Source organism: Mustela lutreola, chromosome 9 (assembly GCF_030435805.1).
Source record: "Mustela lutreola isolate mMusLut2 chromosome 9, mMusLut2.pri, whole genome shotgun sequence".
In the NCBI taxonomy this organism is placed as follows: domain Eukaryota; kingdom Metazoa; phylum Chordata; class Mammalia; order Carnivora; family Mustelidae; genus Mustela; species Mustela lutreola.
The window spans coordinates 94,174,058-95,276,272 of NC_081298.1; the positions used below are offsets into that span (position 1 = coordinate 94,174,058).

General features: G+C 43.0%; 12 protein-coding genes, 3 long non-coding RNA genes and 2 other non-coding genes across 31 annotated transcripts; 6 read left to right on the forward strand and 11 right to left on the reverse strand.

Annotated features, from left to right (window-relative positions):
- Positions 1–3,829: 3,829 nt before the first annotated feature.
- On the reverse strand, positions 3,830–22,847 carry LOC131840286 (cytochrome P450 26B1). Of its 3 annotated transcripts, none has more exons than XM_059188036.1 (6): positions 22,359–22,847; positions 18,534–18,758; positions 9,951–10,226; positions 9,516–9,671; positions 7,766–8,050; positions 3,830–7,399 (listed from the first exon to the last, which is right to left on the reverse strand). In XM_059188036.1, exons 1-6 carry the CDS (start codon positions 22,560–22,562, stop codon positions 7,007–7,009), a joined length of 1,539 nt encoding a protein of 512 aa, XP_059044019.1. In that variant the 5' UTR covers positions 22,563–22,847; the 3' UTR covers positions 3,830–7,006. The 3 variants fall into 3 exon arrangements, with proteins under 3 accessions (XP_059044019.1, XP_059044021.1, XP_059044020.1); XM_059188038.1 differs by lacking the exon at positions 22,359–22,847 and adding an exon at positions 21,497–21,602; XM_059188037.1 differs by lacking the exon at positions 22,359–22,847 and adding an exon at positions 19,673–19,921.
- Positions 21,995–23,007, forward strand: LOC131840287 (uncharacterized). The gene is made up of 2 exons (XR_009357306.1): positions 21,995–22,414; positions 22,843–23,007. It is a non-coding gene; the product is annotated as an uncharacterized LOC131840287 (long non-coding RNA).
- A 26,810-nt stretch (positions 23,008–49,817) lies between these two features.
- On the reverse strand, positions 49,818–670,624 carry EXOC6B (exocyst complex component 6B). 3 transcript variants are annotated; one of them, XM_059188039.1, is made up of 22 exons: positions 670,375–670,623; positions 586,293–586,458; positions 578,732–578,779; positions 576,326–576,416; positions 576,169–576,214; positions 557,024–557,228; positions 417,653–417,829; positions 401,749–401,817; positions 359,110–359,193; positions 358,703–358,749; positions 357,259–357,379; positions 344,630–344,701; positions 343,813–343,910; positions 342,212–342,317; positions 341,224–341,333; positions 331,903–332,014; positions 320,087–320,221; positions 306,349–306,528; positions 235,915–236,056; positions 206,033–206,106; positions 57,468–57,580; positions 49,818–53,296 (listed from the first exon to the last, which is right to left on the reverse strand). In XM_059188039.1, exons 1-22 carry the CDS (start codon positions 670,485–670,487, stop codon positions 53,170–53,172), a joined length of 2,436 nt encoding a protein of 811 aa, XP_059044022.1. In that variant the 5' UTR covers positions 670,488–670,623; the 3' UTR covers positions 49,818–53,169. The 3 variants fall into 3 exon arrangements, with proteins under 3 accessions (XP_059044022.1, XP_059044023.1, XP_059044024.1); XM_059188040.1 differs by lacking the exon at positions 417,653–417,829; XM_059188041.1 differs by lacking the exons at positions 49,818–53,296; positions 57,468–57,580 and adding an exon at positions 189,217–189,255 and having other exon boundaries at positions 670,375–670,624.
- LOC131808650 (U6 spliceosomal RNA) lies at positions 548,650–548,756 on the reverse strand. The gene has a single exon (XR_009344860.1). It is a non-coding gene; the product is annotated as a U6 spliceosomal RNA (small nuclear RNA).
- On the reverse strand, positions 634,296–634,431 carry LOC131808773 (U4 spliceosomal RNA). The gene has a single exon (XR_009344961.1). It is a non-coding gene; the product is annotated as a U4 spliceosomal RNA (small nuclear RNA).
- A 15,066-nt stretch (positions 670,625–685,690) lies between the features above and the next one.
- On the reverse strand, positions 685,691–703,840 carry LOC131840289 (uncharacterized). The gene is made up of 3 exons (XR_009357307.1): positions 703,531–703,840; positions 701,267–701,402; positions 685,691–686,143 (listed from the first exon to the last, which is right to left on the reverse strand). It is a non-coding gene; the product is annotated as an uncharacterized LOC131840289 (long non-coding RNA).
- A 56-nt stretch (positions 703,841–703,896) lies between these two features.
- SPR (sepiapterin reductase) lies at positions 703,897–710,521 on the forward strand. Its single transcript, XM_059188043.1, has 3 exons — positions 703,897–704,261; positions 705,100–705,390; positions 709,766–710,521. Exons 1-3 carry the CDS (start codon positions 703,940–703,942, stop codon positions 709,954–709,956), a joined length of 804 nt encoding a protein of 267 aa, XP_059044026.1. The 5' UTR covers positions 703,897–703,939; the 3' UTR covers positions 709,957–710,521.
- Positions 710,522–737,656: 27,135 nt separating this feature from the next.
- Positions 737,657–755,410, forward strand: EMX1 (empty spiracles homeobox 1). 2 transcript variants are annotated; one of them, XM_059188045.1, is made up of 3 exons: positions 737,657–739,440; positions 745,211–745,395; positions 747,362–747,520. In XM_059188045.1, exons 1-3 carry the CDS (start codon positions 738,903–738,905, stop codon positions 747,374–747,376), a joined length of 738 nt encoding a protein of 245 aa, XP_059044028.1. In that variant the 5' UTR covers positions 737,657–738,902; the 3' UTR covers positions 747,377–747,520. The 2 variants fall into 2 exon arrangements, with proteins under 2 accessions (XP_059044028.1, XP_059044027.1); XM_059188044.1 differs by lacking the exon at positions 747,362–747,520 and adding an exon at positions 754,848–755,410 and having other exon boundaries at positions 737,658–739,440.
- A 7,550-nt stretch (positions 755,411–762,960) lies between these two features.
- SFXN5 (sideroflexin 5) lies at positions 762,961–876,324 on the reverse strand. 4 transcript variants are annotated; one of them, XM_059188049.1, is made up of 15 exons: positions 876,138–876,303; positions 863,359–863,427; positions 852,111–852,188; positions 837,849–837,875; positions 837,319–837,373; positions 835,362–835,387; positions 816,335–816,388; positions 815,492–815,548; positions 814,025–814,090; positions 803,165–803,255; positions 789,135–789,250; positions 787,073–787,158; positions 781,329–781,446; positions 776,812–776,883; positions 762,961–766,109 (listed from the first exon to the last, which is right to left on the reverse strand). In XM_059188049.1, exons 1-15 carry the CDS (start codon positions 876,237–876,239, stop codon positions 766,032–766,034), a joined length of 1,095 nt encoding a protein of 364 aa, XP_059044032.1. In that variant the 5' UTR covers positions 876,240–876,303; the 3' UTR covers positions 762,961–766,031. The 4 variants fall into 4 exon arrangements, with proteins under 4 accessions (XP_059044032.1, XP_059044035.1, XP_059044033.1 ...); XM_059188052.1 differs by lacking the exon at positions 876,138–876,303 and adding an exon at positions 875,458–875,584; XM_059188050.1 differs by lacking the exon at positions 776,812–776,883 and having other exon boundaries at positions 876,138–876,298.
- Positions 876,325–877,880: 1,556 nt separating this feature from the next.
- On the reverse strand, positions 877,881–914,069 carry RAB11FIP5 (RAB11 family interacting protein 5). Of its 3 annotated transcripts, none has more exons than XM_059188046.1 (6): positions 913,464–914,069; positions 893,797–894,233; positions 892,986–893,685; positions 883,923–885,884; positions 880,406–880,595; positions 877,881–880,148 (listed from the first exon to the last, which is right to left on the reverse strand). In XM_059188046.1, the coding sequence occupies exons 1-6, from the start codon at positions 913,892–913,894 to the stop codon at positions 879,945–879,947; spliced, it is 3,924 nt and encodes a 1,307-aa protein (XP_059044029.1). In that variant the 5' UTR covers positions 913,895–914,069; the 3' UTR covers positions 877,881–879,944. The 3 variants fall into 3 exon arrangements, with proteins under 3 accessions (XP_059044029.1, XP_059044030.1, XP_059044031.1); XM_059188047.1 differs by having other exon boundaries at positions 883,923–885,569; positions 913,464–914,068; XM_059188048.1 differs by lacking the exon at positions 883,923–885,884 and having other exon boundaries at positions 913,464–914,057.
- A 32,705-nt stretch (positions 914,070–946,774) lies between these two features.
- Positions 946,775–985,419, reverse strand: LOC131840295 (uncharacterized). The gene is made up of 5 exons (XR_009357309.1): positions 985,296–985,419; positions 951,385–951,615; positions 950,791–950,984; positions 947,510–947,685; positions 946,775–947,300 (listed from the first exon to the last, which is right to left on the reverse strand). It is a non-coding gene; the product is annotated as an uncharacterized LOC131840295 (long non-coding RNA).
- Positions 984,812–990,061, forward strand: NOTO (notochord homeobox). Of its 2 annotated transcripts, XR_009357308.1 has the most exons (4): positions 984,812–985,389; positions 986,591–986,814; positions 989,083–989,566; positions 989,608–990,061. XR_009357308.1 is itself a non-coding variant. In XM_059188054.1 (3 exons), exons 1-3 carry the CDS (start codon positions 985,014–985,016, stop codon positions 989,239–989,241), a joined length of 759 nt encoding a protein of 252 aa, XP_059044037.1. In that variant the 5' UTR covers positions 984,812–985,013; the 3' UTR covers positions 989,242–990,061. The 2 variants fall into 2 exon arrangements, 1 of the variants encoding a protein (XP_059044037.1); XM_059188054.1 differs by having other exon boundaries at positions 989,083–990,061.
- A 1,567-nt stretch (positions 990,062–991,628) lies between these two features.
- Positions 991,629–1,003,585, forward strand: SMYD5 (SMYD family member 5). Its single transcript, XM_059188059.1, has 13 exons — positions 991,629–991,751; positions 995,650–995,758; positions 996,546–996,685; positions 997,138–997,259; positions 997,614–997,683; positions 998,271–998,375; positions 999,200–999,262; positions 999,489–999,559; positions 999,855–999,961; positions 1,000,341–1,000,397; positions 1,001,251–1,001,345; positions 1,001,920–1,001,990; positions 1,002,089–1,003,585. Exons 1-13 carry the CDS (start codon positions 991,656–991,658, stop codon positions 1,002,234–1,002,236), a joined length of 1,254 nt encoding a protein of 417 aa, XP_059044042.1. The 5' UTR covers positions 991,629–991,655; the 3' UTR covers positions 1,002,237–1,003,585.
- Positions 1,003,586–1,004,051: 466 nt separating this feature from the next.
- PRADC1 (protease associated domain containing 1) lies at positions 1,004,052–1,008,251 on the reverse strand. Its single transcript, XM_059188060.1, has 5 exons — positions 1,008,081–1,008,251; positions 1,005,998–1,006,098; positions 1,005,223–1,005,332; positions 1,004,803–1,004,970; positions 1,004,052–1,004,596 (listed from the first exon to the last, which is right to left on the reverse strand). The coding sequence occupies exons 1-5, from the start codon at positions 1,008,145–1,008,147 to the stop codon at positions 1,004,476–1,004,478; spliced, it is 567 nt and encodes a 188-aa protein (XP_059044043.1). The 5' UTR covers positions 1,008,148–1,008,251; the 3' UTR covers positions 1,004,052–1,004,475.
- A 997-nt stretch (positions 1,008,252–1,009,248) lies between these two features.
- On the forward strand, positions 1,009,249–1,026,600 carry CCT7 (chaperonin containing TCP1 subunit 7). 2 transcript variants are annotated; one of them, XM_059188057.1, is made up of 12 exons: positions 1,009,249–1,009,405; positions 1,015,709–1,015,862; positions 1,016,500–1,016,606; positions 1,018,497–1,018,622; positions 1,019,566–1,019,618; positions 1,019,964–1,020,135; positions 1,022,258–1,022,422; positions 1,023,230–1,023,418; positions 1,024,034–1,024,131; positions 1,024,503–1,024,635; positions 1,025,139–1,025,345; positions 1,026,217–1,026,600. In XM_059188057.1, the coding sequence occupies exons 1-12, from the start codon at positions 1,009,400–1,009,402 to the stop codon at positions 1,026,436–1,026,438; spliced, it is 1,632 nt and encodes a 543-aa protein (XP_059044040.1). In that variant the 5' UTR covers positions 1,009,249–1,009,399; the 3' UTR covers positions 1,026,439–1,026,600. The 2 variants fall into 2 exon arrangements, with proteins under 2 accessions (XP_059044040.1, XP_059044041.1); XM_059188058.1 differs by lacking the exons at positions 1,009,249–1,009,405; positions 1,015,709–1,015,862; positions 1,016,500–1,016,606; positions 1,019,566–1,019,618 and having other exon boundaries at positions 1,018,561–1,018,622.
- A 1,401-nt stretch (positions 1,026,601–1,028,001) lies between these two features.
- Positions 1,028,002–1,054,315, reverse strand: FBXO41 (F-box protein 41). Of its 2 annotated transcripts, XM_059188056.1 has the most exons (15): positions 1,054,026–1,054,315; positions 1,053,425–1,053,492; positions 1,052,879–1,053,020; positions 1,040,577–1,041,601; positions 1,038,889–1,039,114; positions 1,038,349–1,038,422; positions 1,037,725–1,038,083; positions 1,036,684–1,036,925; positions 1,036,352–1,036,467; positions 1,036,074–1,036,226; positions 1,035,828–1,035,923; positions 1,034,292–1,034,410; positions 1,033,951–1,034,109; positions 1,032,356–1,032,471; positions 1,028,002–1,032,222 (listed from the first exon to the last, which is right to left on the reverse strand). In XM_059188056.1, exons 4-15 carry the CDS (start codon positions 1,041,461–1,041,463, stop codon positions 1,032,160–1,032,162), a joined length of 2,610 nt encoding a protein of 869 aa, XP_059044039.1. In that variant the 5' UTR covers positions 1,041,464–1,041,601; positions 1,052,879–1,053,020; positions 1,053,425–1,053,492; positions 1,054,026–1,054,315; the 3' UTR covers positions 1,028,002–1,032,159. The 2 variants fall into 2 exon arrangements, with proteins under 2 accessions (XP_059044039.1, XP_059044038.1); XM_059188055.1 differs by lacking the exon at positions 1,053,425–1,053,492.
- A 5,442-nt stretch (positions 1,054,316–1,059,757) lies between these two features.
- Positions 1,059,758–1,063,745, reverse strand: EGR4 (early growth response 4). Of its 2 annotated transcripts, none has more exons than XM_059188062.1 (2): positions 1,063,237–1,063,436; positions 1,059,758–1,062,836 (listed from the first exon to the last, which is right to left on the reverse strand). In XM_059188062.1, the coding sequence occupies exons 1-2, from the start codon at positions 1,063,370–1,063,372 to the stop codon at positions 1,061,521–1,061,523; spliced, it is 1,452 nt and encodes a 483-aa protein (XP_059044045.1). In that variant the 5' UTR covers positions 1,063,373–1,063,436; the 3' UTR covers positions 1,059,758–1,061,520. The 2 variants fall into 2 exon arrangements, with proteins under 2 accessions (XP_059044045.1, XP_059044044.1); XM_059188061.1 differs by having other exon boundaries at positions 1,059,759–1,062,839; positions 1,063,237–1,063,745.
- Positions 1,063,746–1,102,215: the final 38,470 nt, after the last annotated feature.

Genomic DNA, 1,102,215 nt, shown 5'->3' on the forward strand with positions numbered 1-1,102,215 from the left:
TATTTGTGCGACAAGAGAATTCGGGGTCTCCTGAGTAGACATCAGGCCCTGACCTATTACTTGAGAATGGCAAGGATTGGGGTGACTTGAAGAAGAAGCCAGGGCTGGTGCTCTTCCAGACAGGCCATCTACATAGGACCATGTGGGGGGAAAAAAAAAAGGAACTTCTTCCTGCAGGAAGCCTTCCCTGATTTACTCTATCTGAGAAACTAAACATCAGACTTGAAGACCCACTGCCAAGGAGCCCCTGGGGCTGTCACCCTAGAGAGAGGGCAATTCCACAATGCTCCCCTCCCCCCACTGCTGATATCTCCAGGACAATCTTGCTTTGCTCTTCCAATGGCTTGAGGTTCAGGTCTTCCTCGGAGTCCGTGACACAAACTGGCCTCCTCCCTATGAATTCCCCTTTGTGCCAAAGCTACTTCTGTTTAGTCTCTTGACACAGTAGAAAGAATCTGAACTGAGCTAACGGTGGTGCAGGGAGGAAGCCTAGAATCCAGCACTTTGTTTTTGGGTTGGGAGAACAGAAGCCCAAAGAGGGAAGGCTGGTGGTCGTGCATCTCTCACAGGTGGAGGGTGATCGAACTTGGGCCAGACCTCAGCCCCAGGCTTCCCGTACACGGTTCGACACACACAGTGTCGACTCTGAGAATTGCAGTGGGGCTCCCCACCCCTGCCCCCGCCCCCAGCAGCAGGCGGCTTGAGCTGGGAGTCAGGTCAGGCAGAGGAGAAGAACGAGGTGTCGGGGGAGATCTGGGAAGGAGGCGGGTGAGAGTCAACTGCAGCAGGGAATACAGATTTGTACTTGGAAGTCAGCATTGCTTTTTCAAACTAACTCCTGCCCGAACTGGCATATGGAGTTATTCACAAGTTAGGGAACTTCATCGAGACTTGAACGATGAACTTAAAAAAGAAGAGGCGTCTGGCTTATGACGAACACAGGTGTGTAGGTTGGGCCTCGGGTCTGCACAGCACATTCAGCCTCTGTGGGTGTGAACACCTTGGCAGGTGTCACTAGGTGACAGCCTCACAAAAAGGGTTGATCCATCTTCCCACCACCAAGCAGGGGGGACACAGCAGAAGGGCAGGTTAGAACTTGAGGATGATTTCTATTTTGCTAACTCCGAAAGATATCCCAGTTTTTTGTTTTTTGGATTTATGGGGGGTTTTGTTGTTGTTGTTTTTGTTGTAACTGGAACGTGGCTTCATGGACTTTGCTTGGGTAGGGCCTTGTGGTCTTGAAGTTTGGTTGGAATGGGCGGTGGTGATGGATGAGGTTGGGTGCCTCCTCTCTACCCGTGCTCCAGGGCCACCCATCAGAGGTCCTTCCCCAAGAATGAACCCGGGACACAGGTCCGGCCAGAATCCTAACGGAGCGTTGCCATGTGAGTACCGCAGTACCAGGTCAGGGCAAAACCTTCTCGCCGCACACCCTCAGGGGGTTCCAGTCACAGTGTGTTCTATGGCACACTCGGCTCAGAGGGGATCCAAGCCTGCGTCCCAGAGGAGGAAGCTGTGGGAAGGAAGGGCTTACCAAAACATCAAGCCTGCACCAGGGAGGGCCCAAAGAGATGGAATAAGTGTCTTCTGGGTCGCCAGGGTCCTCGGGGTGGGAGTGGGGGTGGGCAGAGCAATCTCTTCTGGAACAAGAGAGGTCACGTGAGAGTTGAGGCGCTAAGCCCACGTTCCTGCCCGCTGTTTGGTCCCCCGGGCTCCTATGCTGTGCTCAGCCCTCCAGAGCCTTGACCAGGATGGCCGGGCCCAAAGACTCTGAGGCAAGCCTGGTTTGTTTTTCCTTTAGCCCCCAGCACAGACACACAGTCATTCTCCCACTCTCTCACTTCCCCTCTAAGGCACGTCAAAGCCGCGTGGGCTGGCTCTGACCCAGTGCTGTCTCCGGCCTCACCTGCTTACCTCACACTGCTGGCCCCGAGGCCACGCTTTCCCCCGCCCCATTCCCGGCTCCTGGGCCCCGGCCACCCCGGTCAGCCAGGCCCAGCCAAGACCAGGCTGTTTTGGAAAAGTGCTGGGAGGCGGCAGAATGTGCGGTCTGTGAGTTCCCTCCAAACCGGCGCCCCGATCCCTGGACAAACAGCGGTCATGCTGGCCTGTCCACAACAGCCTGCCTTCTCCTTCCAGCCCAGGAGATCCCAGGGGGGCAGGAGGCCGTGTGGGGGACCTCAGTGACCCGCTGGGCCCACGGGGGAGAGGCACCAACTGACCGGGCGATGACAGGCCAGCCACCCGCCTGGCGGGGCCCTCCCACCCGGTGCCTGGGCGGTCAGACCGAGGGCAGCCCGAGGCCCACGCTTCCTTCACCTCCGCTGCCACACAGGACCCTCCGCGGGGAGACGTGGAATGGCCACTTTGAAAAACCACGACCTTCTGCTGGTGTGGCTCCTAGTGGAAGCTGGGGATGTTCGCTGAGGGAGCCCTGCGAGGCTACAGGCCAGGTGATTCCCGGCCGGGGACTACCCTGCCCTCTGCTTCTGTGTGGCCATGGGAGAGTCGCTGCCACTCGAAAACTCTGCTTTAGCTCATGGAAAACAGAAGACTCCCCCTTGCTCTCTCCCTCCCCAGGTGGAGGTTAGGACTGGGGAGGGCAGACCTCAGCCCTGTAGGGAAAGGTGAGGGAAGCAGCAGGACGGACTGACGAGCGTGGGGGACAGGGCCTGCTGGGAGCCCTGTCCTGGCGGTGTGGTTCAGGAGATGTTGGTGACCCTCTCCGGGGGTGGCCAGGCTCTGTGCCCAGGGGGCCAGGTGGGGAGGGGCCCTGCACCCCGGTCTGGGCCTGAGGACTCTGAACTGAAGCTGAGTCTGACTAACTAAGAGGAACCCAAAAAAACCCCCAAACAAACAAATAAACAACACCCAGAGCCACACAACACACACAAAAAAGCCTTTCTCAGGCTACCTGGGAGGCAGTGAGTCCCTCCCCAGACAGTGGGGAGGGGACTGGGCACTGCCAAGGACAGGACCAGCCTGGGCACTGTGAGGCCCTCTCTCCCCACCCCTGGCGCCTTGGTCCTGGAGACCACCCCAGATGTTCCTTGTCCCTTCCCTGGACGTTCTGCCCTTCCCTAGCCTCACCTCCGGCCTCTGTGAACCAGGTTGCAGATCACCTTTTCACAGAGTGTGATAAACAGGAATGAGGACATGATTTCAGTCATCAAATGGGATTGGGGACCCCCACGACCTGTGTCAACGCCATGAAGCTCCTGAGTGCACCCATCCTTGGGCTCAAGGTCCTGGCAAGTCCTGCAGTGAAGGAAGCTACCCACCTCTACTTAACCCTTTCCCTAAACTTATTTGATCAGGGAACCCATTTGCTCCTATAACACCCATGTAATAGGCTTTGAGAAGTGCCTCGTGGGGCATGGGGCCAGAAGTCAAGAGAACTGAACTCTGATCCCCTATTTGTCCCCTGGCCATGGACCACAGTGTCCTCGCTCAAGAAAGCAGGATAGACTCTGAGGACAGGCCCTCAGCACTGGGTTGCCTCATCCAGCACTAAGCTGCCTGGCCTGGCTGGTTATGGCCACACTTGGCCAGTGGTGCCGGTTCCCAGCTGCCCCAACACCCAACAGCCCTCGGGGACCAGTGGTCAGACAGTTACACCCCCCACCCCAACCCAGGGGAACCTACTACTCGCTGGGCATTGCCGTGGACTTCTCGTGCGCCTACGCACAAGGAATGGTGGGCGTGTCTCCCAGACCTTGTGAGGAAAAATTTCCCAGCCTGACAGGTGGGCATCTTGGAAGGGAATGTGTGGGTGGCCTGGAGATGATAATGATATGGAGAAGACAGAGACCAGACAGCCAAACAAGGGTGAGTCCCCACGGTTTATTATGGAAGCCTATAAAAGAGCCAGGTTGAGTATTTCCAAAATCACAAAATGCACAACATTCATTTTTTTAATACACAACATGGAATATTATATACAGATTAAAACCACATGACGGCAAAAACACTCACACGGCACCAGTTTCATATCAAAACAAAACACACAAGTGCTTCTTCAATATTAAAACAACTGTGATAAAAACATATTAATATTTTGAGCAATGTTTACAATAGAGAAAAAATTCATATTTTACTAAATAACAAATATTTAACAGCAAAAACTTTATACTAAATATCTATTTTGAATTATAACAAAAATAGTACTTATAATAGTTTATAAAGACAGACACAAAATTATAACATTAATGAAAAAAAAGTTTTGTGTATAAAATAATATTATAGTGACCTGGGCAGGGTCAGGATGGTGCCCAGGTCACAAACACCAGCGCCCAACATCGAAAGTGCTTCAATCTGCAAGCCCGTGGCAGGAAGAGTGTTGTGGGGTTTTGTCTTTTTAAGGTCAAGTTACAAGAGTTAGGAATGGTACGTGAGGAAACGTCACCCATCTAGCACTACCTGTACAGACCTGCACACAGACACACAGGCACGGGTGGACAGAGACGGCCACATTTCAACACTGGAACCCTCCTGTCAGCCAGTCAAGAGTCAAGAGCGTCTTTCAGTTCTCTTCTTGTTGCCTTTGAGACCCAGCGGGGCAAATAATCCTTCCTTCCTCCTCACAGGGACCCCCTCAGCCTTTCCCTCAGCCCCTCCCAGACTGGTCACCCCAACGTAAGGTGCCTCCCAGAATCCGCCATCTCCCACCCCATCCCAAACCCCTCACCAGGGCCAGGCCTGGTGGGCTTCCTGTCTCTAGTAGCACTTACTGCCTTCTTAGAAAGTCAGTCAAAAAAAAAAAAAAAAAAAAAAAAAAACACGACTGATTCAGCTGGGGGCAGCTTGGAGCGTGAACCTTCCAGACACTGGGCTTTTCTTCTGGGTAACCAATTCCAGGGCACCGTGCAGCAGCTCTTTTGCAAGCTTTGATGAGTCTTTACAAGTGTTTGCCTGTTTTTTCAGAAAGTGTGTGTGTGTGTGTGTGTGTGTGTGTGTGTGTGTGTGTGTTGTGTTGGGGTGGACTGAGGGATTTTGCTGATTTTTTAAAAAAATGTCTTTTTGCCAGTGATGTATGTTCTGCACGGATTCTTCAGTGGTAGAACAGTAGGGACCAAACGAAACGAAACCCTTGAGAACAGGGGTTACAGAGCCGTTGCCGGTCAGGAGCCCATTCCCCTAACGCCGACCACCAGGGTGTGTGAGTAGGGGTGGGAGGGGCCTGCAGTCCTCCCACTGAGCACCATGGAGGGGGCCACACAGCTGCCCACAGCAGTCACTGCTATGGAGAAGGACTGGAGAGACTAGTCTCCTGCACTCTTTGTATGTTTTTGATTTTCTTACAAAGAGGATTCGTTGCTTTTATAACATCAAAAGCCAAAAGAGAAACACAGAAAGCAAAGAAAAATCCGAAAACAGACAAAATCACTTAGAGACTCACCAAAGACCCCAGATCATCCCAGGAGGCATCCTAGATTGCCAACACTCAAAATGCCAGTGGCAGGAGCTACTCCTCTTTCCCCCAGTCATCCCCTGACCAGCCAGTTTTCCACCAAATCACTTCTGACAAATCGCACATTCCCTCCTCCTCGGCTCTGCAGCACGACTGGCGCGGCTGCCTCAAGACCACAGCAGAGGACCCGAGTCAGCACGTCCAAAGGGCTGCCTCCTATGCTCACCTCCCTTTGCTCTCATCTTGTCCCCACACCCCTGAGCTGGGCTAAGCAGACAGTGGCACAGAGGTGAGAACGACTTCAAGGACATCTTTCCAAGGGCAAAGGGCCAAGGGTGAAGGTGAAGGGAGGGACAACAGAAGCCCTTGCTCCCTGTCAGAAGAAAACCCATATACGTCCCCATGCTCACTAGCAGGAGTGGGGGGCACCGGGGTGAACCGTGGCCAAGCAGAAGCTTATGGCAGTCACCAAAACCTCGTATGTTCAGGGCTTTTGACCAAGCAGGGAGGGAGGCAGTGGGCCATTTCCCCATCTCCACCAGGGTGAAAAGCAGAGGCACTGGACTTCACCCAGGGAGTGAGGCTCTGAGGTTGAACCCACAGAAGGTCTGGAGCCTAGGGGCAGGGAGACAGCATCATTCGCAGAAGTCCTGCCCTGGACAGCTGGGATGGAGGCTAGGGGACAGACAAGAGGCTTGTTCCAGTCCCCGGGAACGCCAAGATTCGGTGAATAAATATGGGGGGAAGGGGGTGGGGGGGGCGAGGGTGCGGTCCATGAGTCAAAGGCCTTGGGTGTGTGTGTAACAGGGGAGCAGGATGGGCTCAAGGTTGCCTGGCAGGAAGGTGGGGACATCAGTGCGCATGCCCAGGGCCACCAGGGAACATGCTGGGAGGACAGGGCCTGGAGCTCCTTTGCCCCAAGGTCAGAAGAGAGAAAAAGTAGCAGCAATAGGTAATTTCAAATGTCCAAACTGGCAAAGGGGTGGGGCCCCTCCAGGCTGCTTGCAGTCCGCCCCCCCAAGCAAGGGTGACTTGTGTTCTATTACCCAGGATGCTGTTCTTCGGCGGCCACACCAAGAGGGACATTCCACCAGTCTGGGTCAAAGCTGGAAGGGGGGTGGTGCTGAAGAGAGAGCCAAAGGGAGCCCCTCCTTGCGTCCCTCCCCCACATCAACCACCTGCCCTCAGACTAAAAGGGTCCAAAAGAAATGGAGAGCTGGGACCAGTTGGGAACATCACAAGCAAATGCTGCAGCTGAGCCACTGACATTTAACACTATAACGGGCATGCGGAGTGCCCGGCCCTGTCACTTCCCCTGGGGGGCTAAGCCCATGGGAACTGGAGGGACTGGGTAGAAATAGGAGCCAGGGGAAGGGCCCTTCCCCCGGAAGGATGGGGCCCTTCTGGCTTTGGGTAGGGTTTGTCGGGGTCGGGGATGGGGGGGACAGGGGAGGGCAAGTTATGGGGGCGCCGCTCCCCCTTCCCCAGGTTTTCGCCCCCTCCCCCACACAGGTTTTGACCCTTCTGGTGCCTCCCGCCACCCCCGCCACCCCCCAGGCCTGGCTGGGCTGAGATGGGGGTACGGGCTAGGCGACGTTAGACTGTGGCACTCAGCATGGCCTCCGTCTCTGGCAGGATCTTGTTCTGGTTAGAGTCCAGGCCAAAGAACTTGACGCTGAGGCCATCCACAGGGTGCAGGACAGGGACCAAGGTGATGCGGGGAAAGGTCCGGGTAGCCAGCTCAAAACGGCTCGTGCTGGCCAGCTCCACCGCCAGCACCTTCAGGAACAGCTTGGCCAGGTGTTTGCCCAGGCAGGTGCGGACTCCACCGCCGAACGGGAGGTAATGGAAGCGGCCATCCTTGTCTTCACTCCGGGCCTGACCGAAGCGATCCGGGTCGAACACGTTCACGTCTTTGAACACGGGCGCCGTGTCATGGGTGTCCCGGATGCTATACATGACGCTCCAGCCTTTGGGGATCTGGAAACCCTGGAGGCAAGAAGGGGGGGCAGGAGTAGAGGAAGGTGGTGAGAGCCAGAGGAGGTCTAAGAGAGCCAAGGACTTCCTACCCGCTGGCCCCCCAGCCCCCTGTCCCCAGCTGTGGTCCCTCAGTCCTGGCCAGCATCCCCTCTCCTGCCACAGCCTGTGAGTCCTCCCTCCTGTTCACAGATGTCCATATGCAACTTCCCATATGACAGCCCGGTTAGTTTCATCTGACCCGGCATCTGGGGCTGGCTCTCCCCCATCCCCACTGTAGCACCCCAACAGGAAGGCCGGTTTTTCCCACAGGCCAGCATCCACCCTCCCCAGGCAGCGTTCCCACCAGAGGCCCAGCCCTGCAGGGCCCAGCCTCACATCGAGCTCGAAGGTCTGCAGCACGGTCCGGTAGCCACCGGAAATGGGTGTGAACAGGCGCATGACCTCCTTGATGACGCAGTCCAGGTAGTGGAGCCCACTGAGAGTGTCGAGACGCAGCGTGCCCTCGCAAGGGCAGCCGCCGCTGTGCAGGATGCCCTGGGCCCGCAGCTCCTCGCGCAGCTTCTCCAGCACGGCGGGGTGCTTCAGCAGCTGCATGATGAGGGACGTGCTGGCGCTGGCCGTGGTGGCATAGGCTGCGAAGATCAGCTCCAGGGTCCCGTCCTGCAGCGGCAAGCGGGGATCCAGGTTCAGCCCCCCTCTGCCAGTACAGGGCCCCTTGTCATGCCCCAAAGTCATCTAGCTAGGCCCTGCCTCCCAGCCTCACGTTGCTGTGGCTTCAGGCCACAATGGATACAGGTCACAGGGCCAGTCCCCCTGCTGGGCAGACAACATAGCTGCCACAGCCCAGGGCAGAAGCACTAGCCTGGAAGTCCCTTGGGATAGATAGGGCCACTTCTCACTCACTGCTGGATTCCAGAGCCTGCCTGAGCAGGACTCATCAGGGCAGTGAGCTCCCAGAGGAAAAGAAAAAATCCTGGGGAGCCAGGCCCTGTTGGGCAAGGAAGGTGGGTCTGCCCCTGGGCTTTCTACCTGGCAGTCCTACCTTCCTCCGTCCCCAGGACATTTGGTGGGAGGGCAGGAGCATGGATGGGATTGGAGGACAACCTGGGACCATAGCCATGGGGACCTGTGCTGGGACAGCAGTGAGAAGGCTGAAAGGAGGGGGTCCCCAGAAGACTCAGACCCCACCAGGTTTCTCAGGAGAGCAAGACATCTGGGCATTGGGAGCCCGAGGGCAAGATCCCAGCAGGTCATCTCGTTCTGAAGCCTGTATTTTACAAATGAAGGCCCAGAGAAGAGAGAGACGGGACCTGAGTCCCTGACTTGCCATGGCACCACCTAGAAGCCATAATACTTCTTGTGAAATGGAAAGGTCATTGGAGCTCCTCCTGGCTCAGCAGGGGGAAGGCCCCAGAGTCAGACCAGGGGTAAGCACAGACATGGAATGGAGAAGTCTGTGGTCAGACCCCCGCGGGAACAACAGAGTCTAGACAAGGATGAGTTAACGAATCCGCCTCAGGTGGCGCACCCAACCCACAAAGGGGTGGGCAGGAAGTCCTTCTTGGAGTCCAGTGTGGGTCATTCTGGTGCTGGCAGCCCAGTTCGGCTTAACCAGTGACCCGCAGGCTGAGACAGAGTGTCAAGTGTTACCAGCAAAAAGAGGCTGGCGGGAGGGGAGGAGATCAGAGTTAGGTCTGAACTTCCCAAGCTTCCCCAAGGGCTTAGGCTGCCTTTCTGAGGACCATGAAATGCGCTGAACTGGTGACTATTGAGGTGGAGGGGGGTGAGGGGGTCCACAAAGCAACTGACACAGAGTCTGTCCTGAGGTTCCTAGAGGCCGGTTTTCAGCATCTTCACCGTGGGGACCCACTCACTCCCAGGACTGGGTGCACAGAAGCTGTGGTGGGGGGCAGGCCCACCCATCATGGCTGTTTCTCAGCCCCCCCCATCAGACCACCCACACGAAGCAGGCTGGGACACAGCCTCTTTACTGGCTGCGTCCCCGCAGCCCCAGGTGGGGTTGGCCACCACCACCACACAGAGACAGCCACTGTGGGAGTGGAGCAGGATGGGCAGAAACAGAACCTGGGGCACTTGTGCCGCCCAATGGGGAGGCCGCCCCCACCTTCAGCTCCTGCATGGTCATCTCCTTGCCGTGCTCCTTGCTGCTCTCGATGAGGATGTCCAGGGCATCCGAGTAGTCCTTGCCCTGGGTGCACTGAAGCTTCTCCCGGATCGCCTTTTCCAGGCCCTTCTGCAGGATCTGCCGCGCCTGAATGCCCTGGTGGTGGGGAGGGGAGAAGGGGGCGATCTGGTTACCAAACTCAAAGGGTAGGGTCACCAGAGGCCCCCTCCCAAGGCCAGGAAGGGCAGGGAAGGGACTCCTCTGAGATCTTCCCATCTAAGCTGCTGAGACCAGAGGGTGAAGGCTCCCCTCCCCTGCCCATCGCCCTTCTGCTGACGCCTCCTCTCTGTCTGTGTGACCGGTGAGTGACTGAGTGGCCAGCCACCCTTTCCCATAGATGCCCACCTCCTCTCCTCCCAGGCCCTGGGGGCTCACCCGCCGGTAACCGCTGAAGGGCAAGTCGACGGGCAGGGAGAAGACGTTCTCCACAAATTGCTGGTAGACTTCGAAGAGATGGCCCAGGTCCTCTTCTGGGATGCTGAAACCCAGCAGCACCCGTATGGCCATACGGAAGGTGAGCTTCTGCGTCTCCTGGTACACGTTGATGGCCTCCGGGTGGCTGCTCCAGGCACGAAGCGTGTCCTGGATCACCAGCCGGATCTTGGGCAGGTAGCTCTGCAGGGCCTCATGACTGAAGATCTTGGAGAAGACCTGGAGGGCAAGGGGGGAGTTGGGAGGAGCTCGTGCCGCCCATGCAGCCCCCACGGGGCCCCACTGAAGCACGCGCCCAGGACGGCGGCCACAGAGACGCCGGGTCCTCACCCCAATCGGGCTCCACTTTCCACCTCCGGTCACAAACCCCCGTTGGTGCTCCAGCTCTGAACCCCCTCCTACTGCCTGCGCCTTTGGGCAGAGGCAGGGGAAGGACAGGAGTAAAGCACAGTGTACAGGCACTGCTAAGTTAGGACCTTCCATGTTGCTCACAGAGAGATCGGAACTGCCCTCTCCTTTCCTGCCCCTCAGAAAAGCATGAGCTGCACACAGTGGCAAAGCCCTGGGGACGAAGCAGCCCAGCTGCCAGTAGGTCTACCGAGGAGCTGGTCCCTCCACTGCAGGGCCCCCTTCCCAAATTCCCAGGCAGAAGTGCCCAGGAGGAGTGGAACACAGGTGCATAGACTGGACAAGGAGGTGCAAAGCAGTAGGTGGCTCGTCTCCTCTAATGGAAGAACAAGAGAGTCTGAAGCTAGACTGCAAGCAGGACTTCCCAAGAGCCCCCTGCCCCCATCACCAAACTGCTCTCAGTCCCTGGGAAACACCTGATGGGTGGAGACCCTAGGCAGTCTATTAAATAGATGTGCCATCAAAAGGTCTTCAGTGTGGCAGAGTCTGGAGGCAGGGGGACGGGGGCAAGATTTTCCACCCTGAAAGATCACGATGCCAAACAGAAGCCCTTTTAATTCCTTGCATCTCCCTGGTCCATTTTAAGTAAATGGCGAGTCCCCATTTCCACATTCTTTGCTTTCCATCCTCCTGCTTCCTCAGTAACCCCCTCCTGCCCCCTCCTTACCCAAATGCCCCAGCACACAGTTTCATGCTGCTGCCCAGGGCAGGCAGGAGAGGGGAGAACATGAGTTTATTTACTGATACCTCTGCGTGTCACTCATAACCAACATCCTCTATCCACGCCCCCCCCCCAACCAGAGGGGCCACCAAAGTGAAGAGGGCCACCCCCACCAACACCAAGGGGAAGGTCGCTGGGGAAGGCAGAGTTGGGAGGGACAGCACAGAGGAAGGAGATGCATATTCCCCCCTGCTCCCCTGCCCTGCCCCACGCAAACCACACACACGCGCCTGCCCTCCCCTCCCGTCCCCCCAAACACAACCACCGCACAAACTGTAAATGTGAGAATTTCCCCTGCAGTCAGCTCGAGGAGGAAAAGGTAACATTTTCCTGGCCTCAGCCCTGCATGGCTAATGGGAGGGCTGGTTTGCAGAAATAACAGAGCTGGCCCTTCAGTGGCCCAGCCAGGCGTTCACAATAGCACTTTCATTCCCAAATTCCCGGTGGGCAGATGGAGGGAGGGAAGGAGGCCGGTGAGGGGCAGAGAAGCCAGTGCTGTTTGGGGCTGCTCCCGCTATTAAGGGACAGCCGAAATGTAGAAGGATGGGGAGTGGCCAAGGGCAGCCCAGGTCTGGATGGGTCACTCACACCCTGCTCAGCAGCAGGGTCCCAGGAACTTCCAAGGGAGACTTCAGCCACCACCTCCCTTCAGAGGAGGCTGTATGGATATATGGATAGAGGTGGGGCTCTCTGCTTCAGCACCCCCTCCCTGGTGTCCTTAGGATGCCAAGTTCAGCTCCTGATCGGAGTCTAATGGGGTGGGAATGGGGCCTCATCCCCAGAGCCCAATGCTGGCTAACCAAGGGCCCTTACAAAATAGTAAGATGTTCAAGGGGGAGGAAGAAAGATATTCTGTGGCTTCCAGGCCTCGATGGGGAGACTGGGAGTAAAGGCCGGCAAAGATAGGGAGGTCACACCTGGCCTAGAGGAGGACTACCAGGGAGGGGATGGGGCATGGACTGGCCAGGGCCCCCAGCGAACAGGAAACCCAAGCTCAGAGGTGGGCGTGTGGAGGGGGCAATGGGGCAGAGGCCACGCAGACCGAGATTGGTCAAAATCAAAGCCAGCTAGGCTCTACAGGGTAGCGGGGTGGTGGGACAAGGCAGGCTGGGGACCCAGAGACCTAGGTTTTAGCCCCGGATCATACACCAGTTTACTGCAACACTATGGCCAAGTCATGCCCCCCTGCCTCAGCTTCCTCACGTATGAAATGGTGAGGAGGTGATCTCTGTGGCTCCTTTCAAGGTACAGAGCCCATAAACTAGGTGTCCCAAAGTAGATGCTGTCCCCTCAAGTCACCTAATGCCTACTAGCCCCCCAAATATACACCCCACGCAGGCTACAGTGACCCAGGAAGGGTTCCCAGGGTCACCAAAGGAGGCTCCCTGAGGACACCCCAGCACTCTCAGAAGGGGCCAGACATGACCCACCCACAGGCCCTGCCCAGCCCTGCCCTGCCCCGAAGGTTACATTCCCTGCGCCCTCTAGTGATGACCAGCTGAATCGCTCCTTCTCAAGCGTGGGGTCCAAGGAGGGCCGGACGGAGGGAGACTTGGGACTAAGTATATGGACTTCAAAGGTGGGGGATCCACATGTTACCTCCAGGTAGTCAGGGGTCCTGACCAGGAGCTGGAATGACCCCAGGAAGCCCTCTGTCATCCTGCACCTGAAGGCCTCTGGTCTGGGGCATCTGGAAAGGTCCAAGGCTCTTATCTTGATCCAGCCCCTGACTCACCAGGGGCAGCCAGCAGGTCACTGCCCTCTCTGGGACTCAGCTTCCCCACTGGTTTCATGAAGGGTCTAACTGGACTTTCTTGGGTCCCTTTCCATCTAGCTGTCCTGCCCATGATTCCTCTCAGAGCCCCCTGAGGCAGAGAAAATGACCACAGGAGAAGCAAAGCAAAACAAAACAGCAGGCACTCTGAGTCAAGGGACTCCGCTCAGAGGTCACCCCATCCGTGCCCCTGCTTCCAGCCCTGCTATTCCCCAGGCATCAGGGCCTCCCAGGCACCAGGAAAACTCCAGGTCCTCATCCCTGGGTTGGTGCCCAGGATTAACAACGAGGGCACTTCCCACAGCCGAGGCAGCCCAGAAACCACCACCTACCACAAAGGCCAGGAGGAGGCGGAGGTGCTGGCCCAGAGCAGAGGGAGGCCTGGGCCACGTCGGGCGGGGTCAGGAGTCGGGCACATGGGCAAGTGCCCAGCTAAGACGCTCAGTGTGAAGAGAGGAAGGGTTCCCAGCCCCCAGAGCCGTCTGCCCTGACCACAGCTGTAACAGGAGCCAAAGCTGCTTTGTTTCCCTGTCGGGCTTCCCTAGGAATTCCCAAAAGTGAGCCAAGAATGTTGGACAAAGGTCATTGGGAACCAGCTTGGGCCCAGGCAAAGCCCTGCAGAGGGAGCAGCAGGTACGGACTTCCCTAGGTGCCCAGGGAGAGAAGACAGAGCGTCCCAGGAGGACCAGGACCTCCCAGGCACAGGCTGGGCTCCTGGCTTGAAGGCTGTGCTTGGTAACCCTCCGCTACCCCCCATCAGCTTCTCCAGCAAAGCGACTGGCCCAAGGGCCCACTTCCCTGGTTCTCTCTCAACCCTGAGTGGGAGGCAGTGGGACACCGGGGGCTTGCCAGGCTCCGATTCTCCAGAACTGTCTCTACAGACACTTGCCCCTCCTGCTCTTACCACCGTGACCCTGGGAAGAGAGCGGCTCACAGGAGCCCCAGGACCCTGGACTCTGACTGCTCAGCCAGGTGCCCTCCCCCTTCTCAGCTGGTGCCTGTGGATGGACAGATGGACAGACAGCCTCTGGACAGGCAGTCTCGGAGTCGGAAGAGCCAGGGCAGGAACCTACTCCTTGGGCCAGTGAGTCAGACTGGTAGGAATGGAAGCGGGTGCCCGGGAGGGCGGGGGCCCGGGCAGGCTACCCGCCGAGCCACGCTGCCGGAGGAGAGCTGCAGCTTCGGAGTGGGAAGAGCAACAGAGGGCGGGCAGTGCCGCGGCAGCTGTCTGCAGGGCACACGGGGGACGCCGAGGTGTGTACTTTATACTCAAGTAAGGGGGAGGACAAGAGATAGTGTCATCTTCCCAGGGGCTTGGCATTTCCACTGGGTCTCAACTTCACCCTGACTGCCTCCCGAGCCAATCCCACTCAGCCACTCTGGCAGGGAGGGGCCAGCCCAGACCCCCCAGCCTGTGCAGAAAGTGGAGGCCCAATGGGGAAGGGCCCTCCCAGGGTCAGTCCTGGCCGTGACTGGCCACACCCACCAGTGGCCCTGAACCCCATCTCCCACCACTCCCCAAGCCCCACTGAGCCACCATGTACCTGTCCTGGGGCTCTGAATTTATCTGAGAGCCCCAAGGGAACACTTCTTTATGGCCAAACTTCTCAGGAGAAGGCCAGCTGTGTGGCTCCTCTGTCCCTGCTTCGGCATTTCCCACCCCTGGAGGGACACCCCCAGCTCTGGCCCTTCAGCCTGGGCAGCCTGAATGGATACATTGGTCGGCACAGGGGGCTCAGGGCCAGAGTAGACCCCAGCCAAACCTGCCCACTCTCTGTCAAGGCCAGAATTGTCTCCCAAGGCTGGAAGAGTGAGCAGACATGTCAGCATCACAGCCTTGGACCCCTCCGTGCCCTGGGAGGACAGAGAAAGGAGGGAAAAGGGAGAAGACAGACCCTAGGCCTGGCCAGAACCCCCACCACTACCCCCGCCCACTGCCTGGCACCAGGCACATGGAGGGAGGCACCCACTCTCAGGCGCTCTGGTGGCTGCCTGGCTGTGGGCTCCCTCCCACATTGACCTTCAGAGAGATCCGCTCCTGCCACCCTCCCCCTCAGCAGTCCCTGCACCCACTGGCTGGTGCTACAGTAACTTTTGAGTGAAGGACTTCTTGGGCTGGCAGAACAAAGGCTCTGTGCCTATGCCAGGGGGGCTGGGCAGAGCTCTCAGGGGCAGGGCTGCCTGGCTGGGCCACTCACCTTCCTAATGCAGGTGGGAGCGGCTGCCTTGGGCTGAACCAGAGACTGTGCACGGGCCCCAAGGCCATCAAGAGCCAGGCTGGGCTGGGCTCCCTAAAGACCCCCCAGACCTCCTGGCTCTGCCCTCCTGCTGATGTACTTCTCGGACTCTGCACCCCAACACACACTGCAGGATGGACAGGGTTTCTGAGAGAAGTGCAGTGATCCTGAGCCTGCCTTCCACCTCCGCCCCAGGCCCGTGAGGGCTGGGATGTGTGCAGACAAGGCTTCTTCATCCTACCTCCAAAGCCTGGGGAGCTGTTCCCCCACCTTCGTCTTGGGTTCAGAAGTCCCTGTAGCCAGGAGTCTGGGTTGGAGGGGCAAGAGTGCCATGCCTGGAGTCTCTAGGACACCAGGAATCCAAGACTAAGTGCATCGTCTGGGATGTTCCCCAGGTTTGGGGAGGGCTACTGTCTGAGGCCCCTTGAAGCTATTGGCCTCCCCATTTCCAAAGGAAAAGAGGAAATGCCTTATTCTGGGGTGTGGGGCTGTGCAATGGGGATTCTAGAACCATCTCCCCTCCCACTCCTCCTCTGTGTCTCTGACAACCTCCTCCTACCCTTCCCTACCACCCTCCTTCCAGGGCAATTCCCTAGCCTCCACCCACACAAAGAAGGATGACATCCCTCTCCCATTCATCAGAGACACCCCAGGCCCCTGGGGGAAGGAAGGTTATAAAAACGAGGGGACAGAGTCTGGGGTGGTGGCTATAGGGACACAGGCCTGGCTCCTTAAGAAGATTTTGTTAAACTAGGCAAGACTTTCTGGATTTTCTCCCTGGCAACCCCAGCCATCTTGGCCCTAGACCACCAGGACAGGCGGGGCAAACACCTGGAGTGCAGCGATGGCTGTAAGGAGCCCCTTCCCAGCACATCTGGTCAGACCTCCCAGAGAAGAGGCGGGCCACCAGCCCCAGTGGAAACAGTGACGCTCCTCGTTCTCCCGCCGGCCAGGCCCCAGCACACCTGGGCCTTACTTCCTGTGAGTACATCCCAACCAGGCCTGGGCCTAGCCCAGCAGCCTGCTCACCCACAAGGTCTCTGACTGCAGTGCGGACTGGATCAGGCCGTGTGCACAGCATACCCCGGACCCTGGCCAGGCTGGGTCCGCTGGGCACTGGGGTCCAGCAGCCTGGCCATTTTTTCCAGGACATAAACAAGCCCCTGAATGTTCTCTTCTCATCCCTCCAGCTAGACTCTACTTCTTGAGGCAAGGGCCAAGTGTCTCACCCCAAACCTTCAATTCCCAAGCCTCTGTCAGGATGAACTGCTTTCTGTCTGCTTCCTACCCCCAAAAGCTAGAGGATAGGGTGTCCCAAAGAGGGAGATCATGGAGGACTCTTCTGTGGCTCTCAGTTTTGGCCCCCGCCCCTGCCCTATCCCCAGCTCTCCCTGGCATTCCTCTGGCAGTGTGCTCTGGGGCATCTCCTTCCCTCCTTCCAAATGAACCATGTGGGCCCAAACCATGGGGCTTTCCAGGTGGGCCCTCCCCACCTGGAGACCCACAGCCAAGCCAGGAACAGGGTGGGTGGAACCACAAGGCAGCCCTGCCCCAAAGCCCTCTGCACCCCCAGGTCTCACAGTCTGGTCCTGATCCAGCCCTCCTCTTCCTCCCAGCACCTCCTCCCTACTCCCACCACCAGCTCTGGCAATCCTAGGTCGGCAGGACTAAGTAAGGCTCCTCTTCAGCTTCATGGGCTAGAAACAACTCTTCCCCATGGATGCCTGTGTTGCACGCCCTGTCCTGCCCTTTCTTTGCTTCCTGACCTGATTCAAGTCTCTCAAACTCCCAAGCCTCAGTGTCCCCTTCTGTGAGAAGGGGACAATGACTGTTTTCTTGTCAGTCTCTATAAAGATAAAATGAGGAAGCAGATAGTCCTTGGAGCTGGGCTTCTGAGTCTCAGGCTGTCTCCTCACCCTTTGGAAAGGGGTTTTTGGGTGGAGCCCTAAAGACTAAGAAAAAATAGTGTGGAACACATTTTATAAGGCCCCTCCCCCGCCCCCGTGCTGAGCCCATAGCTCCCTTCCAGGCACTTCCCATCTCTCCTCTGGACCTGTTAGCTGCTTCCTGCTCTAGTGAGGTACATGGGGGAAAACTACCCTAGAAGCCCCTTTCCAGTCCCTGAAATCCGTGCTTTACGGGAGAGGGGTGGGAGGGGGTGTGCCTCCTCCATCGGATTTAGCCTCCTTTTGTCTGCTATGGAAAACTACTCTTCGCGGGCCGTTCAAAGACATCAGATACTACAAGATGAATACCTACGTTCACAAAGACCTCTTCACATAGACTTCTGGAGGTGGGAGCCGCTCACCGCTGCGCCCCCACCCCCACCCCGCCACTCTGCCACTGTTCTGGGCATATCTGAGGCTGCCTCTCTCTTTCCTTAAGGTTTCAAACCTGGATGAGTCCTCTGACCCAATGGAAAACGGGGTGGGAGGGGAGGTCGTGCAGCGCCCCCTCACTGGCCGCCTGAAGCTGGCGGCCCGCCGCCCCGCCCGCTGGCGGCCCAGCTTTGGGGTTACTGCAGTTCAAACAGCACGTGCCGCCCGCGCTTAGAGCCGCGGCGGCGGCTGCTCGGCCCTGGGAGGGGGCAGGGAGGCTCGGCTAGCTCCGTACGCTCTGGCTCGCCTCCCCCGTGCCTCTTCCAGGCGCTCGGGAAATCCACAGGATAAACACCCACTTTCTCTTCCTCTGTACGGGAGGGGGTAGGTGCGCTCTGATCCCCCGCAGCGCCTCCGCTGCTCTCCCACCCTTCGCCCTTCCTCCGCCGTCCAGAGCTGGGCCGCAGTGCCCCAAACTTCATCTCCCCGCCGCCTTCACCTCCTCCTCTGCCCCGCCAAGGCAAGGCCCTGCTACCGTTGTGCACGGGATGCTCCGCTCCCTGAGCCTGCCCGCGTCGCCCTTAAGGAACCAGTGGCAGAAAGGCTAGGTTTGGTTTTCCAAAGATCGGTTTTCTGTCCTCAGAATTCCCAAGGGAAACAGGGCGAAAAGGAGAGGGGGGACCACCATTTGCCTTTATCTTTTCTCGGTTTTGTGGAGTACGCGAGGACAGGAGTTGGATGCGCTACTCCCTGCATGTTTGAACTCTGTCCAAACCCCCCCCCCCCGCCCCGCAACAGCCACCGATGGGCCTGGCCTCGTAATGGGAATGGCACAGCGGACCGATAGTGGGGCAAACCCGGAGGAGGCCTGCGGGCTCTGGATCCCGGACCGCAGTGTCTAGGCACGGGAGTGTGGGATCCTCTAGCATGGTGTGCAAATGGGGGGCGCAGATTCGGGTGGAACTGTCCCCCGGGGCTCCACAAACTCCTTACACCTGAGACGGGTGCACGGAAGAAGAGAGTCAGAGCAGGGCTGCGGGGCTCTTAGCCAAGAGAGAGAGCTCTTACCTTGCGCTTATTGCGGTGGATGTCCCCGATGGAGTTAGCCACCGTGTTGGGGCCCAGCAGCATGCGCGTGCTGCGTGGCCACTCAGTGCTCACCAGGTGGTGCTCGCCCATGAGGATCTTGCGCACGTTTTCTGCGCCTGTCACGCGGATCAGCGGCCGCCCCAGCAAGTGCGTTTTGAACACGTTGCCATACTTTTCCCTCCGCGACGACTGGAAGCCGGAACCCTGCGGGAACCAGGGAAGAGACCTCTCTCAGGGCGTACATCTCCGGATGGGATGTCCCAGAGGCCCAGCCTGGAGGGCCCGCGGCGTGCGGGGGGAGGGGGGCAGAAGATTCAGCCCAGGCCACCAGTCCTCTGTCACCCCCCCCACCACCAACACACACACACACCCACACACACACACACACGAAGGTTTTATTTTTCATAGCATGCACGAGAACTGGGAAGTAGGGCCTAGAGGATAATAAATAATGCAAGAAGGCGGGAGGCCCGGGGCACCCCTCGGGAGGGTGTTTTTTGGTAATGACTTGCGGGAGGAAAAAGGTATCCCGGATGGCGGGACCCGAAGCTACAGCCTCCACACCCCCCCCCCTCGCTCCCCCGCCTCAAGCTCCGGAGACTCTCGGAATAAATATTTCCAGGCTCCCGGCCACGGGCTGGCGAGACCCCGCGGGGTGGCCGCAGGCCAAAGATTATTTATAGCGGCGAGCGGTCCGTGCCCGGAGGCAGTCACTACAGAAGGGGGTTGGGGTTTCCTCCGTTCTCAGGGGTGGGCCGCGAAGGGACCCGGCGGCCCTCTAAGGGATCTGCAAGGTAGGGTCACCGGGCCGCGAGCCGCGATTTTCCTAATGCAATCTGCACTGGGAATAACTGAGAAGGAGTTTCGTCGCCGCCCTGGAGTTTGGAACGGGAGCTCGGAGGAAGGCGCTTCCCGCGGGGCGGGGCAGGGCGGGGCGGCCGTCACAGGTAACCGGATCCCCGGCGGCAGCAGCAACGGCGTGAGCCCGGGACGGCTAGGCCCCGGCCCCGGCCCCGGCCCCGGCCCGGCGCGCGGGGTAGCTGGCTGAGCCGGCCCCGGAGCGGGTACCGGAAACCGAGGGGACCTCCGAGGGGCGGGTGCAGGGGCGTCCGGCTCACCTTTGACGTAGGCGCTCGCCACCCCACCCCGCGTTAACCCTTCTCCCGCCGGGGCAGCGCCGGGTGCCAAGGGGAGAGGCGCCACCTGTCCCGCACTCTTGCTTGGCGGGCAACGACCTGCGGGTGCGTACTCCAGATCTACGGAGTCCTGTACCCACGAAGGGACACCTCGGCATCCCCTTTTCCCGGGTTGATCCCTCTGCTCACTTCCCTTTCTTCTACGGAAAAGTATTCTCCAGCTAAATGTGAACACACCCAGCACCGCCGAAAAGTGACTCTGCAGAACCCGGAGTCCTAATCACTTTTCCACATGCGCCTCCGGCCCCGGCGCGCGACAGGGAGCGAGCCCAGAGAGGCCGCGCCTCCTAGAGGGGGGCTGGGCCGCGGGGGACGCCACCCCACTCCCAGGTTGGCGGGTCGGAGAGAGCTCCTCCACCCCACCGCAGTTCTAGACGGCGTCTTCCCCTTTAAGAGAAATCTAGGCGAGGGTGGAGGTGCGACCAAGGGGGGGGTTGAGAAGCGGGATTCCCTCCCTCCGTCTGCTCTACCCGTCTCCCTAGCTCCGTCTGACTCTCCGTCGCTCCTCTCCTTCTTTTCCTCTGTTTTTCTTTTCTTTCGACACAAAAGTTGGGTTGTGAATTTTCCGAGGTCGCTGCCGCCTCTCTCCCGCCGCCCCCTCCCGTCTCTGATCTGCCTAACTATAATTAAAGTGCGTTTTTTTGTGGCATTAATAAAGAGTTATTTGTCCGCCGTTTCCACGGTCTTCACAAAGAGGACTTTCATAGGGGCGGCCGCTCGGGCCGCGAGTCCAATTTATACAAAAATGTTGTATTTTTAGCCCTAGGCTCTGTTTAGATGGCGCACGGTGGAAACGGAGAGCCCTTGGAGGTCTCCCCGTAAAATCTGATAAATGACTCCAAAAAAATAAAGCTGGGATTCAGAGGGCTCCCATTAACCCCTTCAGCGCTCTTCTACAGGCATTCCCCCCCCCCCATTTCCCTCCCACGGGGGAGTCTAGGGCCCCGCGGGCTAATGGAAGGGGAGGCGTAGGCCTGGTTCCCTTTCCCCAACTTCAGTGCGGGTTGGGCACGGAGCCCCAGGCGCCCTTGCGGGATTCGGGGAAAAGGTCAGGGGGATGTTCCGGGTAGCAGAGAAAGGTCAAGAAAGGGCGGGGGCGATAGACCACGGATTCCGCAGATTGGCTCTAAGGAGACGAGAGCTGATGCCCGCGTGAGTTATTTTATTTCCTAAATTCTCGGCCAAAAGCCTAGACCACCTCCGCAGTTAACTCTTCTAAGTGTGGTGGTGGCACGGGAGAGGCTCTGGGGACTTCTTTACGGAGGGTAGCCCTATTGGTTAAAGCGAATCACACCCCACTGCATGAGCATCCCCAAAAGAGATGGGCCAATTCGGGAACTTGGGAAGACCGCAACCTAGAGGAACCGCGCGGCCCCTACCCCGCCCCCCGCTCCGCTGTCACTCCGCGCGGGGCGGGGCCGGGCAGGGTGTCCGTGTGTGCGCTCGAGAATTGCACGCGTCTGTTAATTTCAGGCCATGCTCTCGCACTTCTAAACCCACAGGTCTCTGCCGTCGCCTCCCGCTCACCTCACCCTTGCCGGGGTTGTCTTCAGGACATTCATCCTTCTCTTAACTCCCACCAGCATCCTCCGGACAAACACGGGTGTTCACCGGAACACAACACACCTCCCGCGGTTAACCAAAGGCGTCCCCCACCCCACAAAAAACCTGGTGTATATCAAATTGCAAAAGCGTTTGTCTAGCACTTGACGAGGTTAATTCCAGGTTAATCTCCCCATTACTTACCTGAGTCTGGTCCCCGACGCACCCACCCCCATTATCACCAGCAGTATGCGGTTGTGTGGCGTCTAGCAACACACACACACAGACACACACACACACACACACACACGCACACACATACACACGCACTCTTTGGATCTCATACACCAATCCCAAGTTTCTCTCCCCTGCACAAGTGTCCCCACCCAATAAGTAAATAGACCCTTTTCCTTAAAAGCCAACAACCCTCTGGTCTCGGGCTTCTCATCTTCCTTGGGATACCTCCTTCCTTCCCCACCACTAAATAAACACACTTTCTTGGACTGTAGACCAGGGCGGTTGTACCTAGCGCAGCCGACGACGCGGCGGGAACACAGCCGGAGGGGCTTAAGGGGGCAATTCTGGCTGCCATTGACTCCTTCCTCTCCCCGACTCAATTTTCGGGTCCCAATATACCTCCCAAGCCCCGGCAGCCGACGGCGACAGGGGTCTGGAGCGAGAAGGTGAGGCGAAAGCTGCTCACCACACGACTACCCCTCCGGCTGGCAACGCAAGGGGAAACCCCCGGACGGTCCACGCACCCCTGCTGGGTCGCCCGGGACTGGGGAAAGTCAATCTTGGGAGCCCTCCGAGTCAATCTTGGGAGTCCAGGGACCTCTCCTACCAGCCCCCAGAATTTGCGCACTCGGCGCCAATGCCCCCCCCCCCCAACCACGCCGCGGGAGGGCAAAGGAAGCCCCGGCTGCACCCGCAAAGAGGAGGGAAGGGGCGGGGCGGGGACCTGTGCGTTCAGGCTCCCGGCGCCCCCTGGTCGGCCCGCCGCTCCAACGACCCCGCGCTCGCCGCTAGCGGACCCCGGAGAGCAACGGAGCGAGCGCGCCCTTACCTGTAGAAACCAGTGGCCGGTCTCTCCGATGAGCGGGAAGCCCATGGAGCCTTTGGGTATGGGCAGTTTGCAGCTCTTGTCGCGGGTGGCAGCCCAGCGCAGCTGCCACAGCTGCTGCGACACGGCCAGCAGCAGCGTCACCGACACCAGGCACGCGGCGAGGGTGGCCAGCGCCGACACCAGCTCCAAGCCCTCAAAGAGCATGTTGGCGGCCGCTCGGGGGATTGGCTGTGCCGGCCGCGGCGGGGGAGGGGAGGGCCGGATGAGAAGGGACGCGAGCGGCGGGGGAGGGGAGGCTGCGGCCGGGGGTCCTGGCACCTCCAGCCGAAACAGAGAAGGAGGAAGGGGCCGAGGGAAGGGGAGTGGAGGCTGCGAGGGGAGCGGAGAGAGGGAGGAAAAAAATTGCCTACAAGAAGAGAGAGGAGACACGAGGCGACTCGGAGTGTAACTTTGTTTGTTTGTTTGTTTGTTTGTTCCCTTATAGCGGGCTTAGGGGCTGCTCGAGAGGTGGTGAGATGAAGCCGTGAATCAAGCTGGTGGATTAGCTCTCCCCGAAACCATCACACTCGGAAAACTTTGGAAAACTTTGTCCAGCGGGAGCCTCTCTCGTAAGAGCTATCGGAGAGAAAATGCGATCGATTTGTCAAAAGTTCTCCCCTCAAATTCCTAGGTGGAAAAAAAAAAAGGGGGAAAAAATTTCTGAATCCAAAAATTCCAAAGAACCCAGAAACTTTAGGGGTGAGGGGGAAGGCTCCCCAGCCGAGGCGAGTGGAGAGGCCCGAGCCCAGCGTCCCTGGGCTGCCCCGGGCGGCGCGCCGAAGCCGCAGAGCCGCCGCTGCACCCCCGAGGCGGGAGCAGCGGGCGAGGCGGCGCGGCGGGCGCTGCGCGGGTGCGGAGCCGGCGGACCGCAGCCGGGACGGGACGCGGCCGGCGACAGAGCCCCGGGCGGGCGCAGGGGCGGCGGCGGCGGCGGCCGGCGGGCGGGCGGGGTGAGGCGGGGTGGGGTTGGGGGAGGAGGTGAAAACCCGAGCTGGGCTATTGTATCAATTAAGAAAAGGCAATCCGTCCCGGGACGCGGTCTCTCGGTTCTGGAGTTGCTGCTGGGGGAAGAAAGGGGGAAAAAAGAAAGGAAGGCAAAAGGAATGAAAGAGGGGGAAAAGCAGGAGGCAGGATTTCAGGGCTGGTGGTTTTAAAAGCTTCTCTCAATGTGAATTTGAGTCCAAAGCGAGGCGATGCGTGTGTTTATATAGAGGCGGGAGGCTGCGCCGTGGGCGCTCCGCCAGCCCGCCCCCCCACCCCACCCCCACCCCACCCCACCCCACCCCACCCCCAACCCCCCCCCCCCCGCATCCCGCCACCACCACCACCACCACCCCCCCCGCGCGCTCACAAAGCCGGAGGCGTGGTGAGAGGCCGGCGGCCGGAGCGTGTGAGCGCCCGCCGGCCTCCCGCCCCGCCCCGGCCGCCCGCAGCCCGCCGCCCGCCCGGGACCCACTTGTAGCCGCCGCAGGATCAAACTCAGTTCACCTCTCGCCTCCTCTTCCTTCTCGCCGGCGTCTCGCTGAGCCCGGCACCTACAGACGGACGAGAGGAGACACACACACACACACACACACACACACACCGTGCGCGCTCGCACAGTGCCCGCTTGGCTGCTAGGCTACTTCCCTCCCTCTTTTCCTCCCTCCTGGTCCCCGGCCCCCTCCTCCCGCCCGGGGCAGTCCCGTGTGGACCGTAGTCCCAGAGGCTGAGGTCTTCGCCAGACTGCCCCTCCATTGAGGACCACCGAAAGTCCCTGGACTTGTGCTTGGGGTCCCAGGCTCCAATCCCGCGGAACCCCGCGGGCTCTTATCTCCCGGGACCCCATCAACCCTCCCAATTTGCCTCCTCCCAATTACTCGTAGCCGGGGTCCCCTATCCCGGATCCGGGCATCTCCAAACCTCGGATGCCAAGGTCTTTCCGCCACCGCTGCCCTCCCCCCCTCCGCGCAGATGTCTCTCATCCTCCAAGACTCCTATGTTCTCCTCTCCCCCATCCGCATCCAGAGAGGCTCACGCTACAGCCCTTCCTCTCGGACCCCCTAACTTTGTAGTCCCCTTCGCCCCCCGCAGCGTCGGAGGAACCCCAGTGCCGGTCCCGGTGAGTGTCCCGCGCCAGGGACAAATGCTGCAGCCGGCAGCCCCGGCACCCGGAGGCGGGAGGAGTCGGGCACAAACGTTCATTGATACAAATGAGTAAATAAACACGCTGGGAGAGCGCGGCCACCTTCTCTGAACGGCCGCAGAGGCCCCGGCGCGCGTGCCTGTGCGAGGTGTGCGTGTGGCCCGGGGCCGCACCTGTGTGTGCGCGCGCGTGTCCTCGGGTCGCCCCGACATCTGTGGAGCTGGGTGGTGTGTCTGCGGGTCTGTGTGTTCTTTATGGAGCTATACGTGTGTCTGTGCATCCGTGCATCCGTCTGTCATCTGGCCTCTCCTCCTGCGTGTCTGTGATACATGGAGCTCCGCGTGCCAAGTCCGGCATCATCTAACTAGTGCCTGGCTCGCCCTCTCCCGTAGGTCCTCTTTTCCCCCAGCCCCCTGGTGTCTGTCGTTCACTCTCCCGCACTCCCAGAGCAGAAGATTGGATATCCCACCTTCAGTTTAGGGTGGTGTGTGTGTGTAAACGAAACTCGACTCCCCTTTTAACACCTCCTCTGCACCCAGTACGTGTTCTATTTTAGAGTTCACTAGAAGAGAATGTGTGTGAGCGTCTAAGGTGCGAGCATATGTGCTGTCCCTCCCTGTATGAGCGCTTGGGAGGTTGAAGTGACGGCGGAGATTTGAAAGCTGGTCGCTCGCTGCTAGAGCTCTGTCATCGCGACTCTCACTCTCTGCCTTGGAACCCCACCTGGTGGACAGTTGGAGTACTACAGATTCACGGGGAAGCAATTCCTGGGCCTCCCGCCCTCAATGTCCCTTCCAAGTGGGAGATCAGCCCTAAAAGGGCCGGTCTGCCAGCTCCCAGAGGGCTCCTCTCCATCCCACCCCACCCCCACCCAGTGCCCTCAGATTTCCATTCCAGGCCCAGGTATTCACAAAGTTCCTGTCAGCACTACTGTGGCCCCAGAAATACAAAGCTGGGGCACACCATCACAACGGGGAGGTCTCACAGGACAATCCACCGGGGCACCGGGGAATGGCGAGACCAGCGCTACCTCCCTCTCCGTGTTGGGTTGAAGCTGGGTGAGAATGGGGCGGGGGTGCAATTGTTGAGGCCCCACTATTTTGAAGAGCCCTAAGACTCTAGCCCAACCCCCAGACACAGCACTGGTCCCAAGGTGGGGAAATGGCCAAGATGACCTTGGGGAACCCACCCATGGAGACCTCCATCTCTGAAAGGAGATACACACACACACACACACACACACACACACTCATCTGTGAAATGATGGACACGCGGCCTTACTGAGCTACAGACAGATCCACAAATAGCACACACACATATGTAGGAATGCATGTGCACTCAGAGAATCATCATTAACAAATTCACACAACACCCACCTCCCAGCCACCGGCCTCAAAAGTCCACAAGGGCGTCTGCTCTGTGGGGATCACAGCCCCAGAAGGCATTGCTTTCCCCTTCCCTGCCCATACTCCGGGAGGTGACTTTTGTGCACTTTCCTCTTCTCCTCCTGTTCTGCCATAGAGTGGGAGTTGGGAGGGGGCATGGGGAAGTCATTCTGAGTCCTTTTTGCTCAGCCACCAAGTGGGGTCCTGGAGAATGTCCACAGGGACAGCCCGGCCCCACAACAATAGTTGCTGAATTTCCTAATTGGAACCATCTCTTTGCTCAAATTCCCAAAAGCACTTAGGACAAAAGAGAAGAAAAGTCGTGGTGGTATAATTTTCTAAGACGTGCCAGAGATGCTGGGAAAAGTAGGAACGCTGGGTCTGTAGGGCAGGCTGGCCAGGCAGGGCCAGGACAGAGAAGGGTCAGCAACCATCTTCACCAGTCGGATTCCATCCTGAGACATTCCTTCATCCACCTCACATGGACTTCTGACCCTGGCCCTGGACCTCAGTCTGACCCGTCACCCCGACCTAAAACAAACCCCCGCGCCTAATTTCCAGATCGACCCTTAATCCTGGTCACAGATCGACCCTGCTCCTGGCCCCAGACTGAACCCCAGTCCTTTCGAACATCACCCAACCCCTCCTTTGACCAAAGGAATGTGGCTGGCCCCTGGCAGACTGCCCCAAAGGTGGGTCACAGCTCAACCAGTGAGGCTCAGGGAGCGGGAATGGACTGTGGGACAGAATATTTTTTCATTCTGGCCTAAGAATGATCTACCCCCTCCCACTCCCATCAGCATCCATCTCCCTACAGATTGGCGGCAGCTAGTATCTCAAGGAATCCTGTGGACTCTCCCCTGACACCCGCCCCCCCACCGTCACAAGCCCTTCTACCATCCTTCCCCCTGGGGCTCAGGCCACACCCAGCCTCCAGCTACTGCTTTGGCTCACAACTCATGTTTCATACCCCTGTGGGCCTTCAGGCACCTCGAAATCAGTCAGAACAGACAGGGGATCTGTCCTGAGGATGCTGGTTCAAATGGAGTTCTGGATGGATGCACTTGGCAATGCTTGGCAGAAGGGGCGGGGAGAATATGGAGGTCAGGCTGCAGACACTCAGAATATGCACACGAAGGGCAGGGCACAGCCTCTGGACCCTCTCTCTGGGCTCAGAAAACACCCATCCACAGGGGCAAATCGGCCTTCATGGCTGTTCCTTATCAAGGCACAGAGCTCCCAGGAGTGTCCCAGAATTTCTATGCCCAAAGGAAAGGAGGCATTGCACCTTTCAAATCCCTTCTATGCTCATGGTCTGTAGAGCCCACAGTTCTCTTTGGCTGCACTGTTTGAGTTTCATCTCCATACAGCCCCATGAGATAATACTCTTTTTAGGTATTAGTTATACATATTACTTTTTGTACTAATGAGAAAACTGAGGCCCAGAGGACCCTCCCCCTATGCCTACTGTACTGTCCTACTCTCTCTTCCCCCAAGTGAGCACGCAGCCCCATGAGACCTGAGATCCTATCCCACAAGGCAGCTGTCCCTTTGTTTAACGTCCATTCTGACTATGAAAACCGACAACAGAGTCGTCAATTTTATATTCGAGTTTGCATAGTTTGGGCCTGGATTTTTTTAAACTTACACTTATTTACTTTCTTTTCCTAAAACTGCCACTGCTTCTTCCAACCAGAGCCAAAGGGGAACAGTGACCAGAGAACAGAGACCGGGAGGCATTGGGCAGGACACAGAGCTGGTTTTTAGGGGTCTATATTGTATGTAAGGTTTTCCAGTTCTCTCCCCTGGACCTGAGTAGTCTAGCTGGAGGCATAGAGCTCAGAATTTGACCTCAGGAAGTCCTGTCTTCTGTTTGCCCCATTCTCTCTTGCTGGCAGGCAGAAGTTCTGAGAAATCAGCCCTCCACTCCCTCTCGACCCTCCCCAGGCCTCAGGCTGGTTGGTCCTCATTTCATTCTAAGACCTCTCAGTGGCAAGGCCCCTTTCCTGAAAATCCCCAAGTCCAGCGGGGAAGCAACCTTCTGTTTCCTTCCTAGGAGCTGTGTCGGAGAGGTCCCACCCCGGGAGTCCCACTCCTGCACAGATTCGTCCCTCCACCGCTTCTCTGCAATCGTAGGAGAAACTGCTACTCCCATGTGTGCCCCTTTGGCCCTGGATCCAAACTGACAACCCCAGATATTCATCCCAAAGGCCTGCTTGTCTATCTTTTCCCACTCTACGCCCTCCTTCCAGAACAGGCATGCCAAGGCCGGCAGTGCCCCTCTGGAGGAGCCCCATCCTCAAGGGCAATTTAGAGGACGCTCCCTGACTGTGCCCTGGATATTCTGGGGGTGGGGGGAACCTTCCTTGTCCCTGGCTGCTTAGGGCTGGGGAGTCATGCAGGCTCTGCTTGAAAATCACCACGGTGATAGGATTGCTGCCTTTCTAGAACCCCAGGAGCTAGATCTTCCTCCATCCCCCTTCCTTGCCTTTTCAGATGCCCCGAGGCTATTGTTCAGAACATTTACAGACGCTTTGAAACTGTCACCTGCCAGACTCCCACCCAGCCCACCCATCTCTTGGAGGGCGCTGTCCTGCCATTTGTGATGCTGTGGACCTGAGCTGATTTCCCGATTCCGGTTATTTATTTCTCTTCTTCTTTGTCCCTTAGTGTGACTGCTCCTGCCCCACACCCCAGGTATCCTGTCATCATTGGCTGTCTAGATTTTTTAGTTTTTACTTTAGTTCTGGTCTATAGACAAAGACCCTTCTCCAAATGTCAGAAGCAGGCACAGCCCGGCTCCTTACTCCCAACCTCCCCGAGACCCCCAGCGAGGAGAGAGCCCCTCACCCACTCTTGCTGCCCTGGGAAGGTGGTGGGGGCCAGGGGGAGGCCCTTGGGAAAGAAGTTTGCTGCTCTCTCCTTTGCCCAGATAAGGAATGAACCTCACCCCAAACCTCATCTCGGAAACCTCAGCTTCAGAGACTTGCCCCGGAAGGAATCTTACAAAGAAATAGACATCCCCCCATCCTCCCCTGTCGAAGCCCCCGTACCCCGTCCTTCCCCTTCCACCCCACACCCAACCCAGACGAAAGCAACCCAAAAAGGGACTTGCCGATGGTCTAGGTGGGAGGAACGCAGCTGACAGCTGTGTCCAAATCTGGAAGAGTAGCCTGCCTCGTGGCGATGGGGCACCGGCAGTGCCCCAAGCTGGCTGTGGCTGCCAGGGACACTGCCGCAGCGATGGCGTTCCCTCTGGCCCGGGCAGCCAAGAGCCCTTTATAGCCTGAAACCTGCCCTGGCACCGCCCACTGGGCGGCTGCAACCAGGCCTGCAACTGGGGGAGTCGCTGGGAGCTGGGAGGGCATCCGCCCCGGGGACCCCAGGCCCAGGCCCCCACGCGCCAGACTCTGGGATTCCACCTCCTCCCATCCCGGGCAACTCTATGTCCTGGTATGTGCATGAGACTCTGTGTGTGTGTTTGTGTGTGTGTGTGTGTGTGTGTGTGTGTGTGTGTGCGTGCGCGTGCGCTCGTGCTTAAACGTCCATTCAAAGACCTCAGATCTCTTTCCCTCAGCCTCTTTCTCTGGCGGTAACAGTTTTTGAAAGGATGGGGAGAGAGCAGTGTGTTTCTGCTCAGTTTATCAAATTACACTCAGTGACAAAGGACTGAAGTGCATTTTCTTGAAGGCTTGACAATTGGGACCCAGGAAGAGAAAAGAAAGCATGACAGAGAACCCAGAGCTTTTGTGGAAGGTAGAACACCGCTATGAAAGGCAGGGGATGTGGTTCGGTGGCTCTGAGTGAATTTGCCTTCATGTGGTTTGGGGTGAAAAACTGCTGCCCCCACCCTCAACCCAAGCGGCAAAAATCCCACGGATCCCAGAAATTGCAAGATGGTTGATTTTTAAAAGGAACTGTTCATTTGCACATGGGCTGAGTTAGACAAGCTGGAGCACGGCTTCCTCCCTCCTGGGCTCTCCTCCCAGCCCTCGGGCCAAGGAAACCCTCTCCTGGGGTGGGGGGGCACTCACAGAGGTACAGTGCCCTCTGAGACCCCTGCCCACACCCCCTGACTCAGCCTGTGCAGCCAGCTTCTCTTTAGGGGTCTGATGAGGAGAGAGATGGATGGACAGGGAGGCTTTTCCTTGCAAACTGTTGTCTTGCCCCTGAGCTCTGAGGACTGCTAGACAGGGAGGCACTGTGAGGCTGTCTGGGGCCTGAGGCAGAGCACGCAGGGGCCTCGGACTGCTCGGTTCCCATTCTTGGGAGGCAGAGGGAAGGGTAGCAACTCAAGTCACCAGCCACAGGGCCGGAAGAACTGAGAGGGAAATATGCCCTCATCCAGAGATTGGAGCCGCAGTCTGAAACCAGCCCACCCCCTACACTGCCTTCCCACTCCCAGATGGCTTTTGTTCAGAGGTCAGCCTGCAGGCAGGCCGGCAGACTGACCAGCAGCCTTTTCTGCAGAACTCAGAGAGAGAGCTAACCTGAGCAGCCTGTTGACGGAGCTCCCCGCTGCCCCCGGAGCACACCCCCCAGCATGAGCCATGGCTCCTGCTGATGCTCTCCCAGGAGGAGGAGGAGAAGCAGAGCGGGACGCTATGTGGTTGACCTCCAAAACACCCCCTACCTCTCTTCTCACACTTAAACCAGCTCTACTCGAACATGGGCGGGGGAGGTCCTGGATGCTGCTGCTTCTCTTAGTTTCCTCCCCAGCTACTGATATGGTGAACAAAAATAAGAGATGCCCCTTGTCTGACTGTTCTGATGGCCGAGGCTATCTAGCCCACACTTGTGGTCCCTCTAGGGTCTCATCTGGTTCCCATGCTTGGGCCTGATCCCTCTGGGGGTACCAGGAGGTTCTTGGGAGGACTTCGGCCCTCTAACCCACTCTGTCCCCACTAAAACTCGAGGCTTCCTCTTCCAATCAAGCTTCGGTACCAGGCCCCATTCTCACCTCCTGCAGCTAGATGGCCATTCAGAAATGCCTAATGCAGGGAAACTCTGGACTGCCTCTGCCTTTCTTAGTTTTCCCTCCACTGGTTTCATTGCTTCCTCATTGTCCTGCTTTCCAAATCCACACATTCTTGGTACTGGCAAATAGGCGGAGGGGCTTGGTAGCTATGAACAAGGGTTCTGGAGCATTAGACCTCGGCCCCAAATCTGTCCTGCCTCTTAGTAGCCCGTCACCATACTTTACCTATGCGAGCCTTAGGGCTCCTCCAGGGTGGTGGGTGAGTTAGATGGGAAGAGAGCTGGGACAGGGAGACCTATCAGGAGACTGGGGACAACTCAGGTGGTAGTAACTGTTATAACAATAGTGATAACCATAACACACCAATCATAGCCAACGGCCTTTCCTACCTGCGCAGCCCTTCTTTAAGTGGGTCACAGGTATTATTTCATTTAATCCCCACAGTGACCCCAGAAAGTGGAGACTATTACCCCTATTTACAGAGGAAGGATCTGAGTTACCAAGTAGTTCAAAAACTTGCCCAAGGGAACCCTGCTGTATTTGAGGGGTTAGGTATAATTGCCTCTGAACTTCAAACCCAGGAAATCTGGATTAGTCTGTGCTGTTAGCCAGGATACTAAGGACTAAGCCAACTGGTAGTAGGAAAGATAGAGAAATGTGGAATGATTTTAGAAATATTTAGAGGTCCAATCACAAAGGGGACAGGATGAGGAAGCGGGGGTAGGATTTCAGGTGCACAGTGGTCTTATCTACTAAGCCAAGGAACTCAGAAGAATGGTGAGGCATGAAGGACAAGATGAGTTTGATTTTGCCCCAAGATGTTCCAGGTGATTAAGGGATATTCAAATGGAGCCATCTGGTGGGCTGTCAGCTCTGGAAGTCTGGAGCAAAAAAGAGAGATCTGGACTAGAAAGAGATGTGTACATGCTAGTGGACGATGTGGAAATAGAGAAGCCTGCAGAGAGAAGCAGGGCTAGGAGAGAATCCCAAGAAGCTTCAGGTCCAAGAAGAGGGAAAGGAGTCAGGAGAGAGGAGCCTCTTTCCTTTGCTCATCACACACGTCCTACTTAATTTCACTTGACACTGATGACTCTGTTTGCTTCCCTTCGGCACTTAAAATCTCAGGGTTTTCAAGATCTCTGCTTAGCCATTTCAGCCCACTCAACATGGGGGCACACACACACACACACACACACACGCACATGCACAAATGCTCACAGGCCTGTGCATGCACATAGAGTTTCCAGACCTACTGACTCCCATCGGTGGGATTCTTTCTCCAGCTGCCTTTTTAGGAGTTTGTTTTGGTATCTTGAAATTGTGTATAAAACCATCTACTTCACTGAGGTACTTCACCCCATTACATAGTGACCTGAACATTTTAGGGGTCCCTCCTAAGCGGGTAGGGTCTCATCTGCCTCCAGGTGGGGAGACTCTGTCCAGCTCCCCCATCTTGCACCAGGGAGAGATGCCCATGGCACTATGTTCTCCCCCAGTCCCTGGCTTCCTGGAGAACACAAGCAGACTCTACACCTTCTGCCATGTGCTGGGGAAGGAGACAGGAAGGGGACCTCTGAAGGATCAGGGATGAGGAGGACCCAGTGAGCTCAGAAGAAGGATGTCACCTACAGGTCCTGTTCACACAAAAGCCCCCTGTGGGAGTGGGGGATGGGAAAGTATGGGAAGAGAAGCAGACACAGGGTGTGCAGTCACTCCCCATGCTCTCTTCCCACCTCTTGCAGGGCAGCCCATGTGCCAGAGGAGAAAACAGGGGTGCGCACTTGGGGAAGGCCGGGGGAAGGCAGGAGAGAAAGGTGGGCGGCCGGTGAGGGAAGAGGAAGAGGGCAGGGAGCTAGTTATTAAAGCACCAGCTCAGGCAGCGCTGGGCAAGGCCTGCCTTCCAAGAGGGGACAAGGCATTGTCGGGGGCAAGTGGTGACCGTGGGGAGGAGACCAGATAACATGGCTGTCACACGCGGCCCACACCGGCACAGCATGGTGCCTGACGCTTCCTCTCCTGGGTGGGCGCACACATTCTGTTCCCACAGAGGTGCCTACTGCGCTAGTGCTGCTCAAGGACAGTCATGCGCTGTTCCCTCACACGACACACGCCCACCCTGCTCCCCATTCTCCACAAGCTGGGTGTGACGCTGAACTCCACGACCTTGCTGCCTTGGCCTGGCAGGAGGGAAACCGGGCCCGCCATCCTTTGTACCTTAGTACCCGGCTGAGCCATGAGGGCCACACTCCCATGAAAAGGATCCCTCATGGCCTTCTGCCTAGGCCCTGGATATAGGCTTCTGCCTTGGCTCAGCAGATGAGCTCCCTTCCCCCGGGACCCAGCTTGGCTGGGGCCATGGTCGGTTTTGGGGGGGAAGCAAGATTCACTGCTGTAGGGATTCACTGATTCACAAGATTCACTGCTGAGCTCACAGTCCCCATGGCTGATCCTTCAGGGCCCACTGTTACAAGAATGTCCTAGTCCTGGGACCCATTGGTTCTTCTCAGGCTCCCCAAGGCAGGTGCAGCCTGGGGGATGGAGCAACAGTGGAGAGAGGGGACACCCTGTCCACAGTGAGAGAGCAGTCTGGAAAGGAGACATTTGAGCTAGGGACCCCTCTCCGCCCACCACATGACCAGCCAGCTCAACTCAGGCCAAGCGGGGGTAGAATGAGCACAAGCGGGGCTCAGTCCTGCCATCCACAGTTGTAGGGTCTTGGCCCAAGTCACTTTTCTCTGAGACTCAATTTTCTCTTAAAAATGAGGAGAGTAAGTTCTTGCCTTTTTGTGCAGTTGGCAGTTGCGAGGCTTAAAAAAAAAAAAAAAAAAAAAAGGTGCTCTGTGTAAACTGTTTATGTCGTGGCCGACTCACAGCGAGGGCAGATTCGAGGAGAAGCTGAGGAAACTGAAGCTCTGGGATCTCTCCCTTGTCCAGGCTTCTTCTGAAAACCCGGGAGTGGCCCTAGCAATTCATATTTTTGCATAATTTTCTCACAGATCATACAGACTTCAGTTTTCCTAAGCCCTGGGACCTGAATGGCAGTTTTGTCCCTTCTTATTCCCTCTCATTCTCCAGGTATATTCCAGGTGCAGAAGGAGAACTGCCCAGGCTGGCCACCAGAGCTGACAAGAGCCCTGGGCCGGGTCTCATGAAGATGGAAGGTCTAGGTGAAACCACCGCTCCCGAGCAGCTTTCCTCAGGACCCGGCCCCTTGCTGAGTGGGGCTCGGGCCTGCTCCACTCCCAACAGCCGGCCAACCCAGGGATCCGGTTAAATGGATTTCCTCCGTTCTCAGAAGTCATGGCTGACTCTGGGCATTGTGTCCCAGTCTGGCTGGAGCTTTGCTCCAAAAATTATGAACTCCTGGAGAAGCTAGATGTAGGGCCGTGTGTGCTAGGCAACCCAGGGGCTTGGGAATGGGCCTTCAGGAGAACAAAAGCAAGTTGGCTGGCTTCTCCATTAGCACCCGTTTCCCTAAGGAGCCTTGGAGGGAGTGGGGACACAGGGCTTCTTCCTCAGTGTCTGGGAGATGGATGGGGCTGATTTTTTTTCCACGATTCCTCCCCATAAATCTGATTTGGCCCCTCATCCGTCTAGGCCAGTCTCCATGGAGGTGTGTGGTGGTGATGAATGGGCTGCTTGACTAATGTGACTGGAGTGGCAGGGACTTGGGGGGGGCCCTGCTCTGATGGATGGTCCTCATGAGGACATATTACATTAGACACCCATAATGCAATCAGCAGGGACATTAGATCCCAATTTGTTGCTCCTCCTCACCAGGGTGGGGCAGTGGAGCCGGAAGATTGAGGAGGATGTCAGGACTTGGGAGACACCTGGGGGGATGTCAGGAGGGGGCAAGATTTCCCTGTGGGGGGCTATGGCTAGGGGAATAATATGAAGCCCAAGAAAGTACCTGCTGGAAAGGGAAGAGAGAGGGAGGGAGGCCCAGAGAGAAGGTGTGACCTGTTCAAGGTCATTTCTGGAGCCAGAGGAAAGAGCTGGAATCAGCACTTGAGTCCTCTGTTTTCCGTGCCAGGATGAGCAGGATAGAGGAGGGGGTGGGACTAGGAGAGAGAGATGCACCACTGGCCTCGGTGTGTCTGGAAGCATACCCATTCCTCTGAAGGGGTCCCCAAATGAGCGACACCCAGGATGCCTCCATTAAGAAATGGGGTGGTCCACTGCGGGCTCCCACATGGGCCCTAGACGGTCCCCACTCCAGACCACATCTGCCCACATTACTTGTGATCCGTGTCTTTCTCTGTGATTATAAGTAGTTGCCCAAACCCTACACTGTCTCTGGACTTGCCATGTCCTCCAGGTCACCAGAAGAAAACATTTAAAACAAACGTTCCTCCTGGCTTGTCAGCTGTCAGCAGCTCCTAGTCCCCCTCAGGATGATGCCCAGGCTAGCTCTCTGACCCCAGCCTTTCTCCCAGCCTCAGACCTAGGGCTCCTCTCCACTCCACCAGCCTCTTCTGTGCTGAGAGCAGACCCCCAACTTTCCTGCTCCTGGATCCTTTTTTGGTTCTCTGGGACAGAAAACAGGGCCATGTGCCCTTTAGTTCTGGGGATGTTCGGTGAGTCCTGGCTTCATTCCTACTGCCTGTGTCCCAGCCCTCCCCTGGGTCCCCCTCTTCACCCCCAGACTCATACTCCACTGCGTTGCTCCCCGCCCTTGGTGAAGTACCCGCGTATCTTGGAAAACCATGCTATCTTATGTATGCAGGTATTCTTAGCTATGAATGATCTTGTACTACAGATCTCATTTTGGATTTCTAAAGAGTTTAACGCTATATTTTGAGATCCATTTATGTGGCTTTATGTGTGTCTATTTTGTTACTTCTGACTGTGACAAAGTACGTATAAAACTCAGTAAACACGCATTTTACCCTAGTGACAGACACCTAGATTGCTTCCAGCTCCTTATTCCTACAAACGCTGCTCACTGGATGTCATTTTCTCCGGGTGGCTGACCAAGAATGAAACTATGAGGTCCTCAAAGATGTGGATACTTGCTCTGAGCTCTGCTGCGGGGCTGGGACTCCGGAGAGGCTGCACGAGGCCACACTCACAGAGGCCCCCAGCTGCCCTCGTTCATGGGCAGCACTTCCCTCCTCCACTCTGCAGTCCTGTCAGTCAGAGAGATGTGAGGCCACCTGAGCCTTAACATATTCCAGTAGCCACTACTCTGAAGAGGCTGGCTTCCTTTTTTATATTCCCTTTAATGGCGTCCCGCTTTAAATATTCTTTCATTGACCGGTAACTACTTATCTTTTAAAACCCATTCCAATGCCATATTCTTCGTGGTGTCTAGTTTCTCTCCCTCTCGTCAGAGCTCCAGAGCATTCTGTACATTCCATCTTAGCATCCATTGTATCCTTGTGATTTTTTCCTCTCTTTCTTTTTTTTTTTTTTTTTTAAAGATTTTATTCATTTATTTGACAGAGAGAGACCACAAGTAGGCAGAGAGGCAGGCAGAGAGAGAGAGAGGAGAAAGCAGGCTCCCTGCCGAGCAGAGAGCCCGATGCGGGACTCGATCCCAGGACCCCGAGATCACGACCTGAGCCGAAGGCAGCGGCCCAACCCACTGAGCCACCCAGGCGCCCCCTCTCTTTCTTTTTAAGGCAGATGCTGTCCCCACCTCTCGGAGCTGAGGGGGAGGAGGAGGAAGGAGGAGCGAGGGAATGTGGTGGGTGGTATTAGCGTGAACTGGAAAAGCGGGAGTTTTATCTTATGTACCTTTCTCTTGATGGATTGAGATGACATGGAATCCAGAAGCTGCGTTTTCTTCCTCTTCAGAGCCACTGTGTCTATGTTCTCAGTCAGAGTTTTCTGGATGAATCCTCTTCACATATTCCAGGACCTAGCTCAGTTCCATCTCAAGCAACTTTATTCTGGCCATTTCGAAATGTTTCTTCCCTTCTGCTCAGAACCAAGCCAATATCTCTCTTAGCCTGAAAAGACTTTCCCTCAATGCCAATGATCTCTAGGCTGACAGCTCCTAAAGGATGTGATTAAAGGGCATGACTGTTAGGATCAAAAGAACTCAAGCCTTCCTGGGCCTCTGCTTCTGGATCTGTAGATTGGAGATAGGGTAGTTGTGAGGTTGTCTATAGCATTTGATGGCACTCTGTGCCCAATCTCTTTCCTTCATCAAACTTCTAAAAGATCATCTTCTCCAAGTGTCTAAAAACAGAATTCCTCACCTTCTCACAAACCAACACTCCCCTGGTACCTGGCAACCCCATTTCTGGTGATTCTGTCATTTTGCGCAGCAAACCAAGTGAGCGTTAGCTTTCATCTCCCACCTCCAAAGCTGCCTAGTTAATCAAAGGTCAACTGGTTTACCATTTTGATTCTTGAGTCCACCCCTCATCTCTATCCCCATTTCCACTGTCCTCAGAGGAGAGGAATCTTCAGGTTGGGTAAGAGTTTGTTTAGAGACAATCTGTACAGTTAAGTGTGCTGCTATAACCCTATTTGTCCAGGTTACTTCTCACCCTGTTTCTCACTCACCTACACTCACCTGATGGCTTATAGGAGTCACAGACAACAATGACCAGCACTCCAGGTGCCTCCCCCTGCCCCAGACGAAGATAATTTTATAAGTTATGTCAAGGAACAGATAACCCTTAATATATCACTGCAGAGAATAAAGATAAAATTTCTCCAAAAACTACTTTCTGCATACCAAAACAACATAAGAACAGTGTTAGTCCAGACAGGTCTTAGTTAGGAATACTTATAAAAAAATCCTAATCAAATGCTACCAAATAAAATTCAGAAGTTCATCAAAATAATAAGACATCATAATCAAATGGGGTTGAACTCACAAATGAGCCAAAAGATGTTTCAACATTAGGAGTTGCTCTATTAGTAGGTGAAGGAAGAAGACTGACAACTTCAGTCTGTGCTGGAAAAAATACATTTAATAGAATTTAAGATGAATTTCTTATAGAAAACTTGGATTAAAAGCTAGGAATAGTACAAAACTTTAACCTTAGAATTCACAACTTTAAATTAAAACAAGGGACGAACTCTAACCATGACCTCTATTATTCAACAATGTGTGCTTGTCTTAATTTTTTAAAAAAGTCAGAAATGCAAGGAAAAATCAAAAGTAGGAATATAAACAAAACAGATGAACAAAGAAAGGAAAAAGAAACAAAAGAGCAGACAATACAGAGAATAAACTGGTAGTTGACAGAGGGGATGTGGGAAGGGGGAGGGGGTGGGCAACATAGATAAAGGGGGTTGAGGGTACACTTATAGTGATGAGCACTGATAATGTATAGAATCATTGATTCACTGTATTGCACACCTGAAGCTAATATAACACTGCATGTTAATTATATTTGAATAAAAAAATAAGCCAACAGTAGTAACACAAAAAAAGTATGAATATAAATAAAAGAGACAGCTCTTGAACAATTTTCTGATTTCTTTCATGATTATTGAACTTTTGGGGTTTTCTCTCCTTTTCTGGGTCAGTTTTGGCAATATGTATTTTTCTGGAAGCATCCGCCATCCTTAGGTTTTTGGATATATTTCACAAAACTTACTTATATTTCAGTTATTTTTGGAAACTAAATGTTTCCTCAAGTCTGTGGTTATTTCTATTTTCTGGTTCCCAATTTTGTCTAGGAATTGGGAAAGAATTTGTACTTTTTTACATTGTTTTTCCTTGATGAGGTTTGCTTAGCAATATGTCTGTTTCGTTCCCCCACCAATATATAGCTCTTTGATTGAGAAAGGAATAGAGCATTGTCATTATTACAGCTAATAGGACTGTCTACAATACTATCTCCCAGGGAATCAACTAAAAAACCTATTAGGTCTAATAAAAGCATGTAGTAACTTGTTCAGATACATGAAAAACATATAATCAACAGCTTTCTTATATGTTAGCATGAATAAATTTAAAAATATAATTTAAAATGCATAATGAATAATCTGAATACTCATGTGAATTTATGTGAATAATGTGAATTCATGAATAATGCAAGACTTATGGGAAGAAACCATAAAACTTTATGAAAGACATAAAAGAAGGCCTAAATAGAGACTTACCACATTGGGATGTCAGTTTCTCCAAAATTGGATAAATTCAATGTAATCACAATCAAAATCCCTATGGGATTTTATAAATGAAATTTCACAAATTAGTTCTAAAGCTCATCTGTGAGAATTGACATACAAGAATAGCCAAGAAATTTCTGAAAATGATCAATGATGGGAGACTTCATACTAGATATCAGAATATATTTTATGGTATCAAAAACTAAAGTAGTGTCCTATTGGCTCTGAAATAGACAGACAAGTAGGATGAATCTAGAAATAGACTCATGTATTGCAAATCAGTGAGAGGATTGACTAATAATAGGCATTTAGGACCTTCAGATAGCCATTTGAGAGAAAAAAAAAGTTTAGAGCTTCAACTTATATAACCCCAAAATAAAATCCAGATAGATTGAATATCAAAATGTAAAGCCAAAATATTTTTGTAATCTGGAGGTTTATGATGGCTGGGAAAGCTTTTCTAACTGAGATACAGAACTTAGATGCTTAAAGGAAAAGACTGACAAACCACATTAAATTTCAAAATCCTGTAGGATCAAAGCTAGTACAAACAACTAAAGATAGGTGAATGTGAAGTGAACTGTTAGCAATTCTGAAACTGTGCAGTGAGCTTGGATAGATAAGTAAATGCCTGGTTTGATACATTGTGGGAACCAGGTTCTCATTACTGGAGAGAAGGAAAGGTTAGAATTATCCCTGTGGTACTAGATTGGAGTTTGAAACATCTGTATCAATTCATTTATATATTTACCCCTCTCCCACACACAGATGTACAGATACAGAAACAAATATAGATATGCATGTATACATGCGTTAGTCTATATAATAAAATATCTAGTCCCATCTGTTGAGAGCCCCTAAACAACACCCCAGTAGCAATGAGCACACCAAGCACTCAGATCTTGGTTTCTAAATATCATTATACCATAAAAGGAGCTAAGACTCTGTGGAGATTTGGTTAATTCTATGGCTGGAATAGGAGAAGTACAAGATAAGCCTGGAGCATCTTATAGTTCACACATCTAGGCAATGTCAGAATAAATGAAAGGATGGAGGTTTTTCAAAGTAGACAGGAGCCAACCTGAAAGAGCTTCCCAATGGCCAAGCCTGAGCAAAGAAATAAATAACATGGTGTTGGGTTTCACCTGAAGTATAAAATAAATACACAAGTCCAAAGATAGACATATAGACTCGAGAGTGGAATAAAACCAAGAGCTCAGAAATTGTCACTTGACTTCAACAAGGATGCCAAATGGGGAAAAAATAATAGTCTTTTCAATGAAAGATTCTGGAAAAATTAGACCTCCACACATAAGAGAATGAGTTAGGACCCCTAACTTATACCACATGCAAAAATCAAATTCAAGATGGATGAAAGACCTAAATGTAAGAACTTAAAGTATAAAACTCTTAGAAGGAAATAAAGGTATAAAGCTTCACACATTTGTATTCAGCAATAGTTTCTTAGATCACAACAAAAGCACAAGCAACAACAACAAAAGGTAAATGGAGACTTAATCAAAATTTAGAAACTTGGGCCATGAAAAGGCCCTGTCAAAAAGTGAAAAGATTCACAGAATGGGAGAAAATATTTGAAAATCTTATAGGGATCTGGTATCCAGACTATAAAAAAATCTTTCAACTTAGCAATAAAAAAACCCAATTTTTAAAAAGAGCAAAGGATCTGAATAGACATTTCTCCAAATATGATATGCAAAGGGAAGTAAGCACACAGAAAGAGTCCAACATCTTTAGTCATTATGGATAGGCACATCAAGGGCTCCTGGGTGGCTCAGTCAGTTGAGCGTCCAAGTCTTGGTTTCAGCTCAGGTCACAATCTCAGGGTTGTGAGATCAAGCCCCCTGTCAGGCTCCATGCTCAGTGCCTCATCTTCTTGAGATTCTCTCCCTCTCACTTCTCCTCTGTTCCTCTCCCCACTCATGTGTGCTCTCTCTAAAGTAAATAAATAAAATCTTTTTTAAAAAAGAATGCACATCAAAACTATAATGAGATACCACTTCACAGCCACTAGGATGGTAATTTTAGAAAAACAAGCCAAAAGCCAGAAACTAGCAAGTGTTGGCAAGTCATGGTGAGCGTTCACACACTGTTGGCAGGAATGTCAAATGATGCAGCCACTTTGGAGAATAGTCTGGAAGTTTCTCCAAAAGTTAAACACAGAGTCACCATATGACCCAACAATCCCACTTCTAGGTATATATCTAAGAGAATTGAAAATACATTTTCCAAAAAACTTACCCAAAGTTCATGGCAGCATTATTCATATAATGCTGGACAAAGGTCCATCAAACCTGATTGGATAAACGAAGTGTAGTATAGCCATACAATGGAATATTATTCAGCCCCAAAAGGAATAAAGGACCAATACATGCTGTACACAAGGAGAAACTTTGAAAACATTATGCTAAGTGGATGAAGCCAGATGCTGAAAGTCACTTATTAGAGATTCCATTTATATGAAATGTCCAGAATAGGCAAATTAATAGGGACAGAAAGTAGATTTGGGGGACAGGGGAAGAAGAGGATTGGGAGTAACTGCTCATAAGTACAGGATTTCTTTTGGGATGATGGAAATGTTCTGAGAAATGATATTGTGAGTATAGAAAAATCCCTTGAATTGCATGCTCCGAATTTTATGTTGTGTGAGTTATGTTGCAATACAAAATTATAGAAAGAATATCCCAAAATTTGTGCAAAAATATGTGCATGAGTCCCTACTGAGATAAACAAATGATTTAAATAAATTTAAATTTAATTTTTTATATAATTTTAAATAAGTTTGCTTAAGTTAGAGCCAAACTTTGGCAGAGCCAAAACTTTCCTATTGAAGAATTCCAAATCATTCTTTAGACACCCTTTCTAAAAGGTGAAGCTTAACCCCCACCCCTCCCTGTCATCTTCTTAGCAGTGCACTGCAGTTAGTGACTTGCTTCTAAGAATTGAAATACGGAAAGGGATAGTCACTTTACAGTGGAGAAGCATGGCAGACATTGTCATACCCCAGTGTTCAACGTTCACACCACTAGTGACATCAGGTAACTTCCAACATAGAATGAGGACACTTCACCTCTGTGGTGTTCTTTCAAAAAACCCATAACCCCTGTCTACTCAAGAGAAAAACAACAGATAAAAGCCAACTGAGGACCTTCTACAAAAACACCTAACCAGAATACCTCAAAACTGTTACAGCCATGAAAAAAATAAGGGAAGAAGGAGAAACTGTCACAGACCAAAGGAAACTAAGTAGCTATAGCAACTAAACTCCCTGTGGTATCCTAGATTGAATCCTGGAATTGCAAAGCAGGTGAAATCCCATGGAAGTCTGGGTTTACTTCATACAAATGTACCAATGTTGGTTTTTAAAATTGCCACAAACGTCCATGGTAATAGGATGTCCATAGTTAACAGGAGAGGTAGCTAGGTGAGGGGTAGATGAGAACTCTGAATTTCTTTGCAACTTCTCCATAAACTTAAAATTATTTCAAAATAAAAGGCTTATTTAAAAAATAAGTGGAAGACTAGAAGAAAATATTTGTCCATGAATAACAAACACATAGTTCACCTCACTTGGCTCAATGGGTCAAGGATACTGCGACAGACCTGATCTCCTGACGACATTCACTTCCCCCTGGTTCCCAACTGACAGGACTCAGATCGGCTCACACAGTCAAGCAGATCTCTGGATCTCCTGTCCCTCTCCCAGCTCCACTTATCTTTCCATTGATACATGCAGTTAGTTCACTCAGTAAAATGCAATGAGCATATTTTAGGTGGCAGAAACTCTTCTAGACACTGACGATAAAGTTGTGCCCCAAATATTCTGTTCTCATGGAGCTTACAGGGACTGAACCAGACATAACTTCCTTCCCTTTGGCTGTGATTGGTGTTGGTGGTGGTCATGTGGTTCCATTCCCGCCAGTAAGATGTAAGAGGAGGTAATATAAAGAGATAAATTTTAATAGGAATTTAAATTTAATAATTTTGAGAATACTTTACATAATTTTAAGGAAGCAAATCTGTGAACCTGAAGAAAGATAGAAATCGTGGTCTCCTAAAGAAGGATTTGGCCTGCATAGGACTTTTTCCTCCTTCTCCTTTCCTCCTGCCAGGAAGGTGATGTGATGTGATGCCTGGAGGTGAGGCAGCCGTCCCGTGCCTATGAAATGCTAAGTATGCTAAGCGTGACAGAACAGAAAGACAAGAAAATGTCTGGGTCTCTGCTGCTCAGCTGCTCTAGTCCTGTATCGCTTATGCTTAACCCTCCAGAATTCTTACGATCGAGTGCATTACATAGAATACAAATCTATGTATTTGTAAAAACATTTCAACATTTGGCCGTATTCATTTCAGATTTTTGAAAAAAAAAAGTAATTAGACTTACAGATAAAGCAAAAAAAGCCTGTTGTGTACCCTGGGGGACCTAATTTTCACCCTCATCCTGCAGAGACTGGCTGCTATCCTGAGTTCGGGGTTTATCATTCTCCCCCCCATCCTGCAGAGACTGACCGCTATACTAAGTTCGGGGTTTATCATTCTCATGCCTGTTTCCAAGCTTAAATTGTATTGCACTGTTATTGTTCTTCAAGTTGCTTTTTTATTCAACAAATTTTAAAAGATTTATTCATGTGGACACATGTCGTTCATTCCAACCACTATTCATTCTCTCTTAGATGAACAGATCACAATTGATCTATTCTCCCACTGGTGGACATTTAGGTGATTTCTAATCTTTTTTTTTTTTTTTAAAGATTTTATTTATTCATTTGACAGAGAGAGATCACAAGTAGGCTGAGAGGCAGGCAGAGAGAGAGGAAGGGAAGCAGGCTTCCGGCTGAGCAGAGAGTCTGATGTGAGGCTCAATCCCAGGAGCCTGGGATCATGACCTGAGCCGAGGCAGAGGCTTTAACCCACTGAGACACCCAGGCACCCCAATTTCTAATCTTTCATAATTACAAACAATACTAGAACGAACGATCTTAAACAAGTCTCCTTGTGGAGATACTTCTCTCAGAAATGGCGGAGTCTAAGCACATTCACATCTTCAACTTTACCGCACACAGGCCCACTATTCCTTAGGCACACTTGTGGGACCAAACGTGTTTCAGAGAAGAGCTGTTCAGACTCGAGAGAGGCAGAAAGGTGTGTGTGTCATAGGTCATATTCTAGCAGGGTGTGGGGAAAGTGTTCCATAATCAAATATATAACTTTTTTCTGTGGTGACAATATTGAGTGGGATAAATAAAAACCATAAATAATCTCATATCATGTCCGGTTTGCCACCAAATGTGTTAGGAAAGAATTTCCAGTTTCCAGGTTTGTTTGTTTGGTTTTGCCTTTTTTTTTTTCCTTTTTGGATTTTGAATTGCAGATAAGGGATTTGAATCTGCAGCACAAAACTACTTTTAAAAGTTCTTTCATCCATCTTTCCACCACTGTTTCTCCATAGCCTCCTCAGCATCTGTTAATATGGGTCCATAGGACTTGGCAAATCTGATAGATGTTCACATATTCCATCAGTAAAACAGAACGGAAAATGCAGAACACGGAAGGAGAGATCTCGCTTCCAATAGTAATGAAAATGTTAAAGATCCGTGGTTGTACTAGACAAGAACTGTGAAGAATCCAAATACAGAGCATGTTAAAACTGCTAGAGAAATATGGCTGTGATGAATAAGTGGACAGATAATTTTCATCCATGCAGGTAGACTGTGTCATAAAGATGCTATCTAACTTCAAGTTATTCTGTACTATCAATGGGGTTCCAATCGAAATCACAACAGAACTTTTGAAACTTGAAAAAAATTATAATATTACCATGGAAGAATATCCAAATATTCCGGAACAATCTGAAAGAGAAAAGCACGATGTAGGAAAGGATTAGTAGATAGTAAAACAGGCCCAAAAGATAGGGCAATTAGAGCAATTCGCTAGTGATTCAGGAACAGGATGATCATGGAGACACAAATAAATCCAGAAGTAGGCCCAAGGATAAATGGGAATTTAATATATGATAAACATGATATTTACAAATTAACCAGTGATACTGTGGGACAACTGGTCAGCCACTTGGAGAAAAAAGCCATCTGGACCCCTGCCGCATTCTTTACCTCCAAGTAAACTTCAAATTGATAAATGATTAACAAGCTAAACATGAACTATCAGAAGAAAATATGGGTCCATAGTTTTATTATAGTTTTGAAGAGAGGACAGTCTGACATGAAGTCGAAACATCATAAAGGAGAAGACTGATAAACTGACGTTTCAAAAATGAAAAACCTTTTCTATGGCAAAAAAAAAAAAAAAAAAGCCAGGGGGTGAATATTGTGTCTTATCTCTTCAATATGCCTTTCACCAGTTCCCTGGTGTGTAGCTGCTCTGCAGTTTGTTTGGGGGTGAGTAGTAACACCTCTTTACCCCAGAGTCCCAGGGTGAGAACTGATTGTTTAAACCACAGGAGTAATTCCACTGCCCTTGCCACAGTGTTGGTTCAAGTGACCCACGTCTCAGCAGTAAACCCACGACATGGTCCTTGTCAAAAAGAAGGACACGTCATCCTGTTCAGGGCTCTGAATTTTGGAGGCTATGGGTCAGCAGGTGCCTTACTCTTCTCAGAGGGCCTTTGGAAGAAGATTCTGTACAGCTAGTGTGGAGGTGTGAAAGCTGTTAGAAGGATAGCCATGTAGCTACCAGCAGGGACCTGAACTTTAGGACAGCCTTGCTCCTAGAAAAGGCAGAGCAGACAGAAAGAAAGAAGCGGGACCTTGACATTTTTTAGTCATTGAGTCAAATCAGCCCTGAACTACCTTTGGAATTTCAGTCAGCAAATCTCCTCTGAGTTAGGTTGTTTGTTACTCGCAGAATCAGGAGTTCAAAATGATATGGACCGTGAACAAACCCAAAAGACAATGGGGAAAAAAATCTGCAAATGCAGATGACAAATAATTAAAATCCCTAAAATACAAATGGCTACAAGCCAACATGAAAAGGAAAACAACCCATTTTTTAAAAAAATGGCAGAATATATGGATAGCTGCTTTATGTAAGAGGAAATAAAAATGACTAATTCAAATGGATGCTTAAGCCCACTATCATTCATGTACAGAAAACAAATATTGATATTACATGGGGCTGAGGATAGATAGAGAAACAGACTATCATATCCTGTAGGAGACAGTGTAAATGGGTGATTTTCAGAAGAGTAATATATAATTTCTATTAACATTTATAATGCTTTCGATCTTTAACCAATCAATTCTACTCCTGAAACTTTATACTACAGAAATACCTACGCGAGAAGGCAGAGGTGTACACAAGTGTCTTGTAACACTGCTCACAGCGAAATACCAGGAACATCCCAAATATTGACTAGTTCAGAATTAAATAGACTCCAGGGACACCCATGCCAGAGAAGTATTCATAGGCGTCATGGAGGAAGAAATCCTATCATATTGCCGTGAAAGACATCCAAGATACATTAAGTGGGAGAGACACCTGTAATGTAGTATATTACAATCATATTTTTTGGTGAAAAAAGTATATACACATTCAAAGGAGCAGGAAGAACATCACCCTACTGTTAACAGTGGTTCCATGTGGGATTAGGGCTCCGTGGGGGGAGGCCCGAATTCTTTTAGATACCCACATACGCATACACACGCCCGCGTACACAAGCCTTCACCAGCACCACCACCGGGACTCACACCCTGCCTGTCCAGAATTAAACTGCTATTTTGGCTTCTCACCTGACTCAGTCTGATTTCAACCTGTTCCTTACTCCACGGCATGCCAAGAGGCGGGGCATACATGGGTGTAGAGAAGTTTAAAACCGTAGTAAAACTGACCACAAGTTAGTTTGCTTTTTATCCTCAATATGTCTCCTAAACAGTGCCAGCTGCAGGACATTCCTCTGGGCAGGGGCTGCTGCTCTCCTGGCCCCTTCCCTTGGTAGCGACTGTCCCCACTCCAAGTGGGACTCAATGGGTCCCGAGGCCCCAGATGCCATGCGTGGGGCAGAATTCGGCAAAGGATTCAGACAGGCATAGAAGGTCATTCCTGACTTCGAAGTGTGTCAGACAAGGTCACAGTTACTAGAAATCCTCAGCATCTCCGGCATGACCTGTCTCCCGATAGCAGCATCTCTTCCCCCTTACCTGATGGGGTCTACCCTCACTCCTCCCCACCTGATGCCCTCATGCTGCCTGCACCTGAGGGCTTCCTGTTTCTCCCCAGCCAGTGGGAAAAAAGGGAAACTCTCTGATCCTTGGCTCTAACTTCTCCAGAGTCCATCTTTGCCTCTCCTTGTCTCCAGGGTCCAGATCTTCCCTTAAGCCCTCACTTTGCTCCTGAGGGGGACACCCTGAAAACTACTTCCCTAAAGCCTTGGAAACATACCTGGGAAGAAAAAGTGAAATGGTTGCTCAGAACTTGTTATCTGAAAAGCCTTTAGCCCGGCAAAGGCCGCTTTCCCGGGCCCGCGGAAGTGGTGTTTCCCCAGCGGGCTTCTCTGGAGAAGAGGTTCACTGGAGAGGGCAAGGCCTTACTCCATCAGCTTTAAAAATGAGCACTCCGTGGAATAGAAAGAAAGAAAAGCCATCCACCCGGCTTAACCTGAGCCTTGTAACAGAGAGGGGAGTGTGTAGGGAGAACAAGAGGGAGATCCAATTAATTACCCTTAGAAGCAAAGGTAAAAGTTGAAGATTACGAGACCCATTTACAGGAGGAAATAGACCCATCATTGAGCCTAGAGAATGGGAGGATTGTTTAGGGCCAGAAAAGCGTCTCAATGTTCAGATTCCATTCCTTTTCTGGAGCTTTGGAGAGAGGAAGGTCATGGCTTGGGCCTGTTGTCTTGGGCCGGTCCTGGGCCCACATCCTGCCCCCACCCGGAGGGAACAGGAGCTTCAATCCTCTCTGGGAGTTGATTTGGGCTGGCTGGCAAAGGGGAGCCAGCACACCCCTCCCTCCCTGTGCGAGAGGCCCCTCCATTACCATCACAACGGCTGATGTCACAGACCCCACAAAGCAGCTGGGGCCCCAAGTGCATGGTAACCCTAACCCCAGCAGTGACTGAAACAGATAGAGGGGTGGCTCTCCCACACAATGCCCAGGCCCCCACTTCTCTCCTCCTCCTCCTTCCACTTCCTCAAGAGCTTTTGTCTTCTGGTCCCTTGGGCCCTGAGGCTCTCTCATTCCCCGGCAACCACTGCCCATTAAACTTAACGCTGAGGCCTCTGGGGGAAAGGAAAGGGTCTGGCACTTTCTCTCCCTCCCTTTATCTCCCACTAGCTAGTCCCAGTCCTCCTCTACCTGGTGAGCAGATACGCCTCGCCCGCCCGTGAGCAAAGGGGCAAGCTGGTGACGGCCTCACATCCGTCCCAGGTCCCCCCACCCTCTCTGCTCCGGGAACCCCGCCAGGGCTGCTCTTCCCTCTCTGGAGAAGGCCTTGGGTTAGCCCCTGCGCCGGTCAGTGCTCAGAAGCTACAGAGAATGTTCTGGGGTGAGTCAGGTTCAGTTTGGCTTTGCGGGCTCCCATGTCCGCAAAGCCCTCTGGGTTGCAATCTCCCCAACTGGCCGTAAGTCTCTGCAATCTCGGAGATGCAAGGTCCTCATGCCCACCTCAGCACGCTGACCTGGCTGGGTAGAGAAAGCTAGGAATGGTAGCTGTACTGGTTTTTAAATGTGACCTGGGGATCATGTGGGGAGCTCTGGGAAAAGGCTGGTGGCAGAGCCGTAGGTGTTGAAAAGTCTCTGAGTCGTAGGAGGCAGAGAGGGGAGGTAACAGCTCAGAGCTTCTGGCTTTCCCTCAGGAGAGCTGTATTTCCAAAGGCGTTTGGTTACCATTCAGCGTTTTAGTCCTGAATCTTTCCCAGACACTGATGAAAGCCATGGACTTTCTATCCAGAAAACTGGGTGAATGCGTGCTGGGGCATCCACTTGACCATGGACACTCCCACACACATGGTCCAAGGGGTCACTAACCCAGGGTTAAGAACTCCTGAATGCTAGTAGAAGTTTTGGCACCAAAGAGACGGCAGAGAATGTTCTAGGTGGTGGTGACGAGGAGATGCCCCCTTGGAGGACTGGCTCTACTCTGAGCCAGGCGGTTGGTTGATTTGAAGGGCTTGTACCCGGTTCACGAACAGGCGCTTGTCCCAAGGGGGCAAGCGCAGTGGGTGCTGTTACCCCATTTCTGGCCTTATGCTCCGTGGTTCCATGTGTGTCCCCCACCCCCCAACCCCTGGGCTCTGCCCTTATCCTCCAGACACCGGCCAACTTTTCACTCTAGCGTGGTCTGCCCCTGCAACCCTCCCACAGCTTAACACAATCTGAACTGAACTGTTTCAAGGCCCAGGTAGTGAACATCCAGCTGCCTTCCCACCGTCTTGCCCAACCACACCCGCCCTGGCATTAGGCCCTGAGGCCCGTCCCCTCCCCGCCAGGGGCTCTAAAACAGGCTCGTTCCTCCCCTTCCCCCACTTGGCTTTATTCTGGAGAACGCTACATCCTCCTTATGTTTGGACTAAGAGCCCTTTCGCAGTAAGGGCTGCTTTTCAAGCCACAGGAGGGCTCAGGCTGCCCAGACCAGCGCTCCCGTCGATGGAGAGGATACCCGTGTTAACTGGATCGGCGGGAAACCCAACCCAGTGGTTTGGGACTTTTCCAAGGGCTCCTTGCCTTGTGCAGCAGGTAGGCTTCCTCCCCCCAGTGGGCCTTTGCCTGCTCTAGTCCTCAGTCCCGTCCAGGGGGTGCGACGGCTGCCCTCCGGTTCGCCACTGCAGCTGCAATGTGTGAGAGGGGCAGAAGAACCAAAAAACCATGAGACAACACCGTGGCTTTTGAAACAGGTACATAGGCTCCCTTGTTTAATAGTAGTTAAGACAGAAAAATGTACAGGAGGGATCAACATGCTCTTTCCACAGGGGAGGCTCCCAAGAACCGCGAGGCCCGTCTGCATTGGTAGCTTTAGGAGTGAGTCTTCAAGAAAAAAAAAAAAAAAGTTCCCTTTAGAGTTAAAAATGGACTCTCCTAAATTTCCTCCATAAATGTGTAACTATTTGTGCAAAATAAAAACGCTATTTCCAACACATTAGTGAAAAGTAATTACGAACGCAAGCAAAGGAAAAGAAAAAGAAAAAAAAAAGAGGCAGTTGAAACAGCCAGGAGCAGAGTCCTGGGAGATAGGAGGCAACAGGCGGGGCGCTCCGTAGCAGGCTCCAGGGAGTGTGGAGAGGCTTTATGAGGGAGGTCATGGCCATTGCCGATCTTGGGGATAGGAGAGCCCTGGGTCTGGGGCTTGCTGAGCAGACCCTTGTCAGGTATGCGATGGAGCTAGGCTGGCTTTGAGGCCAAGAGACCATAGGCCTGGTATGCGATGAAAACAGTGGCAGCACTCCTTGGAAGCTGGACAATCCTTTTGTCCACAGGGATTCCGCTGGTACCAATTTCTACCCCCCAATCGCTTCAATCACAGTCCCAAGAGATTTCCTGTGAACGTCCAAACTATACGAGCTGCCTACACTATTACTGAAACCTATGAGGGTCCCAACCCAGAAGGTCCCTTTAGAAACATGGACCTGGTTTCCCCAAGAACTTGGCTAAGAGTCACGCTAACCCCAGGCTGTAGGCTTGTAGCCACTGCTGCTCTTGCTCTGCTACTGGGGCCTGCTGGGGCACTTCCATATCTCTGGGCACCCGAGGCCGGGTCTTAGGAGTCTGAAGGGCATGGCATGGCCCCATGTGCACAAGTCTTCTCAAGGCCTGGCCCAGCTAGAGGCCTGGAGATCAGACTCAAAAATCCGACTTCGCCAATTCAAACAACTTAGACATTGCCGGTCCCTGTTTTTTGACCTTCCCTTGCCCAACCAGAGTGTGTCTCTAGACACAACTCAGTAGCAGCACATTGGTTTCATCAGAGAAGACTGAAGACAGACCAAGAGGAAAGAGAGCCACCAAAGGGTCCTCCCCTAAGAGTCTTGAGCGGGCTAAGTGTTTTCTTTAGAGGAAGGTCGTGAATGAGGTGCAGAGGAAGCCCCATTCCGCTCCCCTGTCTGCTTTTCCTCTACAGCAGTCTTTCCAGGGTATAGGCTTGAGACTAGCTCAGCAATGATGACTCAGAGAAGACAAAATCTCTGACATGCTTAAGGTTCTCTCTGTCCCATGTCCCATGTCCCAAGATCCATCTGAAAGGATCTTGCTGCAGATGGGAGACTAGTGAAGGAGTCTGTGTTGGGCCCTTCTTAAGCAACAGGACTTTAGATTAGTGTGATCATTTCTTGCTCTTTCAGTCGAACCCAGGGCTTGGGTGATGGCATCTGGGATCTCATTCCCATGGCCCCCCACTTTCCCTTGCCTTTTGCAATTCTGGGTGGCAGCATTCATCCCTGACCCTCCTCCTGAGACCCTGGGCCAAGCACTGAGGCCTCAAGGTAAGCCTTAGAAAGCTTCTCTAGAGCGTCCATGCAGCCTGGCCTCTCCAGCTTTGAGGAAGGCTCATGTCTGTGGTGTGTAATCTCTTCCCCTTCGTTTGCAAGTTGGGAAGGGGTTCTGGGGGGATTGGGGTGGGGAATGAAAAAGGAAGCATTGCTCTCCCCAGAAGCAGCTAAGTAGCTGGCAAAGGTAGTGAAGAATTCTGTTTGATGAGTCTCTCCTCCCACTAATCCAAGCTGGAAATGCCTGTGTGGCTTATTTGTCATTGTTTGGTGGTGCACAATTACACGTTTGCCGGTAGCCACAGGAGCACCTTCCCAAAGAGTCTTAGAGTGCAGGTTCCTCGGGCTGACCTCACAGCAAAGCCCTTGCACCAGGTGTCGGGAGCCCATCTGCGACAGCGGACACAGACTCCCAGCTAGCTAGTTCAGGCTCCCTTGGCACACTCCAGAATATGCAAGATGGGATTATAGACAACCTTTCTTAGATGAGGCCAAAAGATGGCTATGGGGGTCTCAGGAGAGGACAAAAGACTTGGGCTTGAGTAAGAAGAGCTTCACATCAAGGATATGACTTAGTAACGGACCGCTGGGCCAAAGGCGACAAACTACTAGCCACGACTGGCCCCGTCTGCTTCATGGAGACAATGGTTCCATCCCAACAGGCATGCTGTCCAGCTGCGGCTGCTGCCACAGTACAGAGCTGATAATGTTTCTTGTAAAGATGGTGGCCAGAGAGCTGGTTTTCAATCACAAGGGGCACTCCCCAGTAACCTTCAGGTTTTACTGAAGGGTTAAGGAAGGTCCATTTTCAGGCTTCTAGAATCTGACCAAACCCAATGACACTACTGAAGGTCAAGTTTGAGACTCTCTGTGAAGATCTATGGAAGTAACTGCTGATCTCTGCTCTGAATCCAGTGCCTTGACCCTGAAAGAAGACGATGAGATGAACAGGGAAGGGACCGAGGCTCTGATTCCATTCACACTGGCTTTCAAGAGCTAATAAAACACTTCCTGGTGTGGAGCAACCTGCGGTTAGTCATGGGGTCCAATTATCACCACTGTATACTCAGCTCTATCTTGTCCTAGAAAAGTCAGCAATAAAAGCACTGGGTCAGATCTGGGTTGAAGAAATGGCCACTCTCAGGGGACTGGAGTGAAGCTGTCCTCTGGCCACACGCCATGCTTGTCCCCCTGCTGATGAACATTGGTGGACTGGGGAGATACAAACTTCCAGAACCGTGTGTGCTGGTCCTTCATGTGTGCTGGTCTTTCATACACTGAACAGTAACGTTTTCCAGGTCCTCTCCTTGCATCAGGAAGGACCAACCTCCCCTGCATGGTGAATGGGGTGCTGGGAACGAACAGGATATACTTTGTTATATTTTCGCCTACTCACCTTACCTCCCAGGACCAAGGACCCATTACGTCTGTGTCATTCCTGAGCCCCAGACCAAGGTTCTAGGGCAGCGATGAAACGTGGTTCATCGTCCTGGGACTGGTGACACCACCATCTCTAGGCCGCTACAGAGTACAGTATGACTTCCCTGGAGTCCCAGCCTAGCAACACCTCACGTACTTGCTTTTTCTTGTGCCTCTTTTACTATAGGGAAAGGTTACGCGAATACTGTACACAGGTTATTAAAAAAATACATTTGCTCTCTTTGAAGAAGAATGCACAAGGCAGGGCCAGCCGGGCCTGGGTCCCGGCCTCTGGGGCTGACGTGAGCAGCCTCTGCAGGCCTGAGGTTAACTTTCATGAGTGGTGGCTGCTGATGAGTCCCCGGAGCTGCTTGGCCACAGTGTCAATCAATTTCTGCTTGTCTCGCTCATTTTTCCGGAACTGTGCAAACATGTTGTTCTTGCGGCTGGTGTCCCTCATCCTAAACAGAGGAAGAAAGAAGGAGAACAAAATGTTTGAGGAGACAATGGTGGAAGGAGACCAGGCGGGAGGTGGGATGGCTCCATACATCTCCACCTCCGCCCAGACCTGAGAGTCCACAATATTTCCATTGTCAAGCCCCTACTTAACCTACTGTTCAGGAAGCTGTCCTGTGGCACCCACTGCCCTCCCAACCTCAGTCACCTCTGGAAGAGAGTCCAAAGCCAGCGATGGAGGGGCCAACCTCCTGATCACCCTCCTCCCCCCACTGCACCTCTTTCCTTCCCTTCTAGCTCCAGGTGTGCAGCTCCCATAGGAATCTTGGGTGTGCTGAAGCCCTGAGGGTCAACAGGCTCTTACAGAATATCTAGATCCAGGATCCACTTATCATCTCCTGAGCTCGTGAAATCCTGCTGCGACCTCAGAGCTGGTATTTGAAAGAGAAAGCAGGAACAAACTCTCAGCTAGTAATTCTAAGAGGAGATGAGTAACTGAAAGTCACTGTGTATTTCTAAACTTCACTGGCCAGTTGCTCTGTCCCATCCCTAACAAAACTAAGGGCCTGACCTATCTCTTTTGTCTCAGAGTGAGGATCCAGAGACGGCAAGGCGGTTGAGCACATCGTGAGAAGTAGAGCAGACAGACCATCCTTTCGCTTGTGGAGTCAGAACTTCAGCCAGGAGAAGCCCCTGAGAACCCGAGGGTTGTCCATACCCTCACACCTTTGACCTTCGCAGAGCTTTCTATTACCAGGTACCGCCAAAGCTCCAGAGATGGCATATTCCTAGAAGGCAAACCATGGGCAGTTCTGGCCAATGCTTGTGGCCAGATGGAAAGACCTAACCAGGAAGCATAGGTAAAGTCATGACCAGGTTATGGTGTCACAGAAAGGCCCAAGTCTGGATAAGCCATTGTGATAGAACATGGGAATGTGCTAATCCCTGCAGAGTCCACAACCTCTGACATCTGACCGTGACCTCTAGCCTCAGTCTCTGCACACTAGACCTCCAGCCCATTGCTAGTTCCGGTGTCAGAGAATTAAGAACACTGCCCAGACCAATTTCGCCCTGGGGTAGGCATAGGCGATCTTTACCACCATCCCCCAGGATCTGGGCTGGCTTTCTGGCTTCACAGCTCCCTGGGCTGTACGTAGACAGGTCCAAAGGAGGGGAAGGAACCTGATAAGCCTGGTAATCTATGGCCAGGCATACTTCCCAGGGGCCTTTGGCCAATCCTGGCCCCCCCCTTTTTTTTCCCCCTGTGTGGTGTTCTTTGTTCAGAGGGGCAGATGTGAGGCCAATGGGTTAAAGCTAGAGATGCCACAAGGGCAGTTATATTCATGAGGCTGGGAGATTCTGATGAGCACCAAAGCTGTGTGGTTGGGGCCAACACTGAGAGCCACCATGAGTTGTGACTTCTTTCACTGATCTAAGCTTATGGGTCTTCAGACTGGAATTATTCAAGTAAACTCAGAACACTGAGTATAAGGTACAACCACCCACCTGTACAGGACTGAGCTTGGAGGGGAGGAAGAAAAGGTGACAGAGGCTGGTTGAAAAGAGAGCACATGGTCCTCAGGCTCTGATGATTACTGTATTTGGTCCTTTATGCATGGACTGGACAATTATGTCTGTGGAACTGGCCTGGCTTTAGATTATTTATCCCAGAGAAGGATTCCATTTCCTTTGCTGAATATGCTATGAATCTAAAGAAAAACAATGCAAAACAAGGAAGGAAGAAAGGAAGGAAGGAAGCGGAAAAACACTCCCTACATGTATAGGGCGTTCATTTTAATGTCCTTTGTGATCATGAATTTCATGACTCCTTGAAGCTGCCCAGAGATGGGGAGCCAGAGTTGGCTTTCAGCTCTCATAAAAGAAGCTCTCCAATAAGGTAGGAGAAAGGGAAGAAGAAGGTAGTCCCTGAGCCTCAGAGGCTAGGAGTTCTCGGCAATTAAGGCCCAGAGTTGGGATTACTCCAAAGATAAACTCAAGTGCCTTGACGGCCGATGACAGCATGCTGGTTTGTGCCCTGGGAAGCACCCAAACCAAAGTGGGGGGCCCTCTTCCCCTCCCCTTCCATTCTGTAAGCCTGGGATCCGGATCTACTTTGGCTAGGGCCACCTCTCAATGACACAGGTGCCTCTTCTGTTTCCTGAATGTCCTCGGCATGTTGAAAAGGAGAGATAGTCAAGCTCTGGTGGTAGATCTGGCTGGGGCGAAAGCAGGAAAGGGTCAGGTAAAGGGGCTGATTCCTATGAGGCTGGGAAGTAGGGATTTGGGGGATCGGGGTTGCCTTTGGCCCTCCTGGGTTTGGGAGGAAGCTTTTAAACCCTGCTGATGGCTGGGGATAAGCACACGGCTTTGTTACTGTCAGGCCTCCAGAATCCATGGAGAGGCTGACTGTTCCAGCCCACTGCTGATCCACAGAAAGTGGAAGAGACAATGCCTCTTAGATCTAGAGCTTCTTAGGAACAGACAAGCAAAGGACTGTTGAGAGAAGGAAATGGAAGGGAATCCCACAGCCCATTTGGACACAGAGTGAATACAACATTAAACACCACCTGGAGGGCCCAAATGTCCCTCATTTCAGCTGGGATTAGCCCTTGCGTCTAATAAAAAGGTTTCTCCAGGAGACGTAGGTTCCAGAGCTTAATGCCATGGGCTTCACCACCAGGAGGTGGCGGAGAAGGGGAGACTGCTGAGCAGCTCCCTTCTGTCAGGGCTGAGTTTCAAGCTTCGCACTAGCAAAGAGTGTGGAGTGTGCCAGGAAGCTGAGTGGGAACAAGCTTTTCCCTGGCACCAATGGGGGAAAGAAAATCCCTGCCATCACCTCCAGCCCCATAGGGATTGGTATGCTAAGGGTCACTCTAAGGACCGAGGACAGAGGAAACAGCCAGCCAATTGGCACCAGACTAGTTTAGTAGATTAGTATGTCAGGGGGGAGAAAAGTCAGAAGGTAAGGCTTTAGTGTAGTTGTTAGTGTCAGTGAGGAAACCAGAAGGACTTGCCTCAAAGTGATGGAAAAGGCCCAAGTGAATAATATACTTACTCTCTAGATATCCTAGGGAGGAAGGTCATCAGGAGAGAGAATCATGGGAAACAAAGTTAAAATGGAAACATCAGTCTGTCTTGGTCTGGTGAAAGCTGCACCCTGGGCTCTTGGTTTCTTGGCTCCAAACACTTTCCTCTGCGTCCTGTTCTTGCTTACTTTCCTCTCCTCCCCTTCCCACTCTTCTAACTGCACAGTAGGGAGGACGTACCTTAGCCTTTCCTCTGCTTATGGCTGCACTCTGACCTCCTAGCTGCTGGTCCATCTACCCAAGTTCACATATGGTCACATATGTACTTGCTGTACTGCTTAGATGCGGGGTACTCTTCTAAGAAGCTTCAAAGAAGCTGGCACTTAACTAGTGTGATGACAATAAAAACCCTCCCTTTTACGTGGATCCTGGTCTCTGGCCTGCCAGCTCTCAACTAGGTTAGGAAAAGCCAGAGCTAGGCTGCATAACAGATTCCAGCATCTGGGTGGTGTACTGGTTAACCATGAGACGTTCTGGAGCTATCTAACCCAATCTCAGTGGGAGCACCTCTGCTGGCCAGTGACTGCCCAGAGCAAGAATGAGACACCGTGTCCAACAGCTTTCTTGGGACAGTCGGCACAACAAGGCTCGATCTAGCAGGGAGTTTGGGGGTGGGGGTGGGGGCTGAATGGGGATGGCGCTGCTGAAGGTTTCAGGCATTCCAGGAACTTCTCTGCTAGAAACCACAGAAGCCATCTTTCATGGGGCTCTTCTGCCCATTGTCACCAGATGATTGGGGCCAGTCTCACTCTGTTCACCAGGTGGCCTGAACCCAACCTTAAGGCATCTTCCTTTCTTCTGTCATCTTCAGCTAAAGAGATGTTGCCCCATTCAGCTCCAAGGGCTTGCCAGAGTCCACCTGACCCATACTTGGCCTCAGCTTCTTGGGGCTCAGGAGCTAAGAGGCTACAAGAGGAAGGCCATCTTGCCCAATCCAATAGCAGAGACTACGGGTAGCACTTACGGCAATTCCAAGAACAGGCCTCTCTGCTGTGTTTGGAAGGTATTGGCCAAGAGGAAATTATCCCTGACACTGATTCCCATGCCCTTTCCCCACCTCCCAACAGAGACCACCAGACTATGTACTCACTTCTCAAGCAGGGTCAGAGCTGTCACTGGGTTCACTCGCAAGTACTTGCAGTTGGGCTGACCATAGTCAGCAAGGTAGGTCGACCAGTCCCACTGGATGAAGAGATCCAAAAGCTGTAAAATATTGAAACCCCACCCCAGGGATTAATCAGACAAGACAAACCAGGACTTTAGAAAACCCCTAACATCCTCTACTACCAGCTAACGGTAAATCTGAAAAACAAAAATAAAAATGTAGTAAGAGAAAGAATGGCTGAAGATTGTTCATGCAACTACAGAAATCAGTGAGTCATCAGTAGAAGGCCGAGTCGTCTCGGCCATAAGCGTTGTGATCGTTGTGATGCTGCTAAGACTATAGGCCCAGCATTTAGCTCTCAGGGGCAGGCCTGAGACTGTCATAAAACTGGTCACTTATTCATTTAATAAATACTTGTCAAATGCCTCCCCTGTGCCAGGCACCACTCTAGAAGCTCAGAATTCAATAATGACCAAATGAAGATGGGTACAGTCTGTGGCACATACACACTGTACAAGCTTTGAGGTTAAAAGGTGTGGGTTCAAGAACCAGGGGGTGCCTGGGTGGCTCAATGGGTTAAAAGCCTCTCCTTTTGGCTCAAGTCATGATCCCAGGGTCCTGGGATTAAGCACTGCATCAAGCTCTCTGCTCAGCAGGGAGCCTGCTTCCCTTCCTCACTCTCTGCCTGCCTCTCTACCTACTTGTGATCTCTGTCTGTCATATAAATAAATAAAATCTTGGGAAAAAAAGAAAAAAAGAACCAGTTTCCTGACTTGCTGCATTGACTTTGCCCAAGTTGCTCAATGGACACCCTGAGATACACTGAGAAAATATATATCTTGGTCTCTGGCCCTCATTACCAGCAAACAAAATTACAAACCCTCATAATTTCCCAAGTAATAAGAATACTAGGAACATCTCTTGTCCTAATACTGGCCTATGACCCCTGTTCTTGAGATCTATCTCCTCAAAAGCGTGTGATTTCCTGGGTGGCAGGAGTGTCTTTTATTCTAATGAGGTGATCCTGGGTGGGATCCCGGATAAGGGTTGGAAAGATCAAGCCATGATTAGAAGCTTGGAATTTTCAGTCCTACCACCCATTCTCTTGAGAAGGGAGAAAAGCTGAAAATAGGGTTCACAATTCATCGTGCCTATGTGGTGACATTTTCATAAAATCCCTGAAGTACGGGGTTTGGAGAGCTTCCGGGTTGACGAACGCATGGAAATTTGGAGAGTGGTGTGCCTGGAGAGAGCACGGGAGCTCCTTCACGCCCTTTTCCCCAGACCTTGCCCCACGCATCTCTTCCACCTGGTTCCTGAGTTATGGCCTTTTCCAATAAACCTGTGATCTAGTAAGTAAGATGTTTCCTGACTTCTGGGAGCTGTTCCAGCAATTCAGCAAACCTGAGGAGGGGGGTCAGGGAACCTTCATCTGCAGCAGGTGGTCAGAAACCCAGGTGGATAGGCAGGTGGCTGGTGTCTCAACTGGGGGGAGGGTCTTGTGGAACTGAGCCCTTAACCTGTGTGAGCAGACACTGTCTGCATGTAAACAGTGTCAGAATTGAGTCAAATTGTAGGACATCTAGCTGGTGTCGCAGGGAACTGCTTGATGTGGGGAAAAATGTCCACGCATTTGGTGACCAGAAGTGTCAGAAATGAAATGTTTCATGTGGGTAATAAAGGAGACTTGGGGGAGAAACACAATAGGGAAGAACGGAGTTTTTCCCTACATAGAAAGCAAAGAACTGAGTTTTTCCTCTATACATCGACATATACACATGCCTCTAGTATGTAAACAGGACACGGAAACAACACAGAAACAGAGAACTAAAGAATGAACGGATCGCGTCGCATTACACGAGGCCATCTTTGTTGCATCTGTGTGGACACTGGCTGAATAGATGAAAACAAGAGCCACCGTAGGTCAGGACTCAAAAATGGGCTTAAGTCCATGCTGGAGGGCACAGAGCCTGGCACTGTCGGGAGTGTCTGAGAAGAATGCCATGGAGTTAGGAGTGCCAAGAACTAGATGGGTCTCAGAAGATAATGAGAGCACTCTGAGGGTAGACTGAGCTCTGAGTCTGGGGGAGAGCCTGACTTAAAAGAATTTTGTCAAAGGCTTTAGTTTCCCAGCTGGATTTAGCCTCAGGTTATCACTCTAACAAAATACTTGAAAACCATACCTGAGTAAAACTAATAAAGAAATCGATGCATTTCGAAGGCAGTTGTGACGAAAGGGAAACTGTTGCTGCCCTCTGTAAGCTTCCAGACGGGGTAAAGTCCCATTCTCACATTGCTGCATAGGGGGAGGGCCCCTAAGCAATCTTTTTGGTAATGAGATACATGTAAAGGCTTTTGGGACTCAAGACATGTCCCTGCTTCTCCCTTTCTAAGCGGTAACTGCTGACGGAGATGAGTGGGTGGCCATCTCTCTGTGCAGAACAAAGACCAGAGAGGCCTAGAGTCAAATCCAATGCCAGACCCTGGGCTCCAGGCACACCTTCCTCCCCTGTCTGTCTTCACTGTGCAGCTGGGCAAACAGGCACTGTGGGCCTTGCCCTGCTTGGCCAAGCCTCCTCTTCCAACCATTCTTTTAGAATAGTTGTTATAAACCTCCTCAGGCAGGACAGGAATTGGCTGACATGCTGAGCCTAAAACTGAGAAAAGCCCCTATCCCCTCAGCCAAGAAAGGGGCGTTACAGATGAGAGGAGACGGGGAGAGAGCAGACATGTCGGTTGGTCTAGGCTGGCCTGGCCCCAAAGGGCCGTCTCAGGCCTCTTTCAGGTCAGGCCTATTTTAGTTGGCAAGTAAAAGGCCTTCTACCACTTCCTTTCACTGCCCCCAAGGCCTCACAGAGCTCTGCTTGAGGAGAGAATTTTCCCTGACTTCCCATTCTCACCGTGGTGGTTCTGTGCTGTAGTGTCCAAAGACCACGTGAGACAGTTCTCTTTCCCTGTTCCTAAGAGTGCGAGAGACACTCGGGGTGTCCTTGGTTCTGTGCAGTCCTCCCACTACTGTGCTTTATAAACACAATTATGCCTTTCCCTCAAATCCCAGGAAAAAATTATGAAAAAAGATAGCATTCTTTTAATTAAAATTTCTTCTCGGAAAAAGGTGAAAAACCTGGGGGAGCCTGTTACTGTTTGCCCAGCAGGGAGTGAATAAAAAAAAAAAAAAAAAAGATGAATAACAAGTTGAATTGGAAGATTTGGAAAACCCAATTTCCTAAAAGTTATTCTAGGTATTTTCAGGTGTGCACCCACATGCGCACATTTGATGAAACTACCTTCTCTATTAACAATTCCTAATTTCTGTGATGGAATTAGGTGGTATGCGTATTTTCTGATTTATCGCAAAGAATGCCATGTCCTTCTGGCTGCTGACAACTGGGTAAATCACCAGTGGGGTGTGGAGGGAGGTTCATGATTTAGCTCCTTGGTTTTCTATTTTTATCTTCCTGCCCAAGTCTCTCAATGCCTAAAAGCTCTGGGATGATGAACTTAAAAACTTAATCCCATTCTGGGCACGAAAACTACACAGCTCTATTAAGCTCAACAAGTCCAAGCCTGTTGATCACAGTCTGGGTCTGTGTTGCTTTCCGTGGTCTCTACAGGGGCTGGTGCCCAGATCTTCTGGCTGCCCTTGAGAGAGATGGACATAGACTACTAGAGTCTGGGGAGCAATCAACCAAGTCAGCAGCATGGAGCATGGTTCCGCTGGATTCCACAGAACAGTGTTAGGAGGCCAGGAGACCCGCAGGCCAGCACTGGTCAACAGCACCGATTCTATACCGACTCGCAATGGTGAGTCCGCCTCTCCGAGCCTGGACCTCCACATACAATGGCCCTGTTATGGCTCAGTGAAGACTCTCGCAGGGATGCAAAACATTTGGTCACCACTAGTGAGCTCATTCTTCTTAATTTCTAAGATTTTTCATTTGGAACTAATTTCAAACTTATCCCAAGGTTGCAAGAATAAGCAGAGAATAAAGAACATCGTATGCCTTCCTCCCACACCCATCATCAACATTTCACACCATATGCTCCAGCCTTCGTGTGCTCTTTCTCTCTTTACACACATGGGCACACAAAAACTTCCTTTTCTGAGTCGCTTGAGAGGAACTTGAGTGTACCATGGCCCTCTATTCCGAAGTACTTCAGCATTCCCAAGTATCAGGGATATTCTCTTGCATAACCATAGTAGTTTCCAACTGCAGAGAATTTAATACTGACATGGTCCATATTCTAATTTTAGAAATTGAGCCAATAATGTCCTGTATATAGATTTTGGCTTGGGTTTTGCTCCAATATATCATATCGCTTAGGATGTGGTATTACATTTGTCTTCTGTTGAGTCTCCTTTAATCTGGACTATTTCCACAGCCTTTCTTATATTGACATTTATGAAGAATAGAGTCCCCTGCCACCTTTTTCTCCACTCAGTTTTGTTTTTTTCTAGTGCTTTCTCATACTTAGATTTAAGACCTGCCCTTCTGGCTGGAATTCTACCTCAGTGCTGCTGTGTACTCCTCAGAGGAACCCTGTCTGGAGGTGTACATGTTTATTTGTCTCTCCTTGGTGGTACTAATTTTGAGCACTCTGTCAAGATGTCGTCTGATCTCTCCCTGACAAGATTTTGTGTTTTCCTTTGCAACTAGTAAGCAACTGAAGACAGTTTAAGACCATGCGAATATACAGCTCCTGATTAAAATTTCCCCTCAGCTTTAGCGTCCATCGAAGATTCTCGTCGGCTTCAGCTTCACCGTCGTGGTTGCAAACAGATGGTATTCCAACTCCACTCTTCCTTGCACATTTATCACTTGTCACTCAGCATTTCTCCACCCATTAACTTACGTATTTATTTATGGCATGGACTCATCGGCTCCCATTTTCTCAATGGCTTATAGTCATTACTCTACCTAATTCATTATTTTGGTGCTCAAATTGTCCCTGATTTGACAAGTGGGAACCCCTTTGAGATGGAGCCTGTGTCCTTAAGCCCCATATACTTTCTGAGGTCATGCTTCCTTTCTGACATAATAAGGTGTTTCAGGCTTGTCTTGCATCGACCATGCCCCAGCCATTTCTCTGACGAGCTCTGATTTCTTTTAGTGGTAATGTTATAGAGACCAGAATTTGGGGGCTAGGTGTGGCCATTGCTCCTGGAGCGTCTTTGTTAATTGCTACTGGGGGACAAACCGTGGGAAGTTAAGCCCTTTCAGTGCACGGTGCTAGGAAACACATGCATGTAAACATACACATACATATGTGAGCACATGCACATACACGTGTTGTACATGGGTGTAAGCATGTACACATTCATGCTTTGGAAAGGACGAGTTTATAGCAACACCTCCAATTCTAATCATTCTCCCAGAGTTCTTTCTTGCCTTCCTCCATTCTGTATTTGCGTGTGCTTTCTTCCACAGCGGATAACCTGGCTCTCAAGAACATCATCTCAGTTACTAATTTGCTCAGGCCTAGAAAATATCTAAATAGGTTCGGAATTATTTGTATAGGCCACTACAGGAAAAAATGCACAATTTTTCCCTCCCAACTTAAGACTGAGTGTACAATCCAACACCATGTTTTTAAGTCACTTGGGCTCATTCTTAATTCTCCCTTCAGTGTAGTTATGGTATTCAGCTAAATAAATGGGTTCATTGGTGTCCACTTGCTTTTAGTTTTAGGCTCCTCCCTCCCATCCTTGTTAATTTTTTAAATATGCAGGACATTAACATGCTTCCAAAAGTCAACTCAGAGAAGCGTTGTTCCCTCCCTTGCAGTATCTCTTTTACCCCGATCCCTTCCATGGCTCACAGGTAACCAACTCCCTTGGTTTTGGATTTGTCCTCCTTATGCTTCTATTTGTGAAGAAAGGCAGAGGCACCCATGCTCTCTTATTTCTCTTTCTTTCTTTCATAGCAAGTAGCCCATTATATATGCACTTTAAGAACTCTTACCTCTTGATGTTCAGAAGTAGGTGGTAGATGGAGAAGAAAGGGGGGTCGGGGTGGAAGACTGAAGTTAAGATCACTTCCACAATCTTTATGATATGAACATCACCTTGCAACTTTTACCATATCCTCATGCTTTGTGTTCTTATTTACTTAACAATTTTTTTCTTATCGATTCACATTTGGATCTTAAGAAACATGTAAAAAGAACATCTGACGTCACTATCACAAATGGGAACCCACTCCTATTGCCATAAATGGAGGATATTCCAAATACTAGCACCACCAGGAGGTGTTGCCCCTGCCACAAAGACTAAAAGGGAATGGCTTAGGTCATGCTTTCACCTTTCATGGTACCTCTCGGTGTTATCTAAACCTGCATCGTGACTACCGGAATGCCTTCTGTACTTCCAGTATTCCATCCACCCTATGTTTTGGGTTTAGGCTGTGACTTTTAGCCAAGAGTTCAGGGAAGCCTGTGTGCCTGGAACAGAGTTAAGTGACCTCTGTGTACCAAGGAGCACTCAGGACAGAAGTTTATGAGAGACGATCAGTGTATGCACGACTTCTCTGTGCTAGGCTTGGTCAAGAAGGGCCAGCGTCAAGGGTCTGCGTTGGCTGGTAAGGCCTACCTAGCAAGCCTGGCTGGGCTGGGAAACTTGTTAACACAACCACAAGGGTAGTTCATTTTGCTCACAATCAGGTATCCTCATTAACGTTTCTCTGTAGTTGGCTTTTGGGGAGTTTTTACTTCTGCCTTAGAACACTGTTACAATTCCCGATTCTGCATGGGATGTCTTCTGATAGGATTTACAGAACCACACTTTTGGGCTGCACTATGCTTATTCTATTTATATTTAAGAGGATTTTCCCCTCCTTTTTAAAAAAAAAATAATTTTTTTAAGCAATCTCTATACCCAGCATGGGGCTCAAATTTACAATCCCAAGATCAAGAGTTGTATGCTCTCCTGACTGAGCCATACAGGTGCCCCTATAGTTCTTAAAAGTATAAAAATTATAACCTACTAACATTTAAAAAGTTCACATGAAGTAACCTCTTCTAACATTTATTCAAAGGATTTGAAACAGTAATAACAAAACACATTTGCTTGTCTCAGATATTCTCAATGAAAATGCAAGCCCATGAAATACGGCAAATATTTTTAAACGGCAAATATTTTAAACGGCAAATATTTTTAAAGCATCCACCATGTGCAAAGAACAGGACTGGGCCTTCCAAGTGTCATTAAAGTAAACGGTTTACCTTCATAGAGGAGAATAAAAGAAAAGCAAGAATAACTGTAATCTAAGCCAAATCAGTGAAATGTTATATTACATGACTTACTGACTATTACTCCTTTTGAACTATCAACTGAACATTTTGCAAAATTTTTACTTATCACAAAATTTAAAATTTAAATTTAGGACAAAATTTAAACAAATTGTGGTGTAAACCACAACTCACTCACTCACTCTCTTTCTCTCTCTCTCTCACTCCATGTGCTTCAAGTTTAATGCCCTAGAGGTGGTGGGAATCATCTCAGTGATATTAAATCCCAGTTAGACTTATATCACGGTCATAGAGTTCAATATGGAAATGTGCTTGCATTTTATTAACATCAGTGTCAGATTTTTAAAAACTTTTTCTTTGGAAATAATTTTAGGCTTATGTAAAAGTTACAAAAATAGTTTAGATAGATAGTACCTCTGTACCGTTCACCTCTCAAATGTTCACCATTGCTACGGTATAATGATCAGAACCAAGAAATTAACATTGGCACAATACTAGTATCTAAACTACGACTATTCTGCTTTCACTAGATTTTCCACTAATGTCCTTTTTCTGACCCATTCCGGGATCCCACCTTGAACTTATTCGTCATGTCTCCTTTGTCTGTTCCAATCTGTCACAGTTCCTCTTCTAATCTTTCAAGACCTTGATACTTATGAACAGTGTACCTTTGGTCTTTTATTTTATAGACTGTCCCTCAATTTAGGTCTGCCCAATATTTTCTGTGGTTAGACTGAATCAGTAGTTCTTAGCCAAGGGGGAGCTTACTTCCAAAGGGACATCTGGCAATGCTTGGAGACATTTTTGGTTGTAACGAGTCTGGGGGGTAGAGGGGGTGTTGGTGGTGATGCTGCTTCTAGTGGGCAGAAGCCAGGGATACTGTTAAACATCCTACAATGCTCAGGACAGCCCTCATGACAACGAATTACACAATCCAAAATGTCATTAGTGTTGAGGCTATGCATTTTCTTGCAAGAATACTACAGAAGTGATATCATGCCCTGTTCAGTGCGTCAACATCAGATCCACAACAAAGTTACTATTTTCACCTTTGGAATTAATATACTCCTGGAGGGAGCTCTACTTTGAGGCTATGCAAATATCCTGTTTCCCCTCCAACTTTTGTCCACCAACTTTAATATCCATTGCCAGATCCTGCCTGCAACAATATTGACGGTGGTGGTTGACTAGTTCTCTCATTTCTTGGGTAGTTATTAACTGGAATTCTTCTGTGAGGAAAAGTACTGTCCTTTCACCTCCATTTATTTATTGGTCCAATTATTTATATCAGCATTACCTCATGAATATTTATTTTATTTCCCAGGTTATAATCTTACTACGATCATTATTCATATTTTGTTTTTCAAATTGTTCCAGTTTTGGTCAGTAGGAATTCCTGCAGATTCATTCCCCAGTGTATTTTCAGCCAGTCCTACCTTTTTCTGGACACTTGCTTACTTTTCTGGCACTAAGACATTGCCAGCTCATCTTGTACCTTCCCTGCCCCTGCTCTGCATTCAGTCACTTTTCCAAAAAGCTCTGGTTTCTTTTACCAAAGAATGGTTTTTAGAAGCCAAGATCTGGGCAATTAGCATGCTCATTGCTACTGGGGTGTCACTGCTTTGAGGGCATCTCAGTGGACAGAGCTAAGAGATCTCTGTGTGTTTACTAACTTGCCTATCGTCTATATTTATTTCTGTAACTATTTATGTATGTGTATTAAAATCATGAGTTCCTATCTGATGTCTCCAATTGCAGTCCCAGCACCACGGGGTTCATGCTAGCCTTTCCCTCTTTCCTCCTTTATTCTTTCTCCAACAGTGAGAAACCTGGCTCTCATTATCTAGAATATATTTTACTTATTTGTTCAATCCTAGCACAAATTTTGGAATTGCTAATCCATGCTCCTGTGAGAAGCAAATTTACTAACTAGAGTGTACTATTTTTTTTTTCTTTTTGCCTTTAGGCTTATAATTTCCACTCAAAATACTGGTTTTTAAATTGCTTGGGTTAGTTCTTTTCTTCCTTATTCCTTTCAGTGTGGTTATATTATTCTTTCATAATTCAGTTAGACTTATTTTTCACTGCTTGTGTTCCATTTTGGATTCCTCCCACATTCCGGTTGACTTTTATTATTTATTTATTTGGGGGAATGAGTCAGAGCCATATAAAATTGTATGCAGAAAAATCGCTCCCTCCTCATCCCAACTAACCTGTTCTAGTTTCTCCACTTCTTTATAGATCTTTCCTAGCCACCCATTGCATGTACCCAGTTTCACTTCTGGTTTATCCTTTTATTACTTTTGTATAAATGAGAATGTACATGGGCATTTTCTTATATCCTTTTCTTTCTCACTTGAAGGATAAGATACCATAGATACTCTTCTGTGCTTTGCTTTTTTCACATATTATGTGTCCTAGAACTCTCTTCCTAAATGCTAATTTCTTATTAATGATCATATTCTTGATGTATTCATATAAATGCTATTTTTGTAAACCCAGGTAAGTCATTTTTTAAGGAACAGGCCAGACATTATGTTTGGGGGCATTTCATTATTAAACTGGTGGCACAGGAGAGTTTTCAGTACTCACCGAGTAGGACAGACTGATAAATAATGTGGCTTCTTCAATCAAAAGCACTCAACCAATCACTAATGATGCTTTGACTGCAAACAGAGTTATCTGTCCATGTTATTTATCAGAAGAGGACAACTCAAGTAGTGTAGTAGTTGATGTGACACTTTATAAGCAACATAGGTTAACAAAAACTGGAAATTATATTACTGATTATTATACAAAAATATGTCCAAGTGGGAAAAGATAGGACAAGGAAAGACATTTGAATCATGTTATACCAAGCAGCTACTATAATGGACTCTCTCTCTTTCTCTCTCTTTTTGTCTCCTGTATGACTTCTAATCTATTTAACTTTTATTTATTTATTTTTAAAAAGATTTTATTTATGTATTTGTCAGAAAGAGAGCGCGCGCGAGAGAGAGCGAGAGTGAGCACAAAGCAGGGAGAACAGCAGGCAGACGGAGAAGCACACTCTCGGCAAAGTAGGGAGCCTGATGCGGACTTGATCCTGGGACCCTGGAATCATGACCCAAGCTGAAGGCAGACGCCTAACTGACTGAGTCATCCGGGCGTCCCTCAATATGACTTTTAATTAGAGCTTTGGCAGTTCTGAAGTTGTCTCTACTATATTTCTTAGTTATTTCAGAACACTCCCAAGGTTTCATAGGATTCAAATAAAAATTGTGATTTCTTGGGGGATGTGGTGGGGAGGACCAAGACCTGGAAAGGAGAGGCAAGTTGCTGGAAATCATGGGATAAACATGAGGTAGAGATGGCTTAATAGCTTACACTCCCCAAGATGCCACAGCTGTTTATTTTTAAAAATCCTCATTGGTCCAGGGATGCCTGGGTGGCTCAGTCGGTTGAGCGTTCAACTATGGATTTTGGCTCAGATCATGATTTCAGGGTCATGAGCTCAGTCTCCATGCTGGGTATGGAGCCTGCTGAAGATTCTCTCTTTTCCCTCCCCCTTTCCCCATGCACATGTGAGCACACATGCAGGCTCTCTCTCTAAAAAAAAAAAAAAAGAAGAAGAAGAAGAAAATGTCCTCCCTGATCCAGGCTCTGGGTTGGGTTCTTGGCTGGCGCTAAGTCAAACTTCTAAACAGACTTTCTTTTTTGCAGGGTAACTGAGAAATACTAGAAAAATTCAAATGACTCAAAGTAAAAACTAGTCCAAGGCCACAGGGTGAGTTAACTGGATAGAGCATAGATAGCATCATTATAGCAGAACAAATGCCAACTTCCAGAAAAGGTTTTTGGAATGAGATTTTAGGATAAAGGAGAGACTTGTTGATCTTTGTTAGTGCGTACCAACATACATGCTTCTCTAGCAGAAAGTGTACAAGTATTTCACATGGATGAGTTATGCATGGGTAAAGGAATAGAAGGAAATCTTCAAGTAAGAATTATAGATTAATATTTAAGCAAACAATTCTGAGGGTGTCCCTGTGATCGCGCAGGCAGAAAGGACTGCCTGAAGAACTCAGAAAGTAGAGACAAAGAGACTGGAGAAGAGTGCCCTGCCTGTTCCTGCTACTGGACTAGTGCTTGTCACCCACACCAATTCACATCGTGCCTACTCTTGGGGAAGAGAGCTTACATATTTTTTGCCTTACTTTCTAATTTTGTGATCTGAGCCTCATCCCATGTAGATGGGGAGCTCGCCAAGGATGTGGATCACGTTTTCTCCTTCTGACTGCTCCACGGTGTGGACGAGCATAGGGCTAGATTCCTAGCAGAGACACGTTACATGGAATTCAAATAGGGGAACTAACATTTTGTAGGTATGATATTGGCTAGATGGTGTGACAGGCTTGTAATGTGTGTTTTGCACAGGAAACTTTCCAATGGACCAAACCCAAGGCCCTCTTGACCAGCACTAGAAGGGTGGCTGAATGAGGAAGAAGGAAACATCAAACAGGAGAGATAATTCCTGTCACACGTGAGTGGGAACCTAGCCCTGGATATGTGGTTCCGAGGTTCCAGAGGAGAACCCCCAGGACTACCAATGGGAACTCAGCAGCTGTTTGGCTTCAAAGTGACATGTGGGTTGGCTCCTAGTGGGCAGTGTGGGGCCTACCCCACATTAGGGAGAGCCTCCTCTTTCTAGAATGTCTGCAAAGATTCCACGGGAGTAAAGGATCGTAGGAGCTAAGGTACACACAGACAGACACAGTTACAAAGACACACTGACGACGGAGGCCGCACCTCTTTCCCCTGGGGGTGCTTTTCTTTACATGTTTTCTCTTGAACAGGCACACTGAGTCTTGTAGAGAATTGTGCTCTCAAAGCAGGTGTGTCCGTGAAGTAAACTTGCTGTACAAAACCCTGAATTTGTACTTTATATATATCCCAGAAGAATTTCTCAGGTTAAAGAGGAAAGACAACAAAACAAGTCCATGAGACATTTAACATATAATCTCACTGACAAAATTCTCAATACACTACCTCTTCAGAACATGGCCGCTATATCAGAGTAAACTTACTCAAGAGAATAGGAACATACAGAACACTAAGCCAGGCAGTTTCTTTTGTCTGTTCCCTGCCTTGGACAGAATGAAACCAATTGCAACATTATAAAGTACTTTTCATAATCACTGATTCACAGGTGCCTTTTAGGAGGCAGGTTAACACAGCAAAAAAGAGCCTCAGGCTGGGGGTTCCCTGACTGACGATGTGACCCCAGATAGGCCACTCAATCTGGTTTCTCCTTCTGGTGATGGAATCAGAACAGCTCCTATCAACAGCTGAAGGCAGATCAAGAGAGAGGAGCATGGAATTGATTACTGGTCCCTTTGTGTTCACTGCCCAAGATCTCCCTCAACTCCCTGGCCCTGACTGAAATCTGGGCAAATGGAGGAAAGAGAAAGAGGGAATGATTTTAACAAACATAAACTGAGTACCAACAATGTATCAGGCACTCTTTTGAAAGGGTAATCAGATATCTCCAGGCTGACAAGTAACAGATACAGAATGATGGGAGCCTCTAAGAGGTACGCTAACAGAGAGGACAAAAAGTTCAGGAGAAGGGCATCTAAGCCGGAGCCAGGTAGGTGGGGGCTACCTTAGAAGTAAGCAGGACAAATGAGCAAGTGATAAATGGCGTCATATGCTTAGCTAAGGAGACTGAATTTTAGCCTCGAGCCTTCTCTCCTTGTTTTCATCAAAGCTGCTATCTGCTCTCTTCTAGATCATGGGATGGAAAACTACAGTCACCACTTGTTTATGTAAATAAACTTTTATTGGAACACAGCCATGCTCATTGGTTAACATACTATCTAGGACTGTATAGTGCCTTAATAGCTCAGTTAAGTAGTTGTGACAGCCAAAGGCTTGAAAACCCTAAAATATTCTCTATCCAGTCCTTTACAGACAAAGTTCGCCTTCGGATCCAGGCCAGGGAGGGCAGTGTGCTCTGAAATTTTCCCAGACGAGACACGTCTAATATCTCCTAAATTAAAGAAAAGACAGAAAGAAACTGGCTTCATGGAAATCCTTCCGATTGTAATGAGGGGGCAAAAAAACTTTATTATCTTAACATCTGGCATCAGAATTCTTTTAAGGCAGAAAAATGGGTTTGTGTCTCGCTTTGTAAGGAGAGGGAAGGAATTTGTTCTGCTGGCTCTCGAGAGGCAGGGAGCTGATCTGAAGAGAGGCGACTTCACCAACACGTTTAAGAAGGGCCAAGAGGGAAGTTCCTACTGGTATTATGGCCCCAAATGATTTTGAAGAGCTGGGATGTCTGATTAATGCCTGTTCTAAAGCTGTTTGCTGTGTAGTACGGGATATAAATCTCTCTTAGCAAGCCATGTCCTCAATCCTAATCTTTGGTCAAATCAACTCTGTTCTCAATTGCTTGGGTGGATGGGTTATATATTTATTTCTTGGGGGAACTCAGAGAGGCTGAGTTTCACACTGCAATCTGCACAAGTGCGCCATGGAAATGGGAGCCCAGGAAAGAAGACTGGAGGTTTCTAGCGATTCACAGAAATCTGAAGAAGGCTGCAGGATTTTCCATAGGCCAAGGAACTGGAATGGGGAGAGGCACCGAGTTTCTCTGGATCTCTACAGGCTAAAGGGACCCGGCTTATACCTGAGTTTTACCACACTGGCCACTCAAGAGGCTTCTTGGGCCTTCCAGAAAGATCTGACCTCCTGCTCTTTTTTTTTTTTTTTTTTTTTTTTTTTTGCCCCCTGGTTGAGTGAGGGGAGGAGAAGGGGCCAGTAGTGGCCATGAGGTCCCCTGCTCTTCCACCAGCCCAGCTGCCAGGCACGGGGCGGGGGGAGGGGGAGGCCTCATTAAGCTCTTTATCAGAGACCCACTGCACATCAGCAGCTTCCCCTGAAAGGGAACGTCACTCTGAGAAATATTTATATGCCTCATAAATGTGGGTTTATAGGTTTGCTATCTAAACTCTTCACCTCTGAGACTACCTTGGTGAAGAGAAAAAGAAAGCCAGGGAGGCTTAAGGCTTTCCCATTGTCATCAGCTCATGCCTGGGGGGAGACTCCCAAATAAAAATGCCAACACCAAGCATCCCTTTGTCAGAGACTGTCCTGTAAGGTCATTTCTCATGGATGACAGCATCTGTCCTGCTGCAGGGGCAGAAGGAAAACCTATTATCAGGCTTGATCACAACCATACTGTACATCCATGTTCCAGGAGAGGACGGGAAGCCTTCGCCACGGGCTGACAGACTTGCCCCTGGTCGGGGTGGGGAAGGCAGGAGGGTGTGGGCTTTGGATGGAGCTGCTGCCCCAGATGTCGTGGGAGAAGGAGCCACGAGCCGTGGGCCGGTGCTCTCTCTCCTTCAACGTACTGTGATTTGTTCGAGGTTCTTAGGTAAGTGGATTAGGACCCACACGGTTGAGTTTTTATGTCAACACCCTCCCTCTCTGGCCCAAATGAGTAAGTGGTTTAAAGCCGCACCCCCTGCAAGGGTACTCTGGACTGAAGGTTTAACATTAACAGGGTGAATATAAGCAAACACCAAGGAAATGGCAGGGCTCACCAGTCTCTGTCCTGTGCAAGCTCTTTCTCATCCACATTCTAAAGTAAACACGGTGATGAGCTAATCAGGTTTGATAAAGCAGCCCTCCAAATTTGAAATTATTAAAGAGGCTATTTAACATAGGATCTGCATCCCCTATTGTAAATAATGAACTTGACTCAGCCTAAGTACATATTGTGCCTTGAAATATTAATGACAGGAATGAGTGTGTACACTCACATGGGCTTACGCACAAGCCAACTTCCGAAGGTAATGACGGGGAGGGGCGCGGCAGGTGTGGGAATCTCCTTTTGTAGATATTCAGCATCTAATTGTAATAAATTGTTCACAAATTGTTATATACACAAATATAAGGGGTGAGTCCTTAAGACTTTTTGCCAGGAGTGGCAGCCAATCAAAAAAGTTTGGAGACACTGGTTAGGTCACCTGCAGGAAACACTCTCTATCCAACATCCATAATGACAGTGGTCTGGGCTTTCTTCTATAAACGGATAAATTAAGAAATTTTAGTTGTAAAAAATTACTTCTTGCCTTATATGAGTCATTACAAATTACAGCCCGGGAACTTTATGGTAGGAATAAAAAATACATCTAACATTATAGGGCAGTAAAGCTGGGAATGTCCTGATACCCTGGGCAAGTTTAGAATACACTAGAATCTCAATGGTCTGGGAAACATGCTTGGGTCTGGACCAAAGGCTTGGCCTAGAGAGCCAACTTCTGAAGACCCTTAGTGCAATTGGATATGTATTTGGTTAAAACCTATTTTGTCCTGGGTTTGAGGGACAGGAGATGGAATAAAATTGCTACTCAGAGTCCACTGCCAAATTGTAGACCAAGCAAAGAAGCATGAGAAAAGTGATTCTCAACTACCAAGGGGTCCTTTCTGTTTGTTTTCCCTCTAGAAACTCCAAATTTCAGAAGAGTTCTTCTGCCTTTCAAAGACTATGTTAAGTAAACACTAGTTCCTACTAAGGTCACAGTCCTGGTCCTCTTGGGGTTGTTATATTTGTTATTTCCCTTGTCTATAAATTTCTTTCTTCCCATTCAATTCTATTTTCCTAGTTATAGTAATATACCATTTTAATGAGCCACCTCAAGACCATTTTGGAAATAGATGGGATTAAATAAATTTGATAAAAATTGCTAGTGAGGATGGTTCTGGCCCTTGAGAGCCAAATGAAGGGCCCAGAGAGTGAGTACAGTATGTGCTCAGAGCAAGGGAAGATGGGCACAGTTTAGACAGAGAAGAGATAATTTCAAACAAGAGATTAATGGATACCACGGTGCAGAAACGGGAGTAGATGAGACTTGTTTAAAGGCAGAAGAAACTAGACATTTCTTGAATACCTACTATGTGACAGATACTGGGCTGGGCATCTTACCTATTTCATTGAATCCCCAGGAAAATCAACAGCCTGGATGGGTAGGTATCTCATTTTACAGATGAAGAAATGAAGGCTCCCAAAGGTTAAAACAAGGGGTCGAAAGGAACATTATTCAGAAAGTGATAGAGTCAGGACTCGGAGGCAGGGCAGTGTGATTCCCCAGATGGGGCCCTTCTCTTCATTCTCTTTTGGGCCTCTCTGCATGGCCCACTGGTGTACAACCTGGCTGAACGGAAGTGTCCCATAAAGGAGTAGCAATGGGAAGACTGAAGAGGTAGTAGACTATCGACAGTGTAAGGATTTAAGAAAATTTTTTTCTATTCCAAGGAGAGTGGTAATATTTCATTAGCAATCTATTTGTTGGATCAGTAGCCTCGAGGAGAATGTTTTCAGGCAGGAAGATGTGAGGTGAAGAGGACCTGGGCTAGGACGGCAGCAGCAGGACAGCAGAGAGAAGGTTGGCCTCTGTATCAGATCCGACGGGAGGATGGGAGACTGATGGACTGTTGCAAGGAGGCAGGGAAGACTCAACCATGAGCGAGAGGCAGTTTTCAAAATCCATTTTCCCAGGGGACCAGGCATACAAGCGGACGAATCAGGCAGGTGGCCCCATGACTATTCTCATTTCCAACAAAAGCAGCTGAATCAATATGGCTCCGGGTTCTCGGCACCTATCTTTTGCTTCAACTCTGCAGGAGGTGGAAAGATATGTCTTGCCTTTTGCATTGTGTTGGCTCACCATGAATTTTGTAGACAGAGAGGAAGGGTGGCCGGAGGCCCACAGCAGGTCCGATGTGACCAGAATCAGTTATGGCTCACGAAACAGTGAAACCTTAGAATTACCTAACTCCACCGCAAATATCCTCCCTCTTCTATCAGAATCTCCTTCTAAAATTGTCCTCATGTCAGAAACTGTCACAATATTACTTCTCAGAATTCTCATTCTAGGGAGGAACAATTTTTCCTGGAATTCAGCCTGGCATTTCATAAAAACAGTCTGGACACCCAACTTTTTCAGTTTGTTCTATGTTATCTCTTGGTTGGTAACACACCTTTCTCGATCCTGCTTTCCTTTGCTAGCTTTAAATGTATTCCTTTGCCTTGTGAGGGGTTTTCAGATTCCAAAGTAGAAGATAGAAGGACAGCATTAGAGCCTAGATGTGTCACCAGCAGTCAGTCCTACTGCCAAGCGCGACTCCTCTCAAGATAACTTTTACCGACTACCAATGGCCATCAGTGTCTCTTCCCGCTCTAAGATTCGCAATCTGGAGAATTCCATATTAGGACGTATTTATGGAACAGAGAGAGTCGTTCTCATCACTTAGCAGGAATGAGGCTGCTAAAGTGGCAGACTGGGAGGAATTGTGGAGAAAAGCACCACTCCTTCACCTCACAGAGGAGGAAATTGAGGTCCAGAAAGATTCATGATAATGTGCAGAAGCCACCATGAATGGGGCTGGGGTTAGAACAGAAGTATGTGACTTGTAGCCTACTCTTCTTTCTACTACGAGCAGCAATTTAATCAGCTGGTGGAGAACCAGAATTCCTGAGACCAGAATACAAGTCAGATGCACAGAGAGGTGGAGAAGGAAAGGGAGATTTTTTTTTTATTAAAAAAAAGTAAGAAAAGAATATAAAATCTATTTTACCCCTAGTGAACAGATGTTAATGATTTGTCTACTTTACTTTCAATCCTCCTTTGTTTTAAAGGACTGAAACATTGTAAGCGAAGGTGAAATCCTCCTTCCCTTCCTCTGTCCCTTTTGCCTGTCTGATTTTGTTATGTATCCCCTACAGGATTTTTATGCTTTTGATAGAGAAACAATATTTGGTAAGGTTTTGTGCTTTAGTTTACATACACGATATTGTAGGCAATGTTCACAATTTGCCTTTTTTCACTCAATATTATGTTTTCAAGATCTTTCCATGTTGATCCGTGGAAACCTAGTTTTGGTTCTACCTGCCAAATGGCATCCTCCATGCTGGAAATAGACTTAAATATGCTACGATGTACGTTATCGACTCAGTGATGGGAATTTGTATGATTGTGTGTCTGGCTGACCGGAGAGTCTCCCAAGGGGAGCACTTGCCTGTACCCAGGAAGTGGCAGATGCTAGGCAAGCATGCTGAGATCTTTAAACCACCGGCCGTATCTGCAGTGACATACAAAAGGCCACGTAGTGGGCCCACTTCAGAAATACCCCAGCATTCAATACCACAGCAAGCAGCACAGAGAGAACTCGTATGACCGGTCTAGGCCAAGACTCTCAATGAAATAATTAAAAGGAAATCTCTCTCTTCTTGGGAAAGAGCATGCAGAAGAATAAAGAAAGAGGAACAGTAAACCTGAGGTCATGAAGCCCACTATGACCAGAATTAAGATAAACACAAAATATTTCCTGTCTCAATAGTGAGCACAGAAAGTTATATCCCCATTTTGGAGTCTCCGGGAATGGGGCACGAAGTCCCTGCAGGATTGTCAAGGGGATCTGAGGTGGACCGGGGGCGGCAGAGAAGGACCAGCTCTGCTTCTACAGCTCCTGTCCTCTAGTTCCCAGAATGGGAAGAGACTCTCCGAAATCTTCCAAAAAGCACCCAAGTGCCCATTAGTTAGTGTGCAAATTGGGTGGAAGGAGACATGAGGAGGAGAAAGAATCCTTCTTGGGGGGAGTTAGGTATCATTCCTGGGAGTCCCGGGATGGAGAGCTTACTTCTCCCACTCTGCACAGACAAGCTTGGTCTTCCAATTCCTTGTCTGGCCAGAGCAACAAGGCCTTTCGTCTGCGATTGCCTGGGAGCCTTTAGCCAACGCGAGGTCCTTATTTGCATCTCCCCTGGGTCAGAGTCAGGCTTGTCCCGGCGCTCTTGAATCAGTATAGGTTTCTGACTCATTTTCTCAATCAGTTACGTGCCTTTGTTAAGAACCTGCTCCAATTTATTACATAAGGGTACGAAGAAAGATAAAGTCAGTGAAAGCACTTGGAAATTTCGCAGTGTTATTATACTTACTAGCACTATTATCACAGGGAGTATTATCATTCAAAGAGATTTTTTAAAAAGCAACTAAACATTACCCTTCGTGAACTTTAAAGCAATCAAACTTATCGGCCTTTTTGCTTCAATGTTGTCAACTAGAGCCCCTGGCGCTCATCCAAGCTACAACTCCCCTGTCCTGACCCCAGAGCCACCGTATCCATACTCTATGAGAGCCGGGGCAGGGGACAGCCTCCAGTTTAGCATTTGTCCCTGTGGCTCGCTCCTGGGAGCAGAGTTCCTGTGGGGACCTTAAAGGAGGGCCAGATTATAAACTGGTTTTTTTAGAGGGGACCACCCACAGTTTACATGCCACGATCAAGCTGGGGGAAAAACAATTTACCCTTTCACCTGAGATCTCTCCCAAGTCTACCAAAAAAATCCCCCCAAAGGAGATACCATGGGGTCCTGGCAAATCACCACCATCTGGTTATCCAGTCCCATTCCTCGCCTGAGAGCATGCTCTGTGGCAGCTAAAGAGATCCACACTTGCCCCTGTCCCCTCTATGGATGTCAAGGGCAGACACTCTACAATGCTGGGCTTGCGGAAGAGCTGGGGAATCCTCCAGGCACAAAGACAAGTGTGGGGCAGGGCCGAGTCATCCCCCAGTCGTTCTGCGTTCTGCCTGGGAGCTGTGTTCAGCTCAGGGTTTCCGCAGGCTTATCTTCTTCCTGGGCCACCAGGCAAGACACCAACCTTTCTCCAAGGTGGACAGAAAAATAGCTTACCCTGGGAAAGTGCTCAGCACAGTGCCTGGCATGTAGTAAGTGCTCAGTAACTGCTAGTGATGAGGAAGAGAACTTCGAGGATGACGGAGATGAAGGAAGATGAGGAGGACTAGGGGGAAGAGAAAAGGACAGGCCCAGCAACCTATTCCGGCCTTCACAACTCCACCCGCGCTGCTCTCTGATTTGGAATATCTGACCCTTTCTCTTTGTTCAATCCAGATCCCTCCCTTTCTAAAGAGATCCTTAAGAAGAAGCCTTTTTTTTTTTTTTTTTAAGTGTTCAATGATTCATTAGTTGCGTATAACACCCAGTGCTCATCCCTCCCGTGTCCTCCTTAAAAAAAAAAAAGAAGAAGTATAAGCGGCAGCCTTCTTCAATCGCACCAGGCATGGTCTCTCACTGGGTAGTATCACAGCCCTTCTTAAACTCCTAATCATTCTACTGGTCTTGCCTCCTCGGGGAGATCCTAAGGGCAGGATCTAGCTTTTCTCTGCCTTCACCTGGCACAGGTCTTGTCCTATGTTAACGATGAAATGCTCAGGGCTGAGCAGAGTCATGGAAGCTCCTATTTCCTGGGCACAGAGTGGTACCAAGCAAAGCACAAAGGGAATTCCACTGTCTTCCTGGCTGCTCCATATGCCTGGACTGTCTCTACCGCCCCACACGGCTAACATGGCCCTGTGTGGGGTGAAGAGGGGAAAAGCCCACCTTCTCTAAATACTCCTCAAATGAGTAAGGGATTCTAGAAGCTGGTTTGAGAGGTCACACTTGCCACAGCTAGTTCCCTAAGAAATCATTCCCGCTCTGGCTGCTGGAGTACTAATTACATCCTACATTTCCGAGAGGGCTGCCGAGGTACAGTGGGGGCATGTTCCCAGAGCATGCCTGCACCGGTCCAGAGGCTCTGGACTGCCAAGAAATTGGGTTATAGCAAATCAGAGTTGCTCGAAATCATCAAGTGGCCACTGCTCTGTAACCTGTGGATGCCCAGGCTGTGGGACCCCCTCCTGTTCATACTAAGTGATTCTGGAAGCTTCTGGAATTCTCTGGCCCAGAAGCATCTCTGCAAATGGGATGTCCCACCAAAGCACAGCTGGATAATTGAGGGCAACTTGGGACAGGCTTCTGTCCCCGAACAGTCTTCAGCTTTGTCTGGATACCAGTGAAGTCCCTCTCCTTCACCCCCTTACCTCGTAGGCCAGATCAAAGGGGCTCGCACGTCTCAGCTTGGAAGCACCTTACAGGCTTGTCCAGGTTTACTTTCTCGAGTGTTTAGACTGTGTGGTGGAGCAGAAAACATAAATGTGTGCTGACTGACGGCTGTGAGACAGCGTCTCAGGAGGCCTGGGTCCTGGGGCCCTGAATGCATCAGAGCAAGCACGTTTGCCTGAGGTCTTCCTTCAGGCCTCCCCTGGGGTCCCTGCAGCTCTTGGGGGCACCCGGGCTGCCTCCACGAGGCGCCAGTCTTTGCCTTTCTGGGGGTGTTTCTTCATGCTCTCCAAAAGGCAGAGAATGGGTGGAAAGGCTCAGCCACAGGATATTGGACTGTTTACAGTTGGCCAGGCCAAGATTAGCGTGAGCACAACATATGCCAAGTTCATTGGAAGTTACATTTTCCCTTTGTTTACACATTAAAGGGGAGAAGACCAGAAGGAAAAAAAAAAAAAAAAAGCAGGTGACCTCCTGTTAACCTCACTTGTCTGCGAGAGGCTGCTGCCCTCACCTCTGAATGAACTTTCAGATTATCTCAGACAAGATTCACCTTGCGCTGAACTTGTACGCCTGCTCTGAAGCCCCCAGTCACGTAGCTGTGATTAAACATTACAGAGTGGCCATAAATTTACAGAAGTATTATTGTGGCTTGCTTTCCTCTTTCTTCTTTGGGAGAGGAAGAGAGCAATGGGTTTAGGGTGGGGGGAGCTCAAAAAGGGGAAACTCGTCGTCAAACAAACAGTTCCTTTTCACAGCTCGGAACAAAAGAGAACACGTTGCATAGGTGTCCCAGAAAGAAGGGCAAAGAAATTTGGCCCTGGGAGAGAAATTAAAGCTCCAGAAGACTTCTAAAGCCCCAAACTCAACAAAACGGCCGAGATGTCCCCAGTCCCATTGCCAGGCAATCTCAACGTCTGCAGGTGAAGCAACGAATGTGTTCTGCCCTCGCTCCTGCCTCTTCTTGAAGGGTATCCCTGCCTGGGAGAGAGAGGCACCCTCCCCGGGGTTGGCCCCAGGGTGTGGGGCAGGCTGACAGGGCGGCCCATGGGGGAAAGACGGCTGCGGGAAAGCCTGCTTCATTTTGTTCTTTGAGCAGCTATGAGAGATGAGGACGGCCTAACATCTGGGATATTTAAATGGAGACTGGACAAAGACTAGACCGTATTCGAAGGAAACACCCTGTAGCTGTGCCCAGGAGACTGACCAGATGACTTCAGAACATTTCTTTCTATGATTCACTGTTTTATGCTGAAAGTAGGGGGGAAATGGATGTTCCACTGAAGTAACGTTTGCTGAAACCTTCTAAGATCCCAAAGCCAAGATATGCCTGCACAAGGCCTGTGCCGCCCCTTAAACAATGAGACCTCTATAACCAGAAAAGGCCACGGAGTGCTCTATTTGATCCAAAAGAATTGTAAAAAGTGGTCAGGAAGCCCAGACTGAGGTGATAGGCTCTGGCCAGCAGAGTCACCTTTGGAAAGGAATCGTTCGGTCTCTGGTTACCCCACGGCAGGGACAGGGGCGCTAAAGAGGCTCATTGTTTCTCCAGTTGGCAAGGCCTTGTCCAGAAAAGCAGCAAAGCACGGGGTCCCTCCAATGAGGAAAGCAGCCGAGGGCTTAGCTCGGCTTCTGCTCTCATGAATCGGAATCAGCCAGGAGTCAGACAACAGCCTTTGAGACTGCTCAGGCGTTCCCTCTGACATGCAGAACCGAGCTGGGAAGAGAAAAGGCCACGGAGCCAGGATGGCACTGGGGATAGTTAAGTCTGGCAAAGGAGTTCTGAAGGCGGCCTCTGGTCCCAGGGCCCACCTGCATTCAAAGCTCTGCTCAGGACTTAGCAAAGGGAGAGAACAGGTGCTTGCTCGCCATGCTAGTTCCGTGTGTGGCGGCAAGGCCAGGAGCTGGGATAGGGTGGTTAGGGGAAAGCTGAGAGCAAACAGGAGCTGTACTGAAGCCAGCAGTCCGCAGGCAGGCAAACCACCACGTCGTCACCCAGGTAGCACCGAGGGCAATGACACAGAGACTCCACCGGGCAGCTAGGAACCAGGAAGGCAGGCGCAATAGGAAGAAAGGCAAATCTGTGCCAAGAGTTAGAAAATGTGAGATTAGACTATTGGGTGGAAATATAGGGGGGGTGGTAGAGAGAGGAGCACAATAAGTTACATCCGTTGAGAGCTGAAAGCCAGCCAGATACAAAAGTCAACGCTTTGCTGGCACCCTCTCATTTAATGCTCTTCTAGGAGGACGAGACTACTATGCCCACTTTAAAGATAAGGAAATTGAGGCACAGGAACAGGCAAGCCACTGCTCAAAGTCACACTGCTCATGAGCAAGGACGTCAGAATCTGAATCCAGGCCTACCTGACTCAGTGATCTTGAAACGTGAGAGCAGAATCGTTAAACCACAAAATTAAGGAAATCTACAAAAGTTCATGTGAGCAAGATTGAATGGAACGTCCTCCTCCTTTTCCCACCATCCTTCAAGGTTTGCGTAAGCCCTCACCCCCTCTAGGAAACCATGAATACTGCTATCAGCCTCTGAGATTTCCCCCTTCCCCTGTCTCCGAACTCTGTTTGTGCTCACTGTTTACGGGGCACAGGAAGCTCTATGTCACATGTTTTTCTATTCTTCCAACTGTTTGTCCCTCACAGCTGAATAGCTGATTATGTCAGTAAGCCAGATGTTGATATAGAGAGAAACCCAAGTGTTTTATGTTTGTACATCCCAGAATAGAAAGTCAATTCTCTGAGATCTGAGATTCGCAATGCTTAATATATTGAACGGCACACAGTGGGACCTCAGTACCTTCGTGACCAAGCCCCCCAGAAGCCAACGAAAGCTCTCTATGTACAAAGCAAGGAAACATTTTCTAAGGAGGAAAGCTGTTCCTTAGTGGAATGTGCAGGAGTAAAGGGTGTAAGGAATATGTATGTTAAGTGAGAGTAGATGAACTCGACTTCTTTTGTGCATATTTTTCCCTCAAAATGATGGAGCTTTATTGTGTATTTTCTGTATAAAAACTAAATACTCTTTTTCAAAAAAAAACCAGGAAAAACTTCCTTAACTCAAAAAAAGCATAATGGGCCAATTATCACCCATAATCTCATCTCCCAGTAATACTAATTGGCAAGGATTTGGAATCGAACCTTCAAGACTTTTTTCTCACCAAAAATAGAGCACATTAGACATACTTTCAAAAACTGATTTTTCTCCACTAACAGCACAGACATCTTTTACATGTAAACATCTATATAGATAAATGTCATCATTTAAAAAGACTCAACAGCATCTATTGCCATATGAAATGAACATACCCCTCACTGGTAGGTATTTTGGTTCCCTCCATCCCCAATACTTCCCCATATCACCCAATGCCTTGATGAAATATTTGAATATGAGTATACATCTCTGTGCATTTCTTCACTGTCTCCTTAGGAAGTAACACAAGTTACAATATAGTACCATGGTTCAAAGTGTTGACCCTGGATCTGGACATATTAAGTTAAATTCTTAGCTCTTCCACTTACTAACTTTGTGACCCTGGGCAAAGTATCTAACGTCTTTATCATCCAGTTTCATCATCTACTTAATGGGGATGATAACAGTACATAGGGTTGCTGTGTGGACTGAAAGACTTGATTCATGCACAGCCCTTAGAACAGTGCCTTTCACACGGTGAATGTACGACAAATGTTAACCACAACGATGCCGATGATGACTGAGGAGAAAATCCTGGAGGCAGAATTCCAGGTCACAGCTTTTGCCACTCACTGATAAACCGCACTCCAGAATGGAGTATCAATTTATTCTCCCCTTAGCAGGTATCAGAATGTTTTTGAATGGAAATGCCTAAACACAGCAGAGATGAGTATTTTCCAGAAACACGAGTGGGGCTATCTCATGGAATAAAAATCTTTACATTTATTATCTTGATGGTTTCTACTCTACCATGAAATTCCATGCTTCTCTGCACTCTTTCTAATCTCATAAACATAATGCAAATCAGGAGAACATGTTGAAAATACCTGGAACCCTTTGGAAGGAGAGTGATAGCTTATGTTTAGATGGTCCTTTATAATTCACAAAATGTTTTCAGCTATATTCTCATTTTGTGGAACAAATATCACCTAACTTATTGGCTGTGAGTTCTACTTTTCAACTGGAACAATCTAAATGAGGGAAGATTGGTTTACAAAGTAACCAAAGGGATGCCCTTCCCATCTTAATCTTTTTCTAGATCCCTAAGACCCCACCCCTGCACCTCAGAATGAAAATGGGCCCAGGGTGCCTGTACCCTTCACCCCACCACCCCCAGATGGAAAGCTCTGTACACGTCTCTTATCTTCCACTGTCACTCTCCAAGCATTCAGATGCTTTTCTCTTGGATTTTAACCTTGCAACCATAGCTCTTTCTCTTTCCTCCGTGGTAACTTTTGTATCGAATGACCACTAGGAGTTAAAGATACAATCTTGTTACCTGAAGTAGCTTGAACAATTTCAGTCTGCTCAGTTGTTTCTCCCTTCATCAATGGGGAACAATGACTAGAAATTGACAAGTAAATGCCCCCTGAGCTCTTTCTATCCTACTGTTCCCCTCTCCCCACAAAAACTTCATTCTTAATTTTTCAGGCTCCTAAAGAAGCAAAGTTCAGCCTGGTATCTTCAGAACCGCCCTAGATTCTCCATTTCAGCGCCCTGCCCTCCCCAGAAGAAGAGTACTGTACTTTGTTGGAAGTTCTATGTGTTTTAGCCAAAGACCCTCAGCAGAGACATGCTCGTGGCAGAAAAGAACAAGTGACTTGTCTAAAAACTGGGCTCTAGTTCCATGTCTGATCCCTGCAGTGTTGGCTGACGTAAAGGCTTATGTCTACATTGGAGAAGGAACGCCATAACTTGTACCTTGAATGTTAAAATCAAGAATCTGCTTAAAAGGGGCACCTGGATGGCTCAGTGGGTTAAGCCTCTGCCTTCGGCTCAGGTCATGATCCCAGAGTACTGGGATCAAGCTCTGCATTGGCTCCCTACTTGGCGGGGAGCCTGCTTCTCCCTCTCCTTCTCCCTCTGCTTCTCATTCCCATTGGTTGTGCTCTCTCTCTCTCACTCTCCCTCTCTTACTCTCTGTCAAATAAATAAAATCTAATAAAAAATAAAGAGAGAAAATACAACTGTGGGCATTAAAATATTCTCTTACATAATTACCCATGGTAGCGCCGCTGGTGTAGTGGTATCATGCAAGATTCCCATAATTACCCATGGCCATAATCAGGGCAGTCCCTCTGTCTTAAAATACATGGTGTTTAATTTTGGTCTTCAGTGATAACATTTTTATATTGTTGCTCTTTACATTCAATTGTGATATGACTAATGAAGATGCTAGGCACAGATTACCCAGGCACACATTAAAAAAAAGAAAAAAAAAACTACTGCAAATTGTAAGGCTTTCCTTTGCTGGGTATCTGCAGCTGCCATCTCCAGGGTGTGCTGTTCTTTTGGGTCCTAAGTCTTTGCTTGTTATCAGCCTCTTCCTTAATTCTCTTTGGTTGGTCTGCAGATATTATCAACCACCTTTTGCTGAGTATTTTCTCTCATTTGCCATCGTACAAAATGCTATAAGTACTACAAAGAAAAGAGCAGATGCTACCTCTCTCCTCAAGGAGTCTTTAAGTTAGTTGGGGGTCCAGGCCAACATATTTAAGTTAATAAATATGCCATCTTTTTTTTTTCTTTTGGATGGCATATTACCTTTCCATTAATGCTAAATAAAGTGAGCATATCAAAGTGCAGTAAGGTATGGGTGACCACCGAAGGTTTAAAAGAAAGAGCGGTAGAGAATGATAATATTTTGTACATACTGTATGCCCATTTCCTAGAACAGCGGCTGACATGTAGAAGACACCCAATAAATATTTATAGAACAAAGTCTCTCCTCTCATGACCTGCCGTCTATTTTAAAGCTAAGGGACCAGGTGTTTTCCAGGACACGTACCTTCCCCAAAGGGCCCCTGAGTCATTACAATTTCCATCAAGTTGTGCAGTTTTCTGGCAGTCATCCCAGAGGGCGCGATGCCTCGTCTCCCAAGTTCATGTGTGCTGCTTCTCTGGGGACAGTGCCCCCGGAGCTTGGTCTGTACTTCTAATGAGCCTGGGGGGGTTTGGTGGGTGGTGGGGAGCAGCAAGGTGGTGATACAGGTCTGCAGTGGTGAGGCTGCTTCCTCAGCAAAGCACTCACCCCCACTCCCAGTGGCCACCCCATGGCCCGGAAAAGGCATTCAGCCACGCCATCTTGGATCTTAGGGCTGGGTTACACGAGAGCCACACTTGTTTACAAAGGCATCTCCACAGTGTGCTCTCACTTAGCACTTCTTTGAGGGTGCTGATGAGGAAAGAGAATCTGAGGCTGAGTCAAATGGTAGAAGGCAAACACACCACCTCGCCCTCTCCAGGCGGTGAAGCTTCCTCCTGGGAGAGCCATCCAGGAAAGGGTTAGCGTTGTTCTGTTCCTCCCTCCACCTGAAACGCCTTCAGTCCTTGCCAGTGGCTGGGCACCTGCAACCTTGAAGACTCAGGCCCCCGTGGGCCAGTTTGCTTGCCCCACTGGCGGAGATTCAGTTACAGATGTGCTGACAGGGGATGCTGGAAAAAGTCCTATTTCTGAACTCCATTTCCCCACCTATAAAATGAAGTTTGGGAGCTAATTGATTTCTCAGGGCCCTTTTCTAGCTCAAAACTTCATCTTTAAATGGGCCATGTTCTCTAGGGAGAGACTGAGGTGGACAAAGGAGCCTGCCCCTTCACCTGGAGCCTGAACAATCAGGGAAAGGCCCGCCTTCAGAGGGGTCTGGTGCAAGGATAGGACTAAGGCTGGCGCCATTCCTTCCATGCAAGTGTTCACGTTCTCAACTCCTCATTAATGAAAATCTACAATGAATGCTTACCATGTGCCCCAAAGAGTGCAAAGCCATAACAGAAACACAAGCTTTGTCCCTGCGAGGAGTGAAACAGCCTACCTCACCCACCATAGGCCAGGTTATAGAGATTTTAAGGAGGCACCATGAATGCTGAGGTTACTAGAAGGTGATAGGCAGACTTATGAATGATTTCTCATCACACAACTCCTCACTTCTCACTGTAAATTGAGTACATAGTCAAGTAGCATAATCTGGGATTACTGCAAAACCAATGTGATTTTGGATAAATGTATGTTTTGTTTTGTTAACCCCAGAGGCTGTGTGAGGAACTGAGAAGATATATATAGGCTGGGTTTTACCCATTTCTTTGATTTGGCTTTCTCCACCACCCAGTGTTACCTCATGCTGCTTTTAGTACTTTAAGTTTTATCCCAGTGATTCTCAGTGGTGGACTTTTCCCAAACCACAGAGCCCTTCACTGCCCTAATGAGCCTCTACACTGATAGGAGTTTGTGAAATCCCTTAGGTGTGTTGAGGTGGAAAAAAAAAAAAAAAAAAAAGAGGCTCTATTGCTTTGGGATATGCTAAGGGCATTTCTCCCTTTGGCTCAAGAATGCTCTGTCAAAAGGAGTGCTGTCTCAAAGGTGACTGTCTGGCCCAGGCTGGTGCCTCTCTTTGTAGAAAGGTGACGTCTTTGCCCTCGGGGGACCTCAAGCATGTCTAGAGGTAAGGAGCAAAAACAGTGTTTCCAAGGGTGTCATGGTGCTTATCAGTCACCAACCCAGCTTTTTGTCTCTGTCTGATTCAGCTCCCAGTCCTCTCTGTAGTTCCAGTTTCTTGGGGGCAGGGCAAGCTGTTTTATGGCTTGCTGTAGAGATTTGCTTTAATTACTAACATATCACAGAGATAAACCCAAGTTTCCAACACACACAGGAATAGAACAGCCCTAGAAAATAATTGCCCTATAAAAGAGGACTTGGAGTGTCTGGAACTGAGAAGGAATAAAAAAAGAGTAATAAAAAAAAAATTAAATGTCAGTATCAAGCATATTAGTGGAACTGAAAATCCCTGTGAGAATAATAAAACATCTTCAACTTAATAATAATAAAGATGCATTTGACTTAATAATGGGGGAGATGAACCAAGAATTTGCATCTTGTTTCCTTCCAGGTTTTTCTTCACAAATTCTATTTTACTTAAGAGAAGTGAAGTTCAAGCCTACTGGATAATCAGCCTTTCAGGGATGTATGGAGGGTAGGGACTCCCATAGCCTCTATACCCACTATGAAGTGAGCTAAAAAGCATGAATGATAATTGCAGTTCACAGCGCTCAAGTTAACTATAAAACAGCTCCTACCAGAGCAGAATTTGAGCCCTGGAAGGGTAGTCTGAAGTGGTGTAGTAGATTGTGTTTCAAAAGATGGCTGCGACAATCTCTTCCATCAAGAGGTAGAGTCTGTTTCCCCTCCTTTTAAATCTGGGTTAGCCCCAGGCCTTGTTTTTATCAAAAGAAGATGATGAGTGGTGGTATGCACCTTCTCACGCTGGGCCCTAAGAGATCATAGCATCTGCTTCACTACCGGGAATACTCATTCTTGGAATGCAGCTGCCATGTAAAGAAGCCCCAAGTCAGCCAAGTCAAGAGGCAGAGATGGGCCCCAGCCTCCTTGCCAACCCTGCTAAAGGACCACACATGTGAGCGAAGCCATCCTGGTCCTCCAACCCCAGCTGTCATCCGAGAGCAGCCTCATGAAACATGCCAGCTGATACCGTGTAAAGCAGATGGACGATGTGTCCGACTGAGCCCTGGCCAATGCCTGACCCCTAGAGTTGTGAACAAATGAAATGGTTCTTGATTAAAGGCATTAAATTTGGGAGTAGCTCATTAATGCAGCAAAAGATAATCAAAAATGTTGAAAACCTCCATTTTAGGAACAGGTTAGTCACTTATTTTGAGAACTTGGGCAAAGACAATTTGCGAACTCAAACCCACCTTTCTGGTTTTTAACAATCCACTGAACATGGGGAAAGAGGAGGAATTAATTCCCTTAGAGTCTCCATAGTGAGTCTTATTAGCACTTCCAGATGGGACTTCCTAATAGGAAGCTTTCAAGAGGAAATTGGTGTTTCTCTGTAAGCTCTTGAAATAGAAACTCTTCATTCTCTTTGGGGCTTCACTGATGCTCTTCTGCCCACTACCCGTAGAGCCCCTTCCTGCTGTGGAAAGCTAAAGTCATTTCTGTTCATATAATCACTTGATATTACAGGGAATTATTGCTGGTGTCTGGGGTACAAGTATGTTCTAGAGTCTTCTCCCTGGTGAGGGTTACCACACAACACACTCCTCCCTGGTGAGTGTTACCAAAAGGGTAACCCAAGCCCCTTTTCAGTGTCTGATTCTGGCTATGATTCCCCAGCCATTCAACACTGCCTCTATGAAATCATCTCTTCTATTTCCTTCTGGCTAGCCATACTTTATGCTCTTGGGTGATCTGCAGTTAGAATGCATCAGGTATGTGGAGAGGTGGCTGCTTACTGGCTTCTTCCTTTTAGACCACATCATTGCCACTGATGGGAGGTTCCCATCTACCATAAAAGGATTAATTTGATTTAATGAACAGAAGCACAGGCTGAGGGCTTAGGAGTAGCTTTCCCAAAGGTTTAGTTGATGCTATGTTTTTGTATGTGAAAATTTTGCTTTGGGGTTGTGAACTCTTTAAAACAAACAGTTGAGGTCATTGTTAATGGGAGACAGGATGACTCGCATAGCTTCTGTCAAGACTGCTTTTAGGGAGGAAATGCAGCAAACAGGGTTGGGCCTTTTCACAATGATCCATCTTTCAAAAGCATGAGTGAATGCCCCATCTCATTAATCATAAGACTCTGGCTTACACTGCAAATGGGGAGCAAGAGCTACTCATGAGGCCATCATATCTTTCCTCTTGCTGAGTAGTGAGAGAGGGCCAAATAATCTCATCTTCTTCCTACTTGCTATTAAAGAACGCCTCTCTGGGCAGGCTGTGCACAGAAAAAAGAGGTGGACATTCAAATTATTAGGTCCTATTGTTCTATGTCTCTCTTCTGAGGTAAGACATTAGGGAGGAAAAATCTTATTTCATTCCGGGATTGCCCTGGGCTAGGTACAAGTTCTATCACGTCTCTTCAATTTACCATTCGACTGTCACCTGGTAACCAAGAAGGCCAAAGCAGATGCATCTTCTATCTCACATGATCTCACCAACATGTCTCACTCTCCTACCTAACACAATGCTTATTTTACCTAACCTTAACTTTCAAGAAAGAAACCAATACCCTTCACAAAAATGACCAAGGAAATCAAAGCAAAATAAAAACTCTGCAAGAAGGAACAGCTCTTGAATTTACCAGACAGCTGAGGTTGCAAAACCAACTAGCCTGAAACTCAAAGGAAGACAAGTACTTTCAAGCAGACATGAAACATGAGTGCTTGCTTACCTGGGGCGGATGCTGGGTACCAGGCAAGCAGTCAGCTAGAACTGTTAACAAGTTGCTAGTGTGGACTAGCATGAGTGTGGACTAGCGTGAGAGTATAGAATTTTGGGGAGCAATACACAAGAGGAGTCTGCACACAAAAGGAGACTTTCTCACAAACCTCATTGTTCAAGAGATTGGGAGCAGAACAAGAGACAAGAGAAGGCTTCCTTCATGGGGGAGGCCTGGGGAGATGTACAGTTGCCACTTTAGGAAAGGAACAAAACCCTGTCCCAGATGTTTCTACTCGTTCTCCACTACAAAACAAAGCCTTAAGCTGCTTAGGAAAACAAAATGAAACAAAAACAACCCACAACCCTGTATCTACAGGGGAGAACCAGAAAAAGGACTGGGTCCAGATCATTAAAGGTCCCTTACTGCTGAGGGATAGACAGGATCACTGAGAACAGAAAATGTGAATACCTCCACTCCTCATCACCAAGCTAGCAAGCAACAAATAACCAATGTCAGCAGTAAACTGCTGGCGGAGAGATACTCTGAGATGAAGCACAAAGTGAAGACCTAAAACAAGGAAGATCACTCTTATTATACTCTTCAACATTGTAGTGAAGGTTTCAGGTAATGCGGTAAGGCCAGAAAAAAGGGCTCACAGAATAAAAATAGAAATAGCACTATTTACATATGATAAAATTGTCTAGATAGAAAGTCCCTCCAAAATCTACAAAAAAAGCCATTAGTACTAATAAGTAAGTTTAGTTTAGTAAGATCACAGGATACAAGACCACTGTGTGAAAATTTAAAAAAAAAAAAAAACCCACTCTATTCTAATGCTATATACTAGCAATACAAAATTAGAAATTGAAGACGGTTAAAAAAAAATCGCCATCTATAACAATACCAAAAACCATACTTAGGTGCCAGATTTGTATGCTGAAAACTACAAAATGATGAAAGAAATCAAAGACAACCTAAACAAATGGAAAGATATACTATGTTCATGGATTGGGGAACTCAAAGTTGGTAAGATGTCAAATTTTCCCAAACTGATCTACAAATTAAACACAATCCCAATTAAAGTACCAGCAGACTATTTTCAGTAGGAATTGACAATCTGATTCTAGAGTTTATATAGAAAAGCAAGGAAACTTGAAAAGCCAAAAAATTTTGAAAAAGAAGAGCAAAGCTGGAGGATTCACACTACTTATTTACAAAACTTACTTCAAAAGTAGTCATGACAAAGTAGTATTAGTAAAATTATAGACCTACAGATCAATGGACCAGGAAAAGAGTCCAGAAATAGATGTAACACACATATATGATCATTTTTTTGACAAAGGTGAGAAGGAAATTCAACAAAGAAAAGAGAGCTTTACCAACAAATGGTGCTGGAAGAATTGAATAGCCTTTATATTAGTATCCTGTGACTACTGTAACAAAGTAACACAAACTCCCTGGCTTAAAACGATAGAAACTGATTCCTTCTCAATCCTGCAAATGAGAAGTGCAAAATCAAGGTGTTAGCAGGACTGCATTCCCTCTGAAGGCTCTAGGGGAAAAGCTCTTCCTTGCCTCTTCCAGCTTCTCATGGCTGCAAGTATTCACTGGCTGTGGGCACATCATTCCAGTCTCTGCTGCTGTAGTCACATTGTCTCCTCCTCTTCTGCGTGTTTCAAAAATCCCTCTGCTTCTCTCTTATAAGCAAACATGGGATTGCACTTAGGGCCCATCTGAATAATACAGGATAAGTGCCTCCTTTCAAGATTCGTAATCATGGGGCACCTGGGTGGCTCAATGGGTTAAGGCCTCTGCCTTTGGCTCGGGTCATGAGCCCATGGTCCTGGGATTGAGCCCCGCATTGGACTCTCTGCTCAGCAGGGAGCCTGCTTCCCTCTCCTCTCTCTGCCTGCCTCTCTCCCTACCTGTGATCTCTGTCCATCAAATAAATAAATAAAATCTTTAAAAAAAAAAAGATTTGTAATCATGTTTTTCACCTCATAAGGTAATATGTATAGGTTCTATAGATTCGGGCATGGACATACCTTTTTGGGGGCCACAACTCAGCCCACTACAGCCACATACAAAAAAATATACATTATCTCATATATAAAAGTTAACTCAAAATGTATCATACACCTAAATGTAAAATCTAAAACTTGAAGAAAACATGGAAGAAAACTTTTGTGATCTTCTCTTAGGCAAAGATTTTTTAGCTATATCACAAGATGCGCAATACATAAAATTCTAAAAAATTTTCAACATTTTGAGGAACCTCCATGCTGTTTTCCAGAGAGGTTGCACCAGCTTGCATTCCCACCAACAGTGTAGGAGGGTTCCCCTTTCTCCGCATCCTCGCCAGCATCTGTCATTTCCTGACTTGTTGATTTTAGCCATTCTGACTGGTGTGAGGTGATATCGCATTGTGGGATTGGGAGGGAGACAAACCATAAGTGACTCTTAATCTCACAAAACAAACTGAGGGTTGTTGGGGGGAGGGGGTTTGGGAGAAGGGGGTGGTATTATGGACATTGGGGAGGGTATGTGTTTTGGTGAGTGCTGTGAAGTGTGTAAACCTGGTGATTCACAGACCTGTACCCCTGGGGATAAAAATATATGTTTATAAAAAATAAAAAATTATATTAAAATTTCAAAAAAAAAATTCTAAAAAATTTATAAAATCAGACCTCATTGAAATTAAGAACCTCTGCTCTTTAAAAGAGGATGGCAAAACAGCATGGACTAGGAGGAAATATTTTCAAACCACATACATAATAAAGAACTTGTATCCGGGATATAAAACGAACTTTCAAAATTCAGCAATAAGAAAAAGAGTCCCACTTGAAAAATGGGAAGAAGACATCAGTCATTTGGGAAACACAGATTAAAGCTGCAATAAGATCACTATGCACCTATCGGAATTGTTCAAATTTAAAACAAAGTTATACGCCCAGTTTGGAAAACACTTTGTGGAAATGTGGAAAACACATTTGAAAAATTTGGGAATTTTTCATTAAGGCTCAACGCACAGCTCAGCAAGTCCACTTGTAGGTATTTATAAAGGTTAAATGAAAACTTATATTCACAGCAAAACCTGTACATGAATGCTTACAGGGGCAGAATTCATAACTGCAAAAAAACTGGGAACAACCCAGATGTCCTTTAACTGGTGATGAGTGGATAAACAAACAGTGGTCCACCCATACAAGAGAATACTACCCACCAATAAAAAGGCACGAGTTACAGATCATGCTACAATGTGGGTGACTCTCAAATGCAAAGAGAAAGAGAGCAAACTGCAAAAGCTCCATATTGATTGGGGAGGGTATGTGATATGGTGAGTGCTGTGAAGCGTATAAACCTGGCCATTCACAGACCTGTACCCCGGGGGCTAATAATACATTATATGTTTATAAAAAAAAGTAAAAAAAAAAAGCTCCATATTGTAGGATTCCATTTATATCACATTCTGGGAAAGACACTATGTGGGAACAAAACTCAGATGAGTGACTTTCAGAGGCTGAGCATGAAGAGAGAGTTTGATGCAAAAAGGATGAAGGAATTCTTTAGCATGATGGAACTTTCTACATCTTGGTGATGATGATGGTTGCATGACTGCATGTACCTGTTAGAGCTGTACAACACAAAGTAAATTCTGATGTAGGTAAATATGGAAATTATATCTCAGTAATAAACTACCACCAACAATATACCAACAATGACGATAAAAGCGGTGCCAATTTATGTCCCAAGTAGCAGTAGACGTCAAAGCCAGTCTCTGTACCTGTTCCGGTAATGCACATATATATATATACCTTTTTTAAAATGTACTACCTTGATAGAAATATTATCTTATTATTGCTTTTATTTTCACATTCTTGGTTATGGAAGAATCCATATACTTATTGTCTTTTTGTGGTATTTTGTGGGTTTCCTGTTCACACCTCGTCTACTTTTCTGTGGGCTTTATCTTATTGATTATTGACTAATGGGAGGTCTATCTATATCCTGGATATTAATCTTTGGTCAATTATAGATATTGAGCATATTTTCTGTGACTCTGCCACTTGTATTTTAACTCCATTTAATAAATTCTTACCAAATATCAATAAACTTTCTATTTATTCTTTTACATTTTCCTAGCAGACAATTATTTATAATCACTAACAATTTTTTTCTTTTCTTTATCTCGTATATCTGCTTGTCTTATTCAATAGCCAGAATATACAGTACCATAATACTAATGACAGTGAGCATTCTCACACTTTTTTAAAGATTTATTTGAGAGAGGAACAGAGCCCACGCGTGCACACATGGCAGTGGCCAGGCGAGGGGAGGGTGGACGGAGGGAGAGAGAATCCTCCACTCCTTGCTGAGTGTGAAGCCCAATGTGGGACCCACCTTGGGGCTTGATCCCAGGACCCTGAGATCATAACCTGAGCTGAAGTCAAAATTGGGACGCTTAACTGACCGAACTACTCAGGCACACTGGCAGTGAACATTCTTGTTTAATTTTCTTACTTTAGTGATTTTTTTTTTTTTTCTATTCTCATCTGCTGGTAATGTTAGATAGCCTGGTATTTCGCAGATAAGCCTTATTTGGTCAAAACAGATTATTCTTTTAATACGCTGTTGAATTCATTCACCAGTATTTTGTTTGAGATTTAAAAATCTATGTCCTAATTCAAAATGATGTATAGTTTGGTTTTTTGTACTTTCGGAAATGCAACTTCCAGAATTAGGCTAATTTTATAAAGTGAACTAAGAAAATGTTCTGTTTTTTTCTTAAGTTCTGATAGAATGTGAAGAGATTGTACAGGAACAAATTAAATAGAATTATTCACTACAAACAACCCTCATCAGAGCATTGTTCAGTCCTCAGTCCTCTTCATTTATTTTAAATTAGTCCCTCTCTTTCAGTACATATTTTTGTTCCTAATGACAGTAATATGTTTAGCTGCTTACCTATAAAATACATAAGATGGGTTCAGAGTGTAACACCAATATTATCAGACTATAATGAACCTGTGAGTAAAATTATAACTTTTTCTGCAATTCTTTTGTGTTAAGAAAACTTAGCTGTTTTCAAAAATAACTTGAAATTATTATTTGTTCTTTGTGTTATGTTATCAATTTAATATATAATTAGGTTAATTTATTTCTGTTTTCATGCAATTATTGTCTGCTTTACTTCTTCCCTTTTGATTTAATTAAAAATTTTAGATTTTGAAATAATCACAAACTTACAGAAAAATTGAAAAGTGTGGTACAAAGAACTTTACAACATTTTTTTTCCTAAGCCCTTTGAGAGCAAATTGCCAGTCTGATGTCCTACTATAAGCACAATATAATAATCAAAGTCAGGAAATTAACACTGATATATTACTATCATCTTGTTCTCAAATCCTATCCAAGTTTCTCCAATTGTCTCAGTGTCTTTTAGAACCAAAGGATCCAGGTGAGAATTAAAAATTTCATTTAGTTATCATTTCTTTAGTTGTCTGAAAACTACAACAGCTTCTTGGCTTTCCTTGGCCTTCATGACCTTGAGACTTGAAGATTATAAATCAGTAATTTAAAAGAATGTCTCTCAATTTGGATTATTTGTCTCATGTTCTCCTATGATTAAATTCAGATGATTCATTTTTGGTAAGAACATTACACAAATGATGCCTTTTTTTTTTTTTTTCCTTCACTGCATCTTATCAAGTGGCACATTAGTTTAAATTGCCCTGTCCCTGATGATGTTCACTTTGATCACTTGAACAAGGTGGTATCTGCCAGGTTTTTCCACTATAAATACATATTTTCTTTCTCTTATTAAGTATTTTATGGGGAAGTCCTTTGAATGTATGTAAATATCCTTTCCTCATCAAACTTTCAATGTATTCAGTTATTTATTCATATCTGTGTGGACTTGTGATTTTGATATGACTTGTTACTACAATAATTTACTTTGGTGTTCAAATTATCTCTAATGGAGCCAGCAGGAGTGCCTTCAAGCCGGCTTCTATATCCTTTTGACAGACTCCCATCATTCTTTCACCACTCAATTTTTGGTACAAAAAGATGTTCCAGGCTCATCTATACTTTCCCTTGAAACAGCAATTTGTCCAAAATGTCCCAGTTTGTTTTAGTGGAAAATTACACTAAAAAGCCAGGATATAGCATCAGACAAGCTTGCTCACTGTCATTGGAGTATAACTGCTCCCAGACAACTTTAGGGAATACATACGCATTACATATGTTGCTATGTATGTATATATAACAGATAGATATCACTATACACATATTTACCTCTATATTTAGTTATTTATTAAAAAAAATTTTTTTTTAATTTATTTGACAGAGAGAGATATCACAAGTAGGCAGAGAGGCAGGCAGAGAGAGAGGAGGAAGCAGACTCCCTGCTGAGCAGAGAGCCCGATGCGGGGCTCGATCCCAGGACCCTGAGATCATGACCTGAGCCAAAGGCAGAGGCTTAACCCACTGAGCCACCCAGGTGCCCCTACCTCTATATTTATTTCTCCTCTATATTTATTTCTGAATTTATTTCCAATAAAAATTATGAGTTTACACTATAGGGTTCATTTGAGTTCTTCCCCCTTTCCATATGTAAGCTCCTTTTCTTTTTCTTTTCTTTTCTTTCTTTTTTTATTTTTTTTAAAGATTTTATTTATTTATTTGTCAGAGAGATAGAGAGAGCACAGGTAGGCAGAATGGCAGGCAGAGGAACAGGGAGAAGCAGGCTCCCTGAAGAACACGGAGCTTGATGTGGGACTCGATCCTGGGACGCTGGGATCATGACCAGAGATGAAAGCAGCCACTTAACTGACTGAGCCATCCAGGCGTCCCTGCAAACCCCTTTTCTGACAGAAAGTGGCTTCCATTATCCTTCATATACTCACTGATTCAATCAATCTCCCTTTAGATAATGAGTCTCCTATCTCAGCTGCTACCTTCTCCCCCCAGTATAAGCCCTCCTTACACTACCTCTGAGCTCCGAGTCCCCATGCTGGACTGTCCCCCTGAGTGTGTGTTCTTCTTGGACCTCACTGGCTTTGACACTTGGAGCTAGACTGGCCCCACATGTGCCATCCTGCCTCACCATTTTTGGGACCTGCCTCACTTCTCTGTGGGGATGCGCTCCTCACCAATACGCTCCTCACCAATGTGGCTCCTCTCAGGCCACCCTTCACACACAGACACCTTCATCATGCTCAGACTCTGACAGTCCACGCCCACCATTCCTCTGAAGATATTCCTCACCCTTACTTTTATTGTTTTCAGTATATAAATGTTCAAGGGCTCCTGGAGGAGAAGTAGAATGATAGAAGCTTAGAGTTGACCAATGTCTCAATTTCCAAAAATGGGGAAGAAAGTGGGTTCTGAAGACTAAAGCAGACATCTCATATAAATACCACTAATATTCTTTGACACAGTAATTTTACTGCTGGTACTGAATTTTATTCAGTTTATATTGAACCATCTGACATACTTTTAAAAAAGCCTTATATACCGAAATGATCACAACAGATTTATTTGTAATAACTTAAAACTGGCAATATCCAGCAATAGGGGAATGATAGTGTAACTTACAGTACATCCATAACAATTTTAATTATGTTTGCAAAATACAGGAGAAACGCTTTTTAAAGAGTTATTTATTTGTTTGAGAGAGAGGGAGAGGGAGCGAGGGCGGGAAGGAGTGTGGGGGAGGGCCAGAGAGAGAGGGAGAGAATCTCAAGCAGACTCCTCACTGATCACGGATCCCGACGCCGGGCTTATTCTCACCCTGAGACCATAACCTGAGCTGAAATCAACAGCTGGAGGTTTAACCAACTGAGCCTACCAGGCACCTCCAGAAGAAATTTTTAAATAGTATATAAAAATCATATAAAACTGAATATATAGTATAAGCTCAATTAGACAAAAATATACCAAAATTTACAGTGATTACTCTGGGTTATATGACAATGGGTATTTTTCCCCTTCTGAATTGTATCTCTCATACTTTTCTAAATTTATTTAATAAGCATTATTGGTTTTTAAAATGGGGAAAATAAACTTTAAGGTATTAGCCAGTACATCTCTTCACTATACTCTAAGGTAGACAAAGGAAGGCTACATACTGCTTTTAATGAACTAATGTGGTAGCAGCTATTCATAGCCATGACCAGAGAATGACTCTTCTAGATAGAAAGTTCATCTCCTTACAAGCAAGTATGGAACATTAGAAGCCAAGAGGAAAGGCGCTGTCATCTGACTATACCAGTAGCAGCAGCGACAGCAGCTATCATTTGTTGAGTACTAACCCTATGCCAAGTATTGTCTGCGTCTCTCCTTCTAACCCTTGGGAGTTCCAAGGGATTCTGTTATTATTTTCTTTTCATAGATGGGGAGACCGAGGCACTGAAAGGTTAACTCCCTCATGGTCAGACAGCTAGCATGGGCAGAGCCAGGATTTCATAGACTAGTCCAGACCAGGCAGGTTGTAGAGGCATAAAGTTTACTAATCAGAGGAGGGAAAGGCACTGCAGCTCAGAGACCTTGCATTGTTCTCATCTAGTACACGATTCCAGACATCAGGGAGAGAGCACTTACTGCCATGAGAGAGCAATGGTTATGGATTCTTGGAGAGGGGAGAGAGGACTTCCATCTCACAACAACATGGGAAGTCAGCAGACCCTGAGACAGGCAGCTGGGAGACCAAGTAAGGAAAGCTGTAGTCATCAAGGTAGGAGAAGAAGGTAGCCCCAACCAAGGTGTCTTTCTTCTAGAGGCCAGCTCAGTGGATTAAAGGTTTACACTCTGTGCTTCCCACGGACTCCCACTATTATGCCCTATTTTCCCACTCCAGACCCACCCTGGATAATACAAATATTTGCAGGTCAGGAGAAGGTGAGGATTAAAAACCATTATGCATTTCTGGTACCTGAACTTCACCATCCCTCCCTCTTAACTATTTTCTTCCCCTTTACTCAAATTAGGATAAGGAAAGAACACACAGAGGGGGATCAAGCAGCAGGATTTCCTGAGCTGATACAGTTTGGATACCCAAGCAGTATGGAATGAGGGCGCTGACCACCTCTGCTATGTACGGTCCTTCAGCTCCAAAACGGAGATGTACATTCCAAGCTCTCAATGTGCGTAAGACTCACTCTGCACCCAGCATCTGCCAGCAGAGGAAGCAAAAGTCCCCCCAACAGGGGAGCCCCTGGTACAGCAGTCAAGACACAGTCTTCTAATAGGGACATTCCTTGTTAAAGGTAGGACAGAGGGAACTTGGTTTCAAGGGGCCAGACAGAAGAGTGCAGGTCAGGGGAAAAGACATGAGACAGTCACAGTGTGAATATGGATGCCCAAGGGTCACAATCAGAGCCTACTTCGAGGGACTGGTCCAGCATTTTTAGTTGGAAATTTCCAGGAATTGAAGAGAGGATGAACATCTTGGGAGTCTTCTTGATCATGCTTTATTTTCTTTGTGCCTCCACCGCCTTGAACAGGACTTGGCACACAACAGACATTCTGTAAGAGGTAAATGCTAATCTAGTGACTGAATGTGCCACGTGTGGAGATAATACTTTTCCTATCATTTTAATCACCTCAAAACAACCCTATGAGGCAGGGTTTAGTAATGAGCCCACTTTACAGATGACGAGAATGAGGCTAGAGAGGTTAAGTAATTGGTTTTTAAATCACTCATGGACTCGGGAGAAAAGAGAACGTGTGGTATTAGGAGCCATGAAGAAGTACAATTTTGTGAGTTTGTAGGTCCTTGTGTCAGACGAAAAATATCACCTGCCTTCTGCCAACCAAGAGCATCCCTCATAAATGTGTTATGCATGGATGTGGACAGCAAGGCCTGTGCAGTGGCTCTCTATTCACGACACTGGCAAGGTGAATTCTTCAAGCCTGGGTTCTTTGATTCTGCCTTAATTTCTAGGGACTCAAGCTAGAACAAGGAGGCCACCCAGCAAAGGTCTCAGAACACTGTATGTGTGTATAAGTTTGTGTGCATACGCGTATCTACGTGTGTGTATTTGTGAATGTGCTCCTACCTAGAACAACTACTAATCATGTTAACTCACCAAATTCAGGTAATTAGTAATGATTTATCTGTCCACTGTCCTCCAACGCTGTTTTCATTTGTTCTCAGGACCTCTTCTTTTGCCTTTATCCCTCACTACTTATTCCAGCTTTTATATTTCCTTAAAAACTCCCTTAAAAAAAAAAAAAAGGAATGAAGGGGCACCTGGGTGGCTCAGTGGGTTAAGCCTCTGCCTTCGGCTCAGATCATGATCCCATGGTCCTGGGATCGAGCCCCACATCAGGCTCTCTACTCTACAGGGAGCCCGCTTCCTCCTCTATCTCTGCCTGCCTCTCTGCCTACTTGTGATCTCTGTCAAATAAATAAATAAAATTTAAAAAAAAAAAGGAATGAAGAAAAACTCTGGAGAGAATGAGAGAGAGAACCAATGTTTTAGCAACTTGATTGCACCTGCAGTTGCTCGTATCTGGGGGGCTTGCTTTCCACAGGCAACAGGAGGCCTGGGTGTTCCCCGGGAATATGACTGCTGAAGCCAGAGAAAGAAGCATGAAGGGGATGCCAGTTGCAACCGTCAGGTGGTCCGCCAGCGTGTGGATCCTGACAACCAGCTTACTGGTCTCATTTCCTAAAGCAGGTGGGAGCAGGTGGTGGTGTGGAAGGAAAGAGTACAGGACTACATGACCTTGAAAGGTCATTATCAGAGCTGGGACAGAGACCAATGGTTTGGAACACACAATCCAGGTACGGAAGCATCGTCCGCCCTCATGTTTTCAGCTCCTGGGTCCGGGCAGCCATACTGCCGGAGCGCAGACAGTGCTTCTGCTGCCAAGATCAGCAGTTTATAGCATGGCTCTACACAATTTTACCTCTTTCATTTTTCTCCTCCTAGCATTACTCATTCTTTTAATTGTTAGTTTACTACTCTTGTGTTCCTTCTCTTCCCTCCTCTAATCTAAGCTGAGTCAAATGAGGGAGAGGACTTGGTTTTGCTAGAGGGTCAGCCACAGGCTGTCTCTCCTCCTGTTTTCTGCTCGGGCCCCAAACCGGTAGCACTCCCTAAATATTAAATAATGAGGCTGCTGATTCCTTCAGCCTCAATACACTCCCTAGTTGTAACTGGTATTATCACACTTCCGGTGTGCCTCACTGTATTTTCGTAATCATTCTTTGGGATCGGTAGGACAAAGATCACTAGGATCTCATACATCTGTGAAGAAACTCGGGCTCAGAGAGGTTAAGGGATTTATATTGGTGGAGCCACGGCTGAATACTGGTACATGTACTGTGAAGTTACCGGGGACCTGACTCATGCCACAGCCTCAGGTAAAGCCACTTATCCCATTTGTGTCTAATCTCTAATATGGGGATAAAAGTACCAACTTGCTTCCCAGGGAAGCTGCAGGGATTAATTAGCCAATTAAACAATTATCAAGGGATTTGGAGATTCCAAATGTTACATAAATGTTTTAATAAGCTTTTAATGTTAAGGTTACATTAGGGACCCATGGGTGGAAATGAAGTGAATTTATCTGTGAGTGCTTCTATTTTATAGGGTCTACAAAGTGCCTAAACTAAACTGAGTTGGTATAGGGAATATGCCCAGCTCTTTCTAAATGGCTCCTAGGTGTTGGCCCAGCTACTTGCAAGTCCTATCTCTGCTTTCCCTCCTCTACTTGAACCCCAGCAGATGGCGGCTCTCCAGCCAGTCAAGGTAACAAGAAAACACGGAGAAGGGCTGGCTCCCCATGTCCCCTGGGGCAGCTGAGATAATCACAAGCAGACTCCTACAGTCCTTCCAGATGGGCACTCTGACCTCCAAGCAAACATCCCAAATAATTTCCAGGGCATTCCAAGCATGTATGGTGTGGCAATGGCCATTAAGAAATGACCCAGACGTGGCTAGGGTCTTCATGCTCTGGTTTCCCTCTCTTCACTGAAATTCGTTTAACTTGGATTATGACAAGTCTGTACTACTGTGTAGGGAAACCAGCGACAACTTAACTCATAGCAAAGAAAATATCTGAAGTCAATTTTACTTTACGAGGAGAGAAACCGCTAAGACCCAAGGGAGACAGGGTGTGTGATGACACATGAGTCTAGTGCTCATCTAAAAGACGGTGGCCTGCTCCCCATTGCTCAGGTCATGACTCTACCCAAGTTAGCCCCCACCCCCTTCTGTGTCGTAGTTCTGCCAATCTGTAAACAAAGACAATGGCCTCTGTCTGAAAGCTGCCTCAACTGGAAGTCACTTTAAGCTAGAACAGATAATCAACTGGTATATTCAGTTTCTTCATTTGAAAGGGAAGGATAAAAGAAGCTACCCACAAATTTTAAATGATAAATCATGCCCTCCATCCCCTGGAATGCTACTCTTCTCTCAGATATCTGCTTGAATAACTATGTCATTTCCTTCAAGGCACTGTTCAAATCTCATCTCAGTGAGGCCTGCCCTGTCTCATTTAATTCTGTAACTTGTCCCCCAGCCCCCCACACTTCTACCCCTTTCCCGTTACCCCTGTTTTACTTTCTTATTCTTTCCACAGTACTTCCCCCCTAACTAGGACTGTATTGCTTATTAAGTATTCTTATTACTTAAGTATCTCCTCTCTCCTCCATCCTCAATCGGAAGCTCCCTTAGGTCAGGAATTTTTGTCCGTTTTGTTCAATGATGTGTCTCTATTGCTTGGTACACAGCAGAGGCTCAGAAAAATATTTATTAAATGAATGAATGACCCTCTAAGAATAATTTATTTTTAAATTACTCAAGGGTGAGAGGTTAACTTTTTTTTGAATAGTCACCATACACAACTCAGGGCTTGGGCCCAGAAGATATTTAAAAACATATTCTAGTTGATTGACATATGTATCTGAAAACCATAAATACCTTGTCACTGTCTTTTTTTTTTTTTTTAAAGATTTTATTTACTTATTTGACAGACAGAGATCACAAGCAGGCAGAGAGGCAGGCAGAGAGAGAGGAAGGGAAGCAGGCTCCCTGTTGAGCAGAGGGCCCAATGCAGGGCTTGATCCCAGGACCCTGGGATCATGACCCGAGCTGAAGGCAGAGGCTTTAACCCACTGAGCCACCCAGGCGCCCCCACTGTCTTCTTTTATCTGTTTTCTCTTTGGTTTTGGGAAACCCTGAGGATTCACCAGCCAGATAAGAGGGCCAAGTAAGGGAGGTGAAGCTGGGTAGAGTCAAGGGATATGAAGGAAAGACTCAGCAGACAGCCAGAGTACTCACAGTGCGAAGTCATTAAGAGCTTCACAGAACCTGCGAGATTCACTAATGGTACAGTCGGAGAGAATGGGGGACTTTAAAAAAACATTTACAACTTCTGTCCTTTTGCTGGCTGGACCCCACTACCTTCTAGGCACTGAATAGTAATCCTGTAAGATATAGAGAATACCAAGACTGCCACTGAAAAACAGAGAGCCAAGTGACACACCACACAGATAAACACCTACACGTTGTAGCGGGGAAAGGCTCCGTATGAGAAAAGTTCATGAGGCCATGTGTGTGTCCAGAATTTATCATAGAAAACTTTCTATAAGAAAGGCAGACCTGAAAGAATGAAAGGAAATGTTTATGTGTAGACACAAGAACAAGTACGGAAAAATTATATTTTTTACAGGCAGAGGTGAAGGTACTGAACAATTCATTCAAGAAATTTCTTAATCATTTTTTGTAATAAATATAATTCTGTTTCACCATAATCCAATTTAACTTTTATTATTTCCAGAATCATTTTTAAAGACATCTTTACCGTGTATTTGAGTGTCGCTAAACCTAGTTATGGAATCTCAAAAACAAACAAACAGTCCTGGGCTAGAAGCTACTAAGCGGGTTGTCAGCACACAGCCTTTCTTCTTGTGATTAAGTGCTTTGTACTTGGGTCCTTTTGGGAGCACTGGTATGATTCTCAGCAAATATCTAATACTCATCCTGGCCTATCCTGAGACAGGCCATGTGGCTAGCTGGGCTACATTAGTAATTTTCTTGGAAAATACTATTATCGCACCATGAGCTGGGTATTTCACTTAACATACCCCCAACACTTCAAATACCTCATCACAGGCTATGCCGAGCCCTAACTGGGCAGGGGAAACTTTCATGCTGGGGATCCCCTCATATATTTATTATTCTTCCTTAGTAACTGAACCAATCAGTGAAGGCTGACAGCGAAGACACCAAGAGGAGAGGAGACACTTGCTTTTATGTGAGGACCTAAAGTACATTTTCTCTTCAGAGACTTAAAGCTTTCTATGTGAGTCACCAGCACCGAAAATGTGCGGTGGTGACAGCATCTGTGTTCAGTACGTCTGAGACCATCTACTCTGTCCCGAACCTCCCAAAGAATACCGCTGTGTTTTTCTTGGTCACCAGCCCCCTCTTTATCTGGCAAGAAGGTAGAAAGGCAGAAGAAGTTATAAGGGTTCACTGATTTCAACAGCTAATAGCCACTGGGAGACTACTATTCAGAAAATGTGGGGAAACACACACACACACACACACACACACACACACACACACACACTCCAACTTGTTTTAAATCATTGGCCCAAACACATTTCAATTTTGGGAAAGTGAGTAAGGCACCAAGTTATGAGTGCAGTTTATAAAAGATAAAGATCTGAGTCACCCTTTGTGGTTACAGATTATGAAACCACTTTGGGCTCTCCCTAGACCATGTTCCCCGTGAATGTTAGGCTGCAAACAGAGCGAGCAGGAGGGAAGTGGCTCTGACTACGACCCCTGCTGAGGTTTTGTCATAAGCATCCTTGTGTACTTTATGATTTGATTTTTTGCCTTTGTGATCCTTTCCCCTTGTGTGTATATATCATCTAATGAAAAGGCCTTTTTTTGAATTAACATGGTATTTGGAAAAAGAACATGAGCTTCTGGGGCACCTGGGTGGCTCAGTAGGTTAAGCCTCTGCCTTCAGCTCAGGTCATGATCTCAGGGTCCTGGGATTGAGTCCCACATGGGGCTCATGGGGGAGCCTGCTTCCCCCCCTCTCTCTGCCTACTTGTGATCTCTGTCTGTCAAATACATAAATAAAATCTTAAAAAAAAAGGACATGTGTTTCTGTTCTATTATTAAATACATTTATAAAGAGAGAAAATGTTCTCAGACTCTAGTAGATGCCTTTTTTTGTTTTGTTTTGTTTTTGTTTGTTTGTTTGTTTTAAAGCAAGAATCCTATAACACTTCAGGAAAACAGAGTCCTTAACATAAACTCTCAAATGGTGTGGGCCATGATAGGTTTTTGGGCAGAGAGTGACTGTGGAGCTTAGGAATTCAGATTTGCCTCATCTGACCACCTTGGAGGTAAACACACTGCTCTGCCTTTTCCCAGCTAGTTGGTGATCTTGGCATCTCTTAAGCAGAACATTCTGGGATACAGACCATTCCAATTACCACAATAGTCTTGTGTTTCAAGACTGCTTGTTTATAAACACAGCCACTTTCTAGTTTAATTTCTTTCCTTTTTCAGTTTGTTGAAGCTTCAAAATCTTTTCAGAGTGCAAAAGCTTAAATAAGGATTTTTTTTTTTAGATTGCCTGGCCATATGCATTAAAATAATAAAAGACACCTGAAACGTGCGCTGCATAAACTAGCTTCCATTCACTAGTCATCAAGAAAATGGACATTAATGCAATGAGGTGGCCATTTTGCACCTAAGAATCAACAAGTGTATTAACCACATTAACTCTTGATATCTGCAAGGTTTTGGTCAAATCAGTATACTCATGCACTGCAAACAGCATGATAACACAGCCCATGGCACTAGAAGATACATTACCTTCTGTTTTGTGAATGACAACAAGATTTCTATCCTCTGGCACAAAGATTCCACCCTTAGAAATTTACCTGAGGGGAATAATTGACTAAACTAAAAATGTTACATAAAGATGTGTATTACAGAATTCTCAGGGCAAAAAAAAGAGAGAGAGAGAGAGAGAGAGAGAGAGACACACACACACACAACATATATAAAATTAAAAGCAAACTGACAAAAGGCTCTCAATAAGGGTGCGAGCGCCCTTTTATGGGGGAGGGAAGTATCTCAGAATCTTCCTAGGGAAAAAAGGAAAGAAACAAATATACGTCTAGTTTAAAAGCGTACTGAGAATTACCCATTGCTTTAATTTTCTTTTAGACACAAGGTTGCTTTATTTTATAATTTTAAATAATATTATATTATTCATGTTCATATATATATATGAGCATTCAATATATTAGAATATTTATGTTCATTAAAAAGAGGTATGGGTAAACAAAGTTTGATACATTTCAATAGCCAGTCTAATAAGCAGAAAACTAGAAAAAGCAACTTAACCCTAGTTATCAGTGTAGTTGAGTATTTTATGTGTCAGCTCTTGAGCTAGGTTCTTGCATTATCCTTTCTGTAATTTTTGTATCCCTAGGTCGGAGAGGAGATGCAACATGTGAAAATTCACTATCCAGAACCAGGTAGTAAAGATAAGAATTCATTGGTTGTCCCAGAGGGCAGGGAGGTGTCTGAAGTTTGGGTTTTTAAGCCCACGTGGGGCCTGGAGACAACAACTCAGATGTGCCTACGGAGTGGGGTTAGACCTGGAAGTTGCCGTGTAAAGATAAGACCCTTCATCGGCTGAGCTTCAGTGAAACCACAAACCAGAAAACAAATCTATCCTCTGGTGTAGGACGATATAAGGAAATCTATTTATTTATAACAAATGAAATACACTGTTTGAATTTTCCTTTCCTGGAATATTTTCCCAATATTTCCCAATATATTCCAAACAATATATTGGACATTAGTTCATAGCAGTCTATAAAATTTCTTCATTAGTATCCTTCAAACAGTTATAAATCACAATTCACTGAATGACTTCTTATGTATGTACAAGTACATAAATCTGTAGGACCGAGTCCTTGGAGGGGAACTCTGGATCAAAAGATAGGCACCTTATTTTCCCTCCTTAGCAGGTGTACCCATCTAGATGACTACAGCAATGCATGTGCCGATGTCTTTATATCCTAGCAAACACATTGTGTTGGTAACTTCTAAAAGAATAGAAATAGAACGTAAAACCATCAGACGAAAGGGAAAAAGGGCAAAGGAGATTTTAAAAAATCAATCAAATAGAAGGAAGGCAAAGAGACCAGAGGTATAATGCCCAAATGCAAGGGAGTACCCTGGACGGGTTCCTGAAATAGAAAAAGACTTTGGTAGAAAAACTGGTGAAATCTGACTTAAGTCTACGGTTAGTTAATAATAATGTACTAATTTCTTATTGTGATAAATGTACCATGTAATAAAAGAGATACTAACATTCAGGGCAACTGGATAAGGGCATATAGAAACTCTCTGCATTATCTTTGCAACTTTTCTATAAATTTAAAATTATTTCCCTCCAAATTTTATTTTAAAAAACAACAGGGAAAAGAGGAAGGCCATCCCAGCAGGGGAGGAGGGTATTATAAGCAAAGACATGGAAAGGAGAAATAGCACCAATTACGCAAGGAACTAACTACACGGTTTGGTGTTCTGAAGAGTAAAGTTGTATCTTTGAATGCATGAGTTCATTATCACTTCTTTTCTCCAACATCCCTTTAACAATCTTGATCTATGTACATGTGGGTTTTCATGTTTTAAAGAAAAAGTGTGAATTTAGGTTTTGTATTCACTTTAATTAGATCATAGCACCATCACCAAACCATTGCCATTCTGGTAGTTAATGAGGGAGGAACTAACTTCATTCATGAAGTCAGTAGACTTGGGACATCAATGAATTGGTGTTTGAGTTATGTAAACAGCCAAGTGGTGATGGAAATATTAAATTGGACATCCCCATCAACTAAATAATGGCAAAAGCAGAATAAATGCTTTGAAATTAGGGACAGTATGTTTCCTCCCTCTTAATCAGAAGCAAATAGTCTGTATATTGGTCAGGTAGATAGGAAACAGGGGGATGGTAAATAGTGTAGAGATTACTTCAAAATAAAATCTTTAAAACAAAAAAGAAGCCATAAAACAAATCTCAAGAAACACCATATTCTTTGAATTAGGGCAATAAAATTACAAACACACTCATCTGTCTTTATCATATTCCTCATTTTTCTTTTTAACAAGACAGTCTTTCACCAGGAAGCTTATAATTTTACTCAACTTACAAAAAACCAACTTGGTGGGGCAAAAAAAGCCAAGTGGGTGATACCTTTGTTTCAGCTTTATATAACTAATGTTGTTCACTCATGGTATTCATCAGGCCGAGAAGACCACCGCTGGTGGAGGAATAGTATTTGTAAAGGCAAAAAGATATAAAAGAGCAAGGCCTTCCAGAGGAAAGTATGACTGAGGCATTGGGTGAGAGGGAAAAGCACAAAACAAGCTATTAATGGGGGAAAACTGAGAACTTTTCCCCTGAGGTCAGGAACAAGACAATGATGTCCACTCTCACCATTTTTAATCAACAGAGTGCTGGAAGTCCTACTGTAATGATTAGACAAGAGAAAGAAATAAAAGGCAGCCAAATTGGTAAGGAAGAAGTAAAACTTTCACTGTTTGCAAATGACGTGATACTATATTATATAACATGCTAAAGATTCCACAAAAAAACTACTAGGACCCATAATTCGGTAAAGTCACAGGATAGAGAATCCATGTATAGAAATCTGTTACATTCCTATACACTAATAATGAAGCAGCAGAAAGTGAAATTAAGAAAACAATCCCATTTACAATTGTACCAAAAATCAGAAAATATCTAGGAATAAATTTAACCAAAGAGTTAAAAGACATGTATTGTGAAAACTATAAAACACTGATGAGGGGTCCCTGGGTGGCTGAGATAGTTAAGCATCTGCCTTCAGCTCAGGTCATGATCTCCAGGTCTTGGGATCGAGCCCCATGACAAGCTCCCAGCTCAGCAGGGAGTCTGCTTCTCTCTCTCCCTCACCCTCTGCTTATGCTCGCTCTGTATCTCTCTCAAATGAATAAAATCTTTTAAAAAAACTGAGGAAAGAAATTGAAGATGGCATGAACAAATGGAAAGATATTCCAATACTCATGGATTAAAAGAGCAAGAAATGTTAAATGCCTGTACTACCAAGCAGCTTACACACATTTAATGCAATCTCTATCAAAATACCAATAGTATTTTTCACAGAACTAGAATAAACAATCCTAAAATATGTAGGAAACACAAAAGACCTTGAATAGCCAAAGCAATCTTGAACAAGAAAAACAAAGCTGGGGTATCACAATCCCTGGATTCAAGTTACATTACAAAGATACAGTAGTCAAAACAGTATGGTACTGGAATAAAAATAGACCCAAGATTGATGGAGTGGAGCAGAAAACCCAGAAATAAAGTCACAAATGTACGGTCAATTAATCTTTCACAAAGGAGAAAAAAGGGTACCTGGGTGCCTCAGTTGGTTAAGCGACTGCCTTTGGCTCAGGTCATGAGCCTGGGGTCCTGGGATTGAGTCCCACATCGGACTCCCTACTCAGTGGGGAGTGTGCTTCTCCCTCTGACCTTCCCCATCTCATGCTCTCTCTCATTATCTCTCAAGTAAATAAATAAAATCTTTAAAAAAAAAAAAAAAGGAGGAAAGAATATTCAATGGGAAAAAAAAAAAAGACAGTCCTCTCAACAAATGGTTTTGGGAAAACTGGACTATTTTCCTACACCATACACAAAAATAAACTCAAAATGGATTAAAGACCTAAATGTGAGACCTGAAACCATAAAAATCCTAGAAGAGAGTGCAGGCAGTAATTTCTCTGACATTGGCCATAACATCATTTTTCTAGGTATGTATCCTGAGGCAAGGGGAACAAAAACAAAACTAAAGTGCTGGGACTACACCAAAATAAAAAACTTCTGCACAGCAAAGGAAACAATGAATAAGATTAAAACGCAGCCTACTGAATGTGAGAGGATATATGGAGATGACATATTCGATAAAGGGTTAGTTTCCAAAATACAGAAAGTACTGACAAACTCGATACCCAAAAAACAAATAATCCCAACAAAAATGGGCAGAAGGCATGAACAGACATTTCACCCAAGAAGATACAGAAATGATCAACACACACATGAAGGATGCTCAACATCACTCAGCATCAGGGAAATGCAAATCAAAACCACAGTGAGATACCACCTCACACCTGTCAGAACCTAAATTCAAAATACTTTAGAATATTACTCAGCCATCAAAAGAAGAAATCTTACCATTTGCAACAACATGGATGGAACTAGAGGATGTTATACTAAGAGAAGTCAGTCACAGAAAGACAAATACCATATGATTTCACTTATATGTGGAATTTAAGAAACAAATGAGTAGAGAGAGAGAGAAACCAAGAAACAGAATTTTAACTATAGAGAACAAATTGATGGTTACCAGAGGGGAGGCAGGGGGAGAATGGGTGAAAGAGGTGATGGGGGGAAGGAGTGCACTTGTGATGAGCACTGGGTGACGTGTGGGAGTGCTGAATCACTTTATTGTACACCTGAAACTAATGTAACAGTGTATGTTAACTATACTGGAATTAAAAGAAAAAACTTAATAAAGGAAAGAAAAAGGAGTCTGCTATGGTAGACTGGAGTCAGCAAGTTTACGTTCCATCCAGGAGCAGAATATTTGGACTTTATCATTTAGGCAAAGGGGAGTGATCACAGGTGTCTAAGCACGAGGTTGATAAATCTGATCATTCTACTCCACTGTGGAGGATGGACTCACTCAAGAAACCAGAGATCACTTGAAGGAGCTTCAACTGGGGTGGAAGCAATGGAGATACAGAGGGACAGACTGGTTTGAGGTTCGATGAGGTTACAGAGTTGACATCACTCGATAATTTACCTGAAGACCAGGGGACTGAGCAAGGGGGAGGAAAAGAGGAATCTAGGATAAACCAAAGATTAGGAAGTTGGAGGGCCTCACTGGGTAGTGATTCAGCTAATGGGGAGAAGGAATGGAGAAGAAAGAAAAGCAGGTAGAAGTGGAGGAAAATACAACACAGGACTCAGGACAGGCTGCACTTAAAGGATAGGTGGGACAGCAGTGGGAGAGGTTAGAGGAAGCAACAGGGAGCCGAGGGGAAACAGGTAGCAATTAGTGACTGAAAAGATTCAAATCAGCAGAAAATCATCAACCAGAATCCACCTGCCATTTGCTATAAAATCACAATCTTTATGACAAGTTTGGTCCTGATCATTTATGGTCTGTAACAATAAATCAGACATCTATTCCAGACCTGGAAGAAAGCACATAATCATCAGAAGGACATTAGGCAAGGAATTCCCCCAATGGATGCCGAAGAAGGAAGGATGCCATGAAAGGAAGGGAGAGACAACTCACTGATTCGAGTATCTGTCCCATTTTCATTCTTCTATAGATACCACTGCATGATAATGTGTGTTATGAAGTCCCTTGATAGCAAACATGAGAAGCCATGTAAATTCCCAACAGTGAGTCAGATCACTAAATTATAGCACATTAACTCAAAATATTTCTTCGAGAAAAGCTGCCTGTGTTCAGAGAAATAGATACCACACGCCACCCAGTAACATTCCTTGAACTGGTAAAGCTTTGGCTGTTTTTGTGGGTCTTGGATGTAATTATATCAAGGTAGGGATTCTCTCCGACAGACAGTCTCTCTCAGAGCATCTTACAAAAGGCAAGATCAACTTCCTGTACACTGTATATTAGACAGAAAACCAAAATCAGAATATAAGAAGCAGGAAAGAAAGGGAAGAATGCAGAGGGAAAGGAGTAGAACAGAAATCTCCCAGAGTATGTTCACAGATTCTCTGCAGGGGGCGGTGGGGAAAGAGCTCTGCAGGCAGCAAGTTTGAATCCCTGCAGTAAGTACCATAAATGGGTTCTTGAGAAGTTATGCTGTAAAGAAACCCACAGGAATTCATTTAACTCAGCATATCCAAAATTTATTTATTTTGGAACTCTGTCACTGCTAGATACTTATTAGCATGGCATGGGACTACGGTTCTGTTGAACACACTTTGAGAAATAGTTAAATTAAAAAAAAAAATTTGTGAACAGAGTAGCTGAAGAATTAGTAGAAAGACAGAAAGATTGAATTTGGGAGGTCTTCCTTCTGAGTGATGTCTTTTTGTGTTATAATTCCTTCTTGGGTCAAATGGGGATCATGACTTTCAGCTGTCTTGCAGAGAGCCTGATACTTGGGTCTCTGTAAAGTGGTAAATATATAACACTGGGTCCTCTGCATTCTCCTATTTTAGCTAATGACCCAATCCACATATTTAAATGAGATTTAAAAAAATTCATAGCGTTGGGTGCTAAGGAAGACAAGAAACAATCTCTGCAAAAAGCTTATTTTGGTAAAACAAGATTTAGCATGGGGTAAAATGAGTTTCAGTGCTCAGTTGGTATGTACAGGTTATTAGTCCTACTAGAATTCAGAGGATCCAACAAGGCTAGCTAGAAGAATCAGTATTTGAAGTCCTGCTGAAAGATGGCGAGAAAGAGGGCATTTTAGGCAAAACAACAACAACAACAAAACAGTGTGAGTGAAAGCAAGAATAAAAGTGACATATTCCTAAGCACGAAAAAACCATTATGTATCAGAGAACAGTGGTTAAAAAAACAAAAAAAGAAAAGAAAAAGGAGTCAATAAAGAAACATTTAAAGTGCTTTTCCCATCCATGAGAAACAGCTGGCAATAAAGATAAAACAGTTAACATTGATTTGATCAAATCAAATTCACTGAGAATGTTTGATTCCAAAGTTCCCACTGAAAACAGAATCTAGTTCTGGTTGAACATGGTGGAAGATTTTCCCAACTCTCTCAACTTCCCATTTCCCATGAAATGACAACACACACACACACACACACACTCTCTCTCTCAAAATAGTAAAGGCACTGTAAATTTAAAAGATCTGGTTGCCAAATCTGGGGAAATGGATTAATTGACAACAGTGCTGGGAAAATGAATTACATCAGACAAATAAACTAAACCCTCATTTCAAACCTATGTCCCATATAAATTCTACATGCATTTTTAACCTAATTTTTAAAAATGGACCAATAAAGAAGAAGGTATTAATCTTCTTTCCAACTGTGGAAGGACTTGCAGTAAGAGAAATTACAACACAAAGTTACAGATATGACTACATACAAATGTAAAGCTTCAGTACATAATAAGACAATAATAAAAGGCAAATAAACCAGGAAAAATATCTTCAGTAAACATGATAAGGGAGTAATAACTCTACCATGAAGAGCTACAATTGATAAGAATGTTATACTCTTAATGAGACATGGGCAGAAGACTGTGAATGTTATTGCAGAGTTCACAGATAAAGAACTATAAATGGCTAATAAACTTCAAAGAATATATAGCCTTAGGAGCTATCAAAGAAATAAAAATGAAAATAATGAGATACCTTTTGCTTATCAAATGACCAAAGATTTTTAAAAACTGGGAATATTTAATACTGGTCATAGCAAGATTAAAATGGGCCCTCTCATGTAACATACAGGCAAGACTACTCTAGAAAGCAACTTGTTAATATGCATCAGGACCCTTAAATGTTTATAATGTTTAACATAGTAGTTCTACTTCTGAAAATTGATCCTAAGGAAGCAATCAGAAAATCTAGACAAAGATATATGTAGAGGATGTTCATCATAGTGTTACTTACACTAAATGCCTAACCACGGGGAAAAAATTTTAAAATTATATTCCCTAAGGTGGGATATAAAAAAATGACATTTGTATAGTTCTGATCAACATGAGAAGATGCCTTTAAGGTACTATTAAATGAAACTACAAGACACAAATCTATGCAAATAATATATCACTATTATTTCAAATGTCTAATTTTCTGTATTTTAAAAACGTTTTATAATATGTAGGTATTACAATTTTATAATCAGGGAAACAAACCCACTACATATGGTAACCTTTAAAAAGTGACAATGGAACTAAGAATCTCAAAACATCACCTGACTGTGGAACCATATTTTCTTGATTAAGCAAAAGGAACTAGGACATTCAGGCAGAACTGATAAATATGGCTTCTGAACGGTACTGACTAGAAGCTGATTGAAACAGAATAATTCCACTTCGCAGGCGTAAAGGGCTTTTGGTTTATAACTGCCTTTACTCTAGCCCTCTTTCCCAGCCATGCTTTATGGCTGTGCTGTGCTCCTTCTGGGGTACAGTTCTGCCTGCCTCCTTGCTGCACGGCGAAGGCCCTTGGTCTCTCCAGCCACCTTCCCATACCACTGCAGCCTCTGCCACCACTTCTTGCCACTGCTTACACCACTTATTTGACCCCCATCAGACACCACTTTGTATTGTGGCTTACATTTTTGTAGGTGTAGTTTGTCCCCTTGTTAAGGCTAACACAGCCATACAAAAGTGCTTAACAGATGTCACTTGGGGCGCCTGGGTGGTTCAGTGGGTCAAGCCTCTGCCTTCGGCTCAGGTCATGATCTTAGGGTCCTGGGATTGAGCCCCACATTGGGCTCTCTGCTCAGCAGGGAGCCTGCTTCCTCCCACCCCCTCACTCTGTCTCCCTCTCTACCTACTTGTGATCTTTGTCTGTCAAATAAATAAATAAAATCTTCAAAAAAAAAAAAAAAAACAACAGAAGTCAGTTGATGACAGAGCTTAAAACATCTAGTAGATGCTGTATTAATCATTCTGACAATGCCTTAGAAGAAAGGATTCCTACCCACATTTTATGGAAACTGACATCTAGAAGAGTCAAGTTTCTTCCCTTAGATTCTTGAGCTGAACCAAAATGGACAGAGAACGTTCCTGTCCTAACCAGATCAGGCAGCCTCTTGGCAAATCAAAGGACATAATCCCCTCAGTAACACAGCTAGCTTACAGCATAGCTGGTATTGATTTATGCTTCCAGGCACACGGCCGTTGGAGAACAGAGCTGTAGTATCAGGCCAATGCATATACAAGAGGAGATAAAATGGTTTGAAATATTTAGAATCTTGGTTTTCTTTGAGCTTGGAAAATAACCTTCTGGGTACACACACTATTCTGGGGGCAAAAGGAAGTAAATCACATCCTGGCACTGACTTGTCAAGACTCTCTTGAATTCAGACTTTCAGAATCCGTAAATATTTGGTTACCAAACATAATAAACTTTCCTTTTTTTTTTTTTTTTTTTTTTAAGATTTACTTATTTTAAAGAGAGAGACAGAGTGTACAAGCAGGGGGAGGGCTGCGGAGAGGGAGAGAGGGAATCCTCAAGGAGACTCCCCACGATGCGGGGCTTGATCCCAGGACCCCGAGATCATGACTTGAGCAGAAACTGAGAGTTGGCTGCTCAACAAACTGAGCCACCCAGATGCCCCATAATATAACTTTCAACATGCTTTTCTGCAACACAACTACCAATAAATTAAAATATTCGTAGGTTCTGCCGAATTCCCTGGAAACTTCATGCCAGCACTGTCCTGGTCTCTGAATTGTTTTGACATGTTTGACCCATAATGACTCAATCAATTAGTGATGCTAATCCACAGGCAAAGTGGCTGGGATTTCTGTGACTCATCAGAAGAGTCTTGAAAGACATGGTTCTTTTCCTGGCAACTTTTGACTTGTCATTTATCCAGATCTAGGGCAAACAGATAAATAGTAGAATTGCAAACAAAGAAGGACATTAAAATCCAGGGGACTATGGGTAGTCTCCGTTTCCCCTACAGAGTTTCAAAGGATTCCATTGGTCTTTGGCCAAGTCAATATCACCTCTGGTCACTATCAACACATTACAAGACCTGTATTCAAACACAGAGAGGTAGTAGTAATGTTTTCCTCTTCTTCTACTTGTTGGATAGAAAGGTGACACGGCTATAAACTTAAAGAGAGTCAATACTTCCAGAGGCTTCAAGACAGAAAGGTAGGTTTGGAGAAGAAAAAGGCATAGTGGCCATGGAGAATCAAAGAATACCTACCAGTGCGAGGTAGAGACTATCCAGATAGTCCATTTGTAGATTCATTCATTCATTCATAAATACTTATGGAATATATATGAGCGGTCAGGCAGTATGTTAGACAGTGGGAATGTAAACTGTTAAACTCTCCAAGTTTAATAAATTAGGTAATTGGTTAAGCTAGGAAAGTTTTGTGTGCTGTGTGACATGTTATCTGGTAATTGGGATGCTATCTCCTTTACTTCTGATCAATGATTTCCATCATGGGCCAAAAAGGCTTTTCTTTCTTGGAATATAATCAGGAAGTTGAAAATGTACACATGTAAATTTCAAATCAGATATATGTGATATAAGAAAGAGCAAGCACTACAGAAGAACAAAGCATCAGCAGAGGTGCCTAATAAAACCATGAAAAGAACCCAACACAAAGATTATGAACAAAACACAGCAAATTGGAAAACTGACTATACTGAAGGAAAACCTCTAGCTGACAATATACAGCAAGCTACATGGCAAAGAGAATTTAAACATGTTCCAGAGTCAACTCTGTCCTTCTTCTTACCCTCGCCCTCTGCCTGACCTCTCAATCTCTGTGTAATTGCCAGTTTGTGTGGAACTTCACATACTATGACTTTTTGATTTCTGCTCTGTAGAACATATTTCTACAGAGTTTGACATTGTGGCAGCAGGGACTGTAAACTGAGTGCTCCTTGGAGGCTACTGACTTGAAGTGTGGGTGGAGAAGAGGCAGGAGAGAGCCAAGACCAGAGAAAGAAGGAAACAAAAATTTCTCGCACTTTTGGACTAGGGGGAGCATTTGCTATTTTTTTTCTCTTAACAGTTTAGTTAAGACACAATTCACATACCATATAATTCACCCACTTAGAGTGTACAACTTAATGGTCTTTAGGATGTTCACAGAATTGTGCAATGAGCACCACAATCACTTTTATAACATTTTCGTCACTCTATAAAGAAACCCTGTACCTATTTTCAGCATCCAACTTGAAATACACCCAGAGCATTCTGTTCTTAGCCAGCCTTGCTCTCAACAAAACCTATTTTACAAGAGCCTAACTGGGGTTTTAACAGAGCCTAACTAACCTGGGAAAGGGAAATACTCAGGTCCAGACTTCCATGTAGGGGAAGGAGAATACCAGACTTCAGCCCTCTCTTGCCTTCCTATCTCGTCAAAGTGGGTGGGGGAGCTGAGATGCACTTGTGAAGGTAATATCCCGGGGCAAAGGCTCAGGAAAAGACAGACCAAACAATAAAAATATAGAACACTAGCCCTCTCCCCTCATAACATATCAACAGAGTCCCTGCATGATATGAGGGGAATATAGCCGAAAGAACAGCGTATCTCAGACATTATTTTTCTTTTAACTGTTTAGATAAATCTGAAGATAACAAGGGAGACAAAAACAAAGATGCCAGAGGAAATTTTAGCCTCAGAAACACCTAAAGCAAATGGTAGACACAACATAACTCCTATCAAGATAATCATAAAACCTCACATTAAAGGAATATTTGTCTCAGTTTCTTTTACTGAATATACATCACATCTGGCTTTCAACAAAAATATACAAGACATACTGAAAGGCAAAACACAAAGTCTGAAGTGATAGAACAAGTACCAGAACAAGACTCATATATGACAGGGTTGTTGGACTGATCAGACTATGGCTAGTATGCTGAGGGCTCTAATGGCAAAAGTAGACAACATGTAAGACCAGATGGGTAAATTAAGCAGATATATGAAAACTCAAAGAAAGAATTAAAAAGAAGATGCTAGAAATGAAAAACACACTGTAATAAAAATCACAAATGCCTTTGATGGGCTCACTGTTAGACTGGACATGGCTGAGGAAAGAATCAGTGAACTTGAAGAGATGTCAACAGAAACTTACAAAATAGAAAAAAACTGAAAAAGACAAACAGAGTATCCAAGAACTATGGGCCAATTACAAAAGATGTAACAAATCTGTAATTGGGAATACCAGAAGGAGGATAAAGAAAGGAAATAATAATGGCTGAGAATTTTCCAAAATTAAAGACATATCAAATCACAGATCCAGGAAGTACATAGAACACCAGCTGGATAATTGCTAAAAAATCAACAGCTAAGCATATCATATTCAAACTTCAGGAGATCAAAGACGAGAAAATCTTTAAAAAGACAGATGAGAAAACATAATTTACCTATAAAGGAATATGGAGAAGAATTATTTCAGGCTTCTCATTAAGGATGCAAGCAAGAAGAGAGTGGAATGAAATATTAAAGTGCTGAAAGAAAAAAGCCCACCAAGGTAGAATCTTACACCCAGCTAAATTAACCTTCAAAAGTGAAGAAGAAAAAAAGCCTTTTCCAGAAAGATAAAAAATGAGGATATTTATGGCCAAAAGACTTGCTTTGAAAGAAATTTTAAAAGAAGTTTTTTGGAAAGGAAGAAAACATATACATAAAAAATCAGATCTAAATAAAGAATGAGCATTAGAAAAGGAATAAATGAAGGTAATGTGAAATATATTCTTATTCTTAAAATTGAATTAACGAATAAATCTGTTCAAAGCAAAAATGAATTTGGCAAGTATATACAGCTTATGATAAATGAAATGATTGATAGCTATGTTTTAAAGGATACGAGGAAAGAATTGAGAATAGCATATTATCATATACTTGCATTACCTATGAAATAATTTATTTCATTTGAATATGGACTCCCAACTCACTATTATGGTTGGGCGACCTTAACACACCACTATCAGTAATTGACAAATCCAGCAGCCAGAAAATCAGCACAGAAACAGTTGAACTGAACAGCACCACTAAATGAATCTAATTGACATTTGTGAAAATTTACCCAATGAGAGGAGGATACACATCTTCTTGAGGTCATACATATAGAACATTCACTAGTATTGATCACTTTCTGAGCCATATAACATATCTTAACAAATTTAAAAGAATAGAAATCATATAATAGTGTTCTAAGACCATATTAGATATGAAAAACTAGCTACTAAAAACAGAAAGATGGCTTAAATACCCCCCAAATACTTGAAAATTAAACACACTTCTAAATAACACTTGAGTCATGTAAGTCTCAACAGAGAAAAAGTATTCTGAACTAAAAATAAAACTTCTGAAAATTTATGGGATGCAGCAAAAGAAGTTCTTAGAGGGAAATTTATAGATGGAAAAATTGGAGGGGGGGTATCTAAAATCAATAATCAAAGCAACCAGCAAGGAAAACTGGAAAAGCAAGAGCTAATTAAATCTAAAGCAAGCAGGGGTACCTGGGTGGCTCAGTGGGTTAAAGCCTCTGCCTTCGGCTCAGGTCATGATCCCAGGGTCCTGGGATCGAGCCCTGCATTGGGCTCTTTGCTCAGCAGGGAGCCTGCTTCCCTTCCTCTCTCTCTCTGCCTGCCTCTCTGCCTACTTGTGATCTCTGTCTGTCAAATAAATAAATAAAATCTTTAAAAAAAATCTAAAACAAGCAGAAAAAAAATTAAAAATTAGAAAAGAAACCAATAAAATTGAAAACAGGAAATCAATAAAGAAAATCAATGAAAATTTGGTTCTTTATAAAAATGAGTAAAATTGATAAACCTCTAACTAGGCTAGAAAAAAAGACTGAAGACACCAGAAAGGAAAGTAGGACTGTCACTCCTGATACCATTGGCACTAAAAGGTCAGAAAAATGGAAGAGTAGATGGTCCCTGACTTCATTCACCAATATATAAAGGCCAACTGGCAACCATCCATAGACATCTATTCACAACCTTTGTGAAAATCCCGGAATCTGAGGTAAGACTGAAGCACCCCCTTGGATACAGAGACCAAGAAAGACTGTATTAGAAGAGAAGAGGAACAGTTTCACTTTGATTCTAGTGCTCCTCCCCCAGGCTGGCACAGTTCCACACTCAGAGGGCTCATCTGGGCCTTTGGTTTCCACGTCTTCAGTGGGAAAAAGAGCCCAAGGTGGACATCTACCTTCCCAAACATTGATGGATGATTCTCAGAAGGCCCATCTGCATCGGCTTCAAAGGAATCACTTGGGGAGTAAGTGGGGGCTGGATAATGGGGGATGAGACACACAGTGGAGAACAGAGTTTAAGCAGCTGGTGGATGGATCTTGGAAAATTGTATTCCTGCTGGCATTGGTAGCACTCAACAGACTCTAGCTAGTGGCACTGCCCATTTGCATAGCTGTTCTAGTGTGCCCGTGTGGCCGCGGAGATGGTTCAGCAATTCTCCCTGGTTTGGCTCCCTGGTAAATGGATAATACCAGCTGTGAAGTCCTTTTGGCAGCACTGCCGAAACAGGAAAGCAAGTCAATAGCCCTGCCCAACCTCTGAACTTAGCCTTAGCCCTGTCTAACAAGGAAGTCTGGCCAGATACCCCAGAAAGTCACAGAACAAATGCTACAGACCTTCCTATAGGATGAAAGGGCCAAGCCAGCAGCCCTGCCCAACTTCTGAGCAAACCTTCCAGCCCTGCTTGAGTAGGTAGCCTGAATAGTGACCCTGGAAAGTCTTGGAGCCCAGCTTATAGCCAGACCCAATTGCTGAGCAAAGCCTGCAGCCTTACCCAGGCAGAGAGACTAGACAGTGATCCTGCCCAATTGTGACTACCCTGTGATAGATACGTCCCACCAGATAGCAATACCACCTGATTGTAGAGAACATTGTCCATAGTATTGCTGGAGACCCTGCCTGACCAGAAGCCTGCAACCTCATCCAACAGCAGAGCACAGCCAGTGGCCTATCCTATCCAATGGTGGAACCCAGCCTGTGGCACCACCTGATCATGGGTCATAGCCTGAAACACTCTATTGTGAAGCCCTGCCTCTGGTCCTGATAGAATAGAATCTAGCCTGTGGCACCATCTGGATATGGAGCACAGACCGAGGCCCATGACCAGGAGTGATTAAAGAGCCCAGTCTGCAGCCCTATCCAGTCATAGAGTTTAGCTAGTGGTGCCATGCTGCTAGGAGGCACAGTCTGCTTCCCTGTCCAAACACAGGTGATTGCAGACTCTAGCTAGTGGCCCTACCTGACCACAGAGCACAATTTCATGTGACCAGAGAGCATGAACAGTGGCTTTAACTGAATGTGGAGCACAGTCAGCATGCCCATTCAGTCAGAACCCAGCCAGTGACTCCCTGGGTAGCAGCCTCACCCAACTTGACCCCAACATCAATCCTAGCCTTCTTGTGGATGTTATCATATGACCTGTCCAGAATATCATGCTGAGTTGAGGGGTGAAGGTTTTTTCCATGCAAAAGCAAACCCATAAAGCCTGGAAGAAACTGCTTCCTCAAATGTGCAGATATCAACACAGGGTACAAGGATCACCAAGAATTAGGTGCCTGTGACACCATCGAAGAAAAATAATAAAGCTCCAATAATTGACCCTAAAACAAATTATTAACTGTCTAACAAAGAATTCATATTCTATCTTAGAGAAATTCAGTTAACTATAGGAACATACAGATAGACAAAATTAGAAAAACAATGCAATAATGAAATAGAAAGTTCAACAAAAAAATAGAAACCATAAAAAAGAAAGAAAACAGAAATCCTAGAACTGAAGAATTTAACACAGAGTTTCATTAGAATACTTGAGCAAATATCTTCTCCCATTCCGTGGGTTGCCTCTTTGTTTTGCTGACTGTTTCCTTTGCTCTGCAGAAGCTTTTGATCTTGATGAAGTCCCAAAAGTTCATTTTTGCTTTTGTTTCCTTTGCCTTTGGAGACATATCTTGAAAGAAGTTGCTGTGGCTGATATCGAAGAGGTTACTGCCTATGTTCTCCTCTAGGATTCTGATGGATTCCTATCTCACGTTGAGGTCTTTTATCCATTTTGGGTTTATCTTTGTGTACGGTGTAAGAGAATGGCCAAGTTTCGTTCTTCTACATAAAGCTGTCCAGAGGCAACCCACGGAATGGGAAAAGATATTTGCAAATGACAGTACAGACAAAAAGTTGATATCCAGGATCTATAAAGAACTCCTCAAACTCAACACACACAAAACAGACAATCATATAAAAAAAAAGAAAGGGCAGAAGATATGAACAGACACTTCTCCAATGAAGATATACAAATGGCTATCAGACACATGAAAAAGTGTTCATCATCACTAGCCATCAGGGAGATTCAAATAAAAACCACATTGAGATACCACCTTATACCAGTTAGAATGGCCAAAATTAGCAAGACAGGAAACAACATGCGTTGGAGGGGATGTGGAGAAAGGGGAACCCTCTTAAACTGTTGGTGGGAATGCAGGTTGGTGCAGCCTCTTTGGAGAACAGTGTGGAGATTCCTCAACAAATTAAAAATAGAGCTTCCCTATGACCCTGCAATTGCACTACTGGGTATTTACCCCAAAGATACAGATGTCGTGAAAAGAAGGGCCATCTGTACCCCATTGTTTATAGCAGCAATGGCCACGGTCGCCAAACTGTGGAAAGAACCAAAATGCCCTTCAACGGACGAATGGTTAAGGGAGATGTGGTCCATATACACTATGGAGTATTATACCTCCATCAGAAAGGATGAATACCCAACTTTTGCAGCAACAAGGACGGGACTGGAAGAGATTATGCTGAGTGAAATAAGTCAAGCAGAGAGAGTCAATTATCATATAGTTTCACTTATTTGTGGAGCATAATAAATAGCATGGAGGACAAGGGGAGATGGAGAGGAGAAGGGAGTTGAGGGAAATTGGAAGGGGAGGTGAACAACGAGAGACCATAGACTCTGAAAAACAATCTGAGGGTTTTGAAGGGGCAGGGGGTGGGAGGTTGGGGGAACCAGGTGGTGGGTATTAGAGAGGGCACGGATTGAATGGAGCACTGGGTGTGGTGCAAAAACAATGAATACTGTTACACTAAAAAGAAATAAAAAATTAAAAAAAAATAAAAAATACATGTGGGCAGAAAAAAAAATAATACTTGAGCAAGCAAAAAAAAAAAAAAAAAAAAAAAAATCAGTGAACTTGAAGCCAGATCACTTGAAATGATACAGCTGGAGGAACAAAAAGAAAAAGGAGAAGAAAAAGTGAAGAAGCCCCACTGGACTTATAGAATAACATTAACAGAAACAATACATGCATTATGGGAATCCTAGGAGAAGAAAGAGTGTGTGTGAGAGAGAGAGAGAGAGAAAGTCTCTCCAAAGAAATAATGGCTGTAAATCCCCAAACATAGGGAAAAGAAATGGACATCTAGATTCATGAGATCCAAAAGTCACCAAGTAGGTTAAACCAAAAAAGGCTTCAATGAGATACATAATTAAACTGTCAAAACTGAAGACAAAGAACTTTTTTAAGTTGAAATATAGTTGATACACAATGTTACTTTAGTTTCAAGTGTAAATCATAGTGATCCAACAACTTTATCTGTTATGCTATGTTCAAGACAAGATGAAGAGTTTTGAAAGAAGCTAGAGAAGAGTGACTTGTCACATACAAGGGATCCTCCATAAGATTATGAGTGGATTTATCAGTAGAAACCCTGACAGACCAAGAGTGAGTGAGAGGTTACATTCAAAACAATAGGCTATATCCAAAATAAGATAGAAACTATCAAGCAATAGTACTATTCCCAACAAAGTTGTTCTTCAGAAATGAAGGAGAGATAAAGACTTTTCCAAACAACAAAGGCTGGGGGAGTTCATTACCATCAAACCAGCCTAACAAGAAATCCTAAGGGAATTTTTCAAACTGAAATGAAAGAACTCTAATTAAAAATGTCAAAATAGGGGTGCCTGAGTGGCTCAGTGGGTTGAAGCCTCTGCCTTTGGCTCAGGTCATGATCCCAGGCTCCTGGGATCAAGCCCCACATCAGGTTCTCTGCTTACCAGGGAACCTGCTTCTCCTCTCTCTCTCTCTCTCCCTGCCTCTCTGCCTAATTGTGAATCTCTGTCTGTCAAATAAATAAATAAAATCTTAAAAAAATGTCAAAATATAGGAATGTTTAACACTCAATGGTAATGGTAAATATATAGTCAAAGTCAGACTATAATATTGTAATGGTGGTGAATAAATAGCTTTCAACTCTAGTTTAAAAGTTAAAAAAAGTACAAAAAGAATTATTATTATAATAATTTATTATTGGATAAATATATAAAAGATGTAAATTGTCACATAATAACCTAAAATGTAAAGGGTGGAGAAATGAAAGTATATTTCTGTATGCTACCAAAAAGAAGTTGTTACCAGCTTAAAATGGGACATTGTAAATATAAGATATTTTATATAAAGCCTAATTGTAACTGCAAAGGAAAAACCTGCAGCAGATACACAAAAATTAAGATAAATAAATCAAAGCATACCACCACAAAAAATCAAATCACAAAGGAAGAACGCAAGGGAAGAAAAAAGGAACAAAGGAACTACAGAACAGTTGGAAAACAACTGACAAAATGACAATAGTAAGCCTTTATTTTATTTTTAAAAAAAGATTTATTTATTTGAGAGAGAGACAGAAGGAAAACACAAGTCAGGGGAGGGGCAGAGGGAGAGAGAGATCCTGGAGCAGACTCCCTGCTGAGTGCACAGGCTGGGCTTGATCCCAGGATCTCGTGATCATGACCTGAGCTGAAATCAAGTTGGACACTTAATTGACGGGGTCACCCAGGTGTTCCATATCAATAATTACTTTAAATGTAAATGGATTAAATTATCCAATCAAGAGACACAGAATGGATAATAAAACAAGATGCAATAGTATAATGTCTATAAGAGACTCACTTTAGCTTTAGGTTCACACATAGGCTATTAGTAAAAGGTTGACAAAAGATATTCTATGCAAATGGCAACCAGAAGAGAGGAGAGATAGTTAGACTTTTATCAGATAAAATAGGCTTTAAGCTAAAAATGGTCAGACGTAACAAAGAAGATCCTTATGTAATACTGGAGTCAATTCAATAAGACAGAACAATTATAAATATTTATGCAGTCAACACTGGAACAGCTAAGTATGTAAAGCCAATACTGAGCTCCCATGTACAATTCTACTTTTGGATATTGAAGCAATTCTACTTTTGGGTATTTAGGCAGAGAAAATAAAAATACTAACTCAAAAAGATATATGTACCTCTTTGTTCACTGCAGCATTATTTACAATAGCCAGGATATAGAAACAACCTAAGTGTCCACAGATAGATGCATTGGCAAGAAAAATTTGCAGAGTGTGTCTATCTATCTATCTATCTATCTAGGCATTATGCTAAGTAAAATTAGTCAAAGAAAAACTCCATATGATCTCACTTATGTGTGGAATCAAAAATAAACAAATAAACAAAGAGCCCATCTCATAGATATAAGGAAGAGATTGGTGGTTGCCAGCAGCAGGGGTTGGGAGCTGGACAAAAATGAGTGAAGGGAGTCAAAAGAAACAAACTTCTAGTTATAAAATAGATAAGTCATGGGGATGTAATGTACGGCAATAACACTTAATAATACCATATTTGTATATTTGAAAGTTACTGAGATAGCACATCTTAAAAGCTCTCATCATGCACAAAAATTTCTGTAATTATGTATGGGGATGGAGGTTAACTAGACTTACTGTGGTGATGACTTCACAATATGCAAAAACATTGAATCACTATGTTGTATACCTGAAACTAATATAATGCATGTTAATTATACCTCAATAAAAAAGTAAATACTAACAGTACTAAAAAGTAATACTAATATGATCAATACTGAAAGGAGAAATAAACAGTAACACAGTAAGAGCAGAGACTTTATCACCTTACTCTCAGCAATGGATAAATCATTAAGACAGAAAATCCATAAATCAGAGTAAATTTTAACAACACCATAAACCAGATATATATAGAACATTCTATTTCACAGGAACAGAATGCACATTCTTCTCAAGTGCAGAGAGGACATTTTCCAGGACAGATCATATGTTAGGCCATAAACTAAGTCTCAACAAATTTAAGAGATCAGAAATTATATCAAGTATCTTTTCTAATCACAATGGTATGAAACTAGAAATAAAATGCCTGAACAGTCAAAACAGTCTAAAGAAAGAAGAAAAAAGCTGGAGGCATATCACACTTCCTGATTTCAGACTATATTGCAAAGCTGTCATAATCAAAACAGGATGGTATTTACATTAAAACAGACACATAGACTAATGGAACAAAATTAAGAGCTCAGAAATAATCCCATGCACATATGGTCAATTAATATTTGACAAGAGAGCAAAGAATACTCAATTGGGAAAAGAAAGTCTCTTTAGTAAATGGTGCTGGGTAAACTAGATATTTACATGCAGAAGAATGAAATGGGACTCCTATCTCACACCACTTACAAAAAATAACTTGCAATTGATTAAAGACTTAAATGTAAGACCTTTTAAAGTTTCACCTTTAAAACTCCTAGAAAGGACCTAGGAAAAATCTCCTTGAAATGCATCCTGGCAATGCTTTTTTTGGATATGACACAAAAACCATAAGCAGCAAAGTAAAATAAATGAGTGAAACAATATCAAACCACAGCACAACAAACAATCAATAAAATGAAAAGGCAACTTATGGAACAAGAAAAAAAATCTGCATATCATCTATCTTAGGGGGTTAATATGTGAAATACATAACATACTCACAAAACTCAATATCTAAAAAACAAACAGTATCATTAAAAAGTAGGCAAGAGATCTGAATAGGCTTTTTTTTTTTCCCTAAGGGCGACATACAAATGGCTAACAGGTATATAAAAAGGTGCTCAACATCGCTAATCATCAAAGAAATGTAAATCAGGACCACAAAAAAAGTATCATCTCACATCTATTAGAATGGCTATTATCAAAAAGGGATAACAAGTGTTGTCAAGGAAGTGAAGAAAAGAGAACCCTGTATACTGTTGGTGGAAAAAGAAATTGATACAGACTTTAAGGAAAACAGCATGGAGGTTTCTCAAAAAATTAAAAATAGAACTACTGGGGCGTGTGGGTGTTTTAGTTGTTAAGCATCTGCTTTCAGCTCAGGTCATGATCCCAGGGTCCTGGGATCAAGCCCCACATCAGGCTTCCTGCTCAGAGGTGAACATGCTTCCCCCTCTCCCACTCACCCTGCTTGTATTCCCTCTCTCGCTGTCTGTCTCTCTCTCTCTCTGTCAAATAAAAAATAAAATCTTAAAAAAAAATAGAACTATCATACAATGTGGCCATTTCATTTTGGGTATATATCTGAAGGAAATGAAATCACTGTCTTGAAGAGATATGTGCACTCCACTGTTCACTGCAGCATTATTTAAGATAGTCAACACATGGAAATAACCTAAGTGTCTGTTGGTAGATGAAAGGACAAAGAAAAAAATATGTGTTTAATAATAATATTGTATAATATTATTTAGCCATAAAAAAGAAGAAAATCTTACCATTTTTGACAACCTGGGTAAACTCTGAGGGCATTATGCTAAGTGAAATGAGTCAGAGAAAGATAAGTAATGTATAATCTTACTTAGACATAGAATCTAAAAAAGCCTAACTCACAGAGAGTAAAGTGGTGGTTTTCAGAGGCAGGGGAGTGAGGGAAATGGGGAGATGTTGGTCATGGATACAAACTTACATATGTAACATGAATGACTTCTGGGGTTCTAATGTACAGATCAGTGCCTAATACTGTATTTTACACTTAAAGAGTAGATCTTAAATGCCCTCACTGAAAAAAAAGTATGTGAGGTTATGGATTATTAATTAACTTTATATGTATATTAACATACAAATGTCAAATCTACAGACTATAACCTTAAAGATACAGTGTTATAGAAATATTACAGAAACTAGTTAAGTACTTACTGAAATGTTGCAGGCACAGGGTTAATATACAAAAGTAAATTTCTTTCCTATATACCAGAATTGAAGATTAAAATTTGAATTTAAAAATATATTATGGAGTGCCTGGGTGGCTCAGTTGGCTAAGTGACTACCCTAGGCTCAGGTCATGATCCCAGGGTCCTGGGATTGAGGCCCATATTGGGCTCCCAGCTCAGTGGGAAGTCTGCTTTTCCCTCTCCCTCTACCTGCTACTCTGCCTGCTTGTGCTCTCTCTCTTACCATGTCAAATAAATAAATAAAATTTTAAAAATACATTATACTTGCAATTATATTAGCATTCCAAAAATGAAATGCTTACATATGAATATAACTAACCACATACAAGATTTATATAAGAAAATCTATAAAACTCTGATGAAAGAAAGCAAAGATGTAAAGAAATGGAGAGATATTCCATGTTCATGGATAGTAAAACTCAATTATTACCAAGATGTTCTTCCTAACTTGATCTATATATTCAATGCAATCCCAATCAAATTCCTAGCAAGTTATTTTGTGGATATCAACACCCTGGTTCTAAAGTTTATTTGGAGAGACAAAAGACCCAGAACATCAAACATAAAAGTACAGAAGAGCCAAGCTGGAAGACTGAAGCTATCTTACTTCAAAACTTTTTATAATGCTACAGTAAACAAGATAGTATAGTATTGATTAAAGAATATGCAAGTAGATTAATGGAACAAAGTAGAAATAAACCAGCTCATCTGATCTTTGAGAATAGCAAAGGCAATTTAACAAAGAAAGGATAGTCTTTTTAACAAATATTGCTAGAACAAGTGAATGTCCACATCCAAAAAAAAAAAAAAAAAAATCCAGACCCTCCATAAACTTAAATACCCTATAAGAAATAATTCAAACAGAACACAGATCTAAATAGAAAAAAATATATATAGGGGTGCCTGTGTGGCTCAGTGGGTTAAGCCTCTGCCTTCTGCTCAGGTCATGATCCCAGGGTCCTGGGATCAGCCCCGCATCCGGCTCTCTGCTCAGCCTGGAGCCTGCTTCCCCCCTCTGCCTCTCTGCCTGTGTGTACTGTCAAATAAACAAAATTTAAAAAAAAATAATTAAAAAAGAAAAAAAATATATAAAACTCCTATAAAATGACATAGGAGAAAATCTAGATGACCTTGGGTTTGGTAATGACTTTTTAGATATCAAAAGCAAAATTGATAGGTTGCACCTCATTAAAACAAAAAGCTTCAGCTCTGTGGGTGCCTGGGTGGCTCAGTTAAGCTTCTGCCTTTGACTCAGGTCATAATACCAGGCCCTGGGATGGAACCCCACATTGGGCTCCCTGCTCTGTAGAGAGCCTGCTTCTCCCTGTCCCTCTGTGGCTCCCCCTGCTTGTGTTCTCTCTCTCTCAAATAAGTGAATATATATATATATATATATATATATATATATATATATATATATTTTTTTTTTTAAAGCTTCAGCTCTGCAAAAGACACTGTTAAGAGAATTAAAAGATAAACCAGAGACTGGGAGAACACATTTGCAAAACACACATCTGATAAAGGACTTGTATCGAAAATACAAGAAAAACTCTTAAAATACACCAATAAGAAAATAATCTAATTTAAAAATGGACAGAGTAAATCTGAGGGGATTGAAGTGGCGGGGGGGTGGGAGGATGGGGTACCAGGTGGTGGGTATTATAAGAGGGCACGGATTGCATGGAGCAATGGGTGTGGTGAAAAAATAATGAATACTGTTATGCTGAAAATAAATAAAAAATAAATTTTAAAAAATTTAAAAAAATGGACAAAGGATATGAACAGACACCGGACCAAAGAAGATAAATAGCAAATTAACATATGAAAAACACCACATATCACATTTCCATACAAAGGTGCTATCATCAGATTATCAGAAATTAAAACAATAATGAGATACAAATATACACCCATTAAAATGACAAAATCCAAAACTGACAACAACAGATGCTGGTGAGGAAGAGGAGCAACAAAAACTCTCACTCAGGGTTAGCGGGAATGCAAAACTGTACAGTCCCTTTAGAAGATTCTGTCAGTTTCTCACAAAACTAAACCTACTCTTAGCATATGGTTGAGAAAATGTGCTCCTCGGGGTTTACTCAAATAAGATGAAAACTTATAGCCACACAAAAACCTCCACAGAAATGTTTACAGCAGCTTTAGCCATAACTGCCAAAAGTTAAAAGCACTTAGAGGTCCTTCAGGAGGTGAATGGAAAACAAAAGGAGGTACGTCCATACAGTGGAATATTATTCAGTGATAAAAACAAAGGAGCCATCAATCTATAAAAAGACATAAAGGGGCGCCTGGGTGGCTCAGTGGGTTAAGCCGCTGCCTTCGGCTCAGGTCATGATCTCAGGGTCCTGGGATCGAGCCCCACATCGGGCTCTCTGCTCAGCAGGGAGCCTGCTTCCCTTCCTCTCTCTCTGCCTGCCTCTCTGCCTACTTGTGATCTCTCGCTGTCAAATAAATAAATAAAATCTTTAAAAAAAAAAAAAAAAAAAAAAAAAAAAAGACATAAAGCACCCATAAAAGCATATTGCTTAGCAAAGAAAGCCAATCTGAAAAGTCTAAATGCTGTATGAATCCAAGTGTCTGACCTTCTAGAAAAGGCGAAACTAGGAAGTTGGTTAATAGATCAGTGGTTACCAGTGGTTTGGGTGGAAAGAGGAAAGATGAGTGGAACGTGGGATTTTGAAGGAAGTGAAACTCTTCTGTATGATGGATAATGACACATATATGTCATTAGGTTATTTGTCAGAACCCATATAATATACAATATAGAGAGAACCCTAAACTGTGGATTTTAGTTAATAATTTACCATTATTTGTTTAATTTAACAAATGTAACATACTAACACAAGATGTAAATAATAGGAGAAGATATGGCAGGGAGGGAATGGAAGGAGGCATCTCTGTATTTTCAGATGAACCTTTCTGTAAATCTAAGAGTCTCTTAAAAAAAATCTTAATTTTTTAAAAGGCAAAATAGGTCTTAGATCTACCATAGCTCTTTTAATAAATTAGACATGAATGATCAAGGAACTGAACTCATATTCCTCTTAAATATTTCCCCCTTTTATGTTCCATATTTAAATAAATAGCACACTCTTAATCCAAATGTTCAAGCTAGAAATATTGATGTATGATTGTGTATTCATTTATTTATTCAAAAAATATTTAAATACCTCCTGTATGTTACATACTAAGGATACAACAAAAACTAAACACCTTAACAACACCGAGCCTTCTCAGAACTGGTTTATGCACTATGTATCCTTGATTCTTTCTTCTTTGCATCTCAAACTTCTGTCAAATATTGGCAATTCTACTTCTTTCTAACCTACCCACTTTTCTTTATTACAAGTGGTTCAAGGTATCCTCCTCCCTTCCTTTTTTATTTTTTAAACATCTGAACTACTGCTAAAACCTCCAGATTGGTCTCTTCCATTGAGTACTTTTTTTTTTTTTTAAGGATTTATTTATGTACTTGAGAGAGAGAAAGAGAACACAAGCAGGGAAGAGGAAGCAGAGGGAGAGTGAGAAGCAGACCCCCACACTGAACAGGAGCCCAATTCGGGATGCAGGACTTGATTCCAGGACCCTGGGATCATAACTTAAGCCGAAGGCAGAGGCTTAACTGACTGATCCCCCTCCCTCCGCCCCCGCTCTTGCATTGATTCTTAGATTTCCCTACTGTGTAGTTAGGGTGATTTAAAAAAAACAAACAGACAAACAAACAAACAAACCCCAGTTACATCAACACTTTGCTTGAAACTGATCAATGGCTATTGCCCTTTGGATAACATTTTTAAATATTAAAAATGTGCTCTCTCCTATAAAGCCATGGTCCAGCCTGTCTACAACCTCATCATTTACCCACCTCAGGAAGCTCCAAAGATACTGCATTCTCGGAGTTCCTCGAACACAGCAGTATTTGTCAGCCTTCATCTTCAAGGCTCAGTTTAGGTGTTGCTTTTTCACAAAGGCCATCTCTAACTCCTCAAGTTTAGGTTTGGTCCCTATAAATTAGGCTTCCATAATTTATACTCTCCCTTTCATAACATCTGTCACCTTTGTCATATACTGCTTGCTAACTCTGTGAAGGGAGGGCCATTAGTCTTCGTTGTTGCACCTGCGGCACCTAGCATATGGTGGGTATTCAGAATTAGTTGACTGACTGACTGACATTCCAGAGTAGGTTTATTTAGGAAGCAGTTGTTACCCTATTCCTGGAGATAGAGCTAAACAGATCTGGAATGCTCATTAAGAGGTTTGATGACGTTTCTCTGAGATCATTTTCTGTTGTAAATCTATAAAAGCTGGGAGTTGAAAGAGATGACCTTTGAAGACCCTGTTCTGTTGAGGTTTTTGAGTTTCCACAACGAAGTTCCCTGTGGTGTGGTCCAAATTTAACAACAGTTATCTGCCTACAGAGGAAAGTGGCCCACATGGTACTAAATACACATTTCTAAAAGAGAGTAATAAAACCTGCTACTTAGAAATAAAGGCAAATGTCAAGAAGATATTATGAAGAAGGTGAAGAGAATTTTTCAAAAATTCTATTTATTTATGGGAGAGAGAGAGGGGGCACGCAGGAGCGAGCAGAGCAGGAGGAGGGGCAGAGGGCGAGGGAGAGAGAATCTCAAGCCAACTCCATGCTGAGCGCAGAGCCCGACACAGGGCTCCATCCCAGGACCCTGAGATCATGCCCTGAGCTGAAGTCAAGAGTCGGATGCTTAACCGAATTGAGGCACTCAGACATCCCGGGAATTTTTCTGATCGATGTTCTGTATTTAAAGAAATGCCGGTTCTCTTCTGTGGCATAGTTGCTTGGTCAAATCTTATGCCTGCCTCAGGAATGAAGACACAGAAAGGCAAAAACGTGGACAGACATTAGGAATTCTATGATACCACTATGTGTACAAGACAGCGAATTACAACCCCTCCCTTGAGAAGCCAGAAGTCTCTGAAGGTATATCCATAGGATACTGAAGGTATCCTACTGCTGGGGAGAATTCCAGCAGCGACTACTGCCTGAGAGAAAAAGGACACTTGGGGATGCTGTCATTACCACGCAGATGCTGTTGTTTGCTTAGTGCCTTTTACAAGTTTCAGATCTTCCTCTAGCTCTTCTTTCCAGGGTTTCCCAAGGATAATACACTACACTGACCTGATGGTGTACCTCTGGCCTTTCCAGCTCCAGCCAGATGTCAGAAGTCCTCCCTCGTAGATCTCCTATGAAATTAAGACACTTTTTGGCAGCCTGAAGTCTGTGACTGTAACTACTCATGTAAACTCCCAGCAACTTCTCTACAGCTGCCTTGGAAGGCAAACATGGGAAATTTGCAGATTTATCAGAACATGATGACTGGCTCATTCTTTTTGTGGGGAGAGTAAAAGGACAGTTGGTAGTTTTTTTTTCAGAGTTGAATACTGTTGTTCATTTAATGATTTGTTTTGATTCATCTTATGAGGAAGTTTGGAAGGCATATTAAGATGCTCTGAATCTGAACTTGGATCTCCTTCTTGAGAATCCTGGGGAGCTGGAAAACCTGTCATCTATCATTTTATGGTGTAATGGATGTCTGGAGAGGTGGGGATGGACTAGCTGTCCCTGAAGAGCCTCTCTCTGAGATTCTCTAGTAATATACAACCAAATCTCAGAGTGATTCTGTTGATGGCTGTGTTTGCCAGTAGCCCTCTGGTCCCTCTCTGAAGCATTTCTCCACATTGCCCAATTCCCTCTTCCAGAACCTGAATGACTCAGAGAACGCAAAAACAATGGTAACAACCAAAAATAGCTTAGAGATCTTTTGTTATTCTAATTCCATTTCCCATGGCAGGTATGGGTACCATATTTAGACTGGCAGTCTAGTTTGATAAATCATCATTTTAGCATAAATAGCACTTAGAGACACGTAAGAAATAATAGTTATAGGTAGAGTTGTTGAGTTTTAAGCTCTTTGTAGGCAGAGGCATTTCTTAAATTTGGCTAAGCTTTTACCATTTCACCATGTGCCATATGCAGCGTAGGTTCATTCGAAGATTATTACCTGCCCATGTCTCGGGTTCCCAAATGTCCATAGAATTCCACCAAAACATCCAGCTCTAACTGTTCATTTCTTTGAGCACACCAAAAATCCATTTTCACCTGTAATTTCCTTCTATGGACCTTGTCTATCTTGTTCATTGCTATCTCTCTTATGCCCAGCATAGTAAATGTTCAATAAATATTTATAGAACAATGAAACATTGTTATTAAATTACTGATTAAATTATTATTTGTTATTGTTTATACCCTACTACCAAAAGTTGTTTATTATTATTTGTTATTTTTATACCCTACTACCAAAAGTTGCCTGTGATATTAAAACATATAAAATAAATAGAAAAAAATTAAAAATAGAAAATAGAAAAAATAGAAGAAACTAAAACTACATAAGAACAGAAATACTAAAAATATATATTATAAATATATGTTAATATAATAATGTAGTATAATAATAATATAATAATATATTATAATATAATAGAAACATGTAGAAAAATATAATAAAATTTTAAATGGAAAGAAGTAGAAAAAAGTTAGATTAAAACCCCTCCCCCCTGCCCCACCTGGGGTGCCTGGGTGACTCAGTCAGTTAAGTGTCTGACTTTTGATCTCAGGGTTATGAGTTTGAGTCCTGGGTTGAGTTTCACAATGGGCATGGAGCCTACTTAAAAAGAAATAAACAAACAAAACCCCCCAAAAATAGGAGAGAAAGAAAGAAAGATGAACTGAGAATCTGGGCAAATTTATCACTATAATGGAGCACTAAAGATTTTTGGCTTCCTGGCCACCAATCAAAAAGAGAAATACACTGAATTTCTAATTTCAATAGAGTTCATTTAAAGAGGCAAACATTTTCCTGGCACAGAATTTTAGAAGAAAAAATATTTTTTTTGCATGATCCTTCTATGATGGATGGTAGACAAAAAGTATAGAGGGCCTTTTCTTTAATTTTATAAAAGATTTGTAAAAATTTCTCCCAAATGGATATTTCTTATATCAATAGCCAAATAGTCAAATGTATATGGTGAATTTTCATTTAAACTGATCACTACCTGATAATTTATTATTTATTTGTATGGTCACTTGTTTACTGTCTGTCTCCATCAGCTTGTAACCACACTGGGGACCTAGCCTATCTTATTCCACATTGTGTCCCCGACTCATAGAAGAATGCAGGGTACAGAAGAAGTGCTCAATAAATGCTTGCTGAATAAATGAATAAATTTAAGCCAATGGTTTAACTAGTTTCTTATAGTTATTTCTGGTTTATAGACATAAAACTCATTAAAAATTTTAAAAAACTAAATGTTTAAATAATATTTAAATAAAGCTATGTCAATGGCACAGAAAAAAAATGTGTATCTTCTTTGATATGGGAGGTAGACATTCACCCAATTAATAGTTGGTTGAACTGCATGAAATCACTGTTTTTGTTGAATATTGGAACTTTTATACCTTTCAAACTAATGTAATACATTTATCAAGTTATTTAGGTTAAACATCAAGGGTGAGTAAGACCAACCTTGATTGACATTATTTAGAACTATCCATTAAAATAGTGATTTGGCCTCGCTTACTTATGCTGAATTTTTAATATCTGGCACACAAGTGTTCAATAATGCTTTGTTGAATTAATGGATGTTTTATTTTCTGATTATTTTAAGAAACTCTTTCATCCAGAAAGTAACATAAAGCTTGAGTGACACAGTTGAGGGAATCATCATCCACTGTCAATCATTTTTATAATTGTGGGGGTGAAAAGAATCTCCAAATTCTTGTATAAGCATGGCAGTCAAGGTCATAATGTGTTGTCCCTCTACAGTCTCTAGTACGTGGACCCAAACTGATCAGTACCTTTCTGATCCTGAGAACACTGTGCTGATATTAACATACTCTACAAAAGGATGATGGTGTAATGGTGTAATGGATGTGTAAGCTAGTATGTTTATTTGGTTTAAAATCTATTCAGAATTGTGGGACAATTTATGGTTCCTTTTCCTCTCATCACTTATTGAAAACTCAGTTTCAATTTCTTTCCCGTAAATGAATGAGGCACAGGTCTTCTTTCCTTCCTTCACTTGCTTACTTCCTACTTGATATTGGCAGTGTCTCCGTATCTGCCTTCTCCCCTACCACCCCATCTACTTGATTCCTTAGCAATCCTGTTCCCAATCTTATTCTTTGATGAACTTTTCCTATTTGGATCCCAAGACTTTCATTACAAACCAGTCTCTTAGGTTTTCTAAGCACATAAATGGTTTGAAGTGTACATGGGAATTTATATTTAGGTAACATAATTTGTTTATCAGAGATAATATTCTAAAGAATTAATCAATTTAAACAGCTTATTTGGAGGAAATGGGTATAATAAATACATCCTTGCTATCAAATGTCAACTGGATAATTCCTTCAGTGTAGGAATAGATAGGAACCAAACCCAGGCCTGCTGTTATTCACTTGAAACTAAAGGTACGCATTTGCAAGATGGTTAAAAGTGCTAAGAAGTTAGTTAATGAAATACAGGTGTGAGTTTGAGGACAGCGTTTTACTTTTCCCTTTCCTAAGTAGGAAAAATGACACGGATGAGGTTTGAAACCCTCATTTCACTAGCTCTTGAGACAACTGTCTCAGGCAAATATACATTTACTCATACTGTGATACTTCCTACAGAGAAATGCATAAATGCATTGGTCATGGGGTATAATGAGACTTCATTTAGCGTTTCCTCAGTTCTACTTTTTTTAACTTTAGCCACTAACATAATCATGAATAGTGTAGCAATAGCTGAAATAAAAATGCGACCTTTTGTTTACACTTAGCAAATGTAAAGCTTAAATAATTTCATACCTGATCAACATTGACATTCGATAACTATTTTTTACACTATCTTATTACCACCAAATCTATTTGCACCTTTGTATCTACACCTGTATCTTCTACTTCTTCCTCTATTACAGTGAATGAACTATCCTTCACTTGTACTCTAATCCTGCTCCTTTTTGTCTCCTCCAGGGCTCTATCCCTGAAATTATCTCCTCTTTCTCCAGAATCAACTTTTCTCTCTTTATCGATACCATCAACCCATAAAAATGTTATATTATCTCCCAAGCTGATAACTTCTGAGTATCAGAGCACAGGAAAAGGAAGAGGGGCATCAGAGCCATGGAAGGAGCTCTAGCCATTTTTGGAAAGTATACAATTTTATTCAACTGAGTTTATATAAACAAAGGTAAAATGTCTGCCATTATTCCTGTATATAGACATTCTTTCTTCTTGGGGTATGTGTGTGTGTGTGTGTGTGTGTGTGTGTGTGTGTGTGTGTGTGTTGGTTGGTTGGAGGGCTGATAGAATATATATCCTTACTGCCTTCAAATATCATAGGAGAGATATATTGCTCCTTATAAGCTATAGTCTGAAAAAAATATTGGGAGGCAATATAAAAAGTAAAAACATTCAGCTTTGTCATCTGACAGACTTAGATTCAAATCTCGGTTCTGTCATATACTTTGTGATCCTGATGAAGTCAGTGCTCAGGTCTGAGCCTTGGTTCCTCAACTATACAATGGCAATACTAATACCTGCTCTTTAAGTTGTTGTGAGAGTTGAATAATAGACAGAAAGCATGCTGACACAACTGCAAACACTATTAGTAGTTTCAGTAATGAAAATACTTGAAAAATCACAAATCGTATTCTAGAAGGGAGCTTTTGAAATAATGAGCTCTCCTTAACTTTTATCAAGTGTAGTGGGTTGAATGGTGACCCTTAAAAGGAGGGTCCCATCCCCCAGTGCCTATGAATATGACCTTATTTGGAGCAACAGTCTTTGTAGATGTTATGAAGTTAAGGATGAGCTTTAACTTAGTTAAGGATCCTAAGACAAGATCATTCCTGGATTAAACAGGTGAGCCTTCAAGCCAGCGGCATGGAGAGAAGTAAAGGCCATGTTAATACAGGGGCAAACAATGGAGCTGTGCAAACCATAAGCCAAGAAACCTCTGGAGATTGCAGAAGCTGGAAGAGGGCAGGAAGGATTCTCTCCTTTAGGCTTTGGACGGAGCACAGCCCTGCTGACATTTTGACTTTGTAATTCTGGACCCCCAAACTGTTAGGAAATAAATTTTTTGGTTTAAGTCTCCAAGTTAGTGGTAGTTGTGGTAGTCCTAGGAAAATAACACAGCTATCAGAGACCTCATCAAACCATTTTGCAGAGATGGTACCTAAATGTTACAGAACTTCTGTGATTTCTGTTCAAAGAAAAAGTATGACACAGATGGTCTTTGCAAGTGCTGCTACAAGGCAGAATGAAAAGACACTGGACTGAAAATTAGGAGCCTGGAGTTCCAGCTCTGGCTTTAGCTGTGTAACTCTAGGCAAGTCCTCAACTTCCTTGGGCATTAGTTGCCTCACTTGTGAAACTAAGAGTGGAGTACTGGTGAGTATAGCTCAAAACTGGCTAATCAACCGAATCACACGAAAAGCTTACTTAAAACTACAGACTCGCAGCTCTCACTACATCATCACTCCTGTCCAACCTGCTAACTTGGAATCACTGAGCTCCCAGCTAATTCAGGACCCACCGAGTCTGGGTATCACAGGGCTAGATGATTACTAAGTAAATCCCTTCTCATGCCCGATTTTATATTATATTAAAGGTCTATCCACCTAGTTTTCAGCACTGATGTATCTGCCTAACTTAGACTGTACATATTTGTGAACACGAAGAGGCTGAACATAAAATCAAGGATCTGGAACCTATTTATTCAAGCTTCCAGGGGCATGGAATTTGGACCTAAAGTCACCCTTAATATTCTTTGTTCTATGTAACCAGTCACTGTCCCTAGGCTGACTCCCTCCTGTCCCATCTCATCATGTCCTGGGAACAAAATGACTGCACAACGTGTTTTCTCTCCACAAAGGGAAAGCACACATGTGATGTGACACAGGCCGACTTAAACAGGTATTGTTCAAAGTGTCTGCATATAAGCCAGTCTTGCCAGCACGGATCTGTCACATCTGAGAATAATATTCACAAAATCTTTTCCATCTTTCCGAAGTCACATGGCTTTAAAGAAATAAAATAAAACACATCTTCTTTCTTAGAAAAGACCCAGTTTGACTAAATATGGTTTTTGTTTGTTTGTTTTCAAACCTAACTTGGGTTATCTTCTTGGCTCTCCAGATTAACTTTCTTTTCCCCCCTCCTGAATTTAATCTCTAACTGAAATATCAGAGTTGAGAAAATCACATTTGTATTACAGTCTAAATTTAATCATTAAAATTGGTTGATCCTGAGTAAACCAAATGTTAGAAGAATGAAAACTATCAATCTTTGGTCATTAAGTCAATACTGAAGGAAATGTATTATTCTGATGTTTACTAGCAGAACACAGGGTGTTAACAAGGCCTGTTAACACACAGAGCCCGAATTACATGTCTGTCATCTGCTAGAAGAGCCTTATGAAGACAGGATTTGTGAATTTTGCAGAATTAGGAAGACCTAAAAAGATCAGTGAAACACTGATGCCTCCTTATCTCCAGGAAGATCAAAGCAGGAGTTATTTCTTCTGTTCCCTCCAAAGCACCCCATATCTCAGGGCTGCGTTAGGCCCCCACAACCTCCACAGTCACGGAACGATAGGAGGTTGATGGGAGGGATCACATGGTCCCAGACAGTACTCGGATGCCTACAACTCCAGGCTCTTTGAAGACTCTTTGATGAGCTGAAGTTAAATGGGCACAGAAATAATCTCAATCAGGCAGCTGGGACTCTTCCCACGGTTCTGCGTTAGGTCCTGGAAAAAGGACACCCTCTGGGAACTTCCTTCCTGAGATTATCAGGAGGCGGTTGGCTCACTCACTAAATTTCACATTTGGAGTCTTTAAGTAGTTTAAAGCAAAGAGCCTATCTGTGGTTAGATTTTCATATATTCTTTAAACCTAAATGGCCTAGCATTCTTTCAGTTGCTTCTTTTTAAATCCTCAGACTCCTAAGACATAGACAGAAAGGAAACAGAGCTATCCGTCATGGAATGTGAAGCGTGAATACCAGGGACATATCTCTGATGTTGCGTGTTAGACTATGAGCTCCTCAAGGGCAGGATTTAGGTTTCTTCCGTCCTGGCATTCCCAGCACCTAGACTAGGGCTTGAGGTAGAATAGCTCTAGAAATGCTTGTTGAATGAATGAAAGAATGAATGGATGAATGAATGATAATAGTATTAGAAGGCCCTGATAGATACAGACTAAGATAATAATTGTTCCACTGAAACTTTTAAGCTCCGCTTCTCTTGTCATTGCAGCTGTTACTGCTTCCCGACCAGCCCCCCAACTCTACCACCAACGTTTTAGGAAAAATTTTAGACACACAGAAAAACTGAAACAATTTCACAGTGAACACCCATATATCCACCCCCTAAGTTTTACTATTTACATTTTACCATGTTTGCCACACATATTCATCAATCATTCTTTTTTTGATGCTTTTCAAAGTGAGTTAGAGACCACTTCGTCCTGTGGATCATTAACTAGCATTTGATATTTGTTTACAGATCACCTTTTCCTTTTGAGGTAAAATTTACTCATGATGAAGTGCACAAATCTTAAGTGTACATTTCAGATGAGCTCTGACAAATGCACAAATGTGTAACCCAAACCCCTCTTGAGAGAAAATATTTCCATCATTCAGTCCCTACCCTTCAGAGGCAAACACTGTTTTGATCTTTTTCTACCTTAGATTAATTTCGCTTGGTCCACGAGTATTATATAGTAGAGAGTAACCTACTCTAAAATTTCACATAAACAATAGCATAAAATTTGTTCTCTTTTGCATAAGATTTCTTTCAGTCAGTATGATGTTTCGGATTGAGCTGCTATCCATGCTATTTTCTGTGTTAACAGTTTTCCTTTTCATTCTACATATATACAACATTTTATCCATTCTCTTATTGATGGACATTATGGATATTTTAGTTATGAGTATGGTCATTATGAACATTCTTTTAAAAGTCTTTTTGTGGACATGTTTTCATCTCAGATAAATACTTAGGATTGGAATTGGTGGGTTATAAGGTAAATACTTATGTACTTTCACAAGAAACCACCAAACTGTTTTCCAAAGTGGTTGTACCATTTTATACTCCCATCAACAATGTATGAGAGTTCTGCTTGCTCTACTCAGCCCATTTTTTAAAAAAGATTTTATTTATTTATTTGAGAGAGAATGAGAGAAAGAGAGAACATGAGAGAGGAGAAGGTCAGAGGGAGAAGCAGACTCCCCAAGGAGCTGGGAGCTCGATGCGGGACTTGATCCTGGAAGTCCAGGATCATGACCTGAGCCCAGTGCAGTCGCTCAACCAACAGCCACCCAGGGGCCCAGCTCAGCCCATTTTTGACTGAACAATTCAGCTCCAGCTAGTGTCACCCCCATCCCCAGCATGTCATTCTGGGTTCTTTTGACTTGGAAGAGTGGCAATGGTTGAACTCTCCCTTCAAGTTTATATATAATAAAGTTTATATAAGTAAATAGAGCAGTATTATAGATTACACATTATAGAAATGTAGATATATGAAGGAAATTGCACTCTGTGTACATATCTAAGGGGAATGGTGTGGCCCATGGAGACTGGTGGTCTCGCATCTGTATCACAGGATGAGAGGAGACTGATTTGGGCATTAAGAAAGAATGGCAATTTACTTCTGAAAATTCAGGCTTGGGAGCTAGCTTGTAGGATAACAGAAGTCATATCCAGCTCTGAGTACGTGAGGCAACAATTATGAACAGGGAGTCACCAGCACAACTTCTGTGAAGTTGAAAGAGATTAAAAAACAAAAATATGCTGCCACACAGATCAAGTTCAAAGATTTCCTTTCTATGCCCCATGGCCAGTGATCTAGACAGGATTTCAAACACCCTGAAAGTGTCATAGAAAAAAGTATTATATAAAACACGGGTTCCAGCAGATTTCAGAAAGGGGAATGGGGCAAGTAAAAGAGAAAAAAAAACAACCACCCAAAACCAACCCCCCCACCCACCAGCCATCCAGATAATTTGATAAGAGAACAGAGAAGATCTTGGCAATTTCCTCGTAATAGCTGCAATTCTTGGTAACTTAATCCTTGGGGGGATGGTAAGGTGAAGATAGTCCCACATGCAAGAGCATATTTCAACAGATTTCCAATTAGAGACACCATCCACCATAATTGGTCTTATTTTCTATCTGGTGATAATCTACAGCATTTCTTTTCCTTAGACCACGGGCTTCGAAGCAGAAAAGTTATTAAGTTTATCCAGTTTAGAGCCTACTATAATTCTGCTTGAGTCTGTACGTGTCTGCATGACATCTGTGACATCCTGAACCACCTCTGTCTGTTCTTCAGAGTGATGGGGAGAAGAATAAGGAGTCTATGTTGACAAGGACTATGCACTAAGCAGCTCCAAATACACTCCCCCAGGCTCCCAGAACACAAAGAAAAAAGTAATCACTCCAAATGACCCCCAACTATTTAGAATTTCATACCATCAAGTCAGATGAACCAAAATTGCTACCACCTGTAAAGATTCAAAGAAATACAAAAATCACTAGGAAGGGGAAAAGTGGCAGATGTGCATGGAAGGGGGCAGAAAACAAGCAGAGGAAGAATATGCTTGCAGCACCCCCTCCAGGGAACTGGGGATCGTATCCGAGACCGAGAAGTTCTGCCAGACTGGAAAGGAATAAAACAACATGCCTTATCTATTCTTCTCATACTTGAGCTTTTAAGAAAGGTTTGTTAAAACTTATAGATCTCTTAGGGTCGTAGAACTGAAGGCTGGGAGGAGTTCGGGTTTGTCTATGCACAAAATCATAGACCTTTAGCTTTGGAAGGGACCTTGGGAATCATTTAGTATAATTTGCTACCCAATATGAAACATCCTTTATAAATGCGAATCTGTTTTCTGCCTGCATGGCTCTAGTTATAGGAAATGTAGTCTGCTCCAATTTTTGAGAGCTTTAGCTGTTGACAAGGTTTTCTCTGATATTGAGGCAATCTGCTTCCCTTTAACTTCTAATCATGGGTCCTAGTTAGCAAAACAGCAATAAGGCTCTATTCATAGTTCTCTACAAGTTAGGTCTTTCTAAGTTTGAAGCTGGATATCATGAATCCCGAGTCTCCTCTTTTCCAGGCTGAGTTCTTTAAACAGCTCTTTAAACAGGGTTTTCAGATCTCCTGATAGCCTGCTTAATTTTTTCTTCTAAATGCACCTTATCAGTGTCTTGCTTAAAACACCGTGCTCCAGGTCAAATACAATGCTTCAGGTATGGGCTTAGTATCATCGCATACAGCCTCCAGTTACAGTTGACAGGGAAGGTGAGATTACTTGCTCACATTTACTCAAGCCGATTGTAGCGGAGAGAGAAATAGAAAGTTGATCTCCCGATTCTCAGGTCAGTATTTCTATCTCAGCATCACGCTGAACATAGCCTATTAGATAGAAACAAAAATACATTTCTTCACCATGGATAACAGAGTTTTTGTGATAATAAAAGGAATGAATGGAAAATGATGAGTGTTGGGATTACGAGCTTCCTTCTCCCAGGCCAGGTTAATTTCTTCACTGGGATCTCCACTCCTGTCCACAAAGGAAAATGAGATTCACTCATAGGCAGCCTCTCTGGGTAAAGGTCTTCTAGGATCTAGTAACAGAGGATGGAAGCAGAGAAGTACCCTCTGGTCTTTGTTGAAGAGGTCCAGCAAGGTCCAGACATGTTCCCTGCAGTTCCTTACTAAAATCCCAACACTTCCTTGTCTAGGCAGTAGTATCCCCTGACATTACAGGCAGCTTACAAACAAATCATAAAGAAATCTGATCCTGAGCTGTGATGGCCGTGGTAGTGGGATGAGGGGAAGCCCTGGCATATAAGCTTACTCACCTTTTAGTGTGAAATAGTGGCCTGAGCTGTGATGGCCGCGGTAGTGGGATTAGGGGAAGCCCTGGCATATAAGCTGTACTCACCTTTTAATCAGAATTTTGAACATCAAACTGCAGATAGCAAAGGCATGAAATGAAGTGATGTAGTGCCTCTGGAGCGGAAGTAAAAATTTAGGGGGAGCACTGGGCAAAAGAGGCATTCTGGTTGGGATTTGGCTTTCTTTGCAACTTCAAGTTCTGAATTCAGCCCTCAAAATACATATGGAATTAATTCGATATATACTTACTGCAAATCAACAAGACAAAAGGCACTGAAAAGTGAAATTCACACACGAAAAGAACAAGGCCTGCCCTGAAGTTGCTCGGCAACTAATGTCAAAAAGACAAACACACAGATGATAAACAAGCGATGCTGATATGAGAGAAAATGGAAGCCCACAATATAAACATACCTCAACCCAAGCCTCTCCTCTGAAAGTGAATTCCAGAATTGGGGAATAATTTAGAATGGGGACTCATTTACTCTTGACAATCAGATCGAAAATTCCACGAAATCTGGGCATTTCAGAAATCGCAGAATAAGAATCCCACATGAAAGACCCAGGAGCTCTCCTTCTGTTGATGAAATAACCTTGCCCTCTGAAATTACATGGCCCCTCCAGTGGGCAGTTCTGTATAACAAGGTTGCCGGAGCAGGTTAATGGGAGGATGGCAGCCAGTGCCACACTTGGCCCGCACAGCCCTGTGCAATACTTGGACTCCGATATACCGGAACTTTCCAGGACTGAAGATGGGCTGCTGGGAAGAGGCTGCTCCATGGTTAAAAGTGACCCGCAATCCTTGTTTGCTTGTGAATGGGGCGCTGCTATATTTGGAGCAGAAAATGCAAAGAACAACTGAGATCAGGCCAGGGTGAGCCACTTTGTCCTTCCCCTCCTGTCACTGGGTAGACTAGTAAGCAAGAAACTATTATGCTGGATGCGAGCCATTCTTATCCCCAAAGCGATGGATTTTACAAGCCAAAGAACAAATAGAAACCAAATCTAGGAATGCTGAATTCACTGAGAAATCCAAAAGAGAAATATCAATTGTCAATGCTTTCCCAAAGGGGTTGGAAGGAAAGGCCGAATAAAGCAATTCTATAAAATGCAATCCAAAAGCCCTCATTGTTTACTGCACGGTAAATCATAATGGCAGGAGTGGTCTTATCCTGTTACGCTGGAAAATGAGCTAGAAGAAGATAAAGTCACAGCCTTAGCCACTAAATAAAGTAAATACTTTATACATATAGGAGAATGCCCAGACAATGCCCAGTCCCACTATTCTCAGCCACTCCTGCAAAGGGAAATTCTCTCCCTGTACGGGTTCCGCTGCAGGCATCACAATAAAGCATTCTGACTCGCAGTCGCAATGTTAGGAAGATCGTGAAGGCTGTCTGCTTAGGACACCATGGAGCTGGCTGATGTCTGACTTCTGGGCAGAAGATATTTTATTTCCTTTTTCGGAATTAAGAACTGGGTTTATCCATCAATGTAAAAAAGAAGGATAATGTACCGATAAAGAGATGCTGCATGTAATCAACTAAACCATGTTGATCTCTCCTGACTATAGAGCTGAGGACTGCCATTCTGTCTGCTGAACGGGAACAATGGTAGAGACAGCCAGGCGACCCGGTGTCTCTCATTTCTCTATTCTGCACTGGCATTATCCCCACTCTTCTCTCATCGTAAACATACACCTATGGTTTCACTTAAGGTCAGCTCCACAAATAAAAATCTCATGTGCATTAAGGACACAATGAGCCAGTAATTTTACTTCTAGGAAAAAAGTCTCAAGAAATAGGCATATGCATGCACAATGAAACAAGCATAAGAATGTTCCATGAAATGCTACTTGTAACAACACCAACAAAAAGATGGAAACTATTTAAATGTTCTTTAATAGGTGAAAGGATGATAAGATGTGGCATATGAATATAATAGAATACTATACAACAGATAAAGGGAACAAATCAGACCTCCTTATTGGCAGAGAGAAATCTTCAAAGTACTATTGGATGAAAAAGAAATGTTGCAGAATAATACAGAGTGTTATCTACATACATAAATTTAGAAAACATGCAAGGTAATGTTGCATATTATTCATAGTTACTCAGATACGGCTTAAAAGTATAAAAAAATAGGGGGTGCCTGGGTGGCTCAGTGGGTTGAACCTCTGCCTTCAGCTCAGGTCGTGGTCTCAGGGTCCTGAGATCAAGCCCCGCATGAGGCTCTCTGCTCAGCAGGAAGCCTGCTTTCCCCCACCCTCCGTCTGCCTCTCTGCCTATGTGTGATCTCTCTCTCTCTTTCTGTCAAACAAATAAAATCTTTTTTAAAAAGTATAAAAAAATAAACTGAAAGGATAAATGGCCAAATTCATGTCAAGAATAGGCCTGCCTAGAGCCACTGTGAAAAACACTATGAAGGTTCCTCAAAAAGTTAAAGATAGAATTATCCTCTGATCCAGTAATCACACTACTGGGTATTTACCCCCCAAATACAAAAGCATTAATTCAAAGGGACATATGCACCCCTATGTTTATTACAGCATTACTTATTCAAATTATGGAAGCAGTTCAAGCACCCATGGATAGATGAATGGATATATATACAATGAAATATTATTCACCCACAAAAAAAAATAAAGTCTTGCCATTTGCAGCAATACAGATGGCTAGAGAGAATGATGCTGAGCAAAATAAGCCAGTCAGAGAAAGACAAATATATGATTTAACTCACATGTGGAATTTAAGAAACAAGCAAAGGAAAAGAGAGAGAGAGAGAGAGAGAGAAGCCAAGAAACAGAATCGTAGAGAACAAGCCGATGGTTACCAGAGGGGAGGCAAGTGGGGGATGGATGAAACAGGTGAGCACTTAGCACAATGATCACTGAGTAATGCAAATTGTGGAATCACTATATTGTACACTTGAAACCAATATAACACTGTGTAACTATACTGGATTTAAAATAAAAAACAATAAAAGATTTTGTTTTTTGTTAAGAGTTAAAAAAAAGGGATGCCTGGGTGGCTCAGTGGGTTAAAGCCTCTGCTTTCAGCTCAGGTCATGATCCCGGGGTCCTAGAATCGAGCCCCACATTGGGCTCTCTGCTCAGCAGGGAGCCTGCTTTCCTTCCTCTCTCTCTGCCTGCCTCTCTGCCTACTTGTGATCTCTGTCCGTGAAATAAATTAAAAAAAAAAAAAATGGGCCTACCTAGGCCTGGGATAAAATATACTCCAGTATTTTGCTTCTTTTGTTTCCACGTAATTCTTTTTTCTTTCTTTTTATATTTCTTCTTGCCTATTGTGTAGATTTTAAAATAAAAAATGAAACAAACTCCAAAAATGTTGAATTTTCAGGTCTGGTTAACGGAAATCTAGTATTTGTTGTATTTAAATTTCTCAGAAAACATGAGGTTTCAGAGGGGCCAATCACTTGACGATATTTACTCTGAGGTATGAAAAATTCTATGTATTGGAATGTCAAGGCCTTCTGAAATAAGTAAAGACTTAGCACTGCCTCATGTTTCCTCTCAAAGGCGGAGAACTGACAGCTGTCTGAGTGAACGTTTGCTACCTCAGACACGAGCCTGCTGCTCAGCTAGTCCGGTTCCCGACAAGGCCGAGGCAGGAGAGCATGACCACAACTGAGTAGCTCTGGCATCAGACAGATCTGAGTTCGACTCCTGACTCAGCCACTTCGTGGGAGTTTGGCTAAGCTGCTTAACCCCTTTGAGCACCAATTTCCACAGCTATAAAACAGAAATAATTCTTACCCCACAGAATCTTTGGAAAAGTACTTGAGATGAGGTATGGATATGGCTACACTGCTTAGTTTTTGCCCAGCACATAGGAAATACTCAAACGCACAAGGAAAATGAAAGGGAGGAGGAAGGATTGATTGAGGGTTTTTAAAAGTTAACCATTCTTTTGTTGATTCTGTGTACATGATGAAGATGGGACATGGCCCTCATGATATGGGGGGTTTACGAAGAGCTGAATAGTACAGGATGTGAGGTGGTGCCCAGGGACAGGAGGCCATATGAGATGTGCCCCAAACCACCATGCCTTCCCATCATCACTGAGAATCACTGTTCTAGTTTAGGAGAACCAAGGCCTGGGCATTTTAGGCCCCATAGAATGGCAGAAGTGTAGCTGGTAGGTGTAGCAATTCTGGATCATGGCTCCCTCTGGGAACCTGGCTTCCAGAAATCACAGAAATAGGAGGCTTCCTGTTGGCAGCAGCTGAAACCCCTGGGTCGACAAAATTCTGGGGCACCAGAAGGGGAGGATGGCTGCTACTCAGTGTAAGCAGCCTGCAAGCCGTGTCAGTGGTCTCAGGGGGCCCCGTCCTGAATAAGAGGCTCCGGGGGTCCCAAATGAAGGCCAGCAGGTGATCCTAAGATACCTGTCTGCTCCAAGTCTCACTTCCTTTGGAAAGAGAGACAACGCTACACGTATCTTTCTTCACAATAGTGATAAGGCCGCACAACACAGGGTGGTGAAAGATGAACTCTTCAGACACATTCGGTCACAAATTCTGGAGAAGGAACCCCACGCGGAGTCCATGTGCACACCCCTCCTCCCTTCCCTACCTCCTCCCCCACACTAGCCCGAACACATCCTATGTTGCTGGTGCAAACACAGAACTGCTTTTCTTAGCTATTTACGTTCCTCAAAAACATTTCCTGTCCAAAACAGTATCAGCAGCAGATACCTTCTTTTCCTACGGTTATTAATCTCCAAAATTCACAACGATCGGAAAATGAGTGAAACTAACTTCCCTTCGTATTGAGTCTCACCCAAATGGCTCCTTCCCTAGACAGACAGGTGGCAGGGCGCTCCTAGGCTCCTTGGAATGTCTCTCACTGAAACTGAAATCTCTGCTCTCTTAATCTTCTTGATGGGCATGGACAGTTTGGAAGGAAGAACTCAGCGACCTGAACAGCGACCCGACCTGTACTCAGTTCCCGAGTACACAACTGCTCCAGGTGTCCCCCTCAGTCCAAAGACAGTGCCCATCACTTCAGCAGCCGGGTGCTTTGACATGTTTCCTATTACACTCAGAAAATGGTGAAACAGATGGTGGGAGGGATTAAGTGACATGATTGAGGCCAAGAAAAAGGGTTTTAAAACACTCCCCCTTTCATTTATTGGGAGATATTCTCTCTGCACTCTGGTCTGCATTCTCTCAAGAGTTTAAATTAAGTAGGCGAAGATCACGGGGAATGCTCTGTCTACTTGGAAGTAAGAGTTAAAAATCTCAGCCTCTTGGATATCTTGCCTGTCCCCGAATCCTTGAGTGAGTCTGCCTACGTTAATCAGCATCTCTTGAGGGGATGCCTGGAGATTCAGGGTTAGTCAAATGAGGTTTTTCAGGACAGAGAGGTGTACCGAAGGAGGGGGTGAAGGCGGTAGGCAGGGGGCTGGGGGGTGGGAGGGTGGTAGAGAGAGAGAAAGAGGGAGAGGAGAGATTACAGGAGGGAGGGAGGTAAGGAGAGAAGAAGGTATAATAGATAGAGGAAGGGGACAGCAGGGGAGGGAAGTTAAGAACTCCACTCTACCCTTCCATTTGGGGGATGGGGGGACCTCGTGATGTTGGTGCTAATATGAGGTAAAGTGGTCTGTGTACCTATGAGGAAAAGTTTCAATTTTCATCTTGATAAAGAGTTCTGGGTTTGCATATATACCGCGACAGATTATAGTTCAAGATCAAAACGGCACCTGCAGTTCACAATGACCTATTTTTTGCCCCAGTCCCCCAAAGTTGCTCTGTAGCAAAGCCAAGTCAAAACAATGCTCAAAAAAAGGCTGCAAGTTCCTGGCAATTTCCCTTCCACTCCACATGCTGCCAAGGTCACCTAGAGGTGAGGCTGAACTCTCCATTTGGCTTTTTTTTTTTCTTTTTCCTCCCCTTTTCCCCTCCCTCTACTTACGTACATACTGATATGGTTTATAGCCTGTACCTCAATAGCATTATCACCCTGGATTTTTATCAGACCTGGGGTCAGGGAAGCAGGAAAGGAGATTGGCCGTGGGTCTGGGTGTGGCAAAGTCCCGTTGCCTTATCAGGGAGGTGAGAAAGTGAATCCACCTGGTGTGCTTCTGGCTGTGAAGTGCAGAGAGGTGAGCCAAGGTGCCAAGGGGTCATTAGGAGTTCACTTTGGATCAGTGCCCCATGTTTGTAGAACTTAGCTCATCAACTTTTCTAATTTGCAAAGATGTATTTCCTGTTGGGTTTCTTCCTCCCTGTCATCTAGGCAAAAGAATCCAGTATGCAGCTCATTTGGGGTGTACAGGAAATCTCCCTTTCCTGAATTAAGACCAATTATGGTAGTTCATTCAGAAAATCCTTGGGATCACCGGTGCAGGTTAAACTGCCCAGGGTGGAGGAGATGGGTGTTTAGCCAGGGCACTCTGTGTCAAGGATCCCTGGGTGCTTTCCTTACCACTGCACTGACCTGCACCTGAACCTACCCAACGTCATCTCGCAAACTACGTAACCTTGGCGTGCCTGCTTTTACTCTCCAATAAAATGGCGGTCCTCGCTTACATATTTCTAAGCTGCTTCTATTACCTGCTTAAAGAGCCCTGGAGAGTAGAACAACTAGGTCTCAGTGACAGAGAAAGAAATACAAGATCAGATTTCGAGAGTTTGTGCTTCAGGACTTTGGGACTGGGGGTTGGTTGACAGGGGGCCCCTGAGGCTGGCCCTGAGTAGAACGTCAGTGGCACTGTTCTTTTATACTAATTTCGGATAGAACTAGCCATTGCTTGGGTCCTACTAGAGGATAATTACAAAACAGATGGGAATACTGACTAATTCCCTCTGATTAAGATCCTGGCTAAAAATATTGCAAAATGCTAAGGAAAAGTGTTCATTTTCTGAAACAGATATTGATTTAAAAAGAAGGTAAGAAGATGAGACCAAAGACTCCCCTTTTCTAGTCAGTCAGAAACCTACTTTTGCACCCATCTGACCTACTTTGAAATCCAGGTGTGATCAACAGTAGCAATAACAGCTTCTGCCCAAACCAGAAGACCTTCTCAAGTCAAGTACCCACGGTCAATACACACGGCAGGGGACTGGATCTCTCCTGAAATATGCAGAGAGTGACCACTCAAGTCCCCTTAGCAAGAAGCTTATTTATGAACACGAAACCAGGAATCTATAGACAGAAAATAATTTATAAGCATCTCTTTCACTGGAAACCATTTGGCTTTCTTTTCATTGCATTAAAAAAAAAAGCTTCTTTGTTCATTCATTCATTCATTCAACACACATTTTTGAACAGGGGCTGTGTGCCAGGAGCTGAGATAAGGATGTAACAATGAGTTAGACAGCAGTCTATCTTAACTAGTTCACAGCTAATAGAGGAGACATTTAGGAAAATAAATACAGTAGGATATGATACACTATAACAGAGTTTTGTGTAAGGTGTCAAGGAGGTGGAGAGGGCTGGCCAGTTCCTGCCTGAGAAAGTCAGACAAAGTTTCCCAGAAGAGGAAACATCTGACCTGAGCCTTAAAAGTTGAGTAAATGTTTGCCAGGGGAGTAAGTGCCTAGCTAAAAGGAAGAAACTTTGTATGCCATGTTCACTGAAGAGCAACAAATTCTGTGTGGGTATACCAAGGGAATGATAGAAGAGGCAGCTGGAAAGCCAGGTAGGGGCTGGCCCGAGAAGGCACTTAAAAACAAGGGCTTTTTAATTTTTTTCTTCTTCTTCTCTGGAGGTGGACAGATCCTGAAGAGTTATATGCAGAAGAACAATCAGATTTTTAGTATGGAAAGTTTGGCAGCAACTGCAGAGGGAAGAAGGGTTTACCATGCAGAAACAGAAGGGCTATTGAGACAAGTGTGCGAAATACCCATGATAAAGTTTCTGATAAGAGCTGAAGCTGACGCGGGTACCGGTGTAAGTTTGGTCAAAAACCTGCCACCATTATGAGTATTATAGGAAATCAATAAAAGAGTTCAAAGACTGCAGTGTAGGTGAGGGAAGCTTCATGGAGAAGGCAAGAGGGAATGAAGAAACTGCTGAAGCTCAGAGCAGCCCTGAATGCAGAAATAGCACAGATAAAAGTGTGACACCTCTAACTACAGGCTATAAACATGATGTATCTGGGAAATGGACAATACCTCTCAGACTGATGGGGGAACAAGAGAAATAAATTGATGTGAGGCCTTAGGCATTAGGGCAGGTAGATCAAGTTACATAGAAGTCCACCAAAATCTACATGGCATCCCAGAGTGGGACGAGGCAGCTAATCTCTGTGGACACCGAGCCTCCACAATCATGCGCTTAATAGGGTTTTGTCAATTTCTAAGCTTGTGCTTTGACTGAGAGGAAGCACGCTGGACAGATACAAAGCATCTTCTTTCAAAAAGACATAGATTCCTCTAGTCTGTTAGCAATGCTGAACTTGAATCACCAGCCAAGTGAAATGACATTAACATGAGATAAACGTGCCTCATGGGTTAGCACCTTGTGAGTTTCCTCTTCATTTAAGAGATGTACAAGAATTACAAGAGTAGACAATTGGCAGCCACTAAGAGAGGAGTGGGGAAGGCCAAGAGTGCTTGGATTCGTGTCCTAGCTGAAAACTCTTCTGAGCTAGGAAAACCTCGGTGTGAAGCATATGTTTAACGCATACACTAAGCAGAGATGTGAACAATTAGATCATTCCAATCCTATGAATGGGCTATTTCCACCCAGTAATGAAACACATTGTGGATTATTATTCTTTGTTTATTAAGCCAACAAGAGCACTCATTCTAGCCAGGCTGTCACAAGCACAAAGTGAACTAAATGGTTTGTTTAGTCTAACGATAGATGCTCTCTGCCAAACAAGGAGGATCCCAGAATAAAACGTGACTTTACCCTGGAATGATGTTACATAATTAGAGGGAAGAGATGCAAAGATGGGGCAACGGCATGACGCACTTCTTTCTTATTCAGCATGACCAGAGATGGGATGGCTTTCTTGCCAGTTTCAAGCACAAGGTGTGACAAAGCATAGCGCTCATGACTGACTCTGCCAAGAAATCAATTGTTGATGGTCTCCCCCTCACCTAGTACACCCTTGATAACTACAGCACTATTTTGCAGCTCTGTTGATGATAAAAGTCAGTGTGTCATACACTGACTTTCAGATAACATTTCCTGGATGACAAAGAGTTAACAAAGTTTATCTCGGACCCATTCACTCTCACAAATGACCCCACTACCCCTTCTAGTTGTTAACAGTGCCAATTTACCACTGTAGGATTGTGCCTACCTCATTTTGAATAGTTCCAGAAAGTCGTTCAGCCCACATGTGTCCAAAGGCCACTTGGAGTTCCAGCAACACTCCATAGCTCTCAGCTGGTAATTAGAATATTTTCCTAAATATGTAGCTGACACGTGATTTCCAAATTGTAAGACTCTTCCTGGGCCACTCTCAGGTCTGGTAAACTCTCAGCACTTCAGGAATCAATTCACAAAGTGGGCAAGTAGAGTCATTTCCCTCAGCAGTTTTAACAGATTTTATGCTTCACGAAGACATGGATGGTCAAAACCCATTTTTATTTTTCTGATTAGTGCTGCTCAATTAATCCTCAACTCTCTTACAATCGGCACTAAAAGAGACATAATCTTCCTTCTAAAAGTACACTTGGCCCCGGACATATCCTGATTTCACCTGTTCAGGTCTCTGGGTATTCAATAAAGCAAGTTCAGCCACTGTGCCAAGAGGCCACACAGAGTTCAAGGTAACACCTCACAGCCATCAGCAGGTTAATTATAATTTCATTTTCAAACACACCGACTGCATGCTTGTTTCAACTCCAAGTGACCTTAACCTGCTTAATTTTGGGGGGGGGGGACTGCTTGGAGTAAATTTCTGTCAGCAAAGCTGAAAGGCCACTCAGAGTTCATGGTAACAATTCATATTTTTAACAGGTTGCCCAGACCTAAATCCTCACCTTCCAACATTCCAGAGAGAACACTTAGTAGCTATGAAGAAAGTAGGGCATGGGGGGCGGGGAAGGGAGAAGGGTAAGAAAGGAAAGGAGAGTCGTGGCTCCCAATTTCTGGACTTTGGGGAGGTTCAGTGCCAAAGGCTATCTCTGTAAGCTGACTGGCTTATAGGCTTATGGGGGAAGGCCCTGTGCTTTGGGGTGGAGCCTTCTAGGAGTTTCTATATGCTTACTTGATGACTACATCATTGCCAAAAAACAGTCTTGTGTTACATTCTGAAGTGATGGCAAGAGTGGAAGCTCGATGCTGCACAGAAGGTGGCTGCGACTGATGCTGATTTCCTTCTGCTCTCTCAAGGAGTAGGAACAGAACAGAAGTTCTCCGATCAGTCAAGGCTTTCTGCAGACAAGGGCTCTTTCTCTTATTAGTTAGGCTGAAAGAGCCCAGATAACATCAGTGGGAGAAGTCATTTCAGATGTAGTTTTTCTCATCCCCCGCTGCGTAGACTGAATCACATGCCAGAATGACAAGTTTTATGGGAATGTTCTATAGGACCAACTGACTCATTTTCCCACTTAAAAACCAAACCAAAACAAGTGGCCCTCAAGCTTTTGTTCAGAAACGCTTTCTGTGTAACACATCACTCATCCTGGATGGAAATCTCATTTTCCATTTCGTAGAGCTTAGCTATTTTTTTTGTTTGTTTGTTTGTTATCATTCTTTTATCTTTTCCAAACTATGTACATGACTCAACTGCTTATGGTATCATTCATGTGAGCAACTTGAAGGGACCAAAAATAAGTACAGACCCCACTAACACATTTCATTCTTGGCAATTTATTCCCCTTGAGACAATCATTAGTTGCATGGGGCTTTGCCTCCAGTTGCTTAAGAACACTCTTCCCTGGCCCTTGGATCACTACCTGGCTTGGGCTGCATTTCCTTTCTTACAGCCAGGTCTGCCTTGTCCAGACTCTTCGAATGACAAAATGAAAGGACAATTTCTATAATGTTCACTCATTCCCTCTACAGAGGTTCCTTGTCTTGGCAGACAAGTGGGTGGCCTAACAACCATTTCACTCTCAATATGTGACCACAGTCAATCTCAATACTGCTTTTCAAATGAGGGAGGTAATTTCTGGTTGCTGCGGGACCACAAAGCATTTAGTTTAGTGCCCCACCATCAAGCCTGAATGTTTCATTATTGTTGCATAATCCAGTGATTTAAATTTTTTAGTTGCAGAGCTGGTTATCTTCCCCCAAATGAACCTTATGAAGAAACCCAATATAGAAAACATGTAACACCAAAGCCATTAGGCAAATTTAGGATACATCACCTGGGGACCTATCAGCTCAGGCTTCTACTAACTTCTACCATCACAGCATAGCATCTCACCCAAGGAAGCTCAATGGAACCACTAGCTGCCATGCAACACGGCTTAAAAGCTACTAAAATATGGATGTTGGTAGTAACTAGAGCGTAGATATTTTTAAGTGGCAAGTCAATTCCCCAAACTTAATTAACTCAGAACTATAGGATCATGTTAGAACCCCTTTTTCCCTCCATTACCTTATCATCTCTTGAAGGCAGAAGCTTTGTCTTGTTTATATACACTCCCCACAACACCCAGCTCCTACTAAAATGTTTGATACATAGTACACTACACTACCTTGCCTCAGACTGGAAAAAAATTACTTTTTGTGTAAAATATGGAATTTTAAGGGTGCCAGGAAGGATATCTTCTTCTTCCCTTACTCCGCATTCACCCAGAAATCTCTAGTCATCAGAGTGATTGCAAGAGATGGGGCATCACATCAGACTCCCTTCATCACAGAAACATTCTATCTGACCCTCAAACAAGGCGACGACCTGTAGGCATCTCAACTTTCCTTAGTGAGAAATGCAGAATGCCAATCGAAAGTTGAAGCGTTGAAGAAAGCTTATTGGGTTTCAACTTCCCCACCTATAAATGGCAACAACTGAACTGATCATTTCCCTTGTTGGAATTCCCAAGGAGGTGGTGACTGTTCAACCGGGACAAGGAAGTCATTTGAAGTCTGTTTTTCATTTTAGGGGGATTGTTCCTTCTCGGTCAACAAGCAACCAAGTATTTATTGATCTCCTTTGGGGTCCAAAAAAGAGACTGAACTTGAAGTTGGAACACTGGAGCCCCAGTTAGGATTGCTTCTTCACAGCCGCATGACATTGCTCAGGAACACGTGAGTATCGTTTCCTTGTTACTGTCAGTGGAATAATAATTGGTACCTCACAAGATGATTTATAAGAGAAAAAGATAATATTGATGAAAATATCTAGTGTTCCTGGTGAATATAGGATTCAGGATCCTTTCTGGGATCCCAGGAATGGAGAGAGTTAAAGGAGAGATACTAAAGAAATGTACTGCGACTTTGTACATCAACTGCCATAAGGTTGAAACACCCAGGAAATTCGTATTTTAATGTCCCGACCACTCAGGGATACCAGCTTAGCTTTAGGAATTAAAGTTGTGGGATGCTAAGATAGGAACCTAGGGCTCTGGGTCTGTTTCTAAGTGAGCTTCAGGATATATCAAATTGACCTAGATTCAGAACCCTACTGAGATTAAAGGCAGAACCGGAGCCACATTCCATCTGTGGAACAATCATACTCATGGTTGCTCCATGACACGGAAAGGATTTTCATTTCAATTGTCATATCTTTTCCAATAATCTCTTTCCCTTTCCCTCTTTTATGCTGGAATCAGGGCTGAACTGGAGCTAGAATAAGACTGGATATACTCAGAAGTGTAGAGAACACTACGGTCATAGACCTGTTAACCAGTGTTAAGATCTGTTCCTTTAGGCAATTCTTTCTCTGCCAAACTTTCTGGAGCTACGCAGTTATATTTTAGATTCCCCCTGTGGATAACCTGACCAGTTCTTAAGATTAGAATCAAAACAGCTGGGGTAAAGGATCAGATGACTTAGAAAATTTGGACCTTGGTCCACCCAAAAATTGTATAAAGGGTCCAAATGCTAAAGAATTGTTTTTTGTAGGTGGTCAAATAGGATTTTGAGCTGGAGGCCATTTTCTACTCCTTTCAAAGTTATGATGACCAAGAAACTCCCAATTTACTTCTCCTTTTTGGATCAGCATTGACAAATGAGCAAAGTAAGGACAGACATTTTTTCTAAAGCTATCGAGTCATTTAGATACAGACGACTGACATTGTCATCAACAATAACCTGCTTAACTGAACCAAGGAATGCTTCCTAAAAATACATTTTTCATTTGGCTTGCAGCAAGCATGTACTGAGTACTTAATCTGTGTAGAATCGTAGTCATTACCACCTCTGGTCTTCATTAATCTCTTCCTATCACTCTGGTTCTATTTTGCCCTTTTCTCCTTTTTGTACTTTTTTTTTTAAAAAAGATTTTATTTATTTGACAGAGAGAGAGAGAGCACAAGCTGGAAGAGTGGAAAAGAGACAAGGGGAGCCCTGTGGGGGACTCGATCCCAGGACCCTGCGACCATGACCTGAGCTGAAGGCAGACACTTAACCAACTGAGCTACCCAGGCACCCCTTTTCTGTACTTTTTTAAATGGCATTATAACAAAGCATTTTATCTATGAGATCAATTCAAACAACACATTCTGACATTTCTTTCTGTACTTTTATTTCCCTATTTCACCCTTCCCTGTTTCATTCTTTCCAGGGATTCTCTCCATTGCCTGTATCACCTCTGACTCCTTCACAAATTAATTCAGGTATGTTTCAACTACGGTAACTCACTTTTTCCTCCTTCTTTTCACATTCCTTGTGCTTATAAGCTTTTTTTGAGTAAAGTGTTCTGAGATAAAACAGATGTTAGAATTAAGCAAAAATAAATGACCATTTCCCATGCACCAAATATGGATATAAAAGTCCATGATATTAACCTGAAAGAACCACTGGAAGTTAAAACTAAACATCTATTCAGACACTTCATCCAGACATGATTGGGAACCCATGAGGCTTCAAGGCATTAAAGGTGGTAATGGCATCAATATGAATTTCTACCATAAGTCAATAAACAGGTTTTGGGGTATGATGAGTATTTTACAGCAGACAAACACGTCTGCCAAAAACAATTAGAAAAGCCAGAAACAAAATTTAAAAAAAAAAAAAAAGCTGCTTGAAGGTATCAAATTGCTGCGGAGACATTCAGGATCTGAGAAGACAAGATCTGGGAGAAAAGAGTCGTTCTTGGGGATAAGCCCAAAATTCTGCATACCAGATTCCTGGTGTTGGGAGAGAGGCAAGGAAGCCAGGAGAACTTCTGGCAAACTCACAGGGCTGGAGAGAAAAAACTGGAGTTTGGTGTTACCAAGGGAGAAAGAATTTAAGTAATCAAGATTACAGCGAGAAGACAGGGACAGAAAAGCAAGCCTATTGGCATGTGCTGATGCGAAACCAGAGCAGGCAGCGGGTTGAGAAGCCAAGCAGAAAATGGCTGAAAAGTAGAGCAGAGTTTTCTGCAGGCTGAATAAACAAAAATTAAGAGTCTACCTTCCAGCTAGGAGGGGCCTTACTAAAATGCCCTGGCCTCTTACTTGGGACACACTGAGGGATACCTAGAATAATGGATATGAACTAAGTGTATATGGAACCTTACATAAACTGCACCCTGATCACAAGGCTCCATAATTCCTGAATGGACAGCACTGATGTCTTCCTCCCTCTAAGTACCTGCTAAGGGACAAGATCAATCTCGGGAGGTGAATATCAATGTCAAAGGCAACTAAAAATTTTCATGCACAATGGCTGGGATTCAATAGTAATACAGATTTTCTAAGAACAGAAGCAAGAAAAACAGATAACAGAAATAGTCCTATGGATGAACAAAATCAGAAACAAACTTAAAAATAACTGTGACGAACATATGTAATAAAATAGAGGACAAAATGCAGAATTTCACCTTACAAGTGAAAAATAAAAAAAGAGGAAAGTCTAGAACTAAAAAACACAATACCTAAATAATAGTGGGTAGGTTTCAGAACAGACTGCACACTGCTGAAGAGAGTATTAGTAAACTGGAATATTGGTAAGTATAAGATATCTAATTGATTATGACTATATCTAATTGATTAGACTGAAGCAAATACCTAGAGTGAACCAAAAAGATAAAACATACGAGGCACAGTAAAAAGAGCCAAAATATTTATGGTTAGAGTTTCAAAAACAAGGAGTAGACAATGAAGAAAATGAAAATTTAAAGATATAGTAGTTGCAAATTTTTTAAACTGATGAATGATATCAAGTCACAGATTCAAAAGGAATTTTAAATTCCATGGAGGAAAAACACAAAGACAACCACACCAATTCCTCTGTAAAAGTGGAAGCAACAAGGTGAAAAGTGGTTTTGTAAAGACTAGTAAAGATGATAAACTCTATCAACAATGATCAGTGGAAAAAAAGGAATAAATTACCGGTATTAGGAATGAAAAAGAGCACATAATTATAGATCCTACAGATAATTAATATAATAATATAATGAGATAATATTATGAATGACCTTATGCCAATGGATTAGGAAATGTGCATAAAACAAATTCCTAGAACACAATTTACCAAAACAGACACAAGAATAGAGGATCTGACCAATCACTCACGTATTAAAGAAACTGAGTTTATAATAAGTTTCCCAGAAAGAAACTGCCTCATCCATATAATTTCACTAGTGAAGTCTTCAAAACATTGAAGGGAGCAATAATTATTTCACAAATGGTTTTTTAAAATTTAAATTCAATTAGCTAACATAAAGTACATCTTAGTTTCAGATGTAGTGTTCAATAAATTATCAGCTGCATATAACACCTAGGGCTCATCACATCATGTCACAAACGATATTATTTTTTTTTTAACATATGAAGAGGCTGTTCAAAACCATTAGCATTAGGGAAATAATACTAATTATTATATTATTTTGCATTACAACATATGATTACTACATAAAATAAACTCACAATGAGATACAGGTACACACCCACTGGAATGGTTAAAATTAAAAAGAATACAATGCCATATGTTGTTGAGGATGTGGAGCAAGTTGAATAATCATCATTCTTGGTATAAATTGATTATAATCACTTTGAGAAACTGGTTGTGTCTACTAAAGCTGATATACACACATCCTCTGACCAGCAATTTCTTTTTTTTTTTTTTTAAGATTTTTATTTATTTATTTGACAGACAGAGATCACAGCAGGCAGAGAGGCAGGCAGAGAGAGAGGAAGGGAAGCAGATTCCTTGCTGAGTGGAGAGTCCGACGTGGGGCTTGATCTCAGGACCCTGAGCTCATGACCTGAGCTGAAGGCAGAGGCTTAACCCACTGAGACACCCAGGCGCCCCAACCAGCAATTTCAATTGTAGGTATATGTCCCACAGAAACGGGTGCATCGAAAGACATATACAAGACTGTTTAAGGTAGCACTATTTGTAAAAAACACAATCAAGAAACCCCAAATGTCCATTAACCATCAGAGATTAATAAATTGCGGTATAACCATATAACAGAAACCTCACAGCAGTAAGAAAGAATAAAACACTGCTTCATGCAATAGTTTGGGCAAATTTCATAAATATAATGTTTAATAAAAGAAGTTAGATGTAGAGAAGTCCATCCTGTATGATCCCACTCATATAAAGTTCAAAGCAGGCCAAACTAATCAATGCCGATAGAAATAAGCATAGTAACTTTACTGGGTGGTAGGCAGGAGAGACTGTGTGCAGGTATAAAGGGGAACCTTTATACCAACCTCAGGGGGTGGTTAGTAATGTTTAAGCCTTTAACCTGGCTTTTATAGGTGCATTCACTTTATGAAAATATTACCTAAGTGCAAAATTATGAAGTATCATTATTTAGTTCTACAACAGTATGTTTATTTAAAGTATCAGTAAATGGAATACTTACTTTCCCCCTTAAATTTGAACTGCTCGAGATCTTCTAAGTGGGTGTAAACTAAGACATGAGTGGTAGCCAAAGGAATTCAGAAGACTTTGGTCATGATCTAGTCAGTTGTTCTTCCACTCAAATGAACACAGCTAGGTACTGTGATGTGAATAAGTGGGGTGTGTGTGTGTGTATTTTTGCCACTATAAAATTTGAAAATGTTTTCATCTTTATTCTTTCTGATGGTTAATTTTAAGTGTCAATTTAATTGGGCTACAGGGTCCCCAGACATTTTGTCAAGCATTATTTTGGGTGTGTGTGGGGGGGGGAGTATTTCCGGATGATATGAATATTTGATTCAGTAGACTGGAGGTGAAAGCAGATTGTTTGTCCCAATGTGGGTAGACCTCATCCAATCAGCTGAAGGACTGAGTAGAACAAAAAGGTTGACCTCCTTCTGCCTCCATGCCTTGACCTAGGACATCAGTCTTTTCTGGCCTTTGGACTGGAACTGAAACATCAGCTCTTTTTGTGTCTCAAGCCTGCTAGCGGTCAGACAGAAACTGTACCATTGGCTCTCCTAGGTTTCAGGCTTGCCCACTGTAGATCTTGGGAAACGTGTCAGCCTCCATAATCACATGAGCCAATTCCTTACAACAAATCTCTTAGAATAAGCAAATAGGTATATAAATATATACATATGCATATACACACATGTCTTATTGGTTCTGTTTCTCTGGAGAACTCACACTCATATACTGCTTCATTTTTGCCCATAATCAATTGTTTGCTAAAGGCAGAAAACATTAAGAACACTGAAATAATAAAAATAAAGACCATAAAAATGATAATTTTGCAAATATGTTCAAAGATGATCTTAAATAAACATGTAATTACATTCATTGATCAGACTCTTTATAAAAACATATTTGAGGAAAGGAAATAGTCTGTATTCAACTGGACTTTGTATTCATTAGGATTTAAGAGTATAATCATATTGACACTGATTTTTTGAGAAATACTTGCACTTCCTACCTTTCCTTATTTTATTTAGATATACAACTTGAAAATTATATAAACCAATTAGTCTTTAATTTTCAAAGTTAAAAATGTCAAACAATAGATCTTATAAATAGATTTGGCTCTTTGGAGTCATATTTTAATAACTGGAACTTGTTACATTTGATCTCCAAACAATTCAATAAAATATTACAACTTTCACAGACCTGTACCTCTGGGGCTAAAAATACATTATACGTTAATAAAAAAATTAAAAAATTAATAAAAAAAGATTTAAAAATACTACAACTGGATTATTCCATAAATTCTGCTTTCTCTTACATAATTTGTTTAAAACAAATACTATGCATGATTTTTATACAAGAAAAGGTGGCATATATTTAATATTTCTGGGTATTATTTTGAAATTAATCTTAGAGTCTTTGATAATATGCAAAATCTGAACTTTTTAAAAAAAATTTTACTTATTTATTTGAGAGACAGAGAGTGAATAGGAGAGAGAGAGAGCACAAGCTGGAGGAGGGGTAGAGGAAGAGGGATAAACAGGTTCCCTGCTCAGCAGAGAGGCTGATGTGGTGCTCGATCCCAGGACCCTGGGATCATGACCTGAGCCAGAGGCAGCCGCCTAACCGACTGAGCCACCCAGGCACCCCGCAAAATCTGAACTTTTAGTTTGCTTCTTTATCACATGCCATGAAAAGTATGACAATATTATTTTTAAATGCCAAAGGGAGGATGATTATGAGATTACGTTTACTCATAAATATTTGAAAAATGCTAATTTACTCTAATGTCTACCTCCAGCTTTTAAAGATAAGGAAAATGAGACCCTGAGCGGTTAAGCAATGTGGCAAGGATGCACTTTCAGTTAGCAGTAGAGTGAGAGTAAACACTCAAGTGTCCTAATTATTGGTCCAGGGTTTTTCGTACCACAGCATAAAAAACTCTCTCCCTTCTAGCACTATGCATCGTATTAGCTCCTCAACTGGTTTTTTATAAACGCAAAAAAGAATCTGGTCAACTCTAGCTATTAAAACGTTGCCATGTCTGACTGAGAAATTCACAAATATAATGGCTCTTTACATTCTCCTCCACCTTCAATAAATTTGGCTTTCACCAACTAATGCCTGAAAACATCTTTGGATAATTTTCAGCAGAGAAACAATAAATCAGGGATGTCAGTGGGCTGAGAGGGGAGAACTTTTCCAATTTTCATAAACAAAAACTTCAGTGACAGCTGCTTTCAGGTTTTGAATGTAATTTTCCTAACTGATGTCTTCACTGTGGTGTGCCTTGGCTGTCTTCCACTCACTAGCCAATGTTGGGGGAAATGTGATTTATGTTGATGCCACATCAATGTGAAAATCTGATCAAGTAAAGTAGAACTCTGCAGCCTCACTGGGGAAAGCTGGAGGCAAGTCACCATTCACACGTGGATAAGGCACAGACAAGGTTCGTCTATGAAAAGACTACTGCCTTGCTCCTGGTTTAAATTGCCAACTGATTAGTAGCTAAGGACACAACCTCAAAAAAACTTCCCATTGAACTAGCTATAAAAACTCTGAAAAAAGTAAAAACTCTTAACGATGCTAAAATCCAAATGAACAGTTAATCTATTGCCAGAATTCAGAAGGATCTAGAATCACAATCCAGAGCTCATACAGAACATACTCCTCCGTCTTGCCCACTCCTTCCCCTGGCTCAAAACCCAGCTCTATAACAAGGTTTCCTAATCTTGGAAAATTTTCTGCAAGTACAGATTCTTTGGCTTCATTTCCAGAGATACTTGTTCAAAGGACCAGGGTGGGGGTGGGGGGTGCTATCCAGAGTGAATTTTTTTAAAAAATAAAGCTTATTAATTTAATCTGATGATCTCCCAGGCTTGAAAACTACTAGTCTCTAACATTCAGAAAAATTGAGTGGTCATTGCTCTGCTGCATAGTTGCTGCTTTTTTTTTAAACGTTGTTTTTTATTTTGTGAAATGGACTCATGAGAAGTTGCAAAAATGGTGTGAGTTTCCATAAACCATTCAGCCAGCTTCCCCCAATCAAAGCTTTTATAACCAGAGTTTATAACATTGTCAAAACCAGGAAACTGACATTGGTACAATACTAGGAATTCTGGTGGAAGAGACCTTATTTGGATTTTTACCAGTTTTTACATGGATTCTTGGTTATGTGTGCTTTATATGCACCTGTATGCATACAACGTACAAAATTTTATCATATGTAGATTTTTGTAACCATCTTTACCATGAGAATGCAGAACTGTCCCATCACCATAAAGGAACTCCTTTGTTTTACTTGGCACTAGTTACACCTTTCCTTAACCCCCAACCCTAACCTCCAGCAACCACTGATTTGTTCTTTATCACTATAATTTTGTCAGAGAATGTTATATAAATGGAATCATGCACTATGTAACTGTCCTGAGATTGGCTTTTATCTTTCATTCAGCATAACGGCCCTTGAGAGCCATTCATGTTTTTGCATGTATCAATAGCCCAATCCCTTTTATTGTCAAGTAGTTAGGATTCTATTGTATAAATCTATCACAGACTGCATGTATCTTCAGAGCACATAGCCATTCATTCCTCGAAGTACTTTTGGACTGTACATTGCAAGTACATTTCCAATTTCCGGTTATTACAAATAAAGCTGCTATGAACGTTCATGGACAGTGTTTTGTGTAAATGTAAGTTTTCATTTCTCTAGGATTAATACCCAGGAGTGTGACTGCTAGTTTACAGGGTAAGTATATATTTAATTTTATAAGAAACTGCTAAGGCATTTTCCAGTAATAGTAGCATTTCATATTCCCACCAGTAATGCATGCATGAGAAATCCCATTGTTCTGCATTCTTATCAACAGCTGCTTTCTGAGGTGCACAAAGCTGGACAGCCTTTTCTCTCAGCCTCTACATATTACCTACACTTTTATAATACAGCAGAAGGCAAGAGGGCTTGAGTGATACAAAGCATTATGGAGTCACAATGCAGCACAGGCTAGAAGATTGCAGGAAGAGAACAGGATGGGGCAATAGAATATCCATTCATCCTACTGGTTAATGTCAGAGGAAGAGGCAACCGGGATACGTGTAAGATAAACAATAAATCAGTAATGTTGCCTTAGATGAGTAATTGCTGAAAGTGGGATGCTTGGGCAGGAATTGTGCATATCAACAGGCTCCCCAGCTGCAGGTCTGAGGACAGGGTTAACAGGTATCTGGTTTTTACAACTGAAAATCTGGTATTTAAGCTTTTGGCCTAGAAATAAATACATACTGTGATGTGGCTTATGAGCCAACATTCTTGTTCTAGGCTTATAAAACGTGCTACTGTGCTGACTCCTAACATGGATACGAGAGCATGAACTTTTTTTTTTTGATGTTTCTGGGATGCTATACGGCAAACCCAAGTAAACAGGACCTCAGTGAACCACAGATCCTGTCTGTTGAAACACATAATGCACCTAAATATTCTTTCTAGATTAAGTATGGAGGGGGAAAACTTATGGAAAAACACTAGGATCATTGCAAGGGACTACCATTCTTAAGGCTCAAAAGGAAAGCACATTTTTGGAAAAGATTTAATATAGAAACAAGAAGGAAATTAAAAATGAAAAACTGATTTGCACTCCCAATATGATCCAAGGAAGCAGAAATACACAGCAAAAGAACAGTTGATAAAGGAGACAGCGTAGACAATGCAAAAAACCCATAATGCAATAGTAGAATTTTAATAAATGTTAAAGGTAGTAATGACCATGACTTCAGCAACCTAAATATAAATTAAAGGACAAGTCAGACTTCGATAAGAGTGCAGAAGTGAAAACAAAACAGAGATAAATAGAAAAAGATGACTTGCAGTGGGGAGATAAGCCCTAAGAATTCAATCAACATGATTCTTCATTCTCCTAAGTTAACATTTATTACAGTCATTCTATCTTCCTTTATTATATTTATTATATAGTATATCTACTTATTATAGTCATTCTACCTTCCTTTCCCCAGTTCGGCTCTTCACAACAGAAGCAAACCGTTGATGATCTGATACAACTGCTCAGCTCTAGAATTCTGGCCACGTGGCTCTAACTGCACACGTAGAAAGGAGGCAAACATTACCTCCCTCTTTCTTTCCTCAGAAACTTGGGCTTATTCAGCTGCTCGTCTCCAGACTGTCTTCTTCTTTCACACACAAATGCACGAATTTAAAGCCTAGGACCTCCAGGCTAAGACAGTAACTACAGCGCGTGGGATTTCTGTAAGGATGGGCCCGAGTGAGCCTACTTCATCGTTCACTCAGTAACGAGGCATTCAGTGAAGTTAAATGCCGTCGCACTTGAACTTCTTCAACTAAAATTCAACATATCAATGTTACTACTACAGCCTCTACTTCACCTTAAATTATATGTGTTTGCATTTTTGTCTTTTATTTGTCTTTTAACATCTCAGAGTCACTTTTTGATGTCTGGATTTTTTTTTTTTAAAAAGCCAATCTAAGCCTTTAGTAGGAACACAATCTATTTACATTCATTACCATAATGAACCTGGTCTTGGGTTATCTGATTTCACGTCTTCTGCTTTGGGTTCTTCTTTGTTGTTTCTTTCACTGCACAGAGATTCTCTCCTATTTTGTTTTTTTTTCTAATGATTTACAAAGTATACAATCTTGATTCAATTTTTAAGATATGGACTTCTAATAATTACCAGTGTCAAGAAAAAAAGAGCATCTATGTACTGAACACTTTTTCTCGTCCCCCAATGTGATTGACATTATTAGGGATTTCAGACCCAGCTCGTCATTTTTAAGTATTTTTAAGTATTTATGTATCTTACTATATTACCTTAATAAAATAGTTTAAATATTTAGAAATGTCTCTCAAAAACTATTCAGATTCCAAAATGTTTTCAAAATCACCAACTAGGTCTTTCCAGATAATCACATCCTTTTATTTAAAACAAAACAAAACACGATTCTATTAACGAAAAATACACACATCTTGATTTCATTAAGGAGACTTTTTATTCTTCCAAGTTTGTAAATGTTTTCACTTTCTTGCATTTAATACTCCAGAGAAGGGGGTGGCACACTTAGGACAGGTAGTAAATGTTTTTGATTTGGTGGGCCGTCTATTTCTTCTCTGTATTAAATACTCAAGTTGTCCCCTGCAATGCCAAAGCAGCCACAGACAATAGGCAAGTGAGTAGGCGTGGTTATGTCCCAATCAAACTTTATTCATAAAAATATGCAGTAGGCCTTAGTGTGCTGGCTTTTGCTGTGGAGAAAAGGCCTGGGTCAGTCGTATTGAGTTAAATCCTTCTCTGCTCTTAGATGATACCATATGAAATAAGAGGCACAGCTCTAAACTCTCTGTTCCCCTTGTACGAGACTGGGACATAAATCTGATAGATATTCAGTCATTATTTATTATGCCTTTTCAAAAAAAAAAAATAAAACTAGAGCTTTAATGAGTATTTTAAAACCAGAATGACTTAAATATGTTCTCATTAAAGAGCATAATCGTGGGGCACCTGGGTGGCTCAGTGGGTTAAAGCCTCTGCCTTTGGCTCAGGTCATGATCTCAGGGTCCTGGGATGGAGCCCTGCATCGGGCTCTCTGCTCTGCAAGGAGCCTGCTTCTCCTCTGTCTCAGCCTGCTGCTCTGCCTACTTGTGATCTCTCTCTCTGTGTCAAATAAATAAATAAAATCTTAAAAAAAAAAAAGCATAATTGCTAAGAGCTTGCTTAATTTCTTTTCACATGCTCATTCTATCAAGTAAAAAATGGACTTTTCTCTTTTCTGTCATACAAAAGCAAGCTCCAGGGATACCTGGGTGGCTCAGTCAGTTGAGCATCTGACTCTTGGTTTCAGCATGGGTCATGATCTCAGGGTCATGGGATCAAGCCCTGCATCGTGCTCCACACTCAGCATGGAGTCCGCTCACGATTCTCTCTCTCTCTCTCTCTCTTCATCCCCCTCTCCCCACTGCCCCACTTGCTTGTGCTCTCTAAAATAAATAAATAAAATTTTTAGGAAAAAAAGTAAGCTTTGCATCACATGCAGCTCTGATAAATGCAGCAACAACAAAACTTTAGGGTAAATCCTAAAGGTTCTGTGCCTCTTTGTAAGTATGACAAATCCAGACTAAAGAGTAATAACAGAATGAAGAATAATAACATCAATAATAAAATAAAATAAAGTAAAACAACAGAAAAAAAGGAAAAATAAAAAATAAAAAAATCTGCTTCTTGAACTTGGCTGGAGAAGGAATAGTGAAAGATGTGTAATGTAAGTACTTTATAGTATCATGAGATGGGTGGCACCCTCAATGATTCTAATGGGCAGGGCTCTCATTTTCACCATATTGGAATTGTAAGAGCAGTAAAGGCAGATGTGTGTATTCCAGGTGGTAGGAGGAGAAAGGGGGAGAGATAGTCAATTACCAGGAAAGCAGAGCTATGGGACTCCTGATAAATCCAGACAGAGACGCAGTGTAATCTAGTGGGGCCAGTGTTCACTGCAACTATAGGCACAGCTGAAACAAATCCATAAACCTCTGACCTTCAATTATCGTTTAAAATAGGAATAAGGAAATCTTCTTGATTTTCAGAGCAGATATCCTTCGTTTGGCTCTTTTAAAATCTCTCCTATATTTACTGCGGATTTCCCAGAATAAACATCCTTGTTAGGTATTATGGTCTCTTTCTTTCTATTTTAATCACAAGAATGTAAAATATATATATATATATATTTTTTTTTTTTTCTAGAAATGGGTAGTTAGGTATCTTGGGGGAATAAATACTCTCAAATATATTTATAAATTATTTTTTCTCCTCTCTCTATATATTTCTGTCATCATATCTTTATATATTTGAGGGGATCTTAAACATAAAAATATAATCCTATAATCCCTACTTTATTTGTAAAAAAAAAGAAAGAAAGAAAGAAAGACTGGAGTGAGGAAAGGGATGAAAGACTTATAAGCAAATACCCAAAGTCACGGCTATATATATTCTCATATTCACTTGACAGTGAAGCTCTCAGAACTATGGAGATAGAAAAAAGTCCATTAAAATTGCAAAGAATGCCTTAAGCCACAAGGGTTAAAAGATGGAACACAGTTTCTAGAAGAGCCTAATAAAACTGGGGAGAGCTGAACTTTGAGAAGGATGAGAAGGAGAGTCCCTTAAAGTATGTACCTGTTTGCATACATTCAGTGTAACACATGTCCATCTCCTACTGTGATCCAAAATTAACGCAGTAATGGTTTTGAATAAGCTCAACCAAGGCCAGGATTATTTTAATTTATTTTTTATTTTTTCCTTTTTTTCTGTGTTTTATTTTATTTTATTGTTATATTAGTTATCATAGTTTTTTAGTCATCATTTAGTCATCATTAGTTTTTTATCTGGTGTTCCATGATTCATGTTTGCATATAATACCCAGGGCTCCATGCAGTTTGTGTCCTCCTTAATACCCATCACCAGGCTCCAGGCCAGGATGATTCTAAACAACAGGTTTTAAGGGTTGAAAACACTGGAATGAGGTTCCCAGGAGATGGCAAAGACCATTTGCCCACCTAACAAACTATGCCCTGATTTCCTAAGCTGGGTAAGCTTCAGTATGTATGACCTAGAGACAAAGAGATCCCCATACTTTGTTAGTTCAAGAAGCCCCTTTCCCTACTGTAACCCTCTGCAGCCTTGTTTCAGAAGTACATCTTCCACTGGTCATAGGGTTCTGATGGTCACTGCCTGGTCCATCATTATGGGCCACAACTTCTGCAGGATAGAAATAAGCCTAGCTTTACATGTGTGTTCAAGTTTACAGTGAAAATGTTTCATCATCAGTACAAGCCAGAACTTCTGAGACACATGTGCCTCAAGCTAGCTTTTGTTTCAATCTTTGAGGCAACCCGAGAAAAGAGGAAGATGTGGAAAATATTTGGTTTCAAGATTCTGCCCAGTGATTTGCTGAATCAAGGCCTTCATTTGAATCCCAGTCCTAGTGTATATTCTGTTGACTACAAACTGGTGCATATCTTAAGTCTCTACAGCTACCTGTGGGAGAAATTTTTCATATTCATAAGAAACATCTAGCTCTTTGCTCTCATGTATCTGGACACGTCAGCAGGAAGAGTATGAGCATTTCCTCAAACCCAGACTAGAAGGAAAGAACAGGATATGGCAAAAGTTATGGGATGTCACTTTTGGGACTGATGAAATCCCCAAAGATGGTGACTTCTGTCATACTTTCTGTCATACTCTCTGTTTCCCCCTCTGTTGCTCTGATGAGGCCAGGTATCATGTTGTGAGATGCTCTATGGAGAGGCATGTGTGGCAAGGAATGGAAGGTCTGTCTGTGGCCAGCAGCTCTTGCACAACTGAGGCCCGGGGGGAAAAACCTGTGAGGAACCGGATCCCGGATTGGTGGGGGCACCAATCACTGAGTAAGTAAGGAAATGGATCCTTCTGAAAGAGCTTAGAAGTGACCGCAGCTTTGTTAGAGACCCTGGGCCAGAACACCCTCCTAAGCCAAACTCATTCTTGATTCACAGAAACTTTAAGATCATAAATATGTGTCATTTTATGCCAAGTTTTGGGTAATTCGTTATGCAACAGTAGATAACTAACATAAATGATTAAGAGGTAAATTAAAACTGGCCAATAAGTCTAGGGAGCGGTTCATATGAGTAGATACTATTCTCTGTGGTCAAGGAATGTCAGTTAGTGCTTAATAATAAAACACTAAGAGCTGGAACATTATTTCCTGAACATCAGGGGTCCCATACTGAATGAGTGAAAAGGAAGATGTGAAGTTTGTATTTTCCTAGATTTTTCAAGAAGAGAAAAGATGACTCCCTCTTAAGTTCTTGAAGCATCTGCTTGCCTAAGGCTGATAATTAGACCAGATGACATTTTGAAGTCTCTCCTAATATAATTTATATAATTTAATATATAATATATAATTTAATTATTTAATAGATAATTGTATATAGAATAAATTAAGACAAGAAAAAGCAAACTTTTGTATTTGTTTTTTTTCAGACTACAGTGAAAGAGAATGTACAAAAGAGGAGGGAGAAGTTAAATAATAAATAAGGAGCCTGTCCAATAAGAATCATACTTTGTAATTGTCTGTAAATTACATATGAAGAAATCCCCTTCAAGACGAAGAAATCCCCTTCAAGACGAAGAACTGAAGGCCAAGAGTGGTTATGGATTTGCCTGGCGCTACACACAGAAAGAGAATCTGAACAGAATCCTGAACACCTATGTCTCAATTTTACATGATATTAAATGATAATATCTTAAAAACAATAGATTTGCTTCCAAATAAATTAGTATGCAATCCTGAAGTGCTGAATATAAGCTGATATTCCTTCTGGCAGTTTCTAATAGAAAACAGGAAGTGTCCAGTGTAATACAGTTTGAGCTAGCTGAAATGATACTTTGACATGCTAGGGAGAGAAGAAAACACGAATCTTCCAGACTCTTCTAGTAGAAAAGTTTTCTGAGTTGCCAGAACTCAGAGGGCCAAATTTCCATGGCTCTTCTAGTGATAATGCCACTGTTCTTTTCATACGGAAGAAGGGGAGTTCTAAAGAAGCCCCTCAATATTTAGATGAAGATAGTTCATGCAGAATTTCCTGAGGGCCTCTTATATGTCCAGCATGCATTTCAATGGTATAGATAAGAGTAGCAGATAGATAAAGATATCATGATTTATTAGGACTATTTACTCTCTATTTTGCCTGCTCCCAATAAGTGTTTTGGAGGTTTCACGATAAAGGATATATGTAGAACAATGTTTTTAAAATGGAAATAGAAAAGACGCGATACAATACTATGACTATTCTCTAGGTATTTAAAGAACTTGACTATCGAGGAGGAGGGAAAAGAAAGCATCTCAAGAGACTTAAACTAACTAGGTGTAATGGGATGAAATTAGGTAGAGGAAAACTCAGGATAAACAGAATGTTTTTCTGATTTTTCCCAAGTTTCTACTTGTGAACTAAATTCCCTGAGGAAGACCCTTTGCAAGTTGTGTGAAAAGACTGTTCTTTTTGTAGTACTCTACAGAGAAACCTGCAGAAAGAAAGATAAGAGATGAACAAAATAGTCTAACAGGGATTTTCCACCTCTAAATTTACCCTCTAAAATTAAATGTAGTTTGAGGGACACCTGGGTGGCTCAGTTGATTAAGCATCTGCCTTTGGCTCTGGTCATGATCCCAGGGTTCTGGGATCGAGTCCCATATCAGGCTCCTTGCTCGGTGGGGAGCCTGCTTCTCCCTCTGCCTCTGCCTGCTTGTGCTGTCTCTCTCTCTCTCTCTCTCCAACAAATAAATAAATAAATAAAATCTTCAAAAAAATAAAATTGAATGTACTTTGAAAAAGTATGCAAGTAATACAGAAACACATTCTCGAAAGTTTAAAAGAAGACAGTCAAATAAAAGTTGAAATTCTCCCTTTCCTCCCTTCTGAAAACTCCTTCACTTCTTCAAGATGAAAGGATGATTTCACTGTTAACATGCATGATATAGACAGATATTTGCATACAGATGAGATTTTTACTTTAAGTATTGTCTGGTGACTGAGCTTTTTATACTTAGTACGTCTTGGAGATCTTTTCATACCTGTGTATGTACTGCCTCCACCTTTTGAAGGGATGTATAATATCCCAAGTATGAATGGGCCATAATTTAGCTGTTCTTCTACCAATGGCTATTTAGGTTTGTTCTAATTTCTCCCTGTTACATATAGTACTATCATGAATATTTCATATTCATATTCTTATTCACATGTGAGAGAAACAACTGCTAGAAATAAACGGAAGGTGCAATTTACAATATTGATAGCTACTGCCAAACTGTCCTCAAACACACTACCAATTTGTACCCCAATTTATAGCTTCAAATAGTGCAGTTTCTTCTCTCCTTTTTTCAACAGCAGACAGTATAACTTAAATTTTTTTTTCGTTAATCTGATAGCTGAAAAATGATGTCCCATTATTATTTTAATTTTCCTTACTGAATGTAAGTATCTTTTCATTTTGGGCGGGGGAACACTTTTAGTTCTGATTTTCCCAACCATCTGTTGATATGATAGCCTTTGCTCCTTTTCCCACTGGTTGTTAGCCTTTTTTCTTATTGACTCCTTAGAGTTGTTTTTAATATATTCTGGATATTAATCATTATTCCATTACAGATACTGCCATTATTCTCTCAGACAGTGATTTAACTTTGGTTATGCTGTCTTCTATCACATTAAAGTCTTAAATCTTGTCAATCTTATTTTATGGCTTTAGATTTTGTATTTTAGAAAGTCTTTCCCACTCTGAGAGCATGAAAATATTTTCTGATTTTTCTTTTAATACGTTTAGGTTTTTAATACATTTGGAATTTATTTATGGGCAGGGGATAAAGCAGGAGTCTAATTTAAGTGCTGTCCCAAAGAGATAGCAAATTGTCTCAGCACAGTTTACTTAAACATTTTTTAACGGGTTTGAAATTGCACCTTTATCATAAAGAAACTAAATTCCCATGGGTCTGTTTTTTTTTTTCCTATTGTGCTACTTTATTCTTGCACCAAAATAATAATTTTTTGTTTCATATAGCTTTATATGATGTTTTGATATTGAGTAGTGAAAATACCCCTTGGTATACAAGGGGTATACAGTGGTTAAGAACAGGGGCTGGAATCAGAACTTAGTAAAATCCCAGCTGTGTTATTTACTATTTACTAGTTAAGTATATTACTGATCAACTAGTTAAGTATTTACTAGTTAAGTATATTACTAAGTATATACTGGTAGGTAATAATTCACCTACCAACCTTGGGCAGGTTACTCAAATTCTCTGTACTGTTCTAGTAGACATGATCTGAAAAATGATTAACAGTTCCTACATTTTATTATTAGGAGGATTCAATGAGTAAATATACTTGTAATATATACATGTAAATATAATATACATATACATGTAATATATACATGTAAATATACATGTAATATACTTAAACCAATACCAGACACATAATAAGAATTAGAATATGATAGATACTGTCCAATATCTTCTTTATTCTCACACATTTTATCTTCTACAGAAGTTTGAGAATCAGCCTCTTAGGTTTCATAAAAACACTTCCATAGGGTCTTTGATTAGTATCCCACCAAATGCACTGAGGAGTTTCGAGATATTGACAGAATTCCTAGATCTTTGCAATTCAGGAACATGGTGTATCTCTCCATTTATTCTTCTTTTAGTTCCTTCTGAAAAGTTTCACATTTTTTTCCCCTACAGATGTTGTACAGTTCTAATTAGGCTTATTCTCCAGTAATGTTACTGATTTTGTTCTTATTTTAAATGAGATTTTTTTTTTTTTGCCTCTATTGACACTTGCTGTTATATAGGAAAGCCATTTGCTTTATAGTACATTACTTTTATTCCTGACCATCTTTTATTAGTACATAAGCATATCTTGTTTTACTGCACTTCACAGACACTGTGTTTTGTACAAACTGAAGGTTTTTGTAACCCTAATGTCAAACAAGTCTACAGGTGCCACTTTTCCAACAGTCTTTGCTCATGCCATGTCTTGGTGTCACATTCTGGTAGTTCTCACATGATTTCAAACTTTTTCCTTATTATTATACCTGTTATGGTGATCTGTGATCAGTGATTAAGACCAGTTGAAAGCTCAAGTGATGGTTAGCATTTTTTTCAGCAACAAAGTATTTTTTAATTAAGGTATGTACATTTTTTAGACATAATACAATTACATAGTACAGTAGCATGTAAAAATAACTTTTGTATGTACTGAGAAACCAAATTATTCATTTGACTCATTTTATTAAGTGATCTGGAACAGATCTTGAAGTATCTCCAAGGTATACCTGTATTGTTTCTCAGTCAATTTACTTGAAATATTTAGATTGATGATGGTATAATCTGTTAATAAGGACAGATGTGTTTGTTCCTTTCCAATATTTTTTGAAATTTAGTAAAAAACACTGAGGAAAAAAATTATCCTTTCTCTCTGTCTTTTGGTTGAGTGGCAAGAGTCACAGGGTAATAATTCACTAGAAGTTTTGTTCCATTTAATACCCCATGGCTCAAATAAAAACTCAAAAATAACAACAAGAAACATGTATAGTGCTTCCTACATGCTAGGTACTCTTCTAATGAAATATATTAACTCATTTAATCCTCACAAACTCACAAGGGATAAAAGTAATTAATTTCCCCAAATATGACTCTCATTGGAAAGAGATTCTGACAGTAACCCCCCTGCCCCCGCCAAGGCAAGTTGAACTACTTGCCTCTGGGACCAATCAGTGTGAACTCTAAAATATCACTCTTAACTTAATCAATAAACACAAGGCCCATAAGAACTCACTTTGACTTTTCATGGCCACATGGACCAGGAGTGGCTATGAGCAAATCCTTGAAAATCCTTGGCATTAAATGTACCTTTCAGGGTCATACACAACCCAATTCTGACTGTCAGGGAAGTCAGGTGTTAGAAAAATTAGTCTGTATTTCTGGTTCCGTATTCTTAAAAAAACTTAATCAAAAAAAGATTTTTAATATATCCTCCCTGACCTTTCTTTTAGTAACATCATAGATAATGTGTTACTACCTATTTTTCTGTCAATGATATAGTGTGCGCAACTAAAATGTTAATAAATATATATTTGTATTTTCATCTTTTAACAAGTTTGTTATACATTGTGGCTTGAATATGGCATTTTTAAAAAGCACAGTAATTACTAGGTATTAGGCACTGTTCTGAGCGCTTTATAAATATCAACTCATCTAATCCTCATTACATCTGACGTATGTACCATAGCATACCATATGGCATGTACGTGCCAGGATTTCATCAGATTAAGTACATCAAATTTTGACTTGATTTAATTAAATTTTTAATCAAATTGCTCCAAACTTGTGTCATCACAAACAACAGCGTAACAAGTTCTTGGCATATCCGCCTTTGGGCCTTCATGCACTTACTTCCTTAGTCCCAGTTAAACAGGTGGCTTTTCAACAGCTGTACACTAGCTGATTCAAGCTATGCCAAGAAGCCAATGAAATACAAGAATTATAACCCTAGAGCTCTGAATATCTGCTCCAGTTTAGATAGCACACGATTGGGGCCTCCTTCCTGTCTTGGTCTCCTATTCCGAAAGGGAGAGCAAGCAGCATAGTCTCAAAGTCTTAAAAGTCCTGAATACATTTCCCTTCTTGGGGAGAGCAGGCCCCATTGAAAGAAAGGAGAAATTCTTCTTGAAATCCTGCATTGGCGGAATCAGATTAAGGCATCTCTCAAGATATATTCATATATAGTGCCCATTTAAACTAATACATACATCACGAAAAAGTTTATCTTTAGAATTCAATATCCTCATTTCACAGGTGATAAAACTTGAGTCCAAGAGGCATAACTGGCTTCATCTTTAAAAACTCCCCAAACTCTACAAGTGTTTGCAACATCTTCATTGTTACCTTCACCATTACAAAAATACATCTCTATACAGTGGTATCCTTGTGGACATGCTGTTTCTCTGATCTTCTGTTTTTTAACATTACGTTGCTATACTTGTGCTCCTTACATGTGCTAACCTGGTCCACAAACCTGTGGTTTTTATGACAATATTCCACAATGATTAACGTACAACACTTTAACTCTTCTCAACTGTTAGATGTCTATATTGTTTTTCATTTTTTAAATAAAAAATAGTAATGATGCAGATACAAGTGCCGTCTGTTTTATCCCCTCCCTCTCATCCCCTTTGGTAGTTTTATAAAGATAAAGAGTATTTTTAGGTAAAAAAAAAAATATGATCTTGATTGCATACTGCATATGACCTTGATTGCATACTGTGAAACTCTTCTCCAGAAAGACTCTGGCAATTTATTCAGTTGCATCTAAGTCTACATCTTCAAAAATCCTTGTCTGTTGTAATTGGTAGTGACTTTCCATTTGCTCTCAATCTCAACAATTCTGGGAAAACATGGTAATAGTTCCTAATTACTCATCGTGAATTTCAAGGTAATTCTATTAAAGTTGAATTCTATTTTATTTCAGATATTTGCATCCGTGTTTACAAATGAAATTACTGTCATGTCACATGTTAGGTGCTCACTTTAGTGCACATTTTAGGATCAGGACCATGTTTATTTACCTCTTATAATAAGCTAAGGAACCTACAAGCTTTTTTCCCAAGTTTGTAGGTGCTCTCCTGCGATCCTTCCACACTACAATCAGAATAACTTTTTAAAAACTCAAGTCTCATCACATCCCATTCTTAAAATTTTTAATGGCTTTCCATTACTTTTATTATATAGTCTAAAATCCTAACTTGGTCTATATGGTTCTGGAACATCTGGCCATATAGGCCTCACCTTTTCCTCATATAGATCTTCAGTGTACTCCCCATGGAACTTCTACTCCCTCTTGAGCTACTCTTTTTTTTTTTTTTTTTAAAGATTTTATTTATTTATTTGACAGACAGAGATCCCAAGTAGGCAGAGAGGCAGGCAGAGAGAGAGGAGGAAGCAGGCTCCCTGCTGAGCAGAAAGCCAGATACAGGGCTGGATCCCAGGACCTTGAGATCATGACCTGAGCTAAAGGCAGAGGCTTTAACCAACTGAGCCACCCAAACACCCCTCGAGCTACTCTTAAATGTCACTAACATCTGGGTTAAAACTCTCTCATTATCCAGCTCATTTTATTCAAAATTACTCTTTCAATGTCTGGTCTCTCTGGTAAATTGAAGCAGACTCTGTAGGAGCAAAGAACCTTTGGGTTTGGTGGTGGTGGTGGTGATGGTTGTTTTAGGCCAGCAGTAAGTAGGCATTCTGTACCTCAGGAATTTAAGAACTTGACACTATATATACTGTCTTCCTACTAGAGTACAAACCAAGGATAAGGATCAGTTCTTCTGTATGTTTTCTGCCCAAAGTTCAGCACAGTGCCTTGGGCTTAATTACAAATTCAACGAATTTGTATTAGCATATACTCTAGAGGAGTAACACAAAGTTAACAAAACTTAAATATGGCAAATACTTGTTAATGTTTGAATGTAAACCATCATATAAAGCATAAAAAATGTTTACAAAATAGAATATAAACTAGAGAAGACGATCATCCACCACAAAGACACAGCCATACTGACTTCCACAGTCCATTGCCAAAATTTATCAGAATTGCTGAGCTGAAACAGTTGACTCATTCAAAAGCCGTATACAACCAAATGGGTCAAATCCTTTAAATACTTTGAAGTGAAGTCTCCATGCAGAGACCGCAAAGAAGGAAAATTCAACAAAGACCACAACACCTAAATATTTTCTGCTTTTACCAGTTACTTCACTAAGTCCAAGTGATCTTGAAGTCTCTAGGAAATGCCCATGTGCCTACTGTATATGTCCAACCAGACCTAGCAACCCTTTCCACAACGGTGGATCATCTCTCAAAAGTTCTCAGTCTGAGAGTCTCATGTCCTATGGCATAACTAATTTTCAAAATCAACCCTCATTTACTGTAAATATACTAAAAGCCTAAACCAAGAGTCTAAACAAAGGGGTAAGAGGGACAGGTATGCAATAAATAAGCAATGGTATGGCTGTGGAATGGGCAAGTGAGAAGGAACACATTCAAGTAAAACAACCCTGTTAACTGATAGAGTCTGTGACTAAGAGGACATCTGTAAAATGGGAATAATAGGAGTATCCACCTCACAGAGCTGTTGTAAAATGGGAATGACAGGAGTTTCTAACTCACAGAGCTGTTGTAAGGATCAAATGAGCCAATGCACATAAAGTTCCAAGCATGTATCACTAGTATTGTTGTTGGTTTTTTTTCCTATTTCTCATTAGGCAGCTGGAGCTTAAAGCTTTAAGTAAATACAAATAACTGGCTAAGAAGAAACATTCTAGTTTCTTCATGGCTGATGACAGTCTCCACATATGTACATTTCAAGGGAGGCTCTGATACCCCAATTATTACTCTCCCCCATTATAACAGGCAATTTTTCAAAACACTTAAAACTATTTCAGAAAAATTTTTTATCTACTCCTTTTTATAATAAGTAGGACAAGAAAGGTGTTCGCTATAATTTAAATGAAGATGATGACTCTAAATGTATAAGGGAATTACTTAAACAAAATGGTTTTTATTATCATAAGAAAAAGTAATTTCTACTAACATAAAAAACATGGTAGAGAGGGCACAGATTGTATGGAGCACTGGGTGTGGTGCAAAAACAATGAATACTGTTATGCTGAAAATAAATTAAAAAAAAAAAAGAAGATGTGGTCCATATATACAATGGAGTATTATGCTTCCATCAGAAAGGATGAATACCCAACTTTTATATCAACATGGGTGGGACTGGAAGAGATTATGCTGAGTGAAATAAGTCAAGCAGAGAGTCAATTATGATATGGTTTCACTTACTTGTGGAGCATAAGGAATAACATGGAGGACATTAGGAGAAGGAAAGGAAAAGTGAGTTGGGAGAAATCAGAGTGGGAGATGAACCATGAGAGATTATGGACTCTGAGAAACAAACTGAGGGTTCTGGAGGGGTTTTAGGTGAGCCTGGTGGTGGGTATTAAGGAGGGCACATATTGCATGGAGCACTGGGTGTGGTGCATAAACAATGAATCTTGGAACACTGAAAAAATAAAATAAAATAAAAACTCAAAAAAATGGTAAATCTGACAGAAAGGAGAATGATTAGAAACTTTAAGAAATAAGTCATCTCAGGCAGAATTATAAGAAATCAAAGGATAGCCTTTATGAACCGAGTATCTGTGCCCCTACCCAAATTCACACATTGAAAAAAGTTCAAAAGGTTATTTTCTCAAAGTCATTCAGTAGGATATGAGAGAGACATGAATCAAATTGAGCTTCATCTAAAAGAAGTGTGTACAGATCATACACCTTCTGCTTTTTTTTTTTTTCATTTGAATTCAAGTTAGTTGACATACAGTGTAGTATTGGTTTCAGGAGCAGAATTTAGTAATTCATCACTTACATATAACACCCAGTGCTCGCATCCCAATAAGTGCCCTCCTTGATGTCCATCACCCATCTAGCCCATCCCCCCATTTGCCTCCCCTCCAGCAATCCTCAGTTTGTTCTCTATATTTAAGACTCTTATGGTTTGCCTCTCTGTGTTATCTTATTTTTTCTTCCCTTCCTCTATGTTCATTTGTTTTCTTAAATTCTATGTATGAATGAAAACACATGATAACTGTCTATCTCTATTTTGTTTAGCATAATACACTCTAGTTCCACCCATGCCGTTATAAATGGCAAGATTTCATTCTTTTTGATTGCCAAGTAATATTCCTGTGTGTGTGTATGTGTGTGTGTGTGTGTGTGTGTGTGTGTTCTTTATCCACTCATCAGTCAATGGACATTTGAGATCTTTCCATAATTTGGCTATTGTTGATAATGCTGCTATAAACACTGGGGTGCAGGTGCCCCTTCAAATCAGCATTTTTGTACCCTTTGGATAAATACCTAGTAGTGCAGTTGCTGGTTATACTTTTAACTTCTTGGGGAATGTCCATACTGTTGCGCCAGTTTGCATTCCCACCAACAGTACAGAAAGGGTTCCCCTTTCTCTGCATCTTTACTAACATCCATTGTTTCCTGTGTTATTAATTTTAGCCATTCTGACAGGTGTGAGGTGGTATCTCATTGTGGTTTTGATTCACTTTCCCTGAAGATGAGTGATGGTAAGCATCTTCTCATGTGTCTGTTGGCCATCTGTATGCTTCCTTGAAAAAATTTTTCTTCTGCCCATTTCTTAACTGGATTATTTGGTTTTTGGGTGTTGAGTTTGATAAGTTCCTTATAGATTTTGGATACTAACCTTTCTCTGAGATGTTATTTGAGAATGTCTTCTCCCATTCTGCTGGCTGCCTCTTAGTTTTGTTCATTGTTTCCTTTGCTGTGCAGAAGCTTATTATCTCAATGAAGTCCCAAGTGTTCATTTTTGCTTTCATTTCCCTTGCCTCCAGAGACGTGTCTAGTAAGAAGTTGCCATGGCCGAGGTCAAAGAGGTTGCTGCCTCCTCTCTCCTCTAGGATATTGATGGCTTCCTGTCTCACATTTAGGTCTTTCATCCATTTTGAATTTACCTTTGTGTATGATGTGAGATGGTGGTTCAGTTCCACTTTTCTTCATGTGACTGTCCCATTTCCCAACATTATTCAGCTAACACTCTTTTCTCCTGCACTACATTACTGAATGCCATATGCAGTTTTTAACTTTGGCAACAGAAGAGGTAATGTATGTTGTATTAGTTTTCCATTGCTTCCATTATAAATTACCACAAATTCAGTGGCTTAAGCAACACAAATGTATTATCCCACTGTTCTATAAATCCAAAGTCCAACATGGGCCTCCCTCCAGCTAAAATCAAGATGTTGGTGGACTGTATCCTTTCTGGAAGTTCTAGGGGAGGATTTGTTTCTGTATTCATGTAGGTTGTTGACAATTCAATGCCTTGTAGCATAGGACTGAGATCCCCATTTGCTTGCTGGCTGTCATCTGAGGGCCATTCCTAGCCTCTAGATGCCACCCAAACTCTTTGGCTTACGGCCTCTTTCCAACATCAAAACCAGCAAGGTAGGTCAAACCTCTCTCACACTTTGTATCTCTCTTTTTCTTCCATCTCTTATCTCTGACCCATTCTTCTGCATTTTAAGGACTCATAGGGTTAGACTGGACTTGCCCAGGTACTCCAGGGTAATCTCTCCATCTTAGGGTTCTCACCATCAAATTTGTGAATTTAGTTTAGTCCTAAACATAGCATAGTCATAGAGGTCTCAGGGATTAAAATGGGGACATCTCTTTCTCTTATACACATTTTCTTTCTAGAATATGGAAAGTATGAAGAACTTTCTAATAAGAGGACTAATAAGGACTAATAAGACTGAGAGAAATTTGAAGTATGATATTAAAAAATGCTTAGAAAAAAAGACATCCCCCCCTCAAAAAGGACCTGAAAAGGAGCAATCAGAGAGGTAGATCTTGAAGCACACACTGATCTTGAAGATTCTTATGTGAAGTTTTGCCTGTACATGACTTACTGATTTCCTCTTTTAACTTGGAAATAATTTTCTCAAAACTCTTTTGCCTAGTCTTTTACATCCTAATCCAGTCATCTTTCATGTGCTGCTACTTGGGCAGTGACCACACAAATGTCAATTTTGCACATAATATCCTGAAATATCTCAGAACACTCAGCCAATGCATTGCTAACTTGGCTGAACATTCAGAGACCTCTTTTCCAGGAACATCTTGCTCTCGGCAATAGAATAATAATAGATCATTGCTAGAACTCCCTAAAGCAAGGTAGCTGTGGAAAGCTGAAATAGCTAGATGGCAGATTTGACTGCTGGTAAGCAAGACGATTACCCAGGTATTCAAAAAAAGCAAACAAGCAGGGAGACTCCTGGTGTCAATATTCTTTTTTTTTTTTCCAACCGAGTCAAGTAAATTCTATAAGATACGGATACATGGACTGGTAAATATTATTTGAACTAAAGGCATCGGGTAGATCCTGTGTTATAAACAGAGGATTATCAGCTCTAAGAAAACTAAAAATCTTTCAATTAAATAAATGCTACCTTCTAAAATTGAAATAAAGGAATTCTAAACAAGTGTGGATAAGAAATTAGGAAGGAACCATCTTGAAAGAGGGCAAGTCTAAAGCCAGTAAAGATGATTCAGAATCATAGAACATAGGACATCCTAGGGAACATGAAGATTACCTAACCTAATTTTTTCAGTTTACATCAGGGAAATTAAAATACAAAGAAGAGTCTTTCTCAAGATAACCCAGTGTCTGGCATCATCACAGATATCCTGACTGTCTCTTCAATGTTCTATACCCTTTGGTAGTGAAGACAGGATGGCTCTACCATTAGTTGCAATATTGGATTCTAAACTCAGCCACCTTATTCTGGGACCTCAATGAGGAGGACAAAAATGTGGGTGAAATAATGCTAATCTTTGCCAACATAAGCAATTGTAGCCTCAGCTCTACTGGAAATTCTGTTCTATCATCTTGGAGCCTAAAGAACATCTCTTCAAAAGTAGTAAGGGTTGGCTTATGAAAAGCAATGATTTCCAGTCTCTCCCAGGGGTCCACGTACCTAAAAGATGGTAAGACAGTGCACAACTCAAGACTCAATACGTGCCTGAGAGATTTTAGAATTGTGTGTGCATTTAAAATTACCACTGGATTCTGGGGGAAAAATGGGAAAGACAAAGTAAGAAGAAAGGTTAACGGCTTCACCTCTGCCACAGCCAGCCTTTTGCCAAGACTTTTTTAGTTCTATTACCATAAACTCATAAAAAGCAGGAGCCACAATAGAAAAATCTCTGAAACCTATGTTGCTCAGCACCTTACAGGATCCAACTAATATAAAACCACAACTATTTTGTTCTGTTACAGACTGGGAAATTAAAAAAAAAAAAATCCACATTTCGAGGAGTCAAGTTGGCCCATCTAGGCCTTCTAACCTTAACATCTATGCAATTAGCCAATCGCAGATTTAGAGATTCAATCTCACGATCCCTGTCCAGGCCATCTGCTACATAAGGACAGTGCACTGTCGCCTGCTGCCCTCTGTGAAAGCAGGCTGTGTAGTCCACAGATCAGTCTCCATTCTCTGGGTTTCTGTGCGCCTAATGCCCATCAGGACACTGACAACCACCCTGAGAAAGGGGATGAAGGAAAAGGACATAAAGAAAGTAACAGAAGGTGTCTAATTAGCCCGGGATATCTCATTTCAGATTTCTCTGCCATGTCTCAGGATGGGCTACTGAATTTGTAGACTCTAATTTTAGGTTATGCAGTTTTAATATCTATTTTTTCTTTCTTTGGATCTAAGAAACTGTACTTAAATGATCACAGTTGCAGGGAGGACTTCTGCCTCTCTCTTCTTGTTTACTAAACTCATTATCCCAGGTTATCACATTACCACGTTCATCCACTATCCCCTGATTTTCCAAACTTCCCACATATCATCATACTCTACTGTACTCTGCTAGAAAAAAAGAGGTGATTCCATCCCTATATAACATTAAAAGTCCTCTGTAAAATCACAACACACCTTTCCAATCAGGAGCACATTTTCAGTTTACCAAAACATTCCTCCCCAACTGTTCTTTCAAGTTACTTTGAGTATTTCTTGATCAGCTGGCTTGCCTTAAGTTTCACTGTAACTTGTGATCAGACTTTCCCATCTGGCTCACAGTTTTCTTCTCTATATACTTAATCCCATCAAAAATCTTGCCATCAACATCACCGTCCTGGACCACATGTTATTAGAGAGGGATATTTATCAGCAGGTCTCTATGAATCCATATTGTAAAGCAAAGAAATCTACAGCCAAGAATACTTTTAGGAAACATCCTTTCTCTACTTCATTGAAAGGTATAGAGTTTATATCTAACAAGTAGAACACATTTTTAAGCTACTGATCAAAAACTCTCTGAAATCCCTACTTTTAAAGTACATCAGTTGCTCTGGAGAATTCAAACCTAAAAGGCTGTTAACCTCTTAGTACTTAAAACCAAGGCCACCATATAGAGATCACACTTTTCTCTTTTAAGGAAAGGCCTCTACATGCTAGGAATTATTCTAGACACGAAGAATAAAGCTGTTCACAAAACATGCAAAATCCATATCCTCATGAAATAACTTTCTAGTTGGCGGAAAACAAATTAAGCAAGATACATAAGGCATAAAATATACGAGATGATCAATTCTTTACAGAAAAATAAAGCAGGGAAGAGAATAGAGAACTTTACTCTGGTTTTTGGTTTGGTGGCAGAGATAGTGGGAGAGAAAAGCAATGACCTTAAACAGGAAAGGCCTCAATGACAGGGTGAACTTGAAATGACCTGAATAAAGACCAAGGAAGAAAAAGGAGCAAGCAATATAGGTATCTGGAAAAGAGCCTTTTGGGAAGAGATGATATCAAGTACACAGGCCTTGAGATGGGAATGCACCATGTATGAGAAATGATACAGAGGCTAAGAGAGTGAGGAGAAAAGCAGCAGGGGCACTTAGTTCAGGGGGTTGTGTGTGTGCAAAGATTCTGTGGGATCTTGCAGGTCATTAAAAGCACTTGGCTTTTACTCAGAATGCAATGGGAAGCCATTGTGAGGTTCGTGACAGACGAGGGACACAATCTGACTTTTGTTTTAACTGTTTCATTTTGGCTCCATGTTAAGAATGGTCTGTAGTGGAGCAAAGGCACAATGGTAGAGACCAATTAAGAAGCTATTCCAAGAATACAGTAAGAAATACTCATTACTGGAATCCAGAAAAGAGAAATGATAGCTATAAATGGTTGGTTTCTGGATATATTTTGAAGAGAGGGAAAACACAACTTGCTAACAGACTGAATGAGAGAATGGTGAAAAGGATGACTCTAAGGTTTCTATTACTAGAAGATCAGAGTTGCTATTAATTGAGATATGGAAGACTGTAAAAGGAACAGGTGTTCATGGAGGGAATAAGGAAATCAGGAATTTCATTTTAGAAGGCTCAAATTAAGGTATAATTGATGTCCAACATTTATTAGTTTTAGGTGTAGAGCATAATGATGCAATATTCATATATACAGCCAAAATGATCACCACAGTAAGTCTAGTTAACATCATCACCAACACAGAAACAGAATTTCTTTTCTTATTATGTACATTATATCCCCATGACTTATTTATTTGACGACTGGAATTTTGTTCCTTTTGACTCCCTTCATCCATTTCACCCCCCTCCTCCCAACCCCAATGCCTGGCAATCACCAATCTGCCCTGTTTCTATGAGCTTGGGATTTACTGTTATTGTTTGTTTGTTTTAGATTCCACATATAAGTGAGATCATACAGTATTTGTCTTTGTCTGTTTGATTTATTTTACTTAGCATAATGCTCTCAAGGTCCATCCATGCTGTTACATATAGTAAGATTCCATTCTCTTTAATGGCTGAATAATATTCCACTGTGTGTGTGTATGTGTGGGTGTGTGTATCACATCTTCTTTATCCATTCATCTGTCAGTAGACATTTAGGTTGTTTCTATATCTTGGCTGTTGTAAATAATGATGCAATGAACATGGGGGTGCAGATATCTTTCTGAGTTAGTGCTTTTGTTTTCGTTGGGCAAACACCCAGAAGTAGAGTTGCTGGATCATACAGTAGTTGTTTTTAATATTTTTGAGGAACTTCCAAACTGTTTTCCATAGTGGCTGCACCAATTTACATTTCCAAAGACAGTGCATGAGGGTTTCCTTTTTTCTACATGCTTGACAACGCTTGGTATTTTTTGTCTTTTTGGTAACAGCTATTCTAACAGATACAAGGTGATACCTCACTGTGGTTTTGATTTACATTTCCTTGATTAGTACTGTTGAGCATCTTTTCATGTACTGTTTGCCACCTGTATAACTTCTTTGGAAAAAGGTCTATTCAGATCCTCTGCCCATTTTAAATCAGATTGCTTGGGGATTTTATTGCTATAGAGTTATATAAATTCTTTATAACTTTGGATATTAACCCCTTACTGGCTATATAATTTGCAAATACTTCCTCCCATTTCGTAGGTTGCCTTTTCATTTTGTTGATGGTTTCCTCTGCTGTGCAGAAGATTTTTAGTTTGACATATTCTTACTTGTTGATTTTTGCTTTTGTTTCCTTGGCTTTTGTTGACAAATTCAAAAAAATCATTGCAAAGACTGATGTCAAAGAGTTTACTCACCTATGTTTTCTTCTAGGAGTTTCATGGTTTCAGGTCTTATATTCAAGTCTTTAATCCATTTTGAATTAATTTTTGTGTATGGCATAAGATAGTGGTCCACTTTTATTCTTATGCATGTGGCTGCCCAGCTTTCCCAACACCATTAATTAAAGATACTTTCCCCCTTGTATACTCTTGGAGTTCCTGTGGTAAATTAATTGGCCATATATGCAGGGGTTTATTTCTGGGCTCTCTATTCTGTTCTAGTAATCTACATGTCTGTTTTTATGCCAATATAATATTGTTTTTATTTAGTACAGCATTGTAATAAAGTTTGAAATTAGAACATTTTAAGCTATAACAATGTAACACATTAAGAGTTTTTTATTATCATACATGATGATGATTTGCATATTTCTGGTGGAGAGAATAAGACCATGTTATGTGTTCAACACATTAATCACTTTCATTCAAAATTCCTCACTGCCTCACCAGGAATTATTTGTAAACTACTTTGGAAGTCAATCCTAGAAAGATTTCAATATCTTCAATTGGTTTCAGAGTTTGAATTGACATTCTGGCCTAATTTTGGAGCTCAGTTAGTAGGCCATGTGTGTCCCAGAGGGATATAACAAGGATGAGATTCTGGATGAACTCCAAGGGTGGATTTTCATTGAGAAAACGGCCCCCATTTGGGAATAGAAATAGAAAGGCAACACCTGACACTTGACACAGGTGCTCACCAGGGTTGGAAGAATACGATCAAGTGTTTCATCTGAGAAGTCATCTGTTGAAGCAGTAAGAATAATTTATCAGGTGAGGAGCTGTTTTCCTTTCCAGCACAAAGCATTTAGCTGCATAGGCAGCCTTTCTTCATGGCTCTGGCTAGAGAAGTCCTCATCTATATGCTAGGTCTGGGAGACAACTGGCTGGGTTCCCTTTCCCCATATTTAGTCCTGCCTTCCCCAGGGCTGGACCTCCACACTTCATTTAACAAGATTAAAGTAAAGTGAAAATTAAGAGCACATTCTGGGAGAAAAATTATGAATACTATTTATCTAAGGGAGTTTGAGGGCCAATATTATTCAGAAACTCCATCTAATTCCATTTATTTCTGAAATGCCACAAAACGATATTAGGTCAATGTATTCGGCAAGCAGTTACGAAAGCACAATACCTAACAGGAACTATGCTACCCATTGGGGGGAGGGGGAGTTCAAGGACAAATAAAACAGGGTTCCTGCCCCTGGTGAACACAGAATCTAATGGAGAAGGCGGATGATTGAACAAGTAATTATAAGAGAATTAGTAATGAAGGGACACACAAAATGTCAGGGACCCAAAGGGGGAACAATTAAATCTGCCTGAGGAGGTTGGATAGAATTTATAAAGGAGATGACATTTGAGCCATGCTGTGAAGGCAGGGACAGAGTTTGTCACTCTACCAAGAGCACATTCTGTGACAGGCAGAAGGGGCCTGAAGCTTACTGGGTTTTGGGATTGTGGAGGTGTGAAGAGTGGTCTTGGTAGAGGTTACCTCTACCAAGGGGAAGAGTGACAGGAAAAGGAGACCAGAACAATAAGCTAGGACCAAACTTGCTTTGCTAGGAGGTGGTCCTCTGTTCTTTGGACAACAGAGAGCTCTCAGGCTTTGTAAGCAGGCAAATGACATGATCATGACTGTGCTTTAAAAAAATTGTAGGTGGCAGAATGGAAGAAAATAAATAAAAGATCCTCAATGGCAGGGACATAAAACAGGAAAAGAAAAAGAGTAAGAATAGAGTTTCATACTTAACAGAAAGAACCATGAACATATCCACTCCTATACCATTTCTCCAAACCAACATTACCTCCCACCAATGAAATTCACTGCATCCTTTCATGGTCACTTCATTAAGCAGGTGGTGCTTCTCCACAAAGATAGAAAGATAGATACAGGAAGTGGTATCCAGAGAAATCACATGGAAAACCACCTCCTCCCTTTAAATGATTTCTATCAGGGGTTTAAGGAAAGGCAAAATTAACAGCATGATATGGAACTCTAACCACATGTGGATTTAGAATAGGAAAAACATGCATGGAAAAATACACACACACACACACACACACACACACACTCCATCACCACCATCACATTACACCACATGCACAAATGCCGTAGAGACCAATGATACTCAGTATATACTCTAAAAAGAATAATTATATATCCCCTTACCTCATAACACATATTTGCTTTTAATGGCATTGTCAGTTTACTACGGTGTGAGATAGTTCTTTTTAGTATAGTCTCAGTGTTACCAGTAGCTTCCAAGAACCACCTTCCCTCACAGTCTCCTCTGGTCTGACATCACTGAACAGTACAGATTGTACAAGTAGTAGCTCATAAGGAGGCCATACCATTGTCATCGAGAACCTGCTGTTTGCCTTGACAAGGCCCAAAGCACAGAGGACTGGGGAGAATTTGGGAGGCCTTTCTACAACTGATGTTTGGCTTAGACAGACATCTAATCTTCAGATGAAGTCTCTAGAGCACATTTTTTAGCACAGTCTGGAAAATAGAGAAGTCAAACCTTCACTCTGCCAGCCAACAGCAGGCTAATTTGTTCTTTACTGCAGTAACACTGACAAAGTAACAGTCTGGACATTGTTTGATCACGAGCATGGGATGAAATTTCCCCAGATGACCACAATTTTCACAGACACCATGAATAGTGAATCATGAATGTTTTGTCATAGAATGCTTTTAGAAAAATTAAATAACCTAAGTCAAAGCAAGAAAGAAAATCAGCTCCCACTGACTTGCTATAAAAACAATAGCCAAAATGGCAAAAATCATCACTTCTAACGGCACAGCCATACCTCCCCTTCAAACGCACACAATGCTTACATGGTACTTAATTTGCTGCTTAAATCATATGCTGCTTCTTACTAATAGTTAGCTTTTTAGAAGTATCAGTCTCACCTTTCTTATTAGATTGTAATAAGCTAAAGTGAAAATATCAGTGCATCATCAAATTGGATTGCAAAATCTTACCCCAGGACATGGTAATGAGAACTGAAAATTGGGACACTCGTGAAGTCATACCCTTATTGATGTTCATGGGCCACTCAATTGTTTTTCACGTGTACAGAAAAAGAAAAAAAATGAGGAACAAAAGAGTGAGGTACCTTCTTATACCTATTAAATTTACCAAAACACTTAAAATTTATATATTATACACTCAGTGTTAGTGAGGTGCTGTATTCAGTGCATGAAAACACCGCTGGTGTTCTTTAAGTTGGTATGACCCTTTGTTGTAGGAACTAGCCATACATAGAAAAGTCATAAAAATGTTTTTATAACTCTTATACAAGTTACTTTAATAAGTAATTCAGATCAAAAGGCCTTTAAGTATGAGTATATATCTTACAACTTCAGTGTAAAAACAAAACATTACACATAACTTTAAAGTACAAACAATAATGGCTAATTAAGCGATAGAGTATAAAACTGATATACCCTTCATAATAAGAACTCTTAGCAAATTAAGAATTAAAAGAAACTTGCTCAACTGATGAAGGATGTAAAAAACTTATACCTGTTATATTTAATGGTGAAAACTGACCACTTCCCCATTAAGATCAGGAATAAGTTCTCAGTACTCCTACTTGACATTGTAGTGGAGGTCCTATTGCAAAAAGGCAAGAAACAAAAGGCATCTAGATTGGACGGGAGAAGTAAAATGGTCTTCATTCACAGATGTCATCAATGTCTACCTAGAAAATCCCCCTAAATGTATAAAATATTATTAGATCTCATAAATGAGTTTAACAAGTTTGAAATTCAAGATCAACATACAAATACCAATTGTGTCTCCATACACTAGTGATGAACAATTAAAAATTGACATTAGGAACCTCTGGGTGGCTCAGTGGATTAAGCCTCTGCCTTTAGCTCAGGTCATGATTTGAGCCACATCGGGCTCTCTGCTCAGTGGGGAGCCGCTTCTCCCTCTCTATCTGCCTGCCTCTTTACCTACTTGTGATCTCTTCTGTCAAATAAATAAATAAAATATTTTTTAAAAATTGACATTAAAAGAATAATACCATTTACAACAAACATGAAATGCTACAAAATTAATCTTAATCTTAGAAAATACATGCAAGATTAGCTAAAAAATAAAAAGCACTATTGAGAGAAATCAAAGATGTATATAAATGGAGATAGACTATATGTATATATATGCATATATGTATGCATATATGCTTTTCCTTCTCTATCTGACTGCTTCTCTACCTGTGATCTCTATCAAATAAATAAATTTTAAAAATTGACATTAAAAGAATAATACCATTTAAAACAAACATGAAATGCTATAAAATTAATCTTATAAAATATATGCAAGATTACCTAAAAAATAAAAAGCACTGATGAGAGAAATCAAAGATGTAAATAAATGAAGATAGACTATATGCATATATATATATATATACATACAGTCTGTAAATATATATGTGGATTAGAAGATTCATTCATGTCAGAATGTCCATTCTTCTCAGACTGATCTAAAAATCCTAGCCAAAATTCCAACAAGCTTTTTTGTAGGAATTGACTAGCTGATTCTAGAATATATATGTAAAGAACCTAGAATAAACAAAAGGATTTTGGAAAAAAAAAGTTGGGAGAACTCAATACCATACTATCTGATTTTAAGATTAACATAAAAGTAAGATCAAATGGCACCTGGGTGGCTCAGTGAGTTAAGGGTTTGCCTTTGGCTCAGGTCATGATCCAGGAGTCCCAGGATCAAGCCCTGCATCAGGATCCCTACTCAGTGGGGAGTCTGCTTCTCCCCTTGAAACTCCCCCATCTCATGCTCTCTCTCTCTCTCTCTGTGTGTTTCAAATAAATAAGTAAAATATTGTTTTTTAAAAAGTAAGATCAAAACACAGTAAAAGTACAGACATATGGATCAATGGCACAGAATCTAGAGTCTAGAAACAGAACAATACACACATGGTCAACTGATTTTTTATTAAATGTGTCAAGGCAAATCAGCAATGAAAGCGTAGTATTTTTAACCAGTGGTGCTGGAACAATTAAATATACATTCTACATAAAAATTCAAAACGTGACCACATCTTACGATGCACTGAAAAATTAATTCAAAATATATCATCAGGGGCCTAAATGTAAAACTTAACACTATAAAACTCCCTGAAGAAAACACAGGAGATAATCTTTGTGACTTTGGATTAGGTAAACATTTCTTAAAATAGGACATACAGACCATAAGACATGAAAGGAAAAAATAATGTCATTATAAACTATGTATTATTAAAACAAAAAACTCTAAACTTTTCAAAAGATACTGATAAGAAGGAAAAAAGAAAGCCACAGACTGGGAGAATAGGGTTGCCAAATACCTAACTGATAATGGACTGGTAACCAGAATATTTTAAGAATTATTTTTAAAAACTGGGCAAAAGATTTGAACAAACACCTCACAAAAGAAGAGCTATGGATGCTAAATGAGTATAAAAAATGATGTTGAGCATCAAGAGTCATTATGGGAATGCACATTAAAACCACCACAAAATACTACTACATACCTGTCAGAACAGAGCAGGTAACAAAAATCAACAATACCAAACACTAGTCAGGGTGCAGAGCAGTTGCAACTCTCCTATGTTGTAAAGGCACTTTGGAAAAGAGCTTGACAATTTCTTATAACTTAAGCATATACTTTATGACCCAGTTGCCTCATTCCTAAGTATATACTCTAGAAAAATAAAAACATATGTCCACATAAAAACCTTTACATAATTACATGGCTTTATTCATGAGATCTTCAAACTGGGAACAATCCAAATATTCATCAGCTGGTGAATGAATAAATAATCCCTATAATGGAATACTATTCTGCAATAAAAGTGAAGGGACTACCAATATATGCAATAACAGGGATCTTGAAAGCATTCTGCTAAGTGAAAGAGGCCAAAATTAAAAGTATGATTCCATTTATATGACAAAACTAGAGTGTCAGAGAGCAGAGAAGTTGTCGCCTGGGGTTGGAAATGGGAAGAGTAGACTCACTGCAGAGACATAAAGAATTTTTTGAGTGATGGAAGTATTCTTGACTTTAGTAGCAGTTACACAATTGCTGTAAGTTTGTAAAAATTTATAGAGCTGTCTATTGAAGAAGGATGAATTTTACTTGAACCAAGTGTTGAAGAGAACGTGAAACACCCAAATTCTCGTTCACCGCTGGTGGGTGTGGAATATGGCACAACCATTTTGGAAGAGTTTGACATGTTTTAAAATAAAGTTAAACTACTCTTGGCTCACTCAACAATCCCACTCCTTGTGCTACCCAAGAGACATGAAGGCACATACCCACACAAGCACTTCCACATGAATGTCCACTGCAGCCTTATTCATATTCCAAGACTGGAAACAACAAAGTGTTAGTAAATACAACAGGTGAGTGACTAAATTATAATATATCCATACAGACAAATATCAGTCATCAACTAAAAAATGAACAACTGATATAGCCAATGCCATGGATGAATTTCAAAACATTACACCAAATGAAAATAAGAATACAAACTCTAGAATTTTATATATAGAATGTTATATATACTTTTCATACTCAAATTATATATAATTTTCAGACTCAAATTATATCTTATCAAGATATAATTTAATATACAAGAAAATAAATCTATTTTACATAGACAAATCCATACACTGATGTAACTACCACCACCACCAAGAACATGTCTATCATCCCGAAAAGCTCCCTTGCATTTTCTTTGACATCAGTCCTGTCCCATTATTCCTAAGCAACCACTGACCTACTCTCTTGTCACTACAGATAAGTTTGCGTTTTCTAGAACCTCATATAAATTTTAGAATTAGATTATCAAATAGCTCCTTTTTATTGATGGGTGATATTTAGGCACACCATAATTTATTTAGTTATTCATTATATTTATGAACTAAACAACTGAAAGCAGATCCAAGGCTATTAAAAAAAAGAAGATTTCCCGAATGTTTATAATAACTTCTAAGGCTTAAAATGCTGGAGTAAGCATTATCATGTTACTTAATATTTGCTAAGCATATAATCAAAAATAGTTGGAAACTACATCTTTGGGAGGTCAAATAATTTGCCAAATGTCACAGCTAATAACCCAGGTCTGCCCAATTCCAAGCTTCTTAACCACTATGCCACCCCAACACCTGGTACAGGGGTCCTGGAATTTGTGGATATAGAAGAGATCCGTTTTTCCTAATATTTAAGGGGTTGAAACATACAAGGAAGACACTAGAAGTTTAAGAGACCAACCAAGAGTTTCTTTCTCCACACTTAGAGGATTTGGAAAACTGTTAAGTGCTCAGCATTTAGAAGAGACTCTATGAGCATGGAATGCTCTTCCATCTTTTTGTGTCTTCTTCAATTTCTTTCATGAGGGTTCTGTAGTTCCTCGAGTACAGATCCTTTACCTCTTTGGTTAGGTTTATTCCCAGGTATCTTATGGTCTTGGTGCTATAGTAAATGGAATCGATCTTCTAATTTCCCTTTCTATATTTTCATTGTTAGTATATAAGAAAGCAACTGATTTCTGCACATTGATTTTGTATCCTGCCACGTTACTGAATTGCTGTATGAGTTCTAGTAGTTTGGGGGTGGAGTCTTTTGGGTTTTCCATATAAAGAATCATGTCATCTGCAAAGAGAGAGAGAGTTTGACTTCTTCATTGCCAATTTGAATACCTTTTATTTCTTTTTGTTTTCTGATTGATGTTCCTAGGACTTCTAGTACTTTGTGAACAACAGTGGCAAGAGTGGACATCCTTGTCATGCTTCTGATCTCAAAGGGAAGGCTCTCAGCATCTCCCCACTGAGGATGATATTCACTGTGGGTTTTTCATAGATAGATTTTATGAAGTTCTCTCTATCTATCTATCTATGAAGTTCCCTCTATCCCTATACTTTGAAAAGTTTTAATCAGGGATGGATGCTATGTCTTGTCAAATGCTTTTTCTGCATCAATTGAGAGGACCATGTGGTTCTTCTCTCTTCTCTTATTGATTTGTTCTATCACTTTGATTGATTTGTGAATGTTGAACCACCACCGCACCCCATGGATAAATCCCACCTGGCCATGGTGGATAAGCATTATAATGTACTGTTGGACCTTACTAGCTAGGATCTTGTTGAGAATCTTGGCATCCATATTCAACAGGATATTGGTCTGAAATTCTCCTTTTTGATGGGGTCTTTGTCTGGTTTGGGGATCAGGGTAATGCTGGCTTCATAGAAAGAGTCTGGAAGTTTTCCTTCTGTTTCTATTTTTTGAAACAGCTTCAGGAGAATAGGTATTATTTCTTCTTTGACTGTGTGGTAGAATTCTCCAGGGAATCCGTCAGGTCCTGGGCTCTTGTTTATTGGGAGGTTTTTGATCACTGCTTCAATCTCATTACTAGCTATTGGTCTATTCAAGTTGTCAATTTCTTCCTGATTCAGTTTTGGAAGTTTATAGGTTTCCAGGAATGCATCCATTTCATCTAGGTTGCTTAAGTTATATGCTCATTGGCATATAACTGTTGATAATATTTTTGATGATTGTTTCTATTTCCCTGGTATTAGTTGTGATCTCTCCCTTTTCATTCATAATTTTATTAATTTGGGTCCTCTCTTTTTTCTTTTGGATTAGTTTGGCCAGTGGTTTATCAATCTTACCGATGCTTTAAAAAAACCAGCTTCTAGTTTCATTGATGTGTTCTACTGTATCTCTAGTTTCTATCTCATTGATCTCTGCTCTAATCTTGATTATTTTCCTTCTTGTGTATGGGGTTGGCTAAATTTGTTATTGATTTTCCAGTTCTTTAAGGTGTAAAGTTTTTTTGAGTGAGGCTTGGACGGCTATGTATTTCCCCCTTCGGACCGCCTTTGCTGTATCCCATAGGTTTTGGACCGATGTGCCTTCATTCCCATTGGTTTCCGTGAATTGTTTAAGTTCTTCTTTGATTTCCTGGTTGATCTAAACATTCTTTTTTTTTCTTTTTAGAAAGAGAGGGAGAGAGAGCAAGCACAGACAGACAGAATGGCAGGCAGAGGCAGAGGGAGAAGCAGGCTCCCTGCTGAGCAAGGAGCCCGATGTGGGACTCAATCCCAGGACACCGGGATCATGACCTGAGCCGAAGGCAGCTGCCCAACCAACTGAGCCACCCAGGCATCCCTGATCTAAACATTCTTAAGCAGGGTGGTCTTTAGCTTCCAAGTGTTTGAATTCCTTCCAAAATTTTTCTTGTGGTTGAGTTCAAGTTTCAAAGCATTGTGGTCTGAGAATATGCAGGGAATAATCTCAGTCTTTTGGTATCAGCTGAGTCCTGATTTGTGACCAGTATGTGGCCTATTCTGAAGAAGGTTCCATGTGCGCTTGAGAAGAATGAGTATTCTGTTGTTTCAGGGTGGAATGTTCTGTATATATCTATGAGGTCCATTTGGTCCAATATGTCATTCAATGCTCTTATTTCTTTATTGATTTTCTGCTTAGATGATCTGTCTATTACTGAGAGTGGCATGTTAAGATCCCCTACTATTAACAGATTCACAACAATATGATTTTTTATCTTGATTAACAGTTGTGTTATGTAGTTGGGGGCATAATATTTACAATTGTTAGATCTTCTTGGTGGACAGACCCTTTAAGAATGATGTAGTGTCCTTCTTTATCTCTGACTACAGTATTTAGTTTTATCTCTGACTATATTATCTAAATTAGATTTATCTAAATCTAATTTATCTCATATGAGAATTGCTACCCTAGCTTTCTTTTGAGGCCCACTGGCATGAAAGATGCTTCTCCATCCCTTTACTTTCTCCATCAGGCTAGGTGTATCTTTAGGTTCCAAATGGGTCTCTTGTAGACAGCGTATGGAAGGGTCCTGTCATTTTATCCAATCTGCAACCCTGTGCCATTTTATGGAAGCGTTTAGGCCATTCCCATTGAGAGTGATTATTGAAAGATACGTTTTTATTGGTATCACGTTGTCTGTGAAGTCCCTGTTGCTATAGATTGTCTCTAAATTTCTATGTCACTCTTGGGTTCTTCTTTTATAGAACCTCCCTTAGTATCTCATGCTCATGGATCAGAAGAATAAACATGGTTAAAATGTCTATACTGCCTAGAGCCATCTATACTTTCAATGCCATCCCGACCAAAATTCTACCAGAATTTTTCAAAGAGCTGGAACAAACAATTCTAAAATTTGTATGGAACAGAAGAGACCCCACATGGCTAAGTAAATGTTGAAAAAGAAAAACAAAACTGGGGGCACCACGTTGCCTGATATCAAGCTTTACTACAAAGCTGTGATCACGAAGAAAGCATGGTACTGGCACAAAAACAGACACATAGACCAGTGGAACAGTATAGAGAGCCCAGATATGGACCCACAACTCTATGGTTAAATAATCTTCGACAAAGCAGGAAAAAATATACAATGGAAAAAAGACGGTCTCTTCAATAAATGGTGTTGGGAAGATCGGACAGCTAATGAAACTAAACCATTCTCTTACACCATACACAAAGATAAACTTGAAATGGATAAAAGACCTCAACGTGAGGCAGGAATCTATCAAAATCCTAGAGGAGAACATAGGTAGTAACCTCTTCAATGCAGCAACTTCTTTCAAGACATGTCTCCAAAGGCAAAAAAAAGTAAGAGTGAAAATGAACTTTTGGAACTTTATCAAGATCAAAAGCTTCTGCACAGCATAGGAAACAGCCAATAATACAACCCACGGAATTGGAGAATGGGAGAAGATATTCACAAATGACACTACAGACACAGGGATGATATCCAAGATCTATAAAGAACTCCTCAATGTCAACACACACAAAAAAGACAATCATGTCAAAAAAATGGGCAGAAGACATGAACAGACACTTCTCCAAAGTAGACATACAAATGGTAACAGACACATGAAAAAATGTTCATCATCATTAGCCATCAGGGAGGTTCATATCAAAACCACATTGAAATACCACCTTACTCCAGTTAGAATGGCCAAAATCAACAAGACAGTAAATAAGTGTTGGAGAGGATGTGGAGAAAGGGTAACCCTCTTACACTGTTGGTGGGAATGCAAGTTGGTGCAGCCACTTTGTAAAACACGGTGGAGATTCCTTAAGAAATTAAAAATAGGGCTTCCCTATGACCCTGCAATTGCACTACTGGGTATTTACCCCAAAGATATAGATGTAGTGAAAAGAAGGGCCATTTGTACCCCAGTGTTTATAGCAGCAATGGCCACAATTACCAAACTATGGAAAGAGCCAAGATGACCTTCAACAGACAAATGGATAAAGAAGATATGGTCCATATATACAATGGAGTATTATGCCTCCGTCCGAAAAGATGAATACTCAACTTTTATATCAACATGGACGGGACTGGAGGAGATTATGCTGAGTGAAATAAGTCAAGCAGAGAGAGTCAAGTATCACATGGTTTCACTTACTTGTGGAGCATAAGGAATAACACGGAGGACACTGGGAGATGGAGAGAAGAAGTGAGTTGAGGAAAATCGGAGAGGGAGACAAACCATGAGAGACTATGGACTCTGAGAAACAAACTGAGGGTTTTGGAGGGGCGGGGGGGGGGGGTGTTGGGTGAACCTAGTGGTGGGTATTATGGAGGGCACATACTGCGTGGAGCACTGGGTGTGGTGCATAAACAATGAATCTTGGAATACTGAAAAGAAATAAAAAGAAAGGGTGAAAAAGAACTTGGAAAAAAAAAAAAGAGAGAGAGAGACAGAGACTCTACCCAGCTTTCTGCTAACCTACTGGGAACAGCTCCTAAGTCTCTGGATTTACTAGGATCTTGCCTGTGTAACTTGTTTGCCAGAGCCAGTTTTTCTTTTCCATGGGATAATATTAGAAAATGTTACAGAATAAAAAGTGAAAAAGGAACATCAGAAACTTATCTAGGAAAGTGAACTGTCCTTTCACACCAACAACTATCCAGAAGAGCTTCATGCCCACGTTCAACTTCATTTCATGTTAAGAATCCCTTATTAATATCTTAGAATGTTATACTATTTTTCTCTTTGGCCACAATCTCAATGAGTTATTTTGCTCTTGAAATCAAGAAAGACTAAGAAGGAAATGCTCTAGATTAATCAAGAAGGAGCTACTTTTAAGAGATGAGAAGCTCATAGATCTGAGCGTGTGGTCATGCCTGAAATTGGTCCTTCTGCAGCTCTATGTCTGATGATATGCGCCCTATAAATGGCTCCTTCCTGCACACAGCTAGCTGTCTCAGGGGATCCAACCCTTCCTGACTGTACCTTTGCCTCTGCAACTCGCTCAGTCTAGTTTGTCTCCCGCCAAAGTTCTTTCTTTCCTTTGGTTCCTGTTCCATTTTTGCTTCTCCCTTGATACTTAACACTTTTGACTGTCTTATTGGTTCCCTACCTTTACAGAAGCTGTCTGGTTCCCCTTTTCCAATCAGTCCTATCTCATTTCTTTACGCATTTCTAAGAACTTGCCTAGAAGGAGGGTTTTAATCTTCACATCAGGGTTCTAGATGTTCTTTTGGTCCTTGTTCCCCAGGAGCCCATGCTCGCAACTGTGGCTCCCAGGTAGTGAATTCTCTTAAGCTAAGGGGCTTCTTTCTTGGCAAATTGAAATATGCCCCAATTCCCTCAATCTAGCCCTTTGTTGTCACTCTCTGCTGCCCTCCAGCGGTTGCTGAGAGGATGCAGTGGTTAGTAGTTAGATCCAAGGCCTGGCTCTTTTGGCCTTTCCATGACCTATAAGTATTCACTAGTAGCACACTAAAGGCATTGCAGTTTCAGAGATAAGATTTGTGTTCAGAACCTATCAGGCTTTAAATTCCACCAGCACTACTGCAACAGCCTTTGATACTGTTACCCCCAGAGAAATTCATGTAATGACTCGTCCTTTCTCCTGAAGATGTGACTATCTCAGAAATTTACCAATTCCAGATCTGTGGGTATGCAGGTTCATGCTGCATGCTGAGGTATGGGAGAAACCTGAGTTTCTGAGGCTCGGTTTGCTGGTAAACACAGAGAGCAGTACAGAGCTTTGCAAGAGCCCAGGTAGCATGCCTCATGGCTGACCTTGGTCTCTCTTATGATACAGCATTAGAAGATCACCAATGCTGTCCACAAGCAAAGGGAGTAACTGCCAGATGGCTTTTCCTGCACTTATGCTTACTAGCTCGTCCCACAAGAGCCAAAATGGAATGAATCGCTAGCCTCTGAGTGGATGACTTTGCTATGAGGCTATCCAGTGTGATGTTGGCACCAACCCATTTTAAAAGTGACAGTCATTCTATTGGAGCAAAGGGGTAGAAGGTTGTTGCAGACTAGACACATACTTCGAGAAAAAGTCCTTCTAGCATCTGCTGGAAGGGCTGTTCGATGTTCTGCTGGAACTCCCAAGTGGCAGAGCTCTGCCTCTGGGTTAAAGCAGGAAGTACTAGACAACTCTGTTGACCAAGCTTTAGATTACACTTCCCACTTAACCCAAGACTGGGCCAATATGGGTTGACAGCAACAATGGATAATGTTAACCGGGGGGAAGGGGGAGGTGGGTGGTGGGGGAGCCATGAATCAAAGGCCAAACCCAATTCATGGGGAAATATATCCTAAATCTGGTGTTTTGTTTCCTGCTATCCAAAAGATTATCCACAACTACCCCTAACTAAAGGTCTTTCGCCCACTCCTTGTCTCCACATAACTGCCATTGTGTGCTTAAGGATCCTGACAGGGCCCATAGTGCCTGCCATTCATGAGTCAGCAGTTCCAGACACACAAACTCTAAAAGAGAGGTTCCTCAAAGAGGCTCAGAAGCTACCTCTTTAGCAAGCACAAATGTGCAAAGAATCAAATGTTTGCCACCCACACTCCTGCTCAGTGGCTATGCTTTGTCTCTGAGGAAAAAGCAAAGCCCCTAGAAAATACACAGGGGGTATTCATCAGACCTTCCACTGTCCTTCCAAAGACCCCAACTACTCTCCGTTGTGAAAAATCAATGAGGAATCTACCTCTTATAAAGATCATGGTCTCATTGTGGTTGGCATCCGCTACTAATATTTGCTCCTTCTCTGAAACAATTCCATGAGACTTTAAGAAATCAGACTTCCAAATTGCTAAAGCGATTTCCATAGTGAGAAGATAATGAATAGAAAATGGCCTTCCCAACATGCTGTGATGTCATTTAGCCCATTAAAATGTCTGGGTTTTTCCTACGTGATTTTTTATACCAAATACCAAAGACTTGTACTCTGCTTGGATATTATTTCACGACAGCCAGGTCTGGAAAAAAAAAAAAAAATGGATTCTGTGTTTAAAAAAATAAACAAAACCTAGAGACAGAGTTTCCGAGCTCTCCTCCTCTCTAGGTAAGAGCTTGGTATGAGGTAAGACAAAGTTTCGGCAGCTTTAGAATAGACTCTCTTCCAATCAACCAAAGGTGTTCAGTAAATCCCAGGACATGTTACATATTATTGGCAATTCCTTCTATGAATGTGCCTGGATGGCCCAGTTATAACACCCCAGGCAAGGTAAGGAAAGAGACCTTATTTGCAGCGGCTGCAGCAGCATCCCAGTGGCTGAAGACCTCATTTACCTGGGCCCCATCCTGTGTGTGTGCAGATCCAGCCTTGACTTATATGAGGTCAAAAGTCCAGCCCCTCTTCATGAGAATGTTGCTCATTAGACTTGTTGGGCAGGGCAAAAGAAAATAGTACGCAATTTAATTCCAAAAGCAAAATTTCTTTGGCTAGGATCAAGTTAGGATGGGGAGTGGAAGAGGCAGCTGTACATGGTTGGGCTCTTGAGCTCTTCTCAGGTCTGCACACCCAACAGTAGCCGAGAGGACTGATTTCGCCCATATACCCCTAACAGGACCAACATCGGAATTCGTTCAACATCTCCAAAGAAATATACGATTATTTCTCTCAGGTCCTATAGTTGTTTTTAAGGCAAGTTAAGTGCCTGCAATGGAAATGCACCGTGTTTACTTTAGACTGAAGGTTTAGAAATTGGGGAATAACTGGCCTAGGGGGAATGTCACCAGCTCCATCTAAAAAAAGCCGTAGATATCTTGGGATGGTTTGCTGTTTAAGAGTCGTTGCCAACAAGCTCTATTCAGGAGATCTGATGCAATGTCACAACCTAGTTCATTCAGCTCTATAAACACTTAGGATATCGGAAGTAAATAAGAGTCGGAGCCAAGGAACAGAAAATGTTACTGAAGAAAAGAACCCATTCAACTTTTCCTGTTGGCCAAATATGTAAGGTGAACAGCCAGAGATTAAATGAGTAATGTAAATAATTAATTAATCTGGGGAAGTTAAGATGCCCTCACGATGAATGTGAGTTACAGAAAAGTGAAATGTTCCAGGGTAGCCCACAATAAGCAGGGTTTGATGAGAAGTATAGGACATTAAGAAAAAAAAAAAAAAAAGAAAGAAAGAAAAAGAAAAAAAAAGAGGTCTATGAGGAAAGTAAAGAAGAAGAGAAGTTGAGAAATGGGGGGTTTAAAGAGATTAGTCTAATTCTTTTAAGATTTTATTTATTTATTTGACAGAGAGATCACAAGTAGGCAGAGAGGCAGGCAGAGAGGCAGGCAGAGAGAGAGGGAGAAGCAGTCTCCCTGCTGAGCAGAGAGCCCGAAGTGGGGCTCGATCCCAGGATCCTGAGATCATGACCTGAGCTGAAGGCAGAGGCTTAACCCACTGAGCCATCCAGGTGCTCCAAGATTAGTCTAATTCTTAAAAGAAGGAAAGATAGTTGAGATCCTAGTTAAACAGATCCCATCTGTTTTTAAACAAAACTTAAAACTGGCTATTTTCTATGCTTAAAACACTTTCCTCCCTCACCAATGCCTGCATTTCTTTGAGTTTAACTTTCTACTTTTCAAATGATTTTATATATTTGACGTATATGAAATATATAATTTTATATATTTAAATGATTTTAAATATTTTATAACTACTTAGGCTCACAAAGATCTCTCCACTCTAAGGCCTCTTTCTGCATTTATAGATACATTGTTCATATAAAGGTCTTCTATCCCAACCAGAGGATAAGCTGAAGTCGATTTTCCCACATCTTTGACTCTGGGCTGATCCTGTAACCAGCTCTGGCCAACAGAATGTGGTGGGAATGAGGGCTTGCCAGTTCCAAGGGTAGACCTCAACTCAAGAAATTTCCCCTTATTCTCTTGGAACCTGCCAATATGTCAAGTGATCCAGCCTGGGTTAGGCAGCTGGTTGATGAGAGATCACAGGGAGCAGAGAAGAGTCCGCCTAGCTAAGGCATCCTAGACCAGGCAGCCCCTAGCCAGTCTAGCCTCTAGCCAATCTGACCTCAGTATATGAAGAGTGAGCCCACTGAAGCTATCCTGATTGCCAATCTGTAGAATCTCGAGTTAAATAAATGTTCCTTCTATTAAGACAACACATTTTGGGGCACTCTGCTATGCAGCAAAAGATACCGAAATAATTGAAACATACAAAATGCTCCATCCTTCCAATGTAATACTTATGACAGTGTGACTTATATTAAAATTAAGTATTTGCTGGTCACCTCTTTGCTCCTGGGGGACAGAGACTATATTATATTCATTTGTGGATTCCCACCATACCTGGGTTGTGCTTTTGTTCACAGGAGGCACTCAGTGTGATAAAAGAAGTTGAAATGAAAATCAACTGAAGTTCAAATTCTATTGTTCATCAGCACTATATGCACTTACTGCTTATCTACAAAAGAAAAACTCCAACCATAGCGTCGTTAAAGAATCAGATCACTACTAAGAATCTAGTATTGGCCTTGTATTGCAATTCCAATTATGAAGCATTATGGGCTGGCAATTACTAGGACTTGTGGTGCACACACCACTTCAAAATCGTTATTAAGTGAGCCCTTTAAGGCGTCCTTGTCAAGATTTCACACTGACCCAAGTCTGGATTTTGATAGAAATCTGCACATATATTTGAAATATGAATGTGAAGTCGTACTGCAAACCCACTTTTATGAACTTGGAAGTTTAGAAAGCTTAAAGCAGCAAAGGAGAATTTGATTTGTACTGTCTAATTCACATTATGATTAACAGCAGGTTTTCTACGCCCGGAAGTCTGACAAATGAGAGGAGGACATTCATGTGCGTTAACTACGAGGCACTTGGCACGTGTGAAATATCATGAAAGCTTCTGTATTCAAAGTGTCATTTTACTCTTTACCCTATGAATTAGGAAACTGAGACTAGACGGGACAGGTGGGAAAGGATGAATAGTTTTGCCGTCCATATCTGATTTGCTTCCTAATTGAATTTCTGTAGCTTTTAAATGACACTCTGCTATTATGAGATGATCTCTCCTAGAGATGATCTCATCAAATATTCCATGTTTTGATTATTTTAACAGTTACTGTTCACTTGACGGTGTCTGAGACAGTCTCAAGCAAGAGAACAGGAGAGTACGCTCAGATGGAGGAAGCTCATAAGCCAGTGAGGCAGATACAGATGATGACAGCGAAAGAACATCCTTGCTGTCTTATGACTGTGTGGTCCTCCATGGGCCTATACGCTGTAACCTGCCCTAACTTCCACTTCTTCTTCTAACTCCTGCCCTGCCTGTTTAATATTGTTAGCACAGACTAATAAAGAAATGGAGATGAATCAGTTAATAAGCTGGAACACTGAATCAGGACCTAAAGAGGTTGGGCCCAGCTGGAATGATACAAATCTATGTTGTCAGTAATACGAAAGAAAAACTAAATCAGCTGTATAAGGACTGCATGAGGCTTGGGTAAGCATGCTACACAAAGGCCCAGTTACTAACAGAGGACGCTCAGTGAATCAGGAGAGGAAGCCTGTCCCCCAAACTGGGATGCATGAATAAAAACATAAAGAATCAGAGGGTCAGAGTTAAGTGAGATAGATTTCAGCCAACTTAAGAAATAGCTTCCTAATAATCAGATTGTCCTAAGGCGGCCTATGCTGCTTTGGGGAGGTGAGTTCTCTTCAAGGGGGATACGCGAGCATAGTCTGGGGTGCTGTACAGGGTTTCAGGTATCAAGCCAAAGGTTATACTGCATGATTTTCGAAATTGGCCCCCAACCCCAAAATTCCATAACCCTATTACAGGATTCCAAAGGGAACATGCAAAAGGACAATATACTCAAAGACACTTAATCGTGCTTCACTCAAAGTCAACCTATCTCTTTTGGAGACACACTCCAAGACACACTCTCCTTATGGTCTGAGCATCTCCACAGTTCAGAAGAGGTCTCCCTCTAAAAGGACGTTTGTGTAAAATAAGCTATGGGAATGACTAGAGATTAATATTTGCAGCCTGGGCTGTGGAGGGATCATTTTCTTCACAATGATTCAACCTATTGGGGCCCGCTGCTCCTGAGCCTCAGCCTGAGACCTGGGAAGTTCTTCCAGATGACCTAGGTTAGAAAAGTTGAAGCTGTTTTAACAGAGACGGCCGTAACTAGGAATCAGGTGATAGATTCAATAAGAAGAGTCATACTCTTCTTAGGAGTAAAATTTTGAAGTTCTGGTTTCTCCTGCTAAAATTTCATAAAAGGAACTCTGAGAACAGAAATGCAATGGCAAACAGGAACTTAAGGGTAAATAACAGCGCTCGCTGAGAGCTCACAAGAATCTGAGCATTCTTCCCTGGCTCAGATACATCCTATTTTGGCTGTGCTGTCTAACGCACTCCCTTAGTTAACATTTTCTGCAAACGCTAGTTGCTTTCCATAGGGACCAAAACCACAAACTAGAGAGAGCGACCACGCTTCCCTCTCATGAATAGTGAGAAAGGAAAAATTTTTCCTTGGGTATGTCTCTCCAATGAAATTCAGCGTCTGCTTTCCAAGAAAAGCCAATTGGCTCAGAAGTTTCTGAGAAGAAACAGGGGAGAAAAGTGCAACAGACAACACTCCCCAAACCCTAAAGCAAAAATCCCAATCTTTCAGCCTCACATCTGCCAAGGGCTTAAAACCTGTCTCTGTTAAGTGGCTGAATCCACAGGTGGAAGCTCTTCAGTGTGGAGAGAGATACTTGGCTCCATTTGTGACCATGCTGGGAAAGCCTTTATGTGTAGGAGAACCCCCAACTCGGCCCCCAAATATTAAGTTGACACACGTTTCTGGGACGCGGCCTGAATCCTCAAACTTTGGCGGGTCTATAGAGAGACAATTTTCTGTTTTCTGCTTAACAGGGCTTTCCAGAATTGTCGTCAGATGACAGATTACACCACCCATCCACAAGGATGCAGGGGTAGCTCTGGCTATCCATTATGGGTTAAAAGCTGTTCCGGCATGAATCGAGTCACAGTGGTAAGGAGCCTACCAATACAAGGGGTCCTATAGCTTTAAGAAATACTCTGGGCATCTAAAAGTTTTCAGAATGCAAACTATGTCAGCTCTGAAAACAAGAGGCACTGCATCATTATGGCAGGAGAAACAAAGCCAGCCCCCTTTTTAAAACAGACAAAAAAAAAAAAAGATTGTTTTAATAGGAGAGAAGCATCAGTCATTGATTCTTACTTCATTCACACTTTCTATCCAACCCCATCCATCTTCAGAGTGAAGAGATGACAGAGCCCAGTTAACTCTCTCCCTCTTTCGGCCCCCGCCCATCCTGTTCCTCTCCACCCAAACCACCAAGGCCTACCAACCTACCCATTTCAATCTGCAAGCCACAGCCCTCCAGAATGACTCTTTCTATCCGCCGGGCTTGGGAAACTCGGGTATGGCTGAGTACCGGCTTTCACCCACGTTACTTTAACAGGGTTGCCCGCCAGGTTAGCACCACCAGGTCGGGGCCTTTGCTAATCTAATCACCTTCTAAAAACACCACTTAGTCACTCATGGCTGACCACATTCTACAAAGGAGGGGCTGGGAAGACATAAGGAAGGCAACAGAAAAGAGTCAACAAGCCAAACCAACAATCCACAACGTAAAATATTTCATTTTTCTTTAAATGCTGCCGCCCTCATTCTCTCTGCAGACAAAAGTGTCCTCCGGGCAGGCAGTCTCTGCATCGGTGCACCTGCTCAGCATTGGTTTGCCGAGTTATCTTTTTGCTGTGTCTGCAGAAGCCAACTAGAGCACAATGGGTCACATCACTTGAGGGTCACTTGAGTCCCTCTAGTCTCTGGGTCCCTCCGCCCACCTCCTGCCTTTCCTTCTACCCACAAAACCTTTAACTCCACCATAGCTAAGGATCCCAGATAGCTAAATAAAAGAGGTGGCCTCAAACACAGGGAAAAACCCTTAGGTCTCCAGTGTGAATCGCCAACGCCAATCCCCCTCCCCTCCCCTTTTCCTTAAGACCTGATGGTCTTCAGTCACACATCTTAAAAGAAAAACAAAAAACAAAAACACAAAGACTTACTTGTCTCAAGTCGATGAAGGCCAACTGCAGCGTGTCCTCCTGGAACCCAGGCACCGGGCCGGATCTGGCAAACTCTGTGGGAAAGAAAAGAGGATAAAAAGCGCCTTTAACTAACCATGGACAGGGAGATTGGCAGACGGATGACAGGGAAGACAAGAGAGGCTGGGGGAGAGGAGGACCAAGCTTCTAAGGAGTCATGTCTCTCTCCCTTCAGCTTCTTTGTTTGCCCTTCAAAATTCGTGTCATCAAAACACCATTAATTCCAGCATCCTGACAGCAAGGAAACTGTACTAATTCGACCTGAAATTTATTCCCATGAGCCGCGCTGGGCTTCAGAGTGTTTGTTTTGTGAATGGACAAACAACTTGCAAAGGAGGAGGGAGTGGGGGAGAGAAAAAAGTTTTTCCTCTCAACACAATAAAATCTTCAGCTGTGAAACTCTTTTCAGTTCCGAAAGCTATTTATATTTTAGATCGCTGAAGGAATTTTCTAATTTCACGCCTGTCACCTCATTCCCCAAGCATTTATCAAAAAATATTCCCTGCCACATCATTAATTATTCCCTCACTGATTATTTGTATTATCTCATGACTACATTATTGCCAACACACACACACACACACACACACACACACACACCCCGCAGAAGCTGTCCGGATCTACTGCTTAGCTCTTGAGCAAAGGAGTATTTGCAGATATGAAAAGGCCCATCTAAATAAATCTCGCTGCAAAAGCTTAGGGAACATTTGCACATGTCCATCCTACTGGTGTACTCTTTGTCCTTGACTTCTACTTCTTTTCCACTCCCGAAAATTCTTTGTTCTCTTCCTGCTACCACAGTTTAGTCTTTGGTCAAAGAGACCACATGAATGTTATTTGCAATTTACACTAGCGCCTTGGGTACAAGCTCAGTTTATGGCTCTGTCTTGTACATCGTTAACAAGAAGACAATTGCACAGGGCTATAGGGACAGACAGTAGTTACAGTTAAGAATGTCAAGTTTTATCGTCCCTAAGCCCAGCTTATTATGAAATCAAAAGGTCTCGTTTAAGCTCCCTACACATATGCGTGCATGCGCGCGCGCGCGCGCACACACACACATCATACAGAGAGAGAGAGAAAATTCAAGAGTCGGATAGTTACTATGTCTTGAATTCTGTCTGTAAAGCCAAAGTGCGATAGACATTTAATATCAATCTACTATTTACCTCAAAAATAACTCGAGTATTGGCTCAAAGCAAATATGAAAAGGAATGTTTTCCTTTCAATTATGTTCTTTCTCTGGGAATGAATTTAAGAAATTATACAGACTCGGTATCATACTTTTCTTCTGAAATTAAGGAAAACTACTTGCAACATCCAGTAGCTGGATAGATTTAAATGATGATTTGTGAACAATTATAGGAATTCCTTTTTTTTTTTTTTTTATAATATTTTCCATCTGGGGCTTCTTAGACATAATAGGTTTTCATAACATCCTTGTCCCACTTAAAAAAAATAATGCTAACAAGTTAAGTTGCAGGGATTATGGAAACATCATGTGAAATACAATTTAATACAATTTATTAAGCTAACATATAGCACAGATGTATTCTACCACTGCACACAAAATATTCTTACTTTAGACATTTCAACAAAAATGACTCTCCTAAGTGGAAGGAGAGAAATTGTATTTAGCATGATTAGCAGCACTAGGTTTCTATTTGCATTGAAAAGAAAATTCAAGTACCATTTGTAAGTTAATTCTATGATATTACAACCCAAATGACTCAAGTTTTACAAGAGTAAAATCCTACAACCGTACAAATACTTGATGAGGGCCATGTTAATCGAATGCCTGGCCACCTCTGTCCTTCCTATCTTACAGAAGCCATTCTGTGAGCTAACCTTGTAGATAGTGGCTGTTCAAGTCAGACATACAATTTTCCCATATTCTGTTCTTACAGAAAGCAGTTCTTTGAATTATAGCCACAGTCACTCTCTTTGACAACCCTGATCGTCAGTGGTCAACTTAAATAAGCTTCCCAGGCCTGCTGGTTTCATCCAAGGTCAGTAGCTCTCCCCTACTGCTCCTGCAAGAGTTGAGGCTTTGTTGAATCATTTGAGGTACTGAAGTCCTCTTTGTCGGTGGAAACCTTTCTTGAGTCAAAGGCAGCCACGATCAAGGTGTTCTGCTTACCTACAAATGTCCGACTCAGCAGAACTACCCTGGGATAAGTGGTTCAAATGCCTGAGAGCTGCTAACCATTCTCACATTTGCATCTTGAGCATGATCCCTGGGGCCTTGGGACGGTGCTGCCGAAGCCACGCAGGAATCCAGATGTGACACATGTTAGTTCTCACAGTCTGACTTTATAGGCCACATTTTTATGACACACCGAATCTTCCAGTTTCCCAGAGGACAGGGTGGCCTTTTGGATTTGATTCTCCTTTTATAAATCAAAAGGAATCCAAGAGCGACAACTGCATCAAGGTATGGCAAAGTAGAGACTGATTTCACATACAGTTTACGGAAATGTCTAATGATCGTATATTTGACTTCATGTTTGTATTTTTACCTCATTGTTTTATGCATCTAATTCTTGTCTTCTCATTAGATAAGGAAACTCCTTAAGGATAAGGACCAAACTGCTGAACCTAACAAGTATTTAAAATAGTAGATACTCAACAGATACTCATTTATTCATTAAATAAGTTACAAAAACAGCAAGATTTGTTAATCACACATATTCTTCACTACCAACGAAAGTCTGAGGATTGCAACAGGTAATGTGTCCTTAACATGAGTATCAAAAAGCAGGATTTAGGAATTTATGAGTTCCTTAAAACCAGATGCACAATGATTGAGGGGCTGGGTTTTGAAGTCATACTAGCAGAGTTTGAGCCCAAGATATGGGGTCTATGGGAATGGGCAAATTACTTAATCTCCTTAAAGCTTCAACGGCTTTTTCTCAAAAATGAAGAAAAGAGTACATTCCTTATGGTGCTACTATGAGGATTAAATGAAATAACACATACAAAGCAGTTGGCAAAATGCCTGGCATATCATAATTGATTATCATTACAATTAGTTTTTTGTGTGAATATACAGTTCTCTGGGAAGAAGTTTCAAAGGCTTTACTGAATTCTCAGAGGGCTGGTGAGCCAACAAAAGTTAAAGAAATGCTGTTCTTGGGGCACCTGGGTGGCTCAGTGGGTTAAGCCTCTGCCTTTGGCTCAGGTCATGATCCCAGGGTCCTGGGATCAAGCCCCGAATGGGGGCGGGTGGGGGGGACGGTCTCTGCTCAGCAGGGAGCCTGCTACATCCTCTCTCTGCCTGCCTTTCTGCCTACTTGTGATCTATCTGTCAAATAAGTTAAAATCTTAAAAAAAAATGTTTTTAAGGAGTGTAAAAGTTACAGAAAAGAAGGTATATTGTTAAGTGAAGGCACAAGTGGGGAAAGAAAACCCCACCAAAAAAAGTATTTTGCTTAACAAATAGTCAACACTCCTTCACATTCTTACATACACTTAAGTCTATGAGATCTGGCAATCATTTTTTAAAACAATATTAACATCTCAAAAATATCCAGTAGGTTCACATTCCTAATAATCTTCATATTATAGTGATATAAAATTACCAAAAGAGAAAAAGAAGGTATTCCATTAATTTCAAAATGCTTTCTAGACTTCTTGAAAGCTGATCTTAAAATTAAATAACACTGTCACTCAGAGGGGAAAGGAAAAAAAATTAAATAAACTTTAAAGTTATCTGGTACATTCACATTTGGCTGAAGAAAAAAACCATAAACACCATAAAACCTTAATTAGAATAAAATGGTAGAGTCAGATTAGAAGGGGTTTTGAGAAGTCAAAATAACTGTCTTAGTCTATAATCTGTGTATCTAGATAGGACATCTGGGAGTTTATTAAGAGCAAGTTGTGAGAAACAGAAAATAAAAGCAGTTCTTTAGAACTGACCAAAGGAGAACAATCATGTTCTTAAGGGTATACAGAGTCACAAAATGACAGATCTGCTTTATGCAAATTGTCCATGGGGCAAGAACAATTTTCAAAAGAAGAAGAGCAACAAGGTAAAATTTCTTTCTTTTTTTTTTTTTTTAAAGATTTTATTTATTTATTTGACAGACAGAGAGCACAGTAGGCAGAGAGGCAGGCAGAGAGAGAGAGAGGGAAGCAGGCTCCCTGCTGAGCAGAGAGCCTGATGTGGGGCTCGATCCCAGGACCCTGAGATCATGACCTGAGCCGAAGGCAGAGGCTTTAACCCACTGAGCCACCCAGGCGCTCCGATAAAATTTATTTCTGAAAAGCAAACTAGCACAATATCTGACAAATAGGTAAAACAGCAATTGTTGGAGGAAACCACAGTTGGTTTAAATAAGAGGAAGCTGTGAAGACAGCAGGCAAAACAGTAACCAGAGGGTCCCTGGATACATCATTTACTTTGGCTCCCAGCAACCGTTCAGGTCAGACACACAATGAAGATTGCCATCATCAGCCCCCATGAGAGGGATTCGAGGTTTGGTTCTGGCCAAAATGCCAGGTGAGAAAGAAAACTCCGTACCTAGGAGCCCAAAGTACGCTGGGTACTTGTTTATACCTTAGGATCATGTCAGGTCACATGTGGTTTTTGTGGGATCGAAAAAGTAAGAGCCGCTGTTGCTGTATTCACATAATGGTTTCCTGGTATCTGGCTCCCTGAGGCCGCAAGTGAGGGGTGTGCCAGACTTGGAAGCGTGGCTCTGGGGAAGCTAACCCCTTCTTGCATCACTTCTCTGCAGCTCCACTAAGCTAATTACAGAGAGATGCTGAAAGACTCCCCAGGGAATCCACTCAGGGCCCTGCTGGTCAGAGAAAGGTCGGCCAGAACCTAAGGAATTAGAATTATGACTGAAGGAGCTAGACAGCCAGGACACAGGAAAAGGAGTTGTGGGGGGGGGGGGGCGGGGAACACCTTGTAGATGCCATTGATTCTACGGGTCTAAGTGTGTTTGCATGGACACGTGATCATAAAAACCACACAGCTTTATTTAGTCAGGGAAGGAACTCTGGCTGCACATTATTCCCTGCTTTTACACACCTTAAGTATAAAACTCACCACATCTCCAACCCCAAGAAGGGCAGAGGAGAGCACAGTCTCACTCGAACGGATTCTCCAAGTTCTGGGAGAGAAACCTGATGAAAAGTGATGATGCTAAAATCTGATCCCGAATGCCAAACCGGTACTCCAAACAGACTTACAATTACTATTCGTGTTTATTGTTCTAAATTCAATTCTCCAAGCTCCTTTTGCTCTGAAAGACCACGGAAAGCTAGGATGGAGAGACATGGCTTTTTAATTAAGAAAGAATTAATCTCCCATTAGCGAAGAAACGGCCCCCAGCAAGAAGGAACTTCCTCGCTCCTGCTATGTTAACGGGTCCATCTGTCTCCACCTGGCTGTCCCCCGACAGTACCGCTGAGAGGAAAGGATGGTCCTGGCACTTTCATGACTGGTGTCAGTGACAGCACATTTTCACCTGGAGAGAAAAGCTGTTTTATGCAGAATAAACCTAGAAAAGCAGAGAAGCTGATTTCTACTTCTTACTTAACATATAAGAAGAATCAGTAAACAGTCTAATGAAACTGGTTAGCTGAATCTAGTAAAGCAAAGTAAAAAATAATTCCATGCAAGTTTAAAAAGACAGCGATGGCAGAAGTTCCTACCATGTCATGGAGCCCAGGGGACACTGGGTGCATTTACGGAAATAAAGTGCTGTTCTTCGTCTGAAGAAATAATACTTTAAATGATGGATAAGAATCCGTAGCTGCCGTCACTAAATTAAACAGAGTGACTTTTGCCTTGTGTGGTTCTTTGCAGAGGAAGAAGGGTTGAGGAAAGTGAGGACCGTACCGAGTGGCAGAACAATGTCACGCCCATGGCAATGGACTTTACCTTAATATTCCACAGAAAAATAAATAGCCAAAAGCATAGCAGAAGACGACCTAGGACTCAAGTCTACAACCTATAATCCTAAAGCTGAAGGATGCATTTCTAACTACTGAGGATTCCTGCGGATGAGAAAATGAAAGCCCAAAAGGTTAAGTCAGTGACCTAGTTAGAATCTGATCCTTCTGGGTCTGTCCTTCTATTATTTCAATATGCATCCCCCACCTGGAATGTCTAAAAGCGAATATTCCCTTTATATGCATATTAAATATTCCTCCCCACTTAGTGAGGAATAATAAAATCATAAAAATATGCAGATTGGTACAAAGCCATAATTTTCCTCTAAAGTTCCTGAATGCTTCACAATTTTACAAAACAAGGGCCAACTGCATAATGTATATTTCAAAATTAGGGTGAAAAGAAGCTTCTCCCAATTAGCAATCAGCAGAGCTCCTGTGTATAATCTCTGGAAAGCTGAGTCTCTGCCATGAGAGAGGTGGGCTTCCTGAGAGATGAGAAAGACTCGTGCTCTGAAGTAGTAACTTTATATCCTTGGCATTTTTACTATGCTTTTAAGGACTTAATTTTATCCATGTGTTTGTTCAGCACTGATGATTCTGCTGCATGAACATATACACAAAGCTGTGGCTATCTGAAATTTTACAGAAGAAGTTGGAGAAGGATTCTGCAGGTCATTTAACATAACAGGGAAAAATCAAATTTCTAAAAAAGCACTGTCCAAAAAGAAACACAAGCCCCATATGTAATTGTAGGATTTCTAGTAGATACATTAAAAACAGAAACAAAATTTAATTTAAAATTAGTAATTAATTTAAAATTAGTAATATATCTTGTTTGCTCCAATATATACATGCATTTCAATTTTAACACAAAACTAATATTTTAGAGGTGCCTGGGTGGCTCAGACGGTTAAGCGTCGGCCTTCAGCTCAGGTCATGATCTCAGGGTCGTGGGATCCGTCCCACATCGGGCTCTCTCCTCAGCAGGGAGTCTGCTTTTCCCTCTTGCTCTCCCGTTGTGTTCTCCCTTTCTCTCTCTCTCAAATAATAAAGTAAAATCTTAAACAAAAAAAAAAAAAAGCAAAACTAATATTTTTAAAATTATTCATGTTTGGGACACTTTGCTGCCTCAGTCAGTGGAGAATGTGACTCGTGATCTCAGAGCTGTGAGTTCAAGTCTCACATTGGGCATGGTGATTCAGTATGTATTTTACATTTACAGCACATCTCCTTTTTTGACTAGCTACATTTCAAATGTTCAAATGGCCACTTAAGGCTGGTAGCTAGAGCATTGGACAACACAACTTTAGATGACATCATACTGTAATGTATGTAAATTAAAATTAATTGTGCCAAGGGGCGCCTGGGTGGCTCAGTTGGTTAACTGTCCAACTTTTAGTTTCGGCTCAGGTCAGGATCTCAAGGTGGTGAGATCCAGTCCTGTGTTGGGCTCTGGCACAGTGGGGAGTGTGCTTGGGGTTCTCTCTCTCTCTCCCTCTGCCCATCCCCCAGCTCATGTTTTTTCTCTCTCTCTCTCTCAAAAATTAAAAAAAATTTTTTTAAATTAATTCTGCCCAAGAACGACTTCAGATTTTGAAATGACAAAGAATGACCCTTCCTAAAATTCACAGCAGGTTGAATTCTATTTTTCACATTGGCTGTGAAATTAGGATTAAAGCAAATGCCCATGATGCTATACAATGGGTTCTACTCAGCTCATATTATAATATTATATATAATTATATATATTATAATTCCTATGCCCTCAGGGAGCTACATACTTTGTATAATACATTCTTCATCTTTCCTGTCAACACATTTTTCTATTACCTCTCTATTAATCCTGATATTTGTATTCTCATCTTTCTTCTCTTCAACCCATTTTTTTCTTTCTTACACATCTGCCCCCCTTATCTGTGGGGGGATATGTATCAACTCACCCAGTGGATGAGTACCGAACCCCATATATACATACTATGTTTTTTCCTATACATACATACCTATGTTAATTTATAAAATAGGCACAGTAAGAGATCTACAAAAGAACAATTATAATAATATACTATACTAAAAGTTATGTGAATGTGGTGTCTCTCTCAAAATATCTTATTGTACAATTCTCATCCTTCTTGTGATGACATGAGAAGATAAAATGCTTGTGTGATGAGATAAAGGAGATGAGAGATGTGGGCTTTATGACACAGTGTTAGTCTACTACTGACTTTCTGATGCTACCTTAGGAGGATCAACTGCTTCCAGATCACAGCTGATCTTGGGTAATGGAAACCGCAGGAAGGAAAACTATGGATAATTGGAAGCTCTAGTACCTAATTTACTTATTTTTTCAATTTACCCTGTTGAAAGTGATCTCAAATCATTTTTGGAAAAAGCAGTAGGGTGTCCATTTTTTCAAATGATGACAGTTGATGAGTATGGAAGTTTCTGGGCAAAGTTTACTGCCTCAGTTTCCCCAACCAGTGATGACAGTGACAATCCTGATCTATAATTGCAAAACATTTTATAATGTGCAACAGAAAATAAATGCTGATTCCTTAAAAGGAAAAGGATCAAGACTCACTATCAGAACTCCAAACATGGTGGACGAGTATCATATCACACTATGAAAAATGCTGAAAGTCAGAGAAATGACTAAGGTAAGTTCCACATGGGAAGTTTCCAAAGTTAAAAAAGCTAGATTATTTTTTTAAATTATATTAATATAATTCTTTCCAAACTGAGAGTAGTTAGTATTTCTTTGATATATATTTCATAGATGTTCCCACAATATGCTAGGAAAACTAAGTCTCATAATGTAAGCTGATGTCCACAAAAGATAGATGTATCATTAGATGAGATTCTAGTCCTTTCTAAAATCTGCTTATGTGACCTTGGGCCAATCATGTAAGGTTTTAGTACCAGATGTCTCTGCTGTAAAATGAAGGTATTTCACTTACTTAAAGCTATAGGACTAAATCAAATATATTCTTGAGTTCTGTGATATGGTAAAGAACATATCTGGTCTTTTCCCCCAGAAATCGAGTTTCAGATATGCTGGAAAGCTCCTGAACAACTGGAGTTGCCATTCACAATGAGCTTCTTTGGACCACACCTATGTTTACACTAACAAGATTGCTCAAGTATGCCCTCAGTTTTAAAGACAAAGCTCAGCCCCAACCCCAGTCTCCAGCAAGGGTAAAGGGGTTAGAGATTGATTTCATTTATGTAGCCAATTACTTACTCAATCATGCCCATGTAATGCAAAAACTCTGGACACTGAAGCTCAGTAAGTCTTCTTGATTAGTGAACACATTGATGTGCTGGAAGGCTGACATGCCCAAACTCTAATGAGGAAAGGTTGTGAAAATTCTGTGCTGTCTTCCTCCTCCCCAGGACCCTGATCTGTACATATCTTCCATTTGGGTGTTCCCAAGTTACAGCCTTTATAATGAACCTATAATCCGTAGTACAGAACTTTAAATGATTTCTGAGAGTTTTCTAGTAAATTATTGAAACCAACGGAGCATGGGGAACCCTGAGTCTGCAGTCACCTCCGAAGAAGTATGAGTGGCTTGGACATCTGAGACTTGTGGTTGATGTCTGAAGAGAGGCAGTCTTATGGGACTGACTCCTTAACTTGTGGGGTCTGTTATAACTCCAGGTTGTTAGTGCTAGAATTGGAATGAAATGTAGGACACGCAACTGGTGTCAGAGATTTGCTGTTGGAACACAAAGTCCCATCCAGATCAAGTGTGACAGAACTTGATATGGGGTCCACTTTAACATCCAGCCTATAGCCACAAACATGCCCCCGCATAATTAATGTGAAAATTACTAGAATTGGATACAATAAAATAATAGGCTTCCCCCCTCTACATGGTCATTTTTTCATTGAATTAAAAATTTAAAGATATTAAATTAAAACAAGGCTTCATTATTAGACATCATTTCTCACATGGCCAAGTAAAAAGTTCTGTGTATCTTGCCCAGAGAAAGTTAACATTTTCTATATTTACTAGATTTGCTTCTTTGCTTCATGAAATTGTTTGACTATCTGCTGTGAAGTTTTCCCCCTACAATGGAAATCTAATGTAAAGTATTAAAACAATGATCTAACATCCATGCTAAATGTTTGCATTAGATCAATATCAACATAAATACTATTCTGGTTACATAGGCTAACGGATTTACTTACAGAGGTCAAGACCTAAATGTGGGACCTCAGGATCCATCTTACTTAGAGAACGTAAACTGTGCCACTGAGAACTCAGGTTAGAGTGTGTTTTCCCTTTTCTCCTTGCCCCCTAAAACAAACAAAGAAATAAACAAAAACAAAAGAAGAGAATCTCTGTTTGTGCAACCTGAGCCCTTGGGCTGATCGTTACTAGGTAAAGGTCAAGAAACGGACTTCCAACACAGCTATGGAGCTCTAGAAGAAGGATTAAGGATTTTAACTCCTAGGTACTGCCGAGAGGGAGATGAGTGTTTAAAGAGAATTTACATTAGCTGCAAGAAAAGGAAATGAAAATAATTGTTTCTGAAGGCACATAAGCAACTTCTTTCTGTGATACACTGGTGCTTTTAAAGGACTATCGTAAGGGCCAGAAGGTGTAAGAGATAAATGAACATTTCAAGTATTAAAAGCACTCTGGTCGTTCAAATGATCCTTGCTGAAAAGCTCTCTAAAATGCTTTTCTAGCCAAGAGTAGAGAACCTCACCCTTTCCCCTGGTTAATTGTCCAGGCAGGGGCTTTGGCTAAACCTGTTTCCATCCGCTGACAGAAGAACAGTTGACAATGAGATTCCAGTGACTCAGAGGGAAAGGGCAGGTCTCAAGCAGGCTGACTGCTGGGATTTGGTGGAAAATGGCTATTTGAATTTCTCCAGAAAGGTACCTCATTCCGAAGAAAGGGAAGAGGATGACAGAAAGAAGAGGAAAATGACTAGGCAAATTTTACTGATGCCCACAAAGAAAATAAAGGAAGAATTATTTTTCTTTTCTTCCCAGTTACATTATATAAAATGTTTGGTGTTATTTGCTATTAAACAGTCCAAATCATTAGGCTGAACTAGGGCAACATAAAGAAAAATAACGACTGAAATTCTCAGAGGCAATGAAATAACCTATTCTTTCTTCACTTTCAAACTCAATTTCTGAAAGAGCTGTTTACAAGCATTGATTCAACTTCTTTATCTTCTATTCATTCCTGACCTCTCTGTAATCTGGTTTCTACTACCCCAACTTCCACCAAAAGTACTGTCTCTAGAATTTACATTGGCTTCCTTCTTACTAAAGCAACACTTTTCCAGTCCTTACCTTACCTGACATTTGCACGACCATGCAGTATTACATAAAATTATTCACTGATTTTTAAAAAGATTTTATTTATTTATTTGACACAGAGAGAGTGAGAGAGACTGCGCAGGGGCGAGCGTACAAGCATGGGGAGTAGAAAAGAGAGAGGGAGAAGGATCCCTGCTGAGCAGAGAGCCTAATGCAGGGCCCACTCCCTGGACCCTCATATCATGACCTGAGCCAAACACAGCTATGCAACCAACAGGCACCCCAAATCATTCACTGTTTATCTGAAATTCAATTCCCCCCCTGAAATTCACATTTCACTGGGTGTCTGGTTTTTATCTGGTGACCCTACTAGTTCCTATATTTAGGCTTGTCCCTCTTCTATGCATTTTTCACAATTTTGCCACAGTGGTTTTCCTAAAGCAGAAAATGACCATGTTGCGTTCATGCAATAAAACATGACCAGCTCCCTATGTACCTAGAATGAAGTATATACTTCTCAATAAGTCTTCCACGAGCTAGCAGGGATTATATTTTCATCATTTCCTTTTGGCTATCCTACTTCATTTCATCCTATTTCTTGTCATAATGAACTAGTTTTAGTTCTCTAATACGCCACACCTTTTATTTCCTCCCAGAATTTATATGAACATCTGCCTTAGACAGTACATCCTTCCTAACCTACATCCTCCTTGAGAGGCTAACTCCTACCCATGTATTTCCATTGGATAGCCTAGTCCAAACCATTCATATTTAAGAAATGAGTAAGGAGATTTTAAAAGAAATTAAGTGTATTATTCACAGCTACTTAGTGATCAAACAAAGAGAAAGGTCTCAATTCAACAGTGACCTACCATACCCCTTTCTCCTCCCAGGAAAGGAGTGGAAAATAGAAGTAAAATATAGATCAACCACAATCACAGAATCTTATAGCCAAAACTTACAAAATTCTATACATTGAAACATAGGAAACTTAGCTTTTCTAAATGGAAATGTTGGCAATGATATTTCCCTCATATTTTCTAAATTCCAATCTTAGAAATATAAAAATTGGAAATGCTAAGGTGATCTTCTGGAGACATTCAGGTCTCCTCAACTTTTCTCTCCCTCCTCTCTCTCATTCTCACACACATATACATATACTGATAAAATAGAGAAAGAGAGAAAAAAAGACAAATTTTTATAATTTGTAATGCTAAAAGTAGACTAGATGGTTTAACTCAAATCAGAATCTGTTAAATGCTGAAATGCCAGAGCAAGTAATGATTGAGAGACATGAATTTTTTTTCCTTTAAAATGTCTTATAAAAACTAGGACTCTCATCAATTTTTTGAGATGTATGAGGTATGTTCCACCTAAAGGTAGCAGATGGATTAGAATGTTATGGGAACTTCTTGAAGACCTGGGTAGAAGTCTGTCAACGGTCAACAATTAAAATAATTTTTAAATAAATGTGCTATTTAATATGGCTTCCTGATTTACACCCTATAAAATGGCCCAATTATAATTAATAGTTTACTGGCCTCAGCCCCAAAGACATCATGACGTGAGGGCCAAAGAAAATACGAAATGTACAAAATGCCCCAGTATAAACACTTGGAGACAAGCGAGAACAGTGAACACATCAGATATTCTTGGGAGACTCTGGATTATTACAAAGCATTAAGATTTGGGCCTAAATGAGTAAAAGGGATGTACAAATGGCTTGATGGAAGGAAGCAGCAATGCTAAAGAAATAAAATAACTTTCAGCTGAGCGGCCATTTGGAGCTAGTTGATACAGCAGAAAGTCATGGCCATATGCTGCTCTGGGGCTAGTGGTGAGTCTCAGGTTTGCGATGATTAAGATGGGTAATGATTTCTACTGGCTCATTTCTCCCTAAAAATGCTTTTGGGTGTTTTAAAGCAAATCATGAGGATTAATGAAACATTTTAAATAACTGGTTTTTTTTTTTAAGTTTCTAATGAAGAAACAATAAAAAGACTTTGTAGAATAATAAATTGCTAGGATATACTCCTTCTACTGTAAGAAAACCTCTTTTTCTAAGTTTGGGATGAAGGTCAAGTGACAGGAAAGTAGCAATAACCACCATATAGTTTTAATTTTTTCCTTCCTTGAAAAGGCATTTCTTAATTGTTCTGGTCCCTGAACTTTCAAAGTGTATAAGGTCCCAAAGTTGTGGAAAAATAAGAAATAAAATCAGAAACAGCTAAAATGGGAAATGCAGAGAAAGAGGGAAGGAGCACCAACTGTGGAGTATCACTTAAACAAAAAAACAAACAAATCTGGTATTCTTCTTTCCAAAACCAAGTAGCAGGAAAATAGCCTTTTGGAAACTACTAGTTGTTTAAGGTAAATCTCTTACCTCCCCCAGCCACCCCAAGCACCCCTTGAAATAAAATCAGGAAGAAAAATCTAAACAATTTCAAAGAGGAATCAGTCATTGTCCTTTAAATTTAGAGATGGGACAAGTACCATGTTTTCCAAACAGATAGACAGAATTTAGGGTATTAGGAGAGTTTGTCACAGAAAGGGAAACTTGATTCAAAATTATGTTCCTTCATATAGCAGGTCCTTTGTATTATGCCCCACAAACAATCCCAGGTAACATTCATTACTAGAAAAAGTACTTTGTGTTGGCCAATCTCTGGAAGCCAATGGCAGGCTTGACACTGATGTATAAGAAGGTTAGAGAAGCATGATCCATCTCCATTTGCTTGACAAGGATGGCATCTTAGGCCATGGTGAGGAAGAGCAGGTTGCCTGCCCTCACTGCTCAGGTTGGCAGCATCTACTATCAAATGACCAGGTGTCTGGCAGTGAGCTCAGAGACACAATGACTTCCTTATCTTCTGGAATTCAAGGAACTTCAGCCCATGAGCCAAAGTAAGTGCTGAGTGGGCAGTACTCACTGACCCATGTCTGAGAAGAGTCCTCTTAGAGGGTACAAGTCTATCATCCATAGTCAAAGAGAAGTGACACTGCCATTTTAATGGCAGGGAAAACTTTTATTTGGGTTCTCCAAAGCAGAGAGACACATCATAATAGCTCAGCACCTAGCATGAGCTTACAGTCATGGGAAGACTACAGCAAACAAAGCAGGGCTTTCGTACCACCTATTTTGGATAGAAGGAAGATGTTTGCACTTTGAGCTCTTTGCACATCATTTTAGATCTGAAAATGCAAGCTCGATCCTGCATTTAAAAAGAACTGGTAAGGATCTGGAATGTGGGAGAGGGATGAAGCCCTACAATCAAATCGGTAAGTTTCAAAGAAGATTTTTGCATAATACATTGCTGTGTACCTAAGAGGCTATCGCCTCTGTTTTCATCCTACAAATTCCCACTGTACTTGAGTTTAAAATCTGACTTCTTGTATAGGATATCTACAGTGTTCCAGGTCTTGCAGAAAAAGCAAAGAATGCAGAGAATAAACTTCTGATTTCTGCATATATACATATACATTGCCAACTTCATGATTCTCCCTTGCATCTGTAAGTTTCAGATCTTGAAACAAAATGAGAATTAGAAACAGGAATAAAAAATGAAATGGAGAAAAGGGAAAAACAAATGATAAAATAGATAAACAAAATATGCTCTGTTAAGACTGGCTACCCGAATTCCTGTAGACTTCCAGTAGAGAATGAAAGAAGAGATATAAAATATTTTTCTGATTCCATTAACCAGTCAATCAACCAAAAGACAAAACTCATTAGCCATGGAAGTTGCCTCATGGAACAAGTTATTGTCTCCATCATATTAAAAGTAATAATGACTAATTATCCTTAGATTTGCCCATGCGCAGAGCACTGCAAATTGTAAAAAACAAGTTTATTTTTCTGCACACGAAGTCAAAATCTATCATCAATCTTCTTACCTATTGTTTCTCAGATGGAAGACAGCAGAAAGAGAAAGATTGTTTTAAAATTATAATTAGAAAGATGAAGTTGAAGATAGAAGCTAGGGGATCTGAAATTAATGACACTGAAACACATAAAATGTCCTTCAATACTCTACCCATAGGTCATTTGCATCTTCAAGCCAGACCCTATGAAAAGAGGCATCTGTTATTTTCATATAACCCACAGAGATCAGATTTAAAATTTTACTCAGCTCAAATTTCCTCCTTTTGTCTCTCTTCGAACCTTAGATTCTTCAGATGGCTCCCTTTTAAGACTTGAAGAGGTACCAAATGCTCAAGATATAATCTGAAAAGTGTCCTTTAGATAAAGTATAAAAAATATACTTTAATTGGAAAGGAAGTCAATTCTAAACTTTTCACAAGAATCCCCTAGGAAATGGTGCCATTTGCTACAATGATTTAACATTTCCAAGATTTATTTAATTTCATAGAGATCCAACTTCTCTCCTTTAAATCTATTTCTACCAGTACTCATGTCCCGATAACTGAGTTCCCAAGACATGGATTCATATTCTTTAGCATCCTCTGAAATTCAGGACTACTTAACCAGCACGTTTCATCATGGCAACTCCAAGTTTGCCCACGACCACCCTGACCTCTCCACAGGCTACTGCAGTGCTTCCGATCTTCGCTATACAGCTTGACTTTCTTCCTAAGTCCATTTTATCCAAAAGGCAATAGTATGAAGCAGACTCTGAGACAATCCTGCCTTAAAGAATCATATAGAAAGCATCTTGAGAAAAAAAATTATTGACGTATTCCAACGCTCATCGAATGTGTAAGAGCCCCACTCAAAGCCTGTTCTCTGCTTCTGCATATTCTGAGTCTACAGTCCCCTGGGGAACATGTCATTGTATATAACTACAATGAAAACTAATAAACACTTGATACTTACTGATACTGACAAATATTTATGTATGTAGGATCTGTAAAGCATTTCACATGCATTATCTTATTTAATCCTTATAACAACTCTCTACCAACATAAAAATATCCACAGGATCTCTCCTCCCACACTAAATAATGCTATCTTTAAACTAGACAGAAATTTAGAAATCATCTAGCCCAACATTCTTACTTTTGAATAAGGAGCCACAGGCCCAAACAGGCTTAAAGAGTTCCCAAGACCATGCAGCTGGTTGGTGGCAACAATGAGGTTGTAGAATACAAGTTATAAATGATAAAATGAAAAAATACAAATTAAATAAAATTTATAAATTATAAAATACAAGTTTCCTGACTTTCAGCCTACTTACCCTTTCTACTGATAGTGACAGTGACAAGGAGCATGGTAGCTAACAGTTATTGAGAATTTTTTATAAGTGATTACTTAATCACAACAAGTCTATGAGTTACACCAACCATAACTTCATTCTACAAAAAGGAACTGAGGTGTAATGAAGGAGTTAAGTGTGCCCAAACTGCTAAATGAAGATATTGGTTTCAAAGGCCAATCCGTCTATCACCTACAATTTTAATTACTATGCATTACCTGACTTATATATTGTGAATTAACCATCGGTGGCAAAGATGGCTTTATATTCCACAGAGGCTGGTGGAAGGATATGTGTATACTGAAGCTGCCGATCATTGCCCTGAGAGGTGCACAACCTCCTAAAGAATATTCCTTAGGATTCCAACTATATCGCAGGTTTTCTTGCTATGCATATCACAGGATATCCATCCAAGCTACTTCCTACTTGGACTCCCTCCCATTCTCAGAGCTGACAGAAGAGATCCAGAAATGGAGGCAGTTGCTAATCAAATCATTCTTACTCACTCAATAAGTATTTATTAAGCAAGCACCATATGTCAGGCGCTGTGCTAAGTGCTAATCAGGAACAATCAGGGCAGGCATGATCCCTAACCTAACCGATTTACTGTTTATGTTTTTCTTGGAGTCCATGAAATGCATATATTTAAAATAAGCTTTCCTTTATTCTTAAACTGGTTTGAGGAGATTTCTGTTCCTTGAAAATAAACATAGTCTAATTAAGACGGATTGTTAGGGACTGAGCTAGCAAACAAAAAGACTTCGGAGGAAAAGTAGAATGTTTGAAACTGGTTAGCAGGTGATGGCAGGGAAAAGGGCATTAAGACCTCCCATCATTTCCCAGGAAGTCAACAGTCTGAGGAATGTGGCAGCCAAGCTCATAATTAAGGTATTATTTTAAGTCACTGGGGAACTAAGTTTCCACTGAGAGTGAAACTTTGGAGAACTAGACTCTGCTGCCACTGATCAGTGGAAAGAAACTAAAGAACACGAGTTCCGTGAAAGCTTTGAGTGACATACCAAACATGAAAATGGGGCAAACTCTGGTCCTTGCTAGAAGGTGGACTTCAACAATCCAAGCAAACAAAGGACAGTCGTGGGGCTCTATTGCAAGAATTCCCCTCTCTGCAGCTGGAGAGCTGAGTGGGTTGAAAAAGCAGCCAAGACATTGACCTTTTAAGTTACGAATTAATATATGAGCTGTCTTCATAATCTCACCATATTTCCTTGGTAAATGCAAGAGTACTGCAAGGAATCATGGAACCTTGCTCCCTCGGCTTTCTCCCGAATGGTCTCCACCTGTCCTCCCCGCAGTCTGCTCTGCTACAGCCCCTCCCTCCCTGAATCTCGCCCTGTGACTCTGATCTAAACACAACCTGGGCTCAAAGGGTGCTATGCAAAATAAAAGTAAAGAAGAAAGAAATTATATCAGGAAGGAAATGTAAATAAGAGTTTCCTCAGGACTCTCAGCAGAAATAGGGAAAACGGTAGGGATATGCATTTTGCAGTACTTATTCAAGGACGACTAAACATCATCTTGATTGACGAATTAATTACTATAGGGCATCTCCCTGGAGAGGCTTGATTGAATGTACGAGCTAGCAGTTATTTTAACAGTTTGTTTGGTGGGCTGATGCAGACTGAGGTTTAGCACTGGCTTAGATGTTGTAAGGGCTAGAACTCCCTTCGCATAATATAAACTTCAAAGGCTGCAAAAGAAGAATGATATAGTGTGGGTGTGTCCCATATGCTTCCCTTATGTTTCTCACTAGGTCCTGAAGACTCTGTTCTCTCTCCCTCCACTCAAGAAGACATAGGTAAAGAAATGCCTAAAGCCCTCTCTAAGACAGACTCCCGTGTGAGTGACCAAAGGTAGGTAATTAACTACATGGAAAAGGAGTCAAAAGTGGGTGGGCTCAAGCAGTGCAGAAAATCAAAAGAAGTGAGTGCATTTATCCCAACTGGCAGTTGTTCGGGCCGGGCATTTAAGGTTCACAGAGAACACTTTATGAAGATTCTTTAGTTTTGAAACCCCAGTGGCAAAATCAAAAGCAAGCCTATTAAGGTTAGCCTATTAACCTTAGCTAGAATACACCCAAGACTGTATCACGAGGAGACTCAAAGCCATTTATTTTAGGGAATATATACAGAGATATTGAAATGTTAAAACTTTTTAGGAACTGTTGGATATTTTGAGCTTTAACTAATTCTTTAGGGATTTAGAAGGCTATCTGATCTTTCAGTGAGAGTGGAGCCTTATGGAGGGTAAGTGACAAATGGTGTTTTGCCATTATGTTCTATCCTAGTAGGCTTAGTGAGATCATAGATCTACTTGGAAGCTGTTTGCCAGAATCCTGAGTTTCAGCAGATTCTCCACATTGGTTTCCTGACCTGTAAAGTGAGCGCTATTATAAGAATGGTGAAATGGAAGATTTTCGAGCCCTTCCCAAAACAGTAAAGCAAGTCCAGATTAACTTGATTATTAAAGAATTGAATTTTAGGCAAGGTGCACTCTCTCTTACTTTCTTGTTCAAGGGCCCAGTTTATTCTGTGAAAAAAGACTGATGGGTCCTAGGAAATGGATTCCTCTAAATTTTAAAAGAAATGCAACCAAATGTGCCCTGGATTTGGCTTAATTATATTATACTTTCAATATACTGATCTTTTGAATAATTTAGGGACTTAAGTAGGTAAAAACTGAAAACATTTAACATTATGAACCATATCATAGTGGAAGTAGGAAAGAAAATAAGAAAAACACATTAAAGGATATGGATAGATTGCTCTAGGCAGTATAGACATTTTAACAATGTTTATTCTTCCGATCCAAGAGCATGGAATGGTCTTCCATCTTTTTGTGTCTTCTTCAATTTCTTTCATGAGTGTTCTGTAATTCCTCGAGTACAGATCCTTTACCTCTTTGGTTAGGTTTATTCCCAGGTATCTTATGGTTCTTGGTGCTATAGTAAATGGAATCGATTCTCTAATTTCCCTTTCTGTATTTTCATTGTTAGTGTATAAGAAAGCCACTGATTCCTGCACATTGACTTTGTATCCTGCCACGTTGCTGAATTGCTGTATGAGTTCTAGTAGTTTGGGGGTGGAGTCTTTTGGGTTTTCCATATAAAGAATCATGTCATCTGCGAAGAGAGAGAGTTTGACTTCTTCATTGCCAATTTGGATACCTTTTATTTCTCTTTGTTGTCTAATTGCTGTTGCTAGGACTTCTAATACTATGTTGAACAAGAGTGGTGAAAGTGGGCATCCTTGTCGTGTTCCTGATCTCAACGGGAAGGCTGTAAGCTTTTTCCCATTGAGGATGATATTTACTGTGGGTCTTTCATAGATAGATTTGATGAGGTTCAGGAATGTTCCCTCTATCCCTATACTATGAAGCATTTTAATTAGGAACGGCTGCTGGATTTTGTCAAATGCTTTTTCTGCATCAATTGAGAGGACCATGTGGTTCTTCTCTCTTCTCATACTAATTTGTTGTATCACATTGACTGATTTGCGAATGTTGAACCATCCTTGTCAAAATTCCACCAGTATTCTTCAAAGAGCTGGAGCAAATAATCCAAAAATTTGTATGGAATCAGAAGAGACCCCGAATTGCTAAGGAAATGTTGAAAAACAAAAATAAAGCTGGGGGCATCACGTTACCTGATTTCAAGCTTTATTACAAAGCTGTGATCACCAAGACAGCATGGTACTGGCATAAAAACAGACACATAGACCAGTGGAACAGAGTAGAGGGCCCAGATATGGACCCTCAACTCTATGGTCAATTAATCTTCGACAAAACAGGAAAATATATACAGTGGGAAAAAGACAGTCTCTTCAATAAATAGTGCTGGGAAAACTGGACAGCTATATGTAGAAGAATGAAACTCGACCATTCTCTTACACCATACACAAAGATCAATTCAAAATGGATAAAAACCTCAACATGAGACAGGAATCCATCAGACTCCTAGAGGAGAACATAGGCAGTAATCTCTTCAATATCAGCCACAGCAACTCCTTTCAAGATATGTCTCCAAAGGCAAAGGAAACAAAAGCGAAAATAAACTTTTGGGACTTCATCAAATCAAAAGCTTCTGCACAGCAAAGGAAACAGTCAAAAAAACAAAGAGGCAACCCACGGAATGGGAGAAGATATTTGCAAATGACAGTACAGACAAAAGGTTGATATCCAGGATCTATAATGAACTCCTCAAACTCAACACACACCAAACAGGCAAACATATCAAAAAATGGAAGAAGACATGAACAGACACTTCTCCAATGAAGACATACAAATGGCTATCAGACACGTGAAGAAATGTTCATCATCACTAGCACTCAGGGAGATTCAAATTAAAACTACATTGAGATATCACCTTACACCAGTTAGAATGGCCAAAATTAACAAAACAGTAAACAACATGTGTTGGAGAGGATGTGGAGAAAGGGGAACCCTCTTACACTGTTGGTGGGAATGCAGGTTGGTGCAGCCTCTTTGGAGAACAGTGTGGAGATTCCTCAAGAAATTAAAAATAGAGCTTCCCTATGACCCTGCAATTGCACTCCTGGGTATTTACCCCAAAGATACAGATGTAGTGAAAAGAAGGGCCATCTGTACCCCAATGTTTATAGCAGCAATGGCCACGGTCGCCAAACTATGGAAAGAACCAAGATGCCCTTCAACAGACGAATGGATAAGGAAGATGTGGTCCATATACACTATGGAGTATTATGCCTCCATCAGAAAGGACGAATACCCAACTTTTGTAGCAACATGGACGGGACTGGAAGAGATTATGCTGAGTGAAATAAGTCAAGCAGAGAGAGTCAATTATCATATGGTTTCACTTATTTGTGGAGCATAACAAATATCATGGAGGACAAGGGGCGTTAGAGAGGAGAAGGGAGTTGGGGTAAATTGGAAGGGGAGGTGAATCATGAGAGACTATGGACTCTGAAAAACAATCTGATGGGTTTGAAGTGGTGGGGGAGTGGGAGGTTGGGGTACCACGTGATGGGTATTATAGAGGGCACAGATTGCATGGAGCACTGGGTGTGGTGAAAAAATAATGAATACTGTTTTTCTGAAAATAAGTAAATTAATTTTTTAAAAAAATGATATGGATAAAGAAATGATTAATGTAATAAAATTCCCATGGCTGTTTGCAAATGATTTTATACACAGTATCTCATTTCACTTCCTAACAATACTGTGAGACAGAGCAGAGATTAGTACTTCTAGTTATTAATGGACTTAGGGAGGTTAAATAAGTTGATTCATTCATTTTCATGAAGCTCCCAACTTATCTCTATTATATATCTCTATACTGTAGCAGCTTTGTTACTGGTCTTGATGGCTCCTGATAAATGCAGAGTCCCTTTTAAAAATACATATGTAGGGGTGCCTGGGTGGCCCCATTGGTTAAGTGTCTGGTCATGATCTCAGGGTCCTGGGATTTGGCCCCACACTGTGCTCCCTGCTCAGCTGGAAGTCTGCTTTTCCATGTCTTCCCCAATTGTGCACTCTCTTGCTACCCATCTCTCTCCCAAATAAATAAATAAAATCTTAAAAAAGAAAAAAGAATTTGACAAAGTATTCTAAAATTATGAAAGAGAATGGACAGAACAGGAGAAAGTAGAGTCTAACTCTATAAAGGGGGGAGAAAAAAGGAATGGCTAAGACAAAAAAAAAAAAAAAAAAAAAAAAAAAAGCCCAAAACATTCTTGAAAAACAGAACTGTAATGAAAAGGACTTGTATCCTAGATATTTAAATGTTTTAATGAAATTGTGATTACTATATAAGCATAAAGAAGGCACTTCACAAAATGAAGTCTAAAATAAAATCTACCTATACATTTATAAAGACTCAGAATATGATTAAAATAGTAATTCAAGGAATGCCTGAGTGGCTCAGTCAGTTGAGCGTCTGTCTTCTAATCTGGTCATGATACCAGAATCCTGGGATCGAGTTCCACATTGGGCTCCTTGCTCAGTGGGGAGTCTGCTTCTCCCTCTGCCTCCTGCTCCCCCTGCCTGTGTGTGCTCTCTCTTTCTGAGAACTAAATAAATAAAATTTAAAAAAAAAATAAATAAACAAATTGAACCAAATCACTCTCCTATTTAAAATCCATTGTTTCCCATTGTATTTCCAGCCTCCAGCATGGTACTCTGCACCGTGTAGGGACCCCACATATATCTGTCAAATAAGCGAACAGATTACCGAACTGATGTTCTAAACAAGTAGTTCAGCTTGACTATGAAGCTAGACCTCTCTATTCAGAACGCACAAAGAGAAAACCCAGGAAATTCCCAATTGAGGCACAGACTGACTAGGAAGTACATGAATGACAAACAGCCCACATTTGGCGAAGGAGGTAAAGTACGAGGCTATCAAGACTTGCTGGTATTTAAAATCCAGTCCCTTTGCCAGGTTCCAAGGCTCCCACATCCAAAAGCAAAACTAAGATGTGCAGACGTACAGAGGTGTAAGATGAAATCCATACAAAGCAGAAATACCTAGAGGTTACTGTCAACTCTGGAAGGGGGAGGAATATTTTCTTCACACCTTCTGAATTCCCAAGAGCCTCCATGTTAAAAGGTATTTGGTTTAGCATCTCATCAGGAAAAATTACGTAACAACATTCCTGTTAGATAATGATGCCCTAAGTATTTGTGTTGCCTGTAAACAGCTGAGCCCACTGACTGGTATCTTACAAGGGCATCAAGCTGAGAATCAGAAAATTATTGGTTCTGGACCAGACCTTTCAGGACAACCGCAGCAGTTTCACAGACAGTTACTGGAAACAAAAATGAATTTCTTACACCAAATAAAAGGGCATCTCCAAACCTCCCTGATTTATAAACCGCAGACAAACGTCCAAGTGGCCCACACGAGATCTTGGGGATATTAATCAGAGGCCACGCTGCTCATGCTGCTCCCCTGTTCTCACAAGCAGGGGAAGCCGCTACTTCATGCGTACTTAGTGCTTTATTGGCCACAAAATAAACCCTTCCATGCATTCTCTTATTTAATCCTGACCCCGTCCCTGTAGCATTAGTTACTATTATTATTCCTATTTCATAAATGGCACTGGGAGAGGTTAAATAACGGACCCATGGCCACACTAAATTTAAGTGGGGACTTGAATCCGTTTGGTTGAGCTGACCCTGAACTCAGTGTTCTTCAAGACTGCACTGTACTAGCTGAATTTCTCAGGCTCATGGTAATGCCTACAATTTCTCTGTGTACTTGGATCTAAGAAAATGACAGCCCAGGCCTCAGAGTCAAACACTTAAGGTACATTCGTATTCTACCTTGTCCAGAGTTTGATTTCTTTCGGGACATCTATAGTTCTTGCAAGGACTCACAGACAATAGAGAAAATACTGCAGGCACACACCACTGGGTAGAAAGATGTAAGTGTTAATTATCTTGTCATTTGGGGCTGCTTTTATACGCCTCTGTATAGTTACTTGGATCTTATGTATCATTTCTTTAAGATTTTTTATAGACCACTGAGCATCTAAAGAAAAAAAAGAATTAGGGGGATGGTATAGCAAAAGACAAAGAATAGAATTCTTTCTTTTAAAATAACATAAATGTCCATGGAAAGTTTCTTGACAGACAAATTACTGACAATCAGAAGTGAAACATTAAAACTCTACATCGATGAATCTTAGTGGTTCCACAATATATGGAGAAAAAATATTCAGTGGTAATATGGTTACTGGAGGCATTGTCTCGGGACCTACAAATGTTGGCTTTGAGCTGATCCTAAGTCTGAACAAGGCTATTACCAATATCAAATGGCTTTAGATACAGTACTGGCTCTCTGGAACCACTTAGGCATGGTTAACAAACTCTAGTAGGATTCCACCCTTTCGTTAAGGGATCTCTCCACCTCTCAGCCTTAACTGAAAGCTAGCTCTGTGCTAAGGATACCAATTCCCCTACCATTCTCTCAAGTAGAAGCTGCTCATTCTCCTACGTAAAATGTCCTTCAGAATCAGGCACCAGCATGGGCATCTCCCTTACTCCCCAGTGCTTCTCCTAGACCATCACTCTTCCTCAAGGCTCATATATTTTAGCCTCATCACCTCCATTCCTCTTTATCTTTTAGCTGTGACTAAATCCAGTCATGACTAAATACAGTAGTGACTCCCAATCATTCATCAGACTTTATTAAGCCAATGACATTGGTTGATTCACCCACTCCAAAGCCCAGTCCTTCCTTTTGTTTATATCACGATGAGGTTCTACTCTTTCTTCAAAACTTGGAAAGGGATGACTTTATACCCAATATTAAAAATCACTTTTGTCTGGTCTAGCCAATCATTCTGTTTTTATCCCCCTGGTAAATAACTGGTCAAGATAGAGGCATGTAAAATAATTTGGACTAACTAAATGCAAGGAATCAGATGGATGATTTCTAGAAAAAGTTCTGTGGCTGCTAGATATTATCATTTCCGAATACAATCCCTGGAATTGTACTTACTTCTGAATGATAAGAATATGGTAATTTTTATTTTCTCTTTTTGCTCATCTTTTTTTTTCCCCTAAAATTCTACAAAGAGCAGTTTCTATTTCTGCAAAATATAAAATTTTTAAAAAGCACAAGAAGATGTTTGATTCTGGTACTGGTCATGATGTTGTAATAGGAAGAGGATTCACCTTGCCACTGGATAAAAAAAACAGAAAACAAGAAAAACCCCTCAAGAATGGACAGAGCACCTGAAGGAATGGTTTTAGAAACTACATGACAGTGCAGGACTGTGAGCTCAGAAAGAAGGAAAACCAATCAGGTAAGCATACCTAGAGGCAGTTTCCAGGCTGTGATGCAAAGCGGGCATAGGGAGGGAATCCAAACAAAACATGGCCATTTGAGTTGAAGTCACAGACTATGGTCCAGAATGCCAAGGCAACTAGTATTTTCTGGCCAAATCCCAGAAAGATGGAAATTACAAATGAGAGGACTCAGGAAAATTGCAGAAGGGTCCCACTGAATACTTGTCTGAGTACTAGTCTGGGCATGTATGAGAAGACACTACCCAAGACTGGGGAAAGAACCACCAGAAATAAACATGCTGAATAATTTACGGAGCTTTTACAGAGATGGGCATATTTTGTATTCCCACCAGCCAGAACTGAAAGGTCTCCAGATACCTGGGACATCAGGTAGAATCCTTTGAAAGGCATTGCTTTAGATTTGGGGTTGTTAAGACCTATAGAAAAAGTGGCTCTGGACCTGATGTAAACATAAAAGCAAGCTTTGAAAGATTCCAACCAATCCCACGAAATGTAAATACAGGTCACAATACAATCTAACACTTTTTAAAGGAATATAACAAAATATAGCACCAAGAACATCAAATTTAAAATGTTGGGCCATCAGAGCTTCCCCAGGTGGCCTCCCCGCAGAAACCAATTTGGGGCTCCTTACGTCGTCGAGGCCTTAAGGCAGTTGGACTTCTTAGGCAACAGCTAAGGGGATGGTGGCAGCAATGCCTTTTATGACTGAGCCACCTAAGTCACCAAGGCCACTTCTGCCACATTCTGTTGGTTATAATCAAGTCACAAACTTGCCCAGATTCAAGAAAAGGGGAGTTAAATGTCCTATCCTAATAAGGTCATGTGAAGGTTCCAAATAAAGATGTGTCTATTGCTTTAGACCTCTTTGAACAATGTCATCTGCCTCATAGATCTGAGTTAGCCTCTAGTATTGCCCTTCAACTGGAAAAACTACCTTTTAAAGAACTTGTAGTACAAACCTGGGAAGCAAATTATCTTAACTTCTCTTCATTTGAAATGTCTTTATCTTGATTTGTGAAGGGTACGTTTTACAAAACAGAGTTTTAGGTTCACAGGCCTTTTCTGTTTTTCTTTCCTTTCCTTTCTTTCCTTTGAAGATACTCTATTGCCTTCTGGTTGCACTGATTCTGATAAGCAGCTGTCATTTTTATCACTGCCTTTCATTATGTCTTTTCTTCTTGGGATGCTTTTAAGACTTTCTTTTATTTATTTATTTTTTATTTTTTTAGCAATCTGACTGTAATGTACTTCAGTGTGGCTCTGTGTTTATCCTGCTTAAGATTCATTGAGCTTTTTGAATCAATGGGTTAATGCTTTTTACGAAAGGTGGGAAAAAATTCAGCTATAGTTTATATTAAATATATCCATAGGCAGATTTTTAAAGGCCCTGTCTTCTGTTTTCAACATTTCTGTTATCAGTGGGTCTATTTCTATTGCCTGTCCTTTCTTGTTATGGGTCACATTTTCCTTTCTCTTTGCATGCCAAATCTTAACTCTTCCTGTAAAATTGTTGAGGTTATGTGGTTAAGAGTCTGAAATTTTGTATATGTTCTTCTTCCTTCAAAGACAGTTGAGTTTGGTTTTGGCAGGCAGTTATTTTATTGGTAGATGACCTTTATCTTGTTAAGTATCATTAGGATTTGTTAGGGTAGATCAAGATTGGCTCTTACTCAAGAGCTTCAGTACTCTTAAGGCCTAACTTTCTGGGGTCTTACTGAATGTACAAGATGATTAGCTGGTCTTCAACTTTGGTTGGTCAGAATTCTAATGTCTGGCTTTCCTACTCAGCTCACAGATCCTCAGTTGGCTAAACTCTGCCGGGCCTCACAGGATTTTACCCTCTGCAAATGGCAACTCAGTTTTTGACCAAAGACTCAAGGGCTCTCCAATGTAGACTCTTACAGCTAAACAATTCTTTTCTCTCTCGAATCCTGCCCCACAAATCCCAGCTGCCTCACCAGAGCTTGGGCCAATCTCTGTTTTTTTTTTTGTTTTTGTTTTTTTTGTTCTGTTTTGTTTTTTTCTGTGTTAAACTCCAGTTTTGATTTGGGTTCTAATTTCCTGGGCACCTATTTGGATAGTGCCCCCCAGACAGAAAACGAGATTGAATGTCAAGTTTACCTTATGCATTTCCCCTTTCTAAAAAATTACAGCCTTGTGCTATCTACTGCCCAATACATGAAAAGAATTGTTCTAATCAGTTTTACAGTTGTTTATGGCAAAAAGGTGATGTTGATATTCCGGTGACTGAAACTGGAAGTCTACAGTAATTAATTAAAACCAGAACTGCCAATAAACCTTAATTTCTAGCCACCAAAAATCCATTGGGGAGAGTATGTGCTACAGTGAGTGCTGTGAAGTATATAAACCTGGCAATTCACAGACCTGTACCCCTGGGGCTAATAATATATTATATGTATAAAAAAATAAAAAAAAAATTTTAAAAATCAATCAAGGGAAACCAACAGGCAGTAAAAATCTTAAAAACTGGTTAGAAGTATTAGCACACTTTTAGAATTTTCCACTGATTTTCTTAGAATTAGAAAAAAAATCTCAAGTTGTCATAGAATTTCTGTTCTTCTTCATTTCTCATTGATATAGCACAATGAACACCAGAACACTCTCTATTTCTTCCTTCTCTTTCCTAACCAGAACTAATTTTGTGTCAAGGGGATGATTCACGATGAATCAACTATCCCAATAATGATGGTCCTCTGTCACTTTGCCAGATAATCTTGTGGCCTCCCTTAAAGGTGGAGGTGACTACGTAACTGTGCCATTACCAATGAGACAGGAAAGTTTGTTAGGGATCTCCTGAAAAGGTCTTAATTTTCTTAATAAAAGGAATAAGTGACATTGGCCTCTTTTTTCCTGTCTTGAATGTAAGTCTCCTCCTCTTTTTTTTTTTTTTCCTAACTGAAGTACAGCTGACATACAATATTATATTATAGTTTCAGGTGTACAACATAGTGATTTGACAATTATATGCATTACAAAATGCTGACTACAAGTGAGCCACCACTCAAAGTTATTACAGTATTGATTATACTCCTTAAGTTCTAATTTTCATCTCTGTCATGTTTTTTTTTTTTTAAGTAGAATTTTGTACCTCTTAATCCCCATCACATGTTTTACCCATTCCCCACCCTCCCTCTGGCATTCACCAGTTGGTTTTCTGTATTTATGAGTCTATTTCGGGGGGGGGGTGTTTTATTTTTCAGATTCCACATTTAAGTGAACATGTGTTATTGTCTTTTTATTTCTGACTTACTTCACTTAGCACAATACTCTCTAGGTCCATCCATGTTGTTGTGAATGGCAAGACTGTATTCTTTTTTATGGCTAAATAATATTCCATTATAGATATATGTCACATCTTCTTTCTCCATTCATTTATCTGTGGACACTTAGGTTGTTTCCATATTTTGGCTACTGTAAGTAATGCTGCAATCAACACAGGAGTGCATGTATCTTTTCAAATTAGTGTTTCTGTTTTCTTTGGGTAAATTCTTAGAAGAGGAATTACTGGGTCAGATGGTATTTCTGTTTTTACTTTTATTTTTTTGAGGGAATGTGAGTCTCTTCTGACTATAATATAATACATGTATGAAAAGGAATAATATGTATGAAGAGGAAAAGTCCACACAACTCTAAGTATGGCATAAGAGAGGGAACAAAAGAGCCTGGGTCCTCTAAATGCCATACAATTTCACTCTTCTGTGGAATCTTAAAAAACAAAACAAGTGAATAAACAAACCAAAAGCAGAATCATACCTATAAATATGGAGAACAAACTTATGGTTGCCAGAGAAGAGTGAGTGGAAGGATGGGTAAAGAGGTGAAGGGGTGTGGAAGATACAGGCTTCCCGTTAAGGAATGAAGTCATGGGAATAAAAGGCACAGCCCAGGAATAGTCAGTAACACTGTAATAGCACTGTATGGTGACAGGTGGTAGCTACACTTGTGGTGAGCATAGCATGAGGTACAGAGAAGCTGAATCACTATTTTGTACACCTGAACCTAATGTAACACTGTGTGTCAACTCTATTATAGAAAAAAAAAAAGAGCCCAAGTCCTTGATGATATCACTGAGCAACTAAATCAATATAGCAACTCATTGTCTCTAAGAAAAATAAAACCTATTTTTTTAAATCACTCTGTCTAACATTTTGTTTCTACCTACAATAGAAAAGCATCTCCAACTGATAGATGCACACACATTCGTTCTTCAGATGAAGAAGAGTTTGCAGATAAGATGTAAAAATAGGTTTAAAATTTAAAAAAAAAAAGTGGCTGGGCACTGCATTCTTCTGAAGTCTTCGGACAAATCAGGTTTTCTTTGGTGTGTATTAAATGCATGTCTGCCTTGTATCCCCCTCTAGATGGCAAATTTGTTTGTGGCCCGAGATCTCTGTTCTGTGTAGGGGCCTATGCACCTCTGGGTGCTCAAATCAGCTTACTGATGGACCATTTCTACGTGCCCTTCAAGTTGTCTCCGCCATCCAGGTATTCAACTCCATCAGGAACGAACACCCCGCAGACCTTTTTTTTTTTTTTTTTTTCCCATAGAAGTGAGTACACACACAGATGAAAGAAACAAGCAAAGGGATGGTTCCCTGTCTTACGTTCACATTCTCTGACATCCAAGTTGAACTGCTGTAGTGCTCCCAGGGTGAGCTGTCTTACTTCAGCTTCCAGCAAGAGCTGCATCAAGGATGTGGCTAAATGCTTGCAAGCTGACATACACGCCGTCTGGGCCACCTTTCCCTGGAATAACAAGAGTGCAAACCATAATGTTAAAGGACTGAATGAAATCCCAACAAAAATTATCAGAATTTATTTTTCCATTAGGGATTCCTTTAAGGTTTTCTCCATCACGATATCTTCGGCATTGAAAAATCTTGGATGAATAGTGCCTGGTGGCAATCATCTTAAATATTACCTTCATCACCATGAGTAATATAGCTATAACATTAAACTAAGATTTATAAAGCCCAGCTATTTATTCAAGAAGCACTTTTCCCCCCCAAATCAACAACAGATAAGCAATATTTAAAATCTTATTTAGATGAAAAAGGAATTTTTCTGTAGAGAATAAATTTCAGAAAGTCCCTTCCAAAATTACTATGATTCTAAAGATTTATTTATTTATTTGAGAGAGAAAGAGAGAGAGAGAACAAGATGGGAGAAGTGCAGAGGGAGAGGGATAAGCTGACTCCCCGCTGAGCAGGGAGCCAGATGTGGGGCTCGATCCCAGGACTACAGGATCATGATTTGAGCTGAAGGCACACACTTAACTGACTGAGCCACCTAAGGAATCCTGAAATTACTATAATTCTTAAGAAACAAATGTAAAACATCATCCCCTAAGTTATCTAGAAACCAGAGTGCTTACGGCTTTATCATTAAACACACAAAAATTTAAAAGAACAATTAAAATTTCCAGAAAATAAATAATTAAAAGGATGAATTTTGTTTCTTTAAAAAATGAACACTGAGGGGTGCCTGGCTGGCTCAGTTGATGGAGCATGTGACTCCTGACCTCAGGGTTGTGAGTTCAAACCCCAAGTTGGGTGTAGAGATTACTTAAAATAATAAATAAATAAAATCTTAACAACAAAAATGTGTTCTTCAACTATATGGTTCTGTTTGTATGTTCTGAAGATCCCCACTCTGGATGATTTAAGACAACAAATGGAAATACTTAAGTTAGGGAGTACTATACAGGCCAACTGAGAAATAAGTTACATTATAAACAAAATCCACATTAAATGGTTTGCATTAGTTAAACCCACTGGAGACTGGGAACCAAGAGCACATGAAGAAGAGCCAGAAATTTCACCAGTTATAGGCTCTGGGCGAACAATCAAGAGAGGGCACATCAAAGATGTGAGAAGCCTTGTCTGTGGCTTTTGAACAGTGAGAACAGGAGTGGAGTAAAGCAATGAGGATAAGACTAAAGCAGATGCCCAGAGACAGCGGTGCAGATCAGAAGCCAGAAAAATGGGTAAGAAACAACCTCTTGGGCATTACCATACGCCCAAGATATGCTACAGTTAAGCAGCTGACATCTTATGCTATTTCATTTCATTCTTAGAATCACCATAAGAAGTTGGTATTCTTTCTTCTTGTAGATGAATACACTAAGGCTTTCTAGGAAGTTTAGAAATTTAGACAAACTCACACAGCTCTTTGGTATTTTGACCCAGTCCTAAATCTGTATCTTTCCCCTACACCATCACCTATAAAGCAGTAGTAATTCTTACACTGTCTTACAATGAACCATGGAGCAAAACCTGGTCCAGATGATAACAGGGTTTATGGGTTATCCAAGACATAGACTAGGCCCACACAGGTACGAGAGTGGCAGTTCAGGGGCCAACTACTCAAATACTGAGTATTGGCTGTGCCTTTCTTTTTGATGTGTAACCCAACATAATTATCTCGGCCAAGACAGATACTTAAAGAACCTGACAAGCTGAACATAGAGATGCTGTGAAAATCAAAGAGCTAAAAAGCCCAGTGAAACTAGAGGCTGAAAAAGATAGCATTGGAAAGGCTTGTTTCAGTGGCCAAAACAGATTGCCAAGGAGAAGCAAAACTGGACTGGTAAAATGAAAAGATAGCTGAAGAGTCAGAAAGTTCCAATTTTTATTCACCACCATTTACTGGCTGTGCAATTTGGGATAAGTTAGTTGATCCTCCTGAGTCATTATTCATCTCAAAATAGTAAAAGGCTTATTAACCTTAACATATTAACATGAAACACAGACTTGGCTTTCAAGTCCCAATCAATATATATCAATCAATAAGGCCAAATGCACTTACACATGACCACGTGTTATACTACTCTTAATATACTGTTATTTAACTGCCCTCCAATTACGTTTCACCTTACTTCCCTTCAAGCTAATTATTTATTTCCAAACAAAATGATAATTGCAGAAATGAATGTTTTCATTGTTACATATTTTGCTAAATCAAGAAAGCATTTTGGAACTTGGCTAATGCACAGTTTGCTACCCATTCCCCCTTTCACTTCCGGTTTCCATTACCACCGCGGTGTCCATAGGTTTTCTAAGAACGGATAAACACAGACTCAGGCAATAACAACCAACACACTATGCAATAAATATTGGTGATTTCACACTATTCTTTAAGTAATCTTATTACGAAGTGGATGCTAAGAACATACAGCGAAAATCTCTAGAACAGAGTAAGAATTTAGGACTTAAGAAAACCTAAACTTATGAAAAGTCCCATAAAACTCCCTTTTGGATACCTCTAAGAAGAGTTTCAAATCAGTCTCATCACATCTAGGCTGTATCTTATGAAGCTGTAATAGTGCCAATGTACAATGCACAAAAATAAAGATGGAATGCAAGACAAGATGAAAAATGAGCTAAGAATTATCACCATATTTTGAACATACGAGGAACCTGGGATGCAGGGAGATTTTGAATCACAAGGTCTTATAGGTAGCTCAATCGGCAACATCATGTTGCCTCTCAATGCATCTATACAATTAATATACTCCAAGACAATAAGTAAATAACACCTAAATGAACTGAAAGTCCACTACCAAAGCACTTAAATAGTTCACACTAGTTTTCAATCCAGTTACAATTACTTTTTTTTTTTTTTAAAGTTTGGGAAAGGGAGAGGAATCAAGACCCATGAAAATACTTTTTGATTTTTACCATGTAGCTCTTTGGTAACCAAATCAACTCATTTACTTCAAAAGCATATCCAGATTCATATTCTCTAATTCAAATGATCTCTTTTAATCTTCTATTCTATTTACTGTCTTCCTTGTACTGTACTTCACACAGGGTGATATACTGCATTATCATATCACATATGTACATCTGCTCAAAAAGCAGAGGGTTTGCAAGTAAAGAAACTATGGCACCCAAACTGCAAAGTAGGTATACACTAATACCTAACTTTGTATCTCATAAGTATCTGATTCTCTTTACAAAAAGGGAGGAGATAGCCACTGTTTCTGACACAAAGACACAACTAAACTCAATTAAAACAAATGTATAAGAGGGGCACCTGGGTGGCTCAGTAGGTTAAGAGTTTGCCGAGGGAGAGGAGCCAAGATGGCGGAGAAGTAGCAAGCTGAGACTGCTTCAGCTAGCCGGAGATCAGCTAGATAGCTTATCTAAAGATTGCAAACACCTGAAAATCCATCAGCAGATCGAAGAGAAGAAGAACAGCAATTCTGGAAACAGAAAAACAACCACTTTCTGAAAGGTATTTTCTTTTTTAAAAAATTCTTTTCTTTTCTTTTCTTTCCTTTTCTTTTTGTTTTTTTTTTCTTTCTTCCTTTTTGAACCTCTTTTTATCCCCTTTCTCCCCACTCACGATTTTGGATCTCCTCTAATTTGGTTAAAGCATATTTTCCTGGGGTTGTTGCCACCCTTTTAGTATTTTACTTGCCCCTTCATTTACTTTTATCTGGACAAAATGACAAGACGTAAAAATTCAACACAAAAAAAAGAACAAGAGGCAGTACCGAAGGCTAGGGACCTAATCAATACAGACATCGGTAATATGTCAGATCTAGAGTTCAGAATGACAATTCTCAAGGTTCTAGCCGGGCTCGAAAAAGGCATGGAAGATATTAGAGAAACCCTCTCGAGAGATATAAAAGCCCTTTCTGGAGAAATAAAAGAACTAAAATCTAACCAAGGTGAAATCAAAAAAGCTATTAATGAGGTGCAATCAAAAATGGAGGCTCTCACTGCTAGGATAAATGAGGCAGAAGAAAGAATTAGTGATATAGAAGACCAAATGACAGAGAATAAAGAAGCTGAGCAAAAGAGGGACAAACAGCTACTGGACCACGAGGGGAGAATTCGAGAGATAAGTGACACCATAAGACGAAACAACATTAGAATAATTGGGATTCCAGAAGAAGAAGAAAGTGAGAGGGGAGCAGAAGGTATACTGGAGAGAATTATTGGGGAGAATTTCCCCAATATGGCAAAGGGAACGAGCATCAAAATTCAGGAGGTTCAGAGAATGCCCCTCAAAATCAATAAGAATAGGCCCACACCCCGTCACCTAATAGTAAAATTTACAAGTCTCAGTGACAAAGAGAAAATCCTGAAAGCAGCCCGGGAAAAGAAGTCTGTAACATACAATGGTAAAAATATTAGATTGGCAGCTGACTTATCCACAGAGACCTGGCAGGCCAGAAAGAGCTGGCATGATATTTTCAGAGCACTAAACGAGAAAAACATGCAGCCAAGAATACTATATCCAGCTAGGCTATCATTGAAAATAGAAGGAGAGATTAAAAGCTTCCAGGACAAACAACAACTGAAAGAATTTGCAAATACCAAACCAGCTCTACAGGAAATCTTGAAAGGGGTCCTCTAAGCAAAGAGAGAGCCTACAAGTGGTAGATCAGAAAGGAACAGAGACCATATACAGTAACAGTCACCTTACAGGCAATACAATGGCACTAAATTCATATCTCTCAATAGTTACCCTGAATGTGAATGGGCTAAATGCCCCTGTCAAAAGACACAGGGTATCAGAATGGATAAAAAAACAAAACTCATCTATATGTTGCCTCCAAGAAACACATTTTAAGCCCGAAGACACCTCCAGATTTAAAGTGAGGGGGTAGAAAAGAATTTACCATGCTAATGGACATCAGAAGAAAGCAGGAGTGGCAATCCTTATATCAGATCAATTAGATTTTAAGCCAAAGACTATAATAAGAAATGAGGAAGGACACTATATCATACTCAATGGGTCTGTCCAACAAGAAGATTTAACAATTTTAAATATCTATGCCCCCAATGTGGGAGCAGCCAACTATATAAACCAATTAATAACAAAATCAAAGAAACACATCAACAATAATACAATAATAGTAGGGGACTTTAACACTCCCCTCACTGAAATGGACAGGTCATCCAAGCAAAAGATCAGCAAGGAAATAAAGGCCTTAAACGACACACTGGACCAGATGGACATCACAGATATATTCAGAATATTTCATCCCAAAGCAACAGAATACACATTCTTCTCTAGTGCACATGGAACATTCTCCAGAATAGATCACATCCTCGGTCCAAAATCAGGACTCAACCGGTATCAAAAGATTGGGATCATTCCCTGCATATTTTCAGACCACAATGCTCTAAAGCTAGAACTCAACCACAAAAGGAAGTTTGGAAAGAACCCAAATACATGGAGACTAAACAGTATCCTTCTAAAGAATGAATGGGTCAACCGGGAAATTAAAGAAGAATTGAAAAAAATCATGGAAACAAATGATAATGAAAATACAACGGTTCAAAATCTGTGGGACACAACAAAGGCAGTCCTGAGAGGAAAATATATAGCGCTACAAGCCTTTCTCAAGAAACAAGAAAGGTCTCAGGTACACAACCTAACCCTACACCTAAAGGAGCTGGAGAAAGAACAAGAAAGAAACCCTAAGCCCAGCAGGAGAAGAGAAATCATAAAGATCAGAGCAGAAATCAATGAAATAGAAACCAAAAAAACAATAGAACAAATCCACAAAACTAGGAGCTGGTTCTTTGAAAGAATTAATAAAATTGATAAACCCTTGGTCAGACTTATCAAAAAGAAAAGAGAAAGGACCCAAATAAATAAAATCATGAATGAAAGAGGAGAGATCACAACTAACACCAAAGAAATACAAACTATTATAAGAACATACTATGAGCAACTCTACGGCAATAAATTTGACAATCTGGAAGAAATGGATGCATTCCTAGAAACATATAAACTACCACAACTGAACCAGGAAGAAATAGAAAGCCTGAACAGACCCATAACCAGTAAGGAGATAGAAACAGTCATTAAAAATCTCCAAACAAACAAAAGCCCAGGGCCAGACGGCTTCCCGGGGGAATTCTACCAAACATTTAAAGAAGAACTAATTCCTATTCTCCTGAAACTGTTCCAAAAAATAGAAATGGAAGGAAAACTTCCAAACTCATTTTATGAGGCCAGCATCACCTTGATCCCAAAACCAGACAAGGATCCCACCAAAAAAGAGAGCTATAGACCGATATCCTTGATGAACACAGATGCGAAAATACTCAACAAAATACTAGCCAATAGGATTCAACAGTACATTAAAAAGATTATTCACCACGACCAAGTGGAATTTATTCCAGGGCTGCAAGGTTGGTTCAACATCCGCAAATCAGTCAATGTGATACAACACATCAATAAAAGAAAGAACAAGAACCATATGATACTCTCAATAGATGCTGAAAAAGCATTTGACAAAGTACAGCATCCCTTCCTGATCAAAACTCTTCAAAGTGTAGGGATAGAGGGCACATACCTCAATATCATCAAAGCCATCTATGAAAAACCCACCGCAAATATCATTCTCCATGGAGAAAAACTGAAAGCTTTTCCGCTAAGGTCAGGAACACGGCAGGGATGTCCATTATCACCACTGCTATTCAACATAGTACTAGAGGTCCTAGCCTCAGGAATCAGACAACAAAAGGAAATTAAAGGCATCCAAATCGGCAAAGAAGAAGTCAAATTATCACTCTTCGCAGATGATATGATACTATATGTGGAAAACCCAAAAGACTCCACTCCAAAACTGCTAGAACTTATACAGGAATTCAGTAAAGTGTCAGGATATAAAATCAATGCACAGAAATCAGTTGCATTTCTCTACACCAACAGCAAGACAGAAGAAAGAGATATTAAGGAGTCAATACCATTTACAATTGCATCCAAAACCATAAGATACCTAGGAATAAACCTAACCAAAGAGACACAGAATCTATACTCAGAAAACTATAAAGTACTCATGAAAGAAATTGAGGAAGACACAAAGAAATGGAAAATGTTCCATGCTCCTGGATTGGAAGAATAAATATTGTGAAAATGTCTATGCTACCTAAAGCAATCTACACATTTAATGCAATTCCTATCAAAGTACCATCCATCTTTTTCAAAGAAATGGAACAAATAATGCTAAAATTTATATGGAACCAGAAAAGACCTCGAATAGCCAAAGGGATATTGAAAAAGAAAGCCAACGTTGGTGGCATCAGAATTCCGGACTTCAGGCTCTATTACAAAGCTGTCATCATCAAGACAGCATGGTACTGGCACAAAAACAGACACATAGATCAATGGAACAGAATAGAGAGCCCAGAAATAGACCCTCAACTCTATGGTCAACTAATCTTCGACAAAGCAGGAAAGAATGTCCAATGGAAAAAAGACAGCCTTTTCAATAAATGGTGCTGGGAAAATTGGACAGCCACATGCAGAAAAATGAAATTGGACCATTCCCTTACACCACACACAAAAATAGACTCAAAATGGATGAAGGACCTCAATGTACGAAAGGAATCCATCAAAATCCTTGAGGAGAACACGGGCAGCAACCTCTTCGACCTCTGCCGCAGCAACATCTTCCTAGGAACAACGCAAAAGGCAAGGGAAGCAAGGGAAAAAATGAACTACTGGGATTTCATCAAGATCAAAAGCTTTTGCACAGCAAAGGAAACAGTTAACAAAATCAAAAGACAACTGACAGAATGGGAGAAGATATTTGCAAACGACATATCAGATAAAGGACTAGTGTTCAGAATCTATAAAGAACTTAGCAAACTCAGCACCCAAAGAACAAATAATCCAATCAAGAAATGGGCAGAGGACATGAACAGACATTTCTGCAAAGAAGACATCCAGATGGCCAACAGACACATGAAAAAGTGCTCCATATCACTCGGCATCAGGGAAATACAAATCAAAACCACAATGAGATATCACCTCACACCAGTCAGAATGGCTAAAATCAACAAGTCAGGAAATGACAGATGCTGGCGAGGATGCGGAGAAAGGGGAATCCTCCTACACTGTTGGTGGGAATGCAAGCTGGTGCAGCCACTCTGGAAAACAGCATGGAGGTTCCTCAAAATGTTGAAAATAGAACTGCCCTATGACCCAGCAATTGCACTATTGGGTATTTACCCTAAAGATACAAATGTAGTGATCCAAAGGGGCACGTGCACCCGAATGTTTATAGCAGCAATGTCCACAATAGCCAAACTATGGAAAGAACCTAGATGTCCATCAACAGATGAATGGATCAAGAAGATGTGGTATATATACACAATGGAATACTATGCAGCCATCAAAAGAAATGAAATCTTGCCATTTGCAACAACATGGATGGAACTAGAGCGTATCATGCTTAGCGAAATAAGTCAAGCAGAGAAAGACAACTATCATATGATCTCCCTGATATGAGGAAGTGGTGATACAACATGGAGGCTTAAGTGGGTAGAAGAAGAATAAATGAAACAAGATGGGATTGGGAGGGAGACAAACCATAAGTGACTCTTAATCTCACAAAACAAACTGAGGGTTGCCGGGGGGAGGGGGTTTGGGAGAAGGGGGTGGGATTATGGACATTGGGGAGGGTATGTGATTTGGTGAGTGCTGTGAAGTGTGTAAACCTGGTGATTCACAGACCTGTACCCCTGGGGATAAAAATATATGTTTATAAAAAATAAAAAATTAAAGTCTAAAAAAAAAAAAAAACAGATACCAGTATCACCATAAGCTATAGAAATGAAACCCTGGGACCTATGTTTGATTATTCTACCAGTATTCATTATAAAGCATAGAACAGAGGAGTGATTTCTGAGCTAACTCCCCATCGCCAGGAACATGAGACACAAATGAGGAAAGGGCATGATGGGCCATCCGGGGCTCTACTATAATCCCTGCACAGGGGCCTCAAGGTTTATCATGGAGCAGATCACACTATACTGTAACAACACTGCTGTCACCCAGAGTTGTTCCCAAGCAAGGGCTCGATGGACATTACTAAAAACAAGTATGACTAATGCTGTGAAGCCAAAATAATTCCCTATATACCTCTCTTATCATGCAAAATGCATATAAAATATTAAAATATACCCCTGATATCATAAAAAAGTGACCTAACATTCTGGTCAGGACAAGCAGTGGCACTGATTTTGCTCACCGCCTGGAATTCAGGATAGCTTTGGGGATTGGAGTTTGGTGTCTTTACTGGCTCAGTTCTTTTTAAAATAAAATGTTCTCCAGGTAATGTGAAAAAAAAAAAAAAAAAAAAAAGAGTTTGCCATAAGCTCAGGTCATGATCCCAGCATCCAGCTCCCTGCTCAGTGGGGAGTCTGCCTCTCCCTCTCCCTCTGCTGCTTCCCCCATTTCTGCTTTCTCTCCCTCTCATTCAAATAAACAAAATCTTAAAAAAAAAAACCCACAAATGTACAGAAATCTTCCAGATTCCATCAAAGTCCTACAGAAAGCTCAGTACTCATCACTTTCAATTATGATGTACTTCGATGACACACTAAGTGCAATTCACTGTACACAAGTGAACAGAGGTGAAAAGCTTAGAGAAAGCATCACCATCATCAACCAAATATCTCTATCACTATCACCAGAGCAGCTGCCTTGATTTATTGAGCACTATGTTCCAAAGTTTTGAAAGTACTCTCATATAATTCTCGTAAGAACCCCATGAGGTATTTAATCCTCAATTTATAGATATGAGGAGAGAAGGGTTAAGCTATTGACTATATCTTGAAACTGGTGGATCTAGGATATGAATCCAACCCTGTCAGACTTCAAAGACTTAACAATCATTTGATCCTGCTTCCCAGGAAAGGGACTTTGGTAGTTGCTACCTGTTTCTCTTGCTCTGTGACAAGGGATAAGGGAATGAAGAAGACAAGAAAATACAAAGCATACAAAGGCCAGGATACTGAGTGAAAAGTTTTTTCTCCTTTCCCCATCAAAAGAAACCTGAGTTCACAGTAGGAACTGAGAATGAACTCCAGTCACGGCTCTCTGTCAACCTACTGGGGTCAAACCCTGAGTCCAAGATCACCAAGGATCTTGTCTTACTCACTGCAAATGGCCAAAGCCAAATTCTTCCTTCTCTGGATAATTTTAGCAAGTTTCAAAGTAAGACAAAAGCCGAGTGCCAGGAACTATGCTGGCATAGTCATTTCACACCAACTTTTGCTTCTGCTTCCTGAATAACACTCCCTTGCTCACATTTTGGTTTGTCAAATTTTTCTTTCTCAAGTTATTTAATGAATTATTTCACTGTGAAACAGGGAAAAGTTCAGACACAGAAAGTGATGTCTAGCAAGGAGAGTACGAACTACTCAAAGAGAATGTAAAGCGCCCTATAAATTGTTCTCTCTCTATATATATACCTAGGTACCTCTGCTTCCTTAACCTTCAACCCTGACCTTTATGGTAGGCATTTCCTTTAACATGGATCTTTGTCTTACTTCTGCCTGCCTCATGGAACTTGATTTTTAAGTTCTTTTCCTTCCTTGAACAAGGAAGCTACCTTGTTCCTTTTTCCTCAATAGCCCGAAGGGTCTGGATGAGGCCACTTCATTCCTGAGCACTAAGCCTCCTATCTACTTAGGATGGACATTCCATAAGTTACATTTGGAGAAGCTCTGGATATTTCCATATGTTTCTGCCAATTGGAACCCATGCCTGGAGCTTTGGTTCCCATGTGTCCCAGAAATCCCACAATAAATTTTTACTTCATTATGATACTTAAGCTACCTTAAAAATCACACATTTTTCCCAAGTAGATTTTCCCCACAACTGAATTCATGTCTTACAATCCTGTCCAAAGAATATTCTTAAAATCAATGAGAGAATCTGTATAAATATTCACTCATTAAAATCACACACAAATCCCCATTCTAGAAAAATGAAAGTTCTCTAACAGCTTAAAAAAAATGAGGCCCAAGGATGATGATCAAAATATCCTGGACAACATATGAGGTGTTCTTTGAGCCATCAGTACAGCCTACAATGAGATGGTGAACCCCTAGTAATAAAAAATAAGAAGAGCATAGCAAAAAAATAAAACAATCCTTACTTAACTTGGTCGTCAAAAAATTAAAAAGTCCAGGGGCGCCTGGGTGGCTCAGTGGGTTAAAGCCTCTACGTCTCGCTCAGGTCACAATCCCAGAGTCCTGGGATCGAGCCCTGCATCGGGCTCTCTGTTTGGCAGGGAGCCTGTTTTCCCCTCTCTCTCTGCCTGCCTCTCTGACTATTTGTGATCTCTGTCTGTCAAATAAATAAATAAAATCTTTAAAAAAAATTAAGAAGTCCAGAGATAAAAGCCAGTCCAAAGAAAACTGGGAGTTTCTACTCAAGATGAGGATGGAAGGAGAAGTCAGAGGAAGGATTTATTGGATGCTATAAACTCAGTTCAGAGACGTAGCCACTTACTTGACTTATTCTCAATCATGTTTTAAGAAACATAAAAAATCTTTAAGAAACACTTTTTGCAATGCATGCTTTTGTTGAGGTATAATTACAAACAGTACATATGCAAATCTTAGGAATATTGCTTGATGACCTTTTCATATGTAAAAACTTATAAAACTGCCATCCAGCTCAAGATGCAGAACATTTCCATAAACTCAGAAGTTTCTCATGCCCTTTTCAAATGAGTAGATCCACCCAGAGATAACTCTAGATTAGAATTATCTCTAACTCTACTCAGTAGATCCACCAGAGATAACTCTTCTGACTTACAGCCCCATAGATAAGTTCTGCCTGTTCTTGAACTTCATATAAAAAGAATCCTACAGTCCTCTTCTGTGTCTAGTTTTTTGCACTCAGCATGTTTTTGAGATTCATCCATGGTATTGTATGTATCTACAGTTTGCTCCTTTTTATCGTGGAGGACTATGACTAAATCACCATTTGTTCATTCATTTTGTTCTCCTGATATGTATATTTGGGTTACTTCTATTTGGGGGCTATTGTGAATAAAGTCTTTTAAGGGGAAATATTCATTTTCCTTGGAAAAAATACCTTGGAATAAGTTGCTAGATCACAGAGCACGTGGGTGGCTCAGTGGCTTAAAGCCTCTGCCTTCAGCTCAGGTCACGGTCCCAGGACCTGGGATTGAGCCCCACATTGGGCTCTCTGCTCAGCGGGGAGCCTACTTCCTCCTCTTTCTCTCTCTTTGCCTCTCTGCCTACTTGTGATCTCTATCTGTCAAATAAATAAATTTTTTTAAAAATCTTAAAAAAAAAAGATTGCTAGATCACATAAACTGCCAAAGTTCTTCAGAGTGATTGTGCCATTTCATACTCCCATGAGCAATGTATGAGATTATTCCCTATCCACTCCAACACTTGGTATTATAAGATTTTTTAATTCATGCTATATTGCCAGTGTGTAGTAGTATCTTATTGTAGTCTCAATTTGAATTCCTTCATGAGTCATTCTGTTAAAGCATCTTTTCATAAGCCTACTGGCCAAAAGGATAACCTCTTTTAAAAAGTACCTGTTCGAGTTTATTGTCCAGGTAGGTAGTGACTGGAGGTAGAGACTGTCAAACATATTTTTATTTATTTTTTAAAAGCTTTTATGTAAATTCCATGTATATAACATATGGTGTAATATTAGCTTCAATCCAGTGTACACTATAGTATTCAATACTAGTATACAACATAGTGATACGGCATAAGCACCTTTGTTGAAAATCAGACTCCCTATTCTGTTCCACTGATCTTTTTGTCAATCTTTACGTCAATACTTCACTCTCTTACTTACTAAACCTTTACAGTAAATATAGAAATCAGGTGGCATAAAGTTCTCTAAGATTATTCCCCCTTTTCAAAATAGTCTTGGCTATTTTATTTTAAATTTTTTAATTTCCATATTAATCTTTAAATCAGCTTTTAAGCATCTATACTCATTTCCTTCAAGATTGGTCTAGCTGGTACAATTCGACATACATAGAAGAAAGGTTACATCATTATGTATCATGGATGCCCTAGGGCATTGGCGTTTAATTCTCACCCACAGCCTGGTGGAGAAGAACTTTACATTAATTTTGGGAGAACTGACATTTTAATAATATTGCATCCGTAAATGCAGTATACTTTCCTATTTAGTTAGATCTTCTTTAATTTGGGGGGGGTAATGTTTTACAATTTTGAGTGCACAAGCTTAGCACATATTATTTTATTACAGAGTATTTCCTGGTTTTTGATGTTGTAAATGACATTAATTTTTAATTTCAGATTCTAATTCCTCTTTATTAGTACACAGAAACAGATCTGCTTTGGGGCACCTGGGTGGCTCAACTGGTTAAGCATCCGACGCTTGGGTTTCGGCTCAGGCAGGTCATGATCTTAGGGTTGTGAGATGAACACAGGGCTCCACTTGAGTCTCTCTTCCTCCCCTTCTGCCCCTTTGCACCCTCCCATCGCCACTTGTACTTGTGCTGATGTGCACTCTCCCTCTAACAGGAATAAATGAATAAAATCTTTTAAAAAAGAAACATATCAGTTTTTTGCATAGTGACCTTTTACCTTGTGGTCTTACTAAACTTAGTTTCACTATCTTCTTAAAAAAATCCCTTAGAATTCTCTATGTAAACAATTTTTTTTTTTTTAAAGAAAACATTTCTCATTCTCCTCCCCTTTCAATTAGCTCACTTTGTATTTCTTTTACTTGCTATTTTGCACTAAGGTAGCTTCCAACAGCTGCTGAGTTAGAATGCTGAGAGCATACATACTTGTCTTGTTCCTGGTCTTAGAGGTCGAACATTCAGTCTTTTACCATTAAATAAAATGTAAGAGTAAAAAGATACTCTCCTATTGGATTAAATAAGACTAGATTTGGGGCGCTTGGGTGGCTCAGTGGGTTAAGCTGCTGCCTTCAGCTCAGGTCATGATCTCAGAGTCCTGGGATCGAGCCCCGCATCGGGCTCTCTGCTCAGCAGGGAGCCTGCTTCCCCCTCTCTCTCTGTCAGGCTCTCTGCCTACTTGTGTCAAATAAATAAATAAGATCTTTAAAAAAAAATAAGACTAGATTTGTCTGCTGCGAAGTTAGTTGTTGTTTTTTTTTTTTTAAGAGTGTCCATTTCTGGGGCGCCTGGGTGGCTCAGTGGGTTAAGCCGCTGCCTTCGGCTCAGGTCTTGATCTCAGGGTCCTGGGATCGAGCCCCGCATCGGGCTCTTTGCTCCACAGGGAGCCTGCTTCCCTCTCTCTCTCTCTCTCTGCCTGCCTCTCTGCCTACTTGTGATCTCTGTCTGTCAAATAAATAAATAAAAAATTAAAAAAAAAAAAAAAAAAAAAAAAAAGAGTGTCCATTTCTGCTAAATGCTTTATCTGCATCTTCTGAGACACACACTTCTCTCTCTCTCTCACACACACACACACACACTAAATAAGCTTATTCCTAACAAAGAAACTGAATTTATATTTTATAACCTTCCAATGAAGAAACTCCAGACTCTGATTATTTCACTAGTGAATTCTATCAAGTATTAATGGAAGAAATGATGGGGCACCTGGGTGGCTCAGTGGGTTAAGCTGCTGCCTTCAGCTCAGGTCATGATCTCAGGGTTCTGGGATTGAGTCCTGCATCGGGCTCTCTGCTCAGCAGGGAGCCTACTTCCTCCTCTCTCTCTGCCTGCCTCTCTGCCTACTTGTGATCTCTCTCTGTCAAATAAATAAATAAAATCTTTGAAAAAAAAAAGTATTAATGGAAGAAATGAAACCAAGTCTAGACAAAACCTTTCCCAAAATAGAGATGGGGGAGAAAACATTTCTAAAATGCATTTTATGAGATCAACATTACCCTAATGGCAAAATCCAAGGCAAAGATGATATAAGAACAGAAAACTATAAAGAAACATCCTACATAAACACACACACACAATTTCAACACAATAGCAAATCAAATCCAGCATTACATAAAAAAGATGATATGTTATGTCAAAGTGGGATATATTACATAAATGTGTCTGCTATCGATTCCTAATTTATTTCTGTTGCAGATGGCAAACATGGTAATAATTTACACTTTTTATATTTATTGAGACTTGTTTTATGGTCTAGAATGTGCTCTAGCTTAGTGAATGTTGCATGTGCACTAGGGAAAAAAATGGTGCTGTTGGTGGAATGTCAAGTTATTTGATATTACAGTTCAAGTCTTCTGTAGTCTTATTGGTATTTTATCTATTTGTTTTATCAGTTACTGAAGGAATGGTAAAATAACCAACTATAATTGTGAATCTATCTATTTGTCCTTTCAGTTCTATCAGTTGTTGTTGTTGTTTTTTAATACAGTTGAGGATCTATTACTGAGTGCAGACACATTAAAGCCTCTGAACAATTCTCATTCTCTCCTCTACTTCTTGGTCTCCAATACATGTTACAACTTTCAACTGCGCTCCTCCTCTCTTTTATGCCCTATTCCACTTTTAAAAATTAAAAACAAAATGTTTATTCTTTTTTTCTATGTGTCTAAGTTTTGGTGTTTTCTATAGATCTTTGAGTTGACTTACCTTGACTTCTGCTTTATTGAGTCTGTTGTTAAACACATTTAATCCATTTTTAAGAGCTCACATTAATGGGCTCTTCACTATAAATCTGTATTTTGCTATTTAAAACACATTTGATTTTTAATATATGTTCAGATAATTTTTTTTGGTATTGTCTATTCTTTCCTGTTTTCTTTAACATTTTAATCAGTTACTTTGAAATCTTTGTCTCCTAGCATATCTGGATTATCTAACGATCTGTTTCTACTGACTGTTTTAACTTTTGATTACGGATCAGTTTTTTTGCTTATTATCACTTTAAAAACCTCTATTTCGTATGCCATATATTGTAGATAAGATGCTACAGAGGCACTAGATTATTTTATCTTCCTCAGCAGAGTTTTGAGTTTGGTTTAGGCAGGCAGTTAAATTATTAGTAGATCACTTTCATTTTGTCAGGCTTGTTTTTAAAGTTATAGTGGGTCTATTTTAATTTCATCCTTCATCTTAGGAACTTGTCCTTAATCCCTACCAATGGCTTTACTGATTTTTAAACAGAAAGGCCACATGCTCATCAGGTCTCTCTATGGGTCCAGTCCTCAATGTCTCTGCTGTGCAACTTCAGAATATTTGTTCACTTGTTAATATTCCAGCAGCTGATGTCTTCTACAGCTCCAGAGTACACCCTATTCATGTGAAGCTTAGAAACCAGCCAGGAACTGAAGGGGAATTTTATAAAGACATATTGGGGGTTCTTTCTTGGTGTTTCTTCCTTCTTTGGCTTCCTATTCCTCTGAAACCAATTGTTATTTACATCCCAAGCATGGATTCCCTTCATTTTTTTGACAATTCTCTGGTTTTGTATTTTGTATATAAATATATAAATATAAATATAAAAACATTTATAATTAGAAAATAAGTCTGATTGAGCTTTGAGAGCACAACTAGAACCTAGAAACTTTTTAATTTGCCAATATATATTAACCAGAAAAAACTTTATTTTATATGCCTAGTCTTGATTTCCATTATCAGCTTGGCAAACATTTTTTCCTTATAAAGAAAATGCATTCACATATGGGTCTTATGAACTCACGATAAAGGATAAAAGATATTATAGCCAGTTAATCATAATCAGTACATGCCCATTACAAAACAACAAATACACCAGCAAATACCTTGGCTTTTATGTTCTACTGCCATAGACCAAAACAGTGTTAAGAGCAAAAACAAACAAACAGGAAAATATATAAAGGTAAATAAACAAATTATAGACATGTGGTTTATAATAAACACTAAATATGACGCCCTAGAACACTGATGTTAATCTTTGCCTCAGTTCTGTCATCGGAAAAACAGAACTGTTATAATGGTTAAATAAAAAGAATTCGTATGTAGTATCTGGCATATATGAAGCACTCGGTAAATGTCTTATGATTATTTTCATAATTTTTGTTCCTCTGATCCTGAGTATAAAAAACAGTTGACAAGACATTGGGTATATTTGCTTAAAATGTAAGTATTTTATGAGTTCGTAATATTTTACTAACCGTTTACGCCTTTTATAGAGTTGTATGATTTTCTTTTTAACCAAAAAAATTATGTCACACAAAAAAAGTGGAAAGTGTACTTCCCGTTCTGAAGCAAATCAAGGAGAACATGCAATTAAGTGCTAAATTGAGCAGAATAAGCTCTAAGTGCTATATGATTTTAGAAGAAACGGTTATGAGGCCAAAATAGTCAGAGAAGGCTTCACAAAAGTGGTAGGATTTTCTGGGTGACCTTCATTACATCCCAAAAACAACAACACAGAAATGTTTTCGAGCGGCTTCCAATTTGAAATGAGGTCATATAAAGTACTCTACAAATAACAATTATTACTACACAAACCTCCATAGAATAAGAAGTCCTCATAATGAGAAATAAAAACTCTTCCTTTCTCTTCCCTCAATTCCTGTTCAGGTTAAAGGTCAACTTCATCAAGTCATCTCATTAACACAGAAATGTCTTTGAAGGTATTCAGTCTTTGCCATGCTTGACATTTCACCAGACTGCAACCAAGACGCCAAAGAATCAGATTCAAATATTAATGAGCAAAAGGTCACAATGAGGTAATCTCCAAAGTTCTGTTAGTTCCTGTTTTCTGACCCTATCCAATTCCCCCTCTCCTTCTCCAGTCCTCTCTTACCACCTACATTTACAATCACTGGATTCATTTCAAGATATACCCTCTAAACTGTAATTTCACTTTAAGTGAATTTTAAGTGGAGGCCTCCCAGATGCTGATTCCCAATCCAAGCATAATCTGTAGAGTCATCAAGTTAAAATAAAGAGAAGAGAGAGAATCAGCTAAAAACTATATCGAATTTTGATATTTAACTGCTAGAACAAAAAAAAAAAAGAAAAAAGAAACACTCTCTTTCAAACTTTCCAATAAGCTATTTAATAATGTGACAAAGCAGAGCGTATTAAAATATTAACCAAAGCTTCCAGGAAAACCTCTATAATCTCAATTGTTTATTCAAGACCTTTACAAACCTCATAAAAAATTAAGTGGGCTTGGAAAAAACACACCACAGCCATAGGAGAAAGTTTACAAAACACAATGGTACAGACGCCTGACTGTCTGCCAGCCAGTCGCTTTTAACTTCCACATACAACTTATTACTCGGTTCCTAACTGGTCGATGCCCTAAATAAGAGCATTCCTCCTCCCAAACACCTCATTAGCCCGAGTTTCTTTTTCACTTTTTTGAGCTAACGTATCCTGTAGGTGCTTTGGTTCATTATTTTCTGCCAATACAAATACTTCATTTCAGAATATTTAAAACCTTAGGCTTCTCTGAAGGAACTCATTTAAGATCTTCTTTATAACAATTTCATTAGCTCTCTAATTAATCTTACTATGGGAGAACAGTGCCTGAGCCATCACGTCCATTTTACGGTAAGTGGTAGTGAAAACGAGACAGGACTAGACTGGGAGAGAAACGCAGAGAAAGAGCAAGGACTTTGGTTCATATTAATTTAGGTTCAAATCTCAGCCCTATCACTTATGTGACCTTTAGGAAAGTTACTCAATCTTGAGTAGACTTAGCTTGTTCATCAGTAAAGTGGAGATAATGATGCCAACCTTGCAGAAATTTATGCAATAAAATGGGATAACAGAATACAGAGACCAGTACAGTATCTGGCACATATGAGGGTCTCAATGAGTGATAGGTAGTTTTTATAAAATGTTCTTATCTTTGGGAGAAGTACTGCAGATAGCTCAAGGAAATGTTTACATGAAAACTGACTTGGGTCCCAGGCGGAATTAAATATTCCACGATTCCGGAGAGGCAGTTGCAGAGAGTCAACAAATACTAATGTGAGCTGGATTTGATCAACTTTCATAAGTGTAGAAATCCACTCTGAGTTACTCCTGTCCTAGGAAATTGAGCATGAAATATGAGTATTTCATTCAGTCTCAGTAAGTAAATGCTCTTAAACCATTTATATTCTAAGGAAACACACTGCATACTCTCCCCATCCCCATCTTTTCCCCTTCTGAAAGGCCCTACAGGAGCTGTAAAGAGGAAACTTTTCATCACAGTGTATCTGTGTGAAAGCACCAAAATATGTTAACAATTAGAAAAGAGGAAACCTGAAAGATTGCCTTGTTAATTAAGGAACTCGCTATCAAAGAACTCATTAAAAGGTAATGAAACCAAATGGCTATTAAAATAAATACCCACTGAATAAAGATTGCCTGGCTAACAGCCCTTCAGTGTAACTTTTTACAAACACTCCTAATAGAAAGGAGCCAGAAAAAGATGAAAAACCATGAAAATGCTAAAACTGAGATTGAAAAAACCAGCATTCAAGTTATCCTGAGTAGGAAGCAGAAGCTGAATTAAGAAAAATGTTGCTAGAATTCAGAATATGGAGATCAAACATTCTTGGAAAGTCTTCTACCATCCATCCCTTGATCTCAGAGACCCTGAACATTACATAATCTAGAACCAGGCAGCTGTTCCTCTCTATTCTTGCTACTCCTGGCCAGTAAGAATATGGTTCTCCCTATTCCTCGTGTGTCCCTCAACTACCCCCAGCCACCTAGCTTCTTTCTTAAATCTGAGCAGAAGCTGTATAACTTGAAGAGATGGCATAAAGCTACAGTTAAAGGAAAACTCAGAGGCACAGTCCCATCAGCAAAGGAAGAACAAGAACAAAAGAGTCTCTATGACAGGACATGCTAGAAATTGACCATTTACATCATACTCCACAAATTTAGAAAGTTTTTAGAGAAGCAGACAATGGTCATAGGAATACAGCGCCTCCACTCAAAAAATACATGCAGACTATGTTATTTGCCTACTCGTTATCCCTGCTCCCTTCTACATTAATGAAATTATCCTTAGCAACACAAGTGGAATAATTACGTTTCTCAGCCTCTTGTCAGATATGGAAGGCAAATGACTTGAAGGCAGAAATGTCTTCAGAAATCCTCTTGCCTGCTCCCTCCTTTCCGCTGTCTAAATAGGGACATAATGGCTAAATTTCTACAGTTACCTTGAAACCCTTAGAAAGGGGTCAAGAGGTTATAAATGCCTTAGCCGTGACATTCCTGAGCTTCTATGTGATTATAATTACGGGACTTGTTATTATGTGAGAAAAGACAGTCTTAGGTATGAAAGCCACTGAAGTTAATAACTGATAACTTAAAAGCCAGTAGAATCAAAATCAGAGATGAGGTGTGCATGCACATCATTACTAAGTACACAAATAGTTTGGGAAAGGGATGTGACTACCATTAAATGGAGAAGAGGACAGGATGAAAAGCTGTCTACTCTCTTTATTTTTTGACAAAGATACAATATGTAAGGAACTGTATCTGAGGTTAAGTGGGAGAATAAAATACTAGCACATGGCCTAAGTAAAAATGCCATAAAAGGCGGTGGGGGGTGGTCATAGCAATCTGCAAAGGTTAACTTTATGTATCAACTTGACTGGGTCACAAGGTACTCAAATATGTGGTCCAACATTAAACTGGATATGTTCGGGAGAGTGTTTTTAAATGATCTTAATATTTAAATAAAGAGACTGAATAAAGCAGTTTCCCCTCCCTAAAGTGGGTGGGCTTCATCCAATCAGTTGAAGGCATGAACAGAACAAAAAGGCATATCCTCCTGTGAGTAAAAGGGACTCCTGTCTAACTGCCTTGAGCTGGAACATCAGTCTTACCTAGCCTTCAGACTTGAACTAAAAAACGGCTCTTAATAGGTCTTGAGCCTGCATGCCGGCTTTCACTCCAGAACTTACACAAACTTCCTGGGTCTCTAGCTTAACAACTGCAGATCTTAGGGCTGCTCAGAAGCCATAATCACATGGGCCAATTCCTATAATAAACCTTTTACACATACAATAAACCTTTCTCACACAGACACACACACACACACACACACACACACACACACCCCTTATTGGTTCTATTTCTCTGGAGAATTCTGACTAATACAGCATCTAAAAGACACAAGTCCCAAACCTCAGAAAATTATATATTAAAGGATAAAAAGGAAACTTTCAAGAAAGTTGTTGGTATCATTATCTAAAAGATAAAATAATCATTTCTAATAAAAAAGGAGCCTAAAGCAATAAGGAGAAAACAGTGTGAGGAGAAATAATATGATAAATCCAAAAGTCAACAGGAAATATAGAGATGGGTAAGATAAAAGGGTTCTAAGAATACCAAAAGCATAGTAGCTACACTGAGTTCCACGTAAGAGGGAATAAATGCAGAACTCATACTACGGAAAATTAACCAAGTTATGGGATAACAAACATGAGACATTCTCCCAGAACTTGGTATGAAGCTAAAAATGATAATAGAAAAAATGATCAATTTGAACACAGAAGATAAAGTTAGCATCAGGTCAAATGATGTTTATAAAGGGAAGCCAAGAAAAAAATGAAACGTTAAGAATAATCAACACAGGGGTGCTAAGTGATACAGTCAGTTAAGTTCTGAATCTTGGTTTCAACGTACATCATGATCCCAGGGTCATGAGATCAAGCCCCACATCAAGCTCTACACTCAGTGCAGCATCTGCTTAAGACTCTCTCCCTCTCCCTGTGCCCCTCTACCCTAAAGTAAGTAAATAAAATCTTAAAAAAAGAGAAAAATCAATGTGTCAGGAAAAAATATTTTCAGAAAAGTACAAGCATTCAGGTAGAAAATTATGTTGTTAAACAAAATCAGATTTCTCTACCGCAACACCAAGAGGTAGATGACAGTGGAACAACAAAGACAGAGTATCATAGGAAAAAGGTGATATAAAAAATTATTTCAATCAAGCTAAAAGGTGAGAAGAAAACATCATGAAATATACACAAGGCCTCATAAAATACACAACCAATATCTTTACTTAAAGATAGGCATTGTGAAAGCCATGGTCTAAAGCAAGCAAACTAACTGAAAGTGAGATAAATTTAATACTTGTCTTGAAAATGAATGTAAATTTCAGTATTTACTGCTGGAAAAGACATAATATAGAATATAATACTGTAATAATAATAATAGTAATACTCTTGATCTAAAACACTGAGACATGCTAAAAATATAGAAGAGGAAGAGGGAGATAATGAAAATGTATTAATAAATCACTTATATTAAATATGTCACAAATAAAACTTTTCATACTAATTCTAACACTTAGAGGATTATAAGTTGAAGAATATTTTGAAAAAAAAAAAAGAAAGAAAGAAATTTAAAAAAGGACTTCCATTCTTTAAAGCCCTGGAGATGTGCAAAGCTAAAAAATATGGCTTATGCACAAATGAAGGAGAAACAAAAGAAACTTTAAAAAGAACAGGGGTGCCTAGGTGGCTCAGTTGGTTAAGTGACTGCCTTTGGCTCAGGTCATGATCCCAGAGTCCCAGGACTGAGTCCTGCATCAGGCTCCCAGCTCCATAGGGAGCCTGCTTCTCTCTTTGACTTTCTCTCTCCTTTCACGTTCTCACTCCCTCTCTCAAATGGATAAATAAAATCTTAAAAAAAAAAAAAAAGAAAAAGAACAAAACTAAACACTTATAGCAAAAATAAACAGCACAATAATTGTATATCATTTAAATTACCTTATTAGAAGACAAAGGTGAGACAAAAAATTAATGAAACTGACAGATAAAATAATGGGTAAAGGCATATAAAGAAAAAACAAATGTAAAAGAAGTAGTAATATATTAATAAGATGTAAGTTCAAATTCAAGGCAAACGTTATTAAACAAAAGTCATTTCCTATCAGCATTCTAAAATAAAGAAAGGTCTCACTGCCACAAGCCCTAACATGATGCATAATATTGCATGAGAATCCATTTTAAAAAACCGTAGAACCAAAGTACCAAAACCACAGATAGTACCTGTGGGAAAGTACCAAAACCACAGATAGCACAATGATAGTAAGAGATCTTGAGAGAATACACTGAGACTTGGACAGATCAACCAGAAAAAAATTACCATAGTAAGTGAGGCCTGAATAATAATGTAATAACATCGATATAAAAGACACATATATTGAACTTTGTGTTTTGTGGTCAGGAAATGTCTTCTAGTCAGTAAATGGGATAATATCCAATGAAATCTTAAAAGAGCTTTTTAGCATTGGTGCTTGAACAAATGGATAGCCACATGCCTAAACATAAACCTCTACTGTTTCATCATTCAAATATATAGAAGACAATACCTAACATACCCAAACAAAAAGTTACAGTTTAACAAATCTTCTAGAGATTTGTTAACAAGAGAAAAGTTTTTAGAACTCAGAGTACAGGATTTCTTAGGACACAATGAAAAGCTAAGGACCCAGGATAGATATAAAACTGAATACAGAAACTACAATAGAACTGGTATCCAGAATATATAAAATACTTTTCCAACTTAATAGGAAGAAAAATAGCCCAATGCAATAGGGGGAAAAGATATGAGTTGGCACTTGATAAAAGAAGATCTATGAACAGCCAATGAGCATATGAAAGGTGCTCACTTAGCAGGAGGTACTGGGGAAATGATAAAACCACACAAAAAACGCCAGTACCTACTCATTACAGTGACTATAATTAACAAAAAGGATGACAATACCAAATGTTGAAAAGAATTTTGAGCAAGTGGAACTTTTATACATTGTCTTTAGAAACATGAAATGGAATAGCTACCATTAAAGACCATGTGGCACTTTCTTACAAAGTTAAAGACATACACTTATTTATCATTTGACACAAAAGCAAATTAAAATTAAAATAAACATATGGGTTAATCTTAACATTCAAAAATAGAGAAAACTAGATATTATGAGACTCCCAACTCAATGCAATTAGAAATGTACGTATTTATAAGGTTTTGGTCAAAATTACATCTATATTTAACCACCAACTTAAGAGCACAGAAGAACATGTTTAGTGACACCACAAGGATGTATCAGGGAAAATCTTATAAAATAAGTAGCTGATTTTCTTTAACAAATAACTAAAAAAGTATTAAAAAAAAGAAGAAGAAGAAGAAGAAGAAGAGTATCCACAGATAAAAAGAGACTTAGGAGCCTTGCAAGGACAATGCAGCTGATATAAAACAAACCTTCCAACCAAGACCCACTGTAAAACTTGATGAAATAATGCAAACAAAACAAAATAAAAACAGCTGTTTGAAGGCATCAGAGAGCAAAGGAGGATACAAAGACTTAGGGAAACAAGAGAAAAGTTAAACACTGAGGTGACCTGGAATTTCTCCAGTGTTTCTTCCCTTTGGGGAATTTGCTTATTCCCAACACGGGGGAATGGAAGTTGAGAAGAAAACTGAAACTGCTCAATCATATGGAGTCAAATAATAATGAATTCAGCACTCTTACTCCAGGTTCCCCAAAACAAATACAGTCAAAATTAGGGAAGAAGATGATGTTAGAGGAAAGTATACTGCAGAGAAAAGAGATTGACATTCTTTACACTGTTTGCTTTTACTTAATCCTAAACTGTAAAGGGGGCATGAAACAGAATGACAATCAAGAAGAGCTGCCAAGAAGTGAGAAAGCCAAGCAGAATGTAAAAGCAGTCTCAAAGGGCTAGGCAGAAGTTTGGAGATCAAGGTCCACCAAGGAGGAAGAGTTCTGGCAAACAGCCCAAGATTCAAGCTGAAATTCCAGCAGGACTATACCTTTTGATTACACATAAACCAGAAACAGACTAATCTTTACAAAGCCTTAAGGATAGCCTGCTTTGCAGCGAGAATACATGGTCCAGAACTTAAAAAGTTATCAGAAGTATCAAATGACAGAAATAGATCATGAGAGGGGGTGGGGCAAAACAAGATAAATAGAAATCAAAAACCCTTGGATAATTCAGATACTGTAATTATTGTATGAAATAATGTTTACAAAACTGGTAATGAGATAGATAATTTTAGACCAGAGATCCATCAATAGAAAACTGTTAAAAATTCTAAACTGAAAAACACAAGTCCTGAAATTAATAGCTCAATAGATGTTTTTAATGCCATATTAGATAGAGCAAAAGTATTAATTTACTAGAAGATAGGTCCAACCAGATATTCAGACTCCAAGAAAGAAAATCAGATGTATAAAACAAATTATTATATGAAAAGTATGAAACACAGTAAAAAAAAAACTAATATATTTTTAATACAGCTAATGTAACTAAAATTCCTAGGAATAAAGGGAAAAAAGAAAGAACTGAAAAGAAAAAATAGTTGATGAGATCCTGGCTGGGAATTTTTCAAAACTAATGAAGGACATTAAGCCCCAGATCCAAGAAGCTCCATGAATTTCAGATAAAATAAATACGAAGAATCCCACATCTAGAAACCTTTTAGTACAAATACAGACAATTACAGGAAAAAAGAAAATATTCCTTTCTATTCCTAGTTGTCTGAGTGTTTTCACCACAAAAGGGTATTGGATTTTTTTAAGATTACTTTTCTGTGAGAATTGAAATGATAATGTAGTACTTTTCCTTCACTCATTAATGTAGTGTATTGATTCCCTTATGGTGGACCAGTACTGCATTCACAGGTAAGATCCCAGTTGGCCTGGGTGTACAACACTTTCAATATTCCTGGATTCACTTTGCTAGTATTTTTTTTTTGAGGGTTTGTCCTTCTATATTTATGTAGAATCTTGATCTATAATTTTTCTTGTGGTGTCTTTATTTGGCTTTGGTAGCAGGGTTAATGCTGATCTCATGGAATGAGTTAGGAAGTCTTCCTTGCTCTTATATTTCCAGCAGAGTTTATGGAGAATTGATATTAATTCCTTTTAAATCTTAGGTAGAATTCACTAGAGAAGCCATCTAGTCCTGGGTTTTTTGAGGAGGTTTTTGATTACTGATTCAATCTCTTTACTTATTACATAGTCTATTACAATATTCTCTTTCTTCTGAAGCCAGTTTAGATAATAAAGTGTGTTTCTAGAATTTTGTCCTATTCATCTAGGTTACCTGTAGTTGCCACAAATTATAACATTCTTATACATTTATATATATTGGGTACACAATAAGATACATTTGTAATTCTTTTTAGAGATTTGTCTCTTAAATCAAGTAGAAATGCAAAGCAGAAATACTGCCCCTCCCCAAAATACTGATTCTTGTATGTATTTACCTTTACTGGAATTCTTTATTTCCTTACACATCTTTCAAGTTACCATCTAGGGCCCTTTCATTTAAAGCTAAATGAATCTGTTTAGCATTTCTTGTAGGGATGAACTCCTTCAGTTTTTGTTTATCTAGACATGTTTTAATATCTAATTCATTTTTGAAGGACAGTTTTGTCAAATAAAAATTCTTAGTTGATAGGCTGCTTCTTTTTTTTTTTTTTTCAGCACTTTGAACATACAAAGCTACTGCCTTCTGTTCTCCAAAGCTTCTCATGAAGCATCCCATGAGATGAAGCATCTCGTGAAGCATCCCAGCTGAGAAAACTGGGATAATTTTTTTTTAATTGTGTTATGTTAGTCACCATATGGTACGTCATTAGTTTTTGATGCAGTGTTCCATGATTCACTGTTTGCATATAATACCCTGTGTTCCATGCAATCCCTACTCTCCTTAATACCCTTCACCAGGCTCACCTAACCCCCTAACCCCCTCCCTTCTAAAATGCTCCATTTGTTTCCTGGGTCTCTCAAGGTTCGTCTCCCACTATGATTTCTCCCCCTTCAGTTTTCTCTTCTCCTAATGTCCTATTTCTTATGTTCCACAAATAAATGAAACCATCTGATAATTGACTATCTCTGTTTGACTTATTTCACTCAGCATAATCTCCTCCAGTCCCAACCACATTGATGCGAAAGTTGGGTATTCATCCTTTTGGATGGCTAAGTGATACTCCATTGTGTATACGGACCACATCTTCTTTATCCATTCATCTGTTGAAGGGCATCTTGGCTCCTTCCACAGTTTGGTATTGTGGATATTGCTGCTATAAACATTGGGGAGCATATGGCTCTTCTTTTCACTACATCTTTATCTTTGAGGTAAATACCCAGTAGTACAATTGCTGGGTCATAGGGTAGCTCTATTTTTAATTTTTTGAGGAAATTCCACACTGTTTTTAAAAGTGGCTTCATCAATTTGCATCCCCACCAACAGTGTAAGAGGGTTCCCCTTTCTCCATATCCTCTCCAACACTTGTTGTTTCTTGCCTTGTCAATTTTTGCCATTCTAACTGGTGTAAGGTGATTTGAATTTCCCTGATGGCTAATGATGATGAACAGTTTTTCACGTGTCTGTCAGCCATTTGTATGTTTTCTTTGGAGAAGTGTCTGCTCATGTCTTCTGCCCATTTTTTGCTTGATTATCTGTTTTTTGGGTGTTGAGTTTAAGAAGTTCTTTATAGATCTTGAATATCAGCGCTTTGTCTGTGGTGTCATTTGCAAATATCTTCTCTCATTCCATGAGTTTCCTCTTTGTTTTGTTTACTGTTTCCTTTGCTGTGCAGAAGCTTTTGATCTTGATAAAGTTCCAAAAGTTCATTTTTGCTTTGTTTCCCTCGCCTTTGGAGATGAAACTTGAAAGAAGTTGCTGTGGCCAATGTCAAAGAGGTTACTGCCTATGTTCTCCTCCAGGATTTTGATGGATTCCTGTCTCACACTGAGGTCTTTCATCCATTTAGAGTTTATCTTCGTGTATGGTATAAGAGAATGGTCCAGTTTCATTCTTCTGTATACAGCTGTCCAATTTTCCCAGCACCATTTATTGAAGACACTATCTTTCTTCCACTGGATATTTTATCCTACTTTGTTAAAGATTAGTTGACCACAGAGTTGAGAGCCCATTGTGTTCCACTGGTCTATATGTCTGCTTTTGTGCCAGTACCATGTTGTCACGGTAATCACAGCTTTGCAATACAGCTTGAAATCAGGCAACGTGAAGCCTCCAGTTTTGTTTTTCTTTTTCAACATTTCCTTGGTGATTTGCGGTCTTTTCTGGTTCCATACAAATTTTAGGATTGTTTGTTCCAGAATTTTGAAAAATGCTGTTGGTGTTTTGATTGGGATGGCATTGAAAGTATAGATTGCTCTGGGCAGCACAGTCATTTTAATGATGAAAAATTGAGATAATGTGAGCATGAGGTAGCCCTTAAACAGGCTGGAAGAAATAGACACAATAATTTGCATTAAAGATATGCTCTGATATGTCTGCAGTCGGTAAACAAGGGCCCATATTCATGAACATGGGCCATTATTGCTTCAAAACTACCAATGTGCTGGTGGGAAAGTGGGTAAAAGGCAAGTAAAGATACCACACAGATTTCCTACTGTTATCAGACTGCCTTTTTCTTGACTCAGCATTCATTTGGTCAATGTTTTTGTGGAGGGATGAGAATTTGGAGTTGCCTACTCCACCAATTTCCTGGCATCATTTCCAGAGATGACTCTTCTTAATTCAAGCAGCTAGTTCACAAGTGTATGTCACAGATCAGAGTTCCCCAAACTGGTTTAAAGAGACAGGTTCTATGGCCCTGGATGGAACATTTCCCACATTTTTGTGATTGTCTAAAAATATAAGTTAATTATGGTGTGTTTTATGTGAATGCTTGTTTTTATAATTGAAAACCATTATGCTATTTTAGTGTTTGCCCTTGCATTTGTGTTTACAATTAGAATGTTACCAAGTAATGAGATATTTTTGCCATGAGCAGAAGGGCAGACATGGGCCTTTATGTAACTATATCAAGTTAAAGTCAAAACAGTTTACCACACAGTACAAAAAAGTTTCACAATAGGCTAACTAGACAAAGTTGGTAGAAAATTGAAAAATCACACATCACATGTGATTGAAAATTCTGCATTGATATTCAATATGATTCATGTTGGAAACAGCAATTTTGCTTTAACAAAACCACAAATTGATCTTATTAATAAGTTAATGTTGTAAATTTTAATTTTATTCATTATAAATTTTTAGATTTAAGTTATAAATCTGTTTATGTTTATAGTTTGGATATTTATATATACTTTCTATATACACAAATATATGTGACACTATAAAAAAAGTGAGAGATTTGAGACCAAGAAATTTTCACACTGACAATATGGCAGATGAGCTGACACAAAACATAGAAATCATGAATTAAATATCATAGTATTTTTTAGTTAAAAGAACTGAGTTTGAAAGAATAGGAAATTATCTAGGTACTGGGGCAAAACCAAACCAAAACAAAAACTAACTAAAAACCAGAGCAATGTGCTCCTGAGCTGATCCTCTCAGATCTCAGAAGGACATGTGGCCAGAACTACCTAACAGCTACATACTGGATTTTAGGGTCAATATAGAGATAGACCTCGGGTTCCACAGAAGGATGGAGATATAAACTAGACTCCTGCTTCTTAACAGCCAAAACAACAAAGTACTTGCTGCTACAACAAAGTACCATGGACTGGGTAGCTTATAGCCATCGGAAACATATTTCTCATAGTTCTGGAGACTAGAAGTCCAAGATCAGGATGCCAACATGACTGGGTTCTATTGACAGCCCTCGTCTGAGTTGTATACTGCCAACCTCTTACTGCATCCTCACATGGTGAGAAGAAAACAAGCTGGCTCTCTGGCCTCTTCTTATAAGGCACTAAGATTTATGGGGCATCTGGGTGGCTCAGCCCAGACTGAACATCAGTTGACTGAGCATCTGCCTTTGGCTCAGGTCATGGTCCCAGTGTCCTGGGATTAAGCCCTGTGTCGGGCTCCCTGCTCAACGGGGAGCCTGATTTCCCCTCTCCTTCGCCCCTCCTCCCCACTCTCAAGCTCTCTCTCAAATAAATACATAAAATCTTAAAAAAAAAAATAGCACTAAGATTTAGATTTCAATATATATTAATTTTATGGGGATACAAATATTAAGTCCCTAACACTGTATACTTCTGAGACTCGAAGTCTTGAAAGGCTATACTTTCAAGGAGAAGAAACCAATCCATGGAAGCTTTGCTTTAACTATGCACTTGCTGTTGGGGAAAAAAAAAAATAGTAATCTCCCATGAGAAATCAAAATTCAAATGTTGGTGTGTTGCCAAAATATACAATACTCATGTAGTACAGGGATCTCGAAGCTGAAATATGAACAAAAAAACACTTCTGGATCACTGAAACTCTGAGACAACCAGGAAGAACAAATATAAAGGGGGCTCAATAGGGACACTTTCATTAATCTAGGAAATACACATTCCCACAGAAAAACAATTCTTGCCGAAGATAAGCTCATTATCAAAAATTTAAAACTGTATAAAGAACTGATTTTTTAGGGCATTTGCAGGGCTCAGTTGGTTAAGTGTCTGCCTTCTGCTCAGGTCATGATCCTGGAGTCCGAGGATACAGCCCCACATCCGTCTTCCTGCTCAGTAGGGAATCTGCTTCTCCCTCTGTTCCTCACCCCGCTCATACTCTCTCCCACTTCCTCACTCTCTCCCTAAAAAAAAAAAAAAAATCTTTAAAAAAAAAAAAATAAGAACTGAAATAAAAGAACTGATTTTTCCTGAGGTAGAGTCTAAAGATCTACGAAAAGAAAAAAAAGCAAAGAGACCTGAGATGAAAAGAACTTTTGAAAGGTAAAATAAGAGATATTTAAGATGACAAATCAGATAAAAAGGATTTAAATAATTACAGAATAACAGAACATTATGAACAGACAGATAGGAAAAAGAACCAAATAGGACTTCTAGAAAAATACACACTAAAATGTAAAATTCAATAGATTATGTACACAATAGATTGGACTGCAAGACAGATATGATAAATTACATAGAATAGGAAACAGAGACATAAAAAGATAAAAATCTTGGGGTGCTTAGGTGGCTCAGTTGGTTGAGTGTTGGACTCTTGATTTTGACTCAGGTCATGATCTCAGAGTCCTGGGATCGAGGCCCACCTGGGACTACATGCAGAAAGTGGAGCTTGCTTAGAAGTCTCTCTTTCCCTTTCCATCTGCCCCTCCTCCCACTTGTGCTCTAAATTAATTAATTAATTAATTAGTAACAAATAAAATCTTTTTTCAAAAAGTGATAAGAAAGAAAAGACAAGTTTCCTACAAAGGAACAATGAATCAGGTTGACAGCAACAAGAAGAGGCTAGCGGATAAGGAAATAATAACTTCCCAAGTCAGAAGGAAAATAAGGCTTAATTCAGAATTCTAACACTAGTTAGAGATGAACTGAGGTAAAATAAGAACGTCCTCAGATAAAAGGGTTTCATCCATCACTTAAATATGAGAAAACTGCTTAGGTCAGAACCAAAAGTGCACTCAGAGTAAGGTGATTTGGGGCAAGTTGTGGATACATACTTCCTAAGTCTAGAGAAGACAGTGGTCACCTGACTAGACCCACCACAAGAATGACTACTACAGCAGTACCACTGAGGGTGTCTAGAACTTAACACAAATACTTCCAAAGAAGTGAAGCTCACTAAATCAGACACAGTATATAACACTTTTGCCAGATGGTTTTTCTGCCTTTTGTCCTATCTTCATGGAGCTAAGATAGCCCTTTAGCTAAATGAAGGAAATTGGCTTCAGTCTATAAGATATCTTTTATTTAGGCGAGATAAACCAATTTTTTTTTTTCAAATATCTCCATAAGCGTCAGCTTCTAGTGTTCTTTCTTTTTTTCTTTGGAGAGAGAGAGAGAGCTTGTGCATACACTTGGGGAGGGGGGTGAAAGAGGGGAGGGTAGATGGTGAGGGAGAGAAAGAATGCTAAGGCAGGCCTCACTCCCAGCATGGAGCCGGACACAGGGCTTGATCTCATGATCCTGAGAGCATAATCTGAGCTGAATTCAAGAGTCACATGCTTAACCAACTGAGCCATACAGGCACCCCAAGTTCCTAGTCCCTTTTATACAACAGCATTTTCTTTTAGAAGCACTCCAAGTTGTCAGCATCTTTTATAGAATATAAAATAAAAGCAGAATATGTGATCCAGGAATGTTCTGACCAACATCAAGTAGAAGAGGGTATTGTTCTAGATCAGTAGTTCTTAAACTTTAGCATGCATCAGAATTCCCTGGAGGACTTATTGAAATAGATTTCTAGAACAAAACATTGAATTTCTTATTCAGATTGCACTTTTTTTTTTTTTTAAGATTTTATTTATTTGTCAGAGACAGAGGGAGAGAGAGCGAGTGAGCACAGGCAGACAGAGAGGCAGGCTCTCTGCCGAGCAAGGAGGACCCTGGGATCATGACCTGAGCCGAAGGCAGCTGCTTAACCAACTGAGCCACCCAGGCGTCCCCAGATTGCACTTTTTTAACAGGTTTTTTGGTGATGCTAATACTGTTGTTCCAGGGACCACACTCGGAAAACTGTTAAATAATATTCTATAACACAATCTTAGATCAATTTAGCTTTTTGGTAGACTATAGTGTTGCTTATTTAACCTGAACTTGCAATCTACTCAAATTCTCAAGTTGTTACAGGCACATTGATTTGAATAACCTATTAAACATTCCCATTTCTTGTTTTCTAACTTTATTGAGAAAATCAACAACAAACATGTTATGGATGGTAGGTCATTAATGACATATTCACCTAGGAAAGATAGTATATTATGCTTTACATTTTAGCTTTAGTTCATCAAGCTAAAAAGAGTTCTAGACCTCTGTCATCTCTGATTTATAAGTGAGTCAGGTTTTTTTTTTTTTTTTGAGTTCTCTTGGTATCCTTTCCATGACATTAACAGAACTCAAAGGCTCTGTCTGCACTGAGTACTCTTCAAATTATTTTTTAATTCCATAATGACAGAATTGCTAAGGATGTCAAAAAACAATGAATCAACTACATAACGCTTTCCAAAGACCGTTGAAAAATAGCTTACTGGATCCTCAACTATATGAACAGTTTATCTAACTGTCCTTTTACTAGTTGTCTAAAAAACCAGTTTTACAAATACTTATCCAAAGCTGAAAAAAAAATTACATTCAACTTTGAGTGCTTGACTCCAGTTACCTAATGAGACAAGAAGAGAACACTGCCATTTCCATACCACGGAAGGGATATATTAATGCAGGGATATATTAATATGCTGAGAGAACAGCCTATCAAGGAACAGATGTACTCACTGTCAATCAGTTACACTTGAGAAATTAATGACCTTCACTGGTTTTGCTTAGTTATTTTTTGTGCCAACTTCTTGGGTACCAAAGTTCAATTCAAGTCAGTTAGACAGACCTAAGATAAATCCCAGAGTACAATCTCCAAGTCTATAAAAATTTACCAGTTTGCTAAAATTGCCCAGCTCTGCTCGAACTTACTTCAATTCAAGATGCTTTGGTTAGCAGGGGATCAACAGACAGAGAATTATTAGAATACAATATAACATTAATAATTCTTTTTTATTTTAAAATTTTATTTATTTGACAGACAGAAATCACAAGTAGGCAGAGAGAGAGGGGGAAGCAGGCTCCCTGCTGAGCAGAGAGCATGATACAAGGCTCAATCCCAGAACACTGAGATCATGACCGAGCCAAAGGCAGAGGCTTTAACCCACTGTGCCACCCAGGCGCCCCTTTAATAATTCTTTTTATCACTACCTGATGTTAAGACTCTATGCCCACTGCCTTAGCTGAATTAACCAGGTACGAGGCATTCTCCTATCACTGAATTGGTGAGAACATTTTTGGAAGGAATATGAACATGCTGTGTTTCTACATTTCTATCTTTTATGAACCATAATGAAATGCTATAGCTACCTTGAGCAATTGTGAAGATTCAGGTACTCACTGGCAATATCAAGTCAGGAAAGATAATGAGCCATAAGGTTCTCCATTAGCTAAATTAAAGAAGACAAATCTTCTGACTACAGTTTCTGCCCCAATCTCCTAAATTTAGCTACAGAGTTCTGAAATTTGCAAATCAAAGAACAAAGGAAAAGCCACTGAACCTGGGGTCCTGCAAAGAATAAAGTGATCAAAGGCCAAATCATTGTGGCTGTGGGAAAGAAGCAAAGTCTTCTCAAGTTAAAACAAAACAAAACAAAACAAAAAACCTCAAAAATCTATGTCTGAATTATCTTGAAAACTCTGAAAAATGTCCTGACACTGTAGTTTGAAATATAAGGAAGACTTTCCACAGACAGATGCTATAACTCACTGTCTCTGTGTCCAAAGTATGATTGACAAACTTAGATCACAGCTTCTAGAATGAACCATGCCAATGTAAAAGCCAAGTGAAGAAAACTACTGCAGAACACTGGTTCACTACACTGATGAGGAGGAACAGATAAAGTGAAATTCCTACTACTGGCACTGAGCTTACAATAAAACGGGACTTTGGAACTATGAAAAATAACAATAGTATATATAGCATATACAGAAGAGTGCCAAATAGCAATACTAATTTTTATTCTCTATCTTTCATTAGCCAAGTATAGAGAAAAAGTGATTTTTTTTTTTAAGGAGATTTTGGAGGCCAAGCATCTTGAGGATTCTAGAGATGAAAACATATTGATTTATCAGAAACTTACACTAGGTTATGCGGCAATAACAAATAATTCCCAGATCTTCGTGGTTTACAACTATAAAGATTTATTTCTTGCTCATGTTACAGGTCAGCTGGGGGTCAGGCTAAAGAAGCAGCCCCTCCCTGGCACAGAGGGAAGATAGCCATGGCAGAACGATGTAATGATTCTCAAGGATTCTGCTCGAAGGGGACATCCATCCATTCTGTTCACATTTCACTGGACACAGGACATCACATGGTCACACTTGAGGTCACTAGGTAGAGAATTTTAATTCTCTCACAAGGAGAGGCAATAAATAATTAGGGAAAATAATAACACCACCATCTGCCAACTGGTCACAAATACTTGCTTTTTCCTTCTACATACAAAATGCACACACCCTGCTCCCCAGAGGGCACAATCAGAAACTCCTATCTAATCATGCCAATAGAGTCACAAAAAAGTCCATAATCTTGTAATAGACTCTTTTTAAAGTCTAGATCTGGCACCTTTTACTCTGGAGACCAATAAACTAAAAAGACAAGTTAGCTGCCCCTCAAACATCCAACCTATAATTACAGAACAGGAATACCACCATTGGAATAATCTTTAATTTGGAAAGGGGAAGACAGGAAACACACGGCAGTCTCTTATCCATGTGAATTCTGAAACTTTGCTGGACAGAAGTTCTAAGAGCCACTTGCCCTGGGAGTAAAGAACATTCCTTCATTGGGGCCTGCAGTGGCTTCCTTGTTCACTGCTCTCTGAGGCTGCTGGCTCTGGCCTTGGGGAGGACATTCACTTTTCTTGATTCTTGCCGGATACTCAACTTTAATTGAAGCTGAGGTTTTAACAAAACTGTGCTGGCTTTAGTTTTGATGTGGTCTTTGATAGGTAGCTGAAATATAATGGGTTTCTGTCAACTTGAATAATTTTCAATTATATATTTAATCAGTTGAAAAAGAGAAACAGATAAATATGGTGACTCTTTAATTGCTGGAATTTCTAGATTCTCCCTATTCCCTTTATATCCTGTTAATAAACAGGCCAATTCTTTCCTGAGTTTATCTCTACTTTGTAAGCAAATGAAGGCAATGGAAACCAAAGAACATTGGTCACATTTTGTTTCCCAAACTCTCCTACTGCCTAATACCACATACTCAATCTGGTATATTATTTGATTTCGTTACCTTAGGTGACATTTTTGCCAAAAGTTTTATCATAGAAACTACTATATTATATTAAGAATATATACAGGGGTGCCTGGGTGACTCAGTGGGTTAAAGCCTCTGCCTTCGGCTCAGGTCATTGTCCCAGGGTTCTGGGATTGAGTCCCACACTGGGCTCTCTGCTCAGCAGGGAGCCTGCTTCCTCCTCTCTCTCTGCCTGCCTCTGAGCCCACTTGTGATCTCTATCTGTCAAATAAGTAAATAAAATCTTTATATATTAAAAAAAAGAATATATACATATTTACATATTCTTTCCCAATTTTTCTATTGAGCTTATTCCTAATAATAAGATTTATATCTTAATTTTTCTTATATATGCATATTTTCTTGGTTTGTCTTTAATTACCTAGAGTTGTCTTTAATTTTTTTATTATAGTAGCTTGCATCATATATGAATTTCAACTTTTATGTGGTTAAGCACTTTAAAAATACAATTTTGGTCTATTCTACATCATTGTTATCTTTTCTATTACCAAACCCCACTATTTTAGATGCTGCTGCTTTATACTGATTATTTCATAACCTGAATTTTTCTATCCAGAACACTGCTTTGTCTTCCTGCTAAACAATCTGGTTTTCTTCTAGGCCCCTCATTTCAAAATTGCCTCTTATATGTCATACATACTTCTTGTCACATTTATTTCTACCTATTTCATTATTTTCTTGCAATGGTAAATGCAATCCATTTTCATCACATTTTATAATACAGTATAAGGTATAGACAAGCAGAAGAACATGATACATAATATTGTATATGGCACTATTACTAATTCTAATATTTTGCAATTGGTTGTCTTGGATTGTGTCAAATGGATAATCACATTGTCTATAAACTGGACCTTTCTCACTTCCTTTCCAAGAGTCCCACTGCTTATTATTTTTCTCGTCTTACTGCAGTGGCTTCGATCTCCAGAAAAACGCCGAATGTTAGTGGTGACAATGGGCTTGTTTGTTCTGGCTCTTGCATAATGTTTTTACCACTAAATATAATGTTTATTCCACATCCCTGGTAAACAGCAATGATTAAATTAATGGAGTTTCTGTTCACTATTAGCTTGTTCGGCTTCTATCAAGAATAGCCATTAAATTATATCAAATGTTAAACTGTTAATTTCATGTTAAAGTATCAAACTATTTTCAATACTCAAGAGGTGACCATACAGTTTTTCCCTTTTAATCTTCCTGTATTGTGTATTTTTTTTTTACAATGTGACATAAACCTCTCTTACATAATTTTGAGGTTGTTTGCCTTCGTTCTATTTTCTATAATGTTAATATTGCTTTCTTTTTCTTACATATGCCTGGAATATTTTCTCACACATGTATTTGAGTGGGGGGGGGTAACAGGGTAATCGGTATTGAGGAGGGCACGTGCTGAGATGAGCACTGGGTGTTATACTTAACTAATGAATCACTGAACACTACATCAAAAACTAATTGTGTACTATAGAGTGTGTAACTGAACATGATAAAAAAAAAGTTAATTTATTTTATTTGAGTAGTATTTCTTACAAAAAATACAAAGTCAAATTTTTATTTAAGGCAAATCCAACAGTCTCTATGTTTAAAGGGAAATTTTACAATTTTAACATTAGGTGTCATTTTTGACACATTTGGACTAATTACCACCATCTTATTTCATATTTTCTCTTTTATCACATTTCCTTTTTATTTTCTCCTGATCTAGATTGGTTAAATTCTCCTATTTCTGTTTTTCCCTCTTCTGTTACACATTTTCATTTTGTTATTTTTAATTGCAATTCTGAAATTTTTAAAACATTTGAAAGATGTATTTCAGTTAGTATCTAGAGATAATCAATATTGAGAGTCTCCAGTGGAATATGACAAAAATCTTGGATGCTTTCTCTTCCTTTTCTCCCACCTTGTATCCACTACATGTTGAGATTTTCTGAGATCTGCCATTTACAATACACATGAATATCATTAATTTTAAGTATAAATTTACTGGTTTCTTTGCTCATTGTTCTTGCCTGGATTTATGTTAAACTTTAGTAACATATATTCCTGAATGATTGCAGAGAAAGATGGGAAGCTTTTGAGTTCTGCCAAATCCAACAATGTCTTTTTTCTGGGTTTTTTGGTTTTGTTTTGTTTTTTGTTTGTTTGTTTGTTTGCAGTGCTGCTATAAATACAAGTTTAGGCATAACAGAAGTCTAATTTCAAAATGATTTACCTTCAGAAATATAACAATATTGATTCACTTTCTTCTAGTATCCAATGTTGCTAATACTCATTTAACCAATCTTACTAGATGATTCCTCAGCTGTGTCTATTCTATTTAGCTATTATATTGTGTTCTTAAAAATTCATTTAGTGATCACAGCTTTGTAGTAAAGCTTGAAATCAGGTAACGTGATGCCCCCAGTTTTATTTTTGTTTTTCAACATTTCCTTAGCGATTTGGGGTCTCTTCTGATTCCATACAAATTTTAGGATTATTTGCTCCAGCTCTTTGAAAAATACCGGTGGAATTCTGATCAGAATGGCATTAAAAGTATAGATTGCTCTAGGCAGTATAGACATTTTAACAATGTTTATTCTTCCGATCCAAGAGCATGGAATGGTTTTCCATCTTTTTGTGTCTTCTTCAATTTCTTTCATGAGTGTTCTGTAGTTGGAGAGGATGTGGAGAAAGGGGAACCCTCTTACACTGTTGGTGGGAATGCTAGTTGGTGCAGCCACTTTGGAAAAGAGTGTGGAGATTCCTCAGGAAATTAAAAATAGAGCTTCCCTATGACCCTGCAATTGCACTACTGGGTATTTACCCCAAAGATACAGATGTAGTGAAAAGAAGGGCCATCTGTACCCCGATGTTTAGAGCAGCAATGGCCACGGTCACCAAACTGTGGAAAGAACCAAGATGCCCTTCAACGGACGAATGGATAAGGAAGATGTGTTCCATATACACTATGGAGTGTATGCCTTCATCAGAAAGAATGAATACCCAATTTTTGCAGCAACATGGATGGGACTGGAAGAGATTATGCTGAGTGAAATAAGTCAAGCAGAGAGTCAATTATGGCCATGGTTTATGATCTTTATAATACACTGGCTTATTGCATTTGCTGAATCTCTTTTTGTTTGCATTTGCTGAATTTTTAAAGATGGTTTTCACCAATGTCATATAAGATTGACTTGCAGGGGTTTTTATTATTGTTGTTTAACTTTTTAAGGTCAGGTTTTTATACTAATATTATTCTGTCTCAGGAATGTAATTATTAACTATGCCTTCTATCTCCAAGATCCAGGATAGTTTTAATGGCATTAAGATTACCAATTCCTGGGGCGCCTGAGTGGCTCAGTGGGTTAAAGCCTCTGCCTTGGGCTCAGATCATGATCCCAGGGTACGCGAATCGAGCCCTGCGTCGGGCTTTCTGCTCCAGGGGGAGCCTGCTTCCTCCCCTCTCTCTCTCTCTCTGCCTGCCTCTCTGCCTACTTGTGATTTCTCTCTCTGTGTCAAATAAATAAAATCTTTAAAAAAAAAAAAAAGATTACCAATTCCTTATTAGTTAAGCAGAGTCCATCCATTAAGCCATCTAGAAGGCATTTTAGTTAAGACGAGGGATAGCTCTTTGTAACAGTTTTATTCTTAATTTTTTTTTGTTTCAGTTTTTCTATCCCCTATTAAATTTGCTTAAAATTTCCTAGAAAATCATAAATTTCATCTAAAATTTCAAATTTGTAGGGGTGCCTGGGTAGCAGTCTGGTAAGCATCCGACTCTTGGTTTTGGCTCAGGTCATGATCTCTGGGTTGTGAGATCAAGCCCCATGTCAGGCTCTGTGCTCAGCTCAGAGTCATTAGGACTCTCTCTCTCCCTTTCCCACTGCCCCTGCCCCCCCCCATAAAATAAATATATAAATAAGTCTTTAAAAATAAATAAGTAAAATTTCAAATTTGTAGTACAGATTTGTGCAAAGTAGTAGCATTCAATTTTGTCTCTATCTTCAGGCATCTCCCAATTCTTATCTTCAACTTCAGGTATTTCTGGCTTTCTTCCTTTCCCTAACTTTAGACTAATGACTTTTACATTATCAAATAAAAAACTTTTTAATCTATCAGTTCGATTGATATAGATTTCATTGATTAATAGTTTTATCATTATTATTTAGTTCCTGTTGCTATACTTTTGTTGCTGATTTTTTTTTAAAAATGTATACAAGTGTTGCTTCATTCTTTATAGATTAAAACTGGAAACATTCAAATTATGAACTTCCCTTGAAGTATGCTTCCTTGACATGTTTTGCTTTTATGAACCATTATTTTTAAAATTTCCAGAAGTTACACTTTCGACTTCTACGATCAGTGTATAGTAAGAAATGTATAGTAAGTGTAAAGTAAGTGTACAGTATATAGAAGTGTATAGTAAGAAATTTTTTTCTTGTCAGTATTACTATTACACAGATAATTAGACTGTTTCTCCACATTTGCTGATGTTGCCATCTAAGCCCACGTGAATCTGATGCCATAGTTTGAGCTCGCAACTATTACAGTACTTTCTATCACCTCCTCCCTCATCATTTCTATTGTTTTCATCTTTTCCTTTATGGCTTATATTTTATATATTTTTTCACTCCCCTTCTTCCTTTCAATCATTAATTTAAAAAATACATAAAATTGTCAAGTTTTAGTTTTATTAGTGATGACTTTGTATGTTTAACATCAGTATTTAATGCACTTTAAAATGTCAATAATTAGGGGTACCTGAGTGGCTCAGTCAGTTGACTTCAGCTCAGGTCACAGTCTCAGGGTTGTGAGATGAGCCCTGTGTCAGGCTCCATGCTGGGCGTAGAGCTTCCTTAAGATTCTCACCTTCTCCTTCTATCCCTCTCCCACTTCCCAAATAAGTAAGTAAATAAAAAAACAAATAAATAAATAAAATATCAATAATTATAAGATGCATTGTCATTTTTAAGTGACCAAGAAAGAAAATATGGTGCCAGTTATAGCTGTAGGTCACAATTGATTAGAAGACAAATTCTAAGTCCAGAGACGTTAAAATGTGAAAAGAAATGTTTTTTACAACTGATGAAATATATCAGTATGCTGAAGCCATAGTTTTCCATTTATATGCTTCAAAAATAAACTCCCTTATGAACTATGAAGCAATTCACATGTTAATATGAGGCTCCCTCCCAATCCCACCCCCACTAAAATACTGCATTTTGCTGGTTCTTCTTTAACTTTTTATCCCAACTGATTATCATCGAATTACTACTTCCAAATGATATATCTTCTATTTAAACATTTGAATAGTCCATTCTTTTCCCCTACACTGCTTGGTTCTGTGTTTAGCATGCTCATCTCCAATTTTCTATATGGTAATTTTACCATTTATACATTTCTTCTTTCTTTTTTTTTTTTTTTAAGATTTTATTTATTTACCTGACACAGAGAGAGAGATCACAAGCAGGCAGAGAGGATGGCAGAGAGAGAGGAGGAGCAGGCTCCCCACTGAGCAAAGAGCCCAATGTGAGGCCCAATCCCAGGACCCTGAGATCATGACCGGAGCCGAAGACAGAGGCCCAACCCACTGAGCCACCCAGGTGCCCTACATTTCTTCTTTTGACTCATCTTCTAAGTAAATTTCTACATGGGGTTCATAGAGGCTATAATTGCTTACTTTAAAAATTTTTTTTTATTTTTTCATTTTTATTTTATTACATAATTTCTTACTTTTTAACTTAAGTCACCTATTTTTTCCCCTTCAACGTTACATAGGCATTATTACGGTGTCATTTGGGGTCTGAGGAAAAAAATATGAGGCCAACTCAATTTGTTAACTTTGTAGGTGACTCTTTTCTTACTCTAGTAATACTTGGGAGAAATTTTTAAATGGTAAAGTCACTAGGATGCTAAGTCTTTATTACTTTTCCCTGGTATTTAGTAAACTCTTTTCAATCTGTAGATTAAAGTCTTTTATTTCCGGGATGAGCTTTTTTCCCTCTGTATCAATAAATTTCCACTAATAGTTTTTAATCTCTCTTATTGCCTTTTATGTGATTTTTTTCAAGAATGCCCTAAGCCACTGAGTCCATCTGCTGCAGCATTCGCTCTATATCTTCCTGTATCTAATGTGGTTTTAATTATTTGAATAGTTTTATTCATCCCCCCTCTGCCAACTGTCTTTTAATCTTACTTTAGTGTCCTTTTATCTGTATCTTAATCTCTTAAACTCTTCTTTGATCTCTTATCATACAGTTTATGCTCACTTTTATCTCCTTGAGAGTGTTGAGAATTATTATTTCTTAAAGAGTTCTTTAGTTTCCTAAAGCAATTCTTCTTTCAAAATATATTCCTCCATTGCCTTTTATGTTCCCACTTATTTTACTTATTTTTAGTAGCCCTCCTATAAGATTCCAAGTTGTGCTCATCATTTAGCTAAGAGAAGAACAATTTGGTTATCACTGCTATTTACTATGATTAATGTGGTTGGACTCTCCTGCTTCTCAGGAGCTTTTTAAAAACATACTTTATAATCTGAGCTGGAAGTCTAGAAATTGATTGAATATAATGTCTGTTCATTCCTCCAGATCCCTTGGGAAGTGGGGAGAGGTTGGTAGAGAAGAATGAATCTAGCAGAGATAACCTACACTCAAATACATCATCTCCAAACACTCTTACCAAATTGGATGACTCCCTTGACCCAAGTTAATGTTAAGATCCATGAGGGTAACTCTTTTTGATTTTAGAAATTATCCACTTCAGAGCCAACAGCAGAACTTGGGCTTTTCCACAACAGTAAGTCAAGTTGAGAAAAATAAAGACAGAACAACCCACCCCTCTATCAACTTCACCTCTCCTGTCATTCTCTACTCTGAAGTATGAAAATTAGCCTGAATTTGGTATTGGCCATTTGTATCCTTAGTGCTTCTAACTCTAAGGTAAGCATTATTGATAAGGTCTTTCTGAACTTTCTCACTTATTTTGCAGAACCTAGAACCTGTTTGAAACTGGGGGTATATGTTATCAGCCTTTGACACTCAACTTTGATTTAGTTCAAATTTAATTAAAATCAAGAAAATATTCTTTGCAATAATTGAAATGGGGCTAGGGTCAATCCTACTGTTTCATTTTTGGCTGAAGCTTACAACTCTATTTTTGCTTCTTTATGTCCATTTTGGAGAATGTTTCAGGTAGGGCAATCACCCAAATTAGCCATCTTTCCTAGAATTCGCCAATTTCCCTTTTCACATTAATTTCAGATAATTTCTCGTAAGACTTGATGAAATCAAATTTAGGGATATCAAATAATAGGCCTTTGTAATTAGTGATAATTATGTTTAAATTTTACCTTGAACTTTAAGTACTCTAAGATAATTTCATTAACTTTTGTCCCATTAAGACAAGCAGACAAAACAAAAAGTTACCTTTAGCTTTTGATTCCAGTGACACTGTCACAGTACTCCAGTAACTTCTGAAAGTCATTATGGGAGTCACATATCCTGATATTTGCATTTGATCTCTACAAGTATTCTGGCACTTTCTGTAGAATGAGCTCCCAGTTGTCTCCAATAGACTATTCTTGCCCTTTCCAAGAATGGAAAAGGCAGATAAAAAGATGAAGATGTTGGAAGGTAACGAAAACATTTTTTAAACTGAAGATTATTTAAGATGGTAAACCATGTCTGTTTAAAAGCCAACAGGCCACATTAGGAGAAATGAATAAAGTGCCAAGGGCAAGTAATGATGCAAAATATAAGCATAGAGTGGTATAATTTTTTGAATAAACATTTTGTAACTTAGATAACCACAGGAGGCTATACAGTCATGCTAATCACTCTCTGAATATTCTTTTTTTAATTTAAATTCCATTAGCCAATATGCAGTACATTCGTTTTTGATATAATGTTCAATGACTCATTAGTTGTATATAACACCCAGTGCTCATCACATCACATGCCCTCCTTAATGCCCATCACTGAGTGGCCCATCCCCACACCCCCTCCCTTTCTGTCACCCTCAGTCTGTTTCCCAGAGTCAAGAGCCTGTCTCCTTCTCTGATTTCTTCGCCTTCAGTTTTCCCTCCCTTCCCCTATTGTCCTCTGCACTATTCCTTATATTCCACATATGAGTGAAACCATAAGATAATTGTCTTTCTCTGCTTGACTTATTTCACTTAGCATAATCCCCTCCAGTTCCATCCATGTCTATGTAAATGGTAGATATTCATCTTTTCTGACGGCTGAGTAATAGTCTTGAAACTCCTCTTTTACAACAGCTTTCATGGCCATTACTACATTATTTTCAGTGGAAGCAATTATTCACCATTTGAGTGATAATTTTTTAAATTTTTAATTCAGACATTAGAGCAGTGATGATTTTGTTTTCCAGGGAACATCTGACAAAGTCTGGAAACATTTCGATTGTCACAATTTAGGCAGAAGGTGGGGTGGGACCACTGACATCTGATGGGTACAGGGCAGGGATGTTGCTAAACATCCTAGAGTGCACATCCCCCACAACAAAGAAGTATCCAACAACAAATGTCAATAGTGCCACGACTGAGGACCCCTGCTTTAGAGTCAAGACTGAGGAATAAAAGGGTAGATTGCTTAAGGATGGTTTCTTGCATTCTTTAGGCAACAAAATTTCTTGGATGAAGAAACAATTAAATTGAATGGCACTCTTTGGGATAATAAATAATAATTATGAAACAACAAGATCCATAAAATGGCTCTAAATATATTGCTTTGGGGAAAACTATATACCTTCCAAGAAGACTGTATCAAAGGACAAAGTTTATTTACAAGTGTGTTTTAATTGCCTTAAAAACCAGAAACATACACACACACACACACACACACACACACACACACACACACACACAGCTAAAGAACATAACATAACTGAGAAGGTTACATTTCTTCATCTTATTAGCTGCAAAGTTTTATAAGAAAGCAAAAACAAACTGTGCATACAGCCAGCATCTTCTGCTCATCTATAAAGTTGGTCTTTGCTTCCAAGTATATGCATGAAACATACGGTTCTCCCTGTAAGTCTTGAAGACTCTTTATGCTAAAGTTTGAGGGGAAAAAAAGATATAAAGGAAAGCAGAATCTATAAAAACTCTAGTACCTTGAAAAGTCATAACAAAGGGAAAACTTAACTTTATAACTCACTTAAGGTATCATTTCACCACCAAGTTCCACTGAAAGAAATGGATAACCTCAATTAAAGGCAAATAAAAAGGCAGGAAAAAGTCCTGAAGTTCTCTATTTGGGTTAAACTATTCAAAGTAACTGAGGGGCCGATCCTTCCAGCGAGAACTGTTAACACATTGTACATTAAAAGGAACAAATTTTGGAGCTGGAGACTTGACATCAACTTGGGGGTCAACAAATTCACGACTATGGGAACACAGACAAGGTCTTAAACATAAGGATCCCAAGTCCCTCCACTGTAAATCGGGGATACTAAAATCTACCTTCTCAAATGCTGTGTGCTGTTATGATCTTAAATCATAGTAGAGACCAAAAGATCAGACAGTTCAGCCTACCTGATTTAACTTCCTAGAGCACTGAAAAGACCACAGAATCATTTTTAAGTTACTGTAGGACTCTTACCTAGTATAGAAATTCTCACTCTACACATACTTTTCCAGAATTGGTATCATAGCTTCAAATAAGATTCACCAACGACTTCATAATGAATTGAAACAGTTACTTGATGAGTAGCTTATTTATTCAGATTTTGCTGCGTATTACCCCTACTAATACTAGACCCCGAATGAAAGATCTGCTATAATAAGAATGAAGGATCTGCTATAAGAACAGAAGGATCAGTTTATGCTCTTGCCTAGATCTTCAGTGAGGGTGACAAATTAAATCTGGAGTAAATAGCTATCTACTGACCACAGCTTATTTCAGTGATGCATTATTCTTAAAAAGCATCTTTAGGACAGCTAGATTAGAAATGCATCCCATGTAGTTAAATCAGCAACACTCCAGGGACACCTGGGCGGCTCAGGCAGTTAAGCACCTGGCTTTGGCTAAGGTCCTGCCTTTAGGGTCCTGGGATTCAGCCCCACGTCCAGCTCCGTGCTCAGGGAAGAACCTGCTTCTCCCTCTGCCTCTGCCCCTCCCCCCTGCTCATTCTCTCTCTCTGTCTCAAATAACTAAGTAAAATCTGGGGGGTGGGGGGGACAGCAACACTCCAAATCACTACAGTATATTTTCCTTAAAGATTTTATCCTTACAACATTCCCAAGCAGCACAGTGCCTCATTGAGCACATAGTAGGTGCTCAATAAATATTGGTCAAACTAAATTGAAACCAGTGAACCTCAAATTCTAGGAGGTTGAGATATTCTAAAGTTACACACCTAATAACAAAATAAATTAAGCAATGAGATGGAAGTGTCATAGAATCAGAATGGCATTAATACCAATCTATCTAAGGCATTAGACTACAAAGATACAATAAAACTTGATCAGGAACACACCACAGAGAAAATATAGTCATTCTGAAACTTGGACCTATAATTCTCAATCTTTCTAAGTAAGCACTCATACAGACCAGTGTATACACTTTTCCCTAATCTAATCATCTCTAAGATGATTTCAGAAATCTTCTTCCACTCACATTTAATGCATTCTCTTTTCATTAACACTTCAGAGTCCTGCTATGTGGATATCTAAAGCAAGATATACAAATGCCAAGGCAATGGACTAGGATTTCCTTTTGAAATTTCTCCTAAAGCCCAATTTTATTTTCCTTCTGCCATATTACCCAGAAAAACAACATGCATCAAAAAAGCACTACCATGATTCTGTATAAGGTTGATATTTTTACTCAGGAACTCGAGGCAACAAAATTCCACCTCTGCCACTTTCGAGCTGTGTGACCCTGGGCAACTTAATTAAGTTCCCTGTGCTTGAGTTTCCTCATCTGTTAAATGAGTAAAATACTACCAGTCTCACAGGATTCTGAAACAATATTTGTAAAGTAACTCAGAAAAGTCTGTGTATATTATTGGTGGTTAGTTTTTGTTAAGTAAATAAGATCTATTTGGGGAGGAACAGCCACAAAAGACTTATTTTACAGATACACAAATATAAAAATTATTGTAAAATCCATAAATTAACACATTTTAACTTAACCTTTTATGCTTTTACATCTGGCTGCATTTAAGACATTTCTTTGTCTAAAATAAAAATGGAATCTTGAGTGTTATTCTGATCTGGGATCCTATTCTGGCTCTTGTAATGAAAAAAGTCCCCAGAATCATAATATCATAGCTAAGTGTTTCTTGCTATATAACTTATCACCAACAATATATACAATATAGAAGCTACATGCATCCCACTGAGTTAACACATTTAAGAAATGTCATTATCAGTAATATGCTTTCATTAAATACAGGACAGTAACTTCTCCATTAAACTTCCTATTACAGGACAAAGTTGAAAGACAAAGAATCATATAAATAAAAGGAATGATTAAGGTCTATTTATTCCAAATATTTTACACAATGTCATATGTGTAACACTCTAATCTGAAGAGTAAAAACATAGTCAATGACCTCAAAGTCATGTCCAAATCTAAATTCATCCCCTCTTCCTACAACTGCTCTTTAGAGGTTATTTACCTTCTTGATACTATCACCCTCAACCCCTGGCTCAGTTATCTATAAACCCCCTAGCTTTCAGTTATCTATAATTCACCCCTTGCTCTAAACACCCACTCATTAACCATTTATTCCGTCCTACCTCCATATTATTTCTCTTCAACTCTATTCTGTCAATTCACACATTATTTTCTTTTACTTTTTTTTTTAAGATTTTATTTATTTATTTGACAGAGAGACAGAAAGCGAGAAAGGGAACACAAGCAGGAGTAGTAGAGGGAGAAGCAGACTCCCTGCTAAGCAGGAAGCCCGATGCAGGGCTTGATCCCAGAACTCTGGGACCATGACCTGAGCCAAAGGCAGACGCTTAACGACTGAACCATCTAGGAGCCCCAATTCAAACATTCTTTAATCTGAACTCAATGTACTACGAGAAATTTTTGCAACTACTAGTTTTCCTATCTATAATTGTTCTATTTCCAATCCAATTTCCTGCAATCAAATTAATTTTCCAGAAACAAAGTATGATTTTAATACTTCCTTGCTCAAAATCCATCAGTGATTCTCCATTTTCCTCTACTTGCTGTAGGGATCTCGCATAGTCTGGCTCCAAATATCGCCTTTTCTAAATTATTTTTCCCTGCTATTTTTATCTTTATATATCTTACACTCAGCAAATATCACATTATTCATTATTTCCCATCCACTATCCCCCTATGCTTCCAGGCTTTATTGCCTTTTTTGTTTGTTTGTTTGTTTGTTTAAATAGGGTTACATCTTTCTTAGAAGATCTGCCCTAAAAACTCTTGGAAAGAATTGTGTTATTTTCTTCATAAAATCATTCCTAAACTTCCTCTCTCTCGAACTCCTGCCTGGACATCCAAGGTGTTTTACCTATAGCACTCTCAGGGCATGGATGGTATTTTACATTGACCTGTCATCCTTAAAATACCTGTAGGTGTTTAATGAACTCATTTGAATGACTGCTGAATGTAACGTCTATCTTCACATGAATGAAGGTATTAACTTTTGAAGCTACCACTCCAAGATCATAATGAGTGTTGACTAGAAGGGGGATTACCATATACCACACTGTACTTTCCTTTCACCTGGACTATTTGTCAATCATTAAATCAATCTATCATGTCCATACATATGTACATATATACACTACTACATATATAGTATCTGCATGTATATATGTACATACACAAACAAATACACACATATTACAGTGTAAAAGAATCTTGAAAGCACTATGGTATCTAAAAAGAATGCTGGACTAGAAATCAGGGTATCTGGGTTTTATTTTATTTAGTAATTTTGTTTTCCATTAAATAATTGTAATAAGCTAAGTCAAGTCACTAAAGGCCTCTGAAATTCATTTTGTTAATCTATGTGGAATGAAGTATATTAGGCATCAGGGAAGAAACTATAGTAATATAAAAAGACACAAGTTACTCCATTAGCAAAGAGTGTTACTGATTTACTGTGTTCTAATGCTCAGCACAAAGCTAAGGTTGTCTTTTCTCTTCTCTCAGATTATGCAGTATGCTGAACTGTTATATAATTATTTGTTTTTGAAAAACATGGTTATGTTTATTTAACTCTATGTATAGAAGGATACTCTCCATCCTCTATTAATTTAAGAAACTGATGTTTAAGTAAGTTTCACTTACTTGTGCAGCATAAGGAATAACATGGAGGACATTAGGAGAAGGAAAGAAAAAGTGAATTGGGGGAAATCGGAAGGGGAGACGAAGCATGAGAGACTGTGGACTCTGAGAAACAAACTGAGGGTTTTGGAGGGGAGGGGGGTGAGGGTCAGGGAAAGGTGATCCTGGTGTGGGTGTTAATTAAGGAGGGAATGTATTGCATGGAGCACTGGGTGTGGTGCATAAACAATGAATCTTGGAACACTAGAAAAATAAAATTAAATTAAAACAAAGAAAGAAAAAGAAACTGATGCTCAATTTATGCGATTAGACTGCTGTTCACAAAATCAACTTATGATGAATAGGTAACAGCTTGCACAAATAGAGGAAAATAATGTATTTCAATATATTTTTTCATGCATTCTCACTTGAGGTGTACTTGAAACAATTTCCTGTGGGAGGAAAGTTTAGACAGTTTATCATAGTCTCTCAATTAACAAAAGGACTTTATTGTGGGAATACAGAATAAATGTGTTAATATTGATTAATAATTGATCAATATTGATTAATAATTAATCAATATTAGCTTTTAAATTAATCTGTTTTAATAAATTAGATTTAATAATTTATGAAATTTAATAAATTATATGTGAAAATAAATAATAAATTTTATTGATTTATTTGATGATTGTTAATATAATAAATAAATAAACTAAATGTTATACCAAATATACCGCCTAGACAACTAAGATAGTGCCTATACACAACATTAAAGTAGAATATGAAAATTAGCAAAAATGACTATATGTTGGTTTAGAGCATCTATTTAAATTAATTATAATATTCAAATCTAAATGGCTCAAATCAGAGTCCTTTATAAAGACTGAGTGCAGTCCTATCTTCAGACATCTGAACAGGAGCTTCACCAGGGATAAGTCCACTTCAGTAGCAGCTCTGCCTACTTACGGACAAGACACTGTAGTTGTCACAGTTGCATCTGGGAAGATAGCTAAGGACTCTAGGAAAAATGCAGTGTCATTGGCATTCTTTACACATTCACAAATTTTAAAAAAGAGTCCTATGAGATTCCAGAGTGCCAGACAGGGAAATAAAAGAAAAGCACATAATTGCCAGTCTATTGTTTCACCTGTATTCAAACCTATAAGAAAAATAATCCTTAGATCATATTATGCAGACTCTGGAAGTCTTATACCATAGCAATAAACTATAATTTATGTTCTAATTCTTTATCTATACAAGGTGAAAGATCTGTACTCTGAAAACTTTAGTACTGATGAAAGAAACTGAAGACAACACAAACGAATGAAAAGATATCCCATGCTCATGGATTGGAAGAACTAATATTGCTAAATGTCCATACTACCCAAAGAAATCTATAGATTTATATAATCCCTATCAAAATACCAACAGCATCATTCACAGAACTAGAACAAATAATCCTAAAATTTGTATGGAACCACAAAAGACCCCAAATACCCAAAGCAATCCTAAAACGGAAGAACAAAACTGGAGGTATCAGAATCCCTGATTTCAAAAATACACTACAAAGCTGCAGAAATCAAAACAGTATGGTAAGGCACAAAAACATACATACAGATCAATGGAGCAGAACAGACAGCCCAGAAATAAACCCATGATTACATGGTCAATTAATCTTTTACAAAGCAGGAAAGAATATAATAGGAAAAAGACAGTCCTTTCAACAAATTATGTTGGGAAAACTGGACACCTACATGCAAAAGAATGAAACTGGAACAGTTCCTCAGACCATACACAAAAATAAACTCAAAATGGATTAAAGACCTAAATGTGAGACCTGAAACCATAAAAATCCTAGAAGAGAGGACATAATTTCTCTGTCAACAGCCATAGCAACATTTTCCTAGATATGTTTCCTGAGGCAAGGGAAATAACAGCAAAAAAAAATGATTGGGTCCACATCAAAATAAAAAGCTTCTGCACAGCAAAGGAAACAAACAAAAAACTAAAAGGCAACCATTGAATGAACGAAGATATTTGCAAATGACATATTTGATAAAGGTTAGTTTCCAAAATATATAAAGAACTGATATAATTCAACACCCAAAAACCAAATAACCCAATTAAAACATGGACAGAAGATACAAACAGACATTTCTCGAAAGTCATGGGGATGGCCAACAGACACAGGAAACAGTGTTCAACATCACTCATCCTCAGGGAAATGCAAATCAAAACCACAATGAGGTATTACCTCACACCTCTCAGAATGGCTAGAATCAAAAACACAAGAAACAATACGTGTTGGCAAGAATATAGAGAATGCACTGTTGGTAAAAATGCAAACTGGTGCAGCCACTGTGGAAAACAGAATGGAGTTTCCTCAAAAAATTAAAAATAGAATTACCAAATGAGCCAGTAATTGCACTATTGGGTCCATTTATCCAAAGAATACAAAAAGACTAATTCAAAAAGATATATGCAACCCATGTATATTGAAGCATTATTTACAACAGCCAAATTATGGAAGCAGCCCAACTGTCCATCAATAGATCAATGGATAAAGAAGATGTGATGCATATACACAATGTAATATTACTCAACCATAAAAAAGAATAAAACCTTGCCATTTGCAACAACATGGATGGAGCTAGAGAATGTAATGTTTAATGAAATAAGTTGGAGAAAGACAAATACCATAGGATTCCACTTATATGTGGAATTTAAGAAACAAATGAACCAAAAAAAAAAAAAAAAAAAAAAGGAGACAAACCAAAAACCAGATGCTTAATTACAGAGAATGAACTGATGGTTACCAGAGGAGAGGTGGGTGGGGGGATGGGTGAAAGAGGTGATGAGGATTAGAGTGCATTTATCATGATGAGCGCTGAGAAAGGCATAGAATTGTTGAACCACTACATTGTATATCTGAAACTAATATAACACTGCATGTTAACTATAATGGAATTAAATTTTTAAAAAATAAATCCTTTATCTTTGCTATTTATATTCTTAATTCCATTTTCCAATTTGTCTTACAGCATTATCTTTTTCTCCCCCCCAGTGCAGTAATTGGAAGATAGAGTTATAACAAACTTTTAGAATAGATACCTCCCATAAGATCTACAACTATGTTGGATCGAACGTAAGTATTTGTTAACTAAATAAGAACAATACAAGAAATACAAGGTCAAAATTACTCCCAATCCAGGCCTTGATCTAAAATTATCTTCACTATTAATATAATTTTTAATATGGTTTTATAGTTACTATGCTGGATGACCTCTAAACCTTATACACACACCGTGTCATATTATTCACCAAGTTATTCCTCAACGTGATGCTAGCACACAGAAGAGGGAGCACAGGAATCTCAGGATTGGGAGACGCAGAGTTCTAGTCTAACCTTTTTTCCCACGAATGTATTATCTTTACAACATTAGACTAAAAATCATCTGTTCTCTCTTCTAATGTCGACCGTGAATTAACTAGGTCATGCTTTATTTAATTTTCCTCTCTCTAACTTCTACTTGTTAGATCCATTCAAAACAGGTCTAATCCAAGTTCTATGCAACCACTTTTTCAAGCATTTGGCTTTCCCATTTCTAGAAGAAGAAACAGAGGGCTACTCGGTATACAAATTTTACTCTAAATAAAAGGCTGCAAATTAATAGTAAGAGTCAGTAACAAACTCACTCTACCCTTTGGAAAATTAATAAATAGACAAAATGAGCTCTCCAGAAAATTGTGCCAAGTTCCCCAGTATTCACACACCCTGCTAAACAGGGTAAAAGAGACTCTAAGGAGACCCGAAGAAGAAAGGGAAAAGAAGTTAAACTCTGATATTTAGACAAGATCACTTTCTCAGAGGGCCTCCCAGGTTTTTGGACCAGAAGCACTTAAGCCAAGTATCTGCTCAGTCTCCTTAGAGGTATCAGAGACAGCCTGGCAGGTCTACCAGAGGGCCCCGAAAGGCACAGTACAGTATTTCTGTACTGTGAAGTGTACAGAGCCATTAAAAGTTAATCACACGACTTTGACATGATTAAAAAAAAGTAGAGGAATTAAACAGTTGGAGAGATTACTTGTTAACCCGTGGTAAAACAGTATCAAGGGGAGTCATAGACAAGTTACCCATAAAGACATTAGCATTTGGTAGTCTTCGGTCAGTGCTAGTTTTTCACAAAAAGCAGGTCAAATGTTATATAACGTAATTAGAGGAATTCATCAAATCAGACGAAAGGTCAGTGGACATTCCTCATGACTTTCTGCAGTTCTCATCAGTAATACAATTATGCCAGTTCTGGCAAACTTGCCTCAAGGGCATAAAATAGGTGTGATTAGTTCTAATCATAGCTGTATTAGTTGCAGTAGCCTGGGGCCATGAACTAGCATCTGGGCTGAAATAGGACTGGAGTGTGGAGCATTACGACTGAAACTCAACATGCTATAAAACTCATGCTCATTAGACTCAGACCCTGCCCTACACCTGGGAGCCAGGTTCCACCAGGAAGGTAAAGAGATAAACAAAAAACACTGGAAGGATCCCCACGGGCCACTGTTAAAGGAAAGGGAAACCCTAAAGAAAGAGCGCAATTAAATGTCCCCTCAGGAACTGACATTTCTTATTTCCTTTACCACCTATGAGGTAGCAAATCAACACTGTTCCTTTTAACAATGAAATAACTAATGTCTCTTGTACATATTATAGAAGAATTTTTAAGTTTTAATCATAATAATATCTACACATAAGATTTAACATTACCTGTTATAAATATTATAGCTGGTATCTATTAAGTGCTTACTACATGTAGACTATGTTGTTATTTACTACGTATAGAGGTTGATGATTTTAAGATAATCTGGAATAATTCAATTCCTGAAATAAAAAAACTCTTCTAGGCTTACAACAGTTAATGAATAAATATCTGTGATCTAGAATCTAACATATAAACACTTGAGATTTACTTTCGTAATCTTTCCGTTTCTCTCTCCAACATACCAGTTAATATCATGAAAGCATCAAGTTACCTGCAATGTTTGAATCATAAATAAAAGTATACTGCAGCCATTTAATTTAAAAAATGGAGACTTATAAGGAGTAGAGATCACAAACACCAACACTACAGAATGGACAACTCCATTCCGCTAAGGAAGAAAACAAAAGGACGAGAAATCAGAGGTGTGGCACAGAGAATAGGAAAATGGTAATGTGCTCAATTTGCCATGACCAATATTTCAATTCCTTAGGGAGAAAAAAAGTTTAATTTAAAAAATTATAGTAGAAAACATATATTACCTTCTTAGAAGGTAATATGTATTGTCAAAAGACACCAGTAAAAGAGTAAAAAGGCAAGCTAAAACCTCAGAGAAAATGTTTGTGATACATACATCCTGTAAAGGACTCCTAATCACAAGAGTCGCTCTCAAAGTGTCACCTGCAGAGGCCTGAGGGTCCTTTGGACCCCTCTCAAGGTGTCCACCTTGACATAAACATATGTCAGTTTCATTTAAGAATGAACTTAATAATGCAGTAAAAGTTATTAATTTTATTAAATCTCAACTCTTCAGTAGATCTTTCTGATATTCTGTGAGACAAACTGGGAAGTATGCCTACAACATTTATGCTGCATAGCAAAGTATGATAACTGTCTCAAGGAAATGCATTTGTGTCATTGTTTGGGTTGCAAGCTGAACTAGCCCAGTCTTCATGGAACGCCCTTTTCACTTGAAAGATAGCTGACAGACAAATTACGGTTATTCATGATTGGGTTTTGGTAGGCATTTTCTTCGAGATGATTGAAATGAGCCTGCCACTTTAAAGAGAACAACTGACAGTTAGTTGCCAGTGACACAAGTCAAGCTTAGAAGCAAAATTTCCAATTTTAGAAAACTAGTATCTGCCACCATGATATAGCTTCCCAATACTTAAAAGACTGTTTAAATGAGACTGGTGGAATATTACTGAGTGCGGGATGGGCTTTTTGATACTAAAAAGTGTCAACATTGGGAAGAGCTGCATAACTAGGTGAAATGATATATCCGTGATACTACAAAATCACAGACAGGTAAAAGATCTATTTAAAAACAAAATCGATTAATGAACTTCAAGGTAACAGACTATGAAAAATTCATTGATAAGGCTTCAGATTCTACATTACAACTAACCTTTACAAAACTATCAAGTGTCAAGTATTGCTGTAATATCTAAGAATATGAACAATAATCCGAAAAACCTCCTTTATCCAACATATCTGCAAGGCCAGATTTTCTCATATACTTTAAACAAAACAACTTATCACAACAGACTGATACAGAAGCAGATTTGAAATATTTGACATTCTTCTATGAAGCCAGATGTTAAAGTTGTAAAAACTATAAAATAATGCCATTTCTCTCACTAAATTTGTTTTGTTTTGGAACCCAGAGCTAGTTTTTTTGAAAAACATATTATTCAGGTTAACAGATAATGAGTATATTATTGTTATTTTAAAATTACTCAGTCTCAATTTCAAATATGATAAATATTGATTGCTTTGAAATCCTCAGTAACTTTTACTTTTTTTTTTTTTTTCTTTTTTTAGAGAAAGGTTGGGGATGAGGAGGGAAAGAGGGACAATGAGAGGGAGAATCCACACTGGGCGTGAAGCCTGATGTAGGACTCCATCTCATGACCCTGAGGTCATGACCTGAGCTAAAATCAAGAGGCTGATGCTTAACTAAGCCACCCAGAGCCATCGAAAGCCATCAAAAACTTTTAATAATGTAAAGAGTCTGAAGACTGAGAAGTTTGAGTTTCGCTATATTAGCTTCCTATTTGCTCTTATAGCAAATAACCAAAAATTTAGTGGCTTAAAACAATACAGATTTATTATCTTACAGTTCTGGGGGTTCGATGTCCAAAATAGGTCTTATTAAAACGAAAGCAACATTCCTTCTGAAGGGTCTAGGAAGGGGAAAACCTGCTCCTTGCTTTTTTCAACTTCTAGAGGCTTCTCACATTCCTTGGCTCCTGGCTAGATCACTCTGACTTTTGTTTCTGTCATTACAGAAATGACCATTGAGATTATATTGATTAATCTATATTACTTTTATATGCAATGGATATACCTCACTATTGTAATACTGAGCCTAAGAAATGACACAAAAGAGTATATACTCTATCATTCCACCAACTGGCAAACCAAGCTATGGTATTAAAAGTATAGATAGGGGCATCTGGGTTGCTCAGTCAGTTAAGCATCTGCCTTTGGCTCAGGTCATGATCCCTGGGGCCTGGGATCCAGCAAGTTGGGCTCGCTGCTCAATGGAGAGCTTGGTTCTCCCTCTCCCTCTCCCCATGTTTGTGCGCTCCCTCTTTCTCTCTCACTCTCTCCCAAATAAATAAAATCTTTTAAAAAATAAAATAAATAAAAGTATGGGTAACGATTACCTTCAGGAAGAAAGGGACAGATTTGATGGGGGAAAGGCTAAAAAGGTCTTCTGGGAAACTGATGATGTTCTGTTCCTTGATCTGCATGCTGAAAACACAAGACTATCTATTTTGTGAACATTCTTTAAACTATATGTAATTTGTTTATTTTTCTATGTTTGTTATTCTTCAATTTAAAAACAAACAGCAGGGCGCCTGGGTGGCTCAGTTGGCTAAAGGTCTACCTTCGGGTCAGGTCATTATCTCAGGGTCCTGGGATGGAGCCGCACATTGGGCTCCCTGCTCAACAGGAAGTCTGCCTCTCACTCTCCCTCTGTGCTCACTCTCTCTATCAAATTAAAAAAAAAAAATCTTTAAAAAAGATAGAAAAAATAAAAAATAAAAACAAACAACAAGTGAAGTGATTCCCTTTTCTAAAAGATAAACTATTTAAAAAAATAATACATTTTTCCAGGGGCCTCTTAACTAAAAAAATGAGACACAGGGGTCACATACCCGTTTTACAACAGAGAAATATAGACATGACCAACATGACACCAAAAATGTAATTCTAAAGAAAATCCTCAAATTGTATACAGCTCTAGTCAGACACCAGGTTCACATGTAGGAAAAAACAGGCACAGAAGAAAATTATCTTTAAAAGGAGTTTAGTTCGACTGCTTGAAACTGTAGAATTAGAATCTGTCTATTGAAAGACAGCTTCCTTATGAGTTCATCTCAGGTCATGATCTCAAAGGTCTTCCTATGGAGCCCTGACCTGGGAGCCTGCTTGAAATTCTTCCCCTCTCTCCCTCTGCCCCTCCCCCTAATTGCACACACCCTCTCTCTCAAAACAGCTTTCTGTCTTCAGGTCCTTGTCACCTCTTGATCCTAGCACTACCTTTCAAAGGAGTTCTCAAGATACACATCGATTAAAGGAAACTTAAAATAAAAATAATAAACAGCACCTACCAAAACAGAACAAAATAAACATATACAAACACAGAACTTAAAACTTCCTTGCTTTGTTACTTTGACAACCACTCTAAGTATTGACAAAATTCTCCATCCTGGAATAGTTAAAGATAGTAAATCATTTATTTTCAGAAATACTGTAAAGGCAATCAGATCATCCTAAATGAAATACAATTAACAAGTGTATATTCTAAACAGAAACTCTTTTTAAAAATAGAATGTATTTGGAGCGCCTGGGTGGCTTGCACCTGGATGGCTCAGTGGGTTAAAGCCTCTGCCTTCTGCTCAGGTCGAGATCCCAGGGTCCTGGGATGGAGCCCGGCATCAGGCTCTCTGCTCAGCAGGAAGCCTGCTTCCCTTCCTCTTTTTCTGCCTGCCTCTCTGCCTACTTGTGATCTCTGTCAAATAAATAAAGTACACTCTTAAAAAAAAAAAAGTCGTAACAGGGTCTGGACCTCATCTAGTCAGGGAGCTAAAGCAACAAGCCTGCAGTTGCTAATGCAAAGTAGGAGGGGTCCCCAGGGGCAAGTATGCACTGTGTCTGATTTCCAATAATGTCTGTTATTTGTTTGGAGAAGTTCAAGTACTTACTAAACCATATTAAAACTGTGGCTATAAACCACTATGAAAGTATTACAGAACAGTGGCATGTACCAGATTCCTGTTCAGTGAACTGTGAACTCCTCACCCCACAACATGTGCACTGAATGTGCTCAAGTATTTTGGCACCAATCCTCAGGCTCAAATTTGCCATCTTGTCAAAGAAGTAAAAATGTAATTTAGAATGACCTAACTGCCATATTCCCAAGTAGCAGTATTTTCTTCCTTGTGAACTTGAATACCTTTTCAGTGTTTTCCCAACTTAACTCTCAATGAAACAGAACTATAAAGCCAAGTAAATTTATACGAATGAGTTGTAATAGAAAAGATGTCCTGTGATGGCAAGCAATCATCTGAGTTGGAAGTCGCTGTTCCATGTTCCATGTTCCTGCTAGGCACATCCAATCTCATCATGACATTTACTGGATACTCAGGGCTGGGAGATATATTAAAAAGTCTAAGACATTTTCGTGCAAAGAACTTGTAACCTGAGAGATGATAAAGGGAATGTATTTTTTAAAAATCCCAAAACCAATCATTTCAGATAACATATCTTAAGTTTTAAGTGAAGAATGGAGCCAATACGATCTATAGGAGTTTACAAGAAAGTCAAACCCTTGGGATATGACTTGTGGGGAAGAGGGACACTAGTCCAGAAAGACTTCATTGGGAAAAGAGGCCTTGAATTGCATTTTCAAGGAAAGAAAGACTTGAAAGTGAGAGGAGAAGTCCTTCCAAGGAGAAAGAAATTCATGAACAAAAGTCTACAGCTATACATTGGGGAGGGTATGGGCTATGGTGAGTGCTGTGAAGTGTGTAAGCCTGACAATTCACACACCTGTCCCCCTGGGGAAAATAATATATTATATGTTAATAAAAATAATTTAAAAAATAGTAAAATGCCCACTTAAAAAAAAAAAGTCGAGACGCCTGGGTGGCTCAGTTGGTTAAGCAACTGCCTTCAGCTCAGGTCATGATCCTGGAGTCCTGGGATCGAGTCCCACATCGGGCTCCCTGCTCGGCAGGGAGTCTGCTTCTCCCACTGACCTCTCTCCTCTCATGCTCTCTCTCTCTCTCTCAAATAAATAAATAAAATCTTAAAAAAAAAAAAAGTACTTGGCTAAAGTCAAGGGTTTATGTGGAGGAATTACAGGAAATACATGTAATATGAATAAGAACTACCCTAGAAAAAGTACAAATCATTGAAAATTTCTCAGCAAAGGGCATGACAGACACACCAGTGTTTATGGAATACACATCCAAAAATAAACCAGCATAAAGAGAAACTCTATTACGTTCTTCCTCTAATGACCACATACCCTCAGTTGTCCTCAGTAGTGACTTATTACTTCTGATCTAATCTTCATCATGCTTTGCCAGTGCCCTTGCCTAGAACTTTGCTAGGATACCTCAGTTCAACAGAACCCCTACAAATTCCAAATCTCCACCTTTTTTAGTCTTTGAAATTTTAGGGAAAAAGCAACTAGTTACTGTAGCAAAAAGACCCTGGGCTTCAGCAGGAGAGGCCTCAACCTAAATCTCTATTCCACCCTATATTGACTTGGGTGATCTTGGCCAGTAATTTGCCTATCTATGCCTAAATTCAGTCTGTAAAAGGGGATTGCTCTAAAGAATGAAATGAGCTAGGGGCGCCTGGGTGGCTCAGTGGGTTAAGCCACTGCCTTCGGCTCAGGTCATGATCTCAGGGTCCTGGGATGGAGTCCCGCATCAGGCTCTCTGCTCAGCAGGGGGCCCGCTTCCCTCTCTCTCTCTCTGCCTGCCTCTCCACCTACTTGTGATTTCTCTCTGTCAAATAAATAAATAAATCTTTAAAAAAAAAAAAAAAGAATGAAATGAGCTAAATGAAGAAGACTGAAATCTTTCAGTATTGCAATTTATGAGCAAAGGGAAGTCTGACCTGGAAGAAGTCCCCCAAAGATCTAAACATTTCTTTCTTTCTTTCTCTCTTTCTTTCTTTTAAAGATTTTATTTATTTGTCAGAGAGAGAGTGCACAAGCAGGCAGAGGTGGAAAGAGAAGCAGGCTCCCTGCCAAGTAAGGAGCCCCATGAGGGACTCGATCCCAGGACCCTGTGATCATGACCTGAGCCCAAGGCAGTGGCTTATCCCACTGAGCCACCCAGGCATCACTAAACATTTCTTAATAAAGCAAACAATATAATGTGTTTTAAATGCCAATTAACAAAAAAATGATAAAATGGCCATTTTGTAAAGATTAGGAAGCTACACCACAATTATTTACATTTCTATATTTCTTATTGAACATTGTTCCCACTAACATGTTTTTAGAATTTTTACATACTTGTAATCATTTTCGTTAAATTTTCATACTGCTTTTATCATTTAACGTTATGTTATAAATACTCTGCAGTGCAGTTTATTAATATTCATAAAATGAGCTTTAACAAATGCATAATAGTTCCTTGATCAATAGTGTATAGTTTATATAGTCATTTACCTGTATTATAGTTATGGTTGTTTTTAATTATTTGATCCTATAAGCAATGTTGAAATAATTGTTTTGTCCTCAGAGGATACCCAGCTTCCCACTACCTCCAGAACCAATGCAAAAGACTCAGAGAAGTCTCTTCCCATTTGAAAAAGGTATCTGAGATATTAATATCTGAGACAGTAAAGTGAGAGAGAGATTAAAGACAGAGTGATATCCGACATGTTCCCACCGGTACCTCTGATTCTTTTTTTTTTTTTTTAAAGATTTTATTTATTTACTTGACAGAGAGAGATCACAAGTAGGCAGAGAGGCAGGCAGAGAGAGAGGAGGAAGCAGGCTCCCCACTAAGCAGAGACCCCGATGCGGGACTCGATCCCAGGACCCCAAGATCATGACCTGAGCCGAAGGCAGTGGCTTAACCCACTGAGCCACCCAGGCGCCCCGGTACCTCTGATTCTAGCTAGTGTATTAGATATGGAGAGCTGGAGCACTTAGTAGTCCTTGAAGCACGAGATTCTCCTCCTTTTCTACCTTATCTCAGCACCAAAAGCAAGATCAGAAGCAGATGCCTCTTGGTATTTGGAATCAAACATTGTTAATCTTTTATTTAGTAATTATGAGAGCAAGAGACCAATATTGAAGAGTTAAAGGACTACTGGCGGGGTACTACCAGATAGATTGGCTGGGGCTGTGGGTAATGGTTTTCGGGAGGACAAGTGCTACCTAACAGCTCAACACACAAAGATGTCTCTACAGAAATATAAACTCCTAAAGGATGTAAGTCACTAACTAAACTCACAACCCCAATACCACAGCAGAGAGCAAATCTGTTGATTTCAAAATACTCTATGTAGCGCCAATGACCAAAATCTTAACAGCACAGAAACAGGGAACATTGATTTCTCAGTAGGCCAAGAAATCATCTGCAAATCTATAATTTGCTGCATCAGAGGGGAGAAAACATCAAAAAAGAAAAAAAAATCTTTAGACACTAGCTCTACCTATGTAGTTATTCTGAAGAAAAACTTGGCTGATATCCCGAAGGCTCTGATGCCTTGGGTTCCTTGAGAATACCCAAAACTTCCTGAAGTGTCTGTCTCATTTTATTGCACTTCACTTTCTTTATGCAGAGATACTGGTTTCTTGGTAAATTGCATGTTCAAGGCCGTGGAGGAAGTAACTGAAGATGTGGTGGAAATAGCAAAAGAACTAGAATGAGAAGTGAAGCCTGAAGATGGGATTGAATTATTGGGATCTCATGATAAAACTTGAACAAATAAGGAGTCATTTCTTACAGGTGCATGAAGAAAGTGATTTCTTGAGATGGAACCTACTCTTGGTGAAGATGCTGTGAAGACTGTTGAAATGACAACAAATTACTCAGTAGAACATTACATAAACGGAGTAGATAAAGCAGTGACAGGATTGGAGAGGATTGATCCCAATCTTGAAAGAGGTTCTGCTGTGGGCAAAATGTTATCAAAGAGCATCATATGCTACAGAGAAATTATTCTTGAGAAAGAAAGACAATCAACGCAGCAAACTTCATCGTCTTACTTGTAAAACCTTGCCACAGCCACCCTGACCTTCAGAAACCTTCACCCTGATCTGTCATCATCATCAAGACAAGACCCTCCACCAGCAAAAAGATTATAACTCATTAAAAGTTCAGAGATGATGGTAAGCACTTTTTAGCAATAAAACATTTTTCAAATAAGTTATGTATATTGGCATCTTAAACATAATGTTACTGTATACTTAATAGATTACAGTATAGTGTAAACATAACCTACATACACTGGGGAAACCAAAAAAGATTATTTGACTTGCTTAATTGCGATATTTGATTTATTGCTGTGGTCTGGAACCCAACCCACAATATCTCCAAGGCACCCCTATATTTTGTTCAAGAGAAAACTATAGGGATTAGGATGATTTTGAGAAGTGTTATTACCATTAGATGAGAGAATTTCCACATGAGATGTCAGCTAAGGGAACGAGGTGAGGTTAGAAACAGGAAACCTATTTTTAAGATTAAAATTCTGTCACTTGAAAAACAGTAATTTTTTTAACTGGATAAGTTTAAGGGAATATGGAAGGAGAAGTACCCAACTGGAATTTTAACCCAAACTAACTTTAGGTCTTTATATCAGAATAATACTTTGTGAGTTTGCTTTTTAATAATTATGTGATTACTTTTAATGATATACATGATCCAGAAATGGCTCCCAATCCCTAGGTAAGAATTCACTTAATTTTATTATTCAGAAGAAGTAAACTTATCTTGCCCTATTTCATGGAAGGTTCTGTGCCACACACACACAGACAGAGATGATTCAAGCAAGGTCTCTATCTATCCACAGTTTGTAGCTAGAAATCAATCAGTAGGCACAATGGTATAATGGAAAATTTTTTAAATCAAGGAAATCTGTTTAAATCCTGACCCAGCCACCTATTTGTTGTATCTCTTACAAGTTACATAACTTCCTTGAGTTCATGTTCTCATTACTAAAATATACTACTGCTCATCTGACTGAGATATCCTGAGTCCTCTTAGTTGGGATGACATGTAACACAAGTAAAACATCTAGAACACAGTAGGTACTTCTAAATTACCACATTTCCCTTTCCAGACATAACCACACATATCAGTAACACATCCCACCCAAGGCAGGATTTGGTTAGTGCCATATAATAAGTATTACAAAAAAAAAAAAGATGTCACCTCTGGTTAGGAGAACTGGAGAAGACTTAGGGAAGGTGTGGGATTTGAAATGATCCTTGAAGGATGGGTGAGAGTTCAACACAAATAGTTAAAGTAGACAAAAGGGTTTCACAACACCAAAGGCAGAAAGCAGTTAAGACTTTTGTTTGTCTAACATGAAGTATATGATTTTCCCACCAGTAGAGTTTTGACCTTTCTTGCAAATCTATACTGTAAGCAATTTGGGGATTTTTACTTTTTTTTGGTCTACTTTGAGCTGCCTTTGCTACCTAAACACTATAACCTCTCAGTGTTGAGCAGGTTCATTGTATTAAATCCTAAATCCTCAGTATTGCTTCCACAAATGCCACGCTTCTGTGTAGCCTCGTGTAGAGAGTTTCTTTCTGAAGGTGACAAAGAGCATTACTTCAGTTTGGAAGGAATATGTTGGGCAAAGAGAAAATTGAGACACAGATGAAATGGAGGTCATATGAATGGAAAGTCTTGATGGTCACAGAGAAGATTTTATACTTAATGGGAGGCATTGACACTTTTAAGTACCAGAATCATTTGGTTAGTCCTGAAATGACAGCAGTTCACAGATTTAAATGCAGTGCTAAGAGAAATGCATAGGAAGAATTTCAGGAACTTAAATATAGAAAATGACTTTCCCTTAGAGATGGCCCATCACGTAACTGCCCGAGAAGGAAGGCCGAGGACAGGTATCACCGTACTTTTAGACCAAGACGCTAAGGCAAACCGAAATGGGTTAAAAGAGATCTTGACCCAGGTCATATAAATTAATATTAATAGCAGACAGAGAAAACAAAGTCAGGATTCCCTCCTCTGGGCCCGTTACTTGAGACAGCATTTCCTCTCTCTCATGCATTTCTGAAAGATAATTATTAGGATAACAAGGATAAATTCTCAAAAGTATGCTATGATGCTGAGCAGGCAAAATGGGTAGCTGTGGATGCAACACTGTCAGAAAACTGGGGTTGTGAACCAGCTTGTGGACTTACCTCACCTCTTTTTTTTTTTTTTTTAATTTGTACCATCTATTTTTTAAAATAAACTTGTCGTTTTGGTATAATTTTAAATTTACAGGGAAGTTGTGAAGATGGTACAGAAGGTATATCCCACTTCTTAAAGGACAAGGCAACACTTTAGAATTCGAACTCTGGAAAACCTTATTATTACAATCATTTCTGGGTGCCTCGTAAACACAGGGAGGCCACCTTGGTCATCAAAACTTCAAGAGGAAATTAGCTGCAAACTTCAATAATTTTCCCCCTGACCATTCAGTCAGTGTTCAGTGAAATATAATCTAGAACATCCACCATTCACACACACTTTCTCTCTCTCTCTCTCTCACATACACACTCCCACACACTGCCTTGTCCCTTTCGTTATGTTGCTAGTGTGGTGACAAAACCTCCTGAGAACTGAGAAAACCTGGGGATTTCAAAATATAATGTAACAAGGGTTTTTCTTTACAGTTCTTGCCATATATGTATTTCCTATTATTCAATCTCCCTTTGACAAGAAAGTCCCTCTTGTTAAGGAATTAAAATATGGAAAGAAATATTCATATTAATTAATTTAATCAAAAAACAAAAGATTTGTTTTTGTTTTTTTCTCAGAATTAGCTCCTTCCTCTCTCATCTTTCACCATTAGTGCACAAGAGCAAATTTCAGACACATATCTCTTTGCATAATCCATTTTACCACTACGAGCTTCCATGAAGACACTATCTAGCATGCCAGGGAACACAAACACAAAGGCTGGGCAGTCTCTTTTGCTAACTGTAAAAACCAGAAGGAGGTACAGTTTTTAGAAGCCATACCAATTTGTTTTAGAGAATCGGTTGGTGAATATAAATGCTTTTTGAAACAGTGGCTTCAGCAAGAAACTCTCTATACTAGGCTACACAGAAACATGGCATTTGTGGAAGCAATACTGAGGATTTAGGGCTGCGAGTTACCTCTGACTTTGATCAACCTGCTCAAGACCAAGAGGTTATAGCATTTAGGTAGCAAAGGCAGCTCAAAGTAGACCAAAAAAAAAAAAAAAAAAGGAAAAATCCCCAACAAATTTCTTACAGTATAGACCTACAAGAAAGGTCAAAACTCTACTGGTGGGAAAATCATATATTTCATGTTAGACAAACAAAAGTCTCATTAAAAGTACTGCTTCTAAATGGCCAGGACATTAAAGTAAGTATGGGGGGGGACATATGATAGCTATTGTATATATAGGAACCAATGTATTATATGACATGTATAAACAGCCACACTTACTATGATGTCATTTTTTATATTTTAAGAACAGAAAAAAAACGGAAGATGAATATAGGGAACACCTGTCCAGCATAACTTCAAATTTGAACTACTATATTTTATTTCCCATGAATTCCAAAATCTGACTCATTCAAGGAACTATATAATGGTCGGGGAAACATTACAACCAAAACACGATGAGCCATTTTCCTTCCACAAAATGAAACACATTTGTAGAAATCTTTCTTCAATAAGGGTTTTTTTTTTAAAAATATACATTAGTTATCAAGGACAGAATACTCTTGGAACAGAGAATAGTAATTCTTTTTTTTTTTTTTTTTTTTTTTTTTTTTATAAACATATATTTTTTATATACATATATTTTTATCCCCAGGTCTGTGAATCACCAGGTTTACACACTTCACAGCACTCTCCCTGATATGAGGAAGTGGTGATGCAACATGGAGAATAGTAATTCTAAATATCACCTTCCACTATCCCCAGAACTATAAAAGCAGCAAATGTTTCATGAAAGAAAACATTTTTTTAAACAAAGATAAACAAAAAACAAAACAAAACAAAACAAAAAGTTATACTGAGACTAGGATAGTTAAATTAGGGAGTATATAATTCTAGAGTTTTACTGTATGTTATATTGATGATTGATGTGTGTGTGTCTCTATTAATAAAAGTGAGATCACAGAGTATAAAATTATTTTACAATCTGCTTTTCCAATCAAGAAATAATTAACATATTTTAAGTTGATAAATATCCATCTCCACTAATTTAATGAATGGCTGAGATCATAATATGTGAATATATAATAAGTTATTGAGCTAACACATCTGTTACTGGCTTTTAACTATTCCCCCACTACACAAAAGACAATACTATGTTGAACACACTTATATGTGAATTGTATGATAAACCCGTGATTATTTCATTAAGATTTTTGAAAGTGGGACTAGATTGCAGGGTCAAAGGTAAGCAAATTTTAAGAGACTTTTGAGGCATTCTGAAAAACTGACCACCAAGAAGAATAAACCAATTTACATACCTTCCAGCAATGTAACAGAATACCTATTTGGGGAAATGTTTCTCATACATATTGAATGTTATTTTCTTACTTACTTTTGGCAAGTTTATAGTCAAGAATATCCCACAATATTAATATACATGTCTTATTACCAGAGTTATACATTTTGCTCATGTTATCATTAGTCTTTTATTTTTCTTCTTTTCCGACTGCCTAAAATACCACATCTGCAAATTTTCCCAATAAGTTGTGCAGTCTTCAAACTGAGTTTGAAACAATGGGTTATATTGTTATATATTAGAGATAATAGCCTTTTGGCATACTTGTCAATTTTGCAGTAAGCTTACATTTTATTTTCTTTATCAACTATTGTTAGGTATCTTACAAAACATTTTATGTGGCCAAATTATTAACCTTTTCCTTAATGATTTCACTCTTTGGTGTCATCCTTATAATGGTGACTTATTTTCAGATTACAGAAATATTTGCTAATATTTTTACTGGCTCTCCCATAACTTCTTTCTTTTTAAAAATGGAAACATGTGGGTAGGAGGACGGGGTAACTGGGTGATGGGCATTAAGGAGGGCACGGGATGTAATGAGCACCAATTGTTATACGTAACTGACGAATCACTAAACTCTACCCCTGAAACTAATAATACACTACATGTTAACTAGCTTGAGTTTAGATAAAATCTAAAAAAAAAAAAATTTTAATAAAATGTAAACATGTGGGACGCCTGGGTGGCTCAGTTGGTTGAGCAGCTGCCTTCGGCTCAGGTCATGATCCCAGCATCCTTGGATCGAGTCCCGCATCGGGCTCCTTGCTCGGCAGGGAGCCTGCTTCTCCCTCTGCCTCTGTCTGCCTGTGCTCGCTCTCTCTCTCTGATAAATAAATAAAATCTTTAAAAAAACAATGTAAACATGTATTTGATCTAGAATTTATTTTGATATATGAAAACATCTTTTTATCCAAATTAGCAGATAGTAGTGGCCACAGCAATTGCTAATGCCACCTTTATCATATACGAAATTCTTACAGGTACTTTGAACTATTGCTAGATTTTATGTTCTCTTTCTCTAATCTATCAGTCTGTTCTATTGTGAAAAGGGGGGAAAAAGGTTATTTTTGGTTTATAGTAATATTTCTATACTTGATAGGAAAAAACCACACTCAATTTAGTTTTTCTTATTATTTGGCAAATACTGTCCATTTTTGTCTGCAAATAAATCTTAGAATTATTCTGTTAAAATAATCCACCACCATCAAATTCACTTGTTATTCATGGCAATTAGATTAATTTTGGAAAAATTCTTTGCAGTATTAAATATTCTCACTTAAAATGCTACATAATAAAGTCTCTTCTAAATTATTCTGTGACATGTTCTGTACGACATTAGTCCTACATATAACTTGTTAAGTATATTTACAGAGATTTTATAATACAAAATGAATAGGGTATTTTTTTTGGCAATATATTTTCTATGAGGGTATTGCTAACATAAGAGAAGCTGATTTGTTTTCTAAGTGGACAACCTAACCAACTAAAGTCTTACTGGTCTTAAGTACTTTTTAGCTGATTTGGGAGGGGTTACCCAACCACACAGCAATAAGCTATGAATAACGATAACATTTATTTTTTTTAACTGTATTTCATAGAACTTCTAAAGCACTAGTATCTTCACCACACTTTTGATGTAAATGCAAATAAGTGTTTCCAGTATTTCACTGTTGCTGAATTTCACATAGATGCTCCTTATCACGTTACTAAAATATTATATTGCTTTAATATTAGCAATTTTTTAAAAATCTGGAGTGCAGGCTGGATATCGTGCCATGCCTTTTTAGAATTAAAAAAGCTGATCCTTATCTCTTCTACCTGGTAAGTGATAAATTAGATCAAATGATTTTTAAATATCAAACCATCCTTGCATCTCTAGAATGAATCCTACATGGTAGTGGGAAATAATTTTCTTAAAACACTCAGGAAATGACTTGCTAAAATTTATTTATTGGTTCTTTGTTTGCTCTTTTGTACTACTTTTGTCTTGCTTTGGTGTCAGGGTAAAACTAGATGAAATAACCTAGTTTTCAGCAGGCCAATGCTCCCACCAAGCAGTGTAAGAGGCAGTGAAAAATGAAGAGACACCAGACATTTAGGAAGCAATGAGGACGAAAGGGAATAAAGCTGCAAAGAAGGCAGACCTTTTCAAGGTGACCTGAGCTTCTGCAGCCATCCCTGGAAGGATCTGCCCCATGTACACATAGGAAGAGACTAAGAATCTGTGTTAGGTACAGGCAGAGAGTAGCTCCTGGGCTAAAAAAAAACAAAAACAAAAACAAAAAAAACCAATCAATGAATTATTGTTGCTTCCATGGGGCTGAAGTGCCAAAATTGGAACTCTGAGGGCCAGTTACCTTCTCAAGACATTTTCTGAATTCTAAAGCTACACACCTAAGGAAAATAAGGGTCTAAGCCATAATCTCTGAAAAGCCAAGTAAGATTTCCCACAGTCTTAGTGTTTCATAGAAAAAGACTGCTTAATGGGAGGATTCATGAGGCTCTCATGTAGGGGCTAAAGATCTTTAGGGAGTGGTGAAGTGACACTGACAATCTCCAGCCACTTCTTTCCTATAGGCAATGGCTGATCTGGGTAAGCCTCCTTCTCAAGACATTTGCCAAACTGTAAAATTTTAAAAGGAGGCTGAAGAGATAAGGTTTTTATGAAAAGTGGAAAGTTCCATAGTTCTCTTGGTCCCAAAGAGACGACGATGTGCAGGCTCATTAACAGCTCTGAAGACCCACATCCTTGCAACAGGGGCAAATCAAAGGTACACTGCATCTGCAACCCAGGCCAGCCCCAGGTTAGCCCACAATGGGATTAAGATGATGAGGCTCAAACCACAACCTACCTGCCCATACTACATACTTCTTAATGGAAGGGATAAACCAATTCTGCTGGGAAATGTTACCACCTGGAACCTCGACGTGTTTTAAATGCAATGTTTAACACCAACCAAAAAAATCAAAGGAAAAGATAGGATCATATGACTGATAACTAAGAAAAAAAAATCAGAAACAATCCCACCTACATGTAGGGGAATGACGCTTCACCATTAGTGAAAAGACAACTTTAAAATGACTAATTAATATACTCAAGAAAATAGAGAAAAGATGGACAAATTAGATAAAAAGATAGAGAACTTCGCCAGAGAATTTGAGGTTTAAAAAGAAAAAATTAAATGGAGGGATGCCTCAGTGGCTTAGTCTGTTAAGTGTCTGCCTTTGGCTTAGGTCATGATCCCAGGGTCCTGAGATCGAGGCCCACATCAGGCTCCTTACCTAAGGGGGAGCCTGCTTCTCCCTCTGCCTACCACTCCCACTCCTTGCACTCACTCTCTCTCTCTCTCTCTGACAAATAAATAAAATCCTTTTAAAAAATTAAATGGATATTCTAGGACTAAAAGATATATACCTGGAATTCTACCTCTTAAGTTTTCCTTCTACCATGGCATTCACTATGCGTTTGCATGAATTACTTTAGGTGAAGTTAAGAGGAACAGAAACAGACATAATATAACAGACCATTTTCAAAATAAACAAAATGCAAAAGTCAATAAGAAAATGATGGGCGAGGTCTCTAGATCTCACCAAGGCATGATAATTATAGCATGAGCTTTTATATCCTAAAGAGCTTCCCAGTTAGTTAAAGCCCAAAAAGCATCTTTAACCAAACTAGATTTTTAAGAAAACTTTTTTCTACATGATGGGCAATGTAAGAGCAACTGTCACTTACAGGAAGGTGTGTGAATACCGCAAAAGTGCTTCGTAGAAAGGCAATGAGGTCTACTAGATAATCACTAGCTTTGTTGCCCAAATCTCCAGTCATCCAGTCATAGTCGGCCAGCTGTAGAAACTGGTCGATCTTCTGGTTTAAGTTGGTATAAATTTCTTCTTCAGCTGCATGTCTGGCATCCTGTGAAATACAGAATTTTAAAAATCATTCATACTTCCAATATAATCAAAAATTTACACTTGGAGACATTAACAGTTACATCCACTAAGGAACAGAATTGGGAATATTAAGTAATACCACAGTCTCCGTCAATTTTTCTTTTTCAAAAGCATAGTAAAGATTTTTTTATTCTGTATCTGCAAGAAAAGCTAATGCTTAGCTTCACCAAATAGAGAAGCTACCTTTACTGCCCTCAACTATCTGCATCCTTTTTTACTTTCCTACATTTTTTCAAAACCATATTCACTCTCAGGGTCTTATTCCTGTTCATCCCTTCCAAGACTCCAAGAACTTCCCTTCCTATAATAACCTCTCTACAGCCCCCACTCTCCTCACTTTGCTTAAAGTAAGTATGCTGAAGTTTCAGCTTCATGCTATAAATATTCCCACTAGCTACTATCCTACCTCTCTCGTGTCTCTGTCATCAAGGACATTCAGATTGGTATATGCCGATGTTTCCTGAAATTTGTTCCAAGGAACACCAGATCTGGAAAATGCTAACACAACAGCACAAGAGTTCCAAGATCAAGTAAGTTTGAGAAATCCTATTTAAGAGAATCATGATGTACACTAGCATATAAAAAGCTGTAAGAGAAGTATCATGAAACTAACGTTCCAAGAAAAATATTTTCGGGACAAGCAGATCTACCTGAACCTGGGCAATTGAGATTCCAATGTTAACCATCTGTCAACATGGTTTGGTCCACAGTAACCCGTAACTTCATGCTACAACGTGCAATATTTAGTTTTCAGTCTGATCTTACTTGGTCTCTGTTAAATCCTCTCCTAGAACTCTATTTTCCTTTGGCTTTCACAACATAGTTTTCTCCTGGTTTTACTTTTACTTTTCTGGCCTGTAATGCTCTCAATTTCACTGGGTGATTACATCAACTCCTAGAGTTTACACTATCTCTGTCCAAACCTACCCTTGTTAAAGACACATATATCTTTTTTATGTATATATTTATTCTTTTTCTTAGAGAGTGAGAGCTCGAGTGGAGGGAGGTGAGGTGGGCAGAGGGAGTGAGAGAGAGAATCTTAAGATGGCTCCCAGCTCAGCATGGAGCCCTACATGGGGCTCAGTCTGAGGAGTCTGAGGTCATGACTTGAACCAAAATCAAGAGTCGGATGCTTAACCAACTGAGCCATCCAGGCGGCCCAAAGACTCTTTAAGTCTGATTATTCCTGGGCATCATGACCCACAGAAACTTTAAACACAGTGACTCCAACACTAGATGGATAATCCCCACTCGTCACCTGCCTAGTTCAGTCCAAGGCAGAGATCTAAACAAGATATTGGATTTATTCTTTCCTTTATACTCAGTCACTGTGTCCTGTAAATTCTAATTCCTAAACTTCTGACTCCAATATTCCTCTCTATTTTCATCATTTTAGTGGCTGCATAATTTGTCCATGTATTTACATACTATAATTATAGGCACTGACTATATTTATAAGAACCATATTCCAATGAGCATTTTTGTGGTTAGATAGTTACCTATTTGTATGATAATCTAATATGCTCCTTGAATTCCCATTCTACTGAGTTTTCTTTTCATTAATAAACATTATTCTTACAGAAAAATTGAGCAGAAAGTACATAGCATTCATGTATTCTGCCCCACATATTCCCCTCCCACTGTTTACCCTATATTAAAACTTCATTAGTCGGGTACATCTGTTACAACTCATGAACAAGCATTGATATTTTATTATTAACTAAAATCTATAGTTTGCATTGGGGTTTGGTCTTAGTGTGAAACAGTTCTATGGGTACCAACAAATGTATAATGTCATATATTCACCATTATAGTATCATAGAAATAGCTTCCCTGTCCTACAAATCCACTCAGTTCTACCTATTCGTTCCTCCTTTGCTCATCCCCTGAATCCTGGCAATGACCAACCTTTTTACTTTCTCCGTAACTTTGCCTTTTCCAAAATGTCATATACCTGGAATCTTACAGTATGTAGTTTTCCAGATTGACTTATTTACTTAGCAATGTACATTTAAACTTCCTCCATGTCTTTTCATAGCTTGATAGTCCTTTCCTTTTCATCACTGAATAATACTCCATTGTCTGAATGTATCATAGTTTGTTTATCTGTTCACTTATAGGAGGACATGTTGGTAGTTTCCAAGTTTGGTAATCATAATACATCTGCTCTAAACATTTATGTGTAAGGTTTTGTATGGCTTAAGTTTTCAACTCACTTGGATAATATGAAAGAGCATGACTGACTGGTGGATTGTGTGATAAGACTATCTATGTTCAGACTTGAAAGAAACTGATAAACTGTCTTCCAAAATAGCATTACCATTTTGCATTAGCACCAACAATGAATGAAAGTTGTTGCTGCTCCAGCATTTGGTGTTGTCGGTGTTTTGGATTTTAGCCATTGTAACAGTGTGCAGTGGCATCTCACTGTAGTTTTAATTTACAATTCTCTCTCCATTCCTTAATGAGGTATCTGTTCAGATCTTTTGCCTGTTTTTAAATTGGGTTGTTTGTTTTCTTATTGTTGAGTTTTACCAGTTCTTTGTACTCTGTTTTGTAAATACTTTTTCCCTACCTGTGGCATGTCTTTGCATTCTCTTCATGATTGTCTTTCCAAGAGAACAAGTTTTTCTTATTAATAAAGTCCAACTTAACAATATTTCCCTTGATGGATCATGGTTTTGGTGATACATCCAAAAAGTCATAGCCATACCCAATGTAACTGAGATTTTTTCCTTTTCCCATATTCTATAAGTTTTATAGTTTTGTGTTTTACATGTAAGTCTATGATCCATTTTGAATTAATTTGGGGGAACAGTAGTATCTGTAATAAGATCTGTAAGACCTATAATAAAAGTAAAAGTCTAATAAATGTAATAATCTATCTACACTATTTTCACTTTTTTGCATGTGGATGTCCAGTTGTTCCAACACCATTTACTAAAAAGACTTTCCTTTCTTCATTAAATTTACTTTACTTGCAATCAACATTCAGTTGAATATATTAGTGTAGGTCTATTTCTGGGCCCCTTATTCTGTTCCTTTTATCTATTATCTAGTCTTTTGCCAACAGCACATAGTCTTGATCACTGTTGCTTTATAGTTAAGTCTTGAAGTCAGGCACTGTCAGTCCTGTCAGTCCTCTAACTGACAAGTAACTAGTTAGAGGACTTCCTCTAACACTATATTGAAGAAGAACAGGACTAACAGTCCTCTAACACTGTTCTTTTTCAATATAGTGTTGGCTATTCTGGGTGTTTTGCCTCCTCATCCATACTTCAGAATCAATTTGTTAATATTCACAAAATGACCAGTGGGGATTTGAAATTGCATTGAATTTATAGATGCACTTGAGAAGAACTGATATCTTGATAAAATTTTAAGTCTTCCTATACATGAATATGGAACATATTTCCATTTATTTAGATCTTTTTCTTTGACTTCTTTTCATAAGAATTTTACAAATTTACTCACATAGATCTTGTTTATTTGCTAATTTTATACCCATTTCTCTTTTCTGATGTTAATGTAAATGGCCCTGATGGTTTCCTTTGCTGTGCTGTTTCAATAAGAAAGTGTATGACTTCTGTATATTAACCTTGTATCCTGAGCCTTACTATATGCACTTATTACTTCCAGTAGTCTTTTTGTTAAATTTTTCATATTTTCTCCCATTTCCCCTCACCTCTCAGCCCCTGGCAACAACTCTTCTACTCTCTTGTTTCTATGAGTTCAACTATTTTCTTAGATTCCACATATAAGGGATATCATGCAGTTTTGTCATTCTCTGTCTGGCATATTTCATTTAGCAGAATGCCTTATAGGTTTATCCATGTTGTTGCAAATGACAGAATTTCCTTCTAATATTGGATGATATTCCATTGTGTATATGATGTATGTGTGTGTGCGTGTGCATATATAATTTCTTTATCTATTCATCCACTGATAAACAATTAGGTTGTTTACATATCTTGGCTATTATGAATAATGCTGGAATGAACACAGAAGTATAGATAAGTCTTCAAGATGATGATTTCAATTTCTCTGGACATACACCCAGAAATTATATATGGATTGCTGGATGATAAGATACCTCTATTTTTACTTTCTTGAGGAATCTCCAAACTGTCTTCCACAGAAGTTGTAACCAGTTTATATGCCCACCAACAGTTTAAGAGTTCCCTTTTCTCCACACTTTTGTCAGCATTTATCTTTTGTCTTATTAAAAAGTGTGAGATGATATTTCACTGTGGTTTTGATTTGCATTTCCTTGATGGTTAGTGATGCTGAACACCTCTGCATGTATCTGTTGGCCATTTGTATGTCTTCTTTGAAAAAAATGTCTATTCACATCCTTTGCTCAGTTTTTACTTGGGTTATTTGGGGGTTTTGCTATTGATATGTATGAGTTCCTTGTATAATCTGGATATTAAACCATTACGGGGATATATGTAGTTTGCACATATTTTCTCACATTCCATCAGAAGCCTTTTCATTTTGTTGATGGTTTCCTTTGCTGTGCAGAAAAGCGGTAGCTTGATGTAGTCCCATTTGTTCATACTTGCCTTTGTTACCTTTGCTTTGGTGTCAAATACAAAAAAATCAAGGTCAAGATTAATGTCAAACAGCTTACCCACTATGTTTTCTTCTATGTTTTATGGTTCAGTCTTAGGTTCAAGTCTTTGAGTTGATTTTGGTGGATGATGTAAGATAGAGGTCTGATTTCATTCTTTTGTATAGGGCTATCCAGTTTTCCCAATACCATTTATTGAAGAGACTATCCTATCCCCATTTTGCGCATTCTTAGCTCCTTTGCTGTAAACTAACTGAGCATATGTGCATTTACTTCTGGGCTCTCTGTTCTGTTCCATTGATCCATGTGTTTGTTTTTATGTGAATACCCAAAATGTTTTGATTATTGTAGGTTTGTAATAAAATTTGACATCAGCAAGCATGATGTCTCTAGTTTTGTTCTTTCTCGATTACTTCAGCTTTTCACAGTCCTTTATCATCCCATTCAATCACTAATATTGTTTTTTCTATTTCTGCAAAAAATACTAATGGTATTTTAATAGAGATTGCATTGAATCTGTAAATTACTTTGAGTAGAATGGACATTTTAATATTAATTCTTTCAAAACCATGAACATGGACTACCTTTCTATTTACTTGTGTCTTCTTCAATTACTTTCAACAGGCCTAGTGTTTTCTGTTTTAGAAGGTTATTAATTATTGATTCAATTTCTTCAATAGATATAAAGCTATTCAGATTATCTATTTCTCCTTGTGTGACTTTTGGTAAACTATGTCTTTCAGTGAATTGATTCAATTCATGTCAGTTACCAAACTGTGGGTATAGAGTTGTTCATAATAACCCTAATAATTATTCTTTTAATGTCCATGGAATTAGTAGTGATAGTCCCTCTTTCATTTATGATATTAATAATTTGAGTCTTCTCTCTTTTATTTTTGGTAAGCTTGGCTCAAGTTTTATCAATTTTATTGATCTATGAACCAGCCTTTGGTTTCATTATCTCTTTTGATTTTCTACACCAAAACCATTCATTTCTGCTCTAATTTTTATTCTTTTCTTCTAATTACTTTGGATTTGATTTGCTCTTCTTTTTCTACCTTCTTAAAATAGCTGAGATTATTGATTTTAGAAATATCTTCCTTTTTGGGGTGGCTGGGTGGCTCAGACAGTTAAACATCTGCCATTTCCGCTCAGGGAATGATCCCAGGGTCCTGGGACCGAGTCCCAGGTCAGGCTTCCTGCTCAGAGGGAGTCTACTTCTCCCTCTTTCTCTGCCTATGCAGCCTACTTGTGTGCTCTCTCCCACTCAAGTAAAGAAATAAATCTTTAAAAAAAAAAAAAGATACTTCATCTTTATATAAAATTAATGCTATAAATTCATTTCTAAGTACTGCTTTTCATGATGCCACAAATTCTGATAAGTTGAATTTATTTTCAATTAGTTCAAAATACTTCTTAAAAAATTATTTATTTATTTATTTATTTATTTATTTATTTATTTATTTGAGAAAGAGAGAACGAAAGCAAGCACAAGCAGGGGAGAGCAGGCAGAGGGAGAAACAGGCTCCCCACTGAGCAAGGAACCTTATATGGGACTCCATCCCAGGACCTGGAGATCATGACTTGAGCTGAAGGCAGACACTTAACCAAGAGAGCCATCCAGACACCCCTTATTTGAAATACTTTTTAAAAAAAAAATATTTTATTTATTTATATGACAGAGAGAGATCACAAGTAGGCAGAAAGGCAGGCAGAGAGAGAGGAGGAAGCAGGCTACCTGCTGAGCAGAGAGCCCAATGTGGGGCTCAATTCCAGGACCCTGGGATCATGACTTGAGCTGAAGACAGAGGCTTTAACCCACTGAGACACCCAGCACCCTTTGAAATACTTTTTCTATTTAAGACCTTTTATTTGATCCACATGTTATTTTGAAGTGTGTTGGTTAATCTCCAAATATTCTGGGATTTTAAAGCTATCTGTTATTTATTTCTACAGTTTAATTCCATGTGGAAAGAGCAAGTTTTGTATAATTTCTATTCTTTAAAATTTGTAAAGATGTGTTTATTAGCCAGAATATGGCCTGTTTAGGTGAATCTTCTTATGAGCTTGAGAGGAATGTGTATTCTACAGTTGCTGGATGAACTATTCTACAAATGTCAATTTGATCTAGTTGATTAATACTACAATTCAGTTCAACTACATCCTTTCTGATATTCTGCCTGCTGGATCTGTCAATTACTAACAGATGGGTTTACCAAGATATCTTAGCAGGAAGAGTATTTATATAAAATACCATTTTAGTATCTTTTAAATACTCATGTATTTTTTCTCATTTGATCTACTAACGAAGTTGACAATTGTAAATAATTTTCTACTACTAATCATCCTTGTATTCTTAATGTTACTTTTATTTCTACTTTTTATGTCCTTCTAGATTATGTTTAATAGTTTATTATTTGAGATTTTTACTTCAGTATTTAAATTTAATTGTTCAAATTATCCCTTGTGGCTTCTCTGTTTTTTAAATCATTATATTGACTTTGTACAAATGAACTGAGACAGTTTCCCTTTTTTAACTCTACAATCTGGAATAGTTTAAATTATAGAGAAATTATCTGCTTCATAAAGACCGAAATAAATTCATGGTAAAATCATATGGATCTTGCCCAAATTTTAGAAGTCTTTAATAACTTTTTAATTTCCTTCATAGTTATTAGTTAATTTTCTATGTCTTCATGAATCATTTATCACAATTTTCTTATAGATTCTCAAATTTATTAGCACTGTTACACAACGTATTCTAGGTATTTAATTTCCTCTGATTATGAATCTTAAGTGATTGTGATTTATTTATTCCTTCCTTTCTTCTTTCTCTTCTTTCCTTTCTTCCTTCTACCTTTTTTTCAATCCTTCCTTCTTTTTCATTAGGCAAGATAAAAATTATTTTTTAAAATGCAATATATCCAGAGAAAGACAAATACCATATGATTTTATTCACATGTGAAATGAGAGGAAGAAAAAAGAAAAGTAAAATAAGACAAAAACAGACAGGGAGGCAAACCATAAGAGACTCCTAACTACAGGAAACAAACTGAAGGTTGCTGGAGAGGAGATGGGTTGGGGGCTGGCATAACTGTGTGATGGGCATTAAGGAGGGCACCTGATGGAATGAGCACTGGGTGTTGTATGCAACTGATGAATCATTAAATTCTACCTCAGAGACTAATAATATAGTATATATTAATTAAATTGCATTTAAATAAAAAATCTAATTTTCAAAATGCAACATATCCTTGCTTGAAGTCTCTCAAAGATTTTAGTAGGATAAAATCTAAATTACCTATTAATACAAAACAAAGTGCTCTACAAGTTGGCATGTAACTACTTCTCTATCTCATTGTTACCCTTATTCTACACTGAATATGTCTGGTTTTATTATATTTTTTCATCTTTTTTTAATGATTTCATTCACCTATTTGAGAGAGAGAGAAGCAGACTCCACGCTGAGCAGGGAGCCCAATGTGGGTCTTGATCCCAAGACCCCAGGACCTGAGACCAAGGCAGATGCTTAACCGACTGAGCCACCCCAGTACCCCTTATTCTTTCATCTTTATAAATGAAACTGTCTCTCCTAAAAATGTCCCTTACCCTGTCCTCAGCTTTTCTCTACCTGGACACCTTCTGCTGGTCCCAAGATCCACCATGTTGTGCCCTTTCTGGGATGTCCTCCCTGAAGGTCTCAAAGCTGAGATAAGTATCCTCATCTTCTGTGGAGTTCTCTTCTTCTTCTAGACCTAGAAATGTTGATTTCCCTTGGAGCCTAATCCTCTCACCTTTCTCTATCTTCAATTCCCAGAAGAAAGCCAGCCTCACAGCATTAAATACCATCTTTATAGAGATGAATTCTATATTTTTTATTTCCAGCTATGACTCTGCCCTGTCCATTTAATATCTCTATGCAGACAACTACTCAATACCTGAAGCACAATGTGTCCAAAATGGAAGGCTTGACCCCACTGCCTCTCCCCAAGTCTGTTATTCTCTCCCTACTCGCCATGTCACAGAACAACGACACTATTCATCCAGTTTGTTTAGTTCAAAATCTTGGAGTTATCCGTGCCTCCACTCTTTCTCTTATAATCCCATCCCCAGTCTAGCAGTAAAACTTGACCTCTCTGGGCACCTGGGTGGCTCAGTGGGTTAAGCCGCTGCCTTCGGCTCAGGTCATGATCTCAGGGTCCCGGGATCGAGTCCCGTATCGGGCTCTCTGCTCAGCGGGGAGCCTGCTTCCCTCTCTCTCTCTGCCTGCCTCTCCGTCTACTTGTGATTTCTCTCTGTCAAATAAATAAATAAAATCTTAAAAAAAAAAAAACAAACAACAATATTTCTTACCACTTTCATCCTACCACAGTTGTCCAACAAAGCATTATCTCCTACCTAGATTATGCCAATAACATTCCAGTTAACGACTCCTCTTCTTCCACACTTACTGACCTATAGCATATTTATTCTCCACACAGCAACCATTGTTACCCATTAATATGTAAATCAGATTGTCCCCACCACTCCCAATTTTCTCATGGCCTCATGTTTCAATTCAGAATAAAATCCCAAGTATTAACTGTGGCCTACAAGGCCAGAAAATATCTGACTCCGGACTATCTCATTTTGTGCCACTTCTACCTCCAATGATAGATATATCACTGCCACACTAAATCCCTTGTAATTCCTTGAACACACCAATGCCTACTCTTGTACTATTCCCTCAAAATGGAAAGCTTATCTCTTGGAAATCCAAATGATTCTATTTCTCATTTCATTCAGGTCATTTATTTTTCTTCTAAGTTCTTGTCATTACCTGATATTAAATGAGATTCATATCTAGCACAATATAAACTCTGTAAAGTCAGGAGACTTGTTTACGACATACATACCTACAAATTGCCTGGTATGCAGTAGGTGCTTCATAAAAACTTATAGAATTGATGAGGGATTGAATGTATTTATGGTGCTATCCTAGTACTGTTCACATGGTTCTTTATGGAAATTACAGTGTCTGTCCTCCCTGCAGATTATAAACTCTAAATCCAATGACTAAGTCTACCCAGGAACCTACCAGATTGTTACATAGTAGGTACACCAACAACATTTGTGATGGAGTAAATCAATAAATAACCTCATTCTATTTTGTAAGAGAGTAAGGAAATTCTTATGAACAAGGAAAGCTAAGAATGCCAGCTTAATTATGTCACATATGGCAGAAACAAGAGGCAATTCTGCAGGAAAATACCTTGAAGACCTTCTGATTATTTTTGCCCCTTTTTTTAGCATAAAGGTTTCCATCTGCAAGGGAAAGTTTTCTGGAAACAGTAGCTTAGGAAAATACACAACATGTAGCTGTTATAATTGCCATGTTTATACTGAGTTCTGGGGTAGTTGGTCTGAAACAGTCCTGGTAAAAATAAACTTGCAGTGTGTTTCAAGCAATCAGCGTTTCCAATAAGCACTTGTCAACATGACCTTTAGTGGTCTCCAGAACCTCTCCTTTACTAAGTATTTAACTGGCTACTCAACTCCTATGGCTTCCTGTCTGCCTTTAATTTTCCCTCAGCAATTTTACTGCTGGAGCAACAGCAAACTACACAAGCCATCCTTTGGGAGGAATTCTGACCATAATTTGAAAAGCTCTTGAAATAAGAAAATTGCAGTGGGTTAAGGGAAGAGTAGCATAGTCCCCATATGAGAGACCAGTATAAATGAACGTCATGTTTTAACTCCCTAAATCCCTCTTTTCTGGTGAACATTAAACTACAGTCCCTCCCACATTTTCTTTCCTGGAGAAGTTTTGGCTTTCACAGTAAATCAAGTGCAAATATTTTTTGATGAAACTATTGCCCATGCTCCACAATAATAATAATATTTAGTAGTAACTGTAATTCCTATTAAACTGTCTAAGGTAATACTAAAGTTCTTAAAGCTCTTATCATGCTCATTCCTGGGTTGTCTTTATTAGACAGATCTTTTCTTCACTAGAAGTGTTTCAATATTAATATAACAATACATTGTTTAAAAGATTACAAGTAATGATACCAATATAATACAACATATAATAAAAATTTTTTTAGGTAATTTGAAATGAACCAACCATGGTGACATCATGAAAGTATATCTCACCTAGCAGCTGACCTAATCACATATGAACATAAAGAATATTTTGTGAACCTCTCATTTTTTTTCAGCTTTATTGAGGTATAATTGAAAACAAAATTATATTTAAAATGTGCACAGGGACACCTGGATGGCTCAGTCAGTTAAGTGCCTGCCTCTGGCTCAGGTCATCATCCCAGGGTCCTGGGTTCAAGTCACACATCGGGCTCCTTGCTCAGCAGGGAGCCTGCTTCTTTCTCCCTCTGCCTGCTGCTCCCTTGCTTATTCTCAGTCTCTCTCTCTAACAAACAAATAAAACCTTTAAAAAAATAAAAATTTTAAAATGTGCATTATGGTTATTTGAGATATATATATATATATGTGTATATATATAATGAAAGGATTCTCATCTAGTTATTAATATTAATTACCTTGCATAATTTTTTTGGTGAGAACACTAAAGTTATATTCTCTTAGAAAATCTCAATTCTACAACACGGTATTATCAACTATAATTATCACGTTTTACATCAGATCATCAAATCTAACTCATCTTATAGTTGAAGTTTGTATCCCTTTACCAGTTTCTATTTCCCCCATCCTCCAGGCTCTGGCAACTACTTTTCTCTGTTTCTGTGAGCTTGACTTTTTTCCCCCCCTTAAAGAGTCCACAAATATGTGATACCATGCAGTATTTGTCCTTCTCTGGTATATTTCACTTAGTGTAATGCCCTCAAAGTCCATCCATCTTGTCACAAATGGCAGAATTTCCTTATTTTTCTTGCTTGAATAATATTCCACTGTGTATATATACCACATTTCCTTGACCCATTCATCTGCTGAGATACACTTTAGTTGTTTGCATATCTTGGCTATTGTGAATGATGATGCAATAAATATGGAAGGATAGATATCTCTTCAAGATGATGATTTTTATTTCTTTGGGTATATGGTAGTTCTGTTTGTAATTTCATGGCTAATCTCCAACTGTTTTCCATAGAGACTGTACCAGTTAACAGACCCAGGTACATCACACAAGGGTTTCCTTTTACCTAACAGCTTTGCAAGCATTTTTTCTCTCTTGTCTTTTTCATGATAGCTACTCTAACAGGTTAGAGGTGATATCTCATTATAGTTTTCATTTGTACCTCCTCTATGATTGGAGTGCTAAACATCTTTTCATGTACCTGTTGGCCATTTGTATGTCTTCTTCAGAAAATGTCTATTCAGTACCTCTGACCTCTTTGGATTATCTGGGTTTTTGCTGTTGAGTTGTCTGAGTCATTTATACATTTTGAATAGTAACCCCGCATCAGATATATGACTTGGAAATATGTTCTCTTATTAACATCAGTTGCTTTTGTGTTTTATTGATGGGTTTCCTTTGTTTCACAGAAGCTTTTTATATTAATGTAGTCATACTTATTTTTTCTTTTGTTGCCTTTACTTTGGTATTAAATCAAAAACTCAATGCCAACACCAATGCCAAGGAGTTTACCCACCGTTTTTTCTTCTAGAAGCTTTATAATTCCAGATCTTACATTCAAATCTTTAGTCTATTTTGAGTTGATTTTTTTGTACAGTGTAAAAATGGGGGTCCAGTTTCATTCTTTTGCGTGTGGTTGTCCATTTATTGAAGAAACTATTCTTTCCTCACTGTGAATTCTTGTGTACATACTCTGTTGTAAATTATGTGACCATATATACACATGGGTTCTGGACTCTCTGCTCTGTTCCACTGATCTATGCATATGTGTTTCTGCTAATACCATACTACTTTGATTACTATAGCTTTATAATATAATTTGAAATCAGGAAGTATGATGCTTTCAATTTTGTTCTTCTTTCTGAAGATTGCTTGGCTACAGGTAGGTTCTTTCTCATTTCATTTCTTATAACAGAAAAGAGAAGATCTTATTAATAGTTTTTATCTCATAAAATATGATAAGCAGTTATGAATCAAATGTGATTTCTTGTCTTAAATCTCCTTTCAAGGGAAGGTACCAATAAACAGGGAAAGAGGAGAAAAGGATGGTAAAAAGTAGACACCAGTGGACGTAAATCATGATTTCAACTCACAACTTTATATCTCATTAATATCAACCTCCAGATTTCAAAAGGATGAAAAAGATTTAATTCAATACTAAAATAATCAAATAGTAACAATAATAACAAAACCCCAAAACATACAGGTTGGCCTTTATGTCAGAATCTACCACTGTAGTGTTGTAGATGTTACCTTATTACCTTTTCTGCTTAATATTAACTTAAAGCTAAAATGGCAATATAAGGGAGTTTTGTAAGGCTCTTTTAAATTAAGTCATTTACTCTCCAGAGACTCTCTATCAATCCATCTTTTGTCCATAATAGTGTCATTTTTCCCAATTTATCAAAATCTAGATCAAAACTATGTTGGCACCTTGCAAAAGGATTATAAAATTGCTGACTACAATAGTAAGGGGCAGAAATTCCTCATTAAAAAGTAAGTTGAAAAAAACTGGACAGAGAAGAACAGCTGATTTTTAAAATTTAATTGATGTTGATTTCAGCTATAACCACTATTCTCTAGACCACACTTAAGAACTCTTGACTAAGATGGGAGGCAATTGAGGAAACAGCCCTTTTCAAGTACAAAATACAAGAAGATTTGGCAGACAGAGTTATAGACATTTTTAAGTTTAAACATCTAGAAATTAGCACTGGTATTTGTTCTTCTAAGATAAGCACTTATCCTCAAAACCACGTTAGAAATCACAATACTATGGATCTTGGGAGACAGAAAGACTCCTAGGTAGAATGCCCCAGACTATGCACAGCAGAGGCCCTAAGGCCTTCTCACCTTAAAGGTTGTGGTGCCGTAGAGCTTGGTGGTGTGGACGGTCTCTGGAAGCACATTAGTGATGTTGGTGATGAATTCTTCCAAGTACTTACAGGATTTCTCCAAGTGCGTTGTATTGATGATAATCTGGACAAGCTAGAACATAACAAGCACATATAAGAGTCATTTGACTAATCACCCCATGACAAATGGCTCAGTATGAATCTGCTGGTAGAAGAAAAACAGAGGCAGAGAGACAGGGCCCATCTGTATTCTACAGAGGGCTTGTTAGAGCATGGGCTTAGGTTGTACTTCCTCTACAAAGCCTTCCCTGGCTCCCAAAGCATCTTGTATGCCCCCTACTATACAGGAGCACTTGTCATTCTCTTTTAAACATATGTCTTCTTCTGTTTAAGAGACTAAACTAAGAACAAAAACTGCTAGTGTTTAGCACAGTGCCTGGCAATAAATAATTGCCAAATGAATTAAATAACACAAACTCCTGAAGAAAGAACAAAATAACTGAAATCACACGAAGTTTCAAAACTAGGCATAATGAACAGTGAGATGTTGGAATAGGCTGCAGGATATTAACAAACTCCATTAGCTTATGGAAGAAATAACATGGGTATTAATGTTAACTGTAAACTGTTAATAGTAATTTCTAACTCACACGGTTATTTTGAGGATTCAATATCCTTTTGTTACTACTACTTTCCTTTTCTAACAAGAGAGAGCCTTAAAAACAACAGTGCTGATAAGATAAAAAGTCATCTATGAATAACTCTGAGAGGAAGATGAAAAAGAATGACTCTTATTGTCGGGATATCATTAAAGTCTGTAAAGTAGTTCACAATTCATTTTCTTACATTATCTTCCCAGCAACCTGGAAAACTAAATTAAGTTGGCATAATTATTGCTTCCGTTTTACTAAACAGAAACCAAAATGAAATTATTTTCTCTAGATCACAGAACCTAAACGGAATTAGGACTCAATCCAAGTCTTCTACTTCAAATTATGGACTCATCAAAACAACCTGTGGTAAAGTCTTTTGACATAAACACAAAATGGCAGCTCTGGAGTGCTGCACGCTTAGGTACATTCTGGGTCTACCATCAACTAGAACTCTCCATACTTTGATTCTACTCCATGTAGAAAACAAATTTAAATTTAAAAAAAGGAGGGGTATCAAACCACTTATTTCAACTACGAAAACTATTTCCCAGAGTCTAAAAGAAATACAAAGTGAAAATGAAATAGAACCTTCTTTTTTATTTCCCTTTCCTACATCTTTAGCTTCTTATTTCCATAAGAACGTGTCTGGTGGTGGGGTTGTGGCAGGCAGGGGGAATTTGGGAGTATAAGGCTATGGAAGAACTTAGGTCCTCCTCTAGTCCAGTCAGAGAGGGAGCCAGGAAAGAGTGGATAGATGACAAAAAGGGAAACTGGAAGTGAAGATGTAGGTGGGGGTAAAGATTTTATTTATTTATATGACAGACAGAGATCTCAAGCAGGCAGAGAGGCAGGCAGAGAGAGAGGAGGAAGCAGGCTCCCTGCTGAGCAGAGAGCCCGATGCGGGGCTCGATCCCGGGACCCTGAGATCATGACCTGAGCTGAAGGCAGAGGCTTTAACCCACTGAGCCACCCAGGCACCCCGTAGGTGGGGGGTAATAACACATTTTACAATCAAATGGTACTTCAAAATAATGCTTAAAAGTTGGAATTATACCTCAATAGAAGTCACTGTGTTACACTGTAGAATATTAAACAAAAATATTAATAGGATTATGATAATAAAGTATACTCTTCTCTTCCCAGCAGCAAACCAGCACAGGACTAAAGCACACTGTTCATTCTCAAAAAAATACATGTCAAATCGTAATGACAATGCTCTCGTAATAGACTGGACTAAGGGAAAAGGTACCTTCTATTCCCCAAGGATTGGCCAGAAAATGTCTATTTTTGAAACATGAGGACAGGGCGCCTGGGTGGCTCAGTGGGTTAAGCCGCTGCCTTCGGCTCGGGTCGTGATCTCAGAGTCCTGGGATCGAGTCCCGCATCGGGCTCTCTGCTCGGCGGAGAGCCTGCTTCCCTCTCTCTCTCTCTGCCTGCCTCTCCATCTACTTGTGATTTCTCTCTGTCAAATGAATAAATAAAATCTTTAAAAAAAAAAAAAAAAAAAAAAAAAAGAAACATGAGGACAAAGGACAGAAACCCAGAGACACAGTTCCCCCACCCCCAAAAAAGTTAGGGCAACAATAGGACTAAATCTTTCTATTATTTCCCACAATTCATATTCAAGTTCATATTCCTTACTAAGCCCCTTCCCTTCATTCTATGGTTTGAATTGGAAGACTCTTGAGTTTTGGACACAGATACTCTCTCTTTCTACAAAATTACCCAAAACATCAAACTTTTTTTTTTTTTTTAAATTTTTTATTTTTTATAAACATATATTTTTTATATACATATATTTTTATCCCCAGGTCTGTGAATCACCAGGTTTACACACTTCACAGCACTCACCAAATCACATACCCTCCCCAATGTCCATAATCCCACCCCCTTCTCCCCAACCCCCTCCCCTCGGCAACCCTCAGTTTGTTTTGTGAGATTAAGAGTCACTTATGGTTTGTCTCCCTCCCAATCCCATCTTGTTTCATTTATTCTTCTACCCACTTAAGCCTCCATGTTGCATCACCACTTCCTCATATCAGGGAGCGCCTGGGTGGCTCAGTGGGTTAAGCCGCTGCCTTCGGCTCAGGTCATGATCTCAGGGTCCTGGGATCGAGGCCCGCATCGGGCTCTCTGCTCAGCAGGGAGCCTGCTTCCCTCTCTCTCTCTGCCTGCTTCTCCGACTACTTGTGATTTCTCTCTGTCAAATAAATAAACATCAAACTTTTAACTGTAGAGTGCTCTAGGAAAAAAACACCTACCAAAATAAGCAACTCATCACCCTCTTCCTTTCAACATGTTTCTCCATCAGAGAAAGAGTAAAATCATTTAAAAATTTTAAATCGTCTAAATTAAATCACTCCTCTTCCTGAGTGGGAAGGTGGCTACTGGCAAGGTTGCCTTGATGTATAAGTCAGAAAAGTAAGAGGATTAATTTGGAGAACTGAAGAATTTCTATTTTAAAGTGAGCATTACCTATAGGGAACACATTCTATCTATCAAAAGAAACCCTAATAATAAGGAGAAATCGTGTCATGTTATCGAAATAAAAAACAGTGGCAGTCAAAGAGAAAATTGTCCTGTTTTGCAGGATATTGGCAGTTAAAAAAAAAAATAAAAAGGAGGCGGCTTCACTGGGTAAAGTAGTAATTTCCCTTGACTTTTTAAAGATCTGTCAACACAAAAGATCACCATGCATTACATCAATTGGCTGTCAGTCACTTTTGAAATGTTTCATTGCTGAGCATAGAATAGACTATTAAAACACTCTAGGATTACATTAGATACCATGTCATTTTCAAAGGGAATAATGTCTGTTAATGGGGTCTAAATGATCTCTACTCCTGAATGACAGCTAACCAAAATCCTTACAAGGGCATTTACAAATGTAAAGCCAGATACTGTGGGGATAATTCTGAACTTAAGGACGCAGTGAAGCAATTTCAGATATCAACTTCCATCAGAGTCTTGAGCTCCTTTGATATTTTTAATCCTCAACTTCCCACTCTCTTACAAAAATATATCACTGCAGCAATCCAAACTGTCCTTAACATTGTTTCAAGGACATGGTATTAGCAACAGATTAGGTATTGGTTATGCTTATATAAAAGTAAAGTTCTGTGAGGGCTGTCTGGAATAAAAAGAGAGAGAGAGAGTGAATACTATAAAGCAAGCAATCACCTCTCACAACTAAATGGCAGGAGTCACTTAGGTTAAAAAACCATTAAGAATCGAAAATTTTTCTGTCTCTCATTTCCAACAGCAGAGAGAATCTAATGAGGACAGCACAGAGGAGATGGTGGAAGTCGCCTGTTACCTTCTCTTGTTTCCCAAAGAAGAGAATGCAGGACATTCAGGCTCCAAAAGGACTAACCCAAAGCAAGAAAATGAGAAGTCACACTCCCTCCTCCACACCTCTAAGACTTCTCCACTGTTAGATTTGCAAGGTAAGGAACTAAATAGCAGTGCCGGTTCCCATTCACAAAAATAAGATCTCCCAAAGATTTCCAGGAATTTTGTCTCCATTTCACCCCAGCAAAGATACAAAAAGCTGGGTCAACGACTCATTTTTTACCAACTCCAAAGCCAATACCTAAACTACTGAAGAACTTGCAACTACTGGTTCCAAATTCACAGGTCTAGTACAAGGGTTATATCTGATAGGACTTAATTATAAAATATTAGCAATATTATTAGCAATATCATTGCTGTTAACAGCGGATGCTGAACACTGTTATGTGCGAGATAACACAGGTTAGAACCATGCGGTCATCAATCAAAATAATATTCAAAAGAAAGGCTGAATGAAAAGCATTGGTTATTTATTCAGGTCTCCTGGGGCACTATTATAAACATAATAAAATATATATATAAATATTTAATATGGTATCACTAATAGAACTCTTAACTTCCTTAATTTTACCCTAATAACCTACCTACCTACTTTCCTTTTTTCTTTCTTCTCTCTTTCATCAATAAAGAGCTCCTATGTACCAAGGAATGAGAGACAGCTGTGCAATCATACACAAGACAAAGTCCTTGGTCTTGTGGAAATTAGAGTAACCACACACACATAGAAACATAGAGCATAATGTCAACTAGTAATAAGCACAGGGAACAGCAGTGAAATAAGGAATTGCATGGTGATGGTAGGTCTCAGAGTGGTCAAGGAAGGCCTCCTTAAGGAACTGACATTTGAGTGGTGACTTAAATAAAGTGCAGGTGTATTATGTCTATCATCTATAGTAAATACATTTTAAAATCCAATTTATATCTTAAGTTTATCAATTCATTCTTCATAAAGAGATAGGCTGTTTTTTGATTCATCTTAAAATTTTTTTTCAAACTTCAGTAATTTTCTGATATTCCGAGAGTAATAAACTGGTGGTTTATTTCCTTTCGCTCTATGATACTGATGTTTTTAAATTAATGTAGTGAAAGAGCGAAGGTTTAGAACAAAAGAAATTGGATTTTAAACCTTACTTCAAATCTTATTTTTTTAAAAGAAAATTTTGTCTTTCAAAACATCTCAAATTTTATTTCCAAACTACCTATTGGTTATGTGGCCTTAAGCAAAGTTAGTATCTTTCGTCATCTTAAAATTGAGATAACATCAATGTCATATCAAAGAAATAATCAATATAGTACAAATTATTAAATATAAATACTACTGTAAATAATAAAACATTGAGTCTAATATATACCAACTTCCTGTAAGCTATTATTGATATGGGCTTACTTATTGTATCTCCAGCTAAATATGGCTTAAGAAAATATACAACCATTCTGACTAGTCTCACTTTAACTCCTATCCACTAGCCAAAGTGGACACTTAAGGCTACAAAATCACCACATTATCGAGTGCCGACCAAATCTCTTTTCCATACCCCCAGATATACTTTCTCTCTGCTTCAACCCCAACACCTGCTCTGGATCTCTACTTTTAGCTGAAGATCTTTCACTGAGAAAATAGAGTGTTTGGAGGCTGCCACCATAAAATATGCCCAGCCACCACCATCTGCATCCACATACTCTGAGTCTCGGCTGTTCTCAGAGATGAACTTGACACCACCTACAGCCAATCCCTCTGCTTGTGCATCAGATTCTAAAGTCGCTCTCCTCCTCCAGGACATTACTCCAAAGATTTCCCTCTTTCTCCTCTATCACCAACTTTTTGCTTTCTATTGCATCATTCTCATCAGAAATAACATACTGTTACTTCTCCTATTAAGAAACAAAACAGGGCACCAGGGTGGCTCAGTGGGTTAAGCTACTGCCCTGGGCGCAGAACATGATCCTGGAGTCCTGGGATCAAGTCCCACATCAGGTTCCCTGCTCAGCAGGGTGTCTGCTTCTCCTTCTGAACTTTCCCCTTTCGTGCTCTCTCTCTCTCTCAGTCTCTCTCTCTCTCTCTAATAAATGAATAAAATCCATTAAAAAATAAAAATAAAAAACCAAAATAAACAAAATAAAAAACTTGTGCTTAACCCACTTCCCTTGCCAACTACCTCCTCATTTCCTTGCTTACATTTGTAACAAAACTCCCTAAAATAGTTGTCCTCTGCTTGTTGGCTCCAATTCCACTCTTCCCATTCTTCAAATTGTTTAAGTCAACATTTTATTTTAAAATGGTTTTATATTACAAAATAGTTGCAAAGAGATCCCAAATATGCCACACCCAGTTCCCCCTATTCTTACCATCTCATATTACTATGGTACCTTTCCCACAACTAAGGGACCAATATTGGTGTATCACTACTAACAGATCAATACACTTTATTTAGTATTACTAGTTTCTTCCTACCGTTCTTTACCACTTTCAGAATCCAGTCTAAGATACCACATTACATTTGGTTGTCATGTCTCCTTAGCCTCCTCTGGTCTGGGATGGTTTCTTAGATTTTCCTTGTTTTTGATGATCCTAACAGTTTTAAGGAGTACTGATGAGGTATTTTGTAGAATGTCCTTCAGTTTGGGTTTGTTTAAATTTTTTATCATGGTTAGAGTGTATTTTGGGAGATCACAACTGCCTTCTCATCACATCACATCAAAGGTGCAGGCGATCAGTATCACTTACCAATTTATGTTAACCTTGATCACCTGGCCAAGGTAGTGTCTGGAAGGTTTCTTCACTGTAGAGTAACTTGTTCCCTCTTTACATACCCTACTTTGTAGATGCAAGTCATAAGCACAAGCTACATACAAGGGGTGGGAGCTAAGCTCCAGCTCCTTGAGAGGGTACAATCAACATCAATTATTTGAAATTCTTCTGTACGGGACCACTCTCTTTTAAACCTACTCCATCAGGAGCCTCCTAGCATCATTCTCTTAAAAATGGTCTTATTGAGGTCACCAACTTACTCCAAGTTGCTAAGTCCCATAGTAATTCTTCACCTTCCTCTTCAATCATCAGTATTTGTCAAGCTAACCACTCCCTCCTTCTTGACCTACTTTTTTCACTTGACTTCTGAGATACCATACTCCTGTTATTGTTCTTGGTTTGTTCATTTTTTTTTCCTTCTTTGGTGGGTCGTTCCCAATTTCCTTTGTGAGTTCCTCTTTTCTCCTGACTCCTTAAATGGAGTGCCCAAGAATTCAGTCCTTCATCTTCCTTCTCCATCTTTACAAATTCCCTTAGTAATATTACCTGATCAGGTGGTTATAAATATTATTTGTATTCCCCCAATTTTTATCTCCAGGACAAACCTCTCATTCAAACTCCAAACTCATATATAACTGCTTACTCAATATTGCAAGATATATGTGAATAAACATTACAAATTAAATATGTACAAAACCAAATTTCCAATCTTCAATCCTAAATCTAGCCCTACCCAAAGATTTTGCCATCACGGTGCATGGTATGTACAACCTTCTAGCTGCTCGAATCAAAAACATCTTGGAGTTACCTTCCACTCCTTGCTTTCTCTCTCCCTTCACATCCAGCCCTAAGGAAAGCATGCTGACTCTACACTCCAAATCCGATCACCTGTCACCACCTCCATGGCTACCACCCACGCTGCCGTCAAATCATTAGTGTCGTAGCTTCCTAACTGGTCTCCCTGTTTATACCCTACAGCTTATTCTCAAAACCACAGTCCTTGCTATTCCTTTGAAATATGTCATATTGCATCACTCATCAAATTCCTGCAATAGCTTTCCACTCCACTCAAAATGAAAGCCTAACACTTCACACGGGCCCACCACAGACCCCTAGCACCTCTGTGATCTAATTTCCTGCTTGTCTTCCCCCTTCTCACTCCACTCTAGCTTTACCCTAGCTTCCTTATTATCCTCTGAGCTGACCAATAACTTCATACCTTCATACCTTTGCTCTAACCTTTGCCAAGAATGTTTTTTGCCCTTTAATGATAACTCACCATCTTTTTATTAAGACCAACCTTGGACCTCCACCAGACCCCTGATTCCCTTAACTTCAATGAAGCATTCACCTCCCTCTATCATATTAGATGATTTACTATTTATTTTGCTTAATATCTGTTGTGTTTTCTGCCACTAGAATGTAAGCGAGGACCCCTTTTGTTGCTGTCCTTACTTATCTATAAGGTTTAGATTGGTGCCTGTTACACAGTAGGTACTCAATACTATAAAGTTAACAAGCAAGTTATTTATCTTAACGGGTTGTCTTGCTCTAATCTTCTAACATCTCTTAGTTGAAAAACCATCTCTGCACTAAATCTGGCAATCACTGTTTACCTGCCCAGACCTCTTTTTTAACAATACCAGGTGATATGCCTTCAGTATAGGTACTGTTCTAAGCACTTCGTATGTTCATTCAATCTTCACAACAACCCTCTGAAACACATGCTCTTATTGTCCCCATTCTACACATAAAGCCAAGCCATTTCCTCAGCACACATTTTTAAAGGGAAGAGAACCCAGGCAGAATTGGAACCCAGGTACTCTGCTTTAGAACACATGTTCTTTTTTTTTATTTTTATTTTAAGATTTTATTATTTATTTGACAGAGAGAGAGAGCACAAGCAGGGGGAGTGGGAGAGGGAGAAGCAGGCTTCCTGCCAAGTAGAGAGCCCAATGTGGGGTTCGATCCCAGGACCCTGGAACCAAAGGCAGACGCTTAACGACTGAGCCACCGAGGCGGCCCTAGAACACATGTTCTTAACCACAGCTCAGCTGCCCTTCTTCCCACAGAGCTAGAAGCAGCAGCCTAAGAAAAACAACTAACCCTGTGCTGACTGAATGGGGATAGGCACATAAGGTCTGCAGTGCAAATCATTTAAACTACAGCAAGCAAGAACTCAAAGGAAATGTTGTTGTCTTGGCTTAACATGGGGAAGCAAAGAAGCAATGAGGAAAGCAAGAAAGCTAGAGTACAGAGAGAAAAAGCCGAAAGGATAGAGTGCATGGACAGGAAGAAAAGAGGACATGAGATACTATGTAAATTCAAACAAGACAGGTCGACAGAGAGACATGAGTTTATGGGAACTTTCAAGTCCTAAAGATTGTCCAACAATCTGAAGTAGGACTCGGTGAGTTTTGTCTGCTTGTAATACAACTCTTGTTGGAATGGTGATGTGCTCGCTGACACAAAATCATCTCTAACTAGAACAATTTCCGTATTACTATGGACTTCTTATAAAAATCCCTTTGTTACGATGAAATAATTAAATCGATATGAAAGGCAGTACATTACAGTAGAAGTGAATTAAGTCTGGGAAAAAACAACCCAGACATAGGTCTCATTTTTATCATTTTGTTAATGACATAACCGTGGGCAATCTCCCTAAACTTTAATTATGCTTTCCATAAAATGGGAATAAGAACACATGCCCAGCTAGTTCCAAATGTGACTGTTCCAAATGAGATGGTATCTGTGATGGGCTTTGCAGAGTACAAACTGTTCCACAAGTGTTACCTAGCATGATGATGATTTTAGATGGGAACTCACTTGAGTTTCCTGTAAATGAGGATATAATGTCTTCTTTGCCCAAAGGGGAGTAACATAGTTATTCAAAGATACACTGGATGGTAATAAAAATTACTGGGTCTGTATTTATCTATACATGTATACACCATAGTAATAGCCAAAATAAATAAATGTGTGCAGATGTACAAAGATGTTGATAACAAAAATGCATTATTGCCTAGAAAGAGCCAATGACTTAGGAAGAATACCTTTGCTGAAATGGTACAGGGGCGCCTGGGTGGCTCACTGGATTAAGGCTCTGCCTTCAGCTCAGGTCATGATCTCAGGGATGGAGGCCCACATCGGGCTCTCTGCTCAGCAGGAAGCCTGCTTTCCCTTCTCTCTCTACCTGCCTCTCTGCCTACTTGTGGTCTCTCTCTGTCAGATAGATAAATAAAATCTTAAAAAAAAAAAAAGAACTACTGAGTCTTCCTATCCTGACCTGATCTGTGCATTACCCTAAAGGTCAATGGAGTCAGGAAAACTGAAGAACTGAGAAGTTGGGTCTTTCTCTTAAGATGACACGGTAAGGGGCGCCTGGGTGTTTCAGTCAGTTAGACGTCTGACTTCAGTTCAGATCATGATCCCAGGGTCCTGAGATCGAGCCCCATGTCGGGCTCCCTGCTCAACAGGGAGTCTGCTTCTCCTTCTCCCTCTGCCCCTCTCCCTGCTTGTGCTCTCTTTCTCTCTCAAATAAATAAATAAAAATCTTAAAAAAAAAAAAAAAAAGATGTCACAGTAAATCAATGACACAGCCACAGCTAAACTCAAGACCCTTCTAAGGCCAAAGCTGTTTCTATCACACCATGTTCCTGCTATGCTACTTGTTTAAAATGTTTAAGGACACTGCTAAATCAAATGGCATCAGAAAAGTTATATCGAGAGTTGTAATACAGAGACAGCTGACAAAAAAATAACAAGTTTCCTGTCCTACTTGGGACTCATAAAAGGAGAACAGTATAATATAACAAATATAGGAGGGCCTCTGACTTTTCACTCCACTTCACTCCACTCTCCTTTTTTCTTAGCCTTCGTGATGATGAAAATAAATTAACCTATTCTCAGACACATAAAAATAATACCTAATATTTCTATACCAACAACTGTCCTTCAAATGTAACTTTCAATTGTAAAAAAGTTTGTTCTAAGTGGAACTCAAACAGTGCCCAAGTTCCACATTATAATATTTTAAAATCTTAACACAGGGAAAGGAACAAGCAGTCCAAAATCAGAAGGAAATGTTCACCTGGCTTCCAGCTGTCTTTACCCATGACTCAGCATCATTAACCATTTGCCTACTTCCACCATTATCTTTGACAGTGTATATCTGAAAATGTCAATTTTTTCTAGAGCAACTGACTTTCAAATTACACCACCTCTACAAGTAAAACAGATGGCCAACAGCCTTTCCCTTTCCCTGTGAAAAAAATTCCTCGAAGCTCTCACTGTTGGCACTATAATTTCCATAAAATGGCAGGTTGACGCTCCCATGCAATCCTGGGTTTCCAAGAGAAAGGAAACTTCACATCTTTCTAAATTTTAGGACTATATGCCAAAGTGCCAAATCTTCAGTTTGCCAAGATACTGTTCTCAACGTGTATGTAATATCCCTCCTCGTTTTGTGAGATTCTGTAAGCTTCCACAGAAATGTGACGATTGCCTTTCTCTCACATTTCCGCAATCCCAAATCCCTAGACTTAGATGCTGATAAAGAGTAATTTACCATCCATATACATGAGGTATCTCAAAAACAAAAGCTGAGTCTAACACTAACCCTGGACTAGAAGCGCCAACATCCTTGGCATCGGTGACTTATGCAGAGAGAATGCGATTTCATGTTGCATGTTGTTTCAGAACTGCCACTCATTTAGATAGGAACTTGATGGTGACTATATTCTCCCACCAACAATTCTGTTTTTATGTAATTGATGACAAATAATATCAATTTAACACAACAACATTGGAAAGGAAAACCAGTTAAGCTGGTGAAAATAATGAGAGAGAGAGAAAGTGACTTTTCAAATATGTAATAGATTTCTCCAAAGTGACCAAAGAGAGAAACAAATTATCTGTTTTGCACTTTCACCATTAGGAATCCATTAGGAAAAACGTGATGGACCATATAGAAAGTTATAATTAACTCACAAACGGGCCCCAAAGCTTAGACATCTGTTCACACATTGCCTTGGCTGCCTCCATTAAGAGCAGCTTTACCTCAGTAAGTCCAATATTCTTCCTTTTAATGACATTCTGCAGGGAGTTGCTCAGAGTCCTGGTTAGCAACAGGTTTGTAGATTTGCGAATCATGTCATCGACTTCAGTGGAGCTGAAAAAGAATTCTCAAGAGTCAGTCATCCCAGGTAGCAGATTAGTTTGCAAACAAACAAGGTGCCAGTGTTACTTCTGATAATAATAATAACAACAACAACAATAACAACAATGATAATAATGGCAGCAGCAAATAACATTTACCTTGTGCCAGAAATTAGATTCCAAGTATTTTAATATATGAAAATTCACTTAAACTTCAGACCAATGATACTAAATAGTTTTATTATTATTTCTAGTGTACAGAGGAGGAAATGAAGGCACAGAGAAGTTAAGCAGCTTATTCAAGGAAACACAATAGGCACACAGCACAAAAAGGATTTTAACACAGGCCATCTAGCTCTAAAGCCCACAGCATTTAAACACTATGCTATAGTGTCTCCAGGGTAGATGAGGAATTCCCCTGCATGATTCCTTTCTCCTATACTTCCAAGTTCCTTCATATATTGTTAATATTTAGAATTTTCCAACATGGACTCCCTATTGGCTTCCTGTACATTAGCTGGTAAAGGCCCATAAGAAAAGATATCTCTGCTCCTTTACTGTCATCTTTCATATAAGGTCTATTTTGCTCTGATTCCAATATAACTGTTTCAGACCAGTAGTTTAATTCAGCATAAATGTCTTATAATCCTGAATATCCCCCAAATGATAAATCTTTAACTTATTCACTAATTTTTAATCCAATGGACATTATTAAGCCCTTATCATATGGTGGTGTTGTTGTTTTAAGTAAACTCTATCCCCAGTATGGGGGTAGAATTCACAACCCCAAGACTGGACATTATTAAGCCCTTATCATATGGTGGTGGTGTTGTTTTAAGTAAACTCTATCCCCAGTATGGGGGTAGAATTCACAACCCCAAGATTGGGAGTTGAATAGTCTACCAACTGAGCCAGCCAGGTGCCCCAAAATGACATTTTCTATGCAAAAAAAGGAAACTAAACATAAAGAAAATGATTCAACAGCCATCTTTATATACAAAGTTTTAAAAAAGACAATAGTCTTGTAACCAATAGCGTGAATTCTGGACCTATACAGTCTTCATGAGCCCCTGAAAGCATCACAAAGGTGGCTTTCTATAAAAGATGTCCTTTGAAGACAAGTATTCCCTCAATGATAAGGTTACTATTGTAGAAATACTAGATTATAAACATCAAGAGATAACTATAAATAGAGATTTGTGAGTTCTTTATAAATTTATTACTTGTGGACAGTGGTCACAAAATTTATCTCATCAGTTTCTCTTTCTAGAGAAGAAAGTAAGAGGCTTAGTAGAATCAGATTTAAAGTCTTACAATTCTAAATATATAGGCAATCCACATTATCATGCTCTATGAAAAACAGAAAAATACTAAAAAGAAACAAGACTACAGAATGCAAGGACATAATAAAAAAAAATGATACATCAAAATATTTTTACAGGGTCCATGCAAAGATACATTTAACTGACCAATACCCTCTAGCCCACTGCTGACCTTTCCAAAATTATTACTGAACTCAAATGCTTCATCCACAAATATACGAGGTGCTGTGCATTGTGTTGTGGAATAATGAGATCAAAATGGCGAATGAACAAAATAGCTATGGTTCCTGCCTTCATATATTTTAAATTCATAATTATATCAGGTCAATTGTAATATGAGCTACAAATAAGTATAGGTTGCTATAAAAGTGATTAACACAGGTGTCTAAAATAATCTGGTGCTCCTGATATTAATTGTTCTCATCACATCCTATACTGATTATGTATCTCTACTATGATTTAAGATCCAGCAGAAGTTCCACATTTGGATATGATGCAGAAGATCAAGAAAAACCACTATGACCTCCATAACAACAAAAATGTTAGGTCTAATCTTAAAAGCTGTATTTTCCTTCAATGTCAACACAGTGTAATTAACATAAACACACACACACACGTACAACAGAACAAAACTGTATACCACACCAGGACACATCTTTGAATGGTGAGCGAAGGGTAGCAGTCAGTTTCATACATGAGGCCATTTGCTTAATCTGGGCACAGATGGATAAAGGATAAAGGACTGAAACAGTCAGAGGCTGAAAGGCTTTGCTGAGATGAGGAGAAATCAGCCAAACCTTTCACAGTGTGGGCTACTATTACAGTTTGGAATCCGGGAGAGCCACAAAACAAAAATAAAGTAACTGACCCAACAATTCTTCCCTACAAGAGTTCTCCTTGGTGAGGGCAGTGTGAGAAATCAGAGAGAGATCTTGCAAATTTTGCAAGGGGTTTTGGATTCAGGGCTACAGAAATGCAATCCAAAAGAGAGAAAAAAAGGAAAGCTGAAACCCATCCCAGTTCAAATCTCGTTAAGATCAGAGATAAGCTCCTGGATGAAAGCTCTGGAATTTCAGAGCTGGTCTTATGCACAAAGAGACTTCTGCAATAGCATTTGAAATCAGAAGTAATTTGAAGCTAATTAAAACTGAGATATTCAGTTCACTCAAGTAATGATGAAATCTGAATGATCCATCAAGCAGCTAGGAGTTGCAAAAGAAGAAAAAAAGAATGAGAAAGAAGAAGACGACATGTTTAAAGAAATATAGGCAAAATCATCTCCAAACATGATACAATACTTCAACCCACAGATCCATGAGGTTTAGTACATCCCACACAAAATGAATATAAATAAAACAATAAGATCATCACAGTCAAATTATGAAGTCCAAAGACAAAAAGAAATCTTAAAAACAAAAGATTTTAGGAAAAAAGGGAAAAAAGGCAATACATTCAGAGGAACAACAATAGGAATAATGGCTTATTTCTCTTCAGAAAACAATGGAAGCAGTGGAATGCAATCTTTAAAGTGTGGGGAAAGGGAGAACTAGCAACTTATTCTATGCCTTAGAAAATATATTTTTGAAAATAGAGATGATAAAAATACTTTCAGAATAATTTTTTAGTTATTTTAAAGTATTTTCGAGGGGCCCCTGGGTGGCTCAGTCGGTTAAGGGTCCAACTCTTGATTTTGCCTTAGATTGTGATCCCAGGGTCCTAGGATTGAGCCCTGTGTCAGGCTCCATGCTGGGCATGGAGTCTGCTTAAGATTGTCTCTCTCCCTCTCCCTCTATTCCTCCCCTGCTCCCCCTCTCTCTCTAAAAAAAATTTAAAATTTTTAAAAAATTAGTTATTTTATATTTTTTTTCTTTTTTTTTGAGAGAGATCACAAGCAGGCAGAGAGGCAGGCAGAGAGAGAGGGGGAAGCAGGCTCCCCGCTGAGCACAGAGCTCAATGCGAGACTGGATCCCAGGACCCTGAGATCATGACCTGAGCAAAAGGCAGAGGCTTAACCCAATGAGCCACCCAGGTGTCCCTAGAAATATTTTTTAAAGCTAAGAAAATCCAACACCAGCAGATACTAAAGGAAATGCTAAAAGAAGTTTTTCATGCTGAAGGAAGATGATACCAAAGGATAACGTAGATATGGAGGAAATAATAAGAACGCCTCAAAATGGTATATGTGTGGTGGGCAAAAATAAAAATTTTTTTCTTGAAGTTTAAAATACAATTAAATGTTCAAAGCAAACACAGTAACATATTTTAGAATTAAAAAGAGGTATATATGTGTAAGATATACCAACAACATAAAAAAAAAAGGACAGAAAAGAGGTGCCAGGATAGCTCAGTAGGTCAAGTGTCTGCCTTTGGCTCAGGTCATGATCCGAGGGGCATGAGGTTCAGGGAGCCTGCTTCTCCCTCTTCCTCGGCCATTCCCCCTACTTGTGCTCTCTGGCTCTATCTCTCTGTCAAATAAGTAAGTAAAATCTTTTTATAAAGTGTTAAGAAAAAAAGGAGTAAGAAGATAAATTACTCTATACTGTTGAAGAGCCTTAAATTACATGCAAAATGATATAATATTATTCAGGGTAAACTATGATAAATTAACAATGTACACTGTAATCCCCAGAGCCACCACAAGAACAAGAAACTTAAAAAACCGAAAGGTCATACTCAAGTAAAGCCAATAGGGAAAATAAATCATAATACTAACATAACCTAATCAAGAAGGACAAGAAACAGGAAAAAATGAGGAAAATAGAAAAACAAAGACAAATAGAAAAACAAAAATAAGACGGCACACTTAAGTCCAACCATATCACTAAATTCATTCAGGTAATGGAATAAACACTCCAACTAGGCAGACTGCATGAAAAAACAATACGTAGGGGCACCTGGGTGACTCAGTCGATTAAGCACCTGCCTTCAGTTCAGGTCATGATTTCACGGTCCTGGGATCAAGCCCCATGGAGCCTGCTTCCCTCTCCCTTGGCCCCGTCCCCTGTGCTTGAGCTCTCTTGATCTCTCTCTCTCAAATATATATATGAAAAATCTTAAAAAAAAAAAACAGTATACAACTATTTGTTCATTCAAAATGACACATTTTAAAATAAAGACACATGCCCAAATCTTATGTTCAAGATAGCACTCAGTACTCAACACTCAAAAGAAAGTGGGCTCCTTGCATAAATCAATGATACCATGGTTAAGTAATGTCCCAAAATGTGACAAGAATATATCAACAAGGCACAGGAGCTAGTATCAAATGGCTTGTGTGCCCTAAGTCTGGACAGTCTGGGCATCAAAACAAATACAGTAAAGGAGTGAACCAAGTGAATTAAATAAGAATCCGTGAGTCTCACCTGAAGGTAGGTAGATAATAAACAGAGAGATAGAGAGAAAATAAGTAGCAGGGAAGCAGATGGAGGAATCCTTAAAAGAGAATGCCAAGTAATACACATGGAATTAAGAAACCATAGATTAATTAAAAACCATAAGCCAGTAATTTTCTGAGTGACAAACTGATTCAGGCAAGAATCATTATGGATACTGTAAGTGGGAGGGAGGTGAAGAACATTTGATAAGTAACAGAACACAAAGTATTTCAACATAAACACAAACATTACTTATTACAAAAACAAAATGATAATTATACAGGGAGAAAAGACAATATCTCAACTAACTAATCAAAATTAATATAAATAGGGCTTCTGATACTATACACACACACACACACCCACACACACACACACACACGGATACATACATAGCAAGAAGTAGCTGGAAGGGAAGGAAAGAAGGGAAGATCACATATGTTTCTTCCATGTAAGAATTTCCTTTTGTATCATGTGTGCATAAAGCTACAGGTCTGTTGGAAATGAATTATCAGCTTCCATTCAGCTAAAAAATTTTACTTTGTTTCTGAAAGTTATTTCACTATCTATAGAATTCTCATTGATTTGTTCTTCTGAGTCCTTGAAGCCTGGCACTCCATCGTCTCAGGCTTGCATAGTTTTTGAGAAGTCTGACGTAACACTTCTCACTATACCTGCATGTAGCATCTTCTCTTTTCTAAATTCTTTCAGCTCTCTCAAGGGTTCCAGAAAATTTTTCATTTTGTAATTTATCTGTTTTGTTTTGTGTTTTTTTCATTGTTAGGGAGGAAACAATACTCTTTCCGGCTTTCTATATTATAAATAGAAGCAGAAATATCTCATAGTAATTTGCTTTTAAAAAAAGAAGTCTTATGCATGTACATGTATTCACATGGAAGAAAAACTAAAAAAAAAAAAAAAAAGATTTCCCAGATGTAAAGAGTAGTCATCACTATCTGTTAAAATTTTGAGTCTTTAAAATTTTTCTTCTTTGAACTATTCTGTCTCCTAAATTCTTTACAGAAATCCAATTTAATAACTTAAAAAACTATATATATATATATATATGTGTGTGTGTGTGTGTGTGTGTGTGTGTGTGTGTGTGTGTATTCTTATTTTTTAAGTCAGGTGCAAGTGCTAGAACATTATTTTACCAAAGCCATTCCATTTATTTGCTATCTTTAAAAAGAATTTTCTTTCAAACAGAAAGAGTTTTGTGTCCTCAGAATTCATATATATATATTTTCAACATTTCTAATGCTATTCAGCATCTTCTATTCAATGTAAAGGGGGAAATTTTTACAGGAAAAAAAATAGGAGTTTCATTTATGAGAATAACTACCTTCCAAGTTTCATAAAAATCTCAATACCAGGGGTGCCTGGCTGGCTCAGTGGGTTAAAGCCTCTGCCTTCGGTTCAGGTCATGATCCCAGGGTCCTGGGATCGAGCCCCACGTTGGGCTCTCTGCTCCACAGGGAGCCTGCTTCCTCCCCTCTCTCTCTCTGCCTACTTGTGTGCTCTCTTTCTCTCTCTGTGTCAAATAAATAAAATCTTTAAAAAAAAAAACCTCAATACTGTAGGTTTTCCCATTTTAGGAGTCTTATGTTTAAGAGAACTAATTGTTTTTATACATATGATTCTCATATCCCAAATTATAATCTCCCCCCCCCCATGATTGTCAAAGAGGTCTCCATCACTGCAGGTTATAAGGCAAAGGTAGCCTAGAAAATAAGGTAAGTAAACCAAAGACTAAAGGCAGCTGTAAAATCTTCCCAAATTGACTATTTTTGTTAATTTTAAACAAAACAAAGGTGGTTTTCAGTCTAAAGCTCAAGATATTCAAGCAAGAAAAAGACTTCTGAACAATTTACTCACACTATCCCTTTACCATATTACCTTTCCTCCAACATAGAAAGGGTCACTATGCAATGAACTTGTAATATTTTCTATACATAACATACGTAACAGTACCCTAGAGACCATTCTCGGTTGTTAAGTCTTTTGGTTGTGGTGGTGAAGGTGGGCCTCAAGGGGTTAAAAAAACGTTTTGGTTTATAACTTCCAAAGATAATCTCATTTCCATGCAACCATTTCCATGAAAACAACCTCATTTTCAAAGAACAGAACAAATTAACTACACAAACCCTATGCTTCATTTTTTACTCAGTAAGAATGATTATCAAACAAGTGACTCAAACTATTTCCAATTATGTTTACTTTCGGAGTTGCTTGGCATGCCATACATTCCATTCACTCATTCTTTTTTTTCCTTTCTTTTTTTCTTTCTTTTTTTTTTCTTTAATTTACTGAGCTGGTGCAGGGGATGTTATGCCGAACAAAACATTAAATGCTTCTGCTCTTCAAGAGGTCTTTTCTAACATCCTTAATCCATCTCAATTTTTGGCTCCTTTGTTGCTGCTATGTCTCTCCATCATAGCACAACTATCCAACCGCTCAGTCCCTCAGCAAGATTATACACTCCTTGAAGAAAGGACCATATTTTCAGCATCTTAATGTCCTCACTACCAAGCACAGCCTGATAAATAACAGTTTACTTATAATGTAAGGTGAATAAACCAGCAAAGAAATAAACCAACAGTCTAGTACATACAGAAACCCAAAGACACAAGTAGAGTAATAAAATCTAAGAGGAGTTTTGATAACAGTATTCACAAGGTACAGAAAGAGCACAAAGGAGTCAGGAGATCAAGTCCATTAGGGATGGAAGTGGTCAGAAAGGTTTCATTCAGTAAAGGCAGAAGGTGAACCTGGAAGGATGGGTGGAAGCTTGTTAGGAGCACTAATGAGGAAAAGGTAATTTCATGAGTAGAGCCAAGTATAAAATAGCACATTAGGATCAGAAAACAGCAAATAAGTTGGTAGGACTGAAGCACGGAGTGACACAGAAATTGCCTAGGATATGAACCTGGAAAGGTATATGAAGGACTAGGTCAAGGAGCAGGGGAGGAGGCAGGCAGATAAGGAACTGCGTCAGGCTCAAGTTCGAACTTTATGCAGTAGACCACCAGGAATCCTTGGAAAGGTGAGCAGAGTAAAGCTAAATCATAAGGTTTGATTTTAGAAGAATTACTCTAGGGAACATACAGAACAGAATGAGGAGAAAGGGCAGATGGTTGGGAAAGCAAAGTTAGACATTTCAGAACAATTAGGAGATTATTTAAGTCGCCCAAGTCAATTATAACTACAATGTGAATGAAAGCAGCAACACTGGGAAGAGAGAACTTAAAAAAAAAAAAAAAAAAGAGCTACAAATAAAAAAACATGCAACAATCAATTTTGTCACCAATTAGGGTTAGAGAGACTAATTTACAAATGAGCACTGCCTTCATTTATTAAATGGGGACAATTAACACTTAACACTGTGACAGCTGAGACAATGTATGTAAAATACTAATACAGTAAAGCCAAGGGGTAAGAACTGTAAACTCGGCAGTATTCTTTTTGTTGAAGGTGATGCCTGACCAGATTTGAATCCTGGCTTAAACACTTATTCTTGTGTGACCTTGATAAAGTTACTAAACCTCTCTCTGCTCACTTTCTTCCTCTGAAAAATGGAGTATACTTTCCAGCACCTCAGGGATTAGTACTATTTTCAGTTTTACAGATGTTTTTAATATATGTGTAATTTGTTTACAAAAATGTAGACCAATGCTTGAAACTTTGTTTTTAATAAAAATAGTTAATAGAAAATAAGGAGTTGAAATGATTCTTAGATTTCTGGCTTGGGTGAATGGTGGTATCATTCACCAAGAGAAGGGAGTTCTTCTAGAAAAGACAATAATCTTTTAAAAAAGACAATCTAAAAGATTATTATTCACAAAGATTATCATAATGACTATGCCTCTTCAAATTCTTTAAGATGAGCTAAGTAGTCTTCTAGGTGTTTTGCAAGTCATTTCTCCATATTGCAACACTCACCATGGTATATTTTCATGCTTAAAACCCTCAGTTCATACTGACAATATCTGAGGCTAAAGAACTGTGTCTTTTACTTCTGCATTCCCAGTAAGAAGGATGTATCTGGTACAGAAATAGGTTCGGTACACATTAGTCAGATAATTTAACTTAAAGGAGATGAGGATACCTTCAACAAGCCCAGAGAATATTTGGAAAGAAGGATATTTTCAAAAGATTATACTTTCTACACCCCTAGTAGTCTTAAAATTTCATTAAACAGAAAGCAAAAATCAATATACTGTCTTCTAGTCAATTCTTACTAATAAAAAAGTGTTAAAATGCAAATTTACAACAAAAATAGAGAATAAGCTAAGTAATACAAACAAAAACAATTTATTCGCAAGTTTCCAACTTGCAAATTTGTTGGAACTTTCCAACTTCCCCTTTTACCATGATTTTATAATATAGCAGGTGCCATGCTGTGAATGGCTAATATTAATACTTTCAAAATCAGAGCTGAAGGGGTTATGCAAAGGTTTTCAGAATATTCATGTGCCTAAGAGTCACAATTTCAACATCTGTTACATTTCCATTGTTTCAAAGCATACCTTAGGTGAAGATCTTCCGAAAACTTCAGGCAGGCATAAATAAATTCTTTAATTTGGTTGTAAACTTTTGGCACAAATTCAGAGAAAGGAAACTTTTTTGGAAATGGTTGCTGTAAATGCAAGAATTAATGAAAGCAAGTCACAAACTAACATACGCTGACGATACTTATAAGTCAATTAAAATACAAAAGGAATTTTCCTCCACGTTGCAAACTGTCTATTTAACAACCTCAAATTAAAGAAAGTGTTTCCAAAGTTTCCTGATTCTGAAAAGAATAAGATATAAGCTTAAATAATAATTCAAATGTCTTTCAACACATGAAGGGCTTAAAAAAAAAAAAAAGCTGTGCTAAGTATTCAACAATAAAAAGGAATGAATTATTGCTACATACACCAACTTAGACGAATCTCAAAAGCATCACTCTGAGTGAAAGAAGCCAGCCTCAAAACATTATCTACTGGATGATTCTGTTTATATGGCATTCTTGAAAAATCAAAAGTAGATGGATAGCTACCAGATCAGTGACCAAAAACTGGGGGTTAGGGTTGGGAGGAACTGATGAAAAGGAGCAGCATGAGGGAACTTTTGGGGATGACGGAACTGTTTCGATATCATTATTGTGGTAGTACATATATGACTCAATACACTGTCAAAACCAATTTTTTGGTTTTACATAGCATGGAATTACATAGCATGGGACAATTTTTACTGCATGTTTGGAGAGAAAATGTCCTAAAACTATAATGAAAACAAGTATTTCAAAGTATAAACAACACCAGAACATGCCTAGCAATACTCCTAACACTTCAGAGGTGAAAGGACCCTCAGGTCATCTACTGATTCCCAAAACAGGGACTTCTGTTCTTTTAATCCCCAAAATCTCTGAAGGTGTTCTAGAGGTCTAATGCATTGAGTTGGAGGTAATGTCTTCAATGAAACCGATAAAATGAAAACTTCTGGAGGATGGCAAAGCAAAAGTACTCTTACCTTTTCCAGCTCTGTATCTTGGAATGGGAACTGTCCTACCACCTTTTTATACATGTCTTCACTTGTTACTGGTATAGGACTGTAGTTGTCAGAATCAAGTATGTTTCTAGGAAGAAAAAGAAGGAAGGAAGGAAGGAAGGGTGGGCTGGTTAATCACTGTCGTGATCACAAGTAATTTTCAGGTAAACTCAAATGGTTGCATGTTTCTAACCACCCAAACCAATGTTTTCCAGTCCCTATTCTATTCCTTCCACAATGACGCGATCTGTTTCAGGTAAAAACATCTTTAACAGAAGAACAAAAGAAAACTACGCTCTGAAACAAAGGGAACACAGTTGCGAACATGAGCTCATAGTATCTGAGATTTAAAGATGAGACAAACTTTCATAGCAACGTGTAGAAGCCGTGAGGCAAATGAGTAGTAAACAACAAAAGGATGGATGCTTGCAAGAAAAGCAGAAAGGTTTTATTTGGGGTTTTTCTATTTGCTTGTTTTTAAAGAAAACATATTTGATTATGTTCTTTATTCTTGTACTAGATCTTCTATTCTAACTTTCAAAACAGGCAGATGAGGAAAAGTAACTTCCATAATAAATCCAAATTACATTCACTTACTTTCACCTACTGTTCTGTACTAAGGATGAACTTCCCTCCATAGGAACTGGCACCTTAATGAGACTGGAGACTCTCTAAAAGCAGAGACCATACTACTAAAATCAAAGTCAAATTTACTAAAGGGGTAGGATTAGGCACTTTCGAGACCATGGGTAGATGATGTTACTAATTTTCAAGGTTCCTACAGACAGAATCCTCCCTAAATACAACTGTACCATTAGTAAGATTAAAGGAAAAATGTAAGATCTTAAAGTTAGAAGAATCTAAAAACAGGGTAAGTTGATCTTGGGGACAGGGTCTTGCGCTAAAGCAGGAAGACCACTTTAAATAAAAGCATGAAGGCTCAAAAGGAGAAGAAACTCAAGTGATCTGACATGGGTTGTGTGACAGGAAAACAGTCCAAGGAGGTATCTGTCAATGTGAGGTGTAACAGAGGAGCTCTCATATTACTGTATACATGATGCATGATGTAATAACTAAATAATACACTTCAAACACTGCATTGTAATAGATCTCTTCTCTAAATGTAGAGAAGGACGCATTAGAGGAATCACATGAGTAAGTCTTCAAAAAAGGTTCTCAAAAAAGCCTAAATTATTCAAAGGGGCTCAAAGCTACTACTCTATGAGTGAGCTATAGAATAGCCATAACCTCCAAAAATATATTAAGAAGACACAAGATGATTTTAATGGTATGAACTAAGGTATTGGACATTTATTCAAGGCAGGGGGAAAGCCAAAATGAGGTCTGGAACTCTCCACATAGTAGACCTGATACACTGAGATCAGATATCTTGGGAGCTTTGAAACATTTCTACAATGTACTTAAATTCTGAATCATAACTAGGATCAAAGCTAGAATAGATAAGCCACACATACTTGCTGCTTATTATATCTGAGAAGACTTATATATAAACATGTGTATACATACCAGCACATATGTGCACATGCACATACAACCACACATGACCAGAGATCATTTCTCACCTGAAGATACCTGCCCACTTCTTTAGCAGAGTTTCACTGTACTGATCTCTGATTTCCAACAGCATGTCAAAAAGCTGATTTACAGGAAAACCATACACCTGAAACAAAATAAGAAAATGTCTTCATTTTACAGGGCGATTTTTTTAGAAGCAACATGAGAGAAATCAGGCACTGAAATACATTATCATTCAATTTAAATGAAAGCATGACAGCAGCATGTTTCATTCCCACCTAACATCTAGTTCTTATCTCTCAAGAATTAAAAGATACCAATAAAAATATTTAAGCCAGTCAAAAAAATAGAAAGATGAAAATTAAAATCAATATATACCATATACCATGTCCACAAAGTTCTCCCGGCAACTCCTCATGTCCCCTTAGCAAACTTCATGAGTAGGGAAAGAAATTTGAAATGCTACCCACTTCTAATGCTATCCTTATGGGATATGATTGGTGATTCAAATCAACAATTGTTATTCAAGATAGTAGTTAAAAAACTCCAAAATCATTCAAGCACTGTATCTGAGTTAAGGACATTTTTTAAAAAAAACTAATGTAGTGAGTGGTTCAATTAATTGACTGGCTCTGAGCAAAAAAAAAAAAAAAAAAAAAGAGGGGGACTGGAACTATTTATGAGAATATAAATTGGTCCAGGTAATGATCAGGAAATGCTATAAAAAGATAAGATCTAGCTCTAGGAAAAGAAGAAACACAACTAAGAACTAAAAGGCATTTACTCAAGCTGGGTAGGTGAGGGAAAGATCTGGAACTGATGAAGACTATTCTAGATCACTCTATGTAAACAGAAGTCACAAACCTGAAGTGTGTCAGCAAAAAGCACAATGAGGTTCTTCAAATCCAACACAAGGTTTGGATCAGAGCAGTAAGACTAAAGGAAATAAAAGACAATGAGGAAAAAACATCTTAATTATTAAAATAAACCTAAATTTTGAATTCTTTCAGTGCTTACTGCTTTACCTGGTGAAGGGTCTCTAGAATGGGTCTAACCCTAACCTTTTCCTGGCTCAAGGTAACACCAGATTTAGCCAGGGAAAAGATGGGTAGAGCCTCCCATAAGCCATGATCTACATTTTTAACAGCTGGAAATTTAAAAACATACTTCTAAATAATTCTTCAGTCAAAAAAGAAATCAAAACTGATACTGCAGATTATCTTAGAATAAACAACAATATAATACTTGATATCAAAGCCTATGCAGTGTGCCTAAAGCCATTTCAAAATATATTTATACTTTTAGAGGCAAACAGAAAACACAGAAGATTGAAAATAAATTAAGCACTCAACCCATGAAGCTCTAAAAGCCAAAATTAACCATAAGTATATGACAGATCAATTTTGATCAAATGAGAAGGGGAAATAACATAGAGAAGATATGAAAGACTTGATCAATGAAACCAAAAGCTAATTAAAAATACCAATGAAGACAAATCTTGGGCAAGCCTGATTAAACAAGAGAAAACAAAAGTAAAGAGCACAAGGAATACAAAGAGAAAATAAACATAAATACAGAGGAAAGGTTACAAACAGAGTCCATGTATAATCTCTTATCAATAAAACTGAAAATTGAAACAACATGGAAGATAGGTTCTGTGCACAGGAGTCAAAGATGCATGTCCCTATGTGAAAAATGTGAAATTTTGATATTCAAATTCTCTTGATTACAGTCTGGTTCCTTCCTCTCTACTGGATCTCCCAATTCCTGAAAGAGGTGTGTTGAATTCTCCCACAATGGTAGGGTTCATCAATTTTTTTTAAAGATTTTACTTATTTGACAGAGTGAGAGAAAGCAAGAAAGCACAAGCAAGAGCAGAGGGAGAGGGAGAAGCAGATTCCTGAGTAGGGAGCCTGACATGGGGCTCGATCCCAAGACCTGAAGATCATGACCTAAGCTGAAGGCAAGATACTTAACCTTCTGAGCCACCCAGGCACTCCGTCTAATTGAATTTAAATTTTTTTAAAAGGCTATTGTCTTTTTGGTGGGTTAAAACTAGAATAATACAAAATATTCCTTTCTTCTCCCACTTAATGGTCTTCAAATTCAATTCTATTTGCCTTGGAGAATATTGTGATTTCTGCTCCTCTGACTTTATTTTCACTCTTTTAAGGTACCCATAATGTATGAGTAGATCTCAATAAGCAAACTGTAAGACAGCCTCTTTGACATTTCCTGTGATTGCTGACATGCTGAACCTACTCCACCTTACTTTCAGATTTTTATTTACAATGATTTCTTCTTTTTTTTTTTTTATTTCGTGGTTTTCATCGGATCATAGGTTTTTTTTTTTTTTTTACGGTTTTTTCTTTTCTTTTCTTTTTTTTAATTGCTTTTCAGTGTACTAGAATTCATTGTTTATGCACCACACCCAGTGCTCCATGCAATACGTGCCCTCCACAATACCCACCACCAGGCTGGCCCAACTTCCCACCCCACGCCCCTTCAAAATCCTCAGATTGATTTTCAGAGTCCATAGTCTCTCAAGGATCATAGTTATTTTTAATTATTTTACAGTGGTCACTAAATAAGTCATATACTTTCTTCCCACTGTTTATATGAAATAATCTAGAGTTTCCATTAAAAAAATTTTTTTTAAGATTTTATTTATTTGACAGAGAGAGAGGCACAGTGAGAGAGAGAACACAGGATGGGGAGTAGCAGAGGGAGAAGCAGGCTTCCCACTAGGCAGAGAGCCCGATACCGGGCTCAATCCCAGGCCCAAGATTTGACCTGAGCAGAAGGCGGACGCTTAATGACTGAGCAACCCAGGTGCCCCTAAAAAAACTTTTTAAACATTAAGTCTCTCTCCTTCTGTACAGATTCTTAATAGAGTTAAACTTTATAAGTAATCACATGCCAGCTAATTAAATTTATCTATAACTGTTGCCCTTTTTTTGCACACATTTTATTTAATCCTATCCCATCTTATATTCCGGATTTTTCATTTTTTGTAAAATGCCAGTAAAATAGGATAAAGATTAAACTTCGAATCCTCATCTGTTTGAAAAAGGCTTTTTTCTGCCCTTAAACTAAAATACAAAATTTCGGGGTGCCTGGGTGGCTCAGTGGGTTAAGCCTCTGCCTTTGGCTCAGGTCATGATCCCAGGGGCCTGGGATCGAGCCCCGCATTGGGCTCTCTGCTCAGCAGGGAGCCTGCTTCTCCTCATCTCACTGTCTGTCTGTCTCTCTGCCTATTTGTGATCTCTCTCTCTCTGTCAAATAAATAAATAAAATCTTAAAAAAAATAAAATAAAATACAAAATTTCTCCCATCCTTTGGGAGAATTATCTCCCATCCTTTACCCTGCTTGACACTCGATGCAGACTTCTGAGTACAGGAATTCAGTCTTTCTTCATTGCAGGGAAATTTCCTTCTTTTAATTCTTTAATTTTTAAAGTCCCCCACTTTGTGACTATCCTTTCTTTTGAAATGTCTATTAGATATAATCAAAAATTAATATCAGAGGGTGGGAGGTCGGGGTACCAGGTGGTGGGTATTATAGAGGGCACGGATTGCATGGAGCACTGGGTGTGGTGCAAAAATAATGAATCCTGTTATGCTGAAAATAAAAAATATATTTGAAAAAAAATAGTATCAGGTATCCATCCACGTTTCTTAAACTTTCCTTTCACATTTTCCATCTCTTTGTTTGGTCTGTATTTGGGGATATCTATTATGTTTGACTTTTTATTCTTGATCACAGAATGATAGGTAGTTTTATCTGTTTGATCTTTGAATTAAATTTCTCTCTTTGGGTAATCAGAGATTTCCAAGAAAGCAACGTTTATCTTGGGCTCATGTGCTTCTTTTTCCTCCTTACTACATTTTTTAAAAATTATGAGTACAGTATACCTCAAGAAAAAAAATGAACAAAACCTATATATACAATTGTAGCAGGCAAACAAAAAGGAACAGCGCCAGCATGTGGGACATTCCCACATGCTCTCCTCACAGCTCCTTTCCTCCCCACTCACGGAAATAGTATCATGACTTTTATGATAATTACCTCCATGTCTTTCCTTATTTTTTTGTTTCTTTACATTTTTAACTTAACAGACTTTTTTGGGCATAGTTTCACATTTACAGAGAGTACAGAGAGTTCTCATACACTCTGCACACATACACACAGTTTCCCCTGTTACAACACCTTGCATTCGTGTAGTACATTTGTCACAAGGGACGAACGAATATTCACAATTATTAACTAAAGACCATAATTTATATTAGGGTTTACTCTTGTTTTTGTGTATTTTATAGGTTTTAACATATGTATAATGACATATTCCTCCATTACAGTGGCATGTTTCAAAGCCCTAAAAATCTTCTGTGCTCCATGTAGTCCTCCCTCCCCGAATCCTAGCAACCCCTCATCTTTTTACTGGCTTCATATTTTTGCGTTTTCCAGAATCTCATATAGACGATCTCTGAACTGGCTTAAAAATATTAACAATCAGGGGTGCCTGGGTGGCTCAGCGGGTTAAACCGCTGCCTTCAGCTCAGGTCATGATCTCAGGATCCTGGGATCGAGTCCCACATCGGGCTCTCTGCTCAGCAGGGAACGTGTTTCCCTATATCTCTTTGCCTGCCTCTCCGTCTACTTGTGATCTCTCTCTGTCAAATAAATGAATAAAATCCTTAAAAAAAAAATTAACAATCAGGTTGTAAGGTATTTATCCTCCCCAAAATAAAATTATTCAGATTTTGACTGTCACTGAATTAAATTTACAGGTCAATTTTGAGAGAACTGATACCCACAATAAGACTTCCGATCAATGAACATAATACAACCCTCAATTTTAATTACGTCTTCTTTAATTCATTTTAGTCTCTCAGTAACATTTTAGAATTTTTCTCCACAAAGGGCTTAAATATCTTTTGTTAGGTATAGCACTATTACTTTTTATTTAGGCTAACTGTACAAATTTTATCTTTTAAAAATTTTAACCTTTCAACTTTTGCTCCAGGTTTATAAAAACAACTGATTTTGTACAATGGTTTTGCATCCAGGAAACATGCTAACCTCTCCTATCAACTGTAATAATTTTTCTGGAAGTTCCTTTAGATTTTCAACGTACAAAAATATATCTGCACAAATAGCAATTTTGTTTCCTCCTTTCAAAGGTTAACATGCTTTATTTATTTATTTTTCTGTCAGGACAGCACTGGATATGACTTCAAGTGCAAAACAAAATAGGAGCAATGGCAATTAAATATGGTATTTGTTATAGGTTTCTCAGGATGTCTTTTATCAGTTTAAGGAAATTCTCTTACGCTTCTAATTTCCTAAGAGATTTTAGCATAGGCTTATGGTGTGCTTCATTAAATGTTTTTCTGTATCTATTGAAGTTATTTAAATTATATAAATTTTCTTTTAATCTACTAATGCATTAAATTACACTAATAGACTTGCAATATTACACCAAGTTTGCATTTGCCACTATAAACTCTACATATTAATACTATTTGTAAGTTGTTGGATTCTGTTTTCTAATATTGATTTAGGACTTCTAATCTCTATTTATGAATGAGCCTGATCTATATTTATGAGTTTATGCAATTATACACCCTCTTCTGGCTTCATTATCAAGATTACATACACTTCATAAAATGAGTTGCTGTTTCCTCTTTTCTGTTATCTGAGAGTTTGTGTAGAATATGAGTTGAAGACAAAATTCCCTATACCAGGGGATATCTTTTCTTTTTTTATTTTTTTAAGAGAAATTTGGGTTGTTTTTTTTTTTTAAGTAATCTGTACACACAACATGGGGCTTGAACTCACAACCCGGAGATCAAGAGTTGCATGCTCCTAAGGACTGAGCCAGTCAGATGCCCACTGGAGATTTCGTTAAGGGAAAAATGTTAACTACTTTTTCTTTTACTTCTGAAAGGAATAGTCCTTTCCAGCTTAATGTGGGGAAGATACCATATTATATGCTTTCTATCTTGGGTGGCCCCAAGAGGCTGTCAAAATCAAAGTTCAAATTGTCTGGACTAACAAGCGACCTCAGGGCAAAGGCAGCTCAAGCGGTTAGCCCATCTCTCGGGCCTCTCAACTTCCCTGGATCTGGCTTGATAATTCCTTAATATCCTTACCTAGCATTTGAGAACTATAGAACATTTTATGTGGTATATACACAAAAACATAGCATTGTTAGTAGTTTCCAGATGAAAGGTTGATATGTATAACCTAGTCTCCTATATTCCTAAAACCAGGAATGATTATTACTTTGTAAATTTTTCTCCAAGTCCATGAATTATTTGTATTTGCTAAAGAACAGCACTCGTCCATTAGTTTCCATTATCTTCTATTTGATGTAATTGGTTTTCCTCAAATATTTTATGACTCTTGACTATCCATATTTTCGAATGAAGGACAAGGATGATTAATATGGATAATCTGCAGAAGTTGTTGACTCTGTAAGTTTAAATCTGTTTCCCAAGAAAGTGACTACAGGCTCTTTGTAAGGGGACAGGGCAGATGAATCACTTTGTTCAAAAAGTAGTACAAGAGAACTTCACTGATCATACTATTACCTCTTTACATAGATGGTAAGCTTGGGCAAAGGAACAGGGTAAGCAGCTGGCTGGCTAAGATTTCTGGAAAGCAGACCTCTAAATAATTTCTTCTATGATTTCTCCCAGGCCCATTCCTGCTCATTATATGTGTTAACTCTAAATTTAGAGTGTTCCTAGATTCCATTTGGAAGAATATCTCCTACTTTGACAATACCTCTTTCTACCATATTTAATGTAATATTTTCTTGTCTCAGGTTCAATTAATTTTCTGATTTCCTTTGCTTTCTAAGTTCAAGGAAATTTTTAAAAACTTCTGGCCTACAGATGGTGCTTTGTAGAATTTCTCTTTTCATTTTGTTTTTCCCCATGTTATTTGATTAGAAGAATTTGGTTAGAATATCTAGAAGACAAGTATACTCAGTAGACCCTTTTGACTCAAAAAACCAAAATACACAAGCGGGATGGGTATGGACATGGCGTGGGTTTGTATAAAACCACTACCACAGTACACACTGCTGTCTACCTATGACATCAGACTAAAATGTCCAATATTTAATATCTGTAAAACATGAGGTTTTTGCCACACAGTATTACATTGTTCCATAATTCTGAGTACCCTTTCAGTATTATTCCTTTCAGTATTATCAGATGATGTTTATCATATTATTAAAAACTATATTAGCAGATCTTCTAATACTGAACTGTTCCTGATACAAACTCTCCTTTGCAGAAGCAAATTATACTTTAATATACTGCTAAATTTGAATTCCAAGCAAGATGGACCATGTAACATCTATAGTGTTTTGAAATCAGGATTGCAAACACTGTACATATTAATACCTGAAACACTATAGCTTTTAAAATGTTTCCAATTTATGCAATGACTAATAATTCAATCAGAAAAAGAGTAGTTTTAAATGTAACATGGAATGCTAGAAAGATATATGGATTTTTGATAAACAAGTAACAATCATTCAGATACACTGTTTCTTTTTGAGATTTGTTTTGATGTTTGGGTTTGCTCTTATTTTGGTTTGCTTTGCTGGGTAATATAATACATTAAATAAATAGTGTCATGAAATAGAATTAACATTTGCGGCATCAATTACTCTTGTCTCATAATAAATAAAATGACTGTAAATGTATGTGGTGCTGAGTTATGTTTTAATAGCCTTGTTGAGATATAATTCTCATACCACACAACTCACCCATCTGAAGTATATAATTTAATGGCTTTAGTTATTGTATATTCACAGACACGTGCAAACATAACCACAGTCCATTTTAGAAAATTTTTTTTTGCCTCAAAAAGAAAATGCATGTCATTTGAATTATCCTCCCAGCTATTCCAAGGCCAAAGCAACCACTAGTCTATTTTCTGCCTCTACAGATTGATGCTGAAATATTGGGAAGAAAAAAGTATTTTGTTATGTATTCTTCAATTCAGAAAAATACGCAATAGATCTACAAAGAAAAGCTCCATTAAGATTAATTTTCTCGGGGGGCGCCTGGGTGGCTCAGTGGGTTGAGCCGCTGCCTTCGGCTCAGGTCATGATCTCAGAGTCCTGGGATCGAGTCCCGCATCGGGCTCTCTGCTCGGCGGAGAGCCTGCTTCCCTCTCTCTCTCTCTGGCTGCCTCTCTGTCTACTTGTGATTTCTCTCTGTCAAATTAATAAATAAAATCTTTAAAAAAAAAAAAAAAAAGATTAATTTTCTCGGGGCGCCTGGGTGGCTCAGTGGGTTAAAGCCTCTGCCTTCGGCTCGGGTCATAATCTCAGGGTCCTGGAACTGAGCCATGCATCAAGCTCTCTGCTCAGCAGGGAGCCTGCTTCCTCCTCTCTCTCTCTCTGCCTGCCTCTCTGCCTACTTGTGATCTCTATCTGTCAAATAAATAAATAAAATCTTAAAAAAAAAGATTAATTTTCTCCAGAGATATACACTTTAATCATTAGCATACTATCTTGCTCTTCCTGACATCAAATACAACTGCATGATGGAGAAGAGAGGACAGTTTCCTGCTGATCAGATCTGTCATATGCTCAAATGTGTAAGTCATAGAGAAAAAGGTACGAACCATTGCTTTACAAAACAGAAATTGCTTGCAAGAAATCAAAGTTTTCCAAAAGAAAAACAGCTTTTCCCAGGGAAATAATAAAATTGGATATGGACAGATATAGAATAAATAACATCAAGGACTCCTCTCCAGAGAATACAGTAATTTTTTTTTTTTTTAATTTGACAGAGAGAGATCACAAGAAGGCAGAGAGGCAGGCAGAGAGAGAGGAAGGGAAGCAGGCTCCCTGCTGAGCAGAGAGCCCGACATGGGACTCGATCCCAGGACCCTGAGATCGTGACCCGAGCTGAAGGCAGCGGCCTAACCCACTGAGCCACCCAGGCGCCCAGAATACAGTAATTTTGTTAATAAATATGATTGGGGGGAAAAACTTTCCTCAAAATATTACCTAAAAAAAACCATAAAACATCAAAAATAGGATTTTTTTGTGTGAAAAGCACACAAAATACTTTACCAAAAACATGTAAGCAAATAATTGAGAAAAATGCATATATTCCTGGTGACAAATAACAGGTACTAAAATATGTCAATTAACTCCATTTTAATGGATAGATTCACTGCATAATAACACTATAGTTCAACTGGGGGGAGGGGTGTTATAAGTGGTGAAAGGGATGTGACCAAGTGATTCTCAAATTAATCTGGGAGAATAAGAAGAATGTAAATGGTTAGCATACATTAAAAAGTGGATTTTAGAGAACAAACATGTTTAGTGGAAACTATGCCATACTACTATATCAATTATAGTAATCAGGTCAATGTTGTATTGGTTCAAGACAGAAAAAAAAGAAGAAAAGGAGGGGTGAGAATCTAGACCCCAGCGACAAAGCTTAGTATTTACAAAATATATTATTATATGATAAAGGTAGCCTCCAAAATATGTTAGGAAAAAACAGATGCTATGGACTAAATATTAAGCCCCCCAAATTGGTATGTTAGACCCCTAAACCCCAGTGTAGCAATATCTGGAGATGGAACTCCCAGAGATATTTAAGGTCAAATGAGGAAGGGCCCTGATCTGACGGGCTCGGTATCCTTATAAAAGGAGTAGGAGACACTGGAATGCACACTGAGAAAAGGCCACGTGAGGACATGGTGAGAATATAAATCAAGAAGAGTTCTCACCAGAAACCAACCACCACGCTGGCACCCTGATCTCAGAATTTCAGCCTCCAGAACTGTGAGAAAATTAATTTCCATTGTTTAAGCACCAGTCTATGACACTTCATTATGGCAATTTAAGCTGAATAAAATAAGAAATTAATACAATAATGTTATTGGAAGTGATGAGTCATTTTAAAAAATAATTAAAACAGACTCCAAGGAGTACCTGGGGGGCTCAGTTAAGCACTACCTCTTGGTTCTGGCTCAGGTCATGATCTCAGGGTCACAAGGTCGAGTCCATGGCAGGCTCCACGCTCAGTGTAGAGTCTGGTGGGGATTCTCTCCCTCTCCCTCTGCTCCTCCTCCCACTTGCGTGCATATATGCCCACTCTCTCTATCAAATAGATAAATAAAATATTTTTTTAAAAAAAGATAGAATCCTGGGGTGCCTGGGTGGCTCAGTGGTTTAAACCTCTGCCTTCAGCTCAGGTCATGATCTCAGGGTCCTGGGATTGAGCCGTCTATCAGGCTCTCTGCTCAGTGGGGAGCCTGCTTCCTCCTCTCTCCCTCTGCCTGCTACTCTGCCTGCTTGTGATGTCTCTCTCTCTGTCAAATTAATAAATAAAATCTTAAAAAAAAAAAAAGACCCCACACCCTATACTAAAATAAACTTTTCATGTCTCTGATATATATGTAAAAAAGTAACTGTACAGAAATACTAAAATAGGGACAAATAACTATATATTCTTTGGAACAAGGAAGACATAAATTGTCAAGCTAAAAATCAATATATTTACAAAAAATTTTAAACTTCTGTGAAGCCATGGAAAAGAAAAGTTAGAGACACATAAAATTAAGAAAAAATATTTGCAGCCTATATACCACACCAGAGATTAACATTCAAATTAAAAGCTAGCATCCATTTTTTATTAATAAATAATAAAATATTTTTAAACTGTTAAATATATAAGCAGTGCATATGAACAGGAAATTTTAAGAAGATATACAAATAACTAAAAAAGAGACTTCTAATATCAGTATTAATCAAAGAAAAACATGTTAAGATATAACTTCTGACACATTAGGAATGATTTTTTTTTTTTAAGATTTTATTTATTTATTTGACAGAGAGAGAGATCGCAAGTAGGCAGAGAGGCAGGCAGAGAGAGAAAGAGAAGGAAGCAGGCTCCCTGCTGAGAGGGAGCCCTATGCAGGGTTGGATCCCAGGACGCTGGGATCATGACCTGAGCCGAAGCAGATGCTTAACTGACTGAGCCACCCAGAACCCCTCATTTTTTAATAAAAATAAATAACAAGTGGTAGTATGTACATAAAAGTGTAAAAAAAAATTCCAGTCATAACATAGTTACAGGAAATTTTACAAGTTATAAGTTACGTAGTTACAAGAAATTTTAAAATTAGATAGATATACAGGGCACCTGGGTCGCTGAACTGGTTAAATGTCTGCCATCGGCTCAGGTCATGATCTCAGGGTCCTGGGATCCAGCCCCACGTCAGGCTCCATACTCAGTGGGGAGTCTGCTTCTTCCTCTGCCCCTCCCCCCGCTCATGCACTCGTTCTCATTCTCTCTTTCTCTCTCTCCCCCTCAAATAAATAAAATCCTTTTTAAAAAGATCAATATATAAATAGGCAAACACTTAAAATTTCTAAATACTAAAAAAGAAACCATAAATAAAAATAAAAGGAGAAAAACACTGGAAATGTATTCAATGACATATCCTCTTTGGTTTCAAATTCATATATTAACCAAAGTCCTACACCATGCAACTTGGATAACACAAAGGCAGAGTAATCATATCCAAAGGAAACTGATGACCTCACCACTCTAAACCATCAAAGGGAAAGAAGCCATAAACCTAGGTATTACCTTGATATGCTTTTAATATTACATTTTATATTTAATCCAACACAAAATAAAATTAATCTTACCACCTAAAAATCTCTCCAATTCATCCACATCTCTCCACATCTACTATGGCCCTTGGTCTAGCTGTCATTATCTCTTGCCTGAATATTAGACTATCCTACTAATTGTTCTACTCACATTCTTTCTCATCACTCATCCATAATTTAGCCAGAATGGAAATCTGATCTTCGCACTCCAATTTACCCTACCCCCACAGTGAACACATACACACTCCATTCAACCCAGTGCTTAAAGTATCAGATAGGTCTTGAGCAATATGACATCTATCTACTTTTTTATTTTTACTTCATACCATGCCTAATTTTCTATGTTCTGTGTTCTGCCCACTCTGAACATTTTTCAAGTCCCTAAAACGGCTACAATCCCATCAATTACAGATTTTACACATGGTATTTACTCTGGAACACTTGCTGATGGAGAGATAAGAAAGCTGAGGTGTCACGGATAACTTGAGTTTCTAGCTGGCACAACTAGATGGATACTAGAGCCATTTACAGAAATATTGTAGACACTAAATTATCTCCTATTATTAATTCCTGACTATCACATTTCTCAAACAGTTCAGATAGAAAAGTACCCCCAAAGCCTGTGTACTACCATCTCTTATACCTAGAATTCCCTTTTAATTGCTCTTTCCTTAAATAGTGTCTCCTTGATCTTCTGATCTCAGAATGCCACTTCTGATCAACTAATCAAAACTAGGCACCCTGTTGTCCTAACCTATTACTGTTTTAATTGCATTATATTATCACTATCTGATATTATTTGTTTATTGGGAACCTCCCCAATGAAAATGGCTTTCTGAAAGCAAAGACTTTATCCATCTAGTTCACAGTTGTATTCCCACTGCCAACACATAATCAGTGTTTAAGAAGTATTGGATAAATGATTAATTCAGAGCCAACGTTATCTATCTGAAATAAAGTGGATTATCATCAAAAATTCATGCTTTGGGGCGCCTGGGTGGCTCAGTGGGTTGAGCCACTGCTTTCGGCTCAGGTCATGATCTCAGGGTCCTGGGATCGAGTCCGGCATCGGGCTCTCTGCTCAGCGGGGAGCCTGCTTCCCTCTCTCTCTCTCTCTGCCTGCCTCTCCGACTACTTGTGATTTCTCTCTGTCAAATAAATAAATAAAATCTTAAAAAAAAAAATTCATGCTTTGATAAAATATATCAAAATCATGGGAACTCACAATTAGGTAACTTATTGATATGTTGTATGTATTTTTTTTCAAAAATTAAGAATAAAACTGTGAACTCCAAACCAGTACTGATTGGCATTATAGAAGGCAATAGAGAATAGTGGCTGAGCATATGGGCTCTGGAGTCCTGTCTCTGGATTCGAATCCAAGCTCTACCACTTACTGTGTAACAATTAGTCTGGTTACTTAACCTCTCTGAGATTCAGTTCCCCAGACCATAAGGTAAATATAATTATAATACCTATAACTTATGAAATACATATGAAGTGCATATACCAACCTCTGACACAGAAGATTCCAATAAATGTCAGCTGTTGTCTTTTTTTGGTTTGTTTTTTGTTTTGGGGGGTTTTTTGTTGTTTGTTTGTTTGTTTGTTTAATTACAGAGTGCATCCAAAAAAAAAAAAAAATGGGCTCAGTATTTAAAAGGATGGCAATTTGAAGTGGGTACTTCCACATGTCTTTGAGAGAGATAGCTCCAAGCAGGTGATACCACACAATACATGCTTGCTAATTTTAAGGCAGTCCAACACTGACCAGTACACAGATACTCAGCAGTGAGAATATCTCGCGGGCGTCTTACGTACCGAGTGGGTGCGGAGTGCCGCGATGGTTTTTGAAAGTGCCATTTCCCAAAGTTCATCAATGTAGGCTCTATTCACTAAGCCCTGGGTTGTATGTAAAATGTGATCTTCAACCACAAAAAAACTAGATGAAGGGGAAAAAAAAAGAAAGTTCAGAAATTACAGAAAAGCACAGAAAGTTCAGAAATTACAGGTTGACTACCATCTCTGGGGTCTCACAAACATTAAGAGCTGCCACCAAATTCGAAGTTAATAGTCACTTTTCCTAAAGAAAGCTACTAGGTGTTGTAAACAAAAATCACATTTCTTGGACTTAGAATTTTGTCCAACCACTTTATAGAAATCAGAGTCCCATTTCTATTAAATGTTAACCGGGTCAGCAATTTAAAGGGGAAGAAAATATTTATAGGTAAGGGAAGCTAATTTTACTATATTAAAAATGCCAGGCCATTAAGACATTTAAAAAAATTAATCGATTTTTTAAAAACTAATCGATTTTAAAGAGACAACGAAAGTTGAAACACACATTTTTATAAGAGCCACACATACAAAATATCAAAATGATTCCCTTTATATGGACTCACTCATTATAGGGTTGAAAAGGTTTTTTATAAAGGTCAAAAAAATGCACACTTATTTTTTAACACTCTGTTGTAGCTTTATTGTTGTGCATTTATAACATATCATTAGCTCCCTTGGCTAAATGTTCATACTAAACTAATTCTTTAAATAAGGAATTCTTATGATATATTTTAATCAAAACTATAAAAAAAAATCTAAAGTCTGAAATAAAAAAGCAATTTCATGGAACAATCCAACTCCTTTCCCTTTCTTTTAACTTTGAGGTCATTATTTTGCAATTAAAATAAGCTGCCTATATTTGGGGTGTTTATTTGAGAAATGCAATTCCATATTAGTATGTATACTCTAGATGATGGTGGCAAACTCTATAGCCCATGGGATGAATCTGGCCCACTGCCCGTTTTTATAAATATTGTTTTACTGGAACACAGCCACGTTCACTCATTGCTGTATTGTCTATACCTGCTTTCACATTGCAACAACAGAGCTGAACGGCTGTGACAGAAACCGTATGGCCTGCGAAGCCTAAAATACTTTACTAGCTGGCCCTTTTAGAAAAAGCTTGCCAACTTTTGCTGATTATTTGGTTCCCTCTTATCAAGAATGGAGAAACCAAACATCAAGGGTAATAAAATTACAATTCAAAGTTTTTTCTCCCTTTCTCCACCAAAACTACTCTCCAACAATATAACGCTGAAACCATCAAGACATTCCTTTAAAATTATCAGAAAGTCAAAAATAAATCTCAAGAATTTAAAATAAAAAAAGAAAAAGAATTTCCCAAGGAAATTTTATTTTTCCAAGTCTCCCAAATCTAGGTGTTCAAAGTGTACAAATTTAAATACATACACACATATATACCTACCCTACAATTTGATTAAAATACTTCCTGTAGCCATCTAAAGTTTCATGCTGCAACAAAGCAAAGAAGAAAAAAGTTGTTCTTTCTATTTTGATAAATTAAGACAAAGTTAAAGTCAGTTACTTGATTTCTTAAGGCTCAGTTCCCAAGACCTAGATGAATATAATAGTACACTACCATATAGGGTTCTAATGAAGATGAAATGATATCATTCATCCCAGTACTTAAAACAATGCCTGATACACAGCAATCAATAGATGGTAGCTACTATTTTCCTACTGTCACATCCACCAAAAATGATCTCAGAGCGAGTTTAAAAAAAAAAAAAAAAAAGGTACCTATGCAAAATAATGAACAGCTGCCAGAGAAGAAAAGTGAAAAACTAAGAAAAGTTAAGTTGGTGATCCTACCATGTTAGATGGAGGCTGGAGCACCAAGCGGGCCTGTTTTCGCCTCTGTTTTCGGTAGTAGTTCTCAAATGTTTCCCGGGCACCCTGTAAAATAAACAAAAGGAAAATGGGTTGACACAATTTGACCAATTATTCTAGTATTTCATGGGAAAAGAGAAGCTCCCAAGACCCCACATTTCTCAAAATCTGCTATTTTGACAATGATAATAATCATAGAAAAAAATGACATTACCATTTATTGAGACTTACCTACAAATCCCGTTAAGAATGGATACAAAAGATTCTTTTTTTTTTTAAGATTTTATTTATTTACTTGACAGAGAGAAATCACAAGTAGATGGAGAGGCAGGCAGAGAGAGAGAGAGAGGGAAGCAGGCTCCCTGCTGAGCAGAGAGCCCGATACGGGACTCGATCCCAGGACCCTGAGATCATGACCTGAGCCGAAGGCAGCGGCTTAACCCACTGAGCCACCCAGGCGCCCGATACAAAAGATTCTTAAGAGGACACTACAGAACTCAACCACCAAACACACCAAAGCTGGTTGTTCAGTCAACTATCACAAATTCACAAGAATGAAGACAAACCGTCACAGAACATTCCAGAAGAAAAATGTGTAGAATGAAAACCAGTCTCAAATGAATCATGAGCAAAGGGCCAGAGGGAGGCAGGAAAAAGGCAGAAGCGGAGAACAGTGAATCAGTCTTCCAGCTAGCATATAATCAGGCACAGGATTAACACCAAAAAGGAAATTCTTGGTGCACAGTTTCTTAAACTGAAAGGTGTTTCGGAGAACTAGAGCTGGCTCAAGAGCTCTGTAACTGGGCTGAACAACAGCCTCTCAAAATTCATGGCCTTCCTGGGATGTCATAATGGGACCTTATTTAAAAACAGGGTCACAGCAGATGTATTTAAATTAAGAGGCAGTCACACTAGATAGAGTAGGCTGCTACTTAATCCGATATAATTGGGATCCCTAAAAGAATAGGAGAAAAGACATGGAGATAGACACACAGGGAGAACATCCTGTGACAACACCAGCAGAGACCGGAGCCCTGGTCTGCAAGCCAAGGACACCAAGGATTGCTGGCCACCACCAGAAGCTCGGAGAGGCCAGGAAGGATGCCTACCAGAGTCTCAGAGGGAGGATGGCCTTCTGACACCTGCTTTTGGATTTCTAGTCTCCAAACCTGGGACCGAATAAATTTCTGCTGTGCAAGCCACCCAACCCGGGATACTTTGTTCCAGCAGTCCTAGGAAACCAAGATAACTCAAAGCTTTTAAAACATGATGCCCCCAGGGAGCTCCCGGGTGGTTCAGTCCATTAAGCTTCTGCCTTGGGCTCAGGTCATGATCCCAGCGTCCTGGGATCCAGCCCTGCATCTGGCTCCCTGCTCAAAAAGGAGTCTACTTCTCCCTCTGCCTATGTTGGCTGCTCGTGCTGGAGCTCTGTCTCAGTTAAATAAAGAAGTAAAACCTTTAAAAAAAAAAAAAAAGGAAAAGAAAAGAAGGAAAGAAAGAAAGAAAAGAAATGATGCCCCCCTAGGACTAAATTCTACTCTGAATCCCAAACCTTTCTCAATGAATAAGAGTAGAAATGGGGAGAGCGTATGCACGGTGGTTAAGAGCACCGATTTTGGAACCAATGATGATTTCATTCAAGTGAGTCTGTGCCTTTCTAGCTGTATAACTCATATGACCAGCTGTGTAACTTTCATTAATTTACCTTCCACCATTTAAGTCTTTGGCTTTCACTAACAGATGTGCTATGGTGTCCTCATCCGTGGAAATGTCATGCTCATCATTGTCATGAGGGTTCAGATGAGCTAGAAAGCTTTGAGAACGGTGTCTGATAAATAATCACCACTACATATGTGCTTATTTTTTCAAAAATGAGATGAAATAGATCAATGATGACAATGACTGCCTCGCCCATGCGAAAAAGTATAAACTCTACACAATCCCCAAGTTCAGTTCCCTCACCTCAGAAGTCTGAAGAATCCTATTCAATGTGACGTCTCTATTAGATCCCTAAACCAGAGAAGCTGATTTAAGGTACTAAATCACACTAACTCAACAGCCTAAGCTCAGCGGTTGGCAAACGTTGCCTCTAAAAGGCAGGATGGTAAATATCTCAGGCCTGGTGAGCTCTATGGTCTCACCTCTGCTGTTGAAATGCAAAGGCAGCCACAGTCAGTACATAGGTGAGTGTGGCTGTGTTCCAACAAAATGTTATTTGGGGAAACTGAAATCAGAATGTCATATAATTTTCATCCGCCATGAAATATTTATTTATTTATTTGTTTGTTTATTACCAACCATTTAAAAATGTAAAAGCCATTTGGAGTTCACAGGGGTCACATCGAAATAAGCAGCAGGGTGGCCATGGCCCATGGTTTGCTGACCCCTGGTGTAGCTTAAAAACAACAGTTTTAAAATGCTAACGAGATTATAACTAGACACCTGAGTTTTTCCTGTTATAAAATGAAATCAAACATTAAGACAGCTATTTCAGGGCTTGCTTATTTCTTAGTCCACAAGTTAACGAGGTAGCAAATGGTTCTATTTAAGAAATAAGAAGTGGAAACTGCCTGTTGGTTTGTTAAAGTTATTTCCCACTCGTCACCATTTCTCAGCTTAGTGGTACTATTGAATGTCAATTACATTCTGTACACACTGAAGGGCTTTTCATTGTACAGTTAACAGCCCTACAGGCCCTTTATTATTCTTGTGTGACATTACACATTCAACATGCTTTGGAGCCAAGATACACTCAGCTGAGAATTTAGGGAAAGTCTTCTCTCAAATTAGACCATTGTATAATAATTTAATTATTTGCTATAAAAGATAGAAAATATACAAGATGAAATTCTATATAAAAACCTATCATAGACCTCTACTTAGTTCTAACTAGATACAATTTGCCTTTCAAATATTCATTTGCTAAAATAAAAACACAAGAAAAGACCAATTTATCTAATAATTCTGGTTTCTCCATTTACAAAATTCGATTTTCCCTAATGGCTGCTAAATAAATTTACCTCTGAGTATTCTATTTCCTCTGCCAATTTTGTCAACTCCATGCTTACAGGTGGAATTTATAGTAGACTGGTCCAGCTGGATGCCTGTCTTTTCCCAAACAGATCAACAGATGAACTATAAAAGTTTGCCACTTCAGTTTCAAACTCCTCTAATCGTTAATAATAATTAAAACAAAACTTAAAAGCCAGTGAAAGTATAAGCAAACAGATATAAAATAACAGGCAAGTGAAAAGCTGTTTTAGTGTGTTTTCAATTTATGTCATTAGTATTACGGTGGTCCAAAAGCTTTGTAATAATTAATAAACACACAAATTATCACAGAAAAACAAGTCACTTTACATACATAAAGTGCTTACCATAAAATAAAGAACAGTTCTTGTCATCATTGAATTTATAGTCTGAGTGGAAAACTAGCAATTAAATGAACAAAAAGTACAACAGAATCCTATAGATTGGAGAGAGAGAGAGAGCATGTGTGTGTGTGTGTGTGTGTGTGCGCGCACGTGCGTGCATGTGTGTCTATATAGTGGGCGGGAGGAATGTCAGAGAAAGTTTCTTCAGGAAAAAAAGCCATTTATATTCATAATTGAAGAATGAGTCAGAATAACGCACATAAAAAGAAAGGGAAAACTTATTTCTCATAGAGATACAGGGGTTCAACGAAAAAAGGCATCATGTATCTCATGAACTGAAAGAAGTTCTTCATGGCAGAACCTTCAGAGTGTAAGAGCGAAAAATGACAAGAAATAAAGGCTAGAGGGCTTTGTAAATTCTATTAAGATATCTGGACTTCAACTCTAGAGACAATCAGAGTTTTAGACTTTTACAAGTTGCAATGTACTGAGTAGAATGAAGAAACGGAACCTTAGATAAAAAAAGATCAGTCTCGGGACGCCCGGGTGGCTCAGTGGGTTAAAGCCTCTGCCTTCAGCTCAGGTCATGATCTCAGGGTGTTGGGATCGAGCCCTGCATTGGGCTCTCTGCTCGGTGGGGAGCCTGCTTCCTCCTCTCTCTGTGCCTGCCTCTTTGCCTACTTGTGATCTCTCTCTCTCAAATAAATAAATAAAATCTTCAAAAAAAAAAAAAAAAGATCAGTCTGATCCCGACATATATTTAAGAGGTACAAGTTGATGACTGATTGGATACTGGTGGTAAAGAACAGAAAAGACAGAAAACTAACGTCAGATTTCTAACCTGGGTAATTGGTTTTGATGGTGGTGTCATTTAATGAGATAGAAAACATAACAGCTGGGATATGTAGTCAATTACTATTCGTGGATTCCATATTTGCAAATGTGCCTACCTGCCAAAATTTATTTGTAACCTCAAAATCAATACTCATGCTGTTTCATTATCATTCACACATGAGTACAGAGTGTTGAAAAATTTGAGCAGTGCCTACTGCACGTGTTCCTATCTGAGGTCAAACAAGGCCAACACTCTGTCTCCTTTCTTCAGTTCTCATACTATAAACAATTATTCTTTTCACAATCATCCAGTTCCTCATTCTTTGTATTTTTGTGCTTTTTAAAAATTGAGATATAATTGACATATAACATCATGTTATTTTCAGGTATACAACATAAAGATTCAATATTTATACATATGGCAAAATGACCATCACCATAAGTCTAGTTAACGCCTATCATCACATACAATTTTCCCCCCCTTGGGTTGAGAACTTTTAAGATCTACTCTCTTAGGAAATTTCAATTACCATACTATACATTATATCCCTCGAACTTATTTTGTAACTGAAAGACTATTCCTTTTCATTGCCTTCACCCAACTCTGTCATCCTCCACTTCTGGCAACCACCCATCTCTCTATTTATGAGCTCAGTTGGGTATTCTATTTATTTGTTTAGTTCCATATATAAATGAGATCACACAGTATTTGTGTCTGACGTATTTCACTTAGCAGAATGCCTTGAAGGTCCAGCCATGTTGTCACAAATGGCAAGATTTCATTCTTTTTCACAGCTGAATAATACTCCTTTGTATATATAGATCCCACATGTTCTTTATCCATTCATCCATCAATGAACACTTAAACTGTTCCTATGTCTTGACTATTGTAAATAATGTCACAATGAACATAGGAGTGCACACACTTTTTTAGTTAGTGTTTTCATTTCCTTCCAATAAATATCAAGAAATGAAGTTGCTGGAACATATGGCAGTTCTATTTGTAATTTTCTGAGAAACCTCCACACTGTTTTCCATAGTGGTTACACCAGTTTACATTCCCACCGACATGCAACAAGGGTTCCACTTTCATGACATCCTCGCCAACACTTGTTATTTCTTGTCTTTTTGATAATATTCTAACAGCAGTAAGGTGATCATCTCATTGCGGGCCTGATTTGCGTGTTCTTGATGATTAGTGATGTTGAGCGCCCTTTCCGGTACCTGCTGGTCACCTGTATGTCTTGCATCTTTGTGCTTGTGGTTGACTTTGCTATTTAAAATGGCCCCCACGTGCCGTACTATAGTGCTGTCTAGTATTCCTAAGACTTGACACTTGTCAAGAAGACAAGATGTGCCTTACAGAGAAAGCACATTTAAATAAGCTTTGTTTAGGGACGCCTGGGTGGCTCAGTTGGTTAAATAAGCTTTGTTTGGCCATGTGTTATAGTGCCATTGGCCATGAATTCAATGTTAATGAGTCAACAGTATATATTCAATAATATCTTTTAAAGAGAAAGAGGCAGAAAACAGGGTTATGCATTGATTAACTGATGAAACGTTGTAAGCAGAAGCTCACAGAAACCTAACCCCAGCAGAAATGTTTCAGTATTCACTAACTCAGTGTTTACAATGACCTTATAAAGTATAACCAACATGAATAACAAGAACTGATTGTACATGAGGACACTGGTAATAATGACCTCTGTCATGAACTTGTTTAGTTTGTGACTTCTAAGTGCTAAGTGTTCAGGAGAGGGCATATTTGGGTCTACAGCTCAGGTGAAAGGGCTAAGCTAAAGACAATAGTTTTCAGAATCAAAAAAGATGGTAATCTAAGCTTAGGAAAACATGAGATCATCTAAGGAATATCTGTAGAATTTAAGTACAAAAGGACCTACCACAAAAACCCTCAGGGACACCAACAATTAGGAAATATCTGTCTCTTTCCTATAATTAAAATATAACTTTAAATGTCACTTACTGAGAAAACACTTTTCCACTACTCACTCTAACATGTAAAGTTTTGCCAGGGCACTTGGGTGGCTCAGTCAGTTAAAGGGCCAACTCTTGGTTTCAGCTAGGGTCATGATCTCAGGCTTAGGAGATCCAACTCATCTCAGGGTTACTCCCCAACCCATCTCAGGCCCTGTGTCTATCTGCACTCCGTTTGCTTGGGATTCTTTCCCTTCTCCTCTCCCTCCCCCCACTCCCATGGGTGCACGCTCTCTCCCTTTCAAATAAATAAAATAAAATAAAATAAAATAAAATAAAGTTTTGTCTAAGACATAGTCCTCTATTAACTCTTTGCATAGCACCATGTCCATCTGACATTATGTCATTTGCTTACTGTCTATCTCCTCTCATTAGGATGCAAGCTCCCCAAGAACAAGTTTATTTGTCTTATTTACTGTTGCGTTCCCAGCTCCTAGAACAATGCCTGGAATAAATGGCACCCAATATATATTTGTTTGAATAAATGACCAAAGGGATTAAGAAATATTAATCAGTATTCAAGGCTCTATTTTTATATTTACTCTTTACCAGAGAAATTGCAATAATCATTTCTTTATAATTTTTCCTATTCCTCTCATCCTGCTGCTGTTCTACCTCCATTTATTCTCTTAAAGATTTTTGTTCCTGTTCCATAGAAGTTATACCTTCTTCATGCCAAACGATTTTCTAAAATTTCCTTTTGGCTCCTGTAAAAATCATTCTTAGAATCATGTTTCCCCTGAATTTTTAGGATCATGTCCCCCATCCCATTTTATTCAGGATGTTTTTGCAGATCTCATATTTTATTATGTATTGTTTCATTTTCTCAATTGCTCTGTTTTGAACAATAGGATCTCTTTCTGGACCAGTACTTCCTTCCAGGCTTGTTTAGTGGTTTGCCCGTTCACCAACCATCTGGCTAATATCTTCATGGAAGCAGCAATCGATAGCAGGTTATAGGCCCAGGTCCAAAGCTGTTTCAAAGTAAAACCACAGGGACGCCTGGGTGGCTCAGTTGGTTAAGCAGCTGCCTTCAGCTCAGGTCATCATCCCGGTGTCATGGGATCGAGTCCCACATCGGGCTCCTTGCTCCACAGGGAGCCTGCTTCTCCCTCTGACTCTGCCTGCCACTCTGTCTGCCTGTGCTCGCTCTTGCTCGCTCTCTCTCTCTGACAAATAAATAAATAAAATCTTTAAAAAAAAAAAAAAAAAGTAAAACCACAAACTGGTTCCAGTGTCTAGCAAGCAATGGGCCTAAGTGTGCATAAAATATGGCTGAATGTTCTCCTACCACACAGTTTCCAAGTGTTCACAGTTTCCAAGTGTTCAACTCTCTGAACTTAGGTGAATGAAAACCACAAAACTATGGGATCTTCCTATCTTGTGCCGCCCTACTGAGTATTCTCCAGCCCAGGATAAACTGTGCTGCCACCAAAGGTCCCATTTTCCCCCTCACCCCACTCTCTGGCAGACTTATAAAGAAGACTCTATACAGTACAGGGGTAGACAACTAATCTATTCATCAATTTGGGATTGTATTTCTAAGCCAGATGACCCAGAGAGGAAAAGGAATGAAGTCTCTTCGGATTTTTAAAGTTTCCTCTGTGTATGGCAGCAAAACACACATCACTCAACATTGGATTGAGAATGGATTGAGAATGGTTTCTCAATCCATTCAATCAGCCTTAATGTTGGAGAAAATTTTATTCAAATTCAGACAATGCAATATTAATTTTAAGTCTTCTTTAACAATGGTGGTGTAATTTTTTAGACTTTTATGCAACTAAAGAATTTTAGTGGAAGTTAAGAAAGGCTTAGAAATTAAATAAGACTTTGCTTTTAATTTTTTTTTTTGGTTAAGTATATATATCCTATTGGAAATTTAACTGAAATATAGGAATTTATATTATTATAAAAAATTCTTCACCAAAATTTCTTCTCACTACTTACAGAGCAACTAGATAAAAAGAGCTAAATGATCACAGAACACACTCTATTTTTACTTAATCCTAAAACAAGATAAAGAAATATATTCTAGGTTCTATTGACCTTATCTTCAGTTCACTGGGTGCTTTCTTTTCTAAATTCATATTTAACTTAAATATTATATCACACCCTATGATAAACTTGGAGGAGGGTGCTAATGGTCAAATACCCACAAAAGCCATTGCCAATTTCTTAATTAACCCTATCACTAGAATTAACCAGGAAATAACCCACTTTCCAGGCTATGCTGTTGTTTTTTTGTTTATTTAATCTTTAACTTTTTTAATATTGTCTCTTTGTAAATTATTAATTACAAAAGTAAAATATGTGACTTTTAGAAAAACCAGACAATAAAGATAAGGCGAAGAAAGAAAATAAAAGTCATTCATAATCCCTTTGTCTGGAGATAACTACTCTTTACTTTTTCAAGTCCTCCCTCACAGACATTTTTCTATCTTAAACCGATTACTTCACACACCTACATACATACATACACACACCTAAATCATATTGTGCATACTTTCTTCACTCTTTTCATTTTGCATGCAAAAATATTTTCTCAAACATCATAATTTAGTATTATCCACTCTTATTGCACAACACTGTGCCAACTTTCTTTCCTCACACGTGTGCTATAAATTATCATACAAATGTTGGAACTAACATGGGCTTTCAATAAATGTTTAAAAATAAAAAGAGAAATGCAAGTGATAACTTTGAATTCCCCATGTATCTAGGCACTCGTCTGGATATAAACACAGGAAGCACACACAGTACTGCCACTCAGTGTGGGCAAATGAGTGAGACTTTTTGGTTTTGTCTGTAAAAGTGGTGTAATTTCTTTTTTTTTTTAAAGATTTTTATTTATTTATTTGATAGACAGACAGAGATCACAAGTAGACAGAGAGGCAGGCAGAGAGAGAGGGGGAAGCAGGCTCCTCGCTGAGCAGAGAGCCCGATGTGGGGCTCAATCCCAGGACCCTGAGATCATGACCCGAGCCGAAGGCAGAGGCTTAAACCACTGAGCCACCCAGGCGCCCCAAAAGTGGTGTAATTTCTTGCTAACAAAGCTCAAAGTCAGATTTTAATAAGTCAGGATCATGTGATCCTTACTCTGGAGCAGGGATGGGAAAGGGAAGACCAGATGAAAGACCTTTCCTTGGGTTTCTTTTTCTTCACAAAAGATGACGAAGTACCACGTGCACAGACACCCTGAACTTCTCATACAATTGCTGAGCCCCATGTTTCCAAATATCAGTGGCATCTACATGTCTAGTTTGGTGGAAGAAAAAGTAAAACTTATGGTGGGACAATACAATTTCATATGGGCAATATGTCTAAATAACAGACAAAAGAGGACAGACCCATCTTCATTAAATATTTACTGTGCCGTTATTTAGTGAAACAGCTCTTCGTGTAGTGGATCTTTCCTGGTAGAGATTGATATGTGGGCAACCGGAGAATGGGCTGAGTCCTTCTCATCGATCCCAATAACAGAAAATTAACCTTGGGATTAAGAAGCAGCAAAGGACACGCAGACAAAGAACAAGGGAGGGAAATGGAAGGAGGGAAGCACACACCATTGTTCTTCCGGCTTTGCCTACAGGAAGCAATATTTCCATTTGGTCTTGGGCAAAGCCTGTAATTTCACCACCCTGACTGCAGCTGGAGAACTCCCTTTCAACTGTCCCGGCATCCAAGTGAAGACAGGTTTATTCAGAGTTTTAAAAAAAAAAACCAAAAACCTGAAAGGGCCATTTTAATTTGCTTCCATGAGAAAAGGGGAGCACTTTTCATAGGGCCCCATAATGACGTTCAGCGGGATATTACACTTCGCCATATGGCTAATTTGCACAGCAGGCCCAAAGCAGGATTTTCTTTCATTAGAACTGCCCTAAAGATCAGACTACAGAAACATGTGTAAAGAACAAACCCAAGATGCCCCCTATTGCTTAAATCTAGAAACATTCGATTCCCAGATGTAAAAGCCCATTCAGAGAGTTCCCATGGCAAGGTCATTCAAGAGTCTTGGAGGTGATATGTGTCACAGCTCCATTTACGTATATTAGGGCTTGGAAAATGTCTAAAATTCAAAAGCCACAAAATCGTCAAAACACCTCAAAAAAACCCCACTATATACGGAGGTAGGACAATAGCTCTGGTAGGTAATTTATTATTACAAAAACAAAACAAAACAAAACAAAAACATTACTTTCTGAATGCTCGAATTCTTGATACCATTCATTAGCTTACAAAATAAATCTACATAAACTTTTGACCCTTTCTGAAGAAAGCAAAGGCAGTCTGACGTTCTAACAGAGTCCTGTTTATTTTTAAGATGGCCCTTATAACTTATGTTTGTCTTGGCATTTCCTCCTTCTGCCATATCCCAAGCCTCAGCCATAGAAAAGAACATCCCCTCCGGGAATGACAGAGTCTGCAGGATTTAAAAAAAGAAAAAGAAAGAAATCTGATGTCTAATGATTATGGAGTAGTTGAGTCTGTGCTTTTGAAGAAAGTAAACATTATGATTAACAATCTTGGGCTTTGTAATTAGCTTCCCCCTTCCAAGAGAGAGTGTTAATTTATTAAATATTTTAACAAAGAGTCTTTTATTATCAGATTTAGTTTGGCTGGCTCCTTTCATAGCATTACCAATTACAACCAATAAAGCTTTAATTGATGACTACTTTTTATAACCTTTGACCCAAGATGATAAACAGTTGTACCTTAGAAGTGAAAGGGTAAACCTCAAAGGGAACGGTGTCTTAATCATGCTTCGCAAACCAAACTGCTTAAAATTACAACCTACCTACCTGGTTAGAACAAAAACCCAGACTTCCTCCATGATTAGGATAATTGATCAGGAAAAGATTTGGATTTCACTTTTAAGATAAGTGTCCTTTTGGTTAGGGAAACCTTAACTAAAATTACCTGCATATAACTGTGTACCATAATGTGCTAATTGTAGATTATAATACGATTTAATCAATTTGTAGATAATTAGCAAGTAAATTTTAATACGTGACACAACTTCAAATGTAAAATAATTGAAATGCAAGTTATTTTACTATTTTTTAAACAGATGCTATAATTTTAATTCTACCCCCCCAAGTCCCATCATTTATAGAGCAGTACCTTTATAACACCAGGGGCTGTTAAGAATACACGAGCAAAGAAGTAAACCAAATTAACTGCCCAACAATGAGATACCAAAACTTCTTAGAGAATTGGGTGTCTACACATGACAAGCAAGGAGAGTCATTCCTTTAATTAGAGTGAGATAATGAGGTTGTCTGCATTTTCTCCAAAGAACAATTCCCAAAGTTGGTAGTGTTCCAAAGATACTATTCAACTGCCCAATTTCACACTTGTCGATTTTTAAGGAAAATTTTTTCTAACTCACACCTGTCAATCTTTTAAACTAAGATTGCTAAGGTACTGCATAATTTGGAAGTTTGAAATTTCCCAGACAAATCTCTTAATCTGTGTCATGTTGCCGAAATGAATTACTAAATGAATTACTAAAGAGCTCATAGGAAAATGTGGCATCTAAAACTGTAATTGAAGATAATACCCATCGTGTCACAGCGGCTGCCTACCATCGCTTCACGGAGATGAAGACAAGGAAGACACCGTTACTTGTCCTCACAATGGAAGTACTGGCCTAACGGAAGGTGTGGTATAAGATTTTATATAAAAAGAACGAGGCGTGCAGCTTTTAAGTAACTTCTCATGTACATAAAGGAAGTCAATGCCAGGAAAAGCAAAAAAAAAAAAAAATCTGAGGTTCAGTCAAAGTACTTTATAAATTGAAAGAGCTATACACGTTATTTTTATGATATATAAATGTATATAATGGCTGTTTTATTAAAGACACATGGCTGCTCTCTGCATTTCAAAATCAAGTTTGCCACACACCCAGAAAAAAACAGCTCTTTATGTAGTTAAGTGAGGATTGGGGAAATTTTGTATAAATAAATCTATGCTTTCCTCCCCATTAACAGATGCTGTAAAGAAACAGACAAATATAAAATCTAAGAACACAGGAATATATCATATTGAACTTCAGATGTTCAGGGAAAAACAGGCAGACTATCTAAAATCAAAGTGGACAAGTATCAAGTTCATATTTGGTTAAAAAACAAAAAAGTAAGAATACAGATTAAAAGAAAAAAAAACTAAAAGTTGAATAAAATTTGCTTCAATGCCAATTTTATAAATTAAACTTTTTATTATGGGAGAATTATGGTACAGAGTTAGAAGAAATAATAGAGACAGACCCCTTGTGTTTTTACCCAGTTCCTCCAATGGCAAACATTTCAGCAAAGTATAGCACTATAGCACAACCAGAATATTGACACTGACACAGTCGAGGTCCACGTTTCCAAAACTACACGGATACCTCAAAGTTTCCTCTGTAGAGCCATATCCACTTTCCTCCATCCCTACCTACTGCTCAGCTTTTGGTAAGCACTAATCTATTCTCCATTTCTAAAATTTTGTCACTTTCAGAATGTTACGTCACTTTCAGAATATGGAATTTTACAGTATGTAACCTGTTGAGATCAGCTCGTTTCAATCAGCATGAGTCTCTGGACATTCACCCAGGTTGTTGCCTCTATCAATACTTCTTTCCTTTACATTGCTGTGTAATATTCCATGGGATGATATAAATGTACCAGAGCTGGTTTAACCATTCACCTACTGAAAGACATCAGAGCTGTTTGGGGCTGTTACGAATAAAGCTACTATCGACTTTCAGGTACAGCAAATACCTGAACTAAATTCATTTCTCTGAGATAAACCCGCAGAAGGGCAATTGAGGATCGTATGGTAATTACATGTTTTGCTTTTTAAGAAAATGCCAAACCGTTTTCCAGAATGACTGCACCACTTTACATTCCCACCAGTGTCCTCGCTGCCAGCTGGGGTCATCACTATTCTGACAGAAGTGCCGCGGTGGCTCACTCTGGCTTCAACTTGAATTCCTCTAATGACTAATAATGTTGAGCATCTTTTCATGTGTCTATTTGCCATCCGTATATCTGCCTCAGTGAATTGTTTCTTCAAGTCTTTTGCCCATATTCTAACTGGCTTGTTGGGTTTCAAACTATCGAGTTTTAAAAAGCCTTTGTATTTTCGAGATACTACTCTTTTGTTGGATACGGTTTGCAGATATTTTTTCCCACTCGGTCCCTTGTCCCTTCCTCTTCCTAAAGGGTATTTTGCAGGGGCAAAGTGTTTTATTTTCAGGAGGTCATATTTCATCATTTTTTTTCCTTTTACGGAGGGCACTTACAGAGTAAAGTTTAAGTACTCTTTGCCTCCTCCTAGATTCTGAGGGTTTTCTCCTATTTTTTCCAAAAAGTTTTTGTTTTGCATTTCACATGTATGTCATGATCCATTTTGAGTTCGTTTTTGTATAAAATATAGGAAATAGCTCAAGGTTCACTTTTCTTTTTTTAAAACCTGTGGATGTCCTATTGTTCCAGCACCATTTGTTGAATTGCTTTCATGATTTTGTAAAATACTCTTATGAGTCTGTCTTATCTCTGGATTCTCTACCCCATTCCACTGATCTATCTGTCTATACATCTGTCAATACCACACAGTCTTGATTACTGTTACCACATAATAAGTCTTAAAACTGAGTATATTGGGCGCCTGGGTGGCTCAGTGGGTTAAGCCGCTGCCTTCGGCTCAGGTCATGATCTCAGGGTCCTGGGATCGAGGCCCGCATCGGGCTCTCTGCTCAGCAGGGAGCCTGCTTCCCTCTCTCTCTCTCTGCCTGCCTCTCCATCTACTTGTGATTTCTCTCTGTCAAATAAATAAATAAAATCTTTAAAAAAAAAAAAAAAAACTGAGTATATTGATTCCTCCCACTTCATTAATCTTCTCAAAATTGTTTTAGTTATTCTAGTTCCTTTGCCTTTCCATCCAAATATTAGAATAATCTCATCCATATCAACAAAAATCTTATTGAGATTTTTTTTTTTTAGGGAGGCAGAGGGAAAGAAGGAGAAGGAAAGAAAGAATCGTAAGCAGACTCTACACACAGCACGCAGCCCAATGTGGGGCTCCATCTCACAACCCAGACATCATGACCTGAGCCAAAATCAAAAGTCGGACACTTAAGCAACTATACACCTCTTATTGGGATTTTGATAGGAATTTCACTAAATCTATGTATCAACTTGGGAAAATTTAATATCCTTACTGTGCTGAGTCTTCTAATCCATAAACATATTATGGCTTTCCACTTTTTACATCTTTGCTGATTTTACCCACCAGCATTTTGTAGCTTTCAGCACATGAGTCCTGCACATTTTTTTTAAAAATTTATACTTAAGCTTATCTTTTTTATATTTTAAATTATATTGTATTTTTCATTCTGGTATCTCTATGTTCATTTCTTGTATATAGGAAAGCAATTTTTTTTCAAGACTTTATTTATTTATTTGACAGAGAGAGAGAGAGATCATAAGTAGGCAGAGAGGCAGGCGGGAGGGAGGGAGAGGTGGGAAGGGAAGCAGGCTCCCTGCTGGGCAGAAAGCCCTATGCAGGGCTGGATCCCAGGACCCTGAGGTCATGACCTGAGCCAAAGGCAAAGGTTTAACCCACTGAGCCACCGAGGTGCCCCTACAATTGATTTTTATATATCTTTTATCTGTCTTGTTATATTCACTTACTAGTATTCGGTAGTGTTATCTTGATTCTTTGGGGTTTTCATCAGAAACAATCATGTTATTTACAAATAGGTATCGTTACATTTCTTCCTTTCTAATCTGAAGTCCTTAATTGCCTTTCCCAGTCTTACTGCACTAACCAGAATGTCTATTCAACACAGAAGGCTATGTTGAATAAGTGCTGACAGCAGACATCCTTGCTTTGTTCCCAATCTTAAGGGGAAAACAGTCAGTCCTTCACCATTATTATAAAGTTAGCTATAGGTTTTTGCATAGGTTCTTTATCATCTGAGAAAGGTTTAATTAGTTGTTGTTGTTTTTTTGAAACCATGAATGGGCTTGAATTTTCTCAAATGTTTTTTTTTGCATCAGTTGATATGATTGTGATTTTTTTTCTTCAGCCTGTTAATGTGGTAAATTACATTGATTTAGTTTTAAGTATTAAACCAGCCTTATAAACCCTACTTAGCCACTTTTCTCCTTTTATATTACTAAATTCTGCTTACTAATATTTTGTTAAATTTTACAACTATATTCATGAGGGATATCAGTCTGTATTTTCACTTTTTGTATTATCTTTGTCTAGTCCGGGCTTCAGAGTACTACTAAGCTCCATAAAATGAATTGGAAAGTGCTCCTTCTATTCCTATATTATGGAAGAGATTATGTTGAACTGGTGTTAATTCTTCTGTAGCTGCTTTGTAGAAGTCTCCAATGAAACTGCCTGGACCTGGAGATTGAACCCATATGGTTTTAAATTATGAACTCAGTTTCCTTCATAGTCACAGGGCTACTCAAATTATCTATCTCATATTAGGTGAACTCTGAAAATTTGCAGTTTTCAAAGAATTGGTCAGTTTTATAAGTTCTCCAATGTATATGTGTAGAGCTGTTCACTGTATTCCCTTATTATCCTTTTGATATCTGTAATGTTTATATCAATATATCTTGATATCCCCTATTTTACTCCTGATACCAGTAAATCTATTTCTTCTTTCCTTTTTTCTTTATCAGTCTTACTAGAGATCCATCCATTTTATCAACCCTTTAAAAAGCCAGCACTTTCACTGATATTCTCCCTTGCAATTTTCTCCCTTTCAAAATTGCACTGATTTCTGCTTTTATTATTTCCTTTATTTGGCTTTCTTTGGGTTGATCTTTTGCCTTTCCTCTTCCAGGTTTTCAAGGTGAGAACTTACACTATCAGTTTGAGACTTTTCCTCTTTTCTAATGTATCTAAGTTGGCACTATAAATTTTCCTCTCAATACTGCCTTAGCTGCGTCCCACAAATTTTCATTTTCATTCAGCTCAATATATATTTTTATTTCCTTTGAGACATCCTCTTTGACTCTTCTATTACACGGAAGTGTGTTATTTAGTTTCAAAGTGTTTGGAGACTTTCCTATTATATTTCTGTTACTGATTTCTGGTCTGATTTCATTGATGTCTATACATGATTTCAAATTTTGTAGAGGCTTATTTTATGGCACAGGATATAGTTTAACTTAATACATGTTTTGTGTACACTTGAAAAGAATATGTATCCTGCCACCTTGAATACAGTGTTCTATAAATGTCTATCGTTTTGTTAGTTGATGGTGCTGCTAAGTTCTATACCCCTTGATGATTCTCAGTCTACCTGTCCCATCAACTGCTGAGAAAGGGGTTTGAGGTCCCCAGCTTTAATTGTAAGTCTGTTTTTCCTTTCAGTTCTAATAGTTTCTGCTTCACAGTTTAGCAGCTCTATTGTTTGGGGCATGCTCATCTAGGATTACGGACTTCTTGATATAATGGACCTTTTTCTGTGGTAGTTTCTTTTGTTCTAATATCTACTTCATTGATATTAATATTGCCAACTCCATTTTTCTTTGATCAGTGTTTGCATGATGTCCTTTATTGATCATCCTTTTTACTCTCAGCCTGCCTATATACTTGAAGTGATTTTCTTTTCTTTTCTTTTTAAATATTTTATTTATTTGATAGAGATCACAAGTAGGCAGACAGGCAGGCAGAGAGAGGGGAGGGGGAAAAGTAGGCTCCCTGCTGAGCAGAGCCTGATGCAATATGGGGCTCGAGCCCAGGACCCTGGGATCAGGACCTGAGCAGAAGGCAGAGGCTTTAACCCACTAGGCCACCTAGGCGCCCCTTGGAGAGATTTTCTTATAGACAGCAGGTAGTCAGGTCATGTTTCTTAATCCACTCTACTAATATCTGCCTTTTCATTGGTATAGTCAGATAATTTACATTCAGTGCAATTATTTATATGTTAGGGATTATGTCTGTCTTTTTAGTTTTGTTTTTTTAAAATATTGGTTCTCCTTGTTTCCAGTTTTTTTTTCTTTTTTCCTGCCTTCCTGTGAGTTACTTGAATATTATATCTAACTTAAACATAGGGAAAAGTGACAGATTGATTTACAAAAAATTTTTAAATATCTAAAAATCAAAATGAAGGAAATAAAATTAAAAAGCAAATAATATACTAAGAAAATATAACAGATATACATCAGACCAAAAAAGTACTGAACTGAATTAATAAAATATAAACATTCCATGAACACACAAAAAGGAATTAGTGGCCTCTAAGCATTAGAAAAATGTCCACAGTCAATAGTGATTTTTAAAACGCAAATTATATTCACAATGTACCTTTTTTTAAAACCTATCAAATTAGCAAAAGAAAAAAGACAACACCCAATATTACTGAAAATATGGGAAGACTGCAATTCTCTGTTCTTTGGTTAAGGAATCCAATGTTATGTTATGACTTTTCTGAGAGATTAGGTATCAGGAAGTTGAAAATGTATGTGCCCTTTAATTCACTTTAATAAATTCACCTAAAGTGATAATCAAATAAGTGATGAAAAAAAATGTCTAAACTATGCACAGCTGAAAGAACTTGGGTTCAGATTCTAATGGTATGGGCTAGAACTCTGGGTTACCCCTAACTTTGTGATTTTAAGCAACTTATTCTCTGTATGTCTGAACTGCCCTGCCTATAAAATAAGGATATTTAACAAATATACTTGTCAGGATTGCTATGAAAATTAAATAAAACAATGTATGCAAATCATATAATACGATGCCTAGTATATAGTAAGTATTCAATAGATGATAACCATCATCATCATTACATGATTAATTCTAACTACACTGGAATAAGTAAACTTATACAGAGGAAATAAAGACAATAATGTTGGGTCTACATTTGATGTTAACAGATATTTGTGATATGGTATATCTTAATGGGGGGAGAAACAAATCAAAATCATAAAGAAACACCCATAGTACAATTAAATTTTTATAAAAAATATATCAAAAGTGTTCACAGAATAACATCTGCAAAGAAGCAGACCAATACTATGGTAGAACTGTAATTTGGTTTCTTCAAATTTTTGTATTTTTTCAAAAGAGGGAATAATGACATCGGGGAGGGGGGGATTCAGTTATTTCCTTAGTTCCCTTTTATCAAGGGCATTAGAGTGTCTATTAACTGATCCTACCAGCTCAGTTGCAGAAAGAGCCTAGAGCAGACAATGGTGGAATGATTAGTACAGAAACTACCAGAAACCAGGATAAAGATCACTGGAAGAGCGGGAGGAAAAGTACTCTCTCTGAAGTAGATAGGTGAGAATAAAAGTGGTTAGCAGTAACACTGCTGGCACCTGGAAAGGAACTCACCATCCTGGTAGCAGTAAGATGACCATAAAACTAATACTGTGTTGACCTTGTCACCTACCACTCCTGACTACAGACGAGGTGGCTGGCTATCTGATGACTCCTCCCTGTAAAGGCCAAGTATGCAACTCTACAGTAATTGTGTGGGATGAATTCAGGCAACAGAAGGCACCCTGTACAGTAGAAACTTTCAACAAAAGACCTTTGAAATAGACAAGTATCTGAAAGTCTCCCTTAAAAGGGTAATAAAGCGATGCCTGGAAAGAGGGGAAATTTTTGCTCTTTGCTGAATGGGAGGGCCCAAATGAAGTCTGATCCTGGAACAAACTGCACAATAACCTGGCATTATGAAGGGCTATTTGGCAAGTCAAGGAAGGATGATCTACCCAAAGACTAGGCCAGAGTAAGTTTGGCTGTGCCTAACTTAGCGCTGGCAGGGATCCTTTTAAAACAGCAGTATTAGCACCTGCCCCTCCTCTCCCGATTTTCCCAAGCCACGTCTAGACTGAAGAGCAGGGAGAGGGCACAGGGTAATTCTAATTAAAAATAAGCCTTTAGGATGAAAACTGCAGAGAGCAATCCCAGCAAGGCTGAACTTTTACACAGCAACTACAGAACAATGACAGGCCTAATGAGACCTGGTATGAGGACACTACCACATTATTAGAGCTCCTCATAAGGCAACACCCCCAATCTAAAGGGCAAACTGTGGATAGATTTTGCCCATCTTCTCTCTCCACTGCAGTCATTTTTCTAAGCCAAACCAATGTGGTTTATGTGACTGTCTTTCTCCAAGTCCTTATATCTGATTTCCAAGTCTTTGCCAGTTTTAGAAGGTAAGGCATGACTCTTATTTTTAAATACTTTAATTTTTTTCCAGAAACCACCAAGAGCATTGCTTTCTTAATTAAAAAAAAATTTTTTTTTTAAGATTTATTTATTTATTTATTTATTTGACAGACAGAGATTATAAGTAGGCAGAGAGGCAGGCAGAGAGAGAGAAGAGGAAGCAGGCTCCCTGCTGAGCAGAGAGCTCGATGCAATGTGTGGCTCCAGCCCAGGACCCTGGGATCATGACCTGAGCCAAAGGCAGAGGCTTTAACCCACTGAGCCACCCAGGCGCCCCCTTAATTAAAAATTTTATAAACCGTTCTTTCTCTTCAAACTTCAAAGATCAGATACTAATGCAAAACAATGCCAACGTGTTTACTTTTTTGTAATACTGTCAGAATGTGCTGTTATGGAAAAGTCCTTTCCCTTACTTTAGAGCAGTTGTCCCTGCAACTGAAACATGAATGATACAGGAAAGTTAAAAAGAGGTTTTCATCACAACTCATAAGATCAGAGTTGGCTCCTACTCTGGCCAATCAGTAGCTCTGTGATCCATCAGGCCCATCAGTTAATCTCAGAACCTCAATTCCCTCAACCACCACTCCATGTTAAGAAGCTCACTACAAAACCTGCCTATGTCAGACTGGTATCTTGAGGCTCAAGTAAGATGAAGTGTGTGTGTGAAAATGCTGTGGAAGAAAACACAAAACCCCAAACTTGAAAGGAGTCAGCAGTTTGATTTGCTGACTACAGAAGAGCTTCGGGCTATGCCTAACACTGTCCGAGAAAAAAGACGAAACTACAGTTCCTTCTAAGGAGGATTATATGATCCTTTTCTATTTTCATGCTTCCAAAACCTGTTTGAAGAGGAGATAGACAGAGTACTAAAAATTAAGCAGGATTGTCTGTGCTTGCCATTTTCATTAAGGATATTTTGCTGAAGCCACAAGGAAACCAGTATTTTTAATTTTAGAAAAGAGAGAATGGAAAATGGAATAATCTACACTTTGGGCTTTAAAAACATAGTAAAATTTTCTCTTCAAGATCGTATTTTAACTACATACTCCATAAAAATAAACCTCACCTAAGGGGCTTGATGAGGTAGGGGTTGGATTTAATATTTGAGGAAGTAAGGGCATTAAAGTGACTCAGTCCATTAAAGGTCTGCCTTCAGCTTAGGTCAAGATCCCGGGATCCTGGGATTGAACCCTGAATTCTGAGGCTTCCCTCTCTCCCTCTCCATTTGCCCGTCCTCCCGTTCATGAGAACTTGTGCGTGTTTTCTCTCAAATAAATAAATAAAATCTTAAAAAAAAAAAAAAAGATTTGAGGAAGTAGACGAGGCAAGTTTATACATCTTAAGAAAAAACATTTATTACAAAGAATTAATATAGAGAGAGCAACCACTACATCTACCATGTGCTTTATAAAAAGTCTTATATCATTTATTCTTCTCAAATGGGTAGATTTTCCTATTCCTGTAAGCAAACTGAAAGCCAGAGTTAGAAAGTTCATTGAGAGCAAGAAAACTTCATCTGATACCAGATCCAGTTATCCTTACTACACCTCCCTTTCCCTATCCAGGTTTTTTCTGTCTAGCTCCATAACCTGACAGAGGTAGCTTTTTTTCCCCTTCTCCAAGAATGGGTGAAGTTCTCCTTCTGAAACTGCCCCCTCAAATCAAACTTCTAAGACTAAGTCATACTAAACTTCAGGGGAGGTAGACAGCCTAATGTGGTTTCAGGAAACTTCCATCAAGATTGTTTTAATGAAGAAATGCGTTTCACTCATTGACCACAAATGAAAAGCTTAAAATGAAATAGAGCACTTGGTAATCATATCACTGACACCTCTTTCCCTATTTAAGAACAAGAACCATCTCAATGTCTTTCATGCTTACAAAGGTGCTGAGACTTTAAGTGAGGAACTTTTTTTTTTCAACCAAGGAACCCTTGGTGTACCTCTTCAGAGTCTAGAATGCTAACTGTTTTGAAACCTACTCATATAGAATAAAATATATCTGCAATAAATATTTGTTGAATGAATATAGTATTACTTTGATTTTTATATAGTTGTTTTTCTTTGAAAGAGAGGCCTTTAAAGAATGTATGGTGACTAAAATTCACTTTAGATGATACTAGATGTGTACATTTTCCTTGCTATAAAGCATCAAATTCTTTTCTATTTTGTGTGGCCTGACCATGCACATCAATGACCTTAAAAAGAAACACAGGTTTTCAAGTAGCACAAAAGAAAAAGAAATACATAAAAACCTTCCACCTACGTTCCATTGACAATTCTGCCTAGATTTTAAGGGTAGAGGTGGTGTTAGAGGAAATTCCCAGAGCCCTTTGACAAATCCTAATGGGATTTCTCTGATACCATCACATTCAGGTAGAAACAGTTTAGAGTATTCTGTAAGGGCCTCACTTGCAAAGACTTCATTTTATAACATTACCCTAGTTCAAGACATACTCTTCAAGAATGTAGTATTACACATTCTTATTTTCTTTTATGCCCCATTCCTAATCCCATTCCCCTTTATCAATACAGGTACACACTCTAATATGTAGAAGACATGTTGTTTAAATAAAACTTTTATATTTTTATTTATTATATAATTATTTTATACTTATTTATATAAAGATGTACCTTTGAAGTAAGTATATATAGTGGTATTTTATGGGTTTAATTTATATAAATGACATTGAGCTATCAATTGTATTGTTTCTTTTTCTTTTTTAAAGATTTTATTTATTTATTTGACAGACAGAGATCACAAGTAGGCAGACAGAGAGAGAGGAGGAAGCAGGCTCCCTGCTGAGCAGAGAGGCCGATGTGGGACTTGATCCCAGGACTCTGAAATCTTGACCTAAGCCGAAGGCAGAGGCTTTAGCCCACTGAGCCACTCAGGTGCCCCTCAATTGTATTGTTTCTAACTTTGATCCTCCAGCACTATATTTCTGAAACCTTTACATATTGTTATGTGTAACTATTGTTCATCATCTAAAATAGCTTCGTAAATGTTGCATATTACATTCAATCATATGTAAGTACTGAATTTACCCATCAGTCCCCCAGATTGCTTCTACTATTTTCTACCAGAAACAATACCAAAATCAACACCCTCATAAATGTATTCTTGTGGAAATAGAGTTGAGCTTCTTGTGGGGTATGGGCCCATCACAATGTGGCCTCAAGTCTTCCCAGCAAGCCACTAGCCTCTACACCACAGCAACTTTGAATGAATTAGGAAAAGAGTTGCCAAGTTACCACAAACTTCCTATTGGATTTGCTTTAATTTCATTGATTTTACAAATTAAATCAGGGAGAAATTGACAATTTTACAATGTGTAGACAGCCTATTCAAAGAGTATCTCTCTCTTCATTTACCCAGTACTTCCTAAATGTCTTCTAATAGAATTCTGAAATTTTGCAATAAGGGCCTTATTGTACAACTTTTAAAATCTATCTGTCTTATTTTCATTTTACTTTTTTCCTTGGCCTAGGACCTTAGGAATAATGAACACAATGGGTGGCAGTAGGCAACTTTAAGTATTTGTTTTTGTGTTCTTCTTGATTTGTTAGGAATCTTTCTAAAATTTGCTCATTAAGCATGATCTTTGCTGGGGATTTTTTAGAGCTGCCCTTTGCCAAATTAAAAAACCTCCATATATATTGGTAGTCACCTCACATCTATATCAACTTTTCCTGAATGTAATAATATGCCTCATGTTTCTCTGTCTCTCCTCAATGTATAAGACATTGTGGAAACAATAGTTTCAAACTGACTTGGCTTTTCCATAGCAAGCCCATTGCAAAAATGTGTCCACACCAGGTAACAGCAACAGCAGCCAAAAAAGAAGGAGGAGGAGGAAGAAGAGCAGGAGGAGGAGGAGGAGGAGGGGGAGATGGAGAAGAAGGAGAAGAAGACAGAAGAAGGAGAAGAAGGAGAAGAAGAAGAAGAAGAAGAAGAAGGAGAAGAAGGAGAAGAAGGAGAAGAAGGAGAAGAAGGAGAAGAAGGAGAAGAAGGAGAAGAAGGAGAAAAGAGAAAAGAGACGGTATTTCCCATCATGGAGCTGGGCTCGTCTGCATGTATAGGATGCTTCTTGGCTCAAAACCATTCTTCTACCTCCTGCTTAAGCAGCTCCACTACAGCAGAAAGTCCCTTTGTTGTTCCCCTCCCTCAAAGTCGCCTACAGCTTTGTTCCTCATCAGGACCGCTCCCTGCTGGGGCCTCAAGTCACAGAAGTCCCTACAGCCCTGAAAATTATACCATGGTTGAGACTTAGATTAAAAACTGTCCCAAAGTCATCCATGCCACTATACCCAATATGACCTACCTAATGAAAGACAAACTAAATCTAAACCATGCAACTGTGATGACAAAAGATGTTAAGACTGCCGCAATCATTTGCAGAGGTCCAACACTGGTATATATACATTGTAATGTATACAATGAAGATTGAACTTCAAGCTTCTAAAAAATAAAGCCATCTGTAGGGCACTGCAATACTTATGTCTTGGCAGCCTTCCCAGGGCATGAAAGAACCAACATTTCCAAGACACAGCCAGGCAGCCATCAAAAAATTTTTTCCCAGTCCAATCTCCTCAGAGCAGAGTGCACTGTAGATTTCAACAACAAAAGGTAATCTTCACAAATAAGTACTGAACATTTTTTACATCATTTTGTGCTGATTTATAATTTGATAAATGACTAAATGTTCAAGATTAAGGTGAATTTTTTCTTTCCTATTTTATAACCCATTATATTATGCAATTACCATAATCTTACCACCCTGTAGCTAGAACAGTTATAAAAAAAAAAAAAGAAGAAGAAGAAGGAATGAAGGAAAAAAACAATAGAGACTTTTCTTAACATTTTGGTAGCAAATATAAAAGTTTTACCAAAATTCAGGAAAATACTACCATCAAGATTTACGGGTCATATTAATCACTTTCACTAACATCAGCTTGGTATTAATGAATCTGGTTGCCCAGAGATATTCACCAAAGTTCCAAATTTAGTCAGAAATGGTATACCAAGAATTTAAAAATTGGGTAAGAATTGATATTTTTGAGATGTACTGACCATTATCAAAATTGGAATAAAAAAGGTATAATAATCATGGCTGATATTCTTTCACTGAAAACGTTGAACATACTAATACTAGGGGCACTGGGGTGGCTCAGTTGATTAAGCGTCTTACTCTTGAGGTCAGCTCGGGTCCTAATCTCAGGGTCATGAATTCAAGACCCACACTGGGCTCCATGCTGGATATGAAGCCTACTTAAAACATAAAAATACAAATAAAAACATAAAAACATACTAATAATAGAAATGACCAGAATCTCTTCATGATGAGAAAGAGGGAAAAAATACTCAGGGTTTATATATATTACTTCATATTTGATGAGCAGCAATGTTCTACAGAAATATAACACAAACCATAAAGGTGAGCCACACTGCGATTTTAAAATTTCCTAGAAGCCACAGTAGAAAAGTAAAAAATGGGTGATGCAAAACATCTTACATTCCTTTTTTTGTACCAAGCCTTTGAAATCCAGTGTGTATGTTACACTTACAGCACATCTCATTTAGGATTCTCCATGTTTCAAGGGCCCAAAAGCCACATGCGGCTCCTGGCTGTCTTACTGAATAGCATAAGTCTCCATCATCCGGAACAGAGATTCGAGCCAAAGGCAGAAGGACAGACCACATGCTCTCATACAATGAGCAGGTGGTATTTGTTGAATGAATGAATGAACAAAGTGAAGAAAGTGAGAGAAAATCCTAAACCAGCAATAACAACAAAATGACAACACAAGAACATACATGGAAAAATAAGCCATTGAAGAGGACATGACTCTCTGCGGAGTCCCCAGCATCAAGCATCTCTATCTGCTGTGCTGTTACTAAAGTTCTGAAGTTATAGGGACAGATCTCTATGGGGGAGCCTCTTGAGGTGGGAGCAGACGTCAGATGAAATAATGACCCTCAGGTCATGGCCAGAGGAGTCTGTGAAGTAGAACAGTGTCTCACTAAACCTCAAGTACCATTTTTCTATAATGGGATCAACTCAAAGTATCTAATCCACTAGAACACACTACTATCCACAAAACTGAAAAACATAAAAGCTGTCCCTAAAGCCCAGAGTAATGCAAGACCTCCAGCTGACAAAACAGCCTGCCTCAGAACTGCTGGATTTGCCTGTAGAGCAAGGGAGTATGTGTTGTGGGGGGGCGGGGGGGAGATCTAACATACTTCTTCTGCCCTGTTATTTCTACTCCCCACGACGACAAGACCTTTGTAAGCAGGCAAGGGAGTTGAGAAGAGAGAAGTCAATCTCTGCAGCCCAGGCTGCTTCACATTTTTCAGAAATTACTGCATGTTCAAACAATGGAATATTTGTCAAAGTACAACTTGATCACCAGAATTCATCTGTTTTTCATAACCACATTTGACCTAAACTGTGCTGACTAAACAAGGTACCCTGTGTTTCGCAGTCTGGAAAATGTGGCTCCCACCATCATTTTCAGACCGCACTAAAACCTCTGGCCCCCTAGACTATAGCCGCTTGGTAACTAAATGCATTCAGATTAGGCCAAGGATGATGTCTGCTGGCTTCCCTTGTTACATCAATCACAGATTTTCATTTTCAATTCATATTTTGGTTAATCTCTCTCTCTCTTTTTTTTTTTTTCTGGGTATCTATCAAGAAACTGTAAAGGAGCTACATTTTTTTTATATTTTTCCCCCTCTCTGGGCTATGTATATACATATAAATTCACATATACCAACACACATACTCTTTAAATCTCCTACTTGGAAATCATTACAATTTACAGAAAAATTGTAAGCCTAGTATGAAAAAACACCCACATACTACTATTTACTCAGATTCACCTCCTGTCAATATTTTGCCCCATCTCCTTTATCTTTGCTCTCTAAATATTTATTTTTTTCCTTAGCCATTTGAAAGTATGTTATATACATCAGATCTCTTTACTCCTAAGTACCTCATTATGCATTTCCTGAGAATAAGAATAATTTCGCTAACAACAGAATAGTTACAAATTTCAGAAAATTTAAGATTTTCCTAATCCACTGTCCATATTCCAGTTTTATCAATGGATCCAGAAAATGTCCTTTATAGCACATTTTCCCTCAAGTACAAGATTTGGTCTAGGGCAGGGATCAGCAAACCACAGCCTATGGGTCAAATCCATCGCATTACTTGTTATGTAAATAAAGTTTTATTGGAATACAACCATACTCATCCATTTATATATGGTGTCTGGCTCCTTTTGAGGTATAACTTGAGTGGTTGTGACAGACAGCCTATGGCCCACAAAGCCTCAAATGTAACTATCAGGTCCTTCAGAGAAAATGGTTGCCAATCCCGGTCTAGAACAATGCAGTGCATTTAGCTGTCATGGTGCTTTAGCTTCCTTTAATTTGAAACAGTTCCTCAGCTTTTCCTTATTTCTTCTGACTGACATTTTTGTAAAATATTCTCTCTTTCTCTCTCTTTCTTTCATAACAGAATGGTTCTCATCTGGAGCCTCTGTGATTTTTCCTCATAAATTAGATTCAGGCTGTGTACTCCAGATCAGAATAAAATACACAAAGTAATGCAGCCTCACTCGCGGGGCAGCTTACTCAGAGGCACCCGGTGTTTATCTGATCCCCAGTTATGAAGTAAATTTTAATCATGTAATAAAAAGGGTGCCCAATTCTATTTCTTGTCTCACTATTAATAAGCATTCCTGGGGAGACACTCTAAGACCACACAAATACACTACTACTTATCAAAACTCCCCCCCCCCTAGATTTGGTATCAATGACTGATTCCTGCCTGAATAAATCTTTATTGGAATGACTGTAAAATGAAGAACCACTAAGAGTCTCGGATTTTACCCACCTGCAAGCCAACAAACTGGTGGGCCACAATTCTGTGAATGCTAGAAGGCACAAAACCCAGTTGGAAACAAAGGACTTAATTACTAGTAGCAGCAGCAGCAGCTGGAGTATCCGCATTTACACCTGCATTAATCCCCAGAATGCCAGTCTCCACAGGGCGACGTGAAGCGGTCCCAGAGACACCTGCGCTTACAGTGGTTTGCTTTAAAGGAGAGGAACCCTGAGCACAGGGAACCCAAATATCTTTGCTGCAGAGAAAAACACTATCTTGATCTTCCAGAGCTGGAAAACATACCTGCTTCTTGCTCTGGCAGGAGACATCCTCCCCACCTTACAAAGCTTTTGGCTACACAAAGATGTCTGAAAAGAGGATCCGGAAAAGACACAGACAGTGCCTTTCCTCGCAAGATGTACAGAGATGCAGGAGAACCATTCACTGTCTGCCGACAGTCAACACTCAACATTCTACTATAAGAAGTAAGAACATAGGCTTCTCCCCTGTTCACATATGCATGTATTTAGATAGATACGCATCTGTTCATTCATTTACGTATCTGTTTATTATTAGTAATGACTCATGGTTTTCTATTTTTTTCCCCCAATGAAAATACCCTTACTCACAAACTCTCCTACTTTTTTATTTTCCATTAAGATTTTAAAGCCCAGCTGCTTTTTATTGCATTACTTGGTGGAAGGAATTACACAGCTGAATTTCTGAATAGTATAGGAAAATCTAGAAAGACAATAGGTCAAATGCAACTAAAACTTAGGGAAAGTGTCCTCGAGGCACTCCCAAAAACTTGAGTAACAGCTTAAACAAACTTCCCAAGTAGCCACTGTTGACTGCTTACGCCCACAACTAGTAGCAGCCAAGTGCGGTTTGGACTGGACTATTGACTGTCTCAGAGATACTAGTTTCAATGGCATCTTTTTATGTTACAAGGGAAAAAAAACAATAAGTAGGCAGACAGACCATTTTCATAGAAAGAAACTCATCTTACTGTTTAAGAAAGGAACATGCCATTCTTTTCCCTATGATGATTATGGCAAATCAGGCCTCCCCATAAGGCGGTTCTAGAAAACCAGAGCACAAAGTTTTTGACAAACAAGGTCACATAAAATTGTTATAGTCACATAGTCAGAGCATTGTTAAAGTATGGACCAAAGGCAAATCTGAAGGAGAAAAGAAAAGTTTTGAAAAGGTAGACTAAAAAAATGTAGGTGGTCTTCCCACCTCCATCCGTACTTTTGATCATTATTGACAAGACACTAGGTCCAGTCCCTTACTGGTGGTAGAAAAAGAAAAACCATGTGATGAGTACATTTATAAAGTTAATGTGTCTATTATATATCATATTAGGATACAACATGATATAATTAATAACTTAATACTTGTAAACACTTTTTCCCCCTTTTTTGTTTTTTTTTGTTTGTTTGTTTTTAATTTTTTTTAATTTATTTTCAGCATAACAGTATTCATTGTTTTTGCACCACACCCAGTGCTCCATGCAATCCGTGCCCTCTATAATACCCACCACCTGGTACCCCAACCTCCCACCCACCCCGCCCCTTCAAACCCCTCAGATTGTTTTTCAGAGTCCATAGTCTCTCGTGGTTCACCTCCCCTTCCAATTTCCCTCAACTCCCTTCTCCTCTCTATCTCCCCTTGTCCTCCATGCTATTTGTTATGCTCCACAAATAAGTAAACACTCTGAATAGTTTTCCACACTTAGTTTGATAAATCGAGCCACTCTAACGATAATGACAACTGATTGTCAGAGGAGAGAATACAAGATAGAGAATTTATATTTACCTTTGAGTTCTAACTCAGCTACCTCCCACTTACGACTATAGGTGAGTGAACTGCCCAAGGCCAAGGTTTCCCCTTCCAGGAAAAGAGACGGATAAAAGAAAGGGTAGGCAAAAGTCCTTCTTGCCCTGATAGTTTATGATTCTTAATTTCTAGATTAGTATTTTATAAAAGTAACATTAAATGAGGATGGAATGTAGGAGGAGGAGCACATGTGTTCTTGTATTATTTCTATTCTGCATATTTATGTCTACACACACATTAGTCTCATTCCTTATTCTTCCCTGCGTTCTTAAAGAGTCCTTTTTATAATATAAAAATTTAATGAAGGGGTAGGAGTGAGCAGGACATGTATAAGTTGGAAAGAGAAATCCTTTTATAAGATTTAAAGGTAGCTGGCCAAGTGTTTTTAGATACCTTCTTTCACTGCATTCTCCCAGAAACACTGTGTGATGAACAACATTACTTGAATTTTTTAAATGCAGAAAATTGAGGCTGTGAGACGTTCAGTAACATGTCTAAGTCGAAATTTAGAGTCAAGCTTTCCCAATGTCTCTAATTTTAAACAACACCGTGCTGACCAGAAATCACTCGGTTTCTAATTTTGGTTTTTTTTTTTTTTTTTTTTTTTTTTTTAGTTAGTTATAACAGGCTTCAGCATTTTTACGAAACCTTTTATTCTTTGAGGCTACTGCTCTCCTGATGAACAGAAACAGACTCAGATGGGAGTGCAGTTTCCGCACCGTGGCCTTCCCACCCGCTTTCCTTCTGCGACACCAGAAAGCTGCCTGGAGCTGTAGCATCCATGTTGAAAGGACGAAAACAGGAACTACATACTCCAGATGGAGGAACAGCTATAAGATCCTCCCTGAGTCTCTGGGAGTGTGGGGCCAACACAGAGACACTGAGGTGCCTGGGACTTCTCGTCACGTTATTTTTTAAAAATCGTATTTGTTTAAACCACTAAAGGTGGTTGGGTTGCTTTTTTTTTTAACATTTACTGAATCATAACCCATACTGCTACAAACACTACCATTAAACATCATAAATGACCTCACTGTCATACCTAAAAAAATACGTTAGTGTATCTTATACTTTGTTTCAGGGTAAGAAGAAATCTCAAACCTAAGCTAGTAACACCCATATAATAGATGGATGAACTATATTAACCTCTGCCAAAATGACTGAATCTTCTTGGATGATCGTGTCTTTGATAGTCCTTTTTTAAGTCTCCATGAATTTTTCACATTGTACTTTCTTGAGGCATTTTGAACATTCATTCACTCATTTGTTTCACAATAATTAATTAAGTTCCTTCTGTGTGGTGGTAAATTGGAAGGAGAGGTGAATCATGAGAGACGATGGACTCTGAAAAACAATCTGAGGGGTTTGAAGTGGCGGGGGTGTGGGAGGTTGGGGTACCAGGTGGTGGGTATTGTAGAGGGCACGGATTGCATGGAGCACTGGGTGTGGTGAAAAAATAATGAATACTGTTTTTCTGAAAATAAATAAATCGAAAAAATTTTTATAAATAAATAAATAAAAGAAAAATAAATAAATAAAGCCCCTTCTGTGTGGTGGGCATAACACAGCATGCTGGGAGTTCCAGAAGTTCTAGTTAAAGACCTTCAGAGAAGGAAATAAAATGAATTCTGCCTCCATTCCCTAAGCAAATCTAGAGAGTTACAGGCAGAGTCTGGGTTTCTATCCAAGCGCTGAGGTTCTAAACTACTTCACCTCTAGACTGTGGTGTGAGTTATAAAAATATGAAAAAGTAGAGAATCCAGTGTAGGCCCGAACTCAGCTTTTCCAAATCCCTCACTATTTAAAAGAAATCCATTCTATTCACAGGTTAAAAACAAACTCTTCATTACACCTGCCACAGCCAGCTATATTTAAGCATGAGCTCCAGTTACAGCATTTGCTTCTGGTTAGATCATTCTGGTATATGCAACTTACATAACTGAATGACCAAATTTCCTCTATAAAACAAAAGGAAACCCCTCCCCTACATGTCCTCTTGTTCAAATCACGACACTCTGGCCACAGTTATTTGTGTCACCCCCTCATAATATCCAAAACGACTGGGACAATGTAATAAATAAACTAAGTAGCCAGTAAAGACGACATTTTAGGAAAGCAAAAGAACCCCAAAATTTTTAATTTAAAGACTGAAAATAAACAAAAACCTGGCAGTCACAATCAAAATGGGAAGAGGAAGAAAAAGACATGAGAGATCTGGTTGGATATATGAGAGGAGGGAGAGAAGATGGTTAAATGCCAAAACCAGGTATCTCAGTAATGGGAGAAATTTGGCATAACTAACAGGAAGAAATATCAAAAGGAAGACAGTAAATATGCGATATTTTTCAAGAAAGAGAACTGCCTGGAGGCACCTGGGTGGCTCAGTTGGTTAAGCATCTGCCTTTGGCTCAGATCATGATCTCAGGGTCCTGGGATCGAGTCCCATGTAGGGCTCTCTGCTCAGTGGGAGCCTGCTTCTCGCTCTCTCTCTCTCTGTCTCAAATAAATAAAATCTTAAAAAAAAAAAAAGAACTGCCTGTACAAAGGCATGAGAGAACACGGGGTCAATATATCTGGAGCATAGCCTGTGAGCAGCCAGGAGGAAAAGAGCGGCCAGAAATGAGGTAAGAGAGTCAAGCCAAGGATAAAACAGGGGTGACTACACAGACCAAGTTAAGAAGTTTACTGTATTCTGAGAAAAATGAGAAACTAAAGTATCTGAAGCAGAGTTTTTATATGATTTAAACTGTGTTTCAAAGGGGCGTTACTGGGTGTGATATGGAAAATGATTTATTTATTGTTCATTTTGTCAGCTTAAAAAATAATTATGCTATTGTGGTATCTAAATCTGTTTAAGTGAGACATTATTATTAGGGAAAACACACACACACAAGTAAGCACCCATGAGGAGCTCCATCTTCTCAGTGTAAGCATTTTGAAAAACCAATGTGAGTACATGTAGGAAAAAAAATTTTTGACCACATTTTTTTGCCTCTTGTTTTTATTCACAGCCAAATGATATGTATGCTCCTGGGTAATAAGGTCACCAGGTTAAAAGAGCAATATGACAATTATAAACAGTTAGATTACTGCGGCTACAAACCAGGGCCCATTAGCCCATACTACAGGACAGTTATCGCTATAAATGGCTTTTCCTGTGTCCTTATCAATGCAGCACACAAAGTATCTTACCCTTAGCTTTTCTCTAGGATCTATGTCGTGTTTATGCCTATCTAACCTCACCAGGCACCAGTGGGTCAGCGCAGCTGGGAGGCAGGGAGATAGGGCAGCAGAGTGATGGGACAGTCTGCTAAGTGTCAGAGATGGACTAGGAGTCACCAAATATTTCAGGGCAAAACTTTCCACATTAAAAAATATGTATATCTCTAAAGAAAATACTCAAACTATGCTCTTATTGCTCAGAAGTACTCAAGATCACCATGGAAGCAAACCAGAAAGCTTCCAGCTCTGTTCTGTGGAAGTTGGCTCCCCAAACAGTGCAACTTGCATTTGTCTTAGATAGTGGGGGAAAGGCAGATGAATATTTCTGAGACGGGAAAGAGAGTCCATTTCAAATGAAAATAAAATAACACTTACGAAAAGAGTCGAGAGGAATAGTGTCTAAATCTCAGAGCCTAAAATATAAGCCACTTGAAGTTCTTAAAAAATAAATGTCAAGTATATAAACATCAGCATTCCTTCCTGATGTCATTGTTATCCCAAAGATTTGAAAATAATACCTACTTATTTCATATTATTGTTCTCAAGAAAGCTTTTCCATTAAAAGTTCAATGTTCTTTTCTTATTTCCGCCCAAAAAATGCATATATTTCAAATAAACATGACAGATTTAAAACAAAACAAAAACCAGGTCTCTTCACAGTCTTCTACAAGTAGCTTTTCTCTAGACCCATTAAGTTAGGAACTTTTGAGAACACAAAGCACCCTGGTCATCCTTAACCTCTTTCACTATATTGAGAAGAGGCAGCTGAAATAAAATTTAACACGTTTGTTCTTTGCAGTTCTTCTTAGAACACACTCAAATATACTAATGTGATCTGTACAAAACAAACAAACAAACAAAACAAAAAAACCCAAGACAGAGATACAGTACACAGAGTTCTGATCTATCTGAAACAGGAGCACCCCCTCCTTTTTTTTTTTTTTTTTTTAAACAGATCATCTGATGAGTCTAGTGTTCCCTAGAAATATAGCTCCAGAAACAACTTTAAGAAGATCTAGATGATTAAGCTATGTGCCTCTGGCAATGCTGGAATTCTATATCCACAATTTCCAATTTCTTGTGACTAGAGAAATAAAGTGATATTTTCCTCTCCCTGTAACACCATCTTTGGAAATGTCAAATGAGAATTAAAAACTTACAAACTCTAAGCCCCTAGAATTTTGCATATAGGTCTTTCTTGTTTGTCTTAATTTCTACCACAGTAGTAGTATATGACCCTGTTTGTGTTTTCACCCAAACCAACCAAATATTCAAATGTTCGTTAAAGTGTCTTTGTAAAAAACTGAAAAAGTTTAAGTAATGGATTCCTACTATAGCTATATAAAATGAATACAAGTCAATAGTGTCTATGTTTAAAACAGAATCAGGATTAGTCTAAAAAAATGGGCAATAGTAAAGTACGATCAATTTTAATGAAACCTCAAAAGCCAGTCAGAGCTCTATTTATCAGCGTTCACTGCCAGATCAATGGTCTGTGAGAAACACGAGGACAGCTGATGTATGAATATCTTTTTTTCACTAACCAATTAACTGTCTTAATAACTAGATGTAGCAGAAATGTCTTACTATTTTTTTAAAAGGAAGTCTCATCTTTTTAAACCAATTAATGATTTAAAAAATCTGGGCATCAAAAATACACCCAATCTTCAGACCTGCTTTAAGTGTATGTTCCAATTCTCATTGTTCAATTTACTTGATTTTTAAACAGCAATAGTGCCTTCTGATAAAAGTACAGGAGTAAGAACCCTAAAATCTTACTTCTGGTGCCAACAAAAGAACTATCTCATGGCTTGATTCAGAGTGCGGCCAGTCTCTATCAAGTGATTTTTTTTTTCTTTCATACCAACCATATGAATATGGGTCACTTATTTAATAGAGTCAAATTTGCAAAGCATTATGAGATTGTTGCACAGAGTGTTATATAAAGTCCAAGATAACACTATTACAAATACATATATAAATAATAAACCTTCAATGGTCACTATTTGAAAGTACCTGGAAGTCTAACGTTAGAATGCCAAAACTAATCATTATTCTTTAATTGAAAATTTCAGCAGTGTCTTAGGCCCTTCAAAGTATCTGTTTCCCAAATGCCTTAATGTAACAGCCAACTACTGCCAAAGTTCTTTATGTAATTTCATTAAGTAATTCCCTTAACACCTCGGAAATAATGTCACTTAAAACTGCTTGTATCCACTCCTTTTTCCACTCTCCAAATACTTTCCTTGCTATTATCAGCAGTCACAGGACCACTGATTTGGCATTTTCCTCCAGCTACCACTGTAGACCATTCAAGTAGAAATCCTCAGATTACAAAGGGAGAAGTAAGTTCCAGGAAGATTCCAGCCTATCCCACCCCACCCCTAGCCCCAGCAATGATCATGAAGGATAAGCACATGAAGACATTGTGCATAAATTCTAGCTCTGCTACTCACTCATATCTCCAAATTAGAGTCAAATACTTTAAAAGGGATATTTTTAAAAGCAAGTAAGAGGTAAAATATCCTGAAACTTTACAAAATTATATCCAGAGAGATAAATTACTAACTATAATTCTCATATATATTTTTAAATCTCTGTCTGAATCCTGTTAGTAAAAGAATTCAGGGAACAAATCTATTAGTTTAGGTGCTGGGGCTAACTTATTCTTAATAGAAAAGCAGGTCACCAGCTTGCCATGCATGATGACTGCCCAGGGAAGGAAGATTTATGACACAGAAATAAGTTCACTTTGAAATATGCTTTTAAATTTAGATTTTGGCAAGGCTTCCAAACCTAAGAGAAAGACAAGTGTTAGGGTGTCCTTAGGAGGCTTATAAAAGGGGATACTCAACTGGAATTGGGGTAAGCCAGTTCTGGGGCAGAGGTCTGTAGTCAGTAGGCACCTGAAACCTAATTCAGCCTCTAGCTCCTTTTACATGAGGGATTCTTTCTAGGTCTAATAAAATTCAGGAGTTAAGGAAGCCTCTGAAATTCTAAGCAAAATATCACATGCCTGTACATATGTGCATTTTGTCTGGGGAAAGGGTTCACAGCTTTCATGAAATTCTCAGAGGCCCCTTGCCCAAGAAAATTTAAAAGAAATACTGCACTTGCTAGAGCCTTTGTAATATGAATTCATTGCATGACAACATTCTGCATTCCCTTACATCTCAGGCTGTTTTATAGTCTCCATTAGTAATTGAAAGTGAATTAAATAAAAATGAGGTTCTCATGATTCATGTAATACTAAGAGGTTGCTGCTTACTTTAAAAAAAAAAAATCCACATTTTGCTTATAATAGGCTATTCCTGGATCCAAGATGTCAGAAATCTTTAAAAAGTACACTTTTAATACAAATGCAGAAAGTATATAAATCAAAGGTATACGATGGTCAGCACTTGTTAATCCAGGATTTTTAAAAAATATTAATAAGCAGATTATGTAAAGCACTGGAGAACAAGAAAGCACAAGAAGATAAGATTATAAATGAGACCCACAAACCAGGAACATGGTTGTATTTACAGGTTTGCTCCTCCAAGTTCTTAATGACACCCATGCTCCTTGACATGGGACACTCTTCCAGTGAATGAACAGCAAATTTGGAGAAGAGTCAAAAAGATGTTGCAGTGTGCAGAGGAGCTTGAAGTATATACAAATCTTTGTCCAAACTGAACTGATTCAAAGCCTGGAGCCCATAAACATGGCAGACATCCCTGGGTTGATAGAGTTTTCAGAAAATCTGTAAGACAGGCTGCTTTCTGTCTTCATTCGACAGACAGGCCATCCATCTTCATAACTACTACCATCCTATGTACAAAAATCTCCAATTATTATTCTTCATCACTTCTCTTCCAGTAAAATTTTTAGTTTGTTATTTTCTCCCTCCTAAAAAAAGATCCTTAATGACTGTAAAATGAGGTTTTATATCCTGCCTCTTACCTGCCCATCTCTAAACTGTATATTAAGATTTAGACACTATAAGTTGTTTAAAATAATTCTATAAAATACACCTCCATTTGCCCTGCACACTTCCACTGCATTACTACACCAAGAACCAAGTCTCAATTAACCACTATCTGACCCTTGTTCACTTTCTTCCCTCCCCTCCTCCTGCCAAAGTTTGCCCTTCCTGCCAAAGTTCAGCACTTCCTAGAAAAGTCTCACTGCCTGTTTGATATTGTACTTCACTTTAGTCACCAAAGGAAGAATTTACAGGTGCTTGGCCCCATCTATAAGACCATGACCGAAATCTGACCTCCTGTTACAATACGTGAACTCCTGCCCTACTGATAAGGCTGGCAGATATAAGTAGGATTTTTCAAATAATCCTTTGGGAATTTATAAGCAGCACAGCCATAAAAGGGGGGTGAATGGAAGGTCGGTTTCACTAAAAATAATAAATATTGCCATGTTTATTCAAAGTGTGCCTTGTTATCCTCCAGGCCAAAAGTTCAGATAAACACTATTGTAAATGACAAAATATTAGAACTTTTTGTTACTTCTGTTATGATCCTTCCGTTGGACACCAATAGAACTGTTTTCCCCTCGTAGAAGTCCCAGCCCTGATATTGTATAACACTGCCTGAGGCCAGAATCCTGGATTCATTTTCAGGTCAAAAGGAGGGCAGTTATCTTTCAAAATCAAAAACAAACATTTATTGAGTATCATTTACCACTAATACTAAGTGCTAAGTGCTAGGGCTAAAAAAGATGAATAAAACATGGTACCTGCCCTAAACGAGCTTACAGTCTATTGAGGAAAAAGAATACATATTTAGGATAAGATGATATAATATAGTTGGCACTGATACAATTATGTACTGGGTCCTACAATAGTGGAAAGAGGAAGGGGGTCCACTGAACGCCACCTGAAACGTCAGGAAAATGTGCTGGAGGACACAAGTATGAAATAAGTATGAATCCATAAAACAAAAAGAATACTCATTCAGGCAGAAGGACTAGAATGAGGAAAAGACAGCAGGCCAAAAGCAGAATGGGGCATTCAAAGAATGGGAAGCATTTCAGTATCATTAAAACGAGGTAGTAAACAGCAGAGAACATGGCAGACAGGACACGGAAAACTGTATTTTACTCCATTTACACCACTCAGAGAATTTTAAGCAGGTAACATATATGTCAGATACATATGATTCACAGATCGCTATCACTACAGTGAGAAGTTGAGTTAGGGACTTACGATATAAGTTAGGAAGAACAGTTAAGAATTTTTCAATAATCCTGATGATCTAGGGCAATCATTTTAGGATAGGGGAGGATGAGAGAAGTAAAACTGTACTTAGGAGGTCACATTTGCAAATACAGAGCTCTGGATATGGTACTGAGAAAAAAGAAAAGATTTGGCTTTCAGCCTGAGGACTTGATAAAATGCTATTTTTACCTGAGATCATGGTACACCCCAAAAGAGTAGATTTTAGGGAACAGGGACATAATGAGTTCATTTTGAAACATACTGAGTTTGCACTGCCTATGGAATTTGCAAAAATGTTAATATTAACTACATCGAGAAATGAAAAAAAATCTGTTACCAATTTTTATATTAAGTAATCCATTTTTAAATATGTTTGTCATTAATATTATGAAGACATACCCTCCACTACACAGTCATACAAATCAGTGATTTGAGAATGGGGAAACAAATATAGAGAAGTAAAAAATTATACCCCCCAAAAAAGCTATGAAAAGAATCTAGAAGTCATACATGGTCTGGCTCTTCCTTTAGCAAAAGAGGTATCTGAGTGCTTCTCTAAAGTCCATCTAGGTCTGGAAGAGCAGTGTCTAAAAAATAAACATGTATTCCAGAAATGGAGCTGAGCTCTTATCACTATGTATTTTTTCAAAACTAGGAAACATTATGAATGTGTGAATGAGGGAAGAGGCCTGTCTCTGCCACATAAACAATGCCTTATCAAATTATTACAGAACATTTATGACTAACAAATATTTCAACACTACAGAGGATCAGGGTGTGGAATTTATTTTTAAATCAGCAGTTTAAGGTCTTCTTTAAACTTACAGTTTAGGATGACACAGACTTTGTGTATTTAAGAATGTGTACATTTTAAATAATTGATATACTTTGTATGTTGATGGCAGAGACTAGAACCTCTGCCAACATGCCTATACTTTACATCATACACTTTAAAAAGTATCAGTGATGTGTCTAATAATCAGCATCAGAGATATATAACTCTTGTCAGATTAACTGCCACTGATTAAATTCCAATTATATGCCAGAGACGGAGTGAGGCACCACCATTCGTGTATTATCTGTAACTGTGCTGAGCAGATCATTACTATCAGAGCTCACATAGGAGAAAGCTAAGGTTTAAGTAACTTGCCTCACACCGCACAGCTAGTAGGTATGCAAACTAATTACTTCAGTACCCTTATAAATCACTGTTAGAGTTCTCATTTGAGGAAAATTTGCTACAATTTCTAAATCATCAACTCTTAATAAAGCTTACAAAAACTAGCAAATACACTGCGATGAAATAAAGTGCTGTCATATTATAGTCATTCAAAGACCATAACTCCTCTCCTAGTAGACTGTAATTTTTTAAAACCAGAAGTCCTTGACTTATTTATACGTCCTAGCTCACCAAACTATTTCATGCAGAACAGAAATTCAGTGTTTAGTGAATAAGTAAATGAGTGATAAAGTTTGAATTAGCATATGCTCAAACAAACATACTGCATATTGAGCTACCACTTACTTATTCATTCAGTTAGTATTTATTGAGCACCTACTATATGCCAAGTACAGTTGTTGGCACTAAACTTAACAAACTACTGATTTTCATACTTTTGCAGTATTTGAGAGGAAAAGTAATTTTGCAATTATGAGACTTAATAATAAATTACCAAAAAAAAAAAAAACTACAAACAAAATAAAAGGAGTTGATTCCAAATTCTTAAGGGAAAAAAAAAAGGCAGTAATGCATCCTCATCAAGTTGGACTTATCTAAAGAATAAAAGGATCATTTAACATCACAAAAATCTATCAGTGAAACTCACCACATTCATGAACTAAAGAATAAAAACCACAGGACTGTATCAATCTATTTGGAAAACAAATCCAATAAAATTCAATACTCATTTATGTTTTTACAAAAAATATCCAGAGTCTAGGAATAACTAGATAAAGAGTATTTACCAAAAATTTATTGCAAACGCCATTAATGGAAAAATTTTAGATACCTTCTATTAGAGATCAAAAATCAGACAAGGATGCCTACCATTATCTTCCTGAACAAAAAAGTAATGATGATCCTAGTCAATAAAATAAGACAATATAAAAAACAATGAGCTATAGGAATAGAAGAAAATAAACAAGTCAATATCTGCAGATCAACTACACAGAAAAGCAAAATTATGATCAACTAAACAGAAAATCTATCATAAACCAAACAACAAACCATAATAAAAGAGTTGAGCAAGGTTGCCAGATTTAAGTTGACTTACAAAAGTCAAGAGCATTCCTCAACATCATCAATTATTAATTAAAAAGGAAAGCAGAAAACAGCAGCAAAAACTGTATTTTGCTATTAACCTTATAAGAATGCCCAAGACTATTAACATAAACAAAGCTTAGTAATTTAAAAATAGACTTTTTTCTTCCACAAGAAGCATGAATCAGCATGATCAAGTTGTTAATTCTTCCCAAAATTTACCTATAAATTCAATCAATTCAAATAAAATTCTAGAAGAAATTTTTTAGTGAACTCAAAGATTCTAAAATATATAGAGAGAACCACTAAAATCTACTCCTGGAACTAAGATTACACTAAATCACTCCATGTTAACTAACTGGAATTTAACTAAAAACTTGAAAAAAAATAGAAGATGAAAAAGAAGAAGAAGAAGAAACAGGAGTAAGAGGAGGAGAAAGAAGAGGAAAAAAAGAAAAAAAAGAAAAGAAAATGACTGTAGAAAAGTATTCTTTCAGAAGATAAGCCTCAAGGAGGTCATAACCTTAAAGTAGCCCCAACTTATTTTAGCTTCTTTGGGGAAAAAGGTATGGAATCCTTTCCATTAAGAACAAACAAACAAACAAACAAACAAAAAACAACTACTTATACAGACAGCTATTTTCATTATGAAGATTCATCCTATACTTGAATAAAATAATTTGGTTTTGCAAGAAAGGAAGGAAGGAAGGAAAAAAGAGAAAATAAAGGTTCATAAATTGTGGAGGCAATTTAAAAGAGAAGAAATGAGAAGGGACCTGTTTTACCATACATGTGGATGTATCACAAAATCATATATACAAGATGACCAATATCAAGATGTGATGGGAAAAATATTAAAGGTAGCATAAAGGGAATACCCTATAACCTTCAATAAAAGAGAGTTGTTGTTGTTTTTTAAACAAGGCTTAAGAAGTATAAACTATAAGGTTAAAATTGATGGACCTGAAAATCAAGGATTTCTGCTTATGAAGGATAATGACACATAGTTTAAAGTCTGGGGGAAAACTGGAAAGAAGACACTGGCAACATCCTAAACTGTCAATAGTTATAACATATAAGGAACTTCTGTGACTTCTCTTTCTAGCAAAAAACAAATCAAAATAAGAAAGCCAATACAAAACTGAACAAAGGTAAAAATTGGCGTTCCAGAGACGAAAAATCTTCAATGATTAGTGAGTCTATAAAGAGAAACACAATGTTATCAGTAATAAAAGCAATGCAAATTAAAAGAAAGACATATCCTTCAATATCTATGAGGTTAGTAAAAATTAAAAATTATTTAAAATAAGTATTATATATATATATCTTGGACTTAAATAATGACAATAGTGTGTCACAAACTAAGATGTATATGATTTATTTAATTCTCTGAACATGAGATTGAAAAAAAATTATCTACTTATTTTAGCTGTCTTGAGACAACTCAATCTGTATCTTGCTCCATCTTTATATGATAAGGAATGTTAGAAGGAGAGAAGGAGTGCAGAAAGGAAGAAGAAAGGAAGAGGGAAGAGGAAATCAGAGAACAAGGAGAAGTAGGAGGAAGAAGGGAGAGGAGGGGAGAAAAAATTAGCAAGTCTTTTCTCAGACTAATGGAAATCACCTCAAAGTACTCTGGTCGTGAAGCCCATAGACCAATGTCCCAACCTGTCTGGAGTAATGACTAAGTGATACTATATTAAACATATGAAGAAGAAAATAAATAGAAGACTGGCAAAAAGACTCACTCGATCATATTATAAAATAACCTGATAGAGGCTTCATAGATCTTTGTTATTTAAAAAGATCAATAATGGACTTCTCTCATCAATCTCTGATGATACTTATTAATTGTTTTAAAGATTTTATTTATTTATTTGACAGATCACTAGTAGGCAGAGAGGCAGGCAGAGAGAGAGGAGGAAGCAGGCTCCCTGTTGAGCAGAGAGCCCGATGTGGGGCTCGATCCCAGGACCCTGGGATCATGACCTGAGCTGAAGGCAGAGGCTTAACCCACTGAGCCACCCAGGTGCCCCAACTTATTAATTTTTTGATTCCCTTTATCTATGTGTCTGCATATAGGTGTACTACCAAGATGGAGAAAGGGTTATTTCTTATAATACCATTAACACCCATAATAACTTCATCCAGAGAGATTCCTCTTTGCCTAGGTTTTATAGGACAGAAGGAATAAGTGTCATCAGGAATAAAAAAATAAAGTTTTCATAAATATTATTTTGATATAGAAAGGCTATTTTTATTTAAATAACTATATCATTAAATTAAGAACGGAAATCTGTGGGGACGCCTGGGTGGCTCAGTTGGTTGGGCAGCTGCCTTCGGCTCAGGTCATGATCCCAGCGTCCTGGGATCGAGTCCCACATCGGGCTCCTTGCTCAGCAGGGAACCTGCTTCTCCCTCTGCCTCTGCCTGCCATTCTGTCTGCCTGTGCTCGCTCTCTCCCCCTCTCTTTCTCTGATAAATAAATAAAATCTTTAAAAAAAAAAAAAAAAACATTAAGAACGGAAATCTGTGTATATGTGACTATTTCTAGGTATAATTTTATCATTTTGATGATAGAAATTAATGTTATTCACTTACATCATTACATGGCAAACAAAAGATTCAAGAAGAAAATAAAGGATAATTTTTTATAATTAATACTCCTTAAATAACAGTTTTTTTTCTTACTCTTAATAATAAACAGAAAAACTATCAAAAATAAGAAAGAAGAGTTTTGAACTCAATGTACATCTTTATTAGTCAGAGCCAGAGAAAGACTCACCAGGACAGAATAAATGTGTAGACATCGATAAACAGGAGAGAAATCCACCAAATCCTGGGCTCCAGGTACCTGCAAAACAAGCAAGACTGTCAAAAATATGAAAGCAAAGCTATGAAGAACTTTGAGCTGCATTCATTTTTACTATTCAAGTATAAAAAATAAAAGCCAGTTCTAGTTTCTAGGAGAAAAACACAGACAAACAAACAAACAAACCATGCTCCCAGAAACCTAGTTTTGGTATTTTCAACATGGGATGCATAAACCATGAAGATGTCAGCAAGGCTGGGACACACAACAGAAGGATTAATAACAGCGAAGAGTAACAGGTGCCACAGGCCCTGCATCTGCTTTGAGATACATTTTAGGCTTCAACAAGGAAGCCTCCAAAGAGGAAGAGAAGGAGGTGGGAATATGACTTTGACGTGACTGTGTCTTCTTGAATTCATGGCAGTCTATCTAAAAGACTAAGTTTCAATGGTCAAAACCAAAACTTGCCACACAGGAGGAATTAAATGACCTGCCAGCCAGCTTCTGAAGGGTGTAAGAATTAGTGAGTATTTACATCAACATGCAATCAAAATACAGAAATATGCTAGAAAGAGAGGGGAATCATGTAAAAAGTAAGATAATAAAAGGAAAAAGCCAAACCTAGAAGTAATACCAGAAAATTGCAATCTGAACAATGTAGACAGATTAAACTGAGACATCAAAAGACAAAGTAAAACAAACAACATGAGGTAAGAACTGGAGATAGTCACAGTGCTAAAACTGTTTGGTTATGTGACCTGACAATGAGTAACTCACGATTTACTTTGGCCTCAATTTCCCCAACTGAAAAAGGAAACCATTCCCTATATTGCTGACCTACAGGAATTAAACAAGAATAAAAGGACACAGAGTAAATATTGAACAAAACAAAATAAAGCAAAAAAGAAAAGACAAAATTGAAGAAAGAAATAATCAGAATAAAAGACCTAGCTGTAGTTTCTACAGGAACACTGGTAACTGTAGGATTCATCAGAATATAAGCAGCAGGCGTGTCTACATTGGGTTGACCTGACTCGATTCTAGGTCATTTTCCCTTAGTCCATCAAGCAGGCCTCATTTCTTCCTTGGGAGGCATAGCATCCTTCACCAAGATATTTTTCCTAGTGAAATCTCACTCTACAACTCGGCAGCACAATAGCTACTTTCCTGTCCCTCCAAAACCATCACCTCTGTACATTAATTGGTTCCACTTCTTTGATTATTCTGTCCATTTGCTATATACCCATGATAGCATGTGCTAAATCTCTGTTTAAGAACCTCCCAGTGCTAGATACTCTGTAAGCACTCAAAAACAAAACAAAACAAAACAAAACAAAAAAACTCTTGATCCTATACCATGGCCCAAACATAGATTTATTAAAAAAAAAAAAAAAAGCCATTAGAAAAGCTAGTGAGCATTACAAAACCACTGAGAAAAACATTTTATGGACAGATAAACACCATGCAGTTAAAAAGAAAAAAGATTAAAACGCATGTAAAAATTGTAACTGGAAGAGTACAAAAGGACAATAGTTTTCATCTTAATAACACAAAAAGACAAGAGGCTTTTATATTAGACACTCTTATTTGAAATGATCACAACATTAGAGCATCTTTACAGTCTCCCCTGTTGAGTTGCAAAGGAAAGAGGTGAAGGAAATTTATTTTAGCTTGCCAGAAAAACAGAGCCTACTAGTGAAAACTTCAACTAAGCAAAATATAAGTGCAAAAAGTGAAAAATACAAAAATTCAGTGAATTATATTAATAGTATTTTTTTTAACTACATAAAAATTACACATACATATGAAAAAAGAAAGAAACATAAAAAGGTTTTAATCTGTATAGGAAACGAACCTTGTTTCTTTTATTTAGAATTAATGACTATAAAGTTATTTACTGAAAGTTTAAGGAAATTTAAGTAAATTCAATCACAACTTCATTCCCATGTTCTTCTTTATGCAGTTTATTTACTTTGTTTTGCTTTGACTCAGAACCATGAGTTTCACTCAAAGGAAACTGCTCGTAAGCCATTCCTCAGACAGGGCCATGGCCCCTTCCCACATCAGACCCATCCTTACAGAATGAACATCCACATTAGGGAAGAGTTTCCCTAAAAATCTGTGATGAATAAGGTAGTGGTACCACTTGCTAATGGGCTAAAAAGAGAGGTTTATCTGGGCCAACTTAAAAAACACAGATATATTTAGAGAGGACAAAAAGGTTTCCCTGTCATCTCCAACAAATATCTCCAACAAATATTTACAACCAAACCTAGTCTCTGTGAGGCTGTCTTGACATCCTCATCCTCAGCTTCAAACCATTTAAAATGCACTGACCCGGAAGTATTGGCTTTGCTATTTCTTAGCCGCTGCCACCATAATCCAGTTAAGTCTCCTTAAGCAAAGGACTGCCTGCTTTGCAGGCAGGCCACAGAAATCTAGATGAGAAAAGAAGCAGCGAAACGGGGCTTCAGTTCACAAACTTTACCTCGACCCCCAAAGTAGCCTACTAGTTAGAAATCCTTTTTCCTCCATGCTCCCTTCTGCGAGGAACACTAGGAGCCCTGCAAGGAACCAAGAAGAGCACTGTGAGGAGAAAGGTATGTAAAGCATGCACTGACTCATGTTGCTTTGAGCTAGATGTGTTTTCTCTGCTTCCACTAATGAAAAAGAATCCCATCGACAGAAAGGCAAAAGAAGGAGGGCAACATACACTATACGTGAAGGAATGCCACACGTTTGGAAGGATAAGAAATGAACTTTCAAAAACCTAAAGAGACGGGAGTGGGAAAGAGAGCCAAAGGCCATTTCTCCTGACTCGCATAAATAGGTTTGTTTTAAGGGCCACATTTTGCTCCCCATTTAAAAGGCACAATCTCTGTCAAGGTTGTCTTCATTCTTCTTCCCCCTCCTGTTTGTCCTTCTTTCCCCTCAAGTGCAAAGAATGATTCAAGCAGGGTTAGGTTTCAGCTGGGGCAGAGGGAAGGGTCCAAGGACACTCTCCTAAGCTAACAATGACTGTCCCTAATGGCTTCTGTCTCCTAACAAAAGCCAGGACTCCGTCTTTATCAGCTTCATCTAATTTTTCCTTTCCAAAGTAAATAACACAGCCCTTGCATTTTACACATGTCCAAGTTTGACAAATCATTATCGACTGGGACTATAACTGATAAGAGATAACTTTGTGGTAGGACGTTGTCATTTCCTCTCATAAGGGCTTTCTTTCTGAGATACAGAAACATGATTAAAATAGTTAAACATTTCCTCTGCCTGGCAGTCAGGAACTCAAGACATTAAGATACTGGAGTCTGTATTTTTCTAGTTCAAATAGATCTATAGAGATACCAAGAGCAGCCACAAACAGTATACTCAAGATTATCCTGCTTTTTTAACTAGTTGTTTTCCTTATGAATTCACAGGAAATAATTTCATCACCAAGGACAGCAGCTGCCTAATTCCCCATATAGTTTCTGAATGGAGAGCCTTAGTGCTTTCTGTCAACTTAAACCTCTTTATTATCAGGGAGGAGCAAATTGTAGGCAAGATTTTAGGTTCTATAACTAGCAAATCTGTGCCACAGAGCATGTTATAATATTATATGTTATGATATTAAAAAACAGATAAATAAAAAGCTATTAAAAGATTTTAGGAGTGGCTGGACTCCAATAATCAGAGGTAGATATCATGAAGGCAAGGCTTAACATTATACAATTACACATTCACACACCAGTTAGAGATCATGCACCACTAGATGCCAATATCCATGGCTAGTCTGTCCATTTCAATGTGCTTCTTACATTTGTGGAGTACATACTGAGAGCTTCCATCAAAGCTGTAGTTTTTGTCACTTATTATCTGTAGATTTTGTTAAATAGCATTATATTCTATCAATAGACATCAGCTATCACATCATGCCACTATGTAGGTGACAAAAAAAAGTATGGGGACAAAGGATGCTATAAAATAAGAAAAGTAAATCTATAAGCAGGATCCATGAAAGGCACCCTGAATAAATGACTGTATGAGCCTGTGCAGGTAATATATATTGGAGATGTCAAGATTCAGTGTAGAAGTGGAAATATTAGATGGTCAGAAAGAAAAGAAGCATAAACATTTCTTTTTTTTTTTTTTAAGGATTTTATTTATTTGAGAGAACAAGCAGAGGGGAGAGGCAGATAGAAAGGGAGAAGCAGAAGCAAGCTCCTCGCTGAGTGGGGAGCCGGACCAGGACTCAATCCCAGGGATCAGGGATCATGACCTGAGCTGAAGGCAGACGCTCAACCGACTGAGCCACGCAGGCGCCACCAATATTTTTGATCATAAAAATTCTTGTGAAACATTAGGATCTTTTTGATATGTTCTTCTTCTTCTCTAATATATCTTAGATCAAGACAAAGAAAGTCTCTGAAAATGGAAAAGTTAATGGGTAAGATTCTCTCAAAAAGAGTAAGGAAAATGATTTTACTCACTAAAGAAAAAGGGAGATTTTGGTTTTAAAATAAATAATGACATTCAACCTTTAATAGATACATCTGCTCAACATTTTTATAATACTTTCCTCACCCCCCCAACAAAGGACATGAAAGTTAATAGCTATTTCTACTATCTTAATTAAGACTCACTAATGAAGGGAAGCAGGGGGAAAAAAAAATATCTGCAGGTAACAATCTGATTGATTTACCTGCTTTATAGTGGGCAAGCATATCATTAGGAAAATGGAATAGAGTACAAGAAAAGACTGCTTGTCTCCTTCCACTCAACAATATTTACCTATGCTGCTGATAAAGATAGTACATGAAAGAAAGAAATGCATTAGTGTGCTGTAGTCTTGTTGTTCACAGCTGTCCCAGGAGATACACATACACACAATACAGGCCACTTATTTTTCTCTTATGAAACCTTTCGAAGTAGGTGGATCATCCAAAAAAGGTATGATAAAAATTTACAAGGAATTTAGATATGTTTCTCACTAATCATTGGAGTCATTCTCCTTCTTGAAAATACTTTTGATTACCACTTTACACAAAACAGTTCCTTGGTATTAGTAAATGAATGTAGGGACTTGGTGCCCATTTCTGAGCATTAGTTGGATCTCAAGTCATTAAAATGTACCAGGCATCTTTCTGAAGGAAGAAAACAACAAATGGTTAGCTGAAAGAGCATTACCTTTGCACTCAAAGGATCAATTTTGACTGTCCATATTATGTCTGGAAGCCAGGAAATACCTGACAAACATTTTTCATCAGTGTATTTTTCTCTACAACTTTGCTTCCAAAATTTCAGAGAAAAGAAAGATAGAATTCATGTGGACATAATCTTCCACAGAGCTGTACTAAACACCATGGATGTACCAACATACTAGAAGGCCCAGGATTCTAAGCGACAAAAATTAGCAAAAATACAAGAGAATTTTCTAGACCTCTGAACATGTAAGAATACCACGAACAGAGCCTCATCCTAAAAACTGCAGGATCGGGGGCGCCTGGGTGGCTCAATGGGTTAGGCCGCTGCCTTCGGCTCAGGTCATGATCTTGGGGTCCTGGGATCAAGCCCCACATCGGGCTCTCTGCTCAGTGGGGAACCTGCTTCCCTCTCTCTCTCTCTCTCTGCCTGCCTCTCTGCGTACTTGTGATCTCTACCTGTCAAATAAATAAATAAACAAAATTAAAAAAAAAAAAAAAAACTGCAGGATCGGACTGTAGAGCTTCTCACAAGTTACTAGGATTTGCCCTGAGAAATCCCTAAACAAATTACCACTTAATTTATTCAAGTGTTTGCACTAAGCAGAAGAAAATCAAGAAAAATCACCATTTTTTTCTTTACCAAGACACTGCAAAAAACCTTGTGGCCAAAATCAAGATACTGCCTCAAGAATTCTCTGCTTGAAGCTGAACACTAGGGCAGTAAAAATTCAAATTCTAGTAATTTTTACAGTTGCTAGGCACCCTGCCAGTATGTGGTATCATCAGTATTTTTTAAGCTAATTCTAATAGCTGTGTAGCCAAAACACTATCTTTTAATAAGAAAACTGAAAATCATTAAATGTAGTTTTATGTAGGAGATTGGCTCAATAAACTACTGTATATTCAAACAGTGGAGTACTATTTAGCAGTAAAAATAGAATGAAAAAGTTTCTACGAACTAATATGGAATAATTTTCAGGATATATTTTCAAGTGGAAAAACAAGGTACAAAAATACATATGTATTCTATTACTAATAGTCATGCTGTATAAGGTATAAGAAAGGGTACTTGTATAAACACACACACACACACACACATACACATTCATTATACTGACTACTTTGGAAGAAGTGGGTAGGATCAGGGTGGAAGGGATAAAGAGAAGAATGGGATATCACTGAATATATCTTCTTATAATTTTGCATTTTGAGACATATTTACATTTTACATACTCAAAAAATTAAGTTAATAAGGATGAGGAACTCTAAAAAATATACAAAAGAAACAAACCCAATTATGTATCAACTTGGTAACAATCACACAGAAGAAAAAGTAGCAAAAATTTTTGAACAAAATACTCTGAACTCTAGCCCCAGTGGGATATATAGGATATATAGGATAAAAAGATATATATATATATATATATATATATATATATATATATATGCACATATAGGATATATATATAGGATAAAAAGAATTGCAGAGAAATCTTGAGCCTAGTAAGTTTACTGCTTTTAGTGACATTTGCATAGCAATTCTGAAACTATTATGTGTTATATGAGTAAGCAAATGACTAAATATATTAATTCTCTGGGATCCAGAATTCTCAGAGGTGCAAATATGGAACAGGAAAAGAAGACCTAGGATATTCGGGTGAAATTTAGAAGCACCAGTTCTAACTCGGGATTTATAAAACTCCCTATGTGCTAGTGCAATGTGTGTATTTCTTAGCTCTGTCCACATAAGGAATGTACTTAAAAAATAAAAGAGACAAGAGCTCTTTGATGAAAGAACTGACTCCAGAGCTAGCACAGAACTTGGAGTGAACCAAGAACACCCTGTGCTAGAAAAAAAGGAAGTGCTCAAAAATTGATGGAAACATGTCAAAGGATAATGAGAAAGACTCCCACTGGCCAAATCTGGAACAATTAGAGAATCAAAATGAAAGACAAGAACAGAATAGAACCCATTTTATGTAAGATAAGGACTCATGTGGCAATACTGAAACTAAAAAAAGGGAAAGGGACAAAAGGGAAATTCTTCTGTATAGAAGAATGCCAGCTAATAAAAGTGAAAGAAATGAAAAAAACAGAAAAATCACTGTTTTAAAATCAAGAGTAATACATGATTCAGGAACAAATCATCAATGAATACTAAATCACCAAATCAGAAAAACTGCTAGGGAACAGGACAGTCCCAGGATCTGAGAGTACACAGATCCCTTATTAATTACAAAAAGAGAAGGGTACATTTACAGTGCTGAAATCTGGTAGACACCACCTTAACCAACTGTGTGCCTCCTGATATGATGCACTAAAAAGGACATAATATGACTTTTGTAATATTCCTGTCAAAAATGATTAGCTAAACCTAATCATGAGGATTACCAGATGTACCAAAATAGAGGGATATTAAAAGAGAATAAACAAACATAAAAATTAAATATAATGGATGATGCTTGTCTAGATGTGGTTGCAGGAAAAAGTGAAAAAATAATCTGCCATCGAGGACATTACTGGGACAACTGGGGAAATTTGTACATGGGTTATATGTTAAGTGGTAATACTATATCAATGTTGCGGTCCCTGAATGTGATCACTGCACTACAGTTATGCAGAAGAATGTCATTCTTGGCAAACTATAGATTGTTGTGTTGAGATTTCAAATATGATGAAGCATGCTACTTTCTTTCAAATGGCTCGGCTTTGATGAGGAGAAGAAGACTGATGAATCGATCCTCCCAAAATCAAATTTTTAATAACAAAAGTGCCAAATTTTAAATAAGTGGCCTATTTAAGTGAAGGTACATGGATGTTCACTTTAACACTCTTGTAACTTTTCTGATGATCTAAAATGCTTTAAAAAAATTCTCATAAAGAAGGTACTACTCTAGAGGCAGGGTTGGGAGGTGAGCAAGATAGGTGAAAGGGGTCAAAAGTGTAAATTTTCTATCATAAAATTAAGAAGTCATAGAGATGAAATGTACAGCATGGTGACTATAGTTAGTAATACTGCATTGCATATTTGAAGGTTTCTAAAAGTTCTCATCACAAGAAAAACTAAAAGTTCTCATCACAAGAAAACAAAATCCTATAACTATGTATTCTGATGGATGGGAACCAGACTCTTATGGTGATCATTTTCCAATATATGCAAATACTGAATCATTATGCTGTACCCCTGAAATTAATATAATGTTATATATCAATTATACCCCAACTTAAAATAAAGAATGAAGGGATGGATGGATGGATGGATGGATGGATGGATGGAAAAATAGAGAGATGGATGGGTGATGGGTGTTCAGAAGAGGTCACATTGAGCTAGTCCTCAGGGGAAAGTAGAATTCAGTATTTTAGACAAGAATAAGAGAAAAAGGAGGATATTCCCTAATTAGGGTTATTAGCAACTTCATACAGAGTGAAGGAGATGAATGAATAAGAAATCTGTATATAAAGGAGAAATTGTAGAAGACCTGAAAAGTCAGTAGATGTTCATAATTGAAGTAAATAATTTTAAAATGAAAAGAACTTGATACTGTCAGTACAGTGAAAAAAATTTAAAGATATTAAATCAATGTGAGCCATAATACATCCTTGCCAACAGACCTAAAAGATAAAATAAGAAAACCAAAACAGAATGTCTAGAAAGTATGCCATAGTTACTCAACTTTCTAAATTGCTTTTATTGCTTTTGACTTTAAGCATGGATATTTACTCTTCATTTGACTATATATAATCTTAGTAGATCAGTTTTGATTTAGAATTAAAGAAAAGGGTGCCTGGGTAGCTCAGTCAGTTAAGTACCTGACTCTTGATCTCAGCTCAGATCTGGATCTCAGGGTCCTGACTTAAACCCCATATTGGGCTCCACATACATACATATATACATATATACATACATACATACATACATACATATATACATAAACTAACTAACCAAAATGTCCTCTGTTGGGGTGCCTGGGTGGCACAATTAGTTGAATGTCTAACTTTTGGTTTCAGCTCAGGTTGAGATTTCAGGGTTGTGAAACTAAGCACCACATCGGGCTTCACATTCAGCACAGAGTCTGCCTTGGTTCCTCACTCCTCTCCCTTTGCCTCTCCCCTCCTACCACCAAACAAATAAAGGAACCTCAAAAAAAAAAAAAACAAAAAAAAAAAACTGAGGGTGGGTGGGTATTAGGCATAAGTGAATCAGGGTAGCTTTTCAAATTATATTCCCTCTATTTTTTTTTCCCCATAGATTTTATTTATTTGAGCAAGAGAGAGAGAAAGAGGGGGAACAGAGAAAGAAAGGGTGAGTCAGAGGGAGAAGCAGATTCCCTGCTGAGCAAAGAGGCTGACACAGGGCTCAATCCCAGGACCTTGGGATCATGAACTGAGCCAAAGGCAGATGCTTAATCAACCAAGCTGCCCAGGTGCCCCAAACTGTATTCTCTTAATAGACATACTCTGTATGTGAAATATCTAGAACTGTTATTCATTTTTACAAAGAACTCTGTTCTTATCATTTTTCTTCCAAACATATGGCCCTGTCAGTCTATCTTCCAATTCGCCATTTTTAATACAGATCCAGTATAAGTAATAACATATTTCTCTAATAGTACAAATGTGAAAATAAATGGCAATCTCCGATGTGCAGATACAACAGAGATTGTAGCTTACAGAAAAAAACATATCCCTGGCAGAAACCTTGCTGATCAAGGAGATTATTTCTACCACACTTAGAAAGAGGCTAAGTTGGAAATACAGATTTTATATAAATTCAACTAAAAGTTGACAAATAATTTAAAAAAACTTTTAAGCACTATGCAAGCCAGCAGCCATTTTGTAAGCTCTTTCCGGTCCATGGGCTGCCATATGCAGCCTCTGACTTTAACTCTAAAGTACTAATGGCATCCTTTAGTTCACTTAAACTTACTGAGAAATAACTCTCATTTAGTCACTGGCTGTCATTTGAAAGTGTTATGATAAGGAATTTGAAATTTGGGTCAAACATCATCATAACCGCAATTTTTCACAAGCAATTTAGCATTAATTAATTACTGTCACTACTTTATCAGTGAAGAAAGAGATGCTCAGAGAAATTACATGACTTGCTCCAATAACAGAAAGCTGACAGAACCTGTACTTTCTAAATACAAATCTTGTGTTCTTTCCAATCACCTTGTGTTATGGTCTGAATTGTGTCTCCCCCAAAGTTCCTATGTTGAAGCCCTAACCCCCAGTGTGACTGTATGGAAATATGGCCTTTCAGGAGATAATTAGGGTTAAAAGAAGTCAGAGTACATTTTGGTTAGTTAGTTTATGTGCATATGTATGTATGTATGTATGTGGAGCCCAGTGCAGGGCTTGAACTCACCATCCTGAGATCAATCCAGTGAAAACAGGATTGGTGTCCTTATTTAAAAAAAAAAAAAAAAAAAAAAAAAGGAAGACATACCGGGGTGTATGGTCACAGAGAAAAAGCTGTGTGGGGACACAGCAAGAAGGCAGTCACCTGCAAGCCAAGAAGGCCTAAGAAGGAAATCAAGAAGGCCTAAGAAGGAAATCAATCCTGATGGCACCTTGATCTTGGGACTTCTACCCTCCACAACTGGGAGAAAATAAATTTCTGTTGCTTAAGCTGGGCAACCTATGGTATTTTGTTATAGCGTCTGGCAAACAAATAATCTTGCTATCTCAAAATTAGTACAGTACCACGATCATAAAGACAGTTCAGAAGGCATTATATATTGTACGATATTTGTATTTAATTCAGCAATTCCATCCTCTTAACTCCGTATTTTAAAAAGGACACCAAAATCTTGAGAGCTAAACCTGACATGGATCATTTGGTCCACAAACATTTATTTACCTCACACTGTATAAAGAGTTGAGGGAGAAAACAGTGACAACTGTTCTTTCACAGTATAAACAATTTAAAAAGATACAAACTGGAATAAAAGATATGCCAGAAGTATAGTGCCAAGGAAGTGTTCTAAGAATGCAGAAGCTCTGAAGTAATATAGAAACAAAAGAAAAGAAATCATAAACCTTGTATCTTCAAACTATTTCAATACTGCTTTTTTTTTTAAAGCAGACTGTTTTTTTACAGTAGACAATGTTCCATGAGTCCATGCAAATATGTTAGCAAAAACTGTATCAACTTGTTTTTCACTTTGATTCCCCAAAGAAGGACACAGTCATAATGCCTTAATAGGACCGACTGTGATGCGAGTACTATACACACTACTTCAGTCAATCCTTACAACTCTACCCTCACAAGGCATTATTGTCCCCCTTCTCACAAATAATATAACACCTAGAGTGTCTTTTGTATTTTATCATCAAATATCTCAAAAATGATACACCTGGGGCGGCCAGGTAGCTCAGACGGTTAAGTGACCAACTCATGATTTCGGCTCAGGTCCTGATCTCAGGGTGGTAAGATCAAGTCCCAAGCCTGTGTTGGGCTCCACGCTCAGTGGGGAATCAGTTTGAGATCCTCTCTCTCTCCCTTTGCCCTTTCCCTGCTCAAACGCTCACACATGCACACACTCTCTCTAAATAAATAAATCTTTAAGATAAGAAGAGATTCCTGATGAAGCTAACACCACAAGTACATTCTCAATCGAAAAAGTTCACCATTTCTAAAACAAAATTGTGAAGTCCTATCTAGATATTTAGAGAAGACCAGTAACATCCGCATACTCCTCAGGATAATATAGAGATTAAGAATAAATTCCCCATTATATGTTAATAAAAATTTTTTTAAAAAAATAAGATTACAGGGCGCCTGGGTGGCTCAGTGGGTTAAGCCGCTGCCTTCGGCTCAGGTCATGATCTCAGGGTCCTGGGATCGAGTCCCACATCGGGCTCTCTGCTCGGCAGGGAGCCTGTTTCCTCCTCCTCTCTCTCTCTGCCTGCCTTTCTACCTACTTGTGATCTCTCTCTGTCAAATAAATAAATAAAATCTTTAAAAAAAAAAAAAAAAAGATTACAGATAACAGCAGACATTGGTCCATGTCTTCCTGAAATCTTGCTGAATTAACATTAGAAAAGATCTTTAACCAGGAAGCGAATAAAAAAAATAAATAAATTCCCCAAATCATATATATTTCCACTGAAAACCAACTGAATTAAGTTATTAGTCAAAAATCATCAAATGTCAGCCATTTATATAGTTCAACTTTAATATATGACCAGTAAAAACAAAACACCTTACTTTAATTGAGGTGGCTCTTCCATGAACTTGGACAAAAATAAAGTACAAATAGAGAATTGTACAGAGGACGACTTTTCCTATAACACTTCTCAGTGATTGAGAGACTGACTCTGTCAGTTGGCTCTCCATGTGAGCTGGTCTTTTCATCCAAGATGACTTCATCTTCAGTTCCCAGCCTATTTAGTTTAGCTGTGTCTGACACAAACTTTATTTCAGTTCAACAATATATGAAATACCTGCTTACTATGTTCTAAGCCATTTTCTAGGTGTTTGTGTTTTCGTACCCTCCTCATTGTGTGTTCTCCCATTAAGTACCATCACGCTGAAGACATAGTTAATAGCCTACAAATGTCACTTGACTCAAAGAATGTACTAAATATCCCTTTCATTAAAAGCACAGGAAAAAGGAAAAGTCCTCCCTTCAATGAATAAGAATAAGAAAATATCTAACTTAAGTATATTAAATCAGAATCATTAAATTTCATTAAAAATATAAAATTTCATTAAAGTATTAAAAAAATCTATTACAAGCAACAGATTTTAGAAAACAAAAATGTAACTTGCTCTTCCAAGTACTGCATTCATTGCTGGAAAAATTTTAAGACATAGTAATGAAAAATCAGTAAGAGACCCAAACATTCAAGGTTTTGTCTTTTTTATCTACTAAAAATGCTTCCTTGTGGTCCTCTATAGCCTTGTGACTCCAAGTGTGCTCTGCAAACAGAAGAACCATTACCACCTGGAAGCCTGTTAAAAATACAGATTCTCAGATTTCATGTCCAACCTGCAGAATTTCCAAATCTGCATTTTATTATGAGTATGGAGGTGATTCTTATGCACATTAAAATTTCAGCACTTAACCTACAATTTAGGCTCTTAACATGGCTCCTAAGAGCAATGTGAGTTTCAGGAATCTCCTGAAATTTCATGCAGAACTTTTTGTGAGTGAATACATGCATATTTCACTGGGAAAAGATTCCATATTTTTTTTTTATCAAACCCTCAAAGGAATATATGACCCCAACTAGATTAAGAATCACTGCCCTACAGGATTCTGTGCCATAGTTTAGAAGTCAAAATATTTTAGAAACTATTTACGCTGCTCTCAATGAGGTCTGTTGAAGAATGACAAGAATGAAGGTCAGAACGTCACAGTGGGTCACGAAAGACCTTATCTGAAGAATTTATTCACACCATGCAAGAACTATGCCAAGAAACCAGTTTGGAGACATCTAAATAAATAATTCTCTACATGAGGTTTGAGATTAAGAATGTGCACTTGAAGAAGATTCAAACTGAGAAGTAAATAAATAGAAGGTAGGATTTTTTTTAAGATAGGATGCCATTAGATGACAGTAAAGTGCTGAATTCTTGTTGCAAGAGCTCAATCAGCAAATCTCAAACAGGATTCTGTTTGATTTGGGATATATGACCATTGTAAAATGCTCACGTCCAAGTACATTCTTACAATACTTCATTTATGAGGAGGCCTCAACACATTGTACTAGTCCCATTTTCTTTATCTTCTCTAGGCCTCAGAAGACAAAACAAAGAAGAAAATAGCACAAAAATTAAAACGGATTTGCCCAGGATCTTCGGTGAGCTTATGATAAGGAAGGGCGTGTATCCATATGGTTCCACTATATATGCTAACAATGGATCTGTTTCTTTCTTTCATCTTATCATCTAGCCATCTCTTTGGGGTGTGTGTTACCCAAAGCATAGACTATGTCTAACTTCTATTTCCTCAGGTCATAGAGGTGAATAGAATTTAATTTTCTTAACAGACACCCAAAATGTAAATAAAAGGCATTAAACTGGACTTTGCTGATTCTGATACTGACTGTTGTCATCAGACAGTCAAGTTTTTAAGGCCTAATACTCAACAGTCTGGTCTCCAGGGTGGATCCCTACCTACCACACCAGTCATCCCAGGCAATAAGAGAGAATGCTAGAAAACATTCAGGAGGATGAAGTCTTCTCTGCCCCTTTCTATTTCTATAGATATCAGGTAAATGCCTGGTTCTTGTCTTAGCTCCATTTCTTATCCAGGTACAATAGGGATTTTGATGAAACTTTCACACACTTTTAATAACTATTAATGTACTTCATTTATGTAATAAACACATCTTAATGAAGAATATGATGGTGGTGATACCTAACAGAAGTGGGCAAAAAAGAGTAACAAGAGAACAGACACTAACATTTGCTGACCACCTTCTACGGCTCAGGCACTTGTGCAATCCTGTGGGGTAGAAAGTACTGTCTTTCCTTGACAGATGAAGACTAAGGTCTCAACAGATTAAATCGTTACCTAAGATTCCCAAGTTAGATGCTGTCAAGTTTGAGGGTATAGTTCTTGGGTGAGAGGGGTATAGGACAGAACAAGGATGGGGAAGACAGTGAACCCAATTTTATCTGGAGAAACAAAACAATGAAAAAGAGCCCAACATTTAAAGGTAAATTGGTGACAGAGCACAGGCGTAAATGGTTCCTCACACAGGTCACCGGACATTTTTTAAAAAGTAAATGATATGTTGGGGAGGGTATGTGCTTTGGTGAGTGCTGTGAAGTGTGTAAACCTGGTGATTCACAGACCTGTACCCCTGGGGATAAAAATATATGTTTATAAAAAATAAAAAATTAATTAAAAAAATAATAAAATACTATTTCCATTCTAAAAAAAAAAAAAGTAAATGATATGAGCATTAATGATAATTTTTAAAAAAGAAAACAGAAACAAAATGGCAAAGCCAGGATCTGAATGCAATCTGTATGATTCCCAAGTTCATGCTCCTAATCACTACATTCCCAAAGAAACTGATCCAGGTTATCCAAATGATAAGTATTTAGAAAAACAGTTTAACAAGTGATCTCAAGTGTCATTGCAATTTTGTTTTTAAAAACACATTAAATATACTTTCAACAACAAACTAGGATAAAAATAGATGCCCTACTTAAGCAACTTAATCTTATTCTTTACCTGAAAGTGACAGAACTAATGTAAGAGATTATGGATATCCCCAGATTCCCAATAATCACTCATATATTTATTCCCTCCAGAAATATATTCTCAACTTTCTGGGGCCTTTCTATATTTTCCGTCTATGACCCCTTTATATGCACCTCACTGTTTAAATAACATCTTCTGTCTCAAGTAATGATGTTCAGAGGAGTTTACCTAGATCTTTCTCTAGGTCAGGTAAAGTCTACTCTTTCCTTAATGTAGTACTGGGGTGGTATATAATCAAAAACCTTGAAACTTTAAAAAAAAAAAAAGATGAGTATATTCAAAATCTAAGTAATTAGAATCTATATCATGGTGTATCTTCAGTTTCCCTATATCGAGGCCCATTTGTATTTAAAATGATATCTCATACCCAGAAGATCGCACAAGCTATGTTACATGGTAAACTCTTCCTCACATCTCAAAAATTAACCCTAACATTAGTCTTATTTCCCCAGTTCAAATGTTGGTTACCTCTTCATCATCTTCCTCATCTTCAACATCCAGAATTCCTGAATCCTGTTCAGACTTGGGGCTAGTGCTTTCTATCTCTGTATCAAAAATTGTGTATACATCTTTTTTAGATTTTCTCCTGCTACCTATTCTGGGTTGTTGCAAGACGATGTTATCCAGGTTTCTTTGTTGTTGAGCCTAGGATAGAAACACATACACACACATTGAAAAAGAAGAAGAGGAAAGAAAAAAAGAAAGAAGAAACAACTTAATTCAGCATTCGAAGAACTTCTCATTTTGAACAAGTTGGTACCTTAAAGAATATACAATAAAATGCCTTAGGATATAGTTTTAGTCCCCAGAAATAAAACCAAACACATTAATACATACATTTTTAACCCTGAAGTTATCCATCTTGATTCATTTTCCCAGGAAAAAAATAATAATAATCAGTCAATATTATCAGAAGACTTTCCAAATATACCCACTACATCACCACAGAAATGAAGCCTATTCTCCTTCATCTAAGTAGCCAAGAGATTAGCACCTAAAGACTAAATACGCCTCTCCTACAAGACACAGGCCATGCTGGGATCATTGCTGCTGGGGGGAGGAGGGACAAGACCTTTTCAGATTAGTGGACTCCAAGAACAGTTCTGTGGTTACAAGAGACCAATAGAATGTAATCGGGCGAATGAAACATCTTAATAGAGTAATTTGAACTAACTAATCCTTGAGGATTGCATGACCTTAATCTGTGGAAAACAGAGTTTTAAAGGGTTTCTTCTTCTGGACTTTAAAAAAGGAAATGTAATCCCCTCAGCTTTACAAAACAGATTCAGATGGTGTGGTTTCAATCCATACAAAGAGTGGAAAGTGTGACTATGTGGAGTCAACAATGTAAGTATTAAACCACACAGTTTTAGAGCTAGAAGTGACTTTAGTCAAGACTCAGAAAACTGAGGCTAGAAGACAAAGCATTGGTTTGAGGTCAGAAGGCTAGTTAGTGGTAAATTAGAAGTTCAACGTGTGACCTCCTCAGTTCCAGAGGAAAGATATTCCCACTACACCAACAGTTCTTCAAAGTATGACAAAATATTTCCCCCACAAAAGGTTCTGTTGTCAAATACATGGGAAGCACTGTTGTCATGGACCCCTCTTGTAGGTACACAATGCACATTAACAGAATAAAAACTGAGAGAAATCCTGTCTAAGGAAACTCCCTTAATTTGGTTTAATCCAGCATGTTCCAAAATATTTCACGATGGAACTTCCAGTTGTTGTTTTGTTTTGTTTTTAAATAATACTCAGTGTCAGCCTAAGACACAAAGTTTAAAAAGGATGGCCTCTCAAAATACGTATTTCTTAATCAATATATGATATTTCTCCTTGGTGACAGGCAGAAATTAGTTCTGGAGATAATCAGAGTCTCTAAATATTCTGAATGAGATTAAGAAATTCAAGATAAATATTAAGTATGTTAGTCCAGGCACTGGTTAAATGAGACAATTATAATAGGACAGAGAAAAACTTGAACTAAGGGAGCTAGTTTCTGCCAAGAAAATGAAAAGAATCTACATTCCAGAGATCTGAATCAATGGACAAGCTTGTTTCCATGCATAATACTCACTGATACTTTGGTTTGACTTACATAAAATGTACCTGACTTCAGTAACAAACTGAGAAAAAGAAGGTACCCAAGAACATTTATGTTTGTACATAAAACATACTTATCCTCCAAGCATTTGAGAGCCTAAATTAGATAGAACAGTCTTTCTCTTCCTCTCAAAAGTAGTAAGTTCTTTTCCACTTCCAAGTAAACCACACAAAAAGCGATTGAGGACTCTGGGGAGGCACAAAGGAAGGGAGGACTTCCTAGAACTTTCATATTTAAAAAAGCAGGCCCTGGAATGGAGTGATCACTTGTCTCTTAAGCTTTTCATAAGGTGGTCTTATTCTATTCAATCCCAAGTCATTTATTTTTCTTCACAATTGGTAAAATACTACCAGTATATCAAAAGCAAACAAGAGGAGACACATTTAAGTACTGTCATTTAAACTTGAAATGATACAAATCTGAAAGAATCTTATGGAAGCAATTTTAGGTCTTCTGTGATTTGTTCTTTTTAGGTGGCATCTGGTTTTCCCATCAATGTAAGGGAACGTAGTTTGAGCCAAACAGGCGAATAAAGATCGCAAACCCTATAGCTAGAAATCAAAACACTGCATGCTGTATTCCAAGGCTCTATCAGTACTTGGGGGTCTCTCAAGATGATCAAGGCTTCAGTCTGTAGAAGTCTGCAGTGAGGGCAAATCTGCTTAAACAGAAGCGGCCAAGGTAGAAACACTGAAACTCAGGTAGAACAAGGAAATACTAAGATATTACCCATTATGGATACAAATGAAAATTACCATCTATCCAAACTGTATGTTATGGCATTGGCATGGGAGAAAGTAGACGCAAATATATACATGCAGGTAATAGATGCTAAAATTAAAATGCAACACTAAAGTCCATGAAAAACAACAACAATACAAGCTCTTCAGAGCTCTGTTCTAACATGCTAAACTATCTCACCAGGACCATTTCTTCTGTCCCTCCAGAGACAACCTTTATAGCCTTGAACTAAAGCGGAAATCAGCGGACTAATTCCTCCAACCTGTGTTGGAGATGGGGCAGTAGGATACCAAGTAGTCAGACCTTAGAAAACATTTAGGTGTTTTCTTTTTCTTTCTTTTTTTTTTTTCTTTAAGATTTTATTTATTTATTTGACAGACAGAGAGAAATCATAAGTAGGCAGAGAGGCAGGCAGAGAGCAGGAAGGGTGGGGAGCAGGCTCCCTGCTGAGCAGAGAGCCTGATGCAGGGCTTGATCCCAGGATCCTGAGATCATGACCTGAGGCAAAGGCAGAGGCTTAACCAACTGAGCCACCCAGGGACCACAGTGTTTTCTTTTTCTTGTTCTCTTTGTGATTAATTTTTACACATTTAATGACCTCTTCCTCAAGATTCCATCATACATATTCTTCTCTGATTTCCTAATATAAAGAAGTCAAGCCAGATCTCTTCCTCAAGCTCCCTTCTCTTCCCACTCTGTCCACTCTCCCAAAACCTTTACCCCCTTGCCTCTAGTTGTGAGTTCCACCACCGCTTCACTTCCAACAAACCTAAAATGGAACTCATCTCCTTCTCACTAGAATTCCCCTGCATATTACAGCCAGGCTCTTCTTCTTCTTCTTCTTCTTCTTTTTTAAGATTTTATTTATTTATCTACAGAGAGAGAGAGAGAGATCACAAGTAGGCAGAGAGGCAGGCAGAGAAAGAGGGGGAAGCAGGCTCCTCACTGAGCAAAGAGCCCTATGTGGGGCTCGATCCCAGGACCCTGAGATCATGACCTGAGCTGAAGGCAGAGGCTTAACCCACTGAGCCACCCAGGTGCCCCATAGCCAGGCTCTTCTTACACCACATCATTCATCACACAGATTGAACATGAGGGAAACTGGGAGAAAAAAAAATGTACACAAGTCCACACCCCAACTCCATCCCAACTGTTCTTGGACTCCACCATAATGGAAGCTGAGCCTAATTTTCCAGTGTACTTATTTGGTACTCTCCAACATGCATCTTCCACTTGGATCAAGTTCTACCACATACTATAATAGAAATAGCATGCCATTTCTCTACTGGATGACCCCTCCCTACCTGCATCCAGCCTGTCCTCTGAATCCCAACTAGAACTCTGCTTCCTTTAGGAAGCCTCCTCTCGCTGTGCTAACTCATGGTGCACCCTCTCCGTAGCCCTGCTTTCAGTCAAATGTGTACAGAATGTCTGCTGGCACCAGGAATTGTGCTGCATCCCTGGCCTACAGAGAATAAGATGGAGTTCATGATCCATGAACCTCAGGTCATACTGTTACAGGAAGCATAGGTAGGCAAATAAGTGGCTCAGATTCAGAGCAATTAGCATAATAACAAAAATACAGGTATAACAACTGGACATAGGAGAAAGTAATTGTATCTGCTTGGAGGGGACACCAAACAGCTATCACAGAGGAAGAGGTAGCAAACTGTGCTTTTAAAAGATAAATATGAATTTTCCAAAGGGAGAGAAGTAAAAAAAGCAAACAGCTTGAGAAAAGATCACCATGTGTGAAATAACATTACCCACCCAAAGAATAAGTAATCTTGTATAAAAGCACAGGTGATAAAGAACTACCTAGAGATAAAGAAGCCATACAAAGCAGCCTCAAGTTCACTAGCAGGCAAGGGAGAAACAGTGAAAGAACGTAAGCAGGGGGAGAACAGCATCGGCTTTACAATTCAGGCAAGTTCTTCAGGAGCAGAGGAGCGGGGTCAACTGGGAGAAGGTAAGGACTAGGAAAAGAAAAACCAATACAGATCACGGTAACAGTCCAAACAACAATGAGGAGGACTTGAATTAAGGTAGCAGCAGATAGGTAACTGGCAGAAGAAACAGAATTTACTGATTGCAGTGTAGTACCTAGAAGAGAGGAAGAGACTAAGAAGAACCCCAAGTGTTCTGGTCCTGATGACTAGATGGTGGGGTCATTCCAAAGAGAAGAACCACGGAAATAATAGTTGAAGGAAAATAACGGAACGGAAATAAAAGTTGAAGGAAAAGAAAAAAGGAGTTCAGTAAACCTGTCAGGTAGCCAAGTAAAAAAAATCACAGTACAGTACTTCAGTATGTAACTCTTCTCTCTTTGAAGATAGGAAACACGTTTTACCAGTCTTAGAATCCCCCAAACCCAGATCCAGTGACACATACATAGTAAGTTTAGATATATGTTTCCTATATAAAGGCCGTGGACAACAAAAGGAATGTACGTAAGAATGAGGTCTGGTGTAATAAAAGAGATGACTGGGATGTTCTCCTACCTACTAAAAGATGGGGAACAAAACAGGAGGGGGGAAAAGGAGAGGGAGAACACCCATAAGAATGATCTACTCTGAACTATTAACCTAATATGTCTACATATGCTAATAAATAAAGTTTTATTGTGAAAATACAACTTCCAACTTACCTGACAGTAAGACTCCGTTAAAATTTTGTGAATCAGACGGCAAAGGCTCCCGTCTTGATCAACCCAATACTGACCTCTAGTGGATTAAAGAAGTACATACACATGACCTTCAGAATCAGAAACCAGTTGAAGGTTTGGGGGTCTGATAGGATTACAGGAACTTCAATTATAGGTTACGATATATATGGGGAGGAACCTTCTTGGAGTCAGACAAGTCTTTAAATCTAAGCTCTTCAACTTTAGTAATCCTATAGCCTTGGAACGAAATTCTTTTGTTCTCTGTGTAACATCCCCATCTATTTAAAAAAAAAATAAAAGTTAAAAAAATGTACCTCAGAGCTGTCACAAAGGTTAACAATATTATGAAAAGCACCTTGAATTAAAAGATAAGTCAAACAAAAAAAACACTAATAATTTTTAAGCTCTGTCTTCTCTCTGAAAATGAAATAGGAACCTTGTTTTTCTATCTACCATAGAAGCATGTGAGCTAGCCATATTTAAGATGCATGATCATTAATGGCATCTAATACTGCTACACACTGCTGCTCAGTCTTGCCTTTGTACTACAGTTCAAGTCTGACAGATCTGTCCTGACACCTCCTGTGCTCCACAGCAGATCTTCTCTGTCTCAGCTTACTCCAGCTAGAGCATCAGCAACCTGCTGTGAGCAGCCCTGGGAAGAAGGGTCACATAGCAGAACCTAAGACCAACTCTCACACTTACACCACACCTCTAGCTTCCTGCACTGGGGCTTTGGACACCACAAGAACTACGTAGCATTCATGACTCTCAGCACACAAGTGAGACTGCCCTTGACCCAAGAGCAGACAGATGAATGCTTCCCCGTTCTGTTCCTCCCTCTGTCATCAGTTCCATCTGGCTTCTCAGAAGGTCCCTAGGATTAAGACACCAGCCTGCCCTACACCTGTACCACTGTACGGACTCTACCAACTTGTCTTCTCTCCCCTCCTGACCCCTGATCTAATAGGTCATGTGGTGGAAGAAACCACCCAAATACAACCTCCCAGGTTCCCTCAGGGAAACCAAAGATAAAATAACAACCCATACAACAATAAAGGGAAGTAGGACGGTGACCCCATGCTTCATGTTTGAAGCCCAAATGATAACCATGAAAATACATAAAGATGAAGATACAAAAACTCCAAAGTTGCCTCTCTGAGGCTCACTCAACAAGGGGAGTACAGAAGAGCCGCAACATCAAAACAGAGTTTCTTCCCATTCACCCCCACTCGCTCTGGCAATGAGCACACATTAGGCGCCAGCTCCAGGATCAGATTTAAGCAAATAGTGATTCAAAATTAAGGGAAAATAACATATCAATCAAGATCATATAAAAAGGTTATTATTGCATAGTAGTATCTATAAGGATGTGTGAATTCATACATGTATGTGGACTTTGTGTGATACTTTCAAGGAGGGATAAACAACTAGTTTTTCATGTAATCAGATCCCAAAGAATTTCCATCAGTAGGAAGAGTCATCTAGGATTATGATAGCCTTGGAACTTATTTTTTTTTTCATTGAGGAAGGCGGTCACTCTTTAAAATTATTACTGAGATCCTCAGCCCTTCTAAAGTGTCCAGTCCATATTTAGACTTATATTTCCTTGAGTGGGGGGAATTTTTGCACTAACAAAATTCACAAAATAAGATGTAGGGTATTACACTTTGTATGACACAATAACAAAATCAGGGAATTCTCTTGTGAGCTAGGATAATTCTCAGCTCTTTTAAAGATTTTATTTATTTATTTGATAGAGATTACAAGTAGGCAGAGAGAGAGAGGAGGAAGCAGGCTCCCTGATGGGCAGAGAGCCCGATGCGGGACTCGATCCCAGGACCCTGAGATCATGACCTGAGCCGAAGGCAGCGGCTTAACCCACTGAGCCACCCAGGCGCCCTCTCAGCTCTTTTAAACACCCTCTTTTTCCTTTGTCAACACACAAATGCACAGACCACATACACACAAACATATGTTAACTACAGTTAATTGCAAAATAAATTAGGGGAAAAAAGGAAAAAATATATCAAAATCTCCATTCAGTAATATCAGTTACTTTGATGAATGACAACCCAGCATATAAAGATTTCTGTACATGTGAAAGACTGCTCTTTTAGCTTATCTGTATTTTCTATTTATCAGCATTTAACATTTATATTGGTAGGCTAAAAAAAGAACCATACAAAATAGAGTTCCTTTACTCTGTATTCCCTCAATAATGTATCACAAATATCTTCCTCTACAAGTAAAAACATTTATAACAGTATTTGCATTGTAATGCATTTAAAAGAACACGTTTATTTAAACATAGCCTACTATAAGATATTTATATTGCTTCCAATATTTTGCTGTTTAATAATACGATGCAGACTATCTCCACAGAGCTAAAATTTTGTGTGTATCCTTAATTATTTTATTAGGGGAATTCCTAGAAGTAGAGAATCTAGTTGCAAGGATAAATGCTACACATAAATACTGGGAAACTGCCATCTAGAAAAACAATGCCACTTCATAGCAGCACATGTAAGTACATGAATGCTTATCTCCCAGCCCCTACAACATCATCAGGCACATTGAATATAAAGGTTTCTAAACATGACAACAAAGGAAGAAGTTGTAATACAAAATGCAATTAGATTTGGCCATGTAAAAAATATTTCATTTCCACTCTACAATTTTATTAGTATTTATTTTTCTCTAATACTTCTAAGATTTACATTAAAATAATGTGTTTAATCCTTCTACAACCTTAACTTGAGTGTTACACAGACGCATAACCACTCACTCAAATGGTTATTTACCCCACCTCATTTTTTTAGAAAACTTCATCTTTTCCCAATTAATTTATTTCACTTTATTTTTTTTCTATTCTTTTTTTTTAAGATTTTATTTTTTTATTTGAGAGGAAGAGAGAGAAAAAGAGAGCACAAGTGAGGTGAGGGGCAGAGGGAGAAGCCAGCTCTCAGCTGAACAAGGAGCCCGATGTAGGACTTGATCCCAGGACCCTGGGATCATGTCCTAAACCTAAGGCAGACACTTAACTGACTGAGCCACCCAAGCACCCCAATTTATTTCAGTTTAAATGTCTGCCAAATGCATGTAAGTTTGTGGTTTTAAAAATCGATAATACTAAAATTATTTTATGAGAAACAATTAGTACCTTCTTGTGCTTTTTCCAACCCCCAATTCTGTTCTGTAGATTTAACATTTTTACATCCACATTTATAAATAATACCCTTAAACTTTATGGTAAAAACTTAGCTCACTTAAAAATCTAGACCCCCTACCTTACTGCTTCTTTTTTTTTTATGATTTTATTTATTTATTTGACAGAGAGAGATCACAGTTAGGAAGAGAGGCAGGCAGAGAGAGAGGAGGAGGAAGAAGGCTCCCTGCTGAGCAGAGAACCCGATGTGGGACTCGATCCCCGGACCCTGAGATCATGACCTGAGCCGAAGGCAGCGGCTTAACCCACTGAGCCACCTAGGCGCCCTTTACTGCTTCTTTAATTATCTTCCCAGCAAAGTATTTTAAGTTAAAGCAATAATCAGTGTTAATCATTATGTCATGTAAGCCTTGTCTCACCAAAGAGTCAAGTAAGTATATATGCAATGATTACATACAGTTAATGACATATTTTTGTTTTGATTATAGCTTTTGTTTTTGAGTTTCAAATTCTCCAATTTTCTTAATTCTCTAATATTCTAACTACAATAATTTTTATTGCTTCAAAAAGCTTACCATACTAGGTATAATAGGCACTCTACCCAGACCCTATTATTCCTGAAGGCATATGTAACCTGAGTTGATTGTCCTATAGACCTGCTTCATAAATGTGATTTCTAGAAGAGACTTACTTTCATCTCCCACTGGGGTTAGAGCCATAGTTTTCGAAATTCTGTATTTACCTTTTAATTATTTTAATACCACATTTTGTTGGATCACATCTTCAAGTGACTTTTTTTTTTTTTAAGATTTATTTATTTATTAGGAGGGGGCGCAGAGGGAGATGGAGAGAGAGAGAATCTCAAACAGACTCCAGGCTGAGCAGGAGCCCAACACGGAGCTCAATATCATGACCCCAAGATCATAACCTGAGCCAAAACCAAGAATCAGACACATAACCGACTGCACCACCCAAAAGCCCCTCTTCAAGTAACTCTTAAGAAATGAAACATGAGAGTTAAATTTCCTGAGTTCTTGCGATCCAAAAATGACTAATAATTCTTCACATAAACTGGTAAAAAATTTGAGTATAGAGTTCAAGGTTCCTCAGATTATTGAAGACATTGTTCCATTGTCTTCTAGCATCCAGTATTGCTAATGAGAAAAACAATGTCATTTTGATGGTCATTCTTTTGCATATGACGTTACTTTTTTCCTCTGGAATTTTTTCAAACCTCTTTACCCTATGTGTTCTAAATTTCACAATGACACACCTTGATGTAAATCTTTCTTTCATTCATTATGCTGGGTAAGTAATATATGCATGAACCTGAAAATCTGAGTCCTTCAGAAAAAAGGAATTTTCTTGTATTACTGCTCTGATCAGTTTCTTCCTTTGTCTGGAACTCCTAATGGATACTGAATTCTCCTATAAAACCTCTTGATGATCTCTGCAACATTTTTACATAAAGAACCAATTTTTTTAAAAAATATTTTTATTTATTTATTTATTTGACAGAGAGAGATCACAAGTAGGCAGAGAGGCAGGCAGAGAGAGAGAGAGAGAGGAGGAAGCAGGCTCCCTACCGAGAAGAGAGCCCGATGTGGGGCTCGATCCCAGGACCCTGGGATCATGACCTGAGCCGAAGGCAGCGGCTTAACCCACTGAGCCACCCAGGTGCCCAAGAACCAATTTTTTAATCTTTAAGAATACCAACTAATTTTTTGACGTATTACTCTGTTTCTGCATTATCTGTTGCCTCCTGATAATTTTTATTGTTGTTACTTGTTTTCACGGATTGGTAGATTTGGGTCCCTCTCTTTCCAGGTGGGTATTTTCCCCACAAACTTCTGCTAAACCTTGGGCAGCTATTCATATTGAACAGGAAGTCACTTAAGAGCTTACAAAGAGGTCTGTGAGCATGGAAAGACTAGTCAACCAGGCTTCACTTTACGGAGTTCTAGGAGGGAAATAACCTCTTCGCTGGTGAAATCCAGAAGGCACTTCATGGCAGTCTTTTATGAACTTCCCTAGAAAAGAATCTTCTACTCTCCCACCTGGGGATTGAAGTACAAATATTCCATGCATGGGGCAGGAGAAGAAAGAAGAAAGAAGAAAAAAAGAAGAAAGAAGAAAGTTCACGTTTTGTATGTGAACTTTCAACAAATCACACTATTTTAAACTTCTCATCTTATCCCACCACCTATCACTTCTTTTTTCAGATTTATTTATTTATTTGAGAGAGAGGGTGAGAGTACCCACACACTAGTACGTGAGTGGGGGGAGAGGGGAGAGAGAGAGATTCTCAAGAAGACTCCCAGCTGAGTGGGGAGCCCTACCCCCAGGGCTCCATCCCATGACTCCGAGATCATGACCTGAGCCAAAATCAAGAGTCTGATGCTCAACCACCCCCCCCACACCCATTATTAACTCACATCTCCAAAGTCTCAGTTTCTCTGGAGTAATCAATAGGTACTGGACTGTTTTCTCCATTCCATGTGTATCTCTCTTTCTGCTTCCCCTGTGGCTGCACACACTCTGCTGTGTTAGTAACCACTCTTCCCAGCACTTTTTTTCCTTCCACTTTTACTATTATTGATACATAAATAAGTTTAAGTTGGACAATGTGCTGTTTTGATATGCATATCCAGTGCAACAGGATTACCACAATATGTTACTTAACATCTCCATCCACTCACATAATTATCATTTTTGTGTGTGGTGATAACATATAGGACCTACTTGCCTAATAGCTTTCAAGTATATAATAAACTATTGTTCATTATAATGATCATGCTGTCTGCTACATCACCCGAACATACTCATCCTACAGCTAGAAAATCTATGCCCTTTGACAAACAGCTACCCATTTCCCCCACTTCTTGGGCCTCAAAAATCACTATTTTACCTTCTATTTCTAAAAAATTGGCTTTTCACATTTCATATGTAAGTGATACCATACAGTTTTGGTTTTTCTCTATCTGACCTACTTATCTTACAATAACGCCTTCCAGGCCATTCCATGTTGTCACAATAGTCAGGATTTCCTTCTTTTTATGGCTGAACAATATTCTATAGTATATATACACTATATTTTCTTTATCTGTTCATCCATCGATGGACACTCAGTTGTTTCCATGTTTTGGTTATTTAAATGTCTCCAGCTTTGTTCTTTCTCAGGACAACTTTGTCTATTCAAGTTCCTCTGTAGTTCTAAACAGATTTTAGGACAGTTTTTTATTGTTGTTGTTGTTTTATTATTTCTTTGAAAAATGCCATTGAACTTTTGACTGGAACTGCATTGAATCTATGAGTCACTTTGGATACTAAGGCCATTTTAACAGTATTAATTCTTCCAATCAATAAACAAAGGGTATGTTTTTAATTATTTGTGTCTTCTTCACTTTCTTTCATTAGTGTCTTGTAGTTTTCAGGATATAGATATTTCACCTCCATGGTTACATTTATTCTTAATTATTTTATTATGCTTAATGTTACTGTAAATAAAACTGCTTTCTTTATTTCTTTTATAGATAGTATATGGTTAGTATACAGAAATGAAACTGATTTGGGGGTGTTGATATTGCATCCTGAAACTGTACTGAATTTGTTAATTAGTTGTAACATTTTTTTTGTGAAGTCTATAAAGATTTTTACATATAAGATCATATCATCCATAAACAGAAACAACTTTACTGCTTTTTAATTTGGATAACTTTTATTTTTTTTTCTTGACTAATCTCTCTGGCTAGGATTTCTAGTACTATATTGAATAGGAGCACCAAGAGTGAGCACCTTGTCTTCTTCCTGATTTTAGCACATTTTCAACCAATCACTCTTAAGAACGATGTTAGCTGTGGGTTTGTCATATATAGCCTTTATTGGGAACACCTGGGTGGTATAGTCAGTTAGGCATCCAACCCTTGGTTTTGGCTTGGGTTGTGACCTCAAGATTTTGAGATCAAGCCCCACAGTGGGCTCCATGCTCAGCAAGGAGTCTGCTGGAGAGCTTCTCTCCCTCTCCCTCTTCCCCTCCCACTCATGCTCACTCATGTACTCTCAAATAAATAAATATTAAAAAGTGTGTGTGGCTTTATTATACTGAGGTACATTTCCTCCATATCCAATTTATTAAGTTTAATGATGAAATGATGTTCTATTTTGACAAATGCTTTTTCTGCATCTATTGAGATGACTATATGATCTTTACCTTTCATTCTATTAATGTGACATATCACATTTTTTATTTGAATATCTTCAACCATCCACATTTCCTAGGGATGAATCACACTTGATCATGGTGTAGAATACTTTAAATGTGCTGATGAATTTGTTTGCTAGTACTTTGTTGACAGTTTTGCACCTATATTTATCAGGAATATTTGCCTATATTGCTCTTTTCTTCTACTGTCCTTATTTGGGTAATGCTGGCCTCATAAAAATGAGTTTGGGAGTGTTCCCTCCTCTTCAAATTTTTGGGAAATTTTAAGAAGGATGGACGTTAATTCTTCTTTAGATGTTTGGTAAAATTCACCAGTGAAACCATCTGGCCCTGGACTTCTCTTTGTTCGGAGATTTTTGATTACTGCTTCAATCTCCTTACTTGTTACTGGCCAATTTAATTTTTTTATTTCTTTCTGACTCAGTAATGGTAAGTTGTATGTTTCTATAAATTTATCTATTTTTTCTAAGTTATCAAATTTGTTTGCAATTACTCATTTCTTATTATATTTCTGTGGTGTCAATTATAATGTCTCCTCTTGCATTTCTGGTTTTATTACACTCTTCTGTTTTTTTTTTTTTTTTGGTCTTGATAAAGGTGTGTCAATTTTTTCATCTTTTCAAAAACACAGCTCTTAGTTTCAGTAATATTTTCTGTTGCTTTTCTGATCTCTGTTTCATTTACTTCTGCTTTGATCTTTGTTATTTCTTTCCTTCTCTTAACTCTGGGCTTAGTTTGTTGGTTTTTTTGTTTTGTTTTTTTCCTAGTTCCTTAAGGTGTAGAGTTAGATTGCTTGTTAGTCATCTTTATATTTTCTTAATGTTCATGTTAAGTGCCATAGGCTTAGCTCTTAGAACTGCTTTTGCTACGTCCCATACATTTTGGTACATTCTGTATTGATTTTTGTTTCTTTAAAGGTATTTTTAGATTTCCCTTTTGATTTCTTTTTTAACCCACTTGTTATCCTGAACCCACTTGTTCAGGAGTCTATTGTTTAATTTCCACACATGTATTAATTTTCTAGTTTTCCTCCTATTATTGATCTCTAGTTTCATACCTCTGTGATTGGAAAACATATGTGATATGATTTCAATCCTGTTATATTTGCTAAGGCTTGCTTTGTGACCTAACATATAATCATCCTGGAGAATATCCCATGAGAGCTTGAGAAGAATGTGTATTCTGCTACTATTGGTTAGAATAATCTATATATGTTTGTTAAATTTATTTGGTCTGAGGTATAGTGCAAGTTCAATGTTTCTTTATTGACTTTTTCTCTCAATGACCTATTCATTGTTGAAGATGGGGCACAAAAGTCCCCTTACTATTACTGTACTGTTGTCTGTTTCTACCTTCAGATCTGTTAGTATTTGCTTAATATATTTTGGAGCTCCAATGTTGGGTGCACATTCACCTCCTGCTTCCATTCTTCCAAGGATTTATTATGCTCTCTTCATTCTCTTTATCATTCTAATTCAATTCATTCACTGGATGAATTTTTAAAGGAGTTATCATAACTACACTTAAGGAGGTAAAGAAAAATATGCTCACAATGAATGAAAATACAGTAAATTTCAGCCAAGAAATAGAAATTACATTAAAAAGCCAAAGGGAAATTCTAGAACTTTTTGAAAAGTATAATATTTGAAATAAAGGAGATCATCACTTAATTGGCTTAAAAGCCAAATAGAGATAATAAAAGAAAAAAGTCAGTGAACTTGAAGACAGATAAAGAAAAATTATTCAATCAGAAAATAAAAAAGAAAAATGAAAAATTAAACAAACAAACACCAAAGCCAGAGCCAGAGGAATGGGGGAAATAATACTAAAAGGTTTAATATAAGTGGAACTAGAGCCCTGAAAAAGGAGAAATAGTGGGGAAAAAATATTTGAAAAAATAATAGATGAAAATGTCCCAGGGCGCCTAGGTGGCTCAGTGGGTTAAAGCCTCTGCCTTCGGCTCGGGTCATGATCCCAGGGTCCAGGGATCGAGCCCCACGTCGTCGGGCTCTCTGCTCTGCAGGGAGCCTGCTTCCTCCTCTCGCTCTCTCTCTCTGCCTGCCTCTCTGCCTACTTGTGATCTCTGTCTGTCAAATAAATAAATAAAATCTTAAAAAAAAAAAAAAAAAGAAAGAAAGCAAATATCCCACATTTGATAGAAAACATAAAGGAAGAGTTAAAAAACTTAGTGAATCCTAACATATATAAATGCAAAGAAGCCAGGCCTAGATACATCAGAGTCAAAACACTGAAAATCAAAATCAAGAGAAAAATCTTAAAGCCTTTAGAAAAAACTTCACATTATACACAGCAGAGAAATAATACAAATGACTATTGATCTCTCATCAGAAACTACAGGGGCCAGCAAGCAATAAAAAAAGAAAAGAAAATGAAAATGAAAAAAAAAATCACCCCCAAATCTATGTGATGAACTATATCTTCTATAAAGATATACTGAAATCCTAAGCCCTGGCATCTCATAACGTAACCTTATTTGAAAAGAGTATCAATGCATTTAAGACAAAGTCATACGGCATCAAGATGGGCCTTTAAGCCAGTATGACTGATGTCCTCATAAGAAGAGGACAAGATAGAGAGAGAAGATACAGATAACAGTATCAGGTGATAAAGGAACCTTGGAAAAGGCAAAGAAGGATTCTCCCTTACTGGTATCAGAGGCCCAGATGGCCCAGATGACACTTGGATTTTGAACTTCTAGCCTCCAGAATTATGAGATGGTAAAAAAAAAAAATTTAAGCCACCCAATTTTTGGTACCTTATTATGGCAGTCCTAAGACACTAACACAGAAATGAAAGCAAAAGGAAAATATTTCACATAAAAGAAAACTATAAGGTAATTTAAGACCAGCACATCTGCACTATAAAAAAATGCTGAAGGAAGTTCTTCAACTGAAGGGAAATGATTCCAGATGGAAACTCAAATCTTCAGGAATGAATGAATGAATGAATAAATGAATGGTATCAGAAATGGCAAATAGTTGAGCAAATATAAAAGAAAGAAAAGGTTGCTTTTTTAATACAGAGTGATCAAGGAGAGTTTTCATAAGTGGTGTTGTGTTTCAGTCCATGTTGTTTATTTATTTAACATTGATAGGGGCTAAGAAAAGAAAGACAAATACATATTGGTCAATCCTTTAATCCTGAGCTCTCACAGATTCTAAACCATTATAAACATCACATTCCAATATCTGGAAGGACATTGCCAACCCTGTTGATCATGTTTCAAGAATTTCTTAAGTCATTTTAAAACACCATATGAATGAGAGCTACCTGAAGACAGGAGCATTATGGTAGCTTTTGCTTTATGTCTAGCACAGTAACAGATCATTCAATTTCACTTATGTGTGATTCTAAGGTAGGCTGGTTTATCAGTGAACTAAATTTCAAGATAATTACTATTTCTGACAACCGCATTAACTCTTCTTCACAATTTTTTCAGCCACATATTAGTTTGAGTTTTACACCCTAACTATCATTATCAATCTTTAGGTGGTGATGAAAATGACCCCAAAATACTCAAAGTAGAAGTAAATTTGGGAGGAAAAGTAGTACTCTCAGAGTTAGTACTCCTCTAAGTGCTTAATATTTTATATTTTAACCCAGTCTCCCAGAAAAGATAAGGTCTATAAAAGTAAGGCTTTGTCCAAGGACCACCCAATCCCACCCGAAAAGAGCCAAAAAAAGTTATAATTAAAACTCTTAATCAAGTCAACGTTTCAACTAAACCAATAGTTTCAACTACAACTATAGTACCAACAAAGGTGCCAATTAAACATCCTACTTCTAAGTTTGCATTGCAACAAATATTAAAATTATACAAACAACATAGGAACATGTTACTATACTACCATCCAATCCATTTTTTCCCTAGAAGACAACTGCTAAAATTAGGGAGGGTAGGGAGAGAGCAGGCATATATCCACTAACTACTCACACTCGGTGATCAAGCTAAATACCTCACAAAGCTTTTAAATCACTTCTCTCAGTCAACAGGACCTAAATGGAACCTAAAAAGTAAACACATAATAAATATATCACCAGACAGCATAGTCCTAGTACATCAATCACCAAACTAGATAATAAGCTATTTCTCCATGTCTCTTCCATCTACCTTATAAAGCAAACTTAGAGAAAAATGCCTTCTTTTTACTATTCTATTTATAAGACTTAAAATCAAAAGCTACATGAGAAAAACAAAAATGGAAGAATACAATGAAGAACTAGAGTGATAGAAAGTAAAATCAATGGCATCTTGGGCAGCAGGAATTATTCTATAATTATATATACTATTTGAGTCACGTTTTCAGCAAAAATAAACATTCCAATAAGTCAATCTTTATTTACCCACTATCTTCCTTCTAGGAAACTAGGTGAGGCTTGTCTTTGACCACACCTTTAAATTGTGGAATAACATTCCTAATAAAAGCCAGAGTCTTAAGAGTCTCAGATGCGGAGGAGATTCCCATCTTTCCAAAATTTCAGAAACAAGTCACTTTACCCAATGCAAATATTATTACATTATTTTTTTATTAATTTTTTATTTTTTATAAACATATATTTTTATCCCCAGGGGTACAGGTCTGTGAATCACCAGGTTTACACACTTCACAGCACTCACCAAAGCACATACCCTCCCCAATGTCCATAATCCCACCCCCTTCTCCCAAACCCCCTCCCCCCAGCAACCCTCAGTTTGTTTTGTGAGATTAAGAGTCACTTATGGTTTGTCTCCCTCCCAATCCCATCTTGTTTCATTTATTCTTCTCCTACCCATTATTAACACATTTTCCTCATCCCTTCCAAACTCTGATGATTATACTTGAGAGGAGAGGAAGGAGGAGGAGGGGAAAGGGGAGAAGAAGACCAGATATCCTACTAATAGATCCCAAAGGGCAAATGCTTCCAATTATAAGAACATTATATCGAAGACATCAATCCAGTATAATATTCTCTTCAAATGTACTGTTAGTCTTTCTCTCTGTAACACCTACCATAAGAAAAGGAATGCTATTAGGCCCAGTTTGGAACTGTCTGTCAGACTTCTCCTGACAGATTCCTTCCCAAGGAAGTTAAAATTAAAGTAATAGCTATGACAAAACAACAAACAGTGTGACTAAGAAGAAAAATCTTACTGAACAAAGAATCATGAGATGTAACTTGTAGTTCTAACTGCTACTAATAAGTTGCATGACCTTGTGTAATTTTAGTTTGTTTGCTAAAAAAAAATAAAGATTCTGAATTGCTAAAGACAATTCTGGCATTAATATTTATACATTTATTATATCAACACCTGAAACAACATAAACTCAGTTTTAAAATGTAGGATAAATCTTTCTCAGATGTTGAAAATTTAAAAATTGATTTTTTTTAAATACCATAACTCTTTCTGACAGGACTGATGGTACAAAGTCAAGAATTCCTGTAATAATTAAAATCCACACAATCTGACTGGAAATAGTAACTTTAGTTCTATATAAGCAACAAATTGCTTTTCCCTCTTTCATTTTCATCAATAAAGTGTTACAAAGTGCTCTGAGTTTTTTAAATGTTATCAAGATGGAAAATATTCAGCAGTAAATATTGAATATTCAAAAAACACTAAACACATAGTCCAGAAAAAAAAAACAAAAAAAAAAAAAAACGATTCTTTTGTTAATAGAATCAGTTTTAAATTTTGGAAAGGAGCAGGATATTACATGTATACCTTTAATTTCTTTGTACCCAAATGATCCGTTGAGACATATGATCTGCCTAAAAATTAGTTTTCCCCTAGCAAAATTAAGAAGTCTAAAAACAAGTTACTGTATGTGCTCTGAGTCACTAGAATTACTCCCCCATGTCTACCTACTTACTATCTTCTCCTTATGTCTCCGCACCAAAAAAATAATATAGCAGATCCAACATAACTCACTTGACATGGTAGTGAATGAAAGAAAAAATGATGTGTTAGAAAGCCACAGTTGAATTTAAACATTCTGTTTCAAATAAAGCCTTCTGTAAGAAGTCCAATGAAGAGAAGAAATTTAAAGACCACATCAAAGTGAAGGGCAATACTCCAAACTGCCCTCTAAAGAGGGGAGAATGATGAAGGAAGCCAATTTTTAGCAGAAGAAACCAGTACCTTTAGTGTGGTTTATTAGGAAAGCCAGGGTATGCTTTTCCTACCCTGTAAATTACCTTGACTTTGGGGCATGATCTTAGGGCTGCAGTAAAGTTACTGGATATAAGTCATTGGCTATGTAAAGCGCTATTGAGACCAAGGATGGGGAATCCAAATATATAGAAGACAATTTCCCACAGAAAAAACTCCACACAAGGAAACACTTGGTTATGCTTCTAGAAAATTAATATGTTATATAAATTACTGGCAACAAAGAAAATCTGGAAAAATAACATGGATAATACTGTTTATAAATATGTTAAAATGTTATGAAAACACTAAGCTTATGTCCACATTCTTACACAGAATGTCTAAAGAAAAACTATCAGAAGACCCAATCTATTAAGAATAGAAATATTTACAAGAAAATCATGTTACTATTTTGTGCCTGAAATAGGAAAAAAAAAAAAAAAAAGGAAGAAGAAGTAGAGGAAGAGGAGAAGGAGAAGGGATGAGGGAAGAGGAGGAGGAAGAGGAAGAAGGAGAAGGAGAAGACGAAGAAGAAGAAGAAGAAGAAGAAGAAGAAGAAGAAGAAGAAGAAGAAGAAATAATAATTGAAAACATTAAGATTTCCAAAGCTTTAATTACAACCACCTTGAGAAGTTTTCACCTTGATAAGTGTTAAAAGTTCTAAACAAATCATTCTCCCTATTTTATGTAAGAGGGCCTAGCCCCTAACTGGCACAGAATAAACATTTGAAAATGATAGTTTCTTTTTTCCCTTCCATAATCTAATGTTCCCTTGCTTTACCAATAGCTTCCTATCAACAGAAAAGACATGCTTTTCATGAACCACACTAGAAGGGTAAGAAAATCAAACAGGGAAAGCATATCTCTGTCACCCACTCCTTTAAGAAGTGTCATAGGAAAAGGAACAGCATAATTGCAGTTTAATCAACCTACAAAAAAGCTAAACATAACAACCATGACCCAGTTCATAATAAAAAACTGAACCGTATTTCCCAAAAAACTGAGTTCTGATGAACCATAATAGAGAAGAAGAGTGTCATGGAATAGAGAGAACATGTCTTTACTGCCTAAAAAAAAGTGCCACAGAATAAAGAACAGCAATAATTACAATTTAACCAATCTATGAAAGACCACCATTACAAACATGAACTAGTGTACAAAAGCAAATAAAAAGGCTATAGCAAATATTGCACAAAAACTGAATACTAAGTTGTAAGATTTAATCTCAATGACATTAAAATTTCCAATTTGAGTATCTACTTATAAAAGGGATTTTAAATGCCTCACTCCCTACTCACAGAAGAAGTTAGTGACATTGGTTTCAAAAAGAAAAATTAATTTGCTGTTTTTGTGATGATCATTACAAGCTGATTTATTATGACACAGAACTGAAAGTGAGTTAAAGTTAACTCTGTGGTTCTGATTAGTTACTGCTTATTTTGTGATATGATGTTTTATGAGTCTATTTAATGGACTGAGACATATGATTTTAAGACACCATTTTACAATATCCTTTTGAATAGAATCATATTTTTTAAAAAACAATATTATAAAAAGCAGGCTTTCTATAAGAAGAAAAAGAGAACAAAGTTAATAAAAAATGACAGCAAAAATGGCTCAGGGCCAAAGACCCATTTGAAACTTATAAAATCCTCCTAAGATCAGATGGACATGTGTTCTCTTATTGCTAGGTGTAAAACTATACACCAACAGAAGCTTCTGTTTCTAGACTTAACTTAAAAGCCAGGTGTTTCAAGATATTAAAGGTTCCTATGCATCTTCATAACAAAATTCAATTTTGTTATCACAGCAGGGATCTAGTTCAGTAAGGATGACCAAGTTTGCGTTCATAAAATGTTTAAAGTAGAGGGTCTATAAATAATTTTGAATCTAGAAATATCATTATCTAGGAAATACACAGAAGAAATGTAAATGTCTGGTGATAGGACATTAGACCAGAAAAAAGAATGGGAAATTATACAACATAATATGAAGATATAATTCAATAAATTAAAAACTATCTCCTTGGGATGCCTCGGTGGCTCAGTTAGTTAAGCGGTTGCCTTTGGCTCAGGTCATGATCCCAGGGTCCTGAGATCAAATCCCACATCGGGCTCCTTGCTCAGTGAGGAGCCTGCTTCTCCCTCTCCCTGCTCTGTCTGCTGTTTCCCCCTTGCTCGTGCTCTCTCTCTGACAAATAAAATAAAATAAAATCTTAAAAAAAAAAATTTCCTTGGGGCACCTGGGTGGCTGAGTGGGTTAAGCTGCTGCCTTTGGCTCAGGTCATGATCTCAGGGTCCTGGGATCGAGCCCCGAGTCGGGCTCTCTGCTCAGCAGGGAACCTGCTTCCCTTCCTCTCTCTCTGCCTGCCTCTCTGCCTACTTGTGATCTCTCTCTGTCAAATAAATAAAATCTTTTAAAAAAAAATTTCCTTAAAGGATATTTATTTACATGGAGAAATAATACTTAATATTATGATAAGTTTAAAAAATCAAGATACAATTTACATATATAATTTCATCAAAATTTATAAAAACAAATGTATACATAAAGAACTATAAAGGAATAGTGACTTCAGGCAATGTTGAACTAAATAATTCAGACAAGAAAAGCAGAACAAAATATAAAAGCCATCTGCATAAAGGCTTCAGAGAGGTAACAAGATGGTGAAAACTTAATAGGCCAGGATGCAGGAAAAGGAAATGACACGGGAAAGAAATGCCAACATTTGAAGCCATTCTTCCTTTGACGACATTTTCCAATACTAAAAGGGTAACAGACTGGCTAAATAGCACTATTTATAATACCAAAAGATTACAACACAAGAATAAAAGTCAAGTTCCATCAGAAAGGAATGACCTTGTTGAACCATTCATTATGGGTTGGAAACTTGAATAGTTGCACTCTATGACAAGGTTAAACCAGGAATCAGACACGCCCTTACAGGGATTCACAGTTAAGGATTAAATTGGATAAAAGTGATCCCAAAGTACTATCATCACCCAGCATCCTAGAATAACCCTGTCTACTAGTATCTGGTAAAGGCAAGCACAATCCCTTTCCAAGGAAGAACACCATCATTCTAGATGTAAATTGTTTCTACAAACAATTTCGAAACCACAGTGCCCAGCTTGCAATCAAAGTAATCAAACACAAAAGGAGATAAGACAACATGCACAGAAACCAACTGGGAGAGAGGAGACAAAGAAAATACATCCAAGCCTTAAAATTCATAATTTATTAGATACGGACTTTAAAGATTCAAAATCAGGTAATCAGTACATATCCAACAGACATTCAACAGATTAGGGAATATTGTGAGCAACTGTATATCTACATATTCAACAATTTAGATGAAAGAGACAAATTCCTTGAAATACATAAACTGCTGAAGTTCACTTAAGAAAAGATAACTTGAATAGCCCTGTATTAAAGAAATGAAATTTGTAGATAAAAACCTTCCAACAAATAAAACTACAACCATAGATGATTCACTAGTAAATTCAAACACTTAATGAATAAATACATATACATATATACATATATGTACACATAAATACATATATATGTATGTATGTGTGTATATATACATATATATACATACATACATTTTTAATATATATAAAACTTACTCAACACAACGCTTCCAGAAAATAAAAGAGAACATATCTAAACTCATTTTAAGAGGTCAGTACCATATTGATATAAATAAAAACTGTTCAAGAAACTATAAATATAGAGGCACCTGGGTGGCTCAATTCGTTAAGCTTCTGCCTTCAGCTCAGGTCATAATCCCGGGGTCCTGGGATTGAGCCCCACATTGGTCTCCCCGCTCAGCATGAAGCCTGCTTCTCCCTCTCCCATGCCCCCTGCTTGTGTTCCCTCTCTCTTGTCTCTCTTGTCTCTCTCTCTGTCAAATAAATAAATAAAATCTTTAAAAAGAAAAAAAGAAACTACAAATATCCCTTGTGAAAATAGATATAAACATATTTAACACTTTAGCAGACTAAATCAAACTCCAAAATTATGTGTGTATGTGTGTGTTGTGTGTGTGTGTGTTGCTTATACTTAATGACCAGATATGGTTCATCTTAGGAATGCAATTTTGGGCTAAGATCACTTTGTTACATACAACATGCCTGACACCAAAAGTGTGGATTTTTTCCATAAACCAATCCCACTCCACACACCAACTGGATGTTCTAAAATTCAATTCAATTCTGGCATTACCCTGAGTTAGTGTAAGATTCCACAAGTGTAAGGTCTCAGTCTCACAATTTTGCCATCATTTCAAACAACAGCCACAAGTATTGGGTTCCCATGGTACCCACCCTTCTGTCCAACTTGGCTATAAATTGGAAGCTCCTATACCCTTTTCAGGTTCAAAAATTTGCTGGAATGGCTCACAGAACTCAGGAAAGTGCTTTATTTACTAATCCAGGTTTATTATATAGGGTACAACTCAGGAACAGCCAAGTGAACGAGGTGTATAAAGTAAAGTAAGGGAGTGGGCTCAGAAGGAGGGATGGTGTCCAGAAATTCCATGCCCTCTCCTGGTACACCACCTCCCAGCACCTTGATATGTTCACCAACTTGGAAGCTTTCCAGCTCCCATGGATTACAGATTTTTATGAAGGCTGTTATATAGGCACAATGGATTAAATCATTGGCTAATGATGATTAATGCAATCTCGAGTCCCTCCCTCATCTCCTCTTCCCAGAGGTAAAGGAGTAGGGTTGAAAGTTGTAACTCTCAGGGCTCCTGGGTGGCTCAGTCAGTTAAGCAATTATCTTAGGCTCAGGTCATGATCCCAGGATCCTGGGATCAAGCCCCACATCTGGCTCCCTGCTCAAGAGGGAGTCTGCTTCTCCCTCTGCCCCTTCCCCCTACCTGTGTTCTCTCTCTCTCTGCTCTCAAATAAATAAAATCTGTTAAAAAGAAGAAGAAAAAGAAGAAGGATAAGGAGAAGACAAAGATGAAGAAGAGGAGGAGGAGGAGAAGCAGGAGGAGGAGAAGGGGAAGAAGAAGAGGGGGAGAAAGTTGCAACTCTCTAATCATATGGTTGGTTCCCCCTGGTGACCAGTATCCAACCAGGAGCTATTCAAGGACCCACATAGAATCTCCTCATTAGCATAAATTCAGTTATGACTGAAAGAAGTTTGTTATGAATAACAAAAGATGCTCCTCTCACTCCTATAACTCAAAAAATTCCCAGGGTTTTAGCATTTCTATGCAAGGAACCAGGGATGAAGATCAAGTATGTATGTTTTATTATACCACAATATCACATAGATTCACATTAAAAAAATTAACCAGGTAATTCACTATATTAAGAGACTAAATATGAAAAACCAATGATCACCTCAATAGAAGCACAAAAGAGCAACTGAAAAATTTAACACTCTTTTGGGGTAAAAACTTTCAGCAAACCACAAATAGAAGGAACTGCCTCAAATCAATAAAGATCTTTACTTGAATTAAGTGTATAACATTAGACTTACTGGCAAATAATTAAACATTTGTCTTCTTAGAAGGGGAACAAGGTAAAGATAGTTGTTTCCACCACTTTTATTCAGCAAAGAACTGGAAGTCTCAGCCAGAATAAAAAGGCAAAACCAAGAAATAAAAGGCATAGAGATTAGCAGGTCAGGATTGTGAACCTATCTCTGCAGATGATCATCTCCAGAAAATCAGAATCTCAAGAAACAAATAAACAAAAAACAAAACAAAACAAAACCCAACCCACTAGAACTGATAAGAAAATTTAACAAGTTCATAGGATACAAGGTCAATACACAAAAATCAATTGTATTTCCACATTCTAACGATAAACAATCTGAAAGAAGCAAGACTATTTACAATAGTATCAAAAATATGAAATACTTAAGAGATACTTAACCAATGGTGTTTCATACCTGTACAGTAAAAAACGCCAAGTATTGCTGAGAGAAATCAACAAACCAAAAAAAAAATGGAGAAGCACATCATTACCATGGACAAGAGTTATTGTTGTTAAGATGTTTATTCTCCACAAATTGATTATAGATACAATAAATGCCCAATCAAAATCCCAGCACGTTTTGGCAGAAACTGACAGGCTGATTTGAAATTTTATGGAAATGCAAGGATACAGAATAGCCAAAATAATTTTTCAGAAGAAAAATAAGTATACACAACCTGATTTCAAGATTTCAGTATTATAAAACTGCAGTGATAAGACAGCATCAGTATATATTGGTATAAAGATAGACATATATACAAATGCAACAAAACAGACATTTATGGCCAACTGATATTTCTAATTACAAAGGGAAAGTAAGTAACTTTATATTGGAGTACACTGGCAGACATCACATTAACTAATCAATCAAGGTTAGTAATAAATACTGATATCATGCAACCCCAGCATGATACACTGAGAACATACTACCTCTTCAGTAGTCATTCTAATGACTCACAACTTCAATCTAATCTTGAGAAAACATCAGACAAACCCAAACTCAGGCGCATTCTACAAAATAACCAAACAGTGTGAAGGTCATAAAAGAGAAAAGACTGAAGAACAGCCACAGATTAAAAAAGAAGAATGAGACAGAGGCACTAAATATAACAACAGATCCTAGATTTGATTCTGGAACAAGAAAAGGGTATCAGTGGCAACTGGTGAAATCTAGGTAAGTTCTGTACAATAGTTAATAGATCTGTATCTTTAATGTTAGTAAATGTTAATGTTCTATGGTTATGATGTTATCACAGAGGAAGATGGGTGAAGGTATATGGGAAATCTATGTTATTTTTTACAACTCTTAATGTAATTCTATAATTATCTCCAAAAAAAAATGTTAAAAATACAAAACAATAGGGACACCTGGGTGGCTCAGTTGGTTGGACGACTGCCTTCGGCTCAGGTCATGATCCTAGAGTCCCGGGATCGAGTCCCGCATCGGGCTCCCAGCTCCATGAGGAGTCTGCTTCTCTCTCTGACCTTCTCCTCGTTCATGCTCTCTCTCACTGTCTCTCTCTCAAGTAAATAAATAAAATCTTTAAAAAAAAATACAAAACAATAAAAATGTACTAAATGTCATTAAATTGTTCACTTTTTTTTTTAAGATTTTTTTATTTATTTATTTGACAGACAGAGACCACAGGTAGGCAGAGACGCAGGCAGAGAGAGAGGAGGAAGCAGGCTCCCTGCTGAGCAGAGAACCTGACGCAGAGCTCAATCCCAGGACCCTGGGATCATGACCTGAGCCGAAGTCAGAGGTTTTAACCCACTGAGCCACCCAGGCGCCCTAAATTGTTCACTTTAAAATGGTTAATTTTATTTCACTGAAGTTCATCTAAATAAAAAAAAATTACAATTTTTAATAATAATAAGCTAAGTGTATTGCATTATAACACTTCATGGGTAAGGGAAATGTACAAGAGAAATGATCTAAGTGGTAGGAACTGGGAATTCTGTTGTATATACTCTACTTATAAAGTGTAGCATTATTTGAAATGGACTTATATTAATTATAAAAGTATGCTGCAAATCCTAGAGCAGCCAGTAAAAATAAATAAATAAAATATAATTGGTTGCTGAGAGAAGAAAGAAAATGAAATCATAAAACACTCAGTTAAAACCAGAGAAGGCAGAAAAGGAGAAGATTTTAAAAAACAAATGTGGCTGCCTGGGTGGCTCAGTGGGTTGGGCCTCTGCCTTTGGCTGGGGTCATGATCTCAGGGTCCTGGGGTCGAGTCCCGCTTCGGGCTCTCTGATAGGCAGGGAGCCTGCTCCCCCTTTCTCTCTGCCTGCCTCTCTGCCTACTTGTAACCTCTGTCTGTGAAATAAATAAATAAAATCTTTAAAAAAAAGAAATTAATTAAAAAATTACAAACATTGTCTATATTAATCCAACTACATCAATAATCACTTCGTGTGAATGGTCAAAGCACAGCAGTTAAAAGCAACTGAAAGAGTAGATAAAAAGTAAGATCCAACAATATGTTCCCTGTAAGAAACCCTCTTTGGAAATAAAATCGCAGGGGCGCCTGGGTGGCTCAGTAGGGTAAGTGTCTGACTCTTGGTTTTAGCTCAGATCACAATATCAGGGTCATGAGATTGAGGCCCAAGTTGGGCACTGTGCTCCATGTGGAGTCTGCTTAGAATTTTCTGCCTTTCCCTCTCCCTCTACCTCTCCCCCTACTCACACTTTCTCTCTCTAAAATAAATAAAATCTTTAAGATAATTAAATAAGTAAGTACAAAGTCACAGTTAGATTGGAAAAGTAAAGGGATGGAGAAAGCACTACCAGGCTAACACTAATCCAAAGAAAGATGGACTAACCACATCATTTGCAGACAAATTTCAGACAAATAAGAACAAAGAAAATTGCCAGGAATAAAAGGCATATTACATAATTATATTATTTCCTAAACCTGATAAAGAATATCTATGAAAGAAATCTATAGCACATACTTAATGTTGAGAAACTAAATGCTTTCCTCCTAAGATCAGGAAGAGGGCAATGATGTCCCCTCCATCACTCCAATTCAACATCATACTGGAAGTCCTAGCGAAAGCAATATGGCAAAAAAAAAAAAAAAAAGTAAATTAGATGTCTACGAATTGGGAATGAAGAAATAAAACTGTCTTTGTTTGAAGATGACGTAATTGTGTATGTAGAAATTTCAAAAAAAATCAACTTTAAAAAGCTCCTAGAACTATTAAGTGATTAGAGAAACATTGCAGGATGAAGAGGAATATACAAAAGTCAATGCTTCATTAAATTCTTTCAATAAACAATTGAAATTAGAAAATTAAAATATAATGCTACTTACATTAGCACCCAAAAGAAATACTTAGGTAAAAATCTATCAAAATATGCATAAAACCTATAGGAAGATTAACTACAAAACTAAAGAAATCAAAGAAGATCTAAATAAATGGAGAAAAATCTCATATCCATTGATAACAAGACTCAAATTGTTAAGGTATCAGTTCTTCCCAATTTGATCTGTAGATTCAACCCAATAGCAGTAAAATTCCAGCAAGTTACTTTGTAAATATCAATAGCTAATTTTATATGAAAAACAAAAGACAGAGAATTGTCAACATAACCCTGACGGCAAAAAAGACCAGAAAACTAACAGCTTCCAACTTCATGACTTAGTATAAAGCTGTAGTCATCAAGACAGTGTGATAATGGCAAAAAAAAAAAAAAACCTAAACTAAATAAATAAATAAACAAAAACAAAACCACCAGAACAGAGAACAAATAGATCAATGGGAACAGAACTGAGAGTACATAAATAGACTCAAACAAATACAGTCATCTGATCTTTGACAATAAAACAAAGACAATTCACTGGAAAAGGAATAGTCACCTCAACTAATGGTGTTAGAACTGGACATTCACATGCAATAAAATGAATGTAGACACAGATCTTAATACCACTCACAAAAATAATTAAATCAAATGGATCTTAGACCTAAATATAAATACAAAAATGTAAAACTACCAGAAAAGACTATTAGAGAAAAACCAGGTGACCTTGGGTTTGGTGAAGACATTTTAGCTAACCATTTGAAATGCATGCCCCATGAAAGAAAAACTGATAAGTTAGAGTTCATTAGAGCTAAAAAACATCTTTTCTGTGAAAGATGCTATTAGAAGAGTAAAAAGAACACACAAACTGTGATAAAAATCTTTACAGAATGCCTATCTGATCAAAGAATTGGCATCCAAAATATGTAAAGGACTCACAAAACACAAACAACCCAATCAAAAAATGAGCAAAAATTCTGAATAGACATCTCACCAAAGGAGATGTACAGGTGGCAAATAAGCGTATGAAAAGATGCTGAACATCATCTGTTATTAGAAAATTGCTAATTAAAACAACAACAAGATACCACTATTATGGCTAAAATTTAAAAAAAAAAAAAAAAAAAAAGACAGTACCAAGTGCTGGTGAGAATTTGGAGAAACAGGAACTCTCATTTACTGCTGGAGACAATGCAAAATGATACAGCCACTTTGGAAGGCACTTCGGTGGTTTCTTAAAAAGCTAAATATAGTCTTATCACATGAGCCATCAACCTCACTCTTAGGTATTTACCCAAAAACATTTAAAATTTATGTGCATACAAATGTTTATAGCAGCTACATTCATAATTGCCAAACGTTGGAAGCTACCACGATGTCCCTCAATAGGAGAATGGAAAACTATGGTACAACCATATAATGGAATATTCTTCTAAAAATCAAGAGAAATGAGCTACCATGTCATAAAAAGACACAGAGGAACCTTAAATGCATACCACTAAGTAAAAAAAAAAAAAAAAAAAAACCATTCTGGAAGGCTATACACTATACAAATCTAACCATATGACATTTTGGAAAAAGCAAGGCTACTGAGCAATGAAAACATCACTGGTTGTCAGAGGTTTGGGGGTGGGGGAAGGAGTAAATAAAGAGTTGTGAAGAACAGAGGATTTTTAACATGGTGAAACTATTCTGTATGACATTTCAACGATGAATATATGACATTATGTATTTCAACATAAAGAATAAATCCTAGTATAAATTATGAACTTGGGTTAATAATATATTATGTTGTCACAATATAAAAATAATAATATATTGTCACAAGCAGCAGCATTTCCTTTTTTCTCATAGTTAAATATTTCACTATATATAGTTATAAAGCTACCAATACACACACACACACACACACACACACGCACACACGCACACACACCTCCCACTTCATCTTTATCTATTCATTCATTGGCAGACACTTAGCTTGTTTTCTACCTTGGTTATTGTAAATAATGCTGCAATAAACACAGAAGAAAATATCTGAGAAATCTTGCCATTTTCGACAGCACAGATGGACCAAAGGCATTGTGCTAAACAAGTTAAGTTAGGCAGAGAAAGACAAATACAATACAATTCCAGTTATAAGTGGAATCTATAAAAGCCAAATTCATAACAACAGAGGGTAGAATGGTGGTTACTAGGGGCTAGCGAGTGGAATAACCTGGGAGATGTTAAGATGTTAATCTGCAACTAGTCACTAAATAAGCTCTAGAGGACAGTACAGTGATTAGCCACAAAAATACTGTATTATAAACATCACAGCTGCCAAGACTAAATGTTTTAACCACAAGAAAGAAATGATAATTATGGGACATGATAGAGGTGTTAGCTAATCACACAGTGGTAATCATACTGCTGTATAAAAATATATGAAGTCAATACAGCTTAAATATACAGCTTAAACTTATACAATGTTATATGTCAATTATATCTCAATTTTTAAGAAAATAATATCAATATTGGTTTATCAACTATAACAACTGTACCCCAATATGCAAGATAATAATAAGGAAAACTGCTAGAAAGAAAAAAGCATATGGGAACTCTCTGCTCTATTTTTCTTTTTTTTTTTTTTAATTATGTCACCATACAGTAGATCACTAGTTTCTGATGTAGTGTTGCATGATTCATTTTTTGTGTATAACACCAAGTCCTCCCTGCAATATGTGCTTTCTTTGACCTAAAACTTTCCTAAAAATACTGTCTGTTAATTTAGGGGGGGAAAAAGACTAAGAAGACATTTTAAAATAATAAATATTAGGGAGACAGATTCATATATTTAAAAAAAAAAAAAAACTCCGTAAGTAAAAATTGCATTTTAGGAACCATCTTGAAAACTCTACTTAAAGTTAGAAATGCAACTAATCTTGATTCAAAATAAATTACTCATGGCTACAGAAGTTAGCTATGAAGGGATCAGAACATTGATTATTTTAAAATTTAACTAGTTCCAAATAACTTACCACACACTGATAACAGTAAACCTCTATACTTAGAAGCTTTATATTAAATAAAAATTATCACATATAAAAAACTTCACTTTATAGAAAAAAAGAGCAGGATTTATCCAAAGGAAATGAAAACAGGATATCAAAAAGATATCTAGACTCCTATGTTTATTGCAGCATTTAATTATAATTATAACCAGATCTCACCCCTTCCCCCCGCACAAAAGATAAGAATAAAAGAGATGAAAATAAAAGGGATGTAAGAGCATTAATTTTTTATCCTTCATTAGGAGAATCACCAGATGTTCAATAAAAGGTAAGAATCCAAAGACAGGTTGAGGGCATACTGTAAATGCCAGGGTAAGTTCTAACAGCACTTGAGTACACAGCTCTATTAAAGCATCTATCACCTAATATCATAACTAGGCCTAATCTCTTTACTAGACTGAAATATACCTAAACTCGTAGGACAGAGAGGCTGGAGCTGGCTGATCTTTGTAATAAGCACAAACTAAGTCTCAGTAAATACCAAACTGAACTAAAAAACTTCAACTATATCCCCACAAAAGCATTAAAAAGAACTATAAAGCTAACATTCCATTCAAGAGGGCAGTATGGCTAAAAGAATAGTTACTTTCTTTTTTATTCTTTAAATATTATTATAAAGTAAAAGACCAAGTTAGTGAGCAGAAGAAAAAGAGCCAAACAAGGCACTGAAAATACAAGTAAGAGAGGAAATCACTTAAAGCAGCATTTTAGAAAAATTAGGAAGAATCAGGATCAAAAAAGGCTTGTATGAAGGAAGCCAAATACTTCTTTCTCTGAAATAGAAAAGGAAGGGTGAATGGCCCAGGGGAAATTTCAAATAGAAAAAAAAAAAAAAAAAGGAATTTGAGAGAATTATCCTAATGGCCTAGATCTCTACCTAATGATCTTCCTTTTCTAGGTAAAAGGTCATTCAAATAAAGTTGTGGAATTGAGTGACATGAGAAAAGTTCAAAACAATCACCCTTAAAAAAAAAAAACCCAGAACTTATGAAATAATTATAATTATTTGTAAGTAGTCATGAACGTCTAGGTAAGTTCAGGTAGCATGATTATAAAGGAGAAAATCTAGATAATTATATTACTTTTCCCGGAAACGCATTCTCAGTAGCACAATTTTTTTCTAGTTCTGGATTTTACTGCCTAAGTCTCTTGCTGGTTCAGCAAAACCAGGACACTTTATGTGAGAAAGAGAACAACAATGAACATCGTGGTTAACGGTACGAACATTCACCAACATGAGAACAGACCAACCATGTTGACAGCTCACATGACTAACTATTAATTAAAATCTTATCAAATACCTTGTTACATCAGAACCCATTTGCCGTAACAGACTGCTTATATAGCACAGCAATATGATATGAACTTTAATTCCCACTAACACTTAGTAACTTCATGTCAAATGTGTCTTTGATTATGAATACCATACACAATTCCTACACAGACCATTGACTTCTGCTAACATATCCAAGACATACAAACAGAAATGAGCCCCAGATTCAAAAGAAGCAGTCTGAGACTGAACAGCAGCCTTAGATCAAAATTAAGCATTCTTCCTCCTCACTCAATATCCTTGGATCTGGATTAAATTAATCAGAGCCATCAATGTATGAAAATGACAGCTTGTGGGAGATGGTGACACACAAATTTTGTGAGACCAAAGATCTGGCTTTAACCTGAGTCTTTGACCAAAAAAAAAAAAAAGAGGAGGAAGAGATGGAGGAAGAAAGAAAATAGTCAGGGTTAACTTGTGTATGGACAGATGGATTTTTTTAAAGCACTTTCTTTTCCACCAGGGAATATCAATAGCCTTTTAAGCAGTCTCGCATTTAAATGTGTGTTCTGACAGTCATGTCAGAGCCTGGGTAAAAAGCCTTTTCATGGAAATCATTAAAACGAAAAGATCCAGACAAGAGGCCTGTTTTTTTCCAGGGAGAGAGGGTAAAACAGAATAATGCCTTTTTTTTTTTTTTTTTAAATGTTAGTACCTTAAGCACTGATGGGATAGATGAAATACCTTCCTTTCCCTCCTATCCTTACCCTGTCCCCCTACCCAGCACCTGAAAATGTTTACCTGCTGTTTTCTAGAACACTCTATTATAAACAGTCAAGGAACCTTGGGGGTAGGGTTAGCAGTGGAGAGGAAAAAGAAGAAAAAGCCTACAAGCACACCTCAGCCTGAGATTCAAAGCAGAAGGGAATAGAGCCATCCCAGAAGTATTCCAAGGGAGCTGACCCTCCTGGGTCCTATGTTCCCCATGTGTAACTCACAAAGTCTCACAGCTCTCAACTTTAAAGTGCTGAATCATTTCAGCAAGTAATGTGTACCTATCTGCTGGTGAGAAATAACAGTCATTCCTCGCTTCAACCATCATTTCCTTGCTTCCCACTGGTAAGTGTTCTGCTGCCCACTGTCAAGCACTCTAGCAATGCTGACCAACTCTCCCCAGGAAAACCTGAGGTTGAGCCAGCCAGCCATGAAGGTCACTTCATATCTTGGCTCAAACACTAGCCCTCTGCAAAAGATGTTTTTTGTTCCTGAAAGACCACAGTGATACTGGTATTTCCCTGACCCAAGTGAACAAGTTTTTAAGGACTTCCCCCACCCACCACATTTTTTCCCTTATGGTCCTGGAGTTTGGTGTGTGTTGGGGGGGGGGGGGGGGGAGACAGGACGATGCCTTACCCCTTAATATCAAGACTAGATCTTGATTTTTTAGAATGTTTTTTCATTTATATGTTCCATCAAAGTAGTGTCTGAACAATTATGAACTGTGCCAGGAAAAAAAAAAATCATCTTAGATTTATTAGTCCCTGGTCACTTGATGCTGATGGAAGTTTCTGTCACACCAATCTTCTTGAGTCCCCAAATAATTTAGTGGCTCTAACCACCTTAGGAAAGAGAATAACACAAAACCCAAAGTCAGTATTATTGAAGTAAATCTCACAGATGCATGGAGATATCCCCCTGAGACTTGGTGTTATTCACAGCCTTAAGCCAAATAGAAAAAAAATCTGTGAACAAAATCTGGTTTTATGTCCTTCAAAAATACTTTTAAATTTTCACTTTACCCTTGAAATGAGGAAAGATTTCTAATTTTTTGAGTTTAAAAAAATAATAATTTACAAAGGAATCCTATAATAACAATAAAAATGTTTGTGTGTGTTCTTTATGCACCCAGTACTATCCTAGGCACATAATCTGAATTATTTTATTCAAATCACAAACAACTCTATAATGTTAACTTTTGATATTCCCACTCTAGAGAAGGGGAACCTAAAGTTTAGAGGGGGGCTGTAAGGGACCACGGTTTGCCATAAACCCCAGAGAGTGGTAGAACCAAGATGTGAAGGTAAAACTAACCATAACGGTGGTCCCTTCATCATTTCAAGTATATTCTTATGTGCCTAATAATGACATTTCTCCTACTGATCATATCACACTACCTATTATATTTAAATTATTTAGTTCCAAGTCTGGACTATATTATACCAAAGAGTAAGAGACATTATTAAACATTCCTGGCTTAAAAAAAAAAAAAAAAAGTCTTTCTCATCAGTAAAGTTTTCTGTAGTTTTCAGACTTTTTACAAATTATTTCTTCAGAATCACTCATGCATTTACTCAGTTTCCCAACTACTGACAACTAAACAACATAAGGAAATAGTGGTAGCCCTGTGTATTTGATTATTCCATGGTATGTGTACAAAAATACCAGCAACTCTTACACACTTGAGAACCTCATAAATCTGAAAATTTGAACACAAAATACTATAAGGTTACAGTTAAGACTCTCCAGGGGCGCCTGGGTGGCTCAGTCCCTTAAGCATCTGACTTCACCTCAGGTCATGATCGAGCCCCAGGTCCTGGGATGAAGCCCCACATTGGGCCTTGGGCTCTGTGCTCAGTGAAAAGCTTTCCCTCTACCCCACCCCCTGAGCTCACTCTCTCTTGCTCTTGTTCTCTCTCAAATAAATAAATGAAATCTTTTTTTTTTAAAAAAAAAAAGGGATTGTCCAACGCACAGAAGAAGAACACTAAAACCCCGGCAGGAGAAAGCATGCTGATCCGTTGACTGGGTGAGGGGAAACCTGGGGGAGAGCTTCACAACTCCCAGTCCCAACTTTCCCCATTCTTGCCTTGATCTCAGCCCAGAGGAAGAGCATTTTGTAAGTTTTTACTATAGTTCTCACCATATCACATTAACTTGTAAAGAAAATGCTTTTTTTGCATTTTAAGTTCATGAAATGCCTGCAATTAAGAAGAAATTTTTATTCTTTTACTTGTTCAATGGCAAAGGACCACTCCCATGGCATTTCAAGAAAGATCAGATTAGCACGTATACATTAAAGCCTAATTCATAAACTAATCTGTTCCAGCCAAACAACTCTTAGGAAGCTTTATTTATATGTCCTTAAAATCCCTTTAAGCCTAGTTCCTTCATTTAGTCCTCAGAAAAGATGAAACCGCAGTTGAAGAAAATATTATTGTAACAAAAAATGCACTGTAATTGAATTAGTTTTATAGTTGTGTAACTATCTTTTACCTCAACCCAATAAAGACCCAATAAAGATAATAATCCTGATATTTATGACATTTCAGAGAATATGTAAATAATAATTCAGAATCTATTCCCCTTATACAAGGACTTGAGATGAAAATGAAAAATACAAAGCTGTATTTACCAGACATGTAATGCCCTCTACAGGTCATCAGTGGAATGAATCAGAAAGGGAAATACAGATTTCTGCAACAGGTTCAGTTATTAGGCATTATTAATAAGACTTTATTTTCCAGATAAGCCACTAATAACTGCTCTCATTTTCAACCTAAATAAATTTCAGACAAATATTCCATATGCTTTCAACTCTTTAAATGAAATATTACACAAGTCCAATTACATCATTTACCAAGCTTACTTAAATTCAATCTTATAAAGATAAAACGACTTATATATCTACCACTATATATATATATATATATGCCATAAATAAAACACACACACACACTACTGGACAGGCTTATGGAGTAAACATTAAAAATCTGTTCCATATTAGTGAAAACTTCTATCCATCCCCTTTCTATAAGAAACCAGATAATAATGAGAATTACTTAATCCTAAAGAAATACAAAAACATTCCACTCACATTCTTTCTAACCTAATGCTATCAAGATTCACTCTAACAAATATTCTAAATGTCAAACTTAACAAAACCACCCTCATGGCTAAAGCGTATAACACAACAAACAAGAAATTTATTTAAGTGAAATCATTTTCTCATGACATTTTAAAAATATTGCCATTCTTAGAACAGCAATAAGGAAAAAGAGTGAGCACACACTGTAATACAAAAAAAAAAAAAAATCTATTTCCCAAAGAGGGTTAGATTTGCACTAAACCTAACTCTGAATCTCAAGTTCTTTTCCCAAATAATTAGGACAATCTTGTATCTCATAGCTTACTGAAGATAAAAACTATACCTACTTAATTTTTTAAAATCATCTAAGTTTTCAAAATTACCATTCTCTCTCAAGAAATAATATTTTTACAAATACCACATAATGCTCAATCCAAGTCTTTAGGTAAATGTTTGGAAAAATGTATGTTCCATTCTATAGTCCAGATAATCAGACACTCCCTGATCTATAAATAGGGAAAATCAGTCCTCCATTTTAAATTTTTTTTTTTTAAAGATTTTATTTATTTATTTGACAGAGAAATCACAAGTAGATGGAGAGGCAGACAGAGAGAGAGAGAGGGAAGCAGGCTCCCTGCGGAGCAGAGAGCCCGATGCGGGACTCGATCCCAGGACCCTGAGATCATGACCTGAGCCGAAGGCAGCGGCTTAACCCACTGAGCCACCCAGGCGCCCCCAGTCCTCCATTTTAAAGAGCTTTACACGGTAAGTGAACTATTAAAAACTGATTAAAAAAACATAATAAATTAAAAACATGATAAATTCTTCTAAGTTTAGAAAAAAAAGTATATAAATATCTTTTCAAAGATTCTGGGAAACAGAGTCAATTGAATGTCCATGTATTAGTATCACTTATGTGTGTATATACATAATCTAAAAACAAAGAAAATCAAAATCACAGAAATGGAGAATAGAAAAGTTGTAAGGGGCTGGAGGGCAGGGGATGAGGGAAATTGGGAGAGGTTGTTAAAAAGGAACAAACTTGGGGCGCCTGGGTGGCTTAGTCAGTTACGGGTCTGCCTTCAGTTCAGATGATGGTCCCAAGGTCCTGGGATTGAGCCCCAGGTCGGGCTCCCTGCTCAGTGAGGAGCCTGAATGTGCATGAATGTGCATGCTCTCTATCTCAAATAAATACACAAAAACTTAAAAAAAAAAAAAAAAGGTACAAACTTTCATTTATAAGAAGAATAAAGTTTGTGGATCTAATGTATAACATGGTGATTACCTTTGATAACACTGTATTGTGTAACTGAAATTTGCTTAAAAATAGAATTTAAATGTTCTCAACAACAAAAGGGTAAATATGTGAGGTGATGGATATGGTCATTAACTCAATGGGGGAAATCCTTCCACAAAGTATACATACATCAAATCATCGCATTGTATACTTTAAATAGCTTATAATTTTATTTATCAATATAAGGTTGAACATGCCCATTGTAAAGAAAGGAGGGATATATGTGTTTAAACACAAAGAGCTAACACATGAGAACCTGAATATTTTATAGTATTCAGTGTGACAACCTAAGCTAACCTTCTAGCTAACAGGTCACACCTAACATTGATAAAAATTTCAAAGATACCAGACAGAACTTCAGCAAGTAGTGGGTGGCCAGAAGCCTAGGACTAAAATTTTGAAGAGTTAGTATAAAAGTGTGGCAAAATTGCAAGAAAAAGATCCCATTTTAAAGTAAACAAAAGACACTAGGGAAATTGTCAGACATGAGTCAAAACATGTGGAATATATTGTTTGAAGGAATAAGAGAGCCATATAAATTCAGTAAATATGAAAGGTCATTTTCAAAAATAAGTTTAAATGAACTAAACAGTGCTATATAGATCATAAAGCACAGGGCTAAATAAATGAAAACAGAATACAATATACAAGATTCTAACAATTCCATCCCTGAACTCTTACCTGTATGGATCTCAGAATGGAACATTAGTATTAGTACATAAAGACCTGAAGCTTTAAGGAACTTTAAAAACTCTTAAAAACTAAGTAAGGTACTCAGTACTATCACAAATAAGATATTAAAGGGATGCAGGTATAAAAAGCAGAGAATAAGGAACAAACAATAAAGCTTAGCAAGATTTCCAGAAACTAATGATAATTAAATTCTAGAAAGCTTTCTTGTAAGGAGTCAAAAATCACTGATCTTGGAAATCACTGCATAATTTATTAACTGAAAGACCTTGTACGCCTTAGTTTTAATGGTCATCAGTAACCTAATCTTCCTATATCGAACCTTTTCCCTCCTCCTCCCCAAAATAGTCACATAGGCACACAAGCATTACTGAACCAAAGATTCTTTATAATTTCTTTTATTGCATGCACACATACACAGACACACACATACAGTAGCCATGAGATTTCAATCTACTTTCCCTTCATGCGAATGTTTCAGCAATGAATGTCAAAGCTAAAAGATACTTTTAAAAACTAGAAGAAAAAGGAGATTCAATTTCAATTATGCTGTAGAAAACCATAATAGTTCATTGCTTTCACCATACCAATGAAAATACATACCAAAAAGTAAATATATTTCTCTTCTTTAAAAACACACAATAGATATGGATAGAACAAAAGTCTAAATGAACAGGGGCATCTGGGTTGCTCGGTCAGTTAAGCATCTGCCTTTGGCTCAGGTCATGATCCCAAGGAACTGGAATTGAGTCTTACATGAGACTCCCTGCTCAGTGGGGAATCTGTTTTTCCTTCCTCCTGCTTGTGCACTCATACTTGCTCTCTCTCTCTCTCTCTCTCTCTCTCCCCCTCTCAAATAAATAAAAAAATTCTTCATTTTATTTATTTGTTTGATACAGCGAGAGAGGAAATAAGACCTTCTTAAGGTTAGCAGATAATGACATTTACTATTCTCATGGGGGACAGCTGTCAAGTGTGGGTCATAGGTGAGTAAAGAAATAATCCTACCATAGATTTTTTTTTTTTAACTGTTGGAACAAATAAAATTCAGTCAAATTTTTAATACAGACACTTGGGCTGGTATGGGGGATTGAAATCTAGAGATGTCCATACACACAATTAGTTATTCCTACTTTCCAATTACCACTTCATTGTCTACCTCCACTCACAGGTCTATAACCAAGTAAGCAACATGTGGGAAGACAGAAATGGTATTGGAAAACACAGGGAAATCTGCAGCCTTAAGTGTTCTGATCTCAAAGCCCTGCTGGAAGAGCAAAGGAATCAAAATTGAGACATGGAAAGAAGTAAAAAAAATGTAACTCGTAATCAGGAGAAGTTAGCAGCAATAGAAGTAGACCCACAGATGACCTACTTGTCCAAATTTCCAGACAAAAAATTTTAAATAACAACTATAAATATGTAAAGAATTTATAAAACTGATAGAAAGGTGAGAGAATGTGTATACCATATCAGCAGAGAAACAAAAACTCAAAAAATAATCAAATAGACTTCCAGTACTGAAAACTACAATATCTGAAATGAGGGATTTATTGGATGTTCTTAGAAGCAGACTGAATAAACCAGAGGAAAGCATTAATGAAATCAAATAAACTATGAAAGAAAAAAAAAAGGACCAGAGATCAATGAGTCAATATTTAACAATATGACAGATGTAAAACTGAATTCTCAGAAGGCAAAGACACACAATATGGGAAGGAGAGTATTTAAAGAGATACTGAATAAGAATTTCCCCAAGATTAATGAAAGATTTTAAACCAGAGACCAAGAAGCTCAGTATACCCCAAGAAGGTTAAAAACTGATACAGATGCATCCCCAATCACCTGTACACTGCATAACTCAGCAATAAAAAAAAAATATATTAAGAGCAGCTAGAAAAATGACATGTATTACATTCAGGTAAAGAACAATCAGACTACAATGGATCTCTCTTAGAAAAATGGAAGCAGAAGACAGTGGAATGACATGCTTAAAGTGCTGAAGAAAAAATAAACTAACCTAGAATTACAAGAATGAAACAAAGATTACTAGATTTACTAAATAATAAATACAAAGATTATGGGTATGCATAAAAGTCCAAAGAATGTTAAATGAGAACACAGAACAAAACAGTGTGCATAAACTCTTATAGTTATGTAAAAACATGGAAAATAAAATATGGATCAGAAAGGAGAGTAAAATCTGAAATAGGAAGTATTTTGTCATTTTTTTTTCATTTTTTATGATATATTACTTAATATGAAATGATAAAATAAATATGAATCTGGAGATATGAATATATATATATCCAGATTCATATATATATTCATATATATATGAAGATATATATAATATCTTGAATCCTAACATTGCAAAACACCAGAAGTTGCTAGATAAAACAAAAAACATATATTGTTTTGATTTTATATTAAAATTAGTATTAAGCCTTCTTAAGCTTGCATGGAAGTAAGAAAAATTCTAAAAGGGCCAAGAATGACAATAGCAAGGAGGAAAGATATCTTAATAACCTAAAACATGGATCGGAAAAACTACAGTCAATAAGCCAAATCCAGATTACAGTCCTAAGCTAAGAACATTTTTTTTAATTTTTAAATGGTTGAAAAGAAAAAAGAAAAATTTTAACAAGTGGAAATCACATGAAATTCAAACGGCAGTGCCAGTAAAATTTTTCAGTCATGCTCATTCATTTAAGAATTGTCTACAACTGTTTTCATATCACAACAGCAGAACTAAGTAGTTACAACAGAGACTGTATGACTGGCAAAGTCTAAAATATTTTTTATCTGGCCCTTTACTGAAAAAGTTTGCCAACCCCAGCCTACAACTTCATTTTTAATGAATACACAAGGGGGATAAGAAATAAAGCGTCTGGCTCATACAGGACAAGGAATTTAAGTGGAGATGCAGTAAAAAGGCAGTAACAACAAAGGGCTAGACACTTAATAAAAACTGAACTAGAGAAATACATATCCACAAAAATCACATGGCATAGATAAAAGCCTGTTTCCACAAATACTCTTCATGGAGAGGAGAGCAGGGGCGGGGGCAGGGAATCAGAAAGTGAGCTTTCCTAAGCATTTGTGGCCACTGAACACCTTGCATATGGGTCTGCGGCTCAAAAAATACCAAGTTGAAAATTTAATTTAAATTAGATTCATGGGGGTACCTGGGTAGCTGAGTGGGCTAAAGCCTCCACCTTTCTCAGGTCATGATCCCAGGGGTCCTGGGATTGAGCCCTGCATTGGGCTCTCTGTTCAGCAGGGAGCCTGCTTCCTCCTCTCTCTGCCTGCCTCTCAGCCTGTCAAATAAATAAATAAAATCTCTGCCTATCAAATAAATGAATAAAAAATAAATAAATAAAATAGATTCATGTAATCAGTGTCCCCCACCTCATAAGCACCTGACTAAAAACTACTACAAATTTTCTCAGGACTTACACAACCCATAAATAAATATTGTTCTGAAGAAACTGAGTTAGCACTAACAACAACAAATCATAACAGCAATTCTATGTCTAATAATAGAAAGCAAGCTAACTCAAACCAACATTTCTGCTTAAAACAAGCAAAAATGTTAGCTAAAATACTAAAAATTTAAAAATATCAAATCAAAAAAGCACTGAAGTGCTAAATAAGCTACTTATGAAGCCACCGCAACAAATTCCAGGAGAAAACTTACACCCAAAGAACAAAGAACACTAGAGCACCAAAGCTAATTGTGAACTGAGGGCATTTGCCTGTTACAATTCCAGAAACTTCAAACTCTGGTTCATTTTGGAAACCTGAAAGAGTGAGGAGGGCAGAAGTTAAGGCTCAAGGGATGCCTGGGTAGCTCAGTTGGGTGAGCAGCTACCTTTGGCTCAGGTCATGATCCCAGGGTCCTGGGATCGAGTCCTGCATTGGGCTCCCTGCTCTGCGGGGAGCTTGCTTCTCCCTCTCCCTCTGCCTGCTGCTCTGCCTACTTGTGCTCTTTATCTCTCTGTCAAATAAATAAATAAAATCTTAAAAAAAAAAAATTAAGGCTCAAGTCCATCCAAGATGAGGAATGTTATAAAGATTTTCTCCAATCAAATTCAAAGGACTATATCCTAGAGGTAAAGATACATCCTAACTAAATCCTTCCTGGCTCCAACCAGAACAAAGTCCAAGGAAGGTAGCCACAGAAAAGAGCAGGACACAATATTTGTTTTTGACGGGAAGGGAGAGGAAGGAAAATAAAAAACAAGATGCTGAAGAAACTGTGGTCATAGACAAGGCCTCACAAGGTCTTGGAGCCCAAGACTGGATGGACACATGAATCTGGCTTAAGAAAGTTCCTTATTGGCAGTGCTCCAAGGTACCTGACAGAAATAAACAAAATTCATCTTGGGAGAAAGGAACTTTCATCCTCGGCCCCAAAAACACACACATGTGTATGGGCACAAACTCACACACAAATTTTCTCAAAGGCAATAGCCAGATCAAAGTCAAAGAAAACCAGGCACAAAAGAAAATCAAGATCCATGAATGTGAACTAGCAGAAAAGCACTCCTAAAGACTTCTGGTCTTAGAATTAATAGGCACAGATATTGTAACTCTTCTTACTCTGTTTGAAGAAATAAAACTGTTGAAAATACCTCCCAGAAACAGGAAACTACTAAGAAAGAAACAGAGACAGAGACAGAGAGAGAGGAGAGATTTCAGATTTGGGGAAACAATGGAAACTAGAAAAGAGAAAAATCTGAAATTCAAAATTTCATGAATATTACTGATAGATGGAACAGAGCAGAAAAAAAGAATTAGTTAAGTGGAAAAAGGTCAGAAGAAATTATACAGAATGAAGCCAGAGAGAAATGATGAAAAACACAGAGCAGGAAATAACAAGCGGTTTAGAGTAAAATTAATCTAATATGCATTTAATTAAAGTTTCAGAAAGAAAATGCAGAGACTGGACAAGGACAATATTTAAAGGCAGAATGGCGGGAATTTTCCTCAATTGATTAAAGACACCAATCCACAGATTTAAGATGTACAACAAATCCCAGATAGTACAATTTTTTTTAAGAAAATCTACATACAAACATAATCACAATGAAGCTGCTGAAAACCAAAGACAGAATATTTTAAAACCAAAAAGGGAAAAGGGGGGGGAGGGTAAAATTAAATTAAAAATGGCAGCCAGGCTGACAGCTGACTTAAAACCATCAAAAAGAGAAGCTAGAAGACAGTGAAATAACATGTAATGTAGTAAAGAAAAATAACTGCAAGCAGAATGGCCTACCTATTTTTAAGAATAAGGGTGAAATAAAAAAATTTTCAAGCCAAACAGAAGTGGGGAAGGCAGAGACTGAAAATGTTTGCTGCAGACAACATCTACCAATGGAATATGTAAAGGACATACTTCAGGAAGAAGGGAAGTCATCTCAAATGGAAAGTCCAAGATTGAGGGAAAGATGGAATAAAGAGTTAAATGTGGGCAAATATAAACTAACAGTGATTGTATGAAACAACAATAAAGTCTAGTAGAATTAAAAAGAAAATTAAGCATAAAACAACAATATCACAAACCAGATGGGAGGTGAATGGAATTTAGGTGTTCTAAGGCCCCTGTCCAACTGGAGAAAAAAGTCTTAATTAACTTCAGACTTTAGCAGATTAAGGTATTTCCAGGCTACCCACAAAGAACGGAAAGTGTATATAACTTTCAAAAGAGGAAAGAGGGTTTGAGAGATAAGGGATGGCATGATTTTTAAAAATCAATCCAAAAACAGGCAAGAAAATGTAAAAAAGAAACAAAGAGCCAAGAGAGAGAAAGCTCAAATTCAGATGATAGATAAAAATTCAAACACAATCAGTAGTAGATTAAATGCAGACTGAATGCCTCTAGTAATAAACACTGTTAAGGGATCACACTAGATTGGCTTAAAGGTCTAGCCATATGCTATTTACAAGAGAGACACCTAACAACTTATTTTCAAAAAAAGTGAAAATTAATATTATACCATGAAAACAGTACTAACAATAATAGAAAGTATAATTTTTTAATATAACATAAAGTATCAAGCAAAAGCATTACTAAAGATAAAAATAATCTCGTAAAAGTCAAACACCTAATATAACACAGCTTCAGCATAAGTAAAACAAAAAGTAATAGTATATACAATATAACATGCATATATATAACTATTATATATGTATAATTTTACATGCCAAATGGGGGACTTGGTCCCAGGACCCTGGAATTGTGACTTGAGCCGAAGGCAGATGCTTAACAACTGGTTAAGCGTAACGATAACGAAAACGATATGTTACCTTTTTTATCAAGATCAAAAACAAGGAAAACTAAATAATATGTTACCTTTGGTTACCCACATATCTACCAAAAAAAAAAAAAAAAAAGTAAATGATGTATTATACAAAATGTAGTAGTATTGATTCTCTCTGATGGAGGAGGAAGCAGGGGTATGATGAAGTAGAGCAACTCAGAGGGTTTCAAAGTTGCTGATACTATCTACCTTAAACTGAAGAGCAGTACAAAGATTTTTATCTTATTTTTATGCTTCGTAATTTGCACATATTATATATTTCACTGCATTAAGTATTTCATAACAAATGAAAAACATAAATACTAAACTACATCCAATAATCCATTTATAAATGATGCCAATGTTATTAATAAATGAATATATGGGCTGGTATATACTTAAAAAATAAAATCTATCCAGATGGTAATACCTCTTCCTAGATGACATATCACTGATGATGTATATCTCTTCACTGTATCTCTTAGCATTTTCTAAGTTCTTTAGAAAGAACAGGTATTACTTTTACAATCAGAAAAAAGTTAGTTTCCATAAAATTAAAAATAGAAACAACAGCTCAGGCAAATGTTTGGAAAAATTTTCTGCCTTAGTGTTCACTGGAATTGCAACTGATTTTAATTTTAAAAATATGGTTGCAATTTTAAAAACAACAACAATAACACTTTCATGTTTTACATAAGGGAAGTCCCCAGTAATGTACCCCTTGGGGAACTTTAATAAATAGTAGAATACTGCAATGGTTATGAGTGTTCTCAGGCCAAGGGCACCATCAAAAGCAAAAGATGTGGGTAACAAACTATTTCAAATATCCACAACTGAAACTGGATGTAGAAAAATACATTCTCAACTTTTATTTCTATTTATGATAAACCAAAAATGTATGACCCAAAAAAACCACATTGTGTGAACTGATAATTAGCTGTCTATAGACTGATCATTTCCATGCAAGATCAAGGTCAACAAAGAGATAAACAATTTAAGCCAGCTAAAGTATTCTCAAAATATAAAAGGTGAAAGAGAGGTTGATACCATGTCTTCCCTCTCTCTATCCCCTGGAGTATTTTATACTTTCACAATTGTGGAAGGGATAAAATCATAGAAGCAATCATTTTGGTTATCTGTCATCATGACAAGATGAAGAGTGGGGCTAAGAAAAAGGTAAAGGAAAAGCAGGTTAAGGGTAAAGAATAAGAAGATTAAAATACAAACAAAGTCAAATGTGGGAGAAGACAGAGCCTAAAGATTTATAACTAGAATCTACCATTAAAAGATCTAGAAGGGCAGCTAATTCCTTACGAAGTATTTAGCAAGTATTCTCAGAATTGCTAAATCTGCTAGCAGTTCATATAATTTCATTTTATTCTAGATGGTAACCATCTCAGATGATGGTTGGGAAAATACATTCAAGAAGTTTAAATGACTCAACTGAAGTCATAAGACAAATCTAGAGCAAAACTAAAACCGAGTATACCCACAACATCCTTCTTCACATGTTAGTGCTAGAACAAGCTGCTTAAAATCTACCCATAATCACCATTATATACTGATTCACATGTACTGTAGTATAAATAAAAATGGAAATGAGAGTTGACAAAAAGTTAAAACTTACATGGCAAAAAATTCGTTTTTAGATAATGTCACTCTCAAGGAATCCAGAGTAAGCACAGAATGGAAAGTTAAGCATATTTTTTTTTCTTCTTACTGAGAAATTGGGTGAGCACAAGCTCATTCTCTCATTTTTTCATCTTATCCAACAGAAATCCTAAAGATGGGACAGGGATTAAACAGTCAGTGCAAAGCACTTAGAATGCTACTAGATTACAGCTGTGTAACAAATGTAAAAGAATTTTTTTTCAGGGTTTTCCATGCCAAGTATCCAAAAATACAGGGGGTACAACAACAAAGGACACATTTTTAAATCAGATTTAAAGAATGAGAAAGCACAATCTGGCAGGACATAGAAAGGGTGCTGTTAAGACTATACGAATAAGGGGCGCCTGGGTGGCTCAGTGGGTTAAAGCCTCTGCCTTCGACCCAGGTCATGATCCCAGAGTCCTGATATCGAGCCCCGCATCCGCATCCGGCTCTCTGCTCCACAGAGAGCCTGCTTCCTCCACTCTCTCTCTGCCTGCCTCTCTGCCTACTTGTGATCTCTGTCTGTCAAATAAATAAATAAGATCTTTAAAAAAAAAAAAAAAAAAGACTATACGAATAAGAAATTGTGATATCACCAACACCAGAAGGAGAACACACACATGTGCATACACACACACACATGCACACACAGGCACACACACCCAACTGAAAACTGAAAACCAAAAATTGATACAATGGTAGAGGCAAGAATTAGCTTATTTAGAAAATAGAAAGAATCACCCAAAATGTCTAGGCTAAATGATTCCCAAGAGACCTAGACAAACCCAGTGACAAGAGCCAGTCACCACAGGAAAAAACAGAGTTTGGGAGAATATACCAAGAGTGGATCAGGTCAAAAGGCAAACATTTATGAAAGTACTGAGGATGGTCTAGTAATTTCCAATCACATTTATATACTTTGGCCTATGAAGACTATCAGCATTAACTGCCAGAATACCCAGGTGAGAAAACCCAAGTTCAAAGTTATATATGTCTTACTGGTCCAGTATCACTCAGCAAAGCAGAAGCAAGATGTGAAATACCACACCCAACATACCATGCTTCTAATGAAATACTTTATAAAAAGCATTTTACTTACCTTGTAATTACTGATTCCAGATATTTAGATGAATAAATGAAACATTTCAAACATGGGCCATTTTAGCAGTAAACTTTGCCACATCCTTCTGTTAGTATCATTTCATTATGCAATGAAAAACACTGCACAGCTTCATACGAACAAATGAATTCATTTAACACATATTTAGATAGCAACAAGTATATGACACATACATTGGTTAATATGAGAAATATAAAGATGAATGTAACAATTAGCTCAATCCTATAAACATCTATTAAATAGCTACTGTGTGTCAGGCACTTTACTGATGCTTTACACAAATATCAATGTAACACGGTTTCTACCCTTAAAGAACCCAGCTGGGTAGGCAAGAACACCAACAATAGATCAGTGCACTGCAGACTAAGTGCAATGATATAGGTATGGACAGGGCACCACGTGAGTCCACTAAGGGAGGAGAGGGAAAGAAAAAATTCAGGGAAAGCTTCTCAGATGAGGTGACCCAGAATTTAATCTTTCAGTTTGTTCATCCAAAAAAAGAAGACCAAAACAAGCACATGAGAAAAGATGAGCAAAGGCAGAGTGGCAAGAAAATGGAAAGAGAAGATTCTTGGGCTATGGTGGGACACCAAAAGTGGAAGACGGAGAAGGAGCCCATGAAGGAATTAGAAAACTAATGATCACACAAACCAGTTTCTGGTATAAATGACTTCAGAAGCCAGTCAAGTTAGAGTTGCTAGAATGAAAAGGGTAACACAAGAGGGGACAGGAGAAGAGCAGAGAGGAACCAGATAATGGACATCCCTTAGATGCGGGGATAAGAAGCCTGGACACTATTTTCAGGTAGTGAGGGAACTACTCTCTTTGTGAAGAGGAGTTGCCCTCGGCTGCTGTCATCCCAGTGACGATATAGAGAATGGATTCAAAGGAAAAAACAATGGAAAGCTGAAAGGCTGGTTAACTGACACCCAAGATGAAGAGAGTCTGACCTAGGGCATTAGTAGTAGAAATGACTATGAGGTGGAAGACTCAAAAAATATCAAGATACAATTACTTAAATTGGTAAGAGCAGAGGCTCCAGAGTCAGACTGACAAAACCTGCCAAGCTCTTGACACTTTCTAGTTGTATAATCTTGGGCAATTTAATCTCTTAGTGTCTCAGATCCTTCATTTGTAAAGGAGGGGTAATTAGAGTACGTCCCTTAATGGTGTGCCATGAGAACTCAGCGAGGATGAATATTGGCAAATGGGTTGGTAGCTACAGGAGTAAAAATGGTGACGTGACGATGGCTATAGTAATGAAATAAATATCAAAAGAGGGGGAGGGGTGATGAATGCCTAGATCCCTAATTTGTAACCCTACTTAGTACAACTACCAAGAAAGAAAGAAAAGAGATGTTTTTGTTCAGGCTTACAGTATGAATGAACATGAACTTAATTTTGGATATTTTGAGTGTCTGGTGTCATCCTGAGTTTCATCAGGATGAAGTGGAAGCCAAGGGAGAGTTCAGAGCAGATGAAGGTATTTGGGAGTCAACGAGAAATGGATAGCAGATGGAGTCCTGAGTGTTTTCATATTTCCTTACACAGAAAACTTAAGAGTAGAAACAGAAAAAGTGGCCAAGGACAAAACTTGGACATTATTACATGTGGTCAAAGCAGGCTATGAAGTCCTTTGGGAGAGGAAGGATATGTGCTATATTATTTAAAAAAAAAAAAAAAAAAGTTCTTAAAACAGCTTGAACCACTAGCAAATCATGAAGAGGATAATGGAAAGATGAGAAAGGTACTAAAAAGGCAGAATAAAAAACATGGCAACCAGAGAGAAAGGGAGAAAGAGAGAGGAAAGAAGAGACAAAGATGAGGACATGGAGACAGAGAAAAGAAAGAAGGCAGGGTACTCCTCCTCAGAACTCTTGTTTCCATTCAACTGCCGAACCCCTTACCAAAAACATCATTTTAGTCCTTCCATCTTTCCTGCCAGTGTTTCCCATATAACAGCTGAAATGTACCACATTCAGTGGGACAGATATAGCCAGTCTACAGCGGTAACATAAAAAGGAGACACAAGTAATTCACCAAATGCAAACTTTTTAGATACTGATTATGATCAAGACAGTGTGTTAGAAGCCAAAGATGAAATGAGGTACAGGAGGCTTATCATTCATTTAAATAATTTAAAACCTTACTACCGATTAGTCAAGGCAAACAGAAAAAGAAATAGGGCTCAATTAAAAATCATATAAAGATCACCAAATTAAAGATCAGAGAGTAAATGCTATACTCATTCAAATGAAGGAGAAATGCTCTAAAGGCTGAAGCAACTGGGAAGCAAAAATAATAGACTCAGAAATGCTTAATTTCTGATCCTGGCTATGCCTTTGAATTTCTTTTTAATCCTCCAATTCCAATTCTAAATCTATTAAATCTACAAAATAATAACAACAGCTAAACCACATTACGTTTCTTAGGAGAATCAAGGGAGATGATGCATATAAATGTATTTTGCCAACAGTAAGTAATGTAAAAGAGTTAACCAAGGAAACAGGAAGTAGACCAAACTTTTCCCTACTCCTCCAACTAAGTAGAACTAAAAATCCTGGAAATTATACATAAAGCAGACATAAGAAGATGCAGAGAGGTGGAGAGAAGTAGAAAGACTGATTAGGGACCTCAGAAATTGAGGAACATTAGGTGATGAGTTCCCTGGTGGGTGTTTGTTTGTTTGTTTGTTTTGGTCTTTTTGGCTTCTTATATCCCAGAGAAGGTAGAAGACTAACAACCAGGTAAAGCTAAAGCAGGCAAGGTCAAAGAAAAGCTCCTTCTCTCCAGCCAAAGGACTAGAAAGGGGCAACCTACCAGGACTGAAAACTTTTAGATAGTAACAACCCCACTCCAGCCAAACACCACAGGCAAAAAATAGAAACCCCACCACTGCCCCATCAGAAAAGGCTGAGCGGGAAGCCCAGATCTCCACCCTCATCAGGCAGTTAACAAGACCCCCCCACTATGGGCATCAGTGGAAGTCATATGGGGATCCTGGATTTCAACCCCCATAAAGTAGTCAGGAGAACATGGTAGTATCAGAGAAGGCCCAATAAGAAGTCAGATTCAAGAAGCTGAGTCAACCCCAAGCAAGATAAACTCAAAGAAATATATACCAAGACACATCATAATTAAATTCCTGAAAACTAAAGGTAATGAAAAAAGTCTTCAAAGCAGCCAGAGAAAAATGGTATCTCACCTACAGAAAAAGAACAATTCAAACAACAGCAGATATTTCATCAAAAACTATGGAAAACCAAAGGAAATTATACAATATCTTTCAAGTGCTAGAAGAAAAGAATAGTCAGCCCCAAATTTTATATCCAGCAAAATTATCCTTCGGAACTAAAACAGAAATCAAGACATGTCTTAGATATCTTCATTAGAATGTCTCGAGACATTCAAGATGAAGGAACACTAAGAGAATTTGTCAACAACAGATCTATTCTAGAGAATGGCTAAAAGATGCTTTCTAAATAGAAAGGAAATGATAAATGAATGAATCTTGGAACATCAGAAAGGACAAATAATAAAAAGAGGGGGAAAAATGAGTAAGTACAGTAGGCTTTCTTACTCCTCCTGAGGCTTCTAAATTATATTTGATGATCAGAGCAAAAGTATAATATTGTGTGACACAGAATTCAATATGCACAGAGAAAATGTTTAAGACAATTATATTATCAACAGAAGAGGGTAAAGAGACATAACAAAGGTATGATTTCTACGCTTCATTTGGTAAACTGTTGATAGCAGTAGATCTTTGCAGTGATGGAATAATTCTAAATATTGACTGTGATAATGGTTACACGAATCTAACCTAGGGATGTTATACACAGCGAATCATGGAACCCTACATCAAAAACTAATGATGTACTATATGATGAATAACATAACATAACAATTAAAATAAATAGCAACACACAAATACATTGTACCCATGTCGGTTTCCTGATTTTGATATTGTACTATATTTATGTAAGATGTGGTGTCTGGGGGGAAACTGAGTGAATTGTGCACAGAATTCTTTAAACTATCTTTGTAATTTTCTGTTAATTCCATAATTTCAAAATAAAGATTTTAAAGAAAGCTGACTGAGGATACATACCAAAAACCTATACAAAGAAGGTGGCAACCGGCCGGGGATTTAGATGTATTGCTGGGTTTTAAGTACAAGCAAAAAATATAGGTCAGCTGAGGTTCTGAAGTGTTCACAGGACAATCCTGGTAGGAAGACAATATTCGAGTGAAGGAGCAGAGGACAATGAGATTACAGTGACAGGCTGGGATAGGCTGTGGAGAACCTTGACGGCTGATCTCTATAACTTGTAACTATTCTGTAGTCAATAGAAATCTTAGAAGTAAGTCCAAAAAAAAAGAAAAAGAAAAAAGTCTAACATGAACAATTTTCACTAACAGTATGGTAAGACTTAAATTTAATAAATAACACTAAAATAACAAAATAACACTAAACATAGGAACATAACTTACATGGCTAGAAAACAAAACACCACATATTTTGGGCACACTCTAGTAAGCACTGAGATTTAGGAAAGCACAGACTCCAGACTGAGAAAATAAAAGGAACACTCATGATGGGATAAACCAGTGCCCCATTCAACCACAGAAGCAGTAATATCCCTGAAAAGCAGGTAGCATCAGTGTTTTCTTTTCCCTATGTCTCTTCTCCATATGTGTCCAAATAACAAGACTCTCAGAGAAGAAATACCAGCAAACAAGATCAGTTTTTAAATAATAACAATAATAATAGGGGCGCCTGGGTGGCTCAGTGGGTTAAGCCGCTGCCTTCGGCTCAGGTCATGATCTCAGGGTCCTGGGATCGAGTCCCACGTCGGGCTCTCTGCTCAGCGGGGAGCCTGCTTCCTTCTCTCTCTCTCTCTGCCTGCCTCTCTGCCTACTTGTGATCTCTGTCAAATAAAATAAATAAAATCTTTAAAAAAAAAACAATAATAATAAATACTAGCTATTTGGAGAACATATGACATGGTAAAAGAAGTACAGGAAATCAGTTAAATGTGGGCGGGAATTCTAGCTATACCATTTACTATGTATGTGACTCAAATTAAATAATTTAACTTTTAATGCCTCAGTTTTTACCTTTATAAAAATGAGATGATATCAACCTCACAAGGTTACTGTAAAAGTTAAATGAGATGATGTAGAAAGCAATTAAAGGAACAAAATAATTATTGGCCTGTATTATTTTTCATCTGTGTATATTATATCTCAGCTTTTTTAAAAATCTAAAGTCCACCTAAATGTAAACCACATAAATTTTTTAAGGGATGAAAGAAAGCACGTGTGAAATTTCTTTGTAAATTAGAGTGATTTTTAAATTTTTCACAAAGCCAAAAGTCAGAAGTCTAAGTTAGAGATCATTAAAGCCTGCCTCATCTGTGGTCTTCATAAATGATCATCAATATAAAAAAGCAAGCATTATTCAGAGTAACCAAAGTTATTTGGGCTGAGTTTTGTGTGCTAAATTACCTTTCATTTGCCCCTAGACTCATAAATGGAAAACAAAAATTATAGAAAAATCTCTAACCTTATTATCTCTCATATTGTAGGAATGGGAACTATCACAGTAATTTCGACCTGCTTAAATATTTGGATACAGCCCAGAAAGGAGGCACAATACTACATTTTCATATATTGTCGTCTTTATTAGTGTTTGAATAAAAAAAAAGATAAATGAAATTTCAATAGGAGGTAACTACAATTTTTTCTAAGTTTGCAGTTCATGGACTCTCTCGAAACCCATGATTTATTTCTGGGAAATAAATGTCAAAAGGATACAATGAAGTAAAATCAGATATTCTTAAGGTTTAAAAAGTGGTTTAGTCTATCTCAATTAGAGCCATCAGAGATATTTTTAAATTAAAAGCACACTTTTATGGATATTAGAGTTAGATTGATTCCATTTTTTACAACCGGGCAATATACATAAGATCTTTGAAAGAGCTGCCATTTGGCCCTAATATTTGGGTTGGACATAATTTAAATATCCAGTAGAAGAAGAATGGCTCACTAGACTGTGGCACAATAGGATGATGATACAATCACTTAAAAATGGTTTCAAATAAATGTTTAGTTATGTGAAGAAATACTCATAGCATTATTGTAAAGATTAAAACTTACATGCAAAATACTATACATACTGTATGAGCCCAAATTTACTTAAAAACTATTGTTTAAAAATAGAACTTCCCGGGACGCCTGGGTGGCTCAGTTGGTTAAGCAGCTGCCTTCGGCTCAGGTCATGATCCCAGCGTCCTGGGATCGATTTCCACATCGGGCTCCTTGCTCGGCAGGGAGCCTGCTTCTCCCTCTGCCTCTGCCTGCCATTCTGCCTGCCTGTGCTCGCTCTCTCTCCCTCTCTCTCTCTGATAAATTTAAAAAAAAAAAAATCTTTAAAAAAAAAAAATAGAACTTCCCTATGACCTTGCAATTGCACTCCTGGGCATTTATCCCAAAGATACAGATGTAGTGAAAAGAAGGGCCATCTGTACCCCAATGTTTATAGCAGCAATGGCCACGGTCGCCAAACTATGGAAAGAACCAAGATGCCCTTCAACGGATGAATAGATAAGGGAGAGGTGGTCCATATACACTATGGAGTATTATGCCTCCATCGGAAAGGATGAATACCCAACTTTTGAAGCAACATGGACGGGACTGGAAGAGATTATGCTGAGTGAAATAAGTCAAGCAGAGAGAGTCAATTATCATATGGTTTCACTTATTTGTGGAGCATAACAAATAGCATGGAGGACATGAGGAGTTAGAGAGGAGAAGGGAGTTGGGGTAAATTGGAAGGGGAGGTGAACCATGAGAGACTATGGACTCTGAAAAACAATCTGAGGGGTTTGAAGTGTCAGGGGGGTGGGAGGTTGGGGGAACCAGGTGGTGGGTATTAGAGAGGGCACGGATTGCATGGAGCACTGGGTGTGGTACAAAAATAATGAATACTGTTATGCTGAAAATAAATAAAAAATAAATTTAAAAAAAAATGTGAGCGCTATCTTTGGGTTATAAAATTCCATGTGATGAAATTACATGTTACATTCTGAATTTTCTACAATGAGCATGTATCATCTTTACAATAAAAAAAAAAAAATGTAAGCAATCCCTATTAGTACTCAAAAGATTCAGAAACCACTGACTTAAGTCCTGTCCTAGAACTCACTGGCGAGAACTCCTTCTGGGTAGGATAGAAAGAAGGGTGACAAACTTGTCATAGGACTCCAACTCCAGTTCAAATGCTCTCATCACAAAGTTCTAGGCTTGCAATCCAACTATTCAGAACCATTGAATGTAAGTTGTTCTGGTATATCATCAAACCCCAGCCTCCTCTCTCTAAGTGTCTGTGTACATTTCTGTAATTCAGAAACACATTTACTTCTTATTGTGTTACTGTCTATTTGCCTTTCTCTAGATGGGATAACCAAATTAGATGATAAAATCTCTTCAAGTAGCTCTATTCTGATAGACTTGGAGATAAACAAGCACTTCTACAAGCAGAATAGTCCTTCAATTCCTAGAAATTAAGGAAATTAAAATTCTAATACTTTCAATGTGAAAAAAAGGTACTCTTATGGGAACTAGAAAATATTTCATGAATTCAGGTTCACATAATGTAGGTAAACCTGTAGCAAATAAGAGTATTTTGGTTTATTAAAAACAGCTATATGTTCTCTAATACCATTATTAAGTATAACAAATGCATAGATTTTTTAATTCTACTATGTTCTTCCTATACTTTGCTGATCAAATAAGCTAGTGCTACATCTACTTAATGTCTGAAATCATGAAAAATGTAAATCTGTGTTTATCCAAATTGGAAAATTATTCTGACAAATTATATTTCAACAGTAACTATGTCAGTTTCAAGACAATTTCTAATATCTTTAGGTAACAAAGCCTTGGACTAACACTGAATTTAGTTAATTAATGGGCTGTCATTAGCTACTGGATCATTTCTAAGTAAGATGGAATATTAAAACACTTTATTAAATTTAACTTAAGTTTGTACACTTTTGCTGCTTATTTTAGTTTGCTACAGAGAGGCTAATATACTTCAATCTGTTAATGAATGAATTCAGTTTTGCCACTTTGAAATATGTATGGATAAGGAAAACTACAAAGTTTTGGGAAAAAATTTTATTTGTCATGGTCAACGCTGACTAAGATTTGGTGGACCTATTTTAGGATTTTCATATAGAACTTTAGTAACAGGTATTACATTAATACAGAACTACAATTTGGTTTTCCCTGTTAAAAATGGCAATTTTTTCTGGGGTTCTTGGTCTACTCTCAATAAGAGGTTGTAAAAGATTATTGTTTACCCTCTTGAAGTATGCCCAGATAGCAAAGATTCTGTACCTTAATCAAAAAGCTTTCTACTGTTTATGTTGACTTTATTATGTCCTTGATTATTTAAGAAAACAAGCATCCCTCCTTAGAAAAGAGGTTTCTTTAGAACCATGTTACCTCTAATTTTTGCTTTTAAAATCTTTATTTTTGCTTTGATTAAATAGATAACCAAGTATTACTTCATGGTTATGAATCTTTAAGTATGTAAATCTCTTAACAACCTTTGATACTTTACATTCCTAAAATTGAATCCTAAATGATATATTTTGCACATAGATCTTTCTTTGAGATTTCCAAGAGGGACCCTGGAAAATCACAAAGGACTTGTTCTTTGACCTTGTAAAAAGAGAAGTGCTAGAAATATTTAGGTTTAGTTGATAGATTACTATTGATGAGTTATCAAATCAGAAGAGATGCTTAGCCTTCCCTAGATTAAATCTGGAAAATGTGGTGTTTCAGAAACTGCATGCTATATGACAAGATCCAAGAAAACTGTAATGTCCTCGCTGTCCATTTATCAGGGTTTTGGTGCTGCTTTGCCTGATATTACACAAGAATACAGTGTCATCCATCATAATTTCAGTTATTATTTAAAGTGTTAACTTGGCCACAACTCTACTTCTTTAAGTTAAATCTTCCAAAACATGGTTTTCACCTAGGGATTCACATCATTTATCCATTCAATTTTATTAATATAAAGATGTTTAGGACTAACTCCAGACCTGTAGAATCTCTTTACTTGATATATTATGTGATATGTTATGTCAGGATTATTGTGTGATATCTGAAGATATTCTTATCTGTAAAGACTGTGTATGTCCATTTTTATAAATTAGATGTATATGCATTCTTCTTAGGAAATATAGTTAACATTTTTGGACTAAATATTTAAAAATTTTTTTAATTGACTTTTATGTTTTCCACAGAAACAACCAAATTACAGTTACCTTATTATCATAATAAGCCCTCACTAGATATCCCATTTTTAAAAGTAAATCAAACACAGCCAATTTAAATCTTCTGTTGCCTACAGATAATTTTCTGATGTTTCCCTAAAAATACCTGCAACCAGCTACAGGCTAGAATACTTCATCTTTAACAAAGAAATCTCAGAACCCTTTGGAAAAGGACTTTGGCATGTCCTTTTGGGTACAGGACTCTGGTGCATCACTTAACAACTTTGAGGCAATGCTATTAGAATAAGTAAGGATTACTAGAACAAATACTGAAAGCGGATGAGTTCATGAGACTGATAACCCAAGAGGAAGCCAGAACAAGAATTAATTAGAGAGGACTAAATGAGCTGGTGAATGATTGTAATTTTTTACTGGAATACTGCTCATATTTAGTTCTATTTCTGAATATATAAGGAAATGCTTTCCAGTCACACTTCCATAGTCAATAACCAAAACTGAATGCTATTAGAGAAGTTTACCCTATATACTGTTCTCAGTCCCCAGTAGAAATTTAGAGTAAGATATAGGGAGAGTAACTTTCTGGGGCGCCTGGGTGGCTCAGTGGGTTAAAGCCTCTGCCTTAGGCTCAGGTCATGATCCCAGGGTCCTGGGATCGAGCCCCGCATCGGGCTCTCTGCTTGGCAGGGATCCTGCTTCCTCCTCTCTCCCTCTGCTTGCCTCTCTGCCTACTTGTGATCTCTGCCTGTCAAATAAATAAATAATATCTTTAAAAAAAAAAAAAAGAGAGAGAGAGAGAGTAACTTTCTATATTTTCTCCCATTAGATCAAGATCAGAGGATCTTATTTTATTGTATTTTACTGTGAAGAGCATTTATATAGTACCTACCATTTGCCATTCTAAGTATTTTACACATAGTACTTTATTTAATTTTCCGACCAACCCTATGAAAGAAGAAACAGACCCCAAGAAGTTAGGTAGCTTCTCAAGGCCACACATACTATAGATGACAGAGTTGGGATTTGAAACAGACTATCTGGCCTCAGAGTCCACACAGAATTCACCACTACACTCTTCTACCTACTAGTCAACAATAACAGCCTGGTGGTCTGTCTTTCCGTATCTTTTTCTATGCTCAAGAACATAATAGCTTTTATTTCATATAAAAAGACTTTTGATACTATGTAACATTTGTTCACTTATAAAATTCCAACTGAGACTAAAACAGTCTTTTCATATTTTTCTATAATTACATAGTCAAACACATGTCCAGAGTCCTAAAGACAGCTCTGCTAGGATCACTGCTCTCAGTTATCCCTCACACAAAATTTATTGCCAGTCTCTGGAGAAGGACTGGCCCTCTTGCCTGTCCATAGGGATGGCAAGGAAACATCAGTTTCTTGTTTCCTCTATTGTCCTCATTCCAGCAACTCATGAGAAACTCTTCCATGTAACACATCTGGAAGAGAACTTTTTTTTTTCCAGAAGTTGCTAGCATGTGCCAAGAAAGGCTCCAGGCCATACCAATTACCACCAAATTCCTGCACTGTTCTTCAAGATCCCAAATGTCATGCATTCTCCTAGGACTGTTGGTCTTTTACTGACTGGTATAAATATCCAAGGATATTCCAATTCTCCTTCCATTACTACAAGACCACCACAACAGATCCATTATAAATCTAACTTCAGGAAATTCACCTTCAGTTCACTTTTTGTCATCGTTTACACTGAACAATGGTTTTCAACTGAACTTACTGTGGTTTTCACAAAACTGTACTTTTCCATGGTTTCAAAGAGACTAAACTTACATGTTCTGAGTATCCTTCAAAGTTTCTACTAATCTACCCATCCCTTCTGAATTCATCCTCATTCAGAATTTAACAGTAGCTTTTCCTTTCCGTTTTCAGGACTACTACACAAATCAAGGAATTTAAAGCAATATATTCCCCATCCCCCAGAATGCCTCACCAAATCTAGGAAAAAAAATGAAAATTCCAAAACACATTTTCATTTAAAGAATAAGAAACAATGAAATAGAACACTACCCTAAATTCATTCTTGTAGATGAACTCACATTCAACAATAGAAATGAATAGCTCTTGCAACATTTGTCTGGCTGGATCTATCAAGAAGAGAACAAACACTAAATGCTTATCAAAAGGAGAACAACAAGGACTCCAGAGAGTATTTAAAGTTCCTCATAAGGCAAGAAATAGTTAGCATTAAAGCTCTCAAATCTAAATCAAGAAAAATTTTAGACGTAGCCTCATCCAAACAATGTGAAATTTCCCATTTTTAGGTGTCTGACTATAGATGAGCCCATCCCTACATGGGTTACTTGACAAGATGATTTGGGGTCCCTTCAAACTGTGAGAGTCTGTCGATCTCTTATTTAGTGATCTCTCCCTGTACTGAAAACCATTACTATGCAATGCCCGTACTATTTGCTGTTTATAGACCATCACTGAAGTTTCTGCGTGGAATAGTTTTGTCTTCCTGTTTAGACTAAAATAATATTAAAGACAACATCATGACTTTTTAATAATTTTTTGGCATCTAACTGGCACAACACTTTACACATACTATTAAACATCATTAAGTATGAGAGAGGGAGCATTTTCCCTCCCCAATACCCTATAACCTACATAAATGAGAGAGAAACTCTTTTGGTTTTAATAGGATTTTTAAATATGCTTATTAGCAATCTAAGGTGTACTAATCTTGTGCTGTTGGCTGAAATTTGATCCCCACTGGGCAAGGATGTTAATTTAGGTTATTCTGACCTATGTCATGTTGGATAGATACTGGTATTCAGAAGCAATTTTAATCTGTTTGATGAGGCTGACCGAGTATTCTGTTACAGGGAGGGGACCAGTTGGAGACTTAAGGAGGAGAGCAGGTTTGGATGAACACCTGAGTAACTTGGGTGCAGAAAGGCTGCCCTCTGAGCTATTATGAAGGCAGGGAATGGAAGCAGAAATCATGCACAGGCTTTAGTAAGCAAAATGGAAAGCAGTGTCTTGTTTTGCTTTAGCTCTTCTGAATGCTGTTCTGCATGCAAAATTGTTCCATTCTTCATCTCTGCTTCTCAGGTTACTGAAAGTCAGGGCAAACTGCAAACCAAATTCCTTCCCTAATTGAGTCTAAGCCCCTACAAATGTACATATTAAAAACACTCTCCATGTCAGCAGTGCCCCCCTTACTGGTGCCACATCACAAATCCTTGCCCAACTGTATCATGACTTGCTGCTCATAGAGCAGAACCTTTGTAATTTAACAAACTGTGCTGTACACTCTTACGCCACCAGTGTTCCATCCACAGAAACCATTCCTGGGGTTGGAAAGCTTTTTGATGGAGTTAGCTTCCAGTAGAAAATATATTTTTATATTCAAAGGAAACAATGAAATTACTCGTAAAAGCTCTTACGTGAATTCATGAAAAGTGATGGCTGTTTGTGCTCATGTTAATCAAATGTCATACATAATGTGGTCACCTTAGAAGCAAGTGTTCTGCAGAAACCTGGCATAAGCCTGTCATTTTCCCGCAATCTCTTCTCTCTCTCCCTCCCTCTCTCTCTTTCTGTTTTTTCTGAAGAGAAAATGATATAGTGTATCCTTGATGCTTTAGGTCCTTATATTCAGAAAATTACAAGGTTGGAAAATCCACTCACAAGAAACACAAAGTTGGGGGCACCTGGGTGGCTCAGTGGGTTAAAGCCTCTGCCTTTGGCTTGGGTCATGATCCCAGGGTCCTGGGATCGAGCCCCGCATCGGACTCTCTGCTCAGCAGGGAGCCTGCTTTCTCCTCTCTCTTCCTGCCTGCCTCTCTGTCTACTTGTGATTTCTGTCTGTCAAATATATAAATAAAATCTTTAAAACTAAAATAATAAAAAAATAAAACACACACACACACAAAGATGTAGTATAGAGAAGGTTGACATTCCTTTGTTTCTCCTTTCTCATTGTGATATTTTTATAACACATGAATTCTTGCAGATGCATTTGTTATTCTTTTTTTTTTTAAGATTTTATTTATTTATTGACAGACAGAGATTACAAGTAGGTGGAGAGGCAGGCAGAGAGAGAGGGGAAGCAGGCTCCCCACCGAGCAGAGAGCCCAATGTGGGGCTCGATCCCACAACTCTGGGACCATGACCCGAGCCGAAGGCAGAGGCTTAATTAACCCACTGAGCCATCCAGATGCCCCGATGCATTTGTTATTCTTTGCTAGTTTCATACGTGCAGGATATAGAAGCCATTTGAAGAGGATCAGCCTTCAAATGCAGTTTTAAGTAAACATGGAATTAGCAAATTTTTATAAATATTTACTATTTTTAAAATAATATTTTTATAGAAAATTCATTTTAATAATATTTACTATACTGAATGTTATAAGATTATATAATACATATGAAGTCACATGTAGAGAATGGAATTTTGTTCCCATCCCTTTGCTTTCTTCTTCCAGTACCTTAATCTTTCCCCAACTCGAAAGCTTCTACCCATTTGATATAATGCTACTCTGGGTGCTGAAACATTACAATTCTAACCAACTTTCCACGTTTAACCCTTTTAAAATATAAAGCCATATCAATGGCCCCAAAACTTCTCTGTTTTCCAGATTGAAAACATATTTTAGTCCTTCAATTCTCATATGCAACAGTGTTTTGTTAGACAGCTTCTCTAGTTTCTAGTTCCTTTCCCCTAAAGATGTTCTGCTTCACTTAAAGCCTATTAAAGTGTGGCTCTAAAAAGCTGAAAATAACATTCCAGGTGTGTTTCAAACAAAACAGAATGGAGTGATCATCTCCTTCATCCAGTATGAAACTATTCAGGCAGGCTTGGCTTTTTCCGAATGACCGCCTTGCAGTGCCTTCCTACACACACACACACACACACACACACACACAGCTTATAAACTTTTCCCATTTTGTACTTAGAAGTCATTGTAGATTTAAGAAGAGTACAATATACCCAAGATAAAATTTTCTTGGATAAAACCAATTCATCACCCTGTAGACAGGGTGATTCACTGATTGTATTCATTAGCTAGTAATCAGAAATATAACAGAAACAATAAACATAAAATAAAATCTTTATTCAATGAAAAAGCTAAGAGCACAAAGAGCAACAAGAGCAGCAATCGTCTCTCCTCACTGATTCACTTTTCACTGTACTTCATATTCAGTCAGTTATCAATTTATTCATCTTTTTAATCAATTCATTGTCCTTCACTATGTATAAACAGTGACTAAGATGTCAATGACATAAAAATTGTTAAAAAAAAAAAAAAGAAATAGTTACAAGAAATGAATTATTTTCCAATTCCCAAATGCACCATCCTCTCTAGCCTTCAGGCTTTTGCAAACTTTGTTCTCTACCCACAACATGACCCACCTTCCAAGCCACCTGGATCAGACTCTTTTGTCTCAGCTGATATACCACTTTTTATGGGAGACTTTCCTTGATCTCCCAAATCTGGGTGAGCTATCCCTTTCCGAGTATTCAAAAATACCCTGTACTTCCCCTATTATAACAGTCACTGTACTTTATTATAATTTCTTCTTTACTTGTCTTTAATACTCACCAGATTGCAAGCCTTTGGAAACACCATTAGTCATGGGTATCATTACATCATGCTAAGCCTCAAACAGCCAATAAATGCAGAAAGAAATATTAAGGACCAGAGCAAGAGATCTGGTTACCCACCATCCTTTTACAAGCTCCAGGGACTGATTCTATCATGCCTCACATCAGTGATTGAGCCCTAACTCTCTTTAATCATCCCTCATCCTCCCGACTTGTTCCTACATGCTCTCTAGATCTCCTAAGTGAGCAATCACAAATGTGTGACCTGCCAATATATAGAAATTAGGAGAATTCATACCAAAATCCAGATTTCCAACTTCTCTTGGGGAAAAAAATTAAGGCCTGCTAATAAGGGAAATAATGACAAAATATAAAAAAAATCAGCTAGAGCTGAACAGTAGCTAATCCCTTAGACCTGCACAGTCCTTACTATGCTTATTTACATACCTGTTTAATTCTTAGAGTTAACTGAAAAGGCAACATCTGTCCAAACATGAACTAGTCCTATCCATGTTCATGATCTCTTCCCCCAACCCTTCCACTGTGACCTCTGGGATCTCATACTGAGATCAAACTCCTATATACCTTCCTGTATCGTACAATGAATGTGTATATATTTTTCTAAACAGAAAACAAAATAAAACCTTTAATATTTTTGAAAGCAATAATGCTACCAGAAGTTAGGAAATACAGGATTACTTTTCAAGTTAAGTAAGAGGAAAGAACTCCCAAGCTAGCTAATTAAACAATTACAGTAGGAGAAATGGCAATCCTAGAGCATATTAACTGTATTTTTATCCTGGAAAAAAATTCTAATGCTCAAGTGTAAATCTCAAGAGAAGGTAGCAATAGGAGTAATAATGTTACAGTAGTCAACCCTAATGGAGAAACACTGGCACCATATCAAATCACCAAACTAAACTAAATAATCCCAAAGTGATGTCCTAACATAGCAAACTACATAACAGCACATTCATCATGACTTTGCATTACCACCACTAATCAGAACATCCCACAAAAATTAACTTTTACTTAAGAAGGAAAACAGATCACAGCGTGAACAGGCAATATGGCATAATTAATATTCCTTCACAGTTCTAGAGCAAAGAATTGTATGTGTGTGTATTCACAGCAGTTTGTACATATATGTATATCTTTGTCTATGTGTAAAACAATGTAACTTAAAGGAATCAAACCTAAATTACCTATAATCCCACATCTCTACTATATAGGACTCCTACTACTCCCTTCCATTACTACAACCAATCATAATGTTTAACTCTGCTATCAAACCTGTGAAAGATAATGTACAAGCACATGGGCATGTGCAGGAGTCAAATTCATAAAAGAATACACAGATTAGCCAATCCACGCTGATGCCAACTTGGGAAGCAGTTTACATTTTTTTTTAAAGATTTTATTTACTTATTTGACACACACAGAGAGAAATCACAAGTAGGCAGAGAGGCAGGCAGAGAGAGAGGGGGAAGCACACTCTCTGTTGTGCAGAGAGCCCCATGCGGGACTCAATCCCAGGACCCTGAGATCATGACCTGAGCTCAAGGCAGAGGCTTAACCCACTGAGCCACGAGGCGCCCCAGCAGTTTACATTTTTATAACACACCACACACCAAAATAAATTCCAGATGTATTAAAGAGTTAAATTAAGAGGGAAAAAACAAAAGCTCAAGCCATTAAAAACAAAAACAAGATCAAATATAAATATCCAAACAAAAAACAACAATAAATCACAAAGAAGGAATAGATGATACTATATGGGAGTGGATACAAATTGATCATTTAACCAAAAAAAAAAAAAAAAAAAAAAAGGAGGGGGAACAGAAAAAGCAAGAAACCTAGGTGTCACGTCCCAATAGAATAGAAGAATGAACAAGGGAAACGAGCACACAATTCACATAAGAGAAATATATCTAGTGGATAAACACATGCTAAAATGGTTTTGGTCTTAACAGTGGTTAGAGAAATGTAAAATAATACAATGTCTGCTAGATTTTAAGAGACTGAAGAAAATAATAATACATTCTCTTGGCAAGAGTACAACAAAGCAGAACCTCTCTGAAAGTATCAGTAAAATGTGAAAAATCAATTTGGAATACATTTTTTTAATATGTAGCAAGAGCCTTTAAGATACTTATATTCCTTAACTCAATAACTTCATTTCTCAGAGAATCTATCTTAAATGATCTTAAAATGGAAAAGTCTATGGGCACATAAATGGTGTTTTAATATTTTTTAAAGCCTGGAAATAATCTAAATATCCATTATTTAGTAAAAATAACTGAATAACATATAGCATAATGACTCTCTAGACAAACAAATTCTTCAAGAAAGACATCTACACAGAATATATAACACGAGGATACTTATAAGTAAATGTACAAAATAAGATCTATAATTGTACATAGAATTAAGAATGTGTTTTTCAAAGTATCACCATGAAGACAAAAATTCTAGAGAAAAATAAGCAAAAATTAAATAATGATAATCTCTTACATTCTATTTAGTTTACCCTCCGCATACCCAATATTACATCTCATAAGAAATTACAATAACTGGCCCCCCAGGAATGAAGTCCTAGACAACAACTTCTTGATTCACACACTGGTTTCCCAAAGATGCAAATGAGATACAAACAAACTCCTTTAAACTGTCCTGCTGGAATAAACTGTTCCCTCCTGAGTATATCCACTGATATATCTTTTTTAAATGTTATATTGCAACATTTATTTAATTCTGACTTATTAGCTTATTAGCTCAACAGCAAATTAGCAAACACAAAATTTGTCTCTCACATCGAATATTAATGCCCTTAACAAAAAGTACTCTATCTGCCAGCAGGTGGAGGCGCAGGGATTCTAAATATAGGAGCATATTCCTGGCCACCTGTCTTCATGCCCCTGAACTGGGGAAGGAACTAGATAGGGTCATATAGTGTTTGTGTTTTTGTTATTTTAATATCACTTCCCCATCTTCTCTCACCACCAAGATTCTGAGGCCTTGGTGAGAACCATGGTATAATTAAAAGAAAATGAGTTTGGATTCAGATTGCTACCTGAGTCTGGTCCTTTTTATCCCTCCAACCTTAAACAAATTACTTTAGTTCTTAGAGCTCCAGCATCCTTCCCTATAAAAAAGATCTGTCTTACAGATTTATATTTTTTAAAGATTTTGTTTATTTGACAGAGAGAGTACAAGCAGGGGAAGCAACAGAGGGAGAGGGAGAAGCAGGCTCCCTGCTGAGCAGGGAGTCCAATGTGGGGCTCTATCCCAGGCCCCTGGGATCATGACCTGAGCCAAAGGTAGATGCTTAACTAACTGAGCCACCCAGATACCCCTTACAGATTTATATTAATATTTATATTAATATATAATTAGCAAACATCGGTAAAACACCTAGAACAATTATCTCGGAGCTCATTCAAATTGAAGTTTTAACTTCCCCTTAATAAAACTACTGAAATGTCAACTACCATGTTAAGCACTGAAATATTATTCTAGGGCATTGTAAGCTAGTAAATAAAACAGATTTGTTCCATTAAATGACTTATAATTTTATGAGAATAAAAATGAAATAGTCAGGGGTGCCTGGGTGGCTCAGTGGGTTAAGCCTCTGCCTTTGGCTCGGGTCGTGATCTCAGGGTCCTGGGATCGAGTCCTGCATTGGGCTCTCTGCTCAGCGGGGAGCCTGCTTCCTCCTCTTTCTCTGCCTGCCTCTCTGCCTACTTGTGATCTCTCTCTGTCAAATAAATAAATAAAATCTTTTTTAAAAAATAAATTAATTAAAATTAACTAGTCATACTTATAAATAGTCACACTTTAAATAGTCACACTTTTAAATTTAGAATAACACTTATAATTACTATAAAAGAAAAGTTGACAGTGTTATTAAGTGGCATAAGGGATTGCTAAGGGCCAAGGAAGTTCCTTTTGAAAAGATGATATGTAAGCTGAAATCTAAAGGATAAACAGGAGATATCTAGGGTGACAATGGAGAAAAGAATGATGCAGATGAAAGACAAGTGCATGTGTGAAGATTCAAAGACAAAAATTAAAAAAGAGTTGGAAGGTTTACCAAAAAAAAAAAAAAAAAAAAAAAAAGCCAGTGGATGCAACTTTCTTTAAACAAAGAAAGTTGTACTTTGATTAAAAAGATACAGGCTATCTAAGGGCGCCTGGGTGGCTCAGTGGGTTAAGCCGCTGTCTTCGGCTCGGGTCATGATCTCAGGGTCCTGGGATCAAGCACCGCATCGGGTTCTCTGCTCAGTGGGGAGCCTGCTTCCTCCTCTCTCTCTGCCTGCTTGTGATCGCTCTCTGTCAAATAAATAAATAAAATCTTAAAAAAAAAAAAGATACAGGCTATCTATCACACTGGCAAATATAGCTCATGCTCCAAATCCACTCCATAGCCTGTTTTTGTACAGTCCTTGAGCTAAGAATGTTTTTTAAACTCCAATAAATAAACAAATATAAATAAATAAATAAATAAACAAATAAATCAATCAATCAAACTACAAAACAAGATACCACTACACACCTATTAGGATGTCCCAAATATTGATAATACCAAATACTTATGAGGATATGAAGCAAAAGGAACTTTCATTCATTACCAGTGGAAATGCAAGATTATACAGCGACTTTGGAAGGCAGCTTGGCGCTTTCTTATGAAACTAAACATACTCTTACCATGTGCTCCTTGCTATCTACTCAATAGAGTTGAAAAATTATATCCACACAGAAACCTGCACATAAGTGTTTACAGCAGCTTTATTCATCATTGCCAAGGTTTGAAAGCAACCGAGATATCCTTCAGTTGGTAAATACACTGAAATACTTTCAGACAATGGAGTATTATTCAACAGTAAAAGGAAATGAACTATCAAGCCAGGAAAAACATGGAGGAACCCAGATGCATACAACTGAGTTAAAACAACCAATCTGAACAGACTACATACCTTATGACTACAGTTACATGACATTCCAGAAAATACAAAACTATGGAGACAAGAAGAAGACCAGCAGTTGCAGGGGTTGGGTGGGTAGGAGAGAGTAAATAAGCAGAGGACTTCTAGGGCAGTGAAAATACTCTGTACAATATATTATAATGGTAGATATATGCCATTATATATTTGTCCAAACCCATAGACTATACACCAAGAGTGAACCACACTGTAAACTATGGACTTTGGGTGATTATGGATTAATATACGTTCATCAATTTTACCAAAGGTACCACTCTTGTGTGGGATTCTGATAATGGGGGTGGCTATGCATGTGTGGGAGTAGGGTGTATGTGAGAAATCTCTGTACTTTTCTCTCTATTTTGCTGTGAACCTAAAACTGCTCTTAAAAAAAAAAAGTCTTAGATAAATAAACTAATAAAAAACAAAACAAAAAGCGAACTTCAACTTCCAGAAAAATAGGTGTATTTTTTCCTCTCTACCTAAGTATAGCTAAAAACTCTAGACATTACATAAACAATCAGCGAGCAGGAGGAAAGGCAGCAGACCATCTGGGGACCCAACAAACAACATGGCAGTGAGTTCCCTGGGTTTTATTTTGACTCATATATACCACAATGAATACTAGGGAAGCCAGCAACATGGAAAAGCCAACAAAAGCAGACCAAAAAAAGAAAAAAAGAAGTTCAAAAAGTTCCCTGTCTATAGCCAAAGGACCAGCAAAGGGGCACTCTACCAAGACAGAAAACTTTCACACAGTAACCACCCTATTCCCGCCAAACACCATTAAAAAAATTTTAAAATGTAGCCCATCCACCACCACCTCATCAAAGGCCTAATGAGCAGTCGATATTTACACTCCCTCCAGACTATAATGAGGTGCCCTAATTCTTCTCCCCCTCCTTTAGATATGCCCGTCAGAAAAGGGAGTAGGGAACCAGAGCTTTAATGTGCACCAGGCGGTAACTAGGAATCTCTACACGATGTCAATGGAGACCGTGTGACAGAATGGAAAGGAGACATAGACAAATTCACAGTAATAGCTGGAGATTCAACACCCCTATCTCAAAACTGATGAAGAAGTAAACAGGAAATCAGCAAGGATAAAGAAGAACTCAACAATGCCATCAATGACCAAGATCACATTCATAGAACATTCCTCACAATAACAGCAAAATACCCATTCCTTTTCAGTATCCACAGAACATACCAAAGATAGTTGATATGTTCTGTGGATACATATTCTGGACCATAAAATACATGTCAACCAATTTAAAAGAACTAAAATCAGGAGCACCTGGGTGGTTCAGTCATTAAGTGTCTGCCTTTGGCTGAGATCATGGTCCTGGGACCCTGGGATGGAGTCCCACATCGGGTTCCCTGCTCAGCAGGAAGCCTGCTTCTCCCACTCCCCCTGCCTGTGTTCCCTCTCTTGCTGTCTCTCTCTCTCTGTCAAATAAATAAATAAAATCTTAAAAAATAAAAAATTTAAAAAGTGAAGTCATACAGTGCGAGCTTTGCAAACTTGGAAACTAAGCAAAATACTTCCAAACAACAGGTCAAGAGAAATTCTCAAAGGAAATTTAAAAATATACTGAACTGAATGAAAATGTAAAGAACACCAAAATCTGTGGGACAAAACTAAAACAGTGGGAAAATTCATAGTAGTAAAGGAACACATTAGAAAAGAAGAAAAAAATCTCAGATCAATAATCTAAGCTCCTACCCTCAAGAAACAAAAAGAGCAAAATAAACCCAAAGAAGCAAAAGGAAATAATAAGGATAAAAGCACAAATCAATTGACTTGAGAACAGGAAAATAGTAGAGAAAAGTCAATGAAACAAAAAGTTTCTTTGAAAATATCAGTAAGATTGATAAATTTCTAGCAAGACAAGGAAAAAAAGAACAGGAAAGACATAAATCAGTAGTGAACCAGGGGATACCACCACAAACTGTGCTAATATGAAAAGACTAATAAGGTAATGATATAATTCAATACAATAAACCTGACAACATAGATGAAAGGGACTGATTCCCTGAAAACTACACATAATAATCAAACTGTGGGACATCCATAACCTGAAGAATGTATCTCAAGAACAAGTGAAAAAAAAAATCCCAAAAAAGTCAAATACTGGATGATAGCATTCACATAATATTCTTGAATAACAAAAACAGAAACAGATTAATGGTTTCCAGGGGTTGGGGATGGGTGAGATGGGTGAGATGAGGAGGTGGGTGTGACTATGAATGAGGACCATGAAGGAATTCTTTATGCTTAATGCAGTAGTTCTGTATCTTGATTGTAGACAGAGGTGGAAGTTACAGGAATCTACACACATGATGAAAAAACCACAGAACTAAACACATACACACACACACAGAGGTACATCAATTTCCTGGTCTTAATACTGTACTGTACTATAACTATGTAACACATAACAACTGAGAAAAGTGTGTGAAGGGTCTATCAGAACTCTCTATTACCTTTGCAACTTTCTGTGAATCTATAATTATTCAAAATAAAAAGTTTTTAAGGAAGGCACCTGGGTGGCTCAGTGGGTTGAGCCTCTGCCTTCGGCTCAGGTCATGGTCTCAGGGTCCTGGGATCCGCATGGGGCTCTCTGCTCAGTGGGGAGTCTACTTCCCTCCCTCTCTCTGCCTGCCTCTCTGCCTACTTGTGATCTCTGTCAAATAAATAAATAAAATCTTTAAAAAAAAAAAAAGTTTTTAAGGGGCACCTGGGTGGTTCAGTCAGTTAAGCATCCAACTCTTGGTCTTGGCTCAGGTGGTGATCCCAGGGTAATGAGACCAAGCGCCGCATGGAGCTCCACACTCAGTGCAGAGTCTGCTCGAGATTCTTATTCCCTCTCCCTCTGCCTTTCCCACAAGTGCACGTTCTCTCTCTCTAAAATAAATAAACAAATCTTTCTTTTTTTTTAAGTTTAAAAAAGAACATATGACAGTCCCTGTATGTAGCTCCCAATGCCTAAAATGTTTACTATCTGTATTTACTCTTACCCTTTATACAAAATATTTGCCAGCACCCAATGTAGAATATTTGGAGAACAGAGAGAAGAATGACAAAAATGAAAACAAGAAAATAATTTAGGAGACTATTTCATCTCTTCTGAAAATGTTATACATATGCCAAGTAGTAAAATCCTGAATCTTTAAGAATTAAGGGTTATCTGAAGATTAGTATTAACCAAGCAGTTACTGAAAAGTGAATTGAATAAAATCAATGGCTAAGCAAATGAATAACAACAAAAACAACAGCCAATTTTTACTGAATGTTACTGCATACTAGGAATTATACTAAGCATTATCTATACTTTATTTGCTTTGATCCTTCAACTACCATTTGAGTTAGATTTATAACCTTAAACTGTAAATTCTAGAAGTTAAATTCCTCATCCAAAGCCTCACTATTAGAAAATGTAGAGCCAGGACTCAAAATTCAAATAATCCCACCCACAGAGACTACAGTTCTAATCTACAATTCAATACTGCCTCTACTGCACCATCCTCCCCCTTTATCTGTGAATGAACAACCAAGTAAGATCCAGAAAATTACATTTAACACCAAAATGACGTCGCTAGACCTAAACTGACATAAATTTAATTGATCTTTGAAAAGGCACTTGAAAGGAAAACTTCTGAAGATACTATTGTTCCAAGAATAACTAACTGATTAGTAGAAGATGTTACAATAATTTATTTAGTGAGCATTAAGGTTTGTAATTGGAGTATCTACACTTACTACGACTAAAAAATTCTACTTGAAGACAAAATATAAGTATGATACAATGATATATATAGATCCAGGTGTAATTTGGGCTGCCTCTGGCAAGGGTATGAATTAAATACCTTCTAAAAGTCTTTTCTAAATGATCCACAATCTCTACTTTGTAATGTATCCATTTTACAAATGAGTCAGTGTATGTGACTCTTCCAAATTTCTGTAAAACAAACCCATAAATTGCCAGGTGAAAGAATTCTGATATATAACACAATAAATTTCAAATTTCTTTCCCAAACTAAGAAAACAAAACTGAGTGATTATACCTAATAAACATAGTAGTTGGAAAGTCAATCTTTAAAAAAAAAAAAAAAAAAAAAAAAAAAAAGGCGGGGGAGTGGGCAGCAGGACAGTGGGTTTAAAAAAAAAAAAAAGTGTAACCATCTGGCAACCATACAATATTTGAGAAAATGTAAGTGTTCTAATTGAGATCTAATTGAGTTTGATTTACTTGTCAAGATAATTGCTTCAGTATTAATTAAATATGTCTCCTGCAGCTGCAGAGAAAGCTAAACCTTACATTCTGCTGATTATATAGGATACACATCACTCATTCATGTCAACATTGCTAGGCTCATGTTACCCCCAAAATAGCTCTCTGTGTATTGATTATTAACATCTCAGATTTTGACAGTATTTTCTCCATAAATTAAGGCTACAGTTTCTTAAATCTTAAAAGGAAACTGCTGAGTTTCCTAGAGATTAGTCAGAAAACGATTCACTTATCAACCAACAATATTAAATTCTGAAAAGCTCTTTCAGAAGAGAAGATTTAGTTTTAAATCCCTTTAGTATCTAAGGTACTACAACTATCTCTATTTTATTGACTGACAAAATTAATATCAGAAATAACCTTTTTAAATTTTCTTTACAATACTTCTTACAAGGTTTTTTCTGCAAATTAAAATTTTTTTAAAAAAGCACTTCCCATTGTCTCATACAGTAAGTAATTCCAGGATTCATTGGCAGTCATTAAATTTTCCTCCATATATTGAATTTAAATTCTGCTATAGAATCAAACTATTTTTCTTGAAATGGTGGAGGACAGTTAATCAATATTCTTAGAAAAATAATGGTACATGCATATATTTAAAGATAGTTATTAGATCATCCTACCAATTCTCAGGCTACTTATACTCCTCTCAATTCCTTTAATTTTGCCTCATTGGTTCTACTTTCTAGCTCTTTAATCATCAGGGTAATTCTCCTCCAAATCCTTTCCAAGGGTTTTATCTTCTGGTAGAACAGAACATAAAGAGATTTCCAGTCTAATCAGAGCACATTCCATGAGTTATACTTAGGGCCCATTACATCAGTGCATCTCTACATCTCCTCGTCATGCTTCATTTTTCATCCATTCATTTCCTCAGTCATCAACAATTATTTCTGAAGCTCCCAGTCCGTACTAGGCACTGGTCCCTACTGTCCCATAGTCCAATGGGTTAACTCGGACAAAGAAAGAGGCAACTAAAAAACAATATAGGAAGGTCCTATGTTAAGAAAGGTAAAGTCCTTGGATCATGACCTGTATCAGGCTCCCTGCTCAGGGGGGAGACTGCTCCTCCCTCTGCCTGCCACTGTCCCTGCCTGTGTGCATTCTCTCTCTCTCTCTCTCTCTCTCTCTCTCTCTCTCACTCTGAGACAAATAAATAAATAAAATCTTAAAAAAAAAAAAAAAGTGAAGAGGGCTCCTGGGTGGTGTAGCTGGTTAAGCATCTGACTCTTAGTTATGACTCAGGTCAGGCTCACGCAGGCTCTGCACTTAGCAGGGAGTCTGCTTGACATTCTCTCTCCCTCTCCCTCTGCCACTCCCACTTGTGCTCGCACATGCGCTCTCTCTTTCTCTTTCAAATAAATAAGTCTTTAAAAAAAAAAAAAGTAAAGAATGCCATGGAAGTACACAGAAGGAGTACTTGACCTAGAATTAGGAAGTAGTACAGGGAAGAAGTACCTTGGAAAAACCTCCCCAGGGAAACATTTATGTTGTAGTCATCAGGAGTTAGCCAGGTCAGAAGTGAAACAGTAGGAAAAGCCCCACAAATAGTGGGGGGGGGGGGGGGGGGGGGGAGAAGGTGTTCAGACCTGAATGGGGGAACTAAAAAACACTCTACATAAACGAAAGATAAAAGGAGCTTAGAACCTCTGGAAAGTAGAAGTGGAGAATTACAAAAGACAAAAAAGGAAAGTCTGCATTTTATCCTGGCAGTGAAGGACACATTAAGTGCTTAATGTTTCAAATCTGATTACAAAGATTACTCTGGCTGCTGTGTAAATAGATTAGAAAGGAACAAGACTGGAGGTTAAGGGAACAAGACAAACAGTCTATTCCAGAAACTCAATGATGACATAAAAGACTAAATTGAAGTAATGCAAAAGAATGGCAAGCTGAAGAAAGATTAAAGAAATATTTAGAAGGTAAAATTGATACATCTTTATAAATGATTGCATGTGAAAGATAATAGGGGAGAAAGAAATCATGCATACTTGAGATTTTTAGTTCTCACATTGAACCTGTAAAGTCTTCTTCTACCTTATCTTTTTGGTTTGTAAATTGTATCAGTTTGCCCCTTTATTTAAAAATCTCTCCATTATGGAAAATTTTTTAAACACAGATTAACAAAAAACATTAAAATCACCCACACTTCCATTATACAAAATAACCAATGTAAAAATGTAAAAAAATAATTGAAATTGTATACATGAAAAGGTGTACATTATTTATCTCACTTAGAAGAGTAGAATCACATTATCAGCACTGTTTTATAATCTGTATTCTCTCCCTAAATATTTAGCTTAAAGAGTGATTCTCAAATATAGTCCCCAGGCCAGCAATACCACTAGATGCTGGTCAGGTGCAACTTCATGGCCCCCAGACCTGGCAAATCAGAATTTCTGAAGATGGGGCATTAGTAATCCTGAAGCAATGCTTAAGCTTGAAAATCTCAATTCTAGAACCCCATTTCAGCACACTTCCCGACAATATACAAAATTTATTTAACGGTGGACATTTAGGTAGTTTCCAATTTTTACTGACATAGTACAGTATATATCCTGATAAGTGGATCACTGAACACATCTTTGATGATTTTAAGTGGGCTAATCCCTCAATCTTGAAATTCTAGGTAAAAGCTTTTAATGTGTGTCCTCAAATTTTCTATCAGTGACTAATACTTCCTCCAATCAGAATTATGTCAGAATGGCTATTTCTCTACATTCTTTTTTTTTTAACTTTTTTTAAAAATATTTTATTTATTTATTTGACAAACAGAGATCACAAGTAGGCAGAGAGGCAGGTAGAGAGAGAGGAAGGGAAGCAGGCTCCCTGCTAAACAGAGAGCCCGACGCAAGGATCGATCCCAGGACCCTGGGATCATGACCTGGGCTGAAGGCAGAGGCTTAACCCACTGAGCCACCCAGGTGCCCCGTTTCTCTATATTCTTAGTCACAGATTTTATTATCACTTTTTGAGAATCTCTGCCAATCTCAAAGGTGACAAATGACATCAGAGTTTTAAAGTACATTTCTATTGCTTTTACTGAACTCACCTACTTTCGTAAACAATCTGTTTTCTTTGCCCATTTTTATGAGGCTCTTGTATTAAGAGTTCTCTGAAACTAAACATATTAACTATTTCTTTATGTCCCAGAATATAAATGTTTTCCAGCTGTTTTGCCTGTTTTTTTTTATAAGACGTGATTTTTTTTAAACTAACATTTTGCACTCGTGTGGTACATTTGTTACAACTGATGAACCAATCATGATAAATATTATTAGCTGAAAGTCCATAGGTCAAGGTACACTCTTTGTGTTGTCCAGTACTGTGAGTTTTGATGAATTTGTGATTTCATATATCTACCATTACGATATCATATAGAATAGCTCATTATCCTTAAAAATTCTCTATGTTCTACCTATTCATTGCCCCCCAGACTTGCATCCCTAACCGCTGATCTTTTTACTGCCTCCTATAAGTTTTGCCTTTTCCAGAATGCCATATACTTGGAATCATACCATATGTACGTAAGCCTTTTCAGATTGGCTTCATACCCTTAGCAATACGTATTTAAGGTTCTTCTATGTCTTTTCATGGCTTACCAGTTCATTTCTTCTTAATGCTGAATATATCCCACTGTCTGGATACACCATGGTCACTTACTAAAGGACACCTTGGTTGCTTCCAAATTTTGGCAATGATGAAAAAAGCTGCTATAAACATTCATGTGCAGGTTTTTGTGTGCAAACACAAGTTTTGGGTAGGATTCTAGAAGTAGGACCGCTGGATTTTATGGTAAGAGTATATTTAGCTTTTTGAGAAACTGCCAAACTGGCTTCCAAAGTGGCTGTACCATTTTGTATTGTCACCAGCAATGAATGAAAGTCCTTGCTGCTTCATATCAGCACCAGCATTTGGTGTTGTCAGTGTTTTAAATTTTACAGGTTCTATTAGGTATGTGTAGCGGTAACTCGTTATCTTTTGCAATTCCTACGGACATATGATGTACAGTATCTTTTCATATGCTAATTTTCAAGTGTTAATTTCTTCTTTGGTAAAGTGTCTGTTTGGCACTTTTACCAACATTTTAATTGGGCTGTTTATATCTTATTGTTGAGTTATAAAAATTCTTTGTATATTTTGGATACAGGTCCTTTATCACGTATAAAATATTCGTAGGCAGGGTTCCATCATGTAATGGTTAGCACTCTGGACTCTGAAATATTCTTTCCCAGTCTGAAATTGGCCTTTCACTTTTGATTTTGATAATAAGACACAAGTTTTTAATTTTATAATGAAATCCACCAAATATTTCCCCGGCACTGCTATACTTCTTCTGGTATCACGTTTAGAAATCCCCCTTGAATTCAAGCATTATTTAATGAACAGTCAATCATATTGTCCAATATTTTGGTGGATTCTCACATTTAATTTTTTAATCCATCTGTAGTATTTGTATACTACAGTGAACCTTTTAAGTGAACCCTAAAGTGTTCACTTACTGTCTTACTATTATCTTACTAATAATTTAAAATGTTGCCTTTATCATGCATCAACTTCTTATATGTACTAGGGCTTGTTTATGTACTTTCTATTCCAGTCTATTGTTCTGTCTGTCATTACTGTATGTTCTAACTTTACATATTTTCATATGTTGGCGCCAAATCAGCAATATGACCACAGAAGCCACACACCATTATTCATGGTAGTATGATTATAGCTACTCCACCAAGTTAATTCTGGAATCACTTTTTCACTTTATCCAAAAGAATTCCATTTCATTGTGACCTTCATTATAACTATGTTAAAATTACGCTTTTCCATTCAACATGGTCTTTTCACTTGTCAAAGTCTTATTTTGTGTCTCTTAATAATGTTTTGTTCACTTCCTCACACAGATCCTGTATCTTCCTTTTTAGTTTAATTTCCTTATCTTATTTTTTCCCAGAAAGTATACATAGACTTGAGTGTGTGTAGTTGTTGTCAATGCTCTTGTATACAGTATCTTTTTTCCCATTCTTTCTACTTCTAATTTCTTGCATACGGTAAAGCATCGAGTTTCATGTATTTGTGGCTAGTCACTAGTCTCTCATTAGTTCAAATCATTTTCCAAATGGTTTTCTTGGGCTTATCTACAACTGCATTGTATTGCAAGCTTAAATAACTCTGTCTGTCTTTACTTTTTACACCATTCATTTCATATTCTTCTTTATGGCACTGATTGAATTTCTATTAAATGCTGAAAACTGATCATGATAAAGAATACACTGGGGTACCTGGATGGCTCAGTCAGCCAAGTGTCCAGCTCTTGGTTTTGGCTCAGGTCATGATCTCAGGGTCATGGGAATGAGCCCTGTCTTGGGTTCCATGCTCAGCAGGGAGTTTCTCTCTCTTAGCTCTCTCAAAAATAAATAAATCGTTATATTTTTTAATATTTTATTTATTTAATTCAGAGAGAGAGAGATAGGGCAAACAGGGAGGGCCAGAAGGAGAGAGACAAGCAGACTCCTGACTGAGCAGAGACCCCCCCTCAATGTGGGGCTCAATCCCAGAACCCTGTGTTCATGACCTGAGCCAAAGTCAGATGCTTAACCGACTGAGCTATCAAGGCACCCCTAGTAAATAATTCTTTTTAAAAAGGAACAGTCTTATTTCATAATATTAAAAATCTGCATTCTAAAAATTAAAACCTAGTTATAATGAAATCATATTTTAATGAACCTTTGAATCTGTATCTCCCTAATAGCTTATATGTAGCCTATATATTTCTTAATCTACTCTCACTAAGTTTGCATCTACATGTCTTAGTTTGCTCTGACTTTACATTAAATCCAAATCCTATTATCCAGTGATGGGTCTCCTAGCCTCTTCAATCTGACAGCATATTTGTAACTAACCTGAGTAAGTGTAACTAACCAACAATCACAGAACCATTATCGATTTCTTGGTACTGCTTGTTCTGCAAAATATTAAAGTAGTCAGACAACTAAGGAAAATGAAATGTGATAACTACTTTATGAATAGGGAAAGCTGATTAACTTTTGTGCTGAGAAGACAGAGAAATCCTACTTTTCAACAGATTTTATTGCCATAGTGAAAATCACATCAAAAATCTGTCATAGTGGGACGCCTGGGTGGCTCAGTTGGTTAAGCAGCTGCCTTCGGCTCAGGTCATGATCCCAGCGTCCTAGGATCGAGTCCCACATCGGGCTCTCTGCTCAGCAGGGAGCCTGCTTCTCCCTCTGCCTCTGCCTGCCATTCTGTCTGCCTGTGCTCGCTCTCTCCCCCTCTCTCTCTCTGATAAAAAAAAAAAAAAAAATCTGTCATAGTGACTTCAGTAATGTCATATCACCCACCAGAATAATGTTGATTTTTAGGCCAATAACACAGAATAAGAGTTTCTAAAGAAAACATACTCTTCCTAACGTTTTTCCTGATTAATCAAGTGAAACTTTGCAATTATCAGCAATGACCAGATGATAGAAATTTTCCTATCTGTTGCTAGAAACATTCTAATTATAGTCTCTATCACTTGCCTGAGTGAAAATAATTCCATGAAAATAAGCTATACACACATACACACACCACACACTCACACAGCTTATTGATATAATAGATTAAAATTTTTATATATATACACCTGTATATACACATATTTTATGTATCTCTCATATATAGTTTTAAAATATTTCATATGTGTATACATACATATGTATATATGTATACACATATATGAAATATGTATGTATATGTATAAATATATGTATGTATGTACATATGTATGTATACATATATATGAAATTTCACAGAGAAAAGGAAAATTACTACATCAAGTTAAAAGAGACTTTTAAAAATCATCTAGTTTTGTCATGATGACCACCAGGTAATGTATGGAAGTGTTGAATCACTATATTGTACACCTGAAACTAATATAACACTGTATGTTAACTAACTGGAATTAAAATAAAAACTTAAAAAAATAAATTGACCAAAAACATAAAAAAAATTTAAAAATCACCCAGTTTTACTTCTAGTCCTAAATACATAAATGCACTCTGAAGAAAGAATAATATCAATTGGCTGAGCAAAATTATTGATTTGACACCTAACATTTGAGCCTAACATTTAGCAGAGGCTTTATCAAATATAAATCTTCCCCTATATATGCTTCAATGGGCTATACCAAGCCTCCATAAGTAATGATTGTAGCATTGCTAGAAAGCAATCTAAATGGATACTAAGTATTAATAACACAGAAGGACTCTAGGGCTAGTGAAAGAATACTGATTTATAATAAATCTTTGAATACATATCATTGCATAACATCCACCATTTAAATTTTTTTAAAAACATACTTTTAGACATCAGATTTTCTTCCAGCTTTCAATCTACACAGACGTCTTTAACAACTATCTTCTAGGAAGTCTTATCTTATTCCCAAAAGGTATGCATGTCAAATCCTGAGGTAAGGTTCCTATTTCTTTCACATTTAAGATTATTTTGATCAACCAAGAAAAACTCAAAGGAAATTAACAACAATCACTTGAGTTTAAGGGAAGACTAGATTTTAAAACTAACATATAGAGTTTAAGTCTGGTTTTCTTGTTATTTTAAACAACAAAGTGCCTTTTCTTACTTTCTGAATATATGAAATGTTTACATACTAGACATTGAGGGTAAGTAATTTCTTTTTCTCTTTTTCTCCTCCCCCCCCTTTTTTTTTGCCTTTCTTTACCACACAACTTTATGCCACAATTATTTTCAATTCAAAGCCCCCAAATATAACACCCAACAGCTGTTATCACCCATACATTAAGACTGCCACAAATGCTCCAGCCACAAAAATACCTCAGCAAGTCAGGAGTCTGTATGATTTTATAGATTGACAAAGCAGAAAAGAGGCTGAACATGTTTTCTTGGTTTATACTCTACATGAACTATCTTAAATACTTTCCAAGAAAGACACAGGGATATTCACTGAAAACAAGTAACACCATATATAAACAGTAATACAGAATTAATACATTCTTTTAATTTTCCAATTTATCTTTTGAAAATTTAGTCCATAGAGAACCAAGTCTCAACCTAAATCCTACTCTACAAGTTATTCACAAATTAACCATACTTCTGCCAACAATTTTCCTTAGCAGAACAAATATGATTTTCTTACAGACATGGGACATATATTCGGTGTCCAGAATTATTGAATGATTCAAACAAGTAAAAAGATTTTAGGAACCACTCTACAGAAATCTGTTAGGATCATGAAGTTTATGCAAAAATAATTGTAACTATGATCTCTTACCTCAATACCTAGGGAATATAAAGGTTAATTTAAAAATACAAGCACAGAGACACCTGGGTAGCTCAGTTGGTTAAGCAGCTGCCTTCGGCTCAGGTCATGATCCCAGCATCCTGGGATCGAGTCCCACATCGGGCTCCTTGCTCGGCAGGGAGCCTGCTTCTCCCTCTGCCTCTGCCTGCCATTCTGTCTGCCTGTGCTCACTCTCTCTCTCTCTCTCTCTCTGACAAATAAATAAATAAAATCTTTAAAAAAAAATACAAGCACATATTATAAATAACTGTATACCAATTTATGAAAAACTATCAAGGATTTTTTTTAATCCTCAAATTTACAGATTGTTTTTAACAATAAGCTAAAAAAAAAATTAAGCAGGTATCAGACTGCTCCCATAAATGCAAGAAAGCAATGGAGGACAATAATTCTGAGAGGGAACACAACATGACACAAGAATTCCACATTCAAAAAAATTGTTACTGTGAGAGAAGTATAAGGCAGGGTAGAATTCTTCAAATATATAAGAGGTTCACATGATTTTCATCCACATAATTGCACAAAAACTTATTGAAAAACTATTCAGGGGCACCTGAGTGGCTCAGTGAGTTAAAGCTCATCCCTCAGCTCAGGTCATGATCTCAGGGTCCTGGGATCGAGCCCTGCATCGGGTTTTCTGCTCAGCAGGGAGCCTGCCTCCCCCCTCTCTCTCTGCCTGCCTCTCTGCCTACTTGTGATCTCTCTCCCTCACTCTCTGTCAAATAAATAAAATCTTTAAAAAAAAATTACTCAAAGATGCACTTCAAACACAAAATGAATCAAAGTAAAAACCCAAACTGGAGAAATTCCAGTGTCCAATGCCTGGAAATGAGCACTGAAATATTTAACAAAAAAACAGATACAAATAATTGCTAAAAACATCATGACCAAAATTTAAAATTCCATTTTTACATAGAAATTGCCTTCCTACTTTAGCAATATTGAACTAGTTAACTAACCCTGAGATGAGATATTTTGGAAAGGCTCCCAGTTTAAATTTAATATTTTCTGAACATATCTCGGTTTATGAAACTTAACAGACATAAAGAAGACCAGAATAAATGAAGATATATACCATGTTCCTGGATGTGATGCCTCTATTGTAAATATGTCTATTCAACCACAAATTAGAAATATAATGTAATTATTTTCAAAACTGAACAAATTTCTTACGAAACATAATGACATTTTCAAAAGAAATGTTAGAAATGACAGAATAAATAGATGAAAATGCCTCAAATCATTTTGAACTAAGAATAATGAAAGGGAGCTAAAATCCAGAGTATAGCATAAAGTGATGATAGTTGAAATAGTGTGCAATAGAAGATAACTGAATAGTATTGGTCCAAAAACAGCCAAAGTTTGTAAAGGTAGCATTTCAAATAAGTGAGGAAAAGATAAATTAACTGTTTTGTAATCTGAAAAATTATATAGATAACTGAAATAAGGCAACAAATGCTGGAAAATAAAGTCCAAAGAACTAGTTAACTATCCGGTCCTGCTCTTTAGTTCTAACTTTCTCTGTAACTATATGAAGGTCACATCACACAAAAATATCCTCAAGGAACCAGTGTAAATATATTCTTGACATTTAAAGGATTAATGTATCAGAGACAGTCAAAGAGAAAGAGCAGGAGAAGGAAGAAATCGAAAGTAATTTATATATAATAGTAAAAGAAAAACTGGTCTTTTAAAAAGTACAAAATCAACTTAAAAGTTTAAAACTTTTAATAATTTAGGAGAACAAAAAAACATTTAATGGCCAAGTGTTCCACACATTTCTGTTAAAATAATTTGTTAACTATTGCTAGTTTCATAGCCACACCCCTTTTATTTTCCAAATATTATAATGGATCTGAGGAGGAGCAAATACTCAGTTTCAGCTGCAATGTTCCCTCCCTCCGCTGCTTTGTTCCCATCACAGAATTCCACCAATTTCATAGTCCTGACACTGTGGTACTGGAACCAACAAAGGGCTTTTGCTTGCCTTTCCTAAATGACTGCTCATCTCATTGTTACAAATCTGGCTGGTAAGAAAGAGAAAAAGAGAGACAGAGAAATACACTTTCTAATAAGTGTCTATATTTTTATAGAAAGTTAGTAATTTTTTTCACAAATATACTTTGTTTTTCACCATAGTTATTGTTGTACCACCCCATCCCAAATTATCAAGAGTTATCTTTAATTTGAAAAGCAAAACAAAACTCTGCATTCTCTTAGAAACTGCTGGGGGCAGGAGATGGGGGTAGTCACACTTCTTTTTATCAGACATTGATAAAAATTACCATGAGTAAGGTAACATACAGAAATGTAGTAATTTTCTACAGATCAGTTTCCTAGTATAACTATTTCCTCTTTTTTTTAAAGATATATTTATTTATTTGAGCTGGGGTAAGAGGGAAAGGGAGAGAGAATCACAAGCAGACTCCCCGCTAAGCATGGAGCCCCACACTGGAGTTGATTCCACAACCCTGAGATCATGACCTGAGCCAAAACCAAGAATCCAACGCTTAACCAACTGAACCACACAGGCATCCCTAATTATTTCCTCTTCCTTTTAGTTATGCTTCCTATTCACCATCATTTTCATTGCTATATTACTGTTCATTTAACCCAGTATTTGTAGGCCTCTGTCTCTTCCCAGGAATATCCCAAATTATTTTAGGAAGTAGGCAACAACATATAATAAATTAATAAGCAAATTGGAGGGGCGCCTGGGTGGCTCAGTGGGTTAAAGCCTCTGCCTTTGGCTCAGGTCATAATCTCGGGGTCCTGGGATCGAGCCCTGCATCGGGCTCTCTGCTCAGCGGGGAGCCTGTTTCCCCCCCTCTCTCTGCCTGCCTCTCTGCCTGCTTGTGGTCTCTGTCAAATAAATTTTTTAAAAAATCTAAAAAAAGAAAAAATAAGCAAATTGGAATATATACAATTTGAAAAGAATGCAGTCTTCTGACCACAGCACAAATTTAAAGAAAAAAAAAATCACACAACCTAAAACAAGCTATTACCTTCCCATCTGAAAAAGATAAAGTCACACAAAAAAGCAAATATCTCTCCAAGGGATCTCTATCCTTCAAATGACTGCTAATCTTTTACCAACTGTGTAACAAGCAAAATCCTTTCCACCTACCCATGATTCATGTTACTCTTAATTCCTATAATTCTTATTCCAATTCCTAGTTATTTAGCCCTAAGAAAGAAAGTGAAACAATTGTGTGCACAACTATATTTTATTTCCGAAGCCTATCTTAGGGGTTCTTTATCTTGTTAGTCAAATGCAAACAGACTTCTGTGAGGGTTTGTGATTTTTTTTTCATCCAAAATTTCCCTAGTGCAGTGACCACAATGCTGGCAAATGCCTCCTAAGCTGGAAAGAGAACAAGATTTCAAGTAATTTATAAATAATCATTTCAAGAACACATCTTTTTCTTCTTTTATCCCACAAAAGACAGTATTTTGTTCAGGACCCACAAGCTGTCAACTTCTCAGCATACCCCAAATCCCACTTAGTTCTCTATTGTAAACAGTGTAGTATTTCGCTACCACATCAATAAATAAAATTCTTAAAAGAATCATTTTGTGTTTGATTCACATTTGTTCTGCATATGCCAATGAACCTAAGGTATTTGTAAAGTTAAACTCTTAAGGGCCTTAGCTTACAAAAGGGTCAGGCAATCTAAAAACAGCAAAAAGTCTATCCCATATAAATCAACCTAGACAAAACCCAAAATAAGGAATCACTGCATCACGTGGTACAATATTCTCCTTTACTACTCTATCTCACTCTCTCCTTTTAGTAAGCTTTTTTTAGAGTAATAGTGAAGAGTTGACTTCACTGGTTAAAAATTAGTCTGCAGATTGGTGGCACTATCTTAATTCTTAAAACTGAGATTTACCTAACCAAAAAGATGAAAGAAATAAAGCTTATAGTAACAGTTGACCCTTGAAATATGCAAGGATGAGGAGAGCCAACCTCTGTACAGTCAAAACTGTATATGTAACTTAACTCCTCCAAAATTTAACTACTAATAACCTACGGTTGACCAGAAGCCTTACCAATAACAAAAGAGTTGATTAACACAGGTTTTGTATGTTATATGCATATACACTATATTCTTCCATGAAACTAAACTAGAGAAAATAAAATGTTATTAAGAAAATCATTAAAAAAAAAAAAAAAAAAAAACTGTGGCTCAGTCAGTTAAGCTCCCATTCCTGATTTCAGCTCAGGTCATGCTCCCAGGGTCCTGGGATGGAGCCCTGCATTGGGCTCCACGCTCAGCAGGGAGTGTGCTTAAGGATTTCTCTTCCTCTCTGTCTGTTCCTTCTCCCACCCTATCCATCTCTCTCTCTATCAAACAAATAAATTAATCTTTTTTTTAATGAAAATTATAAGGAAGAGGAAATACATTTACTGTATCTATCCAAAAAAAAAAATCCGTGTATGTAAGTGGATTCACAGAATTCAACCCATGTTTTCGAGGGTCAATTGTAATGACCTTATATTACAGACAGGGAGCTCTTTCTAATAGCCCAAATAAAGAAGAATTACCCATGAGACCCTTGGAATTTCCTTTAGGAGTATGCTCAAAGATACAAATGTTAGGGACGCCTGGGTGCCTCAGTTGGTTGAGAAACTGCCTTCAGCTCAGGTCATGATCCTGGAGTACTGGGATTGGGTCCTGGACTGGGTCCCACATCGGGCTCCCTGCTTGGCAGGGAGTCTGCTTTTCCCTCTGAACCTCCCCCTTCTCATGCTCTCTCTCTCAAATAAATAAATAAAATCTTTAAAAGAAAAAAAAAAAGATACAAATGCTATACCTATCTAATGCCCCCTAAACCACAACTTTGTCGGGGCACCTGGGTAGCTCAGCCAGTTAAGCATCTGCCTTTGGCTCAGGTTATGACCAGGGTCCTAGGATCAAGTCCCGCATTCAGCTCCCTGCTCAGGAGGGAGTCTGCTTCTCCCTCGCCCTCTGCCTGCTGTTCTGCCTATTTCTGCTCTCTGTCTCCCTGTCAAATAAACAAATAAAATCCTTAAAAAAAAAAAAAAAAAAAAACTTTGTCTTCACTAATGCACTTGCCTATTAATAGCTGTATCACAAAACATTGTCAGTGAAACTGTGGCAACATCATGAGCTCATTCAGTCTTGATTACTTGAGATTACTTGATTACAAGAGAGATGGTTTAGCTCAACCTCTGTAAAATCCCATTAATGGAGTCCAGTTCCAGGTAAAATGGAGTAAGCATACTCAAACCTGTGACTCCCACTGAATACAGCTACAAAATCTGGAAAAAAAGCCAGGAATAGCTCTTTTAGAACTCTGAAAAGGAAGTAGTAGCAGGCTGACCACAATTTGAGGTACTACTAAGCTGACAGTAAATGTAACTTTTTTTTTTTTTTTTTTTTAAGTTCTGCTATCTCCTGGCTTGGTCTCAATGTAACAGAAATATGGAAGCGGGCAATGAAGCTTCAGGACCAGCCCTCCAGTTTTAGTCCAAGGAGCAGAAAAAATACTACCTAATGCTCAGAGAGTATGGGAATATCTCATCTTTTCCCTCTTCTTCTTCTCCATCCCACCATAGCCTATAAGTAATCTCGAACAACAGTGGCACTGGTCTCTAATGGGAGCCCACAGGAGCTAAAACTCTAAGGGAAAGGAAACGTTCCCTCAATATGTGGACATGTGGTTCTAAAAACGTAGGGCCAAACCCTAGAGCTTTTTCTTCCTGTTCTCTCACTGGCTAAGGATAAGGGGGCAGTTGGGAAAGTCTACAGGAAAGCAAAAGTAATGAAAGCCCCAGCTTTCTAGCCAGAAGATGGGGAAAAAAACAAACAAACAAGAAGCTGGGGAACTAAAAAGTACCTGGTCAATGCAGGGTAAGACCAGAATGAAAAATTAAAGGCATCTGGATTAGAAAGAAAAAAGTAAAACGGTCACTATTCACAGATGACATGATTATCTACCTAAAAAAGTACTAAAGAGTCTTTAAAAAACAAAAAACAAAAAACCTCCAACAATAAAAACTGAGTTTGGCAAGCTTACAGGATAGAAAATCAGCACACAAACGCCAACTGTACTTCTATAAACTATCAGTAACAAGTAAAAACCAAAAAAACTTAGTATCATTTACAACAGCTTAAAAGAAATATGAAATAATTGGCAGAAATCTAACATACATATACAGGATCTAGATGATGAAAATTATAAAATGCTAATGAAAAAAAATCAAAGGAGACCTAAATATATGGAGAGATATACCATACTGTGGATTAGAAGACCAAACCTAATTGATTACCCCCCCAAATGGAATCATAGGTTCAGTGAAATTATAAATAAAATCTCATCACAATTTTTATAGATATAGACAAGTTGGTTCTAAAATGCATATGGAAAGGCAAAGGAACTAGAATATTTTTTTAATTTGGAAAAAGAAGAATAAAGCAGGAAGAAATATGCTACCTGCTTGTAAGACTTACTTTAACACTACAGTAACCAAGACAGTAAATTATTGGTGAAAGGATAGACACAAACCCCCAATAAAACAGAAATAACGGGAACAGACTCACACAAATACAGCCACTAGATTTTTTACAAAGATGCAAAAATGTTATGGTATTGGAACAATTAGATATCCACATGTCCAAAAAAAAACAAAGAATTCTTAGACATGACACCAAAACCATGATCAATTTTTTAATCTGATAAATTGAATGCCATCAATATTACAAACTTGAGCTTTGCACAGGTACTGTTAAAAAAAAAAAATGTTTAGCAAGCTACAGACTAGGAAAAGGTATCTGTAATCACATTATTTCACAAACAACTTGTATCCAGAATATACAAAGAACTCCCAAAATTCAAAATAAGAAAAAAAAATTAAAAATAGGCAAAATGTGAGACACCTGGGTAGCTCTGCCTTCAACTCAGGTCATGATCTCAGGGTCCCAGGACGGAGCCCCACATCGGGATCCTTGCTCAGTGGAGAGTCTGGTTCTCACTCTTCCTCAGCCTGCCATTCCCCCTTACATGTGTGCATACACACGAGTGCATTTTCTCTCTCTCTCTCTGTCAAATAAATAATTATAAAATCTTAAAAAAAAATGGGCAAAATATTTCAGCAGACACTTCACCAATAAGAACACCTGGGCGGCATGAAAAGATGCTCATGATCATAGCTAAGGCAGACAGACCAATTAAAACCATGGTAACATCACTACACATCTAAAATTCACAGAGAAAAACTACCAAGTGCTAGAGAGGCTGTTGAGCAACTGGAACTCACAAACATTGCTGGTGGGGCATTCTGAAAACAGTTTGGTCACTTTCTTAAAGATTTTATTTATTTATTTGACAGAGAAATTACAAGTAGGCAGAGAGGCAGGCAGAGAGAGGAGGAAGCAGGCTCCCTGCTGAGCAGAGAGCCCGATGTGGGACTCGATCCCAGGACCCTGAGATCATGACCTGAGCCGAAGGCAGCGGCTTAACCCACTGAGCCACCCAGGCGCCCTGGTCACTTTCTTAAAGGTTAAACATATACCGACTCCATAATCCAGCAATCTCACTCCATGGTATTTATCCTATATTAAAAAAAAAAAAAGTTATGTTCACACAAAATCCTATACACAACTGTTTATAGTAGCTCTGTTAAAAGCTGAAAACAACCTAAATCCCTCTCACAGCTGACTGGATAAACAACTTGTGGTACATCCACACAATGGAATAATGCTCAACAGTAAATAGGAGTGAATTATTGATACACACAATAATTTGGATGACTGTCAAAGACCGTATGCTGAATGAAATATGCCAATCTCAAAAGTGTACCTATGTACACCATCTATACCATTTATGTGACTTTCTCAAAGAGACAGAACTATAGTGATGAAGAACACATCAGTGGTTGTCAAGGGTTAGGGATGAGGAGTGGACCATAAAGGAAAAGCACAAAGGAATTTTAAAAATTAGTAACATAAAAGATAGCTAGAAAATCCCCAAATACTTGGAGGATAAAATAAAACACACATAAACACACCTAAATAGGGTGGTGGCTCAGTGGGTTAAGCCTCTGCCTTTGGCTCAGGTCACGATCTCAGGGTCATGGGATCGAGCCCTGAATCAGACACTCTGCTCAGCAGGAAGCCTGCTTCCCCCTCTCTCTCTGCCTGCCTCTCTGCCTACCTGTGATCTCTGTCTGTCTCTCTCACACACACACACACACACACACACACACACACACACATCTAAATAACACATGGATCAAAGAAGAGGTCTCAAGAGAAATTTAAAAATATTTTGTACTAAATGAAACTACAATTTACCATATTTTTGTGATGAAGAAAAAGCAGTGGATACAGGGAAATGTATAGCTACAGGACTCCAGGTATATGATGTGATGGGAAAAGCAAAATTTCAGATAGTGAAAAGATCAGTGGTTGCCAGGGGGTGGACAAGGGAGTGGAGGAGATATGAGTAGGCGGAGCAAAAGAGACTGTTGGGGCAGTGAAACCATTCTGTATGATACTAATTATGGTGGACACATGTCATTACATATGTATCATTATTTATATTTGCTATTTATATTATAAAATCTATAGAATATACAACACAAAGAGAGATACCATATAAATTATGGACTTTTTTAAAGATTTATTTTCTTATTTGAGAGAGAGGGCAGAGGAAGAGGGAGAGAAAATCTCAAGCAGACTCCTCACTGAACATGGAGCCCAACAAGGGGCTTGATTTCAAGACACTGAGATCATGACCTGAGCTGAAACCAAGAGTCAGACGCTTAACTGACTGTGCCACCCAGGTGCTCCAAACTATGGACGTTAGTTAATAACAAGGTGTCAATTTGGGCTCATCAATCGTAAAAAATAAACCACACTAGTGCAAGATAAAGCAAAGGGGTCTATGGGAATTTTCTGTAGTTTCCTCTCAAATTCGGAGTAAACCTAAAACTGCTTTAAAAAAAAAATCTATTAATTTTCTTAAAAGGACAAAACAGCCACTCATTATTCAAATATGGAAAAATACTTATAAATCTTGGATACAGCAGTCACCAGGAACAATACAGCAGCCAAGAGTTCTGGCTACTGCAACTGGCCAAGAAATTCTCACAATTTCTAAGAAACAAGTAAGAGGCTCACTACAAGCTTCCCTTACGCAAAACATAAAATGTAACCTAAGCTAATAAAGGCCACTGGAGTTTTTGTAAAATACAAGGGGAAAACAAAGTCAAAGAAATGAGGCTGATTTATAAGAAAGTGGATACTATTTTCATCAAATTGTATTTATCTGCTTCAGAGCTCAAAAAAAAAAAACTAACATTAAGATTAATATACTATACGGCTGGGATCACAAACTATTTAAATGTACATCTATACAGTTACAGATACACCAAACAGTATCATTTCCTGATGATCCATAAAAAATTCTGAAATGACACTATAATCCACCACAGGTTCTCCTCAAAATTCTTTTAAGAGGAGGAACACCAAAAACAAAGAGATCGATGCACTATTATGCCTTAAACTAGGGATCCATACTCTGCATGTGTTAGAAAGGAGATATTTAAGAAACCATGGAGGTTTGGTTATCACAATAACTGGTACATAGCCAGTCACTAATGGCGGTTAATGGGCAATGCCAGGGATATTAGACAGCTTGACGCATGTGAGATAGTCCTACAAAAGGAAGAAATGTCCCACATCACTCTCAACCATCTAATGCTCTAGTTCACATCCATGTACGCCAAAAAGTTATGAACCCATAACTTAAAGCCTCCTACTGCACAACGTTAATATATACTGAACTTTCAAAAATACAATGACTATGTAAATTTGAGGGAAAACTGCATTCTTCAATTTGTTCAGAACGTAACAAACAGTTGTTTGATAATTGAGAAAATTAAGCACCAATGGTGATGCTGCTTATGATATTTAAACTGCAAACACAACACACTGGTATGCACCTGTATAACATCTCTAATATGCAAAGTAAACAAGTACCTGACTCTTTCATTATGTTGTCGATATTTTCCATTATGTCTTCAAGTCTTTTTAAATAGAATACGTAAGTTTTTGGCTATTGTTAATAATGCTGCTATAAACATCAGTGTGCATGTAACCCTTCAAATCACTATTTTTGTATCCTTTGAGTAAATACATAGTAGTGCCATTGGCAGGTTATAGGGTAGCTCTATTTTTAACTTTTTGAGGAACCTCCATATTGTTTTCCAAAGTGGCTGCACCAGCTTACATTCCCACCAACAGTGTGGGAGGGTTCCCCTTTCTCCACAAACTCTGCCAACTCCTGTTGCTTCCTGTGCTGTTAATTTTACCCATTCTGACTGGTATGAGGTGATACCTCATTGTAGTTTTGATTTGTATTTCATCTATCGACTGATGAATGGATCAAAATGTGGTATATACATACAATGGAATATTACTCAGCCATAAAAAAGAATGAAATCTTGCCATTTGCAATGACATGGATGGAGCTAGAGAGTAAGCAAAATAGGTCAGTCACAGAAAGACAAACACCATGCTCGCTTCAGCAACACATGTACTAAAAAGAAGAGAAAGACAAATACCATATGTTTTCACTCATATGTGGAAGTTAAGAAACAAAACAAATAAACATAGTGGAGGGAAAAAAAGAGACAAACCAAGAAACACTCTTACTATAGAGAACAAATTGAGGGTTGCTGGAGGGGAGGATGGATAGGGATGGGTGAAATAAGTGATGGGGATGGAGGAGGGCACTTGAGACGAGCACCAGCTATTGTATTTAAGTGGTGAATCACTAAATTCTACACCTGAAACTAGTATTATGCTGTATGTTAACTAACTGGAATTTTTTTTTAAGTTGAAAAAAATAAACACATATATAGAAGCATTAAAAAAGAATACATAATTTATCTATGGAATTTTTGTGTTTATTCATGAAGAGATCTATAAACAACATGTTATACAAATCTTGAGCAATTCTTTTACAAACATGTCCAGAATTCATAATATTTTACAAAACAAAATACAACAGACCTAAGAAAAAGATGCAGCTTCAGACTGCAGGGATAAAATAAGACCCCAACCCTGAAGCAAAGAGTTCCTCACAGAGGATCATGGCCAGGATCCACCAGAGAAACACCTCCTTCCCGTTCATTATATACTCGGTTCCCAATTACTCATTGGTTCCTCAAGGTTGGGAGTGAGAGACGAGACCCCTGGTAGAGGCTCCACTGGTGAAAGCTGCTTAATAAACCATTTAAAAAGACATAGGTTCAGTTCTATTTTCTGGGCCAACAGCTCTCAGAATTACATTGTACAGCACTGGTCTTAAATGGTATATGCTTGAGATTCACTCATGCAAACCTAAATAGGTCGTAATAAATAAATAAATAAATAAATAAGTTATTAAAAATCAAATAAATTATTATTAAATAAATAAATAGGTTATTTTAAAATAAATAAATAAATTGGCTGTAATATTACTATCATAATATAATTTTTATATCATGATTATATTTTATTACAGAGTTCTTTTACTTCTTATTACTACAATTAGGGTATTACATTAGTTTCTGAATTTTACATATAAGTAGATTATATTATCCACGAATTTTATTTCAGGACTATAAAGGGGGGGGGCATAACAAAACATTTCTCATAAGAAGACAGTGTTAGAGCAGATAGGGTTGTACCAGTACATTAACCTATTTCATCTCTCCCCTGAAATTCTGCAATAGTCTCTCAAATAGATCTCTTTTTGTTTAATCTGGTCATCACACTGCTTACCTGTAAGCCTTCCTAAAACATAAAACCTGGTCATGCCCTTCTTCTGTCCATAAGCATTTATTTCGGCTAACAGAAAAATGGCACTTTGTGATATGATACTATTACTTGCCCAACAATCTTTCAGGAACTTCCTCTCCTCATCATACTAAAAACTTTGCTCACTATGGAAGAACCTAGAACACCTCTCTCTTCTGTTATCCTACTTCATTATTGAAGGCTATTCTTCATATATTTTGCTGGGCCACACCTCCAATCCTCATCTTCTCAATGTGGGAGAGGTTCTTGTGCTTAGTCTCTCGACTTCTTAACTGCACTCACTCTCTGGGTGATTCCATCCAGTTCAACCATGAGTCTCAAAATTATATTTTATGGCTTAGATCTCTCCCCTGAACCAGAGACTCATAAATCTCATCACCCTACTCAATGTCACTCTACTTGGATGTCTTATAGGCATCTCACACTCAACATATCCATATTCCCTCTTTTTCTGATGAAGGTAATTAGACTTGGGTTTCTGTCATTAGAAAGAAAAGAATTCTTACCACTATTACAAGCATGTATTTAGTTTACAAATCCTTTAAGATTAGTCTTCTCTAACATCAACCCCCAACTAGATACTCAAACCCAAGAACAGAAAGACTAGATATACTCCCTTCACACCTGTATCTCCAGGATTAACAGTACACTGTCTGATGCACAGTAAATATTTACTGACTGAGACCAAAAGGGTTTTTTAATATTTAAAACTTCCCTTCAGTTAGAAGGACTTCTGCATTCACAGAAGGGTTAGAGTGTACGACTTTAAAGATTTCCTTTACCATCTTAATTTTATGAATCTATGATTTCTTTATTTCCTGACTTGTGCTAAGAAATCCTAGATATGCTACTTCCCTATCTCCCCAGTTCAGCCCTTTCCACCTCTGCCAACTGCACATATTCAATGACACCACCCTTCTGAGATTTCTCGAAGGTCATGCTCTAGATTTAAGAAAGTCTGTCTTGGGGCGCCTGGGTGGCTCAGTGGGTTAAGCCGCTGCCTTCGGCTCAGGTCATGATCTCAGAGTCCTGGGATCGAGTCCCGCATCGGGCTCTCTGCTCAGCAGGGAGCCTGCTTCCCTCTCTCTCTCTCTCTGTCTGCCTCTCCATCTACTTGTGATTTCTCTGTCAAATAAATAAATAAAATCTTTAAAAAAAAAAAAAAAATAAAAGAAAGTCTGTCTTTTACAGATGATCAAGCTCCCTACCTTCCAATATTCTTTCAAGTCCAGAATTTCACCTCTTTCACAAAGTATTTTGTTCATTAATGGCTTTAGAACCAGTGCTATCTGAATTTTCAATGCTCTTCACTTACTTTTCACAATTTTGTACACACGATACAAGATGATTTATTTCCACTACTTATATCTATCCAATAAAATGATTCATATACCTTTTATGCACAACATAAATGTGTTTAATGATGATGATGATGAGGAGGAGGATGATGATGCTTGAATGCTTCTTAAATACATTGCTTTGCTATCTTTAGGTTAATATGGACCTCAACTGTATATCCTTTCTACAAAATCAAGATGACATGTTTTACATACCACTCAAAACAAGCACCAACTAAAATATCTTGCCCCACCATGATAAAGGTATGCACCCGAAACAGTACAATCTAGAGGAGAGGAGAGTTATTGATAAGTACTATGTGCTCCGGGCATATCACTAACTGGTTCTTTGAACTTTGTACTTTCATATCTAGAATTCCATAATGCAAATTTTCCATAGCTTATTTTCAAAAAAGACATAAAAAGCTGAGCCAGATCTCTCCCAGTTTAAAGATAGCATTTAAATATTCTATTACTCTGATGTCATTGAACAGAATCTCCTAAAAAAAAAAAAAAAATCTACCATTAAAAACTGGGCTTCTCTGTAAGCAATTGACCCTGCAAACTGGGCCAATTATTTGAATACTCATGTTGTAGAATCTCACAAAATCCCCTTAGGCATTTTCATGCAGCTAAATGCCTTAAGCTAGCATGTCAAACACCAGGATTAGAAAAACAATACACAAAACACAAATTCTTTTACAAATACTCTATCTTTGACTCAGTAAGACATTTACATGATGCTTTCCTCTGTATTCTATTAATATGTCCACTGTACCCAAATTAAGCTTTATCTTCTTCCCCTAGAATTAAAAAAAAAAAAAAAAATTTTAAAAACTGCAAACAAAATACATATACACACCCCCTTCAAAAGTTTTTTCAAAAAAAAGAAACAAAATTCACTGAATAGAAGGTAGACTCTGAAGAACAGCCCTTATGAAACAGACGAAGTTCTGAACCAATATTGTGCATCATATTTTAGTTAGGAATGTAGTTTTTCAATTTTCGATGGGGGAAAAAAATCAGCTTTGCTTATGATAAGTCATTCTTAGTCTTTAGAGAATGCCCTGGCCATTTTCTGTCTCTCAACTCAACCTTTCAAATGATTTTTTTTAAAGGTTCAAACACTACAGAGCATCTGATTTAGTGAAAAGCACTTTAAGTACCTCTCCAAGCACTCCCCACTGGATCAAAATGTCATAGAAATGTTGTAAACACTATCAGTCATGTTCCAGCGAACAATTTAAACAAACACTGTTTTGCTCTTTTGTCTGGAAAAGTCATTTCTGAAGTGAAGAGTTCAAAACTTTTAGCCCCACATACTATGCAGTAAGAAAAAAAATACATCTTTTAAGCATCAGAAGCAGAGTACACAATAGGCTTTGTCTTGTTAAACAAAAGAACATGCTTTTCCTTTCAATCATTTCCAGCTGTATGATCTGGCCTTCATGGAATCAGAAATTAACAGCATATGGCATCTGGCTACCTGCACAGACTGCATATAAAATCTGAAGTCTTCAATAAGATTAACGGGTCTAGCGGTTGAGAGTGGAGGGGGAACCACCAAACGCTACTTCCAAAATTGAGGCAATAGCCCTAGCTAAAAGAAGGCAAGAAAAAATTGTGCCTATCTAATCAGATGTCAATTGTATTCTTCCTGCCCTCTAGGCAGTTGAAGAAGATTCCACCACTGACTCACAACTGTTTCGGTTCTCAAACAAGGAAGGAATTGATTTAAAAAAAAATTTTTTTTTTAATTAAAAAACAAAAACACAAGAAGTTCTGTGTTAACCTACTTCATGACACAGCACACTGATACTCTGGACCCAAATGAGCCACAGACAAAAAAAAACTCAAATGACTTATTATTCCTGTAGTAAGTTCTACCAAGTCTTGGTACCAGAATGTGGAAATAAATATACAGAAGCTTGGACTAAAAAGTCTTTATGGGCCTTCCAAAATAAAAACATTCCAGACAAAACATTAATTTACCTTTCTCATTAAGATCAACAGACCAAAGGGGCGCCTGGGTGGCTCAGTGGGTTAAGCCGCTGCCTTCGGCTCAGGTCATGATCTCAGAGTCCTGGGATCGAGTCCCGCATCGGGCTCTCTGCTCAGCAGAGAGCTTGCTTCCCTCTCTCTCTGCCTGCCTCTCCATCTACTTGTGATTTCTCTCTGTCAAATAAATAAATAAAATCTTTAAAAAAAAAAAAAAAAAAAAAAAGATCAACAGACCAAAAAGCTACTAACTCCTGGAATATTTTCCAGTTTTTCAGAATCTATACAAACCCTAATCTCTAACCTGATTCTCAACTGTCAGAGCATAAATCCTAGACCTGCCTTCCTGCAACTCAATAGGGTGAGGGGAATGAGCGCACAATAAAGAGTAACTAAGTACCTTCAAAGTTAAAAAGAAATAGTTGCTAGAAATGCCAGCCGACTGATCCTTTCCGGTCCCTCCCCCACGCTTTCTTCCACCTTCAGGCACTCAACACCTTCAAGTCTACTCTTCACACTTTTAATCCTATTTAATACTTTTATCTGGACCTTCTCCAAAGCTTTCTAGCTGAGCTTCAGTGGGCCCAAAAATCAAACAGTAGTGTATTCCTTGACAGTTTACTTCTTAACTCCTAGAGGAGAGAGAAAATATAATTTATTAATAAATATTATGAGAAGTGGGCTTAAAACAATTTCATCAATAAAGTTTAATTCAGCCCTCAAGCATTTGGATCCCATAAAAGAGTTCAACAGTGCTTTAAGTGAAGACAGGAGGAAACCTAAACACATTCAAAGGCAGAATTAAAATCTTATAAAGGCATACAATTCGGAATAGACAAAATAAAAAGATGGGCCACCCATGACAGAGATAACCACTTTAATATTTTTTAAGGCATCCATGGTCTAAGCACAACCAACCACTGGAATTTCTGTATCAAAAGCTCTTTTACTGACTACAGGATTTACTAGATTTCAGTAGAACTATCTGGATTAAACAAACAAACAAAAAAAGCAAAAATCTAAAAGAATAACAAACCCATTTTCATCTTGGATTCTCCCTGTCCTCACAGTTCTCACCAGGACCCTGACAGCCTGACGACATCAATGTATGGCATACCCTGAGGCACCAGGTCAAATGCAGGAATCTATCACAGCTGCTAATGTTTTATCTTCACTTGAAATTTCAGAAATGCAAATGCAATACACCAACAGCTGTTCACACTTTCAACTTTTTCTTGCAAAGCTGGTCATGAAATGTGGCTTGCTGAACATTTGTAACACGATTACCAATTTCTGTTTCAATGGCTACATATGTGGCTGCCACTAGCCTGTGATCTGATTTCACTGTCCAGTGGTGAAACAGCTTGGCTGGACTGGCAGTGGTTCCCTGAAGGAGATGGCAGTGGGAAGGAGATAGGGTTCCTTATGAAGGAACTGAAGCCGACTAATGGATAAAACAGACACAAGAGCAGTCTATTTAAATTAGGAACACAGATATACTTAAAATGAGCATACATCAGATTGGTGTGCAATGGAAATCTTTAATAAGTGCATTTGATTAAAATTTGCTTGGACCTACTGTTTTATTGCCTACTAGGATTTCATAAGACACACATACAAATACTTCAAGATGCAATCCCTCTCCTCTGGAAGTTAACACACTAACAGAATAATTCTAAAAGTTTTTCTGGGCTATAGACCCTCTCCCCAGAAATATATACACACAAATACACACAATATTGCATTTAATTTCGGAGGGTTAGAGAACCTCTTAGACCTATAGATTATGGACCACAATTAAGAACACCAAGTCTTTAAAAAAATATATATATATATATCCTTTAAGGTAAACAAAGGAAAAGTGGGTCTCTTAGTTGCAATCTGTCAAGATTATGTTTTTGAAAGTGTATTTTCAGTGAGAGAAGAAAGGACATTTGGAAGAAAGAATAACACTTTTCTAATCCTAAAAAATTGGTAATTTCATGGGACGCGACTAATAGTACTGTAAAATGAATCAGAAGGAAGTGACAGAAAAAGTGTACAATTATAACTGGAGAAAAATTCCTGAAAAAGAGAGAAAAAAAAGGAATCTTTAAATTACTAAATCACTGAAGCTGATAGACATGGCAACAGAAGATTTCATAAGAAAAATAAAGTATAATCAACGTTTAGCTAAAGATGACGACTCTGGTAGTAGTGGCCATAGTACCAGCCCAGGTGAAGCCTTCACAAAATGGAGATGAAGAGCACAAAGTCAGAAGGGTGCCGGGGTGGCTCAGTCGGTTAGGAGCACAAACTCAGAACACGTGATGCAGGAGTGGATCCTGAACCAGAACAATTTGTTTTTTCTTTTATAAAATTTGAATAAGGTTTATAAATGGGATAATATGAATATTAATTTCCTAATTTTGATAATGTGATTATAAAGAGAATGCATTTTTTAAAGGGGACATTATATCTGCAGCTAACTCTATAACCAACTGAAAAAATAATATGTATATGTAACTATATGTAGAGAGAGAAGGATGAAGCAAATATAGTACAATGTTAACATGTAGGCAATCTGGATAAGGCAAATATGGATTGGTTTTCACCACAACTTTTCTTTAAATCTGAAATTACTTCAAAAAAATTTTTTAATCTGTGCTCTGAAGTGTAGCTGCCTGGGTTCAAATCCTGGTTCTTTGCTAATTAGCTATGTGGCCTTGGGCAATAAATTCTATGACCTCTCTTTGTCTCTGTTTCCTCATTTGTAAAATGGGGATAATAGAGAGTACAATCTCAAAAGTTGTTGTGAAGAAAAATGATAATAATTCATGTAAAGTGTTTATTAGAACAGGATCTGATATATAAGAAGCACTCAAATCTTAGTCATTCCTGTTGTTCCTTTCCAAATATCAGCCTTATTCCCTGCCCCTTTTATCCCAAGAGTCTGTCTAGACGAAGTCATTATCGAAAAAAGGACAGAAATGAAATAACAATGGAAAAAGCATGGTTTTTCTTCTTTAGCCTCTGGGCAGACACCCTGCTTCCAGACTGGCCATCCTTTAGCCTACTCTGTTTGCTGGGTGGGGGTGTTTTTTATCTTCTTTTTTTTTAGGAGGCTCTACACCCAACATGGGGCTTGAACTCACAACCCCTAAATCAACTTACATGCTCTACTGACTAAGCCAGCCAGGTGCCCCAATCAGGGGAGTTTCTATACACACAACTCTGAAAAGTCAATGCCTTCCTTAAAACCCTAATATTAGCTTCAAGAATAAAATTCCAATTCCTTTACTTTATTATATAAAGTCCATTATGACTTGGTTACAGCATACCCCTCTGTTGTCATCTGTCAACACATTTACACAAATACTCCTTTACTCAGGCCTCCAAGAACTACTGTAGTTCTCTGGATACAAACCTTCAGTCCCCAAAACAGAATGTTCATTTTCTCTGCCTAGAATAGGATTTTACCCTCATTCATTGAGCCAACTCATATTCACCCTCAAAACTTACCTTAGTTTGATGTAGATGCCCCTTTGAGCACACAAAACCCAACACAGTATCGTACTATAATCACGGACTACTCACTAGTGCTCATGATGTTCTAAGTTTCTTAAAGGCAAGAACTCTAAGTCTTTGAACTTCAAGCACAAAACCTGACATAAGACAGACTTTCAGTTAGCTTTGAGTGAATGAATCTTGACAAGAATCTCTTGACAAGGAACCCCAATATGTGTGTACAGATAGGATAATCCATTCAGTAGCAAATGAAAGCATTTGTCAAAGGCAGGGGGCTTATTCATAAGTCACATCTCTACTTTTACCTAAGTATGTAAAATGTCAGCCATGCAAATTTCTATCATAAAAAAAAAAACTAGCTTCCTGCCTCAAGAACTTAGAGAAAGTAGATGGCACTGCAGTTTGGCAAGAAAGGGGATTCCCCTGAACACATGTTCATGGATTTCCTCACAGACACCAGTCACAACAATATTGTGGCATTAAATTGTTAAAAACAATATTAATAACTGAAAATGTTTTTGCTGCCAGAGAAGCCATATATACCATATAAAACAAGAATTCTTCTAGTCCTTCTCTCCACTATCCATGAAATAAATGGCCTAAATTCAGCTTATAAAGTTATTTCTAACCAGAGTATCTGAAAGAACTAATGCAATCTGTCTGAGAAGGCTTTTTATCTTGCTAGTCACAGTGCCTGGTTAATTCCTGTAGCTAAAGTCTTAACCAGAGTTCCCTTTCACACCATGAGTTGGGCAAAACACATGGCCAAATAAAAAAGGTGCTGGAAACAGGCCCTTGAGCCGTATTAAACACAATGGAAATAACACTTGAAAATAGTATCCTTCCCAGCTGGGTAAGAAACACAATGGCTCCAACCATCTGTTCTTTCTGCTTAAGATTCCTTTTCCACAAATGGAAATGACTGACTTATTATTTATTCCGCTCAAGAAACAAGATCCCCAGAGTTGAAGATCACAATCTAAACCAGATAAAATTCAGACAGTGGTAAGATAAAAAGTGTACCAAGTCCTAGACGCGTTTCAGTTTTTCTTTTTATATTATATTCTCCAACTCCTTTACTATCCTGTCTGTAAGAAAGCTCAGTAAGAAGCTTCTGGGAAGAGAACATGTTCTAGAGTAATTCTGAAAGGAGAAATGATGGGCTAGAAGGCAAACAAAACACCGGGTGACCATAAGAGATGAGGAGAAAGCACAGGAGAAAACCAACTATTCACTCATTCGATAATTTAAAAAGATTTAAGTCATTGGTGACAAAGTACCCATCTACTGATATGTGAAATGATTCGTCTCTGATTTTATAAATGCGCCGAGGAAGAAACCTATAAGGAAGAAATCCCTCTTGATTACACACAGAGTTAAAGTAGAAAGGTTATAAAGCTCTTCTATGGTATTGTTTTATAATGTAGATCTTCAAATTCTACCGTAAACACCAGGAGAGATTATTCCTCCAATGACCCCCATAAAGTTCTCTTCTAGGGTTCTGTGGAACAACATTTGAAAACCACAGGAACAGGCTTCTTATTCCCAACTGCAACTCGTCTACCATAGTTCTTAGAATACCAAACTCTATCAAAATTTGGCAAATTTTACAAGAACTTGGCAAATCTTGCTGCCCAGGTATACCAAAAAAAGACTGACCAGGAACAGATTCCCATAAGTCTGACAGTTTCGTACGAAGCACAACACACTGTCTACATTCTACAAAGGAAAATATTTAAAAGTTTTTAGCATCTGATTGAGTTGCACTAGATTATGAGTTCCTAGAAGGCAGAACTACATTTTTGTCATTTCTGAATCTCGACCTTCCTCAACTTTTCCCACCCAGTGCCTAGCACAGAGCTTTACACATAAAAAGGGACTCTTTTAAAAATATTAGAAACAATCAAATATCCAGAAATAGAGGAATAGCTAAATTATGTTATATAAATGCTATTAAAAATTATTCGGTAGAGTATACCCATAGACATTAACTACGTCTACGATGTGAATGAAAAGGCTATAGTCTGTATGTACAGTTTAAGCCCATTTTTGTAAGTATGTAATGTTGACATGCATATGTACATAAATGACTCTCGCTTATCCATAGATAAAAATCTAGACTCTTTTTATCAAAAGGTTATCTGTGAGGGCACCTGTGTGGCTCAGTTCATTAAGTGCCAGATTCCTAATTTCGGCTCAGATCATGATCTCAGGACTATGAGATGAAGTTGGGCTCCATGCTCAGCGGGGAGTATGCTTGAAATTCTCTCTCCTCTGCCCCTCCCCCAAAACACATTTGAGAGAGAGCCTGCTCGCTTGCTTTCTCTCTCTCCTCTAAGTAAATAAATAAATAATTGTTTTTTTTTTAATGTTATCTGTGAGCTTTGGGATTTTTAAATGTTTCCACATTTCTGTTTATATACACCTTTATATAGTACATGAAATGTTTATATAATGAATCCCTCCCATAGATATTAAAATAATAAAAACATTTTCAATTAGAAAAGGTCAACTAAATTTAACTCTCTAAGCCAACTACTACTCTTCTTCCCAAATCCCTGAAGTAACTTTATCTCTCTCAGAGTATCGCTCCTTCCTCCCTTGTCTTATCACTCTACTTTCCTGTCTTATTTTTCTTTGTGTTTTGTTAACTCACTTCATCAGTGTCCAACAAGACCCCAAACTCACTCTCTGGGCTATTAAAATTTGTTTTTATGTCCCTTTCATCTCTTATTCCTCACTCCCCACACTAAGCCAAAAATAAATGTTGACCATAATGAGACAGCACTACACATCCACCAGAATGACTAAAATTAAAAAGACTGACCACAAAAGATGTTGTCAAGAACATCGAGCAACTGAAACCCTTCGTATATTAATAGCAGAAACACAAAATGGTACAACCACTTTGCAAAAAAGCTTGGTTCATAAAATTGGTTCATAAAATTCTCACCCTGAATTCCACTCCCAGCGTATTTACCCAAGAAAAATGAAATAGATGTCCGCAGGAAGACTTATACAAAGACATTCTCCGTGGCTCTAGTCATAATAGCTGAAAACTGAAATGTTTTTAGGGTCCCTCAGTAGAAGAATAAATAAACGAATTTTCTTAAATTCATAGAACAGAACAAAATTCAGCAATGAAAAATGAGCTCCTGAACCACGTAACACTATAGATGCACCTCAAAATCACGGTGCTGAGTGACAGAAGCCTTACTGCCTGATTCCTTTTTTTTTTTTTTTTTTTTTTGCCTGATTCCATTTATATGAAGTTCTACAACAGCAAAGCTCATTTGTGATTTAAAAAAAAACTGGTTGCCTAAGGGGAGGGAAGGGTACATGAGTAGAAAGGAGCATGACAGAACGTTCTGGGGTGACGGTAATGTTCTGCATCTTGACATGGGTTTAGCTTAAACAGGTATATACATTTGTCAAAAACTCACTTTGGATTTGTACCTATCATGGTATTTTTAATTGACCTCAAGAGAAAAAATAACCCAATATTAAAATCTAACTAACATTATGCATGCTGAAGTATTTAGAGATGAAGTGTACTGATGTTTCAAACTTACTTTGAAAAGCATAAAGAAGATGTGATGGGCTGATGGATGACAGATGGAGAGAAATAAGGTAAAGCAAGAATTATGGGACATTAATTGTAGAACCTAGGTGGTGGGGAAACACAGGTGATAACTTTTCTGTAGGTGTGAAATTTTTAAAAATAAAATGTTAAGACAAAAAGTAAACTCTGATCTCCAACTTGAATTACTTTTTGCTCAGTCTTCAGAGATAGCCAGCGCATTCTGTAGCAAGCAAAGACCAATTTCGCTCTACTGAGACCAAGAGGCAGGCACACCATGCTACTTAGCAGAGTAGTCAGAAGTGGTAAATAAGCAAGCTTGCCTGGAGGGAAAACTGGCCCCCAAGGATGAGCCAAACAGGAAACCCATTGGTGCAAAGCAATCAAAGAGCAACTACACTACCACGAACTCCAACAGTCACCTTTGGTGACTACTTTCTTGAGCTAAAACACCCAACAGCACTTCCAGCCAGGACAAATCCCCTTTAGGCGGAGGCTGCCACCACCACCCAAATATTCACTAACATTCTTAGGCAGCTTTTCTTCCCTAAATACAACCAGAAGTACCTTCTAACAAAAACACACACAGCTTTGAATTGTAGCATGGGACAGATTTATGGAATATGGAAGACATTAAAGTATTCGCTTTCTCTCTGAAAATAAAGAGCGCAGACTCATAAACAATGCCTGAAAGGCATTTCAGCAGCTTAATCCACACAGGACATGTTTTGCTTTTTCAGAAAATCAGGAACTGTTGGGTACAGGAAGCCATAAACAAGAAGAATTTGGCTTAAAAAGGAGAACAAAATAAATATTTTTTATGGAAATCACTTAATGTTTTTTTGAAGGGGTTTATTTATATGTGACGAAGTCTACAAGACACAACTCGTACATAGGCAGCAGCTCTTACAATATATCTAATATTGACTGACTTCTCACAACAGTGGCACCGAGCAGAACCAGTCTGTCAGCGTTTCCATCAACAACTACATTTGTTGGGCTTAATAATTCCCTTTTTCCAATTCTCTCCAGACAGAGAAAATCACTTAGCTAGTTCTCAGCATTCAAACTCAGCCAAGAGGTTTTCTTTTAAGTTCCATCACACATGAAGTCTGGAATTTTGGAAAGTGCATTTCCTTAGGTAGGCACAGTCTTTCAAATTTAAGAGTCAAAAGAGTCATGATAGAAAAACCACCCACAGAATTCTGTAATTTAACAAAGATGCCACACACAAAATTCACTGAGTTAATAAGGTTAAAAATGGAATAAAATAGACAATTCCATGAGTGGTAGGAGAAAGATATTCTCTTAGAGAAAAATTACTATTTTCAATAGGTATCTTAGAAATACAATTAGGATCTGATATTCCTACTAAAGCAAAACAAGTTATGAAGAAACATAGATTTTTTTGGTCAAGGAGTATTATCTGGAAAAGTCCAGGTTTCAGAAATGAAAGGTTAGTGTTCTGCTTTGAAACTTCTGTGTTGGGGCGCCTGGGTGGCTCAGTGGATTAAGCCTCTGCCTTCACTTCAGGTCATGATCTCAGGGTCCTGGGATTGAGCCCTGCATTGGGCTCTCTGCTCAGCAGGGGGCCTGCTTCCCCACCCTTCCCCTCTGCCTACCTCTCTGCCTACTTGTGCTCTTTCTCTGTTGAATAAATTAATAAAATCTTTAAAAAAAAAAAAAAAAGAAAAGAAAAGAAACTTCTGTGCAACCATAAGCAAGACTGAATTCTTTATCAATGAAATTAACTGAACTTTCTTAATCATTTATGTTCAAAGAGTCTGAACATCTCATAGACAACAGTAAATATATACTGAAGCTATCTTCTTATTTCTTCCCACTATAGAAGAGGCCCTGTGGGACACATGGGTGGCTCAGTGGGTTAAAGCCTCTGCCTTCGGCTCAGGTCATGATCCCAGGGCCCTGGGATAGAGCCCCACATCGGGCTCTCCGCTCAGCGGGAAGTCTGCTGCTCTTTCTCTCTCTCTGCCTACTTATGATCTCTGTCTGTTAAATAAATAAATAAATAAATCTTTTTAAAGATAAAATAAAATAAAAAATAAAAAATAAATAAAAGAGGCCCTGTACAACACCTATAAATAGTACTTCTACCCCCAAATGATGATACTCAGCACAAATTATCTTGAGAATACCTACCCAATGCACACTAAAATCATAAGATCTTAGTTTCTTCCCCAACTTTCACTTCTGTGTTTTTCTTTCCCAATAATACTTTATGAATAACCTGGAGAGAAACAATTGTTTGAAATGGTTTCCCTCTAATGCTCAAAAATATATAAATTATCAATTATTGGGACACTACGTACAACCCACCATTTTATGCAATACCACTGGCTGCACAGCCTTTTTTTTTTTTTAAGGTGAAAACAAGAAAAAAAAAAGATTGCCCGTGGTGGGTATGGATGACTGAGCAGATCAATCTGACAAGGGTCTTGGAGAAGCACGCTTTGGAGATGACACTGGAAAAGTAGGTTGGGGCCATATTGGTAAGAGTCAAATGACCAACTGTGGGGTTTAGATTTTGTTCTGATGAAAATGCAGAGCCACAGAACATTGTTAGCAGGCAAGTGACAGGTGGAAAAGGGGATGCAGGAAAATTAAACATGCAAGCTAAAAGGGGTGCCTGGCTGGTTTAGTCAATAGAGCATACAACTTGATCTTGGCGTTGTGAATTTGAGGCCCACAGTGGGTATAGAGGTCACTTAAAAATAAAAGAAAATAGAAATCTGGGACGCCTGGGTGGCTCAGTTGGTTAAGCAGCTGCCTTCGGCTCGGGTCATGATCCCAGCGTCCTGGGATCGAGTCCCGCATCGGGCTCCTTGCTCGGCAGGGAGCCTGCTTCTCCCTCTGCCTCTGCCTGCCATTCTGTCTGCCTGTGCTTGCTCTCGCCCTCTCTCTCTCTGATAAATAAATAAAATCTAAAAAAAAAAAAAAAGAAAAAAAAGAAAATAGAAATCTTTAAACAGGCACATTAGATTAAATGCCAGTTAGACAAGGGAAGAGAAATAAGAAGGAAGTCAGAACACAATGTCCAAGCTTCTTTTATTATTTTTCTTTGCTGAAAACTAATTCACATGATTTCAAGTTAAAGGCGGTGGATTGAGTACATGTCCTGAGCTGAAATCCCTCCTCAAAACTCCCTAAAACAAATCTAACCAGTCTTTTTCAAAAAGGCATAAACTATAACATCAAAAAGTACAAAAGAAATAGGAGCAACAAAATGTTGGAAACTGGAAAGCAGAGGGCCCAGTTGTTAATCAGACAAAGCAAGGAATAGGAAAAGCCAGTGGCAGCCTGACCCTCATCATGCTGGCAGCTCAAGGTATCTGGAAGGGAAGGCAGAAAATGCAGCCTAAATGGGCTAAGCTGAAAATCTGCTTATGAAGCAATTAGACACCTCCTACCCCTGATTCCCCTTTCTAACTTCATCTGGACAGCACTGATCCTTCCCTCACCACAGCAAAAAGCTAGGGATTTGTTGCACAGAAAAGGTAAAACTAAAGGTCTCAACCTGGAGAGAAATGTCCCTAGTGAGAAGATAAGTATCATCCCAAAAATGAGGAATTAAGCATGAGAGTTTACTTACCGACTGTTAAGATCACCAATCTCTTTTTCCCTACTTAGACTCCTTAAAATGAGGATGGGTAAGAAGGATTCTATTAGTTCCTACTTGGGGTAATTTGATCAGCCCTGGGGTGGGGGCGGGAGGGCGGGGGAGATCACCAAAGACACTGAAAAGGAAGTTTCTCCCCAAGGAAATCATCCAACCAGTTCACCCTACAGGTGACGGGAGGGAATGTGGAAGTAAGTTCAGTGGAAGTTGGAGTTAAGTGGCTATGTAAGCGTGCTTTGTCTTGGATCCCCAAGAAACTCACATTTATTGCTGAGTATGTATAGAAATAAGGTCCAGACTTTCTATTGCCATTGACTACTGTCTTAATTTAAACTCCCCTAGAAGGAGAACCTGAGAAAAGGATTTGAATCTAAGGAATTTATGTGGGAGAGGACCCCAGGAAGGACTTACAGGGTCATAAAGAAGTGAGACCATACAAAGAATGAAGTGAATAAAGGGTATCAAGCAAGTTAGGCCAACTATAACTTAATTCCATGGAGAACTCAGAAATAGTATCAAACACTTACCTCAGAGATAATTCTGATTCTCTACCAACCTCCCACCTGATGCGCAAAGAAGAGGAGGTATTTACAAGCCAGGTTCCATCAGTTATTGATTGAGAGTCACTAGGACAGGAGGACGGGCATAAAACTGGCATTAATTCCCCATCTCTGGCATCCAAAGAAAGTCTTGAGCCAAGAAGATACAGGTGCTGACAACTGGAGGTTTGGTCAGCATGCACTGAAGGGATGAGCACCGAAGGGATGTAAACAGGGCGCCAACAGCATCTGCTCATGTCCATCATGAGCTCTTTAATCATTATCTTATCCAATGTAAGAAATTGTTTCTTGTAGGTTCACTCTTGAATCCTTTGCTTTCCTGTCTTTTAGAAAGCTAATAATCTAGTAGTAAGTGGAAAGGGTCCCCACATTACCAAGCACTTCACAAAATTATCTAGCTAAAGCCATACACCATTTTGGTTAATGGCACTAACTTTATCACTCTGTACTGGAGATAAACATTGACGACCCCAATTTCACCAATGAGAAAATGACTCCAAAGCAATGAAATGATGCATTAGGTCCAAAAGTAAATGGAGATAAAATTAAAAGCTAAACTCATGGCTCCCATTTTCAACTTTCAAAATGTACTGCCTGCTAATTTTCACATTCACATTAATTGTGCCCATGCCCAGCTCTAAGAATTTTAGCCCAAAGCAACTGGCCAGAAGGTGCACTGCTTTATTTCACCATTAAGTTACCAAAACTAGAAGTTATACCTGGCTTCAACATTAAATATCTGAAAAGTAAATGAAATCTCAACGTTCCCTAGGCCCATGAACTTGAATACCCAATCAGGCTAATCCAATAATATGTATCTAAACTCACTGGCTCAAAAGCTTCATTTATCAAAGTGACTAGACCTCAATTTCCATTCATGACATTCCCACAGTGTCTGACAGACATTCCCACCTCCTATGAGTTTTTCTCTTCTTTACAGAAATGCCTTCCTTTTTAAAATCTACTTTTTTGTTGTTGTTGTTTTAAGCGAGGGGCGGGAGGCAGCAGAGGGAGACGGGGAGAGAGAGAATCTTAAGCAGGCTCCAAACCCAGCACAGAGCCTGACATGGGGTTTGATCTCACAACCCTGAGATCATGACCCAAACCAAAACCAAGAGTCAGATATTTAACCAACTGAACTATCCAGGTGCCCCAATATCTAGTTTGTTTAAAGGTGGGCACCCCACAGTAGAAGAATTGGAATTCCCTATGATACCATCTTGAAGTCTCATATCGTAAGGTATTCAATTGTTTGGCACTAGAGTGAGGTTAGAGGAAAAGACTAGGTCAGAATGGATGGATCAATGTTCTTTTCTAATAATCAGGTCCTAGAGCAAAGTCCGGCCCACCATACGAGCATCCTTACTCCCACGTTTATTTCTCCTAGGGTCTCCACTGTCTGTCCTTGCAGTGTGATCACCTCAACTCAGTTTATGTATTTACAATTGTGCACAGTGTCTATCTTCTTTCTCCTATGCTCCATGATACAGCAGACAAATGAAGGATAGAACTAAGTACTGCTTAAGTGTCTCTGAGATTTCTGTGCCAGTTAAGGAGACCCTAAACATCTGTAAGACACAATCAGTGGAGTATTACCTAATTTCTCATTCCAGCCTTGACTCCCCAACACATCCTATTGTATGAGTTTGAAGTCTTCCCAACGGGAGAGCAATGATAGTTTATTGAAGTACAGGAAATAAACCTTCACCTCAAACAACTTTATCATCAATTTTCTACTGCCAGTTTGCCCAAAGAAGTCGCCTTTTCTCACAGCACTTACTTTTCTAGCCTCTGAGGCAGAGAGGAAAAAACACTAACCTAGTCACAAAAATGTCAACAATAGCTACAAAACTTCTACTAAACAGACCATTCATATAATAGGTGACTGTTTCAACATTTAAGAACCATCTGAGGGCACCTGGGTGGCTCAGTGGGTTAAGCCGCTGCCTTCGGCTCAGGTCATGATCTCAGGGTCCTGGGATCGAGTCCCGCATCAGGCTCTCTGCTCAGCAGGGAGCCTGCTTCCTTCTCTCTCTCTCTCTCTGCCTGCCTCTCAGTGTACTTGTAATTTCTCTCTGTCAAATAAATAAATAAAATCTTTAAAAAAAAAAAAAAAAAGGACCATCTGAGTACATGATAGCCAAGGACAGCAATATTATAATTAACAAATGACTGATGGCCTTCTTCATGTCCCCATGGGTACGCATATTCCAATCATTTCACAACCACGGAACAAGAAATAAAGAAGAGTATCTTATTTTCCAAATTAAACTAACCCTATTATTCCTTTATCGAACCTCCAAGTTGCTTCAATAGTTATAATATCAGATGACAATACACCAATTTACCTTTCCTGAAAAGGTCCTCACGGAAATATTCTTTTAAATCCTTTGTCAGTATCTAATATAAGACCTTGTACCTAATGGTAACACACACAAAACGTCACTGACTACTACTGACTTGTTGATTGCAGTTAAGCCCAACTTGCTGGCAGACACTAATAACCAATCACAGATCAGTCTTTCTAATCAGTTTCACAACCCTGTGTATATGGTATTAGTCTGAGTTTCTGAATATAGAGACTATTTTACCTACTTAGTTTTAATTAGTTTTTTATAAAGTACAGACTCTTTTATGCTAAAGATTTCTGGGGCATTTAGGGCTCATTTCTCATTTTCCTTGTGGTTTGACAATACAGAGAAAGCTGGTAAGAAGGGCATGTGAGACACTCAGTAAACTTATATTCTACTGTTGTGAGTTAAGTCATGTCCCCCATAATCACAAAAAGATACCTTAAAGTCCTGACTTCCAGAACCTGTAAACGTGACCTTATTTGGAAATTATGTCTTTGTAGATATAATCAACTTAAGAGGAGGTCATCAGTGTCAGCCTCAATCCAATATGACTCGTGTTCTTATGAGAAAAGGAGAGGGGACACAGATACACAGGGAAAATATCATGTGATGATAAAAAAAAAAAAAAAAGAAGAAGAAATTGGAGTTATGCTGCCACCAGTCAGGGAATACTTACTGACAACTCCCAGAAGCTAGGAGTGAGGCCATAAAATAGCAACCCTGCCTACCCTTGAATTTCAGACTTCTAGCCTCCAAAACTATGAAAGAATAAACTTCTATTGTTTCTTTTTTTAATAAGCCACCTTATTTGTGGTGCTATGTACAGCAGCCCTAGGAAACTAATACTTTAAGTTTAACAATAAACTGAGGGATCAAATTAAAGAAAAAAAAATCAGCACACAATATAGTTAGCAATAAAGCCTCTAGAAAAAAACAGGGTGAATATGTGATCGAATTTACAGAGCTCGAAAAAGGTCAATCAATAATATTTTTAAGTCACATTAATTCAATTTGCAGTTAATATTTCAGAAAACAAAAATATATAGGTTAAGAAAAATAAAATAGTAATAGGAATGCTTGCAAAAAAGAAAACAGAAAGTAACAAGTCTTCGTAAAGACAAATACAATGTTCTAGAGCTTCTGAGAAGTGTTTCTAGATGGAAGTCCTCAGGGATCCAGACTAAGACTCTTAGTTCCTGCAGAGTAAGGGTCAGTAAAGTTGCTCTACAAGGGGCAGACAGTAAATAGTTCAAGCTCTGGAGGCCATACAGGGCCTATTACAAGTGAACTTCACCTTGGCGACACAAAAAGAGACAATATGAAAACCAACTAGTATGGCTGCGTTCCAATTAAACATTACTTACAAAAACAGGTGGTCTACCCACAGGCTACAGTTCCAACCCCTGCTATGGAGTAATGGTTCTTAATTGTCCTGGAATGGTAGACACATAACTGTAACGCGTCAGCTTAGCTAGGCAGAACTCCACTTCCAACCATTCCCAACAGTTGCGGGGGAGGCACAAGAGAGAGTCCCATGCAAGATTTAGAGAGGAGCAAGGAGCAGCAGCCCTTTTGTAGCTCACAAGTGTTTTGTTTATCTGCCAGTTAAACTCTTTGGCCTGTTGGCCGGGGGCAGCAGCCACACCTGCAGCTGCTCCACTTCCCCCACCCATCCTCCTTCAGCTTCTCCTCGACCAAGTGTGTACTCAGCTTCACAATGCAGGGCACCAGTTTCTCCTGAAGCTTACCCACATCGGTATCAGCAGCAGCAAGAACGACCATGAGCTGCAGGCCACCTACTGGCTTCCAATTTGTCCTTGCTCTCCCTTAATTTATTATTTTTTTTAAAGATTTTTTTTATTTATTTGTCAGAGAGAGAGAGCGTGAACACAGGCAGATAGAATGGCAGGCAGAGGCAGAGGGAGAAGCAGACTCCCTGCCGAGCAAGGAGCCCGATGTGGGACTCGATCCCAGGACACTGGGATCATGACCTGAGCCGAAGGCAGCTGCTTAACCAACTGAGCCACCCAGGCGTCCCGCCCTTAATTTATTTTATTTTAAAGATTGTATTTATTTATTTGACACAGAGAGATATCAGAGGTATCAGAAGTAAGCAGAGATGCAGGCAGGGCAGGGCGGGGGCAGGCTCCCTGCTGAGCAGAGAGCTCTATGCAGAGCTTGATCCCAGGACTCTGGGATCATGACCCGAGCTGGAGGCAGATGCTTTAACCCACTGAGCCACCCAGGCGCCCCCTCCCTTACTTTAGATCTACCTTCCTTTCTGACCACCTACCCTGTGGACTTCAAACTCCAGCATCCGAAGCCAAGACAACAGCCCCGCTCAAGGAGTGGCCCTATGCAACGGTGGGAACTGGGTAAGCACTCTCCTAGGGGTTCTGCTCCGGACTGAACCTGGACCGATGCAGAAACCACCATGACAATCCATGAGAGTTACAAACCACAATAATGCACATACACATACAGGGACACTTCAGAGGGTTCAACAAATCCATCCCAAAAACCCAAGCACAAGGTAAAAGAAGTAAAAATTACAAATGTCAACCAAAAGACTGAAAAGTTTGAAACTTACCAGCCTGGAAATAGAATAATAGAACACCAATGTGCCTGGGGGGCTCAGTGGGTTAAAGCCTCTGCCTTTGGCTCAGGTCGTCATGATCCCAGGGTCCTGGGATCCAGCCCCGAATCGGGCTCTCTGCTCAGCAGGGAGCCTGCTTCCTCCTCTCTCTCTACCTGCCTCTCTGACTACTTGTGATCTCTCTGTCAAATAAATAAATAAAAATCTTTAATTTAAAAAAAAGAGAGAGAGAGAGAAGACCAATGTGCCTAACCAACCTGACAATCTGGCTAAAAATGAGTTAGCTTATCAAAGATGTCAAATGTATTAAAACAGGGAAAGCAACCAAATCTGCTTTTGATTTAATATATAATTAATAACACATAAAAAGCTTTTTAAAGGTTTTTTTGTTTGTTTGTTTAATTTATTTATTTGACAGACAGAAATCACAAGTAGGCAGAGAGGCAGGCAGAGAGAGAGGGGGAGGCAGGCTCCCCGCTGAGCAGAGAGCGCGATGCGGGGCTCAATCCCAGGACCCTGAGATCATGACCTGAGCTGAAGGCAGAGGCTTTAACCCACTGAGCCACCCAGGCGCCCCCATAAAAAACTTTTTAATCTTGAAGTTTCAAGTACTTCTTTAAAAGAAAAAAATCAGATACTATTATTTGGGGATCTGCTGTTGTATTTGGCTTTGCACTAGCCAAAACTACTATGAAAGCAAGGATGCCCATTTCCTTAATAAATAATTGTTTATAGTCTGAATCTGGGCTACTGAAGAAGCAGAAGCATTAAGTGCTGCCACCCAAAGATATGCTAAACTCTAACAAAATGTTGAGTTTCAGCTGATGTTAAAAGACAGTCAATCTTGAAAATATAAAAATTAATATGTAAGTATCAACCTTAAAACACCAAAAGACTGAAGACCTTACAGACCCCAAAAAACAGCCAAACCTCCCTGCTCCCTGCTTGATTTCTCTCCATAGCAAATAGCACCATCTGATGTACACTATATTGACTTGTTTTTAATACACTCAATGGGTACTTGTTGACTGAAATAATATGACATGTAAAACATCAAGATATTAATCTTGACATTTTTTAAAAACTGTATTCAAATTCAGAGATATTACCAAACAAGGATAATCTTTCACACATAAAAAAGAAATTAGTGAAGTGCTGTGTTATGTAAGGAGAATACGTGATTACTGCCCAGTTCCAAATTCTTTTTTTATTATTCTTCCTTCTCTTTTACAACTTTAGCTACACAAAGAAGGGGGGAAGGATCCTTCTCTTCTTTTTTAATAGTACCCTTTACCAACTAAGATTGCTTTACAGAAGGTGCAACTTCCATTCAGAAACTGACCCATCTGAAACCATAAGATGGTCCTTGGAAATAAGTGGCATTCATTAAAATCAGTGGCATTTTCCACTCTGTGTAAAATATTCTACAAAAGCCCAGGAGAGGAAACTAAGTAGAATGCTAGGTTTCAAACATTTTTTACAGGAAGTCCATCCTAATACCCTCAGGGTAAATCTTATTTTGATCCAACCAGAACTCTAGGAGGGATAAAAACAGATTATCGACCTCCCAACCCCAAACCACTCTTAACAAAAATTTAGTCAAAGATCCTCTTTAGAAGCTAAGTATCTTCATGACTGGAATACTTTTTCCAGGGGAAAAAGAAGAAACTCCATGAAATTCAACAAAAGCCCCCAAATGGCAGGCTAACAGGCAGCATTTTCTCTCTGTTCCCTGCACATTCTCCACCCTCATTTCAAAAGAGTAAAGATAGAGGAGGAGGAGAAGAAATCTGATTTAACAAAGAAATATGATACACATCACAGAAAACACTTAAAAACAGATCTGATGGCCTCACCTGGAAAACTGGAATATATCCATAGGTATAAGGTTTGCATTATTTTTTTAACATTCCATTTCTAAAAGCAAGTTCTGAACAATAAAATATATTTGGTATCCCAATCCAGGACGTGCTGTACATAGCGCTTTTCTTTGCCTATGAAGTTGCTATGGCTTCCCTGCCTCAAGTATAATCTAAATAAAAACAAAGTCCAAAGCTACTTTTGGGCCATTTAGAAAAACAAAAGAATATTGCAAAGGATCACACAATTCTTTTTTCTCTGGAGCAGGGAATGATTGTGATGAAATACATCAGTGTTGGGTAGGGTTATTTAAATCCATAAATCAGTATAATAGTGGTCACTTTTACTGCTATTTCATACCCCCTCCATACCCTGTGATCACTAAACTATCTGTTCCCTATGGTTCACCCATGAATTAAAAGCCTAATTCATCTTTCTCTATTCACTCCCCTCTTCCCAGCAATTTCTTCAACCGTTCTGTCTCCCCCTGCCCTAACACGTGTGCCACTCGTCCTTCTTACTCTATCCTCTACGTTCCTTACATTTCCTTAAAAAATGCCTAACTTTCCTTTAAAGAACTGACGGATGGTCTCTCTATCCTAATCCAAGGCAAGGTGTCTAAGGAGCTGTGACTTGAGATACTAATGTTGTGTATGTTGCCTTTGAGAAGAGTGGATCTATGCTTATGATAAAATCTTTTAAGATAAAATCTTTTCAGAGAGAAATTCTAGGAAAACTTGAACCTAAAAAGCTCTAGATACAAATATATCTGCTGTGTAAAAGTGTATTTTCTTCAAGAATGAACTTCATAGATCTCACCCCAATTACCCATAAATCTAGATTCAGAAGATAGTAAGTCTTCTAGCTCTGTGTCTGTGGTCCACGTTAGGTGGTTAATAAGTGTTCAGTGGGAATGGCATACTGAAGGACAGTGTGATGCAAACTATCATTTCCATGTGGGTTTTGCTGTTGTTGTTGTTTAAAGGAAGAAAATGAAAAGGCTTTTTTTCCTGTTACAATGCCAGAGGAACAAAGGAGTTGCTAAAGAATCCTGGATTCTCCACAGGCTGTGTGTGCATGCACACATGCCCAGAGTCACCTTTCCATCTGCAGGCTTGCATACCGCTAAGATAGACAGAATTCCGCCCTTCCGTTTGTAGCAAGACATTTCTCTGTATGTCATTTGGCAGATGCAGTTGTGGGGCTCTGCCAATTCACCCTGGAGCCCTCCATTTTAATCAGTATCACATAAAGTTTAACACATGCTTTGAAATGTGCACCAGATCCAAAGATTTGCCTGGGGATGGGGGTGGGGGTGCTTTCTACAAAAACACATACAGTCCCAGCTGTGACCCCACAAGCAATTATCTTTCACCTTTGGCTGAACCAGGAGAACTGTCAACACCAGCACACTGCCAACCAAAGGAGAAGTTATGGGGTCAAAGTTGGGGGAAAAGGCTGAATGTTTTGGGGTTCAGCTTGGCTCTTTGCGAATCCTGCCGCCTGCATGGAAGAAGCATTCTTTGTAGCTAGCTGGACACTGAAAAGCACAGCTACCAGAGTAGAAGCTGTGAGTACAGTGGAATTTTACCAAGGCTGTTCAAGAAGTAAACTGCTTAGTACAAGCTCGATGTTCCAATAGTTCAACGGGATAAGCATGTACCAAAAGCTAAAAAACTCATATAGGTAAACTCACATACATCAGGAAACTGCATCTGTGAACTGACTTTTGCAGGGAAGAGGATTAAAACAAACCTCATACATTGGAAAGAAATCATTGTTTTCACCTCCTGTCTCAACACAAGTTAAAAAGATATGGAATATGGAAACCAAAAGAGGTGGCCATTGATAGTATAAAAAATTAATGACTAAAGTAGAGATGGAAGGCCATAATCTCCCCAACATCCCCATATAAACCCCAAATATATATATATATAGGTACACACACATTGCTGATGAGATCTTTCCAAAAATGCCAACTATGGAATATATGAATGCTCTGCCTCTTCCACAAGTGAAATTAATCTCTCACAACCAGAAGAAGAACACATTTTATGTCCTGTACCATCTATGATCCATTTGTGAAGCCTGGTCTTGGTCACTGTATCAAGAAGGACTCTAAGGCTTAGGCTATTATGAGGTAAGAACGCCAGCTGAATCACTGACTTCTGTCAGCACTGACACTAACGGGCATACCGGTGCCACAGAGTGGCACATAACTGTTCCACATCAGTTAGACGAATGGTCTCCAAAGTGGGGTGGGCCTATCCCCCAACGCCATGCACAACAATCTATCAGTACTTACACTTCTTTTTGTCTTGTTAAAAAAAAAAAAAAAAATTGGCAGCACCTGGGTGGCTCAGTCATTAAGCATCTGCCTTCAGCTCAAGTCATGATCCCAGAGTCCTGGGATCTAGCAGCACATCAGGCTCCCTGCTTAGCGGGGCACCTGCTCCTCCCTTTCCCTCTACCTGTCATTCCTCCTGCTTGTGCTCATGCTCTCTCTCTTTCTCTCTCTCTGTCAAATAAGTAATAAATACTTTAAAAAAAAAACAAAACTAAACTTTACTAACATTTGGTTTAAGAGATAATACTGACACTCTTTCTCTCTGCATGTTAGAAAGTCATGTACCACACATGGAATTTCAGAAAATTTGGGGGTGCTTGAGTGGCTCCGCCAGCTGAGCACCTGACTCTTGATCTCAGGGTTGGGAGTTTGAGCCCTACGTTGGGCTCCACACTGGGTGTAAAGTCTACTTTAAAAAAAAGAATACTACAGTGAGGAAAGATAGTGCAGTGTGATTGATACTAATACTCTCCCTTGTTGATTCTCTTTCCTTTTTTTGTGATCTATTGTCGACTGCATGTGCTTAGATAAAATTAGATTATGTTACCCAGTTTTAGTTAAACTTATAGAAAATGGACAAATGGTTTTAACATATTCCTAGAAAGAAACTGTAGTTTGAAAATAATAATGCTAGTATATGCAAATGACAGGAAAATAGCAAGGTTAATACTTGTCTTCATCCTAGTGAGGTAAGACGATTACAATACTGGTCCCCAGGGAATCTTGCCTCCCGTGAGCATGCCCCTCAGCAAAGCGACACTGCTGCTTCTCCTATCAAGAGGGAGATGCCACTTCTCCACCTTCCTGAATCTGGACTGCCTCTGCGACTTCCTTCGGCTAAGAGAATGGGACAGACATGGTCCAACTCTGGAGTTTAGAGGCCTAGCAGCATCAACTCCTTCTGTGTAAACCAGAAGACCACTGTGCCATGAGGAAGCCAGTTCAGCCTACTGGTGGATAAGAGTCCATGCAGAGATCCAGGATAACAGCTGGCACCAACTGCCAGCCAGCCACGGGCTGGATTCCTGGTGAGGCCAACAAACTCTCTAGCTGTGCCTAGCCTCAAGTGCTGATCCACAGAAACATAAGAAATATAACTGTATTATTTTAATCCATTAAATTTTCGGTGGATTGTTAACCTGCGATGGATAATGAATACTCCTGATATGAGCCCTGTGTCAAAAACACTGGATAGTAAATATAAGGATGATTGAAGCATGTCCGAAAGAAAGTAACCCCTCCAAAATTAGAATTATCTAGAAGACTATTTGAAAAGAAGATACAAATGCATTACTACAATGGATCTCTCTCTATAAATATATCTCCTGCTCTAGGATAGTAACTAACGAGAGTAGTACATGTATATACGACTTTAAATAAGTTTTATAAGATGGATATATATATATATATATATATATATATATATATATGATGGATATATACTCGAAAATGTTTACCAAAGGAAGTCCACAATCCAAAAAGATTAGAATCACCAAGTTAATGAAAGTAGTACACATATATAATTTATAAATATAAATATACAGGTATAGGTACAAAAGTCCAACTTCTTTTGAAGTAAGAGTGTCAAAATCTTTGACAAGTTCTAGTGAGCTGCCATGTACTAGTTCATGCAGTAAAGCTGATCGAAGACTCTCAAAGCAATCTCGTCTACCTCTATTTCTAGGCATTACAAGTTCCAAACCATCCCAAAAGTAGGAACCTCCACAGTTCTAACATTTTGCTTCTACTAATACAATGCATTTTTACTTTGCAGTATTATATATACTCCTCCCCATCCCACAACCTTTTATTTGTTACATTACTTGCTACATATAGATCACTACACAACTACCAATTTTCTTATCATGGCAGATTTCTATCTTGGATGAATAATGATATCATTCAATGATGCAGGAAATGTGGAAGAGAGGGTCATGTGGTGATGGGAAGAGGACCTGAAGTGATATGGCCAATGAAAGGGAGATCAGAGCATGTCAAGTACAAAGTGGTAAGAGTCATTGAAAGGGAAAAGTTGAAAAAAAGAGAACTAAGAGGGAATGACCGACAGAGTAAAGAAATGAGACTGAGCAGGAGGGGAATGAAGCCTTGAGCAGGAGGAACAGCCTCTTTTCTGAGAGGAGGAGCAGAAGCAATGAAGAATGGTGGAGATACAGATAGTTGAGGAACAAGAGTGCTGAAAGCCAAGAGATTCTGCCTAAGAGTCTTCAGTTTCTCGGTGACATTGGTTAAAAGGCAAGGTCATCCATAAAGAAAAAGGGGCATTGACTCTGTGAAGAAAAAGATGAAGTCTTCACCTTTTTGTGTGTTATGGAATATTTAAATGAACACCAAATTTAAGCTTACTCATACTATGCTATCTCTAGGTATTTCAAGTCAATATTTTTTTTTCTTTGTCATTTAGCACTTCTCTGTTTCTTTATTTTCTTTTTTTTTTTTTTTTAAGATTTTATATATTTATTTAACAGAGAGAGAGAGAGCCAGAGAGCACAAGCGGGGGGAATGGCAGAGGGAGAAAGAGAATAAGGCTCCCTGCAGCCCAATGCGGAGCTCAATCCTAGGCCCTTGGAATCATGATCTGAGCCAAAGGCAGAAACTTAACTGACTGAGCCACCCTCTTAATCAACTGAGCCACCCAAGCATACCACACCCTTCTCTATTTCTTCTGTACGATCTCACAACAGGAATAAGGGGGGGGTGGACATAAATACATGAGCAGTCATAGCCAAACCCAAGTCTGTCAACATAATCTTATCCAACGTACACAGTCAAATAAAATATAGGTCGACTCATTCCCTCACAGCTATCCACCATCTAAACTGGGCCACTCAGAAAAGTTTACCAATACCTTGAACCTACCTGTCAATGTGTTAGAGAAGATGGCATCCGTTTTCACTAATGATATAAAATTAAACTCTGAGATGGCTACAAACTCTTCTAGTCAACCCTTTCTACTATATAATTTTCACAAATCGTAATTAAACTAGAAAGGGAGCATCCCAGAATATATTACTGAATCTGACACTGATATAGCACCTTAATAATTTAGATGGCTCCCACAAGGGATATATAATTGGATACATTTCAGAGAGTGACTAAGTCTCTTGACATTTCATAAAGAATTTGCATTCACACAATAATTTTTCTAAGGAAAGCACGCATGACTTTCATTAGAATCTCAAAAGATTTATGTCCCAAAAATGTCTATGAACTATCATTACAGATCTTCTCTTCTCCAATGTTAAAAGAGCAACTCCACTTGAAGACCTACCAGAAAAGGCAAACAGAACACATGCCCAGGGAGGCCATAGCCTCTTCATCAGGGCGGCAGGGAAAGCCATATGTTTAGCTGACTAAGATGAGCAAAAGTCATGCTGCTGAGAAGTAGGCTGTACTATTTTTTGGCATTTGCTTATTTTCTCATATAGTTTATTTAGAAATAAAGATAAGGTACAAATTAATAACAGATTTCAGCCTAAATCAAAAAATAAGATTATAGAACTGAGGAAAAAAATGTATTCCTTTCCTTATCCTTAAATTCTCTGACACGAGGATAAAATTACCATATTCAAGGACGGTGTAGCTCTTAAAAGTAGATTAAGACCACTATGGTTCAAGCGGCCCGTAGCGGCACTAAACACAGACCTAAGGTAGATATATTTCTATATACCTTGTTAGATACAAAGGCCACAAAAATACACACACATACAGACTGCAAAGACTCTAATGGTATAAGGGCACTCCTAGTTGCTGCTTTTGAACAAAATTTTTAAGGAAACTTTAGAACAGAAAAACCTATCTATAAAATTTGGGAATTACAACCTATTTAAAAGGCTACTGTGTGGGGCACCTGGGTGGCTCAGTGGGTTAAAGCCTCTGCCTTCAGCTCAGGTCATGATCTCAGAGTCCTGGGATCGAGCCCCTCATCGGGTTCTCTGCTCAGCAGGGAGCCTGCTTCCTCCTCTCTCTCTCTGCTTGCCTCTCTGCCTACTTGTGATCTCTGTCTGTCAAATAAGTAAATAAAAATCTTTTTAATAAATAAATAAAAGGCTACTATGTGAATTCCAGTTTTGTTCTTTTACCTCATTTTCTTCCCTATAATGCGATCATGAGTTCCTCAACGTACGTACAAAATACTATATTTGTTCAATCAGTACTGGAGGACAGAATGCAAGCTTAAAATTTTACTGGTTAAGTTTTCATTTCTGGAAGATGAAAAAGTTCTGGAGAGAGATGCTGATGATGGCTACACAATGACATGAATGTTCTTATGAATGTCCTTATTAATGCCACAAAGCTGCACATTGAAAAATGATGGAAAAGTCAAATTTTATGTTATATATACTTTACCACGATAAAAAAAAAATGCACTGCTGTATCGAAGGGAGAAAAACTCACTGGAAGAGAATCTAGATAAAATTTTACCTAAGCAAAAACAAACAAAAAAAACAAAAACAAAATAAAAAATCCCTAGGATTTCAAAGATAAACTGCATCTTGAGAGATCAACATTGAATATAATAGTCATAGGTCTTGACACAAAATTAATAGCCTAAAAAGAGGAAAATATTAAAACTTTTATAATATCCATGTAGATTCCCTGTCCTTAATTGCAAAAGTGCTCTGCCAAAGGAAAAGGAAGTTTATGTAGGTATAATACAACAAGAATTTGCCAAATGCCTAGTATGTACAATGTAGTGAGCTAGATTCTTTGGGAACCAAAAAAAAAAAAAAAAAAAAGAAAAAGAAAGAAAGAAACAAACAAACAAACCAGTTCAGACACATGTCCTTGAAAAATGCTAGTTAATGACTATCATCTTAGTTCTACTTCCTGAACTCTATCCTGGCTACAGGTTCCCCTCCTCCAAACACCTGCCCCAGATCCCTTTTATTACCTAGGATTCTGCAAGCGGGTCCTGTGTGATTTACAGTCCACTTTCTTCATCGTGGTGTACTACAGGACAGAACACCCCTCCTAAGCCCTGGCATTGCATGACTCTTCTCTAAAATAAAGACTCTCTTAAATTTTCTGCTTCCTTCCCAATCTCATTAACATCTCATTGACATACAGTGCAAATCATCTTCCCTGAAAGGACACTCTGATTTCTAAAACAATATTTTTTCAATTTTTAGAAATTTCCAAATAGTTAAAAATTTATATAAACATCCATTATCACTGTTCTGTTTTAACAGCTAACCACACTCAGAGGCCTCAATGGTTGGCTGACTTTTGAGTTTAAGCAAACACACACACGTGCAAGGAGGCACCACAACCTGACAAAGCCTTTTCCTTCCCCCCAGACAAATGCTCTAATCTGCAGACAATTTTCTCCTCCACACACACACACACAAGTAATAACTGAAAGCTGTTCTAAATTCACTATAGATGTGCAATTAGAAAAGTATGTCAGGAAGGTAAAGTAGCCTGAATTTGTCAACAAAACCACCTTTTTTTTGCAAGCTTTCAAAACAAAATAAAATGTAGCCAACTGAAAACTTTCAGCTCACAGTATAAATTCTTGTTCACTGTTTTGATCTGTAGTCTCTCACAAAGAACAAAGAGTCTATGAGTAAAAAATCCAATTCTAATGATCTGACCACTTCTCATACTTAACTTCCTTGTCCAAGGTGTTACACTCCCTAGTCATCTTGGAGCAGTTACGTATCAAATCACCTTCTCATGAAGACAGAAAGAATCCATCCAGTAGTCAGGTTCAAAGGTCACAAGGTCTCTAAAGCTTAGAACTGCATAGGCTTAGAAAAGGCAACAACTTGCATGATCATCTGTCCCTATTTAATTGGGAAAATTTAATTTTTCTGTGTTTTGGTTTGAGGTTTATTTCTCTATTGATATCCTAAACAAAGGGAGTAAGTGAAATGCCACATTTCCAATCAGTGAGGACCTGAGCAATAATTCAAGTTTCCAGTAGTCCTCATTACCCAGTTTGATATGCTTATTATCCTATATTTTTGATACATGTCATGATCAATGGCCAGGAGTTATGGGTAGAGAGGTTTCACTACAAAGAGGCAGCCCAAGGGAATTTGGAGAGGTGACAGAAGTGTTCTGTATCCTATTTGGAATGGTGGTCATATGAATCTAATTATGCATGTTTTTTAAAAACCTCATGTACATAGAGAAAAAAATTATTATATGTAAATTTTTAAAAAATTTCAACTACTTTGGCATCACCTACTAAAACTTTTTAGAGTTATAGGGAAATCTAGAAGGATGTAAGAATATACAACTAAGCTAGACTCCTCATGTTCTAGAACACCCTTAGGTCGGTTTCTCTAGCCCTCCTGAATATGTTTGAATATTTCTCTTTCTTCCTTTCTTTTTTTTCTCCCTCACATATCAGTTCCCTGAGCATTATTTTGATGGGAGTTTTTGTGCTCAGTAACGAAAACATCTGGCAAAGGACAAGAATAAAGTACTTGCTGAGAATACAACAACCCCAGGAATTCTCAACTGGATTTTTCCAGGGCCAGTAAGAGCTATCACCCAGGTCAAAGGACACACCACAGGGATTTACGGAATGCTCTAGATCCAAACCTCGGACTTGGCTCCACTACACTCTACAACACGTGGCTGGGGTCTAGGGATGTTGAAAAGAGAACAGAAGGAGATAAGAAAGTGCTTTGAGCTCAGCGTACAGGTCAATCTAGTAACTTAAATAAAAATAAAATCATCAGATGCAGAGTGAAGTTATTTGAGGAGACTGTAGAAAGGCTGAGGGCCCCAAATCAGATTTCCAAAAACGAAATAAAGATCCATGTAAGTCTTACTAATTTCTATGACCTGAACTACTTATTTAAACAGATACAGGGTTTAGTTTCTCACTGACATGAAAGCAATCATTACAAATAAAGTAAAAAAAAAGAAAAAAGAAAAAAGAAACAAATAAAACCCAGCATTAACACTGAAGCCTAAAAATAATAAGAAAAGCCTCTTTCAGTTAAACAATTTCTCCCCTGCCTTCATGCTTTCCCAGATTAGTTTGCTTAAAAACACTCGTGGTAGGGTGCCTGGGTGGCTCAGTGGGTTAAAGCCTCTGCCTTCAGCTCAGGTCATGATCCCAGAGTCCTGGGATCGAGCCCTGCATCGCACTCTCTGCTCGGTGGGGAGCCTTTTTCCCCTTCTCTCTGTCTCTGCCTGCCTCTCTGCCCACTTGTGATCTCTGTCAAATAAATAAATAAAATCTTAAAACACTCATGGAAAAATGCAGTTGCAAACATTTACTAAGAAGATGGAGAGATGGAGACCCGGCTGGTATCAGGCTTTCAGTACCTAGGGCACCCCAATGAAGACTTCAGTTACCTGATAAAATTACATAGCTCTCGAAACACAAACATCTCGACATGCCATGTTTATTAAGTACCTGTTGTGTGGGACACAGTGCTAACTAAGTACTTTATATATATCATCATACTTGACCCTTACTAATAAAAGAGCATGCTAAGGCTCAGGTTAAGTATTTTATTCAGTTATATTGTAAGTGATAGATCCCAGCTTTTCTGTGATATAACCCAGCTTTTCTGGCTCCAAACCTATGCTTTTAACATTGAAAATACTACAAGCTTTCTACAAAAAAGACTTTATTTCTAAGATTTTATCTATCTGAGAGAGAGAGAAAGCACAGCAGAGGCAAAGGGAGAAGCAGGCTCCCTGCAAGGAGGCTGATGCGGGGCTCAATCCCAGGACCCTGAGATAATGACCTGAGCCAAAGCCAGACACTTAACTGACTGAGCCACCCAGGCACCTCAACTCTACAAGAAAGACTTGATCAGGAATAGACATGAGTTTACTTTCTCTAAAAATTATCACGAAGAGGGTTGACAGCTTCTCTGTAGGCTGTATTATCAGCAAAACTACATGATGAAAATAAAAGAAGGTATCACCTCTCCTAGTCTTCAATTAGTGCAAGTCAAGTTAATAAAAATAAATGCCTGTTGTCCTTGAGAGTGTCGGCAATGGAATCTTTCTTCCAATCCTAAATCTATTAAAGTCTCCTTTCTTCCAACCCTAAATCTATTAAAGGGTCTAACATTCTCAGACCACTATCTCAATGTGTTTTTAACCATTGTAATGAAACACAATCTCTTTAAAATAAGCGTAGCTTTGCCTGGTGTTAATTCCTCTTTGATTATATTTTATAACTCATAATTCTACTTATATAATGTTACAGTAACTTCTATAGTCACTTACATAAGAAACCTATTTTTTTAGGTATAATAATCCCTGCTAGTCCAATGAAAGTATTAATAAAAGAAAAGACATTTGAAATGACCAAATAAATCCATCATGCTCTATGAGATCTATTTTATAGAATTATATTAATTAGATCTAAACATGGGGTAGAGAAAAACTCAATGTGAAAAAGCACTGACCAAATTTAAGATGGAATTCAAGCATAAATTACTATCTGCCCGCAGGGCCCAAGGATTTAATCACATTGAAGTAAAAAATGGGAAAGATTTACAACACTTTTTTAAAAGATCGTATTTATTTATTTGTCTGAGAAAGAGAGAGAGATTGCAAAAGCAGGGGAAGCAGCAGGCAGAGGGAGAAGCAGGTTTCCCACCGAGCAAGGAACCCCATGCGGGACTCCATCTCTGGACCCTGTAATCATGACCTGAGCCAAAGGCAGACGCTTAACCAACTGAGCCACCCAAGTATCCCAGATTTACAACCATTTAAAAACAAATCCTTGCCATCCTTGTTTTCTTGTTATACTTTTCAGTGTATTAATATCAGATTAGACATTAGAATTTATCTAATCTAATGAGAATCAGTAGTGAAGATATATCAGAATATCAGGAAAATCTGGGATCTGGGACTAACAGAACTGATTAGTCTTTATCCTTGAACGTAAACACTCTAAAAACATCATAGTTTGAATTGTTCTTTAGACCAAGGAACATTATCCTTACAGCTAAACATGACCCGAGATGAGGGCAGACACTTAACCGACTGAGCCACCCAGGCATCCCTCTATTACAGTTTTAGATCTTATACCATAGTTGATTTTTGAAAAATAAAAGATTCTCAGGTGGGGTGGTCAGCATGTAAGCCCACTTAAAGCTCAATCCTGAGGTCTTGGAAGCTGGATTTCTAGAACTCAGGAGAGGAAAAAGGAAGGGAGATGGGGAAAAAAGCGGGGCACACCTAACCATGTAAAGAGGTAGAAAGTAAAAGGGATGTAAGTCTTTGGTTTTAAATATTTATTCTATTTCAATCATGCAGTTATATCTGACTTGAAAAAACAACATCTATACACAAGGGAAGTAGGATAGTAACTTTATAAACAGATATAACATAAGAATACTAGCCTATTCAGATGTGTAATGAGAGATCACTACCTTTAAACATAAGCTTTAATAGTTCATTCCAATGATGAGATGAAAAATACATTCTGCTTCCATTTATCTTTTAGAAAGGTAGATAGATGCTATCCCTAACCACATATAAGGTAGTTATCTGATTGTAAGGTAGTTATTCTTAGGCCCCAATATAGTAATGTTTAACAGCACTTAGGCTGTGTATTTATATATTCTATTTAAAGCATCATTTTAAATAACCTCTTTCATACACTTGCAAATTTCAAAGGTTAAATTACATAATAAAAAAAAAATAACCAGATAGCATCTTATTTGTTAGTAAGATCAATTTATTTCCACCTCATAACTCAGATCTAAAGTACTAGTCTCAAGTTCAAGTCAAAAAGTAGAGTTCAGTGAACCAAACCTCATTTCCACATTAGTGTGGCACATTTATTCATGATACTTGGGGGAGTAGGAAATCCCAGGAGTGTTGTAATGGAATAAGATTCAGTTATTGTACAAACCACCCAAGAAAAACTTCATAGTATGGGTCATGTTCCTTTATTTTAAATTCAACAGAAAGTTCAGATTTCTAATGAAGTAGTAATGAGGCCACTGGCTCTTTCCCACAAAATTCTGAGGCCAAGCCAATTATAGAAAGCCTGACCTATCAGCACTAATTTCCTTCACTGTTCTAATTCCCTCTTTTCTACTCTTCTTCTGAAACTATGCAGGGCCACTCATTCACTCATCAGAACACATACCCATGGATGATCGAAATGAGTGTGGAGGTCTGCAGGAGTGGCAGGGGAGGGTAGTATGACAATTATTTTGCAACAAAAAGAGGGTGGTGAAGCACTCATATTCTCTACTGAACAGGGGCAAATATTTTAAGATTCCAAGGCAAGGAAAAGACATCGTTCAGATTATCACAAATTTTCAACCTTTATCATCACCCTCGAGATTTTTATATTTATAGGGGTGCCCGGGTAACTCAGTCAATTAAGCATCTGCCTTCAGCTCAGGTCATGATCCCACTGTCCTGGGTTCGAGCACCGCATCAGGCTCTCTACTCAGAGACAGTTTGCTTCTCCCTCTGCCTGCTGCTGCCCCTGCTTGTGCTCTCTCTGTCCTTCTTCCTCTCTGTCAAATAAATAAATAAAATCTTTTTTAAAAATAGATTTATATTTACAAACATATTATATATAGATATAATGTTGCTCATTATATTAAATTTAAACTGTTCTCTTCTTTAATAAGGCACACAACACAACAGAGAATCAAATGGACCTTAATTTAACTTATATCTAACACATAATTACAATTACAATTCCATCTTATTACAGCTATGAATCTGAAAAACAGACTCCTCCACTACCCCACATAGAGCAGAAAAAAAAACCAATAATAATAAAGCTAAGTAAAACTGGTCCCTTAAATAAGGGGCACTCTTCCTTTGGACCCTGAGAGTTGGAATTTTTCCTACCTCATATTCCAGTCCACGAATATCTACTACACATGTACTCCAAATCTGATGACTTGTATTTCTTTTCTATTTCATTCACCATATTTTTTCTAAGTTACATATTCAAAGTCATGCATGATTAAGTTGTACACAGTCAAATCAATCTATAAGGTTTATCATAAAAAGACACATCTCCTTCTCTCCTTCTTCCCCTAAACCCTGCTTCCCAGGCAAACACTCTTTTGAAGTTTACCCTCTATCTCTATCTACATCTGTATTTGTGCTATTGCCTAAATTTCCAGGTTTTTAAAATTACAGTAAATATACCTAACATAGAATTTTCCATGTTTACCAGTTCCAAGTGTACAGTCTTATGATATTAGGGACATTCACACTGTATAACCATCACTACCATCCATCTTCAGAACTTCTCCATCTTCCCCAGCTGAGACTCTGTACCCATTAAACATTCATTCATCAACCCTCTAGCCCAGGCCCTGGAAACCATCATTCCACTTTCTGTCTTTATAAATCTGACTAGTTCAGGAACCTCATATATGTGAAATCATACACTATTTGTCCTCTTGTGCCTGGCTTAGTTCACTTAGCATCATGTCTTCAAGGTTCATCTATGTCATAGCAGGTGTCAGTTTCTTTCCTTTTATTTATTTTTTTTTTTAAAGATTTTATTTGTTTATTTGACAGAGAGAAATCACAAGTAGATGGAGAGGCAGGCAGAGAGAGAGAGAGGGAAGCAGGCTCTCTGCTGAGCAGAGAGCCCAATGCGGGACTCGATCCCAGGACTCTGAGATCATGACCTGAGCCGAAGGCAGCGGCTTAACCCACTGAGCCACCCAGGCGCCCAGTTTCTTTCCTTTTAAAGGCTGGACAGTATTCCACTGTATGTATGTGTCACATTTTGTTTATCCATTCATCTGTCAATGGACCCTTGCGTTGCTTCTGCCTTTTCCTGAGTGTGTCAGATTTTTTTTAAGATTTTATTTATTTAATAGAGAGAGAGAGATCACAAGTAGAGCAGAGAGGCAGGCAGGGGGCGGGGGAGCAGCCTCCCCAATGAGCAGAGAGCCCGATGCGGGGCTCAATCCCAAAACCCTGAGACCATGACCTGAGCAGAAGGCAGAGGCTTAACCCACTGAGCCACTCAGGCACCCTCCTGTGTGTTAGATTTAAGCATGATCTACTGATGTCCCACCAGGAGGGATGAGGATTTAGTTTGGTTTCTTTCACATGTATACCACACCAGCACCACACATCCGCACACAGTGTCCATTCACCTATTCCTCCAAAACAGAGAAAAATCAATGGATCCTTTAGATAAGTTAGCTTTCAGCCATTATTATAACTATATAAATGCAAGTCACAGTCAAGCCTTATAAGACACTATCATCACTTTCCCTGTTTTACATAACTTGTTTTCTGGGGTTAAGTTTTCTTATTTTTAAGTTTACCTAAGTTTTTATGTATTTAACATTACTCTGTTTCCAAACTCTCCCTAACTATCTGAGTTTCCTCTCAATATGTTCAAATATATCCAGTATTCTACTACTTTCACCTTCTCAGGATACCTCTCTTAAACTTTCTAAAATGCTCCAGACTGTGCTGGTTGTACTTTCTGCCTGCTACCCCACTGTCAACCAACTATCTCCCTTTTAATCATCATCTTAGAAATTCTATTTGCTCCTCTTCTCTCTTAGGTTAGCTCTGTCCTTAATACCTCCTATCTTGGCGGGGGGTGGGGGGAGTATGGGAAGCAAATTTTTGAAGACTTTCATTACTGAAAACATATTTATCCCACCCTTATACTTGCTTGGTATTGTGTAGCTAGATAGGGAAATGTGGATGAGTAATCCTTTTCCCTTAGAAATTTAAAGACACTGCTCCATTTCAGTCTACCTTCCAGTATTGCTATATTCCCAAATCATTTTGACACTGAATCCTGTTTTATATCTCTAGAGGCATTTTTATCCATCTCTAGAGGATTTTCTATTTGTCCTCTGGCTTCTGAAATCTCACAACATACCTGGATGTAAGACTATTTCCATCCCTTATATTAGGCATCTTTTAATCTGGAATTTCATGTCTTAGAATTTTGGGAAATTTTCCCACATTATTTCTATGAATTCCTTTCCTTCATTTTCTCTTTCAAACACTAGGTCTCCTGAACTGACCCTCCAATATTTTTCTATCTTTTCTACTTCCTATGTTCTATCTCTTTTTCTCTCTACTCTCTCTCTTTCTCTCTGAGGGATCCTCTCCACTTTATTTCCCAAACCCTCCTTTAAGGTTTCTGCTATCATATTTTTAATTCTTTTTTTTTTTTAAGATATTATTTATCTATTTATTTGTCAGAGAGAGAGAGCACAAGCAGGGGGAGAAGCAGGCAGAGCAGGCAGAGGGAGAAGCAGGCTCCCCATTGAGCAAGGAGCCAGATCCTGGACTCTGTCCCAGGACACCGAGATCATGACCCGAGCCGAAGGTCATGCATTTAACCAATTTAACCAATTGAGCCACCCAGGCGCCCCATATATTTTTAATTTTTTTTTAAGATTTTATTTATTTATTTGACAGACAGAGATCACAAGTAGGCAGAGAGGCAGGCAGAGAGAGAGGAGGAAGCAGACTCCCTGCGGAGCAGAGAGCCTGATGCAGGATTCGATCCCAGGACCCTGAGATCATGACCTGAGCCAAAGGCAAAGGCTTTATCCCACTGAGCCACGCAGGTGCCCCTATATTTTTAATTCTTAAACATTCTTTTTTGCTCTCTGAATTTCTCATTTTGTGTAGATTTCTGATCCTCTTGTATGTATAATTTTTCTTATCTAACACTACTGATTGTTTTGTTATGCCTTTTAGTTTTCCTCTTCTTGTACAGTCTCTACCCTTTCCAAGTTGCTTCTTCATATGTGTTTGTTCTGACCTCTAACTGTAATGTTAGAGGATTTTCTCAAATATCTGCTATCCTTGGTGATCTGCCCATATCTCAAATTGGGAAAGTAAAAAGCTGACTTAAAGTTCTGTGCATGTACATCAGTCTAGTCAACTGTTGACTTCAAAGTGATCTGATCTGTCTATTTGACTGGGGACAACCGAGTGGACATACCTCTAAGACAGTTCCCTTGGACTAATCCTATTATTCACAGTAACTTCCAATCTCATACCTGAAGGATATAAATCTGGCTATTAGAGTCCTGGGAACCAAATCAGAGAGGAGGGCTGTGAAATGCAAGATGAATCTCAACACTCAGTACACAAACTTCCACTGCTTTTGGTTTGGTAACCTTACCATCAATTTACGCCTACTGTCCTGTGGTCTTCTGCTAGAGCTGAGATAGGGCAGTTAACTGGTGGGAAAAGCTGGGGAAGGAATCAGGTTGTCTAACTGTATTTTTTTTTTTAAGGTTTCCATTTATTCGTTTGAGAGAGAGAGTGAGAGAGTGAAAGAGAGAGAGAGAGAAAGAACATGAGTGGGGAGGAGGAGCAAAGGGAGAAGCAGTCTCCCCACTGGGCAGGGAGCCCAATACAGGACTCTTGATCCTAGGACTCTGAGATCATGATCTGAGCCAAAGGCAAACACTTAACCAACTGAGCCACCAAGATGCCCCTAGCTATTGTTTTTACAAGTCTAGAGAGATAAAAAATATAAATGTATATGTTGAATTCAACATTTTTAACAAGCCTATTTGATAATCTCTTAGTACCTCCACAGTACTTTCAGAAAGGGTCAAAATCTATTCAAGAAGTGATTTTAGACATTTTCATATACTTAAGAACGTAACTGGAAACTAAGAGAATATACTTTTGAATATTTTTTAAAAGATGTCTCTTCCTGAAAAATGTTAAGGTGTAGGTACGTTGAATTTTATTAAATAATACAGCAGTCATTAATTGATTTAACTATTCATTAACTATCTACTGTCCCCAAGTACTATGTTAGTAAGGCACTGGAACTATAAAAATAAAACCATACTTCTGTCCTTACACAAACCACAGCCTAGTTGGGAAGACAGATACGGAAAGCAGCGATCATGTTAATGGAGTTCCTCACTGCTATGAGATGTCGCCTTGGAGGGCCGTAGTGGCTCTGTACCCTCACCATTCTCATAGCTCAGCAATATGCTGGTTCAGGAAAATTGAGTTAGCTCATCTGAAAAAGACTAGGTCTGGGGACACCTGGGTGGCTCAGTGGGTTAAGCTTCTGCCTTCAGCTCAGGTCATGATCTCAGGGTCCTGGAATCAAGTCCCGCTTCGGGCTCTCTGCTCAGCAGGGAGCCTGCTTCACCCACTCCTCTCTCTCTGCCTGTTTCTCTGCCTACTTGTGATCTCCCTCTGTCCATGAATAAATAAAAATCTTTAAAAAAAAAAAAAAAAAGACTAGGTCTGCTTAGCTGATATCAGTGGCATTGACATGACAATTACTCTTACCAAGACATTTCTTGGACCAGGAAGGATCCACTTAATATATACTGACCGTCTTCAGCTTCTTCCCAGCTTCCCTATAAATGATCTGAGAGCAGTGTCCCTCTCCTGAGACATATCCTGCTGTTTGTACAGCAAAGCTGAACCCATCACATCCCTCCAGAGAAAGGTAGTAGAATGATGTTCCAATGCACTCCACTGACCTTTCTACCTATAAGACTAACTGAAGGAAAACTTACTTTACACCTATATGGTGTGATGCTAATTTGTGTGTATTTATGCTTCTTGTATGATACCACCTTTGTCATTTATTAAATTCATATATATATATATATAAATGTTTGGTCAATTTCTATACTTGTATTCTGTTCTACTTGATGGTTTATTCTTACGAGGCTATACTGTATTATTGCTCACAAGCCAAGACTCAGTAAAAGGAATATTCCCAAAAGAATTTAATCTTGGGGCACCTGGGTGGCTCAGTGGGTTAAAACCTCTGCCTTCAGTTTGGGTCATGGTCTCAGGGTCCTGGGATTGAACCCCACATCGGCCTCTCTGCTCAGCAGGGAGCCTGCTTCCCCCTTCTCTCTCTCTCCCTGCTTCTCTGCCTACTTGTGATCTCTGTCAAATAACTAAATAAAATCTTTTTTAAAAAAAAGAATTTAATCTTAAAATAACTGAAATACACACACACACACACACACACCACACATGCATGTATATGTTTATATATTTGTAAGAGATGGAATAAGTATTGTAATAACTGCTCTTCCTCTAGATTTTCTAAGCAATGTTCTATTTTAGGATGAGCACACCACAAAACTATAAACTGTATTGAGAATCCATATGATAATTTTCTCTTAAGTTTTGTTTTTTTTTTTTTTTTTTTTTGTTCAGGTAATTTAATGAGTTTTACTTATTGGATAAAAGTGTCACCATTTGAAGGAAAACAAACGCAGCTCCAGTCGAGTCAGGCGTGTAAAAATATGGAATGCTTCACGAATTTGCGTGTCATCCTTGCACAGGGGCCATACTAATCTTCTCTGTATCGTTCCAATTTTAGTATATGTGCTGCCGAAGCGAGCACTCTTAAGTTTAATTAAAGGGAAAATTTCTCCTAATAAGCTGGTATGCCTGGCTTAGTCAAAGCAAATAAATATTATGTTTATTATCTATGCACACAAATACATACACTGTAGTTTTCTTTTTACTCTGAAAAGAGAAAGCTCAAAACTGAACTGCAATACTGCTTTCAAATGAGATTTAAGAAATAAATTATCTTTCTTCTCTCATCCCAACTCGATACTGGTAAAAAAAGATACTGATGTGTTATACTTAACAGTCTTCTAATATACATGATTTTTATATACATAATTTTTAATTGAAATCAGGTTCAAAATATTTTAGAAGTACCTATAACAAATAATTTTTTTAAGGAGAAAAAACTGTTTAAAAGCATTTATTATATGCCTGGGACCTAACTAAGTACTTGATTTCCCTACATGTTTTCACATCTTTGAAAAGAAGATTAAAAATTCCTACTATAGAGTTGTAAAGACTGAATGGGATGCTTGGTAACTTGTTCATTGTCATATAACTAACAAATGCCAAACCTAGGAGTCTGAGCCAGACTCCAAAATCTGTTCTCTTAACTATCATATAACTTAATAGTAAACTGAACCCCTACTACCCGAACATCTACCATATTCTGATTGCAAGCTACTCTGATTGCTGCTTATTTCAAGAATCTCTATAAAACAGCTTCACACTTCCCCCCACCCCCATGCCATCCCCATAATCAGAGACCAAGGAGTAAAGAGTAGTACAAATATATAAATACAGAAATCAAGAAGAAAAGAGATTATCAAGTAAATCCAAGAACACCAGACCAACTGAACAGCTTCTCTGACCCCAAAACCATATTCCACTGGAGTACTGCATAGCACACAGCACAAAAGAAGTTTCAACAGCAAGACTGCTTTTACTTGGCAGTCATCACATGGCCTGTGTTAACTCAGTTGGTAGTACTGTGCCAGGTCTAAGTCAAAAGACATTCAACACAATAAATAAAAGAGCACATTTTGCTAGTCAAGACTTAACCAAAGAAAGTCAAGGGTTGAAAGAAACTTGGAGACAACTAATCTCACACAAGGGTCAGTTTCTTTAAAACCAATTACTAAAGGAAGACTGCCTAGGCGCCTTCTATCTCCTTAATGGGCAACGGGTTCCTTTTCTAACCAACAGTTATATAACCCGTATAATTTAGAAAAGCCAAGTTAAAATTTTAAAAGTAAATAAATCCTTTCCTTTGTTAAACAGCCTCATAGAAATCAACCTAGCCAAGAATGTTTATATTACAAATGTTATTTAGCCTCACAAGGCCTAAGGCAAACTAATCAAAATAAGAAATACAGAACTTCCCTCCTACACAAATCAATTCCATAACAAGTGAATTACAGAAATCAATGTCAACAGGAAAACTAGAAAATAGCAGACAACTAATGAAGAATTTCTTTAGACTTTTTTTATAAAATCACTTCAAGCTAAAATGATAATTCTAAAATAAGATATGCACAGTATTTTGGAAGCATACAGGAAGAAGACCAACATAAAAAACAAGACAGGATAAAAGGTAGGGGGATTTTCTGCCTACTTTGCAGATGGTTCTATTTCCCATGGCAGAACCCACAGTTGGGTTCACTAAATGCTGTCAATCCAATACCATGTTAAAACATACACACACACACACACACACATACACATACATGTATATAAAAAACATTACAAATATATATATAGGTATTAGATTTATGCATATATATTTTTAACATGGTATTGTTAAATATATTAAAACATGGTATTTGTTAATACCATATTGATATATATTTGTATTTTATATTTATATTTAACATGGTATTGGATATATGCACATACATATATGAGAATATGAAAGATTTTTTGAAAATAAAAACGAGATTGCTTAACTTAAAATTCAACAGGTAATAAACAAAAGAATGAACAATTTTATAATTTCTCTTCAAATTCTACTAAATGGGGGCGCCTGGGTTGCTTAGTGGGTTAAAGCCTCTGCCTTCGGCTCAGGTCATGATCTCAGGGTCCTGGGATGGAGCCTCGCATCAGGCTCTCTGCTCAGCAGGGAGCCTGCTTCCTCCTCTCTCTCTCTCTGCCTGCTTCTCTGCCTACTTGTGATGTCTGTCAAATTAATAAATAAAATCTTTTAAAAAAATAAATAAAATTAAAAAATAAATTAAAAATTCTACTAAATGGTTGAATTTCTCTCCTAGTTTTCATATTTACCCATTTTCTTACTTTTTTGTCGCCTCATAGGTATACTGGAAAATAGATGAAAAACTCAGAGACTTCTTGCTAGATATCACTTTATACTAGACTATACCATTGTACAATTTAGTAAAATAAAAAATAAAAATGTATAGTTTAGTAAAAAGTAATTCTATTCAACACCAAAATATGCTCACTTGCATTCTCTCTCTCAAATAAATAAATAAATCTTTTAAAATGGTAGAGGGTGCCTGGGTGGTGGAGTCAATTGAGCTCCCACTCTTGGTTTCAGCTTGGGTCATAGTCTTTGGATTGGAGGTTCAAGCCCCACATTGGGCTCGGCACCCAATGTGGAGTCTGCTTGGGATTCTCTCTCCCTCTCCCACTGCCCCTCCTCCTGATGCCCTCTCTTTCTCTCATATAAATAAATCTTAAAACAACAACAAAAAAGACCAAAATAAAAGAGCATATTAATTTTCTATTGCTGTAACAAATTCCTATAAACTTAATGGGTTAAAGCCACACAGTTACTATCTCAGTTTCCACGGTTCAGGAATTCAGCATTTTTTGCCAGGTCTTCTGCTCAGAGTCTCACCAGGCTGAAATCATGGTGTCAGTCAAAGCTGTGGTCTTATCTAGAACTTAAGGTCCTCTTCCAAATTCATTCATATTATAGGCAGAATTCACTCCTCTGTGGTTGTAGGATTCTGGTTCCCAATTCCTTGGTGGCTGTCCATTAGCAATAGCTCTCAGCACCTCTAGTGGCCTACCGTTTCATGCCATGGGTCCTTCTCCAAAACTCAGCACTTTATTTCTTCTGCTGCAGCTTTAAATCTAACTTCTATACCTGAACTCCATTCACTCTTTTAAAAGGCTCTACCTGATTATATACCAGGCCCACACACTCAAGGAGGGAGATTTTACAGGATGCATGCACCAGGGGACAGGAACCCTGGGGTCATCCTAGAATTCTGCCTACCACAGGTGATCAAAACTAAGAGCTTCCTACTGATAAAGCTTTATCCAGAGATCATATACCGCTTTGAATACAGATGAATTGATAAACTACATATCCTTCAGATCATCCCCATTTTTTGCAACATATCTTCTGATAAAATGGGACAGCAAGCAGTTTGAGATTATAAAAACAGATAAAAGTATTGAGCCTAATTTGCACATTAAAATTTAATCAGGGTGGAGCTCTTTCTGGTAATTTGTTTTGACTGCTTTAACCTCAAAAGAAACCAATCTACCGCTTTTTCCATCATTTCACAGTACCAAGGACAAAGTCCCCCCAGAGATCTAGTAACCCAGGATACATTGTTACAATGTAGTAACCCAGGACACATTGGGGAGATGACAAGGGGAAATGTCCACCATGAAAAAGCACAATCACGGGGCGCCTGGGTGGCTCAGGTGGTTAAGCCGCTGCCTTCGGCTGGGGTCATGATCTCAGGGTCCTGGGATCGAGTCCCACATCAGGCTCTCTGCTCAGCAGGGGGCTTGCTTCCCTTCCTCTCTCTCTGTGATCTCTTCCCTTCCTCTCTCCTACTGTGATCTCTCTCTGTCAAATAAATAAATAAAATCTTTAAAAAAAAAAAAAAAAACACAATCACCTACCTAATTTCTAGAAGAGCCCAGACCAGACCAATTATCAGTATTAAGACTTTCAAACCTATTTTCTCACATGGCTCTCAAGAAAACAGCTTAAAATATTTTTTTAAAGAGGACTAGAACAAATTCCCAAAGCTAAACTTGTGCTTGCTAAACTAAAAATAATAATGATAAAGTTCTGAGTAGCAGCATGACAATGCTAAAAACTGAATTAGTAAATCAGAAGGCAAAACATATGAGGAATGTCAAAGAATGTCAAAGAAATGAAATTGTTGGGGGAAAAAAGACAAGAGACATGGAAGATATGTGGTTTCTGAGGCTGTGTAATAGCTAGCCAGCTAGTCACCAAACCTATTTCTTGTTCCTCCTGGTCAGACTGATAGACTATGTATCCAAGCCTCACTTATAGTGAGTGAGGTATGGCCAGTGTAATGTTGACAGCAGTGGTATGTATCACTTACAAGCCTGGTCCATAAAAATCCCCAGGGTCTTCTTTACTCTTTTTCCTACCATGTGTTGAAGTGACAGGGCCACAAGTCAGAAGAGTCCTGGATTCTTTGATGGTCTCTTGAAGAAAAGTGACCCTGCCAGGAAGATCACTGTGGACTTCCAATGAGCAAACAATGAAACTTCTATGGTGAGATTTTAGAGCTTAGCTCTTAGAATAAGCAGCATTATTTAAGGAAAACAGAAACTGGTATTGGAAGAATGTTTCTGCCTTAACAAAAAAAAAAAAAACAAAAAAACTAAAATAAATGGCATTGGTTGAGAGGTCAGGCAATAGGCAGCAAGAATATACATGTAACACGTGGAAAGCCCTGAGAGCCCTGTAATACTGTGGCAAAATGGCTAGTAAAGCTGGAACCTGTAATAAATGAAAAGGCACACCACATGCCTATGGCGCGTATAGCTCTGTGACTGAATGGACAGTCAGAGTTAGAGTATATACTGGCATTTCCTTTCTATCTCTAGCAAGCTATTACAGGAAAGAGACAGCCACAAAAAAGAAGCTGCTGGTTTGCTAAATGAAATATAGGAGAAAAAAGAAGTCCAGGCACATGGGCCTCAGAGGGTTAGAAAGCTAAATGCATATAGAATCCCAATGGTAAAAGAATGGTAAAGGTTTGAGCAATAAATTCCAAAGACTATTTCTAGATGAACAAAGTGACTCAATCCTGAAGCAAAGATCAGATTCAGGTGTGGTCTTCTTACCCATTATTTCACACCGTTTCAAAGCAGGGCCATTAAAGTAAGAAAGGCATGAAGCAAGGCCTACCTTCGTAAAGTGGGGAGAAGGGAAAAAAAAATAACAAAAAACCATTCCTCAAAATTATAGCTAGAAAAGAGCACTGGGTCTGGTGTCCAAATAGAACCTATGGGAAAGAAACAGAGGCCTCCTAAGTTTTGAGGTAAGTATAATGCCCCAAATCACAAATTTGGACTAAATAAACCTTTGGCTGTTCAGAGACTTAAAACCACCCTTGGGTCCCTAAATTTGCAGAAGCAGAAAGCAGGCAGTCTAACATAGATAGATAGATAGATAGATAGATAGATAGATATATTCACATATCCATATATATATATATATATATATATATATATATATATGGAGGGGGTCTATGTGTATAGATATAGATGTAAGTATAATATCTAGAAACATTACGAGAGAAAGAAAATGAGAGACAGAGAGAGTAGAGAGAGAGGGAGAGATCACCTAAAGAAGACATATTCCCCAGTACCCACTTCTTTCTGAAAAAGAAAAAAACAGATAAAGAAAAAACAGGGTGCTACCAAGAGCCTGGGACAACTATGGGCAAAGGAGTTCCTCTCAGAGAATTAATATCTAAGCAAGAAAGACCCACTACTACTACCAAGGCAGAAGGATTCCCCAATGATGGCCCAAAAGGATTACATGATTTGCTTATGAAACGGGAAATACTGTGCATCTCCCACTATCGCCTTTTCTCAATCCAAGTTTTTGCTGTAGTTATTCCATTTTAGTTTCCTCATTGGAGGTGGGAGGGAACACAGGTGTGGATAACTTGTCATCCTCTTCCCTGGTCTCTTTCCTGGTCGGCAGCCCATCTGGATCTGGAGGCTCGTCTGGATCTGATGGTGAGTTCTGAGCATCCCAGGAAGATACTAGACTCTGAAATGGATGTCATAACTAGATGGGATACTGGGCTGCCTTTCTTGAGAAGAAGCATGTGTGTTCTATGGACAAGAGGAAGGTGAAGAGATAGTTGATGACCAAAGAGTAGCCAATACCAGAGACTAGCTACTATTCACCAAACCTGAGGCCTTCTCCTCTTTGTGACGGAGTGAGATTTTATTTCTCAGCCTCCCTTGCAGGTCAGTAAAAGCCAAGTAATTAGGTTCTGGCCAATGAAATGTGACTATAAGGGATAATATGTTGCATCCATGAGTAGCCCTTAAAAGCTCTCCCACAGGCAATACTCCCTGGCCTTTTTCCTTCTGCAGCAACCTTCAAAGCCAGGTTGAATGGCAGAGCCACACAATGGAAAGATTCCCTAAATGACCAATGCAAAGAAAACCATCACAAGTCAGAAACACCATTTTGGGTTTGACATAAGTGAAAATAAATCATATCCTTTCCCTCTTTTCCAACATCCACAAATTCAAATAAATATTTACTGAACAACTACTATGTACAAAGTATATAGTAATTTCTCTTCCTCCTCTCTTTCCTTACGTTTTAGGTACTACAGATCTTAAAGTGTGTTAAGATAGTTTAATCCACATTCTCAACTAACATAGCATAGGATAACAATACATGCAATAAAAGCTATACCTGTTTTAAATTTTACAGGGTTATCAGTTAATTAAAAGTTCTGAATCCATGATGGTTTTCTTCAGTTCTTTATATAACACAAATATACCAAATGGCTAATAGTTTACATAGATTGAGCGCCATGGTAGGCAAATTCACCTCAAACTACCCTGAATTCTACTACAGGACCTGACCTTTACAAGCCGTGTGAACTTGAGCAAATCATTTCCCTGCCCTGGGCCTGAATTTCTTTAGATAATTAAGAGGTAAAACCAGATAATCCACAGTAAGTGAAATAATAGTATTTTCATGGAATCATCTCTTTCACCAAAAAGGAACTGAAGTTAATTTCTCAAGCAGAGGCCTAAAAAAAAAGATAACTGTAAAAAAACAATGCTTCAATAGAGACTCTGTACTATACTCTCCTATTTTTGAAAGTTTAGAAAAAACTTGTCAAACACAATAGAGACTTGCCTTGCAGAATACCTTCATTCTTATATTCAAAATACATACAAAAAATATATATATATATACACACACACACAGACACACACCCAGTAATATGGAGATATACTTTCAATTATTAATTTTCTTTCTTCACCACTAAAAAATGACGATATGATTATTTCCATCAGGTTTATCATCAAATAGTTTTGAACGTTCCCCATTATATAGTATAAAACTGACAAAACTTAAAAAAAAGAGAGGGGGAAAAGAGTATCTGTAATGCTTTAGAAAGGAATTTCTAAGACGCAAATCTCTTCTGCAGAATCAGACATCTGAAAGATTATCAAGACTGGCTGAGATAAAAAATGTGATGTGCTCCCTCCTTCTTGCCAGAATGATAAGAACTACAAATGACTTCTAGGAGAACACAGTTGTTGGCAGAACCAAACAACACTTTCCATAAACAACCAAGTCTTCTATTTGTTGTTGTAGGCTAAATCTTAAGATATACCCAGATATTTTAATAAAATCAATGTGATTTAAATTTTAAGAGCAAGCAGCACTGCAAATCATTAGTGCTCTTTTATTCCAAATGAGAAAGAAATCAAGACATTCCTTGGTAGCTTTCATTACTTAGAGATGAAGATATTAAAAGAAAAAAAAAACTAAAAATTTCTAACACATTCGTTCACTTATAAGCTGTAAATAAATCCTTTTCTATGATCATAATTCACATTATTTCCCGAAAGGACTTTCTTCATTGATACCCACTGATACCAGAAATAACAGTTACAGAAATATTTATAAATAACATGACATCTTGCTTACATGATCAGTAATCAACCAAAGGTACCTATAGCATAAGTTAGCTCATTACCTAGAAAGAGACTTTTTAAAAATCTTCAAATCATATCCAAAGTGAAGGAAAATATTTAAAAAATAGAAAAACCTCTTTAAAGTCCCTATATAACTATCACAATTGATCCATATTTACTGAACTTCTCAGAGCAAAGCAATATACGAGTAAATAACTCATTGCTGTTAAAACAATAAAAACACATCTTTTAACTATGTGTTCCCATAAAGAGGAAGGACTTCCCTAAAATGACATGAAACAATTAAGATACTTAGCAGAGAGAAACCCATGTTTAACAGAATACTAGCAAAGTCACTGGCCAACCTATCATAAACCCAAGACCTACTTGCTTCATGGCAGTCTCTCCAATTTTGTCTGAATGTTTGCGGATACTCTCCAGAAAGTCTTTGAGATCAGACATAGAAACATCCTTAATTTCTTCTCGAAGCTTGGGGATGTTGTCCACCATCACCTTGCAGAATCGATAGTGGCTTACTTGAGGCAGATAGGTATGCTCTAGATGTTCCAGAGTTTTCAGTGCAGGATAATGCCTGTAAAAGGAATTGTATCATCTTTAGCTCAACTCAATCTATTTTAGGGCCACAGGTGTATTCCTCATGTAAAATTTCTAGACTGAATTAGTTTTCACTGTACATTAAGACAAATCCAGTATTAAGTTTTAATAAAAACATCAATGGAAAAATGTCAAATTATTCAAAATTAATATATGTATTAAAGGACTTAACAAATTACAATCAAAAAAGATTTTAGTCCAAGAACAGAGAAAACTTAGAAAAATCTACCAATGAAATTCCTTATGCAAAAAATAAAATACAAAATGATCATATAAATGCCAAAATAATCATCCTATAAAATAAAATACCCAAGTCTAAACTTCCAACTATAGCACAAGGAAGAGCTTAACAAATAAATCTTCTACCCGAAAAATATAAACTAAACAAAACTGTCCCAAACAACCATTTCAGGGCTCTGGAAATAGACCAAAGGAGAACAAATTGAAAAGTGTTTATTCAGGAAAACTGCTGAACAATGACTCTGTGGAGTTCTTGCCTGGGGCTACCTCCCATAAAAACTCCAACTCCATCCACCCTCCACTCCCGGCGTCCCTCCCGCTGGTTATATTGGCTTCTCCTAAAAATCAGCAGCTTCCCCACCATTAGAAACCAATGGGAGTGGAGTTTTTAGGAAAAGTAGAAAACTCCAGATTAAGGAAGGAAGGAAAGAAGAAAAGAAGGAAGGAAGGACAAACAGACAAACAAATAAACAAATAGGAAACTACTCCAATTCTCCTGGCCTGAATATAGTCTGGGTTGGGTCAAGGGGTAGATTAGAGGACTAACCAGAAATTTAAGAGGAAAGTACGGAAATAAGAGACCCACAGAAGAGCCCAATAGCTCTTTGCCCATCCATAGGCTGACTGAGGCTGTGTACTCGCACAACAGGACACCCAAAAGGGCATAAGCACTCCACACATCCCTGGTTGATTAGGAGGCAGCAGGCACACACGTAGTAGAAGCCCTGGCAGAAAAGTAAAAGCTCAAGCTGTTTCGAAAACAGCATGAATCTTTAAGGTATTCCATAGCTCACACACAAATCCACTGACAACAGATAGAAACCTTAATGGCTCAAGTCTGAGCACAAACCTTGGACCAATCTTTAGCTGATGACCACCCTTTAGAAATGAAAATTAAATAAATACATTTCCTGATACACAAAGACCAAGGATTCCTTGCTACCAGATCTGCCTTGAAAAAAATCCTAAAGAAGCCAGAAAGGAGCTGACAACAGAAACTAAATTGAATTCACAGAAAGAAAGAAATGAAGAGCATAAGAAATAGTAAATATATGTAAAATATAAAAGACTAAATAAATATTCCTTTCTCTTTTTACTTTTAATTTCACTTAAAGAAAATTTTTAAAAGAAATTATTATGATTCTGTATTGCTGGGTTTATAAAATGTACAGCTATATGACAAAAATAGCACAAAAAACCACTACTACATATTCTGCCAAAACTACATCAGCATTGACCTAAAGTAGACTGATACATTAAGATATAGATCTGTACCCCAATGTTTATAGCAGCAATGGCCACGGTCGCCAAACTGTGGAAAGAACCAAGATGCCCTTCAACGGATGAATGGATAAGGAAGATGTGGTCTATATACACTATGGAGTATTATGCCTCCATCAGAAAGGACGAATACCCAACTTTTGTAGCAACATGGACGGGACTGGAAGAGATTATGCTGAGTGAAATAAGTCAAGCAGAGAGAGTCAATTATCATATGGCTTCACTTATTTGTGGAGCATAACAAATAGCATGGAGGACATGAGGAGTTAGAGAGGAGAAGGGAGTTGGGGGAAATTGGAAGGGGAGGAGAACCATGAGAAACTATGGACCCTGAAACACAATCTGAGGGATTTGAAGGGGCGGGGGATGGGAGGTCAGGGTACCAGGTGGTGGGTATTATAGAGGGCACGGATTGCATGGAGCACTGGGTGTGGTGCAAAAATAATGAATACTGTTGTGCTGAAAATAAAAAATAAATTTAAAAGAAAAGATATAGATTATAATCCATAGAGCAACCTCTAAGAAAAAATAACTCAAATTATACCATTTTAAAAAATCAATAGAGGAATTAAAATAGTACACTATAAAATATTTAAAACAAAAAAGAGAGTAAAGGATAAGGACAAAAAGACATGAAAAACAGAAAAATAAAAGAGTAAAATTCATCCATATTAATAATTACATTAAATGTAAATGGACTAATAAACACTCCAATCAAAAGGCATAATGTCAGACAGGATTTTTAAAAGTATGAGCATAACAAATAACACGGAGGACATGGGGAGATGGACAGGAGAAGGGTGTTGAGGGAAATTGGAGGGGGAGATGAACCATAAGAGACTATGGACTCTGAAAACAATCTGAGGGTTTTGAAGGGGTAGGGGATGGGAGGTTGGGGGAGCCAAGTGGTGGGTATTATGGAAGGCACACATTGCCTGGAGCACTGGGTGTGGTGTAAAAACAATGAATTCTGTTATGCTGAAAAGAAATTAAAAAAAAAAAAAAAAAAAGCATCTGCCTTCAGCTCAGGTCATGATCTCTGATGGAGCTCTGCATGGGGCTCCCTGATCAGTGGGAAGCCTCCTTCTCCCTCTCCCACTCTCCCTGCATCTCTCTCTGTCAAATAAATAAATAAAATCTTTTTAAAAATAAATAAAATAAATAAAAAATAAAAAGTATGATCCAATTAAATGTCCTCTACAAGCAACACACTTTAGATTCAAAGATACAAATGGATAAAAGTAAAAGCTAGAATAAGGTATACCATGCACAAAGTAACCATAAAAATGCTGGAGTGTCTATATTAATATCAGATATAAAATATTTTAAGAAAAGAAACATTGCTGGTTATGTAAAAATAAATACTTCTGGTAATGGAATAGTAAAGGGGACAATATTTATCTGATAGGTAGGAAAGCTTCTATAAGCATAAGAGAACAAATAAAACTAAAATTGGTAAAGTTGACAAAGTAAAAACAAAGTAAGTTATATATTAAAAAGACATAAGAATTGGGACGCCTGGGTGGCTCAGTTGGTTGGACGACTGCCTTCGGCTCAGGTCATGATCCCGGAGTCCCGGGACCAAGTCCCGCATCAGGCTCCCAGCTCCATGCGGAGTCTGCTTCTCCCTCTGACCTTCTCCTTGCTCATGCTCTCTCTCACTGTCTCTCTCTCAAATAAATAAATAAAATCTTTAAAAAAAAAAAAAAGACATAAGAATAAAGAAGAAACCAAAACTTTGTAAAGATTATTTACAACATATAAACTTAAGTTTTTTTTAAAAAAAGTAATGAGCAAAGAAAAATCACAGAAGAACATAAAAAAGGCCAATATATGGGGCATGGGGGACTGGGGGGTCCAGGAGAGTTGAACAGATATGTGAAAAAATGCAAATCAAAATGTGATTTTGTCACTCAAACTCCCAAAGATTTCTTAGAAGATAATGGGTATTATTTTTTTTATTTACTTCTTTTCAGCGTAACAGAATTCATTGTTTTTGCACCACACCCAGTGCTCCATGCAATACATGCCCTCCATAATACCCACCACCTGGTTCCCCCAACCTCCCACCCCCCGCCCCTTCAAAACCCTCATATTGTTTTTCAGAGTCCATAGTCTCTCATGGTTCATCTCCCCTTCCAATTTCCCTCAACTCCCTTCTCCTCTCCATCTCCCTATGACTTATTTCACTCAGCATAATCTGTTCCAGTCCCGTCCGTGTTGATACAAAAGTTGGGTATTCATCCTTTCTGATGGAGGCATAATACTCCATAGTGTATATGGACCACATCTTCCTTATCCATTCGTCTGTTAAAGGGCATCTTGGTTCTTTGATAATGGGTATTATTATCAGGGGTTTCAATAAAGGAGAATTCACTGCCTTCTGGTAAACAAATTGTATTAATAATAGTTTTCACTGAAGAATTTTACCAAAACAAGCATTCTAACCAGTTGCATTTCCAAAAAGAAATATTAGATTTACAAAAGCATGTAAGCCTCTTGAATTGTAGTATTTACATTAGTCAATAAAAAACTAATCTAGATGTCTAATAACAAGGAATTGGTTAAATACATCATGATACATCCATGTAGTAAAAAACAGCAAAATGTTTACAATATTGTTGCATAAAAGCTATTGCAAAAAATAAAACTTATAAGTATAATTGTAACATTTTTGAAAGCCATAAATATGCATACATGTATAAATTATGAACATATATGCATGTATAAGCTATTTATCACTAAACACATACATACACAAATACATAAGTACACAGAAAATGACTAGAAAAGTAGATACAAAAGGTTAACCACGATTTTTTTTTCCTTTGGATATACACATTATGGGTGTTAATTTTTCTTATGTTTTTAGTTTTTAGTTTCCTAAGTTCCTAACTTCCCAGGATATATTTAGTATAGGAAAAAATTCAGTTCTAATCTTATAAATAAAAAACTGATCACTCTATTTTGATTTTAAGAATGAATTTCACAGTAGACACTTAAGCTCTTGCTCCAATGTACTTAGTACCACAAACACCAAAGACTAGAGATTGGTTTTACTTTTTTTTTTTTAATGTCTTGACCTCAAATGTTCTAAAAATCAAAATCTTAGTCCAAACAAATGGAAGGGAGAAAGATTTATTTCCCTATATTTAGAAATAAAAGTACAAATATAGTTAATGTGAATTGGTAGCTTTTATTACAATTTTACAGACTCAAAAACAGTACAATTCACATGGTTCAGTGTAAACAGAATGGTGTTTATACTGCAATTAGGTATGAAGAGCTATTTGCAATAAAATGCAATTCCTCTAGAGAGAAACCTTAGAATGGATAGAAAGCCAGAAATTAAGCCAAAAAGATAAACATACTTTGGGGTTTAGTTATATTTTGGAACATTGTTTATAGAATGAGAAAAATCTAACAATGTTGCCTGCGGACACAGACACATGCACTGATGAGACACATGGTTGCATGCTGAAAACATCTGGTCTGTCAAATAACTCAACATTTTTCAAGGCTAATTAGTATAAAACCCAGGGATTCCTGGCAACACAGAATGTCACCTTATTTCCCCATTGTCCTTTCCCTAACATATTCATGTTCCAACTATGACAGACCAATAAGATTATTCAAATTTTTGGTGTTTGTTGTTGTTGTTTTTTTTTTTTTTTTTTTTTGGTGCATTTTAATATCAGTGACAGGTTAAAGAATGATAGCCAGCTAGACACCTGTATGGCAGACACCAAAAGAAAAAGTTCTAGTTCAGGCAACCAAGGAAATCTTAAAACCAGATTTTGAGATTATTTTTGACCACCTCTAAACATTATTAAAACTGAATCAAAAGCCATATTCTTAAGTTTCACTTGCATGCATGTCCTCCTCATTACACTCCGTAATAGAAACGTGAGCAGAAAAAAAGTAAATGAAACAAAAGCAGGGAATATAAAAGAAGAAGGAAGGAAAAGACATTTAAGTAATCCTAAAGTCAGAATAACTTAGACATAGTTGAATGCTATGTGAGAAGAGAATGTTAATTAAATTAAATTATGGCAAATTAAATTATGGTCCTTTCTTGCCATGGTATGGAACTCCTTCACAATAATAACTTTTAAAATTCTAATAAATGATCTTTTAAAGCAGATCACAACTATCCCTGAGAAATTTTTATAAATTCAAAGTATGATAAGAATATGAATAAAAGCTTTCACCACAGGCACCATAAACAAATACTTATCCTTTCTATGTGTTACAGGTAGAAAGATGGTCAGATATCTTTCCTTAGGGAGCACAGAACCTCATAGTATTAACACTATTTATAGCTAAAAAACAAAAAACAACAAAACAAACCAAAAAAACTAGGCATCCATCCATGAAGGAGTAACAGACAAGAAACAGACACAAACTCCCGATCTTAAAAAGCAGAAAAACTGACTTGGATAGTGGACATTCAGTGGTCTCTGAAAAAAGGGAAACAAAAAAGATGAGTTTCAGTTTTAATAAATTACCCAGGTTACCTACCTGAGTGTGATTTCTAGATCATGGGCATAGTCAGAGAAAACCCAAACACAGCCCAGCAGCTTAGCGGAGTTAGAGTCAGAGATAGAAGTCCAGGAAAACTTGACATAACTTGAGGTTGTACAGACACAAGGAAGATATATGATAAAAACTTCACAAGCTCAGACAATGCAGAAAAACCTTGATGAAAAATCTCTGGGGTTCCTGAGTTACTCAGAGTAGATGAATACTACTCTGAACTACTCCTGGAATGAAGGTGCAGCTAGCAAAAATATAAAATGGGATTTGGGGTGCTTGGGTGGCCCAGTGAGTTAAGTGTCTGACTCTTGATTCAGCTCAGGTCATGGTCTCAGGGTTGTGAGATTGAGCCCTGTGTCAGGCTCCACACTGGGCATGGAGCCTGCTTAAGATTCTCTCTCTCTTTCTCCCTTTGCACTCCTCCCTGTCTAAATAAATAAACAAATAAATAAATAAAAATGGGGTTTGATGAGATCAAACAGATCCGCAAACAACTATTTGCCAAAACAAAGAGCAATACTCTTTAAGAAAAAAACAACCCTCCAAAATCCACACTCACCAACATAAGATAATGTCCATTATCTAATCAAAATTACTAAACATGGTAAGAACCAAAAAAATTGACCTATAACTAGGAAAAATCAAGTCAGTCTGCAAACAGAAATCCAAAAATGTCAGAAGTGACAGAACTATCAAAGAAGTACATGAAAAGAAATATCATAGCCATATACATGTATTTTTAAAAAGACACAAAAATAACAAGAAATTAAACATTTTTAAAAATCAAATGGAACTCTAAAAGATGAATAATATATTACCTGAAATGAAAATTCACCAGATAAGATTAAAAGAAGATAAGACAGTACAAAAAAGAGAGATCAGTGCACTTGAGCACAGAAATAAAATCTATCAAATATAAAGCATGGACAGAAAAAAGACAGGCAAAATAAAAGAACAGATCCTCAAGTCACCTGGGGAATTACATGAAGTTGTTCAACATAACATGTAATTGAAGTCCTAGAATGAGGATGGGAAAAGGACAGAAAAAAATGTTTGGAAAACAAGTACCTGAACTTTCCAGGGTTTACAAAACTATAAAGCTACAAATCCAAGAAGCTAAATAAACGACAAGCAGGATAAATTCACACATACACACATGTACACACACATACATACAGCAACAAGCATCAAAATCAAATTGCTAAGAACAAATGATACAGACAAAAGCTTTAGAACAGCTGAAGAAGACACATTAAATACAAGTGACAAAAAACACATACCCCTCCCTCAGAATATACATAAATGAGAAGACAAAGAAATAATCTTTTTTTTTTTTATTTTATTTATTTGAGAGAGAGACAGAGTGAGAGAGCATGAGAAGGGAGGTCAGAGGGAGAAGCAGACTCCCCGTGGAGCTGGGAGCCTGATGTGGGACTCAATCCCAGGATCATAACCTGAGTTGAAGGCAGTCGCTTAACCAACTGAGCCACGCAGGTGCCCCGAAATAATGTCTTAACTAATAAATCTGTAAACCTAGAATTGTATACCCTTCAAAAATATTTTTCTTTTATTTTTTTCTTTAAATTTTATTTTATTTTTTTTCAGTGTTCCAAAATTCATTGTTTATGCACTACACTGAGTGCTCCATGCAATATGTGCCCTCCTTAATACCCAACACCAGGCTCACCCAACCCCTCATCCCCTTCCCCTCCAAAACCCTCAGTTTGTTTCTTAGAGTCTACAGTCTCTCACCATTTGTCTCCCCTTCTGATTTCCCCCAACTCACTTCTCTCCATCTCCCAATGTCCTCTGTGTTATTCCTTATGCCCCACAAGTAAGTGAAATCATATGATAATTGACTCTCTGCTTGATCTATTTCACTCAGCATAATGTCCTCCAGTCCCGGCCATGTTGATACAAAAGTTGGGTATTCATCCTTTCTGATGGAGGCATAATACTCCATTGTATATATGGACCATATCTTCTTTATCCATTCATCTGCTGAAAGGCATCTTGGTTCATTCCATAGTTTGGCAACTGTGGCTACTGCTGCTATGAACATTGGGGTACAGATCACCCTTCTTTTCACTACATCTGTATCTTTGGGGTAAATACCCAGTAGTGTAATTGCAGAGTCATAGGGTAGCTCTATTTTTACTTTCTTAAGGAATCGCCACACTGTTTTCCAAAGTGGCTACACCAACTTGCATTCCCACCAATAGTGTAAGAGGGTTCCCTTTTCTCCACATCGTCTCCAACACTTGTTATTTACTGTCTTGTTAATTTTGGCCATTCTAACTGGGGTAAGATGGTATCTCAATGTGGTTTTGATTTGAATCTCCCTGATGGCTAATAATGATGAACATTTTCTCATGTGTCTGTTAACCATTTGTATGTCTTCTTTGGAGAAGTGCCTGCTCAAGTCTTCTGCCCATTTTTTGACATTTTATCTGTTTTATCTGTTTTGTGTGTGTTGAGTTTGAGTTCTTTATAGATCTTGGATATCAGCCCTTTGTCTGTAGTGTCATCTGTGAATATCTTCTCCCATTCCATGAGTTGCCTTTTTGTTTTGTTGACTGTCTCCTTTGCTGTGCAGAAGCTTTTGATCTTGATGAAGTCCCAAAAGTTCTTTTTGCTTTTGTTTCCTTTGCCTTTGGAGATGTATCTTGAAAGAAGTTGCTGTGCCCGAAGTCGAAGAGGTTACTGCCTAGGTTCTCCTCTAGGATTCTGATGGATTCCCGCCTCACATTGAGGTCTTTTATCCATTTCTAGTTTATCTTTGTGTATGGTGTAAGAGAAAGGTCACATTTCATTCTTCTCTACATAGCTGTCCAATTTTCCCAGCACTATTTATTGAAGAGACTGTCATTTTTCCACTGTATATTTGTTCCTGCTTTGTCGAAGATTATTTGACCATAGAGTTGAGGATCCATATCTGGGCTCTCTGTTCTGTTCCACTGATCTATGTGTCTGTTTTTGTGCCAGTACCATGCTGTCTTGGTGATCACAGCTTTGTAGTAAAGCTTGAAATCAGTCAACATGATGCCCCCAGTTTTGTTTTTCTTTTTCAACATTTCCTTAGCAATTCAGGGTCTCTTCTGATTCCATACAAATTTTAGGATTATTTGTTCCAGCTCTTTGAAAAATGCCGGTGGAATTTTGATCGGGATGGCACTGAAAGTATAGATGGCTCTAGGCAGTACAGACATTTTAACAATGTTTATTATTCTGATCCATGAGCATGGAGTGCTCTTCCATCTTTTTGTGTCTTCTTCAATTTCTTTCATGAGTGTTCCATAGTTCCTTGAGTACAGATCCTTTACCTCTTTGGTTAGGTTTATTCCCAGTTGCCTTGTGGTTCCTGGTGCTATAGTAAATTTAATCAATCCTCTAATTTCCCTTTCTATATTTTCATTGTTAGTGTATAAAAGAGCAACTATTGTTGGTACATTGATTTGTATCCTGCCACATTACTGAATTGCTGTATGAGTTCTAGTAGTTTAAAGGTGAAGTCTATTGGGCTTTCCATATAAAGTATCATGTCATCTGCGAAGAGAGAGAGTTTGACTTCTACTTTGCCAATCTGAATACTTTTTATTGCTTTTTGTTGTCTGATTGCTGTTGCTAGAACTTCTAGTACTAGTTAAAAATATTTTTCAGAAACAGAGGTGCATAATAAGATACTATGTCACACTTACCAAGATGGTCATAATAAAAAAAAAAAAAAAACCAAACAAACAAACAAACCTGACAATAATAAGTACTGACTAGAATTTGCAGAAATTGGGAGTCTTCATATGCTGACGGTAAAAGGTAAAATGGCATAGCTGCTTTGGAAAATAGTCTAACAGTTCCTCAAATGATTAAACATAGAGTTACCATGCGATCCAGTGATTCCACTCCTAGGTATGCAGCCAAGAGAACTAAAAACATATGTCCACACAAAAAACTTAAAAACAAAAATTCATAGCAGCATTATTCATAAAAGCCAAAAAGTAGAAACAACTCAAATGTTCATCAACTAATAAATGGATAAATAAAATGTGGTATATCTATACGATGGAATATTATTCAGCAATTTAAAAAAACGAAGTACTGAAATTCAGTACTGAAGTACTGAAGTACAACAGGATGAACCCTAACAACATTGTGTTACATAAAAGAAGAACCACACATTGTTGGATTCCATTTATATGAAATGACCAGGACAGGCAAATCTACAGAGACAAAGTACATTAGCAGTTCCCAGTAGCTGGAAAGGTGCAGGGAGCAGGGGGACAGACAGGAAAGAATTGGGTAGTGCCAGCTAAGGGGCTCAGAGTTTCTTTTGAAAAGAACATAAGTATTCTAAAGTTAATTGTAGTGAAGGTTTTACACTCTGTGAATACACTAAAAGCCACTGGATTACACATTTTAAATAGATGAACTGAATACTATATGAATTACATATCAAAAAGCTGGTAAAAATATTTTCAACAAAAATGGATATTTTAAAATAAACAATGTGAGATGCCTGGATGGCTCAGTTGGTTAAGCCTCTGCCTTCAGCTCAGGTCATGATCCCAGGGTCCTGGGATTAAGTCCTGCATCAGGCTCCCAAGTAGCCTGCTTCTCCCTCTGCCTATCTCTCTGCCTCTTTCTCTCTCTCAAAAATAAATAAATAAAATCTTTTTTTAAAATAGACAATGTAAAAATTAAAACAAAAAGAAAGCAGCAGTGGGTATATTAATACCAAAAAACATATGCCTATTTGAAAAAGAATATTACTAGAGATAAAGGAAACTTTCATAATAATAAATACGTCATCTCATCAAGAAGATAAAACAATGCTAAATGTGCACAAACCCAGTAAGAAAGCTTCATAATACAACAACAGTGAGAACTGAAAGCACAGAAAATAGACATTTGCAAATCCACAATCGCCAACAATCTCAACACTCCTGTCACAGCAACTGCCAAATAAAAATCACTAGGATGCAGAAAACCTGAACAACACTATCAATCAAGTATGTCTGAATGACAGTTAAAGAATGTCCTACTCAAACAGAATATACATAATTTTGAAGCATACATAAAATTTTCACCAAAACAGACCATATGCTGGACCATTAAAACAAGCCTCAACTCAACTGAACCATGTTCTTGTGATGCAACTCTGTGACAATACTAATAGGATTTTCATGTCATAGTGAAAAAATAATAATAATAAAATAGAATAAGACAAGTCTCCACAAATGTAAAAAAGGTTGAAATCATACATTTACATTTATAAGCACAATGAACTGTAATTATAAATCAATTTTTAAAAATCTAGAAATCTTCTACTATTTGGAAATTATCCAACCCATTTCTAAATTATAAGCAGATTAAATTTTTAAAATAAAAAAGGAAATTAGAAAATATTTCAGATAAATGAAAAAACACATCATAAAACATGTAAGATGCAATTAATACACTGCTGAGAAAAATGTACAGATAGCTACATTAGAAAAGAACCAAAATCCACCTTATAAAGCTAGAAAAGAAGAGATTAAACCCCAAGTAAGTAAGAGAAAGAAAACACTAAATAGCAGAAATCAGTAAAATAGACAACACAAAAATATTAGGAAAAACTCAATAAAACCTACAGATGCTTTTTTGGAAAAAATTACTGATAAACCTCTAACTGGAATAATCAGAGAGACAGAAAGAGAAAAGAACAGACTTATCAACATAAGTAATGGGAAAAAAAAGCATTACTATAGCTCTTACACATGTTGAAATAATAAGGAAGTACCTAGAACAATTTTTGTTAATGAATTCAACAACTTTGATGACATGACAAATTACTTGAAAGACACAAATAAGCAAAATTTACTCAAGAAACATAAAATGCAAACAGCACTGTATTTTTTTTTTTTTCATTAAATTTGTAGCTTAAAAACCTTCTCACCAAAACCAAACAGATCTCCTGGTCCAAGTGGCTTCACTGTTGGATTCACCCAAATATTTAAGGAGGATAATGTCAATGCTATACAAATACCTCCAGAAAATTAAAGAGGGAATACTTTCCTTATATTTCCTTATATTCTACAAGGCCAGCATTAATCTGAAGTCAGTGACATTACCAAAACAAACAAAAATAACACTGTGATAAATATTCCTCATGAACACAGATACAAAAATCCTCAACAAAATTTTAACAAAGCAGGGGCGCCTGGGTGGCTCAGTCAGTTACAGTCTAACTTCAGCTCAGGTCATGATCCTAAGGGTCCTGGGATCAACCCCTGAGTTGGGCTCCCTGCTCTGTGGAGCACCCGAACCCCTACTCTGGATCTTTCTCTCTCTGAAATAAATAAAATCTTTAAAACAAATTTTTTTAACAAAACAAATACTGCATCATATAAAAAGGATAATATAGCATGACCCCCAGGGGGATATACAAGACAAACCCAAGTTCAGTTTAATATTCAATAAATTAATCATATAATTCATATTAATAAGTGAAAAACAATTCTCAACTTATGATCAATTCAACTGATACAGAAAAAGTATTTGACAAAACAATGTTCATTCCTGGTACAAATTTTCAACAACCAGAAATAGAAGGAAATTTCCTCAACTTTATAAACAGCATATACAGGGTGCCTGGGTGGCTCAGTGGGTTAAGCCATTGCCTTCGGCTTAGGTCATGATCTCAGGGTCCTGGGATCAAGTCCCGCATCGGGCTCTCTGCTCAGCGGGGAGCCTGCTTCCCTCTCTCTCTCTCTGCCTGCCTCTCTGCCTACTTGTGATCTCTCTCTATCAAATAAATAAATAAAATCTTAAAATAAAATAAAATAAAATAAAATAAAATAAAAAATAAACGGCATATACAAAAAAACTACACCTAACATTGTACTTAGTGGTGACATGCTTTCCCTCTAAGATCAGGAACAGGGCAAGGATAGCCACTACTTCTTTTCAACATTGTACAGGAGATTCTAGCCAGTTCAGTAAGACAAGAAAGACAAACCAAAAAGAAAGCATTCCAACTGTAAAGAAAGAAATAGAACTTTTAATTTGCAGACAAGATGACCATCTACACAGAAAATTCAACAGATTAAACCACCCAAACTGCCATAATTAATGACTTTAGAAGGTTGCAAAAGAAAAACATACAAAAAATAAAATAGTACATTAGTAATAAATAACTGGAAATTGAAATTTAAAAATCGAGGGTGCCTGGATGGCTCAGATGGTTAAGCATCTGCCTTGGGCTCAGGTCATGATCCCAGGGTCCTAGGATCAAGCCCCACATCGGGCTCCCTAGGTCAGCAGGGAGTCGGCTTCTCACTCCCCTTCTGCTCTCTCTGCTTGTACTCTCTCAGTCACTCTGCCCAATAAATAAATAAAAATAAAATCTTTCAGGGCGCCTGGGTGGCTCAGTGGGTTAGGCCTCTGCCTTCAGCTCAGGTCATGATCTCAGGGTCCTGGAATCAAGCCCTGAATCAGGCTCTCTGCTCAGCCGGGAGCCTGCTTCTCCCTCTCTCTCTGCCTGCCTCTCTGTCTACTTGTGATCTCTCTCTCTCTCTCTGTTAAATAAATAAATAATATCTTTTTTAAAAAGAAAAGAAATTTAAAAATCGATACCATTTAAAACAAGTATCAAAAAACATTAAATATTTAAAGATAAATATGACAAAAGATACATAAGGCTTATTCACTGAAAACTACAAACATTGCTGAAAAAATTAAAGGAAGAACTAAACAAATGACAACATCCATATCAGTTGGGGGTGGAAGGAGAAAACAGACCAGCATGGTATGCAAGGGACCCAGTGAAGTAAGGAGGATGTCCATATTGAAAGGTAGCCTGGTATGGAATGTCAAAGCCAGTTAGGAATGAGGAGGACATTCAGGCAGAAGCATGCCAGAGTATTACAGCCCAAGTGGAATAAGGAGGATATAATACAGGGGGGAACTTAGTGTATAGTGTTAGCAAGGTAAAGAGTTGCAATGATAGCAATAATAGGTAATCAGTTTCATAAAAGGAACTAACCCAGTAAGTAAATATTTTACAAGTAATGAGGGGTGCCTGAGGGACTCAGTCCACCAAGTATCTGCCTTTGGCTCAGGTCATGTTCCCAGGGCCCGGGATCAAGCCCCTCACTGGGCTCCCTGCTCAACGGGAAGTCTGTTTCTCCCTCTTCCTCTGCCTTTCCCACCGTTCATACTCAAATAAATAAATAAATAAGATCTTTAAAAAAAAAGAGTAATGAAAGCCAGGATGCTCAGTAGTAATGAGTACACCAAGCACAGAGATACTGGTTTCTAAATAACATTCTCTACTTAGAGAAATCACTGATTCCAGGACTGCAGCAAGTAAAGTACAAGATAAATCTGAAAAATCTCTCCTTTTGTTAGTAAAAAAGAACAAAAAATTATGAGGACATATGGAAAAAAAAAAAAAAAAAACACAGAAGCCAGATTGAAGGGGCCACTCTGGTGCCATTCAGAATAATCTGAACAGCAGGGCACCTGGGTGGCTCAGTGGGTTAAGGGGCTGCCTTCGGCTCAGGTCATGATCTCAGGGTCCTGGGATCCAGTCCCGAATCGGGCTCTCTGCTTCCTCCTCTCTCTCTCTCTCTCTCTGCCTGCCTCTCTGCCTACTTGTGATCTCTCTGTGTCAAATAGATAATAAGATCTTTAAAAAAAAAAAAGAATAATCTGAACAAAATAAATAATATTTACAAATTATGACTCATCAAATAAAATAAGAATGACTTTGAGTCCATACTGACATAAAAAATTAAAGTGAAAATTTGATGAAAAATGATTAATTTATATAACTATAAAATACCTCCCCAAAGAATTTTTCATTACAAATATAAAAAAGAGCAACTTCACAACGGAAAAGAATCAAAGAGAACATCATCACTAACAGGACAGATCAAATTTATGTGTGACCTGGTAAGACACACTGAGAACCCAGCAACACTTTTGTGATATTCCAGCCAAAGACATACAACATGAATGTAATCATGAGGCAATATCAGACATACCCAAATTGAGGGGCATTCTACATAACTGACCTGTAATCTTCAAAAGTGACAAGGTCATGAGAGTCAAGAAAAGACTGAGGACAGCTCCAGGCTGAAGAAGAATAGAGAGACAGGACCACTAAATGCAACACATGTTTTTAACTGGATTCTTTTGCTGTAAAGAACATGACTGAGACAATTAGCAAAATCTGAACTGGGTATGAGGGTTAGAGGTTAGAGGCTACTAATATATCAATGCTAATTTTTATTCTCTATTGCATTGTGGCTGCAAAGAAGAATGCTTTATTGTAGAAAATGACACCAAAGTATTTGGGGATGACAGGGTATCACATCAGCAACTTACTTTCTAAGGGTTCAGAAAAACACATAGCTAAGTTTTATTTATGAGAATGTTTAAAAATAAAACTTTTTAAAGACCACAAGATAAGTGATGACAAAATTTACAACTACTATATAACAAAAAGTACTAACTTTACAAAGTTAATAGATAAGCCATGCATTGAAAGCAAATATTTGCACGATATTCCTAGTAAGAGGAATCTAATGAATCCTTATAAATGAACAAGAACAACAAACAACCTAAGAAAAAAATGGATAAAATATATAAAAGAAAATCCAAATGTCCAAAAACCAGTATTACTAGTAATTGAAGAAGTGAAATCATAGAACAATTATCTATCATTTCACAACTGTCAGACTGAGACCAAAAAGTCTCACAATACAGATGCTACCTAGAGGTAGAGTAACAGACCTCCACAAAATGCCAGTGGGAGTCTATATTGATAGGCTGGATTCACTTTGGAGAATAATGCCAAGTCGAATACAGGAATGAATGCATGGATATCCTTTCTTTGATCCAGCTGATCTCCTTCTAGGTATAAACCCTAGGCCAGCAGAACTGGCACAATCTGGGAGGTTGGTAGAAAATGAAGAACCCCAGGAATGAGCCCAGACCTCCCAATCCGAAGCTACATTTATTTTTTTAAAGATTTATTTTTATTTGACACAGAGAGGCAGCAAGTGAAAGAACACAAGCAGGGGGAGGCGGAGAGGGAGAAGCAGGCTTCCCGCTGAGCAGGGAGTCTGATGCGATGCAGGGTTGGATCCCAGGACCTTGGGATCACAACCTGAGCTGAAGGCAGACGCCTAATGACTGAGCCACCTAGCCTCCCTAGAATCTACATTTAACAAATCCCCATGTAATTTGTATACATAGCAACATTTGAAAAGCACTGTTGTCAAGAAACTTTGAATGTGTGAAGAGAGACATGAACAAGAATATTTACTGAACCTCTGCACAGGAAACAACTGGAAACACATCAAATGTCTTTTACGGTATCAGTGAGAACAGTTATCCTACAGTAACAACAATCCCAAAAGTCTCAGTGTCTTAAAGATTTATAACTTACTCATATTATATACATCCATAACATGTTGGCAGAAAAGTTCTGTTCATTAGAATTACTCAGGGATTCAACCAACATCTTGAAAGTTACCATTTCTCATAACCAAGGGAAAACAGAACTCTGGAGGGACTTGGGCTAGAAATTAACTTCTAAGCCCAAAAGTAATATTCATCACTTCTGTTCACGTCTTATCAGCCATCTTATCAATTCACATTTTATCAGTCACACAGCCCAAGGAAGCCCAGGAAATATAATCCTACTATGAGACAGAAGAAGGTTGAGCTAGAAATAACTGGCGGACAGCACTTACGATAACCACTAGAAATGAGAGCAGAAATGTGAATTATTCACATAATGGACTATTATAAAGGATTAAGGTAAGTGAACTAGTTCTATACACATAAGGAAAATAACCTCTTCACTAGTATGTAAGCCCCATAAGAGTAGATATTTTTGTCTGTATCACCAAGAACAATGCCCAGCATATAGTAAGTACTCCATTCATCTTTGTTGAATGAGTGAATCTCAAAAATACAAGGACTGAGAACCATTCATGTAAATGTTTTTATTTTTTTTTTAAAGATTTTATTTATTTATTTGACAGAGAGAAATCACAAGTAGTTGGAGAGGCAGGCAGAGAGAGAGAGGGAAGCAGGCTCCCTGCTGAGCAGAGAGCCCCATGCGGGACTCGATCCCAGGACCCTGAGATCATGACCTGAGCCGAAGGCAGCAGCTTGACCCACTGAACCACCCAGGCGCCCCATGTAAATGTTTTTAAAAATACAATACAATATATGATTTGTAGACATTAAAAACATGGACTAGAAAGACACCATATTTATGATACTGGTTTCCTTACAGGAGTAGGGAAAGAAATATAGCTAAGGAAAGGGACTTAAGTTTTATCTGTAATTTTTTTTAAAAATGTCTATCTTTACCTCTCTCTGTCCATACATGTTTATCTATTTTCATATATATTTACATATATATGAATCAAAACTGGAGAACTATTAATATCTTAATTCAGAGAACTTGGTACACAGTTGTTTTTTTTTTTCACTGTAAACTTCTGTAATTCTTAGAATTTCACTAAAAGGTTATCAGGGAAATAATACTATTCATATCTCACTGAACAGAACTTTTCATACTGTCCTACCTATGTTCTTGTATGTGAACATATCCTCTTGGGGAAAAGAAGGGAGTCTAAGAAATTCAAAAAATTTTGATGCTTCATGCTTTAGGCTTTAAAATTCTTGAAAATTTAAAGCTTTTAGTCACAATATTTCTATTGTTATTTCAATATCACATTTCAATTCTATACTTTTTCCCTCAAAACCTAGGTGAAAATCAACATTCCAGAAAGGTATGTCTTGTTTATCACAGCTTCACACACCCCGTCATACTGCAGTACACTCCACGGTAGAGAGGGTGGGATGCTGACTCTAGCTTGGGAAGAAGAGTGAAAGAGTCACTACATTCTTTCCTGCAAAATAAATCCAGAGGAAAACAACACACAGGAGAGTAATCCTCTAAACTTAATCTTGACTTTGCCCCCTGTGATGATTAACTTTATGTGTCAACTTAGCTAGGTCATGGTACTCAAATATTTGGTCAATTATTATTCTGGATATTTCTATGAAGGTGTTTTTTTAGATGAAACTCTTGACCCTTAATCAGTAGACTAGAGTGAGTAAGATTACTCTCCATAACTGAGGGGGGCTTCACTTAATCAATTGAAGACCTTAACAGAAAAAAACTGACTCCTCCAGGAAGAAGGAATTCTCCCAGCACACCATCTTCAAACTCAGGGTACAATATTTATTCTTCCCTGACACCTATCCTACCACCTTATTCTGCAGATTTGGGACTTGCCAGCCCCTGTAACCATGTGAACCGATTCCCCAAGATCAATAAACCAGTAATCTCTCTCACGCGCACGCGCATGCTCTCGCGCGCTCTCTCTCTCTCTCTCTCTATACACACACACACACACACACACACACACACAAACACACACACTCTACTGATTCTGTTTCAGTGAAGAACCCAGACTAATTCATCCCTATATCAGAACCAGTAACTATTTTTTTTACTACAATACTAAACCAAAGCATGTTACTCAAATCAACTATCACTAAAAGTTATGTTTTACCCCTGAAAGATCAGGTCTTCTAAAAACCAAACTACGAGTAGTGGGTTTGTTGTTTTTTTTTTTTTTTTAATTAAACATAATACATGACAAAATATATTAGCATACCATACTAGCATGTAAATAAGTCTCAGGATGAATCAGCAGATATATAAAAGGGTAGAGAAGATATTATATGGACTTAATTATTTCATGATAGGTTATGCTAAATATGGACCTTAAAACTATCCTAATTAACAGAAATTCAAGATAAGATGTTCAATTAAAAAAAAAAAATCTTACCTTTTAGTTTTCATCTGGTCCCTCAGTTTGCTATACATCTCCAGGACTTGAAAGAAAAGGGAAAAGAGAGCACACAAGCATTATTTAGAGAAAGTGAGAAACTTACTAAAGCTAAAGGAACTGCATCAAGAACTCTAATCCATTTCCAGTTCCTCACCTGGAAGACACAGCATTAACTTATCAACAGTGGCTGAAATATTTCTCTGTTGTAGTCGACACTGCTTCAGCTCTTCCATTGCTATTACCAGCTTGGCAAGAGGAAAAAAAAAACAAATTATGCCAGTAGCTGTAAAAAAAAGCTTTCAGTCACATTTTTCCACCCTGTGTTCAATTCATCAGAAAATCCCAGACAGTTTCATAGAAAGACCTGCCAACTGAACTAAGAAACTGCCCTTCTCAACTAGTAAAACATTCCTGTGTGGTTGCCCATTTTCTCCCCAAGATACATACTATATTGGAAAAGGCTAGCTGAAATGAAATCCTCAAATCCAGGAGCTATTCAGAAGAAAAGATAAAATTTGCAGATTCTCTCCAAACTTTACTCTGACTCTTCAACATTTATGGTTTCATCAAATCTTCTGAGAAGACCCTATGCTTCTTTCATTAATGCTAGACTCAAGGGAAACGATCCTCCGTATATAGCTTCAGTTGAGTCTTAAAAATTATCTTCAACTAAATCTCTATTTTAACAAATAAACCACACGCTTAGAAGTTATGGCTTTTCCAAGAGTTCCAGTTTAATGAAAATTCATTTTCCTTCCCATAGCTGTTTCAAAGGCTTCCATCTGAAGTTGTACCACAGTATAACTGGAAGAAAATGCATTCCGCATAATTTCAAATATGTGAGACAAACTTTCAAAAAGCTATAATCTACATAAGCCTCTTGTAGTATTCATCCCAAACCTACACTAAACACATTATCTACCGGGATTCCATGAAAAAAGAGCAAAAGAGAACTGCTCTAAGTCACTGATAAAACAATCAAAAGCTAATCTTAAAAATTATTAAAATTAAACATTAAATAATTACTAGTTGATAAAAAAGGTACATGATACAGAGAACAGTAATGGACTGCAAGTCAGAAAACTTGGGTTTTAGTCCCAGCCTTGCCAATTACTATGTAACTGTTAGCAAATCATCTGTTTCAGCTTCCTCACCAATAACCAGTGATAATACCTGACCTGACTCTGTGACAGGCCTGTCAAGAGGATCAAGTGAGAAAAAGGGTATAAAAAATCTTGTAAACTGTGATGGTTTAAATGGTGATTGTATCAATTAATAGAATCACTGATTCACTTTTTTAACAGATATTTATGGAGCACCCACTTTGGGCCAGTCACTGTTTAGGCAGGTAGAGGGAATATGACAATGAATAAAACAAAACTTCCTTATTTCGTGGAGCTTAATTTCTAATGGCAGGGGACAGACAAAAAACAAACATACAACTAAAAATATACAATCGTAGAGCATGATAGGTGCAGTGGAGAAAAATAAAGGAAGAAAAGTAAAAAGAACACATGGGTAAAAGTAAGTCTGCAATTTCAAATAAAAGAACTCATTAAGGAGGGAACATCTGAGCAAAGTCTGAAGTGGGAGAATATTGGTGAAAGAGCATTCCAGACAGAGGGAAGAGCACTGGTTGTATTATGACTACTTACGATTTAATAACATAGTGAAGAGTTGGTGGGAATGCAAATTGGTGCAGCCACTATGGAAAACAGTGTGGAGGGTCCCCAAAAAATTAAAAATAGAGCTACCTTATGACCCAGCAATTGCACTACTGGGCATTTACCCCAAAGAAACAGATGTAGTGAAAAGAAGGGCCATCTGTACCCCTACGTTCATAGCAGCAAACCACAATCGCCAAACTGCGCAAAGCGCCAGACAAATGGATAAAGAAGATGTGGTCCATATACACAATGGGATATTACTCAGCCATCAGAAAGGATGAATACCCAACTTTTGTATCAACATGGATGGGACTAGAGGAGATTATGCTAAGTGAAATAAGTCAAGCAGAGAAATTCAATTATCATAAAAAATGGTTTCACTTATTTGTGGAACATAAGGAATAGCATGGAGGACATTGGGAGAAGAAAGGGGAAAGTGAAGGGGGGCAATTGGAGTGGGAAATGAACCATGAGAGACTATGGACTCTGGGAAACAAACTGAAGGTGTCAGAGGGGAGTGCGATGGGCAAATGGGTCCACCTGGTGATAGGTATTAAGGAGGGCACGGATTGCACGGAGCACTGGGTATTTTACACAAAAATGAATCATGGAACACTACATCAAAAACAAATGATACTGTATAGTGACTACCATAACACAATTTTTTAAAAAAAGGAAAAAAAAAAAGTGAAGAAATCTACAACTTCCCTCACCAAGTTTTCTAGTGGCTATATTCATATAATTCAGAGAAATATTAGGGGAAGCAACAATTAATGTCCAAGATCCTCCAACAAACTCCTGACGGTCTTACAAGCCACTATATCAAGAATGCAGTCATCAAAAGAGAATAACAGGAAACAGAAAAGATTTTTTCAAAAGGTAAATGGTCTTACTTCCTTTCCCTCATGTTGCAGTTTTCTATTAGTATCCGTCACTTGATTCTGTGGAGAAAAGACAATTTAAATTCATAAAAAACAAACATTTAGACAACTGCTATGTAAGATCACATTTAAGTGAAAAGACTAAACTCAGTTACTCAGATAGTTTTGGTTCTCCAACACATCTTGGTTTAATGGCATTCTCTCAGGTCTAAATTATATCAACTTTTCTACTAATGTTTTCTATCGCATGATTTTTGAACAACAAAAAGAAAAATTTAGTGAATGATGTGTTCGGCTTAGAATATTCCAAACTAAGATACAATAGCAACTAAAGATCACACTTTAATTTTGGAAAGAAAGGAGAAAAAAAATGGAAAAAATAACCCAAAGAATCTCACCATCTCCATTATGTGTACGAAGAACAAATTTGTCATAGATACTATTCCTCAACTCACCACTGTATTACTGGAAACCTTGGGTATAAACTGAAGTTTTTAACTCATGCCAAATCTTCCCTATTTATTATCCTAATTTTGGAAAATATTTTATCTTGGGGCACCTGGGTGGCTCAGTTGGTCAAGCATCTGACTTTGGCTCAGGTCATGACCACAGGTTCTGGGATGGAACCCCAACTCAGGCTCCCCCAGCAGGGACCTGCTTCTCCCTCTCCTACCCCCACACCCCTGCTTATTCTCTCTCTCTGTGTCAAATAAATACTAAACTAAATCTTTAAAAATTTTTATTTTAATTTTTTTGGATCATTAATTATTAACAGTTCCTAATATTTCCACTTTCCCATTTTTCTAAATTAATCTCTCCATCAGATACTCAAAACTATGTAAACAAGCCTTAAAATTTATCTAGAGTTTGTAATATAAAGGAACTAGTACAAAGTTTTTTGATATCCACTTTCAGATACTTGACTGATATAAAAAAATTACGTACACAGAACAGTAATTTCCTGAGCAGCTCAGATATTATCAAAACATGAGCAATATTGGGACGCCTGGGTGGCTCAGTTGGTTAAGCAGCTGCCTTCGGCTCAGGTCATGATCCCAGCATCCTGGGATTGAGTCCCACAATGGGCTCCTTGCTCCGCAGGGAGCCTGCTTCTCCCTCTGCCTCTGCCTTCCACTCTGTCTGCCTGTGCTCGCTCTCGCTCTCTCTCTGACAAATAAATAAATAAAATCTTTAAAAAAAAAAAAAAAAAAGCATGAGCAATATTAACTTCTAAAGCTTACTTTAATAGAGGCTTTCTACCCTTCCACCAATAATTGCTATTCCTTACACTTTGAAGGCATTCCCTTAGCCCAGTGTTTCCTATTACATCCCTTAGCACACAAAGAAATGCTGGTTAATAGGTACTCTGCACATGCACACAAAGGTGCACACCTGCACGCACACGCGTGCGCACACACACACACACACATCCCAAATATGTATGGAATAGTCTACTCAACAGGTTAGTTTATTCAGGACGTCTTTTTTTTTTTTTTCTTAAAGATTTTATTTATTTGACAGACAGAGATCACATGTAGGCAGAGAGGCAGGCAGAGAGAGGAGGAAGCAGGCTCTCTGCTGAGCAGAGAGCCCAATGCAGGGCTCAATCCCAGGACTCTGGGATCCTGACCTGAGCCGAAGGCAGAGGTTTTAATCCACTGAGCCACCCAAGCACCCCTATTCAGGACTTCTTGAAGCCTTTAATATTCTACGTGTTCAATACCCAATAAGGGGATATCATGACAATGTTTCCAGACTTTTTTTAACATAATACCCTCTTATTAAGGATCATCTTAAGAAACTAGTTTTTCAAGAACACATGTCTGAAAACTTTGCCCTAAACTACATACTACACCTGGACTACTGTTTTCAAAGCCAATTATCATGTGCACCTCCTTCCACAGATAAAACAAAACCTAACCTTACTTTATAAAGTAACAGAAAGAGAAGAAACCCTCAAATTCCCTCTTTACTATTTATTTAATAGCACAATATGTGAAACACATGGTATTAGACAGCTAACTCAGTATAAAGGAAGAGTGTGACATAGCTCAAATGCTGACCTAAGACAACATCAACAGAAGCACTGTCTAAAGCAGAGGTCAGGAAACTTTTTGCAAAGGGCTAAGTAGATAACCTCTTTTGTGACCATTCCACTCTGCCACTGTAGCAAAAATGCAGCTAGAAACAAACTACAGATGAATGGGCATTGCTGCATTCCAATAAAACTTCACTGATAAAAAAACACGAGACAAGCTGAATTTGGCCTGCAAAATATAGGTTGATGATCCTTGGTCTAGAATAAGTGCAATGGTAAGGCTATTAGACCACAGTGTGAGAGTTGCATTCAGATGTCATGTTTCAGGAAGACTACTGACAAACTGAAACACAATTAGATGGGAGTATGTTTGGAGAAGGACCCAAAGCCACACAAATGGAAAATAAAGGATATCTTAGCCCAAAGAAGGAGGAAATATTCATTTGGAGACACTACACTTACTATACCTAGACACTATACACTGTACACCATACCTAAGTAACAGCTCTCCATCAAATATCTAAGCACTATTAGAAGAAAGATGCTGTCTAAAAATAGTGCCTATTACTTAAACTAATAAATGGATGTTACTAGAACACGGGATTAATATCAGCTTACTATAAGAAAAAGCTTTTAAGTAATGTGAATAAAAATGGGGTGGCATGCCTTGAAATAATGTACTGCTATCTCCCCTTTCAGAGTATTTATTCAAGAATAATTAGTTGTTTAGGGGCGCCTGGGTGGCGCTGGGTTAAGCACCTGCCTTCAGCTTACGTCATGATCCCAGAGTCCTGGGATAGAGCCCAGCATCCAGCTCTCTGCTCAGCAGGGATCCTGCTTACCACTCTCTCTACCTGCCTCTCTTCCTACTTGTGATCTCTGTCTGTCAAACAAATTTTAAAAATCTTAAAAAAGAAAAAAGAAGAAGAATCAGTTGTTTAATACTAAACTAGAGAGCTCATAAAATTCAACCTTGCATAAATACTACTAAATTCAAAATCAGTGTCTACTTTATTTACCTTACAAAAGACACCACATCTAATATTTTTTTTCCCTCAAACTCATTGTGAGAACATTTTACATTGCAACCAGTCCAAATGTATATGGCACGCGTGCATGTGTATACACACACATACACACACACACACCCGAAACAAACTTCTCAAGAAAGTGTTCATCCTCACTACATGTAATACACTTTATTGCTTTCCATTCTGTTCTGTTCTATCTCTTTCAATTTTTATTAAAAATACTATCACCCAGGGGCGCCTGGGTGGCTCAGTGGGTTGAGGCTCAGGTCATGATCTCGAGGTCCTGAGATTGAGTCCCGCATCGGGCTCTCTGCTCAGCGGGGAGCCTGCTTCCCTCTCTCTCTCTCTGCCTGCCTCTCCATCTACTTGTGATTTCTCTCTGTCAAATAAATAAATAAAATCTTTAAAAAAAAAAAAAAATACTATCACCCACCAATTTGACCTTGTGCAAACAATGGTTCTAAAACACTCCATAGGAGCCTAACAAATGCCTCTAATAAGAAGATAATTACCACTTCATTAGTATTTTAACATAAAAATGAAAAGAAAGTATATTGCCTATCTAGCTTGCTACTTCTCTTGATGCAGAAAATATAAATATGGACAGAGATAATATACATACTATGAATCAAAAGAAATAGCAGGCATCCTAGAGAGTGTAGTTTCTTTTCCTTGTTATGTTAAAATAGTACTGACAGTAGTTAATGTTCAACCTTTTGCATTTTCTAAACTCTTTAATACAGCTCAAGAATCCCTAATTTTCATAGCTTCCTAACCCAGGCTGAATTCCCCCCTCCCAGCCCCCGACCCCCACTCTAGGGTGTGCTGCTAGACTTGATTCCCTCACGTTTCAGAGGAGATGAGCGGGAGCCTGCAGCAAACACCCAGAACCGGTAGTCTCCCTGTCATGCTTTCTCTCAGGGGCAACCTGAGTAATTTGAAGGAATCTGCAACTTGAAACAGATTGGAGGAACGAAGAGCAGACGAGCACCAACCAGCAAGGGATACCAGCAACTGGTGAGCATTATATGGGCACTTTTCAGTGACAGTACGCCAAGAAGGAACTCTACCACGTGACTACTTCGGTAACCAGAGACAGGACTTTGGGTCGCCTGTCAGGGACAGGGGGCCCAGGGAGCAGAGGGAGAAGTCTGGAATACACACGTCCAAGTAACACAGAAAAGAACAGCTTGAGGGGAGAATGGAAAGCTGGGATGGCTGCGTGAGGACAAACAGCATACACGGCTCCTGGAAGGAGCCCCCTACCTTGGCTTTCAAACATTTCAGATGCTTTTGTCCATCTGAAGCCTCAATTGTCCATTTCAGCACCCCCCAAATTCAGCACTTTTTATTTAAAATATAATCAAATTGTTCATACTTTTTAACAGCTTTATACATTAAGAAAACATTTCTAATACTTTCTCATGTAAGATATCCTTCTAAAATAAACCATAGTTTATTATTCTTTTCAATGAATGTATCATGATCTATTTTACTCATCTTCTACTAAATGACTTTAGGGACATTTTAAAGTTTTACCCATTAGAGGGCAGAGGGAGGAAAAAATGAATAAAATAAAATAAAATAAAATAAAATAAAATAAAATAAAAGCTTTATACATTAAAAAAATCATATGAATACCCTTACACATGCATCTATAGTCTCAGAATAAGTCTTAGGGCACTGTGGGTGGCTTAGCCAGCCACCATTAAGTTTCAGCTTGGGTCATGATCTCAGTGTTGAGAAATCAAGCCCCACACTGGGCTCTGTGCTCAGTGCAGAGTCTGCTTCAGATTCTCTCTCTCCTCCACTGTTTGCCCCTCCCCAACCCTTGCGGGCATAAAACAAAATAAATAAAATCTTAAAAAAAAAAAAAAAAAGAGTAAGTCTTCAAAACAATGTGTAGTTTTAAGTATTCCTAAATAAAATTGCTCTCTTCAAAGGTTGTAACAATCTACACTCCAACCAGGCATACTCTGGTTGACTAGTATCATATCTCTAATCTTAAATATCATTTTTCTCATCTCTATCATTTTATTAGGCAGCATTTTACTGCGCTTCTATTCCTTTAATTTTATAAATTGTAGAGTTCCCTTGTATTTCTTCTTACATACACTGTATATTAATATATATTTGTTTCTTATTAGAATGTTCATATTTTTCCTTTTAATTTATACATATTTTTTTCTATGTTACAGATATTAGTCATTTCGGCAAATGTATCTTTAAATAGTTTTTATTTATTATTTATATTTAATCTTTACCTTATATGTAGAAAAGATTCTTTCATTTTAATGTCATATCTACCAACTTTTTTCTTTCTGGCTTTAGGAATTTTGTTTAGAAATGTATTCCTCACTCCCAAAATCATACAAACATTCATCTGCACTTCCTATCAGTTCCTGGATGGTTTTGCATTTTACACTTATCTGTTTCATTCATCTGAGATTACTGTTGGTATACTGAATGAAAAGCAGGTTAAATTTAATTTCAACTAAAGTAGTTAAGCCTTAAACACAGTAATAACAAATCAGAAGAATCATTACTTTGGGAGGAAAGGGTAAAGGGAGCAAGTAAGGATACAAAAGAGAGATTTAATTGTGCTGGCAATAATATACTTCTTAAGAATGTTGGACAGTTGTTGTACAGCTCCATAGACTCTTATGTGGAACCTTGGGACCCACTGTGCTTAGACTTCAGAAATCTGGAGATTTTGTAAAGATGATATGGTACATACGGTATATTACATAACACCCCTACCCAATGGACAATAGGACAGGATCCCGCAATCAAACACATTAATATTTGTGCAGCAAAAGATAAAATTTTACATTAAGTAAAACATATTAAAAAGCTTGATAGCTTCATGCAGGTTAGGTTTTACAGTCAAATTAGCTCTTTTTTAAGAGTTTATTTATTTATAAATCTTTTTTTTTTTTTTTAAAGATTTTACTTATTTATTTGACAGAGAGAGATCACAAGTAGGCAGAGAGGCAGGCAGAGAAAGAAAAGGAAGCAGGCTCCCGGCTGAGCAGAGAGCCTGATGCAGGACTCGATCCCAGGACCCTGAAATCATGACCTGAGCTGAAGGCAGGGCCTAACCTACTGAGCCACTAAATCTTTTTTTCAAGCTTTTATTTATTTAATAGGGAGAGAGAGAGAGACAGTAAGAGAGGGAACACAAGCAAGAGGAGTGGGAGAGGGAGAAGCAGGCTTCCCACTGGGCAGGGAGCCTGATGCAGGGCTTGATACCAGGACCTTGTGATCATGACCTGAGCCGAAGGCAGAGGCTTAACGACTGAGCCACCCAGATGCCCCAAGAGTTTATTTACTTAATTTAGAGACTGGGAAGGGGGAGAGGGAGAGGGAGAGAGAATCCCAAGCAGACTCTGCTCGGAGCACAGAGCCCAACACAAAGCTCAATCTCACAACTCCAAGATGATGACCTGAGCTGAAATCGAGAGTCAGACCAACTAAGCCACCTCAAATTTGCTTTTAAATCACTGTAGCTTTAACTAACCCACTTTCCCTCTCCATAAAATCAGTTCTTTACTTTTCTTACCAATGTATTCTATTTTTATGAATTTTATACTCACTATCAAGTTCACCCCATGCCCCAGGAAAATTCCTTTGGGATTTTAATCCGAATTCCAATAGGAGAAGGAGGAGGAAGAGGAGAAGAAGAAAAAGAAAGAAGGAGAGAGAGTGGGAGAAAGAAAGAAAGAAAGAAAGAGAAAGAGAAAAAAGCAAAAAGGGGGGGAGGGAAAGGAGTAGGGAAGGTAAAACACGGGACGGAAGGAGGGAGGGAGAAAGGGAGGAAGGAAAGAACGAGGGAAGGAAGGAAGGAAGGAATTAGAGCCATAAGGACCAGAAAGAAAGAAAAAAGTTGTTATTACTTATAGAGCATAAGAGTGTTTACATAGAAAACTCAAAAGAAGTCCACACAAAACTTATTAGAAATAACAGAAGAGTTTAGTGAAGCTATCAAATTTAAGATCAATAAGAAAAGTCAATTATCTAAGATAAGGGAACGGACCAATATGGCTGGTCTCCTTCCTGAATTCGAATCTGTCATATCAAGAAAGAATTTCCATGCTTTGGTAGAAGATATCCCCCAACTACCACTCATTTGTTTTCCTGTGGCCTTGGTTGCTCTGCTGCAAAGACTTCTACAACCATGTCATGCCCTACAACCCTGTCATCCTACAATGATGCTTTTATCTGGCAAGGAAGTACATGGATGACATGAAGAATCAACTGGGTTTCTATTTGAAATGAACAGTTACTGATTCTGTTGCTGGTTCTAATCCACATGCAGTCATCCAAAATAAAATTTAACTTAGAAGAGTATTCTTTTTAGCTAAAATAATCCCAATTATCTATGTTTTAGTACAAATTCCTTCCTTAGTTTCTTTACTACAAACATACAACTCCCTACTCCTTTAATGCTAATCAAAACCCCAGCACAGAACAGAGAAACAAGTCCCTCTTGGAGCCTTCTTACTTTGAGTTTCTGAGCTTCCCCTCTCACTTTCAGCAGTTCAGTTATCGAGTCCACAAAGCCTTGGTAATGAAAGTTGCACATTTTCTCAATTTCCCGGTCATGATTGCGGATGCGAGTTTCAAGCTTCTCCATGAATCGTCCATGTTCCTCACCATCATAGACAGACCTTTAAAAAAAAAAAAAAATCGCATGAAGATTACGCCAGATTTACTTTTAAGAAAGAGAAACAGAATTACAAACCCAGAAGTGAATTTATTTGGAGATTTCATATTGAAGGTACGTTAAGCACAGAATAATCCAATTATATTAACATTGATTCAATTCTAGATGAGTATTTTTTTTTTTAGGAAAACAGAAATTTTGCTTCCTATCCATTCAAAAATACTTAAATATTTGACAGTACTCATCACAGAATTATTGTCATAAAATGAAAAGACTAAATTACAACTCCTTTGCAACTTTCTTTCTGAAACTTCCCTAGAAAAACTCACTTTTGTATAAAGCCACTACCCAATCACTCCATAACTATACCCAAGAAGCTGATGCTGCTGGAGAAAAACACAGCTGGGCTGGGTTGACTCTGTTTAGCTACATAAGCACAAATCTACATTGGGCATTCAATAAATATTGCTAGATAATACTATTAAAACTATCCCCCCCCTACCACCACCACAACAAAATCACTTTGTAACCTCAATAACTATGTGTGAGAACCTTACTTTGTCCTTTCCTCAACTGTCCATCCCCTCTCTCACTCTCACTCTCAGCTGCTGATGTGACGACACATTTCAAACAGAAAGATATTTCTTCTCCCACTAAAATCAACCAACCTTCTTACCTCGGTAACTCCTGTAACAATGGAAAAAGCGTTTCAAGCTCTTATCTGTCAATCTTTCTTGTTGTCTCATGAACTTTATGCCTTCAGTTATTCCCTTTTATCCATCCTCTACAGCATACATTCCCCCAGTCTGCTAAGTCATTCTCATGGGCATATAAACAGGACTTAAAGAAACTGTCCTTACCTACACATTTCCTTCCAGCTAACAATCCTATTTCTCTGCTCCCCTTCCAGCAAACCTTTCTGTGGCTTCCTCACCTCCCAATAGTTAACATTCATCGTGTTCCACCTAATAGCAGCATTTGCTGTAATATGATACACCTTCCTTCTTGAAACAATCTTTTCTCTAGAATTCAGTGATACCAAAATAGTGTGGTTTTTATCCTTTCACAGACAAGCCTTCTCAGTCTCCTTTCTGGGCTCCTCCTCCTCTAGTCCCTTTCTAAATATTCCTAAAACAACATATCTTTTCTAACTATGCTCTCTTACCAAGCAACGTCACCTGATGCCATGGCTTTAAAATACCATGTATATAATAATGACTTCCTAATTTACACTTTTTTTTTTTTTAAGATTTTATTTATTTATTTGACAGAGAGAGATCACAGTAGGAGAGAGGAAGGGAAGAGATCACAGAAAGAGAGGAAGGGAAGCAGGCCCCCTGCTGAGCAGAGAGCCCGATGTGGGACTCGATCCCAGGACCCTGAGATCATGACCTGAGCTGAAGGCAGCGGCTTAACCCACTGAGCCACCCAGGCGCCCCTAATTTACACCTTTAAATCAGAGCACTTTGATGAGCACTAGACTCTCAAATATCCAGCTACTATTTAACAATTACAACTGGATTTTTAAAAGCTATCTCAAATTTAAAAATCATCTATCACCAAAATATCTCCACTCCCAAACCTGTTCTTCCCCAAATCTCTCTACCACTCACCAACCTCATCACAACTAAGGGCACTCTCCAGTTTGCCAAGTCAAAATCCAAATGCAAGAATTACTCCTAATCCACCACTTTTCCATCACATACCCCATTCAAACAATTAATAAATCCTAAAACTCAATCACCAAAACATATCTTAATAGTGGACTGCATCTCACCATTTCTACTAAAAACCTAGTCCAAATCTGTATCATTGGCACAAGGTAATAGTTTCCCGAAAGTTTCCACCTCCCCATCTCCCCAGCTCCATGCAGACGCCCTCCACACACCAGTTAAAATGATCTATAAAGATCATTTTATAGGTAACAATTCAGATGTTATCCCTCTGCTTAAATCTTTCTAATGGTTTCTCTTCACCAAAAGAATAAAAATCTCATACCATTACCATAGCTTATAAGATCCTATACAATCTAGCCTCTGGTATCTCCCCAACCTCATTTATCTCTAGTTCCCACCCACCCTCTGTCCTCTAATGTTCTAGCTACAATTACTTTTTTTTTCAAGTCTCTTCTTCCCTCAAGAATTTTATTTTTGCAGTTCTTATGCTAGTAATATTCATCCTCTGTATCTTCAAACAACTTTCTCATTCTCATCATCCAGGTTTGTTGCCTATCTCTCCCCGCAACCCATCCCAATTAGATTATAAGCTCCAGGGCAAGAATTCTGTCTGCCATATTCTCCACGGTACCTCTACAACAGTGCCAGACAGGTGGTAGGCAATAAGTAAACATTTGTTGACTAAATGAGTGACTAATATTATCTCTAAAACCTCTGTGACATCTGACATTTGTTTAACAAATACACATTTTTCATTACCAACACCTTGGGGTGCTAGAATCATTTGCAGGTACTAGAGATCATGACCCTGATCTTGTATAGTCTCCTCAGCAGATCAGTTCCATTGCCCAAAACTCAGCAGTAACTACAGATAATACATATACAAATTTGGCTTCCAGTAAAAATTCTGATCACTTACTTCAGAAAACCCACAGCAATCTAGATTCATTCTCCTTCTTTTGAAATAATAAGATCTCCAAATACATTATAAACAATACCCACTTTGACAATTAAGACACACTATAGAATAACCAACTGCCTAAAGGAGCTATCTGAAATACAGACGGAGGGAAGAATCTAGCACTGGCATTTCAACTAACCTCAAATAAGCATAAACTTCCCCTTCCAAAGAAAAGGAAAAGCTTTCCCTGTGAAGATACTAATATTCTTTGCCACTTTTAGAAAAGCAATAACCAATGAAAATGTACCAATCTAAATGACATGAGCAGATAGTATTCAATATTAGACAACTCTCAGGTTCCAAATTCAGTTATATCTTGACCATACTTCTAAGTAGCATACCTACTTACTTCTACTATATAGAACTTCTCTTCATTTCTCCTTTCCAAAGACCTATATTAATATCACAAAAGATAACACAAATAGAAGGAAATCTCCAAATTAAGAAATTTGTAACATGTTAATAATACCTCCCTAGCAATCTAGTTCCTTGAACTTCCTATTTTAAAAAAATATAAATCAAAGAAAGCAAAGGTGGATTTTAGTTGCCTAACTACATAGCTTTGGTTTTAGCAATGTAACTAACCAGCTACAAATCTTTAAGCAACTCAGTTAATCTCTCTGACCCTCAGCTTTCCCATTTAGAAAATAGGAAACAATCAGTTACAAACTCTCTTAAGTATCAACCCACATCTAAGTGTCTACAATTAACTTCCACTTTCAACTTAAGTCAATAAACTGTAAAATCATACAGATCATACAGAGAGGTGTTAACAGGTAGTAGTTCAAAACATCTTAGTGAATTCTCTCCATCCTTATCACTAGCCCTTAACTATTTCTCCTATCTTGGGGCCTTTAAGATTCTACTATTCTCTTTAATTATAATAATGTTGAATAACATCAAAGGGTTTTAGCAAATCCTTTGAGGATCTTGAGTGTTTAAGAAGTTAGAATAAATGTAAAACCCACATATTTAAAACAAGGGTGTTGGGAATATATGTAACAAACTTGTGTTTCAGGGTTACATATCAAGAAATCCACAATTTCCAGATTTAATGTATATATAGGGAGAAGTACATATATGTACTTGTAAGGGAAACTGATCCATAGTTTTCATCTGGTTATCAAAGAAGTTTAAAAAATCACTGATTTAAAAGTTGTTTTTTTTTTTCAAATTGCCCAGCATAGGTAAGGCAGTATAGATCCCTACTTAACAGCCCAATTTCTACCAGCATTTCAAGTGTATCTCACACTTAGTGCTTACCAACATATCTATTAGAGAACATTAAAAATAACATTCTTTATTTTAAATTCTAGAAAGGTTATACACCTACAGAAGCTAACCTAAGATTCCTTTGTCAACTTTGCACTTGAACAAAAACTAGCTTCCCCACCCCCCAAACCTGGAATAAACGACTTAAACTAGAGAAAGACTGCCATCTAGTGATGACCCATTTCTAACATCCCTTGAAACTCCAACTTGATGTGGCCAAGAGGAACTGCTTAAAGATCTAAAACTTATATTCTGTAATATCTCCTGACCAAAAACTTATAAGTAGTTATTAAATGATACTTTATATAAAGCACCCTAATATTTAATCTTCCATATGTGATACAAGGCAGGATTTTTTTTTTTTTTTTGAGAGAGAGAGTGCACACACCAGTAGGGGAGTGGGGACAGAGGGAGAGGGACAAGTAGACTCCATGCTGGAACCTGATATAGGGCTGGATCCCACAAACCTGAGATCATAACCTGAACTAATATCAAGAGTCAGACACTGAACTGACTAAGCCACCCAGGCACCCCTCTAACATAGAGCAGGATTTAGAGAAAAACTCTGTTTTCAACATATCTTTGCCACAGGTAAATAAGACTGTCTATGAAATAAACAAACTGTACCACTGGTTTCATTATTTGTCATAATCCAAAGAATATTCTAGTACCTGGTAAAAGGTAAACAAGAAGAAATGCTTGAGAATGAACAAGTTTTTATAGCCTAAATTTTGAGTCAATCACATAAATGCTTCCTTGTAGAGTCTAATTTCACACACACACAAAACAAAAAACAACCAAACAAAAACATGCGTGCTCACACACACACACAGAGGTTTCTACAAAAAGCAACATATTTTACTCTAGTGGCTCTCTGATGCATACTTTCACACATCCCACCTAGATTTCATGGGCATTTTAAAAGAGAGATTTCAACTTCTAAAATGGTACTTCAGGAATTCTATTCAGCAACTATTCATCATTCCCCAGTAATGAATCATTACAGGACTATATCATTTGCTACAGCCTACATCAGCTCAAATCTGTTTTATCCAAAGAGAAAAATAATATTATGAGCATATGTTATCTCATTTAAATCCTATGAACCTTATAAATTAGACAATATTCCCATTTTATAAACGAGGAACCTGAAACCCAAGAAGATGAAGCAACTTGACAAATTCATACAGCTAGAAAGTATCCTCTGTGGTACATCGGTCAATCTCCTTTTCTAGCAAAGAAAGCAAAAAACGGCCCATGAACCCCTCAGATGTTAGAGCTGGAAGAGGTCTTGGAGATGGAAAACAAAGCTCTTGTTGTAAAATGGAGGAAACTGAGGCCAAGGAAAGTTAAAATGCCATAGTCAAAATTAGTCAAAATTACATTGCTTGTTACTAATACATCTGGACCTGACTCCCAAAGAAAACACAATTAGGAAAAGCTAGTATCAGACACGAAGCTTAAGTGGTTAAAAAAAAAAAAAAAAAAAAAAAAAGACACAAACACACACACACATACTTCTACTTCAGGATGAGTCAGTTGCCCATGGTTATTCCACCCCCCATGCCAGTGACCAGCTAATAGGTGACGCAACCTTTACCAGTGCAAAGTAAGGAGAAGCCTTGAAGTGAAGATCCAAGAAGGGGTTTTCTTTCCTGAAGGACGAAGGAAAAGAAACTGTTTTCCTACTTCACACTTTCCTATACAATGCTTGGGGAGGCAGCAACCATTCCAAGGTGAGAGGAGATACTGCCCACAATCTGAGGGTGACAAGGGGGAAAGATGGAAAACTCGTGGGTCCCTGATGATGAACCAATGCTGAAGCAGTCCCACAGTATGTGAGTTAATAAATTTCCTATTTTGAGGGAAATTTCCAATTTTTAGGAAGTTTCCTATTTCCACTTTCCCTCAATATTCTGCTACTTGGAAAGGAAAGTATCCTAAAAGCACAGTGCTGTTCAGTCTTCAAAGGCAGCAGACAAATCAGAGAAAAGCCAACAGCAAATCAAAGTCTACACAGTGCTAAGGAATCCTGTTCCCAGGACTGCTAGACTGCTAGACTGCTCCTCCCCATTTTCCTTCAAGAGTTAACTCCCATTCATTCTTCAAATCTCAGTTTGCACTTTACTTTTTCTAGGAAAACTACACTAGCTACATAGACTCTGTTGTGTTCCTCTTTTGCTTTTAACACCATCACAGAATTCACAAAGAAACTATTCTGTTGTTGCTGTTGTTGTTGTTTTCTAGATTATTTATTTGTCATAATAAGAGAGAGAGAGCACAAGCAGGTAGGTAAGTGGCAGGCAGAAGGAGAAGCAGACTGCCCACTGACCAAAGGAGCCCAATTTGGGACTCGATCCCAGGACCCTGGGATCATGACCTGAGCCAAAGGCAGACGCTCAACCGACTGACCCACCCAGGCATCCCAAGAAACTGTATTTTGATTGCCCACTCACTTGTTAATTTCTCCTCACTAGAACATTAATATCCTTATGGGCAGAGACTGTGTCTTGCCCATTTTATCTCCAGCTCCTAGCACAGAGCCTGGCACAGAGGAGATCCTTCATGTATGATGAAGATGGGTAAAGAGAAGGAAAGGTAGATGTGGGTTTCTGATTATCTCAAAGACAGATGCAAAGCATCAAAGCTTATCACCTCCAACAATGTTTAGCTGTTGAGATGTTTTTAGAACCAAGGAGAACTTCATGATACAAAGACTGAACATTTTTTTTCTTTTTGTTTTTGATTAATCCAAGAAAAAAAATCCAGAGTTTATTCTGGTCTTTTCTTTCTCATATATATTTTTCTTAACTTCTGTCATGGCTTTAGTCCTGAAACATTTTCTTCTCATTAAGTTCCATAAAAGCATCATTAGTATTTCTGTTTATTCCAAAAGTTAAAAATAAAGTGGAAAAACAGATTTGAGCATGATGTTGAAAGAGAAACTGCAGAAGGTCAAGCGGAGTTTAAGATCCCTTCGTCTTCTTACTTCAGTTTATCTATCACTTTAATTCAGGCCTTACTATGGCAGTTTGGCCGTTCAGAGTCTGTAAAGGTGAAAGCAGATCACTGTATATCTTCATGATCAAGGACAGTGAAAGCATATGCTAGTTAAGGAAGTCTAAGCTGAAGACCATACCCAAGTGTTCCTGTGCTGCCACAGGAGCTCAAATACATTCAAATCCTTCTTTCATCCTGCCGATACCAAGGCTTACAACTGGCTTCACCAAAATAACCCGTACAACCAAAAGTAAGTTGTGATGGAGATCTCCCTCAAGGCAGAAAGGGAACCCCACACTTCTATGATGGCTATTTTCAGAGGGATAAAAACAGGGTGGAGAAGTTTCAACTGGCAGCTAGCCAAAGAGCCTACTAAAAACCAAGTACTGTCTAAACAGCACAGGAAAGTGGAGAAGGGGAACTTGTCACAAAACATCAGTTAAAACAACAACAGTCTTAGAAAATAAACTAATGAGGGCACCTGGGTGGCTCAGAGGGTTAAGCCTCTGCCTTCGGCTCAGGTCATGATCCCGGGGTCCTGCATCGGGCTCTCTGCTCAGCAGGGAACCTGCTTCCTCCCTCTCTCTCTGCAGGCCTCTCTGCCTACTTGTGAAGAAATTCCACATTTAATATTATGGGTCCAATGACAGAGATCATAAAGCTATTAATACAGAGGAAGAAACCAAATAGAAGCAGGCTGTTGGGAACACCGAAATAGTCCCAGGCTCTTTAGGCATATAGATTTAAAGAAGGCCTAACAAAAGCAGACCAACCAACTTTCCCAAAATCACTAAATCAAACTATAAATAATGTTATAGATGTCATTTGTAGATGTGTATATTGTGTATAATATACATGTACATGTGTATGTGCATTAGAGTGTGTATGCGATATATATGTGTGTGATGTACACCCATATGCACAAAACACACACACACATAAACACACACCTTTCTGATTTTCTGAGAAAGAAGCAGACTTTCCAATATCACATTCAATTCCTGGTCCAATTTCCCATGCCAGGGCTCATTTACTGACACCCCACAGCCAAAGTGACCACAATTTAAAGCTCTATAAATCTATAAGCAATTTAAGACCCTGAAGAAGGGTGGATAAACAGTAGCAGAATAGTTTCCATCCTAAAAAGGAATAGAGAACAAAGTAAGGAAAATACGATCAAGTTCCACGAACAATACGGAAGATTGGAAGAAAAAACTTTCTACTCCTAAACTCCCAAAACTGCTGGGATTAAGTTTCTAAATCTTTTTTAGTGCATGGCTAAGGAAAAGGTAAAATGAGAAAAATTTCCAGAGGCTAAAGCAAAACTGGAACAGGATTCCAGATTCTACCAATCCCCTATAACCTAATGCTTCTATTTGATAGCCATATACAGAAAAAGAAACCCACAAAAGGTGAAAACCCAATCAGAGGCCTCCAAATGAAAAACGCCAAGATACCCATAGGCTATACCCTTAATGAAAGAAAGGCAGAAAAACTTTTACCCATAAAAATGAAAGGAATCAGTAGGTTCATAAAGGGAAGCCAAAAGGAAACCTACCTGTCTGGGACTCGACCTTGGGTAGGTAAAGGGGGAAATCACAAGATGGCCTTTTCAAAGAAGGGAAGCCCAAAATCATACTATTAATACTACTGTTGTGGTCTGAAAGATCTGAAATTAAGAATTTATTTTAGGGGTGCCTGGGTAGCACAGTCAGTTAAGTATCTGCCTTTGGCTCGAGTCATGATCTTGGGGTCCTAGGATCAAGGCCCACATCACACTCCCTGCTCAACAGGTAGTCTGCTTCTCCCTCTCCCACTGCCCCTCCCTCCTGCTAGTGTACTCATGCTCTCTCTCTCTCAAATACATAACTAAAAATCTTTAAAAAATAAATTAATTAAAAAAAATAAAAGCCTGGGGCACCTGGGTGGCTCAGTGGGTTAAAGCCTCTACCTTCAGCTCAGGTCATGATCCCAGGGTCCTGGGATCAAGCCCTGCATCAGGCTTCTGTTCAGTAGGGAGCCTGCTTTCCCCTCTCTCTCTGCCTGCCTTCCTGCCTACTTGTGATCTCTGTCAAATAAATAAATGAATCTTTTAAAAATAATAATAAAAATAAAAATAAAAATAAAAAAAATAAAAGCCTAACTGTCAAATCAAATACTCACTCTTCAGCTCATCATTTACTTTTGTATGCGCCACCACTGACCATGTCCTCTCCTGAAGTATCTATTCCCAGGGCTTCCATGACATTCCCCTTCTTGGTCTCCCCCAATTCTCCTTCCTTCTGGCTCTCAACACTTGTTTGGCCTTCATCTTCTCTCACTCTCATGTATACATGCTCAGAAGTGTCACAAATACTTCAATTTTTACTATTAATTAACCATCTTTGGCTCCCAAATCAGTAAAGCCAGGGCATATCCTGTCAAATCCTATAAGCCCAAATATCCAAGCACCATTCATTCTCAAAAACATCTCAAAACTGTGCATGTCAAAAGCTGAAATCATTAGCCTGCCATCCAAGCCTCCAATTCCCTCCTATATTCACCACCTCAGTTGAAAGTACCCAAGTTAGAAATATGTAAGTTAACCTTGACTCCTCACTCCACCTCACGCCTCTCTCCAGCTCATCAATCACCAAGACCAACTAATTCTGATTCCACAATCTCTCTTCCATGCTGTTCTTCCTCCCTATCCTCCCCTGCCACTGGCCTGGCTCATGTCTTACCTCTCTTAATGTCTGTTTCATCCCCCTCCATATTTCCCTAACAATCCTTGTTTGATACTTCTTTCACAGTAATCTTCTTTAATGGAGTATGATTGTGGGGTGGCTCAGTTAGTTAAGCATCAGACACTTGATTTCTACTCAGATCATAATCTCCAGCTTGTGAGATCAAGCCCCATGTCAGGCTCCGTACTGGGTGTGGAGCATGATTAAGATTCTTTCTCCCTCTGCCCCTCCCCACATCTAAAAGAGTAAAATAAAAGAAAAAAGAAAAAAAATGAAATATGATCATGAAACACACACACTCCCCCTTTTAGAATTAAGTCCTGCCTCAGGATCAAGTCAAAGTCCCCAACATAATACATAGGCCCTCTCCAAGTGCAGACTTCTCTGAACACCCTCTGCATTCTCTCTACAACCCCACTTGAATGAAGTTCCCTGAGTGTACTCAGTACTCTCTCTGTCCACAGTCTTCTTACTGTCACTTTAGATGGCAAGCATCCTTCAAGACTCGCTCAAAATTCACTCTGTAAAACCTCCCTCCTTACTACAACTCCCATGACCTGGTATAGAAGCTTCCTTCCTTACCAACTAAGTAGAACCTAAGAAATTTGGTAAAACCTGAGAGAATTTAAGCTTTGGGGTCAATGCCTCCTGATGGTGAGCACTGGGAGTTCTTTCTCTGAAGATGCATCCTGTAGATTTTACCTTTCTCCTACTTACTGATAGGCTGGCATTAGGCATCTTTTCCTGCAAGAAGCCAATTTCAACTATTCTAAAAATCCACTGCAGCCTGTAACCGCCCAGTTTATCAAGGAAAACACTTAAAAATCTATTTTTAAAAATGAAGAAGCAAAATCCGTTGAAGCACCCAGCACTGTCCCTGGTCAACAATCAATACAGGATAAGCATTAAACCTTAACAGCCACAGCACCCACACTGACCACCTTGCCCTCATTTGGACACCGTGTCAATGTAAACTGGCCCTGAATCTATGAAACTATGTGTAGTTTGAGGTAAATTTCACCAGAATTATTATCATCCTGCTTTGCCTTCAAGTTCTTCAACAAATGCCTCATATTATTCTAGAAATGAATGGGCACCACCACTAAGGGCATTCACAGATAGAAAGCTGAGTCAATACTCTTCGATTTGGGGATGTCTATTTGTTCATATTTTTGAGAGGGTACCCCAATACCAAGCACTCTACATCATAATGACTATTTTCCCTACAGGACCTTGTGTTCCTTGAGGGTTTACCCCTGGAACAACGCCTGTACCCCAGGGAGAAGGCACTAGGAAGTGACAAAGGGTCTAAAGCAGTGCCTGAAAAATGTTTCAATGTTTAGGCTTTCTCCAAAGACAAGCACTAGAATAAAAAGTAAACATTCTTACTCAAAAAGTAAGTTCAAGTTCTAGCAGCGCAATAACTTGGACCTTCAGTTAAAATGCAAAAGAGGAAAAGAAGGAACTGGAGGCAGAAAAGAAGGAACTTAGAGAGCTCAAGGAAATCTACTGTAGAAGTGTCTGGGAATAATTTGTTATTTCCCCAGCTCTCCTCTAACCTTCTCTGGAAGCTAGGAGAAAGATGATTAAACAGCAACAAGACTCTGAAGGGAACTGGTGTTTCTGGCCCTTGTTGCCAGCAGAAGGGGGAGGGTGACAGCATCCCTAAGGGCTTTTGGAAAAAATTGCTTCCAGGTGGAAATTTTTTATGGTACTGTGCAGCCTGGAGCCATTTTTTGCTTTCCTTCGTAACTGCTGATGATTAAACCATGGACAATCGGGCTACAACAATGGAAAGAGTTAGATAACTCCCAAACATCATGGTTATATGCTCCAAATTACCAACTGAACTCTCAAAGGAGAGAAAAAATTTGTTGGCAAAGTCTTTTTTTCTTAAAGGAGGAGAGTGGGGTACAGTCTGTTAAAGATTTGTACTTTGGAAAACATAAAAGTAGTAACGAACTCTGTATCATAATAATAAACCTCGATCTCACATCAAGACTAGACACTGTAATGTACAGTCATGGGGACCTGAACAAAGGACAATGCTCAATATCCTGTTATTTAGCCATTTTTCATCATTTCAACCTGGATTAAGTGTTCTTTTAAACGATTATCATAGGGGTATACAGAGAAATCCCATCACATACCATGTAGGACGGCTAAGACAATTTATACCTGATCGTGGTTCTGAAATAGTCTGAGGTGTATGTCCGAGTTTGTAATGATGGCTCAAGAACATCAGGGGAAAGAAAAGGAAGGAAATTTGGGGCCAATCATTCAACCACCCAGCAATGGAATCTAGAAAATCTTACTATACCAACATCATCTATACATTAAAAGGATAAATCCAGCTCAAAACTATAATAGTAAAAATAAGCATTTTAAAGATATATCCAAGCTCTCTGTTGAACATTCTGCATAACTAATTCACTTATTCTCAAAGATAACCCTACTGGAGTAAGTCTTACCATTATTTCACACAAGAAGCAAACTTTCTGACACTGCCCATACACAGAAATACTCACCTTCCCCAGGAGCCACAATTACATCAAGGGTAAGATGAAAGGAAAAGGATGAGAGGGAAAAAGTGGAAGATGAGACAGAGGATGAGGGCAGGGGGGAGGTGAACATAAACACACCAAAATAATACAAATGGCAAAGTGTGGATAATGCAATTGTGACTTTTTTCTTTCTACTTTTCTGTAACTTCAAATTTTCTTTAAATAAACATGTATTACTTTTATCATTGAAAAAAAGGAAATGTATCTTTAAAAGTCTACAATAGCACCTAGTTCATTATAGATAGATGTTCAATAAAATGTTAACTGAAATAAAAACCAAATAAAAACAATCACTTCAGGGTAACCTGAGGTTTAATGTTTAATAATTATCCAAAAATCAAATACATGTAAAAAAAAATAGAATGAGAATTTCTTCTCATAGTCTATCCCCTACAAACCTAAGAAGGAATCACCACTGGTCAGAATTTTTAAAATTCAGTAGCTTTTCTATATTCTGACCTTCTCTTCTTACTGATCAGAATCTCAAAATGTATTTAAAACATAAATATGTATGATCCCTATATATAATCCCCTGAAATTCTCAATTTGAAAATTGATATATGGAGCTCCTGTGTGGCTCAGTCAGTTAAGTGTCTGTCTTCGGCTCAGATCATGATCCTGGGGTCCTAGGATCAAGCCCTGCATCAAGCTTCTTACTCAGCGGGGAATCTGCCTCTCCCTCTGCTATTCTCTCCCTCCCACTACCCGCCCCCCCTGTCAAATAAATAAATAAAATCTTTTTTAAAAAGAAAGAAAGAAAATTGATGTAGCAGTGTCCTAGAGCCCTTCTATTTCAACTGTGAGGCCAGCCAATTAATGTTCTTTCGTGAGCCTTCAAATGGGAGGGGAAGAGGAGAGCCTCACTGGTTATTATGGAACCTCTGATCTATTACTAAGTTTCCATTAGAGATCAATGCTGTGTGCTTTTTTCATAAAAGAATTTGTTTAAGGGCATTACAGTCTACCCCATTTTAAAGATCTTTAAAATAAAAATGTTCAGGAAAAGGGAATTTCAGAGATGATCCAATACAAATTCACAGACACGAGTTCAATTTTTTTCTAGATATCTTAATCACAAACTTCTCCAGCTTTTGCTGAAACATCTGTGGTAAAAGAAGGTTCATTATGAGGCAACTGTTCCCATTTCAATAGCTGTTGCAAAGTTCTTATTCAAAAATAAAATCTGCCTTCCTATAATTTTCACCATCTATCTTATTTTTGCCCTCAAAGGACCACTGAGAAGAAGGCCTTGATCCCTCCCTTCCCTTCTCCAGACTAAACAATCTCAAATTATTCAACTATTCCACATATAAACAGCCTTTCAATTCAGGTTTTTACCCTCTGGACACATTCCAATAGTCAACATTCTTCTTAAAGTGTAATAAAACAGGCAGTATGGGACAATGGTCAAGAGCACAGGCTTCAAAGCCAAGACTTCCTGGATTCAAGTTTGGTTCTGCTACCTATTAATTGTGTGACCTTGGGCAAGTTATTAAACTTCTCTATATTTAAGTTTTCACATCTGTAAAATGCAAATAATAATAGCAATCCACTTCACACAGTTGTGTGACGATTAAATGGCATAATAGAAGTAAAGCATTCAAAACAAAGACTGGCACACAGAAAGCATGCTATAAATATGAGCAATTTTAAAATCAAGCATGGTCAAGCTAAGAAAAATAAAGACACCTCTTCTTTAACTTTTTTACTCACCTTCTATTAAAATAGTCTAACAATAATGCTTTAACAGTTTGGACAGTTATATCATGCCACAATATGAGCTCAAAGTCACATAAAATCTTTCAATTTACTTGTATATATTGCTATCCTCACTCAGTTGATATCCTAAACCTACAACTTACCGCCTATTACATTTATAGTCTACTTTTCCAGTCTTCTGAGATCTTTCAAGATAATGATTTTGTCATTCCACCTTCCATTTCCACGCTTCCCTTTGTTATATGGGTACATAAATATTTTCACAAAAGAAAACTCTGCTATGGAGAAGGAAACCAAAGCAACTCTAAGAGCTAAGACAGGAGATCCCTAGAAAACACCAACACATAAAACTGTGAGATTATCTGGTTCCATGTTAAGGGGGAACAAGAGACCATTAATCACAGAGAGTCAGGTAGAAGGCCTGAAAAAGTTAATGTTCGGTCTTAAAAAAAAAAAGTCCAGGTTATAGAAGAGGTCCCCAACACCACTTCCTTTAGCCAACATTCAGCCCCCCAACTGCGTCCAACTTGGAGAACACTTGTCATGAGCCAAAGCTTTTAATGTCCCTTCCTTTTGAAGGCACAGTGGAAACAATTCCCCAGAACAAAGGAGTTGCGTCAGAGAGCTCTCTGCTCTTTCAAGTTGGAAGGACAGTTGATTCACACCATGTGTCAGAGAGAAACACCAATTAGAACACCAAGTAAGATAAATTTTAGGCCCTCTGAGCTGTTTAATATTAAACTGTAATAAATCATCTTTACAGCAAATTATAAACAAAATATTTTGTTTACCCTCCCTCTCATATGCATCTTCCCTTGAAAATAAATTCTAAGAAAATTCATAATTCCAAGGTCACATATTCTCTATCAAGAAATCATTTTCAAATATTAGCGTCCAGAATCAATGATCTGGTTCAGACTTCCAAAACAATGCCCTGGCATATCACAACTAGCCTTGCCACATGGCCTTCTGTGTTCCAAAACAGGGTTAGTTTGGTGATGGTCATGGTCTTTGATTAAGATCTCACTTGCCATTAATTGTCTCTACACTAAGTCATCTTAGTGTCTATTCCAGTTAATAATTATACTTTATACCTAAACCATGCAACCAAATATATGCCCAACTACATAAATGATATTACAATGATTTTTAATACCCTGAAAGATAAAAATAAAATCTAAAACAACCTTGATCTACGTAGATTCATTTGGAAAAATGGCCCTAAAACAATCAAATTAAAATTTAACAGAATGAGTGATACCAAAACTCAAAGCATAAAATAAAGGTTGGGGAAAGACTAGCTTAACATGTTAAGAAACATGTTTCTGAAAAGAGAGGTTACTAAAACTACAAGATTGGTTCAATAAAAAGGAATTAAGGAATTATAATGAGTAACTGTGGGAAAAGTAAATTGCCTAACAAATTAAAATTTGTTAGCCATTTCCCTAGTCTAATGGTCTAGTGCATATTTTCACCATTCATCTATTATCAATTATCTGTTACCAATCAATCTGGTCTGGATCTTATAATTTCTTAAAGAATCTGCTATCCTATACAGGTTAACTCGAAGTCAACAAATTAAGGATCCAATATGGCCCCAACATCACTAAAAAAAAAAAAAACAAAGACTGCTCACCAATACAGAGTTGCGTTTGGCTTACTACCCAAAAGTTATGAATATTACTATTACATTCTACGTCTCCAATCTACAGAGTAACTTCATTATTTATTTCATAAGGAAAAATGGGGACAATTTTTTTCAATGTTCAAGAAACACTAAACTGAAAGAAATAAACTTTTAAAGGACAGAAGAAACTTGACTATTACATAATAGAATAAAATTACCATAGCAAGTTAAATAGAAACCAATGCTACATTATGTAGGTTAGACATTTTTCCATCATAGGTTCGTTTAATAAATATTTACTGAGAATTTACTAAAAAGAAAAAGACAAAAATGTTTACCTTTGAGGGTAAAAGACAGAAGGAAATACAAAGGCAATTATAAACCTGTACAGAAATTAATGTAATCATTAAATCTGCACATTTAAATCTATAGACTTTGCATTATAATAATGTAAAAAATGTTCAGTGTCAAAATAAACTAGTCAGAAAAAGATGCTTGGAGTTGCTGAAAATCAGTAATAGAGGGAAAAGAAGCCTTAAAAGCAAACAGAGGAGGAAACAGGGCACATTACACACAAAGAAACAAAATAAAATTACTGCAGACTTGTCATCCAAATTATGTAAGCAAGCAGACAATGGAGAGATATTCTTAAAGTGCCAAAGGAGAAACTGTAGACCTTGACTTCTCTATGCAGCAAACATATTCTTCAAAATCAAAGGACAAATAAAGATTTTTTTTAGACAAATAAAATCTGAGAGAATATTGCCAGCAGACTGGCACTATAAGACACATTAAAGGAAGCTCTTGAAGCAAAAAGAAAATGAAATCAGATCAAAATATGGATCCACACAAAGGAATAAAGAGCACAGGAATAAAAATTTTATCATTTTTAACTTCTTTTAACAATATTTAAACCAAAAATAATTAGCAATGAATTGTAGAATTTGTAACATATATAGAAGTAAAATATATGTTAGCAGTAACTCAAGGTCATTGGGTAAATGAAAATATACTGTTGAAAGGATCTTAATGTTACACATGAATAGGCAAGATATCATTTGAAGGTAGACTGTTGGCTAATCAAATCAGGCTGCTATAACAAATTATCATGGACTGGATGGCTATTTTTTTTTTAAGATTTTATTTATTTATTTGAGAGAGAGAGAATGAGAGGGAGGGAGGGAGCACAAGACAGAAGAGAGAGAGAGGGAGAAGCAGACTCCCTGATGAGCAGCATGCGGAACTCGATCCTGGGACTCCAGAATCATGACCCGAGCCAAAGTCAGCCACTTAACCAACTGAGCCACCCAGGCACCCATGGACTGAATGGCTTAAACAACATTTCTTTTTCACAGTTCAGGAAACTAAGAAGCCCAAGATCAAGACACTGGCAAATCCAGGGCTGGGTAAGGGTTCACTTCCTGGTTTGCCAGACAGCCATCTTCTCATTGTATCCTCACACTGCAGAGAGCAGAGAGAAAGACCAAGCTCTCATGTCTCTTCTTACAGGGGCACAAATCCCATTCATCTTCCTGATCTAACCACCTCCCAAAGGCTCCACCTCCTAACACCATCACACTGAGGGTTAGGAATATTAACATAGGAATATTAAAGGGACACAAAATATTCAAGCCATGGCAACTGTGATGATGTTAAAGATGCATATTGTAACCCCTATAGCAAACACATAAATAAATGAATAAACGAATAAATAAATAAATAAATAAAAAGGTATGGCTAATAAGCCAATAATGCAGTACACCAGAATCCTAAAATATATTTGATCTCATTCAGTTGAAGAAAGTAAGGAAAGAGAAAAGGGGGACCAAAAAATGAGGTAAATGAAAAATAAATAGCAAGATAATAGATATAAGTCAAATAGGTAATTATATAATGGTTTCCTCTTTCCTGCTTTCTTTTTAACTGAGTACACCTCCACTTTCCCCCTCCCATCTTTTCAGCTATTGTTGTCATTCCTTTGTGAAGTGCTTTGGTGTAGTTTTGTTGCTTATGTTTATCCTGCTTAAAGATCGTTAAGCTTCTTGGACTTCTATTCTAATTTTCCAGGAAAAAACAAACCAAAAAGCACTTTAAATGGTCCTAAATGTTTCTGGTTTTAATTTTCTGGAGGTAAGCCCATATCTGTAAAAACTATGATAATACTGCTGCTTTCTTTTTTTCAGTTTTATGTATCATCTTCTTTCTGCTATAATCAGATCAAACTCACCTCATTCCATATGATTTCTCTCCCTCTCTTCTCAATATACTTACACACTAAGGTAATCGAAAATTAAAGAAACAAAATGCTGGGAAACCAGGGGAAAATTAAGAAGAGCTGAGCCAACATTCTCTAGTCACTTTTTCCCCTCAAGGCATTTGCTAAATCTGTGCACAAGTAAAGAAGCTAAGTTTTCAGTGAAAAAACTGAGCAGAAGGCCATGACTAAGAGGTACAGAAATCAGTTTTCAACAGTTTTTGTAGAGCTGAAGTGACATAAATTAGAGACTTAAGAGATAAAGATCCTGGAGAGGAAAAATGGGAAGAAAACAACACTATTCTGTGCTTCCCCGAGCACACTTGCTGAATTCTTAAGCTACACGGGGCAAAAGGCTAACACGACAAGAAAACACAGGACAGGGAGTTAGGTAGTTTTGAGGTATGGAAAAAATAAAGATTAGATCTTAATCCACCTGAAAGAGGGGGCCCTAATCACCACCCCAAGGCTCTCTGTGAGAGATGTGTTATACCAAGGCAGTACTGAACCAGAGATGGCCACAGCCTTACCAAAGCCCAACCCTGGATTTAGCAAGCTCTGACTGGACTATCCGCTCTATCTGCCTTACAAAGAGGGAGGAGTAAACCTCTTCGTAGAGAAGAAAAGGTTATCCAGAACCTCCAAAATTTTTTTATCCCCATTCAGTCCAAAATCACCAGGCATGCCAAAAGAGAAGATCACATGACTGAAAGTCAAGATCCATTGATGACCCAGATATTGACATTATCATGAGAGGATTGTAAAATGGTTATGATTAATAATAAGAAAAAAGGAGAAAAGATTAACAAAATTGATAAGATAGAAAATTTCACCAGAGCCTTAAAATCTATATTATTTAAAAATTGAGGGGGGTGCTTGGGTGGCTCAGTGGGTTAAAGCCTCTGCCTTCGGCTCAGGTCTTGGTCCCAGAGACCTGGGATCGAGCCCCGCATCGGGCTCTCTGCTCAGTGAGGAGCCTGCTTTCCTCCCTCTCTCTGCCTGCCTCTCTGCCTGCTTGTGATCTCTGTCTGTCAAATAAATAAATAAAATCTTTTAAAAAAAAATTGAGGGAAATAATTTCAGAAGGAAAAACTATGATTTTTAAAATTAAGAACTGCATAGGTGGTTTATCAGCAAGAGAGGATAAATGAAAACAAATCAATAGAAAATCTCCAGATCGGGGGCGCCTGGGTGGCTCAGTCATTAAGTGTCTGCCTTGGCTCAGGTCATGATCCCAGGGTTCTGGGATGGAGCCATGCCTCAGGCTACCTGCTCAGCAGAAGGCATGCTTCTCTCTCTCCCTCTGCCTGCTGCTCTGCTTACTTGTACTTTCTCTATCTGTCAAATAAATAAATAAAATATTTTTTTTTAATTGGGGGAGGCAAACCATGAGACACTGTGGACTCTGAGAAACAAGCTAAAATAAGGATTTTGGAAGGGAGGGGGATGGGGGGTGGGGTGAGCCTGGTGGTGGGTATTGTGGAGGGCAAGTATTGCATGGAGCTCTCGGTATGGTGGCTAAACAATGAATTTTGGAACACTGAAAAGAAATAAAATGGAAAAAAATTACAACTAAAAAAGACTTTTTTTACACATTTTATTTATTTGAGAGAGAGAGAGACAGAGACAGCATGAGTGGGGGAAGGGAGAGAAGACAAGCAGATTCCTGCTGAGCATGGAGTCGGACTGGGAGCTCTATCCAAGGACCCTGAGATCATGACCTGAGCCAAAGTCTGATGCTTAACCAACTGAGCCACACAGGCACCCTAAAATGAAAAAAAAGAATTTAACTATAAGAATACATAAACAGTATCACAATATCAGCCATTAAAACAATTTATCTTCATATATCATGTAGCCTCTGGGATACTATATTTTCTGCAAAGTGAGTAAAAGAAGCAAATAACATCTTAGTGATATTACTTCTGAATTTGTGACTCCCATGAACTGAGTTTCACCTTTCTGTAATAGGGCAGAAACATATCTGAAGATATCCTAGTCCACTATTTCACAAAACTAATGAAAGACATCACTCCGTTGTTTCAAGCCCTACACACGGCAAGCATGATGAATACAAAGAAAACTATACCTAAACACATCATAGTAAGACTGCAGAAAACCAAAAACAAAGGAGAAAATATTAAAGGAACAACACTAATATTAAGAGCTAACTTTTAGGGGCACGTGGATGGCTCAGTGGGTTAAAGCCTCTGCCTTCAGCTCAGGTCATGATCCCAGGGTCCTGGGATCGGGCCCCACATCGGGCTCTCTGCTCAGCAGGGAACCTGCTTCCTCCTCTCTCTGCCTGCCTCTCTGCCTATTTGTGATCTCTGCCTGTCAAATAAATAAATAAAATCTTAAAAAAAAAAAAAAAGAGCTAACTTTTAAACAGAAAAAAAAATTGTCAAACAACAATTGAATGATACCTTGGCAGTTCCTTAAAAAAACAAAAATGAAATTACCATGTGATCCAACAATTACATTTGTGGGTATGTATACAACTGAAAGCTGGGACTCTTAAGAATTATTTCTATAGCTATGTTCATAGTAGTATTATTCACAGGAGCCAAAAGGAAGAAGCAACCCAAGGCTTCACCCACAGATGACTGGATAAACAAAATGAGGTACATATATGATAAAATATTACTCAGCCTTCAAAAGGAAAGAAATTCTGGCATATGTTACAACATAGATGAAACTTGAAGACATTACGCTATAAGAAAACAGCCACAAAAGAATAAATACTGTATGATTCCACTTGTAGAAAGTACCCAGAATAGTCAGATTCATAGAGACAGAAAGTAGACTGATGGCTGCCAGGGGCAGCGGTGAAGGAAGACTGGGGAGTCATTGTTTAATGTGTACAGTTCGGGAACATTAGGAAAGTTCTGGAGATGGATGATGGTTATGGCCGTACAACAATGTATAGACAATGAATGCCATTAAACTGTACATTTGAAAATGCTTAAAATGAGAAATTTTGTTGTATATGTTTTACCACAATTTCAAAAAAATTAAGGTAATTTTTACCTTTTTCATACAAACTTTTCATACAAACAAGCAAAAACAGGAAAAATGTCACTAGGAAGTTTGCGCTAAAAGAAATGTTAAAGAGAGTTCTCCATGCAAAAAGTAATCTCAGAATGAAGCACAAAATGGTGGAAGAAATGAAAATCAGCCAAAAAGGGTAAACATTAATGAATGCTGACTCTACACAATAATAAGGATAATGTCTTATGGGCACTAAATGACATGTAAAATCAAATCCATGACAGCAATAGCTTAAGAGGTAGGAGAGAATAAATGAAAACAAAGTGTTCTAAGTGTCAAGGAAGTGTCAAGTGTCAAGGAAGTAACCTGGAGTGTCAAGGAAGTAATCAAAGTAATAATTTATATTACACTCTATGAGTCAAAGATGCATGTTGTGATCCTTAGAGTAATTCCTAATGATTAAAAAGGAACCAATGGGGGCGCCTGGGTGGCTCAGTGGGTTAATCCTCTGCACCTTCGGCTCAGGTCGTGATCTCGGGGTCCTGGATCGAGCCCTGCATCGGGCTCTCTGCTCAGCGGGGAGCCTGCTTCTCCCTCTCCCTCTGCCTGCCGCTCTGCCTAATTGTGCTCCCTCTATCTCTCTGTCAAATAAATAAATCTTTTAAATAAATAAGTAAATAAAATAAAAAGGAACCAATGAAGGGGGGATTCTATTATCAGGAAGAAAATCCAAGATTTTTCAGCTCAACCAAGCTCTCTTTTGAGTATAAAGTCTATATACAGAGCAGTCATTCTGAATATATAATTAATTGAAAAATTTGTTCACACAAATCCTAATTAAGACAACTACTAGAGAAGGAACTCCAAACAAACTAAATGACAGGAGAAACTTGAACCAAAAAGGCTGGCAATACTGGATGAACATATTTAACTGCAACTTGAAGACAAAAACAATATCAGATTAACAGTGATGAAACACAGCATGTAAAAATTATACAACTAATGGGACATCTGGGTAGTACAGTAGGTTAAGCATCAACATTTCAGCATTTCATAAGCATCTACATTTCAGCTCAGGTCATGATCTCAAGAGTCTTGAGTTTGAGCCCCACATCTGGCTCTGCCCTCAGCATAGAGTCTGCTTAAGACTCTTCTTCCCTCTCCCTCTGCCCATCCTCCCCACATTTGCTGTCTCTCTCTCTCTCTCTCTCTCTCAAATAGATAAATAGAATCTTTAAAAAAAAACTTATACAACTAATAAAAACAAAAAAAATAAAGACAGAAAGTAGCATAAGCTGCTAGACTGCTTCATACCTAATAACTAGGAGTCAAAGCCAAGGAAATCAGGCACAGGTCTACAATCCCCAACTTAAAAGTCATTGCAACAGAAATGTTTCATAATTCAGAATTTTTCAAATTTTAAAAAGTAAATACTGGGCATTTTATAACATCCCAGTGAGGTCTTAAGAAGCATTCTCTAACCTATCACATTAATATTGCTGCAGCAAAACACTGGAATAGTTACACAAAGGTAAGTACAAAGACTATCACCATCTCAGATCAACACCTGTCAGGTTTTGTTGCCAACTGAATTTAGACAATTTTGACAACAAATGGTTTACTGGACCTTTGGATTTTTAACTGCAAATGAGAGATTATAGACTAGCAGAATTCTAAGCATACCAGACTATAAAGTAAAACACTACAGCAACATTATTGACTAATATTTTGGTAAAAGAAAAAAGAAAGAAGAATAAAATACAGTGAATAAATACTATCTTAAAAATAGAGGTGGAAAAAAGAGGGCACTAAGAATACAATAAAAGGAACCACGAGAACAAAAATACAATTTCTTTTTTTTTTTTTTTTTTTTAAGATTTTATTTATCTGACAAAGCACAAGCGGGATGAGGAGCTGAGGGAGAAGCAGACCCTCCGCCGAGCAGGGAGTCAGAGCTCAATCCCGGAATGGCAGGATCATGACCTGAGCCAAAGGCAGCCACTCAAACAACTGAGCCTCCCAGGGACCCTCAAAAATACAATTCCTTTTTTAATTCAAAGAAAAAAAGACCATGAGATATGGCTTCACAGTAGTATCTTTCTCCCTGCCCCCTGTACAAAAACAAAATAAAAATAAAATTAAGAAAAGAAAAAAAAGGCACTTCTTTTACTTCATATAAATTATTGTTAAGTGACTACAGTACTCTAAATTCCCAAGTTGTTTTACTTGCAGAGTAAATTGCTGGTGAGCATAAATATCACTAGGGGGCAGCAGAGTACAAAGAGTGTCCCTGAAAAGTGGTAAAAATTGCAAAGTACTTAACAGAGTACCAATTGCTCAAAATATTTTAGTCATTCTCTAGCACAATAAAATACTCACTGATTAACCTGTAAAATCTGCTTCTAAGAGATTCATTATATTACTGCATAATTTTTAAATTTTTATCTTTAAAGAATTTTACATTGCATGAGTATACAGAGAACTCCTGTATATATACAGCCTTTACTCAGAATTCACCAATCTGTAAGTTTGCTACATTTATCATATTTCCTATATATATGTACATGTATCTTTTGTTTTTCTGAATCATTACATCGCATACATTGTGCCCTTAAAACCGCAATGTGTATTTCTTCTCTTACCTATAACTATAGCAGTTATCAAATTCAAGAAATTTACATTGATACAATTAATTATAAGCTATGCCACAGTCCATATTCCAATTTTTTCAACTGTCCCAATAATGTTCTTTAGAGCAATTTCAATTTCTTTCTGGAGGGTGTTCAATCCAGAATCCTATATGAGATTCAGTTGTCATATCTCTTCAGTTTCCTTTCATCTAAACCAGCAGTTCTCAACCTTTTTATACACAGAACCCCTTTACATTATTAACAATTGGTACCCTACAATAGGTACCCTAAAGAACTTTTGTTTACATGGAAAAAAAAAATATATATATATATACACGCTGTATTAGAAATTCAAACTGAAAGTACAAAATATTAATTCATTTAAAATTAACAACTCATTACACATGTTAAAGAACATTTTTTTATGCCTCCATCAGAAAGAATGAATACCCAAATTTTGTATCAACATGGACAGGACTGCAGGAGATTATGCTGAGTGAAATAAGTCAAACAGAGAAAATCAATTATCATATGGTTTCACTTACTTGTGGAGCATAAAGAATAACACGGAGGACATTGGGAGATGGAGAGGAGAAGTGCGTTGGGGGAAATTGGAGGGGGAGATGAACCATGAGAGACTGTGGATTCTGAGAAACAAACTGAGGGTTCTGAAGTGGGGGGAGGGTGGTTAGGTGAGACTGCTGTTGGTGTTAAGGTGGGCATGGACTACATGGAGTACTGGGTATGAGGCATAAACAATGAATCTTAGAACACTGAAGAAATAAAATAAAATGTTTTTAAATATATATTTTTTTATGAGAGATAGTTATATATTCCAAAACAAATAAAAAATAGAAAAGTTTATTTTACATTCATGCAAATCTCTTTAATGTCTAGCTTAATGGGTGAGATCTGGATTCTAAGATTCTGCATTTAATCCACTGCAATATAGGGCTTTGGTTGCAGGATATGAAGAAAACCCTTGCATGTATACAGATGGAAAAACTACAATGTATTTTAAAGGTTATACACACACACACACACACACAAACTTATGATTTGTGTGTATATACATATACACGTATATACACAAATTTATGATACAGCCTCAAACTTACAAACCTTGTGAGTTTCAGAACAGAATCCACTGGTCTTACACTCTGAATGAATCTTTTACCCATATATGATTTTGTAACATCAGACATTGGTCATCTGAAAAATACTGATTCACTGGGTTTTATAAGTCTTCCAAATGTTGATATATTTCACTGTATAATATCAAAAACTTACATTCACTAATATCACCACCCAGTCTCATAAGCAAAGTTTTCTAAGTACTGGCAATCTTTAGGAGGGCAACAGGCCACATCTATGAAAATATAAAGGGAGTAATAGTAAATCCCACACAAATGTGCAAATAAATCAGTCGTGCTACAGAGCACAATAATAAAGATGCACTTAAAATCTAATCCTGGTAAACAATATTACAATATCAGTGTACTTCAGAATGGCTCAAAAAAATTAGTGACAACTCCAAATCTCCAAATACTGGTTAAACTGTATTTCTTATGCGTTACTGGTGGGAATGTATAAAATACTACAGCCACTCAGGAAAACCGTCTGGCAGTTTCCTAAAAAACTAAACATACACTTACCATAAAATCCAAAAACTGCACTGCTGGGTATTTATTCCAGAAAAATGACCACTTACGTTGAAAAAAAAAAAAACAAAACAGAAAAATCTGTATGCAAATGTTCACAGCAGCTTTATCCAAAATACTCAGGAAAGGTTCCTTCTCCTCTTGACACCAAATATGTGTTGTCTTTACCAACACCAATTCTTATTCTCTGACACCAATGGGATGTCTGACAATTCAATTCTGACGCTAATTTCTGGGGTAAATGTCAGACCCCACAAGTTGAGGAAGAATGCCCTCACTTCAGAGACCAGCCACACATAGGGCACCCAAGTTACTCACATTTCTGCCTGAACAACTACAAATTCAGGGGTTCCTATACCCCTCTCTGCCAGGTCAGGTTTAATAAATCACTACACCAACTCACAGAACTCAGGAAAGCACTTACCACTACTGGATTATTAAAAAGGATATACCTCAGGAAGAGCCAAATACAAGAGATCTATAAAGCAAACATGGGCAAAGGGGTGTAGGGAGCTTCCATGCCCTCTCCAGGCACATCACTTTCCCAAGCATTCTGATGTGTTCATTGACTCAAAAGCTCACCAATCCTTTCTTTAGGGAATTTTATGATTGATCAAATCACTATTGGTGATTGGACTCCATCTCCAGCCTCTTTCCCCTCCCCAGGGGCTGGGGGATGGGGCTAAAAGCTCTAACCCTCTAACAAAGGATAGGTCTCTCTGGTGACCAACCACCATCCTAAAGCTATCTAAGAGCCCACCAAGGGTCACTTACTTAGCATAAATTGAGGTATGGTTGAAAGAGGTTAGGAATAACAAAAGATGCTCCTATAACTCAAGAAATTCCAAGAGTTGGGGTGCCAGGGTGAAGCCTCTGCCTTCGGCCCAGGTCATGATCTCAGGGTCCTGGGATGGAAGGTCCTGGGATGGAGCCCCGCGTAGCATCGGGCTCTCTGCTCAGCAGGGAGCCTGCTTCCCCCTCTCTCTCCGCCTGCCTCTCGGCCTACTTGTGATCTCTGTCTGTCAAATAAATAAAATCTTAAAAAAAGGGCGGCTGGGTGGCTCAGTGGGTTAAAGCCGCTGCCTTCAGCTCAGGTCATGATCTCAGAGTCCTGGGATCGAGTCCCGCATCGGGCTCTCTGCTCAGCAGGGAGCCTGCTTCCTCCTCTCTCTCTGCCCACCTCTCTGCCTTGTGATCTGTGTCTGTCAAATAAATAAATAAAATATTTAAAAAAAAAAAAAGAAATTCCAAGAGTCTTAGGAGCTCTGAGCCAGGAACTAGAGACAAAGAACTTTAATATATATTTCGTATTGAACCACATATATTTCATATTGTAGCACAGCTAAGAAACTGGAAACAGCCTAGATGTCCTTCCAACAAGTGAGTGGCTAAACTGTGACACTGTATCATGGAATACTACTCAACAACAAAAAGGAATAAATTATTAATACACAGAACTACATGGATGAATCTCCAGAGAATTACACTCAGTGAAAAGAGAGTCTGATCCCAAAAGGTAATGAACACATACTGTATGATTCCATTTATGTAACAATTTTGAAACAACAAACCTTCAGAAATGGAGAGAGATTAGTGGTTACTAGGAATAGGCTGGGGCAGCAGGGAGGTGCCTGTAATAATAAGAGGGTAATTCAAGGGATCCTTACGGTGATGGAACTGTTCAATATACTGACTGTGGTGCTAAATATACCAACTTACATAAGATAAGACTGTATAAAACTAAATACATATACACAGATGACCTCATGGTAGACATAGAAGCCTGACTAATAATGATGAATTGTGTCGTGTCGACATCTTAGTTGTAATATTGTACTACTGTTTTACAGAATGTTACTACTGGCAGAAAACTGGGTAAAGAGTACATAGGATCTTTCTGTTATTTCTTACAATTATGTGAATCTACAAAGATCTTCACAGAAATATCAATTTTTAAAAATCAATATTATATATCTAAAGAAAATTCTGAATACTGTTTTTGTCATTTTGGTGTAAGAAAGGCCCTTTTAAGCAAGACATAACACTCAGAAGCCACAAAGGAAAAAGACTGTTAGATTTTACTACAAGAGTATGTTAAAGTTCTGTATAAAAGTCAAAAAACAAAGTGAAGAAATGTATTTATAAAACATATAATAAAAGGTTAATATACATCATATATAAAGATTCCTACAAATCGGTAAATAAAAGCAAACAACCCAGTAGAAAAACCTGGAAAAGGTTTATGAGGTTCCAACTGATAGTAGAAGAAATAAAAACTAGTCAATATACATAAGAAAGATGCCCAACTTCTTTGATCACTAAAATTGTGAAAAAAAAAAAAAATCAGATACTATATAATAGCGCTGACCAGCACCAATAAATGTTAGTTAGCTTCCTATTCCTCTTGCCCTCAGGCTTTGCCAGGAAGGAAGCTCAGTATTTTGGATGCTGCATATGAGCATGAGCAAGTCCCAGCAGTATGGAACACAGCAGGGACTCAATTAAGTATTTAATGAGTGAATAAATACTTATTCACTACTCAAAAGGAGTGGCTCCTCAAAAGTCAGGGGCAAAAATGGCAGGGTAAGAAACTCCAAAAGTCCATCCCTCCACAAGGGTAATGAATAAGCTGATAAGAATGGTCAGAATAAGGGACCTGGGTGGTTCAGTTGGTTAGCATCTGCCTTCAGCTCAGGTCATGAACCCAGGGTCCTGGTATGAGCCCTATGTCAGGCTCTCTGTTCAGTGGGGGACCTGCTTCTCCCTCTCCTTCTGCCTGCTGCTCTCCCTGTTTGTATGTGCACTCTCTCTCTGTTAAACAAATAACTACATAAAATCTTAGCAAGAAAGAAAAAAAAGGAAGAAAGAAAGAAAGTAAAAAAAAAAAACAATGGTCAGAATCAACTCTCTCAGAATTCCTAATACTCATCAAAGGCTTGCTGGGACCAAGAATGATTAATCAATAAAAAACAGCTAAAACAGCTGTTTTATATAATAAAAAACATCTAAAACATCTCCATCAAATGATTAGTTGACCACTAACTAAAGCAACAGATGCTTCAGTGGCCACACTCAACAAATAATACAGACTTAACAAAGTTCTGAAAATTCAAACAAACAAGTACAACAAGCAGCAAAAACAAACCCTGAAAAGGGTTATCACATGATGATTTTCAAACTGTCTGGTTTTCAACAAAAAAATTATGAGGCATGCAAAGAAACAATAAAGTATGGACCATGTGCAGGAAAAAAGTAAATAATAAAAACTGTCCCTAGGGCACCTGGATGGCTCAGTTGGTTGGACGACTGCCTTCGGCTCAGGTCATGATCCTGGAGTCCTGGGATCGAGTCCCACATCGGGCTCCCAGCTCCATGGGGAGTCTGCTTCTCTCTCTGACCTTCTCCTCGCTCATGTTCTCTCTCACTGTCTCTCTCTCAAATAAATAAATAAAATCTTTAAAAAATAAAGAAACTAAGATTGTGGATTTACTAGCCAAAGACTTCAATCAACTATTTTAAATATGCTCAAAGAGCTAAAAGAAATCACAAAGACCTAAAGGAACCATGAGAATAATATCTCACCAAATAGAGGATCTCAATAATGAGATAAAAACTAAAAAAAAAAAAAAAAAAAAAAAAAAAAAAAGGAATTCTGGAGTTGAAAAGTGCAATAATTGAAATAAAAAATTTACTAGATAGGTTTAATAGCAAATTTAATTAGACAAATAATCAACTACTTGATGACAGATCAACTGAAATTATCCAGTCTGAGGCACAGAAAGAAAAAACATTTTGAGGAGCAGAAAGAAAAATGAAACACCTAAGACAGTTATACCAACATACATACTATGAAAGTCCCAGAAAGAAAGGAGAGACAAAAAGGAACAGAAAGACTGTTTGAAGAAATAATGTACAAAAATCCCCAAAACTTAATGAAAGACATGAAAATAGGCATTCAAAAAAAATCAACAGGGGCAACTGGGTGGCTCAATGGGTTAAGCCTCTACCTTCCGCTCAGGTCATGATCTCAGGGTCCTGGGATCGAGTCCCACATCAGGCTCTCTGCTGAGCGGAGAGCCTGCTTCCTCCTCTCTCTCTCTCTCTCTCTCTGCCTGCCTCTCTGCCTACTTGTGATCTCTCTCTGTCAAATAAATAAATAAAATCTTTTAAAAAAATCAACAAACTCCAAATAGGGTACACTTAAAAGAGATCCAGATTAAAGCACATTATAATAAAACTATCAAAAGAATCTTGAAAGTAGCAAGAAACATGATTTGTCATGTACTGCAAAGTTTCAGTAAGATTAACAGCCAATTTCTCATCAGAAACCATAGAGGCCAGAAGGTAGTGAGATCACATATTCAAAGTATTAAAAGAGAAAAATGTTAACCAAGAATTAGTTATCTGGCAAAATTATCCTTCAAAATTGAGCAGAAACTACGACATTCTTGGCAAAATAAAAACTGAAAGAGTCCATCACTTGTAAAACTGCCCTACAAAAAAGGAATTCAAAAGAATACTTCAGACTCAAATGAAAAAAAAAAAACAATAGTAACTCAAATCCACACAAGAAAATAAAGAAAATCAGTAAAGGTTAACTACATGGGTAAATATAAAAGTCAGTATTAATGTACTTTGGGTTTGTAAGTTGTCTTTTTTCCTATCTGATTTAAAAAACAACTGTAAAAAAATATGTTTTGGTGGGCACATAATATATTAAGACATAATTATGACAATAGAAAGGCAGGAGGAAATTATGTAGGATAAAAGTTTTTATATACTATTGAATTCAAGTTGGTAGAACACCATAATTTAAGATATTAACTGTAATCCTCAAGAGTGACCACTAAGGGGCGCCTGGGTGGCTCAGTGGGTTGGGCCGCTGCCTTCGGCTCAGGTCATGATCTCAGGGTCCTGGGATCGAGTCCCGCGTCGGGCTCTCTGCTCAGCAGGGAGCCTGCTTCCGTCTCTCTCTCTCTCTGCCTGCCTCTCCGACTACTTGTGATTTCTCTCTGTCAAATAAATAAATAAAATCTTTAAAAAAAAAAAAAAAAAAAGAGTGACCACTAAGAAAGTAAGTGTAAAGTATTAGTAAAAGAAAAGAGAATGGAGGGGCACCTGGGTGGCTCAGTGGGTTAAAGCCTCTGCTTTGGGCTCGGGTCATGTTTCCAGGGTCCTGGGATCAAGCCCTATGTTGGGCTTTCTGCTCAGCAGGGTGCCTGCTTCCTCCTCTCTCTCTGCCTCTCTACCTGTGATCTCTGTCTGTCAAATAAATAAATAAAATCTTAAAAAAAAAAAAAAAGAAGAGAATGAAATCAAGGTATTAAAACTAGAAAGCACCTATCTAATATAAAAGAATAATACAGATTGAGTAACAGAAAAAATGTAAGACATATGAAACAAACAGCAAAATGGCAAAAGTGAATCCTTCCTTATCAATAATGACAATAATTAAAAATGGACTTTTCTTTCAAACTAAAAGGCAGAGATTGATGAAATGAATTCAAAATGAAACAGGGGCACCTGGGTTACTCAGTCAGCAAGCAACCAGCTCGAGGTTTCAGGTAAGGTCATAATCTCAGATTTATGGAGCCCTACACCAGGCTCCATGCTCAGTGGGGAGTCTGCTTCTCTCTCTCTGTCTTTCCCTCTGACCCTACCCCGCTCACACTCACTCTCTCTCCCAAAGAAATAAATAAATCCTTAAAAAATAATATAATAAAATAAAACAAAACAGAAAAAACATGATCCAACAGAGACTCATTTTAGATCCAGAGAAACAAATAAGTTGAAATCTAAAGGACAGAAAAAGATATTCCATGCACACAGTTACCAAAAGATTAACAGAACAAACCAGAAGAAGCTAAATTTAGACAAAATAAACCTGAAGATAAAAATAGTTGCAAAAGAAAGAAAAGGACATTAATGATAAAACAGCCAATCCATCAAGATGATATGATAATTATGAGATAAACAGTGTAACAGTAGTAGTATTGTCATCTCTACTTCAGAGGTTTAAAAAACTAGTACTCAAACACTAGTCTGCAGACTGCTTTCTCTACAATAATGTACCATCTACAACAGAAACAGAATCAATCCTTCAGTGTGTTAATAGGAATTAACATATTAATAACAAAAAGCACTGTCATTTTGATACTAATAAAGAGTCTCTCATTGATCTTTAGCCTGTTCATGCCAGTCATCTTTTGAACTCAGGACAGGGATATACTAATTGCACTAATCAACATATTCAAGCCAAAAACTGGAAATCATGACTAAGATTCACGTTTAGTCATCTCACCTTCCTTCTGAACACATTACACCTTTGAGTTAACAGCTAGCATACTCAAGCAATGTTTTTCCCAAAATGCCAATTTTCAGAGGAAAATTAAGATCACCAGCAAACTCAAAGTTTATTTTCTTTAGGTTTGTGAGGTTTCTAAAAAGTTGAAGTTCAAAACGTAATATAAAAAACAGATTAGTGAGAAAATCAGAATACAAAATCCATGACACCTATTCAAATACTAACACAATAAATATATACAGTGTCTATGTCCATAGTATAATATAAACATTACAGTATTTATAGTAATAATAATCAGGTGTGTCTGACAGGCTCAGTCAGTAGAGCATAGGACTCTTGATCTCAGGACTGTAAATTCAAGCCCCACGCTGGGTGTAGAGATTACTAAAAAAGTAAAATCTTTAAAAAATAGTAACAATAATAATACTTATTAAGTGTTTACTACTTATAAAGGACTGTTCTAAACATTATTTATGTATTATCTTACTTAACATGAAACCATCCCACGATACTGGGTAATAGTATTACTTTCATTTTACATAAAAAGAAACTGAGCCACAGATGTTTGCCAAGTCAGAGAGCTGTGATTAAGGTGTAAGTACACTGACACAGAATCCCACACTCACTTATTTCTCTATCTGCCCATAAAAATGTCTGTGTATTGGGATGCCTGGGTGGCTCAGTTGGTTAAGCCGCTGCCTTCGGCTCAGGTCATGATCCCAGCATCCTGGGATGGAGTCCCACATCGGGCTCCTTGCTCCGCAGGGAGCCTGCTTCTCCCTCTGACTCTGCCTGCCACTCTGTCTGCCTGTGCTCGCTCTCATGCTCTCTCTCTCTCTAACAAATAAATAAATAAAATCTTTAAAAAAAAAGTCTGTGTATGTATTATGTGTGTATACACATATATACATATAATGTACATATTATAGCTTGCTGCCTCTACATACAATAAACATATAACATTATAAATACATGTTTATATATATACACACAAAACTTTATTGCATATTTACATATATGTATTCTTCAACTACACAGAAAAAAATTTGTTAAAAATGTAAAGCACACTGGGGTGCTTGGGTGACTCAGCTCTTGATTTTGGCAGGGTCGTGGGATCAAGCCCCTCATCAGGATCCACACTCAGTAAGGAGTCTGCTCAAAATTCTCTTTCCATCTGCCTCTGCCCCTCCCTCTCAAATAAATATATAAATCTTTTTTTAAAAATGTAAAACACACACTGCCAACAGGTCAATACAAGAGTCCCATATTGCGGTCTTAAACCTAACACCAGCTTCACCCTATGTTCAGATGCTTGCTCATGGTTTGCTGAAGTTAATTCATGTTGAGTTTCTGTCACCCACAACCAGAGTCTCAACCAATATAAACATGTACTATTTTCATAATCAGAAAAAAGGTAAAAAAATATTTCTATACTATTTATTTTTTAAATAGTGTATATGTAATATGTTGTATTATTAAAATACAAACTCCAAGAGAAACATAATCAGCAGCTTAAAAAGCAACAAAAACATGCCCGCAATATGCTGAATTTTCAAGATTCCCAAATGCCCCTACCACAATACAATGAAAACAAGTTGAAAAATCATTTCTTTCACTAGAGTAAAACAAGATTAAAAGAACAAGCTCTTCCACCACTTTACAAAATAACCTGATTATACAGGGGGTTTCTACAGCATTTATTGTTGTCATTCTATTTTTTTTTTTCTGTGTATCTTCAGAACAGCATATGCAGGATGACGCTGCTTTTAGGAAACCTGAAGGATTCAGCACGGTAAAATATTATATTTTAACCTTAAGGAGCAGCTATATACTCTTAATTGGCAAACTGACAAAAAGTTTCTGTCAGCACATCCATAGCAGATTAAGTAACAGGAGATGGAGTAAAACCTAAGTCTGCTTTTCACTTTAAACTACTTTAGGCTATCTGACACCAAATTTCATTGAGATGATGGAAGCATTTGATGTATGTGTTTTATTTAAAAAAGAGAAACTCAAAGAAAGAAGGAAGGAAGGAAGGAAGGAAGGAAGGAAGGAAGGAAGGAAGGAAGGAACTGGCCCTCAGCTCTCAGAACTCCTTTGACAATGACATTTCCTCCCCTATGTAACTGCTGAAATCACCAAAAATCAGAGGTTGCTACTAAGCATTAAACAGGACAAGAATCTGAGGCATTACCACTTTTTCAATTTAAAAAAAAAAAAAAAAAAAGGCCTCCAGTCAAATTACTGTCAGTCAGGTCTTCAAAGACTTTAGCTTTTTTTTTTACAGAAATCAAATTCCTGACTCAATTACTGCTCCTAACCCTTCTATAATTACTGGCAGATTAATCTTTTTATCAGGAAGTTCTTACCCACTATTCTTCTGTCCCTTGAAGAAGTCCCAAAACCTGATTCTATACTGAGGATTCTAAATAAAATCTAAACACCTGAGCCTAACAGTCTAGTACTTTCACAACATTACCTGATCATTCCCATCCACAGTTTCTTCAGAAGACTCCTCTCCATCAGGTTTCCTCCTCTCTGTGAACTTCTTTTCCTATAAACAGTCTGATTGCCAGGATGGGCTGCATTCGGCTACCATAACAAATAACCCCAAAATACCAGTGACTTAAAACAACAAAAATTCACTTCTTGCTGATGGCATATGTCCACTGGGGGTCAACAGGAGGCTGAACTCCACAATGTCCTCACTCTAAAAGCAGCCAATATCTAGAGCAGTTGTCAGTAAAATTCTTCTGTAAATGGCCACAGAAAATATTTTCAGCTTTGTGAGACATATGGTTTTTGTCACAACTATTCAACTTAGGTGTTATAATGCAAAAGCAGCAATAGACAATACATAAGAAATAACACAGTTACACAGGTGAGGAAACTGGCCCAGTTGGTGGTAGAACATGCAACTCCTGAACTCTGGATTGTGAATTTGAGCACCACATTAGGTATAGAGATTACTTTAAAAAACCCTTCAGGATGCCTGGCTAGCTCAGTTGGGAGAGCATAGGACTGTTGATCTCAGGGTTGTGAGTTTGAGCCCCACACTGGTTATAGAGATTATGTTAAAAAAAGAAGTTTAATTTAAAACAAATTAAAAAACGGGCGCCTGGGTGGCTCAGTGGGTTAAGCCGCTGCCTTCGGCTCAGGTCATGATCTCAGGGTCCTGGGATCGAGTCCCGCATCGGGCTCTCTGCTCAGCAGGGAGCCTGCTTCCTCCTCTCTCTCTGCCTTCCTCTCTGCCTGCTTGTGATCTCTCTCTGTCGAATAAATAAATAAAATCTTTAAAAAAAAAAATTAAAAAACAAAAATCTTTAATCAAAAATAATAATAAAGACAGAAATGACTATGTCTATTTTCCAATAAAAGTTTATTTACAAATAGAGGCAACAGACATCTTTGGCCCACATGCCAATCAGACGACTGCAGGTCACTACGGGAGAGGAAGAAAGGATAGTGAATGCATGAACTCTTTAAAACCTCTAGTTTGAAATGACTCATGCTACTTCAGTTCACATGTCATTGGCCAAAGCAATTCACATGGCCACACCTAAGACCCAAGGGGCAAGGACATGTCATCATAACAAATGCCTGGGAGGAGAAAGAAATACTGGGTAGATAATCCTTTTTTTTTTTTTAAGATTTTATTTATTTATTTAACAGATAGGGATCAGAGGCAGGCAGAGAGAGAGACAGGAGGAAGCAGGCTTCTCGAGGAGCAGAGAGCCCGATGCGGGGCTCGATCCCAGGACTCTGGGATCATGACCTGTGCCAAAGGCAGAGGCTTTAACCTACTGAGCCACCCAGGCACCCCTGGGTAGATAATCCTAATGAATATCACAAAGTATATTTTCTTAGACATTTATAGTTTCTGCCCACTAGAATGCCCAATCCTTCCTTTCTCTACAAATTCAAATCCTAGCCATCTCTCAAGATTCAGTTCAAATGTCACCTTTTCCAGAAGCATTCCCAGAGTCTCCCAAGTCTATGTGTCTTATCAGCTCCTGAAGCCCTCCTGTCTAACCTTCTTGAGTGTTTTCTATATTAGCAAATTCAATTGCCTTAGGACAGTCATTCTGTGTTATTTATCTCTGTGTATTCCATAGAACTCAGCACTGTGCCTTAAGAAGGGGTTCAGTGGAAGCGCTGCTGGTTTCTCCATCTGTCATTTGCCAATTTTAGGATTTTTTTTTTCAGATTTATTTATTTATTCAAGAGAGAGAACAAGTGGGAGGGGCAAAGGGAGAGAGAGAGAGAGAGAATCTCAAGCCGACTCCATGCTGAGCATGGAGCCAGATGTGGGGTTCATCGTTTGTAACAAATGATGTAACCCTTAAATAAATATAGGAGAGCTATCAGTACAAAAGACAGCAACTTAAGACCATAAGTGAAGAGGTCACATAAGATGCATGTATCAAGAAATCATATCTTCTTTGAAAGAGAGCCACAAATTTAGCTGTAAATATTCTAGTAGGCCAACAGAAGCAAGATCCATATTACCAATCACCATACCAATAGGATAAATAGTTGTTTAGAATAGGCATGAAATTAAATAAGACCCTTTAAATATTTGAATTTTTTTCTTTAAATAAAGTAAGACATTCTGCAAAGCAACAGACGAAGAAATATTTTTTTCTAAGTAACGGAGCTAGCATTCAGAAGATACTGAAAGAATAATAATAATGAGTAAATATTCATCTAAGGATATATTATGTCCTCTGCACCAACCTAGATGTCAGAAGATTCTATGACAGCTTATAACCTAGCAGGTGGGGAAACAAAACATAACATACACAATATGACAGCACGTACTAAGATTATACCATACTCCAATCATTTATGGAGCACTTAAAATCCAGACTCTGTGTAAGACTGAAGATAAAATAATAATCAAGGAACTATTATCCCTAATTTTAAGGAACTTGCAAACTATCAGATATAAATAGCTATACAAGCAACTATAATACAGCATCATGAATACTCTGATGAAGATTTTTATAAAGTATTAGGGAAACCAGGATTAAAAAAATTATTATTTCTGTTTCTAAGGAGAAATCAGAGATGGCTTCATTGGAAAAGTCCTTGGAATGCCACAACTTGACTATGAAGAGCCTAGAGTAGGCAAAGATGTGATGTGGATTTTAGAAAAAGCTTATGGCAATGGTATGGAAAATGAACAGACCAGTAGACTATACACTCTGCTAGGGCAAGACCATGCCTGTTCTTGTTTACTGCCAACACCCTTAGTGCTCAACACAGCAACTCACACACAATAGACCTTGTTGAGTGTACAGTTGTTGAAAAAATTGAAAGGAATGAAACAGAGACACCATTAAGGAAATTACTGTCCAAGTAAAACATAGGGCCTGAATTAGGCCAATGACAGTTGGAAGTGGAGATAGCATCAACACTGAGTTAAGTCTTTATTAAAATGCTATATTTTATGGCTTATGAACTATAGAAACTTAAAGAACACAGCCATAGAGACTAGAGAAGCTATCTGGTCCACTAAGAAACCTCATAAAGAACTCTAAGTCAGAACAACTATCTGACAACCATAAGTTTATTACATATTATTGGAAAGTAAGCTTTTCAACTAGTTCTGACTGTGAATTCACCTCGGAAGATCTTTAAAAAGTCTATATGCCTCGGAGTGCCGGGTAGCTCAGTCTGGTGTCTGCTTCTTGATTTCAGCTCAGGTCACAATCTCACAGCCCTGAGACCAAGCCTTGCATCAGGCTCCACGGTCAGCACAGAGAACCTGCTTGTCCCTCTCCCTCTGCTCCTTTCGCTCTCTTTCTTACTCTCCCTTTCTCTCAAATAAATCTTTTTTTTTAAAGCCTATATGCCTCAATCTTCAGGTTTCTCTTTTTTCGTATTTTCTGTAAGATACAGTTTTAAGGAAAGTTAAAAATTATAATTTACTTTTAATTACAACACAAACTTCAAGAAGGTTTCAGTTAGGATACAGAAAGAGAGTACTGGTTTAATTTCTGTGACATAGCACTACAAATTCAAAAGACTAAATGGAAGACCTATCAAGCTATCTGAGCTGGATAAAAGAGACATGATTAAGAGAGTTTTCTAATACTTGATATTCACTTGTTTCCTATTCAAGAATGATGTTAAAAAAATAATTCATAAAAGGGATGAGATCATTCTTACCTTGCAGTATTTTCCTAATATAGCATAATGGTTTTGATAGAACGGAGCAGTCGAGAACGGAGACACTAGATTCAGACTCCCTAGGTTCAAACTGCAGTTCCCTTGCCTAGTCAAGATCCCAGCATTAATCAACCTCTTGTGCTTGTTTCCTCGTTTACCTCATAAAGTGGTTGTATTATATGAATTAATCTGTATAAAACTGCTAGAGCTTACTACAAAGTACTCAATAAATGTTAACACTCTTATCAAAAATAATATCTAGTACAAATACAGGGTTTTTTTTTTTCCCCAAATACAGGTATTAAGTCGAATGTGAATTCTAGTCATTTAGCTGCTGTGTGAGCATAGCAAACTACCATACATCAACACTTCAACTGGCAATGTTGTAGAAATGGAGACTTTTAACAGTATATACCCTTCAAGAGCATAAAAACTTCCCCAGATTTCTACTGTTACTACCGGCAGAATCCTGAGGAAATTATGATCCCTTTTTTTGCTTCAGTTTCCTTCTTAGATCTTCATATGAGCTTTTTCTCCAGGATCCTGAGATGAGTCACAATCTCTCCACTGAAATTCTGATTTAGGCTCTTTTATGAGCTGTGACTGGCTGATTCTGGGTGTGGTGCCACGGCTGGCACATCCCTTCTGAGAATGCTGATGTGGTGAAATGCGGCTGTATTTAGGCTGGTTTACCTTGTAATTTTCCACTGTTTCTTTACCAAGATGAGTAAAAACAAAAACCTAACTATCACTTAGCATTATCAACCCCTGAAATCCCAAAGGAACAAAGTTCTTCGTCAACTATCCTCTAAGAAGCAGTACTAACAAGTCCCACCCAGACTGCCAGTCATGTGAGACTTAAATAATTTATCCAACGATTAAAGAACCATTTTTCACCTGAGATCCCTAAGTCAAATGTACCTGATGTGAGTACCTGGGTGGCTCAGTCGGTTAAGCATCTGCTTTTGGCTCAGTTCATTATCCTGAGATCTCTATCAGCCTCCCTGCTCAACAAGTGGGTCTGCTTCTCCCTCTCCCTTGCCCCTCCCACTCTGTGCACTCTCTCTTTCCCTCTTTCACTCACTCTCTCAAATACATATATAAGTATCTTTTTTTAAAAAGTACCTGATGTACTGTCATCACAGTGACCTGAAAATAACAGAGTTTTGTTTTTGTTTTTGTTTTAATTAAAAAATACTTCTTCTCTACTAACTACTACTGTGTGACTTTGGGCAAGACTCTTACTTATCTGAACCTCAATCTTCTTGACTATAAAATGGGGATACTAGTATCTATAATGACATTATTACTTCGCGAGCTAACGTACATAATACATCTAGCTCCAATCAATAAGTGCTAGTTTCTTTCCAACCTTTCTCACCCTACATCATCCCCACTGCCAGGTTTTATATCATGGGAAAGTCTGGGAGAGAGACTAGGATGGGTATCTGTCATTAGCTTGCTGGGGCACAACTTGAAGCCACTGGGGTTCCTGACCACAATTCAACATCTTCTGAGCTAGCTGTGAATTAATATCAGCATCCTATTTCTTTATTTTAGCTACGCCTCCCAAGTTCCTAAAAGGTACGAGTCATTTTATGTTCAATGTTTGAATGATCATTAACATTAGTATCAGCAAGAAAACAGCTTCACTTTATGACTCAGAAATCAAAATGTCTTACTTGTTGGCAGAATGTGAAAATCAGAACTACTAACTGATAACACCAAACCTGATTTTCTTTCAACCATATAAAAGCCAATTTGACGCTCAAATGGGAAAATGTATATAAAGTAAATATGGCAAATGTTAATAATTGATTACTAAATATAAAGGGTTGTTCTTTCCCTTTGCTGTAAATTGGAGATTTTGCTTAAGAAAAAGTTGGGGCAGCAGAGAGTTGGGCAACAGATTTGACATAATCATATACTAACACTCCTAGAATCCAGGAAAAAATAATTACTGTTTACACCAATTAATTAACAGAAAGCAAAGTCTGATTGTGTCCTCTCTTTATAAATTTTAATAGGTCTAAAACCAATCTACCTAGATGTTCACAGACTCCCTAGGGCTGCCACACTCGGAGGAATGGCACAGGGCTACTCTAGAAACGGTGTTAGCTGTAAATAATAGCCATAATCCCCTTGCTCTCTAACACAGTCACTTGAAATGGATCGGTCTGAAGGCACCTGGGTAGTGCAGTGGGTTAAGTGTCTGATTCTTGGTTTCAGGTCAGGTCACGGTCTCAGGGTCATGAGATCAAGCTTGTGTTGGGCTCTGCACTCAATGCATAATCTGCTCGAGACTCTCCCTCTCCCTCTCCCCCTACCCCCTGTGCTCTCTCTCTAAAATAAGGAAAATAAATCTCAAAAAAGAAAAGAAAAAAGAAAAAAATGGATCGGTCTGTTGAGTATATTCCAAAGCCGTCACAATGCATAATACCTCTACTTGAAGGGAGCATTAGAAACCATTACTGAGATAAATTTTTAAAATTTTAAACCCAAGGGGCGCCTGGGTGGCTCAATGGGTTAAAGCCTGTGCCTTCATCTCAGGTCATGATCCCAGGGTCCTGGGATCGAGCCCTGAATTGGGCTCTCTGCTCAGCGGGGAGCCTGCTTTCCCCCCACCCCCGCCTGCCTCTCTGCCTACTTGTGAGCTCTCTCTATAAAATAAATAAATAAAATCTTTAAAAAAAAATTTTTTTAAACACAAGAAGGAAGATACTGAGTACAATCAAATAAATCTAAGAAAAACAGAATGGTGTGATAAATAAAAGCAGCAAGTAGCAAGTTTCTACAACCTAAGTAGCAAAAAAGAGGGTTTTTTTTTGTTTTTAAGATTTTATTCATTCATTTATTTGAGAGAGAGAGAGAGCATGAGAGGAGAGAGGTCAGCAGGAGAAGGAGACTCCCTGCTGAGCAGGGAGCCCGATGTGGGATTCGATCCCGGGACTCCAGGATCATGACCTGAGCCCAAGACAAGCTGCTGAGCCACCCAGGCACCCCAAAAAGAGGGTTTTTTTTTTTCACCTAAATAGAAATAAGGGAAAAACTGTATATTTAATATCCCATCAATATTTCAACTGCAGGGAGACCTAATCTACAATATGTTTTCTAATATGTACAAATGTTAATAACAATATAAAGTATAATTACACAAAATATGTGTAACTTATAGTACAAATATAATAACATAAACTATAAACAATTACATACTATATAAAATAACAAGAGAAATAAAAAATAATAATATAAAAATAGGAACTTTTGGGGCGCCTGGTGGCTCAGTCCTTAAGTGTCTGCCTTCCTGGGATCAATCCCCGCATTGGGCTGCCTACTCAGCAGGAAGCCTGCTTCTCCCTCTCCCCCTCCCCCTGCTTGTGTTCTCTCTCTCTCTGTCAAATAAATAAATAAAATCTTCCAAAAAGAAATAGGAACGTTTTTTAAAAGCTCAGTAATTAACTTTTTTTTTTTTTAGATTTTTATTTATTTATTTATTTGACAGACAGAGATCACAAGTAGGCAGAGAGGCAGGCAGAGAGAGAAGGGGAAGCAGGCTCCCTGCTGAGCAGAGAGCCCGACGCGGGACTCGATCCCAGGACCCTGAGATTATGACCTGAGCCGAAGGCAGCGGCTTAACCCACTGAGCCACCCAGGCGCCCCAGTAATTAACTTATTAAAAGGTCACTCAAATACTTTTTGGAACCTAAAGCCATCCCACAAAAAGCTATGCTTTTAGCTTACTCTGGCTTCCTAAAATTTTAAAGCTAAATATAGTGAACAAACTGTTCGTATCTCCTTTCTTAAGCAATGTAGGAGGCAAGACAAAAGCGGTCCATTTTAATCCAAAATGGCTCAGTAGAAAAACAGGAGTCTAGCAAATCAGACTGCAGGATTACTATTAGCACTAACAAGCAATCTGGAGCTGAGAATACACAACTTGGTATCATTACAGCCTCTCTGAGTGGTATTTAAAAACCATTTAATTTTATCTTATGCTTAAACTGAAACCAATACTAACCATACTTTCTGAACTGAAAATAAGCCTAATGAAAATAAACTTAAAACCAAAAGCTATAAAAATGTTTATTAACAAACAATAATAATGAGAAAATAAATACAGCTGGGAAGGATTCAATACCCAAAGGATAGACTTGGATAAGCAATCCTTCATGAAGTCATCTTTTTAAGCCTTAGAGCATACTGTAAATCTAACTGAAACTATCAAATCTGGCTTCACCACAGTAAACATCAAAGGCAGCGAACACATCATAAATCAACATGCAATGTACCATAGCAATCAACCCTGTAAATTTCTGCCTGTCATGTTGCATTCATTGATATTTAGATTCCACATAATTTCCCCAAATCCCTGCTTCAGCCTTTCAGATTAGATCCTGTTAAATTAGAATTAATCCTAGAGGCCTGGCATAAACTAAATTAGTTTAAGAATTAGTTTTCATTGCACAGCCATGGAAAAGGGAGTCCCTCCCCTGGAAACGGATATAATCTAATGATCTTCACTAGAACTTTCTCAGGGTATAACTCAGTTAAATACTTCTAAAAGAATTTACATGTAGACTGTATTTACATGTATTTCCTGCATTTCCCTGTACAATGAAATATAGATGAACAGCTATTTTATGATAACTTTCATGTCATTGGCAACAGCACAATGAAAACAAATGTTGATTTAAAGCCCAGCTCTACCACTTATTAGCCATAAAATGCTGAGAAACTTACCTAACTGACCTGTTGTAAGGTGGTGATAATGACACTTGGGTTAACTCTGCCTATTATAGTTGAATCTGGTCTCAGGGTTATTTTGAAGATTAAATACAATAGCATGCCCAACTAGCAAGGCATATAACACAAAGTAGCAGTAACATCCAAATAGTTTCCTTGTCTTTATCATTATTTCTGGATTTTCTTCTTATTTCTACTTTACCCAATTCTTTTGAACTTTATTCTCACTACCAAAAGCCAACAATATCTGTCAAGGTGCAGTAAGAGACACAATACAGTAAGAAAACATTACCGTTTGGTTTTTCCTGTTTACAATTAGCCAAACTCCAAGCTAACTCCTTTATAAAGTTTATGTCACTTAATTGCTACAATTTTCACAAGGTGGTTATTTCATTCAGTTTACAGTCAAAGACAGTGAGGCTAAGAGGTTAGATAATTGGCCTAGGATCATTCTGCTAAACAAAACCAGTGCTGCTTTTGCCCTACCAAGCCAGTATCTGTCCCCAATCACTACCTCATTCCTCTCCCCAAAGGCACGATTAACCCAGTTTATGAGGAACATTTCCTTACTCTTCTTTAAATTTTACCATACATGTATGCATCTACAAACAATACGGTTGGTTTTGACTCTTCTTGAATATTATAAAAAGGAAATACAGAACCATATTCTGTTGTGCCCTGTTTCTTTCAGTATCATATGAATAATGAGATGAATCCACATTGCTCTATCTTACCTATGGCTCACCTATTTTCTCTTTTTTATTAACTTTTTATTTTTAATGCCAGTGTATTTAACATCCATTTTCATTATTGTATAATATTCTACCATATGAACAAACAGTGATTTATTTATCAACCCTATTGTTTTTGGACATCTGAATTGTTTCCATGTTTTATCTCTTAGGTACATTGGTGCTGTTCCCATTTTCTTTACAGATAACCTGATGTGAATGCACCAGAATTTCTTTAGGGCAGTGATCTTCAGATAAGACATATACCTACACAAAGGGTACATCAAAACTTTCCAAATGGTAAGTAGGCATGTAGTATCTCAAAAATCCAATTTCAGGGTGCCTGGGTGGCTCAGTGGGTTAAACCTCTACCTTCAGCTCTGGTCATGATCTCAGGGTCCTAGGATCAAGGCCCACATTGGACTCTGCTCAGCAGGGAGCCTGCTTCCCCTCTCTCTCCGCCTGCCTCTCTGCCTACTTGTGATCTCTCTCTGTCAAATAAATAAATAAAATTTTTTAAAAAAAAAAATGCAATTTCAGCCCCATAACTTCCATATATATACTCTTTCCTAAAATTGATCTGCCTAAAAATGGGTTGCATTTATAATATAGTAACTTTTCCAAATAAAGGCCTACTCCCCACTCATCCCAAATTATTATTACAACACACTGGTTCTAAATATAAAACTCACAGGAAAAAAAACTTACAGGAAGGTAAAATGTTTAGTCTTGAGAGGAAAGCAAATTGACAAGAATAATGTGATAAATTCTATAATAGAGAAACAAGCAACATTCTTTCAAAGCAAAGAAAATAAACTACTTCACCACCTGGAGGAGATAGGAAAAAAGAGATGACAGACTACTAAAGTGGGCCTTATCGAGTGGGTATGGTTTTCAGGTGGAAAATGGCTGGAAAGATAACCCTTGCAAACAGGACAATGAGATGTCACAGGAAGTGATTAGGGAGAGCTTCAAAAAAAAATACCATTAAAGGAAGATAACTCAGCACTAGGAAGCTTAAGATTTGAACCAGAAAGCATAAAGTATATAAGAAAGGAAAATGCCAGGTCGCCTGGGTGGGTCAGTGGGTTAAGCCTCTGCCTTTGGCTCAGGTCATGGTCTCAGGGTCCTGGGATCGAGCCCCCAGTCGGGCTCTCTGCTCAGCAGGGAGCCTGCTTCCCTTCCTCTCTCTCCTGCCTGCCTCTCTGCCTACTTGTGATCTCTGTCTGTCAAATAAATAAATAAATAAATAAAATCTTTTAAAAAACAAAGGAAAATGCCAGAATAATTTGTACCTAGAATAACAAATATTACATGAGCATATTGGTAGATAGTACATAAGACGTATTAATAAAAGGGACATGAAGGGGATACTCAGGGAAACTAAAACTCCAACTCAATCCCCTCACTGGAACCATGGCCAGCAAGTACTGCCTGAAATCCCATTCCAAAAGAGAGGTGTCCACTGGTAAAGACTGTTCCTTGACATTACAGATCACAGATAAATACAAATTATGAGCAACAAATTGCCCCTCCACTAACCACTGCCATGCTGCTCAATAAACTCATTAACCATCATGTCAATCAAGAAACCGTGTCACAAGCTATACAGAGATGTCCTTGTTAGAAGCAGAACAGTTTTGATCAAACACAGATAACCTGCCCTTTGACTTTTCATTTGGAGTCCATATTTGAAGCCATTGTTCCTCTATCTACGGCATTTTATATATATATATATATATATATATATATATATATATATATATATATATGACACAACTCTCCAAACCTGCAGGCACACGAACCACTTAACCGAAGTCAGCATCAGCTGCTCCAGAATGATAACTAACTAGCTTTGAGGTGAACCTCCCTCCAGAGGTGAAGTGAATGTCAAACAATCCTAAATATAATCTTGAAATTTGGTGAATATCACCCAGACATTTTAGTGAGATGTGGAGCAACAAACTGGAAAGGAAAGTTTATGCACATGAAATTTGGTGAATATCACCCAGACATTTTAGTGAGATGTGGAGCAACAAACTGGAAAGGAAAGTTTATGCACATAAAATCCACTAATAAAAACACTTTAATCCGTTCCTACCACTTTATAAATTTCTTTACATTTCACACTTCTTACATTTCTTTTATGTTCACTCCCTAGAGAAGGTGCTGACGGTTTATGACCTAATCCTAAGTACAAGAATCATAAGTAACTGCTATTTGATAAGCGATCAAAATAAACACTGAGTACCTACCATGACTCATTTACTGTAGTAGGCACTAGAAATAAGGAATTCATAACCTGTTCGAGAAACGAATGTGAACATCTAAACATTATGAGCTAATCGTTATAAAAGAAATGTAAGAAGTGTGAAATGTAAAGAGAAAAGAAGAGGGAAGTTCTAATAGGAACTGAGTCAGGGAAACATCACAGAAGAGATGCCATCTCACCTGGACCTTGAAAAAATACTAGGAATTTACATAGTGGAAAGGAGGGGCGGGGAGGAGAGAGATGGAATTCTCCAGGAATGACAGCCCAGTGTGGCTACATCAGTGGTTCTCACCCTGGCTGGAAAGGGGCAGAGTCTTAAACATGTAATTTTATATACCATTTCACAGAGGTTTCTGTGGTACAGCCAGGTTTGAGAAGCACTGGGTTAGAAAACCAGATTACTAGGGTCAGGAGACGGAGCCAGAGAAAGAAGAGAGCTAGAGGCTAGGCTAGGGCTAGACTGAAAAAGCTTTACAAGCTAGCTTTAAGAAGCCCTCCCAAGGGGCATCTGGCTGGCTCAGTCAGGGAGCGAGCGACTCTTGATCTCAGGGTTGTGAGTTCAAGCCCCACACTGGGTGTTGAGATTTCTTAAATAAATAAAACTTTATTTAAAAAAAGAAGAAGAAGAAGCCCTCCCAAAACTATTACAGAATTTCTTTGTGACCATTATTTTGGTAAAACTGATCCTACATTTCATCACATTTGAATTCTGGTCCTGGGCCCCCACTGCCAAAAAGCGAGAATCTCTTTTTGTAAGGAGTTACTTAACCAAGTTTTTAAGCAGCAGAATGGCATAAAAACCATTCTTTCCTGCAGTGGGTAGAATAATGCCTGCACTGCCGCCACCCCCTCCCCCCAGGCAAGATGCCCATGTGCTAATCCCTAGAACTTGTCAATGTATTTATTAAGTTATATGGCAAAGTGGAATTAAAGTTGCTAATCAGGGGCACCTGGGTGGCTCAGTGGGTTAAGCCGCTGCCTTAGGCTCAGGTCATGATCTCAGGGTTCTGGGATAGAGTCCCGCATCGGGCTCTCTGCTCAGCAGGGAGCCTGCTTCTCTCTCTCTCTCTCTCTCTGCCTGCCTCTCCATCTACTTGTGATTTCTCTGTCAAATAAATAAATAAAATCTTTAAAAAAATAAATAAATAAATAAAATAAAAAATAAAATAAAGTTGCTAATCAGCTGTGAGACAGGGTAAGTAACAAGGACTACCAAGACGGATCCAGTGTAATCATAAAGGGCTTTGAAAGTGGGAGAGGGTGAAAAGAGAAAAAGATACGAGGATGGAAACAAGGTCAAAGAGATGTTCCGCTGCTGGCTTTCAATATGGAGGAAGGAAGCCACAAGCCAAGGAGTGGAGAAGGCCTCCAAAAGCAGGGAAAGGCAAGGAAACAGACTACTCCCCCAGAGTGTACAGAAAGGAACGCAGTCCTACTGAAACCTCAATTTTAGCTCAGTAAGACTCATATCAGCCTTTTGAATTATAAAACTACATACCAATAAATCTGTGTTGTTATAAGCCAGTAAACTTCTGGTAATTCATCACAGCAGCTGTAGACAACTGATATACTTCCTTACTTAAAAATAGATTTAAGGGGCACCTGGGTGGCTCAGTGGGTTAAAGCCTCTGCCTTCAGCTCAGTGGGTTAAAGCCTCTGCCTTCGGCTCAGGTCATGATCGCAGGGTCCTGGGAATGAGCCCTCTGCCTACTTGTGATCTCTGTCTGTCAAATAAATAAATAAATCTTTAAAATAAATAAAGAAAGAAAGTATGTTTCTTGCTATACTTCTGCCCAGTCCTAACAGAAATGTCCCTTTTTCACTGACTTCTCAGAAAAAGAAGATACTCTAGCTAGACATAAAGACTATCTTTTAGTCCAATGTGGGGGGCGGGGTGGTTAACAAAAAGATAAGAGGTCTCTACATAGAAGAAAACAAAAGCAGGGTAAGGATGAAATGGCCTACAACTTGGATCTTTTAGAAAAGGAGGAGTGACTAAGCTAAAAGTGGATCAGAAGGAAAAGACTAAGTAAAAAAAACACAAACTTAAGGACTCCAGTCAGTCCAATATAGCACCACAATACAGGAAAAATTATTATAAACTCAAAGCCATACAAAGTACAAGCAACAAAGTTAAGGAGAAAAGTCACGAGGTGTGGGTTAGAGAATCTAGATTAAATGTAAACTCTCCAACTAAATTTTGTGATCTCAAGCAATTCATCTCACCTCTCTGGGCCTCAGTTTATTCTCTTACATGAAATGCAGAGTCTGAAATGAGCTTCAAGGATACTACAATTCATGCCGGCTTTTATTAAGTTTTAAATGTCTCTGAACAGTTCCTTTACCACTTATTATGTATTAACTAATAAGACCTCAAGCTGATGGCCTGAATTACCTCCCTTAACACTTGTATAGTCTAACAAAATTAAGTCAGACCTCCTTCACCCTTCCTTTATTAGCTAAATAGATGGTAGGTAGACGGTGGAGAGTTATTACACTAGTCTCACTACTTTTAAAATTTTCCACAATGGAAAATGTATTACCTAGAAAACACTAGAAGAAATCTTAATATATTCTGTGTCTTAAAAAGAAAAAGGAAAACATATTTCAATTAGCAATAATCGTGCCTCGGATAAACCTCATTGGCTACGATACTGCCACTGCGCAAAGCTGGAAAACATATTTAATTATAAGTAATATATTATTTCTATGTTGGCTTTTGGTAATGTATTTTCCCATTTCGGTATTTAATTAACCTAGAACTGAATATTAATTTTACTGAAACACAAACTGAATCAAATGTTAAATCAAAAAGAAAAAAATTTGCCTATATGTTAAAAATTTTAAAATTAAATTAAAAAATTAAAAATTAGACCTATAGGGTGCCTGGGTGGCTCAGTGGGTTAAGCCGCTGCCTTAGGCTCAGGTCATGATCTCAGGATCCTGGGATCGAGTCCCACATCAGGCTCTATGCTCAGCAGGGAGCCTGCTTCTCTCTCTCTCTCTCTCTCTGCCTGCCTCTCTGCCTACTTGTGATCTCTCTCTGTCAAATAAATAAATAAAATCTTAAAAAAAAAAAATTAGACCTATATATTTTCTAGAAATACTGAACTGGAACAAAATACCTGCCAAAACAAGATTTCATTTAATTTCAGTGCTAGATTAACTGACCCTCCCACCATATACCTATCATACAGCTTCAATAATTATCAGTCTATGGAGAATTTTGTTTCACCCCATCCCCAACCCCAAGAGAAAAAAGACTAACCATTCACTAAAAAGAATGATAGAACTAATTTCACTTCCCACTTCTAATATTTTGTGAATAGTTGTTTTCTGTGAAAAGAAAAGCATCTGACATTATGGGGAAATTACTCAAACATGATTTTTCAATTTAAGAATCCGAGTATACTGCCAAGAAATTCCCAATAAATCATGTTCTCCTAATTTTACCTTTATATATAATTGAGAGCATGGATATTTAAGAAATGTCTATAAACCAAACAGCTAAATGGACAAGAACATCTCTAGAAACAGTAAAGTAAGTTCAGCTGTTTTCTACCCCAAACATTTACTTGCTGTAAGAGACAGACATAAAAGGTGAAAATCCATTTTGTGTAACTCTAGAGAGGAAAGAAAAATAATTATATCTGATTTTTACAATTCTTAAGCTCTCATAAATTCATATTAACCTTGCCCAAATTTGAATTAGAAAAAGTATATGAAAATGAAACACATTTTTTTAAGAAATTAAACTTAGATCTGTAACATGTTGACTTAAAATAGCAATATGCTAAATACTATAATCACCAATCAAAATACACTACTTGGAGCTCCAAACTGCTAAATATCTAAATACCACACATTTATGATATACCAAAGCAGGTTTTAACATTAAAGGAGAAAAGAAGCATGTATACAGTGATCAATGAGTTCAGATTTTTTCACTTCGCCATTTTCACATATTTCATCTCAGGGGGTCCCATAAGCCAAAACAAATCCCAGTATTTCAGCAAATGTTAAACAGTTCTCATCACATATACTTTTACTTTTAAATATTGAAACACAAAAGAAAGAGAACATTGGCCAAAGCAACACCATGATACTCATACCCATTCTACAGATGAGGAAAGTAAGGCACAGAAAGGGAAAGTAACTCACCAAAGATCACACAGTGAATAGATAACAGCCAGAATCCAAGTATCTGTATCGTGTACGTAGACTTACAAAGTTCACTAACAGCCAGTAACACAAAAGCAACTGGGTAAACAGGAAAAAGCTGACAGTAATATGAGATAATAATAGCAATGGATTTATTGCCAGGTATTACTTTATGTGGTCATTTGGATTAAAGTTCAGTATCATTTGAAATGTGTTCTAAATTAAAGTTAAATATTGTATTTTAATTTCAAAATGTATGCAAAAGACTGCATTTTTGGAAATGTGTATGGAAAGAATAAACTTTTCTTTCTGAAGAAATGGGACAGGCAGGAAAAAAAAACCCACTTTATTTCTAACACAGAAGCAAGATAACTATAGTTTGGGGTTCACAGTATCTCAAAATAATAGAATATTCCACAGACATTAAAAATTATGAATACGGCTAGGACCTGGGTGGTGCAGTCGACTGAACATCCAACTCTTGGTTTCGGCTGAGGTCATGATCTCATGGTCACAGGATCGAGCCCCACTTCAGGCTTCATGCTCAGCATGGAGTCTGTTTGAGACTTTCTATCCCTCTCCCTGTGCCCCTCCCCAGCCCCACACTCTCTCTCTCAAATTAATTTTTTTAAAAATCATAAATACAACCAAAATAAGAATATGAAAATATTTTATTAAGTAATTTACTTAACCAACTAAAATTTATCATTTTATTTTTTAAGTATCTGTAAAGAATAAAATATATAGTTTATATTGATCACTCATAACACCCAGGCATTTTTCTAAACACTATATAATGTAATAATCCATTTAATTTTTGTAACAACTTTAATGGGACAGGCACTATTATTATCACTCATTTAAATGATGAGTGACCAGAGGCAAATCTAAACTAATTCAACCAAGGTGACTTAGCTAGTAACTAATAAAGCCAGGATTCAAACCCAAGTAGTAGAACTCCAGAAAGACATGCCACTCTGCTTGTCATAAAATATCAAAATACCTGATAGTAGATTTAGAGGAGAATTATAAAGTTGTTAAGTTCTAATTTAATTTAAATTTTCTTTCTTATATTACTTGGAAGTTAATTTTACAATAGTGAATGAATAGTAGTAATAACAGTAAACATTCAGTAAAAATATTGACTACAAGATAGACCATTTCTCACAAAAACCTCGTATGATAGATGCTCTCATTAGCCCCATTCTACAGATGAGGAAAGTAAGGCACAGAAAGGGAAAGTAACTCACCAAAGATCACACAGTGAATAGATAACAGCCAGAATCCAAGTAATCTAACTCCAGAGTCTGTGATTGGGCTCTTAACCGCTACACTATACCAAAATCTATGTAATCAAGAGAAATGAGACAACATTATTTCCACTACCTTTTATAAATTCTATGGTTCTAAATAGAACTGGATCTGAAGTCAAAGTAATATATGCTCTATCAATGATGTTAAATAGATTTTTACCAACTACCTAAAGGAACAAATAATATCTTCTTCCTTCTCATTCTACGCTATGGTGATTACAAGTAACTTTAGTTTTTCAGAAACTAATAAACGTAAAGTGCATTGAAACATTCAAGAACAAACTATCAAAACAAGCATTTGGTCTGTGATAGGTATAAAAGTTCCGTTCAGGTATACACCTCAAGTTAAGAATCTCCTTTTCTCTGTAGAAAATGATGCTTAAGTAACAAAGCCAGCGAAGAACGACTGTTTCTACTGAGATACAGAAAGAAAAACAGCATCTTTACTATCAATATCTTAATCTCACCCTTTTAAATTTCTATTTTCCTGTGTATATTACAGTATATATAATATTTTAGTACTTGCATATAATTTATAAATGAATACACTTAAAGAGGGTGTGTGTGCTCATTGTTTACTGATAGAAATAATCAAACAGACAACTCGCAAAAAAAAAAAAAAGAAAAAACAATTTACATCACTGAAAAGATGATTTGATTTTTATTTTAAAGGTTTCCTTTTACACCCTAAAGTTTTCAGGATATTTTTAGCTGGTTAGCTGATCACCAGATGATTCCTAAAGCACTATGTTGACTGCTTCTACTTTGCAATAGGGTCTTTTTGGAAACTTTTCACAAAGGTTAAATGAAGGACAGGTAACAGTTGTCATCTGAGGTCCTTTCTATATCATGAATCTAAATATGTGTCTGGGAAAGTGTTTTGAGGCCTACCAAGATTAAATAATCTTATCAGAACTATGATGAAACTTGAGGGGTAGAGCTAATAACTTTCCATCCCAGAACTATTAGAATTTTTGTCCATCTTAGATAAAATATTTTCTAAAGTTTCTAACATAAGAAGATAAAAGAAATTTGCTATCTTAAAAAACATTTCAGGTTCCAAATAAAAGATAGACATTGTTAGCAAAAGTGTTAATTCATGGTACCTTTTCTGGAGGTAAGCTGGCAATATTTATCAAAAAAAAATTTTTTTTAAGATTTTATTTATTTATTTGACAGAGGGAGAGAGAGAGAGAGATCACAAGTAGGCAGAGAAGCAGGCAGAGAGAAAAGGGAGAAGCAGGCTCCCTGCCAAGCAGGGAGCCCAATGCAGGGCTCGATTCCAGGACCCTGGGATCACGACCTGAGCCGAAGGCAGAGGCTTAACCCACTGAGCCACCCAGGCGCCCCTAATTTATCAAAATTTTAAATGTATATCTCCTTTGATCTAACACTACCATTTTCTGGAATTCACAAAAAAAAAAAAATGATTAGACATCTATACAAAGATACAGTATAAGAGCTGTGACTGCTAGAAAACTGGAGACAATCTATGTATTTATCACTATCAGTGATTTAATAAATTGTGCAATCTATGTAACAAAATACTAATTTGATATATATCTGTGTCTATTGCGTATTGTTGAATTTTAGAAGTAGGTTACAAAACATCAGGTATAAACGAAACTATCTTTTAATGAAATTATAAATTTTTTATAAAAGATTTTATTTATTTATTTGACAGACAGAGAACACAAGTAGGCAGAGAGGCAGGCAGAAAGAGAGAAAGAGAAGCAGGCTCCCCACTGAGCAGAGAGCCCGATGTGGGGCTCGATCCCAAGACCCTGGGATCATGACTTGAGCTGAAGGCAGAGGCTTTAACCCACCGAGCCACCCAGGCACTGCCATAAATTTTTATAACTGCATACAAAAACATCTAGAATGTAGTTTACCAAAATTGGTTTACTGTATTGATAATGGGATTTTAAGCAATGTTTACTTTCATCTTTAAGCTTTCTTTATGTTTCAAATTTTTTACCCTACAAATATATTATAAATCAGGAAATCAGGAAAAATAATATCTTCTCATCTTGGGAAAAAAAAAAAAGAATTCTAAGACTCTTAATAGTTTACTCAAAGACATGAACCTATAAATTTAAAGAATAAGGTGATCTTATCTTAGGGCAGTCGTCCTCAAAGTGTGGTACCTGAACCAGCAGCATCAATTGTCATCTGAAATTAGTTGGAAAAGCAAATTCTCAGGCCCCACTCCAGACTTACAGAATTAGAAACTCTAGGAATGGAGTCCACATTCTGTATTAGAGTCCTCCAGATGATTCTGATCAATGCTCCAGTCTGAGAACCATTAACATGAACTCAAAACCTAGTGACATGAAAGGTCAATTTAAACTCCTCTTGGGGGTGCCTGGGTGGCTCAGTCAGTTAAGTGTCTGCCTTTGGCTTGGGTCATGATCACAGGATCCTGGAATCAAGTCCCGCATAGGACTCCCTGCTCAGGGGGAGTCTCCTCCACCTCTGTCCCCCACTTGTGCTCCCTCCCACTCTCTCTAAAATACGTAAATCAAATCTTTTTTAAAAATTTTTTAAAATAAAATAAACACCTTTTGGTACTGTATGTCACATAAACCCAAACAAGTTTGGTCATGTCCCTACCAGGAGAGCCTACTTGTGGTAAACTTTGGGGATAGAGACGTCAAAAAACATTTGAAATACCAGAAGTAAAACTGTGACTAATCTTGATGCAAAAGAAACAAATAACAAGACTCCCAAACCCAACCTTAGAAACAAAAGCACCAGATGGTGAATACTATCAAAAGCCTGGTGCTACTCAGGGCAACCTTCTGGAAACTCTAAGAAATAACAAATGAACTTGGAATCCCAGCTGACCACATACTGACAGAATCACAACTGAGTAATACCCAAACCTTTGGCAAAGATGTGAGGTTTATTCAACATACAATGGAGCTATTAACTGGATCCAAACATTAGGTCATCTCAACATGGTAGGAACATCCATATTGAGGCCTCAGAGTTGCTAAACTGTGAACAAACACATCAAAAATAAAAATCCAAAACACTTTCATACAAATCCCCTTAAGAGCTCATTTCCCCAAGGGCGAGGAGTGGGGGATCGGGGAACACTGTCAGTATTAAGGAAAATGTCGAAGAAATAAAAAACACAGGAAAACTGGGGATAAATATACAGATTATCACTTAAAATTACTGCATCTATAAATACAACTTAAAAAAGAGTTCTCAGTTTTTGTAGGGTCTACACTTGCTCATATAGTATCTTTTTTTTTAATTGGACAGACAAATCACAAGTACGCAGAGAGGCAGATAGAGAGTGGGGGGGAAGCAGGCTCCTTGCTGAGCAGAGAGCCCGACGTGGGCCTCGATCCCAGGACCCTGAGATCATGACCTGAGTCGAAGGCAGAGGCTTTAACCCACTGAGCCACCCAGGCACCCGCTCATACAGTATCTTTCCCCTCTTAAAGATACCTGCCTACCATCTGCTAGAAAATTACCCCTAACAAATATATAAATCTACCTTACCTATGCTATCTCTAAATGGTACCATCTTAAATACAGCCCAGCTATGCACTATACAACCTGTACAACTATGCAAAGCAACCATACTTAAGAATTAACCTAATTTGGAACATACCTGAACCTCAATAGTGAACTATAAGTCTTTTTTAAGCATTCTTTAAAAAAAAAAAAAAAAAGATTTTATTTATTTATTTGATCAAGAGAGAGAGCACACAAGCAGGGGGATCGGGAGAAGGAGAAGCAGGCTCCCTGCTGAACAGGCAGCGTGACATGGGGCTCTATCCCAGGACCCTGGGATCATGACCAGAGCCGAAGGCAGTAGTTTAACCAACTGAGACACCCAGGGGCCCTAGAAGTCTTTAAGATGTCAGACTATATAAAGTTCATAGAGATTAGGCTGACAGGAGCCTCCCAGCTATGTACATAACTTATAACCTACTCTTTCCAAGTAATTAAAATTAATGATAAAACTGTATCTCGCTCTGGGGCTCCAACTTCAAGTAGATAAAGAATAACAGGTTGCTCTCTGACCCTTAGCTTTCCATTAAACAGGATGAAGCTGCTTTAACTCTGAATCTAACGTATAGGAAAACAAAACTAGTTTGAGAATTTTGTTGGACTCATTCTCTTCATTCGCTTGAGTCAGTTTTTTACTTGTTTTCAAAAGGCTTGGCTGCCTATTTTGTCTGTTATAACTCTTGAGAACAAGAACCCTACAACACACAGCAGTCTGATGCAGCCCATCCTAGAACCATGGAGAAATTAGTGTGATGACCAGCAAACAATTATTTTAGTGACAACATACTGATGTGAATGAAAGATTCCGTAAAATTTGTATTTGATGAACAGAATGTAATAATGCAGAATGGTAGCACAAGAAAGAAATCTGCTCAGATATACAGCAACCTGGATTTGCAGCCCTTCTTTACTTTAGGACCAGACGGATGATCATTTCTCCATCATTTAACTCTTAAAAAGAGCTGTTCTTAAAATTTGAAAAGATAAGAAAAAAAGCATTATTCTGGAGGCAATCTCCATGCATGACCGCCTCTAGTAGACTAGCAAACTTACGGAAACGAGGAGGTTGAGGAATTTCCAAGTCTTTCTAGTAACTTCTTATAATAAAATGAAACATTTATAACTCTGCTTCAAGTAACTTGAGAAATTTCTCTCCGCTTCTCCCATCAGCAAGCTGTTGTAATTTAGAACTGATTCTGAGTTACATGGGACTCGTCCTCCTAGTCTATAAAAGACTGCCAGGAGCCAAAAATAAAACTCCTGACCAACCTTGTGAAGTGACATGGGAAATAAAACCACAAAAAGGACACCTGAATTTCTGACTTCATGGAGGGGTTTTGGGTTTTTGGTTTGGGTTTTGGTTTTGGGGTTTTTTTAGAATTAAATAATTATAAGCTTCTGACTTTTTAAAGTTCGTCTGGTTAATAAGGGCAAATTCTGGGTCGTGCTGTCCAAAACTGGTAAGTAAGACAAGGACAGTTTAAAGCTGGTATACCTCTGGGAGACTGTTTTCCCAGCTTTTTATAATGCCAGAACTTGGTATATGAAAAGAGGCCACTTTCTAAAAGTTCCAGTCACAGGCTCCCATACTACATAAATGGTTTAAAAGTTCAAGCTAATAAAGCCCTTGGAATGATTTTCTTCCTCCAGAATTATTCAAGAACCACTTTGCCAAATTATCTACTTCACATGAATGATCTTCTCTGATCGGAGAGAAGAGCCTGAGTCATTATTCTAAAGGACAACATTTTGCTCGTCCTCAAAAGAAAGAGTAGTACCTTATTGAATAATCCATTACAATTACATGCTAGCATCCTCAATAAATGCAATCTTGAGCTTCTCTAGTCAACATCATTCACAGAGCTGTCAAACTTGAGGCATAGCTATTCTAACACTGGTCATAAGAAATAATTAGAAAGACTATCAATTACATGAGGCTTTTATTGACCCTTATTCAGCTTACATTTTTACTCTGGGTAAAAACTGTGTAAGCTTAGGGATGCCTGAGTTAGTTAAGCATCCAACTTTTGGTTTCAGCTCAGGTCATTTTCTCAGGGTCCTAAGATTGAACCCCATTTGGGGCTCTGCACTCAGCACAGAATTCACTTAAAACTCTCTCTCCCTCTCCCTCTGCCCCTCTACCATGCTCTTTAAATAAATAAATCTTTTTTAAAAAACACTGTATATGCTTTAAAAAAAAAAAAAGAAAGAAAGAAAGAAAAGGCTTTTTCCTGATACTTAGAGCCTATTCCTTAAATTTGGCACAGAAGTCAGGAACTATAGGCAGTTTTCTGGAAGATCAGATGATCGTTTTCAGTGAGACAAGCAAGGATTTTTGTTGTTGTTCTTTGGTCTTATACCCTATAGATTTGAGAACTTTTCAGTTGAGCTGAGTGTATGCCCTTCTTCCCCTCCTTTCCGCCTCCCTCCCACCATCCCCACACAGAATGGAAAGAAAAGCTACATATCCTATATGCTGATTGCATGTTTTTAGGTATGATCTTCAAAAACTGGTCTTGCTGCCTAATTATTGCCAAAATTAATAATTTCAAACTAACTACAGATAGTCCTTGACTCACTCATTGAACAGGTTCCAGAGACCCTAATAATGAAGGAAAAATCTATAAATCAAAGCAAAATATCCCAGAAGTAATATGGGTAATACTGAAGTGTTCACAGATGAAATGGTATGTTTAGAACATACTTCAAAATTAGCAAAGGAACGGGAAATGGGTAGGCAGTGAGAGGATTAGAGAAACAAGATTTGCTATGTCTTTGTAACCACTGAGACTATAAGAAGGGTACATGGGGATTTATTGTACTATTTTCTCAAATTCTGTGTTTTAAATTTCCCAACTTGGAAAGGAAAAAGAATGGGCTGTGAATTAGTTTTACTTATCGAAGCTTTAAATTTACAAAACTTATTCTCAGCAATCCCACATTTAAGTATCTATCCTACAGAAATACCACTATCAATATGTAAAGAAACATTTATCAGAATACAGAATTGTTTGTAAGAACAACATGGGGAGACAAACCAAAAGTGACTCTTAATCTCACAAACTGAGGGCTGCTGGGGGGAGGGAGGTTGGGAGAAGGGGGGTGGGATTATGGACATTGGGGAGGGTATGAGCTATGGTGAGTGCTGTGAAGTATATAAACCTGGCGATTCACAGACCTGTACCCCTGGGGATAAAAATATATTATATGTTTATAAAAATTTTTTAAAAATAAAAATTTTAATTAAGAAAATTTAAAAACAAAGAACAACATGGGGAGGGATAAGACCATTGAAATGTCCATCAACAGAGAAGCATGTAATTCCACATAACAGAATACTAGAAGTTTCAACTTAGAAAGATACAACATACTTATATATTGTTAAGTAGAAAAAACCAGATGTCTATCAAAATGTATATGATAACACCCATTTAAAAAGAAAACTTGGAGGATGCCTGGGAGCCTCAGTTGGTTAAGCATCTGCCTTCTGCTCAGGTCATGATCCCAGGATCCTAGGATCAAGCCCAGCAATGGGCTCCTTTCTTTCTCAGCAGCAGCCTGCTACTCCCTCTGCCTGCTGCTTCCCCTGCTTGTGTTCTCTCTCTCTGACAAATAAATAAATTAATCTTTAAAAAAAAATAATAAAGAAAAGAAAACTTGGGAGTGCCCAAGTGGCTGTTGGTTATGTGTCCAACTCTTGATTTCATCTCAGGTCATGATCTCAGGGTCATGAGATCAAGCCCCACATAGGGCTCTGTGCTGGGCATGGAGCTTGCTTAAGATTCCTTCTCTCCCTCTCTCTCTGTCCCTCCCCCCTTTTCCTCTGTGTGTGTGTGTGTGTGTGTGTCTCAAAAATAAATAAGTAAATAAAGAATAAAAGAAAAAGAAAACTATAGACTGTATATGTATATAAAAATGTGACGGGCGCCTCAATGGCTCAGTTGGTTAAGTGTCTGCCTTTGAGCTCAGGTCATGATCCCAGGTTCCTGGGATGGAGCCCCACATTGGGCTCTCTGCTCAGCAGGGAGCCTGCTTCTCCCTCTCACTCTGCCTGCTACTCCCCCTGCTTGTGCCTCTCTCTTTCTCTCTCTCTCTGTGAAATTAATTAATTAAAAAAAAAAAAAGAATGTGAGTATGTATATAAACATGCTTATATAAGCATAGGAAAAAAGTCTAGAAAATTACACATCAAACACTAATAATGCTTTGAAGAGGTGAGTTTAGAACAGGGAAGAGAAGGAATGTTACTCATAAATGCTTAAATTTTTTTTTTTACAATAAAGTTATATAAAACTTTGAAGTATTTAAGAGCCATTATGGTTTAAAAATAAAGTACCTGGGGGCGCCTGGGTGGTTCAGTGGATTAAAGCCTCTGCCTTCAACTCAGGTCATGATCTCAGGGTCCTGGGATTGAGCCCTGCATCGGGCTCTCTGCTCAGCAGGGAGCCTGCTTCCCCTTCTCTCTCTGCCTGCCTCTCTGCCTACTTGTGATCTCTGTCTGTCAAATAAATAAATAAAATCTTTTAAAAATTAATTAATTAATTAATTAGCTGGTACATAAAGGTTACTCAATGAATAAAAAGGAATGTTAGATGAATGGGCTAGGAACTGTCACAGGCACAAAGGTATGACAAAGTAACTTCACATAAAATAGAAAATAATAAAGTTTAAAGAAAAACCATGTAAACCAATATACTTCTTACAAAATAGGAGAGAAAAAAAAGACACACAAACAGGGACAAGTGTATAAATGAGTCCACAAGACGGCTGCTCCGGGAGGCTCACGCACAGAGTAGTGCAGTAGACTGGGTGAAAAATGACTGGCTGGGTACAAGTGAGGGGAGAGAGAGACTGAGAAAAAAACATGTGGGAGGAAAGTGAGGAGAAAGTGAGAGAACCACGTAAATGGGAAAAGTCCTCACACTGTACAAAAGTAGTGAAAAATGGGGGGTGGGAGATAGGACAGGACAGTTAGTGGCTATGGAAAATCCTGTTTTCCTTCATATTAAAAAAAAAAAAATCTAGTGACTACTATTTACTGTACTCTGGTTTCAACCTAGAGCATAACCGGCTTCCAGGCTTCCATGTCAATGCGATGAGAAAATCATGTGCATTTATTTATCTTCCGCCCTCCTGAGACCCCATTAAAGGAAAAGGCACAAACCGATTACTCCAAGAACAAAAAAAGAGCCCGCAGCTAACAAGAAATAGCAACAAATTTCTGGAACGCAAAAGCTGATAAACAGCAGTAAGGACGAAGTAGAGTAGTACAAAAAAGAGCCTAGAGTATTTGCCAAAGGAATGAAATCCAAAAGGGAGTCCGAGTACCAGCCATAAACCATAGAGAAGGTCAGGATTCAGAATGCCAAGAATAGCAGAAGCACTGAAAACAAACAGATTAACTGAAAGAAGGAATACAGAACAGTCACACCCTTACACATTCATCCCATAAATGGATATTTCAGCAGCCAAATACTTAACCCTAGGCAAGGTATCAAGAGACTTTTCTCTGGCGAAATTATGTAGCCTGAGAATATACTAAAAACCACGGAACTGTACACTTTGAGTGGGTGAATTTTACGGTATGTGAATTATACCTCAATAAAGCTGTTTTGAAGAGAAAAGCACTAATTTTCCTTTTCTTCCACAGTAGGAAATCAATTAATATTGCCTAAAATTGAATGTGAGGTATTTTTTGTTTTTGGAAGATTTTATTTATTTATTTGAGAGAGAGAGTGAGCAAGAAAGAGAAGGAAAAACAGCAGGACGAAGGGCAGAAACAGACTCCCCACTGAGCAAGGAGCCCAACATGGGACTCACTCCCAGGACTTTAGGATCATGATCTGAGCTGAAGGCAAACACTTGACCCAGTGAGCCACCCTGGTGCCCCTGAATGTGAGGTTTTTTTTAATTACAAAGATAGAAACTGAATTTTTTACCTTCTTAAGAGATCCTAAAGAATGAACATCATTTGTGATAAAAAAAAAAAAAAATTTACCTGAAATTCAGTAATTTCATAAGTTGCATTTCAGTATCCACTTCAAGTAAAATAACATTTAAGACTTTTTATTAGAAGTAGCACTATAGTACATCCAATTTTTTATGAAAATTTTTTTCTTCTCTTCGCCCTCCTGTTTGTATATTTGTGTGAAGTGATACTGATCTGGGAGGATAAATACCTGAAGTTAATGACAGCTAGTTCTCAGAAACAGATTTTTGCTTATTGTATTTATGTCATCTTTATACTCTTCTATACTGTCTGATTTTATTTTTACTAATAAATATATACCATATTTATAAAAAAGAAAAATAATTTGAAAATTTAAAAACATAACAGAACTTTCCCATCCTGGAAAACGGAGCAAACACAGTTTTTCCTATTCCTCCCACCAAGCATAACTAAAAACTCCAGACATTATACAGAAAACAAACATTAAAGAATCTGAAAGATGGGAAGGAAAAGACAGACTGGCTTGGAACCTCAGGACCAAAGGAACAACAGTGGTAAGTTTCCTGGGTTTTCTTTTTGGCCTCATTTCCCAGACTTCAAACTAAATAGACTGGCAATTCAGAAACACAAGCAAGTGCAAACAAAACAAAACCCCAACAAAAGCCCGCTCTCCCTGGCCCAAAGGGGTAAGCCTACCAAGACAGAACACGTTCACACAGTCACTAGTCTATTCCAGACAAACACCACAGAAAAGAACTGTGACCACATGCACACTAGCACAAACAGAGAGGGCATCTAGACTTGCACCTTCACAAGGTGATAACAAAGCACCCTACACCCCAGTCAGGGTGTCAGAGAAGGCCAAGAAAGGAGCTGGGACTTTCTTCACCACCAGATACTACATAGCTCTCTCCCATGCCATGGTGTCAGCACAGACCATGTATGGAGCCAGAACTCCCATCTCCAGCAATAATTAATTAGGAGTCCCTCTCAGGAGTCAACAGAGGCCAAGTGGGAAACATCTGTAGCCACCTCTACCTAGCAATCGTGAAGCAGTAATCTGCACCTTCTCCCACCAAAGTAGTGTCAAAGGAAGCCAGATTAAAGAAGAGGTTTAAATGAGAGCCAGAGTCTCATAACATAATATGAAAATGTGCAAGTTTCACTTAAAAATCATTCTTCAGGGCTGCCTGGGTGGCTCAGTTGTTAAGTGGCTGCCTTCGGCTCAGGTCATGATACCAGGGTCCTGGGATCAAGCCCCACGACAGGCTGCTCAGCAGGAAGCCTGCTTCTCCCTCTCCCACTCCCTCTGCTTGTGTTCCCTCTCTCTCTGTGTCTGTCAAATCAATAAAATAAAATCTAAAAAAAAAAAAAAAATCATTCTTCATACCAAGAACCAGGAAGCAGGAAGTTGTCAAACTAATGAAAAAGGACAATCATTAATGCTCAAACAGAGTTGACATGTTAGAATTCTCTGATGAAGGGGCGCCTGGGTGGCTCAGTGGGTTAAGCCGCTGCCTTCGGCTCAGGTCATGATCTCAGGGTCTTGGGAACGAGTCCCGAATCGGGCTCTCTGCTCAGCAGGGAGCCTGCTTCCCTCTCTCTCTCTCTCTGCCTGCCTCTCCGTCTACTTGTGATTTCTCTCTGTCAAATAAATAAATAAAATCTTTAAAAAAAAAAAAAAAGAATTCTCTGATGAAGATTTTAAAGCACTCGTGATAAAAATGTTTTAACAAATAATTATGAACATGCTTGAAACAAAAGGATTGAAAGCTTCAAGGGGGAAAAAAGAGGAAAATATAATCAAATATAGAGTTTAGAACTGAAAAATACAAAAAAAAATTATAAAAATTCCATGAATGGGCTCAAGAGCGGAATGGAAGGAATGGAGAAAAGAATTAGTAAACCAAAACACAGAAAAATAGAATTATATTATCTGAACATGTGGGGTAAAAAAAAAAAAAAAAGAAATAAGCAGAGCCTCAGAGGCTGTTGGACTGTAACAAAAGATCTGGTGACATATTTGTGTCACGAGAGTCCCAGAAGGAGAATAGAAAGAAAGTGGGGTGAGAAAGTACTTAAAGAAATAATGGAGAAAAAACCCAAGCTGGCAAGGGAAATAAACCAGCAGACGAAGCTTAGCGAAGCCCAAACAGAATAAACCCAAAGAAATCCATACCCAAAACACATCATAATTAAACTCCTGAAAACTAAAGACAAAGAAAAAATACTCTAAGTAGCCACAGAAAAATGACACCTTTGCTATAGAGAACAAACAACTTGAATGATAGCAAATTCTCATCAGAAACCATGGAAACCAGAAAAAAGTCACACAATGTTTGCTGTATTAAAGAATTGTCAAACCAGAATCCCACACCCAGCAAAAATATCCTCAAGACATTTTCATGTAATGGAAAACTAAGCCATTCTCATGTAAAGGCAATTTGTTGCCAGCAGGCCTACTCCAAAGGACTGTTTATAGGAAGTGCTCTAAACAGAAAGGAAATGATTTTTTTTTAATCTCAGAACATCAGAAGGAAAAAAATAACACAGTAAGCAAAAGTATGGGTAAATACAATAGATTTTACTTCTGTTAAGTGTTCTAAATTGGGTTTGCTGCTCGATGCAAAAATTAAAACACTGACGTGGTTCTACACATTTGTAGAGAAAATATTTAAGAGATTATAAATAAAGAAGAATAAAGGGACATAAAGGAAAGTAGGATTTCTACACTTTACTTAAACTGGTAACACAAAGTCATTAGTAAACTATGGTAAGTTATATATAAATAATGTTAACACCTGGAGAAGCCACCAAAAAAAAAAAAAAAAACTATACAAAAAGTACACACTGAAAAACACTATTTATAAATCAAAATGGAATTCTATAAAAATATTCAAGGGGCGCTTGGGTGGCTCAGTGGGTTAAGCCTCTGCCTGCGGCTCAAGTCACAATCTCAGGGTCCTGGGATCCAGCCCCGCATCGGGCTCTCTGCTCAGCAGGAAGCCTGCTTCCCCCTCTCTCTCTGCCTGCCTCTCTGCCTACTTGTGATCTCTGTCTGTCAAATAAATAAATAAAATCTTAAAAAAAAATAAAGGAAAAAAATATTCAAAGAAATACTCAAAGAAAGTCATGAAAAATAGGAGACTAAACAGAAGACAACAAATAAAACAGTAGTTAAGCCTTACCATATCAATGATAGACAAAATGTTCTAAATGTAAATGTTCTAAATACACCAGGTAGAAATTGATAGAGTACATTAAAAAACACAATACAACTGTATGCTATTAACATGAAAATCACTTCAAATATGATAGAGGTCAGTTAAAAATAAAAGGATGAAAAATATATCATTCAAACATTAATTGTAACTATATTATCATAAGATAAAGTAGACTTCATAGCAAAGAAGGTCATTATATAATGAAATGCTCAATCCAGTAAAAATGGGGGACCTGGATGGCTTAGTCAGTTAAGTGTCTGACTCTTGATTTCAGCTCAGGTCACGGTCTTAGGGTCATGGGATTGAGCCTCAAGTTCAGCATGGAGTCAGCTTGTCCCTCTCCCTCTGCTCCTCCCCTACTGCTCACTTGCAGACATGCTCATCTCTCAAATAAATAAATAAATAAATAAAATCTTGAAGAAAAAAAAAATGCTCAATCTATTAAGATACAGCACTCCTAAATGTGTAAGTATCAAACAACAGAGCTGCTAAACATGTGAGGGGAAAACTGACAGATTTCAAAGAAGAAAGACAATTTCACAATTATACTTAGAGACTTCAACATCCCTCTCAACAACTGACAGAAACAGACCAAAAAATCAGCAAAGATATAGAACATAATACCACCAACAACCAATGGGATCTAATGAACTACGTTTGTAAAACATTCTATCCAAAAGCAGTAGAATGCATATTCTCTTAAAGTGAGCACAGAATATATACACCAAGAAAGACCATCCTGTGGGCCATAAAACAAACCCAACAAATTCAAAAGAACTGAAATCAAATACAGTATGTTCTCCAACCAAAATGGAATCAATCTAGAAATCAATAACAGGATACCAGGATAATAGAAAATGTTCAAACCCTTGGAAAGTAAATAACACACTTCAAAATAATTCATGGGTCAAAGAGAAGTCTAAAGAGAAAATGAAAAATACACTAAACTGAACGAAAATGAAAATACAACACCCCAAAATTTACAAGACATAGGTAAGGCAATGCCGAGAGATATATTTACAGCTTTACATTACATTAGAGATTACTCACATCAGTACTCTAAGCTCCTATACCTCAAGAACCTAAAGAATCAAAATAAATTTAAAAGATAAGCAGCAGGATGGAAATAATAAAGGGCAGAAATTAATAAAATTAAAAACAGAAAAATAGAAAAAAATCAATGAAAAAATCTGGTTCTTTGAAAAGATAAATAAAATTGGCAGACATGTAACAAAGGAAAAAAAGAGAAGATACAAATTACCAATATAAGGAATGAAAACAGAGATATCACCACACACCCTACAGCATCAAAAAGATAAGAGAGGACTCTGTTAACATTAATTTGACAACTTGGATAAAATAAAACAATTCCTAGAAAATCACAAACTATCACAATTCACTCAAATACAAAATAGCAAGCAATTAATATAGCCCTAGAACTACGAAAATAATGAATTTGTAATTAAAACTATCCCCAAAAAAGGAATCTTCAGACCTACTATGGTTTCACTGGAGAATTCTATAAAATATTTAAAGCGGAATTAACATCAATTCTAAAATCTCTTCCAGAAAATAACTTTAGGAAGCTAGTTTTGCCCTACTATCAAAACCAGAAGACAGGGGACGCCTGGGTGGCTCAGTTTGTTATGCAGCTGCCTCCGTCTCAGGTCATGATCCCAATGTCCTAGGATGGAGTCCCACATCGGGCTCCTTGCTCAGCAGTGAGCCTGCATCTCCCTCTGCCTCTGCCTACTACTCTGTCTGCCTGTGCTCACTCTCTCTGACGAATAAATAAATAAAATCTTTAAAAAAAAAAAAAAGAAGAAGACAGTAAATACATACACACATACGTGAACCTACAGACCAATAGCCCTCATAAACACAAAAATCATTAAGAAATACAGATAGTCCCCAATTTACAATGGTTTGACTTACAATTTTTCATTTTCTACTCAATAGTCCAAAACAATATGCATTGAGTAGAAACCATAATTTAAATTTTGAATTGTGATCTTTTCACAGGCTAGTGATACACAGTACAATACTCACTCATGAATGTTGGGCAGAAACGGTGAGCTGCAGCTCCTGGTCAGAAACAAAATCATGAGTATAATTTACGACCACTCTGAACCCACAGTTGGGTTCAACTGAAATACTGTATTAAATATAGTATTCAATAAATTATATGAGAAATTAAGTAATTTATTATAAAATAGACTGTGAATTAGATGGTATTTCCCAATTGCAAGCTAATGTTAAATTTCCTGAGCATATTTAAGGTAGGCTAACCTAAGCTATGATGTTAGGTAGGTTAAGTGCATTAAATGGATTTTCAACTTAAGGTATTTTCAATTTAAGACAGGTTCATCAGGACATAGCCCCATCATAAGTCAAGGAAGATCTGTACTGGCAAATAGAACTCAGCAGTACAAAAGAAATATACATGGGGCGCCTGGGTAGCTCAATCTGTTAAGTGTCTGCCTTCAGCACCAGTCATGATCCCAGGGTCCTGGGGTCGAGCCCCACATCAGGCTCCCCCCTCAGCAGAGTCTGCCTCTTTCTCTTCTTCTGCCCCTCCTCCTGCTCGTAATCTCTCTTTCTCTCTCAAATTTATACATAAAATCTTTAAAAAAAAAAAAAAAGAAAGAAATATACACAATGACTAAGTTAGGTTTATTTCAGAGAGGCAGGCTCATTCAATATTCAAAAATCAGTCAATTTAATTCACCAAGGTAAAGATGAAAAATCACATGAATATATAATCAATGCAGTAGAAGCACTGGACAAAATTCAACATTCTTTTATGATAAAATTCTCAGAAAAGAGGAATAGAAGGGAACTTTCTCAACTTCATAAAAAGCATCTGCAAAAACTTTAAAACGCCATATTTACTGAGAGGAAACTGAATGCTTTCTAAGTTCAGGAAATAGGCAAAGTGTCCACTTTCACCAGTCTTATTCAACATAGTTCTAGAAGTTCTAGCCAGTGAAAGCAAATGAAAGAAAAGGCATACAGATCAAAAAAGAACTACACTGTCCCTATTTGGAGATGACACTATTATCTACATAGAAAACTCCAAGGAATCTACAAAAAAAAACTCCTATAGTAAGTTCAGCAGTCACAAAGCTACAAGATAAAAAATAATTATATATCAATATATTAGCAATGAACATGATGACACCAAAATTTTAAATATAATAAATATAACACCATTTACAATCACTTTTCTAACAAAACACATACTCACTTTGTATGTTAACCACTACACAATGCCGAAGAGATGAAGCCTAAGGAGAACTAAATACATTGAGAGACATTCCGTGCTTATGGACTGAAAGAGTCATGAAATAAAGATGCCAATTCTCTAAAAAGGGATGTCAAGGCTTAATCTAATTCCTATCAACATCACAGGTATTTTAGATAAGATTATTCTAAATTTTACAAGAAAAAACAAAGGAATGAAATTAGCTAAAACTTTTGAAAAAGAAAATTAAAGTGGGAGGAATTAGTCTACCCAGTATCAAGAGAGTAATCAAGACTGATATTAGCAGAGGGACAGACCCATAAATCAACATGAAAGAGAGAACCTAGAAATAGACCCACACCAATAATGCCCAAGAAATTTGTTGTTGTTGTTGTTGTTGTTATTGTTGTTTTAGAGAGAGAGAAAGAGCAAGCACAAGTTGGGGTGTGGATGGGCTGACGGAAAGAAGAGAATCTTAAGCAGGCTCCATGCCCAAAGCAGAACCCCATGCAGGGCTGATCTCACAACCTGGAGATCATGACCACAGTCGAAATCAATAGTGAAACACTTAGGGGCACCTGGGTGATGCAGTCAGTTAAGCCGCAGACTCTGGATTTCAGCTCAGGTCCTAATCTCATGGGTCATGATATCAAACTCCACACTGGGCTCTGAGCTCAGCAAAGAGTCTGCTTGGGATTCTCTCTCCCTCTCCCTCTTCCTCTGCCCTTCCTGCTCATACTCTCTCCCTAAAACTAGACAAATCTTAAAAAAAAAAAAAAAAAAGTCAGATGTTTAACCCACTGAGCCACGCAGGTGCCCCCCAAGAAATTCTGAAAAAGGTACAAAAGCTGCTCAGTAGGGCAAACACAACCTTTTCAATAAATGGTACAAACTAGAGCAACTGGCCATCCACAGGCAAAAACAAAATCTTTGAAATTAAGACTCACTCCTTACACAAAAGTTACAAAATTACAAAAATTAACTCAAAACGGATCACAGATGTTACATTTTAGTACCATAAAACTTTTAGGAAAAAAAAAAATGGGAGAAAGTCTTCAAGATCTAGGGGTAGGCAAAGTTGTTAGAATTGACACCAAAAGCATGATTCATACAAGGAAAAATAGATCAATTAGACCTCATCAAAATTAAAAACTTAAGATCTGCAAGAGATCCTGTTAAGAGAGTGGAAAGACAGGCTATAGAGTGGAATAAACTACCTGCATACCACATATCAACAGAAGACTAGTATCTACAATACATCCAGAATTTTGAAAAACTCAACCTTAAAAAAAAAAAAAATCTAATTAGAAAATGGGCAAAAGACATGAAGAGACAATTCAATAAAGTGGATATACATATGGCAAATAAGCATATGAAAATTAGCAATTGGAGAAATGCAAATTAAAACCACAATGAGATATTACTATACATGTTATCAGAATAACTAAAATACAACAGTGACAATACCAAATGCTAGCAAGGATCTGAATAAACTGGAACCCTCACACACTGCTGCTGGGAATGTAAAATGGCAAAGACAGTTTGGAAAATAAGTTTGGCAGTTCCTCGAAAAGTTAAACATAGAGTTAGCATATGCCCCAGCAATTCCACGCCTAGGTATACACCCAAAAGAAATGAAAACATATGTGCACACAAAAACCTTTACACAAATGTTTATAACAGCTTTACTTTTAATAGTCAAAAATGGGAAACAACCCAGATCTGCTTCAATGGGTGAGTAACTCAACGAACTGTCGCATAGCTATCCCACGGAATACTACTCAGCAATAAAAAGGAACAAACTATAGATACACCAGCTGGGATGAGTCTCCAGGGAATTAAAGCTGAGTGAGAAGTGCCAATTCCGTAAACTTACATATTGTATGATTCCATTCATATAACATTCTTGAAATGACAAAATTATAGAAATAGAGGACAGATTAGTGGTTGTCAGGGGCTAAGCAGGAATGGAGACAAAAAGAAAGTGGTTGTGTCTGTAAAAAGGCAATGTAAGGGATCTCCGTAGTGATGGCAGTATTCTAAATCTTGACCTTGAAGACATAATGTCAATATCTTGGTCATAATTGTGTACTACAGTTTTGCCAAATGTTACTTCTGTAGGGGTAAAAGTACAAGGGATCTGTGTATTATTTCTTAAAACTGCACATGAATCTATAACTATCTCAAAATGAAAATTTTTATTTTAAAAGAGCAAATAATGTATATAGTCACAACCACATTTACCATTTAAAATGCTTTAATAGCCTATTTTTCTTTGGATTTCAAAAGCTCTTCTCATTTCACTTTCCTCTTATTTTTTCTACTCCAATGCCAAAAGATCATCATTGTACACTTCTTCCTCACAAATGTCAAGAAATTCTTCTACCTCATCAAAAACAAGTCATTTTGCTAGTTCCCTTATTTCTTTCCTTTTTTTAAAATATGTTACACAAAATGTCTTCCCAAAATCAAACTTCATACCAAAAATGTTTCATAACACAGATTCAGTCAACCTTGATGACTGCTGTTTTTACTCATTCCTATTGCTTGAGAAGGTCACATTTTATATCAATACCTTTAGAATTTTATTTTTTTATTGGCAGTAGAGCTATCCCAGCAAGTAAAAGTTAGCTGCACTGTGGTAATTCTTGTCTGCTTAGATGTTTCACTGAACAATATGTGTTTTAAAGTTCCAAATTACAGGAAATAGAAGGGGAGGGGTACAAAAACAAAAAGCAAGCACAAATATGAAGAAAGAAACAAAGGTACAATTTTGAAAGAGAAAAACAAAGAAGCAAGTTGTAAAAATAGAGCTATTAAGAACAACAGGAGTAAAGACACCTGGCTTACATCATATTACGAGATGTCAATGCTCCACTAGATAATATAGTGCCAAAAGATGTACTTTTGTCAGAGTTTGTCATGTTCCAAGTATATAAAAGCACAATTTAAATCAGAAGCCCAGGGGCACCTGGGTGGCTCAGTGGATTAATGCCTCTGCCTTCGGCTCAGGTCATGATCCCCGGGTGCTGGGATGGAGTCCCACATCAGGCTCTCTGCTTAGCGGGAAACCTGCTTTCCCATCTCTCTGCCTCTCTGCCTACTTGTGATCTCTGTCTGTCAAATAAATAAATAAAATCTTTAAAAAAAAAAAAAAAAGAGAGAAAGAAAGAAACAAACAAAATTAGAAGCCTGTGTTACTCCACAACTTCTTAATCAAAAGCAAATACAGCAAAAGAGCTGTATTTTTAAGCCAAATCATCATTTTTAGCAAATGGCCTTCATCATTTATCTAACATACAAGAGAACATTTATCTAGCATTCTCAACACTGGAAGCATCTAAAAACTCAAAAAACGATAAAATTATTTTAAAAAAAAAAGTTTGTTATTGTTGTCATTGTTTTTACTTTTGCTTTAATCCATTGATCAATTTGGATTAACAAATCACAGTATGTGACTAAAGGTAAATTCACTCCAGTGCAAGGTACATATTAACATGATTATCTTCAAGACTAAAAGGCAGGCAGGTACTTGTAAGAGTTCCAATCCATTCGGATCATCACAAATCACATTAAGGTAATCTAGTTGGTTGCACTATGAGAGATCTTGTTCACTTGGATGTTACACCACATAATGTATATTTAAAAGTTCTAAATTTTAGTTATACAAAGATGTATTACATGCTTAAATTTCTTTTATCAATCAGGCACCTGGGTGGCTCAGTCAGTTACATCTGCCTTGGGCTCAGGTCATAATCCCAGGGTCCTGGGATCAAGCCCCTCATTGGGCTCCCTGCCCAGCAGGGAGTCTGCTTCTCCCTCTCCCTCTGCCACCCCCCCCAGCTTCTGCTCTCTCTCTAGCTCACTCTCTCTCAAATAAATAAATAAAATCTTCTAAAAAATTTATTTTACTATTCATTAGCTCTTGGAGTTACATATTTCAATTTTTTCTTAATTTATAAACCTAGAACAGGATAGGTTCCAGGTAAACAACCTCCTTAGTGAGGCATACATTTTCTAGACAGTATATTCCAAATTCTACAGCTTAAGGCAAACATCTATGGTTATTTTATTCATTGGCAATTTTTTTAAATGGCCAAGGTGGGTTGGTTGTTTTTTAACATCCAATTTAAGATTATTCCAAATAAAATCATTGTGGATTTAACAGCATTTATTTCAGTGCTAGAACACATCCCAAATTACCTCTAAGGAAGAATCTTAGCCCTATCATTGGATACTTCCACTCTACTTCTTCTGGAGGATTAAGGTGGCTTTTATCAGCCTCTTCAACTTTCATAAAAAGGTATTAATCTAACCCACAGCTAATTTATTTACTTTTAAAGCATATATAGCTCTGGCTTAATTAAAAACATAGGCAAGTGATGCATTCAGAAAAATGGCCAAAAAATACATAACCTTGAACTTACTGATACTCTTTAACTATCAAAAACCTTGACTATTAAAAGTAGTACTTCTGAAGAATTAAACAGCATATATGCAATGTATATAATCTTCCACATCAGAAATCAGGAAGACTGAGTACATATGCATTTTACTAGGGAAAGGGAGATAGAGTTTATGTTTCTCAAAGTGATCAATGATCAAAAAATAAAATGCACTTTCAACTTCCACTATAGGTATTATAAAATCTATGCCTTTATTAAGCCAAGACTAGCAGAGAACTGAATTCCTTTGGCTCCCTAAAGATCTGCCTTTACTAAATTGTATTTTGGTTATGCCATATGCTTTCACTAAAAGACAATATAAGAAACAGCCTGTTACATATTGCTGCATTTACTATATGGATATTAAAGTTACATTATACAGGGCCTTCTTTGTGAGGACATATGGGAGAAACAGTTCTCTGGTCTTACTCTGAACCAAGAATTGCTTCTCCTTAAGTAACTACTTTTTAATTTTACAACACCATAACTCAAATAACAGAGCATGTCTCTTTTTTGCACTAGCTGCTGGAAAGCCTAGAGCCAAACTGATGGTCTACCTCTAGAAAATGTACAGACTTTCAAATATGAATCTTTTAATTGCTCTCTCTTGACTTCATAGTCTTCCTACCTTTGTTTTCTCATACCCAAATGTCCTCACCATTTTTGATGTATCTATTACGTGTGCTTTTTAAACCATGTAGATTTTTTTTATTTTTTTTTTAAGATTTTATATATTTATTTGACAGAGAGAGATCACAAGTAGGCAGAGGGGCAGGCAGAGAGAGATGGGGAAGAAGCAAGCTCCCTGCTGAGCAGAGAGCCAGATGCCCGCGGGACTCCATCCCAGGACCCTGAGATCATGACCCGAGCTGAAGGCAGAGACTCAACCCACTGAGCCACGCAGGCACCCAAATCATGTAGATTTTTAGAAATTGTCTAGTTCCTTTCTAGAACAAGGCAAGGAGAAAATCAGAGAAAAAGAGAAAAAAACAGTCAGCTGTCAATTAACCAGAATAAGAGAAAGCTGGTCAGATGTGGCAGAAATATTAAGTTACCTGCAGTTTAGGGGAAAACATTTACCATTTTGCAAACATCTAGAAATGGAAAATATAATATAAATATAATTTATAGATACACATCACAAAATGCTTTTTAAAAATAGCCGAAGTATTAAAATATTTCATTACTGTTATCCCTGATCTCTCCTCCATTCGAATATTGGAACAAAGTTCATGCAATACTGGTAAGACTTTGAACAAACTGTTGTCTTTGTTTTCTAAACACTCCAGCAGATACTACTTTAAAATGGCTTTATTCTTTTTCCACCAGCCACAACACAAATCTCTAAGAAATAGCCTATTAATAATCACCTTGGTGGGATGCCTGGGTGGCTCAGTAGGTTAAAGGCTCTGCCTGCTCGGGTCATGATCCCAGGGTCCTGGGATCGAGTCCTGCATCTGGCTCTCTGCTCAGCGGGGAGCCTGCTTCCCCTTCTCTCTCTGCCTGCTTCTCTGCCTACTTGTGAAATAAACAGTCTGTCAAATAAATAAATAAAATCTTTAAAAAATAATAATAATAATCACCTTGGGTCTCACGTGTTTAAGCTCAGCTCTGTGTGCAACTCGTCTTTGATTTTTACTAAGTCTTCCCTTCGCCTCCACCAACTATCTCTGCTGCTTCCCCCAACCAAATTTACAATGTCATCATTGCTCAGCATCTCAACCCCAAATCACAAATTTCATAGGTAAGCCTATGAAAGGTAGGTAAGCACTAATTTTATTTATTCAAGTTGTCTTCAGCTGAAAGCTTTGTATATGATTAAGTATATGATTAAGTCAATTATTATTTCATTAGCAAATACTACACATTATCAACTTTGATGATGTAAAGAATCAGAAAATTTTTGCTTTCCTCAACAACCTAATTGATATTCACATATACCATATCCCAAACTAAAACTATGTCACAAACATCATCTAAAATTCTAAATATACTAGTTGTACTGATGCCAGAAATTATATAAACATGTGAAGAGATGCCATAATACCTTAAGGTCAATAATTTATTAAAATGTTGACAACCTCTGATTCATTAACAATTTTATTTATATATAAAGCAGCCTTACCTAATGTTACTGCATTTCCCCAGAAGTCTTCTGATTTCAAATTATCAATCTCCTGATACAAGTTATTTTTTAAAGATTTTATTTATTTATTTGTGAGAAAGAGAGAGCATAAGTCAGGGAGGAGGGAAAAACAGACTCCCCACCGAGCAGGGAGCCTGATGCAGGGCTGGATCCCAGGACTCTGGGATCATGACCTGAGCCAAAGGCAAAGGCTTAACCAACTGAGCCACCCAGGCGCCCAGATACAAGACTTTTTTTTTTTTTTAAGATTTTATTTATTTTATTTGACAGACAGAGATCACAAGTAGGCAGAGAGGCAGGCAGAGAGAGGAGGAAGCAGGCTCCCTGCTGAGCACAGAGCCCGATGCGGGGCTCGATCCCAGGACCCTGGGATCATGACCCTGGGATCATGACCCGAGCCGAAGGCAGAGGCTTTAACCCACTGAGCCACCCAGGCGCCCCAAGATTTTTTTTTTAATTCTTTTAAAATTTCTGCTTATTTACATCTCTTTACAACTAAAATAAAGTTTGAAGTTTTCATTCCTTAAAAAACAATGGTTTCTTTGTTTTAATAACCAAAATTTACTGTGCTCTGAATACTCCTGGTGTATTTAAGCAAAGCATAACAACAAAAGGTTCTTTACTGATGCTGCGAAATCAAAGGAAAGTAAGCAAAGGATATAGACAGTACACACACACACACAGATAATACAACATATGAAGAAATGTTCAGCCTCACTCATAGTGAAAGTACAAATGAAAACTACAATGAAATACCCTTTAATATTTATCATGCTGACAAAAAAAATCAAGTCTAATACAGACTTTATGGAAAAAACTATGGAGAAATAAGCAATATAGATTGCTAGAGGGAAAGCAATATAGTCCAACCTCTTAAGAGTGTAATACCTACCAAATTACATCTACATTCACCAGTTTACTCAGCAATCATTCTCTTTTTTTTTTTTAAGAATTTTTTTAAAAATTTTATTTATTTATCTGAGAGAGAGAGAGAAAGCAAGCATGAGCCAGGAGAGGGGGCAGAGTGGGCAGGAGAGGACCCTGAGATCATGATCTGAGCCAAAGTCAGACACTTAACCAGCAGAGCCACCCAGACACGCACATCCCCAGCAATCATTCTTCTGGGAATCCACCCTAAAGTATAAAGTATGAAAAGTACAATAAGAAATAACAAATGGGGGGGTCCTCCCCCTCTGTCTCTCCCCTCCCTTCACACACACACACATTCTCTCTCTTAAAAAAAATTTAAAGTGGGGCACCTGGGTGGCTCAGTGGGTTAAGCCGCTGCCTTCGGCTCAGGTCATGATCTCAGGGTCCTGGGATCGAGCCCCGAGTCGGGCTCTCTGCTCAGCAGGGAGCCTGCTTCCTCCTCTCTCTCTCTCTCTGCCTGCCTCTCTGCCTACTTGTGATCTCTCTCTGTGAAATAAATAAATAAAATCTTTTAAAAAAATTTTTAAAGAAATAAATGACGAATGTTCAAGGTTAATCATTGCTGCCTTATTTTGTCCAACAAAAGACTAGAAATAACCCCACTATACATAAATAGGGGACTGGTTGAATGATTGGTGGTAGATTCACATAATGGAATGCTATGTAGCTGTAAAAAGTAAAGAAAACCTCTGCATACAGGTATGGACAGCTCTCCAAAAGATATTGTTGAGCTGCAGAACTGGCTATACAGCATACTACTTATAGTGTGAAAAGGGGAGAAAATAAAATTATAAATGCTTATATCTGCATTAAGAACATAATGAAAGAATAAATAACAAACTAATAATGGGGAAATAGAGGGAATGGGAGAAAAAATTAAATAAATATTTCAAATCCAGACAAATAAAGATAATTCATCTATTCTTTTTTTATTTTCAACATTATATTTCCAGGAGATCAGTCTCACAGCATTATATATTGGATCTGATAACTAATAAACTCTTGGTATTCACCAAAGGAATGACTGCCAAATACTGTCCTCCCACTTAACTTCTCTTTGTGACTATTAATGTTTGTGTGGTTTGAATCTAATTAATCAGATGACACATCAGAATAAACTTCCACTGGAAGAACTTCAATGAAAATTTCTGTTTATTTAGCTCAAATAAAATCAGACACAGAGTCCACTGCTAACTGAACCACATCAGTACTGTCTTATCAGCTACAAGAGGGTTTTTTCAGTTATTCATTTGTCTAACTTGCTTAACAATTCAATTATGTTATTAAAATAAAATATAACTTCTCTTTATCAAATCACAAAAAAGTCATTCTCCTACTCCCTATATTAATGAAACCTATTTAATGCTACCCACTCCCTTTTCCCCAAATGCACAGTTCTAATTTTCTGAATGCTAAGCTTTATTTAAACAATGTGCCCTTAGGTTATAATATTTTAATCACTAGATTTATCATACTAAAATTTGCAAACTTTTAATAACACAACACAAAATACAAAACTGATTTTAGGGGACAATTATTTTAGATTACACTTCTGATTGATAGTTAATCTACAAATCAGTTAATCAACCCCCACATAATTAACAGTTTGTGGTAAAATTCTTGTATCCTATTCATTCAATAAATACTTATTGAACACCAACTGTACACCAGGCACTCCTTCAGGTTCCCAGGATACAGCAGCAAAGAAAGAAAGAAAATCTCTCCCCTCCTAGAAAAACAATTTTGATGCAAGAGCCTATATGTCAAGCAGGAATTTAAGTGCTATGAAGAAAAATAAAGTTCCTCACCCTTTACTCCCTATCCCAATAAATGGCAACGACATTCACCCAGTTACTTAAGCAAGAGCCTTGGAATCATCCTTGATTCTTTTTTCTTTAAATTTCATAATTAATCCAACATTTTGGTTCTACTTTCTTTTTTAAAAAATTTATTTATTTTTATTTAAATTCAATTAACATACAAAGTATTATTGGTTTCAGAAGTAGTGGTCAGTGATTCATCAGTCTTATATAACACCCAGCGCTCATTACATCCTGTGCCCTCCTTAATGTCCATCACCCAGTTACCCCATTCCCCCACCCCTCTTGGCTCCACTTTCAAAATATATTTCAGGGCGCCTAGGTGGTCCAGTGGGTTAAAGCCTCTGCCTTCGGCTCAGGTCATGATCTCAGGGTCCTGAGCTCTCTGCTCAGCAGGGAGCCTGCTTCCTCCTCTCTCTCTGCCTGCCTCTCTGCCTACTTGTGATCTGTCAAATAAATAAATAAAAATATTTTAAATAAATATATATATATATATATATATATATATATATATATTTCAGATCCAGCTACTCTTACCACCTCCTCCCAACACTTCATTACATGCCACAGCCACCTCTTGCCTCTCATTACTGCAAATACCCCTTGACCGACTTCCCTCTTTCCTCTCTTACTCCATCTCTGCATAGCACCCAATATTCCTTGTTTAACCTAAGTTAGAGCATGTGACTCTGCTGCTCAAAACGTTCCTGTACCTCCTTCTTAGCCTACATGATCTGGACTCAGACTGATCTACCAATGCCTCCCACCACTATGCTTCTCCTGAGGGCTTTCACACTGAACGGTGCCCTCTGTCCAGAAAAGACTTCTGGAGAGCCACATGGCTTGCTCCTTCACTATAGTCAAGCCTTTGCCAGAGCACCTTTTCTAAACACCTAGTGGAAAACAATACCCAACTGTGTGTAACACTAGTCACTAAACACCATTACTCTGTGTATTTGTTTGCTTGTTTATTCTGTGAGTGTTCCACAAGAGTGTAATGTTCATAAGGGCAGGAACTCATCTGTTTTGTTCCCTGCTGTACCCCAGAGCTGAGAAGAGTATCTGGTGCATAAAAGTTGCTCAATAAATATTTGAACGAATAAAGCCGCTAAAATGATATAGCTGTATAATATGTAACCATGGATGTAACTATATAAACACATTAACTGAAAAACCAAGATAAAACATGATAGTACTCTTGTAATACCTAATGAAATAAAATGCATACAGAAAAAGTTAAAAAGAAATACGCAAATACAAGAGTTTTGACAGGCTGGTAGGATTAAGTTTTTGTTGTCGGTTTCTTCTACCTTTCCTAAAAGTCATCTAACATTTAGAACTAAAATATAAAACTGTTGCTTTTAAAAGGGAGCTATTATTAAAAATAAGCAATCACCAATGAGAGATCGTATCTTTCCCCTCACTGATTGTCAAGGAGGGTTATATTAGAATCACTGGAGGGGCTTTTATAACTGTTTCCTAATCTGCTCCTCCATTCTCCACTCCATCCCAAAATAATTATTTGATGGGTCTGATTACTGATCATTATTATGTCCCTCAAAGAGGTGAGTACAGAGGTGCCTGGGTGGCTCAGTGGGTTAAAGCCTCAGCCTTCGGCTCAGTCATGATCCCAGGGTTCTGGGATCCAGCCCCACATCAGGCTCTCTGCTCTGTGGGGACGCTGTTTCCCCCTCTCTCTCTCTTTGCCTGCCTCTCTGCCTACTTGTGATCTCTGTCAAATAAATAAATAAAATCTTAAAAAAAAAAAAAAAAAAAAAAAAAGAGGTGAGTACAGGGGTGTCTGGTGGCTCAGTGGATTAAAGCCCCTGCCTTCTGCTCAGGTCATGATCCCAGAGTCCTGGGATCGAGCCCCACATCGGGCTCTCTGCTCCGTGGGGAGCCTGTTTCCCCCTATCTCTCTCTCTGCCTGCCTCTCTGCCTACTTGTGATCTCTGTCTGTCAAATAAATTTAAAAAAATCTTAAAAAAAAAAAAAGAGGTGAGTACAAACAAGAAACAAAAAGGTGTAAGAACCATTAAACTAACATAACTCCCAAAACAGAAATACTTAAGTCCACAGAGCAAACTCAAAGGTAACAGGACAGAAGACAACTCACGCTGTCTGAGTAACTACCACATAGGAGGTACCCATGAAGAATACTTTATCTCCTGTTTTTTAAATACCGTTCCTGCAACGTACATGGTATCATCCCCATTTTAGCAGAAGAGAAAAATTTGCCCGCTCAGGTGGTAAGTTGCTTAATAAAATAATTAATTGCTTAAAGAGGTCCATGCATGTGCAAATAATGATAACCTGTCATGAACCAAGGATTCTGCTTAACTGGTTTCTGCACAACTTAGGTAATAGGGGATGGCAGAGGATGGAAAACAAAGCCATGTAGCCAAAGGCACAAAAGCAGTAAATGAAGAAAACAGGGCCCCGTTTTTAATTACCAAATGACATTGAACAATACAGCAACTGAAAACATCCCAATTTGTTTTCTCTAAGAGACAGCTTTACAAAAAACTTAGCTAAATAAGCATGATAAAAAATTGTCCCTACACCAATAGTACAGGTTTGTAACAACAAAATATATAAAGCAACAGTCTCGAAGGAAAGCACAAGCAAAAAGAAATTTTAAAAGACAGACTGGACTACATAAAAATTAAACTTCTGTGCAGAAAATGATACCACCAAGAAAATGGAAAAACAACTCACAGAATGGAAGAAAGTATTTGAAAATTATATATCCGGTAAGAAACTTCTATCCAGAATATATAAAGAACTCCTACAACTCAACAATAGAAAGACAACCCAATTAAAAACTGAGCAAAGGATCTGAATAGACCTTTCTCCAAAGAAGATAAACAAATGACTAATAAGCACATGAAAAGATTAGCCATTGGGGAAATGCAAATCAAAACTACAGTGAATTGCAGCTTCAAACCCACTAAGATACCTAATATTAAAAAAAAAAAAAAAAAAAAAACCATAACAAGTGGTGACAAGAATGTGGAGAAACTGGAACCCTCATGCATTGCTGGTGGGAATGTAAAATGGTACTGACACTTTATTATTATTTTTTTTTTTTTTTTTTTTTAAAGATTTTATTTATTTATTTGACAGAGAGAAATTACAAGTACACTGAGAGGCAGGCAGAGAGAGAGAGAGAGAAGGAAGCAGGCTCCCCGCTAAGCAGAGAGCCCGATGCGGGACTCGATCCCAGGACCCCGAGATCATGACCTGAGCCGAAGGCAGTGGCTTAACCCACTGAGCCACCCAGGCGCCCGGTACTGACACTTTAGAGAACAGTTTGGCAGGGGCGCCTGGGTGGCTCAGTCGGTTAAGCGTCCGGCTCAGGTCATGATCTCAGGGTCATGAGATCAAGCCTGCAGTGGGCCCCATGCTGGATGGAGGCTGGCTGCTTACCTAGAAATTCTACTCCTAGGTATATACCCAAGAGAAGAGAATACATATGTCCACACAAAAATTAGTACAATCATGTTCACGGAAGCAGTGTTCTAAAGCCCCAAATGGAAATAACCCAAATGTCAATCAACTCACGAATAAATAAAATGTGGTATACCCACACGATGGAATCCTACTCAACCATGAAAAGAAATGAAGTACTGACACAAGCTACCACATGGATGAGCCCTGAAAATATTATGCTAAGTCACTCACTCACACACTCACACACACACACACACACACACACAGTACAGTTCCATCGATATGAAATGTCCAGAAGAGGCAAATGCATAAAGACAAAAAGTTGTATTTCCTGGGGAGTGGGTAAAGAATGGAGAACGACTACTAATGGATGCTGAAGTGATAAAAATGTTCTAAAATTAAATTATGGTAGTGGTTACACTATTCTGTGAATATACTAAAAACCAGTGAATTGTATACTTTAAAGGGGTGAACTATTTGCTGTATTAATTATATCTCAATAAAGCTATATTTTTAAAGGTTATATATTTCACTGTTACATTTAAAAGCTTAAAAACAAAATCTTAAATAGCAATTAAGGGATGCCTGTGGCTCAGTCAGTTAAGTGTATGCCTTCAGCTCAGGTCATAATCTCGTCCTGGGACTGAGTACTGCACTGGGCTCCTTTCTCAGCGGGGAGGCTGCCTCTCCCTGTGCCTGCTGCTCCCCCTGCTTGTGCGTTCTCTCCCTCGCTCTCTGACCAATAAATAAATAAATAACTTTTTTTAAAAAGGCAATAAGACTGAATGTTAATTGCTAGTACCCAAAGAGCAAAATGAGGAAATGCTTTCTACTGAATAGTGTTATGAAAGAAGACTAGAAATAAGAGATGGGATTTGAAAAATGAAAATACAGAGCCATTGTTCATGAGTGATTTCTGATCAATATTTTAGTATTAGCACTACAGAAGAGGTATCAATATTATTTTAAAAATAAGACAGGCCCTGGGGCACATGGGTGCCTCAGTTGGTTAAGCATTCAACTCTTGATTTCAGCTCAGGTCACAATCTCACAGAGATCAAGCTCCGTGATGGACTTAGCACTCAGCACAGATTCTGTTTGAGTCTCTCTCCCTCTGCCCCTCCTCCTGCTCATGCAGGCACTCTCTCTCAAAGAAATTAAATCTTTTTTTAAAAACTAATTAAAAATTAAAAAATTTTAAAAAGACGGGCCCCAATATCTTATGGGCCGCTTTCCTCATCTGCAAAATTAGGACTTGCAGCTAACAAAATAATTTTTAAGAGGAAGATCGAAAAGAAAGAGATGGCTGCTTTCCCAAAAGAACGTGTTAGGCAACAGCCTCTGTATGCATGGATATGCTTGGGCCTTTCAGAATACAGTGAAAAAGGAGAGGCACTCCCTTATGATGTATGGGAACTGACTACCTTTGCATGCACTGTTCAAGATTAAAATAAGGAGAGTTATAAAATGAAAAAGTCAAGCCACTGTGGCTCCTCAAACAAAAATGGGTAAGATTGGAAGAAAAATTTGGTATCGCAGAAGGGAAAGAATGCACGTAATGGTTCACAAGCAATAGCTGGAGAAGGAAAAGACTGGTTAGGCAGTGCATCTTCGTGGATTTTTGTAAGGAGCAGGAATTGTGGGGATGGGGCTGGGGATACTAATCTTGTATTTACCACAATTCACCATTTTCTTCTTTAGCTCCTCTTCCGCTACAAAACCTAGCTCAGGAACAGCTAAGAACCTGGTGCTTTAAAAATGCCACTCCAAAAGAGAGAAATAGAAAGGACTATGAAAAGGGGTGGAGGAACTTGAGATGTACAGTTGAGCGGAAAGTTTAGGAACAGAGCCTACCACCGCCTTAATCAAACCTACGTAATAACTGTGATGGAAAAACTGAGGGGCAAGTCGTGATGGAGGGGCAGCCAGGGTAAGGCATGGGCTCTGAAACATTAAGTCTGTGCCTGCTGCTGTCTCTGAATGGGACAGGGGGTGAGATCATCCCCTATGAATATGGGCAGAAACTACCCAGACTAAAGACAAAAAACAGTAGGTACTAGTCTTGCATTACAGGATGTTCAAGTGACTGAATCTTGGGGATGATAGTAAGATTTAGGGTTACCTGCAAAATACAGGATAAGGTCAAAAATGAAAAGTCCCTAACAATGATCCAGGGAGTCAGGAAAAGTAATAAAAACTTGTAGGACAGAGCAGTAGTTCTCAAACCTTTTTTTGTTTTTTAACCATGTCCGCTTAGGGCAAAAGATCCCATAATTCACCTACCCCCACAAAACCCCACCTTCTAGGGAAAAAAGAACTTGATGATAATAATGAAGCAAATCTGGGGGAGAATGAGTAACATATTTTAACCATAACGCATATAGCCTAAGTCAAGACACTAGAAAATTACAGGCCAAACAGATATGCCCTATGAATCAGTGGAGAGTTAACATAATAAATCACAACAAACTACACTGATAACACTAAATTAAAGTCACTTATCACAGAAACCAAGAACCACAGGAACTGAAAACCACAACCAACTCAAGACAATATTGATGGTGTTCTGATAAAGAATCCTTCCTAAAAACTATGGTAATCCCAACTGCTCCAGTAAGAAATTTGCTTGGCTCCAAACTGAAGCTCAGTGGCCAAATTTCTTAGTAAAATACTGAGACAGCATCTTCAGTATCTCCAGTAACATTCTGTGCCATAAAAAACCCAATGTTAATAACCATTAATAATGCACTTAGAATATGTGCATTATTATAGTATATTATATAATATATATTATATATGCTATATAATATATAGTATATATATTTATACTATCATATACTTTATATATTATATATCATACATATATGTATAATATATATTAGCATATAGAATAATGCACTTCTGTAGTTTTTATAAAAGATAATGAAATAAGGATCATTCACCCTTAAGAGCTCAAGAAAATGGAAAAAGAAAGTTATATGAAGGTCATGATCCCAGTGCAATAAGGGACAAAGGCAAACTACTCAGAATGGTCATGACCAGAGATGGCACAGAGGGAAGTAGGCTAACAATGTGCCCCGGAGAAGAAAGATGTGCAGGTGGAGACGAGGGAGAAAGCCTCCAGCCTGCTCCCCGTCCAAACACCCTTTCACTAGGCAACTCTCCCTATGGGAGAAAAGAAAAAAAGCATTGAGTAATAACTCCTTTTTTGAAGGTAGGTGCAGTATCCCAAGACTGTACAAGATAGGTAGGAGAATTAACCATCTACTGATTGCATGGAGATCAGGAGGTACAACAGGAAGGATGAAGATGAGTTAGTTCCAGGGCACTAGTGAACAGAGGGGAAAGGGAAAGGTGATTTGAAATTGAATTTGGTGAGTAATTAACAGGAAGTACAAAGAGATGATAATCACCGAGACATAACAACAGAGATTAAGAATGCAGACCCTGGGTCCAGGCAGCCTGAGTAGGAATCACTACTCCACCACTTTTCCGTGTGACCTTGGGAAAGTCACTTAACATCTCTGTGCCTCATCTGTAAAATGAGGGTAATAGTAAGACCCACCTAATAGGACTGTTCTGCGACTGAAATAAGTTTCATTTGTAAACTGCTTAATACAGTGTCTTGCACTGTACATAGTAAGTGGTGCCTAAGTTTTGATAAATACATGAAGTTGGGGTAGGTGGAGGTTTGACATCTACGAATAAAATGGGGGTGAGGGGGGCAAAGTGAGAGTATAAGGGGGTAGGCAAAAGGGGTAGTAACTTTTTCTCAACGATGAGACTACGATGAGGCTTCACCTTTGGAAAAGGCTTCCTACTACCAGGGTTCAGCAAGTATCCGATCCCAGGAGAGGGGCGCGGGTTGACGGAAACTTCCTTCCTTCCAGGCCTAAGATTTTCAGAAACTCGTTTCTGAGAAGTGACTGTGATTTTAAAGAGGCACGAGTTTAACTTCCGATCATCAGACCGTGGGTGAATTTATGTTTTGTCTGTAAAGCAGGACCTGTGTCTAGGTCTGGATGGAGTTGGAGTCCGAGGGGAAAGGTGATGTCCCCAGGGGGAAGATCTGCTAAGAGCCACCATCTGCCGGGCGCGCTCTAGTCGCCCAGCTCCGTACTAGCCTCAGAGGGAGAACCAAGACTGCCCCAGCCTGGAGGAAGGCAAGAGGAGACTCCAGAGTAACTGGGCTGTGGGCGCCGGCGATCGAGGAGGGACCCCATGTCCGGGCTGCGGAGGGAGACCCGCCTCGCCGAGAGTGGAGGTCGCTCGCTGGGATCCCCGAAGGGAGGGGCTGGCGCTGGCCCTGCGGGCGGACGGCCGGGCTCACAGTCCTGAAGGAGCCTGGCTCCGGTCCCGCCCGTGCCCGCCCATCGATGGCCCGGGTCCCCGGGGTACCTGAGGGTGGGCCCGATGCAGGCCGTATCGGTGCTCTCGATCTCTCGCAGGATCCGCTCGTGCTCCGCGGCTGTCTCCAGGCTCTCCGCCTCCGCCATCTTACCCCGCTCCATAGACTGGGGGAGCCCCGCAGCGCGTCCCCTCCTTCGACTCTGCTCACCTTTCGCTCCCTCTCTCACCCTAGGCTCTAGAGCCTCCCCGGCCTCCGGCTACCCGCAGGGCGACCCCTCCCTCGGGCTCGGCACGCCCCCTTGCATCACCGCGTCGGCGTCCGTCACCCACCAACGCCTGCTGGGACTTGTAGTTTTCTGGGCAATGACCGACTGGGTCCTGCTCATTTATTCTTAGAATCCACAAATGCGTGTAGAAAACCCCACTATAAGCCAGGAACAGTTAACGACACCGCATGTGCAACGGTGACCAGCCCAGGCAATGGCACTGATTCTACAAATTCTTGTTTAAGACCCTTGCTACAAAGTGCGCAAGGTTCTGTACTCGCGAATAAGAAGAAAGAGGAATCTGGGTTTCTGCAGAAAGCAATCTTACACGCTCTCAGGGAGAGAAAGCTGGAGAATCCCCAAACTATGAAATAAGACAGAATGCGGCTGTGAGCCAGTTCTGAGAATCGAGTTCAGGGATCACTTCTGGCTGTGAAAGATTCATAGAAAGACTGGGCCTGGTAGTTTAAAAGGTGTGATTGGAAGGTGTTAGGAGCATCCAGAAACCTAACAAAAAAACTTTATATGCTCTGGTGTGTAGAGAAGTAGTAGTAAAAGATGGAACCACAAAGGTACCCTGAAGAGAAATACTGGGCTGATTTGTACTTTATTCTAATGGTTCCACCAGGCCAACAACTGACTGCATCAGAAGCACTTGGAAACATTTTTTTAATACAGACTAAAGGTCCTAAACTATCTGGACATTCTGATCCAGGCATTTGCATTTCATAAATTTCCCACTTTAGAATTTCACAATCATATTTATTGATCACTACTTGAGCTTTTACGTAATACAGAGAATGGAAACCCACTGCAGATTTTTCAGAGTGACACAATCAGAACCTTGGCATGAAATTTGATCAAGAACAAGTGTGTGATGTCTGCAAAGATAGAAAATTAAGATATGGCTGAACACTCTAAGAATTTTAAGGCCTAAACACAGGAAGTAGCCATGAGAATGAAAGAGAGTGGAGAAATGGAAAAAGGCAGAATTGGCATGACTTATTAGATATGGGGATGGAAGACCTTGAGTATCACTCAAGGTTTGGAGCAGAGTGACTGGGAGAATGGTTTGCCATCAACAAAAAGGTGTGTAAGAACCACACTGGAAGCGGAGGGTAAATCATTTCTACTCCAGCTATATACCATGGAGTATTTATTATGTAATCATTAAAGAGAAAAAGAAAACACTCTATATTCAGATACAAAACTGTCTCCAAATTGTAGGATTGAGCTGGGAAAAGGCAAGACATGAAACAGTATACAGAACATGTTTTTATTTTATCTGAAAAGAAAAAAAATATATATATATTTATATATGCTTATATATGCTTGAAATATGACATAGAACATTTCTGGAAAGATTCCCAAGGAGCACCTGCGTGGCATAGTTGGTTAAGAGTCTGACTCTTGCTTTCGGCTGAGGTTAATGATCTCAGGGTCCTGGGATTGAACCCCACAATGGGCTTTTCAATCAGCATGGAGTATGCTTGAGATTCTCTCTCCCTCTCCTTCTGCCCCTCCCATTCATGCTCTCCCTCTCTCAAATAAATAAATAAATCTTAAAAAAAAAAAAAAAAAAGAAAAGAAAGAAACTATTAACAGTAGTGGCAGCCAGAAGCAGGATTGGAAGGAAGGGGCCTGAAGTAAGAGAAAGGTCATCTTTAATTATGAATGCACTTTTGGAATTCTTTCCCTTGTGCATATATTGCTTTTTTTCCAATAAAGAAGTAGTTATTAACTGAAAACACATTTTTAAAAGTACAAAAACCAACAGAAAGGAGAATGAGTTACAAGTCCTAGCATTTGCCAAGAACTGAGTAAGTTGCTAAACCTGTCTGTTTCTTGATAATCTCTGCCTGTCCTCATTTTATTTAATTACTCATGCTTAAACAATCCCAGACAGATGTAGGAGAGGCAGGGAAAGTATGGAGCCTTTCATATTTCTAAAGATCTCTTGAGATATATGACAGAAGGTCCCTTCAGACACGCATTTGAACATCTCACTCAGCAAAAAACTTTTTGTCCATTACAGGAAGCAGACTGGTACGTAGACCAGATATGTATAGTAGTGATTAAAGTAGCTTCCGCTGCTGTCAGCTGCTTTTTTGAGCCCTGGCAGAATCCAGAAATCTCACACATGACCAACAAGGGTGTCTGGAGCAACGGGTGTACAAAGCTCCAGTGAAGACGGCCTGCCTGATGGAAGTGACTCTGACTAGAGAGGATGTCAGGTCAGCGTGGAATGACCAGACAAGCACTCAACTGAGAGTCAGAGGGCCTTTAATCCAGTCCCAGCACTGGCAGTTAAACTGTACAGAGAATTTTCTGAGCACCAGGCATAATACACAAAGTAAGCACTTCACCTACATCACTGAATTCTTACATTAATCTTTCACAGTAGACATTGTGTGTTCCATTTCACAGATGAGAAAGCTGGGAGATTATAAAGCTGAGGTAATACTTCAAGTCTCACGGCTAGTAAATGTTGAAACGGATATTCGAACTGAGGTCCCATTGCCCATTTCCTGATCATCAGCCAGACCATCCCACCCACACCCCCCACTGCCGTGAGTGGCTTGTAAAAGCAGACACAAATCATTCTGTCTGCATCCATGTTACTGGCATGGATTGCATAATTTCTCAGCCCCCTTCCAAATCGCCCTGAAGGCCTCTTCACAGAACTACCTTCAGGGAAAGGCAACTCAACGATTACACAGCTTGGCTGAGACTTTTCTCAAATTGTCACACAGCAGCAAACCTTCTCTAACAAACGTACTGAAAAACATCCTCACAGAAGTGAGCCTGCACAGTTCAAAGCCATGTTCAAGGGTCGACCGTATTGATACGTGCCTCTACCTTGTTTCCATCACACTGAGTGGTCTTGGGCAGTAGCAGTAATGATGCTACCGATCATGAAATGGCTGTGGGGCTCCAGGAACATGATAGGATTTCCCTCCCTCAGGCTTCACCACCATTGTGCTGTGAGACAAAAATGGTCTTCTCCACTTTAATGATGAAAAACTAAGGCCCAGTGTGGTTCAGTAACTTGCCCAAGGTCAGATGGCAAATAACTTGACAGACTGAGGTTAGTGGCCAGGCCCAACCTCAAAGCTCATACACTTTCTTTGATTGTTTTGACTGTTCAAGTCTGTCATAAGCTCCCTGGGGGCGGGAAGCCTGCCCCGTTAGACCCAACATGTCCTGAATATGGAGCATCATGCTCCTTCCTTCAGTCTCTCTCCACAGTCCTGAGGTAGGGTTCTATGTCGGCGGGAGGGTGAAGGAGAACAATCACCGAACAGCACATGACAGCCGCTCAGCCCCCAGGGCTCTCTTTGTCATGTTTGCTGCTCCAACCTCTTTAGAGGCTGTAAGGAGGCCTCCCTGGAGCCTGAGCTCACTGGGTCCCCTGGGCGGTGATGTCAGCCTCTCGCTCTGCCACACCCTTGAGGCCACAGTCACACTGACATCACCCATGTTTCCATGGCACTTAGTAAGGAACTGAGAACTTGTCCACAGGCCTCTGCCTGAGGCAACTTCTGTGATCATGATTTTGGGGGTCCTCTCCTCTGCCCAGAGAGCTATCTCAATTTCATGTGTGAGCAGCTTTTCTTGCCATCTCTCATCCTTAATTTGCCTGTCTCTGAAAACGGTAAGCTGCACTCATTCCTTCACTCTACACATAACACTGTCTGAAATCCCTGATAGGCCACATAAATAAATCAGGAAACACAAGAATTAAAAAAAAAAAAAAAAAAGTCTTCCCCCAAAGATCTTGTCAGACTGGAGAAGGGAGAAGCGAAGCAAAAGGAAATTAGGACAACTTGTCTACTTTTCCAGGACCTGACTGTCGCAGGATGGCTCCACTTTAAAGAGGTCGAGGACCTGTAAGGACTCCAACCCTGAACTTTTGGGTTTTTAACTCGTCAGTCTTTGTTAGCGATAAAGAAGCCATCTCCCTAGAGGGTTTCTCCTCTCCATTCACCAACTCCTAGTTTCATTCATTTTGGCAAGTAGTCCTCAAACAACCAAAATAGTCGTTTACCCAAATACCTGGCACCACGGGATGTGGTTGAAAACACAAATTAGACAGGTATTCCTCAAGTTAAATTCCTCACATCATTCCCATCACACTTAGAACAAAATCCAAACTTAAACCATCGTCCTGCGCACCTTCCCCCAGACCATCCCAGCTTCCTCTCACGCTGCTCTCTCTGACTTTCAGTCAACTTTTTTTTTTTTTTAAGATTTTACTTATTTATTTGTTAGAGAGAGAGTGTGTGCACAGGAAGACAGAGTGGTAGGCAGAGGCAGAGGGAGAAGCAGGCTCACCGCCGAGCAAGGAGCCCCATGTGGGACTCGATCCCAGGACGCTGGGACCATGACCTGAGCCGAAGGCAGCCACTTAACCAACTGAGCCACCCAGGTGTCCCTGACTTTCAGTCATCTTAAAGACCTGCAAACACACCAAAATCTTGACCACTTCAGGCTTCACAACGTACGCTTCTGTGGAGAGCGGCAGGATGAGTCGGGGTTAGTAGGTCTTAGGTCAGTTATCTCCTGGAGAGACCATGACAAACAGAATGTGACTGAAGTGACTAATGACTTGAGCACGGTGTTTAGAAACTGGGAATGCAAGAAATTCTCATCAATCAAATTGAATCTGCCTCCTGGTGAGCACAGATTTAGTCTCAGTCCAGGCTTGGGCAAAGGTCGGGGGAGGGGGGCTTTCCTGAAGCAGAACATTCAAGGGGTGCTCCTCAGCTGTCATGTTTATTGTCCCAGCCCTGGGTGGGGGGATCCTGGGAAGTAGCTCCACTGCCTCCAAACCACCCTTCCCCTTAGGAAACATTATGGGGTCGGTAACCCTGGTGTCAGGGGTGCATTGGTTGGTCATCCCCTTCTCCCTTCTCACCACCTCCACAGGGCACCCCAAGGGGACAGGCCAGGGCTCCCAGATGTTTGAGAACCCCTAAGTCACCCCCCAAATCTTGGAGAACTCTTCCCTTTCTTCTACCCTCTCCACTTCAGCCTTATTCCTCCAAACACTGGCATGCTCCCTCTCCCAATACCCTAGGGTGACCCCATTGAGGAACTCAGACTTCCCTCTGACTACTTTCATTTCTGTCTCACCATTAAAATGGCTCTGAGACAATGGAATCTGAAGATAGTCTGTCTCCTTGGGGTCTATTCTGCTCTACACCAAATAGGAAACTTCACAAAGACAATACAATCAAGTACTCTATTGAAAACAGCCAAGTCCCAAAGGGTATGGTATGATCAGGGGTGTTTGGATTTAGTTTTTCCTCCATCTCCCCAAGTCTGTCTTAAGCTGCCTCTCACAACCTGTGTGCCCATCCTAGACAATCTCATTCTCTGGTACACTAGAGAGACATTCCTGAATACACATTAACGCCACGAAGTCTTGTCAATGATTCTCCCTCCACAGTGGCTCGGTCCCACCCTTGGTCCAGAACCACTGCTATCCTCAGTGGTAACAAGAAAGGCAAAAATCCCTGTCCTGGGGCATCTGGGTGGCACAGTCAGTAAGTGTCTCACTCGATTTCTACTCAGGTCATGATCTTAGGGTTGTGAGATGAAGCCCTTTCTCTCTCCCTCCCCTTCCCCCATCACTCCCCCATCTCCCTCTCTTAAAAAAAAAAAAAAAAAAAAATCCCTGTCCTTACAGAGCTTACAGCATTAAGTGGAGGACAATAGTGTGTGTGTGTGTGTGTGTGTGTGTGTGTGTAAAAATCTCAGCTAGTTACAGGGGTTATTTACAGAATTAAAATGGAGTGATATACCACTTTACACCCATTAGGATGATTATTATTAAAAAAAAACAACAACAGAAAATAGCAAGGGAGTGGTATGAATATGGAGAAATTGGAATACTTCTATTACTGGGAATATAAAATGGTGCAGTCAATGTGGAAACCAGTATGGCAGTTCTTAAAAAAATTAAGCATTTAATTATAATATGATCCAGCAATTCCGCTCCTGGGTATATATCCAAAAGAATTGAAACCAGGGACTCAAATGGATACTTGTACCCCAGTATTCATAATAGCACTTCTCACAATGGCAAAAAGATGGAAACTATCCAAAAGTCCATTCACCTGTATGCATGTATGTGTGTGCATATAACATGTTATATATAAATTACATATATGTGGATATTATTCAGCCTTAAAAAGGAATAGAATTCTGGGATGCCTGGGTGGCTCAGTTGGTTGAGCAGCTGACTTTGGCTCAGGTCATGATCCCAGCGTCCTGGGATCAAGTCCCACACTGGGCTCCTTGCTCCGCAGGGATCCTGCTTCGCCCTCTGACTCTGCCTGCCACTCTGCCTGTGCTCACTCTCTCTCTCTCTCTCTCTGACAAATAAATAAATAAAATCTTAAAAAAAAAAAAGGAATAGAATTCTGACACTACAATATGGCTGAAACTTGGAGACATAATGCTAAAATAAGCTATATACAAAAGGACAAATATTGTGTGATTCCACTTCTGTGAGGTACCTAGAAAAGGCAAATTCATACAGCCAGAAACTAAATAATGGTTGGCAGGGGCTGGAGGCGCAGAGGGAGATGAGAGCTGTTGTTCAATGGGTAGATACAGTCTCAGTTTGGAAAGATGAAGAAATTCTGGAGATGTGTGGTGGTGACAGTTACACAACAATGTGAATGTACTTAATGCCACTCTATTTAATTACACGGTTGAAATTATTAAGATGGTAAATCTTGTGTTACGTATATTTTGCCACCATAAAAATGCATAAACACTTTTTTAAAGCAGAGTGACGTAATCGTGCCTGCGTATTTAATTTCTAGATCAATGGTCAGAGACGGTACTTCTCTGAATGACAAGAAGAAGCCAGCCATGTGAAAATGGCTGGTGAGGGGGAAGCAGTCAAGACAAAGGGTACAGACAGGGCAAAGCCCTAAGGCAGAAACACGTTTAAAGTGTTCTGGAAACCTGAGGAAGGCTCATATGTAGGAGCATATGGAGCAAAGCAGGGAGAATGGCTGGAATGGAAGGGTGAACCCAATAACCACAGACAACGGTCTCAAGAAATTTTTCTATAAAGAAACAGAAATGGGGCAAATGTCAAAAGGGCGTGTGGGGAGATTCTTAGTTTAGTTTTGTTTTCAAGATGGAATGATCTGGCAGAGAGAGAGAGAACGGACAAGGCTAACAGAGAGGCAAAGTTGTAGGACAACATCTGAGAGTAGAGAGAAGGAATCAGATTCACACTAGTGGAGTTTCTGGTGAGTGGCGACCCCAGCCTAAGTCCCCGTTCCTGTATTTCTCAATACTGGGACTGGGCATACTTTCCTGTCCTTGTGTTAAACATTTCTGGTGGGTCCAGGATGACCTGCTCCTGAAAGAGAAGACTGTGACCCAACTAAAATGATTTATTCATCAAGAATTTTTTTTTTTTAGGGTGCCTGGGTGGCTCAGTGGTTTAAGCTGCTGCCTTCGGCTCGGGTCATGATCCCAGAGTCCTGGGATCGAGTCCCACGTCGGGTTCTCTGCTCAGCAGGGAGCCTGCTTCCTCCTCTCTCTCTCTGCCTGCCTCTCTGCCTACATGTAATCTCTCTGTCAAATAAATAAATAAATAATCTTTTAAAAAAAAAAAAAAAAAAAGAATTTTTTTTTTTAAAGATTTTATTTTATTTATTTGTCATAGAGAGAGAAGCGAGAGCAAGCACAGGCAGACAGAGTGGCAGGAAGAGGCAGAGGGAGAAGTAGGCTCCCTGCCAAGCAAGGAGCCCGATGTGGGACTCGATCCCAGGACGCTGGGATCACGACCCGAGCCGAAGGCAGCTGCTTAACCAACTGAGCCACCCAGGCGTCCCTCATCAAGAATTTTGACCTTCACCTCACTGAAGACTTCACCTCATGCCTACCATCCCCAAACTGTTGCCCAGACCTCCTCCTGGCAGGAGACACCTTAAAATCACCCAGGCCTAGCCATGAAACTCAATAAACTTCCTTGTCCCCATGTCCCTGTTTGGAGAGACTGCTAAGATTCCTGCAAGTGCTGTTCTCCCCTAGTGCAGGGAGTCTAACAAAGTTTACCTTGATGAACAAATTTTACTGATGGTCTTCTGGGGAGTTAACAGTGGGGGGCTGGGAAGTTCATCCATTGGGACAGGAAGTCGGGTACAGATGCAAGTGTTTGGAAGGTTAAGTGGTGGAGAGGTGATGGAGCCATCTTTCTAAAACACAGAAATGGGGCGCCTGGGTTGCTCAGTGGGTTAAAACATCTGCCTTCAGCTCAGGTCATGATCCTAGGGTCCTGGGATAGAGCTCTCTGGTATTGGGTATTGGGCTCTCTGCTCAGCAGGGAGCCTGCTTCCTCCCCCCTCTCTGCCTGCCTCTCTGCCTACTTGTGATCTCCGTCTGTCAAATAAATAAATAAAGTCTTTTTAAAAAATAAATAAATAAATAAAACACAGAACGATGCCACCACTACCACGTATTAGTTCCCTACTGCTGCGGTCACAAATTCCCACAAACTCAGTGGCCTGAAACAGTACGAATGTGTCATCTTACAGTTCTGTAGGTCAGAAGTCTGAAGTGGGTCTCACTGGTCTAAAATCAAGGTGTCACCTGGGCTGCATTCCTTCTAAAGAATACAGGGGAGAATCCATCTCCTTGCCTTGCACAGCTTCTCCCTGCTAACTACATTCCTTTTAACGCCACCACTCCTGCCACTCAGCTCTGCTTCTGTCATTACAACTCCTTCTCTGACCGAGATGTTCCTAGGTCCCTCTTTTATTCAGAAAGGCCCTCATAAGTTCTCTCCCATTAGGCCTGCCTAGAACATCCTGGACAAAGACCCAAGTCAAGATCCTTAATCACATCTGTGAAGTCCCTTGTGTCTTGTTAAGGTAACCTATTCATCATTTCTAGAGATTGAAACACAGAATTCATTGGGGGCCACTATTCTGCCTAACATATACTATTATAAATCTATGATGTTGTAATTTATAAGAAATACATGTGTTTTGTCTTCACCCATAGTTCCTAGCTCACAGCTCCCCAAACCCTTGGAATTTCCCAAAGGATGGCAATGATGGGATCATCTTTTGTTATAACATACGGTGTTTTCGTCCTCAGTTCCTGAGTGGAAAGGTAAAATTGGTGTCTTGTTATTCATAACAAGCCCTCCCAACCACACAAGAGTTTATGTTAATAAGGTTACTTTTGGAAAGCCCCTAGGCAACCTAAGGATGGAAGCTGGGTTGCCAGGGAAACCAGCCCGGTGATTAAAGGTTTGGAACTTTCAGTTCCACCCTCCAACCTCCAGGGAGGGTCCAGAGAGGGAAGAGGGGCTAGAGATTGAGTTCTTTTTTTTTTTTTTTTTTATAAGATTTTATTTTTTTATGTGAGAGGGAGAGAGCACGTGCGCGCGCGCACATGCACGCAAGTGGGGGAGGGAGGAGAAGAGGCAGATGGAGACGTAGACTCCCCGCCAAGCATGGAGCCCAATGCAGGGCTTGACACTGGGACTCTGGGATCATGACTCAAGCCTAAGGCAGGCACTTAACTGACTTAAGTGTCAGTTAAGGAGATTGAGTTCAGTTACTAGTGGTCAATGGTTTAACCAGTCATACCTACTTAACAAGGTTCCATTAAAAAAAAAAACAACCCTGAAATCTGGGGTTTAAAGAGCTCCCAGGTTGGGAACCCAGAATGCACCCCATGCCAGAAGGATGGTGCCCCCCCCACCCCCCACTGCACTGGGAGAGAAGCTCCTTTGCTCAGATCCCTTCCAGACAAACCCTGTTAGATCTCTTTATCTGTTCATTTGCACCCTTTAATATCCTTTGCATACACTGGTAACCTAGTAAGTAAACTGGTTTCCTTAGCTCTGTGAGCTCCCTGGCAAATGAACCAAACCCAAGGAGGGGTGTGTTGGGTCTATAGCTGGTTTGATTATAACTGATGCTGGAAGGGTGTGGGGAGACAGTTGTTTCCTACATTTCTGGTGGAAGTCCAAATTGGTTCAACCTCTAGGGAAGGCAGTTGGGCAGTTCTGGCCAAAATGAGGGCCAATATTTTTTAATCCAACAGCTGTACTTCTGGAAATTTATTCCACAGATATTCTCGCACATGTAAAAATGACATATCATCCATGCACCACTGTCTTGTAATAGTGAAAAGACTGGAAACAACCTAAATATCCATCAGTGGAAAAATGTTTCAATAAATTACGGGCATACCATGGAGATATTGCAGGTTTAGTTCCAGACCACTGCAATAAAGCAAAGAGTACAATAAAGTGAGTCAGACAAGGTTTTTGTTTCCGAGTACGTAGCGAAGTTGTTTAAACCACACTGTAGTCTAATAAGTATACGACAGCATTGTGTCCCAAAAACCCTACAATGTTTATATCTTTTTAAGATTATTTATTTATTTATTTGACAGAGAGGCATCACAAGTAGGCAGAGAGGCAGGCAGAGAGAGGGAGGAAGCAGGCTCCCTACTGAGCAGAGAGCCCAATGCGGGGCTGGATCCTAGGACTCTGAGATCATGACCACAGCCGAAGGCAGAGGCTTTAACCCACTGAGCTACCTAGGCACCCCCAATGTTTATGTCTTAATTTAAAAATATTTTATTGCTGGGGCGCCTGGGTGGCTCAGTGGGTTAAAGCCTCTGCCTTCGGCTCAGGTCATGATCTCAGGGTCCTGGGATCAAGCCCCGCATCAGGTTCTCTGCTCCGCAGGGAGCCTGCTTCCTCCTCTCTCTCTTCCTGCCTCTCTGCCTAATTGTGATTTCTCTCTGTGAAATAAATAAAATATTTAAAATTTAAAAAGGGGACGCCTGGGTGGCTCAGTTGGTTAAGCAGCTGCCTTCGGCTCAGGTCATGATCCCAGCGTCCTGGGATCAAGTCCCACATCGGGCTCCTTGCTCGGCAAGGAGCCTGCTTCTCCCTCTGCCTCTGCCTGCCATTCTGTCTGCCTGTGCTCTCTCTCTCTCCCTCTCTCTGATAAATAAATAAAATCTTTTTTAAAAAATAAAATAAAAAAAGAACTCCACGCTCTGATTTTAAAATATATATATTTTATTGCTAAAAGAATGCTAACCATCGTCTGAGCTTTCAGTGAGTTGTAATCACTGACCACAGATCATGTAACAAATATGACAATGAAAAAGTTCGAAATAGTATGAGAATTACCAAAATGTGACCTAGAGACATGAGGCGAACTAATGTTGGAAAAATGGTGCCGATATACTCACTTGACAGACACCCCAAACTTTCAATTGGTCAAAAGCCAAAAAAACCAACCAACCAACCAACCAAATAACCAAAAAACGAAACAGTATCTGTGAAGCACAAGAGAGGGAAGGGCAGTAAAATGAGGTTACGTCTGAACAGTGAATCCACACACTGAAGTATGACGCTCTGGGAAGAACAAATGGGAGAGCTCCCTGTGTACTGAATCAGTTATCTCTTAGATAAGTTATTTTTAATCAGCCTATTATTTGGAATAATTGTAGACTGAGAGAAAAATTGTGAAAATAGTAGAGACTTCCTCTACACCCCTCAGTCAGTTCCGTCTCCCCTGACGTTACCTGCTTATGTTACATGTGTCAAACGGTCCCGATCCAAAATGGAACTGGAGGGTATGAACTGGGGAATCTCATGCATGCACCCTCCAAGGGCTGGACCTTAAGAACTGAAAGACTGAGCCACCTGGGTGGCTCAGTTGGTTAAGCGTCTGCCTTCAGCTCAGGGGGTGATCCTGGAGTCCTGGGATTGAGCCTCGACTTGGGTTCTCCCTCTCTTCTCAGCTCATGTTCTCTCTTGCTATCTCTGTTGCTATCTCTCTCTCTCTCAAATAAATAAAATCTTAAGAAAAAAAGGGGAAAAAAAAAGAACTGTAGAGTGTTTGCCCATAAATGCCCAATTTACAGAAGACTGACTTCTCTCTGACCAATGAACATCTGCCAAGAAGATCTCCCCTTTCCCAAGCCAGTGACCTTACTGCTTGGACTCTGGCTGAACATCCCCCATCTTTGCACTCCTCACCCATAAATCGGCTGCCGCCTGTAGCTTGCTATAACACGCATTTCCCAAAATGCAATTCCTCCGCTATTTCTGACTAAATCCAGTTTCTGGCAGTTTGAATTTTCCTCAGTTTACCTCTTTATTAAGGTCGACGCATGATACATTGCCAAAACTAAAAACCAAATATGGGGACACTTCTGCTAAATAAACTCTAGACATCATTCAGATTTCACTGGGCTTTTCCATTAACGTCCTCTTTTTCCTCCAGGATCCAATCCAGGATCTCCAGCCTGTGGCAGCATTTCAGGCTTTCCTTGTTTTTTTTTGTTTTTTTATTTTTATCTTTTTATTTGACAGACAGAGATCACAAGTAGGCAGGAAGGCAGGCAGAGAGAGAGGAAGGGAAGCAGATTCTCTGCAGAGCAGAGAGCCCGATGTTGGACTCAATCCCAGAACCCTGGGATCATGACCTGAGCCGAAGGCAGAGGCTTTAACCCACTGAGCCACCCAGATGCCCCTGTTTTCCTTGTTTTTCATGACCTGGGTGAATTCCTTGAGTATCTACCTACATTAAATGAAATTTGGGGAAAAGGAAGATTCCCCACCCCCCCACACACACCATTTGCTCACTTACATCGATCTTTATTTTATGTTTTGGGTAACAATGCGATACTACATTATTTTACTGCTCAAATTCTTCCAGCTTTGGGAGCGCCTTCAGGTTGGTTCCTGCAACCTTCCCATGGACCCCGATCCCGTCATTTCTTTGAGCATTTCCTTACTTTTGATTTTGCCTGGAGGCCAGCAGTTACCCCTCTCTCTCAGCATCTGCTCCTTCTTTTATGGCTTCTGGTTTTTCCTCCCCTTAGGCCTGGAGCTCCCCCCTCCCGCATGCTTTTGCTCAGCCTGGGCTACACTAGCCCTCTGTGGAGGGCTGAAGTCAGAAACACCACACCTCAGCTGTGTCTGTCCTCAAGACAATTAAGAGGCCCTGCCTGAAAGCCGAGGGGTTCCTGCTCCCAAACCTCCTTCCACCTGTGGTGCACTGAGTCCTTGGGGCAAGGAGGTGGGGGCCTCCGTCTCTCATGTGACCACTGTCACCATGGCACTCTGGTGCAACCTCTCCAGGGACCAGAACCCAGGGAGCCAGGTCTGCAGGGGAGTAGCTGGCAAGCCTTTCTCTAGAGTTCTCAGGGAGGGCCTGGTGAGATGAAGTCACTGCTTCGTTGAGCTCCAGTGACCCACGCCTTGGGAGCTCACGCTTCTCAGCTCTCCTGTCCGAAGTTCATCTCCTCATCCAAAGGTACCAAGGGCAAGTTTTCCTTCTGAGATGAGTGACAGAGAAAACTTTCCCTCTGAGAATACTGACAGAGAAAAAATGGCAGGGCGTGGGCTTCTGTTGGTATCCATGCATTCCACCAAGTACCAAGTGGCCGGCGAAGGTGGAGTGCAAGTGTGAATGGAGGTGTGAGTGGGCTCGGAAGGGTGAGTGTGACCTCACCCTTGAGCTGTAGGTGCATCTTTCGCTCCTTGCTCACAGATTCTAAATAGGTCTGCTCTCCGAGCCTGTTGCCGACACCCTCGTCCTGCCATCCCCTCACACATAGACCCTAGCTATACCCTATTAAGACCGTGCTCTATCCTGCTGCAATCGTAGCACAGATCAGTTTGTTTTAGAACACAGATCACGTTCTATCCACTAATCTGTTTCAAAGCCTTGAATGGCTCTTCATTGCTATCATGATAAAGACCCTCAACTCCTCACCTTACGTGGTACCACTCCCCCATCACTGTCCAAACTGCAGCCACCTTGGCTGTCTTTGATGCTGGCTCCTTATCCTGGCTCCTCCTCCCTCCCTCCACTGCGATCCCCACCCCTTTGCCCCCATTCCCCTTCATCCTTCAGACATAAGGGGTCTGTTAAGTGAATGTAACTCTTTGGGGTCATTTCCCTCAACTGCCAAATACAGAGGGGGAAAAACACTACAAACGTGTCAGGGGCTGGAACACTTGGCTATCGGGAGATGATGATCGTGAGGGAGAAGCCGCCACAGTGGTGACCCCCAACCTTCGGAGTGGGGTCTCCGAGTGCCGAGGCAGGTCGCACCCTCTCTCTAGCTCATACTACAACAGCAGAAGTTCCCAAATGCCTGAGACTTCATGAAAGAGCAGCTGTGGAGACCTTTGTGAGGTGGGGCTATCACCTGGCTGTGGTCTCAGCACGGTCTCAGGAGCACAGACCCTGAGGGAGCCCTGGTCAGTAAGACCACCATGGAAGAGAAGGAGCCACAAGGAGACTCCCCCTCCCCTCCCCCTCAGCCTTGACTGAACCTAAGGGGGCAGAATTTTCTGAAGCAGTCAAGATCACCTTTCTGGCTTTTTTCCTCCAGGGCAACACTCCTGTGAGTCTTTTCCAGAGCCACAGACACTTGTATCTCGCCAGACCTCCCTTGCGTTCCTAAAGAGGGTGAGAAGCGAGCATAGTGGCAAGGGATGGACGGAGAGGGAAGGTTTCCACTGCCCCCGGTGCCAACTCCGGGAACCTCCAAGTTCAGTATCTGGCTGTTCCACAGGACTTTGTCGGATTCAGCCCAACTGTGTTTTGAGAGGATGTTCTGGCTAACAGTCCTCAACGCAACTCCTTTCAACTTTCCAGCAAAACGCCCACACAACACTGAACAAAAAGGAAAGGCAAAAACCACTGCGAACGTACGCCACAGCTCAGAGAAATTGCTGATAATAATTGTAGCCAGATAGAGCCAGGTCTAGCAAACCTTAGGAACACCAAGGCACTTTTAGGAATTTTAGTCTTCTCACCCTCGGGATGCTCTCCCAATGCTCGAATTTAGCAAGGTGTAGGGAGCCCACGGATTTTGCTTAAGATTGAACAGCAAAATGGGGGGAAAATGGATGATGTGGCAAATCGGGAAAACCTTACAGTATTAATAAATCAAAACAAACACTGTGAAAAAATAAATTTCAATAACAGTATAAGGTAGGCATTTTACATATTATGTAAAAATATTTTATTTTAAAAAATATTTTATTTATTTATTTGACACAGAGAAATCACAAGTAGTCAGAGAGGTGGGGGTGGGGGGGGGAAGCAGGCTCCCTGCTGAGCAGAGAGCCCGATGCGGGGCTTGATCCCAAGACCCCGAGACCATGACCTGAGCTGAAGGCAGAAGCTTAACCCACTGAGCCACCCAGGTGCCCCTACATGTTATATCTTAAAGAGGACTCAAGTACAGAAGAAGCACTTTGTATTAGCAGCTGCGGTGTTCTAATGATGGCCGGGGCCATGTTTGCTCATTTGTGAGAAGCAGCAGACCAGAATGATGAAAAGCAGATTCTGAGGCCAGACTAGAGACCAAAGGATTATGAGAACAAGGAGGTCTTCCCACTGGGGCAGATTATGGCAGGGCAAGAAGGGGTCTGGACTTGACGCAAGTGAAAAACCTCCAGATTCTGCGGCCACCTTACAGAGGTCATATCATAACACAGTGTCAGGTCACACCTAGGGCTGAAAAAGACCAAGGCAGACAGACATAGTATTTTTTATATGCATATAACAAGAATGAAGAAAAAATACTTTTCAAAGCACTGGAGAAAAATAATTTAAAAATAACTTAAACATACTTTTATTATAAAAGAAACCTTACTATGCTTTTTATAGCAAAATGGTAAAACCGGTATCTTGGGAGCCACAAACCTCACTGCAGGTCAGCACTGGGATAGGTGTGTAATGCAGGGCACACACCTGTATCCCTTCTTAGCCCTAGCTATCTCTCTCTCTCTCTTTTTTTTTAAGATTATTTATTTATTTATTTGATAGAGAGACAGATCACAAGTAGGCAGAGAGGCAGGCAGAGAGAGAGGGAAGCGGGCTCTCAGCAGAGAGCCCGATGTGGGACTCGATCCCGGGACCCTGGGATCATGACCTGAGCCGAAGGCAGAGGCTTTAACCCACTGAGCCACCCAGGTGCCCCCCTAGCTATCTCTTGATGGGAATAATAGCACGTCCTCCATAATGAAAGATTAACTGAGATAATGACTGTTTTGCACTGAGTCACCGGTATATGATGCTGATATTACAGATGATTTATACAGGTGGATAAGAAAATCAAAGTAGTTCCCTCTGGTTTTTCCTTTGGGGTGCACACTTTGAATTCATTGAAACCCTCAGTTTATAATAATGTCTATCAGTAGTTGCAGAGAATATAAAAAATGTACTTCTGGGAATGCCTAGGTGGCTCAGTCGGTTAAGCATCTGCATTCAGCTCGGGTCAGGATCCTGGGGTCCCGGGATCAAGTCCCACACTGGGCTCCTTGCTCAGTGGGGAGCCTGCTTCTCCCTCTCCCACTCCCCTTGCTTGTGTTCCCTCTCTTGCTGTGTCTTTCTCTGTGTCAAATAAATAAATAAAATATATTTTTTTAAATGTACTTCTGGGTTGAGAATGGATGCTTCGAGACCATCTGGATTCAACAATTCAGAATAATTCAAAGATTGAAAGAAAACAACATATCCCTGCATTTGCACACCTACCCACACTTATACAGACCCACACTTGTATATCCATACTATATTTGTACACACATTCCTACACTTGTACACACACGCCACCCTTGTACACCCGTATCTGAACACACATACCTATGCACAGCCTTACCCTTGTACACGCACTATACACACAGGTATAAGCACTTCACAACTGGTCAGTGACTCCTATCAACCAGCTATCATGCTATCATCCTCAAAAGGGATGTTCCCAATCTTGTCCTGGCTATGTAGGGGTGGGAACTTCAGGATTTTGAAGATTATGTCAGATCTTATGGCACTGGGCTCTAACCTATGAGGAAGGGTGTATAGTGACTCTCCTTAGAGGGGCACAGTAGACAAATTGGAAGGAAAGTAGGGCTCACCGCTCAGACAGGGGGACAGCTAAGGACTTTCTGAAGGACAAGGTAAGTAAGAGATGTATATTTTGCATTTTCTCTTAGTGTAAATTGTCTACTCATTTTTTTTTAAAGATTTTATTTATTTATTTGACAGACAGAGATCCAAGTAGGCAGAGAGGCAGGCAGAGAGAGAGGAGGAAGCAGGCTCCCCACTGAGCAGAGAACCTGATGCGGGGCTCGATCCCAGGACCCCAAGATCATGACCTGAGCTGAAGGCAGAGGCATTAACCCACTGAGCCACCCAGGCGCCCCTGTCTACTCATTTTTTAAAAAATAACTAGCTCTACTCTTTTTTCTAATTAACTCATCTCTGCACTTATTTATTTACTCCTATCTTAAGGATTTGTTGTTTTGGGGGATGTCTGGGTGGCTCAGTCAGTTAAGCGTCTGCCTTTAGCTCAGGTCATGATCCTGGAGTCCTGGGATTGAGCTCCGCATTGGGCTCCTTACCCACAGAGTCTGCCTCTCCCTTTCCCTCTGCTCCTCCCCCCAGGCTTATGCTCAATCTCTGTGTCTCCCTCTCAGATAAATAAATAAAAATCTTTTTTTTTTTAAAGGCTTTTGTTTCTCTAAAATTCTAAGTGGAGTAGTCAGTAAATTAAATTCTCTTTGTGCCAGCTTACAAAAGCATTTAAAGCTACGAGTTTATAGCTGAAAACACAGCTTTGTCCATATACCTGAGCACTGATATTCTGTTTTCTTATTTATTCTTTTCCTAAAGATTCTGGTATTCTCATCTCCCAATTTTGCTATGACTCTAGTGCTGTTTAAAATAATTTCCCCTCCTTTTGTGATGTCCAAGTGGCTGGGTTTTCTTGTTTTGCTTTGACATATTTATTGGTTACAATGTAGCTACAGAATATCGTCCGTACAATTTCTGCTTTGGGGGATTTTTCAAGGTTTCTTTTATGCAATCAATTTTTAGGAATATTTGTAGCTGATCTGCATGTCACAGGCTAAGATCTAGATTTGGCAAAACAAAATGTAACTTTATTTTTCCATGACAAAACTTGTCCTCTTTTTTGAGTACCTATTACTCACAATGGCCATAAAAACAATAAAACCCATCAGCCACCCACAAATATTAGTTACTTCCAGGCAAACTCAGCTATTTCTGTTTTTTCAGAAATTTACCAGTCATTTGGGGTTTCCCCTTTCCCACCTTCCCACAGCAGGATGCATCTAAGACGTGGGTGGGGGTGGGGGGATGGGGAGAGGGTACTTTGTAGCATTAAGGGAAAGTCTTCTGAATGCTCTGTGGTCCTTTCCTGCCCACTATGGCATCCCTAGAGATCATCTTCTCCCCCAGGCCTGTCACCTGCCAGGGCATACCTATGCAGACATTATCTTCGCAGCCTGTCTCCCTCACTTCCTGGCTTGGGACCCCAAGTCCACTAGTACTCTCCCACCCTCTCCCGCCCACCTCCGTGAAAACTTCCCATTCTCAGGTCCTCCAGTCCTGAAACAGTCTTGACACCTCTCCAGTCGGCCTGTCCATCCACCCCAGAGAACCTGCACTTTTTTTTTTTTAAGGTTTTATTTATTTATTTGACAGAGAGAGATCACAAGTAGGCAGAGAGGCAGGCAGAGAGAGAGAGAGGGAAGCAGGCTCCCTGCTGAGCAGAGAGACCCATGCGGGACTCGATCCCAGGACCCCGAGATCATGACCCGAGCCAAAGGCAGCGGCTTAACCCACTGAGCCACCCAGGTGCCCCTACACTTTTGGACCTCACATCCCTAACTGGGGTTACGAAGGAGGCAAAGGGCAGGGCCCCTTCTCCAGAGAGCACGCAGAGTCTGATCCTCAGGCTTCCCCAGCTTCTCCAGAGTGGGGCTGCGCGACGCCAATCCCCCGGGTCTCGGCTGCGCTTTAGCGCCACCTGGTGGCGGCTGTGCAGCTTGGGCGTAAACCCCGCCTGGGGTCCTGGTGCTGTTGCAGCGGATCTCCGCGTTGCAGCGGATCTCCGCATTGCCGCGCCTCCCAAGAGAGCCCCCCTTTCCAGAATCCGCCCGGATGGATGGCGCCCGCTTTGTTGGGTGATCTGGGGATACTGGGGAGCGAGAATACCAAGGACAACACCTTTTGCGGCCCGATTTCCAAAAATAAGGTGGCCTGTGTTTTCGCGGCCCGGCCTTCGCCCCACCCCCAACTCCTACCCCTACCAACAAAAACGAAAGACTTGAACTCTCACCTCAGCCCTTGGAGAACAGAAAACAGTCACCACCAGCGGCAGCGGAACTCGCAGGGCAGCGCGGGACTTTCTGTTGTTTTTTACTCATTAGCCCTCCACGGGTTATGAGAACTTGAAAGGCCCGTGACAACCCCACTCTGTAAATGTCTGATCCCCCTTCCCTGACAAGTAGGGGATCGGGGATGCTGAGTGCTGGGGTCGGTCATCCGGGGCGCGAACCAAGGGGGCAGCAGAGGACGGAGACCCAGTCCCACACCAGTCCACCCAGCCAGGACACCAAAGCAAAGGAAGGAGGTGGGAGAGGGGAATAGATTCCCTAATTTCCGAAAGTATAGTCCGTGCATTCCCAGAACCCCTTTCCTAAGCCAAAATGGCATAAAGAAGCAATGACTAGGTTCTAAAAGCAAAAATCCTCTTCAGATTTCCTTCCGTTAGGAAAACAGGTACTGATGTGGGCCATTTGTAAAAGTGAAATGGGGTAAAGCCAAACTCCCAGATTGGAGGGAAAGGGGACACCGGTACCTCAGGGAGGGGGAAGAACCTTCAAGAGCTGGGGCATTCAAAGCAAGCCAGCCAACAGGAGACACCGCTGGAGGGGCTTCCTGAGTCACATCAGTTAGCATTCTCACCCAGAATTGCCTGTGAGAATATGCGCACATTTAATTCTTCTTGCTTAAATTTTATTTTGTCTGACATTAAATTTGCTAGCCTTTTTAAGAGACACATTCTTAAACAATAAGTTTTGTTGCGGGAAAATATGGCAATTTTGGGAAAATAAACTTCATATATTGGCTCTATCCATCTATCTACAGTGAGATTGCTGTTTTTCGTGTGTGTATGTGTGTGTGAAATAGATTTCTGTTGTTTTAAGCCACCCAGTTTGTGGTAATTTGTCACCAAATTATTTCCAAATTTATTTCCAAAATAATAAACAGTAACAAATTACCACAAACTGGGTGGCTTAAAACAACAAATTTAGTCTCTCACAGTTATGGTGAGCAAAAGTCTAAAATCAAGGTGTCAGGAGGGCTACATTCTTGTCGAAGGCTCTAGAAGAGATTCACTTCTTGCCTCTTCCAGCTTCTGGTGGCTTTAGACATTCCTTGGCTTATGGCTACTTTTATCTCTGTCTTCCTATGGCCATGGCCTTCTCTGCAGTTTGTGTCTTCTCTTCTGCCTCCCACAAGGACACTGGGTCACTGGATTTAGGACCCATGGGGATAATCAAGGATGATCTCCTCTCAAGATCATTAATTTAATTACTTCTACATCTACAAAGATCTCTTTTCCAAATAAGGTCATATTACATCGGGTATTAGGATGTAGACACACACCCATCACATTTTTGCGCATTCTCTTCAGGTGTTGGTTATGTGCATAAATAAAACTTTTAGAACTAAACTTAATCCATAGACTCTATATAGTTTATACTCAATTTTTCCATAGCGAGTTTCTCAGGCTTTAAATATTGATCCAAAACACGATTAGTAATGGCTGCATCATAAATGTGCTGTATTTTACTTAACTGTTCAGCTAATATTGAGTGCTTATGATTTTTGGTACTATAGATAAATGCTATAGTGAACAGACTCACAGAAATCTAGCTTCTAAAAGTGTGGAATGGACAATTTGTTGTTTTTATTACTCTGAATCTATTGCCCCTTGTTCTGATAAACTACCTCAGTTTTTGCTGTGGACCCAACCCTTCCCTATCGGCCATCTGAAACCATCAGTGAAGATGCACAGAACTTTTCTAGATTTAAAAAAAAAAAAAAAAAAAGACATGAAACCTGACTTAGGTTAATTTGATGCTCTCTCCATGGCAACTAAATCTTAAGCAAAATGGCAAGACCTAAAACAGCTGTAGCTGAATTATCCTGTAACTGATTCATTGGTTTCTGTTACCTGGTTCAGAAAGCAACCCCAGAACCACCTGGGGTTTCTGCCCTTTTTGGACCTGTTTTTTAGCTTGATCTTCCAGGGCTATAAATCAAATCAAAAATACATTTTTTGTTTTTTGTTTGTTTGTTTAGATTTTATTTCTTTATGTGACAGAGAAAGAGATCACAAGTAGGCAGAGAGGCAGGCAGAGAGAGAGAGAGAGAAGGAACCAGGCTCCCTGCTGAGCAAAGGGCCTAATGCGGGACTCGATCCCAGCACCCTGTGATCATGACCTGAGCCGAAGGCAGAAGCTTAACCCACTGAGCCACCCAGGCGCCCTATTTTTTTCTGTTTTATCTTGTCTGAATGGATTTCTGGTTTTTGCAGACACTTGATTCATTTCTTTTCTTTTTTGCTTTCTAATAAAATATTTAGTGATTATAAATTTTCCTTGGAGCACAGTTCCATTGGTGTATAAAGTCATGTTCTCAGTATTATTATTTCAGGAATGGACTTATATTTCTTCTTTGAACTGAGTTATTTGGAAATGTGGTTTAGGAATTTAAAGTGATTTTTTAAAGAAAATCATTTTATTACATTGTGTTAAGAGAATTTTGGAGATTTATGAGATCATTATGTACATGATGATTTTTGTAAATGTTCTTTAGGTCATTAAAAAATAGGTATTGTCTATTTATGGATACAAAATGCCCTCCTTTCTCTCTGTTTTCACACACACACACACACACACGCGCGCGTGCGTGCATATACACATATGGTATAGTTAATAACTGAATTCAGCGGAGTTGCAGGATACAAAATTAACACATAAAAATCAGTTGTATTTCTATATACTACTAGCAAAAAGAAATGAGAATTTCCAAAAAGAAAATTAAGAAAATAATTCCATTTAAAATAGCACCAAAAGAAAATGCTCAGGAGTAAAGTTAACTAAGAAAACACAAGACTTATGTACTAAAAGCTATAAAACATCACTGAAAGAAGTTCAAGAATACCCAAGTAAATGCAAAAATATCCCATGTTCATAGATCGGAAATATACAGATTCAATGCAATCCCTATCAAAATCCCAATGGTATTTATTTGGTCTTTTTTCTTTCCCAAAAAGTTAAAGCTCATCCTAAAATTTCTATGAAATTTCAAAGGACTCTGAATAGCCAAAACAATCTTGAAAAGAAAAAAACACAAATCTGAAGAACTTACAATTCCCAATTTCAAAAACTTACTAAAAACTATAGTCACAAAAACAGTATAGTACTGGCATTAGGATAGACATATAGATCAGCAGAATAAAATAGAAAATGCAGAAATAAATCCTCACATCTCTGGTCAATTAATTTTTGACAGGTCAATGAGGAAAAGGTCGACTTGCTCAAGAAAGTATTTTAAGAAAACAGGATATCCACAGGCAAAAAACATTGGACCTTTACTTCATACCATATACAAACTAATTCAGAATGGATTAAAAATTCAAATTTAAGAGCAAAAAGTATAAAATATAGTTGTGTAATGATCATCACAATCATTTTAGAACACTTCTATCACCCCCAAATAGTTCCCTCATGCTTATTTGCAGCTAATTCTTGCTTCCATTCTTGGTCATGATTAACCATTGACTTGCATTCTGTCTCTATTGTTTCAGTCTTTCTAAAAATTTTACAAAAATAGAATCATAAAAGATCTAGTTATTTGTGTCTGGCTGCTTTCATGAGGTTCACCTATGTTGTAGCATGTATCAACACTTTGTTCCTTTTCTTTGCTGAGTAGTATTCCATTGTATGGATCTGCCACATTTAGTCTATCCATTCACCAGTTGCTGGACACTGAAATTGCTTCAAGCTTGGGCTATTGTGAATAATGCTGCTATGAATGTTTGCAAACAAGTCATTGTACAGACACAGGTTTCCATTTCTCTTAGGTAGATACCTACGAGTGGAATTGCTGAGTTGACCCCCTAGATTTTACTATCGACAACTACTATTATTGCTTTAATATATGTCTATCCACCTAGTCAGCCCTCTATCCTTCCATTAATCCATCTAAATTTTTGGATGCATTTTTTAAAAAAGGTTTATTTATTTGAGAGAGATTGAGAGAGAGAGAGAATGAACAGGGGGAAGCGCAAAGGGAGAGGGAAAGAACCTCAAGCAGACTCCCCTGCTGAGCATGTAGGCTGTCTCAGGGCTCTCAATCCCATGACCCTGATATCATGACCTGACCCAGCAGCTCAACTGACTGAGCCACCCAGGTGTCCTTTTTTGGATACATTGGATCAGACATAAGAACATATCTACCTAAATTCAGGTAACTGTTTAAAGGAAACTATGGGTTAATAAGTGGATCATTATTTTTTTAGAATCGTTTTAGATTTACAGAAAAACTATGGGGTGTGAAGTTCACATCCAGCTTCCCCTATTTTCAATATTTTGCATTAATGTGGAACATTTGCTCACAACTAGTGAGCAAATTATTACTATTTCCTAAAGTCAACACTTCATTCAGATTTCTTTAGTTTTCACTTAATATTCTTTTTCAGGATCCCATATTACATTTAGTTACTACATCTCCTTAGTGTCCTTTTGACAATGACAGTTACTCAGGCTTTCAATGTTTTTGATAACCTTGTCATTTTTGAGGAGTATTGTTCAAGTATTTGGTAGAATGTCCTCAATTTGGGTTTGTCTAATGTCTTTGTCCTGATTATATGGGATTATGGGTTTTGAAGAGGAAGACCACAGAGTAAAGCGACATTCCTATCACATCATATCCACGGTACATGGTATAAAGCAACATTCCTATCACATCATATCCCAGGTACATGGTATCAACATGATTCATCAGTGTTGATGTTGAGGTAATTTTTGTCAGGTCTATCCACTATAATGTTACTTTTTTACCCCTTTACATACCATACAATTTGGAAAGAATTCAGTACACCTGGCCCACACATAAGAAGTGGGGAGTTATGCCCTGCCATCTTGAGGTAAAGCATAAAGATGGAGCATAACTACTACCTTGAAGGATCTACATAAGTTGCTTGGCATTCTTCTATATGGGAGATTTGTCTTTTCTCCTCCATGTATACTTTTATGTATTTAACCATTTATTTATGGCATGTGGACTCACAGATAATTATTTTATACTTTGGGTTATAATCCAATACTACTTGGTATTTTATACTTTAGGTTATAATCCAATACTACTTGGTATTATTGCTCAATTTGCCCTGCTTTGGCCACTAGGAGCACTTTCAGTTGTGTCTTATGTCTCTTTGACATATTCCTCTCATTTTATGTGTTTTTATTTTTATTTTTTCCTTTAAGGCACTACAAGTTGCTCCAGGCTATTTCCTACCCCAGTTTTAGAATCAGCCATTTTCCAAGGAGCCCTGGTTCCTTTTCTAGGAGAATGGAATGAGAAATGAAGATGTGGGCACTAGGTATGCTCATCTCTACTGAATACCTAAGAAGCAGACGCTTCTTGACCCTCTCAGAGGACAGAGCTTGGAAATATATGTAAACAGTATCTGTAATTATTTGTCTATTTATCTCTCTGGATCTATATTAAGCTAAATGAGAACATGTTGATGTTGGCAATGTGAATCTATCATCTCATGGTTTATTCTAGCCTCCTCACGGCTCTTGTTTATCTGTAAATTCCTACTCCAACAGCAAATATCACGTATGAAGACTGAGTTGATTACTTCTTCAGCAGTTTCTAGCAAATAAGCTCCTTTTTTTTTTCCTGAAAGTCTTTATTTATTTATTTGACATAGAGAGAGTACAAGTGAAGGAATGGGAGGGAGGAGCAAAGTGAGAGGGAGAAGGGACAGACTACCTTTTCACATTGGATATTCTTTCCTGCTTTGTCAAAGATTAATTGACTATGTAGTTGGGTGTAGTCTTACCTGTTTTTTGCTTTTGAAAGAGGGGGCTGGTTAAATACACTGTGGTACTTCATTATACTTCAGTGTATAATATGAAGCTGTAAAAGTGAATGAAAATTTCTCTATATACTGATGTGAAAATTGAATGAAAAGGCAAAGTGAAGAACTGGAAAAAAGTGTATACTGTTATGTTTTACACAATAAAAAGGGGAAATTATATATATATATATATATATATATATATATTCACACACACATACACACACTTAGATTTTCTTACACTCATATATTAAATACTAGAAAAATCTCCAATAAATTATAAAACTAGTTAACTATAGAGGACAGAGAGGGGGGTTGGTGTGGAAGTGAATATACACAGAGCATACCTTTTTGTATTATTTTGACTTTTCAAAGCCATGTCAGTGTATTCTTTATTCAAAAGTAAATAGATCCTTGGGACGCCTGGGTGGCTCAGTTGCTTAAGCAGCTGCCTTTGGCTCAGGTCATGATCCCAGCGTCCTGGGATCGAGTCCCATATCTGGCTCTTTGCTCGGCGGGGAGCCTGCTTCTCCCTCTGCCTCTGCCTGCAGTTCTGTCTGCCTGAGCTCGCTCTCTCTCCCTCTCTCTCTCTCTGACAAATAAAATCTTTAAAAAAAAAAAAAAAGTAAATAGATTCTTTTTTAAAAATATTTATTTATTTATTTATTTATTTGACAGAGAGAGAAATCACAAGTAGGCAGAGAGGCAGGGAGATTGGGGGGGGGGAAGCAGGCTCCCCACTGAGCAGAGAGCCCGATGCGAGGCTTGATCCCAGGACCCTGCGATCATGACCTGAACTGAAGGCAGAGGTTTTAACCCACTGAGCCACCCAGGCACCCCAATAAATAGATCCTTAAATGATACATAAATGTACTAAGAAAAAAAAAGAGATTATATTAGAATTTTAATCATTGTAGACTTACTTGACATTTTAGCATTCATAACATTAAACAAACTAATGTTTAGGACTTTATTTAACTTTTGCTTTAATTTTATTTAGCTTTGAGTCTTTCAAGAAAAAGTCCCCTTTGGGAATTCTTCACATCTTGCAAGGATAACTTACAAGAAGAACATCAACTTTGCCACCCCAAAAGTTCACGAGGTGGAAAACTCTAAAATTATGTAAAGGACATCCATGCTGAAAAAACTTTGACCCAGATATAACTAAATATAGACTATGAATAAAAAGAGAAAGTTTCAGAGTAAAATGAGACATCCTAAACCCTTTCTGTTCTTAGGAATCAAGTTACAAAACAACAGACTTCATAAAAATACTTCAAGAGCATTGTCTCTTCTACTTTTGAGACAAAAAAATTGAAACATAAAGCTTGACAAAATTATTGCCATGGACTGCCAACTATTTTTAGTGGTAGAAGATGGAGGATCTTTGACATTTGATGAAGATACAAATTTCCTTCTATAAAATATGTTACTAAAAACAGTTTTTACAGTTAACGTCTGCTGTGTATATGAGGGTTAATAATATTATTAAATATGCTACTTCTGTATTCTGTACCTCAGACACTTGAATATTCAGAAGCAAGCAGAAGTCTTTAAAAAAAAAATATCATCATGGATTGTTGGCAATAAACAGAGCAAACCTTCAACAAAGCAGGAAAGAATATCCAATTGGAGAAAGATAGCCTCTTCAATAAATGGTCTTAGGAAAACTGGACAGCAACATACAAAAGAAACCAGACCACTTTCTTACTGCATACACAAAAATAAGTTCAAAATGGATGAAAGACCTAAATGTGAGACCTGAAACCATAAAAATCCTAGAAGAGAACACAGGCAGTAAACTCTTCAACACTGGCCATAGCAACTTTTTCTAGATGTTTCCTGAGGCAAGGAAAACAAAAGCAAAAATAAACTATTAGGATCACATAAAAATAAAAAGCTTCTGCACAGCAAAGGAAACAATCAACAAAACTAAAAGACAACCTATGGAATGAGATAAGTTATTTGCAAATGACATATCTGATAAAGGGTTAATATCCAAAATACATAATGAACTTATAAAACTCAATACCCAAAACCAAATAATCCATTTTAAAAATGGGCAGAAGACATGCACAGACATTCCTCCAAAGAGGATATGCAGATGGCCAACAGACACATGAACAGATGCTCAACATCACTCATGATCAGGGAAATGCACATCAAAATCACAATGAGTTTTCACCTCACACCTATCAGAATGTCTAAAGTCAACAACACAGGAACAAAAGGTATTGGCAACAATGTGGAAGAAAAGGTGCTCTTGTGTACTGCTGGTTAGGAATGCAAACGGGCACAGTGACCGTGGAAAAAGGTATGGACAGTCCCCCAAAAGCTAAAGATAGAACTACCCTATGATCCAGCAATTGCATTAAATAGGGTATTTACCCAAAGAACATAAACGCACTAATTCAAAGGGATATACACACCTTCATGTTTATAGCAACATTATTAAAACAGCCAAAATATGAAGCCAGCCGAGTGTCCATTGATTGGTGAATGGATAAAAAAATGCGGTATATATACACAATGGAATGAAATCTCACCATTTGCAATAAACTGGGAGGAGCTAGAGTATAATTCTAAGTGAAATAAGTCAGAGAAAGACAAATACCATATGATTTCACTCACATGTGGAATTTAAGAAACAAAACAAATGAACAAAGGGAAAAGAGAAAAAGAGACAGATCAAGAAACAGATTCAAACTATAGAGACCAAACAGATGGTTACCAGAGGGGAGGTGGGACAGGAATGGGTTACATAGGCAATGGGGATCAAGGAGGACACTTGTCACTATGAGCAGTGGGGGATGTATGAAAGTATTGGATCACTATATTGTATACCTGAAACTAATATAACACGGTATGTTAACTAACTGGAATTAAAATAAAAACTTGAAAAGCCAAAGACAAAAAACACAACAGCTAGGACTACATCAAACAAAGAAGCTTCTACACAGCAAAGGAAACCACCAACAAAATGTAAAGGCCACCTAGTGAGTGGGAGAAAATAGTTGCCCTTCATATATTTGATAAGGGGTTAATATCCAAAATGTATGAAGAACTCATACAACTCAATAGCAAAACAAAACAAAACAAAAAAACAAAAAGCAAAAAACAAAACAAAACAAAACCCCCCCAAACAAAACAATCTAATTTAAAAATGGCTAGGAGAGCTGAATAGGCATTTTTCTAAAGATGTATAGATGGCCCACAGATATAAGGAAAGATGCTCTGTATCATTAATCATCAGGGAAATGCAAATCAAAACCACATGAGTTATCACCTCACACCTGTTAGAATGACTATCATCAAAAGACAAGAAACAGCAGGTGTTAATAACAAGAGTGAGAATGTGGAGAAAAGAGAACCCTGTGCACTGTTGGTAGGAATGCAAATTGGTGCAACCACTATGGAAAGGAATATGGAGGTTCCTCAAAAAATTAAAAATAGAACTACCATATGATCCAGTAATTCCCTTCTGGGTATTTATGCAAAGAAAACAAAAATACCAACTTGAAAAGATATCTGCAGCACCATGTTCACTGCAACGTTATTTATAATAGCTAAGATATGGTAACAACCTAAATATCCATAGATAAACGAATGGATAAATATTATTCAACCACAAAATAAAAGAATGAAATCTTTTTATTTGCAACATCATGAATGGACCTCAAGGACATTATGCTATGTGAAATAAAGTCAGACAGAGAAGATAAACACGGTATAATCTCTCTTATATGTGAAATCTAAAACAAAAACAAACAAGAAACAAAACAAACACAGATACAAAGAACAGATTAGTGGTGAGATGGAGGTGGGGAGAAATGGGTGAATTCTTTTCCTCTCTCTCTTTTTCAGTTTAAGTACCTTGAACAAAAATTTTATCCAAAAATTCCTAAGTCCAGGCCTGTGGAACACAGGCATCAGTGTTTTTGTCATTCCCCAGTGACTCCAATATGCAGACAAATTTGGGAATCACTGTCCAGTTATAAAGGATTTTATGGGTTGTGTTGTCCCTGAAATATTACTGCTTAAAATAAGACTGGCAGGGGCACCTGGGTGACTCAGTTAGTTAAAAGCAACTGCCTTCAGCTCAGGTCATGGTCTCAGGGTCCTGGGATGGAGCCCCACAGCATGCACCGGCTCGGTGCGGAGGCGTTCCTTCCTCTGCCTCTGCCTTTCCCCCTACTTGTGCTCTTCTCTCTCTCTCAAATAAATAAATAAAATCTTAAAAAAAAAAAAAAAAAAAAGACTGTGTGTGTGGGGGTGGGGGGTGGTTTGGCAGATAATCATCTTTGTTAGAAAAGGAAGATTTTCCAGACTTTCTCCTAGTCCAGGTAAACCATGCTGTCCTTGGGGGCTGTTTCCAAACAGGTCCTTTTAGAACAGCTAGGTTTAGGAAAGGCTAGATCTGAAAATATCTGGATGCCTTAAGGTACTGCTACCTTGTTGGAGAGTCTGTGTTATATGAATGGAGGTCTCAGTGTTTGGATTCCCCACAGAAGGTACGTGGGGATCCACGCTCAAAGAAGGTAGCAGGTACAAAGCTGTTTATGAAGCATAGTACACTGTCAAGAAGGGAGTGTGGGCAGGCCCAGAGGAGGCAACTGCACAGGGATTCAGGGCGTCTTTTTCTTTTTATGTTTGCATAGGTTATTGGTCACAGCTAGGGCAGTCTCTGACTGAAGTTGTTTCAAATCATCTAAAGGGATGCCTTCAATCGGTTGGGAGGGGTAGTGTTTGGCCCTACGAGGTTCCTGCTGGAACTGTCATGGCCGTCTTCCCCTATAGCAGTGGGGTTAACCGTGATGTAAATATAGGGCAATGAAGCTGTAGGTTACCCAAGGGCAGAGGTGGAAGAGGAGAGGGCTTGCTTTGCACCCGTGGCTCTTGGCCTGTTGGTCTTGGAAAGCACAAAGTTGGGTTGTGGTGTCCCCAGCCTTCTAATGTGCGATGTTGTGCCCCTAGGCTTCTAATGTGTAGCCTTTTTATCACCATCCTTGCTTCCAGCTCACTTCTAATTAACTGCCTATTCTAACGATAACATTTAAAATAGGTATCCCATTCTTTTTTTCTTAAGGAGTATTCTAATTTAATTTTGAGTAAACTAGGTTTAGAGAGATCAGAAGTTCCCCATTATGGCCATTGTTGTTCTTAATTACTTTTGGTGAAGTCAGTCCATTTAGTTATAAATGTGCAGGCAGAGCGACCATAGTTTTTAAACATAAAACCAGCCAGAGTCTCAGTAAGGGCATGCCAGAGGTGGGGGGAAGAGGGGGCAGTGGGGGTGGCAAACCCTCGGAGCATTTTGATAACTGCAATCCCATTTTGTAGAGGTTTTTGTCTAGGGCAAAGAGAAAAAATCCGGAACCGCACAGCTGCATCAGAAACAGCCCAATTCCAAAAGGAATCAGACTAAAGGCCAACCCAGTTCCAATAGGAACAGTCTGGTTCCAAACAGGAGTCTGATGGAAGCCTAGTGCTGCTCCAACAGGCACAGCTCCAACAGGAACAGGAACAGTCCCCAAAAGAAGTCTGACAAAAAGCCAAATGAGCACTCTCAGATAACAAAAAAACAAACAGCGAGGCCTTTCAAAACATCCTAATAAGGCCTGGAGAGTGCCACACAAAGTACAGAGCTCAAAATCCAAGAGAAAACTTACCTCAAACTCCAGGGTCAGCCAGAAAGCAGTAGGTGCCCAGCTGACTCTGTGGCCATGCTGGCATGTCTGTTTACCGGCCTTGGAGTTGGTGGAGGTCTTCTTGGCATTCCACTTCTAATCACCAAGTAACATTAACCTTAAAAAACAAAACTGTCAGTTATTTTGCCAGCAAAAATGGGTTAATTTGAGAATAGCAGAGAATCACCACCCAGAGGATGCACTCTCTACAGAACTGATATCAGGTAAGTCATCCCCACAGAAGAGAGGAATGCTCTTTTCTAGAGGAAAAGGGGAAGTTGGGAAGTTATACACAGAAAGCCCACTAGAGTGAGTAGACTGGGAGTTCAAAGTAGAGCCGCCATGACGGTTCCAGCAACAACCTTGTAGGGCCAATGGCTTTTCATTGGGTGAGTTCTTGCTGTCTCTCATTGGCTGGGCTGTTACCAAGGCAGGAGAAAAGACTTTCTTCCTCCTGCTGGAATAATAAAGCAGTATCCCTGTGCAAGGTCGTTCTCTCCCCTTGCATCTCTAACTGATAAGTAATAGGGCATGAGAGCTCACCCCGAGGGCCTCCAACTCCGTTCTAAAGGAGATTTCTTTTATTTTTTTTTCTTAAAGATTTTATTTACTTATTTGACAGAGAGATAGAAAGCAAAAGTAAGCAGAGCGGCAGGTAGAGGGAGAGGAAGCAGCAGGCTCTCTGCAGAGCAGGGAGCCCGATGCAGACTCGATCCCAGGATCCTGGGAATCTGGCAGCCTCTTAACCGACTGAGCCACCCAGGTGCCCCTCCTTTTTTTTTTTTTTTAAGCAGATTTCCTTTTTTAAATTTTCACAGGGCATACTCTAATCTCTGCCATTGTTGTAGGAAGAACTCTTTAAAAACATTAGGTATAGGTACTGGAGAACCAGCCAACACAACCAGAAGAGAGAAACATGGTTTTAGAGTCATTGTATAATAGTAAAAGTAGTTGCAATAAACATTACAATTTTCTGGCTTCCGATTCAAATTCAGTTTTACGGACTTTCCCCTTACCTTCCTTCAATTTATACCTGGTCTCTTTAACACTGAAAACTGGGGCTCCTAACAACATTAACATATAAGTACTTTTTTTCCCGCTCCTACTTTTCATCAAATAATTTCAAAATAATACTGTGCATATTGACAATAAATCTACTAAATGATGTTTAAGATTTCTTTGCAGTTTCATTTGTCGTTAGAGTATGTTCCACAGTGCAATCTGAATTGCACATATTACAAAAAGTTTGCAATAAGGGCACCCATGCTGACCAGTAAAAAACTTTCCCTGCAAGGTGTTTTGGTGTTGATATGATAGCCCACACAGCACCAGCAAGCAAAACGCATTTTTTTTTTTTTTTCTGGAGCCTTGAAAGGCAACTTTGCTGTCTATCCTCAGAGACAGAAGAGCCTTGTGAGGACTCGGACCGAGTTGTCGGAGGTTACTCCCACCCTCACTAGACTCTGAAGGGTCTCCTCGTTAAGTTTCTCATCTTCCCTCTCTCCTTGAAAAAAACCGGAACTGTGGGTTTTCTGAAGTACAGGTCTGGATCAGAGTCAGCTCATTACGTGACCCTGAAGCGTGGCCGGGGCACAAGGGAGCAAAGACACTTGACTCAGAGGGTCCCAAACAGACCAGGGTTGGCCATTCACCGCTGACAAAATCCAAAGGCAGAGAGAGGAGCGGTGCTGAAACCGGAGAGGAATTGATTTCAGGGAGGCCAACACCGGGAAGACAGCCGACTAATGTGTCAAAGACTGTCTTCAAAGTGCCAAAAATACTTCCAGGTTTGTATAAGGGAAGGGTAGGACAAAGGTCGGTGGGTATCAAAGATGGGTAGTGAAGGTCAAACCAACCATTGTCTTGAGGTCGGGGTCTTTCTGTGGCCTGAGTTCACAGATAAGCTAGAATGAACTTAAGCAGAAAGCTGAAAGACAAATGTAGTAGTCTCAGTCCTCTTTAAGAAGTTGAGAGTAAGTGCAATTGACCCTGGGAAAAGTGTAGCGTGAGTGGGTGCAGACATCCAGGTAACACAGACCTGTAAAAGCAGATGGACCCCGAAAGCTCAGAGGAAGGGGAACCAGCTGGAGTCGTCCTGAGTCTAGAAAGGGAGAAGAGGTTTTTATATCACTTGGAGGAGCCACTGCGGTGCTCCCAGAGTGTAGTTCCCGTAAAGCTGAGAGCGATGAGTTCCCAGAGCCCTGAAGGGACATACCCCGCATTCGGGACTCTTGCTGGCCACTTACAGGGGTGCCCAGCCCCGAGCCGGAGGGCCTGGCCTGGAGGAGTCTCCTCGTGCGATTAGGCGGGCTGTGAACTTGAGAGGCTGAAGCGCCCCTGCGGGGCATGAACGTGCGGCAGTGCGGGGAGGGGTGCGGGTGGCGGTGGTAGAACGACTGCAGGCCTAGAACTGGGCTAGGATTCCGGGTGGAGGCCGCGCCCCCCGACCCCCTAGGTGCAGCCCCTTCCCGCAGACTGAGACCGCGCTGACGCCTCCGCGTCCGCCCCCTGGAGGCCAAGAAAAGTGGCGCCCCGCAGTCGCCGCCGAAGCTTTCGGTTCCCGACCCTCCGGTCGGGCCTCCGCCTACTCCAACCGCGGCCGCCCCGCCCCGTGCCTTTCTCGGGTCCCCGCGCGAGCGGTCGCGGGTCGCCGGCATGCAGGGTGGCAGCGGCGAGGACGGCGGCCTGGGCCGCGCGGTGTGCGTGCTGACCGGCGCCTCCCGTGGCTTCGGCCGGGCCTTGGCACCGCTCCTGGCCCGGCTGCTGTCGCCCGGCTCCGTGCTGGTCCTAAGCGCCCGCAACGACCAGGCGCTCCGGCAGCTGGAGGCGGAGCTGGACGCCGCGCGGCCCGGGCTGCGCGTGGTGCGGGTGCCCGCCGACCTGGGCGTCCAGGCCGATTTGCAGCGACTGCTCGGCGCCGTGCGCGAGCTGCCCAGGCCCGAGGGGCTGCAGCAGGTGCTGCTTATCAACAACGCGGGTAAGGCCCCAGCCGGCGGCGGCGGACGACTCCCCGTGGGGCCCCGGGAATACTGCGTAGCGCCCCGTCTCTTCTCCCTCCTTCTCACTTAGACCACCGCTAGGAACTTTGAAGGTGACTCTCTTAGGAGTCAGAAAAGATGCCAGAAAATCCGAGTTGTTTCGGTGAGGTATGGACGAACACTCGCTGCCTTCGGTGCGGCTCCTTCTTCCGGCACACCCCCCTCCCCCACCCTTTTCCTATTCCTGGGCAAATTTTCCAAAATGCCTGTAGAACTTTCCCGATCGCCTTGCTCCGCGCCCTCTGGCGGAGGCCTGAACCAGAGCATGAGGTCTTCCTGCAGAAGTAATTACCCTCTTTTCCGAATGGCGCCCCGAGTTCTCCCCCCAGGCCCAGAGCAGGGCATGCGAACTTTAAGTTTCCAACTTGGGATGAGTGAGCAAGCCCCGGTGTGTCTGTTTGCAGAGCTGGGAGGAGGAAGGCGTCTTCAGAAGCACTAGAGAGACCCTTCTAGGTTTGGATGGGAAGGAAGTGTCTAGAATTTAGAGAGGGCTGGGGGAAGAGAAAATCCATCTGCAAAGAGTTATTCTTTGTTTTTGTATTTTTTTTAAGATTTTATTTATTTATTTGACAGAGAGAGATCACAAGTAGGCAGAGAGGCAGGCAGGGAGAGAGAGGAAGGGAAGCAGGCTCCCTGCTGAGCAGAGAGCCGGATCCCAGGACCCTGAGATCATGACCTGAGGTCATGACCTGAGCCGAAGGCAGAAGGCAGCGGCTTAACCCACTGAGCCACCCAGGCGCCCCTGCAAAGAGTTATTCTTAAGGTCTGTTTTTTCAGGCACTCTTGGGGATGTGTCCAAAGGCCTCGTCGACCTGGCCGACCCAGCTGAAGTGAACAACTACTGGGCTCTCAACTTGACCTCCATGCTCTGCCTGACTTCCAGCATCCTGAAGGCCTTTCCGGACAGCCCTGGCCTCAGCAGGACCGTGGTTAACATCTCGTCCCTCTGTGCTCTGCTGCCCTTCAAGGGCTGGGGATTGTACTGTTCCGGGAAGGCTGCCCGTGACATGATGTTCCAAGTTCTAGCCGCAGAGGAACCTGGTGTGAGGGTGCTGAGCTATGCCCCAGGTAGGTGGGGCGTTACTGCCATCACTGTCACCCAGAACCGGCTGCTTCCTCTCTGGGGGGGTGGGGAAGGGGGTTTCCTAGTCTCTTCCCTCCGTGAAAGAACCCCCAGAGTATATTGTCTCTGAATCATGAACCATCACACCTTTAGGGAAATACAGGCTCCAGAAGTTAGAGCTGGCTGCTATAGGGAGTGTAGTTTAGAGATAAAGGGACAGACTGGGAAGTTGCCCGGCCTGGAGGGCGGGGCCAGAAAGTCTGAGATACTAGAGTGGAGAGACCATGAGACTTTGAACTTCAGCCCTGTATCCTCTGTCCTTATGTGAAACCCAGAAGGTGCTACCTGCCTACAAGGCAGTTTGGAGGACTGGTTGAGGTGATATATATGAAAATGATCCCTAGCTGTGAAGTGCTATCTGACTTTAGCCCTTCTAAATGTTAGAACTTATCGTACCATATTCTCTTCATGTCTATACTTCTTTCTTTCTTTTTTTTTTTTTAAAGATTTTATTTATTTATTTGAGAGAGAGAGACAGTGAGAGAGAGCACGAGCGAGGAGAAGGTCAGAGGGAGAAGTAGACTCCCCATGGAGCTGGGAGCCCGATGCAGGACTCGATCCCGGGACTCTGGGATCATGACCTGAGCCAAAGGCAGTCGTCCAACCAACTGAGCCACCCAGGCGTCCCTATACTTCTTTCTCCTAACAGGAAAGCCTTGAAGGCAGGAACTTTGCAGTGTGCACCTGTGTGTCCCCAGCACCTAGCAAAGTGCCTCACTATGTCAGTCTTCAGTAAATGTTAGTTGAAGGAAGAGTAGTAAGGGGTCTTGTGACACGTGGTCTGGTTTCTCACCACCCTGCCATGATGCCACTGTGCCCCCAGTCTGGAAAGAGGCTTCAATACTGGCTTGAGGCTGGTGGAAATAGAAGGTGGTCACAAAGCTTTTGTAGAGTGTCTGAGTGATTTAGACATAGATCCAATAGTCTATTCCCCTTGGAACCTGGGGACAAAAAGGTAGAAAGATGTGACCAAAGCCCAGTGTAGCAGAGCCATTTACTTCCTCATACTCTCTAGTACCCATTCCGTCCTTCCTCCCTAACACAGACACTGTTATCCTTGTAGTCTTCGTTGAACTCAGCACCCTTCTGAGCTCAGCCTCAAACTCACTCAATCAAATGGGCCAGTAAAAACCACAGCCAGGTGTGGAGCCAATTCCAGAATGTCATTTGGTTGGGTTGGTCTTAGGGAGTCCTGAGATGACTCAACATCTGCAAATCAATCAGTATAATATACCACATTAATAATATGAAGTATAAAAATCATATCATCTCAATAGATGCAGAAAAAGTATTTGACAAAATTTAATGTCGATTTATGAAAAAAACAACAACAACAACAACTCAAAAAAGTGGGTATAGAGGGAATGTGTTCAACATAATAAAAACCACAGATGACAAGCCCACAGCTAACAGCATACCCAGTGATCAGAAGCTTAAAAAAAAAAACAAAAACCTTTCCCTCTAAGATCAGGAACAAGACAAGGGAACAACTCTCACCACTTTTATTTAATGTAGTACTGGAAGTCCTAGCCAGAGCAATTAGGCAAGAAAAAGAAATAAAAGACATCCAGATTGGAAGGGAAGGGGTTAAACTGTCTATTTGCAGATGACGTATTATATACAGGAAACTCAAAAGATTCCACCAAAAAAAAAAGTATTAGGACTAATAAATTCAGTAAAGTTGTAGGATACAAAATAATATACACAAATCAACTGCATTTCTAAACACTAATAATGATCTATCAGAGAAATTTAAAAAACATTCCCATTTACAATTGCGTCAAAAAGAATAAAATAGGAATAACTTTAACCAAGGAGATGAAAAACTTGTACACTGGCAACTATAAAACGAAAGAAATTCAGGGAGATACAAATAAATTGAAAGACATTCTGTGCTCATGGATTGGAAGAATTAATATTACTGAACTGTCCATACTACCCAAATCAATCTGCAGATTCAGTGTAATCCCTTTCAAAACTCCAATAGCATTTTTCATAGAAATAGAACAAACAATCCTAAAATTTGTTTGGAACCACAAAAGACCCCAAATAACCAAAGCAATCTTGAGAAAGGAAAACAAACCTGGAAGCATCACACTCCCTGATTTCAACCTATTATTACCAAGGCATAGTAATGAAAACACTGTGGTATTGGCATAAAAACATGCAACTTACCAGGGGAATCATGTAGGCCTGGTGTCTTAAAGAAGATAACTTTGGGTAGAAATTTTGTAGTGACCTATTAGCTCCATGAACTTGGATGTACAAATCTTCCTCCAGATTTGGGAAGTTCTCAGCCATTATTTCTCTGGGATTCCAATAATGTATAAGTTGTCTCTTCTGACGGTAACCCTCAAGTCATCTTTACTCTTGTTCTTCTTTCTTTTTGCTCTTCTGACTGGATAATTTCTAATGAGCTGTCTTTTGATTCACTAATTTCTTTCTTCTGCTTGGTTGAGTCTGCTATTGACTTCTCTTGAATTCTTTAGTCATTTTATTCTTCAACTCTGGGATATGGGTTTTTTGAGTTCTTTTTTTTTTTAAGTGGTTTCTATTTCTTTGTTGAACTCATTTTGTTCATGCATTGTTTCATAATTTCATTTAGTTGTCTATCTACATTTTCTTTTTTTGTTTTTTGAAGATTTTATGTATTTATTTTAGAGAGAACACCTGAGCAGGAAGAGGGGCAAAGGGCTAAGGGGGAGAGAGAAGGAAAGAGAGAGAATCTCCAGCAGACTCCACACCAAGCACAGAGCCCAACATGGGGCTCACTCCCGTGACCCTGAGAACACGACCTGAGCTGAAACCCAGAGTCAGATACTTAACCAACTGAGCCAGCCATCTATCTTCATTTTCTTGTAGTTCACTGAATTTCTTTAAGATTATTTTGAAGTCATTTGTTCATAGATTTATTTCTTGAGGGTTAGTCATTGAAGTTTTATAGGTTTCCTTTGGTGGTGTCACAAGTCCTTGATTTTTTTGTGATCCTTGTGGCCCCATGTTGGTATCTGTGCATTTGAGAAACTAGGCACCTCTCCCCGTCTTTACAGGCTGACTTCAGTAGGCAAGGCCCTTTACCAGTCAATCCACCCAGTGATTCTGGATGAACAATCTGGTGATGTCTACAGCAGGCTTGCTGCTGGAGTCTTTAGGCAGTCTGTTGCTGGGGTGGGTTGAATACCTGGGTCTATGGTAGTTAGTCTGGCACTGGGCCTGGATGGACCCTGGGTTTATAGGCACTGATTGCAAGCTTGGAGGCATCTAGGGCTACAGGAGCTGGCTGGAATGTTCATGCAAGCTTGTCAGGCGTCTGATGCCATGGGAGCAACCCCAGGCCACAAGAGCCAGCTGATACTGGAATGGACTGGGGGCCTGGGTGTCTTCAGGCTTTCTGGGAGCCTGGAGCTTCCTGGGGCTATTGGAACTGACTGGAACCAGCAGGCATCAGAGTGAGCCTGGGACCTAGGTTTGTGGGAACCTGTGTCAGAGGAGCTGCCTGAGGCTGCGGGAACCACTTGGGGATGCTGAGGCCATGGGTTAGCTGGGGGCCTGGATTCATGGGAACCCAGAGGGAGCCAGGAGTTGGCCTGGTGCTAGGGTGGGATGGCTCTGGGATCCCCCGTGAAGTTGGGTGCTTCCTTCACTCTCCTCCCACAGGGAGGGTGTCTGTACACGGGGATGCCCGGACTTGGGGGCAGATGATAAGGGTAGTACCAACCTGTATTTCCTACCTTCCTCAGTGCATCCGTTCTTATTTCTGTGATTCACCCAGGTAGTGTAATCCCTTCTCTGGAATCCTTGGCTTTTGTGAAGGTAATTTCATGGGCAGATACTAGTTCATAATCGCTCTTTCTGCAAAAAAAGTGCTAGAAATTCCTACGCCATCTCTTGTCCGACTCCAGTGATATTTTAGCAAGATGTGTTCCCCACAGGGCTACAGAAGGAGCTCAAGCAGAGAGAGAACCAGGGCCGCAAAAAGGGCCCTGTAGAAGCAGAAGTGTACGTCCTCTTTGGTTCAGCTGTGGGAACAGAGTAGAGAGGGAGGGAGCGAGGATAGAAGTTTTGAGCTTCCATTAATGGAAACAGAAAAGTCAGGAGGAGGAGGTGCTGGTTGGACAGGAGGTGATAAGCTTGGTTATAGACACAGTGGTCTGGAGATGCCATTGGGATTTGGGTCTAGAGCTCGATAGTGACAGAATGACCCTGACCACACTTGTCAGCCAGCCTGAGGTCTTGCCGGTGACCAGACCTGACTCCACGTGCACAGCAGGGGCCCCTGCCTCGGCCATGTCCCCTCAACTTCTGCTTTTCATGCCCCAGGTCCCCTGGATACAGACATGCAGCAGTTGGCGCGGGAGACCTCGATGGACCCAGACTTACGCAATAGGCTGCAGGACCTGAAGACAAAAGGGGAGCTCGTGGACTGTAAGATGTCCGCCCAGAAACTACTAAGCTTGCTGCAAAAGGACACGTTCAAGTCTGGAGCCCATGTTGACTTCTACGATAAATAAGCTAATGTCCTTGGCTTCCTGGGGCTTTCTATCCCCCTCTCAGGCATACCCAGGAGCTCTTTGTGACCCACTCCCCACAACCTGCCACAGGGGCACTGCCAACCCTGCCTTACCCACTTACATCTACTGTCCTGCCCTCAGATCCTCTCATGAGTCTGTTGGCTGCCGTGAGTTAGTGGGAGCTTGGGAGAGAGAAGTCATGGTGGTTGGTATTTTGTCTCCCCAGAAATTGAATTTTACGGATGGGAAAAGCAGAACAAGATGCTGCAACCCTGAAGAGAAGAGGTTGGGAATCTCATGGCCAGTGTCTGGCTGGACTGGTGTCAAATGGGAGGGCCCATGTAGAGTCACGGCCCACGGGGGAGGGAGGACGGTGCAAATTCATCGCACAAGGATGCCCCATACTCACGGTAGCAGGACCTTGTGTCGAACTTCGTGTCCTCATTCTGATGCCTCCTCCCTCCGGAACGTACTGTCTGTCCCCCAGGTGGGAGGAAGGGTCCCCTGGGAGTTTATGTGCAAGTAAAAAGCATATACAAATAAAATGTGGATTATCCTTTATTCACACCTGCCTTCTCCTCTGATACAGGGCCTGTGACTGACTCCCAGCTTGCTGGGTCCAGAGATGTTCCTTAAATGCAATTAACCCAAACTCGGGAAGTTACCTTTGTCTTGGGAAGGAACTTCCCTTAGGGTTGTCTACCTCTTCTCACAGCGCCCTACCCAGTGGCAAGCTCAAGTCCAGAGCTGGCCAAGATAGACCTGCCCAGATCCCTATGCTGACCCCAATCTTTAGTACCCTTTCTTCATCCTTGACCTATTCAAAGAGTATTTAGGCTGCAGGGCCCAACTCCCAGCCTCCCAGGCCTTCTTGGATTCCCAATTCTACCCTTTGCCCACCTGGCAGTGTTCTGAATAGATCTCCTCAGGGGGCTGTCTGTCATGGGTCCTCCTGGTAAAGTCCATGTGGCACATGTTCCTGGTCCTCAGGAACCCTAAGCCCTGGTGGGCTTAGGACCAACCTGCCTTTTAGGGAGGCAGGTAATATTCCAAGAGAGGGAATCCCTAAGAAACCAGGTGTGTAACAAACCCATCCTTGCCCCCGTCATCAGATTCAGCAGAGCTGGGAGCTCCACAGTGGTGGGGGTCTACAGCCAGTCCACCAGCCCCTTGCCCCTGGGCCTTATTTGGGAGGAGGGAATATGGTCCCTGCTAGCTAACTTCTAGGAGTCAGCCTTGCCGCTGAGCCTGTAGGGGGGAACCCTTTGTTCCTTTTCTTGGCCAGCAGAGGGCGCACTGAGGCCGTTCCTCCAGGAGAACCCACGGCTGCTCAGCTCCAGACGCAGGCTCTGGGCGGGAACTGCCAATGTCCTGATAGGTTCCCTAGAAGGGAGCCAGCAATTCATGCTCTTTTTGTTGCCCAGCAGAGCATTTGCCCTCACTGGAGTCAAAAGCCCTGCACGCCTATCCCTGCCCTGCCATTTGCCAGCTCGTCACCCAGCGTAAATTGTGTAAATTGCTTTTCTGCAGTATTTCGCTGTTCTTCTCTAAGAAATGGTACCTCCCTCAGAGGGTCATTGGGAGCCGTATGCGACCTCATGTTTGCAAATGTTTAGCACAGTGCCGGCATTGCGGTAAGTGCCGAAGCTTCAGATAGTATCAAGATCCAGCTTAACCTGGAGCCCCACACGCAGCAAGGAGGCCCTCCCCCTTGCTCACCTACAGCAAGAACTCTCACTCAGCTCCCCCTGCCTGGGGCGTCAGGGGGGCTGGAGTTCACGATGGACAGCTTGTTCTGGACTTGCCAGACCCATGGGGAAATGTGTGCACCTCGAAGTCAGGAACCCTTGGTCTCACTTCCCTCTGTAACGCCTTTGCCCAGGTCCCTCTACCCTCTGGGCTCCGTTTCCCCAGAGCAAAGGAGCTCTGAGACTCCGTGCCTCAGGTGGGGCTGGGCCAGCCGGGGCTGCCCCCTCTCTCTGGTGAGTGTTGGGTGGACCCCTGATCCATGGAGAGTGTGAGACGGGTCTGCGCCTGGCGGGTCTGGATTGTTTCCCTCTCCCCGCCAGCCTGGTTGGAGTACCACACGTGCCCACCAGGGGGCGAGACCTTCCCACGCTTGACACTTGTCCTCTTGGAGCCCAGGGATTTAACAACCTTAGAAACAACCCCCTTCTTTCTTTCTCCTTGTACTCTAGGATTGAGAACTCTCGGGCAGCCCGCAGGGAGCTGAGAAGGACGCAAGCGCTGGGATCAGGGGTCGCTCTTCCTAGCAGGCCCAAGGCCTCCTTAGTGGCCCCGGGGCTCCGGCGCAAGGATTTCCCAGACCTTGTTCCTCGGTCTCTCACCACTGCGGCCCGGAGATTTCCTGGGCAGCCTCTGGGGGCTGACCATCTGTGTTTCCAGGCATTGGCCACCACACATGTGAGCACACGCAGGCCCATACGCAATACATGCCTGCACATCCCCAGCGTCCAGCGGCAGGGTCGAGCAGGGCCCCGGATTAGCCAAAAGACAAACAAGCTTTCTCTTTGTCTTGGATGCAAACGAGCCGGGCAGTTTTGGAGTTTTGTGTTTAATACCCTGAGCTGGAGGCCAGCAGCTGGCCTGTGAGGAGCAGGGGAGGGGATTCCAGGCCCAGCCCCAGGGACATCCAGCACCTCTGTCCATGAACATGACCAGCTGGGACTAGACTGTTCAGGAGGGTCCTCCCCGCCCCACCCGCAATTCTAGTCCTTCATCCCCTGAATACAAGGCAGGCTGGAGCCTGTGTCCACTGTTAGCCAGGACTGGAGGTGCCCGGGGTCTCCTACCTCCTCACTCAGAACAGCAACCGGGGACACGCTCCATCCCAGCATCTCTCCATGTCTCTCATCGGGGGTTGGGCTTCGGAATACTTCCTCAGGCCTCCTTCACCCACGGTCTTTCCCCATGGAATATGGCCTTTTAGGCCAACATGTGTTTGCATAATTCACACTCACGGACTCGGGTACACACTTCTGCTTACCAGGGTGCCCAGCTGTGTTCCCTCACTATCCGGGTCCTGTGTGGTGACAGAGAGGGGAGTGGAGAGCACTTCCAGTCCCCAGAGCGGAGATCCCACAGCAGTGATCCCAGATCCTGGTGTTTCCAGTGATCCCAAAGGAGCCACTAGGCAGCAGACTGGGAAGGGTGCTGAGAACACCCTCTGAGCTCCTGGGGCTGGCTGGGGGTAGGGTTACATGGTGGCAGAGAAACCATTCTTTTTTTTTTAAAGATTTTATTTATTTATTTATTTGACAGACAGAGATCACAAGTAGGCAGAGAGGCAGGCAGAGAGAGAGAGAGGAGGAAGCAGGCTCCCTGCTGAGCAGAGAACCCTATGCGGGGCTCGATCCCAGGACCCTGGGATCATGACCTGAGCTGAAGGCAGAGGCTTCAACCCACTGAGCCACCCAGGCGCCCCGCAGAGAAACCATTCTTGCTCCCCCAGACAGGTCCCGAGCTCTTCTGCCTGCAGGGTTGGGAGGCAGGGTAGAGGGAGGGCTGGATGTTCCCTCAGACTTTTAAATGGTGCCCACCTCCTTATTCTCAGCCTACCATGGTTGTTCCCTCCCAGCCAGACTCCCTTTCCTCACCCTTTCTCTCCCATTTCATCCATCATGCACTCCCCCTTGGCCCTAATGGCCCTAACTGGGAACTGAGAGAGCCCTGGATTTCTATTTTCAGGGAGAGTTTGGGGGAAAGGAGGAGAAGGAAGTTCTTCTTTTTCTCTGGGAGACCCACATCTCAGGCCCACCAGCTGACCCCAATGGCTCAGCATGTGTCCAACCTGAAAGCTATCCGGTGGTCTCTCAGTCCTTGGGCACGTGTTCCTTGTCCCCAACCCAAGGGCAAGGGAAGAGAAGGGCCTGCCCCCCACTCCCCAGACCTGGTGTCTCCTCTTAGAGCTGCAGGAATTTCTCTGGCCCACACTCTGGTTCAGGTCTTAGTCCCACTCTTGCGGAGGCCTTTCCTTCCCCCTCCCTGTTCTTCTAAAGCCCAGCTTGACCCCAGAGATCAGGCCCAAAAGGCTGGGTGTATTCCGCAGACCTTACCCAGACCTAACCCAGTGAGGACCCGTAGAGTGGGGAAAGGAATGAATGAATGAATGAATGAATGAATGTAGAGAGTGAGCAAGTAAGCCACCTGTGAATGCTGGAGTGGCTCACTGCCGGGTGTATAGTGAAGCCTTTGAAATGGCTCAGGTGTGATGACTTTGCCTGTGGGTCAGGTCTGCAGACAAACCCCCACCACCCCAGGCAGCCCTGTGTGGGGATTCAAACCCACCTTGGATTCCTCCTTGGAATCCCTAAAGGAAAGCCCAAACGTGTGTATTATGGAAGTGGATGGGTCTGTCCTGTGTCAGAATCACCTGGACAGTTAAAAAAAAAAAAAAAAAAAAGACTTTCCCATTGCTCCTTCTTCACCCCACATTCCAATTCACTGGATCTGGGTGTGCCCCACGAGCACTAGAGCATTGAAAAGTGAGCTGTGAGAAATGATTAATTCATTAATTTAGAAAGCGAGCTGTGAACCTTGCAAACCCAGGTGGTATTAGCAGAGATCAAAGAAGGCAACTGCTTAGGGAAAGGAAGTTTAGCGAACAGAGTCTCAGGGTTAGGGGTTGGGGCTAGTCTGAGGTCAGAATTAAGGATCAGTATACGGCCAGGGTCAGGGTCACTGTGAGTCCAGATTTGGGGTCAGGACAGGGCCAGGGCTAGGTTCAGTCTGTGTTGGGGGCTGGGAATATAGAGAGGGAAACAATTTTGGAATATTTGGCGAGGCAAAAGTGGCCTGAGCTCCTGGCTTTGAAAATATTATTTGCATATAAATGATGAGTGTCAGGGTGAGCTAGCTCATTAGGAAAAGACAGACTGGGCCTGAAGACCAAGGTTGGGGAGCTGCTCTCTCCAGCCCAGGATAGCCCCAGATCTGCCCACCCTGGCCTGCTGGGCAGGAGCCCTATGCACAGGGCAGGGACATTATCTGGAACAAAACGGGCTTTCTTCAACGGTCCCTCCTTGCGGCCAGCCTGGGTGGCACGCGAAAAGGAGCTGGGGCAAACCTAAGAAGTTGAGCAGTGGGGAGTCTCCTCTCCTCTCTCGAGAAGACACAACAGGGCACAGCGAGACTGAGGTAGGGTGAGCAGGACGGCGATGGGAAGCCAAGCAACACGGGGAGAAACACAGACAGAGACAGAAAGACTTGAAAATGTAGTAAGGCAGATTTAGATGGAGGGAGAGAGATTGAGAGGAGCCACACACTCACACACACTCATCTGCTCGCGCTCATACACACACTCACACACGCTGGGGCGTGCGCTCACGTAGCCACCCGGAGTCTTACTGGAAATAATCCCACTCGCGACGCCAGGGCCTCAGCTGCACAGGCAGTGCCGAGCTGTTACCTTGCACATCTGTCAGCTCCAAATGTAGAAGCTGTCATAGGGGTGTGTGTGTGTGTGTGAGAGAGAGTGTGTGTGTGTGTGTGTGTGTGTGTGAGAGTGCGTGTGTGCGTGCCTGTTTCTCCCAGAGAGTTCTGAGGGCTGACTTACCCTCACAGAGGGAGATCCCCAAGGACCCAGAGGCTCTCTGGCAGGGCTTCGTTCCTTCCCTTCCCGCCCAGGGAGAGGCCGGTGTGCCACCCAGCTTTAGGACATAGCTCCCTGGACTTGGCTTCTGCGGCCTGGTTTGGCCACTTACACCCATGAGGTCCGGGGCAATCAAAGCAGCTGGGCCTCCTCCTCTGTCAGGTGGGCCAGTAAAGTAGCCAAGCCCTCTGGATCCCGGAGGGGCCGCGATGAGCGCCTGACCTCATAGGTATGGTCAGTCCTGGGACATCAGGGATGCTTTTCAGCCTGTTTGTTATGACTAGGAATTCCCTCTGTGGCTGATTTCCGACTTCCAGGATTGAACCTAGCATGCAGGTTCCTCGGCATTACCCTTCTCTCCAGCCTGCTTTTCTCCCAGCTGTTTTCCATGATCAGACCAGAGGTTGTACCTAGAGCACCAATTCTTGACTGCAGAGGACTGAGAACCTCTGACCCAGAGCCTCCAGGAGCAGAGAGGGTTGGCACAAAACCCAGGGACACGGGGATATTTAACCCTTTCTTACAATGATCCTTGGGCAGAACCATGTGCTCTTTCTCTCTGGAAAAAGAGACCCTCCCCCCCGTGATGTAAGTTACATCATGATGTAATGGCCCCCCACTGTCCTCATGTGTCAGGAAGTTCTTTTCTGTGTCTGCACTCTGTCCTGCTTTAAGCTAAGCTTAGCATAAAGGGATTTTACAGCAATGTGGAAGAGGCCCCAGACACCATCCAGAAGGGAGGACAGATTTTTCGTTCTTTTTTTTTAAGATTTTATTTATTTAATTGACAGAGAGAAAGAGGGAGAGAGAGAACACAAGCAGGGGGAAGCCGCAGAGGGAGAGGGAGAAGCGGGGTCCCCACTCAGCAGGGATCCGGAATCAGGGCTCAACGATCCCAGGACCCTGGGATTATGACCTGAGCCGAAAGCAGACATTTAACCGACTGAGCCACCCCGGCGCCCTAGCCTTTTCATTCTTTGTACAAGAAAATAGGGCCCTTGGCCAAAGGGCCCAGTCCCTGTGTCAGAGCTCTTCCACAGTGCAATGCCCACTCAGTGTAGGCCTCCCCAGTCCCACAGAACTGACTCTTTGAATGTGGGGAGAGAGAATATACAGCCCAGCCCCTTATCCCATTGGCTGGCAGCCTTTCTGCTGATGTGCCCTGTCAAAGCCACTCTGACCCCCGGGGCCGTATCTCCCTCATTCCTCAGATCCACCATCCGTCCTGCCCAAAGGTTGGATGAAATATTCTAGATAGGTTTGGGGAGCTCACGTTGCTCAAGCTGAGGGTTCTGAGAGAGAAGATGAGGACTAAGGCCTTGTATCGGTAGCTCCGGCCTTGTTTTTTTAGGAAGGCAAGAGGCCATGCTCTGGGCTGTGTTCTCTCCTGGGGCCCGGGTCTCTGTGTGTGTCTCAAAGTATATGAACCACACATGGCCCTGCTCTGGGCCCCGGCCACATGTGTGTGTAACTGTTTGCCACCTTAGTGTTAATATTAGTCGTACAGGTGGTTGAACATTTGGCTTTGCTTATGCGTGCTGGGGGGTTTGTGTAATTGTGTGTGTACCTGTCTATAAACGCTTTGATATAAAACTTGCCAGAGAACAGCATGTGCACCCAAATTTGGGTTCGGGTGTGGGACCGTGCGCACACCCCTGTAAGGTGAGTGTGAGTGTCCGTGTAAACTACTGGCAGTTCACATCCGGGTTCATATCTGAAGGACAGTGGGTTTGTACGTTCAAAGCAGGCATGCATACTGTTGTGTGCAAGCAGACCTATGCACATGAACGTGCACACGCGGTTACATAGGATCGTGGGAGAGCGCATGCTGTGTCCCTGGGGCGCTCTTGGGCGGGTCAGCGGGCATACACGCATACTCAGAGGGCAGGGGGTGACCTTGCCGGTACGAACCTGGGCAAAGCCAAGGGTGAGATCTAACCAGCACGTGCGTGTGCGTGCGCGTGACTGCGTGTGAATCTGACACAGTGCGGGCGGTCCCGGAGACACGGGCCTGCGACCAAGGGGCAACAATTGTGTGTTGACAAACTCCAGCCACCCCTTTAGCCACGTCCAGTGAGAAGGAAACGTGTAACCGTCCCTGTTAAACACAAAACAGATCGGCCACAAAAGGCCAGGTCCTGGCGTGGTGGGAGTGAATCGGGAAGGCTCTCTCCCACTCCCTCCCTCGCCGGCTTCTCGCCCCTCGCTGGTGCTGGCGCTGGCATCGTTCCCTCACACCTAAGCCCAGTGGTGTTTTGCAGTCTTTCAGCTGTTACCTCGGTCCCTCCTCGCCTCATTCCCGATTCACTCGGTTGCTATAGGTATGTTTGAAACCCCAGCGTGGTAGATTTTAATTAGTCTTCCTACAGATGGCCAATTAACATTCATTACTTTTGCCTTGAGCGATTAATTATGAGTTTGGATAGAAAGGGAGAGAAGAGGAGAGAAGATGGGCAGGTGAATGAAAGGAGAAAAGCGAAGGGGTTTGATTGGAGTCTGGGATTTTTACACAGAGCAAGCTGCTGGGGGAGAGGGTGGGAAAGAGCTGTTTGAATCCCCTCACTCCCAGCGGCCTCCCTCAGCCCACAGCTGCTCCGGGCCCCTAATCGGCTTGGCTGGCCCAGCCCTCCAGGAAAATAGAGCTCACACCCTTGTTGGGGGCTTCCCGAAGCCTTTGGTGTTCCCTGACCCCAGCCCCTTTCATAATCCTGGCCCTCTTGTCTTTCGTGCCAGAGCTGGGTGGGAACTATGTCAGGAATCGTCTTAAATGCAGCAGAGGACCCAGAAGCGAGGCTCCGCGGGCAATCACCCATTTCTAGAATGGTAGCAGCTCATTGTACAGATGAGGAAACTGAGGCAGGACAGGAAATGACCCCCAACTCACGCATCTCGGGAGGAGAGTCCAGCTCTGTTGACTCCTGGCCCCGTTCTCATTCTGCAGCAACCAGGGTGTTCATGAAGACTCTGTGCAACATCTAGTGCTGCCTTCTGGAACATTCTCCCTGCATCGGACAGAAGCGTTCTTCAAGGCTGCAAATGTAACTCACGTCCTCCGGTGTGTACCCAGCTGCCAAAAGCTCACGTGGTTTCCCAGCTCATTAAAACACCTCTTGGGTGATGGGGCCCAGTTTAAGAGCCATGGCTAGGTTCCTAATCCTAAATTCATTCCAGGAATGGGAGAGAAACTCCTAAATATAAATACTGGCCTTTCGGGTTGTAGGATTACAGATTGTTTTTTTAACCTCTGTAAAATCATCTGTACTTTTCACTTGCCCTAGCCCAAATATATCACTTGATGATATTAAGTATATAAAGTACAACTACGTATTACTTGAAATTTTCCAAAAATATGTTTGTAGGAAGAAGCAAAAAAAGAGTCCGTGTTCCTTTACGATCTTCTTTAAAAGACCATAAATCGGGGTGTCTGGGTGGCTCAGTGGGTTGAAGCCTCTGCTTTTGGCTCTGGTCATGATCCCAGGGTGCTGGGATCAAGCCCCACATCGGGCTCTCTGCTCAGCAGGGAGCCTGCTTCCCTCCTCTCTCTCTCTGTCTACTTGTGAGTTCTTTCTGTCAAACAAATAAATAAAGTCTTTTAAAAAAAGTCCATAAATATTATATCCAAAATTTTAACATTGATTGAACTTAAGTTAGTTACCACCTGCCTGGATTCAATTTGCAGTTCTGCTTAAACTGTGTCTCGGTTTCCTCATCTGTCAGTAAAAAGAACACCCATCTCAAAGTGTTGAGAGGATTAAACAAAATCATGCATTGAACATGTTAGTGTGTTGTGATTAGAAAGAGCTCAGTAGGGGCGCCTGGGTGGCTCAGTGCGTTAAAGCCTCTGCCTTCGGTTCGGGTCATGATCCCAGAGTCCTGAGATCGGGCCCCACATCGGGCTCTCTGCTCGGCGGGGAGCCTGTTTCCTCCTCTCTCTCTCTCTGCCTGCCTCTCTGCCTGCTTGTGATCTCTGTCTGTCAAATAAATAAATAAACAAAATCTTTAATAAATAAATAAATAAAAATTTTAAAAAAGAAAGTGCTCAGTAAATATTAGCTATTATTAATATTAATAACAACATAATTTTTAAACATGATACCTGGGGGCTAGGATTTTGAAAAAAAATGTTCGCCCTTTTGCTTTTCTGTATTTTGAAATTTCTCCATAGTTAAGGCACATTACCTTGGCAATAAGAAGAAAGTAAGAAGAAAAAGAGACACAGAAGGAAAGAAAGGGGGAAGGAAGGAGGAAGAAGGAAGGGAGGAAGGGCCAGAGGGCAGATGTATGTAATGGGCTCAAAGCAAATATAGTTCTGCTATTTTTTAAGAGAGAGAGAGAGAGATCACAAGCAGGCAGAGAGGCAGGCAGAGAGAGAGGAGGAAGCAGGCTCCCTGCTGAGCAGAGAGCCCGATGCGGGGCTCAATCCCAGGACCCTGAGATCATGACCTGAGCTGAAAGCAGAGGCTTAACCCAATGAGCCACCCAGGCGCCCCTAGTTCTGCTATTTTAAATTTCTTTTACATTTTTCCTGTCTGGCTCGAGCTGGGCGAATACAGCTGTGTGGCCTATGTCCCTGGAGATCTCACTTACACGGTCACAAACCTTTTCCTCCAGGAAAGGCCCTCCTTCTCCTCTCCTGGGTAGCTGTCTTCCTCATCCCCACATCCCCGGGAGCCCTCTTGGCCTATCGCTTTCCTTGCTGAAGTCTGACCCAGGGGCCTCTCTGATTTGGTTTCCTTTGTTTGGGGATTGTGTGGGTCACTGTCCAGGTGCCTGGGGAGCAGGAATGGGAGCCCCTGGCCTTCCCCTTAGGGAACAGGTCTGCGGGGCGCTTCCCTTCTCTCTGTCTCCCTGCACGCTTCCTCTTTGTCCCCTTGGGACTTGAGCAGAGTGCATACCGTCAATTCCTTCTGCATCTCTTACTTTTCTGAGAGTGAGCCCCCCACTTTTTAAAAAAATTGTATTTATTTATTTGACGGAGAGAGAGAGAGATCACAAGTAGGGAGAGAAGCAGGCAGAGGGGGAGGAGGAAGCAAGCCCCCCACTGAGCAGAGTCTAATGTGGGACTCGATCCCAGAACCCTGGGATCATGACCCGAGCAAAGGCAAAGGCTTCCCCCAGTGAGCCACCCAGGTGCCCCGAGAGTGAGCCCCTTTATAGGTCAGCGGCCAGGACATGGATCAAGCCCTGTGGATTGCATGTCCATCCTTGATGCGACAAACTGTGGAGAGGCAGGGCCCTGGGCAGCAGGTTCTTCCAGAATATGTCTGTTTGGGCTAGAGGTTCCTAAGATGGGGGTCTGGGTGGAACAAGAGAAGGTTGACATATTTGATATTGTGCTTCTGCTGTGGGCTCCCAAAACACCTCCAACCACCCACACGACACCATTCACACAATACCATCAATGTCTGGTGTCTTGTTCTACTCCACCACACCCCATGCTAAGCTCCATGAGAGGAACAACTATGTTTGTCTCGCTCACTGCTTTGTCCTCAGCACTGAGTACAATGCTCGGCACAAAGTAAGTGTTCAGTAATCACCTGTTGAATGTTGGCAAAGCACATTGTATAATCACACCATTCTACGCATTCATAAAGGTCTTACAGAAATGCAGGAGGTGAACACATGTTAGAGAACCACTTCTGAGCTTCAGATTTCTCTGGAGAGACTTGGTAGGGCCAGGGGATTTTGATTTAGAGTAGTCAGGAAAGGTTTCCTGGAGGAAAAGCAAATTGCACGGAAGGAAGCAAGATGGGGCTTCCACTGGAGCAAGAGAAAGCTTGACTAAGCATGCTCGGGCCTTTTCTGTGATTCATGTCTGAACTACCAGTCATGGTGTTGGTCAGAGCCTGGCAACAGGCTCCCAGAAAACAGGGAACGGGAGCAGCAAGACTGAGGTCTGAGCTGCAGCCGACGGCAGGGTGGGAAGGGCGAAGCAAATCCATTGGTGCCAAGGAGGGGACGAAGTCTGATCTCCGGAGAAAGAAGAGGATCTCCAGAAGAGCTGCCAGGCAGCTCATTAGTGTAACGAGAGGCCCGCCCCAGCTTATGGACAATCCTGGGTTCATCACACCTGAGCACTAACGTGCTCATTGAAGTATAGCTGGCTACGGGGGCTGGGCTGGGGGCCCCTGCTGATGCTGCAGCAAGGGGCAGACAGGGGTCTCCCTCCGCTGCATAGGGGTGCAGCCCTAGAGGAGCATCTCTGTGCCTTTGTGGAGGCTGGAAAGAGAACAGCAGAAATCAATGCCCTCCTGGGCACGAGAAGAGGAGTTCTGGAAAGCTGGATAGGGTGTGGGAGAAAGGAACCTCTTCTGGCTCTCCTTTCTCTTTGGGGCCATGGAAGGAAGCAAAACGGGGTTGGGAGGGAGCCTGAATTTCTGGTGTGGGAACCAAGGGTAGAGAGTACCTTGTTCTTATCATGCCACAGTCCCAGTGAGTCCTAGGCTCCTGCTGCATGCCTTCCCTGAGCTACGCAAATACAAGTGTAAATGGTGATCTGAAGATGCCAAAGGGCAATCTTTAGGGGAGGGAATGCCAGGAGGGCTGCCCGGAAGAAGTGAGACCAGAAAAGGCCTTGAAGTTTGCACAGGATTGGCACTGATGGTGAAGAAGTCATGCTATGTGGCAGAAGTATCATTAGCAAAAGCACAGGGAGGTAGGGGAGAATGAGCGTGACATGTGGGAGGAGAACACAAACTAGCTGGGTGGCCCATGGTCTGTTAGAGGGAGTGGATGTGGCCAGGTGACAGATGTCTTCAAGGCACCCAGGCTAAGGATTTGGGGTGTACCTGAGCTGCCCTCCTGGGGTTGAGTGTCCACGTTATCAGTCCCCAATCTCAACATCAAGCTCCTGAGACTTCCCAGGGCTCTCCCGTGCTATTTCTCCAGGCCTCTCCCCAGCAACTGACACCACCTCTATACTCTGGCCACTTTCCAGGGGGTCCAGTAAAAGACTGGTGGTCCCCTCTTGCACTGCCTTTCATACTCATTATATCCTTCATCTAGCTGGATTTCCTAGCTGTGCTTTTATCCTAATGAATCCATTTCTTGAGGAACCTGATGAACATGCACTGTGAGGAGAAGTGACATAATAAACATAAGAACAGTTCTCAAGCACTTAAGAGCTGCTCAAGGGGGACAGAAATAGGTCACCCAGTTCCATGACAAAGGCTGTGCTCCAGACTTCCAGCATAACAGGACTTTGGCTTGACACTGGGGTGGCCTCTCCACAGAGGCTGAGCCCTGGGCTCCCACTGAGGTCCAGCCCTCAGGGGGTTCCTGGCCTTGTTCCCACCACCCTGGTTTGCCATACTTTCTGCCTCTCTGCCCACCACCAAGTGTCATGACTCTCTGGGTCACTTAATTCAAAGGCCTGAGGGAGAAGCTCATTGTTTGAGCCCACCCCAAATCAAGGTCCCCAGCAAGCTCATGGTGACCACCTCAGTCCAATCAGCTGTGGTCAGCAGGATGACCATGCAGTTCTCCAGAGTCAGTCGGGTGAGCGTGGAGGCATGGACAAGCAGACAGGCACACCAAAAATTCTGGCATGCATTCTGCTGTTTCTTCAAAGAATATACTTTTCCACAAAACGGTGTTTCTGAAACTTCTCTCACGTTGTTGTGATTGGCTTCCGAAAACACAAATTTAGTAATATGGCTACTATTTATTAGAAACAAACATGTATTAGAAATTGTTTTGCTGGGACACCAGGGTGGCTCAGTCGGTTGAGCCACTGCCTTCGGCTCAGGTCATAATCCCAGGGTCTTGGGATCAAGTCCCACATCGGGATCCTTGCTCGGTGGGGAGCCTGCTTCTCTCTATGCCTCTGCCTGCCACCCTGCCTGCTTGTACACGCTCTCTCTCTCTCTGACAAATAAATAAATAAATAAATAAATAAATAAATAAATAAAATCTTAAAAAAAAAAGAAATTGCTTTTCTTAGTAGTAGGGGAAAGATACTACCTGAATTACCATGAACTTTTTTCCTTCAAACAATTTTTTCTTTTTTTTTTTTTTTAAGATTTTATTTATTTATTCAAGAGAGAGACAGAGAGAGTGAGAGAGAGATAACACAAGCAGGAGTGAAGGGCAGAGGGAGAAGCAGATGCCCTGCTGAGCAGAGAGTCCGATGTGTGGCTTGATCCTGGGACCCCAGGATCCCGATCTGAGCCAAAGGCAGCTGCTCAACCAACTGAGTCATCCTGGCACCCAAGCAATTTTTTTTCTACTTTAGAACCTTCGGGGATTACTTTTTGGCATAATTTCTCTGTTCTGTCCCAAACATCTTTGGGATTTGAAATATCTATCACTTCTCTCAAATGATAAACCATGAAATTTTTCTCCTAATTTTGATGGCAAATAGAAAAATGTCTGTAGCTTCAGTTAAAAGATCTTTAAGGTTGGGGCGAGGGGACATGCCCACAATGGTTGGCCCATTGTTTAAAATCTGTGAAAATCTGTAAACAAAAGGTGAATTCCAACTTGGAAACCAGAGTCAGCCAAGACCTCGCTGCACCAGCCACCCTCCCCTTTCAGGAATAGCTTGACACAACTTCCCATGTTCGAAGAATTTGCAGAAGTTTCCCAATGGCAACCAACAGTCCAACATATTTCCAGCAACCTTGGAGCTTCCTCTGTGTTATGCCTTCACTCCACTTACAAATGTTTTGAAAATTTGCCAGCTTTTCAGAGATGCATGAATAGTGTCATAAAAAGAATTGACAGGACTGAGATCACTGTGGAGCTCTTTCATATCCCGACAAATCCCAACACCATTAAACCCCCAAGACATGCATGACAACGTGTATATAAAGCTCTTGGCTTGTCCTCTGTAAACGTTGTAGCAACAACATTAAAATCTTTCACTCATGTCAAGCTCCTGTGTAGACACTGCTCTGCATTTTATTCAAATCAGCTTTTGTAATAATTCGGCACGAGAACCTTCCGGTGATCTTAACCACACCCATGGCACTCATGAGTGTCTGCTTCATCAAGACAGCTTGGGACATTTTCTGTAGGAACCTTACTCAGGGTGAGAACGCCATCATCGCATTGTATCTCATGAGTCATTTATGGAAACATCGTCCGTCTTTATGATTTTATTAATAATTCTGAGCGATTACTCTGTGCCAAGCGCTATTTGAAGTGCTTTACATTTATATACTCACTCAGTCCTCTCAACTAACTAGACAGCAGGTTCTATGATTTATTCCTATTTTTCAGAAAAGGAAATTGGCACTGAAAGGTTAAGTAACTGGCCCAAGTTTCACAGAACGCTCGCATTAGTTGTAGAAACTAATTTAAAATTAGTTGTAAGTTCTCTTTCTAGTTGTCTTTGAGTTCCAACTCAAAATACATACCCTTTTTCACAAACTGGATTCCCTATGTCCTTGATAGCCACGGTTTTTCCAGAAATAAAATATTTTTCAACTTCGGACACATGCTACTTTTCTCATGAGAATTCAAGTAATCAGATAATAGTTTATAAAAGACAATGACACCAAAACACGGATATTTATGATGAAACAACACCGACACAAATGCAGGCATTTCCCATTTTTCTGGTTTCCATAAATTTTCCAGTAATTTTTTCAAGTTTTAATTGTTCTTTCATTCCCAAATTTTTTGTTAGCAGAGCAGCTGGGATGGGCACCAGAATAAAACTATCTTTTGTAATGCTCTGTTCCATTCATCGACAATCTGATGACAAAGGTTTTAAAAGAATATTTTAATTCCTTCGAAGTTTTCATACTTTGAGGGTAGTTTGAGGGTGGTTTTGGACCCATAAGGCCTCTTGCTTTCTTTCATAAATTTCAAACCATGTACAGAATCTTGGCTTGAAGATTGTTACTGTCTGTATCAACCCATCAACCCTGATTAACTCTTGAGGCTGAAATACTCGATTACCCCCTCACGATACTATTGGCATCATAATCTGATGGTAAACTCTTAGAAATTTTTGTGAAAAACAGAAACTCAAACTTTTGTTTTGACATCACTTTTTGAATTCCTGTGATTTCAGTATTTATTTAGAATTGCTCAGTGATTGTGCTCCATCTCCAAGAAGAGAATGCCAGTGACAGATTCTCTAACACTTCTTGTTATGACACTTTCCATGTTCTCTCAGTTATTTTCCAACAGGATTAATGTCCCAAAGCTGGGCTCTTTCAGCCTCGTGGCGTACCACCGTTAGAGCCTAGAAACCCTGGATTTCAAATGTTTCCACTGACTACAGTGCCTACCAAGAAATTGTTTTATTGTTTTTAATTAACTTTCATCCTGGATTTTTAAAAATTCGATTTTTTCCCTCTTTTGCTAATTTGGAAGTAATGCTCTGTTTCTCTTCTGTTGGTGATTGCCCTAGACATTTTATCAGGCATATTTAATTTCCAAAACCTAAAGTTATTCACTATTTTTGCCTTCCTTCAGGAAAATACATCTGTATTCAGGAAAATACAAATATGCTTTAACTTGGTCTCCACTCTGCCCCGTCTATGTGCTACTGCTGTTCAATATCTAATTCTATGTTTTTAATCCTACAAAGTATATGGGAAGCTTAAGGTGTTATACAGTCAATATTTATATTTGGGAGAAGGGGTGTTGCCGTTTATATTTTGCCAAAAAGATATATTTTAAGAGACACACATGATTGCTACTGTCGGTTTTTTGTTTACTTATTCATGTATGTGTTTCTATTTTAACTTACTTTTTATTGTGGTAAAATACACATAACATAAAATTTATCATCGTAATGATTTAAACAAAATTTTAAGATTTTATTTATTTATTAGAGAGAGCATGAGCCACGGGATGAGCAGAGGAAGAAGGAGAAGCAGTTTCCCTACCGAGCAGGGAGCCTGATATGGGGCTTGATCCCAGGACCCTGGGATCATGACCTGAGCCGAGCAGATGTTGAGTGACTGAGCCACCCAGGCGCCCCTGTCTTAACGATTTTTAAATGTCTAGTTCAGCAGTATTAAGTACATCCATATTGTTAAGCAACCATCACTTATGTAGCTCTAGAATTCTTTTCATCTTACAAAGCTAAAACTCCATACCCACTAAACAATAAGTCCCGATTTTCCCCTTCCCTCACAGCCCCTGGTGACCACCATTCTATTTTCTATCTTCATGATTTGCACTATTCTAAGTCCATCATGTAAGTGGAATCAGACAGTATTTGTCTTTTTGTGATTGGTTTGTTTAGCACAATGTCTTCAAGTTTCATCCATGTTGTAGCAAAGGGCAAAATTCCCTTCCTTTTTAAGGCTGAGTAAAATTCCACTGTATGCAGGTACCACATTCTGCTTATCCAGTCATCTGTCGATGGATCCTTGGATTGCTTCCACGTTTTAGCTGTTGTGGAAAATGCTGCAATGACCATAACACAGGTGTACAAAAATCTCCTCAAAACTCTGCTTTCAGTTCTTTTGGGTGTATATCCAGAAGGGGAATTGCTAGATTATGTGATTTTTTCTAGTGTGAAGTTTTTGAGGCGCTCCTATGCTATTTTCCACAGGGGCAGCGCCATTTTACATTCTCGCCAATGGTGCACAAGGGTTCCAGCTTCTTCACATCCTTGCCAATACTTGTTATTTTCTGTTTTGCTGACAGTAGTAATGGTTGTGAGGGGTGTCTCATCGTAGTTTGACGTGCCTTTTCCCAGTGATTAGTGACATTAAGCATTTGCTTAATGTCCTCATGAGCCGTTTCTGTATCTTCTCTGAAGAAGTGTCCATTTGAGTCTCTGCCCATTTTGAATCAGTCAGTACTTACCAACTTTACCCACCATTCATCATTCCATCTCAGACTTTCCTTCTGCAATCATTCTTCTGCCTGAAATGCCTTCAGTGAGGATTGGTTGGTAGAAATGTTCATTTTTTGCTTGCTTGATTCTATCGTTTTTTCACTCATACTCTTGAAAGACCATTTTTGCTAGAGACACAGTTCTGGGTTGTAAGTGATTTTCTCTCAGTGCTTTGAAGATCTGTCCCATTCTTGCCTGGCCTCCATTGTTAAGAGCCTTCAATCACCAGTTTGTGTCTGACTTTTTGGTCTAATCTGTCTTCTTTCTCTGGCTACTTTTAAGATCCCCTTTCCTTAGGTGTTCTGTGATTCTATTGTCTATGTGCAGATTTCTTTTATTGATCATGTTGGAATTCAATGGGCATCCCTAATCCAAGGATTGGTGTTCCTCGTCAATTAAAAAAAATTCTTAGCCATTAGTTCTTCAAATGAAGCCTCTGTGCTATTACCACTCTTCTCTGTTTCTAGAATCCAGATCAGATATAATATTTTTTTTAAGTAGGCTCCATGCCCAACATGGGGTCCAATTAGGAGCATGAACTCAAGAACCTGAGATCAAGACCTGAGCTGAAATCAAGAGTTGGTCATTTAATGGCCTGAGCCACCCAGGTGCCCTTAGATATAATCTTTCATACACAACCCTCTGTATCACTTGCTAAGCCTCGCCATCATGTTAATGACTGTGTCTCTCTTTGTGTTGCATTTCTTCCATTCTTTAGATCTTTCAGTTCACAAGTTCTCTCTTCTGTAATGATAATTTTTTACAAATTGAGTTTCTAATTTTAGTGATTATAGTTTATATTTCTCATTGGTACCTTTCCAAATTAGCTGGGTCCCATAAATATATGGGATATATATGTATGTGTGTGTGTGTATAAAATTTACATATTGTAAAATACATCAATCTTAAGTGTATATATCATGATGAATTTTGACATATGTGTACATCCGTGGTAACACCACCCAGGGAAAAATAGAGAATATCTCTAAGACTTCAGAACTTCCATTGTGCCAATCCCCAGTTAATAATCTCTCAGAGGTAATGATTATTCTAACTTCTATCAACACAATAAGGTATCTGATATCTACCCATGGTGTTAACATGCATTCATTATTCATTTTTATTGCTCTCTATTGTATGAATCTAATAACTTACTTATTCATCCCACGGTTGACTGGCATGTATATTGTTTGAAGGTTTTGGTGATTATAAATAAAGTCTTCGTGTGGACATATGCACTCATTTCTCTTGATATATACTCAGGAGTAGGATGGCTGAATGGGTATATTTTAACTTAATTTAAAACTGCCAAATAATTTTCCAAAGTTGCACCAATTTCCCCATGCATTCTAGGTTTTTTAAAACACTATTTCTTTGGTTTTAAAATACAGTAAATGTAAGTATTTTATATTCTACATGTGATAATTCTAATACATGCTGTCTCTGCAGGTCTGATTCTGCAGTTTATACTTTCTACTAATTCTCAGGGTGGTTTATATCCCTGTGTATTTTATGATTTTTGATTGTGAGTTCATCTTCCTTGGAACTTTGTCTAGGGAAGTTATTTGAAGTTTGGCTTTCAAGTATAGTCTTCTAAAAAGGAGGATAAATATACTTATTTGCTTCTGCCAGTGGATACTAAATTCTCAGCTTGGAATCTTTTAGGGCCTCCTGAAATTTCTGGCCCTAAATCCAAGTAAAGTGAGGCTGTGGTTAGGAACTCTCAAGAAAATATGTTTTCTTTTTTTCCCTTCCACACAGAGCCAAAGCTAAGCCAGACACATATGTCCACCACCTCCCTTTGTAGGGCTGGTATTTTTTTCTCATTCACTCAGTAAAGATGTCACTTTGCAAGGGTCTCTGATGGGACTTCCTGCCTCAAACTTTGTCCCCTGTCCCTCTCATCTGTGGCCCTTTAAAACCCAAGCTCTGTGCCACCACTGAACTGGGGTTTGTTCCAACACAAACTCCAGCTTCACAATCCAACTTCCTTGTCTCAGTTCAAGCTTTCTGTAATTTCTGGGCAGTTGAGGATTTTTCCTTATTTTTGTGCCAGCTCAGCCATCATTCAAAAAGATGTTTTTAAGACTGGCAAAAGATTGATAATTGAAGTTGAGTGATAAACTTGTGGAGATACATTATACCATTCTCTCTGCAAAGCATGTTTGGAATTTCACATAATAAAAAGTCCTGTTATTTTTTTAAAGATTTTATTTATTTGTGTGTGGGTGGGTGAGTGGGTGGTTGGGTGAGAGAGAGAGAAAGAGAGAGAGAGAGAAAGAGAGAGGAGCTGGGGGAGGGGCAGAAGGAGAGGGACAAGCTGACTCCCCACTGAGTGCAGAGCCCATCACAGGCAGATCCCAGGACTCTGAGATCATAACCTGAGCTGAGGTCAACCCCTTAACCTACTGAGTCACCCAGATGCCCCCAAAAGTCCTATTTTTTTTAAAAAGAGTTCTCCATAGAGATATTCAAAAGGAGATATTCATGGATAAAATATCACAAAGGCTATAGTTTACACTAAAATACTTCAGAAAGGGGCACCTGGGGTGTCTCAGTCCTTAAGGGTCTGCCTTTGGCTCAGGTCATGGTCCCAGGGTCCTGGGATCAAGCCCCATGTCTGGTTCCCTGCTCAGCAGGGAGTCTGCTTTCCCTCTCCCTCTCCCACTCCCGCTGCTTGTGTTCCTGCTTGCTCTCTCTCTCTCTGTCAAAGAAATAAATAAAATCTTTCCAAAAAAATCTAAAATACTTCAGAAGAAAATGGATAAGGTAAAATGGGAAAATGTTAATACTTACAAAGGTTTTGGTGATATGGTGACAGGTGTTACAGGGTATATGGGTGTTCATCATACTATTTTGTCTACTTCTAATTATGCTTAGAAATTTTTATAGTACAAAGTCAAAATATGATAAAAAGGATTCTTAGGTGTTCTGTGCTGGGAGGGGTTTCTGGACATCTAGTCTACCACACTATTAGAAACAAATATAACATCATATTCAATGATTGTACTTACAAAGAAAGAATCCAGAAATGACCCCAACCAAATTGTTGAACAACTGAAGGAAAGGAAGAAATGTACGTGTTGTGTTGCAAAACTGTTCAGATCCAGGTTTGAACAAGCAACCTTGTGTGAGAGGACAACTGGGGAAGCAGGAAGGTGAATAGGTTGGCAGAACACCAGTGGAGTAGGGATGGGCCTACCAACATGTCTTCACATCAAGCTGTATCCCACTGGGCTTAGTTTCCATTAGTTATCTGCTAGTTGGTAGCCCCATCCAAGTAATAGCAGGATGTAGCTTGCCCCTTCCCATGGCTAGCCTTCCTGGTTTGGGTGAAGGAGGGACTGTCACCCAGCTCCAGCCCAAATCTCACCTGCTCTCTAAGTGTCCCCATTCTAGCCCATTCTTCTGCCTTACAGGATGCCTATGAACCGTCATGCCCATTCCAAAACTCCCAGGGGCTGGTCTTGTCTAGAGTACCTCTGGGACAATCCACTACTACATAATTATCACATGAGTACATTTCCCAAAGCCAGGGAACTCCTGGACTGAAACCCTATGTGAGCATTCAGCAGAATAAACATCTCAGGGTGGCTTCGGCAACTCTGGTCAAGAGTTGACCAGTGGGAAGTGAAGATAGAGGCACCCATCCCTTCATTTTCCACTTCTTTGGAGAACTATTTGAATAAGGACACATCTGCACTGTCAAGAAACAGCCTCAATTCTCAGGGACAGAGCAGCCTAGACCCATCTGTTGAAAAGAAACATTTCCTTCAAGTAATAGTCATCTGTAAAGATAACATCTTGTTACAGAGAAGACATTTATATTGTTATGCAAAACACTGAGACACTGAGCCTGGGGCTCTTTAATCGCTCCATTTAGGAATTAAGTCTGTGGTTTATCTTTGTAAAAATAAGGCATCCATTGACTCAGAGGAAGGAGATACTTGCTCCCGTGTAGAGAGACAGTGAAAAGTTTTAATTTAGAGTTCTTCCCACCCAAGAGTTTAGCCAATTACTGGACGGGGTTCAACTTCAAAATGTTGGGTTTCCTTTCCCATCAATCAGAGGGTCTGCTGGAGAAATCTTTCAAGGTGAGGCCTCGATCCAATTCTCCTTCAGTGACAAAGCTCCCATTGCATGGACAGCCTCTTTTTTGTGTCCTAATGTGATGTAATTTTACATTATTATATGGTCTCAAAACAAACATAATCTTTTTAAAAATATTTTTATTTATTTATTTATTTATTTTGAAAAAGAGAGAGCAGAAGAGTGGGCATACTTGGGGGTGGGTGGTGCGAGCATGAGAAGAGAAAGAGAATCTTCAGCAGACTCTGCCCTGAGCACAAAGCCCAACCTGGGGCTCAAACCCAAGAATTCAAGATCATGACCTGATCCAAAATCAAGAGTTGGTTGCTCAATTGACTGAACACAGGCACCCCAGAACAAATGTAATTTCAAATCATGTCTCTCAAATTCATATGTCAGTTGACAAATCTTTAATGAGCAGCTATTACATGCCAGGCAGTTGTGCCAGTATTGGGAACATATGAAGGAAGTTCTCATGATGTTAGCATTCTATGAAGTTGACTTCATGTACTTTTACTAAGTAATTTTGCCAATTCCCTTCCTCTCAGAAGTTGGACTGACACATGTTGTAATGTTTTTGAGCAAAGTTTGGAGGGGAAGTGAGTAGGGCATGCACAGAAGGGGACAGAGTGCTAGGACTCCCTTGACAAATACCCTGGATGGTGCCAGTGTTGCTACAGTGAGGGCTACCCACAGGTTAGTAGAGGACATGAGGCTGGAAAGGTAGGCACTTGCTCATGGAAGGCCTTGAATGTCAAGATAAGAGTTTGAACTTCATTAGAAATGGTGGCTCTACCAGTTAGAACTTACTGAGTTCTCTATGCACTAATAGCTTTACATGAATTGCCTCATTTTAGTTCTCTCGACAACTCTCCAGGTACTATTATTATCTCCAGATTACAGGTGACAAGCTGAGTCACAGAGAGGTGAAGAAACTGCTCTTGGGTCCCACAGTTGTGTGAAAACATTTTTACATGGAGTTGTGTCATAGAAATCTGGCAGCCACAAGTCAGATGAATTGCAGAAGAGGAGAGACAACAAATGGTTATCATTAAGAGAGTCACCAGAGAAAGGTGACAAGAACCTGAAGTCGAGCAGTAGAGGAGGGAATGGCAAGAAAGGAAGGGATCTGAGGACTGAGTGACATGCTGGGTGGTGACAGAGAGGAAGATAACACAGATGCCCCTTAGGGGCTGAGACTAGATGTCCTAGTCTATAGGTCTGTCATCAGGAGAGGCTAAGACAGAGAGAGGCACAGATTTGGTGGGGAAGAGGTGGAGCTCAGTTTTGGAGTATAGTGAGTGCCCAAGGAGCCTGTGGGACCCCCCCAGGAAGGTTATCTCACAAGCACTGAAAACTAGCGACTTGATCAGGGGAAAAATAGAGTTGGGTTTATAAACCTGTAAGAGTTTGCATGTAGACATTGCTTGAAACTGTGGGAATAAAGACAGATGATGGATGATTAGAAGACAGACAGATAGATAGATAGATAGATAGATAGACAGATAGATAAGAAGGATAGACTAGACAAAGGTACCTAGTAGACATCCACAGTCAGGGGAAGAAAGGGGAGCCCATGGAGGAAGAATTCTCAGAGGTGGCAGGACCAGGTAGATACTGTGTTAGGAAAATCAAAGGAAGAGAGAGTTGCCAAAAGAAAGGGGAGTTGAAGTCAAATGCTGAAAAGCCCACAGACAATTATGACTAAAAAAGACAGGAATTTGGAAATGGAGTCTGGATGAGCATTTCAAAAAAAGAAGGAAATCCCTTAAACTCTGCTCACGGGGGAATACATGGGTATATTTTTGAGATCAAAGTGACAATATGGGTCAAAAGAGTTAAATATTACGCATCTGGAAATTATACTTCCTGAAATCATACCTCTAGAAATGTATATAGAAAAACAATACTCTTGAAGAGGTGGTAAGATGGAGCTATGGGGGTGTTGGTCAAAATTTTGTTTAAAATAGTCAAGGGGTGGGGCGCCTGAGTGGCTCAGTTGGTTAGGCCTCTGCCTTCCACTCAGGTCAAGATCTCGGGGTCCCGGGATCAAGTTCAGCGTCAGGCTCTCTGCTCAGTGGGGAGTCTGCTTCCACCTCTCTCTCTGCCTGCCTCTCTGCCTACTTGTGATCTCTGTCAAATATATATATATATATATATATATATATATATATATATATATATATATATATCTTTAAAGAAAATTAGTCAAGGGGCACCTGGGTATCTCAGTTGGTTAAGCATCTGCCTTGGGCTCAAGGCAGGTTGTGATCCTGGGGTCCTGGGATCCATTGTGTCAGTCTCCCTGATGAGCAGAGTCTGCTTCTCCCTCTGCCCCTTCCCCTTGCCCTGCTCATGCTCTCTCCCTCAAATAAATAAAAATCTTTATAAATAAAATAGCGCAAATTTGTCAACAGCACAAATGTCTAATCATAGAGAATATTTAATGCATACAAAGAGGATTGTGGTTAGTAATAAAGATAAAGAAGCAGGTTACAAAAACTGTATGTTTCTCCCACCCCACCCCACCCCACCCCACTCCTTTTAAAGGAAAGCAATAGAGAGAGAAAGAACTGGAAAAATATACTGTAAGAACCTCATGATAGTTGTTTCTTGGTGGTAGGATATGATAATTATGAGTTCTGTTTTTCCTTTTGCACATTTACCTTCCCTCCCTCCTTTGGATTACCTGTGTCTTCTATAAAAACCCTGTCCAATAGAAAAATAATGTGAGCCACATATATAATTTTAAACATTCTTGCAACCACATTTAAAAAATAAAAAGAAACAGATAAAAATAACCTTAATAATATGTTTCTAACCCCAATATATCAATGTTATCATTATAACATGTAACCAACACAAGAAAATATTAATGATATCTTAGATTTTTCAAAACACTCAGCCTTCCAAATCTGGTATGTATTTTACATTTACAGAATATTTCAACTTGGGCCATCCACATTTTAAGCACTCAGTGGCCATATGGCTTCCATGTTGGACAGCAAAACTGTATAAAATTAATAACTAACATTTATCGAGTGCTTACTAGGTGCTAGGCACTGCTGTAAGCCCGTTAGATGGGGAGTATAACTCATTCAATCTCACAATAACTCCTTAAGGTTGTTAGGATTATTATTGCCTCCATAAGCACGTGTTGCTATTGTAATAACACCACGGTCAAAGTGTTGGAGCTTTTTTGGTGAACACCTCCCCAGTGGGATGGCGGTGGAAGTCACGTTGCAAAGCCTTATTGAGTCAAGGGGAACTGAGGGAGTCAGAAAGATTAAAACTTACAAAGTTAGATGGTGAAAAGCAGTCAGCAAAAACAGGAGGACAGAAGGCTTTTTGTGGGGCAGAGAGACCTGAAGCTGAAGTCTGCTAAAGAGGAGGGAGGGGGATGAGAGGGAAAGGAAATGGCCAGGGATGTCTTCAGACCCAGGACTCTGAGGAGGAGAACCAGGGCTCTGTTGGATAAACTTTCCCAGCCCATGCTGGTGGTTGTGATGGATGCCACCGCTCCCCAGCTTGGGGTGGAGGTGGAGGGGTCATAGCCTGGGAGTCAGGGGGCAGACACTGGTGACTCCATTCTGCAGGGTCAGAGTGGGGGTGGGTCTTCCCTGGGGCAGCGGGAGGTGAACTGAGTGGTGAAGAATGAAGTTAGCCAGCAAAGGAACAAAAAGGGAGAGGAGTTAGGCTTGAGAAGTACTTGACTCCGAGACTGAGACCAGGAGTCAAGGATGGATGAGGGAGATCAGAGAGTGAGGATCTGAGGACGTTTCCCAATTTTCCCGCATGGGCAAAGGCAGAGACAGTAACGTTTACTGAGCGCCTCCCTGGAGTCACACATTGGTCCTGTGCAGGGCATACTAATCTCACTCATCCTCACAGAGGACCCCCTTCTGCAGATGTGCAAGCTGAGGCAAGACTATTGGCCCCATGTCTCACATTAGTAAGTGGAAGAGTCAGGACTTGAGCCCAGGTTATTCCAGAAATGGAGGAAAGGAGGAGAAAAATGACAAGGGTCCAGAGCTAGGATGGGTGGTCCAGGGGGATGGGGGGGTGGGGTGCAGGCAAGCTTGGAATGAAAGGGAAGCAGCTGTGTGGGGTGGGAGGGCCCTCTAGCCTGAAGAAGGCAGGCACAAACGGTCTTTGCGCAGAACTCAGCAACTTGGGAGGGAGGACCCACAGGTGGAAAGGCAGGGTTGGGGAACAGATGTGGGAGAGGGGGCAGCAGGTTTGGTTTAAGGTGGGCTGTCATCCTCTGGTGAGAAGAGGAGGCATTTATGTACCGGGTCAGCTGGGGGGCATCAGAGGCAGAGACTGGGCAAGTGAGAAGGCACAGGAAGAGATGGGGGCCAGGGGGCCAAGGGGGCAAGAACATAGCAGCAGGCTTAGAGACCCCCTGAAGGTGACAAGTTCTTCTCTTAACCTACTGCGGGAAAAGCGACAATAGAGGAAGAGGCCCTAAGAGGAGCGGAAATAGAGGAAACCTGGTAAGGGGTAAATGTCTGCAGAGGGAGGGAAAGGATGGAGGGAGGTTGGGGGATTAAGGGAGAGGAATGCCCGAGAAAGGTGGGGGGGAGGGGGGAGGGGAGGGAGGATGAAAGTAGAACTGCACCTAGTGCCCCTAGCACCCTAACCCTGTGGCCGCCTGCCTAGGGAGTCAGAGGCAGCTGCAGGGGCGCGAATGGATTGAGGGTGGAACCCGAGCCAGACCGGGATCACTGAGCTGTCCCAACTCAATCCAGACTGCGACCAGATTCAAGTCACCGGTCCCCCGTACTCTCTTTCTCCACGTGTAAAATGGGGTTAGTGACTAGACGGGTAGATGTCAAAGTATTTCACAAGCACCACCACAAGGGAAGGTGTTATTATAAAGACCTATCAAGTTAACAGGAGTATGTATCCCCAGAACCATACAGATGAAAACAGATGTGGCCGGTGTAGATGCAAGTCTAGGAAAGGCCCGGTAGATTGCAAGCTCTTCTACTTGCCCAGTTTATCGAGTTCGCGGCCACCATCCAGCCTCTCAGTGGGGTAGGAGGTGAGGGCTGGCGGCTGGACCGATGGGGTTTATCTCTGGCTAGGGGCGCAAGGCTCCTGGGAGGCTTTAACTTGCTCGGGCTCCTGTCTTCTCCGTGGCAGCCCCCTGTCGCCGCAGAGCACAGGCCCAGGCAATGCTTATCCAACTGAACTCACGTCCCCGCGGGGATCTTGCTCCAACAAAATACCCAGTTATTCCCTTCTATATAAAGCGGAAAAACTTGAGCTGTGCCTTTGCCCAGCTCCGCACCCTCGCCCCCTTCGTGCTGTGGCCTGCTTAGGTCTCCACTCGGAGCTTCCCCTTTCCAGGACTGAAGCTGCAGCAAAGGAGGAGGAGGAAGAAATAAATGAAAAGTCGGGGTGGAGGGTGGAGCAGAGAGACAGGGAGGGGGATAGACAGGCTGAGACGGAAACTGGAGAGAGAGAGACGGGTAAAGAGAGCCAAAAAGAGCCAGAGAGGTCGCAAAAGAGGGCACAGGCGCTCGCCGCGGATTCGGTACCGATTCCTTCCGCAGCGCTCGGCTCCGCAGCGCTCGGCTCCGGGCTGCCCCGGACACGAAGGGCTGCAGGGTGCTGTCGCCTCACCGCCCCCCCTCCTACGCCCCCTCCCCACCTCGCCCAAGGGGGCCGGAACGGCGTCGGCGCGCGGGGGCTTTTCGGAGCAGTCGAGTGGAAAATAGACTTTAACCCGCTTTGTGGCTACAAGGGCGCCCGAAGCGCTCTCGCGGACCAGGGCTCCCGGCGCTCAGGCGGGCCACTCCCAAGACCCGGCCTGGAGTCCCTGCAGAGTCACGCGGCACGCGGAACCCCTGGCCTCGGGGCGTCGGCAGGCCCGACCTAGGTCTGCGCACTCGGCCGCGGCCGCGGCGTCCTCACTGACCTCGGCGGCGGCGAGGAAGCTGAGCGCGCTGCGGTCCCCTCCTCGCAGTGCGTTGGCAGGGTCCGGGTCGCAGCCTCCCCACCACTGCCCCGCGCCCTCCTAGGCCTCGGGGAGGTGTTTACTGCGGCCTGGAAGGCCCGGGTGAAAAAGTTTGCGGAGTACTGGTTCTCCTCTCCCACTCACCCCCAGGAAATTATTGCAAGAAATGGAAACCTGACGGAGCAGAGTCGTCCGAGGCTCCGCGGTCGCAGGTGGAAGGTGAGGGTCAGGGGAGGCCAGGAGGCCGCTGCGTTCCGGGGATGGCTGGTGTGTATTCTTGGAGACAGGGTCGACTTGCTCGGCCAGCTCCAGGTTAAGGCCCGAGGGTCGGGCCTGGCCCGGCCCGCCTGCACCTGAGCCCCACGACCAGAGAAGGCGAGGAAAGCAGCAGACCGCCCTGTGCTGAGGCCCGTCGTCCCGGTGCGAGCAGAGCACGGCCGCCGTGGTTGGGCCAAGGAGGTGCTTCCGAACCCAGATTTGCGGCTTGAGGTCTGCAAAGTGACCACTCCAGCAGCTCCTCTCGCGCTGTCCCCGGCCTGGCCCCTTGTGAAAAGAATTGGGCGTCCCCCTTTTTGGAGCTGTCCCCCGCAACCCTCAGAAAACGCGAAACCTCACGAGCAAGGCCTCGGCTTTCAGAACGCGGCCCAGGAGAAAGACGGTGGGTGAGCGGGAGGGTCCCCGAGATCCGGGGAGCAGTGACCTGGTTAGCAGAGAATGTATTTATCGGGCAAAAAAACCCACCCTCCCACCTTGCGCTCGGATCCAAGTTGCCTGAGAACTGAAACGACATCCCAGGATGAATTGGAGAGGGTTCAACTGAGTTACACATCGGGAAGTGGGGTTGGAGTTTCTCCGAAGCCCCAGGCCCCTCGGACGCCTTCTTGGGCTCCCGCGTGGGCTGAGACGGTTGGGACGATCGCCAGACTCAGCTAAAAGGGCAGAGACGCGAAGAGAAGCCCGTGGCGAGGGGAGAATTGGGGCTGGGGGGAGGCCTAGACAGCCCGGCAGAGGCTCCAGTCCGCTTTTTGCCTCCGACTGCTGGCTCCTTCCCCACCCGCCGTCCCTGGCCCCGCCCCGCCCCGCCCCCCACCTTGGGGCAGGTGAGCGGCGGCCAATGGGCGAGCGCGGGGCAGGTGCCGGCTAACTCGCGCCTCGCAGTACAGCGGCCGAAGCTGAGCTGGGCAGTACTGGGAGGACCAGGGGCGGGGGTCTGTCCTGGCTGGACTCGGGAGGGAGGGGGCCGGGCTCAGCCCCCAGGCCGTAGAGGCAGCTCGCAGCATCGCACGGAACCCGCGCCAGTGCCCGCGCCGGGAGCTGCCCGCTCGGCCCCAGAGGCCGGCGCGCCTAGCTGCGCGCGGTGGCCCGACTCCGCGTTCGCTCGCTCTCACGCCCCTCGCCTCACCGCGCCTGGCTCGCCTGCAGGGTCTGAGCGCGGGCGGGCGGGCGGGGGAGGTGAGGGGTGCTGGTGTGTGTGCATGTGCCTGGCTGGGTGCACACCCCGCACGGCGGCGGCGCCAGGACGCGGAGCGCTCCCCAGAGCCCGGCTGCCTCGCTCGGCTCTGGCGACCGCGACCATGTTCCAGCCCACAGCCAAGCGTGGCTTTACCATCGAGTCCTTGGTAGCCAAGGACGGCGGCACCGGCGGGGGCACTGGCGGCGGGGGCGCCGGCTCCCATCCCCTGGCGGCGGCCGCCTCGGAGGAGCCACTCCGGCCCACGGCGCTCAATTACCCTCACCCCGGCGCGGCCGAGGCGGCCTTCGTGAGCGGCTTCCCCGCCGCCGCCGCCGCCGCCGCCGCCGCCGCCGCGGGCGCCGGTCGCTCGCTGTACGGTGGGCCCGAGCTCGTGTTCCCCGAGGCCATGAACCACCCCGCGCTGACCGTGCACCCGGCGCACCAGCTGGGCGCCTCCCCGCTGCAGCCCCCGCACTCCTTCTTCGGCGCCCAGCACCGGGACCCTCTGCACTTCTACCCTTGGGTCCTGCGGAACCGCTTCTTCGGCCACCGCTTCCAGGGTGAGTGCCCATGCTGTGCCCGCTTAGGCGGCCGGCCAGCGCCGGCGCTGCGGTGGCGCGGGGGGGGGGGGGGGCTCGGGGGCGTGCGGGGCTGTTCAGAAGTTGTTGAAACAAGGCTGTGGGGGGCCGCAGAGGCCGATTCCCAAACCGGGAAGAGCCGCACCGAATCCGTTCGCGCTTCCGCGGCGTTGGGTTCCCTCCCAGAGAGCCAGGTTGGGACCTCCAGGCTTGCCCAGAAAATGGTGCGGGTTCGGACGCCAGACCCGGGCGCATCCCTGGAGCTTCTCCTGATCCTCCCCGCGGCCTGCCAGAATCTCTCGGTGCTGAGCCAGTCCCAGTCCAGAGAGCGCCGCGACCGCAGCGCCCGCCGCCCCCTCCCTCTGCGCGGGCTGGACCTGGGACCCTACTTCCCTCTCACATCCACCACCAATTCCCAGATATCCGCCCTCGCTGGCGCGTACCAGCGGGGCAAAGTCCACGCGCGTGCCCCGGGTCTAAGGAGAGAAGGGGCAGCGGGGAGGAGACACTGGAGAGTTAATGTTCCGTCGAGGAGTTCTCCACCGTCTTGGGGTGTTTCTCAACAACCTCGACCCGACTTTGTCGAGTCACAAGTGCCTCTCGGACCCAGGGTCGGGAAGGGTTGCAGTAGCAACCGGCTTCCATCGCCATGCGCCGACTCTGGGAGTCCACCCGGCGGCTGCGGGACCCAAGGCAGTCCTCCCAAGTAGGAGGGCGGGGGCTTTTAAGGTCGCAGGCTAGCCGAGCTCCCACGTCTTCACAGGGCAACGGGTTTGCTAATGAAGATCCCCCACTAGCCTTACAAACGCGCGCGCAGAGGAGCGCACACCACACACACACACACACACACACACACACACACACGTTTCCATTATCTGACTTTCCCGAAGGAAAGAGTTGCATTTGTTGGAGTTCGTTTTCTTCCTGGAATTTGTTAAAGTTTGTTTCTCTTTTCTTGCCTGTTTTTCTTTTTAAAGAATGACCTAATTTGTACAGTAATTGCTTAGTTTCCAGTTTAATTTTGTTAGTGTAGACCGGACTGGACCTCAGCCTTTTGAGGTTCCATGACTCAGAGCTAGGTAACCCGGCTTTTAGTGAAACCAATGAAAAGGATATGGCTAGAGCTTCGGCTGCCAACCTAATCTGAGGATAAACCGCGGTCTACACAAAGTAAACCAGATGCTTGGTACCATTATCTAGATAACAGAAGAAAAATGATCTTTTTTGAAGCTTTGGCTATAGCTGCTGAACTGTTTCATGGGAAGCTGCTTTCCAGGTCCAATTTGTCAATTTGCTTAGTCCCATCTGACAAGTAGATATTGACCCAGCAGATCCCAACAATATAAAAGGTTGTAATTACTTGAACAAGAATTTTTGTGGGCAGACTTGTTTCCCCTCAGATTTCAAAGATTTGCCTAAATCATGAGGTGGGGGAGGGAGTCTATGGTGTCAGCCGTTTTGGGCATGAAATCTGTCAATTACAACGATTGTTTATTGCTATAAATGATTGAAGTTTTATTCAAAACTAAGTAAACCATCTCGGTGCTCCTTGGGCCCAGCCCAGCCTGGGTCTCAAAACCTGCCACCCATGGGCCGATCTGAGAGTCGTGGCTATTTTTGAACTGTCGGGCCGGGGCAGTAGAAGGACCCGTGGTTAGGAGGCTGGTGCAAGGACAGGGGCTCTGAGGAGAGGGCAGAGCCGGTCCTAAGCCCTGGGGTCTCTGATCATCCGGAGAAGGCCTCCCCCGCTGAGCCCTCGGCTTCGGACCCGGCGCCCCACGCCCTCCTAGATGCTTTTCCCGCCTCTGGCCTCGTCCCTGCGGGCACGGGGGCGCCGGGGACAGCTCGCGACAGATCCAGCTCCGGCTCTGAGCATTCCCAGCCAATCGAGCCCACATGAATTCTCCGAAAAACCTCAGAAATTGCCGCGGCTCCCTGAGCCATCAGTCCCGGCGGGCACGTTGTCGAGTTGCAAAAACGGTTGAAATTTTCTCTTAAGAACCGTTTCTGGACGCGGAGATGGAGCCATGTGTGGCCGCATTTTTGAACTCGGAAATCCGTTGGACACGGAAGGACTTTGCCGACCTTGAGACGTTTCGGCTTTGGGTCGGGTCTTCGTCGCCGCGGCTTCATGCGCGGCCCGGCAGCTGTGAGCCTGGCGGTCCCAGCTGGGCCTCGGGGCTGCGGGCCGAGCCGTCCCAGGCCCTCCGGCGCCGCGTTTTCTAGAGAACCGGGTCTCTGCGATGCTCATTTCAGCCCCGTTTTAATGCAAGAAACGAAACCCTACACGAACGAAAAGGAACATGTCTGCGCTCCGTGCGCAGCGCGGGCCAGCGCTCGGGGAAGCGGCTTCTCGGCGGAGCGAGGCGGTGGAAGAGGAAGAGCCCACGGGGGATGGTCTGGATCAGGCGGCGGGATCCTGAAGCCCGTAGCCTTCGAGGCCTGAAGGGGAGGAGCCGGCGGAAACCGGGAATTGGCCGCACTTCGATGCCATTTCTCGGACGCAGGAACTTTCCAGGCCGGGAACGGCGTCTGGAGGGGGCCTGGGAAGCCCCAACCCTCAGGGATCCGCGTGGGTAATGGGCCGGTGCTTCAAAGGGCGCCTTTGTTTCGGCTGGAGGAGGGGGAATGAGGTTATCTCCGTTGCTTGGCCGGCCTCTCCCACTCGTCGCCCCAGGCTCCTCCGCCCAGCCCGCCGGCCCAGAGCTCCTGGCCGGCCGCGGCCTCTCCAGAAGAGAGTTCAGCGGCTAGCGCGGGCACTTCGGATCCTTTAGTTCCCACATCCGGCCACCTCAGTCCTGGGAGTCTCTCCTGCCAGTCCCTGCCTTCCCTGCATTGAGAGGCCGGAGAAAAATGGGGCGGGGTTCAGTTCCTCCTGGCTCCAGGGAAGCTGAAGTCATCCTTCCACTTTTCCACCTCTCCTTGTCTGAAACTGACTGCCCACTGCCAGAGGTGAGAACTACTGCAGGGAAACGGGCCACACTGGCCCCAGCCCCAAGCTTGTTCTGCTCTTGTGGTCCAGTTAAGGAAAACTGAAGCTGCGGTAGGAACTGTTGAGACCCTTAATGAGAGGGGCCCAGGAACTTAGGCACCTAAAGCATCACTCTATCCTTACAGAAACATAGAGCTATTTGATCAGTTTGTCTGGATAGTTAGTTTTGCACTAAACCCCCTCTCTCTTTCAGGAAAAAAAAAAAAAAAAAAAACCTTGCTTCTTTTGAAATCCAGTCTGTCATCACCTTTCAGTATACTGAGTCATTTTCCTGCCCCTTGCTTCTTCGTGGTTGGGTCAGATGGACCCCTGTGTTTCTGCCTGAAGGACACAGTCTATCTGCCCCAACAGTGCATGACAGTAAACCAAGCCTAGCTTTTCCTAAAATAGCCAGACTTGAGGCAAAGGGATGTGTGTATGGCACAAGGACAGAGTAAGCTTATTGCTTCCATCCTCCACTTTGGGTTTATGAAGACAAACACAGAGAAGTCCACCATGCAAGGGGCCAACACATACCCCCAGAATTACAAAACAACCATCAAACCATACACACCGAGGCAGACTGCAGTCCTGCTCTCCCAGCCACAGATTGTCCCTGACACCCCTGCAACCCATTCACTCCCATCTATAGGGTCTCTCCAGGCTGCCACCTCACTTTTGACAAGCCTGGGCCGATTGAGCTGCTGAGGCCAACACTGGAACTCTGGGATGAGCGAGGCCTTCTCCCTGCCCAGCTTATTTGTCCAGAGGCACAACTACTGTTGGGACTCCACCCAGGCTCAGAACCACACCGTGTGCTGAAGCAGTTTAACATCAGCAAGAAGGGTTTGCTTCCTACCCGCCCCTTCCACCTTTCTCTGGCCTATCACACTGGTACCCACTTAAGACTTTAATTCTTATTCCTACTTGGATCAGGCTCCTCCTTTCATTCCTTCTTACTCCTCTCTGCCAGACCACTTCCCTTGATCATCTATCCCCTCCACCACCACCAGTTAAACTTCCTTCATTCAGGCCTAACAGCCCTGGGCCTGCCTCCACCTTGAAGGGCCCACTGGGCAGAGCGTCCCCTTCCATCTCCCCAAGGTGTGATGCCACTCCCTTTTGTAGCTGCACAGATCCAGCCACTTGAAACGGGAAAGTGATTGTCAGGGGACTTCATTTCCCCTCTGGCAACCTTGTTCAGAACGGGAGAGGGGGTGGAAACCCAGCAATAAAAGTCACCTGTGTAAGCATCCAAAGCCCAAGGAGTTGGAGAAAGTAACACCAGTCAGTTTCCACCAGCAGAGGGACATGAACAGTTACCTGGAGAGTTTTAGCAATAGCATGTCCATGATGTGCCCTTACTTCCCTTACAGAGGTATTTCCAGAAATGGAAAATCTCAGCTGAGACACAAACAATTGCCTTAAACAAAACAACAGGTCAAACTGGGTAAAACCAGTGGGCCATTGCTGGAGAAATTCATTGGCCCAGTCAATTTCAACAACTAAACGTGTGAAAACATTCCATCTGGGGCTCTTCAATGTCAGTGGCTCGAGGGTACTGATATTTGCCCCTGCATGAGGACCCACGGGTGATGTCAGGGCCTGTTTCAAGTCTGAGAGCATATGCAACCAAGCCAGAGATTGCACGAAGACCTGGTGGGGGGTTTACTGAATGTGGGGTGGTAGGTGGAGGCTCATTTTGGCTTTTGTACTTCCTGACCTCACCACCCCGGGGGGCCTTATCCCACCCAGGGTCAGCCCCTCCTCCTGCTGGTAGGAGCTGAGTTCCCATGATGGCCAACACTTGCCAAGGGACAATTACACTCTTTGAAAATCCTGTATGGTAGATGGGAGAAAAAGACAGTAGGGAGGCTGGAGCATATATTTACACACGCCCATGCAGAAACCAATATATCTATATCTATATATATTAGAGAGAAAGATGACATCTAGATATTTATACACGTGTTTCTTCAGCACGGGACTATTCAGGGATGAAGCAAGGCCTTTTCCCACCGGAGAGCATTAGGAGTCTCCTGGGGGCAGTGAGCTTTACCTGAAGGCCTGGGGGAGAGATGAGGGGAAGGGGGAGGCAGAAGCCTGACCTTAGACCTTTAGGTGTTGCCTGGACATTGACCTAGTCGCTGGCCTATTTTTACCACTTGCAAGGTAGAGCCTGGGCCTGTTGGCAGGAATTTTCAGAGGGCTAGTGGCCTGAGCATTTAGCTGCAAGGGTGGTTTAAATAGGTGTGAAAAGAGAGTGCCTTGGGTCCCTGCAAGTTCCTGAAAATGTCTTTGGCATAAGGGTGGTGAGCAGCCTCACTGTTCCCCATATCACCTTCGTGACTCTCAGCCCTGTCCCTCCTCGTGTAGCAGGGCCAGGGGACAAAGGGAGCTAAGGGATTTTTCCTACCCCGGCCTCTTCGCTGCTCCAGGCGCCTCGCTAGGCCTGGGCCCTCCTCCTGGCCCATCTAGTGATCCGCTCCTCTGCTCCTTCAGGCCTCGGTCGACCGACGGGGTAGCTTCTCGAACCCTCAGGAAGTATGGGGGAGGAGAGAGGAGTGGACTTAAGGAAGGGGCGGCACAAGGGAAAGGGGAAAAGTGGGGGCGGGAGCCAAGAATTGGAGAGGGCAACGGAGCGCCGAGGGCGTTTGCGAGTGGGGCCAGAGGGCCGGGCTCGGCCGGCTCCCGAGGGCAGCCCGGCGGCCTGGCTGCGGCTCACGGCGCCCCTTCTCTCTGTCTGTACCTGCTGTGTTGCCGTCGGCGGCGCGGCCGCAGCGAGCGACGTGCCCCAGGACGGGCTGCTTCTGCACGGCCCCTTCGCGCGCAAGCCCAAGCGGATCCGCACGGCCTTTTCGCCCTCGCAGCTCCTGCGGCTGGAGCGCGCCTTCGAGAAGAACCACTACGTGGTGGGCGCCGAGCGGAAGCAGCTGGCCGGCAGCCTCAGCCTCTCGGAGACGCAGGTAATCACCACCCCGCCGGCCGGTGCTCAGACCGCGGGCCCAGGTGCAGGTGGGGGCGGGCAGGTGCAGGAGGGGCCCGGGGCTCACGCCCCCGCCTTCCCCGGAGCTCGGTCCCACTGAGTTCCAAAAGCCACCCCTAGCCCCCCTCCCCCGCGGCCCTCCGGCAAAACCTATCTCTAGAGCCCCTTCCCTCCCGCTGCGGTTAGCCTCGCCGAGGCCGCAGAACCTCTGTCAAGCTCTAAGGACCCACCAGGACTCTGGACTCAAACCACAGCCCAGCTTGCTCTCAAAGCTCACAGGAGGCGCCGGGTTCTCAGGAGGAGGCAGGGCCACGCCGCAGTCACTCCCGAGCTGTCCCAGTGTCCCCTGGAGCCGTTTCAGCCCTGTGGTTACTGCGGCTCTTCTCCCGCCTCTCCTCTGGGGTGCTCACGGTTTTGTGGGAGGCCCGGCCCTTTCCCACCCCCCCGCACCGGCTTTGCTGCTGTTCATGGGCCCAGTTGGCAGAGGCCTGGGCTGCCCACCAGCGGCTGTGGTGTGGGGAGAAAGCCCACGTGTCTTCAGGCTATAAACATCAAAAGCCGAGGAATCAGCCAGGAAGGGGCCAGCCCTGCTTGGGGTCGGAGGGGGGCGCTGATCTCTGCGCAGGCAGGCTGCTAGGGCTCTGGAAACTGGTGTTTGGGGCGCGCAGACATGGGAAGAAAGTGGGAATGGTGGAAAAGTAGATTCGGGGACTCAGGGACTGCGTTCAAACACTTGGAGGGCTGTTGAGTTGGGGAGGGAACACTCCGGTGGCGTTGGAGAGGTTTTGAACTGGGTGAAATTAGGGTAACCACGGAGTATTTTTGTAACTGATAGTTAAGAAAAGAAAAAAATTAAAGAACTAGATTAGAGTCCTATGGAGGCAGATTTGGGTTTATTGTAAGTGAAGACTTTGCCTTAAATAAATGCTGTGTGGAAGGACCGCCTGAGCTCTTGGTTCCTGGGAGTCCGATATAGCTGTAGGGGCTGGGTGCTGCCCTGGAGGCTGATTCAGTGTCTGGATGGGCCTTGGGAGATGGTACTCCCTTCCATCCCTCAAAGCTCCCAGATGTGCAAATGAGAGAATGCCGCTTGCTTGCCCGGGGGGCCCTCTGGCTTTTTATCATCCTCTCCCCATTTTTGATGGTCTGGCCCCTACTATCTTCCATCCTAGTGCCCTGAGTAGGTGTCTTGGGGGGAGGGGGACAGCCTGGAGTCTCCCGGGGAGTAGTGAAAATAGGAAGGGGGCCCAGTGGGGAATCCAGATCCTAAGTGCCTCCCCAGTCCCCCAGCAGACATCACTGGCTGGTCCTCACATTCTATTTTGGTTTCTATTGTCAAGACGTCTTATCTGTCTGATGCTCCATTTAATCACACATTACTCTCTCCTCTACTGAAGGGCCCATGCTTTTTCAGATTTGCTGGTTGGGCTGTTCTAACTGCAGAGCTAAAGCTTACAAAACAGCCAAGTTAATTTTTTTTAATGTTTAGAAGAAATATAAGCTAAAAAAATGAAGTTAATAAAATAATACCCCCGTTCCCTCCTGGCAAACAGTGTTTTAAAGTTGTCTAAAACAAGGTGTCAATTTATGAATGGTGTTTATAGTTAACATCATTTAAAAAGTATAAGTTATTAAATTTTAATTGCAGAAGTGTAAGAAAACAAAACGGTTTATAATCCTCCCACCCACAGATTAACACTTGTTGAAATAATGTCATTGTTTTTAAACTTTTAATTTTTTAGCTCAGTGAGGGCATTTTTAATTAACTTTCTTTCAAACCGAATCTAGCTGCCTGTTTGCTCCCCACAATGCCAGTTAGTAAATGTAATGATTGTTTCCTTCATTTTTGTTATGTTTCAAACACATTTAAAACAAAACTGGGTAGAATAATATAGTATATCCAGTTTAACTATCAAAACTCATGTCTAATCTCGTTCTATCTATAGATGAGCTGGTTTTAGCATATGGAAAAAAAAAAAAAAACCGCAGTAGAACTACGGGAGGCTTGAGCCTGAGAAACCATCCTGTAAAGGCTTCTCTTTTCAGGTGAGGACTGAGATAGAGAGATGGGGTGGGCAGAGCTCCCTAGGAGGACAGATTGGATTTTATTATCTGCCTCCTTTCTAATTGACTGTGTGACCTTGTATAAGTTACTCAATCTCTCTGAGCTCTAATTTTCTCATCTGGAAAATAGATTCTTTGAGGATTAAAGGCACGTAATAGGAATTCAAATAATATGAATTCTTATCCCCAGTCCTTCCCTTCCCTCTGTGTAAAGTAGTATATATATCAAGTTGGTTAGTGTTACAGTAAGCCCCTAGACTGGGCTTCCTGAATTAGTCTGGTGTTTCTTCTGCCATATCTGGTCTCCTTCACCATCATAGCTGTCTTTCTGTCCCTCTTGTAACTTATCATTTGGACTTGGGCTACCTAATTAATTATTCATCTTTCAGTATATACTGGGCAAGCCTACCTATCATTTCCAACTATTGGCTATTTGTCAAACACCCATCTCTGCCGTCAGTCCCCTGCCATCTATTTCTACTGTCAGTAACTACATTAACTACATTTGTCTCTAGGAGCTCTCCAATCCGTCCTGTACAGATAGCTGTTTTATATCTAGCCACATACTTCTCTGTCTGAGCTCCTTAAAATGCCTCTCCAAAGCTGGTTAATTTATACTTCCTATTTTCTGTTAATTACATTCTTCTTCCTCCTAACTAACACTAGCTCTCACCCAATTGTTTATTATTTCCTTATCATCTATTCTGTTTTATCTTCTGTATACCTACCATCCTTCTCAAGCTTCCCTCTATACAGATCTAGTTAGCTACTGACAGGGTATTTGCTTACCTATCATGTCATCTGCTCTGTCTTTGTCTTCTTTCTGGGCCTCAGTTGCTGTATCTGTAACATTTAATGAAATGAACTCCATGGTTCTTTCCAGCCCTGAGTTTCTGTCTCATCTATATTCTCCTCTGTATTTCTGTATCGTGCTCCCTCCAAGTTCTCAGAGCTCACAGTACCTCTCCAGTATATCATAATACGCATAGGATTGTGCTGCTGCGAAATTATCTACCACGTCCAAATGTCACTCTGTAGACTGGCTAGTTCCATCTCGCAAGGAAATCTCAACATACAGACTCCCGGGCCCCATTCAGGAGATTCTCTTAGAAGTTCCAGGATAGGATCCAGGAAATGTTTTTAAAACAGCTCTCTGGGTGATTCTGATGAACAACAGGCCAGCTTTGGGAGCCAAGGGTCAAGCCTTCCTGCTTCTCTCTATACCCTATAGGGTCCTGCTCAGTGACAAGCAAGGAGTCGATGCTCCATAAACATGTGTGGAATAAAGAGGCAAATTTCTGTGGATGGTACACATCTCCATGTGTTAATTTTTATCAGTCATTTCCCTTGCTTTCTGTAGTCACTGACACCTCCCTGTGTCTCTGTTTTCTATTCTTCCCTTGCACTTTATTTTAGATGTTCTAGTTTTATCCACTGGGTAAAACTCCTGGTAAGATTAAGGAAATCAGTGTGTGGGTCTTAATTTAGGGCTCAGGGGTCTCTGTATGCTCAAAGCTTTAGTATGGAGTGTTGGGAGGTGGGCAAGCTGAACTTCTTTGTCGGGGCAGGTTTGTATGTTTGGTGGAGTGTTGGGTATCTATGCAGGGAAGGCCACGGGTCAGTCCAGAGCATGGAGGCAGTGGTCCTGGGAGAGGGCTCGTTCTCCTTTCTGGCTCTGATCACTTGCTCCTCACTGCTGTGGCGCTGCTTTGGAGTCTGATCTGGATGACGGGGTGATGTCCTAAGCTTTAGTCCTGGTGGGGCAGACCCGGATTGGGGTCAGATCAGAGCTGTGAGTGGAAGTGAATGTGTGTGTGTTGTAATGGGTGTGTGTAACATGTATGTGCTACATTTTAGAGTACATGCAGGCAGTGTGATTGATGCCCAAAGTCAGGTGATATCACATATATGTGGCATGGAAGGCGGCTCGGGTGCTTATGTGCACGCGTGGGGGTGGCATGTTAGGTGTATGGGGAAGGAGTCCAGGCTGATCAGCCGGTCAGTGTTTCCAGCTGCCCCTCTTGCTCTGAAGTGTTCAGCAGGTGCTTCTTCACCTTCTCTGGCTTTGAGTTCAGTTGAGCTGTGACAAAGGGGTGCAGAAATGGAGTCCTCGGCCTTGGAGATTTGTGATGGGGGGAAATTGTAAAGTATGCACGCTGGCAGAATATGCACAAGGAGTGACTAGAGTCTCCTTGAAGTCACAGCTGTGGGATGAGGGAAGTGAGGGGAGACCTGCAGGGGTGGAATGGTCCCAGAAGACCTCAGGCCCAGAAAGTTTGGAGGGATGCACAGGGTTCTACATTGGTGGGAAGGAAGGGGAGGGTTTGACGTGGGTGGATTAAGATGCAGCAGGAGGTGTCAAGTCTGGCTACCATCCTGGGGCCCAAGAACAGGTGGGGAGGTCTCAGAAGGAAAGAGTGTCTGATTACCTGCCTGTGGGTTTTTCCCTCTGGGGCATTGGTAAGGAGACTTCTTGGGGTCCATTCCTGCTCTGAAAAACTCTGCTTTTAAATGTTTGTTTGTTTTAATTTTATTTGACAGACAGAGATCACAAGTAGGCAGAGAGGCAGGCAGAGAGAGAGGGAAGTAGGCTCCCTGCTGAGCAGAGAGCCCAATGCGGGGCTCGATCCCAGGACCGTGGGATCATGACCTGAGCCAAAGGCAGAGGCTTTAACCCACTGAGCCACCCAGATGTCCCTGAAAAACTCTGCTTTTGAGATGATGGTTGAGAAGGAGATATCCAAATGCCTTGAATTCTAGGGAAGTTCAAGAGACATTTGTTACTAGCTCACTGTCGGTTCTGAGATGGACTCATCTCTTCTCCAGGTCTTGGTTCTTTTCCAAGAATTTCTGCATCACCCAAGTTCCAGAGTCCAGTGGGAGGCAGTATAGGGCAGGGGAGGTGAGGGAGACTGGAGTAGTCCCTAGGGCCTAGTCCTAAGGAGGCAGATGACTCTGTGATGTCTTTCTGAGAGTGAGGGCAAGCATCCAGATGATCTGGCAGAGGAGGAGGCAGGAAGGCTTAGGACGAGTTGGGCTGTGGTTGACGAAGAGTCAGAGGTGACCTCCCTCAGTTTGGTAGGCCTAGCATGGCATTGGGCTTGACCCTGAGAGTAGGAGTAGCTCTTATGATCAAATAATAGGAAATGGATCCCCAGCAGAGAGGGCTATTACTTTGATAGGGTGTTTGAATACCTTGTGGACAAGTATTCTCCTGAATATAGGCAGGCAGGAGCCACAGACTCCTCCATTTGGGATTGGCTAAAGTTGGGGACCACTGGAAATGAAGGGATCCAAATCTGGGTCATTCAAATAGCAGGTTACTCAAAACTAAAGTGAAATAATTGGCCGGAGCTGTAGTTTGCTTGTGTGTTAGTTCCTTCGTCCATTCATTTGCTCATCAATACATGCACACCTTCATTCATTAATGTTACATACATCAGTCGGTCCTCTGTTAACGCACGCATGCGTTCATTCATTCCTCCACAGCACCTTCCTCATCCTGTTTGACTCATGCTGACCCCTGTGCCTCCCAACAGTAAGTCTCCCTCCCTCCCCCAGATTCTCCCTAGAAGTGGTTAACCCAGTCCACAACATGGAGAATTAAGAATTGACCCTATTGTAGAAGTGTCCACTGAACTATGCCTAAAAAGAATCCCATCTCTCCAGCCATCGCACTTCCCAAACCGCTTTTCTGATTAGACCCCAATCCCTCCACCACTGATTTTCTCGGGCTCTCCATGTCTGGCTGAGGCACCTCTTGCCCAGAGCACAGGGCCAGGTACTTCACCTGTGGCCAGCTTGCTGAACAGACCAGCACGTGCCCATGGGGATGCCAGTCCACACTATTACACTGCTTTGGTTCTCTAGGTTCCCACCGCCTGATAAGGAGACAGAGGTTTGAGAAATAAATGAATGCACTGCTGGGGTCCCTGGTGCTGACACAGGGAAAGTTACTCGGGAAGCACAGACAGGCAGCAGGGCAGTCCCAGTCCAGGAACATCTGAGCAGGCTTTTGAAGGCTAAGCAAGAGTACTCCAGGCAGGGAAACTCATGTAAACGTGGAGAAGCTTGGAAGGATCTGGCTTCTCTGAAACACTGAGGCAGTTGGTGAGATGGGGTCTTGGGAGGCCACAAGGAACCTCTCTCCAAACCCATAGGAGTCACAGATTGGGGAGGGGTTTCTTCAGCCAACATCCCAATGGTGTCCGGGGCCAGTGTGCGGGTATGGTGGGGAAGCGGGTACAGAATAAATACAGCTTCGTAAAGCTAGCCCTCAGAGCGGAACGCACACTGCATGACCTGGTTCCTTTCTAGGGCCTCTGTCCTCCAGGGAGAGGGCTCTGGGGTGTCCCCAGATCGCCCCGCTGGATTCCGGGGTAATGTCATTCTGGCCTCCTACTACACTCAGAGCCCAGTTCTTTTTCTTTTTTCTAAGAAAAAAAATAACTCCTAATTGTTATCAGTAATGCATCAAGGAAAAGACAAAAAGTGGGAAGAAGAAAGAAATGTCACCCACACTTTAAGTACATTTCCTTCTAGTCTTTTTTCCCCATGCATAGATTTTGTTTTCCCGTGGTTGTGATCACACTGTGCCCAAACCGTATCCTGCCCTTTTCACTGACATTATTAAGTCATAAGCAGCCCCCTGTTATTACAGTCTTTGTAAACAGCATCTGGTCACTCAGCCTAAGGCTGTTCACAAGATAGCCAGTCTGCCTTAGGAGACAGTTTACCTCCCTGTTTCTAGAAAGCTGCCTCCTTGACCCTGGTCGTTTTCATGGAGAAAATATTCAGGATGCCCTTTCATTTGGGTGGGCCAGGAAAGGTGGCTCTTGCCAGAAAATGTACCGTGTGCCTGGAGTTCCACCATTGAGGACTTTCCTTCTTCGGGCCAGTGTTGTGGGGTGAGCGTAGCAGGCTGGGTCCATCCCACTCCAGACAAGTCTCCTTCCCGAAAGGACCCTTGGAGTGTGTGTGGGAGAGAGAAGATGCAGAAAGGGGCCAGCTGTCCTGCTGTTGCCCAGAGCTTCCCCAATTGCCCCATCCCTCTGCTGGGCTCACTTAGCCCTTGGCCAGCCCTACGGGCCCTCGATAATGCCATTCAGGTTCCGCATCCAGGCCTCCCCAGCACTCACCCAACCTCCTGGCTGGCGTAGTGGGCTCTCGGATGGGGGGCGAGGGCAGTCAGGGGTGAGAAGCAGCTGTGCTGAGATCCACCCAGAGCCCAGCCTGCCCTGTACCCCAGAAAGGTGGTTATGGGATCTAGAAGTCTTGCCCCCAGAGCATCTACCATTTTCCTTTGTCTGTCTGAGGTGAGACAGGCAGGCGGTGGGTTTGCCCCCTGCCTTAGAGACAGGGAAGAAGCTCCTCCCTCCCTTACTGTATCCACTGAGGCCAGGGGCCTCATTTCTTCCTATCCCTAGCTCCATGACCCCCGCCCCCGCCCGCCACCCGTGCTCTAAAATTAAAGGGCAGAGTCTCCCTGGGAAGAGGGAGCTGTTAGGGGAAGCCTTGGACTGGATGGGCTCCATGAAGCAGACAGGGGGCCGTGCCTGGGAAGCATGAAGGCAGAGCATCTTGGGCAGGAAACTGCTTTCTGTGCCCTGACACAAGGCCTGCTTTTGGCCCAACACTGCCTTGTTTTATAGCTACAGCCTGTGCTTTTCCACCATTCTTGGAGTGGGTCGTCTTCTGAGGATGGCCCCTGTCCCCACCCAGGGTTCCAGGATCTTCCCTCAGCATTCCCTGCTGCTGCCAAAACCAAATATTCTCACCATCATTCCACACACATGACCTCCCACTCACCACCGGCAGGGACACCAGGGGTCTCCCAGCGGCAGCCAGCAGCACCTGCTGGCTTTGTAAATGAGCTCTCATTTTCAGGAAACCATCCATGTCTCTGCCATCTCTGTGTCACCTCCCCCAGGGACCCTTGGGAGCAAAAGCCCAGGAAGTGCCCTGGAGCTGCAAAGCCGCCAGAAAAACATCTTTCCTACAGATGAGGGGCGTAAGCCCAGAACAGGGAAGAAACTTAGCAAAGGATCTGTGCTCAGGCCCACTTTCGCCATCTCTGAGGATGGGGGTGGGCGGGTGATGGCCTGGCTCTGCAAGGCCAGGAGGAGCGGACAGACTGAGTGAGGCTTCCTCCACCATCTTGAGCACTAGGTCTAGTTAGGGAGCCCTCCTTGATTGTGCGTAAGAGAATGTTAAAGGCTGTATCCTGGACACTGAGCAAATGCTGGGGAGGTGGGAGAAGTGAGGGGTGAGGAGAGATATGGCTAAATCTGGGGTAGCTTCCTGGAGGAGGTGAGCTTAGCATTGTTTACCTGTCCCTCCAAGGCCCCCCCCCCCAGCCACGATCACAGAGGACAGCTATTGGCTTTTGAACCCTCCCCTTGTCAGGACTCTCACTGCCTGACACAGAAGCAGGGGGCCCTCTCTGTTTAAGAGGAGCTCATTTCTGTATCCTGTGGTTTCTCCTGTGTAACCTGTTCCTATATTTGGATGGGCTGCAGAGGCCAGTGCTTCAGGGGCAAGAAGTTTAGAGCACTGGCCCCAATCGGGCTGCAGACACCCCTATGTCTAAGGAGGAGGCATCATTAGTGGGTTTCAGACCACCATGAGTAGCTGCCCCCCGAGGGAGCAGCCATCCACCTGCCCAGCTCGACCTCTGATGTGGGGTGGGGGGAATTCCGCCTGACCTTGTTCACAGGGTCCTCTGGAGAAGCTGATTGACCTAGTTAGTTGACCTAGTGTTAGTTGGAACCTTGAGTGGCAGGGTATGTGACCCTAGGAGTACTCTGGCTGTCCTGGGCACCGCTCTTGGAGTGGACATCACCTCCTGGTTATTAGCCATGTCCACTCTGCCTCATTGTGTTGCAAAGAGCACAGGGTGGCTGGGGGTGGGGGTACATCAGGGCCACAGGCGCTCATCAGGACTCATGCAATGGCTTTTTATACATTCGCCTACTCACTCTTTACCTCCACCTCGTGAAAGAGTGATTATTATGTCTTCCTAGAAACGAGTAGGGACCCAGGCCTGCCGGGCTCCAGAGCCTGGCTTCTTCCCCTCTGCTGTGCTGTGGCTACAGGACGCTCGGCAGCTCCGTGATTGCTCCTTGCCCTCTGCGAGAGGGACTGGAAGATGGCCCCATCTTGGCCCCATGTGTCCTCTCCCTGCCCCACCTCATTCACATCTGGAAGCGTAGTCTTTCAGATCCAGCAGGCAGCACCTGGCCAGAGGAGAGGACCCTGGCCTTGGTTTCCCCATCTGGCTCCCAGCTCAGCCTGGGCACTGAGACCCCAGGAGCTGCTCTGGGAGCCTCCTGGGTGTTTCTTACTTCTGCCCCTCCCTCCCTGGCCCAGGTGAAGGTGTGGTTCCAGAACCGGAGGACAAAGTACAAGCGGCAGAAGCTGGAGGAAGAGGGGCCTGAGTCTGAGCAGAAGAAGAAGGGCTCCCACCACATCAACCGGTGGCGCATCGCCACGAAGCAGGCCAACGGGGAGGACATCGACGTCACCTCCAATGACTAGGGTGGGCAGCCACGGATCCACGAGAGCAGAGCATCTGCTCGCTGCTGGCCAGGGCCCCCAGGTGGGCCCAGCTGGACTCTGGCCGCTCCCCCGCCAGGCTTCGGGGAGGCCTCGAGCCACGGCCTCGCAGGGCTTGGAGCCTGGGGCCACTGCTGACAGAGGGACAAGAAATGGGCTGGCTGAGGCCTGGGACTCCTCCACCATCTCCTCAGAGAGCCCGCCTGCCTGGACAGGCCGCCGGCCACAGCAGCCTCCCAGCCACTCTCCACTTCTCTGATCTCCTGTTTGTTTTGATGCGTTTCTGTTTTAATTTATTTTCCAGGCACCCACTGTAGTTCTTAGTGATTCCCTTGTATCTCCCTTCCCTATGGGAATAATAAAAGTCTCTCTCTTAATGACATGGGCATCCAGCTCCACCCCCCAGAGCCTGTGAGCCGGGGGGGGGGGGGGGTGGATTCGGGCTCTGGGGACCAGTGGGGACGGGCAGAGCAAGGCTGTACAGCACCTGGGAGCCTGGGGCGGGGCCCGGGAGACTCAACCCATTACCTTTTCTCCTCTGATGGTGGTCCACCCTGATCCTGAACTCCAGCTCTAGAGAAAGGGAAACTGAGGCTAGACGTGGGGAAAGATCAACCTGTGTCTTAAGGGAGGCTAACTACGCTCAGGCCTTTCCAAGGTTATGGAGCAGTGGCAAGCAGGAGCAGGTGGCTTAGGGGAGAGACAGAATATGCCCATTTCTGCGTGCTGAGAGATGCATGTACTGAGAGATGCTGGGGGCTCCCTCAAGTGAGGGGACACTGGGAGTGAAAGGGAGTACTGGGGGCTGGGGGCAGAGTACCATTCACAGAAGCTGACCATCCCAGGCCCCGCTGGGACACTCATCCGTTCCCAGAGCACCCCTCCCCTCCCAACCCCCGCACCATGCAGAGGAAAGCTTCCGAGATGGGGCATAAGGCTGAGCCCACCACCTGTCCCCAAGGACGCAGGGCCTCTAGCTGGGAAAGAGCAACAGGGCAGGGCTCGACTGAGCTCTTTAGTCCACCTGCCCTTCTGCTCGTCTGCTAGCCTTTCCTCCTGTCACAATTCCTTCATCTTTAAAACGCAAGACCTGTATTCCTAACAACCTTGCCCTTACGACATCCAGACCTGTCTCCGCTTCTTCACCTCCCGTGTGCTCCCCAACCCTCTGCCTGTGCTGATGACATCACCAATCACTGATTACCAGCACCCCTGGGGCAAACTCAGCTGCCACCTGTTCAGCTTTACTTACACCGTTCTCTTCTGGCTGTTCCCTCCTTGACTCCCACACCCCTGCCTTCATTTCAGTGCCTCTGACACTGTCACCTGCCCCTCCGTCCTCCTGTCTTGTCCTTGCCTCGTCGGCCCTATCCTCATCAGGGCCGGTCCTTGTGCCTCCTGCCTCTTCACTGTGCCCTGCCCCTGGGGCTTCACGCCTATGTCTGGAACTTCTCCTGGCTCGCCGGACTCCCTCCAGCTGACCCCTGCCAAGCTGCAGACCCACCAAGCCTGCTGCCCACATCTGCTGCCTCCAGGCCCCCTGGCACCTCGAATCCAACACATTCACCACTGACTCATCTCCCCACCAGTTCTTCAGGGCTGCCCACTTTGGCAAACAGCCAAGGTTTCTTCTACCGTGGGAAGCAGTGCCCATGGCTCCCAGGGCTTGGGGAGAGGAGGGAAGGGAAGGAGTGGTAGGCCTAATGAGGTTTGTGTGGATGTCAAAGAGGAGGTCGCTCCACACTGTGGCTAGCACACAGGACTGTGCCATGCCCATCCTAGGCCCCCCGCTCTACCCCGACTTCTTTCCCAGCCTTGGCCTCTCCTACCTCACTCCTGGTGCCCTCTACTTCAGTCTTGCCCGTCATCCCTGTCCCCCAGTAAGCCATGGGTTTCGCCTGTGCTGTGCCTTTACTTGTGTTTCTCTGGGCTCCTGGAATGTGCTGGGGGCTTGATCAATGTTGACGTCCATGTTGAAGACCTGCTGCCTGGGGCACATGCAGGGGTCCAAGCACAGAAGGTCCTTTTGCTGGGACTGTCAGCATCTCGCTTGGGTCCGGTCAATGCTAGAAACCAAAGGGCTTTCTCCCATCCCAATGGCCCTCCCCACCCCCTCCACCAGGAAACACACTCCTTACATCTCAAACGTCCTAACCTCAAGGTGGCATTTAACCTCTGGGGAGCACGTACACCCCAGTGGGGTGAGGTGGAGAAGGGGAGGCGTCTTTTTGGCACCGGTGGGGGCAGAGGAATGGGAGAACTGTTCCTCTCCAGATTCTCTCACTTGGTGGGGGAGGGGGTGCGTGAGGATCACAGCAGAGCCGCCCCTGTCATCCAGATAAAGGACTGGAAAGGACCCAAGGAAACCTGCCAATCTTCCTAGGCCAGGCCCGTGAGGGGCGGGGCGGGAGTCCCCACCGCACTCCCATCCATCCCCCGTGTTGTGCCTCTCCCTGCAGACGGTAAATATTGGTGTTGTGACTTCATTAATAAAGGCTTCTGTGAGCCTGAAAAACATGGAATCAGGATGAACTATTTTCTGAGCTGCCGGCTTGCCAGGTTTGCTAATTTGGGAGTTTTTGGGCCCTCTCCAGGGAACAAACCAAAGTTTCTCTCGAAGAGACACAGATGCAGCCGGGAAGGGGAGAAGAAGCCGAGGAATGACGCTCCCGTCCCTCCCTCGACTGCTCCTTGCTCTTGGAGATCGGGGCCCTGCAGGTGGACAGGTGGACAGGGGCTACTTGGCTTGGCTTTCCCCGAAGGAGCCTGGCACTGTCATGTCCCCTCAGCTGGGCTGGCCTCCCAGGCCCTGCAGGGTCAAATGGCTGAGACACTGACAAGAGGCAACCCCATGCTGCATGGGGTTAAGTGGAGGGAACTCGGGGCGGCCGTTCTTAATTCTCAGGGCCCGAGCCACGTGTCTCCGCTTCAGGGAACGATCTTTACGCTCTCGGTGTCCATGGAACTTTACGAGATTAGCCCCCACAGCTCTGTAGCCGCAGGGCTCGTGCTCTTGGCGTCCCTGCACTCGGGTTTTCACCAGCTCCTCCTCAGGGGCGCCGTGATTGCCTCCAGTGGGGCTCCCCAGAACCGGGGCCCAGTGAGCTGGGTTCTGCCCAGGAGGGAGCCAGGCGGGGGTGGGGGTTGGGGCCCAGGCCTCTGCGGGAGCCCCTGCTCCCGGGCAGCCCTGCAGGGGGAGGGGCAGGGAGGCCAGCAGGCTGAGTGGTGCAGGCCCAGCCAGCTTTCCTGTCAGACAGGCGCTGCCAATGCGGAGCCAGACATCGGGAACAGGTTTAACCAATTACCCGAGCGCCCCATCTGCTGTCTGGGGTGTGTGTGAGGGTGAGTGCATGTGAGGGTGTCTGGGAGTGTCTGGGAGGGCTGTGGGCGTGTGTGCGCGAGTGTGACTGTGTGGGTGTGTGTGGGCGTGCGGTGGTGCACGTGGGCGGGGTGTGCCACCTGTCCCAGTCGTACCCCCTCATTTGTCAGGCTGTGGCCACCGGCTTATGGCCTTCCTGTCTCCCCAAGACCTGGGGAGGCATTCGCTCCATGAATGACCCACCCAGCGCCCCAGGCCCGCACTCCCTACTCCCCTCATCACCACTCTTGCTCCCAGGGCTTAGGAGAGACCCCGGAATCACACCTTCTCTCAAATCGCACATTCGGATGTCCTTTTCCTACCAGACCCCATGTTCTTCCTGCTCACTCGCTCAATTTTCTTCTACATCGACACTTTGACCTTCTCACAGGCCGCTCCTGGCTGGCAAAAATCACAAACTTTCTTGAACCTGTTTCCCCGTCTGCCCTTGCAGCTGAATCTGTGAGGACATCAGGCAAGAGCGCTGGATGGCACCCCTTGAAGTCCAAGGTCCCCGCCTCCGTTTAGGCCTCACCCCTGTTAATAAACCCACTCCTCTTCTCCACAGGGGTGTCTCAAACAGTCACCCTTCTCCCCAAACCTCTTTTCCTGCTTACCCTCAACAGGAGACCTTATTTCCATCTCTAGAGGGAAATGAGAAGCTCTGGAAGTGAACACCTTCATATCAATCGGGGGCCAAGAAGAGAGAGGTGGTCTCTTCAAATGGGGCAGTCTGAGGAGAGTTGGATGAAGGAACAATTCACAAATGCTAGGAACCCAGCAATGTATGTTGTAGTGCCCCAAGGCTAACGACAATGGCCCACAGCCCTGGGACCAGAAAAGGCAGGGGCAGGAGCAGTTATCAGAACCTGAGAGGACAGATGGAGGGAGATGGCCCCAGACAGGAGCTGTGGTCTTCAGTAGCGGGGGCTGAAGGAGGCAGGAGAGGCCATGGGAGTGAATCCCCCAGGTCACTCTCCTCAAATCCTTCACTGGGGACTCCCAATCAGAGGAGCCAGATGGCAAGTCCATACAAGTCAGCCTCCCAGGACAGAGAGGGGGTGGAGAGTGGTGCAATGTGGATCTGGAAGGGCCAGGCAAGCTAGCCTCTCACCCCCCAGCCTCCACCACCACCACCCAGCCCATCCTCTCCACCTCCTTCCTGTTACCCGAGACCCTTCTCTCCTACCGGCTCGCCCTTCTCCTCTCTGGGGGCCTCACTTCTCTCTCCCCCCTCCCCAGGTTCCTCTTCTCTCACCCGTTACTGTCCACATGCCCGAGTCTTCCTTCTAATGCCTTCCCTTGGCCCTACATGGTGTTGCAGCCATTGTCATGTCTCAACGCCCAGCTCACAGCCCACTTTCACTTCTTGGAAATTCTTTGTTTTACAAGTTACGGTACACTGGCAGCCAGTCAGAGTCCTACTAACTTCTCAGCCCATGGAGATCTGGCTTTTGCCTGACCACACTCCACTGAGACTATTCTTTCCAGGTCCTTCCGGGGCATACGCTGTGTGTGCCTCTTCTGTCATCTCCAGCACTTGTTCAGTATGTGGACACCCCCCCCCCCACACACACACACTGGAAGCATCCTCATCTCTTATCCTCTGGGATCCCACGTTCTCCTCACACTTCCTTTTACCCCAGCATTATTAACGGGCCGGGGGCTCTCAGGACAAACACCACAGGCGGGCGGCTTAAATGACAGGAATTTATTTTCTCACGGTTCCAGAGGCTAGACGTCTGAGCTCAAAGTGCCAGCAAGGTTGATTTCTCCTGCAGCTTCTTTTCTTGGCTTGAAGATGGCTATCTTCATGTTCACGCGGAGTTTCCCTCTATGGGTGTCTGTGTCTGAATTTCCACTTCTTACACGGTCACCAGTCACATCGGATTAGGAGCCGCCCTCATGAACTTGTTGTACCTTAACTATCTCTCTAAAGATCCTACCTCTGAATCCAGTCACATTCTGAGGTACTGGGGGCTGAGGCGTCAACATTTGAATTTAGGGAGACACAATTCAGCCCATAACACCCTTCTTGTGGCTGAACTGCTTAGCAGCCTTCTGTCTCTGGCTGGGCCTCAGAGGGACTCCTCAAGGTTCCATCCCAAGTCTCCCTCTTCTCACCCCATGTATTCCCCCTGGGTGGTTGCTGCTGTTCCTTTAGCTCTAGGTGCTCTCAATAAATGGCTAACAAGCCAAACTACGTATCTAGTTCCCACCTGGCTCCTGAGCTCCCAACAAGCACACCCAACCGTATCCTGACATCTGGACCTGGGTCTCTCACAGGAACTTCTAATAACAAACGCATAGATTTGTTCTTCCTTTTCTGTCCCTTAGCTCTGAGAAATGGCACCATGGTCTATGTCCTCAGCTGTCTGAGCCAGGAAGCTGGGGCCATCTCTGACTTCTCTCTGCCATCAGTCACCAAGATCTGAGCTGAGCTCTTCATTCTCTCCATCCCTGTTCCACCACCTGGTCTAGGCTCCATCTTCCCCCACCTTGACTCTCTGCTGGTTTCCCCAGGAGTCTTGCCTGTGTCCATGACCCACTCTACTCTGTTGTCGGATGAATCCACTTCTCTACTTAAAGCCTCCAGTGACTGCCAGCTGGCCCACTTCTACCTCCAGTGTCTTGTCTTGCCCCCTATTCCCCAACACTGAGCTTGCAGTTCACCCCTGGACTGAGCGAAGCCCCTGATGTACTGTCCCTCCCTCCGCCATGCTTATCTGTGAAGAGGAAAACCGGCTCGGGTGGCCAGAGACTGCGAGCAGCCTTCTTTCCTCTCCTCCTCACTGGATCTGTTTGGCGTTCTCAAGGGGGGCACCTGGTGCCTCTGTCTGCCAGCCATTTATCTACCTTCCCTTTCTCCTTCCTTCCCTTTACCCTCCCACAAGGCCCAGGGAACTGGGGTGTGGGGCCCCCGTCCTTGACAGGAAGGAGCCAGGCTCTGAGCTTAGACGACATTGCCAACAGCTACGTTGGAGTGGGGCATGAGAAGTGAATGGACATTTTTCAGCCACTGCCCTCAGAGACACCTGGCATTGCAGGGAAGCAAGGGCACATGGGAGTTAGTCCTATTGGGAGTGGCTGCGATTTTCCCGTTTAAGGGGCTAATCAGTGGTGAGATGGCAGGAGCGGCAGCAGCTGTGGGGGGCTGAGGGAGCTCCATTCTGAAAATGACCCTGGGCCTTGAGAAAGCCTCACTCATCACTGGCTTCATCCCATAGCATTCTGACCCTCCTAACCATGGCCTGAGTGGGAGGAGGGAGGCCTTAGGGGCCAGTAGGTGGGGAATGGGGCCAGGGGAAGCCACATTCCTGGAGTGTTAATGATCTCCGGGCTGGGCAGGAGCTGAGCCCCCAAACCAGCTAAAAACAACAAACAGCTCCCAGGAGGGATTTGTGTCTGTCCTGAGAGTCAAGGATTTCCGCTGCTCCCCCTACCCCTCCCAAATGGGGGCTGTGGCCAGTGGGGCTCTTCCACAAAGAAATTCCCCAGAGACCAGAAGCCCCGTGACCTAGAAGTATCGCTTTGAGAACAGACCCCACCCCCACCCCTTTCTCTCCTCCCACTCGCCTAGGGAGGCCCAGTGCCCAGGTGAGGGAAGGCAGCCGCCTTCCTGACACTTGGGAGGCATAAGAGAAGAATCTGGGTGCCTTCCTCACCTGGTCTCTCCAGTCCTTACACCAGCCCAGCAAGTGATGCTGTTCTTGACATTTTATGGCTAAGGACACCATGGCTCTGCTAGAGAACATGTTCCGTGAACATGTGATGGAATTGGGGACAGAAAGATGGAATTGGGGAAAGAAAGGAAGAGACTGGCTGGAAGTCAGAGAGTCCAGCTGTGGCCAAGCTGGGGCTGGAACCTGGGTCAGCCTGACCCTGACCATGCACCTCACCTCTACTACATGGTCCCCCTGGCGTGGGAGGCCATCAGCTGCTCCCTGCAGAGGTAGAAGGTGCTTGGAAGTCCCTTGGAAGCAAGAGTTCAGGTCTCAGTCCCCTAGAAATTCTGGGGGCTGCTTAAAGGAAGAGCAGCCAGCACTGTCAGGAGGCAGCTGGGGCCTGGCCCTGAGCGACTGTGGAGCGGCTAGGAAGGGGCAGAGTGTCCGAGGCCGGTGCCATGTCCGCTGCAGATATTGCAACCTTGCCATTTGGCTCAAACCCTGCCTCTCTATGAAGCCTCTCTGGGCCGCCAGGCGACCGGGAACTACCCTCCCCACTGCACTCCCTCTCCCCGTCCCCTGGAGATCAGCAGTAGGAGAAGCTACCCAAATCTCTTGTCCGCTCAAGTTCCTCCAGTGGGACCCTTAGTGAATGCTCAGCATCTGCTCTGTAAAAAGGGGTCCTTCTGCAGAGCTCAACCCACCCGCTCTGTCCCGCCTGCTGCTCTCACATGCTCTTCCATCCTTTCCTCTCCCTTTTCCTAAGGGCCTCCCAGTGGGCCTGACTGGACCAGGGCCTAGGTCTGCCCGTCCCTCAGGGGCCTTCCCACAACTCTCAGTGGCTTGTCCTCACTGTGCTTCTGTAACCCCCTCGCTCCCACCCACAAGCCACAAAGCCAAGCCCTGAGGCTTTAAATCCATCATTTATTGCCCACAGTTCATTAGTATTACATAAATCAAAGACTGAGAAATTTTCTGAGAAGGTTAAAAAGACACTGCAGAGTCTCCTCGGTGTGACTAAGGCACGAATGCCGGTGCCTCACTCACACCCGGCCCCGGGGCTGGAGAACCACCTTGCCTTTGGCCTCTGGCTTTTCTTCCCTCAGGACCCCACCCTGCTCCCAGGCCTGCAGGGGCTCAGGACCAAAACCAAGCGGGCTCACAATCAGAAAGTAGAAAAGGGGGCTGTCGGCCACCTGGCCCCAGCTGCCATCCAGACATCTTGGGCTCCTGGTACCCGCACCATCGGATTATTCTCTGGAAATGGGAGAAGGGCGTCCGAAGTCTGAGGGAATGTTAGAAGTGACCGGGAGAAGGTGGGCCAGTACACGGCCTAGAGAACTGGGGTGGCTGGGGTGCCCTGTATTCTGACACAGCAGGGCCGGCTACCCCCTAGCTGTGGGACCCGGCCCAGTCTCCTCCCCAGTCATGAGCCAGTCTTGCCCACGACGCCTCCCTTTCTCTGACCTCTGCCAAGTGGGGGATGGATGTTGGGCAAAAGTTCTCCCTCGTGGTGTTTTCCACAGTTAAGCCAAGGCTCATCTTAGCAGCATGGCCCACTGGACCTCCGCCATCACACTGAGCTATACAGATCCTTTGCCAATCCCCTCCCCAAAGAGAAGTCCCCTTAGCTCATCTGAAATTGCATTTGGGAGCATGGCCAAAAATGATCCGGGAGACAAAGTAAGTTGGTTATGAGATGCCAAGGCCACAGGGTCAGGACTGGGATGGGGCCGTGCCAGGGCAGCCAGCACTGGGGGGAGTCAGAGAGACTCCCATTTCTTCTAGGCCTCCAGAGAGGGTGGGAGTGGGGCTGGGGTGAGCATTTTTGGTCCCAAGATGAAGTGCACAAGAACAGGACACTGAGAGGTGAGGCAGAGTGAGCTAGAAGAGAGCTTTTCAAAAGGGGACCCAGACATGCCCAGTCTGTCACTGGCCCAGTCATATCATGGCAGGATTAGCTCAAAAATACTTGCCCCTCTGACAATGTGCAACCTTTCCCTCTACTGTTTTGTTCTCCCTACTGGTTCTGCTTTTACCCTTTCCTGATTGGCTGGGGGTAAGGGGGTGTGTGTAGGGAGGGGATGCTGCTCCTCAAGATGGTGGGGGGGGGGTCCTTCAGGGCAGCATCCTGCAGAAAGAGCATGCTGGCTGGGAGTGAGGGCAGTGAGGGCTTCTGAGGGGGTACCTGGTATCACCCCTGCACTGAGGATGGTAAGAGCGGCCCATCCCATGGCCCGTGGCCATAAGCCCCACACTAGATTTTCCTGCCAGTGTTCACTGCCAGCCACGTCTTTCCCCAGGTGGAGTCACCCGGGGCTACCGTGTTGAGGGCTCCGCTCCAGCTGGGGTCACCTGAGGGGTCCAATGAGGCCCACATTTCCCCTTTGTTTGCTCCATCCACCCCCACCTCGGCCTCGCTTCCTTCTGCAGAGCCCCAGCAGACCTCTCCTCTTCTTGGCCCACCAGTGGGAGGAGACAGCAGCAAGGAGGCCAGTGCAGGGGGAGAGGCGGCACATGGGTTTGGAGCCACACATAGGCGCAGCCGCCCACGCTAGCTCCCCATTCAGAACCGAAAAGTGTTTGGCAGAGGCCAAGTGTGCCCGGGATGTGGGTTCACATACAGAAAGTGAAGGTCCAGGTTCTGAGGCCAACTGCTGGCCATTCCCAAAGGGGCCTGCCCCTTTCCCAGTCCAGTGTCCACATTGGGGATGTGCCTGGGATGACCAGCATCTGAGTGGAACAGGCAAAGACGTAGTCCAGTGGGAAAAGCCGGTGGAACCCCTTGATCCAGTCCTCTGGTTCTGGCCATGGAGTAGAGGCTCAGAGAGGGGAGCAGACTTCTTCAAGCAGCCCATACGTGTCACAACCACGGGCATGTGATCACTGGCTTGAGGCTGACTCTCAGGTGCCTAGAAACCTGGCCTCCATCCTCAGGCAGAAGACCCTCCCATTCAGGAAGCGGGGAGAGGGGGCAGGCAGCCTGGGGGTGGGGGCTGGAGAGACCTCCCCACCCCCCAGATGGCAGTCAGCCAGGCTCCCGCTCCAGCCTCCTACCCCTGCTCAGCCCAACTTCCAGCCTGGTGACTACAAGGAGGATCTTTCCACAGAGGTCGAAGTGCAGGCCCACAATTCCAGCCAAACATCCTTCCTTCTTGGGGCTTCTTGCCTGGAGCTGGGGTCATTTCAGGGGCCTCAAATGGATCAGCAGGGTTCTATGAAGAGTGACCCAGCCCCTGGCACTGAGCTTCATGCGGAGGGATTGGTTCTGCAGGTTGTGGCATGGATGAGGACCACCTACACTCAGAGCCAACTGCCCACAAAATCTTTTAGAGGCCTCCAGTGCCCCTGACTCCCTCGGCCACCTCCTGAGGACCTCGGTCATACTGGTTCATCCTATGAGGTGCAGACTGCGTCCCCAGCCCAGCCCAGCCCAGCCCAGGGAGCCATAGGGTATGGCCACCAGACTATCTTGCATCTACCAGCCCCACTGCCAAACCAACAAGCCCCCAGGCCCACTCCTATGCCACCACTGGCCAGCTGCTGTATCCAGGCAGTGGCCACCAAGGCTCAGACGTGATTCTGATAAAAAAGAAAAAGAAAAAAGAAAACCAAAGTATAAAAGGATCCTAAATCTACCCCGTGGACACTCTACAAATTTTCAGCTTCACACATAATTGTGCTGAGTAGAGTTTTGACAACCCCATGTAAGGCCCAGAAATGCACTTGATTATTTTTTTTTTATAGGAAATGTGTCAGAATTCCTCTCCCATGTGTTAACATGTAAATAGATTAGTTTCCCTACCTCTGCGGGGGTCCAGTGCTCCCCCAGGTGGCTCAGGACCGGTGGGGTGAGCTAGCCCCCCTCCCTGCAGCTGCAGTCCCGGAGTCTCCGTCCCCAGGCCCGATCTCTCCCCTACCCACCCCCCGCCCCGGCCTGGATCACACTCCGGCCCCAGGCCGGCTGGCCACCACTCACAGCCCCTTGTTGTACACCACTGTCCGACTACTCGTGGCCCGGGCAATCTCAGGCTCTAACTGGGATGTCTCGATCTGAGGAGAGAGGGAGAACAGAGAAGAAAGGTGAGGGAGGCGGGTAGGAGGGAAGGGGTGAGCTTGGAAGCTGGGAGTAGCATTAGGAGCAAGCTGGTGTCCACAGTTCTCCCCCTCTGCCACCTACCGACACATCCTCTTTCCCGCCCTCCTCCCGAGGGGCTCACGGTATCCCTTCCCGTCTACGTCTTGTCTCTTCCTCTGGCGGCGTGTCTGTGTGTGTGAGCGTCCTACACTCTGATCTCCGAGTTGCGTCTTCCTCATCTCCAAGGGCCTACACTGCGCCACAGTCTGGGCCTGGACCCCCACAGTGACCAGCAAACCTCTCCCTGCCAATCCCCTCACCCAGTCAGCCCTTTCTCCCATTCTCCACAGAGAAGTGCCTGAAAACATCCCCACCCTCCTCAGCTCCCCACTCATTCTGAGCACCACAGCCTTCTTTCTACTTCAGAGAAAAAGCAAAAGACAACGGAAGGAACCCCTTAGCATCCCACCACCAAACCCATGAACTACCCATCCACACTGTCCTACGCCTGCCCTCCTGCCACCCCTCCCCTCAGAAGGCAGAACCTCCTGGGGTCCACCTTCCCCACCCCCACTCTGGAAGCCCACTCCCAGACTGTCTTCCCCGTCTCCCACCTTCGCAGCCCACTGACTCCTGACCACCAGCATTTCAACACTGACAAAACCTCCCACCTGATAAAACATCCCGTTAACCCCGTGTCACGCTCCATCTACTGCCTGGTCTCTCTCCTCCCCAGCAAGCACATTTCTTTAAGACACTGTCTCCACTGGCCTTTTCCACCTCCTCATCTCCCACTGACTTCTCAACGCACAGCAAATCTGGCTTCTCTTCCCACCATACTCCACAAAAATCCTTCTCTCCAAGTTCACTGCCGCCCCCATGCTTTGTGACATCCACTGGACCCTTGTCAGGGTCTCTGGTGCTCAGCCTGGTGGGCCCTCTTCCCTGCACAACCCCTGGGGGGGGGGGTGTGAGTCAACCCTCCTGGTGACTCCCAGATCGGAGGGGTCTCCCGCCATTATTTCTGCCCTGAATCCTGGGCCCATGGGGACTGCCTACCAGACCTCACGTGTATCTCATAGGCCCTTGAACTCAACCCTAAGATCTAAATCACAACTGAGGTCGCCATCTCCCCCTGCCCCACCCTGGCTCCCCCTACCACCACCTAATGGTGCCCTGGGACTGCCTCGCCTCCTCTATGCGCCCTTCCGCTTGAGTCCCTGCCACCCCAGTCCACCCACCTGGGACAGCGTGAGCCTTCTCAACTGCATTGGGCCACCCGTCTGCTCTTTACAAAATGGCTGCCCTCAGGCACCCAGTCTAGACTCCTGTGCTGTCCAGTCCCTGCCCAACTCTACCCTGCCCCTTGGACCGGAAACACCACACACACCTACTTATTTCAGGGACTCGGGTCCACTGGGCTTTCCCCAGCCTGACTCTTTGCCTGAGCTGGTTCCTCTGTCCCCACTTCTCTTCCTCCCCCTCCCCACGCTCCCCCCAAACAGGCAGCTTTAGATATCTTCCCTCCCCCAGCCTGGGTATGGCCACTTCCCCAGCCCCTGGCAGCTCCCGGCGTTTCTCATATCCCAGTTGTATCACTTGCTGCTGAGGCTGACTGTCCACTCGTCTCCCCTGCCCCCTCCACTCTAGATCGCAAGCTCCATGAGGCAGCAAACATGAGGTGTGATCGTGTTCATCCCAGCATCCTCAAGGCCTCATGCCAATACACAGGAGGTATTCAGTAAGTGTTGAATAAATGAATGGGAAGAAGGGAGGCACAAGGCCCTGGGAGGAGAAGGTTCCCTGGAGGCTCTACGGCAGCCCAGGGGTTGGTCTGCAGCTCCAGGGACTAAGCCAGTAGGGATGCCTGAGGCTCCAGCTTGAGGGAGCCGGAAAGAGAGGTGCTACCTCAGTGAGGAGGGCCCCCAGGGCCTGATCTCTTGCCTGGGCAGAGTCAAGGAAGCGCAGAGTCAACTAAGCCTTCGTGGCTTAGTTCAGCTGAACCTGCTCCCAGGTATCTGCTCTATGTCGAGGCCAACAACCCTGAAGTGTAGGCAGAAGGTTCCATAGACCAGCCCTGCCTTCAAAGAACACAGTCATGCCCGGGGCCAGGCCCTTCAGAGGCCAGGCAAGAGGGAGCTCAGGGCGGACTGGAGCTGCTGGGCACGGTGGAGTTCCTGGAGAAGGGGGACCCTTCCCCTGTCGTCCACGGTACCCTGATACCCAGACTCTGGCCGTTGGAGAGGGCCAAAGAGACAAGAGCGAGGCTGGAGGCCCAGGCCTCTTCCCAAGCCCCTCTCCTCAAGCCACCTCTTCCCTCCCTACCCCTGCCGGCCTCCGAGTCCCCTCCACCCCACCAGTTCCCCTCGTCCCCATGCTGCCACTGACACAATGCACAGCGCCCACGCTTAAAAATCTAAATGCTTTTGAAAATGTTTAACCTAGTTAGACAAATTAGCAAAAATTTGTGCAAAACAATTTAGGTATTTAAAATATTCAATGTTTTTAAAAAACTGGAAAACTGTTCTTAGCTTTCAGCTGCAAAAACCAACAAAATATAACATCCCAGCAATCTTACCATGAGGTGTAACATAACCCTTCGGGAAAGCTGTTAAACAGCTACTGAGGCATCCTGGGAAATAGCACTTCATTTATTCAAATGCACATATGTCAGGCTTTTGCACCATATGTCATTCCAAGCTATTTACAGTAATAATTAAATCTTAATCAACGTTTAACCTCTGTAAAATGTTTGAAGAATCCTAATCACCCTTCAGACTGCACTAATGAAGGAGAAATATATAAACATAAAAGGAAAATGATGCACAGATATCACACTGGAAAGAACAGTAATTGCAAAATTGTATTTCTTTTAAATATAATCAGTAAATGATGTAAAGTAAGCCAAGGAGTATTTTAAGTTAAGACATCTTGGATGTCAGAGGTGTGAGCAGCTAATTTTGTTCTGCTACCCATAACAGATGTAGCATATTTTATTTTAGTGCCATTATTAGCAACTTCCCATGCCGGCTTTCACCGAAGCACTGAGGCCCGCATTAAAATCGGAGAGGCTGCTCACCACCGCGGTGGAGGACCACGGGCCGGGGCCACGGCCCACTTGACCCACTCGACCCATTCCCTGGAGAGCGCTGGCCCGGGAGCAGACTGAGGCCTCCTCCCCTCAGCGGGGCGCTGCTGTCACAGACTGGGGACCCCCTCCCCCAGGCTCCCCACCGTGCCCGGGGCAGCTGGTAGGAGGGATGCAGGCGGGAGGTTCGGGCAGAGGAAAAGCCCTGGGGAGGGGAAGGTGGCTGAGGTACTCAGGAGCAGAGGCTTGGGGACAGAGTGCCATCCAAGGCTTTTTTTCTTGTTTCAATGTAATCAGCCCTCACATCAGATGTCTCTGGCGGCCAACGCCATCCTCCAGGGCTGGGCACACAGAGATGGACGAGGCATCTCCTCCACGCCCTTGAGGAGCTCAAAGTCTAGGGGAGGAGTCACTTAGGAAAGCACATGGATCCCAGAGAGACGAGGTGCCATGGAAACTGGGGAGGGGGTGGGGGTTACCATGTATTGATGAAGGAACGAGGAAGAAAGGCTTCTCAGAGGAGGTAGGCCAGGAAGAAAATGGAGGATTTTGATACGAGACGGTAGGAAGTGCTTGGTGGATGAAGGGAGGAGCATCGGCCGGCCAGCACGGCCTGTTTGGTACGGGTGACATTGCGCGTATAGGGAATGTGGCAGGAAATGGAGGTGGTGTCAGGACAGGCCCTTGTAGGCCTCATGAGTGTGTCAGTGGGGGGCCATGGGGAGCCAAGGGAGGATTCTGAGCAAGGGCAGGCTGCAGTCCAGACTCTGTGTTAGAAATGCTGGTGGCCGTAGATGTGGAGGATGGACGGGAGGGTAAGCCAGGGGGCAGCTGTGGGAATGAGAGGTGCCAGGTCCTGCCCCGTGATGCTGCCAGAGGGGCTGTGAGGCGGGTGGCACTGGGATCGTCTCTGAAGAGAAATCCATAGGAGTTGATGACCAATCCCATGTGGGGGTGAGAGGGAGGTGTCGAGGATGACTGTGCGTTGGATGACTCCTAATTCTAGCTCAGGAGCTGGGGTGGCTGGTGACGCCGTTCTGAGGCAGGGAATACGGGAGGGGGACGGGTCAGGGGGGAGGGGGACGGGCTCAGGCTGGGCCATGTTGAGACCCCCGGGTGCAGAGGCCTAGGAGGCAGACAGGGTATGGGTTCTGGAGCTCTGGGCAGGGGTCTGAGCGGGAGAGCGAGCAGGGATGTGTAAGCACAGCCGGAGCCCCCGGAGTGGGGGAGCTTGCCCAGGAGAGCAGATGGAAGGGGAGGGCGCCAGGCCTGGAGAACAAGCACATTTGAGGGGCGGGTAAAGGGAACAAGCCCATGATGGTGGCCTTGAGGGACCAGCCCAGGGAGCAGAAACAGTGACAGAGGGTGCCACACGGCACCAGGCAACATGGGTACCAGGCAAACAGTTTCCTGAGTGGTCCCAGTGAAGGCTAAAAGACTTCGGCCTTTGTGATGGGATGTGGTGACCTCTGGAGTCCAGATTTCCTGTCCCCAGCCCAATGCTGGCCCCCGGCCCAGACTCTTGCCCCCGTCCTGGGCCAACTCGAGTGGCTGTTCCTTTAGACTCCTCTAGCCTTGGCTGGGGCTTGGGCAATGGCAGCACTCACAGGTGTCAGGATGACTGGGGGAGGACGCTGGGCCGCTTGAAGGTCCTCTCTGAGGTGTGGGGGTACTGGGTCTCCCCCACAGAAATCACAGCCAGGGCTCTGCTGACAAACGGATATGGTTCAGCTCCTGGGTGAGGGCACCAGAGCTCCCTGCTGCTGCCTCAACTAGGGACAGAGACCAACGGCTGTGCTGTGGTCTTGGGGAGTCCCTCCTGCTGGGGGGCTAATGGACAAGCAGCAGAGGCTGGCTTTATGTACCATATAGGCAACAGAATCAATAATGTGGTGGTCACAGAGGCTCATGGGTGGCTTGGGGAATCAGGGAGGTGCCAAGGCCCGGAAAGGGGAGTGGGTGCAGTGGGGTTGGGGGACACTAGTAGCAGCCCAGTAAAGGCTTGAAGCCCCAGGGTTATAAGCCAACGGCTGGGGTTTGGTACTGAGCGCAGACCAGCTCTGAGGGAGAAAGTGATGAGGAGAGAAGGGGTTGGGCAAGGAGTGGCCACAGGGGGAAGGGGTGACCCAGCCCCAGGCAGGTAGCAGCGGGCAGGCAGGAACACACAGGTCCCTCCATTCATCTGACAGACACCTCCTCAGGGAACTGACCTTCGTTCAGCAGGGGAGAGGAGCCAGAGCCCTGGAGAGTGGGGGCTGCAGAGCCCAGGGAGGAAGCAGAAGTTCTCGGTCCTGTGTGATTGTCCCCCCAGCCCCAGGACTGGCAGTGCCAGGAAGCTGTGGGCCTGCCAGGGACATGTCCACCATGCCATGAGAAAAGTAGTGTCACCCAGCTAAAGTTTCCTGCCCATCACATCTGAGCCCTCACCCCATCCTCCACACTCAGCCAGACACTCACAGCAGAGAGCCCCCAACTTCTGGTTGCATCTAAAGTCAGTGGCAGAAAACACGAAGCACCGTGTCCAGGAAACCCAGCCTCCCCTGAGCACCCCAATGCTCCACTGGCCCCAGAGTCCCCGAGAGCAGCCTCATAGGGTCTTCCTTGGTGGTGCAGGAAGGGTTAACCCTGAGCTAGCTGCCTGTCTCCTGGCTGGGCTGGCTGGGCTGGGCTCACTAGGGTGGGGGGCCAGAGTCAGGAATGTGTGTGGGGCCACCTCTGCCTCTCAGCCTGGGAGCACACACACCTGCAGCCCCCGGCCAGCGGATAGTTTACATATTTGAACCTGGAGCTAAGGTGCCGAGACATAAACAGGAAACTGGATCCCTGGCCTGTGCCCCATTCTCAGGGGCTTTTACCTACTACAAAGAACTTCCTCCTCCTTGCCTTTCTTCTGGTGGCTATTCTGCCTCCTTTTCAAAGGCACAGGGCTGGGGGGTGGGCTGTTCAGTGTGACCCTGTGACATGGCTCAAAGCTGCCTCCTGCTCCTGGCCAGGGTTCTGGGCTTCTGAGCATCCGCAGGTGGTGGTGACATTGACATGGGGTCCAATGCCCAGGCCGGCACCTGACGGATTCTGTGTACCCAAGGCCCCTTCAGGCCTGGAACCTACTGGACAGCACAGCCCACGCTCTCTCTCTCTGGGGCTGAGCTAGCCTTAGGTCCTGCTCACACACAAAAGTCTAGACCCCATCTTTGGTGAAGCTGACTCAAGTGTCCTGGAGGGCAGACGTGTTAGGACAAGGCTGGGGGAACAGCTGAGGCCTGAGCCCAGACCCCCTGGGTCAGGCCTCTGATGCTGGCTCTGGGCCCCCACTGCCTTCCCAACGAATGTCAGATTCCTTGGCTGGACACTAAAGGCCTTCTGGGGCCTTCTCCAGGTTCCTCACCTACTGGCTGCTCTCCATTTCCAGAACATTGTATGTTTAGCCTTTGAGGCCCAAGTCTCTAGGTCCAAGCAAGAGCCCTAATTCTCTAAGATTGCCTCCTCCAGGAAGTCTCCCCTGACTTTCTCAGACCAAATCCACTGCTGCTGCCCCCTGGTGCCCCTGGCACTGATTTCCATCTCCTTCACATCCCCAGTCCCCAGCAATTTGTTCACTCACTATCTGTGAATACAGCAGTCCCCGACCTCACCCCAGTTCAAGCGAGTAGGTCCTTGATAAAAGTCTAATCCAACTGAACCGAAGCTCCCCAAATGCAGGAATCCCGTCTTATACTCTTCCATTTCCCCTGTGCAATGTGCACCCAGGAACAGCTCAGACCCTCTCCCCATTTTGGAGCTTTGTGCTGCTCCTGGGTGCCCCCTGGTGGACTAATCTGGGAATCATTCTCTGTCTTCCATCGTTTGGGCTTTGAGGCCTCAGTTTACCTGTATGTGCGGTGGGAAGATTTTCTGCTTCCGGGGACTGAGATGAGGATAATATCAAGAAACAGGTGAGAGAGCCCTGTGTAATCTTGGAAAACCTGTGTTTTGCTGCGTAAGTAAGCCCAAACCCCATGGTTCTCCTAGAGCCCAGGCCCAGGCTTGCTCACGGGAGTCCCCCCTCACGGTTCACAAGGCTGAGCCCTTGCTTGTGGGCCAGGCATGTCCTATGCTGCTTCACACATACTGATGCTTTTAATCCTCTCAGCAGCAGCTTTATAAAACCAAGCCTCCTCCCTCCCTGTCCTGAATTCAGCGAGGCTTTCTAGAAGGTCCTAGAAAGAACCAGGAGGGCTAGGCAGAGAGGTGGCCCTGCTGAGGCCTGTCACTAGGGCATGTGTGTGCACGTTCGTGTGTGGGCCTGCGTGCACGCACAGGTTTGGGCCGGGGGTGTGGGGAACAGGCGACATGACAGGTGGCGTTGGCGTTCCTGGGCTCTGAGTGGCTCTGCCATTCCCATCCGTCCCTCCTGGGGGGTCCTGTGGGCAAACTCCAAGAAAGCAGCGGGCGGGGAGGCGGCAGATTTCTGACGGCAAAAATAGCCCACTTTGGAGTTCAGTAAAGACTGATTAAACCAGTAAATGAGAAAAACCCCAAACAAACATCTCTAAGCAAAGTGGGAGATGGATTTGAGATTAGAGGGGAAAAGGCCCCTGCTCTGGGAGAAGGTGAAAATCTGTGGACTTGGGAAGGACACAATGCCCTCTAGACTTTGCCTCTGGCCTCACATCAGTAAGAGCAGGAGAAGCAGGAACCAAAAAATACAACCAACATGCTCTGTGTCAAGTTTTCATAGAGCGCTCATTCTCAGCCTTAGGGCCACCTTGATGAGGGAGGGAGAAAGGACTATTAACCCGAGGAGCTAGATGGGACACAGGAAACACATGTCACCAGAGTCTACCTGTGCGAGGTGAGACAGAGCCTAGTGGGGCTCATCAGAGAGGACTTCCTGGAGGAGGAGTCATTTCTAGAACCACCCGAATGTAGAACTGAGCTCATTCCCAGCTCTTCCCCATTCTTGGTGGGGAGTTCAAATGCCTTCTCAGAGAAAGCAAGGCAAGCTGGGGGAAATATTTGCTTCTGGTGAGTCACAGCTTCCAGCCAAGCTGGTTCACCAAAGCTACCATTTTCCTTAGAGCTGGTGATGGGGAGAGAGATGGAAGAGGTTCTGGTGCCCACTGGGGTCACCCATATTCTTTTCCCACATAGGGAGGACATGTCTCTTTGTTTCTTAACTTTTAAATCTGGAAGGGGGACCAAGGATGGGTAGAGGGTGGGGAATGAGAAGAGGAGGCTGAACTTGACCCTCAGATACTTTACCTACAGCAGGGAGGTGGCCTTTAAGAGCTACCCTCTGGGGCCAGGGCGAGCTGCGGCTTGTGAGTAGTATGAGGACATGATGAGGGCCTTTGCCTTCTTCAGATCCTGCCTTCTCGTGCCCTGGACCCGGTAAGGCTGAGGTGAGGAGAGGCTAGGCTGGGGGAGGGGGTGGGGCTGGCAGGGTTGACATGGGAGGCTCTGAGCAGGAACCCCGGGGACCTCTGATGATGTCTTTTCTTCCAGACAAGGTGTTTGGCAGAAGCTGGAGGGGCAGAGGGAGGGTGAGTGAGGGGGTCCTCTGCTGAGTTGTCAGGGAAGGCCAAAGAGCAAAGGCCGAAAAACCACCGGCAGGGCAGCCGGGCGGGCCAACAGAGCAAACAGGCCTGACAGGATACAACCCTAGCTACTAGCAACCTGACTCCTTGCCTCTCACTTGGTGCCTGAAAAGCTGGCACGGATAGGAGGGACACACACTCAGAGAGCCCCTAGCCCTCAGAAGCAGCCCAGAGCTCTGTCCTCCACCTGCCGCCAGTGAAAGCGCAGACGCCCTCTTTCCTGTGCCCCCATTCCAGTCCCGCTTGCTGCTGGGAGGCCAGAAGAGCTGAGGGAGGGTCCAGGGGCCACCAGGCATGTCCCCAGGAAGGCGAGGCTCTGCCCACCAGAGGCATACTCCAGTTTGGCGGCATTCTCCAGTCACACCAGGCCCCAGGAGGTGGCTCCCAGAGGCATACCCATGCTGCAGACAAGACATCCGAAGGTCAGCCTCTGACTTAAGATCACACAGCCTGCTTTCAGCCTTTCCAACTCTAGACCTCGGCCCTAGCCTTGTGGCTTCACTTCTAGAATCCTAATGTGCAGAGCCGGGAAGAAACATAGCTCTGCCACCCTATGGCTGGGGAAATTGAGGTCTCTGAGGTTCAGAAGGTTATATGGATAGTGGAGGCTGAGGGAATGCCAGCCAGAGGGGAGGAGGGTGGGCCTGGGTGATGTGGGGTGACCCCAGCCCCAATTCCACCTACAGACCGGGCAAAGCCCCCTGTGGCCCCCTCTCTCTCCCCCACACCTCACTCATCCCCAGAAAAGCCCCACCTTTTCCTGTGGACACATTTCAGCCTCACCAAATCAGCTAATTATTGACAGTTGGTGAAGAGGAGATTTCACTTTTTCCTCCTGTTAAACTGCTCCTAATTAGTTCCCTGTTACCGCGGCTGGCTCGCCCGCCCGCCGCCCGCCCGTCCGCGCAGTAAGCCCGCTGCACAGTGCCTCATTAACCTTTTGCTCCTCTCCTGCCGCCTGCCAACAAGATGAAGACAAAAACAGATTGTCAAACAATGGCTCCGGCTTGTATGTGTAGCCTCGTCCCCCAGCCCCTGAGCTCCCAGGGGAGTAGTGGGGAAAAGAGAGGGGAATGAGGTTGGGGAAGGGGGGGACGTCTGAGAAGAATCGAGGAAGGAAGAAAGAGGCACAAAGACAGAGAGACAGAGACAGGCAGGGCCACGGGGAGAGGACTTGGCCAAGGTACTGCTTCTTGCTCCAAGGAGACATGAGGTTCGTTAAATGGGATTGGAAGCGCTCCCAGGTGGGGAACACTGCTGTCAGAGTCAGAGGGACATTCGCCATCCCCTGGTCCAGCCTCCCGTGGCAGCCAAGACTGGGAGCATGAAAACAGGACCCTGGACATCTCCCTCTAGGGACCTGGGCGCTCTGTGTGTGTGTGTGTGTGTGTGTGTGTGTGTACGCGTGTATCTGGGGCAAGACAGAGATGACCACCGTTGCTGGAACCCAGGGCCCCAATCTCCACAGGCCTCTCCTCCAGAAAGGCCACCATGAATCGGGCCCCACATGCCACGGAGGCCTCCACAATCCACGAATCACCCATGGGCAAACTCCCACACAGCCCTCTACTTTATTTTCATGTTATTACATCAGCACCTGACATTCTTTGTTCATTGCATTTCTGTCCATCCCCTCAGAATGGAGGCTCTGGGAGACCAGGGGCTATGGCACGGCCCTCCCAGGTACAAGAAGAAGGGGGAGGCAGCCCAGCATCTCTGGGGTGGGGAACAGAATCTAGGTGTGGATGAGTCCATGCCTGGGTGCAGCCTGAACTAAGCCGGCCTTGGCCAATGCCCCCACAGCCTTAATCTACAGGTCCCAGGGTCTGCTAGGATACACCCGACACTCCCTGCATGGTGCCAGGCCTGGGGCCTGGAAGGAAGGCCAGCCCTTACACCCCTGTTCTCACATCCAACTTCCTAAGGAGGTTCCCTGCACCACCTACTGGCCCATTACACAACCCCCCTGAATTCCACCCCCAGCTCTGGGTTATAGATTAAAGGCACAAATACCTCCTCCAGAAGGTCCCTGTGAACATGGTCTCCCTGAAGGGTAGGAGGGCTGGCTGAGGTGCCGGAATGTTCCTATGGATACATTAGCAGGGAGTCATCTCGGGCTCTGACTCGGGGCCTTCTCACTTTATAGTGAGGTGGAGGAGGGCTGGGGAGGGGTTCTAAAATCCTTCTAGGAGTATAGAGCCGACACCGTCATAACCAACCTAGGACCTTGGGCAAAGCATGCCTCATTTGTTTCCTCATTTGTAAATAGGGAATAATACTGGTGCCTACTTCATAGGACAGTTGTGTTCTGGACCCTTGTTTCCCTTCCGTAGCCAAGCAGGCTGCTCTGCTGACCAGACCCAGGGCCATGCCTGTCTGTCCTGGGCTATGTGCATTCCTTCCTGCGCATTCCTCCCCATACCGCCCCTCTCCAGGCTCCCATCCCCATCTCCTGGAACACCCAGGGAGTGGAATTTTCTTTGCTGTTCTCCAGTGCTTTCCCATCCATGAGCTCACTTCTCTGAACACAGAGAAACTTGACTACCATACGCCTCCTGGACCACATTGTCTCCTACACCCACCCCCAGCTGCTGAGCTCTTCAGCTGGTCCCTCTCACTCTGCGGAGAGCCCCTCGTCCTTGAAACGCCCTTGTCCTCAGGGTCCATGAAGGCACTCCCTCAGCATCCTCCCCTAGGCCCCTGTCTGCTTCTGCCTTTTCCTGATGCCTTTCCTTCCTCCCACAATGACCTCATGCCTTCCTTGGCTTCAGCTCCCCCCATGCACCAAAGGTTCCACATCTCCAGCCAAAACCTCTCCCCCGAGTCTGAGACGCGGACATCTAACGGTTTAGGTAACATCCCTTAAAAGTCACTAATGCCTCGGACGTGAAGGGCACAGGGAGGGCTTAATACAACAAGGCAAGCAGTCACCAGCATGATGACTGGCCTAGGAGATGGTTGGCAAGTGGTCACTAGTATTATTCTTTGCAATTTTCATTTCAAAATTAGCACCGTTTTAATAGGCAGAAACATGAGTTTGGAAAGAGCAGGCAAAACTCTCTCCCAGGGATTGAAGGGAGGATTGAAGTTCTTTCTTCAACCTCTGGGGTTAGCAGGTTGGAAACTCCACACCAATCACTGCGGGCCAGCCATTCTAGAAACAAGTTCCTGAACTCTACCTCTAAGTCCCCTAATTAATTAATTAGCGTTCCAGCTATTACTCCTGTTGACAACCTTGGTGGCTCTTGGCAAGGGTGGGTCAGCCCAAGCAAGTCCAGACGTATTGTGGCAAATCCCACCGGCTTCTGGGATGTGAGACACGATCCCCATAAGGCAGGAGTGCTACCTTGTTAGAGAGAATTAATTGGGAGGGTGAATGGGGGAACGAGGTCCTCTCAGCCAATGGGCTGATGGCCTCGGTGCCATAGGTCACAGGCCTCAAAATACCCAATAAGGCCCAGACGGGCCTGCATCCTGGTAGAGCTGATGTAGGTGAGGAAGGGGTGCTGGAGCCCACGACCCTGCCCTCCTTTCTCAGAGAATGCACTTCTCAGGCAATGATGACGTTCTTCCCAGCCTAGAGAAAAGGCTTGGGTTTCAATGAGAGGGACTCTGGTTAGACACTCAGAAGAACTAATTTCTGTGCCTAGTTGAGGCAGGCATGAGTGAAGAGAGGAGCCCTGACCTTGACAGGGAGCCTCTGTGAGGCCAGGCCTACTCCCAGAGACCCCTTCTTACAGCCACAGCCAGCAGCTCGGGTGGGCGGACTGGGGCCATCTCTCCACTGTTAACCTCAGAGGAACACCTGCTGAAGGCCCACAGCACTCCGAGACTCTCCCCCACCCCCAGGCCCCCCGAGGGTGCCCCACTAGCTCCCTCCTCTCTCCAGGAGCCCAGGACAGAAAAAGCAGTTGAGGGAGAAGAGAAAATCCTGTAGAACAGATGTCGCATTTCCCCCAGAGCTCTAGCTTGGGATTGGGTCTCTGGGGTTTCCTCTCATATCGGCCCCTGGCTTCTGTGACTTTGGGCTGGTGCCTGGGCTGCTCTGGGCCTCCGTTTCCCCAGCAGACCCAGGAGGATGGTAAGCTGCATGACCCTGAGCAATCCGTCCACTATGTGAGTCCCCGATTTGGTACCATGAGGCTTCTCTGCCTGGAGTCCCTCCCCATGCAGACAGGTAGAGCTCTGAGGCCCACCTGAAGCTTCTGAGCACGGTGGAGCCTCCTGGCCCCTCTGACTCTCACCAAGGGCTGCACACTCTGCCTGGCTATAAAGAGAGAGGCCACTGCCTGGGGGAGTGCTGGGCACAGTCCTTCCAAGACGGGGACGCCAAGACCACCGGGAAGTGCCTCCTCTCCCATCTTTCCAACTTCCAGGCAATCTAGAGCCCTGGCTCCCTTCAGAGTCCCCTGACATCAGGTAATAGCTCTTTAGCTGTCGCGGGGGAGAGGTACCCCTGGCTTCCTGGGAAGGCTGGGTCTGGGCCTGAAGGCTCTCCCGGCACATATCACACCCCAGGCTCCCCACCCAAGGGTGCCTTGGCCTGGTGTCTGTTTCCTGCTAAATCTCAGGGGCTCAGTAGAGGGAAGTGACTCCCAACCTCACCCTCCCAGGACCTCGGGGCCTGGAGGCTGACTCACCACTTCCTCCTCAGGACCCTGGGTCTTCAGTCCCCACAGTCCAGGCCCCTCATTTTCATGTTTCCGACTTCCCTCCAGGAACCTGCCCCCCATCAAACCTGGCTTTCCCCGCTCAGCTTACTCGCCCATTATCACCCTCACCCAGCTAAGATTCTGGGGCCCGCCGCTCCGCCCGATGGCAGACTCCCCGAATGCCCCATCCAGCCGGATGAAACCTGCTGGGTGAGCCCTATGACTCTTGTAGCCCCCAGCATCTCTAGAGAGACAGGCCCTGGCCAGCCCACAGCCCTGGGTCCTCCCTCAGCCATCCCCTCCGCAGACCCCTTGCACAGCCTACCAGGGTCCTCTGACTTCCTTGGTCAGCTCTCTCTCCCATTCTCCCCTCTGAATGTCTCCATGTCCCCAAACCGCACCCCCCTTCACCCTCGTCCTTTTCTGCTTGGTCCTGATCACATGGAAGCCATCAGAACAGCTTCCTTAACCTCCCCACCCCCAAACACTGCCTCCAACATGTACACAAGCTCCAGTCTCTCTGTTTAAAAAATGCAAAAATAAGCAAATAAAAGCCTCTCTTGATCCCACCTCTTGCTGCTGCTGCAGGTCTGTTTCTCTGTTTTCTCTTGGGGCGCCAAGCCTCTGGCCAGAGGGGTCAGTCCTGCACCCCATTTCCTCACCCCTCAGTTGGGTCCACCCCTGGAGGAAGGGTTTGCCTTCCTTGCCCCAGACTCCAACGGACACTCCTCAGCTTGGTGGAGTTCAGCCTAGCATGAGTGTCTGCCCTGCGCACGGCCCACCTCCTACTGGCCCCTCTTAGCTCTGGCCTCACCACCCTGGCCTCTGGTCCTTGGATCACCCCCCTCCCCACCCCCCGCACCAGGACCTCTTCTCTCCACGCGCCCCCTGGCTGCTGGGACTGTTTTCGCGCCGGTAGCCTTACTCTCCTCCCTCCAGCCCGGGGCCTCTCTCCTGGATTCTAGACCCAGAGCTGACTGCCCATAGGACAGCCCCATTTGCACATTCCACGGGCTCCTCGGACCCCGCCTCCAGCGCCCCTTCCTCACCTACATCAGCTCTGATGAGTCCAACTGGACATGCCATCCTCCCTCAAACTGCCCCTCCTCGTGTCTCCATCTCGTTCAGTAGTGCCTACGTCTGCCCCCTCGCTCAAAAGCAGCGAGCTGGACGCACGCCCCGAGGGCCCCCTCTCTCTCCCCCATCTGAGAGCCTCACAATCCTTCCTCTCCCTTCAAGGACCCACTTCTCCAAGCTCACTGCCAGCAGCCTGGTCCAAGCCGCCACCATCTCTCGCTGGACACCCGCCAGCGCCTCCTGATGGCTCCTTCTCCTCCAGAGCTCCAGCCAGGCTCATAGTCAGGAATCTTCAGTCCTCCACCGCCTAGCCTTTCAGAAGACACCTGCCCTCTCGGCTTCGGCCTCCCAGTGTCCAGTTCCAACTGCCGTGGCCCGCCTCACTCTGCTCACTCTCTGCTTGTGAGGTGGGATTTCCTCAGCTCTGTGCTGTGTGCTGCCTCTGCTGAGCACCTTTACTCTAGGTGATGCAGCCCAACGTGTCCCCTCTGACCAACTCCAGCTCATCCTCCAGGCCCCATGAAACGCCATTTCCTTCCAGGCTGGGTCTACTCTGTCCTCCCACATCCAGCTGGACTCATCCCCTCCTCATCCTTGTCCTTCATTTGCTAGTCCCTGTTTAGTTGTCATGTTCACCACTTGGCTCTGGGCTCAGGAGAGGTCAGAGTCTGGACTTGCCTCATTTGTGGTTCTAACCCCGGTGCCTAGCTCCGGGCTAAGGAGCTGGACTTGAATAAGTGCCTGTTAATAAACACTGCACCCCTCCCCGCCTCGCCCTCCCCCCACCCTCCCTGCACTGACCTCTGACATCTGCGGGAAGAGGCTGATGGCCAGCGGCAGGGCCAGGCCGAAGGCCGCCAGGCACACAAGGCTTTGCACGGGGAGGAGGAGCCGGGGCCGTGCCTGCAGGAGAGCCGTCCTGTGGGGAAGAGAGGAGGGAGCGCCATGAGACCAGAAGACAGGCTGAGCTGGCTGTCAGCCACCTTGCAGTGTCCCACTCAGAGTCCCAGGGCCCGGGCAGCATGGTCCGGGGCCAGTGCCAGTCCGTATGTAGCTAAATAGTTGTGGAATTCTGTCTTTGGGGCCTTCCCCAGTTGGCACCCTTTTCCCCAGGCCCTGTCCTGAAGGACACTGCTGATTGAACTCTCAATCATACATCATAAGTGAGTACTTGGGGGGCACCCATTGCACCCTGTGTCCAGCCCTGTGCAAAAAGGCTACATATGTGCGAGACACAAGAGGAGGCTATCAGCCCCCACCCCTGGGGAGATTTACAACAGAGAAAGATGGTTCTCAAGGGCAAGGTATAAGAAAATACTGAACAAGCCAGAGTAGAAGCCAGTTCCAGGGTAGGAGACATATGGCACCCACATGCCTGCACACACATATATACACACACGGGGACACATGCACGAGCACGCACACACGTACACACAGAGCCAAGTACGGGAACGGAACACACCCCACTGACCACCTGGTCTGGTTTGATCCAAGAGCCACAGAGAAGGGCAGTGACTGGCCCAGGGTCATAGCCACATCTGCAGCAGGCAGGCCGGGCTGCCCAAGGTCACGGCCGTGTCTGCAGGAGGCAGGCTGGGCTGCTGCCCAAGGTCATGGCCACATCTGCAGAAGGCAGGCCAGGCTCCCAAGGTCATGGCCACGGTTTCCAGGAGGCAGGCCGGGCCGCTGCCTGGGCTCTTGACTCCCTACGAGTGCTATCACTCTGCACAGCCCCCAGCTCTTGCCCTCAGAACCCTTCACCAAGGTCATGGCCAGCGTGTCACAGCAGGCCCCCACCCCCCACAACAGGATTCCTGGGAGGGAGGAGTATATGGAAAGCCTCCCTCCAGGCCCTGGAGTAGCTGTGCCAGCAGAACGGGTGACAGGACTCTTTGCTAGGGGATGTTGGGTGGGCACTACATCTGAGCTCAATAACTGTTAGCCTCCGCACGCCTGGGACTGGCTCCTGGGATGGACAGGATGTAATCAGGCTCTGGCCCTCTTCTGCTGCAACAGGGCTGGCTGTGGCCACAGGCAGGTGAGAGACCCTCTGAGGGGCAGGGACTCAGTGGGGGGCGGGGGGCAGGCAAACCCCACCCCGCCTTCACCTCCTGGGACAAGAATCCCAAGAGCAGCTGGCCCTGAGCAGACAGCAAAATTGAAAGTCACCGTTCGCAAACTTTGGTGTCTAGGCACCTGCTTCATGATGCAGACCCCCAAGAGCCCCCTACCCCGATGAGATCTCCATTTTATTGGTGCTATGACTGGGAATCTGCACTTCAGCCTTCCATGAGTCTAAAACAGGTGATCCCCAGACCACACTTTGGAGAAACCTTGGCCTGGGGTGTTCTGCTAAGGTACCAATAAAGCTCCAATCACTTGTAAATTCTATGCAGATAAGAGGCCTGGACACAGTGAGTGCACAGTAACTGTGGCTTATTATTGCTGTTTTTGCTCTTGTTAGTGCAAGAAGGAGGGAGGATCCTAACGATGTCCTCTAGCCCTTCCCACTGGCCCAGACCCCAAGACCTGCCCAGCTGTTGAATTCAGTCTGATATGGGCTATTAGAGAGGGCAGTTTCACAGGATTAATAGCAGCAGGTCAAGGCCCACATGACTCTCCCCTCAGCCTAGTCCAGTGCCCCCATCGTCTCTCCCTTCTCCAGGGGAGCCTCATACCCCAAACTGACTTGGTCTCAGGGCCTCCTGCCTTCCCTGGGAGTCACAGTCAGTTGGCTGGTAGGGGCTCTGAGAGCTTTTCAACTGAGATCAACTCCTCCGGTAGGACAAGGAGGTGGGGACCCAGGCTCCCTGTCCAGATTTACATAGGAGCGCTCCTGCCAAGAGGCTGTGGAGGGCTAGGCTACCCTCCTGACCAGTTGTGACAGTGAGCCGAACCTCAGTCCCTAGTGGGGAATCAGAGCAAGGGGAATGGGAGAGGAGGGTGTGGAAGTCCCTGGCAGCATAGCCTGGAGGGGCACCAAGAGCAAAGAGGGTGATAGGGAGGAAGAGTGAAGCTTCCTGCTCAGCAGATGAGGGGCAGGCCATGGGTTCCATCCTCAGGCGCTCCCAGCAGGGACCCCAGGCAGCCTCCTTCCACACAGGGCTGTGACCCTGGCTCCTCTCTCTGGAGTGGCCGGCTGAAATCTGCCCTGGAAAAGGGGTCCAGGAAGCCCCAGGCCTGTGCTCCCGACTCAGGAAGCAGGCAGCCCCGAGACTTCAGCCAAACAGGAACCCCTGAAATCCCAGCCCTGAGCAGGGAGAGGGAACACAGCAGGACGGGGGAGGGGAGGAGGAGAGGGAAATGGCAGGGAGGGATCGGAAAGGCAGCTGGGGGAGTTGAAATATGCAGATGGAGAGATGTGCGTGTGTGCGAAAGCCTGGAGAAAGGAAAGACCCGGAGCCCGGGGAAGGAGGGAGGCTGGGGAGCGGCCTCAGGAACCACAGTGGAGGGCGCCCCCGGAACCCTTGCCCCACTGAGACCCCACCTGACTGGAAGGTGAACTCCAGGGCGAGGGATGCAGGGCTGGGGGGAGAGAGCAGGGGCACCTGCCTCTGAGACTGTGGCATTATGGGGAAAGATGGATCTCCCAGGCCCAGGAGAACACCAGCTTCCTTCTCAGGAGGGTAAAGCTGGAGTGGGTGCCCTCAGCCGGAGAGAAGGTACAGCGTGTGTGCTGAAGGGGGGGGGGGGGGTAACACCCTCGGTGCTCTCCCAGCGCTCTGGGCTGGGGATGGAGTCCTCTGTCTCTGACTTGAGACTCTTGCCCTTTGGGTCTTAGATTAGAGACAGGGACACCTGGACATGCTGGGCTCCCTCCCACCTCTCTTCTGTTAGCAGGAACCCCAGGGACCTTGTCTCGAGGTGCTCCTCCCAGTGAGGAGGAGCTGAGGCCAGAGGCAGAGCAAAGCGGCCGCCGCTGTACCACACGACAGCTTGTCTCCCCACTGGCCGTGAGTTCCCTCAGCACTTGGAGCAATCTTAGTTTGCACTCCATTAATTTGCAAGAAGGCTGCTTTGTAAGTGTTCTTTTGTCTTCTTCTCCTGGCTGTCCCGACTCTCTCACTCTCACCGACCTGGGCTCCCAGAGGGGAGGAGCCCCTGCATTGCCCTTCCCCAGGGGAGAAACTGAGGCCCGGGGAGTCCCCTTGACTAGGCTAGCCTAAAGTGCTGGAGCAGGAACCCCAGTTCCGTGTTCCCTCCAGGAGACTCAGCTGGCTTTTTTACATAATCCTGCCCGACCTGTCAACCAGTTGTGCTATGCTGGACGGATGTGAGGTTACTAAGTCCTTGAGGGCACAGCCTGGGTCTTGATACTGCTCAGGGTCCCTGAGCTCGACTGCTTCTCTTCCTCAGAGACCCTCTCAGGCACATCAGAGAAGGACTAACCCAGTACAGGGCTGCCAGAACCAAATGGCCAACTTGTTTCCACCTACCTGAGGGCCTTCTTCAGACTCCAAGCTGAGCCAGACCCATGGCCACCTGGACTCTGGGCAGATCCCAGGCTGGGAGGTTTAGAACTAGAAAATCCCAGCCAACTTTCCTAGGCTATTTAAGTTCCCAAACTCACCATCCCTCCACTCCACTTCCAGCAAACCCAACTCAGATGCCAAATGGAAAGGCATCACAGATAAAACCCCAGGCCCAGGGTTCAGCAGCCTCGAAGACAGAAGCCCCGCCTTCCTTATTTGCCTGGTGGTCTCCTCTTGTGCACTGGCAGTCATTCACAGTCACTTGGGTTGGGGCAAAGCCTCAGTTCATGAGGCAGCTACGGACTCAAGGGCCGTGGGCACCAAAGCAATTCCTCTCCCAGATCTCCCACATGAGACTGGTTTTCTTGAATCCTGATACTCAACATGTCACAGGCTCGGGTCCCTCCCACAACTCCCCCTCTTCCATGAGGAGTAAGGGATCATCTCCCTGGCTGGGCTCAGGGCTCCCCGTCAGCAGGTCCCACTGAGCACACTTTGTTTCCCTCTGGTTAGACTCCTCCATTTCCCACACAACGGACCCACACCCTGCCCAGAAAGCCAGCCTGCCACAGAAATCCTGCCCTGCTCTCAGAGTCAGCGGCAGCCCTTCTCTGGTCTAGTGCTCCCTGCCCTCAAGGTCACCTTGGGTCCATTTACATACTGCCCAGTCCCACCTCCAGCTGACCTGTGTGTGGGTCATGCCCATCTCTCCTATCAAAATAGAGGCTTCCTGAGACCAGGACCCCAAATCTGCTTCTGTCCTGTCTCCATGCAGGACAAGATGCAAAGACATGCTGATCACATGATGTGATTCGAAGCCCTGAAGCCGCCCACGTGGTAGAAGAGCCCAGCTTTGCACCTGCACTCCCAGCTCCCTCCTGGCTCGGTCATTTCCTATTGGATTCCTACAGGCAGATGACATAACCTCTTTTTGCCTTGCTTTCCTCATCTGTGAAATGGGACTGTTCTACTTAGCTCTGTACACGACAGCCATACTGTCATGATGGGTAAATGAGATCACTCACTCATCTGACAAACACGACACCTCTACTACATGCCAGGAATTGTGCCAGATGCTGCACAGGGCCATAGATAAAAAGAAGGAACTTGCCTCTACGGAGATGGCATTCTAGTGGACCAGACGGATAACGGACAGCTAGGTAAAGAGTCTCCGATGTTGCTAAGAGCTATTTGAATACAAATAAGGCAATGGAGGGAAGAGGGAGTCATAGTGCTCTGATCTTGATGGGGTGGTCAGGGAGGGACTGTCTGGGGAGCTGGCATTTAGGCAGAGACCTGGCTGAGAGGGCACTGGAGTAAACACTTGATAAATATTAGCTGTTATTATAAACCGTACTATGGGAATAGGGAAGTCCTGCTTCCGAGCCTCAGCTAGAGCACCCCTGAACTTGTCCTTATGCCTTGAGGCTGGGCTGCCAGGAGAGGAGGCAGTGCTCCCCGCCTCCCTTCTACCTGCGTGAGCCCAGACTCTGCACCTCTGGGCCTATATTCATCTTGCTATCTCCACCTAGAACCCTCCTCAGCCCCTTGCCATCCCCCAAGATTCACCCTGACCCTCAGAGCTTGCCCAAACTTACGTGAAGGTCAGCTCTGGTTCCCCGCTTCGGCCCCTCACCTGCCCCTCAAGCAGCATTTCTTCTTCATGATTCAACCTCACACTCATTAAGTAAAAGGATCACGGCACCATTCCTATGATCGTGTCCCCTTCTAGCTTTATAGTCATGACAACTATGCGTTCTCAGAACATGCTTTGGGGGAAGGCAGGGAGGTTAGTACTACTCGGATGTTATAAAGGAGAAACCGAGGCTCAGTGAGGTGGTGAGTTGCCTCGTGGTGCGATGCCTGAACAGTGTGGTCCTAACCCAAATCTGGTCTTCCTGCCATAATCCTCCTACTTCCCAGTTCCAGCGGCACTGCCGGGGAGTGTCTGAACAAACACAAGCAGGGTGGGCTGCCAGCTGCTCTCGTCCCCTGCCCTGGGCCAGCTGGTTCCCCTTCCCTCTCACCCTCCTCCCCAGGGACGGCCCCTCTCTCCTGGCTGCCCCAACTCACTTCTCCAGCATGGACATGACGATCGGGGGGAGCACCAGGATGGGCATGGGGAGGACCACTCGCGTCAGCGCCGTCTCCAGCAGGGCCTGAGGGGCAAGCAGAGGCTGTGGTGAGCAGAGCTCCCCGGGGTGGGGGACAGCCACCTGGCAGTGAAGCCCTGTCTGGAGCCCCCAGGTGTGTGTGCCGCTGCTAAGCACATCTGGCGGAATGGGATGATTCAGGGAGCTGCTCACGAAGCCTGATTCCAAACACCAGAGGAGAGCCACCCCCATCTTCCCACCGCGCAGATTTGAAAAGAGCAGATCCGTGTCACCTGCCACGTGTTGGGGAGGGGTGGCAACACAGAAGCGGCCCCGGGAAGGGGGCCTGTGCCCAGGGGGGTGCCTGGGTGGCAGGCGCAGGGGTTGGGGAGGAAGCATATGGAGGACTCGAGATGCTCTAAAAACAAAGCAGGCGCTGGGAGGCCTGGAACAAACAGCTGGGACCTGCTGAGCTGCGTGAGTCTCTTGGTGCTGAAGGAGGACAGAGATTCTGGGATTGACTTTTTTTCCCCCTTCTTGACACCCCTTAAACACAATGATTTGGAGGATCTTGCATCTCCTGGCTCCTTTCTCAGTGACAAGAGGTCAGCTTTGTAAGCAGGAAATGCTTGTGCTGAATGTTTGCTGTGTCTCCATATGGGATTGCTGGGGTCCTTGCTCTGGGAGGTCCCTTGGGATTCCTGGGGAGTGGGGGCAGGGTCAAGGCACAGCTTAGAGGCTGGTCTGCACCCTGATGGTCACTGTGGGGAGTTCCTTCAAGGCCATGGGCTCCTGGCCCTCAGAGCAGACTCAAGGAATAGCTCATAGCTCCCAGACCACAAGGGGCTCACCTGGCCAAGCTGAGGGAAGCCCAGGGCTGAAGAAGAGCCCGGGGTTCCCTGCTGTTTGCACCATGAAGAGAGTTACCATGGCTGGCCTCCTTCTTAGCACATCAGAGGCAGCACTAGGGTTGGATGGGGTGTTGGGGTTGGGTAGGAAACTGAGGCCAAATCCCCTTCAAGGATGGAGTGGTACAGGGCTGAAAATTTCTCTCAGGAACCTGAGTCCTTCATGATCAGCCTCTGCAAGGCCTGGGAGAAGGTCCCTCCAGTCTCCTAGACAGGTGTGGGAATGATGGGGGTGCCCAGAGCCAGCACAAGGAAGCAGAGGGTGCAGCAAAGGCCCTGGGGCCACCGAGCCCTTTGCCCCTCACAAGCCTTGGATGGGCACTCACTTTCTCTGAGACCAGTGGAGAGGGGAGCACTGGGACAAGAGAAGGGTCTTCCCCGAGTAGGGGATTAGAGAGAAGGTCTCGCTGACAGGTGACATTTGGGGACCATCGTGAGAGCTGATGAGGGGTAGTGGCTGGGGCAGGGGTGAATGCTCAGCTACTCATGGCTGACCCCCCATGCCCTCTCTCAGAGGCCAGAGAAAGACAAGCCAGTCACCACCACTTGGGCAAAGGCCGGGAAAGCATGGGGAAAAAGACAAAAGTGCTAGAATTTTCTAAATAAATTACAGTTGGCGGAGTGGGTAAGGCCGGTGAAGTGAGAGATGGGAGAGGGCCTTCCTGCAGTGAGCTGTTCTTCCCCAGACCCCCGCCTCAGCCACACAAGATCCCTTGTGAGGCAGCACCCGCAGAACACCCTGGTAGCCCAGAACGGCAAGCCACCTGCATCTATGCCTTCTCTTCTGGCCCGGGAGGACATGAAGGCCCAGGGAATAGCACCCTGGGTCCCGGGGTGGGGGAAAGAAAGCTCTAGGGCATCTCCTCTGCCCTTTCCAATTAACAGATCTGAGAAGCCAGGTCCTGAGGGGCTGGGACAAGAGATGGGGTGTCTTGCAGTGGCAATGATGGATGGGGAGGAGGGACCATGTGGGGATAGGCGTGGCAGGGGCCAGACCTGGAGGCCCAGGGCTGATGCAGATGGGAGGCAGGATGGGTCAAGGAGACAGAGGACACAGAGAAGCCCCAGAGGAACGAACCCCTCTCCCAGTCTCTGGCCTCCCCACCGGTGTCCCAAGCCCCCCAGATGACCCACGTGTCTGGCTGCAATCTTGGAGGAGCCCACGAGGTTGCCGTCACCATCCAGGACATCAATGCCTTCCTCCAGCTCCCCATACCGCATCAGGACCACGTTGCAGATGTTGGCACTGGCTGGAGAGAGAGAGGGGGGAGCAGGGGGCAGGAGTGAGAGGGGAGAATGCCACTCTAGCTGGTGGAGAACGTCACTAGGCTGCACCCAAGCCTCCTGGCCCCTAGCAGCAATAGTCCCAAGGAAGTGTCGCGTCTGTGTTCGGACACAATGGGTGAAGGTATGGTTCTGCAGCTCATCGCCCTCCCTTAGCCTGCTGAGGGACTCAGAGGCCCTTGAGAACCTGGTGAGCTAAGGCAGAAAATAACCAATGGGAGGGAGGAAGGGGACAAGGTTCAGGGCCTAGAGAGCGACAAGTTTTCAAAGGAGCTGCCTGCCTTTCCCCAAGGGGTGGGCCTGGCAGGCAGGCAAAGTGAACGTCCATCAGCAAGGGCTCCCTGGCTTGAAGACGCTCCGCCAGTGCCCCATGTTCTGTCACCAGCAATTCCGTCCCTGGGGCTGCCTTTCTGGTCTTTTCCTGAGGAGCCCCTCCCACCCCCCACCCCCGCCATTCAGCCCTTTGCTCCTCAGAGAGAACCAAGTCCCCAGAGATTTGCTTCTCTGACAGCAGGTGTCGGAGCAGGCAGGAACCTCAGTGCTCTCCCAGCACCGCCCCCTCATCATATGGAAGGAAAAGTGAGGCTCAGGGGAGGCGGGTGACTTATCTGAGGTCACACAGCAAAGTGGGACAGAACTAAACCTCTGAGGACCCAGGAGACAGGAGGGTCCGGGGTGGGGGGGTCAGGCAGAGATAAAGGCCAGCCTTCTACAGTGTCACTTCAGATGGCTGGGTTCCGTCCCTGGGCAACGAGATCATGACAGACCTGGGCTGAGGTGGGGGGCGGGGGGAGGGGGGCTCCCAGCTCCTCAGTTAAACGTTGGATGCCAGAGCTTTGGGGGCCACATGTCAGCTGGTGGCCAGCCCCAGGAGTCTCCCTCTGCTCTTCTCAACTGGAACTCGCAGGGCCGGGCCGGGGCTGACCTAGCTTGACCTCCCCCAACCCAGCTCCAGGCTAAAAGTGGGGGGACTTGAGGGTAGTGGGCGGGTGGGGAGTGGGGGGGTGACAAATGTGGAGGCCGCCTGCTTCACTCCTCCCCCCAAAGCGCCTTGCTGTGTTTAAAGTTTTAATTTTTGCTAATTAATGTCAATTAATTTTGTATAATGAGTGTTTAATTTTGGGGAGTGTGTGAGCCTGGGAGCGACTGCAGTTCTGGGCTGTGAACGCTGATTAGCATCAACACCTGCTGCTTCCCCACTCCCTCCAGTGGGGGGGCACGAGGGTTTGGGGAGCTGCGGGGCTGCCGGGCCTAGTGGGCAGGTGGAGTGGGAGGAGGACTGCAGATGCTCCTGGTGCCCGAGCCAAGGCTGGGGAGCAGGCGGCGAGGGTGCCTGCAGCTGGGGGACGGGGTGCCGCAGGTGAGGGGCGGCTTGAGGCCCTGAGGGTCTCTGAGACTCAGTCTCCCGTTTCAGTACGTTGGGGAGGTGGAATAAACAGAGAGGAGGGCCAAGATGCTCTGCAGTCTTTGGAGAAGCAAAGCAGGAAACCGAATACAGCTCTAAAATGTATTTACAGCACATATGCCGTCCTTGAGTAGCTCCTGTGTTTCCACACGACACTCAGCCGCAGTGGTAACCATGGGCAGACCTCTCCTGTAACCGGTCCCTCCTGTCCTTCCGGCAGCATTGCTCACCTGCCTCACACAGCCAGGGGCGAGCTCAGGAGACATCTGGCAAGGTTTGGAGACATTTTTGATGATCCCAACCTGGGGTGGGGGTGGCTACAGTCGTCTATGGTGGAGAGACCAGAGGTGCTGCTCACCATCCTACAGGGCACAGCCCCCACCACAAAGAGTTATCTGGTCCGAAATGCAAGTAGTGCTGACATTGACATTGAGAAACCCTTGTCTTCCATAGAGACAGACAGAAGATGGAAGGTGAATTGGAGGTAAGGAAGGAGAGGGTTGGGAGCCTGGATTTGGGGCCAGTGGGGCTTGAGTGACAGTCCTGGCTCTGAATCTTGCCCTCCTCATTCTCAGGGGTAAGCTCCTGCGGCCCCGGGTGCTGCCAGTCCAGGGGTTAGGGCCCAGAATGGCCCCCAGAGTGGCCTTGGGAAGTGGACACCTGGCCAAGTGTTAGCGCCTCGCCCTCTAGTGGCGCCAGGACCACTCTGCACCCCTCACGCCTTTGGGGCAGCCAGGCGGGTGGTTCCCAGGAGATCCAACAAAACCACCGGAGAAGATACTGGGCTTTTCTGCCCTCTGAGAACTGCTTACATCACTGCCACACCAGCACTGCCGCTGTGGGAGAGGCAAAGCTAAAGGAATGTGGTCCAGGTGGTGAGAATCCGCCTGAAGTCAGGAGCCACCAGCTCATTCTTGTGACCCGATGCCACCACCCTTACCAGGTTTCCCTGGTTATAAAAGGACCTGCTGCATTTAGCATCGCTATGGAATCTATGGGCACTGGCTGAGCTCACATGGAACGTTAGCTTCTGCACCCAAGCCCCCACCAGGTTAGGGAAGCCAGGGACAGCTGAAACATCTCTAGCCCCAAGGCGTGCCCATGTGGGCACAGGTGCAGGGGACAGAGATTATTTAGAGGCGGTGGTTCACCAGTCCCAGACTCATGGTAGCATCTTGCTTGCTCTCTGCCATTTCCAGTGTAGAATGTAGCCACAGCTGATGGAGTAGGACTTTGGTTCAAACACAAAACCACTTGGGATGAAACACACAGCAGGAAAAGAAGTGAAAACCCAGTGTCCTTCCCCTCAGCCCCTCCAAGACAGTTCAGGCACAAGTAAGGCCTCTCCTCCTCTAAGCTACCTGGATGGAAAAAAGACAGAGAAAATCCTTAAAAAACACCCTAAAATGATGGCACCCCCAGCTCCCTCCCTCAGAATGCCCACAGTTCTTCCTGACTACTCAAATGGCACATGCCCCGCAGTATATTCTGTTGGACCTATACTGGTGGTCCATTTTATTGAGCACCTGCTGTATGCACAGGTGACCAGCTATCCCCGTCTTAGAGCAATGAGAACATGAGACCGTCTCAGTGATTTTATTTCTGTGATCTCATCCAGAGCATTCATTTCTGCTGTATTCCATTTGAGGCTCCCTGATCCCTCCTATCCCAACTCCTGGCAAGTCCAGCTCCCAAGTCACGAGCACTGAGAGCCGAAGCAAACAAAAAAGAGAGAGAAATAGAGACCAGCCGTGGGCCATGGGTCTCCTTTCTAGCACACCAGCAAGATCTATTATTGACAGTATCAGCAGGTTAATTAAGCAGTCTGTTAGTGATCATGTTAAGAAAGCTGGCACATTTTCAACTCGGATTGACGCCATTCAAGACTCAGGCATAACTGATGTTGGAGAAGCTCTGCTGAGAGATGTCACAAGATGAGAGAAGGAGAGAGAGGGAGATCGCTTCACACTGATGGCAAGCTCAGTGTCAAGTCCTGAGGAAAATATGCTCTTGACTGCTGCAGATGTTCTCACATCAGACCCATCGTGATGCAAAATCATGCAGATTGCGAACAGCTAATGAAGCACCCTGTGTAAAAGGGACAGTGCAGGGAAGAAGAGAGAGCAATAGACAGAAAGGCAAATGTGCAAAAAAAAAAAAAAAAAGTCCTCCAAAAGGAGACAGCGGGGGAGCCTACCCCCTGATCTACCACAGGAATGGAGGCACGGACCGGCGGGGTTAGGAGTCCAGAAACATGCCCACCCATGGGGGAAACGAGTTTTCGGTAAAGCAGTTACTGCATCTCCCAGGACAGGACCATTCAAACACAAGGGGGAAGCCGTGGGATATTGGGCTTTTCCTTTGGGGACAACAAAATATCTTCACTCCTTGGTTCTAAGAGGCATTTCCCCACATTATAATGGTTTAGAAGTCATGAGGTGCCTTACAATGGACGTCGGGGTGGAGGGAGCGGAAGCCCTTACCCGCGGCCGGTGCATGTGTAAACTTGGCCACGTGTAGAGGTTCATTCAAGTGTCACCTCAGCTACCCATAGCAGTCTGCACAGAATCTGAACTTAAACTTAGATTCCTAATTGTTGCCTAAAACATCTTTTTAGAACTTACACTATAATGGAGCACGGACATGAAAAGTTATTGTACATGCAGAAGATCGTCTGCCAGATACCAGGCAATGCAATTAAAGACAGCAGAAATTGCCAAACCATAGATAGCTACCCTAAAGAAATGCTTGCCCATATGCACAAAGAGACATTTACAAGGATGTTAATTATAGCACTGTTTGTAAGAGCAAATAATTAGAAACAACCTAAATGTCCACCATTAGGGAACTCACATGGGAAGATCTCCAAAACAAACTTATATGAAGAAAGCTACCGAGTACGTACAGAGTGATTAACTCTATGTAAAACCTCATAACTGGGATGCGCCTACTGTGTGCCCAGAAATCCACAGGTAACATTCCAGAAGGCTCACACCTCACACAGTGATTCCCTTGGGAAGGGAAATAAATTTAGGAATTAGGGGTTGTTGAAAGACTTCCACCTTCTTTTTTTTTTTTTTTTAACCCTGTTTTTCTAAATACCATTTGAATTTTTGCAATGAGAATATAACCGGGCTTTCCTTGTCTAAGAAGTGAAAAGAAACGGCCAAACTTCCTAAGTAGATCATAGACATTTGAAAGCAATCAGGGATCGGTGTGACCTACTCATGGTTCCCACACTTCCGGGGGCTATAGGTGAGAAACTTCCTAAAGAAGCTGATTAACTTCAGGAATAGTTTTTCCTTCAAGTAAAGAAAAAAAAATGAAACCTCAAATATAACCAAGTAGGAAATGCAGACCAAAAAAGAAAATTCCCTCATATTTCTCTATGCTTTGAAATTATACTGTTGGTTTTAAAGGGGCCCAAAGGGCCAAGACTAGAAGCAGGGTGACAGAAAGCAGTGGTGGTTGTGATGCTGGGTTTAACAACCCAAGTCCAAAAGAGAAGTGGAGAATGTGAGTGAGGCTCAGATTCAAACTCTGATCTTGAAGAAAGTGACTCAAGATTGGTTGCGTGGTGAAGGCTTGTTTATTCATTCACGTGAGCAGGGAATACAGTTCTCTACTCTTCCGAAAGGCTATTGTATTCATGCCCCTTGTAACTGAGGCATCTAAGCATTGAGAAATATGGCCCCTGATATCTGTGAATTTTAAGAAATAGGAAGCTGGGAAAATATATTTTATGTGACAAAGAGCCATTACTACTCGTTAGCAGAAGGTCATGGTGACTGACTCCCAACAGCTATTCTACTCCCAGAGGATGAGTTTTAACTAATTGTAGTAAATCCCTCCCTTGCCAGTGATGGATGGAGGAAGGGACATGTGACCAGCCCCAGCCAATGAGGGATGTCTGCAGGGGACTTCCAGGAAGGGTTTCCTCTCATTGAGGAAGAGGCAGCAGGCAGAACCTCCTGATGACGTCTGGGCTGTGGTGGGTCTGTGAGTGCTGCTTGGATTTCCTGCTGCCATTTTAGGACCCAAAGGGGCTGAAGAGCACAGAGGTAGAAGGAAGGGCCCGGGGTGACTCACTTGGCACTCGACCTCTGTGAGGTAATACCTTCATTTATTAGTTTAAGCCAGTTTGGGTCTGATACTTTTGGCCAAAAATATTCATAAAATGTATAAAGAGATTTAACACTTGTTGAGAAAAAGGTAGTTATCAAAATCACCCCAAAAATATTTCAGTAGGAATTCATGAAAGAAATAGTAAAAACTCAATGAACGTGAACTCAAAGATAGATTTTTTAATCTAGAGAAAAATCTATCTGCGGGTGTTCTTTGGATGTGTTGGAGACTAATCCTCATCGGTTAAATGGTTTATGAATAGTGTGAGGCTCTTTTTCCTCACTTTGTTGACTTTTGGCATGCAGTATAACATGTCATCAAATAAGCAATCCTTTCCCCCTCCGGTATACGCTTTTCATGTCTCTGCTCCTCCCCAGGGTTCATCTATATTTTCTTCTAGGAGCTTTAAACATTGTACTTTTCACATTTAGGTGTCTCTGGAATTTATCTTTGTGTATGGTATGAAATATGGGTTTTCTTTTCTCTCTCTTTTTTAAGATTTTATTATTTTTTAAAGATTTTATTTATTTATTTGACACAGAGCAAGCAAGAGGGAGAGAGACAGAGACAGAGAGTAAGCACAAGCTGGGGGAATGGCAGGCAGGGGAGAAGCAGGCTCCCCGCTGAGCAAGGAGCCCAATGAGGGGCTCAATCCCAGGACCCCAGGATCATGACCTGAGCCAAAGGCAGATGCTTAACTAATTGAGCCACCCAGGTGCCCCTTTTCTCTCTTCTCTATTTGAAAACCCAAATGCCCAATAAAGTTAAGAAAAAAATTCTCAACCATTCTGGGAATTGGAAAAATGCAAATTAAAATGAGAAAAGAACCATTTCAGATGGACAAAAAATTTTCAAGATTGATAACACCAAATGTAGGGAAACCAAAATGTAATCCTTGCAGGCGGAGTAAAAAGCCAGTATGCTCATTTGGCAATATGCGGCAAAGCTAGGTGTGCGCATGCCCTCTGACGTGGCTATTCCATTTCTAGGTACTGTGATTCTCGACACTGAAACTAAATCTGAGATAGGGTCCAGGTCTCTGCATGTTTTAAAGCCCCCTTCCCCCTCAGGCGGCTGTTTGAAAACCTCCGTCCTGGGGAAGCTCCTTCTTGTGTACACAGGGACACACGTAAGAGGCTGTGTAGTGTGGTACTATTGTGGTTCTTAGGATACACTGAGATTTTAGGACAGTTCTATAAAGGCATCTAAAACTTACTGAGGTTAAGATGCAGTTTACAGAACAGTACACATGGTATGATCTCACTTATATTAAATGTATATTTATACAGGCATATTTATGTTATATAGAGATACAATAAATAGAGATTGCTACATTTTTAGATGTTTACTCAGATTTGGAGGAATATACACAGACTTACCATGGAGAGCAAAGTAGGATTGTTTACTTTAGAAAACAATCATACATTATTGGGGGGGAAAATCCAGAACCATTTTAATGAGAACAAAAACAAAAACAAAAACATTCCAGTGGCAACCAGGAGACAAGCTCCCATCTTGGGTCCAGTGTGACCCTGGACAAAGTTCCCCCCACTCTACTTCCTCTCTCGCTCTCTCTCCTACCTTGTGGGACATATGCGCACACAGTAAATAATTCTAATTGTGCAGAAGGGTAAATAACAAAGCCAGTCTCCTTCCAACCTTTGGCCCTTAGCTTCCCCGCACCCTCCCCAGAGGCAAAAACCACTCTAGCCCGGCTCTCGTGGCCCTGCCAGACACACTCGGTGTAGCTACAAGTGGAAATGGATGGGCGTCACCACCCAAAACACACACACACACACACACACACTCATGCCAGTCCCACTCATGCCAGTCCCCCAGCCCTGCCTCTGGAGGAGGGATGATTATCCAATAGGGACGTGCACCCTAGTATTTGCCTGATTTCATGATATTCTCCAATACTCCACCCGAAAGGCAGTGGTGTAAGACACAGATTTTCTTTTAAATAGCTTGAGAATTTGGAGAGAGTTTCACAACCCATCCTAACGTGTCACACACTCAGGACTGGGAATTTCGGGACTGAAAAATCAGCCTGTCAATTTAGGTGTAGGCCGACTCTGAAGTTCAGGATCACTTCACCAAAGATTCCTGCTAACGCATTCATCTTCTGGAAAACTCCCTTTTATCACAGTTGCTCCCTAGCTGAAAATTCTTCAGCAGTTCCCTATTAATCATAGGATAAAGCTCCAACTCCAAGCTAACACCCAGGGCCCAGATAGCCCTTGGCCCTGGCCCTTCCCGTACAGGCCCTGCTCACCCACCCACCTCCGCAAGCCTCCCACATTCATAACCCCCTCCCCTGCCTTGCCTTTCCCACCCAAGCAGATTTCTCTGCTATCCGGGTTTCACTCATTATAAAATCTCTGACCCGGAAGGCCATTCATTCAGTAAGTATTCACTGAGCACCTACTGTATGCCAGGTCTGGGGCCAGCTGCCCAGGAACAGGTGACTTGATCACACAGGAGTGCCCCTTATAGCTTTTTGGGCCAGGCTGCTACTTGGATGCTTCCCTAACGGGTCGGCGGGGAAGGGGGGGTCAGGCAGCTCACTGCAATACAAGACTGTCAGTTTTTCAGAGGATCCTGCTGTCGTTATACTCCCACTTATGTGTGAGCATCTCTTGAGAAGTGGGGTCCAGAACCACACAGACTCCTTTGTTCAGGGCTCTCTGTCTCTAGTAATGCAGCTCAAGTCTGAGTGAGCCTCCTCAGAGCCATATACCACACTGCAGACCTATTCTGAGCACACAGCCCACAAAATCCCCAGATCTTTATCCTAAGCACTCTGGCCAACTCAGGTCTTGGGCAAGCCTACACTTGTGTAGCTACATTTTTTTGAACAGCAAGCCTTACATCAAAACTTGCAATCTTAGATCCCGCACCTCTTGCCCACGAATTCATCATACTCACTGCCAAGTTGCTGTGCCTGTTCCTTGAATGCGACCCACAGTTGTATGTGACCAAGGCAGTTCTAACGGAAGGGGACGAAATGGAAGACAGAGCCCACTAGAGACTTCTCTCTGGCTAACGTGGCCTCCCGACCCATGTCTCCTTGGGCCCTGACACACACTGGGGGCCCATGTCAGCTCTAGGGCTGCTCGTGCTTATGGCACCCAGCCCAGCTCACCCATCCTTCCAGACCCAACCCAGAAAGGTTGGAGAATGTGACCCGGATGACCTGGTAAGGTGGCTCATTGGTCACCCACCCTAGATTTGCCAACCAAAAGCATGACTGACGGTATTAGAGAAAACTTACATAAGAAAACAGAACATTCAAAAAAAATTTTTTTAATGAAAAACAACAACAAATCCAGAATGAATGTCCAAGGAGCCATAGAATGTGACCACCAGTGTCATCGTGGTGGGCTCCCACGATGGGTACCCAATTTCAAAGCCTTTCTGCCCAGCTCTCATTTGATCACTGAACAAACCCACACTGAACAGTATGTTCCAGGTATACAGTGAGCCTGGGGGTTGGGGATGAATGAGAGCCAGTCCCTGTCTTGGGGAGCTCACAGTCTGATGAAGGAGGCAAACTCAGGAACAAAATGGGCAGGTCCAGGTGACACACAGACACACACACGGTGCTGTGGTCTTGCCCTAACTGGGGCTACCAGGGAGGGCTTCTTGGAGGAGGAGGTGTCTGAGCTGAGAAACAAAGGCCTGGCAGTCCAGAGAAGGCAGAAGGTGGGGCTAAGTTAATGGGAAGAGCTGAGATTCCAGGCAAACAGGGCCATGTGCAAAGGCCTGGGGCCCCTGAGAGAGGCAAATGGGAGGTCAAACATTCACCACAGCTCCAAAGGAATATGAGCAGAGGCCAGGTCAAGGAAAGGACCAGAGGAGCCTAAGGGCTGTGAATGCCACATTGTCACTGACCGAATGAAAGGAACGCACATCCCAGGCTCAGCTAATACAGGTGCACCCTGCTGTCTTCTAACCACGGGGATGAGGCATGGTGGGGTGGCCAGGACTAACCCTTGGGGCTTGGGCACACTGCCGTGGTCATCTCCCAGACAAGGCAAGCAAGGTGGCTTGAACACCAAGCAAGGAGCCACAAAGGGGGAATCCATGACACCAAGACCCCAGTGGCCTGGGGGGGATGAAGGGAGTGAGGAGATGAGGTGGGCCAGATGTGTGGACAGAAGACCTTCTCCCAAGCACTGCCCAGACATCCCGAGGAACAGACTCCCCGGTGAATGGAATATGCGGTGACATTTAACATAAGGGACTCGGGACAGTGCAGGAAGAAGTCATGTTCCGGCAAAGGGGTGAGGAGACTGAGGCTCGGGCCTCACCTCAGGGAGCTCAGAGCCCACAGGCCCCTGCTGGGAGTGGATGTGACCAGGCAGCTGGGTGGGGCAGGGGTGTGTGTGTGACCTTCAGGGCTTCCTTCCCTCACCCCTGCATACACATATGCAGAGCCTGGTACGGAGATGTGTTGGCCTGGGGACACCTGGGGATCCCCCCCTCCTGGCCCCTGGCTAGCTGCCCTGCCCCATGCCTCTTCCTCTCACCAGTGTCCCCTCGTGGCACCTGCGATCCCTCATTCCTCCTGCTGGTCTCTCCTGCCAGCTCCCAGCCCAAGGCCTCAGGAGAAGGCTGTTTGCAGGGCCTGCCTCTCCTGGAATGGACTCTGCTCATGGAGACTGGCAGTTGGATCTGGGGGTGGGGGTGTTTTTCCAATGCCTCCTCTACTGACCTTTAATTACACTGTTTGCCCAGCTCCCCAAACCATTAACTCCCACCTCACAGCAACCATCAATTAATGGAGGGCCTGCTCTGAGCTCGAGCTCCTGAACACAATTAAGCGTGACAGTCCACAAATAAGAAAGAACTGGAGAATTAATTAAGGTCTAAACAAATTAATTACCAGTCCCCAATCGATTTCGATGCCAGCACACATGCTCCTGGGCTCACCGGCTCTCCTAGCATCTCCATGTATAAATAGAAACCAAGATTTCCAACATGATGGCTGCTCTGGACCAGGGCACAGCAAGGCTCTGGAACCACCGTGAGGGAGAGAAGGGCTCTGGGCATCCTCAGGGCTCCTCATGTGCTCGGCACATGTATGTGCACACACACACACACGTACAACCCCCGCTGAAAAACCTGGGTCAGCCTGGAGGTGGGGTGCTCCTGGTGGGGTGCCTCTGGGCCAGATCCCTCAGTTTCTCAGTGGTGGGTGAGAGGCTATCCAAGGGGACTGAAAGTAGCCTGGGCTGGGCCTTTGCGGTCTGGGCTGTAGCCAACTTGGGATAACTTTCAGAGAGTTGGGATGTGTTTCTTCTTCTTTAAAATGGGGAAGACCTGGAGAACGGTAGGGCCCCTGCAGGCCCAGGGGAGGCCTACAGTCTGTCACAGACATCCCAGTGGGGAGGGGCTGAAGTGGAGGCTGGTCCAAGGCCAGAGAGGGGGAAGGGCAGTAGAGTCAAGTTGGGGAACGAGGTGTCCTGTGACCAGAGTCTCAGGCCTCACTCTGGGGCAGCAGGGGCCCAGCGAAGGAAGGTGTCCTCCTGTCTCCCAAACTGCAGGCTGGAGCAGGGCAGAACTCACTTGGCAGGGCAATGGGAAGAATCAACGGAGCCCGGGAGCCTCCTCCTTCCCTGAGCCTGAGTTCCCAGCTGGGCCAGGAAGGAGGGGGTGGGGATGTCATCTCTGAGCACAGGGCACACAGGCAGGCCCTTTCAGGACCCTTCCCCCTCAAGAGCCCTTCTGCTCTACACTCACCGCCCCCTCCTCCCCTCGGACGCTCATACTCATTCCACCAACCAGGGCTTAATCCTGTCACTTCAACCTCCTCCTTCCTGTGGGCACGAAAGGCTCCGAGTCCTGGCTCCCCAAGGGTCTGAAGGACAATGGACCCTCTACCAGGCAAAGCAAGTCCTGGGCAAGCTTCTTGGTGGCCTTGCTGTTGGCGTGGCCTGGCCTGGCCTAGCCGGCAGTGGAAAGCAGGGTGATTGCCCGGAGGTACCAAGGCCCTGCCAGCACACAGTGAGGCCTAGAGAAGCCATCTAAGCCTGAGAATAAGGTGAAGGGTAGCCATGTGCACGCGCTATAGGAGAGCCTGAGAGAACAAGGGTCCCCAAAGCCGGTGAAGGGCCATGCTTGTTTATCCTGCACACCACCGTATGGGCATCTACCAGGGGCATCTACCAGGCGCCATTTGTAGACGGGCCTGGGAGGACATCAGGGGTCTGGGAGGGGGAAGCCTCTGTGTAGGCGAGGAGAAACCGGGGCTAGGGGTGGAAGGAAGGCAGGCACACAGCCAGGACTCGGGAAACAGCCTTGAGGAAGCAGCCAGAGAGGATCTGCTGCTCTCAAGATCCTGGCAAACTAGGACTATCAGGACGGCAAACCACATTGTGTGCAACCTGTGCAACTGGCTAGGGAGATCTCAAGACCCCTCAATAGTGGCTGGACCTGCCAGGTTCCTCTCAGATAGCCAGAAGGAGAATCAGGCTGGAGTCCAAAGAGGAACGCGTCAGAAAGTCTCCGGTGGGGATGGCAGACAGGGTTAAATCGGAAAGTGGGGTCTTTCTTCCTGAAGGAGCTCCAGAGGTTAGGACCACCCCCAAGGTCATCCAGCAAGATGGCCAGCAGAGCCAAGCTGGAACGGACCCGTGGCAAAGTCCTTGTCTGCAGCTTGGCTCAAGGACAGATTACATCTCGGCTGAGTCCCAGATCCAGTCCAGTGCAGCTCAGAGCCGCCCACCTTCTGAGGCTGCCTCTGACCCTCCAGCCCAGGAGAGTGGGGAACGCAAGATCGGCAGCCTTGTTCGCTCAATTAGGCCCCTTAACAAAGTCAGATCTAAAGAGTTATTCCATTAGTGGCCCATGCCAGAAATAGCTGAGAGTTCATTAAAAGTGTGGAGTTGCTATAGCAATTATCTGGGTCAGCTGAGGCTCACCCAGGCAGCTGGGCCTGGGAGTTCATTAGCCTCTGGCCAACAAGGAACAAGGCTGTCAGGTAATGATCTCCCACCTCCTCGAAGGGGCTTTGCAGGTGCTCCCAAGCACTTTCCTATGAATGGAATCTGGTCGGTGGTAGTCTGATCCTCTCACAGCTCTTGGCTATAGGAAGGTAGGTACTAGTACTCCCATTTTACAGGTGGGGAAGTTGAGCCCTGGAGGTGAAGCATGAGATCGGGACAATGAACCTGGATCTGACTCTGGCTCTTCAGCCTTAGCCTTGGTACCCGGGAGGTCACAGGACCTCACGCCGCTCCTGGGCTGCCCCCCCGCCTTGTCCTCTGGCATCACACTTGAACTTGGTATCATGGTTCAAGTGTATACTTCTCTTTTGATGATGAATCACACACTGCCTCATGCTTCTGTCAATGCCGTTTCTTTTCAGTTTTTAAAAAACTTTCTACTCCAGCGCCCACTTCCAAGCAAGGCGTGGGATTCTCAAGAGCCAGGCTGGGCCTGATGGGATGGCCCAAGGCATCTTCTGGGAGCTCAGAGCCTCCAAAACCAGCAAAGTCTCGGCCAAAGGCAGTGAAATCCCCCCCCCACACACACACACAGGTACCACAATTACCTGACTACAAATGGAGGCCTCCAGAACCTCAATGGTCCACAATACCCATGGGCTCAGAACACTAGACTAGAAAGAGCTCTGGGCCTTCTTTTATGCCAGGAATCCCTGTGACAGTCATGGACCAGGAGAAGCCCATGCACCCCCTCCAAATAATGTCCCCAAATGCGTGAAGCAAAACACCCAGGATTATAAAGGGATTATATTGGAATACATTATCAAACTATTTTTTTCATTGTGGTATAGTAACAGGTATGCTCTTTAATTAATAAGTTAAAAAACAAGACCTACCAGCAGAATGAATAAATACCATAATTTTTACTTAGTGTTGCACATAAAGAGTATTTTGGAATTCCTGTAACAACTGTAATGGGACATGAAAATATCTGTGATTTCTATGGGTGAAAAAGTCACTTTCTCATTACTGTGGTTTGCTGCCTACAGTCACAATGCAAGAAAATGTTAAATTTCAGTTCGAGGCTAGTGTAGATATTTCTCCCAGCCAAGTTCATAGGATCCACCGCATTCTGTCTACTAGCTCTTTGGGGGCCTGTGGGCTAGTTTGGTGTTCAAAGCAGGATCTCGGTCACAGGGCTTGCCAGCGGGGCCCCGGTCACCCTGACTTCTGTCCACTCATGTTCTGCTTAGTCGCCCACGCCAGGAGACCCCTGATGTCAGAAACGATCTGCAAAGGCGGTCCAACTCCCCAAGATCCCTGCAGCCCCGCCCACCCAGGTGTGACTCTCAGGTGCCCGCCCACCCGCGCATGCGCCTCGGCACAGGTGCAGGTCTTACCTACGGCGGGGAACGGCACAAATCTCTGGACAAGAAGGCGGGTGGCCGGGGTGAACTTGTTGGCTTTCTGAACCAGGACATTAAGGCCCACCTTCGGAAGAGAGAGAGAACGTGCGTGCGTGGTGCGGCAGGGGCCTGGCAGGTTGGGGCAGGAGCAGAGAGTGAGCGGCACTGTCTGCCCGGACCCCAAGTCTTCAGCGTTGCTTGCTGCCACCCGGCCCCAGTGCCGCCATGCAAAGCGTCAAACGGCCCAGTCATCCCAGTTAAGCAGCCTGTGAGGGAGGCTGAGGGGAAAGCCTCAGACCTCTCAGAGAAGAGAAGAAGAAATGCTGCTGTTATCAGAGCACAGAATCGGCAAGTAAATTAAGTGTGGGAACCCTCATTCTCACCTCAGCCTCTGAGCAGCCCCTTTCTCAGGCCCCACTGTGGGCTCAGGCATGGGCCTGAGCACCAGGGCTCAGGAGGAGACCCACACACGTGCCCGCAGGTGACTGCCAAGCTAAGCTGAGCAGAGGCCGGAGCAGGACAGGGCGCAGTGCACATCCCCGGCTCATGCCCTCTTCACTTTGACCCCAACCCCCTACCTCAGCCTGAGACACTGGAGTCCCCCTTGCCTTCACCTTGTGCACTCCCTACTCTGTTCCGTCCCCCATGCTGTCCTTTGTCCTTCTAGAACACAGGTCCAACCACATCTACCATGACCAGCTTCTCCCCATGACCTGTGTGAAAACATGCAATCTCCTTCAAGTGGCTCCCCTACCTTCTCCTTCCGGGAATCCAGCTTACTGCTCTCCAGATGCTATGGGAGCCTTGGGGGCCTTTGCCCATGCTGGTCCCGATGGCCCGAATGCCTTCCTTCTCTACCCAGTCCACATCTGTTCCATAAGGCCCACCTCTGAGCAATCCTTCCAGTGGGAGTCACTGAACCGTTCCCTGCCTCAGTTTCCTTGTCTGTAAAAAGGGATGGTAATACCTACAGCATCCCAGGGCTGCTGTAAGAATGTATGTCTAGTGTTTAGCATGAGCTCAGGGCATAAGAGACCTCAATGAATGAAGCTGTGTAAGAAGGTCGCCTCTCCTAGGCAGGAAGTTGCTTCCTCTTGCTTCCTGAGTCCCTCCTCCCCAGCACACACTGCTCCTGCTGGACTGGGATGGGGGGACCATGCCTTTCTCATCTTTGTATAACTGGCACTCAGGACAATGGCAGGCATGTAGTACTTGCTCAGTAAACGGGACTGAGGCATACATGCATGAACCAACAAACAGATGAATGGATGGAGATCAGCAAAGGCTGGAAGGGGACTTGCTTGGAGGAGGGAAACGTGGGTTAGGCAGAGCAGAAGAAAGAGAATTGTGGTGGGGAAAACAGCACAAGCACATGTGGCATAGAGACAGAAAAGGCGAGATGCACGTGGCCAGACCAGAAACGGGTGTAGAGAGGCCACTGCTCCCCCAAACAAAGGCCAGAGCTAGCCCCCACCCTGTAGATCTTTCCTGGGAGGAGGGGCAGCAGGGGCCTCTGTAGGACTGCCGGACTAAGGAGGCCTGGGGCAGCCAGCTCTCAGCTCGGGCTCACTTGGTAGCTAGCAGGCCACCATGCACCTACAGCCCTGCCTCTGGCCTTGACCTTCCAGGTCACTGGGGAAGATCCAGAGCCTGGGGAAGGCCACCAGGGCAGCAGGGTGACTGCAGCAGTCAAAGCAAGAATGGTGCAGTGACCTGGGCAGACAGAAAGCCCAGGGCCCCATGGAGCTAGAATCCAGACAGGCAAATCCAGCTTGGGTTCTTGGGGGTCTGGTCTAGATCGGAAGCCTCGAGCTGCTATCCTCAGAGTCCAATTCTTGTGCTTTCTGCTTACTCAAGGAAAGGCTAGGAGGCAGGGAGATGTGTGGCAACTTGGATACACTTCCCTGAGACCATAGGGCAGGCTGGGGGGCTGCCGGCCCACACTAGGTCCGGCTGCCCTGCTTCCAGGCTGCCCTGCCTCACAGATGGAGCTCAGCGAGTCCAAAGCTCTTCAGCTCTCTGCAACCAGTGACTGTCTATTTCTGTGACTCTCCCCAACCCCCAGATGCCAGGGCCCATGTTCCTATAGAGTGCAGAGAGGGCAAGTGCAGAGGGAGGCAGGAGGACACACAGGCAGGTGTTGATGGTGGGAGAAGAGGAGGAAGGGGGCAAGGGGAGGTGCCAGGCCATGAGCTGAGCACATTCCCATTAAACGTCTGAATTATACCCCCACCTCAAGACTTCTAGATAGGGCATGTTGCTTCTTTTCACAGATTCAAAAAAGTTCAGATGAGTTCAGAGAGGTTAAGGAACTTTACCTAAGGACTTAAAGCTATTGTGAGGCATGCAAAGTTAGATTTGAACTCAGGGGTCTGCTAATTTCAAAGGTTTGCTCTTAACTGTTGTTCTTTACTTTAAAAGTGTCTTCCATCTCAGGATGGATCTAAGGATCTAGATCTAAGGATCAAAGCCTAAATTGTCTGATGTGTTTGCATAGCAAAATCAGCTCTGAAAAGACCAGCCTGAGGCTGCGGCCCAGAAGAGAGGAGGGCAGCCCCAGTCAGGGAAGATAGGACCCTTGATCCAGCCCTGCCTGCACCCCCACCCCAGCTATAAAACAAAAGGCCCAAGTTCAAACCCCAGCCCAACCCCTATATTCTTTTAGAAAAAGCAGGAGCCCTCCAGGAGGCCACCAGGCAGCTGGGACATTCACCTGGCAGCCTCTTGGGGACAAGGAGGGCTGGAGTATAATGGAAGGATGAGGAATAGTGGCCACTGGTTGTAGCAAATACTCAGACTTGTCCTCAAGCCTTCCTACTGGGACTGGCACAGTCCAGAGTGAGTGTCCCAGCTGTCTCCCCCCAACTCTGTGTGGGAGGCATGGTAGAGGAGGAGGAAAGAAGAGAAAAGAAACGCCCAGATCCCAGATCTCTTCTGGCCTGCCCTTCCCCGAAGCCCACTGGGGTCTTCCCAACATGCTCATCCCTGAGCATGGCCAGCATGCCTGAGCCGGGGAAGGGGCAGGGGACTAGCCAAGTGAGGAGACCAGGGGCTGGTGGGGTCACCCTGCTCACCCAACTGATGAGAGCCAGAGAGCAGGAAGGTACAAATACAGGGAAAGCAAAAGACCACTTCCCCCCCAACTCCTGCCATAGCCCCCAACTCAGGCCTTCCTGTCCCAGCAGCTAGGATGGCCACAGCCTGGGAAGGAACCAGGCTGGGCTGCATAGTGGGGTTGGGAGCCCGTCTGTGCTGATTCCTCAGGGGCCCTTTGGCCTGGAACATTTGGTGGAGCCCATTAAAATTAAAAAGCCAAGTGGCTGGTGGCTCTGAATGCCAGCTCATTTTCCCTGGCATGGTGGGTCCTGTTTAAGGGAACCAGCTGGCATTAATGGCACACAACTCATCACGAACAGCAGCTAGCGATCAGAAAAATCTGAGCTAATAATCGGGTTCGGGAAAGATAATGAGATATGGAACAATCACTGCTGAGGGTCCCCCGGGGTCTGTTTTAACAGCCTCCAAATAAGCCACAAAATAGAAATTAGCCAAACAGGGGCTCCATTTTGGTGGAGAGGAAAACAAACAGGGTGTGGGTTTTACACACGACAGTCCCCTTGTGGTCAGCAGACAGGGGTCCCGGGAGAAGCAAGAGCCCAGGACCCATGGGACATCAGCAGTGGCCCGAGGAAGCCACGGACCCTCTCTGGACACTTCTCTCCAAGTCCTGGCTCCCAGGCCAGTGAATTTGCCATGGGCAGCAGACAGGAGCAGAAGAGGGAAGATTGCTTCCTGAGAATCCCCAAGGTGGGTTAAGTGCCAGCTAGCACCACGAAGCAGACTGGGGTGGGGGCTTAGTGACACAAGATCTCCAGTGTCTTGAGTTTGCTGATACATGTCCCCTTAGGCACCAAGGTCCTTCCCAGGCCAACAGCAGCCTCCTTTCTGTGAGGCCAGCGAGGAGACGTAGGATTGGGCTTGAGCAATGCATGCCAGCTGTGTCCTCAACTTCAGCCCATGCCTGCAAACCCCTGCAGGACGCCTTTATCTAGACGGGCTCCGGCCATTCCACCTTCACATGCCCCAGATCAAGGTTGCTTGCTCTCCCTCACCCACCCTCTGTCCTCCTCCACTCCCAGCAGCAACTCACGCCCGAACCCAGGAATCTTCCTGGACAGGAGCCTCCCCCTCCCTACATGCAGCCCAGTGCGCGAAGCTGATCTGAACGTGACGCCCTCTCTCTGCTCCGGCCACTTACCATTAAGCACCCATCTCTTCTCCCCGGACAACTGTCCACTTCCTAACTTGCCCCCCCCGCCCTGCCCCGCATTCCGCTCTTGCTCCCTCCAGTCCACTCTCTACACAGCAGCCAGGACGGTCTTCTAAAGATGGGTATCCACCTGCTTTAGCCTTTCAGGGGCTGCTCCCTGCTCTCAGAGACCCACAGGGCCCTGCCTGCAAGGCCGCAGCCACCTCGCCTTGCCCTGCTCCTCCCATGAGCCAATTCTCTTCCTCCTTCTCTCCTGCCCGCCCTCCCTCCCTCCTTCCCCGCTGTCACCTCTCCTCCCAGCGCCTTCCGGGCGCTGCGGGCCTCAGCCTCCTCACCTTTCAGCTTAAATGTCAGAGAGGCCTCCTCTTCCCTCGGGCCACCCCTCTCGCAGCTTCTCACAGAACCCAGACCTGTTCCTTCCCTGTCCCGATCACAGTCTCGTGATTTATATTTGTTCACCTTCTCCAAATGTTGGGACTCAAAGTAATACATGTATCTTGTTTACAAAAAAAAAAAAACCAAAAAACTGAATAGCACAGAAATGCTTTTACCTGTGACCTTTTTACTCTCCCAGTAGGTCCTAAGTGCTGGGCGCAGGGCCTGTGTCTCTTACTCCTTACTGAATTCCTGGTACCTGGGGACATGGGTCGGTGCTTAATACATATTCTAGAATAAGTCAAGGGAATGGTTTCTGAGGCAGGAGGAAAAAAGCCACAGAGGAGATCTATCCTGTGCACTCTCTGCTGTCCACCTTTAGCAAACACAGCTCTGTGGGGCCAGATGCCACACACGCGGGGCTGAGTCCTCCCGAGCGGACGGCGCATTACTGCTTTGGCGGGTGGCCCTAAGGCTGTGAAGTGTTCTGAGAAAGGGGGAGCTTGACTGAGACCTGAGGGTAAGTGGGAGGTAGAGCCAGATAAGAAGGGAGGAGGCTCAGTAGAACTTCTGAAGTAGGAAATACCAGGGGGTCTGTAGCCAGCTGTGGACTCCACTAGCACCTGTCATAAGGGGACCGACGGGTCGTGGAGAACAATGGGGAAGAGAACATGCCTGAAAGGAGAGATGGCATGAGGTTCCAAAACTAGATCTACTCTTGGGTGCTGGGTAATAATGTAAGCGGATGGTTAGGGGGTTTTGTGAGCCTTAGTGGGGCCAGGGCTGGGGTGGGTCGAAGAATCTTAGAGGTGCCAAAAATGCCCAGCAGAGGGCGCCTGTTGTAGCATAAACTCTTGGTAATCACGGGGACTTTATGACCCTCTATGGAGGTCAATTGGCATCCACAGACAAAGGGCCAAGATGGCTGGGACAGAGTCATACATGGGCTAAAATGCCAGTTAACTTCAGCGGCAGCTGAACGTCTTGTTTGCTAGCAACAGTGACCAATCCTGACCCCTGAACCATGTCCTGCAGGGACCTGCTGGCCACCTACTGGAAAACAAGTTACATCAGACTCCTTACATGGGAGGGGTTAACAACTTGTCCTCTCCAGAATAGAATAGATGTAGAACTGATATTCATGTCGGACTCACCACTGCCAATATCACCATCTGCAGACTTCTGGAAAACTTCAGATTCTGCTACAGGGTCCATGCAATGGGCCCTCCAACCCGAAAGCCAATCACAGTGAGGGCAGTGAGACAACAGTCTGACCTGGGATTCTCAGGCTAATGGCCCCTACTTCCATTAGGCACAGAGAAGGACAGCAGGGCCGGAAGTATATTCAGGATCCCAGAGAGCACCCTGAAGTACATCGTTGACCACAGAGAACATCCTGAGGTACACCTTGGATCACAGAGAACACTCTGAGGTACAGCTTAACTACAGAGAACACGCTGAGGCGCACCCTGGATCACAGGGAACACTCTGAGTTACAGCTCAACTACAGAGAACACCTTAAGGTATACCCTGGATCACAGGGAACATTCTGATGTACAACTTGGATCACAGAGAACACCCTGAGGTACACCTCAACTACAGAGAACCCCTTGAGGTATACTCTCGACCACAGAAAACAGACTGAGGTACACCTTGAGAGAGTAGACCCTGAGTACAGAGAACACCCTGAGGTACAACTTGGATCCCAGGGAAGATTGTGAGGTACATGTTGGATCACAGAGAACACCCTGAGGTACACCTCAACTACAGAGAACCCCTTGAGGTATACTCTCGACCACAGAAAACAGACTGAGGTACACCTTGAGAGAGTAGACCCTGAGTACAGAGAACACCCTGAGGTACAACTTGGATCCCAGGGAAGATTGTGAGGTACATGTTGGATCACAGGGAACACTCTGAGGTACCACAGAACCACCCTTGAGCACAGAACCAGCCAGACATGGTCTTGCATGCTCTGGAACAGGGACAAATACATGCTGCTGACGCAACCTTGGCCAGAAAGCACAGGTGCAGAAACCAAGTATGAAGTTGGAGAGAGGGTCTAACCCCATTACACCTGAAGAGCCTCTCAAAATTTTTCTTCCAGTCCCTGCTGTTCCCAGGGTACCCGGGAGCAGACTTAACTGCCAGGAGGCATGGTAACAGTTCCTCTAAACTAGAAGCCAAGAACACGGTTTGACTTTTCCCTCCTCCTCAGGCCACAGTGGGAGCAGGAAGAAAAAGGGGTCTTTGTATTAGCCAAATAGTATTTGACTAAATCTGTGTTCGAATCCTAGTTCTGTCACTGGTCCACCTCTATGCTTCAGTTTCCTTGTCTGTGAAATCAGGAGAGAACTTAAGTGGTGCCGCACATGAAGGCCCTCCAAAAATGTTAGCCATTAGGATTCTTGTGATTATTTGCTACTTTAATACTGGGACTTGGAGCTGCCGGTGGCCAATGGGAACTGGGAGGGGGAGGGGTTCAGCCCAGGGAGCCGCCCTCGAACACCTCCTTGGACTCCAGTATCTAGTAAAGGTTAACAGACAATTACCGTATCCTATACAGAAAGGATCCCTCAGGGCCCAGACCCTTGGGGAATGGAGACCAGGAATGTCCCAACAGGGAAAGACCTCAGCCACCCACAGACCTGGCTGCAGGTGAGGGGTCTGAGGACCAGGCGTGAAGCCTCTCTCACACTTTGGCTCTACCAACCCCTCCTGACTTTAGCAAGTAGGACTTCAGCCCCGAGCTTTCCTCTCCAGCCACAGGTCCATTCTCATCCAGGACCTGGTTGTCCATGAGGGAGGTCATCTGCTGGGCCTGCCACCCTACCACAACTTCTCCTCCAACCCACTCTGCCTACACCGTCTGCGACACCCCAGCTCCCTGAGTTGAGGCAGGGCAGCTGACGTGGCACCTCAACTCCCATGTGGGCCCTGCTCCTCCCCAGTTCCCCATCACCTCATCCCCATCCCTTGTCCCATGGTGGCTACACTCATCTCCCCAGCACTCCGGAATCCGTCATGTTCTCTTGTGTGCCTCTCCACGTGCTGTGCCCTCCACCTGGACCCCCCTCCCAACCTTGCCCTGGCTCTCCCTGCTCTATCCTGGAAGAGTTGGCCCCATGTGACTGAGGGGCCCCTTCCCTAGTTCCCACCACACCCAAAGGTCGCCTTCATCATAATTCTGGTTCTACCACAGAGAATCCTCAGCTTCTCCTCTCCACATCTTGAAGGACACACCAATCTGTGCACCACCCTCGCCCAGGACCTCCCAAATGCCTGAAGGGGCAAACACACCCCTGAAGAGAGGGAGTGGGTCTCAAGCTCGTGTAGCCAGCGCCTGGGGAAGCTGACCACAGAAGGGCTCAACATGAATCCCCAAACTCAAATACACTGACGACTGACAGAGGCTTCCTTTGTTAAAAGACAGCAAACTGTTAGATTTCAAAAATAACTTAAGACAAAATTTCTTTTTTATTCTCGAGCAAGAAGCCAGACATTGCCAAATCTATTTAGAGAGTTCACCAAAAGGCTGCTACCCCTGCACTGGGGTCCCGCAGCCACCATGAGACTTTATTCAGGAGGCCTTGCATACTGGGGGTCCTTGGTTCTGGGGATGGCTGGCCAAGGTCAGGGCGCTGGCTCTTCTGAGGGAGACGAAAGGTCCGGGGAGGAGGCTGGCCTCTCGGGCCTGGCCTCCACTCCGGCTTGTCCCCAGTCCCTGGGATTTGCCCTCAGCCTGTCAGACCCCCCCATCCATACCGCCTGCTTGTAGGGACTCGTTTTAATTAATGCCAGAGCTGGGCCAACCACTGGGGCCGTGACACTTGTTTGCAGGTCATCGCCTTCTAACGGGTTCTCCCTGGGAGGGGATTTGTCACTAATTGAAGCAGAGATCGGTTAATGAGGCCGCGGGCCCAGGGTTCCAGAGAACAAGGGAAAGGAAAATAAAATAAAGCCTCTTTCTTTGGAGGTTTTGTGATTTACACACACAAAAGAAAAGCAAGCAAGCTGCAGATTTTCCAAGTCAGAAACTCCCGCTCCATCTGCCGGAGTTAGACCCTCACTGTGTGAAGACGTCAGGCAGAGGGACGCCACCACCGCTGAGACCGGGGATCTAGGCAGAGAGGGGCCTCCTGAGCCCGGCAATCAATCAGCAACCTAATTAACAAGTATTTATGGAGCAGTGCTGGCGCTCCCTCTGTGGGGGAGAAGACACAGGGCCTGTCCCCGCTTAACTTGTAATCCAGTGGCAAGATGACAGGACGGGACACAAGGAGTGTGTGGGAAGGACGGAAGTTTCTAGGACTTGGGGGTGGGGGGACAGTTTGGGTTGGCATGGTCAGGAAAAGCCTCTGAGCACTCTGCAGCTAGGCAGGGAGTTGGAAGGAGGGTGTCCCCGGCATAGGCACAGTCCCTGAGGGCACAATCCCCTGTGTGAGGTTCCTAGTCCTTGACGGTAGGACCCTGGCTCTGAGAGCCTGGAGGGTTTCCAGTCCCCAGCAACTGCAGCTTCCACATCAGAGCCCCCACCCCACAATCTGGGCTGGTCTGATAGGGATGGAATGACCACAGGCCCCTTGCATGGGACAGTGAGGAGTGGGGATGCAAACAGCCTGGAGCGCCATGCCTGCAGGAGGAGGCCGTCCCACCAGGACAGTGACACCATCACTGAAACTCTTCCTGGGCTGCTCAGTATTATCCCTGACGGGGTTTCCTGCCCTCAGCTCCGCCCCACCTCACCCTTCACCTCAAAGAAGGAAATGGGATTTTCAAGCTGCTGAACTAGGTAGGGCCAACAGCTCCTCTTGTTGTAAAAAGCAAGGAGGAGGCAACAGAGTCCCTTTCCTTCTTCTCACAAGAGCCCTGACCTTTGCCAATCACCCCCCAGAATCGGGGACGGCCGATTTGTATAACCCCAAATGATGTCTCGGCTGGGTTGAGGACCAGCAGGGTAGGGTTTGTGGTCTCTGGGCAAGCCATGCGAATAGATTCGGCAGTGTCTGCCTTTTTGCTGGATCTAAGACAAGGATTCGGGGAGGGAGCTCAAATCTTGGGCATGAAACAGGGATCACTCCCCCACAGGGCATTTGGAGAGGAGGTGGTCTGCCTGGGAGCAGAGTAAATGAAGCCACCCCAAGACAATCCCAAATCCCCACTTTCCCAGAACAGTGAAAGCAATGACGGCGTATGGTACAACGGGTGAGTACACAGCTGTGAACAAGTATTATATTTAATGACAAGGCAAAGATGAGGAAAGTGGGATCTACAAAAAAGAGGATTACATGTGAGCTCCTTCATTACATGTGAATTTTTCTATTTGCATTTTCTAAGTGTTTTCTTACTCACTGCATGTGTTTATTGTATGATGAATGGAATGACAAAGTTGTGAAGTGAATTTTACCCTCCGGAGTCCACTCTGGAGAGCCCCCAGTCAGGATGAGAGAGGACAGATGGAGGTGTGAGGGTGGGTTCAAGAGTGGGATGAGTGTAGCCAAGGTCCTGAGAACTTGAGCTTCCACTCTGGCTCTGGCCCAGGCCCCTCACTGTGTCATCTGCGCTCAGCCCTCCTCTGGGATCCAGCCTTACACTCACATAGTCGGTTTACAAACCTAGTCTACTTCCGAGCTGCTCCCGTCCTGTGGGATTCAAACGAACCTATCGGCCCTGTCTTGAAGAGCTCATAGGCCTCCAAGGGGAAGTGGACATGTGGCCACTTGACCCAGGCCACCGAGAGGGGACAGCAGTGCCCTGGGAACTCAGGCAGAAAGCAAAGGGGAGCCAGCCTGTGGCCCAGCCCTGCAACTGTTCCTGAGCAACTCTCTTCCTCCATCAGCCATGTCACTGAGAGAGAAGAGCAGCTCCCCTGAAGAGGGTGCTGGGTAAACACGGACCCCTCTAGCAACAGACCCCCTGCCCTCAGCTTGGAGCATGCGGCCCTTTGTACCACTCGTGGGCACCGCCTCACCTCCCCACCTGCTCTCCAAAATCTGCAGCACTCTCTCTATTCAAGTTCATGTCTCTCTGTTAAAGTGTCACCAGAATCTTCTCTGCCTAGAAAGCCTGCCCTGGTGGCTCACCCACAGAACTCTCTGTCTCCCACACCCTCGCCTGGCCCTGACCTCAGACAGGTGTGGCCGGAGCTGCTGGGGAGAGGGGGCACCCACAGCACAGCAGAACAGAGAAGTGGGGACAGAGTTACTCACAGCGATGGAGACGGCACTAATGACAGCTCCCAGGTAGCCCTGGATGAACTTGGACGCAGGAGAAGGCTGGAAGGCAGAGAGAGATTTCCAGGCTCACTGGGTGCCCAAAGCAGCCATACCCCGCCCTTGCCAAGAGCCCTAGCCAGCAAGAGACGTCCCTGCCCACCAGCAGGTGAGTGGGCAAAGGTCCCTCTGGAAGCCAAAGGGACCCGGGCCTCCCTCTGCATAGCTCCAGACATGGAAATGCAGGGGGGCAATGTCCCGGGAGAGTCCGAAGGGCCCACGGCACTTTCGCCCTGTTCTCAAGAGCTCCCTGGCAAGCCCTGCTGGCTGGAGGGAGACAATGGCAAGGGCCAAAATGGGACATCCACAGCTGAGCCCAGCAGGGCCAGCGGAGGAACGAATGCTGGACGTGGGCTGCTGGCACCCGGAAGCCCGCCGAGGCGGAAATGGCTGGCTACACCTGGCTGGCTCTTCCGCGCATGGTCAACCCAGGTGGCAGACCAGGTGGCCGTGCCAACAGATGATGGTTGCTCAACATTTCCACAGAAAAATGCAACCCGAGTTGCCCCAGATCACATTAAAAAGGAGCTACAGAATTTGCCTTTAGCAGCGCTCTGACTGCAATTTGGGGGATGTTTGGTTTAAGGTAGACGGGAGCCATCCAAGCAGAGCTCTACACACGGGGATCACACAGGCCAGATGCGGGTTGAAGGTTTAGATGAGGGAGGGAGCGTCCTCAGAGTTTCAGGCCTAGAAGTTCCAACCACCCAGGCCAGCCCCTAGCTCTCCCCTGCTCTGCCCTAGGGTTAGAGAATGCCCACACCTTCCCCTCCCCAAACTGAGCACCCCCAGTAGGACCTGGACTCCTCTTCTCCTCTCCCTGCCTTGGTACAGAAGTGCAAGACAGACAGCCTTGCTGGGGAAGAAGGAGCACAGCTCCTTCCTAGACAAGGGAAGGGTGACAGGGCCTCCAGCGAGAGCTTGTCCCAGGAGCACAGGGGACTTGCAGGGAGGAGGGCCTGGTCTCCTCAAACCCCTGACCCCTCCAGAGCAGCCCTTCCGCTCTACAGCCAACCGTCTGGGGGCACCAAGGCAGCTTCCAGGCGAGCTTGGAGGAAGCTTCAGGGAATTCAGTCCCCATGTGGCTGATGCCATCCTAATCCACGATCTGGGGGATAAGAGCTGCCCAAGGAAGATGCTGAAGCCAACAGAGCTCCTCCCTCTCACCGCCTCCACTCTATTCCCATTTTATGGGCCTTCCTCACTTCATGTGAACAGCCCCTCCCCGGTGGGGCCCTTCGAGAAGGGTTGGCAGTTTAAATCAGGTGCTTAGAAGAGCACAAGTCTTAACAGAGAGGAACAACCCTCCCCCCACCCCGCCGATGGTGGCAGGCCACACTGTAGGGAGGAGGGTCTCCCCACCCTGCTCCCTGCCACTGCGTGCGGGTGGTCTGCAGCGCTCACCTTGGTGGCATTGCGGTTTGCATAGTTGACACAAGCATTATGGCTCTGGTTCAGCCACTGAAAGGGAACGGGGGAGAGGAGACGTCAGGGAAGGGGTGGAAGCCGGGCCTGGACCCCGGGTGGCCACAGCCTCCAGAAAGACACGGGATGCTGTCTCCAGCTCACGGCTGGTTCTGTCTACAGTTCCGACCATTCCCACCTGCCCAGCAGCATGGAAACCCCGGGAAACCCCTCAGTTCCTGGCAAACAAGGATAGGGGTCCTGCCCCTGCGGGCAGTTCTTCCCAACCCAGAGACCGTCCCCTCTCCCAGAATCACCGTGTTCACTGCCCCACATGGCCTCACTGCCTTTGACACATCACCCTTATTGTATTACTTCTTGGGCAGAAAGTGGACATTTAGCCCCGGGAATTACCGACAGCCCCGAACCTCTTTCAAAAATTCGCCAGCCCAGTGTCTTGTACCAAATACTCTCCACCTTGGGGTTGGTGGTGGATTTACCCTCCCTGAAGATTTAGGGAGGCTTATATCAAAATGAGGCTGAGGGCCTTGAGCTCACAGGCCTCGGGACAAACAGCCAAGGAGCAGGGGGCAGCCACAAAGAAGCCCTCATCCCCTTGTGCAAAAATTAGAGTCAAGGAAGGTGGCCTAGGCGTGGGCTACTGGGACCTGCTCAGCCGAATCTGAGTTCCGGGCTTCCCCCAGGGGCCACTGAGTCAGGGAGGGGTGGGAGGTGGGGTGACTTTCCCCGAGGGGCCTTGAGGGGAGACACTGGGACCAGGGAGTTCTAAAGAGCACTTGGTGGGTCCTTCCTTCAGAAGCCCTCTTGGCCAGGGACCATTACCTGCCAGAAGACAGTGGATGCCAGCGTCTGGTTGGGCAAGAGAAGACCCACTACCTGCGAGAGAAAAGAGGAGGAGAGCCTGGATAAAGCCAAAGAAACACCCTATACATTTGCCAAGAAAAATGACACAGCCACAAAGCAAAGTAAACCGGATCTGTGCAAACTGAGATGGACGAGGGATACACGTAGACCGCTGACGGCGGCAGGAGGGTGCGCGAAGCACGGGGACTGGGTTGAGGAACTATATCACAGCACAATCCCACTTTGGTAAAGAAAAGAAGTCACATCGTCATATACACAAACATAGGCATATCCGTATCTCCATGTGAAAATCCATAGCCCAGCATGTAGAAGTCTCTGGCGGTTGGGTGACAGTTTCTCACAGTCTTCTAGAATATTCCTATATTCTTTTAAACACTGGACATGTATTGTTTCCATAATTGGGGGCAGAGGGGCAATAAAAACAAAGAAGCAAACCAAAGGAACACCTTTACTTCCACTCAGCTAACCTTGCTCTTTCATACCCTCGCCACCCCCATAGGATTTCTGTGAGGATTAAAATATGATGATAGGGGTGTCTGGGGGGAGCTCAGTCAGTGAAGTGTCTGCCTGTGGCGCAGGTCATGACCCCAGGGGTCCTGCAATGGAGCTCCTGCAGCTTGGGGGGAGCCTGCTTCTCCCTCTGCCTCTCGCCCAGCTCATGCTCTCTCTCAAATAAATAAATAAAACTTCCAAAAAAGTAAAATATGATGATAAAAATCATTTTTGTAAAAGATGTTATTTATGTATTTGTGTGAGAGAGAGAGAGCACAAGCAGGGGCAAGCAGCAGGCAGAGGGAGAAGCAGGCTCCCCACTGAGCAGGGGCCCCAATGTGGGGCTCGATCCCAGGACCCTGAGATCATGAGGATCCTGAGATCATGTGAGCTGAAGGCAGATGCTTACTCGGCAGAGCCATCCAGGCACCCCAGATAAAAATCATTTTGAGTACCGGTAGCTAGGTGTGGATTCATTATTCCCAGAGCCCAAATGTCACCTAAGAGCTAGACTTGCTGATTCCATTTTTTTGGTTTACATCAAGATGAATTGTCTCATCTTGACAACTGGCCAAACTTTGGCCTTCAGGGATTCACATGTCCCTCTCGAGTTTACCTTTTGAGTGCTTGTGTGCAAAATAACGTCTACCAAGTACCACTGCATATGGGAAAAATGTGCACAACCATCACATATTGACTTATTTATTATTCCTGTAGATAAAATGGCTCTTTGGCAAGGATTTCTGTAAGGAGCAAGTATAAACATTCAATACTATGCAGTAAATCAAATTCTAGACATCCTCAGCAGCATTTGTAAATCATGTTTTAAACATTAAAATGTTTTAAGACAGCAAACACACACACACATTTATATTTATTGGCCCATATCAGTTTGAATAAAATTATATAATGTAAAGCCACTCCCTAGCTCCAATGAGGAATTACGAGATTTGGGGAGATCCCAGTTTGATTTTTCTCTGTGGCAACAGCTTAGGGCACTGGAGTAAGAACCAGGAGAGCTTGGAGCCCAGCCTTGGCCCCGTCCCAGTGTGGTCTCCAGCTAACAGTGTCTCCGGCCAAAGACAGACCCCTTTCGGACTCTAGCTTTCTTACCTATACAGTGAAGGGGTTGGGCTTGGAGGTCCTACCTTGGTGTAAAATTCTATTCTCGGGTTCCAAGCAGCAGATATGAAGTCAATTGAGATCGCACCACTGCCTGTAAAGGGAATCCCTCCTCACCCAGCCCGGCAGAGAAGTATCGCTGGGGACCCAGGACCTCCTACCAGTCAGGCTCCAGCCACCAGGAGCCAGACCACAGAGAGGAAGCTGAGCCTGGAGAGGCCTGAAATTGGGAGCCAACCATGGGATCCAGAGAGTGTGTGCATATGTGGATGTCTGTGTACACTTGTGCCTATCTGACCACCTCTTAAAGCCTGAAGAGATGAAAGCTGTTCTTCCCTGCTGGGAACTCAGCCATTCATTGCCCTGACCTGGTCTAGAGCACGTGTGTATTATGGACCACGCTGTCTTCTCCTTCTTGATCCCCCTTACATCCCCTGCCCTGAGCTTGGACCATCAGGAATGTCATAAGATACAGCCTCTTGGGACAACCATAGTTCAGGACACTCACTGCTCCTTACATGGCAGAGAGTCCCTTTTATGAATTCCCCTGGGGGACACTTTTCTAATCTTGGGGTCAGAAATGTATACTTCTGAGCATCTGGTTTGCATCTATCTTGTAGACATTGAGCATTTAACCGTGTCTCTCTTTGTACCAACTGTCAAGGACCTCAGGCCAGATCTCCATGGCTCACATCTGTCCAGGGCACAGGCCCTCACTGCATGCATTTTATGCCCAAATGTCACTCCTAGCTTCTTCCCTTTCCTAAACTCTTTCATTTTTGTCTTCACTTGTATTTTCTGTGGCAGGCTTTTTTTTTTTTTTTTTAAATGTGACATCAAGTCTTTTCCAGAACAAACCACAGCCCTAAACTAAATAGAAATAATAGTCAGGCTATGTCACACACACACACACACACACACACACACACACCCCTTGTAATCTGTGAGCTCTTCTTGTTGGCCAAACCTGGCCAGCCTCCTGTCCCAAAACCCTGCTCTAACCATGCTGGACACCTCTGACCTCTTATGTGTTCTTAAAGAGATTGACTGACTGACTTATTGATTGATTTTGCTAAGCATTTCCCCTATGTCACTTACCAGGATCCTTATCAGAACTCTGGGACTCAGACAAAAGAGAGATTAGGTTCTGTATTTTACAAATGGGGAAACTGAGGCTTAGAGAAATTCAGTGATTTGCCTAAAGCTTTACAGCAAGCTAGAGAAAGTCAGAAAGATCTCCTGATTCCTGGCTTGAGGGCTCCAACTCTCTGATCTGAGGGCTCCCTTTTCCAGCTCATTCACTGGAGCACAAAGGAAGAGTCACACTCCATGCCCATTTCCAGGCATCTTCTAGGCACCAGGTTCCATGGTGCTCTCAATGGAGAATACAGAAAGAGAGGAATATACGGCACTTAACCACAAAGACCAAACGAGAGAATGGATGAGAATATCCTTTATAACACCTGGCCATGAAAATGACCAGACGGTTGAATCAGGTACTTAGGTATGTCAAGTGGATAAATGCAAACATCCCAACCAGAGCTCAGGAAGGAGAGATCAGTGTGTTCTGGCTGCTGAAGGAGGTGGTGGGACGGAGCGGAGGCGTGCACGCGTGTGTGTGTGTGCGCGCGTGTGCGTGGGGGGCGGCGAGAGTGCACGCTCACGGGAGCAGGAACAGCCAAGAGACTGGTCTCCTTAAAGGAGGAGGTTTGGAGAATCAGCAGACCTGGGAGGGTGAGGTTAGAGGCAGCAGAAAGTCTTGCTGCATTGCGCCCCCAAACAGGGCCCAGGGGAACCATCCGAGGCTGAGGCGAGGGGAACAGGGATCCCACTTTGCAGGTCCTACAGTCAGGCTGCCGGGGCCAGGAGCACATGGGTGCCAGCCCCGTTCCCTATTAGGCAACACGCAGCACCATCTGCACAGTCCCAGGAGCAAGAGCAGATATTTTATAACTTCCTTTTTTCTTTTTAAGTCGAAATTAAAAATAAATGTTCCTTCAGTTCTCAGATGTATATCTCTGGTGCAACCTGCCCACATTCCCGCACGCTGCCCTTTCCAGAACATGGCAGGGGAAAGGAGGAAAGAGATGGATAGAGAGAGGGAGCCAGTCCACCCGGCTTCAATGCCAGTGGGTTGCACCTCTTCCAAGAGGGAAACGCTTCAGGCGTGGCCGCGCAGACGGGTGGAGAGCGCCCAGAAAGCGGCTGGTACCAGGGAGAGTGGAAGGAGAGCCAACAGCCAGAATTTCCAGCCCAGCCTCCACCCGATCTTGCTGCAGGACCTTGGCCAAATCGCACATCCTATCTGTGCTCCCATTTATAGTTCGTAACACGGCTGGGGTCCCCTCCGCAGCTCCCGCCCCCTGGCAGCTGTCCTCTTCACACATCTGTCCGCTTTTGCTGCCTCCCTTTCCTCAAGTGGCCGGCCATGGGCCCTGGGGATTAACGCGCAGGCTCTGGTCACAGGAAGAGCTAGACTCAGATCCTGGTTCTAGGATTTACCAGCCACGTGACCGCACACAAGTTACTTGAGCTCTTTATGCCTCCATTTTTTCCCCCCATCTGTTAAATGGCAACCGCCCTGGTACTTATCTGGATGACCATGGGGGGAGGCAGGCACGGGAGGAATTTGGTCCAGTGTCTGCGTGCAGCAAGTACTCGTTAAGTATAAAGTGGAAGGCATCGTTCTTCTCCTCCTCTCTCACTCTTTTCTAGTTTTTGCCGGTCTCTCTTTTGTCTGACCTCCACGATCCGCGTTACATAATTGAGCATCATCTTGCCCCCATCATGTCTCCAACACAAGCCTCATCCCTCCAAGGATGGGGATCTCCTGAAGGTAGAATCAGGGCTTTTCTCTCCGATGTCCCCCAAAGTACTCAGCACCAAGCTGGGCCCACACTGGGTTGTACGTCCTAGAAGAATATTGCTAATTCATTATTAAGAACATTAAATCTTGGGGGCGCCTGGGTGGCTCAGTCAGTTAAGCATCTGACCCCTGATTTCGGCTCGGGTCATGATCTCAGGATGGTGGGATTGAGCTCCACATTGGGCTCCATGCTTGTGAGCAATTTGCTTCTCCCTCTCCTTCTACTCCTCCTCCCCCCACCTCTAACATAAATAAATACAGGGCGCCTGGGTGGCTCAGTGGGTTAAAGCCTCTGCCTTCAGCTCAGGTCATGATCCCAGGGTCCTGGGATCGAGCCCCACTTCGGGCTCTCTGCTCAGCAGGGAACCTGCTTCCCCCTCTCTCTCTGCCTGCCTCTCTGCCTCCTTGTGATCTCTATCTGTCAAATAAATAAATAAAGTCTTTAAAAAAATACAATCTTTAAAAATAAGTAACATGAATTATTGGTCAGGGAAAACATCTGGGATGGGCTGTGACCATGACCACCACCACCAATTTCTTCCTTACTCCTTTTATTAAAGTCTGAATTGCACAGCGGTGTGGGCCTTTGGAGAGAGGGGCAGATTGAGTTTTTGGTCCCGATTTTTCACTCCTCCCTGCATTCATACCCGTGCCATGGGAAGAACGTATTTCCATGCTCTGGACCAGGGGCAAGTGGGAGGAGGTAGTGGCGCACCGGCCCAGAGCTCAGGCCGCAGAGGCCACTTGTGTTTCTGTTGGTCGTCTTGGGCGTCTAACATGGCCACGAGGAGACACACCCTGACTACTGTCCTGGTCTGAGGAGGGTAAAAGGCATGGGAAGCAAGGCACAGCCCATGGTGGATGACTTCCAGTTGACCCCAGGCCTGTAATGAGAAGCAGGACTGCCTCTGTCAAGCATGGTGTAGACCAGCTGAACCCCAGTAATTGCAGACCCGCTAAGAATAAATGCTTACGGTCGCCACAGAAATTCTGTTGGTATTTGCTACCCAGCACGGTCGTAGCAAAAGCTGTTTAATACAGGAGTTGCTATATATGAAGAGTGAATGTGCGTGCTTTGTGGTCCAAAATTCTGTACTGTAACTAGTGCTCTTGAACTACGTCTTCACTAGTGATGTTGGTTCCTGAGCAGCCTAGCTTATCATTCCACCTGGTGACCAATCGCCCAACTCTGGGGCTGCCCCGGCCAGTCCAGGAAGAAGGGTGCTTTGGGCCTGAGCCTCATCACAGGACAGAATCCAGAATGGGCCAATGGCACCCATATAGCAAATGGCCCACAAGAAAAATCACATCTTCACTTCAGGACTCCTCCTTCAGAGGATTCTAACCTCTGCAGAGAGCTAAGGTCTCACTCGGAGAGACGGGCACCACCAGGTACCCTGAGCCACTTGGCCAGAGGTGGGCTGTGAACAGCAGAAGACAAAGACAGGGGAGCAGGGCCCCTGGTCACAATTCTGTGTCCTGTGATCCTGGGGCTCAGAAAGAGAGAACTGAGCAGCTCCCACTTCCTTGGCAGCCACCCATGCAACACTGACTCAAGGAATAGCAGAACGATGTTTTAAAAGTACAGAAGACCCAGGGAGGAAACTGTGTGTGTCAAAACAATCAGGTGGTGAAACCCACGTCAGGGGATGAGTACAGCACCGGGTCCAGCAACTGTCCCTGTCCGCCCCACCCCATCTCTACCTGCCTAATCCCTCCTCATTCTCTAGGTTTCAGCTTAGCTGTCACTTCCTCCAGGAAGCCCTCCCTGGCCCTTGAGGTGAGTGAGGTCCCCTGTCATACGCTCCCCCAGCACCCTGCCTGCCGTCTTTGCAGTGTTCATTTCAATAGTAAGAATCTGTTTAAAGTCTTTCTCAAGAGCTTCCAGAACCTTCAGAAGGGGTGCGAACATCAGCGTTCACTTATCACGTACCTGTGAGTCCTCACTGGTAAAGCGACGGGCCCCTGGCATCAGACCCATTTCCTCCATCCTGACTCACTCAATTTGAAAAGGCTCCTCTTCATTTTTCAAAGACCTGCCACGGGCCCCAGTACTCAACAATGTGCCTGTTTTTTCCTTCTACTTTGTCTCCATCTTCTGATTTATGTGGCTAACGATCTGAAAAGTAACACTTCAGTGCATGAGGGTGTGATATTTAAAGGATCCCAGCCAGTCAAAGAGAATATCTTTGGTCAAAGGAATGTTTGTCCCTGACCGGTCGATTCTAGCTTAACCGAGCAACACCTCTTGTGGGGTATAAACCAGGCCCAACTGACTGGTGGCAGGTTACAATGGAGGTAGGCCAGGAAGAAAATTGTGATTGGCATTTAAATGTGTGAAAAAGCAGAGTCTGGGATGAGGAGGGTTGGGAGACACCAGGAAGACTCTGGGACCCAGCCAAATCCTCACGCAAAGTGAACCCTCTGTGGTCTACCCTTCCCCCCTCCGGTGACGAAGTGACCTACACCAGCGCCTTCTGAGGTTTCTAAGTCCACGCACACAGCGGCCGTGTTCAAACCCATGGGGTTCAGCGCATAGAATCCCAGCTCTGAAGGTCCCAAGATAGGGATCTAGTTTGGAAGCGACGCAAGGGTCCTCGACTCACTGACTGGGTGCTCCGGTATGCCCTTCTCAGTCTCACGGCTGGAGAGGAGGGATTGGGGGCCTTGAGCTCTGAGAGTTCCAAAATGACAGGGGGAAGGGAGAGGAGGACAGTGGAGTCACGGGAGGCTCGGAGCAGAGGAGGCAGGCACGGAGAGCCCCCGAGAGGAGCTCAAGCCCACAAGAGAAACCTAGCTCCTGGCATGTGAGATATTCTAGAAGTCAAGGGTGCAGGGTACACTGGTGGAGAAGTGCAGGGAGGATAGAGCGGGGACCGCCACAGCAGCCCTGCCTCCCCCCAGCCACGCGTGCATGGAAGGGACAGTGCTGCGCACCACTTAATGGAAACCTGGGAACAGAACTGCCCGACATAAGCAACAACAGTTGGCGGGGTTCTTTGGGGAAGGTACCCGAAGAAGAGGTGCCATGAACCGACCGCACTAGCCTCGGGAAGAGCCTTGGTGCACTGGCTTAGCCACCATGCTTGTGTATAAATTGGGATCTCTTTGCCACACACCGAAGGGGGAAAAGTTCCCATCTTCAAATGTTAAGCTTAAAATAAGACACTACATGGGTGCCAGTGGATCTGTGAAATCTGCTGACTAAACTGGCACCAGCCTCTGGGAGAAAACCAGCTCGCTTCTCCTGAGCTCCAGAGAGTGAGCGGGGTGGGGGTGGGGGGGCTCTCAGGCAAGGCGGGAACCACACGGGGGTCGAGCCCGGGATGCTCACCTAGGCAGGAAGCGTGGATGTTGTTTCCAGAAGCATGTCAGCTGAGGCATCTGCCAGCCTTAACCACCCCTCCCCTTCATCACTCAGGGACCCAGTTCCTAGCACATTCGCCAGCACCCCATTTCTATTTTGGTAAGCACTTGAGTGGCTTCTGCGTGTATATGTTTCTTACGTACTCTGTCACACCAGGGGCTTCCCTAAGGTGTGGACTGGAACCTTCACTCCCCTTCAGACCAGGCATTTGCTAAGATGTTCAATGCTGCCAGGTGCTGGCAGTTGGGGGAGGGGTGGTTCAGGGGAGCTGAAGTGGCCAGTGGGAGCGGGCTCTGGTAGAAGGGCTGGAACAGCCACAGTGAACCTTCCATACAAGGCCAGGCGGTGGTCTGGGAAGGAAAGGGACCAAGAGCTCTAGGATTGCTGATCTGCATCGAAGGGCCAAGATAGAAGGCTGTGGATTCTCCTCATCCAATGACCCTTCTCAGGACCTGGTCTCTGGGCCAGCTATTCTGAATCCTGGAATATGAATATTTGGGACTAGGAAGTGGGGCTAGGTGAGCACTGTTGTTTTGCCTCCGGCAGCCACTGAAGCCTGCTGGGAGATGTCCTAGCTCATGCCGCCCATTCTCCTCCATCAAGTGTTCACACAGGAGCTCAGGGCCAGGGCACCCTATTCTCATACCCTACACATTCACTCACAGAAGGGACATTTGCTCTGGACTGGAAGAGGACTGGTCCTTGGAGGACATTCACAGCATCTGCTTCAGCAGTAAACCCCTGCGCACAAATGAGTGGACAGCACCTAAGTTCCCAGGATGCCTGCAAGGCTCTAGTGACCCGGAAATAACTGACTCGTCTTGGGCAGGAAGAAGAGAATAGAAAATGATGGGGTGCCATCAATCACACCTGGTGAGCCAGAGACAGTGCTGGTGTCCCTTGGGTTAGCTGATTCATCCTAGTTTAGGAGAGCCATTGATTGCATAACTAAGGGGTCCATTTGGCCTCTTATGGGGAAATGAACCCCAAATTCAACTTCTCTGGTTTGGTAAAGAGACAATACTGCTAAGTGATGTATCTTTCTTTTTCAAGTGCTGATAGAATACTTATTGAAATTATTATGGCATATTTTTTTGCCTACGTATCAACCATTCTTCCCCTTTTACTTAGTAATGGAGTCCCTATACTATACTTACTATATTCATAGTATAGTATAGTATATATATAGTTAGTATATATATAGTATAGTATAGTCCCTATAGTTGGGGGATTCTACATGAAAGGTAAACAGAACTTCTGTGTGAGACTTTGAAGAAGTCTCCTTAAAGGGAACTGACTCAGTTGGGAAGGACATCCTTTTACTCCTCCCATCTTTCTCCTCCCTGTATGTAGATGTGATGGCTGGAACTCTGACAACGTACTGGGTTATGAGGTGATTCTGATGATGGTAGCCAGCACTGAGAATGGTGTAGAAAAATGGAAGTCGGGGTTCCTGGTAGCATTATGCGAATCTGCCTGCCTCTAAACTTCTTTGATGTGTGAGAGTGATAAATTATTTTATTTAAGCCACTGTTATTTTAAACTTTTTAATTGCAGATGGTCCTAATCCCAGCAGATCTAATCGTATAATATGTTACAAAGAAAACCACAATACAGCTCAAATGGCAGAATTGTAGAGGTCATAACAAAATACAATAAAGTAGAAAACAATGAGAAAAGAATACATGTTAAAAGGCCAATCACTTGTGATTTAAAAAGTGTTCTTCTGGGGGCGTCTAGGTAGCTCCGTCAGTTAAGCATCTGACTCTTGATTTTGGCTCAGGTCATGACCTCAGAGCCATGAGATCAAGCCCCATGTCAGGTTCTGTGCTCAGCAGGGAGTCTGCTTGAGATTCCCTCCCCCCCACTCCGCCCCCACCACTCTCGCTCACTCTCTAAATAAATAAAATCTTTTTAAAAAATAAAATAAAATGTGTTCTTCTGACTATCTAATTGATTAAAGAGGATTCAAATCTTTAATTCCAAACTCATTTAGAAAATAAAAACACAGATCACCATATATGACCACATATTAAATAAAGCCAGGTATTAGATTCAATCAGAAGCAAATTCACAGCCCTAAGCACTTTTTTAAAAAATATTTTATTTATTTATTTGACAGACAGAGATTACAAGTAGGTGGAGAGGCAGGCAGAGAGAGAGGAGGAAGCAGGCTCTTTGCTGAGCAGAGAGCCCGATGCCGGGGCTCAATCCCAGGACACTGGGAATCATGACCTGAGCTGAAGGCAGAGGCTTTAACCCACTAAGCCACCCAGGCGCCCCGCTAAGCACTTTTATTAGAAAGAAAGACTGAGAATAAATAAAGCATTCAAGGTAAAAAGTAAAAAACAACAACAAACAAACCAAAACAACAACAACAAAAATCCCACAAACATACCAAAGAAAAGAGAAAAGGATATTACAAAAACAAAAGCAGAAATGAATCAATTAGGAAATGGAAACAGAAGAACTGATAAATACATCCAAGAGCTGGTTCCGGGACGCGACTCTCACAAATCTGCTTATTCTAATAAAGGAGACGGAGGTGAAAAGGGGGGCAGGACTCAAAACCAATCCAAGGAAAGGTCATTATATATTTTTTACAGATTTTCTTTATTTATTTTACTTAATTTTGCAAAGATTTTATTTATTTATCAGAGAGAGAGAGAGAGCACAAGCAGGGGGAGTGGCAGGCAGAAGAAGAAGCAGGCTCTCTGCTGCTCAAGGAGCCCAATGTGGGGCTTGATCCCAGGACCCTGGGATCATGACCTGAGCAGAAAGCAGATGATTACACCACTGAGCCACCCAGGCGTCCCTTATTTATTTATTTCAGAAAGAGAGAGAGCATGGAGGGGGAGAGAGAGAATCCCAAGCAGATTCTGAACTGAGCTTGGAGCCCAATGTGGGGCTCAATCTCGGGACACTCAAATAATGATCTGAGCTGAAATGAAGGGTCAGACGCTCAACGGACCGAGCCACGCAGGCACCCCTGGGAAGAACATTATATTTAAAAACATCAACATTAGAACTTTCTACAACAAAGACACCAAAGAGTGAAGAGGAAATAGCAGGGAGAAGAGATTTACAATGTGTATATTTCAAAGGATTATTATCCAAATATATAAAGAACTCTTACAAATCAATTAGGAAAATACAACTAATGGAAGAATGGACAGGATGTGAACAGGTAATTCACAGAAGAGGAAGTATAAATGGTAAATAAATAGATGAAAAGCAGCATAATCTTTTTGGTATTTGGGGAAATAAAAATTAAAACCATAGTGAGATGCTACCTTTCTCCCATGGGTTGGCATACTGAAAAGTCTAAAAATATGAATACCAATGTTACGTAAAATAGCTATCAAAAATGTAAACGGCACAGCCATTTACACAGCAAATTCACTTTCTAGAATGGGTCTCTGAGCAGTCTTCATACTTGTGCAAAAAGAAGTTCGCAAGGATTTTTCACAACACTGTTATTTCTAATAGCAAATAATCAGAAACAACCAAAATCCATCACTGGGGAGAGAATACTACTCAGCAGGAAGAAACGAAGGAATGAAGCAGATCTTTATGTAGGCAAACTGCTAAGTGTAATAAGGTAATTCTAGATAAATAGGCATACTATTGTATTTTTAATGGAAAAAAAAATACAAAACAAAAGAGAATGTTTAAATGTATGCGAATGCCTAGAAAAAAGCCTAAAAGTTCACACCAAAGTTCTAACAGAGGTTACTTCTGGGAGCAGATTTGGGGTTGAGCCTTGTCAGGGGAATTTCTATGTTTTTTTTGGTATTGTTTGAATTCTAGAGCTGAGAGAACATATTCATGTATTACTTGTATAACTTTTAAAATATTCTTTAAAAAAGTCTTGGTGGTATTTTTGAATTCTAAAGAACATATTCATGTATTACTTGTATAATTTTATAAAATATACAGAGGAGATTTTTTTAAATCCTGAGGATATTTCTGAATTCCAAAGATAAAGAGGAAAAATACCAAAAGATCCCAAGGGGAGTGGGGGAGGTTTACCTACAAAGGAAAAGAGAATCAGGCCAACTATTGTTCATGTATGAGAGAGAGAAAAAAGACATTTCCAGATATGCAAGGACTCAAAAAGTATATTGCCCACACACTCTGAATATTATTCAAAGAAGTGCTCCAGCCAAACATAGAATACACACACACACACACACACACACACACACACACACACACAGACACTGAGCCCAAATAATTGTGAAGTTTCATACAGGTGTTAATTAAGCAAGGATTCAAAAATCTGATGAAATTTCAAATTATTTCCAAAATCTTGGCAGGTGTGTATGGGTAAAATGGTAGAGGGTGCAGTAAAACAGTATGTTAAAAGTCTCTTCCTGGGGCATCTGGGTGGTTCAGTCGTTTAAGCTTCTCATGGGTTATGGGATTGCACCTTGAGAAGCACTCTGCACCCAGAGGGAAGTTGGCTTGAAGATTCTCTCCCTCTATGCCTCCCCCAACTCACATGCACACACTCTCTCCTTCTCAAATAAGTAAACGAATCTTTTAGAAGTCTCTTCGTATGTGGGGAGGGTTGAGAAGGTCATATTTATTATTCAATTATTGATATTGATAGGGTAAATGTAATGGAACCAGTACGTAAAATACTACAGATCAATAGTAATTACAGAGAAGTCAGATGTTTCCCCTATCAAACCACTTAAGAAACCAAAGGACCACTGAAAAGATCACTCCAGCACAAATCGGGAAAAGAAGTGAAAACGATAGCAAAGCTTAGTAAACCAACCAAACACTCGAAGGCTGGGATAAGTGGTCACGATAACCAGGGGCAGAACAAATATGAATGTGTTCCATTTATTATTAAAATTAAAGACCAGGGGTGCCTGGGTGGCTCCGTCGTGAAGCATCTGCCTTCAGCTCAGGTCATGATCCCAGGTCCCGGGATGGAGCCCCACATCAGGCTCCCGGCTCAGCGGGAAGCCTTCTTCCCCCTCTCCCACCTCCCTTGCTTGTGTTCCCTCTCTTGCTGTGTCTCTCTCTGTCAAATAAATACATAAAATCTTTTTTAAAAAAATTGAAAGACCATATTTCTCACACTAGGGCAAAGAAGTAAAATTCAGCGATAGTTTGTCAGAAGACATAGAATATAAAACGACACAGAAATCAAACGTCACTCATATAAAGGTGTAGGCAATGATTTACAAGGTGAATAAACAAAACAGGAACGGAAACATTGATATCAGATGAAGTAGAATTCAAGACAATATTCACTGAAACGGGGATCTTTGTGCATGCGTGAGTGAGGCAGACTGAGAGATGCTACCATTCGTCACCACGCGACACTATCACAACACCACTGACTACATTCCCTGCACTGTGACTTTCACTCCCAGGACTCAATCATTCGGTAACTGGAAGCCTGTATCTCCCACTCCCCTTCACCCATTTTGCCCATTCCCCCACCCCCTTCCTTTGGTTAATAATCAGTTTGTTCTCTATATTTATAGGTCTGCTTCTGCTGTTTGGCTATTCATTTGTTTTGTTTTTTTAGATTCCACATATAAGTGACATCATATGATGTTTGTCTTTCTCTGTCTGACTTACTTCACTTTGCATAATACTTTCTAAAGGTCCCTTTATGTTGTCACAAATGGCAAGATCTCATCCTTTTTATGGCTGAGTAATGTTCCATGATGTGTTCCATGGCATATTTTCCATACACAAACACACACACACACACACACACACACACACACACACATATATAAATATATATTCCATGGCATGTATGTATGTGTGTGTGTGTGTGTGTATGTACATACACCACATCTTCCTTACCCATTCTTCTATGGACGGACACTTGAATTGCTTCTGTATCTTGGCTATTATAAATAATGCTGCAATAAACATAGGACTACATGTATCTTTTTGAATTAGTGTTTTCATTTTCTTTAGGTTAACAGAATTACTGGATTATACGGTACTTCTATTTTTAACTTTTTGAGGAACCTCCACACTGTCTTCTGCAGTAGCTTTACCAGTCTACATTACCACCAACAGTGCATGAGGGGTCCTCTTTCTCCACATCCTCGCCAACACTTGCTATTTCATCTTTTTGATTCTAGCTATTCTGACAGGTGTGAGGTGATATCTCACTGTGGTTTTGATCTGCATTTCCCTGAGAATGAGTGATGTCGAGCATCCTTTCATGTGTCTGTTGGCCATCTGCATGTCTTCTTTAGAAAAATGTCTATTCAGGTCCTCTGGCCATGTTCTAAATGGATTATTTGGTTTCTGGTGTTGAGTCATGTAAGTATTTTATATATTTTGGATATTAATACCTTATCGGATGTATCATTTGCAAATATCTTCTCCCATCTGGTAGGCTGCCTTTTAATTTTGTTGATTTTCTTTGTTGTGCAGAAACTTCTTATTTTGATGTAGTCCCAATAGTTTATTTTTGCTTTTGTTTCCCTTGTCTCAGGAGACAAACCTTGAGAAATGTTGCTCTGATACGTTATAGTTTTAAGTGCAATTGTAAATGCTTTTTTAAAAAAATATATCATGTTCTAAATGTTTTCTATAGGTTCATGGGCCTCCAAAAATTTTTTTATACTGGTCTAACATCCAGATATCTTTTAAAAATAGTAGATCTTTTTTTTTTTTTTTTAGATTTTATTTATTTATTTGACAGAGAAAGAGAGAGAGAGATCATAAGTAGGCAGAGAGGCAGGCAGAGAGAGAGGGGGAAGCAGGCTCCCTGCCGAGCAGAAGGTCTGATGCAATGCGGGGCTCCATCTCAGGACCCTGGGATCATGACCTGAGCCGAAGTCAGAGTTAGCTTAACACACTGAGCCACCTAGGAGCCCCTAAAATAGTAGTTCTGGTCTCTAGTATCCTTAGTCTCCCAGGAAAATGTTGGAAATAGGTATTCTTATGCTGTTCCAGACATTAAGAATTTACCTTTATCTGTTTTATCTTTAAGGACGGTGCTTGCTTTGGGATTGGGATTTTATTTTTTTGATAAACCTCTATGAGTTAACAAAATTCCCTTCTGAATCTAACCCACTCTTTTAAAAAAAAGTCATAAATGGAGTTATGTTTTATCTTAACAAATGATTTTTCTAAATCTACCAGGATTATCACATTTCTTCTTCCATTTCCATTAATGTGACGAACTATACTAATACATTCTCTAATATTACCATTCTTGGTAAAAATTATTTGATGGTGATGGGGCGCCTGGGTGGCTCAGTGGGTTAAAAATTATTTGGTGATGAACATGTTTTAATGCATTGCTGGATTCGACTTGTTATTTCACTTAGACTCCTAGATGCAATTTCATAAGTGATATTAGCCTATAATTTTTCTTTCTTCAATTTACTTCTTTGGTATTTGTCTCAAAGTGCCTCATAGATGAATTGGGAGACATTTCTTCTTTTTCTTTCTTTCTTTTTTTTTTTAAGATTTTATTTCTTTATTTGAGAGAGAGAAACAGAGGGAACATAAGCAGGGCAGAGGGAGAGGGAGAAGCAGGCTCTCCGCTGAGTCGGGAGCCTGTGCGGGGCTCAATCCCAGGTTCCTGGGATCATGACCTAAGAGGAAGACAGAGCGAGACACAGGGAGAGAGAATGAACCCAAGCAGGGGGAGTGGGAGAGAGAGAAGCAGGCTTCCCGCCGAGCAGGGAGCGCCATGCAGGCCTCATCCCAGGAGACTGGGATCATGACCTGAGCTGAAGGCAGACGTTTCACGAATTAGCCACCCAGGCGCCCCACATTTCCTCTTTTTAATTCTCTTTTAGGAGTTAAACGAAAATTGAGTTTGGCTATTATTCCAAGAGTGGTCACCGGGAAGACTGTGGGCGTCTATTAGTGATGTTTGTTTGTTTGTTCTTTGGTGCATGTATTTTAAACAACTGATTTAATTTCTCTCTATTCATAGTCTATTCAAACTCGATATTTCCTCTTGGCGATCTCTGGGAAGCTATACTTCCTCAGAAAGGTGTCCTGTTCTTATGTGTCTTCAAATTTATTACCCCAAATCGTTCAGTGTGTTCTTGTTTTAAACTCCTATTGTATCTATAGTTATTGTACATTTTTTTCCTAATATGTTTATTTGCATCTTCTTTTTTCTTGCTCAGTGGTTCCAGAAATGTCTATTTAATTAGTCATTTCACAGAAGTTAGAAATTTACCCTCAAGATATATCTCTAACAGCATCAAAACAATATGCCCAGGATTACCCATTCTGGCATTCTTCATAATAGCAAAACAGTGGAAATAGTCTCAACTTCCATATGCAAGAAATTAGCGGAATCAATTATGTACTTGCACATAGTAGACTACCATATAGCTATTAACAAAAAAAAAAAAGAATGAAGACCTCTATAAACTTATGGGTCATGATTTCCAGAATATGTCATTAAGTGGGAAAAAACACTGTGCACAGAGTCTTGCAGAATGCAACCTTTTGTATAAGAAAAAAGGGGAAATATGTTTGCATCTGCTCATTTTTAGAAAAAGAAATAAGGACAAAATTGTTTACCCACAGAGGATGGGTGGGGAGGAGATAAAAGGGATAAGGAGGGGAATGGAATTTGCATCATGCTTTTTTTTTTTTTTTAAAGATTTTATTTATTTATTTGACAGAGATCACAAGTAGGCAGAGAGGCAGGCAGAGAGAGAGGAGGAAGCAGGCTCCCCGCTGAGCAGAGAGCCCGATGCGGGACTCGATCCCAGGACCCTGAGATCATGACCTGAGCGGAAGGCAGCGGCTTAATGCACTGAGCCACCCAGGCACCCCTGTATCATGCCTTTTTAATGTAGCTTTGATTTTTGAATGATGTTAATATTTTACAAGTTTCAAAAAAAAAACAGATCAGGAGCACCTGGGTGGCTCAGTTGGTTAAGCGACTGCCTTCGGCTCAGGTCATGATCCTGGAGTCCTGGGATCGATCCCCACATTGGGCTCTCTGCTCAGAGGGAAACCTGCTTCTCCCTCTAACCCTCTCCTTCTCATGCACTCTCTCTTTCTCATTCTCTCTCTCTCAAATAAATAAATAAAATCTTAAAAAAAAAAATCATAAGAAGGAGGAAGCAACTAAAACTGAACGCCAACAACAAATAAACCCAACTGTTTATCAAACAAATAACAACCACACAGAAGAAACACACAATTCAAATAACTTTTGAACACAATTCTCTGTATACCCTCAGTAGGATATATTCTAAGAACGTCAAAGAAATCTCAAGTTAATACACTTAGTGGGGGTAGGGCTGATGTAGCAATTCTGAAATGCTCTCATCTGTGTATAAGACTCGGTAAGCGAGTACATATATGGTTGTTGGATTCTCATTCAGGGAGAAGGGAGACAGAAATACGGGATGGGAGGAGTGCGAGACGGCTAAGATGCTGGACTGGAATTACTGGCACGAACTCATCATTCTGAAGTCATATCTCCTAAGTCTGAATGCTAAGAGGGCCTAGAAACAATGACTCTCCAGTAACGGTGAGCGCACCTCACATCCAGATCTTGGTGTCCAAACACCATTCTCCCCTAAACGGAACGAGAGCGCTTTGGAGAAACACACGATTCCAGGACTGGGGCTCAGCAAGTACAAGATGGGTCTGGAACACCCACACCTCGTGCCAGGAAGTTTTGAAGTTCTCAGAGGAAACGGAAGACACATCATATGGACAGAGAAATAGCTCTAAAGGGTTCCTAATCGTCACATTTGGCACAATGTGTATATCAACATGAATAATAACAGAAGTAAATTGTTACTGAATCAAAAAAATTGCCCTGAACATATTGATCATTGTAAAAACATTAAAGGGGGAGGCAGAAGGGGGAAAACTCTTATTCACAGGAGAGGGCCTGCCCATAAATATAGAAAGAATGATATCTGTGAAATACATGGGAAATACTGCAACTAGGTGACGACCCTCTTCCCAGTTAGATTTTCACTCATGGTTTTAGTATCTGTTGGTCATTCTTTTGTTTTTCAACTTTATGCTAATAGGAAGAAAGCAACGATTAACATTTATGTACTCCTTCTCTTGAAGTAAATGCCCAAAATCACAGTTACTGGCTCACACTGGATATTAATGTATGTTTCACTTCACAAGAGACCACACAACACTTCACACACACCCCCGTCCTGATCACAGATCTAGGATCGAGAGCTGCCTTCGGTGGTTCTCTAATCCTGTGGTATCATCTGGGAGAAATGAGGGGAAACAGCCTCTAAAAGACTTGTACAATCACATTCAAAGCTACACTGCTTGTTGTGTGAACTCCAAACCGGAACCAGCCCCAGGGTTCACCCAAAGTAGGATGGATAAATTTTGATATAGTTGTAACAACAGGGCTAAGAACCCATCAGCCATGAGAAATGACTACGACATGCAACAACACGGATGAGTCTCACCATGTTGAGTGAAGGGAGCCAGACCCAGACAGGGACGTCCTGACGATTCACTTACATAACAGTCAGTAACGGGCCGGACGGGAACACAGTGGGGGAAGTCAGAAAAGTGATTCCCTGGGGGACTGGGGGCTGTGGGAGAGGGTGCTGAGGGCTGCTAATGCTCTAACCCTACCTCAGTGAGCCTTACTTGTGTTTGCTTTGTAAAACCCTACCATGCTGTATATTAGTTTTGCTCTAATATATATATATATATATATATATATATATATATATATATATATTTTTTTTTTTTAAACAGAACAAACCTAACCCTGATTCCAGAACTAAGCAAAAAGAATACTGACTCCTTTCTGAGTTCTTTTTAAAGTTTAGGTTTCAGAAGGCATGCTTATTTTCTGACTTCCTAAGTTTTTCGGAAAACTCGCCTGTGACTAGCAAGTCCTGGTGACGATACTCGGGATGGTAGCCGGCAGGGAGAATGCACCTTGAGGCTCTGTGTTGGCTGCATGTGGGCACGCACGCCTTTATGGAAAGAAACTGGACAATACGCATCAAGAGAAAGAAAAAGACTTAAACGCCACTTTATCTGATAATTCCCCTCCAGGAATTTATCCTCAATCAATATCTCAAATATTTATGACCAATGCTGTAAAGTTATACATTAAAAAAATGTTTTAGAGAAGAAAACCCTTTGCAGGTGATACTTACAATTGGCGTTCCAAAAGGAATGTAACCTGAAGGGGGGAAAGAAGAGAGTCAGGTCTTCCGGTCCCACCGTCGCCATCCTACCCACCACTCGACAGAGACACTGGAAGAGGCTTCTGGGTTTACTCTCGTCGGTGGCCCTGATGAGGCTTCTCCAGCCCCCAAACTTTTTCCTGGCTCAGCCCTCCCCAGGATAGAGGGCTCCCCTGTGTCCCTCTGCAGCCCTCTCTCTGTCCCCCTTTAGCCAGACACTTCTCACTCCCCTCCAAAACTCAGGGGCCCATTGCCAAGGGCAGGCTGCCCACTGCTGGCGGGTCATCATGCTATACTCAGTGTTCCTCCCATGATTTCCCCCATGAGGTATGACATTCCTGGCCCACACCCACTCCACACACTCCACAGCTTCCAAAGGCTCTGGAATGTTCTCTTTCTCTGACCTTGCCTTTCTAGCACACATCTTTACTTCCCCGGCATCATGACCAATTCTGGAAAGGGAATTCCCCACACACTAACCCTAACTCTAACTCCTTAACCCTAACCCAAACCCTCTACATGCCAGAGGTCCTCTGTAACTTTCTCGTACCCTGGCCAGACACCCTGAGGAGGGCAGGATAGAGCACCTTTTCCTCACTGCTCACTGCCCCCACGCTGTGGGAGGCTCCCTCCACAGCCCCCACTCTGCTGTCACTGGGCAGCCTCGGGTCCCTGACCTCTGACTTACGGCAGTCAGTCAGCTGGGGGAGGGACCACAGCTTATCTGAGTCATCTAAAGCAAGGGTTCGTGAACTGTCACTCTGCTGCCCACATTCCTCTGGAGACAGATCCAAGGTTTGATGGGAATGTGACAAAAGAGAATCCAGGCCCCAGGTGAGAGGTTGTTGTGGCCACGTGCAGGGACTGTGTGCACCAACAGCCACAGCTACAAGACACTTAAGGCTGTGGTGCCTGGGACCCCCTCCCGGCCAAGCACGGAGGCTCAGGGGGCACTCACTGCCTCAGTGGGCACAATGGTGTCACGTGCTTGTGTGTTCTGTCACCCACATGAGGTCAGGCTCCCTGGGCGTGAGGATCCTGACTGAGCCAGCTGAGAACAGCCCCCGAGGGAGACCCTTTCTCTAGTCCCCTGAGGACTTTCTGAGGCAGCAGCCAGCAGCCCTCCCCGCAATCCTGCCAGAGTGCCCTAGTGCACTGAGAAATGTCACGGAGTAGGCCTCAGCACTCTGGTGTGACGCTGACCTCCACTGTGTGACTCTGGACAAGGCCTGGAGCCTCTCGAAACTACAGGCAGGATGGACAGCTGGCCCCGGGCTCAGGGCGTGCAAGCGCCCTCTAGACTATGAAGCTGGGCATACAGAGCTCTCCATCTCGTGACCCCAGGGCAGGGACTTTCTGGTGGCAGGGATCTTCTGCTCACTCCCCCATGCCACCCCCTCCGCCACCGGTCTCCACAGAACAGGGATCCACCTCCCATGGATGGGCATTCGTGCCAACGCAGCATTCTGGAGTAGAGGGGAGCCTGGGGATTAAGCACCTTTAAGGGAGCGTGGTTTGGAGGGGAAGAGCACGATATACACAGGGAAAGTTAGGGAGGAATGACTCACAGAAAGCAGGGCCTGCCCAACTCTACCTCCAGTGTCACCCCTGAGGCTGTCGCTAAGTAAGTAGTATCTAAATAGCTGGGGGCACCCGATTTCCCCCATGGAGGCCTCCGCTCCACCCCCACCACTCAGGCAGAAGAGGAAGACGGGCACATTTTTTTTTTTTTAAAGCCCCATAGGTGATTCTGAGGCCTGGCCAGAGGTCTGTAAAGTTGAGCCATGGGGAACATGCAGGGGAAAACGTGGCTCGGCACGTCACAGGTTCCGTCCCTCCATGGACTGCGGCCCCTGGGTGCTCCCAGAGCTGGGACCATGGTCAGCACCTGAGGCTGGGCAGAATCAGAAGGGTCCCATGGGCTTACCTGACATTCTGAAGGGCATGAAGATCTTCTCATTGGTATCTGGGTGTAGAATAGCCTGGCAAGAGCAGGGAACAAGGCATAGGGTGACTGTGGGGAGGGGAGGGGAGTGGACAGGGTGACAAGAGAGGGAGGAGAGAGGGAAAGGAGAGCTCCCCAAGGACTGGCCGGTGAGTCCTTTCCCACCATTCAAGGCAAGAGAACACCAGAACATGGGCCCCCAACAGGACTTTCCCTGACACTCACTCAAAGCTGAATGCAGGGGAGTGGGACTACGTCCACCTGGCAGATCCTCTGTCCCTGGGGCCTGGTATTTGGTAGGCATGTAAAGATTTTGTGGAAGGCCCCCACAGGGAAGGAGCTCAGGGGCCCAGGGAAAGGCAAGGGGCCTGAGTTCTAGCAGTCAGAAACTCGGGCCCTGGCTATGGGGGAAGGAGAAAGGGCAAGGCAGCTGGGCTGGCTAATGGGGCACAACCGTGAATCCCCAGGGCAGAGCAGGCCAAGGGAAGGAAACAAATCCAAAATAGAATTACCTGCTTGATTTTCTGTGCACTCCAGAGCTGCAAGGAAGGAAGGATGGGAGAGAGGGGGAGAGGGGAGAAGGAAAAGAAAATAAAGGACAAAAATTAAAAGCCCGTATCAATTGACAGTCTCATAAACTACATTTTTTAACCAAGAGATCTAGTCCCAAAGGGTACAAGAGGCTCAGGCTGCCCTGGCACCCCCAAGCCTGGCGGCTTCCCTGGAGCTGTGGCATCAGGCATCCCAGGACAGCAGAACCAGGGGATCTCACGCAGACCTTGCAAACCAAGGGTTCTCTCCTCTGGCTGTGCTGTAAAGCTACTTGAAAAATTCGTCCACCAATGTTCTAGTTGATTCTAAGGTACAGCCAGGTATGAAGCCCTGATTTGAATCAAGACACTTCCATTGTCTCCCGGAATCACTAGAAGCATCATAGCATGAGTTCTTCAAAGCTGGATGGACTGCCCAGATTCCTGGCTTTGCCCCTCCTTCCTCTGAGCCTCCATTTCCTCACCTGCAAAATGGGGTAATAGTGGTGCCTCCACCATCACGGAAGAGGTCTGGGAAAGGTGCCTGGAGCAGTGCTCGGCACAGAGTAGGTGCTTTATGGCTGCTAACCGCTGTGGGTATTATTATCCCTATTGTTGTGGTTCTTGTAAGAAGGTTGCAAGAGGAAGAAAGCTGCTTTCAAACGAGCGGTGAGGTTGTCTCTCCCACACGGGCGTGGGAGACAGGCTGGACCGACAGAGCCATTCCCAATTCCTTCAAACGATATCAATACTGAACCTCACTGAGTCTAAGATATCACTGATCCTAAGAGGTATTGTCATGTGCCAGTGAGAAGGAAAACTATAAACCATCCCAAGACCTCCATCCATTAAGACTCATCCATTTGAGAGACGTTAAAATGTGGTAAGATGAAATGTTTAGAATCAAGAAAACATAGTAAATAAAAATGTGCATGTGGGCAACGCAAAGGCAATGCATTTTTTTAAAGATTTTATTTATTTATTTGACAGACAGAGATCACAAGTAGGCAGAGAGGTAGGCAGTGAAAGAGATGGGGAAGCAGGCTCCCCGCTGAGCAGAGAGCCCGATGCAGAGCTCAATCCCAGGACCCTGAGATCAAGACCTGGCAGAAGGCAGAGGCTTAACCCACTGAACCACCCAGGCACCCCAAAGGCAGTGCATTTTTAAAGGAGCAAGAAGGTATGAGGGGAGAGGGAAGAGGTGGCCAGCAGTTGAAGTTGGCTTTAACAACAGCACAGTTCAGTTACGCTTCAGTTACGTGGCAATGTCATCTGGAATATAAATGAAGCAGCAGAAGGCCGCTGGGTAGCAGAAACAGAAGCATAAGATTGAGGAGCTCACGTTTATGCATTTTACTTCCATCAGAGTCCCTAAACCCTTCATTCGCAGCCTAATTACCCTGACATGTTACAAACATATTTGATTTTTTACGATTCCAGACCAATGAAGATTAGAAGTGGTCAATTTAAAAAATTCTAAGTATGGAAAAAGGGGACAGAAGGGAGAAAAACCAAATGCAGAATCCTGTTACCAAAGACACCAACAAATCAGAGCGCAACAGCAAAGAGGTAAAATGAAGTGATAAAAGGCTGATCCCCTTTGCCCAGGAAGTGCCTTTATGCAGTGCATCTCCAATCCCAGCACCACCTTCGGTGCAACCCCAGGCCCTGTGCACAGACTCCTGACCTCTCGTATTTCCCACCTAGGATCCGAAGCTCCCATTTCTGGGTCCAGCTCCTTGGAGGGAGGGGCTTGTCCTCCAAGGCTGTCCCCCCCACCCCCCTGGCATCTCCCACAGGGCTGAGCACACCGAAAATCTAAAGCTATTCTAAAATTAAAATTTTATTTTAAAAAAATGTAAGATCTCATACAATACTAAAAGAAAGAAAGAGAAAAAGAAAGAAAGAGAGGGAGGAAGGAGAAAAGAAGGAAGGAAGGGAGGGAGAGAGAGAAAGAGAAAAAGAGAAAGAAGGAAAAATTCCCCATTATTCTGAGGAACAACCTGAGCGGCAAACATGGGTCTAAGACAACAAAGAACAGTGTAAAGAACAGGTATTTAAATCAGGCGGGCCTGTGTTCACATCACTTACTGGATGTGTGGCACTGGGCCAATTACTTCGCCTGTGTGCCTCCGTGTCTCCATCAGTACAATGGAGGTTTGTAACAGGAGGGCAGAACCACACTGGTGGTTCACACTGGTTGCTCCACGGCAGGGTGCATTTCCCTCTGGGGACACGCAAAGCCCGCATCCCCAGCCCCCCTCACCGTCAGGAAGGCTCATATGAGGGGTGCTGGCGTGTGGGGGTAGAGGTGACATTGGCCAGCCTCCTGTGGAGGATCCACGGGAGGCTGGCGGGGCAGCACAGCCATGAGGGGAAAGGAGCCCAGTGTCCGAGCAACAGTGAAGGAGAGAAACAGACCTTAGTGTGTAAGTTCCTGAAATCTGGGGCTGTTGGTCACAGCGCCTGGCTCACCCAAACACCGAGGTTTAGATGAGATGTGTGTATCTAGAATACTCAGGCTGCAGAACATGCTTCGTGAAAGCCTCAAACAGAGAAGTCATTCAAGTGAGCAATATATTTTTTAATGGACTTATTTTTCAAAGCAGTTTCATCTCTAGTGTCTTATTCCTACAACACGCCAGGGAGATGGACAGATTATTTTCAGACAAACCAACTCATCTGCAAGAGATTGCGTAACTCAGCAGGGTCCTAGGGGCTGGTGGCAGGATGGAGATGGGACCCCTCAGGCCTCCTGGCATCCAGGCTTATGTGCTCCCTACTCTCCAGAGGCCTCTGGGGCAGACTGATGCCTGGACAGGCCAGAGTGGCTGCCAGGTCTGAGGCACAAGAAGAGGAGGAGGGTTAACCGACATCCTCCTGGGGTCCCCAAAACTCCTCCTTGCAGCCAGGGGTGGGGGGGCTAGTGTCCCTCGCCAGTCCCTCCTGTTCCCCACCTGCCCAAGTTCGACTGAGCGGCACAGAGCTGGCAACCCATGACCACGACCAAGCCCCTCAAGTTCAAGGACTGCCCCCTCCACCCCCCAAGGCCAGAGGCCCAGTGCTACAGACGCATTCCCCATCCTGCAGTGACCCCCCTGACACCCACAAGCCCAGGACAGGCCATTGCCACAGAGACAGGCAATGACATGGCTTCACAGGCTAATTCCATGCTTCTCCATTTGGCTGAGCACCTTCCTTCCCCTTACTTATTCGATTCTCACACTTGGAAACCTGTCCTATAGGCCAGGTGAGGAAACCACAGCTCGGAGCCACCTCCAAGGTGTCGCGACCTCAGACTCAGATGTATTCATCCTCACTCATTCATTAACATTTAATGCACAAGCGGGATGTGTCGGGCCCCCTCCTGAGGGCTTTGTACCTCCTGACGCATCTAATCTCCTCAACACCCCCAGGAGGCGGGGGCTCATCTATCCCCCACTTCACAGATACGGAAGCTGAGGCCCCGACAACGTACCTGACTTGCCCAAAGTCCCAAGCAGCAGTGGGCTCGGAAGCCAAGCAGTCTGGTTCCCAAATCCCCAGTCTTGACCGCTGCCTTCACCCGTCTCTAAATGTCAGCACACCGGTGCACACCCTCCCTCCCCCTTAGGCATCTATATTTTGTAGGGTTCTTTCCGCAACAGAGCGCGGGGAGTAGCCCTCAGCTTCCTAACAGAAACCTTGAATGAATGTATTGTAAACTATATCCTACGAGTGGACGTTGAGGCTATTTTCCATCTTTTTTTTTTTCTGAAAAAATATACATAACTGCACATTTACCATTTTAATCATATTTAAGTGGCAGTTCAGAGGCACTAAGTACATTCACTTTCTTGTACTGCCAGCCATCATTCACCTCCAGAACCTTTCCAGAACCCCCACCCGAAACTCCATACCCAGGAAGTCCTATACCTTACTCCTCCCTCCCCCAGCTCCTGGCACCCACCTCCCTGCTCTCTTGTCTCTGTGAATCTGACCACTCTAGCTATTTCATGAAAGTGGAACCATACAGCATCTGTCCCTTTTGTGGCTGGCCCATCTTTTACTCTTATGTGTCCCATCTTTTTACTTTTACTTGTGACCATGCTCCAGTGAATTTCCCGGAACTTATCATTATCCTGGCATCAGCATGTAAAGGAAAAGGATAAATGGACGCAGATATCCCTGGCAGGACACAGAAGAAACGAAAGGTTACTCTAGGGAGAGGAAGGGAGCAATCGGGGAAACTTGTCTTTTATCCTCTACTTGCTTTACAGCTTTAGAAGTCTGTAGATTGTTCACACGTTCCCCATTCAAAATGACTGTTGGAAAATTAAGAGTCATCACTAGAAAACTAGAAATGGGGCCTGCAACTTCTAAGCTCTTTAGTCACTTCTGTGGCACAGACTGTCAAGTGTCTAACAAAATCTGTGTCTCCTCCTCCCAAAATAATAGAATGGTGGTGGGCAGTGGCCTCCCGTGCAGTTAGGCTCAGCCACGCGACTGAGGCTCCCAGTGGCATCTGAGGACACATGAGATGGGCCTCTCCCTGCCCAGCAACCCCCCCCCCCACCCCTATAACCATGTTTTTTGTCCCCTTCCCATGAACCGGAGCAAGTACGTGGCCACAGCCCAGGCTGGGCCACGCAGAGAAGACAGCCCATGGAGATGAGGGAGAAACAGGTTGGAAGTAGGCTGGGTCCCTGAGTGGTCCTGTGGAGCTGGGCCCTCTGCCTACCTGGAACTTGAACTGTTTGAAGGGAGAGAAAGAAACTTCTACCTCACTTGAGCTGGGACATTTTGAGATCTTTTCATGACAGCATTTAGTCTAACCCCAACTAAGGCAGCCCCATTTGGGATTATAGGAAACCGCTGCCCAGGTTTCTCAGGGAGGGCTTTCCAGAGACAGAAGGAAAAATGAAAGCTAACATAGCATTTGAGGCTCTTTTCCTGACATCCAGCAATGCTCCCACCTCAGGAGGCCAGTGAGATGGGAGGGACATCTTCATTTTAAACTAAAATTCCCAGTCATGACCTGATCTTGGCGGCAACAGTCCGAGTCATGGATTTGGGGTTTGGTTCAGCTACTAATGTGCACAGTCTCCTGTGCGAGCCACTGCACACCTTAGACTTAGATTTTTTTTTTTTTTTTTTAATTAAGCAGGCAGGAGAGAGGGCAGGAAGGGCCCCTTCCTGTGTGACTAGGCCAGACCCAGCCTGTAGAGAGAGCAGGACAAGGAACTCGGGTCTGACACCTTGGGTCCAGGCTTTTCCCGGGGACTCATTGGACCCATGAGTCGGATGCTGGAGGCGGGAATGGCAGCTGAATCACAAGTCGAGAGCTGGTTGCTAGCTTGATGTTTCACAAGCCGGTCCTGCACACAGGTTATAAGCAAGGATCAGCCTGGGAGGTCAAGCATTTGATGGGAGCACAAACAGGCACAGCGGACAGTCTAGCCACACTGAGAAGCCAGGACAGGGAGTCCTTCTCTCCAGCCCGGGAAACAGCTGCACTTTAACTTGCAAATTCCTCCACATGGCCTGTCTCCTCCAGGCTCAGCCCATGGCCCTCTGCACCTCTGGTGGAACGTAAAAATGCATGGCCCCAATCCTTTGAACCTTATTTGCTGTAGCAACAAACCGGTGTGGCCGGGAGACCTTGGACCTTGCTTGGTTTCTCGGCTTTGGCAATGAGGACAGAGTGGGGGCAGGGGAAGCAGTCTGGGTGAGGGGTTGCTGGAACAGTGCAGAAGTTGGCTGCTTTCAGAAGCAGCCAGTGTCTCAGCAGAGTTGCCCTCTAAATCTATTCGAACCCCGAACCCCGGCACAGGGGTCAGGGGAGGACCAGAGGGTGGGCCCCAAACATGCCACAGAAGGAAAAACCCTGCCTCCTCGGGGCAGAGCAGGGCATGCCCCCGGCGCCCAGACCCCAGATGGAGGAGAAACCGCCCCCAGTCTGGCTCACTCCCCTTCCCCTCTGCCTCCTTCCAAGCTGCTTCTCCAAACCTCTAAAGGCAGCAGAGACAGAGCCTATTTAAAACAACCTCCAGAAGGTAATTAAACAGAGCCTGAAGGGGATCCTTCTGTAAAGCAAAGGATGCCTCCCTAAAACAAACAACAAAAAAAAAACTTCCTAATTTATCATTTGGGCCAATCCCATTACTCCTTACCATTAATTTTGTTGTCATGATGACTCCCAGGTAATTCGTACATATGCAAGTCTATGTGGGGTGAAGGTACCACCTCCCAATCCTACAGATTCCTGAAAGGAGAAAGAACATTTCCCCCTAGACCAGCAGCGGTCACTTCTGTACACATGCAGCTTCTCTAAGAGGACAGACCTTGGAGTCAAAGCCTGGTTTGAATTCCAGATCCCCCACTTGCTGGCCGTGTGATCTGGGGCAATTTACTTAATCCTTTTGTACCTTCACTTCCTCATTGGTAATGTGGGGATATGAATACTTATTTACAAGGTTCTCCTGAAGATTAAAGAAAATGCATTTGTTCAACAGGAATATTTACTAAGCACCTATCATGTGCTGGGCTCTACTCTAGGCACTAAGAACACATCAACAGACAAAAAAGGCCAAAAATCTCTGCTTTCCTGGAGCTTATATTCTAGGGGCAACACACAATAAACTAAAAATAAAAATAATAAGCAAATTGTACTGGAAGGGTGGGTGCTTCAGAAAACATGGGAAAGTGCATCAGGGCAAGGATAGAGGGCGTGTGTGTGGTGGCAGGAGGGAGGAGGTACAGCAGTAGGGAAGGTGGTCTGGGGAGTTTTCATTCAGGTAACACTGGAGGAAATACTTGAAGGAGGGAGGGAGTTATCCAGTTATCCAGTGGGAGACTGTTCTGGCAGCCAGAACAGCCTGTGCAAAGGTCCTGAGGCAAAAGTGGGTATGCCCAGCATGTATGAGGGATAGCAAAGAAGGCCAGCATGACTGGCGTGGACTGAATAAGAGAAGAGTGGTAGGAGAGAAGATCACAGAGGGATGGGGGCTTTGCTGGCCCTTCTAAGGATTGTGGCTTTTACTTTGAGTGGAAAGCAGAAATGCTACGCAGTTTCTGGAGCAGTGGTTCGTACAGAAGGGTGATTTTGCACTCAGGGGACCCTTGGCGATGTGTGGTTGTCATGACGTGGGAGGGAGTGGATCCTGGCATCTAGTTGGTAAAAACCACGGCCGCTGCTAACCATCCTACCACCAAGAATGTTCTGGCCCCAGATGCCAATAGCACACCAAGGCTGAGAAACCCTAGAACCAAGAAGCAAATACAGTAATGTACGTGTTCACAGATGACTCTAGGTACTGTACTGGAAAGACACAGCGGGCCCCAGGTAGAACAGGGCTCCCCCTCAGGAGGCCACCACAATGCCGCAGCCCAGTGATGCAGCCACAGGTGTTGCCACCCATGCAACACCCAGCACATCCTACAAATGCTTCAGCTATGACTGCTCCCTGGCCTGGCCTACGCTAATGCTAAGGGCCGGGCTGTGGCTAGCCCAGCGGGGTGGACTTCTGACCGGGATCCCAGAGGCTGGAAGCAAGAGGTCAGGGTAAGGAAGGGGAGGTGTTAGCCAAGCCTTCCTTTCAGCCAGCTTCTGGCAAACCTGCTGATACCCAGAGAAGATTCGGGGTGCAAGTATTTTTGACTCCCTGGGATTTTCTCTGCTATTTTCAGCAGAGCCCAAATACAGCTGACCCCATTTCTGCTCTGCCAGAAGCAGAGACTTGCAGGATCTCTGACACCAGCTGGCCTTTCTCCTTGGCAGGTTGCTGGCAGAATCCTCCCTTCGTGGGGCCCCTAGGGTGACCAATAGGTTACGCTGGGTGCAGAGCAGACACTTAATAAGGCAAGCCGGTTCCTGGCTCCTGGGGAATGTGGAACAATGGGCAAAAGCCGCACTCAGAAGTCTACAGGGGCTCCTAGAGACCTGCTCAGCTCACTCCTGCCCACTCCAGTAGCTTCCGAGCTGGTGTCCCTAATGGCACTTACTTCCCCCAACCACCTGGCCCTTGGAACGACATTACCCCGGGATGCATTCAGGCTACTCCCTTGCCCAAGAGCTTCCTGAAGCTTCCTCTTGCCCCACACAGCACATTGATTCTCAACACTTTTGCAGTCTGTAACTTCCCAACCACCTCTCCACCTTCCTCTCTCTGGTCTCATCTTGTCTCCCTGCTCTTCTCCCTCCCCCGACCCCATCTCTCTCTCTCTGCTCCACTCCGCTTCTCCCTCTGGTCCCATTCACTGCAGAGGGTCTCTGTCTACATGCTACACCAACCACTTGTGTCCCCTCCCTGAGGCCTTCCTCACACCCCTGCATTCTCCAGATTCCCTCACTGCCGGACTCCTACCTGCCTTGGCATGAATGTCCCACAGTCTAGCCTCTGGACTAGCCCCTTGTGCCCGCCTCTATGTGGCCACCTTGCCTGTGCTGGGAGCTGGTTGCGGGAGGGCAGCCACGGGCTGTGCTCATCTCCCGCCTCGGGCCCACCACCTGGAGCCCCTCTCACATACAGGGAGCTAGGCAGGCGCCCGCACTACTGTGTGTGAACCGCACGGATATAACTGGGCTCCAGACCTTCCAAATGCCAAGCTCGTCTGCCCCCCGCGTTTGTACCTACCAGGCCACTCCACAGAGGACCCCTTCCCTTCCAAATCCACCTTCAAGTACCAGGTGAAAGATGGGCATTGGATCTACCTGGCTATGGGACCTAAGGTAAGAAAGGTAAGCTCCCGGAGACTCAGTGTTCTCACCTGTAAAATGGGGTTAATACAGGCACCTACCAAAGAGGGTTCCTGTGAATATTTACTGAAATACATGTGAAGTACTCATATTCAGTGCAATGCCTAGCACTTGGTCAGCACCAAGGGAGTGGCGGCTTGTCACCGTGAGGGAGTCTTTGACTTCTCACCCCACATACCTCCACCCACACCAAACCATCACCGCAACACCCCGGCATGGAAAGTGCCTGCAGCAGAGTCAACATCCAGAACTCCAGTCCAGCTGCCTGGGCTCTCATCTATGGTTTAGTTGGGCAGCTGATAGCTATGGTCTTTACTGGGGCTCCTAGCACATAGAATTACTACTTGTCAAGCCCAAAGAGTAAATTATACTTACTTTTATTTTATCCTAAGGGCGAATTTTTTACTGGAATAGCAATCTTTTAACAAGTTAACAGTCTTTGGAGGAGATGTCAGCCATCCACTCACAGAAGACCAAACAAAGGCCATCGGGAGTGAACAGAGTAGCGATCCACTTGGGAAGACCCGCTGGTGAGATGGCCTAACCAGAGGCCGGTTGGATAACAAACCAGTAGGCAGGTGACCCAGTGTGGCCTGTGTTCTGGGCACAGGCCCACCGGCACCGGGAGGCAGCCACAGGCTTCTGACCCACATGCCTACAAAAGGACTTTGAGCGGCCACAGAGCCCGGGGCAGATGAGGCGCTGTCCAGGCTGAGATCAAGAGCCACCCTGGGCCTGGATGTGACTCATGACCTGAGCCTGCCTGGACCAGGAACAGAGAACCGTCCTTAACTCCAGACTGCCGGGGCTGCCCTGGGCTTCTGTGTCGTCACCCAGCTATTTGGTTCCTGTCTACGGAGACCAGAGGGGGTGCAGCTTGGTAGAGGAGGCCCAGGGAGGGAAGACTTGTGACACCTGAGTCCACAGAGTCTAATCCCTGTTGCTCTGGAGAGCCAGGGGCACCAGCAAGCGGGGAGAGGGAGGATCTGATTAGTCAGGGGGCCGAGCAGCAGCTCACACCTAGAGCACTAGGCTACCCAGCCGCCAGATGGATGCTGCAGGCATTACCCACAGGAGCCAGAACTGGGAAGCACGACTAGTGCCAAGATCCCCACTCCCCACCCCACCTCCCCTCCTCCAGGCTCTCTGGAGGCACATGGGGGCTTTCAGGACAGAAAACAAAAGAGGCCCAGGAAACAGGACAGGCAACTTTAAGCTATTGAAGGCAGCAAAGAGGAGAAACATGGCCTTATTCCCCAAACTCTGGAGGCTGGAGGGAGTCCCAAGAGAACAACCTCAGCCAGAGGGAGGTTGGTGAGGAAGGGCCAGGGGGCTGAACTCACCCCGACAGGTCCAAGAGGAACTGCAGAGGTCTGAGCACTACTTCGGCCTAGAGAGGGGCACCTCAGGTCCTGCCACCCAGGCTCCTCAGTGCCCACGCCACAGCCCACAAGGAAGCAGTGTGCTTAGGGATGATCTGGTTGTGGCCCGTCCTTCCTAAAGGCAGCACAGATGCCTGAAGACAGACCCTGCCTAGCCAGCACTGCCCCGTCTCCCATCACTCCCCAGGGGCCTGCACAAGGACGTCTGGCCAAGGTGCTCCATCAGCTCACACCTTTGCCCTCCTTTCAAGTGGTCAGGCCACAATCCAGCACATTCTCCTGGACCTCCCCTGGAAGGGCTTGCTGTCTCTTCTCGTGATGTGTCCCCTCACCTGCACAGCTCCTACCCCAGCACTTCTCCTGGCCAGCCCCTTCTCATCCCTCAAGTCTCAGACAAGTACCTCCTCCAGATATTCTTGTTTGGGCAGGTTACGCCTTCCTCTTCTCTCCCACAGTATCATAGCTTTTCACAATCACTGCCTAGATTCTGGGGATCCATGAAGCGAGAACCTCATCCACTTTCTTCCTTGTTCCCTCCCCAGGCTCCAGCACCAAAACTGGCCTGCAGGTGCTCCATAAATACATAAATACATAATGAATTGGGAAATACATAAATAAATACATAAATGAATTGGGTTGGGGAGAGCTGATGGCTAAGCCACCTACCCCAGAAACATTGAGCCAGGCAATGGTGTGTGTCACGTTGGCAGCCCAGAGCCCCGGCATGGGCTTTGCACCTAAAGGTACTAGAAGAAGGCAAGGGCAGTGCCTCATAGAGTTACCAAAAGAATGGAAGAGGAGACAACAGCAGAGGACGGACAGCAACGTGTTTCTGAATGGAGAATCAGTAGAGTGTTAGTAACTGATCCAGTCGAGAGGAAGAAACCATCCCCTAAACATCCACAGACTCCGTCCTGAAGGAGCCAGTCCTTTGGCCTCCAAACACCAGCAAAGCTCAGGACTTGGAGGGACCAGGCACTGTAGGAAAGAAAGGCTAATCGTAAGGCTAAACACAGGGGATTGGTTAAAAGTCTGTTCTCAAACCAATAGATCCCAAGGCCTTCACCATAGGTGAAGGTGACTCTCACCCAGATGCTAGAGGCTTATCAGCCTCCTGGAGAAACTGAACCCAAGTGATCCCAGACTTGAGAACACAGTGGAGGACAGGAGTGAGATTCAAAGCAGGAAATTACTGAAAATCTGCAAAGCAAATACTGGGACTCCAGCCTCCTCCACTCCTTGGCTTCCGGAATGCAGAGAGATGAGATGGCTACTGTATTCACAAAACAGGAAAAGAATTCTATCAAGAAGAATTTTAAAAATAAACAATCTAAGAGCTCTTGGAAATTAAAATTATACTAGATGAAGTTAAAATTTCAACCAACATGTTGGAAATAAACTCAAGGAAATTTCCTGCAAAGCCACACAGAAGGACAAAGTGATGGAAGAGAAGAGAAAAAGATATAAGATAATTTAAGTGTCAATCTAAAATGTTGACTATTTGACTAATAGGAGTTCCAGAATAAGAAGAAATTATCAAAGAAACAGTATAAGAAAATTTGTTAGAACTGAGAGAGTAGGAGTCTTCAGATTGAAAAGGGTCACCAGGAGTCCAAAATAGTGAATTTTAAGAGATGTCATTGTGGAATTTCAGAAATAAATTTAATAGAAAGCATACTAAACATTTCCAAAGAGGGAAAATGGGTTACTTGAAAAGAATCAGAAATGAAATGCATCAGGTTTCCAAAAGCTATTCTGACAGTGAGAAGACAATAGAGCAATATCTTCAAAATTCTGAAAGAAAATATCTGTCAACCTAGAATTTTCTTCTCAGCCAAACTGTCAATTAAGACTGAGTGTAGAGGTGCCTGGATAACTCAGTCAGTTGGGGTCTGGTTCTTGATTTCTGGTCAAGTCATGGGATCAAGCCCTGCATTAGGCTCTGTGCTGGGCGTGGAACCTGCTTAAGATTCTCTCTCCCTCCCCGACTCTCTCTCTCAAAAGGAAAAAAAAAAAAGTCTGAGAGCAGAAGTACAACTTTCGGGGCACCTGCGTGGCTCAGTGGGTTAAGCCTCTGCCTTTGGCTCAGGTCATTATCTCGGGGTCCTGGGATCGAGCCCCACATCAGGTTCTCTGCTCAATGGAGAGCCTGCTTCCCCCTCTCTCTGCCTGCTGCTCTGCCTACTTGTGATTTCTCTCTCTGTCAAATAAGTAAATAAAATCTTTAAAGAAAAAAAAAAGAAAGAAATACAACTTTCAGACATAAAAGGGCTCACAATTTTCTTCCCATTTATACTTTTTATAGGAAGCCACTGAAAGAGCTATCCACCACCCATTTTCCACCAAAATGAAAGTGTACACTAACAGAAAGCCCTGGAGCTGGAAGAGATGGACACCAGAAAGGAAAATTTCAGGGGGGGAAATAGAACTGAAGGACAGGAGTCTTCAGATTGAAAGGAGGTACTAAAAATATCAAAAGGCTGCTAAATGATGTAGTAAGAGGTAGAGACAGAATAAAGAAAACCACACCAATGTGAAAAACTAAGGCAATCATTACCTCCAGGTAAAACATAAAGTTGAACAAGAGAGAAAACAAACAAACAAACAAAACCCCGTAAATGCTATTTATATCATGGTAATAATGTGAATAGTGAATATCCATAAACCCCCAAATCCATAATAACTATTTTAGGAGAGTGATGAGGATGAGGGAGAGGCGTGCTTTTGTGGTTTTTGTTGTTTTCTTTTGTTTCATTTAGATTTTACCTATTTATTTGACAGAGAGAAACACAGCGAGAAAGTGAAAAGAAGCAGGGGGAGTGGGAGAGGGAGAAGCAGGCTTCCCGCCAAGCAGGGAGCCCAATGAGGGGCTCAATCCCGGGACGTTGGGATCATGAGCTGAGCCAAAGGCAGACACTTAACGACTGAGCCACCCAGGCACCCCGAGATGTGTGTTTTTCAATGGGCGTAAATAACAAGATAGCTGAATCAGGTGAATACAAAATGACTAAATGAAAAATAGGACTATGGGGGGGGGGTGGAAATAGGACTATGGATAAGCATATTAGTTTGACATAGATTTCTATCTGAAGAAATAACTAAAAGTATTTATCTCTGGAGAAAAGGAATGGGAATTAAGGAAAGATGGGGGCAGCATACTATTTCTCCTTCAGGTATTTTAGTACTATTGGACTTTTTGAACTATGCATACATATTATTTTGGTTTTGAGGTTTTTTTTTTTTTTTTGAGATTTTGTTTATTTATTTGAGAGACAGAGAGCAAAAAAGCAAGAGAGCACAAGCAAGGGGAGCATCAGAGGGAGAGGGAGAAGCAGGCTCCCGGTTGAGCAGGAGCCAACTAGGTGCTCAATCCTAGGTCCCTGGGATCATGATCTGAGCCAAAGGCAGATGCTTAATCAACTGGGCCACCCAGGCACCCCTGTGTACATATTACTTTGGGGAAAAAATGTCTGAAATTAATTTTTTGAAAGATCTTGAAGTAAAGTGTACAAACAGAAAGAAAAACTTTGGCATATTAACCATCAGTCTCTATAATCATTGAAGAAGTCCTACAATGCATCCCTCTACCTTTCTTCCAAACTGAACACAACCTGTAACCGTTCACTTAGCTCTAGTTCAGGTTCCTACCTGATATACATTTTAAAAAGATTAATTTATGTTCTAGCCTAATCTCCACTATTCTCCCATGTCTTTCCTATTCTCAACCTGAACTTTTGTGTAGTAGTATACTAGTAACTGTTTAAAAGTCAGTTCTTTGGAGAATAAAGTCCTGATTTGTAGCATTTGCCCATTTCCATAGTATAAATACTCCCACATGGCTGATTTCAAGCTACCACTGTGACATCACTAAATGTGAAACAGGGAAGAGATATATACTCAGCTCCAGGAAACTACTGCCTTTGGGCTTGTCTTGCCTTATCGGCCTCCATGCTTCCCACGAGACCCAGGGTATGGAAAGACCTGAGTGTCTCCTCCAGAAAGCCAGAAATCTACATGGCTGTGTAGTAGTAGTAGAAGTGGATAATGAAGGAAAAAGAGTGGTTCTGGCTGCAGGGAAGGGAATGTGACTTGGCGGCCTTCCTTCTCCACTTCCAGAAGAATCACCTGTTCATTGGTGACGCCTGGGCGCAGGGTCCCATGCTTGTAGTCCTCCAGCAGCTGCACAGCCTCTCTGAGACGTCTCTGCAGGGGAAAGAAAAAAGACACTGAGGTGCACAAATCCAAGGCTCCTACAACTCTTTCCCTAGCAAACAATAAAGAAGGATACAACTTAAGTGTCCTTCCATAGGAAAATGGCTAAATGACAGTGGTCTGAAAATACTATGGAACATTACTGGGCAGTTTAAAAAGTGAAGATCTGTATGTGATTCCATCTCTAACATTTTTTTTTTTTTTTGAGCAAGAAAGTAAATTGCAGAGCCGTATGATGCCATTCATTATACCAAACAAACAAAGCCCACACACACAGAGAAACCAATATTTTCTATGAGAATATTTATGTGTGCAAATGCATCAAAAAAGCTCTGGAAGGAGACCCACCAATTAGTGACAGGAGTTACCTTAGGGTAGGAGGAAAGGGTCCAGATTTGGCAAGGGGTATCAGGAGGAAATTTAATCTTAATTATAATATTGAAAGTTTTTATAAAGATAACATATTTATGTAATACTCATACAATTTCTTTGCAACATTTTTAAAACACTAGCAGAGATTTACATACTAAAGTGCATATGGGCTACAGTAACTGATGGAGAGAGAGAGGGAAAAAAAGAAGATAGAATTGTATCATCTGTAAAATGTTAAAAGCTAAAGAGACAGCAACAGTGATAGAAGGCAGCCTTTGTCCACCAAAATATTTGTATAAGAATATTCATAGCAGCACTATTCAGGGGCACCTGGGTGGTTCAGTCCTTAAGCGTCTGCCTTTGGCTCAGACCATGATCCCAGGGTCCTGGAATCGAGTCCCACATCGGGCTCCCTGTTCTGCAGAGAACCTGCTTCTCTCCCTCTGCCGCCCCCCCCCCTGCTTGTGCTCCCTCTTTCTCTGTCTCAAACAAATAAAATCTTAAAAAAAAAAAAAAAAAAGAATATTCATAGCAGCACTATTCAAATAGTCCCAAAGTGCAAACAATCCAAATGTCAGTACTAGACTAGACAGGTAAATTATAGTACATGCACACAATGAAATATTATGCAACAATTTAAAAAGCAAACTAAAAACACATGTTATAACATGGATGAATCTCACAGACATACTGTGGCAAAATGTATTTTCCAAAAAGGGACACTCTACTATCTGCCAAGCCCCATTCTCTTCTAGAGCCTTACCACATCCCCCTCAAGAGGTAGAATCCATGTGTCCATGTATCCTCCTGCTGATCCTGGGCAGGACTTCATGACTGCCTCAACAAATAGAGTACGGCTGAAGTGAGATTATGTGACCTCTTAGGCTATGTCACAAAAATGTCTTGCATTTCCACCTTGTTCTCTTAGGATGGTCGCTCTTTGGGAACTCAGCCATCACACTGTCAGGAGGCCTGAGCAGCATATGGAGAGACCCACCTGGATGGGAACCGAGGCACTGCCCATGGCTACAGCCGAGCTATCAGCTGACAGTCCGTACCAACCCGCCTGCCATGCAAGGGAGCCATCTTGAAATGGACTTTCTGGCTTCCCATCAAACCACCCTGGTGGACGCCGCATGGAGCAGTGATGAACTGTCCCCTATGAGCCCTCCCCAAACTGAAGACTGTGAGCAAAACAACTGAGTCGTGTTTTAAGCCACTACATTTTGAGGTGATTTGATATATCACTATGAAAGGCTGATATACTTAATGAAGTCAGATGCCAAAGAGTATGTATAAAGTTCAAGAACAGGCAAAGCTGATCTAACTAACCGTGTGGAGGTCATGATAATGTTACTTTTGGGGGAGGGGAGAGGGGGAGGCAGGGCCCTGACTTGGAAAGGGCATAAGGGAGCCCTTTGAGGTCATGGAAATGTTCTATGTCTTCATCTGAGTGGTGGTTACATGGGTATAAACATAAGTCGAAATGGAGTAAGCCATAAACTTGGGATTGGTGCATTTTACCATATGTATGCTCTACCTCAAAAAATTAACAAGAAACAGTCAACAGCCATAGAAGGCAGCCTATGACAAGGTTGGCTGAGGGATCCAGACATCAGGGTTGCCCAGTATGGGCAAAGAAACCCAGTGAAGTTGCCCTGTTCCCCCCATCCCCTTTTTTTTTCCTTTTGTTCCCCTTTGGATAGAAGGGCAAGGTTAGCTGAGGATGGAAATGCAAAGAGACCTCTGCAGAAGCCCCCGGGTTTGAAGGCAGGATGCCACCCCAGGAAGGGCAACCATGGGGCAGGCAGGGTGTTTGCTGAGACATCAGGCAGGGCAGTCCCATAGGACAGGAAAGGAAGAGCCACCTGCTATAATGGAACAGACAGACTGACTGCCGGCCCAGACGTGCCAGCCGGCCCACCTGACCCATCAGGCCTGCCTCAGAAGCATCTGCGGCCGACATAGGTCTAATATGGGACATCAGGGAAACTTCTTGCTTAGGAGCAGCCTGACTGGGTGGGGTTGGGGTAGGGGGAGGTACTGCCTTTCCCTCTCAAAGGTATGCATATCAATTCCAAAATTCCGTAGTCTCTTCACAGAATCTATTTCCAACATGGAGACAGCTTGGTGGGATTTTTTTGGCAGGGGTGGAGAGGGGAGGGGCAATTAACCCATACTATTTAGAGAGAATGTCAGAAAACAATAGAGAAGCACAAAAGATCATTTTAAATCCCTCATCAATACACCGCTGAGATAACCACTGCAGAGATGAGAAGGGTTGATAAAGAGTGAAGGGGATTTTTCTTCTGCATTTAATGTGTTTGTTTTTCAACAACATGGGATCATGTTGATGGTTTTACCTTGCTTCAGGTCACAGGGCTACAACATGAGAAGTTTAGTCTTCCCACCCAGAGTTTAGTCAGACCCTTGCTGTGTGCCTTGCCCTCCCACCGGCCCCCCAAGAAAGCGTGATGCGGCGAACTCCCCACCCCAAGCCTGCTTCCTCCCACACTGCGGCCTCTGCCATGGGACAATGACTGCTCTACTTTCCAGCGCTGAATGGTGAATGGCCCCGTGTTCTCATTATTTTCCCACTCCAGGGATTCTCCCGAGTTCCTATAACAACCTGGCCAGGCTCCATTTCATTTGACACAGTCATCAAAAGGAGGTCTCCTGCCACAGGAATAAGTTCCAGAGAGCCCCGATCTTGGCACGAGTTGAGGGAGAACTAAATCCAAAGTTCCTGAAGAACGAGTCTGGGAAATTAGGACTGGAGGAAGCTAGAACATGCTTTTCTCTTGTCTGGGCCTTACTAAGCCTCAGCCCCTCTGTCAGAGGCTGCGGGGCTAGGGCTCCAGGCCACTCTGTGGGACAGCCAAACCCCAGGACACTTGCTTTAAGAGGTCCCTGACGCCTGAACTCTTCTGGGGGCTAGGCCCTTCACTACAGAGAACGGGGTCATTACCAGGGAGTCCTGAGGGGTGGGAGGAGGGTCTCCCTGCTTTAAACCCTCCCCCACCCCCTGCATTGTGAGGCTTGACAGAGGAGCCCTGGGCACTTGAGAGGTGGGGATAGCGGGAGGTCCCTGGCAGGTGAACTTTGCAGGAAGTCTTTTCAACCAGAAACAAACAGGCAGCCAGGCCCCAGATGCAAAGGCAGCAAGGAGCGGATGAAAGGCTGCAGGCCCTTCTCTAGAGCCATGGGCCAGGGGGAGGGTCAGCCCTGGTTGCTTCCCAGACCCCCTCATTGGCTTGCCTGCCTCTAGCTCACCTGCCAAAAAGTGTCACCTTGAGGTTATCTCCTGTATTTTATTGGGGCATGGTTTCCAGAAGGTCCTTCTGGAAATGCTGGCACCTGGGAGGTCTGCTCCAGGGCAGAGAATTCAAAGAGAGGAGGAACCTGGCCTTGAGGGTCCTGCTCTAAGTCTTGAGGGGCAGAAGAAGGAAGTAAAGGGGCAGGCATGGAGTGTTAAAGAGTGGTGGCCAGAGAGGGCAAGAGATTGTGCCTGGGACAGTGGGACCCAGGAAGGAAAGGACACAAAAAGGAAAGCTGGGAAGAAAGTCAGCAAAAAGTCCCTCAATGGTGATGCTCATTTGACCATCCCAGAATTACAAGAGACCATTCCGTATTCACAAAGGATGTGGATAAGAATACCCCTTTGCATGTATCTATCATAGAACCATCTAGGCTACCCCCTCACTGAAATAACTGGGGCCAGAAAAGGAAGGGCATTTCCACGCCCAGGGTCACAGGGTAGGTGGGAGGCAACTTAGAAATACCCTCCATCCCAGTTCTGGGCCATTTCCACAAAACATCAGCATGGAAGACCATCCAGTCCTCATAAGAGTAACTGAAAGGGTTGTCTCCCAATGATTTCAAAGCAATGCCTACATCCTCCAAAGCTGAGGCCTATGGGGACAGGGCACCTCAGGTAAGAAAAGGAAGGGTCTTCTTTACTCTTACTCAAAGTCAGGCCTGATCTGACACAGAAACTGGAGCATTCAAACTTTAGGCAAAGTGGGGAATTCGGGAGTCCCCAGAGCTTGCAGAACTTAAAAAGAGAGAGAGAATGAAAAGCAGCATCAGGGGTGAGGAGAATGAATTGGCAATGGAGTGTGAGTGAGAGAACAAAGCAGGGATGGCTGATGGGAGGCAGGGGGAGGGGAGGGCAGCAGCTTAGGTCACTTCAGGCCTTGATTGATCAGTATCTGATTGTTCTCACCTGCGTCAGTCTTGCACCTGCCCAAGGCAGGGCCGTTCACTCTCACCCTCTTACCTTGCCTGCAATGACTGCTTGAGCTATTTTTATTGTGGCCCCAAGTCCTGGGAATTGGGGCTAGAAGATAATGATTTAAATGCAGACAGAGTCCCAGGCCCTTCTCTTGTCTTCTCTCAGCCTTCTTAAGCCCCCTTCTTGTTCCCTCTTTACAGTCCTGGGACTGCAGGATTAATGTCTATGCTGAGATTGGTTCTTGGCTCCCTGAAGCCCCAGGCCACTGGAGGTCCCAAGGGAAGAGGGAACCAGGGATACATGGGGAGAGGCTCTGTCTTCCCTATGAAACTTCTGGTCACCTTCAGGGGGCCCATGCGTGGCAGATAGAATTCTGTCCAGCTAGCCCAAGAACTTTAGAAACATGCAGCCTTCCAGCCTGGATAGCCTACTCTTGAGAATTTATTCTAGAAAATAAATGTAGCAGAAGTGAAAAATGATATGTCCAATGCTGTTTCTTGGAAAAGCCAAAGCTAGGGAACCACGCATGGGTTAGATCTAAGCATTGAACAGGGATGGTTTTTTAGACTTTAAAACTTGATTTTTAGAAGGTATAAAGGGGACCCATGGGTGGCACAGTCAGTTAAGCATCCAACTCTTGGTTTCGGCTCAGGTCATGATCTCAAGGTCCTAGGATAGAGCTCCACACCGGGCTCCTCGCTCACAGGGAGTCTGCTTGGAGACTCTCTCTCCCTCTCCCTCTGTCCCTCCCACTCATGCTCTCTCTCTGTAAAATAAATAAATAAATAAATCTTTTTAAAAAAAACAAAAAAGAATACATTAAAGCAAATTAAAAACTATAAAGACTTAGAAATGATTGAAAAAAGCAAATAAAAAGTGTTCAGTGTAATAGTATGCCAAAAATGCATGCAGATAGGCTAGAACTTGAAGTGTATAAAGGTATTGACATTTGAGTATTTTTTATTAAAAATTCCATGAACGATTTTAAAATTAGAATATCAAGTTCTATCTAGAAGGTATTCAAATGGACCTCCTCAAAGGGATTGAGTACACTTATCATGATGAGCACTGAATAATGTATAGCATTGTTGAATCACTATATTGTATACTGACTATATTGAAATTTTTTGAAAGTGTAGAGAAACATTGTAATTAAAAAAGTATTTGGTTGAGTGGCACCTGGATGTCCAGGTGCTTAAGCATCTGACTCTTGATCTCAGCTCAGGTCTTGATCTCAGGGTCATGAGTTCAAGCCCCATGTTGAGCTCCATGCCCAACATGGAGTCTACTTAAAAAAAAATTACAATGAAAAATTAAAAGACAAAAATAAATACAACCTCATCACTCATTACTACTGAGACTATACACTGATATAATCTTGATACAGGTGGGTATAATCTATAGGGCAATTTGGCATTACATATCAAATGTCTTAAAAGCCTTTCATTCAGAAATTCCACTTCTAGGAATTTATCCAAAGAAAATAAAGAGAAATAAGGGGAAATTTATGTCCATGGATATTTACTGCAGTACTATTTATAACGGCAAAAGATATAAACCACCCAAGTGGGTCACAATAGAGAAAATTATTAAGTACATTATAGAATAATCATATGATGGATTACTATGTAGTTATTAAATATATTTTGAAATAACATTTAATAACAACAAAAAATGCTCATGATATGCTACATGGAAAAAAGTGTATATATCATGTATACATATATGTTATGTAAACATAAACATATATATCATGATTCTCTCTGTATATATCCTACATAAGGAGATATAGATATATATAGATATATCTATATATAGATATATACATACATACACACACATATTATATAAATCATTCTAATTTTGTACATATGCATACATCAAATGATCAATGGCAACTATTTCTGGCAGGTGGGATTATGGGTTATTTTTATTTCCTTCTTCAGACTTTCATTTATTCCAGTATTTAGGGATTACTACCAGGATCATATCACATCAGAAGGTACCCAATGTCAGTTTTTTCATGGCTATTGATGCTAAGTTTGGCCACCTGGTTAAAGTGGGGTCCTGCAAGCTCTTCACTATAAAGGTAAATTTTCCCCTTTGCTAACTAATCTTCAGGGTGAAACTTATTTGAGAGCATACGCATATCCCTATCCCATTGCCCTACAACTCCTTACTCTGTGCAGGCATCCCTAACGGTCCCGGCCAGGGGCAGTTAGTTCACTGAGGGTTATACAAGGCTATTTTCTTCTACATTTATCAGCTGACATTCTTCAGTGAAGGTGAGCTTCCCTCTCCCATACCAGTGCTAGTATTACTATGGATTCACGGATTTCTCCTCCTCCTTCCTGTTACTCTTACTATTGAGTCGCAGATGTGTTAGTATTACTCTTGTGATTATTTAGTGTGTTATAACCATTGCTTGTATTCTTCTTAATGTTCAGACTCTCCCAAATGTGACTGTTGGGTTTCCCTTCAAGCCAGCTGCTGTGTCTCCATCATTCTTTGAGCTCCCTCCTACTTGCTGTAGCTGCTCTCCTTGTCCCAGATGTGGATCTGGCTACCTCTCCAAGAAGTTCCAGTTTCTTTTAGTAGGTTGTGGCATTTAGAGACCAAGATCTGAGAGCTAAGTGTGTTCACTGTCACCAGAGGTCATTGCTTCCTGGCCCTTTCAATGAAGAGAGTAAGGAAACCAGGAAATATAAATACCAGTGTGTGTGTGTGTGTGTGTGTGTGTGTGTGTGTGTGAGAGAGAGAGAGAGAGAGAGAGAAAGAGAGAGAGAGTCATGAGTTCATATCCATACCTCTGATTCAATAAAACATCACATAGTTCTTTGTCCTTTCCCCTACTCCAGATCTGTAGCCCCCTACCTCCACGGTGAGAAACCTGGTTCCCAACGTCAATGTAATTACTTATCTATTCTATCCTGTAATATAACCCAGATAGTTTCCGATTATAACACCAATAGTCCTACAGAATCTATATTATTAACACCAATATTTCAGTCAGTTTTCTCTGCCCTTCAGGATAATATAATCTGTCAACCATTCATTCCCTTAAATAATTATTGAATTCAGAATAGCAAATTCCTTTCATCTTTAGTCGATAATTAAAAGTAACTTCAATGTCAGCTGGTACACCTTTGCCCTCAGAGAGCTAGATCGAATTCCATGACGTGGGTACAAAGCCAACGCTGGGCTTCTGCCAACTCCTGGTGGTTTGCTTCCTCTGGTCTGAGCCTGCACACACCGCACCCCGACAGGAGACTCACTGCCCCTCAAGATCCGCCCCTCAAATAGTCTACTTTTGCAGAGATTTCAAGAACCAGGCAGACTTTACTGGCAACTTCCCAGGAATGATGGCGGAGGGAGCAACAGTACAACATGTCAACTTTCACAACTCAGTAGGCATGACCAGTCTCAAGACAGCCTCAGCCACTGGCCTCTCAGCGCATCCCAGATGCTTGCTCTCCTTCCCATATTTCTCCCTCTTCCTTCTCTCTCCTCTTGGCAGGATCAGAAAAGCCCCATTCTTCCTCTCTGTCAAGCAGACCAACTTTCTCCCCTGAAGCCTTGCTCAAGACGTCCTTATGACAAAGACAGCCTTCTTCCTGAGAGAAATTACAGTGAATGAAATTGCCTCTGCCTCATTACACATGAGGGTTGGAATCTTTTTAAAGCTTGGTCAGTTATAAATGACAAACAAATTGCTGCAAAATTCTCTCAAGATGAGCCTATCCATCGACTCAGCGAATGCCTCTCAGAACCAGGTCACCAGATGGCTCAAGCTGCCCAGAATCTTTCTACCTCAAGAACTACCAGCTTCCAGAACCACCTCCTCATGTCCCCAGAAACCTATCCCTGTCGCAGGCAGACAGGCCTGTCCAGATCTCTTTCAGTGGGGTGCCCACCACCTCACTCTCCCTCCCAGAAACCCAGCCAAGGACCCTGAGAGAAACAGTTCTCTGTAGATATGAATCATGTCCTGTGGATAGAGCCGGGAAGAAGGGGAGCCTGGCCCTCCCAGCAGCATCACAGTTCGTGGCGGAGAACCTGGGGTAATGGGGCTCTCCACTCTGCTTCCAATTTCTCATCCCTTCCCTGCCAGTGGCCTTGCTAAGTAACCTGCCTGGACTAGACCCAGTGAGTCGTGGCCCTTCCAGAGATTTCAGGGCTTAGATGACGATCTTCTATGGGCAAAATCTTTCCAAAAGGCAGGCATGTGGTGCTGGAAACAGTCCCCAACCAGGGGAGGGTACAGGTGAAATGTGAAAAACATTCCAAAGTTTCTGTTGTATCAGTGATTTTCTAGGCAGTAAATCGTTAAATTGTTTTGCCATGTCAATTGCTGATAGGGGATGCAGGCCAAAAGTGGTTTAGAGATGTATAAGAATATTGGGGCCATTCAGAATGCAAGAAAGATGTGGTACAAGAAGAATAGGAAATGAAATCATCTGGGAGCGAGAAGAGGGTGGACAGGGGAGTGGGGGATGGAGGCCCACTGGGACCGCTAGGTCGCCCCCTTGTAGCTACCCATCCATCCTCAAAGCTGCTGCCTGCTTGTGGTAATCTGGGGAGCCCTGAAGGGCCTCCTGACCTTCTGTCTCCCTCCACCATTTCTCGACATGCCTCAAAACCACCCTCTGCACCTATCCTTGGAGTTAAGCACTAGCCCCTGTCGTCTTCTTCAACAAGCAGGTGGCATTTTTGTTGGGACAGATGTTACAATTGTATATAGTTTTGCACCATTCTGGAACTTTCTAAAAAAGACACATAACCTAGGCTAGGGAAGTAGTTTCTCTAGTGTGCTACTTTTCCAAATTCTCATACAGTCACATTGATTACTCCTGAGGAGAAACCCAACAGAGCCCAGGGTACAGCGGCCTTGCCCTTCAGTGCTGGTAGGCCCAGTGGGGCAGGTAAAGTTAGCCAGTGAAACACCTGAGCCCATTGTCCTCCCTGAGGAAGGAAAGGTGTGTAGGAAACCACACACCAGGGTAATTCCCACATTTCGCATTACTGGGAGACTCTCCCAGGGCCCCTGGGGATTATTCTCGGCCCAGGTGCCCAGAAGGCCTTGTGCTTCTTTCCATCATGGCTTTGACCTTGAAGACAGATCCAGTCTGGGACTGGGGCAAGCCAACCACAGAGATGTGCAGAGAAGCACCACCCCTCCCCCGACCCCCTTCCCACACCGGGCAAGCCAACTCAAAGGCTCGGGATGGGGGGCGGGGGGGACCCAGCACAGGAGCTCAGGCCCTCTGCTCACTGGGTAATCTTGGGAGTGTTACCCAAACAGGATGCAAACTGGCTAAGAATAAGGGGTCTGGAGACAAGCTTACCTGTGTCAAACCCTGGCTCCACCACCGGCCAGCACAATGGGCCTGAGACCTAACTTCTGTCTGTTTGCACATCTGTAAAACAGAACTTAGAACCATTCTACCTTGTAGCGTTGCTTTGTGTCAAGCTGATGAGCCGAAGCATGTAAGATGCCTGCAACACGGCCCTGCTCACAGAAGGGCCCTCGTAACAACCTGAGGCTTCATATGCGTGTGCATTGCTCCGCACACTTGAAGGGTATCAAGACATACTTCTTACGATGGCCAAGATAAATTTGGCACTAAATTTAAATTGGACGATACCACAGGTTGGTGAGGATGTGGAGACCTGGAACACTGCGGATGGGAATGTTAAATGGAGAGCCACTCGGAACAACGGTCTGACAACTTCCTATGAAGTTAAACATACGTTCGCCACAGTTACCACATGAGCTAATGAGCCATTCCTCATTATTTTCTCATGAGAAATGAAAACCTACGTCCGCATGAAGAATGTTCACGGTGCTTTATTTCTCATAGCCTCAGACCAGAAGCAGCCCAGCTGTCCATTGGCAAGTGGACGAAAAAACAAATTCTAGAACATCCTTTAAATGGACTATGACCCAGCAGTAAGAAGTTACCAAGCCCCGACACACGCCACAACGTGGATGAATCTCGAAATGATTATGCCAAGGAAAGAAGCCAGACGCTCAAGGCCACGTACCATAGGACGACAACTCTAGGACATTTAAACCAGGACAACAGCAGGGGCAGAGAACAGGTGAGTGGTAGCCAGAGGCTGGCAGCAGCAGGGGAGCAAGTGTCTGAGCAAACACTATAGTGTGACGGATGGAAGTGTTCTAGGGGTGGTGGTGGGGTGGGAGGGGGACATGACTGCATATGTTTGTCAGAAGGCCGAACGGCACATGTACCGAAAGTAAACTCTACCTCAGGAAATCCAACCTTACCTACGAGAGGAGAGGATTGGGCAGGAAGAGGATACTTTCTCGTTCCACTTAAACACACCTGTACCATTCAAACTTTGGTCGTGAGTGTGTCCTTCAGGTCCTGGGTAATAACTTCACTGGAGTTTGAGGTCGGAATGGTGCTATATATCCACTTTGCTGTGAGGTGCAAATGGGATTAGATCATGTGTATAAGGCCCACACAGAGGTGACCCACACATCTTCGAAAGGGATGGGGGCCTCTGTGGAGAGTGATGCCCCTGACTTACCTCAGTGACAAAGAGTGTTCGAGGATCGATGATGTCCAAGAAGTGCCTGAAGCGACCGTAGAAGGACGTCTGGAGAAGGGGGTGGGGGGAGAGGAGAGGAAATCAGCTGCTGTAGACCATCCTCCAGCCCCCATGAGCCACACCCCACAGCGTACCCTCATCCATGGGATCCCACTGCCCCCAGGACTCCCCATGTGATAAATGCCAATGAGGACTCAACTTCTCGGTCACCCGACGCCAGCTTTCCAAGGTCTGATGTCTTTTTAAAGTCAACTCATAAAGACCATTAAGGTACTCGGTGACTGTCCTGGGGCCTTTCCAGAGTACCTCCTGTTTTCCTCCCTCTTCCCCCAGTTCCCTGAGATCCTCTCCAAGCCTCCCACAGTTCCCCAGCACCAGTGAGCACACAGACTGGAAGGCCTCTCCCACGCTTCCTTGTGCACCACAGGCCTCCCTGCCTTTGCTTTGGACCTCTCAAGCAGAGGGAGGGTCCCTCCCCAAGGTCCAGCTCAGGCTCCGCCCCCAGAAAAGCTCCTCACAGGCAAAGCTCAAGGATGACCGGACCCAGCTCACAGACTTCAAGCCGTCCTTTCCCCCTAGCCCTGGAGCAGCTGTGAGGCTCAGGATGGAGGCCTGCTTGCCCTGGCCTCGCCCCAGAGCAGGGGCCCCAGAAAAGGAGGGCTTTGTGCAAAGCAGGCCACGGGCATTAGCCCACAATGAAAGGAAACCGAGCAACGAAAAACATTGCTACTGGGCCCTCTGCCCTAGGGAAAAAGCTGAGCTCAAGGGGGTGAGAAGATGCCAAGCTGGAGGACAAAGGGGAAGCTGCAAACACTGGAGGTTCATGCCTCACTTCACTCCGGGCTCTGCCCCAAATCCTCCCTAGAGCCCCACAGCTCTCCCAGTACCCTCCTCTGTATGGGGAAGGAAGCAGAAGCTCCACACTCCCTCCCTCCCCTTACTCATTAGGACACCAGACCCTACAGCCACCTTCTGCTTTCTCTTCCCAGTAAGGACCCATTCCCTGAAAGTCCCCTGTACATACGAGGCCCCATGCTGCCTCCACTCTCTGCTCGCTCTGACACCCCCCTGCACCCTCTCCACCCCCTCCTGCCACCCTCTTGAGGTATTGCCATTCACAACCCAGATCAAGCTTCAGTACTATTCCTTAACTCAAACAGTTGCTTCTCTAACCTCTCGTAATTCAAAGGGCCTAAACCATTACCCCACTTATACACAATGCTCACACCGCCATCCTGGCAAAATTTCCCCTCTAAGTATTTAGCCTAAGAAAACAACCAGAGATGTTCAGAGGTCTGGTTAGAAGTACAGGCCGATGACGCTCACCTCCGCGTTGTTTGCGAAGGTGAATTGTTCCGCAAACAATGGTCCGCTCATATGACTCAACACCATGTAACTATCTAAATTATATTTTCAGACATTTATGATAGGAAAAAAATACTCATGATTTCATGAAATGCATACAAACAGGATAATTCCAACTTTCAAAAAAACAAGGAGATAAATAGAGCTAGATGGACAGTGAGTGGATAGCAAAGACACACAATGACATCCAGGCCCTGGTCTACCAGATCCTGCCGGGGGGCCTTACAGAAGTGGCTGATTCCAGGGCTGGGGAAGGGAAGCGACAAGCTGGAACCGGCTCATCCTGTTGGGCCAGAATGTGATGAAGCTGCCAGCCCACAAAATGGTGGGGACATGCTCAAAGGACCAAACGGGGGGCAGATGGACATCATGTACCTCTGGATATGACACACTGAGAAATTCACAGTGTCGCTCAATGGGTATTCTGGAGGGACTGAAGCTAATCAGGAGTAGACATGGGGAAAACCCAAGTTGAGGAGCATTCCATAAAATGACCAGCCTGTTCATTGAGTATGTCACTGTCATCAAGACAAAAACCTGAATGGGTCCGCATGAACAGAAGCCAAAGAAACAAAACAACTACAAGTAATCTGCAATTCTGGACTGTGTCAAAGAAAGATGCTCTCAAGGACGTTACTGAGACAACTGACAAACTTGGAATAGGGATCACAGATTAATAAAAGTAGTCGAGGGCGCCTGGGTGGCTCAGTGGGTTAAGCCGCTGCCTTCAGCTCAGGTCATGATCTCAGGGTCCTGGGATCGAGTCCTGCATTTCTGCTGAGCAGAGAGCCTGCTTCCCTTTCTCTCTCTGCCTGCCTCTCTGCCTACTTATCATTTCTCTCTCTGTGTGTGTGTCAAATAAATAAATAAAATCTTAAAAAAAAAAAAAGTAGTCGAACCATGTGAGATTCCTGAATGTCGTAACTCTACTTCCTAGACATTGAATGTTTGTGCCTCTCCACCAATTCACATGTTAACCTAACACCCAAAGTGTTGGTATTTCAAGGTGGGGCCCTTTGGAAGCAGTTAGATGAGGGCAGAGCCCTTATGAATGACATTGGTGCCATTGTGAGAGCCCCCGGAGGGCCCCTTGGCCCTTCTACCATGTGAGATCTCAGAAGACGGCTGTCTGTGAACAGTGAATCTGCCAGGCCCTTGAGCTTAGACAGCCTAGCCTCCTGAACTGGGAGAAGTTCATTTCTGTTGTTTATAAGCCGCCTAGTTTATGGTATTTTTGTTATACCCGCTCGAGGGGATGAAGACAGCAATCTCAGAATGCCTGGTTCTTATGATACATGAAAGAAGTCAGGGATCAATGGATAGAACCCACTCTCAAGGGGCTGAGAAAAATTACATGTATCAACACAGCGGGCAGCAGTGCAATCTGGAAAGTGAATACTTTCATGTGAGTTCTTTTCTTTTCAGACTGAAGATGTCCTTGATGATACCATGGATATTTGCTCTGTTTCTAGACTTTCTGATCACCTGTAGACAAAAAGAATAATAAAGGAAGTGCAACAAGAATGTCAAAAACTGGTGGACCTAGGCCCAGGGTATATGAAAGTTCTCTTTATTCTTACTGCCACTTTTCTGTAAGATCAAAACTGTTTCAAAATAGAAAGTCCAGGGGCACCTGGGTGGCTCAGGCAGTTGGGTCTCTGCCTTTGGCTTGGATCATGGTTTCAGGGTCCTAGGATAGAGGCCGCATAGGGTTCCCTGCTCATTGGGAAGCCTGCCTCTCCCCCTGCCTCCTCCCCACCTTGTACTCTTTCTCTCCTCTTCTCAAGTAAATAAATAAAATCTTTAAAAAAAAAAAATAGAAAGTACAAAATTTTTTTTAAGTTAGATGAAAATATATTAAAATGTTAACAGGGATTGACTCTGGGTAACAGGAATATAGATGATTCCTTCTTTTTAAAATGAAATAAAGAGGGACGCCTGGGTGGCTCAGTCGGTTAAGCCGCTGCCTCCAGCTCGGGTCATGATCCCAGGGTCCTGGGATCAAGTCCCGCATAAGGTTCTTTGCTTGGCAGGGGGCCTGCTCCTCTCTCTGCCTCTGCCTGTTGCTCTGTCTGCTTGTGCGCTCTCTCTCTGACAAATAAACCTTAAAAAGAAAAAAAGAAGCAGCATTCTGTATAATATATAGAAGTAATAGTCTATTTTAAAAATACGTACTTAATTTAAAATACTATCTACTCTATTATTTGATTACAATCTCCTGAAGGAGGTAGGCTGTTGGGTGTTCCTTCCGTAGTCTCATCCTGCCTGGATCCTAGTCTCCTGTCTCACACCTAGAAGGGGCTTCGGCCACATCCCTGCCACAAGAATGAATGAGTGGGCAGGTAAGACACCTATGGCCCAGAGGCTGCCTGGAGGGGATGTAGCTCAGGCCAGGCTTCCAAGGGAGACTTCCAAGGGAGCCTAGGACTTGAAAGGGTCAACAGGGTGTCAGTTAGTGGCCCAAGTAGGGAAGAGAAGCAGCAGGGGCAGAGGGGAGGGCCTGGAAGAACAGCCAAAGTGAAGCAACCTCCTAAAGATGGTCCAGTGGAGACTTCTAGTCTCTGACTGCCCTGTGGTCTGGCGCTGTCCTCATCCTATCCGAGCCCTGCTGGCCCCCTGTGTCACTCTCCACCGTGGCCACTAAGAGAGTGTTCTAGGTAAAACACTTTGCTCCATAGATATCCTCACTGCCTTCTGAGCTGGGCTCAGGGAACACCACAGTGAACAAGCATTCGAGAAGCTGAGTGCATCAAGCAAGACAAGTAAGCAAGTCACTACAAAATGCTGTGGCCAGACCTTAAATGAAGCATCATAAAGCACAGTGAGGACACAGATGACTTCTTCCTGGTGAGTCAAGGAGGCTTCCCGGAGGTGCTGGCATGGGTGGATAGACGAGTTTACCAAGCAGAGAGGGGTGGCCACAAGGGTGCTCATGCGTGAAGGCTGGACTTGGAAACTGCATCAATGTCAGCCAAGAGGAGGGACTGAAGTATGATAGATGACATTTTAGAAAAAGAGGGCAAGGCCAAGAACAGATAGGGTCTGCCTGGAATGCTCTGATGTTTTAAAAAAATAATAATAATAATTCCTATAGTGCCTAGGGAACAAGCTGTATTACTGTATTCATTCAGTCTATATGCATTAAATACCTACTGTGTGCCAACAGCTGAGCTGAGAAGTGTAAGGTGAACAAGGTAAAGATCCACCCCGAGCCCAAAACAATCTTACCACCTGGAAGAAATTTTCAAAAAATTGGGGTGCCTGGATGGCTCACTGGGTTAAGCCTCTGTCTTTGGCTCAGGTCATGATCCCAGGGTCCTGGGATCAGGCTCCACATCAGGCTCTGTGCTCAGCAGGGAGCCTGCTTCCCCCCTCTCTCTGCCTACTTGTGATCTCTCCCTGTCAAATGAATAAATAAAATCTTTTTTTTTTTTTTTAAAAAAAAAGGAAAATTTCAAAAAATTAAAAGAAAAGCAACTTCACCAGACTTCTGTGGTTTTATTCATTCATTCACCAATGAGCTCCTGAGGACCTACTGTGTGCTTAGCACTGCGCTGAGTCCTGGGGTATAGCAAGGGGCCGCCTGACCGGGAGAAGGAGGAAGAACAGAATGTGGATAATGCCTTGATTTCTAGTTAAATACTAAGGCCTATTAATTAGGACAGGGAAAACAAGAAGCATATGACTTAGTGGAGGGAAGACCAAAGTTCTTTGCTGGTCATGTGAGTTTGAAATACTTAAAGGACCTTCTGGATTTAACATTGCAGTAAATACTGGAAGCAGAGACCTGAGATTCAAGAAAGGGGTTCTGAGTCGTAAGTGTTAAGCACAGATGATAGTGTATTTATCCAGTCAGCCTCAGACACCCTCCGCCCAGGGACAAAGTTACATCTATTGACTCACTGCAGTGAGGGAGGCTATATAGCAGAGGAAGCTTGTGGTGCATCACCAAACGGGGGAAACTGAGTTGGGATTTTCTGGGCAAAAATGGAGGAAAATTTAAATGACACGGTGCTTTTTTTTTTTTTAAGATATTATTTATTTATTTGACAGACAGAGATCACAAGTAAGCAGAGAGAGAGAGAGGGAAGCAGGCTCCCTGCTGAGCAGAGAGCCCGATGTGGAACTCGATCCCAGGACCCTGAGATCATGACCTGAGCCGAAGGCAGCGGCTTAACCCACTGAGCCACCCAGGCGCCCGACATGGTGCTTTAATAGGCTCAAAGCAAAGCAAAGCAAAGAGATGAGGAAAGGGGTCCATCTAGGTCTAGACTGAGAAATGGCCACAGATCTTGTTTCCTTAGAAACTATAAAATTAAGATAAATGTGGAAGGTTGTGTCCAGAAATTGCTTATTTAAAGCACTGCACTTGGGTTAATCTGAGTCAAAGTGCCTTAGCCCCACCTCTCAAGAGGGGAATGTTTCATTCCTACAGATATATTATTATTTTTTAAAGATTTTACTTACTTATTTGACAGAGAAACAGCGAGAAAGGGAACACAAGCATTGGGTATGGGAGAGGGAGAAGCAGGCTCCCCACTGAGCAGGGTGCCCAATGCAGGGCTCAATCCCAAGACCCTGGGATCATGACCTGAGCTGAAGGCAGACACTTAATGACTGAGCCACCCAGGCGTCTCTCCCCCCTGCCCCGCCACTAGTATTATTTTAAAAAGCAAAGTTTCTGGCAGCTTATGGTCTCAGAGAATGCTACTTCCCAGTGAGTATGGAGGAGAGGTCACTCAAAGAAGTGAATCACTGGGACAATTTACAGTTGCAGGGGTCCTGGGGAGAACCACTAATTCTTTGTAGGGAGGGGGTTTCTCTGTCTGTCATTCCAGACTGAAAAATGGCAAAGAAGCGTTTCACTTTCTCAGTCTGGGTTATTTTTATTTTCTCAAAAGTTTAAAGTGTATGGCCTTTTTTATTCCCCTCCAAAATTCAGCCCCCATCTCTACCCAATCAGCCAGTGGAGGTTTTTCCTTCCCTTTTACATCACCGGAAGAATGAGTCAGCCAAGTGATTCCTTCTCCTCCCCTTCACAAGAAAGGTGAGTCAGCTTATTCTCAGCAGGACCTGCAGCACAGACATTCCCACCTCCGTAGCCGCTGGGGAGAGCGGGCCTTGGGAGCAGCAACCAAGGGCCAAGGCCTATAAGAAACTGGCAGCCCTCCAATAAATATACACCTAACCAGATCTCTAAGTCATGACTCTTCCGGATCAAGAATAAAATAGGCACTGAACCTATAGCCCAAAGGCAGAAAGGCTGGGCGGGCTTAATACCCCTCAGCCAGGCTGCAGGAGGAGACACCCGGGCATCCCCAGATGAGGTCTTCTACCCAGGGTCTCAAATTCTATTGGCTGGGGTGGGCTCCAGGCATCAGCGTCCATGGAAAATCCTGCCCCAGTGCTTCTAACATGCAGCAGGGACTGAGAGCCACTGAACTAGAAGGTGTTGACCTTGTCCACGGCACAAACTAGCTCCAGGACCAGCCTCGGAAACAGTCACTGTCCAGCCTATAGGATGCAAATGATTAAAACACATAACTTCCTGCTGGGTTCATTCTGGAACTGGAGTTCAGGCAAACTATTGAAGAAACCTCCCTACCATCTCCCAACTTTCAGCCCACACACAGCTCTCACCCTGGCAGTGAAGAGTGCACTTTCCTGCTCCAGCCAGGAGCCCCATGCCCCGACCTGCTCTGCTGCCTCGGTTCATTTCCAAACTTCCCATGCACACACGAAGCACGCTCACAGCCCCAGTTAGCTTCGCAGCTAAGTGACTCTCCCAAAGAAGCCAGGAAGTTTAAAAACAAAACAAAATGAAAAACAACTCATTTCTGGGTAGACTGAAACACAGATGGGAAGAAGCACATGTGTTTGCTCCCGGTCCTCAGACCCGACTTGCCAAAAATGGTGTCTGGGCCCAAAGCAAGTTCAGGGGAGCAAATGAGCAGACAAGTAGGAAAGGGAGCACAGTCAGGTCACAGAGCTTCCCTGGGAGCTGTCCTATTGTCTTCCACCCCTTTGCTAGACAATATGGGGTAGTGGTTAAAAGCATGGACTTGGGGGCACTTGGCTGGTGCAGTTGGTTAATCACTGGACGCCTGGTTTCAGCTCAGGTTGTGATCTCAGGGCTGTGAGCACAGAGCCTGCTTAAGATTCTCTCTTTCCTTCTACCCTTCCCCATTCCTCTCTCCTCTCTCTCTCTCTCTCTCAAATAAATAAATAAAATTTAAAAAACAAAACAAAGTATAGACTTAAAGTTTATAGGAAGCCCAGGGGGCAAAAGAACATGTTAAATAATACCACAGAACTGCCATCAGTCACATTCAGAATGAGGGAAACCCTACAAGACAAACAAGACAAGACAGCTTCTCCAACACATAGAGGAAGAGAAGAGAGAAGGAGGACCAATAGATGAGAAGAGACTTATCCGTCAAATATAATGTGTGGGGCTTCCGGGTTCCTGATTCGAACAAACCAATTATTTAAAAAATGATGAGACAGGCGTGCCTGGGTATCTCAGATGGTTAAGTGTCTGCCTTTGGTCAGATCATGATTTCCAGGTCCTGGGATTGAACCCCATGTCAGGCTCCCGGCTCAGCAGGGAGTCTGCTTCTCCTTCTCCCTCTGCCTCTCCCCCTGCTTGTGCTTTCTCTGTCTCTGTCTCTCTCTCAACTGAATAAATAAAATCTTTTTTTTAAAAATGATGTGACAATCATGGAAATGTGAATAGCTTGATGGGCTGGATGTTGGTATTCCCCCTAAAGTCACACGTTGACTCTTAGCCTCTCCAGTGTGAGGTGAAGTGATGGAATTAAGTCGTGGGGCCTTTGGTAGGTACCTTCATGAATGGGATTAGTGCCCTTATAAAAGAGACTCCAGAAAGATCCTTCTACTCTTCTGCCATGTGAGGCTATACCTAGAATAGTCTATGAACCAGAAAGCTGGCTTTCATCAGTTGCCAGCACCTTGATCTTGAACTTCCAGTTTCCAGAATTGTGAAAAGTAAATTTCTACTGTTGGTATGCTATCCCATCTGTGGAGTTTGTTAGAGCATCCCAAACAGACTAAGACAAACTGTGACTGATTTGATGATATTAAGAAATAATTATTTTAGGTGTATTAATGGTATTGTGTTTGTTAAAACAAATTTTTAAAACCCTCTGATACCATGTGAGAAAGAAGGTACATCACCTCTGTGATAGTCTTCCCCCAAAATGCATAACCCCAGTCTAACCCAGTCTAACCATAGCTGGACCAACCCAAACTGGGAGATACCCTACGAAATACCTGACCAGTACTCCTCAAAACCATCAAGGTCATTAAGAACAAGGAAAGTCTGAGAAGCTGTCACAGACCAGAAGAGGCTAAGGAGACATGACAACTAAATGTAATGTGGGATCACAGATGGGATCCTGAAACAGAAAAAGAACATTAGTATAAAAATCAGGAAATCCAGTAAAGTCTGGAAGTATAGTTAATAGTAATGTTCCAACACCAGTTTCTTAGTTTTGACAACTGTACCAGGGTCATATGAAATGATCCTATTAGGGGAAATAGGGGGAAAGTTATACAGGAATTCTGTTCTCTTTTTGTCTTATGTAAGTCTAAAATTATTCAGAAGTAAAAAAATTTATTTTAAAAAAGTCCTAAAAAAAAAAAAAATAAGTCCTTATTTTCTAGAGATATCTACTAGCAGTTAAAATGAAATGATGGGCGGTCTAGGCCTTGCTTTAAAATAGTTCTTTGGTTGGGGCACCTGAGTGGCTCAGAGGGTTAAGCCTCTGCCTTTGGCTCAGGTCATGATCTTGGGGTCCTGGTATTGAGCCCTCCATCGGGCTCTCTGCTCAGCAGGGAGCCTGCTTCCCTTCCTCTCTCTCTGCCTGCCTCTCTGCCTGCTTGTGATCTCTGTCAAACAAATAATAAAATCTTAAAAAAAAAAAAAAAGTTCTTTGGTTGGAGGGCACCTGGGTGGCTCAGTCAGTTGGGCATCTGCTTTAGGCTCAGGTCATGATCTCAGGTTCCTGGGACGGAGCCCCACATCAGGCAACCTGCTCAGGGCTCCCTGCTCAGTGGGGAATCTGTTTCTTCCTCTCCCTCAGCCCCTCCCCCCTGCCTGTGCTCTCTCAAATAAATATATAAATAAACTCTTAGAAAAAAAAATAGAAGAATTCATTGGTTGGGATTGGGGGCTTATATATGAAATGAGGCTAGTCTCACAGTGGCCATTGTTGATGCTCAGTGATGGCTGGATCTTTCTTTGACAGCTGTCTCCACTTCTGCATGTCTGTAAACCTTAATAAAACAAACAAGCAAGGATCCTGGAGAGAGACTGCCTCAGAAGTGTTAATCTGTCCGTGTGCTGCAGGTTCGTTACCTATCATATATGGGATGATTGTACCTGCCTCACAGAGTTGTGAAAATTCACTGAGTCGACATGCCAAAAGGCTGGAGAAATGCTTAGCTATTCTCATCATCTTATGGGAGGAAAGGTGGTCACAGACCAAAGCCCAGCAAGGCAAGTCATCTTTCTCCACCCTCTGACACTGCTCAACGTCCTGTCTCCCCCAGTCCTCCTGCACAGAGATCGTTGAAGAATGGAAGGAAGATGGGCTCTAGGGCAACACTAGCAAGTAAGGAAAGACCTCTGCACCCAGTCTTGCAGCAAGCGATGAGACTAGCTGGGGACGGAGGGTGGCGTCCCTGGTGTGGGCTCTGGGAGTCAGACCCTGGATTATGAGCCACTCAGGGTTCAAGTGGCTGAAAGCAGCTACTGTGGTGGAAAGGAGGGCTAGCAGGGGAGGGGTTCTGATTTCAGAGAGTAGAGGTCAGCAGGGGCAGGCCATGCCAGCCTTTGGGGCCCTTCCAAAAGTGAGCTCCTTATCTCAGAAGAAGGGGAAGCCACTGGAGAATGTTCAAGTGTGCGGTGGGGGTGGCGGTAGGGAGGGGAGGGAGTCACCCAATCAGACCTGCATTGTTGAGACTGCCAAGGGGAAAAAGGAAGCATTGGAAGGGGGCCAGAGGGAAGCAGGGAGAGCTGTTAGGCTTCCACAGTGGCTCAGGATGTAGATAATGGGAGCTTGATCTAGGATTCCAGCAGGGGAGGGCAGTGGATTTGAGAGCTGTTTTAGAGAACACTGGGCCTCTAGCTGTGTTTGGAGGGTGAGGTTGAGGAAGGGAAGTACGCAGGGGATTTGCAGGTTTCTTGGGAGTCAACTGGGTGGCAGTTGGGCTGCCTGCAGAGTGGGGAACGGTGTGGGAGGAGCAGGAGGTGTGGGGGGGCGGGGCAGGGTACAGAGAGAAGTTCCTTAACAGGGACAATCACCTCCACTGTGCTTTATGCAAGTCACTATGCTGGAGGAGGGGAGCTTCCAAAGCAAATACCGCAAACGCTTTCAGTGCCCTCAAGATCGGTGCCAAAAAAAGATCCACCAGCAATGGCTGAGTGGAGGAATCTCAAATGTGCGTTTATAGCTCTGGCGGTGATCACAGCAAAGGCCTCAGTCATTAAAGCCACTGGGAAGTCTTCAATAACTGTGCGTTGTGTGACTGAATGTCCCAAAACAGGTATCAGAAAAAAGACAACCCACAAACCTTTATTCAGCCATTATTATGTGTCTAGCCCCACCTTGGCATAAGACGGAGACAAGGAAGGGCAGGATTAGCCTCCTCCCTCAAAAGATGCACACAAGGGTTGCGAACAAGTAACCACACATGAGTGTTAGAGGAACACAGGACAGACCGTCACTAAAGGCTGACCTAAAAGGATCCCACTTGGGGTGGCCAAGGGGGGTGCAGGATTGAGTGAGTCGGTGACCTGGTCCCACCAGGGGGAATATCACACAGGAAGAAGGCAGTAAAGTTCTTCCAGAGAAGGGGGGGGCCTGCCTGATCCTGGAGGCATGAGTAGAAAGTGGAGGGCGGGCTGGGAAAGGGGGACAGCCAATGAAGGGCCACCAGAGTCCTGGGAGAGGCGCCCCTAACCGACTCACAGTAGGGGGGCATCTACACAGGCAGGAGGATGCCAGTCTTGCCTCCGACAACTACATGCTGAGATGGTTTATTTCTTTAAAGGAATTTAAAGTCCTGTCTTAAAAGTGGGGACATTTTCTCACTCTGAAGGCTCAGGGGACAGTTCCTTCATTACCAGCAAAGCTCGGTGCACCACTTTCCTGGCCCCAGTCCCTCTCCCACACAAGCACCACCACCAAGAAAACAAAAACACAAAACACAAAGCACCACCGCACCGACCTTTGCACAATTTCCTTTCTTCCTGCAAACTTCTGTCTGCCTCCGCTGCCCCCCACCCAAGGCAGGGCCGGTTCGCTTCAGCCGAGCCTCTTTGCCCTTTTCCTAATAAAGTCCACTTCCTCGGCGTTTGAGGCAGTGGAGGACCGAGGGTACGAGGCGGCCCGAGACGTGGGAATGGCCCCTCCAAGCCTTCAGCCCCGGCCGCACGTCCGGGCTGTGGGTTCGATCCCCGTCTACGTGGCCGTGACGGGGGTCCCCGAATAAAAGGGCCACTGTCACCGTGCTCCGAAGAGACCGACAGGGTCGGACAGAGGCAAGCTCTCGGCCGCGCCAGGGCCCCGGCGCCAGAGACCCGCCTCGGAGGTCGCACGGGAGGAGGGGGCTGAGGCGGCTGCCGGGGACGGGGACTCTCGCTAACAGCCCGCGGCCCCAGGGGATGACACAGCGTTTCCTCCGCACCCCGGCTCTCCCCGCATGTCCTCGTTCCATCCCCGGCAGGGCACCAGCCGGCCGACTCGCTGCGTCAGCGGATCCCCCGCTGGAAAGGACCGGGGTGGCCGGGGCCGCGGGGACGGCTCGGCTCGTGGCCCTAAACCTTCGCGCCCTGCGGACCTGGCTTGGGGGTCGAGGGCTGGGAGCATGACCGCGGAGTGCGGACGCTGCCCGGGAGCTCCGCCAGCAGCTCGCAAAGAATGTCAGTCCCCACCCACGGAAAGTTAGAAGGCATCTCCGCCACGCCAACTTATCATCCAGAGCCGGAGTCGAACTTTCCGCCGGGAGTGGCTGGCTGCACAGCCCAAAGCGACCCTGCAGCAGCCGCTCGGACCCGGACGCCCTAGATCCCGGGCCGCGACCGGCCGCGACCAATCACAGTGCGCCTCGGGCGGGAAAGACTGGAGGGCGCGGGCATCTGAGGAGTGACGGCACCGGCGGCCAATAGGAAGCTAAGGTGGGAGTCCTCGCCCATCCTGCTCACCAATGGGAAAGGGATGGCTGGGGCCGAGGTCCCCGAGGCAATAGCTGCAGGCTCCCCGGTGGCCGCGGGTCCGAGACCCTAGGACTAAAGGGAATTGGGGAGAGGAGTTGGCTCGCCCTCCCTGGGCCACCCGCCGACCCTCAGACCATAGCCCGGTCCTCACCTGCTGAAAGCGGGGTTTGCCCAGTTGGAAAGGAGGTGCATCGGTCGAGGTGTTAGCGGCACTAGCCGCCGCCGCCGATGCTGTGGTCGCTGTATCCGCCATGGCCACTGACGCCTGCAATCTCCGGCCCTTTTAAAATGTCCCTCCTCGGCCCCCGCCACAGCTGCTCCTCCCGATTGGCCATAAGCAACCGCAGCGAGCCGGAGGCGCAAGGGGTTGTGGGGAGCGTAGTTTTTCCCGTCACGGGGGTTGACAACCCTAGACTGCGGAGAGTTGCACCGACTCAGACCCAGTCTCGGTTCCTGCCGCCAGATCTGCAGGGCTCGGCAGCATGGGAAGAGTGTGCGGGTACGGCTCTAAGGTTCCGACAGGGGGCCACGGGGCTACCCCTCGCCGGTTACCTGCCTCTAGAAGTTTAGTTACTGCGAAGGGCATCGCTCCTGGGGCGCTAGCCCAGAAGAGCCCTCCCTACTCAAGCGGTCCAACCGGGGACCAGATGGGCAAGGACTCCAGGATGTGTAGGGTTAATCCCGGAAAGCTTTCTGCAAGGACTTGCACTGCGGAATCCTCGTGCAGTTCCTTCTGTGGCTACCTTGCCCCCTCCCCTTGTGCTCTCCAGCCATCCTGACACCCAGAGCATGCTGGGCGCTCCCCGCCCCTGACCCTTGAACATTCTGAACCCAGAGAACTCCGTAACTTTTTATCTTTGCCTGACCCCTGCTCTTCTGACCTCAGCCTACACATTGCATTTCCCGATCCATCACCCTACTTCCCCATAATCCACTTCCGCCCCTATAGTACCCAGCACTTTTTTGCAGCCTAGGTACTTACAGTTACTTATGGTTCTGCGTATGTTTCCTACTGTAAGGTCCATAGGACAGGAGGTGTTCTACCGCTGAGTCCTCAGTGCCAGGCTTGGCAGGGTTTGCAGCAAGGACTCAAATATTCGCTGTGTGAGTTAAACAGTGGGAGCTTCAGAGCCTGGGCAGGCTCCACTTTATTTGTCAAACTAAGGAAGATCCATCCCCAGTCTAATTCCCAAGCAGGAGAGAATTGGGGGCGGGGAGGGGGGTTCAGTAATGTTTATTAGGCACTACAAGAACTTTAGGTAAGAGAGAGCAGCACATACACAGGGCAAGACACCAGCAAGGATGATAATAAACCCACTTGTGTAATATAGAGTAGAAGATTCCTAGCTGAATTAGCTGGTCAGTGAGCCAGGCTAGGGGAGGGGAGGAAAGCTGTCTGTTTTACCCAAGAGGACAGTAGAAATATTTTTGACCTTAGGGAATCCCACTTTAGGTCTTCTTCCTCTCATGGTGAGGTGGTGAGGTGCAGCATTGGCTCGTGCCTGCCCATGTCTTTCTGGACAATGCACGATCTAAAGTAGTCAGTTCCTCATCTGCCTACAAGAACCATAAGAAACAGACTATTCCTAAAGCCAGAGAGTGGTGCTCACTAGCCATGAAGAATCATTTGTATCTTGGATTTGTATCTTTCCCAGCCAGACTAAGCGGTCTCAGAATAAGAATCAGGTCTTTTATCCTCTGTATTCTCCCACAGTATTCAAGGAATGTAGGTCTCTTGGCAAAGACAAGACTGAGTCCAGGCCACTGGGCAATGCTGTGCTGCCCCTAGTGTTAGTACAGAGGCAGTGACACTCCAAAACCCCATCACCTGCCTTCTCCCCCAGAAAGCCTCCTTTTCATACATTTATCAAAACAGGAACACCACTGAGCCACCTGCAGTATGGGAACTTTTTATTCTTCATAAAGTGCTCAAAACATGAAGAACAAGCTCTTTATAAACAAGAGTTACAACTAGGAAGACAAACAGCAAAGCAGAACTGTGCCTGCTCTCTGCCCACCCTGCCTGCAACTCTCCACGTTGTGGCCAGGAGCAGAAACGTCCGAGAAGAACCTTGGGCTTCAACTCACAACTCTCCTGAAGACATCCTTGCCCTGGGCATTTTGGAGGGCCATGGTCAAGGACGAGCAGAAGATCAGGGTCAGGGTTAATAATGAGTAGAGCCCGGAAGAATATGTAGTAGAAGAGGTCTCCCCTTCCTTCCCCCAGAAGAGATACCTACCCAACTCCCAATGACCCCCCCAAAAACATGACCCAAGACCTGCACACCTGTGGACACTTTCTCAGCTTTGATAAGTGATCCTTAGGGTAGATAACATTACAGGGACTTTCCCCTCATGTGTGTGGGGGGGTCCTCTGCTTCATCCTGGCAGAAGACATCACCCACAGTGCACATTTCCTTCCAAGGCTTTCAGAGAGATCCCATAGGTCCTCTCGGGAAGAAAAGAGGTCCCAGAGGAGCTCTTGCCTCCTTGCTGGGTCAACAGTGTCCTCCTTCAGCACCTCCTCACCCCAAAACCTTTGTTCAAACAGGGTACCCCAAGTCACTAAAGGTTCCCTGCAGATGCCATGGGAAGCCTGCCATATTTTCTGCAAGCAAACCAGGGGCTGGGCCAAAGGACAGACACTTCATTTCTAAGTGCACTGCAACCAAGCCGGGCAAGGCCACGAGCAGAAGGGACAGGCTGGGAGAGCAGCTAGCAGATGACGGGAGGGCAACGAAGGCTTTTTCCTAAGTATAGGCAGAATGGGACCTCCTACTTCCAGAATGTAGTTGTTATCCCAGGAACCTTCTCAGTTGGGGTTGAGGGACGAAGAGAAGGTGGCAGGAACATTAAAGGAGCAGTGGCAGCTTCGCCAGGCCCTTAACTGAAATTAAGGGCACGGGGCACAGCAAGGCTGACCCATCCTCCTTTCCCATACCCAGGGCCTGACAGATCTGGCCCCATGTGCTCAAGAGGGAGGGAGGGAGGGGGGACACTAAATGGAGAGAGAGAGAGAGGTCTACATCCAGAGGTTCTTGACCCCACCCACAAAAGGCACATTTTAATTGGTTTCCAAAAGTTCAAACCCCGCAGCAGCACAGAGTTTTGGCATCTGGACAGGCAACAAAAACAAACATGGAGGGTTGATTCCCAAACATAAGCAGCCCAAAGCCCCGAGGCCTGCGGAGGGGCCCACAGCCCAGAGGTGTGCAAGGAGTGTTCTCCCCACCCTTTCCCCAGCTTTCCATGCATTCACATGAGAGATGCTCAATGGGAAGACCAGAAGAGGAGGGCGGTGGGGGCCTGGAGAATCCACATCTCCATCTCCCTTCGTCCACATGGCCCTCGCTCTGCCAACTGCTGGAACACACAGAATCGGGACACAGCAGAGACGAGACCAAATCATGCTCCTTGCTCTCAAGGGAACAGATACGAGGCTCCAGTTACCTAGAACTGCAAACTGGGCAGCCTGGTTCCTGCCACAGCCCCAGTAATGCTAGGAGAGCCCTCTAGGGGCTGGACACAGACGACAACGGGGACAAGGGTTTAGCCTTGGATGAAATGACTGTTGTTGTGGGGTAATAAAGTGCGTCCCAGATGCCATATCAAATTGTTGCTCACCCCGGCTCTGACTTGAGGGCTGAATTCTTTGTTCCAATTCCCTGGAGCCCCCAAAACTAAGGGACATGAAAATAGGCAGGTGGGGAAGACCCACGGGGGGGTTCCCAAAGACACACGAATTGTACATGGAACTTGATGCCTGCGATGGGATTCCCCATGGGCCCCTCTTCCGGCACCCCCCACAGAGGCAGGAGGCAGGGGGAGCAAGGAGTGACAATGGAGGACAGACAGCAGCCTGCCCGGGTGAGAGTGAGTTCAGTGGGACGGAGGGAAGCGCAGGCCCAGTTTGGGCAGTGGGTCCACGTGACCCTCCCAGGGGCAGGGGTGGGGAGGGCTACTTGGGAGGGTCAGGGGGGATCTGCAGCAGTGTGGGTGAGGTCTCCATGATCCGCACCAGCAGCCGGTCAATGTAGCTCTCCAGCTCCTGCACGTGCTCGTCCCGCTGGCTCAGCTCCCGCTCCCGCTGCAGGAGCAGGCCGATGAGCTCGTCGTGGGTCAGGTGGTAGTACTTGGCCGACTGGTCCAGCACACCTGAGTCCTGAGGCCGGGGAGAACAGTGAGCAGGGCGGCCTCAGGCCTACCTGCCCACCCATCCAACAACACCCAGGTTTCATCCTATAGGCCCCGGAGCGGCCTCTGTCTCCAATGCAAGAGACCGCCTAACTGGCTTCAGGGCTCCGGCGTGGGGGACTGGGCCTGTTCTTCCCTCCACCCTGCCCAGCACGCAGCTCCTGACCTCGGGCCGCCTGGACGCTCTCCACCGCACCACATGCCTGGCATCCTCTCGGGCCTCACCTTCAGCCTCTTGGTGTCCACAGTCTGGCCCACGTGGGGGGCTGGAGCCACAGGCTGAATGCCGCCGGATGTGACTGTCTTGAGCTTCTCCAGCCCGCTGCTCAGAGCTGTACTCAGACTGGAGCGGGGCTGCTTCCTGTCTGGGCTGCCCTCCACGGGAGCAGCACTGAGCGGCTTCACGGGGTGGGGACTGCGGAGACAGAAAGGAGAGGCGTTACGGGGAGTAGGGAGCAGCATAACGGAAACGGGCTGGGGGGCGCACCAGCACTTGACAGCAGCTGCCCCTCACCAGAAGGCCTCAGGGCAGCTGCCACCAGTGCTCCTCAGCAGGCCTTCCTCCCTCCTCCATCACTGCTCTCCTCACTCCTCTCCATTTTACTCCCTCAGAAGGCCTGCCCCCCTCAAAGGAGCAGCACAGCCCGGCCCACGACCTTCCCAGCACCTCCGGCCAGCCTCTGCCAGGACCACCCCTCTGCTTCCCTCCCTCTACCACACTGGAACCTTTCTCTAGGGGACTGACCGACCCTTCTAGGGTCTACAATTTCCCACGACTGGGGACTCACAGGCTGTGGGGCTTTCAGTGCTAAAACCTGGAAAGACTTGAGCAAACTGGGACACTTTGCTGTTGTCTCTAAACCTGTTTTTTTCCCATCAGTACTGACAATGGCCCGAGAAAGACACCTGGCTCTCTGCCCTCAGTCATGCCCCAGCTCCCCTTCCTCTCTACCCAGCCCCACCAGAGCACACAGACTGCACTGTCTCTAGAAGTTCTTACCTTTTGTTGATTCCTCAACCCATCAGAATGGGGACCTTGGCCCCACCAGCCTAGCACAAGTGCTCCTGCCGAGCCCACCAACCCCTCAGCTCTCCACTCACTGACCTCTCTGTGGACTTGACTCCTGGACCACTCCTTGCTTTGGCCTGCTCTCCCTCATTTCCCACCAAGACCTCCATCTGGTTTTCTGACTTCTCGCAGTCTCTTCTCAGTCTTAACCGCTAGCCTGCCCTTGGATCCCTTCCTTTCCCACCTTGGCCCCCACCGCCCCTAATGTCATCCCCAGCCTGAACCTCAGCCCCGAGCTCTAGGCCCACACAGAGTTGGAGGCTGGCTGGCTCCACTCTGGGTCCAGCTTGGGCTCACCGCACTGGCCTCTACACCTATCCTCTCCTGTGTCCCCCCTCCCAGCAGCGTATGGCTCCAGCCAGACCCTGGGGAATCCCTGATTCCCAGGCCTCAGCTCCAGGGCTAACAAACATTGAACCTGCTGCCCCTCACCTTCTCTCGCCCTGGCCCCTTTGCTCCCCGTCAGTGCTGGCTACACCGCCTTCGGCTATACCTGCTGCCACTCATCTCCTCGAGGGAGTCTTGCCCACCTCCAACCACTGCTCTATTCTAATGGGATGGTGATCTCAGCTTCTTGATGTTCAAACAGCCTCCACTGGCTCCCTATCAGATAAGAAAACACGGTCTCTAATAGAACAGATTAGAATAGAATGCCCTTTCTTCCTGGGCCTCCACTCCACACACTGCTGCAAACCAGGAAAAGCGCTCTTTCTCACCTTCAGGTGGTCCCTCTACACAACACCTGCCCTTCGCCTGCTGGCCTTTCACCGGCTGGCCGGCTAACTCCTCCTCGTGTTTCAAAGCCATGCAAGGCCACCTCCTCTAGGAAACTTTCCTGATTCCCCTAAGCTGACTACAGGGACCCCGCTCTGGGATCCCTCAGCACCCCAGACCTGTGACAGGTATGCAAACTGCTAGCACCGGACCCCAAATCAATTAACCTTTCCCCAAGGGACCTCTTAAAATCTATGGTCAATTCACAGAGCTTTTGGACTATTTAGAAGTAGGAAGCAAAATGATTTAGCCCAAGGCCCTGGACTCTGTCAGAAGAGGGACAGCCCAGGCCCAGAGAAGCCAGTTCTGTTACTCGGGATAGGGCCATGGATTCCTGGGACGAGTGGCAGAGAGGCCGGGTGGGGGGGGGAGGGCCGACAGCAGGGAAACCAACGTCTCTCCTCCCACCTAGGAGTCTGCATTAGGGACAGGAGCTTAAAAGCTGCTCTCCTGAGACCCACAGACTGTGCCCAGGGAGGGAAGGAATAGCCAGGTGGCATACAGAAACCCTGAACGGGTCCTGGGCTCTCAATCGGATTGGCCCCACACATTGGAGGGAGCCTGGACCCCAGAGATCTCAAGACCATTTCCTCCTCTGAGAAATGGGGACAGCTCTATTTGGCCCATCTACTTGAGGATGGAGGGACATGCTGAATTCAGACATGAAGCCCACTATAAAGGGAATGAAGCTTCCCAAAGGTAGTTAGTATAAGCAGAAGTGAGACTAGAATACAGCAAGGCCAGCTAAGGATGCTCTCTCATCATTGCAAAGACACCGTGACCACCTCCTCTTCCCAACCTCTGGGGACGGCTTCACTGCGTGCCACTAGCACAGCAGCCCAGGGTAGCCCAGACTCCTTCCCTCCCACTTCTCATGTATCAGCAGGGGCCCCCTAGGCCAGCTCCTCATGGGTGCCTGTCTGTCTCCCTCACTGGATTGGGAACTGTCCAGGTACACCATGGGGACAGTGTTCCTCATCTCTATGCAGTGTCTGACACAGCGTGGAGGTGCAGTGAACTGGGGTTACTACCTGTATGAGCTGGCAGGCAGGGGTTCCAGTCCAGGACCTCCACACTGCCCTGTTCAGCAGAAAGAGCAGCCACCTCTGCTCCCCCCACTTCTTCAGCAGGGCTTCTAGGGTACTAGCCTCCTTCTGGACTTCGCTGCCCCCATCAACTCCAAGCGACCTGTGTCTCCTGACCTCAGCTCTGGCCATCCCTCACCAATCAACCTAGTGAGGAGGTCACAGCCTCATCATTCTTCTTAAACAAACCAATGCCACAGTGACCACAATCACAGAGGCATCCAGAGGCCACGCAGGCCTGTCTTAAGCACCTCGGGACCACTCCCTGAAAAGGCGCAGACGCAAGCCAATGAGGCACCTGATGGGGCTACAGACCAATTCTTCTGGGGGCAGGGGTGTGGTCGTTTCATTTTTCTTTTTGTCCTCAACAGCGCTTGGGCTTTCTCTCCAACAGAGCTCGGTACCAGTCCCTCCTCTGGCTCTCTTGCCTCCCACAGCCCACTTCCCTGTGGCTCCCATCTGACAAGTGTCACTGCCCCGGCACCCAGTGCCCCTCGCAGCCGAGGGCATGAGCTCTTCTCCCCCTTCCCCTGCCAGCCCACACTGGCTCTGCCCACTCCGTTCCTCACTCCCTGTACCTCAAACTTTGCGGGGCACTCTGCTTGGCCAAGGACCCTGGGAGGAGACAGCTTCCAAGCCAGTCTCACTGAAAGGCTCCATTCTTCAAAGCTTCCCCTCTCCTGCCTTTCGGGGAAGAAACGCTCCATCTGCCCCTGGAAGGGCTGAGGCTGGAATGTGAACACCTCGGCCCCTGGGCTGCTTTGCCTCCTTTTCCCACCTTCTCCTGCAGAGTCTTCTCAGGGTGATAGCTCACCTGGCGCTGGACTGTGGCTCCTCAGCTGGTCGTGTCTCCAAGGGCAGAAGCACAAGCGGGGAGGCTGGGGTGGTTGCAGCGTGGTCTTCCCCGGGTGGGGCAGGGGAGCCCCCGGGGGAGGAGGCTGGCTCCCCAAGGGTTGGGGAGGAAGAAGTCAGGGGCTGAGCTCCAGGCAGAGGGGAACATGGAGGGCTGGGGCCCCCATGATGGTGGCCGGCCCAGGACGGGAGAGGGGGTGGTGGAAAAGCAGGCTCTGGGGGAGTGGGCAGCTCTTCTGGACCAGAGAGGATGGAAGGTTCCCTGGACCCTGGAGGGGATATGGACGGGAGACTGGGGGGGTCTTGGCTCTCCTGAGACAAGAAGGGGTTCAAGGCGTCCTCCTCTGATGCCCACACGTCAGTGTGTTGGGAGCTATCTAGCAGGGGTCCAAGCCCCTCTTCTACTGGTCCCTGCCTCCGGGCCTCAGGACCCTCAGGGCTTTCTCCTTTCTCTGGAGCCCCCCAGATCTGCAGACTCTGAGGAGCCACGCTCTCTGAGTAACAGGGTACGGGGGTGGGACCCTCAGGGCAGCTGGTGGGCGGGGATAAGGGCAGCTGAGGCACGGGAGGGCCGGCACCCTCCGCTTTATCTTGCAGGCCTGGCCCACACGGCAGGGTTCCGGAAGAATGGCTGTCAGACTCTGCCCCCGGTGTCTGGCCCTCCTCCTTGGCCTCCCGTGGACCAGCAACCAGTGGACTTGGAAGGCTGTCTTCTCCTCCTGTCTCTGCCCCCCTGCTTCTCAGCCCCCCTGCAGCAGCCGCCGCCACTGCCACCTCCTCCTCCTTCTCCTGGGACTCTGAAGGCGTGAAGAGGCGTGGTGGCTTGGGAGGTGGCCTGCCGGGCTGCGGCTCCCGGTCTGACACCGGCTTAGGTTTGTGCTCCGGCTCCTGGGGGACAGGCCCCTTGCTCCCCCCAGGGCTCACAGGTTCCAGTGACTCTGGCTGCATCTGCTCATCAGACTCTCCCCGCAGGACTGGTGAAGACGTCTCGGCTACAGGAGAGATGGTGAGCATATCCCAGGGCCACGAATCGTCGACTGTATTGAGCTCCTGCGAAAGCTGGCCTTCGCCTCCGGAGGCCGCCTCTTGGACCTCAGGGGCGTCGTCGGGACCAGGCAGCCTTTCCCACACACTGATCACTTCAGGGGAGCTAAACAGAGACGTCGCACTGTCTGCCGGACTCTGCCCTGCATCCCCTCCAGGGGCTGGCGGCTCCCTGTCTGCTTCGGAGTCTGCAGCTCTTGGCTGCAGCTGGGCGGACGAAGAGGGCAGGCTGGCCCCAGCTGGCCCCAGGGGCCCCAGCTCAGCCACACTGCTGCTCCGGCGGTTCAGTCCCAAGTCCAGAGGAAGCCTGGGCTCCAGCCACACGTTGCTCCCACCTCTTCCTCCTCCCCCAGGGACCCCCTGGGGCTCGGCCACCTTCACTGTCACGGCCCCGCCTTGCTCCTGTGGCCCAGTCACCTCCAGCCCCACTCCTCCTGCAGGGGCCAGGATCTTGCTCCTGGCCTCTGGACGCAGCCTGCTGGCGGCAAAGACGTTGAAGGTGTCGTCCCACTCAGGCGGGGCTTTCCCAGGGGAGGCCAGGGGGGTGGGGCTGGGCCTCGAGGCACTGGGGAGAGAGGGAGCAGGTGAAGGACAGTTTAGTGCTATGTCGGCTAGGAGCTCCTCGAAGAAAGGGTTGCTCTGCATGGAGGTGAGGAACGGGTTGGTGAGACCCGAGAATCCAGATGGGGTGGCTTCGGGGGCGGCGGAGGCGGCAGCGGTGGCAGCAGCAGCAGCAGGGGAGGCGGCTGCAAAAAGGTTAGTGCTTAGCATGGGAGCAGCGGTGGGAGGAGGAGTGGGGAGGGCCGGAGCACAGGGGGAGCAGGGGAGGTGGTGAGGAAGAGCAGCTGGGTCAGGTTCTACCTGAGGAGACACGTCCAGGCTGTGGAGGGAGACAAAACCGTGAGCCTCCTGGTTAATGCCAAGACCGGAACCGGCCTTGCTGAATACCCCTCGCCTGCCCACCCCCCACACACCTGCCTCGGGCCGGGTACCGCATGCCACACCCACACGGGCTGGGTTCAGGCCGGTGTGCCAGGGGACCAAGGGAAGACCCCAACACATAATATGATTCGGGGCTGCCCAAGGAGGGAGACGCTGGGCAGAGCTCATGTAATCCCATGTCCAGGCAGGATCCCAGCCTCCACCAAAGGTTCTTCAGGGGCCCAGAGGCTGAAGAGTCTTGTCAATACCAGACTTAACGCCCACAGAACCAATCAGGTGTCTTACAGCCGCTCAAAGACAGAGAAGAAAGAAATACTAGCTGCGTGAAGAGAATAAAGAGGCCAGAGAAAGGCCAGGCCTCAAAATCCGGCTGGGCAAAGCCAGCACAAATGGAACCCCACAGGGTCCCTGGGATTCGGGCGGCTGGAACAGATGGGTTCTACTGACCTCTTGCAGAAACAGGAGGTAATGACGCGGCAGGCATCAGACAGGACAAAGTGTCCATCAAAAGAACCTGCCTCTCCCATTTCTTGGAGGGGTACTATCACCTGCCCATATGGACAGCAAGATCCTGCTGCTGAGGCTAGCTCCTGTCAGGTGCCCACCTGAGGGTGCCCCTCCCCAAGGGCACCCATGGGCCAGCCTTGAAAGTAGCTCCACTCTGGAGATGAGGGCTGGAATGTAGCAGCAGCAGCGACTCTGGAGGTCATCTGGGGCCTCTTGGGGTCTTCACACACAGACCACTGGCTCCCCTGGGAAAACCATTCCATGGTAGTGGCCCTACACTCCCACAGATGCTGGAGAACACTGGCTGGCCTCTGGGGGAGGGAGCATGGCCCTGCACTTGCACCTCGCCCATGGTGCAAGGCTGACTCACGCACAGAAACAGACACAGAAACCAGAGCTCTTGGCTTCCTGGGGATGACCCCAGCAGACAGAAAACCAGGAAGACAGTCCATGCCCCAGTTTTGGTAAGGACAGTGGTTGGCAGCTGTCTCGTGGCTGAGCCCACCTGTCAGGCCCAGACCTGGGGGGCCTCTCCTACTGCCTGCTTCCCATCTTCCAGCTCCCACTCTAAGCCCCAAGACCCCCATTCCTTGATCCCTGCCCAAGTGAACATCCCGGAGACTCCTATACCTCCATCTTCTCCACTCAAGCTGCTGCTTCTCACGGGAAAACACTGGGGGGCAAGTCCGGGGGTGGAAGAAGCCAGGCTTTACCAGCCAACCAGTGAGGCATGCAGGCTGGGGTTGGGGGGGCACCTATGGAACGAGGCCAGGAATTCTGGAGCTCCCAGAAGTCTTCTGGGAACCGGGGCCCAGACAGAGCTGGCCGCACACAGAGCTGGGCAGAGTCTGGGCCAGCTTGTCTACAAACACTGGGGGGCAGACAATGGGAAGGACTCCAGCAAAGGTGGGCTTCCCAAGACAATCTGGGAGTCTGGGATTCTCACCTCATGGGCAGGGCACAGCCGAGTCCCAAACCCTGGCTTTCTCTGAAGAACCCAGCTTTCAGAGACTCTCCTGACTCTTGCGCCCTATAACTCCCCATTCAAGGATGACTTCTCAGCCTCATACTACCACTTACAGATCAGGCCATGGGGCTGGGGAGAAAGGTAAGAGTCCCATTGACTCCCACCCCACCAGGCTTCCCAGCACTTCTCTGCCTCTGTGGTCCTGACATAGTGAAGATACTGAAAGCGGTCAAATCCTAGGCCCGGAGTCCCAACCCCCACAAACAGCCCTTCTCCCTTTACTCCAAATTGGCCACAGTCAGACCCAGGCATTATGTGTCTACCTCAGGGATGAAGGAGAGCAACAGACCACCACCATGTGGGTCAAAGCCCTGCCCCCAGCCTGCCCCCCAACTAGAGCAGCCATACCAGACACAGACCAATTCTACCAGCAGGACTCAGCCCACAGGAACAGGACTGCTGGAGCCTCCTCTCTCTCCAGAACCTGTCTGACAAGTGACCAAAGGCGTGTGGAGGAAGAGAGCTCCATCAACATTAAATAGCACCAGGCTTAGCTCTGCACACTCCCCGCCCCCTTACCCTTGGCCTGGCCCCACTCACCCTTGTGGTCTGACAATAATCTGGCTGGCTGTCAAGACTGCAGGGCAGGAGAGCAGCAGGGAAGTAGGCTGGGAGCCCCAGGCAAGGCTAGCACCCTCCCCCCCACTGGCTCCCCAGAGGTACACACAAACCCGTTGGTATGGAACCAGCGAAGAGCTCTCCCTAGAGGAAGAGACTCCAGGTGCCAGGCCCAGCAGGCTCCCAAAAGCCGGTGGCACCTCTGAGAGCACCCTGTCCATCCCTCTACCCAACGATATACACACACCCCCACCCGCTTCCCCACATACCTCCCTTACCCTGGATCCACACCAGGGGCACACCTGTCCCCTCCCTACCACTCCAGCTGGCACAGATCAGAGACCCATTCCCATAGGGGGTTACCCCTGCAGGTTATGCTCTGAGGACAGAGCCTGCCAAGCCAGCTAGCACAGTGCCATCCCCCCAGCACACGGAGAGGACTTCAACATATGAGGACTTATCTTCTCTTTAAGGAGCAAGGTTGGGGGAAGAAATGAGAAGTCCAAATGTCTCTGCCCCCACAACCTGAGAGAATAAAACTTTAGGGCCTGCAAGAACCTTAGGACCGCTGGTAAAACCTTAACACAGGAATCCCCCCTTCTCTCTGCAGCTTAAACATGGCCATGGCTGGGTGACAGACTGCATCACCAGGCCAGCCCTGCAGCTGATGAACAGCTCCTCCCCAGGCTGAGAGGAGCTGCATATCCTTGTCATTTCCACACACTGGTCTCCAAGGTGGCATGTGTATGTGCCAAGGCTCTCCACCGGGCAGTCCCCTGAGAGGCCAAAGCCAGCCAGCCTTCGAGGCACATGCCCCCCCAGCTGACATGCCCTTCAGCCCTCCCTCCAGAGGCAGGAGCCCCGGGCCCTCCTGAGAGGGGCCTGATGTCCAGGAAGGGTGTCCAGAAGACTGGACATACCCTCCCCCATCATCTGGGCATAAGGAGGTGACAGAGAAGGGCCCAAGAAACTCTAAGTAGGGACACCACATAATTTACCTTCCAAACCAGACATTTTTACCACAGTAAAAGGGCAGTATTAACTACAGCAGGAAAACAGGCCCAAACAGGATGGATGGCCACACTAGCTCATGGTCACTGGACATATGTCATGTCCCTCATTTACCCCATGGGGAATGCCACTGAGACTCTGAGCTTTCAGCAGCTAGCACACACTCCGGGCTTGTCAGGACCTCGATGTCCTACTTCCAGTGAGGGGCCGGGACAGATGCACAGACGCCCAAAGGCCACCACGATATACTTGCCCCCATGCTGTACCACACTTACCCCTGTTAAAAAAATACTTGCATCCCACACTTAATCCCCTACTGTACACAGGGGGTTCTGTGGTCAACGTGAGGAGGACGAGGCAGGCAAGCTCCGGTGGCCTGCCCACAGGGAGCTTATACTCCAAAAGGGTCAGAGAAGAATAGACACAAAGACAAGCCTGCATGGCCTTGACAGTCCTCAGACACACGGTACGTGTGTCTCGTGGCTGCGCTCAGGACTCATGGCTCACAGCCCGGTGAGTAAGCGGACGGTCCCACGGCTCAGACCTTAGTCTCAACAGTCGCCACCCCCTCCCCAACCCAGGCACACACCCAGCCATGGGACCCAGCAGATTACAGCCAGGTCAGGACGAAAATGAGGACCATCTTTTCAACCCCGCACACCCTCGTTAATTTTCTCCCAGCCACTAGCTTCTCCAAAAACAGCCACTTTTTTCCTGGTTGCTGTGTGCCCAAAAGATTGCTTCAGGCCTCTCCGTGGGGCACCAGTGCCGCGTGGGAGCACTAGAGGGCGCCGCTGCCCTTTCCAGTGAGGAGCACCCAGCAATGGGCACTGGTAGCACGGCGGGGGGTGGGGGGGGGACGGGCACCCAGAACCTTTGGCCTGTGGACACACCCCAGAGCCCAGACAGGGACCTGCAGCTACCTTCAGTCACTCCGGTTCTGGGTGTCTGACTACAGCTTCCCGCCATGGATTAGCTCACTTTTCATTCTCTCCTCAAAAGCCCAGAGCAAGCCTTCTGGGCGAGGGCCAAGTGTTGTTTGTTTCTGGCCACCTTCCTGGCTCTGTCAAGGCCCAGGGCCAGGGCAATGCTGACAGGCTCAATGACCAGGTCTCGAGCCTATCCAGGCCAGCCCACTTTACCCAAAGAACCCCTTGCCCCTGCAGCTACGCCCTCAAATGAGCCCCTGGGAGGGCAGGGATCCCTGGATGCCCTCCATCCTGCTGAGGACAAGCTCAGAATTCAAGGAGGAGGGCAAAAACCTCAGCTGCCTTATGGCCACCAGGGACCCAACTTGACTCTGAAGGGCAGCTGGGAGACATGGAGACACAAGAGAAGGAAAGCAGGACTGTAAGCAAGAGTAGGACAACCCCAACATCACTCAAAGTCTGGCCTGCAGGGGGTCTGAGCCCAAAGCCTGGGCACATGTACAGAAATGAGCTCACGAGAGATGTCCTCCAGTGTCTATCTGTCCTGGAGAAGGCCCTGAGATGATCTACAGACATGCTGAGCCCGTGGTCTATGTTCCATCTGACCCAGCCCCCCCCACCCAGCTCCTCCCAGCAAATGCTCTATCTGGGCCTCCTGCCACCTCCCTCCGCAGGACCACCCACAAACCTAAGCCATCACAGGGCAGCAGGCCCATCCATCCCCTTCTTGCCCATCTTCCCTCGGCTCCAAGTGGCCAGCAGATCCCCTGGGGTCTGATGAGCAGGGGCTGGGTCGCAGGGACAGAAGCTGACGTACCCAGCAGGGGAGGCAGAGAGCGGCTCAGCCAGAGACTGAGCCACTCCACTGGCCTAGCTGCAAGGTGTACAAGAGGCGCAAGGAGGCCAGGCCCGAACCCACAAAGGCCTGGCATTTCTTTCCCCACCCTTCTCAGTGGACCCGAATTGCACAGTGAGAGAAAAACCAGGACCACAGGAGTCTTCTCCCCGCTGCTGGGGAGTGGCTATAGGAGCCTCTCTCTGGACCCTTCCTCATATGCCCAGCCTTGGTGCCCCACCTGCTACCCACAGACCTGTCAACAGGAGCAGGGCAGGCTGACTGAGAGCAGAAACAGCTGCCGGCCACATCAGCTGTCCGGCCACAGACGCTCCCTGTCCAGAGCCAGCCCCAGGCCCTTGAAAAGTGGGGATGTCTGCTCGCTGGACCTATGTCTGGCGGCCCTCCCTGCTCCCTGCTGGACAGTACAGCAGCCTCGGATTTCAGAGCTAGGAGGAGACAAAGGGCCGGGGTGGCGGCTGGGGCTGGGATACTGCGATTCGGTCATCTGATGACCAAATGTATACTTCTCATGTGTATGGGTCTTCATCCACAGTTTCTGACTCAAGGCTTCCAAAACTCTTGGAATTTCCTGAGAAAGAGCATCTTTTTTAATGTCTGGTCTCTTGTCCTCCCTTCCTGAAATGCTGCAGAGCAGGAAGAGTGAAATGGGCGTCTCATGATTCGTAACAAGCCCCTTTCCACCACAACTGGGTTTGTGTTGATGAGGGGACTTTTTAGAAAGCCCCCGAGGACCCTAAGGCTGGTTGCTGGGGGAATCAAGTGTGAACAGAAGGGTGGAGCTTTCAGTCCCACCCTGATTTCTGCAGAGGAGAGGGGCTGGAAGGTGAACTGACCAATGGCCAATGGCCAATGACTTAATCACTCACACCTGTGCGAGGAAGTCTCCACAAGAACTCCAAAGGATGGGGTTCGGGCACTGAACACGTGGAGATGCAGGGGGAGTGGGGTGCCTGGAGAGAGCACGGAAGTCCCGTGCCCTTTCCCCAGACCTTGTCCTGTGCATCTCTTCTACCAAGCTGCTCCGAGTTACAGCCTTTTATAATAAACCACTGAAAGCAAAATGTTCCTGAGTTCTAAGAACGAAGCAAGCAAATGAATCAAACCCAAGGAAGGAGGCAGTCACTAGGACCTCCGATCTATAGCTGGCTGGTCAGGAGCACAGATGACAGCCTGGACTTTTGACAGGCATCTGAAATAGCCAGTTGGGGGTAGAGGTGGGGTGTCAATCCTGTAGTTCTGAGCCTATGTGGGGACCGAGGCATCTCCGGGTCAACAGTGACAGCACTGAGCTGAACTGCAGGGCACCCAACTGGTGTCAGAGATCAGCTTGGGAGTGGGAAACCAGCCCCCACAGTGGAACTGGGTGCAAAATCCTAGTTAGTATTAGGACCCTCTTGAGAGCTCTGCCAGGGCCTGAGCTCAAGGTCTCCTGCATCCCTTCCGAGGGTGGGACTCAGCACATTCAGAACACAGCAGCCGTGCTCAGCTTGCTATACCCCAAGAGCAAGAGATAACAGAGGACCAGAGCCCCAACAGTGTCCAAGGACAGAAGGTTGGTAGTAGATTTTAAGGGAGTTGTCTATAGCCCCTTGCCAGGCCAGGGGCACAACTAGGCATGAGTGTATGAAGAAAGGGGTGGGGGCATCAGTGACTTGATGGCATCTCGCAGAGGTTGGGGTCACAGAGCCAGCTGAGGCAGCTGGGGTGGGGGAGGGGAGAGTTGGAGGTATAGGCCCCGTCCCACCTCTTCACCTGCCAAGGTTTCCTGACCTTGAGGCCAGAGGGCAAGGGGTGGAGGTTAGGAAGCCAAGAATTGACACAAGTGGCCTTCCCTGCTTTTCTCCCCTTCCTCCCCCTCACTCGGGGGCAGGCGTGCCAACTGGCGAAGGGAGACCCATGAGGAGATGGGACTCCTCATTCCATATGGCCCCCAGAGCGCTGTGCCCCTGCGACTTACCTGTGTCCATGTGCCAACAACGAGCCTCAGCCTGGGGAAGTGGTACCCCCCACCACTCAACCATGCGAAGCCAGAGCCACAGCAGCCTGCCCAAGGGCCCCATCGGCTCCAAACTCCCTGCCCCAGGATCCAGGCTGCAAACACCCCAGCATGCACCCCGAAGAGCAAAGCTGCTTTTGCCAAGGACATACCTGGGTTTCTGAGTTGGTTCCTTGGCTTCTCTCAAGCCAAACCAGCTACTCTTGGCCTTTTCCTCCCCGCTGGATGGGTGGTGTGGGGAGGCCCCCAGGGTGGGACCCCCCTTCTCCCCCAGAGAGCCGCGGCGCCCCAGCTCGCTCCGACTCAGCCCCTGGTGGTGATGGTGGAAGAGACCCATCCGGGGCTTCCGCTCCTCCTTCCGGGCTCCCTCCTTCTCAGCCACAGCCTCAGAGGAGGCCACCATGGGCGTGGCAACCTGTACTGGCTTTCCCTCAGGGAGCCGGGCCCCCTCCTCCTCTCCTGAGCGGCTGGTGCCAGGGACCAACACTTTGGCCCGAGAGCTCAGCTCCTCCTCTCCCAGCAGCACCTCTGAGATGCTGGTGCGGCGGCTGCCTCTGCCCCCGGAGTCATCTGCAGGCCGAGCGCCCTCCTCAGTGGGCCGGGAAGACACGCTATGCAGCGAGCTGGAGGGTGGAAACGGGCCTGAGATGGAGCTGCGGTGCCGTGGGAGTGCCTGGGGCTCCTCATTGTAAATGTGGCTCCCATTGACGCAGAGCGAGGAGCGGGAGGCAGTCTCCAGGTGGCCCTGCAGGTCCAGGAGAGATCGGGGCGGCGTCGCTCGCATCTGGCTGGCCTCATCGCTGTAGGTCCTTTTGTGAGTGAGCAACTTGGGGGACTGGGTGGCGTCCCTGCCTGAAAAGGAAGCACCCACAAGTGAGCAGCAGGGAGAGCAGCCTGGGTCCTGGCCCGGCGCCCCCCAACCCTCATCTGCTCCCCGGCGGGGCAGGGCCCTTGCTCACGCACCTCCTTCGCTGGACAGCCAGCTGCTGCGGCTGGGCGAGCGGGTCAGGAGCTCTGCACCCGGGCCCTGGTAGGCCAGGCTCCCGCTGGCAGAGGATAGGGTGCTGTCCGAGCCCAGAGAGGTGCTGGACTGCGTCAGGGAGGACTTGCGCAGCTTGTTGCGGAGGAAGAAGCCTTTGGCTTTGCCCATCTTGCCCAGGCTGCCCAGCTCGGGGTCCTCCAGGGCACTGCTTGGGAGGATGGCCGAGGCAGACTCCAGCTCAAACTTCTTCTTGCCCTTCATCTTGTCCTTGATCTTGCTGAAAGGGGACCGTGGCTTGTCCTTCATGGACAGGTCAAACATGCTGGCGCTCAGGTTGTTTCGAGTGAACTGGATTGTGACTTGGATCTCTCCACGCTCCTTCTCCTTCTTGCCCGCCTTGGAGTGCAGCTTGTACCACCTGGAAGAATGGGGGCGGGGTGGAGCTGCAGTCAGGTCATGGTCAGCGCCCAGGCAGCCCGCCCTCCCCTGCAGGCACCCCGCATGGCCTCTCCTGCACAACCCAGGCCTGGCCTTCTGAGCCATAGGCAGAGCTAAGAAAGTGTTTACATCTTGTCCGTGTTGGGGAAAACCACATCCTGAGCAGGGGAATCTCTGTGGTGCTACTGGGAAGGGCCACAGTCACCATTCCATGCTGCCCTCCCATCCCCCTTCCTGGGGGCTCAGAGATCTCCCCGCTGCCCCTCCCCACTCCATCTGAAATTCTGAGGCCCAAAGGGGTGAGGCTGGGTGTAGGAAGAACTCTTAACGATCCAGGCCCCTGGGGTAGATGGACCCACCCACATTTCTCCCAGTTTAAATCATCTCCCTGGGCTCATCCCAGCCGAAGCTCTGCTCTGAGCCACCCGTGAGCCCAGGAAAGAGGCACAGGGCTGGAACACCAGCTCACAGGAACACACACCTCACTCACTCACAGACTGGTCCACACCCCACCAGGAACACCTCTGCACACAATGGCATACAGGGGCCTCAAGTAAGAGACCTTGGGGGTGGGGGCAAGGGCGCTCACATCTGCTGAACATCTCATGTGTATCACGATGGACTACAAGGGTCTTCACTCCCACATACGCACAACAAGCCTCGGGGGTCAGAACCATGACCCTGCTTTATACAGCAGGAAATCAGGGCTCAGAGGTAAAGTAACATCTCCAAGAGCAAGCAGCCAGAAAGGAGAGAGGAGATGGAGAGCCAGTTTCCATCCCTCCAAAGCCATGTTCTTCCCACTACACACTCCCAGAGAGACCCCTGACACATGACCACTGCACAGGGTAGGTGGAGGCCACCCTACAGGGGAGGGGTGTGCATGGAGCTCTTCCTTCCTCTGCTGCCCAAATCCTCCTGCCTGACCAGACTCCTGGCCAGCGGCAGCACACTTTGCTCCACACAGCGTCTTGTGTGGAGCCACTAGACACCCCCACCAGGGTCCCCTCCCATTCTACTCAGCAGGCCATGCCCCACCCCCTCTCCCACAGATATGAGCACAGATGCTGCACGGAGAAACTGAACCAGAACCCTTCTGGATGTAGGGACACCAAGCCCAAATGATGGGCTCTGGTGCAGGGCTGAAAACAGGACTGACTGAAAATCAGTCCCCCTTTCTCACACCAGCACCCAGAATGCATAACCTCCCTTGCACATTAGAGCTTAATACAGCACTCAAAGGATGTGTTCCAGATAAGTTGGAGGAAATCTCCTGGAAAGTAGAAGGGCAACAATGAGGTGATGCTAGGTCAGTGCAAGGAGGTTCATGACCAAGTTACCTGGCGAGTCAAGAAAGAAAAAGGAGGCTGCTCCCACGTGTGAGGGACCTGGGAGTCCTCCCTCCTATCCACGAAACAAGAGAAAAGCTGAGCAAAAGCTGAAAATCAACAACTCCCTGGGGATTTTTAGGGCAGTGGAACTATTTTGTAGGATACTGTAATGGTAAACACATGTTGTTATATATTTGGCTGTACCCACAAAATAGAAAAGACAAAGTTTTATATATAATATAAACCACAGGCTCAAATTAATAATGATGCGTTGGGATTGGTTCATCAGTTATAACAGGGTGCCACACTAATGTGAGATGCTAACAAAAGAAGAAAGAACACCAGGCAGAGGAGAAGGAGACCCTGCAAGCTTCCAGACACAGGACACACGGGTTTGTACATTCAGGAATTAGAATAACCCTGGGTCCTCACTCCCAACACTGGCTACCCTATGGAGTCGTGCCTTCAAAATTCGGAGGGAGAGAGTTTTCCGCCTGGAATTCTAGAAGCAGCCGGTGAAGCACGAAGGTGGAACGAGGCCCAGTGATGTCAGTTGGGTCACTGAAGGGCTCAAAGTCATCCACACTCAGTACACACACCCCACACTACCCACACACCCCACACTACCCACCCTCCCACACACCCCCTCCCACTGCACACTACACCACACACACACCCCACACTACCCACCCCCCCACACACACCCCTTCCACTGTACACTACACTAGACCACACACACACACACCCCCCACACACACCCCACACTACCCACCCTCCCACACACCCCCTCCCACTGCACACTACACCACACACACACACCCCACACTACCCACCCCCCCACACACACCCCTTCCACTGTATACTACACTAGACCACACACACACACACCCCACACTACCCACCCCTCCCACTGCACACTACACACCACACACACACACACACCCCACACTACCCACCCCCACCCCCCACTGCATACTACACTACACCACACACACACACACACACACACACACAGAAACTACATGTTATACCACCCCCGCACCTGCCTTAGTCAGAGCTCTGGCAGTCTCTGCCCAACCCTAAGATCTGTCCCCGCACCAGCACCAGCTCCCTGAACTTCTCAAGCATAAACAGGTTGGGAGTGGGGGGATCTTTGGTATGAAAAGAGCTCTTCCCAGGGGCATACAGAGTTGCACCCATTTGGGACTGTCCATCAAGACTGCACCCTCGTGTGCCCATCATGGGCTATGAGCCAGGCCTCTAACGGGTGACCCACAACATGCCCCAAGCAGTGGGAACCAGGGTTGCTGGTTTTCCCTCCTACACCTGAGAGACCATCTCCTGGGCGGGCTGCAGCAGGACAGACGGCACAAACAGGGAGGGTAGACGGCCATGCTCCCAGTATGGGTGCACATCGTCCTGCTCTCATGGTAAGCAGGGGCAGGGGGCGGGTGGGAAGAGTGCAGGGAGGAGAGAGAGAGCTCAGAGACACAGATTGAAGACAGAGGTCAGAGCATGTGTCACCTGGGGGTGGAAGGGGAAGGAGGGGAGATTTACTAGAAAACATGAACCAGCTTGCATCGACATCCTCACACCCCTACTTACTCAAGCCAATGCCCACCCTGGGCCTGACACTCAACTCTTGAAAGGCCAAGCCCTAGTCACTTTCCCCAAACCTAGACTAGGCCCTATGCAGCACAGGGAGATCCTGGGATGTGGGGCAAAAGAGTAGTGTCTGGACCTACCACAGCCCCCTAGGCTCTGGGTAACTGGAATGGGCAGGCACACACATCCTTGCTAGGGCGTAAAGGTCAGGGGCCTCACAGTCCCAGCTGCTCCCTCCCCAAGTCGCAGCATTAACAGTCACTATCTGGGAGGGGTGGGCAGCTGCAGGGAACAATGACTGTCTACATCATAGAATATTAATATTTTTGTCCAGTTTGAATTTTTTATAAGGAGCATACATTCTGTCCTAATGGGGAAAAGAGACACGTAAACACCCACTCCTCAGTTGCTTGGGCCACAGAAGAGGCTTCTGGTCTCTCTGTCCCACCCCCTCAGCGGAAGGGAGAAAGCATCATTAGCCCATGGAGACACTTGGTGTCCTCTCCCCAAAGGATCCTTGCCTCCTGCCCTTCCCTACCCCCCAATAAGGTCACCTCTGTTTCTCTGCCTCTCCGGCTCTTCCCCAGGGAATTTGCGTCTGCTGGTCTGCCTGTCTGTCTCTCTCTCTGACCTGCTTTTCAGAAAGGCCAGAGTGAGAAGAAAAGACTTCCCTTACCATTTTCTGAGACTTCCCTATCCAGAGCAGAGTTAGGCTTTGAATGGCAGGTGGGCCCCAGCCATTGTCACCCACCTACCTCCCTACCAGTCCAGGGCAGCACTGCACTGGACCCTGCTAGGCACCTTGGGTGCCCTGGGACTCAAGAGCAGGCCTTCTCCCAGGAGTGTGACCCCCACAGGCAAGGACGGCAAAGCCACACAAACACCAGCTCCCTGTCAAAGGCGATATATCCCTCCCCTCAACCCCTGGCTCCTGCTTCCTCCTGCCTCTCCAGATGTCGGACCTGCCAGGCCCTGTGGCACACAGTTCCCTGCAGGCTAGAAGGCCACAGACATTGCTGGCGTGGGCTGATGATTCCTCCATGAAGCGATGGAGACTTTCCCTGTACAGAGCCCCACACGCAGCAGATCCCAGAGCAAACAGGCACTGGGCATCCCATCCACACAGACTGGGGCTCCCACCAAGAATGTGACTGCAGGGTCCTACGGTCCAGCCCAAGTCCCACTTCCTCTAGGAAGACCTCATAGCCGCAGCATCCTGGCCTGGCCAGATCCCTCCTCTTTCTGACCAGGCACACGCACTCTGAACCAAATTCACTCCACAACCAGACCAGGCTATACTCTGCTCCACGGCTAGCAGGTACTGTCATTTCCTGGGTGCCTGGGGTCTCCCTAGTGGGACTGGGCTCCCTGCAGATGCTTACTGAGTACCCCCCAGGTACGGAGTTACAAAGGAAATAAATTGTGCACGCAGCAAATCTCGAGATGCTACAAGGCCTCCATGGGTCCCTGCCTGCGCTCCCTCTCGCTTCCCTCTCGTTCTGCCCACTCCCTGCTTGGATGCCTGCGGCGGCAAAGCCTGGTGACTAAGAGCTGGGCTCTGCATCCTCAGTGCACACCTGGCCCCCTCACTTACCAGGTTACTTCCCTAACCCTCTGCTTCCTCAGCCTTCCAGTGGGAGACCCTCCTCTCAGGGCCGCCGGTCAGCCTGGAGCCAAGGCTTCCCATCTACTCTCAGATGGTGTGAGAGTCATGGCAGGTGGGGCACCTGAGTGTGCCAAGGCCCAGGCAGCATGCACTCAGGAGACAAGGGTTTGGCAGAGAGGATCTCTGTCTGGGACTTGCCCCAGGCATGCTGGCAGTCACGCCACGGAGGCCGAGGGCATCGGAGAGGTTCCATTTCCACACAGTTTCCAGGGGAGGCCTGCCCTGCCACAGGCCACATGTGAGAGACGGGAAGACATGTGATGGGGTCAGAGAGCCGGCAGAGCCAGTCTTCTGGCACCCCCCCATCCACACCAATAGCTCCCCCTTTACTATCCACACTGTTCAGGAGGCCAGGCCCATTATCCCCGTTCTGGGCTTGAGGAAACTAACCTATAGAGAAGCTCTGTCACTTGCCCAAATCACCCAGAGAGTAAGTGACAGAGCTGGAATCTAAACATCAAGATGCCCAACTCTCAGCCCATGCCCTTAACCTTTAAGATACAGCATTTCTCGGGGGTGCCTGGGTGGCTCAGTGGGTTAAAGCCTCTGCCTTTGGCTCAGGTCATGATCCCAGGGTCCTAGGATTGAGCCCCACATCGGTCTCTCTGCTCAGCAGGGAGCCTGCTTCCCTTCCTCTCTCTCTCTGCCTGCCTCTCCGCCTACTTGTGATCTGTCAAATAAATAAACAAAATCTTTTAAAAAAAGAAGAAGAAGAAGAAGAAGAAGAAGAAGAAGAAGATCTATCTTAAATTTAAAAAAAAAAAAAGCATTTCTCATGACACTCAGGTGGCTCAGTTGGTTAAGCGTCTACCTTCAGCTCAGGTCACAAAACCAGAGTCCTGGGATCGAGTCCTGCATGGGGCTCCGTGTGCTGAGTAGGGAACCTGCTTCTCTCTCTGCCTGCTGTTCCCCCTGCTTGTGCTCTCTCTCTCTCTGACAAATAAATAAATAAAATCTTTAAAAATAATTTTTTAAAAAGAGGTAGCACTTTTCATACAGCTGAATGCAAACATTCAGTCCTCTGACACCCGGAGGGGATGGAGGCCAGAAAAAGCCTGGATGTACACCACAGATGCAGGCATGATCCCAGGGGCATATAGCCCTGGAAGGTCACCAAGGGAACCTTGGGGTTTTGTCCTGTGTCCAGGCCATGAAAACCTTGTCTGAGGGCAGCCCAGCCTCCCCAGTGGCCATCAGAGTCCAGAATTCCTGGGGGGCACAGAACCATGGAGAGGCCTTCATGGCCACCTGCTCATCAGCCAAACCTCCCCCAAATTCCCAAGGCACCTGACCAAAGTTCAGCAGGCCCAGCTTGGACTGAGGACTCAGCCCTTAGCCTCTTCCCCTGCGAGAGAGCCCCCCTACCACCACACAAACACACCCAGGGGGCAGAGGACAAACGCGGGATAGAAGGGGTGGGGGGACTAGTGGACCCAGCTGTTACCAGGATTATGGCCTTAGTTACTCCTCCGCCCACCACCTCCACCTGTCTCTCAGGGAACAACGCAGCTGGGCTAATGGCTGCCACACACCCTAAGTGACCTAGGGCTGATGTCAAACTCACATGTGCCAGAGCCACGGGCAGCAGGGGCTGTGACACACAGGTCCAGGCACGCCTGACTCATCCCCAGTTCTTATCAATCCCAAATTCAGCTTATGATCCAAATCATGGCACCCTCCCTGAGCCCCCACACATCACCTGTTTCAATCCCCAAACCCAGGAGCCATCTTGGTCTCTTTTTTCCCCCCTCACAGCCCATATCCCAACTTTGAACTCTGCTGGCTCTATGGGCCAATTATAGCCAGAATGCTCCCCCTTCACCCCATCGCCCTGCTGGACGTGACGGTCCCCTCACTTCCCTGCTCCTCCTGCAAAGACGCACATCACAGCCTCCTCCTCAGAATGGTGAAAAAGTCCCATCTTTTGAGTCCTGGCTCCACTCTCTGAGTCACTCATTCCACACTGGCCTTCTTGATGTCCCTGAACCTGTCGGGCTTGTTCCCACCACAAGGCCACTGCACTTGCTTCTCCCTCTGCCTGAGACACAGGCCCGGTCTTCAGGCCACGGTTCACTCACTCCCTCCCTCCCTCCCTCCCATCAGGCATCAGTTCATCTGAAGCTCCTCAGTCTTCCCTGAGTCCCTCCGCTGCCAGTGCTCCTTGCCTTATTCTGTTTCTTCAGTGTACATCATGTGTGTGCATGTGTGTGTGTGTGTGTGTGTGTGTGTGTCCTACACAGGACACCGATATACGTATACATGGCTGTGTGACGTCTGTCTTCCCCTAGTCTGTAGGCAGCAATTGTATTCGCCTCATCTCTGCGTCCCCAACACTTAAAATAGCAGCCACTCAAACATCTGTTCAATGAACTAACAAATTAATCTATGAATTGACTTAAGAACTTGTCTGTCCCTGTTCACTACTGAACAACTGGGTAACGCTTCTCTCATTACAAACCCATGGGTCTCACCCAGGAGACCAGAAGCTCCCAAAAAAGCAAAGAGGATACTCCCTGCTTACCACTTCCAACAGGAGGCCTCTGAGGGCAGGAGCCCCAAGTGCCAAGCTTAGAGGGGACAGTTCCAGAAGGGGGCCTTTTTTAATCCTGACAGCCTCATTTCGCAGCTCCGAATGAAGGGTCTCATTCACTTCCCCGAAAGAGAAGGCACCCGCCAGGTCTGGGAGTCGTGCAGCCCGGTGAATGGCGGTCTCTGAAGGGAGGCTGGGTGTTGACCCCACTCTAGCCCACCACTAGGACACAAATCTTCTCACCCATAGCTGGCTACACCTCTCCTTTATCGATTGCTGTGTGCTGGACACTATACTCGGCACTCACCACACTGGACCGTATCTTGCTAATCCTTCTAACAACCCTGTGAAGTGGATGTGGGAGGCAGACCTTGAGAGAGCCAGGCAGCCTGCTTTAAGCCCCAGCCCCACCACCTGTATGACCTGGGGGAGGTGACTTAACCTCTCTGTGTTTCATACCTACATATCATGCGGGGAAAACGCATGTCTGCTCTCCTCACAAGACCACTATGAGGATAAAGCAGGCTATCTGTGGAGCACTCAGAGAATGGGGCCCAGCACATGAGACCTGCCACTCAAGTGTCAGCTCACGTATTTTTGCCCACACAGACATAGGGGCACAGAGAAGTCAGCTGGGGTAAGTCACACTTCTTGTCAGCAAGCCGCAGAGCCAGGATATGAACTCAAGCTCCGTCTCCAGAGCCTCTGACCTTGATCACCGCACTAGACTGCCCCTCTCTGCAAGCACAACTCTTGGGTCACCAAGAGAAACCAGACATCCTCATATCCCATTACAGCCGTGGCAGATGTCACAGAATGTGGTTCCTACTCACCAGTACTCTGAACTTAAACGTTATTAGACAACCCCTGCACTCTATCACTTAGCACAGGGATAAAGGACATGTTACTGCAGCAAATGCTTTCATATAGTGATAACTGAATGTCAGTATCACTGGTGTACTTTGTAATCCTACACATTTGAAGGCCTTCTTTGGAGAAGGGGTCTAAAGGCTTCGACCAGAGACCAAAGCGGTCCACGGCACAGAAAGGGCTAAGAGTATCTGCTCTAGAGTAGGGAGGGGACAAAGGCAGCAGAAAGGCAGGTCTCCTCCTGCTCCACTACGTGGCACCCAGGCTAAGATTTCAAAGCACAGGAGAGGCGCTGCTCCCCATGTCTTACCCAGGGGCACGAGAGGGCCTGGCCAGGGGCCAGAGGCTGGCTCAAGGCCCTGAGTCTTGCCAGCGTCATGCTACAGTGCTCCATCTAGCCCTCGGATACCCTGCACGCTGCTGAAGGTGACCCCAAAAAACGAAAACAGCCAAGCGCACCTGCTAGCTAGGGAGCCAGCAAATATGTTTAGCTCGCACCCCTCCCAAACCACAACCTCTCACATTGGCGGGGGGCTCCTCACCTGCCCCAGCTATAACCCCTAGGGGTACAGTTTCTCTCTGATGCCCCAGATGCCACCCCAGCCTCCCCAGAGACAGGGCTCATCTCCAGCTACCGAACAGCTACCACTAGGCTGCGGCTGAGGGGTCCTGCAAAGCTGGCAGATGCCGGCATCAGACCCCACCCACCCCGAGGCAAACGAAGCTAAGAGGCCTTAGGTACTGGCTGGAGAATCTTCCAGAAGGGAGAGTGAGGAGCCAGCACAAAGGAGAGAGGGATACACGGACCCAGTTCTCCCTCCCTGGCTTCACTCTCCCCATCTGGAGAGTTACTACAAATAGGGGGCTGCAGGGCTCTGGAGTAGAGAAGATATGCAACCCAAAAAGTCGATGTTGGGGAAAGTAGCAGCAGAAAACAGCAAAATATCTGTCCTTCACATTATCTGGCCCTGTATCCCTACTCCAGGCCAGCCATCAGCCATTTCAAGTGATGCTGTACAGGTAAAACATTTGTCCTCAAGCCACCTGCTACCCCAAAGACGAATGGCCTCTTGCCCCCATCCCTGGGCTCACAAGGCCCTCAATCTCCGCTCTGGCAGGAAACTCCTGCAGGGTAGATGACTAGTATCATGCACATTGTCCTGGGGTGAGGGGGAGCAGTTCACCTGAAAGTCACCGCTAACTGAAAAATGCTGGCAAACACCTGCCGGTCCTGGTGTTCCTTAGCAAATGGCACCATCCTGCCCATTCCTATGCAGAGGGACCAAAGAGTTGAGAGGAAAAGCTCTTCCTGCTGCCCGGTTCCTGACAGACATGGAGGAAAAGGCAGAACCGGGGGCCATGGGGACACTCCTCCGTGAATGCTAGAACCAAGGCGATGGGAACCTTCATGATGACTGGGTCGGGCTAACGGGACCAGCTGCCCCACTTGGGGCCTCGCTGATGGAGGGACATGGAAAGCAGGGCTATGGCGTGGCTGATGGAAGGACTCCTGCCTGCAGGCAGGGCATGGGGACTGGGCCTGGCAGACCCAGCAACTAGTGCTCAGGGGTCTGAGAATTGGGGCCACAGTGTCAGACAGCCTCACAGACAGCTCCTCCTCTGGCAGGGGCCGAGATAAAGACTGTCATCCCGGGAGTCCTGACCAGGCCCAGGATGGGAGCCCTGTCTGGATCCTGACTCGACAAACCACCCATGAAGAAGCAGTTCTGATATCAGGGGAAACTGGGAATGGTCTGGACACTGGGTGATTGTTACGGAACTGTAGATTTTGTGTGTGATAAGGGCATTGTGGCTATGTTAGGGAGCACGGACTCACTGACACTCTCTTTCGGGTCCCACTTGGAACTAACAGTGCAGTTTCAATTAGACCCCAGAGTTCGGGGGTAGCCTTGGGCCAGGACACGGGCTTCTTCTCCGTGTCCTGAGACTGAGCCCTGATCTCTGAGCCTTGTGCTGCCCCGTGAGTTCAGTCCTGCCCAGTTATGGCTGCACTCAAGCACAGGGTCTGGCACTTGATGCAAAATCATCCCTCTTAGAGGCACAGGGCTCTCGCCCATGAAATCCACCCAACCATGGGAGGCCTCAGCTAGGCCTTCACTCAAAATATTTCGCAAGTGTCTGCCAGGAATAAGAAAGGGAGAGAGTCCTTGAGAAGCTCACATCTTGGTGGGGAAATAAGATAGCCACACAAATCAGGAAAGTGATCGATGCTGCAAAAATGCACAAAGTAGTAAAATGGTTTCGGGAGGGGTGGTGAAGGACATGACATTGATCCTGGGCCTTGAGCAAAGGGGAGCAAAGAGGCAAAGAGCCAGACAGACATTCCAGGTGGAAGAAACAAAATATGCAGATGCCAGGGCTGACAGGGAAAGTGAGGCAGAAAGGTGCCCTGGGGTAGGTAGGAGACTGCCTCAAACACCACACCAAAGGACCAAGCTCTGTTCTGGACCCCAAAGAGCGCCTATAGGGTATAATCAAGGACAGGGCCTGCTGGAGGCTGTACTGTAGGAAGAGTATAGGACAGGTGGGAGAGGGACAGCACTGAGGTGAGGCAGGGGTGACAGGTAGGAGCCGACACAAGCCAGGGCAGGTCCCCTGGCTGGGCTGACCTGAACAACTCCTCACGCCTCCACAGGCGTAATAATTTCTCATCCTAAATTAATAAACTGGCATTCTGGTTTATAAAAAGGCAGCAGCAGCTAGGATAACAGTCCAGAACAGAAATTAAAAAAAAAAGAAAGAAAGAAAGAAAAAAGAATCCAAAACTAGGACAGGAGCAATGGGGAAGGCAGGAGGGGCCCCTTTCCTCTGGCAGCAGGCTTGGCCCTGAGCTCTCTGTCCTTAGTGACAGCAGGGACTGCCACTCACCTTGTATCCCCCAAGCCCACGGGCGGGGTCTGACATATGGAACACATTCCAATACTTGCTGGATAAATGAGATGGAATTGGCAAGGGCTTAGCTAGTCCCAAAAATCAGTTGAAAAAAATTATCTTAAGGGCATAGCGGGAAGGCAGGAGACCCAGGTTCTAGTCCATGGATCTGAATTACTAAGAGGGTTTAAAGCCACCATTTCACCCCTGTAACAGTGGGGCGATAAGAAGAGCCAGTGAGGGGCAGGGGGGACAGCTGGAAAACATTGTCCCCAGAGTCTCCTCCATCGGAGGCCTTCAAATCCCCCACATGAGCATTCCTCCTCACATGCTCAGAGAGGAGTCGAGCAGGGCCTCAGGCCCAACTTCTGGCTCCCCACACCCACCATCAAACCCACCCTTTGACTTGGTCTCTACAGCAAAACTGCCAGCCAGACACAGTCCTCCTGCAGGATATTGCCTCTTATCAAGCCCCGAGATGATTCTATCACCTACTCTAGCACCGAAGGTCCTCAGAACCCAGACCCATCACTTCCTGAGCCACCCCAGCCTCTGTGAGCATGGCTTGCCTAACTCACCTCAGAACCCAGCCAGGTCCCCCTCCCCACTCTTCCAGGAGCAAACATCTCAGCAGATCCTCATGCCCCCTACTCCTGTGGGTTCCAGAGGCCTGCTGCTATCAGCTGGCCTCAGACTAGCCAGCGACCATACTCCCTCGGCAGAGAAAAAGCCTAGAAACAAGTTTAACCACCCTAATAGCAGCAGAAAATATGTAACAGCCAAAAGCATGAAGTAGGGAAAAAAGCACCGCACCTAGAAGTCAGAAATCCGGCTGCATAATCTGGTCACACAAGTCACATGATGTTGGACAAGTCATTTCCCCTCCTGAGACCCCAGTCTCCACATCTGTAAAAAATGGGGGTCACCCTGTCTGCCCTTAGGAAAGAATGAAATGAGGTGATGCCAGGAAAGCACTCTGAAAAATAGGCCAAACCACACATTAAGATTTGGGTTCATGGTCTATCAAGGGCCTTTTATAAGCTGTCATCAGCCCCATGGGAGCAAGGTGGCCCAGGACCAGCCAGTGATGACCCTGCCCAGGGAGAAGGAGGGAACCAGTAAGATGACCTCTCCCAGGTGGTCTCAGTCAGATGGGGGGTGGAGAATAGGAAGAAACTCTGCTTACTCCCACCCCCTCCTCAGTTTGCTCCTAACCCCATATTCACCCCAAACAAGAGTCTTGGGTCACGGAGAACAAAGTTAAGTAGAGCCTCGCCCCTCAGCCAGGGTCTTGGTTTAGATGCACAACAGGTGGAGACAATAAAAAAACATCCTGTGTGGGAAAGTCAAGCTGATCATAGGTATAACCTATGTGCAGAAAACACTGCGCTTGTGCAAACAAATGTTAAATGCATACAATAACTTTGGATGGATACCCAAGAACTGGCAATATTGGTTCCTTCTGAAGAAAGGAGCTGGATGACTCAAGGTCAGGGCAAGGGAGACTTTTCATTGCATACATTCTGTACATTCAGAATTTGAACCAGGTGAACTAAAAAAAAAAAAAAAAAAAAGTCAAGTCAGGCTGTTTTGCTGAGAGAGACACAGGGGAAAGAAAAATCGGCTCTCCTCCACTCCCTCTCCTCGCCCAGCCCCAAGACACTCACTTCCCCTTTCCAAGGCAGTCTTGGTCTCCCTGAAACTCTCCCAGTCTCCATCACAGCCTCAATGGTCATTCCAGGACCTGCTTCCCCCAGGATGCCCACCCTGATCACTCCAATCCTGCTGAGTTCACCCTTCTCCTGACCCTTTCTTTCTCTCACACTTGTACATGCTGTTTTATAGGGTAATTATCCTTCCTGGATAAATCTAGTCTCAAACACATCTTTGCCCTTCTAGGGAAAGGGCTATACATTTCTTTCTCTTGTTTTCTCCAAAGCCCTGACCTAGGCACAGTGGTCGTCTCCTAATAGCTTCCTAGATACTTAACAAAAGGAAAGAAAAGAAAAAATGAAAAAAAAAAAAAAGGCAAATGACAGCATTGCTGTAAGACCCTAGATGGCTCAGAGCATTCTGTCTCAGTAAAACAAGCATGTGATTCTTGAGAAAGGTCAGAAACTCTCGTATCTGCTGATGCTCCCAAGCTCTGCTCTACTGCACAAGTCAATGGGAGCAAATCTGCCCAGGGTGTGGGTGCCCGGGGCCAAGGCAGAGCTTCCCAGGCCTCTCCCAAGCTCTTGAGAGACACTCTGCTCATGCTGATACCCTCCTTCCGGAAGTACTCCACAACACCCCCAGCCCCGGGAGGCAGAAGCGACCAGATTCGGAGCCACAGCTCAAACACGCTTACCCCAGTCAGCCAAGGCCTCACATAGGAGAAGCAGGCCACGCTTACAGAGCCGTGGGGAGAACCACAGAGATGGGCTCCAGGGAGGTCAGCGGAACCCTCAGGAAGGCAGCGGCCAAGCCCTGGTCCTATGCAGAGCTAGCTCACGGAAGATATGGAGGGAAACTGAGATTGGGCAGTACAGAGTGGTGGTGAAGTGCCTGGGTCCAAATTCTGACTCTGCCTTGTACTGTGTGTCTTTTTAGAAAAGTCACTTCACCTCTCTGTGCCTTTGTTTCTCCATCCGTTAAACAGTAAAAGTACCTCCACCTCCAGGGGTTCCTGTGAGCTAAGTTGAGTCCTTAGGACAACGGCAGCACAAAGGGCTTCATTGATGGTACGCCTCGCTAAGGAGCCCATAACAGCCCCCCAAGACAGTGCTACATGCTGCCAGGGAGGACCTCACAGGTCTTCAGTGTATGTCTCTTCCTCAAGGAGGCGTCCCTGACCACGGCTAAGACCGGCGGCCCCGTCTGCTCTGAATATCTCCAGTGCTCCCTGGCAAGGCCTGAAAATACAGCACTTGCCTACGGCTCTTCCTCCAAATGTGGGGTTCATTCTCCTAACCAAGCCACACCTTCCGGGCATGCAGGCTGGGATAGCCACGTCCTCTCCTCCTCGGAACTCACCCCACCGCACCTAGTGGCCCCTGCAGGCCTCTGCCCAGGCTCTCCACAAAAGATTTTGCATGAGACCACCCCTCCCAGTCCACAGATAAACCACAAGGCCCCCTCCCCTATCCCAGTAGAAATGTCCCCCTTTCTCTCTAAAATCCCACAGGCACTTCCACAGAAACCTGGGAGGCACACAGGGCCCCAAATGCCATCTCTCCCTTACCCTAAATCCTACAGCTCTGCCAGGCCTAACAGAGCCCCAACCCTCCCCAGCCTCAGTCCCCACAGGGCTAAGCCCTCTGCTAGCTCTGACATTAGAATTCCACAAGGAAGGGCTGTGCTCCCGCCGACTCCCCCAACCCCTGGGCCAGCTAAAGGCCAAGGTGGCCTGGGAGAAAGCTCCTCCTCTGGGCAGCTCCTCTGGAACTTCCAGGGGCCCTGCTTGCTTCCCCTTCACTAAGGAGAGGCCTGGGCCCAGCCCCACACAGGGGCCTCAGCCCGACCTGCCAAGCTCAGCTCTCCTCACTGGCTGCCATCCTTCCTGAGTCAAGAAGTAACCTAAGGGGTTTAGCAAGAGCAAAACCATAAGACTCTTCCCTGGCAGGACTGCCAGGTATAGAAAGGACCCACATGTAGACTTATTTTATTTTTTTTAAACTTGGCTGTGGAAAAGGGCAATGCTTTTTCATGACGATACCATTTTGCAGAGGATTGGCCCTGCACAAGGAAAAAACAGAGAGAGTACTGATTCCCAGAGAGCTCCTGCCATTGTGTTAATTATCTGCCCCAGCGCAGGGTGGGAAGGGCAGGGGAAACATCTGGACAAGGCCTGACTAGTCATTTCGCGTAGGCAAGAGCGTCACAGCACCAGAGAAGCAGCAATAACAGGCGGAGCAGGCAGCCCCCTTTGGAGGAAAGGACAGCCCTTGTGGCCGCCCGGGGCCACGGATCTGCTGAGCTATGCCTATCCCTGGCTGGCTACAGGGAGAGTAGTACAGGGCAGAGCCAGGGCTCCCACCCAGGGCCAGAGCCTGAGGGAAGAGGAAGTTGCTGTGCCAACCAGGAGCCGCCCAGTCTGATGTAGAAGTCACTTCCTCCCCTCCCCTCCCCCCTAGCCACTGCTGCTCAAGCTACCCCAAATAAAAACCACCCCAGAACTAAGGGAGTTGGAGTCTCCTGCACCCTAATGACTGGCTTTTAAATAGGGCCACACCCTTCCCCACAGGAACACTCCCGGCCAAAGCAGACTCCCCCAGCAGCCCTACAGGTCTGGGGCTGGAGCCGGAGCTGAACCTTAGGGTTGGGACCAGGACCCTTGTAGCCTCAGCTGCTTCCTGGGGAGCAGTCACATCTGGAAACCAGTGGCGAGAGGGTCACATGCACAGGAAGGTGCAGGCTGTTTGGAGGCTGAGAAATGAATGGAAGCCCTCAAAAACCATCCCAACCTTAGGCCAGCAGGCTGCATTTTCCTTCAGGTGCCTCCCCCAGTGCCCCCAAACCCACCACCTTTGAGGGGATCTCGGGCCGCCGTGATCAGTCAGGCAGAAGACAACTATCTCAAACTGCAGTGGTCCTGGGCAGCCACAGGCCTCCCAGAAGCCCTCCATAAAATCAATGGCCCCTGACAGGGCCAACAAAATCTCAGGGTGCCACAGTGAGCAGCCTGCCCAACGGTTTTACTCTCTGGGAGGAAAAAAGACGAACTGGTCCCAAACCAAATTAAGCCCAGACTCAGGCTCCCCAAGGGGCCAGGCTCTACCCATCAATCTGATGGGCCCAGGATGGGGGTTCTTTAGGGCAGGGACTCTTTTACTTCATACATAACACCCCCTCCACACACAGAACCCACCAAGGGTACTAGAGCTAAAAACTAGAAAGGAAATAGTGGAGAAGCATCTGAGGATTTTCAGATCCATGATGATCCATGAATGGCTTCATTGAGGGGAAAAAGTCATAATCAGTTTCCTCATGTATCATGTTAAATTATGTTTTGAGAACTTCCTCTTCAGTTCTTTGAAAGCCTCTGGTGAAATCCTGACCTCAAAGAGCACACCTTGACAAAGGAGCATCACGGAACATTGAGGTGTCCCATACCATCCACCCCACCAAGGTCCTCAGAGAAACCACAACCCCTACCCTTTGAAGGCTTACTCTAGGCCTAGCACTATACCAAGGCCTTTTCAGACATGGTCCTATTTAATCTTATCATTCCATAATTATAACTGTGACCTTTGTAGAAATGAGGAAACAGGTTAAGTAACTTGCCTGCTAATAAGTCACAGAACTGGGAATGAAAGCCACCTCCATGTTCGGAAACACTGGACGATCTGGCCTTCTGGAGAGGGCAGGGACAGCTGCAGTCCAGGCTGCTGGGGAGGCCTGCAAGCTGGCATAAGTCTGGATTGAGCACTGCCGAGCCCAAGCCCAGCCCTAATTTCTCAAACCTCTAGCAGCAAAAAGAATGGAGGCCTGCAAAGGGCCAGCCTATTTTGTCAGCAGCTCTCCTACTCCTGTAGGTACTTTGCCACCCATGTTCCTGGGGCTTTCCCAAACCCAGGCTCTAAGCTCTGTATTGTCTCCCCCATCACATGAGAGGCTCTTCAAGGGCAGAGACATCTTCCAGACCAAAGCTACCAGACACTGTTATCAAAACCTCCCTCCACTATCACTGCTGTTCACTCACCAGCAGCCACGCCTAGGTGCTTTAACTGCATTCTCATTTCAGGCCTTACATCAGTCTTGTTACACTAGCCCCACTGGACAGATGAGAAAACTGAGGCACAAAGCGTTTACTTGACTCACCACAAGGTGGGAAGTTTGAAACCAGAATCTATTTCTTGTAGCTCCACAGCCCCCTCCCCATAATCCTGAGGCTGCCCTTCGCCAGTCAGGTTCTGTCTTGGCAACACAGGGCTGCCATTTGTCTTCCCTGAAACCACCACAGCTGGCTCCTGGCATTAGAGTGGATACTGTTTTTTTCCAAGATTACCCAAAGCTGAGGTGGGTACACCCTGATCCTCTCCGTCTTGCCCTCTCTCCACTGGGGAATGTGCGACTCATTATCTCAGTAGCTCATGCTGGGGTGCTCCCAGGAAATGTCACCAGAAATGGCCATTAAAATCAGAGGCCGCATGGGGCGCCTAGGTGCCTCAGTGGGTTAAGCCTCTGCCTTCTGCTCAGGTCATGATCTCAAGGTCCTGGGATGGCCTGCTTCCACCACCACCCCCACTCTCCCCCCTACCCCCGCTGCCTGCCTCTCTGCCTACTTGTGATCACTCTCTTTCTATCTAATAAATAAATAAAATCTTAAAAAAAAAAAAAAAAAATCAGAGGCTGGTGGTGGGGACCCGAGTGGGAGCAGCAGCCCTCACCCTCCGTCAGTTGGTACGCTGTTAGGTCCAGTGTACTGGAAGATCAGGCACATTTCACAGACTTTGCCTCTGCCCACCAGGAGTGCCCCTCTCCTCTCCTGCCCCCTCCACGTTCTATAAATAACGCAGGTCAACACACCAGAGGAAAGCAGGGGGTAGGTTTGGAAAGATCCTGGTGGGAATGATGACTTCTATAAAGTAAATTAATCTTGATCTGAATGGGGTGGCAAGTCAAATTCCCAAAGAGGGACTGTCCTTGGCTGAAAACAGGCCCACCTGGGCCTACAAACAGTTCAGCTAAGGAAGATTCAAAGGCCAAGAAGAAAGCAAGGGCAGAATCTGAAAAAAATCAAAGCTCCCCCGATCCTAAGGCACTGACTTCACAGAGGCCTTTCCCCACAAGCCCAGAGACTTTCTGTCTTCCCCCTCCCCCAGCCACCAGCAGTGTCATCCACCAGTCTGGTCAGATGAGCCTAGTGGTGGAGACTGAAGGACTAGGAAAGAAAGGGATGGAATGAATTTGGGAACAGGAGCCACTTGGGGGAAAGAAAGGGCTAAGAGACCCAGAGGAGAGCTTTCTGTCCCACCGCCACCCTTGGCCTCCCTCAGGCAAAAAGGAAGGAGAGGACAGAAAAGGGGAGGAAAAAAAACAAAACAAGGGCCAAACTATACCACATGATTCCACAACCAAACAGCAAGTCAGGAGGGAAGAAGAGGAGAAGGCCAGGGGTGGGGGCGATGGAGCCAGGTCACAGGCCTGCCTGGAACCTGCCCCATGCTAACCATCTTCCCTTTCCTACATACACAGGTCTTGAAAAATGTTCAAGGTCAGATCCTTTCTAACCAAATCCTGCTCTCACATGGGTCTGTACCAGGCTCATCCCTCTCTAATAAGCCTTTCTGGATTTACTCAGATGCCATTCCACATGGACAAACCTTTTCAGCACCTGTCCCCACCCAGGGCATGCCCAGGGCACATCTTACCCTCCCCATCCAGGGTCCACGGGGTCCAGGAGAGGTATCACCCCAGTTAACCCCTCAAAAGGATCCACAGTAGGTGGTCAGTCCTGGGGACTGGCTTTCAGACCCTGCCCAAGTCCAAACAGGAAATGGGGCTCCAAGTCTGAAGCCTTGATCTTGACACCGGGGAAGGTTAAACAAGGCCAAGACAAATGATTAAAAAACGCACAGGCCCTTCCATGTGGAAGTGGCTGGGAGATTATCCCCTGCTGTGCATTAACCATGACGCTGCCTTCACCTCAAGCAGGATAGGTAGGACACTTGAAAGCCCACTGAAAGGTTTCCTTCCTTTAGTTAGGAGGCTCTCGGGCTTTCTGAACAGGAGACACAGAGGGCCAGGGGTCCAGAGGCGTCTGTCTCTAGGTGGCAGAGGGCATCCAAAGAAGCAAAGAAGGCAAGAAGCAGATGCTCTCTGCAATCTCCAGTTTTAGTGGGACATCTCTGGTCAATGTCGCCCTCAAGTAGAACACTGCACCTTCCTTCCCCCACAAGGCGAGGCAGCGCCTCTCCACTCCCCTGCAGGCCTGGCTAGGGGCAGGCGGCTGCAGTGCCCCTCCCCTTCCAGGAAAGGGAGACAGGCCCGGAGGCCCTAAGAAAGGCCCCCAAATTTTCCTTCTTGAGTTTCCCACAGTCCAAGGGCCTCTGGATCCCACCCCTAACTTTACTTGGCAATCTACTCGGAAGGCTAGCCCACCAGTTATATCTCCCCCTAGGCTTCGCAAGGACACACCAGCAGCCAAGCACAGACCGTCGTCGCAAGGAAGGGTACCCAAAATGCAAAAGAGCAACTGGTCGGTTTACGCCCTTGAGCTCGCGGCAAAGGGCGCACCGCCCCGGCCAAGGTTCGGGGGTCCAGCTCCCCTGCCAGCCCCGCCCAGCGATCTCTCCTTTAACCGTTTCCGCGCCCTCGGCGCCCCTTACTCACTGCGTATGCTGGGCGCGGCCTGCGCCAAAGACCTCGTCCAGCGCCACCGTGGCCTGGCCCAGGAACTTGTCGACGCCGATGAGCGAGCGGTGCATGGTGGTGAGCACCAGCTCGCAGGCGGCGGCGGAGCCCGCCGCCCAGGGAGCCGGGCCCGCATCGGCCTCCTGCGCCCGAAGCAGGCCGTCCAGGGCACCAGGTGGCAGCTCGAAAGAGCACTCCTCGCGCCACTCCGGGCAACCCGGCGTCTTCTCCACCACCGACGTGCTGTACTTCTCGCGGCCCACCTGGATCACCGTGTACGCGTCGCTGGTGCTGCCCGCTCCTGAGCTCTTGCCCCGCAGCCCGCGGGCCCGCAGCACAGTCACCTGGACGTGCGTAGGTAGCCAGCGGGAGGGCCCCGCGGCTGGCTCGGCGCCCCGCACCAGGGCCATGGCGGAGGCGGCAGACGAGGCCGGCAGAAGCGGCCACAGACACTGGGACCGCGAGAGGAGCCGGGCAGCGGCGGAGGGCGGTCAGGAGCCGGCTCCGAGCGCCGCCACCGCCGCCGCCGCCACCGGGCCGCCGCAGCTGCTGGCTGGGCTGGGCCGAGCTGGCAGCCGCCTCCCCGCCTCCCCGGCCGCCGGCCGCGCCGCGACGTCAGCGCCCCGCCTCCCGCCCGTCCCCGCCCCGCGACCCAGACCCGCGAGGCGGTGCGGCAGTGCGGCGGGGGCCTGGCTCTCGCGCCCCAGCACTGGCCTCCACACCCCCGCCTGCAGCTGGAGAGGACAACTGGGACCAAGGGGTGCGGCCTCCGCAGAGGGGTGGGCGGGGCTCCCGCATTGGCCCCGCCCCGGCCTGGGGGCGCCCGCGGAACCCCGCCTAGCTTGCGGGAGCTCGGCATCCTCTGTGGGGTATGAAAATCCCGCTCCGCATCTCCTGGCCAATCCCAAATCTTTCTCCGAGCTGTCCCTGCTCCGAAAGTCCTGCCCTAAAACTGCCCCGGCCCGCCCCTCCAGGGATGGCCATCCTGTTGGCGCGGGCAAGTGGGTGTGGGGGGGTACCCCGCGGCCCCCCTCATCCCAAGCCGCGTTCCCCATGCTCCAGCCAGCCCCTGCCCGGGAAGATGCTGCGTGAAACCAGAACTGAGTCCCGCTCCGGCACGTGACAGTCCCGCATCAGCGAGCTGGAAGCCTGTGAGCTGCTGCCGCTTCCAACCTCCTTCAGGGTCCTACTGCTGCGGCGAGACCGCGCCACGGGGGGCGGGAGGGTTGGGCTTGCCCTCAGCGGACACTGCGGTGGAGAGCCGACTGATGAATAAATCAGTAACCACATCAATATTTAAGCTGGGCTTCTGCGTCACCGGTTGGCGAAAATTACAGGCTCAGGAGAGGGTTTGAAACAATTACTTCCACGCATTAAGTGCCTACTATGTGCCTGTGTGCAAAGCACAGGGTCTTATTCGAACGCTTGGCTTATTATTAATAATGATAGCAATGATTAGTAATTACAGATGCTGAATTTCGGCCAGTGCTAGTCCATGTACTTTATATACATTACCTCATTTTATCCTCAGAGCAACCCTCTGGGTGACTGTGGTTTTTATTCCTGTTTTCCAAAAGATTAAATTGCAGTTTAGAGAAACTAAACTGCCGGAGATCCCTAATTGGCCAAGGTGGGATGTGAATCCACAAAGATGACCACTGTACTTTTAAAATTATAATTTTTAAAATAAGATATAACACATATAGCTAAAAAAAAAAAAAAAAATCAAATAGGACAGGGGCTCTTATGATGAAAAACAAAAGTCTCCCTCTCACCCCTGCCTGGATCCAGAGAAAATCCACATTTGGCCAGTGGTGTTTTCAAGACTGGTAGTACCTCCATCTCTCCCCCTAAAATGCTTACATAGATGGATTTAGCCAGAGGGCCATTATCTATTGCCTTCTGGCTATGATAGATGGTATGTTTCACACCCACTTCCCTCCCCCAGTCTTGTGTGGTTATCCGATTATTTTTAATCCCTCTGTTGGATACCTTTATGGTGGAAACTGCGTTTCTTCTTGGGAAGACTCTCTGGGATCCTCCCTTGACTTCCCTTGCAGTGAGAGGAGGAAAAATCCCAACTCCACATTCTCCAGCAGAATATGGATGGGGTGAACCAGTACAGCAGTCACTGGGGATCCATGGAAATGCACCCACCGCAGGTCCAATCCTGACAGCCTACCTCCTTGCCCCTGCTTCCTGAAAACTGGGGCAGAAGAGTCCTGGGCACTGAACCCCATGGTCCACCAGGCCTGTGTCCAGCACCTGTCTTTGAGACAGCCAGGTCTGCCTATGGACCTTGGCTGTCCACCACTTAGCAGCAATAAGATCTGAAAATTAAACCAGCTCTTTAATGTCTACCAGCCTCATTTCCTCATCTAGAAAATGGGGATAATGATGCCTACTTGAAGCAGTTGCTGAGAAGATTGTGAGAGAATACTGCCAAAGATTTTAATGCAGTGGAGACCACTGCAATGATCTCACGGCATCTGAACATACACAGCTTTTCTTTTTATTATAAAAGTGGCTTGGAAAATGCCAAAAAATATAAAGGAAAAACAAATAGATCATAACCTCGCCATCCAGAAATAAACATGGTTAGCAATTTGTTGTGTTTCTATCAAACCTTTTCCCTACACTCTGCTGTTGATTTGTATGCATTAGGGTTGTGAGGCAACTGTAATGTATCTTTGGAGTGGGTTTGGGGGTCCTGGTTCTACCGTTTACATTATTATCTGATTTACCCCTAAAGACAAGCATTTAAGGCAAGTGCTATTGCTACCCTCATTTTCACTGATGAAGAAACTAAAGCAGAGAGAGCTTGGGTAATTTTTTCTAAGTTTCTAACTGGGAAGTTGCAGAGAATGGACTTGAACTCAAGTCTGAGTGACTACTGCCTGTGGCACTCAGCTGTCACCCCCGCTTGTTGATAGGCAGTACATCATCTGGGGTTGATAAAGCATGAAATGTCATACCCACTTCACAGATAAAGAAACTAAGGTATGAAAAGTGTTAATAGACTTAACCAGGATAGCACTCAGGATGAAACCCCAGCTTTAAAAAGAATGGATTCCCCAAGGGCTTTACAAATGAAGACATCTTTTCCATACTGCAACTAACATATATTAGTCACCCTTCTTTAATGGTTCCATTTCTCCTATTTCCCTGTTTTTCTCTAACACGCCTACGCGGCTGTCACCTCCCCCCTCCCACCTCCCCCCCATGGAGTAGCAAAGTTGCAGGAAAGGGCAAGAGAACTCAAATGGGCTACTCCCGCTCTGCTTCCTCCTGCCCTGGCTCACTCAGTTTGGCAAGCTCAGGCTTCCTGCTGGCCTGGGACTGGAGCCATAGGAGGCCAGTGAAGATGGGCAGGGATCCCCTGCAGGTCACTTGGCCCTAGGAGGAAGGGGTGGGGTCTTTTAACTCTCTGTGACTGAGAAAAGAGCAGAAACTGTGAAGACTACTGAAGTCTTGACTACTGAAGTCTTCCTCCTCAAAAAAATGAGACCGCCCAACACACCCTCTGGCTTCCTCTGCCTCCCTAGGGTGGGGTGCGCTCATGCTCTCTAGTCCATTAGGGATAGTTCTTCCTATAAAAAAGTGCTCCTTTATGTAATTTCCACTTATTGCTCTCCACAATAATATAAAAACTGATTTGCCCTTCCACATAGGTTCTTCAAGTATCTTTGCCTGGCTCTTCAGGCTACATTTTCTCCTGTTCTTTATCTCCCCTTTCCAGCATCTGTTTTCTAGGCCCCTCACCATAACAGAGTCACACAACCCAAGTTCAGATTCTAATGCCACCACTCCCCAGCACTATAACCTTAGGAAAATCACGAAACCCTGCTGAGTCTCAGTTTCTACAACTATAAAATGGGCTTAATAAGAGACGTCGGGGGCGCCTTGGTGGCTCAGTGGGTTAAAGCCTCTGCCTTCAGCTCAAGTCATGATCCCAGGGTCCTGCTCCATGGAAAGCCTGCTTCCTCCTCTCTCTCTCTGCCTCTCTGCCTACTTGTGATCTCTGTCTGTCAAATAAATAAATAAAATCTTTATTTAAAAAAATAAGAGAAGTCAGCTCATAGGGTTAATATGAGAGGTATCTCAACACACAATAAGCAGTAAGGAGTATTATCAACTTAGAAATCTTGGCTGAAATCACAAGCTTGTATATCCTTCTTTCTTTTGGATTCCTCTGATTGCCAATGAGATTGAACATTTTTTCAGTTATTAGTCATTTATATTTCTTTTTACTGAATTGTCTGTTCTCTGAATTATCTATTTTCTGTGCTCATTTTTCTTTGAATTCTTAATTTCCTATTAATTTATATTAACATTTTCTATGTTAAGACTAACACTTTGTCTTGGGCGCCTGGGTGCCTCAGTCAATGAAGTGTCTGCTTTCGGTTCATTCATGGTCTTGGGGTCCTGGGGTCCTGGGATCAAGCCCTGCATTGTCATGTTCCTTGCTCTCCCTCTGCCTCTGCCCCTCCCTCCCCCCTTCATGCTCGCTCTCTCTCAAATAAATAATTATCTTAAAAAAAAAAAAAAGAATAACACTTTATCTCTTACATTTTTTGCAAATAAGTTTGACAAAATAAGTTATGTGGTCAAATCTCAAATTTCCTCTATTATTTCAAGTAAGTTCTTCCACACTCATAGGTACAATAATATCCACTTATATTTTCTCTAGCTTTTAAGTTGTTTGGCTTTTTCTTTGTTTTTCATTATCTTTAAATTTTTCTACATGCTATCTTAATGATTTGAAAACCTAATCCTCTCTCCCTCAATAGCAGTCCATGCTTCCCAGTACTTATTATAAAACACTATACCTTTGCCATTAGTTTTCTCATATACATTCTTATATATACTGTAGGCAGAGTCTGAACTTTGTATTCTATTACAAGATTTCTTTCTTGCTGCCAGTGCCATTCTAATTGCCATTGCCTTTTTAATGCATTGTTACAATAGAAGAGAAAATCTTCACTCCCTTCTTTATTTCAAAGATTTTATTGTTACTCTCACCTGTGTATTCCTCCACCTAAAATCTAATGCTTTTTGGAATTGTAAGAGAAACTTTTATGAGAAAAATTGGCATCATTACAAACAACATCCATTTAAAATCATGGTATACTCCCTAAAATGTGGAATAAGACAAAGATGTCCTCTCTCCACTTCTATTCAACATTATGCTAGAGGTTGTAGCAAGGGCAATTAGGCAAGAAAAATTTAAAAAAGCTATCCAGATTGGAAAGAAAGGATAAAACTATCTCTATTTGCAGATTATCTTATAAATAGAAAATACTAAGAACCCCACTAAGAAACTATTAGAACTAATAAATGGGTTCAGCAAGGTTACAGGATACAGGCTGAAAATACTAAAATCAATTGTATTTCTATACAATAGCAATAAACAATTGAAAATAATCTAAGAAAACAATTTCAGGGGTGCCTGGGTGGCATAGTTAGTTAAGCCTCCAACTTGGTTTTAGCTCAGGTAGTGATGTCAGAGTCCTGGGACTGAGCCCTTCATTGTGCTCCACACCCTACATGGAGTCTGCTTGGGATTCTCTCTCCCCCTCCCTCTGTCCCTACCCCCGCCCCCGCCTCATACTCTCTCTCTCTCTCAATCTTTAAAAAAAAGAATTCATTTGTAACAGCATCAAAAAATAAAATTCTAAAAAATGAATTTAACAAAAGTAAAATAAAACTTATACACTGAAAACTATAAAACATCATTCAAGAAATTAACAAAGACCTAAATAAATGGAAAGACATTCCATGTTCACGGATGGAAGGCAACATTGTTAAAATGGCAATACTCTTCCAATTGATCTACAGATTCAACACATTTCCCCCAAAAATTCCAGTTGCTATTTTTGTAGAAAGTGACTAGTTGGTCTTAAAAATCATATGGAAATGCAACGTACCTGGAATTGTCAAATAAATCTTGAAAAAGAAAGAAAAGTTGGGGGACTCATACTTCCTGATTTCAAAACACACTATACATCAGGACAGTATGGTACTGGAATAAGGGAAGACATATAGAGCGATGGAATGGAATTGAGAGTCCAGAAATAAACACTTATATTTATGGTCGATTCATTTTTCCACAAAGGTGCAAAGATTATTTGATGAGCCTTTTCAACAACTGGTGGTAGGGCAGCTAGAAATTCACATGCAAAATAATTAAGTTGAACCCCTTCCTTACACCATACACAAAAATTAACTCAAAATAGATCATAGACTTAATGGAAGCACTAAAACAATAAAACCCTCAGAAGAGAAGGGAGTAAATCTTCATGACCTTGGGTTAGGCAAAGCCTTCCTAGATAGAACACCAAAAGCACAGGCAACCAAGGGGGAAAAAATTGAAAAAAATACATAAACTAGACCTCATCAAAACTAAAAGCTTTTGTGCTTCAAAGAACACCAGTAAGAAAATAAAGAGACAATTTGCAGGACAGAGGGAAATATCTGTAAATCATACATCTGATGAGAGACGAGTATCTAGAATATATAAAGAAGTCTCTCACAATTCAACAATAGAAGGGTAACCCAACTTTAAAAAGGGCAAATGATTTTAATAGATATTCCCTAAAGAAGATAGACAAATGGCTATTATGACATATGGCTAATATGCACATGAAAAGAAACCAAAAACATTAGCCATTAGGAAATGGAAATCAAAACCACAATGAGAGACCACTTCATACCCACTAGAATGGATATAACAAAAAAGACAGATAATAACAAGTGTTGTCAGGATGTGGAGACACTGGAGCCCTCATACATTACTGGTGAGAATGTAAAAGGGTACAGCCGCTATGCAAAACAGTTTGGCAGCTCCTCAAATAGTTAAATATGGGAGTTACCATATGACCCAGGAATTTCATCAGAATAGAAATATACACATATATACCCAAGAGAAATGAAAACAGGCATCCGCATAAAAAATTGTACATGAATATTCATTTCCAGGTCCCTACCCCAAACCTACAAACAAAAAACCACCTATATTTCTCCAATCTCAGGGGAAGAGCTGTCCCTATGTGCTTAATTTACCTCTTTGCCTTGGGGCAGTCCAGTTTCCATCTCCTTCTCCATTTTGGTATTTCTTATCCACTGGCTCCTTCTGCTCATCATATAAACAAGATCAAATCCCTCCCAAGAAAAACAGAGAAATATCAGATTCCTTCTCACTATCAGCTTCTGCCATGTCCCCCCTTTCCATAAGGTTTCCTGAAGATGATTTACCCTCCTGGTTTCTATTGCTTCACTTCTCCATTCACAACCCTACATGGAGGGTAGCCTGGCTACAGCCTGGCTCTCTGTGCTTCCTCCCATTCCTAACTGCAAAATCCCAAGGCCATCCCTCAGCCCTTATCTTACTTGACCTCTCTTTGGCATTTAGTAGTTAACCACCACCTTCTCCAAACTCCCTCAACCCCACGCTCTGCCTCAGGGCTCCATTCTTTCATGATTTTGCTCTTGCCTTTCCCTCAACCCACCACCTCTGGGTCTCCTTCAAGGGCTTCTCTTCTCCATTTGTTAGCATTGGTTTCTCAGCCCTCTTCCCTTTTCTTCAGATTCTCCCTAGAGATTCACCTTTACACACATGGCTTTATCCACACTTATATATGTGTTCCCAACTCTCACATGTCTACTTCCAGCGCAGTCCTCTTTCCTGAACCCCAGATCCACATTTCCAACATCCACAGATGCTTCAAACTCAACAAGCTCATATAAATTTGCTAAGGCTGTCATAACAAAATGCCTCATACTGGGTGGCTTAAACCACACAAACTTATTTTCTCACAGTTCTGGAGGCTACAAGTCCAAGATCAAGGTGCTGACAAGTTAGTTTCTTCTGAGGCCTCTCTCCTTGGCATGCAGGTGGCTGTTTTCTTGCTGCATTCTCACAAGGCTGTCCCTTGGTCTCTGTGTTGTCTGTGTCCTAATCTTTTGTCCTCATAAAGGACACCTGTCACTTGATATTTGGTAGGACCCATCCATATGACTGCATTTTACCTTAATTGCCTCTGTAAAGGCCCCATCTCCAAATACAGTCACAATCTGAGGTAATGGGAGTAAGGACTTCAACTTGGGAATTCAAACCATGACAAAGTTAAAAGTTGTACTCATCATCTTACCCACCTCCATCTTCTGTAGTTCCTCTCTTGTTGTACCGGTCAAGGCTCTACAGATGGCATCCTCCTCTTGCCTGCTTTCCAGATGCCATATTGGAAGAAAGCCATCAGACTACTCAGATTGTCAGAAAGGACTCAGAAGCCAACTTGAGAAACTTCTACTTCCCAAAGGTGCAACAAATAGAGAATGGCCAAGGATAATAATCAATGGATTGAAATACATTAAATATATTTAAATCTATGACTTTATACTGATTTTTTTTAAGTTACATTTCTTATCATTAGAAGATGCTAAGAAAATTCGTTTGGAGATTCTAGCACAGCTACTCATATACCTTCGACAGAAGGATGGTCCTCCTCTGTCAGGGAAGGTCATACTATTCTACTGAGAGACCAAGAGCACAGCTTCAGGAAGCACACACATGTAGTGGTTGGGAAGAAGGGGTCACCCATCTACCTGACTAGATTAGAAAAATCAACCCTGGTGAACAATGGGGTGACAGATGTTGCTTTATTTTGAAAGCTGCTAAATAAAGGGAAAGAATCCTGCTGCTTCTCCACTTCTTTTTTTTTTTTTTAAAGATTTTATTTATTTATTTGACAGAGATCACAAGCAGGCAGAGAGGCAGGCAGAGAGAGAGAGAGGAGGAAACAGGCTCCCCGCTGAGCAGAGAGCCTAATGCGGGGCTCCATCCCAGAACCCTGGGATCATGACCTGAGCCGAAGGCAGAGGCTTTAACCCACTGAGCCACCCAGGCGCCCCTGCTTCTCCACTTCTATAGGAACTGTAACAAAATAGTAAGTGAGGAGAAGACTCTCTTAATAGAAGTGTTCCAGCAAATGAATGGGGAAGAAATGATTGGATTGGAGTATCACCATGTCCGACCCTTAATGAATAAATAGATCTAGGCAGTGATTATCAATGGCTGCTGAATCACATCAAAAGAGAAAACCAGGAATTACATGCCTCCTAATAGAAGAACACATGTAGTATGTGTTCTTCAAGACTATGTAGTAGTCTTGTCCAAAAAAATCTAACCAGAATCTGATCAAGCCTCTTTACAGGAACTATATGGACAGAGAAAAATGTGAACAACTCAGAGATACAATCAACAAAAACCAGCCTGTAGGAAACCACAGGATAAACAACCCAGTTTTGTTTTGTTTTGTTTTGTTTTTCAAAAAGAACAATGCAAGGAAGAAAAAAGAAGAAAACCCTAGAAACAAGTAAAATACATTTTAAAAAATAAGTAAACCTGGGGTGCCTGGATGGCTCTGTTGGTTTAAGCATCTGGCTCTTGCTTGCAGCTCAGGTCATGATCTTGGGGTTGTGAGATACAGCCACATGTCGGGCTGTGCACCCAGCTTGCAGTCGGCTTGTCCCTCTCCCTCTGCTCCTCCCCCTGCTCGCTCGCTCTCTCTCTCTCTCTCTCTCTCAAAAATAAATAAATAAAATCTTTTTTAAAAAATTAGTAAACACACCAATAACTGTGAGCCCATTCACCACTCAGATTATGGTTTCTAAGTATCATTCTTCAGGGAAAAGAATCAGACTCCTTTGAGAAGTGATTCCAGGACTAAGGCAATTAAAAATCATGAACATACATGAGAATGGTTTGCTTATTTTACAGATGACTAAAACCAAGGCAAGGAAGAGTTTTGTTCAAAATCCTATAGTTTGATGGGTGCCTGGGTGGCTCAGTGGGTTAAGCCGCTGCCTTCAGCTCAGGTCATGATCTCAGGGTCCTGGGATCTAGTCCCGCATCGGGCTCTCTGCTCAGCAGGGAGTCTGCTTCCTCCTCTCTCTCTCTCTCTGCCTGCCTCTCTGCCTACTTGTGATCTCTCTCTGTCAAATAAATAAATAAAATCTTTAAAAAAAAAATCCTATAGTTTGAAAGTGGCCAAGCAGGAATGAAGCCTCTGACCACTTTGGTCTCCGGCTGGGGACATGTCTAGGTTTCATTCCCAGCTCCTGGTGCCCAGGGAGGACAGATTAGATAGTAGGAATTTGGATGTGGGCACCAGGTGGTCTGTTTGGAGTCATAGAAGAGTCTGGGAAAGAAGGAGGAAACCAAATGGAAGAGAGAAGGCTTCAGTGTGATAATAAACATTCAATTCAGCCTGGGCTGTCAATGGTTTAAAATTTTGTTTTAAATTTTGGGATAACATCAGATTTTATAGAGAAGTTGCCAAGATAGTACAGAGAGTTCCCATACAACCCTCACCTAGCTTCCATTGATGTTAACATTTTACAGATACATTTGTCCAAACTAAAAAACCAACAGAAACCAACAATATCCTTAATTGGGCTACAAACTTTATTCAGATTTCACCAATTTTTCCACTAACATAATTTTTCTGTCCCAGGTTCCAATCCAAGATCCCACACTGCATTTGCTCATCATGTTTCATTAGTCTCCTCCTATCTGTGATGTTTACTTAATAACAATTCTTTAAAGGATACATTTGCTTTATTTGATTTTCAAAATTTGTGTTATATTTAACAATAACAAATTAAAAATAAAACAAAACTGTAATCGTTTCTCGTTGCTTTTAGAATAAGGGCAGCCATCTCTGCCAGGCCAGCAAGACCCAAATGACCCACCTATACAGCCTCTCCTTGCTTTACAGTGGTCTAGTCAAGCTGTCCTTTCAGTCTCTTGTAGTTTACCTTGCTCTCTTCTGCCACAGGGCCTTTGCACCTCCTTTTTCTTCTGCCTGGCACACTCTCCTCTCCTCTTTGCCAAAGTAGCTCCTACTCCTCTGTTGATATCATTCCAGCATCCCTCTGTCACTCTAGCCTTGCCTGGCTTGCCTGGCCTCCCTAGCTAGGTAAAATCTCCTTACCACAGGCTCTCATTACTGTCCACAGGGGCAATGCTAATTTGCAATACAAATGCTATTTGCTTTCACATCACTCTTTCTGCTTGACCATAAGGTCCTTGAGAGCAGGGACCACACTGGCTAATTTATTTCTATCCTCTGCTTCCTCCACAGTACCAGGCATGTAGTAGGTGCTCAATCATATTTGTTGATTTCAGAAATGAACAAAAAGCATAAAACATGCCCCAAAGGTAGGGGAGGTAGGGAGAGAGAAAAAGGGTATTTACACAGTATTTGTAGCTTACTTATTTCTTTTTCATGGAGATGGGGATGAAAGCCAATAGATGGCGGCTGTGTGTGAAGTTGCCATTAAAAAAATTCTTAGGAGGGAAGATCCCAGTAATTCAGAAAATGACCCTTTTGTTTCTGCTGGGTACCTGGAGGAGTTCCAGATGAAGAAAATTAGCCTAGGAACTGGACATTTAAGGAGACCTGTAGAACCTGAATGGCTGAGTAGAGTGAGAATTATAAGTTTCCCAGAGTCATCTACCAATCCAGGAGGGAAGGGCAGGTAGGAGAGATCTGAGTGGAGAGTGGAGTGAGCAAAATTGCAAGAGGCATGTGCTTTTAAGCCTCGCTTTTGTTATTAATTTATAATTTTGTGCATTATGGGTAGATGACATGACCGATATGTAATTGATTCTGTGAAATTTATTACAGCTCCTTTTATGGCCAATGCAAATGTTCCTCCTGTGCTCAAAAAGAATATGAATTCTCTCCTGGGTGTGGAATACCAAACATAATACATCAAATGTATTAGTTGTATTTTTAGATCTTCAATATCTCTATTTTTTCTCTGTTTGCTCTCTTGGTTTCTGAGAGTAGTGACTTTGCAGTTATACAGACCTAAGGATATTTATTTAAAAGTCAAAAAAATGAAGATTAATATTTAAAAGATATGTTTTTCAAATTTGGGGGGAGTAGGGGGAAACAATAAAGAAAAAAACCAGAAAGCAAATGATAGAAAGCAGCAAGGGAGTATTAAAAACAATCTGAAATTATAAAAGATGACAAGAGAAAATCTATCTATCCATATAACAATAACTGAATGGGAGAAACTTGCTGACTCAAAGCAAATACTTTCAGATAGGGTTTAGAAATGCAAAAATATGGGATGCCGGGATGGCTCAGTAGGTTGAGCCGCTGCCTTCGGCTCAGGTCATGATCTCGGGGTCCTGAGATCGAGTCCCGCATCAGGTTCTCTGCTTGGCGGGAAGCCTGCTTCCCTCTCTCTCTCTGCCTGCCTCACTGCCTACTTGTGATCTCTACCTGTCAAATAAATAAATAAATAAAATCTTTTAAAAAATGCCAAAATATGCTATCAATAAAAGATATACTTAAAGCAAAGTTGCTCAAGGAGTTTGAGAGTAGAAGAAATGAAAATCTAAATGGGTTTTAAAATAACTTGACATTTTTAACTCTAAAGTATATTTGAAAGAATAGACGTAGAGTAATAAGTATTTGTTAAGAGCCTTTTAGGTACCGGGCATGTGTTACAATCAAAATGCAGGGTAGAGCCCAAAGCAGGCAAATGATCAGCAGGATCAGAATAGAGTCTGGAAACAGTCTCACACTTACCTAAGAATTTAATCTATGATAAAGATGGTATCTTAAATATGTAGGAAAAGAACAGCTTTAATTTCTATCTATTAAAAAAAACAATGGTAATAGAGGTACCTGGCTGGCTCAGTCGGTACAGCATGCAAATCTTGATCTTGGTGTTGTGAGTTCAAGACCCACATTGGGTATAGAGAGCACTTAAAAATAAATAAATAGATAGATAGATAGATAGATAACTTAAAAATAATAATAAATATTAAACACAAAGTTAGAGGGACACCTGGTTGGCTCAGTTAAGCATCTGCCTTCAGCTTGGGTCATGATCCTGGAGTCCTGGGATTGAGTCCTGCATTGGGCTCTCTGCTTGGCAGAGAGCCTGCTTCCTCCTCTCTCTCTCTCTCTCTCTGCCTGCCTCTCTGCCTACATGTGATCTCTGTCAAATAAATAAATAAAACCTTTATTAAATAAATAAATAAAACCTTTATTAAATAAATAAATAAAACCTCATTCATTCAAGTAATAGAATAAAACATAGGAGTATTTTTTAAATGTATATATTCAGGCTCTACCTGAACTGCTCAAATAATTTAAATAAACAGTTCACGGGGAAATACAAAAGATAATTAAACATATGAAAAAATGTCTAACCTCACTACTAGTTTAAAATTACAAATTAACACAATAGTGGTATCCAGCTTGGGTAGCCAAAGGACACCCTTGGTGTCAGTTTGAACTGGTACAGCCTTTTTGAAAATCAATTCAGTGATACCTATCAACAAATGGGTCATCCCTTTAATCTGGCAATTCCATTTCTAGGAACTTACCCTGTGGAAATCCTCACACAAATGTTCAAAGATCTGGGGGGCCTGGGGGGCTCAGTCAGTTAAGCATCTGACTCTTGGTTTCGGCTGGGGTTGTGATCTTAGGGTCTTGAGATCAAGCCCCACATCGGGTTCCACACTCAGCTCAGAGTCAGCCTGAGAGTCTCTCTCCCTCTCCCTCCATGTCCCCTTGCTCGCTCACTCTCTCTTTCTCTCTCAAATAAATTAATTAATTAAAAATAAAACAAGTGTTCAAAGATCTTTGTATAAAGATGTTCATTTCTGGATGATTTAAAACAGCAAACCACTTGGGGTGGAGACTAACTATCCACTAACAGATGAAGAGGTCACAGCACTCTGTGGGCTGCTGAGGAAAGGAGAGCTACACGTTTGGCATCCCTCATCTCAGAGCCAGCCTCCCCACCCTGGCCCCTGTGCTGAGGAAAATGTTCCTCTGCAGAGACCTTGGCCTCGAAGTCCCAGAGGACTCAGCCCCTCAGCACCCATCTGGAAGGAGCTGTGGTCTTCTAACATCGGGCTTTCTTTGTGTTCCTGGACATCATCTCTGCTGACTGACTTCACCTTTATTTTGAGAAAGACACTTGAGCTTTGGGCCTTTTGGTTAGGGAAATTATAAAGATACATCCAGCATCCTATTTTAAATATAAAGGTTCAGGGACGCCTGGGTGGCTCAGTTGGTTAAGCAGCTGCCTTCGGCTCAGGTCATGATCCCAGCGTCCTGGGATCGAGTCCCACATCGGGCTCCTTGCTCAGCGGGGAGCCTGCTTCTCCCTCTGCCTCTGCCTGCCATTCTGTCTGCCTGTGCTCTCTCTCTCTGATAAATAAATAAAATCTTTTAAAAATATATAAAGGTTCAAAACAGTAAGAAGCTCTAATTTTATTTTAAATTGTTGGAGATGGAGGGGGAGAAAGTGTCTTTGTAAATGGCTCCCTTTCGTTCATCTATTGCTTCAACAATTGTGGGACAGATGACATGGACTCTCAAGAAGCTCCTCTCATGAGGGGAGGAACTCTCAGAGGGACGCCATAACTACATCACACCAAACACATAAAACTTCAAATGACAGTAAGTGCTGAGAAGGGAGAGTGTGGGCTTATACAAATCCGCAGTATAGGGTTCTAGGTAGGGAACTGTACAGGGAATGTAGGGAAACTTCAGTCAGGCTGGGAGGTCAGGGAAGGTTTCCCTGAGGAAATTACATTAGGCAAGACCAGAGAAAGATGAGAAGTGGAAAAGAATCCCATGAGAGTTTGCATAAAGAAGGAAGGGTTTGGGGACGCCTGGGTGGCTCAGTTGGTTGGACGACTGCCTTCAGCTCAGGTCATGATCCGGGAGTCTCAGGATCGAGTCCCGCATCAGGCTCCCAGCTCCATGGGGAGTCTGCTTCTTCCTCTGACCTTCTCCTCGCTCATGCTCTCTCTCACTGTCTCTCTCTCAAATAAATAAATAAAATCTTTAAAAAAAAAAAAAAAAAGAAGAAGAAGAAGGAAGGGTTTGTGCAAAGGCCCAAGAAAGGGCATAGCTGGGAGTATTTATGCCATTATGAGTATTAAGGCTGGTGTGGCCTGAGCCCTGAGTGGGATGGCAAGAGGAAAAGGCAGAAGCTACCTTGCCAGGATTTGTGGGTCACTTTAATGAGCTGGAATTTTCTACTATGGCCAACGCAAAACAATTCATGGATTAGGAATATGTTTCTTTTTAACAAATGATATTCACACCAGGCAGTGTCTGTGGCCATGTTTTGGGCAACAGGGTGGTATAACCTGGTCAAAGTGGTTGCCCACAGGACATTGGAAGGAGGAAAGCAGCCAAAAAGGTCCTGAGGTGAATTTCCTCTTCAGAATGGAGACCTCTGAGCGGCCTCCACTGGCAGTGCCGAAACCTTTGTGGGGCTGCTTCACGAGGCTGTGTACAAGCTACAGTCCAGATGCTGGAAGGTGCGCTGGTGAGGGCTAGAGTGTTGTTGGGTAGGGCACGGGTGCAGCAAATGGGTAGGTTTCTGGAAAGTTGTGAGTCTTTCTGGAAGAGGCAAGGTCAGAGTGTGGAAAGATGGATATTAGCATCTGACCTGAGAAAGGTCTGCAGGAGCCCAGGCCTTCATGGTGCTTGGCACTGCTGTCTGGCTCATCTTCTGGAGGGATAGGAGAGCGGGAGTGCCCAGAAAGGAGCTGAAGTGGAGATACTTGGCTTTTGAATACTGGAGTGTTCTAAACCCTTCTTTTAAGATGTGGTATATATATACAATGGAATACTATAGAACCATCAAAAAAAGAAATCCTGCCATTTACAAGGACGCAGATAGAACTAGAGGGTATTATGCTAAGCAAAATAAGTCAGTCAGAGAAAGACAATCATCATATGTTCTCTCTGATATGAGGAATTTGAGAGGCAGGGGGAGGGGTCATGAGGGGTAGGGAGGGTGATAAACCATGAGAGACTCTTAATCTCAGGAAATAAACTGAGGGTTGCTGGGTGGTGGCAGGGAGGGATAGGGTGGCTGGGTAATAGACACTGGGGAGGGTATTGCTGTGGTGAGTACTGTGAATTGTGTAAGACTGATGATTCACAGACCTGTACCTCTCAAGCAAATAATACATTATATGTTAATTTTTTAAAAAGATAATACCTACTTTTAAGATTTCTTTTTTGTGCCTTGTAATTCACCCAAGACTTCAGCGAGGTCTGCCAACCTCTCCCCTGTGCTGAAGCGAATCACTGAGAGGGTCTGTGTTCACATCTCAGATTCAAGAACAGCTTCCCCAGTGGCCCCCTCCTGCCTCCCTTAAGAGGCCTCCAAGATGCTAACAACACCTTTCAAGAGAGGGTAGTGGTCCTGGAACCCCAAGAGGTAATGGATCAGTCCTTACTAAAGTGGAAAAACCCGGCTGTGTGAACGTGAGAGACTCCCCCACCCTTTCTAGTCTAGAAAGGCCAGAAGCTTGATAAGATGAGCTCCTAGGATAATGTGGACAAGAGCTTCACGGTCAGCAGATGTGCTAAGTGACACAGGGTGAACTAATTAGGCAGCTTCATAAGTGACCCCTCTTTCCTTCTTGACCCTCTCAAAAAGGACAGCATTATAATCCATGCTAGTGAGGAAGATACCACACTCAGGGCAGTGTCCTCAGATGCAGAAAGCTACGGCAATCATTCTAAAGTCAGAGGCACAAACTCTCATAAGCCTGTAGGAGCCAGGCAGACAGGAGAAAGCGGATCATGGGAAGACAGCGAAGCTGATGGAACATGACCCGGTTTGGGGCGATCACTATTATGCTGACAGGAAAGATCGATGCTGCCTCGTTTTCCCATAAAAAAAAAAAATGAAAAACATAAATCCAGATATAATATGAAATTTAAAAGTTTTTCTCCAACTAATTCAAAATGTATAGAATATATATGAAATCTGTTTAGCGTTGGCTATTATACAGTGTCCTATGACACTGTAACAAATTACCAGAAACTTGGGGACCCTAAGCAGCAGATGTTTTCCCTTACTGTTCTGGAGGCCAGGAGTCTGCCCTCGGTTTCACTGGGCTAAAGTCAGGCTGTCAGCAGGGGCACCTTCCTTTCGAAGGCCCTAGGGGAGACTCCACTTCCTTGCATTGCCTAGCTTTTGGAGGAAGCCTGTGTTCCGGGGCTCATGACTCCTTCCACCACCTCTTGCTTCCATATTCGCTCTTAGCTCTGTGTCAAATCTCCCTCTATCTCCATCTTACAAAAGCACTTGTGATTACATGGAAGGCTTACCTATCTGGATAACCCAGAATAACCTTCCCATTTCTAACCTTTAACTTAATCATATCTGCAAAGTCTCTTTTGCCGTTTAAGATTATACTCACAGGTTCCGGGGATTAGGATCTGAGTATCTTTAGAGCCATTATTCAGCCCATCACAGGTTTGCAGGTAGATAGAGCCCTCAGATTTGAACCTATAACAGATTTTCCCCCAGCTAGAATAAAATATCCCTAAATTATCCCAATTCTCTGGTCCCTGAACCCATGATCCTTTTTGTTTTTAACAGCTTTATTGGAGTTTATTTATTTTTTAATTGACATATAATGTATCACTTGTTTCAGGGATACAAGTCTCTGATTCATCAGTCTTATATAATACCCAGTGCTTACTACAGCATATACCCTCCCCCTTCATCACCCAGTTACCCTATGCCCCTACCCTCTCTCCTCCAGGAACCTTGTTTCCTAAGATTAAGAGTCTCTTGTGCTTTGTCTCCCTCTCTCGTTTTATCTTGTTTCCTTTCTTCTTCTCTTTCTCTATGATCCTCTGCCTTGTTTCTTAAATTCCACATATCAGTGAGATCATATGATAATTGTCTTTCTCTGATTGACTTATTTTGCTTAGCATAATACCCTCTGGTTCCATCCATGTCACTGCAAATGGCAAGATTTCATTTTTTGATGGCTGAGTAGTATTCCATTGTATATGTATACCTCATCTTCTTTATCCATTCATCTGTCAATGGACATCTGGACTCTACATCGTTTAGCTATTGTAGACATTGCTGCTATAAACATTGAGGTGCATGTGCCCCTTCAGATCACCACATTTGTATCTTTGAGGTAAATCCCTAGTAGTGCAACTGCTAGATTGTAGGGCAGCTCTATTTTCAACTTTTTGAGGAACCTCCATATTGTCTTTCAGAGAAGCTGCACCAGCTTGCATTCCCACCAACAGGAGGGTTCTCCTTTTTCTGCATCCTCACCAACACCTGTCGTTTCCTGACTTGTTAATTTTAGCCACTCTTACTGGTGTCAGATAGTATCTCATTGTGGTTGTGATTTTTATTTCCCCGATGCCAAGTGATGTTGAGCATTTTTTGTGTCTGTTGGCCATTTGCCTGTCTTCTTTGCAGAAATGTTTGTTCATGTCTTCTGCCCATTTCTTGACTGGATTATTTGTTCTTTGGGTGTTGAGTTTGATAAGTTCTTTATAGATTTTGGATACTAGCCCTTTATTTGATACATCATTTGCAAATACCTTTTCCCATTTTGTTGGTGGTCTTTTGGTTTTGTTGACTGTTTCCTTTGCTGTGCAAAAGCTTTTTATCTTGATGAACTCCCAATAGTTCATTTTTGCCTTTGTTTCCCTTGCCTTTACTTTTTTTTAAGATTTTATTTATTTATTTGACAGAGAGAGATCACAAGTAGGCAGAGAGGCAGGCAGAGAGAGAGAGAGAGGACGAAGCAGGCTCCCTGCTGAGCAGAGAGTCTGATGCGGGACTCGATCCCAGGACCCTGAGATCATGACCTGAGCGGAAGGTCAGTGGCTTAACCCACTGAGCCACCCAGGCGCCCCTCCCTTGCCTTTAAAGACATGTTTTGAAAGATGTTGCTGCAGCTGAGGTCATAGAGGTTGCTGCCTGTGTTCTCCTTAAGGATTTTGATGGATTCCTGTCTCACATTTAGGTCATTCATCCAATTTGAGTCTGTTTTTGTGTATGGTGTAAAGGAATGATCCAGTTTCATTCTTCTGCTTCTGGCTGTCCAATTTTCCTAACACCATTTGTTGAAGAGACGGTCTTTTTTCCATTAGACATTCTTTCCTGCTTTGTTGAAGATTAGTTGACCATAGAGTTGAGGGTCCATTTCTGGGTTCTCTATTCTGTTCCATTGATCTATATGTCTGGGTTGTTTTTTTTTTTTTTTAAGATTTTATTTATTTATTTGACAGACAGAGATCACAAGTAGGCAGAGAGGCAGGCAGAGAGAGAGAGGAAGGGAAGCAGGTTTCCCGCTGGCACAGAGCCCGATGTGGGCCTGGATCCCATGACCCTGGGATCATGACTCGAGCCAAGGGCAGAGGCTTTAACCCACTGAGCAACCCAGGCGCTCCTATATGTCTGTTTTTGTGCCAGTATCGTACTGTCTTGATGATTACAGCTTTGTAATAGAGCTTGAAGTCTGGGATTATGAGGCCACCAGCTATGGTTTTCTTTTTTAACATTCCTTTGGCTATTCGGGGTCTTTTCTGGTTCCATACAAATTTTAGGATTATTTGTCCCAACTCTGTGAAAAAAGTTGATGGCATTTTGATAGGGATTACATTGAATATGTAGCTTGCTCTAGGTAGCATAGACACTTTAACAATAGTTGTTCTTCCAATCCATGAGCATGGAACATTTTTTCATTTCTTTGTGTCTTCCTCAATTTCTTTCATGAGTGTTCTATAGTTTTCTGAGTACAGATCCTTTGCCTCTTTGATTAGATTTATTCCTAGGCATCCTATGGTTTTTGGTGAAATTGTAAATGGGATCGACTCTTTAATTTCTCTTTCTTCTATCTCATTGTTAGTGTATAGAAATGCAACTGACTTCTGTACACTGATTTTATATCTTGTCACTTTACTGAATTCCTGTATGAGTTCTGACAATTTTAGGGTGGAGTATTTTGGGTTTTCCACATAGAGTATCATACATCTGCAAAGAGTAAGAGTTTGACTTCTTCTTTGCCAATTTGGGTGCTTTTATTTCTTTTTGTTGCCTGATTGCTGAGGCTAGGACTTCTAGCACTTTGTTGAACAGCAGTGGTAATCGTGGACATCCCTGCCATGTTCCTGACCTTAAGGGAAAAGCTCTGTTTTTCCACATTGAGAATGATATTCACTGTGGGCTTTTTGTATATGGCTTTTATGATATTGAGGTATGTACCCTCTATCCCTACACTGTGAAAAGTTTTAATCAAGAAAGAATGCTGTACTTTGTCAAATGCTTTTTCTGCATCTATTGAGAGGATCATATGGTTCTTGTTCTTTCTGTTAATAATGTAATGTATCACATTGACTGATACCACCCTTTGTTGAACCACCCTTGCAGCCCAGGAATAAATCCCACTTGGCCATGGTAAATACTCCTTTTGATGTACTGTTGGATCCTACTGGCTAGTATCTTGGTGAGAATTTTTGCATTCATGTTCATCAGGGTTATTGTTCTGGAATTCTCCTTTTTGGTGGGGTCTTTGTCTGGTTTTGGGATCAAGGTAATGCTGGCCTCATAGAAAGAGCTGGAAGTTTTCCTTCCATTTCAATTTTTTGAAAGACATTCAGAATAGGTATTAATTCTTCTTTAAATGTTTGGTAGAATTCCTCTGGGAAGCCATCTGCCCCTGGGCTCTTGTTTGTTCGGAGATTTTTGGAGGGGGGGATTTTTGATGACTGCTTCAATCTCTTTGCTGGTTATAGGTCTGTTCAAGTTTTCCATTTCTTCCTGGTTCAGTTTGGGTAGTTTATACATCTCGAGGAATGCATCCATTTCTTCCAGATTATCTAATTTGTTGGCATATAGTGGCTCATAATATGTTCTTATAATTGTTTGCATTTCTCCTGTGTTGTTGGTTGTGATCTCTTCTCTTTCATTTATGATTTTTTTTATTTGGATCCTTTCTCTTTTCTTTTTTGAGAAGTCTCATGAGGGGTTTATCAATCTTATTAATTCTTTTCAAGAACAAGCTCCTAGTTTCATTGATTTGTTCTACTGTTCTGGTTTCTATTTCATTGATTTCTGCTTTAATCTGTATTATTTCTCTTCTCCTGCTGGGTTTGACCTTATTTGCTGTTCCTTCTCCAGCTCCTTTAGGTGTAGAATTAGGTTGTATATTTGAGACATTTCTTGTTTCTTGAGAAAGGCTTATAGTGTTAAATATTTCCCTCTTAGGACCGCCTTTGCTGTATCCCAAAGATTTTAAACAGTTGTGTTTTCATTTTCATTTGTTTCCATGAATTTTTAAAAATTCTTCTTTAATTTCCTGATTGACCCATTCATTTTTTTAGTAGGATACTCTTTAGCTTCCATGTATTCAAGTTCTTTCCAACTTTCCTCTTGTGATTGAGTTCCAGTTTCAAAGCACTGTACTCTGAAAATATGCAGGGGAAGATCTCAATCTTTTAGTACCAGTTGAGACCTGATTTGTGATCCAGGATGTGATCTATTCTGGAGAATGTTCCATGTGCACTCGAAAAGAATGTGTATTCTGTTGCTTTGGGATGGATGGAATGTTCTGAACCTATCTGTGAAATCCATCTGGTCCAGTGTGTCATCCAAAGCCCTTATTTCCTTGTTGCGCTTCTGCTTAGATGACCTGTCTATGGCAGTGAGGGGGTGTTAAAGTCCCCTAATATTATTCTGTTATATCAGTGTGTTTATTTGATTTTGTTATTAATTGGCTTATATAATTGGCTGCTCACTTTATTGGAGTTTAATGTATATATCATAAAATAATATTCACCTTTTACAAGTATACAATTCAATTATTTTTAGTAAATTTATAGAGTTCTGCAATTATCCAACAATCCAGATTTAGAACATTTCCATCATCCCAAAAAGCTCCCTTGTACTCACTTATAGTCAGTCCCTACCCCCAAATCCAGATCAGGCAAATGCTCTTCTTCCATTTGTATAGATTTGCCTTTTCTGTATACGTCATATAAATGGGATCATACAGTATATAGTCTTTTGTGCCTAGCTTTCACTTAGTATAATGTTTTTGAGGTTTATCTAGGTCATGTGTGTATCAGTACTCAGTAATTATTCCTTCTTATTGTTGAGTAGTGTTCCAGTGTGAATACAGCACATCTGGTTTATCCATTAACCTGTTGATGAACGTTTGGATCGACTCCTGGCTTTGGTATGATGAATAACGCTGCTATGAATATTCATGTACAAGTCTTTGTGTAGACCTGTTTTCATTTCTTTCAGTAGATACCTAGGAATGGAATTGCTGGGTCAAAGAGTAGGTTTATTTTTAACTTTTTAAGAAACTGCCCAACTGTTCTCCAAAGTGGCTGTACCAATTTACACTCCTATCAGGAATGTATGAGGGATCCAGTTTCTCCACATCCTTTTCAGCACTTGTATAGAATACTTTTTTCCCATTGAATACCCTTGGAACCACTGCAAAAAATAAATTGACCTTACATGTGAGGGCTTATTTCTGAATCTCAGTTCTAGTCCATTGGTCTATATATCCATCTTACTACCTATACCACATTGTTGAGATTACTGTAGTTTTGTAGTAAGTTTAGCACTCAGAAAGTGTGAGTCCTCCAACTTTGTTGTTTTTCAAAAATTTTTTGGCTATTCTGAATCCTTTGTATTTCCACATTAGTTATAGAATTAGTTTGACAGGGGCGGCTGGGTGGCTCAGTGGGTTAAAGCCACCGCCTTTGGCTCAGGTTGTGATCCCGGGGTCTTGGGATGGAGCCCCACACCGGGCTCTCTGCTCAGCTGGGAGCCTGCTTCCTCCTCTCTCCCTGCCTGCTTCTCTGCCTACTTGTGATCTTTGTCTGTCAAATGAATAAAGCCTTTAAAAAAAAAAAAAAAGAATTAGTTTGACAATTTCTACCAAAAAAAAAGGCAGCTGGAACTTGGATAGGGATTGCATTAAATTTGTAGATCAATTTGGGCAGTATTACCATCTTAACAATAGCAGTTTTTTGTGATTTTTTTAGGATTTTCTATATACAGGACCATGTCACCTGTGAATACAGTTTTTAAAATTTCTTTTCCAATGTGGATACCTTTTTTTATTTTTCGCTTTTTGGACTTGTCACACTAAGACCCCCAGTACAATGTTGATTAAAAATGGCAAAAGCGGGACGCCTGGGTGGCTCAGTTGGTTAAGCAGCTGCCTTCGGCTCCCACATCGGGCTCCTTGCTCCGCAGGGAGCCTGCTTCTCCCTCTGACTCTGCCTTCCACTCTGTCTGCCTGTGCTCGCTCTTGCTTGCTCTCTCTCTGACAAATAAATAAATAAAATCTTTAAAAAAAAATGGCAAAAGCTGACATCCTTGCCTTGTTTCTATGGGGAAATATTCAGTCTTTCACCATTATATATAACATTGACTGTAGGTTTTGGTTAGATATACTTTATCAAGTTGAGGAAGTCCTCTTTCATTCCTAGCTTAAGAACTGTTACCATTAATGGATTTTGGATTTTGTTGAATGTTTTTTTCTACATCTATTGAGAGGATCATATGGTTTTTGTCCCGTATTTTATTAAATGGTGACTTACCCTAATTGATTTTCAGATGTTAAACTGACCTTGCACTCTTGGGATAAAGGCCATTTGGTCACAAAATAGAATTCTATTTATATATTGTGGAATTTTATTTGCTAATATTGTGTTAAGGATTTTCATATCTATGTTCATAAAGAACATACAGTTTCATACAGTGAGTTGGGAAGTATTCCCTTCTCCTCCACTTTATAAAAGAATTTATGAAAAATGGGTACTATGTCATCTTTAAATATCTGATAGAATTCACCTGTGAAATATTTTGGGAATGAGCTTCTTTTTTTAATAGAAGATTTTAAGTACTATTGTTGTTATAGATCTATTCAGATTTTCTTTCTTCTTGTTTCAATTTTCATAATCTATATCTTGCTAGGAATTTGTCTACTTAAACCAAGTTACTGAATTTGTAATGTTCCCTCATATTCTTTTTATTTCTGTAAAGTCAATAGTGATTTTATAATTTATATTTTTCTTCTTCTTTTTTTTATCTTTGTCATCCTAATTAAAGATCTGTCAATTTTGTTACTCTTTTTTAAAAAAAAAAAACCAACCTTTTGTTTTATCGATTTTTGTCTCTGTTATTTTTCTGTTTCACTTATTTACACTCTAATCCTTATTATTTTCCTCCTTCTGCTTGCTTTGGATTTAATTGGATCCCTTTTCCCAGGATCTTAAAGTAGAAGCTTAAGTTATTGATATGAGACCATTTTTCTTATTTAATATAGATGTTTAAAGCTATACATTTCCTTATAAAAGCTTTTGCCACATCTCATAAATTTCAATATGTCAAAATTTCTTTTTTATTCAGTTCAAAAGACTAATAATTTTCTTTGTGGCTTCTTCTTTGACCCATGGGTTATATATCAAAATGCCAAATTTCTATCTATACTTCCAATCCACTATCAATTTAGTATTGTCTCGAATATTAATTTGGGACTATCGTGAATATATTTCCTCTTTTTCCTTTTTTTAATCTTAAGTTTGTTGTTCTGTTGTTTCTGTTGTTTAGATGACAGAAAATTTTACGAATGTATCAAATCACTCTTACTCTATATATTTCTTGAAAAGTCTCCTGGGTTTGTGTCTCTTCTTATTTGTGTATTGCCTCCAAATGTTTTAAAAATTTTTTCACCATGAAAGTTTCCAAATTTCCAGAGAAGTAGAAATGATACAATGAACAGCAATATATCCCTCCACTTTGATTTAACAATTGTTAATGTCTGTTGAACAGTTTGCTTTATATATTAGGTTAAACCATCTGAAGTCACTCCATTTATCTTTTCATGTGTCCTTGCTTTCTGGCCCTCCAGAGATGCTTTTCAATGTGGGTCTTTTTATGGTGAGCATTTTGAGGCCTGGCTGCCTCAGAATTTTTTTCATATATGAATGACAACCTGGCTGGATGTAAAAGCATCAGTTCAAAGTTATTTTTTTTAAGTACTTAAGAAATATTATTCCACTATCTTCTTACACCTAGTGTTGTCAATGAGAGATCTAATGTTGATCTAGTACTTTCAAAGTTTTCTCTTTGGTGTTTTTAGATTTTACCATCTGGTACCTTGTGTGGGTTTTCCCTTCTCTCCTTCATTTTCCACTCTACAGCCCTTTCAAGGTGAGGTCATTCATCCTTCTTCTTCTTCTTCTTTTTTTTAGTTTTATTTATTTGTTTGATCATTCACCTTTTTTTAAACCTGAAAAATGTGTGTCTATTGTTTCTTCAAATATACTCTTCTATCCCTTTTCATTTTTTTTCCTTCTGAACTCTGCTACAGATGTGGGCTTTCTAACTCTACCTTCCTCACCCTAACTTTTAGTTTTCATCTCCTCAGTATTTAATGAGTCTTTCTTGGAGTGTTTCTCAATATGATCATCTCCAATTAATTTAATTTTCACCTGTTATATATCTCACTTTTTGTGTTCTTTATTTCAAATATTACCTTCTTCATTCCTAGTATTTTCATTTGGCTCTTTTAAAAAATTTTTTCCCCCTGCTAATATGACTTGTATATTGATAGAGCTGATGTGAACTTCTTGGTCCATGTGTACTAATACACCTGCTTTCATCCTCCTGTTTCTGATGTTATGCATGATGCATTTTACTTTCCTTTCGGTTTAATTTTATGCTTTGAGTGTCCCACTAGTTAGGCTTGTGAGCCCATATTCCCCAAGGGTATTGTCTACTCTGCTCCATACTGCCTTTTGGGGAGGGACTGAGGGCCACTCAGTATCAGTTAGGCTGTCAAGTTCAAGGAGAGAACAGGGACTCAGATCTCGAGTGGGGCACCGCAGGCATCAAACAAGCGCATGGCATCAGTTCTAACTGACTTCACCTAGCAAAAAACTACTTGGGGCCTCAATTTTACTTTCCAACCTGTGCTGAAAGGAAGCTGTCTGCAGTGATTGGGAGGGCCAGCCTCAATATTTAGAGGACAAAGGGTGAGGTAGTGAAGATATACTCAAAAACAGTTGTTCCCCTGGGGTGCCTGGGTGGCTCAGTGGATTAAGCCGCTGCCTTCGGCTCAGGTCATGATCTCAGGGTCCTGGGATCGAGTCCCGCATCGGACTCTCTGCTCCATGGGGAGCCTGCTTCCCTCTCTCTCTCTGCCTGCCTCTCCATCTACTTGTGATTTCTCTCTGTCAAATAAATAAAATCTTTAAAAAAAAAAAAAAAAGTTGTTCCCCTAATTTATCAACTCTTGACCCTGAAAGGGCTTTCATGCTGCTCTAAGTTCCTCCCCACAGACACCCTGACCATGGTCTGAGCCACTGTCTCTGCAGTTCTGCAGTGAAGGCAAGCAATGTCTGTCTAGTGCAAAGGTGTGGGAGAAGCAAGAGCTGAAAGTCCATTTTTCTTGTGTCCTTACGATTACTGTCACCTCTGCCTCAGGCTGTAGCTACTCTGTGTGCAAGCATGTGCGTGCGCACGCGCACACACACACACCCACACACACATACACACACGCACACAGTCTAGTTCTAAACAGCCTTTTAGCTCCCCAGGCATTTCTTCTTTGTTGCTATTTCCTGGATTCTGCATTGCCCTCTATAATTCCTCCTGTGTTTAGTTCAGGGAGGAAGCCAGCAGCCCAAGTGAATTCTCATCTTGGCAGGAACTGGAGCAGCCAAGAGATGCCTAGTAGTCAACTCAAAGGAGAGATAAACTAGGCCGTTGGATAGATAAGGAAGAGAACAGACTAGGCCTAGAGATACATACTTGGGAACATCAGGGCATACGTGCTTTTTCAAGCCATGAGCCTGGATGAGATCTCCCGGGGCAGGATTGTAGATATACAAGGCACATATAGTCCTTACTGTAAATAAAAATTTAGATCTGGCGTGTGTACCAATTTCTCATCGGTTTGGTCAGTATGAGTCAGTCCTGGTGAGACTCTTCACTTTGGGGGTCCCACAAAATTCAATTGTCTGGCCCAGCATATCTAAAGCTCAGACTCCAACCTCTAAGGTCTCCACAGTCAGGTGCCATCTCCTGCCCCACCCACCAGACTCCCTCAGCTCATATTTGCTGTATCATGTTAACTTCCTGAGATAATGCGAGTAGAAAGAAATGGTGCTTCTGAAAACGTTTTGGCAAGTCACAGGTTCTGAACAACTGTAAAATACCTAATCATTCTAACTGTAATAGTTTCTCTCTCTCTGAGCAGGCGAATAGGTGCTCCCGTCATCACAAGAATCTCAAGGACTTGAGGAACAGCCCACGCACAGGATGAAGATCTAGGAATCAGGAGGCAGCAGATCTGGAGGTGTTGTAAGTACTTGGCAGTAGGTGTGCCCCGGAGCTCAGGCACTCTCCAACTCAGCCAGGAAGTTAACCAAATGGCAAGGGAAGGCACAGGGAAAGGAGAATGTGCAATCAAAGACCAATGAGGAGGGAGGTCAGAGACAAAAACTAGAAAAGCTGAGAACTATTAGGAAGGGGAGGACACTCCAATTCTTAAGATCTCCCAACACTCATAAAACCCTCCTGTTCTATGATTTCCTAAACAGACCTTTTCCCCTAACCCAGCCCATCCAGGCCTAGCTGAGCTTTGGTCATGACCAAAACCATCCCACTGTCGAAATCATAACCTCTCAATATCCCACTTTCTGACCATGACCTCCTACCCCTCCAGTTTTTACACCCTTAGTCTCACAACACGGGTGCTCTTCAATCTTGCTGAGCCTTCTAATCCCTTGACAACAGTCAAGGAGTACTGACAGACCATCTACAAATGCGCTGGGCATGGTATCGGGTGCTTTCTTTCCTCATTCTCTTCCTTATTCAGCCGGATGCAACTGGAACCCACGAGGCATCACTTAACCTGCCTCTGACAGCACACTCTCAAGCTGGCCCAGCAACCTCCTCTGCCCCTGACCCAAACAAGGGTCCACCATTCAACCTCAGCAATCCTACCAAACCATCCTGACCCATCTACCATTCTCAACCTGTTCCTGATCCTTCATTTTTTTTTAAAGATGTTATTTATTATTTGACACAGAGATCACAAGTAGGTAGAGAGAGAGAGGAGGAAGCAAGATCCCCACTGAGCAGAGAGCCTGATGTGGGGCTGGATCCCAGGGCCCTGAGATCATGACCTGAGCCGAAGGCAGAGGCTTAATCCACTGAGCCACCCAGGCACCCTGTTCCTGATCCTTCAGGACTCTGTCACTAGTTTCCTGTTTTCCTGTTCAGAGCCACATCTCATCCTTCACACCTGGTTCAGGCAGATGTCTTTGCTCCCAAACTCTATCTTCTAAGAACCTTTACTCACCTGCTCCTCCTCTCTGCCCCACTGCCCCTTTATACAGGTGCACTTCCCATCTTGATGCTGCTTCTGGCTCTCTCCTCACCCCTGCAGCCTGCCATCCACCTCAGCAGCAGCTCTTCATGAAGTCACCAGTAGCCTCTGGTGCCGAATTTAGTGGACTCTGCAGTCCTGCCTTGGCCTCTCTGAGGCAATTGACACTGCAGACAACTTCCCTTTTAACAGTGAATTTGCAGAAGTAATATGTAAGTGTATTCTTGTACCAGAAAAAAAAGGAGAAATCAAACCATACCGATATATATAAATTTTAGTATATGTGCTGCCGAGGCGAGCACACCGATGTATATAAAAACTCAGCCTTTAGCCCCCCACTCCTATTTGAGCTTCCTCCTGCTCCCAGAGGTAACTATTATTAACACATGGCTAGGGACTCTTCAAGGCCTGTTTCTATTTATTTGCCTCCATGTATATTGACTTAGACTTTTGCATTTTTTAAAAAGGATTTATTTATTCATTTTAGAGAGTGCACAAGCACACCAGCAGTGGGGAGGGGCATAAGGGGAGGGGGAGAGAGAATTCCAAGCAGACTCTCTGCTGAGCACAGAGGTCCATGTGGGGCTCAGTCTTACAACCCTGAGATCATGATCTGCGCCAAAACCAAGAGTCGGACATAACCGACTGAGTCAGCCAGGCATCCCTGACTTGGGAATTTTTCTAACATATAAATTGGATCATGCCACATAGAGTTCTGGCTTATTTTATTCATTTCACTGTATTAGCAGTTCTCCATGTCATTACACACAGATCCATCTGTTCTTGATTTAAACTCTTCCAGAGTGGCCCACTGTACCAGTAATCCATAGTTCATTCAATTGTTGCCCTACCAATGGACGTTCAGTTTGTTCCACATCTGAATTCTACAAATTGTGCTACAGGCTCCCGCTTCCAGGAGTATAGCCTGGAAGGGCCCTGAGGAAGGGCCCCCCACTACAAAATAATAAGAGACCACACAAAACATGACGTTTTTGCTGGGCTCAGTGGAAATGAGAAAAATCTCAAAAAAGAAGAAAAAAGAAAACAAACAAATAGAAATATCGGTTATATTCATACTCTTCTCTCAATTATACAAATTATGCACAGAAATAAGAGTGTAATCCTGTGTCAGTGGAAGAAAAAATAAAAATAGAGAAGACGGCAGCCCATGCAACACATTTGAGTGGGGAGAAGAAAGACATAGAGCTATACAAACCAACAGGAACAAGTCTCATGACCGTGAAAAAGCAAACTGCAGAAAAACAACTTCAGTGTGATTTATAACAAAGCCAAACTAAATAAAAAAATATATATTGCCTAAGAGTGGATACCAGTTTGGACCATATGAAACTGCTTAATATATATGTGATAAGCTCTAAAGAAAAGTAGAGAAATGAAAACACAAAAGTCCAAACACCTTAATGTCCTTGGGAAGAAAAGGAACAGGGATCTGGAAAGAGCAGCAAGGATTTCAAAAGCTGTGGTTTACTAACTAAGTGGTGGATCCCCTGATGTTCATTTTGCTTTTATTCCTTGCGTTTTACACATATGTAATGCATATTCTCCTGTATTCAGTTAGTATTTAGTAAGACCATATATTTGAAAGGATGATAGGAAATATATTTCAGTAATACTCAGTGCAGCATATGGGCATTTTGACTAAATGTGCTTTTTCTCCCTCGTCTATCTTTTTATGTGTCGTAAACATTTTGCATAGTGAACATATATCACTGTTATCACATATATCAGAAAAAAAATCTTATAGCTGAGTTGGAAGGTTGGCAGCAAAAGCATTAATATTTTCAGAAATGAGCCTCATATTGGAATATAAAAAAAATCAAGAAAATTTAGGTGAGATGTTTTACTAGTCTTCACATAGAAGAAGGCAGCATGTTTTGTTTTGTTTGGGTGATGGTGGTGACATCTACCATATATGCTACTACAGTGATCCCAAAGTAATGACATTTTGAGAATCTTACACAGCATTTTTATTGATTATTACTGTGAGAGATAAATAAAAAAGACTAATCAAAAATTGTTCAGACAGGGGCACCTGGGTGTCTCAGTGGGTTAAAGCCTCTGTCTTCAGCTTGGGTCATGATCTCAAGGTCCTGGGATCGAGCCCCACATGGACTCTCTGCTCAGCAGGGAGCCTGCTTCCTCCTCTCCCTCTGCCTGCCTCCCTCCTACTTGTGATCTCTGTCTGTCAAATAAATAAATAAAGTCTTTAAAAAAAATTGTTCAGACAGAATTTGTAAAGCATTCTATCACAGTAAGACTTGGGAGATTTTGTAGATATTAACAGGATATAGTATAATAGCCTTTCCCTAAAGATTTAAGAAATAACTTACTATGGACAATTTCAAATATACTCAAAAAGTGGGAAGAAGAGTTCAATGAATTCCCATACGGTTCTTACCCAGATTCAACAATCACCAAAATTTTGTCAAACTTGCATCATCTTTACCTCTTGTATGTGGTGCATGTTTGCTGCTGCTGAAATATTTTTAAATAAATTCTATACTTAATACATCTCTAAAATATGTAGCTGTTTTCTTATACACACATAATGCCATTATCACATTTAACAAAATTAACAATAATTCCTGGGAATTCCCTAATACTAGAATCATATTCAAATTTCCCCAACTGTCTCAAAATTGTCTTTCTTGCTGGGGAGGTGCCTGGGTGGTTCAGTTGGTTAAGCATCTGACTCTTAATTTTGGCTCAGGTCGTGATCTCAGATTGTGAGACTGTGCTCTGCGTTGGGCTCCATGCTCAACAGGGAGCCTTCATAAGACCCTCTCTCCCTCCCCATCTGCCTCTCCCCACTCTTCCTCTCTCTCTCTCTCTCTTTTTTTAAGATTTTATTTATTTATTTGACAGAGAAAGATCACAAGTAGGCAGAGAGGCAGGCAGAGAGAGAGAAAGAGAAGCAGACTCCCTGCTAAGCAGAGAGCCCGAAGCAGGGCTCCATCCCAGGACCCTGAGATCATGACCTGAGCTGAAGGCAGAGGCTTAACCCACTGAGACACCCAGGCACCTTTACCCTTCTGCTTTCAAAAAAAAAAAAAAAAAAGTCTATTTGCATTAGGACCCACATATTGCCTTTGGTAATTGTGTCTCTTAAATTTCTCTTAGTCTAGAGCAATCCCTCTTTTTTTTGTTGCTGTTTTTATTTATACATTATTTTTAATACATTGTATTTTTTCATGAATACCAGTAAAAGACTTCATAATATTCTTTTTATGTACATAAAATAATTTAATTAATCTCTCAGCTGGTGATGAAATGTAATCTTCCTCTGGTTTCTCATCAATAAACATATATTAACACCCCCATTAAAAAAGCACCTCATTGAGAACATTGACAATTAAACACAGATTAGACACAGCTGAAAAGAGAAATAGTGACAAAAAATGCTGAAGGAATTACTTAAAACACAACAAATAGAAATGGGAGAAGAAAACTGTGGCAGAAGATTTAAGAGCTATGGAGAACAGAATGAAAAAGCCTGTCATCTGTCTAATTAAAATTGCAGGAGGGCATTATGGAAAGAATGCAATAGAAGCAATATAGGAAGAGAAAAAGGAAGAGTGTTCCAGAACTGATGAAATAAATGAACTTACAATACATGATGCACAACATAATAGCAAACAGGATAAATAAGAAGAAATCTGCCCCAAATGCTTATAAGGACACTGAAGAATACTAAAGACAAAGGGAGAGTTGTAAAAGCAGCCAGAGATGAAAAGATTGTTTTGTTTTGTTTTAAAGATTTTATTTATTTAACAGATAGAGATCAGAACTAGGCAGAGAGGCAGGCAGAGAGAGAAAGGAGGAATCAGGCTCCCTGCTGAGCAGAGAGCCCTATGTGGGGCTCCATCCCAAGACCCTAGGATCATGACCCAAGCCAAAGGCAGAGGATTTAACCCACTGAGCCACCCAGGCGCCCCTGAAAAAAATTGTTTTAAGTTTGGTTAAAAACCTTTGTAATCTTAAAATTGAATTGGAAACATCAATATGAACTCATGCCTTATTTTTCTTTCTAAATAATAGGTACAATAGGCATTTTCCAGCTCTGTTCTCTGTATATGTGACAACCCAGCAGCAATAAGCACCCTCAACAACCAAAGTTTGCTCTCTAAATACCATTTCTCACTAAAAAGAATGAGGTTCCCCGGAGAAATGGCTGATTCCAGTTCTAGGACAGGAAATATACAAGATGTACCTGGGAGATTTCATTAACTCTTAAAGTAATAAAATTGTCAATAACTACCAGAGTAATGTTAAAAGATACAGAAGCCAACCTGAAGGAATACTTGCTAAAGATGGGATAATCTCACATTAGAAATCATAATAAGTGGGGCGCCTGGGTGGCTCAGTGTGTTAAGCCGCTGCCTTCGGCTCAGGTCATGATTTCAGGGTTCTGGGATCGAGTCCCGCATCAGGCTCTCTGCTCAGCAGGGAGCCTGCTTCCCTTCCTCTCTCTCTGCCTGCCTCTCTGCCTACTTGTTATCTCTCTCTGTCAAATAAATAAATAAAATCTTTAAAAAAAAAAAGAAATCATAATAAGTAATAATGATTGCATATTGAGCACGTGAAATATACAAACTTCCATAATTTGATAATCTCACACACACACCCTCAATAATTACCTTGATACATCAACTGCATTTCAATCAATGAGTTGATGAGAAATTTCTAATAGATTAATACCATCTAATAAATGGATAAGGAATAACAGAATTAGAAGGAAATCACCACTTCACACCCTCTAATTCAGTAATGGATGCATTTAACATCAAAGCACAATAACCCAAACACAATGTGCCTCTTAGCATAATGCAATAGGAGTGCAGCTATGACAGCATTTTGCCAGAATGCTGAGTCAAGCAAACCAACTGTAAAAAGTTCAGGGACAATCAGAGAAATTTGAACATGCATGAGGAATTAGATGATATTAAGAGATTAACATAGAAATAAAGCAAAAGATCATTAACTATCAAGGACACAGTCTGATATATATATATATAGATATAGATATAGATATATCTGGAATTTGCTTTCTTTTTTTTTTTTAAGATTTTATTTATTTTTATTTGACAGACAGAGGTCACAAGTAGGCAGAGAGGCAGGCGGAGAGAGAGAGGAGGAAGCAGGCTCCCCGCTGAGCAGAGAGCCCGACGCGGGCCTCGATCCCAGGACCCTGAGATCATGACCCGAGCCGAAGGCAGCGGCTTAACCCACTGAGCCACCCAGGCGCCCTTGCTTTCTTTTTTTAACTTTTTTTTTTTTTTAAGTAATCTCTACATCCAACATGGTGCTTGAACTCACCACCCTGAGATCAAGAGTCACATGTTTTACCGCCTAAGTCAGCCAGGCACCCATGGAATTTGCTTTAAAGGCTCCAGAATAAACAAAACCAAAATATGCCTCAGGGAGGGGAGATAGATTAGAGGAAACACTGTTGACAAAATATTGTTAAATGTTGATGCCAGGTGTTAGAAATGTGGAAGTTCATTAAACTCTTCTCTCTACTTTGGGGTGCATTTGAAATTCTCCTTAAAAAAAAAAACAAAAAAAAACAAAAAAAAACCACAACTTTTTAAAGGCCATCAGAAAGGAAAGTCATATCACCCACAAATAAACAGCAGTTAAGCTGACAAAGATTTGTTAACAGCAAGAGTGGAATAGAGAAGATAGCAATATAATATACTGAAGGATTAGGAGGAAGTAACGGTCACAATAGTTATATATTCAGCAAAACTACCTTTGAAGAACCAGGTGAGGGATGTCTGAGTAGCTCAGTCAGTTAGGCGTCTGCCATTCCGCTCGGTGTCATGGTCCTGGGGTCCTGGGATGGAGTTCCACGTTGGGCTTCTTGCTCGGCGGGGAGACTGTTTCTCTTTCCGCCTGCCGCTCCTCTTGTTTGTGCTCTCTCTCTCTCTGACAAATAAATAAAATCTTTTTTTAAAAAAAAGAAGAACCAGGTGAACTAGGGACATCTCTAGATAAACAAAAACCGAGTTCAGCACTAGTAAATCTGTACTATGAGACTGCTGAAGAATGTTCTTTCAGGAAGAAGGAAAATAATCCTAGAAGGAAAGGCAGAGACTTAAGAAGGAAAGGTGAACAGAGAAATCGGTAAACATGTGGGTCATGTGGCCCATATAAAATAATTCCAGTCATGTCTAGGTCGCAGGGCGTAAAAACAGACTTAAAATACCAAACAATAACAGCATCTGGGAACATGGTGTGTCTCTTCATTTATTTCACTTTTCTTCTTTCAAGCAATGCTTAAGAGTTTTCTTCATGGGTGGTGCAACTTTTTAAAAAAATTAATTTAAATCCTATCGCATTTCTTATTTTTTATTGTATAAAATACACATAACATAAAATTTACCATTTTAACTATTTTAAGTGTATATGCACTGTATTTTATAGTTTCTAGTTTTCATCAGAAATAGTATATTTTGGGGCACCTGGATGGCTCAGTGGGTTAAAGCCTCTGCCTTCGACTCGGGTCATGATCTCAGGGTCCCAGGATCGAGCCCCACATCGGTCTCTCTGCTCAGCAGGGAGCCTACTTCTTCCTCTCTCTCTCTCTGCCTCCTTGTAATCTCTGTCTGTCAAATAAATAAATAATTCTTGCTCATGCTCCATGGGCAATACTTCAGGCATTGCACCATTGCCCTGTGACCCCAAATCTGCTTATTTAACTCCAGTCTTCCCTCATCACTCCAGAACTGTGTCCTAATTTCCCAGTACACATCTCCCACAGGAGGTCACATTCCACAGGTTCAAAACCCACTCGCTTTGCCTGACTACCACCCCACCTCTCCTCTCCTCTATTCATGAGTTTGGGACGTCATACATGAGAGAAGCGTGGAAGTCAGCTCATATCTCCCTCATACTCGCTCCCCACATTCTGTGGCTTCTGGGAACCTTCCCCTCAGAGCTTACCTCACACACCCCGCCCCGCACGGAGCAGAGGCGAACTGAGCTCGCCCTCTGCTGGTCATTTGGAGAACTACAATTCCTTCCAGCGGCTACGTTCCCAGAGTGGCTGGCCTGAACGCGGGGCTTCTTGGACGTGTGTGTTGGTGGGATAAGGTCGCTTTGCCCCAGTCAGCAATGGCTGCCCTTTGGGGAGGTCGGCGAGCAGACCCTGACCATCCTCATTGCCGCCCTGTTTTCACCATGCACACCGCTCCTCCACTCCTCTCCCTCGCTGCTTCTCCCTCCTGTCCGAGCTCACAGCTGGCATGGGACCTCCCGAAGGCAGGAGTCCCTTTTCTCTTGGGCTCAGTCATCCAGACCCAGTGTAAGGTGGATGTGCATCCTGCTGGACCAGACACTGGACAGGGATGGATCTCATCTTGCTTTTCAGTGTCTAGAAAGAAATGCCCCTTTGGAGGCAGCCCTGAGGATAGGCAGCTTCAATGGCACCCCTTCCCCTTGGATGGAGGAGGATGGGGCTGCTCTGTGCCAGGTCCCACTGCCTGGTGCCCAGAGAGCAGGCTGGACTTCACACTCTCACAGCATCTTATTCCGGTGTCCTGGGTTCACAGCTCTGCCGCCTCCGAGATAGGGCCCACAGAGTAATGGAGAAACAGAAATAACAGACAATAGAAGGTGGTGGAGGGAGGCCCACAGTTTTTACAGTCACTCAAAAGGTGGAATAAGCTGGGCTTGGTGGTTGATTAAGTCATAAAATTAATACGAATTGAACGCTCCTGAGTGTCAGGCACTTTTGAGGAGTCTGAGGAACAGGAAGTAACTCCCAAGCTCCTCACATGAGAGACTGGAATGGCGACAGGGAAGGGAAGAAGAAGCTGAAGAGACTAGGGGAGGGGGATGATGGGCCTTGTGGGGGCGAGCCGGGTGTCGTGACTCTGAGACATCCAAGTGAGAGGCCCGGAGGACAGCTGACCTACAGGTGGGAGTTCAGGCTCGACACCAGACAGCTGACGGGGCCTGATGGAAGCCCTCAACATACAGGTGTAACTGAAGCCGAGGGGGGAAGGGAGCTCCTCGGGGAGCGGGTGTAGAATGAGGAGGGAAGAGGACCAAGGCCCAAGAGCGCTGGCTCTAAAGGGGCCACCGAGGAGCAGGAAGACAGGGAGAAAGGGAGGCAGTGTGTGGAAACCCAGAAGAGACAGGGAGGGAGCAAAAGCAGAAAATCCTAGGGCAATAAAGGACCCAAGGAGTATCTATTAGATGTAGCCACAGGACATGGGGGAACACTTTTGCTGAATGGATACAGCACAAGGTGTACCACAGTGGACCAAGAGTTTGGGGGTAAGGAAAGGGAAGCTGTGAATGTAGCTTTTTGGGGAAAGAAGAGGGTTGTTTGTTTTAATGGGAAAAACCAGAGCAAGGATTGGGAAGGAATCAAAGAGTGGAGGTTAAAGATAAAGGACCACAGAGAGTGATAGAATAGGAACTATAACATGTGGCCCCAAAAATTTTGATCCAAAAGTAATCTGGTTTGAGATGGGATGGAACTACTTAAATATCCAAGAAGGGATTGGTTATGTCATATGAATGTCTAACAATATGGGATTTACTGCAAAATCATTGTCTGATAATAGGTAACTAATTGAAACAAACACAACCTGTAACAAGATAATTTTAAATGTCTTGCTATGTTTTCTTATCATAAAGTAATACATACTTACTTCAGGAGAAATCAGAATATACCATCAGACAATGGCTCTCAAAAAACACCCATAATTCCACTTACCCAAAGTCACTCATATTTGTATTTTTGGTTCCAAATCCTTTTCTATGCTTATATCATTATTTGGCAAGAACTGGGATCACAGCATGTATATTAGGGTAAGTGTTTTATATCCCTCCTGCTGCAGAGCAAAGTACCCCAGTTCTTAGTAGCCTCAAACAACAGATATTTACAGTTAGTCCTCATTATTCATGTATTCTGTATTTGTGAACTTACCCACTTGCTAAAATTAATTTATAAGCCCAAAATCAATACTTGAAAATACTTTTCAGCAGCTAGGCTCTGAGCAAGGAGAAATTTATACTCACCTTCCCAGCTGAGACTGAACCAGCTGATGCTCCCCCTTCTTGTTTCAGCTCTCCTACTGTAAACGGGTACCCTTGTCACAGTCTTCTTAGTGCCATGTTCTTCACATTTTTGTACTTTTTATGGGTGATTTCCAACAAAATAGCCCCCAAGTATGGTGCTTAGGCTCCATCTAACGGTCTTCAGCACGAGGAAGCTTACAGAAAAAATGTGTGTTAGATAACCCTTGTTCATCCATAAATTATAGTGCTGTTGGCCATGAGTTCAACGTTAACAAATTGATAATATATATATATTAAATATGGTGTTCTTAAACAGAAACACACATGGAACAAGGTTATATACTGATCAGTTGAAAATGTGACCAGAGGCTCACAAGACCTAAATACGTATCTCTCCCCTGGGAACAATGGTTCAGTATTAGAGAAGTCAGAGTTCTTGGTGACTGCTGGGAGACACAAGCAACTTCTGTGTTATCACACCATTTCTGTAGGCCAGAAATTTGGGAATAGCTCAGCTGGGGAGGTTTTGGCTCATGGTATCTCACAAGGTTGCCGTCAAATATTGGTGGGCACTGTGATTATCTGAAAGCTCACCCGAGGCTGGAGGTTCTTCTTCCAGGATGGCTCCCTCATGTGGCTGTTGGCAGGAGACCTCGGTTCCTTGTCTCTCCAGAGGCTACTTGAGGGTGCTTGCGACATGGCAACTCAAGTGTGTTGTGAGAGCATGGCAAGGGGGGAGGCTTCCCTAGTCCTGGAAGTCTACACCACAAATAAGCCCTGAAGTCCAGCCCACACTCGAGGAGAAAGTCCCCCCACAAAATAGATCTGAAAAAAAAAAAAAAAAAGATACTAATAATGTTTGTTTCCTGTGAGAAAAAAAAAAATCAGGTGACTGGGAGATGGAAGGGGGCGATTTTACTTTGTATCCTTTTTATCTTTAGAATTTTTAACAATGTAAACCTATTCATTATCCAAACATAAAGAAATTGAGTTTTAAATGACTCTGGAATATTCTTTTTTTTTTTTTTTTTTTTTTTTTGTTATGCTGGGGGTGCCTGGGTGGCTCAGCAGGTTAAAGCCTCTGCCTTCAGCTTGGGTCATGGTCCCGGGGTCCTGGGATTGAGCCCCACATCGGGCTCTCTGCTCAGCAGGGAGCCTGCTTCCTCCTCTCTCTCTGTCTGCTCTCTGCCTACTTGTGATCTCTGTCTGTGAAATAAATAAATAAAAATCTTTTTTAAAAAAATAGGTATTCTGTTCAGATTGATTTTGGTCAAACTGGTTTCAGTCCAGCATAATTTCTAAAATGAGATCTCTGGGAAGATAAGACTGGTTGGAGTGGGAGCAGAGGCTGGAATTCATGTTAAAGAGGAGAGAAGTTAAAGGAGAGAAGAAGTTCTGGGGCAAGTGTTGAGGGCATTCCCTTTTTAAGGTAGTATTTTCTCTGTGATGTGGGGAACTTTGGAAGAGGTGGCATTTACCTAAGCCATAAGGGAGGGGACAGATCTGGTTGAGAAGAGGGGTGATGACACCCCCAGCAAGGTCATGTGTGAGCCAGGATGGACATGTGGGAATGAGAAGATACACCAGAACAGCTGGAGGTTTGTGTGCACGTGGGGGGTGGGGATGGGCAGATTGGGCCCAGGGCGCAGAGGGCCTTGAGTGGCAAGCCTGGCATCAGGGCTCTATTTAGAGGCAGTGAAGTCACTTATTTGATCAGAGCTGTGGTGTAATTAGAGCAGTATTTTAGGAAGATCAGTCTGTGAGCTGAGTGACAGTTGGACTTGGTAAGGTCTGGGGGCCAGATGATCCATAATAAGACAGTCTCGGTGAGTAAGAAGGTACAGTGGTATAGTCACAAGCACAGGCTCTGGATGGCTGGTGGGGTGGCGGGCCAAACCCCGGGTCCACTACTTCCTAGATGTGTTACTGAATCTGAGCTTTAAAAGGCTAATAGCATCTTTCTTATAAGATGCTATGGGGTGGAGTGTGCATCTGACTGGTAATTCTTGCACAGTCCCTGGCACATTGTTATGAGAAGCACAGATGCAGGGTGTAATCAGTCCTCGGATTAGAAGAGGAAGAACTATGAGAAGGACAACTTTTGGTGAATAATTAATGGAAGAAAAGAGTGAGGGGATACAGTGCATGTCTGTGCATGAAAGGGGGACACTAGATCTCCCAGTTTCCTGGCAGCATAGCAGACCCATATATAAAGCCAGGGCAGGCAGGTTAGGACAAGCTTTGGAGAGTTGTGAGATGCTGCGTTAGGTCTGGGGTGTCCATCGCACAGTGTGGTCCGGAAACTGACAACTGAGAACAGAGGTCAGGACTGCAGACAGAAAGTGGGAGCTACCTGGAAGCAAGTGCGGCCGAAGATGTGGGGGCAGGAGAGACACCAGTGGATCCTGCTGAATGTCTGCAACAGGGCTGGGGGGAGTGAAAACAGGAAAGATACCATGAGAGAGGTGGGGAACCAAGAGAGACCAGAAGCCCTGGAGAGGAATGTTTGAAACAGAAGGATGGAGTCAGCAACATTATCTGCCTCAGAGAATCCAGGAGGTCGAGGGATGAAGGCCAGTGGCGGCCTTGGTGAGAGCAGTTTCCCTGGTGGGGTGGGGACACAGGTCATAATGCTATGGGCCGAGGAAGGGAGCCACCAGTGACTGTGGTGTATAGTGTTCTTTTAAGAACCCAACCTGTGAGTTATCCTACAGTTGTCTCAACACTGGCACAAGAAACACATTCATGGATGTTCATGACAACATGGTAATTTCAAAGACAGAAATCATCAATACGTGTTTGCTAAATAAAGTAGGGTACACCCAGGTATGGAACACTATGTAGCTACAGAAAAGAATGAATCAAGCATATGAATTAAGAAAGTAAAAATCTTTGAGATCCATTAAGTGAAAAAGGCAACAAAAGCAAATTATGTGTATTATCTGATCATTTGTGGGGTTTTTTTTTTAAAGATTGTATGTCCTCTCTCTCTCCCTCTCTCTCTCTCTCTCTCTCTTTCTCATGCATGCACACACACACTCATACACCCTTTTGGAAAAACACAAAGAAAAAGTTAAGGGAGGTTTCCTGGAGAGCCAGAGGACTAAGAAGGAGATTTTCTCTCTTTATTTTGAAATAAATTGCATATGACCTAGCCACCCAACTCCTAGGTATTTACCCAAGAGAAGTGAAAACACACTCTTACAAAAACCTGTACACCAATGTCCAAATAGCAGCTTTTTAAATTATAGCCCCAATCAGAAAGTGTCCAAATACCTATGAACTTCTAAGGGATAGGTGAGCTGTGGTCCACCCATGCCATAGAATACTATTTAGCCATCAAAAAGAACACACTGTTGACGCACGCAACCACACGAATAACCTCCCGTGCATTATGCTGGGTGCAAGAAGACACCGTCAAAGGCTACCTGCTCTAGTATTCTAAGTACAGGGCATTTAAGGAAAAGGCAATACTTCAGGGAAGAAGTACAAAAGAGTGATTGTAAGGGGTTGGGTGGAGGGGAAGCTCATTAAAAGAAGACAGAAGGAGGAAATTTTGGAGGGCAATGGGAGTGTTCTATATCTTGACTCCGGGCTCTGAGCATTTGCCAAAACTCATACAACTGTATATCAGAAAGTATCCATTTACTGTATACTGTTTTGCTCCGCTCTAATTCTAAAAGAAGAAACATGGCTGCTCAGAAGGTTACTTTTAACACTTCTGGATGCGGTTTCCAGGTTTCTAAATAGATAGCACCATGCCCTGATATTTGGATGACCAAGTTGAAGACGCTGGCCTTGGCCCAGTGAAGGCCGAGATAAGACTGGTGCGGATTGTGCGTAGGAACCTGGGTCACAGAAAGGGCTTTCAGGGAGCCAGGTGCTTCAAGGAGGTTTTCCCTGGGCTGGAGAAGGGAGGAGGGAGGCTGGCCACAGCTGCACACCTGCTGCAGGGGAGGAGTGCCCAGGTGCAGACCAGGTGAGAAGCAGTAGCCCCACTTTCGTGATGGTGGAGGTTGGGTTGGTAGCCAGAGGGTGGGGTGAGCCATTCCGGAATCCACAGCGGATGTCTGTCTCCCACCCCTGCCACTGAGGTCAGGGGGCAGGTGGGACTGGCTTGGGGGCGGTGATGGCAGAGATAATTCTGGCTCTGGGAGTGTGTGGGAGTGGTAGAGTCAAGGGCAGGGGCCAAGCCCCCATGGCGCAGTCACAAGGGAGCGGGAGCCGTGGCTTATCAGCCCCATCAGAGCCTGCCACACTCCATCTCCCCTCAACCCCACGGCTCCAGCCCACTGCCCTGCCAAGGGGAGAGGGTGGAAATGGGCTCTCCCAGATTTCATTCATTTCTGCAGGCAGTTGACCTCCAAAGCACTTCCCCCCTGCCCCACCTCCATAGCAGGAGCAGTCAAGAGGGAAAGCAGAACAGTAAAAGCCTACACGTACCACTGGCACTGTTCTTAGGGCTCTGTATGTACTCACCCATTTGGGCTTTACAACTCCTTGAGGGAAGGAGGTATTTTTATCTAGGCCCACTTTACAGATGAAGAAACTGAGAGGCAGAGAGATTAAGAAACTTGACCAAGACCACACTGCTAGCACTGAGGACTTGAGTTTTGAACTTTGGTAGGATTTGGTTTCCATCTTCAAGACTGGGCTATTCCAGTGGAGATGATCTCCCTCATGTGGAAATTTTTGATTCTCTCTCTCTCTCCCACCCTGCCTACCTCTTTCCTTCCTCCCTCATTTTTCTCCTTCCTTCCTCATTTCTTCCTGTCTTTCTTAGGTGGGTAGTAGGCAGTGATTCGGTTCTGGTTCATAATGGTTTAATTCTGGTTCATAACGGGTCCAAGACAGACCCGTGGGCTGGTAGCATACCCAGCCAGCGTGGCCTTCCTCCTTCTCGTGGTCCTGCCAGTGAAGAAAATCTCTCCCTGGGGGAAGGGGTGCCAGAGGACCTGATGGCCAAGTCTTTCCTAAGAGACCCATCAGTTTAGGCTGTGTTTTCCACACTAGCCTGGAACCCATTAATACTCACGAAACCTATTTGGAGGCTCACAACTAGTATTTCTAAAAGAAAATTAGGAAAGAATAGAAAATACTAAGCTGCAGGATATGTACCAAATGCAAACATCATTTTGTGGAATTTCTATTTCAAATATATATATATATATATATATATATACACACACACACACACATGTACTGGGATCTGCTAAAAATGAACTTCTCACTATGACATGAGGCCAAAATGATTGGGAAATACTGATTCAGTAATCTAAGGTTAAGAATCCATTGTCTTCGATTTATAATAACCCCTACATCCTCCCTCTGTGCCATATTTTTAAACATAGCTTTTTTTTTTTTTATTTCTAACAGTAGTCCTCATTACATTTTTTGTTTGTTTGTTTGTTTTAATTGTAGAAATGAAAGAAGAATATATTCTGGTTGTAAGAGTCCAGCATTTCAGGAGCACAGAGAGTAGGAGGGAACGCTCACCTCTCCTCACTCCACTCCGGGCTCAGCCCTCCACCCCCCACCGGAAGCAGTGTGGTGTGCTTCCTTCTGGCTCTCTTTCATAGACATGCAGGTACGTGCATTCATGTGCATGTTATTTTTACTAATACTGAGTTAAACTGTATGCATTGGTATCTACATTTTTTCCCACTTATCATATCTTGGATCTTTTGCTACCCATCCCACATTCATCTCTTTTAAGGACTGAGTGGGTAGTAGGCAATGATTCGGTTCTGGTTCAGGTTCATAGAACCTGTATGAATAAACCTTAACATACTTAGCCTCTCCCCTATAGACACCTTACGCCATGGCCTACTGCCCCTCCTATGAGCTTCAGCCTCCCTATTCTAAGCACCCCTCCTGCCCTTCCCTCCCCAGGGCACTTGTCTCCCTCAGGGTCTGGAAACACTGGGCGCCCCCCCCAGCCTCCTGGCTCCTCCCGCCAGCCTCTTCTGTGTGGGTATTGGCCAGGCCCCGGCTGGCAGCAGCCACGGCCTGGCATGAGGAAGCCTCCAGGACTGGAAGACATTTGCTAAGGATGCTTAGCAACACTCTGAGTTAATTATTTAATTGGGTGAAACATCCATTAGGGAGGATTCTCACTTTCCAGACAGCCTGTGAGTAAACATGTCGAGAAGAGAAGAGAAGAGTGAGGTGTTGGCGAAAGCTGCCATTCACCCTGGCTCCTCCCCCACCCCCCCACTCCCCAGCAGGGGAATGGGACCCTGAAGGACTCTGCCCAGATGTTTCCTCAGGCTGGGCCAGGGCAGGCTGCTTCGGTGAGGAGGGCAGATGTGGCTCAGGGGCCCCACTACTGGCGTGGCATGTCTGGGGAGCACAGTGTCAGGAAACCCACTCACACCAGGTAGCTCACTTTGGAGGGGATTTAATTTGATAATCCAGTCACAGGAATGTGGGGAGAACTGGGAAGCGGAAGGTAAGGCAACTTCAAGGAGAAAGGTTGCAAGAAGCTGCTCCTACTCCTGGACCCGGACACTGGAGGGGAGGGTGACTCCCAGAGCCCAGAGCCCAGAGCTGGGACCCGTCAGGCCAGAGCTATGACTTGGAAGGGCCAAGAACTGGGGGCTGGAGCCATCTGCGGGGAGTGTCTGGCAGAAGCTGGCTGCACAGATTAGATGCCACTGTCAGCAAAGAGAGAGAAGACATGAAATACTCTGGCCTTTTCCTTCTTCCTGCCCTCCAGTGTCTTGCCTTGGCTGGACCCAACAGGAAACCAGGGGACAGAGAAGCCTGAGACATGTAACCCATGGTTGGGTGGGGGTGCTCCCTGCATGCAGAACAGAGCAGAGAAGGGCAGGGAATGAATGCCAGTGACCAGCACATGAGCTGGGCAGCTCAGAGGCCGATCATGAGGCTAGGTCTGCTGGTATGATGTTTTCTTTAGGAGGAGACCTACATTAGGTGGTATGCTGTGGGTGTCTAGGAGGAAAAAAAGGCCTGGTTTGAACCTGTTCCTATCAAGGCTCTGTAGAAAACCCCTCTGGGCATTTTAAATAAGGAGATATTTAATACAGAGAACCAGGTACTTTCAACATTGTTGGAGGGGCCGGAACCTGAACACCCAGGAATGATTTCCAGAAGAATTCTGAACTGACCCTGGTGGCACTACCCCCTCTGAAGCCATCCCTTGAGCTGGTTTGAACCTGGTTTAAAACCACTGTATTAAAACCACTGTATCTGCAGTGCAGAGATCACAAAATCAGAATTGAGCCACGACTGCCATTGTCACCACTGTCTTTGCCTTCTGCCACCCAGAAGCTAGAGAATGGATTATGGGAAGCTGCTGCAGAAAACAAAGAACCAGAAACAACCAGAGGCAGGAAACAGCCTCGCTCTCATACCCTACCTTCCAGATATCATGGTATAACTGAGAGGTGGAATCCTATTCACTTCCAGAACCCTAGCTGCAACGGATTCTGGGAAATGCAGTTTTTCCTTTTCCAACCTCTCCAGCCAAAAAAGAGATAACATGGGAGCCTGAAGGAGCCCGTTCTCAGTGCCCACCACACCACTTGGGGAAAACTCAGCCAGGTGGAAGAAACTGTACAAGATTGCAGGACACCATACATGTCGAGGACTCCAAAGGGCACAGCAGTTCTGAGATGGGCAGCACACGCTTTGGCCTCCCAGAGCGGTAAGCTAACATGTGCACATTTAAGAGGGCTGGCCCCCTGTACCAGCTCACTCCCCCCTCCCGTGCACCTCAGGGGACAGGGTTGAGTCCATCCCCCTGTACTCACAGGTAAAACAAAGGCTCAGAAATAACCCGCCCGACAGCACATGGCAGTAAAGGGCAGAGCTGGCAGAAGAACCAGGCTGCTTGAGAGCAGAGCTCTTTGGCTGAGTGTGAAGAGAGAGAAGGAAACAGAGTTGATGGGGCGGGGGGCGGGGCACAGAGGGGTAGGAGGGGGCTGAAAGAAGAGCCTCCAGGTGAGGATCCCAGCAGGAACAGACACACTGAATGGTCTGGACATAGTGAACGAGGCCCGCTGTGAGCAGGAGGTGTGGTGGCAGTGGGCATTCTGAGGAGGAGGGCAGACCAGGGTAAGGCCATGTTTGGGAGGAGGCTTCCTGCGCACACACTGTGAGGGATGCTCAGTGGGCACAGAGGGAAGGGGAGCTGCAGGGCCCGCACAGAGGCTGGAGCCCATAGGAAAAGGGGCCGGAAGGGGGGAGGCAGGCACTGGTGAGGGAAAGAGCAGGGCCGAGGCCGAAGGGGAAAGCTGAGGCCCAGGTAAGCACTAGAGCCTGGAGGGTTCCTCGCCCAGCTGGAAGCTGTTTTCTCCACCACTAAGTAAACATAACATCTGGGCTGGAGAACAGCCACTGTATTCAGGAACTGGGGGTTCCCGCCTCACTCCTCCTCCAGAAAGTCTGCTTAGATTACCTCCACCTGGCGCTCCTAGAGCCAGGGCCTGTGGCATGGGTGGATGGCCTGCACAGTTGCCCAGGCTCCAGGCTCAAAAGAAGGCCCCCATGTTTGGTTTAATGCTCTGCTGTCTCCATCTGGAAATGCTCAATGATTTTTTTAACCAGGGGCTCTGGCTTTTCATTCTGCACTGGTCCCAGCAAACTATGAAGTTAGTCCCACCCGGAATGAAGACTAATTTAAGGAAAGTGTCATGCACGACTCCTGGGGATGGGCAGCAGGAAGCTCCCTCTGGGCCTTTTTCAGGGAGGGGGGGTGGAAGACCTCAAAAGGAATTCCTCCCGCTCTTTGGATTTCCTGTCTATCCCAGATTCCTGCACCTCACACACTAAAGACCCATTCCTTTATATACCTGTGTGATTTCCCCACAGCCTGGGCCCACTCTAAGCTCAGAGAAGCAGGGTCTTTGTCATCCACCTGTTCAGTGCCTGTCGCCCCTGCCCCCCCCCCAGTCCCCTCTGACTCCACAAAGGGCCATGCACACAATGGGTGCTCCGTGGGGCTTGCTGAGGTGATCGGAAGGCCAGGCTGGGATCCCAGGTGCACAGACAGGCCATCTCCCACGGTCCTCTTCAGCAGCCTAGGCAGGAGCACAGGAGGGGAAGAAGGCAGGGGGAGTGTGTGTGTGTGTGTGTGTGTGTGTGTGAAGGAGGAGGTGCATAAAACAGAAACAAATAAAGAGTTCAAATGTGAAACGATTAAAAAAAATAAATCGAAGGGAGTGAGATAAGGCAGTGGAGCCTCTGCTCCCTAGTTAACATTCATTGGATTGAATAATCAGGCTTCATTATCTCAAATTGTCTGCATATTTGCCCTCAAAATGCTAATTTACAGTTGGCTGGGAGCAGTCTCGGCCTATTTTGACTAAAATATTATTTCACTTTATTGAGCATTGTTCTTAGCTGTCGGGCATCTTGCTTTGCGAGGGGAAGGAGGGGAAGAAATAGAGGGAGAGAGGAAAACATTTTCCATCAAAGCTCTGCCCCGCTCAAGTCTGATTATGGGTTCCCTGTTTTGCGTAGAAATGGCATTTCTAAGCCTCCAAGTAAAATTAGAGTCTTTATCATTTTCTTTTAGGGGACAGACAGTTTATCATTAATCTCAGAGAAGGAAATAGAAATAATTTTTTTGTTTGTTTTACTGAAGGGGTGAAAAATATTGCTTCGCTCCCTCCTCCCTCCTCGGCGCTAAGGCTGTCAGCTTGTTCTCCTCCACTTTCCTCTCACCTCCAAAGGCCCGAATTCTCTGCCTCTTGCCCTTCTCTGTCCTCCAGGCCCCAATAACCAAAACAATAGTCACAGGCTACTATTCTCATCAGCTCTGGAGTTTGGCCAGAGTTTCCCAGAATCTCAGCCCTGAAAGTCTATAGATGTCAGCTCCAAATTTAGTCCTAGAATTGAGTTAGAAAGGCATAGCCTTCCCTGGAGCTAAAAGTCCATAACAGTCCTTTCAAGTCTTTGTTCACACATGAGCATAGTATTCCAGAGGGCAAGATGGGACTCTGGGCTGGGTTTTCTGTCTGGGCGTAGGCTGTCCTGAGCCATCCACCTTCTTCACCCCCACCCCACCTCCAATTTCCCTGTGAATGGGGACAGGACTAGTGTGACCCTCATCTGGTCAGCCCCAGGCCGGGCAAGTTATGTCTGTGTCAAAGTCATGGGGAAAAGAACCTTAAAGTCATTTTATCCCAACCCTCTGAACTGGATGACAGAAATGAGACTAGAAAGAAGTTAGTAGTCAGGGGTGACAAATCTAGTTCTGGGTCATCTTGGTGACTCAGTTTACTGTTGGGAGGCTTCTCTCCTCTACCAGACTCCTTTCTGAATGCTCTTTTTGGTCAGCCATCTTGCTACTTTCTTTTGTAGTCTCCTCCCTGTCATAGGTCTTCCGTGGGCAATGAATGGCCATTCTGGCGCTCTGTGGAGCAGTAAGTATCTGGATTGCTGGTACCTTCTGCCCTGCCTTCACTGTGAAGACTAGTCCAGAAGAGAGTATGCCCAGGCAGCTGGCCTCCATCCTGCTGCAAAGCCATCCCCACCCCAGTCAGTCAGGCTTTCCCTCCCCTCCAAAGCCCAGAGGACATCTTCTTTGCTCCAGAAGAAGCAGAAGTTGCAGGTTCCCAGGCCAAGCCCCAGGGTCACTGTGTATGGTTGGGCAGGTTGTACATGGCACAAGGGTACATGGTCAGGTGGGCAGTGGGGCTGAGATCCTGCTCTTGCTTTCTTTACTGAGTCCTGTGCCCAGCAGTGCATGGAGCCACCTCTGCATGGAAGGATGCCAATAGGGCTACCCATCCAGAGCTGGCTCACGTCTCTGCCCTGCCTGCCCAACCATCTGAGTGCAGCCTTCTCCTAGCACTTTCTCCTTCTGAATTGTGCTGAGACTGAATGTGTGGCCTGGATTGAGATCCAGACTTGACATGTACTGTCCACTTCCCTGCCCAGCATCTGTGTGGTGCAGGGGCCTTGCCCTCTGTATTCAATAGAGTTGAGACTTCAGGCGCTGCCTCTGTCCACTCACTGAAGCCAGTGCCTGTCCTCGCTAGGGTTTCCATGCACCCTGGTCATGTCAATTACTGCTGTCCTTCAGCTTCCTGACCTCCTGAGTCACTGGACCCCCAGCCCCCCCGGGCATGTCTCCCTAGCCAGCCCAGGCACAGGGGCAGCAGCCTCTGCCCAGGCATAAGGTAACTAACTGGTCAGGGGATATCATCAGGCATTTTACACAGAAGTTTCCGGAAGGCAGCATCACAATACAGCCTACAGGCACGACAGCCACCCACATGCACACAGAGCAGACACTACACACAGACTTCCCAGCCAGCACTGCACACGCTCTGCAGACACACCCCACAGATACCACTTACCCTCACCCTTAGCAAACACTACAAACACACAGACAGAACCCAAGAGATACTACTTACACGCCCACACTCAGCAGACACACACACACACACACACAGCCAACACCCCCCCCACACCAACCTACACTCAGATCCAACAGAATCCACACACACCCTCCACTGACACCACACACACACGTCCCCAGGCACACACACACATCCGTACACAGCAGACACCACACACGCACCCCTAGCAGATATCACATACACGCCCACCCATTCGCGCGTGCTCTATCACATTCCCTGCAGTTGGTGGCCATGCACCTGGTATGACAGGAGAAAGTTGAGGCTCCCCAGCCCCACCTACACACATGAGGCAGTACTACACCCTCGTAATATGCCTGATGCAATTATTCAACACCAGGTGGAGATTCCCCTGCTCCTGGGACGCAGGCTCCGGGCTTCAGCCCAGCTCTGTCACTGTAGAGACATGTGACCTTGATCACCCTCGCCTCAACCAGAAATAAGGCGTGAGGACTTGTCCTGTCTTCGGATGGGTGGGAGGGCCCCAGGTGCTCAACATGTCACATACACTGAGTGCCACCCTGGGCGGAGTGCTGCAGGCCACATAAGGAATTCCAGGCCAGCCTTGCGCCCTGTCCTCAGGGAGTCAGTGTCTGGCTAGAGAGAGAAGCAGGGCTTAGTAACAGAGGATGTGAGAACAAACACACCAGTTGTGCAAATTCACGCTCAGGCAGAAGGCCTGAGGATTAAATGGGGTTCAAGGTAAAGCAAGCAAGCTCAGGGTGGCCACTGCGGCTGGCCATGTCCAGAGGGAAAATTTCAGACTTAGGGCGAGGAATATGGAAGATTCTGGGTCATTTATTCAATCATCAGCAATATTTTTGTTTGGCACACTGTAGACTGCCTGGGCACTGTCTCAGAGGGGTGAAATCCCCATCTTGGGCAGCTCTATCCCAGCTGGGAGACAGCCGAAGCCAACCAGGTGAAGAGTGAGGATGATGTCAAGGTGGTGCCTGGCTAGGAGGCAAATCAGCAGGTGATAGGCAGTGACTGGGGCTCCCTGTGGCTGGGGGGAGTGCTCCCTTAGGGCAATGAGGGAAGGCTAGAGATCAGGGTAAGGCAAGGAGGCGCTCCCTCCAGGGTGCTGACCCTGCCTTTGCACAATGTTGAAAGGGAGCACCTACTTAAATTTGTGCCCTCTGGGGTGCCTCACCTCCCTCACCCTGGTCGCAGCTCTGTACAAGGGTGTTAACAGTAGGGGAGGTCTGTAGGCATGAGGTGCTTGGTCACTGTCTGGCCCTCTTCACTTGCTTTCTCTCCTCCATTGCTGCTTTTGTGTCCATTCCTGCAGCCTTCTACTTACCCCAGCCCAGCATCTGCCCCCAGCGCTGGCTTTCCTTCTCTGGGCCTCAGGGTGTGGGAGGAGGCCCTGCTCCCTGGACCCCATCCCCACCAAAGGGCTACAGCAACAAGGCTTGCCAGGACACAGAGAAGCCAAGCTTCCAACTGTCTGCTAGGCCCAGACAGGGGCCTAGACCAGAAGGTCAAGCCTCAGGTTTCCTGGCCTGGGGTGGCTGTTCTGGGAGAGAAAGAGGTGCATCCTGGAGGCCTGCATGGGAGGCTGGAAAGTGAAAGGGAAGAAAACTCTCCCCAGCTGAGAACAGTCCTGTCCCTGTGAGGCCATCTCTCAGGCTTCAGTGGGTTTGCCCCCAAAGGCTCCCATATGACCCTATTTCTCTCTTCCACTGCACTGGCGTTTTCAGGGACTTCAGAATAGGCGAATAGGAGAGGTGTTTTTCCGCTTGGCGCGCTCTGGGCTCAGGACTCCTTTCATCTCTACCACCAGGTTCAGTGACTGAACATTGGAAGGAGGCGGCTGCAAGACCCCCCCCTCCCCCGCACCTCGGGGCAACCCACAGGAAGTGGGCCCTGGCCACCCGCAGAAGCCCTGGGAGCCTGACAGTGGTTTGGGGTGCATAGGGACCTGTCAACCCCCAGCTCCACAGTCAGCTCTCGGGGGATCAAGTCCAGCCAGGCCCCTGCGGATCCTCCCTTACCATGCTTCGGACAGCGTGGTCTGGAGGGGAGGGGGTGTATCACCTCCCCAGACTGGGGTGTGCCTGGGCAAGGTTGAGGCTGATCCTCTCCTCTCTCCACCTCACTCTCCCCTATCCACCCCCGCAACCTCAATGCCCTTTCCAAGGACATTCTCCGCCTCCGAGTCCAGACAGCCCCGCTGGAGAGTGAGGCCGCGGGGAGTGAGGGGCGGGGAGCTGGTCCTGCCGCCTCCTAGGCCCGGGGTGCGGAGCGGGGGCGCTCCTCCCGGGACTGGGCTGAGCCCGCGGCTACGGCGCTAATCAATGGGCCGCAGCGGGCGGGAGGGGCCGGGCAGGAGGATTAGGGGCGGAGAAGGGCAATTACCCCCGACAGGCCGCGCTCCCGCTTTCCTCCCGCGGAGCGACTCAAATGCCACATTTCGGATGCAGCGCCGCGCTCGGCCTGTTTGCTCGGGGAGCCGGGGCCCCGGGGCAGGAAACCAACTCGCAAGTGTATCAGAGATTAGGGCCTGCGGCGGCGGGGGCGGACGCTGGACAAACACGGGGCGGCAGCCTCAATCCCCCGTGCTCGATTCAGCCCGCGGCGGCGCGGGTCTGGCCGTGACTCTGCCGCTGGCGGCTGGGCGGAGGGGCGGGGCGGGGTGGGGGTCTGGGGGAGCCCGGGCCCTCTCCCCCGCCGACCGGGACCTCTGCGCCCCGCCCAGGAGAGGCTTGGCAGCCAGGGCCGCTCCGAGGAGACAGGCACCCGGAGACGGAGCAAAGCATTTTTTAATTCTTCCCGTGTTAGGAATTTTGCACCCTTTCCTTAATGAGCGCACACGTGGAGGACCAACTCCCGGAAAACTGGCTTGGAACAAAAGGTCACGGGGCGAGAAGGGAGAGAAAGAGGGTACGGGAGAGAGCAGGCCCGGAGAGGGGTCGCGAGGCAAGAAAAGGGCAGAGGAAGGGGAAGAGGAAAGGGGAGTGGAGGAACCCTAGGCACCAACACCCTGACCCTCCCTGATTTGCCTCCCAGGGCTGGTACTAACCCTCGCATCTCCCGCACCCCTAGTTCACCGTCTGTCAGGTGAGGTGAGGAACCTCAGGTTGGGTTTGGAGAAGGAAAAAGAGCCAAAGGTGGAGTTGTGAAGAAGAGAGTGATGGGCCCCTCACCCGGAGGGCTGGCAGCTTTGCGGCTGCGCCAGTAGTTCCAGGGCGGAGCACCCCGGGCCAGCGCAGTGGGGGAGGCACCCCGGTCCGTAGGACACCCCCCACACCAGCCTCTGCCACATCCCCAGCTAAAGCTTCTCCTGCCCTGCGCACCCAACTTACCTTCAATCCCTGCTCTTTCCTGTTCCCGGACCTTTGCTCAAGCTTCTCAGAGCGTCCAAATCCTGCTCATTTACCAAGGTACATGTATGTTTCAACCACTTCCTCCAGAAAGCCCCCAGGGTTTCTCCAGCTCAGAGGCCCTTTGAACCAATTCAGCATCTGATTTGGTCTTAGGATCCTCTGTGAAGGGCCTTAGCCATCTGTCTTCTCCTTCGAAGACAGGTTATATGTTCCTTTGGAACTGGGAGGTATGGCCAAGCATAGAATTTCCCTCCACCTCCAGACAGATGCTAGAGTTTGAAAAAAGCAGTGGACTGGTCCCTGAGGCATCTGTGCCGACATGGCCCCTTTCCCTCAAGAGTAACACGGTTCCCCTCCCAGGGACCCTCACTGGTGCCTCACTCCAATAACTAGACCCTCTGCTCCACCCCCACCCCTTGGAAGGTAAAGCCGCTTTAGAATCACTGCTCTTGTTGGAGTTATGAAGTCCTTTCTCATGCCATTGATATTGTTGAATTCAACAAACAAATCCTCTTCCCTGACCTGTGGGCCCTCCTTCCTCTTCACCCTCCCCTAAGGTTCCTTAGCGAGCTGCCCAGACCTCCAGAAGTGACCACGTCAGGCAACCATCAGTTCCAAGAGTTGAAGGGTTCCAGCCTCACCTCCAGGGAGGTTGTGGCGAAACCCATCAGGAACTCGGCCGCACTGTGGGTGGACACACGGGCCAGATAGTCAGCTTGTGGAGCACAGTGCAGCATCAGCCAACATTCACACGAGTGTCTCTCTCATCCTAGAAAGTGCTCATTTAAGAATCTCTCCTAAAGAGTAACTTGCAGGGAGCACAATGCCTGTAAGAATACTTGTCATGAGGAGAAATGGAAAAACAACTTAAGGTCCATCAGTGGTGGGCTGGCTCAGTTAAGTGTATCAGTGCGCTGTACAACCAGTATTAAAAGTAGGGCAGAGCTGAGCTACCTGGGTGGCTCAGTCCATTGAGCAACCAACTCTTGATTCAGCGTAGGTCACGATCTCAGGGTCATGAGATCGAGCACAGCATCAGGCTTTTCACTGGGTGTGGAGCCTACTTAGGATTCTCTCTCTACCCCTCCCCCTGCATTCTCTATCATGAATAAATAAATAAATAAGGCAGAGAGATAATATGGACTTTAAGTATGTCCAATGTCTAAGTGAGAAATAAAGCAAGTTAAAGAATAGTGCTATTGTTTGAGTCAATGATTTTTGTAAAGATCATTGTAATAAATATGTGTGTTAGTGTATGTATAGAATAGAAATAAATGTGAAAAGTGCCGTTCACGGTGACTATTTTGTTAAGCAATTATGGGAGGGCTTTCATTTTCTTAATGGTAATTTCAGTATTGCTTTATTTTTATGGATCATGTATATATTAATTTTAGAATCAGAAAAGGACCTACACTGTCAGGACAGAAGGACCTTGGATACTTGAGGTTGGAAAATGTTATGATCTAGGAGCAGAAGAATGGGTCCCCTATACAAGCACTGCTACTTCCCAGCTGGGGTAGGGGTAGGGTCGCTTTCCTTGTTCCCACCTCTCCAAGGTCTGGAGAGAAATCAGAGGAAAAATGAAGTATTTTTCCTTTTGACATTTGGGGATCTCCTGCAGTTGACTCTACATTATACTCTTTCGCCTGGGAGGTGGAAAATGCTTGTTTTTCCCCGGGGTTATAAAGTGTTGACGCCATCAGCCCGAGAGCAGCATTGGTGGGCACCCACACAGCATCCCTTCTTCCTTCCCTTCCCCACCCGTGCTCTACAGCCCCTTGGGACACAGTGTTGCGCCCCTCCTCCTCCTCGGCTCGGGCTTCATTACCTGGAGCTTCTGAGGTGCCTGCATACCAAACTGATCTTAAAGCTTAAACTCCCATAAAAAGAGCCTTGCTGCCTCCCGCGCGTTTGCCCGGGCTGCCCAGACACCAGGGATTGGGGTGTCACCGGCAGCCCAATTCCTGGCGGGCCGCATCACACGGTATGAGCGCGCCCCCTGGTGTCTGCCTGGAGAGACGACACTTTCCGTCTGCCCAGCCCTTCAGTATGTAGGTTCCAGAGCCCCCTAGACCTGGTGTGTTCTCACAGCCTCCCTGGGACGGTGCCCAGGAGGGACAGGTACGTAAAAAGCAAAATGCTGCCTCCATGAATGAGATAAGCACCCCCTGAGGCTATCATCTCACTTCACAAGGGGTCTAAGTGACTTTCCTGGGTCTTGTCACACAGCAAGTTAGATATAGGACCTGCCCAGAGCCTAGGTTTCCTGACAGCAAGTCCAGGCCCCTACAAATCCCTGCCAGAACAGGAGCTCTGCCAAGCCTGAGAAAACTGGGTCCTGCCTCCCAGGAACCTCTAGCCCCAGAGCAGGTACAAGCCTGACTCTATGTTCAGCACAAACAGCCCAGTGGCCAGCGTCATACACCTATCTGTTCTGTCTCTGGGCCAAGCCAGTCCAGACAGTGAGCACAGACAGGACCCTCTGCAGCACCAAGTCCAGGTGTGGTTCCAGCCAGCGGAAACGCCAGCCCAGGAAAGCTCTAGTTGCACCCTCACTCCCAAGGCTGAGGCTGTGAGTTCCCTGAGGAAGAAGGGACAGGGTCAAGGCCAGAGGAGCTTAGAGGCAGGAAAGAATGCCCTTCTGCTTGGCCATGTACTACCTGTATCCTGTGGATAAGTGACTCACCCTCCTTTCTGAGCCTTGCATTCCTTATTTGTAAAGAAGTATTAATTTTCTGTGGGTTGTGACGAGGATTCCCTGCTAGGATTTCGCCATACCCAGCAGACAGCAGATGCTCATTACATCCCTGAAGCCTCTCCAGTGAGTCCCCAGAGTGACCCAAGTGTGACCAGTAGCCCAAAACCACAGGTGCAGTCTCTTGCGGGACTGTCTGAATAACCAAAAACTGGACACAACACAAATGTCCTTCAACAGTATAATGGGTACATTGTAGCATATTCATCTTTGGAGTACTCTACAGCAACCAAGAGTAATAAACCAGGGCTACATATACAAAGCTTGCAAACAGTGCTGTGTGAAAGAGGCAAGCTGAAGAATGATGAAGAACAGTACGATGCCACAGTATCTCAAGTTTAGAAGCATGCAAAACACCTCATGCTATAATATGTTGCTTATAGGTAAGTAACTATGGAGAAATTGTATGAAACCATGACTGGAAATGATAACCCCAAAGTAGAATGATCATTAACTCCAGTGATTTGGACTGGAGAGAGGCTAGAAGGGTTTTGCGTATGCATCTGTAATGTGCTTTAAAGAATAAAAACTTGGGGCACCCGGGTGGCTCAGTCGTTAGGTGTCTGCCTTCACCTCAGGTCATGATTCTGGGGTCCTGGGATCGAGCCCCATTTCAGGCTCTCTGCTCCACGGGGAGCCTGCTTCTCCCTCTCCCACTCCCCCTGCTTATGTTCCCTCTCTCGCTGTGTCTCTCTCTGTTAAATAAATAAATAACATTTTTTTAAAAAGAAAAGGCTCCAGGGCACCTGGGTGGCTCAGTGGGTTAAAGCCTCTGCCTTCGGCTCAGGTCATGATCCCAGGGTCCTAGGATCGAGCCCCACATCAGGCTCTCTGCTCAGCGGGGAGCCTGCTTCCCCTCTCTCTGCCTGCCTCTCTGCCTACTTGTGATCACTGTCTATCAAATAAATAAAATCTTTAAAAAAAAAAAAAAAAGAAAGAAAGAAAGAAAGAAAAGGCTCCTATATAAAGGGCCTGAAATAAGCACGGCAAAAGATACAGTCAATAGAGTTAGATGGTGGCCTCTTAGGTATTTATTGTGTTTTCATCTATAATTTTCTTAGTGTTTGAAATATTTGATTAGAATTTTGTAAACGAAGGGGAGGAAAACAATTGCTTACCTAAAAATAAGACCTCCAACACCTGTTTTCAGGAGCTCAGCCTGCTCCTCTCCCCACCTGCCCAACCTCCTCCATCTTTCATCTCATGCACTGGTGTTTTTCTTTTCCAACTAGAATCCACATGCACATGACCCTCAAATCTATGTCCAGTCCAGACACCTGCTCGCATCCAACATCTTGTCTGGTGTCTCCACTGGGAGGCTGTTCAGACACCTCATCTTCAAGACATCCAGAACTCCCCCCTCCAATTGCTGGCTGCCCTCTGCTGTAAAGACGTGTGGAGAGAAAATATACCTCCAAGTGTCTTGTTGAGACTTTTGAACACTGATGATAAGGAAATCATCCTCTAAGCTTTTCAACAACAGAGAAGGTTTTCCACAGATAAAAATTAACCTAACAACAGACTTTCATTCACAATGTGAAATTCTAGAAAACAGGTATTAGAAACAATGAAACTTCTGCACATACAGCACTGAAGAGAGACATTTATTTATTTATTTATTTGACAGAGAGAAATCACAAGTAGACGGAGAGGCAGGCAGAAAGAGAGAGAGGGAAGCAGGCTCCCCGCTGAGCAGAGAGCCCGATGCGGGACTCGATCCCAGGACCCTGAGATCATGACCTGAGCCAAAGGCAGCAGCTTAACCCACTGAGCCACCCAGGCGCCCGAAGAGAGGCCTTTAAAATAGTTTTGAGTAGAAAAAGAAGAGAAGGAAGGAATTTATACATAACACTCTATATAAATTTAAAATCTATATACAAAACCACCCTACATGTTTTACATGGACCCATAAATAATAAAAAACTGCAAATACATGAGAGAGAGGCTGACTGGGGTCGCAGGGGAACTGGCAAGAGGATGAGGATAAAGAGGAAAAGACAGACAAAAAGAGGAGTGGGGTCTAGTATGGACCTCTGAGGGTAACGATTATGAACGGTTGGAAAGCCAGCTCTGCTTCTGAGGTCTAAAAGCAAAAAACAATCATTAAAAAATAATTTTTAAAAAATTACATTAAATGCATAAAAAAGACTGAGAGTCGTTGGATTAAGTGATGATTCAGAGAGATGGCAGGGAGAGCTTATAAGAACTTGGATTCAGGTATGATTTTTGCTTAGAAAAGTGGTAAGTTTCAAGTGGTATGTGATGTATTTGGCCCAAATCAATCCCTACCCAGAATTCCCTAGAAAAAAGCCAACACCCTGGTGATCTTGAACCAGAAACGCAAGCTCATGACAGCTTATCTGGCTCCTTTTTTTTTTTTTTAAGATTTTATTTATTTGAGAGAGAAAGATAGCAAAAGAGAGAGCATGAGCAGAGCAGGGTCGGGGGGGGGTGGCAGAGGAGCAGAGGGAGAGGGACAAGAAAGAAGACCCCACAGGTCCGAGCACAGAGCCCCATTCCACGACCCCAAGATCATGATCCCAGTGGAAATCAAGAGTCAGATGCTTAAGCAACTGAGCCACCCAGGCACCCCTACCTGGCGCTTTAGGAGCCGGGAGAGGAGCACCTATCCAAAGGGGAAGACACTAACCGGGCTGATGAGCTGTTTCCTGCCCGCTCACATCTCCTCCCTGCTACACACACCTATGCGTGCGCAAGCCCCTGTTCTATGCCAAGAGCTGTATCTTTATTACTTATTTTCAATTTCACTGAGTCCTACAAGGTCGGCTATACTAGGTAAAGCTAACATCAGTTACATTCATTCATTTGGTTTATTCATTTAACAAATATTTGCGGGCTGATCATTCTGGGCCAAGCTCAGTTCCAGGCACAAAGAGAAAAAGCAGTAAACAAAGCAGGTAATCTCTGTCCTTGGAGAGCTTTTATTTTTGTTGAGAGATATAATAAAAATAAATAAGCTAGTAAAATACAGGTATGTTGGATGCTGATAAGTACTACAAAGAAAAATTAAGCAGTATGAGGAAATAAGGAATATAGGACAAGGCAGAGAGGGTCAGGTCAAGGAAGACCTCATTAAAAAGGTAACATTTCAGCAAGGACCTTAAGAAGATGGGGAATGCGCCCTACAGATATCTGGAGGACAAGTGTTCCAGGCAGAGAGAACAGAAGTGCAAAGACCCTGAGGCAGGAGTAGATTTGTCCAAGGGAAAGCCAGAGGCCAGTGTGGCTGGATCAGAGTGTGTGTGCATATGGGGAGGCAGGTGTTGAAGAGTACTGGATGAGTTTAGAGAAATAAGCATTGTCAAGGGCCTTGTCAGCCCCTACCTGGAATGACTTGGGAAGTCACTGGAGGATACTGAGCAAAGAAGTAACATGCTCTAACCCCATTTGTCAGAACCACTCTGAATGCTGGGTTGAAGGCTGGAAAGGGGCAAGAATGGGAGCAAGGGAACAGATAGGTAGCTACTGCAGTGATCCTAGCAAGAGACAAGAAGCTTGGCCCACTGTAGAATCAGTGTGGGTGGCTGGGTGAAGTCAGATTCCGGGTACATCTGGAAGGAAGTCTTAGGAGAACTATGCTGATGGACTGGATGTGAGGACGAGAGAAAGACTAGGTCCAAGGATGACTTCATTTTTTGGCCTGAGCATCTAGAAGGATGAAGTTGCCATTTTCAGAGATGGGGAAAGCCACAAAGGGAGCAGGATGAGAACAGATGAGGAGGCATGAGGCTCCCCAATCACCCACTCTGGGACTGTGCACATGCCGGATGTAAGCCTAGGTCTGTCTGTCTTGCAAAACCTTTCTTCTTTTTCACATCCCTCCGCCTCCCAAGAGAAAAGGCAAAGCCAGCAGGGTCATTGTCCTTGCCTCCTCTGCCTTCCCCCAGGTCAGCACATTCTGGGGAAATCACGCCTTGGAACTCTGGAGTTAGTTTTTAACCTGCTGCGGTCTGTAAGTTGGCTGCATTGTCAAAAGATTCATCCATTTAGTGAACAAGCATTATGACCTGTCATTGTTCTTAGGCCACAGGTCTAGCCTGCCAGTGCCTCCTGTCACAGATCTCCCATCCTGAGAAAGAGTCAGGCCATGGGATGGATTTGGGGATCACCTGTCGCATAGCTAACCACTCCAAAACTTGGTGGTTTAAAACAACAAATACTATATTTGCTCACAACTCTGGGCTTCAGGAATTTGGGCAGAGCTCAGCTGGGATGTTCTGCTCCATGTGGTTTCAGCTAGGATTTCTTAGGAGGTTGCAATCAGGCTGGCTCCACAACCCTGGGACCTAGGCCACTGCACCGGGCCCCACGCTCAGAGAGGCCCTGCAGTTGATCTAATGCTCTGCTGTTGCTATTCCTGAAATTCATAATCATTTTTGAACAAGGGACCCTATGTCTTCACTTTACAGTGGGCCTCACAAATTCTGTAGCTGGTTTGGGTTGCTGTCAGATGCCTGGGACTAGAGCATTCTGGATAGCTTCATTCACAAATCTAGGGTTTTGGCAGGGTGGGCTGGAAGGCTGGAGCCTCTCTACATGGCTAGTCTGGGCTTCTTCGGTGGAAGCTGGATCCCAAGAGTGAGCATCCCAAAAGGCAAAGGGAAAACTTCAGATCATAAGGTCCAGCCTCAGGAGTTCCACAGTCACTTTCTCCATGTTCTATAGGGCGAAAAAAGTCAGAGGGCTAGCCTCGGTCCAAGAAGAGTGGCTGGGGACATGGCAAGGCCTCCTTGTAACAGACTGTGTGGGAGGAAAGTATTATTACACCCACCTTCAGGAATGTGCCCTACCATAGGACATGTGGGTCCTGTCTTCCCAACAGGACAGAAAAGGATGTGCCTGCTGCTATTGCTCCTGCCCTCTCCCTCTACCACACTCCCAACTGGAGCCAGCTGAACTGGTTTGTCTTAGATAGGGTCTGGGATCTGTTCAGTCCACTTAGACCCTAAAAATGACTAGAGCACTGACCTCGGCCAGAGAGTCTGGGATGCCTGTTGATTACTCACCAAGTTAGATAGTGGGGAAAGAGTGGGCCGGGTGAACAGGTGCGGGAAGCTTGGGTTCATGGTTCTACCCCCTTCCCTCGGAGCAATCAGGACAACTGGAATGAGGAGTCCAAAGCAGGTACAGAACCTTGCTACTCAAAGTATGGTCCCCAGACCGGCAGCATTAGCATCACCTGGGGGTGTGTGAGAAACGCAGAAGCTAAAGAACCAACCCAGGCCTTCTGAGTGGGATCTACAATTGAACAAGATCCCGAGGTGATCCATATGCGTGTGAAGGTTTGAGAAGCTGGGAGACTCTGGAACAACGGTTCTCACCTTGGCTGTACAGTTGGAATCACCGAGGAAGGTTTTATCAGTCCCAATGGCCTGGCCACGCCCCAGACCAACTGAATCAGCATCTCAAGGTGGAACCTGCATTAGGATGTTTTGCTCTTCACTAGACAGTCCCCACAGGGGAGTGAGGAAGCCAGACTCCAAGCCCTTCCTGAGTCAGACCTCCGCCATGGCTCTTCTCTGGAAAGCAAGAAGGCAGGACTGAGCTTCCTGAGAGGCCCAACCCTCCCTCTCCTCACCAGAAGCTGTAGACATTCGTTTTCCCAGATTATACTCCAGACCCTGCGGGCTCTGGGTTCCTCCCATGTTCCCCCTTCCCACGCCTACCCCTACGTGTGAAGCCAGGACTCCGAAGAGCAGCTCCCCATGTAAGCGCGAACTGCAAACAAATCAGCCTGGACACCAACAAGGGCATTTCCTAACAGGAACCTCAGCTCAGTGCTGAATAAACAGGCAGCCAGAGTCCCCACCCCCATCCTAGACTTCCCGCTGATAGCAAGGCCTGGCCTCTGCACCTGGCCTGGACCTCGAGCTTTCCCAGGACCTCAGTGCTCCCTCCCATTCAGTTCTCTCCCAACCTGTTCCCAACCTGGACTCAACCTACCCAGCCTTAGTAGGGCATGGCAAAGGCTTAGAGACAATCCCAGAAACCCACCTGTGTGGATGAGGGGAGATCTGGGCTGGTGTGCAGAGCCTGTGACAAGTCTGTTATCTCTCTGCCCAACACCACCCCACATCTACCTGCAAGATTCATATACCCCAGCACCATCAGCATCACTGTCATCTCCATTTTCCTTTCTTCTGAGCACAGAAACCTCTCTCTAGATGGTTCTTTCATTCTCTCCCCTGTCCAGCTGCATCTGCTTACAAGACACTTGGAGAGGTCACACACACTATAATCCAGTTCTTTTTATGCCTTTCCCTTTCAACAATGCCCCTGAGTTTCTGCAAGCTCCAACTGGGTTCTAATGCCCATGATGCAGAAAGGCACTAAAGACATGGGGGGGGTGACTTTTAAAAAAAGAACCAACAACGTTTTTTGGTGTGGGAAGTTCAATCAGTTATGACAGTTAAAGCAAGGTGGTCCTTAAAAGGATTTATCCTCTTTCATACACACTCTTCTACTACAATGCCATCCCCCATTCACCCCAAAGGGAAAAAATCTTGCCCCAAGGGCTGTGAACAAGTAACGGATGTCAACTCAATGAAATTCCATTTCAACCATTTACACTGACCCCCTCATCATGGAATTTAGAGTCAGATGGACCTGGGTTTGAGTTCAGGCAGTTCACCAGCTGTAAAGCAGACCACCTAGCTCTCCAAGATGCAGTTTCCTCCTCTGTAAAGTGGGAGTAACAGCATGACTTCGGGATCAAGAAGGCACCATCAGGATGCACACCCCCCACCCCCGAGCCTGGGGTAGGACAAGATTTGATAGAGGACCATCCCTCTTTCTTGGCCATTTCTTCAGAAACTGGAGGAATAAGGAAGACACAGAATTCAGCTCAGCAAATAGGTTTGTGCCTACTATGGGCTAGGCACTGTGGCAGGCATGGCTGCTGGCCAGAACGAGAGTTAAGGTACTGACTTGGGTCTTGGGTTGTCAAAGGGGCTTGGGGTCGCATGAGCTGGAAGCTGAGTCCTGGACCCAGTTTTCCCTTTTGTGCACATCACTCCCCAACCAGTTGGGTCTCAATGTCCTTCCTTTTCAGTACAAGAAAGGGCTTTGACTAGTTTGCTGCTGAGGGCCCAACCAGCTCTAAAGTACTCTAAAGTGGGTAGAAAACATCCTAGTGTCATTGCATGAGGATTGTTTGCCCCAGTCCTCCTCTCTTCTCTCTGAGCATTCCTTCTTCCCTCTGCCTGTCCCCATTCTTAAAGCTGGGAGGCCCTGAGAGGCCCCTACTGGCTAGCCCTTCTCTCTTCTCTCCCAGCACTTTCTGTCTGCTTCATCTCACCTACTCCTTGCTTTCATAAGCTTCCCTCTCTTTGAAGGTTATCTGCAGAGGAAAGTGCCCTCCAAGGAGCCCTCCTGGATCTCTGAAGTTGTAACTACTTTCTGTCCTTCCTGCTCCCATAGAACTGCCCCTTCAGTCTGACGGTTGTGAATCTCCCCGCACCCACCCCCACCATCGTGAGATGGTGAGTTCCCACTGGGAAGAAGCTGTATTCTTCTTTCCTTTGTACCCAGCATAAACCCAGCACAACAAATGGGCCTCAAACAAACAGATGTTTGTTAACTTCAGTCTAATTGAAGAGCCTAGGATTTCAGAGAAAGTCTTAAAAGCAGCATATATAAGAAAAAGTTAGGCAACAGTAGGTAACTGCAAAGTGCGATGTGTGTTGTCTGCATAGAGAGAGCCGCCCCTGTGTCCCTGCACATTCCGGGAAGAGAGGAACAAACAACCTTGTTTGCTCTTGGCCTGTCAGGTGCAAGGGGATGCAGGAGGGGCAGAAGAGGGGAACAACAGGTGTGGGCTGGAGCTGAGGCATCGGGGCAGCAGGAGGGGGTGTGGGGTTTCCCTACAGTAGCCCCAGGCCCTCTCATCCTGCAGGCTGGGCTTCCCTTGAGGCCTGATTATTATTACATTGCATTTTAGCTCAAAAGACCTGTGCTTACCCCACTTAGCACCTTTCTCCTGGATGCAAAGCCCCTCTTTGGAAAAAAGAGAGAGCAAGAGAGATGAAGAGACACCCCGCAGAGGAGAGGGCAGAAAAGAGAAAGGGACAAGAATTCTCAAGGGTGCTGGGAGATAGGGCAGCAGAGGGGCCCCCACAATACATCTTCTCCAACGTCCTGGGTCCCTGTGGCTCTGGGACCCCAACTAGGTCTCAGAATGTCGGTGTCCACAGGGGGGGCTTCTTCCCTCAATCCAGAGAAAGAAACCTGTTCTCTACCTAAGTGGCATAATCCAAGGGCCAAGTCTAGCGGTCAGGAAACATCAGCAATTCGTGTTCTTATCCTTTTCCCTCCTTTCCCTCCTTCTGCACTTCAAACCTACAGGCAAGTATAGAGAATAATAAAAAGAATATCCATATGCCCACACTACATACTTCATCAAACAGCTACACTACAGCAGTTTTAAGGAATACAATGTCACAGGGGTGCCTGGATGGCTCAGTTAAGTGTCTGACTCGATCTCAGCTCAGGTCTTGATCTCAGAGTCATGAGTTCAAGCCCTGAGTTGGGCTCCGGACTGGGCAGAGTGCCTACAAGGAAGGAAGGGGGGGGGGGGGAAAGGAGGGAGGAAGAAAGGGAAAAAGGAAAAGAAAAGAAATAAACTGTAACAGAAAATGGGCAGCCTATAGGCCCTCCCTAGTCCTGTTCCCTTCGTCCTCCCCAGAGCTCATCCTTATTTTATTTTTTTAGATTTTTATTTATTTGAGAGACAGAGACAGTGAGAGAGGGAGAGCACATGCAAGGAGCAGCCGGCAGAGGGAGAAGCAGACTCTCCTCGGAGCAGGGAGCCTGATGCGGGGCTCCATGCCAGCACCCTGGGATCCTGACCTGAGCCTAAGGCAGATGCCCAGCTGACTGAGCCACCCAGGTGCCCTCCATCCTCATTTTAATTGCCATAGTTTTCCTGCTCAATAATGTCTTTATGTTTATACCACATATTTATGCCTTAGGTTATACATGTTTTAACCTTTTTATAAAGAGTGTAGTGGCTTTGTAGTCAACTTGGCTAAGCTAGGACTACATTTCCCAGAATCTCCTTTCCTGCATGGTTCCGGGCTAGGGCTGGCCACAGGAGAAATCTGCGTGATACTTGGCAACAGCAGTGAAGCAGCAGCTGCCTCTCTACACTGTGGAAGGCAGGCCCTGGGCTGGCTCACGCATTATGACAGATTTGCTGGCTCACCTTGCTGATGGGGGAGGTGGGGAGAAACAGACGGGCACAAAGCTCTTTTATTTCCCACAAAGCCTCAGCAGTTTCCCCAACTCCTGAGCTAGGTGTGGATTTAGTTCTAAAACAAAGGACCAGATTCTCTCGCAGGTCACCTGCACTCATAGAGTCAAAGGCTTACAGTCGGGGCGAGAGTGAGGCAGTTTCCAGTTTGTACTTGCTCCCCTCCTGCACATACATCTTTCCTTCCCAGCTGCCTGTCCCTGTCCCCAGCCCCAAAGAAAGAAGTAACAATCCTATATACAGACTATATAACCAGCTCCCATAATTGGGAAATTCCCATGAGAAAGTCCTTCTTCTTTGTCATTCCCTGTAGTCCAGCTTCTCAGATTGTAACCTGACTAATACAGAACATGTTAGCAGACATGGTTTCCAAGAAGATCAGAACCTTAGTGAGTGATGCCTTCTCTAAATTTGGTCGGGATTATAAAATTGATTCTGTGATCTAAATAGATTTAAAGGCATAAGTGAGGGCACGTAGGGCGCTCAGTCGTTAAGCGTCTGCCTTCGGCTCAGGTCACGATCCCAGAATCCTGGGATGGAGCACCGCATCAGATTCCCTGCTCAGCTGGGAGCCTGCTTCTCCCTCTCCAGCTGCACCTCCCCCTTGTTCGTGCTCACTCTCTCCTTCTCTCTAAATAAATAAATAAATAAAATCTAAAAAAAAAAAAAAAAAAAAAGACCCTTACCAAGGATTACCAAGGGTACAGGGATCACTGGTACTCTGTGTCCTAGAACAGGACAAGAAGTTTCTTTACGTGATCACCTGTAGACAATTGTAATTTGGTGCCTATGGAAGTCAGTGTTTTGACTGACTATTTGCTTGAATATAATTAGAATTAATATTGGTAGATTGTTAAAATGCCCTGAAGAATTTGGGGAAAGAATATGTTGAGTCAGGGCTTTAAATTCCTATCTCAAGGTTCATGTGAGGGACCTGAAAGTTTCTATGGCTGACCAAAGAATTCCTTTCACAGCATATGAAGAGCAGCAATGGGCTCAAGCTCGTGAAATTTACTGATCTTACCATGTTCCCCGTCACCCTGAAGCAGCTGGCCTGAGGGAACAGTAAAACGGCCTTCTGAAGACTCAGTAACGGTAGCACCTGGGTGGCAACACCTTGTAGGGCTTGGGTAATGTCCTTCGGGATGCAAGATGTTCTCTAGATCAGCAACTGACCTATGTTGCTGTTTCTCCCAAAGCAGGGATCCATGGGTCAGAAAACAGAGGTTAGAAATGAGAACACTGTGGGGTGCCTGGGTGGCTCAATCGGTTGGGTATCTGCCTTCGGCTCAGGTCATGATTCCAGAGTCCTGGGATCCAGCCTCATATCAGGCTCCCTGCTCAGCATGGAATCTGCTTCTCCCTGTTACGCTACCCCTTCTCATATTCTCTCTCTCTCACACTCTCTCTCTCAAATAATAAAACCTGTAAAACGAAAAGAACATATTTTTTTAAAAAAAGAAATAATAGCTTTCCTCAATATAACACACAATGCTTCTCTAGCAAAAATGCTACTTTCTGTCGCTGAAATGTTGGGTTCTGCTGATCTAGAAGTATTAGTTCCCCAAAAAGGGCACAGAGAAGTGGTTCCACTCAGCTAGACATTGACACTGGACCTGGCTACTTTGAACTTCTCTTGCCAGTGAATCAACAGGCTAAGGTTATTGGTCCTGCCTTGGGTGACTGTCTTGACGTCCAAAGGGGAGAATGGGCCCTCTCTTCCCATTCCTGTGATTAAATTCAATAGCAAAACTACTGCAACCCAATGCAGGAAGAAGTGTTATGGGTCCAGACCAGAAACAAAGGTCACCTCACCAGGCAGGGAGTATGAAATGGGAAGTGGAAGAGTATATATAAATACCAGCTAAAGCAGTTGCAGAAGTATGAAACTTTTCTTCTTACTTCAATGTAAATATTTTCCCGCATTAATAAAAAAGTCTCCCCTCCCCATTCCTCTACTAAGTTTTTAACATTACTTGTCAGCAATTAAGTTATAAGATATCACAGGGGGAATATGACTCAGCTAGAAGAGAAATGAGCATCACCGAAGTGTGAATAAAGAGACTTTGTATCTTCTTGCCGTGGGGAGCATTAAGAATGTAATTTTTCTTGGGGTGCCTGGGTGGCTCAGTGGGTTGAAGCCTCTGCCTTCGGCTCAGGTCATGATCCCGGGGTCCCGGGATAGAGCCCCTCATCAGGCTCTCTGCTCAGCAGGGAGCCTGCTTCTTCCTCTCTCTCTGCCTGCCTCTCTGCCTACTTGTGATCTCTGTCTGTCAAATAAATAAATAAAATCTTAAAAAAAAAAAAAAAAAAGATTCTCTCTCTTCCAAAAAAAAAAAAAAAAAAGTACCTTTTCTTTCTACATATGGATAACCAATTGATTCACACGTTTTCATTGCGCAAGGGAGCAACGCATCATGTTAAGCAGAAGTGCAAGTTTACTATCCTTTGCTTTCAAACTTTATTTCAAAGTTAAGCATAGTGAAAATGGGTATTTGTGGATGCCAAGTTGACCAAGCATGGACTATGGTGCTTTGCATGGTGTTGACTTCGCTAAGTTGAATCTCACTTCCTAGAATTCCCTTTCCTGTATGGTTTTGGGCTAGAGCTGACCACAGGAGACATTTGCATGACATTTGAAAAATAGAAGTGAAGCAGCCATGCTTATTCTTGGAAGGTCACCAAAGGGTCAGGGCTCTCCATTCTGTTCTACTGACCCATTCATCCACCCCTATGCTGATAGCACACCATGTTCATCACTCTAGCTTTATAAGAAGTGTTGATGTTGGGTAAGGCAACTTCCTTCAACTTATTCATTTTGTCTTAGATATTCTATTCATACTGTCTTAGATATCCTTGGTGCTTCAGCATATAGTTTTTGAATCAGTTTGTCAAGTTTATAATTCCATAAATTTTTTAAAATTTACTTGCATTTAATTTTAAGATAATTTTGGGAAGAATTGTCATCTTCGGACATTGAGTCTTTCTTTTCATATATTCAGATCTTATTTTATGTCCTTCAATATTGGTAATTTTCCCTTTAAGCATTTTATACATCTCTTAAGTTTAATTTTAAATTTATTAAATGTATTTTATTGTTTATTGTATTGTGTTGACTTCGCTAAGTTGAATCTCACTTCCTAGAATTCCCTTTCCTGTATGGTTTTGGGCTAGAGCTGACCACAGGAGACAATTACAAATTACAAATGCAATTACAAATGAGATATACTTTCTTTTTTTTTTTTTTTTTTAAAGATTTTATCTATTTATTTGACAGAGAGAGATCACAAGCAGGCAGAGAGGCAGGCAGAGAGAGAGGAGGAAGCAGGCTCCCTGCTGAGCAGAGAGCCCGACGTGGGACTCGATCCCAGCACCCTGAGATCATGACCTGAGCCGAAGGCAGCGGCTTAACCCACTGAGCCACCCAGGCGCCCGAGATATACTTTCAATTACATTTGTTAATAATATTTACCTTTACCAATTCTTATATATTGATCACATTTCCAGAACTCTTTCTCTGTGGATTTGCTTAACTTCTCTAAAGACAATCATATTGTCTAAAAATAAGAGTAGTTTTGTCTCTTCCTTTCCAATTATATCTTTCTTTTTGTGTCTTATTGTATTGGCTAACATTACCAGTACAATGACAAAATGACACTGTGGTAACGGATATACATGTCTTATTTCTGACTTTATTTTTTTTTTTAAGATTTATTTATTTGACAGAGAGAATATAAACAGGCAGAGCAGCAGGCAGAGGGAAGAGGAGAAGCAGGCTCCCCACAGAGCAGGGAACCCCAAGTGGGGTGGATCCCAAGACCCAGGGATCATGACCTGAGCCAAAGGCAGATGTTTAACCAACTGAGCCACCCAGACATCCCTTGCTATAGGTTTGTTATGACTATCCTTTATCCTTTATTTTGATAAAAGAAGTACTTTTTAAGTGAAGTAGTGTTAAATTTTATAAATTTTTTTATGTACCTATTAAGATTATTATATTTTTTCTTCAACCTGTTTATATGGAATACTACTTTGATGACTACCTTTACCCTTAAATTTACTAAAACTTTACTTTTTTTAAAGATAAAACTTTACATTTTTAAATGATTGTAGACATTGAACAAATGTTCCTTCTGTATTTTTTTCCTTCTGTGGCTATTAAGTATTAGGTATTTTTCTCTAATTTGTTAATATGGCATATTCCTTAAAAGATTTTATGATGCTGAAGTTCTGTACTTTTCCGGGACAAACCCTACTTGAACAAGATTAATTATTTTTATATAAACTGAAAAATATGAATTGCTAATATTTTACTTTGCATTTTATCACCTTAATATCATAGGGTAGTTGGTTTATGGTTTTTGTCTTATAAACCATTTTTTTTTCTGGTTTGAATATCAAACTTAACACATCCTTAAAAAATTATTTGGGCTTGGGGTGCCTGGGTGGCTCAGTGGGTTAAAGCCTCTGCCTTTGGCTCGGGTCATGATCCCAGGGTCCTGGGATCGAGCCCCGCATCGGGTTCTCTGCTCAGCAGGGAGCCTGCTTCCCTTCCTCTCTCCGTCTCTCTGTCTGCCTCTCTGCCTACTTGTGATCTCTGTCTGTCAAATAAATAAATAAAATCTTTTAAAAAATTATTTGGGCTGGGGCACCTGGGTGGCTCAGTCAGTTATGAGTCTGCTTTTGGCTCAGGTCATGATCCCAGCATCCTGGGATGGAGCCCATTTCAGGCTCCCTGCTTAGCAGGAGAGTCTGTTTCTCCCTCTTCCTCTCACTCTGCCCCTGCTCATGGGCTCTCTCTCTTTCTCTCTCTCTCTCAAATAAATAAATAAAATCTTTTTTAAAAAGAAAAGAAAAAAGAAAATCCTGAGTTGGAGACACAGTGACTATGTTCTTTACCAAAAAATCAACAAAAATAGACTTAAAATGTTCTTGAGCCTGGGGCACCTGGGTGGCTCAGTGGGTTAGGCCTCTGCCTTCAGTTCGGGTCATGGTCTCAGGGTCCTGGGTTCGAGCCCTGCATCAGGCTCTCTGCTCAGTGGAAAGCCTACTTCCCCCTCTCTCTCTGCCTGCCTCTCTGCCTGCTTGTAATCTCTCTGTCAAATAAATAAATAAAATCTATTTTAAAAAATGCTCTTGAGCCTTCCACCTTATAAGTTTTATCTTGCTCTTTGTCAACTCCTTCTAATTCCAGGGTGCTTGCTGCTGCCAAATTAGCTCATTTTGAATCTCAGTGCATAAAGTGACACAGACCAGACACTTTACCTTGGTTTATAAATCTGTCCCCATACTTTCACTGAACCCTTTTAAGAAGCCTAGCTCATCTACCAATCTAAATAGCCTCTCTCCTCCCCAAAATGGTTACCATTTAGCTAAAAACACAATCTCATTTAATCCTTGTAACAGTCCCATCAGGTGAGTATTATTTTCTTACCCAAGAGATCATTCCCAATTTACAAGAAATTGGAGGCTTGGAGTGAATAATTCACTTATCTGAAGGTACAGAAATGTTCAGTGACAAAGTTGAGACTTAAAGATAGGTTTATCCTATTCCAAAATCTACATCTTCTATCACTGTGCTCCACTGACCACCAACACCACACGCTGTTATTGTCTTTGAAGAGGTGGGTGCTCAAGTCCCTCCTCATAGGCATGCTGTTGGTATCTTGACACTGCCATCTGTTGGGGGGGGGGGGATCCTCAGGGTAGCACAGCCCCACACTCTTAGAGGAAAATCTCCTTAAAAAAAAAATATGTTGGGGCACCTGAGTGGCTCAGTCTGTTAGGTGTCTGCCTTTGGCGGGGGTCATGGTGTCAGGGTCCTGGGATCCATCCTCACATCCTGCTCCCTGCTCTGCAGGGAGTCTGCTTCTCCCTCTCCCTGCCACTCCCCCTGCTTGTGCTCTCTCTCACACTCTCTATCTCTCTCTCAAATAAGTGGATAAAATCTTTAAAAAAAAGAAAGAAAGAAAGAAAAGAAAGAAAAAGAAATATGTTGAGAAATGGAATGGTGTGTGTAGGATTTGGGAGTCAACTTCCACTTAATCCCCCAGTGGGTCTGACTTCAGGTAAGTAAGAGCTCCTCTTCTGAGTTTGCCTCCCACCCACACCCCTTCCCCAGAATGGTCAATTGGTGTCTCCTCATCTCTGACCCAGCACCCCCTGGCCAGACCACAGTAATCCTAGACATGGGACTAGCTGGGCCAGCCACTGATGATCTCACCCACAATCTCAGATTCCAGGCTGCCTGGGGAGCTGTCCGGAAGGTGGGGCAAGTATTTGCTGAAATGGGAAGGAAGGCAAGGCAGGAGGCTGCTTTACCTTAGCAAGGTTCCTCTAGTCCCTACCTGGCAGAGCAGACATGGGCACCTTGTGTCCCAAACAGCTAATGCCTACTGACAATGGCATGGAACTGCCCTTGACATGACTGAGTAGTTTCAAATGTTAGCCATCAGTTTCAGGAGGCAGAACGGCAATAGGAGCCTCAGAACCAAGAATCCCTCTGAGCGCCACAATCCCAGCCTAATGTTCCTCATGCACCAAGCCAATTCTAAAACCTTCACATGGATTAACTCATGTAATCCACACAGCAACTCCACAAGGCAGCTACTAGTATCTCCCATTTAAGAGGTAAGGAAATACAAACAGTAACTTGTAGTTTGCTCAAGAACAACAGCTGGTAAGTACTGATTATTCATCCAAAAAGCAGGGATACAAATGCCGGCCCTAAACCTACATAACTCAAGGAGTTTTGTACACAACTTCTATGCACTGGTGATAAAGACTATTTCTTAAGCTGAAACCATTATAGTTTTTTCCCTTCCACCTTTTGGGATAGAGGAAAGATTTTTTCCAGTGGGACCCAGGTAATGTGGGTGCAGAAAGTTCCTGGAAAAATCCAAAAAGAAACTGGTAACCATGGCGGTGTCTCCAGGCAGGGGAAACTGAGTGGCTGGGAAGCCGGATGGGAAATTTACTTTGTTTATCAAGATATTTAAATTAAATAAAACTTTTTTTTTTTTTTAAGGTCTGCTTAGTCCCAGTTGAATCTGGCTGGGGCTTCTGCTTCAAAGATGGCGCAAGGATAAGGCCAGGCCTGAAGGCGCTCAGGGGTCGGATAGCTCGCCCAGAATCACCAGGGAGCCACAGCGAGCTCAGGATCCTTTCCCGACCACACCAGGATGGGCATCATCAAACGCGGAGGGAGGGAGGGAGTGCCCACCTTGACTTGCCGCGCGCGGACTCGGGAGGGTCGGGCTCCGCAGGGCGCCGGAGGCCCACCCTGGGCGGCTGGAGGAAAAGGCCGGCCCCCCGCCCCGCCCCGCCAAATTTAAGAGCCCTAGCCCAGCGCTTGGGCCGTTACTGACCGACGAGTCTCCCTCATCGTGGGGTACTCCCCCTCGCCTCTCGCACTCCCCGCACGGCCGCCCACAGGCCCTGGCTCCGCTCCCTGGGCCCGATCCGGCGGGGGCCGCGCCATGCCCAGCCCCGTGCCGCGAGGCCGCCGGCCGCCCACTCCCCCCGGCGCTCGGGACCAGCCCCCGCTCTCTGGCGATCCCCCTGCGCCCCAGCGCCGCCCGGCCGGCCCAGGCACACCCCGCGGTCCCGGGCGCCTCGAGTCGTCCTTCTCCGTCGAGGCCATCCTGGCCAGGCCCGCCCGCCGCGCGCCCACCGCCTCCCCGCCGGCCGTTCCGCCCCGCGCCGCCGCGACGCTCGGCACCGCTCCCTCCCGGGGTCCTGCGACGTGGCTGTCCACCTACCTGGGCGTGGGTCTCCACCAGCCGTGCCCCCAGCCGCCGGGGCCGGGGCTCCGCGTGCCTCACTTCTGCTGCCTGCAGGGCCTGGGCGTCACAGGTACGAGGTGCCCCGGCGCAGCGACCTGGGAACTGGGCGGGGCGGCTGGAGCGCGGCAGCCGCGGCAGCGGGCACAGGATAGAGCAGTCCCTGAGGTTGAGAACCACGCACGGCCATAGTGGGAAGGGGGCCTATGACCCTTGACCTTGCCGTGGAATCCGAGGCCAGAGACAGGGACTGGCCTCCAGACGGCCGCCGCGCACGCTAGCTGCTGAGCGGGCAGGAAGTGTGTGTGAGCGCGGGGGCGGAGGGGGAAGTGCGGGTGAGTCCCACGCGGCCTCGGAAGACCCGGCCAGGGCCACAGCGTCCCCCCAGAAGGGGTTTGTAGAATCTCTTGCCCCCTCGACACCCCCTGCGAGAAGGCTTGATAGCGCCACAGCAGCTGTCTTCCCAAAGGAACGGCCCTTTCTTAACTGGGAGAAGCGGCTGCTGCGGTGGTGAGGTCCAGCGAGGAGCTGACCAATGCCCAGACCCCCGTGGCGTCCCCCACAGCTCCCGTCTGTGGAGCTTAGGCTCCACACTTAAGTGCTCCATACTCAAGTACATATGCGTAGAGCGCTCTTAGATGGGGCACCTCCGGATGTGGGGCTGATGTCTTGCATCCCAGTGAGAATGTAAATATTGACCTAACGTTCTCCTCTAGCCCTAACAGCCACCTCCAGGAGCTTTCGCCCTTTTTTGGCAATCTGATTCATGCTTCCCCACCTCCCCTTGAGGAAAACAGGAGCCAAGTTAGTGCAAGCCTTGTCAACTGGTGCCAAAATGGATGTAACCATCTGAGTTGGTGCCCACTCCCTGGGAGCTCTCCGTTCTGCATTTCCACCCCACCCCCCTTCCAGGCTCTCAAAACCTATCCAAATTCACGGCCACGGCAGGGGAGTGACCTGCGTGCAGAGCTCCAAACCCATTTGCCCTAACTTCCTCAGGCAGCTGAGCTCTGAGTTGCAGTTTACTGCTTTATATTACAGTGATCTCATTTTCAAGTTAGTTTTTGCATAGTTACTACACTGATACAGTTCAAACTTCAAAAAATGTTTACTAAGTTAGAGGGAGAAGAGTTTCCCTTAACATTCCTGTCCCCCAGTCACCTGGGGGTGGGGGACCCCACAAGCCGCCAATGATTCCAAGTCTCTTTATTCTTCCAGAGGTATTTTATGCATATTTTGTGTGTGTGTGTGTGTGTGTACACATGTGTACATAGGCTCTTTAGGCTTAGAGCTGACTCACTGCTCAGGCCTCTGGGGTACCCCAGACTGGGCTCCAACAGAGGAACTCCAGGACACTGAGAGACCCCAAAAGAGGGTTCGGACTATGTTTAACTTGAAGCAGCTGGAAGAGTTGGAGAATGTGTTTACAAAGCAGCACAATCTTGTGGGGAAGAAGAGAGCTCAGCTGGCAGCCCAGCTCAACCTTACCGAGAACCAGGTAGGAGCAGGGGCTCCTGCAAGCTCAGGGCTGTACCTGGGGGTGGGCTCTGCTCTCCAGAAGGACCTGGGTGAGGTTGTTGGGAAGACCTGGGCCTTCTTCCTCTCTGCCAGGCCACGGGGAACGGGGGGGTGACGGGACAGGATGGGACCACATGCCCTAATCACTGGTACACTCCCTACATGAATGAGGAAAACAGTCCCACAGGAAAACACATTATGGGAACAACACCCATTAATCTAGATATTGACCTAGAACTTTATGTTTCCACATTTAAAAAGGAGTTGATGGGGCGCCTGGGTGGCTCAGTGGATTAAGGGGCGCCTGGGTGGCTCAGGGGATTAAGGCCTCTGCCTTCGGCTCAGGTCATGATCCCAGGGTCCTGGGATCGAGCCCCGCATTGGGCTCTCTGCTCAGTGAGGAGCCTGCTTCCTCCTTTCTCCTCTCTCTCCGCCTGCCTCTCTGCCTACTTGTGATCTCTGTCTGTCAAATAAATAAAATCTTTAAAAAAAAAAAAAAAAGGAGCTAACAGTGAAATTAAGTATGTTCAAGGAACTAAATATTTAAAATAAGAATAACCCTTCACTTGACCTCCATATCCCCCTCCAGCTACTACGTTTTTCTGCTTTTATCATAGGCAGACTTGCCAAGAACTTGTGACAGTCAGTCTCTCTACGTCCTCATTTCCCAACTACGTAACTCATTCCAATATGAATTTTCCCCTCCCATTCCACCAGAACTTCTCCTCAAAGTCTCTCCATGTTGTCAAAGTCAGCAGCTGTTTTCCTTTCATCTAACTCCCCACTTAATACAATTGACTGCTCCTTCTCTTACTGACACACATACTTCTCTTGGCTTTTAGACACTGCATTCTTGGTTTTCCAGGTCTCTAGCCACTTTTCTGTCACCTCTGTAGGGTACTCTTCTCTTTGTGACCTCATATTTGCCCTCTGTCCCCCCATCTCATTTAATCCCATGGTTTTAAATACCATATATAAGCTAACAATTCCCAGGTTTGTATCTTCGCCCATCTTCTTGTTTTCTCACTTGTACACCAACCTACCTTCTTGAGGTCTCCATTTAGATGTCTCCTAGGACAGGCATTGCAAATTTAAGTCTAAACCTCAATTCTTGACTTTATTTCTTTCCAGATCTGTTCCTCTCCCTACTCATGGCCCCACCATCCATCCAGTTGGTCAAAATATCAAGTCCTCTTAGATTCCCCCTCTCCTGTTTCCAGTCCATCAGCAAGCGTTGTCACCTGTACCTCCAAAATACAACTGGGATCGCTTTACTTTTCTCCATTGCCCCTAGTTCATCCTGGTCCCAGCTCTTTTTGGATTATCACAGTAGTCTGCCAGCTGTGTCTCTGCCTCTCCTTTCATCCATTCTTCACAAAGCAGCCAGATATGCAATTCACTTGAGCAAACAGGACTATGTCACATCCCACTTAAAAGCCTCGAAGCTGGGGCACCTGAGTGGCTGGCTCAGTGGGTTAAGCCTCTGCCTTCAGCTCGGGTCATGGTCTCAGGGTCCTGGGATCAAGCCCTGCATTGGGTTCTCTGCTCAGCAGGGAGCCTGCTTCCCTGCTCCCTCTCTGCCTGCTGCTCTGCCTACTTGTGATCTCTCTCTGTGTGTCAAATGAATAAAAATAAAATCTTTAAAAAAATAAAAAGCCTTAAAGCTGATATTCCTTACCCACAGCCTCCATGGTATTAGGTGATCTGGCCCCTGCTGCCTTCTCCCACTGTCTCTTCACTTCCCCATCTCTCACTCCCAGATCCTTCAGCCATGCTCTCCTCCTTTCTGGTCCTCAAACACCCCAAGCTTTCCTACAGGTCATCTCCTGATCCAGCCTGCTTTTCTCTGTCCTCATTAAAGTGGCCTCTTATCCTTTGGGCCTCAGCTTAAGTGCTGGTTCCTCGAGGAGGTTCAAACCCCCATTTGTGTTTGTTTTTGTTTCCATGTTTGTTGTATGTCTCTCTAGTCTGTGAGTTCCATGAGGTCAGGGACTATACCTCTATTGCTCACCACATATCACCATCACCTAGGATCGTGCCTAGCACATAATAGGAGCTCAATAAATATTTGTTGGATAAACAAATGGTGCCTAAAATTATAGGGAAGGGTGTTTTGAAGGAAATGCTCCCGTTAGAAGGAAGAGCGAATATGAGAGCAGAATGTGAGAGCAGTAGGCACCAAGGAATGGGGGAAACCATGGGAACTGCTGGTCACATTCTAATCTCTGACCATTGCCTCTGATTATAGGTGAGGGTCTGGTTCCAAAACCGCAGGGTCAAGTACCAGAAGCAGCAAAGGCTGAAGCTGCCTGTTGTGTCTGCCATGGCTGCCTCCCAAGACGAACCCTCCAGCAGCTCTGACAACAGCAACCAGAGAGAAGACCCTGAGTCAGGAATGGACAGCTGAGGACTGGGACAGAAGCTCAACCTGGGCTGTCTGGACTAGTTTTTCTTGGGGGCACTCACTGGAACTACTGAGCCTTTTTTCTTCATCTGTATAATGGGTACATTGACAACTTCATCCTCCCAGCACTGACAGGATGTCTGTAAACTTGTTACAGGGTGCCAGGCCCAAGCAAGTATGTGGGGCAATGTGTGGTGTTTACACCAGCACTGACCTCTCCACAGATTAATCTTTTCCTGGTCTGGCTATGGAGAAGGGGCCTCCTTGAATCAGTGTCTGGGCCTTAGAAGTCTCTTGCCCACCAGAGATGGTGGAGTTGAGAGCAAAGGTGAGGGAAAGGTAAACCATTTAGCCTACTTCCCTTCAAAGAGTTTCCCAAAGTTTTCTTGTTCTTGTCTGAACTGTCACCATTTTCAGGAGCTCAGCCCCAGCTCCCTGCTTAGGACCAGACATGCTACCCTGACCACCATATTTTTCCCTCTAGCTACCCATCTTGCCCCCTCTCCATCATTACATAAAATAGAGCAGTTTGGTTCTGCCTTTGCCAAGGTAGGCATTTTGTCACAAACTCTGCTGTATTTCCATGAGATGGTTATAATTTCTCCCCCTTCAAGACCCTAACTCGTGGGGCGCCTGGATGGCTCAGTGGGTTAAGCCTCTGCCTTGGGCTCAGGTTGTGATCCCAGGGTCCTGGGATCAAGCCCCGCATCGGGCTCTCTGCTCAGCAAGGAGTCGGCTTCCTCCTCTCTCTCTGCCTGACTCTCCATCTACTTGTGATCTCTATCTGTCAAACAAATAAAATCTTAAAAAAACAAAAAAAAAAGACCCTAACTCGTGGTTCCATTTCCTTCCCAGGAAGCTCCTCAGTTTCTAAGAAGCATGCTGATAGCCTGCTCTTGTTAGCCCAGTCACCAGCACAGAACTGATTTCTTTAGTGCTCTACATTTCCTGAGCAGAGGGTGTTGATAGAAAATCTAGAATGGCCTCTGGGTACTGAGGTGAACAAGTGAAAGAGGCGTGCCCTGCCACCTAGTGGTGGGAGAAGGCATGGTCCCCACTGCTGTCTGCGCGAGAGAAGACAGGGAGAAGAGGTTGTCTTGGAAAAACCACATGCCTCCAACTGGTGGTAGACCATCCTCTCCTAGACACCAGGCCACAGACTTGAGGGAGGCCAGGGTCCAGCTTCAAGAGCCCCTCTTCCTGTCTTCAGGGAAATCCTAATGCCGGACCCAAAGTCCACTCTGTTAATCAAAGGGATCCAGCTGCATCTGCCTCTTCCAGCACCTGCTTCTTCAATTGACTCATTTTAAAAATAAAAAAATAAAAATAAAAAAATAGGGTGCCTGGGTGGCTCAGTCCTTAATCGTCTGCCTTTGGCTCAGGTCATGATCCCAGAGTCCTGGAATCAAGCCCCATATCAGGTTTCCTGCTCATCAGGAAACCTGCTCCTCCTTCTCCCACTTCCCTTGCTTGTGTTCCCTCTCTCGCTGTGTCTCTCTCTGTCAAATGAATAAATAAAATCTTAAAAAATATAGATTATTTAAAAAATAAAAGACTTAACCTATTCAGCAGTTCCTGGGCTCTCCCCAATCCCTGATGTCACCATACCATAACAGATGTAAACAATGTGTTTTTCAAGGAGCACAGCATCCATTGCAGGACAAGGAAACGAGGCAAGGAAACAGTGGTCAGCCTTGGCTGTGGGAACAGATGCTATACGTCCATGGCATCAGGCTTTTGGGGTCCTGAATGAAAGAACAGGCCCCTCTCCTGTTCCCAAGACAATGTGCATATGCACACTCCTGCATACAATTTCAGGGGTCCTCAGACCTGAGGTGCACCGTGTACCACCTTCCACCACCCCTAGGCTGCAAGGTGCCTATGCCCCTGAAGGGGCTGAGAGAAGCACAAGTCCAGCTTGAAGGCCCAAGGAAGGGGGAATTCTTGCACCCGAGCGAGTAGGATGGACACGTGCAGTAAGCTAGTCCCTCCTTTCAGGTGGATCAGAGAGGGTAGAGGTCGACTGACTGCTGCCCACCCCCGCTCTCCGCTAGGTCTAAAGAGCGCTTGACTCTAAACGGGCCAATGGGTGGACAGAGACAACAGGGCACATAAACACGAACGGCACACAGATACATCAAAACTATACACACACCCATACGCTAGGATACACAGGTATGTACGAAGACACAGACGAAAAACCAAACAGATGTAAAACACAAAGGCAGACCCAGCTACATCCAGCCACCGAACCAATCGACCTAAACACGTAGATTAAAGAGATCTAAGTCCGTACGTACACCCTAGAGCGTAAACCCGAGGTCCTCGGACACACACACCGGAGGCGGGGCCGGAGAGGGGCGGGGCCTCCCAGGTCGAGGCGGGGTCAAGGGTCATAAGGCGGAGGCGCGCCCAAGATGGCGGCCTCCATGTGCGACGTGTTCTCTTTCTGCGTGGGCGTGGCAGGTAGGGCCCGGGTCGCCGTGGAAGTCCGCTTCGTAAGCAGCGCTAAGGTGAGGACAAGGCGGACTCTCCGGGAGCCCCCTACCCTGTCCGACCTTGGAGACAGCCCCACGGGATCCAGGGCCCGGAGCAGAAGCTCCTCTGCCGCTCGGACTCTGCGGCTCCGTCCCTACTCGCGGCCCGGGAGTTCCCTGTCTGTCCCCGCGCGCAGGCTTCCGGGGAGGTCACGCGGTGGACCCGGGGCTCCGAAGTCTCCGTGCGCGCGCGCCCCCTTCCCGCGGGACCCGGTGCGCCAGCCCGGGGCTCTGCTCCTGTAGCTCCGGGCGGGGCCGAGGCGGGTGGCGCCGGGCTAGTGGGGGGACTTCGCTGCTGAGCCCCAGGTACGGTGGGCGGGGATATGCTGAGCAGAGGAAATTTAGGTATAAAAAAGCGTGGGTCCTCAGGGAACTTTCTGAGTGAGATTTGGAAATGGGTGTGGAGGGAGGCCAAGACCCTTCACGAAAGGCCTTGGAATGCTAAGGAATTTGGAAACTGAGCTCTAAACCCGTGGCCCGTTTGAAGCGTTTTGACAGAGAAATGCCATGATTTTGTTATGTTATTGTGTTTCAAAAGTTACTTGTAGAAAAATGCATGTGAGGAAAGAGAAGGCAAAAATCACTCATAATCCTATGCTTGTGCAAATATGTGGATATTAAAATTATAATTTTTGGAATCGCTTTTTGATGCAGTAGTGAATCAACATCAATAAACCTATTTCTAAATAGGTCAACCAACTACTTATTTATGGACTTTTATATTTTATTTTATTTTTCATCCTGAGGTCCGAAGTCTTGCAGCTCAATTTCTGTGCACACATCCTTTTGTTCTCCCTAGCAGAGTATTTTCTTTCCAAATTAACTTTGCCGTATGATATGTGCAAAATGGTATGGCTTTGTTTTCATTTACATTTCTTTGTTTACTGAGGAGGTTGAATAATTTATCATGTATAATGGCTATGTGTATCCCCAGTCCCTGCCCAAGAAGTCAGCCTTCTCTAGTCATCTACCTTCTGCTCTTCAGAGCCCAACCTTCCATTGACTTCTTCCCACTCCAGATACACCTGGAGCGTTCCTCTCCTTCCGTGATAAAGCAGCTCCCCTATATTCTTGACCTCCTCAGCCACTCACATCTCTGTCTGCACACAGGCCTCTGGTGTTCTTGATCAGCTCATAGTTTGATGGTGTCCAGGTTCCATCACTCCTAGCACACGGAGATAGTCACCTTCGCCTTCACTGCACAGCCTCTCTCTCATCCCCTCCTCTCTTCTGTTCTTCCTCTAACATCATCACATCAGCCGCTCTACTTGCCCAGTTGTCCTGTCCTAGCCTTCTATCAAACCCCACCTCTGGAAGAATGTGTTGGCCAGCCTCTCCATGCCCACATCTGATCTGCAGCTGGAGAAAATCACATACCCACTTAGACATGGTGACAAGATAGATTATCCCAGGCTTTTTGCATCTGTACTCATCAAGTGAGATTGCTTATGAGGTTTTTTTTCTTTGTGCTCTCTTCCTCCGGTTACTGCATCAGAGTTACACTTGTTTTTTGGTAAAATGGAGATGCTTTCCATTTTTTCCTCTGTTACTTAGTAGTTTAAATAGCATGAGAATTACTTATTCTTTGGCTTGAGAGAGGTGGCTCATGAACCATATGGACTAGGGGCCTCACATGGGGGTTGTTTTTTTACTATTTTCTCTGTTGCTTCTCTGGATATTGGCAGGAGCGGGCTTTCAAAAATTTAGCAACTACTCTGCCAGGGACAGGACCAATCAGAACATGATAGTGTCTGACCAAAGAGGATGGATGCCAACCAGAATGCTGTACAGGTGCAGATCAGCCAGATATTGGCACTGCTTCTTTGTCTAGGCTTTCTTCCTTTTGTTTTCTGTTTGTTTGTTTGTTTGTTTGTTTTTTAAGATTTTATTTATTTGTCAGAGAAAGAGTTAGAGAGCACAAGCAGGGGGAGCGTGAGCCAGAGGTAACATTAGGCAGAGCAGGGAGCAGGCTGCCCTCCCCAAGCAAGGAGCTCCACATGGGACCCTGGGATCATGACCCGAGCCAAAGGCAAATACCCAACCAACTGAGCCACCCAGGTGTCCCTAGGCTTTCTTCCTTTTGAATTTGGTTCTGGTAATTTCTATGTTCCTAGAATATTACCCATGTAGTAAAGCTTTTAAAATTTACAGTCTTTTTCCTAAAACTTAACTTTTCAAATTCGAGCCATCTTTGCAAGTTTCTGGCCCTCTCATTCAGGCTCACTTCTCTCCAAGCCTCTTGGTAATATTAATGAAAGCTGCTTTTCTTAAAACACTGTTTTATGTTTGGGGGATGAACGGTTTCATAAAGAAACCAGCTCCGATTCTGTTCTCATTGTTTTGATTACTAAATACTTTCTGCATTGGGCCTTCAGAAAGAGAGAGAAAGACATCGTTATTTACCCAGTGTTGAGATTTGAGATTGTCCACGATAATGTGGGTCTGTGTTCATCTCCCTTTGTCCCATAGAGGAAGACCATCTTTTCATTTTGCTAGATTGGGTCCGGCCCTGAAAGGCTTGAAGGTGGGGTTCCAAGAAGACAACCAAGGATGCATCAACGGCTTTAGCCAGAGGTTTCATGCTAGCTGTCCCACTCTGCTGTTAGAGCTACCCAAGTTGTTCAGGGTTGTGAACTGTAGCTCATGGGTTGCTCAGAGCCATCCTGGTCTACACATCCCTGCTCCTCTGAGTTTGGGAGGTGCTGCTTTCTAGCCACAGTGCCAGTGCTAGAAGTAAACGGGGAGCTACCTGAGAGGCCACATGATGGGACATTTACTGCTGTATCAGTCCGTCGGTTCTTGCCTTCCTCTTCCTTCCCTCCTTCCCTCCTTCCCTTTCTCTCTCTCTCTCTCCCTTTCTTTCTTTCTTACTTTCTCTTTTGGTGACAGTTCAGTGCAGTTCAGGGCGGCACCCTTCTCTAAGTGAACGGTGGGAGTAAGTGCCCCACAGGGCCAGTAACTGCCTGGGTCCCAAAGCCGTTTTCTGTGTCCCTCTGCATCTCCTTCATGTCTTACGTGATGTGCACAGTGCTTTAGACCAGAGTTCTAGACTTTAACGTGCACACTAATCACCTGGGCATCCTGTTAAAATGCATATTCTCCTTCAGCAAGTCTTTTGGAGGGGGTTGAGATTCTGCATTTCTAACAGTCTCCCAGATGATGCCATGCTGCCTGTCACATCACTTTGAGTAGTAAGGAGCTAAAGCTCATAAGGTACATTCACCTGGGCTGAGGTGTGTCATGGAAACTACCTGGTAGGTACTACGATAATACCTTTCATATACAAAACAGATGCAAAGAAATGAAGCAGTTGGCTCATTTCACAGCAGATGGTATTAGGGCTCGGAATCATCATTCCTTTCAGTATAACACTGAGAACTGGTTGGGTCCTATGAGTGTCCCATGGACCAGAGAAATGCAGCACATTCTCCCCCAAACTAGGGCTCCCTCTTCTGGGGCATAGGAGTCCTCTGCAGCTCTGAGCAGCAGCATCACTGCCAGGGTCCTGGAGGGCCACATGGGTGACACCAAGAAGATTGTCCTGTCATTACCAGCTCCTGGTACAGGAGCCTCAGTGCGCTTCCAGCCATTCCAAAAATTCTCCTCCTCTGGCTGACATGGTGGCACTCTCCCCATCCTAGTCCTTCTGCTCTGACCAGGCTGAAAGAAGTGGGACTGAAAGTAGGTCTGAGCTGCATTTCCAGAGGAGGTAGTTATGGAGGGCGCTGACCATGCTCCGTGAACCCTCCCAAGGCAGAGAGGCCTCTCCTGAGAGGAGGGTGTGTGGGAGGTGATGCTGGGCAGCCCTCCGGGAACCCTTGGAGCTAGGTCTTCTCTCTCCCTATGATCATCCTATTCCTTCTCTCCCTGGTAGGGTAAGGGGCTGTTTGCCACACAACTGATCCAGAAGGGGGAGACCATCTTTGTAGAACGGCCTCTGGTGGCCGCACAGTTTCTCTGGAATGCACTTTATCGCTACCGAGGTGAGCACATCTCATCCACTCCTCGTGGCTGCTGGGCCCAGCTGCTGTTGTACATGGAAGACAGCTATGTTAGCTGATGTCTCTGGGACTTCAGGCGTTGGGAGAGAAGTTCATCTTCCCTTGGAGAGCCATGCCTGAGAACCATGCTTGCCTCTAGCTTCAGGGCATTTGGGACTGGGGGTGAGCGGTGGAGGGGCTCTTCCAGCCTGCTCCCTGTTGGGGGTGGGGAGGACTGTTGCTCAGGTGGAACTCAGTCTGAGTCAGAGTATAAGGGCCTGGGTGTCATGCTAAAGGTCTCTGTGCTAACGTGCCTCCCTGCACCAAGAGGAGGCCACAGGCCCTTTGATCAAAACAGGTGGAATTAAGCATCAGAAGCAGGTAGGATGCCCTTAGCTTTTCCAGCCACGTGCTTTCTTTACACTTTTCTTAGGCTAGAGACAAACATGAAAGGAGGGTCAGCTGGCTGCCGAATGTGGGGAAAGCACAGTCTGGGGGATAGGAGAGAAGCTCCACAGATTAAGTCACATTGGGAAGGGCAGAGTGCCTGACAGGAGGGGTGGGACTCCAGAGAGGGAAGAAAACCAGTCTGCCCTGGAATGCATATGAAAACATTCACTCGTTCTGTTCTGTAATACAGTCATTCATTTACTTACTTCCCAAATGTTTGCTGAGCACCTGCTGTGTGCCAGCCACTATTGTTAGCCCTAGGGATACTGCTGTGAACGAGACAGAACATGGCCCCTGGTATAAAGGCGCGCGCGTTTTCCTGTGTGGCTCTTTTCCTCAGCCTGTGACCACTGCCTTCGGGCACTGGAGAAGGCGGAGGAGAATGCTCAGAGGCTGACAGGAAAGCCAGGCCAGGTTCTGCCTCACCCCGAGCTGTGTGCCGTGCGCAAGGACCTCCACCAGAACTGTCCGTACTGTCAGGTAAGCAGCCCCCGGAATTGCACCTGGGGGTGGGGGAGAGGCCTTAGCTGCAGTCCTCTGCGAGGAGATAGGAATGACAACAGACCTGCTAAGGGCCCCAGCGAGCCATGATGGAGGGGAAGAGCGTCAGAAGGCTCCATTCCTGTTCCAGCTTTGTCCTCCCTGTCCCAGTCCCACCGTCTAGAAAATAGAAAATGGGAACTTGCCCTCTTCCCAGCAGCCTAGCAGGGGCTCTTCCCTCTGTCTGAAAGCTCCCTCCTTCCCATTGTTTTACAAGCCTGGGTGCCCTTCTCACATGCTCCGGGTCTCCGTGTGCTTTCGGCCCTCGTGATGCCACTGAGCTACTGCTCAGGCTGCTCGGAGAAGTTAGCGGAGGCGAGTAGCCTGGAGGGCTATCTGCGCCTCACCCCGTGGCCAGATCCTAGGGTGCTGATGTCGCCCCACTCCACCAGGTGATGTACTGCAGTGCAGAATGTCGGCTGGCGGCTGCTGAGCAGTATCATCAGGTCCTGTGCCCAGGGCCCTCCCAGGATGACCCCCTGCACCCTCTCAATAAGCTGCAGGAAGCCTGGAGGTAGGTAGCACTTCATCTCTTCCCCCTTTTATCTTCCCTCTTTGCTTGAGATGAGCAAATATAGTCATCTTTCTTAAACTTACCATCCCCCAGGTTTTTCCTCCATCTCGGGGTTAAACTGAGGTCACATCACCTTCCATGTGACCCCCCAGCCCCACTGTCCTCAGCATTTTACACACTCCCAGGAAGAGCCCCATGGTGCCCATAGAGATGTGAAGTCCTGCCCACGTCCTTGCCAGTGACTTCCTCTCTTTGGTTATAAATGGAGTCGGCAGGAAGGACTCTCTGTGGCAGTCAGCCTGGACTTCCTGCACACAGCTACCGCGGAGGGAATTTCCTTTTCTTTCTCCCCAGGAGTGTTCACTACCCCCCTGAGACGGCAAGCATCATGTTGATGGCCCGGATGGTGGCCACGGTGAAGCAGGTGAGCCCACCCAGCCCTCCCAGGGCAGCCAGTTCTGACCTCGTTTGCCTCTTGGCCTCAGTCACCACCCCCGCAACCTCGAGACCCTGCCTTGGATGCAGAGCTCCGCCTAGGCTGTGGAAACATCAGGAGCAGCTACCTACAGCTCCGGCAAGAGACTCTGATCTGGGAGAGGGCGTCCTGTGCGGCAGCAGGTCACACACTCAGCTTCTAGGCGCCACTTTCTCAAGATCGTGCCTTACGTGTCAAGTGAGAGGAGCCACTCCAACCCCTTCTGCTAACACTGAAGCTTCTCAGCCTCATCATCCTGTTTCTTCAAGTGGTGTTGAACCGGCTAGCCTGGCCCAGCTGGGGAGAAGGTTGGGTGTGGGTGTGGCACCGAGGAAGTCCCCAGGCCGAGAAGGGTCTACAGAGAACCTCCTGTGTGCTGGTGTTTCCCTAATGGCAGGGGCCTCAGAGTCACAGGCTACCCTCCCGCCTGGGCACAAGCAGCAGCAAGGAGGCAGGCATCCTGGAGTCCACATATGCACATGCATACACACACGGGCATAGTGAATGTGACTCTGAAGTATATTTGTTCACTGCAGGCCAAGGATAAAGATCGTTGGATCAGGCTCTTCTCCCAGTTCTGTAATAAAACAGCCAACGAGGAGGAGGAAATTGTCCACAAACTCCTGGGGGACAAATTCAAGGTCAGTCTTCTCCTGAGATTCCCCCCACCCGCAACAGCCTTGGATGGTTCTGTGGCTGTCTGATGGGAGCTCCACATTTGGTCCCTTCCCAGCCCCAGGAAGAGGTTAGAACCTGGGGCCAAAAATCTATTTAGAGGGTCTATATTCCTGCTACTATTTCACCTTGTGACCTAACACAGACCAAGAGTTGAGAAGTGGGGTGATGAGAGAGGAAGGAGGGGTTGGGTGCCCTGACAAAGTTAGGCAGAATCTCATGATAGGATAGCAGTGGGCAAGTCAGTTATAATGGAAAACAGAGGGTTGGGGGTCCAAAGAGTGAGGGAGCAGCGTGAAACAGGAGGATTTTAGCTGCCGATGTGCTGAGTACTTATTCCCACCCAAAGATTACACATTCTCACCGAGGACAGCCAACTTCCATGCAGGAGCTCCCTAAAGGTACAGGCAGGGCTTAAAGGGAGCTGGGGGGGGCCTCCATTCATTCTGAGGAGAGGAGATAGGGAGTCAGGCTGGGCCAGAGACTAGGTTAGGGAGCCTGGAAGATGACAGTGAGGACAGACTTTCCAAGCCATGTTGCCTCAGCCCTCCTGGTACAATCGCTGTAGGATAGGGAGGAATTTGGGGTTCGCCCCCCTAAGTTGGAACAATTCACCAGACTGCCAAAGTTCTTTACAAATAAAGACTCTGTGGGCTTCCTTTGCCTTTAGGGAAAGCTCTTCCATGAGCTGGCCCTTTTTTCCTTCCCTCTCCTGGTCTTCTGGGGCCTGTCTGGGTGCTCATGGCAAATCCCCAGGGATGCACATCTCTCCCTGCTTCCCCCAAACCAGGGCCAGCTGGAACTTCTACGGAGACTCTTCACAGAGGCCCTCTATGAGGAGGCGCTCAGCCAGGTGAGCGCGGGCGGGGGGGCGGGGCGGGGAACCAATGGCTCTTTACTCATTCCAGCTCTCCGGGAGCAACCCGGTCAGCACCTCCTACTCGGAGAGCTAAGCCAGAGCTGACCTGGTATGAAGTTGGGATGGGACTGACTCAGAGAAGACTTCCTGAATAGAGAGTTGTGTCAGGAAGAAAAGCGAGTGGCTGGAACCTGAGCATTCATTTTTCTTCTCCCCACAGTGGTTTACTCCAGATGGATTCCGGTCTCTCTTTGCTCTTGTTGGGACCAATGGCCAAGGAATTGGGACCAGGTTAGGAGAGAACATTCCAAAGCTATTGAACTTGTCCCTTAGGGCTGGAAGGTAGCACGCCTCCTTTCAGGATTAGGATGGGGTAAAGTATGATTCTGTGGCCGGAGAGCGGGACTGGAGGCAGTGGTGGGAGTCAGAAGACTGAGGTGTTAGAATTTGCTCTTGGGAGCCTTGGTCTTTTGGGGAAGATGGGCCCGTGCCCTGGAGAAGGAAGTGGGCTTAACTTGCCTAGAGGTGGAGAGCCCTGTGAGCTGGGCCTGCTCCTCTCCAACCGTGGATGCCTGGGACCCCCCAGCTCCCTGAGCCAGTGGGTCCATGCCTGTGATGCTCTGGAGCTGAAGCCTCAGGACCGAGAGCAGCTGGACGCCTTCATTGACCAGCTGTACAAGGACATCGAGGCAGGTTGGTGAGATGGAGCCTTGGTCTCACCCAACCTCAGATGCCCCCCAGTCAGACACATAGCCTTCTGAGGGAGTTCTGACCGAATAGTTGGGGAAGATAATCCCTGTGTGCCTATGGGAAGCTTCAGATCCATCCGTAGGACACATAGATAAGCCATGACTCTGAGATCCATACAGAGGCTCGATGCTGGGGGTGGGGGGTGCTGGACAAGTGTGGTGATACCATTTACAGAAAAGCTCATGTCTCCAAGAAGCAAGTTCAGATGAACTGGTAGTAGCCAAGTGGTAAGACAGTAGAGCCAGTGCCTGTCCTTACAAGCCTAGTTTCATTCCCCCCAGTAAAATGGGTAGAATAACATCTGCATATTACTGTCTTACAGCCACTGGCGAGTTTCTTAACTGTGAAGGATCTGGCCTCTTTGTGCTTCAGAGCTGCTGTGAGTCATGGCATTGAGGAGGGGTGGCCCTGGTAGGCTGGTAGAGAGGAGTCTGAGAGCAGGATTAGGTCTGAGTTTCCTTGGGGATTCTCCTGGGCCTTTTTGTTCCATCATTTTCTCATTCACTCATACCCTGGACTTAATATATGTGTATATATAAAACCTTCCAGTGGGCCAGGCCCTGTGCTAAGGCAGGATGCAAGAGTTCTGATTCTTGCAAACAGAAGACTCGGTTTCGCACTGCCACTGCCCTGCCGGGTTTCGGGTCGGGGGGTAGTGTTGTAAGAGCCTGGGAGGTCCTCAGGCTCCTGGGAGGGAGCTCAGGCTGGAAGCTGAGGCTCAATAGCCCCGGACAGAGAGGGGCAAAGCCAGCTCACAGAATTGTCTTATCCAGATCTCACCCTCTCCCCCTGGGTTTCCTCACTGTGAGCACCCCCTCCCAGGACGTGGGCCACTCTGCCCCCAGACTAGGCTTGCAGAGGGTCTGGTTCAGCTGTTCCCAGATGCCCAGTAGCAGACAGGACTGAGTTAAGGGGTCCGGCCTGGGAAGGTGTTCCTTTCACAGCCCTGTCCCTCCCTCTGCAGGATACTGGAAACAACTGAGAATCAAGCTGCCCAGTGCTGAGGACAGCAGGGGCAGTGACGGCAGGTGGGAGGCGGTGTGAAGTGGGAGTGCATTTGTGCCTGTGCTCTGGGGTCTTCAGGAAAGAGCACTGGACAGGGAGTTGGGAAACTTGGGTGCCAAGACCTGCACAGCTGTAGCAGCGATGAGAGAACAAGGAAGGATGGGAGCTCTGCCAGGCTGTTATTTTTGTTAGTCAGCAGTCCTTATGACTTGCCTCTCATGACCCAGGTAACCACAGCTGTGTCCCCAATGCAGAGACCTCCTTCCCAGAAAACAACTTCCTTTTGCATGTCACTGCCTTGGAGGATATCAAGCCAGGAGAGGTGAGGGGGCTGGGAGCTGTAGGGCAGGGGCTGGGGGGCGGGGGAGCAGTGGGCCTTGCAAGTTTCCCCTTGGTACTGGGAGCAACAGTGGCTAGAGCCCCAAGTTCAGGCTGTTTGGTTGAGTCCTCACATGCCCCAGGGTAGGAGTCTTTTTACCCATAATTATGCTCTAACCCCACCCTACCCCCCAATTCTTCAAAAAATAACCAGAAAGCCTCAGAGCAGTGACTGAGACGTAACTAGATGCCCAGCTTCTTCCTACCCACCTTTTGGTCAACAAATGCACAGCTTCTAAGAAAGCCAGATACGACTCTTCGTGGCTTGGGCTGTGGGGGTATGTGTGCGCTTGGGGGCTGTTAGTACAGTGCATGGAGCCTGGCTGAGTCTTCTTCCAGAGCAGGTGGCACTGTGTCAAGATTACTTCTGACCCCAGCCACAGACCATGGCCACTGAGTGCCCATAGCCGTGGCCTGAGGCCAACCACAGTCCCCTCTCCTCGGCCAGTGGTTGGGGAGGCCCCAAGCCCATCTAAGAGAGAGCAGCTGTCTGACCCCTCCTCTTCTCTGCCCTCCAGGAAATCTGTATCAGCTACTTAGACTGCTGTCAGCGGGAGCGTAGCCGCCACAGCCGCCACAAGATCCTCAGGTGTCAGCTGGGGATGTGGTGGGTGGCCAGGCTCCGGGAGGCTCTGTCCTGGTGGCCGCCCGACTGCACCCTCACCACCCTTCCCCCATCCCCTGCAGAGAGAACTATCTGTTTGTCTGTTCCTGCCCCAAATGCCTGGCAGAGGCTGATGAACCCAACGTGACCTCGGAGGAGGAGGAAGAGGAAGAGGAGGAGGAAGGAGAGCCAGAAGATGCGGAGCTAGGCGATGAGATGACTGATGTGTGACATCACCCCAGACCCTGCAGGAAAAGGGGGCCTTCCCCCAGAGGGGAGGCTTGGAAGGAGCTCCCCACTCCTTGCCTGCTATCTTCCCACTCCACCCCCCGCCCGTTCCAGCTCTGTTTCTGCCAGAGGGTAGGACAGAGGCCGGACCCTAGGCCCTAGGCACTCACCTCCCACCAGACCTCATGCCCTGGACACTGCTGCTGAGGGGCTCAGGCTCTGCGCTGTCACTGAGCCTCTCAGAACTGTCCCCGCACAACGCACACGCACACACACATGCACACACTCTCCAGGTGTAGCAGCTGCAGCCAAGGTCAGGCCGTAACAGTGTCTCTTGCCCCCGGCCCCGCTTACCTGTCCACCTGAGGCTTCACCCCTTTCAACCTGCTACAGAGGGGGTAACAAAGTGGCCATCTGAGGACGGCCTGACTGCACTGAAGTGACAGGAGAGGGGTTGAGCTGCCTCCACCTTCTTCCCCACCTCCCACTGTTAAAGCTGCTAAGGCAACTGCCTCCTGCTAGCACTGCTGGGAGAGGCAGGAAGGAGCAGCCTGGCCTCCAGGCCTCCAGAGCATCTCCCCTGAGGCTTTGTGCCCTGGACACTGGACCAAGGGGATACTTCCTTCTGCCCACCTCCTCACGTCCTTATTTCAACTTCTGGGGGAGTGGAGATTAACCCCTTCCCCAGACTCCAGAATCTCTGTACCTTGTGCCTTGCTTCTCAGGCCCTGGCACAGTGGCTGGCCACATGGGGTATGCAGGAGGCCTCTGCCTCCCTCAGGAGGGGATCCTCCCTCAGCATGTGGGGGATCATCACCCCTTCCTCACACTCTTTCCCACCGAGGACTCCAGCAGCTTGGCTGACACTGGGGCACAACAGGCCTGTGCTCCTTAATTTTGGATGCCCAAAAGGTTTCCCTGGGACCAGTTTAATATGGGTCAGTGAGGGGCTCTCCTGGCCTTGATCTCTATCTTTGGGGTCTCCAGAGAGGAACATTGAAGTCTTCCAGAAACCTAGAGGAGCTGGGCTAGATATTCTGACTTAAGCCCTGCCTGTGTCACCCTCCCATCTCCCCCCAGTTAGCACCACCCCTCACTCTTGGGTTGGATGCTCTGAGAATTACAGACCATCACTTGCAATTTCTTTGCCTGCCTACCTTCCTGGCGGGCCTGCCACCACCCCTGCTGAGGGATCTCTGAGAGGGCAGGTGCCCACCCCATAGTCTGTCCTAGATCATGAGTCAGGTGGTGCCCCACCTGTGTGGCCTCTTGGGCTCTTACTCCTTCATAGCAGCCAGCACCCCCCTCCCGCCCCTGCCTGCCCACTGTTTCCAATAAAGTGTGAGTGGTGACAGGCCTCTGCAGGAATGCTTTGTGGAGAATGACTTGACAAGCTGCCTGGGGCCCATAGCAGTCACTGAGGTGGTGCAGAGGCACGCAGTGTAGAGCAGGTGATGGCAGAGAGGGGAGCCACAGCTCCTCAGCTTGGGCTCCTCTCTGCACTGTCTGCCCACGCTCTGCTTTACATGTTTCCAAATGCCAATAGCCCAGGTCTTCTGTGGTCTAATGTGGATCCCCAGGACCAGGTTATCACAGGAGTCTTCTCAGGGGACTGACCTATGGCTTCCTGAGTTCTTGAGCAGGAAGCAGGCTTTATCAGGATCCAAGGTTGGTGGTAGCCTAAGCACAGGTCCTGAAGGACCTTGGTTAAGTCATTTACCCTCTGGGGGACTCAGTTTCCACCCCTCAAAATAAGGGCATGGGACCAGATGAGTAGGAAGGCCCCTCCCGCCCATGTGCTCTTACTCTAGGACACAGTTGCAACCCTGATGAGAGGCTTTATTGCTAAAAAGTCAGTGAGGGTTTATTAATTCCTCAAACAAAAGCTCCTAAAACCACTCCAGCAAGTGCTGTGAAGCACACTGAGGAGACCCTGGCAAGGGAAGGCTGGAGCCAGGTGGGATGTGACAGGTCACAGGTGGCTCTTGGGCCACTTGGCTTTAGCCCCTTTTGTTCCAGATTCTAGCCAAGAAGCTCTGGGGCCTGACTCTTCCCATAGCATGAGATGTTTGGGGGCCCTGAGAAAGGGAAGGCCAGTGGCGTGGCTTTTAGCATAGCCAAGGCCCAAGCCTTTTTCCTCTACCCAACTCCACCTGTCCCCAAATCCCAAAGAGCAGAATTCCTGGATTTTCCTTTCCCAGCCCAGAGTTGTTTTAAGGCTGGTTATGTGGGACCAACTCTTCTACCAGAAGGTCCAGGGTGGTTGCAGCAGCTCAAAGGTGGGGATGCTGGTGACATTGACTGGGATGGAAATGATGGCCCATGGCAGCCCATGCTGTTCCAGGGAGCGACGGATCATGTAGCTGGGAGGGCATGAAGAGAGGTGGTGATGGTCACTTTCTCAGCACCCCATCATGCCCCACTGTCCCCATCACTCTGGGAGTTCTAGAGCCCAAGCACTTGGCCCTCCAACTGAGGCTTGCGGGAAAGGACTGGTGATTGCCCTTGACCTCCCCAAGTCATGGCACCCAGCCTGGTGCTGATACAGCCAGAGATAAGGAGCCCTCACCCATCTCGGCCGAGCAGGAAGAGAGCAGGGATGTCAGCTGTGCGCTGGGTACTGTCCTGGATCATCTCCACGTAGAAGCTGTCATTGTCAACCGCATTGTCAGAGATGATCACTGCCCGCCCGCCGTGCTCCTGCACCACTCGGGTCTTGGAGAGGAAGGAGCAGCCCCTGGAAGAGGTGGTGATGAGACCAAAGGAAAGACAAGATCCTAACTAGCCCTCCTCCAGACTGTCACTGCAAGGATGAAAGGAGGACCAGGGAGAATTTTTTATAAGTGGCCAAAAGGCACGAATCATCTTAAGACATTTCTTAAAGAACATTCAAAATGTGAATTGTTTCAGAGCACCACCACCAACACTGATCTCAGAATCTACCCTATGCCGGGCCCTCCTCTGGTGCCAGCGTCTGTCTGCTCCTTACCCTCTCTCCACCAGAGCGATCTGGTCCTGGATGAAGAAACCGTTGCTGAGCTCCCCGCAGGCCTCCGAAGGTTCTGCAGGGACAAGGTGAATCTGCTCATACCTTGTGTGCTGGAAGACATTTAGATAGGTCAGGGTGAGGAGCCATGCCAGTTCCAAGACCAGGCTGACCGTCCCCTATTGGTTCTTCCCAAAGTGTGAAGGAAACGTGGAGTGGTTTCGGTATGTTGGGCACTGAAGTATTTTTACTAAATTCTCATAAAGGCTTATCTAGTTGTCCCACTCGACCCTGCCTTTCTATGAGATACGTAGGAGAGTTGGTATGGTTTCAGGGGAAGTTTCTACTTCCCCAGAAAGGGGAAGTAACCTGCCTTAAGTCACATAGTGCAGACAAAGCTAGCAGAGCCCTTGGTTTCTCACTATTTCATGTCCCCAAAGAAGACAGCTTGTCCCTGTCTGGTGCTCAAGTCTGTATTACACCTGGGAGGGTAGCTAACCAGAAATCTGCACCACTGGCCGCGCCCTGCTCAAGTTGCCGGGGGCCAGCACCCACCCAGTCCAGTCGCCCATCCTCAGACCCGCCCTGCCCCGAACTCGCAGGGTCCCCAAGGTGACCCGTGACTCCTTCCTGCACAGCAGCCCCAGGAGGACAGACCAAGATTCTGCATTCTCCCCTGTCCCAGCACTCAAGTATTGGTTGAAGGGATGAGAGGGTCGCCTTACTTGGGATGGAGATGGAGATAAGATCAGAGACAAAGGGGTCTCCCTGAACTTACAAAGATACCACCAAAGTCCTTGGCAGGTGTGGCTGTGAAGATGTAGCGAATGTCTCCAGGACTCAGCACTTGGAAGTACAAATAATCATGGATGCGTAAGCCTGAAAGATAAAAGAGTACGGGTGAGAAGCCTCCAAAGAACAAGCTGGTTCAAGTTCAGATCATGGACCCACTGTTCAATGGGGCTGGCTGTAGTCTGGGCTCAGGGGCCCAGCTTTAGCCATGTTGAGTCCTCCTGATGGGTGAGATGGATGGTCTCTGCCCTGATGCAAAGAGAGTTAGTAACCCCAGACATATCAGCTGCTGCTGCTGCTGCTGCCGCCACTGCTGCTGCTGCACAGGGGAGCCAGGAAGAGGGAGAGCCTCTGTGTTCTCTCGGGATGAATCCATCTTTGCTCTGAAGTGGACATGAGAGTTTCAAGGTGGAGCTGTGGTAGCCTGAGTATAAAACGATTCTCACTAAAACTTAAAAGTTGACTCCGGTTCCACTGCCATGCCCCTTGTCCAGCCACTGTCCTTTCTTGTCCTCATGGGTCCAGCTTCTTAACTGGTCTGTCTGCCTCTGTTCTTGCTCTCTATGGTCTATTCCCCCCCCCCCCAAACAACAGCCATGGGGCTTCTTAAAATATCGTAAAGCAAATACGATGAGGTCACCATGCTTATGGCTCCAGAACCCTTCAACAACTAGCCTTTGTGTTCAAAATAAAATCTAAATCTCAACTGTGGCTTGTATCCTCTTCCATCTGGCCCTTGGCTGCTACAACCTCATCTACTCCTTCCTGGCCTCCTTTCAGTTTCTTCCCTTCTCTGAGTCTTCTTATAGGCGTTGCCTCTATGTGGGAGGCTTCCTCCCCTTTCCCCACCCCAGCTATGCCTCTTCACCGGGCTCACTCCTACTCATTGGTTAGGTCATAACTGATCTGTCACTTCCTAGAGAAACCTTAAGCCCTGTCATTGCTCTCTCCCCCATGCCCCTCCAAAATGAGCTTTTTCTCCTTTGACACTTTCAACATAATTTGTAATTATACAGTATTCATACTGTTTTGTTTAATGTCTGTCTCCTCCACTAAGGCAAGAACCACAGTTTCAGAGCTTAGTTCAATGCTGTATGCACATTATGTAACAGCGGCTGGGATATGTGGGTGCTCAATAAAGGTTGTTGAAGGAGTGAAGAACTATTTTCAGCTCCATTGCACTGAGGAAGAGAATTTTCAGAACAACCAGATTTTTCTGGGGTTTAGGATCTTCTCTTCAGCACCAAAGTTTAAAATTTTACCTGGACTTGAATCCCTGGTTCTTCAGCTCAGAGAGATTGAGGAATGTGGAAATGTGGAAGCTGCTTGCCACACGTCAAGTAGTCAGTCAACAGACTATCACACCACTACTGTGTGTCAGGGTTAGGACTGACTGTGGCTTTAGCTATCCTTGTCTCCAGGCCAAATCACAGCCACCAGAGAGAGTTCTACTGGCTTCGCATTGGGCTCGCAGCTTTTACCCCGGGAGTGGGGACTTCCCACCAGATACAGATACATTCCCAAGAAGCCTTCTTTAAACTCCTCCTTCTTCCCACACATATCTTCACCTGGCCTTTGCATCTGCTGATCTGTGTAAATCAAGTGTGGGTACACGTATGTGCTCAAGTGTGTGTAGGGTGTATATGTTTATGTGCTCCTTCAGGAGCAAACAGGTTGTGTGTGTACGTGTGTGCCTGTACATGTGAGCCCACGTGTAAGAATGTATGTCCCTGTATGCTCACATACGTATCTCCAGCTTGTACTATCTCTAGCTGGCCCTTGTTCTTTCTCCCGGTCGCCCCTTCAGCCATCTGGGTCGGCGCTCTTGGGGGCGTGGAGAGGAGTCCTGCTTCGACGTGGGGAGCTGAGGACTCAGAGTCCAGCCTCAGGCCGCGCCCTGCTCAAGTCGCCGGGGGCCAGCACCCACCCAGTCCAGTCGCCCATCCTCAGACCCGCCCTGCCCCGAACTCGCGGGGTCCCCAAGGTGACCCGTGACTCCCGGCCCGACACGAGAGCGAGATAGAGGGCCAGCCCCGCCCCGCAGCGCAGCCCCGCCCGTTGCCGCTCACCGTGGGCCGCGACGCACGCGGGAAGCCAGAGCACGAGACAACACCAGCCCGCGGCGCCGGGGACCATTTCCAGGGCCGGGCCCGGCGCCGCGCTTCCTCCGACCGCCCCACCGCGCTAGCTCGCCGGACTTCAGCCTGACAGCTGCTCCGGCCTCCAGCCCCCAGACCCGCTCTTGCTGCTGGTTGGCGGACGGGAACGAGGCCCACGGCTGATTGGCTCTGATGCCTGTTCGTGTAGCTACACTTTCCGCCTCTGCGCCTTAGCCTACTTCCTATTGGTCGAGTGAAGTGGGGCCGAGGGCTGATTGGCCTAAACTCTTAACAGCAACTGCCACCGCCCCCCCCCCCACCCGCGCCCTAGCATTTCTTAGTTTGGATTCGGCTCCAGGACAGCGCGGGCTGGTGGGCGGGCCGGGGAGGAAAGCCGACTGGAGATGGGCAACTCTCTGGACTCGCTTTAGCCGTCAGTAGGTGCGGACTCGGCCTGATCTTCCCTGCGGTCGCCTAGCAAGACGATGATTTGCTTCTCACAACCGTGCTTTCCTCCTCCTCACCCCCTCTTTGGGAAGGCGTTCGTCTGGCGCTCAGGTGGTCTTCCGCGACCTCCACTCCGCTCGTCCTCTGCCCAGTTCCACCAGTGCCTGCGCGCTCTCTGTCGGTAGGCGCTGGGGACCCGGCTCAGTGATCCCCTCCCTCGAGGAGGCTGTGGCCAGCGCAGAGCCGGAAAACGGGCACTGGGGCCAGGTGCCGGATGCCCACGTCTGCTTTTCTACCACTTAGCCTACAGCTGTGACCTTGCACAACTTTCATAACCTCTCAGCCTCAGTTCCTCCATCTATAAAATGGGCATGATAATAGTACCAACGCGATAGGATTGGAAGGGTTCATGAAATCTCTCACCAAGTGCATATTTAACGTAAGCCTATCCCATAGCGCTCAATAAATGTTCGTGTTTATTGTATTCCTTGGTCTGGCGTTCGGGGTGAGGGGGGATGGAATGAGGGTTAGCGGGTGACGCAGACCGAACAAGGATTCTACATATTCAAAGAGAAAAGCACAACCCGAATCCGGCGACCCTAGGTAACCAACACGTCTCCCAAAAGCTCCCTCAAAGACCCAGCCTCTGGCCCTTCTAGCCGTGTCGGCTCTGTGGTAACAAGCCATAGAGTGGCGGAAGTGGCCCGTCCCCTTCCTCTCCCGAGCCAACGGCTTGGCGAAGCTTCTGGGGACTTCTCTGGCGCGGGGGATTGTGGGGTTGTTGGGCCGCCCGGACGCGGAGAAGACGGGAGGCGTAGCGGGCCAGTGAATAAGCTTCCAAAATGATGGTGAGTGGCGTTTCGCCTATCTGTCGCCATCCGCTGCCATCCGGCCCGTGGGTGGCACCGCCTGGCCCGGGTCGGTCCCATAGGGCCCTCCGCTACCTACTGACTCTGTCCTTAGGCGGATCCCCTGTCTCCGGCGACCCCGGCCCGCCGCGGCCTGGCTCGGCCCCCGCACGGAACTGGGGCTCTGGGCGAGGCCTTTGTGGGGCTGGAGGGAAGACTTTGGTCTGGCCGGCTGCGGACTACAAGTCCCAGGCTGCTTCGGGGCCGCGAGCCCGCTTAGGGGACCGGGTTTTTGGAGCCCCCTCACAATCATAAGCTGTGTTAGAGTGCGACTTTGAGCGTGCGTGCATACACGGTCGGCGGGTGCCTTGGGAAACGTGGGGGTGTAAAAAACGTGTGCTTCTTAGAACGGGCAGCGTGGGGACCTTATGTTGGGCGGAGCGGAGGGGCTCAACTGTGGTTGCTCGCGGGTCCCCCGGCCCGCCTGCTGCTGCATACGTGGAAACACACTTGGCTTGTACTTTACCACTCACTCGTTCGTTCCTGAAGTAAAAGCATATTTAGTGCCTACTGAATGTCATGTAATGCCAGCTGGTTGTTGGGGCTGCAGCTTCTCAGCCAGGAGAATGGACAGGGCACATGGGGACACAACGGCAGAGGTGGGAAGAGCCGGGCTCGGACTCCGACTCTGTTTGCCCTTCCGGACTTGGCAACAGACCAGGCTTTTCTAGTTGGCCATCTAACGCTGGGTCTCCTTTTCTTGAATTAGGGGTGTCGGTGGATCCCGGAGGCCCCCTGTAGCCCAGCCCACTTCCGCCCCAGCCCTTTGTGCCATCTCAGGGCCCTAGATGCTTACAATGGATCCCAAGCCTGCTGCTGTCTCCTGAGTTGCTTTTGAACAGGGCCAGCTTTTAAGGGGGTGTCTGAGGCAAGACCCTGACGTAGATGCTGCTCCCTGTGGTGCACTTGGCAGTTCACGGGCTCATTTTGGTCAGTCAGAGGAAATCTTCTGTTAAGTGGTGGCCTTCTACAGCCGCTTCCTGTCCTGGTGGAGGTCAGACTGACACCTGTGAGGTGTGTGTTCATTCTGTGACCGGATGCCCTGGGAGTCCAGTTGTACCATGATAGAAGGAACCTAGAATTTATCTGTACTTTTTTCTCCCCTTCATACCTCTAGTACTTCCCTTTTTCAGTCCCTCTCCAGCAATACCTATTCTTGAAGTCGCTCCAGAGCTACACTGGATGCCTAGGTTTTGTAACTAAGCTGGTACCTACTAGGTATGTGACTTTGAGCATGCTATTAAATTTCCTGCCCTCAGTGTATTAAGGGGATTCTTTGAGCTGCTACATACAGAGCATCCAGCATGGAGTAAGCACTCAGCAGATCTTAGCTGTTCTGCTAGGTGGTTGGTTTCTTCCTTCCCTCCCTGTAATCTGTCCTACTGACAAGACTTCCATCAGAGTTTTGTTTGGCAAGACTCCTTTTGGGATGTGAATCTTCTGTCAAAATCCTTGCTGTCATGGAATTAGCCCTCAATATTCTAGAATGCTTCTGTGATCAGAAGATAGGTAAAGGGGTCCCTGGCTGGCTCAGTCCATAGAGCATACAACGCCTAATCTCGGGGTCATGAGTTTAAGCCCCACATTGGGGGTAGAAATTACAAATAAATAAAGTTTTTTAAAAAGAGAGAGGACTGATAACTCAGTCTTGTGACTTGCAGTACACTAGGAAGGAACATGTGTCCTTGCCTTTGTGGTATTGAGTACTACATGCCTTGGCATGTGAACACCTATTGTTGTTTTACAGAACATTAAGCTTTAATAATAAATAAACGTTTTTAAGGAGGATGAAGATGAAGGTCATTAAGCTGAAATTCCAGAGCCTTCCACGATACCCTTGGCAGATTACTGGTTCCGCTCTTGTTTCTTTATTCAGTAAAAATGAGTGAGATTGAAAAGTAACTTAGAAAAGAAGCTGGACTTCCCATAGCAGTGCGTGTCCTCCAGGAGGTAAAAGAAGAGGACCTGTCCAGTTTGACCTGGCTTGGTTCAATCCAGCTCTGCCACCTTTCCCTTCCCTTACGATTCCTCGTTTATCCAGCCTGCCATTTCTGTGGGCCCAGCCTACACAGCATAGGGAACGTGGGGACTATGTGGTCAGCTGCTTCTGAGCCCTCTTTGCTTTGTACTTAAGAATTCTCAGTGGATTTCGTTTCACCACCCTGCCAGTGCTTTTGCAAAAATTAGAAGCCAGTGTCTTTTTTTTTTTTTTTAAGATTTTATTTATTTGAGAGAGAGCACGCACACATGAGGGGGTGAGGGTCAGAAGAAGAAGCAAACTCCCTTTTGAGCAGGGAGCCTGATGCAGGACTCGGTCCTGGGACTCCGGGATCATGACCTGAGCTGAAGGCATTCGCTTAACCACCTGAGCCACCCAGGTGCCCAAGCCAGTGCTATCTTAATTCATGGCGTATATAAAGTTGAATTTTCAGTATCAAAAGCTTTTGCATATTACTTCATACGTGGCCAAATCTAGGCACTCCACAAATTGAGATGATTATAATCCTTACCTTTGGGAAGCTCATACTTTAAGATGGCTGGTGTTATAAAAATTGTGCACAGAGGAAGCAGAAGGAATTACGGGATCCTCTCTTCAGGGTGCCCCTAGTAGCTGCTGTTAAAAAAACATCTTGGAAGAATTGGGGCACTGATGAATTGCTGGCATGGTAAGAAAGTGTTTTGTTTTTTACTATTTAAAAATATCTTCACACACAAACACACACTTTATTAAGTAAGCTCTATAGCCAACACAGGGCTCAAACTTAGGACCTGGAGATCAAGAGACACATGCTCTACCAACTGAGCCAGGGTAGAGACACCTGGATGGCTCAGCCAGTTGGCCATCTGACTCTTGGTTCAGCTCAGGTCATGATCTCAGGGACTTGAGACACTGCCCTGTGTTGGGTTGTGGGCTCAGCACTGAATCTAAATTGTCCCTCTCGCTCTGCTCCCCCTACCCCTGTTTGTGCACTCACTCTCTCCCAAATAAAATTTTTTTTTTTAAAGATTTTATTTATTTATTTGACAGACAGATATCACAAGTAGGCAGAGAGGCAGGCAGAGAGAGAGAGAGAAGGAAGCAGGCTCTCTGCGGAGCAGACAGCCTGATGCGGGGCTCGATCCCAGGACCCTGGGATCATGACCTGAGCCGAAGACAGAGGCTTTAACCCACTGAGCCACCCAGGTGCCCCAAATATTTTTTATTTTTTTAAAGATTTTATTTATTTGACAGAAATCACAAGTAGGCAGAGAAGCAGACAGAGAGAGAGAGGGAAGCAGGCTCCCTGCCGAGCAGAGAGCCCAATGAGGGGCTCCATCCCAGGACCCCGGGATCATGACCCGAGCCAAAGGCAGAGACCTTAACCCATTGAGCCACCCAGGAACCCCTATTTTTTATTTTTTTAAGGATTTTTTTTATTTGTATATTTGATAGAGACAGAAAGACAGTGAGAGAGGGAACACAAACGGGGAGTAGGGGAGGGAGAAGCAGGCTTCCCACTGAGCAGGGAGCCTGATCCGAGGCTCCATCCCAGGACCCTGGGATCATGACCTGAGCAGAAGGCAGATGCCCAACAACTAAGCCACCCAGGCACCCCAAATAAAATCTTTTTTAAAAAATGGGGCACCTGGGTGACTTAGTTAAATGTCTATCTTTGGCTCAGGTCATGATCCCAGAGTCCAGGGTCACAGCCCACCGCACCATCCCTGCTCAGCAGGGAGTCTGCTCCTCCCTCTGCCTGCCCCCCAACCCTGTGCTCTCTCTCTCAAATAAATAAGGTCTTTATTTTTTTTTTTTTAAAGATTTTTTATTTATTTATTTGTCAGAGAGAGAGCGAGCGAGAGCGAGCACAGGCAGACAAAGTGGAAGGCAAAGTCAGAGGGAGAAGCAGGCTCCCTGCGGAGCAAGGAGCCTGATGTGGGACTCGATCCCAGGACGCTGGGATCATGACCTGAGCCGAAGGCAGCTGCTTAACCAACTGAGCCACCCAGGCGTCCCTAAATAAGGTCTTTAAAGGAAAAAAAAATATCAGGGTAGCTCTTATAAATAGGCATACAATTTGGAGGTGGAGGTAAGAAAAAGTCTTCATAAGCATTGTTCAGTTATCCTGTTGGAGAAGTGAAAATTTGTTGAAGGTAACAGGAAAAGTTTGAGATGCAAGTTGGTTTTTGATTTGAAGTTTAACACTATGCAGGGCAAGGATGAACCGAAGAAGCTTGGGGCTGCCATGAGAAATAATTTAGCAGGACTGAGAGAGGGTAGGGCCTTTGAACGGAATAGCTTTTTCCTTACTGAAGGTATAAGAGGCCTGAAAGAATGCTGAGAGTATAAAGAAGCCATTTCTTGCTGTCAGACCTGGGACACTGGTGAAAGGGAAGGAATTTTCTCTCTGGCCCATGCCTGACCTAAGATTTTGGGGGTTATCTGACAGGTAGTCTTTTAAAAAAAGAGAAAGAAAGAAAGTAGTGTATGTGTTTATTAGGAAAACGTTGAAACAAAACAGAAAATCCACAATACAAAGCATCAGAACCCTTTTTAAGAGTGTAGGAACACTCTTACTCATTACAGCTTCTTGCTCATCTTTCCAGCCCCTTTTATGCATTTACATACTATATCTTGCCTCCTACTTTGTTTCTCTTTACATTTTATATAGATAAAATGTAAATTGGAACATGCCATTCCTCTGCAATAAGTTTTTCCAGGGCTTCCTTTTGTAGGAATAAAATCCAAACTCCTTACCATGGTCTGTATTGAGTATGGAGCTGGCTGTTGCCTGCATCTGCAGCCTTACTCCAGTCTTCCTTCTGCCCACTGTCCTCCAGCTGCACTGGCCAGAGGAGTTGGCCTTTGTCAGGAATTGCGCAGTGAATATGGAGTCACCCTCATGGGTCACTGGGCTTTCTGATGCGTGAACCCGTGCCTCCTTATTGTTGGGTCAAGATCTCCCTTGTGCTTTCATTTCCTGTGTCTTTCCTGCTCAGACTAGGGGTGGACAGGGGCAGAGGCTTTCAGACTTCGTATAGCAATCCATGGTAAGAAGTACATTTTAAGTCATAGCTTAGTAATACACATATAGCATAACAAGTTTCGAAACAGCACCCTTACTATATTCTGTTCTACAACACAAAATTAAGTCACAAACGCAGAGAAGACAGAGTCTGGTTATGAGCTCATCTCGGAAGGCACAGGTTTTGATACAAACTGCTTTGCCAAGATGAGGAATTACTGTCTGTGCTAACAGTCACTGAAGCAAAGGTCTCTAAGCAAAGTTTTTAAATGGGGAAGTATCCCTGTCTTCCCAGAGTTTCTAAGGCGGGTATCCAAATTAAGCCCCTGTAGGAATAATGACTGTTCTCGAGGCTAGCCTGCAAAATAGATGAAAATTTCTTTGGGACATTTGACTGGAGACCGGTCACAGGGAAGCTCTATGGAACTGACACTGAGAGATGGAAACATCGTGTACGAATTAGATTTGTTGTCATTTTGTGAGGCTATCTGTTTCTCTGCCTGGCTCCTCCTGTGCACTCCAGCTAAGCATGGTTAGTAAGCTGCCTGCCTGGGCATCTCCAGGACACCACCTGAAGCTGTTGGCGTCTCGTATTTTGCATCAATGCCCCGTCAACTTCTGTAGGATTAAGCTGTAATGCAGATAAGTGGTGGTTTTGCTGGAGGGTGAACACTGAGCTTCTTCCTCCTGTGCTGTGACCTAATTCTTCAACACAGGGGATAGTGTAAGAGTTGAAAAGGCTATGCTTACTCTGCTGAGCACTGGAGAACACAGTATTTGATTTAGACTAAATCATCCTCCTCATACCATTTTCTAGCACACCTGCAGGGTAGCTGTGTTCTTGGCTGTATCTCTGGATATAGGTGCTGGTCAAGGAATCAGCGTGGTGGACAGTGGGAATATAGTTTTTAAAAACCTTCAGAGGGGCGCCTGGGAGGCTCAGTTGGTGAAGTGTCTGACTCTTAATTTCAGCTCAGGTCATGATCTCTGGGTTATGAGATCAAGCCTTGCGGCTGGCTTGGTTCTCAGCAGGGTGTGTGCTGCTCTCCCTCTACACCCCCTCCGTGTGTGTGTGTGTGCGCGTGCGTGTGTGCATGTGCTCTCTCTCTTGGATCTTTAAGAGGCCTCCATATATTTCTGTTATGGGGGAGATGGAAACATTTATCCTTTTGCCCCTCCTTGAATTTCATTGCAATAGATGATTGTTAAAAGCAGTCCGTTGTTCTTTCTTCTCCAGCCCACACCAGTTATCCTGTTGAAAGAGGGGACTGATAGCTCCCAAGGCATCCCCCAGCTTGTAAGTAACATCAGTGCCTGCCAGGTGATTGCAGAGGCTGTACGAACCACCCTGGGCCCTCGCGGCATGGACAAGCTGATTGTAGATGGCCGAGGTGAGTCTGCAGGGTTCCTCAGGCCAGGGCACAAGAGAGGACACTCCTGGGGAGTGTTCAGGGTAGCAGAGATTGGCCTCACAAATGCCACTGCTTTTAAGATCTCTGATGGCTTGCTGTGAAACAGTTCCATTTCGTACTTTGTCCTGAATGCTAATAAATCTTAGGGGAATATAGGAATATATGGGAGAAGTTGGTCTCAGGAACCTGTTGCTTCTTGGGGAGAGGCAGCCTGGAAACATGAAACAGAACCATCTGTGTTGCCTGTGGTCATTCCATTGTATCATGTCACCAGAACAGAATTTCCCCCCATGTTTTAGTGTCCTAGCTGACATGGGAGATAATAGGGTATTAATTAGATAGTCAAGACTATCTAAACAGTTTCTCACTCATTTGAAGTAATATTTTCTACATTCAGTTTGAGGTGTGCAAAGTGCTGTTTGGAGAAAATCAGGAGCTCATGGTCTTCAGAAGCTTGTGGTTTCAGGTGCTTTGTGCACAGAGCTAAGTCTGTAAAAAGATCAGTTCATAGATGCCACGATCTTCTCTTGTCCCATCCCAGTAAAGTGTGTGTGGGCTCCCAAGTCCAACTGGGAAAAGGGTCTTTAAATTTTTACTTTCTGTTTTTCCTTTTAAGGCAAAGCAACAATTTCTAATGATGGGGCCACAATCCTGAAACTCCTTGATGTTGTCCATCCTGCAGCAAAGACTCTAGTGGACATTGCCAAATCCCAAGATGCTGAGGTGGGGAAATCAAGCATATGTGTTTAAGTAAAGGTTGAAATGCATGGCTGCTTGCTCTTTTGCTTTTCTCGCATAAAGTTGTTTTTTGTTTGTTTGTTTTTTTTAATTTTAACTCTGAAATTATGATTTCACAAGTAGTACATACTTGTAAAATAATTAGATGGTATTGATAGTCTTTGAAAATTTATATTCTTTCACTGCATTTAGCTGAGATATTAGAACCAGGGCCATATACTGTCGTGCATATCTGTGACCTTGTAAATAATTTAATCTCTCTACCCCTGAAGCAAATAATATATGTTAATTTTTTAAAAAAGCAAAAAGAAACAGGTGAAAATAATTTTAGTATATTTAGTATATTTAGCTTTAAAAAAATCTCTCGGGGGCGCCTGGGTGGCTCAGTGGGTTGAGGCCTCTACCTTCGGATCAGGTCATGATCCCAGGGTCCTGGGATCCAGCCCCACATCGGGCTCTCTGCTTAGCGGGGAGCCTGCTTCCCTTCCTCTCTCTGCCTGCCTCTCTGCCTGCTTGTGATCTCTGCCTGTCAAATAAATAAATGAAATCTTTAAAAATCTCACATGTTAGTCACCTTATAAGATGGGACTGGAAACTCCAAGGTTTCCAGTTTATCTGCTGTTGTTTTTCCATGCTGGTAAAATACAGATAACATAAAGTTTGCCACTTCAGTCATTTTCAAGTGTATGAAATGACAACATTAACCAGTGTGTCTTAAAGCATTTCTAACTCTGTGGGCACTGGGGTGGCTCAGTTCCCTAAGCTTCTGCCTTTGGCTCAAGTCATGATCCCAGGGTCGTGAGATGGAGCCCCAAGTCAATCTCCTTGCTCAGTAGGGATCCTGCTTCTCCCTCTCCCTCTGCCTGAGGCTCCCCTGGGTTGTGCTCTTTTTCTCGCTACATCTCTCTGTGTGTCTTTCAAATAAATAAATAAAATCTTTACCCAAAAAAAGAAAATTTAACACTAGAATCTTGAATCAACTGTTGAGAGGAAACAGGCTTGCATTTTAGAGTATCACAGATTTGTTCTAAAGTTATATAAAAAGGTTTATTGAGACCCAGTAGACTATAAAACAGTATAACTTGTAAAATTAAAGTGAGAATAATCTGAATTTGACCTGTTACTATCTTCAACAAGGGACTAATAACCTTTCTGGCCAGGAGTTTGGCCACTTAAACCCTTTACCCCAGTACCACTTCTTCCCCCTTGGAGATCCCTCACATTACACAATGGACATAAGTGAGTTGAAAGTGAATTTCTGCCAAATCAGATGTGAACTGGTTTTAGCTTTTATTCTTTTTCTCATTCATTAAAAATAGGGTTTAGATCCCATTGTAGAAAATGACTATGTTAGAATGGTTAGCAGATTGTTATCTGCTTGTTCCAGTGTATAAAATGTAAAGGACTTTTGGCCTTTCCTGGAAGGTTTGTTTCAGTGGGATTCAGCGGAAATGATCTTTTTGGAAACTTCTGTATTCCTTCATACTCCTTAAAAAATGTTTGTGTCCTGTCTCTTGCTGCCATGGTTACCTGGGACACAGAAGCATAAGTGTGACTGGGACTATCTTGTTCATCATGCCTGTGTGTAATATATAAGTTCTTGGTTAATCTGCTTATGTGATTTCACATCCTGAGGAACTTTGATTGTCCAAATCAGCTCTCTTTGGAGAATGGGCCTGGCTGGGGAATTAATTTTGTAGCCCAGAGCCTTTTGATGGGATGAATACCTAACTGCCTTCACCTATGCTTTCAGGAAAAAACATTTTACACCCATTTAAACACTCCTAGTTTAAATGGGTAGGTTGCCTAAAAATGGAGTTTCAGGGTTTATCTCTAAACATGAGAAAATGTGAATTTCCTGTCATCTGCTTCTAGGTCGGTGATGGTACCACCTCTGTGACCCTGCTGGCTGCTGAGTTTCTGAAGCAAGTAAAACCCTATGTGGAGGAAGGTTTGCACCCACAGATCATCATCCGAGCTTTCCGCACTGCCACCCAGTTGGTATGGGAATATTGGCTACCCTGGCCATGTGCTTGGGTACCTTCATGTTTTTCTTAGGATAATACCTTTACTGGGGTATAGAGAGGCTGGTGACAGGGTTCTTTGGACTTTTTCTGACTTCTCCCTACAAATTTCAGATCTGCCATTCAGTAGCTATCTCTTCAAGCTTCAGGTTTCCTGATGGACTCAGTAAGTGAGAGCTGGGGTTTTTTGGTTTGTTTTTTATCAAGTTCCTCATGGCACACATGTTAGGACCCTGCTTTTACTGATCTTTGACCTTCATTCTGTGATCTTGGGCAAGTCAGTCCCTCTAGGCTTTACTTTCTCCCTTTACTATCTCTCTTCCAGGGGCACCTGGGTGCCTTGTCAGTTAAGTGTCCAACTCATGATTTTGGCTCAGGGTCATGGGATGAAGCACTCGGCTCAGGCTCCATGCTCAATGGGGAGTCCGCTTGAGATTCTCTCCCCTACCCCCCAAAGTTACTTACTATCTGTTTCGGGTTGGTAACATTAAAATGAGATCATACATGAGAAGTGCTTTTGAAAAGATACTAAGTTTAACATATAAAGGTATTATATATCTAATAAATTAAAGCACTGGGTGTTTTTCATAAGCCAGAAGGTTTGGCCCAATCCAGAATCCTAGCTTGTTTCCACTCCCTTATTTTAGTGTATTTTTTGCATATTCAGAGTTAAATCCTAGAAATACCTTGGTTTTTCAGAACTAGACCTATGCCTAGACCTATTTGTCACTGGGAGTTTTCTAAACTACAGAGACCTTTGTTTCAGGCAGCTATAGGACTTGGAAGTGTTGTTTCAGCTGCAGAGTGGGAATGTTTAAGAATTGGGAGTAAACAGATTATAGAGTGGCAGGATGGTCTGGGACCCACCTCTCCAGGTTGCCTTTGGCATCAGGGACTCACTCGGCTTCTGTTGTTGGCAGGCAGTTAACAAGATCAAAGAGATCGCTGTGACCGTGAAGAAGGAAGATAAAGTGTAAGTTTTTGGTGGGCTTTGTCAGAACCTTGACTTTCTGTGGCCAAATTGGATGTAGAAGTGTGTTGCCACCCTATATGGGCCCGGGGCCATTTGGCTCTTGCCAGACCCTTGGCTGTATGCCAGCTTACACAGCACAAAAGGGGCTGTATGCTGGAGTTTTAAAGCTGTCCCACGCAAGGTCTCTGGCCGTGGTCACCATCCCTCAGTGGTAATCTGTCCTAAAGATGCAGAAGAGGAAGGTGGTGTGGGCTGAGTTTAGACACCAGAACAGACCCCCTGTCCACACTGCAGTAGACTCAACACTAGAGCCTGATGCAGGTCCCACCCATCCTCGTGTCCCAGGGAGCAGAGGAAGCTGCTGGAGAAGTGTGCCATGACCGCCCTGAGCTCCAAGCTGATTTCCCAGCAGAAAGCCTTCTTTGCCAAGATGGTGGTGGATGCAGTGATGATGCTCGACGATCTGTTGCAGCTTAAGATGATTGGAATCAAGAAGGTGCAAGGTGGTGCCCTGGAGGTAAGCCTGCCACAGCCCCCCGGAAGGCTCCTGCCTTCACATGGACTCTGCAGACGGGTTGGTGCAGGAGGTGAGCACACCGTACAGGTGCTGAGAGAATGTGTGTTGGGCTGGAAGTCAGACTAGAGTTGTGGTCCCCATGATGTCACTACAGCCTATGACTGTACATAGTTTCTGGACCTGTATTTACTTGACAGCAGAAGAGCAGATTGAACTCGATTTTTAGAATCTCTGTGTGATGTGGGAGGGGATAGCCCTAGCTCCATCTGATAAATCATTTAGGACCCTCTGGGCGATTAAATCTGAGAAGTGCTTCTCAGTCCACTCTATTTGAAGGGACACACCTTTTATTCATTTGTTTTGAATAGATTATACATAGTTTTAAATGTATAAAGGGGCCTAAAGATAAAAATAAATGCCCCAGATACAACCATTAAGTGTGTGTGTGTGTGCACAAGTGCTTCCAGCATACTGTGTGTGTCTATAAACATATGTAAATACTGCTTTTCTAAACACAAGGGTTTATTTGTAATACAGTGTTCTGTAATTCCCTTTTGTCCATTTAACAATATATTTTAGAATTTCTTTTTAAAGATTTTATTTATTTATTTGATAGAGCTCACAAGTAGGCAGAGAGAGAGGAAGGGAAGCAGGCTCCCTGCCAAGCAGAGAGCCCAATGTGGGGCTCTATCCCGGGACCCTGGGATCATGACCTGAGCCGAAGTTAGAGGCTTTAACCCACTGACCCACCCAGGTGTCCCTCTGCCTATCCATCTTGATAGAGCTCAGGCATCACCCCTTTAGGATGCTGTGGATTTGAGTGTTGCACATGTGTTCACTGTTAGGCAATAGTATTAGAGATTAGCCCTGACAGAGAACATGGAGGTCTTTGAGCTGAATATATCCTTTTTTATTGAGTGGGAAATAACTTGGTCCCTTAATAAGAGAGATCTGGAGGGTGCCTGGGTGGCTCAGTGGGTTGAGGCCCTGCCTTCAGCTCAGGTCATGATCCCGGGGTCCTGGGATTGAGTCCCACATCGGGCTCTCAGGGAGCCTGTTTCCTCCTCTCTCTGCCTGCCTCTCTGCCTACTTGTGATCTCCCTCTATCAAATAAATAAAATCTAAAAAAAAAAAAAAGAGAGAGAGAAAGATCTGGGATTTGCACCCAAGTCTTTGGATAGTGCTGAAGTCCATCCTAAGGGCAGCATGCTTTCTTACTATTCCCTTCTGTTAAATCCAACCCACAGGAAGCTCAAGTTCTGAGGGACTGAAATGTAGGAAGCCACAGTTGTAGCTAGGGAACTGTACAGGGGTTTTCTGACCCTTCTGGCTTCATCTCCTTGGAAGAGGGTGCACCTAGCTTACCGCACACAGGTCAGAGTGTGTGTGCACACACGCAGGACAGATAGAGGGGGTGTGGGGTGACGTGTCCCGTAGAAAACTGGGAGGGAGTTGAGTTGGGATTGAAGGGGGAGGCATTAGGCAGCCAGTACCTTATTCATAAATGCCTGGTCCCAGGGTGCCTGGGTGGCTCAGTGGGTTGAGGCCCTGCCTTCGGCTCAGGTCATAAATGCCTGGTCCCTTCTCTGGCACTGGAGGTATACATTTGGCATTATCCCTTGGCTCCCACTTTGGAGGTCAGTCTTAGAGGAGTGCCCAAATGGCTTTTACCATGCTTAGTCTCTGTAAGCTGAATGATTGATTTTCTTGATACTGAAGGGACAGCCAAAATACGTTTTGTGTTTTTCCCAGGTTTTATGAAAATGAAAAGGCTTTGTTGTAACAGTGAAATAAAGTCATGGTCGGGGTGCCTGGTGGCTCAGTGAGTTAAGCCTCTGCCTTCGTCCCAGGTCATGATCTCAGGGTCCCGGGATCGAGTCCCACATGAGGCTGTCTGCTTGGCAGGGAGCTTGCTTCCCCACCTCTCTCTGCCTGCCTCTCTGCCTACTTGTGATCTCTCTCTCTCTGTCAAATAAATAAAATCTTGAAAAAAAAAAAAATGAAGACATGGTTCACTCTTTCAGGTTCACAGGAATAGACATATCTTAGCCTAGTACGCCACTAGCTTGATTTCATTTCATGCCAGTACTGAACTGTTGACTGTTTTGTTATTTTTAAACAGGAGTCCCAGCTGGTAGCTGGCGTCGCGTTCAAGAAGACTTTCTCTTATGCTGGGTTTGAAATGCAACCCAAAAAGTACAATAATCCAATGATCGCCCTTTTAAATGTCGAGCTTGAGCTGAAAGCTGAGAAAGATAATGCTGAAATCAGAGTCCACACCGTTGAGGTAGGCCCCACCAGCTGGCAGTGGCCAGGGAATGGCCAGCTTTCTTGGGCCAAAGCCATGGTCTTTGTGGACATCTTGGGCACAGCTTTGTTTCTCAGGCTCCCTATGGACCCCATTCTCCTCCTGGCCCCCTGAATATGTTGATGTCCAAGTACTAGGCCCACTTTTTTTCCCATTCTGCTCCCTAAGTGACCTGACGTGAGGGGATTTGGGTAGGTAAGACCTGCTGAAATAATTCTTTGGCCCCTGAGACGGGGCTAGCGGGGCCTTCCACCTATACACCAAGCCCAGGTTTTTGAGTCCTCTTATTTGAGCAGATGAAGGCCGTTCTGCACCGGGTCCCACACTATATGGACAGGTGTGCTCCCGTGACCGATGATACCAAGGCTGTCTCTGGAGGTAGCAGTGTTCCCAGCTATAAGCAGGTGCTGTTAGGTAACGTGCCCCCAGCACAGAATGGCCTCTTGGGGAGGGGGTCTTGTCACTGGGGACTCCGTGGGTACAGCTTCTCAGAGGAATGTAGATCTGTGAGGCTAAACTATTTCTTAACACCTTGGCATGCCAGCTCTGGAGGAGCTCCCAGTCCTGGGGTTATTTTCTGTTTTGGCGTTTAAAAGTTTTAGGTGGTTCCCAAGTTACCGTATAGGGTCCTTGTTTAGTTGGACTGAGGAGGGGCTCTTCTGGTTACCGTCTTCTGGTTAATTCTCAGATAAATCAGCATATTTTACTTTGGGGGGTATACTTTAGCCTACTATATATGCTGATCTCCCCCCAAAAGCATCCTCATCCTTTTCTGGGTCTCTTAAGGATTATCAGGCAATTGTCGATGCCGAATGGAACATTCTCTATGACAAGTTAGAGAGGATCCATCATTCTGGAGCGAAAGTCGTCTTGTCCAAACTCCCCATTGGGGATGTGGCCACCCAGTACTTTGCTGACAGGGACATGTTCTGTGCTGGCCGAGTACCGGAGGAGGATCTGAAGAGGACAATGATGGTAACCAAATGTTTGAGTGCTGCTTCTTGGCCTTTGTGGCCCTGGCGGAATTTTCATTTACTCCTGGTGTGCTGGAGTGCACTTTCAGGTTGGCACGTGATTCTAGGCCTGTCTTCGCTTTTTTTTGGTCTTGAAGCACTCCAGTCCCCATGTGCACATGCTCGGTATAACCGAAACAAGTCAGGAAATGTGATTTGTGCAGGAACCTAGTAGTAATGTTATGATCAGCTAGAGAAACTTAAGTATTGGTGTTTCCAGCCAGATTTCCTCCTTTTTTTTTTTCGCATTTCACCAAAGATGTGCTAGGTCTAAAGCACCAATCCTAAGTTGTTGGGCCCAGGGCACACTAGTTTGGGGGAGTGGGTTTTGGCTGAAGTAAAGGGTCCCCATCTCCTTTTAACTAGACCTGCTTGCCTGCTATGTGTCTTTGTTCTGTTTTATTTTCTCCTCTTTCGGGGATAAGGCTGAGAGTGGGTTATCCAGGGCAGGAGGCTCTGGGCACTAGTGTAGGGTTTGGCATGGGAATTGGCTTTTCAGGCTGGGTGGCAGGAAGCTGTCTTCTGGCTTCAGGGGAGCCTTAACTGCCAGGTGGTCTTACTTTCCTGTGCTCCTCAGGCCTGTGGAGGCTCCATCCAAACCAGTGTGAATGCTCTGTCATCAGACGTGCTGGGCCGCTGCCAGGTCTTTGAAGAGACCCAGATTGGCGGCGAGAGGTAAGCCATAGGCCTGGGCTGCCTGTTGGCGGAGGTCATGGGACCTGCCTGGTCTGGCCTTCTGCCTTTTTCTGGGATGTGCATGTGCTCCTCTTTTTTGAAGTCTCACCTTTGGGGCATAAAGAACTCAGATATGAAGTATTTCGAGAGGGGAGGAGGTCAAGTTGGGTCTAAAGTCTGATTCCACAATGCCCCAGGGTTACAGCCCCAAATTTTGCTCAGAACATGTCTACAAGAGTGGGATTGGAATACCCTAGTGGGATTTGGAAAACCAAAAGAGCAGCTGCTGAGTGTTGGGGAGGATGTGGTGAGGTCAGACACAGCCCGCTGGCAGCAGAAATTAACATGTATGATTTTGATCCTGGGTATAGGTACAATTTCTTCACTGGCTGCCCCAAGGCCAAGACTTGCACTATCATCCTTCGTGGCGGTGCTGAGCAGTTTATGGAGGAGACAGAGCGGTCCCTGCACGATGCCATCATGATCGTCAGGAGGGCCATCAAGGTACTAGGCTGGGGGTGTCCTGCCCCCCAGGCTGTGTGGACAGCCTGCTCTGCCTCCCCAGCTGATAAGACCCTGGATTTGTGTGGTGGCTTCTTCCATGTATAACCTGTCCTTCCCTGAGTGGTCTATTTTCCCTCAGTTGCTTCACAAGTCATAGAGAAACAGCCTCATTATCTCAGAATAGGTGATACTGTCTTAAAGGCTATGACTTGTGTGCCATCCGTGAAGCTGCTGTTATCAGCCATCCCAGTGATTGTACCGGTGCCCTCAAACTACACAGTGACCCTGAAGATGGTCAGAAACCAGAAGGTTCACCGGATTGCAGTTGGGATGTGCTAGAAAAGAGCCGCATCTAGGTTTCCTGGGGTTTGGGATGTGGGAGGAATAAGGAACCACTCCCTTTCGGTGCTAGAGGACCTGCCGACTGGCTGGTCTAGCTTGGCTGTGGCTGGAGCTTGGACCAGGGGCCTGTTAGCATTGAGAGGTGGGTCTGGTCTCTGCAGAACGATTCAGTGGTGGCTGGCGGCGGGGCCATTGAGATGGAGCTTTCCAAGTACCTGCGGGATTACTCAAGGACCATTCCGGGAAAACAGCAGCTGTTGATCGGGGCATATGCCAAAGCCTTGGAAATTATCCCACGCCAGCTGTGTGACAATGCTGGCTTTGATGCCACAAACATCCTCAACAAGCTGCGGGCTCGGCATGCTCAGGTGGGTCCTTTTCCCTTGGGTCCAGGGATTGGGTGTGTGGGCCTCAATTTAGAGCGTGTGCCATGCCTGCTCAGGCTGTGCTTGCTGGGCCCCAGGGACAGGGCTGGAACCGGACCCTGTACCAGCTCACTGTGTCTCTGAGGGCAGAGAGAGCCGCAGTGCCATCAGAGGAACTAGGGAGACCCTGCTGCCTCCTCCCCAGAAGCACACACTGACCACATATATGGGGCTTCCCAGGGTGGTTGTAAGCAGGCCGGAGCCCCATCGACTAGCAGTCCAGCCACGGCTCTGCTGCTTCTAAGTTGTGATCTCCCAGAGAGCTTATTGGGTTCATTCATTGGGTTCATTCGGTTTATTCGCTGTTTGGCAGATACTTCTTGAGAGGTGTTAAGTGCTGGGCACTGTGACAACAGCACTCAGTGAGTGGCCTTGCTTCTGACTTGCCTGAGGGCTTGAAGCAAACATTCACTTCTCTGCATCTCCATGTCCTCATCTGAAATAGGGACTAATGTAAGCAGTGAGCCAAGTAAGGGGGGGTTGGGGAGTGTTCCTCTTGAGAAATACAGAGTCCTCAGGGTGACCTGAGGATGGGGCATCCCCAAAACACAGCATGTTGCCCAAAAGAGGTCCTAGAGCTCTTGTGTGAGCAGCTTGTTAGGGTTTGAAGGGGGTGGGCGTTAGGGGCACGGGTGGGAAGACATGCACACCCAGCTTCCTGGGGTGATGCCAGGCAGATGCCATCTTCCTTGGGGAGATTTGGGCAAGTTCAGAAAGAATGAGGTTTTCTAACACCCAGAAGCTTTTGGAGGATATGTGGGAAGAAATTTGAGAGCAGTTACCTGTTACCTCCTCTCTTTTCCTGTTCTTTCAGGGGGGCATGTGGTACGGAGTGGACATCAATAACGAGGACATCGCTGACAACTTCGAGGCCTTCGTGTGGGAGCCAGCCATGGTGCGCATCAACGCCCTGACCGCAGCGTCTGAGGCCGCCTGCCTTATCGTGTCGGTAGACGAAACCATCAAAAATCCTCGCTCAACAGTGGATGCTCCCCCAGCGGCAGGCCGGGGCCGGGGCCGGGGTCGCCCGCATTGAGAGGCACCCTGCCCCTCTTGCAGGGGGCTGGCAGGCTGGCTGCAGGGTGTGCTTACTCTGTCTTGGTCAGTTGGTATCACAAGGAAGGGGTAGTCATTGGTCCACTCTGTTCTCACTGGAGGTTATTTAAATAAACTTAAGACTTAGAATTCACTTTACAAATTACCTGGGCACGGGAGTTTTACTTGGAAGTGTCTTGACTCTAGCTCAGGATTTTGCTTTTATATGTATTCACCCACAGAAAAATCATTCTTGTCGGGCTGAATTCTCAGCAGCCTCTGGTTGTTAAGGCAGAGTGTGCCGCAGAGAGCTCCACTTGGGAACCTCCATCTGGAAGTCTCACTTTGTTAGTTTTCTTTATCCCAGAACTGGCTGGGACACTGATGTCATCTTGTTTAGCCCTGGCCTCACCAGGCACCGCTCCCAGGGTTTCTCTGGGTTTGAGTACCTGTGTTACGTTCCTTCATTTGCTCCTTCCACCTCCATACTCTTGGCTCAGTCTTTGGTCTGATTCAAGATCTCATGGTTGAGGGATCTTGGAGGAGTGTTCTAGAGAGGCCACATCCTCTTGAAATTCTGTGGTGATTGTTCAGAAGTCCCTTGAGGAGGTGCCTGAAGGAACACCTACCTGGTCTTCTTGATTCAACCACTAATGGCCTTGGGAGTTCCTTTTGCCTTCATCTGACCGGTGGAGGTTTGGAGTGGCCAGCACAGATAAACTGGAAATCAGCAGTGTCTGACTGCATTTCTCGTTCACACTGTCCTGAGAGCCAGTCTATAGCTAGCTAGCGTCGTTGAAGCTAGAGGTGGGACTCTATCTCCTTGAGCCATGGGAGCCTTAGCTGCCTGACACTGGGAGGTGATCAGGAAGAAAATCTCTTGAGTTTTGCCCACCCTTGGGTAGATGGACTCAAGCAGGATGGGGTGCTGGGCAGGCTGTGGAGTCAGGCATCCCTCCCTACTTGATGGTCTCTGGGCAAACTGACTTTTCTAAGCCCCCACCACGCTGCCTGTATGGGGAACAGAAGATCCGGCTTGGAGTTGTGGGGACACGTGTTCATCTGCTTGTTCGATGCTGGAACCACATGTAATTTAAGCCCAAACCCTTGGTCTTTTTTCTGATTTTAAATATTTCAAGACCTCAGTAATCAAATCAGTGGGGCAACCTCATTTGGCAAAATGGGGGGATCGAGGCCAGAAAACAATGGCCAATTTGGTCTCTCCCCCAGGCCGGAGCCTGATTGGCTAGAGCTTCCTGTAGAGGTGGCCAAGCCACTGAGGGGCTAGGCAGTGCCTGGTGCTCCTGCTGGACTTGTCCTGTTGTCCTTAAAATGGCCTCCCCCAGCTGAGGGTCAGAAATGATGCCCCAAGGCTCTTCATCTGTGTGCAGTGATTGTGGCAGGAACAGCGATGTCTAGAGCCCCGAGACAGGTCTTCCTAATGCATTATTCACTCTCAATGCTGTTCAGGTCACACATACCCCCCACCTTCCTGCCTCAGTGCACTTGAGGGGCAGAAAGGCTTGGTGACACAGACGGACAAAAATACGGCCACCTACCGTTTACTTCCCTGGCAGATAGTCCAGTTTCACCATCTTTTATTGGATACAAAGTCATAAATTCTCTGATGCCCACCAGTCCTTTTAAATACATACACTCAGGTACATTCGGCAGAGGGCACCTATGGGTGACGTGGAGCAAAGTGCTGGGATGGTGATGCCTGGGGGGCGGGCAAAGAAGTGGGGCCAGGGAAGGCCCCCTGGGGGCTGGAGGTACAGGCACCACTTCAGAAACAAAACCAAAAAACGCTCTCCGCCTCCGCCTGCTGTGCTTGGGGTCGGGGGAGCTCCGCTCACGGTTCAGGCCCATCGCAGCCTGGCCGTGCAGGGAAGGCAGGCCTGGGGGCCACTCGTGGAGGGCCCCACTAGCAGTGCCCACTAGAGCCAAGCCTTCTGGTGCCAGTCACGAGGCAAGCCAAGGTCGCCTCAGGCCTCTGCACTTGAATGCAGGACCCTGCCGGGGCAGAACTGAGGCTTGGACTCATGGTGGGGAAGCCTGCCTGATTGTCAGGGCAGTCTTGGGACTGGCTGGGGTCCCGGGGTGTTGGGGAAGGAATAGGAGCTGGTTGCCTTAGTTGGCCCTGGTATTCCGGTCTTCACCCAATCCTAAACCTTATCCTCAGGCAGAAGCTGCAGATGAATACACTTGTCCAGGAATAAATACATACACACAACACACAGCAGTATATACAGAAATGCAGGCCTGGAACAAGGCTGGGTGAGAAAGCATGACCACCAGGGTTAAAGAGAGAAGTGCCAGGCCCCTGGGGGAGGAACCAATAGGCTGGACAGATGGCATCAATTTGAGTTAACTCCTCTGGGCAGGTAAGCCCTGTCCCCACTCACCATTTCTGCTGTCCACCAGGAATTGGGTCTTTGGCACCAGTAATCACTCTGGGAAGGTCTTCAGCCTAGTGCCTTAAAGGGATTAGGGCCTGGGCAGCTTCTCCCCACCCCCATAGCCCAAAGGACCAGGGAAACAGGTAGGGGCCCAAAGGCAAAGGATGGAGCCAAACCTTGGAGCAGCAGGCTTAGGGAGGGAGGTGGCTTTTTGTTTTTGCAGCATTTCTTGAGGGGCTCGCTCAAACCACTCTCACAGGACCAGGAAATCCTGGGCTGCCTTGGTCCTTAGGTGGTTTCTTGGCCAGTGGAAAGCCACAATTCTGGGCAGCACCCTTCCTCTCTCCCAGGGGTCAGGTACATACAGCACCACCTTTGTTCCCTGCTAGTGCCACGGGGAGGCAGCCCAAAGCCTGACAAAGCGCTCAAGCTGAGTGGCAAGCCTCTGTGTTGCTGGGTCCAGGCCACGTGGCAGGGACAGGTGTAGGGACACCCGAGTGCTGGAGCCTGTGGGACCTCTACAAGTGCCTGGGAGCCCTGGAGCATGTCCTCCCTCGATTTCCTAGCTCTGATGTTCCTCCCCCTTTGCACCTTACTAGGTGTGATAGGTGTGAGATATGGAGGATTCTCCTTTGAGTGAGTGAAGGATCGGTGCTCCAGGAGTGGCCAGACCCTCCATCCCTGTTGCCTGTCCTCAGCCGTGCTCTGTGGTTGCCAAAGTGACCAAATGGAGCATCTCTGCAAACAGGCTCCCCGTACAGCAGCAGGGCTCATCCCCGAGAGTCAAAAAAATAGCTTCAAGCCAGGGGACGAGGGCCCAGCACCCTGCCACTTCTCAGCATGCATGAAGTCCAACGTGCATGAGTCTGTGAGCCCCGGAGCAGCTGTGCGGCGGGACACGCTATGACCCATCGTTCCTGTTGGCAGGGCCAGGGGCTAATGAACCATACAGAACCATAGGTTCTGTACCCCCATCACACTCAGCTGGGAGATACAAGGTGGGGACTTGCTAGCCAAACTTCCTCCTAGCGGAGCTGGGGGATGGGAATGGGGTGGCCTATTTACTTTTCTGCCCCCAATGCTGGTGGTGCTCAGGGCTGTTGCACGAATGAATGAATGGGTAAATGAACCAACTCCTAGAATCAATCCTTTCAGCACTGCCTTGCTCCCACTCTAGCTCCCCGCCCGTGCACCCCGACCTCCTTTTCCAGGACTGATGCCAGACATTCCAGAGGGCACCCACCCGGGGAGACATTACCCAAAGTCTTGTATTCAGGGATGGAAGCTTCATGGGGCAGAAAAAATCCCTCAGTAAGGCAGGCTCTGGCCAAGCAGGGCATCCCTTTGTGCTTTGTCCAGGAGATGGGGAGAGCAGCACCTCTGGTCCTAGGGTCTCGAGCAGAAGCTACAGGGGGTACAATTGGCAAGGCAAAACAGATGCAACCAGGGCACCCCCATAGCCCTTCACAAACCCCTGGAGGACAGAAACGTTGTGCTTCCTGCAACTCCTGGAGACGGGGCCAGGCAGGTGGGAGACAGTGTGGCCAGCTGCTCTGGAATCGGGGGTGCCACACGGCCAAGGCTTCGTGCAGGACTGGACAGCGAGTTGCCAATATGACAAACACCCTTGGTATTTGGGGGTCTTCCAAGGGCAGGGCAGAATAAGCCATGGGAGGAAAAATCAACAGGAGCAGGGATGGAGCTGGGTGTGGAGCCGGGGGAGCTGGATACTGAGGCTGTGGGGTCCCAGATCTGCAGGGCTCCGTACAGGGTAACCCGGCCGGGGCTGGGTCCTGATGTCCAAGCTAGGCTGTAGCAGAGAGGTCCCTGGAAAGGGCTGAGAAACTAGAGAAGCCCAGGCCCCAGCCAGGACCGGCAGCCTAATGGTTAGGGCAGAGCTGGCTCCTGTATGGGAAAGAAGGAAACCCTAAGATGGATTGAGGTTAATGTTTGAAAGAACTTCCCAAGTGAATGTTAGCAGAACCCAAGGCCTCTCCACCACTAGGGGAGTTCTGAGAGGAGAACTGGGGAGACCTGAGTCTTTGGAGCCTTAGTGTCAGAACCTGGTCTTACCAGAACTGTGCAAGAGTCAATAAAAAAAACCCCATTTGCATTCTGTGGTTTCCAAGCCAAGTGGCTCTGGCTCGGGCCCCAGCACTCCAGCAGAGCCCACAGCCCATGGGGCCCGTGAAGACTGTGGAGGGAGGCAAGTCTGATGAGGCTGCTCTTCCTCGTCCTTGGCTCCATGGGTCTGGTTCCCTACCAAGGCCATGTCTTCAAGCAAGCTAGCCAGACAAGGAAACAAACCAAAATTCCCTCCTCCTGGCTTCCTCCGGGCCCCAGCACAGAAGGCAGCCCAGTGACTCCCTCCCACCCACAGCAGTGGGGACCCAGAGGCCATTTTGTTCCTGCCCAAGCACCAGAAAAACATTTCTTGAGGACAGGAGCTGCTGCTCAGTGCTGCTAAGGTTTCCCAGAGCTAGGGCCTTACCCCTCCAGAGGCTCGGGATTGGAGGAAGGTATAGAAACATGCACCTTTTAGCTCTGGTGTGTCATGAGGGTATGCGATGGCTGGGAGGAAAGGTCTTGTTTCTACAGCAGTAAAAACTAAGTTTTCTCTACTTGGCAATTTCCCCCCTTTGGGAGTGGTGGTTTCAATATCCTGGGGAAAAATTCTAGATGAATGTTTTGCCATTCCAAGCCCATTCCCACTACCTCGCTGTTCCCCTGCTCCCCACTTTTGGGTGTCCAGATTCCCAGAGCCATAGGCCTATCTGTGTTATCCCTGGGGAATGTGGACACGGAGCCTAGGAAGGATGTCTGAAGGGCATGCCCCACAGAGAGCTGGAACAGGGCAGGACGAGGAAAGGAGCCCTCCTTGCCAAGTCTGAGCTGCTTTGGGGAGCCCACTCTGGCTAGGGCCCAGTGGAGCCCCCTGACCGAAAGAAAGGGGGGGCTGCCCCAATAGCCTGAGCAACCAAGGAGCCACTCCGTGGTTAACTGCAGGTCCTGAGGGCAATGACACCAGGTGCTGGTGGTGACTCAGCTCCTTGCTGGCTGTGCCCAGAAGGATGCCCCAGTTGGGAGGTGGAGCAGGGGTCGGAGGGCAGCTTCTGTCCAAGCCCCTGCCCTGAAGAGGCAGTGCCCAGGGTCAGGCCTGTTGCTCCACGGTCCCAGGAGAAGAACAGGAAACTCAACCCTTCCCTGGAAGCCAGGGATAACACCAGGCCTCCAAAGGTCTAGTCCAATCAGGGTCCCTCTGGAGGTCCAAAGAGAGTGCCCTAGTGTGGGGCTGGCAGAGGCCCTGCCGCCCCCGACCCGGGTTAGCAGCCACCGTCCACCTTGATGTGCAGGATCTTAGAGAAGCCGGGCCTCCGTCGTAGGGCCTGTAGACCAAACCCTGGGTTAGTTCCCCTCAGGGTCAGGCAAGTGGGGCCCCCCCATTACATGCCTAGGTGAGCAACCCCAGCCTAGGGATGCCACCTCAGGTCTTGCGGGGCCCAAGAGCCAACTCCTCACCTGAAGTTTTGTCACCATGTCCTCAAACAGCTTCTGGGCCTCAGGACTGCTGGGTTCTTTGAAATAATCGGCAATCCCTATCTGGACCACAATGGACTTGAGGTTCCGGCAAATGCCTGAGAAAAGGTGAGCAGTAAGGTGGTGGCTCACGTTTCACCTGGGCAATGGGACTGCTGCCTCTCCTATCAGTACTTAATGAACCCAGAACCCTACAGAGAGACAGTCACGTGCCAGGCACTGGGCACTACATAGAGGAAAGCAGGCCCATGGCACCCAGAGGGTCAACCAGGCAGGGGGTTGGTGAGAGGCATGAAGGACAAGGTCATACAGCAGAGGCTGTGGTGGACTCTGGGAGGATGAGTGGGCAACAGTCAATCATGCAGAGGCTCTAGGAGCATCCCTGGCAGAGGGGACAGTTGTACCATGGCCTGGCCATCTGGAAATGAATTCAAGGACAGAGCGGCTAGGGTGAGGCTGATGGGTCTTCTCTGGAGCATGGAGGGGAGGCAGGCAGCAAACAAGTTGGGAATGGAGGGCTTAAGGGACTAGAAGGAGGAGGAAGGAAGGGACTTAAGGAGGAGGAAGAAAGTCAGGAGGCTGAGGGTTCTGGAAGTCATGCTTATGGAGGCTGAGCAGTTAGTCCTGGAGGTCAGTCCAGGGCTGGGCCATGAGGCTGACTGGGAAGGAGGAACAGGGTCTTGGAAATAGTGAGATAATCAAGAAATCTTCAGGGCTCAGGACTTGGGTGTGACCAGGACCTCAGGAAAGGGGGCATGCCCCAGTAGCCTGAGCAACCAACGAGCCACCTGGTGGTAACTGTGGGTCCTGAGGGCGGTGACACCAGGTGTTGGCGGTTACTCAGCTCCTTGCCGGCTGCGCCAGCAGAAGGATGTCCCAGTGGAGGCATGGAGCAGGGGTCAGAAAGCAGCTTCTGTCCAAGCCCCTGCCCTGAAGTAGGGTGAGCTGCCCGAGCTGGGCGCCAGTGTCCTCAGTGAAGGTGGAGTAGGTGGCTGAGGGCAGTGGGATCAGAGAACACATGTGCAGTCTGCAGTAGCATGGAGAGAAGGGTCTTCATGCTGAGAATGGGCCTGGCGGGGCTCACACACATGATCTCATCTGACCACCCACCCATTCCAGAATGTCTGCTTAGAAGACGGAGATACAGAACCTAGAAAAGCAGAATAACTTGCCCAGTGACACAGCTGATAAGCAGCAGAACCAGAATGGAGACCTAGATCAGTCCAGCTCCAGAACCTGTATTCCTAACCTGTCTGTCCTGCTCCTGCCCTTGGCCAGAGCCCCACGTGGAACAGGTGGCAGGCTACAGCTCATGTCTCCCGTGGGGGCTGATCACAGGGCAATAAATGTCTGTGGCACTGAACCATTTGGACCAGATGCTAGCAGGCCTCGCACGCCACACTGGCCTTGAGAGACAGGGGTGGCAAGGCCAAGATTAGCAGCCTCATTGGTCTGCCCCCTGCCCCCGTGCTGGCGCTTGCTGACAAGGAGCAACAGGGACCTGGGTATGCTACCTGCTGACCAGGCATGGCGAGAAAGGACAGCAGGCCCCCGCCCCCCGCGTTCCCATCGCTCACTGTTGAAATGCAGCAGGGCCTTGGGGGTGACAGGGGTGGCCGTGAGCACCAACATCTCCAGTCCCTTCAGGCCTTCCCGGCAGACCTCAGCGGCCACCTCCTGGGTGATCTCTGACACATGGTCCAGCTCCAGGACCTGCAGCCGCATGCAGTTTCTTGCTAGGGAGAGGAGGAGGAGGGGAGGTCCTGCTGACGAACTCCCCAGGTCGCCTCCAGCCAGCCCAGTGCCTCCATGCTCCTGCCACCACCCGGGCGGCAGCCCCAAGCCCCTCCGGGACGTCGGTGTCGCACCCATGCCTGCTTCCCATCACCCTCCACCCCAGTCCCGAGGCAAGACTCACCAAGTGACGCCAGGCCCTGTACCCCACAGCCAGCACCCCCAACCCCCAGGGCCCGAAGGTGCGGCCAACAGCGACCAATCATCTGCAGGCAGCGGTTACTGAAGCGCGTGGGCTGCTGGCTGGAGAATGGGGCAGAGAGAGGGCTGTCAAGGAAGCTTCTGGTTGCACAGCACCCCGAGGCTGCTCCTCTTTCATGCCTCTCCCACCCCCACCTGCAGCTCGGGCTAGGGCCCCACAACCACCCAGCTGCTCAAGTTAGAAACCTGGGATCATCCCTGACCCTTCCTCACCCCTGCAGAGACCTACAGAATCTGAGTCCTGAAAAACTATTCAATGCACCATTCGCACCACCACACACATTCGTCGGGGTTCATCTAGTCTCTGTGCCAGTTCACCTAGCCACACTGCTGACAGCGAGCCCCTCGCTCCTATGTTCTCTCACTCAGTCATTCAACAAATGGGCCTCAAGTGTCTACTAGAGCGGAGCACAACTGAGCTGGGCCCTGGGGACACAGCGGTGACAATACAGAGATGGTCCCTGCCCTCAAGGAGTGGAGCAGGGAGGGGGTACAGAGAACATAACCAGCCTGGTGTGATCCTGTCTTTAAGATCAGAAATACTAAAAGGCTTCCCGAGCACTTCCTAGGTAAAATGCAAAAACCTACCCCCCTGAAGCAAAATCTTCCTAACCTTGCCCCCACCTTCCTCTCCACAATCACTGCTCCGCCCAGCCCGCCACACACAGCGAACCCGCCGTTTCCCTGAACACCTCCTTCCTCGGCATTGGCCCAGATGGCGGGCTCCCTGGTGTCTGCTACACACTTGGTACCAGGGATATGGAAACGAACATTCACAGCCCGGCCCTGAGAGCTGTGAGTACGGTGGAGACTCAGAGAGAGAAAGATGACAGCAAAACAAACTCCAGCAGGTGTCCAGCCCAGGCCCCTGACCGGAATGGGGGCCGGGGAACAGGGACAGATTCTTCCAGGTGGCTAGGAAGGACATGAGACGCCCCAGGAGGAGCTGTCATGCAGAGAGAGGGCTTGGAGGACCAAGTGCAGGGACAAGGAAGCCTGGTTTGAGGAACGCCAAGTCGAGTGGTGAATGACCTGGATTCTCTAACGACCACCTCCTTTGTGGATGCTACATCGACCTTCCTCAAAGGCCTTCTGTGTGCCAACCAAACATGGCTATTTCTAGCTAGCGCTGACTGAACAGCGACATACAGGCTGTAGAGATACAGCTCATCTGAGCCAGCTACAGTCCCACTAAGGCTAAAAGATCTCTAATGTCACCTTCACTTTGCACTTGAGAAACTGAGGCATGCCTGGATTGCCCTATATCACAAGGCCAGTGAGCCGGGACATCACCCCAGGTCTGATTTTGAAGACCCGTTCCTAACAGGTAAACACACAGACTGATGAACGTCAATCTGTCCCCTCAAGCATCTTCTGGAATGGCCCAGATAGGCTCAGTCCTCAGCTAGCCCCAGCCCAGGCTCAACCCCAGCCCCACCAAACCCCTGCTGGGGCTCACCAAGGGTGAAGTGGCGCCACCTGGAGGGAGACAATCTCTCTGCAACCTGCGCCCAAGGCCCAAATGACCTCATGGCCCACGGGGTCTGTGGCGCTCCTGTTGAAAAGACAGAGCTGGGACCGCCCACTCTGGTGGCAGCTGCTCCCTTCCGTTGGAGCAGAGAACTCTTGGGTCCCCTTGCTTTAGAGCCCTGGTATGTAGACCGCAGGGACCCCTTTGGCCCCCCGTGGAGAGGTTGTGAACTACCTGTAGGTGACGGCCTGCAGGGCACGGCAGTAGCAGCTGGCCAGCCAGAGGGAGCGGTCGGTGAGAATGTTGGGACAGTGTGAGATGCGCAGAATCAGCAGGTTCCCCCCTGCAGCCTTCAACAGGGACTCCAGCCCTGCTTCCAGGCAGCCCCTGTGGATGGCCAAGAGCTCAGGGCACTGCTTGGGGCCATTCCCTGCCCCAGGAATCCTCCCCTGAGGAACTCCAGATGTGCCCGCAGTAACCCTCCCACACACACCCACCCTCCCTGGCCTTACCGGGTGCTTCGAGCATACTCTTCCTTGCTCTCCTTCTTGCCCCGCTGCCGGGGCTTCAAGTTCTGCAGCGTCAGGGAGTGGGCCTGGGTGCACCACTGAGCCAGCATGGCCAGGAACTGCGGGGAGAGAGGGATTGCCTGGTGATGGAGGGGCCTGAGCTTGGTTGGGCTGGAGGGAGACCAGCCCCAAGACACGAAGACCCCGCAGAGCATCTGGGGGAGCCAGGCTAAAGCTGGGATGTTGAAAGGGATGCAAGGGCCAGACCTCAAGGGCCCCAGTTCTGCAGGGAGAAAGGTGGGTTCGCAGCAAGGCCGGCGGGCGAAGACAGGCACCTTGGAACAGACGCGGGCGTTCTCGAGCAGCACCCGGGTCCAGACCGCAGGGTGGCGAGCCACGAAGCGCCAGTCCCGGCAGACCTCAGCAGCGTGCAGCAGCGTGCGTGTGTCCAGGTAGGTGAAGATGCAGAACAGGGCAGCACGCATCTTGAGGATCTCTGGGCTGATGACCTCGTTGGAGCGGGAGGGGCTGCCCCTCTCAGCCTGCCGACCCCGCCCACTGCCTCCCTCAGGGCGGGCTGCACATACCAGAGGGTCAAAGGTCAGTGTGGAGGGTCAAAGGCCAATGGGGGTGTTGTGGTGGGGAGGTGGGGTGGGAGCTAAGGGGGACCAGTGACTTGGGAAGGACAAGGGGCCTCTGCTTCCCCCTCCTCTGCACACCCCATCTCTAATTATACACATTAGAAAAAGGTGACCCCTCCTCAAGGAAACTGTTTTTTAAAGATCATACATCAGCATATTGTCCAAATTCACCCCCTAGATGAAGCAGCTGAGTCAAGTCTAGGAAAGGCAAGGGTTTAGAGAGTGAGGGTGCAGATAGATAGAAACCCGGCCTCTGTGAACAGAAGGCCAGGGCGAGCCTGCCCAGAACAGTTACTCAAGAGCAGCCATGCACCTGATCTGAGCCCTCTAACCTCCTGACCCTGACCCACCCACACATGCACATAGCCTTGTGCATATATGGGGGGGGGGCTCTCCCTGCTGTTTCAGGGACTTCAGATTGCAGTAAACACTCAGCTACTGTCCTGTAAATGTCAATGAGCCCATCATGTGAATGGACCCCCTGAGACATGGCATCCTTGTACAGTCCCCAACATGAACACCCCTGTGAGGCAGCACTGCTCTGTCTTAGGAGTTCCTTGCCCCGGCTCCCAGGACACTTGTAGGAGAGTTTGTCATCCTCACTGTGGGAAGTCTGGGACAATGGGAAAACACGTGCAGGAGCCCAAGAGATCTACTGCCCCAGCCCCGTGTCCCCTGAGAGGGCCCAGCAGCCAGGAAAGCTTGGCCTCTCTGGCCTACCCTTCCAGGACTCACCTGAGAGCCGGCAGCTGCTCAGTGGCCCAGCCAGAGCAGGCCCAGGGCGGGGGACCTCTGAGGGGCCCTCAGCCTCTGACTCGGTGGTTCTCGAGCCCACGTCTGAGACATCACCCTCCTCCCCCTCCGTGCTGTGTCGGCGGGGTCTGCGCTGCCAGTTCTGGATGGCCTGACGCCGCAGGCCTGAGCTGCGAGGGGCCTGGGTGCGCTCCGAGCCACCGTTGGCAGCCTGGGCCCGTGTGCCCAAGCCCCCAGGGCCACTGTCCTCGGGGGCCCCCTCTTCTGGCCGGGGTAGCTCCAGACTGTCACTGTCATAGCAGCCTGAGCTCTGGGACGCAGCGGGGACACGGCTGGAGGCCCTGGGGTGGGGTGGACCAGACGGTGAGGAGTGAGGGGCACCAGGTCAGCCCCAACTCCCCATGCCACCCCTACCGAGGGCAAACCCCCTGCCCTACTTTCCAAGAGCCCCCTTCCAAGAGTGTGGAGAGGCAGACAAAGGTGACCCAAGGAATGTGGGGAAAGGAGAAGGAGCCAAGGCCCCAGATGGGCCAGCCAACCAGGGGGCCAGTGGATCTTTCTGGGGTGAGGGTGGGTTGTGCGGGATGGGCCAGGCCCGAGGCTTACCCTGTGCTGGGAGAGGAGCCATGCCTCGACACGGCGTATGTGCTAGGCATGGCTGGGCCTGCGTGGTGTTCTCGCTGTGGGCCCCCGAGCAGGAGGGAAAGGCAGAGGGGCAGAGACAGAGGAGGCAAGATGATGAGGAGCAGGAGAAATAGGGCATAAGATGGAGAGAAGAGAGGAGGGAGAGGAGAGAGAAGGAAAAAAGTTGGGAAAGATGGACAAAAAGACAGACAGACAGCCCAGAAAGGCAGGCTCACCAACCCCCTCCCCACACCCAGCCAGTACCCCAGACCCTGGCTTGTGGCTCCTGGGCTCTCATTTGGGCAGAGATGGGCCCCTGAAAACGAAAGCGGTTGGATCACAGCCTCAGGGGCCGGCCCTTCCGCCCAGTCAGCGGGGCACCCCTGTTCCCTGAGCTTGCAGGGAAGTGCCAAAGAAGGGAAGCACAGACGATAACGGGGAACACCAGGCCAGGAGGTGCACATGGTGGCACTGGAGGGGGCAAGGGTGCAAGTGGAGCAGGGACGGCAGGTGGACACTCACCATTCTGCCGGGGCCCCGGGGACCAGGCCCAGCGCCCCCTCCTCCCCCTCCGCGACCCAGGCTGGCACTCGGTGTGCTCCCACAGCTGCTGCTGATGACCTGCAGCTGCCGCTCGGCGCGGTCGGCACGCTCCAGAAGCTCCTCGATGAACTGCTGCAGCCGCAGCTTGGCACTGGCCTCCCTCGCCGCCGTCTCCTTCAGGAACTGGTCGATCTGCACCACCTCCCTGGGCCGGAGCAGTCTCTCACCCAGGTGCCTCGGTCCCTGCCTGCCCACCCGCCCTCCAGATGAGACCCCGAGTGGGAGGGAGACACACACTCACGTGGCTGCACGCAGCACGGGCCCCATGCTACCACACACCCAGAAATGCAACCCATAGGCCCCGAGTCCCACGCTCACACCCCACTGACCCAGCCCCAACGCTCCTGCCACACTTCCCTCATCCCTACAGAAACGCTCTGACATTCACAGTCACACCCAGAGCCACCTCCTCCTTCCGGAAACACTCAGAGGCACAGGGCCACACACAGTTCCGTACGTGTGCTCATGTCCTGTTCACTTGCAGGCATACACGCCGTCTGAGACAGGCACAGTCCCGCTCACACAGCCCAACACACACACACACACACACACACACACACACACTTTCAGAAACATTCTCAGATGCAGAAGCCTCTGGGAAGTACACACAACACCCTTCAGAGTCACTTGAGCATTTACTCCCAAATGTATTCACATTCAACACCGTCTAGGTGTCAGGCACTGTTCTAGGTATTTAGGGGCACAGCAGTGGACAGACCTGAGAAAAGCTCTTGCTCCCACAGAGCTTACTTGTATCACAACGGGGGTAGATAAATAACATCTGTATATTTCTTCCTACATTTAAGGACCGCAGAAATAAGAAGCAAGCAAAGAACACCGAGAAGGAGCAGAAAAAAGGAGAGTGTTCTGGAAGCCAAGTGAACAAAGCATTTCAGGTTGTGTTTCATTTCATTTCATTTGTTTCATGTGTTTCGTTTGTGTTGAATGCTGCTGACAGGCTGAGGTGAGGAATGGGACTTGGCAACCTGAAGGTAGTTGGTGACGTGGAGGACAGTGGTGATGGTGGACATCTATCTGACAGAGTGGATTCAAGAGAGAAAGTGGAGAAAGAAATTGGAGATAAGGAGTATAACCTTTCAGGGAGTCTGGAAGGGGAGAAAAGGGGCAGCAGCGCAAGGGGGCAGGGGGGTTATGGTGGATAGGAGAAACAACCTCCTGTTTGGCTGCTTTGAGGAATGATATAGCTGACAAGGAAAATCTGATGATAGCAAAGGGAGAGGGCAGAACTGTGCCACATCTTTGAGTCGGCAAAAGGTTAGAGGATCTGGTGCCACAGTGCAGGGTCTGGCCTTGGCTAGAGTCATGGAGAAGGAATAAAACGAGTTGTCATAGGCAGGCACACGGGTGTACTTGCACGTCCTCACAGTCCCAAACACACACCATCATGACGCTTTTGGCTCCACACACACTACCATCACGTGCTCGTAGCCACAGATGCCACAGGACCAAGCCACGGCCACCCAGGCACATGCAGAGCCACACTCGGGCCCACTCACGGTGGTGGCAGCAGCAGTGACACACACGGTCACCAAGTCAGGAACATTCACGGGCACACCCGCCCACAGGGCCCCCCGCAGGCCACTCACTGCTGCTTGCGGCTCAGCTCCTGTTCCTTGTGCACCAGGTCCTGCTTGAGCGAGGCCAGAAGCTCCACACTCACGTCCACCTGGCGCGAGAGCTCGGACGCCCGTTCCTCCAGCTCCTCCTTCTCGCGCCCCAGCCGCGCGCTCTCCTGCCGTGCCGTCTCCAGCTCGGCCGCCTTGCGCTCCAGCTCGGCCTGCAGCCGACCCACCTGGCCAGCGATCTTCTGCTCCACCTCCTCGCTCAGCCGCTCCAGCCGCCGGTCCACCTCCAGCTTCTCCAGCGCGCGGATCTTGAGGCGCGCCAGGCCCTCCTCGTAAGCCACATCAGCTGGCGAGGGGGACGCGGGCGAGGCGGAGGCGGGCCCCGGGCCCGGCCCGGGCGGCGGCGTCGAACACGCGGAGGAGGCCACGGACTTGCGCGCAAACAGCTCCCCCAGCGGGATCTCGATCTCGCGCAGCGCGTAGCGTGCGGCGGCGGCGGGCACGAGGCCCGGCTCGGCCAGCTCCTCGCACGGCAGGCTGGCGGGCACCAGGTCGCCCGCGAAGTGGGCGAGGGGCGCGTGGTGGTGGTGGTGGTGCAGCAGGTGCGGCGCGGCGGGCGACGGCCCGGCCGCCTGCTCCTTGCCCTGGAAGGACGTGCTCTCGAAGACCTCGCGCCGGGCGCCGGGCACGGCCAGCAGGGCGGCGGGCTCGGGCGTCAGCGGGAAGCCGGAGGCGGCGGCGGCAGCGGCAGCGGCGGCGCCGTCGCAGATGCTGTTGGTCTTGGAGAGGATGTAGAGCGTCTCGTACGTGTGGCTGTACTCCAGGTGAGCACGCAGCGACGACAGGCTCCGGAAGCGCTTGTGCTCCCCGCAGCGGGGACAGCGGTACGGCAGGTCCAGCGAGGCCATGGCCCCGCCGCCCCCGTGGCGCCCGGGCTCCACCGCGGCCGCCCCGCCGGTCAGCCGGGTGCGCTCATGGGGGGCCGCGGGCGAGCCCCCCCGCGGGGTCGGGAAGGCTCAGGGCGCCCACAGCGAGGGGCAAGGAGGCTAGAAGAGAGGGAGTAAGCCGTAGGAGGATGGTCTCCCCCACACGTAAGGAAATTGCCCCAGGAAACACACGCACCCATAAAGGAGGGTATTCCAATGGCTTGGCCTCCTAGAGGAGGCCGCCTGCTCTAGTACAGCCCTGCAGGGGTGGGGGGTGTACATGCACGACAGTGAGAAAGAATGAAAATTCTTTGGCGGGGGAGGGGGGAGAGGCATTCATTATACTTAAACACTTCCAACCTATATTCCAACTAGACATAACCCAGGTGCCCATCACCAGTAGAATGGATAAATTATGATACGTCCATAGTGGAATTTTATCCAGCATTAAGAAAAGGAAGCACTGGTACATGCAAGGACATGGGTGAACCCATCCCACATTATGCTGCATGAAAGAAGCCAGAGCAGAGGGCACACTGTAGGATTCCATACATACAGAGTTCAAGTCAGACTAAATTCATCATGATATAAGTCAGAATAGAGGTTACTCTCTGGAGACTAGAAACTGAGAAGGGACAGGAGGAAACATTGTGTGATGCTGAAAACGTTCTAGATCTTGATAGGAGTGGTGGTTATACATGTGAATACATATGTAATAATCAGGCTAAATGCTTAAGGCTGCTGCACTATATGTATTTGGCTGAATGTATCTTATATCTAGGGGGAAAAAAAAGTCCTTAAAGGAAGATGCTTATTTCCATGTCATGCAAACCAACCCATCATACAGGGTGGACTGTTGGTACCATGTTGCAGTGACCAAGTTGTCACCTCACCTGATGATACCTGTGTGCGTGTGTCACTGTTTATTCCTGTCCTCCTTCTGTACCCTCCCATCACTGCCACTCTTGGTGTGTAGGTCCTTTTTCAGAGTCTTTTGCTAGGTCGGTCTCCAGTAAGTGTCCTGCCCCTGCCCTTTGCTCCAAGGGCCACCTTATTTGTCTTCTTCAGGCTATTTCTAGCACAAGCCACCACCCTTCCTGACATCCTACCCCCAGTAACCCTGAACTCCCACTGCCTCTCGTCCCTCATCTCTGGCTTCTGGTCAGACCTCTTCTACCTCATGGAATCTCTACCCCACTCATCACTGCCCTCCTCTTCCTAACTGCCTGTGACTGGGCTTCAGCCACCCTCTGCTGACACTGTGCTCCTCTGGGTCACAGACCACACGTTTATCAATCCAGTTGTCATCAGGTATCTCCACCCACTTGGTCCCTTGGCTGACACTACTGGCCCCTCCATCCAGGCTGCCATGAAGCTGCCCATTTGGGTTCTCCAACCTCCTCTTCCTACTGCCTTCTGAATCTTCCTGATGAGAGGTCCACCTTCACACCCTCTTTGCATCTGCCCTCTTCCTGGCAGTTGGGTTTGCTCTCACACATTTACTCCCAGCTTTAAGCCACTGACTCTCAGCTCTGCATCTCCATCCTGACCTGCTCTCAAGTTCCCATCGCCTTCAGGGGTTTCCACGTAGGGGTATGGGTGACTGTTCCCTTTACTAGCCCAGCACCCAGTCCTCCTGGTAAAATCATTGTTCTTTGACCTTGGAGAACCATTCTTCCTTCCCCACTTTCTCTGTCCACATGCTTTGAGTGGGGGTGGATGGTCCAGCCCGGCTCCAGGGGTAAGAAAGTAATATGGACCTGGCCAAACAGAGTCCCAGGATGGGCAGAGATCACCAGGTTGAGTCCGGGGGTCATTCCTCCCTCCAGGACTTCTCTGGAACTACTAGGGGGAAAGCATCCTCTTTGGTCTCAGGTTTCTAAGCTGATGGGGAAGGCTAGAGCTGCAAGGGCTATCTTTGCTTCTTTGGGGAGGAACCTCCTGGGAACAAAGCCAACGCAGAGAAGCAGAATTGAAATGGAGAAAGAGATTTCTCACAGACACTGTTTGAAATCTGGTCTGTTCAGTTGGGTGAGCCAATCCTTTCCCTTCATTGCTTAAGCCATTTGGAGTCAGGTCTGTGGTACCTGCACTAGAAAGAAGTCCTAACTCAGAAACTAGAATGAGAAATGGGATTTTTTTTTTTTTAAAGGAATAGACCCTAAGGAGGAATTAGCTGAACTAAGAGGGGAAGTAAGATAGTACCACTTCCCCCCTCAGAAGTTGGTGACCCCTGCCTGCTACCCAGCAGCAAAGCAGCCGATGAAACTCTCCCACTGTCTCTGGAGCTCAGGTGGTGTTCCTATCTGGAACTTTAGGGGACTTGTAAAAAATGTCACCCTGTTGGGGTTTGGCCCCTCCCTCAGCCTCAGTAAGGTCCAACAAGAATTGAGACACATGGCTGAAAGGGGCCCATCTGAAAGCAGAGGAAGAAAACACTGCTTCGCCTAGAGAGGCGCTTTCTGCCTGAGGCCAGTAATCCAATATGGCTGAGAGTCAGATAATTAAGAGTCAGTTCTCTGCTTCCAGTAAAGTCAGCTCAAGCAAGGACAGGGAGGCTGGAAACACAGAGAGACAAACCTGGGCCACGGCAGGCTCTTGACTCCTCAGGCCGTTCAAGAACCCCTCCTGCTATGCCACCATTGCTTTCATCAGAAACAGCCTTCCACTGGGATGCGGCTTGAGTGGGAAGGGGCAGATGGACTCTGCCTCCCACCCTAGAGGAAGGGTTTGCCTTGCCCTGCGGCAGAGGCCTCCCAAGAAGCAACAGAACCTTGGGCTTCTGGGATGGGCAGAGCACCAAGGGCTGTTGCTAAGAGACAACCTCTTCTCCTCCCCCAACACCATCACCAGGGACTTGATTCAAGAATTACAACTTCCAATGAGGTCTCTAGTTTGGTTAATGGCTCTGGGGACAACTGAATGCAAATTGACTGAAAGTTTCCTAATGATTAAGGGGATTGTATTGCCAGCAAAACCCACAAACCTGGAAAACAAAGGCCAGGGATTACTCAGCTCCTAGTGTTCCCCATCCCTTACACTTGCGTCAGTGGGAGGTGAGCCCCCAAGGCCCCTTTTCTGCGTGGCACAGAACCTGAAGGACCAGGGAGGCTCTTGGAGATGGCAGAACCAAAGAAGCCGAGAACAGGTCCCGTCCTCCCCAACTGGTAGAGTATGTGGACCACGTATGGGTCTGTGACCACTGAGTGTTTTTCCTCATCTCCCCTCTTCAGCTGGGAGGATTTTGTGCTTTCAGCTGTCTGGTCTTTCCTCTATCATTGTCTGGCCCTCAACTGAAAGACCATGAGGGCCTAGCTCAGTACCTGCCAAAGAGACAGCCCGCCACCAAGATCTTGAATTGGGGCTGGACCGCTAAGTGGATAAGAACTTGGAACATCTCCTTCTGGAGATGGGACAAGGGTATTTTAAGTTTTGTGAGGGATCCAAGTTGTGTTACCACAAAGAGAAGAATTTTAAAAATTGTACAGATAGCAGGATCTGTGTAGATCTTGTTTAGAGAAGGGATGCAGGGGACACGTATTCTTTTTGCTGTTCAGCTCCAATCCCCCTTTGTGACTAGACCCCCAGTGTTCCCTTGGAGAGCCATTCCCCCCACTGTGGGTTGGGCTATGACCTTAGCCTGTTTATCAGTCACATTTCCCACTCCAGGCCCATACAGCCACTATAGGACCTGTGCCTGCTGGGAGAATGTGGGCCTGGAGCTGCCCGTGGCCATTTCTGTCCTCCTTGGACAAGAACATAGAGACTCCTAGTGACCTCCCTTGGCCATCTAGATCCAGATGTGCCTGAAACTTCAGTCCAGGACTTGTCAATTGTGAGAGGCAGCAAATCCTTTTTGTAGCCTAAATCTTTTGACTCTGCTGCCAGTCACTGGTAATGAAACTGTAGACTGAAACCATGACCTCTGGCGTCAAAAAGCAAACCTTAGACTTCCCCTCCCCCACTCCCCAGGATCCATCCTTGTTTCCTCACTGTCCTCCCAGTCACACCACACACTGGCCATCCTGACCTTGCTCTCTGCTCACCATCAAGACCTATGGATTTTGGGGTGCCTGGGTGGCTCAGTGTTAAGGTTAAAGCCTCTGCCTTCGGCTCAGGTCATGATTCCAGGTCCTGGGATCAAGCCCCTTTGGGCTCTCTGCTCAGCGGGGAAGCTGCTTCCCGCACGCCCCCCCCCCCCCCCCGCCTACCTGTAATATCTGTCTGTCAAATAAATAAACTCTTAAAACAAACAAACAAAACCTATGGGCTTTTTTTCTGTGGTGGTTCTCTTCTCCTGCTCTGTGCTCTTCCTCACACCCAGATTGCCAGCCCCGGCTTCAGCTCAGGGCTCTCCTCTGTCCCGTTAGGCACCAGACTCCTCTATCTACAGAGGACTCCTGCTCATGCCCAGCGTCTACCAAGTGCAGCCAAATTCAGCTTCTCTTTGGCCTTGCTGTACTCTTGCTAGTTTGAGAGTGAAAAGTGGTTTGGCTGTTTTACTTGCCTTTCTTTCTTTTTTTAAGATTTTTATTTATTTATTTGACAGACAGAGATCACGAGCAGGCACCTGCTGAGCAGAGAGCCCGAGGCGGGGCTCGATTCCAGGACCCCAGGATCATGACCTGAGCTGAAAGCAGAGGCTTTAACCCACTGAGCCACCCAGGCGCCCCTTTACTCGCCTTTCTCTGATTACTATAGCTGGATTTTTTTTCTTTTTTTTACACATTTAGCATTCCTTTTTATTTCTTTGGTGACTTTGCCTCTGCACTATTTTCCTCGTTTTTATACTGAACATTCATATTTTCTTATTGATATTCAAAGACTTTTTCTAATATTGATCCCTTGTCATTTATAAACCATAAATGGTTTTCTCCAGTGGGTCGACTGGCTTGTTTATGGTCTTTACTGATATAATAAAGCTGATAGTTTGCTTCAGTAAAAATCTTTAGGATTTCTGATTTTGTTTTCAAGTTTACTGAGTCCAGGCCTACCCAAAGACTATATAAACAGTTATATATGCTTTCTTTTTGTACTTTGTGATTACCTTTTTTTAAAAGTCTAGAACAATTTTTTAAATTAAGGGCGTTAAACAAATAACCATAATAGCATAAACTGACAGTGACTTGGTAGCATGCAAGCTGTATGGTTTCCTTTTATACAATGGAGTTGTAAAATCCAAAAATTTTTGGTATGCATTGTGGGACAAGGATTAAAGGAAAACATGGGTTTTTGTTATGGGCATTTCCACACATATTCAAAAATACAGTAAACTCCTATGTACCCAGCATCCGATTTCAACAGTGACCAACTTATGACAATTCTTTCATCTGACACCTGCTCCCCTTCCTTACACTTCCCCCACCCTACCACTGGATAATTTTGAGCAAATCCAAGATTTTGTATTATTTTACTCAAGAAGTACTTTAGTACCTAGAAGACAAGGACTTAAAATTTCTTTTTTAAAAAAATACTTAGTCACTGTTCTAACATCACCATCATTTAGGTGTATTAAAACCAAAAAGTAGCCTCTAGAGGTAAATCCAGAAGATAGTTCTCTGAAAAGACTAACAAAATAGTCTCTGGCAAATCTATTCAAAGCGCAAAAAAAGAAAGAAAGAAAGAAAGAAAGAAAACAAATATATAACACTATGAATGAGAAAAGGGATAGAACCACTCACCGAGATTTTTTTTTTTTTTTAAATTAGTAAAATGCGACCAGGTACAACTCTTGGCCCAAATTTTTGAAGATCTGGATGAAGTGTGTATTTTTCCAGGAAAATATAAATTACCAAAATTGACCAAAGAAGAAATAGAAAACCTGAATAAATTAGCAACTATAGATGAAATTGAAGAAGTTGGCAAAGTGACCACAGATGTTAGAAATAGAATTCAGTGATCTCAGGGTCCTGGGACTGAGCCCCTCATTGGGCTCTCTGCTCAGTGTGGAGCCTGCTTCCCCCTCTCCCTCTCTGCCTGCCTCTCTGCCTACTTGGGATCTCTGTCTGTCAAATAAATAAATAAAATCTTTAAAAAAAAAAAAAAAGAAAGAAAGAAATAGAATTCAGCACACTCACACACACACCTGCTTAGGAACAGGGTTATTCCATAATGTCCGGTCAGCCTGGTATCAAGGCACCCATGTGTACCCGACCATCCCAAGTGCTGGTCCCTTCTGTGGGGGCCCTTTCGGACATCAGAACCAACCAATCTCCCCTTTCCCCTCCCCATATACTTTTGAAGCATCCTCTTCCTGCACAATACCCTGCTAGCCAGTCCCCAAGAAAGGGGAAAGTCTGGGGGTGCAAGCTGTGTGTGGCTGTGCAGGGTAGAAGGGACTTCTCAGGTCCAGGTGGCTCTTCACTGAGGCCAGCCTGCACCACGGTTTCCCTCCACAGGTCAGAGCAGAGGAATGGCTATGAATCATTCTTAGAAATATTTTTGCCTAGATGTGTACACTTCCTCAGCATGAGTATAAGCTTTGCCCAAATGCCAACAAGAAGATGATGGAGGGAGGGGGAGGCAAAAGAAGAAGAAGAAGAAAAATAGAAATGTTGCCTGTTCAAATTTGATCACAGTCCTGTATTATTAGTATCATGACATAACAGTTGGCGATTTCCTTTGCATTCTCGTCTCCCCATATCAGCAACCCCTGCAGTCCTAAGACCTGCCTCCTTTTTCAGCCAGGACCTGCCCCCTCACCATCCGCAGGACCTCTTCTGCTCCCTACCCCACTTCTGAAATGCCTATCTCAAGTCTCCTTTCTTCTAAACCCAGCTGAAGGTTTTCATTGGGTGGAAGGATTAGGATTCTCCAGCCTGAACCAAAGGCATTGACTTTTTTTGGGGGTGGGTGGGTAAAGTTTTCAGGTATGTGAGTCTCATCTCCTCAAACAAGGCCAACCATCTTGAGATGGGTGTCTTCCCTGGCTCCTGTCTACTGTCACATGATCATGGTCTCTGCCAGAAACACAGAGAATCCTACATTTTCACGGCTTCCACTACCAAATAGGCCCTGAGAATTCCTGCAGTGGACCTCCACATTTTTATCTGTTTGGCAAGCCTTCTTCACCTTCTGATGATAGAACAGCTCATTCCTTCTTCGTTAAGCTGCCCCTCCCCATTCCCTGTGGTTCTGACAGGGCTGCGTGACCTAGGCCTGACCCATCATGGTGCCCCACCTCTCTGGCCACAGTGAATGACCCCAGAACAGCCACATTCCTCAAGCTGAGCCAACAGAGTCCTTCCCTGGGAATAGAAGTGAAAAACTGAGGAGTCTTCTGTTCTCTGAGATCACTGGCTAGTGAACATGAAGCGGTCTATGGCCTTGTGTAACCTCTGCCTACCACATGGAGGAAGTCCATGTACGGTGGGGGGAAAAGTATGGCAACAGAGTGAAGCTGAACCAAGAGCCAGGAAGAATCCTCATCACATTTTGGGAGAACCTAGCTACGGTCATGCCCCAAGCCCACTCATCCCCCTTCTTTCCAGTTATTTGAGTTGGTACATATCCGTTTTTGCATAAAGTAATTTGAATGGTTATTTCTGTCCCTTGTGACCAAAAGTCCTAACATTCTCACAAATTGATATTTCTAGCCTAGAATTCTCCCTGGGCTTTATTAAAACATGAATTCATTCATGTTTCATTTATTGAGCCCCTCCTCTGTGCCATGAATGTATCAGGTACAGTGGAGAGTACAGCCCACAGGGGGTCAAGATCGGGAAGAAGTTGAAACTGTTGGCCAAGGCAGCAGGAGCACAATGAGAAGGATGGTTATGGGAGCAGCATAGGAAGGAGAGTCAAGAAGGCTTGGTGACAGAATAATTGTGGCTGGTATTAAAGGGAGGAGTAAAGGATCAATCTCAGCTTGGGGTTTTGAGCATCTAGGTAGATGGCGCTGCGGTTCAGTTTGCAGGGAAAGTGAAGCAAGGCACATTTGGGGGAGAGATTGGTTTGGTTGTAGATTTCACAAGTTTGAGGTTCCAGTGGGCCCTGGAAGTAGAGATAGCGTATAGTATGCAATGTGGAGCCAAAAATACAGTTTTCGCACCTTACGCGTAAAAGTGAATGAGTAGGATCGGGGAGAGGGTGCAGAGAGAGGGGAGCAGGGGAGAAGTGGATCCTCAGAGAGGTGGAGGAGGGAGAAGAACCGAGAAGATCCTAAGAACCGGCAGAAGCAATGGGAATTCTGGTGGGAAACCTTTGGGAAGAGAGGATGTCAAGGAGGGAAGCAGTGGGCAGTAGTGTAGACAACAGTGTAAACCGCAAGTGGGATGACACAAGCCAGAGCAGAGGCGCAAAGGGTCCACTGGGGACTCCAGGGAGCCCCGCTTTCATGAACCCGGTTGATGGGGTTGAAGGGAGAGTGAGATAGAGACAGTGAGTGGATACAGGAACCTCAACTGTGAAGGGGGAAGAAGCAGCGTGGGAGATTCCAAACAGAGCTTTTAAGAGGAGAGACACCTGAACATATTTAAATGCTTCTTAGCTAACTCTCATCTATACCATCACTTGTGGTATCCTGAGGCACACATAACCCAAAGCCTTAGACCTGACATTTATAGCAGTTTTTTGTTTGTTTGTTTGTTTGTTTTTTAATTTTTAAGTGCACCTTACAAGCAGCCTGCACAGAGGGAGAGGATGAAAAGGATGATATGTTAATGTCGGGGGCTCAGAGCTTACGATGGCTAATAACAAACTCACAATAGCACCATGTTCACCTTCAAGCCTGCTTCTTTCTCCTGTTTCCCTGTCTTGACCAACGTCTTCATTATCTACTCTTCACCTTGGATACAACCGGCAAAGCATCTCTGAATTCTCAAAGTCCTCCTCAGACCTCATCAATCACCAGTTTTTGTAATACTACCTTCTAAATACTTGACTCTCTTTCCTCTAGCCCCTGCCCCAGACCATAACCATCCCCTTCTATCTGATCCATTGATACTGTTGCTAACTGTACTCCTAATTCCACCAGCTTTCAATTCTCATGTTTTCTGCAAATACAGATCCAGTCATGTCACTCTCCTTCTCAAATAAGTCTCTGAGCGCAGGCCATTTTCTGGGAGGTAAAGTCCACCACACTTTGACTGCCCTCAAGGTGGGCCAGGACACGACCGCCACTCAGCCTTGCCAGCCTAGCGTTTGCATCCGCTTCCCATGTGCAACCTTAATGAGCCTTGTGGGCCTTAGCTCACTGAGAAGTGCCAAGAGCTGTCACACCCTTAAGTCTTGGCTCATGCTAGTCCCTCTTCCTGGGACTCCCTTCTCCACATGGGGAATTCTGCAGGCCCAGCTCAAATGCTGCCTGTTCAGAAAGCCTTCCTCAAATCCCTCCTTCGGCTCAAAGCACATCCAAGTGTGAATCACCCCTTACCGTAGATCTTCACACATGGCAACAGGTGTCACATGCTGGATGGTCATAGACCTGTTTGCACATCAGATCCCACCCCATGCACACACTGGCGGGCAAGGACAATGCAAATGATTCACCCTCACACCTTCCTCCCACACAGCAGACATCAGTGTATCATTCTTAGAGGACTAACACTGAATAATGGATGTGCTGATGGATTTCATATAGCTGAAGTGATTTCTGCCCCTCATTATGAAACGGGATGAATCTGGTTATAATTAAGTCAATCCAAGAATCACCTGGAATAACAAGTACTTCCCTGTCTCTTACTTCCCACCCACTGGGGAGTAAGGACCTGCTGTCTTCTTCTTTTTTTTTTTAAAGATTTTATTTATTTATTTGACAGAGAGAGATCACAAGTAGGCAGAGAGGCAGGCAGAGAGAGAGAGGAGGAAGCAGGCTCCCCGCCGAGCAGAGAGCCCGAGGACCTGCTGTCTTCTTGACTCTGTCACTCTACCAGAGTTCCAAGGTTTAGGGCTTCTCTGCTTCTTTCTAGTTTATCCACCCAACAAAAAGATGTCAAACAGGGGCTCCTGGGTGGCTCAGTTGGTTAAACATCCAATTTGATTTGGGCTCAAGTCAGGATCTCAGGGTCATGAGACCAAGCCCCTCCATGGGCTCCATTCGGTGGGGAGTCTGCTTGAGATTCTCTCCCTTTCCTTCTGCCGCTCCCCCTGCTTGTGCACGTGTGCACTCTCCCTCACAAATAAATAAATAAAATCTTAAAAAAAAAAAAAAGACATCAAACACAGGGGCCATGACCGCCACTGGAGGCACAAAGATGAATAAGACAGTCATGCCCCCAAGATGCTTACAGTCTAATAATTTGAACAGTGAACATTTATCTACTAATTACTTTGCTCAGATACCATGCTTCTCATTTAATCCTCAAGACACTGCGGCCCACAGGCGGTACTGTGTCTACTTTAGGAGGAAAGTGAGGCTCAGAGTGCCAAATTACTTGCCCAAGGCCAGGAAGTGACTGGAACAGACTGTGGTTGGATGGCCCCCAGGAACCATGCCTCCCAGGATTCTTCCCCTTATGTGGTCCCCTCCCATACTGATGCAGAGCTTGGCCATGTGACTTCCTTTGGCCAATGGGACATTAGCAAGCCTGATGCAGGCTGAGGCTTGATAAGCTGTTGTCCCAGCAGGCTTATCCTCTTAGAATACTTCTATTTGGGATCCAGCTGCCGTATTAAAAAACAGGCTAAATTACTGACCAAGTAGACGTCCCAGGTAGAGAGGCCCTGGAGGATGAAAGGCCATCTTGATGTTCCTTTCCAGCCAGTCCCTCAACTGAATGCTGCTGAGAGGTGCCATGAGAGACCACAGCCATGGCCACAGTCCTGGCCAACCCACAGACCATGAAGAATAACAAATCACTCTTGTCTTAAGTCCCTAAATTCTGGGGTGGTTTGTTACACACCAGGGAATGAGTGATAGGCTAGGATTTGAACCAAGTACTACCTGACTGACTTCAAAACCCATGCTCTTAGTCTTAATATATGTTTCTTCTGATTGCGAGGAGAATGTCACACCAGCTCTACAATATTCATTAGCCGGCCCATAGTAGGGCTCAATAAATATTTGTTGAATGACTAAATAAAGGGAGTGGTGGGCTTCCAGAGAGGCAGGGAAGTCCAGGGAACTCAAAGGCAGGATGGCAGTTACCTTTCAACAACCATCACCCCCTTCCAGCTATAAATATTCCCAAACGAGATATAGGCTAGGCATCCCTAAATCTAGAAACAAGTGTGTGGCTATAGCCAAACTTCCTCTTGGTCTCTTTCTCTTTTAAATTCAGATCAGGCAAATGGGATAAGTTAGCAGAGTTGGGTTTTTCTTGGTCATGCTCCCTGGCTCCCGTCTCCCCCTCTGGCCTCTCCTCTACCTCTCACTTGGCCTTCTGGGCCCAAGAGCTCTTTCTCCCTCTTTCCATAAAAATTGGCATGCAGGAAAGGAGCAGAGAAGGTAGAACTTACAGAAACGGGGAAGGAAGATTTGGATGTTAATAGATGGCGTTAGAGGCCAAAGAAACGAAGCTCTAAGCTCAGTGGTTTCTGGAGACATCTGCCAGCAGGTGGAGGAGGTGTTCTGAGGATGGGGAGGCAGCTGGAAGTGTCCCTGTGGATGGAGAATAAAGGCATGCCCCCTGACTCTCCAAAGCCCTCCAAATCCCCCAAGAAGGACAGGGTTCTGGCTCTCCACACCTGGGTTGGGGTCACCACAGGTTACCTCCCAGAGCAGTCTAGTGAAGACCCACAGGGGTCAATGCATCCAGTCCCCTGCTTCCCCGCAGCCCTGACACTGCCTTTTCTGTTCTAAGCTCCTCTTCACTCTTGTGCTCCTGCAAGCGAGCACACACCTCCCAAGGTCACACACACATGGCTCGAGCACCTGGATCCCACACCCATAAAACCATCTGGGCCCCTCCTCACTGCACATCCGACCTAAGGAGAGAGCAGGCCCCACTCCTACCCACAGGCACGCCGTGGCACGCGCACACAGGCGCCGTGTCACACACTCACATGCAAAGCAATGCAGTGAGGAGCACACAGCCAGATCGCCGTGGACAGTCACCAACGGAGGCACTGGGCTGCAAGGAGAGAGAAACATGCGTGCACACACACGCACACCTCCGGATCGTCCAGACCATCACACGTGCACACCGGCACGCACACAGACACCCAAAGCCTCCCACCCTCAGACTCCCGCACAGGTGCCCAGCCAGGCCTCAACACCACGCCCCTCCCCCACCCCTCTCCAGAAGCAGGTGGAGAGGGCTGGGTTTGAGGGCGCTCGCCTTCCTGCTCCCTCCCTCTGGCCGGGCTCTCCATGGTCCAGAGTCCCACCGGAGCCCAACCCCACCCCCCAAGCTGGCTCGGGGAGCGACTGGCTAGAAGGGGGGATGGGAAGCCTGGTCTCAAAACGTTCTGATTTTAATTCCTTAAATTAACCCCTTCCTTGCCTCTGGCCTGGCCTGCCCAGAATCCCTCCCGGTCCGGCAGCCTCGCGGGCCTCCCGAGAGCTGTGGGGGAGAAGGAAGAGGAGGAGGAGGCAGAGGCTGGGGTCCTCCCTGCCTTCTCTCTCCAGGAGCGGTCCCGCAGCGCGCCCAAGACTCGCCCTTACCTCCTCCACCCCGCGGCGAGGCCAGGCCCCGCGGCCCTCGGCTGGGGGTGCACAAGCAGTCCCCGCGTGCCGTGTCCAGATGCTGGGCCGCCCTGGGGCCTCGGATCCCGTTCCCCTCCGCAGCCTCGGGTGGCCGCCGCGGCTTGCGCCCCCGCCTCCCTCTCGGGGCGGGGGCGGCCGAGCCTCCCAGCCAGTCGCAGCGGGAGGGGCACACAAACCGGGTGGGGGAAGGATGGAGGAGGAGGAGGAGGGAGGAGGAGGGGGCTCGCGGCCGGAGGAAAGGAAGAGAAGGGGGAGGGAGGCAGCTAGGAGGTGGGGCGGAGCCGGCCCCTCCTTCGGGGCGGGCTCTCCTGCGAGCTGGGGAGCGGCAGATGCAGCCAGAAGCGGCTGCGCCGGGACCCCACGTTTTCCGCTGAAGGTGGCTTCGATGGGGGAGGGGTCCGCGGCGCCGCCCTGGGGGTGCTGGGGCCGTTGGACCGCGCTTCTCCTGGGGTCTGGGTCTTCCAGACTCCCGGCACCGCCCAGTGACCTCTCCCTGCCCCAGGCACCTCTACTGCCCACCTTTAATTCAGACCTCTCCGCCTTAGCCCGACCACCCTGGCTGGGCCTGCTACAGGGCAGATCCCGGGGGAGGGGGAGTGGGTTCTGTGGGTCAGGAAGAGAACGGCTGCGCTGCGCTGCGCTGCTCTGGGGTATGCGCCACGGTCACTAAGCAGCCTCGTGGGCCTCGCCCTAGGTTGTGCACTGGGCGACCTCCAGCCTGATGCTTGGTCTCCGCCAAGATTGCTTGAGTCGATCCCCTCTCTCTGGGCATCCCTAGGGAACCAGGAAAGCTGGCAGTGATTTCTTTCCCAGGACCCAATTTTGCCCTTGAGGATATCATCGAGAATTTGTCCCCAACACAAATCCCATCCCGGACCTAGAGGGGGAGAAAAGAGGCAGAGAGACAGTGGCCTTCGGGTTTGGTTCCTTTCCACCCACCCCAACCCAATCCTCCACCTCACCCTGAGTCCCACCTCTCAACCCCCTACCCCCACCCTGCCTTGAAATTGGATAGGAGAGAAGCCTAGCTCTCTAGCACTAGAGCATCTCGAGGGGCCTTTGCTTAAGGCCTACCCAGCCAGTGAAGCACGAACAATCTGCCTGGACTGGAAGGAAGTCCACAGAGCTGCAGGGGGGGCCTGAGAGATCAGACATGGTGTTAGGGCTATCAAGCCCATGGCTGAGCTGGGCTTTGGAGGAGGAAAAGGGGAGATGGAATTTCAGGCTATGGGTAGTACTTGGGCAAAGGCCCAGAGATGAGTTTGTGCAGGATTGAGCACCAAAGCTATGAGGGACAGTCTGGCTGCAACAGCACAGAAATCAGCATAGCCTGAGGATTCTCCAATAAATGAGGCTGATGGAGACTTTTCTTGACCCCATCTACTCCTGCTAAGAAAAAAGCATTGAACATTTAATATGAGGAAGGATAATTTGTAGACTTGGCTGGTGGCTTTGGAGGACAAGTAAATTTAATAAGGACTGAGGCAGAATAAGCCACTCAAGTCAAACTACCCTTCTCCCAACATCTTTTCTTCTGTCCCCGACCTCCTGAATTTTTTTCCTCCTCCAAAAAGTCTTCTTTGGTTGAGCAAGTGAGAAATCACTTCTTCTAAGACCTAAATGATAACAGCTTCTATTAGCCAAGTGCCAAGCATCACACTAATCATTCCATGCATATCATTCAATTGTCCTAATAAATCTGTTAAATACACATTATTATTATTCCTACTTTACAGATGGGGAAGCTAAAGTTCAGAGCCCAGTGAATGGCACAGTCAGGATGTGAACTCAAGTCCATGAACTCTAAAGTCTGCACTTAAACACAGTGCCCTCCTTCTACCATTTTGCTGTATTAAGCTTACTGGGCCCTCCTCTGCCAAAGTACAGTTTCCCCAAATCCACCTGCTTTTGCAGAGAACCAAAAATGTCCATATATTGTCTTGATTCTAACTTTGTCCTGGTGATGTTTGTCTGTCCTCACACTATGCTTCCTATGAATATGCAAAAGCAATCCAGGGCATGCCTATGTATGTATGTATGTGCTTTTGTGCATATGTATATGTATGCAGGCCCATATCTGTGCATGTGCACATGTGTGCATGTGTGAGTACACATACAGGTGAATACACGCATGTGTACACATGTGGGTAGATGCTGTGCGTGTATGAATGTGTCTCGGTGAATGCACGTGTGTATGTGTGTGTGCATGTACGTGTGGGATGTGCACATGTATACGCACATGCACATATGTGTGTGTGTGCATGTGCGCATGTGTGCTTATGCTACATTTCACAGACAACAGTTCCTGCTTGGTTGTTATGGGAACCACAGTTCTAAAAATGTTAAACTGAATCCCACTCCATGTGGGCCCGAGAAACCAAAAGAGAGAACTGAGTGGCAGACACATCTGGGGTCCAGAGCTGAGGTACAGAATCATGGGCTCAGCCAGAATTGGACAGACACAGACCAGCCAGAATTATGGTCCCACTCATGACACCCCTATGGCTTGGAGCAGGACCTCAGTCCTGCTTCTGCCCATTTCTCCCTTCTGATCTTTTCTCAGCTTCATGCTCTCCAAACACCTGCTTTCCTTCCTTTTTCCCCCTTCTCTTTTCCCTTCTCCCTTTAGCACTTTACATCTTTTTTGGGGGGGAACCAATCCACTCAATAATTAAACACTTAAGGGGTGCATGGGTGGCTTAGTGGGTTAAAGCCTCTGCCTTCAGCTCGGGTCATGATCCCAGGGTCCAGGATGGAGGAACGCATCAGGCTCTCTGCTCAGCAGTGAGCCTGCTTCTCCCCTCCCCTCTCTCTCTGCCCGCCTCTCTGCCTACTTGTGATCTCTGTCTGTCAAATAAATAAATAATCTAAAAAAAAAAATTAAGCACTTAAGTGTGCTGGGGAGTGGGCATGATGATATGGAGCCCACATATGTGGATCAGACATGGTCTCTGCTCTTGAAGGAGCTCAAGTGTGGGACAATTTGGATAATACACAAGGGGAGAGGAGAGAGCAAAAGGAGAGAAGACAGAGGATGGAAGATGAATCTGGTTCAGATATGGAAGGCTTTAACTGCAGTGTATATTTTTTTGTAGGAAGGTGGAAGCTGTGGTCATTTTGGGATACAACACCATGAGTGCTTTAGGGAAGTTGTATCAGTAGTGATATGCAATGTGGAGTGGAGGGAGAGAGACCACAGAAAGCAGTTTGGTACAGTACAGGCTTGTCTCAAACAGGGCACAGAAGTTGGGAAGAAATAGCAGGCATACCAAGTTGCTTTGTCAAAATCTCCCACTTCATCAAGATTCTTAATTACTCTTCCTCTTCCCTGTATCTCTATGATGAAAGTCAAGACTAGAATGACCTTTGTTACTCATGTATGTGTTGAATACTTCCAGTATATTGGAAAGGAAAGAAGGTGGGAACCACTGGTCTGGCATATGGTAAATTCTCAATGGTTGTGGAACGACTAGATATGCAGGAGAAATGCTAGTCTTGGAACTGGAAGGCCCAGGTTCAAGGTCCACTTCAGTCTCTCACTCTCTGTGTGTCCTTAAGAAAATCCCCATATCTCTCAGGCCTCGGTTTCTTTCTCTATATATAGAGGGGTTAGAAAAGATGTTCTTATAAATTCCTTCCAACTACATGTTATGTGATTTTATGTGATTGTCATATCCATGGTGTTTGTGTATGTGCAGGGAGGGGCATGGGCTGAGATGCTGGCAATAGGCACAGAGAAGATAAACATGGAAAATGTTTCACTAAAGGAACCAACATATTCAGGTTTCAGTTTCAATCAGTATTGTGGAATAGATAAACCAAAGACCCTCCTCCTACAGAATATGTGGACTGACTCACAAAATATAACAGACCTCTGAAATGCTTAACCAAAAATGCAATCAAGGAGAGAAAATCTATATGGACCAAAACTGGGCGTAGAACTGGGAGACCAAGAAATATAAGCATGGGATGTGCTGTGAGTAACCCCAGGAGGTATGGGGAGGGAGGTTTATTTCTTGCCTATGCTGACCTGGGCCCCATTTGGGGGACTTCCCTTGAGGATGCATAACTATATGTGTTAGGGTTTGAACTCACAACCCCTGTGTGATACAGGAAGCCCAGGTAAAGAAATTAACAAAGAGACTGATCTTCATTATTTGGTATTCTTGGGATGCACAGCACAAGCAAATGCAGAATTGCTCAGGAAAAACATACCCTCAACCCAGGCCACAGAGTATTATTGCCCAGGTAAATGCCCACTGAAGGTGAACTCACAGCTAAAAATCACACTACATAAAAGGAAACAATGTACCAGGGATGAGAGCAGATAAGACCCTGAAGATCTTCAGTAAGATCCAACAGTTTTTTCTTTTTTTAAGATTTTATTTATTTACTTGACAGACAGAGATCACAAGTAGGCAGAGAAAGAGGGGGAAGCAGGCACCCTCCTGAGCAGAGGGCCTGATGCAGGGCTCGATCCCAGGACCCTGAGATCGTGACCTGAGCTGAAGGCAGAGACTTAACCCACTGAACCACCCAGGTGCCCCAGTAAGATCCAACAGTTCTGAGTGACAGCCTGGATATAGGAGAAGGAAGGGTCAAGGATGAATCCCACAGAAGAACTGTAAGTCATTCAGGTGAGTCTAGGGACCCAAACAAATGATAGTCATCATTAGGAGAAACTGGGTGTATAGATGAATGATACGGTTTTAGACAGTATTTTAAATGGCAGTGAGACACCCACACGGAGTTGTTCATTAATCTGACCAAGGAGTTACACCTGGGGCAGATACTTGGGTTGGCTGGCTTAGAAGTCATTTAAGCAGCAGTAATCACTAAAGGCCTGGAAATGAATGTGCTTTCCAAGACAAGTGTTGAAATAGGGAAGGTGAGAGCTAGGAGCGATGTCTGGGAAAACACCCTCATTATGAGGGCTAGATGACGAAGAGGAGCAAGTAAGATAAGAGCTCTCTGTTTGTCCCTGATTCTGTGGGGGTCTTGGGTTTGGGTAGATTTTCTGATGATTTTATTTAAATTCTTTCCATCTCTGACGTTAACATTCTCTTCCCTCACAATCCCTAGGGGAAGCTCTGGCATATGGAACAGTTTCCCTTGGGAATACTATGAGGAGCTTTTCAGCTGGGAGTTCTAGAACTGGGCTGGGCTCTGGCACCAGCACCATGACTAACTAAATCACTTCTGTGGGGGTCAATTTTCCCGTCTGTGATGTTTAGGCCTAGGTTTGTGTTTGAGGACAAGATGGGGCACAATAGAGCTGATGGTACTTGATAGAATGATGTTAAAGAGGGCAAGGGTGACATGGTTAGACACCACCCACCCACAGCCTGTCTGCCCTTCCTTCTTTGTTTAGGTTGTATGGTTTGCAACCAGTTGCTTGAAATCTGGGCCTTTATGCTCTTCATTACCTTACTCTGCATGGAAAGTGAAGTCAGGTGGTCCATGCCTATAAGTGAGAGGTGTGGTCACTTAAATAGGAAGCTGATAAAAATCACCATTATCTTTTGTGTCTGTGAATCTACAAGTTACCTATTGTAATGCCTGATGGTCCATCATTTGAGCCTCTTTACAGGGTTAAACATTGCCCTCTACAGGCTACTCTTAAAATGTTAACTCTTCTAGAAGAGGTAATGTGGAGTCCTTTACCACAAACTGTTCTAGTAAATATGAGATACTCGGGTCACATGAAAGCACTTAACACCTGAGGGGAGAAATGGATGGAATTCTCTGACTTGATTATTTTGTCTCTGGTCAACTGAACACTGGGGTGGAAGGTGAGCATGTCTGACAGTGAAGGGACAAAGAAGCCAAAGGATCCGAAGCCAGACTGATCTGGCATCACAGGGCTGTAAGGCACTCTTAACTCAAGAACAGCTCAGCTTGAAGGAGAAAAGAATGAAGCCTGCAGACAGGCCCTATCTTTTCCTTAGCAGAAAGGAATTACTGGGGAGGAGAGAGGGTGAACAGCAGACTTCTAATATTCCAGAGTCTGCTCAAGGTGGCCAGAAATCTTTTGAGTTGGGGGTTCAGGGAGTAAAGGGGGACCAAGTTGAAACCATTCCCCATCTTCCCCACCTCCCACCCCAAGCCATGAAGGGTTCACCTGGAAGGAGAGTTAGGGAAAAGCGACTATGGCAGGTGCATGGCTGGATGGTAGAGGGGCTGCTGCCACCTAAACAAGATCGTTTGGGAGCAACTAACATGACTGTGAGAATCTGGCAAGCACCTCGTGTGGCTTGGCTCGGCCCATCCATGGTCTGGCTGAATGCTGAGTCCCGTTTGGCCCTGACAGCCCCTTTTTCTCATACAGATGCACAGCCACTGGCTGGAGCTTCTGTGATACCTAATACTTCGGTTGTTCACAGACAGCTCTGCCATACTGCAGTCCTCCATTGTCATGGCTACTGCCTGGGCCTCCTCTAGTTCCCAAATCTCTCTCACTTGTGGGTAGGAAGCCTTTCCAAACAGCACTATTAAGGTGAGGTGCCACCATTCTGGGGTTGGTAAAAAAAAATTACTGGCTTTGGAGCCAGACAGATCTGAGTTTGACCCCGTCACTTACTAGCCAGGTTACCCAGCAAGTTACCTACTTTGCTCCTTCATCTTTGAAATGGAATATATGTTGCTGCATTTAGAATTGTGAAGATTTAGGATAATATATCCCCAAATGTTACCTCAACATCTCAATCACTCTCAAGTTTCAGAAAAAACTTTGAGCTCTTAGGTCAGTTGTGATTAAATGCATTTGTTAATTCAGTACATATTTATTGAATGCCTACTATGTGCCACAGTGCCTGACAATAGCTGCGTAATGATCCTTTTGGCTGAATATCTCCTTTCTCTTCTGGCACATATTCTCCTGGGGGAGTGACTGGGGGGAAAGGGTCAGGAGCTTAGATGGCAGATTCAGTAAGCTTTTAGCACAATAATTTTAATTGCAAAAATAAACAGTTTTGTCAACTGCTCGAGAGTAGCGTCTGCTTTACAAAAATTAACAACAACAAAAGGAAATAACCCCAAAGCAAAACGTTACATCCAATGGCTGCTGGAAACGACATTGCTGTACAAAATCCCGCGCGAGACCGGCTCGGCGCTGCCCCAGCCTGACTCTGGGGGTTCTAATGAGGGGCGTGGGGCGTGCGCCAAGTTAGTTACAAAAGGCTATCTTGAGTCCCATGGAAGTGCCTACTCAGTGGGTGGCCTGAGAGGACTTCTTCAAAGAGCGGCGGACGCGGGCGTCAGCGCCGGGGACCGCAGGAGCTGTCCACGGAGCTGGTGCTGAACGAGGCGTGAACGACGGGCACTTCAAGGGAACTGGAAGTGGGACCAGAGCCCGGCCCCGGGACGTGCCGGAAAAGGGGTGGGTGGGGGGTCGGGCCAGGTCTCCTCTTTCGTGCCGGGCGGCAGCGCCTCAATCTACAAACCCATTTCCCCCTCACAGGGCGGCGAAAGAGAGGCCCAAAGAGTAAAAGCCAAGGCCCTTGAGCCGCTCCTCCGCGCGCGCCTTCTGCTTGAGGTGCACCTTGCTGTGCCTTTTCTTCTCATCACTGCGCGCGAAGCGGCGGCCGCACACGTCGCAGGCAAAGGGTTTCTCACCCGTGTGAGTGCGCACGTGGGTGGTAAGGTGGTCGCTTCGGCTGAAGTTGCGGAGGCAGATGCGGCACTGGAAGGGCTTGTGGCCGGTGTGGATGCGCAGGTGGCGGTTGAGCTCGTCGGAGCGCGCAAAGCTGCGCACACAGCTCTCCACTGGGCAAGCAAAGGCCTTGGCGTGAGGCCGCGGGCAGAAGCAGCGCGCGCTGCACTTGCCGCCCCGGCGCCCCTTGCGCCGCGCCTTGGTGGGTGGGAATGGGGCCGGCGGCGGTGGCCCCGGAGGCTCGGCCACGCCACTGCTCCCAGTGATGTCTGCCACCAGAGGTTTCGGGAAGTCCGCCGCGGTGCTGCGAAGGCCCAGGGGAGAAACCTGAGCCTGAGTACCCGCCAGAAACTCTCCACCGTCGCCGCTACTCCCCCCATCCCCACTAGGAGGGGTCAGGAGACCCGGGAGGCCCTCGGCCACCTCTCCTAAGTCACCTGCGGCCAGCGGATAAGCGTCGTAAGACCCCGTGGGGTAGAGTCTGTTGGCGGGACCGGCTGGCAGCTCCGCCGGGCAGCTGATGGACAGCAGGTCTTCAATCTTGGCCCCCATCGAAGGGAAACGGGCGTCGGAGGGGGCCTGGTAGGCTCCCTGTGACCCACAGCTCCCTGGGGCTCCAGCTGAGAGCAGCTCCCAGGGAGCGTAGGGGCCTTTGAAGGCCGAGGCAGTGTCCAGCGCAGGGGAGGCCGGAGGCGCCCGGAGGCCTGGCTTGACGTCGGGCGGGGAGAGCTGAGGCTCATACAGGCACTGTGAGGGGGCGCCTGCCGAGGGTGAGGCTTCCCAGAACGCCTCTGGGAAGGCGGCAGCGCCCAGATCCGGGGAGTAAAGGTCCGGGGGACCCGGCAGCAAGGCGTCGGGGCCTGCGGAAAAAGAGGCGTCCAGCGGAGACCGGGATGCTGCCGCCTCAGGGCCGGGGAAAGGTGCCAGACCCAGGATGCCCGACATGAGGTTGAAGAGTGCCTCCGGGTCGTGCGGGTGTTCGGGTACTGCTTGGATGAAGAAGCTACCGCTGTAGCTGAGGCCAGGAGGGGGCGTGGGTGCAGGCCCCTCCAGGAAGCAGGAATCGGCTAAGTCCCCCCCGGCGCTGCAGCTGCTCAAAGCCCAGCTCAAGAAGTCGCCTGCTGAGGAGGGAGCAGGAATCAGCTCCGGGCACATCAAAGGACGCGCCTCAGAGTCTGCAAGCCCCTACCCCGAAACCCTGGGGGCGCACCGACACATAAAAGGTGCTTTTTGCACATTCTGATCCAGCTGGAGCCCGAATACGCCCAAGACGCACACACAAACATGCACACGAAAACACACGTGCACAGGCAAAAGGACGCCCTGATCAACCCACAGGTTCCTGCGGAGGCGCTGGCGGTACAGAGGGGCTGGGGATGGGGTGCGCACCTCAGGACCCCGGAGCCTCCTACCACCTCTACCCCCCACAGCTCTACAGTCCGGGTCCCTGTCTGTTCTCAGGCACCATGCGCCCCCGCTCTGCGTCGCCGTCTGAGCACCCTCCGCCGCTCTCCTTACCTCCGGGGTAGCCGGCAGTCGCCGGCGCGTCCCTACCGGGCAGCCGGGACAATTCAGTGCTGGGTTCCGCGCAACAGCCCTCGGTGGACTTGACCAGAAGCGCGTCGGGGCCGGAAAACTCGCTAAGGTGAAGCATGGCGCGGCGGCGGCTGCGGGGCGCCGGGGGCCTCGCCCGATGGGCTTGGCTGCGCGCGGGTGACGGGGAGGCCAGCTGTTGCGGTGCCCTGTGCCTCACTGACCCAAGCACCCGGGCTCCTGGCTCCAGGTGCTCACCTTTGGGAAAGGGAACGGGGGGCCGAGGCGCCTTTGCTCGCCGGGACCTGCCTCGGGCGGCGGCTTCTCGCTTCTCCAAAGCGCAGCTGGGCTCCCCCGATCCGCGGCCCCCCCACTTATATAGCAGCGGCCGCGCTGGCTCCGGGCTTCCGACCCGGGCCACTGCCATTTCGGGAGGCCCCGGCCCTGCCGCCGTGACGTAAATGCCCAAACATGGACACAGGATGTGTGCCGGGGACTCCCGAAAAGGAAAGCTCGGCCTGTGACGTCGCCGCCGCCGCCGCCGGGCGCGCGCCGCTGCGTGCGCGCGCGCTCCCTGAGCGTGGAACCCCGTGAGCGCCGGGGCCGCTGGGGCACTAGCTGGGGTGCTGGGCTGCGTGGGGCCCCGCGTTCCGTTAGCGCCCCTCCCTCCTGCAGGCTGAGACCAGCGGTCAGCGAGGAAAAGTCCCTTGGGCTTTGGGATTCCACAGTTCGGGATCCGAATGCGCTCTCTGCCACTTAGTACCTATGTCATTTAATTTCCCTGAATGTCAGTTTCCTCACCTGTGAAATGGAGCCATACATATCTCCTTCGTAAGTTTACTGTAAAGAATAATTGGGTTAGAGCGTATTAAATTCTATGGACGAGGACACAGAATTCTTGCCATTATTCACTCCCTCTTGGTTTTTTTTTTTTTTGTTTGTTTGTTTTTTTTTTTTTGCGTTTCCCCCCTTTTGTTTGTTCTAGGAAAAATAACTTAATTCAGTTAAAAAGGACGATAACGCTTGCTACTGATGAGAGAAGTACATTAGTACAGAAGAGTATATTCTGAACTGAAAATAAGTCTCTTTTTCCTACCCATCTACATCTTGAGGTAGCAACATCTAAGTTTCCTGTGTATTCTTTCAGGGAAAAAATGCATATGTGAGCATACACTCTGCCTTGCAATATAATCTTTCCCCATTTGTAATAGTTGAGAGATTGCTCCGTGTATGGACATAAGGAGTGAGGCCATTCTTTTCTAAGGCTGCATAGTACTCCATTGTGAGGGAGGTCCGTATGTCCCGTATCCACGAGCATGTAGAAAGCTTCCAACCTCTAGATTTTACCAATGTTGTTGTAATCAACGTTCTTAATTATATAAATGTGAATATATCTGTGGGATAAATTCCAATAAGTGTAGTTCTGGGTCAAGGGTATGTAAAATTTTGATAGGCAACAAGCAAATTGCCCTCCATAGAAGTGGGGCCAATTTCTGCTCCTTCCCCGGTCACCTTCCGGGTATGAGATGTTTCCACAGACTTTTTTCTGCCTTTGTATAAATGACTTTTACACTAAGGATGTTGTTCTCAGCAACACACAGAGAATCCACAGGATATACTTCCCTGGAATCAGCACCTGGAATGTTTGGGCTTCTTATGTGGGGAAAATATCCCTGTCTTAAGGAGGTTGTGCATCTTGGCTGCAGTAGATCAGTCAATTCCAGCAAAGAAGCCTGCCTGCTCTCCTGATCTCATTTCTATTCCACTGTGGTTTCCCCTCTCTTACTTTCTCATTCTCTTTAAAAATCTTTCATTTAATTTTGGGTTTATAGCTTATTTGCCTCCTTTCTGGAACAAAATTAGGGGATTAGATAAATACTTGGGATAGCATGTTTTTCTTTACAAAGAGCATCAATTCTTGGGAGCTGGAAAGTGGGGAGGGCAGAGCTGGGGTTCCCCATTTATTTATTTGCCAGCGATTGAGACAGAGAGCACAAGCAGGGGGAGCGACAGACAGAGGGAGAAGGAGGCTCCCCACTGAGCAAGGAGCCCAATGCAGGACTTGACACCAGGGGGGTTCCTTTTTCTTTCTCTGTTTTCCTAGGAATTGAAACAAAGCCACTCAGGGGTGACAGGCTACAGCATGGTTTGCCATGTATCTCCCAGCCTCCTTTGTGCATTGGTACTCTCCTTTTATAGAGAGTGCCAAGAATGTCCCAACCCCACCAAATTCTCAGGCCTTTTATCCTGTTTCCAATATCCAAAAATTCATTCATTCATTTTCTCAGCGTTCATTCATGCAGTACTCATTCCTTAAGTGCTTACAATAAGGTCCAGAAGGTAAATTTTAGTTTTGAGTCTACCAGGACCCTAAGACCCATCTCCATCCCGAGTCGCCCCAACACCACCCTCCAATGACCTTATAAGTATGTTCACAGAATATGTTGTCACATAATCACCTGCAAAAACTGTGCTGATACACTTGCCTTCATCTTCTCCCCATTTCTGGAAACCCTACAAAGCTTTTCAAGAGTCATGCTTGTGCAGCATGTTCTAACAAATGCCACAGATGTACTAATTCTATGTCAACTACACATATGTTTGCATGTAGGAAGTGAAAGATCCCAGCACATGTCTGTAAGGATTAAACACACAGAACACTATTTCCATAATACTCTATTTCAGACCTGGGGATTGATTGTAACCCAAATGTATCTCCAAGGCCAAGTGAGCCCACACCAGACACGCAGGGCACACATGTCTCAAATCCATTCTGGCATCTTGCTGCCTGGGAGGGAGAAGGAATGGAGGGGTTTGGCTAGGCCAGTGTCCAGGGCTCCCCAGGTTGCCCCGTCGGGCCAGATTGGCCAGCCCCAGGTTCCCCATCCCTTCTGCTGTTCTTCCCTCTGCCACAGCATTCCTCCTCCTTCTTAGTCATAGATAATTCCCCTACTCCTCTGGCAAGTTCCCAGGCCTTTGTGCTCTCTGCCAAGGACTATTGGTCTAGATCCGTGTTAAGACAAGGGTCCAAGTCATTGCAACTTCTTCTTGTTACAGGCCAGACCTTTGGGCAAAGCTGCAGAGGGAAGAATGAATAGGAGAGGAAATGGGGAATACAGCTTGTGTTCTGGGCGTGGGCTGAACCACTCACCTTCACTGGACACACACACACAAACACACACACACACACACTCCCATGTGGGGTGGTTACCTCTGGAGGGTAATTACATCTGCATTTGGTTCCTTGAGAAGGAGGAAGGACCATAAAGAGAAAGGGCCTTTGTGGCTCTTCCCAGTTCAGTCCCTCTAATCCCTAAATTTTAATATCTCTAAAAGAGATTCTGGGCCCAGATAGAATAAAGGTCTTTGGGAGGGGATGGAAGAAAGAGGAACTTAGACCCATGAGTTCAATTTTAATTCCCACACTTTAAATATAAAAACACAAGCAGGAAGGGGAAAAAAGGGAAATCATACACTTTGAGCACTTTACAAACGGATCATTTAATCATCCCAAAGCTCTATGGAATAAGGAATTGGAGACCTCTTTCACAGATGGAAAAACAGACTAGATAAAGTTAAATAACTTGCTTAAGACCTAGCTTTAAAAAAAAAAAAAAGGTTTGGTTTATTCTTTTTCTTTCTTTTTAAAATTTTATTTATTTATTTGACAGAGGGAGAGCACAAGCAGGGGGAATGACAGGCAGAGGGAAAGAGAGAAGCAGGTGGAGCCTGATGTGTGGATTGATCCCAGGACCCTGGGATCATGACCTGAGCCAAAAGCAGATGCTTCACCAACTGAGCCACCCAGGTGCCCCTAAGTACCACACTTCTATTCAGTGGTAGGACTGAGAGTCAAACCCAGTCTAGTCTACTCCACAAGATAATTGAAAAGATTATTCATTTTACAAAAGGATTCATTCTAGGGTGGCCTAGGTGGAGGCTCTTCCTCCAGCTTTTCAAGTCGAGTATGAGGTACAAATTTGATCTGGCTGGTGTCCTTCCCTGCAAGTATTCCCTGGAGTGGCCACCATGGCTAGAAACACTGTGGGTCACATCAGATATGTATTAAGGAGGAACACATACAAGGTCCTTGGGAATTACTGTGGAAGTTGGTGGTGGTGGGAGTATGTGTGTGCATGTGTTTGTGCATGTGGCCTTGGGGAGGATGAGAGGAAATTTCTAATTTCCATAGGAAGAGGTTGGGGAAGGAGAGTTTACCTTCTGGACAAGCACGGAACAGACAATTACTGACTGACTGAATGAATGAATGGAAAAATTCATTCATCAAACATTCATTGAGCACTGCGCAGGCCATTGGGACAATGATGCAGACAGATGCTGTAGTGGGAAAGATTGGAAACTCTGGATCCAGGGTGGGAGGAGGGAGAAGAGGGGGATGGGGAGGAGTGAGCCTCCATTTTCTCTCTTCTGGGAAGGGCCCAGCCCCTGTCATCATTCTGATAATGCTACTGCCCCCTCCTCCGCCCCCCACCTTGATCTTTCTGCTCTAAATATCATTGTGTTCAAATAATAGTGTATATATTTAAAAAGACTCCAAGAAGACAGCTGCCTCAGAGTATTAATCATGAAGAGGCCAGCACTCAGTCTCCATGGCGACTCCAGACAGAGCTGAGGAGCAGCTCCACGTCCCACTTCCTGGGGCCATGGAGATGCGGGGGACACAGTATCCCGGTGCACCCTTCACTTTCCTCTCTGCCTCTCCTTTCTTCCTCCTTCCTCCCCTTTCCTCTCTCCCCACCCTGCCTCTCCATTCACTCCCTTTTTCTCTTCCTAAAGGATTTATTTAAAAGCAAGGACAGAAGCAGGATCTAGCTATCAGACTAACAAGGAACAAGGCCAATGAGGCTGCAGCAGAGATGAAATTTGCCTCCAATTACCACCTCTGGAGAACACAACTCCCCTCCCCAACCCCCCCCCCCCACCTTCCGCCACAGTGCCCCGCCACAGTGACCCCAAGGACAGAAGGAGTCTGATCATCTGTCCCTGAGGCAAGGGACCCACTGTCAGAGTCCTTCTTCCCTCTTCCCTGCCCATGGCCAGTCGTTAGTTTATGGTTTTTGTCTGTATTATTCATTTATTGCCCACAAAAGTAACATAGGCTCCTTGGAAAAAGAGAAACATGTTAAAATGAAAGTATCTCTCCCAATTCTATACCCAGATATATACATTTAAATAGTTTCAAGTTGATTCCAAGAGATTTTTCTTCCTGTATATTCGTTCAACATTCCTCCATTCAACTAGCACTACCATCGTTATCATCATTTATACCAATGGTGTCACACTATACATACTCTTGTAATTAACATTATCCCTTGAATGGTTTTCTTTTCCCCATCATGATACAGATTAATCTATAGTGTTGTTTACAACTGCTCCAGGGTATTCCATCATGTACATGTATATAAGTTTTTAACTCTATAGTTTCCTGTTTTTAACTCTGATAGAAAGAACGTGGCTGTGCACAGCCTTGGATGTGTACATGGTCCACTGATGAGGTTAATAATAATATGTGTGTGAACGTTTGTATAGCACTGACTATGGGCACTATTCACCACGTATTGAGAGTTTTATGTACACTCACCATTTAAGCCTCACAACTTGATGAGTACTATTACTAACTCTATTTCATAGATGGGGAAATTGAGGCCCCTATGCTTCACCCTAAGGTCAAGAAACTTGCCCAAACTTACAAGGTTAGCAAAGGATGGTGCCAGCGTCTGAACCTACAGTAAAACCATAGATTAGATTCCAAAGCCTGGAATTCCTAGGTCAAAGGTACAAACATTCAAAATTATGTAATATCAGATGTTCCCCTAAGAAAGTTGTTTCGATTGTGGAGCCACACAGCAGCATGAGAGTTAATGGGTAGGCACACAGAGGCATCCCTGTGGTATTTTAATTTGCATTGTAATTTAATTTGCATTGCAAACATTATCAGAATCGTTCTGCAGGGCCTTGGCATTTCATTTTCTGTGATCCAGGGGAACCTTCTTGAGGTTCTTCACATCCTCACAATGGGCAGTGGAGATGAGGCTGTTCTGACATTGACCAGAGTGGGGTGTGGGGTGTAGGAGCTTCTGTACCATCCTTCCTTTTGTTCTTTCTCGCTTGGGTCATGGAGGAAGTAGAGAAGAGAACGAGGTGGCTTTGAACCATTTAGGGAAAGGTTCCTAACTCTTTCAAGGCAGCTTCTAGCTGTTCTCTCACAGGAAAGAGGGAAGTTATTCTTTCTCCTGTCTTCCATTCTACATCCTTCCTTCGGCGAAGTCAGCTTTGGACAGAGTTGAGAGGTAGATGATCACAGAAGAGGTGTGACTGGGATGGGTTCCAGGAAGGTCAGAGGTAGGGGCAGTAGGGGGGGTGCGGTGGATGCAGTGACTTCGCACTCTGCTACCCACCCTAGGATTTGGAATCACCCTTCTACCACCCCTTCATATCTAAGACTGGTTCCCCCTTTGTGGGCACTGATGGCCCTGAACCTTGATAGATGTTTTTATTTGATTAGGTAATGGTGTGCAGAGCATTGATTTTCAATTCAAGAATCGAGAAGATGAAAAAGAGGCTGACAGCGTGGACTGAGAGGCTGCAGCTCTAGAACAGAATTAGAATCAGAAACAGGCCTGCTAAACCTCCCTGGGTATTTCTCTCCTCCATGGCCTCTCTGGATTCCTCTCACCTGACTTCATCTCATTGTCTTCTAGCCTCTCTCCTCCCCCATCTCACAGTTGTTCTCTTTAAAGTAGATTGGTCAATGTACTGGCATCTGACAGCAAAACTCTAAAAGTACCCAGGCAATTAGCCACAGAGGAGCCATTGAGCCAAAGCCTGGTCAGCTGTGTGTCCCCCAAACCTTGACGACCACCAGTAGGCCAGGATTCTTGTTGCAAGTGACAGGAATGCAACATGAATTAGTTTAGGCTAAATAAATTAATTATCACCCCGCCCCATGGAATTTATCAGCTCACAGAATCCAAAGGAATGTCAATCCATCTACCAACCAACTAACCAACTGACAAGGGGGTAGAGATACAGATGCGGATCATGAGTTAGTGAAACCAGGGGCTAACGATTCTTCAAAGGCTCTCAGCCCTTTTTCTTTTCTCTCACTGATGACTGAAAACCTGGCCAGGAGCAAATTCGGTGTTCTCCATGTCAGCCTGCTGTGATAAATGGATTCTTGTTCTCAGTTCCAGGTAAGAAATCTCAGAAAAGACCTCTGCTATCCTCCCTAGGAAAATTCTCTGACCATGCAGACAGGGTGATATACAGCTGATAAGACCACAAGGGGCTTGTGCTTGTGGGTTTGTTTGTTTGTTTTTTTTTAAGATTTTATTTATTATCTGACAGAGAGAGGGATCACAAGTAGGCAGAGAGGCAGGCAGAAAGAGAGAGGAGGAAGCAGGCTCCCCGCTTAGCAGAGAGCTCGATGCAGGGCTCAATCCCAGGACCCTGAGATCATGACCTGAGCCGAAGGCAGAGGCTTTAACCCACTGAGCCACCCAGGCGCCCCTTGTGCTTGTGTTTTGAGGGCCTTTTCCAAAGAGAGGAAACCACTGGAAGCCAGAAAGTCTTTCAAGAGGCCACTGCCTCAGGCCCTGAGGGCAGGAGCTAGGCAGCAATGGGTTCTGGCATGTTCTCATACCAGGGGCAGAAATGGATAGTTCCCTCTGCTTCACGGTGCCCCTGGAGCAAGTCGCCTACTCCATCTGTCTGCCAGTTCCAAGGAACACTGCCCAAAATAAAAATCCCTAATTAGCAATTCCTGCAATCCAGAGCAAAACAATGTATTTATTTCCTAGAATAATCTGGAGCCATATTCGGCTTGGCAACCAGTGGGTCCCACACATTCATGCGGTGTGCCATGTGAAGACTCCAGCAGAGGCCTATACTCAGGGCATGCGGGGGAGGGTTGCAGGGGTCCCCTGCCCAGGCAGCAGCAAGCAGGGACCCAGAACAGAACTGGCCTTGTCAATAACCTACAGCAGGTTTCCGGTACAGGGTAGGTAGGAAATGAAAGGAACTTCAGTAGGATTTCTAAATACCAGTTCCCATAAAGGCCAGTTTGGGGACACATGACCTATAGGGTCACAGAGAATCCCATTGGGCAGTAACGACCTCAAGCTTGGGAGTCTGGAAACCGACTCTAACCCAGCTCTGCTGTTAGCTTGTTCTGTGACTTTGAACAGATGCTTTACTAATGCTTTCTGTGCTTGCATTTTTCCCACCTGTGAAATGGGGCTATGTTAGTTGCTGACCTGCAGTCTGGGGATTAATAGCTACAATAACCACTACTATACAATAGAGAGATGATGTGAGATGCAGTATGTCCAGTTAAGAAATAGTGAATAACCCTGTCCACCCAAATGTGCTCCCTGTTTTCTGGGTACCTCAGGCGTGGAACTGGTCACCATGACCAGAACTTCCCTGCCATCATTGCTCTAATTCATTCACTTATTCATTCAATTAACTCTTTATTGAGGAATTAGTGTATCAGCCCCTTCAAGAAATTATTGCAGAAAAATGGGATGCATGTGACAGGGGCATGGACAGAATGGCTTGAGATCATACAATGAGGCAGCAGATAGTTATCTAGTTGAGAATTTCAAAGGATGGGGCAACTGGGTACCTCAGCTGGTTAAGCATCTGACTCTTGATTTCGGCTCAGGTCATGATCTCAGGGTCGTAAGACTGAGCCATGTGTCGGGCTCCACAGTCAGTGAGGAGTCTGCTTGTCCCTCTCCCTTTACTCCTCCCCCTGCTCTCCTATGTGCTCTCTCTTTCTCTCTCTCTCAATCAATCAATCAAATCTTAAATGAGTAAAAAAAAAAAAAAAGAAGAAGAAGAAAATTTCAGGGGAGGCTTCCCTTGAGGAAGCAACATTTCATTCGAGACAGAGGTTGAGTAAAAGTTAACTGAGAGGAAAGGACAGGTTGAGTGGGAAGAATGTTCTAGGGAAAAGGCCAGAAAGAGAGAGAGGATTGGGGAAGAGAGAGGATCCAGGGAACTCTGAAGTCCATGATGGCTGGAGCATAAGGAGTAAAAGAAGCTAGAAAGGAAGGAGAAGTGAAGCCAAGCTGCTGTGAGGGGCAAGGACATGAAGGACATGTCATGAAGGGGTCATGAAGGACATTTTAAAGCATGTTGAGGCATCTGGACTGTATCCTTAGGGTGGCAATAAGATGTCTTTGGAGAGGTTTGGCTGTGTAGGACATACAGTTTTTAATTTAGGAAGACCAGTCTGTCTACTGTATGGAAGGTGACCTGGAGGGGAGATCAGGTAGGGTACTGCAGCAAATCAGGTGAAAGGAGGTCCTGAGACCTGAGCCCTGGTGGTAGTAACAGGAAAGGAGACGCTTTCAGAGTCAACAGCCAGTTGGGAGCTAGTATATACTAGACAATAGAGGAAGGAATCAGGTTGATTCTCAGATTCTGGATTGGACATTGGGATAGTCATTTATTTAGGTGGAGAACCAGCAGGAAAAGTAGAGTCCTCCAAACAAACACATTGTGTTGGAGCTACGATTTACATAGAGTAACAGGAGCAAATCTTAAGTGTATAGTTTGATGGCTTTTTACCCAAATCAAGATAAAGAACATTTACATCCCCCAGAAAGTTCCCTTATGCCCAAATCTAGTCAACAGATACCACTTTTTTGAAATAACTACTTTTCTTTTTTAATTAATTAATTAGGGAGTGAGGAGGGGGAGAGGAAGAAGGTGAGAAAGAATCCTAAGCAGACTCCACAATGAGCAGGAAGACCCATGCGGGGTTCGAACTCATAACTCTGAGATCATGACTTGAGCTGAAACCAAGAATAGGACACTCAACCAACTGAGCCACCCAGATATCCCAAGTTAACCACTTTTTTCAGTGTTATCCCTATTGAATAGTTTTGCCTGTTTTTGACCTTCACATACATGGAATAATTCAGTATGTACTTTTCATGTTTGGCTTCTTTGGCTCAAGACAAAGTCTGTAAGTTTATTCACTCCGTATTTTGCATGTATCAGTATTTTATTCTTTTTTTTTAATCACCAATTAATATTCCATTGTTTGAATATACATAGTTTATTTATCTATTCTCCTAGTGGTAGAAGTAGGCTTTTTTCATGTTGTTGTTTGCATTTATGTTTTTTTTGTTTTGTTTTGTTTTGATAAAGCCAAAAGAAAAATGATTTAGAGGCACCTGGGTGTTGCATTTAAGCATCTCTTGGTTTCGGCTCAGGTCATGATCTCAGGGTTGTAAGATCCAGCCCCACGTCAGGCTCCATGCTCAGTGCAGAGTCTGCTTAAGCTTCTATTCTCCCTCTGCCCCTTCACCCCAACTCTCTCTCTCTAAGATAAATAAATAAACCTTTAAAAAAGAAGAAGAAGGGATGCCTGGGTGGCTCAGTGGGTTGAGCCGCTGCCTTCAGCTTGGGTCATGATCTCAGGGTCCTGGGATCGAGTCCCACATCGGGCTCTCTGTTCGGCGGGGAGCCTGCTTCCCCCTCTCTCTCTGCCTTCCTCTCTGTCTACTTGTGATTTCTCTCTGTCAAATAAATAAATAAAATTTAAAAAAAGAAGAAGAAGAAGAGAAAATGACTTAGAAATGAATGATAATGAAAAGATATAACAGTTATAAACCCCTACGACTTACTACATAGTTTAAAATATACAGAGTATGAATAAGAGCTCTCATTTACTTAAGAAAAAAACTTTAAATGATTTAGCAATAAGCTGAAAACTGTACAAGATGAAAAAGAAGAAAACTGTAACATTTTCCTGAAGAACATTAAAAAATATGACTAAGTGAGGAGATGTTTTCTTAGATGGAAAGCCTCAATATTATAAATAAGTCAATGTTTCAGTGTCCGTGGGTTCTCTTGAAGCAGACATTAAGATGGAGTCAGGGGTACAGGGGCTTCTTTGGGAGTGCTACATGTGAGAGATAAAAGCAAGAATGGACAAGAGAGCCTCAGCCTGCAATGCACATCTGATAAAGTCTCAGGCAACCCAGTGATGAATTTCAGAGCAACAATTGCCCATTAGAAAAATCTTGCACTGAGAAGAAATGGCCTGTCCCATAGCAGCCTGGTGAGGGAAAAAACATGGGCTTGGCTTGAAAGCTGAGATGAGCCTGAAAGGTGCTAACAGCTGGAGACTCTGCTCTAACTGCACACTTTGGGGGTGCCTGGGTGACTCAGTCGGTTAAGCGTCTGCCTTCGGCTCAGGTCATGATCCCAGGGTCCTGGGATCGAGCCCTGCACTGGGCTCCCTGCTTGGCGGGAAGCCTGCTTCTCCCTCTTCCACTCCCCCAGCTTGTGTTCCCTCTCTTGCTGTGTCTCTCTCTGTCAAAATAAATAAATAAAATCTTAAAAAACAAAACAAAACAAAACTGCACACCTTGCAGCCAGAGGGCACATCCTTTCTTTCTTTCTTTAGGCTTATTTATTTATTTATTTGACAGAGAGAGATCACAAGTAGGCAGAGAGAGAGAGGAGGAAGCAGGCTCCCTGCTGAGCAGAGAGCCCGATGCGGGACTTGATCCCAGGACCCTGAGATCATGACCTGAGCCAAAGGCAGTGACTTAACCCACTGAGCCACCCAGGCGCCCAGCACATCCTTTCTTGAAGGCGGTTCTACAGATGCTACTCAGTTCTCTCCAATATTAATTTATAAATTTAATGCAATTCCAGGGACGCCTGGGTGGCTCAGTCGGTTAAGCTGGTGCCTTTGGCTCAGGTCATGATCCAGGGTCCTGGGATGGGGTCCCGCATTGGGGGCTCCTTGCTCCGTGGGGAGCCTGCTTCTCTCTCTGCCTCTGCCCGCCACTCTGCCTGCTTGTGTTTAAAAAAATCTTTTTAAAAAACTTTAATGCAACTCCAATAAAAATGCATCAGATTATGTACTAGGAAAAGTGTAAAGAAAGAAATAGATTGATTATGAGAAATCATAATGGAGTTTATAAACAATTCTTGATGCAAAGTCAACATATAAAAATCAATTTTTAAAAATATATCAGCAACAGGGAGGGGTGGCTCAGTTGGTTAAGCAGCTGCCTTCGGCTCAGGTCGTGATCCCGGCGCCCTGGGATCGAGTCCCACATCGGGCTCCTTGCTCGTCAGGGAGCCTGCTTCTCCCTCTGCCTCTGCCTGCCATTCTGTCTGCCTGTGCTCGCTCTCTCTCTCTCTCTCTCTCTCTCTGATAAATAAATAAAAAATCTTAAAAAAAAAAAAAAAGAAATGTAAAAGAAAAAGAAAACAAAGCAGAATTTAAAATATTCTGTCATTTTGGGGTACCAGTCAGTCAGTTAAGCATCAGACTCTTGATTTTGGCTCATGTTATGATATTAAGGTCGTGAGAACCAGCCCTGCATCAGGCTTTTTACTCAGTGGGGAGTCTGCTTGGGATTTCCTCTCTCTCCCTCCCCCACCCTACCCCTTCTCCTGCTCACAAGCATGTTTGCATGCTTTCTCTCTCTCAGATAAATAAATAAAATCTTTTTTAAAAAAGATTGGCAAGTTTATCTATGTGAAAATTTTAATTTGTTTTAAAAGATTTTATTTATTCATTTATTTGACAGAGAGAGCGAGCGAGCAAGTGAGCACAAGCAGAGGGAGCAGCAGAGGGAGAGGGAGAAGGAGAAGGAGAAGCAGACTCCTCACTGAGCAGGACTCCAGGATCATGACCTGAGCTGAAGGCAAGCTCTTAATTGACTCAGCCACCTAGGGTACCCCTTAATGTTGTTTGACGAAAGCTATAATAAAATTTAAAACCAAGTACAGTTTAGGAGAGAAAAAAAAATCTGTCTACATATGATAGATATGGCTTAATATATTTTTTAAAGATTTTATTTATTTATTTGAGAGAGATTTATTGAGAGAGATCACAAGCAGGCAGAGAGGCAGGCAGAGAGAGAGGAGGAAGCAGGCTCCCGGGTGAGCAGAGAGCCCGATGCCGGGGCTCGATCCCAGGACTCCGAGTTCATGACCTGAGCCAAAGGCAGCAGCTTAACCTGCTGAGCGCCCCAACATGGCTTAATATTGAAAGAATATCTACAAATAACTCAAAGAGAAAAACAAATCAATAGAAAAATAACCAGAAGTTATGACAGACAACTGTCATAAAGAAGGAAAAATACAAATGATAAAGAGATAAAAAGATGTTTGACCTCATTGGTAATAAAATCAATGCAGATCAAACAATAAGATGTAAGAGATAAAGAGTTTTATCCTTCAGGTAAGCAGAAGTTTTAAATAGAAGTTTAGTAATATTTTACGAATACCACTGGTGGCAAAAAAAAGAACGAGATGTATCTAAATGGAGTTGTTTATGATAATGCTTATTATTATACATTTTATTTTGTCATACTGTTAGGTTTAAAAGTGACACAGAACAATAAACATAAAATTATTCCATTTTTGGAAAAACAAACAATTATATTTACGTGTACTTGTATGTGTAGATGAAGACCTTGGAGGACATACATTAAACTGTTGAGCATTTAACTTTGGAGAAGTGTATAGGGAGGCATTTCTGTATTTCATCTTACATAACCTCTTGTATGAATTTTTAAGCATTAAGAATGCATTTAGGGACGCCTGGGTGGCTCAGTTGGTTAAGCAGCTGCCTTCGGCTCAGGTCATGATCCCAGCGTCCTGGGATGGAGTCCCACATCGGGCTCCTTGCTCAGCAGGGAGCCTGCTTCTCCCTCTGACTCTGCCTTCCACTCTGTCTGCCTGTGCTCGCTCTCGCTCGCTCGCTCTCTGACAAATAAATAAATAAATAATCTTTAAAAAAAAAAAAAAAAGAATGCATTTAAACATAAAGAGAAACAATAGGAATTCCCTTTGATTCAACAGCTACACTTCCAGAATCTATTCCAAAAAAACTACCCATACTGTAGCTCTGAATGAAGATTCTTTATAGCGTTGATTATAATAGAAAAAATTTGAAACAAATTATATGTCAATCAGGAGAAGATTAGTGAAATAATTACAGTAATTCCTACCATAAAAAAAGTTGTAGCTGTTAAAAATAAGGTGGTATATCTCATATATATACTGTTACATATATTACATATCTCACATATACTGTTAGGTGATTTGATACATTATAACATAATAAAAATTGCAGAACAGTATAGATGTCCAGCCCATTACATTTTTGTGAGTATAAAAATACTGATGTTATGGGATGCCTAGGTGGCTAAGCCAGATAAGTGGCTGCCTTTGGCTCAGGTCATGATCCTGGGATCGAGTCCCACATCAGGCTCCTTGCTCAGCGGGGAGCCTGCTCCCTCTGCCTGCCACTCCCCCTGCTTGTGCTCAGTCTCTCTCTGATTTAAAAATAAATAAAATAATTAAAAAAAAACTACAAACAAAACAAAACAAACATATTGATGTTATTTACTAGGAGAGGCCAGCTGGGTCCTGCAGCGGCATCTGGGTGCAGAAGGTTCTGATCTCCCCTGCGTGGAGAATGCACACTCCTCAGTGCGATCATTATTTGAATCCATTAACTCTGCTAGCCAATATAAAAACAAATCATGGAGAGCCAGGTAATAAAGATAGAGAAGAGATGAAAATGAAATAAAAGGTTTAGAAAGATAAACATTGATGTCAACAGCTGGGCAGGTGGTCCATGGGGCTGCTTTGGGCTGATTCCTCAATCTCTACTTCCCCTTGTTTCCAAGCGCTTCCCTGTACTGCAGAGGCTACGAAGCAAAAAACTACAGTTCTAAGACTCCTTTGCAGCTAGAATTCAGAATGCAGATTAGGCAGTGCCAAGTAGCGTTGTGGGATTTGAAAGGCGGGCGTGGGGCAGGAGTCCTCTTCCTGCCGCTTTGGGTGTTTCTCTGCTGCCAAGTCATGTCAAGGAGACACAAGGTTTTCTGGCAACAGTGCTCCCGGGACCACTCCCTCCCTGGCTTCTCGGGTGTTGAAAGGGGGTTGTGTTGGTCAGTAGGCCGTTTCTAGTTTCTTCCTGGATTCCATCTATTGGAGTGTGCTTTGAAGCTCAATAATTTACATTCTGAGGTTCATTCCAGCCCTTCCCAACATTTTGTAAGTACCCAATATCCTCTAATAAGCCTCTTCCTGTTTAAAATACCTAAGGTCATTTCTATTTCTTTGTTTCGGTTATTTTACTGCTATATGACAAACCACCCAAAATTTGGTGGTTTAAAATGGCAACAATCATTTATTTGGCTCACAAATCTGTGATTCTGTCTGGGCTGGGCAGAGAAAGCTCATCTCTGTTCCACACCTTACAAATTGGAGGCCCTCGCCTGAAGGCTGGACGTCTGCGTACCGGAGGGTGAATGGATGCTGGCTGTTAGCTGAGCTGCTTGCCTTCCCAGCCATGTGGGCCTCTCGCCACTGCAGAGTGGCTGCATTCCAAGGTAGAGGTCGTGTCTGTGTGTGTGGGATCATCTTTATTACTTACCTCCAGGAGTCCCATAACATGGCTTCTACTATACTACGATAGACAGTCACAAAGACTTACCCAGGATCAAGGCAACCGGACTTAGATGCCTCCTCTTGAGGGAAGAGCGGCAAAGTTCTGGAAGAGCATGTGGGATGAAAATATTGTGGCCTTTTTTAGGAAGTACAATCTGCCACATTCCTGCTCTGAAACATAATTGATACAGTTAATAATAGCTTTTTTAAAAAAGCCTTAAGAATAAAACATTGAGCTAAAACTAAATGCAATAGAAAGTATTAAATCTGTAAATATCTAAACAAGCAATGTTTTAAGGGAATATATAAAAAAATAAAGAAAAGGCAGTAAAAATTCAAAAGTGTGACTAGAAAAGCCACAATATAGAAGCAAACAATTTTCTAAAGAATGAAGTTTAATACCTGGGATGTGAAGGTAAGGGGAAGTAATAGAAGGTAGAATGAGAAGACTGAAAATTAGAAAAAGGAGCAATAAAATAAGGAAAAGGATAGAAAAAGAAGAATTAAAATAGCCCACATCAAGACAGCAAAATATGTTTAAATAGCACAGACACAAAAGCCTATTACATTAAATATATCTTTGTTAAAATGAGGAGAAAAAAAATAGTGACTGGAGGTCAGTGCAAGGAGGGTTCTGGCCCTCGCCAGAAGGAGTCTCTCTTCAAAGTCCCTGTGCAACCAGAATTAGCTTCCAGGACTGGCGCTGGTAATCGGGCCACATCCCGGCTTTGGAGGTCTAATCTCTTTGGCCAATCTCTGTCTCTCTCTCAGTAGGTCTCTCTTAATGATCTTCTCCATGCTAATTTCAGACTTCTGTCAAAGCAAATCTTTTTGGACTTGGCTGCCTATATCCAGGTCTTTTCCCAGCTCTTGTGGCCATCACAACTGGGTCATCAACCTGGAGAGGTGACCACAGAGCCCTGCTGAGGTACTTCTTATGGAAGCCATTTTGCTGACATGCAGCTTAGAGTAGGAAGTCGTCTGGAAATTGATGTGGGCAAATTTTCGTGAAGACCCAGGAGCCCACTATGTATCTTCATAAATGCATCCTGTCAGTGTATGGATTCATTAAGTGATCTTGTTTAATCTACCAGTTGTCTTATGATTGCTTTGTTTTAATGACAGTGATTAAGAGGAGAGCCAGTCATCATCCCAAGCACACATTTTCCATTTCCAAATGGGATAATCTGGGCGGATTCATTTCCCAGGACTATGGTGCCTTTGTGCTGTCCTTTCCACTCTGCTGTCTCGCTCTCTCCACTGGGTGGTTATTCTTTTTGCCACCGAAGCCCCCCACCCCCACCCCCATGGAAGACCCAGGTTTTGTCCAGAGCAGTTTGGGGAGCACAGGTGAGCAGAATTTACCCAGCTACTGGGCGCCAGCAGCAGATCCTCCCAAACAGCCCCACACAGAGCGGGAGCTGGGTTGGGGGTGGAGGTGTGAGAGGTGAGCCTGGCAGGCTTCAATTACGTTGCTAAGTTCTGAGTTGCTCGTTTCCTGAACGGCTGTGTCAGCTCACCCTGGAAACAGTCATTTCCCTGGCAGCTCCATATTTAGGCTGCGGGCTGCCTGCTGCTGGCACCTTTGCCTCGGAGCTCCTGAGCTGCCTGGTGGCTCAGCGGCCTTCGAGAAGAGCCTCATGTCTCTTGTGTTATCAGGGACTGAGCCTTTCTCCTGAGCAGCAGGAGTGTCAAGACTCAAAAAAAAAAAAAAAAAAAAAAAAGGAGTATCAAGACTCTCTTCCTTGGGGTGTCCATTTTGGGGGAGGGGTTGGAGGCAATAGGAAGGTGGGTGGAGAAAAAGAAGCACTGAAACCTGTGATTGAAATTATTTCCTCTCCCCATAGCTTAGAGAATTAAAGAATGGTGGGAATGCTGGGGTCCAGAATGATTGTTCAATGGGGAGATAAGGTCCCTGCTCGCTCCTGGTCCCCTACAGTGCCCCTCATGACCAAGGGCACCTGCTTTCCAATGGCTGACCTCCTTCACCACCACCCCGACCTGCCACCAGGATGGGATCTGTGCTGAGGTATGCTTCATCATTGATATAGAACTAAGAAGCCTTAATGGATCCATAGAGAGAGACTGAGCTCCAGCCCACTGGCCTCAGTAGTCCACATTTTGGCCCATTGAATGGATTGGCCCTGAATTGAAATGGAACGGATTTTTGGAAAAAAAAAATCAGTAAGGATAGAGAGGATGGGATGGGCACTCATGTCCAAGGAGTAGAGAATAATCCTAGCTAACAATGATGACTGCTGACTATGCACTGTTCTTTAAACTTGTCAACTCATTTCTTGCTCATCACAGCTTTAAGAGGTGGGTGATACATTTTGCAGATGAGCAATCTGAGGAACAGGGTTTATGTGTTTTTAATTTTTTTAAAAGATTTTATTTATTTAAGAGAGAGAGGGTGCAGGGGGGAGGGGCAGAGGGAGAGGGAGAGAGAGAGAATCCCAAGCAGATTCCATGCCTCGCGCAGACCCAAAAGTGGGACTAGACCCCATGACCCTGAGACCAGACCTGGAGACCAGACCCAAGCCCAAATCTAAGATCTGTGTCCCGAATGACTGAGCCACCCAGGTGCCAAGTGTTTATGTTTTGACGCAAGATTAAGGGACTAAGAAATAGGAGATCTACCCTTCCTTCTGCCCCTTGTCCTTGCTCCTTCTCACTCACCCTTTCTGAGCTGTCAAGCATGCATGCCACCCAGCACTGATGTGTCCATTGATGCTCTGCCTGGCTCTTCCTCCAGGTCCCAGCATGAGGCGACACAAAGTCCCAGACTATTCACACCTTCCTTTTCTTACTCGATATTCTTGGCTCACCCCTTTCCCCTGCCATTTTTGAAATCGAAGTCAGATGTTGTGTTTTTGTATGAAATAGCTATTGGCATACAGGCTTCCCTCCCCGAGGAAACTCCCAACTCCTTGAGGGCAGGCACCGGTCCTTACTCATTGTGTAGTCCTTTCAATGTGGGGCCTGGGGCTCCATGCTCGATGCACAGGGACACAGTGGGGGTCTATCCACACCACCTGCGGTGGGCCCCAGGTTATATCTGAGCCCACAGTTTACTCACCACCCATTAAATGTCTTTTACCTTTTTGTTTTCTTTGTTTCTTTTTTCTTTTCATTCTTTCTTTCTCCCTTTCTTCCTTCCTTTCCTTCCTCCCTTCCTTCCTTTCTCCTTTTTTCTTTTTTTCTAAGACATTTATTTATTTGTTTGTTTATTTATTTGAGAGAAAGAGTGAGAGCAAGAGAGATCATAGAGGGAGAGGGAGAAGCAGACTCCCCACTGAGCAGGGAGACTGACCCAGGACCCCAAGATCATGACCTGATCTGAAGGTAGACACTTAACCAACTGAGCAACGCAGATGCCTGTGTCTTTCTTTTGCCTGAACCAAATGAAAGTGACCTTCTTTACCTCTGTATATTTATTTTATTTTATTTTTTAAAAGATTTTATTTATTTGATAGTCAGAGATCACAAGTAGACAGAGAGGAGGAAGCAGGCTCCCTGCTGAGCAGAGAGCCCAATGCGGGGCTTGATCCCAGGACCCTGAGATCATGACCTGAGCCGAAGGCAGAAGCTTTAACCCACTGAGCCACCCAGGCACCCCACCTCTGTATATTTATTTAATAATTGGTGTTCCAGTCTTTCTTCATCATCCCTAGATGGCAAGCCTATGGAAGACCCAGATTCTGGGTCTAGTCACTTAGATCATCACTTAAACTCATACTATGGCATGTCTATACATGTAAATACTTTGGAAGATTTTAAAGGGCACCTGGCTGGCTTAGTTGGCGGAACATGTGACTCTTGATCTTGGGGTTGTGGCTTTGAGCCCCACGTTGGGTTGTAGAGATAACTTAAAAATAAGATCTTTTAAAAAAAGAGAGAGGCTTTATTTTATTTATTTTTAAAAGATTTTATTTATTTATTTATTTGACAGAGAGAGAGACAGAGAGAGACAGAGAGCACAAGCAGGCAGAGAAGCAGGCAGAGGCAGAGGGAGAAGCAGGCTCCCCACTGAACAAGGAGCCCAATGCAGGACTTGATCTCAGGACCCTGGGATCATGAAGGCAGAGGCTTTAACCCACTGAGCCACCCAGGCGTCCCCCGAGAGAGATTTTAAAGGGATATTTTCACCAAATGGAATGGCAGAGTTGAAGAAGCTGAAGATCTTCATATTATATTGTTATTTTGTTAAGTTAGGAAGTTCTTGCCCCAAACTTACTGAGAACTCCCGGACTTGCAGGGGTGGGGAGAGACATTTATAACCTCCGTATCCCAAACATGATAGTATTATGGAGATATTTACTCTTTTGTGAGTCCAGTATTTTCTAAGCATTGAAAAAAAAAATCTGGCTTAAACGATAGGAATGGGGAGCTGCTGAGGACTCTTCCGTCCCACCCCTCATCCCATTTCTAACTTACTTTAGTTTAGTTGCTTTTAATAATGTAATAGCACCCACCAACTCACCACTCAGAACAAAACTAGGCCCTTGACAGTAATCCACATCTAATTATGTGGTCCCCCATGTCATCCCTTCATCTTGCCCCACACAAGGTGACTTTCCCTGCTGTACCCAGAGTCAGAAGCCTGTCCTGTTATATCACTTTTGCCTCTGCCTCCTTGTCACTGATAGGGCAAATCTGCTTTGGCGGGCTTAACATTTTAAAAACATCCTTAAATGGCCTCACTTGGCAGAGACTAAAGCTCAGATTAAATGCTATTTCTTGCAGCATAATTTTCTATGTTTAAGAGGAGCTCAAATATAGCTGAGATATTATTCATCTTGAAGCCATCACCCACCAATTTGGATATAACTTCCTTTGTCACATTCCAGAAATTCTTTCTTCCAGGATAGGATCAGGGCGGCTGACTAAGAGATCCCCACCCCACACTCCCTACCCACCTCCTCTCCAATACTGATTAGTGTTTTTCCCTCGGCCTCTGCCATGGAGCAGAATGGCTGGTGAGTGACATTCTCCTTTGAGGCCCGTAATTTAGAGGCTCCTGCATGGAGTGACACATGGTGCTATTAGTCATTGTCCCAGTGGAGTTGGTATCTATGTTTCTCAGTTCCAGATAGCAAGAAGAAGTTGGAAGACACTTGCCCAGACTTGGGGATAAAAAGCAATTTGTGCTGTGGAAACCCCTTAGTTCCTCTTCACCCTTGTTGAGGAGAGGGTCCCTAGAATAAAAATGAGTTGTAAGAGGTGATTTGAATTAGCAGAACAAAGGTCTGTCTTATAAGTGTTTGACTCTATAGAATCTGTAAGATCTGTGGTTATCTGGTTTTCAGGTCCTGTAAGAAGGCTCTAGCTGCCACCAAGACAATGTAGTCTCTAAGCCACTGACCACCAGGGCCTCTGTCAGAAAGGAACCCGGAGTCTGCAGCCTGGGGTAGGGTGAAGACATGGACGGGGTGGGTAGGTATGAGCAGAAGAGTGAAAAAGAGGAGGAGGGAGCCAGGGCAGGAAGGACTTGGGACATTTAACCCAAGACTGATTTGGTCTAGAGGAGGAGACCTGGTCCAGGTTGGGCCAGTTGTATTCTGTCTTCTAGGAGGATCTAGAATATGGAACCAAAAGAGGCACCTGGGTGATTCAGTCGGTTAAGCATCTGCCTTTGTCTTGGGTCATGATCCCAGGATCCTGGGATGAGACCTCAAGTCAGGCTCCCTTCTCAGTGAGGAGTCTGCCTCTCCCTCTGTTCCTCTCCTCTGTTCATCCTTTCTCTTTCTCTCTCTCCCAAGTAAATAAATAAAATATTTTAATAAATAATAGCTAGATAAATAAATAAAATAAAATGTGAAACCAAAAGACACATGGACGGGAGCCCCTAGAATGATGTTCTAGAGGGAAGTGGCTCCTCCAGCCTCAGTCAGGCTTTCAGGCCAACATCTTGACTTTAACTTCATGAGGCTTTTTCGCCAGAGCCAGAACTACCCACTGAAGCTGGATTCCTGACCCTTAAACACTGTAAGAGATAAATGGTGTGGGTTTTTTTGTTTTGTTTCATTTTAAGTTGCTAAGTTTTAGGAATTACTTGTTTTGTAGCAATAAGTAACTAACACTATTGTATATACATCTCAGAGACAATGTTTTTGGCAGTAAGTAACAGACTACCTGGCCACAGACATAAATCTTTTTTTTTTTTTTAAAGAATTTATTTATTTCTTTGACAGCAAGAGAGACAGCGAGAGAGGGAACACAAGCAGGGGGAGTGGGAGAGGGAGAAGCAGGTTTCCCGCTGAGCAGAGAGCCCGATGTGGGGCTCAATCCTGGGACCCTGGGATCATGACCTGAGCTGAAAGCAGATGTTTAGCAACTGAGCCACCCAGGTGCCCCCACAGACATAAATCTTGAGGACATTAATGCTACATTAGTTTCCTAGGGCTGCTCTGAACTGGGTGGCCCAGAACAACAGCAATGTATTGTGTCCCAGCTCTGGAGGCCAGAATCTGAAATCAACCTGTCAGCAGGGCCAGGCTCCCCGTGAAGAAAGTAGGGAAGGATCTGACCAGGCCTTTCTCCTAGCTTCTGGTAGCCTCAGGCGTTCCTTGGTTTGTAGGTGGCTGTACTCTCCCTGTGCTCTCCCTGTGCTCTCTTCATATTGCCTTACCTCTCTGCATGTGTCTGTTTCTATGTCTAGATGTTCCCTTTTTATAAGTACAACAGTCAGATTGGATTAGGGCCCACCCTAATGACCTGACAGTCTCCTAAGGCTAAGTATTTGCACGTGTTTTCCAGATGACAAATTGACTCAGAGAAGTTAAGGCTTTAAGGTCCCCTGACTGGTGAGTTAGGAGCAGAGCTGAGCAAGAATCCGGGGCACCTCATTTCCAGCCAAGGGCTGTTTACTTAGAAATGGAGAGTGTTCTGGAGGACAAGATAGTGTGGCTCAAAGGGGGAAGCAGAATATGGAAGGAAAGACTCTTGCAGTGGGCCTCAAAGAAGGAGAGAGGGAATATTTCCCTGCCCTGTCTCCTATTCACTGTTGCCCAACCAGAAAATGCCTCTTTTCTTTCAATTGCACCCTTTTCACTATTAAAGCCCGGCGGTGGCTCATCGTAACTGATATAATCAGAACACACGGGTAGAAAGTTACATGAAAAACTCCCCTGCTCTGGCCCATCTCAAGAACTCTCTGGGAATGTTTCAAGAGCGTCTGGATTAGTGCTGCCATCCTTTGCGTAGTCCCTGGCAGGGATCACGTACTCTTAAAATGCTCAAGGGGGTAGCCAGGTCTGTCTCTCCCACATATCCCCTATTTCAATTTGGGGTGGGATTTTGGTGTCTGAATGATAGTATATGTTCTTCATCTATCTGGAGATTCCCTCAGCTGTACGTAGAAGTGGGAAGCACAGCATCATGTTATTAACAGTGCGCAAGTGGAGGTCACAGGCCAAAGATAGGTTCTCTCTGGGCTGGAGCACGAGGCTTCGTTCTGAAAGTCCAGGAGGTATTTCCTGTGCTATCTCTTCCTAACTGAGGATAAACAGAGCCCACAGAATCTACACTTCCCTCCCTCCTGCAGGTCCAGGCAGGGAAGATGGAACAGGGTGGTTGACCAGAAAGACCGTTAAACCTGGTCTGTTCTCTGCAGAGAAGCAGGGAGTAAAGGAACAGAACTCCAACTCCCACCTGTTACAAATTACAGTGGCTCTGTCCACCCGTGCCATATGGCTCAGGAATGTCCTAAGCTTTGAGCAACTCCTCCTCTCTCAGAGGGGACCAGTAATGTGGTATTCCCTTCCTTAGGGGCAAAAATGGACATATGAGTAAAGTAGTAGAAATATTCCTGCCTTACCTATAATTGAAGTGTCCCCAACTAGAGTTACACCCTTTGCTTAGGACACAGTCCTTCCAACAACCTCACTTAGGCAGCACGGATTAGTACCCACTGAGCTAGGGACTGGGAGTCAGAGATAACAAAGCTGTGGTCCTGCTTCCAAAGAGCTTACCATCCAGCATGGCAGACCAACCCCCACACAACAGTGGAAATGACATTGTACTGGAATAACAACGACAATAGTTACATGTCCACTGAACAATGGCTATGTACAGGTGTGATACCAACCATGGAAGTGCTCTACCCTGGTTAGTCCTCCCAACTGTCACACTCAGGTAATTTAAGCATTCCCCATTTTCAGAAGAGGGGGCTGAGGCTTAGAAGGGTTCAGTGCCTGGCCCAAGGCCACACTGAGCAAGAGGCAGAGCCTAGAGCTGCTCCGAGTCTGTCTGAAGTCTCCATGTGCGGCCGCTACATTCTCTTCTCGCCATGGAGGACAACATGGGGTGCCAGGGGAGCCCAGAGCAGGGCAATCACCCAGACCGCCGAGGTCAGGGCGGGATCACAAAGGAACTCACACACCACCGCACCAGTAACTGAGCTCATATTAGGAGCCAGCCAGGTAAATGGGGGAAGAAAGAGGGAGCATTAGTAGGTCAGGTCCTCACAGGACACCTCAGTGGGAGAGGGAGGGAGGGGAGGCTGCTGAAAGGGGCAAGGGGTGCCTGCGAAGGGGAGAGACAAAGGCTGCACCCATGAGGGTATGTGACTGAGTTCATTCACCTCTGCGGTGACATGGAGATATTCAATAATGACCACTATTGAGACTGGTTGACATAAAAATATTTATCTCTGAGGAGCACACAAATGAAAATATCTAAGAGGGGAGGGAGGGGGGAGACATCAGGGCATCAGGAGCCGGAATCTCAACCATCTGGAATCCTACTGAGATTTGGCGGCCCATTCCAGAGTCTCAGGTATCTTGCCAAGATATTTTTTAAAGGAGAAAAAGACAATAATGTTGCCTGCTATAATCATGCTCCAGAAACTCCTCACATTGACATCTACAGATTTCCTGCCAATGGCCCGGAGAGCATGTAATGGACGAATAGCACAGGCAGCTGAGGGTGGGGGAGAAAAGCAACTGAGTGATTGAGCTGTGCCTCCTTGGGTTTTTATTATCATTGCTGCCTTTAGCCATATGCTTTTCAAAGGCACTGACAAGCCTGGACCAGTTTCAAAGGAATTCCTAAACCCAGATTTCAAAATCGTCATTACATCTCCGGATTGTCAGTGCTCTGTACAGGAAACACAAATTTATGGAAGTTCCTAAATGTTTTTCCATAAATGTTGATCAACCTCTCCTGTCGTTACATGAGATGCCTGGGATGTTAAAATTGATGCTAATAAATTACCAATCCTGCTTATTGCCAAGTAATGAAAAGCATTTCTCTTCCTTGGAATAGGATGTCTTACCACTTGAGTGGGTTCCAGAAGCTGCATAAAAAAGGGAATAAGATGGTTTCTTTTTTAGTCTGTTTGCTTGTTCCTTACCACCCCCCACCCCCACTGCCACTTTTTAAAACTGAATATAAACAGATTCAATCTGCTGGGAACGCCGGGTTTTATGTACAGCGTGGACCCTGATTGTGCTGCACCTGTCATCCAAGACTTTTGTCATTCTTTGACACCACTGGCTATCCCCTACTGTTGTGACTCTCTGATTCTAGGTCTTTCCCCAGCCTTTCCCTTGGCCTCTTCCACAAAACAACCTTGTTCAATTTCACAAACAGAAAATACTAACCCAGAGGCTGATTAAGTCAGGTGGCTGATGAATCAGGAACAGAGCCTGGGAGCCCCCACAACCAAATGGGGCTCTGGAACTCGGCAGTGTCCCTGACTCCATCTCCATTCCAAAGGACAGCATGCTGCTTTGCAAGAATGATGGCATCAGACCAAAGGCTCTGGAAAACTCAAAGCCACAAGCACACAGGGTACTCTGTGAAGTTTCCCCTGAAGGGAGCAGAGCAAAGAGATAATCCTGTGAAATACAGGAGCCTTCCACTTTAGAGAAATTATCAGATGGATGGAGTATGAAAAGATCTGGGGTCCGTTGGGGTACTCTATCCAAAATGAAAGGCAAGTTGTTTCACCTTGTGCCTCATCACTAAGAAGAAAGCAGCGTTTCAAGGACATCTTTGAATACTGAGGCAATGTAACATATTTAAGGGTCTGCTCCATACCACTAATTGGAAAACATGAATGCTTCCCAGGAACCAATACACAGTTATGTTCAGCACCTTGAGATAAAAACATGGGACCGTTAAATTTTTTCTTGAGCACATACTGTGTGGCGGGCGTTTTTCTGAGTACTTTAGATGTATTGACTCTTTTAATCCTCACAGAGGTAGTACATAGGTTGTATGCAAAGTGTGCATTTGAACCTGAGCTTGTGGTTCCCAAGTCCATTGTTCTTAATCACCATGCTCTACTGTTTTCATTTTAAGATTGTTCGTTAATCCTGGAGATTGCAATTTCTAGGTGGTGCCCATTCCTCATCTAGTCTATCATCATTCCAGTATTCTTCGACCTATGGAGTGAAGGATGAATTTAACTACCACCTACACACCCGCTTACAATAGTGAGAGGTGGGAATGAGTAAGAGGAAGAACTTTGCCATAACTAGTATTTTAAAGGAAAGTAAAAGGAGAAGGCAATTATCCAATCTTCAAATACCCCAGAAGCAGTACAGAAAGATGCAATTAATTAAGAATATGGTTACCCATACAAATGAATTTTGTGCCGTTTCTTCACTACCACAACTGGGGAAGTATATAAGCTCCATGATTTGGGGATGACTGCAATTACTAATAATTTTTTTAAAAAGATTTTATTTATTTATTTGACAGAGATCACAAGTAGTCAGAGAGGCAGGCAGAGAGAGAGGGGGAAGCAGGCTCCCTGCTGAGCAGAGAGCCCAATGCGGGGCTGGATCCCAGGACCCTGGGATCATGACCTGAGCCGAAGGGCAGAGGCTTTAACCCACTGAGCCACCCAGGTGCCCCACTAATAATTTTTAAAACAATATTTTTTCAGCTTTTTCCTTTAGGATCACAACCTCAGATAAAGCGATCCTTGTTTATTGCTCACCCAGTCTTAGTACCTTTTTTTTTTTTTTTTTAAGATTTTATTTATTTGACAGACAGAGATCACAAGTAGGCAGAGAGGCAGGCAGAGAGAGAGAAGGAAGCGGACTCGACACTGAGCAGAGAGCTTGACACGGGGCTCCATCCCAGGACCCTGGGATCATGACCCGAGCCAAAGGCAGAGGCTTTAACCCACTGAGCCACGTCTTGAGTACTTTAAAGTTCTAATATGATCTTCCTTTGGCTACCCTTATATCCTACCCATGTAAGAAAACACCTTACTAAAATAAAATAAAATAAAATAAAATAAAATAAAATAAAATAAAACAATAAAACACCTTACTTCCAGCTCTGAGCTACCTCCTCAAGTTCTCCTTTCACTCTTCAGTAAACGGAGGGTCTCTAAAGTCAATTTTTCCAGGCTTATTTTGTGGAACTCCCAAATGTGCTAGAACAGAATTTTGCTGTTATATATTTTTAAAAATTGCTATTATCTTTAATTTCCCACTGCCCTCTAGGGATGGTGGGATCTTTTGTTTGCCAAGTTCAAATGAAGATATTGTCCTTGGTATAATAACTTTCTATATTCTTGAGGATAGAATTTAGATGCTGGGGTGGGGGGTGTAGATAAGCAATTTTAGATACAGAAGCTAGAAGAGAGCAAAATTATCGTGTTTAAGGAATAAAGAACTATAAAATAGAGATAATAATAGTTTCAAGACAGGGTTGTTTTGAGGGCTAAATGAGATAATTTAAAGTATCTGGGCACAGTTCTTAGCACATAGTGAGGGCTGAACCAATGTTAAAATTGTTTTGCACTGCTATCATTCTTGTTGTTGTTGCTGTTGTTATATAAGCCTTTCTTGAAAAAAGTATCTTAATGATAGAAATAGAATCAAGAAGAGAATCAAAATAAAGAACTAGAAATGATGTTTGGAAGTGTTATTTGCAATACCAATTCAGACATAGAGCTAGGAATAAACACTAGGGAAACCAATGTTATAGAACAAAGTGTCTATGTTATAAACCCTCACAACAGAAAATAAAATAGCATCCACTAAAAGTCAGGGTATATGAGGAAATATGAGAGTGCTAATTTGTTTTGAGTGTGTCTCTAGACTATAACATACAGTTGGCTTTTGCTTTGTGAGCCAATCTGAAAGTCTTTTTGTCTTAAAATCTAAATCTTGCTCATTTACATTAATTAACATGAGGTTTGGGCCTCTCTGTAATATTTTGGTTTTTTATTGCTTTTTAGCTTTAAAATATTTTTGCACTGTTTGCTTTGCTGTCTTTTTCAGTGCGATTTTAATTGAATAATTGTAGACACATGCACCTATAAGACATAATACAGAGAAATCTTGCATATCCTTTACCCATTTTCCCCGAATGGTAGCATTTCACAAAACTCTAGTACAATGTCACAACCAGGATATTGTCATTGATACAACCATCATCAATCTTACACAGATTTTTCCAGCTGTTTGTTCTGAGTGTAGGTTTCTTCTAATAATTTGGGAATTTTAAATTCATATTCTAATTTCTAGCTTTGTAATTCTATGTAACTGTCTTTTTAAAAATGAGATACAATTGACATATTACTTATTAGTTTTAGGTGCACAACATAATTTGATTTGTTATATGCATCAATTGCTAAATGATTTTCAGAATAAGTTTAGTTAACATCCATCACCACACATAATTTTTTTTAATTTAATTTTTTCAGTGTCCAAGATTCATTGTTTATGCACCATACCCAGTGCTCCATGCAATGTGTGCCCTCCATAATACCCACCACCAGGCTCACCCATCCTCCCACCCCCATCCCTTCCAAAACCCTCAGTTTGTTTCTCAGAGTCCATAGTCTCTTATGGTTCACCTCCCCTTCTGATTTCCCCCTATTCACTTTTCCTTTCCTTCTCCTAATGTCCTCTGTGTTATTCCTTATGCTCCACAAGTAAGTGAAACCATATGATAATTGACTCTCTCTGCTTGACTTATTTTACTCACATAATCTCTTCCAGTCCTGTCCATGTTGATAGAAAAGTTGGGTATTCATCCGTTCTGATGGAGGCATAATATTCCATTGTATATACGGACCAGATCTTCTTTATCTATTCATCTGTTGAAGGGTATCTTGGCTCTTTCCACAGTTTGACAACTGTGCTCATTGTTGCTATACACATAGCTTTTTCAAAAGATTTATTTATTTAATTATTTGAGAAAAGAGAGAGAGAGAATGTGTGTGTTAGCTAGCATTGGGGGAGGGGCTGAGAGAGAGGGAGAGAGTCTTAAGCAGACTCTATGCTGAGCATGGAGACCAGGCCTAGGCTAAATCTCATGACCCTGAGATCATGACCTGAGCCAAAATCAAGAGCCTGATTCTCAACCAACTATACCACCCAGCTGCTGCCATCACCACACATAATTATATATTTTTTTCTTGGGATGATAACTTTTAAGATCTACTCTCCAAGCAACTTTCAAATATATAATACAATGTTGTTAACTATAGCCACATGCTGTACATTATATCCCCAGGACTTACTCATCTTATAACTGGAGGTCATACCTTCTGAGCACCTTCACCCATTTTGCGCCCCGCTTCCCTCTGGCAACCACCAATCTGTTCTCTGTATTGGGGAGTTTCCTTTTTTAAATTCCATGTTTAAATGAGATCATATAGTATTTGTCCTGTGTCTGACTTACTTTGTTTTGCATAATGCCCTCAAAGATCCAACCATATTGTTATGAGTGGCAAGATGTCTTCTTTTTTATGACTGAATAATATTCTATTACTCACACATACACAAAACATATTTTCTCTATCCATTCCTCCATTAATGGACACCGAGGTTGTTTCTATATCTTGGCTTTTGTAAATAATGCTGCAATGAACATGGGGGTGCAGATATCTTTCTGAGAGAGTCATTTCATTTCCTTTGAATAAATACCCAGAATTGGGAATTGCTGGATCATTTGCTAGTTTTATTTTTAATTGTTTGAGGTACCGCCATACTGTTTTCCATAACGACTGTACCAATTTACATTGCCACCAACAGTGCAAAAGGGTCTCTTCTTCCCCACATCCTCACCAACACTTGTTATTTCTTGTCTTTTTGATATTTATGTTTGATTTTCTTCAGGTAGAGTCTATGAAATCCCCACCCTGAGCAATGATAAAAGTAGAACATTTCTACTTCCTTCCCCTTCTCCTTACCCCCATTTAATTTTAACTGATAGTTTTATTTTCTTAGAGTTAAATTTCGCATTATTAAATATCCTTCTCTCACTTACTTTGGCAGCTCTGTAGACCAAGCTACTAAAGATGAAGAAACACATTTATGCCACAACGTGTTTATACCTTATCCTGTCTTTGTGCCCCCATCCCCTCTGCATTTTTGTTAGTTATGTCCTTTCTAGATAATTTCTAATCTCTTCTTCCACCACAGTCACTGCATGTGTTGTGTTTTGGTTCCGCAGTACAGTGCATCCAATGCGCTCTGCCACTTCCTTTGTTGCAGTTTCTCTAGTCATCTCCAGGTAGGCCTAAACTTACCTTCTAATAGAATCCTCATTTGAAAGCATAGGAATTCTCAGAATTCTTTTGTGTTCAAAGCTGTTTATCTGTTGCCTATGTATTTAAATGACAATTTGGCTTGGAATAAAATGTCATGTTTATTTCCCTTGAGGTTTTTGTGATTCTTTCTTCAGTATCTTACAGCATTTATAAAGTTGCCGTGATTATTTTCAATGGCAATAAGGTTATTATTTTCAACGAGAGAGGGAGAAGAAATGAGGAAAGAAAGACTGAGATAAATAGAAAAGATTATTACTATGAATACAGAAAAAGGATTCATTAAAAAGAATACAATGGAAAAGTTGTAAAAACATACTTGAAATAACAGATGGGATATAATTTAATAATGTATAGTTGAATTTATATGTATATTTATATATAAAAATAGATGGGAGAAATAGGTGCATGGATTTACCCAAAGAACAAATTTGTGATTCAGAAGATCACATTAGAAACTTCTCATAGGAAGTAGCAGAAAATGTAACATAAAATGCAAGCTAGGAGAGATGAAGTATTAAAGTAGAAAAGTTAACATCCAGATGGCAAGAGTCCCAGAATAAGAGAAGAATAAAATTATTGATAAGCTATGTTTGAAAAAATAATGACAATAAAAATTGAAAAGTTTTATCACATGTCAAGCCAGGTAGGTGAGGGAAAAAAAATCACATTTATACCCAAAGAATCTCCAGAGTAAATGAGCTACAAAGGAACAAGAATAATATTGATATCACCTTTTCCCACAGACAAAGTAGATCCACATCAATGGAGAATAATTTTAGAGTATTAAGTAAAAAGAACTATTATATGTTATAATCTAAGTGTGAGACTGTATTAAAGACATCCTGACACAAAAGCCTGCAAAGTTACCACATAAAGAACACTGGAAATGCTCTAAAGGGAAGTGTTCAAATAAGAGGAGAAATAAACCAAGACTGTTCTGTGAGGTATATGGGATGTACTGTTATGAAGTAGGGCAATTAAATAATACAGCAAATGTTATCATTGTCTGAAACCTAAAGTGACCAAAGGGAAAAAAGAGAAAAAGTATATCTTCAACAACCCAGGATGAATTTTCTAGATAATATCAAATTGGCCATGGTCTCAATGGACATAAGAGTATGTTATAGTCATTGCTTTGTTTGGAAGATAATATGCTGATAAATTAAATAAATTAATAGGAGTAAATAAATGTAAGTGTCAAACTTAAGGGTAATCACATAGCAAAAATAAAAAGAACTAAATTTTATTCCTCCAGTAGAAAACATGAAATCTTAAATTCTACTCTAAAAATTGACTGTTCTTACTTGTTTCTGTTGTACTTAATGACTAAAAGATGCAAGCTTCTAGTAAGACCTGAAATCCATCCATAGCAAATGAAATTGTTCTTGAGAATTCTTTAAAAACAGATTTGTCTCAAGAGTTGAACTTACTTACTTATCCCAGACTTAGGGAAGGGATAGCAGACTTGTAGGGCAAATACCACAAGACAAGTACTATATACATGTTTATTTCTTTTTTTGGAAGAGTTGCTATTTTAATCCTACTTAACATACAGTGTCATGTGAGTTTCAGGTATACAATATAGTGATTCAACACTTCCATATATCACTCGGTGCTCAATATATATATGTGTGTGTTGTTCCAAGTGATCCTTTTAAGTTTTCATTTTTTTCAAACAGTTATCTACTTATTTTAGAAAGGTGGGAGAGGTTGGGAAGGAAGGCAAAGAATCTCAAGCAGACTCCCGGCTGAGCGTGGAGCCTGAGGTGAAACTGGATCTCAAGACCCTGAGATCATGGCCTGAGCCACAATCAAGAGTCAGCGACTTAGGGGCGCCTGGGTGTCTCAGTGGGTTAAAGCCTCTGCCTTTGGCTCAGGTCATGATCCCAGGGTCCTGGGATCGAGCCCTACATCGGGCTCTCTGCTCAGTAGGGAGACTGCTCCCCCTCCCCACCCCCGCCTGCCTCTCTGCCTGATTGTGATCCATGTCTGTCAAATAAATTGGAAAAAAAAAAAAAAAAGAGTCAGCGACTTAACCAACTGAGCCACCCAGGACCCTCTTACAAGTCTTTAAAGTAGGCAGTATAATCCCATTTTACAGATAGAGAAACTAAGGTTCAGATAAACCAAGTAATTTGCCCAAGGCCTCATAACTAGTAAGTGGTGGTGTTAGAATCTAAAAATTGATTCCATGTATATATGTCCGGAATAGGCAGATGAATAGAGACAGAAAATAGATTTATGGTTTCCTCGGGCGGGAAGTAGAGGGAAATGGAGAGTGATTGCTAATGGGTATTAGGTCTCTTTCTGGGGTGATGGAAATGTTCTATAATTAGATGGTTGTAGTGATTGCACAATTCTGTCAAAATACTAAAAACGACAATTTGCACACTTAGAAAGGGTGAATTGTATGGCCTGTGAGTGATATCTTCATAAAACTGTTATGAAAACTTGCATATACATAGAGAAATCTATCTTGAGAGATGTTCACCAAATGTGTGCTGTGTAGGGTGATTTGTTGCTCTTATATATTACTTGGATTTTTTTTTAAGGAATTTTTTTTTTTTTTTAAGATTTTATTTATTTGTTTGACAGAGAGCAAGAGAGAGACAGCGAGAGAGGGAACACAAGCAGGGGGAGTGGGAGAGGGAGAAGCAGGCTTCCCTCTGAGCAGGGAACCTGATTCGGGGCTCGCTCCCAGGTCTCTGGGATCATGACCTGAGCCAAAGGCAGATGCTTAATGACTGAGCCACCGAGGTGCCCCATCACTTGGATTTAAAAATAAGGAATATTTATTTATTTTTGTAAAAATAAATAATTGAGGAGCGCCTGGGTGGCTCAGTTGGCTAAGTGGCTGACTTGATTGCAGCTCAGACCATGATCTCAGGCTTGAGATTGAGCTGCAGGTCCGGCTTTGTGCTCCGTGTGGAACCCGAGTCTCTCTTTCCCTCACCCTCGGACCCCTCCCACTCGGACCTTCTCTCTCTCTCTAAAATAAACAAACAAACAAACAAATTCAAAAAAATAAAAATCAATCATACTTTTAAAGGAATAATGGGACAAATGAATCCCGACACACTGGTCTCAGAACTAGTGGAAGTTCAGGGGTAAGAGGAGCAGATTTGGGAGCGAAAAATCTTGTTTTCGGTGACTCTTATCTGCTGTGCCTAGGTTTGATGAAGAAATGCAAACTTCCTTAGTGTGATGACAATTACTAACACAGCATCATTTTTAGGTTCTCTGAAGCTAAGTGATTTTCAAACAAACAAACAAAAAAAAACTCATCATGATGCAATTTTACTGAACTCACAGAGAATCTCTTGGGACAGATAATTTAGGGACAGAAAAGCCACTTTCAAAGAGGCAAGAACAGAAATATCCCCTTTCCATGGTGTGCCTCTGATTTAAGCATGGAAAAGTGTGCCTGCCAGCATTATCTCAGCAGGCCAATCCATAATTAGAGCTCTAATTTTCCTGCAGGCGCTTTCTCTTCCATTGTCCAAGGGACCCAACAAGAGGTGCCCATGAAACCATGATAATAGTTCTAAACATTTTTCAGTGCCAGCGCCTCTGTGGAGCTGATGCGTGGGAAGTGGGAAGTTGCATTTTGCTACAGCAGAAAAGCAACCGCATGACCATAGGCTTGCATCCAAAGTCTCCCCTCTCACCAAGGTTAGCAGGGAAGACCCACAGATCTCCCATAAACCCTTTCTTTGAAGACACTTTTCTTTGAAGCATCCATCCTGGAGAGCATTTGCTATAGTTCCCAGTGTATCGGTCAAGATACTGGTAATAGTGGAGCCAAATGTGACCTGAGCAGCTTTGGGAGACTTCCTGGCTGCCAAGAATGATAGAAACTAGCAACCAGTGACAGGTCAAAGTACAAATGTCTAAACATCAGTCGTCATTGGTTTCCGTGCACCTCTAACATCTGGATTTCAAGCACCCGTTTCCTGGACTATCCCCCCTTGTCCTTACAGTGCCCTTGCTCTCGTAACCCCTTCCAGCAATCCTCAACCACACCGACACCGGAACGCATCGATTCTCACTATTGATCAAACCCCTTCATGATCTCACTGTAGTTCCTACCCAGCCCGTAAACATGTTAAGACACAGGGAAGTTATGAATCTAGATGTTTATTTATTTTTAGCTGATTTGTTACAATTCATCTACTTTCAAAACCAGTTTGAGATGGATTGAAAGAGCAAAACACTTATGACAGAACAGAGTACAGATTTAGTAAAGGAAATAAGAACGTCAATCAAGAAGAAATTGGTTATGTAATTTGAAGAGGAAACACCCTTTCTCACCCTCTCTTTTACTGTCAGAGAGAGAGGGAAGATAGGCCTTGGCTAATAATTGGATTTGGTTGAAGGTTAAGAGAAAGGGCAAGTCCAAAGACTGTTCTTTTTGTGGCTAAGCAGTGGTTAGGAAGAAGCACTGGGTTTAATAACGGGCCCTAATCTTGGGCCCAGCACAATAGCGGTTTGCAGAGTGAGGAAAGGTTGAGGGAGGGAGAGTTCTCAGGTACTCTGGGGCAAAGGGCTGTCATTCAGTGTGTGTGGCACTAGGAAAAATTTTTTTCTTCTGCAAAATAAATTTAGACTGTGCTATCTCCATGAAATTAGTATTTGTCTGTGCTGAATATGTATGTGTGTGTGTGTGTTTGATCAGTATTTATCTGTTGGACATCAGAAAGACAAAAAGGAATAGCTACAACCCACTGTGGCAGACAGACTCTAATGTGGTTCCCATGATGTCCACCTCTGGGCAGAATTGTCCTTGCTCTCCTCTGCCCTGAGCCATTCAGCACCCTTAAAATCTTCCTCCTCCTTCTGGCCATGAAGGAAAGGGCTGCCATTATGAGCTAAGAAAACCATTCAGCTGTGGTGTGTTATACCAATGTCTTAGGCGGATGGTTCTTACAGTGTGGTCCTGGGCCAGCTGCCTCAGTATCAGCTGGAAACTTGTTAAAATATTAGTTAGTGGGTACCCCCTCAGACCTATGGAATCAGGATGTCAGCAAACTGTGTATTAACAAGTTCTCCAGATGCTTCTGATGTAAGCTCAAGTTTGAGACCCATTACTGTAGGCCTCTGACTTCTAGCTTTCCACTCTCAATTAAAGTAATCAGTTAATATGTGATGACCTGTCTGACGCTACTTTCAATTCATATTTGAATGGCTCTGCCACGAGGCCTAAATGTTCAGGCAAAGCCTTGGACATTTTCTGGCACTTACTGGTCAGCGTCTTGAGTGTCCCTGGTGCTCTGGATGTCTGGATGTTGCAGTCATCCAAACTGACATCTCCATACTCACTGCCTGCTAAATGCTGCTTCTGGACCAACCCAGCGGAAGGGAAAGTGCGGGGCTGGCGAGGTGTAGTTCAAGTAGGGGGGACTGGCTTGCTAGTTCAAGGTAGAGTTTTCAGGGTCTCATTCTGCCCAGTCGAGGGGTGGACACTCCTTGATGAGGAGTGGGGCCTCTAGTGTCAAAGACAATGAGAGACTCCTGAAGATTCCAGATTCTCTCCATGATTCTTTCCTGACAGTTTTACCTTCACTGTCGCAATATCGGATTTCCACAGGAAGGGACTGTCAGGGGCTAAAGATTGGTACAGCCAAGGTGCTCACTACGAGTCTCTATCCTGGACAGTTTTACAGGTCCACCCTCCTCTGGCCTTTACCCTTTTGGATCTTGGCTTTGTCCCTTACTAACCAGATGAACTTGGCCAAGTTACTTAACATTTTCAATTTCTTCATCTGTAAAATAGATACAAAGACACCACTTCTTAGTGTTGTGAGTGTTCATTCATGTTAAGTACTCAGCACTCTATCTGGCAAATAGTACGACATACACAAGGTCTAGCGTGATTATTATTACTTTTTAAAAAGTAGGCCATCGACCTTGGCTTATGTCTGGAGATTTTGTTGGCTATGTCTCTAACAGGAAAAAAAAAAGAAAAAAGCAAAAATCTAAACACTGAGGAGTGCATGTGTCACTCAGTTGTTAAGCGTCTGCCTTTAGCTCGAGTCATGATTCCAGGGTCCTAGGATTGAGCCCCGCATCGGACTCCCTGCTTGGTGGGAAGCCTGCTTCTCTCTCTCCCACTCCCTCTGCTTGTGTTCTCTCTCTCGCTGTGTCTCTTTCTGTCAAATAAATAAATAAAATATTGTTTTTTAAAAATTTTTATTTTTTAAAAAGAGAGAGATCACAAGTAGACAGAAAGGCAGGCAGAGAGGGAGCAGGGAAGCAAGCTCCCCGCTGAGCAGAGAGCCCAATGCGGAACTCGATCCCAGGACCCTGAGATCATGACCTGAGCTGAAGGCAGTGGCTTAACCCACTGAGCCACCGGTGCCTTAAATAAATAAAATCTTAAAAAAAAAAAAAAAAAGAATCTAAATACTGAGAAAATATGCAGAGAGAGAACAATTTTATTTTTTAATTTATTTTTAGAAAATTATATTTTCTTATTTGAGAGAGAGACAGAGAGAGGGACTAAGAGCATGAGTGGGGGTGGAGGGGAGGCAGAAGGAGAGGGAGAAGCAGATTCCCCCTGAGCAGGGAGCCCCGCTCGGGGCTGGATCCCAGGATCATGACATCATGACCTGAGCAGAAGGCAGAAGCCCAACTGACTGAGCCACCCAGGTGCCTCCAAACAGAATAATTTTATTCTGTTCCAGCAGGACACTGGGAGGAGAATATTGAGTTCGGAAAGATTAGGTGGGAGAAACAAAATCACACAACAGGAAGGTTATAACCAAAGCCACTCTAGATTTTTAGTTTAATGTTTTACATAGTAGATTGATTTTGCCATTCTGCCTGATTCAGATACCATGGGGAGAATAAAGGATTACTTTTATTATAGAATCAGGGAATATATAAAAGAATATTTAATGGAATTCAAACAAAGTTCTGAATAGATTTTTTTTCTTTTTTAAAAAACATTTAAAAATCATTAGTAGAACATGTTTATTGTAGAAAAGTCAAAGAATTCAACAAGTTAAAAAAAAAACAATAACCTGTAATTGCACTACTCAAAGACAACTGTTATTAATATTTGGGAGTGAATCCTTTTAGGATTTAGTTATTTGAGTGCACACACACACACCAGAAACACATACATATACTTTTTTTTTTTAAGATTTAAAAAAAATTTATTTATTTGTCAGAGAGAGAGGGAGAGCACAGGCAGGCAGAAGCAGGCTCCCCACTTGAGCAGGACCCTGATGCAGAGCTCCGTCCCAGGACCCTGGGATCATGACCCGAGCTGAAGGCAGCCACTTAACTCCACTTAACTGACTGAGCCACCCAGGTGTCCTTTTTTTTTTTTTAAGATCTTTTTTTTTTTTTACACATGCATTTTAAAAAAACAAATGGATAGGGTGCCTGGGTGGCTCAATGGGTTAAAGCCTCTGCCTTCGGCTCAGGACATGATCCCTGGGTCCTGGGATCGAGCCCCGCATCAGGCTCTCTGCTCCGCAGGGAGCCTACTTTCTCCTCTCTCCCTGCCTGCCTCTCTGCTACTTGTGATCTCTGTCTGTCAAATAAATAAAAAATCTTTAAAAACAAACAGACAAACAAATGGATATGAACTGAATATACTTTTTTGTAACCTGCTTTTCCCACTGAGCAGAATGCCTGAAAGTTTTCCACAGACATTATTTTAAGCAACAGCAAACTATTTCATTTCATGGATGTATCCCAGTTTATTTAATTAATGCCATAATGGATGAATCCAGTAACATGGATGATGCAATGGTGAACATTGTTATACATGCATGTTTTTCATTAAGAAGATTGTAATGAGGTAAAACATATGTACAAAATGCAGAAATTATAAATGTATAGCTTGATAAACCATCAAAAAATAAATATACCCAGGAAATCCCTCCCACCTCAAGAAGTAGAACAATAGCAGTATCCCCGAAACCCCCTTTTGTCCCTCCACTCACTACTATTCTTTCCTTCTTCTCCAGTCTTTTTTTTAAAACATTTTTTATTTATTAATTTGACAGACAGAGATCACAAGTAGGCAGAGAGGCAGGCAAAGAGATACGAGGAAGCAGGCTCCCTGCTGAACAGAGAGCCCGATGCAAAGCTCTATCCCAGGACCTGGGATCATGACCCAATCCGATGGCAGAGGCTTTAACCCATTGAGCCACCCAGGCACCCCTGAATGACTGCTTTCATTCAACATTAAGAGACTGACTCATGTCGTTGCAGCGTGGGGTTGTTCATGTTAATTGCTGTGTACTATTCCATCAAGCAAATATACCATAACTTATCTGTTGATATTATTAATGGACAGTTATTTCCATTCTTGTCTTAAGAAAAATGTTGATCATAGACAGTCTTTGACTTGTGTTTTGGAGCACAGATGTATGCATTTCTGGAACATAGGCATAGGAGTAAAATTGCTGAGTCATGGTATATTTCAACTTTTAATTTAGTTCCACTTCCAAAGGGATTGTATCAATTTATACGTGTGAGAGTTCTCATTGCTCCCTATTCTTCCAACACTATATTGTCTGTCATTTTAATTTTATCCATGCTGGTGGGTGTGAGGTAATATTTCATTGTTATATTTTGTAAGAGATTGTGCCATTTTTAACATTTGAATATTTTTGACTATGTGGATATTTTGTTATGTGAAGTGCTTATTCAAGCTTGTTAATCGATGTCTCACTGGATTGCCATCATTCTAAGTGTTCTTTTTTTTTTTTTTTAAGATTTTATTTATTTATTTGACAGACAGAGATCATAAGCAGGCAGGGTTGGAGGGGAGCATGCTCCCTGCTGAGCAGAGAGCCCAATGGTGGGGCTCAATCCCAGGGCCCCAAGGTCATGACCTGAGCTGAAGGTGGAGGCTTTAACCCACTGAGCCACCCAGGCGCCCCTCTAAGTTTCTTTCCGTAAGCTGGAAAAGAGTCCTTTGTCAGTTACGTGTGTGTTATGACCGGAATGTTTGT

Coding starts and splice junctions, on each gene's coding strand:
- LOC131840286 (XM_059188036.1), bottom strand. CDS start 22,562: ATGCTCTTTGAGGGCTTGGAGCTGGTGTCGGCGCTGGCCACCCTCGCC. Junction 10,227..18,533: donor TCCACCGCAATAAGCGCAAG/GTAAGAGCTCTC, acceptor CTTGCCCTCCAG/GTCTTCTCCAAGATCTTCAG. Junction 9,672..9,950: donor CCTTCAGCGGTTACCGGCGG/GTGAGCCCCCAG, acceptor CCCCACCACCAG/GGCATTCAGGCGCGGCAGAT.
- EXOC6B (XM_059188039.1), bottom strand. CDS start 670,487: ATGGAGCGGGGTAAGATGGCGGAGGCGGAGAGCCTGGAGACAGCCGCG. Junction 358,750..359,109: donor TCCAGCCTCCATCTAACATG/GTAGGATCACCA, acceptor GCTTTGTTGCAG/CATGAAACTTTAGATGGCTA. Junction 332,015..341,223: donor TCGGAAGATCTTCACCTAAG/GTATGCTTTGAA, acceptor ATTCTTTTTCAG/CTCCACTGAAGTCGATGACA.
- SPR (XM_059188043.1), top strand. CDS start 703,940: ATGCAGGGTGGCAGCGGCGAGGACGGCGGCCTGGGCCGCGCGGTGTGC. Junction 704,262..705,099: donor GCTGCTTATCAACAACGCGG/GTAAGGCCCCAG, acceptor CTGTTTTTTCAG/GCACTCTTGGGGATGTGTCC. Junction 705,391..709,765: donor GGTGCTGAGCTATGCCCCAG/GTAGGTGGGGCG, acceptor TTCATGCCCCAG/GTCCCCTGGATACAGACATG.
- EMX1 (XM_059188044.1), top strand. CDS start 738,903: ATGTGCCTGGCTGGGTGCACACCCCGCACGGCGGCGGCGCCAGGACGC. Junction 739,441..745,210: donor CTTCGGCCACCGCTTCCAGG/GTGAGTGCCCAT, acceptor GCGCGGCCGCAG/CGAGCGACGTGCCCCAGGAC. Junction 745,396..754,847: donor TCAGCCTCTCGGAGACGCAG/GTAATCACCACC, acceptor TCCCTGGCCCAG/GTGAAGGTGTGGTTCCAGAA.
- SFXN5 (XM_059188049.1), bottom strand. CDS start 876,239: ATGGCGGATACAGCGACCACAGCATCGGCGGCGGCGGCTAGTGCCGCT. Junction 863,428..876,137: donor GCAAACCCCGCTTTCAGCAG/GTGAGGACCGGG, acceptor CCCCTTCTCCAG/ACGTCCTTCTACGGTCGCTT. Junction 766,110..776,811: donor ACAGGGACCTTCTGGAGGAG/GTATTTGTGCCT, acceptor CTCTCTCCTCAG/ATCGAGACATCCCAGTTAGA.
- RAB11FIP5 (XM_059188046.1), bottom strand. CDS start 913,894: ATGGCCCTGGTGCGGGGCGCCGAGCCAGCCGCGGGGCCCTCCCGCTGG. Junction 894,234..913,463: donor GGCCGCGCCCAGCATACGCA/GTGAGTAAGGGG, acceptor CCATTCTTCCAG/GTGGTACAAGCTGCACTCCA. Junction 880,149..880,405: donor TGGACACCAAGAGGCTGAAG/GTGAGGCCCGAG, acceptor CCCCGGCCTCAG/GACTCAGGTGTGCTGGACCA.
- NOTO (XM_059188054.1), top strand. CDS start 985,014: ATGCCCAGCCCCGTGCCGCGAGGCCGCCGGCCGCCCACTCCCCCCGGC. Junction 985,390..986,590: donor GCAGGGCCTGGGCGTCACAG/GTACGAGGTGCC, acceptor ATGTGTACATAG/GCTCTTTAGGCTTAGAGCTG. Junction 986,815..989,082: donor TCAACCTTACCGAGAACCAG/GTAGGAGCAGGG, acceptor CTCTGATTATAG/GTGAGGGTCTGGTTCCAAAA.
- SMYD5 (XM_059188059.1), top strand. CDS start 991,656: ATGGCGGCCTCCATGTGCGACGTGTTCTCTTTCTGCGTGGGCGTGGCA. Junction 999,560..999,854: donor GGCCAAGGAATTGGGACCAG/GTTAGGAGAGAA, acceptor GGGACCCCCCAG/CTCCCTGAGCCAGTGGGTCC. Junction 999,962..1,000,340: donor GTACAAGGACATCGAGGCAG/GTTGGTGAGATG, acceptor ACTGTCTTACAG/CCACTGGCGAGTTTCTTAAC.
- PRADC1 (XM_059188060.1), bottom strand. CDS start 1,008,147: ATGGTCCCCGGCGCCGCGGGCTGGTGTTGTCTCGTGCTCTGGCTTCCC. Junction 1,006,099..1,008,080: donor CGCGTGCGTCGCGGCCCACG/GTGAGCGGCAAC, acceptor TTTATCTTTCAG/GCTTACGCATCCATGATTAT. Junction 1,004,971..1,005,222: donor ATCGCTCTGGTGGAGAGAGG/GTAAGGAGCAGA, acceptor CACCTCTTCCAG/GGGCTGCTCCTTCCTCTCCA.
- CCT7 (XM_059188057.1), top strand. Junction 1,022,423..1,023,229: donor TCAGAGTCCACACCGTTGAG/GTAGGCCCCACC, acceptor GGGTCTCTTAAG/GATTATCAGGCAATTGTCGA. Junction 1,024,132..1,024,502: donor ACCCAGATTGGCGGCGAGAG/GTAAGCCATAGG, acceptor TCCTGGGTATAG/GTACAATTTCTTCACTGGCT.
- FBXO41 (XM_059188055.1), bottom strand. CDS start 1,041,463: ATGGCCTCGCTGGACCTGCCGTACCGCTGTCCCCGCTGCGGGGAGCAC. Junction 1,039,115..1,040,576: donor GAGCTGAGCCGCAAGCAGCA/GTGAGTGGCCTG, acceptor GCTCCGGCCCAG/GGAGGTGGTGCAGATCGACC. Junction 1,036,926..1,037,724: donor GAGCAGCTGCCGGCTCTCAG/GTGAGTCCTGGA, acceptor TGGTATGTGCAG/CCCGCCCTGAGGGAGGCAGT.
- EGR4 (XM_059188061.1), bottom strand. CDS start 1,063,678: ATGGCAGTGGCCCGGGTCGGAAGCCCGGAGCCAGCGCGGCCGCTGCTA. Junction 1,062,840..1,063,236: donor GACTGCCGGCTACCCCGGAG/GTAAGGAGAGCG, acceptor CTCCCTCCTCAG/CAGGCGACTTCTTGAGCTGG.